General features: G+C 42.4%; 3 protein-coding genes across 8 annotated transcripts; 1 reads left to right on the plus strand and 2 right to left on the minus strand.

Moving 5' to 3' along the window:
* The first annotated feature begins 50,297 nt into the window (after positions 1-50,297).
* Positions 50,298-156,722, plus strand: LOC128421365 (uncharacterized). The gene is made up of 2 exons (XM_053404068.1): positions 50,298-50,313; positions 155,980-156,722. Exon 2 carries the CDS (start codon positions 156,001-156,003, stop codon positions 156,712-156,714), a length of 714 nt encoding a protein of 237 aa, XP_053260043.1. The 5' UTR covers positions 50,298-50,313; positions 155,980-156,000; the 3' UTR covers positions 156,715-156,722.
* ATOH1 (atonal bHLH transcription factor 1) lies at positions 59,734-63,106 on the minus strand. Its single transcript, XM_053404067.1, has one exon. It carries the CDS (start codon positions 62,871-62,873, stop codon positions 61,848-61,850), a length of 1,026 nt encoding a protein of 341 aa, XP_053260042.1. The 5' UTR covers positions 62,874-63,106; the 3' UTR covers positions 59,734-61,847.
* GRID2 (glutamate ionotropic receptor delta type subunit 2) lies at positions 85,090-909,563 on the minus strand. 6 transcript variants are annotated; one of them, XM_053404060.1, is made up of 17 exons: positions 908,066-909,563; positions 736,287-736,442; positions 457,758-458,042; positions 440,728-440,933; positions 390,058-390,111; positions 380,170-380,343; positions 373,789-373,950; positions 365,729-365,848; positions 286,983-287,084; positions 269,516-269,713; positions 255,939-256,251; positions 228,713-228,851; positions 219,010-219,205; positions 195,228-195,394; positions 96,731-96,971; positions 93,468-93,545; positions 85,090-87,800 (listed from the first exon to the last, which is right to left on the minus strand). In XM_053404060.1, the coding sequence occupies exons 1-17, from the start codon at positions 908,151-908,153 to the stop codon at positions 87,378-87,380; spliced, it is 3,102 nt and encodes a 1,033-aa protein (XP_053260035.1). In that variant the 5' UTR covers positions 908,154-909,563; the 3' UTR covers positions 85,090-87,377. The 6 variants fall into 6 exon arrangements, with proteins under 6 accessions (XP_053260035.1, XP_053260036.1, XP_053260041.1 ...); XM_053404064.1 differs by lacking the exon at positions 93,468-93,545 and adding an exon at positions 95,000-95,054 and having other exon boundaries at positions 87,713-87,800; XM_053404063.1 differs by lacking the exon at positions 85,090-87,800 and adding an exon at positions 95,000-95,054.
* Positions 909,564-1,110,940: the final 201,377 nt, after the last annotated feature.

Here is a 1,110,940-nt window from a genome sequence, read left to right on the forward strand (position 1 = left end):
CCCCTTGATTCCAGTTTTATTTTATAAAGGTAGATTTACAAAAGAAAAACACAAGCCCATAAAACTTTTTTTTTTTTTTAGAAAGGGGCAAGATTAGATGTGGATGCACAAAGCTTTTCTTTTCTTTTTTTCTTTTGCTTTTTTAAAAAATCAAGACTCCTTTCGCTCCCCCCTGCTCCCCCTTTCTTCTTGCCTGGGGTGGCCCTGCCCCACAGAGCCAGTGTGTCACACAGAGCTGGGCCTTGGCGGTGGCTGCCTTCCCTGCTCTCCAGCAGCCAATACGAATAGTCCAAAGGAGGAGGCCGTCATCAGTGGCCATAGAGATGTCATGGAGCAGCAACAGCTCAGGACAAGCATCAGCTCATCCTCTTCGCTGAGTTCAGCAGTGACAGCATTGATGGAGGAAATAGGGACTTTCTGGGATCAAATCAGAAGCTGGGGTGGCTTTTGTGATTCTGGGACTCCCTGGAAAATCAGGACACTTGGAGGGTATGCACAGGGTAGGTACCACTACTAGTTGTCCTGAACTAGTTTTTTTCTGGAGTCACTGGTGGGTTGGGGATTATGTGTGTAGGAATTGCAGTTTCATGAACTTCTTTACCAGTGAAGTTCACCTAGTGTGGGCTTACAGCATTCAAGCACAGCAGAACTCATGTACCCTCACTTGCCACTTACACTATCTCCATAGTGTGGCCTATCCAGTTTGTGAAAAATGTATATTGCACTTGTAGTGCAGTAGACTGGGGCTTCAACTAATATAGCTAGTGCACATGCGTGCACACACACACACACACACACACACACACAATCATCATTGGCAGCAGCCTGGACTTCGTGACCATGGACCAACCTGAAACTCAAGGATGCAAATCTAGCATGCAATTATGCATGATAGGCCCCAGTGAATCCATGGGCTTCCCTATGAATAACTAGGGGGAGGAGAGATTGTAGGCTTCCCACCTTTGTTCTGGCCAAATACAGGACAGGACGGGGCAGGGCGGTTGGGGGGGGGCGATTCTTTTTTTTTCATCTGGTGCTGAAATGACTTCAAAGCAATCCACTACACCCTAACAGGATGGTTCCTCTGGAATTTCTCTCTCTCTCTCTCTCTCTCTCTCTCTCTCTCTCTCTCTCTCTCACACACACACACACACACACGAATTTGTAAATATGCCTGTGCTTGGCTACCCAGAGCTTAAATACATGGCCTTTTACAAACACATGCATTTGAAGAGGATCCCTAATTTGGCAGAGAGAGAGAGAGAGAGAGAGAGAGAGAGAGAGAGAAGATCTGAAATACAGGACAAAATTGTATCAGTACAGGACGTAGCATTTTACATTGAACTACGGTACAATCCTGTATTATACAGGACAGGTGGCAACCCTAGATTGCTACCTAATGTAGTGCTTTTGATTGTAACGGTTTATGTCACTGGCATCACAGTGGGTCTAATTCTAAACATAAATATATTGCTATGGACATTTTGCATTGCTCCACAAATAGTCGTTCTTCCTCACATATGTTGCCCGCTTCAAGCAGTTTTTCCTTTCCTTCGCTTACCCCTCCTCCTTCTGAAGTTGAGAGAACCATTGTACCTGTGATCAGTAGCTATGGTTGCTGATACTTGATCTGTTTATGCCACCTGAAAATGTCTGACCTCTGCATTACCTGTGTAAGCAGAAGAATAGAGCAGTGGAAATACATTGACACAAGATTCTCCCTTTACTTGCAAGACAGCTATAGACATGGGGAATTAGAATTAGAATAGGTGAGTGGGCCCTTTGGGATCCAGCTACAGGTCCTTTTAGTCTTCTGATTTCAAAGGCAATTGCTCTCTCTCTCTCCATCCCCACTCTATCTTTAGCTGCAGGAGTCACCGACTACATTAACCTGCCCACTGACTGGCAAATCCATTGCATCTTCTCTCCTTTGAGAGAAGAGGAAAGGGGGTTTGCTTGCTTGCTTGTTGACAATGCTCTTTGCTTAGTCTGGGGCACAGGGAGGGGGGACAGCAGGGTCTCACACTAAGCCACCTGAGTACTGTCTCCATAGGATAGTGACAAATGGTCAGCTGAAGTGCAAAGATCAAGTGCTAGGAGAGCAAGGTCACATGCTTTACACGACACCTAATGGGACTGTCATTTCTCAGGCTCGTTGGCCAATGGGGAGGTGGCGACAGGACCTTCCAGTCACTAAGGTATCATGTCTGGCATCTCAATTGAGTGGGTTAAATCCAGCAGGGCCAAATGAGTTCACATCTAATTGCCATTGTCTCATTAATTCTTTTATGTTACTCTGTGTGTGTGTGTGTGTGTGTGTGTGTGTGGTGTGTGTGTGTGTGTGTGTGTGTGTGTGTGAGAGAGAGAGAGAGAGAGAGAGAGAGAGAGAGAGAGTCATGTTCAAACAGTAAGAATACTGTCGGGCACCAGCTAGTTGACTGCAGTGCAATTGCTTCCCAATAGCTTCATTTGATAATGCTGCAAATTCTCATGTATTAATCAAAGGCATCTGATAGATATATCTATGAATAATGGAAGGCACAATATTCTTTTATTGGAGAATATTTGGTAGGGGAAGAATGCCAAGGCCCTGCTCCAGGGAACAGTAAGTGTATTGACTGTTTAAAAATCTGTCCTCATACATATAGCTCATGCAAACATTTCTTAAAGCATCTGTCAGTCATCCTGTGCCCTGCTTTGCTTAAGGAACATTTCAAAACTGCATGTGAGGGTACAAGTTAGAGCTTTGATCAAATGATGTTGCTGTAAAAAATAATAATGAAGCCTTGAGGTGACTTCAGTTACGAAAAAAATGATTCTTAAACTGAGCTCCTGTTTAGGGAAGGGACATGGAGGAAAGATTTTCTCCCTCTCTCATAGCATTAGAACTCTGGGGCATTCAGTGAAGCAGAATGCTGGGAGATTTAGGACAGGCAAAAGGAAGTACTTTTCCACACAGTGCATAGTTAAACAATGGAATTCACTTTCATAGGAGGCAGTGATGGCCATTAACTCGGCTGGCTTTTTAAAGAGAATTAGTCAAATTCATGGAAGATAAGTCTATCAGTTCCTATTAGCCACAATGGCTATGTTCTGCATCCACTGACATAGGCAGTATTGCTGGGAATCACAGATGGGTAGAATGTTATTCCACTCAAGTCATGCTTTGGGGCTTCTCATGGGCATCTAGTTGAGTATTGTGAGAACAAGATGCTTGATGAGATCCTGATCAAGCAGGGCTCTTCTTACATTCTCATACAGTGGTACCTCGGGTTAAGTACTTAATTCGTTCTTAACCTGAAACTGTTCTTAACCTGAAGCACCACTTTAGCTAATGGGGCCTCCTGCTGCCGCTGTGCCGCCGGAGCACAATTTCTGTTCTCATCCTGAAGCAAAGTTCTTAACCTGAGGTACTATTTCTGGGTTAGCGTATGTAACCTGAAGCATATGTAACCCGAGGTACCACTGTATATGAAATTACCAATGAATATGGGTTTATCTCCCTCTGTATGTCTGCTCCACAGACTCCTGAGACTAAGGCCACAATCTTGTACACCCCATTGTGAATGATTTGAATAAATAAATAAGGGCCTGTGGGACTCATTGGGACTTTGGAGCAAACACAGCTGAGGGCACTTTAAGTTTATTCAGAAGTAAAGTAAGTCCCCGTTGCAATCTGTGCGAGTTGCAGAGGGATGCTATGGCGGTTTGCTCTGAAATAAGTCTCACAAACTTCAGTGGGACTTACTTGCAGGTAATAGTCACTCCTCTTCATTCCCAGGGTTTATGAAGAGGAAATGACTGTAGACAGTTTTATGTCTTTGGTGTATTTTGTATTTTGCCTGTTTTTATTCTGTTTTTATATTTATGTTTAAGTTTCATTTTGAAGTTCCAGATTTTTTTTTTTACCACAGCTCTGATCAGCCCTAGGTAGCATGAGCAGTTGTCAGGTACGGTGGGAGCTGTAATCCAACAACATCTGAAGGGCACCAGGTTGGGGAAGTCTGGCCTAATTAGATAAGCTGCCATTCCAAAATGCTTGCAAGATAGCAAATGCCATTGCATGCAATAGGGACCTGTTTATGGATTTAGCTGATGGCGTCTACAGACAAACCACATGATTACTGGGTGAGGGGGTCAAAGTCTTGTAGGACGAAACTGGTCAAACTCCCAATCATTCCGGTTTTGTACCAGTTATGTTCAAACCAATTTCCTTGTACTAAACCAGGCAGTTGGAAACATGAACACATTGAGAGGTTTTATAGTCTTCATTGGCAGGTCATTTAAAAAAACAACCTCACCTCTTCTCACCCCAAGGCATTCACGTGTATAAATGCATCTTGAAGAAGTCTACTGGAAACCAGGTTGGGAGTGTTCTTCAGCTTTGTGATTGACAGCTCTAGACTTCCCTGGTGACAATGTCATCTGAGAGACCTTTCGTTCCCAACCCCAAGTCTTCTGCAGTCTGTGGTGTCACAGAAGGACAGCCCCCTGCGGTATTGCCAAGCTCCTAGCTGTCACGGGGCTAGGACCTGGACTAATTCATTGCAGTAGAGTTTAATTAAACTGCACCAGAGTTGTTTCCCTGGTAAAATAAGTGTGGGAAGAGAATGTGTGTCAAAAGAGACATACCCCTCACTGTGTGCCGTTTATTGTTGCACCACAACTAATATATTGTGGGAATTCCCATGGAGTCCATGATAAACTGTATTATCATCTTCCCTAAAACAGGCTCTCTACCAGTGCATGTTACCACTGTAGCCCGCAATTCCATTAATCCTCCTAATTTATTGTATTACAGCTGTATGTGAGGTCTCCTAAAGTCATTGCACCCCTTTCATCTTGATAAAAATGCTTGTTTTTTCCTTTTCAGATAAAGCCAGTTATTATTTGTTGTGTCTGTCTCTTCAAAGCCACTTGCACGAAAATATAATTACTGGCTGAGAAATGTAAACTGCATTTGGCATGTTGTCTGCCATAAAACGTAACGATTTTACGAGATCTACTTACTACAGTAGTATATGAAGACACACACAGCCTGCACAGCATTTTTATTTAGTTCTAGGTTTAAAAGTTATTTTTATAAATACTGTTAGGTTTTTTTAAGTGTATGGGTATGTAGCTATATCTCTCTACCTGTACACAACACCCACATAAACAAATAAACTACAAAAGCTGTGTTGGTAGGATCATTCCATTTTATAAGACAACCAAATAATGAAATATATTCTTATTATCATCATTATTCAGTTTATATACCACCCATTATCCAAAGATCCCAGGGCGGCGTACAACATTAAAAACATAATTTGCATAGAATAATAATACAAGACAATAAAACAATCAGAGGGGGGGGGAAACATAATAACATGATAAAACCCAATCACTATCAAACCCAATGATAAAATGATAAAACCCAATCACTATCAAAGTCTACTAATGATTTTATCACTGGGTTTCATTGGGGTCTTCCACCTAACGTTCTGCTTTTTTTCTATGAAAGGAAGATGAAAGCCCTCTACAAAACTGCATGCAATGCTGTGCACACTTACTACACCTCTCTTTGAACTAAGCAGAATTTACTTCTGAGTAGTCTGTGAAAGGGGCCCAGGACCTGTTCAGTCCTACATATTTGTCATTTGATGACCCAGAGGTAACCTCACAAATTGAACTTCCACAATTGGAGCAGTGGGATTCAGTGGCATATTGCCTCCTGAACCTGGAGGTTGCAACTAGCCTACATGACTAGTAGCTATCATTTTTCCTTTCTAAGCTGGTGGCCATCACCTATTGTGGTGACCTATTTTAGTCATTACCAGTACCATCCAGAGCATCACCAGTTTCCCTGTCCCTAAAGGAGAAGCAGGTGGTTTAAGGTGCAGCTGAAAACAAGCAAATCTACCAGCAATTCTACACTTCCTTGGAAGCTGGTTCCAGTGCTACTGCAAACAGGCTAAAAATATAATTTCTGCACCAGCCCTTTGGACTGCTCTTGGTGTGGGGGCCGTGAATGCTTAAAGCTGAAATATGAAACTGGGCCAGGTCAGACTCCTTTTATTGAAACTTCCCCCTTGTCTTGTCAAACCACTGAGGCGCATATTGTACTGCAACAGCCTATCACAAAGCCCTTTCTGTCTGGAACTTGTCCCTGAAACTTCTACTGGCCAGCAGAGCATAAACACCAAGGTGGAACTACTGCCCAAAAAGCTGTATGGCACAATAGCTGCTGCTTTCACAGTAAGACAATCAAGTGGATTTTCTGCTGGTGTGTTTTTCTCATCATATGCATGACAGAAAATCTAATGGGGCCTGTTAGGGTTTTTCCCCCAGCAGCTTCTAAGATTCTCTAAAGTAGCCCCTTATCAATCAATCTCAGGATGACTACCTGCTTATTAGAGACCATTGGTAAGGTAGTGGCTATATCTTTGTTCATCCTCTTCACCCCCATCAAGGTAACAATAAAGCAACTTAGGAAGTGAACTTACTATATCAGATTTAAGCCTTTAAGGGTAATTGAGCATCTACCTTCTAATATGTAACGCACAGAGTTCATACCTACCTCTCTAATTTGTAGCCAAGGCAGTTTACAACATGAAAACCATCAAAACAGTAAAGAAGTAAAACTAATGTTTATAAGAACAATAAAACAGAAGCATTATGCTATAATAATGAACAGTGATAAACCTATATCATTTAAAAGGCAGAAAAACTGGTAGGTAAACAAATGCCTTTCCCTGCTTCCAAAAACAGAACAAGGATGAACACTGGTGGATCTCCCTCATATGAAATCTGCACTGTCGGTGCCCAGAGTGGGGAGGATTCTGCTGTGCGCAGGTCAAGTGCTTGTGCACTTCCTGGGGGCATCTGACTGGCCACTGTGAGAACAGAGTTCTGGACTAGATGGTCCCTTGGCCTAATTCAGCAGGCTCTCTTTATGTTTTTAAGCAGAACACCTTTTGAATACCAGTAGCTGGAGAATGTGAGCATGCAAGGTCTATTGGACTCATGCTTTACCATTATCCTCCATGAATTATCCTCTTTTAAAGCTATCCAAGTTGGTGGCCATCACTACCACTATGGCAGCATCAAGTTGGTGCCTTTGAGACTGGAGATAATAGAAAGCCATCATGAGTAGTAGTCCTTGACTGGTAGTCAAGATTAAGACTTTTCTTTTCCAGGGGACAGGAGTTGTTTGAATTTTGATTCTATCTAATCCTCCCAGGCATTGTGTGTGTATGCGTGAAGCTGCTCTGCCTGAAATGTTCAAATTTGTCACTGATGTTTTTTTAAAAAAAATGTTATATGTACCTGTAGGGTGTTTGGGGTGTTAGGGAAGGGGTAGTACCTCTGGTGGGGGACACATCCCCACCCTGCATTCAGCTCTCACCTGTGGCTTCTAGAAGCTGTCAGCATGCAACAGTGGCCACACCCCAGGAATGACTTCAACTGGGGAGGCTAAACCAGGTGAGGGTAACCAATGGGTCTCAAAGTCTTGGTAAGTTAGGGGCTTCCCTTGCATACAAAGACAGGCTATGGCAGACTGAGTGGCAAGACCAATAGTGGGTCCAATGGCCAAGAAGGCAATTTCTGCATGTGCTATAGGGACATGAGGGGCAGTTGGGACTTGTAAACCTGAGAAGATAGCCTATCTAGGAAAAGGAAAACTCTGATCCTAAACCTCTACTGCCTTGTGGGATATGTTCAGGAGAAGAAGAGGTTAAGGAGTTAACCTGCACAAATCTAGGGTGGTGCTCCTAAGACGGTTGAATAGCGCCTTGTACACCTCCTTCCAGCAACTCCTGCAGCCAAGCTGATGCCAAATGTCTTGCTCTGCATTCCTTTGGATCACATCAGCAAGGCTGAGAGGGGCATTTTGCCATCTGGGCAGCCCAGAACCTCCATACACAAAGCCTAGGCTTGAATCCCGATGAGGTAACTTTGGTGCTGCCAACACAGTGGTTTGGCTTCACCCCTGGAGGCACACTCCATTGTCTCTCAAGACAGACAGATGCCAACAATATACAGTATATGTGTGTCCTGGGCTAGGGAATCTGTAGTCCTCCAGATATTGCTAGACCACACCTCCCACCATCCCTGATCATTCACTGAGGCTGATGGGATTTGGAGAACCACAAGTTCTACATTACTCTTTTCAGTGTTCTTCCCTGTCTTGTCCATCCCTTGTGAGTGTGTTGCTATGATCTTATTGTTTTGAATTCTCTGCAAGCCTTTTGGGGCATTTTATTAGAAAAGCAGATGTGTGCACATGTGTTCAGATCAAACCCTTCCAGGGCTCCTACAGAAATGCTGTGAGGCAGAGAGAGTTCCATAGTCTTACAACAAAACGCCATGGAAAAATAAGTGGAAAATTGAAATATATGCACCTCCCTCAATGATGCTTTCAAATACAAGCGAAAGTTTGGGATCAAATCTGGAAAAGGGGGAGCTTTCAGCTACTGGACACTTGCACCAAAAATGTAGATATTTTCCCCAAACATTTTGTATATTTATGCTTGATCTTGAGACCCGACACGCAGGTCAGCAAATGTCAATAACATTTTAATTGCTAAAGGGTTTTGGGGTTTTTTTTACAAAGTCAGCTGGGAATGGGTAAAACAGTATCCTGTCTATTATTCCTGGTTTCTCTTCATGAAGCCTATTCTTGGCTGTACACATGATAGTTGCTATGCATACAGATAGAGTCTTAACAATACTGATCTGACATTTAAGCATTTCACCTGCTGCGCAGGACAGCCTGCTTGTGCTTTTAAACTTACTGCTCTGGCCAAATGCAAAGGGACCACTGTACAACTCTTTGCTTATCTGCTGTATTAAGTCAGCAAAGTTAGTGCTTGGATGTGTCAGGTATCACCCAGGGATTTAAGCAAGAGCCATTTTGTAGTTAACCCAATCCCATGGCCTGCACTGCATTGCCTTTGATTTTAAGACAGTTAACAACCAAAGGCAGCCTATGCCATTAATTGGCATCAAATTCACCTGAAATGTGGCTATACAATAATTCCCATTTTGCCTCATAATGGCTCAAGACATACTCTGTTATACCCTCCTACAATGGTGCCTGTGAGCAGTAGGTGAAAAAGGTCTTGGATTTTTATTTTTAATTTCCTTTGGGGTTTTTTCTTCCTAAATATCATTTGCTGGACTGAGTATATTTATTCTACTGTATTGGCATTGCTGCAAGCATACTGTTGCATACACATTGCAGAAATGCTTTGATTTACCGACAGAACATAGCATTTTACCCATGTTCTGCTGCAATCCCTCCTTTGTTATGTCTGAAGCTGTGCAAGATTTCTTTGGAAATGAGGCACAGCGGAGACTGTGGTGTCTTTATGATATACAGTTTATTTATGTGGGATGTAATCCATTGCAGCAGTCAAATACAACATTCCTTGTTTCCCTAGAGTGGACACAGGCAGGAGGATGTTACTCCAGCCAGTATAACTTCCTGTTCCACTGGTCTGGAGCGTCCTCCCCTTACATGTGACCAGGCTGATAGATTCAATGCTAGCGGACTCCATAAAATAGCCGAGTCACGCAGCCATCTTGGTGCCATTTTCTTCTCTTGATTCTATTCTCTTAATGTATTTTGCTCTCAGCCAGCAGCACATCGACTCAATTCCCATATGGGATGAATGCTAAAGCCTGCCTTCAGGGATCATACCGTGAACTGAATGTGAGTAAACTTCTTGTTACTTTTAAGGAAAGACTTTTGTGTCTTTATTATTTTAAGAGGTATCAAAGGGGACACCAGGAATAATCCAGTCTGGGCAAGCCAGACTGGATTGCTTAATTAAAGAGATTCAAACGAATCTGCAAACTAGCTTCCTGCTGTATTGAGGGGAATCTGCTCTGCTACATGACTCACTAGCGTGAGATAAGGAAGGATAATATTCAATCAACATATCCTCTCCTACTGTCTTTAACATTCCCACAATTTACAGGATTCACAGAATTTACAGGGCTCCCAGGATTACACTCCAAGTGGTTCCCACTTCTCCCTTGGCCTCCATGTCGTATTCAAACTGTCAGCCCACATCATGCTGTGACCCCCTGCTTTTTTCCAGCTTGCAAACTGTTTGCAAAACACAACTATTTTTTCTTCAGCTTGCCCCATCGCCAACTGCAATGAAACTGTGTTTTTGTCTCTGCTAACTATCTTTCAGCTCAGGGTGGGGCTCTAGCCATTTGGTGGCTGGTACAGTCTTTGCCTGTTAATGTCCTGGTTTAATGGCTCACCTCCCAGGTCATTACTCTGTTCTCCTGTCTCTGTTCTGTTGTCACCAGGCTGGCCTGACTTGTATTTTTAACACAAGCTGAATCCAGGGATTCAATATCCGGCACAGTTTAACTACCCACGTCACGCTGGCCACGTGACCCAGAAGTGTCTCCAGACAGCGCTGGCCCCCAGCCTCTTAAGTGAGATGGGCGCACAACCCTAGAGTCGGACACGACTGGCCCGTACGGGCAGGGGTACCTTTACCTTTTACCTTAACTCCCCAAACTTTGATTAATTCTAACTTTTATTGGACCCATTAATTTAGAGTGTCTTGCACCCCACAAACTCATAGCATTATATTATACCCATTCAAGGGCTATCCTAGAATTCCACTCCATTGGTAGTCCCCATTGAAATCTGTGGAGTAATAGAAATGTCTTCTAACCTAACCTGTCCCATTTTTTGCAATGTAGCCTAAGTTGGACAGACTTAGTTTGGATGCAGCCCATGGAGTTCTCCTGTGTAAACCTCTGTTGTCCCCATTTATTTCAGTAGGGCTGTTGGGGTATACATTAAAGCACATTTTAAATATAACTTTTCATGAGGTTAGTGTCACTCTGGGAAAAAGAAACCAGGAGTTGTCCCATGAGTGCTTTCTTTGGGGGAGGTTAACTCAATTGCTTTGATGTAAAGGTTCTGTCTCATTCTTTTAAATATTCCTTTGACGTTGTATTGCTCCACTTGTAATAGGCTGTTATTGCCCAAGATTGAATTTGCAGAGTGAAGGTAAATCTTTTGTGATGTGATTGTGCTGCCCTAAACTCAATATTGTTCAGGGGTCCTTTATAACTCTCTGGTTTCACTGCAGCAAAAAGGACAAATTTTCATTTTTACCCTTTTATTTCTTTTTATTTTTTTCATTCCTTGTTCTGAAACTGAGACGGAGGGTGTTTACATGCACATTCCATGAGCCCAGAGCTCTTGTGGCATAGGTAGAGGCTTTGGAAATCATCCTCTGAATACTGTTGGCGTTTTATAAATTAATATCGCATGAGGTTTATTACATTCCAGAAGGCACTGAACAATATTATTACTCACATTGGGCTCTGGAAAGAGAGCAAACTCATTCAGGTCAAGCACGGTTGAGCAATCACTGGGTGAAAAAGTCATAGAAGTCTTGAGTGTTAGACTTCAATGTAATAAAGCCAGGTTCAAAACTCTAGAAGGGTGGTCATTTGTCCTACTTTACAGTGTCCTACTTTTGAAGGAGTCCTAAAAGGTAAAGGTAAAGGACCCCTGACAGTTAAGTCCAGTCGCGAATGACTCTGGGGTTGCAGTGCTCATCTCGCTTTACTGGCCAAGGGAGCCGACGTTTGTCTGCAGACAGTTTTTCCAGGTCATGTGGTGAGCATGGCTAAGCCGCTTCTGGCAAAACCAGAACAGTGCACGCTGTTTACCTTCCTGCTGGAGCGGTACCTATTTATCTACTTGCACTTTGACATGCTTTCAAACTGCTAGGTTGGCAGGAGCAGGGACTGATCAACGGGAGCTCACCCCTTCACGGGGATTTGAACCGCCGACCTTCTGATCGGCAAGCCCTAGGCTCTGTAGTTTAGACCACAGCACCAGTCGCGTAGGGATGTGCTAATCTGTCAATTTTGCTTTCTCACAGTTAAATTCTCTAGGTTTGTGGCTTTCTTTTTTAAAAATCAAATACCAATCACAAAAATTCATTGGCATCTTAGTGTGAATTTTGCAATGTTACAAAGCAGTTTCCTCTAAAATAATGCATCTTTGTCTCACATTTTCACCAAGATATGGATCTTTACGCAAACTTTACTCTAGCATTTTTGTACACGTTCCTCAACTGGAGAATGGCATTCTGGAGAACTGCAAGTTTTAAAAGCTATGTTTAATTAGGTTCGCCCTTAAATGCAAACCAAATCACTCTCCTCCTTGCAGGCATGGTTGAGGGAGGCAACAGGGTGCACAGATGGACAGGGGATGTGGGTGACTATTTGATCTGCTCAGAATGACTCTTGACATTTTCTGGATTTTTCCCATTTGAGAGGAGGGACTCAATAAAATCCAGAACAGCTTTGGAGTATTCCCCCATCCACGCTGCAGACACTCACCCATTTCTAGATATTTTTCTGCTCCTTTCACACCTTTGCTATCAAAGGTTCATCTTCTTTTTTAAAGTGATGCCTGGCAATTGACAGGACTCACACGCATTGGCATATAAAATTGGATCCATACAAAAAGGGATGATTCCCAAGGCCGCCACTATTATTTTGTTGAGGTTTCAAGTGGCCCCAGAGTAAGAGAGAGGTAAAGCTGGCCACTAGCCATGTCCCTCCCCTTCACCTCCTTTTGACTCATTGTGCCAAGTTCAAGGATGAATTTAGCCAAAGTGCCTTGTTAAAAGGTCAAGGGATGGAAAGGGGATCATGTTCTCGTAGACAAAGTTACATCTCACAAAAAGACCTTTAACTTACACAGAGTCAAAATGCACACTCACTGGGGAGTGGGGGAGATTGAGCCAAACCTTTTGGAATAAGAGCGCAGGCTGGGAACAATTGGAATGAGAGCACCAGCATGCAGAGTGTACCTGGAACAATTGGGACAGTAGTAGGCAGAAAGCTTGCAAATCAGCCATCCTATCCAGAAGTGGAACGACTTTGAGTTCTGATCAAGACCACTCTGTCTTGCTGACTTCTTATACTTTTGAAAGATAGACCCAGGGGACTTGACTAAAGCCTGGCTTTACAATGACTTTCTGAGTCCATTGGCTTCTCACACTACATGACTCTAGGCAAGAAAACCTGTGTTTACTGATGTGTTTCAGGCTAATTAGTATTGGTTTCCTTGAGCAGTTTGGCTGAAATTCTAACCTGGAATAAAGTATGCGTTCATGAGAAACAAATTCAAATAAGACCCCCAGCTTGTAAATTCTCAAGATTAATGCAGTTTGTGCTTTCCTCCTGTTCCATTAAACGGAAAACATTACTAGGGACCTGATAAACCATCTTTAAGTGTGCATAATTCATAATGAGAATAGTTGGTATATTCTTTCCACCTGTTGCATTAACCCGAAAACATTTCTCAGGTCATGTTAACACATCTTCTGTGCATAATTAATAAACATATGTCTTGGGATGCCATGTGAGATTGTGGCTCTGAAAAAACCCTTTTTTGAGGGGGGGATCATGGCATGAAATTGTGCGAGAGCACAGTGTCCAAAATGGCTGCTGTTCATCAATTTGCATAAAATCTGCATATGGTACAAGATATATATAAATGCAATTTTAGAAATGCCTCCTCTAATTGAAATTGAAACATAAAACATCTCATCGTAGTGGGGAAGACTGTGTTGAGGTGACCTTTGTGTCTGTTGTTGTTTGGTCGTTTAGTCATGTCCGACTCTTCGTGACCCCATGGACCAGAGCACGCCAGGCACTCCTGTCTTCCACTGCCTCCCACAGTTTGGTCAAACACATGCTGGTAGCTTCGAGAACACTATCCAACCATCTTGTCCTCTGTTGTCCCCTTCTCCTTGTGCCCTCCATCTTTCCCAACATCAGGGTCATTTGACCTTTGTGTCTGTACAGCCTGCTAACTGTGGATAGGCAGCTTAAGGCCCCTCCCTGCTCTCCCTTCTTATGGCTCTTTGATCTTTAAACCCAACTAGGACTCCTTCAAAGGGACGCGGGTGGCGCTGTGGTCTAAACCACTGAGCCTCTTGGGCTTGCCGATCAGAAGGTCGGCGGTTGGAATCCCTGTGATGGGGTGAGCTCCTGTTGCTTGGTCCCAGCTCGTGCCAACCTAGCAGTTCGAAAGTGCAAGTAGATAAATAGGTACTGCTCCAGCGGGAAGGTAAACGGTGTTTCCATGCACTGCTCTGGTTCGCCAGAAGCGGATTAGTCATGCTGGCCACATGACCTGGAATCTGTACGCCAGCTCCCTCGGCCAGTAAAGCAAGATGAGTGCCGCAACCCCAGAGTCATCCACGACTGGACCTAACGGTCAGGGGTCCCTTTGCCTTTACCTTTTACCTTTCAAGGGATGGTAGGGAAGGTAGAAGCAACATCATCCATGAGAGTGGAGAGATGGAAGTTGTATCCTTTGTCCTACTCATCTACTAGACTCCTGACATGCTCTGCAGTGATAAGTCCCAACAGGAACAAGAGGGATAGAAAGGCTAGAAGCCCTTCTCCAGGCCGGGGACAAGAAGCCTTCAAAGCCTCTCCTTGGGAGCAATCCTTTAAGTATTCCATACATTTGTTTCCAAGTAGGCTTGGGCTCATCTCTTTGATGCAATTAGGTGGTTTTAGAATCTAGACTTGATGGTCTTGCAGGTGCTGCCACTCAGTCGAGAGGAACTTCAGGCCTATTGGGCACATGTGGTTCTCCAGGCCTCTCTTTTTGGTCCTCAAGACTCTCAGGCCACTTTGCCTCACCTGCCACATCTGCCATTGACCCTATATTGCACCCTCCTTGGGTGTTTTTGCCTGGGTGGAATGTATTCTTGAACTCTGCCCCTTGTTTTTCAGGCTAGAGAGGGGTGCATGAGAGTGTTGTAGAAACTAGCTGGCTGTACAAAGACAAGTTTTACATTCCTTTCCCCAATATGTTTTTGCTTCTGGCCCTGACCACCTGCATGTGCTCCCCCTGAAAAGATTGCACAGAAAGGAATGTTACTCTCAGGCTGAAGGTTACCCAACTCTACTGCATTTGAGGACCTTCCTGCTCAATCTGCTGAGAGGGGCTCTGGACTTCTCCCAAATCCTGTCTGATGGCTCCACAGTTTGGAGGCTACATTTTATGAATCATAGAAGCTCATTTGCAAGGTAGGCTAAAACAGACTTCCAGAACATCGCTGATTTTTGGTGTTGGATTCAGGAACCCAAGAAAGAACATATACACCATTGTAGTTGCTCTCTCTTTCCCTTGCTTGTCTTCCTCCTTTCACCTCACCCACATCCCTCCTGTGTGGAAAACTGTGTCTGAACCAAAGAAAGGAAGCCAGAAACCACACTACCATTTCCAAGGGGCAATGTACATGTGCAGAAGCATCCAGTGCACGTATACTAGATTCACCTTGCATCTGTAGCCATGGAGTTTAGAAGCAGCCTGGTTAGATTTGGATTCACTCTGTGTCTTTCCGATTCAATTTGTTACTCTGGTCCTAATCTACCTGTTAAGTCTGAAGCTCTGTTTCATTCCCAGTGCCTATAAAGGCTATACTTTTTCTTCTTCTTTACATAAGTGGATGAAATTTGCAGGCAAAGGAGCCCCTCTAGAGTTTATTAAGCCAAAATTTTGAAAGATGGGTGTAACACTTCTACAAGGCCTGACTTCACCATTTTGGGGTGGGAAAATAGAAATCAAGCCGCCACCACCCCACCCTACCCCAGTTTTTTGTGGGCAATCAGTCTTAAAACTGGGAACATGAGGGAGGTATAAGAAACTTACCAAAGTTTAGGCAAATAGTTCCAGGGGTGATTGTGCTAGGTGATTTTTGCCTTCATAATTTAAAGAAACCTGGAATAGTCCATGATTTACCAGGGTTTCAAAGAGGGACACCTTTCCCAGCCCTACCTGAAGATGCCAGGGAGTGAACCTGAGACCTTCTGCATGCAAATCAGATAGTCTGCCACCGAGCTATTGGCCTTCCCCCTCCAAATTATCTGAGAAACCTTTGAAAGACCAAATTACAAATTGAGAATGGGGAGATCTCGCCCATCGCTAAAGGAGACATATGCAGCTTATGTTTAAGGTTCTTTGTCACAATTTTATCACTGCTGCATAACACACTTTCAGGCATCAACAAAAGAATAAAGATGCTCACACAACCCAACTGATAGTGATAATGAAGCTTTGATATGCTGATCCCCCATCGTCTGCTTTCAATGGGTGAACTCATTCAAAGAAAGCTTGAATAAAAGGCAAATAGTGGGTAGTACAGAGGCAGCATCTGATTAGAAAGATCACCTAACACATTTTGCTTTCCTTTTTGTGTGTATGCTAACTGTGTCAGATGCTGCCGTGTAGGTGCTGGTTTGAAAGTGTTCCAACGACACCCCTATTTTGCAGTATATTTTACCATTAAAAGCAAAAAAAAAAGACTCTCCTTCCCCCTTTTGAAGGTCTGTAAAATAAAGAACATTAAATTTTTTTGTTAAGGACTTACTGCAAACCTCAAGGAACAGTTTTCTACTCGTGTTTTCTACTCCTCATCTTTTAAGATGGATGTCTATTTACAGCACAATTCAATGTTTTGTTTTAATAGACAAAGCATTTATAGACAAAAAGGCTGCATTAGTCCAACAATGGTTTTTTAAAAGAGCTTTCCAATCGAAAGAGGAACTTGGAACTGGGGTGGGAAGCCTATGACCCTCCAGAAGTCGTTGGACTACTCCCATCATTCCTGACCATTGGCCATGTTAGCTGGGACAGTTGGGAGTTGGAATCCAACTGCACTTGGAGGGAGACACATTCTCCATCCCTGATCTGCTTCTTGAAACTGCTCTACCTGAAATATTGCCTGCCTACATGTGTCCTAACATCTTCTCCAGGGGCCCTTCTCTGAGGGCCTCTCCCATTTGAGCTGAATGGCTTATATAAGAGGGAGGGAGGCCTTCTCTGTGGTGGCACCTCCACTACAAAATGCTCTCCCCACAGAAATTTACCTGGGACCTACTTTGTTACCTTTTCAGCAGCAGGCAAATACCATTTTATTTTCCTCAAATCCTTGATGAAATTGGTTTTATGCTGCTTTCGTATGTTGTTTACCACACTGTTTATCATTGCATGCTGCTTATTAATAATTTTGATATTGTTGCAGTTTATGGATTATGTTTTGCTTTTATGTGTTGTAAAAGAAACTGTCCTGGATAAGTCTTTCTGAAGGGCGTAATAGAAATTGTTTAAATATAATAAGAAACTCTATGTGCAAGACTATACTCAGAGGTAAGTCCCATTGTAACTACAATTTGAACATTGTATTTGGTTGCTTTGTATGGCTGCTCTCTCCACTTTTATAATTGTTTCATGTTGCTTTTATATTGTATGTTGGGGCTGCAGGTTGAGGCTGCGATGTTAGCGTGTTTTTCTATTTGCTAGTATAATTGCTAAAGAGTGACAGCAATCGGGTGCCTAGAAAATACAGAAAACAAATAAATTACATGGGACTGTTACTGCTAACTTTGTCTTTTTCTCTGGTTTCATATTTGTGATCTGGAGATTATGAGTAAGATCTCATGAAGTCATATTCAAGTAGACCTACTGAAATTAATGAATGTATGTTTCTTGAGTCTATTCCTTTCAGCAAGTGTACTCTGGGTATGATGAACATTGGATATCACCCATATTTTGGATTGTTTTTGTTTGATTCCTTTGGATCATTTACTTTTTAAATTGATAATTGCTTTTTTTGCTAGACTTAACACACTACTTGAATACCCACCACCACCCTTTGCAAATTGCCCTGTAACTGAAAAACTCCAAGGAGATGGCTAATTTCAGCATCTCAAACTCAGTCGAAGCTTATTACAAGTTAAGAAACTGGTCAGAACTCTCTTGCTAACCCAGGTGATGTTATGCTTTGTTCTCAGCTTCAACCTGGTCCTCCCAAAGGGTTAAAACTGGGTGGCACTCAGGGGCTTATAACAAAAGTAACTATTAGTGTAAAACAATCTGATACATTCAACATAGCAGGGCCCTTCTCCTTCTCTCTAATCTTTCAGCAAGGCTCGAGGGAGGCTAAAGTTTAGATCAGCCTATTCTCTCTAGAACTTTGATTCACTATTAAATTCCGTCTAATGAAGATGACTTTGCCATCTCACGTTCATCAGCAGGCTATGCATGGAACAATGGCAGGATCTGCCTTGCATAGAGGGATATTGTTCCTTTCCTTAGCTTGCCGCAGCTGAGAGGAATCACGTGAAAATTGACATGCACAGGAGACTTGTGAAACCAGTTAGTGGTAACTGTTATTCTCAGGGGTAGGTAGTACCATTGCCTCTTAGGTCATGTTTACACAATAACAATGTGAAGAGACTGATGAACACATTGCCTAGAATTTACTGCTGGTAAAACTCTCCCTATTCACCTTTAGACTTTGTTTAGTTGTTATTATATTAATGTATGAGGGCCTTTGTCTTGTGCCCCCTCCACAGGAGGTCTGGATGGTGGCAACATGAAAGCAGGCCTTTTCAGTGGTAGCTCCCCTCTTGTGGAATGCTCTCCCTGAGGAGACCCAACTGGTACCATCATTACAAATCTTCAGGTGCCAGGCAAAAGCATGCTTTTTTTTAGCCAAGCCTTTGGCTTTTAACTATATAAAGTATGGCCTTTTTGCATGGGTGGAATGTTTTAATGTAGGTTTCCTGCTCTGGTTTTAATGTATGTATTATGTGTTCTGTTTTTTGCTTAAAATACTGTAAGTCTTTTTGAGTTGCTGTGGTAAAAGAAGTGACTAATACATTTAATTAATTGTATTTATACCTCACCTTTCCACCAAGAAGTTCACAAGGTGGTTCTTCATTTTATCCTGTGAGGTAGGTTAGGCTGAGGGACAGTGACAGGGCCAAGGTCACCCAGTGAGCTTGTGGCTGAGTCGGGACTTAAACCCTGATCTTGCACGTCCTAGTCCAGCACTCTAATTACCACACCATAATGACTCCGCTTATGAGGTCCATTTATGGCAAAGATGGGGAACTTGTGATCTTCCAGATGTTGTTTCATTACAGCCCCATAACCATTGGCCGTGCTGGTTGGGGCTGATGGGAGTTGGAGTCATTGCTATAACATGGTCACATGGCTTTCACGCAGAGGACAGCCCTTCAGTTGAAAGTGTCTCTTATTTGAAGGGCTGCCTAGCCCAAGCGTGGTTTTAAGACAAAGAATCATTACAATGGAGAAGAGGAAGACCCTATAAGTTGCAGCATCTGAACAGCAGATAGAAGAGGCACACAGCTCACCTGGGCGCAGTCTTGTTTGCTCCCCGTGGAAATAAACAAATATTAGAAAATTTGTGTCTTTATGGTTGGAGGCAGTCATGCATCTGAATAAGGTAAAAGAAAGGAAAAGGTAAAGGACCCCAAGGTGGTTAAGTCCAGTTGAATTTGACTATGGGGTGCAGCTCTCATCCCTGCTTTCAGGCCGAGGGAGCCGGCGTTTGTCTGCAGACAGCTTTCCAGGTCATGTAGCTAGCATGGCTATGCCAGTTCTGGTGGAACAGGGCAGCGTGATGGAAGCCAGAGCACACAGAAACTCAGTTTATCTTCCTGCTGCAGTGGTACCTATTTATCTACTTGCTCTGGTATGGTTTCAAACTGCTAGGTTGGCAGGAGCTAGGACAGAGCAACGGAGCTCACCCCGTCATGGGGATTTGAACCGCCAACCTTCTGATCAGCAAGCTCATGAGGCTCAGTGATTTAGACCACAACGCCACCCACGTCCTGCGTCCATCCAGTTGCTGGAAGTCACAGGAGGGGAATTGCTCTTGTGCTTTCGGTTTTGCTTGCTGGTCTCCCACAGATATCTTGACTGGCCACTGTGAGAACACAGGATTCTGGACGAGATGAACCATTGGCCTGATCCAGCAAGCTCTTCTTATGGTCTTATAGGTGATGCATGTTCTTTGACCTGGCAGTGCATAACTGGCTAACCCACAATGTCAGCCTATACTTTCCCCTATTTAATCCAATTTTATGTTTTCCGGGTGTGGGGGGACCCATTTGCAGGAGCTCAACGACGCATTTACAACACAAATCCCTGCAACTGGAAGCACCCCCAGTTAAAGCAGCTCCAAAACCATTCTGCCTCATGTTGCCTGTTTCTGGAACCAGCCCTTTCATAAGCAGATTTCTGTCTACAGTACAGCAAGAGGAACAAAAGGTTAACAGTATCTAGATGTCCCCTTGTGTTTGTTTTTGGTGCTCTTTTATTCCATCGGTGGCCACCACTGATGCTCATAATGCATAATCAATCAAATTTTCTTTGCTTTCATGGTTAATATACATTTAAAATACAGAAATGGCCAGTCTCTAATTTAATGCCCTCAACAAAGAGGACGGTAGGATCTGATTGTGGCAAAGAATGTCTTTGCCGATATTCGAGTGAAAGGAAACAAATTGCTCCATGCTTATCTTTGAAAGAAGATCCTATGGCAGACCAACTTGCCCCGCATGTTAATGATCAAACAAGAAAACACTGAAGAGAAAAGCAAGCAATGTGGCTCTCCACATCTTTTCTTTGATAGCTATGAAAAATGTAACTTCAGGGACATTGTGTGGACAGAAAGTGTTGAACACACCAATTTAATAGGATGAAACTTATTTTATTTGTTAAAATAATACACACACAGGAAGATGAGAACCACTCCAGTTGAACATAGCCATTTGGGTGTAACCAGTAGGAATTGCCCAACAGGCTGAAGAGAGCAGAGCGGTCTTCCCTAACCTGGCGCTCTCCAGATGTCATACCCTCCAAGTGTCCTGATTCTCCAGGGGACGGACCTGGAAGTACGACAGCCATCTCAGCTTCTTGTTGTTAGGATATTCCGTTCCACCTTAAGAGGAACAGGCATGATTGTTGTATGTCACATGTCTGTTTACACTCCAGCACAGCTTGCTGGGAACTTCCATTTTGTGTACAGCTATTGCTTATGCTGCTTGCTTGGACATGAAAGGGAGAAGACATGTTTTTCCTTTTGTCCTGATGTACACTGAATAAACTGCTTGTAAATATGCTGACACAACCTCTCCTGCCACTTTTGTTGCGTAGCGTTTACTCTGCTGATTAGAGCGTGCTCCAGCTTCTGACACTGCTTCAAGGACTGGAGATCGCCCGGCTTACGGCCGGTGGGCTGGGGGCTTGCAAATTGCCCCCGTCTCCTTGGATGCATCCCAACACTTATTTGACCCTGGAATGTCCCTATTTCCCCCACCAGAGCCGCTGCTGCTAAGCTTGGGGAGGAGGATGAGCTAGCACTTGTTATGACAAATGGCAGCTGCAGTGGCTGCAAGGGAGCATCCTGTTGCCTCTCTATGGCTGTCGCTGTCAGCCTCCGCCCTTGGGCAGCTTGTAGTGGGTGAGGAGCAGAAGAGGCTTCCACCATCAAGGCCCAGCCTCATGCAATGCGCCGGCTCTGAGGTGCAGGCTGAGGGCAGTATTTTTCACTGCTACTATCGCAGAGGTCACATGACCGGAAGATTTCATTTGTTATGAATGTCTGTGTGAACGGAAGTCAGGCTGAGAAACTTCCGCTCTTTGTTCTTTCTCTCCGACAGAGAGGATGTGTGAGGAAGCAGCTCACACAACAGTTGCTTTTATTTCTTTGCTGTAAATAAAAATACTTGATGCTACAATTCCAACACAACTCTGCTTCTGCTGATCTCTGCTGATTCTGCATGCACCATCTTTCTGGATGTGTGTTGATGTTTATACGGGACTCCGCCGTCAAGGGGAGTGTCCCGAAACTGCCCTGTGTAGGAAGAAATGGTGAGCAGAGTACAAGGAGTCTGGATTTATTTATTTTTAAAATACTTTGTCCATGTCTAATTTTGCCCCTCTCTAAAATTTATTTATTGGTCTGTGTGATTTTCTTTTCGTAAATCTACCAAACAATAAAATAAAATGGGGAACAAGGGGTTTTCTTGGGAGGGGGGAGGGTGTGTGTGCTCTATCCTGTTGGTGTAATTGTGGTGGAACTCTCCCTTATTCCGATAGGAATTGCTCTGTGTAGGGGTGACGACACAAAAATTGGGGGCTCGAGGAGGGTCATGGGGGGGGTGAGAAATGTCTGACGAAAATTCATCTGATGAAAGTTGGAGGGCATGAGATGTTTTGGATTAAAGATCCCATCAGCTCCAACCATGCTACCTGGGTCTGGTAGGAGTTGTAAAGCAAAACATCTAGAGCAGGGGTCAGCAAACTTTTTCAGCTGGTGGCCAATCCACTGTCCTTCAGACCTTGTGGGAGCCAGACTATATTTTTTTTGGGGGGGGGGTGAACGAATTCCTATGCCCCACAAATAACCCAGAGATGCATTTTAAATAAAAGGACACATTCTACTAATGTAAAAACACGCTGATTCCTAGACCATCCGCAGGCCACATTTAGAAGGCGATTGGGCCGGATCCGGCCCCTGGGCCTTAGTTTCTCTACCCATGATCTAGAGGGCACTAGGTTCAGGAAGGCTGGGGTAGAGGAATTGCCCCTGTTCAAAGTGTTGTTTTCACATGGGCACAAGTACTGAGGGCTGTGCATTACTTTTGTCTTTTCCTTTCTCTGTGGTCAGGCATGTTGAGCAGGCCTGCGCTAGTCAAAATGGCACCCTTAGCACCACAATACAGCCCCACAGTACATGCTGTTGCTACTGAACATAGTGGTCTGCAAGCCAGAAAGCAGCCCATTAGATTTGTCCTTCCATGACTTCAATTTTGTTTGCAGGAGCATTGAGAGCCAAACCAGTCACCCACCTTATGCCCTCCTGCATGCACTTCTCAATATATGCTGGTTTCCTACTCCTGACCCTTAGCGCTCCTGCCCCCCCTCCCGCTCCAGCCCAATCAGCCCATAAATGACTTCATCTGTGAGAAAATGTCTTGCTTTATCTGCCATGATGGCAGACCACTCTAGCCTCAGCCATTGAACAGCATTCTCTCTCCTTTTTTCCAAACAAAAAATAAGGGACATATTTCAGTTCGCCAATCACTGCTACTAATCTAAATCTCAAAATTCTAATCTTTGGCTCGATTGTTCATGATGCCGGGGTGGGGGGAATTTAGGAGGTTGCTGAAATATCATGTTTTCTTCCATCTTTCACTCATCTTTCAAAACTCAACCGTGAATAGGACGGTTTCCCCCTCCCGAAGCTTCTCTCGTTTTAAATGCTTGTTGTCTCTAACGCTGATCATGTTTCTGAGAAATTACTTTATGTAAAAGATTGAGCAAGATAAAGTTGCCACATTCCGTTTTATCTTTTTGGGTTGAATTATTAGGGCTTAAAGTTGTGGTGACAAGATTGCTGCTCCCTAATAGGCTTCGGTTGCCATGGAGCCAGCCTCTTTGAAAAGAACAAGGCCCACAGCCACCAAGGCCCCCTGTTTAATATTATCTCCCTGCTTGGCCAATGCACAAATCCTTAGTCAGAGATAGCAAAACTTAGTGCAGTATACGGGGGTAACACTTGCTGACAGTGCAGCCCTTTGAAAAAACAAAAGGCAAGGAAACTAATACCGCTGAACACCAAAGTGCAATGCACAAATGACAAGCAAAGACTCTTCAATACAAGAAGTGCTTTGTGACTCTTCTCCCACTCTTGTCTCTTCTGAGGTTTGTGGACTGGACAGGGGGAAGGGGGGGAAAGAAAGTGAGGCTATTTTCATGTAAAAGTACAGGCACTGCAACTGAGAGGCTTGATACTGCCCAAGATGAAGGGAAATCCTGCTATAACTGTCTTAACTGGCAATAGGGTTGCCAGACCTTCAAGTCTGACCTGAAGTCTCCAGGCTTGCCCGGTGCCCTCCAAGTGGCGGGTGAAGGGCTTAAATCTCCATTTGGGGGGAGGAGGAGGTGGAGGAGGAAGAAGAAGAAGAAGAGGAGGAGGAGGAGGAGGAGGAGGAGGCTGCTGCCAATTACAGTGGTACCTCGGGTTACAGACACTTCAGGTTACAGATTCCGCTAACCCAGAAATAGTACCTCGGGTTAAGAACTTTGCTTCAGAATGAGAACAGAAATCATGCAGCGGCAGCATGGCAGCAGCAGGAGGCCCCATTAACTAAAGTGGTACCTCAGGTTAAGAACAGTTTCAGGTTAAGAACGGACCTCCAGAACGAATTAAGTTCTTAACCCGAGCTACCACTGTATAGAATAAACACTCCAGGGGGTCTACCCTACTCCTCTTCCCTCTCTCAATTAATCTCCATCTTCAGGGTCCACCCTGTGACATCACTGGGGGGCCACCTCTAAGTCTCAGGTTTTGACCCTGAAATCTCAGGGTCTGGGAGGCTCCCAACCTCACAACTAGGTTGCTGGTTATGCGTTGTAGTACTTATTTTTCCAACAACTGGTGTGAACCTGAAATTTTCATTTGCTGCCAAAATCACGCTAGCTCATGGTTGAAAAGCATTTTATGGAATTGTCACGAAAATGAGATCACCGAGATAAATAAGTTGACAGGTAAAGATAATTGAAAGAGTGGGTTAAATGTTTGTGTAGAGTGAGTTGCAAAGAGCACCGTGGGTAGCTTTATTGTTCTAGTCTTTGAAAACAATATGATTTTTTAAAAAATCATTGTTGATGAGATGTCAATCAGCTAGATAGTTATTCATGGAACTATGTCATATCTATGTCTAATGAGAATTTGATTGACAGTAGAGTTTGTGACAGAGGGGACAGAGGTCAGAGGCTCACTGGCAGGCTTACAATGGAACTTTTTTTTTTTTAAGGCACACACGCAGCAATATAAATGGACAACTTTGATGTTTGGTGCCACAGCCCAACATGTCAAGAGACATGTTTACATAAAACATACAACTAAAACCCCTCTCAAGTTTTGTTTGTCCTTTCATTGAATATATACACTGTGATGTGAGGAACATTAAGTGCTACATCAAATAACTACATAAAGTTCAGCACAATTTTAGATTTTACTATGTATGCATGGTATGCTTCAAACATACAAAAGTGTGCATGCACACACATGGGCTACAATATTACAGTTCAATCTATTGCATCTTTACTCAGAAGTAAGTTCCTGGGGACTAACCTTCTAGTAAGTGTGCTTAAGATTTCAACCGCAATAAAATCAAAGTTTGATTGATAAACTAATGTATGCAGGCTTTAATCAGCAGCTCTGTGAGGTAATGGAATACGTAATACAGAAAGCAACAAACAAAAGCCAACATACTCTTACCCTTCCACTGTTCCTTGGCCATTGCAATGCTCTGCTGAATTGGGAGACATGAGAGGGCATGTGAGGTCATGATGCTCTTACATGGGCTGAGCTAGACAAGTGAATAGATAAATGGATTCTGAAGGTTATAATTGTGCATGGCTATATAAGGGCTAGGGACGCTGGTGGCGCTGTGGGTTAAACCACAGAGCCTAGGATTTGCCGATCAGAAGGTTGGCAGTTCAAATCCCCACGACGGGGTGAGCTCCCGTTGCTCGGTCCCAGCTCCTGCCAACCTAGCAGTTCGAAAGCACGTCAAAGTGTAAGTAGATAAATAGGTACCGCTCCGGCAGGAAGGTAAACGGCGTTTCCGTGCGCTGCTCTGGTTCACCAGAAGTGGCTTAGTCATGCTGGTCATATAACCCGGAAGCTGTACACCAGCTCCCTCGGCCAATAAAGCAAGATGAGCGCCGCAACCCCAGAGTCGGTCACGACTGGACCTAATGGTCAGGGGTCCCTTTGCCTTTATATAAGGGCTAGGCTTGAGGAACTCCCACTGGGCAAAAATGTTCTCCTCCCAGTTTGCCCAGATTCGAGTAAGTGCTCTGTTTGTTATGAGTTTCAGCAGGTCTCACCCACCCTCTCTCTCTCCCTTTGAGATTATTCCTTGCCTATTTTAAACATCCCTTAAGGTTCCAGAGATGAGACTAATTGTGTGACTGAGGTCTTCTTGGTCCCTTCAACACACACCAACACCCACTGCTTCTTCTTGTCAAAACAGCTACCACACAAGCTGATCTGTATACTTCAAACCTATATTCAGCAACCAGCATTTGCTAGAACTCAGGTGTCTGGGGTGGAATTTGCCAGTTCAGTAGCAAAGCCACATTTGTAGCTGGCATGCTATGGTCAGAGCCAGCAGATGATACTTGGGCTGTGTAAGGGTCTGAGGAATAGGCAAAGGCAAATGGAGGCAGGTAGTCCCACCTATCCCTCTTGTTACTGCTTGTGTACTCAAATAAGGCTGGCAGGGCTAGTCCTCCCATAGAGCAGACTTAGATAATTCTCCAAACTGTGGAGGCCATTGCACCCAACTGTTCCTCCTGAGTCTACCTGGCTATTGTTCTCTGTTGGAGGTGTGTGTTCCATGTGGACTGTCCTGCATCCCCTAAGCTATCTTGATGTCCTCAGGTGCAAAGAAGGATGCTGCTATGTCACCAGTGATGAAGTAGGATTCATGGAATGGGGAAGAGAGGAACTTCGTCCTTTGCCTCAGGCAGCAAAATGCCTTGGACCAACCCTTGGGACATTTGAATTGGCAGTAGGCTTCCTGCCCCCATCTGAAGTGCAGGCCTGGCCAGATGCCTGAGGATGATGGCTCCTGAATCTAACCTTTTTCAGCCCAAAGACCACATTCCCTTCTGGGCAACCTTTGTGAAGGAGGCTAGTTTTCACACAAACACTCACACACTACTTTCTATCCTAAAAACATCAGAAGAGCCTGCTGGATCAGACCAGTGTCCCATCTAGTCCAGCATCCTGGTTTCACAATGGCCACCCAGAAGCCCTCAAGCAGAACCCAAGCACAAGAGTCCTTTTCCCTCCTGTGGTTTCCAGCAACTGGTATTCAGAAGCATTAGTGCCTCTGATCACGGAGGCAGGGCATAGCCATCATGGCTTGCTTGTTGTTTAGTCTTTTAGTCGTGTCTGACTCTTCGTGACCCCATGGACCAGAGCACGCCAGGCACTTCTGTCTTCCACTGCTTCCCGCAGTTTGGTCAAACTCATGCTGGTAGCTTCGAGAACACTGTCCAACCATCTCGTCCTCTGTCGTCCCCTTCTCCTTGTGCCCTCAATCTTTCCCAACATCAGGGTCTTTTCTAGGGAGGGTAGCCATCAATAGCCCTCTTCTCTGTGAATTTGTCTAATCCTCTTTTAAAGTCATCAACGTTGTTGACCACCACTGCCTCTCATGGGAGCGAATTCCACACTTAAACTATCCTGCATTTGGGCAAGCAAGAGGCATTATCAGAGTTCAAGGATACATTCCAGCCCAACGAAAACACTTTAGAAGACTGCAAAGCAAGGTCAGTGAGGGGTGTGGCTTAAGGAGAGGGGTGTGGCCTGGGGAGAGTTCCATAGGCTAGCTAGAGAAACCACACTTGGCCACATTTTCCTCCAGGCCTGAGGTTCCCCACCCCTATAGTGGCCTCTGGCAGTACCCAATCCATGTTGGTTTCAAAGGTCAACCCCAGCACTTGGAAAAATCCCAACCATACCATATGACAGGCAGCCACATATGGGGCCCAGGAATATAGAATGAGGCCCAGTATCTTTTCATCTGACCTTGCATAGCAATGTATACAGTTATATAAATTATTGATTTCTTTTTCCAGTAAAGACCGTCATTTTCTAGCAGAGCTTTTAAACTGACCCACCTGAATTTCTGTTGTGAAAGAAAATGCCCCAAAGGCTTATCTTAAAAGTAGATGCAGGAACTGAAATTTGGAGGGGGAGGTAAAACTACCATCTAACAGAAGCTAAAGGAGTTTGTTGTTTTTGTGGGTGTTGCTTTTCAGATTTCAGGGAAATAAACGGGCAGGGCAATAAATATTTCAGGCAGTTGATGACAATGAAGAGTAATTAACCTGGCTCCAGCAACAGGTGTTGTACGGAGAAATGCTGGCTTTTATCATGAAGTTGTGTTGATGTGTGCTATGTTTGTTCATAATTTTCTCCTCTTATTCACAGAATACCCTAGGGAGATGATTCTAATGCCAACATTTATAGGAAATAATGAAACCACATTAAATATGTATCTGGCACCTAGTAACAGCTCCGTAGGAAAACATCCATCCGTTCTCTGCCTGTGGTTACATAAAATCTGACTTAGAAGAGTTTGGGAACCTGAACTTAGCAGGTTCAGATGAGAAGCAACTGGTTTCTTTAAATCTATCATTTTAATACAAATACCTATAAGAGGTGTGCATTTCCAATGATTTCTAAGAATGTTTAATAGCAAACTTAGGCTGTGAGAGCCAACAAAAGTGGATCCAAAACAAGGCCACTGGGGAAGGAAAAAAGAAGTATTTCATGGGAACCCCAAAGTGTTCGGAAATGCAAATATTTATTTAAAAGAAAAACTGTTTAAAGGGTGTTGCCCGCTCTCCAAAAAGTCGAATGCGGACTGAAGAAATTCAGTAGCCATGGAAGGAGTATGGAGCTGGAAAAGAAAAAGAGGAAACTGTGTGTGTTTGTGTATGCAGAATGGCCAGCTGTCTGGGACCTTGAACAAGAACAGTATTATTAAGAGATGAGGATATACCTCAACATTGTGCTGCAGGTCCAGCTTAGCACATAACTCCTTTCTCAGAGGAATTCTATATTTGTCCCTTCCAGTTACTATTTTGCACCTGGATCTGGTTGGTAGATCTTGGGTAGGATGGAGATCTGGTAAACAATAAACTAGATCCCGCAAGCCTGAAGTCTGCCTTCCTCTGCTTTAGAGGTGACTGTTAAGTAGTGTTGGGGTTAGATTGACCAAGAGGCTGAATAAGGCCTGACTGCACTCTGTGTGAACTGATGATCCATCCCAGAATATGCTCCTGGGTGCTCCAATGAGCAGGAAGGGATGCTATGGCATGTGCAAGAGTTCTAAGTCAGTATGGAAAAGGTTCTCTCAAAGTCGAATGCTTGAAAACAGTCATTCTGGAGATCAACCTGCAAGATTGATGGGTGCGTCAGAGCGGGATCTTTGCAGTGGAATCCAGGAGTCAGCCCAGGAGGTCGACAAGCCCACAAGTTGAGAAAAGTGCAGAACTAGGAATGAATACGTTCCGTATATCAAATCCCAGTCTTTCCTCTTTAACAGGTGGTATTATTAAGGGCAGGAGTGACCTTCCTGATTTTAGAGCAATGGCTTTGTACCACCCAAATCCATGGCTGCTTTTTAACTAGGGGGGAAATGTCAGCAGATCCCGTCACATTAAGGGGCTCATCCACACTTAACTTTGCTCTGAGTTTTCCAGGTCCATGTCTGAGAGCTTTTCTTTTTGACCTGGCACTTGTTGTTGTTGTTTAGTCATTTAGTTGTGTCCAACTCTTTGTGACCCCATGGACCAGAGCACGCCAGGCACTTCTGTCTTCCACTGCCTCCCGCAGTTTGGTCAAACACATGCTGGTAGCTTCGAGAACACTATCCAACCATCTCGTCCTCTGTCATCCCCTTCTCCTTGTGCCCTCCATCTTTCCCAACATCAGGGTCTTTTCCAGGGAGACTTCTCTTCTCATGAGGTGGCCAAAGTATTGGAGCCTCAGCTTCAGGATCTGTCCTTCCAGTGAGCACTCAGGGCTGATTTCCTACAGAATGGATAGGTTTGATCTTCTTGCAGTCCATGGGACTCTCAAGAGTCTCCTCCAGCACCATAATTCAAAAGCATCAATTCTTCAGCCTTCTTTATGATCCAGCTCTCACTTCCATACGTCACTACTGGGAAAACCATAGCTTTAACTATACGGACCTTTGTTGGCAAGGTGATGTCTCTGCTTTTAAGATGTTGTCTAGGTTTGTCATTGCTTTTCTCCCAAGAAGCAGGCGTCTTTTAATTTCGTGGCTGCTGTCACCATCTGCAGTGATCATGGAGCCCAAGAAAGTAAAATCTCTCACTGCCTCCATTTCTTCCCCTTCTATTTGCCAGGAGGTGATGGGACCAGTGGCCATGATCTTCGTTTTTTTTGATGTTGAGCTTCAAACCATATTTTGCGCTCTCCTCTTTCACCCTCATTAAAAGGTTCTTAATTCCTCCTCACTTTCTGCCATCAATGTTGTGTCATCTGCATATCTGAGGTTGTTGATATTCCAACAGCCTTTCGCATGATGAATTCTGCATATGTTAAATAAGCAGGGAGACAATATACAGCCTTGTCGTACTCCTTTCCCAATTTTGAACCAATCAGTTGTTCCATATCCAGTTCTAACTGTAGCTTCTTGTCCCACATAGAGATTTCTCAGGGGACAGATGAGGTGATCAGGCACTCCCATTTCTTTAAGAACTTGCCATAGTTTGCTGTGGTCGACACAGTCAAAGGCTTTTGCATAGTCAATGAAGCAGAAGTAGATGTCTCTCTGGAACCCTGGCACTATTCCCTGCAAAAACCCACTCTTGACCACTGAATCGGAGCAAACAGGAATCTGAAAATCTGTTTGTTTCAATTCAGCAGTAAAAAGTGGGTTTTCCTGGGGGAAGTGGCAGGACAAAAAAAACCCCAGAAACAAAATTGCTCAGACATGGAGGAGGCAAGCGTAGACCTGTATCTAGAAAGCATGGGGCAAAAGTTAAGTGTGAATGAGCCCTCAATTTGACTCCTTTACAGTCCTAAGTGTGTACTTATGCGAACAAGTCACACCTGCTGGAAGCAAAGGAGCCACGTACTGTTTTATGCTCTGTGCCTTCCCTTGACACAGGCCAAAGCTTGCTCTGTGAACAGTTCCTCCCATCTAAGGTTGCCAAAGTTCAACAGCAGCTATCCTATGTGCGTCTGTAGGCAGATCAACTGCTGCCCCATAAAAACCGAATTTATGGGACATAGTTGGTGTCTGCTGACCTTAGGAGACAAAGCCCAAACTTGGCCTTGATTGTTTAAACTTAGCACCTTAACTGCAAAGAAATGACACAATGGGGTCACAGGAGTGAATGGCTGGAAGTAATAGAGTGGGTGTCTTACATTTCACCTTTGTACTCTTTTTTAAAAATTTAACTGGCTTTTCTAAGTGAAATTATGTCGCATGCTATAGTTTACTTAAAGGGAAGGTACTTATTAGGATACAGGTTTATCTACTTCTTGAAAAATCTATTTTGAGTCATAATGAGAATGATTGAAAATGAATCAGCATCTTTGCTCTATGTACAGAACGAGATTGCAACCTACTTCTATGCAGGCTTTTCTTTCTTTCTTTCTTTCTTTCTTTCTTTCTTTCTTTCTTTCTTTCTCCCACTATTTTCATTTAGGCTTTCTTTTGGGCTGCATAGGATTATAGCCTTACAACTAAACTGAACAAGACATTAGAGATCCATGATAGAATTTCCAGGTATCTCCTCCTTCCCATTCTTAAAAGCAATCACCGTAGCAGCGGGAGTTGGGGACACAGAATTGGAAGGAGAGGGTTTTGACCCTTTCCCCCTCCACCTTTTACCCGTCAACCACTTTGAGATTAAAAAAAAAAAAAACCCAACCAAGCAGCATATAATTTTTAATAAGTAAATCAAAATTGCCTTCTGAAAACTGCTATTAGCTGCATTGGAGGGAAAATCCAATACAGTTACAATGCAGTTTCTCAATGACTTTGTATCTTCATGCAGCCTAGTACAGGAGTGCACTTTCAGCCGCTGAACATGGCCAGTGGAGAAGCCAGGAAAGAAGAGCCTTATGTATCAGGCCAGTAGCCCATCTAGTGGTCCTGCATCTGTCCTCACCATGGTGAACCAAATGACTGTGGGAAACCAGGCATTCATGTGACAGTGGACATGAATAGCCAGTAGCCTTTTGTGCAACAGCATCTGAGCAAATGTCCCATCTTTCATCCAGTGGATTCAAAGTGGTGTGCACAGAGGCTGTGCAACTGGTTTGGCTGCTATTTGTATTGGGAGGAAAACTCCACACTGGTGCTTTAGACTACAGGTTTTAACCGAATGCTAGCAGTGGTTTGAATCTCCGCGACGGGGTGAGCTCCTATTGCTCGGTCCCTGCTCCTGCCAACCTAGCAGTTCGAAAGCACGTCAAGTGCAAGTAGATAAATAGGTACCACTCCAGTGGGAAGGTAAACGGCATTTCTGTGCGCTGCTCTGGTTCGCCAGAAGCGGCTTAGTCATGCTGGCCACATGACCACAAGCTGTACGCCGGGCTCCCTCGGCCAATAAAGCAAGATGAGCAGCGCAACCCCAGAGTCGGTCACTACTGGACCTAATGGTCAGGGGTCCCTTTACCTTTACCTAGCAGTGGATGAAAGGGTTAAATGACTCTCCCTACCTGCTGAGATCATGCTAAGTACCAGCCTCTCTGAGCAGCTATTTGTATTTTTAAAACTGCAATTAAATGTTAAGGCACCGCTTAACATTAAGCCTTGTTTAGCTCTCAATTTATCGTTTATTGGAAAAGCACTTATGAGCATGAACTACTAGAAATACATTTGTTTTGCAGAGAGCATTATGATTGGCTAATAAAATAAGCGTTTCATGGCTAGGGAACCCACAGGCAAGAGGGTATCATTTTTCACTGGTTGCAAGTTACACTAATATGTGTTTATACCAAATGATTAAAATTAAAACATCATTGCATAATATCATAGTAGTTAGATCTTCGTCCTTTCTGTTACTTCTCCCCTCCTCAATCCAGCTGTGAGCATGCAATGCTCTGGTGCCAGTTGCAAAAGCTACTGAATAAGTGTTGCTTGAAACAGCAAAGGGGTGAAGAATTTCAAGTACTAACTTCAAAGAGAATCCTGAGTCTTCAGGCTTGGCAAAAGAGGGTGTCGGTGCCTATATGCTGTATTATCTGCAGAAGAGACAGCTGTTCTGATGACTCTAGTGAATTGAGTAAAAACCATAAACAAGTGTCTCAAAATCCATGCCCATACAAGAAGCACATGTTTAGCTTTTCATGCATCACAATGGATGCCCCACATCAATTCCCCCCCCCTTGTTCTTCAGGTTTCTTGCAGCCTCTTGACTGTCCCTGTCACCCAGTGCCAGATGGGAAGTGAGAGCTAAGCTGATCCACCTCTTTGTGGTGGAAACCCCCAGCGCTTCGGCTACAGGTTACTGAAGCACTCATGAAAAATTCAGAGCTGCTATAACAAGCTTGCTGAAAGTAAAATGCGTGTCACATTATCCAGCCGACCTTTCTGATAGCGGAGGGCACTGAGAGAGCTCGCGCAGCAAAACATTTATACAAACACCACACGGAGGACGATTCATGGGGCAAAATTGATGTTAGCTTGCGATAATAACAGGAGGACGCAGCACTCCCCACCCCCACCCCAACACACACGCAGGGAAACAGAAAGAATGGATTCATGTGGACTCACATTGTAAAGGGAGAGACTTTTCTTTGAACAAGCTCTATTCAATGGTGCAGTGAAGAATGCGAGTCAAAGATCTGCAAGCAGAATCCATACTGCTTCTAGAAAACAAAACCCTTGCCACAGAAAGTTTCAAAGAGAAGCTTTGCAACTCTTCATCGCATGAACATGAAGGTGCACCAAGACTCCAAATAATCATCTTTACTTCACTGTAGCACAGTTGCTAATTTTATTTCTTTGGTACATTTCTTATAGCCCACCTTTCTTCCCATGATGGAACTCAAGGTGGCATAGATGGGCTTTCCTGAAGGTCTCCCATCCAGGCACGGACCTGATCCACAGCTGCTTAGGAAAGTGACCACATCAAGTGCCCTTACAGCATAGCCTAGCTGAGCAGTGAGCACAGAAATCTCCAGTTCAATACTTGCATCTGCCACAAGTGCACAAAATGACCTTCCATCAAGGTTCTGCATCTCAACCTGAGTGCTCCCCCCCCCCGAATCTGCAGTATAGCAGTAATACTAGCTTACTATACATGGTAAGATGCTTACATATGCTTGCAACATTCCTTCCCTTGGGCAGGGATCATAACTCCGATTAACCCCGGGCATCTTCAACTAAAAAGATTAGGCAGGGAGTATGTGATGGGAAAGACTTCTGCTTGAAACTTCTGAGAATTACCGCCATGCCAAGTAGATAATATTTGGTTTGATGGATAAGAAGTCTAATATCTTCTTTTGGTCCTGTACACTGAGATTATGTTATGAGAAGTATTTTGAACTGCATAGTTAATAATAATAAATGCTGTATCTTATTACAAATTACCCTATGTTATAGCTCACCTTATATGCTTTCATGTTGCTAGTACTGCTCTTAGTGGATTCTGGCATTTTCTGTGGAATAGATCAGGGAAATTACAATCCTATCAGCTTAACAACCGTTCTGGGAGGAAATGTGGATGGCATTATTAAAGACAGAATTACAAAGCATGGAGAATTGCAAAGCATATATAAGAACAAGAACAAGTAAAACCAGCATGGCTTCTGCAACCGTTAGAACTATGGAATTCACTCTCAAAAAATGTAACAATGGCCACCAACTTGGATAGCATTAAATGAGGACTGGACTCATTTTTGGAGACTATCAGTGGCTACTAACCATGATGGCTATGTTCTGCTTCCACTGTCAGAGTTAGCCTGCTTCTGAATGCCAAGTGGGGACAGAGAAGTATTGCACTCATGAGAGTGCACTCAGCATGGCGGTAATTCTCAGAAGTTTCAAGCAGAAGTCTTTCCCATCACATACTCCCTGCCTAATCTTTATAGTTGAAGATGCCTGGGGTTGAACTGCGCTCAGAGAGCCAGTGTGGTGTAGTGGTTAAGAGCAGTGGACTCATAATCTGGTGAACCGGGTTCGCTTCCCCGCTCCTCCACATGCAGCTGCTGGGTGACCTTGGGCTAGTCACACTTCTCTGAAGTCTCTCAGCTTCACTCACCTCACAGAGTGTTTGTTGTGGGGGAGGAAGGGAAAGAAGAATGTTAGCCGCTTTGAGACTCCTTCAAGTAGTGATAAAGCAGGATATCAAATCCAAACTCTTCTTCTTCTTCTTCTCATGTCCTGCTAGGGTGCTTCCCATAGGTTGACCACTATGAAAACAGGTTGCTGGACTACAAGGGCCTCCATCAGGGCTTTTCTTCTGTTCTAAATGTATGATATGGTCTTGCGGTCTGGAATCTAAATAAGGCCTGTAGCCCGAGTCAGACACTACACACCACAATGCATATTACAATGCATCACCTTGCAAGCAAATGGAAAGACCATCTTAAGGGTCTGTAAGTGATGCAGATACAAATGTATACTAGAAAGCAAAGGACAGAACCAAGCTGGGGGTTGTCTGTGGATTCATCTCCCACTGCAACATGATGGTTTGGAAACATTCCAAGTTTAGCTGCAGTACTCAGCAGTTCTGAAAGCAGAAGGAGGAACTGGTTTGGTATTTGACAGCTACAGTCAGACCACTGAGAAGCAACTTTAGGTTGGGGCCACTCTGTGTTGCACCAATTCAGTTTAAACAGGGCACTCTATTTCATTAGTTCCCAACTGGTGGTCTGCAGACACCAGGGGGTCTGCATAACCCACCCAGAATGGTGGCACCATTCACATAACAAAAACTACCATAGAGATATTGAATTTTTCAAAAGCAGGATGGTCATGGCCAGGGAGTCTGCAGTGCATAGCTAACTGGAAACTACTGCTCTATTGCATTCCTGTTCCTCTCATGCCAATGCTTCAGCCACCTAACATATTGGATGATGGGAGTTGTAGTCCAACAACATCTGGAGGGCCACACATTTCCCACCGCTGGTTCTACACTGACTGGCAACAGCTCTCCAGGTTACCAAGCAGAAGTATTTCGCAGCCCCACATGGGGATACTGAGGAATGAACCTGTTGCATGAAAACCACTAAGCTATGGATGTCTCCTCATTACATGTTGAGCAGTTATGCTAGTTCTGAATCTGTTACCAGTTGGCTTAATTGGGAGACCCCAAGTTCTTGTTTTATGTAAGAAGGAGAATATTTTTTCCATCAGATGTTGTACAGGAATCAAACATTATTTCAACCCATCCGGGAACTAATATCTTGTGTTTTCCCCTACCTTATCTTGACCATAAATTGCTGCCCATTTCATTTATTACTTTTTATTTTACAGGCGCATAAAACTCTGCCTTTGTTAAACAATGGCAAGATTAGGGCTTATTAGCTTGTGCCTGCTGTCCTCAGAGTGTTTCAGAGTAGACTGATTGTTTTCCATGGGACTACCTGCTTTGGAAGCTGCTGTAGATAGGAATGGCTTATTTGCAAAAGAAACATAGATAAGAAACTTCTGATGGAAGAACATTCTTGCCTCATAAAAAATTAACCTACTTCTGACATTTCTACATGGAGCTTATTGCTCTTGAAATTGTGCCCAGCTGCAAATGAGACTGATAATGGCAATATCACAAACAGTATGATTAATACATGTTAACAGGAAATAGCTATAAACAATACATTGAGGTAGGCTAACCAAGTTTATTTCCATACACAACTGGAAAGCAGAGCGTTAGATGATCAGTCCATTATTAGATAGATGGTATCTACTACATGGTATGATTGAAAATGAATTGGATTGCCCCATTTCAGTTAGGACCCTTTACTGGTTTAACAACCAAATGACTGAACTTCTTACTGGAAGAGATATGTATGTATGTCACATATACATTACCTTGATTTGATTACTTTGCTGCTAAAATAAGAGGAAAGATCTAACACGAGCTTAAGAAACTGCCTTTTAGTGAATAAGACGATTAGCCCATCAGCTAAGTATTATCTGTAGCAGGGTTGGCCAATGTTATGGACTATAACTCCCATCACCCATGATCAAAGGCCATGCTCACTGTGGCTGATGGAAGTTGTAGTCCACAACATCTGAAGGGCACCCTGGTATATTCCCATGAGCAGAGATTCCCCTAGGTTTCAAACATGAGTCTTTCTCAACCCTGCCCCCTAGAGAAGCTGGGACCTTCTGTATGCAAAGTATGTTCTCTACCACTGAACTATGGCTCGGCCCCCTGTATTTGGAAGAAGGCTGCACAGTGTTTAGAAGGAGCACATGTCATTCTGGAGGCTACGGAGTGATAGACACTGTCTAGTACAACTATGGCGCTGTGGATTAAACCACAGAGCCTAGGACTTGCTGATCAGAAGGTCGGCAGTTCAAATCCCCGCGACGGGGTGAGCTCCCATTGCTCGGTCCCTGCTCCTGCCAACCTAGCAGTTCGAAAGCACGTCAAAGTGCAAGTAGATAAATAGGTACCACTCCGGCAGGAGGGTAAACGGCATTTCCGTGTGCTGCACTGGTTCGCCAGAAGCAGCTTAGTCATGCTGGCCACATGACCCGGAAGCTGTACGCCGGCTCCCTCAGCCAGTAAAGCGAGATGAGCGCCGCAACCCCAGAGTCGGCCACAACTGGACCTAATGGTCAGGGGTCCCTTCACCTAGTACAACTCCCACAGATCAAAGCAACCAGCATTGCCACTTACTGATTATAACAATGAATCACACTGATTGTTTCAGGCGATCTAGGGAGCTGTCATTGTCCGGATGGATGCAGAAGAGTGGTGGGAGGCACCAGTTGGGGAACACCAAAGGGAACCCCCAAGGGAAGACAGCTCAGAGCCTGGGGATTGGTGGTGGGACAACACTGTGTGGTCAGAGAGAAAAGAAGGAGCAGGTTGGGAAGACAAGGTGTTGGAAGCTGAAGAAGCAACAGGGTTTAGTGAGCAGGAAGTGGCTCTGATATGTATCTTACTGGGACAAGAAAACTCAGCCCACTCTCACCTCCACTGATGGCCATGCTTAGACATACTTCTGGTCAGCAGAACTGGGCTTGCAGTTATTTCAAAAAATGAGTTCATTTTAAAGCTTTTTGCTGCGTGCAGGTTTGGAAGGAGAACATTTCAGGGTTTGGTGGGTCAGTAAACAAGGGGAATTAAGACTAAGAGAGTTGAGTGGGGGGGGGTGCTTCTGTAACCTCACTGTATACAAGTTGTACAAGTCACAATAAAGTATTTCAATTTCAGGAAAAACTTGCACCATGCAAGCCATGTGAAAGTCTACCCAAGCCCAGTGCTCCAATTAACTTAATGAAAGTGATGAATAATTCACTGCCTTTTTATTCATTTTAGCAGAGCCGCTGTCGGAATAATGTCCGATTTTGTTTTATTTCGTTTTCCACGTCTTTCTTATCCAACAACCTAATCCTTTCCTAACGAAAGTTTGGCTGCTTCCACACTCCTTCATTGTTTACAGAATGAATAATGGATGACTGATAACTTGCAGTTGTAGCTCTGCCCATCCCACTTTCACCTGCCTGTCTCACTTGCAATCCCATTTTAGAGGCTTCTCTCCTCATCCACCCCCCCCCACCCACTCCAGCAGATTTGATCCATGCCCTGGTATCACTTACACAGTTGGAAGGAATTAGTAGCAGAAGTGCAGGCCAGTGTCTAAATTCCTACTTCTCTATATCTGGCAAGTTTTAGGGCCAGAACTGACCAGCTGGTCTTGGAGAATCTTGAGCATTTCGCACACCTCAAGTCATGTTTGCAGCATTATGATTTTATGAAGCAAACCATCAAGAACACTCACAATTGGTTTTGTTGATGTTTTAGAAAAATCAACAGGACATGCCCTTAAAGTTCATCTAGTTTTATGTGACTTATAAATGCAACTGCAGCTCCTGCTCCACTTGTAAAATGCTAAGCGTACGCAGAGATATAGCTAAAAGTGAAAAGTACCTTAGCCTTATAGATCATTGACAAGCCAATCCTCACAATAAAATGGTACACAGCAAAAAATGCAAAAGTGCATTTGATGGCTTTTGATCTTTAGATGCTCAGAGAGGGTGGAACAGCTGGTTGGCTGGGGTCAACCCAAGGGACACTCTGACATAAAGTAAAGTGAAGAAGGCAAAGAAAAGAAATGGATTTGAGGTATGGCTGTAATGCACTCTGTATCTGAAAAGTACTATTTAAATCATGCATTCAGACAATAAAGTGTCTGTTGCCTTCCTTGAAAAGCATTTTAAATTATAATTTGCAGTTAAATTGGCATGTCATTTTAGCTTTGATTCTTTGTTAGTATTATATTGTCAGAATCTTATAAGAAGCAAGACCTTAATATGAACAAGAAATCATATTACTTGCCAAACTTTGATTAACAGCGAGTAAACTATTTGGCATTTTAAAACCAAGCTTGCAAAGGACGGTGAACACATTTTACAACAGCCATAAAAAGTTGTTTTATAGTACTAGTGACTTGCTACAGGATGTGTTTTATAACACTTTAATAGGACTTGGCTTTAGGCTTCATGGTGAAGAACCGAGGCATGATGTTAAAGCAGTAAAAGCACACACCCTGTCGTGTGTTTCCCATTTATTATTTTCCAGAGTTGCAACTGTAATTTGAAAGTGAACCTGGTGAAGGCCCTAACAATGGATTTGATGAAATACAAACTTAATGAATTTTAGTTGAAAAACTAACGCTACACCAAATATGTATATGTATATATATATGTACATGTATATATATGTATATATATGAATAACAGAAGCTGGAATCAGCTTGTGCCTGATTGCATAGTGGCTAAAAGTGAGGAAGGGGGAAAGAGAAGCATGCGCTAATCTTGCCTTCAGTCTCCACCAGCGCATCAGCTCCACTTCAGACCTGATCACACTAGAACAGGGGTCAACAAACTTTTTCAGCAGGGGGCCGGTCCACTGTCCCTCAGACCTTGTGGGGGGCCTGACTTTATTTTGAAGAAGAAGAAGAAGAAGAAGAAGAAGAAGAAGAAGAAGAAGAGAAGAAGAAGAAGAAGAAGAAGAAGAAGAAGAAGAAGAAGAAGAAGAAGAAGAAGAAGAAGAAGAAGAATTCCTATGCCCCACAAATAACCCAGAGATGCATTTTAAATAAAAGCACACATTCTACTCATGTAAAAACATGCTGAATCCCGGGCCAGATTTAGAAGGTGATTGGGCCAGATGCGGCCCCCGGGCCTTAGTTTGCCTACCCATGCACTAGAAGATTCTTAGCATGCTGTCATTAATAAAGTGAGACTCTGTCCCATGATTGGTAACAGGCTTCTCAGAGTTCCCAGCTGCTAGGATGTGCATGCACCCAAACATACTAAAAACAAAACTTCTGGTCTTTTCTCTTCAGGCCAGGAAGGTCTGAAGTGGAGCTGGCACATGTGAGCATGGTAGGGGCATGGCTTGTTTGTGTGCCTCCACCTTCTCCCCTCTTTAAGCCCACAGGTGCTTCCCAGAAGTGTCCGAAGAGTGTGTAACCAAGGGGACAAACATTTCAGCAAATAATTTCAGTAAAAGTTCTTGGATTTAAACTGACATGCAGCCCAATCCCATGTTTACAAAGAAGCTGTGCATCTCACTGGTCCAGTTCAGACATGATGGCTTGTTGTCACATGCATGAGCCTTGGGTTTATGTGTTCCTCTCTCCCCTCTTGAAGTGTGCCTGTGAAGAGGTCAGCAGTCTTTGCTTCCATTTCCAGTTAACTACAGTTCAGCATCTGAACATTTCACTGTGGTCAGTCTTAGCTATGGTGTATTATGCATGGACCTTCTTTATTCATTCCAATGGCAGTTCCAAAGACAATAAAAACTACAGGCACATTGAATCCCACGTGCCCCACCTATTGATCCAGTGATAGCAACTTTAGGAAGCTTTTAGAAAAATGAGCCAGGATGGGCTTAGACATAAACTGGGAAACATGGGAGACTTGTTAATTATTTGATGAAATGGTGTTATGTTTAGCTTTTTACATGGTTTCATTTTACTTTTTTGTTATCCATCCAAGCTTTTTGTAAGATGTGGTTTTAAGTCTGCATGAGGAATTTGAAAATGTTGTTGTTTACCTGGGTATCTGGTGGCTGAAAAATACTGCTCCTGGCAACCCCAAGATAATTGGACGGAAAAATGTTTTTAACTGTAATTGTTTTCACAATGTTTCACCTGTTTTTGCTTTTCAGTTGTGTATCTGCTTTGGGCTCCTTGGGGGAGAAAGGTGAGATATAAATTCAATCAATCAGAACTGCTCTGGGTGAAAACTGTTGCAAGATGTTCAGATGATATGTCCATACTGTAAAGAAATTATGGTGTGTCCATAATGCAAAGAAATCATAGCATCTAACACTCTCCTAGAGTTTGTTCAAACTTATATACATATAGTGTTTAATGTATTGACATGGGTGTGGTCCCCCCAAAGACTGTTTTACTTGCTACTGTGTCAATTATGACAAAGAACGTTTTAAGGGCATCATTGCATATATTGTCACATATAACTTACCTAGCAACACTAACAAGGGCAGTGACCCAATACAAGTTGCCTTGGTTTTACATATCTCCAAGTCATAAAGACATATTTGAAGGAATAGAGAATATCTAATCTGCAAAAACCATGTGGACTTAAAAAACATGCAGGGATGATCTGACCATTTTCAAATTCCACAGCAATAGTCACAGAGCCCTGCTTATCTTTGCACGTTGCTAGAATATACTTGGGTTCAGGGTTCATGGAGGAACTAGAGTTCATGATGAAGTTTTTGGATTGCATAATAGAGTGGTGCCTTGGTTGCTGAACGCCTTGGAACTCTTACATTTCGGCTCCCAAACGATCAAAAACCGGAAGTGAGTGTTCCGGTTTTTGAATGATTTTCGGAAGCCGAACATCCAGCATGACTTCCACAGCTTCCAATTGGCTGCAGGAGCTTCCTGTAGCCAATCAGAAACTGCACTTGGTTTCCGAACATTTTGGAAGTCGAACGGACTTCCAGAACGGATTCCATTCAACTTCCAAGGTACAACTGTAAAGCCAAAATTAAGCACTTTTTAGTCCCATTGATTTAAGTGGGAGAATTAATTCATTTTTCTCAATCTAAGGCATATTGACTCTGAACCTGAAGATAGCACAACAGCTGTCATTGCTAGTTGCAATTAATTACCGTATCTTCCATGAATTTTTCTAATGTCTGTCTCTAATTATGATGATGCATTTAAAAAGTAAATACAACAAATGCTTTTAAAACATTTTGTGCAATTTAAGCTGGAAGTCTGCTGGAAGTCTTACCTTTTATGCCACACATACTGAAATCTCCACCAAAACCTAGAATGGTAAGATTAATTGGCCTACTATACTCCTATTAAGTACTTCAGTCCAGCTACCAAGTAATTTGATTGTCAATTCAACTAGCGGTTGACTACTATTGAATTAATCCCTGTGTTGCAGTGAGCAAAAGTTTCCATATATGACCAGGCACACTCTAAATAAATATGTGACTAGTAATATAGTAACCACCACCTAGCTTTAGAAATGACATATAGAATTGCCCATGCAACTGAAAAGAGTCTCTTAACTTCAAAAGACCATCTAGAAGACCATCAAAGCAAGGTCTTTATGTGCATGAATGCATAAGAACGAACCTTTACATGTGTACCTGTGCAGATGTAATATTCAGTTGAGTGTTACTGTTTGCAATACTCTTTATGGCTTCACCAGGTATAATTCTACAAACCAGAAATTCAAGCAGCTTAATGAGCATGAAGCCAGCAGTTTTATTAGCTCTGTTCTACCCTCTCTCTCTCTTTTTATGACAATTCCTAAATCAGTTTAGATTTTCACCTTGTTGATGCATCACATCCTTGAGAACACCTGCCTCTTCAGTTGTTAACGAATTATTATTAGGTAAGAGTAAATGCTATGAGGTGCAGTTGCCATAAAATGTTTATGGCAGGGTGCATAAAACTAAAATTTGAATTAATCGCAGGAGCACAGCAGGGGCAATACTGCAGGCGGACTTGGTTCATTTTTGTTTTGTTTTTAAGGCAAGGGGAAAGGAAAATTTGTCTGAAAGTAGCAGCAGTCTCTGCTCTGAGAAGCTCAGTTAAAAATTATTAAAGTAAGAATTGTTTATTAAACAATTTTGCAATCTGACTAGATTATTAGTGTAGGGTAGCAGATAAATCTATGGAGGAAAAGTTTATCTGTGGCTACAAGCCATCAGGCAATGTTTACATCTAAACTTAGTTTATATTTCATCAAATCCATCATTGAGGACTTAACCAGGTTCACTCTCAAATTATAACTGCTGCACTGAAAAATAATGAATGGGGAACACACAACAGAGTGTGTGCTTTACTGTTTTAACAACACACTTTAGTTCTTCATGCCTTGGTCTTCAGCATGAAACCTAAAGCAAAGCCCTGTATTACCTTGAACTGGAAAACAGCATTTTGAGAGGCCCATGGCTCTCAGAGCCTGCTTGTGAGCTTCCAATTGGTTGGCCAGAAAACAGGATGCTGGGCTAGATAGTCCTTTTGTCTGACTTAACTGGTCTGTTCTTCTCTGCCAATTATATATTGCTTGACAAGTGGAAAAGAGAAATTAGTACAAACTAATCCTGCTTCATTACTTGACTTTCTTTATCAATGTTAGCAAAGTGACTTTACGCAGATGGAGTCCAGAGAGAAAAGTCTTGATAATATTTTACTGAGGAAACTCAGAGAAAACAGTGTATATTTTGAGGAGAAAGGAACAGAGGTTTCATCTTTGTACATAGCAGGGAGACATACAGCGAAACATGCCATAAAAACTCCCTCAGAACTACACAGCCAATCAGATCATGTGCTATCTCACTAAAGACCATGCCACCCTACCTGGTTGCTAAACAACACCTCCACCAACACCCTCTTGGTTAGCTGACTTACTGATAACCCTTGAATTAACCCTTAAATGATACAGAGAATTATCTCTCCTGCCTGTTGCACTTTCAACACTCCAGACAAGTATTTGAGTCATTTTTATTGTATTTAGTCAAAAAACTGACACTGCTGATGGCAGGAAAGGCTATTAAATATCATACAATGTTATAATTAGAACTATAGAATTAACTCTATAGTTAACAGCCACCTTATTAAACACTTTATATATAGTTTTGCAGCAACTGCAGAAAAAAAGGCCACTCTATGCATGGTATATTCAATGAAAAGTTATAAATAATATCAGGTATATACTGTATGTCAGCCTTTCTCAAACTTGGGTTCCCAAATGTTGTTGAACAAATGTTGTTAAACTACAACTCCCATCAACTCTAGCTACCAGGACTAGTGGTCAAGGATGATGGAAGTTGCAGTCCAACAACATCTGGGGACCAAGTTTGAGAAAGGCTATTATGTGTAAATGCAGAGAGTAGGACGAACATTTCCTTCTTGGCCCACCATATCATGGGCAAGGATACCCTCCCAAAACATTTGACTACAGAAGGCTCTGCCTCCGGGATCAATAAACACTGGGCAAAGAATCAGCTCATACAAACTTCAGGGAGTTATTGCCTTTCCTCCATGATTACGTTTATTTGCCAAGGATGCCTTATCTAATTGCTTTATGTGGTTCCCTCCCTTGGAGCAGGGAGGGAGCTCAATTCCTCATCCCTCGGTGTAAAAAATATTGACCATAGATAAGGTCCTGGAGGACTGCACTGGGTGGGAGTTAATAGGTACCAGACTAGGCTTCTGCAGGGACACTGTGCATGCTTTGAATTAACATCAATGCAGGATGGGATGGGAAAACAAAGGAACCAGAGCTTGAAACAATCATAAGAATGATATAAATTTATACCCCACCCTTAAAAACAAACAAACAAACAAACAAACAAACAAACAAACAGGGCAGCTGACAGAATGGTTGTGTATCTTTCAGTTCTCCTTCCACCCTAGCATATACAACAAGGAAACACAGTTTATATTCCAGATAAACTGATCCCAACTGCACCCTTGCTTGTTCCACACTCAATTCCAGTGGTTCATCCTATCCTATTTGTTCTTCTCCCGCCCAATTGTTCAAAAGGGCAGAAGGAAAATAGAAGCGTTTGACTTTTTCTAATGATTATTATTTTACAAGAGGAATTAGCATTGTTGAACTGTTAAAACACTTAGCTAGATTCATTAAAATAATCCTTCAGATGAACTTTAAAGTCCATTGTGTTATCTGTGTGTATATTTTGAAAGAGGCTAAATTACACAGCATGATCTCCAGGGGAAGAATTCTGACTTCAAACAGAGATCCCCGCTATTGAATATAGATAGATCAGCCAGATGGGCTGGTGCCCAGTCTCATTGATTTGCAGCAGAATAACTGCCAATAAAAGCCTTCGCCTACACACATGCACACATGTATATGTGCACACACATATCATCAGCCTCCAAAGTGCGTAGACAGAAACTGATTTAAATGTATTAACTTGATTAAATTATGCTTTTAAAAACTAGTTTTGCCTAACCTGAAGTTTTGGTTACATCATCGCCTGTTAATGTCTATGCAACCGAAAAATCAGGTGGCTTATTTCTCCATGAATTTGTCTTTTAAAGTGGTCCAAGTTGGTGGTCATCACTGGGAATAAGTTCCATGGCTTAACTATGCATTGCATAAAGAAGCACTTTCTTTTATCTGTCCTGAATCTCTAACGTTCCGTTTTATTGGATGTCCATGATATTCCAATGGTCCAATCTACTTTCTCCATGTCATGTATAATTTTATAAACTTTTATTGTGTCGCCTCTTACTTGCTTTTTCTCAATACTAAAAAGACCCAGATGCAAAAGGTAAGAAGTCTGAGAGTGAGGGCTCATCTCCACTTCCACCTTTCCCATGCCTAGAAGCCATGGGTCTGGGCAGTTTCCACTTGTCCCTCCACTTCCTCAAGGAAACCCTTGGGCAGTGACTGGCTCAAGGCCACCCTGTGAGTTTCATGACCCAGCAGGGATATTAACCCTCATTTCCCAGCTCCTAGTCTGACATTCTAACCACTACACCAGACAGACCCTTGTGGAATGGTGAAAGGTGCCATTAACCTTTGCCTCAGGCAGCAAAATGTCTCAAGCCGGCCCTGTTGGGTGAGGATGAAGCCAGAGAGCAGGGTCTCTGACGGTGAATGTAGAACAGTGGTTCCCCAACTTCCTGCCCCCCCAACCACTTGAAAACTGCTGAGGGACTTTGCAGATCACTTATTTATTTTTCTGCCTTTGCAGCCATTGTAATGTGTTATGCTAGATGCTGAATGGTTTTAATTGCATTTTTATGGCTTATTTTATTTATTATATATTGGATTTTATTGTATTGGATTTTATATATTGGATTTTATTGCATTGCCATTTGAACGCCATAAAATTCAAATTGCAATGTAATAAAATATGATGTAAGAAATAGAAGGAGCGATAAAATACAACTAAAAATCAATAAGAACATTTAGCTTGATGGATGTGCCATCTCCCGTCTTCAACCACAAAGACACCATGGACCATCACAATGAAGCTTGTGGACCGCTGGTGGCCCACAGACCACAACGTGGGAATCCTTGATGTAGAACTTGGGCAAGTTCACTTGGATAAACTGATAAAGCAGTCCACACAGTGCCAGGACATAGATGGATTAGATGAATCCTAGCTTCTGGCAAAGGACTATTCAGTGGGACCATGTGGTGGTGGTGCTTTTTCCTAATAACATCTTGAAGGCTTCAAGTGGAACAGTAAGGATGCATATCTGCAGATGACTCAACAATTCAGCTAGTTTTAACAGTGACCTGAATGCAATGTGTTTTTGTTGTGCTGCTTCTGCTGTTGCTGGAACATCAAAACAAGAGGGGGAGGTCCTCTTCTCTGGCTCTAGCACCAACTGCTTATAGTTAGAGCAATCCTGCTATGACAGTGTAAGATTATAATGTGTCTATCTGTTACATACTAGAAGGATTCCCTGATTCTCACAATCATCATTCTATTAATCCAAGTATGCCCAGGTTTTAGAAGGCACATATCAGCTTGTCTCAGGCAACTTTGCCTAAGGCAGCTGTGCAAAGTACTTAAGAGAATTAATTGTCTCTTAACCATTAATTTTCACTCATAATGGGAAGCAAGAAAGCCCAGGCCAGAGACTACATAACCACCAGCTCCTGAAGGGACCGTCCACAACCTGAGATAACGGTTAGGGCAGCCCCACACTCACCTTCCCAGGTGCTCCTCAAGACCTGTGTGTCCTGAGGAAAGACAATAAAAGGGGGCTAAGCTCTCCAAGTACCATGTTTAGCAAAATCACATTACATCTGCACAAAGGACAGGGCCTTTGAAGCTGTGACGCCCTGACTCTGAAATCTTTTCCCCAATGATGCACACCTGACACGGACATTACAGTTTTTGGGGCCTCAGCTCAAATTCACCACATTCTCCCAAACATTTAAGATGGCTTTTGAGTTGGCATTTACCCTTACTTTAGCTTTACATTTCAAGTCTGCCTCCTATTCCTTGCCTTTATCTCTCTTCTCTGTGTATTTTTTTTTAAATGTATTTATGGGTTGCTCCACTTGAGAATCATTGGTAAGAAGGGCAGTTCAACTAATGGAGTTTTTTTGCTTGCTGGTGCCGCAGACTTTGTTTCCATCTTCTTGCATGTGCCTTTTTTCATTCGTACTGCGGGTTATCATTCCTATTCGGTTGCTGTCCGCATCTATATCGGTGTTCTACCTGGATTTGTGAGCTCTTGTTTTGTTTGTGTGGGGAAATGGGGGGGGGGACCAGTTCCATGGAAAAGAAAGTCTTTTGAGGAATGAGCAAACCGTGGACCCCACCCCACCTCCACCCCACCGGCCCCCCCGTCCCTCTTTCCCGCCTCGTGGTGCCCTCGCGTGCTGCCAACTCCTCGGGAGGCGAGCCTCTGCCTCGCTGCTGTGCGCGCCCTGGAGGGCTTGACTAATGCTGGCTGTTGTGCTCCGCTGGGCCGCGGGGGAAGGTGATGATGAAGAGGATGATGGCGAGGACGTTCAATGCGCCGCCGCAGCTCCCTGAGGGGCAGCCTGAATGGCCCCTCCGCTCACCAGCTGACAGCGCGTGCTCCGCTCCAGACACCCGGCCTCGGCGGCCAAGAGACGCCGCCAGCCAGCCCTGCAAAACCGCGCGCGGCCCGGCAGGCAGGCAGGCAGGCGCGCGCGCGCGCTCGCCTTCCTCTTCCCCTCGCTCCCCTTGTCATCTGGGCAGCCCTAATTAAGAAGCGCTCGCGAAGTGGCGACCCTCCCGCTTCTTCGCTTGTTCCCCTTCTGCTTAACCCTTTCCTATCACCATCCCTCCAGACCCCCTTGCATGGGGAAGGGAGCCAAGGACGCCGGAGACGAGCCTTAGTTACAGGTGGAGAACATTTTTCGAGGGCTGCTGCCAACCGACTGAAAACTTGGATGAAGAAAAGAAAAGCGAGTCCGCTGCGAGGCTTTTGCGCAGCCCCAATCCTACGGAGGAAGCAAAGCAGAACCTCAAGGGATTTGTTGAAGCTGTTATAAATCAAGTGTTGTTGTTGTTGTTATTATTATTCTCATTCATAAATAGGACATGTTGAAAGCTTACCAGTGCCGTGCTGTTGCAATCCTTTACTCTCTGGAGGGCTTTTTTTAAAAGCAGAAAGATGGGTTTAAATGTCTTTTTAAAAAGAATCAAAAGTGGTGTTCACGTTTACTAGGCATTATATTCCTACAAAACAAATTCTCATTAACCTTTATTTTTTTAAGTTAAAGTATGTTTGCTGCTGTTGCAGCACTTTTACCTCACAGCTTTATCCTAACCTAAAACATGCCTGCTTAGCCCCACTGTGCTCCATGGGGGTCGTACTTCCAGAGGAAAGTGCAGAGTTGGACCCAGTCCTATCTTTGCACAGATGGAAAAATTGTCTGACATATATTTGTCAGACGTACATTCTTAAGGGAGGGGATTGGCAAACTCCAGGTCCGGGATATGTGTTCTCCTTTTACTATGGGAAAAGATTTCCCAAAGGTAAACCATCCATAAAAAAAATTATGAATGGGTGGCGACGTGGCAAGCCTACACAGCTCTTATTATCAGGGCTCGTCGCCACTGTCTCCATGCGGCTCGCAAGCCCTTGGCGTCTCCAACCTTTCAGGCGTCTATATTATTATTAATATCCATCCTATACCCCTCCGCCTCAACCGCATCGCCCTGCGTCTCCATCCGCGCGGCGAGATTTCCAGGGCGACAGGGCAGGCGCTGCTGCTATGCAGACTCCCTCGCGCTGGAAGCCAAGCCCGCGTCCCATGTTGCGCGCCCTTTTCCAAAGAGGAAGCCGAGCGTGGCGAATGGGACACACTAGACTGCCATTGTCCCCGCGACATTTTAATAACCCGCACCTACAATATTCAACCTGTTGTTTGCACAGGGGACAACCCTGCGACACAAAAAGAACCCACCCAATGGGGGCCGGCAGGCAAAGCGCCTGGGCAGAGAGACTCGGCGCTCCCAGGCGCCACGGTCCTCAGCCGAGGGGACTCCCGCGCGGCGTGGGCGAGGAGGAGGAGGCGGCCCCCGCACCCGCGGTTTCCCTCAACAACCGCCTGGGCGTTTTGCCCGAGAGGCACGCCAAGGGCGCCTCACTGCCCTTCCACGTGAGAAGGACCAGGCTCGCCGCTCCTCCTTTAAAAAAGGGGAAACGGCGAGAGGGTTCTTGGAAGACGCGTTTTTTCTGCTGCCTCCACTCTGGGAGGCTCGCGCGTTTAAAATCCAAATGGCGTCGTGCCAGCTGCTGGGAATCGCACTTGTTGGGGATGCTCCCCGAGTCGCGCCCCCCCAGATTTTGCGCCCGGTGCGGCCGGCACCCCTGGCACCCCCCACGCTACGCCACTGCTACGTGCATGTTTAAACCGGCATGAAGTCCCACGTGGTGTTCACAGGAGCAGTGACTATGAGGATTGTGCATTACGATCCGGAATATAACTTCTTCCTTATCCACATTTATTGAGATCTTACTCTCCATTCCTAGCGATTTCATTCATATACAGTATATGGAATTCATATTTCTGGAATGATAAGAAGCTTATTTAAGCAACTGGGGAAATGATCCACATCTGCAAACTCCAGAAACCTACCAACCAACCAAAAACCACATCGTTGTTTGCTGAGCGGAGCCGGACGGCCATTTTACTACTTATGAAAGTTACAGTGGTTTAAAATGTGTTCTTGTTAGAGCTGCAAGGCTAGACTAGGTGGCTAACCCATGGCCCGCCAGATGTTGTTGAAGTCCAGTTCCCACCATCTCAGACCATTGACTAGGCTGACAGGGGCTGATGGGAGTTGGAGTTCACTAACATCTGGGGTATCCATCTCCGCTCTAATGGGTGTTTCACCCAGCTAATTAGCTGCTGTTCCTCTTTTTTTAAAAGGTAATTAATGGTAGTTAAAGATCCCCATTAATTAGGTCGATAGCAAGAGTGAGGAACTGCGACCTTTTACACGGTAGCAAGCCCCAATGAGAACAACGAGAGTTAATGAATAGCTTTAAATATGCTTAGGCTCCTGCTTGCAGTCAATGGGTAGTAAGTCCCATTGAATCTAATGCATTTACGCCCCAAGAAGCGTGGAGAGGATTGCAAAACAGGTGGCAAAGCGACACCTGAAGGCCGGCTTTCTGGCGCTCTGCGCTTTGATGCAAATACGTGCCTGAACTTATTACTCCTAAGGAGGGCTGGCAGGAGCCCTAAAGCCTGATCTGCTACATGTTTTCTCAGAAGTGTTTAGTGGGGCTTAGGAGGAAAGCTGGATTGACGTCAGACTGCCTTTCGAGTCTACATGCGGTAGATCAACCAACTAGATAGTAGTGGTTTGCACACTTACCAGGGAGTAGTGATGTATGGAAGTGAGAGCTGGACCATAAAGAAGGCTTATCGTTGAAGAATTGATGTTTTTGAATTATGGTGCTGGAGGAGACTCTTGAGAGTCCCATGGACTGCAAGAAGATCAAACCTATCCATTCTGAAGGAAATCAGCCCTGAGTGCTCACTGGAAGGACAGATCCTGAAGTTGAGGCTCCAATACTTTGGCCACCTCATGAGAAGAGAAGAGTCCCTGGAAAAGACCCTGATGTTGGGAAAGACTGAGGGCACAAGGAGAAGGGGAGGACAGAGGACGAGATGGTTGGACAGTGTTCTCGAAGCTACCAGCATGAGTTTGACCAAACTGCGGGAGGCAGTGGAAGACAGGAGTGCCTGGCATGCTCTGGTCCATGGGGAAACGACTAAACAACAACAACAAGCGCCTTTAAGTCAGTGGAAGCTACTCCTGGGCAGTCGCGCCCAGATTCAGTCTCTGCGTTTCCACCGGACTCACGGGGGATGGAGTTGGTGGGATGGTGGGATTTGTAGTCCAACAACTTCCTGAGAGCCGCAGGTTTCCCCATTCCATTAGTTATAAGTGCTACTTCATAATATGCTCAGCCAGCCCTGCTGTGTTGGGGGACTCCACGTGCTCATTCTGCGGAATGGGACTCTAGACCTCGTACTCGGTATACCTTTAAAGCACATTCCAAGCACATCCCTCCTACAAATAATTATGGGAAGTGTAGTTTACCCCTCACAGACCTGCAGTGCCCAATATTCTTAGCAAACTAAAATACCTAGAATTCTTCGGAGGGAGGGGGAAGAATGTGCTTTAAACAACCGTCTTGCTTGAAAATAAATAGGCTCAATGTGAAAACCACTTCCAAAACATTTCTGCTTTAGTTAGAATACACTTGACTTTGGTTCGTATTTCTTAATATTTGTGCAGCTTGGAGTACAGTGAATAGAGCTCTTCCACACACAGGAGCCAACTGCTAGGGTCCGAGGACTCTTCAGCCCCACCCCAATAAAATATTTGAGGGGGCAGACCCTCCCCCCCAACAAAGTTGATGGGCATTGCCATTCAAATGGTGTGTGCGGCCGTGTCTTGCGATCGATTATGTGGGGCGGGGCTGATCTGCCCCCCACAAAAAAATTCATTCAGCTTGGCACCCCTGCCAGCATACAAGTCATCCTGTTTAAATTAACCTTTCGGATTACCGGTCAGATTTCTAAAACAAAACAAAAAACAAGCCAGCGTAGTTATGTCAACTCAGATCTGAGACCCACTGAGATCAATTGGGCTTTCTATTAGGTGACTGTGTATCGGATTGCCGTGTTAATGGATAGAATATAAACACTGGCAAATTCCACCAGGGAGTCCTACCTTTTAAGTTAAGCCTTCCCCGCCCACTAAGATCATAAACTTCCCTCTCGGCTAGTACAATCCACAGAAACGTGCTCCGATCGATAAACCCACCCTGGGTTTCACGCCAATACAAAGCTTCCCCCAACTCATTTCACACTCCGATGCGTAAGTTCCGCTCGGCCAAGTGTTAACACCCCCCGCCCCCCAACACGCTCTGCCTCATCGATTGAAAAGTGAGACACCACTTCAAAAACGAAACAGGAATCCATCCTTTAGGTGCGGTTGCGGTCCGCAGTGAGAGAAGGCGCACCCAAGTACTCTGAATGAGTGGTGAGGTTTGGGGGCCGCAAGTCTACGCACCCTTATGTAGGAGTCAGCTCCGTCGAACTCCTTGGGAAATATTTATGGGTAGTCAAGCATAAGACTACACTTCTTCACTGTATCTGAAGAAGTGTGCATGCACACGAAAGCTCATACCAAGAACTAACTTAGTTGGTCTTTAAGGTGCTACTGGAAGGAAAAAAATTTTTTGTTTTGACTATGGCAGACCAACACAGCTACCTATCTGTAATAAGACTGCACTGTTCGCGTCAATCTGGAATCCCCGATCCTATATGCACGCTTACTCGTGTAAGTGGAAGGAGGGAAAGTACCACCTCTGATGTCACAGTAGTTGGGATAGTGTTGTCTCTCGGGGCGCCATTGGTCCATTCTCTGCATATCGGAAGGATGCGCTTTTCTCAGAGAGTCATCCACCAAATAGGCTAAGCAGAGGAAGAGGGAGATCATGGGAGGTTAAGGATTAAGCTGTCGCTCTTATTTGGGGGGGGGGGCATTTCATGACGACCAAGCAATGTCACGAAAGCAACAAGCAAGCCTTTGAGTCACCTGGAACTCTTAATCAGGCAAACGGGGTGGAGTGGGGAGAACCTAGGAACGTACGAAGAGCCTGGTGGATCAGGGCGATGGTCCAGGAAGTCCAGCATCTGGTTCTTACAGTGGCCACCCAGTTGCCCTCAAAGAGGATCCGGAGCACAATAGCGCTCTTCCTTCCTTCCAGAAACTGGTATTCAGAAACATGACTGCCTCTCTGACCCCGGAGCATGACCACCGTGGCTCGTAACCGTGGCTAGCAGCCTCACCCTCCAAGAAATTTCCCAATCCTCCTTGAAAGCCATCCAAGTTGGTGGTCATCTCTGCATCCCGTGGCAGCGAGTTCCACATGCGATGCCTGAGGAAGTACTTTCTTTCATCATGCAACGTTCAGCTGCATCAGATCACGTGCCTGAGTTCGGAGAGTTAGGAGAGAGGGAGGGAAAACTGTCTCCATCCGCTTTCTCCGTGACGTGTAGAATTTGATACACTTCTATCCAGGCACTTCTCACTCGGCTTTTCTCTGAACCAAACAAGCCTCAGAGGGGTTCGCTTTCCAAGCAAGTGTGTATAAGACTGCAGCGCCATAAAGACCATAAGAAACTGACTTATACCGAGTCCGACCATTAGGCCCCCTAGCCAGCGTTGTCTACACTGACTGGCAGAGGCTCTCCAGGCAAAGGGTCTTTCCCAATACTGCCTATAGGCATGGGCGTGGCCAGGGGTAGCGGCAGCTGCCCCTCCCCATCAAGTAAATAAATATACTTAACTAACTGACCAACTGCATCACAGATATTTCGGTTCTCCCACCCCCCCCCCACAAAACCTTCCCCCACTACAATAAATCTTGGTTAAACTCATGCCTGTAGGTGCCTAGAATCGAACCTATGATTTTCCGCATGCAAAGCACATGCCCGACCATTGAGCTATTTGGTCCTTGCTCGAGGAAGCCTGTTCTAATTTCAAACCCCAAAACTAACCCAAACCAAAACCCAGGAAAACCTTCAATATCCCGTGCGTAATTTACTTGAGAGCCTAACTGAGCTCGGTGAGACTTCTGAGTATTTTGGCATTGTTTCCAATCAAAAAGAATAGAAATGCAATGATTTAGGACCACAGCGCCAATACGCTTAAAGGTTTGGTTTTATTATTAATATTTGTATTTGTATTAATATCGCCATAATCTTTAAGCACACCGACGCTGCAGTTTGTTACTTGGGAGTAAATTGCATCAAAAAGAATGGGACTTCTTTTGAGAAAACACGACCAGGACTGCAAATCCCACTGACGACTCCGGAGACTAGAGCGAAACGCGCGCTCTGCCGCCCCACCTCCGGAGGAGAACTTCGCCCGCATCGCGGTGCGGTAACTTTCTTTCTAATGCTCTCCGCCCCCGCCCCGGCGGGGTCCTTGGAGGCGCTTCCCAACCCCAAACCCCATTGATTTCCAAGGAGCTGCTTCCCAGCTGATGTATTTGGGAGGAGGTGCCAATGACTTATTAAAGCCACACCGTGCCCTCGCCTTTGTCTCGCTCCGAGGCGCTATTAAGCATGCTTGGCGCGGGCGCATAACTGATTCCTTTGCGCCCAGTCTCTTGGATACTTGGGGGCTGACTTGGGAAGGTAGAAGCTAATTGCTAATAATGGAGAGAAAGGAACCAGCCAGCATCGCGGGAGTGGCCCGGCATATGGCGAATGAACGGCCTCCAACGCTCAATATTCACGTTTCCAAAATATTAATGAGATTAGAGCAACCTGCAGCTACGCGCTACAGCTTGTAAATGGGGGAACAAGCGGGGGGCAGGGGGGGAGGAGAGGGGGGTGACAAAGGCTTGTTATGCAAAGGCCGGAACAGAACCTCAGAGTGGAAAATGTGTGTTGGTTTTCCCTTACACCCAGTGCCCGTTTAAAGATATAATTAACAGAATTAAATGTAATGAACTCCCCCGCTCCCGCAACCAGGGAGCTATGCATCTTTGCAACAATTCTGTGAGGTACGTAAGACTGACAGGTGCCAAGTAACTCAGCGAGCCTGACGTGCGTGCTCTTCAACTAAGCTTTTACTCAGAGTAGACCCATTGAAAGTAACAGACATGACTAAGCTAGGGTCATTCTTTTATATGGGCAGGGTCTGCTATGAGAAAAACCTCCTTGACGACCTGCCGCTATGATCCTAGATCCTGCGATCTTAAATTATGATCCTAGCCTCATAACTTTGTTTTGTTATTTCTTTATGTATTCCACTTATATCCCACTCCGCCACCTCGCCCTCCATGAGGTCAAGATAACCTATATTGTTCTCCCCTTCCTTATTTACACCCCACGAGAGGCAGTCACTCACTGGCCGGGGTCACCTTCATGGCTGAATGGGAATTTGCACCCGGGTCTCCCAGATGCTAGTCCAATGCTCTAACCACTGCACCACACTCAGTTCGCATGTATTTGTTCAGTGTTGTCGAGCGCAAACTGAGTAGCGTGTTGGGAACCAGGACGAAGACCTTTCCAAGTCCAAGCTTAAAATGTTCTTGCTCCAATGGAAGCAAAGCCCCTTTTAAGGAGCTTGTTCCTTTATCCTTGCAATCCTGAGGGCTTTTACCCTTAAAACAAACAAACAAACAAACAAACAAACAAACCCGTTATGTTCAGTAGAGCTTACTTCGGGGAAAGTATGCATTGGACTTGTTTATGGGGGTGTATTTGCTTGTTTTAAACCAAACCTTCCTCCCTGAGACAAAAATCACTGGGAATCATAATATTTAAAAAATGCAGATCTATCCAAGTTACATGACTAGGTTTACTGGACTGCCGGACTTAAAGCAGGGGCCACTTCAGTACAGCTAAGGCTGCGATCCTAGACACACTTAACGCGTCAGTAAAACCAACGGGATAAAACGGAGCTTTCCACTGAGTCAATATGAACTTTCTAGTGAAGGATTTGTGTGCTTAAGGCTCCCATTGAAATCAACGGGAGTTGGCATGATTTAATTGATATCAGGGTCATCTGTCTCCCTCACTCCCAACGCGAGAGGATGCTTGGGAAGGTTCCAAGTGAGATCCACTTTTGGATTTTGTTGCTTTTAAAAGCACCGCTATAGAGTTCAATGGGCTTACAAAGCCCGATCCTATGGACGTCTACTCAGAAACAAGTCCTACTGAGTTCAAAGGGATTTGCATTCTGAGCCTATGCCTGTCTACTCAGAAGCAAGTCCTACTGAGAGCAACTGAGTTCAAAGATATTTGCAGCCGGATCCTAGGCATGTTCACTCAGAAGTAAATTCAAAGGGACTGAAAGTCCGATCCCAGGCATGCTTACTCAAAAGTAAGTTCAAAGGGATCTGCAGCCGGATTGTACCTATACAGGCCTCCTCAGAAGTAAGTCCCGTCCCCCGGGTTCCATGACCCGCACACCCGCTGCCAAGCGTGCCTAGGATCGTAGCCTGTGTTTAGACTGGGTGCAGCAGGTGTTTTGTCCGGGAGAAGCAGCGAGGCAAGCCCAGCCGGGCGACCTGGCGGTCCTCGCTGAACTTTTCACCTTGCCCAGGGACAGTGTCACCCGCTCCGTCAGCAACCCCCGGGAGCTGCCGGGCGAGAGTGGCTCGCCGCTCACCGGCAGCAGCTCCGGGGTTCCAAGTAACCCGAAGATGGCCGATGTTTATCTCGGCCCCGGCGAAGGCGGCCGCGCGAAAGGTTATCAAGGGGGCAGGTGCTTTGTTACGCGGCGGGAAAGTGACACTCTCACCTGCTCGCTTCCTGCGCGGGCTCCCGCGGCCGCCTATCAGGACCAGGAGCCACGAGGCGAGCCCCCCAGGAGCTGCTCCGCTCCTTGTCCAGAGCTGCAGGCTCCCGGGCGGGGGGGGGGGGGAGGCAGGAGAAACGAGCAGCCCGAGAAAGGAGAGACTGGCAGGCAGGCAGGCGAGGGAAGTGGGCGGGAGGTACTGCGCAAAAGCTGCTGTCCTCTCCAGCGGGACTTCCTTCCGAGTAAACCTGCGCTCGGGATTTGCGCTGAATCTGCTGCGGAAAACTCACGTGAGGTTGAAGAGACCCGAATCTCTCCAAACCGAATCTGAGCAGAACAATATTCACCACGCATGTGGTTCCTAGCAACTGGCGTTCAGAGATACACTGCCTCAGACAGTGGAGATAGAATATACATTTTCTCTATCCACTTTCTATGCCATGCGTAATTTTGTGCGCTTCTATCTTGTCGCCTCTTACTCCTCTTCTTAAAGGAGAGCCTCTCCACCCCCTTGATCGTTCGGGTTGCCCTTTTCTGAACCTTTTGCAACAATAGCCTTTTTGAGTTGAGGCGACCAGAACTCTATAAGAGTATTCCAAGTTACAAGGGGCAAGTTGGGAGAGAAAAAGGGCTCTTGCCTTCATAGCCTGCTTGTGCGCTCCTTGGAAGCTTTTATTTGACCGCTGTCGGAAGAAGAGGGTTGGATAAATGCCCCCGCCCCCAGCTGTCACCCAGCAAGTCTCTCCTGTTGAGAAATTATACACTACCTTACTCAAGAATAAAGCCCAGTTTCAAAATAAAAACATTCAAGGAAACAATATAAATATACCCCTGGCTTAAAACAACAACAACATTTGCCCCTCGTGGGATTGTAATGGGTATCGGTGGAGAATGGGATCCCACAAACCACTGAAGGGGAAGTATTTTAGGGTACCTAGATGCTGAATTGGTTTACGATAAATGCTCCATCGCTACTGGCGGCCCCTGAAACACTTCCTTGAGATTATTGCTAGATTCATGCCGGTAAGGAAAGTATGAAGTGTCTAGTACCAGGGTACGAAATGTATTATGTTACTAATAATATTTAACGTTTGTGTAGCGCTTTTAAGCGTTCAAAGCGCTTCGCGAGCATGATCGAGTTGCAATTATTACCACAACCCCGCAAGTATTATCGCCGCCACCATTTCCCATTGCGGCTGAAAGTGGTTTGCCTCTAGTCACCTAGGGACATAAGGGCAAAGGGACATCCCTTCGTGTGTGAGAAGCTATAAAACGACGTGTTATATAACGTGTTCTTAAGCGCTTACGTCCTTCTCTGTCCTGGAATTACTTCCCTGTTTGCAGTTACGCAGAGTGCAGGTGGCTGGACTCTGCACACCCTCAGAGGCACTCCTGCCTTAATAATTATTTCGAATGCTTCAGAACTGAAGTTCTGGCGCTGGAATCTGGTTAAGAGGCTCAGCTTTGCTTTGTGAGGCTCACGTTAAGCCTTCTCACAGCAGACTAGACTAAGCGGGATCGGGCAACCAGTACAGCTCTGGCGTGATCACGCTGTACCTCTGTTGGTTTAAGGCTTCCCAAAGAATCTCTTTTCAGTAACATATGCGGGAGTTTAGGTTGAGGCTAGGTAGGCAGGGAGCTGCATCGTCGCGTCCTCTTCCACAGTGTAGCCGGAAGAGCTAAGTCCAATCAGGTCTTGGAAAAATGTACGCTCGAAGGGTATAGCCCGGGCTATATCTAAAGTTTAAATTATTTTGCTCCGGAGTCCAGAGTTCAGCATACCTTCCTATCGGGACATAAGATGCACAACGTGTTTATAGTTCGGGGCGTTCAATTTATTTTGCGATTCATAATTCGATAAATGTGGGAAGCAGGGCAGAGAGAACCAGCCAGGTATAGTTGCTTTGATCTCACTGGAGCGGAGGAAAGGCTAGCTATGAATGTAACAAGAACCAGTCATCTGGCATAATAAGCGCAGTTCGAATCCACGCATTTCCCTTCCCTTCCCGAGCAAACGCATTCACGTCTCCAAACATAACCCCAGTTGTCCTAAAAACATTTTTCTTGGAAGTAAAGGAGCGAGCTCCCGTCTGCACGGTCATCAGCTGGTAAGTCGTCTATTGGAAATGGTTCACGCGTTCTGCTGAGGCTCAGTGACTGATGAAACCCAGTGTTGAACAGGCCAATGAATCAGCCCAGTGGAATTTGTTTCCAAGCAAGTAAGGCTTCAATTCTGCATCTACCTCCTTGGGAACTCGGGGGGGGGACTTACTTATGAGTAGATGTGCATAGGACTCAGCTGTGCATAAATTGCTTACACTGCATATACATAACTCTGCTAGGTTAAAGTAAAAGAGCATCGTGAGAGTCAGCGAGGGCGAAACCAGTGGGATATAGAGGATTAATATGACTGGGACTAAGGTCATCACCGGTTTGAACGCGACCGCTCCCGTTCAGCAGGTGAATTGTGAAGTAGTCCTGTTGTGATGTCATAGAACAATAGGGTTGCAAAACGGAGCTTCTCGATTTAATGAACTTTCACCTAGCAAGCAGGTCATTGGTCTGTCTAGCTCGATATTGTAGCTCAATATTGTCTGCACTAACCGGCAGCGGCTTTCAAACAGGGGGCATTCCCACCTTACCTGAAGATGCCGAGAGCTGAACCTAGGACAAAGTATGTGATCTGAAACTAATATATTACCCTTTCTCGATTACTCTGTAATGTACAATGTAATGGCATTTCTGGAGTAGAGGGTGTGAGAAACCCCTTAATAAACGTGCTCCTGGAATGTCTGTATTTCAGACGGAGTCATTTGCGAGGAATTGCGCTGACCTCGCATTATCATTATTTATTATTAATAGCGAACCATAGGTGCAGGCGCGCTTTATTATTTGACAAACGGAGGGATCCTGCGGAGGGGCAAATCATTCCCTGAAGCAAGAGACTTACCCCCACGTTATACCGGTCCAGTCATGATTCCTGTAAAGACGCACCTCAACAAAAGTTGTTGCTTTTAAAACTTTTTTTATTTGTTCTTTCTCTCTCTCTCTCAAAAAAAGTTACATAAACAATGGCAGCTGAATTTGTTAAAAAATAAACGGATCGTGTAAAAAGTCGTTTGGTTTTAAAAAAAGATAAAACAGAACCAGTAGCAAACATCCAGTAATAAATAAACAACCTGTCGCTAAAACATCACAAAAGCAAATGAAATGGACATAAATGTTTGACACGACAAACAAAAATGGTAGTTTCCCGCGTTCCCCTCCCACCCCACCCCATGCTGTTTGCAAATGAGTTTAATAATGACGATTAGAGACATGGCTGAGTTCGACATTGGTATATTAATCCAATTGGCAGTGAGTCGCTTTTCTTTTGGAGCCGCGTCTCTCAGTCTCCACTCCCGGCGGCTTGTAAAGTGCTTGCGCCAAATCCCATCTACAGAAGACGCCAACATTCGGTTTGGATGAACGTTGAGGAAAAGCTAAGCAGGATACAAACAAAAATCCGCTCCCCCTATTTACAGCCCGGGAAGAAAGGGATACCCACGAACGCTGCCCTCTCCACCGGTCCTCCTCGTTTGCACTCAGAATTTGTACAGCGATTCTGTATTCGGGATGCTTTGCAAGCGGCCAGGTTGCAAGGAAAGGTACTTGCCTTTTCGCTAGCAAAAGCCAAACACCCCTTGGGCTGACCGGGACACCGGGGCGGATGGCTAGAAGGCAGGTCCGCCTAGGGACCCCTCGCTCCGGAGGAATTCCAAGGTGGGCGCTTGATCCCATGCGAACTCTATTGGAAGGAAAGCTGCAGTCATGAGCGCACAGGAACCCCGCTGAACACGCTGGGAAACTGCTTATGTAACTAAGCGCGGAAGTAGATTGATTTACATCAAGGGGGATTCCTTGCAAGTACATGTAGCGAGGACAAAACAGCCCTGCGTTTGGGAAGGCGGAGGAGCGCACACCAAGTCGGTGGACCCAAAAGAACCGACAACCAAACTCAGACCACTAGTATAGCCACAATCTTCAGGCTCCCCAGGGAAGCTTGTGGGACGGATGCAGCGAGGACTACAATCTCGAATCCGTGCCCAATTCTATCAGCTGAAGTCACTTCAAAGCGAAAGGCTAATTTGCCGTCTAGTTCAGATGAAGGGTTGCAATGAAACTGAATGGAACCTTGTTGATTGTAATGAGAGTCACAAGCACACTTCGGGGCAGTATTAAAAAGAACAATTAACATGTACTTCCGAGCAATTGTGCTTAGAATGAAGCCGAATGAGATCTATATCCAAACGTCAAAGGACAGAGTTCTCGCAGCTCCGACCCTAAATGCATTTACTTGGAATAGTTGAGTTGATCTCAGTTTATATACTCGCAAGAAACGATGGTTAGGCTTTCAAATGGGACAGCTCATTCCTCTGCATTACTACTGAGAAATAAGCCCCGCCGAGTTCATTTTGGGTTACTCTCAGGCAAGTTGCTGTAACTGTAATGTCTACTTGGAAGTAAGCGTCGTTGAGGTCAACGAGCTTTACTTCCAGGTACAGTGGTACATCGGGTTAAGAACTTAATTCGTTCTGGAGGTCCGTTCTTAACCTGAAACTGTTCTTAACCTGAGGTACCACTTTAGCTAATGGGGCCTCCCGCTGCCACCGCGCGATTTCTGTTCTCATCCTGAAGCAAAGTTATTAACCCGAGGTACTATTTCTGGGTGACGTGAATATCATCTGGAGACCGAAACTTACTAGGGAGCGATCACAAGTGAACGCTTTGGAGTTTACATCCGAGGAACCCGGAGGAGCTGTCCCAGAAAGCAGTGCTTAATTTAGGAAGGGTACAGTCCATTGTCCCAGAATCTGTAATCCGGAATCTGTTTTACTCTCTCTGATGAAGTATATGCAACTGATTCCAGCAGGGAAAGGGAAGCCAAATTTTAAAACTAGAAAAACAAACCAGGTTACATTCAGTCGGCTTCTAGAAAATCGCTTAAAAGCTAAGATTCGAAGCACAGTTGCTTGGAAGAAAGCCCCCTTTGCTTGCTTGCGAGAACAGCAACCACAGTGCTTTACGAATAGAGTTCAAGAGAAATCATGGTTCAAAAGCTTTCCCTACCGTTCTAGACCTGCGCAGGGTAAATGGCTACTTCTAGAAAGAGAAGTTAAGGAGAGTTCCCCCCGCAGGTTTCCAAAGCTTTCTAAGGCTGGCGAGGTGAGTCCATCAGAGCCTGCGACACGCGTCTGATTGCCCCACATGCCCAGGATCCTGCCCTGTTCACGCCAGCAACGTCTTTCACAAGCAGTCTGACAAGCAGTCCTCCCCCCGCATCCCCGGTCAGCCTCAGGGTCGACTTGACTGGCAGCCGCCGATCTCACCTATCCCTCCCTGCCCGACTGACGCGCGCCTAGCTGGCCTCGTCAGAGTCACTGTAATGGGATCGGGGCGAGAACTCCCCATCGCTGCGATGGGCCGGCGGCGAGGGTTTCCTCCGCTCCTGCTGGGCCTGGCCCGACGGCGGCAGGAGCTGCGCCGGCGAGGGGGCTTTCTGCCCCAACTCCGTGAACGAGGGGAAATGCAGCGGGTCCAGTTGCACCGAGAAGCCTCCTCCTCCTGCCCCGCCCCCAGCCGGCTGCTCTTGGGGAAAACGCGTCCGGCAGTGTCCCGAGGCCTGGGACCTTGGCTGTTGCTGCAGAGCGCCCCCTACAGGCGGGGTGCAGGGCGCGCGCTCGTAAGTCTGGCTGGCGGGGGCGCCGTCGGCTGGAGGTGGGCTGTGCAGCAGCTCGGCCAGCGCGCTGATGTAGATCTGCGCCATCTGCAGCGTCTCGTACTTGGAGAGCTTCTTGTCGTTGTTGAAGGAGGGGATGACATTGCGCAGCTGGTCGAAGGCGTGGTTCAGCCCGTGCATCCGCCGCCGCTCGCGGGCGTTGGCCGCCAGGCGCCTCTGCTTCTGCACGCCGCTTACCTGAGGGCCCTGGCGGAGCAGACCCCCGACGCCGCCGGGGCAGGGCGCGCGGGGCCGCGTCGCCTGCGCGTCGCCAGGGGTGCCGCCTGCCTGGTGGTGGTGATGGTGGCGACGGTGGTGCTCCTGCAGCGCGCACAGCTTCCCCGACCCGCCGCTCCGGCTCCGGCTGCCGCCGCCCAAGTGCTCGGCCGCGCCTGCCTCCAAAAGCTCCTCGTCGTCCTCGTCCTCCTCCTCCTCGTCTTCTTCCTCATCGTCCCCCTCAGCTGCTCCTGAGAGCAGGTACCTGGGCGACGAGGTGACCCGGCCTGGGCAGCAGATGCCCAGCCAGGCTGAGGAGAAGCCGCGACTTGCCGCCGTCGCCTCCTGTCCCAGCAGAAGGCTGTCTTCCAATGGCTGCTGCTGGGAGCCCAAATCCCTGCCGCCTTCGCCCCACTCGCTGGGCGCAGCCACGGCGCGCAGGTGGCTCATAGTGTCTGCGAGGGTTACCTCAGCGCGAGAAGTCGCCGCCGTCTGACCTGCTGCACGCGCCCTTTGCACTCTCCCTCTCAGCCCGGGACGAACAGCAAGTACTTCAGGAGCCCTGTCTAACCCTGCGACGCGCGCTCATACATAAGGGAGGAGGGAGGAAAATAATAATAGTAATAATAATAAAGCACACATATACAGACACACGGCCCGCCAACAACTAGGCTTCTCCGGTTGCGGAGGGCGCTGCGCCCCCTTTAAAAAGCGGCACGCGCCGGGGTCCCCCACCCTCTCCACCTCCTCCTTCCCCGCACACACCCCTCCTCGGCGCCCCACCCTCCACCTCCCGCCCTCCTCGCGCCAGTCGCGTGTCGGCTCAGCCATTGGAGCGCGCGGGGCCTTGTCGCGTGCGGGCAGCCAATGGGCTAAAGCGTGAAGGTTGGGTGTTTGTTTGGGCTTTCTTTCTGTCTTTCTTTCTTTTGGCCAGCGCCGGAGTAGAAGGCGCGGGGAAGGGAGCAGGAGGAGGAGGAGGACGGAGAGACAGAAGGAAACAAAAAGTTGATATACAAAGGATGGAATACCTGAGTGTCTCTAAGTAACAGTTGCTGTCCCGCCAACAATAAGGCGCGCGTTTTTATAGCAGGCAGGGTATCGCTTGTGCGTGCGTGTGAGGGAGAAACTGAGGGAATGGCTGAGCAGGAGTTACATATACCTGCAGTCACGCGGCACCCCGGGAGTGTGTGTGAGGTAAAAGTGTGCCAACTTGTGAGGAAGGGAAGGCAAGCGGGAGGGCGCGTGCCTAGAAAGGGGTCCGTTCGAGCGCAGATTTCCTGGGTCGCCTAAACTGGCTGGGACGTGGTTTTTGGACGCCTGCTGGGGACCCTGGACCTCAGAGCTCTCTGAAACTACGAGCTGCGTTTGGTTTTGCAACGCCATTGAAGCGGCGCTTCTCCCATTGCCTTCAAGGGGAAGAAAGGGGGGAATACCCCTCGAAACCCCCTTCCAAGGCATTGGAATTGCAGTCAAGAAAGGTGGGCGAGTCACGTGCAACTCGAGACGCCCTTTCTTTGAGAGGATTTACACCCCAAAGTCATGGGTAGATCCTGTTGGGTTTTTTCTTTTGGCGCCGGATTGGTCCAGCCTCTGAAGGTGTGAGGAAAAACTTCCTCGCAAGCGCAGAGTCGAGTTTGCCAGAAAGAAGCCTTCGGCTCGGAGGCAGCTGGTGGCGGCTTCTTCGCCGGGCAGCGCGCGATTGGTGCGCCCTCGGGGAAGGCTGCGCTTTGCAGGACGGAGCCGAGGCGCGTGCGGGAAACTGAGCGCCCCCCGGGGACTAAATCGAGCTCTCTGGGCATCTCGGCGGCCAGCTGGCTTGGGCAAGCGGCGGAGCTCGCTAGACGCGCAAATCGAGAGAGGAAACCGAGGTCGAGATGGCCCTGAAGCTCAGCCCACACATAGATAGAAGAAGGTCGCTCCTGGCTCGCCTCTGCGCGGGGTCACCAAGGCATTTTGCGCGCGCTTAGAAAGCGCAATTGGCTACAGTGGGGCTTACTTCTCAGTAAATACGCAGAGGTTTATGGTGCACTGTTGGCCCACACGGAACACTGCCGAGTGTCTACAGCTCTGAATGCTTGTACTTTATAGGTCTGCTAAGCATCAGCATAACCCAGGGTGCTCCCTCAAGGGGACATCGAACAAGAGGGATGTACACGAACGGATTCTAAACTTATAAAGATCCCTTCGAAATCAGTAGTATTAACATCCCCGGCATTTGGGAGTTTAGATAATTTGTAATATTGCGGTAGTATTTTGGCTCTGTGGGTGTGCTCTGGGTCAGTGGAGATGTCTTCATTCCCCAAATCAATGCTATTTTTTAATTATTATCTTCCAAGAGGGGTGAGTTGGGGAGAGAGTGTCAGGATCCAACCACCTGAGGGAGTAAACCCTGCTTGAGGTAATACCTGCAACCCATCTCATGCACCTATCAGCCTCTGTCAACTGAGCCATCAAGGTGAGGCAAAAGGTTTGAACCAAAGTACCCTCTAGGGTTTCCCCCCAGACAGGATAAAAAAACCTTTGTACGTCTGGCACAGGGAAACATACACAAATGCAGTAGCTATTTGTGTTCCTCTTAGGAGATTATAGTCCTTGGCAGAAATGAGTAGTTCAGGAGAGTGGAGCACTGGCTTTTCATTACACTGGGATGCACTCCTGCTTAATTATCTTGATATATCAGAAGGCCCATGCATGTCAGCATTGCTTACAAGAATACCAGCAATTAGCACATGCAAGGTCGGGTCTGCACAACATAAGGCTTGTAGGGTAGACTGGTTGCAGCCCTCTGAAGAAGTTCCAGGTATCCACCATTTGAACTATTTTCCAACTTGTCTTGTGATTACTTCAATAGAGGGCCTCTCAACTCCAGCAGAAGTGAGGATGGGAGAACGCTTGCATCCATGGTCCTGCATTCATCTTCTATGGTACCTCCTGGAGTTGATTTCAAATCCACCCCAAGATTGTGAAGTGCCTAACAGCATGCTAAGATTGTAAATTGTGGGAAGAGAAAGTTTGTCCTAGCCTAGGAGGAAACAGGAAGTTCTGACTGGCTGGTCCAAACATGTCCACTCTAGGAATGTTGTATTTGACTGCTCTGTGTTTCACATTCCAGAGAAATGCTATACCAGTACAGTGGTACCTCGGGTTAAGTACTTAATTAGTTCCAGAGGTCCGTTCTTAACTTGAAACTGTTCCTAACCTGAAGCACCACTTTAGCTAATGGGGCCTCCCGTTGCTGCCGTGCCGCCAGAGCACAATTTTTGTTCTCATCCTGAAGCAAAGTTCTTAACCCGAGGAACTATTTCTGGGTTAGTAGAGTCTGTAACCTGAAGCGTATGTAACCTGAAGCATATGTAACCCGAGGCACCACTGTACAGTAGCTGACAGTGATATTGTCTAGCTATAACTTCCTGAAGCACAGGACACGGGACACAGGCCTAATGTTGGATGGAAGCCTCAGTGCAATAGTTCACAATTCTCAGTTGAGAAGTTCACAGACCTGAGGGCTACGTTTACATAATTATTAACACAGGGAAGACATTACTTCTGTATTTACTACCAGATAATGTATTTGCAATAGTGCTTATTTTGAACTCATCCGTTAACCCTCCTTTTCCTTCCTGCTCTTATAGAGTGCTCTCTTTTACTCTGGGTCCTGGATCTTCTGCTCCCCCCCCTTAAAAACCCTTTTAAAATGTTTTTAATTTGCTTACAAGATGATGGCTTTCCTTCTGAAAATCAGCATAGATTTGAGTACATATAAATAGTACCTGCAATCTTGTGTCATGGTTCAGTGCTCTGAGTTCTTTTTAAGGACCTAGCAACATCTCTGTTGGCTGCTTAGGAATGCTGAACCAGTGATAGGTGAATTTACCTTGGCTTGATTTAGAATTGGCTTGGTAATTACAAGCTTTCTTGGTGAGAGTTCAGGAAAAAACCCCTCAATCATTTCACACAAGTTTTCTGCTGGTTCTTAATATTGGCACATGGATGCAGATAGTGCCCCCCCCATATTGTATTGCCCCTACAGTTCCCAGCATTAGCTCTGGCATGGAGCCACTATACAACCAGCAAAAAGAGAGAATTTTAGAAGGGAATGGGACCAAACAATCACATGAGGTATTTGCCAAGAACATGAGCACTGGCTCAAATATAAGAGATACTCGCCAAATGAAAGATTGCATGGTTGAGCAGTCTAGTTATTTAACTAACAGCAATCCATGGGAATTTAAGTGAAAATAAGGGGTTTACCATTAGAGAACTATTTGCACTTCTTTCATTCGGTGCCCAGCCTAATGGATACTAACAGAGCATGACTGGGATTCTATTTTATATTCAAATTTGGGAAATGATTTATTGGGTAAATGGTACTCAGTTTGGAATACACCTGCAGAATACACAGCTGCAGAGATTCATTTTGAACCAAGTAATAATGGACTTCAGTGACACCTTTGTTTGTTTGTTTGTTTGTTTATTTTGTATACCACCCTATACCCGGAGGTTTCAGGGTGGTTCACAAAACAAGATCAACATCTAAAACCACAATATATATAATCAAAATAAAATCAACAACCCAATAACTCCCCCCCAAAAAAGAACCACATTTTAAAAGGTCATAGGATGTCAATCAAATCAAAGGCCTGGTTAAAAAGGAACGTTTTTACCTGGCACCTAAAGGTGTATAAATGAAGGTGCCAGGCGAACTTCCCTGGGGAGATCATTCCACAGATGGGGAGCCACTGCAGAGAAGGCCCATTCTTATGTTGCGACCCTTCGGACCTCTTGAGGAGGAGGCACACAAAGGAGGGCCTCAGAAGATGATCTCATGAGCTAAGTAGGTTCATATGGAAAGAGTCAGTCCTTGAGGTATTGCAGTCCTGAGCCATTTAGGACTTTATAGGTCAAAAAGCAGCACTTTGAATTGGGCCTGGAAACTAATTGGTAGCCAGTGCAGTTGGACCAGGATCGGTGTAATATGTTGCTCTGGTGAACCATCTTCAGAGGCAGCCCTACGTATAACACATTGCAGTAATCTAACCTTGAGGTTACAAGACCATAGACAACAGTAGTTGTCCAGATAGGAGTGTAGCTGGGCCACCAGCTGAAGCTGACAGAAGGCACTCTGTGCCACTGAGGCCACCTGAGCCTCGAACAACAGCAAAGGATTCAGGAGTACCCCCAAGCTACAAACTTGCTCCTCCAGTGGAAGTGTAATCCCATCAAAAGCATATGATTTCCCACCCATCTGGTCTACGGAACCATCCACTAACAGTGCCTCGCCCTCAGTCCTATCTGGGTTGAGCTTCAGTTTGTTGGCTCTCATCCAGTCCATTATACAGTGGTACCTCCGGTTAAGAACTTAATTCATTCTAGAGGTCCGTTCTTAACCTGAAACTGTTCTTAACCTGAGGTACCACTTTAGCTAATGGCACCTCCCGCTGCCGCTGCACCGCTGCTGCGCAATTTCTGTTCTCATCCTAAAGCAAAGTTCTTAACCTGAGGTTAGCGGAGTCTGCAACCTGAAGCGCCTGTAACCTGAAGTGTCTGTAACCTGAGGTACCACTGTAGAGGCAAGACACTGGTCCAGCACTTCCACTGCCTCACCTGCAGATGTAAAGGAGAAACAGAGCTGAGTGTCACCAGCATACTGCTGACAATGTACTCCAAACCTCTGGATAACCCCACCTAGCATTTTTATGTAGATGTTAAACAACGTAGGGGATAGGATTGAGCCCTGTGGAACCCTACATTGAAGGTTCCACGGGACTGAAAAGCATTCCCCAAGTAACACCCTCTGGGAACGACCATCCAAGTAAGACTGGAATCACCACAAAGCAGTGCCACCTACCCATAGTTCAGAGAATTGCTCCAGAAGGATACCATGGCTGATGGTATTGAAAGCCACTGAGAGGGCGAGACAAATTAACAGGGACATGTTTCCTTTGTCTCTCTCTCAACAGAGGTCATCATATAGGGCGACCAAAGCAGTTTCTGTGCCAAAACCAGGCCTAAACCCCAATGGAAATGGATCCATCTGGTTATGATGGACTAGAGGCAGTGATCAAATCATGGGGCAACAGCAGCTCCATCCTCTGACTCCCTCTAATTTTAGTCAAACAGTGTCCCTCTGTAGTGATCTAGAAACAGTATCTAAGAAGGCTGGAGGAAAAGGTGAAGGGGCTCACTTGTGATTCAGCAGCTGGGGTAGCTCAGTTAGTAGAGCATGATATCCTTAATTGTTGGGCAGTAAGATTCCTGCATTGCAGGGGGTTGGACTAGATGACCCTTGTGGTACCTTCCAACTGTACAATTCTATGATTCTATGTACTATGATGTTGGGGAAGATTGAGGGCACAAGGAGAAGGGGACAACAGAGGATGAGATGGTTGGATAGTGTTCTCGAAGCTACCAGCATGAGTTTGACCAAACTGCGGGAGGCAGAGGAAGACAGGAGTGCCTGGCGTGCTCTGGTCCATGGGGTCACGAAGAGTCGGACACGACTAAACGACTAAACAACAACAACAAATGTACTTAAAGGTACAGTCAGCTTGAGCCCGGCAAGGCAATTCTTATGTACTTTTTGTCAGATGGATTTAGATGAGTAGGAGAGGATATTTTATTTATTATTCATCCTTCCTCTTCTTACTTGTGTAAGATTGCAAATACCTATTTCAGCGGAGTAAATTTACCATCAGTGTGCAGCTTGTCTCTAGAAGCTGTTAGAGACAAGGTTGCATAACCTTCTATAATGATTATGATATCCAAGGATACTTAGGCAGACTAGGATCTATTTCCCCTCTTCTATGCTTCTTTCTTCACAAAGAAATCACTCTCAGGCTGTGTCAGGCCGCAGAGGAAGCAACTCCCATGGCGGGTTGCCAGGAACGTATAAGACAAGGAAAAGTTCTTACCACCTGCTTTTTATTCAATATTTACAGAGAGAGGCTTGGAACGCAGCCTCTTGGAGTGGCATTGTCCTGAGTGACTCTCCACCCCCTTTTCCTCCCACTTCCTCATTTGTCATTGCCATCATCTCCCCTATGAGTGGCGCTGAGGGCCCTTTGCTTCTGAGCCCTTTGCTGTACTACTTTCAAGGCTCACTGGGTTATGGGAGAAGGGAATGCTTTCTAAGACACTGTGTCCATCAGCTGTTGCCCTCCTGATCCTTCCTCTTCCTCCCCCCTCCCATTAATTCCCAGCTTTTCCCCTCATCTGCCTCTGAGCTGTGACCTCCCTCAAACCCCTGTTGTAATTCTGAACTGCCTTCTTCTCTGGAAGGATCAGGCTGGGGAGGTGGTCTCCACCATTCCTCCAGTGTGGTGTAGTGGTTAAGAGCTGTAGACTCGTAATCTGGTGAACCGGGTTCAATTCTCTGCTCCTCCACATGCAGCTGCTGGGTGGCACTTTTTTGAAACACAGAGCAGTCAAGTACAACATCCCTAGAGTGGACATAAAAAGGGGATGTCTGGACTAGCCAGTCATAACTTCCTGTTTCCTCCTAAATGGGGACAGACTTCCTCTACATGTAACCAGAGGTGGGTGTGGCCTCACCTGTGCAGGTAACAAAAGCATAGGACTGGCCGCCATCTCTCTGTCTCTGACTACATTTGTCGAAGAAGCAACATCTGCTTAGTTTCCAGGTATATTACTTTTGTAACTTAAGCCTGACTTCTGGGATCCATCTGTGAACAAAATGTGAGTGAGTAAACTCTTTTTATACTTTTATAGAAGAGCCAGTGTGGTGTAGTGGTTAAGAGTGGTAGACTCATAATCTGGTGAACTGGGTTCATGTCTCCGCTCCTCCACATGCAGTTGCTTGGGCTAGTCACACTTCTCTGAAGTCTCTCAGCCCCACTAACCTCACAGAGTGTTTGTTGTGGGGGAGGAAGGGAAAGGAGAATGTTAGCCGCTTTGAGACTCCTTTGGGTAGTGATAAAGCAGGATATCAAATCCAAACTCTTCTCTTCTTCTCTTCTTCTGTGTCATGTCTATTTTTTTCATGAGGGACAAAAGGGGAAAATACCAGGTAACTTATTTTAGAGGCTTTAGAGAGCCTGAGCAAACGTATCCGCTGTGCAAGTTTAAAATAGGGGAATGTTACTCTGCTAAATTGTAGAACTTGTTAACACAAGTTGGAAAGGATATAATCAAACAATATATCCTCTCCTGCATTCCTGAACATTCCCACAAAAATAAACTCATGCATTGCAGTAGGTTAGACTAGAGGACTCTTGTGGTCCCTTCCAACTCTACAATTCTATTATCTGATTATATAAACTTACATATATTGGTATTAAATGAGTGCAGGGTTTAATCTACCCAAGTGCATCCTATTGACCATGAAGATATTTTATTTACCGTAAATAAAAAAGTAACACTAAGAAAATCCTCATTTTGAAAGCACTAAGCTGTTATTCTGTACTGTGCCACAAAAGAAAATCTAAAATCAAACATTTCTTTTGTGTGTAACATGTTAAATAATGCTGACTGCAAACCTGAAACCTCATACTCTGGATGTGGTTGCTCTGCTTTTGAAGGAGGAATAATGGAACTGTACTGTTACCCACAAGCCAGTTAGAAGTAAGGTTAACTGAAACAAACACTTTCTATTATCACGTAGATAGGATTAACAGCAGGGTGCCAGTCTGTGATCCTAAAGGGAATTATTTTGTTTTCAACATGAATATAAAGTAAGTGATTTGAGCCTTGTGGTTTGTTTTTTTTAGTGCCTGTAGGTTTGCATGGTCAGTTCCACTGACTTCAGTGACAGGAAGTAAAAATAAAATAAAAAAACCCCTTAAATCCAAATACTCAAGACTTAACTGACTTACATAGATTAGTTTTCTTTATCTTTTATTCACCCCACTGACTGCTCTTATAAGCATCTCTTCCTGGAGTAAATCCAGTCATCTATTGAAACTCCTGACACTGCCCGTGTCCTTTGCAACACACACCCTTTGCAACTACACATGCATGCGGAGAGTCAATGTCAAAGGCAGTAGGTGGCTCGTTGTGGGGTTGCGTTTAGCTCTGCCTCTCTGAGAATAAGATAAATGTAAGTGTTGAAGAACTCCTGGGGTTGGCTGAATTCATTTGGTATTCAACACTGCCTGGCTCTTTTCTCTTCTATTACCGGCTCTCTTTGTATGTTCAAGCCTACTTGAGTTTCTTTTCTCTTTTGTTGGACTTGGTCCCTTTGATGTGAGTCAGGGTACGCCCTGCCGCAGAGAGAACTTCACAGGAATCGGAAATATAAGCAACGCACTGCTCAGGAAGAGTCACTGTATAGCAGCAGGAATGTCTGAAGGCTTGAACATGTATTTTCCACAGAATCAAGGTGAATCAAAGATCATCAAGGGGGCCAGAAGCAGGGAAAAAAATCAATCAAAACTGTTCAGTTTCTTAGTGTTTGCTTCTAAACATGTTTACTTGGAAGCCTCTGCCACTCAAATCAGCTAGACCTATTGCCAAGTTAAAACATGTTTAGGATCAGGCTGAGAATCAAGCAAAGTTCTAATAATAATAATAATAATAATAATAATAATAATAATAATAATAATAATACTTTATTATTTATACCCCGCCCATCTGGCTGAGTTTCCCCAGCCACTGTGGGCGGCTCCCAATCGATTGTTAAAAACAATACAGCATTAAATATTCAAAACTTCCCTAAACAGGGATGCCTTCAGATGTCTTTTAAAAATAGGATAGCTGCTTATTTCCTTGACATCTGATGGGAGGGCATTCCACAGGGCGGGCGCCACTACCGAGAAGGCCCTCTGTCTGGTTCCCTGTAACCTCACTTCTTGCAATGAGGGAACCACCAGAAAGCCCTTGGCGCTGGATCTCAGTGTCTGGGCTGAATGGTGGGGGTGGAGACACTCCTTCAGGTATATAGGACCGAGGCTGTTAAGGGCTTTAAAGGTCAGCACCCATTCAGTTTAGAAACAGAGGAAAGATCTGGAAGTTTGCCCAGGATCAAAAAGGTCCAAAGCTATAAAGAGAATTCACAGTGTCAGAATCACTTGCTCTTCAGTTTTGCTAAGAGCTTTTCATGGTGCATTTATAATAAGTATTTTGCTTAATTTTCTGGATGCTGAATTTGTAACTCAAGTTGAGAAAAACAAAAACTTGCTTTTTTCATAATGTAATGCCATATTCTACCCACATCTGTAGGCCACTTGCTCATTTTGTAGCTTGATACACAATCTGTTGATGTGGAAACACCTGGATTTAAAGACAGATCAAAATTCTACTACTGCTAAGCAAGATTGAAAGAGATTACAATTAATGACATTGCTAACAGTCACAACTTTCAGGACATTTGGCTAGGGCAGATCTACATTCCTGGTTTTTAACGTTAAGGAAGGGTTAAGAAATGGTTTTCTTAACGTAGATGGACACATGACATCCAGCTTTTAATGTTCATAGTGGATTATTAAAATGTGACACCAGAGGGTGCTGCAAAGCAACCAGCAGTAGGGAGATAGCCCTTTTGACAAAAAAGAGAGAGGTAAGAAATGCTTTATTTTACAAGTATGCCCTGTGACCTTTAGGAACCACACACCTATCATTCTAATAATGTTAAACAGATGAGTGTAGATCCATCCCTAGTGTCTATCTCCATAGTAGCTCCAACCAGCAGGTTGCTTTTGCCTATAAAGATCTCTCCAACTATTTTATATCTAGGGTTTTTTTGGGGGGGTGGGCTTGTAGAGCATTAGCTCAACTCCTAGTGCAATGCTTTGGAGTCTGTTGTTCGGACATATTTGTTTAAAATGGGTTTTGCCACTGAGACTGCAATCCTAAACTCACCTGGGAGCATAAATCTCACTGAACTCAATGGGCCTTACTTCTCACTACTACTGCTGTGCTGGGAATGCATTAGTATTATTTAAAAACAATGCAGAGGTTTCCTTTCTAAAATATTGTTTCTCATCCATGTTTAGCCAAGTGCTTAAATAATAATAATACTTCTTGTTGTTGCAAAAAGTTTGCTCAGGCTTATGTCCTGGCTGTGAAAGGGGCTTCATTCTAAAATGGTGATTTCAAATGCCGCTGTGACATCTTTGGCACCAGTTTAAGTTGCAAATTGCAACCTTCACAGGTTCCCTGGGGACGCGGGTGGCGCTGTGGGCTTAACCACAGAGCCTAGGACTTGATGATCAGAAGGTCGGCGGTTCGAATCCCCGCAACAGGGTGAGCTCCCGTTGCTCGGTCCCTGCTCCTGCCAACCTAGCAGTTCGAAAACACCTCAAAGTGCAAGTAGATAAATACCTCCGGCGGGAAGGTAAACAGCATTTCCGTGCGCTGCTCTGGTTCGCCAGAAGTGGCTTAGTCATGCTGGCCACATGACCCAGAAGCTGTACGCCGGCTCCCTCGGCCAATAAAGTGAGATGAGCGCTGCAACCCCAGAGCCGGCCACGACTGGACCTAATGGTCAGGGGTCCCTTTACCTTTACAGGTTCCCTAAAGAGCAAGTTCCACTGGATTCCACAGGCCCTACCATAAAAGGGCCAGTGTAAGATGGCACCCGCTCCATGAAGTTCTGCCCCGGCTTTTAACACCACTGCGCTTCGGACGCAAGTGGAGCAAAATGTCCTCCACCAGCACCAGGCTGGTCCATGCGCCAGCTGCTATGTGTTCCGCAGTCAACACAAGAGGAGCAGCTGCTGGATCAGCCCGGTGGTGGCTCATGAAATCCAGCATCTCAGTGGCCAACTAGATGCACGTGGGAAGGCTGCAGCAAGGGGAGCATCCCCAACAAGTGCGATTCCCAGCAGCTGGCACGACGCCATTTGGATTTCAAACGCGCGAGCCTCCCAGAGTGGAGGCAGCAGAACAAACGCGTCTTCCAAGAAACCTCTCGCCGTTTCCCCTTTTTTAAAGGAGGAGCGGCGAGCCTGGTCCTTCTCACGTGGAAGGGCAGTGAGGCGCCCTTGGCGTGCCTCTCGGGCAAAACGCCCAGGCGGTTGTTGAGGGAAACCGCGGGTGCGGGGGCCGCCTCCTCCTCCTCGCCCACGCCGCGCGGGAGTCCCCTCGGCTGAGGACCGTGGCGCCTGGGAGCGCCGAGTCTCTCTGCCCAGGCGCTTTGCCTGCCGGCCCCCATTGGGTGGGTTCTTTTTGTGTCGCAGGGTTGTCCCCTGTGCAAACAACAGGTTGAATATTGTAGGTGCGGGTTATTAAAATGTCGCGGGGACAATGGCAGTCTGTGTCCCATTCGCCACGCTCGGCTTCCTCTTGGCTTCCAGCGTGAGGGAGTCTGCATAGCAGCAGCGCCTGCCCTGTCGCCCTGGAAATCTCGCCGCGCGGATGGAGACACAGGGCGATGCGGTTGAGGCGGAGGGGTATAGGATGGATATTAATAATAATATAGACGCCTGAAAGGTTGGAGACGCCAAAGGCTTGCGAGCCGCATGGAGACAGTGGCGACGAGCCCTGATAATAAGAGCTGTGTAGGCTTGCCACGTCGCCACCCATTCATAATTTTTTTTATGGGTGGTTTACCTTTGGGAAATCTTTTCCCATAGTAAAAGGAGAACACATATCCCGGACCTGGAGTTTGCCAATCCCCTCCCTTAAGAATGTACGTCTGACAAATATATGTCAGACAATTTTTCCATCTGTGCAAAGATAGGACTGGGTCCAACTCTGCACTTTCCTCTGGAACTACGACCCCCATGGAGCACAGTGGGGCTAAGCAGGCATGTTTTAGTTTAGGATAAAACTGTGAGGTAAAAGTGCTGCAACAGCAGCAAACATACTTTAACTTAAAAAAATAAAGGTTAATGAGAATTTGTTTTGTAGGAATATAATGCCTAGTAAACGTGAACACCACTTTTGATTCTTTTTAAAAAGACATTTAAACCCATCTTTCTGCTTTTAAAAAAAGCCCTCCAGAGAGTAAAGGATTGCAACAGCAGGGCACTGGTAAGCTTTCAACATGTCCTATTTATGAATGAGAATAATAATAATAATAACAACAACACTTGATTTATAACAGCTTCAACAAATCCCTTGAGGTTCTGCTTTGCTTCCTCCCCCAGTGGCGTAGCGTGGGGGGTGCAGGGGGGGCCGGCCGCACCGGGCGCAACATCTGGGGTTAGGGTTAGGGGGCGCAAATCCACGGGTTAGGGGGTGCAAATTACTTGCCTTGCCCCGGGTGCTGACAACCCACGCTACGCCACTGTCCTCCCCCTCCCACCCTGTCAATACAATGAACAGCTGGAGTGTCCATAATTTACTAAGTTAAACGGTGGCAACCCTATAAACACGCCTGCTTGTAAATCCCATTGATTTCAGTGGAATCCCTCCCCCCCAGTGAAAATGCCTTCTCAGGCTCACTGCCGAAAGGAAAAGTTGCAAAAGGAGAAGAGAAACCTATTGCTGCAATTCTGAAATCTACTTGAGCTGGCAACTTTATTCTTTAAGTAGATTGCACTAAAGGACTTGTCAGATGTTACTACCCTATCAAAGCTACATTGGCATTGAGGTCTCTCTCTCTCTCTCTTTTCACAGTCACTGCATCCAGGACATGATTTCAAGCCACAGCTTTGAAACAGAGCCACCCTCCCCTTGCTGGAATTTGCAAGCACGATAGCATGCATTATCTTTCTGCACACACTGGTAGGTTATTATTTTTTTTTAAATGAGGACCCCCTAAGCATGCATAGAGTGCCTAAGTTTAACTTGCTTACATAATCGCTGCTACATATTTGGGATCAGTGAAGGGAATTTCTAGATCAGATGAGTCTTTGATAGACTGAAGTTCCATCAAATCCAGAATTATGCTTTCCACTATGGCTGGATGTTTCTGAGAAACCCAGAGGCAGGGCATTGCTGTATATACCCCAATCTCCAAGCAGCAAGAGGCTTCAGGAATGCCTGGGCCTATCCAGAGTTTAGTTTCCTTTGATTGAAGGTCAGTGGAGACCATGGTGTCTTTAAGATATATGGTTTTATTTACACATATGTACAACATGAACATGGGTTGGGGGAGCTCAGAGTATTAACACTTCAACAGATCTTGGCTCCTTGTTAGGTTCCCATTAGAAGACCCCAAATATCTAACCCCTGGGTCCAGCACGTAGCAAGGTCAGCCTTTGTGTTGCCAGCTTCTAGCACCAGCCAAAACTTACATGCTCTCAGCCCCCTCTTGGCCTGTTATTCTCCATCCTAGGATGATGCAGCATCCAGCCAGGTGAGATGGGAAAAGGCCCACTCATTTGTTTCTATGGCAACAGTGAAACCTCATTGGACATGTAAATGGCAGTGCCTAACCGGTCAGCTCAGGCCATTATCTTACAAAGAAACAAATCTGGCTTGTTCAGCAGGTTCCACATATTCTAGCCCCACATACACCGGCTCACAGGTTTGGAAGGGACCCACAGGTATAATCCAGAATGATTGCCCAACCCCCAAAACCTGTTTAACTATTCCTTCCCTGCTGTCACTCTCCTCTTAGCACAACTGGTATTCAGCAGTATACTGCCTCAAAACAATGCCTGTTCCATTTGACCCTGATAGCTAATGGCTACTGATAGATGGTCCGGCGTGTGGGCGCGCGGCTTGATTCGCTCAGTTGGGCTGGCTCGGAGGGCTTCGCTTGACTCCCGAGGCCGCCGCTGCCGCCGCCGCTTCAGAAATGGCGGGGCTTTCTGCTATGGAAAAGAAATTGGCTGAGTATAAGTGTAATACTGATAGATGCATTCTCCATGAATGTGTCTAATCCCACCTCAAAATCATATATCTTGGGTAAAAAAGGTTTGAGCATCAGACTATCCCATTTTACTAATTAAAATATTAGACTTAGAGAATTGATAATTCAGTTTGAATTGGTGTTTGGGTCGAGATTAAGGCTGAAATCCTATGCAAGCTTACTAAGTGACCAGACCTTAGGAACTTGGTTTCTTACTCCTGAGCATACATGCTTAGGATTCCACTGTGTTCCTCTTAAACCAGGGATGGAAAATCTCTAGCTTTTCCTAATGTTTCTGAACATCCTCTCTCAACTTCACTGATTATTGACCAATTGGAGACCAACGTTTCCAGGGCCACGAATTCCCCACTCTTGTAGATTTAAACATTGTCACACTCGGTGGAAAACAGACTCTGTAATCTGCAAAGCACACAAAGTAGCTGTGCTTTTGTATTAGTAATGATGATGATGTATCTTATAAATACCAAATATGATTATTATACCTCAATGCTAATGCAACACTCTTCTTTTGGAAAGCTCATGGTACTTACATGAGGCTTCATTGACCGATCAGAATGAATTTAGCTTTAACACTGTATCATGTGCTTTCCGACCACTTTCTGGGCCTATTTAACAAATCAATGCTGCAGACAGAAATGGTACCCATATCTGAATTCTGCTGTCCAAGACACTTTTTTACATCACTTCAAAGTAAGTCCCTTCTCCATCTAATTAAAATATTGTAACTTAGTGAGCATCATCAATCTGCATGTTTTCTAATGCAGTTGATAACTTCTGGAAGGGAAGGATGCAAAGCTCTGTAAAACTACCTTTGTGAGTTCACACCACTTTTCACAAAGAAACATTTGGAAACGCAGGTTGCTTCTATATGGCCTATGTGCAGTGGCGTAGCGTGGGGGGTGCCAGGGGTGCCGGCCGCACCGGGCGCAAAATCTGGGGGGGCGCGACTCGGGGAGCATCCCCAACAAGTGCGATTCCCAGCAGCTGGCACGACGCCATTTGGATTTTAAACGCGCGAGCCTCCCAGAGTGGAGGCAGCAGAAAAAACGCGTCTTCCAAGAAACCTCTCGCCGTTTCCCCTTTTTTAAAGGAGGAGCGGCGAGCCTGGTCCTTCTCACGTGGAAGGGCAGTGAGGCGCCCTTGGCGTGCCTCTCGGGCAAAACGCCCAGGCGGTTGTTGAGGGAAACCGCGGGTGCGGGGGCCGCCTCCTCCTCCTCGCCCACGCCGCGCGGGAGTCCCCTCGGCTGAGGACCGTGGCGCCTGGGAGCGCCGAGTCTCTCTGCCCAGGCGCTTTGCCTGCCGGCCCCCATTGGGTGGGTTCTTTTTGTGTCGCAGGGTTGTCCCCTGTGCAAACAACAGGTTGAATATTGTAGGTGCGGGTTATTAAAATGTCGCGGGGACAATGGCAGTCTAGTGTGTCCCATTCGCCACGCTCGGCTTCCTCTTTGGAAAAGGGCGCGCAATATGGGACGCGGGCTTGGCTTCCAGCGTGAGGGAGTCTGCATAGCAGCAGCGCCTGCCCTGTCGCCCTGGAAATCTCACCGCGCGGATGGAGACGCAGGGCGATGCGGTTGAGGCGGAGGGGTATAGGATGGATATTAATAATAATATAGACGCCTGAAAGGTTGGAGACGCCAAGGGCTTGCGAGCCGCATGGAGACAGTGGCGACGAGCCCTGATAATAAGAGCTGTGTAGGCTTGCCACGTCGCCACCCATTCATAATTTTTTTTATGGGTGGTTTACCTTTGGGAAATCTTTTCCCATAGTAAAAGGAGAACACATATCCCGGACCTGGAGTTTGCCAATCCCCTCCCTTAAGAATGTACGTCTGACAAATATATGTCAGACAATTTTTCCATCTGTGCAAAGATAGGACTGGGTCCAACTCTGCACTTTCCTCTGGAAGTACGACCCCCATGGAGCACAGTGGGGCTAAGCAGGCATGTTTTAGGTTAGGATAAAGCTGTGAGGTAAAAGTGCTGCAACAGCAGCAAACATACTTTAACTTAAAAAAATAAAGGTTAATGAGAATTTGTTTTGTAGGAATATAATGCCTAGTAAATGTGAACACCACTTTTGATTCTTTTTAAAAAGACATTTAAACCCATCTTTCTGCTTTAAAAAAAAGCCCTCCAGAGAGTAAAGGATTGCAACAGCAGGGCACTGGTAAGCTTTCAACATGTCCTATTTATGAATGAGAATAATAATAATAACAACAACAACACTTGATTTATAACAGCTTCAACAAATCCCTTGAGGTTCTGCTTTGCTTCCTCCCCCAGTGGCGTAGCGTGGGGGGTGCAGGAGGGGCCGGCCGCACCGGGTGCAACATCTGGGGGTTAGGGTTAGGGGGCGCAAATCCACGGGTTAGGGGGCGCAAATCCATGGGTTAGGGGGCGCAAATTACTTGCCTTGCCCCGGGTGCTGACAACCCACGCTACGCCACTGCCTATGTGTTAGGCATTCATCTTGATTTGTTTGCACAAATACTGTGGGAAGGTTATATGACATTGATGGTTTATTGTGCCTTCATTCTGATTTGATTTGTGAGGAAGCTAAAGAATACAATTTCAAAGGAATTGTCACCCCACATTTTCCAGTACAATGTTCCACATTTACTTTCCTTACTGCAAAAAGGGTGATTTTTCTGGAAGTGGGTATGTTGTGCAAGGATGCCAGATCCACTTTAACTGCACAACCTGAATCTGCTGAGAAGCAACTGAATCCTGCTTGTAAAACAGTGGCAGTCTGGAAGTGCTCTGTGCTGATAGCCAGAGATTTAGAAACTTATTTAAAATTGAAAGCTGGTAAGCATAGTGCTGAAGTGCCATCTACTGGCTGCAGAAGATGCAGCAGATTGCAAACATCTTTGTTAAGGATTCCCCTTACCCCACCCACCCCATTTTCCTGAAAGAGACAGAGAGAAATCATACATCTTCTGGTTTGCTTTCTATAAATTATGTTCCACATGGACATTGATTGTAACCAATAGTAACAGCTCACCAACTGGTACAAACAACTGGTTTCATTTATTGGTTACTTTTTGGTCTCTGCTGTGCTCACGGAGCAGGGGTTCTCAAACTTTCTTTCCCATGGCCCACTGAGGTCCATCAGTCACAAGATGGGTGGGGCCCCTCCTCTAGCTCAGAGTGAGTTAGAAGACAAAGCCGGAGTTTGAATTAGAGTCTTTAGGGTTGGCTGTGACCTAGAGGAATAAAGGTTGCAAGCTGGTAAAGGCAATCTGGAGAAGAGGGTCCAAGCACAATGGTTGATTTCTGTTTGAATCCACAGCTGTGGCTTTGGGAGAAACAAGACCGTTTTTGGGTGTTAATGCTGTGAACCTCTCCATTGTAGGCTCAGGCTGTAGACATGTGTAAAGAAGCTGTATATCATATAGTGCAGTGGTTCTCAACCTGTGGGTCCCCAGATGTTGTTGGACTACAGCTCCCATCATCCCATAGCTCTGGCCTTGCTAGCTAGGGGTGATGGGAGTTGTAGTTCAACAACATCTGGGGACCCACAGGTTGAGAAAGGCTGAAGCGGAACAGACTGCCACAAGAGGACTCTCCTTCCTTGGAGGTTTATAAGCAGAGGTTGGATGACCATCTGTCATGGATGCTTCAGCTGAGATTGCTGCATTGCAGGGGGCTGGACTAGATGACCCTTTGGTCCCTTCCAACTCTAAGATTCTATGACACCACAGTCTCTGCTGTGCCTCATTTCCAAAAGGAACTTCTGGAATCTCACACTATTTGGAGATTGGGGTGGCATGCAACAATATCTTTATAGCACCCATGAACATTTCAAGGCTTGTTGTTCTATTCACAGTTTGTGCAGTCACCTCTCTGTTCATAGGGAAGATGTAGGGCTAATTGTATGCATCAAAACAACAAGGGGGATTAAACATGCAAGAGATATTTAGGGGGGGGAGCAAAGCATCTGAGCAGCAAAAGTATCCTTTATTCCTCACGTATTTCTAGACAAACTCTTTATCAAGGGAATATAGCTAAGTAATGTATCAAACCTGACCGCCTTCTCCGAAATCCAGGTAATGGATCTGCTCAGTCCACTTAAAAATACACACTAGCAAAAGCAGAAAAAGTCTATCTGAAGTGCATTGGGAATAAAGGATATTGCTGTTGTTGTTTTTCCTGCACAGAATAGAAGGACACTGGTTTTTTCTGAAACTGCTTCTGCTCTCTTGTTGCTACCCCCTAAGCTTGTTCACGCATATATGGTCACGCATATTTAATGGCTGCAGCCTCAAATGGCAACTTGCATGTGCTAAAGAGCAATCACAGGTCACGTACCACAAATATCACTGCAGTCCCAAACATGCCCTCCCTTTCTATGTAGTCTGTTCACACATTTAGCTGTGAGTCATCAGGTACTGAGGAATAAATGATTTTTGTGTGTATGTATGTATGCACTTAAGAGAATTAGGGCTGTGCTCATCTCGCTTTATTGGCCGAGGGAGCCGGCGTATAGCTTCCGGGTCATGTGGCCAGCAGAACTAAGCTGCTTCTGGCGAACCAGAGCAGCGCACAGAAACACCATTTACCTTCCTGCCAGAGCGGTACCTATTTATCTACTTGCACTTTGATGTGCTTTCGAACTGCTAGGTGGGCAGGAGCTGGGACCGAGCAACGGGAGCTCACCCCGTTGCGGGGATTCGAACCGCCGACCTTCTGATCGGCAAGTCCTAGGCTCTGTGGTTTAACCCACAGTGCCACCCAGGTCTTAGTACGCCGGCTCCCTCGGCCAATAAAGCAAGATGAGCGCCGCAACCCCAGAGTCGGTCACGACTGGACCTAATAGTCAGGGGTCCCCTTACCTTTAATGGTATTACTGATTTATGCCTGCAGGGATTTCAAAAATCTGCTGGGCAGCTGTACCACAACGAGCCTGCCTTGCCCCATCTTGCCAATCTCCCACCTCCATGTTGCATTCCTGTGAAACTTAATCTCTCTCTTAGATGCCTTTCTGTGGTGGCAGCCAAGCACAGTCCAGCCTTGCACACAACCACTGCTGCGTTTGATATAAAGTAGTTTTGCTTAAGCTTATTTTTCTCCTACTTTTCTGCGAAATAACGCCACTCTGATACAGTTAACATAACAGAAAGCAAGATAATACAAACAAGCCAACAAACATAGTCCAAACAGTTTTACTTTAAAGGAAACAATTCTCTTGGCTAGAGTGTTTTGCTACTGAATAAGCAACCTGATCTACAGTCAGTTAATATAGATTGCTTGGCTTTAAGCCAGTTTTAGGTTTCAAACACATTTACATTGGAGCAAGTACCACTGTACTCAGTGGGAATTACTTCTGAATAGGCATGCAAAGGATTGCACCGTTAATTCATTTAGTTCAAGGGTGGGGGCCAGTGGTCCTCCACATGTTGTTGGGAGTGCAACTCCCATTTCCCCTGACCATTGGCCATGCTTTCCGGGGCTGATGGGAGTTGGAGTTCATCATCTGGAGGCCTGCTGGTTAGTCAGCCGTGCTTTCATTAATGTCCAAGGCTGAACAGCAGCCAGTACTATAGATCAGCTGCTTAATCCAGTCCAGGGAAGAACAGGCAACACCTTCCCTATGCAAATTAGATGCTCATCAACACTTCCTCTTGTCCCACTGCTTTCCCCCAGGGAAAGCCGCTCTTTTGCACTCAGCAGGAAGAAACAGCAATTTGGATTTTCTCTGGACTGCTGCACTAAAGAGTGTTTTCCCTAGGAAAGGAGCAGGGGCAAGGGGAAAATCCACTCTGACCCAAGCAAAAGTCCTCAGTCACCACAACTGCTGCATCTGAACATTGAATCAAAGACTAGGGACTACAGTAAGACTAGCGTTCTTTCTTGGTCTTCTAAATTATCCTGCTTGGGCTGCATGTGAACACTTGAACTGAAGTCACTCTGCTGATGTTCTGAAACTGCTGCCATTTTTCTGCTTCAAGTCATCATGGGCTCCTGGAAATGTTAGCCGAAACACCATTAGTCATGCACCAGAGACACACACCAGCTGATTCATGGTAGCCCCAAGGTTTACAGGAGGAAGTGCTGGATTTCCTCCTTTTGTGGCAGCTATTAATATTGGATGTGCTCTGATTTATTTACAGTGGTACCTCGGGTTACATACGCTTCAGGTTACAGACGCTTCAGGTTATAGACTCCGCTAACCCAGAAATAGTACCTTGGGTTAAGAACTTTGCTTCAGGAGGAGAACAGAAATCGTGCTCTGGCGGTGCGGCGGCAGCAGGAAGCCCCATTAGCTAAAGTGGTGCTTCAGGTTAAGAACAGTTTCAGGTTAAGAACAGACCTCCGGAACGAATTAAGTACTTAACCCGAGGTACCACTGTATTTCAAAGCCCACAACAAATCTGTTCTGTAGGCAAAAAGTTTGTTTTGCTTGTTCACCCTGAACACTTGAGTAGTTAGAATCGGGTTGTTTGTCTACTCTCAATTATTCTAGTTTGGGTAGCCTTTTTTTTTTGTCTATCTTGTTGTTCAGGTTTCTTGCTCTGGTAGGGTCAGGGAGAACCTTCTTTAATCCTTTAGTTTGGGAAGACTTTGTTTCATTTTTCTCCTCTTATGCTGTGATTTTGCTATCTTGTTTCATTGCATGTTATTGAACTTACCTTGTCTCTTTTGTTGTATTAATATACCATTCACCACTTAGGGACCTTTGGGCTGAAAAATGATATATAAATCAACCAGCCTAGAACTACTACTAATGCTATGATTATGAGATTATTCTGGGCATTCCACTTCTAGTGCATGCTGGATCAGGGAATCACAATGCGTCATTGCTCTGTCTGCTGGGGTGCTGTTGCTATTCATATTGGCAGAAAATTGAGGGGGGGGGGAGATTATTATTATTTTTATAGTGTCTCTCTACTCCAGTAGGTATTGAGCAATGGTGGTATTCAACAGGGCAGCCTGATTTTTCACAGCACATCCCAACGCTTCTTGCCACACATAATGCAAGAGTTACTGGTTTAATGGATCGTCTCATGAAGATTTTATTTTACCACAAGTATTTTGTTGGGAACTAACCCAGTTGAGAGCACAGCTCATTGGCTTTTTCTAAAGGCACCTTGATTGTAAATATTAATTAAAAAAACAAGGTATTAATAGACATGGTTTGTTTATTATTATAAAAAACATTCTTTATTAAATATTAATAAAGCATTTTAACCTGTAGCTATCCCTAGAAATAAGGAAGTTCACAATACAGCAAGCTAAGAATTCGCTGGATTCATTCACCAGAAATAGTGCGAATCCAATGGGAAAGTCCTACTGCACAAAAGGGATGGACTCAGAAACTATTTCCTTCTATTTTAATATGATTAGAGCCAAACTAGGCAAGGTAACTTGGGAAACGTGGGGTTTTCAACCTTTGCAATTCTGTTATAAAGGTTGGAATGCATTTGTGGGAGAGGATCAGAGGGCTGCAAATCGCAAATGTCCCTGAGCTTTGAAACTGGAAGTGAACCTGAAAACAAGTGGTGGACTTTGGACTCTCAAATTTCAGTGGCGTCCTAGGCAATACTAAAATTTGGTGCCCCCCCATCTCTCATGCCCCATTTTGGGTGCTCCCAACAGCATGGTGCCTAGTACAGCTGCACTGGTTGCACTACTCTAAAACTGACTCTGCTGAAAAGTAAATCAGTCTCAGAGAGCAGGAATTTTTTGTTGAATAATCAACAGGTGGTGTAAGGCATTGAGTACCTCCTTCTCTACACACCTTTTAAGCTTACCCTGCAAATGATCCCTTGGCATTGCATTTGTGTTGCCTTGGCAAACAACGGACTGGAGCCATGCATTTGATAAGCTAACAGCTGGCTCTACCCCTACCTGGCTCCAGGTAAACATGCACTGGGACCTTGCAGAGGGTATGCTTGGTGGCAGTGGTTTCTTCTCACATACAGGGTAGTCGAAACAAGCAGAGAGGCAAGCTTAGAAAACAATTTTATTAGACAAATTATTTAGACAAATTATACACAGAAAGCTCTGCCACTTGTAACTGAGGCCTCCAAAATGTGTTTGTGTATCAGTATAATAGGCAACACATTGAAATAATTGGTTTATCACTAAAATCACTGCAACATCTGGTATATCCCTCTAGTTTGTTGTAAAGAAATTTCTTTCTGTCTTTCTTCTTCTTCTTCTTCTTCTTCTTCCTCTTCTTCTTCGAAAAAGTCAGTTGTGTAGGAGCTCATGAATGTTACAAGGGGAAACAAGTTGTGCATGCTTTTAAACACTTGTACCCTAGAAACAAAATGGCCTTTTGCATGATAAGAAAATTGTTCTGCCTTACACAGTAGACAATATTATGAAGATTTCATACAAAAAACAGTGACAGTACAAGATGCTTTCCCAGAACAGAATTAAGCATCAAAATAGAATAGATCTGAAGAATATATCTTGAAATTTCTCCTAAAGCAGATCACCTAAGTTGCTTCCTATAATCAAGGCCTAGTCACATAATGGAGTTAGGTTAAAATAAGTATTAAAACAAATTAAAAATAAAACACGGGATAAGTTGGCTCGCTTTCTACTTAATCGCATTTTAGTTTTTAAGGATTACAACTGAAAGCTCATTTTACAGATCTAAACAGGTAAGAGTGTTAGCTTCAAAAATGCCGCCGTGCCAAAGGAGGCACTGTTTTCGCCGTCATCAGTTTATCGTTCTATACAATTGGCACTCACGTCAAAAATACATCTATAATTGAATATGTAATAAAGATTTAAACAAGAGATCATTCTTTTGTTTTCCTCCCCTCTCCTTTATATTCTTGGAGTAACACAGGATTGCAATTAAGGCCACACCAATATTTCTCGACCGCTGCCGTCCTCAAACTCTCACACCACACTTGCAATGATGGATAGTATTGATTTCGAAGAGCATTTATTAACCTTCCATGATCTGTTTTTCAAGCCCTTGGGAACTGAAAATCAGCTGTCCCTCGATGTATATGTGTGTGTGTTTTTACCTACCAGTTTTTCCCATTTTGTCAAAAATAATTCCAAAGTAATAGATGATTAAGGTTACCCTTAAACACAGCTGAATAGCCAATGCAAAAGCCTAAATGAATGAGTTACACATCTAGGTACAAATGTTACATTGCCCTGGATGTTCTAATAAAATAAAAGGCATTAAATATCAAACAATGCAAATAACATTAAACCACCCTTCCTTTTCTTTGCGGAAAACCCCCTGTCCTGTACATCTTTCCAGTATACAACACTTTTTTTTAACTAAAGCTTTATTAGACAAATTGCAATAGCATCAGCTTCCGTTTTATTAGATATATACATAAGTACATATATATATACATATACCAAGGTATATGTGTATATATATATCTATGTATGAGCTACTAATTTATTTAACAGAACAGAGGATTCTGCCATATGATACAGTTTACTGTACATAAGGAAAAGAAAACCTTTGAAACACTGTACAATTACATAAAGGTCATATGCACTGTTGCAGTGCAAAAAGGAGATTTAACTGTAGTCTTTACTGGCATAGCAATGGCTTCTTGAAATCCTACAAAATTGCATTCTCATATTAGGTGGCCTGAATGGTCTCCCCCTTCTCTTTCTCCTTTCTCTCACCCCCCCCCCAAACTGTAAATACTGCAAGGTTTGCCTTTGGTCCACAGTTAACAGGACACAGAACAGCAGTGAAGCACTGGAATGGATGCAGCAGAACACAGAGAAAAGACTGAAGTTATTGCAATTGTATAAAAACTCAAAGGCGAAACAATACAAAGGTCTTTCAGTGAAATAACCCCATATATTTGATACAGGCTCAGTGTTCGTTTCCTTGTCTTCAAGTTTATGAAATGCTGTACTAGTAGAATGTTAGGGAAGTGGCAGACCTGTTGGTTTTTTTAATGGTGGCTCAGTTGAAGTTACTTCAGAGTAATCCCACTGGCCAGAATGAGTTGATTTGATGGTTTACAGAGTTGGGGCCATAATACATTCTAGAAAGCGCTTATTCCAGAGACACGCCAGTTGAGCTAATGGAGCTACTCTAGAGGAGCTCGACTGAAAACCATGGCCTCAAGTAGAGAGAAAGCGAAAAAGAGGAGGGGAAGGATAGTGAGTTGTTACTAATACTCCTGATTTCTTTTTAAAAAGTTACATCCATGTTAGTCCCACAAATATCACAGCTGCTCCTTGCAAAGGGAGTCCTAGAAAGAAACAGTGACAAAACAATGTCTGAAGCTTTATATGGAGGTGCCTCGGTCTGGGTCGTTACCGATGTTGAGCCCTAAGGTCGGAGTTGGTTGATAGGGAATTGAGGACATCGTTTTGATGGGACTTCTGAAAAAGCCCCCATTCGGAGCCCTGTGCCTGAAAGGGCCAGTTCGGTGTTCAGGCACACTGCCAAAAGAGAATCCAGAAGCAGCTTTAGCTGAAAGCGTACGACTAAGAGTCTGGATCTGTTCTGGTATGAAGGTTGTGGTAGTGATATGAGTGTTCCTGAAGTCACTGATCTGCTCTAGTGCTTGACGCGTGGGCAAAGTATCAATGTCCAGGGGAGTCAAGTCTATAGATGAGGTGGAAAACTGTTTATGGGGGCTCTCGTCATCTGTGCAGAGGCTGTTCACACGTCTATGGAGATGTTCCAGATCAATTTCCTTGTCATCCTGGAAGGCAAAAAGAGGAAAAACAACAACAACAACAAATCACTCATTGCCACCTTTTTCTAGACAAAAAAAACACCCAGAAAGATTTTCCACAGAATAATAATCAGAACTATTCAAATAAAGAAAACTAGGCTTGCTGCACATCAGTTAAAAATAAGAGAGGCTCAACAAGTTCTTTGCTGAACCATCTAACTGGTTTAAGCAAAACTGGCAAAAATGGTGCCTGACTTTGCAACCGCCAAGGCAGAATGCAAATAATCTGTGGTAAATCTTTCTTACACGGTGAGTTGTGTGATTTGGAAGGCATACAAGTGCATTCTCCCTTTCCAAAGCATTCATCTTTACAATTTAGCCTCTTGAACATCTGGCTGCAGATGCTGCAGAGAAATGCTTGTTGGAAGATGAGGATTTGGAAGTAGGATGCTCATGATTTAGACCAATGTTACATGGATAAGAATGACTTTTGTGTAATGAAGATGAAGCACAGTGAAGTGTTGAATGACTGGAGAAGATTGTGAGAGCTGCTGGCTGTAGATCACACATTGCAGTTTCAGTGTGATGTACTCTTTTGTTTTGCGTTGGAAGGGCAGTGCTATAGTATGACAGTTTAGGCAATTGCCTCTGACTCCTTTCAACTCTTTGCCGGCTCTGGGAAGGTATTGGAAGTGAGAGGACATGAGTTCTAAGCAGTGCTGCTATCTGACATCACAAGGCCCATGTCCATCCAATCACCCTTAGCTTCCCATCCATTACTGTGATGGGTATTTAGCTATTGATCCACAAAAATAACAGCAACCAAGCTTAGGGTCAAAAACCGATTGGCTCAGAATAAGTTATTGGTACTGGTGGTGCTGGATTACCCAATAGGCAGACTAACTGCATGCTTAAAGGTAAAGGTAAAGGGACCCCTGACCATTAGGTCCAGTCGTGACCGACTCTGGGGTTGCGGTGCTTATCTCGCTTTATTGGCTGAGGGAGCCGGCCTACAGCTTCTGGGGCATGTGGCCAGCATGACTAAGCCGCTTCTGGCGAACCACAGCAGCACATGGAAATGCCGTTTACCTTCCCGCAGGAGCGGTACCTATTTATCTACTTGCACTTTGACGTGCTTTTGAACTGCTAGGTTGGCAGGAGCTGGGACCGAACAATGGGAGCTCACCCCGTCACAGGGATTCGAACCACCGACCTTCTGATTGGCAAGTTCTAGGTTCTGTGGTTTAACCCACAGCGCCACCCGCATCCCTTAACCGCATGCTTAGGGCACAGCAAAATAGGGGCACCCCACTCCAAAAGAGACTATTTTTTGAAATGATTTGATGTTAAATATTTCCCCCTAAAAAACATTGGAGTGTTGAAGTAGTCATTGTGGGGAAAATCAGAACTTTGTTAGACTTCCTTACACTCCGCTCCAAACTCTTTACTCATTTTACTGTTCTCTTTTTATTACTTATCCCACCTCAACCAGGAGGCGTCGTCCTAATGCAGATAGAAACGTGAGGAAACCACACACTGTCATGTGTTGCACATGACATACATGCATATATGTTTCAGCACACATGCAAATTTTGTGCCATTTTGAAAAATAGAATTTTATTTTACAACTTAAAAGTATTGTTTTTATTTTGAATTACATATGGCTGGGGCATCGTAATATTTTCAGTGCTTAGATACTCTAAAGAACTGAATCACTGTTCTCATTCTCTTGGGAATTTTTAGCTTCGATGCAATAGAAATGTTCAACAGAATTATAGCTATCTTTGCAATCAAGCTTGTTCCCCCACCAAGAAAAAAAATCTATAAATTAAATGAAAATTTGGAAATGTCAGCAACAAAATTTATTTCTGTAGAAAACCAGAATCTCATACTTTTTCTCCATCTCTCTTTACATTCCATAGAATTCTCAGTAGCTTTATTAAATATGAGAGACTTAAATTTATCAGCTAGAAGTTTAGATATTTCAGGAATATAAATACACGGCCAGTCAGTCCCTTCTCTCTCCTCTGGGAAAAGCCCCCAAGAGCCGTGCACCCTTTAAAGAGCGTGCGGCTCTTGTGGGCTTTTCCCGCCTGCCTCCCGCCTTCATTCGCTCCATAAGATGCACACACATTTCCCCTTACTTTTTAGGAGGGAAAAAGTGTGTCTTAGGGAGCAAAAAATACAGTATATTGGGTGGAATTCAATGCTGTGTTCTTCCAATCATCCTGATGGAACAATCCCACTCTTCTCACACTCCACTTTGGTGAGCTGTTCTGGAGGTTTCCCCACCCCCACCTTGAGTCAGTTTTGAGGGGGGCAGGAATGTCTGTGTGTGTGTGTGTGTGTGTGTGTGTTTGTGTGTGTAGAGCAGGGAAATCCCCATTGCGTGAGCTGAACTCCTTGTGCAGGGCTTCTGCTGTTGAGGCTGGTTAGCTGAATCCCACACATAACTTCTAATATGCCATATCCACAAACAAATGTGGATTTGTAGAAAATAGCTTTGGCAACACATCTTCCACCCTGTTTGACTTTATGAGAGCCAGTTCGTAAGCTGGTTTGTTGGAAGATATGTTTTAGAATAAACATGAGTAAGGTTGATGGAGTTGCCAGTAGCTTGGCCTAAGAGCTTCAATACAGCCAGACATTCCTTCTAGGTGTTAAATGGAATACAACTCTACTTTGAAAATACCAAGCCTGCTAATTCTTTTTTTTCATTTTTTTGGATTTCATCATCATAAAGCTTCTGTGACTTTTTATGGAGCATTTCCATATTGTGGGTCGCATCCAGTGCTGCACGAGGGAAGTTCCACTCATGCAATGGGGTGCATGGGTGTAGCCAGGATATCTGTTAGTGGGGGCAGGACTTTGTTAGAGGGGGCAGAACTGATGTGATTGGTCAGTTAGTTCAGTATTTCTATTGTTTTACTTGATCTAGGGGGCGCAGCTGCCCCCTGGTTACACCCATGATGGAGTTTCCCTTTATTTCCTCTCCTTGAGTGCCCTCAAAATATTCTCCAGAGGGTCCTCCAGCCCCCTGGAGCAGATTTTAAGGGTGTGCAGGGGACTCCAGGAGAAAGTTTCGTTGCACAAGTGGAAGTGTGCTCTGTTAGCAGAACAGCAGAGTTTGGCATGACCCATTTGGCTTTCTTCAACGACTGCTGGGCTTTTGTAGGTGACTAGAATGTTGACTTGCATGGCAGCTACCTGCAAGCTAGATGTTAACTGTGCTGATTGCTGCTAGTTTAAATGTGCAGTAACAGTCAAACAGCCAGCAGTGGCAGATCCAAGCCCCCACGATAAGAGGTATCTCTTCTGTGAGTTATTGCCTGCATATAACGGGGTCTCTGGGAAAGCTGATATCTGGAAGTATCCCAAGTATCACTAGCAGTTGGCTTGTCCCTGTTCATCCTCTTAGGGCCTTTCAGCATGACCAGGATTATGTGTGTAATCACTGTGTTTTAATTTCGCATTTGCGTGGTCCATGTAATTTCCCTCAAGGCTGTGTTCTGTTTAGGGTGGAGCGGAAGGCTAGGTGCAAGAGATACAAGGCAAACAGTACAGGAAAAATATGGGGAAATGGAGACAAAGATCATGGGGAAATTGTGGAGGGGGGAACTGCACAAAAGAATATTAGAGACAGGAAGTACTGTGTGCTTTGTGTAGAATGGTCATGGAGAAATAAGGAAAAATTGTGAGCCCTTGAGATCACATGCTGAATTTCACATATTGACTGGAACAAACTAGCAAGATCTTTGCCTGCTGTGCTCTAGTTTGCTGCTCCTTTGAATCGTGTTGCCTGAATAACAACAACTCAAAGCAGCACCTATTGGTGTTTTCTGCTGAATTTTCAGTAGGGATGGGAAACCTGTGGCCCTCTGGAGGTTGTTTGATTCCTGCTTCCATAAGCTCCAACCAGCATGGCCAATGGTCAGGCATGATGGGAACCGTAGTCCAACAACATCTGGAAGGCTACAAGTTCCCGAGCTCTAATTTAAATGGAAAAGCTCTTATATTTTGAAATAAAATGTGACTCATGTTAAAACTAATTTTTGATTTAATATTTTTGTAAGTAATGCTAGATGCCTAATTATAGTAGTTGGTTCATTTAGTAGCAGAACATGCTTATTTAGTACCAGCAGTACTAAATATTTATTTAGTACTTATTTAGTACATGTATATGCTTAATTGAATACTTTGGAAGAAATAACATGTTACCCTATTTAATATTTTCTGGTAGTCAATATGCCAGAGATTCTGTTATTCACTTGGCCAAAAGCAGGACTGCAGTGACTCCACTGAAGTTACTCTAAAATATGATGACTTGCTCATATTTTTCCTTGTTTTGTTTTCAAAGCAAAAATTTCTGCAAAATCCCTGCAAAATTCAGTATAAACACCTGTATGTTAACTCCACTAATCACTGACTAGTAGAAAAGTAAACAGAAAGATGAAGTAATTTATAAATAATATGCACTGAACATGTATTGACTCTGTACTGTGTGCGCTTTCCAAATTAATATTCAGCTTTGCTAATATAACCTTTTTCAGAACAGGAGATCTGTGAAAACTAAAAGCCCCCTTCTGTGTTACTTGCTCAAATGGGCAAAGGATGGAGAAAGGTAATATGGGGCCAGGGCTCTGGTTCATCCATTATTATGCATGGATCGCCTTGCCTCAAGACATGTAGGGTTCTCTGGATCCAGGAGCCCTGATTGTAAAGGTGTGTGCATTCATAAAGGTTTCCCTGCCTCAGACATCCATGGTAATATTAGTGTGGATGGCAGAGGAGAAGCCATGTACAATCAGAACCAGAAGCATAGTTCCACAGTCTCTTTCTACACACTTTTCTATACACTTCAGGTGAGTAGCACCAGGGGCAGGGACATGCCTTATTCTTTGGTTACTATTTTTTCCACTAGCTGCATTGTTTCCCCATTTCCTACCACATCTTTGAAGTGGTTAAACTTAAAGAAACCAGATCCTCCAGGTATTTATCCAGGGGAAACCTAACTGCACATACTAATTCATTTACAAATTTAGAGCCTCATGTGCGCAGTGTTGTGTGCATGGAGCTCCTGTATGTGCAGGCTTCCTCATTAACTTACACAAACGGCAACTCTGCACATGTACCCTCTGTACATAGGAGATTGCCCCTTTGGTGAGATAATTTGAGAAGACTGAACTCCTAGTATGCATTGGAACCTTCATGTGTGATTCACCTATATTCACCACCTTTATGATAAGAGTTTAAAATCCCATCATCATGCAACTGTCAGTCTGAATATATAGCAGTACATATTTGTACTATTTTGTTCTGAATTTCCATATGTGAAAAAGAATGTGGTTGATGCATTATCAACGTGGCTGGTCTTCCGATGACGATAAATCATATGAGTGCCGTACCATGTGGTATGCTGCTTGTGTGTAGCAGTATCAAATGTGGGTCAGGCCAGTATTAGCCACATAAGTGCAACCCTTCATTTCCAGTCTCTCTGTGTGTGCTGCATCAACATATTTAAAATTAGCCTGCATCACAAGGGGTCCACTTCACACAAACAACATGCCATACAATATGGCAGCCATACAATTCTTGTCTTGCACTAGTACAAGAAATGTGGGCCTACGTTTGAAAGCTTGCAACATTTAAAACAATTAGTTGGTCCAACAATAGATGAATTAACTCAAGACTGACCAGATTTTGACTCCAAAATTGTATTTCGTCTGGAAATATGCACTGAAGATCCCCTTCATCCTTTGCCACGCTGTTAATCTTTCAGCATAGAAATAAATTTACAGTGACACTCTCAATACTTACACTAGTCATGGTGAAATCTACTTTTTTATTTTGGCCATTACTGATGTCTCAACATGTATCATTCTGTGATGGCAGAGATGTCTTGAGACTTAGCAGCAATAGTGATAGAGGTAACAAAGTAAGATAGGCTCTAAGTCTGATAAGTGATAAGAGATCTGCCTTAAAAGAAGTTACTCTATGACAGCCTACTCAGTCTCATGCCCTCTAGATGTTTTGGATTACAGTACCCTTTATCACTGACCATCGACCATGCTGGCTAGTAATAGATGGGAGCTGCAGTCTGACAATATCTGAAGGGCATCAGCTTGGGGAAGGCTGCCCTGTAAAATGCAGAACAGCCATGAGCAAAGACCAGAACAGGTAGGAGGAAAACAGTCCAAATAATGGTCCGGTTAAGCAAATTGTATAAAATTAGAATATTGCCACTTTCATTTTTCATTGTATTTTCAATGTCGGACCTGTAGCATTTTCACAAGTGTTGCTAAGAACACCCTTCCTCCCTACAACTACCCAATTTGAATGTTGTGATGGAAGCTAAAAAGTGGGCCATTTTAATATAAAGGTGACTCAACATTGCCTATTCGTTTCATTTGATTTATGGGCAAGCAATGCAAAAAACCATTTGTTTCTAAATGTCTGCTGCCCTCCCCACAGTGCCCTGTACTAATGTGCTGGATTGACACTAGGTCAGGGGCATTGTGGGTGATGCAAAGGTGCTGTGGTTGATTGCAGTGGTAGCAACAAGAAGAAAATAAGCTGTGCTACTGGTTTTGCTAATGGGGAGACCCATCGCCAAGAAACTTTTGGAGAAGTTCTTCTCTGCCTCTTGAAAAATACAGTGAAATAGCCCCCCACCCCAATGTCCCTGCCCACAAATAGGGTGGAGAATTTTGAGAGACCATTTGCACACAGTCAACGACAATTGTGGCATTAAATCAGTACTAGGGCATGGACTCCCTGACTAGGCTTCTGATTCTATTATATCCCAAGAATGGTTCAACTGAAGTGGTACCTATGAGCTCCAGAGGTCCTATTGAGCTCAGAGACATTACTGTTTATGCTAGGAGTAGACAACATGGTGGCCTCCAGATGTTGTGGATTACAACTCCCATCATCTCTGAACATTGGGCACCATGCTATCTCCCCTTGGTTTGTATGATGCCTGAATACTAATTTCTAACATTACATTCCCTTACTTGATAGGGTCTGTCCTTCATTTTATTCAAATTTGGTATTTTGTGATTTTCTTCAGTGTCACTGCTGAGTCTGTGACATTACAGAATGATACATTATCTCAGCTGATGTCAGAATGAAAACAAGGGGAAAGACTTAGGGGTGATATTTGCCCAAACGCCACCCCATGACCCACACTCCACCCTCTCAAGACATCAAAATGAGACACCACTCACAGGATGGTTTGTGCATAGCTCCATAAAATGATTGCTCCTCTTCTTTCACGTGTGCCTTGATCAACAGTGAAATATTCAACAATGCAGACATTTAAATTATCACCAGGCTTCAGAGTTTACATCCCATTGAGATTAATGGGGACAGGTCACACTTCTCTCAGAGCTATTGTTTAAGGCTGTCTGCAGACACAAGCAGACATGACTGCGTGGGTTATTTTGGTTCACAGCTGGAAAGTTATATTCACAACCATAAGGCAAATTTTCAGTACATTTTTTTTTTTTAAAAAGAAGAAGCTTGCATTCTGGAGCACAAGACAGCAGCCCAATATGACTTCCAATTTTGGGTTCTGCTGCCCTTCTCATTGCCCTTCAGCCAATGGACTGAATGGATGATAAAATGATTGTTAACATTGGTTCATAACTGTTGCAGCACTGAATGAACCCTGTACTTTGGATAGAGGGGATATTCAGCACAAAATTCCATGCGAAGTTCTAATTTAGATAAAACTTCACTGTATAATGTGAACTCTTTTAAGACTCAAGTTGCAAGCCAGCAAATCATGATATAAAGGGACCACTTTACAGCAAGTGTTTACTTGCCACCACACCCAAGTTGAAATGTTGCAACATCTGAAATACCTAAATGGTCCTCCCCTTTTTATTCAGAAGTAAGTCACAAGGATAATGTTCGAGTTCCTTCTAAATAGTAGACTGATTAATCAGACCCTATGCTTGCTGGTGCTGCTACATTCTCCATTTTTCTGTACTCTTACTTAAAAGTACAGACACACATGTGCCTTGATAAATGGCAAGCCTCCTTAAAAAGAATGATTCAAAAGTGGAGAGACATTAAACCCAAACAGGCTAGGAAATAGACTTAAACATTTCAGTGCTGGTTAATCAAGTTTACATTTGATTCTTAGATGATGGTGAGGTTTATAGATGCACACCATTCTTTTGAGTGAGATGCACAGATGGACCTTTGCAAAGCAAATGAATGCCTATTAGGGCCATTCCACACATTATGCAGAAACAAACTTGGGTTTGCCACACCTAGTGCGCTCAATAAGGAGCAGCAGCCAATACAGTTCACTGATTAGTGTACCTGGTTGATACATGTGTCTGCCAACACATGTTCATTGTATTTGCATGTTACATTTTTAGATGTACACTTAAAACAGTTCAGGTGTACATCTGAACATGTAATTGTGAAGTGGCCCTTAGACGGTGTTAAGAATATGAAAGCAAATGAGAATTTTTCTTTTCTTGCAATGATTAAAATCACCAAGGGCTGGTAACAAGAACCAAATTTGAACCCAGTGGCTTGGATACAATGAAACCACCATATGGCCAAGGTGGCCTTGGGGCTGGTGTTTCTCAATAGCAGCCTCTCCTTCCAAATTGAAAACTTCTTTTGAAACTGAAGGGGTTTCAGAAGCCATTTGAGGTATGATATTGAGGTCTGCTATCCAAAGGGGTAGAAGTAAAACAAACCCCACTGGGAAGATCCAAGCACACATAAAGAGGTCTTTGGCTCTCTCCCCCATTACAAAAAAATGAAAAAACAGTTCTTTTAGATCAGTAGTGAGGAACGTCTGGCCCGCAGGCAACTTCCCCCCACACATTGGTGATTAAGAGGGATATACTACTAGAAGGCTATAGTAAAACATTTCAGAATACACATTTTCCTTCTCACCTCTAGTGCTATGATGAAATGGAAGGGTCTCATACCTCTTTTGAAGGAACCCGCGAGCCTTTTCTTTTATTCCACCATGTTTCCAACATTGCAATTAAGCAGGAGAGAACAATCCCAGCAGCCAGTATGCAAAATACACCTGCAAAGCTCTTTATGTCCAAAGCTCCTCCTTTATATTTAGGGTCTATGGAGGAGTACAGGTCACACTGGCCATTCTTTGGCCACCACTTATGCTTCAGTAAGTCCATGTGTCCATTCTGCTGAAGTTCTAGAATCCTTGGGGAGAAATTACAAGAGTCATTCAAAATCTCATTGGCAATAACGAAGAATTCCTTACACAGCTGTACAGCCCAAGCCCAGACTTTCCCAAGATGAAACTTATGCTGCTAAAAAGGTCTCATATGTGTGAAAGCAAAAATATTCCTGAAGTGGCTGGCCAAGCGTGCATTCTGATATCCAGCTCATGTGACTTGAAGCAGTCTCACTAACAAGTACTGCTGACAAATTAAAGTAGCACCTACGTTTACGTTAGCACCTCTGTTTACGTTACCCTTGGGTAACATAAATTTCGGGTTGTGAAAATGGCACCCCTGGAAGTGTTTTGCCATGTGCGCATGCGCAGAAGCACTCTACTGCGCCGCACACATGTGCAGAAGTGGTCTTTCACCGTGTGCGGAAGCGGTCCCTCCAGTTGTGGAAACCTTGGGATCCGACCGGAGCTCTGGAACGGATCGCGCCCGCAACCGGAGGTACCACTGTATTAGAGGGCTGCATCTATGGCTGTCCCATGACATCTGTCTAGAATGTAAGACAAGCCTTCTGGGTCACACCAATGGTCCATCTAGTCCACAGTCCATTGGAAGCCTGTAAATCAGACATGAGCACAGCAGCACTCCATGCCACCTCCTGTGGTTCCCAGCAAGTGGTATTCATTTCATTCATTTTCATTCATTATATTTCTGTGCTTCTTTTCACTCACACGAGTCACAAAGTGGCTTAAAAACAATAAGCAAGAAAACAGAACACCACGATTGCAACATAAACCATATAAAATAATTAACAAATCCTCAGTAAAACAACCATCTTCTGTAAAACACTATTAACAAAACAAAAAAGGATATACAGCACAACCACAAGAAAAGTCATCTTATAAAACTCACAAAGCATGACAGCACTCATAATCCACACACACACACACACACACACACACACACACACACACACACAGGCAACATGAACAAAATAACAATCAAAAACAAACCAAGCACATGCTATCTCTCCCCACCCGCATCACTCATTGTCTTCCACTCAGTTCATCAAAAGACACATACACACGATACCTCTGACAGTGGAGGTAGAATATAGCTATCACAACCAGTTTCAGATGGCCAGGCTGATGCTAAAACGTGCAATTGCCATGTAGAAAGCAGTTGTGTGCTTTCATAATCCAGTCCTGAAGATATTGTGAGATGTAAGCTCCATCTGAATCCATGGAAATGACTTCCATATGACGGCCTCAATCCACTTTACTATAATATGCACAAACCCCATACAAGTTGCTGACACTTAAGCATAACTAACTCTCGGCTGGCTACAAGAAAATGTGTTTAGGATCAGGTTTTAAGTCACTTTAATGATGCAGCAGGAAATGCGAGTGTGAAGTGTGTTGTAGGCAGCCCCCAAAGCACAAATGGTTTGGTATGGAAGAACACTGTTTCAACACTATTTCAGAGCGTATCCTTAGCTTGACTAAGCAAGAGTGCATGGGGGACAACTGCCTTGAGCTGCCCCTCAACCACTCATTCAGCTGAGCTAGTCTTACAGGTTGCCAGGCATCCCACATGGCTAGTGGGGATGGAGGCTTGCTCACTTCAGTGGCATCAGGAGTTTATGGGAAGGAAGACTTTCCCTGCCCTGACTCCCATTTTCCCAGCTACAGCAAAACACCTGGAATACAGTCAATTGCAGTCTCAATGTGTTCAAACTAGGCCATGCTTTAAAAAGCACTTTTATTGATTTTAAGCACCTGCTTAAATTTCTCCCATTGAAATCAATTGGGCTTAAATGCAATTTAAATTTAGCTCAATATACAGTCTCTGTTCTAGCCACTTGCTCCTGTGTTCTAAAGAACAACCAACTAAGGATTTTTGCACGTGTAATCTTTATTTGTCCAAATTGTCTTGATAGAAAAAAATCATATGCTCTCTATCATATTAATGGTGGCATGAAAGTCTCTTCTTTTTGGCCTTGAATATGTGCATTTTGTCTTAGGCCAATGCATTGCGCCTTTCTCTTTTTATACATTCAGTTACAGAATAATTGCTCCATTCTCATTACTAAAAAGCTGTTCCATTTGCCTGTATAATTCCTGATGACACAAGACATCTTTTCTGTAGGAGAGACTTTTATGTGTATGATACTTGAACATTAAGTTGCTCTTTGAAACAGAATTATGTCTAATTGTATGCCCACTAATGGATGTTAATGGATGGGAAAGATCTCTTTCCAGATATCAAAAATATGCACAATTCAGAGATAAAGATTTCATAACTAAGCAGAGGAGTTGTAGATATGGAAAGAGGCGATTATAACCTTCATTTAGGGAAATGATGTATCAAGGGAAATTACAGTAGAATAAGGGTAACAAGTCTGTCTATCTGTTCTGTGATACCAAAAGTAATATCTGATTTGCCCTTCACAAAATCAGTGGATGTTCTGGCAATTTATTTCAGTCATTTAATAAGAGGAACTAATTTGTGCTGAGGTTTGTGAGCTTAAGAGAAATCTACCATCAGACCTTTCTGCTGTACAAACTCTACTAATTTTGAGTGGGGTTTGTTTGAGAGAATAATGGAGGATGCTTTGGAGGATAATATTAGTCACTGAGAACAGTGTTTTAAAGAGAGACCTAAGGCAATGTCAACCTTAATTTGATAGCTAAGAACATATTTTTTTTGCAATGTGCAAATGTCCCACAAGATGGCAGCCTCTACATAAAAACAATGTTCACTGTTCCATCTCTGGTGAAGAGTAAGTACATGTTTCTCAGCTGAGCAGCAAACCTGTGCATCATCATTTGAACATGCTAACACTTGTTTTTTCTGAGCTATCAAGTACACCAGGTTCCCTCAGACTTTGGAACTGTAAACCCTTCTCCCTGCCCCAGTAAAAACAAAACAAAAAACTAGCTGCTCAGACTTTCCAAGCTTTAGTCCGGGGATAAGGAAACCAAAGGAACAAGGAGCAGGGCAGAGGTACACTGTGGGGGAATGGAGAGTTGTCCAATCAGCCCAAAAGCTGGGGACATCAACAGCATACATCAAATAATGGGACATGGATGTTTCAGGGCTGGATCAGTGCTTTGAATATTCACTGCCACAGTTAAGACGCAGTCACAGAGATGGGGAAGTGGTACTCAAGTGATCCCCATTGCAACTGGATCTGTTCAGTCAAGACATCATGAACATTCTTGACATAAAGAATGGGGTATGGGATACAAAATACTTCACGGCTTGCTCTGTTGATGCTTCAGAACCTTGTGCTTCATTCATATGCGATCTACTTCATCAGCACTTACTCCTGAGATGAAAGACTTGGAGAGAGTCTGGAAGAGCAATCAAATCCCCTCCCTATTCCTGGCTATGGGGTGTATGTGTGTGTGTGTGTGTGTGTGTGTGTGTATATGTGTGTGTGTGTGTGGATTGAACAGGCCTCCCATCACCCATCACCAATCTCCCCCTTCTGTCTGCCAAATGTCTGGTGGGTGAGAAGCTTGGAGGTATCCCTGCTAGCAGAAAGTCCCCAAGCAGGGTTTTCCGAGGGCAGGGAGTGGGTGGGTATGAGCTGGCCAGAGATTTGCTGGATCCTGAGCTGCTCTTGCTGCCTTAAGCTAATGGCTTTGGATCTGAGTGCTGCACTCACCTGGAGCTGGTGCAGTGGCTGTGCGAAGTAGTCCTGTCCCCTTCTACTGCTTCTGCCCCACCAAGCGGTTTAGGGATTTGGATTGCATCCTAAAGCTGCAATACTATGCACACTTTCCCAGGAGTAAGTTCTATTGAACACACTGGTGGAGGAAGAGGAGTGCGGGGGCAGTGCGATCCCGGTGGGGTGCCATCGCGGCTGCCTGCCCACCTGCGCTGGGTGCCATGCCCCCAAGGTGGTGCGCCCCGCCCCCAGGACGCACGCCAGCCCCGCCCCACCTGCTCTCTGCCCCCCGGTGCTGGAGCATGAAGCTCCGCCACTGATTGAACACAGTGGGATTTCCTTCTGAGCAGATACCCATTATAATTCTTCAAATGTACTTAGACTCTAACTCCTATCAGCCCCAGTCAGCACAGGCAATGATAAAGGATAGGAACTGTCATCATAGAAAGCCACTGAGCAGAGGCACACCCCTGTATGTTATTTCCTCCAACAGGATCTCTATAAGAGTCACATCACGCTGAATTCTAGCATGTGTGTGCCAGGGGAATACAACAAACAGGAACATCAGGCCCACACAAATTCCTTCACATAACCTAAGGCCTAAGTGCATGCACAAATACACAATTATGATGTTGTTTTCTGTCCATAATTTTTTTTGTGGTTGGCAGTTTGCATGGGCTGGATGTATTCAGCCTAATGTATATACACTGTGATTGGTTTGTATAAAATGTTATGCGTGCAATGGGTGTATGGGCATGCAGGTCTGCAGTGTTTTTCCTTTCCCCCAGACTACATACAATGTGAATCTATTCTAAGGAGAGATCCCCTAGATTAAATACATGGTTGCTGGCTGGTGCGGTATATGACGTTTGGCCCTGGGAAATGGATATAATAGTGGCATAACTGTTGGGCCTTAGCAAGGGTTAGGCTCCAATTGGTCTGATCCAAAAATTAGAGGGAGTGGGGAAGGAAAGCTATGTGTGAGTCCCTTTGGACCAGAATCAGGAGCATAGTCTAACACAGGTTAGGTTCCAAGATGGAATCTACACAAATATAAAAAAAAAACGCTGTGAAAATGCTTTTTCAAAAAACGTTTTGAAAAATACATTGAATTTGGCATAGCTCACTGTCTCCATCTAGTGTCACATTGTATATTCTACTTTATAATACATTTAAATTGTTTTATTTACAGCTGTATAGCTGAGTTCCAAGAGGCTAGGACATAAAACAGTTGCACTATGACAATACCAGCACATCAAGCTTGCCTTGCCCATGTTTATACCATAACTAAGGCATGTGCATTTATTTGGGCACAGTGTGCCAATTAGTGGTTGCTGGTATTCAGACAAGAAGTGGCATTATTAGGAATGCAAGCGCTGTTCCAGCAAACAGTACCTCTGTGAATATACACTAGTATTTCTTTTTCTAGTAATCCAGGTCATACATTACTGAGATTCAGAGAGGCTTAATGCCACATTCATAGAGGGACCACAAGCTCTTTTCACAGATGGCTTGAGGTGGCGTGCCAGTTCCTTGTACAGGGGCATGTTAGCTGAAAGACATTATTTCAGCTGCTTGCTTTTCCTCATTGAAAACCAATGATGAGAGGAAGTGCGAGAAGTCAAGCTTCTGTAAAATGACATGGGAATAATTTGACTCCACATGGAGAGGGCTTCCCATTAACAAAGCATGAATTAGTTGCTGCATCACTGGGGGAGGGGGGGGATGGTTGTGTTAGTAATTTGGCCTTGAGCTGTAACCCAGTAGTGTTGCATTCGCACAATTTCTGCCCCTAATGACAATTGACAGTACTGGGTCTTAAGTAGAACGGAATATAGGTTTACATGACCATTATACCTGTAAGCATGTTGTTTACAGTGGGTTGGAACTAATGTTAGTTGAACGTGGTTCCCAAATGAAATCAATCAGGAAAGTAATGAACTAATTTTCCCTATTGTTTTCAATGAAACCTAAGGACAGGTAGTCTGGATCCACCCAAATATGGGGTGCTCCTTTAAATATGCATATTCTCTGGATTGGAACATATGAGAAGCCATATTCTGGGTTAGGGGAGGTAGTGAATTCAATTCCTTGGCTTTTATTTCTTTGCCTCACTCTGTTACACTATCAAATGTAATGTTATTTGCTTACAGTATTTCACCAGGCATGGTTCTAGGCATGGTCCATAGATCACTACAGTGGTACCTCGGGTTAAGAACTTAATTTGTTCTGGAGGTCCGTTCTTAACTTGAAACCATTCTTAACCTGAGGTACCACTTTAGCTAATGGGACCTCCCACCACCACCGCGCCGCTGCCGCCGTGCAATTTCTGTTCTCATCCTGAAGCAAAGTTCTTAACCCGAGGTACTATTTCTGGGTTAGCGGATTCTGTAACCTGAAGTGTCTGTAACCCAAGGTACCACTGTAATTCTACTTGATTTTCAATTCTTGGTGATTAATATAGGTATTGCTTGTTACTTAAAGCTACCTGGGCTGAACGCCATACACTGCACTGGGAAAGTCGTATAGGGTCATGTTTCACTCCCCAAACATTTGAACCTTAATGGTTCACATTTTAATCCAAGATGAGTGCTTAAGAAGCTCTCTTTTAAAAATTTAAAATATGAAGCCATAGGATATATTTTTTTTGTATTAAAAAACTCCCTTCTTTTGCACTGTGTGCTTCTAATGGCTCTCAATCATCTGGGTGTAAAGCTGGAATAATAATTCTTCCTTACACTACAAGGCTATAGCAGTTCCCAATAAATTTTCATAAGTCATTCAGTTATCAGAGTGACACCCGTACAGACAGAATATGAGAAATGATGTTTCTAAGCAATTAGAGTGCTGATGACAACCATATCATTTTTTCAGCGAAATTGTTTTGATAGTTTTTATTTATACAATTCTCCACCCACCCCAATTCATTACCCAACTTCTCAAGAGTTGTGGCAAATGTCTGTACGCCCTTCTAATGTATACAGAACCGCCTGGAAGATAGGCACTTGCCTGTTCTGGATAGGGTTGCACTTTATATAAAGGAGCTAGGGTACTTCAGGATACATATTTGCTACTAGAGGCTGAAGCGACCTCTGTGACTTAGAATGCCCTTTATCAGCGTTGTCTGGTACACCAGCTTTAGCCATATCTGGATTGAGATAATCTGGCCATTGTAATCCATGCATTGGTAACACTGAGACTGGATTACTACAATTCACTTTTTGTGGGGCTGCCCATGGGGCTGCTCTGGAAGCCCTGGCTAGTGCCAAATGCAGTGGCTAGGCTGTGGATGGGGGCGGATGGCACCTTTGCTAAATGTGACATCTGCACTGGCTGTAACATATGCTGCGGAATAAGTTCCAGGCTCTTATAGAAAAGCCTGAACAACTTGGGTAAGGGATTCTTTAAGGACTGCCTGAGCCCCTGGATATTTAGTCAAAGGCGACTATGGGGTGCGCCGCTCATCTTGCTTTTCAGGCCGAGGGAGCCAGAGTTTGTCCACAGACAGCTTTCTGGGCCATGTGGCCATCATGGCTAAACCGCTTCTGGTGCAACGGAACGAGTGCCAGAGGGCACGGAAACACCGTTTACCTCCCTGCTGCAGCAGTACCTATTTATTTAATTGTACTGGTGTGCTTTCAAATTGCTAGGTTGGCAAAAGCTGGGACAGAGCAATGGGAGCTGTCACACAGATTCGAACCGCCAACCTTCCGATTGGCAAGCCCAAAAGGCTCAGTGGTTTAGACCACAGCACCACCTGAGCCCTTATATCCCAGCTTGATCACTGAGATCATCTGGAGGATAGTTGTCCCCCATGTTACAGACTGGCTTCCACCAGAAGCCAGGCGTTTAGTGTTGCCAGTCTCACGCTGTAGAACAACCTTCTAGCAGAGATTTAGCAGGCACTCTCACTTTTGATTTTCAGGCTTCACTTTTTATGCATACAGGCTTATGCAACTGTTCAATTTGGGTTTTCTTTAATAGTCATTTTAATCATTTTATGGTGCTCATGTTTTAGTGTCTATATACTGCTGTGTACCAGCATGCTATATTGTTTGAATTGGTGTTACTGTATATAAATACTTGTATAAAGAAAATAATAAATAATGGGGGAGATACATGACATAAACTATTCTTGTTGGTAGTTTCATTGCTTAACACAGTCGCCTAGCAAGATTTTTACCCCAATCCAGCTCTAGTTGCACATAGTCATTCATGACAAATTGTCACAGGATGTGAATGGTGACAAGCATTAGACCATACAGTCTGGACATCTGGATGCACACTGGCATCTATATTCTGCCATAGTTAATTGACTGTGTGTGGCTGGATTGTGAGCAACAGGGATACCTGTCGCTTTGTTGGCACTTTCTTGATCGTTCATGAATGGGTACAAAACTTGCTGAAAGAGAGGGTGCTTGTTATGGGATAGGAGGATAATGAATTTGAGAAAAACACCTTCCACACTTTGGCTCAGCACTAGCTGAAGAACTGGACTTTTCTTCTTGTCTAAAAAAAGATGAATACACAACATTAAACTATAATGAAGAGTGTGCACATTAATATGAAATGAGATATTCATTATGTTTATTGTTGGAATAAGCACTGGAGGGAATTCTTAAATGTAATGCTAGTTTCTTAAACTTGCTTTGTTATTCTGCTGAGTACTTCATTTCTAAAAGTTGGAGAAAATTTGATAATCAAGATCTTCTGCGTACTTTTAATATGAAAAGGATGCACGGAAGGTCTCTTCATTTATTGGCCGCCCAGAGGAAAATGAGAATAGAAATGTGAATGTCCATTTACCAATCCTACATATTATCCCAGCAGTTATTCCCAAGGGACTCACATAAATATTATAAATTCATTAAGCTCAGGGCTCTTATAGTAAACATCAAATGACTTCATTACATTGAGTCATGAATGTGCATTGCCAGTGTTACCAGAACAAGGGATTAGAACAGGTTCTGACCAGTTTTAGAAAGGCAACAGGGGGGCTCTCTAATATGCTTACACTTTTTTTGCTCTGGTTCACAATGCCATCCCTATTAACACTGACATCATTGGGGTTTTAGTTCACCAGATGTCAAAGAGAACAACAACTACCAGACTTTTAGAAGACATCTGAAGGCAGCCCTGTTTAGGGGAGCTTTTAATGTGTTTGATGCATTACTGTATTTTAATATTTTGTTGGAAGCTGACCAGAGTGGCTGGGGAAGCCCAGCCACACGGGTGGGTATAAATAAATAAATAAATATTATTATTATTATTATTATTATTATTATTATTATTATTATTGAATATGTGCTTTGGTAGAAGCAATTTAGGGGTGGCTTCTCATGCCACATTTTGCCCTTCCCATCACCCTACTTTCTCTATCCATCAAAATATGATTAACTTCCTTTATCCCTTCCATAGTTGTGCCCCTTTCCTCATTTCCCCTCCACCTGTGGCTCTCTCCTTTTTAAAGATTGCAAGCCTGTGTGCAGGGCCTGTCCAGTTTGGATATTTGATTGAAATTGGACGTTGATTTGGGGCTTTGAGTAAAACTTAACCAAATATAATCCACAGCATTTCCTGTTTATAAGGTAAGGTAGCCAGTGACGGGAAATACCACTCTGAACCTGAGAGCCTGGTGAGATGCTGCTACTTGATACACCTTCCTGGAAGCTACAGATGCAAACACCACCATAGACTTGTTTTATGGCCCAGTCTTCTGGGCATCTCTTCTGCTGTTCAGTACCAGGCCCTGTGATTGCTAATACCAGAGCAATCAATGATATGAGCCAGCTTTTTGTGTCAGCTTTCAGTCTGAAAGGTGGGCCGTTTGCAAACAAACAAAGATCCTTTCAATTTCCTCCAAGTAAACACAATTCAGAATCCCATCCCAGAGTGATCTGTATATGCCATATCTTAAGTTGCTAAGCCCCATTGCTTTTAATGGACCTGCATCGCAGAGTATGCAAACAATGATCTGATGAGTGTAGGAAGTTGCCTTATACTGAGTCAGACCATTGCTCCACCTAACTCAGTAGTGCCTCTGCATTCACTGGCAGCAGCTCTCCAGGGTTTCAGAGAGGGAGTCTTTCCCAACCCTACCTGGAGATGCCAGGCATTGAACCTGGAACCTTCTGCATGCAAACAGCTCTGCCACTGAGAACCTGCCTCCCCTTGGAGCTAGAATTAACCAGAGTCCTGGTTAATCAGAGGAGGACCCCATCAGAGGAGGACCCCAACATGGGGTCCAACATGAGATCGAACTGCTCAGACCCTCCTCAGAATACCTCAGTGGGTGCTGTTGCCTGGCAAAGAGTTGCCTCCATCAAGGGCTCAATAACATCCTCCTTTGCCTCAAAGGACAGCGGCAAGATAGACCAAGACTTGGGGCTTATCCACACTTACTTTCCCCCCACTCTTTTCAGGCACAGTCCATGCATACAAGCTCTGTGTCTGAGTGTCCTTTTTTTTTGCTCCAGGGTTTTCCCCACAGAAACCTGATCTTTAATGCTCAATTGGAGCAAATCGCAATCCACTTAAAACCCGAATTGACATTTGCTTCTATTGAGCAGAAAAGAGAGGGTTTTCATGGGGAAAGCTCTGGAGCAACGCCCCCACCCCCATGCTTGAAAGCAGAGCTCTTAAGCACAGACCTGTGCCTTGAAAGAGCAGGTCAAAAGTTAAGTGTGGAAAGCAGGAAATGCCCTCTGTGTAATCCTGCTCACAACAGGGATATCATTTTTACTATGATATATTTTTGTAAGCTGCTTTGAGAGTCTCTCAGGGCTATAAAGTGGGATATAAGAGGAAGCGCCTGAGATAATATATCCAAATACAGCAATCCATTAAGGAAACTGCAGAAGATGACTTGATGTGATCCAACTGGACCCATCCCCTAAATCTTGATCCTATGCCCTACAGACACCAAGAACAGTGAAAGCAGTGAGATAAGTCCTAAGTTTGGTCCCACTGATTCAGTGCTTGCTTTGCAGCACGAAGCATCCTCTGTCAGAGTCCTACCCAGAAGGACCAGGATCAGGACTGCACAAGTACTCTAGGAAGAGTAGGGCATCCAGGTTGAATGATTAAATCCTCAGTTTCTGCCTGGAAGTTATTAATGCAAGACTTGCTCCTAGTCCACCAATCTTCTGCATAGCTGCTCTCCTAGCTAAGCCCGTTTGATCGCTGACACTACTGAACAACTCCTTAGTCTGGCTCAGAAGGCTGGAACAGGACTCTGCCAAACATTGGTGTGATCCAGCCAAAATTAAGCATCTTTAAGTCTCAGTTATGTCAATGGTAGGGTTCAAAAACACATGCTTAATTTCCTTTTACTGAAATTAGTGGATTTAAGAGTACTTAATTTCAGTATTATTTCTACTATAATATTTTGTTGTTTCTTTAACAAAGCTGTGAGATAGTTAAGGCTGAGAGATGGGAACTGGTCCAAGGTAATCCAACAAGTAGCACTGCTGAGTGTTGCTTTGAACCCATAGCTCTCTAATCCAAGCCCAACAATATTTCTATGGCAACACATGAGCTCTCTTTAATCAGTGAGAATAAGGGAGGAAGAGTCTACTCATTATGGCCAATTGGATTTTGGATCAGAAAGCTGTACAGCAGGACTTTGCCCCTGCCCTTTTTACTTAGAGGCAAGTTACATGGAAAAATCAAACTGGTAGATAGGCTTTTAATTAATGGGTTCTGCTTGAACATCATCATTTTTCTTGCAGAAAAGAAAATCAATAAGTGAGGGATCCAGGATCTTTGACCTGCTTTTGAAGCAATGTGCAAAACCATTCCTTTACCATTGAGAAGGAAAATCCAATTAGCATCTCTGTGGCTCTTAAGAGTTATGCTGACTAGTGAACTTTAATATTTTTATATGTGTTATATGTTTATGCTAAAGTTGCAAAAGTCAAGCACTCATTACAGAACTGGCAGGCATGATCTTTCCTAATATGGTAGCTGTGCTCCAAATGAACAGATAATAGGCATTATGAAACCAAGCTAAGAAATATATAGGGCTGTTGGGAAGGATTCAGTAATGGATCCTGTGGAGGCAGAAGCCATAATGGCAAATGGAAAAGGGAAACACTAGGAGTGATTTTCTTTTTTTAAAATGCCAACATAATTCTTTAGCGCAATGTGATATTTAGGTTAAAAGTTAAGGAGGGAAGAAGAGGAGAAAGATCATTCTTTTTAATTGTGAGAATCTGGAAACAATCATCTCAGCCTTGGAGTGATGCTTCAGGCAATGTTGGTGCTTGCTCTTACACAGCTGTTCAGACATCCAATATTGGAGCCATAATTTAGAGCAACAGCATCAGACTTAACTGACTGAGCACAGAGCCAGGCTGATTTGGTAGGCTGGAGACATTATTAACCTGAATCAGAGACAGGAGGGATGGAGGACCTTAGTCCTGTACCAGATCTGACCTGTGGAGCTGCTTCTTCTCAGCTCCTATCCAGCTTCTATGCTGAATGTGGAGGGACTTTTCTTCAGCCAGAACAGAAATGCAGCAAATTGCTGGTGTGGCACCACTGATGTGAGGTTTAGGGAGGCTGTAACAGGAGGCTTCACTCAATCCAAATTGCAGGTAGGGGTGGGAGCAAATCTGTAGCTCAGTAGTTGGAGGACCACATCCCTGAAGGTTCTTGTCAGGGACTGGTTGGACGTAGAGGAATAATGCAAGGAAGCAGTTGGGAACCCTCAAGGGAAGAAGGCTCAGAGCCCAGGGATTGCTGGTGGAATGAAGATGAGTGGTCAGAGGGAGAAGACTGGGAGAAGGTGTTGGAAGCTGAAGAGGGCTTAGTGAGAAGAGGAAGTCTGTGGCAGAGAGCAGCCCAGAGTCAGAGCTAGAAGCTGAAGGAGGAGAGTGGGATGAGGGAGGCCAAGAGGCAGAGATGAGTCTGGCTGGTGAAGAGGCACAGGTGTCTCTCCTTCCTGCTGTGACAAGCTCCCCTCCACACTGGTCTCCCAGAACATGCAGAGGCACGAAGTGGGAGGAGCAAAGGCAGCCACACAGGCACAGTCTCAGACTGCTTGGGAAGAACCCAGGAGAGGAAGAGACTTAGGCAGTTATGGGAAGGTGGGAACCTTCAGTCTCTGTAACTGCCTCATAGGGACAAGACCTACCAAAGAAGAGTTGCTGTTCTCATTAGGCCTGGCATTCCTGAGCAGATCCTGTTTCTTCTAATGAATAGTTAACTTCACTTACTTGGTGTGATTTATTGCTGCATTGCTCCTGACAGTTCTTGACCGCTCCCATAGAGTCATACAACTCTGCATACTTAATGTTTGACTGCTACAGGTGACCAAAGAGATCCAAATTCTGAGGTCTCAGTCTGCTATTGTACTGGGCAGACACTGAATACATACTAATAGGGAACTGTTCCAAGAAAATAAACTAATCAAAATAAAAAGCAAGAGACCACAGATCGATTCAACAGAAAGTTGAGGGATCAAAAGGAAATAAGGAAGCAGTACAGGCTAGGGAGTTGATGTGATCCAGAAATTATTATTTTAAAAATAAATAAAGTGGATTACAGGGTAGTAAAAGCTACACATGACAACTTCTGCATAAACCCAAGGACTGTGGTTTCAATTACTCTTTAAGCTTGTAAACAATGACATTTACAAGGTCAAAAGGCCCTATCATACACAGCCTGCTTCTTAAAAATCAATTTCAATCACATTAAATATAAATGAAAAAAAGTGCAGGGAAGGAAAAAGAAACTACTTTTTTTGCAGATTTTTATTATTTTACAGTTTCCTGCAAAACCTATTATGTGGCTACTAAGAATAAAGCCCAAAGCTTATAAAGGTTCTCATACAAGTACTTATTTTGGAGTTATCTTGCTATCGTCAACAGAGCTGTTACAGAGGCTCCAGCAGGAAGATCATATCCTTCCTAGGTGAAATTGAAGACAGAATATAAATGCTATGCTTTCATGAGCTGAAACTCCAACCTCTCTATAAATGTCCAAGAAATTCATGACAGTCCCTTACAGTCAGAAATTACGTCTCTAATAATATGCATCAGCACTGAAATCTGTTGTTTTAATGACAACTTTCCAGAGGCGGTAGGAAAACAAAATCAATGTTCCATCAGAAAACATTTTCAATTTCTCCCACCCCCTTGCTCTGTAAAATATATTCCGTGTTACCAGAACTTTGCTCATATAGCCTATGAGTGCTAAACCTATAAACTTATATCATACCAAAGGTGCAGGGTAGCTACAGAATGAATAATAAGGGAAGAGGTTTTTGGAGATCAGGAAAATGATTCTGTAATCCTTTTAAGACTATGTAAAGATTAAGGGATAGCACTCAGTTGGTGGCATTTGCTCTCATGCTACTGAAACTGTGCAGGTGGTCTACAAAGAACATAAAGGACTTAAAACTAGTCTGATGACAAAATCTGGCCTCTACTTTCTTGAAAGTTTTCATCCTCTGCAAAAGAGGCTTTCATTTTTCTGCCTCATTATCGGAGCTCTTGAGAATTTCAGTTCATGTGGGGTTTTTGACATTGCCTTATCATTCCAAGTGGCAAAGGGCCACTTGGTAAACATTTTTCCAGCTCTTTGCAGCCTCCCTGGCTGCCCATATGCTTCTTGATCTGAAAAAGCTCCAGGGAAAGAGATACCTCATGATGCCTTTCCCTGCGTTTTGACTGAATCATGGACACCTAGGAAGGCAGTGGAGTACAGACTGCTGGTGAGATGGTTTGCAGAGGTCATGAAAAATTAGATAATAAAAAGCCTTTATCTTCATCAAATTTCTCCTTCCCCTTTGGTAATTTTTGAATGTGATTTCTTTTCTCATTAACTCATAGAGAATGGTCAAAAAAATTCATGAGAAATGATCAGCAGAGCACTACGCCAGCGTGCCTCTAAATGGTAGGTTGTTACCATTAAAAAGGTAAAGGGACCCCTGACCATTAGGTCCAGTCGTGACAGACTCTGGGGCTGCGGCGCTCATCTCGCTTTATTGGCTGAGGGAGCCGGCGTACAGCTTCCGGGTCATGTGGCCAGCATGACTAAGCCGCTTCTGGCGAACCAGAGCAGCACACGGAAACACTGTTTATCTTCCCGCCGGAGTGGTACCTATTTATCTACTTGGACTTTGATGTGCTTTCAAACTGCTAGGTTGGCAGGAGCAGGGACCGTGCAATGGGAGCTCACCTCGTCGGGGGGATTCGAACCGCCAACCTTCTGATCGGCAAGTCCTAGGCTCTGTGGTTTAACCCACAGCACCACCCATGTCCCATTTGTTACCATTAGCAGTGCATTGATTCACCTGAACACACCAGAGGTTCTAAGGAATTTTAAGGAGTTTTTCCATGAGAGTTGAAGCTGATAGGACCATCAACTGTAAAAGTCAGGGGTAAAAATGGCTGCTTAGTACCCCTGACCTTACAGTTCTAAGCATAACGTGAGATGCCTCATTGGACGATTTGATCCTGATATCATGCATCAAGAGCCATGAGTTACTTTGCACCAAGCCGTTCGCGTTGAAATATTTACTCAGTGAATGACACTACTGTAAGTTTCAATAACACTGAGAAGCAGCTTCATAACAATTGAGTGCCATTCAATACTGATAACAATGTGTAGAAGGACCCTGAGTCTCATCTGTTGATAATCAAATCCCTCTGGCAATATAGTGTATGTAAGAGCTGAAGTAGACTGTCAACGCTGGGGTTATTTTCCTTCCTTGTCTTTACAAACGCTATGAAATTAATTCCTTCTACTCTTCCTCAGACATAATGAACAAGGCAAAAACATTCCTAGACTTCAGACTGAAAGTGGGGAAAATCACATAGAATTGAATGCCCCCATCTACAAAAACCACCCTTGTTCCATATTCATAAATATATGTCAAGGTTGTCCCTTTGGGGGTTACCACTTCAGAGACCACCATGGAATAAAAAAGAAAAGAAAAGAAAAGCAAGCAAACAAACAAACAAAACACCAAACCATAGTAGGCTGGTGCCCTCACCCACATTTCAACCCTGAAATGATAACCCCAAAGGGATGACTCCATTTGGTACCATCCCCCGGGGTCAGCTTGTCAGACAGTGACCCGCTGTGTCAGATGATCCTCCATTTTTATGATTCTGCTGCTGAGAACAGGGGAGTGAGGAGGAGCTACCACTCTCCCTTCTTGCATGTTAATTTAACCCAGAAGATGAATGCCTGAATGGGGCTCTAATGACAACAGTGAACCAATATTTTGCAGTTAGCAGTTCAGAATGCTTGTTCACTTGTTCTTGGGTTTTGCATACCCCTCAACAGACCTTCTTCAAGCGAGATATCCCAGAATTACAGAAGCCATCCTGGCTTCTGATTGGATCCTGAGACATCCCGTTTTGGCTCCTGCGAGAGTGTAGTCCCCAGAGACGTGCGTCTTGATTTTCTTCTGTGGCTTGTTGGAGGGCATGGTTTTGTTTTTGACTTCCAGAGCCCTTCCACATAAATTATTGTCCAGTGAGGAGTACAGGCTGTCCCTTGGGAAAACAATGTTGTACAACACTGAAGAATATGTGCTGCTGCTTATATTCTATATCCTGAGAGCACTTAGCCACTGACGTTTGCAATTCCACAGCCATCTCCTGGGAGAGTATATTCCATGGCCACAGGCTCAGTTTGTCACAATCCTTATGTGCCCTGTAAATTGAGCCTCCCTAGATCGTAAACCAGACAAGCCCCTTTCATATTCTTATAATCACAGAATCATAGAATTTTTTTAGAGTTGGAAAGGACCCTTAGGATAATTTAGTTCAACCCCTAGAAATGCAAGAATATGCAGCTGTCCCATATGGGAATCGAACCTGCAACCTTGGTGTTATCAGCACCACACTCTAATATAATTTAATTCAACCATGTGGAGCTTAAAGGTTGGTGTGTTGCATGTAGTAAGAGAATGGTTATTTTTCATGCACTGGGATGTGTTCAGCCTCCTAAAAGGGAGATCAGAAGATCTTCATTTTCTAATTGTTAATGCAACCTCATGGTTTACTGGGGTGCCATAGTTCCTTTACTCTAGCAAGACAGACATACAATATTTCTAATCAGAAGTACTGCAGTAATCTGTCCCCTTTGATTTCTGACATAGATGTTGTTTTGCTAGTGTGGACAATGATCCTGAACATTCCTTATGTTTGAGGGTGTTTTTTTAAAAAAATGCAATATATGGAATATTTACAAACTTATTCCTGTTCTGTGAAGTGAAATGACAGTGTATGCTCCAGTAACTAAGAAATGGGAGTCATTTGGAGGTTGGAAGTCTGTATTTCATTCAAACAAAATTTGTCAATTTGTCCATCTCTGTGATATTCATACATTTCATAAGCAGCTTTATTGCTGGTGCAGTTATTAATATCCCTGATATCCAGTGCTTTTTTTCTGGGGGTACTCAAGGGCACACAGTACTGACACCTCCCCCCCCCCAGTATTAAAGCGTGGCACTTACTATATCAACTTCATGGTGAGTACCGGCACTTTTTTTACTTAAAAAAAAGTGCTGCTGATATCCCTTCGAAGTATAGGAGTAGAGATATAACTTCCTACTTTCACTTAATTCTGCCGTGCAATTGTCTCCTAGGCTGAAATTCCCAACTCTCAGAGCCATGATTTGGGTGAAAAGGGGAAGTATTTCCAGGGGGAAATTGGCAAGTGGGAAAAGGATTAAGCCTCTATTCCAGACTCTCGAAGTGTCTCTGTTTTCCAGGGCCAGTCCCTGATTTAGAGAAGCCATTCCAGTTTATGATTTGATCCTGGAATGTCCCACGTTTCCTTATAATGTCTCTATTTTAATTGGAGAAATGTTGCAGGTAATGGAGTTATCTGGCCCCCAAGCCATCTGAAGGCAATCCTCTATAGGGAATTTTTTTAAAAAAATGTTTAATGTTTTTATTATGTTTTTATACATGTTGGAAGCTGCCCATAGTGGCTGGGTCAACTCAGTAAGATGTGTGGGGAATAATTAGTAAAATTATGGAATGGGACGTCCCCATTTTCATCAGAGAAGTGTTGCTATTCTGTCCATTAATTATACACCTCACATTCTTCCCCCACCAGCATCTTAAAGTGTCTCTAATATTCAAACCAGGCAACACAAGGCTAGCTGGACCAGAATGAGGCAGTTTAACAGGTTATCCATACTTCTTTACATACATTACTTTACATACATTTCTGACCCATCTTTCAATCAAGGAGATCAAGCTTGGTTCCCCCTCTCCCTATCTTACCCACACAACAACCCTGTGAAGTAGGTTATACTCTCTCAGAAAGAGGGGGAAAATAATACCCACCAGTGTTCTTTATGCATTAGGCAGTGATCCTGTCAGCAAAAAGCCCTTATACTGGGAGATATTGGGGCTGAACTGGGATTTTCTGCATACAGACTACGTGGCATAGAACCAAGATAAGGGGTCCTAAGTGGCCTTTGAGTTCCTCTGAGCTATGGGGTCTTCTTGGGTAGCATTTTGTGAGAGAGCCATTCATTTCACCTGGACCGCTTACTGCTCCTTAATTTTTGTGTCGGGATGAAAATTAGGATTGCACAGAATGGCCTGTCACTGGGCTGCAAATTCACAGCTGCTGCAGAAAACGTCCAGTAAATCACTGTCCTTCCTTTGAGAGCTGCAATAAATAATTCCAAGGGGAGTCTCACCCTTGGAATCGGCAGCTGCCTGAAACTGCTGGAGGCTGAACCAGGAGGCATGTTGGTATGGGAAAGCGAGAAGGAATATAGCAGCCCATGCTGCAGCAGCAGAGGAACTTTATTTACGATCAGTGTCACAGACCAGTTACAACCCTTTCCCCTCTTTCCTCAGCGATAAGAAAAAATAAACCCCTAAGAAAGCCACAACTTTGCTAACTGTTTTAAGAGACCTGTTAAATCCTCTCCTTGCTTCTGAATATAATTCCTCCTTTGAACAAGGAGGGCAAACTGAGACTGGAAGGGTTAAGTAATTTGCTTATGGCCTGCGGCAGGCAGTGCTCACGAATGAACATTCAGAATGCCAAAAAAGAAATAGTAGCCACCAGGAGACAGAATTCAGGCCTTGTCTTCCAGTTCTCAATTTCCCATGGACCTTGTCTTTGCCACATCTTCACAACCCCCCCCCCCCACAATTGGTTTCTCTAGAGTCAGCTCTGGTTCTATGGACATATGTACTGTGAAACTTAAGCCAGATCCATTCCATAGATTGTGTCCTGAAAGTGCTTGGCAAACACTGACCCTTTCCCTCCCATGTTTCAGATAGCAAGCTGGCAAAAACAAGAGGCTTATGGAGCCCTTGGCTCACCCTCATACATGGCTGTTAGCTGCATCCTGCTGGAAAGGAAGTAATTTATGCCGGCTCCAGATTTGTTCTATTTGCATCACAATTTTGTTTTGGGGGGTAGAGTCCTTTTATTATCACCTACATGGTCTCTTTTTCAAATTGTAGCCAAATCCTTTGGAAGTCCTTTGCTTCTAATCCTTCCAGCATCTGTGTTAGGCCAGTACTGTTCCCCCCTTTTAATCTGCAGCGTCATTAACGTCAGTGTGAAGCAATATAGTCAGATTAATTAAGGTGTCCTTCCAGCTTATATATTATAAAGTTAATGGATCGCTGAAGTGCTATTTTGCCTTTCCTCGTGCTTGGTGGGCTGATCTTTCCATGCAAGGACGTGGTATCCATAGCAATATGCAGCTCAAGTCTTTACATAGCACACAAGTAGTAATTGTGCTCTTACTCTTTATCACTTTTATATATGTACTCACCATTTACAGCTGCCATAATAGTGTTTGCTATCATCTGCTGACCAGCTATATTCAAGGCCTAAAAGGTCTTGTGCCTTCCACTCTTCCAGAACATTGCTCATCACCAAGAAGACCCTTTCCTGGAAAATGTGTGTTTAATCAATGTTTTGCCAGGAACAGTGGCCTGGGTAGGTCTTGACTCTTGAACCAGCAGTCTGGTGTTCCACAAACGCTATCTATGGCAGTAGCAACACCTTTTCATACCAGTGAAGAGCTGCTAATGAAATACCCTCCCCAGTGCATCCCTCAGATTCAGTTATTTCTCTGAATGTTTTTCCCCGAGCCGCTATGTCTTGTTGTAAAATAAGACATCTGAAGTTAGACGTCCTTTCCTTACCCGCAGGCAACAAAAAGTCTTGGACAGGTCCTGTCTTTATGAATCTGCTAATAAGCAGAGTTTGCAATCTATGAGAAGACATACATTCTGGGCTAACTTTTCCCTCAGTTGGATTGTTACAATTTGTGAAAAGGAAAGTCCTTTACCCATCCATTCTGTCGCATTTATAGCTTGCCATTATGCTTACATTCTTGGCGGCGGCTGCTGCCCCTTTTATAAACTGGGGCTGATTTAAGTGTTTGGCACTTTCGATTGCATGAGTGATGCCTCTAGCTCTCTTCCACTGGAGAGCTGACTGCAGAATCAGGCATCATGATAAAGTAGAAAGAAAACATGTGAGGCGAGGCAGCAAAGATGAGTGTTCTGACTCTACCCTTGTATTGCCCTTACTGTTTGGAGGGTGACTGACTGACATGTACAGCCCCTGTACTCAGTGAGGTTCCTTGCTCATTACAGAACTCTGGAAAACCAGGGCTCTGGAACAGATGGGGAACTTCCAGGAGCATAGAAGTCTCCTCACTTCAGACAGCCATCTGCTATGAGTTGGTTGGTGGTGGAAGCAGTGACTGGTGGGATGCAGGTGGACATGCGGTGAGAACTGGGAATCCAACATACTGGTTAGCACATATAGAACATCCTTGAAATTGGGTATCTTCCATTCATTGTTGAAGATGCGGCCATTTGGGCCTTTTACAACTCTGGAATACTATACAGTTTTACATTAGGTTTCTAATGTTTCCTCTTCTGCTTCCTCTTGCTTTGCTCTCCATATTGAGGCCTTAGTTTTAGTGAATGATCCCATCCCTGGGCTGCACTTGGAATTGGATCTGAACAATGTATGGACTCCAGAATATTTATTTAGTACATACAAGGATAGGCGATGTAGTGCCCCCCAGATATTGTTAGACTATAACTCTCATCACCCCTGAAGGTTGGCTGAGGCTGATGAAAGTTGGAATACAACAACATCTGTAGGGCATCTTGTTGGTTACTCCTGGTTTCATTAGTAGGTGTTTATATACAGCGGTACCTTGGTTTACATACGCTTCAGGTTACAGACGCTTCAGGTAACAGACTCCGCTAACCCAGAAATAGTACCTCGGGTTAAGAACTTTGCTTCAGGATGAGAACAGAAATCGCACGGCGGCGGCACAGTGGCAGTGAGAGGCCCCATTAGCTAAAGTGGTAACTCAGGTTAAGAACAGTTTCAGGTTAAGAACGGATCTCCAGAATGAATTAAGTTCTTAACCACTGTACTCCATTTTCAATGCAGGGAAGCCTGCACAAAATGACTATTGCTTAACTAATATGAGTAACGTTAATGTTATAAATACCACATAAATAAAAATTTATTCAGATAATAAAAATTAAAGCTACTAATATATAATACTAGGTAAAATGACCAAATAAATAAATTTGAAATAATATCACATCTTACACACACAGAGAGAGACTGTAAGAAAGTCAAAACTAAAACAGCAATAAGACCGACTAATAATCAGTTCCAAATAAGCTTTCCTAAGTGATGGGAAACCAAACAAAGAAGATGGCTGATTGAGCTTCCTAGGGGGACTGCATTCATTGCAAACAGGGGCCATGACAGAAAAGGTCCCATCTCTTATGCACATCCATCAGAATACACGTAACCCCATAACAATTCTAGTTAGTATATTATGATTTTTATTTTTATAAATATTGCCTCCTAGGATAAAGATACATATAGAAACAGAAACCAATAAAAGAAAGGAAAAGGACAATTTTCATTTGTGTGGATGAAGCTTGATACAGCTCTTCAGAGACACTGCAGTGCACAGAAATCACTGAAAATTGTGGGATTTCAAATGCAGCTTTCTGTGGGAAATGTTTGACAGAAAATCTGTATTCGGGTGGAGGGTATATTTTACTCTAGCCTTGGCTTCTGCATACGACTGTTGCATGCCCTTCTCTTTGACATGTTTTACTCTCACCATGCAGGACACTTCCACAAAGTGACAAGAGAGTGTTTAGTTGTCAATCACAATGCTGTCAACCAAAATCTTCATGTATCTTTCTGACAAAGCTAGTCAGCCGGTTCAGAAGCAATTCTTGAGTACGTCTGCTGTTTGTTAGGCATGGGCACTGTAGACTTTGCAGCATCTCAACAGATTAACTGCAGTTATCAGAGGCTCTTCTTACTGGATTTAGATAATGGCATCAGAAATAACTGCTACAGCCTGGAGTTAGGGCATCTTTCCCTTTTTATGTAATAACCAAACAGGAAGGCTTCAGAAAGTCACTCTCATGTCTGAAGACATGACACAGATGAATATGCATCTCAGGTATTACCCAGGGTCTAGCACCCAACATTTTTTTTGGGTTGGGACTATAGCTCAACTGCTTCCCCTCTCCTTCCAAACTTCCAGGGACAAAGCCAGCCATCTGGGCTGTAGACATCCCTGACAGCTAATTGTATAGACTGGTGAATAAATGCATGTGTGGAAAAAGCCCAGAATGTTGAATGTCAGGCATCAAGAACACAGAGGGCCTTTCTGTATGATCAAATTAAAGTTTGCTCCAACTTCATTTCAGCCATTGTGAGAGTTTGACAGAGTGTTAAACTTGGACTGAGTGAGAGGAGTTGTGTTGAGATCCGCTTAGGGTTGCAACACTTACTGAATGACCTTGAGCCAGCTGCTATCTCTCAGGGATGATCTGAGGATAAATTAAGCTGTACTCCTTGGAAGAAGGGTAGAATACAAATGCAATACATCAGTATTCTGGCAATTCCCTCAATTAAACACCCCCCCCGCTCCAACACAGTATTTACTACACACATACTAGATCACAAAATGGCACGGCACTGCTATAGTGGGAGAGACAGCCTTGCTGGTGTCTAATGCTTTTCAAAGGATGTTGGAGTAGCACAGAGTCTCTAAAAGAGCTACTGAAACCTGGTGCCCTCTAACTGTTTTAGACTGCAACTGCATCCTCTCTGACCATTGACTGGTTGAGGCTGATGAAAGTGCACCAGGTTGCTTAGAATATGTATCACAAAATCAAGTGGGCATTGGTGAGGGATAATGGTGTTGCTTGTCTGCCACATCCCAGGTGGAAAGCAAGCAGTGAATACAATGCTGTAAAAATACACATCCGCATAATAGACGAGTAACTTCAAGGGAAGGTGGTTGGACTTCATACAAGGGAAAAAACAACAACCCTAGATAATTTGGGAAGTCTTTAATTGCAGCTGTGCTGAAGTGTAGCATTCTAGTAGGAAGCAAGTCCATCTGCTGATAGAAATCAAGATGTGGAGGTGGTAATATCTAGGTTGCCAAGGAGGAAGAGTCATAGTAGCATGACTCTTAAAATCAGCATTGCTGAGGGGGAAATAAAGTTGGCCTGATTTCAGATTTTCTATAGTAGCCTTTGGAACCAATAACCAGTGAAACTGGTTAGATGCAATGCAAAGCTACAAGATTATTATGTTATTAACATTTATTTTGTGGCTTTCCTCCAAGGAGTTAGAGTGCTGTTCATGATACTTTCTCTCTCCTCTATCTGAAACTGACCTAAGGCCACCCAGTGATGCCAAATGACTGAGAGGAAGGGCCATCCCTATCTCATTCTCAGTTCAGCACTCTAACCATTACACTTGGTTGACTCTTAGGGATGGCCAACCAAGAGGAAATAATAAGGGATTTCCTTCTTCAGGGTCATAAGAGCTTTTAGAGAAGTTTGTGCGAAAGAAAAGTTTCTGATCAATGGATATGTAACTATGTAATAGTAAAAAATAATAATACAACCAGCCTACAAAACATGCACTAGGCAATTGGACTAAAGAATGCAACACAGGCCTCTCCTGGTCCAAAACAGAATTAGCTGTTGCTTTATGGTGATGTTTGCCCCTCCCCTATAATTTTTTATCATACAAACAAGAGCATGAAATGAAAAATGGTACAAATAAACAAATATAACAGTAAAGCAGAATGGCACATAAATGCACAGTATGACTGATCACAAGGTAGTTATAGAACATGGTGCCCAAATAAGGCAAGTAGTGTTCGAATAACCCAAGCCACAGTGATGCTTAAAGTTGATGGGAGACCCTTCACTGATGTATTTAAACAGACCAAACTTTATCAAGGACTCTCCAAACCACTTGGCAATGCTGGGTAGAAAGGGTTAAGTCCCATATGTTATTAAACCAAACCTCCTGAGATGGAGCCTCTGAGGATTTCCACTGCTGGGCAATAACCAGCCTTGCAGCAGCCAACAACATAAAAACCAAATCTTTGTGCTGAGTGGTTGGGTTTTCATCATTTTCTTGGGCTAGCGAGTAGGACTACAGAAGGGTAAGAAAACAGGGGCTGTTGAGTTACAGTTGATATTTCCATGAAAAGATGAGCCCTGAATGAGGTTTAGGAAGTGATAAGGTATGGCCCATTGAGTCACTTCCTCGTAGTTTGTGAATGGTGATGTTGGGTTTCCAGAGCCTTTGCTATTAGCAGAGTCATTAAAGAGGGCCCAAGTCAATGAGGCAAGGGATAAATGTTATGAAAGCAGCTGTCTCCAGCTTGATCCACTTGGGAATGCCTCAGACTCAATAAACACAGACCCCCCCCATGTCATTCTTACAGTCAATCTTTAGAGTTGAGTTACAATTTACAGAGGAAGAAGACTAAGAGCAATCGACCTGCCCTGTAAACCCAAACATCTTATCACACAATTTACTGTGAGAGACAACAGCTATGATGCTTACTGCAAACACTGCAGGAGAAAAAAACACACACCAAAGCCTGGTTATTACTTTTTAAAAAGAGAAGCAAATGCAATAAAAGCTTCTCAGGTACAGAAAGAGCAATAACAATATTGATTCCGGATAGGAAGACGGTCGCAGCAATTTTGCTAATACCACAGGGCCACCAGTTACTTTCAGAACTTTACTGCTGTGCCCACAAATTGCTTATCTTCATCCATTCATATTCTATCTGCTTTCCCCTAGTCTTGGCATTTTCCCTTAGTGTTTTTTTTTAAACACACTCATGCATGTTCATCTAAAACAACAAAAAATGGTGCGTTTTTTTAGGCCTGTTGTTTCATACAGGATGAGAAGAAAAATCACATTTGTACCATCTTTACATCTGATCATGAAAAGCCTTTTAATAATGACCCTTGAAAACCATTTCCTCCCTAAGCCCAGACATTAGCTGTTGATGGAGTTGCCATGGTTGTTAGGGGCTTTCTGTGGGAGGAAGAAATCTTTTATCATCAGCTTTTGACGGTGATGGTGGAAATGAGAGTGAGGAAGCTTCTGCCTTTATACTACAAGAAAGGCTGAGTTCTACAATCCGGATGCTTTCCAGAGAAAACGATTTGTTCAAAAGACATGCAGAACACTATGATATGCCTTGTATCAATACAGTAGCAGAATATCCATCATTATGATGGGTGGTATGCGTTTGCAGCGATAGCCTGTATAATGGAGGCAGTCCTCTGTGCCCAGACTCCCTGTGCCCCACTCTACCCTACATAGGATCCCTAATTGCTAAAAGCAAAACCACTTAATATCAGGATGGTGTGGAGAGAGATAGATAGATAGATAGATAGATAGATAGATAGATAGATAGATAGATGATAGATGATACATGATACATAGATAATTTATTATGGTCAAAGACCAGCTCACATAACACAATAAAAACAGCGTTCATAAAGATAAAATATACAATCAGAGCAGATTGCAGCAATAGCTCATGAGTTAAAATTGAGATATATACATACACCCGTACAGCTGAGATTTGGGCTACCATAAAAAAATTGACCCTGAGGAGGCCCAAAGGGCGACTTCAGCATTTCCCTAGTAAGCTATTTTATTCTAGAGGATAGGATGGTGTGTAGGTTTCGCCACATAGTTATGGTGATACTACTGTTGCTATAACAAGTAGTGGTAGTTATGATATACCACCAATGTGCATGGCACATTAGGGTACAATAAGTCAGGTCCTTGCCCCAAAGAGTTTACAGTCTAAGTTCTGACACAGTGGAGGCAATAGAGGAAGGAGAGGCAAACACACACAGATATTAATAGAGGAAAAATTATTACTACAGCTAAGTATGCCAAGGCTTGGTTACAGCAGGATATGAGAACTAGGGGATGGTGGGAAAAGGCTTCACGGGTAAGGTACATTTTGAGAAGGGATTGAAAGGAAGATGTGGCATCATGCCAGGGATTCTGCAAAGCTGGTCTCGCCATAGAAGTGGCAGGAATGGCTGTCATTTGAGAGATCAGGAGATCACCAGTTAAGGGAGGGGGGAAAGAGTGGAGGTGGATGTTTGCCTTCATGACTTGCCTTCTAGGCTTCCTAGAAGTACAGTAGTTATAGTTTAGGACTAGGTTTAGGGAACTCTGCACTGAAACTGCTATTCAGCTATGATCTCTCTGTCTTATCTAACTCACAGGACTGCTGTGAAGATTAAACAGAGGGAGAGAATGTTATGTTATCATGCCTATGGAGGTAGAACACGATTAAAAAGTAAGGAAGATGCTGGAGTAGATTGACCTTTTGGCACTTCTTCTGTCCCTCCAGGACAGGACGTAACTATTAACTTTCCATGTGAGAAAGCTAAAGTTCCATCTGGGCACATCACTGGGGTCAGCAGCCTATTTAGTTTGAATCATAGGATTAGTGGGAACCATTGAGAGCTTAGTACTTATATGCATATCTCTGTCCCTCCATCTGCAAAAGGGATTCCCCACTGTATAGGAATCCCTTGCAGATGATCACAGTGCCTGGAGACAGTCAGGTCACGTATCCACAGCAGTAAGCAGAGGAGGAATGACCACTGGGTGGGGACACAGAGAGAAGAAACGCCGTAGTTCATCTGCCGCAGCACAACCAGGCACCTTCATGTGCCCCAGCTCAGTGGCAAAGGAAGGCTCTCTGGAACTTGGGGTGGGGTGTCGAGGGGTGGGGCAAGCCACCCGGCAGAGCATGCGCGGTGCTGATATGGACAGCGCATGTGTGGCGCCCATAAAGACGGCTCGCATGCTCCCTTGGCTGCCCTACAGTGAGTGTAGCCTTTGGCCGCCCACCATTCTGTCACCCCCCTCAGGGGGACACCCGGGGCGGCCTGCCCCCCGCCCCTGCCCCAGCTGTAACAAAATCTCTCTCTTCTGTATCATTCTCTACAGCCACAGCAGGCACTGTAACTCTCTAGCAGTTTGACTTTACCACTGTGCAACTAAGTGGTGGTGTGGAGGGAGGCTGATCATATGACGTTTCTCCATGTCAATGCTGCCCTTCCCAGACTGGTGTCAGTGTTGACATTAAGATGCTTCGTGTCATCAGGACAAACCACATAGTAAGATGTGTTCAAATATTATAACTTCTGCATGGAGCACCTGCAGAAAAATGTTTATTGACTCTGTGTGTGTGTGTGTGTGTGTGTGTGTGTGCAAATTTTGAATTGTCTCCATAATGTCAAGTGAGGCAATATTGCATTCAACTGTGATCAATGAATTTAGCACAGTATTTAGATCAACTGAAGACTGAACCAGTAATACATTGAGGTTTCTTGTATTTATGATTTTATTTGATATGATCAGCCTGTTTAAACAGAATGGTGATAAGACTGAACATTTAATCAGTGGGCTGATGTAGTTTTACTTTAAATTAGATTGTGGGAAAGCATCGGATTGAGGGAATTAAGAGAGAAATAGTCTCAGCTTTAAAGGACATTGAGAACAGCACAAGTATGAAACGAAAAGGATATATGAAACCTCAGTTCTAAGCTGCATTAATAACAAAATGTCCTTCCCGAAAGAGATAAAGAAAATCTGGAGAATGAGAAATTGGTAATAATAAACAATATGAAGTTGTTTTACTGGCAAATCTCATGATATAAAAATGGCATCCAATGAAACATCCTCTGGTCTATGTACTTGGAGAACAATGCCTACAGTGTCTATAAAAATAGATATGGCTTGTAAAACCATAGCCATTGTAAAAAAAAGGGGGGGTGTGACATAAAACTATCAAGAGGACTATTTGATTCAGACACTGTAAAAAAACCTGTCAGATAAAACTCATATTGAAAATATTTGTTTAGGATCCTAAACAAATATTTTAGGATATATATATGTGACTTTTTAACAATTCCAAAGGCTTTTCATAAACAGCCCATTTCTCTGCCCGCCAATCTGATGCTGATCCCCTTTAACTTCTGAAGGGCTTTATATTCAAAGACACAAAGTAGAGGAAGGTGACATCTTTTATTGCATGGATGTCTGTTGGTGGATTTGTGACACTTTGTTTATGCAAAACTTTCAAGCTTCCTAGGCTGTTCTGCAGGCAGCTCTGAGAACCTAACAGGTAATGGAGCTTACATGCAAACGAGCAGGGTAAAACTGAAACACAGTGGCCAAGATCCAAACGGATGTGAAGGAGCTTAATTTTTATCACAGCTTAGAGAGCTCTGCCTTTGCATGTGTTTTCAATGCCAAGGCTCAGTGTTTAAACTGATGAAGTAAGAACAGATGGCAATGCCCCTGAGCAAGTGCAGAGAGCATTTCCTTCATCACTGAATAACCAGAGAATTCATACACATCAGGGATAAAGCAAAAATACAGTACTGTAAAAAAAAATCTGTTTCCCTGCAAAATTGAGCCACAACATTGCTTGTTATAAAAATTAAGCACTGAGGTTCCATGTGCAGAGGGGTTTATTAGGTTCTGCCCTCTGAAAGTGGGCTTTGTGCCCCTCAACAAGCAACTTGGAGAACCTTCAACAGTGGTTCCCAGTGCTCCCTGCACTGTAATTGCTGCCAAGACTAGTGTGTCTTGGTGACCTCTTATCCTACTTCTGGAGAATGCATGGTGCTGAAACAAGTTTGCTTTTAAGATATGCAAGAACACACAGATTTTGAATGAACAGGCTGGTCAGATTTTGGGATTGATGCAATGCTGCAGCCACAGGGGAAAGGTTGAGTTGGCAAGAATGGTAGGCATTTATCAGAGAATGCTATGACACTAGGGAAGGGGGGGGGCTTTTTGCTATTTAGTAGGTCAGGGTGGCACTGTGCGTTAAACCACAGAGCCTAGGACTTGCCGATCAGAAGGTTGGCGGTTCAAATCCCCGTGATGGGGTGAGCTCCCGTTGCTCGGTCCCTGCTCCTGCAAACCTAGCAGTTCAAAAGCACGTCAAAATGCAAGTAGATAAATAGGTACCACTCTGGCGGGAAGGTAAACGGTGTTTCCGTGCACTGCTCTGGTTCGCCAGAAGCGGCTTAGTCACGCTGGACACATGACCCAAAAGCTGTATGCCGGCTTCCTCGGCCAATAAAGTGAGATGAGCACCGCAACCCCAGAGTCAGTCACGACTGGACCTTATTATGTCACACCTTGTTTACACAACCAGCAAAGCCTGTGGAGATCTTCAAAGAATGGGGTTAAGATCTAACCTTGTGAGTCAATGTGGTCTGTGTATACACAACCACAAAGATCTCTTCAGTGGCAGATGGAAATTGGGCAGTGTGAAGGAATGAAATTCTTCCACCACTTTGTGCTTTGCTTGGTTATTATAAAACGGTTACCCTTTGCTTCAGAGATTCTTATGAATAGGGGTGTCAGAATTTCACAGGAATATTAAAAGCTCAAGGGGATATTATGTTTAGGAAGTTTTGCACAGAAGAATAGCAGTTTAGCCTAGGAACCTAGCAATTAAGTGTGGGGAGAGAAACTTAACTTGGAGCCTTCTCTCCGTCTGATAGACTAAAATAGAATGGCTAAACTGTGTCCCTCCAGATGTTGTTGGGCTCTAATACCCTTGTGCTTCAGCCATCATTGCCAATGGTTAAGGATGATGGGAATTGTAGTCCAGCAACATGTGGAGGGTCACCAGTTAGCCACTCCTGAGCTAGTTAGTTGAAGTGAACAAAAGTTATGGAGACAATAGATTTTAAGAATTGAACACGTCCAAGAGGGAAAATGGGATGAAATGCTTTAAGAGAGCTGGAACACTGCGAAGTATTGGAGAGCAAAATTGGGTTACTGTGGCAGAAAGGAGCAAGGAGAAAGCTGAAAAGGAGTGCAGAAGCTGATCTGAAGGATGCTAATAGAAAAATATTGACTTTATTAGAGAAACTGTCTAGAATCTGTCTAGCTGGGTCTGTTTATCTCTGCTTACTTTGATTTGCTCTTACATGTATCTGCTTAAACCAGAGCTTTCCAACTCTTCATGTTGGTGACACACTTTTTGGACCTGCATCATTTTGCGACACAGTAATTCAGTTTTACTAGCAAACTGGAGGTTAAACTAACCCCTTTCCGGCCCCAGGAGGAGCATGGGAGGCGTTCGCATGACACACTTACACACTGCAGCCTTGACACTCTAACATGTCTTGACATATAGTTTGGGACTAAGGGGTAATCAAACCAACAACCTCTTGGTCCCAAATATGCTTTCTGGTCATATATGAAAGGGTTAATAGCTCTGTGGCAGTGAAAATACATTGCATGCAGAAGGTTGTATGTCCAATCCTTGGCATTTCCAGGTTCAGGTAAGAGATGATGGGAGTGGCCTCGGCTCTTGACTCTCAGTCAGAGCAAGATCAGCCTTCCCCATACTCATGTCCTCCAGACGTTTTGGACTCCAACTCCCAGCATAGCCCAATGGAAAAGGATTATGGGGATTGGAGTTCCAAACACTTGGAGAGCACCAGGCTTGGGAGGGTTACTATGGATGGACACATAATCTGATCTTGTATTAGGCAGCTTCCCATGTTCTGAAACTTCCTGCTTGGGTCACGCCTTGACAGGTATATATATATAACTTCATATGCAAGTCTGAATGTTCTCATTTGAAAAAGCAGAACTATTTCAACTAGGAATAGAGCTGCTTCAGTAAAGTCAAAGGAACTCTCCATAGAATTGTAATACATGCATAAAACAAATTCTACTTTACCCAGAGTGAGAGTGAGTCTCTGGATAATTCAATACATTTCATCTTTATGGAGTGAAATAATCCTTCCAATTGACTTGAGTTCAGCTACTGTTGCCTCTCTATTACAACACAATCCCTCCGTGCCTGGCACAGCATAACCCAAACAAGACCTGGGCTTTTTTGTATTAAAGGCAGTGTGTTGTCTCTAATTAACCCTTCTGCATATCTGGACAATCCTGCTTTTCAGGATCATGCAGTCATGAAAGTACAAAATCCATTAAAGCAGAATTTAAGTAGAAAGTTTAAGGCCGGTAATTTGGCTATATCCTCACCCCAATGTTGCACAAAGAGGAAAACGTAACAGAAATATAGCACCCCATTATCCAGAGTAATGCTACATTTCTCTTGGATTGTTACTGCTAGAGTTGAAGCAGGACCTGACCTCTTCAAAGCAGACCTGTCAATGTTAACTCTAGTATGGCTCCAGTTGTCTGTAGGGTATTGAAAACATTTGAAGAAATAAAAATTTGGAAGAACATTGAAGATGGAGGCCTTGCGGAATGGTGGTTCTTGGGTCTGAGAGTTAGGTAAGCAGCCTGTCCTGGAAAGGACTGAGGAGGTACCTTTGAATCCAGCATTGTCACTGGAGACCCAGGTGGCTTCAGTGGCACAGAGTGCCTTTTGCCAACCTGAGCTGGTTTGCCAGCTCTGTCCATTCCTGGATATGGATTGCCTTGCCATGGCAATGCATCCTCTGGTCACCTTCCTATTGGACCACTGCTATGTGTGCTATATAGGACTGCCCTTAATAACATAATAAGAGTCTACTTGATCAGACCAGTGACCCATCTACATGCTTTCACAGTGACCAACCAGATGCCCATCGGAAGCCCACAGACAGGACCTGAGTGCAACTGCACTCTTCCCCCGCTCCTCTTGAAGATGGTCTGGAAGCTGCAATTAGGGCAAAACACAGTTTCCACACTATTAAATGATCCAGCTGTTCAGAATCATATAACATTGATACCAGCTCAGGACTGGGCACAAAGCTAGCTGTAGGTGACAGTGGAATTGTATTGTTTGCTGGTGCATGCATGCTGGGCAGGGGTGCAGAGGGTGAACAGAACCTGCCACGCCAGCTCAGTCCTTGCCACGGGAGCAAAATGAGACTATGCTGTGCTGCCTGCCTACCTGCATGGGGGAAGCCCACCAGGTGATGCGGCCCTTGGCAGGCGAATCCCCCCCCCCATGCTGGCCAGGTGGTATTTTTTAATTATTAATAATAATTTTTTTATTAATTTTTTTAACATATCATTTCCAACATTCATATAACATAATTTATTATCTTATACAAGATTTTTGAACTTCCGTCAGCTCCTCTAGCGATTTTCCATTTTTATCACTTATTCTGCATTTCCTAATTTTTCTATTACTCTTAATTATCATTAACTAATAATTTTCTTCATAGTCTTTTTTTGCAATATTTCAAATAATCCTCTTTACAAAACTTCTCGCAATCCTACTAGCATAATCTGTTCATTACAATTACTTTTCAAATAGTTCATATATTTGGCCAGGTGGTAATTCAGTGAGGAAGGAGGGGGGGTGGCAGTGAGGCGAGGCTGGGCCCCGGGACCAAGAGACCCCCGGCAGAAGGCAGAGCAGGACAGGGATCCCTGCAAGGGGGTGCCTGGTTTGCACTCCCTCAAAATTGTAAGCCCGGAGCAACGGCTCCCTTACCCCCTCCACTATGCCCCATGTCAGTTAAAGGCTGAAGGACTGGAGATCACCAACACAGAAAGCAAGTACAGTAGTACCTCGGGTTAAGTACTTAATTCGTTCTGGAGGTCCGTTCTTAACCTGAAACTGTTCTTAACCTGAGGTACCACTTTAGCTAATGGGGCCTCCTGCTGTCGCCGTGCCTCCGGATCACGATTTCTGTTCTCATCCTGAAGCAAAGTTCTTAACCTGAAGCACTATTTCTGGGTTAGCGGAGTCTGTAACCTGAAGCGTATGTAACCTGAAGCGTATGTAACCCGAGGTACATTCATGAAGCAGCTCAGCATGGTAGTGGGTCGGGATGGGGGTTCCTCTTAGGGCCATGCACACACTCTGCATAGAGTCTGAATGGCACCTGAGAAGCTTGAAGCAGTGTGGGAACCTCTCACCCCAGATTGCTTTTAAGCCAGCAGGCCTCTCCTCTATGCTTAAACAAGTGAGAGCACATAACATATGCTTCTTATTATGCTCGGACTCTGTGGGGTGTTCTGTCGTTTGTAAACAATTTACTTTTGGAGAGCTAATAAAATGCCTATATTTGAAAAAATCAACAACAACTGGTAAATGTGCATAGGAAAAGATTAAAAGGAACTTCTGCACAGGGCAGTATATTACTAACTGGAGTCCGTTTTACACTTGGAAATATATTGTTTAGGAATGCTAGAGTAGAAATCTTTACCATTTTCTTAGCTGCAGCACACTTAGAATGGCTAATGCACCTTCTGGCTGTATTTGTAAGCTTCTTATACAAAGTGAATATTCATGGAGATTTTTTTTCCCTGAGCCCACAACTAGCAGGAGCTCTTTGCTATGTATGTATTATTTAATGGTAGTGCATAAGCATTCATTCATTCTCGGTTTTGTAGCAAGGAGCCCCAAAGTGAACCTGAATTTTCTCTGCTAGTTTAAAGGATAGATCGCTGCCTTGAAATCAATATATGCAAAGCCAAAGACTGCTTCTTTATCTGCCTGCACTGGGGAGACAGATTTGAAAGGTTAATACTCATTTCCGCTCTTGGTTCATCCAAAGGAGAGCCACAATTTTGCACTCCTGAAGTAATGATAAACAGCTTGTTTTAAACATTGCAGTGTTCAAAGAAACCACCTGACAAATGGCACGTATTTTAACTCAGCAGTCATAGTATGCTGCTGTTGAGCTGTCATTTCATTATCACTTAAAAATCAGTCAAGTATGATTGTAATTGGTTTGTTGCTATTTCATTTTGCGACTCTGTATTACTGTTTTCCTTTATCTTTGCAACTTTTTGGGTGTCTGCATGTTTCCGAATGCAACAAAAATTCAATAAAAATGTTTTTTAAAACAAAAAATGTTGATCTTCATAGATAAGGGGTACAATCACTTTCACACTACATGCTATGTATGTGGTGAGAGCAAAAACTGGAGATTTGGGTTAGATGTAATTAACATTGTCAGCTGTTTAAGTCTTCAATATTCCCATATGTAAACCTAGTCAGACTCTGAGATCAGATCTGGAAGCCTTGCTCTCTGTGTCATCATCTCAGACTGTTAGATAAGTGAGCAAGAGAATTTGTTTTCATTGCTTCAGAAATAAATGGTCTGTTGGTAAACTGGGGTAATGACCAGTGGAACCCACACAAAATGGATTTGAATAGCATGCACCCCAATATCTATGCTCACAAAGTGCTGTAAGGGCTTGTTCAGATGACTGATGTACTGAGGATTCATTCCGATTTGTGTGCATAATTTGCAAGGGGGTTAAGAACATCATTGTTTATTGAGCATACATTCTGATTTGTTTGTGTAAGTTTAACAGCCCAACACTGCTTTTCCTCCACACATTCCAGTGCATTTTCTTACCACAAATACCTTTCTCTTTTTGAAGTGGGTTCCCCCCCCCCCACAAGAGTGCCAAATCCACCTTTAGTTGAGAGAGAAAATGTTATCTCTTTTTAAATATCTTCAAAATGTCACCCATAGATTGAAAGACAGCAATTTTTATTTTAATTGATTCATTAGACAATCAGCCAACAGTTAATTGACTGTTATCAATAATTAATAGACCACTTTTAAATAGCATGCCAAGAACTTCTAATCATATTGAAACTCATTTGTGCCAGGTATAAAGACTTGGGGAAAGCCAAACAATTAATTCCCCCAAGTTTCTTACATGGAGCAATCAACTGGAACAAGTTTAGGACCCAGTGAAGATAAATAATCCTGGCTAAATCACCTGCAAAGCTTGAGAAGGAATTTTGTTGGAGAAGGAATTAGAAAAAGGAGAAAAGATAAAGGAAGAAACAAAAGGAGAGGGAGCCAATATTACGTTTGGCATTAAGGCAGAGAAGGAAAGTATAGTTTAATATGAAAGCACTGTCCGGTTCTAAAATGTCACTATTTTGTCTATCTAATTCAGACATATACTTGAAAATTAAGGTGGATTTGGCACTCTTTGGCACTCTTTGCAGAATTGATAGTTCTGATTAAAAATTCACTTTAATCTGCAATCAACCTGTTCAGTCACACTAATTAGTATATGAACACTTTCAGAAATAAATACCACCCCCCCAAAAAAAAAAATTCTCCCAGAAGGAAAGTGAATCTAAGCTCAGTGGTAGGCAGGCTGGAAAATGACATTTACAGGCCGAGCAAGCATTGTGAGGATGTAGAAGCAATGACCTAGCTAATCTGCACCAGTCTGAAAGCAACACCAGCCTTGTTTCCCTTCCAAATAAGCTACTTTGGCAGCAAACTACTGCTTTTCAGTTCCCCAGATGCTTATTCAAGAATAATTTGTTTCAGCTTCACAAACTGACTCCTAGTGCAGGAGAATGTGACATACATTCCAAGTGCTTGGAACTGCAAAGTGCTTGCTATTACCTGCTGCCATCCTACCACCGAACAGGCCAGGCCAAGCCCAGGAGAGCCACCTCCACCGCCATACATAACAGAACAACACGAATCATGACAATATGATATTTCAAGGCATTCCACTACATCTTTCTCTCTCTTTCTTTCTTTTCACTTTTCTTCACAAGATCATTTCCATCACTGCATTGTCCTCAGGGCAATAATTATAAGGCACTTCTCTTTTCCCTTTCTCTCTCTTCTCATTATGAGATTTGTTTACCTCCCCTTGTCACCAGAAAACAAGACAAGAACTGAACTCTAATGACAAAAGTAAATGGAATTTTAGAGCTGAAAACCTGGATTGCTCTTAAGGCAATCCTGCCCTGCCCTCAAATGTGAAAGCTATTGATGAAGTTACACTGTATTATGTTAAATGGATTCTCCGCCCCCCCCCCAACATCCACACCATACATTTAAAGCAGACTTAGACTATTTTAACAGTCATGACTTCCCCCATAGAATCTTTTGTAGTTTGTTAAGGGTGGTGGGAATTATAGCTCTTTGTGGGGTCTCCTAAGAACTCTCAGGACCCTTAACAGACTACGGTTCCCAGGATTCTTTGCGGGGAGCCATGACTGTTAAAGTAGTATAAAAGTGTTTTAAATTGAATAAACCAGCTAGGAGGGCAAATGAAGGGTAGAAAGGATATTATGGAGGGATTTTAAATATACATTGGGAATCCAATGGGCAAAAATATGCTGTACCTTTGACAGGAGTGGCTAATTTGTGGCCTGCGAGCTACATCCACTGACCCAAGATTTTTTGTGGCCATATTTGCCAGTAGGATGCTACAGTGCCAAAAGCTTTTGGCCCCTCATTTCCTCCATTTTATTTTTTTCCTATTTTGTGCAATAATAATAATAATAATAATAATAATAATAATAATAATAATAATAGTTTTTTCTTATTAACTGTGCCCATAGGTTTCCTGCTTTGATACTACGATGCCAAAATGTTTTCTGTGGCAATCCAACCCCCTGCATTTCTCCTTTTATAAAACTGAAATATACTCAGAGTCGCGAAGTGATTTCATGCTCTTTATTCAGCTCATAGTGGTGAGGAGGAATGAATGAAAGTCCCCTCAAAGCATCTGCTTTATATACATTATTTACACAATGGGCTGCACATGATTGGCTAATTCCGGAATTCTACTGTAAGCCAATCAGGTTGTGGATTCACTTCTATCTGGAGCATGATTGGGTAGTTCCTGCCAACCAATCATACTGCTGCATTGTTCTAGGACCAATCAGACTGCTGCATTCTGAATCCTATTGTTCTAGGACCAATCAGACTGCTGCAGTTTGGATCCTATTCAACTCAGTACATAACACCCCTCCCCTCTAAGTTCCAGTCCTGCCCGGGAGGTCGCATTCATAGTCCTCGAGGTACGCTGGCGGCCTACGTGTGCGTTGCGGCCTGGGGTGTTCCCTGGTCCGGGGTTCAGGTTCTGGCTCGTGTTCCAAGGATGCTGGCTGTGATGGGGCTATTTGGTCTGGCGCAACCGGCTCGCTCAGTCGTGGTTCTGGTTCCAGTGTCCTTTCGGCCTCGCAGGTCCTCTCTGTATTTACTGATTCTGCCTCTCCTGCTGGCCCCTCGTGCTCTATGGGCCTCACTGCCCCTCTGTTCCCTTGGGACTCCTCTGACCTTTCCTCCTCCTGGTTTTCTCCCGGGAATCGTCGCCGTATCTGGTCGCAGTGGCGGCGCCAGCATTGCCCCCCATCTGTTAGCACCTCGTACGACACGGGGCCAGTGACCCTGGTGACTGTGGCGGGTACCCATGCTGGGCCTGCCCCAAAATTCTTTGCGTACACTGGGTCCTGGGCCTCGAAGGTCCGGGGGTTCCTGCCTTCCCCCACCACTACCTCATCCTGAGCTCTATCGGGGTGAATGCGGTCCAATCTGATTGCAAGGCGCCGACCCATTAGTAGTTCAGCGGGGCTCCGGCCAGTCGTTGAGCTGGGGGTGCTGTGCTGTACTAGAAGGAATGTGGCAAGGCGGTACTCCCAATCCCCTTGCGTCATGCGGCGAAGGGTGTCCTTGGTGGTCCGCACCATGCGTTCTGCTTGGCCATTGGTGGCAGGATGGAATGGCGCCGAACGGATGTGGCGGATGGCGTTCTGCGCTGTGAAGGTGGAATCCTCCTGACGTAAATGCAGTCCCGTTGTCTGAGACGAGAGTGTCAGGGAGCCCGTGGGTTGCAAACAGCCTGCGTAGTACCCGGATGGCTGCGGACGTAGAAGTGGACGGTACCAGTGCGACTTCCAGCCATTTGGTGTAGGAGTCCACCACTATGAAGAATGTTTTCCCCTGAAAGGGGCCAGCGAAGTCCACATGCAGGCGTGACCATGGTGCTCGGGCGGACTCCCAGGACTGGACTGGGGCCCTTGGGGGATCTGGGCGGGATTCTTGGCAGGCCTGGCAGTGTTTGACCCAGGCCTCTATCTCTCCGTCGATCCCCGGCCACCACACATAACTCCTGGCAAGGGCCTTCATTCTTACTACCCCTGGGTGTGTCTCGTGTAGGGCTGTGAGGACCCTTTTGCGGAGGGGCTGGGGAACAACGACCCTGCTTCCCCATAACAGGCACCCCTTGTGGGCCGACAGTTCATGTTTGCGGGTTGTGTAGCCGGCGAATTCTGGCCCGGGGCTGCTGCTAGGCCATCCCCTCCACACCCAGTCCAGGACCCGGGAGATGACCCTATCTTTCTTGGAATGGTGTGCAACTTCTTGTGCCTGAATGGGGCGGTCGGGAAGCAGCTCCAGGCTCATAACCTCTTGTGCAGGTGCTGGGTCGGGGCCTGTTTCCGGTAGTGGTAGCCTGCTGAGGGCATCCGCATGGCCCATCGCCTTCCCCGGACGGTGAATCAGTGCATACTGGTAGCTGGCAAGGAAAATTGACCACCTGAGGACGCGAGGAGACAGCACTTGGGGGGTCTGCTTTTCAGGGGTAAATAAGCCAAGCAACGGCTTGTGGTCAGTCACCACGGTGAAGGGCCGCCCGTACAAGAAATCATGGAATTTTTTTACTCCCTTCACGATTGCCAGACCCTCCTTGTCGATTTGCGAGTAGTTCCGCTCGGTTGCGTTGAGTGTCTGGGAAAAGTATGCCACCGGTACCTCTCTTCCATCCGGGAGTTGGTGTCCCAGGACAGCGCCAATTCCATAGGGCGAGGCATCGCATGCTAGCACCACCGGCAGCCTCTCGTCGAAGTGTGCCAAGACCGAGTTTGAGACAAGCAAGTCCTTGACTGCCTGGAATGCGGCCTCCTGGTGCTGGCCCCACACCCAAGGGGCCCGCTTGTCCAGGAGTCTGTGTAGGGGCTCTGCTACCGCCGCCTTGTGGGGAAGGAAGGAATGGTAAAAGTTCAATAGTCCCAAGAAGGCCTGAAGTTCAGTCTTGTTCTTGGGCGCTGGGGCATCACAAATGGCCCGTACCTTGTCCCCAGTCGGGTGGACCCCTTCTGCGTCCACCATAAATCCCAGAAAGTCCACCTGAGGCATTCCTAGTAGACATTTTTCCCGCTTCACCTTGAGACCCGCCGTCTGGAAACGGTGCAGAACGGTGCGGAGGCGGTCCTCAAATTCCTCTGGTGTGGGCCCGGCAATCAACACATCATCGAAGAAGGGGGTGACGCCAGGAATCCCTTTAAGTAGAGAGTCCATTAGATTCTGGAATATGCCTGGTGCCACGCTGACACCGAATTGCAGCCGCTTTACCCTGAATGCTCCTCTGTGCGTCACAATCGTCTGTGCCTCTGCTGTGGCCTCATCTACTGGCAGCTGTTGATATGCTTGGGCCAAGTCCAGCTTGCCAAAAATTTTCGACCCAGCCAGGGTGGCAAGAACATGGCTGACCACTGGCACTGGGTATGCATGGGCCGTGAGGGCCTTGTTTATGGTACATTTGTAGTCTGCGCAGATGCGGACTGAACCATTAGGCTTGACGGGCGTGACGATTGGGGTTTCCCAGGGGGCATTAGGCACCGGCTCCAGCACTCCTTGCTCCACGAGCCGGTCCAATTCCTCGTCTATACGGGGTTTCAGGGCGAACGGGACCCAGCGGGCCTTGAGCCTGACCGGTCGTACTGCGGGGTCAAGCTGTAGAGCAATGGGGGGGGCCCGTATACTGTCCCAATTTCCCATCGAAAACCCCCGGAAATTCCTTGCATATGGCGTCCACGTCCACTTGTAAGCTAGTGTGGTTCACCCCGGTGACGGCTAGCCCCAGTGGTCCAAACCATGCCAATCCCAGTAAGCTAATGTAGGGGCCCTTGACCACGAGCAAGTCCAGTTGCCGCGTCCGCCCTCGGTATTGCACCCTGAAGGTCCCCACCCCCATTGTGGGGACCTTACGTTTTTGGAAGTCCCGGAGGGTGAATGGGGCCGGCCTGAGTTTGGGACCCCCAGTAGGACACAGTTTCCTTAAGGTCCTTGCCAAGATTATGGATAGAGTTGAACCCGTGTCAAGCTCCATGCGGCATGGGGCCCCCTCTATCTGTACCTCTACATAAATTTTCTCTACGTTGGGGTGGGGCAACTGGTATACCTGGAAGTCCGTGAGCTCTGTCGAGTTGCCTTGGTGCGTTGGGCCCCGGGACCTGGGGCTCTTGGATTGGTCATCTGATGCCTGGCGTCGGGTGGGCCGAGCCCGACACACCCGGGCGATGTGTCCCAATTTTCTGCACTGCCTGCACTCTGCGTTGCGGAAACGGCAGGTCCTCCTCTCGTGACTTTCTCCACAGCTTGCGCAGTTCCCTCCTTCTCGTCGAGGCAGCTGTGGTATGTGGGCTGCTTGAGTGCGCTGCTGTACTCGGTGCACCTCCTCCCTGTCGGATCCTGAGTCGTCGGTGAGGTCTTCGTGGTGGACCCTCGGTTGGGACAGCTGGCTCGGCCGTGCCTCTTGTGTCGACCTCTCGGCAGCTTCCGTTGCCAGGGCCTCCTCCAGAGCGACCTGGAACATTAGGTCCTTCTTAGCGTAGAGGCGTCGTTGCAGCTTCTCATCCTTCAGGCCACCGACGAGGCGGTCACGAAGCATGTTCTCCAGCTCTGAGAAGTTGCAGAACCGGGCGGCTTGGCGGAGAGAGGTCACAAACCCAGTTATGGTTTCCCCAGGGGCTTGCCGCTTTGCGTAGAAGGCATTTCGACGAGCCACCACTGAGGGCTGCGGCGAAAAGTGCCCCTTCAGCTGTTCCATTATTGTTTTGTATGGAACAGTAGCGACGTCTTCAGGCGCAAGGAGAGCCCGGGCAATTTCAAACGTCTCCTCTCCGCAGACGCTGAAGAATATCGCCCTCTTCTTGGCGTCTTCTTCGTCGGTGACCCCTTTGGCTTCTAGGAGGAAGGTGAAACGGGAGGCGTACGCTTCCCAGTCTCCAGATGCTGGGTTGAATGGCAAGAAGCTGTTGTCGGTTGCCATTCTGAGTTCCTTGTGTCCCGGAGCTGAAGCCTGGAACACGGTGCGAGGCAGCGGTGTGGCAGGTGGCGGTGCTGCGGTGCTGTGTGTGGCAGTCAGCTCAGCGGGATCCCACCTTCGTCGCCAGTGAAATATACTCAGAGTCGCGAAGTGATTTCATGCTCTTTATTCAGCTCATAGTGGTGAGGAGGAATGAATGAAAGTCCCCTCAAAGCATCTGCTTTATATACATTATTTACACAATGGGCTGCACATGATTGGCTAATTCCGGAATTCTACTGTAAGCCAATCAGGTTGTGGATTCACTTCTATCTGGAGCATGATTGGGTAGTTCCTGCCAACCAATCATACTGCTGCATTATTCTAGGACCAATCAGACTGCTGCATTCTGAATCCTATTGTTCTAGGACCAATCAGACTGCTGCCTTTTGGATCCTATTGTTCTAGGACCAATCAGACTGCTGCAGTTTGGATCCTATTCAACTCAGTACATAACAAAAACAATAGATAAATTAAAATGCATTCATTTCTTTTACTGACTGTTCCCACACTCTGATGCCAGAAGTTTGTGTGTGTGTGAGTGTTTGGGAGGAAAGGCAAGATACAAATGTAAGAAAATAAATAAATAGCTGTAGTTACAATATATGACATAATCCATGTGAAACTCATAATAGCATAGCCCCGCTGAAATAAATGAAACCCTCATAAGATTTACGAAAGCTATCCCGTTTGCATGGGACCTGCACAGAAATTCCCTGTCCTGTGTGCTTGTGGCTTCTTAATGGGAAAAAGCATGAGAAATGCTCAACAGCCATAGAATGGCTTTCTTTTTCCTCATTGCTTTTTAGCATGCACGAAACAAACGAGGCTCTCTGCATGAGGGATAAGTCAATAAAGGAATGTCGCGGAGTATAATGTGCCGAGAAAGGGGTTTATTAAGGATGTTGCCATGGTTCATTTTAGAATGACACCTTCATATTCAGAGGTGTCAAGAGCACCCAGGAGCAGCTAGGGATCGATTCGTTCTGACGTTCAGGAAGGCAAGAGGGGAAACGGGAGCTTGCAAAGGCATCTGGTGCTATTCAGAGACTAAGCAGATTTCATTATCAGACCCCTCCAAATTGCAAGCATCGGTCAGATGCCATCACCCGTGTGGCATGTGTGTGTGAACACAGCTCTCCCAAGAGAGTCCTTGGCAGTACAAAATGCCTTCATCTGCCTAAGCAAATGTATTTGTCTCTCTTCCTGATCATGTGCCACAGCTGCAACAAAACGTCTGCAGTCAATGTCTAAACAGAGTTGGTCTGTTATGGCATCTGAGGCAAACAATCCAAATTAAAGCTGCCTCCTTCAAACCCCTGTCCCCTCGTATACCCTGGTGGTAAAAATATAGTAGTAACCAACCAAACGGGGGGGGGGAGGGGACCTGTGGCACTCTAGGCACTGGTGAACAGCCATTCCCAGCATCCCTGACCATTGGCCATGCTGGCTGTCGAGTTGGGAGTCCCAACAACATTTGTTTTGGGAGAAATGCCCATCAATTTATATGAGGACTTTTTTTTTAAAGGCATACTGATGTTTGCATTTCTATGTGAGAGAAAAACGAGAAGCTGTGAAAAACAGAAATCAACATATTCACCCATCCCTACTCTTGTGGGACGGGATGGATATAGGAGGCAATAGAAAGAATTTGGCCCTTCTGGCAGGCAAAACTCAAGCAAAACCAGCTCTGCAGTATTCAGTCTTAGCCAAGCTACCAAGTATGTTGCTATTCATCAAAGGACTTATTCAATTCACTTAAAATGCGACCCCCAAGTAAATATACCAGAGCAAACTGTGGTGTATTTTATAGGCCACATTCTGATATTGCACATGAATCTAACTGAGCAGCTATTTTCCCATTTAGAAGTTCACGTTTACACCCACAGTTTTATATCCTTACACTTGTAAATAATGAAGTGCATTTATATCAAGTCTTATCCTTATTTTTATTTATTTAACTACATATACAAAAATAAAAAAGTTCTCGCAACAAACTAAAACTGCCAGTGTTTTCTGATTTGTATGACTTTTATGTAGGTTTCTTATGGGTAAAAGCTTCTTTTTATGTGTTCTGAAAATTACCAGCTGTCCCACACCTGGTCTTGTTAGGTGCCATCCATCCCAAAATTTATGAACACTCAATAAAAAATAGGGGAGGGGGAAAGGAAGAGAAATCTAGCTGGCTCTTAAAAGTCCATACAATGACTAGTGTTAGACCAAAGGATATACTTTCACACTTCTGGGTGGTGATGAAAAGAAAGTAACAGTATAAATTTGTGAGTTATCTGTAACAGAATGGTAGGAATTTACCTATCCCGCTAGCAAGAGGTGGTCATTGGCTCGAGGAGGCTGATCAGTTCCTGCAACTGAAGTTCACAAGCCAAGTCATGAATTCAAATTCAAGGATAGTCCCACAACAAAATGCTGCAATGTATCCTTGATATACATGTGATGCATATGTGATATACTTGTGCTGTACATGAGCCTGTGACTGAGGGAGTTGTGTGCAGGGTATAAAGGTAAAGGTACCCCTGCCCGTACGGGCCAGTCGTGTCTGACTCTAGGGTTGTGCACCCATCTCACTTAAGAGGCTGGGGGCCAGCGCTGTCCGGAGACACTTCTGGGTCACGTGGCCAACATGACAAAGCTGCATCTGGCAAGCCAGCGCAGCACACGGAAACGCCGTTTACCTTCCCGCCACTAAGCGGTCCCTATTTATCTACTTGCGCCCGGGGGTGCTTTCGAACTGCTAGGTTGGCAGGCACTGGGACCGAGCAACAGGAGCGCACCCCGCCGCGGGGATTCGAACCGCCGACCTTTCGATCGGCAAGTCCTAGGCACTGAGGCTTTTACCCACAGCGCCACCCGTGTCCCCTGCAGGGTATAGTTAGTGTCAAAGACAGGAGTCTCTCCATGGGTCTTATTTCAGATGTTTTGTATTTAGTTTTTGAACATCTAAAAGTTGCATGCAAAAAGTCCCAGATTCCATCTCTGGCCTTTCTAGGTAGGGCTAGTAAAGACCTCTTTCTGAAATCCTATAGAGCCACTCCTTGCAGACAATACTGGGCTAGATGGACTAATGGCCTGAACATACTGAAATTAGCTAGGATCCAACCATGATTTGATATAACCTGGTTGTTAACTAAGAAGAGCTGAAATAAACCACTGTATTTCAAGTTTTTATATCATGAGTTACTGTGATTAATTCAAAAGAGGAAATGGAAGCTTTCCGCTTCCTCAAGTTGTATGCAAAGGAGAACAGAAGGGGAGCTCATTCCTGTAAAAGCTAAACCATGCACACATCTGAACTGGCACCTAGTGTAAAAGGAAGTTCAAATCAAAAATTTCAAATGCATCCACCATTAAAATGAAATCTAAACCATTAAAAACATGTCTGAATGCCAACACTTTCCATGGCTTCTAAGAGGTATTTTTAAAAATCAATACTGTAACATACCTAATACTATTCAAAAATATTATGAAGTACACGGTTTGCAAGAAGTTCTGTGAGGAATAATATTAGAAATATTGCAAAAACGGAGAAGGAGACGTGATATGTTAAGAATGTAAAGGCAATATTAAGCTAGGAAATGCGTAAGAAGTAATTAAGACGGAGGATTATCAGAGGTGCTGATGGAATTCCAATAACAATGTATTTGTGATAAATTGTGTGGTATGTTTTATAATTTTGTATGTTAAAAACCAATAAAAATATTTAAAAAACCAAACAAAAATATTATGAACTACAGGGTTCTCCCCCCCCCCCCCAGTAGAAGTGATAGAACAAGTTATAAACCTGGGAAAGCAGCTGAAACCTGGCTGGAAACAGCAAGAAACCATTAAAATGCCCTTATTTTAACCTTATAAATGGTTCTTTCCTTTTCCTCTTGCCATGTACCTAAATGCTGTTGGGCTTGTTTTTCAAGAGAATAAATAAAATGGGTGGTGGAGGAGGGGAAATGAAGTTGAAGCCATTTATCAGCTTCCTGTTAATGAAAATGCTTTGTTTAATGGAACCATTCAACTGATTACTGCATACAGAGTGCTATAGGCCTCCATCTCTTTTTTCGCAGGAACTGTGGATAACCACAGTTTATTAAATGCTTGTGAGCGCTGAGACAACCTGTTGTTTTCCGTCTGCTTTCATGTCATTATAAGCAAGTTTATCATGTACAGTACAGTCCTTGTCCTAATTGAGTGAACTGATGAGCTGTCAGTTGAAATTCCTGATAAACATTGAAGAAATCAAAGTCAATAGGGGCCCACTGGTTGAAGGAGAGGCAAAGGAAATTTCCTGAGTTCAATAAATGAATGAACCCATTGAAGAAAAGAAAGCACTACAGGGTCAAACTACATATTTTATGCAATTGTGTATGTTATAACAGTGAGGATGTCTGCTTCTTTTAGTGAAAAGCAACTTCTGCAGAGGCGATTCTCAGTGAAGAAGCAGTGAGGGGTTGCTTAACCCTTCCCTTGCCAGCTGTTTTCTTTCAGCAAGCCCCCCCAGGCCATACCCCTTCTCTTGAGATCCAAACAGTTGTTCTGGAACTCTGTAACAAATATGCATATTGGACCCTGTAATTTAAGCCCATCATATAAATATGAAGTCCAACACATACATGCAAGACAGGAGAGGGGTGGATGCAAAATAGGGGTTTGGCCACGACTATTCGGATCCCCAGAAGTACATAGGATTTGGATGTCTGCACAGGGCTTTGGCTTTTAAGGATTGACATCCATGCATGGTTACTTGGAAGTAAGCTGCCTTGTGTTTGGTGGATCTAGGGTGACCACTTATGAATTGTCAAGGAAGAGGAAATGGATCACCAAATAAAGAGTACACAGATTTGCATAAAATGGGCACATAATTTATATGCATAGGTGCAAATTTAGGATTAATAATGATGATTTAAACAGGAATCCAATGCATCTCATTATGGTGGGGAAGGCTATGATCAGATGGCCTTTGTTCTTGCTCAATTTGCTGTCCAGGTACCAGGGGCGGAGCATATGCCCGCGCTGCCCAGGGTGCTCTCTCTCCCGAAGGGGTGTGTGGCTTGCTCCTGAGGGGGTGTGTGTGGCGCAGAGGGTGCCCTCCCAGGTGTGGGATAGCCACTAAGCTGCCCAGAGTGCTGCGCACGCCCTGCAGCCAGGGGGTGGGGCGAGCCACCCATGGCGGACATTCGGCGCACTGCCTGCCAGCGACTCCCAAGCCTCCCCTAAGCTGTCAAAACAAAGGGGGAAGGGGAGAATGCCACCGGCAAAGCGGCGCAGCTCCCCCCTTACCCCAACGGCTCGAGGTAAGCTTGGGAGTCATGGGTGGGTGGTGCGCCGAATGTCACCTCCTTCAGTGAGGGCACACGGGGCGGTCCACACCCTTCCTACGCCCCCGCCAGGTACTAACTGTGGACGGGAAATTTGACGGCCCCTCCTACTGCCCCTTCCTATGGAGTCTTATCTTTAAACCATATTTGGACTGGGCAGTCCTGCACAGAGAAAATTCTTTCAAATAGAAGGCTGTTGTCTGATAAACCTGCAAAACAGAGTCGTGTCCTCTCTAAAGTAGGGCACACAGTCACTCAGCATGGTGGTTACTCTTAAAGAAGTATGTATCCTCTACCCACTTATCTGGGAGTCCCATTTAGCTCACTAAGTTAACCTGCATAACATTGGGCTATTAGTGTTTTAATTTTTCCAGGAGACTGACTAAGTTTCCCACCTGCTTAGCTTCAGCAGCCCTACAGTATTAGGTGCTCACAGATCATTCACTGGGCCCTAGAGGGCTTAGTCTTACAAACGTTTAATCTGGGTTAATAACTCCTTCACTCTCCTTACACTTAATTCACTTTCCTCTATACTTTACCATTCCTCCAGCACTTGCAATCAAGAAAAATAGATGATTGCTATAATGCAACCAGAAATAACATATACAGCATTAACTTTGTCAGTCCCCATCATTTTAAATATAGATGCCTCATTACCGTTAAAGAGTATAATGTTATATTAGTGAGATGGATAAACATAAAGAAACGAGCGCACACACATCATGTAGGTGGAATGAGGCAGGGGGAGAACATTTGTGATGTGAAATCATTTGGTTAAACATAGGAGCTTGGAAACTGATTACAACTGATGCTTTGCATTCCAAGATAAGGACAGGACTGTCTGAGCAGATGAATGTAAACACACTAAATGAATCTGTCAACTTCATCTCTCTTTGCTGTGCTCATACAGATGATCATTTAATCTTACACTCAATGCGTAGTTTGCTATGTGTTGGCAAAATTCTCCTTGCCACTCAGTAGGATGATGCATGACCAAGCTGCTTAGATTATCTCCATGGTCCCCTTGATATGAGCCCTTGCATCAGGCTCCCATTCATTTTCTAAACTTCATGCTCTTAGTTCTTACTTATAGGAAGCCTTCTACACAGCCACCCACCTCACATGTTCCCATTCTTTCAGGCTCAATCTCATGTGATACCAGCCCCCATACCAGCCCTATTGCAAGGGTCTAAAATGGTGACAGAGTGGGAGTGCACATGCATGCCCCTGTTCTCATGCATGGGGTATCCTTTGCAGACCTTTGCCGACTGCAATCCTATTCCTGGGAACAAGCCCCACTGAACTCAGTGAGACCTATAGGATTGTGCCTACCATTCACTGCCCCAACACTTATATTCTGACAGGGAACTCATCAAACAATTCAGCAAATCTAATAACAGAGTAAAATAATGATTACGGCTGCTCTCCCAATTTACTTCTTCATCATCATTGTCATGGCAGATGTAGAAAATAGCAGAAATAGAGCAATAGCTTAGCAATATGAATAAAAGAGAAGAAATGGATAAGAAAGTCTAGCAGGGCTATTCAGCCTGCAGGGCATAATTCTTTGACCAATTTCCATTTATACCAAACAGTTTTATATCTGTCTTCTTGTGTTATAAGATGAAATGTGCAGGCCCCCAACCACTGAGGCGGATGTCAAGCAAACACCCCGACTGCTTCAGCATGATAGAGAGCTGAGTAAATACAGATAGATTAGGAATTCCAGCAGTAACCAAATAAGATTACATTGTGCTCTCTCGTCCTATCCTCAGCAGAGGTAGAGAGGCCAGAGTTCTCCCAAGATCTTTCCTGTACACTTCCTGAATGTTTAAATAATTTTTGATATTTTCACTGATAAAAATGATGATTAGGTCACCATAGCATCAAGATAAAACAAACATCGTCTGGCGAAATAAAGGTATTGTGAGCCTGATATGTAAACTGATTACACTGAATACTGTGTATAGTTCTGGTTGCCTCGCCTCAAAAAGCACATGGTGGAGTTGGAAAAGGTACAGAGAAGAGCAGCCAAAATGATCACCTGGAAGGAGCAACACCTCCATGAGGAACGGGGCTTTTTAGCTTAGAGAAAAAGCAAGTTAGAGGTGACAGGACAGAACTGTATAAAATTATACATGGTACAGATAAACTAGAATTTGTGGACATCCAATGACACTGAATGCTGGAAGATTCAGGATAGATAAAAGAAAGTACAGTCATACCTCAGAATGCCTTGAGAGTCTAGAGTGCCACAAACCTGGAAGTGACTGTTCTGGTTTGCGAATGTTCTTTGGAACCCGAACATCCGTGGCAGCGTTCGCAGCTTCCTACTGGCTGCAGGAAGCCGCACCTTGGTTTCCAAACGTTTTGAAGTTGACTTTTGAACGGACTTCCAGAATAGATTCCTTGAGACTTCCAAGATACGACTGTACTTCTTCACACAGCACATAGTTTTACTATGCAATGCACTCTCACAAGAGGCACTAATGACCACCAACATGGATCTTGGCTGTGCAGAACCAAGCCCAGGTTTAGTGCAGAATCAAGCTGCAGGACTGGCAGCAACAGCAGCAGATATGTGCTTTGGTTATTATAATATTTTATTCTCTTGTTAATTGTGCTGTTTTAAATGTGCATTCTATATTCAACTTCCTTTAGTAATATTTCCTTTTTAAAATATTTGTTTTAATTGTTAACTTTGGTGTGTAAAATGTACTATCTGTAGTTGCCTTCCTTTGCAATGTTTTATTTTGAAATCTTTCAGATACTATTTTAGTTTTCTATTAATTATGTTGCTTTGAATGTATAGTTTATGTTTGACTTTCTTCAGTAATGTTTTATTCTGAATTCTTTTATTTGATGTTTTAATGTGTTATAAACTGCTCTGAGTCCGCCCCCCCCCCGAAAAATATAAAGCGATATAGAAATGAAATGAGAAAAAAGGGCTTTAAAGGTAGATTAGACAAATTCATGGAGGGTGAGGCTCTTAGCCCCTATTAGTTACAATGGCTAGGGTCTCCCCCCACTCTTAGAGGCAGTATGTTTCTGAATACCAGTTGCTGGAAACCAGAGCAAGTCAGTTAGCAAATGCTGTCAAACATGCAGTACTGAAATCAAATACTATTGGATGCACAGTAGCAGACCTACAGTGTTTATTTAAAAGCCTATCTCACTGACAGTGAGATTGGATTGCAGCTCAATGTATGTCCTGCAAGTACTGGGTTATTCAGAAAACAGCTGGTGTACATGACCTAAATTTGTAGAGTAGAATTTGGTTTGGGAGCCAATTCAATTCTCGAGGTAAGAAGATACCCCTCAGCAGCAAAATCTGGCTTAGTTTTCTACTGACTTCTGTACAGCAGTACCTCAGGTTAAGTACTTAATTCGTTCCGGAGGTCCGTTCTTAACCTGAAACTATTCTTAACCTGAAGCATCACTTTAGCTAATGGGGCCTCCTGCTGCTGCCGCACCGCCGGAGCCCGATTTCTGTTCTTATCCTGAAGCAAAGTTCTTAACCTGAAGCACTATTTCTGGGTTAGCGGAGTGTGTAACCTGAAGCGTATGTAACCCGAGGTACCACTGTAGTTGTAAGTGCTAACATAAGCAATGAAAGGGAATCTCCCTCCCCAATATACTTGGTAATTAGGTATAGATTTAATCTTACATATTTTCTTCCTCTCAAATGGGAAAAGGACATACACAGGGAGCAACAAGATGGTGAGAGCAAAACCAGGCCAACCTGTGGGAGGGGAACGCTCCACCAAGAGGGTCCCATGGGTCCTTGAAATGTACTGGGACACCCCTACCCATCATAATGATCCCCACCAACCTTCCCCCATAATGTCCACCATAGAGATTGGCATTTGGATAATACCAGTTCACTCTAACCGAGAGATCCCAGTGACTAGTAGAGCTCCTTTTTAGGTTGAGCTTTCTGAATCAATTATACAATCGGACACTTCCTTCACTTGTTTGCAAATCCGAGAATTATCTAAAGTAAGATTTCGAAAGCGTCCCCTGTCATTTTGTCAATATGATGGCACAATTGTTTAAAGTCCAGTGGAGAAAACAGCTGCTCCTTGGAGGGATTTGAAAAACAAACAAACAATCAAGTTGTAATTATTTCTCACCGAAGACTGTGAAAAGTAAGCTCTCATCAGCCCATTGCTTGTCAAAATTAAGTGATGGCTCCTGTTTTTCTGATTGTTCAAAAACATCAATTAAATTCCCGAAAGGAAAAAAAGGGAAAAAAACATATTTGTGCTGACAATCCAAGATGACATTTTAATTTGAGCTGTACGTTTCCAGCCCAAGTGGGCAACATGCTGACATTAAGAATAATGTTAACAACTCTCCACAGGTTTGGTGATTCTGTTTCAGTTTTAATTGGGGATTTCTTCCCTCTCCTCCTCAGTTTCCAAAGAGATTCAAGCTTAAAGCCAGGTACAACATTTTAATTGATAAAAGCAGCAAATTGGTGTTAAGGGAATGGTGCCATTAATTTGCTGGCAGTAGAAATAATGAAGAAAGAAAATAGAGGGCAATTTCGTTGAATTCCGCTAGTAGAATAGCTAACTAGTATCGTCTGGGTCCCATCAGAATCGTCTTTAAGATATCTCAATTTAGACCTCATTAATATTTTGCCATAGCAGCATCACCATCTAGGTGCATGATCCTTAACACAAAGAAAACAAATGACAAGTCCTTGCCACCCAGGGGCTTTCAATGTAAAACAGACACAGAAGGAGAGAAGCAGAAGTGTGGGGAGTCATGGAAAGAACAGGCAATTCCTTTATTTACAATTACTTGACTGCCATACTTCTTGTGAGTAAGTTCTTGGTATGTGAACATGGATCACTGCAGATGGTGACAGCAGCCACGAAATTAAGAGACCCCTGCTTCTTGGGAGAAAAGCAATGACAAACCTAGACAGCATCTTAAAAAGTAGAGACATCACCTTGCCAACAAAGGTCCGTATAGTAAAAGCTATGGCTTTCCCAGTAGTGATGTATGGAAGTGAGAGCTGGACCATAAAGAAGGCTGATCGCAGAAGAATTGATGCTTTTGAATTATGGTGCTGGAGGAGACTCTTGAGAGTCCCATGGACTGCAAGAAGATCAAACCTATCCATTCTTAAGGATATCAGCCCTGAGTGCTCACTGGAAGGACAGATCGTGAAGCTGAGGCTCCAGTACTTTGGCCACCTCATGAGAAGAGAAGACTCCCTGGAAAAGACCCTGATGTTGGGAAAGATGGAGGGCACAAGGAGAAGGGGACGACAGAGGATGAGATGGTTGGATATTGTCTTTGAAGCTACCAGCATGAGTTTGACCAAACTGCGGGAGGCAGTGGAAGACAGAAGTGCCCGGCGTGCTCTGGTCCATGGGGTCACAAAGAGTCGGACACGACTAAACGACTAAACAACAACATGTGAACATGGGCCTCGTTGAATGCTTCCTTGATTTTTCACCCCCCCCCCAATATGGGCTAATATTTTGCCCTGCTTGCAGAACTTGGCTAATCCAAATCGACTAATTCTCCCTCTCCCAGTTTTAAATTCACTTCACGCCATGACAACAAATACATGTTGTATTTTCAGAATGGGGAAGGAGCATTTCAGACAGGCCAATTGTAAACTGCACACATGTCAAGAAATAAATGCAGAAGTTACCAACATTTGAAGTCATTTACTCTGCCCTGAGGTAAGCAACAGCTGCGGCCAAAACAATGAAGACGGGCAAGTTTTATTTTTATTTTTTTAAAGATATTTATTGAGTTTTTCCACCTTTATACATTAAAAAATCAAAAAGAAAAAACAAAAAAGTTAAAAACACATAAAGTTTACAATCCTTATTTTCAATAACATATTTCCCTGACTTCCCCACACCTCCTCTTCTTATATTCCAATTCAAATTGTTAATTCAACAAGTTCTTGTCCCCAATTTTTGACCTTTTTATATTTAATTCATTTTAAAAAAACCAATTTTAACTTATAAACATCAGTATTTAAACATCAGTGCTCATTCTTAAAACTTTTTTCTAAAGTCGACCCAAATTCCCTTCCACGAATTCCCCAATTTTCATACTAATAACAAAACAAAATAAAAAAAACAGATTATAATTCTGCACCCTTTGGATTCCCAACCCCCCCCCTTCCCAGTTTCAATCCCCAACAAATGTCCATCAGTCTTAGTCTACTATCAGCCTGGAGACCTCACGTCCGAGGCTCTTAATTCTCTCTCAATTCCTCTCTGCCGGTTTTTTTGGTAGTCCTTAATATTAAACACCAGATCTCAGAGAAGCTCTGTCCCGATAGGGTCCATATTTCTTCCAGCCAGACCTCCATACTTAAAAGTGGAGCCCGAATCTTGTTTCTTACTCCTTTTAAGTCCAAATGTCCCCAAAGCTCCAACTCTCACCTTAATCAAATTTGTAATCCATAGGTCTTCAGATCTCCACATAAGGAGATCTCTCCATTCTTCAATCTTCAATTCAAAACAGATTTTCATCATCCAGTACTTATTTTCCTTTGTAGCCATCATGTCAGGCCTCTGGCTCTCCTTTGTCATCTGCAACATTACATCTCCTCCTTCCTTTTCCTCAGAAACAACATATATCTCTTTCTCCACACTCTCAAATCTTTCAAGTTTCTCTTCTTGTCCAGCTGCATGGACTTCATGAGTCAAGTCCTTATCAAATTCAATGAATTTGTTTACTGTTAAGTCCAGAGTTGCAACATTTGCAGCCAAAACATCAATTTGGCCTTGTAACTTTCCCAAGAGAAGAAACACTCTGTCCAATTTAGCTTGAATTTTTCCTCCTTCAGCCATTCTTGTAATGTCCCAAAATCCCCTCTAGAGGGATTTTGGTTACTTTATCTTCCTTCCAGTTCAAATCCAAAAATCAAGTTAGTTTGTATCAGTTCTTCCTTGTTTTCAACAAAATATAACCAAATTGTAGCAAATATATCCAGCAGAGACAGCAGAAACAAAGTTCTCTTTTTCCTTCTTGACAGCTAATTTGACAGCTGTCAAACTCTTCTATATCTCCTCAACAGGCTCTCTCGCAGATCACTCCCGGGTCCGGGGGGGTGGCACTTCAGCTCTCAAAATTAGCTCTTATCCTCCAGTGAAATTACTTATACTGCCAAATTGTGAAATTAATGTCTTTTACCCAATAAAGAAGAAGAAATTCTCTCGACCTTAGTTAGCTAGTCCTTGCTTTAGATTATTTATAAGACGGGGAGACGGACTTCCTGTTTGCGCCTTCCCCGATCGTGCCTAATTAAAAAAAAAAAATTCTTTACAAATCCAATTTCCGTATTACTCACGGGTTGTTACTTTTAGAGTCCAATTGTTCACAAGAAGAAGTCAGTGCTCTCCGACCATGGCATGCGGCTTCACTCCGCAGGGGAAGCAGTCGACTCTCAGCACCGCGCCGCTCACCCTGTCCCCCGTTCCGAAGCCTTTAAAAAGGCTCCTTCGCGGGTCGGGGGGCGCAAATGGTGCCCGCCGAGTCACCAGGTTCACAGGCTTCAGCGCCTGTGATTTCTGAGGGTCCCCGCGTCGCCGCAGCTGCAAGACCCGGATCCTGCGGAGCCGATTCCCTCCGGAGCTCGGAGGGAATCCGCCATTAGCCGATGGCGCTAACCCGGAAGTCCGAAGACGGGCAAGTTTTACAGTGTAATTAATAATTTGCTTTTGGTAACACTTCAAAGTCTGCAGAGGCAGTTAGCATGAAATTGAGTTTGCTTGCTTTACAAGCACCCCACATTTATGCATAACCTAAATACATATTTCAAGTAACTGTAAGTGGTCTAAACTGTCATAGCCCAGTTATGAATTTGGAGCACTTATATTTTCTCTCCTACATGCCTCTTTCCTCCACCCCTGTCAATTTTTTTTATCATGTCCTTTTATAGCTTGGGGTTGAGAGCTTGTGTTAGATAAAAGCTATGTAAATGTGATCATAGCTGATTGCAGCTCACATCATAAAACTGCACACACATATATAGTAAACAGCGTTCGTTGCAGTTTCTGGACTATCTTCAAGGGTAGCCCTACATGAAGCACACTGTAGCAACCCAACTATCAGAGCATGGACTACTGTAGCCAGATCATCCCATCAGAGTATAGCCATAGATGGTGCACCAGTCAAAATGGGACATAGGCACTCCTTGCCACTCTGCCCACCCGGGCCTCCAGTGTCAGAGTGTACAACTAGGCTAGACTCCTGTTCCTATATGGAGATTGCTATCCAGCCCAGAAAAGGTTATGTCCCTAATTCTCAGTCCCCAAAGCCAGCTATCCATAGTGCTTCAGTTTTACCAGAATTTCAGTTTATTGAACTTATGTAGTCCATCATTGCATCTAGACACCAAGGCGCTAATTGTAGCTTAAGTATGCTTCACTTGTTTATCCCTACTCTCCCATTTCCATCCCTTTGCTCTGTCTTCTCCCTTGTGTTTCCACCTAGATCATAAGCCCATCAGGCAGGGACTGGCCATCTCATTGTCTGTAAAGTGTCATGTATATGGATGGTGGTGGTGCTGTATGAAATAGAATAGTCATAATCTAGGGTGTGTTTCAGTTTTGTAGTTCTAGAAAGTGTGTTACTAGAAATAGCAGGGCCTTGTTCACACATGCATTTTGTGTGGTGAAATTTGACAGTCCATATTTCTGTGTGGTGGAGGAATACTGTATAACAATCCACACAAATATAAAAGCATGCAGACAGGAGCACCTCAAACACCTGTCTTTCATTATTTCATTTTCTTGCATTCAAATGGCAATGGTGTGTGTAACTGAAGGTGAAACTTGTACGTGTTGCAGAAAACTGTTGGAATAATACCATTATATCAGCCTTAAGCATTAGATTAGGACAAATAATATGCATTTATTTCTTTGAAAAGTCACCTCTCAGCTTGAATTACTTCCCAGTAATCAGAGCTCAAGAACAGGCAGCACAAAAAATAAAAATAACGAAAACTGTCAAGAATTCAGCTGAAATATGAGTTAGCGAGAGAAAATTTTGTAAGTGATTATTACTTTGAGGAATCTGGCTATTGTCCATGATGTTCCCTGCTATTGTGGAATTGCCCAATTTATCTGAATAACAAGCCAGTCATGGAAGATGAAGAAGTAAAATGCAATAGAAGTTTCTATTCTATCAAGGGCTTGAAACATCTAACTTTCTTTTATGGAGGCGGTATGTGGGGAGTAAAAATGATGCTTAGTGGAAGATGCTCATCCAAGAAGCCTTTTATTCTCATCAGTGTGATGAGAAATCTAGTGTGTAAAATTTGCCTGAGCAAAATGTTCAACCGCTAGAATTTTATCCATCTCTGTAAACTGGCTGGTAGTTACTGGCCATGATTTAACAAATGGAGAACTGTGCCAATAAGAAGCCCTGCAATGGACACTGCCCCACATAGAGCACTGGATTCCTACATGATTTTTTTAAACAACTTGGGAAACAACAGCTTCCATAAAAGGAACAATTCTTTTTTCAAATTAAGAAAAAATTCTGGTTAAAGACTTTAATGGACAATGTTGCCTACTCAGAAGTAAGTAACTTTGAGTTCAATAGGGCTTTCTTCTGTGTAAGGGTGTGCAAATGTGTAGCTAAGACTGCAGTGCTAACCACATTTACCTGGGAGTAAGTCTGACTGAACTCAAAGGGACTTATTTCTGGCAGACCCACATAGGATGGCACTGCAGGTTGGTGTTGTGCCAGGGAGGCTACATTCAATATAGACTAAAGTATAGGGGGGCACTGTTTTTTTTTTTAATTCCCCACTTTTAAAGCAAATTATGGATTTATTGATTCTAGAAAATTTATGGGAAATAAAATAATTTTGATTCCATTTCACTAACAGATAGGAACACCCGTTTATCACATCACACTTGCAGTAAGCATCTCAAATAAACCGGCCATGTGTAATAGAATCAGCATCACAGAAAGTTAACATTTTAAACACCACTGGTTTGAATGTACCATGCTGCCCTAATCAAGTTATTTCACACCTTGGTGGGCAAATCACCTGTGCTGTTCATGCTTGATTCTTTTCCCTCTCCTTTTAAGCATTGGACCATACACTACTTACAGAATGGAGTATTCCAGTTATAACAGTCTTTTTAAATAGCTAGCTAATTTACCCTGGCCTCTGACACATGAAATGTATATTTTCAATACTCAAACTATTTTTGTGTGTGAATGCATTTGTAAATTTTTAACCGGTTTTTAATGTTGCATTTTAAATGGTTGTAACCCACCCCGGGACATTAGGATGAAGGGAGGGTGATTAATTGAAACAATATTAATAATAAATAATTTATAAGGAAAAAAATCAGCATGGAGGTAATCCTTCATGGATCACTGCCTTGCCGTGGCGAAGGGGCTTGAAGAACTCAGAGAAGCTATGAACTACGCCGAGCAGGGCACACAAGATGAACAGGTCATAGTGGAGAGTTTTGACCAAACGTGATCCACCTGGAGGAGGAACCGGCAAGCCACTCCAGTATCCTTGCCAAGAAAACTCCATGGACAAAGACAACAGGCATATAAAAGTTATGACGCTGGAAGATGAGCCCCTCAGGTCGGAAGGCGTCCAACATGCTACTGGGGAAGAGCGGAGGGCAAGTACAAGTAGATCCAGAGCTGATGAAGCGGCTGGGCCAAAGCCGAAAGGACGCTCAGTTGCGGATATGCCTGGAAGCGAAAGGAAAGTCCAATGCTGTAAAGAAAAATATTGCATAGGAACCTGGAATGTAAGAACCATGAACCTAGGTAAGTTGGAGGTGGTCAAAAATGAGATGGCAAGAATAAATATTGACATCCTGGGCATCAGTGAACTAAAATGGACGGGAATGGGCGAATTCAGTTCGGATGACCATCACATCTACTACTGTGGGCAAGAAACCCGTAAAAGAAATGGAGTGGCCCTCATAGTCAACAAAAGAGTGGCGAAAGCTGTACTGGGATGCAATCTCAAAAATGATAGAATGATCTCGATACGAATCCAAGGCAGACCTTTTAACATCACAGTAATCCAAGTTTATGCACCAACCACTGGTGCTGAAGAAACTGAAATAGACCAATTCTATGAAGACTTACAAGACCTTATAGAAGTGACACCAAAGAAGGATGTTCTTCTCATTATAGGGGATTGGAATGCTAAAGTAGGGAATCAAGAGATAAAAGGAACAACTGGCAAGTTTGGCCTTGGAGATCAAAACGAAGCAGGGCAAAGGCTAATAGAGTTCTGTCAAGAGAACAAGCTGGTCATCACAAACACGCTTTTCCAACAACACAAGAGACGACTCTACACATGGACATCACCAGATGGGCAGTATCGAAATCAGATTGATTATATTCTCTGCAGCCAAAGATGGAGAAGCTCTATACAGTCAGCAAAAACAAGACCTGGAGCTGACTGTGGCTCAGATCATCAGCTTCTTATAGCAAAATTCAAGCTTAAACTGAAGAAAGTAGGAAAAACCACTGGGCCGGTAAGATACAATCTAAGTCAAATCCCTTATGAATACACAGTGGAAGTGAGGAACAGGTTTAAGGATTTAGATTTGCTGGACAGAGTGCCTGAAGAACTATGGATGGAGGCTCATAACATTGTACAGGAGGCAGCAACGAAAACCATCCCAATGAAAAGGAAATGCAAGAAAGCAAAGTGGCTGTCCAACGAGGCCTTACAAATAGCGGAGGAGAGAAGGCAAGCAAAATGCGAGGGAGATAGTGAAAGATACAGGAAATTGAATGCAGATTTCCAAAGAATAGCAAGGAGAGACAAGAAGGCCTTCTTAAACGAGCAGTGCAAACAAATAGAGGAAAACAACAGAATGGGAAGAACCAGAGATCTGTTCAAGAAAATTGGAGATATGAAAGGAACATTTCGTACAAAGATTACCATAATAAAGGACAAAAGTGGTAAGGACCTAACAGAAGCAGAAGACATCAAGAAGAGGTGGCAAGAATACACAGAGGAATTATACCAGAAAGATATGGATGTCTCGTGCACCCCAGGTAGTGTGGTTGCTGACCTTGAGCCAGACATCCTGGAAAGTGAAGTCAAATGGGCCTTAGAAAGCACTGCAAATAACAAGGCCAGTGGAAGTGATGGTATTCCAGCTGAACTATTTAAAATTTTAAAAGATGATGCTGTTAAGGTGCTACACTCAATATGCCAGCAAATTTGGAAAACTCAGCAGTGGCCAGAAGATTGGAGAAGATCAGTCTACATCCCAATCCCAAAGAAGGGCAGTGCCAAAGAATGCTCCAACTACCGCACAATTGCACTCATTTCACATGCTAGCAAGGTTATGCTTAAAATTCTACAAGGAAGGCTCAAACAGTATGTGGATCAAGAACTCCCAGAAGTGCAAGCTGGATTTAGAAGAGGCAGAGGAACCAGAGACCAATTTGCAAACATGCGCTGGATTATGGAGAAAGCTAGAGAGTTCCAGAAAGACATCTACTTCTGCTTCATTGACTATGCAAAAGCCTTTGACTGTGTCGACCACAGCAAACTATGGCAAGTTCTTAAAGAAATGGGAGTGCCTGATCACCTCATCTGTCTCCTGAGAAATCTCTATGTGGGACAAGAAGCTACAGTTAGAACTGGATATGGAACAACTGATTGGTTCAAAATTGGGAAAGGCGTACGACAAGGCTGTATTTTGTCTCCCTGCTTATTTAATTTATACGCAGAATACATCATGCGAAAGGCTGGGCTGGATGAATCCCAAGCTGGAATTAAGATTGCCGGAAGAAATATCAACAACCTCAGATATGCAGATGACACAACCTTGATGGCAGAAAGTGAGGAGGAATTAAAGAACCTTTTAATGAGGGTGAAAGAGGAGAGCGCAAAATATGGTCTGAAGCTCAACATCAAAAAAACGAAGATCATGGCCACTGGTCCCATCACCTCCTGGCAAATAGAAGGGGAAGAAATGGAGGCAGTGAGAGATTTTACTTTCTTGGGCTCCATGATCACTGCAGATGGTGACAGCAGCCACGAAATTAAAAGACGCCTGCTTCTTGGGAGAAGGGCAATGACAGGCCTAGACAGCATCTTGAGAAGTAGAGACGTCACCTTGCCAACAAAGGTCCGTATAGTTAAAGCCATGGTTTTCCCAGTAGTGATGTATGGAAGTGAGAGCTGGACCATAAAGAAGGCTGATCGCCGAAGAATTGATGCTTTTGAATTATGGTGCTGGAGAAGACTCTTGAGAGTCCCATGGACTGCAAGAAGATCAAATGCATCCATTCTTAATGAAATCAGCCCTGAGTGCTCACTGGAAGGACAGATCGTGAAGCTGAGGCTCCAGTACTTTGGCCACCTCATGAGAAGAGAAGACTCCCTGGAGAAGACACTGATGCTGGGAAAGATGGAGGGCACAAGGAGAAGGGGGCGACAGAGGATGAGATGGTTAGATAGTGTTTTCGAGGTTACCAGCATGAGTTTGACCAAACTGCGGGAGGTAGTGGAGGACAGAGGTGCCTGGCGTGCTCTGGTCCATGGGGTCACGAAGAGTCGGACACGACTAAACGACTAAACAACAACAACAATCTCTATGTAGGAAAAAAAAAACCCTGTTCAGTATTAGTACCTACTAGATTGGGAAATCTAGTATGGTATATTCTATAGTTCTTCCTTACCCTGTTTAGGTTCTGATGGATTAATGCTATTAAATGCATATATGGTGCTGGGTCCTGATTTAGGCTGTAGTCCTAATCCCATTTACCTGGAAGTAAGCGCTATTGAATTCAGTGAGATTTACTTCTGAGCAGACACTTACTTCTGAGGTTGCAGCCTTAGTCATACTTGAAGTAGACCCATTAGGTTCACGGGGACTTAAGTTATTCAGGGGTATTTATGTACATTTAACATGTGTGAGAGAGGTCAGTATATTAGGAAAATGAATTATTCCCCCAAATGGGGAACACCTAATAACTCTTGATCATAAACTATGTTTTAAAGTTAATAGCAAGTGCTCAAGTGCAAGATGCCAAATGGATTCAGGAGACGGGCCGGATGACCTCAGTTTCTTTAATTCTTTCTATTTTTCCTGTATATCCCACCAAGAAAATCATTTCTCCTAGAATCAATAGAGCAAAAGGGACGCAACAAAAACTCCTGCATCAGTGAGCACAGAGGAGATGAAACACATCCTTGACCCTTCTGCCGCATCTAGCAATGCCTTTCTTTAGTACAGGATTGCAGTCTAAAACAGAAAGCCTTGGATTTGTTTTTTTCACCTTCGAATTGAATGTTTTATGTTTTTCACATGGCTATTTTTTAAGTCCTTGAAATGAAGGCAGTAAGTCCCACTGGATTCAAGGCATTGGTAGAATTTCAAAACAAGTAGTATTGCACCTGTACGGGGGAGATGTGCAAATCTGTCTATTTCTGGTTGGAATCATTTTTGCATATGTCTGTTCCATTGCATTTTTGTGCTGAATTGCATTTTTTAAAACATTTGCAAGCAAATCCATGTTCGAATGAGCATTTAAATATGTATTTTAAAGCACATTTTCTCTCAAGATACTTATTTTGAAATGTATAGTTACATGCCATCCCAATCTGAGCAGAGAGAGACTCTAGATTGTCAACCTGGTCCCTACCACCCACTAGTGGGTGTTTCAGGATTCTACGTGGGCGACTGGGTGTTCTATGGCACAAGCTGAATTCTCCTTTCACCGAGCACTGGTGGGCAGTAAGGAAATGTTACCATCAAGAAAGATGCATTAGTGGGCGGTAGATATAAAAAGGTTGACTAACCTTGCTCTAGATGCTTACCCAGGGTTCAGTTTCCTTGGAATGAAGGTCAGTGGAGACTGTGGTGTCTTTAGGATATATAGTTTTATATACACATATATAACCTGAGCACAAGATAGAGGGACTCACAGCATTAACACCCCAACAGCTCTTGCTTTTCTATTAGTCACAGCTTTGGATCCAGTACAGCTGTTTGTATTGAGCTTCTAGCCTGTTTCCAGCTCAGGTCTCACACACCACTCTGGCTGTTCTTCGCCTACCTAGCAGCTAGGTGAGGGGGGCGGAGGAAAGGCCCATCCATTAACCAGAAGAGAACCATCACTTAGTTGTAGCTCTTTCAACCTAGCACATTCTTTTGGGATGCTGATGAAGGCACTTAAGTGGCCAGCTAAGGTCATTGTCTTACAAAGAAACTTGTCTGACCAGTTCAACAACCTCCTCTCTTAGATTCTAACCATCACTGGGCACAGTATCCTAAAAACTGGAAGGAATTCAGGGCATCATCCAGACCGACATCTTAAAAAGTCTTTTGAGCTAAGAACTGCGTTGTAATATTCGGGAAAGTGTAAAGGTGGTGGATAACTAAGTTTTGAGCCACACATCAGTTGAGATTGCATTAGATTAGTTTATACGGGAATTCAAAAATTATCCCATTACTTAAGCACCCCTTGCCTGTTCTGATCAGCCTTTGTGCTTTGTCACCAACTGAAGCTAGTCCCAAAAAAATTACTGCTGTACCTGTTTTCTATCCTTTGCGTCCTCTGGACAAACTTTAAAGACTGAATTGCTAGGATAGTCAGAACTAATCTTTTTTTTTTTAAAGGCAGAACATCTCTACCCCACCCCACCCGCTCCACTTTCACTTAAATAATGAAAAAGCTAATCAGACTTTACTTTCTTCCAAGCATCACAGTGTTTTCTCAAGTGGAATATATGGACTGATATAGAATGCACACTGAGTGCACAGATAAATCGAAATTTTCTGTAACTCACTGATTACAATAGATAATCAGCACCTGGAATTTGTGCCATTATACTGAACCGCATTTTCTGATGTAATCTGCATAGATTCACCTCCAAAGGTGACAATGGGAGGAAAGGAACAAAGGTAAATCTCTACTGAATTAATACAGTCGTCCGCAGCAGTTTCTCTCAATCTTTGGAATGAACACAACTTGCATTTAAGTGTTCAGGGCAGGAGAAGGATTTAAGATAGAGCTTTACCTCCTACTTTATTGATTGACTGAAATTCAGCATTTCATTATAGTTTCCTTTGGGCTGGGGAAATGGGAGACCTCTCCTCCCCCACCTTGATCCGTGCTATGGGTTTCTCCCATTCTTCTAATGATTCCATTCCATGTTAATAGCTGCAAGTATTAGTTGTTTCGGACAAACTGTTCCAAAAGGAAGGGCTATGAACCCACCCTTAAAGACATATGCCATATACACCATCAGCATGGACGATGGGCCAGCAACTTTTGGAACTTCCTCTTTTTTAACTTTTCTACCCCAGCTGGTCTTTAAAAGAACTTACACCTGGTTTGCTTATTTCCTCCTGACTTTTTAAAAGATTGTAAATCTAAGGGCAGGAGCTATCTTGCTTCTTATAACCTGTAAACTGCTCTGGGAGTCCTTTTTCTATCTGATGAACGAGATTTTGAAATATTTAAATAAATAATTATTCAGTAGTCTCTCTCTCGCTCCTTCCCCAGTAGGCCGTGTGTGTGTGTGTGTGTGTGTTCCCACTGTTCAACACTGTGGTACTTCCACTATGTTATTTCAAAAAATAATGCATGAGATAAAAAAAGGAACCGGGCCCTTTCTATTATAAAAACAAGCTATTTCTTTCTCTTCCCCCTCCCCCTTTTTCTGGGAACACAGTGGAGGGAATACTGCCTATTTTTATTTCCTTGGGTCCATCAAAGGATCTTCTTTAGTTTGATGAGAAGACAGCTGTAGATGGCAAGGCTGACTTTATACTTTCACTGATTCCATGCCTATTGATTTAAGCCTTCCCCATTGATCTGAGCATAGGTGCCTTTCTTAGCCAAGTTGCTTCCTATTTCATTTTATCATTTGAGCTCAAAAAGGACCAGAAGATGAGTTTGTAACTTTCTTGGCTTTTAAAAAAGCAATGTGGATTGTAAATGAAGCAACTTTCCAACTATCTGGTTTTACATTTTCTACTTTTGATCAACAATTTGCTGCTCTTATTTTAATGTGCATGCTGCGAGTCATGGTGAAAAGCTGTTTGAGATCTATCCAGATGCAGGCATCCAACCAGAGTGTGTTATAGAAGCAGCCATGAAATTGTGTAACAATCTTATGTGTCTCGCTGTTGTTATCTTTTTAGAAGAAATGCCAGAGTTCTTCTTCTGAGTTCTACATGCTTATTCCCTGCACTATGTGTTCCACAATCTCCAAGCAGAAAGACTTGATAGGTGCTGATACATTCCCAGGGCTCAGTTTCCATGGAATGAAGGTCAATGGAAACTGTGGTGTCTTTCGGATATATACTTTTATTCACACATATATGCAAGCTGAATGTAGGATGGAGGGGTTCAAAGCATTAACACTACAACAGATATTGCTTTTCCATTAGATTTCCAGGAAAGCCCCAAACCACCACTTTGGGTTCAGTACACAGCAAGCTAGCTTCCAGAAGCAGTGAAAATTCTCTTTCACGCAGCCCCCCTTCACCTGTTTTTCTCTATCCTAGGATGGCGTGGCACCTAGCCTGGTGAGGTGGGAAAAGGCCCATTTGTCTCTATAGCAACGGTGCAGCCTCGTTGGATATGTAAATGGTAGTACTTAACTGGCCAGCTCAGGGCTTTATCATATTAAGGAACTAATTTGACCGATTCAGCAGCTTTCCTCATATAGTTTATAATCACACATACACAGAGTTGTGTGCTGGGCCTGTTGTTGTCAATATCTTCATAAATGACTTCATCCAAGGAATTGAGGGATGCTCATCAAATATGCAGATCTTGCCAAACTGGGAGGGGTAGCCAGTGCCACAGAAGGCAGAAGCAGGGTTCAAAATGGCCATAACAGATTGGAGAACTGGCCCCTAACTAACAAAATGAATTTCGGTAGGGAGAAAAGTAAGGTTCTACACTTAGGGAGGCATAACCAGCTGCACAAATATAAAATGGGGACACCATATTTGCCAGTAGTACATGTGAAAAGGATCTAAGGGCCTTCATAGACCACAAGCTTAACATGGGTCAATAGTGTGATGCAGCAAAGAAAGCTAATGCTATTTTAGGTTGCATCAACAGAAGTAAGTAATTGTACTACTCTATTCTGCCTTGGTCAGACCCTACCTGGAATACTATGTGCAATTATGTAGACCACAATTTAAGTAGGGTATTGACAAGTTGGAACGTTCAGAGGAGGGCAACCAAGATAATCAAGGGTCTGGAAACCAAGCTTTATGAGGAATGACTAAGGGAGTTGGGTATGTTCAGCCTGGAAAAGAGGAGACTGAGGAGTTTTGATAGCCAACTTCAAATGTCTGTCACATGGAAGATGGAACAAGCTTGTTTTCTCCTGCTCCAAAGGGCAGGAGAAAGGACTCCAAAGGACCCGAACCAATGGCTTCAAATTACAAGAACGGAAATTCCGACTAAACACCAGGAAGAACTTTCTGTCAGTAAGAGCTGTTCGACAGTGGAATGGTCTTCCTCAGGAGGTTGTGGGCTCTGCTTCCTTGGAGGTTTTTCAGCAGAGGTTGGACGGTAGTCTCTCATGGATGCTTTAGCTGAGATTCCTGCATTGCAGGAGGTTAAACTAGATGACCCTTGGGTCCCTTCCGACACTACAGTTCTATGATACTATGAAGAGAGACAAGAAGGAGCCTCAGGTTGCTTGGGAAGGAACTGGGGAAGAAGCCTTAGATAGCGGTAGGAAGCGGTCCTCGCAACTGCATCATTGGGGCAAGACCTACTGGAAGACTTGCTGTGGTCACTAGGCCAGAGTTAACTTCTCTGACACCAGGTGTTTTATTGCTGACCTACTCCTGACAATAGTTGTCCTAAACACAACTTCTCTGAGAAAGAGATATGTACAGATATGTATGGTATATTTTTTATCTTTCTCAGATAATTTGTAGATATCCTGTTACCATCAATGTTGTATTTCGTCTTAAGAGGCAAATCGAGGAGCTGTCCAGCAGGGCAAGGGAAGGACTAGGTTCTAGGAAAAGTTACTGAGACATCTTTAAAATGTTCACACACAGAGGTCAATTTTCACCTGACTGACTCAGGGAGAGGATGGGAAAATAGCATTTATAGGCAGAGACTGGTTTTTCCAGCCACAAATAAAATAATCCAATGAGTAATGATTTTTCCAGAATCAGGTGATATTACCAGTAGTTGCATTTGGTGTGATCACTGTGCAAATGACCTTGGTGTCTTGGGCAAGCAGACCCGAATACACAGTAGCCAATAGGCTGAAGCAGTTGAAAGAGCAAAATCAGAAAGTATGGTAGCTTACATATTTATATTTATGTGGTGGATGCATGTAGCAGGCTAGTATCAGACAGAAATGCTGCACATAAGATGGCGAGTCAAAAATAGCTATCAAAGAAGAAAATTTAGAAAAGAAGGCTTTTTTAACAACAACAACAACCCTATATGACTTAGCAGACATGTCAATATGGAAAGTGTTAGCTGAGAGGTAGAAATAGTACTGGTCCACTGAATCAACTTTGCTGCTTACTATCTGTGCCAATCCATTATATACAACATGATGGCACCTTTCAGTTTTATGATAGAAATTCAATCACATTACCATCCACAGCTGAAGATCTGCTAAGTCTATAAAAATACACACTAGTGCCCCCACATAAAGAAAGTCCTTGAAATGCTGTTTTTATTTTGACTGTCACAGCAGTCAAACAGCTTTTAACTCTCTCCTAGTTCTTGGGCCAGTATCTATGTGTTATTTAAACATCTACCAATGAAATACAGTGCTCCATACCTATCAGAACTGTGACAATTTGTGTGAAACAACTTGAAATCTTCCTTGCAGTATGAAGAGTTCAGACGATTTGTTGTGGGATCTCCCCACCCCCATTACCTGATACATATAAATTATAACCATGAAGTCAGACTCTGATCTTAAGAGGGAAACTAAGGCTCGAGGGGGATGACTATGGAAGAGGATAAACTCACTCCTAACTCACCTACTGAAATCAACTGGACTTAGAGGTGCTTAAGTCTGTCTGGAAGATAAATTTCGGGGATGCTGGTGTTTCGGTTTGAATTTAGCTAATTATAATTTATGGTGCATTTCAAACCAAATTCTTCCCTTGATTTCTGTCTGACTCTGTATGACATATTACTTTTATATTCACTTCCAACTCTACAATTCTGTGATTCTATTATTCTAATTTTAACATTAATTTAACCAGATATTCTAAGAGCAATAGCTAGAATGACATCGTTTATTTTACTCACACAACCCATGTGGCAAATTCATAGTATAGTTCCACAGCACACATCTCCAGATTTCTCTGTTTTATATGAATGCTGCATACCTATTTATTTGTTTGTCCAACTATCTAGGAATAAATTCTACTGTCCATTGACCTTGCTTCTATCTTGTTGAGCTGCATACATTTCAATTACACTTCTTTCTGCTGGGTCAACTGCCAAATAGCAGAAGACCTAATGTCACAGTTTCTGAAAACCCACAAGAATCGGTTCTGATACCCTGTTTATTGGAAGGACTGCCAAACCTATGACAATAGCCCTTGCTGTTGTCCTAGTCATTTGCTCTGGTTCCACTTGGGAGAGGTGACTGTGAAAGTTAACCCTACCTATCAGCTTTGTAAAGACAAGATATGCCTCTGGCAGCTATTGTGCAAGCTTTGCTCTCCTTTTCAAAGGGAGGAACTATAATAGAAAATGCAGGAAATGTTACACAGACTTTAAGAAATCAATAATCAAGAGGCCTTCCTCTTTCCCTGTCACCTGCACCCAGATCCTATTTTTAAAGCAATCTAGAGAAGCTTAAGAGAACAGTCTGTGTCAAATTGCTGAAAACAAGAAGAAAATAATACCAAGAAGTGCTAGAGAGTGTGTTTGTGTCCATTAGGATGCACCTAGCTTTAATGCCACTGTAATATGTACTGGCAGCTGCTGTTGAGCTTGCCTGCTTTGCGAGTTTCAGCTTTGTCTGTTGTTCTGGCTTTCAGATAAGGGAGGAATGCAGAAACAAGGGCTTGAGGTTGTTGAATGAAATATTAAAACCTAAGGTCCACAGCTCAGTGTTAGAACAGTTGTTTTACATGCAGTAGAATCACAGAATCATAGAACTGTAGAGTTGGAAGGGATCCTGAGGGTCATCTAGTCCCTCTGCAATGCAGATATAACAACTAAAGCATTCCTGACAGATGACCATCCAACCTCTGCTTAAAATCCTCCACTGAAGGCAAGTCCACCACCTTCTGAGGGAGTCCATTCCATACATTTTCGGTTCGGTCACTCAACCAGCTACAAACAGTTACCTCATCCAGCCTATATTTTACGTGCTTCTCCACAAAAGTATCATGGGGGACTTTGTCAAAAGCCTTACAGGAATCAAGATACACTATGTCCACAGCATTCCCCTAATCCACTAAACTTGTAACACTGTCAAAAATAAGAAATGAGATTCGCCTGACATGACTTGTTTTTGAGAAACCCATGCTGGGTCTTATTAATCACAGCATCCTTTTCTAAGTGACCACAGACCGATTGTTTAATTATCTGTTCTAGGACTTCCCTGGTATCAACATCAAGCTGAGCAGTTGGCAGGGTCTTCTCTCGCCTCCCCTTTTTGAAGATGGGGACAACATTGCCCACCTCCAGTCTGCAAGGACCAGGTTCAGTCTCTGGCATCTTCAGGTAGGACTGGGACATCCCGTGTCTGAAACTCGGGAGAGTCACTGCCATTTAGTGTAGACAATATGGAGTTAATTGGACAAATGGTCTCAGTATAATGCAACTTCCTATATTCTTTAGATATCTGAAATGACCAGATGGGCCTATGGTCTGATACAGCAGGGCTCTTTTATGTTCTTCTTCTTTAAATAACTTAGGAATGTTATTTAAATAATTCAGAAGCTGCCTCTTAACAAACAGTATAAACTTCCAAGGACAAGAACTGTTGACACACCCATTAAAGAAGTTATCTTATCTGCCTGTCTCTCTCTTTTTCTTTACACACACATGCCTTATCCTAATTTACTTGCTTCTGGCTTGAGGACAGTGATCATGCAATCACTTCTCTGTTATGTAAGAACAAGAAGAGCCAGTGTGGTGCAAATCCACCGAGAGCCATAAAACTTACTAGGTGGTCTGCAGCATGTCTCCACAAATCACAGCTTAATCTTGTGTGCATAAAAGGAAACCATCTTACATAAACTATTCAGGATTCCTAGAGGAATGTTTCGAATACAAATGTGACAAATAAATATGGAACTCCCATCACATGTCATTCATCATAAATGACTTTATCATTTAACTTGTTCAAGAGCTGCCCATCACTTAGAGAATCGCTTATACATGATAAGCATATCAGAACAACGGCAGCATGTAAAAAAAAAAGCAGTTTGAATCCAGCTCCTGCAGAAAAATGTGACTAGTGGAAACCTAAGCTGCATCTCCTGTAACTTTACCTCCTCTGCCAGCAGATGTCAACCTTTATCTCAGACAGTAGAGGAGAACACCACACTTACTATAATGCTGTAAATTAAGAATTAACAAAGAAGTGTTTTCATAGCCCCTTTCCTAAAAAGGAAGAATGTGTGTGAGGGGTGGGTGGGGAGAAACCTCCCATTACCACTCTTGAAGCTAGCATCCAAGATCCAAACAATTATTTGTACTAGGCTAGACTGAGAAATGAGAAATGCTTTAGGAAAAAAGCAACACATTTGAGTCTGCTAAGTCAGTACTTGTCAAACTGTGTTTCTAGGGAGCCATGAGGTCTGTCAAAAGCTGACCTTTATTCATTACAAATATGTATGTGCTGCCTTTCCCAGCAAAATAATTCTGAGGTAGTGCATGTTATGACCACGATACCAATAAAATCACAATATAAAAGTAACGATTCTCTGCCTCACAATTTATTCATTAATATTCCCCTATGCAATGGAAGAGAGCAGAATTAACCTTATTGCTGGAGGTCATGACATGTGCTCAAATGCAGTGAAAGGGGAATGCAGTTTTCTGCTCTCCAAAATAAAGGTGTGTGTGTGATGAGTTTCAAATAGTATGCATTCAAAATGGTACTGCTAAGTTTTGGGGGATTTGTAATATGCCTTGCAGTAATGCATGGGTAGGCAAACTAAGGCCTGGGGGCCGGATCTGGCCCAATCACCTTCTAAACCCGGCCCGTGGACAGTCCAGGAATCAGCGTGTTTTTACATGAGTAGAATGTGTCCTTTTATTTAAAATGCATCTCTGGTTTATTTGTGGGGCATAGAAATTCGTTCTCCCCACCTCCAAAATATAGTCTGGCCCCCCACAAGGTCTGAGGGACAGTGGACCGGCCCCTTGCTGAAAAAGTTTGCTGACCCCTGCAGTAATGTGAAGTTACAGGCACCATCCAATATCACACAAGTGCAACAGCTACTAAAGCAGCAAAATATGAGTTATATGTCTACACAACCTGAGTCAAGAATTGCTGCTCCTCAGAAAATTCATTTACTGTTTTCAGTCAGCCTTCTACAAAACTTCCAGAAATTTTGGTCTATACATCTCATTATCCTGCACCATAGGCCATGCTGGCTGGGGCTATAGGGAGTTAGAGAGTAAAACATCTGCAGGGTACCAAGTTGAAGAAGTCTAGGATGTGCTGGGAAACAACAGTTCCTCAACAATGGAAGTGCCTTCTGAAATAACATCTACTTTTATTGAGAGTTCATAAATTGTGTATTGGCCTCCCTCCCTCTACCACCGATCTTCAGCAGGAAGATCTGAAGTGGGACGGTTTGTGCTTTTAGCTGGATGTAGTTACAGTCCTCACCATGATTGGGAACTCTGATTGCACTGCGTTCCTGATTCGAGGAAAGAAAGTAGCTATAGCCAGCAAAATGCACTTGCAACTCCCCTTCAGACCAGGAAGGCCAAGGATAGAGGGGCTGTTTAAAAACCTCCCACTGAATATGGCTATCATCTTTTGGGATTGCTGAGGTGTAGGCTATCCTCCAGGGTAGCCACAGCACAGCTGCCTTGTATGTTTATCTAACATTTGTGCTGAGAAAAGAAGGGATGGGAAATATACTTTATTACGCAGAACAAAATGATTTGAACCAAACAGGCTATTTGCAATACACTCATGCCCACAGGCATATACAATAGTATGTCCTGGATTTACTTCCACTTTTGAAGAACTACAAGAGCCAGCCCTCTCAACAGCAATAAAATCCACATTTGAGAGAAGAGTCTTTAATGCTAAATTACAAGGACACTAAACAAGTGTAATGCTGTTCTGTTGCCTGGCTCGTGGGATAGTTGGATTTAAGAGGTTTAATTCTGTGAAGGAATTTCATTGTTTTTATGGCTTGTCACAGTCTCAGTTTTACATTAATAGTGTCCTTCCTAAAAGAGGGCACATGTTGCAGTGAGACCTGGAGACTGACCTCTTGGTTGTGGGTGGGTATATTGGACAGCCACAACACCCGATTGGTAGGTCTCTCATTGCTGGGTTTAATGTGGCCAATGGGGTGCAGTCTAAACAGATCGAGGGACCTATATATACCAATGCATTTGACCCAGAGCTTCCTCTTTCAGCTCGTGCATCAGAACACCCGCCCACCTCTCCCTACTTGACCTTGCTATGCCGTCGTGTGTCATCTGTCGTTGGGACAGGGGCACAGCAGGAATTTTCCCCACTTGGCTGATTGGCTGTTGCCATTTGGGTTTCGCCTGCTGCATAGCAAATCGTCACAACTTGTAAGGTTGTGGATAGGCACTGGTTCATGTGATAGGGATGAGAGAGTGGTCTCGCCATCCCTATGTGAAGGGTATTCCGTTAAAGGAATCCAGGGACTCAACTTGGTTTGGTCAACCCCTGAGAGGGGGTTGTGCCTGTGCCTGAGTCCAGGGGAGCATCTGGGGAGTGAACAGAGTCTGTTCCTGGGCTTTTCATCTACCTCAGGTGTTCACCCTTGGCTGACCTATGCTGGTGCCCTAGGTCAGCACTACCTGCAAGGTGCAGGGAGCTAGTCGAACCAGAACCACTCACTTTTCTGTAATCAATAAAGTTGTGGCCTAAATTCTGCCAAAAACCAAAACTAAAATTTGAGTTAAATGTGTGTTTATTTAGGGGGGAGGTCTCTGGGTCTGAACACGCAAATAGAGTTTGTGTGTGTGTGTGTGTGTGTGTGTGTGTGAGAGAGAGAGAGAGAGAGAGAGAGAGAGAGAGAGAGAGAGAGAATTATACAGAAACCAGCAGATCTTTCACATTTGACACTCCCTATAGGTGTTAGTTTTCATTATGTACCCATTATACATCCATTATGTACTGATGCTCTACTTCATGGGTAGGCAAACTAAGGCCCAGGGGCCGAATCCGGCCCAATCGCCTTCTAAATCCGGCCCATGGATGGTCCGGGAATCAGCGTGTTTTTACGTGAGCAGAATGTGTCCTTTTATTTAAAATGCATCTCTGGGTTATTTGTGGACCTGCCTGGTGTTTTTACATGAGTAGAATGTGTGCTTTTATTTAAAATGCATCTCTGGGTTACTTGTAGGGCATAGGAATTCATTCATTCCCCCCCCCAAAATATAGTCCAACCCCCCACAAGGTCTGAGGGAAAGTGCTGAAAAGTTTGCTGACCCCTGCGTCTACTTAGTGATACTTTAAAACCACTTACTGGAACATTTTAGTTGCTTTTACTATTTCATATTTTTTTGCTTAAAAAAGAAAAAGGGAAAAAAAGCTTGCTACACTCATTACCAGTGAGGGTCACAACAGCATTTTGTAACCTATTATTATTAACAACAGTATGTAACATTCAGGAATGCAAAAGTATCTGAAATGCAGGTACTTGATGCAGAGATAAGAGAGATCCACCTTTTATTGTTTAATTGTCAAACTAGGAGTAGAAGCTTTTAAATGGACATGACACATATGGGTAAACCAAGAGTGCTTAAACTTGAAGATACACTATGATCTAATGAAATCAGAGGCACCTGCCAATTGCTTAAAACCAATGTGTGTTAATTTTTATTAGAATTCTGTCACCTCCCCCAAGATGGCAGTTCAGGAAACTAGGCAGCTGAAATACAGAGCTACATGGGGTTAAGGACATTACAGTATATCTAGCTTGTTATATCTTGCTTAACTAGGGACCCTAAGAAGTAGGAAAAATCTCACCATTCTTTTTGTTGCAGTAGAGCTTGACATTTAACTCTGGGCTCTTCTTTTTGCAAAGTTATAATAATAATAATAATAATAATAATTTATTATTTATACCCCGCCCATCTGGCTGGGCCTCCCCAGCCACTCTGGGCGGCTTCCATAAAAACCAAAAATACAGCAAAATATCACACGTTAAAAACTTCCCTGAACAGGGCTGCCTTAAGATGTCTTCTGAATGTCAGGTAGTTGTTTATCTCTTTGACATCTGCTGGAAGGGCATTCCACAGGGCGGGCGCCACTACCGAGAAGGCCCTCTGCCTGGTTCCCTGTAGCTTTGCTTCTCGCAATGAGGGAACCGCCAGAAGGCCCTCGGCACTGGACCTCAGCGTCCGGGCAGAATGATGGGGGTGGAGACGCTCCTTCAGGTATACTGGACCGAGGCCGTTTAGGGCTTTAAAGGTCAGCACCAACACTTTGAATTGTGCTCGGAAACGTACTGGGAGCCAATGTAGGTCTTTCAAGACCGGTGTTATATGGTCTCGGCGGCCGCCCCCAGTCACCAGTCTAGCTGCTGCATTCTGGATTAGTTGTAGTTTCCGAGTCACCTTCAAAGGTAGCCCCACGTAGAGCGCATTGCAGTAATCCAAGCGGGAGATAACCAGAGCATGCACCACTCTGGCGAGACAGTCCGCAGGCAGATAGGGTCTCAGCCTACGTACCAGATGGAGCTGGTAAACAGCTGCCCTGGACACAGATTTGACCTGTGCCTCCATGGACAGCTGTGAGTCCAAAATGACTCCCAGGCTGCGCACCTGGTCCTTCAGGGGCACAGTTACCCCATTCAGGACCAGGGAATCCTCCACACCTGCCCGCCTCCTGTCCCCCAAAAACAGTACTTCTGTCTTGTCAGGATTCAACCTCAATCTGTTAGCCGCCATCCATCCTCCAACCGCCTCCAGACACTCACACAGGACCTTCACCGCCCTCACTGGTTCTGATTTAAAAGAGAGGTAGAGCTGGGTATCATCCGCATACTGATGAACACCCAGCCCAAACCTCCTGATGATCTCTCCCAGCGGCTGCATGTAAATGTTGAAAAGCATGGGGGAGAGGACAGAACCCTGAGGCACCCCACAAGTGAGAGCCCAGGGGTCTGAACACTCATCCCCCACCACCACTTTCTGAACACGGCCCAGGAGGAAGGAGCGGAACCACTGTATGACAGTGCCCCCAGCTCCCAGCCCCTCAAGACGGTCCAGAAGGATGTTATGGTCGATGGTATCAAACGCCGCTGAGAGATCCAGCAGAACTAGGAAACAGCTCTCACCTTTGTCTCTAGCCCGCCGGAGATCATCAACCAGTGCGACCAAGGCAGTTTCAGTCCCATGATGAGGCCTGAATCCCGACTGGAAGGGATCCAAATGGTCCGCTTCTTCCAGGCGTGCCTGGAGTTGTTCGGCAACCGCTCGCTCAATCACCTTGCCCAAGAATGGAAGATTTGAGACTGGGCGATAGTTGGCCATCGTGGCCGCATCTAAAGATGGTTTTTTAAGAAGCGGTTTAATAACCGCCTCTTTCAGCGGGTCTGGGAAGGCTCCCTCACGGAGGGAAGCATTCACCACCCCACGAAGCCCATCGCCCAGTCCTTCCCGGCTAGCTTTTATAAGCCAGGATGGGCAAGGATCCAGGAGACAGGTGGTTGGTTTCACTCGTCCAAGCAGCCTGTCCACATCCTCGGAGGTAACAGATTGGAATTGATCCCACTCAACTTGACTAGACAGAACTCTAGCACTCTCCCGCCCCGGCCCTGCTCCCACGGTGGAGTCTACTTCTTCCCGAATCTGAGCGATTTTATCTGCAAAAAACTTTGCAAATTCATTGCAGGAGAACATGTGGCCCATACTGGGCCCCGATGTTGCAGGTGGTTCCGCTAAATTGTGAACCACCTGAAAAAGTCTCCTGCTGCTGTTTTCTGCAGATGCAATAGAGGCGGTGAAGAAATTCTTCTTCGCCGTCGCTATCGCCACTTGGTAGGCTCGACGTTGAGCTCTAACCTGTGTCCGGTCAGATTCGGAATGAGTTATCCGCCACCGGCGCTCTAGCCGTCTCAACGATTGTTTCATTGCCCTCAGATCCGTGGAAAACCACGGGGCTGTCCGGGCTCCATGCAATCGGAGAGGGCGCTTCGGAGCCAAACAGTCAATAGCCCTGGTTAACTCCGCATTCCAGCGGGCCACCAGGGAATCAGCTGAAAGGCCATCAACATGGGATAAAGCATCCCCTACCACTCTCTGGAAACCATTTGGATCCATTAAGTGGCGGGGGCGGACCATCCGAATTGGTCCAACCTCCCTGCAGAGGGGATGGGTCGCAGAGAAGTCCAGTTGCACCAGGAAGTGATCTGACCATGGCACTTCTTTCGTTTCGCTTTTACTTAGTGTCAGATCACCAACATCCATAGAGGTAAACACCAGGTCCAAGGCATGTCCGCGGCTATGGGTTGGGCCAGACTTATTCAGGGACAGCCCCATGGAGGCCATGCTTTCCACGAAGTCCCGAGCGGCCCCTTGTAAGGTCGTGTCGGCATGGATGTTAAAATCCCCTAGGACGACCAAGCTAGGTGTCTCCAGGAGGACATCCGCCACGACCTGAAGCAGCTCAGGCAGGGAATCCTTGGTGCAGCGGGGAGGTCGGTACACCAAAAGGAATCCTGTACTGCCCCTATTGCCCAACTTCCAGAACATGCACTCGGAAAACTGGGTCTTCCCAATAGGACGCCTGGGCAAGCAGCGGCAAGGACAGGCCCATCTGCTTCATCCAACCAAGTCTCTGTTACACATGCCAGGTCAAGTCCTCCATCCATGATCAAGTCATGGATGGCAGTGGTCTTATGAATCATTGACCTGGCATTGCACAGCAGCACCTTCAGGTCATGTGGGTATCCCTTGCTGATTCTAGTATCCATCCGGTCAGGACCAGACCCGGAGGCAGGAATAGTCCTCAGACAACGACTAAACCTGCCCCCTCTGTAATGACGTGGTCTAGTCTTAGCGTAACTCCTCCTCCTACCCGTGATCACTGAGATCGGTTGCCCCAGTGCATCCCCCGCTGTGGAACATGCCCCAGCCATTTTGTGGGCTGGGGCCCACTCCCCGGCAGCCCTGACCCCTCCCCCTAAGAACAAAATAAAACCTTAAACAAACAAACAAAACCAATAAAACAATACAAACAAAAAAATAATAATGTAAAAAATTACAAAAACATCAAAATAAAAATAAAAAAAATCCCCAAGCCCAACCAAACATCCATCCCACCCCCACCCGCCACATACAAAAAATCCAAAAGAAAAATTTTAAAAACATTTTAAAACCACTCTAAAAACACTCTGTGCCCCCCTGGCAGTAACAACTGTCCTGGTGAGGCCTGTCAGGCCCCGCCCTGGGCCAGGTGGTAAGTGGCAGGAAGGAGCAGGACCCTCAGGCACTCACACAGGGGAGTCCTCCTGGGCAGCAGGCAGCAAGCACCACGCAGTCCTTATGAGGCCCCAGGCCCCGCCCCAGGCCAGATGGTAAGTGGCAAGAGCAGGGCCCTCAGGCACTCACACAGGGGAGTCCTCCTGGGCAGCAGGCAGCAAGCACCACACAGTCCTTATGAGGCTTCAGGCCCCGCCCCAGGCCAGATGGTAAGTGGCAAGAGCAGGGCCCTCAGGCACTCACACAGGGGAGTCCTCCTGGGCAGCAGGCAGCAAGCACCACACAGTCCTTATGAGGCCCCAGGCCCCGCCCCAGGCCAGATGGTAAGTGGCAGGAAGGAGCAGGGCCCTCAGGCACTCACACAGGGGAGTCCTCCTGGGCAGCAGGCAGCAAGCACCACGCAGTCCTTATGAGGCCCCAGGCCCCGCCCCAGGCCAGATGGTAAGTGGCAAGAGCAGGGCCCTCAGGCACTCACTCAGGGGAGTCCTCCTGGGCAGCAGGCAGCAAGCACCACGCAGTCCTTATGAGGCCCCAGGCCCCGCCCCAGGCCAGATGGTAAGTGGCAGGAAGGAGCAGGACCCTCAGGCACTCACTCAGGGGAGTCCTCCTGGGCAGCTCCAGTCCAAAAGTTCAACTCCAGTCCAAAATACTGGAAAGCTAATCAATTTAGTTATACATCAGTGAGCACAGTTTAGTGAGTTCTGACTTGATATGTATTACGACCTCCATTTTAACATTCCACGCTTACTGTCTTACCTATCAGATGTGCTCAAGCCAAAATTTCACCCTTTAAAATGTGTTAATGTGATGTGTAATTGAACCATAAGTGATGTATGAACTGAACTGAATCTGAACACCCAGCCTCCAGTCATGTGAATCTACATTGGATTAATTACTATTCCTGCTCTTTCCCAAGACAGTATCCTTTAGATATCTAGATTACCAAGAATGGTAAGTAACAGGACTCCCTTGCATGCTAACGCATCAGTTAGGATGGATGAATTTCCAGTACAATGCACACAACCTTTTCTTTTTTTCAAAATGTAATTATCTCTTTTTCTATATGTTTCTCAATTTCTAAGCTGGCTTTATAATTGTAGTGGGTTCCTCTTCCTCTGCCCATTTACAGTATCCATGGATATTAATTTATTCTGCTTTTACACTGTTTAATATATTGTTTTATCAGTCAATTTCAGTAATCTAGGCCTACCATAAGACTTTTCCCTTACTCAGGAGCCATGGAATGTAATAACAGCAATCAAGGCAGTTCATTCTGACAAATGCGTGTCAGAAAAAGACTGCTGTGACTTTGAAATATTGAAACTGACTGATAACATAATGTGCAAAGCCGAATAAATGCATACAAATGGAAGTTTTAGCTGTGTCGCCAAAGTATGAACTAAATACAGTGTCAGAGGCCTGCACTGAAATCGCTGTGTGTGAGTGCTTACAGTGGCAAATTACTAAATGCACTTGCTAAAGTGTTTTTATGAATAAAGCAGCATGCATAGATTCCCCCTCCCCACACTTCCATCCCATGTCTCTCCCTCTGTCTCTCTCCCCTCCCCACAACTCCCTGGAATTCAGAATGAATATAGCTTCAAGCAAAAAGACAGAAGAACTGAGAAGTGCTCAGTTTTAATAAAACACAAAAGTCAATGACAACGAGGCCGAGACACCAGTTTCCACTGGGGGATAGAACTAGATGAGTGAAGCTGGGTTTAAATCAGAGATGAAACAAAATCCGGCAACAGTCTGAGAGCTGAAATTTCCATCTTGATGAAGATTTCCATGGGAAAGTTCAAAATCGGAGACTCTCCCCGGCATAAACACCTTTCAGTTTAAGGTAAGGTTCAAGAGGGTTTAACAAATCCCTTGGTCTGTTTCGAAGCATTGATTTTGCTCATATTCTTATGTCAGCATTATTTTGATCCCTATGATCCCCAGGTGATAGAATTCTAATGCATAGTAATTCAGACAGATAAGGGGATTGATAGGCTGTAGTAACCAAAAGCTTATACTTTCAGATTCCTACACCGCAGCTGCCACTCCCTGCTATCTGCCCCCTTTCTCTTCATCGCAGCAAACAGGGCATCAGGTGTCCCTGAGTGTACACAACAATGGGCTAAATGGACCAGTGGTTTGAGTCTGTACAAGGTAGCTTCCTAGGTGCTGTATACAGTAGGCAGGCATTGATACCAAGACCAATGATAGAACAAGCAAGAGAATCTACAACTGCCTTGTATCCCTCTGTATCAGTATTTTGAAAATATCTGCAAGTATATCCCAGATTGCAACCTGGCAAGGTAAAATAGAAGAGATCAAGGCTACCCCACAGGGCTCAGAGATCAATGTCCCTTAGCCTGCATCTCTACTCTGAGATGAAGAAGGATCATTCAATCCAAAATCTACCAGCTTAAGCTTCTGCTTGCCTCTTCTTTTACCCTTTGAGGTCTTTTGCAGTAGTACAAATCACCAAAATGCATATGCTTCACAGCTGAGCTGGGCTCTCCCCTTCCTGCCACCCTCAAATACACAACATACTTTATTTCCATCCACTTGGAAGATCATTCCTTTGATTCACTGACAACACCATGTACCTTTGGGGGCAAAATCCAACCTTTAACATGGCGAGGCTTGTATAGCCTTAGGCAGACGAAGCAGCTAACTAGTTAAATTAGCAAGAAACTCACTTTTTCTTTCTTTCAGGGTAATGCACATTGGCAGTTTTAACACATACATAAGAGGTCAGTTCCCTGCAGTACTTCAGCTCTAACCAGTGGGGGGCTAATCTACCTAACCTGCTTTCTTTCCCTTTAATTCATCTTTTTAAAAAATGTGTAACTAAGTTTAGTATGGAGTGCCTAAAAATCTAACTAATAGGCTCGGCAGTAGCATACAATTCGTATAACTATTTATCTGGCCTGGAAGCTTAATGCAGCCCTCCAGGCCTTCAGAACTGTTCCCAGTCCATGGCCTTTCTCCTCAGGCAACACCCCTTCCCAGCCTGACTCACACCTTCCTTCGGTGCTTTTGCCTGGCTGTGGCTGGATTGTGGCATGTTCTATGAAAGTTAAGAATCACACCTATTGTTTTGCCTACTTTTGCCCCACCCACTTGTAATGTGGCCCCTGGAAAATTACCTTCGTGGTAATTTTAACCCTCTGGCTAAAAAGGCTCCCCCTAGCCCTACAGATTTTGCAGCTACTGGAAATGTTGCCACGTGAGAAGTACTTTAGTGTGAAGCAGCTCCTGCATGGTTTGTCTTTAACCAAAGTCACAAACAGGGGCGTAGGAAGGGAGGTGCAGGGTGTGTGGTCCGCCCCAGTGTCATCCCAAAATGGCACACCACGGGGGGTGGCACTTACCATGGGGCTGTGATTGGATTGCCGTGGTGCCCTAGTGCGTGGATTGCCCCGCCCCCATGGGCAGATCGTCCCACCCCCGCCGCCCTGGGTGCCGGAGCAGTTAGCTACGCCCCTGGTCACAAACCCTCATTTTTAGAAGAACACAAAGCTTTCTTGAACCAGGTTGGGCTATCTCGCAATCAAGCCCACTGTTATCTACTCCGACTGGCAGCTACTCTCCAGGATCACCTGTTACCTGAACCTTTAAACTGGAGATGCCTGGGGCAGAGGTGCCTGGTGTGATGGGACAGAACTGCAAAGCCATCCTTCCGAGAGTGGTGCTACTGCAGCACTGGGACAGGGCAGGGTGGTGATGGGATCAGGGATGCGAGTGCACACCACTGGGAGCACTGGATGGGTTCCACCAGTACATCTATGTTCAGTCTCTACTTTCCTGCTTCCTGCTGCACCCTGAACCATACATGTAAGTTGCAGAGACACCAGTGTCAGGAGGGTGACTCCGCAGATCTGGCGCACCAGCCTGCTATGGGCCTCGGGCCTCCTGCATGCAACACATGTGCTCCACCACCAAACTATGGCTCCATCCCCTTAAGTATAAGTAGGTGCAAGTTTTGAATTCTTTGGTAGAAACTGTCCAGTTGCAATTCAGCTCTAAACCATTATTTCTGCATGTGCTGCTTGAGCTACAAACCATGGCAGACGGTGGAGTTGTGACTCACCTGTTACTGGCTTCCTACAGTTCAGGATACCCTGATGTGTCTCAGTGTGATGTTTCCTTTGTTATACAGGCTGGCTGTTAACTTCTTTGAAAAAAAGCTTCCATGGGGTAATTTATATGTTAAATCAAGAAGATGCTCACACGTTTCCACTGCATTTCATACCACTTTTTTGTTATAAGTCTCTGTTGAATTTTTAATAAGAAAAGGAGAGGGGAACCCAGGAAGGGTTGCCATCTGCACAGAACTAATGTAGCTCAACAAAATATTCTTTTGTCTCCTGACCATTTATGATTGTATTTATTTAAAATATTCAAAAAGCCTCGCCTCACTCCTACTGGATAAGCAGCTTAAAATATGCAGGCTTAAAGCAACATTTCAATGAATTAACATGGGGGTAGGGAACCTGTGGCCTCCTAGATGTTGCTGGATTCCCAACTCCCATTAGCCGCAGCCAGTTTGACCAATAGTCAGTGGTGATGGGGGCTGCAGTTCAGCCACATTTGGAGGACCACAAGCTCCTTAAGGGCAGCTTTAGATGTGGAGTTATTGCACTCAAAGCTACAAATGTGGTCAGGCAGTACACAACACACACACACACACACACACACACACACACACACACACACAGGCCTATTTAAATTGCCTGCTCTGAGCTGAAAGCATAGCACTTCACTCAGAGGAACCATTACATTGAGTGTGCCACACCAGCCATACAAACACAGTAGAAAATCTTGTAACACTGGACACCGTAAGTTCTGTGAAGACATTAAGGAACTGGAACGCCAAGGTGTGACTGCTAAGCAAGCTGTCTGGTATGCAAGGAAAATAATGAGGGTGGATTTTAACAATATCTCTTTAGTTCTTTTGGAATTGGTGTTCTGTCTGTATTGTTCTTTACACACAATATTGTACATATTTATAGAAAAGCTCTCTTTTTACCCAAGCTTTTTATGATGAATGCTTCATTGTATTTTTTTTACCCCCTCACACATTGCCCTTGATGTTATATATCCATATGGTGTTGCTGCAGTTGGAATTAATGGTTTGCATTTTAATGTATTCTGTATTTTATGTACGGAATTTAATTGCACACTGTTTAGATACATCAGTCTGAAGTCGTATATAAATAGCAGCAGCAGCAGCACCTAAGGGCCCTTGTGGACAGAAAGGTGATTAATAAATACAATGATGATACAGATCTTATAAAGGAAACAGGAGTGAATACAGGAGACCAGCATCAGGGTTTGGCATCACTGGCTACCTGTCAAGGTCCACTCCATTGCAGAAGGCTCACTGCCAACCACTGGAGTCTTTTTGCTGCACTTCTTTGCTATATCCATGTTGCATTCAGGGCTGGCCCATCCATGAAGTGTGGTGAAGCAGCCGCCTCAGGTGGTGGTATCCCCTGAGGTGGCAGTCCACCTGCCCTGCCACCTTGCTGAAATATTGCAAAGTCTCCCAAGATTTCAGTGAGATCTCATTGTAAATTGGTGCTACTTCTCTGCTGCTGGCAGAGGCAACATGGTGGGCAGTGTAGTGGAGGCTGGGCACAGCGGTGGTACTGGTGGTGTAGGTGGACTGTGGAGCAGAGCCGGGTGGCACTTCCCCTTTTGCCTCAAGCAGTGAAATGGGACGTACCACCCCAGGTTGAGTTCACTTGTCCTCTTTCATACCATAGAATCATAGAACTGGTGAGTTGGAAGGGACCCTAAGGATCATCTGATCCAGCTCCCTGCAATGCAAGAATCCTGTCCACAGCCATCCCTGGGTGGGCTTGAACCACCAACCTTCTGGTTAACAGCAAGAAGCACTAACCCATTGTGCCACTGGGTGAGTATGTAGCAGCAGCAGTGTCCAGCAGCAGCAGTGTCCAGTAGCTTTGCTCTCTCCCCATGGGTAGTGGGTGCAAACTGCACCCAGAGAAAAAGGACAGGTGATGGTGGCCAGTAGGCAGGGGAATACTCAGGGAGGGCCCGTCATTGAGAAGATATTGTCCAAGGGCCCCTCATAACATGGAAGTGGCACTGGGTGAGTACCAATTGGCAGTTTACCATGCTGTGCATTTAACCACTTGGCCAGCCATCACCTTGCGCTGCGCTGCCAAGTGGTGCAGGAAATCTCCACAATCCTGCATCGAATCAAAAATCCAGGGAAGCAAATGACTTATTGCTAAGCTTCTCTTTACTGCCTGACGGGACAATTCAGACCATTCATCAAGGAGTTACACGACTGCCATATTAAGTTACCATTTTAGTATACGATTGTCTGTATTCTAGAACGGAGGAAAGGTTTTCTTGTCTCCGAGAGAAGCACTTGTCTGAGGAAAATACGTTAGCAGCAGGCTAATCTTAAATTCTCAGCAGGTCAGCTACCATAACACAAACCTGATCTAAATTGTACAAAGCATTTGTTTGACTAGCACTGTGTTCAGAATCACACATGGAGAGTAACAAAGCTGAAAGAACTACTTTCTTCCCTTATTACAGGAACCTACCTTCTATATCTTTTAGATGTCAGGAGGAGGACCCTGAATCTAATAGGAGAAAATAGCCACTGATCAGGAACCAATGCATATATAGTGGTGGTGGTCTGTTCTTGCACCCTCCCAATCACTCATTCAGTCAACCATATCTTTGCCAGGAACTCCCATGACTAGAACTGGGAGCCTCCAACTCTGTATGGAGGCACCAGGGTTACAGGTCACTCCCTAGGTAGCAAAGAGTTCTGAAGCACAAAAGAAGATTCACTGTGGACTAGACCAAAGGCTCATCTTGCCTAGTGTCCTGTTCTCACACTGGCCAACCAGTCTATGGGTAGCCTGGAAGCAGGACCTGAGAGCAACTGCAGCACTGTTTCTGGTATTCAAAGGCACACTACCTCCAAAGCTGGAAGTACTGCACAGCCATCATGACCAGTAGCTGTTGACTGCTTATCCTCCATAAATTTGTCTCACTCTCTGTTAAGCTCATCCAAGTTGGTGGCCATCACTTCTTCCCATGGAAGCAGATTCCATAGTTCAACAATATGCCGTTTGACGAAGTACAGTGGTACCTTGGGTTACATACACTTCAGGTTACATACGCTTCAGGTTACAGACTCTGCTAACCCAGAAACAGTACCTCGGGTTAAGAACTTTGCTTCAGGATGAGAACAGCAATTGTGCTCTGGCGGTGCGGAAGCAGCGGGAGGCCCCATTAGCTAAAGTGGTGCTTCAGGTTAAGAACAGTTTCAGGTTAAGAACGGACCTCCGAAACGGATTAAGTTCTTAACCTGAGGTACCACTGTACTTCCTTTTGTCTATCCTGAATTTTCCAACATTTGACTTCATTGTTCTAGTAAAATGAAAGGGAGAAAGATCTTCTCTTTCTCTCCTTTCTTCACACCATGCATGACCTTATATACCTCCATCATTGTTCCAACTCCTCATTTTCCTGAACTAAAAAGCCCTAAATGTTGTAACCTTTCCTCATAATGGAGCTGTTCCAGTACCTTGATAATTTTGGTTGCCCTTTTCTGAAACTTTTCCGGCTATATAATATCCATTCTAAGATAAGGTGAACAAAACTGTACACAGTATTCCAACTGTGATCACACCATAGATTTCTATAATGGCTTTATTAGAGTGGCAGTTTTATTTTCAATCTCTTTCCTAATCATCCAAAATACTCTTTTATATTGCCTCCCCCACCCATGTTTCTGGTGACATTTACTTCCAAATAACCAATCACCAGCAGCCACACATGCCTAGTGCGGGGTGCATGGCATCTGGCGCACGGTAACTTGGAATCATAGAGGAAACACTTCAAGGCCATCCCTACCATTATGTAGGAGTGCAAATATCCAGAGATGTAGTGACCAGGTGGGATTGCTATGAGGAATTATAACAAATATAGAGTAAGCCATCTGTGTCAGCAATGAAAGGATTGCGTTGACTGGGTTTAGACTATTTTGATATGAGTCTTGATCAATCTACACCCCTGCATCCCTGTTCCATTCCTCTCTTCCTCACATGTCACGTACACAGCCCAGTTGCTTCGCCAGGCAGGCATCCTGGGCCATAAAAATAGTGGGCAAGTTTCTTTGATGTAGGATGTTAATCTTAGGGCCAGGAAACAGATCTCACATGAAGGTGATAATGATCCGCTGTCCTCCTGGTCATCCTTCTTATCATATGTGTATTGCTTGTTTATTACCTCCAGGGTTGCCAGATGCTCTTCTTTGTAGTTCTGTTCTTTGTTTACCCCAGAAATATTTGTGCTTAATTAGTTTTAATAGTTTAACTTGTCCCCACGTGGGTTTGTGGAAATGCTCAGAAGAAATCTGATTGGTTCTTACGATCACTCTGTAAAAAGTTCTTTTGTGAATAAAAACTACCTGGGCCAGGGGGCTGCACATCGGACAGGCACAGAGAGACATGATTATACGCACCCTTCCCAGAGTCTTGCTGGTTCAAGTCTCTGTGTGTATTCTTATTAATCAGAGTTCAATCCTTCCTTTACTTTGCGAACGCAACACCATTAGGCAGAGCGAAGAGCTTGCCTTAGGTGGCAGATGGTTTGGTTGTGCAATGATAGCCCTCCTATCACTCCCCTCTTCTGGAGACAAAGCTATGCATTTTTGTGCCCCTACTCTAACCTGCATCCCCCAGATGTAGTGAAGAGCTATCACCACTGGAAAGAGTCGTGGCTTAGGGGTAGAACATCTGCCTTGCAAGCAGAAGGTCCCAGGTTCAATCCCTGGCATTTCCAGGCACATTCCCAGCCCCAAACCTTGGAGTGCTGCTGTTGTGTAAACTGTACTAAGTAAGCTGGAGCAATGGTTTGACTATGCATAAGGCTCTTATCACTGTTTAAGAAAGAGTCAATTACCAGTCTGGTTAGCTTTTGCATGTGGAATTGGGGGTGAGGAAAAGGAGACCCTTCACCTTAGTAGGAAAAAAAATAGTAATTGTGCTGACCTTGGCTAGCTCGCTAGTGTAGCAAATACTCTGACTGCTAAAAAAAACACACCCAGGCTCAATCCCTGAAATCTCCAGGAAAGGCTGGGAAAGGCTGCTATCTGAAACCTTGCATACTTGCTGCCACTCAGTGGCAATACTGAGCTCGATGAACCAATGGCCTGACTCAGCTTCTTGTGTCTTTTTAGCCACGCTAGATCTTTGCCATTCGTCTCAATTCCTTTTTCTATAAAACAACAGCAACAAGCGGCAGCTGGCTGCCCTTGCAACCATGTCTCCATTGAAATGCCACGTCAAGCTGCAAACAGGTATGCATTTTGTCATCCATAGTATTTGCCTTGGCTTGCCTGAGTAATCTGTTACTAATTGCTATTGGCTTGGCAAGCACTCACTCTGTACATGTGACAGTCTGTGGAAGCTGATTTCTGGCTGGGCTGGGGAGGCGCAGTGGGGCATTGCATGGTGAAGAGATGCCTTTCCATCTAGGCAGGAGATTGGACTTGACATCCTTGTGTTCCCTTTCAACCCTCTGGCATAGCTAAGCTGCTGTTAGCAGTCTATCGATTTGACCTGTCTGTAGTTCTGGGAATACCATCTAATTTCTGGCATTTCTTCTCCAAGTTTACTGGAAGTGACAAAGACTAAATTTCTCGTTCTGTAGCACTTATTTCTCCCAATGTTTTGTATCTGCAAGAAGCAACTGGAGAACTCTGCAGAGATTACCTCTGCTTGTCTTCTCTTTTGTTCAGTTGTTTATGATTTGCTGTGCATAAGTGCTAGACTTCTGAGGGCCACAAATTTCTATTAACAAGTTATCACAAAGCCCCAGCAAATTGGAGAGCTTACTCTCACCCTCTCTTTCTTGTCTTTGGTCACAACAGTTAGGGATGAAGAGTCCAATTACACCATCACGCTTATTCCCTTGGAAAGCTCAGATAGCGTTTCAGTCCCTCCAATATCACTGCAAATGGACTATGCTGGCTGTATTATTATTATTTTTTTAAAAAAGAAGATTCGTCCTTAAACAGCCACATTTTCTGTAGTACCAAGGAAAGAAAGGCAACCACTTCAGAAATAGCTTCCCCCTCCCCGTTATTCGAAGCTTTTGTGTTTCAGTGATTCACAGTAATTCTTGAGCAGTTCTTGTGATTCATATACAAAGAGAATAAAAAACTGGAGAGGGTAGTAACAAGAAAAACACAAAAGAACACTCTCAGTATCCAGTATCAATATGTCTACCATGGAGTGTTGCCATACTGGGACCTATGGGTTTATTTCAGGTGGAAAGTTAAATAAAATGTTGATATGACGCATTTCAGAGAAGCATGATAAAATTAGCATCTGAAGCACCTGAAAATTTAGCGTACTTGTGCCGGGGGTGGGGGAAATGTTGTTGGGCTGCAACTCTCAACAGCTCTGACCATTGGCCATGCTGGCTGAGGCTGATGGGTGTTGGGAGTTAGGAGGGCCACAGATTCCCTGCCTGGTTTATACAGAAGGCAGTATACAGTGCTCAGAAGTAAGTCCCACTGAGCTTAGCAAGATTAACTCACAAGGATAGGAGCAAGATGATGTATCGGGCTGCAGCTTTCTGGAGTGAGCTGGTGTAGCGTACTGCAAAGATACTGATAGCAGAATCCCATAGATGTTAACTAATGCACTGTGTTCAGTGGAGCTTATCCTCTGCTCAGTGTGTGTACAGACTGCAGCCTGAGCTATGAATCAAGAAGTCCCTAGTTTGAATCTTGCCTGTGCTGAACCCTGCTCTCAAAATCTTTAATCCCCTTAGGAAAAACGCTTCTGTTTCTTTTTTTGTTCCTCTTTCCAGGCAATTCTAAAATTACTTGATGATGATGGTGAACAACAGCAACACCCAGATGTGGACATCATGGGGTCAAAGAAATCTTGCAGATTGCAAACCTCCGAGAGATAATATGTACAATAAAATAAAATACTCTCTCAAACATCCCTTGTTAGGCTTTAAACTAAGGTAAGTGCAATAAAAATCCTGTACCCCATTTATTTGAATTCCCCTGAAATTATCTCTCCCCTTTGATAGTTTTTAACTGCATCTTTCATTTTCTCATTAATTGCCAGAGAATGGTGGAAAGAATGCAGATTCCCCCCCCCTCCGGCACAGCACTAATCTTGCCTCTGCCGTGAACTCAACAGGTAGCTCTGGGCAAGCCCCCCCCCTCTGTCAGCTTATTCAATAATACTGGGTAAATAGTAATGTTTTTAAGTTCCTCCTTAAAGTTAATAATGGGGGAGACAGATGCACCTTACCAGGAAGGGCACTTCACAAACACGGAACCACCACCTCATTCAAGACTAAAGGGTGGGGAAAGGTTGTCAATCAATGGTTGGGGTAAATGAATAAATGGCTACTAATGTGTCCTTAAAAGATAGGCAGGGAAATACAATGAAAGACAGCCTTTAGGAGGCTTTTATATAGGAGAATCTGTACCCCTGTCTTAGACAACAGCAACAGTAGCCCTGTTAGAGCATGGTGCTGATAATGCTAAGGTTGCAGGTTCGATCCCTGTATGGGACAGCTGCATATTCCTGCATTGCAGGCGGCTGGACTAGATGATGCTCAGGGTCCCTTCCAACTCTACAATTCTATGATTCTATGTGAGCTCTGTTGATTAATTTCTGGTTGAGCTGAAGGTAACAGGATCTCAAAATGGTAGGAAAAACTATTAAATTGTGTGCATCCACTCACACTTTCACTTGCTTGTTTTACTATAAAATTAAAAGTAATCTGAAGAATGTCTCATTCTCTCTCCCACTCCCCCCTCTATTTATATCCCAAACTAAAGTAACTTGGACATCAGACACTTCTGAGAACTGGAAGCTCCCAATTATGTTTGCAGTTACAAGGCCAGTAACCTCTGAAATCTATGAAATTTATCTTATTTCTCTTCTCTGTCTTTAAGACCATCTATGGTGTAGATCAGAAAGCAGAACAGAAGATCCTTGGCCTGTTAATAGAGAGTGGAAGGAAGTGAATGAGATCAGAATTCTTTTCCGTCACCTTATCCTTGACCTCACAGTAGATGGGACATGAACAGAAATGAACAATTGCTACAGCTCTATAGGAAATAGAGGCCTTTGCATGATGTAGCCCTGATTAAACCTGCCATTTTTTTTATACTTCACACAGTGCACTACTGATTTTAAAGGCTTAGGACTGAACAGTGACCTTAATATTCATCGCATGCTGATCCCCACTGAACTGTGGGACATTTGCTTAGAACTCGCCCATACAATTCAACTTATTTTATGCCACTATAATTATTTGAAAGAAAAGGGATTCTAATGTATTCTAAGCAATATGACTTGCCAGGGACCTGGGGTGAGGGAACAGAATGGAAGAGAAACTATAACGTATTAAGCTGAAGTTGTGCCTACGTGTCAGAGGCTACCTCAATTCCGACCCTTCAAAATCTGACAGCAGTTTGCCCACCTATTCTGCTTCTAGCTCTCCCTCAAGGTGGTTATGAAGAGTTCTCAACTGCTGCTGCTTTTTTGTGGTGGCAAATAATATATAAACTTTAGGCCAGTGGTGGTAAACCCATGGTTTGCAGGATGGACACAGTCTCAAAGCTGTGTCTGGTGACACACTACCCTCTTTTGGGTTTTGGCAGCTCATTTTGCTTTTGAAAAACACCACTTCTGCCTCTGGTAGGACATCATAGTTAGATGGTCTGGAATGCACCTCTATGTTTTCTCTCTCTTCTAAGTCCTTCTAACAGTGGTGCCATACCAGAAGGCGATATGGAGCTTGCCAATAGTAAGAAATAGGGGTGTCCACTGACACAAGATAGTTTAGGTTCCACGTTCTTAGAAAAAGAACAGAAGTAGGTTCAAAGTATATTTGAAGGAGTCCAATTCAGTTCACAGTCCAAGTCCAAATCTTAAGTGGAAAAATGAACCACATTCATTATGGGGAGCAAGTGGGGCTGGAATGGCTATAACAATATTTCTTGACAGAATTGTATGAAATTAGCAAGTATATTAGCCGCTCCTGCATGGATAACAACTGTAAAATTACAGACAAATTTGGCTCAGGGATTTTTGTGTGAGGATCCTGTAGATTTGAGGGCCCCCCAATTCCTTTAATTTCTGCCCTAGGGCAGAATTATATGGAATCTGCAGGCCCCATCGCAACATTGGGTTTGGGTGGAGGCCTTCCACATTACAACACTGAGGTTGAAGGGAAGTTTCCTTCCACTGAGTTTTAACAATAAACAAAACCAAAGCATTTCTTCTCCCAAGAGAATATTGGAGTGAGAGGCTCTCCATCACAAGGGTGTAATGGGGAGCAAAGATTCTGGAAGCCTCTGCTTTGCTACATTTGTGTGTGTATGTTGCAAATACTGTCTAAAGTGGGGGTGGCTAACCTTTTTAGACCCAAGGAGTGGCCATGACAGTGATTTGCATAGCCAAAGTAGGCACAGACAATTCACACGTGCATGCAAATACATATTCACCACACACATATATATACAGGTAGGCAGACATGCATAACAGAAAGGGACAGGTAGGCACACACAGAGCAATAAAAAGGGTCCCAGAGTTTTCACTGACCATAATAACACAGAGTCGGAGTTTCTCCTCCTGCCCAGCCACCCATCCTCCCACAAGTGTTTATGTATCTACTTATTTATTTATATGTGTGGTGAGTGTGTGTGCACATGGAAGTGTTAGCTGGCCATACTCATTTGGTGATGCACATCAGTGCCATGCAGCCCATGACATGGGTAACCAGTACTTTAATATGGTTCCTGGGCCACTCAGTTGGGACTCTTTGAAGCCATTTTGTCCCAATTTGTTCAAAGTCTCAGCCGGGGAAGAGATCTATGGACAAAGGATTGTTCCTCAGAGTGAGGCATCATAGGGTTAACAGTATTGTTTCACTGCAATGGCAGGGAAAACTCAAGAATAAGGGAGGAGGTAGAGGATATCATAGCACTGAGAGGCATTTACTGGGCTGCCTCAAACAGCTAGATGCTTTTTGCTGGCACTGCCTGACATAATGTGAAACAATGATAAAGTTTGGGCACTCAGAATGCGCTTCTGTGTAATTGACTAAACTGTGCAGAAAGGCAGAAGATGCAAAGAAATCCTTTTGGGAAAGAGTTAATGGCAAATGCCTGCTCAGTGAATTATTCTGATCTCTTTAAGAGGCTCCCAATGAGTCACAAAGTCTTCCTGGCATTTCCCTTCTCCCCAGTCAAACATTTAATTTTCTCTATCAGTTAGACTAATTTGTACTAGGCCTAATGGTATTTCTTAAATGGAAGTGCCAACGGTTCGTCAAAATGCACCTCAAAAGTTATCCAGTTAAAGTACTTCCCCGGTATGATTTGTTTTATTAATTATTATCCCCAGTTTCACATCTCTTTCCATTATTCTAATGCAATTTAACCAAGGCCTAATGATGCTTAAGTAATCTCAAAACCAAAAACACTGCAGCACCTGAGAGGAAAAGAGATACCATCAGCTCTTTATCCTGGACTGAAGTCATGAGAGCAAACTCACTCTTCATAAAGTATGGTAAGAAAGTCAATGATACTGGTTAAAATGATTTAAAACCTATAACCAAAGTTGTAAATTGTTCCCATTGTGTTGTCAATACATATTATTGTGCTTGTTTCGTAACCCCCAAAATGCTGATACGCACTTGAAAAATCATAAATATTTATTTGCAGACTGCTTTCCAAGTAGCCAACTGAATCTTTAACACAAAGAGGTGTGGCTAGGACAATCAAGGCCACCATAGTTTGGGACAAGAGTGGCCAAAGCTTCTAAGGCTCAGACCAAGGTAAAGGTAAAGGGATCCCTGACCATTAGGTCCAGTCATGGCCGACTCTGGGGTTGCGGCGCTCATCTCACTTTTTTGGCCAAGGGAGCTGGCGTACAGCTTCCGGGTCATGTGGCCAGCATGATTAAGCCGCTTCTGGCAAACTAGAGCAGCGCACGGAAACGCCGTTTACCTTCCCGCCAGAGCAGTACCTATTTATCTACTTGCATTTTGATGTGCTTTCGAACTGCTAGGTTGGCAGGAGCAGGGACCGAGCAATGGGAGCTCACCCCATCACGGGGATTCGAACTGCCGACCTGCTGATCGGCAAGTCCTAGGCTCTGTGGTTTAACCCACAGCGCCACCCACGTCCAAGAGATACATGCAAAAAACATAACATACTAACAATTTCTATCCTTACCAGGCTTGCCTGTGTTTCTCAAAATCTGGTTTCACCTCCTATTTTTCCATAGCCGCTAATAAGGCAGCTGGTCCTTCCCTCCAACCACTCAACCTACAATGCTTAAGATAGTCCTTACTAATTTGGCCTTCTCAGTCAGACAGTAGCAGCTGCTGCCTTTACTTCCTCACTCAGCTTCCTCTGCTTTCCCCTTCTTTCATCACAGAACACTAGCTTTGCAGGTCATTTAGTCAAACCCCTTGCTCAATACAGGAACTCCAAAAACGGCAATCCCCATTGGGTGACTGAAGACCTAATGCAAGGGGAAGATTATAAACTTGCTAGGTTATTGGTTCCATTGTCCATTGGTTTCATTGCTGAAATACTCTCACCATATTTTCTTCCAGACCTGCTGCCATTTCTATCTACCTTTCTTTAGCCATGCTATCTCAGAAGCCCCTTTCGCTTCCCACCCTCACTTCCAGGGCTCTCTTTTCAATAAGCTTTACAATGTGTTACCTACCATAGGTCCAGTGGTGGCTGATGCTCATTGGGACTGGCAGGATGAAAAGCAGGGGGACAAGCAGTAGGCGATGACAGAGCCAATGGCAGGCAAAGCCAACTATTTCTAGCTTTGCCCCCATCCTATTCCTTCCTGAGATATACAAAGGCAACACTGAAACTGAAGAGGAAGAAGCTGGTAGGCAGTACCATCCAGAATGCAGCAGCTAGACTGGTGACTGGGGGCGGCCGCCGAGACCATATAACACCGGTCCTGAAAGACCTACATTGGCTCCCAGCATGTTTCCGAGCACAATTCAAAGTGTTGGTGCTGACCTTTAAAGCCCTAAACGGCCTCGGTCCAGTATACCTGAAGGAGCATCTCCACCCCCATCATTCTGCCCGGACACTAAGGTCCAGCACCGAGGGCCTTCTGGCAGTTCCCTCACTGCGAGAAGCAAAGCTACAGGGAACCAGGCAGAGGGCCTTCTGGGTAGTGGTGCCCGCCCTGTGGAATGCCCTCCCATCAAATGTCAAAGAGATAAACAACTCCCTGACATTTAGAAGACATCAGAAAGCAGCCCTGTTCAGGGAAGTTTTTAATGTGTGATCTTTGTTGGAAGCCGCCCAGAATGGCTGGGGAAACCCAGCCAGATGGGCGGGGTACAAATAATAAATAATTATTATTATTATTATTATTATTATTATTATTATTACTATTAGGTGGAAGGAAGGCAGACTGAAGTTGATGGAGCAGTGCTCCATTTGCCCTAATGGACCAGTCTGCAGTGCATAAGCCCTACCTCATGTCAACAGTATACACTCATTATTCCTAAGGCACTGAAAGGTGTTCTTCTAGCCCAGGTTTTCTCTTTTATTTGTCCCTTCTTCAACACTTTGTCCCTTTTTCCTTTGCAATGAGGACCCTGCACCTAAATCCATTGTGTGTTCTATCCACTTCCCTCAGCTACCTCAGCCTTGAGATTAAGAGTCTCATGCTCTACTAACTGACCTCAGAACCTTCCTTAGCCAACTAGATCTCACTCTGCTTTGACCTCCATTACCTCCCTCAGACATCTACACTTCAGCCTTTGGGCTGGTCAACAAAGCTGTTCTTTGCATGGTGTAAGTCAGTTAACACCCCTTTGTCGCTCCAGTGTATGCTGCAGTCCCATGCTATTGCCACCCACAGGTTTTAACACTGCGAAGCTGACTACCTATATGAAATCCTGATATGTCATAAACACTGCCTTTCTTCTCCTTCTCCCTATCTTGGCGGAGGGGTGGAGAGGGAGAGAGAACGCATGAAACGCCATCAGATTTCAAATGGGTTCCCTATCACATTAAGAATTTTGAAATATTCATGTGAGCGTTTGTTAATTCCACCCAGCACAAATTTATCTCCATTGGTACTTAGAATGCAGCAACTCAACTTTCCCATCAGAAAGACGGAGGATGATTTGAAAAACCCACATGAGAGCAGTCATGGAAAACTGTGCCAAGGGAGCTTTGAAAAACCTCTCTCATAAGAACACTTGCCATTGATGCATCTGCTTGCTAAAAACTGCTCTCTAGTTTCTCATCAGCAACATTCCTATTGGCCCTCTCTGCATCCATGGCCCTTCTCCCCTTATGACTCAGTCTTCAGTACTGATCATCTAATTATTTTCTCGTTAATTCAAAAATCTCTCTTCCTCAGTCTCTTTCACCTCTAGAGATCTTGCAAACATCTGTTCATCCAGATATGAGGCATTCCACTAGGGCAACCTAACTGGGTGGAAATCCAAAATATCCAGATTAAAAGCTGCTTCCTACATTATATTTCATACTTAACCAGTTCCCAAGTAAACAAAAGGCACACAAACATACCGTCCTTTTTTCTGAATAGTTCACCCATGTAAAAAGCACAACTCTTGCCTACAAGAACAAAGCAAAGAACATGAGCCATGAACATGAAAGGAATGAGCCTCTTCCTGTGTGTATTTTGCCCACCCCAAAAAAGTACAGTTTTGCACATGTGGGTGCCATTTACCAGTGACCCTGTGCAGAACCATTTTTTAATTGGGAATCTAAGCATCTGCCAAACATCTGTGCATCCAGGTGTGGAACTTGTCACTGGAAGACAATTCCTTCTGGGTGCAAACTGGAAACCTCCAGATTACTTTAAACATGCCCCCCATAATGTCATCCTGAAGGTTGCTCAGATGGAAAAGTGACCCCCAATCTCTGTTGTAGGAACCATCATACGTAAATATCATTATGTGATTGGAGGTTAGGCTGGGTGATCTCCAAATTGGTGATTTTTGACTCTTAAGATTTCGGGAATGGGTTTTCCTTCAGTACGACTGAGATTTCTGCCCAAGGTATACCTGGTTAGAGCCCTGAATGTGTTAATCATCCTGGCAAAATTATACAAATGTTTCATAGTAATGGAGTCCTTCTAGCTAGAACTTCTTAGAAGGTCACACATGAAGCCCCTGAAGAGGGTCACTTTGCTTGCAACTACCTGCCCCCATCACATTTATTTTCTCTGTAGCAGAACAACATTAGAACTGTGATTGGTAAGGAGGACTGGCTGTTTCCATATGCAAGAGTCTTGGGACAGGACAGCCTGGGAACATAGCTGTCAACTTTCCCCTTTTTCTGTGAGGAATCCTATTTGGAATAAGGGAATTTCCCTTTAAAAAAGGGAAAAGTTGACAGCTATGCCTAGAAATATTAGTAACAGGTAAGAAGTCTTAAAATTATCTCAGATCATGAGCATGTCAAAGTGCAAGTAGATAAATAGGTACCGCTCCGGCAGGAAGGTAAACGGCGTTTCTGTGCGCTGCTCTGGTTCGCCAGAAGCGGCTTAGTCATGCTGGCCACATGACCCAGAAGCAGTACGCCGGCTCCCTCGGCCAGTAAAGCGAGATGAGCGCTGCAACCCCAGAGTCAGTCATGACTGGACCTAATGGTCAGGGGTCCCTTTACCTTTACAGAGCAAGTTATGCCTTTTGCTGGCTTTTAATGAATTTTGTAGAAATTAATGTTAACAAAACCAAATAAAGTACAGCCTAATTTAAACTGAATGGGCCCAGAGACATCCACACCATTCAGCACAGCAGATAGGCAGGCATATTCTATGTGACTCATAGTGACTTACTGTACAGCCTTAATGCCAAGACAAATGATTGCTTAGTATTGGGTGTACTGGTGCCTGAAGTGAGGAAGACATTACAAAAATGTTAATCTGGCTTTGCAGGAGATATGCTAAGGCAGACGTCTGAGGGCAGGGTATAAACAGACACGAATTCAGATAATAAAGAATTCTGGATAATCAAAACCTGGACAATGGCGATTCTATGTTGAATTTATCTCTTTTGTTGTACTCAGAAGGAAGATTGTACCAATCTCTTAGGGCAGTCAGTAATCTACCTTCTTTGAAAATACATTCAACCCCTTAGATCTTTCTGTATGCACGAAGTCTGCAGTTGTCTGACTTTTCTATTTTCCATTCATTACCCAATGCTCATCTTTATGAATGGCTCAGTTCGGAAACAATGACAAACCATGGCTTGCATAATATTATTGTTTATTGTAACCCAAACCATGATTTGAGTTTCCAAAATGTATAATCATGGCATGGAGCTGCTTCTGTACTTCCACTTCCACATCACAGTTTCTGATTCTGGTTTGCAAGCCCTTCTTAAACTGCGCTTTGTCAATTCAGACATCCCACCAAACCATGTTTTGTCAGGATGTGTGAACTGAGCCACTGTGGATTAAATGAAAACTTTAAAAACTTCACAGTCAAAATAACCATTGTTCAGAAAGACTCATGAGCAAGCACACAAGCATTTCTGCAAGGCGTAATTTAAATCAAACCCTATGAATGATGCTTACAGCTGAAGTGCTGATTATTTCTTGCCTAGCTGTCTGACAGAGCTGCACAAAGCTCTGACGAATGCACACAGAAGAGTGAATACAAATAGAGGCTGGAGCCAGAATGAGGCATATTCATTTTGACATAATGAGGCACAACCATTATGAAGGCAGTGCAAAAGAAAACTCAGCAAAGCAAATATATAATTCTGCTGGATGTTGTAAACCCAAAACCCAACAAGACAAGGACAAGAGAAAGCAGGGCTATAATAGCAGAACTCTTCAGTCAGAACTTTACTCAAGCTTACTTCAGTGGTTGGGATAGCCCATTTATTCCTCCACACTGGGCTTACATTTAGCAACAGTTTTGTGTGGATATGGAAAGAGCCATATTAAAATATAAAGGTATTTCCAAACATGACTGGAGAAAATAGGACCAGTGATTCTGTCAGAACATAGTATTTGTAGCTCCACAAATTTGAATGAGATTCACTTGGACAATATGAAGTTAGGGGGCCTCTCAGAGCCTTTGAAATGCATCTGGAAGTTCTTCAGAGAATGCATACCTTAAGAAGAAGCAGAAGGTCTAAAAAATATAACCTAATACCAAAGCACAGGCATGGCAATTCTGAACCCTGACCACAGGCACCACCTGATACCTTCATGCACCTGCCAGGGTCCACTGGAGCTGATGCCTGCTTTGGCACTCCTGCCTGCCCACTTTCTCTGATGGCAGCTGGGTTTGGGAAGCTGCCTGCCATGAGAAATTCGCCATGGAGCTCTAGAGAACCCAATGGAGTGTTGTGCCAAGCCATTGTGGGAACTTAACAGAATGGTCTGCTTTCCAGGATGAGCTGTCACCATAGAGTGAACATAATCAGATTTCTATGAAAACAATGCGTTGTATATTTCAGGTGGAGTATTACTTTATCCACATTTTTTTGCCTGTTATTACAATGAAATTATAAGAAGCCTCAATAGTAGGCAACATCTAAGTAGATACGACAGCTACAAATCTATTCTGTAGCTTAGTGCTAAGGTGTGAAAATGGACAAGAGCAGAACTGCATTCATAAAATGGCTTGCTAAATTTATAAATGCAAGGACTTAATGAAGATGGTGAGTGTCTTCTTTCTGAAGAGACCCATAAAACTAGAACTGATCAACAGTGAGTTCAGTATTGCATTTATGCCCCTTGGTTCTATGCTTTCTCCAATGGGTTCCCAAAGTGAAATACAACCTCTCTACGGAAGGAAGTCCTGTTACCAATATTCATGTGCATCTTCATTTGCAGTTGTATGCCCTACACTGACTGTGTTGTTGTTGTTAGAGATCATCAGAAGACTCCCTGCTGCCAGCCCCCCCGAAAAAAACCCTTTACTTTCTCTAGGGAAGTCATATCTGGAATTTGAAGTGAGTCTTGTGTGGCCCACTCTCCACCATTTACTTACCGTATTTTTCGCCCCATAGGACGCACCGGCCCATAGGACGCACCAAGTTTTTTTGGGGGGAAATAAAGGGGAAAAAAATTATTTCCCCCCAAGGCGCTTGTGGGGCCGGCAGCGGGGAGACGCACTGTGCCTCCCAGCTGTCCCCGGAGCTTGCGGGGCAGGCAGCGGGGAGAAGCGCTCTTCTCCCCACCGCCCGCCTGCAGACCAGGTCAGGGGACAGCGGGAAGACGCGCTGCGCCTCCCAGCTGTCCCCGGAGCTTGCGGGGCAGGCAGCGGGGAGAAGTGCTCTTCTCCCCGCCGCCCGCCTGCAGACCAGGTCCGGGGACAGCGGGAAGACACGCTGCGCCTCCCAGCTGTCCCCGGAGCTTGCGGGGCAGGCAGTGGGGAGAAGCGCTCTTTCCCCCGCCGCCCGCCTGTAGACCAGGTCCGGGGACAGCGGGAAGACGCGCTGTGCCTCCCAGATGTCCTAGGAGCTTGCGGGGCAGGCAGCGGGGAGAAGCGCTCTTCCCCCCGCCGCCCACCTGCAGACCAGGTCTGGGGACAGCGGGAAGACGCGCTGCGCCTCCCCACTGTCCCCGGAGCTTGCGGGGCTGGCGGCGGGGAGAAGCACACGTCTCCCCGCCGTCAGCCTCCAAACCACATCGGGAGACAGCGGGATGGCGGCGTTCCGCCTCCCCGCTGTCCCCAGACCTTGTTGGGCTGGCGCTGCGGCTCTCCTGAAGCCTGGAGTGCGAGAGGGGTCGGTGCACACCGACCCCTCTCGCTCTCCAGGCTTCAGCGAAAGCCTGCATTCGCCCCATAGGACGCACACACATTTCCCCTTCATTTTTGGAGGGGAAAAAGTGCGTCCTATAGGGCGAAAAATACGGTAATTTGTTGGTCCCTCCATGTTATTCCAAAGTGGGTGTTATTTAGCCGAGCTACTTCTTTTGTTTTCTTCAAACACCCAGGTAGGTTATTACATTTTTTTTTGAAAAAACTGGTAGGACAGAATATGATCCGCATCAGCTCTAAAGCATTTGCTGTATTCGTGAGCATACTGGTGTGACATCAACTACTAAGTCTGGCCCAGAATGACTTTAAACAAATTATTTCATTCTACAAAAAAGGAAAAGGAACCCTGTCTCTGAATATGACTATATGCAGCTGTCATGATCTACTTCCCAGATGTGTAATATCAGCCAGCTTCAGGATTATTGACCTCTGCAATGCAGCCCCAGTTCCAATGTAACTGCACTGCTTCTGTCTCCCCTCCCCTCACTTTTTACAGAAACTCCTGAAATAAAGCCACACATGACAACACACAGTTTCATGCCTAACCTCGTGTCTCTTCTCCCAGTAAAAAGAAGAAGATGGGCGTATCACAGATTCCACCCACCCACACAATTTACCTTTGTGAGAATACATCTCTGTAAGGGCTCCCATGTTGAAGCGCAATTCCATAGCCTCGATCCGCAATAGTGTTTCCAATAGTGTAGAAGGAACAATCTGGATCATTCAGAGCAACATATTCCAAAACTGCTGCATCCCACACAAAGGCATAATTTCCATATTTGACCTGGTTGGGGGAGAAGAAAAAGGAAAGCAAATGCTGAAATTTCACTTCTAGTGCTCCAAGAAGAGGTAAAAATTATACACTCTGAAAGCTGATCAGGCTGAGTGAGAGTAGATATTCTCCAGCACCATTTTCAGTGTATAAAAAGATGAATAGATACCCCTGTCAGAAGCTCCCTGCAATACAGAAGCATATTTATTTATTTGCCTAATTTACACCCCACCTTTTTTCCATGATGGAACTCAAGATTATGCATGTAGGGATTCCACAGAAGAGGTCTCCCATCCAGGCACTGACCAGATCTAAATCTGCTTCTGCTTCAGCAAGGTAGCTGCACTTTGTGCCTTCAAACCATGGTTTGGGGCAATATTAAGAAACACTACTACTGTCATAGGTCCTTGGATGTAGCTTCCAGTACTTATTTGTTATTAAATATATATATATATAGCCAGTCCATCATCAAATGATTCCAAGGTGGGTGACAACATGGTAAAAAAACAACAATTTTTCAGCTCCCAATTGCAATGGCAGCTAACATCCCATAAATGAAGAGGCAAACAAGTAGGTTTTTGCACCAAAAATGTCAGCAGTAGACATATGTGCAGGGAGAGGGAATTCCACAACCAGGACACCACTGAGAAGGCTTCACCACCCAATGTATTTTCCCAGTAGTGGGACAATGAGAAGGGACTCAACCCCTGATTTAAGGATCTGGGAAAACTAGTGTTTCTTTAAATACTTTGGTCCCAAGTCATTTAGTATACCACTCAGCTGTCCTGCTTTGCGCAGGATATCCCAGATTTACAGATGCCATCTCGGCTTCTGGTTGGATCCTGGGATGTCCTGTTTTGGCTCCTGCAAGAGCATGGTCCCCAAAGATGCCTGTGGCGGGGGGGACTATGCTTCTGCAAGAGCCCTGAAAGGCGTGCATCCTGATTTTCCTCTGTGGCATGTCGGAGGGTATGATTTATTATGCCTTCTGTTTAGGGCCTCCAATTGTGGCTTTCACTGACAAGCCTGGGAAAGCATACATCACAATGATAACCAAGCACAAGATTTATCACACTCTAGACATGATGGGAGAATCTGCCTGATACCAAGTAAGACCATTAGTCCATCTAGTTCTGTATTGGCTGTACTGACTGCCAGTGGATCCCCAGGGTTTCAGATAGGAGCATTTCCCCAGCTCTGCCGGGGGATGCTGGGGATTGAACCAGAGACCTTCTGCATGCAGAACAGATGCTCTGAGCTATGCAGGGGTAGAGGCCAACCTCACACAGAACTTCCAATTTTGGTAGGAGCTCTGTGTCCTTAGTTCTGCCCTTAAAAATGAAAATTCCTATTGAAAAGCAATGGAAGAATGAGAAATGAGCTGATTGTCAACTCTGTACCATCTCCCCACATTCTCCCTGTACCTGCTATTCCCCAGCGGCGTACATATAAGTTCTGCTCTTCCATTAAGTGATTCCACCAGTCAGTCAAGCATCGAGAGCACCAGCTTGATTTTCTACACTGGCTGCCTGGAGAAGTCATGTTTCTTTCTCTCCCTAGTCCCACACAGCACTTTCTCCTCAATACCTCCAACCAATCACGCTGTCTCCAAAGGAAACAAGCTCATTAAATGTACAAAGTCAACATGGAATAAATATGTAACAGCTAAGTATAAAAGAAACAATACAAAACAGGCTGTCTGGGGCCAGGCAAACCAAAAGGGAACGGGGGGGAAAAAATACTCACACACAGACTAAATAGAATAATAAATCACATGGTATCATTATATCATGCTTGACAATATAGATGATATTTGCAAAATCTGTTTACATACAGGAGTTACTGAAGTGCTTCTTCAGACCAGTTCATCATTTCTAAGATGTAACACACAGGAGACACTTTTGTTTGGGATGTGTTACTTTCCACCCCACCCCCAAGAGCAATACATCTTTTCTTAAGTAAACAAAGCAAGCCTGGAGAGAAACTGTATTTTCTGCATGTCCATTTAGAGCTGAAGAAGTGTTTCTGAGAGAAATTTTAGAAGCAGAAATAAGGAGAGCTGTAAAGACTCATAACAAGCTTAACTCTGACACTAACATGGCCCAGTCAGGCGGAGTAGGTACTTCTCTGTGGTGGCACCCTGACTGTAGAATCCCCTCCCCATAATGCTGTGTTTGTCCTGCACATCATTATCTTTTTGACATCAGTTGAAAAAAAAAGTCCAGTAGCACCTTATAGACCAACTAAGTTTGTTCTGCATATAAGCTTTCGTGTGCATTCGTGTGTGATTGGCTCAATGGGTATGGTAAATGGGTCTTAGAATTAAGAACCCTCTACAATCCACTTAGCCCACTGAATATGCAAAGAAATTATGCCACACTTTTCTGCTGTTTACCATACACATTGAGCCAATCACCCATCTCCTACTACCCTTCTGAGAAATACCCCACCCCACCCTTCCACTATATATAAGGGTCTGGTGAGTTCTGCTTCAGTGTATCTGAAGAAGTGTGCATGCACATGAAAGCTTATACCAGAACAAACTTAGTTGGTCTATAAGGTGCTACTGGACAATTTTTTATTTTTATTTCGACTGCATCAGACCAACACGGCTACCTACCTGACATCATTTGAAGATGCACTTGTTTGTCAAGGCCTTTGCAGCAGCATGGTTGAGGGTTTGATGTCTTGGCACTCCTCAATACTAGAAATTGTTTTTAGCTCTTATTATTTTGTTTTTAAATGTTTGTATTGGTTTATATAATAATCTACCTGTATACCTATTGTCAGGGAACTGCCATCGGAACTAGAGGAGGAGGCGAGGCCCCACAACGATGCTGGAGAGGGGCCAAGCAGGGAGAGAGGCAAGTCTCCTGTTGGGGAAGAAAATCAGCGCTACACCAGGGATAGAGGGGGGCCAATGGGGGAAGCAGAGAGCAGGCTCCGGGACTCTTCACTGGACACCAGCGGGGAGAGCACAGGTCCTCCGCTACCCATGCCCTCCCTGCGCAGAAGACTTCCGCGCAGGGAGAGTAGGAGGAGACTGGGCGTCAAACAACTTTTATGTTGGAAAAGGTTTAAGAAACGCCCACTGACGGATCCTGCCAGCGACTGAACAGCCACGGAGTGGATGGCTGTCCAGTGAGAAATGGTTTAACCAGCCAACCTAGCCCAGAGCGGCGGCTATTTACGCACAAGCAACCCCTAAAGCCATTACACCTATATTTTGGAAAGCGGTTTGTCCATTTACTATGCTTTCAGACACCTCTGAAGCTATCATAACAAAATTTTGCATTTCGGTTTATGAGATCAAGTAGCAGGTTTTTAGCTATGTTTGGATACAACCATTTGGAATCAAAAGACAGCATACAGAACCTTTCAAAATTGCACTGCTTTTTTGGTTGCTTAAAATTCCTAAGCAATGCTTGGTACGAGACTGCTAGTTGATTATCCTTTTGATCATGTTCTATGCTACCCTGGGCTCCTTAGTGGAAAGTGTGGACTAGAAATATAGTCAATCAGTCAATAACTGTTTATGGATTTTGGAAGAAGGCGGTCTTATACTTTGCTGTCCTGGACAAAGGATTTAGACGCAGCCTCTGTCCTCTTTTCTCACCTGGTTTCCCCACAACTGTTGGCTTTGATCTCTAGCATGGCAATTCAGAATCAGAACAGGAGACATGAGCTAGCAGCCCATGGTTCCAATATCACCTCGTTTTTGGCCTTATGCAAATTATTGCCTCTTATCCTCAAACCCCACTTCCAATGGGCAGACAACAGAGCTGGTCTGTATATTAAAGGATTATGACAAGAATTATTGGGATACAGTGTGTGAGTGCTCTGAGTATGTTTAGCAACAGCATGGTGCAAATACTTTGTAGTATTATGGACTCAATCATACTGGCCATTTAAAAAAAAATATCAGTGTATGTACAATGTTAAGATTAAAACTATGATGAAAGGGGCAGCTGGACCTGCAGCTGGTGGAAACCATTCTATTGGCTGCTGCTACCCAATGCCTGAAGCTGTTCTTTATACCTATCCTTGTCTACTGGTAAAAACCATTGCCCAGACTTCAGCTAGCAAATTAATATACCTCTAACTCCCCTAGCCCCTTTATGCTGATGAGCTACAACTCCAAGGATCTCTGACCATTGGCCACGCTGGCTGGGGCTGGTGGGAGTTGGGAGTCTAACAGCATCTGGTGGGCCCCAGGTTTCCTGCCCATCATTGAGATATTGCTATTGGCCTGGTTGCTCTGATGTCATGGAGGGACAAGGCAGGCTTGAGTAGCCACACATAGAAGACTGGGAAGCAAAGAGTTTAAATTCCAAATCTGTGATCAAGTTTTGTTAAAATATACTGCGGATATATCTGAATGAAAGATATTCAACTGAATGAAAGCCAGATTATTCTTGCTACCTATAGCATTTTTATAACTGGGTCTCAGTAAAATGGGCTGGAGTAGATGAACTTTAAGTTCCCTTTTAGTCAGCCCTGTTATTGTATGACCCAGCAACTGCATGTGAAAAGGAAACCTGCTAAAGATGGAACTCAATCATTCTAATATCACTCACTGCTCATGGCAGATTTGTATTCCTGAATTCTACATTTCCACATCATTATATTGCCATTTCATGTGGAGATAATGGCATTTCAGGGTGGCAGCAAATTGGAATGTGGAGCACACGCTACCTCCCGAGCACACAGGAGCAGCAAAGCAAGATCGGCATGAAGGAAGCATATTGTCATTCAGCAGGAATCATGACTTTGTAGTCAATCAGGATGGAAAGCATTAGCACTACAAACCATACCCTTTGTCTCTCCACCACACTTTGCTAGCATTAACACATCTACCACCAGGGAGAGGCTGCAAAAACGGGGGTGGGGGTGGAGGGTGGAATGGAAAGTCTGAGAATATGATGAAAATCTCCCATTCCGTTATCACAAACCCAACCAGTGAGTGCACGAGTTCATAAAGGCCATCTCTGCTTTTCCAGTTCACTGGACATAAGTGAAGACAGTACAGTGATTGTCTAGCCAAATTAATTGACTCCCCGTTGTTGTTGTTTGTCTCAGACAACTCAGCAGGAGTTGCTACTATAATGGGATCTATTCTGCATTATTTGCATCCCACGGAAATGTCTAAGCACGTCACTAGTGATACATCAGCAGGTCCACAATGAGTGGGTGTCAATGACGTGTTCTAGGACTCCCCTACACTTAAGAAACATAGCTGCCACACACAGACAAGGCTGATTCTACTTAGAGCAGGGATAGGGAACCTGTGGCTCTCTAGATGTTGTTGAACACTCCCCATCATTGCTGACCATTGGCCATGCTGACAGGGACTGTCACCACCATCTGGAGGCCACAGATTCCCCATCCCAGACTTCTGCTGGAGCTGCTCCAAGAACAAAGGCTTTGCACTAGATTTGGGGAGCATGAAATGCATGACTGTTTATACATTTGCTTACCTGCCCATTACAATAAAATAAGTCAAACAAGTAAATCAGTTCCAAAATTCGACTATATAAGCTTATATAAAACTTGGCATGAGTTTATTTTAGAAGTGGTGATAACATTCCTATGGTTTTTTCACTAGCTTCTGCCACTGCTCCCTCAGGTGGTCAAGCCAATTCCCAGCACTTATTTAGATGTTCAGATGTGCTATGCGATACTGTTCCATTTTTACCCATTCTTACAGCTTAGTTCAACAGAGTAAACAGCTTGGAATCATGGGTTTAATAGTCAACCTGCCAAGGCAATGAATGCATAGAGCTGCATGATACTGAGTCTGACCAGCTAGCCCAGTGCTGTCATTTCATTAGCCCATGAAGCCCAGCATTGTCTGCTTTTACCAGCAGGGTTGGCAAAAGGGCTGTTTCCCAGGCTTGCTGCTTCAGGCCTTTTGACACTGGAACTAAACCTGGGACTACTCTGCTTGCAAAACATGTGATCTATGTGTCAGTATTTTCATCCCTCCCATTGCAAAGATCACCAGATCATGTTTGTTTTACTTTTTGTCTCAGAGAAAGGAGGGGGCGGACACCACTCTTCCAGACTTCCGTCCCTAGCATTGTGCCTGTTTTCTTTTGATCTGTCTAGAGACAGGATGGCAGTATGAGAGAGCTGACTCTCCCGTACATGTTTGTTATGTTCTTTTATTTGTTTAATCAGTAGGGGGGGAAATTAGGTATGCAACAAAACCTCCACAGTTTTGTTTCCGTTACTCTGCTGCTTTTGAGGTGCTCACAATAGCAAATGTGAGTCCACTGCACCACGACCTGTTCCAGAGGAATGCTGTGCTCTGCTGTTCCTGCGCTCCTATGATCGGAAGGTCGAAGAAGGTGCTCCCGACACCCAGCCCATGCAGACGCTAAAGACGTGGGCTGTACATGGGTGTACGGTCGCTATGATGGAGCTCTGCTCCTTCTTAAGAACACAAGAAGAGCCTGCTGGATCAGCCAATGGCCCACCTAGTTCCGCATCCTATTCTCACAGTGGCCAACCTGATGCCTGTGGGAAAAGCTCAAGTAGGACCCGAGCACAACAGCACTCTCCCCTCCTGCAGTTTTCAGCAACTGGTATTCAGAAGCATTGTTGCCACCTACCGTGGAGGCACAACATAGCCATCGTGCCTAGCCTTATCCTCCATGATTCCAAGCTATTCACTTGGATGAACTAAGGGCCACTCTGTTTATTCATTGCGGGTACATGAAAGAGAGGTTTTTCATAGCTTTAAACCGCTCCATGAAGAAAAAAGACACAGCCCTCCTATTCCACCACTTTGTGTTTTGCAACGGCGTTTACTGCTGTTAAGAAGAGCGGTGGTGCTTCAGGGATGCTGTTAGATTAGACAGGCAGATCAGAGAGATACATTTTGCAGGCAGAAATATAGAATGACATACTCTTTTACCTTGGCTCACAGCTGCAGGCCAGGCAGGCACATGAGTGAATGCCGGAGAGAGAGAGAAAAGGCTCTCCCTCCATACAAACACCAGCTTTACCCAGTGCTGGAGTTTGTCTCTGATCAGGTCTTTATGTGTCAGTTTTACTTACCTCATTCTAGATGTCAGCAGCTTCCAGCCATGAAACATTTGTATGCAGCACCCCCTCCCTTTTCTAAGCATTCCAGAAAGAATTAAGGAACACATTCTAGAACAGTAGTTGTGTTAGTTGGTTGTAGCAGCAGCAGCAGCAGCAGCTATCCCTGTGGCATGAGCTTTCTTTGGCAAAAAGCACACTTCTTCATCAGATGCATGAGGTCAACAGTGAATGTGCTGAATGTCTATATGCAAATAGATTTATGGTATAGTCTTCAACTAAATCATACTCAGATTAGAACCATTGAAATTAATTAACCAAAGTTTACAATCCTGCTGGGGTAGCTCAGTCAGTAGAGCAAGAGACTCTTAAACTGAGGGCCATGGGTTTGAGCCCCACATTCGACAAAAGATTACAGCATTGCAGGGGGTTGGACTAGATGACCCTCATGGTCACTTCCAACTCTACAGTTCTATGATCTCCATTAATGCTAATGGGTCTACTCTGAGTAGGACTAGCATTGAGTGCCATCTGTGGTAGTTATATGTAGCCTGCTGTTCCACACAGAGCTGAAAAGCTCCCAAGGCAGTTTTTACGGGATTAGACTTTCGTCTGGATGAGAAACCAACAGAGACTTGTGGTGCAATTTATTTAACTACATAGGAAATGAAAGTAACCACAAGAAGTCTTAGTTCCAACTAAGAGACAATAACATCAAGAGACAATATTTAACTTCATAATTACCAGTTACTACAAAATGATAATTGATGGTATAAAAGCTGATGTGCAGAGGGAAATTTAGCCCTTATCTAGCTGTGGTGCTGAGGAAAATCCCTATGTGCTACTGGGAGGGGGTGCCTTAATTGATGTAAACACCGCCAGGTTTGCACCAAAGTAACTGGACACAATCTAGCACAGAATTAGGCATTCTTATGTCTTTTGAATTCAATGAGGTTATAGAAACCTAACTTTGTACTGGACTGTGGCCACTGCTGGTTTAGATGTTAAGATTCCATTAAACAAATAACCCAAGATTGCATCGACCTCGCTGGTCTGACATCTTCAGCGTTATCTGAGGGTACTTCAAAAGAGTTTCAAAATTCTGTACAGATCCTTTTTTCTTCCTTGAAAGCAGCCCCATGTGTCAACTTGCTTTCCCCACATAGATCGCTCTCCTCTTAAGTCTTGAGACTCACTCCCAGTCCCTTCAAAGGAACTCTTCAAAGCTGCTGGGGGCATGAACAGAAGAGCAACAGGGCAAACTTGATTTGTGCAGTTGTGAATTGCCAGAACTTTTTTCCCTTTAAGCTAGAGCCTCGTTTCCATTTTTTTAAAAAAAATCTTAGTTCAGTTTTAATGTTTTGCTGTAGGAACTTAGGAAGCTTCCTTATACTGAGCCAAACCATTGATCTATCTAGCTCAGTGTGGTCTGCAATGATTGGCAGTGGCTCTCCAGGGTTTCAGGCAGGAGACACCCTCCACCCCAACCCTAACAGGAGATGCTGGGGACTTAAACTGGGACCTTCTGCATGCAAGGCCTGAGATATGGCATTTCCCCTAAACAGTGATGAATGAGCTGCAAACTCTTGTTCAGTTTCAGTTTAGTGTCCAGAAGTACTTGTGGCCTTCAGAAGTTTCCCAGAGCTACTCAAACCTCAGGCAGTTTGACTGCCTTTCAGCAGTGGCTGGTAGGCAAGGATGTCACTGCACACCTGGTCTTCCAGAAGTGGCATTGCTGTGCTTGCCAGGTGTGTGTGTGGTGACTTCCCACTGCCTCCCTCCTCTCAGTACGTGCAGCAACACTGCTGATAGGAAGCCAGTGGTGCCTCCTCACTGGTCACTCCTGCTGCCTGTTTTTCTGGCCTTCAGAAGGAGGACTCAAGCCATCAGGGCAGTGGGTTGCACTTTCAGAGGAACTTTTGATGGCTTCTACACCAGAGCTTAACATTTTATTTATTCTGTTTATCAGATTTAAGTCCCTCTATATCTCTCTGTAGCTGAGTGGCTGGTGTGTTTTCTTTTAAATGCACTAAATAAAAAAAAGCTCCCAAACCTCACAGAAATAGAATTTTGATAAACATTCCACACATGCATATTCTTGCAGGGAGGTTAAGGTCCAGCCTCCTCCTCCAGCCATCACTGCTAGCCAGTGATGGAGCTAGGCTGTTCCTTCCAAATGAGACCACTTCAACTATTTGTCCATCTAGCTCAGTAAATATTGTCTGTTCTACCTGGCAGTAGCTCTCCAAGCTCTCAGACAGAGGTCTTTCTGACTGACTGCTGCCTGATCCTTTTAGCTGGAGATACCAGAGATTAAACCTGTGACATTCAGACTCTCCAGGGTTTCAGGCAAAGGGCATTCCCAGGCTTACCTGTAGATCCACTTTGCATGCAAAAAGTCCCTGGTTTAATTCTTGGCACCTTCAGATAAGGCTGTGAATGTCCTTTGTCTTAAACCTTAGAGAGCCACTGCTGGTCAGTGCAGACAATATTGAGTTAGATGGACCAATGGATCTGACATGGTAAAAGGCAGCTTCCTATGTTCCTAGCACATTGTGTGACCTCTTCCTATGGCCAGAGCACTCAATAACTATAATATGGTATTGTTGTGAGGTAGCAATAGGGCATGACTGAAATAACTCGTTGGGAACCAGATGTCCCTTGTACAGGTCAAGACCTGTTCCCCAGTTCAGTAAGCATCTCCCAGACTCTGAACCTAGGAAGCAACTATTGACAAAAAGGCTGTAGATCACTGACCGAGCATCTGCTTTGCATGCAAAAGATACCAAGTTCAATTCCTGGCTTCTCCAGTCAAGGCTAGGATAGTCCCCTGCCTGAAACCTTGGTGATCCACAGCCAGTCGATGTGGTCTGGCTTAGTATAAGGCAGCTTCCTATGTCCTGTCCTTTTCAGTGCACACTGGCTTAAATCTGGTAGCTTTGTGAGGCCTTTGGTATCACGGTGTCTGTATGGAGATATCTCAAAACCAGTCGTTATGATGCTGCGTTGGAATGTCTGTTTCTATCTCTGGCTGAAAACCAGAGGCAAAACAAGTATCTCAACAATAGATAATATGGCTTCCTGGAATTGAGCCTTCTTCTATCAAACATACCCTTAGTGATGGATGTTGGGATCAGAATGTATTGTATTACGCCATCAGTTACATGACGCCTGCTCTATACCAATTTCAGCATGCTTTATCTATCAAACCTGGCGAAATTTATATCCAAGCAGATGTTTATTACACCATGTGACACATTTTATATCCATTATGTGATCTATGTTCTTCATTTTGGCAGGCTGTGCCATACATCTTTTCTGTAAGCGCTTTTATTTGTTCTTATATATGTTTTGCCATATTTTATGTCCCAACAGGTCCCCAGTTTTGCCTTACAGCTCACTCAAGAAGAAAGGCCACGCGTAAAAATTCTTATGGTCCAATTCCCTTTTTGGTGCATGTGAAGGTATAATGCCATCCTACCTGCTGACACTTGATTTCAGTTGGGAGAAGGCTTGCTACTCTGCTCAGTTCTATGACTTCCATCCCAATGAACTTGTTTGATTTGGGAAACAGAAACTGGAACAGATGTAAGCAATGGAGGGTAGTGTGGCATGTTCAGAAGGAGGTGGAACTGTTCATCAAGTTCTGTTTTCCTTTATGGGGCACATTCACTCTCACAGAAATCTTTTGGCATTTCAGCTGTGATCCTAGATGAAGGTAGGAAAACCTTTCAGCCTCAGGGTCTCCTTTTTCCTGGCTAAAGTTCCAAAGGCTGTGGTGGGTGGGGCTGGAAGCAAAAGTGGGTGGAGCGCTGAATGCAAATGTTTAACCTTTGTACAGTAGGCTGGTTTCTGCACACACTCAACACATCCTTCTCTATCCAGACAAGCAAGAACATTATCTGGGTTCAAGGACAGAATTCCAGCCAGGCAAAAACTGTTGGAGAGCAAAGCAGGACCAATGAGGAATGTGGTCTGGGAGACTTTCAAGAGCCAGACAGAAAGGCCCAGAAGGCCGCATTTGCCGCCTCTGGTCCTGAGGTTCCCCTCACTTGTCCTGGAAACTCAGATATCAGATGTTACCAAGAATAATTTACATTACGTTAGTCTAACCTGCAGATTGTGGTTGCCATAATCACGACACCATACCCACTGAGACTGACACTGGGGGACCCCCCACATACACATCATCTCAGGATCCTTCACAGTTATCTCCACACCTCAAACGCAGAGTTGACAATGGATCCTGAACCCTTTTGGCAGCCTGAGGCCTCCCTTCAATCAGCGCTGCTGTGGAACTGGATACCAGCAATGGCACCTTCTCCAAAGGAGATCAGAGCCCTCTATAGCCCAACAAGTAAGTGAGGCGGCAGGAGCCCAGTTACTGTTGCATATACATAAGGAAAGCTCTTAGCTCACATCCTGCTTATGCAGCCAGTGCTCCCGCTCACACAGGTCTTCTGGCCTAGAACCTGCCCTGTTGCCTGTATCTTAACAGAATCCTTCCCAGTCCCCCTGGTGCAATGAGGTACTGTGGAGGGGGCTTTCCCCACACAAGCAACACATAGCTTCCCACTAGCAATCTGGCTTCTGGCCTCATATAAGTATGAGAGACTGTGTGTATATGAGAAAACTGTGGTGCTGTGCATTATTTTTATTCATGTGTACAACATACTTACAGATACAACTGCAAAGACATTCCATCTTACGGACACGGTCGTGAACAGCCCAGGCCCACTAATTTATGTCCAGGCCAAAGCCCCTTGGTAGCAGTACAGAGGCTTGTATTATACAGAGGCTTATCTGTTGCTTGTATTATGGATGCATTGTATTTTGTAGTCTTCTTGATATATTGCCAGTTATTTATGTGCCACTCCATGCTATACTCCATAGAATACACACAGTATGTTTGCTTTGATTAAAAAGCATTCCTGGGGGGATAGGGAGGAACTTACATACACCAATCAACCATCTCGTAGTAGGAAAGTGGAAGCTGAAGAAGCAATAAACTATTCCCTCCCACCAAGGCTTTGGCATCAAGCTGAGAAAGGCCTGATGTTAATCTCGACCTCCTTCTTCTGCAGGCTGTGAAGGAAATAAAGTGTGATTGCAGCCCAGATAAGATACTCTCAGACACACTTTTTCAGACATTCCCCCCACTATATATCAACTATTAGAAGGAAATTGATTTATAAAGCCACCACATTTTTGAAGTAGAAAGCCATGTCATCTATTGCAATTTCTTTAGTAAGAGTATTAAATATGTTGGGACCACATTCCACAGGATGGTTTAGGAGCCCGCTTTCCCTCCCCATCATCAGCTATGCACATGCTGATAACTGCAGACTGGCCTTTACTTACAACAGGGGTCCAATAGTTTACTCCTACTTAGTAATCTGCCCCACCTTCTCTTCTGTTGAGTCATGGTTTGCAAGTTACTCCAAGCTTTAAAAGGCTGGTCAAACAGAGGGAAGACCTCTATTGATCTCTAGGAGTGTGTGTGTGTATGGATCATGGTCCAAATAAATTTAATACAACTGTTTAATAAACAAGGTCAAGTGACAACATACCAGAATCCTTGCATTTAGACCTGCTGTTTCTCAAAGGCTTATGGTTCCACTGTCCCTTCAATGTGCCTTCAAATTTTTCATCAACTTAAAATGAATGGCAACAGGCCTGCCTCTAATAGCAGTCACAAGGACATCCTGTCCAACACTGTTACTCAGTGTCCTCCTGTACATACATAGCCAAAATGAAAACTGGACTGAACATTGGCATTACTCATCAGCCTTAAAAGAAGTACTACTTTTAACAATGGAACTCTGGGCCAGGGAGCTAAATGTGCAGGAAAGAAACGTCACATATAATCAGAAGGAAGTAACACCTCACTAGGGCTGCCAAACCTGACTATCTCTCCAGGTTGCTGTCTTTACCTTTTCCCTCCAGTCACTTCCCAGTCTGGAGGGAAGTAAACTCTAGTTTTGTCTTCTAGCTAAAACTGTAGAAGCTGGAGGAGAAGCCCCACCCACTTACCATCTAGCACAAAGCCCCATCTCCTAGGAGTTCTTAATGGGCCATCACATTCCTTTTTTAAAAAATGGCTCATCTCCCAGGCAGTTTCCTGAATACAGGAAGGTGAGTCCAGGGATTAGGAGTCTGGCATACTGTTTAACTCCCCAAACCTTGATTAAATGCTAACAGCTACTGGACCCAGGAATTTAGGGGGACCTGGCAGCCACAAACTCATAATATAACCAACTAGTATAGAACTTCTGGTTGAATTAGGAAGACAGTATGACTATCTGAGCAATTGCAAAAGCATCCTCTAACTTAAGAACAGAAGAGGGGCCTGCTGGATTAGGCCAATGACCCAGGCAGTCCAACCGTCTGTTCTCACAATGGCTGACCAGATGCCTGTTGGAAGTCTACAAGCTGGACAGGAGGGCAACAGCACTCTCCCTTCCCGTAATTTACAGCAACTGGTATCAGAGGCATGTAACTTCTGTTCTCCAGTTCAGCAGTTATCATGATACCCAGTCACAAAAAGCATATTTCCGTTCCTTAGCTACACTCTTATAATGTAAGCGCAATATGATGACACTTCTGTGTGGTGGGGTGGTGGGGCTTAGCATTTAGCAGCAGATTTATGGCAGAAATGGACCACAGTAGCTTTCACAGTTCTTCACTAGTAACTCAGCATTAAATTTCATTACTGCTGTGGTTCAGCAGTGGTTCTAAAGAGCATCTCAGGGAAACCTGCTTTCAAGGGATAGCTCAAGTGGTCATGGAAATAAAATGGCTTCTATCATCCCCGGCAGAATTTTCTGTTAGGACATGTTTATCAATGGCAGAATTCTCGATTTAAACGGCCCACATTGCGGCATGAAATTATTACTTCATGCAGTGAATTGGAATGAAGAAGGCTATGTGAAGAAGCAGCACCACGCTTCTCAATAGGAAGGTTGCAACACTATAAGCACACACTTGAGGAAGTCCCATTGAATTCATTGGAATTCTTGCTGGATCAGGCCAGAGGCCCCTCTGTCCTCACAATGGCCACACATATGCTCATGGGACACCCACAAGCAGAGCTTGAGCACAACACGCTCCACTCTTGTGATTCATAGACATAATGTCTCCCACAGTGGGGGGTAGAGATAGCTATTGTGACTAGTAGCAGTTGATAGCCTTATCCTCCATAAGGATTGGTTCTTACACAAGCCAATGTGAGCTCTTTGGCTCAGGTGGCAGATTGGCAGGAATGACAGCTGACGTTCTTCTACCTGCATGCTGCCATCATGTGGCCAGCTACAGGGCTGCCTGCAAACTCATGGACCAGTCCATCCCTTGCAGCTGCTGTCTGCCTGCCCACCCTAAGAGAGTGTGGGACCTAGGCACGCCTGCCAATGGCTGCTGCCGGGGAGCACTGCTGCTGCTTTGTCACTGTGGCAAAGTTTAACAAAACTGTTCAAAGTTGAACAAAAGTGTTTTGTTATCGCTGCTGCTGTGGTGATGCTTAGCCTGAAGAGAAGACTGAGAAGTGATATGATAGCTCTCTTCAAATATCTGAAGGGCTGTCACATGGAAGATGGAGCAAGCTTGCTTTCTGCCGCTCCTTTCAAAGTACAAGGAAAGGAGATTCCGACTAAACATCAGGAAGAATTTTCTGACAGTAAGAATTGTTCAACTCTATTAATTCCTTGATTCAATGATGTTGACGATTTTGCAGTTGCAGAGGGAGGGTTTTGTTATGTTTTCTGCCTCCAGGTAGCCCAGAGAGATTTGCATATGGTTCCAAAGAGCTCTTCCACCCATGCAGCTCATAAGGTTAGATTTACGGTAGTTAGCTACAGCTGCAGAACTGCAGCTTGTATTGTCAAGTCCCTTAACTCTGTGCTGGATCATGTTGCCCTTGCATAGCTCTTGACAAACCTTGGCAAGCACTAAACGCGCTGCTAAATGCAGTCACCTTTGTTTTTCTCTGTACTGTTAATAGTAGACACAGGAGTCCTTGATTTTCTTAAGGAACATGGTGCACATGGAAGGGGTGGTGGAGGAGATTAACCCTTTCCTCCCCTGCTATTGCCTCTGTGAATTCCCCTCTCGGAACAGTGATTAGGCCCATAAGCAAAACTTCCACTGGCGCAAATGTGGGCTTTCTTGGCCCCCACCACGTCCAGGATTAATAGTAGCTGTGGCAGTGTGAGAATTTCATCCAGAGGAAATGGTCAACTGCCCTTCTGCATACACTACGGGATGAAGAAAACTGTGCTCCCATGTGTCCTATTAACAGTAACCCCAAACCCACAGCAAACTTGCATCCTCAGGTAATGCTTGTTTCATCATGTCAAGTTTGGCCTTTACTTGTTAGCCTTTTAGTACTGGGATTTGGTGTGGTGTGTGTTGTTGTTTTTTTAAAAAAAAATGTCAGAAAATCTCTGCAATCCATTGGGGTATTCTGGAAATGTGCATACAGTATCGCTTACATTTTTAAACAGCCGTTCCTGAATTTCTAAAGCAAAAACATAACCTTTCTAAAGCTGGCACCATTCCTGGAATGTATGCTGTTATTGCCAATCACCCAACAAGCTCTTACTGAAATATGCTTCTTTTCTCATCAAGGTCATCCTAGCGGGAATGTCAGCAGCGTCCCTGACATCATCGCATAAAACTGCACCGTCATTAAATGGCTGCACGCGGCAGTAGCCTTGGGAGAGCTCTTCTCCCCTCCCATCTCTCTTGCCATTTGGCAGCATCTCAAATTCAAGGGGTGGAAGTGGTATTTTTAAAACTGGCCCACCTTTAGATAGCACATGCCCTAATTTTGCTTGTGACACCAATATAGATCCCTTTCATTTCTCCCTATATTTAAGTGTGTCTTTTTCCTCTGGGTGAATGCGAATACAGTAGTTTTGTTTTCTGTTCCTAGGGATATTTTCATCACTCTGATAACTCTGCACCGCAGGGCTATTTTCCAACATACAAATAACAAAGGCGTTCACTGTTCATAAAACACTTCGAAACTATCTCTTTTGACAACAGACCTCACTCATTAGAAGTGGAAAAACCCATTTTCTGCAATCACTTTTGAACATCATAATAAAATGATGCTTTCACCTATTGTTTTAGCATAATGTGGTGCTCTTCCGATACAGCCACCACATAGTAAAATTTCAAGTTATCACATTCACATCCATAATTGCTATTAACATTCATTTACTAGGATGGAAGTGATGAGAGGAGAAAAAATGGCTCGACACTTCATGATCGAATTCTGAAAGATGCCAAACACTTGAATATGGATGTCTAGAGGAGAGTCAAAACAATAAGCCACATTTCATGTTTGTTGAAAAACACCGTTCTCATACCATACACTGATGCTGAACAGATGTCACAAGTATATTCTTATGCGCCACCCCAAACTCCAAGTGGGGATAAATTCAACTCCAAGTGGTGAGAAATTCCAGGGGTGCCTGTGCCTACACAGAGCTCAGTTTCCTTGGAAAGGAGGTCAGGGAAGTCTGTGGTGCTTTAGAATATATGGTTTTATTTACACTTATATACAACCTAAGCAAAGGATGGAAGGGATAACAGCATTACCCCCCACCCCACCCCAAGTATCGCTCCTCCATTAGTCACAGGGATCCAGCACACAGCAAGACATGTCTCTGTCTCTAGCTTCCAGCTTTCTCAAACAAGAAAAAGCTATTGTTCTCCTGAGTACCATCCAGGTAAGGGAGGTGGGGGAAAGGCTCACCCATTCATTTCTATGGCAAAGAGCACCTTCTTTTCATATGCTAAATTGTGGTACTTAACCAGCCAGCCCAAGCCATTCCCTTGTTTGGCAGGCTACCTCTTCTACATCCTACCTTTGCAGATACAGGATCACAAGTTTTAGGAAAGGGTTTCACTGAGGCTGACCCCCTAAACTCACACCAATAGTTACATCTAAAATGCTGTTTTTATCTGCACCATTCCTGTTCTTTAGGTCTTCACAGTCCTTGACCTCTTTGGCTCTCAGTGCCATTTAATCTCTTTGATTTTGGTGACTCTGCGGGATTTATGAAGACAGCACTCCAAAGCTACCCCTGTGATGAGCAAACTACATGGGCCTCTACAGTCAACAAGGTGAAAAGGCAGTGGGGGCAGAAGAGGCCGAAGACGGTAAAAGCAAGGAAGAAAAATGAAAAACATTCTGAGGAGCTGAAGCAGCAACCAAAGGGGAATGAAACAGTGGCCAGTAACCTCCTGTCTGTCCAGATCCATCCATCCATTCATCCTTCCCTTTCTCTTCTGACATTCAAAATGAGCTCGTGGAGTGGGGTTGTGTGTACAAACCTTGCCCTCAAACACCCCATCTCCACAGGACATCTTTGTGAGGGATGCTCTGAAGGGAGCTTCTAAGTGCTTTTGGACTAATTCAGCTTGAAGACTCTGTGCAATCAGGATCCTGATTACAGGCAGAGTCTTCAAAGTACATCCATCCAAACATACTTAGAAACTCACTTCAGACCTTCCCACTTAAAAGGTGGGTGGGGGGAATTTGGGTGGTGCATGCAGGATGCACACACCTGCTTCCCTTGTTGCTTGAATGTCTGAATAGAGCATCTCTCCATCCTTTAAATGTCACTCAGGGTGACTCACATTAGTTTGAAGTGGGCTAAAGACTGTAGTTTAGTACAGCATTTGTTTTGCATGCAAAAAGTCCCGGGTTCAGTCACCAGCATAGTCAAGTTGGGCTGAGAGAGAATCCTGCTTGAAACCTTGGAGAGCCACTTGCCAGCCAGTCTAGACAATACAGTGGTACCTCGGGTTAAGAACTTAAGAAGAAGAAGAGGAGTTTGGATTTGATATCCCGCTTTATCACTACCCAAAGGAGTCTCAAAGCAGCTAACATTCTCCTTTCCCTTCCTCCCCCACAACAAACACACTGCGAGGTGAGTGGGGCTGAGAGACTTCAAAGACTAGCCCAAGGTCACCCAGAAGCTGCATGTGGAGGAGTGGAGATGCGAACCTGGTTCACCAGATTACGAGTCTATTGCTCTTAACCACTACGCCACACTGACTCTTAACTTCATTCATTCTGGAGGTCCGTTCTTAACATGAAACTGTTCTTAACCCGAGGTACCACTTTAGCTAATGGGACCTCCCGCTGCCGCCATGCCGCCAGCGCACGATTTCTGTTCTCATCCTGAAGCAAAGTTTTTAACCCGAGGTACTATAGGTACTATTTCTGGGTTAGCAGAGTCTGTAACCTGAAGCGTCTGTAACCTGAAGCGTCTGTAACCCGAGGTACCACTGTACTAAGTTACATGGAACAATGATTTGATATGTATGGCAGCTTTCTATGTTGCAAATGGTTTACAAGGCATGATACAAAAGGGGAAAGGGGCAGGAAGAGAAGAGAAGAGGGAAATAAACAATATTTTTAATAGCATCTGGCTGCGGAAGGAAGCTTTGCCTAGCTCTCTCACTGCTCCTTTTGATGCAGCCAGGCAGATATGCAAAATAATAAAAAAAAAGATATCTGCAAACTTATTTAACTTTTACAATTTAGTTAGAATTTCATTTGAAGGAGCAATATACATATTTTGCAAATGATAAAATATGGAGAGAAATAAGACAGCATTGCCGGTTAGGTTGAAAATTACTAGAGACCAGCAAGATTATGTAGAGGATTTGAAAGTATTTTCTTCCAAAAGAATACTCTAGATGTAAAAAAATAAAATAAACAGTGAGGATTATAACTCCCCCACCACCACCACCACCACATACACAAGCTGGCTATTCTTCTAGCTGGTTGATAACAAACCGAACACTATTTGCAACAAGGCTTTTAGGCATCAGCTTTTCCAAGACACCCCCTGATGTGTTGACAGGTTGTAAGATACTAAATGTGACTACTGGGAAAGCTGACAGGGGATTAGGCATCGTCCCTGCCATTGCTATCAAGCTTTCATGGGTGAGTCAGGCTCAGGTATTATTCTGAAAGCAGGTTAACTATCTGCTACAAAGCAGCTGAAGAAAATCCACCCACAGTCATTCAACCCAGAGTTGTTCAACGGTCCTTACTCCTTAAAATCCCAGACTGGACAGGAGCAGATAATTTGCAAATGGGTCACAACCCAAGTCTTTTCACAGTGTGTTTACCAAAGCTCTTTTGCTGTCTAACAATAGAAATGGCCTTTAAAAAATATGTTTCTTTGTAATACATACAAGCTTGCAAATATACTGTTGTGAGTTGGGGGTTTTGTGTGGTTAGGCTGCATGCCCGAGTCCCTTCTAATTCCTGGATCTGACAAGGATTCAATTGCTGGAATAGCCAGGGCCAGCTTCTTGGTGAGGTAATGGCCTGAGTATGGGTAACAAACGAATTGGCTCCATGCCAGAGGGGGGTCTTGTCATCTGCACAGCCCAGGACCTCCATACACACTGCCCAGACTTGCACTCCGGAGAGGTCACTTTGGTGCTCCTAACATAGCAAAAACAACATGGGAAGCTGCAGTTACGAGTTACTGGTGTCTGCAGCCATAGCAGATGCTGTCATTCTTCAGTGGTTTGAATTCACCCCTGGAGGAGCACTCCATTGTCTCTTAAGACAGACAGATGCCAACAAGTACAATCCAACTTCTTGGTGATGATTTTGTTTAACACTGCAAACCTGATGTTGTGGATTACAACTTCCATCAGCCCCAACAAGTTTGGTCACGAGTCAGGGATAATGGGAGTTGTAGTGTAAAACATATGGCGGGCACCAGGTTGGGGAAGGCTGCTCCCAATGTCTTTGGCCTTTTGAGAGTCAATATGTTCTCATATATATATAGTTAAGTTTTTGTTACAATTTCCATCACACCATTCCATTGTTACATTAGCATTGGAAAAACAACAAAAAACAAAACAGAGATCCATCAAATTAAGCTCTATGGGAGACAATTTTGCGACACCTTAGCAGAGCAGCTGTATTAGAGCAGCACTGGTGGTATTATTTAACTGATGCCCTCTCCTGTCAATGCAAGCAGGTTAACTAACAGGACCAAAGTATAATCCGACGGCAAATAAATAAAATAAAAATAAAAATAAGAAAAAGCAGGGAAAGAAAACCCCAGGGCTAAACAATTCTGCTGTAGTTTGTTGTATCTGCATAGAAGTCTGAATATTAATGTCGTGGGTTTGAGAGACAAAGACAAGCTTCTTTTATTGCAGAACCCAAGAGCTTTATTTCACTTGACAGTAATTCACAGTTTTCCTACTGGCTAAATATTTTGTATACCGAGTTAAATGCACTGCGGTATTATTCAAGCACATAATGATTCCTCTTCCCCCTCTTCAGTTGGGAAAAGGATTTTTTAACAGCAGAATGACTGAGGTAAAAATCCAAAATCTGTAAACTGGGCCACTGTACATCTGTACCCTATATAGAGTCATGTAATGGGGTCAAGGGCATTTGGAACAGATGGATGTCAAAAGGCACAGCAAAGAATGATAATAACAACAACAGAGGGGTAGATCCAGGCTAAGTTATTCAGAATTAGGTTTCATTGAAATCAGCGTGAAAGGTTGATTGTGATTAACTTAAGTCTTGTTGATTTCAATTAACTCATTTAAGGCACAATCCCACGATCCCTTGGAGGGTGTTTCAGGGGCTGTTATGATGCAGCAGACTCCCCCCTCCACTAGTTCTGACAGCTATGTTTAGAGTAGCCAGCTGTGCGCCAACAAAAAAGAGGACAGAAAGAGCTCACAGATTTGCATGAAATTTGCATGGTCTACTTTAGATGCATACATGCAAATTTTAAAATGTCAGCATACTTTAGATAGAAATGCATGGCATCTCACCCCAGACAGATGGGTGGGGTATAAGTAATGCATTGTTGTTGTTGTTGTTGTTGTTGTTAGACTGTGGCCATGATCTGTTGGCGGGCTACTTCAAAGCTCTCCTGCTCCCACTTCTAATGATTCTTTGTCTTTAACCAGAGCTGAACTGGAAAGCCCTTCAGAGCCAGTGTGGTGTAGTGGTTAAGAGTGGTAGTCATGTAATCTGGGGAACCGGGTTCGCGTCTCCGCTCCTCCACATGCAGCTGCTGGGTGACCTTGGGCCAGTCACACTTCTCTGAAGTCTCTCAGCCCCACTCACCTCACAGAGTGTTTGTTGTGGGGGAGGAAGGGAAATGAGATTGTTAGCCGCTTTGAGACTCCTGAAGGGGAGTGAAAGGTGGGATATCAAATCCAAACTCTTCTTCTTCTTCAGAGAATGGAGTGCTTCAAATACATGGCTTTCCTCTGACAAACAAGGGAATGTCCTCTGTAATGCAGGACATATGGCTACCCTAGGTATGCTTAGTCTTGGCTCTCTGATGTTGCCACTTGTTAATCTTAGAAAGCATAGCCAAACAAAATGAATCAACTTAGGTAAAGATACCCAAATGCCATGTCTTCAGGAAACCATATAAGAGTAATTTAGAATAACTTAGAATTACAGGCATCCCCCCACATATTACGTTCTGGGACCCTGTGAGCATAAGCGAAATTCGGGTAAGAGGGGAGTATCTTCTAAAGAACCTCTCAATGCCCATTTTTTCCCCTATTCCAGCTCTCTCTCCTGCTCTCTCCCCAATCCAGACCAAAATATCTGGATTTGTAGCTCTGGGGCTGGCTGGAAGCTGGCAGATGCATGAGAAAATGTCTGTGGTGCTTGCAGTACCCTGTGGGTCAGCTGTTAGCCGGGAAGGCTGAGCTGCCTGAGCAAAGCCTCACTGCGCCTAAGGATTCTTTGAGGCTTCCTCTGCCCTCACCGATGGCACTGCAGGGATGTCTTCTTTGGACTGCACGGAGGGCCTCTTTGCGAGCCACAAGGACTTGCCAGCTCTTCCCTGTCTTTTCTGGGTATGAATTAAATATTTGTTTATTTCCCGGTACCACACACATATATGGTCACATGCAACAAGATCACACATAACTGGGGAGGGATGCCTGTACCTGCTACCATGGTACACTGGTTCTTTGTCTTAGCTAAAGGATAACAGTCAGTGCATATCCTTGCTTGATGTTCAGTGGCTCCTATTTCTTTTCAGAAACCCATTTATTTATTTATCACATTTCTAGCTCACCTTTCCTCAAGGTTCTCCCTTCTCCATTTTATTCTCACAACAACCTTATGAGGTAGGTAACATCGAGAGACAGTGACTTCCTGAAGGGTACCCATGAGCTTCATGGCTGAGTGCAGGGTCAAACTCTGGTCTCCCAGGTCATAATCTAACCATTCCATTGCACTGGATCCCCAGAAGGGGGGAAAAATGAACCATGTTCTCCCCCATTCCATCAGGAATATTACAAGAAGACCTGCAAACTTACACAGAAATGTCTCTACCAAACACTACTTTTCCCCTGGTCAGTTACACTCTGTCTTTTTCTTTCCCATCCTTTACAAATGTTGACATCAAACGTATTCCATGACACGTCTTGCTAGTGTATTTTGGTACTCTTCTCACTTTCCTCTGTTTTATGGTTGAGTCTCTGGTGGACCTTGGCTGATGGGGCTATATTAATAACGAACAGGGCTGTGACTCCTTTAAAGATACTAGAAAGTCCTCCTCTGCCTCTTGCTGTTCTTTTGTTATCAAGAGATCCATGGAAGGCTAGGGTTTCAGAGCAGCCTCTCTTTTCCTTCTCCCCTGTTCCCAGCTTCTCCTTTCTGAACTTCTATCAAATCTCGTAACATCAAGAATGAATCAAATATTCTAGGACATGAATTTCAATATGGAAAGAAGTCAATAGCATGGGAGGGGGAAATCTGTGGGTTTTGACAGAACTGCAGAAACCTATAACCAGATTAGAGAACAGGATGGGTTTTGAACTGAAATAGACAAATACTCATATTTTAGCTATAAAACATAATCCAGAGTATTATATAAAGTATTTTAAATCAAGCATCCAACAGCCATATTGTAATCTTGTTCTTCTCAGTCCTATCAAATCCAATGGAACTTACTCTCAGGGAAATGGAGTCACCATTGCAACCTGAATTATGAGGGTTTTTAGCATGACTTAAGGATGACTGACTTTTGCTAGGTTGGACCCAAAGGCCTTGGTCCAGAAGCTTTGGAGCAGAGCCAGACATTTTGATATTCTCTATCTGACTTGTTCCCTTCCAGGTTACAAAGCACAACACCCAGCTGCAATACTACAACATTGTTCTTCCTACTGAGTAAGAAGAATCTGCTTCTCTGAGCAAAAACCACTGGTTCTTATCCTATGGTGAATGACCTTTTTCTTCTTTATTTGTGCAGCAAAACAGATAAGTAAATATATGCACACTAAAAAGGGGAAGTGTTTTACCCTTTGAGAGAAGAATGAAGTTTTTAAACTTTCCATTTGAAAAATAATAATGAAGGAAATGAAGCGCTCAATTTCCTTTGTTAGGTAGGAACAGACTATATGAACTGCCTGCCAAAATTGGTACACGATCATTGTTTTTTATGTTCCCATTCTACAGACAGCAGAAGCTAAACACCCTTTGCAAAAGTATCAAGCAGGAAGAGAGTTTCCATTTGTCAAGGAAAAAGGCCGGCCGCTGCCCTTACCTTTTGAATGCCTGCTTGGGATTCCTGCACGTTATTCTCTGACCCGTTACTTCGGTTAATCATCTGCCACAATTTCGAATACATGTTGTTCTTCTCAAACGGATTCATCCCTTTCACCCGAACGTGCTCATAGACCGCGGAGTCCAGGACAGTGCCATAAGGAATATCAGTCTGCCTGGAGAGATCCTGGAGAGACCTTAAGTGTTGGTAAAGATAAGAAACACAAGAGACATGACTCCACATTTTCATGCTACAGGCAAGCAAAGGGCAACATGTATGATGAGACAGCTGTCAAGTCATTTTTATTTTATTCTTAAAAGTCAAAGCAAGGCTAAGAGAATTACCTTTATAGTTTAAACCACAAGGGAAGCTATAGAGGGGAAAGGAGAGGGAAGGAAAGATAATGGATTTTTAAAACAAGAAAGACCTGCACAAACCAGAGCAGTGTTAGCAAGCTTTATTTTAAAGGTCAAAACAAGGAGAGGAGGAAGCAGTTTTTTAATGGCGTAATTTATTTCATTTATATCCCACTACTGGGATGCATAGATTCCCCAAGGTGGTTCACAAGCATGGGGGCGGGGGACAGGGATTGTTTTTGTTTTATTATGTACTTTTGTGCTCTCATTTGTATCTTTATGTTGTGGACTGCCCTGTGATCTTCGGATGAAAGGCGGTATACAAATTTAATAACTAATAATAACAAGAATGATTAAACAACAATAAATGGTTTAAAACAGGAGTGGGAAACCTTTTTCAGACTGAGGGCCACACAGTGGCAGAGCTTCATGCTCCACTAGGATTGTGCTGCCAGGGGCTGTGCGCTCCCCCCGCACTCCTCTTCCTCCACCAGTGTGGCTACATTCCCTTTTGGGAAAACTTCCAAGGGCCACATGTCATAGGTAGGTGGAACCAGAGACAAAAGTGGGTGGAGCAACAAATTTAAATTTCAGTATTGCACAATAGGCTACTTTCGACTCTATCCTCCATTCAGGGAAGCAAGAGGTATGATCAGAATTCAAAGACACATTCCAGCCAGGCAGAAACATTCAAGTAGGACATAAAGCCAATAGGTGTGTGTGGCTGGGGAGAGCTAAAAGTTCCCGATTAAGTTCTTTTAAAACTTAACAATCATAAAAATTTGTGTGTGTGTGTGTGTGTGTGTGTGTGTAAAATATCAAAGCACAGAACCAGAGCTAAGACAAATTATTTATTTCTTATGTTTTGCAGCTTTTACCAAATTGTGCTTAAGGTAGCTACAGCAACAGAATGCAAAGTAAAATATGAAATAGCAATCAAAAAATAACAACAATAATTTTCTCATTTTTTTGAACCATACTTTCCAAACTGGCGGCAAGACTTTTCTTCTCAGGCATGGATAAACATCTCTGCCAAAACAGTCACCATCACAGACCAAGTACATGCTTTAGGACTTTACTGCATAGTAAAATCCTAAAACATAAAAGTAGCACCCTGGCCACCCGTCGAAGATCTTAGGAAACTAAACTATTGTTAGAATTTTTTCGAAGTATTGTGATTACACTGTATTCTGAGATTTCAATATTCCCATGGTTCTGGCTGGTTGCAGGAGTGCATGAAAGATCGATGCACACCCATAGCAAGTAGGAAGCTGCCTTACACTGAGTTAGGCCATTGATCCATCTAGCTCAGTATTGTCTGCACCGACTGGCAGCAGCTTTCCAGAGTCCTGCCTGGAAACACCAGGGATGGATCTGGGGACCTTCTACATGCAAAGCATGTACTCTGCCACTGAGTGATCACCCTGCCCACGTTATATGCATGCCATTGCCCTACCCACAATCACCTCTATTCATGGTAGGGATGGTTTGGCTCTAAGCTGAAGTTTACCTGACTCATTGCTTGATAGTACGAATGTGCATCTGTTTCAGGATGAAACAAAGGGTTTCCTTGTTACTGATGGCTGGCCACGGTTCTCAAGTATGCAAGGGAGCCTTCATGCATACAAAAGTCATCCTTATCCCGTGATGGGCTGGGAAAAGTCATGGAAGCTGAGGGGCTAAAAACTCAATGCACAGCCCCAAAGCCCTGCTTGTACAGTGGTACCTCGGGATGCGAACCGGATCCGTTCCGGAGCCCCGTTCGCATCCCAAATGGAATGCAAGACACGACGGCGCGTCTGCGCGTGCGTGGGTCGCGTTTCGTCACTACCGCGCATGCGCGTGACGTCATTTTGAGCGTCTGCACATTCGCGAGTGGCGAAACCCGGAAGTAACACGCTCCGTTACTTCTGGGTTGCCGTGGAGCATAACTCGAACGTGCTCAACCTGAAGCACATTCAACTTGAGGTATGACTGTACTAGGGTTGCCACTTCACTCTGGAAACACTTGAAGAAGACTATTGTAAATAGAGGTAAATGACAATGTTATATCTCGTGAAAAGATTGCCTTCCTTGCCAGGAATTGCATTTTTATAGGCAGAATGGTCTGTATGAGAACACATTTTACACAACCTAGCTGTTATGTATTATCTGTAATGGTGGAAAAGAATGGTTTTGCAACTCAGTAAGTATGGAGGAGAAAGACATTTACTGAATGCTGCTGTTTGTGAAGCTGGGTGCTACATCAAGAACTGTGTATATTAAAAATGACAAAGAAATGAGACTTCTGCAATATGATATTTGGATAGTAGTTTGATGGGAAAGTACTGCACCAGGAAAGCGTAAGCTAGAATTCATGTGACAGAGACCCAAGACCTTTTGAGGAAACATCCAGAATTCAGCAGAAGAGTGGAGATAGCATCCATTGCCCCTGCTCCCAGACTTCCAGGCATCCAACAGAAAGTAGGAACAGAACCACTTCATGTACCCATAGGGTCAGGGCCCGTCCAAGACATTTTGGCACCTGAGGTGAACCACAAAATGGTGTGCCCTCTCCCCAACAGGGAAGAAGTGGGAAGTGAAGATCGACATTGGGAAAAGGCAAGGTAACAAATATCTATATTGGGCTCTGCTGCCTCTGTGGATCCTGTCGCCCAAGGCTGTTGTCTCACCTTGCCTCATGGTGGGCAGGCCCTGTAGCTTTCTATGCAGTCAGTTCACTATTGGTAACCAGTCTTCCTGTGTTCACCTACCCATTGATGCAAGGATCTCTGTTATCCCTTCCATCTTCTCCTCCTTTCTTGACTTTGAGGAAGGGTCAAGCAGGTCGTTCCTCAAAGTGAGTCATTTTGGGCACAGTGTCTACCCACAGTGGAGAAAGGCTGTTACTACAACCAAAATTTCTCACTCCTTTGCAAGGCATGCATTTGCCTAATCCAGGGCTAAACTTTCTTCAGAAATGCAGGAGAAAAAACCCCATTGCCTATGTTTTGATGAATTCTTTATGATTTAGACCCCCATATTCAACAAAATGGGGTTCTGACTTGCATTGTATTTTTCATAGAAAGATTTGATTTTAATGAACTGGGGCTTTCTCAACTTTTTGTTGTTTTGGCAGTCCTCTAACTTCTTCATCTTGCTCTCAGTGTGTTTCCTACCCAGCCCCCTTGGTTTGTTTTTTATATGGACATATGCAAATTAGAATCCTTAAGTATACGGCTCTGAAATACCACCGGTTTCAAATCAGTTTCCTGATGGTCCCTGAAAGTCTGCAGACCTGACATATTTCCCTCTATTTACCCATCCTTGTGGACCACTTAACCATGCCTTTATTTTTTTAATGACATTCATTAGACTTCTGAAGGTCTACTGCAATCTAACACCTAGGAGCCATTAAGGCTTTGCTGGCACAAATTAGCTTCATGCAAGTGCACAAATCTAAGTGATGACACTTAAGGACAGATAAAGGGGCTGGATGTGTGCAGTCTTTTGAAAAGCTAACAGCAAATTACTAATGCCCATGTAGCATGTTGGAAAATGCTAACACAAACTTATAGAATGCCATTAGTTTCAAAGGACATAAGGTCTTCGGGTACAATCTGCTGGTCTGATAAGTATACAATGGAACAGAGGAATGGTGGGAGGCCTCAGCTGGGGAACCCCCAAGGGATGAAGGCCCAGGGATTGGTGGTGAGACAACGATGAGTGATCAGAGAGAGAAGAGGGAGCCTGGGAGAAGGAGGTGTTGGAAACTGAAGAGGTAACGGGGTTTAGTGAGCAGGGGGAGCAGAGAGCAGAGGTGGAAGCAGGAGAGGAGGGAGGCCAAGAGGCAGAGATGAGTCAGGCTAGTGAAGTCAAGGTATCTCCCCCTCCTGCTGTGACAAGCTCCCCTCACCCCATGTTTCCCAGGATCAGAAGAGGTATGAAGAGGGAGAAGCAGAGACAGGCACGTCGGTGTAGTTTCAGACTGCTTGAGAATGACGGGGGGGGGGGGAGGAGATTTAGGCAGCTGTGGGAAGATGTCTCCACAGCTGCCACATAGGAGCATGACCTACTGAGAAGAGCTGCTGTGCTCATTAGGCCTGGCATCCTTGAGCAGGCCTTGTTTCTAATAAAGAATTAACTTTATTAATTGTGATTTATTGCTGGCTGGCTCCCTGGCAATGGTTGAGTAATACAATATGACCATTTTCCACTGATATACACATGCCTGATCTGTGTGCAGAAGGGGCTGCATCCTCCCCCCATTCTACAGCCCATCTGCTTTTTAAAAAGAACATAAGACTAAAAGAGCTGGCAGGATGCAGTGGATAGACAAGGGTTTCATTTCCCTGCTCAGCCACAAAACCCACAGAGTAACCTTTGACCAAGCACTCCTCTCAGATAAATGTTTGTCAAAGTGTTGTTGCATATATAAAACTGAACATTTTCATGTACGTTAGCAAGTGCTGGATGCAAACATAACATAAACATTGTATTCTAGGGCAGATTCTTCTGTGAGGAAATGTTAGAACATTTGGGGCTTTTTAGTTTATAAAAAAAATGGTAAGGGGGATGGACATGATAAGAGATGCATAAGATTATGCATAAAGATTGGCAGATTCACGACAGATAAAATAAAGTACTTCTCCACACATAACATAGTACAACTATGGACAAGACATATCCACAAGACATAGTATTGGATACCATCTTGGGTGTCTTTAAAAGAGCATTAGACAAATGCATGAAAGATAAGTCTATCAATGACTACTAGTCACAATTGCCATGGATTATAGTATGCCTCTGAATACTGCTTGCTGAGGAACATGATTGGGGAAAGTGCTGTGGTGCTCATGTTCTGCTTGACAACAGCTTGGCCACTTTGTGAACACCATGTGAACAAACCAGAATACTAGATTGGATGGGCCTTTGACTCTTCTTACGTTGCTGAAGGAAAAATGGTCAGCTGAATTCTGATGTAGGCATTTAATAATGCTGTGCTGAATCAGGGCATTCCAACAGACAGGGTCATTATGTACATGTGCATGCTGGACGTTGTGATGGTGTTTCTGATTGACTAGTATCACTAGAAACTAGATTTGTTAGCTCTCCCTCTTCAGGGCAGGCCCTATCCTTTGACAGAGTGAGGCAGCTGCCTCAAGTGGCAGCTACTGAGGGTCAGGGAGCATTGCCAAGATGTTAAGAGCTGTGTGCACCACAGCTGCCAAATCTAGCCTGCTGGTGTCAGTTGTGCTGAAGTATACCTTCCCATTCCCACTAGCTGGCTTCTGTATGTGGAATGTGAGTAGGTACCATCTTGTTCTTTGCTTTTGGCAGCAAAATGTCTTGAGCTGTCCCTGCCCCCCTCCCTGGATGCTGTCAGTGTTCCAGACAGCACTGTGCACATTTGTGTTCCTATAAATGAGGTTTAATGTTTCAGTTTGTCAAAGCTTTCAAACAATGTGATGAAGGTTGCTGTAAAAATGTAAGACACCGCCATTTCTAATTTCAAGTCACCACCACTTCTCTTAATAACCTTCTGCATCTCCTGACAACACGCTCCGCAACATCACATCGTATATTGTAATATCCTGCAATTGTAAGGGTACTTGCTGTGCGCATTATGGGAACGGGGTAGGAGGAAGCAGTTCCTAAGTCCCCGGTTTCTAATGAGAACACCTTGCAAATTTTAATCAGGACTCAGTGTGGCTATATAATTCCCCAACATAACAGCCAGCGCAGCAATTTCCCCGACATGTATTGCTGTTAGTATAAATGATAGGTGCAACAGATGCTGTAGAACAGTCTGTTGGGAAACAGCAGTGGGGAAAAATATTTTCCCTGCACATCTTAAAACTCTAGGAGTTATTCTTTCGTCTCTCAAAAGGCAGACCAACGCAGTGCCATAAATGAGTTTCCTTTCCCAACAGCTTGATAGAGAGACAATAAGAGAATGAGTTAAAGGAAGTATGATTATAAAGAGAAAGGTTACGATACAGTGGAGAAAACCCTCCAAAAACTCCATTTAGAGGGAAGACAATAGCTCAATGGGAGAACACATCCTTTACCTGCAGAATGTCCCATGTTCAACCCTAGACTCTCCAGTTAAAGGGATCATGGAACAGGTGATGGGACAGGTGTCTGCCTGATATAAGGCATAGTCAACGTGATGCTCTCCAGATGACTACAACTCACATCATACCTGACCCAAAGCTATGCTAGTTTGGGCTGATGGAAGTTATAGTCCTACAACATCTGGAGGGCACTATGTTGACTATGGTTGCTCTACAGAGCTGTTGATGGTCAGAGTAGAAATACTAGGACAAATGGCAGGACCACAGCCTTACTGACTATGCTATTTTGTCAACACAAATTCAGAATTTCCAATAGGTCAGCACAAGCAGAAGGCAAAGCTTGTGTTGGGATTGGGAACACTGAAAAGAGCACACCTAGCCCCAGCAGTAAAAGGTACTTATATTATTATTGCACACTACTTAGCAACTATGCTATTAAGCAGTATATAAACTGTTAAGCAGACAGAAAAACCCCTCTTCACTTCCCCAAAATTACAGTTCCAAGGACAGTCTGACTGATTACTAAGTCAGTTTATGTCTGTGGCATTGCAGTGTGTTGGCTTGGTGAGGCACATGAAATTCTAATGCAAACAGGTCAAATGTAATGATTCAAATTAATTTGCCTCTGTCTCAGATGTCATGTTCAGGATGTTGCTTTAGCTTAAATGGTGTCAACCACAGTTTTGTGTTGCAGTAGCCAGGATCAGAACACTGGGTTTTTATCAACTCCCCATATTTAGTTTGTTTTTTTTTTAAAAAAACCCCACACAAAACCACAACAATGAAAAACAACTAATTTCGGCCCTGACATTTTGTAATTCCTCAGCAACACTCTTTTCAGAATTGGAAGGTATTGATTACACAGGAGTTGCAAACTAGAAAACAGATTTTTATGATTCCACACGGCAAAGAGCAACATGTCTGCTGAGCATGAGGCTGCTATTAGAACTGTCTTGTAAGCTGTCTGTGCAGGAGCAATTAGTCACTAAATAATGAGGCCAAACATCTTATTGCTTATTCTGAAGCACACACTTATTTATTACTCTAATTCAGATAAAGCTTTGCCCATGGAGCTCTCTCTCTCTCTCTCTCTCTCTCTCTCTCTCTCGTTATAAGGAATAAAGGAGACAGGGCAGAGGAAAGCAAATGATCTGATGCTCTGCAAAGGCAGGCATATTGGAAAGTACCACTGGTGTTATCTCAGTTGTTTATAGGTAGGTCTGGATGGATCAGGTTAATCCCACCCCAAAACAATACCAACACTACATAACCTGGCAAACTGGAGAAAACACAGCATTCTCCCTTTCTTTGAAAAGAAACATTTATTGGATTTAAGCATCAATGGCCCTCTCCAACAGCAACACTGTAGATTGCTTTCCTCAGCCTTCCTTACGAGGGATTCTCAGTTTGATCTCAATTATGGCATGAGAAAATGAAATGGAAAAGGAACTGCAGTATCATTCTTCACACATGTGTACCGCAGCACGTTTTTATACTATAGATTATTCTGTCATTATCATTATTATTATTATCATTATTTTATAGGGAATGCAAGTATTATACTATCTTTTTTTACCTCTCAGGGAGCTCAGTTGACATGCCCCTGTGTCAGAAGAATGCATGAGGGCAGATTGTAGTTCCCAATCTGCAGCGGCATCCACTTGCTGACTGCATCCTTGGAACGAATCAGAATGGGCTCTAGGTGTGTACCAATATAGACACACAGAGCTCCTCCATTTGAGGGTATGGGAACATTTCTACTCTTCCCTTTCGTCTCTACTAATTGCTCTTCCTGAGGCTTCACTTGCAGCAGAAAGAGGTGCAAAAGAGATGGTAATGATAATAAATATCCACAATTGAAAATAATGAATAGTTGGAATTTGAAGGTGACCAATAACCACTATTGGAAAGTGACTGATGGAAACCAACCAATAAGTACAGTTGAAATTCATCAATAGCCACCATGTTGTATTTAATATGGGGGGAGGGGGAAAAACTAAACTGAAAGTTTTTTTTTTAAAAAAACCATTTATGTTGTTTTCTATTAACCTAATAAATGCCAAGACCCTAACAGAAGAAAAACTTTGAGACTCCAGGATAATATCAAATAGTTAGGCTGGGCCAACTCCTTAAGAATAAGCAGGTAATCCAAGCTTGCATCCCTACACATAAATTCTGGACTGTGGGTAACACTCAACCTTTGAGTGATTGTGCTGAAATGGAAAAAGAACAAGGTATTTTAAAAAAGTAAAAACACCCAAGCCTTAAGACCATCACTGGAGTTCTTGTGCTCTAGCCTGTTTTAGCAGAAACTGAATTTGTGGGTAAAAGGCAGGGCCAACCCACCCATGGAGCCAGGTGAGGCAACCACCTCAGATGGCAAAGTCCACAGGAGCAGCAGGTCCCAATGTCAATCTTTATTCCCCACCTGTTCATGACATAGAGCTTCACTCATCCCTTCGTCCCTGGCAGGGAGGGGCATTTTTTGGTTGACCTCAGGCGCCAAAATGTTTTGAGCCAGCCCTTGTAAAAAGTGCCACACTTTCTCAGTGGTGGCACATAAGCTGTGGAAGTCATTGCCTGGGATGATGTGATGTGTCAGCCTCCCAATTTTTAGACAGGCGTTGAAGGTCTCTCCCCTCCCCCCACACAAGGCATTTCTTAACGGATTGTGCAGTTTTTATAGACCACCTGTTTTTAATCGGTTGCACGGCTGCTATCTTTTATTTGCTTTAGTGCATTTTTATTGTCCTATTTGTATGTAATCTGCTTTAGGAGCTAGTGTTAAAAGCAGGATATAAATAGCTGGGGGGGGATAGTTTTACTAGGGCGCAATGACTGGTACACAGGGAAGAACATGAAAATGAAATGGTAGCCTTGATTGGGTGGGGAAGTAAAAAACAAGAACATTGTTAGGAAAAGTACTGGAGGAGATGTACACAGTGGGTGGGTTGTGTCCATAGCGACTGGTAGGGTGGTATGCAGGGAGACCAACAGTAGGTGGAGCCAGAGCAAATGACAGATGCAGCCACACCCAACAATAGGTTAGTTTTGCCTCCATCCTCCTCCCTGCTGAGTTCTACAGGGGGAAATTGGGACCAAGGAGGAAACTGACAAGTAGTGACACCTGCTGGACTCATCAGTCAGGTAAGGAATGGCTGAGGCCAGGATGAGGCTGGTGGGGCATTGCTGCATTTGCCCAAAAATATGCCTTGCTGTATTATGGATAATTGTGATACTGGGGGACATATAAGCCCTTCCCTCTCCCTTTTGGAACTTGCAGTAACTTACTGGATGGAGTTCTCAATACGAGTGATGGTAAGAAAGGCCGCTAGGTTTGCTGTGTAGGAGGAGATGACAATCAAGGCAAAGAGCCACCAGGCACCCATCATCATCCGAGTTGCCAGTGTTGTATAGGGAACCTCTCCTCCTGTGGAGTAGGAAATAGAGAGCAAGAAGACTTAATTGCAGCTTCCTTGTCATTTTATTTATTTAGCAAGTTTTATATACCTTTTAGTTAAAAAAACACACCTTATAAGTGGTTATATTAATAATAATAATAATTTATTATTTATACCCCGCCCATCTGGCTGAGTTTCCCCAGCCACTCTGGGCGGCTCCCAATCAGTGTTAAAAACAATACAGCGTTACATATTAAAAACTTCCCTGAACAGGGCTGCCTTAAGATGTCTTCTGAATGTCAGGTAATTATTTATCTCTTTGACATCTGATGGGAGGGCGTTCCACAGGGCGGGCGCCACTACCGAGAAGGCCCTCTGTCTGGTTCCCTGTAACCTCACTTCTCGCAATGAGGGAACCGCCAGAAGGCCCTCGGCGCTGGATCTCAGTGTCCGGGCTGAACGATGGGGGTGGAGACGCTCCTTCAGGTATACAGGACCGAGGCCGTTTAGGGCTTTAAAGGTCAACACCAACACTTTGAATCGTGCTCGGAAACGTACTGGGAGCCAATGCAGATCTCTCAGAACCGGTGTTATGTGGTCCCGGCGGCCACTCCCAGTCACCAGTCTAGCTGCCGCATTCTGAATTAGTTGTAGTTTCCGGGTCACCTTCAAAGGTAGCCCCACGTAGAGCGCGTTGCAGTAGTCCAAGCGTGAGATAACTAGAGCATGCACCACTCTGGCGAGACAGTTTGCGGGCAGGTAGGGTCTCAGCCTGCGTACCAGGTGGAGCTGGTAGACAGCTGCCCTGGACACAGAGTTAACCTGCGCCTCCATGGACAGCTGTGAGTCCAAAATGACTCCCAGGCTGCGCACCTGGTCCTTCAGGGGCACAGTTACCCCATTCAAGACCAGGGAATCCCCCACACCAACCCGCTCCCTGTCCCCCAAAAACAGTACTTCTGTCTTGTCAGGATTCAACCTCAATCTGTTAGCCGCCATCCATCCTCCAACCGCCTCCAGGCACTCACACAGGACCTTCACTGCCTTCACTGGTTCTGATTTAAAGGACATTAACATTAACATAGAACAAAATATTTATTAACGATCTGAAATTAACAGACAGCAACTGACAGCAATTAGCAGAAACAAAAATTATCAAAATATAGATATGCATAATAAAATTATGTATCTCTGCAGGCTTGCCTAAACAATCTTTTTTATTATATTTTAGCAGATGTCACAAACAGTACGTTGAAGGCACCAGCCTCATATTAATTGACAGGGAGTTCCAAAGAATAGGGGCTTCCACAGTAAAATATAGATTCCTCACAAGTGTGGAACAAGCATTATGTGGCACTTGTAAAATGCTGGTTCTGCAGATCAAAGCAGTGGAGAGGGCACATATGGGGCAAGGTGATCCTTCAAGTAAACTGGTCCCAAACTTCCTTATTCTAAGATCACAGCTCCACTGGTACCAATAGGATTATTCACTAGAGTAAAATGCACTAGGTTGGAGACTGTAATTGAGGCCTGCAAAGTGAAGACCATTAAAAGCATAAAGGGAGAGGGTTTGTCCGCACAACTGAGTTCTACAATGAGTTCATTCAGCAGTATATATATGTATGAAATATAGATATATATTAGATAGATAGCTATAGATGAGAAAAGGAGATTTTGTGAACTCTGAACAAAAGCAGCCTATTTAAACACTTGAAACATTTCTACCTCATATAGATGGTCTTAATCAATGACCTTAATTAAACTCTTACAGTGCTTGGGAACATTATTGGTATGCATTGGATCAATGGCAGGTTGTCAGTGGACTAGGGCAGGCATGTCCAACTTCCAAGACACTGCGATCTACTCCCACTGTAAAAAAATTGGCAGTGATCAACCCATTGGATTGACCAAAGTTGTTGAGCTCTTTTTTTGAGGGATCAGCAGAAGTTGTTTGAGGTTATCAGGGTCCCGCGATTGAACAGGGGCACTCCGCGATCGACCGGTGAGTCGCGATCAACCTGTTGGACATCCCTGGACTTGGGGGACTAGGCTAGTCTCCTAAATGTTCCCTGTAAATTAGAGTATTAAAGCCTGGAGCCTCCTTCCCAAAGTCCAGGAAGCTTCTGCTCAGCTTAGGGAGGGAGGCATGATGCTTTGACAGGGTCCAAGATCCCTTATGTCACCTTCCCAAAGCCTGCCTGGCTTCCTGTCAGAGGCCTGGTACCTCCTTTCCAAAGCTTGGGAAGCTTCTGCCCAGCTTGGGGAGGGAGGCATGATGCTCTCTCCTGTGACATCAGGATGTCGCAACATCACATACACAACGTCCCCCCACCAATCACCCTCGCAAGATGGCGCCTCTGGCTCTGTTCCCCTATTTCACCACACGCCACTGCATTGGACGAATCCTGAACTGAAGTGGGGAACTTCAGAGAGATTCAGGGCTTTTCAGAGCCAAAGCAGGATCTCTCTGAAGCGTCCCAATCCAAAGGAGCTTAAGTGAATCCTTTTTTTTTTAACCACATCAGGACTGTAAAGCTGCCCTTGCAAGAAAGCTGTAGCAGCTCTTCTTTTGAAAATTCACAGGCTTCATCTCTTTAGAATGGGCAAGCATGCCTGCAAATTTAATCAAATACAGTCAATATAATAGTAATAGTAATAGTAATAGTAATAATAATAATACTTAGAATCTTCCTTAGAATCCAGAATGCGGCAGCTAGACTGGTGACTGGGGGCAGCCGCCGAGACCATATAACACCAGTCTTGAAAGACCTACATTGGCTCCCAGTACGTTTCCGAGCACAATTCAAAGTGTTGGTGCTGACCTTTAAAGCCCTAAACGGCCTCGGTCCAGTATACCTGAAGGAGCGTCTCCACCCCCATCATTCTGCCCGGACACTGAGGTCCAGTGCTGAGGGCCTTCTGGCGGTTCCCTCATTGCGAGAAGCAAAGCTACAGGGAACCAGGCAGAGGGCCTTCTCGATAGTGGCGCCCGCCCTGTGGAACGCCCTTCCAGCAGATGTCAAAGCGATAAACAACTACCTGACATTCAGAAGACATCTTAAGGCAGCCCTGTTCAGGGAAGTTTTTAACGTGTGATATTTTACTGTATTTTTGGTTTTTATGGAAGCTGCCCAGAGTGGCTGGGGAGGCCCAGCCGATGGGCGGGGTATAAATAATAAATTATTATTATTATTATTATTATTATTATTATTATTATTATTATTATTATTATGGTTTATTTATAGAAAAGTGTTTGGGCTAGGCACTTTGAAGTCTGATTTTATTTATTAAAAAAAGTAAAGGTGATTTTCTATAACTTTTAATGTTTTTGCTAGAACCGGATGAACTGTGCATGCTTTGCTTGGGAGGTCCTTCTGAGGGGCTGATTCCTGCCAAATGTCAGAAGGATAGCTGCAGTGGTTTTTCCTGATGCTTACAAACCAAAGGATGTGTCTAACATGAAAGTCCTCACTATTTATAAATTAATCACTGGGTTTTACAGCCATATCAAGCGTGCCCCCACCCCGTTCTATCATTATTCTGAATTTCTAAAGCTAGCAATTATCAAACTCTTGATAACTGTTTTATCAGGTAGGAGTACACTGAGAAAAAGATGGAATTGCCCTTTAGAAAAGTTCAGAGAGAGCCAAGGTGCTTGTTCTTTCTTTAGAAATAAAATGTGGGGAAATCTGAGTTAATTATAAACGTTGTCTGGATCTTTTGTCTTTAAAAATAAAACCCTCTAAGTAAATAAGATCAATGTTGGTCTCTCATGTAGCCAGAAATACATTTCCACCTACTTCTGAAACTGTATCATTATCAGAAATTAGAATCTCCTCATTCTATCTAGAGATACTAATTCAATATTAAGACTTTGGGAAGATGAAATGTTTAAGTGTAACTTGTAGAAACCTCATGTCATAGCTATAAATGAAATATTTTAATGGGTTATTTTCATTTTACAGGGTTTTTAAGGTAATGCTTTTTGGATGGTTTCAATCAAAAACCAAATTACAATCAAATGGAACTTTTTAGACAGGCAGACTAAATGAGCCCAATAGGACTGATTGTCCCTTTAACCTTCCAGTGTCAATCTCTGTAGTTTGCTGTGAATTAAATTGAAACAGGCGGGGTGGTGAAGGGGAAACCTGCAATTTCTCAAGAACATTTGTGTTCTCATTTTTCAAACTCATGAATAAAACTAAGTGCCATTTCCCACTGTTTTTAATTGAGGTGAATTTGCAGGAAGAAGAGGAACAACTGAAAGTCAACCTCATGTCTTTCATTCATAGATGAAGTTCTCCTGTAAGGAATTCATTCAAGGAAAGGAAGGGCGAAGAGCTGGCTCTATCACTGTAGGTTTTCTGTCCCACACAAGCTAAGTGTAGATATGTGTTGGCTCCAGACTTGTGTTGGCAGTCCTACTCAGACCCTTTGGCTTCAATGGGACTTAATCTCAGGTAGCTACTGTGTATAGATTTGCTGCAGTCTTGGTCTTATCTAGAGTCAACCCATCAGAATCAATGGGACCTAAACTAGGGATGATTAAATTATGTCTCATTGTTTTCAATAGGCCTGCTCCAAACATGCTTTGGTCTGGAACTAGCCCCAGAGTTTTCAGTTTGCTAATGCCCTTGGGCATTATGATGCAGATGTCTTTCTTTGGAAGGTGGGTGCCTACTCATAAAAACAGTGAGTGTGTTGCAGATCTTTAACTTCCCCAGGAAAACAAAGTGGGCATTGTGGTATTTATTTGGTTCGTAAATTCCTACAGCGCCCATCAATACAAGACTCTCTGGTCAGCACACATATTAAAACAATAAAACACCTTTGCAAAACACAGGAACAGCAAAGGAATACTCATATAGATCAATACAACCCAGCAGAACAGGTAAAATCATAATTTCATTCCAGAGATAACACATGTTGAATACCTGGGCAAATAACTCTTTTTTTTGAAAAGCTCTCAGCTGGCACCAAACAGTTATCAGTGTTGATGCCAAGCAAGGTCACCAAGGAGAACATTCCATAAAACTGTCACAAAAACCAGAGAAGCTTCTCTGATTATTACCTGTCTAATTCAGATCAGGTGTGGTGGGGAACAGGACCCAGAAGACAGCCTTTATATATCCCTTTGCTCCTGCCAAATGTTCAATTAGTGCACAAAAAATAAATACCCATATCTCGCTGAAACAACTAACATAACTGAAAGAAAAAATAATAATTCTTGTTCCCCCCTCCCAGAGTTGTCATATATGTTTCTAATATAATTTGATTTATTCTTAATTTTGGAACTAGAGATAAGGAAGGCAAATAGTATTAGCCAGGGATAAGCAGGAAAATGAAACAGATGAAATTCTACGGAAAGATTCAAGCTGAGGTTATGCCAGGCTAAGATTTTAATCAAGTGGAATATTCACAAGTAATACCAGACCCAGTGAGAGGAGTTTCTTATATCAGACACGGAGCAAATGTTTTGCATGGAAGAGGTCCTCAGTTTAATCCCTCCTATCTTTAGTTAAAATTATCTCATGCAACAGGGCTAGGAAAGATCTCTTGAAAGAGCATTCCACTGGGCTGGGCCAATGATACTAATGGCTTCATGTTGCGCCTCAACAACTCAGCAGTTGGGATATAAGATTTCAGACATTCCCTAAAATATCCTGGGACTAAGTTGTGCAGGGCTTAGTAGTTAATGCAAGGACCTTGAACTCAGCTTGGTAACAAATGGGCAGCCAGTGCAGATGTTTGAACAATGATGCCACATTTTGCCAGCTATGTGTCCCCATCAGCAGTCTGGCTACCACATTCTGCACCTGCTGGAGCTTCCCAACCAGGCTCACAAGCAGCCCCACAAAGGGTGCATTGCAATAATCCAGTATCAAGGCTACCAAGAAGCAGCTTCATATGTTCATCCTTCTCGCTTTTCAGGAGTAGTTTGCTAGTTGCGTCAGCCCAATGGAAGTTGTTAGGTCAGAATGCCCTTGTCTTCATGGGTACACAGGTGTTTACTTCTGAACGCTTAATTACTGTTGGCCTTTCAAACTATTGAGCTAGATGCAGCCATCTTGCTTCAATAAGATGTCATTTGTGATATTAATTTGCTTTCCAAAGGAGATGAAATGCCAGAATCTGTAAACAAGGCCAAAAACTGATTTGATCATGATATGTCTTTTTTTAATCAGTCCAAAAGCTAAGGTATAATCAGAACCAACTAAACAGAATGATAATAAGCCATAGGGGTGTGTCTGCTTAACAAGCCTTTATCACAATATAGGAAAACTGAGCCATAGTTTGTTAAAAGCTGTGGGAATCTTGAATTCCAGTTTCTGACATGAAGCAGATGTGAGGTAGTCATTACTGTCCTCTACAAGATTCCTGGGAAAGAAAGCCTGAGCTCGAGCAGCATGGAGATAACAGAGGTAGCCAACCTGTGGCTTCCAGATGTTGTTGGATTCCGACTCCTCACAGATATGCCATTCCTGCCCTAACATGAGCCTGTTTCCAGGCTTCTATCAGTTATTTCCCTTCACTCATTATCTTTCCAATGTGCTGTTCTTCCAATAAATAGCAATAGGTAGCCTGAGATACAGTAACTGGCCCAAAGCCACTTAGTGAGTTTCATGGGTAAGTGGAGCTTTAGGAAAACAGGAAGCTGCCTTATACTAGGTCGGACTACTTGCCCTTATAGTCCACTATAATTTACTCTGACTGTTGCTTTCCATTTCTCCTCTCCATAACCTGCTATGTTGCCAGAGGTTGAACATGGGACTTACTACACACAAAGCATGAGTTCTCCCACTGAGATATGGTCCCTTCCCCAAGGTCTCCCCAGTCCAATGCTCTATCCGCTATACCACATTGGGGGAGGAATTCAACATCATACTCTTTTGATGGTTCCATTATCACAAGCATTTCTGTTTGCCAGATGGAATGGCCCCCCTCCCCAGAACAGATTTGGGAGAGGTGCAGGGGACACATGGGGAGGATGGAAAGCCCCACTGGGCTACCAGGAGCCTTTGCGTTGGCTTTCTCTAGTTGAATTCAGCCCTGACTTTTGAAGTCCCTCATGGTCATGAAGCTACCAAGAGAATGGATGGGTAATATGTGCTTGGGTATTCTACTATGATCCATCTGTTCAACTGCCCTGCCCTCTCAAAGTCTACTTTGCAAGGCAGGACTATTATTTCCTAAGAAAACTCGCAAGATTCCATTCCTGAAACAGAGTCCTGCAAGTCCATTTATCTAACTAGCAATTTGGTGGAGAAATATATGCCTTGAAAATTCCACATTTGTTTCTTATTAGTATTATCCTTTAACATTTTCTCCACTTAGGCTGCAGAATATTGCAGTTTTCACCAACCCACCCAATTTTCGTTTCTGTTCATGTTACTAGCAGGAAGATAATGAGAACACCAATTATTTCTGTAGGACAATCTACACTGAAACAAATTTACAGAATGTAGACAAGTGTTGCAGTTCTTTTTTTTAAAGCCCCCCCCCCAGCTTGATCTTTGCATGCTTTAAAAACAACAACAGATAATGAGCCTCAGGGGCTGACATTTCGTTTTTCATCATGGATGAACATTAGCAAAAAGGAAGGGGAGGAAGAAGATTAGGGGAGCAAAAGATGGCTTGTTGCATTCTCCTGCAATAATATTAATATTAATTAGTACTTTTCTCATCTGAGTCTAGTTCCTACACCTGTTAATTATTCACTTTTGAGTAAAATCTCTTGATTTCTGCAGTAGCCTGCAGCGTGACCTTAGCAATCATGTGTGCAAATCTTATATATGAAATGGTTGAGTATTCACAAAATGTGAACTATCTGCCAAACTCTGAGAAATCATTGTCTCTGCAGCTGACATACTATGGGTAACATCTTTCCGAGTGTTCCTGGAGAATGTAGTGACATCAAATAACCACAAAAAGAAACCTTAAGGGCAATCCAATCCTGTAATGTAGGACAGTCCCACTCATTAGTCAATGGCATAGTGCAATGCAATGCAGCCTTCAGAGGGAGGTGAACTGCAGAAAAATCCTTCTGGAGCAAACAAGTCATATTAGTACTTGCAAACTATCCAAGACTTAGCTCATAATAACATTTTTTTACATTATAGGACCCTGGACTGCCTCTGGGACAGTGCCGGATTTATGTATAAGCTAAACAAGCTATAGCTTAGGGCCCCACTCTCTTGGGGGCCCCCAAAAAATTTAAAGGAAAAAAACCCTGGATGTACATTTCCAACATATAAGATAAAAAACAAATAAAATGGCTTTAGATGCCTATTAGGTCCATAAATTACCATATAGCATATATTCAACACAAAAACAGTGGCAATTTGTTGTTGACAAAGGACAGCTGGACATATAAAGGGCCCCATTACCTTCAGTAGCTTTGGGCCTCATCAAATCTAAATCCAGCCCTGCTCTGGGAGTACGCATGTATGACACCACACAAATCATGTGTGTACAATGTGTGATTTGTACATTATGTGTATAAAAGAATAAGTAATTTAAGGATAGGGAGATGTTAGGAAGGGTTCTCTCACAACCCTACTTAGAGATACTGGGGATTGAACTTGGGTCCTGCATACAAGGCAGATGCTCTACCACCGAGCTATGGTGCTTCCAGACTACCGTATTTTTCACTCCATAAGACGCACCAGACCATAAGACGCACCTAGTTTTTGGAGGAGGAAAACAAGAAAAAAAATATTCTGAATCTCAGAAGCCAGAACAACAAGAGGGATCGCTGCGCAGTGAAAGCAGCGATCCCTCTTGCTGTTCTGGCTTCTGGGATAGCTGCGCCACCTGCACTCACTCCATAAGACGCACACACATTTCCCCTTACTTTTTAGGAGGGAAAAAGTGAGTCTTATAGAGCAAAAAATACGGTAGATGCTCCCCCATCTGTGGTTCCATGTGGCTTTTATTAGATTAATCTGGGGAAACATTTTCTGAGTACTTGAAGCAAGGTTTTCATTTGTATGAATTTGTCTGTATACTAATCCCAGTCACAAGGTTTCTCTGTAGATGTTGCACAGTGCACTTAACTCCTTTATTTGTATAAATGACGTGCCAGATAATAAGGAACTGTGAATTTGCTAAGAACAACACCAAGAAATCTACCTCAACTTCTGACATCCTTCTTAGCTGTCTTTGCATTGATCCCAACTCTCACTGCAAGTAGCTTAGTGATCACCCAAGAGTGTTTTCTGTAACACAATAAACTAGGTCCAAAGCTGTTATGTGGGAATTACTAAATAAAGATGCATATTGATGTGTTTAGAGAATGTATTATTGAACTAAACCTCAAGGGGTTGGAACTACTCGCCTATCAGGGAACATTTGGGGCTTTTTAGTTTAGAGAAAAGGGGATACATGATGAAAGTGTCTAAAATATGCATGGTATGGTGAAAGTGGAAAGATAAAATACGTTTCTTTCATCTCCCATAATTCTATAACTCGGGGCCATACAACGAAGCCAAATGTTGGAAGGGTCGGGGAAGACAAAAGGAAGTCTTCACAAAATGACCACCTCAAAATGACTCAACACAATAGGAAAATTTTAAAGGTGAGTTTATACAGCGTGGAGCTTGGAAGGACTGGGTACCTTGTAAAGATTCAGAATCTAATTATTATTTTTACAGTGCTTAGAAATCATGTTTAAGGGCGACACCCCAAAACTGCCCCTTGGGGGGAAACCTAAAACAACCTTGATGGAGGTGAAAAGCAGGTATTGCACCTTTAGTTTGATGGATGATAGGTCCTCTATTCTTTTTGTGGTGTTAGGCTACAGATAAGAGTAGCCCATGATACAGGCTGCAATCCTAACCTAATTTACCTGGAAGTAAATCCCAATGCATTCAACAGAATTTGAGTTCTGAGTAAACATGGTTAGCATTGTGCTGTTAGCTATTTTGTACCATCACACTCTGGACCACCCTGCCAAATTGCACTGAAAATGCTAATCGAATGCCTCCTGCATTTGGAAATTAATCTCTCTGCCAAAGTGCATTGGACAAGGTCTCACTCTATGTGGGTTTTCTTCTCAGTCTTCTTTGTTAGAAGATTTGGCCTCCTTGCATATTTATGCGCCAAAGTGTATAAGCTTAAATGGCTAGATGTCACAAGTTTTATCATGTTGAAAACTACTTTTTGGTTGTACATATTTTTGTATAGGTCAAATTAACCTCATGATATCAGCCATTGTAACAATTTAAATGGGACGTGTGCCTGCAAATGTTGGGATATGCATAATATTTGCGAGTTTGCAGTGCTGGATTTTCACAACATGCTCTGCTGTTAATTCAAAACTGATCAAGCTACATGAATGAGCTTTTAAGGCATGAGCAGAATGTGTGAAAGAATATTTCTTTTATAATATCCAGTACAAATGAGCTTAGCCAGCTGCTGATCTCTTTAGGCAGCTATCTTTCACTCAGCCTTACAAACCTTCATATGAAACATTCTTTTCCTTTATTCTGTGCCTGATTAGCAGGGGTGGGGAGAGGAATGTAGAGAGTGAAAAAAGTGTTTTTTCTGTGAGTGTCTAGGGAGAAAGAATAGAAAATTCAGGAGCTTTCATAAGTCTAGTTTAGACAGGAACTCAGGTCACTGATTAAAAAGAGTAGAATAAAACGAAATGAAATGAGAACAGCGTAATAATAAAAACAGTTACCCAACTTACTGTACTCGGTGACTTTTAGATAAAACCAATACATTTTAATATATATTGAAATCATAAAATAGAGATCTAACAAGTTCACTCCATAAGCATCAGGATCCACTGTGATAACGGGAAAGTCTAACCTCTTTCTAACTGAGCTGAGATTCCAATTTTCTGCATCGCTACCGGTGATAACACTGCACAAACAGTATTCAATCATTAAATTAATTCCCATTAAATCAACATCCTTAAAGATCAAACAGTCCTTTAATAATAACCTGATTAAAGCAATGTTAGCATAATGCATTAGCAATGCTGTACTTATATCTTCCCAACACAGATGCAACATATGGACAAATTTCTTACGGATGAAAAATTGATACAGTAGCTCTCTTAAGTATAAACACAATAAACACATAGGAGGGAATCAGGATTGTGTTTGATGGTCCCACCTGGTCTCTATGCATTTGTCCACACATGAGCAGGCCATAGGTGCATACATGTTCTCCAAAAGTAGGCTCAGTATTTGCAAAATATGGGGTACAGATCTCACATATAGTGCTTACTTGCATGCAGTTTGTATAGACATCTGCTCTAGCCTGATGTCTGAATGAAAGTGCAGAGGTCAGGGCCAGGGCCAGAGACAGGGCCAGTGGATGTGATTCTTTTTCTGCGCCCACACATGGGGACAACAAATGGCGGTAATCTAATTAACTAGTTGTCACACTTGTGCTCCCTATACATCAACAAAGTTTTTGGGAAACAAGTTAATATTTTGTATGCAATGAGAGTCGTTCTTTTATTCAGATTTTGTGGCTCAGCATGAATGGATTGCTTTCTATGAAAGAAGGTCTATTTGCATATGTGTTGGCAGATACTTACATATTTATGTGTCACAAAAATAAAATGCTTGGTCTTGCTAAAGCTCTACATAATCTGAAAATCTCAAAGGCAAACTAGCACAGAGGTTACTCTCAAGTGATTTATCTTCATTTATTAAATTATGCAAAAATGGCAAATTAGCTGACTTGCAGAACACCCAGTGTTCCTTCCACGCCTCTTTCCTGAAGCCCCCTGCACTGTCCCCCCCAAGCTTTTCTGGAGGATTGAGGGACCCTTGGAGCAGATTTTGTGGACACTCAGGGATCACAGAGAGGAGAAACAGATTGCACAAACAGATTTCCATTGTGGAAGTGGGTGGACATCATTGGATGTCAGTCTGTGTTGCAATTTAAACATTTTGCATGTCATGATAATAATACACAACCTAAACGTAAGAGTAGCTGGTGCCATGTGATATATTTAAAAACCTGGTATTATAACAGTAATTTGGTTGAGGAAATATTCTCCAAGGCTGCAGTCCCAAAAGCACTTATTAGGGAACAAGATCCATTTCACACAATAGGATTTACTTCCAAGTACAGATGAACAGGAAGTGGAATGCGGGCGGTGTTGCAGTCTAAACCACTGAGCCTCTTGGCCTTGCCGATCAGAAGGTTGGCGGTTCAAATCCCCGCAACGGGGTGAGCTCCCGTTGTTCGGTCCCAGCTCCTGCCAACCTAGCAGTTCGAAAGCACGCGAAAAAGTGCAAGTAGATAAATAGGTACTGCTCTGGCGGGAAGGTAAACGGCGTTTCTGTGCGCTGCTCTGGTTTCACCAGAAGCGGCTTAGTCATGCTGGCCACATAACCCAGAAAAACTCTGCGGACAAACGCCGGCTCCCTTGGCCAGTAAAGCGAGATGAATGCCGCAACCCCAGAGTCGTTCACGATTGGACTTAACTGTCAGGGGTCCTTTACCTTTACAGATTAACAGGACTGCATGTAAATGCACCTTGTGTATTTCCTCTCTTTAGTTAAAACACAAAATGAATAATGACACCACCCATAATTTGTGTCTGAATGGTAATCAGCTATATTTAGAGATCTACATATAGGCAGAATTTACATAACCATTCAGAGAATTATTTGCAATCATCACAAACTCACCGGGAAGGGCCCTACATCAGTAGAACAGAACATCCTTTGCATGCAGAAGGGTCTGAGTAGAGTCCCTAGCTTCTTCACTTAAAGAACATAAGCAGGAATGGGGGAGGTTCTGAAACCTTGAAGCCCCATTAATATACTAATATGGATGGACTAATTGTTTGAGTCCAGTTTGCCATTGACTCAATTTCAAAACCTGGTTCAGAAAAAAAAGTCTGAATGGTAGTTTGAGGAAAATAACCAAGTCACAAACCAATAAACAACAAGAATGATTAATTAATAAGAAGACACCTATACAATGGAGGATTCGACCCTCCTCCAACATAACATAACATGACATGACATGACGTGACATGACATGACATGACATAACAATGTAACATAAAATAACATAACAATATAAAACATAACATAACATAACATAACAATCCAAATACGTATGACAACCAACAGAGCTAGCCCAATACATTTTGGCACCTGAGGCTGACCCCATAATTGTGCTTCCCTCTCTGCCAGGGAAGAAGCGGGGAGGGAATATCTACAACAAGAACAAGGATGGAAGAAAGGCTGGCATTGGGATCTGCTGACTGGATGGATCTTCCTGCCTGAGGCAGTTGCTTCACCTTGTCTGCCATGACAAAAAATGCATCAATGAAATTACAAAACAGCATAGAACTAAGTCTCAGCCAAAGTTGAATGACCTGTTCCTCTGCTTCTCTGAAAAATAGTTTGAATAGGACATGAAGAGTCATTATCTACTCTTTGGATGCTAAGATTGCCCCACATCAATGTTTAAAGCACTCTAAATGGTCACTTTTCAACCATTGGAAAGGTAAGCCATCTGTACACTAGTGTAACCCGAACCTCAAAGTAAATTGTATCTTGATAGGGTTTCTTCCTTTAAATGGGTTTTAACAAATAACGTGAATAGATTTTCTTGAAAGAAGCAGAGCTGTCCATTGCTCCAGTTGCATGTGTGTGCTATAGGTTGCATTGCAGAATGATGGCGGAATCTGTGTTCCTTTGGGTGTCATTTGGACTTCAACTCCCATCAGCTCTTGCCGGCATAGCAATTGGTTCAAGGGTGGTGGGAGTTGTTGTGCACCAACATCAGGATGACCACCAGTTCCACGCCCCTATTTTATAGAATGGCCAATAAATGCTATTTTTGTGGATTTAAGGCCTGTGGTTTATTATCTGAGCCATTCCACTGCTGCCCATTCCCAGCCATGCAAAACAACAACAACAAGCTAGGTAGCATACTTTGTGAAGATGTAACAGTGGGTGACTCCTATTCAAAACATTTTTGGTCACGCACATTTTCTTCTGGAAAATTACAAACCTACAGAGATTGGTGCACGGTTAATTAAGAATAAATGTCAACAGAAAAGAACGTTGTTGCAGGATTATCGCTTCCCACCAGCAGGGATACGCCAAGAGAAATATAAGTAAGACAGAGCAATTTATTAAGCTACTGTACACTCCAGGCAGTGCGTTTTTGGAGATTATTACAAGTCTTGGGTGGTAAATATAAGGAACAAGACTGAACAATGAATGGCTTTAAGCAACGGGGGGAAGGCTATAATCACCCAGAAATCAGTCTCATGCTGAATAACACACTGCTCTTATGTAATGGAATTTGAAGACAGAGCAGCCAGATCGATTCCTTTAACATTGAACTTCTAGAAATTTCACCGGGAGCCATTAAGTTCCAAATGTGACCAGTCATTCAAGATCTAGTATTCTTCCACCCAAAACATGGAATATGCCATTCCATTGTTTCATGCATGTAGCTGCCTACTTCTCTGGGTGATAGATAGGTAGTTTCAGGAAAGACTGCTATAGGATCCATTTCCTTGGGAGAAGAGGGAGCTGCCTTAAACTGAGTCAGATCACTAGTCACTCAAACTCAGTGTTGTTTACACTGACTGGCAGCAGCACTCTGCAGCATTTCATGCAGGAGTTCCACAACCCTACCTGGAGTGCTTCTAGGGATTGATCCCAACATCTTCTGCATACAAAGCAGGTATTGTACTAGTACCACTAAGTTCTGAGAAGCATCTGTTCTCTTGCAAATATCTCTTGCAAACCATGGGGGAGAAGGGAAGCAGCCAGACACTCAATCCTAGTGTGAAAAGCAGAATCACCTTCCCAGAACCTTGTGCACTGAGAAGACATCTCCACCCCAATATAACACCAGGACTTTGTTCCAGGAGGCATTTCATTAACCATTTTGCCTAGCTTTCTTCTGTACAGTGTTCTGAGAAAGAACATGTCTATATTTGCATATCCATCGAAAATTGTATCCTGTCATTCCATCAAATGGTGCCCAAGGCAGCTAGCAGTAAAACACAAACAAGCGGTCAAAACATAAAAAACGAGTCGGTGAAACATCACTGCAACTACTGTATATAAAAACAATTTACTAGCCTGCAAACATCATCCAGTTATGCCTTTGAGAGCCAGAAATAGGGTTTCACCGAAGCTTTACCAACCTTTTTTTTCTTTTTTCAAAGTTTTGACTGTAATTTAGCATATACCCAAGGCCTATGGCCATTAAATAATCTGGCCTGTTAATACTGGTTGCGGGGAGGACACTTATTATGATTATTTTATTATCATGCTGTCTATTGTTATACTTCTTATTATGTCTTTATTTTTATGTTCTGTAAAATGTGTTCTTAATGCTGCACACCACCCTGGGATCTTTTCATAAAGAGTGGTATATAAATTAATAATGATAATGATAATACTGAAACTACTACTAATAGCATTTTACCCTTAGCTGCCTTTAGTGCCATATGACATTTAAACAGATAAGCCTTTTTTTCTTCTTCAGAGCACACCTCTAGAGGTTCCCCAGCCCTGCTCTAGAGACACATCAGGTGCCCATCTTTGCCTGTTAGCAACCGATCAAGCAAAACAAAATATGTCAATTTCTTCAATAAAACATCAATTCTGCTTTGTGCATCCTAGGGTCAACGTTACAGCTCATGGTCAAACATGCAATATCTTAACATCCCCTTTTTGTACACTGTTTTATCTTTTAAAATGTGCACAGAGCCGCCTTCTGCAACAGCAAAAGCATCATTCTTTCACACGGCAAGTAGGAGAGAGAGCGTGCCATGCAGTTCTGAGTAATTGTCCTTAAACCCTTTCTAAGTTACTTGCAGAGGCAGTTTTAGGGCAGGGCCTGTGGTTCGCCTGCACTTGGTGCAGAGCTAAGGAGGGTGCCTTCTCAAAGCCTGGGAAGCACTTGCCTGACTTCGGGAAGGCAAGGGCTGGAGAGGGTGTCAAATTTTGGCCTCATACAGGGCCCCACATCACCCTAGTCACTTGCTACAATAATTTTCAATTAAAAGGCAGTGGATTTCAAACTTCCCACCTTCAGGGAATTTCTGTGCTGATTTGTGTGCCAGGGAACCCCAGCCTCTCTGGTCAGGAAAGCATCCTGGGATGCTTTTATGGTACATTTTCAATTAATCTGGGATGCATACTATGCCATTTAGGTCTAGCTTATTCCTCCATGATGGCAGCTGCAGTTTACAACTGCAGGGTACCAGACTGGCTACCCCTGCCTTAGAATATGCCTAGTCACCTGCAACGAGCTTTGTAGGTGAAGGAAAGATTTCCGATATGACTTCTTTTTACTGGGGGGGTCTTCAGTACCAGTAGTACTGAAAGTACAGACAGCCTCTGATGTGCTCTCATGGGTGTTTCCATCTCCTTTCCATCCCTTTTTGCCAACTCCCCACTCTCTGAAAGCTTCAACTCCATTAGGGAATGCATTAGGGGGCTTTTAGCTTTTCCTTTGCCAGTATTTAGGGTAGAGCTAGAGAGGGCAACAGCAACTGAGCTGCCAGACCCTTCAGCTGGCAGCCTCACGTCCAACGTTGTGTTCTGCAGCACAGTGAAGAATGAGACAGGGTTTCAAGTCACATTACAGTCTGAGATGAGCTATTTTCATGAAAGTGTTTGTTGAAGCTTTGTCCTCAAATACTTATTTTCTCGGTACCTGGGGGTCAAGAGCAATACATATAGACAACTTGAAGCTTTGCCCCAAAGTAATAATGGAATTTTGTCACAATCTATCCAGATTTGTCTGCGACCCTTGGTCATGCCCTGTGGCAAATCAATGTGGTAATTAAATAGTCCTGGTGATAGAGATGGGTGTCATGCATTTGTGTGCCTGGCGGAAAGGCTCTACGTTATGAATACCTGATTGACCCCCTAATTAACTGTAATACTAGACTCCCAATCCCAAGGGCAGGGAAGGGCTTCTGTCTTGCCGTTTCATATCAACACAGTACATTGTAATATACCTTGAGCTCAACAAGAAGCCTTTCTCTGGCTAAGGAGAGAGAAAAATATGAGAAATCACTGTTCCTACTCAAAAGACATTGCTGTTCTCCCCAGTCCCAAAATGATGTAATAGAGCTGGTAAAGTGGTACAAAATGATCAAAGGATAAAAGGATCTTTACTGTGAAGAAAGGCTAAAGTGTCTGGGGCTTTATAGCTTAAATTAGCGTTCACCAACCTGGTTCTCTCCAGAGAATCCTAGGAAGTAGTTTACCACTCACAGAGCTACAATTCCCAGCACCTTTAACAAACTACAAAATGTGGATATGACCAGTAAGAGATGGCTATTGACTTCACGTTCTACTCTTGTGCTTCCCAGAGTCAACTGGTTGGTTCCTATGATGGCTGGACGAGGGGGTTCTTTGTCTAATCCTTGTTAGCACTGCCCTTTGTCCTTATGGTTTATGATTTCCTCAGTGGTAAATTTCTGGATTCTCAGTTTTCTAAATGTTTCATATTAGTTAAATTGGATAACCACCTGAATGTTCTCTTTTTCTCAGCTCGCAATTTTAGTAAAGAACATATGTTTGAAGTAGGGATGCAATTTGAAATGCCATTTCACTGCGTTCATTTTTCACGAATTATTGAGCCCATCCTCCTTCACAGCTCTTTCTCTTTCAAAATGTTGATGCTCTCTCACCCCTGTGCCCTTTGCCTGCATTAGATTTTGTGATTGTTTTTGAAAACTTTGATGTGTGTTTCATAACATGAATTCCGGCCACGTAACTAATATGTACCACATTTTGGTTTACGTAATATCTGGTTTACGGTATCTGATTTCAGACGTATGATACATGTGTTGTATGTGCTACAGTGTGAATGTGCACAATGTATGTGCGCCTGTGTGTAACCTTTAAACAGAAACACCCCTTTCTTTGTTGTTGTTGTTGCTGCTGCTGCTGAAATTTGTATAACCCTTCATCCATAGATGTCAGGGCAGTTCACACCACGGAATTACAATATAAGAAACACAAACTACCTAATAAAAATAAGAACAAAAACAAACCAATAACCCCCTCCCACTACACAAAAGAGCAGCATCGGATGTCAATCAGCCAAAGGCCTGGCTGAAGAAGAACGTTCGCCACATGGATCGATCACCTGTGTGAATCAAATTTTACACTGCTTGCTCCTTGTTAGCGTTTCACAATACTTTGTGATGCTTACAATATTTTGGTACTAACTTTGCTTTCCTGCACAGCTTCAGATGATATTCATGCTGATGCTGAGGAGAAAAAACCCAGTGCTCAACTGAGAAAATATGCCAATCGCCAGAGACAACAGACTTGTATTTGTTAAGCTGAGCTAATGACTGAGCCATTGTTTAGGATTACACTCTGTCCAGCCAGACAAAGAACACCCCCAGCTTCCCTCTAGAAAATCTAAGGCACTCAGTTTAACAGAAGGAAGGGAGCAGGGGACAAGAGACCAGTAACTCCTAATTACCATAATCATGAAAATATGAAGCTAACAAGGCAGGATTTACAATTATGAAAAAAGTTTTTGAATTCCCCCCCCCAAAAAAATATGTAAATTTCAGGAAAGGATGGTCCAGGACACTGTAATGCTGTGAATGCTCTCTGAATCTCGATTAATCTATACTCACTCCAGCAAAGGCACAAAATAGTGAATTCTGTTGTATTTTGTAAGCAGTGTCAAAAAACATGAATTTCATGCATATGCCTAATCTGAAACACACATAACCACACGCACAATTGCATACACACACACACACACACACACACGACACACCAGCCTCATGTATTATTTTGCTCTGCCCCTCCTCACTCATGTCTAAGTATAGTCCTAGTGACAGGTAATATCTATGAAGGAAGAAAATTCAGTGCAATTACATGGTTATGGATTAAACGCACAGTCACTCTTTCTGGAAGGGCAAAGCCTTTAAAAAAAGATAAGAATGCAGGGTCCACACATCAATGGAAGGCAGGCTTCTCTTTTAATCCTGTTTCAAAAGTGACAATTTAGGAGTGAGATGTATAGAAAAGTCCATCTCATAAGGCCACTACTATGATCTCTGGGGCTGACCTTTACTTTTCAAAATGTGAAGGGAGCAGCTGTTAGTCACAGAGAAGTTTGCTTGTTTTGAACCAGGAGTGGGGATTTTTTTCACTCCAGGGGCCATATTATCTACTATGCAACCTTCTGAGGGCCACATTCCAAAGGTGGGTGAAGCCAGAGACAAAGGTGGCTGGAGCAACAAATGCAAATTTTAACTTTCTACAGTAGGCTGGTTTCTACACACACAACCTCTTCTCTATCCTTCATTCATGGAAGCCAGAAGTATGATCTGAGTTCAAGGACAAATTCTAGCCAGGCAGAGCCAATGGGGTGTGTGGCTGGGGAGGGAGTCTGGCCCAAGGAGAGTCCTGTGGGGAGGGCCTTGGAGGGTCATATTTAGCCCCTCGGCCTGAGGTCCCCCACCCATGCTACACCTCTATCACAACATCCATTGCGAATGCTGTGGATTTTCTTGTTTTCTCTTTGTTTGGCAATTGCATTTTTTAACAGATCTTACAGTAGAATGCCAGATGGAGCTGCCTTGTGAATTCATTCAACATGCACTTTGCTGTCCTGCTACCATAATTAAAGTTCTTCTCCTAATGATGAAAATTGTTCCCTGGATGCTTTGACAGTATTTTCCTGTTAATCAAGTCTCCCTTGTTTATATTTGGATGTAGCTGTTCTAATTCAAGTTTTGTGTATTGCTGGAAAGGAAACTCAAAAATGCTATAAATAAGATCCAGCCAGCAATTGACATAACATTTTGCTCAGCTTCTTCCTGTAAGCCACATTACTTTGGCCCTGCCTACTTCACCTTTGAATCAGACTGAAGCCTGGCCAACTCTGAGAGCTTCTCTCCAAAAGCACAAACATAAACAGCATTTTAAAGGTCCAAAAAAATCCTAGTTCTAAAAACCCCACACACGAACTCAACAGCTGCTGTGTAATGATCAGCACATGGGATGGAGCAAAATATAAAAAGTAGCAGGTGAAAATAACATCTTTCCTGTTCCAATCTAAACAGCATGCCCTGTTTGCTAAATCCTAACATGTATATTTTTATTCCAAAAGCGCTATTTTCTACTTTCATCTTTGCCAAGGCTGGAAGAAATAAGCCTGTGTGCAGTTCTGAACCTTTAGTCAATACAAAATAAGGATGATGCAAGGCCAGGACATGTTTGGCGGCCCAAAACAAAGAATTCAAAGGCAGCAAAGAACCAGTAGCCTCCAGGTCATGCCGCTTTGTTCCTTTCAATGCAGGACACAGAAGTTGCTGTGCCTGTGCTTTTTGTTGTTGTTGGTTTTTTTGATAACAGGAATGACTACCTTGTCATGTTTTAAATCAGCTAACGAGAGAGCCTTCTTAAGTGAATGTGACAATATTTAAAATGTCCCATATTGCCTTGCCTAGGATCTGCCAATCACAATTAACGGCAGCAGATTTGCTTTTCTAAAATAAATAGACCCACATACTTTTTTTGCAGCCTGGAAAGCAGATGAGAAGTGAATATAGAAGCCAGACTTAGCACTGTAGCCAGTTAATCTGTCATTGGGAATTACTTTCGGCTTTCTCTCTCTCTCCTGTATTCACTGGGGTTAGTAAACAATAGAGCTTCTGCTAACATAGTTTTTGTTACTTTCAAATTGAATGTGAAATGCTGGATGACATTATAAATGAATCTCCTGAGCTGTAGCACTAGAATTCCCGGGCCTTCAGTGTCTCTATTATTCAGTCATTCTGCACATTCATGTATTTTGATATCAAGTCCATTTAATTCTTTGCTCTTTTCTTTTCAACCAAATTAAAACTTGTCCTGCTTGAAGGAGATATGCCTCTTTAGACTCTCTCTTATTAAAACAAAAATAAAAAACACCATAATGGATGATGATGAAGAAAAAGGCCTTCCTTTAGGTCAATAAAACTTGTTCCCAAATGCAGACTGAAGTAAACCTAATTCTTTGTAAATATGAGTTTTGGTTGCAAACTACAGTATAAACCAGGCTTCCTCAACCTTGGCCTTCTGGATGTCTTGAGACTACAAATCCCATAATCCCTGACCACTGGTCCTGCTAGCTAGGGATCATGGGAATTGTAGGCCAAAAACATCTGGAGGACCAAGGTTGAGGAAGCCTGGTAAAAACCATTGCTGTGGTGCAGTCATGCTGGTGGCATCTAGCTGAATTCTATGCGACTTTTCCAAAAGAAATCCAGAAAGAACATTCACAAACTGCAGAACCTCACATCTCTTTTCTGGTGTTTTGCCACCCCAAAACCATAACCTTACAAAAAAAACAACCTTCCTGTTTAAACAGGCATTTGTTTTATCAGAAATACATCTAAAGAGCCTCTGTATTGGCTACTGCAGCTCGTTTCTGTTTTTATTATGTTGATTAAAAAAACAAAACAAAAATGGTAGCAGCGTGTAGTCAAAAAAAAGGGCAAGGAAACAAACAAACAAAATTAACCGTAAACTTTTTGTGTAGCTGGAAACTACAGTCATGCCATCTTGGATTCCATGATGGAAGAAAAGTGGGCATTTAAGAAAATCTGCTATATATTTTTTAGAAAGATGTTCTTTAATCTTTTATATTCTTAATACATACCCTCCAAGTGTCCCAATTTTCCAGGGACAGTCCCAGAATTACAAAAGCCACACTGACTACCAGTTTGATCCAGGAATGACTCCCCTGCTCAGCGCCTGAGGGCCCCAGTCCTGCCACTCAACACCTGGCCCACAGCGGGGCCTGATGGGCTCTATAAAGGACTGCTGCCACTGCTGCTGCTGCTGCTGGGCAGAGAGGGCTCTATTTTGTTTTGTTTTTTTGTTTAAATTGCTGCTATTTTTTACCTACATCATTTTAAACTGTGATATTAATGCTGTATTCTTAGTTTTAAATTTTGATTTATGTGGAAATTGTTTCCAATTTGGTTGTGTATTTTTTTGATGTGATTTATTGTTTATGACTTTTGTAATTATGTAAATCTTGTTATGCTGTAAGCAGCCTTGAGCATTGTTTTTTAACTGTGGAAAGGCTGCATACAAAGAAATGATGGTGTTGATGATTCCCCCTGCCAGTGCTGAGCTCAGGAAGGAGGATTGTCGCAAGCAACAGTAATGGCAGCTGCTGCGGCTGCAAGAGAGCATCCCATTGCCTCTGCATGGCCACCGCTGCCGGCCTCCTCCCTTGGGCAACTTGTGGCAGCTGCTGGAGAACAGAGGAGGAGGAGAGGCTGCTGCTGCGGAGGCCCCGCACCTTGCAATGCGCTGGCCCTGAGTGGCAGGCAGAGGGCAGGGCCACCTTGAGTGGGAAGAAAGGGGGAGTGAAGTGGAGTGAAATTCAAGGGGTCTTGATTTTTTTTTTTAAAGTGCTTTGTGTGCCCGCATCTAATCTTGTCCCTTTCCAAAATTTAATTATTGGTGTATGTGTTTCTTTTGTCAATCTGCCAAAGAATAATATAAAATCAAATCAATATTAAGGGGTTTTCTCAGGATGGCGGGGGGCATTTGTGCTGGTGACACTCACTCTTCTTCTGATAGGAAATGCTCTGCGGGGGGCAGAGAAGGGGATCAAGGAGGGTCATTTGGGAGAGAGATGAGAAATGTCCCTATTTTCATCTGAGGAATGTTGGAGGGTATATACATATCCGTTAGCAATTAGCTACTGCTGCTGTGTTTGAGGAAGATTCATGTTTAGAAATTCAGGAATTTACAAAAGCTTACACTGTGGGTTTTACCACTGATTTGAGCTTTCTATATTTATTTTTTTGGGGGGAGAAACAAGTTATATGACTCAGAGCTCTAGAACTCTGCCTGTTCTAGAAGAGGGAAACAGACTGCAGGAACCATATTAACTGCATAACCAAGCAATTGCCCCACTTTCTTTCTGTTGAAAGCTGCAAGGAGATTGGATGGGGATGACGATTATTCTTTATTATGGACAGAGAAACCTTGAGGATATTGTGGAGTAGAGTCCACGGCAGAGAAACCACCACTTCCTAAGCTCTGCCACCTAGGCCTGCATTGCCAGGAAAGAGGACAGAGTCTCAAAAAAAGATGTGCTCTCCCAACGCCACATTCCCAGCATGTTCACACTTCTGTCTCAGCAGCATCTACGCTGGCTTGATCATGTACACAGAATGGAAGATGGCAGGATCTCCATGGATGTACCTCTCAGGGGACTGGGCTTCAGGCACTAGGCCTGCAGGCAGACCAACTCTACATGACAAAGGTATCTGCAAATGTGAAATGAAGGCTGGCAACATTAAATGTGTCATATGGGAATCTCTTGCAGACAATTGCAGTGTCTGGAGACAGGCAGTCAGGTTGGGCATTCAGAGCAGTGACCGGAGAAGGAATGATCACTGGGAGGAACACAGAGATAAGTGCACCTGTAACAGCAAAACCAGACACCTTCATGTGCCCCACCTGCAATAAAACATGTCTCTCCAGTATCAGTCTCCACAGCCACAGTAGGCAGTGTAACTCCTTGACTTTACCCCCAAAGGAGTACTCTTCCCTTGTCTCCCAAAACAGGCAGATGCCACTTCAACTGCAGGGTTGGGAGGGTACAAAGCAGAGCCATTGCTAAAATTTAGCACACAGTAATGCCAAAGCCAACAGAATCAAGCCTCTTTAATGCCTGGAATTTCACCTAAATTTATGTTGCAGCCTCAGTCAGTTGCTTGTACAACAGATGCCATCTGAATTAGCAAGCACGGTATATCTCTGGTGTGGCAATGCCTGCACTAACTCATGAAACACAGCATGAAATAACAAAAGCTACAGGCTAATGCTCCAGTTGCTCAGTCAGTTGTATTGTCCTAATTTTGCGTTACCTTGTTTTCAGAGCTCAAATCTTCCCGTTGCCCTGGTCTGATTCATGGCACTGCACCCAATAAGTCCTCAGCCAAGACATAAAGAAACAAAACCCAAACAATCTGGCACCAGACGTGAGCACCAATGCTGAGTCAACAGTCTGTGACCCATTTGGAATATGTGAATGAGCATGGGTCGGAAGGCTGACTCAGAAAGTGGAGAGGATAAATGACACTGGGGAATAATGTAGGTAGATTTGAAGGCTGGAGGGAATGGGGAACGTAGCTAAGAAGGTCAGGGAAGAGTTGGTAGGTCTAAGACAAACGGAGCAGAAGCGAAACGAGCCGACGGGGCAGGCAGCATGTCAGCGAAGTCAGCCACAGGACCCAAGGGCACTGCTGAAGCTGAGGTCAGAGAGGTTTCTCTCCTACTGTGCCCCAGAATACAGTATTTGCTTTATGCACTGAATAAACTACCGACAGAAACAGAGACTGTTTCGAAGTTGCAGAGGGGGAAATGTTCTGTTACTCTTACACTGTAACTTAATAAACTGGAAATCCTACAGGCTTGCAACAAACCTTACTGATGCTTCAGATCTGCCCATTCTAATGATGGGTACTGTAGTAATTCTTGATCACATTATTTATTTAATTTCTAGTCCACCGTCCCCAAGGAGCCCACTGAATCTCCCCATTCATGTCCTTTCCTGTTGTGCTTTTGTGATTATTTGTGCTCATGGTGGTATTGGGGTGGTTATACAAGATCCCCCTTTCAATACGTTCTGCAGTTTCAAAGGTCTTTGGGTGGAAATGCTGCTACGTTCACAGTCCTGTAGCTTCCTGTTGAAATCCTGTAACCTCTCCTCCCACAAACATCCAGTTGTTGTTGTTGTCCTGCTCTTGTTGCGCTATAGCACAAGTGTGCCGCTCCAAATGGCAATGATGGAGCAGTATTGGTGAAGCCTCACAGAATAACTAAGTAAGTGGAATTATGTGTGGACAATCCAGTACAAATCCATGACTAATGCACTATTATTATGTCAATGACATGTTATAGAACAAACCTGTAAAAAAAAAAATCACCTGTCTGGAAGGCCCATAGATAGATGTTCACACACTACACTGGATGGGGGAATAGGGTTGCCTCTTCCATGCTTCTTTGCTTGTTCAGCTTAAGGTGTGCACATGTCTGTATGCATTCAACTGCATGCTCCTGGGAAAGCATGATTTTAACCATGCAGAAGGAGATAAATGCATATAGGTATGAGGAGGAAGTCTGTGCAGGAAGCTGCAGCAATGAAGCAGGTCGTTCTGGTGGCCATGCCTCTTCTCTCAGCGTGCTGAGATAAAGCAGAAATGCTGAGGGGGAACTGTGGGCTTGGTGAGGAAAACTGAGAGAAGCAGGAGAGTTGAAAAGGAGTTGAACTGTTGGGACGCATTCCCTTCCTGTTCACAGAGTGAGAAGTTTGGGGGAACAGAGATAAGGGGATGGAGTCCTTTAAAGAAGCATCCCAAAAATGGTGAGAGGCAAAAGGTTCTCATTGCTTTCTAGTTGTCAGAAGCCTGAAACTAGAACCAATGAACCAAGTGCTGGCTCCTTCCTCTCTGTTCTGTTGGCGTGCTATCCGGTGGAAAGAAGAGCAGGCAATTTAGCTCAGAAATGAATAACGTAGCCTGTCATTCTCCCATTCTGGGGAGTCAGATGACACTGGAGGACCAATCAAGTAGCAGTGGTTGCGCTAAAGACCTGAATATGTTTCTTTTTACTTCAATCCAGGCACATGCCTCGGCCCAGTATACCTGAGGGAGCGTCTCCAGCCCCATCGTTCTGCCTGGACGCTGAGGTCCAGCACCGAGGGCCTTCTGGTGGTTCCCTCACTGCGAGAAGCAAAGCTACAGGGAACCAGGCAGAGGGCCTTCTTGGTAGTGGCGCCCGCCCTGTGGAACACCCTCCCATCAAATGTCAAAGAGATAAACAACTACCTGACATTTAGAAGACATCTGAAGGCAGCCCTGTTCAGGGAAGTTTTTAATGTGTGACATTTTAATGTATTTTTAATCTTTGTTAGAAGCCGCCCAGAGTGGCTGGGGAGACCCATCGGCGTACAAACAATATATTATTATTATTATTATTATTATTATTATTATTATTATTATCCCTGACCTTTAGCCGGCCATCTTGGCTCTATCTGATTGACTTCAGGATACGCATTTGCCCTCAAGTTCATCGCCTGACACTGCCAGGTTTCTATTCTTTTGCACTCTCTATCACCACAGTTTCTCTGCTTGTCTGCCTCTAATCTTATTTCTCTGCCATGTCTATCTTGCTTAGATACATTTTCCTTAGCTGCTCATTAAGCTTATCCATTCTCACCCTCATTTCAGGATTCATCTCTTTACTCAATCATTTTTCACACTGTTTTCTTATTCTGTTCATTCTTTTCCAAGCTACTTTCATCATGAGTCATAGATTCATAGAATTTTTTTTTATGATACGATACGATATATTTATTGTCATTGTTCCTTGCAGAACAATGAAATTGAAAAACTACATAAAACTACATTGTAGAGTTGGAGGGGACTCCAAGGGTCATCTAGTCCAACCTGCTACAATGCAGGAATCACAACCAAATAATTCCTGACCGGTGGCCATCCAACCTCTGCTTAAAAACCTCCAAGGAAGAAGAGTGCATCATTCCACTGTCAAACAGTTCTTAGTGCCAGAAAGTTATTCCTCATGTTTCATCAGAATCTCCTTTCTTTTTTTGGAACCTATTGGTTCAGCTCCTACCCTCTGGAGCAGGAGAAAACAAACTGGCTCCCTTTTCCATTGGACAGCCCTTCGGGTTTTTTTTCTTGTTACAAAATTGTACACACATAAATCATAAAACATGGCATAACTAAAAGAAAATGGGTCATGTCTCTTCCCAGAATAGAAGCCTGTAGGCAGTCTTCTTTTTTCCTTTTCTTCTTCTTTTAAACAAACTCTTTAAAAGGAATAGTCTCTTTTAGGAGCTTAATAAATTGCACATACATGTACTCATGCAAAGCATGTTCTCTGCCACATAGCCAGGTTTGGGGAATGTGTAGCCCTCCAGATGTTGTTGCACTACAACTCCCATCATCCCTGACCATTGGCCATGTTGGCTGGGACTGATGGTAGTTGGAGTCCAACAGCATCTGGCGGGCCACACAGGTCCTGCATCCTTATAATAAGAGCTGGCCTCCCTGTCATTTGCTAGGTCATATTTTTTTCCCTTACCTTGCTGCACGAAGGATCCATAAACAAACCACATAGAGTTGTAGAGAGTCGTTGAAGTCATTGATCCCATTTGCAGACGTGGTGGATTGAGCCAATTTAAGAGGTACACCAAAAGTCCGACCAGCAACACCGTGCCAGCTATACAAGCCCAGAGAGAGAGGTCAAATGGTGCTAAGCAGGCAAACATGTCCATTGTCTTTTCAGCCTTCTGAAGCAGCACACCCACTGAATAGTCCATGTAACGGGTGGTAAAATCGACCACATTTTCCCGATCTGGTGTGATGGTTAATGCTGAAATGCCTATATCAGCTCTCTGCGGGAGAAAGAGTGAGAGAGAGGAGAACATTCATTTTCATGAGCAATAGAAAAATTTCAAAACTGTCGTTTGATTTATAGCCTTCAACCCTATCTCAGCAAAACAGTTGCCCAGATTTGTTTATTTTAAATATATTCCTTATACATCCATCCAAATAGCAACTCTGCTAAGGGGAGAGAGCAGAATAGATACAAACTTGGCTATAAGCTTTTTTAAAAAATTAGTTTTTATTAAGGTTTATTTGTGTTACAAAGCAAACAGATAAACAGGGAAAGGTACATCTGTTATCTCCACTTTCAATTCATAGTCGTTTTCACAGTTTGTTTGCATTTGGTGAGAGACACTTTTGTCATAGACATCTTGCAGTTGGGGAGAGGGTAGGAGAGAGTTGGAAGATATTGTTCTTTTGCCTATTGGCATCAGGTTATTTCTGAAAGTTCAAAAAGAATCAAATATTTCAAATGTAAGTGACGGGTGGGAAATAACTGCTTTTGGATGTTTATCTTGGTCTTTCTTATGGACACCAGTGTCACTACTGAAGCAAACTGGAAACCCTTGTGAGTAGTTTAGGACTTCTGTCAAATTAAGGTCTTGTGCTGTCAACTCAGAAATGAATTCCACTCTGCTCAACAGGACTCACTCACTAGTGCTTAGGATCGCAGCCTTAACCGATTCACCTGTTCCCTTTTATTTAAATACATTTGCATGATGCCCAAGCCGCCATAGCCTTTTGAGATACTGAAGAAATAATTTACAATTTAAAGTGAGTGTGTGAGAGAGAACATAAGGAATCTGCTTTCTACCAAAACTACCGTATTTTTCTGTGTATAAGATGCCCCCTGTTTGGGGGGACTCCAAATTAAGAAAACACCCCTCAGCACTACCTGTGTATAAGACAAGCCCGAATTTTAAACCTAATTTTTTGGTTTAAAAAACCTAGTCTTATACATGGAAAAATACAATAATCTTTATGAAAAATATTTAATGTGGCATTTCTACAAAACAACTCCAGTGGGAAAAGCGGGCTGATTTTTGGAATGTGAGCTATGATTTTAGTTATGATTTTAACCCCTTTTATAGTTTTGTATCCAAGTCTATGCACTTCCTGATTGAGCAGAATATTGATACAATCAAATGCATTTGTGATTATTCTAGAAGTTTGTTTGCTGCACTAAACTACTGGTACCTCTGAACAATTAATCCTAAACCTTTTAAAGGCTTTGCATTTTTTCTTAGACTGAGTTTGACGTCTTATATAAGATCATCTTTGATAGCCATAAACCTAACATGAATTACCTAAGAGCTAATTGGGTTCATGATTCAGAATGCAACAATGGAAAGATGCCATTAAATCATTAACCATATCATCTGTTGTCTTAGGCTCATTCAGCAAAAAGTTGTACTTGAAATTCAAAAAAGCCTTTTGTATATAAGAATTTTGAAAAATAAGTGGTGCAGATATGATGGCTCACAAGAGACTCTCATCCGTATAATTTGGAAAGGCCCTACTATTGTGTCCTTTTAGAAAGAGACCATCGACAGAAATAGCGTACTCCTGTCCTTCAAGTCAGAACTCTCATTTAAACATCCTTTTTCTGGGACACCATCCTTGAAATCTGGAAGCTCCAAAAATCTACTATGCTCTGCACTGCCAGAGCATCATTTGTAGCAAAGCATATTATGCTACAGTTCTGGTAATCATGTCCTTTGCCTCTAATCGAAAATTGGGTTGAAGACCTTTAAGACTTCTCCATTAAAAAAATGAATCATGTACTGTAAGACAGAGAGATCAAATAAATTTAATGCAATTTGGCAGCCTTTTCTAGAGTTGTTTTCTAATTGAATGTTACTCTTTTGCTGAGGTTTCACCCATGCACAAAAAGACCTTTTTAATTTAATATTTTCTCATTATGTCAAAACTCTGGCTTTTTTTTTGAAAACTAAATGCATTCTATTGGGAAATGTTGACTGCTTAAAGGAATAGATGTGGGGAGTAGTGGAGGGGGTTATTTTTGTTTTATCGCCAAATGAGAAGATAACAACACTGTTCTCATCTCTCTTATTGTACTATCAGATTTTGTGTTAAACTCCTATTGATGTGAAATAACATATTTGTGATAAAAGAGTGCTTAACTGTGGATGGATGATGCCAATAGGCCTTTTGTTGAGTTGTTTGTTATACTTCTGTTTCTTCAGAGAACTCCTTTCCTGCCCTTCAACCCAACACAGATCATCAAGGCAGTTCTCAATAATAAAAGTAGAAACCAAAATTCAAAACACGTAAAACCAGATCAATAAACACAAATCAATAGCACCAACATAAAAATAGCTGTGAAAACAGCAGCAGCAGCAACATTTTCTGAACTGGATCAGCTTGCTCCAAAGCTCCTGCACCAGAAAAGGGTTTAGGGATTCTACTATATACATTGGAGAAGCAGGGGTGTGGATGAGCCCAAAGTCAGGCAGGTGTCAAGTTTTAAGGTAGCAAATTAGGATAAGAAAGCAACAGCCAGGCATTCTTCTCACACTGAAAGAGGCATATTGATGATGGGTCTCAAACCCTTGGTGAGTTAGGAACTTCCCCTGCAGATTGCTCTGGCTGATTGAGTGGACTTGACCAATAGTGGGTCGAACTGTCAAGAAGGCAGGAGAAGAAAAGGCTAAGGAGTAAACCAGGCTTCCTCAACCTCGGCCTACAACTCCCATGATCCTTAGTGAGCAGGACCAGTGGTCAGGGATGATGGTAATTGTAGTCTCAAAACATCTGGAGGGCCGAGGTTGAGGAAGCCTGGAGTAAACCATACACAAATCCAGAGAGGAATACCTAAGATGGTTGGAAGGTGCCTTGTACGTCTCCTTCCAGTGAATCCTGCAACCAAACTGGTGCCAAACGTATCGTTCTGCTTTCCTTTGGACCACATCAGCAAGGCCAAGAGGGGGCTCTTTTCATCTGGGCAACCCTGGACCTCCAAACTCTGCCCAGGCTTGCACCCTGGGGAGGCCATTTCAGTGCCACTAGAACAGAGGTTTGACTTCACCCCCATTGTCTTTCGTGATAAATGCGGATGCTGACAACAACGACTTAAGTTACATCATACAACCCCCCCCCAATTTTAGTATGCATATTACTTCACTTATTTAAAAATGGAGTAAGCCATCCCTGCAGGGTATGAGACACTACTGCTGCATGGAGTGCTGGACTTCTACCCCTGTTCTGAAGGCACCACTAATTCCACAACTATTTTATGCTGAACCTGAATGCAATACCTCCTCTTACTGCTGATTACTGGCTTAGCACAACTACAGTTTCCTTTTTTAACAGAGCTCTCTGATGCATGCCTGCAATTGGAGAACTGCCTTTTTTAATCCAAAGAACCACACATCCTGTCTGAAGTGAATCAGAACTTTGATTACAAATTTATTACAAAAGAGTACAATATACTGTTGGTTTTCCTTTGTCTTGCGGATGTTCTGGTTGCAAAGTAACTTCAGAAAAATGAACATCTCCCGACATCCCTGGCAGATGTTAAATAGCACCTGAAAACGAAGTTACTATACCATATGGCTACCTGTCCTATACATAACCACGCTGCCTTTGTTCCTTCCAGACCCATTTAAGATATGAAGAAGGCTATTAATACATCCCTTGATCTAACCAGCTTACTGCTCAGCACATCTCAAGAGACAGCAGTCACAACTTCAGTAGGTGTTATTTTAACTTTCTTTTCACATGTGCCATTATAATTGCAGCAAAAGCCAAAGATGGTGTTTAAGGCAGTCATGTTAATGTGTTGTGCTTTTTTTTTTCTTTTAACAAAATTAAATACTGAATAAGTGACTGACTGTCCTTTTTTGAAATATGAAAAAGAATATTTAAATGCTCAAAAAGCTTCTACTCATTTGAAGTAATGAGCTTTGCCTGTGATTGAAGCTGTGTGAAGCCCTTTATTGGAAGCTGAGCAGAGTGGGGGTGGGGGCAGGAAGAATCTGTGAATGGTTGGATCTGATCAATCAACATACAACTGTATTGAACATTGGGGATTTTCTTTCATCTCTGCCTAATGATGGCAATGTATCCTCCTTGCCACTCTGTAAAGTGAAATGTATCCAGCATCTAAAGTCTCACAGAATGGTCTGTGTAGGAAAGAGGAATGGATCCCCTTTGACTGTTCTATATATTCAGGCCCATTGATCACTAAAGGTTTTCCTGGACATATCGGCTTGAGGGGACCAACATTTTTCTATCATGAGAAAAATACTACATATACTGGTACATTAATCTAGCATATCAGGGAGAAGGTGAGTCTGAATATGGTACTTGTGCATGTACAAGGAATATTTAAACATTCAATCTCGAAGCCGCAGCTTGAAGACTGACATTTATTTATAAAAATATTTTCATATACCATGATTTCATTTTAGAAAAATCCAAGTGCCTCACTATATATGTGGGAATTTAAGTTGAGTGGTTAATGTGCATAACAATTGACCACTGCACATATTCACCAGGCCTAATGGAGAATGTGCAAATAATCCTTCCAGGAAGAGGGCATTGTGCACATTTCCTGGACAATATACATAATTTCCAATAGGCTTTTGTAAAGATGTATGAGGCTACCACCTTGCTGAATCTGATTGGCCTGGCTCTGATCTGTGCTTAGGTGGGTGCCTGAGAACCACATGCACACCATTCTGGAAATCCCTGACAAAAGAAAGGTGAACATGTAAGAACATAAATAAAATTAACAATGTAATTCATACCCTCCAAGTGTCCCTATTTTTCAGGGACAGACCCAGAATTACAGAAGCTGTCCCGGTTTTCCTTATTCCTCTCCTCCCTGTCTCAGAGAACAATTAGAAGTGGTCTGTGTGTGTGTTTGCGTAGGTGCAAAAACAGAGTCTTGTTTAGCCTGAAAATAAAATACCTGCACCAAATGAAGAGAATAGTGATGCTGGCATATGAAGTCCTTCCTATAATTTTGAAGGAAAGGTCACCAATCCACTTTAAATTATTTTCTTATGAAACACAAGGAGTGTTGATTTCTTTATTGTAAAAGGAGCTTTACATTGTCTACTCACAAGTAAGTCCCACAGTATTCCCAGTTAACTGGGTAAAGACTGGGCAGCCTTACACTGCAGGCCCAAGCATTTTTTAAGACCCATTGAGTTCAATAGCATTCTTACAGTTTCCATTATTATTAATAGCTCACCTTTTCCCCTGAAAGGAACTCGAGGCAGCTTACAGCTAAAATTTTATTTCATTCTGTTTATCTGTGGAAGGTGTTGTACACAATCCCTTCTGTCAGGGGCTCAGGAGCAGAAGCACAGGGGAGAGAGGAAATGGAGAGCGAAGGGGAAGAATCCGAGGGCAGCGTAGGGGAGTATGACAGTGACCCGAGAGATTCCATGAGCTTCTCCAGCGAATCAGAAGATTCCCAGAAGGGGGCGCCGATGGTCAGGGCAAGGGGGGTCCCAGGGGGGACGCACCAGAAACAGGGGGCCAGCGGGGACTCCCAAAGCAGCAGCGGGGGATCAGGACCAGCTTCCCCACCAGAGCGTAGTGGGGGGGAAGAGTCACATGTGTCAGGACCAGCGTCTCCTCCAGCGGGGAGAGAAGATGAGTCAGGGCTGACCACGCCTCCATCGGAGAGTGGGGGAACGGAGGGGAGGTCAGTTCCAGCTAGCCTCCCCGAAGGGGGAAGCAGTGACAGCAGCAGTGCAACGGTCAGGAGGAAAGTTGCCGGCTGGGCGCGCGCGCCAAGTTCAAATGTACAGGCGCGCGGGACAGCAGGAAACCCGGATTGGGAACCAGGTCCTAAAGCCCGCCGGAGGGAGGGGGAAGACTCAGGGGACTCAGCGTCAGAAGAGTCTAGGAAGGGCGAGACCCCGACAGACAGGCGGAACCAGAGGAGGAGAGAGCAAAGGAAGAGGTGGAGCAAGGCTAGAGTCTTAAACTGGTGTCTGGGGGGAGGAGATTCAGACGGAGCTTCAGCGGTCTAGAGTTTGAGACGTAGGGCTGCACGCTGCGGCTGTGAAAGTGAAACTGAACTTCAATAAAGACTTTCGTACTTAACAACGAAGCGGCGTTGGTCCTTTGTGAGCTGGGACCTCGGGCAGCTCTGACACCTTCCCTCACACATTTGTTTCTTTACAACAGTCCTGAGAGGTAGGATTGGTGGAGAGGTTGTAATTGGCTCGATGTAGATGTATATATGACATCTACATGTTTGGCCAGTTAAAACATGGGAGAAGCTTCCTGATGTAGAATGGGATATCCCTATTTTCATCTGAGAAATTTTGGAGGGTATGTAATATTATTATTCATCATTATGGAGATCAAAATGGGGCACAAAAATAAAATTTATATTTAGAAAACCCAAGCTATAACAAGACAGCAGATCAGAAGCAGCACTGCAAAAAATACATATTCTGTCTGTCAGCTCAATCCATATCAACCCACTGGAAATTCTCTCAAAAACAAATACATCTCTACTCGGCAACAAAATGCCATAAAGGAATGATTCATGGCCTTTAGTGCCAACATTCACTAGACAAGTTGCAAAACTACACTTTGTCCAATAAACAGTCAGTAGAGACCTCCATTAATTGGGTTCCCTCAGATATCCTAGCTCTACTTGATTACACAGGAACTAAAACCTGAAAATCACCAGTTTCTCCTGTACAGTGGTACCTCAGGTTACATACGCTTCAAGTTACATACGCTTCAGGTTACAGACTCCGCTAACTCAGAAATAGTGCTTCAGGTTAAGAACTTTGCTTCAGGATGAGAACAGAAATCGGGCTCCGGCGGCGCAGCAGGAGGAGGAGGCCCCATTAGCTAAAGTGGTGCTTCAGGTTAAGAACAGTTTCAGGTTAAGAACGGACCTCCAGAAAGAATTAAGTACTTAACCAGAGGTACCACTGTAGTTTAGTTCCTGAAAGCCCCTTCACAAAAACAAAAACCTCAACTTTTTGAGATGGTTGTACCACCATGGCACTATGGTGGTGTAATCAAGTGGCAACCACTGACGTAGCCACTCCCTTGCTGCAGATCTAATTTGGCAAAGGGATGTAGCTTAGCATGAGAGTTGAGAAGGTCCAGGTTCAATCCCCAGCATCTCCAGATAAGGCTGGGAGAGACTCTTAACTAAAAACTCTGGAGAGCTGCTGCCAGTCTGTGTAGACAATACTGAGCTAGATGGATTCGGTATAAGGCTGCTTCCCATTCTATACTGTGCTATGCTATGCTAATAGAAGGGTGGCATTTGAATAGGAAATAATCATATGATCTGCACAACCATGTGATCTGGACAACAAAAAGTGAGACTGGCACTTGCATTGCTTTGGCTGTGACATGGAGCCCAAACCACACCTCCCCCTGCTTTCTTTAATCTCTGCCATAACATTTCATTGAGGCAGGAATAAGGCCACACTGAGCTCCTACTGGTTGAAAAGCAATTGTCTGAATCTATCATATGTGAGAACAGAACGTGAGTTCAAGCATGTTATGGATTTAAAAATATGATGTAGAACAGAGTATCCCAACCTGGTGCCCTCTAGGTTTTTGGACTACAACTCCCATCAGCCCGAACCAGCATAGCCAATTTGCCAGGGGTGATGGGGCTTGTAGTCCAAAACATCTGGAGGGCACCAGGTTGGGGGAAGGTTGCTGTAGAACAATTGCAACTATCCATTTGTGAATATTCAATTTATGTTTTTGTAGAAGCACTTTCCCAATATTGAGGTTCACTTCCAAAATGACATTAATTGCTTGTCACTTACATTATTAGTTCACAGAGTAAAACAAGGTTTCATTTGTTAGAAAATAAACAGTAGCAAAATGTGAGTCACTCTTCACAGTCAAGGTGAGAGCAGTCATCACTGTCCAGGTGAACTAGCCTGATTTCTGATAGGCGTGGCACCCCAGTGACCATGTTGTGACTGCCCAGAACTTGTGCAAAGCATTCCAGTGGTGGTCCGTGGCATCACTGAGCTCCTGAAAGGAAGCATTTCTAATGATATGCAAATAAAGTCAAATTAGCTCAAAATTGGAAAGGAAGAAATGTGAAAATGCCTATCATTATCCTGTCAAAATTAATCAGAGAAACAGCAGTTTGTACAAGCCAAGGTTTGCTAAGTGATCCATGGGAAAAAAGAAGATAAAATATGTGCAATTGTGTCAATATTTAGATGCAAAGGTGCCAGTTCGAAGTATAAACATATAAAGTGGGGCATACAAGCCTCTTATAGTGACTGTGAAAACATCACCCAGTATCAGTTTTTAGCATATCGTATCATCCAATTTGCTTAACAAATTTAATGCAACATTAATCAAAGATAAAGTTAATTTATTAACATAGACTGCAAGGGATCGCTTTCTAGCTTTAAAATTAACAAGAATTAGAGATAGCATAGTTAGTTAAAATATGTGGACCACATCATCATCACCATTACTATTATTAGTATTTATCAGATTTATTGGCTGATCTTCAACAGAAAATATCAGAGTGATGAACAATAGTTACACAGCAAATATTGTGCCCACATATAAAATACAACCAACTATAATAATAAAAAAACACAGCATCAGTATTAAACATTAAAATCACTAAAAAACCTAACAATAGGTTTTGCAACAATAGTGGTACAACAGGGCCTGGCCAATCCAGTTACTTCCTAATGCTTTCATAAAACCACAAATCTTCACAATGCCACCAAAACTAACCAATGAAGTGCTAAGCCAAGATGCCTGAGGGAGGGAATTCCATCATGGGGGCACCACCACCAAGAAGGCCTTGTCATGGGCCACTGCAGCGGAAACTTCACTCGACAACAGGAACACCAGATCTTAACTAGAAAGTGGAAATGACAAACTTGTAGCAGTTCACCTCACATTGAAAGTGGCATGGGGAAAAACCTGCCCAATACGTGTAACAAAAGTAGGTCTGCATATAGTGAGTTTACGTTATGTCCTTAAATAACAAGCATCTGCAGTGAGTTACCTTTACCTGATTATTTCATGCAAGCACCTGTAACTTGAGAAAAATGCTAAGGTTTCTGCTGGTTACTGAGAGGTGGAGGCTGAGGCAATGGGTAGGTGGGCACAGTGCAAGCAGAGCAGGGGGAGTATCTGATTGGCTCTGCCTCTCAGACTGAGACCTCCCTCTTCTGCCTTGCCCCTTCCCCTCTTGGTAATCTGCAATGACCCTGTCATTGGAAAGCCAGATAAGCAACAACACCATACCACATCCTGCCCCACTTATAGCTACTGCTTTGAGCCCTGGAGGTTTAATCCCACTTAACACTGGCTAATATTGGAGGAATGCAGCTCACAGATAACCCTCCAACTCATCTTGAATATGAGCAGGCACAGGATCTTTTACTTACTGATCTGGAGCATGAGATATAAGGCTCAAATGGTGAAACGATGGGAGGCTCTCCCAGTTCTTTCTCAAGTTAGGGGTGCCTGCATGGAATCATCAAATTGTTAACTCCCTGCAGATCCTTGTTATTATATAACATTGTAACCTTTAGCCCCAGTTCCATCTTGTGTTTGCAATCTAGGACGTGGGGGGAGTGAAATTCGTTTTGACTTCTCAGAGGGTAAATGTGAATAACAGAGGTCTGGCCAATATAACATTATTGCATGCAAACAGCATGTTGGAAAAAACCCTCAACCCAGCTCAAGTCTAAAAATTTAGCACTACAAGAGTAGCACTGCAATTGTAAACATTTTTGATATTTATCTATATGAAAAAAGCTCTGTTTTAAAATATCTGATTTAGTTGCTTATTCATCACAGAATTATGATGAAAATGTGATTAATTTTAACAGGCCAACAGACTGATAATTGCTTTGCACCATAAGGCTAAATAAACAAGAGGAGCATCATCTCAGTCTTGCTGGGAACTCTAGAAGGTGGGAGTTCTCACACATCTTGGAGAAAATGCCACACAGGTGCAACACATCAAGCCCTGCTCTATTTTAATGCAAAAAAATTGTACTTGCCATGGCAACTGCCACCTCCTGAAGTATGGCTCCTGCAGTGGCACCTTTGAAATCTGACACGCCCCCTCAGCGAGGTGCTCTCAGCAGCCTGTCGTGCAAATGCTACTATTTTCCACACCATTTGTGTGCAGGCATAATTTGATGACTCAGCGTATCCTCAAATGCCATGATCCATGCAAGCTCAAAGACACCACCCCAGAAAGCAATGTGCGATGGAACATCAGCTCAGAATTGGTTGAACTGGCTGCTGTGTTAAGCTGCAGTCATGTTGGACTGACAGTAGGGGCGGTGGTGGATTGGGCTGAGGTGCTCTGCCAGCATCACTCCACCAGCATGGAGCTACTTATCTCATGCACTGAATGTGTGGACGGAAGTGCTTCTGGTCTGAGCCTGACTGCTGTGCCAGAACCACGGCTGATGTTGGCTACAGGGCTGCAGATGTGGTGGCCCCACCTCTCCATTCTTCCCCACCCTGGCTAGGATTTGGATTGCATTGCCAGACAATGCCAGGCAATGCAGAACTGATGATATGAACACAATGGACTCTCTTGTCTTTAGCATCAGTTAACTGTTATTTAATTTAATGATATGCTGACTGGTGAGAGGGCTTACTTGGTGGTGGCTCCTCATTTGAGGAACGCCTTCCCTGGTGATGATCACCTGTCTCCCTTAATATCAAGAGAGGAGAGTGTTCTTGTGCTCAAATCCTGCTGGTTTCCCACAGGCATCTGGCTGGCCACTGTGAGTACAGGATGCTAGACTATATGAGTCAATGGCTTTTAGCTCAGTCAATGCAGCATAGCAACTAAGTCAAGGTTTGGCTTAGCATGTCATCTGAACCTGGCTTCACAGTTTAGCTTGATCTTCCTAAACCACAAGCTGCATCCAAGGTTTGTTTTCGGCTACAGATTTTGGTTAAGGAGGAGAGAGCTTAATCATGAACTTGGGACCGGATGATACACTAAGCCAAACCTTGGCTTAATTCCCACGCCACATTGAGCTAAAAGGACAAGGAAGGAGCAAAGCAGGTACAAGCTTCTTCCTGAGAGCCAGCACATCTGCACAGTTCCAGTATGCCATAGTTTGGCTTACTACGCCAAGTGAACGAGGCAAACACATAGACATCTGTGAGAATTGTTATGGGCACCCATCTGTCCCAAGAGACAGTGGAGTGGGTCTCCGGGGGTGAAGTCAAACCGCTGCATTAGCAGCAGCGAAGTTACCTCCCCAGGGTGCACACCTGGGCAGGCAGTGTGTATGGAGATCCTGGACTGTCCAGGCAAGACCTCCTCTTGGCCTTTTCTGATGTGGTCCAAAGGAAAGCAGAGCAATGCATTTAGCAGCAGTTTGGCTGTAGGAGTTGCCAGAAGGAGGCATACAAGGCACCATCCAACCATCTTAGGGACTCCACTCTGCATCTGTGTAGGAATTAGTCTTTAGTTTTTTCTTCTCCCAAAGATATGCCACAAGGCAGTGGAAGTTTAGGGCTAAAGTTTTTCTTCTTCTAGATGGGCTACATTCCCAGGTTGACGAGCCCCATCTGCCCCTCACTTCCCTCTACAGCATGTGAAGAAACCACCTTCTTGGCCATTGGACCCACTATTGGTCTTTCCAGCTCAATCTGCTGAAGCCTCTCTTTGAATGCAGGGGATGAACCTAACTCACTGAAGGTTTGAGACCCAGCAGCTACTCTCACCCGGTTTACTCAGCCAGTCTAAGCCATTCCCGGGGTATGTCTGCTGTCGCGCGCTGACAGCTTCTAGGAGCCACAGGTGATAGTTGAGTGCAGGGTGGGGACCAAAGGTGGAAAAGCTACCCAAGAAGTAGCACAACGTATCCCCCACCAGAGGAACTATCCCTCTCCTAACACCCCCCCACACACATACATAGAAGGTCATATGTTGTTGTGAGCAGACAGCTTCAACATATTTTCTTCACTTAACCATGAAATCACAGCCTACTGGATCACACAACACCCCCCTAAAAAGTGATATAACTATGACACTGTAGCTAAAGTTCTGAGAAGCTTCTATGAAATATTTGAGGCATGGTCAAAGTGGCACTTCCACATGTACCCACATCTCTGACACAGCTGATTCCTAAGCCATCTTCCTCAAGGTAAGTTTCCATTACCTGAAATGACAAGCTTTATGTTGAACCTTGAGTTCTGCATAGATTCAGTCCAGGGGAGAGAAATATGCCGAGGATCAAATGTGAAATGAACAGTGAATATATTATGCTTATTTCCTTTAATTTATTTGTTGTGGTAAACATTTAATGCAGAATTAATTAGAAATGGATGGCTTATTAATTACAGATTAGACTGTATGTGCCCAATTCACACATCTACACAACGTAAATGTTATTGTGCATCAATAAAACATTTTCCGTTGATCGTATACCTCAGTTATTATTCATAGCTATCAATACTTTTCTCTAAGTGCTCTGCATTATTTATGTAATGTTCTAGCCGTTAAAGCTCATGCCATATTTTTCTCCCCAGAATGGTTTGCCCTGCTTATTTAGAGCTCGTTTTGACAAATTGGCCAGTGATACTAGGAGTGCAGCTTTTGCATCCTTTTGCTGATGCTCTTTCTCTTTGCCTTCTTGGTGCAAGTGAGGGCAAAGAGGGCTCAAGCACATGTTTGAGGTTTGGTGCTTCACTAACCCTAGTGAAATTCTCAAATCTGATTGCACCACAAGTGGAGGCTGCGTTAACACATACTTGGTTAAAGGAGCCTAGGGAAAGGGGAGCTCAAATTTAGACATGTATTAATTTTTTGGCATTGGATTAGTTTCCCAGCTACATTTTTTCTCTGCATTTCCCTGGGGGAAAGCATTGGGACAAGAGGAATTTTGGAAATGCCCACAGACGCAAAACTGAACCTTTAGCATCATTGGCCCAGCCCTTCCAATAGAGATTTAGCAGCTGTCTTCTGTTTTATCCTTTAAAGTCTTCTGAAAACCTTTCTTTATGACCACGCTCATGCAGACAATTAAGATAAACATCTGCTGTAATAGTTAGCTGGTGATCTGTTTTATATTTTTATTAGGTTTTTTTTATTGCGTATATATAATAGTTGTAAAGAGCTTTGATTTTTTTAAAATAAAATTGTGCTATACAAGTATTTTTTAATAAACAAACAAACAAGTACAAAATGCAAGGTGTGTAAATGAGAAGGGACTACAAAAAGATAAAAGGTAGATATTTGTCTTCTATATATTTTAAGGGAATAATTACCTACATCCTTACCTTAAATACTAGTTCCCCTATCAAGCCGTTCCAGGTCCCATTCTCCAGGGGGCGCCCATACTTGTGATCTGGAGCAACATAAATTTCATACGTGAAGCCAAGGTATGTGGATAAGGATTCTAAGACATCGATGGAAAAGCCCTGGTATTTCTTTGGTTTCCCCAAAACATTTTCTGACACCATCACAAATGGCTCCTCCTAAACAGGGAAGAAAGAGAGGCATCTGAAATTGTAGCAATGTAATGACTTTTTGCACTGACTGCAATGGAAAGAAACGTTTTCAAATACTTGTTTTCTGTTGTTTCTATGATTCTATGAATTATTGTTACAGCGCTGCACCACTTTCCATAGCAGCACAGCCTTCCACAGTTGTTATTCAAACCAGGGCAGTGTCAAATTGCTATCAAACTTTCTATCAGCAGCATCATGAGGATCCCTGCTAAAAACACAGCAGATAATCCAGCTACTCATGTCAAACCATCTTTCAAGATTCCCTTTAGCTGGCCTTTGGCAAGTTGTTATGTCTCAACTTCGGTTCCTAAGCTGTATGCTGACAGCTGCCACCCAGACTGGTTGTGAAAAGGAATAAAAACTTCGAACCATGTATGCATAGCTTTTTGCACTTTAAAAAAATTCATTTTTCATGTTTAAAAGTAAGTTTTTAGTCCCCAAAGTTCAGGGAAGTGGTTCAAATTCTATCTGACCCCAGAGTCGTCTGCGACTGGACTTAACTGTCAGCGGTCCTTTACCTTTACCTTTTTATGCATGGTTTATTGTCTGTGTGTTTGGCTGCTTGGTTTTAAGTAATTTTGGGTTTCCCTGGGCAAGATAAAGCAACTAAGAAATTTAAATAATAATAATAATAATAATAATAATAATAATAATAATAATAATAATAGCCTCTACAATTTGTTTTTTATATTGAATATGCTCTGTGTATGGTTTTGTTATTGTTTGTATGGTTCTGTGTCAGTTTGTACATATGCCTGTGATAAATGAATAAAAAACTATAAAATAAAATATTTTCTCATCCTTTATATACCCAACTAACTATTGAATTCTGCAGAACAAGGCATCCTGCAGGTACAATTCTATTCAGTCATTCTGCATGGTGTCATGATCAGGCCTTCCCTGTGGTGGCAACTAACCTTTGGACATACACAATTTACACTTTCTTTCAATGACTGTTGCAAACTTTCCTGTTTCAACAAGTCGTTTAAGTGGAGATTTTTATCCCAACCCATATTTTTATTGGATTCGAAATTGTTTTGATGTTTGCAATTGTTTCAGCTGCTCTTATATGTGTAACTTTTGAAAATTGTTTGAACTGTTTTAATACAAGCAATTGCATTTGATATGTTTTTATTGTAATGTGGAATTGCTTTGAGAAGTTCATAGGAAGCAATTCATAAATTAAATTAAATAACAACAATGGTTTAAAACAAGAAACTTCTATCAATCTGCAGCAGCCAAAAGTAGACATTATTCAACAAAAGGATCGCATTAAATAGTCATCCAACATAGTTTTATTATAATCGCATGAAACATGATCTCAAAATAGGTTATTAGAAATGAAAAGGGAGAATCATTTCAGTTTTCCTCAGCAACTACTCCCTGCCACATACAAAAATAAAAATACCAGAAATATTACGCCACTGAAAACCTGTGTGCTTATTAAAGAAAAGCAAATAATAAATTAGTGATAGCCATTAAGGTGTCAGATTCCCCATGCAATAAATCTGATCAGCTAGAGTAAATGAGATCTTACACACACGCACATTTTTGTAGTTTATCAGTCCAAATATATTATGCAGTGTTTCCCGGATCTCTTTGGAAGGGGAAAATGGGTGGTTTAAGAGACGATGTTTCATATATTAGGATGGATTTATTCACATCAGTTGTCAGGTTTATTAGGTAATAGTGGCTCATAATTCAGAATTAGAATTTTGTTAGTCAAAAGTGCATGCTAATTGTTCATAAGATTTATAAGACAGTTTGAAGCATGCAAGCAGCTTTGTATTAGATTCTAAGATTTCATTAATGAATGTGCAACAGCTGGCAAGTAAGGAAGTTCAGACTGGTTTCCATTGTGTGAGACACAGACAACAGGAATTTGATTTCAGAAAGGCTTTTGACAAAGTCCTCCATGATATTTTATGGAGAAGCTGGTAAAATGTGGGCTGGATAGATAACTGTAGGTGGATTTGTAGCTGGTTGACTGACCAAGCCTAAGGAGTGCTCACTAATGGTGCCTCATCATTCTGGAAAAATGTGACAAATGGGGTGCCACAGGGTTCTGTACTGGGTCCGTTGTTCAACATCTTTAATAACAACTTGGATTAAGGAATTGGCGCAACACTCATCAAATTTGCAGATGACACCAAACTGGGAAGGGTAACTAATGCCACAGAAGACAGAATCAGGATTCAAGATTATTTTAACAGATTGGAGAACTGGGCCAAAACTAACAAGTTCTACAATTAGGCAGAAATAACCAGCTGCGCTGACATAAGGTGGACACATAGCTTGCCCGTAGTACATGTGAAAAGGATCTAGGGGTCTTAGTAGACCATTGGGCTGCATCAATGGAAGTACAGTGTTGAGATTAATGGAAACCATAGAACGACTTTGTTTTGCCTTGGTCAGACCACACCTGGAATATTGTGTCCATTTCTGGGTACCACCATTTAAGGAGGATATTACAACCAGGAGTGTGTGCATAGGAGGGCTCCCAAGATGATAGAGGATCTGGAAACCAAGCTTTATGAGGAATGGTTGAAGGATTTGGGTAAGTTTAGCCCGGAAAAGAGGAGACTGAGAGGAGATATGAGAGCCATCTTCAAATATCTATAGGGGTGTCACATGGAAGATGGAGCAAGCTCGTTTTCTCCTGCTTCAGAGTAGGACCTGAACCAATCGATTCAAGTCACAAGAAAGGAGATTCCAACTAAATATAAGGGAGAACTTTCTGACAGTAAGAGCTGTTTGACAGTGGAACGGACTTCCTCAGAAGGTGGTAGACCCTCCTTCACTGGAGGTTTTTAAGCAGAGGTTGGATGGCCATGTCTCTGGGATGCTTTTGTTGAGATTCATGCATTGCAAAGGGTTGGATCAGAGGACCCTTGGGGTCTCTTCCTACTCTACAATTTCATGATTCTAACTGACCCCACAAACATTGCAAGATATTAATATTTTTACTGAGCATGAAAACAGTAACTATACTTGGACTTTTTCAACCCTTGGACTATGACTACTTCTTGTAAGCCACACGACTTTTGTGGAGAACTTCTATCAGCATTCAACTCACCAATGAATCTTGAGCTGGTGATAATGATGAGTTGATGGAGGGGACATAACTCAGTGCCAGATCATGTTTCCCCCCCCCCCAAGTAGTCCCCTTTCTCCCTGTTAAGGTCTTGTCTTTGGCAGGCCTCCAGCAACACCAACACCTGGACATGGAGCCAATAATAAATACCTGGCAGGGACGGGGTAACCTCTGGTGGGATAGATGCACACGATTCGTCCCCTACTATGGTGCTTGACTTTTAAAAGGTACCAAGGTGGCAGGGATAAAGCCTCAGGCAAGTGACTAAGGCATCACTGCAGTATTTTACCCTGGGAAAAGCTTTACATCTTGATTTTGTCTTTTAAAAAGATATTTTAAAGTTTCAAAAAGAAAAAAAAATCAAATTTTTACATACACACACACTTGTTTACATTAAACCATAGTCCATATCAGTACCTATGGGGTTCCCTGAACCCCTGGACTTTCCACCACTTGGCTTCCAAAATTCATCTTCCTTTTTTAACTGCATCTAATTGCATTTATCCAAATTATTATACTTCATTTTTATCCTTTGTTGTTTTAAATCCTAACATTTTTAGAATTTTACAGTGTTCTTTAATATATTCTATTAAGTTATGCCATTCTCTATTAAATTTGTTAACCTCTTGGTGCCTGATCTTCCCGGCCAGCCTTTCCATCTCCGCATTGTCCACCATCTTCATTATCCATTCTTCTTTCGATGGGGCTCTTTCTTCTTTCCATCCCTGGGCAAATAACATTCTTGCTGCTGTCGTTGCATACATAAACAGTACTTTCGTATCCTTCGGTAATTACCAAAAGAATTACATCTTGATTTTGTCAATGGTGTCGCCAGCCCGAGGCTGGTATAAAGAGGCCCCTAGTAACTGGGCTACTAGAAAATGCTTCTCAACTGGACTACAGGTTTTAATTAACATGTCAAACATGTTTGATGATTAAGAAAACATACTTCTGTTATGAAGAGTTACTACCACTAGGCTTATTTTGCATACATCTAAGCTTTCGTGTAACTGTCAGAACCTTTATTTGTTAGTTTCTTTGCACTGTCTTTCCATCTGACCTCACTGCTTACTGCCACTCCCCTGGGAATAAAACTTCATGCATTTGAGGAAGCAGGACTCCTATGGCAATAATAAATGTGTTAAGTCTTCAAGTTGCCACAAGAGTCTTGCTCGGTTTTGCTGCAACAGGCAAATGCGGCCACCCCTCTGGAAATCTCAGCTGGGAGATTTTAGCTTCTCGCCAAAACCATGGAAACTGTCTTTATGACAATTTGCAATCCGATGTAATTAATCCCCAGGGGTATATTTCAACAAATAACAGATGCAGATCGAAACCCAAAAATCTTTTCCCTCTTTCTCCTGGGGATAAAAGGGTAATTATTTTATTTCTAGCTAATGTTTGATGATGATCAGAATAAAAAGTGAACCTATCTGTTGATGGCTAGTGAGACCGCACAGCTGGAAAAGAAAAGAGAACTCAATGCGACAGTTGAGGAGGGATTTCCCCCCCTTTGGCCTTTTATGAGACCCAAGAATATACTGACACTTCATTACTCGGGGCATGAGTTCAGTTAGGGTAACATGAGTTTGCTAAATGGTTTCACAAACACTCTCATCAAATTATAGGGAATGTGCAGAAGTGATTTCTGCTGATTGTCGTTCACCGGCTCCCTGCTGAGGAATCAGAGGCGTTATCACCTTCTCTGTTCCCTGCAAGATATATCTGGAGATGAAGAGGAAGGGCCTCAGGAAAGAGAGTTTCATAAGACATTTCCTGATCAAAATAAAGAGCTCTCTTAATGCTAATTCACATATTGTGTGTGTATGGAAGGGGGCACTGTTTCCATTCTGGTAATGCTGGTCTTAATCCAGCACCCTGCAGCCTCAGAAAACCCTGCTTTAACCTCTTCTCACCCACCAGGCTGCCATTGTGCTTGATGTGCTGTTGTAAGACAAGATGCTCTAGCACAGCAGTACTGAGCAAAGCAGCATGGGGCAGGGAAGGGGGCTAATGCTAAGAGCTTCTGAGCTCTATTCCAAGTCTCCTCAGTTATGTGGGTGTTGACTGAAGAGAGGCCCTTATTAGCTCTCTCACCCTGTACATATATGCAGGGCTTTTTTCTAGCCAGAACACAGTTCCAGCCCCTCTCAGGTGGGCGCCATTGCCATTCTAAGAGAACAAGGAAGGCATTTATGGTGAGTCCCAGCACCTCTTTTCTAGAAAAATAGCACTATGTATATGAAATACATTCCCAGGAAGGTTGGGGCAGTAATGTCCTTCCAGCACCAAGAAAAGTCCATTCTATTTGCCCAGGTCTTCTGCCACATCAACTAGCTGGCTTTAATCTGTTACTTTTCTTTTATTTTTGCTAGCTTTTAATGTATGTTTGTTGCTCTGCTGCATTCATTTATGTTTGTGACTGTATTGTTCATGTTTTGATTTTACTTTGATTTATTCGAGAGCTTGTGCTGAAGATCAGCATATCAATCTGCAAACAAACTTCTTTTCTGTAAGAAAAGTGGTCCTTGAGCTCCTTTCACTACTTTCCTCTCAAGTCAGGTTTCCTAATTTCCCCAGCATCAAAGGGTGCCATTGTTTCTAACATCATTGTTCTAAAAAGCACAATGGAGGAGCACAAAAGGGATAGAGCTCATTAGTACAGCACATGTTTTGAATGCAGAAAGTCCCAGGGTTTAGTCCCTGGTATTTCCAGTTTAAAGGAAAAAGGATAGCTTTTGGGTAATGCAGTAGCTGAAAGCATGGTGGAGCTGCACCGCTCACCTGACCTCCCTCTGGCTGTGTTGTTGCTGCATACCAGGGTGGAGGAGACGGATGAGGTCAGCATGGTACAAACACAGCAGCAGGACCACTGTACTGGCTCTGCCACACATTTGCACCGTGCCAGCCTCAGCACAGTCTCGTCCCTCTCCCTGTCCATCCTGATCTGCAGCAGCAACTCAGCTGGAGGGAGGTCAGGTGAACAGCGCAGCGCAGCCCACCACACTGTCTGCCACTGATGTGATGGAACCCACCATGTGGAACAGCCTCCTTTTGGAAACAAAGCATGTGGTTTCTGTTCTATATTTCTGGAATATGATGAAGACTTTTCTATTCACCCTGACATTTCCATGCCAACCAATGCCTACTGTGTGTCACCGCAAAACAACGGATCCCACGTTTTTGTTGGGTGATAAAATAAATCCACCTTCTGCTTTCCCTACAAACTCTTGAGCTCTCATCTCTTTTAAACGAAAGCAAATTGTCTGGGTTTTTTTTCTTCTTTAAGTCGATACTTATCTCGTTGCAAATGGATGTCTCCCTTTAAAAAGGAAAACATCTTTTGAACATTCTGCCAAACACAAATAAAAGAGCAGAAAGAGAGAGAGGGAGGGAGAATGTTGATTGGTAAGAAATGGAAATGGAATCTACAGGGGTCCAGAGCACACAGTAAAGTTTGATCTGCAAATGCATGACCTTCTGTGCTCCTGTTGAAAGAAGTGGTGAGATCAGGTAATTAGATGGACTGTTAGTATTCACAGAGCATATTAAATGACCTCACTGACTATCCTTTATATTTTTCTGATCATACCGGGATATGTTATTTTAATATTGATATTCTAATCCATTAAGATAAGCTCTGCAATGGAGTACAACTTTCTTTTCTGCTAGGAAATACAGCTAACACCTACCCACTACCCCACACAGAACTCTGCTCCTTTGATTTTGTTCATATAGGTAACAATTCACCAATGGTATCTCTCAGTGCTGGTCTTAAATGGGACACTTCACTTGAGGATCTCATTCTGTTACTCCAGTGGACCAGATATAAAACAGCCCACAATGATTGTATGCCATCATGCTAAATCACAGTTTAGTGTGACAAGTATTGTGCTCTTGCTTGCCCTTTCCTTCTTATGCAATGCCTGTGAGAATGGAAACTGCCCCCTTATTTTCAGTAAACAATGGTTTAAGAGGGTCATCCGAGGCTTAAATTGTGGTTAATGTTAACCATGGTTTGTTTTTTTAAAAAGAATCAGTCCCACAATTTATGGTTTGAATTGACCCATTTCAAGCATACCATATTTAACATTAACCACAGTTTAATTACCCAGATTGCATGGCAAAATGTGTTTAATCTAAAATGGATGTGAAAGCTTCCAAACATTTTCTTACAGCCACACTAGAGACAGTGAGGGGAATGGAGAGTGCACAAGCAAAGGTTTGACCAGGCTCATTTTCAGCATTCCGAACCATAGTGTGATGTCCAAATGCAGCCTAAGTGTTCCTTCTCTCCAAGTATACTTTCTAAGTCCCATCAGCCATAAGCACTGGCCATGCTGGGTAGAGCTGGTGGCAGATGGAGCCCAACAACATCAAGAGGATGAAAGGTTCCCCATCCTTGCTTGCCTAAGACAAGCAGAGGAGAATCCTGAACACTCTAATTGCACTCTGTCCCAGTGGTGCTCAAAACACAGCCTCAAACTAATATTTGAAAAGTTTAAAATAAACCCACAAGCTGCAAGCATACATATTGATTTTAAGATTTATTAATTTTTGCCCTTTTCAAAAATGGTGGATGTTGGTGAGCTCCGAGAACTGAATGATGAGCTGCCACCCCTTCTTCCTCTCAGGCGACAAGGAGCAGACATTCAGTAAAAAGGAGGTACTTAGAAAAGTCAGAGTATCTGCAAACCACTGTTCAAATGCCAATTTCAAGCTTGTATGCCCTTGTTACCTTCTTTGACTTCTCCAAAGTTTTAGCTCCCCAAGTTTCAGTGTTAATCATTCTGGACTTTATTCCCCACAAGCTTTCAGAAAGAATATGGAGGCACCAATACTTCATTTTCTTGATTGCTTTATTGACTACTGTTCCATCGTTTACACTTGGGCAAAGAACGGCATAGCAGCTTGTTATTTTTAATTGAACAGCAAAATGCATTACCTTGATGTTGGGAATCAATGGCTAAAATTTAATTGAAACATTTAATATTCTAGTTACAGAAGCTCTACTGCCAACAATAAGATGGGTTTTTTTAAAAGTCTGAACAGATAATAGGCTAAAGGGAAAACACAAACATACACAATGAAACATCTTCTCCCATAAGCAGCTGGCCAAGAAAGACCATTAAGAAACGGTGGATATTAAGGCTATGTCTAGACAAGGCAGGAGTAGAGTAAATGAGAATGATAACTGTATTTCAGGACCTTGTTTTCTTATTACTGGCTTTGCTCTCAGGTCCCAGTGAATTTCAGACTCAAAGAAAAGTTTATGCAGACCACTGGCTCATTGGGCTATCTACCATCACTGCACTTTTTCCATGAGACTGCTGCTCTCTGTATGTTTTTGAACTATGGCCATGCTGTCTAGCAGTACAGAGGATTGTACTCCAAAACATACGGAGGGCACCAGGTTGGTGAAGGCTACTTTAAGCAATCAGGATCAGGAACAAGGATCATGTACAGAATCCCCAAAGATAAGAGAAAAGCTCTCTTTCTGCAAACATCTCAAAGGGATTTGATGATCACAGTGGTTGGTGACAACCAAGCTTTTCATTCCCAGTTCTCTGCTAATGGAACCTATCTTAGAGGAAGCTTTTGAAAAAAGAAGTTGAAGGTCGAATGCCTGATTTCACCACTAAGATCCCATTACCACGGCCCAGATACTGTTGCTGCTTTGGGAATCCTCCTCTCCACGCTTCGGAGGCTGAAACTTGACAGTTGCATGATTCTTGTGCATATTCTGGAATAGCAGTTACTCCCAGGGTAAGTGCTCTCCCAAAATATTTTTTCCAACTATATGCCATTGTCTCTCCCAGCTTTCAGTCACATTATATTTAGCTTTATTGTTTTCCTAATAATGGTCTCCATGTTAGTTTTCTGTTACTTGTCACTGTGCAGTGCTTGGAATCACAAGACTCTGTTTACATTGCAAAGAGATTCCAGACTGTTGGAAGTCTCACAGGAGACGGGAGACGGATGTTGATATTACTAGTTTTTCTTTGTATCCGGTTGCCTCTCTGCTCTCACAGAGAGAGGATGTATATTTCTTTTCTGTTTGCGTAGTTAGAAATAAAACTCTTAGCAATGTAGCTCAGATTTCTCATCCTTCTGCTGCTGGATACTCTGTGTAACATGCCTGGAGCCTCATCAAAGGCTCAGGTCGTGAATCACCGTCAGAGGACTCGACCGGAGGAGTAGCTCGGTCGAACGCAAGTTCCGACACTCCACACCTCAAATTAATCTTTCTGGACCCACGCATTTCCAGGCAAACATTGTCTGTGTCCTGTTCTGGTCCTATGGCAAGGCTATCTCAGCACCATGGAGAGCTCCTAGTGCACAACTTGTTCTGACAAGGCTTGGAAGTGAAGTGAGGTCTTTTGAGCCCCGGTCTCCAGTCCTCCCATCCTATGTTCTACTATCTCTAGCCCATCTTTCCCAAGATCCCCCCTTGTGGACAACTATAGCCTCTTAAAGGGTGGACCATCTGGCCTGACAGTGGGTACTTCTCCTGCATTCTAGATGCACTCCCTCTGTCAATGGACTGTAGGAAAACTTGGTCCCTCAGACCAACAGAAATATGCCTATGAGGGCACCTGTGAGTCCTGGAGATGTGACATCTGGTTCATTGGGCTACTACCTGCCAGCCTCAGTGGTCTCTTGATCACCAAGGAGCCAGAAATCTAGCCTGGTTCCTTATACGGCAGCACTGTGACCTCTGACTCTGTGTCCTGGGCTGGATCTAGGCATTGTAAACTTTGTATGAAAAATCACACTTGCAAGAATGGAACTCCACATCGCCATCTGGTGTCAGTGTTTTAATGCATATACATACAACACATATAAAACATTTTTCTTCACAAATCTAGCTGAGTTCTTGGTGACTACAGGACTCTGGAGTCCTGACAGTCTAAAACAATTTTCTTTCTGATGTAGGAGTGAATAACTTACTTTTAAGCACTTGGAAAAAGGTAGTCCCCACCTCTGTCCCTCTGAAATTCATGCACTGGGCACCAGTATGAACTAGAACTCCCTGACTGATTGTGCTCCATACGATTAAGATTAGAATATTCATTCAACCATGAATGCCTTGTCAACCTATAAAATGGCCTTAGAAAAAGTTTTTAACCGCAGTTAGCTGCTACACTGAAAGCAATTAGATCTGTTTAGATACAGGATTACCTGAGGATTTTTTTAGAAGTGCCAACAATTTCAAAACCCATATTACTTACTGCATGTTATCTGTTTTAAATTAAAAATGACTGCCTCCCAGGAATCTCATAAAGCATATTTCATCTTTAGTGACAGGTTCCAATCCAAGGCCTGGTGTGGCTAGAAAGAATAGCAAATAGCCAAGTGCTTCTGTCATGCATCAATCTTCATGATGATTTTATTCATCCAACAATAAAATGAGCCCATTTATCAGGGAGGCTGTAAATTACTAGCCTTTCAGTTTTTCTTCATAGGTTTTTGCTAGGAGACAGCTGTTCTGCTCTCTTTTCTTCTGACTGAGATGTGAAGCAGAGAGAACAACAGAAAGCAAAGCAGAAAGTTCTGTTGCCTTGTCATCACCCAGTTTCTGTCAACTAAAGCTTCCCAACAAATCCTAATGTAACCATCAATTATTTCAAAAATAGTTTTTCTTTCAACATGTGCTGATTGTATGCTTTGCCAAATAGTAGTAGTAGTGGTGGTGGTGGTGGTAGTGGCAGTACTGGTTGATGTTGTTATGAACATTACTATCATTTCTGTAGAAGTGGGACCTGCAACACAGTTCCCCTCTCCCGCCTTTCCATCCACCTTCCTATCTATATTCTTTGGCAATTGAAGAAACTATCCCCTATTTTTTTCTGCTTGGGGGGTTCCCTACTAAGAGTTTTTCCTTAAAATTTTGTATTGGTGGTTCTGCAAAACCCAGGGGGGGAGGTCCACTGGGCCAGCTGATACCCTTTTTCTTTTGTGTGGGTGATGCCATTTAGACAACATAAACAGCAGCACTCACAGCCTGAACATAATGGTACTTTACAGAACAGCAGTATGACAGGTATCTGTCCTGAGGATCTTACTACTACATTAAGATAGAAGGAAGAGAAGGAGAGACAAGAGTAGCAAGAGACAAATGTGAGAATTCACAGTGGAACCTAATTGGACTTTGTTTTTGAATAATCACAACACACATGCAACACACACATAAACACAACAGGCCTATTAGGTGAGAAAGGTAGTGAGATCTTGCCTTGTTCAAGGCCATCCCACTGAACAGGGTTTGTAAGCAAGATTAGATGTTTTATTGTACAAATGTCCAATCTCCCCAAATCACTGCACCATATTGGTCCCACAGAAAGCAAGATGGAAGGAATGAAATGAAAGGAGACTAGGATCTGTTTAGTGAGAAGAGTGAATAGAAACAGAGAATGGGTGGGGGACAGAAATTATATACCCCTCTTCGCAGTCCCTATTCTTTCTCTGAAATCACCAATTTGTTTAAACAAAAAGATGTGGGCAGACTATAGACAATGATCCAATAGCAGAACATAGGCCAACTTCTAGTATTTCAAATGGCACTTGGTGGATAATTGCAAAGAATGGATTGATCCAGAAAGAAGTGCATGTGCAATGCATTGATCCAACCAGGTACTTTTCATACGAAGTGCTTTGCTGGAGCAGTGCATTCTGTGCAAGAGTCTTAGGAACCAGCCAGTGCTAGATGATCAACTGATCACTTACTTTAAATGTAAAAAGCCACTGGTGGACCGCGGCTATAAAAATAAATAGAAGAGACCATGCCAATCTGAAGCAACCCGGCACTTCATATAAAGCAGGGATGGGGAAAGATTCACAATATAAAAAAGTACAAGAGAGCTGTTCTTGTTTTTTGTAATGAATCCTCCCAATAGCCTTATTTTGAGAAAACAAATGAAATACTATTTTTTTAAAAAACCCAAAGCTTTGAAATAAATGAGTGAGCAAATGGTATCAATACAGGAGAAAAAGACAAGTGTGATGGTACCCTGCACCACTATTGGCCATGTGAATATATTTGCATACTTCATCTCCCCTTTCTTATGGTTGGCTGTATGAGCCTCCCTTGCTTTATGATGAATATTTCCTTTCAAAGAGAAATAGGCAATGTGTGTTAGAATTCATGATTGTGTGCTAGGATATAGGATCATTTGCAGCAAGTCAATAGAAAATATACCAGCATGATATAAATAGGCTTCAGGAGGGCGGGCAGTACTGAAATGTCATTACTGTGAAAACAGAACATAATTGTCAGTAGAGTGACTGACATTAAGTTCTGGAAAGAACACCGGTTCTTTAAAGCAGGTAGTAAGGTAAAGGTAAAGGACCCCCGGACGGTTAAGTCTAGTCAAAAGCAGGTATAGACAATTGGCTGCCTCTAGGCCAGTTATAGCCCTGAAGCAATTTCACCCTGGCCCCTGGTGGCCCTATCAAACACATTTTACAGTTGTAAGGAATGGAAATTCCAGCTATAATGTCCCATCTATCTTTCAGATTTTGAATGTAATCTGTAATGTGCCATATTTTGTCTATTATGCTATGCCACTGGGGCACTCATGCTCAGGGTCAGCAAAAGGATTGAGCATGCCTTTGGCAAAGTAGCCTCTAGAGGAATCACCTCTATATGTTTGGGCTCCCAGACATGGCCTTACTTGGCTGTGGTAGAAACATACAGTCATTTTAATTTCCCACAAGGTCACCAGAGCAGCACAGTTCAAGGGCATGGCCCTCCAGGTGCTTCTGGACTACAAATTCAAGGAAGTCAAGGAAAGGCTGTAGCTCAGTGAGAGATCATCTCTTTTGCAATGTAGAAGGTTCCAGGTTCAATCCCCCACATCTCCAGGTAGGGGTGGGAGAGAACACTCTGCTTGAAACCTAGAAGAACTGCTGCCTCCTGTGTGGACAACACTGAGCTAGATGGATAAATGATCTGACTCAGTACAAGGCAGCTTCCTATATTCCTACGGAGAACTAGACTTTTGCCAGAATGAGAGCCCTCTCCTTTATGCTTCAAAGTGAAAGAGTGAGGAGAGGGGAGGAAGGAAGATTGCTGGCTAAATCAAGCTGTTTGAGTGTCCCATATATATATGGTAGGGAAAATAGCAATACTTTCAAGGGTGTCATTGAAAACACACACAAAATCAAAATTGGATTCATGGTTTTGGCTCAGTTTTATCTGCTTCTTGCAAGAAAGCTGACAATCTATGTACTGACTTGAGTCACATGCACACCATATATTTTGAACAGTCTCATATCATTTTAGCTATTGTCACTTCCCCCAAATAATCTTGGGAACTGTCATTTGTCAATGGATGCTGAGAATTGTTAGGAGACCCCTCACAGAGCTAAATTCCAAGTACCCATAACAAACTACTGTTCCCAATTAATGGTATACACTAAAAAAATTTCCTTGCTACTTTATATAACATTTTCTCATCACCTCCTTCATTATCCATCATGACAACTAAAAGATTTGAGACAACAAAAGATACAGTGGGCTAAAATTAGCAACCAGTGTCTACTAATGCTCTCTTCCTAAGCCAGCCTAGATCTGTTGAGAGACAAGTGCATTTTTATTCTTAGGTTGAATAAAGGTTCCATCCCACACAATTGCAACACGATGAATAAGCCATAATCATGAAAGCAGAACCTGAGTTTTGTTTTTTGCTGAGCCCTAAATGTGTAATGTCATCAAAGTTCATCAGAGCTGAAAGAGAAATGCTATCAGTCCACCTTAACTTTGTGGGCACACAAGTAGATGATAACACACTAAAGTGGAGAGATTCACCTAGTGTTATCTTCCTTTTCTTTACAGTATTCATGCCACTGTCCTAAATAATTTGGGTATTATAGAACAGAAGCCATACTCCTGCTTTCGGAGGAGTGACACCCCAGATCCACAGACAGGAACAGTTGGGTAAGGACTAAAGAAGTTTGAGTGGTATTTCATGCTTGGTAAAAGGCATTAAGTCCACATAGCAAGACTTGGACTTAAAATCCTCAAGTGTGCAGAAGAAGGCGCACCCTGTTACTCCAGCAGGAAGTTCTTGCAAGCACAGCAAATGGGTAATGTAGACCCATTATCCTTCTAAGACTGCCCTACATCCCTCTAGGTTTCCTTACCGCCACCATCCCCTATGGGACAGAGAAGGTGACAAGGAATGATGGGATAACTTACAGGGCAAGTTCACAGCTGACTTGGTCCCAGGACTATGCCCTGAAGACACATTTCTTTTGTTCTTTTGTTCTTTTTTTTGATAGAATTACAATCTTGGTGGATCAGGGGAATGCTGTGGATGTAGCGTATATTGAAGACACATGGCTTGCCAGTAGTATGTGTGAAAAAGATCTAGGGGTCTTAGTAGACCACACGTTTAACATGAGTCAACAGTATGATACAGCAGTAAATTAAGCTAATGCTATTCTAGGTTGCATCAATCAGAGTCTAGTTTCCAGATCAAGGGAAATATTGTACCACTCTATTCTTCCTTGGTCAGATCATACTTGGGAGTACTGTGTCCAGCTCTGGGCACCACAGTTTAAGAAGGATATTGACAAACTGAAACGTGTTCAGAGAAGGCTGACCAAGAGGACCAAGGGTCTGGAAATCAAGCCTTATGAGTAATGGTTGAGGAAGTTGGGTATGTCTAGCCTTGATAAGAAGAGATTGAGACATGACAGCCCTCTTTAAATATTTGGAGGGCTGTCATATAGAAGACAGAGCAAACTTGTTTTTTGCTGCTCTAGAGGGTAAACCCTAACCAGTAGATTCAAGGTCTAAGAAAGGAGATTCCGATTAAGCATCAGGAAGAATGTTTGACAGTGGAATGTTCTCCCTTAGAAGTTGATAGACACTCCTTCTTTAGAGGCTTTTAAGCAGAGGTTGGATGGCCATCTGTCATGGATGTTTTAGTTGAGATTCCTGCACTGTAGGCTGTTAGATTAGATGATCTTTGGAGTCTCTTCCACCTCTACAGTTCTAAGAAATGTCGGTCCTAGGGATTGGGACAGTAGACCAGGTGGTTGAAAGAACTGGGTATCTGAATCCAGGCTTTTTTATTTAAAAATGCTGTACAACTGAACATGCATATGGGCACATTTTAAATATAGGTTTCTATTCAGGTGAAATGTGTTTTCATTGTTTTCTAAACAAAATTGTTGCGGGGTGAACACCAGCAGGTGTGAGGATGGAGGTGGAATAACCAATCTGTCATGTGTGAAATCCTGAACTTTAAATCTCTGTCTCTCTCTCAGATCATATGAGCCTATATTGGCGTGAGTAATGGTGCATTTCTTTTTCCTATGAACATAAGTATCAAAGTCACTAAATCTTCATAATATAGTTGTTTGCCAGAAGAACACATGCTGGCCAGCTAACTGAAATGATAAAATAGAGATGAAATTATAAAAGCAGGGGAAAATACAACGAGAAACTAATTTGAATTATGTTGAACATTCACTGAGCATTTTCATTGCAGGGATATTATGTTCAATCCATTTCAAATCTGTACCAAGCAAAGTACAAAGACCAGCTTCTGCTACTGTGATGCTACTTTGATGAACATCAAATTAGCTGGAACACACAAACTACAAATAATACAGCCTTGTCATTTTGCAGTTGCTCACTCCAACTTAGTTTAGCCTAGTGGAAAATGTATGAGTCTTGTTTACAAAATAGAAAGCATTGAAAAGGAGAAGGGGTTACTGCTGTGGGTCTTGAACGAAGAGTCCTATGGGTCAGAAACTGTTTCCCAGTGACCTGTTTGCCGTGTCACTACTAATGCTGGTTGAAGGAGAATCTGCAGACAATTAAAACTGGAGCTCATTCACAACAGCTGAGAATCCTCCTGACTCGGGGGATTAGATGGTGCAATATCAAAAATGAAGATGACAACAACAACATGCAAACTGCAACAAAGATTCACTAAAAAGAACTTCAGATAACATCCAAAGTAAGTTTCTGTCAGTCTTCTAAAAATGGTGATCTGTCAGTGCCAGATAAGGGACCATAGGTAAGTGGTAGAACACACATTTTGCATGCAGAGGGTCTCAGGTTCAATCACTGGCATATCAGCAGAGATGCAAAAGGCCTCTGTCATTTTCCACTCTGGAGAACTACTGGCAGTCAGAGTAGACAATGTTAAATTAGATGGATTAATGACATGACTCAGAATGGCTGAGTTGTCATCACGCTGCTAAATGAGGGCAGGGGCTCCAATGGCAGCTCACCCCTGTGCCAGTAAGCCCCATTTTGGTACTCTCCACTGTCTGCCGCTTGCACAGATGCCACTGTTCGACAGGTGGAAGAGGCATCACTCCATAGGTGGTGGCTAGCTGCAGTCTAGCAGAGCTGTGTGGAGGGCCACCTCTGCCTAATCCATCCCCTCCTCCCAGCCACAAACCACAAAGGTGGTTTGAATTGCTTTGCCAGACTGTAAGTATGTGGGCAGGGATTGTCGTCTTCTTAATCTGTTTATAGCACTTATAGTAAATTTTAGCTGTTCGAATCATTGTTAATCATCGTAATCTTTTTCAGGCCTTGCTTTGTGCCTGGCATACGACGCAGAATACCCAGAAAGCAAAAACAAAATATGGCTGACAAGAGTGTAGCGATTGTTTTACTGAACTAATGTAATTCACCCTAAGATTATCTTTAATATTTTCTGAGTGCAGTAATTTGTGTGAAACGGCAATCAATTTGCTGCAGTAATTGGTGGATGACTGCCTCTTATGCATCATTTAGAGCTTGAGCTAACGGGCCCACTTTGCTTTGCCCTTTCCAACTAATGCACATGGCTCACATAACTTAGCACACGGTGATGGAAGAAGCAGAACAATGCATTTAATTCCATGCTGAAATTTAACTCTATTGGTAAAATAATTATTTTGTGGGGTGGCAAAAATCCCCGTCGACCCAGTAATGACAAATATAAGCCTGATGGTACAACAGTCAGTAGAAAAGTTTCACATTATTTTGCTCAAATTGTTGAATAACGTCATAGTTTTTTTGCTTTGCTTTTTCTTCTAAATAGTAGCCAATGGACTGTAAGTGAAGAGCCAAAAGAAAGTATATAATTTTTTATATTTTTTATTTCAAGAGGAAAATCTGATTCTGCTTACCAGCACTGTCACTACACGTAGAACCACCCCACGCATGTTATTCTCTAGCCTTCTGTCTGTTAATGAGCCGTTGAGACCGGTGACAGGATTCCAGCAGCCCAGCTGAAACACAGAAAAAGATGTGTCACTCTGTTGATCATGAAATATGAGCAGTTATTTCTATTTAAAGTAGGGATGGGGAAACCTATTGCCTTTGAAGTGTGGTTGGACTCCAACTTCCATCAACCCTAGCCGGCATGAGAAATGGTCAAGAATGATGGGAAGGGTAGTTCAACAAGTTTTCCATTCATGATTAAAAGAGAATATGCTTTGGTTACTATATACACAAAAAACCCATCTCCTATCATCCGTGAAGCAGTAAAGGATACTTAAAAGATTGCCGGTACTTCTCCTATATGAACCTGTCCAGAAATTATTTACAGAGGACAAAGACAACATGGTGTCCTCCAGATAAGGTGGACTGCATCTCCTAGCATAGGTATGGGTTATTTATTTATCCTTGACTATTATTTATGCTGCTTGGGGCTGGTGGGAGTCATACAATGTCTGTAGAGCACCAGGTTGGATAACCTTGATCGCTAGAGAATTTCTTAATTAGCCTAATGCCATGTTAGGTAGGCAGAATGGAGAGAACCTATTCTCTGGCTTCACCCATAATCTTGAAATCACTGCCCATCTTACCACTTCTTCCACCATAGCCTGAATACTTTGTTTTATGAATACTTATGTCCTTGAGAGGCCAAACTGAATACTAGTGGGCCTTTTCACTGCAATGTTAGCTGAGTTGTGTTTGTTAAACAAAAAATAATTTAATATCTCTGAATGAGTAAATTGATTGATTTTTTCCTGAGGTTTTTCAGTGTCTTTTACTGCTGTTTATAGTTGTTTTTACTTACAAGTTTTTAACTGTCTGCAGGCTTGTTGTTGTCCTGATTGTTTCATTGTAATTTTGCAATGTAATTTTGTGGCTTATTTTGAGAGCCTCTTTGGACTCTGTAAAAGCTGGGATAAAACTGATTCATACATAGATATATCCAGGTAGGTGTGTGTGTCTATATCTATCTATCTATCTATCTATCTATCTATCTATCTATCATCTATCTATCTATTCTGAGCATCAGTCAATAGGGACCAACAGTAAAATGCATAACAGAGATGGGATTTAGTTTGGGCTCTGAAGCCAATGAGGAACATTAAAACAGGGATGGTGAAGTTATGGCCCATGAGCCAAATGTTGCCCACCAGGCTTCTCAGTATGAAAGTTGAGACTATGAGGAATTTCAGTGCTACCCTTGTAGATCATTTTTCAGGGATACTTTTTGACATTTGCTCTAGCAACAACTTTTCTAGAAAAGAGTAGTGCGCATCCCTTTAAACTGAATTCACCATTATGTTGTAGCCATTTTTACAGCATCCTTTTGGGAAATGCTATCCACTGCTGGCTTGTTGCTAAAAGAATAAAATTAATGTCTTCTTGCAGATAGGTCACTTTCAGGTTCTTGTTCAGCCTCTCCCTGAAGTTAATGGAGAGTTCCTAATTGGCTTAGGATCATCAGAGGAAATCATATGTATTAATAATGTAATTTTTATTCTTTATAAGGTGCCTTCGACACTAGGGTATATGAAATGCATGGAACTGCATCTTAATCATCCTTCGCTAGCAGAACATAGGATGCAGCCAAACCCCTTTATCCAGTGTTTGCAACAGTAGGGTACTTTTCAGCAACCTTTGAAGGAAATGAGTGCATGGAGAAGTCAATCTATAATCTACAAGAGCTAAGAAAGCTTTCAAAGTGGGATTAGAAGGACAAATGAAGTGCACAGGAATGGCCTAGAGCTCTAATCAGCTCCATTGATGGGAGCCTGAATTAGGAAGTTTTTTCCTGGCCCTCTAAAAGAAGTTCAAGGGTATACTCAGACAATTTAGTCATTAATCAAGAGGTCTGGCGTTTGACAGACCCACAAGATGCCAGGTACAAAATTCCAAAATAAGATTGAAGAATTAGAGTTTATCCACATTTATCTCTTTCCAGGCACAGGGCTGCACTTAAAAGTTCTGAATGTTGTTGTTTTGCCTCTGCGAAAAGCTGCTTTTTGCAATTGGAGCAAATGTCAATTTGGGTTTTAAGCAGATTGCCGTTTGCTCTGATACATCTGTAGGCCACCCTGCATAGGGTAGGTTTTTAATGTTTAATGGTTTATGATGTTTTTATGTATGTTGGAAGCCACCCAGAGTGTCTGGGGCAACCCAGTAAGATGGGCAGGGCATAAATAATAAAATTATTATTATGGAATAGGACATTCCTATTTTCATCAGAGAAATGTTGGCAGGTATGCAAATGTAGAAAAATGATGTGCATGGGTGTGTGAACCAGCCTAGAGAGAGACTTAAAAATAAGGCCACAATGCATGGCTGGTGGGCTGTGCTGAGCTTGGCAGGTCACAGCTTGTAAGCATTGTTCTGTTATATGTGCTGGGGAGCTGACGCCAAGAAATTGTCAACACTCAGAAACAGCATGATTCCCAAAGTTCAGTGAATAAAGCCATGCCATAAAATCTGGTTTTAAAATGGTTCTATAGATTAGGTGTGTGGGCAGACATCAGACCTGTGGGATCCACTTTGACATTTTTTTGACGTAGAATCATGAGATCCAGGATAGGGAAATTGTGACCCTCCAGATGTTGTTGGATTTCCAACTCCATCAGGCCCAGTCAGCATAGCCAATGGTCAAGGATAATGGGAACTGTAATCCAACAACATTACCTGTGTACATCAGGGGGAACCTATGATTAGCACCACCAAATGCTTTTCTTTCTAAGCAAATAGCAGGCACAGGGTTTCTGATCCACATGGGAACCACTACAGAGAGGGGAGGCTTAAAGTCCCTCCACCCCTGCCAAGACTCCAATTCAACTTGGTGGGGTGTTGATGCCACCTTTCTGCTCTATTAATATGATTGTTAAAAGTGTGTGTCTTGTCCAGTTTCATGCCTTTTTTGGCTCCAGTGTTGTCAGCACTGACCATCTGAATTTGTATGAGAAAGGCCGTGTTGTATCACCTCAAAAGCCCATCTAGTCCAGAATTCTGTTCTCACAGTGGCAAACCAGATGCCCATGTAAAGCCAGGAAGCAGGACCTGCGTACAACAGCACTCCCCCAATTTGCGATTCCCAGCAACTGCCTTTCTCCCATCCAAGTACTAACCAGGCCTGACCCTGCTTAGCTTCCGAGATCAGACAAGATCGGGCGTGTTCAAGGTAGTATGGCCGTAGACCAGCAACTTCCTTTCTAAGGCACACTGCCTCTGACAGTGAAGGTAGCACATAGTCACTGAGGCTTTTAGCCTTATCCATCATGAATATGTCCAGAATCATTATAAAGCTATCCAAGTCAGTGGCTATCGCTATGTCTTGTCGAAGTGAACTCCATAGTTTAACTGTGCTCTGTTCGTTCTTTCATTTTTCCCAGCCCACCATTTTCCAACATTCAGCTTCACTGGATGTCCTCAGGTTCTAGTTATTCATGAAAGTAGTATTATTAGAGAAAGTGATGTTGGGACATTGTGTAGGGGGGTTGATGACACATGACTGCCCTTTATGGCCACTGTGAGTCATATCCTTAGCACAGCAACTAGTTTGGCCCTCAGGCAAGCTTTCCATTTTCTGTGATTGACATAATGGTATGGACTACACACTTGCTAATCCACACAAATATCCAAAGGCCAGACTCAAAACATCCATAGATGCATTTCCTTGTAAAAATTAATCACAGCCATCTTACAGATGAAATAAAGGCAAGCCTTCTTGCATGAAAAGAGGGATGGAAACTGATGCCAACAGCCAGGTTGAGCTGTAAAAGCACATTAAATTCATTCAGCACTGTGTCATTCTTAGTTACATAAAGAAACTAATTAGAACTTAGATCCAATTAGCATAGCCAAACGTGTTGAAAGTCTAATTACCACAGATACTGTACTGCTCTTGCCAAATGTAAAACCCTGTGAAGTTTGCAATGAGCCTTTGTTCCCTTCGGAGGTCAGCAAAAGTCCATTTTTAATTATGTTCATTAATGTGTACTTTTTATATAATTAACTTTTCAGCTTAGTCTATTTTAACAGCGCCTTTTTTTCTTTTTTGTTAAATGATACTATTGAGCTAAGGCAACAAAAGTTTAGCCTGCATCTAATTTCCCTGTTTTAAAGGTACATTTTGCGTTTCAATTATCTTCTTTTAGTTTTCAATTTAATCCTCCAGTTTACATGGCACAATCACGCCTAAAACAAATGTGAGGCTGTACACCACACAAAATATAACATTGATTCCCCACCAGACCTTCAACTCCCCGGGGGTACATGATAATTAATCATGTTAATTAAATCAAAGCATTTATTGATTATGATTTAAACAACTCAGCCTAGTAGAAGTGTAGCTATCAGATCTGTTAATATAAACAGCATGGCTTAATTTGAGTGTGGACTCAGTACCTGAACTAGTTGTCAATATCAGCACTGAAGTCTTGTTTTGTTTAGTCGTTTAGTTGTGTCCGACTCTTCATGACCCCATGGACCAGAGCATGCCAGGCACTGAAGTCTTAGTAACTACCTTAAGGGGTTGTTGTGGAAATACAACGAGCAGGGCACAAAACAATGAGAACTGTCTTGGACTCCCTGGGAAAGGCGGGGCCAGGTAATAATAACAGGACCCAAGGTCCATTTTATGAGTCCTTGACACCCTTTGATTAAGCAGGAAGGGTGTGACTGTGAACATGTGCAGAATATATTTCCTTCACCACCAAGAGCCTGCGCTCACACCCCTTTCAGCACACAATCGCCAAGCACACAATCAGTAGAGGCTGCCTTCCTGCTACAGCTGTATTCTGTTAGTCCCCTCCATGGGGCTTCATGGTCCCACTCCTGAGGTTGTCCAGCTTGCCCCAATCCTGCCCCTACAGAAATAAAGGCTATTTGTACCTAAAAGGTAAAGGTACCCCTGACCATTAGGTCCAGTCGCGGACGACTCTGGGGTTGCGGTGCTCATCTTGCTCTATAGGCTGAGGGAGCCGGCGTTTGTCCGCAGACAGCTCCCAGGTCATGTGGCCAGCATGACTAAGCCGCTTCTGGCAAACCAGAGCAGGGCACGGAAACACCGTTTACCTTCCTGCCAGAGCGGTACCTATTTATCTACTTGCACTTTGATGTGCTTTCAGACTGCTAGGTGGGCAGGAGCTGGGACCGAACAATGGGAGTTCACTCCATTGCAGGGATTCAAACCGCCAACCTTCTCATCAGCAAGCCCTAGGCTCAGTGGTTTAGACCACAGCGCCACCCGCGTCCCGTGTACCTAGACCTCTATTATGTGTAGGGTAGAACTCTTGTCCCTCTTTCTTTCTGTTTTGGGTCTGTGAACAGGAAAGTCATTAGTACATTTCTGCCATTTTGTCTCTACATCTAAAACTCTCCACTTAAGAGCCAAACTAATTGTATGAATGTAATCAGCAAAGCACATTTTTAGAGCACTCAGAGGGGAGCCTGAGCACCCGCAGGACTGTTTAGGGTGGGGAGGGGGACTTCAACTCTTTCTTTCCTTGCCGGAGTCCCCATGAAAATGTCTCTGAAGCTGCTTTTTGCATAGGTGCTTCAGATTTATACGAGAAAAGAAAAGGTGCACCCAGAAGACAGTAATGGAACGATATACATACATAGATAGATAGATAGATGATAGATAGATAGATAGATAGATAGATAGATAGATAGATGATAGATAGATAGATAGATAGATGATAGACGGTAGGCAGGAAGGAAAAGGCAGAAGGTGTCTGCATTCCTTTCCATTATTTGCAATAAAAGAAAAGAAAAGCACTAAAAAAACCCACCATGCTGGGAGCTTATTCAACAGCTGTAAATGGTGATGTGCCTTAAAAATGGTTTGAGCAGGCAATGAGGGAAAAGCGGTCCACCATTCATTGAAAAAGGAAAGGCAGAAATTACTGCCAAATGCACTTAAAGCAATAAGACAAATAACTCCAAATATAGCCACTGCATCTGTGTGCTTCACAGCCAAAGGGTTCCTTTTATAGCCCCTGTGATGACAAAGGAAAAGCAAAGGCTGACTGCATTTGGGGATCAATTTTAAAACATACATCGTTCCCCTTTGTGCTTGTTTGTAATATGATCATTATGTCTCAGATGGGGGGGGGGAGCAGCAATTGGCAGACCCCTAGCAGAATCCTTTTTCTGTGCAAAGCTGAGGTAAGGGGCTAAGTTCATCAGGAAAGGACAAACCATATTTGGTCTTCTGAATTAGGTCTCCACTTAAAAGATCTCAAAGCCAGTTTGCACATCTCTCAGCAGTAGTTTCGTTACTTCTTATTAGGGTGGAGAAGCCCATTTTAAATAGATTTGTACACATAATTTAATAGTTCCAGACCAATTCTACTTTGCCCACATCAGATCATCTCTTTCATTGAGTGTGCTCTTATGTCAAGACATTTGTGCACTGTCCTTTCCATTAAAAAGTTTATGTTTATATGCTGTTCAATTTGGGAAACCTGGGCTGTATTCTATTACAATATGATAGGATATTTATAGTATTAGTAATATTTAATCTGTATGCTGCTCTATGCTAAAATAGGCGTCTAAGCAGTTTACAAGTATAAAATTGCACAAGCATTAAAATATGAACATCCAGAATTAAAACACACAATTAAAACTATCCTGTTAAAAGATTAAAATGGACATCGACAATTAAAATCCACAGAAAAATAATCCCATTAAAAATAACAGAGTAATGAAAGCAGGAGGGTCAGGTTGAAAGATCAAGGGCTGCATATAGTTTTATACTTAGAGTAATGTATACAAATATGCAAGAACTGTTTGTCTTTTTAGTGGAAACAGCAAAAAGAAATGATTCATTTCTTGTCAAGATCTAGAAGCTAAACAGGGATTTTTAAAAATCCATGTGGATTAACTCAAAATCAAGATTTTCAGAAAATCCCGTCCTTGCTTCTGACAGAATATGCAAAGTGAGTTCTTGCCCTTCACAGCTATGGTGAGATCTATCAGGTCCAGAAGGCATATGAGGTCAGTGGATCTCACCACAGATTAGATGTATCATGCACTTCTGCTTTGCCTGTTGCTTGGGGATAAAACTCTTCTCAATTAGACTTGCAAAATAACTCTTGAGAGGAGCAGCAGTGTGGGTTGATGTTACTAGGACTGTTGGTTCACCAGTCTGAGTCAGTATGTGGCAGGCACTTTATAGCAGCATGACACTCCACAACTGAAGAAAGTACTATCTACAATTTACATTACTCCAAGTTATGGCACCCTACCCCACATCTTGCATTTGAAGCTGGAAGGCCACCTTTCAGTAGCTCTTAAGTGTCCAGACTCAAGAGATGAACATTTGCGTTTCCAGTTCACAAAGGAAGGAACGCTATGGAGTTTTGAGCTGCAATCATATATGTATTGGAAAGAAATTCTGCTGAAATCAATGCAACTTATCTGAAAGTCAGCAAGGTTAGAATTAACATGTTAGTACACAGGAGTGTGAGATCCGTGGAAGTGTGGTGAAAACAGAGAGGGAAAGGATGCACAAGCAACTTGCACAACTCCACCCTGCAAAAGGATCACGTACATGACAATTGCACTTCCTAGTCTCCCGGCTGCAATCATCACATCCAAAATGGCTCTGTTTCTAAGGCACTGAAATGCTCATCCATTCCACAGCACCATGATGTTCTGTGATATGAAATAACCCCTTTAAAATGAAGGATGACCCTTAAAATATGGGGCATCTGGCTAACCTACGTGTACTATAGAAGCTGCAAATCACTGGCTATTGCCAGCCATATTGTCTAATACCAGTAAGACAGGCTTCTCCTAGGAAATGTAGATTTATGGTTTGGGCTTTTTCTCCCCCTCTCTTTTTAATCTTGATGCATCCTGGCTCATCCATGAGAGATGAGCTGGGCTTTGATGGCACCCAGAGTGCAAAAAGTCACAGGCAGGAATGAGGATATGGAAAACAATGAGGGTGCTAATGGAAATGAGTGACACTTCTCTCTTGTTTCAGGGCTTGCAAAATGTTGCTAAAATGTTCAAGGAGGAAGAGGTATATCATTTCATAAACAGACCCCTTGCTTCAAAACAAAACTCAGGCAGACATTTCCACCAATATTTTAGTGTTTCTATGCAGTTTCACTGTAATCTAAATGCTCTCCATTACCAGTGGTAACAGCTGGATATATTATATAGTGTGATCCTGCTGGAAGTGTATAGCTGTGGTCTAGCTCAAAGCCTCCACAGTAGTACCGGTATTTGTTTACATGGTTCCATAGGCTCTTGACATATCCAGCTATTAACTATTTCACTTGCAATTACAAATGTATGTATCCAGTCTAACCAAAACCTTTCTTAAAGAACAAGAAATGCATGTAAATCTTCTTAATCAGTTAGGAAGCTGCTTTTCAAGCTTTCTGCTTTCAAGGAAACCTTTCCACAAAAACCTGTCAGCCAAAGCCCTCTTCAGAAAACATTCACAGTGTCAATGTGCCCTTGACTCTGTTCTCCTTATCTCAGTGCACTCAATAGCAGGTTTGGAGGGGAACCTGAGCATGCAAAGCTGAGGGTGTGTAAGCTTCTCCATGCGATTCTGAGCCCTGATTGCAAAGGGCTCCCAATCGTGTGAAGGAACTTACACATAAACACAAGTCAGGGAGTGGAGTCGTTTGACATGGTGATCCTCTAGTGCAGGCATAGACAAACTTGGCCCTCCAGATGTTTTGAGACAATTCCCATCATCCCTGACCACTGGTCCTGTTAGCTATGGATGATGGGAATTGTAGTCCCAAAACACCTGGAGGGCCAAGTTTGCCTGTGCCTGCTCTAGTGGGTCCAGCAGGGGCATCTCCCTCCCTGCTTCATGCATTCACATGGAGCACTGGCCAGGCCTGTTGGGCCTATCACTGTCTGAACTTTGAGTGCACCCTTGAACTCACCAAGCCATTCCCTGCAGCTGTGCAATGCAGAGTCAGTGCAGAACAGGGCTATAGGCACAGGTGGGTATTTCAGCCCCCAAAGCAGAATTCAGCACCACTATCACATATGAACACTTAGACACCATCACCATAAAATGCCTATCTAGAGGCATGAGAAGTAGAAAAATTGGTGCTGATTGGGCATGTGTGTCTTTGAGGGGTGCTTGCCCACCATTTCTAAACATGCTACATGAAGCAGTCGGTGAACCAGCTAAAGCTTCATTTTGGGCTGGTAGGTACTCACCAGTGCTTAGATACACTCAGTTTTGATTGATCAAATTATTTCATAATTTGTAGGTTAGTGTTATACCCGAGGGCACATTCACTTTGCACTTATGCATTCTGTGGTGCAGTCAAACAATTATGGATTTAATTACCCTACAGCTCCCCCACCCCACCGACACACAAAGTAATGTGCAACAATTGTTCCTGTGTTTTGTGAGTCTTTTGGCACTGGAGAGTCATTGGGTCCCCTTTGGTGCTGCCTGTTTAACAGCACCCTACTCATTTTTATGTTTATTTTTAAACCCTAGTTTGAGGCTGCAGGTGAGATGTTCTCTGCTGAATGAAGCCTGGCTTTCTGCCATTAAGTACTATCCCTGATGACACTACTCTTCCTATTAAATTATTTACTGTTCAAGTGGACTAAAGAATGTTTTGAAAGGATAGGAGGAGGAGCCTTGTTTGGTTTACACACGCAAGCATCTTAAGGCAATCATTCTGGAGCCATTACAGGCTTTGGTCTGAATGCAATAAAGGTGCTGGTTTTCATTACAATCTGTAAGCTTGTCACCAAAGCCTACCTTCTGTAATCATCTAAATGGCAGATAGGACATTGTAAGCATCACGACAGCTTTATAAAAACAACTAACAAAGAATCCTTGCACTGGGGGGTGGGGGTGGGGAGAGTAAGCCATTCCCTTAAATGATGGGATGAACGAGTAGAAAACTCTTGTCAGCCTGCAGAACAGCTGAATCGGTAAAATACATTTTGATTATGGAGAAAAAATCACTGCAGTAATGACACTGAGGTTTGCCACAAAAACAAGTTAGCAATTTATCCTTGAGATTAAATTATAGCTGTGCTATAAATCTCTCTTTTAAGAGAAAGGAAACATGTTGCTTGGAACATTATATTCTCTAATCAGATCTGGATTAGTATTTATATGTCACTGGACTTATATTAATGCAGCGCTTCCCAGACTTCTGATAACTGATGAAAGCTTTATTTCATCATTATATCCCTTAAAACATCTAGTGGTAAAAGTAAGTATTCTCTTGACTTCATGGGAGGGGGGCACCCTGGGCCTGGACCAAATGGCGCCCCAGACTTTAGGATAATTTATTTTTCATTACAGAGCCCATTCACAGAGCATGTTTTGTCACTCTGTCATGTAAAATGATGCATTTGCATGCTAGCACCTGGAAATCTTTATTTATTCATGCCATAGGAAAAGCCTGTACTACCTGCTGGAGCTGTTCAGTGGATAATTGAACAGACAGCCAGGGGAGCATTTTCTAGTTGTTAAAAGTCATCTACAACAGGTACATCCCATGCCAGGTCCAGAACTGAAGTGGCCCCCTGGCAACTGGAGGAATGGCAGGCAGTGAGACTAACAGATAGGCTGAGCCAGAGCCAATGACAAGCAGAACCAACTAATTCTAATCTTGCCACCAATGTCAGCTCCGATGAGTTCTACAAGGGGCAACAGTGAGACCTGGGGAAAAGGACGCTGACGGGCACTGCCATCACCTGGCAGGGCAGGGGGGAGCTGGCTTAATGGCAGAGGCTGGTGGGACAGTTCCCCATTTGCCCAAATGGAAGGGCTTCCACTCTCAAGTGGATCTCCTCCTGATTCACGTTACCTACTGCTCTTCTCTTAGGCAACTCTCTTTTATCTGGTGGTGGCAGCACTGAGCGACTGGAAACCACCTTTTGATTTTTCTACAATGCTCCTGAATAGCACGTCTCCAAAGCCGCTGTGCTCAGGTATGATGAGGGTGACAAGGTCAGAGGTTGTAGCCCTACAGAGAAATCCAAGTGAGCAGCTTGCTCCAACGAAGGCAGGGAGCTAGCTGGGCCTTTTTAAGCCTCTGACCTCCAGTCTACCTCTCCCAGACCCCTAACTTTAGTTTCTTAAAGGGCCAACCATCTGTTCTAAAAGATTAACATTCTTGAGATAAGAAAAAAGTATCTAAGTGGGGTGGGGGAGATAACACCTGGGAATCCTGCTACATGACAGAGAATACATTCATTATATAAAGCATAAGCAAAAGCAATTAGCCTGCTAACATTAGTCCTGATTTAAACACTTTTGCTTGAGATGCTTTCATTAACTGTGTTGACAGTCACTATCTATTATTCATTTTGCCTGCACTGCCATTGCACTTCTAATACACAATAATATCTGACAGATGTTGAACCAAAACTAAGAATTGCAGGTCTAATCCGGTGCAGATAAGCACTAATTTAACACAGGAAAATCAATTTGAAGATGAGCCCACGAAGAGGCAACCACTTCTTTCTAACTCAAAGCTGACACCGAAAATGTCACCATCTATTTTTAAGGGTAGTGTGAAGCGTAGAAGTGTAGTAGAAAACAAACCATTTCATAAAATGGGTTGGCTTTGCAAACATGTGGCATCGCATGACCTGTTCTAAATTAGAGCTTCCATGGTTTATGGTCTCACATCTGGTGGTTGAGGAATCACAGCCTTAGTTCTGAAGAACTCCTTGGGTTGATTAGACCAAATGTCTACCCATCCATTACTCTAGAGTGCTAGAGTATCTGCCAGTGTGGTGTAGTGGTTAAGAGTGGTAGTCTCATAATCTGGGGAACTGGGTTCGCGTCTCCGCTCCTCCACATGCAGCTGCTGGGTGACCTTGGGCCAGTCACACTTCTTTGAAGTCTCTCAGCCCCACTCACCTCACAGAGTGTTTGTTGTGGGGGAGGAAGGGAAAGGAGAATGTTAGCTGCTTTGAGACTCCTTCGGGTAGTGATAAAGTGGGATATCAAATCCAAACTCTTCTTCTTCTTCTTCTTCTTTGCACACAGGTCCCAGATTCAATTCCTACCATCTCCAGATAGAGCTGGGAGAGTACCCTATCTGAAACCCTGCCTGAATGCAGTTGCCACTCAGTATGGACAATACCAACCTAGACCACCCATCAGGCTCAGTATAAGGCAGATTCCTATACTCTGATCGATTGATCAAATTACTTATATTCCACATTTCATGGCAAATCCTTCTCAATGCTTAATTATCTTAAAGACAGCTTGCTTCACATACCAATCAGGAACATTGTGCTTCTACCTACAGAACAATCCACGTGCAATGCTTGTTGGAAAATTCCATTCCACCTTTAGTTGCAGACATGGAACTGTTGCATGTCACATGTCTGTTTACATTCCAGCACAGCTTGCTGGCAACTTCCGTTGTGTGTATAGCTTTTGCTTTTCACTGTCTCTCTGAGGAGAAGAAAGGAAGATGACATGTTTTCTTTGTCCTGATTTATGCTTAATAAATCTTTAGCTGTTAATATGTTTTCACAAGCCTCATGCCTGTTCTGTTTGCGCAGTATGCTCTGCTAATAGACTTCAAAAGCCTGAGCACACTATGCGTCGCTGATTTAGGGCTCACCAGAGATTGAGGGATCGTCACGGCTTGAAGGGCATGATCCAGCTGGGGGCTAGCCAGGTGGCATCTCAACCCCCAAAGTATGTCAACGACAATGCTTCCAGTCCAGACCCCCCAAAGACCTTCCTTTTACCTGTGATCCATACTGCCATGTACTGTTCCCAGCACTTATGCCTTGAACTTCCCTTCACTTGATCCACCTTCTACCTTGGGTGATCTGATGCCTCAGTCTATTCGAATGCTTGTGTGTGTGGTAATCATGCAAATATGTTGGTATTGCCTTCCTTTTCAGGTATGGCTAGACTGCCTTGGCCTTCTATTCTCCATAGACCTTTGCACCTGTTTGACAGGCAATAATTCAAAAGGCCATGGAGTTGGATTTAAGAACAATGAAGAAGTGTGCTCAGCAATAGCAGCTAGCAACTAGAGGGAGTGGGTTCCTACCTGGAGCTATACCTAGGCATTGTGCGGGATGTAGATGCCTTTGAGGAGTTCCTGATCAAGACATGAAACCCCTTCCCATTATTTGTCTCCAGTGTTCAAAAAGGAGCCTGCTCTGAACATGGATAGCTAACTTGCTACATGAGCAGAGATTAGTTTGTGCAGGTGAGAGCTCAAACATTTTAAAAATGAGACTTATAGAAGACTTATAGGCAAAGCAGCCTGGAGTACTATTATCAGTCTCTTGTCCAAAGTTTAAATCCTGGAAGGGAACTGCGACCCCCTAAGTGTTTTTTCAAAGACACTTTGAAAAACTCTTGTTTCCATATTTTCCAGTAAGCTGATCTTCTATCCATCAAACAGATTATACTGCTGAAGCCTGTATAAATTATAAACTTGCTTTGTTGCATTTCCCCTCACAGAGGGATAGAATTCATAAGGCTGCAGAACAAAACAGCTGGATTATGGCTTTACTTTTTTTTAGCATTTATATTACTGTGAACTGAACCTCAGAGATAAAAAATAAAAATAAAATTCTTTTGTTCTCTGGAGAAGACTGCACAGCACAGGAATTTCTGGGAATATTCCAGTGCATAAATCATATTGATGAAGGCCTATAATTCCTGTACCTTGGGCTTTGTGAAGTGGCTTCTGATTGATTAGATGATCGGCATCTGCCAGCTAATTGTAGCCAAGATATTAATATTTATCGGGTCTTATTAGGTGAATCCCTGAAGAGCCTGCAATATGGTACTTGTTGGGTAATAAAAAAAGAGTGCCGTTCCACATTCCACCACCCCACAAATATCATTTGGCACAGTGAAGAGTACAGAGCTACTGATTGAATGTTCGTGCCAAGGGAATAACATTAAATTTAACTCTTCTTCAGTGTTTTGGAAAATCGGAGGCTTCTCTGTTGCATTGTGGTCGTCTTTCTTTCTTTTCTATGTAACTAAACCTAGATATAAAACCTCATCTGAATTCAGACACTTTTTAGAAAGAAAAAGATAAAAACTACCAGAGAATAGAAAAATAAATTAGTTCAGGCAGTCAAAAAGTAGCCAGAAGCCTTTTCTAACTAGACTGCGGCACATAAATATCTGTAATTTTTATATGACCAGTCAGTTGCCTGGTGGGCTGGCCTGGGTGTTTGGTGCAGACCTACCCCTAACCACAAACTACCGGAAACTTAATTGCTAGTGTACCATTAATCCCCAGGTGCCACCATCTTCACTGCTAGCTAGAGATGTGCAAATCTGTCAATTTCAGTTTCTCTTTGTCTCTCATTCTTCAAATCTTAAATTCAAATTTGTCTTAATATACACGTTTGTATGCAATTTTGCCCAATATACACATTTTTCCAAAGCAATGTTCCAAAACAACCTATTTGATTTTTAAAAAACATTTCTACAGACACTTTATCCTAGTATATGCATTCTTGTACACACTGCTTGGATGTAGAATTGAACTGAAAAATTAAGAGAATTTCAGTTTTTGAATGGCAGGTGTGTTTCTGTTTGCGTATTGTTTTGGAAAGTGTGAACTGGGTAACTTTGTATTTAAATGAAAATGAAATCAAATATCTCTCCCCCCCCCCCAAATTGCTACCTCTATTACACAAAAGCCCTCTTGAACACACAAGGCAAAAAGTGTGTAGGGAGATGTGGGCACATCTGCTTGCCTAGTCCCCATGTGATCTGAGTGCACCTGCTCCACTCCTGACATTTTCGTGTTGTCTGGAATGGCCTGAAAGAGACTTCTAAGCATGTTTGGGTGGTGGACAGTTATCTACGTATTTATCTCTGTGTATCTTCAAGCGCTGTGGGTTAAACCACAGAGCCTAGGGCTTGCCGATCAGAAGGTTGGTGGTTCGAATCCCCACAACGGGGTGAGCTCCCATTGCTCGGCCCCTGCTCCAGCCAACCTAGCAGTTTGAAAGCACATCAAAGTGCAAGTAGATAAATAGGTATCTATCCGGCGGGAAGGTAAACAGCATTCCCATGCGCTGCTCTGGTTCGCCAGAAGTGGCTTAGTCATGCTGGCCACATGACCCGGAAGCTGTACACTGGCTCCCTCAGCCAATAAAGTGAGATGAGTGCCGCAACCCCAGAGTTGGCCACGACTGGACCTAATGGTAGGGGTCCCTTTACCTTTATCTTCATCATATGGTAGAATTTCAAACAAAGATGTGTTCTCCCACGCCCACATTCCCAGGGTGTTAGCACTGCTGTCTCAGGGACATCTATGCTGGCTCGGCCATGTCCACAGAATGGAAGATGGCAGGATGTCCAAGGACATACTCCAAGGGGAGCTGGCTTCAAGCACCATGCCCATTGGCCAACCAATTCTGCATTACAAAGATGTCTGCAAATGGCAACATCAACTGCGGCTTGTGGGAATCCCTTGCAGACAACTGCAGTGCCCGGAGATAGTCCGTCAGGTAATATACCCACGCTAATGACCCAAAGAGAAATGACTGCTGGGAGGAACAGAGAGAAGAAACTCTGTGGTGCATCTGCATCAGCAGAACCGGATGCCTTCATTTGCCCAAGCTACAACAAGACACATCTCTCCTTGCAGTCCAATTCTAGCCATGCCTACTCAAAAGTAAGGCATACTCCTAGGTAAGTAGAGTTAGGATTGCAGCCTTAGACAGTTTGCCCATGGGCCCTTCAAAACCCTTGAGTCAACTCTGATGGAGGACACTAAAATGTGAAGGCTAGAATAATCGACTTTCACATAAGTTCATTTAGGCTACATTTCTAAGCATACATATTAAGAAAGAACCGTATTTTTCAGTGTATAAGACTAGGTTTCCCCCCCTAAAAAACAATGTCAAAAATTAGGGGGCGTCCTATACATGGATAGTGCCAAGGATGGATTGGCGATTTGTGAGTCCCCCAAAATAGGGGACGTCTTATACATGGGGATGTCTTATAGACGGAAAAATACGGTAAAATCATGATGTGCTTGCATTGGCATTCTTGTTAAGGGATTGCTTGCCATTCAAGGTCACAGAGAGACCTGTGGAAAAGATTATGCAGTGATAGATAAATAAATGCAAAACTTTGTGTGTTGCAGGAAACACATGTGGCAGGATACTATATTTGCAAAGCTGTCCGACACAGTATGGCAACATACACAGAAAAGAGGGTAGGGATCATAGTGGGAATTTCAGCCAATGTAGCTTACCTGAGAACTGTGTTTCTACACAAATATTAAAGGTACATGCATCTCACCCTCTTTTGAATCTGGCCACACCATACCAGAAATGTTATTGGGCTGCAGATGTAGTCCAGATGTGGCTAGACTATAACCCCCCTTATCCCTGACTGCTGACTATTGCTGGCTGGGGGTGATGCGAGTTAGAGTCCAATAAGAGAAGTTCCCCATCTTTGCTGAATGAAATCTACATAGCTGTTTAAAATCAGTGTTTCGCATGTTCTAAGAAGGAAATGTATATATATCTGAATTGTTTCTAACTTTCTCTTTATTCAGCTGTATAGACTCCCATACAGAGCACAGCCAAGCATGTGTAAGAACTTAACACTCTTCATTTTTCCTTTGAATAGCAATCCAAATCTCTCACTGAAATAATCATTTAGTGGGGGTAATGTGTTTATTGATCACAATTTCTGAAAGTATGTTCATTTTCAGTGGAATGATTGGATGGATGGTTTCCTACTGACAGGTTGTCTACATTTAGTCCATTTGGGCTATTCAGGAATTGTTGTCACCATAGCAACGGAAAAGCTGTTTTCTGTTCTTTGATTTCTAATAAGAAAAAAGCCTTTCCAATATGAACATGGAAGGAAAAAATAAGAAAAGTACTTGCAGAAGTGGTTTTCCTGGACAAAGACCTTCTGCAGGCAATGGGCAAGGACTCAGGCATGTGACCCTCCAGATTATGTTAGCCAGCGATTTGCATCATGCCTGGCTTTTTCTATTCTCCCAGACCTTTTAACTTGCAAAAGACAAATATTTTTGGTGCCCTTAAATTTTTTTGCATCATTCTTTTTTCTTCCAGGTTTTATGCTGCTTTTTATTTATTTTATGCTGCTTGTGCTTATGGTGTATTTTAAGTGTCTCCTTTTATGTACTGATTTGTATGTATGCAATTTGTATGTGACGGTTAGCTGCCCATCTAGATCTGAGTGTGTTTGTAGGACGTTGATGCGATGAACAAGTGAGCATAGTGGTAGAGGTAGGAACAGAACTGACAACCACAAGCCTGTGGAAGTCAGTAAGGGTAAACATTTTTGGGTAGAGAATAGAGCTGGGTGCCAGGCTCTCACCTCTCCCCAAATGCTCTCAGGGGCTCTTGCATGGCCCTAGCCCCTTACCAGGGGTTCAGACAAGAGCATGGCAAGCCCCTGGATTCCTTTACCAGAATACCCTTGTAGCAGGAGCATTGGAGGGGCAGGCACAGCCAACCACATCCCCTCCACCAACCAAAGCCTAACCACAGCCTTACAAGTTGTGGCGATTTGCTATGCAGTAGGCAAAAAACCAAATGGCACCAGTCAAGCAGCCAAATGGTAAAAATTCCTGCCAGGCCCCTGCTCCAAAGCAGATGACCCCATGACAAGCATAGCAAAGTCAACACAAACAAACCCTAAATATAGGGAGGGTGGGAGGGTGGTCCAATGTGCGCAGCGAAAAGAGGAAGCTCAATGCTGCGCACAGGGAACAAACAGCACCCCCATCAATCAAACAATTTTGAAACATTAAATTATCCCCAGCAACAATTGGAGGTGCCCAATCAAATTCATAGCCATCCATACTAACCCGCCCAGCAACAGGGGATGTCATGGTTGCCCCCACCGCAACATGTGCTCTCCGTGAAGGAGAACCTGCTTTCTCATATCCTAGTGCAGTCAACACACCACCAGTTATCAATTGTTCATTGAAAAGCCTGAGTCCTTGTGCTTCTTCCAATTAGCACCAAAGCGTACTTGGCCAGAGTCAAGTCTCTTTTTAAAAGAGTGCAGGTCATTGCTCTCCACTGAAATTCCATTTTCAGTGCTACCCTGCTTTTTGTTTTCCAAGATTAAAACTGGGCTTGGGTCCACAAAGTCAATGCGACTTCAAGAGAAATCTGGCTGGCTGGCAAACACATGCAATTGAGGAACACCCAGAACCTGTATCTGCTCTGCCATGGGGGGGGGAGGGGGAAGGCTTCCTCTTCCTGCCTTCACCTACTTCCCCTTTCTCTGATGTGCTGCTGACAGATAATAACGGAAGGATAGGTATAATCAATCTCTCTCCTTATCACTTTAACTCCCCCCTTTCTCTTGTCAGTTTCCCAGCTTCCAGTGCTTTCTCTTCTTTAGCCCCCAAACACTACAGCATTACCACACAGCTGCCTTTGGCTCCCTGCAACCTCATATATCCCTCACTCTTAGGAGAACTTTCAGTAACTTTTTTTTCTGTCCCTGGTTCAGTCTCTGCTATCCCTCCCATGGGATTATGAGGACACTCCAGCAGGTAAACCAAAGTTCCCTAACATCACCCAAGCTGTGTTTGTATGTATTTGATAAAGACACGCTGATTTCTGGCTCTACTGGTCTGACAGTAGCCTTTTCTCCAACAAAATAAAGCAGCCAGGTTTGGAGGGAAGAGGTGCCCTAGTACTAGAGTAATCCTCCCCCATCATTCATGCTCCAGAAGGGTTTGCTTTCTGTACACAGAAAATTAGGTTTCACACTGTACAGAGACACATGTCTAGAGCAAACATAGTATACCTGTGTAAAACCAAATGGTGCAAATGTCCCTGAAGGCCTACAAATGCCATCTTGGTAGTCAAGATAAGCCCAGGACTAATTGGTATGTACTGTGAGAATGAGCTCATATATGTTTATCTGCTTGCTTTGAAGCCTTAGTTTTGGTTCAGTTAGTTGGGAGACAGGAGGCTTCTAATGCTGCCTGCCTGTCAGCTACTCCCTCATCTGAGAGATGGATGAGAGTTGGAAAGAGGTCTCTAAGCCAGAGGTGATTAATTGGGCTATTGTTGCCAGCTTACGTAGCTTGCTTTTTGTGTAAGTAATGCTTAACATATTAGCCCCTTACAGGACAAAGCCATGGTTCTTGCCACTTTGGCACACATCCTGTGGTGTAGCAGCAAGGAATCCTACATTACATTGCTGTAGACTCTCCAAGACCCCCCAAGGACACTCCCGAATTTGCAGAATCCATCCTGGTTTCTGATTTGATCCCGGAATGTCCCGCTTTCCCTTAGGATGTCCCTATTTTCATCGGAGGAATTTGGAGGGTATTGAGTTATGTGACCCCTGAGCCAAGGAAATAAATAACTAAGACCTTTAGAAGACATTTGAAGGCAGCCCTCTATAGGGATGTTTTTAAATGTTTAATGGGTGGCATATAAATAATAACATTATTACCATTATTATGGAATAGGACGTCCCTATTTTCATCAGAGAAATGTTGAGGGGTATGTTGCTGTAAGTTTCTTGATATATCTCTATAATAAAGCACTAGAATGGATAACCCTGGAGTGTTTGTGTATTTTGGGGAGGGGAATCCCTGCAACAGGGTCCTTCGGGGCATCAGTTAATCCCACGCCCTGGTTTGTGTATGGACCCACAGGACAGAGCAATACCACACAGTCACAAATAGGAACAAATGTTTAAGTACGTACAGTGTATTACACTACGACAATGGACTCTGGGGTGATGCGTTGAGGTGAGCAGCAGCTATTTTGCTATGAGATATATGCATGCACTCTTATGACAGTAAATGGGCTTCTACCAGGTCTTTGCTTATTCACTTCAAACAAACCACATGGATAGTGTAACAGCTGAAAATGCAATACTGTTTTCTTTCTCTTTCCTTTGTGCGTGTTTTCAAGCTGTTTTCCAAGCCAATTAGTTTAAGGTGGAATGCCTGTTTCTTTCATTAGTTGTCATCATCTCTTTCGTTTTTGTTGACCTTTGTATGGACTCTTTTAAACCTGATGTGGAACCTTGCCATCATCAGCATGCTAAGGCTTCTCTTCACCTTGGTCCCACTATTCTGTCCCTTTGAAAACCCCAGGAAAATAATGAGCTTCTTAAAAATATAGGCAGTTGAAAGTAACATGTTGGCAACTAAGATAACAAGAAAGGACTTCCATTCATCTGGAAGCCCTGGATATTAGATCCAACCTACCCTGGAATGTTTTAAGCTTCCAATTTTTTAGTCTTTTTATTATAATTATAATTACCTGCCCTTCACCCTAAGGTGACAGAGCAGGTTACAACAATTAAAGCACAATATTAAAAGCAGGTTAAACAACTTGCAATTTTTTAAAAAAAGAGTTCTAAAAATATATATCTCAGGCATGAAAGAGGGCAAAGAGGTGTATCGTCAGCATTCACTGAAGGCTGTATGCTGAAGATCAGGAGTCCCTCTCCTAGGCCACTACCCCACGAGCTTTTGAGGACAGCAGAACAAACAAGAGGGGCTCCCTCTGTTGATCTTAACACCCAAGGAGGTCTGTAGGTAAAGAGGCCATCTTTCAGGTATTTGGGACCTGAGTGGTTCAGGGTTTTAAACTCTAATGTGAGAACCTTGAATTGGACCTGGAAATGTATTGGCAACCAGTGCAGTTGGTTTAAAACATCTGCATACACCCCTCCTTTATATACGGCTCTGTAGGAAATCAAACTTAGTGGGTTATTTCAGCATCCATATTTCCACATATGAACATTTCCACAAAGAAATTGAGTATTACATGCTCTTGTGATAAGCATAAGTAAGGGGTAGGATTACTTAATGATTGCAGTTGATGTTGGCTTTATTTCTCCCATTCTCAACACAGCAGAATTAATTGAGCATTTACACTTGTTGGTTCTTTACAAAATATAAAGAAAGACAGTTGGATAATTATATGTGGAGATACACAAAACTGGCAGATAGGGCAGATGGAGTCTTATTAACACTGGTTGTTAATTGGCTTGTAGAGTTAATATAAGAACAGATTTTCTCCCCCATAGTTTGTACACAAGGAATTTGAATTTTAATTCCCCTTGCTGTTAGTGAGAACTGTGCATTTAATGTCACCTATACGATAATAAAAAGCTGGTAAAGCAAATGCAATTGAGCTAAATCTCTGTGGCCATCTGAAGCCCCAAGATGCCTAGATGGATATTAAATAGTGAAATACTCAGGTGTACCTCAAGAATTGAGAATATAAAAAAAAATACTGAAAGGCCATTGATAAAATGATGGAGGCAACCCAGATTTATTAAGATTGATGTGAGTGTTGCTGTTGATATACATAGGATTTGGGACACAGTGTCTGGACATTTACTGTATGTTCCTAAGGGAATAACTTTATGGGGTGCTTGAAAGGGGAAGAGTGACAAGCATAGATATGCTCATACAGTGCATTAAATACAGTTATCCGATGCTGTTTTAGATGGATCCTTCACCTTTCCATGTGATGGAAAAGAATGACAGCAGGGCCAGTCACTGCCTGTATAATTAAACTTGTGGTGCTGACCTGCTTCACAAGCTCAAATCATGGCTTAATAAACCATGTCTTGCAGGAGCTCCACGCACCCACACAGTTGCTTTCACTTCTTCCTTTATGAGAGTGAGACAACAAACTGGTTAAGAATAGTTCCCTGCGGCTTCTAAAACAAGTCAGGGGCCATAAGTCTACTTTAAACCATGCTGGCATGAGAATGTATGGTACTATACATATCCTAGGTTATTAGACAAGGATTTGATCAACACAGGAACAATTTAGTGTGACCAGAAGGAACAACCATCACAAATCTTTTGTTTAATTTAATATTTTAAAAATGCTTCCTAAATTGGCACTGGAGGCTAGAAGATGATTGCTTACCCAAGTCTTTAATGGCCCATGATGTTTGGTGGCTACCAGCTACCAAATACCTAACAGCCAGACTGAAAAACAAAACTGAATAGTGAGATCAGTGTTCTGCTTGTAAATATATGGCAAGGGAGAAACAGATGCCCTCATCTGCCCCTCCTACAACGAAACATGTCTCTCCTGTATCAGTTTCTACAGCCACAGCAGGCGCTGTAACTCTCCAACAGTTTGACTTCACCTGCAAAGACTCACTCTTCCATTGTCTCCCAGGTCAGACAGATGCCAACCAACCAATTGCAGGTAGGAATTTATATAATTTAGCTAACCATTTTGTACCAAGTGGGAAGTTAACAAAGGCCTTGTTTGGATGCAGCAGTAGACTATGATATAGCCTTGTGTGTACTAGTCTCAGGAGCTTCCACCTCTATTAACTAGTTTATTGTTATGTCTAACCACAGACAAATGGTAACTGGCTTTTAAGTATAGTTTATTGAAACAGGTCAACTTCAAAACTGCTTATAAAGTTGGCATGTTTCCCTAACCCATAGTTAACGATTAACCAAAGTTTAAAGTGTGAATGTAATGCTAAACTGTGAGTAACTGAAAATAGAAGGCATGACGGAGGATAAGAAGGGGTGAGAGAACCCACAGGTCTCAGGTTTGTGCGTATAATATTAAACCATGGTTAACTGTTGCATTTAGACCAGTCCAGTGTGGTTAAGGAAGACTGTGGCTTCTGTTGATCAGTGTTAACTGTCCAGAAACAGACTTCCAGGCTGGAATGGTCCCTAAATCTATGGCAACTTTCTATGGCAGGGAGAGGTATATCATACAATCCATCTGCTGGCTATTCTAGCCGGTCAGACTGACCATACTGTTTAACTGGATTAACAATGAGACTTTTACATAAATTATGTACACTTACATTATGTTAAGCATATAGCAGGGCAAAACTACCCAAATATGTATCACATTACAAACTACTTGGCTGTTATCTTCTGGAGTTGCCCTTGATACTAAAATGCCCTATATGTCACTGGGAGCCAGAGGGAATTTTCTTAAGATTTCCCCTTTTATGGCTTTTTCTTGTTTGGCACGACTCCAGTATATTCTCCTGTGAAAGATTATGATCTATCATTGCATGTTATATCCCAGATGATCTGTGTTTCAAGAAATAATTATAAAATATTAAATATTTAATTTACCATAATGAATTCCCCAGAAGGTTTCTATGTGATCTTCAAAGATGATTAACCGCATCCTTCTCGAAGTATTTTTCTCATTAAAAAAAATCAATCTAACCAATTTTTAAGGTTTACAGATAGGTTCGCATATGGGATTGTCCTCAGAAGGTGGTGCTTCTTGCAACTGGGCCCCTGGAAACACCCCTAAGTAGCTTTCATTTCTAGGTCTAAATTTCATTTCTCTAAATAGGCATCACGGGTCACAGCCAATCAGGAAAGGGGTGGGAGTGGTTAAGCACCAGCGCAAGAGTGCCCTAGGCAATTGATTGGCGCTGCTGAATACCCGCCCTCCTGCCCTTAGCATAGGTTCTCGTCCTTGCTTTGGCCTTTCGTAAGTCGCCTGTCTTGGGACAGGGGCCGGGTAGGAATTTTTATCCATTTGGCAAATTGGCACTGGCCACTTGGGTTTTGCCTACCCCCTTAGCAACCGTCACAACTTTCCAGGTTGGGCGGTTAGCCATTGGCTTAATTTTGTGTGTGGAGGGGAGGTGTGGCCATCACCTGCCCCTCAATGATCAAAAGGTATTCTATTAAAGGAATCTGGGGGTTCCAGATCCCATCCGAAGTCCGCTTGATGGGCTAAGGCCATGCCGGGATCACAGGAACCTCGAGGTAAGCTTCTGTTGGGCAAAACCCTGATGTTGTTGCCCCGATGGGTTTACCTACATAGACTCTGTCAACTGGGGCAGTAGTCCGTTATAGTCTTCAGCCAATGCCTATGCCAATACCACTCATATTTAATTTGCAATCAATAAAGTTGTGGCCTACTGTTACCCATCAACCTTAATTCTGTGTCCGTGTGTAGTTATTTCATGGGGGGCTGGCTTGGGGCCTCAAGACGCAAATGCAATGTTGTATCGATAGCCTTACAAAAAAGTTGCGGACAGAGAACACACTTTACATGCAGTAAGACCCCTGATTAATTTCCCAGTATTTCCAGTTAAACAGAAATCATTGGCGACTGGGGGAAAATGTCTGCCTCAGATTGCTGCCAGCATATAACAACTCAGCACATATATAATTAGCTTAGACAACAAGCCTAACCCCACATGCTTGTGAATAAACCCCACTGAAATCAATAGGTTTTACTTCTGAGTAGAAATGCTTTGGGTTGCCCTGTAACTAAGTAAATTAAATATTTACATATGAGATTTGCTCATGCATTGAGGTGAAATGAATTCAGAGCCCAGTCTAGAAAACTGTCAAGACCAAGGAATTAAGTTGCTGTTTGTTAATCAGCATCTGAGTAATTGAGAGGGGAGATGGATTTTATTAATGCAAATAGGGAAGTTTGTTTCAGCTGGAAAGGGAAATTAATAATGTCTTACCCATTTGTCTCTGAAGTGATAGTTGAGAAAGACAAAGTATATGTAGAACAGCAGGTCATTGGCAACTAGGACAAGAGCCTATCTCAATCCTGATGATTATGTCAGGGAAACGGGAAACCTATGTCCATGGGAGAGCCTGAGCGAGTGAGCGGGCTCCTGATTTCAAGGTGTGCCAATTTCTCAGGCAAAGACCTATACATGTGTAGCCAAGTCCTATGCTCAGAGTCTGTGTCTGACCTCCCCACCCTCTTGCGCAGCCCTGGGCACTGGCAACTCACGCTACGCCACTGGCCATAAGCACCTGCTGGATCAGGCCAATGACCAATCTAGTCAAGCATCCTGTTCTCACGCTGGCCAACTGTTGAGATGCGGCCAAGGAAACAGGGGCAATTTGCAGGCCCCTAGCTGGCTCCAGCCCACCAGCCAGTAGCCGGGCGATCTCCGGTCCTTGGCATAGCATGAAACAGTGACCCGCAGCTTCAGAACTCTTCAGAAGCTTGAGCATGCTCTAATCAGCAGTTTGAATAACATGCAACAGAAGTGGCAGATAGAGGCTGTGTAAAGTGTATTTACAGGCATTTTATTCAGCATCAGGACGAAGGAAAAATATGTCTGCTCCCCTTCGTGTACAAGCAAAAAAGGATAAGCTATAGACAAACGGAAGTTCCCAGCAACCTGTGCTGTGCTGGAGTGTAAACAGGCATGTGACACACAACAATCATGCCTGTTCCTTTTAAGGTTGAACAGAATATTCTAACACCAACCAGATCCCTGTGGGAAACCCACAAATAGGATTCAAGCACAAGAGTACTCTCTCCCCCTGTGGTTTCCAGCACCTGGTTTTTAGAAGCATTACTTCCTGCAACTGTGGAGGTACAGCATCATGGCTAGTAGCCATGGCTAGCAGTCCTGTCACCTATTAATTTTCCCAATCCTCATCAAAAGCTCTCTAGGTTGGTGGCCATCACTGCCTCCCATGGGAGCAAGTTCCATAGTTTAACTATGTGCTGCATGAATACACACTTTTTAAAAAAATCTGTCCTGAATATACCAACATTCAACTTCGTTGGAAGTCCATGAGTTCTAGTGCTAAACTTTTCTCTAGCCACTTTCCCCATGCTATACATAATTTCATGTCACCTCTTTTCCTCTAAACTAAAATGTCCCAAACACTGCAATATGTCTTGTTCTACTTCTGAGCTCCCTAAAGGCACCTGGTTGGCCACTGTGGGAAGATGATCCAGACACAGTGGCACCTCTGGATGAGAACAGGATCCATTCCGGAGCCCCGTTCGCATCCTGAAGCAAACGCAACCCATGTATGCGTGTGCGCGGGTCACGATTTGCCGCTTCCGTGCATGTGCGTGACGTCATTTTGAGCGTCTGCCCATGCGCGAGTGGCAAAACCTGGAAGTAATGCGCTGTGTTACTTCCAGGTCGCCGCAAAGCGTAACCTGAAAATGCTCAACCTGAAGCACATTTAACCTGAGGTATGACCTTTGCTGAGGGACGCGGGTGGCGCTGTGGGTTAAACCACAAAGCCTAGGACTTGCCGATCAGAAGGTCGGCGGTTCGAATCCCCGCAACGGGGTGAGCTCCTGTTGCTCGGTCCCTGCTCCTGCCAACCTAGCAGTTCAAAAGCACATCAAACTGCAAGTAGATAAATAGGTACCGCTCTGGTGGGAAGGTAAATGGCGTTTACGTGTGCTGCTCTGGCTTGCCAGAAGCGGCTTAGTCATGCTGGCCACATGACCTTGAAGCTGTCTGCGGACAAACGCCGGCTCCCTCAACCAATAAAGTGAGATGAGCGCCACAACCCCAGAGTCGGCCACGACTGGACCTAATGGTCAGGGGTCCCTTTACTTTTATGACCTTTGCTATGATTTGTCAGGCCATATGTTAGGGCTGGTGAAACCTGTGGCACTCCAGGTGCTGTTGGAATCCAGTACTGATCGGTCCCAGCCATCATGAGCAATGATCAGAGGCAATGGGAGCTTTAGTCCAACAGCAGCTGGAGGACCACAGGCTCCTCATCCTCATCCCTGTCCTATATTCTTATTTTTCCTTGGCAGACTTCAAGGCTTTGTACCCATCAAAATCTACCCCACTTTTAAAGGTTATCTGGTTGAACAAAGTCATGATTTGACTGAAGACATAGATCCACATATTTGCAAGTGATTTAGTTTAAATGAGACACTAGAAAAGTATTTTAAAAATCAAAACTATAAGCAATTCCACCTGGCCAGAGCTCTATTAAACCTTGTTGCTGGCATCTTTGTATGCAGAATTGGCGTATACCTGGCCCAGAAATCCCTCCCGTACTAGAGCTAGGTGAAACATGATGTGAGCAGCATGCATCCATGATGCTTTAATGCACACATTTCTACCAGAAACCACCAAAATATTCCTACACAAGCAAAATCATTCTTAAGCATTGCAATAGGTCAAGAAGCAAAGTCTCACTGCTCATTGATATTCAGGCAAAGCTGTTCCAGAAAATATAGCCATACAGACTATTTATACTGTGTCAGAGCCCCAAACTTATTCAAATACAAAACATTCCAGGAGACAAATAAAAGCACTAAGACCACCTCCAGATCTCACAAGGGTCAGCAAGTGTCTAAGTCAGTGATGACAGTCACCTGGATTGCACTCAGATCTCTGACCTGGAGGGGGAAATCTCCCCATCTGTATTATCAGTGCCCTGAGTGATGATGGTTTAACATGTTTACATCCAGGGAGGGGGAAATAAAATAATGCAATTATGATCTGTGTAAATGTCTTTGTGGAGCCTAATGGAATGTGATAAAAATCCGTTTTAATGTTGGGTTGTCAAGGAAAAAAAACAGGACTATATCGACAGCACACCACTACAGTGGAGAGACCCAGACTGTTGTGTGAAAGCCAAATGGTGCAGCTTGGCATTCAAGAGTACTGCCTGCTGATGCCCTTTCTGTCTAATTGCAGTATAAGAAGAGGATGATGAGCCTCCTGCCATCTCTCCCTTTCCCTCCTCACTCCCATTTTAATTTGTCTGCCAATGCAGAACGGTACAAGCATTCCCCCCCCCCCGCAGTGATGGACATAAACATGTGCACTGTGGATTGTACTGTAGCTTACACAAAGGCAGCTGGTATGTTGAACCAATAAAACACTTTTTTCTGATTCATCACTCATAAGGGAGGGAGTATGGTGTAGTGGTTAGAGTGCCATACTACGACTGAGGATGTGCAGCTTCAAATTTGCACTCAGCTGTGAAGCTCAGTGACTTGGGGCCAATCAGCACCTCTCAGCCTAACCTACACCACAGATGTGTTACGAGGATAAAATTCTTTGCAAGAAACAGTTGGCTGGAGATTCACTGTGTTAGTTGTATGGTTAGTGGGAATGCTGGTGAGTGAGGTTTGTACGTGGAAGATTTCTAATACAGTGGTACAGTACCTCGGGTTAAGAACTTAATTCGTTTTAGAGGTCCGTTCTTAACCCGAAACTGTTCTTAATCTGAAGCACCACTTTAGCTAATGGGGCCTCCCGCTGCTGCCGCACCGCCATTGTGCAATTTCTGTGCAATTTCTGTTCTCATCCTGAAGCAAAGTTCTTAACCCAAGGTACTATTACTGGATTAGCGGAGTCTGTAACCTGAAGCGTCTGTAACCCGAGGTACCACTGTAATGTATTTGGTAAAGGTTACTGCAGGGATGAGGGAAGTGTGGAAGTTTCCATTTTAGCAATCTAATTCAGTTGCTAATGATTCTGTTTTGTGGACTTTTATTGTATTTTTTAATATTTGATTTTTATCTGCATTTTTAAAACGTTTAATGGAATGTTTCGTTTTCCTGCTAATCGTGCAGCATTAATGTGTGCTTTGCAATTGACCTTCACTTGTAAAGTTGCATTTCTGGTATTCCGCAATATTCCGTTTGAGGCTTTAAGTTAAACTGTAAACCACTATATATCTATATCTAAATCGGAGAGAGTACTATATAAATAAATATTTATAGAAATGCAAGGAAGAAGGTGCAGATGAGTGTCAGTGCCCCTATGCTATGAAAATAGAAAAGGGGCGTGCTGTCATTGGTCCCAGAAAACTGCCTCATTGAAAGTCTGAGAATTCTTCCCCCTAAAATATAACCCAAATGGGAACCCTAATTTCACAGCCTGCAAATGGGGCTACAAAAATGGAAGGGCTTTCTTCACTCACCCTTAAAGCAAACACTACTGTCTACCATGGGACTACACACACACACACACACACACACACACACAGAGAGAGAGAGAGAGAGAGAGAGAGAGAGAGAGAGAGAGAGAGATTTTCACTTCACTTAACAGAGTAGCTTGGCATCTTTATACCATGCTCAACGTATCAGCCATAGTGTTGCAAGACACATAGATTCTGCAGCATTTTAATAACAGGCTTGTAGAAGAGGCGCTAGTTCCTATATAACTATTATTTCCTTCAGGAAATTAACTGTTCTGAACATGCGAGAGACACCAGCTTAAATGACATTGCCTCAGACGTCTGTAGGAGGATATTAAAAGCAAGAGTTATTTAGCTATTCCCTTATTGACAGCAATGTATTTTTATTTATACAGTGAATATCCACATCAACACTATTGCCTCCCCCCACCCCCGCCAGACATTACTGGGGATGGAGAAGCACATAGATAATTATGAATTACTATTTGCATGATATTAAGACTGTTGGGCGAATAAGACTTTTAAAACTTGAGCAGAGACTGAGGTGCAGAAAAGCAAGGACAGGTAGTGGCATAGAAGTGGGGATGAAATAATATGAACAGCTTCTTCTTCTTTATTAAGAACGTAAAAAGAGGCCTCTGAGGGCCCATTAGGTCCAGCATCCTATTCCAGGGGTCAGCAAACTTTTTCAGCAGGGGGCCAGTCCACTGTCCCTCAGACCTTGGGTGGGGGCCAGACTGTATTTTGAAAATAATAATAATAATGAACGAATTCCTATGCCCCATAAATAACCCAGAGATGCATTTTAAATAAAAGCACACATTCTACTCATGTAAAAACACACTGATTCCCGGACCATCCGCGGGCCAGATTTAGAAGGACATTGGGCCGGATCCGGCCCCCGGGCCTTAGTTTGTCTACCCATGTCCTATTCACACAGTGGCCAACCAGATGCCTGAGGAAAATCTGCAAGCAGGACCTGAGCACAAGAGAATTTCCCCCTCCTGCGGTTTCCAGCAACTAATATTCAGAGGCACTACTGCCTCCAACCATTATTTAGTTAAAATTAACTAACTTATTACATTAATTAATTACATTTTCTAGACCAACCCCCCCAACTGTTGGATGAATAATTACAATGCTGGGAATGTTGGGGGGTGGGAATGAAGAACTGGATGTTGATAGATTTGTTCATCCTTTATGAATTACAATGCAATCCTAACCATGTCTATTCAGAAGTAAGGCCTGTTTAATTCAATGGGGCTTACACCCATGTAGGTGGGGTTAGGATTGTTGCCTTACTCTTTAAACTTGCTTTTATTATTTGGTTTTGTACATCACCTCTTAATTAGGACAAGAGGTGAATAAGAAATTGTTCCATAAATAAATATAGGTGGTTTTTTGCTTTTAAAAATCTTTGCTTTTTTTAAAAAAGTTGTTAGCCACTTTTAAGTTAGCCTTTTGTTCAGAGAGGCAGAATAAAAAAGAAGTTTTTCAAATATGTAAGTTATAAAAAGATTTTTCAATGCTACACACAGAGTTCCCCATCAAATCTTCACTTACTTTCTCTTGCATGGAACTGTATTTTTAACAAATGTCAGAACATCACCCCAGTAGAAACAGAGGTCGAAATCAATAACTATTCACATCTAGCTGTGAAGGGTAAGGGGAATAGACTATCAAAACAAATACTAGGCAACGTCATCAAAGCATAAACACCAGGGAATCAAATGAATGAGCATTAGATACTGATTTTTAAATCAGGTTTTTCCCAACTTGGTTTTTGGTTGAGCTGAAGGGACGAAAAACCCAAATGTATGCAAGGCTGCAGTGCAGAATCAGCACATTCTATCACATAAATTGTTGTCTGAGAGCTTACTATTAATACCAAAAATGATTGCCTGATAATAGACTCTGATATGGTGGAAGTGAAAACTGCTGCTTCTGATTGATTCCTGCTATTACAGAAGGTGGAGAAAGAGTTGTGTTAATAAACTAAAATTACTAAGAGAGGGGCAAAGTGAGGGAGGGGGAAATGATTTAAGATGAGATAAGAGAGTACATATTGGAAAGTCATTGTGGTGTGAAACATCAGATTGAGCAACTTCTCCCAGGCAATTAACGAGATATAACCTGATCCAGAAAAGTTAAGGGTGCTCAATGGATCATTCATCTTCAGTTTGCACAGGTATTAAGCCCCTAAACTCTATTTAGGAAGGGATATTAGCTGCCCAAACAGAAAAGGTGATTACACCAAGGATCATAAAAGTGGGCCCTCCAACGATCAGCCAGGTCATTTTATTCTCAGCACATGGGGATACAATTTGCACGCACACACACACACACACACACACACACACACACCGCCCACAGGAGTTATGGCCATGACCTGGAGGCATGAGAAAAGGAAGCATGAGGAATGTCTTCCAAAGCAGCTTCAAGATTGCCTCCAGTAAGGACTGCTTGTATCCAAAATAACTGGCAGGATTTCATTGTTTTTATTGCCAGGGGTGTGAGCCAACATTCCATTCCATGCTGATGATCACGCAGGAGATGATCCTCATGGCCTGCCAAGAAACAGGATGAATACCAATGGTTGGGATGGTTTCTGGGGTTTAGGGGTCTGCAACCTTGCACAGTGCAAGGAGTTTTGGGAGCCATGCTTGAAGAAGGCATTTTTTGGTCCGTGATCACACATGGGTCATGTGACTCGAGTGGGATTTTGGATCCGGGCGATGGTGCCCCAGTTTTGGGTTGTGTTGTCTTGGAAGGTATGAGACTGTCCTCTGTGAGGCAGAGTACATGGCCTCCCTTGTAAGATGACAAGGAAGCAGGATTCTGTTGTTGTTATGATGGGGACACTTGGAGATCTCCTATCTCCAAACCAGGGAACCGGGTTCTTGGCTTGCCCATAGCCAGCTGCTCATAAGGCATCCAGGCACTGGCCACAGAAGAAGAGCTGGCAGTGGCAGAGAGCTTGGAGAGAGAGGAGAAAGATAGCAAGGGCTTTAACTTGCTCCCCTCTTACATTTGAAGCCCACCCTGGTAAATCCTCCCAACCACAATTATTATTATAATATCCCTGCCTGTCTTCTGTAAAGACAACCCATAGCAGCTAACAATATGCAATAATTAACATAAGCAAATGAGAACAACTGAATGCAGCAGAATACAAAAAAACAAAACAACCAAAGTATAACGATTTTTTTTTTGAGCCAGCTGATGACTCAGCACTGAACTTAAAATGAACACCGGAAATATCATTAGATAGCATTAGCCCCCCTTTTGTGGGCACTCCTTAATTTTATGCCAAAACTAAAAAACACTAGGTTAAAAAAGGTAAAGGGACCCCTGACCATTAGGTCCAGTCGTGACTGACTCTGGATAGCTCAGTTGGTTAGACCATGGTGCTGATAACGCCAAGGTTGCAGGTTCGATCCCTGTATGGACCAGCTGCATCTTCCTGCATTGCAGGGGGTTGGACTAGATGATCCTCAGGGTCCCTTCCAACTCTACAGTGCTATGCTATATATAGAGCAGACCCACTGAAATGAATGGAACTCCCATAGATTTCAGTGTTTCTACCCATAAGACTAAATGTGGATCCAACATCCTGTTACCAGCCTCCCTGTTTCTCTTGGGTCCTAGGAGGTCTCTGATGTTGAAAGCAACACACGGCACAGCTCACAGAGAAGAATTAGCCTCCATTGAAGGCCAACAAAGAATCTTTTTTTAGGAACAGAAAAAAATAAAACCTTAGCAGACAGGATGCATCAATGAATAACATCATTGTGGAACTGATCTCCTTAGCTGCAGTTGCCTTCCCCTAAGGACACAAGAAGCTGCCTTATATTGAGTCAGATCATTGGTCCATTTAGCTCAGTATTGTCTGCACATACTGGACAAGGCTGCCTAGGGTATCAGACCAGGGTTTTCCCCAGTCTTACCTGGAGATGCTGAGGATTGAACCTGAGACCTTTGATATGCAAATAGATGCTCCTCTACTGAGCTAAGACCCTTTCTAATTATTCCCTACTACACGCACTCTGCAGAATTGTTTTTTACAAGGAATGTTAAACATGTCGATTAGCGCGGGAGAAAAGGTGACTAGGGAAAATATTGCTGAGATCAGCAAAAATTAAGATAATATTTTGTAACCATGAGATGCAAAAAGGTGGTGTGAGGGACTGAGGCAGCTTGATTTCATGGAAGTATGGATATTCCCAACTGATACAACACTGATTTTATTACATATTTATATAATGTTCATTTGAAAGGCCTGAGCAGTTTCAGTGGTAACACTTAACAAAGATGTGTTGATTGCTATATGGAATAGTGCTAATTTAACTGAAAATACTAATGTAATGGTTAAATTTGTTGTTGGTTTTTTTAAAGAAAAACAGTGACTGTTTATCTTAAAAGTGCTTTCTACGTCTGACATAGGATAAATTGAGTGGCATCCATAGAATCATAGAATAGAATCATAGAATCATAGTTGGAAGAGACCACAAGGGCCATCAAGTCCAACCCCCTGCCAAGCAGAAAACACCATCAGAGCACTCCTGACATATGGTTGTCAAGCCTCTGCTTAAAGACCTCCAAAGAAGGAGACTCCACCACACTCCTTGGCAGCAAATTCCACTGTTGAACAGCTCTTACTTCTAACAGGAAGTTCTTCCTAATGTTTAGGTGGAATCTTCTTTCTTGTAGTTTGGATCCATTGCTCCGTGTCCGCTTCTCTGGAGCAGCAGAAAACAACCTTTCTCCCTCCTCTATGTGACATCCTTTTATATATTTGAACATGGCTATCATATCACCCCTTAACCTCCTCTTCTCCAGGCTAAACATGCCTAGCTCCCTTAGCCGTTCCTCATAAGGCATCGTTTCCAGGCCTTTGACCATTTTGGTTGCCCTCGTCTGGACACGTTCCAGTTTGTCAGTGTCCTTCTTGAACTGTGGTGCCCAGAACTGGACACAGTACTCCAGGTGAGGTCTGACCAGAGCAGAATACAGTGGCACTATTACTTCCCTTGATCTACTCCTATTGATGCAGCCCAGAATTGCATTGGCTTTTTTAGCTGCCGCGTCACACTGTTGGCTCATGTCAAGTTTGTGGTCAACCAAGACTCCTAGATCCTTTTCACATGTACTGCTCTCAAGCCAGGTGTCACCCATCTTGTATTTGTGCCTCTCATTTTTTTTGCCCAAGTGCAATACTTTACATTTCTCCCTGTTAAAATTCATCTTATTTGTTTTGGCCCAGTTCTCTAATCTGTCAAGGTCGTTTTGAAGTGTGATCCTGTCCTCTGGGGTGTTAGCCACCCCTCCCAGTTTGGTGTCATCTGCAAATTTGATCAGGATGCCCTTGAGTCCATCATCCAAGTCGTTGATAAAGATGTTGAATAAGACCGGGCCCAAGACAGAACCCTGTGGCACCCCACTAGTCACTCTTCTCCAGGATGAAGAGGAACCATTGATGAGCACCCTTTGGGTTCGGTCAGTCAGCCAGTTACAAATCCACTGAGTGGTAGCATAGTCAAGACTGCATTTTACCAGCTTCTTTACAAGAATATCATGGGGCACCTTGTCAAATGCCTTGATGAAATCAAGGTAGGCTACATCCACTGCGTTCCCTTCATCTACCAGGCTTGTAATTCTGTCAAAAAATGAGATCAGGTTAGTCTGACATGACTTATTTTTCAGAAATCCATGCTGACTATTGGTGATCACAGCATTCCTTTCTAGGTGCTCACAGACTGTTTGCTTAATGATCTGCTCCAGAATCTTCCCTGGTATTGATGTCAGACTGACTGGGCAGTAATTATTTGGGTCCTCTCTTTTCCCCTTTTTGAAAATAGGGACAACATTTGCCCTCCCTCCAGTCTGCCGGGACTTCGCCTGTTCTCCAGGAATTCTCAAAGATGACTGACAGTGGTTCTGAGATCACATCTGCCAGTTCTTTTAATACTCTTGGATGCAGTTCATCTGGCCCTGGAGACTTGAATACATCTAAACTAGCCAAGTATTCTTGTATTATCTCCTTAGTTATTCTGGGCTGTGTTTCCTCTGCTGAATCATTTGCTCCAAATTCTTCAGGTCGGGCATTGTTTTCTTTATCGGAGAAGACTGAGGCAAAGAAGGCATTGAGGAGTTCAGCCCTTTCTGTGTCCCCTGTTTGCATTTCACCATCTTCTCCTCTGAGTGACCCCACTGTTTCTTTGTTCTTCCTTTTGCTACGAACATACCCATAAAAGCCTTTTTTGTTGCTTTTAACCTCTCTAGCAAGCCTGAGTTCATTCTGTGCTTTAGCTTTTCTGACTTTGTGTCTACACGTGCTGGCTATTTGTTTGAATTCCTCTTTGGTGGTTTCCCCCCTTTTCCATTTTTTGTACACATCCTTTTTTAATCCTAACTCAGTTAAAAGTTCTTTAGATAGCCACCCTGGCTTCTTTAGGCACCTTCCATGTTTCCGTCTCATTGGTATTGCCGGAAGTTGTGCTTTTACTATCTCCCTCTTAACAAACTCCCAGCCATCATGAACTCCCTTTCCTTTTAGTATTACTGTCCATGGGATCTCACCCAGCACTTCCCTAAGTTTTATGAAGTCGGCTTTCTTAAAGTCAAGAAATTGAGTCCTAGTATGCTTGGCTGCTCCTTTCCGCTGTATAGTAAACTTCAGAAGAGCATGATCACTCGTGCCTAATGATCCTTCCCCTTCTACCCCACTAACCAGGTCATCAACATTGGTTAGGACCAGATCTAAAATGGCTGTTCCTCTTGTTGCTTCTCCCACTTTCTGGACAATGAAGTTGTCTGCAAGGCCAGTGAGGAATCTGTTTGACCTTATGCTCTTGGCTGAGTTTGACATCCAACAAATATCCGGGTAATTGAAGTCCCCCATTACTACTATCTCCCTCCCTTTTGCATGCTTGGCCATCTGTTCCAGCAAGGCATCATCTATGTCCTCCATTTGGCTTGGGGATCTATAGTAAACTCCCACAATGATGTCACTGTTATTCTTCTCTCCCTTAATTTTGACCCAAATGCTCTCACTTTGGCTTTGAGGTTCTAAATCTTGGATCTCTTTACAGGTATACACATCCCTGACATATAACGCCACTCCTCCTCCTTTCTTGTCTGGTCTGTTTCTCTGAAATAGATTGTATCCCTCCATTATTACATTCCAATCGTGGGACTTATCCCACCAGGTTTCAGTGATGCCTATTATGTCATATTTAGTTTGCTGTACCAAGAGCTCAAGCTCATCTTGTTTATTTCCCATGCTTTGCGCATTAGTGTACAGACATTGAAGTCCATTAATCATTCCCCCGTGTCTCTTATTTAAGGATTTTTTCCTCCCACCACTAGGTCTGCGTGCTGTTTGCTCCATTTGGTCTATGACATTTGGATGATCATCTTCATCAACTGATAGACTCCTACCTTCAGGAGCACTGTCTCCCTCCCCCACATTAGTCAGTTTAAAGCCCTCCTGATGAGGTTTCTGAGATTTTTGGCAAAAACATTCCTCCCAACCGTTGTGAGGTGCAGCCCATCACTTGCCAGAAGTCCATCTTCAAGAAACTGCAGTCCGTGATCTAAGAATCCAAACCGTTCCTGTTTACACCATTTGCGAAGCCAGCTGTTCACTTCCACTATTTTCCCCTCTCTCCCTGGGCCACGTCGTTCAACTGGGAGGACATATGAGATGACAATTTGTGCATTTAATTTCTTCAATTTCCTGCCCAGAGCCTCGTAGTCTCTTTTGATCTTCTGGAGGCTATTGCTTGCAGTGTCATTGGTTCCCACATGAACCAAGAGGAAGGGGTATTTGTCAGTGGGTTTTATGATTCCTTGCAGTCGTTTAGTTACATCTTGGATCTTGGCCCCAGGAAGACAGCACAATGGGACCCTCAGCTCTACAAAAAGTCATGCAAGATTTTTAGTGTTGCGTCAACCAGCAGCAGTCAAACTTAGCTCAGTGCAGATTCTGGGAGCTCGCGACCAGAGCTCACAAATGGGTGTTTGCGAGGGCATTTAGTGGGGGAGTTTAAGGGGGAGGTCCAGCATTCTGTCTCTTGGTGTGCATAGGATCAGAGACATGGAGGGTGAAGGAGCTGCTGCAATGACCTGTAACACCTGTGTCATGTTTGTCATTCTGCAAGCAACAGTACACTTGTAGCAAGCGCAAGCTGGATGTCTTGGTGGAAGAGAAGCAGCAGCAAATTGAGGCCCGCCTAGTCACACCTCAAGCAACAGGACATGCAGAGTTACTTGATAGAACTGAGTTGACTGAGATTGAGAACCAAGATAGATGGGGTGCCCCCAGGGTGGAGAAAGATTGCCCAATGCAAGAGTTGAAGCCCTGGAAACTTCTTATAGACTTTTCACGTGAAAGAGAAAATGAACTTGTAATATCTTCCAAGGGATTCACAATCAAAATAAATTAATGATTTGGGGCAGAATTCAATTGGTTCTCCTAAAGCTGCTGCTGCTCCAGAAGGATGTCCCATCCCCCTGCCACACAAAGGAGATGGGGAGCAATTTTGGCTTATCTCTCTCCCTCTGCATCTCTCCTCCCCTGCCCCCGCAGTGCCTCATCAAAATTTGTTCTGGAACTGTTGAACAATGAATTTTAGGACCTGGGACATTTTCTTGGATATTTTATATTCTTATACCTACATCAATAATATAAAACTACCCATTAACCAGGAAAGGTAACCCAAGAAATGAATGCTGTTTTTTTAAAAACCACAACAAGCAAGCAAGCAAACTGTTTGTTTACAGGGCCTGCTTCCAGCTGCTGCACCCCTGCTGTTTGTGGTGTGGTGTTTCCCCTGTTGGTCTGCCTGTTTGCTTCTTGCATTAACAAACTACAACACACAAGTTCTATTAAGTTGCAAATTCGAAGCACTTTGTCACTGGCATTTATTAGCTTGACATCTACCCTTTCATCCCAACAGCAGTGCTTAATAAAACATTGCTGGCTTTTTAAAAACTACACAGTTGTCGCTGTACACTAGGGGTTCTAAATGCACTTTTAAATATTAACAAGGTTTTCATTAAGATGCAGAAACATGGGTGGGGAAGCTAATGGCAATGGCTGAACTGTGTCTCCTCCAGTTTTGTGAATAAGTATGAATTAAATCCTTCATTAACACTGCATAAAGGAAGAGCCTTTGTCTTTGCTCTGATGCAGATTATTTCCTATCGAACAGAATCACAGAACTGTTGTGTTGGAAGAGTCCCAAGGGCCATATAATCCAAGCCCATTTGATGCAGGAATGAAGGAAAAACCACCACATTCTGAAGCTGTCAGTTCCACTGTTGGAAAGTTCTTCCTACTGTATAGTCAGAATCTCCTTTCTTGTAATTTGAATCCATTTGTTTGGATTCTATCCTCTGGAGGAACAGAAAACAATCTTGCTCCACCTTCCATGTGAAATCCCTTCAAGTTTTTGAAGATGGAGATCATATCTCCTCTCTGTCTCCTCTTCACCAAGCTAAAAAGATAAAGGTAAAGGTACCCCTGCCCGTTCGGGCCAATCTTGCCAGACTCTAGGGTTGTGCGCTCATCTCACTCTATAGGCCGGGAGCCAGCGCTGTCCGCAGACACTTCCGGGTCACGTGGCCAGCGTGACAAGCTGCACCTGGCGAGCCAGCGCAGCACACGGAACGCCGTTTACCTTCCCGCTGGTAAGCGGTCCCTATTTATCTACTTGCACCTGGAGGTGCTTTCGAACTGCTAGGTTGGCAGGCGCTGGGACCGAACGACGGGAGTGCACCCTGCCGCGGGGATTCGAACCGCCGGCCATGCGATCAGCAAGTCCTAGGCGCTGAGGTTTTACCCACAGCGCCACCCGCGTCACCAAACTAAACATATGCAAAAACTCAAGCATTCCTCATAAGGCTTGGTTTCCATACCCTTTATCATTTTGGCTTCCCCCTTGTACACATATTCCAGCTTGTAATACAGATTGCTACTTCATCAGCTACAACTTTATTCAAATCTGGATGGTCAATTATTAGCTATATTCTTGGTTTTGTTATTATCATCATTATTTTGCAATTCAAACAACCCAACAGAATTAAGTGAGCTTATGGATGCTCAGCTCTTTTTTATTGTGGACAGTATATTGATTCTTATGAAAGTTCCAGTAAACACAGACCAAAGCCAGGTTGCACTTCAGAGTCACAGTTGCTTCCCTATATTACAATGCCACAATTCATAACTGGAGGTAGGGAACATAATTACCGTATTTTTCGCTCTATAAGACGCACCAGACCACAAGACGCACCTAGTTTTTGGAGGAGGAAAACAAGAAAAAATATATTCTGAATCTCAGAAGCCAGAACAGCAAGAGGGATCGCTGCGCAGTGAAAGTAGCAATCCCTCTTGCTGTCCTGGCTTCTGGGATAGCTGCGCGGCCTGCATTCGCTCCATAAGACGCACATACATTTCCCCTTACTTTTTAGGAGGGAAAAAGTGAGTCTTATAGAGCAAAAAATACGGTAATTTCTACACTGAAAATCTCTACAAATTTCCTTACGTGCTGCCAAAACTATGAATTGTATTTTCTGGATATAAAGTTCTCATAGTCCTCTTTATTTCTTTGAAGAATGGCATTTTTCTACCAATGCAAAAATAGCTAAGTTTTGGATAACTATTCTCACTCCTCTTCCCTTCATCATCACCCCAAAGCAGTTTTGGCTTATTTTTAGAAGTTCTAATCATGTTTTTGTCATCCGTTGCTGAAGCCATTAGTTGTCCTAAAATACAGTTTGGCATATTAAATAGATATTTGTACTAGGGTTCACTCTGCTTGTTTATTTCTGTGCTAGACACAAAAAAGTTCCACATGAGAGAGTGTTTCTTAAGAATTGAACATCTGTGGAGAGAACTCTTTGATCTGAAGTGATCTGATCCAGGATCAACTTAAAAAGGAACAAGTAGTCATATTTCACTACAATCTATTTTGGATTTCACAGAGCCACCTGCAAAAAAGGTGAATTCCATGTTGGAAATAATTAGGAAAGAAACTGAAAATAAAACTGCCATTATACAACTCTATGGTGCGACCACTTGGATCTTGGAGTTTACCTTCCAACTGTACTGAATCAATTCAAAATAAAGCTTTTTGAACTTGTGGCTATTAACATAAAAGTTTACTTTCTGCAATTAAACAGCAGTGCAATACTAAGTGCTCCAAATCCTCCAATTGTGAAGGAGCGCATAGACATGAGCAATAGACTTAGGAATTTCCTTCCCTGCCACAGAACAGAGGATCAGCAAGAGGTAAAAACAGAGTGCCTCAGCAATATTTTCCCTCCCACAACTGGGGACAATAAGTTGGCAATTATAGTTATAGGATTGAATATCCTCCTTCCATATAAGCAAGCTGGGCTGATGCATTCATGTGATTTGACAGAGCAGGTTTTTGCACACGCAATGGAAAATGTGGATCAATCTTTGCTGGATTGATGGGATAAATGAGATGCCCCAAAACACTGTCAAGAGATATTATTTTGTTGGGGGAAAATACTGAGTGTACTGACTTCTGAAAACAGTAATCTAGAAGTAAGAACTAAAGAAATTATAAATAGATATATTCTGGTCACTAGACACTGCTGACTCTGTCCCCCATCAATATTTTCATCTCTGCCTTACTTACTGAGTACTTACTTATTGAGGTGGTACAACATTTTCAGTTGCCATGGTTTGAAAATAAGTCCCATGAATTCAGAAATTCCCTCTAATATTTGGCTTGAGAGCCAGAGTGGTAAAGTGGTCCCCAGTGGTGTCCAAACTTTTTTCAAAGAGGGCCAGATTTGATGAAGTGAAGGGCCGTGAGGGCCGACCAAAGTTGTTGACCTTTTTTTAAGGATTGAAGTTGTTGAGGGTTTTTTTAGGATTTTACCCCAAGAAATAAACTGCCACAGGGGCAGGATTGAACTGACTGGGGGGCCACATTAGGCCCCCGAAACGGACTTTGGACATGACTGGGTTAGACAGATGGACTAGGACCTGGGAGACCAAGGTCGAAATTCCCGCTAATCTACCAAGCTCACTTGGTAATCTTGGACCAGGTGCTATCTCTCAGTCTAATTCTGCATCACAATGTTGCTGTGAGCATAAAATGAGGAAGAGGGGACTATATATGCCACCTTGAGCTCCTTTGAGGAAAGGTGGGATATAAATGAAATAAATGGATAGTTCCTAGTTCAACTTTCTGCATCTCTCTTCCACACCTCGCTTTCTTAAATTTAACTTTGAGACAAGAACAGAAAAACAGACAGTGGTGAGGCAACTATTTCATAAAGCACCACTGTGTTCCAAGAAACACAACGAAAGTTTTCAAGCACGTAAGGAAGATCTCCATCACCGCCCAATACACCAGCGTCTGTAGTTTTGTTCCCTCTTTCAAAAAAGTGTGTTTATTGATTTAAAGTAGCAAGCGTCAACACTGGCACAATCAGCCCCCATTCCACCCTCAATCGTTCCTGAATGAACAAAGTGTACCGGGAGAAATCAGAACTACAGAGCCCATCACTCCTGACAACATAATGGAGGCTTCTCTGCCGTCCTTTGCCACCCGGAATGTGGAGATGTGTAGCTGATTCCTAAGCCACACCATCCAAATTGATGGTGAGGAAGAAATATAATAATAGTGTCTGTCAAAGTCTCATTTATTAATACACATCCCAGATTTGAAGCCCTTTGTTCTAAAAACAGAATGATTAATTCATCATCCAACCGCAGCTGGTAAAAATGTACCAAAATATAGAAAAAGTGTGAAACCTTCCTTGTGGCTAATCAAAGGAACAGAAAGAAGTCACGATGTAGAGGTTATGTTGACTGGAGTTTTGTTATGTCATTTATGCTGGGAAAGGAGTGGAGGGTGGGTGGAGAAAAAAACCCTTTGCAGTTCACAAGGAAATTAGCTATTAACTACTTATAGCCTGACATACCAGGCACTGAAGGAGGAGTTGGGAGAAGAAAATGACCTCCCTTCTTTCCTTTCCTTTATCTCTTCCTGAAGCTTGCCATCACTGCTTGCTACAATGGCTATGTTCTCCAATGTGTTCCTCCACTGTTGGAGGCAATATACAGCTGAATACCAGTTGCTAGAAATCACAAGTGGAAAGTGTGTCATTGCATCCAGGTCCTGCTTATAGACATCTGGTTAGCCACTGTGAGAACAGGATACTGGATTAGATGGGCCTTCTAAGGTTCTACTGCTCATGACAGGTGGAGTCAGTCTACCACAACATAGTGTGGTAGGAGGGAAGGGGTGGAGGGGAATAGTATCAGGGGCAGGTGGGTGAACAAGGAGATTTGTGGGTGGTGGTGAAAGGGGCTGAACTCAGGATTACTTGGCTTATTTCTGAGTCAACTTGATGAAAGTGAAGGGGAGTTTGCCCATCTCTTTGCCCTTCCTTCCTTGAGCCTGAACCCAGAAACAGCCCAATGAGCTTTCTTGGAGGGGGCTGACAAACATCACTTCTCCCTTGCTACAACAGGAGTCAAGTCTAGTGATGATGAACACACTTCAGGGTGATTCAGAAATAAGCAAGGTCACGAGAATCTTGAAAGTTCATTGACTGACTCACCAGGGAGCTAGACTGCTGTAATGAAGGTAAACTGACTGGCAAACAAAAGGTCAACAGATGCAGGTTTTTGCATCCAAAAGTCTCTGCATCAAGCTCCAGAGAAAAGCTTCCTCCATTGATCAGAAATTCTATAGAAATGCAGATGCAAATCAGATAGAACAATGGCTTCTGCAGACAAGGCAGCATGACTCACCAGGAAGCCACTTGTCATAGTTATTCTTGATAGGTAAATCCATTCAGGAGGACCATCCACAAGGGAAAAAAATTGGATGAGTCATCCTAGTTTATTTACATGCCCAATTTATCTCTTACTAGAACTCTCTCCATTACATTACATTGCATTACAGGGGTCTTCTACCCTGAAACCCCTCCCCTATGTCCTGTGGGGTGTAATCCACTGGGAGCAGTCAACTACAACATTCCTTTTAGAGTGGACATGCAAGGCAATGTTTGGTCCAGCCAGTCGAAACTTCCTGGCTGGAGCATCCTTCCTTGTACGTGACTAGTAGGTGGGTGTGACATTCCCAGACCTGGTAAAAGGCCAAGTCACGCTGCTACCTTCCTCTTTTTGACCTGTTTGTCCTTGTCTGCTTCCTGCATCACCTGGACTGGACTGCTAGCTGCCACAGCAGTTCCCCAGGTTATCTCCCATATGGGGTAAACCTGTTTGTACATATTTGTAACTTTAAGCCTAAAGCCTGCCTTCAGAGATCACACTGTGCTCTGCCTGATCATGAGTAAAACTACTTTTTGTTACTTATGAATAAGACTGCGTTGTCTTTATTCTTTTAGGAGGGATTCCAAAGGGCTCTTACCAGGAATATTAGAACATATCTGAATTTGGACAAGCCAGATTGAATTGCTTATTGTCTTAAACTCACATGGGTTTGCAACCAGCTTTCTGCTGCCTAAGAAGGGGAATGCACTCTGCTAAGTGAAGAAACTTGCTAGCACAAGTTAGGAAGGATATTAATAAACAATACAGTGGTACCTCAGGTTACTTACACTTCAGGTTACAGACTCTGCGAACCCAGAAATAGTGCTTCAGGTTAAGAACTTTGCTTCAGGATGAGAACAGAAATTGTGCTCTGGCGGCGCAGCGGCAGCAGGAGGCCCCATTAGCTAAAGTGGTGCTTCAGGTTCAGAACAGTTTCAGGTTAAGTACGGACCTCCGGAATGAATTAAGTACTTAACCTGAGGTACCACTGTATATCCTCTCCTGACACCCTCAACATTCCCACATGCCCAAGCACACCCATCCGGATTTTATGCAATCCCCTTTCAGCCCCTTGTTCTGACCTCATCTGATAATCATCCCAGCAAACCCAGACAGACTTCTGATCTCCTACAACAAGTCTATCTAAGATCAGGTTTTAGCATTGCTCATATCTCCCTGACCACCCACAATACTCTCTGAAGATCTTCTCTACTGTCTCTGAGCAACCTCTCCTTGCATCCCACTGCCGGACTTCACACCTAAGGTCCGGCAAAGGGTTCATGCCCGTCATCCTGTTTTACTAATAAAGATGTAAAATCACATCTGAGACAAGACTCCTGAGCTTAAGTCCTGGATCCCTGTTCTTTTATCACCTGCACACGCATACAGTTTCAGGAGTGCTTTAGCTACCTTTATCTAACAAAGGTAATCTTTGCAGCTATATCTATCTTCAGCTCTATTTCCTCTTTTCAGTTTAGAACTCCTCTTTCTTTAAATTAGAAGTGTGCTTGTGTTAAAGTATGTGTTGTTTTATGTGTACCCAGTATTGCAAATGTATGCTGCTGCACTTTAATGTTTAAATTACTTTTAAACATTATTCCATGCAGAATATTATTATCCGAGTCTTTCCACTATGTACAAAGGCTGTCCTTCACTATGGTAATTAAGACTATCTAGTCTCTATGTAAAGAAGTGTACACAACTGCTCATTTTCACTTCCAATTTGTTATTAAAAAAGCAGAAGCCGATAAATTCTGCAAGATTCAGCCAGCTCAAGCACTTATTAAAAAAATGTATAGCTCTGTATCAGGTGTTAAGTTGTCTAGAAATTAAAGTGCACCAGTAGGACAACAATAGGATTGATTGGGGGGCTGTGATATGTTCGCGAGTTCATGCTGGGAATCTCTAGTAAGCACAATGCATCTCTAATGTGAATCAATAGAGGCAGCCTGAAGACAGCCCTTGTAAAAGGAAATGCAATCAGATCGCCTCTCTGAGAGACACAGCATAATTTTATTTCCCCCCCACACACACACACCCTGCAAAAGGGCATCACATTCTTGCATTACAAGAATCAACTGGAGAAAAGAATTCATTCAATAATGGCCCATAAAATAACAATGAAATTCAGAAAAACAAATAAAAAAATTAACAGAATAAATTACTTGTTTGGGCAAGCACAGCAAGGCCATTCATTGTGTTGAGATGCCTGCAAAACCTGACACCGTTTTGCAAGCACAACCTCTGACATAGCCTCCAGATCAAGTGAAAAACCCAATAAAATATTGAAAGATAAATAGTATATAGCATTTGAGAAAGGAGTAGAACAAAAATGGGTGCCACCCCAAACATTTTAGTAGATACTGTACAGTGGTACCTTGAGTTACAAACACCTCGGGTTACAAACATTTCGGGTTACAAACACTTTGGGTTACAGTACCTCAGGTTAAGAACTTTACCTCAGGATGAGAATAGAAAGCACACGCCGGCGGCACAGCGGCAGCAGGAGGCCCCCTTAGCAAAAATGGTACCTCAAGTTAAGAACAGTTTCAGATTAAGAACGGACCTCCTGAACAAATTAAGTATGTAACCAGAGGTACCACTGTATTTTGCAGAATGTTTTTAAAAAGGACATAAGCCACCCAACCCACACACCATGTAGGAGCTGTTTCTTTATGGTATGAACCCATGCAGCTGTGATATGTATCTGAATATCACAGCTAAGCACAGGATCCGACCATGCATGCATGTCCCAAGATGTATCATTGTGTTATTCAGAAACTGTATGAGATAGTGCTGCAAGGAAGCAGTGTGAGTGAAAAAGGAGACATCTTAAAGATGGTTACAACTAGAGGTGCTGGAAGCATTCAAAGAGGGGTGCTTGCATAGGGGTACTCAAGACCCCCACCACAAAAAAACCTACTTTGGGGCAAGGGAATGCGATATAAATGGGTGCTCTAAGTCCCTGGTAAAGCATCATTTCCCACCAGGACTGAGACTATACACCCCAGAATTCTCAGTGAGAAACCAATCTATTTACATCATTTCCTCTCAGGTGTCTTTTGGCATCATGTTTGGCTCCTGGTGAATCAGTCAAACACCCACTCCAGTCAGGATTCCTCATAAGCTTCCTTCTTCCCCTGCAACAATTTGCTCTGTGCCAGAAAAGGTGCTGGGGGGTTGTGGAGAGGGGGAGAACCATTTCATCAGGGCCACTTAGTGAAGCAATTCTTATCTAAACAATATTACCTGTTCACAATTAGCAGGATTTAAACGAAAAACACACATTGTGGTGGTTTTAGCTCATTTTCCCCCTCTATTACCAGCCCTTCTTTCTACATTTGGTATATGCAACCCCTCACTGATCAAAATCCGGACACTCGTTTTTTGGTCCTGAGCATGCAAAACCAAAACCCAAGTGTCTTTTGGTCCAGTGCTCTGGTGCTAGCCAGCTGACTCCCACTGGAGTGCCAGACCAAAGAAAAGGGACATTCCAGGATCCAATCAGAAGCTGGGACACAAAATAGTATTGCTGGGGTCTCATTGACTGCCTCCTTGATGGCAAGTTCTTAAGTGCTGGGAATAGCTGGGGGAAGGAGGTTCTCAGTGGGATCTCCCCATCCCTCCTCGGATGGGGGGAAATGGTGGGGAGCCCAAGCACCACCTGCCACTGAACCTGCTCACCACTTTCATTATCATCACCATCATTTATTACATATATGCCACCCATCTGACTGGGTTGCCCCAGCCACTCTGGGCAGTTTCCAACAAATTACGGGTAAAACAGCTCACTGCCCACCAACTCACTCCCCACCATCACGTGGCCTTTGGAGGCAAGAAGGTTGTAGACTCCTACTTTATTATATTTCCTGTAGAACTTTAAGCCCCCATGGATCTCCACCTGGTTCCCTGCCCCCTCCCCTGCCAACTATTTTTTTGTCTGGCTGAAATGTATCCTTGAACACACATAATACTACTACCTCTCTGACAGTACCACTAGGTTTCCATGGGACAGAGCAATATTCATGTATCAACATTTACATATATTCTGATGCAGCTTCTCCCAGTTTTCTACAAATTTTCTTTGCACAGAAGGAAAAAATAATATTTCAGCATGGATTTTTGTAAAGCACCTACATTTTGAACACATCACAGCAAAGAATCCATTATATCTGCACTGAAGGAAGATAAAAGACAACATACAGCGGCGAAAGGGATATATCATAGAGAATAATTCATCTAGCCCAATAGAAAAATCAATCCAATTTCCCACAGGGGGAAACACACCTCTGAATCCAACAAATATCCTATTATTCACACATGAAGGGCAAAAACAGAACAGTACACACGGGAAAGTAGCACAGTGTGGGAAAAACAAATCAAGAATATGAAATGTAGCACCTTGGGGCATTGAAATGACCATAATTGGCCTCATCGACTCACAACCAAAGACAGGCATCTCTTTCATAAGGCCCTTTCCCAAGCTCCCACAGATGTGCGTCTCATGGGGGGGGGGTAGAGTGATGCAGACTCTGCAAGGTGGAGACTCTGCATTACAATTCCTGGTCTGCTATGGAACTGGGCCTAAGGAAGTCCCTCTCTCATAACCTCAGCTCCCTCACACGGTTGTTGTGAAGATAAAATGGGGGCAGGGAAGACCCTGAGGACATAAGAAGAAGAGAAGAGGAGTTTGGATTTGATATCCCGCTTTATCACTACCTGAAGGAGTCTCAAAGCGGCTAACATTCTCCTTTCCCTTCCTCCCCCACAACAAACACTCTGTGAGGTGCGTGGGGCTGAGAGACTTCAAAGAAGTGTGACTGGCCCAAGGTCACCCAGCAGCTGCATGTGGAGGAGCAGAGACACGAACCCAGTTCACCAGATTACAAGTCTATCGCTCTTAACCACTACACCACACTGGCTCTCCTGCTGAATCAGGCCAAAGAGCCATCTCATTCCCCGTCCTGCTCTCAGTGTGGCTTGTTGGAGGCCCTTTGGAAGTCTGCAAGCAGGACCTGAGTACAACAACATTCTCTCCTCCTGCAGTTTGCAGCAACTGGTAATCGGAGGCATATGGTGTCTGATGGTGGATGCAAAGCATAGGCATCATGAATACGGTGGTACCTCTAGTTATGAACTTAATTAGTTCCAGAGGTCCGTTCTTAACCTGAAACTGTTCTTAACTAGAGGTGAGCTTTTGCTAATGGGGCCTCTTGCTTCCACTGCACCACCGGCACGCGATTTCCGTTCTCATCCTGGGGCAAAGTTCTCAACTCGAGGTAACTCTTCCAGGTTAGCAGAGTTTGTAACCTGAAGCGTTTGTAACTCGAGGTACCACTGTAGTAGTCACCGACAGCCTTATCTTTCTCTTTTCAAGTTGATGGCACATACGGTGTGCCTGCCTATGCTAAAGAATATGGGACTATATTAACTCAATGAGAACAGACCCTCCAAATGTCCCTATTTTCCAGGAACAGTCCTGGATTTACAGAATTCATCCCAGCTTCTGATTTGATCTTGGAATGCCCTGCTTTTCCTTAGGATGTCCCTATTTTCATTGGAGAAATGTTGCAGGGTATGTAGTTATGCAACCCCCCAAACCAAGGAGATAAGTAACTATACAACCTTTAGAAAAAAAATCTGAAGTCAGCCCCATATAGGTAAAGTTTTAAAATGTTTCATGATTTATTATGTTTTTATTTATTCTGGAAGCTGCCCAGAGTGGCTGGAACAACTCAGTCAGATGGGCAGGGCATAAAACATCTTTTCTGATTACTCTCACAATTAATCAACAGCTCTAACCTATCAACCTGTACAGATGCAAGCTATTCTTGTGGGTTTCTTGACTGAGGTCCATTGCATGCAACTGAATCTCTAGCATAGCCAAGGAGAAGTGCAGCTGACCTGAAGCCATCTCTTTCTGACCTCTTTTCTCTTAGCAGGGATGGGGAACCTGTGGCCTTCTAGATGTTGCTAGACCAAGACTCCCATAACCCCCCAGCCACCATGGCTAATGGTCACAGCCTTAGCTCAGCAGCAGAGCAACTGCTTTGCATGCAGTAAGCAGATCCCAGGTTTAATCCCTAGTACCTTCAGGTAAGACTAGCTGCAAGACATTGTAGACCAGTGGTTCTCAACCTGTGGGTCCCCAGGTGTTGTTGGACTACAACTCCCATCATCCCTGAGCTCTGGCCTTGCTAGCTAGGGGTGATGGGAGTTGTAGTTCAACATCTGGGGACCCACAGGTTGAGAAAGGCTGTTGTAGATAATATTGAGTCAGATGGACCAAGGGGTTGACTGTACACAAAAGCTTCCTTTGCGTCTATGGTCAGAGATGATGGGAACAGAGGTCTAGGAGCCCTAGTGGTCCCTCCTTCAGCTTGAGCTTTCCCATCCCTCTGAATCTTTTCCCCTGTTTCTGCACCACATTTATAGACATCTTTTCTCACAAAATAATGATTAATGCTACCACAAGATGCTGTGCTACTGGGTACAAAAGGCAACTGCACCAAGCATATTGTATTTCAAGAAATGTTTCTATTCTTTCCGCTGTGCGTAAAAAAGATACAATTGTTCTACCTGTCAACAAAGACAGAAACGGAAAATTAATAACCATCTTTTGACCTGCTGCTTGAATTGTTTTTGCTCCTTCTAATTTCCTGCCAAAGCGCGCCATACGGTTTTGCAAGGTGACATTTTCTAAACCTCCGTACAGATTGATAGGCTAAACTACTGAGAAACTGAGAGAATTCTTATAAAGAATGACCTTCATCCATTATAAATTCAGACCTCATGATGCTATTACTGCTAAGAAAAGGGAAGGAAAGAAAGGGTAAAAGAAAGCTTCTCACAAATAAGCAGCAAGGGGGAAAAAGAGGCTCAGGCAGGATACAGATCACAAGGAAAACAGAAAACAAAGAGCAACATAATCTGCAAAAGCAAGATAATGCTCAACTGAAAAAGTCTAATTTCAGTGTTTCCAGTGAATACAAGATACAGAGTAGAAAATTCAAAGTGGGCTTGGAAACTTTAGAAAATGTAACTCAGCAGGAGTTTAGGAATGTAAAAGGGCATTGTTTTCCAGTCCGCCCTGTGTATGTCACATGAAACACTGTTTCTATTCCACTGCAGTTTGTCTTCTGCCAAAAGCTACATTATTTATCTTGCTGCCTGCTGTGGCAAAATTATGTAACTCACATAATTACATCATTAACGTAAATTCTGCTGTCATGACGCCATTCCACCCATTGATTTCAATGCAGAGGAAAGGCAGTGCAACTTGTGTGTGTGTGTGTTTACGTAATCACTTAGATATCACTTGGAGATTAAAAGCAACAACAGCAAATTCTCATTTCATCAGTGCTTTGCCCCCAGAAAAATAGGTGCTGGTACTAACCATAAAGTTGTTACAGTAAGTGCTACACTTTTTAACAATTAAAAAAAGAGGTGCCAGCACTGCGTAACTTTGAGTACCCTCTGGGGAAAAAAGGCACTGCTAATCATATTCGCTGGATTGATTTCTGTTCCAAACATGGGAAAGAAAAGGGACATTTCCACTTTTTTCACAATTTTTCAACATCCCTACTGGAGTTGCCTATGTTAGTAAAATAAAGTTGGGAAGAGATGGTAGAGTCCTCCTGAGGAGATTCAGGTAGGCAGATTATATATATACAGTGGTACCTCGGGTTAAGTACTTAATTCGTTTCGGAGGTCCATTCTTAACCTGAAATTGTTCTTAACCTGAAGCACCACTTTAGCTAATGGGGCCTCCTGCTGCCGCTGCGCCACTGTAGCACGATTTCTGTTCTCATCCTGAAGCAAAGTTCTTAACCCGAGGTAATATTTCTGGGTTAGCAGAGTCTGTAACCTGAAGTGTATGTAACCTGAAGCGTATGTAACCCAAGGTACCACTGTATATATATATATATAGATAGATAGATAGATAGAGAGAGAGAGAGTCCAGTAGCACCTTAGAGACCAACTGTTTGTTCTTGGTATGAGCTTTCGTTTGGTATCTGAAGAAGTGTGCATGCACACAAAAGCTCATACCAAGAACAAGCTTAGCTGGTCTCTAAGGTTCTACTGGAGATTTTTTTTAAAAAAATTATATATATTTCTCCTGAGGAGGTGATAGAATGCACTGTACCACTACAGCAAACTACTGCAAGCCCTGCTCCTTTAAAAAACACAACTAAACCCCACAACCTTTTCAGTAAGAAAAGTCCACAGTAGGAAGAAGGGAATTCAAGACGCTTTGGATGTAATGTTCCATCACGGCAATCCATTTCTGCTTGGCTAACAGAACAATCTTCCCTCTCTTCCCCCATGCACTGTACTGGAAGTTGTCCTAACCCTCGTGAGCAGGTCTGGTTGAGGATGGGTCTATGCCAGGCTTCCTCAACCTCAGCCCTCCAGATGTTTTTGGCCTACAACTCCCATGATCCTTAGCTAGCAGGACCAGTAGTCAGGGATGATGGGAACTGTAGTCTCAAAACAGCTGGAGGGCCAAGGTTGAGGAAGCCTGGCCTATGCTGCTGCACCAGTGGGAGTGCTGGCTTTGCCAGGGCACCCACACTGCCCCAATCTCACTGCTACTCCTTCCCAGCCCTGTCCTGGAAAGTTGCAGTGATGCTGTTGTTGAAAAGGCGATTCTGTGGCCCCATCTCATGACACAAGCCATTATTTGGTGCAGACTGTCTCTGGGTGTGCTCATCCATAGATAACTGAAATTGGTGAAGTAGGAATTCACCAATTGCCACTGCCTATATCAGATGCAACACTCTACACATGAACACGTATCTGAGGGAAGTTGAGGAGTGCTCACCCCGGGGTGGGTGAACCAGCTGTATGACAATAAAAACAACGTCTTGGTTTTAAGAGTAATCCAAACACATTCAGTCAAGATCCAGAGGAACAGTTATGTGTTGCATGGAGTCTTCTTGTACCTTAAAGACAAGCACATTCTCTACATCTTTATATATTTTATACATCTTATGCATGTCGAAAAAGACAGAAGTTCAATGGAACTTACTCCCACGTAAGTGCGTATAGGATTTCGGCTTAAATTTCACAGCTCTTGTCTTTACAGGTCTCTCCTCAGTTTGGAGAACTAAACTACTAACAAGTGCATGTGTTGCAGGTTCATGCCACACATGTAATATTATGTATCACTCAGAGAAAATAAATCCAGGGTATTAAGTGAAGGTTAATTTCTGCTTTAAAGCAAATTCTCCAGAAACTGGCAAGCCTGCACCAACATTTCTACTAGTATATTGTCTCCACTATATACATGCTGTCTTTCTTTAGAATTGCCTGAAGTAAATCTGCAACACCAAGCTGATATAATCATAACTTGTGGGATAGAAAATGCTGTTAAAAATGAGATCATGTTTTGTTTTGGCAAAGTTAGCCACTAGATGGCGATGCAACAGCTCACAAACCACAACAGCAATCACAATCGCAGGAATACACAAAGCACACTATAACTGGGGATGTGTGAAGCTCTGTTTCTGTGGATATTTCCACTTTCCAACTCATCGGTGTTCAGGCCACTTCTGTGGAAAGGTGGGCATGAGATTTTAACAATGAAGTTATGAGTCATGGGTGAACATTACACATTTATCATTATCTGCGGTTGACTTCATTGAGCATTATATATCCATTGAAAAGCTCAGGCTCTCTTTCAGCAGCCTAACACATTCAGTGTACATTGTTATTCACCACTGGTTGAGCTGAGCATTGCCTTGAGCATCCAATCATTACTTTTCTCCCACTGTGGAACTAACATGCATATTCTGAAAGTTGCTGCAACTTTGCTGGTTTTGGATTTCAAGTGGAAATTAACAATTGCACATGAAATCCCTTCGGGATCTTCAGTATTCACAAGCCATCCTATATAGTTCTACACAGTTTCGGGAACCACATTCCATGAAGGATGTTAATACAGTGAAGAGCTGCAAACGAAGCCATGAAGGTGATGAAAGTGTTGAAAGACCTATAGTTAGACAGTGAAACAACATCATACGAAGACTAGAAATGCTGTGGTGACTGTTCTGAGGCAGGAGGGCCCACGGGCAATTGCTTACATTATCATCCTCACCAGATAAACACAAAAGCAGCCGGTGCAGACACAGCAGTGTTACTAATAAACAGTGTTACATAATAAACCCAGTGCATTTGGAATTCATAAAGCTAATCCATCATCTGACAAAAAATTCCCTTCCTTGGTTTACATAGGGCAGGCATGTCCAACAGGTAGATCGTGATCTACTGGCAGATTGTGGTGTGGTTCCTGGTAGATCTTTGGCCCCTCAGTGATCTCCTCCCCCCCCAAAAAGGGGGAAACAACAACTGTGGCTTCCTAAAAAAAAAGCTCAACAATTCTGGGGTCCATCTCCAACGACAATGGTTAGATCACTTTTTTTATACTTTTAGTAGACTGCAGTCTATTGGGAGTTGGACATCCCTGACATAGGGCATATAGTGTTATTTTACCTTCAAGACTGGACACAGTTAGAGATTAGAAAAGGTAGCACAAAGAAACCCTCCGGATGTTGATTATGAGATTGGCTGCCATGCCATCATTTTACATGCAATGTCATACAAATTGTGCTTCAGCCCACAAAGTTTGGGTAAGTCTGGACTCTGGAGCCATCTTGTTTAATTTAACGGATTGCAAAACTCATGCTTCTACACTGGAGCCTTTTGTGTGCAGGTTTGTATGCACATGCAGGCATAAACCCACAACTCTTCTCGCATGTGCTATCAACACATGAAGGGGTTCACCTGCACCTCCTTATAGAATATGGTCCACACAAGATGCAAGATAGATAGGGCATGACTGTCAGGACTACAACTCTTGGCAGGTTTCTCAGCTGACAATCTTGGAGGTGTCAGGCAGTCATTACCCTATTTTGGCAAAAGGAAAGACTGCAGAGAGATCCAGCATACCAGCAAGGAAGCCCCACATATCAGGCCAGCACCACATGTTAATCTGAGAAACTATTAAACTTTGCTCCCACCCTGCCTTCCAGGCTCTAACTATAGGTAATAGAGATGGGGAGAAATTTGATTCAGTTCACATGTAATGGTTATGGGTACATGTTATGGGTACAAGGAAGAGATTTAATGCCATTTAAAGTGCCAAACTCAGACTATATGACTGCATCTTTGATTTGTTTTAAAGAATTTGAGTCTATAGGGCTTATTTCAGACTACCAGTTTTAGGAAAATGGCATCTATTTTTTTTAAGCCTATAGACATCAGTGCAATGCTTAGATCAGTCAGGCTCAATTTGAGAGCCTCCAAAAATTGTTCATGAAAGATTTATGGGAGTTATGTTATTTTCAGCCTCAGGAGAACTGACATCTCCCTTCAGGTCAAGAGCCTGTTAGTTATAAAGCAGTGGCTGCTACCCATTGGTTTGAAAACATAAATCAGGCTGGTTCCATTCTGCTTTTATCAGCTTCCTTTTCTGGGTCTCGCTTCACACCTTTTCCCTCCCCCTCCCTCCTGCGCTGGAGCAAAGATAAGTACCATGCAAATCTGGAAAATCATCAGCAATTATCAGCCTTCAAGAGAGTAGATGATAAGCATGCTGCTTCTGAAAATCTTTATGTCTTTTAATTATAAATAATATGCAAATCTAATTTAATGTTTAGGTCGTCGTGAAATTTGCTGGTGGTCAAGCAAAGTAAATTCATAGGCTCATTCCCTTTGAATTGTTCTCTTGGGGTGTCTGAAAAAGAAATTACTGTGGCTTTAATAATGGTTGGAGAAGAGACGACATGCCAGACTGGTGGGTCTCAAGCTGTATTGTGTTTCCCAGAGGTGGACAAATCTACGGCTAGGGACCCAATGTCTCTCTCCAGACTCCTCTGTCTGGCCCTTGGGACTATCCCAATGCCATGTTCCTCAGCAGTGCTGCCCCACACTATCCTTAAATGCTTTTGCCTGATTGGAATGTGACTTTGAACAGTGATAATATCTCTTGCTTGCCTGGATAGACAATGGAGAGATGTGTGTGGGTATGTAAGACTCTGAGTTTGGGTGGGTAGAATGTTGCCTGTTGTATAAAGGTAAGAACAACACGGGATGCGGGTGGCACTGTGGGTTAAACTACAGAGCCTAGGACTTGCCGATCAGAAGGTCGGCGGTTTGAATCCCCACAACGGGGTGAGCTCCCATTACTCGGTCCCTGCTCCTGCCAACCTAGCAGTTCGAAAGCACGTAAAAGTGCAAGTAGATAAACAGGCACCGCTCCAGCGGGAAGGTAAATGGCGTTTCCATGCACAGCTCTGGTTCACAAGAAGTGGCTTAGTCATGCTGGCCACATGACCTGGAACCTGTACGCTGGCTCCCTCGGCCAGTAAAGCAAGATGAGCGCCGCAACCCCAGAGTCGGCCACGACTGGACCTAATGGTCAGGGGTCCCTTTACCTTTTAAGAACAATACCTGCCCACTTTTTGCTTCTGAGCTCACCTACCACTGGCATATGGCCTGTAAAAAGTTGTGCATGAGGTAATGGTCCCCACCTTTGATCAAAAATAAAGCGGGTGAAAACTATAAAGAATTTTTTTAGTTGCGGTGCTCTAATTCAGCATGGTTTTCATTTTGACAGACATTTTAATTCTCCCACACTTCTTAATAAAATATATTTAATAGCAGCATGTTTTTATTATTTTTTAAAAAATTGTAAGCTCCCTTGAAGCTTTGCTGAAGGGCAGAATGTAAACCTGTTCAACAAATCCTGACTATTGGCCATGCTGGCTGGGGGTGCTGGGAGCTGGAATTTGTTCAACACCTGGAGAGCCAATGGTTCCCCATCCTCAGTTTGGTAATAGATAAAGTCATGGCTCCCACCCCAAACCAGACAACAAAGGCTTTTCCATGTAAATAAAAAAGTATGCTTTTATTCTGGCAGTCTAACCACATAGCAGCTAAGAAAGTCTTAGGCTGGGTACTCTTACAACCATGAATAGCAACAATAAAACCAGGCAGAGGGCCTTCTTGGTAGTGGCACCCACCCTGTGGCATGCCCTTCCATCAGATGTTAAGAGATGAATAATTATATAACATTTAGGAAACATCTGAAGGCAGCCCTGTAGAGGGAAGCTTTTTAAGGTTTAATGTTTTACTATGTTTTTTATAATATGCTGGAAGCTTCCCAGAGTTGCTGGGGAAACCCTGTCAGATGGATGGGGTACAAATAAATTATTTTATTATTATTATTATTATTAATCCAGACTGAGAAAAAAGATTAATAGTCCAATAATAGTAGCAAGAATTTCAAGACTGCATGGCAGTCTTGAAGGTTGTTCCAACAGCTATTCCCACCTCCCTACCAAGCTTTTAAGCAGGGGAGGAAGGATCAGTTATGTCCTGAACCCCTGGCCTACCTGGCAGCAAGTCAGTATGTCAACTCTCCAGTTCAGGGTCAATCCACATATCCAAAGTCCTGCAGAGATCCTGGAACACCCAAGCTGAGATCCATCAATGTGGGCAGTTGATGGCATCTCTGCTGCCCTTTTATACTCTGCATTCTAACTGCAGCATCTGGGATTGATGAGGCAAGTGAGCCTCACCTGCTCCAAGCCTACTCCTGTTGAGGAATCACACACCACCTGCCAGAGCTAGCGAGCCCCACCTGGCCAGCTAGTGAGCTGGGCTGGGGGCCCTTGCCTTCCTCAGTCTCTTGGAGTGCCCTAACTGCTGCTCCCTAAGCCCCAGAGCCCACTGTGTTAGTGGAGACAGAGGCCCCTCTGGCTCTGGTTCCTATGCACTGCCCAGGATCCCCTCGTCATCCTCTGTCACCCCGTGAGTAGTTTCTACACCAGCCTCTCCTTCCCCATCCCCAACCTGCCCCGGTGTATCCCACACCCAGCTACAGCCATCACTGTGATCCTCTTCCTCCTCCCCGTAGTCCTGCCAGTTCATGACATCTTACTCACAAGAAACCCCATTCCTGCAATCACTTCTGTCCTGGATGAAAGCACTTATCCCAGTGGTTCTCGACCTGTGGGTCCCCAGGTGTTGTTGGACTACAGCTCCCATCATCCCTGAGCTCTGGCCTTGCTAGCTAGGGGTGATGGGAGTTGTGGTTCAACAACATCTGGGGACCCACAGGTTGAGAAAGGCTGACTTATCCGAAGGGAGTGAGCCTCCTCCCTTCTCTCTGCCTCTCTCTGGCAGAAATCTCTGTGCATGCCACCTCCACAGAACACTTCTGTCAAGGTGGGCTGCACCTCTGAGCCTCATTGCTCTTCACAGGCTGAGAAGGGGCACCCCATTGGTCTCACATCTGTACACATCTGGAGGCAGAGGAAGGCTTCCTCAAGTGGGCTATGCTGCATAGTCTCACCCACCTTCCCCTTCCTAGCCCTCATCCTCCAGTGCCCCCCATTCCTCCTGCTCCGAATCCAAGGGCTCAGAGGGAACGATGACAGATAAAGGGAAGAGGCAGCTTATTGAAACACTGTGCGAAGTGTTAGGATATTTCCGTTCCACCTTAAAAGGGAGCAGGATGTTTGTATAACAGCCTGCGTAATTTCCTGTCTCACAGGATGTTTATGTTGTAAGTTCCTTTCGTTTTCTGTCTGTTTTGCCTGAGCAGTCGGAGCAGACGGTCATGCCTTCTTTGTTCTGACCAACGCCTAATAAACTGTAAATATGCATGTTCTGCTCTCATGCTGTGCAACTTCTGTTGTGTGAATTCTGCTGATAGAGTGTGCACAAGTCCAAGAATGTGGCTATCTTCTCTTGAGGCTTCGTGTCGCTATAATTGCTAGATACTGCGTGACTAAGGGAGGTCGATGGATCGTCCGGCAAGGAGCTTGGGGGCTCAGATGGACTTTATCTCCCTGGCAGTATCCCAACAACAGGTTATGGGCCCAGATTCACGGCACTTGCAGGAGAGTAAGACAGTGACAGACTGCTGAAAGGTATGTTGGAAAAGCGAAAGCAGAGGCTTTTCTGTTTGCCGCGGAAGACGTCTTTGATGTCCGGCAAAGATTAATTGGCCTGGGAGCCGAGCCAGAGGCATCGTGATTTATGGGCTGCCGAGATAAGAAGTCTTAGAAGGCAATAAAGGCTCACGGCTAAAGCAAAAAGCTGGAATGGAGATTTTCCAAGCTTCGGAGGCCTCTGAGTGCCCTAAGTTAAATCGGCACAATTATCAGACCTGGGCAAAATGGTGTGAGAGTTTGCTGCGTCAGTTTGGAGTCTGGCATACTGTATTTGAGGCCACTCCAGTTCCTCGGACAGAGAAATGGCAGGGCCAGGATTCGAAGGCCATTGATATTATTGTCTTATCCGTCTCTCTGGAGGAAATAAAGACGCTTGCTGGAAATCTCACGGCACGTGACATGTGGGATGCTTTGAAAAAGGCCCACCAGCCAATAATCCCAGCCCAGTGTTTGGATGCATCGGAGGTCCTGGCTGTTTCCCAGAATGCTAGTGAATGCAGGGATGCTGAGGGCACCGGTTGCAAGCTGCAGGGGGAGCAGACTATAACGTCATCCCAGGCAGCATTCCAGCCTCCAGGGGGAGCCAAGGAGTCGGCAGCTGAGAGCTCTGTTTCTCGTGAGAACCAAGGTCAGAGCCTTTGCAGAGGCCGGAAGACCAGATGTAAACAGAGCAAGATGCTTGCAGGTGGCCAGGAGCGGGGGGGCAAGTTGCAAAAGCCCATGCCAGTGGAAAACAAGGCTATGTTTGCTGGCACAGCTCCACCAAAGGCTAAAGGCACGTCTGATGGCCAGGAGCAGGGGGGCAAGTTGCAAAAGCCCACGCCAGTGGAAAACAAGGCTATGTTTGCTGGCACAGCTCTACCAAAGGCTAAAGGCACGTCTGATGGCCAGGAGCAGGGGGGCAAGTTGCAAAAGCCCTCGCCAGTGGAAAACAAGGCTATGTTTGCTGGCACAGCTTCACCAAAGGCTAAAGGCAAGCTGCAAAAGCCCACGCCGGTGGGAAACAAGGCCAAGGCCAGGTTTGTTATTGACTCTGGGTGCTCGCACCATCTCACCAAAGACCGCCATCTGTTTATCTCCTTCACACCTCAAGATGGAGAGGTCCAGCTGGCTGATGGAAGGACTTTGCAACCTACAGGAGTTGGGACTGTGAAACTTGAAAGTCTGCATACTACCATTAAAGATGTACTTTTTGTTCCAGGAGCTGCGGACAATTTGATTAGTGTACCACAGCTGACTGGGCGTGGTTTTGAGGTTTCCTTCAAGAGGACTGTCTGTGTCATCAGAAAAAGCAAAGAGGACATTTTGCATGCAAAGTTGATGGATGGTTTGTTCAGTCTAACTTATGATGACAATGCTGTTATGTCTAATGCTGATTCTTGTTGTGTTGCACAAACTAACAAGGTTCTTCATGCAGGATGCATTCATGATGCACATCGCAGATTTTGTCACCTCTCTTGGCAAGCGCTAGCCAAGATGCCTGAGTTGGTTGAAGGTTTGGACATCAAACCTTGTATGTTTCACATGAAATGTGTCTCTTGTGCAGAGAACAAGGTGAAGGTTGCTCCAAAAGGCAAGGAGTCTAGCAGGCAGGCTTCTAAACCCTACCAGCTAGTTCATGCCGACCTGGTAGGTCCTCTAGCGCCCTCTTTGGGACGAGCAAGGTACTTCATGGTTCTAATTGATTCTTTTTCCAGGTACATTCATGTGTTTATGCTCGAGCAGAAATCGCAAGCATTTCCTAAGTTCAAGGCATTCTGTGCTTGGTTGGAGAATGCTCATGGTAAACGTATTGGTTGTCTGTTTACTGATTGAGGCGGGGAATTCACTTCTCAGCAGTTTGAAGCTTTCCTGACTGAGAAGGGAATCCAGCATGATTTGTCAACGCCTAGATCGCCATGGATGAATGGGCTTGCGGAGAGAGCAAATCAAACGTTGCTGCAAGGGATAAAAACCTTGTTGCATGATGCCAATCTCCCTGAGAAGTTTTGGGGGGAGGCTTTGGCAAATTTTGTTTATACTTTTAACAGGAGACTGTCATCACCTATTGGCTGCACTCCCTATGAGAAGATGTTTGGTAAGAAACCTAACACCAAGCACTTGAGAATCTTTGGTTCTGACATGTGGGTACACACCCCACAAAGCAACAAGCTTGGGAAGCGTGGGGCACATGGTTTGTTCATGGGGTACGAAAAAGGTGCATACAGGGTATGGATGACAAACTCTAAATCCATAAAGTTCACAAGGAGTGTTGAGTACAATCCTAAGTGGGGGGAAAATGTGGGAATTTTCCAGAGTTACCCAGAGGAGGATGAAGGTGATGTGAAGAAAGCAGATCATGCTGAGAAAGCTGAGGAAACTGAGGATGATGATGATGATGATGATGATGATGATGATGATCAGAGTTCGGATTCCAGTTCAGTGGGCGGCGCTGCTGCTGCTGTCAGTGACAGTGATGACACAGCAGACTACAAGAGCGCAAAGGCCTCAGTCAGACCATCTGATGAGTCTGACAATGAACTGGAAGAACCACTGTTCACCATTGGTCATTTTTCTCCTAAGAAAGAGGAGATGAGTCCAGAAGACTTGCGTCTGGTTCGCAGGTCTGAAAGGGCGACCAAAGGCAAACCTCCAAAGAGATTTGCTGATGAGTTTGCTAAGATGGCAACTGCTGTTCTTAGTAGCTCAGAGAAGGTGTGGGAACCTTCAAGCTTCAAAGAGGTCCAGGAGTTAACCTCTAAAGATGCTGAGCCTTGGCTTAATGCCATGAAGGCTGAAGTTGATTCCTTGAACAGGAACCAGACTTGGGAGCTGGTACCGGTAGTCCCAGGGATGAGACTGGTTGGCAGCAAATGGGTCTTCAAGGCCAAGACAGACCAGAATGGCAAGGTTGTCAGACACAAAGCCAGATTGGTTGCCAGAGGTTTTTCACAGGTACCAGGGCAGGATTACCACGAGACCTACTCGCCCACGGTCAAATATGAGAGCATTCGGCTGATGCTCAAGATCGCTGCGGAGGAGAAACTGCATGTTTCCCATCATGACATTAATACAGCTTTTTTGTACGGGATTTTGGGGGAGGAGCTGTACATGCTTCCACCTGATGGAATGCAGATACAGAAGGGAATGGTCTGTAAACTGCGGAAATCCTTATATGGTCTCAAGCAGAGTGCCAGGTGTTGGAACACAAAACTCACTGAAACGTTGCTTTCTCTAGGTTTTCACCAGGGCAAAGCTGATCCATGTGTGTTTGTCAAGGAGGAGGGGCAAAACAAACTGTATTGTTTATGTTTTGTTGATGATCTTCTGATGTTTTGGAAGAATCAGGCTTTCTACCAAAGCACCCTAGCTCAGCTGAAGGAGCACTTTGACATGAAGGATCTTGGTGATGTATCCAACTATCTTTCTCTGCAGGTGGAGAGGGACCAAGCAGGTAATTTTCTGGTACACCAAACACAGAAAATTGCTGATGTATTAACCAGGTTGAATTTGGTTGATGCAAACCCAGCAGACACACCGATGGTGACAGGTTACCAGGTAGATAGTACTGCTGAAGCGTTTTCTGACACAACGCTGTACAGATGCATTCTAGGCAAGTTGAATTTCATTGCTAGATGTTCAAGACCTGACATTGCTGTAAGCACTAACCTGCTGAGCAGACATGCTAACAATCCTACTGTTCAGGATTGGAAAGCTCTGAAGCGCATAGCCCGGTATTTGAAAGGGACTATGCACTACAGGCTGAGGTTCACCAGTCAGAAGACTGGAGGTCTTGAAATCTTTGCAGATGCAAGTTTTGGAAGTGACACCACGGATGGTACAAGCACTTCTGGAGTATGCTACATGTACAACCACTGCCTGTTTGACTGGTTGTGCAAAAAGCAGACGACAGTTAGCCTAAGTTCCTGTGAAGCAGAACTCAATGCTCTGTCATTTTCACTCATGGATTGTGAATGGTTGATGCAACTGTTTAAGGACATTGGGGTTTCTGTGAAATGTCCTATACAAGTGTATCAAGACAATAGATCTTGTTTGGCTTTGCTGAACTCGGAGAGTTGCAAGCAAAGGACCAAGTACTTGCAGATTAAGCTACATCGTGCAAGAGAGTGTATTCAGAAAGGACTCATTCAGGTGTCCTACATGCCAGGAAATGAAATTCCTGCTGATCTGTTGTCTAAGGTTGTTAACAGAGAACAACTTAAGGTTTACGCACAAAGGTTGCAATTGGGTTGAACCACAGGTACTACAGGTTACACGGAAAGGGGGAGGATGTTAGGATATTTCCGTTCCACCTTAAAAGGGAGCAGGATGTTTGTATAACAGCCTGCGTAATTTCCTGTCTCACAGGATGTTTATGTTGTAAGTTCCTTTCGTTTTCTGTCTGTTTTGCCTGAGCAGTCGGAGCAGACGGTCATGCCTTCTTTGTTCTGACCAACGCCTAATAAACTGTAAATATGCATGTTCTGCTCTCATGCTGTGCAACTTCTGTTGTGTGAATTCTGCTGATAGAGTGTGCACAAGTCCAAGAATGTGGCTATCTTCTCTTGAGGCTTCGTGTCGCTATAATTGCTAGATACTGCGTGACTAAGGGAGGTCGATGGATCGTCCGGCAAGGAGCTTGGGGGCTCAGATGGACTTTATCTCCCTGGCAGTATCCCAACACGAAGATCCGTGTATTTATTTATATATTGATTCCTCTGGTTATGCATCTATTTCTGAATGAACATGCTGAGTGCTGTGAGGCATAGGATTTGGTGAGCAATCTTTAGATCTGCTTGCTTGACTGCAGGTAACCTTGGCCTCTGCTTGGTTTTGACTGCCCCATTTATATCATCACCTGGAGAATAGACATGGTGAATATCTTCCTACCTGAGCATCCGCTCTCTATGTTGTTCAGTGCCCGATAAGTCTCCAGCAGACTGTGTGAAGTAGAGTGCATGCATACAAATGCTTTGAGCATCCCTGGGAGAACAGAGGACTTTTGTTCAGTCTTGAGAGACTGGTAGAATTTCTCATAGAATGGATTGCCTTGAAAATGCGTCTATGCTTCTTTTTCTGTTTCTGTCTGTCACTCATGGGACATCAAGGAACATGAGACTAGTATTATGACTTCCATTGCATAGCAAGAAAAGTTTTATTTTGTGAATAATGGTCTTTACATTACCTAAGTCATTTTCAGAGCACAGCTACCAAAATAAATGAATTTACATTCCTGTAAATGTGTGCTGCTTTATCCTAATCAATTGGCAACTTGATTAGGTCAATATTTATCCTTACCTCAAAAGCATCTTGACACATCACTATAATCCTATACTAGCCCCAATGTTCTGTGCTGTTAGAGACAGACCAACAGTCTAAGGAATGATAGAAGTGAAGTTCTACTTGGGGAAGTTTGGAATACTAATTCCCTCCTCCCCTGTTTTCAAAGCTGTGCTCCATTGCAAGTCAGATCCCTTCACAATTCCAGTCACAATTGGGTTGATTCCTTCCACCAGCCAGCCAGTTTTCCTATTCAAGTTGTGAGGCAGAAGGAACTGCAAATTCCATGCTCCTCTGCTCTAGTAAGGTTCCATATTTGTTGCCAGGGCTACTGTTATTTTTAGTATTTTCTGCACTTTGGAAAAGTGTTGTATAGTATAAATAGGAAGTTGTCTTTTATCTGGTCAGACCATCCAGCTTAGTGTTGTCTGCAATGACTTGCTGCAGCTCTGCAAAGTTCAAGCACGTTGCCCACAATAAACTGCAGATGCCAAGGATTGAATTGGAACTTTCTGCATGTAAAGTATATGCTCTTCTACTAAGATACCACCCTTCCCAAATATGTAGCCTAACCATTGTTATATAACACCAGTATTCAAAACACAAGTAATTTATCCCATTCCTTAATCATTTTGAAGCTAAAAGCTTCAGAAGAGCTGCAGTAGAACACACCAAAGATCCATCCAGTTCATGATATCGTTTCTCACCTGCAAGAAGATCATAAAAGCAACAGCCTTTCCCTATTGATTGTTGCTTCTAGCAACTAGTGTTGAATGGCATACTACTGCCTCTGAACTTAGAAGTTGCATCTAGACATCATAAAGGTAAAGGTACCCTGACCGTTAGGTCCAGTCGCGGATGACTCTGGGGTTGCGGCTCTCATCTCACTTTACTGGCCAAGGGAGCTGGCGTACAGTTTCTGGGTCATGTGGCCAGCATGACTAAGCCGCTTCTGACGAACCAGAACAGTGCACGGAAACGCCGTTTACCTTCCCGCCAGAGAGGTACCTATTTATCTACTTGCATTTTGACGTGCTTTTGAACTGCTAGGTGGGCAGGAGCAGGGACCGAGCAACGGGCGCTCACCCCGTCTCGGGGATTTGAACTGCCGACCTTCTGATCAGCAAGCCCAAGATGCTCTGTGGTTTAGACCACAGCGCCACCTGCTTATAGCTAATGGAGGACCTATTTTGGAAGAGCACATCCTTTGCATGCAAAAGATCTCAAGTTCAATTCCTGACATCCCTAGGTGGGGCTGGGCAGGACTCCCGTCTGAAACTCTGGAGAACAGCTACCAGTCAGTGTAGACAGTACTGAGCTGATGAACCAATGGGTTGACTCAGGATAAGACTGCTTCCTATGTTAAACCACAAATTTGTTTGAAGCTATCTAAACCAACAACCATCATCACTACTTGTGGCAGTGAGTTCCACAAATTAAGTATGCATGGTGTGAAGAAGGACTTTCAGTCATGAATTTATAGTCAATCAGTTTAAGTGGGTGACCCTGAATTCAAGTGTAAAGAGAGAGGAATAAAAAAAGTCCTAGAGGTTTTCTTATTTTTGATTGTGCTTGTTGAATATTTATAGAATAGTCCCTGCCTGAAACCCTGGAAATCTGCTGCAAGTCAGGGTAGAAGGACCAAGGGTCTGATTCTGTATAAGGCAGCTTCCTATATTAATAAAAATGCAATTAGTACAGTGGTACCTCGGGTTAAGTACTTAATTCGTTCTGGAGGTCCGTACTTAACCTGAAACTGTTCTTAACCTGAAGCACCACTTTAGCTAATGGGGCCTCCTGCTGCTGCCGCGCCACTGGAACACAATTTCTGTTCTCATCCTGAAGCAAAGTTCTTAACCTGAAGCACTATTTCTGAGTTAGCGGAGTCTGTAACCTGAAGCGTATGTAACCCGAGGTATCACTGTAGTACAATAAAAAGTGGAGGGAGAGAAGGCAGCACGTTGTATATCTCCTGAGCTTAGATTTTGCAACTAGGTGTTGTTGTTTTTGAACCCGCACAGGTTATTTTGAAATTCTCCTGCTTGCCAGTGTCTAGACTGTCATTCAGCCCATTAGTCATTAGAGGCTGTTTGCTTTCCAATATGCTACTTACTGGGGCAAATCATTTCTTCCAAGGAATTTACATCAGGGAAAATGAAAACATCAATAAAGTAAACACAAATCCTCTGATACAGTGTCAGCAAAAGGTTCTTACTCCTGCATTATGTTTCCATTATGTTTCTAATTTTGTTCCGGGGCATATGTTTGTGTGGTGTGGTTTTCCAACTTGCATTCAAGCAGTGAGAAATGTATGTATATAAAATATTTATGGCCCAATAGGAGTACCTATACACAACAGAGATTTAAGGCTACTGTTCAGCCCTGTAAGATCAATGGCACCATAAAGTGTTTTTTTTTCATGGCTTTGCTTTTAACATACCTTAGGAATGTGATTTGAATAAATGCAAGTATTGAAATGTGCTGGGTTTTGTTCTTTGTTTTTTGAGGCTGCATGAGCATTTTTTCACCCTGTCTCCATGCATAATCTTGGGGAGGGGGGTTAGTCTAACTAACAGAGGTCTATCTATGCAAGATTCCAGAAAACTCAGATGATAAGATCTGCAGGCAGTGCTATCCTGGTAGTTCTGCGCCACCCGCAGAAGTGAAGGGAATAGTGGCTTGGGGGATGATTTTCTCTGTGGCAGATCCTAAATTGTGGAACTCCCTCCTCACAGAGATGCACTTCGTGTCTTCACTGCACAGCTTCTGCACTGTGCTGAAAACACATCTCTTCCCTGTGGCCTTTGACAGTTAAGGTATTTTATTTTGTGGGAACCACCCGCTTGGCTAAATGTTATATGCACATTGTTAAAATATAAATATTAGAAACTGGGGAGCCTGAGTATCCTTGGGACTTGCAGGTGGGGGGGGGATGAGAAACTCTTTTTCTTGGGGTCATTCACCAACAAAAATCCTGTGAGTGAGAAAGAGAGGGGATGGGTATATAATTCAATTTATAAATTATTGTTTTTTCCAACTGCAAGGTACCTCTGTGCTGCAGAGTAAGGTACCAGGAACCAGCTGACAATATACATAAGGAAGTCATTCTGTAAGGTCATGTAGATCATCACTTATCCGAAATGGCCTCGGGCAACTAACATTGGATAAATGTGTTATTCCACAGGACCACAGAATGCTAGAGTTGGAAGGGACCCCGAGGATCATCTAGTCCAACCCCCTGCATTGTAGAAATATGCAGCTGTCGCATATGGGGATTAATCTTGGTGTTATTAGCACCATGCTCTAACCAAATGAACTATAAATGTGTTGCAGATGAGTTTATGGGCACAAATCAACCCTAGTTCTTCCTCTCACTGGGCTGGACCACTTCATGCAGTTGGGGGGGCACATAGGATAGTGTGCTCCCTTAAAAAGGGGGGAAGTTTTATGTTTGTAGACATTATGTTCAGACATCTGAAGGCAGCCCTGTATTGGGAAGTTTTTAATGCCTGGTATTTTATTATGTTTTTATATATGCTGGAGGCCATCCAGAGTACCTGGGGTATAAATAAATTATTATTGTTGTTGTTGTTGTTGTTGTTGTTATCAGGGAGAAGGCTAGCCTAGGACACTTCACCTGACATGCTAGTTTTCTGTGTGGAAGGAATGGTTTTGTGAAGGGTTATTAAACCACATGACCCCTCACCTGGTGCCTAAAAAGGTACAACTCAGACACAGGCTCTGACATTAGTCTCTTTAGGTCAGAGCTTTCCAAACTTTTCATTTGGTGACACACTTTTTAGACATGCATCATTTTGCAACGCAGTAATTCAGTTTTACTAGCAAATCAGAGGTTTAACTTGTCAGTTTGCATTTCTTGGTACAGAAAGTATATGCTTTCCTATTCTAATTAATTCAAGAGTGTTCTAGAAGCTTCTCTGTTTGAAACAAACTGGTGCCAACTGGAAGTTTTTAGCTGACACGTAAGTTTCTATTCCACCTAGAAACAAGCAGAAGGTTCATGATGTTTGGGTCAGTCTTTCAAAGAAACTGAGTACAGCTGGCTTAAATTGGTTCTGTTATTTCTTTCTGCCAATGTCATGCTGACTATAATAAAAGGCCAGAAGAAGCCTGAATTTCACTTTCTATCTCTTTTCCTTCTGGTGTGGTGTTCTGTACATAGTCTGCTTAGAGTTGAGGTTTTAGTCTTATTGTAAGTTATTGCAAGTTTAAGTTAAGTCTGCTGCAACTGGATTTCTTATGGACAGTGCCAGTCCTGAATGTATTGGATTTGTGACCATTACGCTTATTTGCCTTTAGTAGCAGCAAAGCTTTGCTGGATGAAATATTAATTGCCTCTGGTTTATCTTTTGGGAACCCTGCAAGGTGTTTAAGTTTTAACTCTGCTAACTATATGTTGGAATCTGCTCTGGATCAGTTTGAGTAGAATTCATGACGTAACTAACCCCTTTGCAGGCTCAAGAGGCGCGCAGGGAACATTTGCGTGATACAGCTACACACTGCAGTCAACACACTAACGTGTCATGACACACAGTTTGGAAAGCTCTGCTCTAGGTACTCATTGTGACCTGTGGGTCACTAATCATACACAGAATGAAGGAATCCTAAAGGGAGCTTGATTAGGAAGAATGTAAGTAATTTTAATTGTATGGAGAGGTCCTATCACCACAAGTTAGGCCTCATATTACATGCAGCTGTCACCACTTTGAAATCCAGACAGGAGGTTACAGTAGTTCAGAGCGTAGGGCTGAAAGCTACAATTGGCTGTCTTTCTGCAGAGGTGTAGTATTGGGAAGGGTTGTAGCTCTGAGATAAGAACATCTGCTTTCCCTGGTTCAATGCTCGGCATCTCCAGGTAGGGCTAGGATAAACTCTTTCCTGAAATCCTGAATTGCTGTTGCCGGTCAGTGTAGGAAATATTGAATTAGATGGACCAATGATCTAACTCAGCATAAGCTCCTTATCTTCCCAGGTGCTCCTCAGTAAGCTTGCAAGCAGTCATTTCTACATGTTTCTGAATCCTGAATCCATGCCTGAATTCACCTTTAAATTTCTGCTTTGATATTCCGACTTTCTTAGGATGGGGCTCAGGACATGAAATTATCCTGTGTTGTTATCACCAAAAAGATTGCATGTAAAGGCTGGATGATGAGGTTCATGCCACGTGCAAGATCACATCTAGTTCAGCCTTCAGTTTTCTTCCCTCCAAAGCAAATGTCTATATTCCTGGCCAACTAAATTTCCTGGATGGGCACTTTGGCCAGGATGTGGGGGTACTGAACCGCAGACAAAACGACAACTTCTCCAAATGGCCTGCTAGATTGGCATTTGGTGGGGCATTTCACTTAAGGGCTGTCACTTGCTGACCCCCTAATTCAGCTTTTATAAAACAGAGAAATGTATAAGCATTTGCCTAGTGAAATCACAGAAGCTGGGGAGTGGCAGAGATGCCTTTTATCTTGAGCATCTCAAAGAAAGAGAAGGCAATGACAGCAAGAAAGGATGCAGAGTTAACTATCAGTGATATATATGTGGAAGTATGAAAATACAAGGGAGCAGAAGGAATGGATTGTGGTGGAGGACAAAGGTGGAAAACACGCAAAAAAGAATTTGAAAAGGGGCCATAGAGATTATATATATCAATATTATCAAAAGCGGAGTTAGCAGATGAAAGAGCACAGATGAAGAAGTAAGATTTACTGGGGTGATTCTTGAAAGTGGATTAATCACAGCAAGCCTGGGGAAAATATTGCTAAGAGGATGAGGAGATTTTCCATCACTTGGCAGCCTTCAGTTCAAGGCTGGAGCCCTTCTAAAAGACATAGTTCAGTCAGCATACAGGTTAATGTATTTAATATAATGATACCTGGAGAAAATCTATTGCCCCAATGGTTCCTTTTAGCTTTTAAATTTGCTTTTTTTTTATTTTGGACTGCAACTCCCAAATGCCTCAGCCAGAAAAGGAATGAAAACATTTAATTTGTCATGAACTGTGGTTCAGGATGGACTAGATTTAGCTACTAGTCTTGCATGAAAAAGCATTCTCTATAATTCAAAAGCTTAAGCCATACTGAGCCATGCACCTTCTGGATTAAATCAACATACAAGGGAGGGGGAAATGTGTGGATGAGTGTGCTAACTTCACCTCCAGCATCACTGTCCACATTGCTCTCCACAAGTTGCAAGTCTGCACAGGAAGCCTGCCATACACTTATAGGCTCCCTTCAAGATATAGGACCCCGATGGTGCAAATTTAGAGCATGCTGCATCCATACATTCCCATCCTACATGTTGATCTACCTTAGAAAGGTGAACACTTGAACAGATGGAGGGCTTAATTGCCACCCTATCCAGTAAATGGTGTCATGTCAACCATTTTGGATTCCTATCTCCTTTGGTTTGCCATTCTTCAGAAAGAAAACAGCAGCCAGAACTTCTGCAACAAAGCAGGGGCAGAGGCTTGTTTGACGAAGGTGCCCTATGCTTGTGACTTACCTAATGGTTGCAGTAGGAGACAGCCATTTTAATTTCCCATAATTCCCTGGGGAAACACAGGGATACTATGGGAAAATCAAAATGGCCTACCAAGGTCCTGGCATTTCTGGGGGTGTTGGATGTATAGCCACGAGTTCTGGAGGGTCTGGTTGGATCAGGACAAGGGGTTTAAGGAACTCAGAAGGTGCCAGCTGACACTTCTGGTGAGCTATGCCAAAGCCCTGAGAAACATTAAAGAGAGATGTTGAGGGTGAGGAGTCTGATCCCATGGAGGGAACCAGAGGGATGTCACCCCACTGCCCCATGCCTATCTCACCCATGGTTTCAACTCCAAGCTCTGGCATCACTGTTAGTATTTTTCATTCTCCGTTGCTGTTGGATCTTGTGATCCACACTGTTTACATTCCATACTTCTGGAAGTGTGAGAATGGAAGCTTAGACACTGAACTTCCATCCTAAGTGCTGCATTTTAAATTGCATTTTAACCTGTATTTTAAATTGGTCCCCCCCCTCTATTATATTTTTACTGTAATTTTACTGGTGTTAGTCACCCTGAGCCCACCTCTGGCCAGGGAGGGCAGGTTATAATTTTTTTTTCTTTTGTTTTGCAGCTTTTTGTTCTGTCTCCCGGACAGACAGGATGTTTGTGTGAGCTGCTCCTCGCACTGTTGTTATTTTCTTTATTATGATTTGCTTTGATTTGACGTAAAGCAATAAAAAAAGCGATGCTACATACAGTGGTACCTCGGGTTAAGAACTTAATTCATTCTGGAGGTCCGTTCATAACCTGAAACTGTTCTTAATCTGAGGTACCACTTTAGCTAATGGGGCCTGCTGCTGCTGCCGCACGATTTCTGGTCTCCTCCTGAAGCAAAGTTCTTAACCCGAGGTACTATTTCTGGGTTAGTCAAGCCTGTAACCTGAAGCATCTGTAAGCTGAGGTACCACTGTACTTCCGCAGCCAAGCTTTTGTTTACTCTGCTGTTTGTGAGCAGATATGAGTCACTGAGACACAGGACTGTTGCCGAACACTTCATAAGAGTCCTGTTACCAGAGGGAGTGGCTCCACTAATCACCTCCACTGGATCCTTTGCCTCCACTGGATCCTTTGCCTCTGCCAGCTTTTGCCAACAAGCCTCCGCCCATCAAGGAGACAGCCATTACCCAGCCTGATTCCAAGCCGATGCTGTCAACTCTTCCATCACCCAGGACACAGATACACCAGTGCTGATGTGAACATGCCACTCATGCCCAGCCCACCATGAGTAGTTCCCACTTACTTGCTCAGCCAGTGATGCATCCCACCTACCCCACTGAAATCATACCCACCCCACACCTTTATAATGGGAGCCCAAGGGCCTGCCAATCATTGGATCAACATCTTAGCTTTCTGCACCAGTGACCTTTATCTTGCTTATGTATTGCACTAATTTGAACATTGCAGTTCGTAGCAGAAAATGAAATTTGAGTCCAGGTACTTCATCCAGCATCAGCCAGGACAGCTACTGCTCCTTGAGAGAAGTCTTAAATATTAATTTATCTGATATATCTGGTGACATGATTAAGTCTGTGTGTTGCACGCTAGAGTATTGCTGCACAAATGAAGTCTACATATCACCAACCACAGACAGCAAAGTATTAGTGCATATTTGACTCCCAGTTCATGTGAAATGTCCCCCCACGTCTCATACTGTACTGTCATTCTATTCCCAAAACTCAGTTTTCCAGTCAGATTAAAATCAACTGACTGAAAGTACTGTGATAGAAATGAAATGCTGGCTCCTTACACTTAATTTGACTTCATTCCAATATCACTCACCAAATTGTCACACATGCTCTGACAATGACAGTTGAGTGTCTTACTTTCCACTGGGAAGATGGGTAAGTGTGTTCTTCATTCACTCTTTATCTGAAGAAGAGATGCCATGAAAATCCAGCTAACATCAGTGCCCACATAAATGAGTCAATATACATTCCACTACCAACTCTCAGGCTCTTGATTATTGTAAATTTAGCAATCCTCCTATTATTTGCAGATGGTATCTGTTCTGTCTCCAATAATAAACATTTCCAGTTCTGTGCCACATTTCCCTCTGGAACAAATGCAAATATGGCAACAGTCAAATGGTACACTCCATCAGTCAGTTCAGTAGGCGTCACACAAAAACCATGGCCCTATATTAAACGATATCTTCCCACAATCCAACTCACTTGCATGAAGGAGACTGAGAGAGCATATGCCCTGGATTATTATCTCTGCATATCTATGATGGGTCACCACACTGTGCTGAAATGTTCAAATAACACGGGTGGGTGTGTGGATCAAATACATAGAGACCATAACTGAACAGTAACACCCCATTCTGAGCTATCAGAGGTGGGACTGGCACACTGGGTGGGTCAGGAAAGTAGGTGCCAATCAATCACTTCCATATGATTGGGCCAAATCAGGGCAAGGTAATGTACAATCCAGCTGAGTGTATGCCAGGCGAAAACATTCCTCTTCAACCAGGCCTTTGGCTGATTATCACCCCGTACCCTTTTAAATGTGTTTCTGAAAGGTAGTGGGGGTATGGGGGATTTACTGGTTTGTTCTTGTTTTTGTTTATATTATGCATTTTGTGTTTTTTATCTTGTATTTTTATATTGTGAAGCACTCTGAGATCTACAGATGAAGTGTGGCAAACAAATTGTTATAATAAATAATAATAATAATAATAATAACAACAACAACATTAACAACCTGAAAGCATTAGAATCAATATTTTGTTTTGTTATACGAGACAGACTCATAATTTCATATGTATGGATGTCATATAAAAGTATGCATTTCTGTATTCACAAAAGTAAAGCTCTTTTGCTGATAGAAGACACATATGAAGACATGTTAATAAAATTTGCTGTATCCAAGTTCAGCAATGAGGTTACTGTGATCAAAGACCAGCCAATGTGGCACCTGCTGAGTGCCATATGTCTCCAAAAATAGTGACAATATTCCCCTTGTTTAATCACCAATGCTTTGATTCTGTTGAAAGAGTCAACAGTACCACTTTCCCCTTTCTTCACGAGTGTTTACTGCTTGTTCCTAAAAGCTTTTTTTATATAACTCACTTCCATTTGTACAGTAGGAGAATTGACTACCAATCAATTACAGCACTAAAGCACTTTAACAGGGCTTAATGAAGTGCCCTCAATCAGCAAGGAGCGTAATAATCTCAGAGCCACTTTAGTTCAATCAACAACATAATCCCTGATCCAAAAGTCTTTACACAAAGAACAATGACAGAACATGTATTTTAAGGATTGGCAAGCAAGGTCAAGCAAGAGTGGCAATAATAGGTCCATGGTTCTCAAACCGTGAAGTGTATGTCCTTAAGTAGCTACAAGGGCATTCTTGCAGCATTCCCAGAAATTGCCATGAACCCTAAGATTACCTCTGTTGCTTGACCTTGGACATTTCTTGGTACGTTTTGGAGTTTGAATGTCTGTGAATCTCTGGTGCTGTGGTGAACTTTGATGTATTCATTTTATCTTCTGCTGCTGATTTTATACTATAGTAGATTTTGAGATACATTGGATTTTTGATTTTTATTGCCTTATTTTGGTATTCAGTTATTGCTGTTTACCTTAAAACACAATTAAAACTCATAAATTAAAAAACCCTGTTACTGAGAAGCAATGACAATGGGGGGGGGGGAGGAAGAGACACACAACCATCGTTTTTATCATCGACTCCCAAAGACTTGAGCAAAAAGATATATTTTGTCATTAACTTGTCAAGTACTCAGTAGTTCTTACATAGAGCACTGAACTGTGTCTTACGGAGATGGTTTTTTCCCCTTGAAGCATGATAGTAGCCAAATTATGGAACCTTTAGTTGCGTTCTTTCCCTACATCTCATGTGGGAAATCTAGATTAAAATCCCCATGGAACTTCATGACTTCCAAGCCCATTCACCCCATTATTGCAATAATTCATATGATAAGCAATAATGCACTGTATTCCAAAGAGTGCTTAAGAAATGATGTGTTTTACGTACTGATGCACAACAGTTTAAGAAGCTAGTTCTCTACATTCTGTCACACCCGTATATGACCGTGGAGCAGAACCCAGGGTGGGGCTAGGCAAATGAAAGGGTAGGGTTATCCACATTGAATCAGGCTTGACTCTTCATGTCACCAAGGGCAAGGAGCATGATTAGTCCCTGCCTTAGTGATGCATTCTTTTAATTTTCCCATACGGATGCCACATACACCCTTGAAAAGGTAAAATGCTGTAGTTGAGGATATTATTGAAGTTAGGGCAAAGCCCTCCCCCAGTTTAGCACTGATAGTGATTAGTGTTTTCCTAGCAAATCACACACACACACACACACACACTGTAATGGGAGACTACAGCTTGGACACATCCGTGCAGCATCTAGTTTATGAGAGTAGGAATGCTGAAAGAAACATGAATGGTTTCTCCCCCTCCTCTCCTGGTACATTTATTTTATCTCCCTTTCCTCTTGTTTTATTTTCTGCAGCGCCGCTAGCATACAAAAGGGTTACTCCTGAGGGTCACCTGCTTTGTTGCTGTTGTTCCTTTGTTTGTGGGTCTTGTTAGTCTTGTTATTTAGAGGCATAATAGTTTGTATTTCAGTAGTACGGAACTGGGTGGGTGGGAGCACGCCACTCCAAAAAGTAAATGTCAAAAAATACATACCAACCAAATGTCAAATGCCAACCAAACAGATGTCAAAACACTATGGCATTCTCCATTCAAGCATTTGTTACTGCATAAACTCTCACCATTATATATCGAAAAGGCGAGTCGGAATCCCTCTGCAGCTCATGCTGAAACATGCAAAAGCCATTTGGCAAAGGCTGAGCCATGAACTGGCAATGATGAGCTTCTTGCATTCCAAGTACCTGCCATAGGCAGCCTATTGTGTAGGAACCATCTGCTACCTGTGGGAAGGCTGGTTAGAATGATAGTAGAGGATGATGTGTTTCATAGCTCCTGCACGACACACTGAGTGCCTTGGGAACAATAGGATGCGAACATGATCATGCCTTCATTTGGCACTGGTTTGCAATCTCAGCATGTGTTTGAGAAGCTTCACGATTTTGTTTTCCACATCAAAATCCCCTCGGAAACCGATACATGGCCATTTCACCATACGCCTCCCCCAAGTGGATGTGAGAATTGGCTCTCAAGAAAAATGGTTAATATTTGATAATAAAAACAATAAGACAAATGGAATGGTTCTGTACTCTAACCCTAAACTAATGCTTTTTAATGCTTATCCTCTGGGAGAACTATATATCATGTGTGGCATTAGAAGGCCTGATTCTGTCTTCAGCCACTTATGTGGAATGTGGGTACAGGAAATGCACAATGAGATGAGAGTAAATGATTCACAGGAGGAGAATGCAACATGGAAATATATGCCACTCTGCATCATTGATTTGTTGGGGGAAAGAATGTCAGAGAGTATGGGATATGATACTGGTTATTTCGCTTACTTTTGTAATGACAGCTGCAGAAAATGATACAGACCAGTTCTGTAAGATCCACAATGTGGTATTAAACTGAGATGTCCCCCAAACATGGCACAAACACCACTGTGACCGACCACATCTTAAGTAAGGACTCTGTCTTGGGAAAGATACTATTTTTCTGCATTATATAAAGTAAAAATGATAGTGATCTAATCCACTGGTGGATGAACAAGACTGTAGAACAGATTTCACAAAATATGTAAATAAATATATAAAAAGTCTAAATAAAAGTGATAGATATATGCTCAAAAGTATGGGTACAAAATCTTAAGAGCGTGGTTTCTAACATATAAAAACAAACACTCTTAATTTATATATACCTATATTTCTTGTAAAATGTCTGTCTGGATTTAGTGTACAGCTATATGAATTTGTGTACTGGTGTATTTTATTATTACGTCCAAAAGTCTTTCCTTATCCCCATGACACTATATATCAGACTTTAAGCAACGGAGTATGCACTGCTTCTAAAATATGAAAACTGACAATTGTGATAAAGAACCTCAAAGCATTGACTAAACAATGTTGTCCAAGATGAATTTGTGCTTTGAAACATAAGGCACATTTTTTCAGGCATGTGGAGGCCAATTTACAGGTGCTTGCTCATGACTCACTTAATTCTGTTTCATTAATAAATAAATTAATAAACTAGGAGTATAAAGTGACAGTAATAAACATGTGATGACAATTACATCCAAAGGAATGTTGAAAAATGTGGTATTATGGGGAAAGGATATTGTTATGAGCATTTCAGAAACTCCCAGCTTTCTATTTGTGCGTGGGGTCTTTGGTCTTTCATCCTTTCCTCTAAAGGAAAAAACAATATCCTTCCTCTAATGGAAGAACTTGCTCTCTTCAAGAATCTGTTGCAGTGTTATTTGACCTCTTCAACTCCCACATAAGACTGAAATAATTGGTAGAGGTAGATGATGGAGAGGTTACAGCAGTAGTGAGATTCCAGCTATGATATGACTGTTAACTAATTTACAACATTGGATATATTATATCTGATATCTTGGAAGACATAGAAGTTTATCTGCGACCATTAATATACAATGATGCTAAAGAAATCATTTAGGGAAGTTTTAATGTTTGAAGTTTTATTCTGTTTGTAGTCCTCTGTTGGGAGCCGCCCAGAGTGGCTGGGGAAACCCAGCTATATGGGCAGGGTATAATAATAATAATAATAATAATAATAATAATAATAATAGTAATTCCAAATGATAATTGTGTATTGACGTGGTTTCATTAAAGATGAGAAGTCTCATAACTTTTGCATTGTTTCTAAATGACTGCATATATAATAGGAAATCGTGAGTTTGTTGAAACGCAGACAATTATATTAATACATAAAAGAGCAAAGAAGGTAACACCAACTTTGCTTTAAATTGGTCTTCAGCTATAATTTATTATTTCCACACCAATTTCTAGAAAGGCCCTAATTTATCATATCAGATGATGTAAACTCATAAAGGGTACAAATGCTATTAGCCTTACCCACACTCTCAAAAGATAACACATACACCCCCAACCCCATTTGCAAGGGCTGCTTTGGAAGTTCTGCAGAAACTTCATGTATGCAGGGATTCATACTTTCTCTTCCCATGCTTCTGTGCCCTTACATTAGGAAAGTGCACAGGTCCCAAACTGGAATGCTGGAACACAGGAAGATTACACCACTGGTCCACTGAATTCAGTAATGACTACACTGACTGACAGCAGCTTTCTGAGATTTCATGAGGGTTTCTCCTAGCCCTACCTGCAAAGCAGTTATTTTACCACTGAACTATAGCATGCAAACAAACCCAAAATGTAAGGAAAAGAAAGCATGAATCACTTATGCCACTTCTTTCACTGCTTTTAGATAACATGCCAAAGAGTCCTCTTATTTTCAATTGGTGACATTTAAAATACAACAAACAACTATAGCAACTTGACTTTTCCGGATTTGTTTGTTAAAGGAAGGCAGTGCACAGAGACCTCTGAGCCAGAGCTTTATCTACATTTTGTTTTCCTTTTTAAAAGGGCTAAAAACAAAAAGATGCCACAAAATGTGATGTGACCAAAATTAATTTTAAAAGTCAGCAGTTGGACCTACAGAGAAACAACAAGAAGTAGTATTTCAAGGCTGCAGGGATATTTCTCTTTCAGCATTTCCCCTCTTTTTTTCTATTTTCCCCCTGCCATGGCATGAAAAGAGATTAATGATGTACAGCAGAGTTCTATTGACTTTGCCATCACCCCAGGCCACATTCCCATTTCTATGTATTCCAAAAATAAAACATGTAGTGTGACCACACTTGGATGAGAAACGATACTGTTGCACATCATGCAAAGAAATCCCACTGTTTTTAATAATCATTTTTCAGCTTGGCTATTACTAGCTTTGGCTTGCTGGATAGGGATGGCTCCAAGAAAGAACATGTAATCAGTCTTTCTTTGACCTAGGAAGATAATGTGCGTCTAGACATTCTGCACTACCTCAGATCACTCTGGAAAAATAGCTGCTAAAGATGAAAACACTAATATCATCTCAACAGGAGTTTCCCCTCTATAATCTTTCATACCATCTTAACTAACCTTAAGGTACATTCGGTTTGTCCTTTGTAGTATAATAGAAAAACTTTGGAAAAAATGTAAAGCTAAGTTGTTCCTTTCAAGACTGAAGCAATGTGTGTCTTTGGGCAGGGGTAAGCCTAAATTTCAGGCTCCTGTTAAATCATTCCTCTAACGTCCATTCTATTAGAGTCATTTCTAGAAATGCTATCATTTATTCATAAGAAAATGGGAGGCTGTCTTACTAGAATACTCAGGTTAACTCAGGTTAAAAACTTAATTCGTTCTGGAGGTCCGTTCTCAACCTGAAACTGTTCTTAACTTGAGGTACCACTTTAGCTAATGGGGCCTCCCGCTGCTGCCATCACACGATTTCTGTCCTCATCCTGAAGCAAAGTTCTTAACCTGAGGTACTATTTCTGGGTTAGAGGAGTCTGTAACCTGAAGTCTCTGTAACCCGAGGTACCACTGTACATAATTTTGAGAGGATTTTTTTTGTGATTCTGAACTTCTAAAAATATAAGCATCTCATCACTAGCAAACCACCAAGATATTGCTGCATGTATTTCAATGCAGAACCGACTAGACTGAAAATGCTGTTATAGAACAGCAACCTTAATGCACAGGTGAAGCTGACCTAGGAATGTGTGGAGATGCCCTGAGACATTTTGGTAAGCTTATTAATACCCTTGGAATCCCTTGGATGTTTTGCTTAAGTGGGCACCTTTGAATTCACCACAACATTTTGCTTTCAGTGAAGCTAAGTGCCTAGCATCAAATCAGACCCTGTTGTAGCCCCACCCCCCCAGATATTCTGGGATTACAACCCACCCGTCCCAGACAGCATGGCCAATGGTCAGGGATGGTGAGAATTGCATCTAAACAGCCACAGGTTCCTCACCCCAGCTTTAGTCAAATAACTCCAAAATGCTATTTGAAAATCAGAAAGTAATATATATCTATATCTCCATCCGTACAATATCACTTGTACACTTGTACACAATATCACCTGCATTATCACTTACATGGCAGGAGGGTGGGGGGGCTGGATTCAACTAAGTTTTTGCACTAGCAGAAGTCAGTGCAATGAGTCCCACTAATGCAGTGGGTCTTCTCCCCTTCTTTTCCTCCCCCTGCCCCGGTGCCCTCAACAAATCTGCTTGAATGGGTTAAGAGAACCCTCCAGAACAGGGTGGGAATCATTCTTTCTGGAAAGGAGACGTGTTGACAGAACGATCTCCTTAGTGCTAAATTGAATTAATAGTAGGTTAGGCATTCTTCTTCTTTAAGGAATATTTAACTTTTTCAACACAAAAAGAAACCACACAGACAAGTAAGAATTAGGAAATCTATTCTCACCTTGCGGATGCCTCTGCTAAGTTCTTCTCCATAGTTGGTACCCAAGATTTCAAAAAGGACATTAGGATTCCCACCATTTTCTGCAAATTCCAGTTCTCCTGTTAAGCCGTTCACTCCTCCCTGGGTGCACAAAAAAGGATGAGCATAACATTCAGACATAGCCATGTATTAATTTCTGCAGAGGTTTGCAGTGATTGCAAATGTGAAAAAGTTTAAAATGGCAAAATTTAGCCACCCGGTTCACAATATTGTTGCTCCTCCCTTTATGTATGCATGAACTTTTTAAGGCTCAGAATTGGAGTAAGATATTATTAGTCATATTTAGCAAAATTAAAACCTACTATTAATTCATTTGTAAAAGTAGCAGCTCAGATTATGCTAGGTTTTACAAAGGCCAAGGTTGCTAGAAGGCAAAGCACTTTGCAAATCCTAACCATATCTGCTCAGAAGACATTCCTATTGAATTCAGTGGGGTTTATTCCCAGGTAAGCATGGTTTGGGGCACAGCCTCACAATCTTTACTCTGGGCAATGCAAATGTTTCTAAGTGGAAAGTCAGATTTGGCAGAATTAGGGCGTGACATTTTCTGGTAGATCTTTCTTCTCATTGCTAATGCCAACAGAACCAGTAATGCAAACAGTAGCTTGGTCACTTCAAAACAATGCCTTCAAATTAGCCGTTCCTCCAGGCAGCTGGGCCTGTCTTCATTAAAAACTAGAAAGGAAAAGAAAGGCAGTGCCATCAAACCACATCTTCGTGGAATCTTGGACTGTGGATCCCAAGGTAGACTTGCATTCCAATCTGTACCTGGGCTTGATCAGTGTGGCTCAGGCAAGACCACTTTGAAACCTGAATTCAGTCGAACCCATTCCACTCCGAACCCTAGGCTTAAACCTGTCCATGCAGACCTCCCAGGACTCATTCTGTTATATCAAACATGGCAGAGCCAACTGTTGAAGCTTTAACTGACTGTATCACTTGAGAATACTGATGGGGGAACCACATGCTTGAATGCTTCCCCACACATATAGAAAACTAGTACATCACAGACAAGACTAGGCTAGAGCCCTTCTCCCTGATGCACTAGCTCTCCACATGTAGGGAGCTTAGACATGCCAGTGGATCTAAACTTGCAGTCACTTCTGCGTTTTGAAGAGAGATGGTTTCCAGAGGTTTGTAATACACACTTTTGAATCAATCAGATCTGTCAAATCTTTAAATGTCTTCAGCACAGTATAGAAAGGATCGCACAGTACAGACTTCGATAAGACACTGAACAGAAACACAAGGTTAGAATTTTTGTTTCCTCAGCTCATTTTCTCCCTAACCTTCCCCAAACCTCTCACCATCTCTTAGAAAAGTAGACATGCTCAAGATAGAAACTGCAAAAACAAAATGACTGCATTGTGTATTTATTCTCTATCGGTGTCTTCCATATCAAATTTGCTGCATCTACAACCCAAAACACAATTTTTCTTAGCCAAAGCCTAATCGGCTAGCAGAAAAATCAAGTCTTGGCTTCATAAATCATCACTCTCCATCACTGACAATAAGGAGTCTGAAATCAGAATGTAGCCGTCAGAGCCATGGATGATGCATGAGGCACTAGGAATACAGCCTCTGCGATTCCCCTTTCCACAGGGCACATGAAAACTTGCTTTTTGTCAGTAACCTAAACAAATGTGACTGGGAAGGCCTGGGGGGGGGGGACACACAGCCCAATGCAATACTGCAGCATCATTTTTCTTTAGCTTGTATTGTTGCCATCAGCCTTACTTTAATAATTTACATAGATTACAAATGGAAATTGATATTTTTCTAGCACTGCCATTATTTCATATTACCAGCGTGTTCGCGTATTCTTGAAGTGTCTTTACTGACTAATGGGGAAATTGTCAGAGGTTTGAGTAATGGAAAGAGTTGTTTTGCCCCCAAAAGGAAGAAATATCTTGATGGATTCCAATTTTATATATAAAAAGAATGCTGTAGCATTTATTATGGTTCCTGACAATATTTGGATGCGCATGTGTTTATTTTGGGCTCAAATGGTTATTGTGACCAACATTACTTTTGCTAATTTTGCTGGGCTCATATCGAATTTAAAGACGATGTAATTTGCATTGGCCATTTCCACAAGCAGCTTTATTTATGGGAGAACAGAGCCACACAATGGGAATTTGTAATAGCTTGCAGTGACAGAAAATGTTTCCAATAATTTCTCACATGCAAGGGAGGAGAAAAGCATATATACGTGAATATGTGAAAAAAAAGCATCCCATTTAAAGTCCAAACAGGACATGGTGCACTTTTCTTCAAAAAAAGGACGATCACATTATTACAGGGATGGGTGGCAACCATACCCCAGGACTGAGTTTGGCAGTATTCAAAACAACGAGCTTCAGTACCTCTGACTGTATGAAGAAGCCAAGGCTTACAGATTACAAAACCCATTGAAACCAAGAACCCCAAATGTGGTCATCAAAATCAATGATTCCTTATATTGCATAAATCAAATTGTAGAGCTGCAATTACTGAATCATAATCAGCTAATTAGAAGGGATAATGTGGCAATGTGGTCAATGAAGTATCTCAGTATCCCAGTGTACGGTCCACACAGCGCACTGCAAGTTGGTGGCAATCTTCCATCTATTTTAATGATTCTGGATCACACCTTACTCTCTAATACAAGTTAACTGCTTGGAAAATTGTAGCTTCCTTTAACCAAGCAGCAATATTATATTAATACTGAAAATGGATGACCTCTTTATTTGCAAGCGAAGAGCCACATTTTGAGTAGCCCGATTGATGCTCTGGAAGATGGAGAGGGGAGGGGGGCAGGACACAGAACCACAAGAAAGATTTAGCAGCTGGAGTCACACATTATGTGCTGTGCTTTACAAAGAGGCAAAAAGGTCATGTCTAAACTGTAAACTCTTTATCTGTCAAATGCCGAGGGAAAATTAGCCACAGCACCATTAACAAGAGCTATGTCTGAACCTCTAGAAAGCCCAATTGCTATTGTTTATGCGGTTCAGACTCTGTGGGTTTCCACAAGCTAAAAATTGAAGGAGAAGCATTAAAAACCAAAAGCCCAGAGGTAATAGTCTGAAACCAGAAAAGAAATTAGAAATTGATTATTCCCACTAAGGAGCCAAAACCAAAGCTCAGCCCAGAATCTAGCCAAGAACATGTGTGAATCGTTACTGCTGCCACCTGGAGTTTTATACACTTGGAGAGCTAACCTTAAGAGCCACTTTTATCTATCAAGCACAATTTTGCTGCAGCTTATTTCAGAAGCAAAATCCCTCCAGGTAGATCGCTCTCCCCCACACCCCGGCTCTTTGAAGTGATTCACACACACATTAGAACAACATATAATATTCTGCAAATTTCATATCTAATATTGTCAGTTGGGGGAATTATTTGGATTATGCTGCCCTTATGAAAAAATCAATTTATTTCTCATCCTAATTGAATTCTGCTTGATGTAACCTGCGTTCTGGGCACAGAAAAAGAGAAGTATAAAAGTGTGTGGCTATTATTTTGCTTCTCTGGGAGTAGCGAATACAATGGCTTAAAAGAAGTCTGAAATCCTTCAATAGACAGATGGTCTGCCAAGAGTGACTGGAGGAGCCAAAGAATGGGAGAGCCTTGCCAGATACTAAGGGTGGGGAAAGCATCTGTGCTTTTAATATTTGTGTGGTGAGACCTAGTTAGCCTTCCAGAACTTCAAAACTGTTCATCACCTGAGCACTTTTTCCTGTGGAAAGGCAAGCGGGGAAATTTGTCTTAGGAGAGGAATAAGAGATTCTCTTTATAAAGAATAGGCATCCTGGGGCATGGGGAAGAAGGTGGTAATTGAAGTGTTCTGGTTCAAAGTAGAGATAGATCAGTCCATTTCTGGTCCATGTCACTCACGTTCATTCATTCATAAGTCTGTTCTATCCCCTCTTCACATTAATTTAATTTTAAAAAATCTGCATGAAAACCTACATTTAAATAAGTGTGTGTGTTTGTGTTGTTGTTGTTTAGTCGTTTAGTCATGTCTGACTCTTCGTGACCCCATGGACCAGAGCACGCCAGGCACTCCTGTCTTCCACTGCCTCCCGCAGTTTGGTCAAACTCATGCTGGTAGCTTTGAAAACACTGTCCAACCAGCTTGTCCTCTGTCGTCCCCTTCTCCTTCTGCCCTCAATCTTTCCCAACATCAGGGTCTTTTCCAGGGAGTGTTCTCTTCTCATGAGGTGGCCAAAGTCTTGGAGCCTCAGCTTCATGATCTGTCCTTTCAGTGAGCACTCAGGGCTGATTTCCTTAAGAATGGATAGGTTTGATCTTCTTGCAGTCCATGGGACTCTCAAGAGTCTCCTCCAGCACCATAATTCAAAAGCAACAATTCTTTGGCGATCAGCCTTCTTTATGGTCCAGCTCCCACTTCCATACATCACTTCTGGGAAAACCATAGCTTTAATTATACGGACCTTTGTTGGCAAGGTGATGTCTCTGCTTTTTAAGATGTGTGTGCATTTGAATGCATATATTTGAATGCATTTCTAAATGTACTTCTCTCAAAAGACACACTCCAAAAACATTTATCTAAAAATATGCATATTTTAAATACATTTTAATAGTTTTTGTTTGAGCCAAGTACATTGCAAAATTCAGAGAAGTGTGAAGTCCAAAAGAAAGCTATGTACAAATTACTCTAAGAGGCACAAAGCAGGTCAGTTCATATTGAAATCCACAAAGAACAAATGCAACAAGAGCCTGCTCTTCCAAATGCACTTGCTTAGGGGCTACCATCATAGATATCCTAAGGCATTTTGGTGTTTGGGACAGACAATCCAAATAGAAACCTCAGGTTTGTTAAAAGACAGTCAGTGCAGCAAGGGGGTTGGAGGGAGAAACAGGATTCAACTCCCCACTTAGTCAGGAAGCTTACTTGGTGACCTTGGGCCACTCAGTCTCTCAAGCCTGACCGACCTCACAGGAATTGTTGTGATGGTAAAACAGAGATGGGGGGGGGAAATGTACACCCCTTTGAGCTTCTTGAAGGAAAGGTGGGATATAAATGTAATATTAAACAAAGATAAAACATAATTATAGACAAAATAATTGACGCTTTGTAGTTGTAACAGCACCTCAAAATTTGCCAACTGAGGACAGGTAGGATCTACCTGCTACTACCCAATGAGAATCAGCCCACAAATCATAATATGATCAAGGGAAAGGAGTATGAAATAACTATATGCATTGTTGACTTCTCATGGTATTTATAATTATATGTGTTTTTTTAATTGTCAGTGTAGACCAGGCACCCCCAACCTTCAGCCCTCCAGATGTTTTGGACTACGATTCCCATCATCCCTGACCACTGGTCCTGTTAGCTAGGGATCATGGGAGTTGTAGGCCAAAACATCTGGAGGGCCGCAGGTTGGGGGTGCCTGGTGTAGACCATAGAAAAAGTTTCATACTGTGAGAACAATCAAGTGCAAGTCTGAGATGAGTCAAATAATATCTCTGTAGTTTTGTCAGGTATATACTGCAGCTCATACTTGTAATCCCATATTATAAAATTGTGATTCTGTGGCTGGTTTCTAGATCCTGCCCTTAAAAAAACAACACACATTTTAAATATGTCTGAAGGGAAATGAAAACACTGTAAATCTGTAAGTTCTGAAATCTCCATACCTTTTGAATTGTTCTGAAGAGATTTCACTACATCCTTCAGATACAAAAAGGTGTTGTTGTTTTCATTTTGTCTGGCCCTTATTTGGTGCTGCTTTCACATTGTATCTGGCTAGCTATTTCTCTTTGCGTGGCAAGGGAGAATTGCCTCAGACAAATTAATCATTACTCTGAGTGACTGCTGCAAGGTGAAAGGAGGAGTTTATTTGTTTGTTTGTTTTATTAATTATCCTCTTTTAAAATGGCAGAACATAGCAGGAGACAAACTGGAAATGTTAGCCAGGCTGACAGGGCAAAGGATTTCATAAACTCTGGAGTGCAAAATTATCATGCGTGCAAGTGGGTTGATGTTCCACTGACAGAAAGAAAGAAAGAAAGAAAGAAAGAAAGAAAGAAAGAAAGAAAGAAAGAAAGAAAGAAAGAAAGCATTTAAAACAGACAGAATGTAGCCCAGGGGTCAGCAAGGTTTACCTCGCCTGGGCCGGTTCACTCCAGCAGAGATGCCTCTGTAGGCCGGATTGCGTGCGAACATGAGTGTGTGCACCCACAATTTCCGGCGCCTGCATCTGCAGAGATGTGATTTCCGGCACAACAGAAGCGAGTCCCCATGCCGTGCTGTGCCAGTTTAGTGTAGCACGCGGGGACTCGCTGAGCAGGTGGCTCGGTTCGGGGGTGGCTCGGGGGCCGGTTAGTTGACCCCCGTGGTTATTCCTGATGTAGCCAATAGCTAACTCCTCTTACTCCCAGACTTTTAGATGTATCCACACAAGTGTCAGGCATGGGCTGGATGAGGAAGGGTGGTGGGTGCCGCTTGCCCAATAGACCCCAGGGAGGACACAGAAGATGGTGTCTTACACCCTGCATCATGGTGGTGGGACACTGAAGAGCAACCTGGGGAAGGGACGAGCTGGGAGGTGCTAGAAGCAGGAAGTATGAGTGATCAAGGGGGGTCAGAAGAAGGAGGGCCTTCCAGGACAGAGTTAGAGGCTGAGAGTCACAGTGTGAGCACAGACTCAGACAGAGAGGAGTCAGAGGTTGTCCTTACTACCAAGCAGCAGGATATTCCCAGTCCTGCTGGCTCCTTCCACTCTGACACCCGGCTTCAAAAGAGTCCTGCTGAGACTTTCCCTCTCAGCTCATTCCTTTCTTAGACAAGCTCTCTCAGACTGTCTCCCCCTGCCTAGTGTTACCAAAGAGCACAGACTTGGTGTCAATTTAAGGGTGTCCCATGCTAAGGATAGCCAGGGTGGTGCCCTCCAGTTGTTGCTGGACAAAACCTGGTCAGCTCCTGCCAACATAGCCAACGGTCAGGGATGACAGGAGTTGTAATTCAACAACATGTGGAGGGCACCACAATGGCAACCACTGCTCCAGCATCCTTAAGGCACACCTAAAGCACATGGCTCTTGGGAACTGTAGTTTACTAAGAATGCTGTGAATTGTAGGTCTGTGAGGGGGTGAACTAAAGGTCCCAGGATTCTCTGGGGGAAACCATGTGCTTTAAAGGTGTGGTATGGATGTGACAGGAGAAAGTTTCTTCACCATAAAAGTAGAAAGAGTTCAAAACACATTTCTAAGTATCTGAAGCAGCTCCTGTATACAGTTGTATGAACAATTATTAAGTGTTTCTGATTAGGATGGGTATCTGTCTAGAAAAAAGGCGAGTGATCCGCCCACCATTTCAGTGCTTGTTTACTGGTGGAGGTGGGATTAGTGAAAGTCAAATTGATTAACCTGGAATAAAACACTGTTATCTTGCATGTCATAATGACTTGTTGGTTCCTGCCTCTCAAAAAATAACACGAGCATTTCTGTGCTTTAAAATCTCTGCAGGCCTAACAAGTCCACAACCATATGGCTGATGTGGACAACCAGCTGCTTCTGCTATTCATGTAGTACTAAACGCCCCACAGGCAAATACTTTCCCCAGGATATAGGTGTTGGAACACCCATTCACAAGAAGGGCCAGCACTTGATGGAAATCAAGTTTCCACATAATCTCTGTAAGTGCTTAGTGAAAATCATGGTCTTGAGAATCCACAAAAGTATCAAAGCTCTTGAGGGGGAAGGAGGGCTTGGACAGATCCTTGATGTGACACACTCATATTCCAAATTCAGATTACAGAGTGCTGCAAAATGTAGGGAAGAGCAACAAACAGAATGTGGTTTTTTAAAAAATAAATCAACAATTTAGGAAACAAAATGAACCCACTAGAAGCCCAGAAGCGGATGTGTCAAGAGTTATGAATTAAGCTTTCCATGTCTGTATGAACAAAGCTGTGGGAGGGGGAAGAATACACAGTTTACCAAAATGTGATAGCAACAAATAGGAAAAACAATTTTTTTAAGGCAAAGAAGGGCAGGATCTGAAGTACCTTCTTGATGGTATCCAACATGGACCTCCCTCCTTGCCATGGTTTTGAGTTCTTCCTAATGCACGTCAAGCTAGCCATGCTGTGCCACTTCCGATCCTCCAGCTTCTTATGGAAAGCGTTCGCCAGCAAAAGCACAGTATCATATATGTAGAGGTTGGTAATCTGTCAAAGAGATTTATTATTATTATTAACAAATGAATTGTGAGCAGCTAGCACACACATGCAGGCAGAATTCATCTGTGGCTTGTCCCAGCTGTCACCACTCAGGCAGTCAGTAGCTTAAATGCAGCCTCACAGCTTGGAAATTGGCTGAGTCTAGGAGGCTGCATATGAGTTAATTCAGCTTGTATTTTTCAGCATAAACATGTTCCAATGCACTGTTGGAAATCCTCTAGTTTAATGCTGTGCCAGAATCTGTCTCCTGATTTCTCTTAAGTGTTCTTCCCTTGTGAAAGAGGTCTCAGTTGTTGTTGTTCTTCTTCATACCCATGATACTTTAGAATTTCTGAGGGGTTGAGTTTTGAGCTTGCTGTTATTAGGTGGTTGAGAGTGATGTGTTTTTCCTTACAGTAAACATTTTTCCAGCATTCTGCAGTCTCCTCCATTGCCTGTACTTCCTAATCTAGAAAAGTCTCATGGGAAGAGTCTTCCCCTGGGCTTTAATTGAAGGGTGGGCACCTGGGAAGGCTGCAGAGAACAAATGAAAGAACAGACACAAGTGCTCTTGGGCCTCCTCAAAAGTGAGGTAAGCACAGCAAAAGCCAGATTCACCCATGTGAATCTCACCAAAATATTCTCTCTCCTATGATAATTTTCAAATGCAATTTCTTTTCTCATTAAATGATGAAGGGTGGTCAGGGGGAAAAAAAGTGGGAGAAAATTTTGGCACACCACCACTCTTTATTTCATATTCCCTTATTCCTGGGTACTGTAGTTGGTTAAGGACGCTGAGAGTTGTTAGGAGAATGCTGTTCCCCTCACAAAAACACAATTCCCAGAGTTCCATGGGAAGAGGGATTGATCATTCTGCAAATTGTAGTTCTGTGAGGGGAATAGGGTTCTGCCTTAACCGACTAGCGCCTCCAGGATTCTTCGAGGGAAGTCATGACTGTTTAAAGTAGTGTGATGCTACATTAAATATATAGTGCAGATGGTGTCTAAGTCATATCTATGTAAGTACTTAAGAGTGTTAGACTTGTACCAGAGAGCCCAAGGTTCAACTCCCTATTCACCCCTGAAGCTCATTTGCTGACCTTGGGACAGTCATTATTTGTCAGCTTAAAATACCTCACAGAGTTGCAATGAGGATAAAATGGAGGGGGATAATTATCTATTGCGTCTTAAGCTCCTTTGAAGAAAGGTGGGCTATAAATATAGTAAGTTAAAAAAATTAAAACTAGTAAATAAAATAATTCATGAATTCTACCAGTTCATCTGCCATGGTACAGGCCTGAGGACTGGCTCTTTGTGATAGGGATTCACACAAGTAAGATCAAGTCCATAATGCAGCTGCCTCTCAGTTGCCAGTTGTCTATCTTTACCCTCACTTTAATGGCCACTTTGTAATACTATTATTTAAACATGGAAAAATTAACACTCCTTTGGTTAAAGCAATAATTTAATTAATTTTAAAGCTGACAATTTAATTTATTTGAATTTTTTCCTCTTTTAACATATGCTCCTCTCACCTGTCGCTGGAAGGTCATAAATATGGCCTGAGCAATTGAAATACCTGCTTTGATATGAATTAGCTTTGGCATCTGTCTTTGGAAGGCTTGGCAATAAATCCCTTAAATCAGGGCTTGAAAAACGTTTAAAACTTCCAGGAAGCAAAGACAATAAGGCTCTAATTGACACATAAAGGCAATAAGACTGCGCTTGGCATATAAATGACATCAGCTTCCATCACCATCATTTCCAAACAAATTGACTTTTTCCCCCTTTTCCTTTTAAATGTAGTGTCTTAACTTTGTACAGCAGGAATACTGAAACACCATCACAGTTTGTATTGATGTATATACTTGTTAATTTAGGAGCAATTTTGCAGTGCATCTATCAACTGTTAATAGGACTCTAGAGAACAGTGATCAGCAGACATTAAACAGATATTTTAAGCCTTTACCAATAGTTCAGGTGAGTACTTATGGCATTTTCAGTCACCAATAATTCATATCCAAGTTAATTTCTGCATCTCCAAACTCTTTTCCTGTGACCTCAGAAGAACGCTCTGTTAATCACGGTAACCCCAGAACACGCTATATGGTGATCATTGAAAGATTGCTTCATATATTTATTGCTCTCACACCTAATCAAAACAGGTTTCTTAACGCCTGTATAATTCAACTGAAGGCACTGATTTAATGCACATTTCTCAGAAGCCGCAGTGTTCTGCTGAGGGGGAATGAGGGCAGGAGGGGAATGATGGCATGACCAATAATGACCTTGCTAAGAACCAAAACTATAAAGTTTTTAATATTTGATTTTTGAGAAAATTCAGGAGGAAGGAGAAGCATGTATATGGTCAATCTTAGGGTGCTCAAAAAGCATAATCTGGAGGAGAGGGGGGAATGGCACAGAGAGCAGCAAAGAATGGAAGGAAGTAGATGTGGTATGAAGTACAGGTACAGAGTTACTGTACTTATTTTGATTTGAAAAATACTGTCCCAGCCTGACTGCAGGCCAGAGGCACCCTGGGCAAGGACTGGAGGAAACCATGTGGAACAGAAAATGACTGGTGACAGGCAGTAAGGTAGCACACTAGGAATATGGAGAGCCAGTTCCAAGCAGCCTAAATAATAGTGCACATTTATAGTCCATGTAGTAAAGACCACTTGGTTTCCTGAAATCAAATGCTTTACCATGGTATTTTAAAAATCATACTCAAACATGCAAGAGTTCACAAAGGAAAGCAGAAATTAAAATGAACTCACAAGTTTAACTGAGTCCATATCCCAATCAGGACCTGCAAATTGATAGCTTAGGGTATACAATGTTCTTCTGGCACATGAGAAGTGGAGGTAGGGGCAGACATTGGTAATATGCTGCCCTGTGTGAGGCCATTTCATGCCCTCCTCCCAGCCCTCATTGCTCCATTTTAAGCCATGCTTTGGGAAGGAGGCGCAGGGCTCTGGTAGGGTCCTAGATTCCCCCAATCTCCTTCGCAAGGCCTGGTAAGCACTTGCCCAGCTTTGGAAAGGAGGAAGGAGGGCTCTAGGACCCCATCAGAGCACTTATACCTCCTTCCCAAAGCCAGAAGATGCCCTCCTCAGCTGCACACCCGATGTAACGACATCACTTGCACTGCCCTAAATCCACCTCTGGTGGCGAGACTTCCATTGCTGCTATAACCCACATAGGAGGCGCATGCCTCACCCCAGGGTCTGTCTGGTGAGTGTGCAGCAGGAAAGCAATAAGGTCTACCTCATGGCCTTGCTGGTTCTTAAAACTGACTGAACAATCAGAGCAAAATTGTTTTGTTCAAATGTTTACACTGTGTAATCACCTTCCCATGTCTGGTCTGAAAGCATCAGTTCATGGCAGTCTTCTCCATACTGGTGCTCCCCCAGATGTTGCTTTGCAACTCCCAACATTGCTGATTATTGCACACAGTGTCCGGGATTTATTTGTTGTATTTATTCAACAAAATGTAAATACCACTTGATTGTAGTAAAACATTTAAGTGATTTACAGGAGTTATAGTCCAACAGCATCTGGAGGGCAGCAGGTTGGGGAAGGCTGATCTAGAGGAACATGGGAAGAACATTTATCAGAAATACCTGCTATCTTGTCAGAGTCCCTTACCTCAAAAGGCACGGGATTTGAATTATAGAATGGGAATCAAGTTTTAGCTCATTTGAAAAGAGAATTAAGAGTCTCAAGTGAGATTTACAAGGTTTCTAGTATGTTTCACCTTTAATTGCTGATTGTTAGCTGTGTTTGGTGTGGTATGGAATTGTGAGTCTGAAGAGAACACCTCTCCCTAAATTTTATTAAAGTTGAAATCAAGGCTAGCCAGAAGGTCCAGACTTCATGAAAGGTTAGCAATAGATAGATCACAGATTAAGAATTGAACATTTATGTACAGTGGAACCTCAGGTTACATACTGTCCTCCTTATGAACGCTTCAGGTAATGAGCTCCGCTAACCTGGAAGTAGATGCTCCTGGTAGTGAACTTTGCCCCGGGATGCGAGCAGAAGTCACGTGCCGGCGGTGTGGCGGCAGCGGGAGGCCCCATTAGTGAAAGCACGCCTCAGGTTAAGAACGGTTTCGGATTAAGAACAGACCTCCGGAACGAATTAAGTTCTTAACCCGAGGTACCACTGTACTCAGTTTTGCACAGACACCTACCCTGAAGAGGCCATTTGGAAATGGCGAGCTTCAAAGCTTTCAAAATAAATGCTGTGATAAGCTTTGCATGATTCAGAGGAAGAAGCTTGTATATGCCAGCATTTTTAAGAAAAATGATAGGAAGATTTCCCCCCTCCTGCAATTCTTGTATGGGGATAAAAGGAGCCTGGTGTAACCCATCAAATTAGAGAACACAACTACACACTCCATGCTGTGTTCTTACAGCTATGCTGGTGCCAACTTTCTCAAATCTTGATTACATGGAGCTCCCGACTCTTATTGACTGAAAGTGCAGCAAATGACCAATCAAAAGCCACCAAAGAAATATTCTCTGTAACAAATGTCAAAAGGGACATAGAGCAGTTGGGCAAAGAAATGTGATGGGGTTGTGTCAAATATGAACTGAACACTGATGAAATGAAAGCTAGCCCTGCAGATCTGGCAAAGAGGATAATCAAAAACAGGATTAAAGAGATTAACATGCAGGCAGACATGGATTAGTTTCCTAATACATATTTTTCTTCATGGCATAGTCATAAAAAAATCTAACCAAATTTTTGAGACATTTAACTGATTTAATATCCTCTGCTCTTCAGCAGGCTCTTCCAATCCCTTTGATTTCAAGCAATGAAACTGGTGAAAAATATGCATGGGAAATATGCTAAAATACTTGTCAGGAATATGCTGTGAATTTGTGGCCTTCAGTCACAAGTTCTTATCCACTACATACTATATTGTTGGTTATATTCATTTCCCAGGGACAGACTTAGCTTGTACCTACTGGCAGAACTTTCCATTTTTAATTACTTTTATCCTATTTGTTTTCTGATTCTGGGTGAAATGATGTACCCAATGCAAGGGTAGCCATATGACACTCTCTAGAAGTTGTGGGCTACAATTCCTATCAGTTGCAGCCGACGTGGTCAATGACAGGTTGATGGGAGTTGTAGTCTATAACTTCTAGAGGTTCCCATGTTGTAGAGGTGACCTAACATACAAGGCTGTCATATATGTGTGTCTGAAATCCAAAAAAAATTAGGCAAGTGATTGACAGGTGGTGGCCCCTGCCTTCTGTCAAAGTTGGCCTGTAAAGCTATATCCTGTTTCCTACCCTGATATATAGCAACATTAGGTGTCATAACTTGAAAATCACCTGACTCAACAGTATTCAATTTTATTTTACTGCTTAAATTATTTTATTATTTATTTTAGATATTTATGTTCAGGTTTTCAAAAGCAATTCTTCAAAATAACTTATGGTCTGATAACCACGAGAACAGGGCATTAAAACAGTTGCAAAACAAAATATAAGCAGCATTAATAACAGGGCAACAACTAAAAAAGACCATTTTTTAAACAATGGCATAAGTGATAGGGGGAATCAGTTGATTCAGACTTGATCATTATTGATTAGATTTTTTTAAAAAAATCCCTCCATGATTGCCTGTGGTCATTATCAAGTATATATTCATTCATTCAATGACAGCTATAGACCATTCCCTCATCTGCAAGCAGAGACGGTGAGAAAATTCAAATGGAAAAGCCCAACATTAGAACTATGCTTAAAAAGTCTGGCTTGAGGTAAGATCTTTGTAACCAATGAGGAGATAAGCAGTTCCTTTAAAAAGTGGTGATCTTCAGAACATTCAGGTCTATTTGTATCATGGACCACAAGTGTGCTCTCTTTCTGTGTGTGTGTGTGTGTGTGTGTGTGTGTGTGTATGTCCTATACAAGCCTAAAAGAATACAATTCAAAAACCTTTAGGGGCTTGGGGGCACATTTGGAAATCTGAGAAATAATATCAAACTCACAGAAGAAATACTGTTGATGCTCAGAGCTTCCTCTAAAAAAATGCACAAACTCTGAATCAATAATATGTAGACAAACACAAGGAGTATCCTTTCCATCAAAACAGGCAGCCCTCACAGCAACACCACCAGCAAAGGGGAAAAGCCAACACATTTTTAAAAGAAAAAATATGGGATGGTCAAAAGAGCTTGCTGGGCAACAAACTTGTAAGATTTGAGAGTACCTCCATATTTTGGGAGAAAGGGTCTTTAGGATCACACAGTGATGAAGATATTCGGTGGTTCCCACGAAAGCAACGCTGGCTGATGTTATGTGGCACAGGAAAGCTCTGACGAATAATCGTTAATCTCCCAATGGACTTCCTCACCAGCTCCTGCACATCTGCATCATTGATCTCCTGCAAGATAGGGCACAGAAAATACATCCAAAATGTAAGTGGTGAAAATACATCCAAAATGTAAGTGGCTCCCAGTACGTTTCCGAGCACAATTCAAAGTGTTGGTGCTGACCTTTAAAGCCCTAAATGGCCTCGGCCCAGTATACCTAAAGGAGCGTCTCCACCCCCATCGTTCTGCCCGGACACTGAGATCCAGCGCTGAGGGCCTTCTGGCGGTTCCCTCACTGCGAGAAGCCAAGTTACAGGGAACCAGGCAGAGGGCCTTCTTGGTAGTGGCGCCCGCCCTGTGGAACGTCCTCCCACCAGATGTCAAAGAGAACAACAACTACCAGACTTTTAGAAGACATCTGAAGGCAGCCCTATTTAGGGAAGCTTTTAATGTTTAATGTATTAGAGGATTTTAATATTGTTTTTGGAATCCGCCCAGAGTGGCTGGGGAAGCCCAGCCAGATGGGCGGGGTACAAATAATAAATTATTATTATTATTATTATTATTATTATTAGTAGTAGTAGTAGTAGTAGTAAGGCATCACAACTTTATAAAATGTGTGTGTGTTTATGTGTGTGTAATTTCATTTCATTTTATTTCTTACATTTAAATACTACCTTATTGTCCAAGGAGCTCAAAGTGGCATGCATGGTTCTCTCTCTCTCCATTTTACCATCACAAAAAACTGTGTGAAGTAGGCTGGGTTGAGAGATAGTGACTAGCCTTAAGGAACCAACTGAGCTTCATGGTTGAGTGGGGGGGGGGTGAAGTCTGGTCTCCCAAGCCTTAATCCGAAACCCTAATCATTACACCGCAGTGAAAATAAGGATTGTAATAATCAGTGCTTTTTTCCTGGGGGTACGCATACCTCTAAACATTTTGTGAATCTTTGTACTTTTGTCCATTTACTGTATTTATTTTCCCCAATTTGAACTATAAAATGGTGATTTTCTTGAGTCAAAATGAGAGTATGTACCCCTAAACATTTTTAAGGGGGAAAAAAGCACTGGTAATAATTAATATTGTTGTTGTTATTGTCGTAGCACTTGTTCATTATTTATTAGTTCTTCATACAACTGCCCTGGCATTAATTTATGCAAACATCGAGTTCATGGTACATTCTGAAAAGCTACATAAACTTAAGTGATGCTATATGTTATACATATGACTACGTTTAAAATTTCCAGAACAAATAGGTCAGGTGCATTGCTATTTCTATTTTATTTCTTTAATGGTTCAACAAATAAAATGCTGAGAGCCATGAATTTTAAACATCAATCTTCTTGACTACACTAAACCTATTATATTCTTCTTCATAGCCTGTCATAGATTTTTGAAGCCATCTGTTATTTATGTTCTTTATGAAATATAGATTTTTCTGCAAACAAAATAACACCTGGCATCAGCTGTGTCCAGTGTAATATCCTGCATTTCTGGTCGATTAATCCTTAATGTACCATAGATAATGGCTTCTCTCAGCTTACGAAGCCATCTTATCATGTAGTCTGTATCATTTCACTAGTTACAAGAGAGAAGAAAAGTTGCTATCTGCTGCAAAATGCAAACAATTCTTTAAAAAAACTTGCAATACAATTAGAGATAGAAGTTTTAAAGAACCTTAATAACACCATTGGTTTAAAAGACTTTTTTAAAAAATTCAACTGAAGGGAAGTTGGTTAAGCTCACTGCAAATCAATCATTATTGTGTTGTTTTGTTACACATCTCAGGATGATCCAGAAATGCTCACACACTAAGAAGTATGCACCTGAGTAGCTCTGCATGTGAAGGTGCAGAAAAGAGACACAGAGATAAATGGCAGGTAGCCTTTGGCACCTGTGTTAAGAAGCAGATAACCATTTCGCTATGAGTGCAGAAGCAAATATCCCCAAGAGTGCTGAGATCAGAGATGGATAACAGCCTTCCTGCGCCATCTGCATCATCCTAGTTTGCACATGTTCAAAACCTTGTGCATGCAGATAAGCACAGTGGATCCATTATTATTATTCTTTACATTGTATTCCTTCCTTTCCATTCCTCCAACCCTCCCCCAGTTCCGCAGATCAAAGCAATTGAGTGGGCATATACAGTGGTACCTCGGGTTAAGAACTTAATTCGTTCTGGAGGTCCATTCTTAACCTGAAACTGTTCTTAACCTGAGGTACCCCTTTAGCTAATGGGGCCTCCTGCTGCCGCCACATCACCGCCGTGCGATTTCTGTTCTCATCCTGAAGCAAAGTTCTTAACCCGAGGTACTATTTCTGGGTTAATGGTGTCTGTAACCTGAAGCGTCTGTAACCCGAGGTACCACTGTATGGAGTAAAGTGATCATGCAAACCATCTGATCCCACACTGTTAAGGGATTTCTGTAATAACAGTAAGACCTTGAACTTGGCCTGGTAGCAAATAGGTAACCAGTGCTGGTCTCTGAGCAGAAGTGTTACATGCTGATGGCATCTCACACCTGTCAGCAATCATGGTACAGCATTCTGCACTAACTGCAGTTTCTGGATCAAGTGCAAGTATCATATACTTGAAACACAAGGGAGCCCCACATACAGCACATTGCAGTAATTCCAATCCAGAAGTTACAATTCCAAGAACTACTGTGGCCAAGCTTTCCCAGTCCAGGAATGGTCGTGTCTGGGACAGCTGTCCTGCATGCACAATGAAGAGTGCATGGATGACGAAGAATGAGGCCGAGGAGGGGCTGGCGCCGCAGTATTTAGGCTGCTGCACACGCCCCCTCGGAGGCACCTGGTTGGGTGCCTGCCGATGGGCGTGGGCGCCAGCCAGGTGAGTGGGAGGCAGGGGGCTAACGCCCCTGCTAGAGGCGGAGCTCGGGCTCCCGCCCACAACCACTCCCCTCTCTTCCAGGAGGAGAGTCTTTCCAAGAACTACTGTGGCCAAGCTTTCCCAGTCCAGGAATGGTCGTGTCTGGGACAGCTGTCCTGCATGCACAAAAGCCCCATGATATGCAGCACAATATGATTGAACTAGGATGCTTGCCTTTGCAGTAACTGAGAAGCTGTCATTCTGCAAAACTTCATATTCACATGACTATGCTCCACTGCCAAGTTCTATTTTCTATGAATTTCTGACTTTTAGCTGTGCAAACATTTATCATGTCTCTCCCCAAAAGCACAGAGCATTGTTTCTTCAGTATTCAGCACTTTTGTGCATTTTAATTAGAATTCACAGTTTTTTATTTTCTTCCTTTGCTTTCTGGCAGTTGCTGGCCCTAAGACACATCGTACATTTTACGAACTATCTTGAGACTAAAATTCAGTGAAAAGAAGGCTTAAGGTGGTATTGGCAATATATGCATTGCCACAGTAGTGAGGCATTATAAGCCCAGCACAGAACATATTCACAACTGTGCTGTTGTAGAGTATAAATTATGTTGAATGGTTTTTGTTTTATTTACACCTTTAATTAATTTTTAAAGCAACCTTTTCTGATTTGTCCATGGTTTTCTTTAAGGATTCATGAGAAGTGAAGAAACAATTGTTACTATATACAAGAAAATAAGCCAATAAATCTCTTAGGTTGCTTTCTACATACACAACTGCCCTAAGACAAGAGCTCCACTGAAAATACTAACAATTTTCCCAAACATTTTTTTCCATTCTGAAAAAAGGTCACTTGGGGGGGTACTACTTATGAAAAGGTTCTACTGAGTTGCTCGCTCTCAGTTATGTCATTGTTTAATCAAATATGATTGGTTCTGTGACCTCATTCTGCTCACTGTGTGATTGTGATTGGGTGGGATCACTTCTGAGCTTTGATCCAGAGAGATGTAAGAAGAACAAGCTGGGTTGTGGTGGAGATGATTGACAATCAGGACTGAGAAAACATCTTAAGAATATAAGAAGAGCCCTGATGGATTAAACCAAAGGTTTAATCAGCCCAGCATTCTGTTCTCATGGTTGACAACTCATGGTTCAGATCCCATTACTGTACATGTGAAATCAGTGGAGTTTATTCCAGTATATGCATTATTCTGCACTTTACTTGCCTGGACAACTGCACTGCAAAGTTCAGAGAAATGCAAGTTTTGAAGAGTGGTTTGTGTTTCAGTTTGGGTTTTGTTGTGGAAAGTGAGTTAGTAAGTATACCTTTAGATGTGAATTTCTCCTCCAGCCTTAGAGTTAAGATACATTTGTATGCAGATCTTGCCCCAGTGCTGATATTTGACCCCTGACAGCTTTTCACTTGGGTAATGTAGCCTTCAGGTGAAAATGATTCCACATCCCTGTGATCGATGATTAATCTTTCCCAGTCTGGAGGTCTACTCACCAGTACCATCAAACTGTCTTGGGGCAACTAATCTTTGGAGAAAGGGAACACTGAAGAGGTGGAACTACCGTATTTTTCGCACCATAGGACGCACTTTTCCCCCTCCAAAAATGAAGGGGAAATGTGTGTGCGTCCTATGGTGTGAATGCAGGCTTTCGCTGAAGCCTGGAGAGTGAGAGGGGTCGGTGCGCACAGACCCCCCACGCTCTCCAGGCTTCGCACACCTCTCTGCAAGCAGCAGGAGCCCAGCGCTGGGCTCCCGCTGCTTGCGGAGAGTTGCCAGCATGCCGAAGCCTGCGCGCGCTGAGATCAGCGCGCCCAGGCTTCGCGGACCTCTCCGCAAACAGCGGGAGCGGTCCCGCTGCTTGCGGAGAGTTGCCAGCATGCCGAAGCCTGCGCGCGCTGAGCTCAGCGCGCCCAGGCTTCGCGGATCTCTCCGCAAGCAGCGGGAGCGCTCCCGCTGCTTGCGGAGACTTGCCTGCATGCCGAAGCCTGCGCGCGCTGAGATCAGCGCGCCCAGGCTTCGCGGACCTCTCCGCAAACAGCGGGAGCGGTCCCGCTGCTTGCGGAGACTTGCCTGCATGCCGAAGCCTGCGCGCGCTGAGATCAGCGCGCCCAGGCTTCGCGGACCTCTCCGCAAACAGCGGGAGCGGTCCCGCTGCTTGCGGAGAGTTGCTAGCATGCCGAAGCCTGCGCGCGCTGAGATCAGCGCGCCCAGGCTTCGCGGACCTCTCCGCAAACAGCGGGAGCGGTCCCGCTGCTTGCGGAGAGTTGCCAGCATGCGGAAGCCTGCGCGCGCTGAGATCAGCGCGCCCAGGCTTCGCGGACCTCTCCGCAAACAGCGGGAGCGGTCCCGCTGCTTGCGGAGAGTTGCTAGCATGCCGAAGCCTGCGCGCGCTGAGATCAGCGCGCCCAGGCTTCGCGGACCTCTCCGCAAACAGCGGGAGCGGTCCCGCTGCTTGCGGAGAGCTGCCTGTTTGGGGGCTGGGGTCGGGGGAAGCTTCCCCCGCCCCAGCCCCGCGCCTGGGGGGAAAATAATTTTTCCCCTTTATTTCCCCCCCAAAAAACTGGGTGCGCCCTATGGTCCGGTGCGCCCTATGGTGCGAAAAATACGGTAAATCATTTCTCCATATTTCTGTTACTCAAGAGCTTGTCTAACACTTAAAATACTATTAATAATAAAAACACATTTTGAGATCCAGTAAGCAGGGCAAAAAATCCTATTCTCTATTCCATTGATCTGGATTAGAAAGTGAAAGATTGCTTGCTAAGAAACAGAGCAATTGCACACACAAAGACTTTAATACAAAAGAAACATTTTTAAAGAAATAAATAAAAAATCACTGCTGCACCTTATTTTCCAGTATACTGCAGTTCTGAGCACTGATACACTGCATTACTTAAAATAGCAGGTCAAGTAAAGATTTCCCACTTATTCTCACATCTCAAAGTGAGCAAACAAAAGCGCTGAAGTTCATAGTATATAGAGCACGAGTGGGCAATGTGTGGTATCAAATGCTTTTTTGCGGTTTAAAAGCTCTCATTAAAATTGCTGCTTCAGAGTTTCTAACGAGACCTGACAAGTCACCAAAGTGTGTGGGAATCTTAGTTTTACTTTAAAAAAAGAGTCTCTTGCAATGTGAAATGTGTGATGGGCAAGGTTCAGCCCCAAGGGTCCCTACTGTGCTCTGTGAAGTTTTATTGAAACTCCGCAAGTCTTATATTTCTGGCCTGTGCACCTTGCAAAGATAAAACTGAATAGGTGATGTTTGAAAACAAATTTTAGGCAGGAATCCCAAGGTGGATGGGTGGAAACAGGAAGGAGACAGAGGAAAGAATGAAGGGAGAAGCCTTCTACTGAGTCAGACCATTGGTCCGTCTAGCTCAGAATGGTCTACACTCAGTGGCAGTAACTTCCAGGGTTTCAGACAGGGGTCTCTCCCAGACCTAGCGGGAGATTTCTGGGATTGAACCTGGAACCTTCTGCCTGCAGAGCAGATGATCCACCCCTGAGTTACAACCCTTTTGCACAAAGGACCCAAAGTTAATCTGGGCAGAGTGAGAAGTAAGGCCATCTTTTCTGAGTTCCCTGCTTTAAAATTTCCCTCTTATTTGGGAACAGATAAACTGATTTGGTTGCTTGATTTTTTGAATCCATGCCAACCGCAGGAGATTTTTTGATGCTTTGACCATTAGAGGCTAGATGGGAAAATATACTGGCAGATGGAGGCATCACTGACAACATAAAAAATTGGACCTGGTGGCCTGTACCTCAGCTGGTCAAGAAACCAGTGCTGTGAGCTGTTCCTGTTTGTTAGACCTGAGTGTTGCCTCCTCTCCCACACTTAATCCCTCCTTCCTTCTTTAAAAAATGGCTTCCCACAGCCCTGCCCAACAAGAATCTTACTCATTGTTAATACTCAGCTCTAGAAGATATATGATTAGAATGAGTGTGTCTATGTGTCAGAGATCAGTGCTTCAAAGAGAACATGCTCCTTATTATTTATTAAATTTATATACCACCACTCATTTGACTATCACAGTATAAATCCACAACATACAGAAAACAGCAACAACATAACTCCCCCAGGCCTATAGGTACATTCAGGTCCCTCCAATCTGGAAAACACATCCAGTGATTGAGTTTTCCATCCTTAGGCTAACCTCATCTAAGCTATGTGCCCATTATGACAATTCAGAGCTTCAGAGCGTGTTGAGCTCTGCTTCTGGGCTTTACTGTTATACACCAAGTTATGTTTGCCTTGGTGGCATTATTGGGAATCCAATGGCAGCAGTATTTCAGATTCTACTGTAGAAGAGCCTGCCTAGGGGAGACTTTTCAAAAGCCTAAGATTAGACTTCATTATTTAGCACAATTCTTAGCTATTCCCCGCTGCCTGAAATTCTTACAGATCTTATCACCTTGCAGTGCATTTCCCCCATGAAACTCAGTGAGTTTCTTTCCCAGATCTTCAGTATAAAAATGTAAAGGGATGGGTCCTTTTAGGCTGTTGTCTGGCACCTACATTGCTTTCCTTTAAATTACCTTTTAACTTGCTGGTGTGTTTCTAATTTGCAGTTTAAGGTTTTTATTTTTTAAAATGTATATTTGCCTTGTAGATTTTTAAACTTATCATTTCAGATGAAATATAGTATAGAAATGTTTTAAATAAATGGAAAAAAAATATGCAGGAGAACGAACAACAGCCCGATGAATTTGCACAAGTTGCGTTACAGCTGAAAAATTGTCCAATTGCAGGATTTGAAATCTGCAGTTGTAGAAACCAGTTTCTAGATTTTGCACTCCTGATTCTCATAGGCAGCTTAAAATCATGATCTCATCATAAAGAAGGGGGCTGCTTTAAAGCTCAGATTTCCTGCTGAAATATAAATTAAGAACAAAACAAGCAGATAGACCCTGATTAAGATAATTTATTGTAGTGTGATGCAATTAAGACAATCTAATAATTAAACATCAAAGCAGATGTCTGCGGCAATCAAAAACAGATCAAGGAATATGCACATGATTTCTCTAAACAACACATGATGTGGAAGATACAGGTAGAGTAGGTGCTATTCACTTTACACTGGGGACCAATTGCCGCCTCACTTAATTAAAATCATGTAACGTGGACATAATAAATTACTCATTAAAAAACAACAAGTGAATGCTCCATCATACTAGAACAACCTAACTGAATAGGATTTTGCTATATTATAGTCTATGCCAGTGACGAAATGATTTTTAAAGGAACTTTGAGTGGTTTCTATCCATTCTAAGTGGATTTAAAAATACATAAATAAATATGTGGAAAGCAACTGCACTGCACACTATGGCATTTGCAAACAAGTACATAGTGAGCCAGTTCGGATGTACTGCTAAGCCAAGGGTGGCTAATCTGCAGACCACGGAGTGTGTACAGCTCCCCAAAAGCTTTTATGTGGCCCTTAAAGACTCCTCCAAAAGATACCTTTTTATCTGGCTATTTTAATTGGGTGGGTGGGTTGCCCTGCTGCAATACTGCAAGTCTTGGGTTGGTAGCCTCTTCTTAACTTTGCTCATTTATGAGCTGTTTCTTAGATTAACTGCCCCAAAATTGTTTTAGTTTTACTTCTGCGTTGACAGCGCTTTGACCACTGTTGGCTTCCTCCACTGCTGCTGGCTCCAACAGCTGCAAATGTTTCAGCTGAGGAAGTCATACAGAACAGTTAAAGGCATTTCAGCTCTCAGAAGCAGCAGCTGAGCAGAAAGAGTCAGAGGCAGCAGTCCTTCCTCACCCCACTGCAGCGCTGGAGGCGCTGGAGTGTGGAGGAATGGGAAGCACTGATTTATTTATTTTTTACTCTTCCAAGGATCCTTCTGAGAAAAGTCAATGAGCAGTGTTTCTCCTCTCTCCACTCCTGTGCTGGAGTGAAGAGGAGAGAAATGCTGCTCCGTACTGCAGCAGCCTCTTACAGTGGACCAAACAGCTTCCAGATGTGGCTTGCCAGTGGTTTCTGAATTCAGATGCAATGGCAAACTGTGGCAGGTGACTTCAAATCATGTCTTGTTATTCTGGTTTGACCTTCCCTTTCAAGTCAAGGTTTGTGAGTTGACATAGATTCAGACCGAAAAACAAAACACTGGTTTGACTTCATAAACCGTGATTTGGTGTGACACCTGAATGCAACCATTGTCTCCCCAAATGAAGAGAGGGAGATACTCATTGGCCTGGGTTAGTTTTGGAGGTGGAGGCCTAGTCACTTTCTCCTTGTTTGGGCAAAGGTGTCTGCTCGTATGATGCGACTGATAGGAGCCAGTACCATGCTAGATCATTTGTGGGCCAGGCATGCACATCAAAACAGTGATAAGAGTAGATGTTTTTTGGGTGCTAGAAATACAACTCTGGCTTACCAAGGCCAGGGAAAGTTGGCCTGCAGGCTCAAAATAATTCTCCCTCCTTGACTAGATGTAGGCTTTTATCTAAGTTCCACTGGAATTTATGGGAATTCATTAGGTATATCTTTCTCTGGCTTGCACTGAGCCACTTAACGTAATTAAGGATAGTTGAGGAGAACAAGCAAACACCACTGAAAAGATTCATTAGACTCACAAAGGGAAGATTGCCTTTGGTTTTTGAATGGTTTGTTATTTGTTGTTTTTTATTTTAAAACACCCCCCAAAATAGGAACTGCAGCTAAAAGAAGTAGGGGTGGGGGGAGAAACTAAACATACTCAGCAGGGAAGTGCTTTTCATTTATGTTATTCAGCTCCACAGTCTTTTCAATTCTATTTCCGCCTTACTTTTTTTATATAAAAGACGACCACCACAATTCCCACCCACCAGCACGCCTGAACTCTGCTCCTGCTACATTGCTCCTTGTTGGCAATGTCAAGGCCAGCTCTCAGTATGGATAAAAACAGGATTCACGTTCAGCTGACAGTTACCTCATTTATAATGATCCAGTGACAGTCAAAAGCAACCAAATTGGCTTCCACGACCTGAAATAGAAAACAAACCAGACATCAGTCATCTTTTCTACATGAAAGCCAATGACTATTAAATAGATGCTTCCCACAAATGACCAAGCTGGGGCAGGAGGGGGAGGGGAGCGGTAAATAAATAATGATAAAGGCATCAGGTCTGAAAAGACCTTTGCTATTCAGCTGAGAGGGAGGGAGGGAGAGATCATTTGAGCAAAATGTTGCCAAAGCATTTTGGTTGTTTTCAGGCATTGCTAATCAAATGTGGGATTATAGTGCATTTCCAGTACCACGGAGAACAATGGGCCCCTTTGCATTCAAAATCTTTCTTTCTTTAAATGGCCAAATGGTTAAACCTTTAATACTGGATGGCAAGCAGGAAAACAGCAAGAGCTTCATGCTTCAGACAGTCTCCTCTGTCTATTTAAACCAGGCTTCCCCGAATCTGATGCTCTTCAGATGTTTTGGACAACAATTCCCATCAGCCCCAGCTAGCATAGCTTTTTAAGCACCACCATGGGAGCGTACTCACTCGCCATACTTTGTTCATTCTCCCTTAGATCAAGCACGAGGAAATCTGGTTCTGTGTATTTGGCTCAGAAGGAAGTGCTGCTTCCACTCTAATCCCAAGGGGCCCACTGACAAAAGGTAGGGGGTAAAATAATACTTTGTAAAAATAAAATAAATAAATAAATAAATAAGGAAGGAAGGAAGGTACTTTGCCAAGGGCACCTTCAAACCTGGCCCTAGCTTAAATAATTCTTAAGGTTACAGAAGCTGCCTGTAGATAATTCGTTCTGGTCACATTTTTGTCAGTGTTGTCTGGTGCAGAAAAATATTACAGTATTTTTCTTTAGTGCTTCCATTTCCTCCCTCTCTCATTCCCTCCCTTCCTCATACACACAAGTCTAGTGATGGAGGTGAGATTAATTTGGTCCATAATTTAAAATGAACTGACCTAATTTTATTTGCTGGCCCTGGATTTCTGTGTGGAAACAGCTTTTGGGTGACACACTTCTCAGAATTTTGCAACACAGTTTCAGTTTTAAATATGCACATAGAAGCTTATTTTGGGGGGAAATGCATTTAAATGGAAGCAAACATGCAAAATGTGTACACTGTGCGTTCTTTAATAAAAAGTGCATACAGCTCCAGCGCAAATTTTCATGTGGCTTTATTTTATTTTTTTAGGTTTGCAAAAATGGATGCACGGTATCCGTCAGTGGAGCAGTCTTTCTGTATTTATTTATATATTTCTTGGACAAGGTGTCCCTTTTAAATTCATGGCCTAATGTTCTTTCATGCCCTTGTCTTTCCCCTGAGCTTGCATGATTCTTCACTGAGTTAGTCTACCACAACATCATCAAGGAGGCAGGAGAGCACATGGGATTATGATAATGAATAGTCACTAGAGAAACAAAGAAGTCAACTTCGCTAAACTCTCATGAGTCATTTGCATGGCATGAAACAGGTGAGTGGATTTTCCTTGTGGTATTGATTGATTGATTGATTGATTGCTACGAGGAGCAAAACCCAAAGAGGAGGTTCAGAGTTTCCATCAGTATTAGAGACTCTGCCAAGTTCTGTTACATCCATTCAACTTATGATCACTACTACAGAAAAGAGAAAAGAAGATATTATGGAATTTACTCCCACAGAAGGCAGTGATGGACATCAAGCTGGATGGCTTTAAAAGATTAGACACATTCATGGAGGAGACACAATGCTCTTCCTTCATGGTCAGAGGCTGAAATGTTTCTGAATACCAGTTGCTGGAAACCACAGGAGGGGAGAGGACTCTTGTGCTTGGGTCCTGTTTCCCACAGGTATCTAAGTGGGAACAGGATGCTGGACTAGATGGGCCATTGGTCTGATCCAACAGACTCTTCTTATGTTCTTACTATGTACTGACAGGTTACCAGACTAAATTACAGGCTCTTTCAATGCTCACCATCATTTAGAAAGAAGGCACATATAACATTGGCTTATTCAAGATCATTTGTTCATTTCACCCAGTAGTTTCTTCTCTGACCGGCAGACACTGTTCAGGTTCCATGGCTAGTTTCTTGGCTCTCTCATGCTCCACTCTCTTTGTCTCCATCATCAACAAAGCAGATTTCTCTAGGATCCACCCATTTGTGTTCTTTCACTGCCTGTCTGGTGGGGATAAGTCTTTTCTATATATATTTTTAATGCCAATCCTTCTCCCCTCTTGAACGAGAAGTTTAAAAACGTCGTTTTAATACACATCCTAATATTAGAGAGAAGAGCTAGTGATGAACTGCAAAACTTTTTCCTACTTTAAAAAGTGCAACATGGTCTTCAAGAAATCAGAATCTGTGGATTTTGGCTTGTTGTTCCAGTTAAAAACAGCACTAGAAGTCTGAGAGCAGATGGATGAGAGAAGAATGAGGCTGGGAAATGGCTTCCTAAATGGCAATGGAATCTTAAGACACATCTACTCAGAAATAAAGTACACAGTTATTTAAATGAGACGCGCACCCCCACACACACATACCAGTTAGGGTGCTTATGCATGCTGCCTACCCCTTTTTAAAGGTACTCAGCTTTGGGGAGGGAGAGGGGTAAACATAGTTACTTGCATCCCGTAAATTAGTTACATCCCATTTGGATTGCCATAATGTGCTCTACAAGTGTCAGGAGTGTGTGCAGAAGCCAGGCCCTGTGACTGGTAGGGCCTCGCAGGACTGGGGCCTTCCTGAGTTTGGCCTGGAAGGGCAAGGTGCAGCCACATAGGTAAGGCTTGACAGAAGACACGTAGCACCTGGTGGCAAGGACCGGGAGGGGTATATAAGACCAGCATTTCCCTCTGGCTCTTTGACACAGCAACACGCTACGCACCTAGCTGTGCTTCGACTGCCTGACTCCTGGTTTCCTGACTTGGACCCTTGGCTTCCTGACCCTTGGACTCTTGGCTTCCTGACTCCTGGTTTCCTGATTCGTGAACTCTTGGCTTCCTGATCCCTGGACTGTTAACCCTGGACTGCTGACTCCTGCTTCCCGACCTCTACCCCGGTCCTGACATACCAAGCCCAGACTCCGACTGCCCGTAACCTGGACTGTGACAACAAGGGGCTGCCTTTAGATGCTGTGGCCACATTGCTGACCAGAGCGGGTTACAGGGAGAACAAAAAAGCCTTCAGTGCCTACCAGTCCATTTCCAGGCACACTTCAAAGTCCTGCTGGTGACCTATAAAGCCCTCTATGGTTTGGGTCCAGGCTATCTGAAGGACTGTATCTCTTTATATAAGCATGCCTGAGCTTTATAATTTTCTGGGAAGGCCTTCCTCTCAGTCCTGCCACCTTCACAGAAATGTTTGGTCATGATACAAGAGAGGGCCTTGCCAGTGGCTGTTCCTATATTGTGGAGCTCCTGTACCCTGCCTGATTTCCTTTTCTGAGCAGGCAAAAACCTTTTCCACCACTAGCTGTTGTGGCAGAGTCTTCTGAGTGTGGATGCTGTACTGTGTGTGTACTTTGAAATGGTTTTAAGCATTTTAGGTGCTGTTTTTAATTTAATGGGGTTACTTATTTAATTGTGTTTAATATTTTATTTATATTCATTGTGTCTTTTTAGTTGTCTTTGCTTTGATTTATGCAGTGAGCTGCTTTGGGTCCTGCACTGAGAGAACAGCAAGATATAAATAAAATAAATAGTAAGGTTACTGTATTTGTTACATATGTAAGTTGCCTTTACTCTGGTAAGCATAGAGTTGCAAAACAACCATAAGGAGTAGCTTAGACATAAAGGTGGTAGACTCATAATCACCCAGTGAGTTCCATAGCTGAGCAGGGATTTTATCTAACAGGTTTAATATAATTAAGCTTTGCAGCAGGGAGCTATTATAGAGACCTGATTTCCAGCAGGTCCGCAAAGCATCACTAGCATAAAATATCATCCCAAACGCTTAGAACCACCCCACCTTCCAAAAACACAAAGAAAGGCGTACTCTTCTATTGTCAACATACAAATTTACATATCAAATCTTCAGTAAAAGTGCATCAAGAAGAAAGCTTCTTAGCACCATTTTGAATCATTCCCCCATCAACTGGTACACATAAAATAACCAACACCACTGCTCTTTGCCCGAATTGTTCCTGAATTTTGCACTGCATGAACAGATCCCAAAGCCCTGAGTTCTTTTCTTTAGCATTTCCACCCCAATGGTAATCCAAAACGGGCACAAAATGATCATTGGCAGGCCGTGCGGTCGCACTTTTTAAAGGTGGGTGGGAATGTTTGGCAATTTTTCACTGGTTCTATTTTTCCTATGAAGGGCAGTTGGGGGGGCGAGAGTCAATCAGGAGCCAAAGCCAATGTAGGTGGAGCCAGAATCAAAAGTAGTTGCAGTCACCACTCCGCCCGCCCTCTCTCCACTTCTATATGATCCGTACGGCTTCATAATGCAATGGGGAGCAATAATAAAAAGCTTTTGTGACACAAAGCATGGAGAAATCCATTTGGTAGAGGGCATATAAAGGCATCCAGCAGTTTAATGGCCTGCACCTCAGATGGTTGTGCATGTTTAGAATTCATTTGTCTACATCGTTGGCTTTGTGACAGTAAGTAGTGCTCTGTACATATAAAAAGGAGGGACAGATTGGAAATTTCCATATGAGACAAAAATCCTGTGATGGTGCTGTTTATGCAAGTCACATCTTGAGCTGAACAGGGAAAATAACACATACACCATGGAGCTAAACTATAGAATGCATTCCTAATGAGGGCTGGAAAAGCTTATAAGACCTAAACCTTTCCCCCAGAATATGAAGTGAAGCAACGTTAACCCCTGGCAAGCCCTTTCCACAAATCCATATGGAAATCTGAAGGGTTTTCAGACATGCTTAAACATCTTGCTTTCAAACTAAAACAAAAGGCCTTAAGACATATCAAACTAAGCAGGAGTAGCTTGGAATCTCCGCAGCAGGGAAAAATAAATCATCCACTTAATTACCAAACATCTGATTGGCACCTCCAAGGTGAAGATCTTCTGTGGATTTCAGGTTTGGTTTTTAATTGCATAAAGGGATGGAAATTATTTAGAGCATGCCTGTAATGAGCAAAACTGATAAATTAGCAGTCTCACACTGATGATTTATCAAGCGTGCAGCAGGTATGTTTGGCGGGTGATTGCAACTTGTTCCAGCTGAGCGTGTGAGCAACTGTTGCTGCTACTTTTCTAACAGCTGGGATGGTCCAGTAGACAGGAATCTAGGAGACTAGTCCTTGTACAGCCATGAATTTGTTGGAAGGCCTCAAGCAAAATGAAAGCCAGTGTGGAGTAATTGTTAGAGTTTAGGACTAGGACCTTGGACATCAGGGTTCAACTCTCCGTTCAGCTATGAAGCTCACTGGGCAACATTAGGCAACATTGGGACAGCTGCTGCCTCTCAACCTAACCTACCTCACAGGGTTGTTTGGTGGTTCTTGAGCTCCTTGGAGGAAAAAAGTGGGAGACAACTGCAGTAAATAAATTATTAAGAAATAGTGACTTCTCTGTCTCCAAATCTCATTTGTAAAATTGGAATCAGAATTAGCGAGCATCAGCACCACAGAAAAAGGTGGTGAAGAAAATATCTCTGAACTGAAAAGGTTCTGGATTAAGGCAGATATTTTTGTTCCAATGTCGCTCCATGGCTCTTGAGTTGCACCACCAGTGAACTAAATTCAGCAGTAAGGAGATGTGTATGTATGTGCATGTGCACGCATGTGGGAATTATGGCACTCACTTCTCTTGGGCAAGTCAAATCTGAACTGTTAATTTTTTTAGGAAACTTTATCAGATCCCGTTTGTCCTGTTCATCTCTCTACTGTTGAGGTTAAAGCAGGCTTTCTCAACCTCAGCCCTTCAGATGTTTTTGGGCTACAACTCCCATGATCCCTAGCTAGCAGGACCAGTAGTCAGGGATGATGGGAATTGTACTCTCAAATCATCTGGAGGGCCGAGGTTGAGAAAGCCTGGGTTAAACAGACTGTGCTTTATCTTTCTCCATCCTCTCTCTCTCTCTCTCTCTCTCTCTCTCTCTCTCTGTGTGTGTGTGGGTGGGTGGGTGGAGTGTGGAGTAATAGCATTTGCCCGGCCTTTGGCTTTTAATTATTTGTTGTCTTCTTGAGTGGGTGGGGTGTTTTAATCTTGCCTTTTCAAATTAGGATTGTCTTTTATATTTTTTTTTGTTTTCTTTCACACTGGTTTTAATGTATGTATTTGTTTATATATTGTAAGTCATTTTGAGTTACTTCAGTAAAAAAAGTGACAGATAATAATAATAATAATAATAATAATAATAATAATAATAATAATAAAAAAATAATGTGACTTGGCTAGGTTTTACCTGCCAACCCTCTACTTCTCTGCCAACTTGTTCGTGACCACGACCCCAAATATATGGCAGATTTGAAATGGAAATCATTATTTCTTAAAAACAAAAGCCCAGGAAGTAGTGATGCTTTTGATTAATCACTGGATACACCAGGTTGGCACACTGCATTGTGAAGACGACTTCACACTCCATCAGATATGGACGCCACTCAACCAAGGAGCACAAAAGTGGATGGAGCAGGGAAGCAGATTATTATTTTTCCACAGAATGCACATCGGGGAGAGATTCTGCAGAGTGCAGGAAAATGCTGTCAAGAAGACAAGAGATGAGCGAAGAGAAACCATCTGTCATTGGCAGGAACTCCAAAACTTCTGAATGTTTGGGAGAGCCTAACAATTTATCAGTGTTTTCTTCTGTCATTCACTCTCAAGCCTTCAAACAGGCTAAATGTAAGACAATCCGAAGGAAAACAAGCCAGCAATGCTGCCAGTTTACAAGCTGCTCTCGTTTGTAACAAAAAGATGTATAAATAAATAAATAAAATCCTCCAAGCATTTGAAATCGCTATGTGGCAATGAAGACCTAGCAATTTAGCAGAATAATACAAAAAGTAAGTTGTACACTTTGCTGTCACTCCTAGTGGTTCCGCTCTATTTTCCCAGGTCTCTTTAGGGTATGTCAAAGTTAGCGCTTTTACCAAACGCCTGCAATACCAGGACTACAACAAAGCCCAAGGGAACAGCTAGCTGTGTAAATACACATTTTACTTTGAGTGCCACTTGGGCAGAAAATGCAGCTTAGGAAAGGTTGAAATAACAAACAAACACTTAGGCAGCCTTTGTAAATTTTGAATGTTAGGAATGTAAGGTGCTGCCTTTCATTGAGTCTGACCATTTATCCATCTAACGCAGTGATGCTTACACTGACTAGCAGCAGCTCTCTAGCATATCAGGAAGGAGCCTTTTCCAGCCCTACTTGGAGAAACCAGTGTTTTAGCATGGGATCTTTTACCATAAAAGCATATGCTCTATCACTGAGCCATAGTCTTCCTCAAAGTGTTCTCCCTTTGTGCAGATAGATTTATGGTCAACTGCCGCTTGGCTAACATTTAAGTGATGGTGAAGTGCTAAAGTACATTTACTGACCTTAAGTCTCTTAAACATTGCTTTATTTATCCTTCCACTGGGCTGAGACAAAATAGAAGGTGATGAAGCATTGTGTGAGAAATGTATCCCCCATGAAATGTGCCTTTGCTGCTTGCAGGGTAATTGGTTTGTGTGTGCAAAATGGATCAGATACGTTCGACTATTCAGAGTGAGAACAGTAGGCATTGCCTTCATTTCGATTTGGCTTTGTAATGACATCACACATCGCATTTCATTCTGCTTGCTGCATGACCCCTTGATTGGCTGGATCACATAGACAGCAAAGAAAAACCGCTGAGAAGGGCAGTGAAAATGGAGGTAAATAGAGCAAAATATTGTGAAAAGGGCAAGCTTGCTCCCCTGAACTATCCAAAATTGGTGTCAATGATATATTTTAAAATCACTGCCGATCTACATAATATTTGTTTTAGAATGGTTCTTCCTTAGTAACGTTCCACATCAATTCAGATACGCTGGAAGAGAACAGTGTATACTTGATGGCAGTGGTTTTACCCAGGGGTACTCAAGGATACGCAGTACCGGCACATCATTTTGTTGTTGTTAAAAAGAGTGGCATTTACTGTAACAACTTCATGGTGAGTACTGACACCTATTTTTCTAGAAAAGAAGCACTGCTTGGTCTAAGCTCCCCTTTCCCATCTGACAACCAGGAAACATTCAGAAGAGTTTGATCTCTCTATCAAATTATTATTTCCAGAGAAAGAATTCATATTCCCTTTTCTCACTTGGATAGTAAAGTCCATCTTCTTCTTCTGCTTTGGCGATCACTCAGAGCCGAGTAAGACTGTCTTTCATAAACACGGTTTTAACAATGAGTCCGTAAGTGACTGTGGAGGCCAATTCTGGATCCACACATCCTTCCACAATGGGGACATTGATTCCAGGGCGAGAGCTGATCACGGTGTGGATTTGCCAAGCGTGCCTTCGTTTTAGCACGTTTCTCCCTAGCATCCTGAGTTTGAGTGTCTTCAAAGCCCATGACACCTTTGGTAAAGGCTCTTCTCCAACTGGAGCGCTTGCAGGCCAATGTTTCCCAGTTGTACATCCTACTGTCACCAGACTCTGATCCTGGTTAGTAGGCTCCAAGGAGTGTTACAAAGACATAGTAAGTCACAACTGTAATACATGCAGACAGAGGCGTAGGAAGGTCAGGTGGTACTCGGTGCGGAAAATTTCTTTCCCCCCCCCCATTGTTTGTTTTTTGGAGGGTTTTTTGCCTGCAAAAATGGTTTTATGTTATTTCATATTTTCTTACAAAGGAATGTGGATTCTGGTTCTCTGATAACAAGTAGGTGACTACAGACAGATGCTTAAATCTACAGGATGGATTGTGTTTTGGCTTGTGCTATTTTATTTATATTTATTGTTTATTTATTTAATAAAATTTATTTTTAAAAACCTGCAAAGTGGTTTACTGAAACAAAAAACAAAAAAAACCACAACAGTCAAAAAAAAAAACAACAATCAAGAAAAATCGGCTGTGTGCAGGGGGCGGGGTCAGTGGCGTAGCGTGGGTTCTCAGCACCCGGGGCAAGGCAAGTAATTTGCACCCCCTAACCCGTGTATTTGCGCCCCCTAACCCTAACCCCCAGATGTTGCGCCCGGTGCGGCCGCCCCCCCCCTGCACCCCCACGCTACATCACTGAGCAGGGTGAAGGCAAGGCAAGGCCTAATCTAATCGGCCTAGTCCCATTTTCTTCACATAAGCCGACTTTCCAGGACCTGGGAAGCCCAGCGGAGGGTAGGGCAGTAGGGTGGTTCATAAAAAACTTTTTTTAAAAAAAATGCTTGCTCCAAAGGTCTTATCTTACTAAACTAGGGATTATATAGCTATATCTGAAATTTCATGCATATCAGTTAATATCTTGACCCTGCTCCACTGAATTGAAATTTCAGCCTTCATGACATAGGAAAACAGCCAAGCAAACAGCTATTTCCGTGGAGGAGGGTCAAGATATTAGCTGATATGCATGAAATTTCATATATAGCTATATAATCCCTCTTGTAATAAGATAAGGCCTTCGGAGCAGGCATTTTCAAAACAACAACAACAACACAATAATGAACCGCCCTAGTAGGGCAGTAATTGTTGCTTGATAATTTGTCACCCCCTTCCATGATGGTATCTGGGGTGATCCGCCCTCCCGTCCCGCCCTTTCTTATGCCCTTGCATGCGGACCCATTCCTGGCCATAACCTGAGGTGACTCTAATTCCTTCATGGTGAACCTGAAATATGTGGAGATTGAAATGCTTTGATATTATTCCAGGATCTTGCTTTTGAAGTCTATTTCTTTGACTTTTGCATTGCTGGGGATTAGATGCTGTGAGCCTTCCGGTCCCTTTCAACTCTACAATTATATGATTCTATGACTTCTAGGCCTAGATTTTGCAAATCTCTGGGACATCACGCTCGTCTTTTAGTACCCCAAATTCTTACATTTGTGCAGATCCTCAGGTCCATTCATGGAGGATTCTATTGACATTCCAAGATAAATACGTAAAACAATGTTACAACACAATCCATTGCACTTGTGACCCCCTGCCCTGTTCCCAAGCTATCCAAACTGCCAAACCCTAGTTCAACAGAACTTCGCTGCACGTGGCTGAGCAACCTGTTAAAAAAATGTAAGCCTCTGAAATGCAATGTAATCCTTTTGTCATGCCAGAAATATTGAACACAGCAGTGCTTATACAGGCCAGATTGCAAAACTGTGACAACGCTATGAGGCATACAATGACAACTGATACTCTCCCCCCGCCCTTTACAGCAACGTGTGACATGATCTGGAACCTTGTTTGGATGAAAAATCTCCCCTTACTTTCTGAGGTGATTTCAATTGTTTTCAGCATCGTAAAAACCACCTGAAGGCTTCACATAAACTCACAGAGCTGGTATTGCATGGCAGAGGCACAAACTGTCACATGACCACCTCATTTGCGTCTCTCTGTGGATTTCCTTGGGATCAAAAACGTTGAAATAGCTTTATCTAAACGTCCACTATCTATGCTACAGTGAGTGCCTATCTGCTCACAAACCCAGCTCCACCTTTCCAACTGGAAGCACACTAAACGCCTTTGATCCAGAACTGCTATCAAACACCACTGGCACCCATGTTATCTCATGGACCAATGGAGCTGGTTATTGTCAGTGCTCTGTACTTGGACGTACCCGCACTTCCTCTCTCCCTGCAGATAGAAGAGTTGCCAGTAATGAGACCCAGACATCAGTTCAATGATGTGATCACTGCGAGTCAAACAGATCTGAGCACAGGCAAAATGAGACAGAAGAATCCCAACTGTCATACTCTAGCAAATCATAAGACAAGGCAACTCCACAAGTTCGCCCATCTCCCAGGGGCAAAAGAAGCAAGTAGATCTACACCTGGGGCTCTGAAAGGCAGGAGGAAAAGACAATGTGCATGAGAACAGCAGGGGATGCGTCTTAAAGATGAAGGCTGTGTTAGCTGATTTGGAGAGAGGAAAGAAGCAGGAGGGAAAGACAAAGAAAATGCATTGTTTGATGCAAAGTTAAGAGCTGGAAGAGACACATTCAGTTCCCTGCAGGGCCTGTGCCTGAATTCTCAGAGTGTGTCTCAGTCTCTCCCCCACCCCCAGCTGCTATTCTACTAAACTGCTGCCATGTTATCAGTCTATCTCTGCAGTGGATTCCTGCTGGGACCACAGCAAGACCTGTCCTTTGTCTTTGCCCCTAGCTCTTGAGCTTCTCAGTGGAGAAATCAGTTACAGATTAATAAAGCACACCAGAAGCCAAAGCTCATAAAGCTATTGTCACCACAGGCAGGAGGCTGGGTGCATCATTAATCTCTGTTGCCTAATGGCACATACAGTATGTACACAAGCAGATGTACACACACAAACACACACACACACGGTTGTATTTAGGGAAAACAGGGCACCTGATGTCATTGTAGCATCAGTTGATTGATAAGTGAATGGTCCACAGGATATGAGTGAGATATAGATTTGGATCCAGCTCCCCATGCCCACTGGCATGACCATATGCTCAAGTTGTATATATGAGTAAATAAGCCATATATCATAAAGACACCACAGTCTCTGCTATACCTCATTTCCAAAAGGAAACATGAACCCTGAGTAAACACCTGGGACCCCTAGAATCCTGCACTGCTCAGAGATTGGAATGGCACGCAACAATATGTATATTTCTTAAGCAGTTTTGTAAAGTTTTACTAAATAGTGGTAGACATCTTTGGCACATTTTTGTGAAAAGTGATATAGAAACCTTTAAATATGTGAACAATCTTTTTCAGAAGGTATGCTTGTAGTATTCAGCAACTGCAGATTCTAATGCAAACTGAAGTGACCAGCATCTCTTAGACTAGCATGTTGATTGGAACTTAGCTGTGCATCAGTTCTTACATTTTTCCAAAGGTTTCAACATGATTCTTGGCAGTGTAAACACTTATTTGGGTGTGGGGGTGGCAGTTATAGTTAGAAATGCTTTGAAATAAAAATAAAAAAGAGAGAAAGCGAGAGAGAAACTACATTTAGAAAAACATAAAATTAGGCTTCTTCAAAGTAATAACTGATCTATAATGGTTTGTCTTCTCTTACAATATATAATAGTAACAGCTTTTTTTTTTTAACCGTACTTAGCTACCTTTAATATACAAAAAATAGGCTTTTTCAAAATAATAACTGCTTCCTAATGGCTTGTCTTCTCTTACTATATATAGCAGCAATATGTTTTTCATTTCATTTTTACTAATCCATTTCCTTTCAGATAGAATGTGGTACCTTTTGGGGGGAAATGGATAAAAGTTGGGCATTATTTGGGGCAAGTGATGCAGCCAAATTGCAGAAACTAATCAGGTCTTTGTCTAGGCTGGAGAACAGTTGCACGTTATCCTATGCATGTCACTCTGAGCTCCATAACAGAAGAAAGGTGAGATGCTTATATGATCAATAATATTTCATTAACTAATTCATGTGTTGAGAAGCCCATAATCTTGATGTCAGTGTAATGCAGCTGCATATGTTTCATATGGAATATAGAAGTTGCCTTATATTGAATCAGAACATTTGCCCAGCCAGTGCTGGCACTGGCTCTGCAGGAGTTTCAGGTAGGTGGCTGACTAGATTAGGTCATATCCTCAGGCCTTAAAAACTGAATGTCACCCAACAGAGATGATGCCCTGGATACTTCCACACACTGATCCATATTAATTGTGGTATACAGATCATGGAAGATGCAAGTGGTTTTTGTCCTTGAAACATTTTGCAAATATGCCAGTGTTCTACGAGTGCTTCCACAATGCCTCACCTGGGTCAGATAGCAAAAGACCCCAGACCACTTGGAAAAGCACAATATAGAAATTAATTTATCTGTGCAACCATGGCTGCAAGAATGGCATTGGCCAAAAGATGGAAGAAGTCCCGACGAGACAAGAATGGCTACAGAAATTAATGGACTATGCAGAAATGGTGAAACTTACCAGAAGAATAAGAAACCAAGACAGAAAAAATTCTTTAATAGAGAATGGAAATCTTTTATTGAATATTTACAAACAAATTGTAAACAAATTAAGGCATTAGCAGGGTTATTGTAAAAACGTGCAGTTGCTAAAACATATATGAAATAGATGAGAAAAATTATAAATAGATTTAACTGGGAAATGCAGGGGAAAAGAGAGTAAATTTAAGGAACCTCAGAAAGAGGGAGAGGGGAGTTGAGGTTTAACATGTAATGATGACTTTTTTTACTGTTTGAAATGTTTATTTGTCATAAATGAAAATTGATAAAAACTTAAAAAAGGAAAAGCACTGCTGGTTGTCACTGAGAGGGCACAACAGAGGGCTTATCCACACCTCTGTTTGCTCCAATTTATCACTAAGGAGCAGATTTTCCAGGAAAAAACAGTGGAGCAAAGGCAAAACCACTCAGGCCCATGCCTAGAAAGTGCAAGATAAGCAGAAAACTGTTCTGACCCATGCTTTCTATGCAAGAGACAAGTACAGTGCACCCTCCGGATATGAATTAAATTTGTTCCGGGGGTCCGCCCACAACCCGAAAAGTCTGTAGGCAGAGGTGCTGCTTCTGCGCATGCGCACGGTGTGATTAAGTACTTCTGTGCATGCAAGTGCGGTGAAACCCGGAAGTATACACTTCCGGGTTTGCCACGTTCGTAACCCGAAAGTTGCGTATCCCGAGCAGTATGTAACTAGAGGGTCCACTGTATGGGCAAGCCCAGAGGGGAAGAATTGTTTCTCTTCATTGCCAGAGAATAGACTCAATTATAAAGAGCTTGTGTGTGCGCTCGATTGGACTTGTCACAGGATTTCTGAGCGTTCTAGCCATCTCCTATTCTGCCTCATTGCCCTCAACTCAAGTGCATACCAAAGAGCCAAAGTGGCTCAGCTCAGGAGAGGGCACTTGGGAGTAACCTTGTCAATGGTTCAAGTCTTCTCTTGCGGGTGACCTTGTCTACTGTCCAAGTCTTCTCTGCATTCCACAGAGCAATGATGATTTCAACAGGAGCACCATTCTCAACAAACAGGAAATCCTACAGACAGAAAATCCTACAATCTATCAGTCTTCAGAAGTGGATCACTCTGATAGGTCTCCCATGCTTGCAAAGGGGAACAGTAGTACTCTGCCCAGGATCCCCGAAGTCTGGTACCTGCCCTATACCAGTATCTGCCTTGCAGACCTATAGCATAATTTCCCCCCTTCCCCCCCAATCATATCCCCCAAACAAACACTGAAAACAGCACTAGGAAGAGAGTATTCTGCTTGATGCACCAGCAAACATGTTATCTTTACAAAGTACTTTGCACCTAAGGTCATCCTGGAGTTTGTGGATGCAGCTGAGTACCTTAATCATTTAGTTACTCTACCTGCACAGAAGCACATAATGCAGTTTCAACCTTCACTCCAAATATCAACAAGTGCACTATATAAAGCATGCCTGATTGCATTTCAGACACTGAATGCACCACCACAGCTTTGAGACAGTACAATCCAGTCACTTGAAGTTGAGCCTTTATTGTGCAGCTGTAAAATTGGTTGAAGGACGAGCTCAAAGCACTATATATTTATTAAGATGAAGTTAAGAGGTTAAATGTGTTCATTCTGTTGGTGATGGGATCATATGAAATCCTCCATAAAGCAAAGCTTGACACAGCGGATTGCAGCCTCTCAGAACTCATGACTGCGACTTGTAAACAGGGCTGTTTGTGAGGGATCAGTGGAGGAGACTGAAGAGAGTGGGCTTGTGTCTTTTGGATTAAGGCTGGTTGCTTATCTGAGCTGTTTGGAGGCTTGATTGTGAGTCTGTTTGTGGGTATGGCCATGTGCTCTGCTAGAGCACAGGATCTGAGGGCAGTGCGAGATTTACATATAAGCTAAACAAGCTACAGCTTAGGGCCTCACTCTCTTGGGGGCCCCAAAAAAAATTAAAGAAAAAAAACCCTTGGGTGTACATTTCCAAAATATAAGATAAAAAACAAATAAAATAAAACCTACATACAGCAACAGTGTTTTGTGTTGTGTAGGCTCCTATGATGTACGTAACGGGCCCCTCCTGTTATGTGCAAATGGCTTTAGATACCTATTTGGTCCATAAATTACCATAGAGCATATATTTAACGCAAAAAAGCAGCAACAATTTGTTGTTGACGAAGGACAGCTGGACATATAAAGGACCCCATTACCTTTACAGCGGTACCTCGGGTTACAGACGCTTCAGGTTACAGACGCTTCAGGTTACAGACTCTGCCAACCCAGAAATAGTACCTCGGGTTAAGAACTTTGCTTCAGGATGAGAACAGAAATTGGGCAGCAGCGGTGTGGCGGCAGAAGGAGGCCCCATTAGTTAAAGTGGTGCTTCAGGTTAAGAACAGTTTCAGGTTAAGAACGGACCTCCGGAACGAATTACGTATGTAACCCGAGGTACCACTGTAGTAGATTAGGGGCTCATCAAACCTAAATCCGGCCCTGTCTGAGGGGAAGAGGCTACTGCCAAGAGGAAGCCAGGCAGAACAAGGAAGTGAGTTGTGGGAGGTGTTAGCGGCTAGCAGCAATTCTATTTCGCTGATTGCAGCCTCTGGGAGCTTGTGACTAGGACTTGTAGACAGGGATATTTGTGAGGGCATTTTGAGGGGGAAGCCCAGAGTGCTGTCCCATGGCGTACGTAGGACCAAGAGACATGGATGGTGAGGGAGCTGCTGCAGTGACCTGTAATGCCTTTGCCATGTTTGTCTTCCTGCCTGAGAATGTGCAGAACACCTGCAGCGAGTGCAAGCCTTGCTGGAAGAGAAGGTACAGCAACTTGATGCCCAACTTTCCCAACTTTGAGCTACTGGGCAAGATGAGGAATTTCTCAGACTTCCGGGTTAGCGCCATCGCCTAATGGCGGATTCCCTCCAAGCTCCGGAGGGAATCGGCTTAGTAGGGGTCGGGTCCTGCCGCGGCGGCGATGCGGGGACCCTCAGAAACCACAGGCGCTGAAGCCTGTGGACCTGGTGACTCGGCGGGCACCATTTGCGACCCCCGACCTTTTTAAAGGCTCCGGAACGGGGGACGGAGAGCGGTGCGGTGCTGTGAGTCGACTGCTTCCCCTACTGAGTGAAGCCGCATGCCATGGACGGAGAGCGCTGACTTCTTTCTCTGAACATTTGGACTAAAAGTAACAACCCGTGAGTAATACGGAAATTGGACTTAAAAAGAGAAATATTTTTTGGGGGGGAATTAGGTACGACCGGGTAAGGTGCAAAGAGGAAGTCCACCTACCCGCCTTGTAAACATCTTAAAGCAAGGATTTTATAACTAAGGTTGAGAGAACATCTTTCTCTTTTGTGGATAAAAGCAATTAATTCCACGTTTTGGCAATATAAGTGATTGTGCTGGAGGATAAGAGCTAATATTGAGAGCGGAATTGCCACCCCTCCCCCAGGACCCGGGAGCGATCGGTGAGAGAGCCTGTGGAAGAGACATAGAAGACTTTGACAGCTGTCAAACTAGCTGTCAAAGTTGGGAAAAAAGGAGAACTTTGTTTCTGTTGTCTTTGCTGGTTATATTTGTTACAATTTGGTAACAAATTGTTAAAAATAAAGAAGAAAAGGCTTTTGGGTTGGAACTGGAAGATACTAAGAAACCAGAATCCCTCTAGAGGGGGTTCAGGACATTACAAAAATGGCTGTAAGTGGAAAAACACTGGCTGAACTGGAGAGGACTTTTTTTCTCTTGGGAAAGTTGCAGGAACAGAGTGATGTTTTGGCTACAAATGTTACAATATTGAATGGAACAGTAAATAAAGTTACTGAGCCTGGGAGGGACTTGACTCAAGTCTTTGCAGCTGAACAAAAAAGTTTTGCAGTTGAACTAAAAATTTCTGCAGCTGAACAAGAAAAGAAATCTGAGAAATTTGAGAATGTGATGAAAGAGAAACATGATGATTTGAAGGAAAAGGAAGGAGGAGCTATAATGCCACAGATGATTGAGGAGAGCCAGAGGCCGGTTAAGATGGATACAAAGGAAAATAAGATCAGGATGATGAAAATCTGGTTTGAATTGAAGAATGGAGAATGGAGAGATCTCCTTATGTGGAGATCTGAAGACCTATGGAATACAAACCTGGCTAAAGTGGAAACTGGAGCTTTTGGGACATTTGGAGAAGCAAGAAACAAGATTTTGGCTCCACTTTTAAATATGGAGGCCTGGCTGGAAGAAACATGGACCTTATTGGGACAGAGCTTCTTCGAGATTTGGTGTTCAATATAAAGGACTATCAAAAAAACCAGCAGAAAGGAATTGAGAGAGAATTAAGAGCCTCGGACGTGAGGTTGCCAGGCTGACAGCAGACGGACTGATGGACTTTTGTTGGGGTTCGAAACCGGGAGAGGGTGGGGTGGGGCTTTGGAAATCCAAAGGGTGTACAATTATATTCTGTTTCATTTAATTTTGTTTTGCTACTAACATAAAAATGGAGAATTCGTGGAAGGGAATTGGGGTCGACCTTAGAAAAAGATTTTTAAGAATAAGTACTGATGTATAAAGATTGAGGTTTATAAGTTAAAATTGGTTAATTAAAATGAATTAAAGAAAATAAGGTAAAGTTTGGGGACAAGAACTTGCTGAGCCAAAAATTGGAACTGGAATACAAGAAGGGGAGGTGTGGGGAAGTCAAGGAAATTGGTTATTGATAGTAAGAAATGTAAATTTTATGTGTTTTTAAATTTTTTTTTGTTTTTTCTTTATTTTTTGAAAATTTCAATAAATATTTATAAAAAAAAAAAGATGAGGAATTTCTCGAAAGAGCAGAGTAGATTGTTCTGGAACAGCGATGCTAGTTCTAGAGCATCCCCTAGTGAGGAGGAAGATCACCCATTGCAGGAGATGAATCCCTGGAGGAATGTAACACACGGAAGCAGGACTGTCAGCAGCCATGCTATGTCACTGGAGCTGCAAAATGGACTCCATGCCCTCACATCAGATACATATTTTGGGCCAGAGGAGCAAGGGCAACAGTTGCAGACCTCAGAATACACTGAGGTGGCTGTGGAAGGTACAGTGTATTGAGGGGGATAGTAGTAGCAGTGTGTGGAGGTAACAGGATGTCCCAGGATGTGTGCTGCCTTCCAGTTGCAAATATTCATGATGCAACAGAGAATTTGCCAAGTCTTATAAAGCTCACTGATCACAACCCCTTCCTTCTGATTCATGTGGCTACTAGGGCTGCCATATTTTAAAAAGAGAAAATCCAGACACAAAAGTTGCAAAGGAAAATGACTTGGTACTACAGAAACCTGCTAAATGGGAGGAACCTACAAGAAGGAAGCAGCTGGAGGTAATGACTTGAGGTTTCAGTTGACTAAATACTAATGCGCGGAGTATGAGAAAAAAGCAAGACAAATTTGAGCTCTGAATACAGGATAGCAAATATGACCTAATATGCATTTCTGGGCACCACAATTTAAGAAGCATATCGACAAGCTAGAATTTCTATGATTCTATAATAATGAAACACTTCCCAGGTTCACCACACAGGAAGAGGGTGAGAAGAGGATACTAGATTAGGTGAGCCTTTGACCTGATTTGGCAGAGATTTTAGTGTGACAAGGTTTGTTTGGATACCTGTTACACAGTACCATTTAACATTTTAAATCTCTTCTTGCCTCCTATCACATGCACCCATCTTCTTTGTAATTATCATGTTAGGACTGATCTTTATTCTCTCAACCCCCCACCCCACTGCACACCATTTATTGTGGTAGGTCTTGGAGAGTTGTTTGGGTGGTGGTTACATAAGCCCTTTTAAAAAAAGAATGCAATGAATTTTCTTCCCATCTCACTCCTATCTTCATATGCTAAGTCTGAGTTTTTAGTCTGCTCCTTTGTTGTGCGTGCCTGGTGCCAAAGTATGCTGCTGAAACCAGGCACCCATTTCTGCCTCCCTGGTTGCTCATCTGCTATGCGTATTCCCCAACTATAAAATTTGTTATGGACCAACACGGCTATCTTAGCTTTTTATGTTCGCTTGAGAGTTCTGTTAGTTCACTTGGAAATAAAACTGTATCTGGTATGTTTATAAAATGCGTAAGTTTCTCCTGCCTGTCTGAAATTTTGCAGATCTGGTTTGATTTTTGATTTTATTTGATTCAATATTTGTATTTTGCTTTTCCAACCGCAGTGCTGAGCTCAAAGTTCCTTGTGGGTAGGGGAGAACAGTAGAATATCTAGAAAGACCACGTGGGTCTCCCAATGAAAGCTATTTAGGCTATTGAGCCTGGTGTGCATTTTGACATTGCTTGTAAAAGAGGGGCACTTTTTCCTCTTGTGTCAGAAATTTGCCAAGTCTGGTACACTTGAGTACGAGTAGCAAGCCTGACTTATAAAAAGCAGAGTTACAGGTATCAGATGGGTGACTGGATCTTCCCTTAAAATAAATGGGATTCTAAAATGAATGAGACTGATAAATTAAACAGAATGAAATGCAAAATGCATGTGATTTTAATAAAAACATGCCATAAAATGAATTGACGAATGAAACATTTATTTTCTTGCACATCCTAATTTGTACCAATGGTACACATATCTCATAAGCAGGCCCATTTAAATTTGGTATCCTTGCCAAAATAGTCAGCACATAATTTACTTTGAATCCTGAGAATCTCCTATACACATTAATAAGAATCGAAGATCTTAATTGTTCCTCCACTAAATAAGACTGTGTCACTGAGGAACTGATTGAAAGCTTATGCCGCCTCCTTTTTTGGTCTTTTTGGAAACAAAGAGGATGAGGGTGGGAAGTCTGTTTGGCTCTCCCACACTTCTAAATTCAAACCAAGGGAATGCCATTCATTAAAATCCATGCTTTTGGATTCCTATGGCTGCAACTCCAAGTAAGTAAGGACCTCTGAATTCAGTGGAAGTTACTTCTGAATATACATGTATAGCATACGCTATATCTCAAGGATCTGTTGCCAATTCTAATCCAGACCCAAAGCCCATTTGTTTCTGTACTGAGTTCAGAAAACACCACTGCAAATGATCAAAGGCCGTTCCCCCATCAAGTTCCACAATTGCCAAGTACTTATTGAATTCCTTATTGTGTTGGATAATATTCAGTGCTTTCGTATTGTTTGGAGTTTAGGAGATACAAATCCTTTTAAATCTCTATTTGTGTAAAAGCCAGTGATTATATTGAGTTTTATACTATACATATATATTCATGGATTAAGAAAATGGGGCAATATGCTTCAGTTGATTTTTTTATTGCCTTGCCCTGGTTGGAAAATCATAATCATAGTATAAAAATTTAACTCTTTCCAAAGGAGGGGCTCTTCACACATAACATGCTTTTAGATGAATAGCTATAGTTTTTTGTTCTTGTAAAACTATAGATTTATTTTATATATTTACATCATATTTCCATTCCATACCGTAGCACTTCTAAAACTACCAAGCGTGAATGTGATTAAGGATGGACAATCTGTCAATCACAATTCCACTCATTCTTCAAGTCTTAAGTTTGGGTCACCCTATTTCCACATATGTTTGGCTTTTGTTGTTACTGTTGTTGTTCTATAGACTGCATGAAACTTTATACACATTTCCCCTAATATGTATAGACTTGCAGTTTCTTGTAAGACTACTGAATAAACATATCAGACCTGCACACCACAACACATCTGTCAATTTTGATCTCTTCCAAAAATTTAGCACCCTGGGGAATTCCGACATCCATTGTTTTTGGCCCTTGGTGGCAACACCGACAGCATGCAAGAACAGAATAGCTGTATTGTTTACCTCTACACTGTTATTATCACTAGATCCAGAGGCATTTGGTGGGGTCCCCATCCCCCGTTCCTACTGCAACTGTTTTTGCAGCATTGTCATTCTTGTCTCTGAGTCTGAGACTCACTGTGTGAGAGATGTGAGGTTGATGAAGGTTCCGGTTTAGAACTGGCATTGGATAGCCAATGTCCATAGTTTATTTGACTACAATTTCTATCAAGCCCAGTCAGCATGGTGCTCCTGTGCAAGCTTGTAGGCTTGCCAGGGGCATCTGGTTGGCCACGATAAGAACAGGATTCTGGATGAGATAGGCCATTGTCCTGATCCAGCAGGCTTTTCTTATGTTCTTACGATAGGAGTTATACTCCAACATTTGAAGGGCACCACACGGGCTACCCCTCGTCTAGCTCATCATCAAATGCACTATGAATCCAGCATATCTCCACTCCCCCTCCATAAATCTTTCTCCAGAATGTGCAGCAATGTCCTGCACATATACACTCACCATGAAGGCTAACCAGGCTCTTATTATGTTATAAAATCAGAACTATGGAATTGACCACCTTAATAAAACTGTCATTGATTGCTGTGAATTCTGGGTTGAGTCAAGAGTTGGCCAAACAGCATAGGAGTAGTTTTTCAGGGGCACAGTGAGGTTGTAGTGAGGAGCATAGCTGTCAACTTTTCCCTTTTCTTGTGAGGAATCCTATTCGGAATAAGGGAATTTCCCTTTAAAAAAGGGAAAAGTTGACAGCTATGGTGAAGAGTAAGGGGAGGGAAAACCCTACTGTGTAAGTAGACTTCCACTTATGCATGTCTGGATCCAGCTCTATATGACAAGAACAGACAACCCAACCGAGTTACTATGTTCTGCTAGTCCTAAGGTGTTATGTACTGAGTTAAATAGGATCCAAAATGCAGCAGTATGATTGGTCCGCAGGAGCCACCCAATCCAGCTCCAGGTGGAAGTGAATCCGCAACCTGATTGGCCTACAGGAGAATCCCGGAATTAGCCCATTCAGGTGCGGCCCATTGTGTAAATAATGTATATAAAGCAGATATTTTGGGGGAACTTTCATTCCTCACTACTATGAGCTGAAGAAAGAGCATGAAATCCACACTCGACTCCGAGTATATTTCATAAATACAAGTAAGACAGAGCTATTTGGGTCCTGATGCTCCACCACCTTAAGCCAGACAGCTCTTTTTATATTTAAAAAGTTGCACATTATTGGTGACACCAATCTAGTTGGGCTCATAGGATGTCAGGCACAAAGGGTCTTCAATCAGGGGTTTGGCCTTACTTTCTGCACCATTGTTGACCTGACTGCAGCTGCAGAGTTAGAGGATGTGAACAATTTTTCACACTAATTATATATTCAAGACCTTTCAATTTTCTAAAGCTATGAAAGCTGTTATTGTGAAACTGAAATATCAGGCTATGGAAGAAAAACAACAACACAGAACCACTTTAGAAGAGGAAGTGAGTCATTCCACATTAATGATGATGGAGAAATTTGGCACAGCCCTAAATATAAATACATCAAATTAAGTACTGTGAGATAGGGTCATATGATTATCTCTCTCCCATAGAAATTAATGAGAGCAAAAGTAGCATAACTTTGGTTGGGCTATGCTCTTTGTTTTGAATTAAATATTACATGCGATTAGGGGTGTAAGGTAAAGGTAAAGGGACCCCTGACCATTAGGTCCAGTTGTGGCCGACTCTGGGGTTGCGGCGCTCATCTCACTTTATTGGCCAAGGGAGCCGGTGTACAGCTTCCGGGTCATATGGCCAGCATGACTAAGCCGCTTCTGGCAAACCAGAGCAGTGCACGAAAACACCGTTTACCTTCTCGCTGGAGTGGTACCTATTTATCTACTTGCACTTTGACGTGCTTTCAAACTGCTAGGTTGGCAGGAGCAGGGACCGAGCAACGGGAGCTCACCCCATCATGGGGATTTGAACCACCGACCTTCTGATCAGCAAGTTCTAGGCTCTGTGGTTTAACCCACAGCCCCACCCTTTTCCCAATTAGGGATGTAGGAATATAGAACTGGTTTGTTTCAGTCTTTATGCTTTTTCCTATGGATAAATGCTTGTTTTAAAATGGGAGGAGGCTATCATTGTGAGAGCACTCTGTTAATTTTCTGTTGTATAGAGCGGATTCACAACGTCTCAAATATGAGACACGCTTAAACACAACCAATATACAGAAGATCATCTCATGTGCAGGTCAGCAGGGCTTATGCACTGAAGTTCCCATTGGATGCTACCCAGAATGTGTGTAGAAAAAAGTGGTTGCAAATGTTGTACCAGTTTTCATCACAATTAGCAGGCCAGCTGCTGGAGATATTCTAGCCATGAAAAGACAGATGGAGAGAGGGTTTTTTTTTTACACCAAAGACATTTGCTGTAGAATTCTATCAAGCATTTGCAAATTTTCTTAACACTTACAAATGTGGCAGGAGGATCATAGTCACTCACTTTCACTAGGAAGGCATAGTTACAGCAAGAATGTTTGGTGAACACACACATTCTGCTATGAAGGCTTTTGTTTTTGCATATATTGCATGACTTGATGAATTGTTGCTGCTATTATTTATTAAATTTATATCCTACCTTTCCTCCCAAAGGAGCCCAGGGCAGAAAACAAATTATAGAGGGGGGGGGACAGAATAAAAGGATCCAAAAGCAGGGAGCCTTGCCTGGCACCTTCCTTTCATATCTTTAGGCACCATGCTAAAAAAATGTTTCTCTATAACCGGGCCTTTGGCTGATTAAACATTCATGGCCTTTTAAATGTATTTGTGTGGTGTGTGTGTATTATTGTTTTGTTTTTGTTGTATTTTGTGTTCTTATTTTGTATTTTTATGTTTTGAACTGCCCTGTGATCTTTGGATGAAGGCTGGCATACAAATTTAATAAAATACTACTACTACTACAAATAATAACACCTCCATCCCCATATATAATCAAGTACAAATGGAAGTCTAGAGTGAGAAACTAGGGTGACGTCTGCTGTTTGGACCCTGAATGAGAACCTGTGTGTGTGTGTGTAACTTTGTAGTAATGTAACATTTTTATATGTAACTGTATTGTTGTAATATTTTGCTTAATTTGCTGTTGTTGCTTCTTTTTTGTACACCACTTCAATATATTTTTAACATATTAAGTGGTATTGAAATTAAATAATCAAATCACACCAAATCAATCAAATCATTCAAATCAGTGAGTAGAACAGGATTTTAGAGGTAATCTGATCCTGTTCAATACAAGATCTGCAGTGAAGAATGCAGCTGTGGCATCCCTGATTGATACAGATCCAGCCCTTTCTCAACACCTTTGGAGAAGGAGAGTCCACCACATCTCAAGGCAGTCTGTTCCATTTTTCAACAGTATTTACCTCAGCAGAGCTGAGGGAGTTGTTTCAGTGAGGAAAAAAGCATGTTATAATGGCCCAACTTGTGTGAATGGGTTGTTCTTGCACACCCTGCAATTGCATAGAAACTTGGGGGGTGATAGCCAACCTTAAAGCAGATGCAACTGAAATTACTGAGTTTTATCACTTGAGACCATTGATTTCAACTTTCTGACAGTAAGAGCTATTAAAAAATGGAACACAGTGGCTCAGAAGGTGGCCGACTCTCCTTCATTGGATGCTTTTAAACAGAAGTTAGATGGCCACCTGTCATGGATATTTTAGCTGTGATTTCTGCATTGGAGTGGATGGATTTAGATGATCGCTGGAATCCCTTCCAGCACTACAATTCTTTGATTCTGCATGTGACTAATGATGGATATCACCCTTTGTGTGAACCTATGTGGGGAATTATTAATGGCTGAAAGGTGGCAATTGCCATAGACCACAGCAACTTTGCAGTCAATCCTGTCTGCATGTATGTTCTACAGGCATGTATGTTCTACCATCAGCTGATGTGACCTTGAAAGTCCATGCTTCAGTAACCCAACATAATTACCTGAATAGTGGAACTTTCTTGGCAGCCTAATCAGAAATTCCCTGTTATACCAGCCTGAAAAACACAGAGCTAAAATATACAAAACTTTCAAACCTGGAAACTCTGCAACAGGAACATTAAAAATGCTGGAGTGGGAGAGGATGATGCTTATAAAAGCCCCATAAATTACTTTCGGTGAGTTTAGGATTTGAGATTTAACACAAGATTGAGATCTGCACTCAGATGTGAACTCAAAGGCAAGAAGCAATCTCTTTAGTGCAGTCATTGATTGCTGCATGTGTTTTTTTTTAACTTTAGCATGGGAAATGGTTCCAATAAATCACCTTAAAGCATGTAAAATAAATGGAGTGCACACCTTTCACGTTTGTGGCCATTAATGGTAGCAGCACTGTAGGGGTGTTTGGGAAGCACAGCAAGACACAGAGATTTTAGCGCAAGTTGTTTGTTACTTGTTGGATTCATCTGCCATTATTTAATCCTTTGCTCCATGCTCCTTTCCTAAAATAAATCCCTTACTGTGCTGTTTTTAAAATTGTTTTCCTGGGACCTCTGAGGCTCCATGGAATTTTATCAGATGTTCCTCAGTGAGAAGGCAGTAAAAGCAGACAAGATGCCTGAAAAAGACTTTGTTAGGCCTTTACTTAGGGACTTAGTAGACACTAAGAGAAGAGAAGATTCCCTGGAAAAGACCCTGATGTTGGGAAAGATGGAGGGCCCAAGGAGAAGGGGACGATAGAGGACGAGATGGTTGGATAGTGTTCTCGAAGCTACCAGCATGAGTTTGACCAAACTGCGGGAGGCAGTGGAGGCAGGAGTGCCTGGCGTGCTCTGGTCCATGGGGTCACGAAGAGTCGGACATGACTAAATGACTAAACAACAACAACAACAAGAGATAGGATGTTGCTATTGATCCCCTCTTGTCTACCTGGTAAGGTTTAGCAGAAGCAATCAATACCATGACAAATTGTGGCATTTCTCTGCATGGTACAAAGAGAAACCAATGGATTGGAGCATAGGAACCTGCCTTATATGGAGTCAGACCATGAGGCCATCTAGTTCAGTATTGTCCAAGCTAGTGTTTCCTAAACTTGGGTCTCCAGCTGTAGTTGTTGGACTACAACTCCCATCATCCCTAGCTAGCAGGACCAGTGGTCAGGGATGATGGGAACTGTAGTCCAAAAACAGCTGGAGACCCAAGTTTGGGAAACACTGGTATAGTTGATCGGTAGTGGTTCTCCAGGGTTTCAGACTGGGAACATTCCCACCCCTACACAAAGATGCTGGGAATTAGGAAATTCTGCTTGCAAAGCAGATATTCCAGTACTGAGATATCAACCTTCTCAGATAGGAAATACAAGAGTTTGATACTGTCACATCATGTATTTTGGTTATGGGTGTTACTGTGGAAATGCACGGAGTAAAAATGGATCCGTGGCAGGATGCATTCCCTCCAAATATTAAATTAGGTTCAAACTGGACATGTTAGTTTCATGTAGTTGGCATTGCTTTGGTGATTTTTATTTACCAAACATCTGGGGAGATTTGAGCCAGAACAGGACCATGGTGGGGAGTGAGGGAGACTTTAACCCTTTGCCCCACCATGTTCTCATTCAGAATCATCCCCAATGACTGCTATTCACAATGGCACATCCAGGTTTGGCCTTGAGGCTCTTTTTTGGTCACACCCCAGAGTGTACACTTGTGGAGCAAGAAGTAGACCCAACAGGCCTGGTCTCAACTCTACACATACTGGGAGCACACCATAAAATATTCCTCAGGGCCCTATGCCATTCACAGGGATTCTGTGGCAAATGCAGATAGGTTCCGTGGCAGGAAATGAAAGTGGAAAGGATGCCCTGTGGGCTGGAAATTTGAAAACCAGGGCTTCTGGGCAAGGATTTTACTGTCAAATTAGAACGCTAGCACACATAGCCTTCATTTCAATTTGATAATATAGTGTGGTATAAATTAAAACCTTTCCGAGAGTAACAAAGCAGTTAGCATTTTTACTTAACTCCTATTTTTAATTAAAACCGACGTCGGTAATCCAACAGAATAACAGCATGCCTCATTTTGGAGGAAGCAAAGAACTGTCCAAGGCTCTGATTCAAAAGATACATAAGCTTTCTGCATACATTTGCTTCTCCATGTGATTAACATTGTGTGAAGGAGGAAGTAAAGGGGATTGTGCTTGCCCCACCAACTCTGTTGCCATCCTCCTCTACGAAATTGTTAGCATGCAGCTCCCCAGTCATTTCAGAACCCTGGTAAATCAGAGAACCAACATTATTTGGTCTCTAAGGTGCAGATCAGAACATAGTTATATTCAGGATTCTGCACTCCTCTGAACCTGCCAAGTCATGTTTGAAAACTGTTTTTGCTGTGAAGTGCTCCAAGAGCTCCCTTTAAAGTTTCTATCTCTCTTTTCCTACAGGCAACAGACACTGCCGCCTCCACCACACACATGTTCAAAATGGGCTTGCAGATGCATTGCCAACTGTCTGCTCTCTGACACACCATTTTCTTTCTCCCACAATGCAACAGGCACGGTGTCAGCTTCCTGTATTGTGAGGGAAACAGTACGGTGGATGTCAAGTGGGGACTGACTATCAGGAGATCAGGATTTGCTTAATTTTAAAAATCACCCTCATGTGGATTAGGGAAGGGAAAGGTGTGATGCTTGTAGTGAAACCAGTCATGTTTCATGTTTCACCTGTTGAAGAAAAAGTTGCTGCATATTTTAATTGAGTGGTTTGTTCTCAAAACAGTGAAGGCAAATTGAAGCTTCAAGTGTTTTCTTTCCTCTTCTGTGAAAAGTTGTTTACCTTTAATTACTTTTCGATACAATTTTAACACTTCACAATTTGTCAGTTGAAGCAAAAAATAGAAAAATAAAAATTCAGAGCCTGTGTGTTTTAGCAGTAGAAGGAAACTGGCCATTAAAAAGTAATTCTGCAAAGAGGCTCCCACATTCTCAAGCACTTCTTCAACCACTCCTAGGACCTACAATAAAGGCAACAAAAGGAAGCTGGGAAGCGCTTTGCTAAAGCACTTAAACAAATGGGTGGGAAGGAAAGACCCACTTATGGGTTATGAAAATTGAAAGCCTTTCTAGGGCTCCTGAAACTGTTCCTAAGGTTCTTGGCATAATATAAAACTTACACATAACCTACTTGCAAGGCAACTGGAATTGAGGTCCATCTACAAAATATTATAAGGAAGAAAGAAAGGGCAGCAATGGCTGCTAGACTAAAAACAAAAATCACATACGATTTGTTTGTGGGCTTGCAGTGATGGGGACTGTAGATGTTCAATTTCTGGATAAGGAGATTGAAAGAGGAAACAGTTAGTAAAAGGACAGGATAAGAACCCTGTTTGGTCATTTGACTGAACAAACAAGGGCTAAAAATGGAGTCGTGGGCACGTAGTACATCCAGGACCCGCCCCAACATCACTGCCGTTTAGACCTGCACAGGTTAGGTATTGTGATGGCTTGTGAATGCTCTCCGCAAGAAATGCTTCTGCTCACTCAGAGATACATATATACAGTCTTTATTTTACATATGTACAAGCAGCACGTTGCAATCATGCATCCGAATCCTCCGGCTCAGATTCTGGGAGTGCCTTATGCCTGCCCCTTCTCCAACAGAAAAGGCGTGGAATTTTCATGTGATGTCTCTGTCCCCTCCTCTTTAACACTCTCCTTTCCTTGGCAGATGGAACAGGCATTGTTTCACTGTGCCAGAACTTCCTTTGTGGTGTTGAGGCTCTGGTCCAACATCTGTGAGCTATCCCTCCTCCTGGCTTTCCCTTCTTTCCTCCACCGCCACTTCCTGCCCCCCTTCCTCTGCCTGTCTCTTCTCCTCCCCTTCATTCTCTGTCAATACCATGACAGGTATGCAGAAGGTTTCTATGGATGTCCTACAGAACAGGCTTAGAAACCTCTGCCTTATCTGGGTTTCCAATTGCTGGGAGGTTTGCAAGCAGAAAGCCTCTGCAGGTCTTTGAGCTAAACACACAACAGTCTAAAGAGGAATCTGCATTCCTGGGGATGTGGGTGGTGCCTCAACCACCTTTTCAACATTCACATGTTCAGGGGAATGCTTGAATAAGGCTATGTTTGTGGACATGTCTAGTCTACAGGCTTCAGTTACAGAGTGACTTAAATCTCAGATCCACTGGCGATAGAGGGGCTCGGATGGGGCAGAGGTGTGTTCCAGTTGGCAAAGAATATATTTACTGGTGGGAGTGGGGCACGCTCAACTGCAGCTGCTGCTATGACCGCAGAAAGATCAGTAGACATACCAACAGCAATGTTTCTGACTGTATCTCCTCTTTCTCAGAGAATCCTGGAACCAGGGCTTGTTCCAGGTATGAGTGGGTCTTAAGATGGTAATGGTTAATCTGGTAATTTTGGTTAACTCTATGACAGACAATGGGCTGAGGACAGGAGCACGTGACCAGAAAGTTTAGAGATGAGAAAAGTGAAAGTTTACATATCAATTGAAGGAACCGGACAAACCTTTGCAGGGCTCAGGTCGTATTAACACAGCTTTTCTTTGATTTGCCAGTTCTGAACCATTTTGAAAGCATTAAAAAGGCTCTCAACATCCCCCTCTATGGCATAACTGCCAATATTCACAACATGAACATATTTAGAACTGGTAACTTATTTCAGTTAAGGGGAAAAAATGTAGGACTTGGAAAGATGCTGGCTTGAATCAATACTCTTAACAAGTCTTGACCAAAAATAAACATGGAAACAAAGACCCCACTTGACTCAGGAGGGATTCAATAGGTAAATGTCTCATTATTCCTGAACTAGGATTTTTATTTTAAGTATGAAAAGCATTTTGAAATTGTGTTTGGTGATTCAGACTACGATGTTAAGGAAGCAGAAGCAGAAGCAGTTGAAGATTGCCAGGTTTTTTATGATGTATGTAAGTTTTTAAAGTATGCAGACTCCTAAGGAAAGGAAGATTGCCTTGCGGATAAGTGCATTATGTGCAGCTAAGTGCCTGAGCTGTACCTCCTAAATTTCCTACTTATGGCAGGAGGGCAAAACGTTCCTTTCACAGTTGTATTTTTTAAGAGAGGTTATTAAAGCTGTAGTCGAATGGTATGTTGTGTGAAAATGTGAAGAATTTAACTTGACCAGGAATTTGCCGAGTTTTACGAGATAAACTTTGATATTTACAATTCAGCAGGTGCCCTTGCCATACTGGTAGTTGCTTCAGAACATTTAATAGTAGTTTCTCTCCAGGTTTTCGGACACTTTTATTCTTTTGACTTTGTGTTTGATTTGCATTTGTGTGCAAAGGAAATGTTTCTGCAATTTATCCTTTTCAAAAAATAAAAGGTACTATTATTATTTCTATTAGAGAGCTGAACCAAGACTGAAAGATAGTCTTCTTTCTTTGACAGTGCTAGGGCCCCCTCATGCATTTTTTCTAGTGTATACCCAAGATTTCTAAAATTAGACATACAAATTTAATGTGTACAAGTGGCAAACAGGTATTTGAAAACATGTGCATCATACAGTGAACCTCATCATAAAGTCAGGATTTAGATACATTTTTCTACTTAGTGAGAAACCTGGGTTTGTTGCTGTGTAGTGTGTGAAACCACTACAGGAGCAGTCTACAGCCTTTTAAAAGTTAATGGCAACTTGCCCAGCAATTTTAGTGTACAGTTGTACCTTGGTTTTCGAACAGCTTATTTCTCGAACATTTTGGCACCTGAACACCGCAAACCCGGAAGTAAGTGTTCTGGTTTGTGAACTATTTTTGGAAGCTGGACGTCTGACGTGGCTTCCGTGGTTTCCAAATGGCTGCAGGAGCTTCGCTTTGACTTCCAAATGTTTTGGAAGTTGAGCAGACTTCCGGAATGGATTCTGTTTGACTTCCAAGGTACAGCTGTATTGGGATTGTGTCTGCTTGGAATCACTCTGGCATGACTAAGGAACATTACATTTAGGGTAAAAGGAAAATAAGCAGCTTCAAGTTTTTAAAAAGAAAAACAGAGCATAAGCAGTCTCTGCTACTTTATCTTACCAATTCTACTACCCCTCCTGGATATTACTAGAATTCAGTGCTCTTACCCCTGAAAGTTGACAAAAATGTCTTTCCTTTCTTAGAGAATAATACAGTAGTACCACGGATTACAGACGTTTCAGGTTTCAGACTCCGCTAACCCAGAAATAGTACCTCGGGTTAAGAACTTTGCTTCAGGATGAGAACAGAAATCATGCTCCGGCAGCATGGTGGCAGCAGGAGGCCCCATTAGCTAAAGTGGTACCTCAGGTTAAGAACAGTTTCAGGTTAAGAATGGACCTCCGAAACAAATTAAGTACTTAACCCAAGGTACCACTGTACTTGCTCTTACTACCGCTGCTAATACTGCTGTTGGATTAATGGCTGCTAGTTATGATGGCTATATTAGCTACTATGAGAAAGGAAGCATATACCTCTGATTGCTAGTTACTAGGGGAGTGCAGTTTTACTCACATCCTACTTGTGGAGTCCTCCAAGACATATGACTGGGCACTGTGAGAACAGAATGCTGGACAGGGTTGGTCTTTGGTTCTAATCCAGTAGGGCTTTTCCTACACATTTAACATCCTTGTGTGTAACCCTGAAAGCAGGCGCCTCCTCCCTTGAAGGAGCTTGAGAAGTATTTGCAGCTGCCACTTCCACCTTCCACCTGCCTTTCACCAGATTCCCCTGAAGGGCCTTTCATGCCAAGGGTTAGATTGGGATTACAAGGACCAGCATCCCCAGGAGAAACGTGGTGTTGTATGTGCTGTCCCCAAAGAGACAGAAGACACCTGAGGGCATTCTTCATCAGAGGGAATGGTGTCCTGTCATTTCCTTCCAACTGAGGATGCTGGGAATTAGATTCCAATCCATTTCTGGCACGGGGAAGAAAAGGATATTGCAGTACTCAAGGGTGTTTCAGCCTAGGTTTCCCCCCTTCATTCACCTGGAGATAATTTTCTTCATCTTTCGTCGAAAGTGGGAAGCACAGTCATTCACAGGATTGGGGCAAACATGAGTTCTGCTCACCTTGCTTGTGATCAGGAGCCCTGATGCTCGAGGCATCCCTGGTCTGGTCCAGAATGGACTGTGTAGATTGTAGCATAGTTCAGTACTGTAACCATTTCAGAGCAGGAGATATCCCTGATATTTACGTATTTTCTTCCAACATTTACTCAGCTTCTAACATCTCCGTTTAGCACAGCGCCTGTAAAAGCTGGTTCTTTATCTTGAAGAACAGCAACTGTGGCATGTTTCTCTAGTGACTTCATCTTTGCCAATGTAGGGTAGTGCCACTCAATAGAGGGTAAAATCTAATTTTGTTATTTATGCGTTACAGATTAAAAAAAAATTAGTTTTTTGCTCAATGGCATAAAAAGGTGTTGAATTTTTAAAGTCAGCAAATCTCTTGTGGATTCTACTATGATTCAGATATTATATTGGTGCTTGGGAATATAAGCCTTTTGCTGAAATTTCCATAAAAATCCAATTTACCTACTTTATAATTTTTTCAAGGCTTAAACTATAGGGCATGGCTTGTGTTCTCTGAAGCTTTGGAACTGATTTAGATTCATCCTAAGCTTTTCTGAATAGGTACTGCCTTTCTTTCTTCCTCCCACACTTCCAAAGCTGCTTCCTTTGCAAACAGCTTAGGCCCATCAGCGCAAGTCAATTTCAGTGCAGTGAGAAGAGCGGAAAACATGTTGGCTACTTAAAGCAAATGACTATTGGGTACTGGAGGGGGAAACTTATGGAGCACCTTGATACTTAGGCTAGAGCTATACATTATGTGGGACGTGTGATGTTTGTTTGTTCAACCAGTTTAAAATAGAAGAGCAAGGGAGTAGGAAGGGGGGTGCAGGGGGTGTGGTTCGCCCTGGGTGTCATCCCTGAGGGGTGACAAAATGGCACACCACGGGGGGGGGCACTTACAGCAGGGCCTGGCCTGCAGCACACCCGAGCCACGCGTCTCTCCTGGGAATGACGTGATGGCTCGGGGCCCCACGCTGCTCAAAATGGCAGCGTGCGGCTTGCGTCCGCCAAGCAGACTCCGTGGGCAGCTTGCCCCGCCCCCACTGCTCTGTGGGCCAAAGCAGCTAGCTACGCCCCTGCATAAGAGCCAGCTGAATCAGACCAATGGCCCATCTAGTCCAGCACCCTGTCCTCACAGCGGGCAACCAGATTCCTCTGGGAAGCCCCAAAGTAACAACACTTTCCGCTACTATACTAACGCTCTCATACCTACGGGACCGCCTCTCTTGGTATGGCCCACGGAGGACCTTAAGGTCCATAAATAGCAACACCCTAGAGGTCCCAGGCCCTAAGAAAGTTAGATTAGCCTCAACCAGAGCCAGGGCTTTTCAACACTGGGTCTGGCCTGGTGGAACGCTCTGTCTCATGAGACCAGGGCCCTGCAGGATCTGATTTCTTTCTGCAGGGCCTGTAAGACAGTGTTGTTCCGCCTGGCCTTTGGCTTAGAATCAATTTGATTCCCTCCCCCTCTTTCTTTTTTCCTTTCTCCTCCTGTGATGAGGCTGCATTTTAATGTTTCAATGTTTTAATGTTGTATTTTAATCTTGTTTTTAAGTTGTAGTCATTCAACTTGTTTTTATTATTGGTTGTTAGCTGCCCTGAGCCCGGCCTTGGCTGGGGAGGGCGGGGTATAAATAAAATTTATTATTATTATTATTTCCCGTAACGGATATTCAGAAGCATATTGCCTTCGACAGTGGAGATAGAACACAGCCATCAGGGTTTGAAGCAGATGTGCCAACTTTAGGGAGTGGAGGTTCTTTCAGACCCCTTAACATTTGTTTGAATGGGGCCAAGCCCCCCCCCCCCCACGTTGAAGGGGCCCAGCACAACATTTCAGAAGGCTGAACTAGCCTGCATGGTGTCAGAAGATGCCATAGGGACCGGTGTGGCCTGGTGCAAGGTCACACTGGCCTGCATGGCATTCGGAGATTTGTGTGATGTCATCCGTGCCAGCTTCCCCAATCTTGGGGGAACCCAGCACCTCTGATTAGTAGCCACTGATAGCCTTATTCTCCATGAATTTGTCCAGATCTCTTTTAATTTGTCCAAATCTCCAAGTTGGTAGCCATCAATGCCTTTTGTGAAATTCCAAAGATAAGAAGACCTAAAATCCACTGCAAATGAAAAAAGATGTGGTTTCACTTGGAAAACTCTCTTAAATATACAGCAAACAGCCAAAATCAAGGTACTGAGCTGATTAATCTTTCCCTTCAATAGTAGCTCTGTGTATGTGCATGTTTGTGTGTTTGTCAAAAGGACCTTTTATGACAAAGTACATGTTTGCCATTTACTGTAAAGGCTGTTTTGTTCACACATGATTATCACTCCAGTACTGCAACATTAAGTATTTACTGGGACGTGGGTGGCGCTGTGGAGCCTAGGACTTGCCGATCAGAAGGTCAGTGGTTCAAATCCCCACGACGGGATGAGCTCCCGTTGCTTGGTCCCTGCTCCTGCCAACCTAGCAGTTCGAAAGCATGTCAAAGTGCGAGAAGGTAAACGGCGTTTCTGTGTGCTGCTTCAGTTCGCCAGAAGCGGCTTTGTCATGCTGGCCACATGACCTAGAAGCTGTACACCGGCTTCCTCGGCCAATAAAGCCCTCCTACTTTCCCTCCCTGCAAGCAGTTGTGACTCTGCTGTGAGGTCACGTAACAGCCACCACCCCACCACACCATCCACTAATGACAATGGTGAAGGGCTTTTGTTGTCTTGGTGGAGAAATTCTATGATTTTGGCAATCAACAAGATGATAAGCTTTTAGACTGATTAATGGCACCTCCTTTCCTGTTCAAAGAGTTTTCAGAGCTACTATTGCTCAATAGTCGAACAGCCAACTCAGAAGCTGTTCTTTGTTCATACAAAGTCTGGATCTGGATTTTCCCCCTCCTTCAGATTTTCTATCTTTGTACAAACTGTCTAATCAGGGGGATCATGCTGTTAAGCAGAAAACATTATTGTTATTGTGGTAACATCAGCATCACTGTTAAACATACCCACACGGTTCATTGTGTGAGGTTTCCAGCTGCCTTTGTTAACATCCTGCATCTGAAAAATATATTGCTATAAATGATGAACATAATCCATCCCATTAGCTTTGCCCAACCTGGTGCCCTCCAGACATTTGGGGCTACAACTCCCATTATCTCTTACTATTAGCCACGCTGGCCGGAGCTGATGCATATTGCAGATCAGAACGACGGGGGTGGGGGTGGGACTAGGTTGGGGAAGGTTGCATAAATCAGTAGAGTGGGTACTGCTGCTTTTTTTATGCATTAGCAGGGGGAAACATTCCTTTCAGGCAATGCCATTCTGCATTGCAGAATTGAATTCCACCATTCGCTCCTTCACTCTGACAAGTAATACCCTGCTTGATATGTTAATCTTTCTTTCTGCTTCCTTACTGAAATTAAGGAAGAGCTTTTCTATTATGGAAGTGACTCACAATGATAGCACTTGTAAGTACTCCATTGTTGCTGAACATACAGATGGATGCCCTGGATATAGTAATTTTATAACCTTTGCTTTGAGATGATGATAAAATATAGGCCAAGTCATTGATTTCAGATGAATGACAGCACGCCTGCACATTCCTGTGTGCACGCCTGCACACACACATAGTACTTTGGTTTGTTGCAAACTCAGAAACTGTGACAAGCTGTCTTACATTAGAAGATATGTTAAAGCAATCTAGCTTCAGCTCTGAGTTCTAACAGACATCTCCTGTGTGACACCATCTGTATCATGTGATAACACAATCTCTGTTCCCTTAGTGAAAAATGTAATACATACTACTGTCATCTTCCAAGGTGAATCAGTTAGATGGCAGTCTTCTGCCCTTCACAAATTTTCTAAATGATTTGCAGATTATCAAAGATTCAAAAGAGCATAACTTCATAGGAGAAATAGGTAGATTTTTCTTCTGCCACATCTGTCCCCCAAGTCACTTCTCCACAGGGTTAATGCTGTCTGCCAGCCACCTAGGTCCCTGTGTCTTACGATAGCCAAACAACAATGATGCAGGTGTAGCTGAAAAGAAGAAAGCAGCTACCATGGCAAACTACGAAAGCTTCCCCCCCTTGCAGGATTTTTGGACCACTTAAGTAAGTGCCTATCCTTTGTGCTACACTACTCTACTGCCTCATGAGGGCAGGTGAAAAGGCAGGCCAGTATCAACCCCTGCTCATTCAGGGGGGCATAGAAGTCAACCAAGTCCATCAAGCAGGTCCACAAAGTTACATTGTCAAGGCTGACAACAGATGAAAATGACCTTGCATCTACAGTACTAAAAGGGCAAGAGGGGCTAGGGGTGCCTAGGGGGGGGGGAAATCAGCACTCCATCAAACTACAACTCTCTTTGGGGAAAACATGGTGTTAATGTGGCAACACAAAACTCATATAGGCTTGTAGTGTAGACATGCCTGGATATGTGAGGAGCAACATATCACATCAGAATATTGAGATCTTTATCAAGATCTTCTCTGGAGGTCAGGACCATTCTGCATCTGGACCTAGAGTAAGATGGGATTTCATAGGAGGAGGAGAACCACACTGGTACCTTAACACGTATTAGGTCCAAGTTGGGCTGAGTCTGACATATTTAGAAGTATACTGAGAGCCTGCCACCCCAGATTTCTGTGATTCTGCAAAATTTGGGAAACCAATGCCCCTTGACTGAATAACTTGCCCAGCTCCAGACACCAGGCTCTCCTAAATTGCTAGTAACAGAGTCAACAATGAACTAGTGCTGAAGCCTAGTTTAGAAGGCACAGAATAAGGCCTCCTATATCTGAGCTCTAATTGAGACAAGGAAGCAGTGGATGGTGTGTATTATGGCAAATTCACCTGCTGATGATCCAGAAAGAAGTGAGGCAGTAGGGGCAGTCGTAAAACCATATAGTTGCTGCCTGGCTGTTGTTGGTGCAGCAACTCCTTCCATTCAACTCCTACTCTTCTCTGATTCTGCCAGGCAGCAACCTGCTGTTGCTTTGTTAGACTTTAGCACAGCCTCATGGGTGTGATAGGGAATCTAGCTACACAACTCAAGGCTTGCAAGAACAGGACGGATTGCCAGATTGCTACCAGGAGATTTCCATTAGCTTTAAAATTGCTGCTGAGTCAAGAGATGAGGCATTCCCCACCTTTTCTCCCCAGTCCTTTTCTCCATCCTTCCCTCCCAAGATATGTGGCATATCTTGTTTCTTAGGGCAAACTAGGCAAGCAGCTGGAGAAAAATACTGGTGGATATGGATGGGAGAAGTCATAGTTGCCTTATCTCCAAGTTGCAACCATGTGTGTAATGTCATCATTGGCCATTTCCTCAATTTTCAGAAATTAGTCTCGGGTGAAAATGATTATAATAATTGACTCACACAGTTTCTTTTACACCACAGTTGTTTTTAAAACAAAACACAAAAGTGTATTTTTCTAATTTTTAAAAAATTAAAATAGATTTATTAGGTTAATAGTTACTTCCACTGCCTATAGGGCTTAAAAGAAAATCACTGAAAAGAAAGAACGTTAAATAACATTTCAGAAGAGCTTTGGTCTCTGTTTTCAAGTGAGGCTCAGCGATTCAGAGCAAATGAAAAGATGCTACAAGTTCAGGCTGAAAATATTCTAACAAAATCTAGTCTTGTTGGAACAAAGGGAAATAGAGAGAAATTTGACAACAAGAAATGAAGGCTCCAGACAACTCCAAAGAGGATCTTAGTTATTTAGCAGTGTTTGTTTGCTGCTGGTGTTATTCAAATTCTATCCCCCTTGTCAGCCTGAGTCAGACCCTGCAAGAGATACTATTGTTCTTCTGTTATTAACTTGTCTAATAATGATAATTGTCCTGTATTATTTCTGCTGCACTTAAAAGACATTGTCTACAGAAGCTACAATAGCTGAGGTCTTTGCACCAAAATAAGTTCTTCTGAAATTAAAAGAATTAAACTAGTCATGGGCAGAAGAAGAATATGCATGTATACTCATAAGAAACTTCACTGTGCTCAGTGGGTCTTACTCTCTACTGTGGCTACATGAGTGGTTTAAAAGTTATGACATTACAATGATGGAATTTCCCTGTTCATACTGGAACGTGCTGCCCGATCCCACTCACAAAATATTAACCCACCCACACTACCAGTTCACCGTGTTGGAATTGCTTATATAACGGAAGGCAAAGAGTGGGAGAGTATTTAGAAGACTTAAACCAGAATTCAGAATGGTCCCGACAAACTCTTATTTTTGGCCAACGACAGTAAATAACTTGGTGTGTGTGTTTAAATCACTCTGGTAACACAGAGACTCCTTTAAGTTCTCAACTCTCTATTGGTTTGCCTTTGACCAGGTCCTGCATGAGGAATGCAATTACTTTTGCCCGATGAGCTCCACCTGAAAATGGATAGCTGTGAGGTGTCCATGCTGAGTTTTGGATATTTTAGCAGTCCTTGATATGCTTCATCAGTGAGGTGCTGTTTGCTCCTCTGTGGGAAGTGGCAGAGGCGAGCAGGATGTTTTACAGTAACTCCATTCATGCTTTTCAGGTGTGACCAGAGGTTCTGCTGGGTAATTGGTTTTACACCCCAGGTGCTCTCCAGATTTCATTCTTCTCTCTTTCTGGTCAACACTGATGTGAAATGGATTTGGAATGAAGGGGTCATAGTATTGAAGCCTCCCCTGTAGAACTGCTTGTAATCCTTAGTTCTGTTTATCCTCTGAAAGCCAGTTCATACTATCAACAGGATCAAATGCTAAAGCTTTCCTTCGACTGTACCATTTCAGGTTACAAGCAAGAGGTCAAGTACTCCTACCACACAGGGAGAAAAACACCAAACAACTCCCCATGAACATAAAGAAGTATGCCAGGGAATAGAGTTATGCTTGGTTTTCTCCCAAGTGCACAGTTTTAATATGTGCGAAGAGTTGTTGTTTTTCTCCCCCATCCCCACCTTACAGCAGCTTGCCATCTGTTACAGACCATGCTAAGCTTTAGCACTTAATTCTACTGTATGTATTAACTAGCTCATGTTTGCTATGGTCTCTAGAGATGCCAGGAAAATTTTACAAGCCAAGCTTGGAAAAGAACCACAGGGGCTGTTGTTAAAGCCCACTTTAACGAACAGGAAAGCATAACACCTAAATTCTTCTTCAGGTGGAATGAAAATCCAAGCCAGAGAAGAACTGTCAGCTTCAGCCCTCCAGTCCAACCACAGAAGCAACTAATGCCGGGTTGGTTTGGCACCCAGATATCACCCAAGCTGACAGAATGGAAAACCTGAGTGATCTTCAGCTTCCCAACCTTCTTCACTCTTTGTCCCTGCAGCTGCCTACAATATTTCATGGTTTTAAAATTCCATTCAACTCTTTTTGGACAACATTGTGTGCTTTAACCAGTTGTGTTTCTGTATTCAATAACCCATTGCACCTAAGACACACCCACCTTCCACTACTTCAAATGTCAGCCCTATAGTGTTTATTTAAGGGAGAAACGTATCTTGTTGTGAAAGTTGGATGGACTCTTGGGATACATTATCTTTCTTTGTTCATACATATCTGGGCATTTCAAACATGAACTTTGTACTAAGGAGATCACACATGAAAGGCTTTCATTCCTTTGAGCATCTCCAAAATGCCAACTACATTATTTTTGAAAGTCTGGGCTTAAATTGGAACTTGTTGCTTTCATCAACATATTGACTGTAACTGGACAAAACTTGAATTTGGGTTGTTTCCTTATGTTTCTTTCTTTTTTTAAAAAAAAATGTTTGCCTCTAGCATTGAACATTTTAAAATTTCAGTTTGAGGTTTCACTGTCCTGTCATAATGCTTTAACTTCTTGACAATTTTGTTTAGATAAACTCATGTGGAGTAATGTCAGATGACACCCTCAATAGAGTGTGACACTACTAACATGAATTAAAAGTAGGTATTGGGGGGGGGGTTGGATGTGAACAAATTCTCAGGTGAAACAGGGTGCCTTGGAGGGATTTCTGACTTTTCAGAGATAAAGCAGGACTTTTTCATAGGAGTAAGTTGAAGCTGGGGGCCTGAAGCACTTTGTGGTGCCATAGTGATCCACACATTTATTTATTTTTTAAATGCTGCAGATAAGTGACTGCTGAAAGCAAAAGTAATGCCCCTAAGCTTACTATAATGTTATAACACCAGGGTGGGATGGTTGGGAAGGAAAGGAAATACCAGCATGGCGAAAAAGAGCAGAGGGGGAGCTTTTTTGTGACTGAAACATATAATCAACTGGAATGATTTTACTCAAAAAGCAAATCCATTTTAGTTCATCCAACAACAAAATCAACTTTAAAGAGTACCTGAAGCAAAAATTCTTAGACCTATTTCCCAACAATTTGGCAGGTTTCTTACCCAGACCAATTTTCAGACCTATTGCCCACAAAACACAAGGGGATACTTAAGTGATTCATTTAAAAAACACACCCTGTAATGGCTGTCCTTGTATGAAAACCTATCCTTCTGAAATTTGACAGGATTTATGCCCTCAGAGAGAGCCTTGCCTGCAGATTTTATCCAAATCTGCCCCTATATATATATATTTAAAGTTATGGATGTTTCCTTTTATTTATAAGTAAATAAATAAGAGAGAGAGAGAAAGAGAGAAAGAAAGAAAGAAAGAATTAGAAAGTACCCAGCTCAAAAGCCCCTGGATCATTCGCCTGTCATTTGTCCAATTTTATTATCTTTCAAAGAGATAGTATGCTTACAAATTTCATCCACTTCTGTTAAAAGCAGGGGAATTAAGGCCATTTCCCAAGCATTAATTGGTGGAAATGAAGTGGGCTTCAATGGATACCAAGTGAAATCAGGCAGTGTGCGCAGCACCTCAGACCAAGGTGGGCTGTTTTCCAAAGCAATGAGTTTGGGTGTGAACCAAATATTGTGGTTAGTGCATGAGCTAATATATACAGAGTTGAAAGTCACTAGGCTTAACAACCTCCCCTAAATACTGCTGCTTGCACTTCAAAAGCAAATTAAGCCACAGGTGTCTCCACCAGTGCATTTTAAATGCTTCATTTGCATGCAACTTTCAAATGGACCCAGTTCTTTTAGATAGAATGAACCTCTCACACAGTGAGCAGTAGTGGCTAATTTCTAAACTAGAAGCTACACTAGGATATATGTGAATTATCTCTATTTAAAAAAACAAAACAACAACAACCTAAATGTATCTGTAGGGAATAGGGCTGTTATCTGAATCAGGAATCAGTGTGGTGGCTGGATTTAAACATCCCACGCATACACATTTTCATCATCTAAATCAGGGGTAGCAAACATGGTGCCCTCCATCAGGCCCAGCCGGCATTCCCAATGGTTAGAGATGATGGGAGTTGGAGTCCAGCAATACCTGGAGTGCGACTTGTTCACAATCCCTGCTCTAAACTGTCCCACAATCTTATGTTGGCTCTTTGAGAGCAAATTCACGCATCATATATTGGTGCATATATTTTCTGGTTTGTTAAACAACATGAAATTGCAGACATGAATTAAGATTGGGGAAATGGTTTGGAAAAGGGCTGCTACTTCATTGATCAAAGGAGTGCCCACACACCTGCCGTGACAGTTGTATTTTGTAAAATAATAAATAAGTAAAGAGATCAGTCACTCATATCTGGTATTTAATGTACTTTGGCCCCAACAGATTTTAAACAGCTATTTAAAACTCCCACTGGAAGTCACCTCAAAAGCGGTGGTATTAAAAAGCTGTAGTCAGGCATATATTTGAAAATGGGTGAATGATGTATCACAACATCCCACCCCCCTCTAGTGCAGCTCACACAATTTTCAATGGATTTTGGGCGTGTGGATATCCCAGGGAATTGTGCCCTGATGACGCCCTCCATGTTTTGCCAGTACCGAGAATTATAAAATGAATCAATGCTTTCTTGTTTCTCTCGTTTAGTTCTGCCAAAGGAAGCATCTAAATGCTACTACAGCTCTGGATCAATCACATATACTTCAGATATAAAATGAGTCAACGTTTAATAGTAATTAGGAACACAAATTACTTTAGAGTAGTCCCCCCCCCTACTCATGCATGGATGACCTCTGTGGGGAAGGTAGGGTAGCCTTCAGCCTCTCCTGTGATTCTGACCCCACAGAGTCTTTTGGAACTGATGGAATGTTTACTTCCTATGAAGACATGGAAAAAGAACCTGTGTGGGTGAAATTGGAAGGTGATAGAAAGCTACCTCCTATGGGTTATCTGGAGTGGGGAGGGTGGCACCCTAATGGGGTCTTTCTCCCAGTCACACATGAATAAATGAAGAAGCACCTCTCCCATATCAGTGTTCTCAGGTTTTAAGATAAGAGTAGAGCACACTTCTCATTCACCTGTTAGGGGAGGCTCTGTGGAGGCACCCTCTCTGTAGAACGCCGTTCCTCTACAGGTATGTCAGGTATTGACATTGTTATCATTCTGGCACCATATGATGGCCCACATATTTACCCAGGCTTTTAAGCTTTTTAGTGAGTGGCTGTTTTAGCCTTCTGTGTTTAGCAGGCTTAATTTGTCTTTGTTTGCACATGTTTTTGAGAACTGGTTTTTCTTTTACTGATAACTTGCAAAAGACGATTTTATATTGCACTCTTGTATGCATGCATGCATCTAGTATCAGCACTGATGAAGGGTGGGCTATGCATCATTTAAACAAATAAATATAAACATGCCAACCTTCTAAGGGGATAGGGGGAAAGCTCTGAGATTCAATTAATTGTTCACAGTTCTCAGATTAGTTGGGGGAGGGGAACCTAAATTCTTGCCATTTTCCCCACAGACGAATCATTAGTTTCCACGTTAATCCAAGGCATCTTCAGGAAACATTATGGTGTTGATGTTATGGACAATGGAAGAAATAACAGAGAACCAAAGAGGTTTATAATCTAGAACTCAATTAATATGATACCAAGGCTGTTCTTGCTGCTGTTTCCCACATTGTGCCAATAAAGCAGGGATAAAAGAACCACATGGGTAGGACAAACAAGGTAGGTCCTTCCCAAGCGAATGCTGTTAAGCCTTCAAGTAATATTGGCATCATCTATGGAAAAAGCTTTTTCCATTCCACTGCAGCAATGAAATGCATGGATTGGCCCTAGGACAGAATCATCTCAGAAGTAGAAGAATATTGCACAGAAGAACATGTCTAGCCAGATGTTTATCCAGTGATGGATTACAAGCAAACATCTTGTCTCTGTACTTAATTGTTTTGTTTCGCTTTAGGACAGGAGCTGTAATTGTTGTAATGAAAAGAAGCTCCAAAAAGAGGGGGTTGGGAAGCTGGACGGAATGTGGGCTTCTGTTAGTTGGCAACACGTGTTGCTGAACATGTCCAGCAATTTAATTTTACAAATGGATTAAATAAATTCATGGAGGATACAGTCATCAATGCTAATAGTCACAATAGTTATATATTTTACCTCCAGTATTGGAGGCAGAATGCCTCTGAATAGCAATAGCTGAGGAACATTCAAGAGAGATGGTTGTACTCATGCTTGGATTGCCATATTTCAAAAAGGAAGACCCAAAAATTGTTGGGGAACAAAAATTTTTGGGAACAAACCCGAATAGTGATTTTAACCTTTTGGAACTTCCTCCTGACGCCATTTTGCCATTTCACACCCCCAAACCAGAACATATCAGGATTTTTTCTGATGTATGGCAAACCTATACTCATGCAGGGGTGGACTTTGGTAACCTTTTGTAATATGGTGCCCTATGCAAGGCCAATATTTGGTGCCCCAAAATGGATCTTCTCAGTTATGGATCTTCTCAATTTTGTGGCACCTCGGCTTGCTGTCCTGTGTGGCAGAACCACCTGCACTACCCTAAATCTGGTGCTGACTCATGGCCTTCAATTGAGCTTCCCATAGGCATCTGGTGGGGAATAGGATGCTGAATGAGACAGGCTTTGGTTTGAACCAGCAGGATTCTTGTCGTGGTATTGTGTACATTTCTTTGATATTTATTATATAGGTTCTGTTTCGTCCCTGTTCCCCACACTATTTTACATCTACATGAAACTACTAAGTGAAGTAATCCAGAGATTTGGACTGAGTTGTCATTGACACATGGATGGCACCTAACACTATTTTTCATCAAATTGAGGTGAAGTGGTAGGCATGATAAATAAGGGTTGGTGAAGTGCAGTAAAGTGAAGCTCAATACAGACAATATGGAAGTACTGTGGACAGGTGGTTCACCTGCTCAAGGGAGTGAAGTTCATCCTGTGCTGGATGAAGTTGCACTCTCTCCACAACTGGGGTGGCTCCAGATGCTGTTGAATTACAAATCCCATAATCCTTGATCACTGTCCATGCTGCCTGAGGCTAATGGAAGTTGGAGTAGCAAGTTCACAGCCTGGCATGCTCCTTGCTCCATTTGTGTTGCTATGTCTTCTGTGGCACAAAGTGCCATTTACAATCAGGCTGGTGTGAAAGCTGAAATCTTACCAGGACAGAGTTAGCCTGTCCTAAATTAGCCATGCTCTGATAATTTCCAAGTTAGGCTACTATAATGTATGTGACTTGGAGATGCCTTTGAAAATGGTTTGAAAATTGAAGTAAGTGCAGAGTGCAACTGTTAGATTATTAACTGGGATTGGATATTTTGATCATATTACATTTGTGGCTCTGAATCGGCTTCTGGGCTCAATTGAAAGTGCTGTTTTTATTTTTTAAAGCCCTTTGTGGCTTGGGACCAAGGTACTTCAAGAACCACATGCCTTCATGTGGACCAACCTGTAAATTAAGATCCTCAGTGAAGGACCTCTTTCAGAAACTTCTGGAACACTCTCCCCAGACAGGCTCATTCACTGCTTGCTGTAACAACAGCACCTTGGTAGGTGGACTCAAATCCAAAGTTTATTTCTGCTTTATGTGCAGGTCAGTGTTTTAGGCTCTTGGGGATTATTTACTGAACACCCAGCACACCATTTGGGAATTGTCCTTGGTTTTTTCTTGCAGGTTCATAGAGGTGACAAATCACTACTGCTGTGCCCTTAACAACCAATTTATCAGCAATGAATTTAGCCTGGACTATACAAGGAGCAGAAGAAGAAATACAGATCAGAATACAAATCCATGATCAGGAGAATTTTTTTCAACAGATAGGAAAGTGTTTGACAGAGGATTTTTCTTGCTTCCTTAAAGCAAGGAGTGCCAACCTGTTCAGTGTGGTGGTTAAAGGAGGAATTTGAGAGATATTGCGAAGTGATCCTTTTAAGCCTTAAGCTCAATTGCAGATTTTGTGAAGACAGTAGAGTGGATACTTCCTTACAGAGCCACAAAACCCAGCCAATAAAAAACATTCATTTATTACTAGCAAAGATAATATATAATAGGGCATATTGCACTGGATTACTTATACTGGAAGAAGTTACTAGTGCTGCCAATAGACTCTGAAAAGCAGTGGTAGAAACTGAGATATGAAAGCTGGGTGCTAAATATCACCTTAAACCAAGGTTCTGGGTGCAACAACAGAATGCCTAGGCATGCTTTTTTATAACAAGAATACAAAGCTGAAAATGAATGAACTTTAGCTAAAATATTAAGTTCATCTTTCACATGGTCTAGTCCTTCTCCTGCCCACCTCCATAATATTCTTAAGAGGGTCTCTTCTCCAGTCTTCAGAGTAGCTGGCAGTGGGGAGGCAGAAAAAGGTCCTCCTTTCCTTCCATTCTGCAGTTTTAATCTGAAATCATAGGAGCAGCACTGAGCCCAGAGCTCAGAAACTGCGCGCACTAATGAAATTCCCTGACGCAAAATGCGCCTAGAACAATGGGAGTTTCAAACAGTGCTGAAAAGGGTAGCACTCTTTGTCAAAGAAGTACAGCAGAACATGTATAAAGGTTGTGTAAGTGTTATTAATGAGAAAACACAATCCTTCCCTGAGGAACGTGTCAATAGATTTAAGGAAGGAAAGAGAAGTAAAAACAAAGTGGAATGGTGAGCAGGAAACATCTGATTTCAGCCTTCTTAAAACCAGTATGGCTGCAATCCCACTAATTCAATGAGTGTTTGAGGTTGTTTAATTTAAGTAGGGGCCTATGGAAGGTGGCAAGGTGTGTACATGTACAAACACACACGAGAGAGAGAGAGAAAGAGAGAGAGAGGGAATCCTGTTCTTCCCTGCTCCTCTACCTCTTCTGCATACACACATAAACACAGACATATATGTTTCTCTCTCATTTCTACTTCATAAGGAGTAAAGCCCTACAGGACATAATGGGAATTGCTTTAGACTCAGAGTAAGCCGTCCAGTGCAAGCCTAAGCATATGTGCTTAGAATTATATATCTACAGTGGTACCTCGGGTTAAGTACTTAATTCGTTCTGGAGGTCCGTTCTTAACCTGAAACTGTTCTTAACCTGAAGCACCACTCTAGCTAATGGGGCCTCCTGCTGCTGCTGCACTGCCGGAGAACGATTTCTGTTCTCATCCTGAAGCAAAGTTCTTAACCCGAGGTACTATTTCTGGGTTAGCGGAGTCTGTAACCTGAAGCGTCTGTAACCTGTAGCATATGTAACCCGAGGTACCACTGTACTTAGAAGCAGATATGCTTCTAAAGTAGATGATGGCCACAAGTAGTGATGGCCACCAATTTGGATGGCTTTAAAAGAAGATTTGATAAATTAATAGCAGATAAGGCTATCAGTGGCTACTAGTTCTGATGGTGATGCACTGGCTCCGCTGTCAGAGGCAGTGTGCCCTGTGAATGCCAGTGACATTTTTGACTTGTAACTGAGATCAATGGCCACCCACCATCTTCATGTATTTAAAATGCAACATATGAGATCATCAAAGGAAGTTATTGCTGACAAGCAGTCTGTTGGAGATGCATGGTTTTCAGAATGGCACAGTAATTAGACTGCACAATATGTTTTTAAGCAAAAGTTTTTGAGGAGTTTTCAGTCATTTGTGGTGTGGGCTATACTAGAAGGCTGAGAAGAGAAGCCAAGCAATGTTCCACATTGCCCTGCATTACATCTTGCTTCCATTCGGCTCTCTTACAACCTTCTCCCTGTTTTCCTTGGCCTATGCTCTGAGATCTATGGTTACTGATTTTCCAAGCCTCTGCTGGACTTATTGCTGGACCCTATTCTGTCCATCTGTTGGATCTGGCAGACGGTAACCTTTAGAATCAAAACAATTAAAACCTGACTGCACAATGTGATAAGCAGGGAACTCAGCCAGAGGTGTCATCAACACCACTCTGGGTGCATTGCAATAGAAATGGTAAAAATAAAAAATGAGCTCAATTGATAAGAAGTTGCCTTTTTGTTTTAATCTGTGTTATAAGAGAAGGAGGAATTATAGTGTGTTTGGTCTTCCTTCCAATGCAATAGCTGTAAAATATTGTTATAAGTTTGTGGGGTGCTTATAATAACAATGATTTTATTATTTGTACCCCGCCCATTTGACTGGGTTGCCCCAACTACTTTGGGAGGCTTCCAACATATGCAAAAACTCCCCTTCTAATTCCTGGGTGCCAGGCACTGGGTTGAACATAGTAAAATACAGGCCAAACCAGTCTTTCCATGTCCAGGCCAGCCTGAATGGCTGAGTTACTAAGCAAACCAAGTCATGACCCATCAAAGAAGCCATCAACAAGGCAGAGTCTTGCTTTGGCCACCTACCAGTCTTCCTCTAAGCACTGGAGCATTTTTTAAAAGTGGTTACCTGGCCCAGTGGAGGTTAGCATTTGTGGTGGTGCGCCCTGCTAGGTTCCAGATAATTGCCAGACTATACCTTGTGCTGTTACCAGACCTGACAGGGTCAGTTTACTGATGCACAGTGCTTTGCAAGCTATGACAAGACAGGCGACTTCACAGTAAATGAATGTAGCATTCAGTACAGAAAAGAGCCTTTAGCCATGTGTGATAAGTAGAGTAACTCAGTGATTCTTAATGTGGTGATGGAGATGAGATAAATATGCAAGTGCCTTCATTTTAATCTGTTACATTTGGGAGGGTATGCATATATTTTGTACAAGCAAGATTGCTGGATTCCAAAATGACCCAATGCAAACTACTCCTCTCGCCCCTTGCTTGAGATCAAAACAAAAAACTGTACAGCGCATTTGCGAGAATGCTGATTTCTATTGCATTACCCTTTGTCTTGGCAATCTCATTTGTTCTTAAGTACCAAAGTAGAGAAATTGAAGTGATATATAACTGGGTTTGGCATTGCCACTATTAACAATGCACAGTTTTCTCACTTTGTTTCATTCACCTTTTGAACTTGCAAAATATTGAAATGTTCAGTGACTCTCTTTCTGTGATCCCGCAGTCTGTAGATTAAAGAATTTAAACAAAGTCTCTTGGAAGCTTCAAAAATGAATAACTGCTTAATAAACATACTTGTAAAATATTCAGGTGGAATGATACTTTTTTTTTTAAAAAAAGCAACCAGTCAGGTGAAAGCAGAAAAGGGGTAAATGAGTTTTTCTTAATTCATTCCAAATTATGGATTTTTCAGTGTACATTTGCATTTTGTTTGTGGAGTAGTGTGTACGTGCATATATCAGGGACAATTTAGAATGCTTTGCAGGATTATAGTATTTACATTTTCCATTGTGTTTGGCATATTTCATGTAGTTAGAATAACAAACTATCTGCATAGAATACTAATAACACATAATAAAATGTAATGCACACCATTTATAATGTTCTACTTCTAAAACAAAACAAAAAAGAAGTTGAATCACATATCTTTATATACTAGCACATCAGTATATTATTACACAACAGCCCAATCTCCATAGTAGTGCGAGATCTGGGGATCCAGGCACTTTCTCCGGGTTTGTGTTTCCTTTGGAAATGAGGCACAGCAGTGACTGTGCTGTGTTTATGATATATCGTTTATGACATATATGTACACATATATACAACCTGAGCCTATGATAGAGGGGCTCCTAGGGTTACACTCCAAGCAGGTCCTGTTTCTCCCATGGCTGCTACATTGGATTCAAACTGCTGGCCCCCATTCTGCTCTGTCCCCCTTTCACCAGTTTGCACACTGCTTCTATTGCAACTATTATTCCTTCAATGGGGGGGCAAAGTTGTTGCAAAAAATCAAAAAATGCAATTTTTGAGATTTTTCTGTGAAAAATCGGCACTGCTGACAAGGACTGCCATACGCCTGGATTTCCCCGGACATTTTTTTTGCCAATTTCCGCCCGGACACTGCTGCCAACTGCAGTATGCCAGATATGTCCAGGAAATCCTGGACGTATGACAACCCTAGTTCAGGGCTGTTGTGACACTGCAGTCGTCCAATCCTGCTTAACTGTGTGTTCAAAAATTCTAAACTCACAGTGGCAAACTGGGCCATAGCACATAATTCAAACATCCTCACCATTTGGTGAACATCATGCTGGTATGTATAATGCCTCAATGATTCATTAATGCTATTTTGGCCCTCAGTAGGTAGCTTTCAGTATGGGACCGCACTCATCAAGAACGATGGAAGGAGTTAAGTGCAGCAGTCATAATACTTTGTTCCTAATTAAAAAGGCTAGGGTTAGTGTTTCTCCCCCTCCCTGGTTCATTAAACAATGATGACTGTGGACACATACTCTCAAGGGGCCACTTTTTAAAAATATCAGCTTACCAGGATATTTAAAAAAGAAATATGCCAATCAATTAAAAATAGTGAAATAAACGTAAAGGAATAAATCAGACAGGCAGGTAATTAGCCAAACAATAACCATAAATGCTAATGAGTTTTGAAGCAAATTATTTTACAGTTTCTGGATATTTTACTCCTAGGATTACAAGGAAATTCTCCTGTGGATGACAACATACACAAACTCCATCAAAATAATGTGTTATGTTAGAACTGTTGCTTTTTAAAAATCTATGCTTATTATGAATAAGATAATAAATGGGGGAAATGGTGGAAAGTTGCCAGGGACTGAAGAACTGAAGGTGGCACACTCTGGTTTCTTGCCACAGGAGAACATGGGCCCTGAAATGTTGGGTGGCCATCTTTCAGGTATGCTTCAGTCCCATCCAACTCTATAATTCTATGATTCTGTCCTTCTATCAGGAGAGAACACTCTAACACTACCCGCAGACCAGAGAAAAAAGAGCTACTAACTGCTACCCATCCAAGAACATCAGCAAGGAACATAGGAAGCTAAGTCAGCTCACTGGTCCATTAAGTCCAGTATTGTCCGCATTGACTTGCAACAGCTCTCCAGTGTTTCAGACAAGAAACATTCCCAGCCTTTTCTGGACATGCTGAGACTTTGTGCATGTAAAGCAGCTGTTCTGCCACTGTAGCTCAGAGGTAGATCACCTGCCCCCCAACTTGATATAAATACACACTATACCTAGTGCTTTGTTTCAGGGGGTACTAAGGGGTACACAGTACCAACATCTTTGTTGTTGTTGTTACAAACAACAGGTGCACCGGCACCTTTTTTTTGGGGGGGAGCACTGCTTATACCTCACAATTTAGTTCTACCCTTAAAGATCAGATATCTCTCTCCCTCCCTCCCTATCTTTCTCTCCTCTACCCTATCCCTTGCTCCATACTGTGTGTCTTGTAAGGCTGATGGTACTCTCTTTTATTTTAATTAAGTGCCACTCAATCAACTGAATGCCACAAAAATGGAGGGCTAAAACATCTAAATAAAAATATAGGGGTGAGTATAAAGTGTAAAGAGATTTCTTGAAACAAAAACTAAGAACAGAAGCCATTGATCAAAATAAAACATAATTCCAGAAAGAAACCTGAGTTTAAAGGTGAAGATAGAAGTCAACTGGTGCTTACACTTACCTCTGCAATGAAAGACTTGGCTGTGGATGGGTTCATTACCAGAATGGCTCGTCTCAGTGTATCCCGGTAGCGGTTCAGCTCTTCAATCCGCAAGGTGGCAAAGAGCCCTGTGATCATTTTATTGATGTTGTTCTCTACTTTCTGCAGTGCTACATCCATTCCCTGCTGAGATACTTTGTCCAAAAACTCTTGTATTCCTCGGATATCTGGGAACATCAAAAGCCCATCAAAATGCTAATTAGCATATAGAAAGACGACAAAACCGATTTTGGCTTATCTGGGAAAAAAGGTATTCTGCCTCATGTCAAGCAACCACCCCCTGAAGGCCACATTAACTTAATATTCATTGGAACCGTTCCTTAGCTATGCTTGTGACATGTCCTAAAGTGCTAATTTGTGTGAAGGAATTTTTAGGCACTGGTTCATTTTGAAAAGAACCATTTTTAAAGGGTATTTAATTATCCCTGGTTGCCGTCCTCTTTTGCCCATCGTATTGTTCCAGATTCTGACTAACCTTATGGAGCTCTGAAAACTATTTCTCATTAAGTGACTCCTGCAAAGAAGAGGGCAATAAGTTATTTTTTTTTAAAAAAAAACAACTACCTACAAGTGATTTCATTTCATTTGGATTGAGCCTAGAAATCTCATTATAACAAAAACATATCTGCCATTAAAATAAAAAAGACGATACTTTATTCAGATGAAAATTTAGCAACAATTGCATACAGTGGTACCCCGGGTTAAGTACTTAATTCATTCTGGAGGTCCGTTCTTAACATGAAACTGTTCTTAACCTGAAGCACCACCTTAGCTAATGGGGCCTCCTGCTGCCGCCGCACCACCAGAGCACGATTTCTGTTCTTATCCTGAAGCAAAGTTCTTACCCCGAGGTACTATTTCTGGGTTAGCAGAGTCTGTAACCTGAAGCGTATGTAACCTGAAGCGTATTTAACCTGAGGTACCACTGCATATGTTAACTATGAGAGAAGGTATGCTATCTAAAGCAAGTATCAGCCCAAGAGACCTTGCCTCTAGGGGAAAGACTTCCAGAAGTAGGAAGAGGGTCTCCAATGTCTGTTGACCCCTCACAAGCCGTCAGGCTAAGGAATGTCTTGGAGGGAAAGGGCAGAAACATCCAAGGGTTGAATCAAAATAGGCAACTGTGCAGGCTCCCCATACCCTCCCCAAATCTACACAATCCAGAGTTCCAGGAAGGAGGTGAATTGACATGAGGTTACAGAGAAACCTCATAATTATAGTTAGTATCTTGCATAGAGTAAACACCCTAGAACAGGAGTCACTGATCCATGGGCACAGCTATATTTTGTTAGTGAGTGCTGTGGCCACCCTCATGGATAAACCACAATGGCAACCCCTTGGCCAGAATACAATTTGAAATTCCTCCAAAGTCAAATGGATCTGGATAGGCTTCCTTGAAGATGGAAAGTTTGAAAACGATGGGTGGGATTCACCTAACCAGCCCCATCAGTAGAAGCCCTCACAAGGACTCCTGCTTGCATATCAGGGTTTCACCTCCCCTTATGCCCCTGCACACCCCAACATTGGCTCAGTGAACCCACAGAACAGCATCCAGGGGGATGAAAAGGGGGGTTGTTCCATGTGGCAAGCGAGAATGCTTCCACAGGTAGAATGATAGGGAAAGCTTAATATTGAACTCCACTTGCTGGGTTTAGAAAATTATGGATTTTCTGCAACCTGCATATCAGAGTTAAAATAAAATATAAAGAACTAAAGCCTAAGAGAAAGAGTGGACTTCTCTTTAGGAATCAAGGGATGTAATTGCTGTATTTAGCCACAGATACTTCAGGAAGTTTGAAGTAGCGCAAAACATTGAAGAATGGTTTAATGCTGCTAAAGTGCATGCTCATTCTAAAAATATACTTCCAAAAGATAGTGATGCTTAATTGCAGCTCCTATTTAATGTCTAAATCAGGGAAATTAAATTCAGTCTAATCAGTGCTGTTAGAGGCCTTTTTGGCACTTCAAGGCCAATTTAAGAAGCAACACAATTATCTGAACTGCTACAAATGTGCCTGATTTTAAGTGCACCATAAAAAATATATGCTCCTGCTTTAACCCTTGAAATATATAGCTGTACATGGCTATTCTTGCACTCCTGAGGAGTTATCAGCAATATTGGAAGAACTTTTCAGGTAAAAATACTGTGATTATCTAATACCTCCAGGTGGTATATGATGATCTAGGTAGCTATATCCCAGATGGAGAATTTAAGTCCCTCCCCTCCCCAAAAAAAGCAAGTTCAAGGGCTGCAACTCAGTGTAAATTAAATGTGTTTAAGAGAATTGGTGCAGGACAATAGCTGAGAGGCAGAGTTACAGACAGAGGTGAGTGCAATCTCACCTCTGCCATGAATTCACTTGGTAGCCTTAATCTTAGCTTCACATCTGTGATATAGGTATAGAGGAGGTGTCCTCTAACACAACAATTTTAAGAATTACAATAAGATAATTTATGTAAAGTGCCCCCAGGGCCCCCTATAATTGGTGCCTATGCTTCTCTCTGATGCTGCTAGGAGAAGGAGAGGATTAAGGATCTGTCATGATCCTAGTCATGAAGTGTAATCAGGATACCAACACAAAAAGAAAGGTGGCAGAGTATTCAGCCCAGTCAATGTTGCAAGATGAAGAGCTGCCAGCTCTGAGTCCGTAATTACCCCAAGCTAAAGCCCAGTCCAGGAACTCACTGAACTAGAGGTTGGACCCCCAAAGCAACAGCTTCCTGAAGTCATATCCTCCCCCCAAATCCACACGCCAAGGGAGAACAGACAGAAAAGTCCTTTTAACATTCTCTACTGCTCAGAAATGGGTTATGTCTAGGAAATAAAGCTGGGCAGATTCCAATATATGGTTTCAGATAGATTTGGATATTTGTTGGGACAAGTTCTCTTTTCCTTGGGATCTGTCCAAGGTGCTGAAGCACCTCTCTCTAAGCATTCTTGATGTCCAGCGTATGAAAAAGGGTGAACTGCTGCTTTCAACCTAATAGATCAGGTGACCAAAGGAGCCAAATAGGGTCTGATCTGGTCTTATATAACTTTTGGCTCCATTTTCACTCCTTTGTCTAAGTAATTTGTCATCCTGCCTATGCCAAACTGCTTAGAAACTGCTTTGATCTTTGATGAGCCACCAGCTGTTCCATTCGCTTTCTTCCAAAAATTTAGCCCTGACATAGAACCGTAGAGCTGGAATGGACAATGAGAGTCACCTAGTCCAACCCCTTGCAGTGCAGAAATATTTCGCCCAATGTGGGGCTCAAACCCTGAGACTAACTCTGAGATTAAAAGTCTCACACATGTTTGAAAAAGCTTAGCTTGACACGTCAATGAAGCTTACCTAACTGTGACGTGAGTATAAACTAAAGGGGCTTGTAAATCTCGCTTTGTCTTTCAGATGAGCTTTACAAGTCCCCTAATTATTCTGTGGCTCAGGGTAATTCCCCAATGTCCACTCATTCTTGCATTCACCCACTTCACCCAGTCCTCCAAATTCCTCTCCCCTGCCTTTTAAATATTGGTGCAGCCCAGCTGATCAGCACTCAATCCAATGGAAGAGAGACAGTTCCCAGTGGCCCATGGGAGTTGTAATTTTTCCAAGGGCTGCTACAATGTCAATCTAGCTTCCAGAGTCAAATGGACTCATAAAAAGAAACTTGAGCTATTTCTGACTTTTGGGGAAAATCTCTGTGCTTAATTCTGAGGCAACTTATGAAGGTTGCGGGGAGGACTAATCAATCACTGATCATGATACAAATAATAATTAACCTAGGACATACCTGCTGGAAAATTCTATGATGCAAGCTGCACTGAAATAAATGAGAGCTGTGCAAGAAGAGTTTATTTAAATGTGCAAGCGCTGGATAATCTTGTGGCGGATTGTGGCCTTGTGTTTGCACTGCAGCAGTGTTGGGAGTCATCAATCACTGTTTTTTCATATGGCTCTTTTTTCTGTTTAAAGTCTAAGCCATCCAAAGGGGAAGCTGGGGCTTCTTCCAATCTATCACCAGTGACAGCAAATGAGCAACCATGAGCTTGCAATGTGTTCATCCAAACTTAAGAAAAAGGAGTACATGATTCCCAAATGGATAAGTCTACATTCACAATGAACTTGACCAGCTTTGGAGGAAAGGCTGGGGAGGACTATGCTCCCTGATAAGGATGACAAAACACAGCCACAATCTCCTCAGGTTTTTCTAAACTTAATGGGAAACTACAAACAAAAAAACTGTAAGTAACAGAAAATCCATAGTTACGCACTGAGCATGTGGTAATTCAAGTATCCGTCATCAAACTATACATTTTTAAAAATGTCCTTATATACCATAAGACGTATTTTTCCTTCTCATACTACTCCTGAAAATATCATGTAACTCAGTTAAAGGGAAACACACTTCAAAATTTTCCCTGGGTGATTTACGCAAAAGACTGCTTTGTTTCCACTGCTGATGAGGAAAGCTGTTGCATTAACAAATGATGCTGTCCAAATTCTTATCAACAGTGCTTTATGAGCCTACTGCAGTCATCCTTCTTTGCACAGCAATAGCTGCAGTAGCAGGGATCCTTCGTTCTGGAACCAAACTGCAGATTGAGGAGGCATAGTTCATATAGATTCAGAGAAATTCCGTAGATAATAAGGAGACCTTGCTGTGCATATTTCCATGAGATTGTTTACTTATAAATTTGATCACCATCTGCAAACCACCGAGGGCCCATTCCCAGCCGCAGCATGCACTGTAGCAATTATGTTTCATAATTTAATTTTATTGTGAATTGTATATTTATTTTATTTACTCGTTATATTTATGAGGCACCCAATAAAATAATTTCTCTAGGCACTGAGTATGTTAAAAAAAGAGAATGAAATGTAACAATAATTGCTTTCTTCAGCTGCAGTGATCCAAAGTGGATCTCACTTATATGAAGAACTACAAAATGCTAAAATAATGAGCAAAAATGGTTGCCTCTTGCCATAAAGGGGGGGGGGGAGGTCACTTGAAAATGTGTGCACTGGAGGAAACTTGTATGAAGCTAAACCACAGAGTGAGTCCCAAAAAGAACAAGGGGAGAGCCTGCTATATCAAGCCAATGTCCCATCTTGACCAGCATCCTGTTCTCACAGTGGCCAACCAGATGTGACCTTTGAGGCAACAGCAAGAGACATCGAAGGAGATTCCCAGCACACATTACCAAAGAAACCTGCACTCTCTTCACTTGTGATTACCAGCAAAGGGCATACTGCCTCTGACAGTGCAGGTAGAACACGGTGGAGGTGGAACAATCTGCCTGAGTCCTGATGAAGTTGAACCTTAGTTCACCCACATGTGGGTGATCTAATGTTGTTGCTAGGAGCTGGTGTCAGCCAGACCCAATCACCACACCACCCCACTCCACCCCACCCCAGTTTGATTGGAAATTTGACTGGAAACGGAATCAGCCAGTGATAGATGGGGCTGATGGCTGCCTCTGCTTCTTCTGCCAGCATATTCTCAGACAGGCTGGGATGGGAGAGGAAGCAACAGCAGCAGGAACTTGATTACCAGAGCGGAATTTATTTGAGGCAACAGCAAGAGACAGCGAAGGAGATTCCCTGAACACGTTACCAACAGAAATATAGCTAAGTAAACAGGGTCTGGGTGAAAAAAACCTAGATGGTCCATCTAAGAATAACAGCTGTTTAAGAGGGCAATGCACTTTGATACTGGGACTCTATATATTGCCAGGATATCTTATGATGAGAGAAGTCCCAGACTTTCAGATTGAAGGAACAAGAGACTCACCAAGTCTCACATAAAGTATTGTAGGGAGAATTGGGGCTCTGGAGATATTCTAAAAGCAGCTATCTTTAGTCCCAACTGCACACACACTACTTCTTACCAAATTCATAGTCACATTCTATGTAAGGGCAGATTGACTTAATTTCCAGGCACGGGCATATCTTTATGCCAAAATATGGTACATATTGGATGGATCACAAGTAAGGAGAGCACTGTTGCACTCAGGCCTACTTCAGGACTTCCCATAGAGATCTAATTACTACTGTGAGAACAGGATGCTACTTAGATGGGCCCTTGGTCTGATCAAGCAGGGCTTTTCTTAAGTTCTCAAGGAGCACACATAGCACTGAAAAAAATTCATGCTAATTATTTCCCTTGACTCTGCAACGGATACATACTACGTACTCTCTGACATCTTCTGTTTTATTCAAACAGCTAGCTTCCTTACTAGTAGAAGACAGATGGAAATTTATTTTATTTCTGTGAGCTGTTTCAAATGGTGTCAGGTGCTAAATCAGAGCAGGATACACAGACACATTTAAAGGTCTTCCAAACATGCACATAGACATTCACATACTCCTAAGTATTTTGCATGTGGTCATCAAAAAGCAGCATTGGTAGAAGACCATATGTGTTTGAGCTCTTCTGAAATGGTGCTACCATCTTCTGCATTATATGCTGGGAAAGCTGGCTTATAATGGGGTTTATTTAGTATGGTGCTTAAATGTTAGTTTATCTCGGGAGATTTTATTGGTGGAGCTTTAACACTGTCGATTCAACCCATAAAACCTTCTACTGCTCATGGTTTTAACTCTTAGAGATTCAGAGAAATTCTCCCGACTCAAGTTCATTCATTTTAACAGCACTGTGTCAACCAGCTGTCTTTGGAAATGGCTAAAAGTTTTCATGAAATTAAAAGACACCTGTTTCTTGGGAGAAAAGCAATGACAAACCTAGACAGCATCCTAAAAAGCAGAGACATCACCTTGCCAACAAAGGTCTGTATAGTAAAAGCTGTGGTTTTCCCAGTAGTGATGTATGGAAGTGAGAGCTGGACCATAAAGAAGGCTGATCGCCGAAGAATTGATGCTTTTGAATTATGGTGCTGGAGGAGACTCATGAGAGTCCCATGGACTGCAAGAAGATCAAACCTATCCATTCTTAAGGAAATCAGCCCTGAGTGCTCACTGGAAGGGCAGATCGTGAAGCTGAGGATCCAATACTTTGGCCACCTCATGAGAAGAGAAGACTCCTTGGATAAGACCCTGATGTTGGGAAAGATGGAGGGCACAAGGAGAAGGGGACGACAGAGGACGAGATGGTTGGACAGTGTCCTCGAAGCTGCCAGCATGAGTTTGACCAAACTGTGGGAGGCAGTGGAAGACAGGAGTGCCTGGCGTGCTCTGGTCCATGGGGTCACGAAGAGTCGGACACGACTAAACAACAACAACAAGAACAAAAGTTTTCATTGTATATATGACATACTCTTTCTCACTCCTTGTTTTGCAGGGTCAGATTCATGTTACATACACATTGAGCAAAGGAAGGTGGCACCAGTGGAATGCCCTCCCTGCTGAAATACTAGAGGCCTCATCTGTATTGCCATTCCACTAGCTCTTGAAGACACACTTGAACTTCCTGATCAGAATGTAGTACAATATGAGAAACAAAACTCAAGTTTATTTTACTTGTATTCTGTGTTGTAAACAACAGACAATTATGGGGTGGTGTTGCCTACCTGACCTCCCATCACTGGTCTCACGTCAGCTAATTTATAGAAGTTTTTATATCAGGACAGTGTATGGCAGTATAAGCACAACAACAAAAAACCTCATTAAAATACTTTAGCTCGCCAGGCAGGAGAGGGGTGAGGCAGTGGTAATGCCAACATGGCACAAATGCACTGGGAAGAACACCAGATTGGCTCCACCACTGTGCTTGCACCATGCTGATCTCATCACTGCTGCCTTGCCCCTCTAGCTTCTAGCAAGCCACAGTGATTCCGGTGACAGGTCAGGTGCCCCACTGACTGGTACTGCTTGTAAGCTTCCTATGGGCTTATGTTATTGCTGAAGATGGAGTAAAATTGAATAAAGCTGAATAAAAGCAAATAGGAATTTGCAACAATTTGCAAAGTGTGATGAGAACAAGCCCAGGCAATCTTCAAAGTCTCCCACCCATCCCCCTTTTGCCCTCTGGCACAACTGCAAGGGCAACATTAGAAGTTTTTGCTTCAGTTGTTGATATAGCCATAGTTTGTCTGAACCCTACAAATTTTGGTTACTCTAAACTGTGGTTAGTGAAAACAAGCTGACCTCAAACCATAGCTTGTTTCAAGAAAGCATACTTGAGAGGAATGCAAGACTCAAATGCTCATTTGAACTCATTGTCATCCTGACCAACCATAGTTTATCAATGGTATTCAAGCAGACCCAATGGCAACACCATGTTGAATCCACACTAGAATGGCATTCTAGACATTAACAGCAGGCTTAGGATGCATCATTCCATTCAGGGGTGATCATAGCATTGCTGGCACTACCAGTTAAGTCAACCCATGTCAGAAAGAAGCCAACTTTGCAGGGGAGTTTGCCAAGGGCTCCCCCAAACCTGAGTCTGGCTGTGATCAGCCATCTCTTTCAACAGAAACAAACACTGTCCAAAGACAATGCAAGACAGTGACAAAGGTCAGAGCAGCAACAAATAAAATGCAAAATGCAAAATGCAAACGCATCTTGCTAATTCTTTTTTTTTTTTTTTGGTAGAATAATATGAATTAATGCAAGGAAATAGTTCAGTGATAAACTGTATTAATTATATGTTTATGGAGGCAGAGTGAAGTAAATGAGTATGTTGGAACTTGGCAAGAAGCCAAATGAGTAATAAACAGCTTTAAGATAGTCTGGAGACAGCCTAGAGAATATTACAGTCATCAAGCAGCCACAAACAGCCCCTGGAAAATTATAAGCATTTGCAAACGATTAAGGGCCATGGGATATCTGTATGGATTTTTATTAAAATTGTGTTTCACCTTTTAAAGATGTGTATGATACCAAATCTTATCAATTCCACTACTGGCCAGCTCATCCTCCCATCTTTAGACTATTTTGTTTGTTTTATATTGTTTTAACTTGGATCACCCAGAGGGCAAGCTTGCAGGTGGAGAATAAGTTACATGGAGAATAACAGAGAGCCTTTGACATACAACAGCAGAATCCATTCAAAAACATGGTTGTGACATGCCATCTGAAATACGATGGCTATATGAACTTCCAGGTATAGAGGCAGTATGCCTTTGATTCCCAGTTGGTATGGCACATCAACAGGGAAGGCTTCTTGCATCTACATCACACATCCCCAAACTTGGCCCTCCAGATGTTTTGGGACTACAGCTCCCATCACCCCCTAGCTAACACGACCAGTGGTCAGGGATGATGGGAATTGTAGTCCCAAAACAGCTGGAGGGCCGAGTTTGGGTATGCCTGATCTACATCTTGCTTTCCCCCAAAAAAATTTTTTATTCATTTTATAACACAAATAAACAATACAAACAGAAATACAAACAATACAAACAAATTCTTGTATTATTCTTATTTTTTCTAAACATTGTTAGGTGAGCTTCCCCAAGTCCCCCCCTATCTGATTTTCATTTTACCTCATCTTTAGCAGTTTCATATATCATAATTTTTAACCATTTTTTATCACACTTACTTTTACCATAAAAATCTTCACATTTTATCACTTACAAATAATACTATTTTAAAATACACTATTTTCTACTTCTAACCCTACAGCCTGTATCAACTTCCAAAGCTATTCTAAGAATTAAACAACATTTTTTTCAAATATTCTTTAAACTTCTTCCAATCTTCTTCCACCGTCTCTTCTCTCTGGTTACTACATCTTGCTTTTGGGCTTCCTACTCGCCACTGTGGGGAACCCTGGTTTGGGTGGATCTTCATATCCTAACCAGCAGGGCTCTTCTTATGTTATGTTCACCATTGTTTGAAGCTGGCTTGCTTCAATCAAGTAAAAGCTAACCACAGTTTGTCCAGGTTCAGACAAACTGTGGTTAGTCAAAAATGGGATTTGACACTTCTGATCCCGTGCTAGGGGAGAATAGAGCACATGATGATAAACCATGCAGCCAGTGATTTTTGAACAGCTAGTATTTAGAAGCTGTACAAGCGTCACATATTGACATTTGGAGGCCATTGGGCTGGGGAAGGCTGCAGAAGCATCAAGCAACAAGGTGCTTTTATTAGTAGGGGGAATCTTCCTGAACTTTTACCCTGCAAATTAGACTCCTAAACAAGGAAATTCAGCAATTATTGCTGGTCTCCAAATGCAGGCATTCGGAGAGGAACAAAGGATGCAGCTGGTCCATCTACTGTAGCTCAGTATTGTCTACACTGACTGACAGTGGTCTCTCCAAGCCAGAGATAAAACATGGGACCTTATGAATGCAAAGCGGGAAGCAAAGAGAGAAGGCAAGAGGATAAAGGAGCAAAACTGCAGACGAACACAGTTTTTCTACCCTTGATGTTGCATGGAAAATGGCAGGAGAATTTAAAATAATACATAGGCAACGTAACAGAAAATGAGAAATGAGACAAAATAGGTTGTGTTGGGAAATACTTTATCCCTTTCACCTTTTGACAAATGCATGGATCACTTTTGCCTGTCTTGGCACCAATAAAACATTAAAAATAAATGTTTTCAAACTGTGATAATGGCTGTCTTTGAATCTGAGGCCTGTAGAATGCATAGACAGTAAAATGGCACAAACCCCACAATTAAGGCTTTTTTTATATGATTGATTGGTTTCTTCATGATGAATTCACTCCCCTGGCAAAGGGCAGAAATTCAACTGTGTTCTTGCCAAGCATAATCAGAAAGCAAGCAGTCTGTTAGAGAAAAAATACCAAAAAGTCAGTCTTCCTTAAAAAAACGTGTTCAAGAAAAAATCTGCAGCACAGGAATAAGATGGATTCTACTCACTGTGGCCCAAAACAGATTACCAAGTAGTAAGTTATTCCCCCGCCCCAATGGATTTGCTTTGTGTTGATTGAAGTGTATTAATACATCTTTGCTGCCATGGATTCTAATGAGAGCTGCATTTTCAGATCTTACATTATTTTAGCTCCATTTTACAATTGTTCTTATATGTTTTGTAAGAGATTTAAATATTGACAGATGTCTGAAGTATTTTGTTGGGGAGTCTGAAATCTCTGAATTTAGGGCTCTGTGTGTATGTGCTGCATGGAGAAGGGGCTGGGCGGGTGGAAATCAACTGGTCTTGATTTCAAGGTTTAAACCAAACATTTTATGGCAGGGAAAACCAAACTTGGGTACACACTGCATCCCTGGAACTTCTCATCATTCAGGGAACTGAGCTGAGATTATGTGATGCATAAATAGGGAACCTGTGGCATTCCGGATATTGCTGGATTGCAACTTATTGGACATACTGGCAGGCAGTGTTGGTTATTCAACAACATCTGCAAGGCGGCAGGTTCCCTATTTTAGAGAATTTTTTAAAACCCCTTTTTGCATATCTTGATGCTTGCATATGCACACCACCAATATTTTTCTATCATTTTATTTTTTTAATCACTGGTCACAGAAAATATTGTTGTTTCCTGGGTTGCTGTGCTATAATCATTCTTTTAAGGATTAGTTAAAATAATTAACATTCTTTATACTCCCCTGTGTGTGTGGAAAGTAATTGCAGTTTTAAAGGATCTCAGATTGCTTAGAGTAGCTGCTGCATTTAAAACGAGCCCTTAAGGGTATGTTAAAGAACATGTCTTTATATGGGTGAAAGCATTTTTTTTTACACTATTATCAAACTGTTAGAAGTGAAATCCTAGTAATAAAATTTGGAGGCTGCCGAATTACCAAACTGCCATTCGACTCAGAAACTAATGGAAATGTGTAAGTGTGTGTATGCATGCATGTGCACTCATCAAAATCATATTTGTGGATAATCTTCATTAAAAAAAAAGTTAGCTTCAGAGGCTGAATGGCAATTCAGCCGAGGGCTTTGCAGGCTTAAAAGTAAACACTCCAGAAAAAGAATGATTCTGAAGAAATAGAAAGGGATTTTCTTTTATTTAGGAGGTTGCCTTGTACTGTGACAGATCATTGGTCTATCTAGCTCAGAACTGCATGCACTAACTGGCAGTGGTTCTCCAGGGTTTTAGAAAGTGAACCTTCCCAGCCCTACATGCCCTATTTAAATTTCACCCTTTTTAACTTCTCACCCCCCATCACAGTGCTTTGTATTTTGATAAGTTGATGTTTGTTGTAAGCCACTTTGAGCACAGCTCTCTGTGGAAAAGTGGCATACAAATAAACCTAGTGAACCAATCAATTGATGTCTGGAGTTAGGGGAAGGTTTTGACCCATCTGAATCATATCACAAACGAGACACACTGAGAACAAAGCTAGTTTCCGTCTGCAAAGCCTTATATTTTAATGTGATGTTCCCTGCTAGTGCATCTGTTCTCAAACTGGTGCACTCCAGAAGTTGTTGGGCTACAACTCCCATTACCCTTTACCATTGGCCATGCTGACTGGGGCTGATGGGAGTTGGAGTCCATCACTATCTAGGGGGGGGGTTTGTTCTAATGTGTGACACAGAAACTGACTATATTGGAAACATTTGTTGAAAAGTTAGATGCGTTAAACATTTCCCACCAATATGATGATGACCCCTTATCCTATTATGCTAAATGGATGCTCCAATTTCTATTAGGCAAATGTTTTTATTTGTTTCCCATACTCATCACAATTTAACGTTTCATTTGAAATGCACTGTCAATGGAAGGTATTGCTTATATGTGGATCTGAAGCGAGCTTTCAGAATCATTTCCCTTTCAGCCAGCTAATTAGGACTTATATGGAAATAATAACATATTTCGAAGGCTTCTATTTTCTTTGCTGGCAAGTTAATTTTAAGTAGACTGGAATCTTCTATCAACCAGAAATAATAAGAACTGTTCTCTTTTGCCCCCTTAATAAATCAAATGAATAGGTCCAGTTGCATTCAGACAGACTTTTTGCCATTTTACAAAGCAGAACAGAATGCAAATAACACTTTGCACTGCAGAAATACATAATTCCAAATATAAATTAGGCCCCATCACTTCTCTAATGAAAGGCAATCACTGATAGACAAGATAAAAGTCAAATGCAATTCCAGTGTATTGAACTTAAAACCTATGACATTGATAAATGGATATGCAAATGAATGCAGTACCTTTGTATAATGTGAGGTATTTGGATGAGCATAATATTTATTCTGGATGCAAGCCCAGTTTTATTGTAGTGAGATTCACTGTAAACACCAAAAAGCTTATTTTCCTCATGCAGCAAGAATATTGCTGGGAATAATTTCAGTAATGCCAGCTAAGTATTTTCTTTAAAACTGAGAAATTAAATAACGTGAGCAAAGAAGGTGCATTATTTCTAATAAAGGAAATGTAAATACAAGTCTTCTTATTACCAATATGTAATTCAGTCTAACAATGTTCACTTTAAAAACAAAACACTGCCATCTTTTTGGTGCCAGGAAAAGAATTTCCTCGCCCAAGCGTTTGATGGAATATGATCCAGCTGTGTTAAGGCTTTATAGCAGTGTCTCTGTGGGCTGCTGATAAGTTTTTTGTTTGCTTGCTTTCTGTTACAGCTGCTGTTGTTTTAGGTATCGATTTGTTGTTAAATTTTGATAGCCATTGGTGTGCGTATTTTTTTAAAAAAGAGTAGTGCATGTTTGTATACATGATTGTAAGTCACATAGAAACTGCCCTGTATTAGAAGAAGAAGAGTTTGGATTTGATATCCCACTTTATCACTACCCTAAGGAGTCTCAAAGCGGCTAACAATCTCCTTTCTCTTCCTCCCCCACAACAAACACTCTGTGAGGTGAGTGGGGCTGAGAGACTTCAGAGAAGTGTGACTAGCCCAAGGTCACCCAGAAGCTGCATGTGGAGGAGCGTAGACACGAACCCGGTTCCCCAGATTACAAGTCTATCGCTCTTAACCACTACACCACACTGGCTCTCAACTAACAAATTGTTGTAGGCAACCACCTGCCTCAAAAGACAATGGTGTGCACCACTGGGGTTGAAGTCAAACCGCCAGAGAATTACAGTTCCTGCTGTTGCTGCAGAGACTGGTAGCTCATAACTGCTGCCTCCCGCATTGTTTTTGCTGTATTAGTAGCACCACAGTGATCTCTCCAAGGTGCAAGCCTGGGCAGTGTGTATGAAGGTCCTGCACTGCCCAGATGACAAGACCCTCCTATTGGCATCGCTGATGTGGTCTAAAAGGAAAGCAGAACAATTCATTTGGCACCAGCTTGGCTGCAGGAGTTGCAGGAAGGAGGCGTACAAGACGCCAGCCAACCGTTTTGGGGACTCCACTCCAGATTTGTGTAGGCTTTACTCCTTAGCCTTTTCTTTTCCCAATGATGTCCCTGGAAGTCTAGGGTTCAACTCACCACTCAGGCATGAAGCACACTGGGTGATTTCGGGCCAGTCGCTGTATTTCAGTCTAACCTATCTTACAATAATAATAATAAATTAAAATAAATTTTTATTTATATCCCGCCCTCCCCAGCCGAAGCCAGGCTTAGGGCGGCTAACAACAATAAAATAATACAACAAGGTTGTTTGGAGAGGGAAAAACTGGACAGGAGAACCAAGTATACCACCTTGGGCTTCTGGGAGGAAAGGTGGGATGTAAATAAAATAAAAATAAGTCCCATTATGATAAAATTTGTACAAACAGTCCCTTCCTAATGTTACTTTAACCTGGAATTGAGGTTCAATGAGATCAATAGAGGTCAATGTGCACATATTGTAGCTATGCATTTGATGACTTGTTCAGTAAAACACTCAGGGTCCATTCTCAATAATACTTGTTATCGTTATTTCCATTATCTGAATGAGCTTCAGTACCGCAAGCTTTAATCTTCAGAAGGGAAGCATCTCACAATGAATTCACCGTGGCTCTCTTCCTAGCAACCTGAGTAGAGGCACTGACAGGCTCCTGGGAGACCAGTATCCAGCCAAGCTTGGCTGGAATGACATTGATGGGTTGTATAGCTGGCATGGGGACTCCACGTGACTATTTTATCTTATGTCAGAAGTTGAACAATAATGTGTTTTTTTCTACTTTAGGTATTTCTTTCGAATGTTACCATCACTCCATCTTGGTATGTAAGTCTTGTTAAACAAAGCATTCCTACCACTCAGGCCTTTCAAATGACAGAGTCGGTGTAGATTGGTTGAGCAATATTGGATTCTTGTGATGAAAATATGTGTGCTCTGTTGCTTAGCTATGTGACACCAATGATTTGCTTATCTAAACTGACATCCTACATCTATTAATTTAAGTATGAAGTAATCAGTGAACCACATGTACAGTTCCTACCTCCCTATTAATTTTATTAAAAGATTTCTTAACCACCCTTCACCATAAGGTCCCAGGTCAGGCTAGAACAATACACTGTCCAAATATAAAAAATGATGAAATAGTTACAATTATTAAAACAAAATAAAAAACCAATTGCAGCCAGGACAGAACAGCATGCTTGACTGATGTATCCTGACATAATATCATGACCAAGAATTTCAATGGTTCTCAAAGTTTACACCAGCTTAAAGTTACAATACAAAGTAGCAAAGCAGCAGGATCCTGCTCCTTTCTATATTTTATCTTCTTCTTCCATCTTTTTAATGGAATGGAGTACATCAGATAATGCTAGAAGAGCCACCAAATTGATAACAATGCCTAGGATAAGAAGCAGATTTGCTGCCCAGCTTCACGCAATGCAAAGTTTGAAGATAACCAACTACAGCAAACCTGCTGCTCTCCAGATGTTGCTCATCTACAACTCCCATCATCTATGACCATTTGCCAGCCTGGCTGGGGATGATGAGTGTTGTAGTCCAATAACATCTGGAAGGTCACAGGTCCCCACCTCCGACTACATCATATATAAGGTAAAGGTAAAGGTACCTCTGCCTGTACGGGCCAGTCTTGACAGACTCTAGGGTTGTGCGCCCATCTCACTCAAGAGGCCGGGGGCCAGCGCTGTCCGGAGACACTTCCGGGTCACGTGGCCAGCGTGACAAGCTGCATCTGGCGAGCCAGCGCAGCACACGGAACGCCGTTTACCTTCCCGCTAGTAAGCGGTCCCTATTTATCTACTTGCACCCGGGGGTGCTTTCGAACTGCTAGGTTGGCAGGCGCTGGGACCGAGCAACGGGAGCGCACCCCGCCGCGGGGATTCGAACTGCCGACCTTTTGATCGGCAAGTCCTAGGCGCTGAGACTTTAACCCACAGCACCACCCGCGTCCCTTTTACATCATATATACTGCCATCTAAATTGACATTTTAAAGTCAATTTCCTCATACTGACACAAAGACACTTCATAAATACTGCAATGATGGCAGCTAGATGAAAGTTGGGTCATTTTGTACTTTTGTCGACTTTATTTTAAATTGGCTCTAAAGAGGAAAGTTAAAAAATAATCTGGTTTGGCTGGGATGTTGATTCATTTTTTCTTGCAGACATGTTCCTGTCTGAACAACATTCATACATGACATGATATAAGAGTAGGGAAATGCTCTTATTTTTTCCAATGTAATTATTATATTTTGAAACACAGGTGTTAAAACTAAAAAAGTGAATATTTATTTCTGTTACAGCTGGTTGCAAGCTTACCTCAAGACAAAGCACAGGCTGAGCTGTGGAGTCAGTGAAGATGGAGTACAATGAACCCATATGGGCATAATATGTAGATATTCCAAAACAAAGGCAGAATCATTCGCACAGGATGGCTATTTTTCTAGGTTAGAAAATCAAATAAAAGGCACCCAAAATGCTTTCTTAGTGTCACATATGAAGAAAAAAAAAATACCCTTAGCTACTCCATTTGGCACTTATCAAAGGCATTATCAAGGAAAGCCATAAAAGTTGATGGCTTTCAGAAATCGCAAAGGGCTGTGGGTTTTTGTTTTTTTACGTTTTTAATTCTAAGGATTATGTGAAATGCTAATGCTGTCATAAAATGCTTAGAGAGGGATGTAATCTAGTGGAAGATTTTAAGGATCTTAATGCAATTGCGTTTAATAGTATTACACAGATTTGATGATAACAATTACCCCTTACATACACAAAGAGAGACACAGAATAAACACTTACCATACTCGCTATCATAGAAAATGATGAACTTCTGCCAGGCATATTCTGTGACCACCCTCAAGATAACATCATTGATATAGACAGGCGGGCGTACAAAGAGTGTGTAGTCATCATTCCTGTTGCTCCTGGTGGTCCCACAGCCACTCCTTGGAGTCCCAGCTGTTGACCGCTGGATGAAGAGGTGAGGGATGTGCATAGCATCTGCCAAGGACTGGAGGGATCCTGCTGACGTACAGCCAATGGAGCTGACAAGAGCCAGGATGCCATGGTTCATGAGGTCACAGCCTGCAAGAAAGCACAATGATATTCAAGATGAGAAGGAGAGCTCCAGTACACGCAGAGAAAACAATTTTTTAAAAAAATATTATCCTGCTGAAAATATATATAAGAAAGGCCTTCGCGCAACATCTTCAGTCAAGTGAGAAGAGGCTAGAGAGTTGCCATAAATTCAATAATCTTGTCTCCTCTAAAAACAGCCCATTCCAAGAGTCTGCGTGGTGCCATAAAAGCCATGAGCCTTGTCCATTCATTCCAAACTGCCAAACATATTACTGTTAATGAGAGCTATATGACTGCCCATCCCTCACGGCCTGGAAGCAGGACACAGCCAGTGAAGGAGCTACATCTATAAATATAGCCTTCTGAGGACTCTTACAGACATTAGCAACAGAATCCAATATTAAATTAAACAGAGTTCCTGGGGAGATAAATACCTCTCAAAGTCCAACATGCAAGCTCTGGGAGTAGGATATCTGCATTACATGCAGAGAGATTTTGAAGGCATAATGGCTCAGAGTAGCTGTCAGCTTTCAAAGGAAGATTATGCATGCATATTTGTCCAGAAAGAGCCAATCGCTGAATTCCTTTGGTGCAGTAAAGGAAATGAGAGACAGGGCGCTTGATCTAGACCTTCATCTTCTGTAGAGGGCAGTTCACAGGCCAGAGGTATATAAGCCCATTTAAGTGGGACGCCATGAAGTAGCCAGTTAGATTGCTCTATAATTCAGACATCCTGAGAATTGCAGAGGTGGTATTACGGTAAAGGTGGAAAACTGTATTATACAATTCAGTGTTGCCATTACAGGAAATTGTGGTGGGGGGGTGGGGATACAGTCTTGTGATACCTTAAGGCAGGCATGGCCAAACTTGGCCCTCTAGATGTTTTGGGACTACAATTCCCATCATCCCTGACCATTGGTCCTGTTAGCTAGGGATGGTGGGAGTTGTAGTCCCAAAACATCTGGAGGGCCAAGTTTGGCCATGCCTGCCTTAAGGCATGGGTGGTGAATGTCAGGATTTGGGAGCAAAATGCAGCACTCTAAGCCTCTCTACAGGGCCCTCATGTACCCAAGCCATGTCTAATTACTAAGCTGCAACCCTTCCCAGTCCAACTTTGCTCTCTCAAATGCTTTTGCCTGGCTGCTGTCATATCTGTTCTTCTGCCCACTTTTGGCTCTGGTCCTGCATTCCATTGACAGGGGGCTGCCAGGAAGTGACCCATGAGGAAATGTGGCCTTCAAACTGGAGGAGGTTTCCCATCCTTGCCCTAAAGCCTAACCAATTTACTGAGGTAAAAGCCTTTGGATACTAAAGCCACTTTATCAGATACATAAAGAACAAGGAGAACAGTTCAATCTCCCATGACATTTTCATGTTGATGTGAAGGGTACCATTCCATTAGGTTCAGCCTCAATCAGGACCAGAGTTTCCTCTCCCACTACTGCCATTGCTGTTGTGAATGGCCTTGCATACATTTGAGTTGTATATGGAAATGCCACAGACTATACTTTTTGCATTTTGTGGAGTTTTGGCCACTCCATTATCACACGCCCCCTCATATGCTTATGCTTCAATCAAGGAAAATACAACACTGATCTAATTAACTGGACTCTAGTCCCATGGAAAAAATAAATCAAAGTAAACCTCTTATCCCAAGAGGTCGCAAGATTCTGCTTTATGTATGACAATGTACTCCACCTGCATGGATGAGAATTCATGTGTTACACAGTTAAGTGACAGCTCCAGGTTCAGTTGTGGGCATTTCCAGTTAAGCTCTGCTTGAGAGTCTAGAGATTCACTGCCATTCAAAGCAGGCAAATGAACAGTATACTCCATGGACCAATGGCTACACTCACTATTAAACAACTTCAGCAATGTTAAAGGAGTAGTATGATTCCTCATACCACTCCTTTATCATTCCAAACAAATCACCAGCTTAAGCCTTCATTGCCTCTTTAATGTTCCACTAAGAACATTTCCATGTGGCTGGAATGAGTCTTGTAATCTCTCTCCCTGAGGCCACTCTGAGATTGATTTGGTGCTATATATTTTCACTAACCACATGGCAAACATATTAAAATGGCGATCAGGTGGTGGATTGACATGAGAAGCTGCTCCAGATTCAGCATAGCAATTTCACTCATTGCTCTCACATGAATACCATGAGAACTCACAGTATATGTGTGATATATCCAATCCACCCTACTGCATCATATAAAGGTCATGAAAAACTGCAAGGCTTAAAATACACACACACACACACACACACACACACATGCACACACACACCACAGGAAACATGGAGTTGTTTACGCAAAAGGTAACACCTTGTAACTAATGGTCCAGTTAATGAAGGCTGAGCAGCAGTAGAAAAACTTGAAGTGCTATACTAATGACATCCACATTAATACCAGAGGTGTTTATCATGATTAATGCTAGTGCAATTGATAAATATCAAAGGAATTAATAATGATTAAGCCCATAATTTTGACGCATTACCCCTGTGAGAAATAAGCAGAGGGTGAAGTGTTTATGTTGGCTTTCTAATGGAGTCAGAAGTCCGAGTGAGGAAGCACTGCAACTTTCTCAAAGTAATTACACAGTAGCCAAGGTTTTCCATGCCCAATTTATGCTTGGCCATCAACATGGGCAGCTGACCTATGCTTCAAGATTCAGTATGGCCAACTAAACATCTAATGAACTGCCATTTAAGCTGTTGCTTTCATGTATATATCTGCTTTGGCCAAGCATATATTTTGATGTCATTACTCATTTTTTAGAAACTTTAGCAGGCGCTGTTGGTATGCAAATACTGTACCTGGAAGGACTTGTTCTGAGGTGGAGCGTAAGCCTGCAACTAGTTTTCTATGCCAGGGGTTCAATGAGTCCTAGCACATTAGGTGCATTAAAAGTGGAATGTCCTGGAGCAGGCATAGGCAAACTTGGCCCTTCAGATGTTTAGGGACTACAACTCCCATCATCCCTGACCACTGGTCCTGTTAGTTAGGGATGATGGGAGCTGTAGTCCCAAAAATATGGAAGGCCGAGTTTGTCTATACCTGTCTGGGAGTATAGGCTGTTTGTTCACCATGGGTAAATATATCTGAACAAATGATGCTTTCTTATAGTTTGTCAAATCATTGGTCCATTTAGTTGAGTTCTGTCTCTGTGATGACAACATGTGGGCTCAACATATGGGCTGGATTTGTGGCAGGTGTTTAGGGGAGGACAGGGGGAAATGCCTCATTGTCTTTACACTGGCTTCTACAAGCACAATATAATAGACATTTTAAAACTTAGTGAACATAACTAGTTAGGGCTTTTAATTTCAGTAGGTCTACTGTAAGTAAAATGCAGCTGAACACCACTCAAAATATCCCTGCTATTTATCCCAGTGTGGGTGTAGCCAAAGTGAAATCTTCCAGTTGATGTTGGACTACAACTTCCATCATCCCTCCCAGCATTAACCATGCTGGCTGAGGCTGATTGGAGTCAGAGTTGAACAACAGTGGGAGGGCACCATGTTGGCTATCTCTGTGCTAATGACCCATAAATTGGTTTGGTGGCTCAAGGAACTCAAGCTACATGCACAGGAGTTCTTAGCAGATATGGACAAGGCCTTATATGAAATCATGGAGCCTGATCGAAACCAAGTATGGGAAACAATACAGCACTGAAACTATGTATGTAACAATTCCCTTGAATGCCAAAATGCCACAATCTTCCTATTCAGAAAAACTTGCCTAACCATCCGTGTTTTGCTTTACTATCAGTTTTCTACAATCTTTGTTGGTCTGTGTGTGGTGGTGGGGAAGAGTGTCATCTTCACTTCTAATAATATATACATAACTGACACATTCACAGGCATTGCACCAAACTCTAAATATTACACTTTCCCAAATAAGCCAGAACAGGGCATTTACCACAGTGTCTCATTTTCTTCCCTCTTACATTTTGCATTTTTATTACAGCAACTGATTAACACTAACTTGCTCTTGTTAATTATTCAACATCTAGGCTACATTTCTTCTTCGCTACAATGAAAACAAAACAAAAAAGATGAAGCAGGCTATACTTTTTAGTCTCTTTATATTTATCCCCCCACTCCCATCTCATTCTCATGGGGAGAATCTTGCATTATCTAGGTTGCCAATCCATCTGGGAACAGCCATTTCCCATATTTTACACACACACACACACACACACACACACACACACACACACACCCTGGTTCTAGAAATAGATCAGAGGAGACTGAGTATTTGATATTATAAAGCCCTGGTTTGGGTGTTTTTTTAAATATAATAAGACTATCTGCTTTATAACCTAACCTTGTGGTCTCTTTATTATATATTTTGTTTTTGTTTTTTATTTAAATTATTTACAACCCACGCTGCTTTGTTCACATAACCCCAGCAAAAGAAACAACATTAAAATACAATGACATAGTATTTCATATAAATGCAAAGAATGCAAAAAAACAACAACCAGGCAATATACTAACATAACTGCCTCAGACAAACGAGGTGCATCAGTTTAGCCAAATGCTTGGCAGAATAGACATGTTTTTAGCTAGCATCAAAACTGCTATATAGGCATTTCTCACAACTTAGAGGTGGGGTGCCAATACTGAGAAGGTCCTCTCACAAATCACCACATCATGGAGAACTGTGGCACTCTGAAAAGGGCATCTATTATGCCTGTCCAATCAGGTGAATAGAGCAGGTGGTTTTTCAGGTACTGTATATGAGTCACCTAGGGAAGTAAGTCTCATATCAGTACAGTGATACCTCGGGTTACATATGCTTCAGGTTACAGACTCCGCTAACCCAGAAATAGTACCTCAGGTTAAGAACTTTGCTTCAGGATGAGAACAGAAATGGTGCTCCGGTGGCACAGCGGCAGCAGGAGGCTCCATTAGCTAAAGTGATGTCTCAGGTTAAGAATAGTTTCAGGTTAAGAACAGACCTCCGGAACGAATTAAGTCCTTAACCCAAGGCACCACTGTATTTAACAGGACTCCTGTATTTAATGGGACGTACTTCTAGGTAAGTGTGTACAGGATTGCAGCCTTATCATTGAGGCATACAAAATAACTGCCATGTTATGTTCCATGTTGGGCAAAGATTCCTGCATTGCAGGGGGTTGGACTAGATGACTCTCGTGGTTTCTTCCAACTCCCCCCAAAATAACTATGATTCTAACATGACTGTCTTTGATAGGTTTGCATCCAACCACACTCCATCAATCAGTTTTCTCAAAACCACCTAAAAAATTAAAATAAAATAAAAAGGCAGTGAACACAACTTATATATTCACAGCATCAGCAGATGAGAATTTTGCATGAACATCCACCAGGACATTTATAATTCATTTTCAAGCCAGTCTGAACTAAATTCCTATTCTAGCCATTCAAAAAAAGAAATCAATGCCAATTACCTTGATTTCCCTCCATCTGCTCCCATTTAAGATAGCCATCTATATGGCTTTGAACTGTGCCATTTGAGTAACAAAAAAATTGGACTTCAGAACCATCTTCCCCCTTTGCAACTAAATTTAAAGTATCCTGTCTTAAAGTTGCACATCAAAGTCTATATTGAATGCACTGCCAATATGATCAACCCACATTAGTTTGACATCAGCAAAACAAAATAATTCATTTTGAAATGGTGCTGTATGAAATGATACGTTCGAAAGCAATTTTACTGCAGTTGTGGTTACGAGAAGAAACCTGAATGTCCTATTTGCAGAGAAGAGTTTATGGGCAGTGAATTTAAGAGCCTGATCTACAAGCCACCAAAGGCAAAAGGAACTGTCCAGAGACAAACAAAATGATCTGTGGACTGCAGCATCTTCTCTATGAAGAAAACATACAATATTGGAGGTTTTTAGTGGGGGAGGAATTACAACTAAGACATTTTTTGAATTTTGCACAGTGTGGAGAAAGTGGATACAGAGGCATTTTTCTGTATCCCAAGAACTTGGGATCATCCAATGAAACTGAAAGAAAGAGATTTAGGACAAACAAAAGGAAGTGCTTCTTCATGCAGTGCATAATTAATATTTGGCATTTGCTGCCACAGGTTATACCTCTCCCCATATGAACCAACCCAGAACCTGCGATCATATCTGAGACGCTTGTCCATGTGCCTCCTCCACAAGAGATACAAAGACTGGCAACACAACAAGGGGCCTTTTCTGCAGTGACTCTTTCCTTGTGGAAAGTTCTTCCCAGGGATTACTTGTGTGGTGCCTTCGTTACATATATTTAGGCACCAGGCAAAAACATTCCTCTTCCCCCAGACCTTTGGCTAATTAGTCAATCTATGGCCTTTTAAAGTGGTGTGTGTGATTGTTTCTGTTTGTTATTGTGGTTCACATTTTTGGGTTTTTATAATGAAAACCGGCCTGTGATCTTCAGATGAAGGGCGGTATAGAATTTTAATAATAATAATAATAATAATAATAATAATAATAATAGATGATCGCAATTACACAAGATCATGGTGGATAAATCTATTAATGTCTACAAGCTATGTTGGCAATATCAAAACCCCATGTTGAAATTACAGTGGAGCAACAAGAGGACTTGTGGGCTTCTCTAGGCATATGTTTGGTTGCCATAGGAAGCAGGGTGCTGGACTAAATTGACATTTGTTTTAGAGTAACCATATGTCCTGGTTTACAAAAGGCAGTCCTCTATCTGAACAAGCTCTCTTATAAGCCATTGTTAGTCTTACTATCATTTTTAATGTGTAGTGGTATTGATAGGCTTATGAGAAACCCCACGGTTTATTGAAACACTATCTAAAAACCACTGCAGATAAATTTGCAGGGTGCATATGCAAAAATGAATTATAAATAAGATAATTGGTGCTAGTATTGTCTAAATATCATGTTCACCTCATTTGTGTGTGTGTAAATATGCCAAGAGTTAAATAATGGTGCCTAGCATCCTTTAGTAACTTCACATGCCATTGGCTAAACTTCTGCATGAATTTACTTCACCTCTGTCTTGATCTATTCATGAACAGAAGGAAAACACACTGGTAGTCACATTATTGTCTCAGGTGCACTTATATCAATCCTATTTATCCTGGACAGGGAGAATAATTTATGCCCATCATAAACAAATCCTTCAGTGCTATGAGCCCCCATGAAGCAAGGCACATGTATGCTAAATTTCTTGGTACATTAGGTTACACTAATGATGGTCTTTAATAACCACTGGCTGAAAAAGATAAGGGGGAATCAAACAACTCAGAGTATTTTTACTGTACTTTTCTATCCAGAAACAAATCTGTCTAAATGTAAAACAGTCCAAGATTTCTATATGTTATTTGAATACACTTTTTTTTTTTGGTATTGTGAAAGGCGGAGGTCCATTCTGGAGATTTTGGGGGAAACATTTCTAGGCAGGTTTTTTGGATGTCAGCGTACTGGTTCAGGGCACCATTGTGTCCAAATGGAGCGCTGCAGGATTAGCAAGACCACCTTACCTGGCACGGTCCATGTTTGCTGATACCCATATAACTCTGTATGACTGGTATTTAACATTGGTGGTGGGAGCGAAGCATATATTATTATTAACAACAATAACACCTTAGATAACCAATCACATTAGAAGTTCATAGATGGATGAGGTCTAATTGTGGAACATGAAAACAGGATGGATTCAGACTCGGTTGGGTCCCACTGATATCAATTTGAACAATTACTTATGATGTAAACCGCACTGACTTCAGTGGGAAGGAAACACTGAAGTCTGGATCCAACCCAAAGAGAACAGGCCTGTTTGAAATTTTCACTCTTTGGCTCAGTCTATGATTGAATCACTTCAATGGGGAGTATAAAATATGGGGTGGTCTGTAGCCTGTTCAGGGGTCAATGAACACAACACACTGAACACAACACATATAACACCTGTATGACATAAGGAAGTGGGTGGCGCTGTGGTCTAAACCATTGAATCTTGGGCATGCCGATCAGAAGGTCAGTGGTTCGAATCCCCACGACTGGGTGAGCTCCCATTGCTTGGTCCCAGCTCCTGCCAACCTAGCAGTTCGAAAGCACATCAAAGTGCAAGTAGATAAATAGGTACCACTTTAGTGGGAAGGTAAATGGCGTTTCTGTGTGCTGCTCTGGTTCACCAGAAGTGGCTTAGTCATGCTGGCCACATGACCCAGAAGCTGTACCCCGGCTTCCTCGGCCAATAAAGCGAGATGAGCGCCACATCCCAGAGTTGTCCACGACTGGACCTAATGGTCAGGGGTCCCTTTACGGCATCATTTGGGAACACACTGGTCAGCATTCTGTTTCCCTATTGCAATCATCTGTTTCCTCAAACACAAACATAAAACAAGCTTGGAGTAATCAGTGGGAAGCTGTTTCTATAATAAGCCATTATAAGCTTTTCTGTAAAGTAATTTACCTTTCTCGTTACCTTACCTCCTGCACCACCAACACAGTGGGTTCTCTGGAGGTCAGGCAAACTAAACCATGGATAGACAGCATTGTGCCTTGGCCTACAGCTTTCATCATTCCTGTCAATTGACCTTGCTAGCTGGGCCTGATGGGAGTGGCAGTCTACAATATCTGGCTGGTACCACATTGGCTACCCCAGGACTAAGCAACTGGGGAAAGAGCAATCTCCAGGCTACAGTTCCATCTTAAAAAAGATCAGGAGACTATCCAGTTTGAATACTGTCAGCTGACTCTCCAAGCTAACCAGGATCTATAAAAAGTTTTGCATTCAGGGTCCTAGCAACTTGTTTTCAGTGTAAGGACACTGCCTACTCGCCTGCAGCTGTTTCTGGACTTTAGCCTCAGATTATGAGCCGTTACAGCATTTGACCTCACATCTGGACCTTTGAGTCTTTATTCCTGCCTTGAAGCTACATCTTCTACCTGGGTCTGATTGTGCCTTCAGTGCCTCTGGCCCTTCACCTGCACTTCCCCGATCCATTACTTGAACTTCAGACTACCTGTGGTGACATCTATTTTGATCCTCACCCACCTACACCTGAACTGGCCCCAGTGCTGTGACATGCTTTTAGCATGGTGTATTTGTGGGAAATTGGTTATGCCATCTCTGTGCAGTTGGCCCAGGAAGAAATCAAAAAGTGACTGAGCACAAGGGAAGGAGATGCTTGAAGTGAGAAAAGGTAACAATTCAAAAGCAGCTGATCATGTTCATCAGTGCTGTCTGGGATATTTTGGCTAAGAAAAAAGGAAGGTTCTTGTGAACAATATAGCTGTGCACATTACTTTGGGGGATTTGAATCTGAAGATCTGAAAACAGCTTGAAAATTTGTTTCGTGACTTTAGAAATCCTGCCAACTTACAACTTTCCATCCAACACTGACAACCCTTACGATTCAGCTAGCTTTAAAAACAATGTGCCTGTGTTGTTTATGTAAGACCAATATAACGTACAGTGATTGAAGTGATTTAAATCACATTGTGCTTAGAACATGACTCCAGTGGCAGGCCTTTAAAAGTCACTGCTAGATGCCATCATTCAGCAGGAAGAATCTGCATCCAAATTCATAAAGGCAATGCCCTTTTACAAAGTGCATAACAGTAGATTAATTTTGCTTGATGAGGCATAATTTAAGAAAAGGTGATGCACTTACACAATGGAAACTTCAAAATGCAGCTAGTTAAATTTAGAGTGACACTGGCAGAAGTCAGCATTATGTGAAGTCTGCTAACGTTAAAATTAGGCTAGTGGTCCTGATCAACTTTAAAACTGATGTTTGAATATTAGAACCTTGTCTCATTTTGGAAGAGGCGTACTGTTATCACAATTTGACACACAATGGGATCAAGATTGCTGACAAAATAATATTCCAATACCATATTTAAAAAATTGCCCACCCCCTCTGCTCCCATCTAAATGTGATAAACTTGCTTTCTACATCCCTAGCTTTCACTTTCAAATGTCCCCAACCAAGGGTCTTTACATACAGCTATCACCTGTCTCATGTAATGGGAACAAACATCTATTTTGCAGCCTAAACACACTGCCAATCTATTTCCACCCATTGACATACATGGCAGCAAACACAGACACATTCTTCTCACATTACAATGCACACACACAAAAGCTGTATGCTTCCCATATAAGAAATGTATCCTCCACAAAGCAGTGCTAACTTGTGGAGAGCCATCTCACAACAGCATTCAGACCTCTCTTGCCAGGTTCCTTCATGGTGCTCCCCATAAATGTTGTCTGCTCATTGCATTAGTGTAGTGAGTTGGGCCATGATATCCTTATTCTGGAAATGATAGAATGACTTTGCTGGGTGTATTGGGCTGTGGATTGTGGTCTGCCTCAGCAAGGTATTGTTTGAGTTACTATGAAACTGTCAAAAGGTGGGAGGAATGAATATAAAGCAATAGCAATGCCTTACACCAATGCCCTATTCATCTATACTAGTTCTACCAAGTCTTAACTGGTAGCAGAATTACAAGGTTTCATTTTCTAGCCCTACTGCCTGTTTACCTCTGAGATGGTGAACCTGTGGCCCTGTCATTTTCCATAACCATTGGCCATGCTGACTTGGGCTGATGGGAGTGGGAGTCCAAGAACACCTGGAGAACCACAGGTTCACTATTCTGATCAACCTTAGAAGTGAAATTTAAGGCTGATCAGAATTCATTTTCCCCCTTTTAAATGCAAGGAATGCTTGATCCTCTTAGCTACAGCTCTGGGGTGTTCAGAAGGCCTTATGTAGATAAAGCTGTGAGAGAGGTTTTGCTTTCACCCCTTGCTCTGTCAGATAAGGTCATTGTTGAATCCATGCATAATTTCCAAGTAGATTATATTTGTGCCTTGGACAAATTCATGTGTGTTTAGGGGAAAGGAATTTACTTTGCATTAGGCTTTTCATGGACAAAATGCACAATGGTTTTGAAAGAAAGTCACCTCAGATATCCCAAACTATGAAAAAGTATTCACCTGATGAATAAAAATGTTTTAAAATGACTCTAACAATATTCAAATTTTACAGCAATATAACAATACCTTGCCAGTTATTTTAAGTTTTCTCAGCATGTACCTACATTCTGGCAAATGGTGTGATTGGGGAGAGGCTTTGCAAGCCTAAATGTGAAGCAGATTAGCTACTTTCTGGTCTAGCAGTGTTTTGTAAGGCAAATACCACTACACATAAAAAAAAAAGATAATTCACAATAGTAGCATTAAACTTTTTGGTGTTCTACTTTCCTTCTCATTTCCCTTCCTATTTCAAACACTTTTAGACACATGGGCAGTACAGATGTTGTCTGAAAGCTGAGCGGGCGGTAAAGAAATAGACTGTGTTGGGTGAAACTGCAATGGTTCACCTATTGAGAGCCATGTCAAATGCTCCTTTCTATAAATCTTGTCTCGGAACAATGTAAGCAAGTAGAACCAACTTTCCTTGATTTGGGGGTGGGGAGAGTACATTTCCCACATCAGCAGCTTATACCCCAGTCGCCAGCCTCATCTCAGCTGCCTTATATGCCTGGCTCTCCAAACTGGAATTGAAAGCCATTATAGGTTTGCAATAAGGGACGCGGGTGGTGCTGTGGGTTAAACCACAGAGCCTAGGACTTACCAATCAAAAGGTTGGCGGTTCAAATCCCCACGACAGGGTGAGCTCTGTTTCTCGGTCCCTGCTCCTGTCAACCTAGCAGTTCAAAAGCATGAAGTGCAAGTAGATAAATAGGTCCAGCGGGAAGGTAAACGGTGTTTCCGTGCGCTGCTCTGGTTCGCTAGAAGTGGCTTAGTCATGCTGGCCACATGACCCGGAAGCTGTATGCCGGCTCCCTCAGCCAATAAAGCGAGATGAGTACCGCAACCCCAGTCAGCCACGACTGGACCTAATGTTCAGGGGTTCCTTTACCTTTACTATACGTTTGCAACAGCAATTTAGAAGACGAGCACAAATCATTGTTTTTTGGATCAGTTGTATGAGTAACATGTGTAACTGGAGGACAGAGAAGTAAAGGAAGCTTTGCTATATAAGACCAAATATGGCTGTGGGGCCATTAGTTTAGTCCATATGTTAAAGTAAACTGAATATCATCTTCCTAGATGATTACATAGATTGAAGTGCAATTATCTTTCAGGCTGTGTCCTCCTTGTAATTTTGTGGCACACTTTTTGGTCAAAATTAATAATAAAAATGGTGGTGGTACTGATTTCTTACTTGCCATAAAGTCCCTAATGCATACAAAACTATGCATAATAGGGATGAAATGTGTATTGTGTAAATATTTTGTGCTTTAGGAAATGAATTACTCAGCATGGGATGGGACACACCTATGGCCAAACCATTCCTAATGACACACCAAGCCATTAAATGTATTTTAGCTACACAACTCTCATCAGCATTTATTGAAAAGCCCACATATCAGAAATACAGATGAGAACTTTAAAATGATAAATATTTAAGAGAAACTAGTGAGATGTGATTTAAAGGGAGCCAAGCATTGCTAATTTATATCTTAGCAATAAATGTTACACAGGTCCTCAGCTGCAGCACACCTGCTAGAATTTACCAGTTGCATTCTCTAGCCTGCCTGTCCATATTTCAACAGGTAGTCTCTAGTGCTACCCCATTAATGCAGAGGTGCTGGAGAGATGTGCCAGAAAGAGAAAGGAGCTGTATTATCACAACACAATCCAGAAAGAAGATTGGGGGGGTGTAGGAGGCAGCTGTTTAGAGGCCCCTCACGGGGGAGATCTGCCTTAGAGTTCTGTTTGAGCAGGCAGCACTATTCAGAAATAAACATCTAAAGAGACGATGTGGGAAAGGTCATCCCTGCCTTTTCAATGGTACATGAGGAAAGAAGGAGAGAAGGAACAATAAAGCAACACTAAATCCATAGACTGCCTTTAAACTAATGTACGTGGACAGAGGGAGACACTGCACATTAAAAGAGTTTTGTGTAAAGATAAAAAGACGGCAGGGAGAAAGCACATTAACTGCAGAGGATAGAAGGGTGTGAATAGTCTTGTAATTCAGCGGGAGTGCTAGAATGCAAGATCCATTAAGAGCCCAGCTACTTCAAGAAACTCCCCAGAGCCAAATAACTGTTGCTATTAATTATTTGTCAAGCACAGATGTTGCAATTGGTGCTAGCTAGAAATATAACAGGTTGCTACCCTGACTTTGCACACTAAGCAAATAAAAGATTGAACCTGAAACTTTTTGCAGCAATGCACCTGCTCTGCAACCAAGTTGTAGCCCAGTCTCAGCAATGCACCATCAGTATCCTCACCACATACTTATAATCTGGAATACTTCCCAAACCCCATCACATTCCTTCAGTTATTAGCATAGATTACACACTATGTTTTACCCATTTAAATAATTTCTGCTTATACTAAAGGTGGGGAATCTGTCCTCAGCATTCTCAAAAATCCTGTTAGCCATCCAGAAGTGACTTAACAGTGCAATCCTATCTGTGTATATTCAGAAGTATAGCCCGCTGAGTTCAGTGAGACTTACAGCTAGATAAATGTTTGCAGGATTGCTACCTAAAATATATGAAGAGTCTTTCAATCTGTGGTAAATAAACTGGAGTATATTTCCCTAGGCTGAACTAAGGGTAGGCAAGATGAAGACCAGAGAAATAGATAAAGCAGTACAGTATGTAAGACATGGCCAATTCTGTAAATAAATCAGATCAAAGGTGAGGAACATATGACTCCAGTTACTGGGGGCTATATCTCCCATCATCTATTAGCCATGCTAGCTGGGGATGTTGTAAAATGGATTCTGTCAAGAAGATCTGCTCTGCTGGAGCCTGTTTCTTTGAGACATACCATGTCCTCAGTTCCACACCCCCACCCCATTCTATGAGAGCAATTCTGCTTACCCTACAGAGTACACAACCAGAGCCCCACACTGCAGCTTTGTCAATCACAGTCAACTTGGCCACAGACACCGTCAGCATTTGATATGGTGACTGCCATCTTTTGTCCCCCACCAGTGACCATCCAACACTACTACATGTTGGGATCTACTTTCCAGGTGATAACTCCCTATGTGAGTAATTTGTTTATGATCAAACAGTTTCCCATGGTCTAGCTAATCTTCAATGGGTTTTTTAAAGTACCATTCTGCCATTCAATTCAATTCAAAATCCTTTATTAGGCATATCACACCTCACATTAACAAACAAACATCATATACAGACTGTATAAAATACGGGCTCAGCGAACACAATTTATCCCAGTCCTATTCTTAACTCCAAAAAATAAATCAGCCATTCTGCCATTATGTATAATAAAACTGATAGCCCACCTGCTGTAACTGAGGAACGTAAGCAGATCACTATCTTGTGGAGATGGTGTGGGATGGTGTGTTACCTTGCCCAATTAATGGGTTCCACAGCTCTAGGGTTCTCTGCTGACTAGAATGAAGGTTAACAAGGATAGAAGTGGTGGTAGATACTAGAACAACACTTCTTGTACATCTGGTTGATCTCAGCACAGAGGGATAGGGGAGAAATTCTTCTTCTTCTTCTTTGAAACTATCCAATTTACACTTTTTCAGCCAATAGATGAATGAAAGCACAATTATCCTCCAAAATTCATCCTGATCCAAATTTTGCAATTTTGTTCTCCAGTCAAACAATGTGCACAAAAATGCAAATATTAGGGAAAGTGTATTAAAATACATACATTAGTGAAACTAAGATACAAAAATACATTATAATAAGGGCAACTGCTTGCAAAAATGTGTATGCTAGTCAGAAATGTGTTTATTGAGGAATCCACACAAAAATGTATGATGAATTTTCATTAGAATCCTGGTTGTCTCTAATCCACCATGAAGCACTGTTGGCAGAACTGGCAGCAACAGGAACATGTGTTTTCTATGCTTATGATAGCAAGAACATAAAATATTAATTACACTGTTTTAAATGTGTATTTTATATTTTACTTCATTGACTGTTTTCTTTTTAAATGTTTAAGATACATTTTTGTTAATGTTGCTGCATTAAATGTACATTCTGTGGTTGGCCTCCTTTGTAATATTTTATTTTGAATCTTTGAAGGTATAGTTTATATTTGACTTTCTTCTGCAATGTTTTGTTCTGGATTGTTTGATGTTTTAATGTAGGTCTAAACTGCTTTGAGGGTATTTTTCTTAAAAGATAAACCAGGAAAGAAGAAATAATAATGGCAGCATATCACTTGCAGAACTGAATTTAAGATTTAAAAAATTAGAAACTGAAACCGACAGATTAAGCCAGACCTATCACCAGGCAGTTGTGGCATGAAAGTTTATTTAAAAGTTCAACAACTTTTGGAGGGCCTCTGGTTAACCCTCCCACCTTGAACTACAAAACACTACCCAACAGTTGTATAGAGATGGAACAGGCAGCATTAGAATTTGGAAATAACCTACTTGAGTTTGTGGCTAAATTGTGTTGTTTTTCTGAATGAAGAATGGCGCAGAGCTTGTTTGGTGCCAACTGGAACCTTTTAATGAGATTACTTTATGTTTTAATACGAGCAACTTAGGTCAGGAAAAGCACAGGCAGTGCAGTCTCCCCCACCCCCTTCCTTGACTTTTCCCAAAATGTCATGAAGCTGCCTAGCTCTGCAATATAAAACAGTCAGCAGAAGGAGTCTGGGTATCATTGAACAGTTTGTCACAAAGGGCCAAGTGCTTACACAGAAATCCACCAAGTTAATGCACTGTGTAAATGAGACTTCAGAATATCTGCACCGTCTGGGTTTTTGTTGTTTTTGTTTTTAAAGCAGAATAAGAAACATGCTAGTGTGCTTATTAATCTTCAAGCTCCCAACCACAAAAACAACAACAATGGAAATAAAATCTTCCCACAGAGCTCTGCTTTCGGTACTCACTCAGAAGTACCAATCCTGGTGGTAACTTTTGCTGTCTAACCTAGGCTTCCCAAGGGTGCCCTCCACCTTTGCTAATTTTTAGGATGTGTGACCAACTCAGCTGTAGGAATAGTAGGGTGAAAGTAGGAACCATTCCAAGGGATTGTGGGAATGAGCAAATCATATGGACACTATCCTGTACCCTTCAAGGATGAGGAGGGGATATATTCAGAAGAGTTATGTGTCATCTGATTTCTAGTTATGGACCCTTTTTGATAACAGGCAACGAGAATCCTTTAGTCTTGTGCAATCTTTCTTGACACGTAGGGTCACTGACCTAGAGTCCAGCTGAATGTTATGCCTCTTGGCAGGATCTGCTTAGAGGGGGAGAACTTATAATAAAACCCTACTCTGGGTGCACCCGCAACCTGTGAATAACAACTATCTTCGTTCTATATATGGATCCTTCCCATAATACAAACTTCAGTGCTATTGCTTAGTTGTCATGAAAACAACAAAAGTTTTCTCTAGCCTTTAGATTTTTCTGAAACGATTCTGTGTAGTGTTCATCAGAGGGCTTGACAAAACATCCAAACCTTATGTTCATTGAAGAAGTAGAGTAAGGCATATAATGACCAGTGCTGTTTTGAGAGCGGGCGATAAAGGCAATTTCAGTTTTAGCCTTTTCACACTTGAAGCAAGAAGTCAAAATAACTCTTTTCCACTGCTTGTTATTTTTAATGACGCACAGAAAAAGAGGTCAGAGACAAGGAAATGAGGTTCTTTGAGAATCTGCTACCTGAAACAAATGGTTCATGATGTTTTGTGGCAAAACCACCCAGTGAATGGCAATGGAAAAAACAGAGAACAAAAAATAAAATACTGATATACATCAAAGAGAGGGGGGGTTTATCCCTGCCAGATATAAGATTATATTATGAAGCATCCTGTCTGTGCTGGTTGAAGGAATGGTTGCTATTGAAGAATCCACATATTTTAGATTTGGGTCATGATAATATTTTTGGTTGGCACGCTTATGTATGGTATGAAAATGTAAAAGTACATACAGGTTTTACAAACCATATAATTAGGAAAAATTGTATAGAATATGGGACAAATATATATATAAAAAAGGAAACTAAAACACCACTTTGGCTTTCACCTTTGGAAGCCATAGCAGTGGGAGAGAGAAACATGACAAAAGGTGAGCAACTTATAGAAATTTGCTAAGAAAGGAGGGTGGAGAATTTAAATTAAAAGAGTTTAAGGATTCACTAGGAATGTTAACATCATGGTTACAATATCATCATTTGAATGAAATATTTAAAAAGGATATGAAGCGGGGCTTTGGGGAACAACTATCACAATTAGAGAGAGACCTGTTAAATTGTAATGTAAAAGTGATGTCTAAAATGTACAAGATGTTGTTGGAATAGGAGACAAAGGATGAACAAGTGAAATCTTCAGTGATACACTGGGCAATAGATATTGGCCATAATATAGAAATGGAAGCATGGGAACGATTATGGAATAAGGATATAAAATTTACAACATGTTATGGTTTAAGAGAAAATTATATGAAAATGCTATATAGATGGTACCTAACATCTAGTAGATTGGCAAAAATGTATAAATATAAGTCAAATATGTGTTGGAAATGTAAAGAGAAAGAAGGCACCTTTTTCACATGTGGTGGTCTTGTCATAAGGTTAAAGCTTACTGAGAAATGATATATAATGAATTGAAAAAGATGTTTAAGATAACATTCATAAAAAAACCCCAGAAGCTTTTCTCGTGGGAATTATAGGATTGTTGTTGTTTAGTCATTTAGTCGTGTCCGACTCTTTGTGACCCCATGGACCAGAGCATGCCAGGCACTCCTGTCTTCAGTTATAGGATTAGAACTATCCAAACAGTATAGAAATTTATTTATGTATGTGACTACAGCTGCAAGAATGTTATTTGCCCAAAGTGGAAGGATGAAGAGGTCCCGACGAAAGAAGGTTGGATACAGAAACTAATGGAGTATGCAGAAAAGGCGAAACTTACCAGAAGAATAAGAAATCAAGACAACAAACTGTTTAGAAAGGAATGGAAGTGGTTTATTGAGTATCTACAAACAAACTTTAAGCAGATTAAGACATTGGCAAGATTATTGTAAAAACCTGCAGTTTTAAATATATATATATATATATATATATATATATATATATATATATATGAGATATATATAAGAATAGATGATTAAAAGAATAAGTTAAGACAATTGGGAGTATGCAGGAAAGGACAAAAATAAATGTAAGGAACAACAGAAAGAGGGGGAAGGGAGTCAAAATTTAAAATGTTAAACCTATGGTTAAATAATTGTTGTAATGAATATAAATGAATATCAATCTATCTATCATCTATCGATCGAGCTATCTATCTATCTATCTCAGGTGACATTTATCATGGTGGAATGAAGACGGAAGGGAAGTTTCTTAGATTAGTGGGCCCGCTGATTGCCTTCTTCAAGGTATATTTGGCTTTGGATCAGGCTTGAGATTATGATTTATGATGTGTTCACAAAAACTAAAGGCCCACATTCTTCCACATACCTATGTTAATCATGTTCATCATGTTACTGGCAAAAAGGAAATAAATGGATTCAAACAATTGCAAGTCCGCATAAGCTTAGCTCTACCCTTAAAGAATGCTAGAGAGCAGCAAGTGTCTTCAAGGATTTGGAGAACAGAGCTGTTTCACTACAATACCTCCCTTAACTAGCCAGTGGACCTTAGGTGTGGTGGATGGAGCCAGTGTTTATGTTAGAATCAACAGCCAATCTGGCTCCTGTACATGAAATTTGAAAGGGGATACATTTGTTCTTCATTTCAGGCAGTAGAATGCCCTGCTTTCTATTCTGGTTGTCTGGAGGTATTTCTTAATTCAATAGGCAAGTAATTATTTGCAAGCCTGTGTAAATCACTTGACACTATTTTTGCTGCTGCCTGCTATAAAAAATGAAGGTAATGTACTGCACGCTGTTTGTATTGATATGGGTGGCCACTCAGTCTTAACACCCCTTTGAGTGCAGTGTTTGAAAGGAAAGATTTAGGCCTTAAGAGCTGCAGATATTCATTATCAATAGGAATACACCCGTCACACTTGCATTCTAACCACTCGCTGTTGCTGAGCCAACAGATTACACAGTGGCAAACTTCTCTTACATGCTATAATACATACACAGAAATTCTTCAATTTCCACAAGTCTCGTTATCTCGATTCATTATAAAAGCAGTGCAGAACGCTGCTGGCATGCAAAAAAGCCGCTTTTCATTTGATTTCCCTTCTCTTTCTTTCCCTCTCTGAGCTGCTCATGTCACCTGCTTGTGAATATGAATGTCATCCTAAAATATTGGAGACTTTCTGCACTTATATCCAATAGCCCTGTTGGGAGTGTATTTCCCAATGCTCTCTCCCTCTCACAGTTCCCCCCTCCCACCCCTATTTGTAATTTTCATAGGCCAAGTTACTATGGAAGCAAAATAGAAACCAATCAACAGGTCCAAGGATACTCTGTCGTCTAACAATACATGCCATCTCTCTTTCTCTACTACACCAGAGAAGTGAAGGAGAGATTTCAATAGAGCAAGAGGTGGTCCATAATAGCCTACCCCCTGGCTGTTTTGCTCCTTGAATAAGAGCCCAAAGACTACAGCATAAGAATGAATAGAAGACCTATATTCTATGGGCTGGGGTGGCTAATGGATCGGCATTGGGGAAACTCAATTTAAATTCTCATTCACAAGGGAACTCACTGGCTAATCTTGGGTACTCACACGCTTTCAGCCTATCCTACCTTCAAGAATGTCTGCAAGACTACCATGTCATTCTGGGATCCCAGTATGGCAGCAAACATACAATTGTTGGCAGCTGTGTATACAGTAGCTAAGTGCATGAACTCAAGCCCTTGATTTGGATCTCACCTCAGCTATGAATTCATTATGTAGCATTAGGTAAGCTATTATTTTTTTCAGCCATCTATCATACAGGGATAATTTTACCACAGAAACATAGGAAGCTCCCTTATACTGAGTCAGACAATTGGCCCATCTAACACTCTTGCATCAGCTTTCATTACTATGAAATTATCATGTTGAACACTACAAGTATTAGGAAACAAGCACATAAAAGTACATGTGATTCCCAGCAACTGGTATTCAGAGACATACTGACAGTGGACACAGAATGTAGTTATCGTGGTTTGTAGCTAGGGACAGCTTCATCCTCCATGATGACACTTCTGTCCGACTTAAGTCGGATAGAGGATGGAAATGTGTGCTGAAAGCTCTGGTGTTTGTATAGCTGGAATGTAGCCTATGGTACAAAGGTCAGAATCATACATGTTGCTCCAACCCACTTTTGCCCCTGCCCCTGCTGTTCAATCCCCAGGTGTGCAATCGCCAGAAGCTTACTCACGAGGAAGTGTGTCCCTTGGTCTGAAAAATGTTCCCTGCCTCTGCTGAAAGGGAACGGGGGATGGAATGGAGTATCCTGCAGTGTTTTGCTGCATGTCCCACTAATGCCTTTTCAAATCTTCAAAGTCACATAGATTATTGAGTGAAAGAGCTTTATACAGCCTCCTTTTGAGAAGGGGGGAGCACACAGTATTGTAATCATTTCACGAACAAATTAGGTTTTCCTCTGAATCCCATAAGGCTTTGTTTATTACTTTTATCCCATAAAAAAGATGAAAAAGAAAACCTGCCCTTTTCAGCAATATGAAAACATCCTCCGCACATCCAACCCTATGGTGACACTTTGGATGTAGTCTGAATCACAAATTTGTTGTGGTTTTTACTTGATTAATTTTCTAAAAAGATGGCTTTAGAAAATTAAAGAAATACTCATGAGAAATTCTTTATTAACCCCTCTTATGCTGTAATTATCCAGCCACACGTCTGGGGTTTATTAGCTAGGCTTAGCAGACTTATACTTTTCTTCTTTAAATAATATCCCTATAAATTAAGTGATGCCACACTGCAAATTTAGGTCCTCAAGGTCAAATTATACATTATACATAGTGATAGGTAGCCCCTACCCCCAAGACAACCCTCTTCAGTTTGGCTCAAAATAAGCCAGTGTGTTTGTCTCAATGGAACATATTCAGAGTCAATGAAGGTGGAACCAGGTTGCACACCCTTTCCTAACCTCCAATCACCTTCCTATCAGGCAGGCTTCATTTGCATTTTCCCATTTACTCCATGACTGCTGCTACAGCTCTAGCAACAGCGAGAGAGACTATCCCTTCCCTTGGTTGTGGTAGAGCTTTAGCAGCGATTCAGAATTACTTGAAAACACAGTTTTACCACCACAGTGTTGGCGTATGCTGCATGAGCAGGGAAGAATGTTTCCAAAGAGGAGAAAGATGCAGCACTTGCTAGAACACTTTCAAAATGCTAAAGTGTAGTATTATGAGACTGGGGATACCTGGGTCCAGATCCATGAAGCTTAGTAGGTGCTTTTGAACCAGTCATTGTCTTTCAGCGTATCCTACCTCACATGGTTGTTTTGGTGGTGGTGGTGCATGTATTCTGCCTTGAGCTCCTTGAAGGAAAGGAGCCTCTTTTTTAAGGTAAAAAATGAATGCATTATAAAGCTAAGTTTCATTTAAACAGGTGCCATTGAGTCAACTTAAGGGTACATTTGCACCAATACTTTGGCTACCACATGAGATGAAAAGACTCCCTGGAAAAGACCCTGATGTTGGGAAAGATGGAGGGCACAAGGAGAAGGGGACGACAGAGGACGAGATGGTTGGACAGTGTTCTCGAAGCTACCAGCATGAATTTGACCAGATTGCGGGAGGCAGTGGAAGACAGGAGTGCCTGGCGTGCTCTGGTCCATGGGGTCACGAAGAGTCGGACACGACTAAACGACTAAACAACAACAACAACATTTGCACCACCAGAATTTCTACCTCTGACACATGAAGACAAGTGCTCAAGATTCACATAGTACCTTGTAAAATGAGGAATGACCCCCTGCACAGGGGAAAGTTTCCCCAACTTAGTGCCCTCCAGATGGTTTGGACTACAACTCCCAACATCCATGAACTTTGGTCATGTTGCCTGGGACTGTAGTCCAAAACATCTGGAAAGGTTGGGCAGTAGAATTATACTAGCAGAATTTCTGTTCTACTAATCAGGCAAGGGAAAGTGTTTATGGCCTTTCTTCATTCCACTGTACCTGTTTCCAAGTCTTAAATATGCTTTATTGAAAGCACATACAAAAGAAAAGAAAATGAACTTTGAAGCTCTGCTATACATCATTCCATTGTGATTATCCACAGGTTGAACACAAACTCTGTTGCATCTTACTGCTTAATTAAATCTTTTCTCAGGGGACTGCCAGTGAATGGCACAGAGAAGCTGGTAAGCCAATGCACAAAAGAAGCATTTCAAGATGGGTTGGAAGATACAGACATAAGGAAACAATAAAGAACAGGTTATTTGTCTTCATTCCATACCAGGCATGCTTGTGGCACAGTACAATAGACATGCAATGGTCTCGTGTTCTCAGCGTGTTGGCAAAGACCTGGCAATCAGGTTTCAGCAACCACAATCGGGTTTCTTGTTCGTCCATAGAGAACACAAAAAGATGAAGAATATCATTTGCATTGATGGTTCAGAATGCATCTCATTCACAAACAACACAAGCAGCCAGCTGATATCATAAACCAGAGATTACACAGGAGTTTCCCTATCAGATATCTTTCAGCAGACAACAAATAAAGGGTCTCCACTACTGTCTGTCTAATGTCATATAGCAACAAAGCTCCTATCCCTTTAATATTTTGTAAAAGATAAATACTTCACAGGGCTTCTCCCTGCGCAAAGAGTCTGGATTGTGCTGCATAGGCTGCAACTCTGCAGAAACAGCAGATAATATGGTAGAGAAGTCAGAGTTTCAAGAACTTCTGCTTACATTTAAACCCAATAGCAAGTTTCTAGATCTAAGGGTTGTGTGCAGGCAACATTATGCTACAGGACAGAGTGATGGATAAGTCAGCATTTCAGAGGTTGGGAGCAGAGCCCTTTGCAAATTATTTGGCCAAGCAAACTGAGGCCTTTAGCATATTACCTCTGTTAAACTTGTGCTGATCCAAAATTGTAACATTATTAATACAGTGGTACCTCGGGTTAAGAACTTAATTCGTTCTGGAGGTCCGTTCTTAACCTGAAACTGTTCTTAACCTGAGGTACCACTTTAGCTAATGGGGTCTCCCACTGCTGCCGAGCCGCTGCCATGCGGTTCTCATCCTGAAGCAAATTTCTTAACCCGAGGTACTATTTCTGGGTTAGCGGAGTCTGTAACCTGAAGCGTCTGTAACCTAAAGCGTCTGTAACCGAGGTACCACTGTAGTGCAAACAAATTTAGTTGTCAATTTTGTAATCAACACAGCTGATTACAAAACTGACTCATTTCTGCCTCACCGTCCAGCACAGTACTTATTTATCTTACTAATTATTACATTTATGTTCAACATTTCCTCCAAGTGGCTCAAGATGGTATATGTATGTGGTTCTCCTCTTCCCCATTTTATCCTCACAATAATCCTGTGACATCAGTTAGCCTGAGAGCCAATGTGGTGTCATGGTTAGCATTTTGGACTAGGACCTGGGAGACTAGGGTTCAAATCCCCACTCAGTCAATGAAGCTCACTGAGTAACCTTTGGCAGTCACTACCTCTTAACCTAACCTACCTCACAGGGTTGTTGTGGGGATTAAATGAGGACGGGGATAACCTCCTTGAGCTTCATGGAGAAAAGGGTGAACCATAAATGCAAGTAATGAATAATAATAAACAAACAGTGACTGGCACAAGGTCACATAATGAGCTTCATGGCTGAGTGGGGATTTGAAACCTGCATCCCAGTTTGGTGCTAACCACTATACCAGGCTGGTTCCCTGTTTTATGTAGCATTAACTCTGTGCAGTAAAGCAAAGAAATGTACCAATATGCAGTTCTTTACCAACTGCAAGGAATCAAGTTGTAACCACCTGTAGATCTTGGACATCTGCCTTACAAACTTTTTTGCAGCTAGTTCAGTTTTAAAATATATAGGGCAGTATTTAGAGGGAGGGGAACTAGGAAAGAGCACAGGCACAAAAACGCTTTAATTGGTTCAGGTTGGTAATAATTGTGCTGTCCTCTCCTTGTTAAAAATAGCAAAAATAAGAGTTGTTGTTGACTTGCACAAACGCCAATCAATCTAAGATGATTTAAAGTCAAGCTGTTCCAATACTAGTATTTACTAGCATGTGCCAACTGTAGAGTGGAGAGAATATCATGTATGGGAATTCTCCAGCTTGGTGTTCGCCAGTGGCTCACAGATGTCAATGGAGAGCTTGTTAATAAGAACAGTAATTAGTCAAAGCTTTCAAATTTAGGATCTGTTAAAGCTATTCATTTCCCCAGAAACCCAGAAATTTAGAGTGAATATACCTATTTAGAACAAAACGATGTGAAAGATATGGGGGGATTAAAACTTTAAAAATAAGCATTCCACATCTGCTATTTCCCACATTTTTGAAATAGGATAATTGCCTTAATATAGTGTTAAGAAGAAAATCTCCTTAAGCTTACGTTTGAGCCCCCCTCCTTTTCATAGCAGACATGCCAACTCCGTCAAAATGCAAAAATAAGTGTCATAAGAAACAGCAAAATGGCTGCCATAGTTTTTTGTGGTTGGAGTGGGTTAGGGAAAAGGTGGCAAATCTATCCACTGACCTCCACCAGCCTTTGCCAGTCTGAGAAGGGTGGCAGCGTTGTTCCTGCAGAAGCTTGACAGGAGGAAAGCTATCTCCACCTGTGTTCCTTCTGGTGGTAGCAAGCGTAGGACCTCCAAATGGCCATTACTGGGGCAGGGCAGAACAAAGTTGGCTACTTCATTTCCACCCAAGATGCCAAATCATTTACATCATTGCCCTGTTGCTTTCAATGGTTGCACGATTAAAACACTGAGATTTACCGTGCTCTAATACTCAGGTCTTGCTTGCAGATTTCCCAACAGGCTTATGGTTGGCTGCTATAAGAACAGGATGCTGGAAGAGATGCAGATGCAGAAGGCTCTTTTTATGTTTTTATGTTTCACTATGTTAGGTCTTCAGACCCCATTTATCTATTAAATAAATTTATTAGGAATCTTTCCAGTGAAAGCCAATCAAAGAAGCTTCAGTAAAGCATAAACAACACTAGCCAGTTGACCCAAAGGCCAAATGCTTCACACAAATCGAAATGTTTTGGACACAACTACTGGAAAAGTGCCAGTAAAGAAGTGGAAATTGATATCTCTTTCCAGAAGCTTCAGTACAATTGATGTAAAGGTCCTGCTCCTTGCCGCAGCAGCCCTCACTTTCTGTGAAGTTGGGAGTTGGAGCAAAGTTTTAATTTAGTAACCAGAAGCATAAATTGCAGGAGTGCATGCTCCTATCAAAAACTAATAGACTCTGCAGATTTTAATTTCAGTTATGAGAAGTGTTTGTCTAACTTCCTGATTTTTGCATATTTCTGCTCTCACTTTGTTATCATTTTAAATTAAATTACGTTTCTAGGATTTCCAGTATATTAAAGTTCATTATCATTATAATCAGAAGCTGCCAATCAATTTACATTTCCTTCTGCCATCTTCTGTTGATCAATGAATCAACACAACAGATTAAAGAAAGAATCTGAAGTCAGTCATAATAATAGCAAGGCCCTGAGGGCCATGGGTGGATGAGTGGATGGTCAGGGCTGTGTGTCAGTATGCATGGCTTGAGCTGGTGGTGGCTTGGTGGAGCCTATGCCGGCTTTACTGGAAGAAAAGTAAATGTAGAGAGTGGGTATAAACATGCTAGCTCCATCTACATCACTGCATTTGTCATCTTTCAACTAGTGGAAGGTGCTTGTATGAAGTAGGGAGTTTTTTTCCATCCATGGAAGCTCCCTTTGCATGGAAAATTAGGGTTCTAAAATGAGATAGGAGGCCTTCACAGATACAAAAGGTTCCCTACTACAGAAAAGGTGAGTCAGGAGGCAGAGCTGGTTTGGTCAACCCCATTGCCCCCTCATGTGTTTACATTTCCCTGTTGACAACACTTGCACAGGACTGCACAATCAGAGAGGCATTTGGGGGACAATGCACATGGGGAGGCTGAAGCTCACATCCCAACACATCAGCCACCCCATCACAGTCATGCTCCCCATTATCTGTCCAGGGAGACAAAATTCATTGACAGGAGGATTGGGCAATGGGAAGCAGTTGACCTTTGAGGGTTGGATGAACAGTTTAGCAAAGAAGCGCATAAGCCCAACATTGAGAGAATACTGGGCATGGATAATTTTCTTGAGAATGGACAGGTTGAAACTAAATCATACCCTGTAGGGGAAACTTTTGCTTTATTAAGAAAAACCTACTTGAAATGAAAACTGAATGCTATGGTTATGTGAGTTTAAATTATTCTAAAAATACAGTAAACCACATAAAACCTATCACACCCACTGTATGGAGAAATGGAAGATTCAGGTTGGCATCCTGGCGCGATGCACCACTAAGCCCTATGGGAAAGATGTCTCTGTTCAAAATACAGAAGTCTAAACATATCTTCTCACAAAATATGTATTTTTCAATGCATTTTGGTCTGCTTAAACTGCTAAGAACTGCATCACAATAGTCAGCTAAAGGCAAAATCTGATAGGTAGCTATATTCCAACCACAGATTAGTCCAAGAGGTGAGTTTTTATTTGAATATTCAAAAAACAACATGCCCCACTACATGTGAATCTAGCAAGGTTTTGGTGTTTAGATGTTTCCCAACACCACAGCAATGAATCTTCTCAGTTTCTATACTGCTTTTATATTTTTACCATACTTTTATGCCAAATCATATTTTATCTCCCTATCCTATATCCCATCAGAAAGAAAACCAGTTCACAGTTATGAAATATTATTCCAGAATCCACCTCTGAATCAGAAAAACAAAAGCTGCAGTACACTAGAACCCATTATGCAGTGCGACATCAAGTAAAGTTCTATGTCCAAGAGAGTTTTTTTCTGTCTCAGCTTTTCCCCCAGGAATCCCTGTGTTTTGCTACTGAATTGGGGCAAATGTCAATCCACAGAAAACCCGACTGTTGTTTGCTCCAATTCAGCAGTAAAACACAGGTTTTTCTGAGGAAAGTGCCGGGACAAAAACACCTCTACTCAGACATGGAGCTTTAAAGCCCAGACCTGTGCCTAGAAACACAGCACAAAATGAAGTCTGGTTGAGCCCTAAGTCTGAGAATGCAATAAATAATGAGAGTGCATCATTTGACATTGTAGATCTATCCATATTTGGGATGGAATACAGAATAGGTAGCCTTATAGTTTTCCTCAAGAGTTTTGCACATTCATCTGTTTAAAATACAGTGGATAGAGTGAGGAGAGTGGCAAAACTCCCCTTCTTCAGAAGTAAGTGGAAGATTAGCTCACCTGCAGTGTTTGATAAAGTCTGAGCTTGTACACAAACAACACTCTAATTGGCACAGATATGGGGGGATTATTTTGTGCTACTTAATATACATCCATGGGGACAAATATTGGTTTTGAAATTGATGAGGGGGATAAAAGAGGGGATAGGTGTTATTCCTTTTCTGGTCAAGGGCTGACTTGAGTGTTCCCATGGAAACAAAGCTAAGAGCTCCCCTAGACAGCTGTTGATTACTGTTTGAATGCCATTTGCATTCATGATTAAGGAAGAGTATAAAAGGACTGAAGTAAAGAATATTTTTTTTAAGCAATAAGAGGATAAAAGACCTTTCAATCAATGCTCCGCCACACTTTTAATTAAATAAAAAGGAGAGAAGCTAGAATTTCGTGAAGTTTTATTTAATGGTTGGGTGATTGTTGCAATAGTATTAAAAATTCTTCATCATGAGCCTGAACTAAGATGAAGTGAACAATCACATTCTGATTAGATGAACAGAACAAGTATATTGGCCAACATATATTAATTATACAACTCTCAGGTTTGTAATTCTTGTTTAGTCAAGTTCCTTTATGGTTCCAACTGATGCACGCTATTGCCTGAATATTAAATTGCAAACAGGTTTGGTCTGTGTGTAAGGCCTCTACTCAATTTGTACTTCTTGATCTCTCTGCTGTCTTCGATACAGTTCTCGGATAGGGCTGTTCCTACCTGTTCAAACATTCATTCAATATTTTTGCAAGATAATACTCTTCATCTGCTTTCCCTCTCTGTGCTGGGGTCTCCCACTGCCCATGGGTGAGCTCATAAAAACCCATGGCTTTCAATACCAACTAGATACAGATGATACCCAGCTCTAACTCTGAATGGTCCCCTCTCCCTTCAATCCTTCACATCCACCTGACTCCCTAGTATTTCTGCTTAGGTAATTCGTTGTCATCTCAAACTCAACATGTCCAAGACTGAATTTCTCATTTTTCTTCCCAAGCACTCCTCTCCTCGTACACATTAGCAGTATAATTCTGCTGCTGCCAAAACCATTCACTGCTGTCATTGCTCTGATCACGTGATGTCCTTCCTTAAATCCCTAGTTGTCCAGATCTCCAGAGCCCTCCATGGCCCTGCTGTCTTTATCTCGCGTATCTTATATGTAATTACACCACTGTCTTTGACCTTCATTCACTATTCTACTAGTCACTATTCCAGCTCTGCCACCCTCAGAAAGCCTTCGGCTCTTTTTCCTCTTCTAAATTTTAATTTTTAAAATTATATGATTATTATTCACTACTAAGGCAATATCAAAATAAAAAAGCTGATCAATGCAAAAAGTAATCAGTTTGTTCAAAAATCAAGGTATAAACAATTATCCCAAACCTATTGATCATTAATTCATGGATGTCATTCCATTCTATGTATTGATTGTTCTTGCTATTAAAGCACTATAATTATTAGAGGTGCACAGCAGTCACAAGATTTGCTTCAGACTCCAATTTGCACCTTATAAAACAATCTATTATTGTTATATTTATTTATACTCTGCCTTTTTCTCTGGCAGGCCTTTATATGGTTTACAGATAAAAAAGAAATAGTAAAAACATAGAAAAAACAATAAATAGAAAACCTTTAAATACTGATAGAATTAAAACTACATACATATATAAAATCTGTTAAAACCATACCAATAATTACAATATAAAGAGCATGGCACCAGCCCTTTCACTCAAACCAGCCAGTTCCCAAATTTTCGTAGAACGTTAGAACACAAAAGTCTTCACCTGCCAGCACAAGGAGGGAGTTCCAAAGTCTGAAATGGCTTAGGCCTAAAAGTCAGAGGCTATCCGATTTGGCTCAGGGGCCTCAATCCATGTCATCCTACCCTCAATCCCTACTCACTGCCATGAAAATTTTTCATAAAGTTTTCCACCCCACATCACTAGGTTTGGAAACACCAGAGCACAATCTGCAGAAAGTCAGAAGTAAAACACCTCTCTTGAAGGTATTTCTCATCTAAAAAAGGAAAGCATGTTGAAAGGACTGCAGGATCTCACAAGCTTAAAAGGCTTGCCACTGCAGAAGGTCATAGGAAGTGGTCATGAGTTCTGTGATGATGGTGTGTGTGGCTGAAGGCACAGCTAAGCAGCCGATTTGTGCTTGTGTTGCCTCTTCACTCAGGCGATGTCTGAATAAAGCTTCTGCTAAAGTACTTCTCTGCATTTCCATTATTATACTGCACCAGCATTTGCATAATGACATTTTATGAACTTTCTAATAGGAATGCAACTCAGTAAAATAGATTCAAAGCATAATTGCTTCAAAAAATGGACATTAGCAGCAACAATCTTCTGCTTGGAACAGCTTCTTAAAAGTAACGGCATACAGTAAAGCTTGCAGTTTTGTGGTAGCCGTTTCTGGACTATATGGAACTATAGGAAATTCTTCTAAGATGAGAAATAAGCAGTATAAATGTTTAAATTAAGTTGAATATCATTTGTTCAAAAGGTAGCATTCCAAGTTTAAATACTTTCAGCTGTAATTTCCATACTCGTCAAGCCATTGTTTGAATCATATATTCAATTTTGAATTTATAAGCACTTGAATCGTGCTTTTCTAGACCCAAGAGACTCTCAAAGTACCTTACAAGAGATTTGAATAATGCAACCACATCCAAAAATACTTGCACATAGATTCAGAAATAACACAATGCCAGGATTATGCAGGATCATTATTTGCCCTCATTTTTTGTTTCCCCTGGGGTCACAAGGTAGCTGGCCCATTGAGGATCTTTGAGGTGAAGGGGGCTGAACAGCTGGACCTTGTTTAATCCATGGTGGAGGCAATTGACAGGCAATTGATATGCAGCACTCCCAATGGGTTCCTCTGCATAAAGGAAGTGGGGATAAACAGCTGTAACTTACTCAGTATACAGTGAAGCCAAGTCTTCCCTATATAGAAGTGCTCTTGCAGTAAGAGCACCTTTACCTTTACCGGCAGTAAGGTAAAATGTAGGTAAATTTAGTTTTTTTAACTAAAAAGAATGATGTCATGTAACAAAGTATATTTTATGCTATCTAAAGTGTTCTCCAGTTTACCCACAGTTACAATAGGTATCTAGGGACGCGGGTGGCACTGTGGGTTAAACCACAGAGCCTAGGACTTGCTGATCAGAAGGTTGGCGGTTCAAATCCCCGCGATGGGGTGAGCTCCCATTGCTTGGTCCCTGCTCCTGCCAACCTAGCAGTTCGAAAGCAATGCAGTGCAAGTAGATAAATAGGTACCACTCCAGAGGGAAGGTGAACGGTGTTTCTGTGCACTGCTCTGGTTCGCCAGAAGCAGCTTAGTCATGCTGGCCACATGACCCGGAAGCTGGCTCCCTCGGCCAATAAAGTGAGATGAGCGCCACAACCCCAGAGTTGGCCACGACTGGATCTAATGGTCTGGGCTCCCTTTACCTTTACAATAGGTATCTATAATAAGTAAGGGATCCAAGTGCTCAAAACTTAATCATTGGTCTAAGACAGGCATGTTCAACAGGATGATCAAGTTTGATGATCGTCTTAGTGTTCCTTATAGATCCCCCCAAAAAAGGCTGAAGAACTTTGGCCAACTTTCTCCAAATAAAGCTCAACACAGCCGGTCTTTTTATACTGTGAGTAGATCGCAGTCTCTTGGGAGTTGGTCTAAGACAATAGTTCCCAAATTTTCCTGCCACAGACCACTTGAAAATTGCTGGGGGTCTTGGTGGACTACTCAATGGTTTTTCTGCCTGTTGCAGCAGAAACAACCATGCTAGTTGTTGTATAATTTTTCTTATATTCTTTTTGCTTCTTTGATTTCTTTTTTAATTGCATTCTACAGAATCCAAATTGATATAGAGTAAAATGCAACATAATAAAAGAAGCAATAAATGTATAATTAAAATCATTAAGATTATCCAATGTGATGGGTGTGCCAGAACCTGCTTTCAACCACAAATCCATAGACACATCATGGACCACCTGAATGGAACTCACAGACCAAAGTTTGGGAACCCCTAAACTAAGGTCAATTTGTAAAAACACTAATCATAACTATCATAATAATTTCAAATATCAATTCCATACAAAAGACATGTACAGATCTCTGAAAAAAATATAAAACTATAGTGGGGAACAAATAAACACATGCCTCATCACAAACACTACCCTGACCACAGTTGGGTCTAGTTGTTGTTCCAAGCCAGTCAGCTCCTATACATGTGCTAAAGGACTCAGAAGAACAGTGTACAACTCTTTTAGGCTGAAATATCTCTCCCTCTCCCCCCCCCCCACAAAATTGACAGTAACTCCCATTCCACACAGTGCGACTTGCTTCTGAACAGATGTGCATAGGAGTGTACTGTTACTGCTGCTTCCAAAATGTCAATGCAAGCTGCCTCATCTGTAGGTCAGTTTTAAAATAGCTAGCTGTGCTGCAATGAAGCACCCTCAGTTGGAGAATGACAGTAACCCGTCATATACAGTAGATCTCCCCATATAGTTCCCCCAAACACACACACTCACACACTAAATTGCCTGCTTTCCAGGTGGGCAAGGTGGACGGCTAGATTTAGGGGGAAGGATTAAGCTCAATTGCAGAACACATGCCTTGCATACAAAAAGTTCCAGGGCTGATCCTTGAAATAGCTATGTAGGACTCTGAAGGATTTCTGCCTGAAAACCCAGAGAGTCATTATCAGTAAGTGTTGACAATGCTGAGCTAGATCAGTGTTCTTAAAACTTCAGTTCCCAAATGTTCTTGGACTACAACTCCAATCATCCCTGACCATGGGCTAAGCAAGCTGAGGATGATGCGAATTGTAGTTCAACAGCATCTTTGGATTCAAGGTGGAAGAACACTGAACTTGAACCACCCTGAGATCCTTTGATGAACCCATGGTCAGACTCAATATAAGCCATCTTGCTATGTTCCTAGCCGCATTTCATATTAGTGGCACATTATTACAGTGATCCTGATTAGGAAATGTGTTTTATTCCAGGGAGGGGGGTCAAAACTTAATGGTAGAGCATATGCTTTGAATGCAGAAGGTCTTGGGTTCAATCCTTGACCTTACCAGATAGGGCTGGGAAAGGCCCCCTGTCTGGAAAAAAACCTGGAGAGCTGCTGCCAGCCTGTGATTGAGCTAGCTGGACCAGTGGTCTGCTATGGTAAAAGGCAGCTTTCTAAGTTCTGAGTATTTGGTACCACTGATAGGCAGGTGGCAATCTTAGTAACCAGTTCCTGAGATTACAAATGCTGGGATGACGAAGAGACGTAGTTCAGTGGTGCAGCATATCACCTGCATTCAGAAGATCACAGGTTCAGTTTCTGGCACCTCCCAGCAGGACTGGGAAAAATTCATGTCTGAAATTCTGAAGCAAAGAGCTGCTGGTGGTTAATGCTGGCGAGTAGATGGGCAAGTGGTCTGATTTGGAATAAGGCAGTTCCCCATGTTTCCCGTTTGATGGGGCCATGGGACCCAAATGTAATTATATAGATTATCTTGTTTCATGTTCTTTTCTTGAAGCTCCTGTTTAAAGTGCAAATCTTTTTCCAGGTCAGTTAAATAATATCTTTATTAGATTATTAACAAGCTCACTTAAATCAGTGGGAATGACTGTAGTGTCCTTGAGTATCCTAAAAACACAATTGACCTGATTTAAGCTTCCAGGGAAAACTACAGTGTTGTGTGGAAGTGAGCAAAAATAGATGCGGGGGAGGGGGGAGTCCCTCTTTATAAAGTTAAATGGACATGAAAAATGCACTCCTCCAACCTTTTATAAGACTAATTCAAAGACAGGCTTGTTCTTTATAAGGACTAAACCTTTTTTCATGATCTTTTTTGCCAAAGGGCCCAATTTTATAGCTATCTTAAACACCATCACAGTCAGCTTCTTTATTTAAAGTTTGTATATATAGGAAATAATAGTGTCTAATATAAAAAGCATTTGCACACTGCAGCCTTATTTTCAGATAATAACACAATCTGCACTATTTTCACAAGATACTATTTTTACTGCAAGTAACAATTTGTTGTTGAAAAGACCAATTCCTTATTCTACAAGGGACAGTGGTCAAATAATAAGGCAAAATGGTGCAATCCACAGGGCAGCCCAGAAGTTAGTCAAATTGACCTCTATTAACTGGTCATGGAAAGTGAGGATGCAGAAACATATGCAAACAAGATTATGCCAGCTGCTGTAGCTTCCAGCTGAGGTAGGGCGAATTTTGAAATTTGCTGGTGTTGTTGCTAGCTCAGTGCTACCATTTTAGCTTTCCCAGAATCTCCTAGAATGTTATTACATTGTATTGCATAAACCCAGGGCATTCTGGGAAAACAAAATGGCAGCCACCAACCAAGAGGAGCGTAAACAAGGGTTTTATGTTTTAATTGGGACTACAGGCTTGGAGTAATAGTATTACTGCTCTTTCTGTTTTTATTTTTAATTCTGAACTTTTGATGTTTTAAAAATGTTCCTGTCACAATCCTGTCACATTCTGTATAATAAATAAAATTTATGGTGGGTTACAGTGCATCCCTAACCATGTCTACCCAAAAGCAGATCACATTAAATTGAATGGGGCTTACTTCCAGATAAGTGGGCTACAGTTTCCTGCCTAAGAAGTTCTATTACATTTTCTTGAACTGTTGTGTTGACTGGTTTTAGGTTGATTTGATTGCTATTGTTGGTAACCTGGGGCACCTTTGGCGAAAATATTAGAAACTCCATGCAGAAATAAAAACTAAATACAAATAGACTATAGGCATATATAATGCAACTATAGCATATTTAAAAGCTAAAACAATTTAACATTCATCTTTAGGAGTCAGTGATAAAACAAAGAGTTACAATACACATTTATTTTGATTCCCTTTAGATTGAGGAAACATTTGATTCTCCAGATGTTGTTGGACTCCAACTCCCATCAGCATCAGCTGGCATGGTCAATGGTCAGGGATGATGTGAGTTGTATTCCAGCACCATCTGGAAGGCCACAAGTGGTCCACCCCTGCTATGGTTCTGTTATCAATGATGTCACAGAAACGTTTATCTTCCTGATAAGAATCCATGATCAACTTGAGAATCAAGATGGAAGTCTACAATAATCGAAGAAACAAAAATATCAGAATGCTAACAAATATGTGTATATCAGGAAGAAATGGAAGTTGGTATTCAATTCAGTTTTACTCAGTTATTCTAAGTTAGGTCCATTCATTTAAATATGCCTACTCTGAGTAAAGCTGAGCTGAATACCACCCAGAATTTGTAGATTCACAAGGCATGTCTTTGTGGGAGGTTGCTAGTTAAAACTCTTCACCTCTGCAGTATGAAATCAGAAAACAACACCTTTACTGTAGTAAAGCTGCAGAATGTTGCTGTTTTTTCACGCTATATGCTTGTCATTTATATCCCTGAAGAGAAATAGCAGAGAAAATTGCAATTGCGATTCCCATTGTTTTACATAAAAAGCGGGGGGACTTTCAACAATGGAGAACTACATTAAAAGCTTTTTGAATTTTTTCTCTCACTATGAAAATGTCTGGACAAATGCTATAAAATATGTGTAGTTATGCATGATAAATACTTGTAATGGCTTTCTCACTGGTGAACCTTGCTATATTTTACAAGAGTGCCAATATGCTCATTTGCATCTCTTTTATATGTCATCATCCCAGATGTAAATGCTACTATGGCCTAACATGAAGCAGATCACCATTCAAAGACATTGCTCCATATTTATGAGATCGCGGCAATGCTCATGTACCTTGCAAGGTTGCTAACAGCAAAACAGCACAATAATTTATTCATTAAATCCCCAGTGTACATTTCAGAATTACACTGATTAAATTTTATCTGCTAGCACTTGCTAGACTAATAGCTTCACATCTAGCTACACTTGCTGGCTACTGTACTAACCATTCATTCACTGGGATGACTCATTCTCTATGCAAATATATGTGAACCTAGCAGGAATGCACTCAATGGCCTGTCTATCACTTGCTAACTTTAAGGAAGACACAACATAAACATTTGTATATAATGTAACAGAAAGGCAGCTCACAAACAGAAATAATAAAATACAATAGGTTCAAAAATCACAGTAATCAAACAGCAGACCAAGTGATAAGACCAGTTGAAACAGTAACAATAAAATATCAAAACTCCATTAAAAAAAAAACAGCTGAAAAAAACAACATCATATACTTAGGAAATTGTTGTAAACCAGAGGCAGCCAATGTAGTGCCCTGCAGATGTGTTGGAGTACAACTCCTATCATTCCTGACTCTTAACCAAAGTTGTTGCTGTTTTGAAAGTCTCTTTCCTGATTCTTTACATTATGTTGGCTATGCGGGGAATGATTCAGCTTCCTTCCTCTCCACACACACAAAAAGCGATCCCACAGAGTGTACATAGATCTATTTTGCATATAGAGTTGCGATTGCAGGATTGAGTTCCAACTTCATGGCACCTGAAATCACTATATCTCATTTAAAGAACTGACATAATTTCCTTTCGTGACACACAACAAAAGTTCCCCTGTCGTAAACACTAATGTTGCTGCACATACAGGGCTAAATGCTTTACTCGTTGGGTATTTGATTTACAGCTGAAAATGTTGTGCACATTCCTCCAGCTGCTCTTCCTTAGCTGGCTGCAATATGCAGCAATATGTCTGAGAGCAGCTGTTAGTTCACATCTGCTTTTTTTTATTTGCATTGGTGTGAAATAGCAGCTTGCTCTATGAATAAAACATGCTTCTTCTTTGCCCTATCCTGCCTGATTTACTTCTGAGCAGGGAGGTATACTTTTATTTTCTTTCTAAATCAGTTTCTCTAATTCATTTCTTTTCCTCAATATTAGCCCATCTCATATTTCAAGGCACTAAGCAGACTTCTCCCTCTGGCAATACCACTGTGGCATTTGTCAGAATTTTCTCCTCTAATGGAAACATGGATCCAAATAGGGACTCGCAAGCAGCCGGCTTATACAAAAGAATGTTGCTAAGAGTGATATTTAAAATACTTACAGAAGCTGCATGAAAAATAGGGTAGGCGATGCTGCTCTTGGCCAGCTGAATAGCCAAACAATAAAGGCTCACTCCAAATAGGTAGCCCAAAGCAAAAAATCAATCAGAAGTGAAATCCATGCAGCAGCTCCTCTGGTACAACTGAATGTGGAAAAACAAATTGATGTGAAAAGAGATCAAGACTAACTGAAGATGAGGAAAACCCTGGGTTGCAAAATCTTGGTCAACTAACAAGGCTAATGAGAAAATGCTGTCCTTAGTAGCCTCACCTTGTTCTTTGATAAACAGTGGTTATTGGAGTTGGCTCCAGGTTTTGTTGAGAGGTCCCTCAACAAAATTGCCTCTGGAGGACTCCAGCCTTAAACAAGCAGACTCCCAACCACTGTGGACTTACTTGGCTGTGGCACCAGCTTTGGGTAGGGGAACTCCAATGGAGCTGCCATTTTAATTCCCAGCAATGCACTGCAGAAATTAGAATGGTGGCACCACAAGAACCAGAGCAGACCTATTGAAATTAATGGGGCTAACTTAGTCATGTTCATTCAGCTCAGTGGGTTTACTGTGTACTGTATGCAAAACCTAGTTGACTACAATCCTATGATAAAGTTCCTCTGTGCATAAACACATTTGAACCACAATATTGTGTGTGTGCTCAGCAAGATACTGAAGGGAGAATGAAAGCATAAAAAGCAAATACAATTATTTACAAATCACTTAGAACATTTCATGGAAAGCTGGATTTTTTACCTCATCACATGGACAGATTTTCATTGATAGATCCTACCATGGTGTCCAATAATCCTGTTAGAGAATAAATCTGCAAGGATTTATTTCAGCCAGTGCAGCTGGGTTTCAAATTCACAGTGAATTTCCTCCATACAAACATTTGCTTTATGCTACATTAAGAATAATCTCTATGACAAGCAAGATAGTACTTTAGGAATAAACAGTACCATCAGTCTTTGGCTCTGTCTATACATGTAACCAAGATCATTGGAAACATACACATCACTAAAATATCACTGCCTTCATGAGTTATGAGAAAGGGAGGAAGAAGGGAAGGGAAGAAGCAGGCAAATGTGGCTGGCTTCACAAAGTGAAAGGATACGGTCAATCTAATGCATAAGAACAGAAGGAAAATGCTGTTGAATCAGGCCAAGGGCCCATCTAGTCCATGTCAGGGGCAGGCAAGAGTCCAAGGGGTGGACTCCAAGAGGAGGTGGGGAGCAGGAGGATGACCCAGGGAAGGGGGAAGCAATTTGTGGGGTTCTGTGAGGCAGAAGCCAGGGGAAGAGGAAGGCTCCAGGCAGTCACTGTCAGGAGGAGACGGGGAAGAGATGCAGAAAGGCACAGAGGTGGAAAAGACCATCCTAGAGGGAGGTCTTTGTCTCTTCCCTTACTGTTTCCAAGGACAAGGAGCGTCTGAAGGAGACAGAAGTTCTGGTTTCTTCTACTATTTCTACTATTCACTAAAAGACTCTTAGTACCCCAAATCTGTAACAATGTGAAGCAGGCACATACAGGTTGCACACAAGATTGTGATTCTCAAACTTTAAAAGTATCCAATACACAACAGAAGTTGGACAAGGGCACATACCTTGGACACCCCTCTATTTCAAACCACCTTATGATCAAGGGTCTGGAAAGCAAGCCTTATGAGGGACAGTTGAGGGAGTTTAGCCTGGAAAAGAGGAGACTGAGATCCGATCTGATATCCATCTTTAAATACTGTATGTTAAGGGTTGTCATATGGAACAAGCTTGTTTTCTCCAGCTCTGGAAGGTAGAACCCAAACCAATAACTTCACATTACAAGAAAGGAGTTTCTGAGTAAACATCAGGAACAACTTTCTGAAAGTACGAGCTATTCAACTGTGGAATGGACTCCCTTGGAAGGTGATTTCTCTCCTTCATTGGAGGTTGGATAGTCATCTGTCATGGATGTTTTGGTTGAGATTTCTGTATTGCAGCGGATTGGACTAGATGACTCTTGGGGTCCCTTCCAACTCTACAATTCTATATTATGTGGTGGTACCTACATCTTACTGTGGCCCCCTGCTGCTACCCAGTTGCAGTTAGGATTACCCATAAGTCTGCTGAGAGACTAGAATCAGGCAGCCAGAGTACCTGGCCCTATACAGCATGATGGGTCTACCTATACAGATGCAACAGAACAGGAGGGAACCTGCACTGGTCTTCAGTTACCATCAGCCCCAGCCAGCATCACCAATGAACAGGGATGATGTGAGTTGTCGTCCAGCAGCAACTAAAAGACCATAGATTTCCCATCCCTGGAGCAAGTCCTGGTGGCCAGTGACCAACTCTTTGTCATGAGACAAAAGTTCTTAAGAGCGGAAGCAGTAAGGCAAGGCCTACACAATCATTTCAAGCCTGCTAGCTATAACTGTTAGCAGTAAACTGCCACATCACTGTGACTCGTGACTCATCTTGGGTTCCCTATAAATGTAACCAGCCATCTCTCTCGGCCTCAGTCTGTCTTCAGAGTCTGAGTCAGTCTCAGCTCAGTATGTTTGTGTGTTGTTGCAGACAGAGGGGCTCCAGGACTCCAGTTAATCAGTAACTAAGATCTGTGCCTCTGTGAAGACTAAGAAAGCTGTTATGAGCACTCTGTGTATGCTCTTTAACTATGCTGTTTCTGAACAAGTTTATTTTCTTCAGTAAAGTTTCATTCTGTTTATGAAGAAGACTCTGCTTGATTAATTTACCTCTGTGCGACACTCTTGATACCCCTATGAGTCCCTTTTCGGGCTTTGCATCATCTGGGAAATGTTACATTAGTTTTGCCTTTGTCATATTGCTAATTTCCAAACTGCTATTTTATTTCCAGGACACATTCTGATTTGTATCATAATGACCTATTAGTGGCTGTTACATTTATTGACAGCCGTACTTGAGAATCTACATAAACAGCAGCTTGTTTATCTAAGAGCCAGATTCCACCACCACCACCACCCTCTGGTAAACTATACAATGTGAAATTGAGGCAGAATGAATGCAAGGAGGGGGAAGACTAGCTTACCAGAAGCAAGAGATGATATATAAATATTCACATGTAAACAACATCCCCCAGTATAGCCTCTAGAGGATGGCAGTGCCATTCATTTCAGAGTTGTTTGGCATTCGACATTTCTTATTGCAGTAAGACATACATGCCTCAGGAACATTAATCATACACTTCCAGTAAAATCTTCCCTTCTATTAGGTATGCGTTGGCTTCCACATTAAATGTTCCGTAGGCTAGCCTAAGGCTCTGGGTGAGCAGGTTGCTCTGATTACTTGATCTCAGCAGTCCTCATTATGGATGTACATTTGGGGAGGTGTTCCATGGCAGTACTCTGTAAACTCCAGACTCCCACATGAAATGTCATCCTTCAAGTTAAGCAAGGCCTCCTGTTAAGATGGTTTCATTTTTTGTGCTTGGCTGTTGATTAATGATGGAGAAAGTGCATCCATTTCTATGCCTCATTTTCAGATACCAAAAATTGTAAAGCTTGATTGCTTTCTCCTTTCAGCAAAGAATCTGAAGCAAGGAGGTAAAAGCCCTCAGGCATGACAGCTATTACCCTGCTGTGGATTAACTAACCTGTACTAACATTTTAATTGGAAGATTATTTCTCTGAATTAAGGTAGCAATTATGCCATGGAAAGCCTGGGGTACATAACATTTATTTTTATTGTTATTATATTTTTCAAGGAATTGTTCTGCAGTTTTCTTGAGCTCATATATACATCCATCTGTTTTTAAAGAATGAATGGATGAGTAGCCTTCACTGTCCTGGCTTCAAATCTCCTGCAGGAAACATTCAACTTACGAGTTTTAGAACAGCAGCAGAACTAAAAAAAGGGGGCCGGAAACAGTTTGCATCTAAGTTTTAATCAGAGTAGACCCATAAACTTAATGAACATGACTAAGTTAGGTCCATCACTTTCAATAAGTCTACTCTTAGAAAACCTTAGTTTTGCTCCCTTTGAAAAGAGATTTTGAGAGCTATCTGATGTTTCTGTTGTTGGCATCCATCTGTCTTGAGAGACAATGGAAGAGTGCACCTTCATTGGTAAAGTCAAACTGTTGTAGAGTGAAAGCACCTACTGATATGGGAGAGACATGCTAAAGGTGCACAATGGCATTTCTTCTCTCTGCACTCCTCCCAGTGGTCATTCCTCCTGTAGCCACTGTTGTGGATGCTTGGGATATATCCATGATAATGAAGTGTCTGTCTGTCTGTCTGTCTGTCTGTCTGTCTTACTTACTTACTTACTTACTTACTTAATATCCCAACTTTCCTCACAAAAGAGGCTAGGGCGGCTAACAACAAGCAACAATTTAAAAAGTCTTTAGAACGATTTTGGTACATAAGCAGCCTGTGAAAGGTCTTACAAATGCTGTACATTCCATATACTTTTTTAAATGGGTATAAAGAGGGGGTTGAACATGATTGTGCCCTGCATGCTTGCACCATATTCAGTGGAATTACAGAACTGGAATAAGTCAAAAGCTCCATTCCCCCCCCCAACAAAACACTTTTGCATACCATATAATGTAGAAAAGTACCTTTGATGTTTTTGCCTTACTATAGGTTTCTTTCCTTCCTTCCTTGCTCTATAACATTTCCACTACGGGCATACACAAATATGATGAAGGCAAAGAACGCTTAAAAAGCCATGCACACACACAAAAGATACACAAGGAAGCAATTGGCTGTATAAAATAGGCCCCTCATCACCAGAAGTCAGTATAATAGGTTGAGAACCTCATAGATACTTCACATCCCTGCCCAGTGCAAATGTAGGCAAAGCCATCACCTCTTAGGTAATGCAGTTGCACACTTTCTCTGTTTCTCCATTTCTGATCTCTCAGTGCATCTCCACCCACATCCAAGGGTCAAAGAAGCATCAAGATTCAAATTCAAAATAAAATTCCCATTCTTTTCTGTGTGCTTTCACACCCACTTCTCCTGCACCTAAAACAACAATCCTCGCCCACTTCAAGATGAAAATAGACAATTTGCACTCCTGCTACCTTTGCTGTTTTTCTCTGCCTGCTTAAGTAGTCACAGCTTCTTATTAATCTCCCCCTATCTGAGTACTGCATTTCATTTATGGATTTTCTCTTGTGTGTGTCCACCTGCTGGTTCTGTTTTACTGCAGCTAGATTTTTCTGGGTTGTGGCATTTCTTCTTTTTGCTTTCATTATTATTCTTTTTTTATATCTGGTTATGTTTTCCCTTATTCTTTTGACTTCAGATTTGCTGCACAATAACAAGGTGCTATCTCAGGTACAGAAAACAGGCATAAGCCTGGATTGAAAACATGAGCCAGTGGCTATGAACCTGAACTGTGAATTAGGAAGTCAATAGTTCAAAGATCAGTTTTGTTAGGTCCCCAGGCAAGCTATTTTCTCTCCGCTTCAGAACCCCATATACAATGTATAATTATTATTATGGAAGGAAGAGATCTTTCAAATATGTGGGAACTAATATTTAGGGTTTTAACATTGTAATGATTGGTTATGTACTGCAGAATCCATTAGATACAGATTTATTACAGTTTATCAAGTTGTTTTTTGAGCATGTGATTTTTATAATCAAGTATCCTAATTTCTGCTGCAGCTATCTTTTTTGTGTGATTAGTGAAGGCAGCATGAGAGGCAGGGTCTAATTTCTCCCCCGGGCTGCTTTTGACCCTTAGCTTTCTTGAAGTGGTTTAAGTACTCTAAAGCACTCAATAAATGCATCATCATCATAGAAAGCACCCAGAACGATCACTGGGTATATTTTCACACAGACAAGACAGACCCAAGCCTTATGAGGAATGGTGAGCTGGGCATATTTAGCCTAAAAAAGATGAAACTGAGAAGAGATATGATAACCATCTTCAAATAATATACACATTTCTGTGTGCAATTTTGTATAATATATCTTTTGTAAACTGATTGAGATTTTTTTGGGGGGCAATCGAGTGGTGTATAAATTTTATGAAATAAAATAAATATCATACACATCATTGCAAGCCAGTGTTCCCCAATATAATAATAATGTTACCTTTCATGACTACAGTACATGCATTTTTATGTAGACTTTACCCTTGTAGATGCATTTTACAATTCTGAGAAGTGTGAATTTTGAAAGATGACTATGTTTCAGTTTTTGTACTGTTTCAGAAAATGCAAATTGTGCAGGCTAACCTTTAAATGTGAACTGAATCAAATTTCTCCCCAATCACTACCTAAGCTTTGGCCTTGAAAGATAATCTGTCAATGAAAAAGTACTTAATGATGCGGCCCATAGTTCTTGGCTACAGTAGAATACAGCTATTTTCCTTAATTTTAATACTTTTTAGTACATAAATGGCATCATTTGAGAATCTGAACATCTAAAAGTTATAATTCAAAAAAAAAAGATAATTTCTACTCTTGAAATATCACCCTGAAATAAAAAGTGGAATTACAACATTCACCCCATCGCACAAATGTTTCTGTTGTAATATGTGTGCCTTGGTGGAAAGATTAATTTCTGCAATTTGAATTTCCATTTACACTTGGCTAATCCTTGGGGAAAACCTTTGAATAGGCACAACGTATAAGAATCCCAAGACTTATAAATATTATCTTACAGTTTAACAGAGACCCACTTGACTAAAATAGATTCAATTTTTTGATAGCAGCAGTAGCTGATTTACGATTTAGCATAGAACCGATACCGACCCCAAAGATCCTCAGGAGAATGGTAATGCAGAAAAGAAAATGTTTCACACAGGTAACCTATTCAAAGTCAGATTGGGAATGCAATCAAATACATAATGGGTCAATCAGCAATTGAGATGCAATAGTACATCACCTGTAACTGGCCTGTTGAATTTATTCCAGCATACAGATAGGCCTCCTCTGCCTGGGCTACTGCAGGGGAGCATCAGAGTGCTAACTTCATTGCAAATCATGACTCTGGGGAACCAAGATAATGACTTAGGTTCTTCCAGTATATGAAGCATACTTGACAGTTGTATTTCCACTAGGAACCTCAGAAGTTGCCTTATTCCAGGTCATACAGTTCATCCGTCTAGCTCAGTATTGTTTACCTGGAGTGGCAGTCAGCTATCCAGGGCCTCAGGCAGAGAAAGGCTTTCCATATCACCTATTACCTGTTCCTTTTTATTTGAAATAACAAGGATTGAACCTGGGACTTTCGACATGTTCTCCACCACTAAACAGTGATTTCTCTCCCCAACGCTCTGAAGACATTGTACCAGAATTATCTAGTTTTCTATATCTTGTGGTTATTCCATGATGCTCCTTCCCATGCCACCAGATTTGTCAGCTGGTTTTTAAGTTATTCCTCAAAGGCAAAGTACTGCTTTACCTTTACTATAACTCCCTCTTTGATTGCCAGGCATTTGTACTTCTCAAGATGCAGCAATTAAGCATCAATTTTGTGTTTTTTAAATTTATCACTGTCCCACCACCTGCAAAAACCCTTTATGAAAATTCCCTCCCACAAATTTCTAGAATGCTCCGACCTGAATTCACCACTTGCACACATAGCAACAAATTTGGGAGGCCTAGTTTGTTCAGCCCCATAGTAAAGGACCCCTGGATGATTAAGTCCAGTCAAAGGCGACTATGGGGTGCGGCGCTGATCTCGCTTCAGGCTGAGGGAGCCAGCATTTGTCCACAGACAGCTTTCTAGGTCATGTGGTCAGCATGACCAAACCACTTCTGGTACAATAGAACACTGTAAACAAGAGCGCACGGAAATACTGTTTACCTTCCCATTGCAGCAGTACCTATTTATCTACTTGCACTGACTGGTGTGCTCTCGAACTGCTAGGTTGGCAGAAGCTGGAACAGAGCAACAGGAGCTCACCCCGCTGCAGGATTCAAACCGCAGACCTTCTGTGGTAAGCCCAAGAAGTTTGGTGGTTTAGACCACCACGCCCTTTACCTTTAGCCCCATAGTGGCAACTGACAAATACAGAGTTTGGACCCAGCTGCTAGCCCTGTGCTGAGGTCTATTTCTTAAGTTCATCTTCTCAGCAGAAACCTGTTTGGCAGAAAGGGTCTACATCTTATTCCAAAGGCTCCATGGGCACCCTCTTGAACTTCAAGTGCTTTGAATGAGGATGGAAGTAAGGGTGATTCCAGGGGCAAGGGCAATTGCAAATGGAAGATTAGTGGGGGAGGGGGGCTTGGCTCCTCCTAAAATTGGCAGTTCTTGCCCCACAGAATGGAGGAAAACCAGGAATTTGGGAAAAGATTAACACACCCCATTAAACATAGTTCACACAAGCTGTCACACATTTTAGAAACCAAAATATAGTAAGCTAAACTACATGTTGAATTCCAGTCACATTTCCTTTTAAGCAAAAACACCTGTGAATAATTTTAGCATATCCAGAACTTTTAATATTCTATATGAATTTCAAGTGTTCCTAAATCAGTCTTTGGCTCTATTCAGCTGAACAAGGCCAAGATTTAGTAAAGTACATAAACATGCACTTCAGATGAAGAACATGATTAGATATGACTGAATTCAAAGCTTTCACCTGGGTTACAGTCCCCCCCCTCCCCGAACAGATAAGTGGCCTTATGTTCACTTTTCATGGGGGAAATGACTCCATGTTAAAGCTTTTTTGTTGTTTGTAATTATAGGCACATACAAATGATTCTAATGTGAGGGATTGGGAGTACTGTTGAATTGCCGGGCACATGGTTCAATCAGGTCTGGCAAACCACCTGAGTCCCTCTTGCAGGAGATTTAACAGCCAAACTCCATAGCATAAGTATAAACCCTTGAATTGATGGGCTGCATTAGCTGGATACTACCATGTACTTTGAGAGAAAATACATATAGAAATATGTGTTTTGTGACAAAATATGTTCAAGAATACATTAGGAAATACACAATTTTATGCAGATTTTAAAAAGAGCTGCACATTATTGTGGAAACCACATGTAAAGGACTAGGTGATGAACAAATCCAAGTCACATAGACCAAGGTGTGCATCCCAATGGCTGGGAAAGGAAGGAAAGAAAGAAAGAAAGAAAGAAAGAAAGAAAGAAAGAAAGAACCATCAAGGAAATAAAAGACCCAAGGGACTAGCAAATCTTTGCTTGCCACACAGTTTCTGCTTTCCCTGGGACATTTTGCAAGGTCTCAGTTATGTGCTACGATAACCATTTGGAAGTCCTGGAAAAGCATACGGTTATGCAAGCCTTATTTGGACAGACAAAACTGTCAAATCCAGGAGGATAGGGTGGCAAAGTTTCCAGGACCCTTGTGAAACACACCACATTTTATTAGAGGAATTTTGTCCAAGTTGTTTTATGTTTTTTATGCTGGTGGAAGAGAATGCAATCAATTCAAACAGCAGCTGGTATTCTGGAAAACTTCATTACCATTCTAAATCAGCCTGCACTAACCTGACGCCATTTGGACATTTCGGACTACAACTCCCACCAGTCACAGCCAGAATGGCTGTCTTGATTGCAGATGATGGGAAACTGTAGTACAAAATATCTGGAAGCCATCAGTTTGGCAAAAGTTGACATAGAAAACATTATTTTTTCACACTTGGATACAACGCTTGAACTCATGATGAAAAAGAGAAACTCCCGCCCAGAAGCCTATATCCCTACTGTGGAAGGACATGTGGATCCAGAATTGGCCTCCACAGTCACTTACAGACTCACTGTTAAAACCGTGTTCATGCCAACCCACCCCCTCCGCTTCTGATTTTCCTGTGCTTGAGTAGAAAGGTCTGAAGTGCTTACAATCCTCCCTAGGACTGGGGATTCTGATTATTTAGGATTTCTGATCACAGAGTACAGGGTGTTCAGCTGAACAGGCTTGCAATGTTCCTTCAGAGTTTCCTAGTCAACGTGGGAAGGCTCCAGGGACTGGAATGCACCTGCTATAGTTTCAGAATGCTAGAAAAGGGTTATTGATGCAACTGTGAGTGTGCCAGGATACACACAACCTAGAATAAATAAATATGTCAGCTGTTCCATGAAAATTTAGGGAAGCGCAGCCCAACACACAATCTGTTAAGCCAAAGCAGACCATTGGACCATGTATCCTGCACTGTAGAAGCTTTCTAACATCTCTACAAGTTTTCTGGTGGAGACGCTGGGGGCAGCATGGGGCATTTCCCATATAAAGCACATATTCTGCTATGGGCAAATAACATAAGGATAGGGTTCTCCTTTTGCAACACAAGGCACCATTAGATCCCCCAGTGCAGCAGAGACGAAGCAGTTGCAGCTCACCCATTCACTCCTTCTCTGGACTTCTCATCCACCCTACTAATGTGACTGCAGTAGCACAGAACCAGGGAGAGAATGGGTCAGTAGCCGTCATAAAAAATGCCATGATTTAAGATACCAATGGATCATTCATTTTGCAGAACAATAATTCATTCCTGGCACTTACTGAACTTGGACTGCCATGGAGATCAGGTAGGGAAAGATTACATGGAAAGGTATCCCAACGCTGCTGATTTTCTGATTGCCTTATTTTGTTCCTTTTTATAAATACCATTCTTTGGGTCACTGGTTCAAAGAAAAGGAAAGAGTAGGTTTTCAAAAGGAGAGGGGGGAAAGAATGGGTTTAAGTACAGTCAGTGTTCATCATACTTGAAGGTTGGGATTGTTATCACACACACAGCAAGGATGTAAAGTCTTTAGACCTATCAGTGTTACTACACAAGCTAAGCTCCGGCAGAGAGTGTCATGACCTCAATTCCCATATGATTCTAACATCAATAACACTAAGTGTGTGAATAGGCTTTCTCCCCTCTCTTGCCTCTATCCACTAATTTGTAACTCTCTGAGAGCTCAAACTAAAAAAAACCAAAACCCTCCTAGCTCCCCTTCTACCATACATAATTTATAAAACAGTTAATTATGAGACTGAGAAGGAAACGAGCTGAACGAAGCTCAGTGCAGCTGATTGTAATGAAAGGCCCAAGATGGGTGATTAGTTAATCTAGAGAAAAATCACTTGGATGTTCAACAAGCACAAAATGCCTCTTGCACAGACCAGGAGAGTTATTTTAGTGTCTTTAAAAAAAACAAAACAAAACAACCAACCAACCTGGTTCAAGTTTATCCTGAATAACATGGGTGGGAAACATCAACAACCACAGCATTGCAACATGCTAACAGGCATGCACACCTGGTCCATCCCCTGCCCAATTCAAACTTCCTATAAAAAACACACATCCCACCACCCAAGTACTGTGACAATTGCAATCCCTTTGGTTTTGTTTCCAGGAAATTTATCGAGCTTGTATCAAACCACAGCACATGGCTGGCCCGTATGTCCAGCATGGTGGATTACAAGCTGTGCAGGCCTATGACAATGGGACTGTTGATACATTGCATTGATATAGCAGCTGTTAACATGCTCCACGGTTGCTAGTCAAGCAGGTTGAAATACATGCTTGATCATCACAGTCCCCTATATTTGCAATCCCTGTCTAGCAATGCAGACAATCAAGCCAGTGATGGCTAGGCTCTAATCAACTTGATGTTTCATACCTTGCATTGAAAATCTTGTTTTAAGTCTGTGCAGCAATGCTTTTCCTAGGCACTCAAAGTACAAACACCCAATGTTATGTTAGCATTTGCAACCACATTATATTAATCCCGTAGGTACCTATGCTACCTATATGCTTAGAATGAGAGCTATAACTGGCTTTCCCAGCTTACACACAAACCTAGTAATTGCTAGTAAGTGCACTGTTAGATATGATACAATAAAACAAATTGGAATAAAAAAGAAAGCATGCACTGCTGCCTAGGTGAATAAAGTGGTCAACTATGGAAGCGCAGTTGGAACCAGGTAACTCCAGGCAGGCAATTTTCAATGGAAATCCAGTATTTAAGATATAAAAATTGGTTTCAGATCTAAATAATCATTTTCCCCCTAGCAATATGCATCCTGAATAATAGATTGCTAGTGAGAATTTCCTGGCCAAATTGAAATTTGGCTGGTTTCATGTGCACTATGGAAAGAGAAATAGCAACAGAAATTCCTCTGGTAATCTTACACATTAAATATTTCTCCCCTACGTTTTAATATACTTTTAGGGATTTCAGAAGTACTCACAGTGTTCTGTATTTATCGCTAGTAGTGTATGAGCAGACAAATGATTTTACTTGAATTCTTTCACAGTCTTGAAAATGGGTGTGAATACCAGATCTCCAGTCAATTTTAATGAATGTGTTTTATGAAATGCCCATAGCTAGCATAATTATACCTCTAGAGAATAATGGCCTTCAGCATGCTAGGCATTTTCAAAATGTGTAATTAATGCTTTCTCTGATTCTCTTGCCATCTCTCTCTCTCTCTCTCTCTCTCTCTCTCTCTCTCTCTCTCTCCCTCCCTCCCTCTCTCTCTCTCTCTCTCTCTCTCTCTCTCTCTCTCTCTCTCACACACACACACACACACACACACACACACATCATGTATGGCATTGGTCTACATTATATTATGGAATGTCAAAAGGAAATAAATTGAGATTTGTGTTTGATATGCTTTTCCCAAGCATGATATAGTTGCTCCCGCTGAATGAGAATGCAGAGATATGGCCAAGAGGAAGAGGAGAGAAGCTCCCAAATGAGTAGGAGCTCCAATTAGTCAACTGCAACCAAATTACCCAAACCACAATTAAGAGAGTTTTAAGCCAATTTCATAATTTTAATTATTTACTCCTGCAGCCATCCTCAAAGGTGCTCTTCTAGCATCAAGCCAAGCTGAACACAAATCTTTGAAATGTGGCACACAACAATCCGAATTCATCAATTTATCTTTAGTGCTTTCTCTGCACAGCAGAGCACTGAAACTAACCAAATTCACACTGGTATATGTGGCTGAGAGAACCTCACATCAGGAATCAACACTCTCCCTTCTTTTCTTCTTCTTTTTGCTTTACTTTCCCAGTACAATGCAGGGACTTTATGTTAGCCCAACTGAACATTTCCCCCTCAACTTTTGTCAAGGGCAGATATTTAAACATCTCCAGAAATGATAGACATTGCGGATGTTCTTTGAATGTGCAGGACTCTGTAGAATATATCCTTTTCTGCTGTCCATTGTACAACCAGCTACGCAAACACACACTATCCCCTTTTTTGGGTAGTCTAACCTCATAGCACAATGAAAATATCAGATTCTATCTGTCTGACATTAACCCGGAAGTAACTGCAAGGGTGGCTGAGTTTGGTCAATAGTATCTCTTGGAGTGATGAATGGCACTATTTATCAGGAAGAAACTCCAATGAAAATCCTCATGAAGTTTTGGCGAAGTAAGTAAGCTTTATTTCCCCAAAGACCCACAACAATACATTATGAAATTTCTTTCTTTCTTTCTCTTTCTTTCTTTCTTTCTTTCTTTCTCCAAATCTTTATTAGGCAATACAGATATAGACCATCTTAAAACATCAATATACAAAAATTTAAAATATAGACAAAAAGCAGCCATATAAGATATACGGTAACAGAAATTTTCATTGGAATTTCTTTGTTCATAGTGTCTTCCCACTAAACCATGCCATTCACCACTCTAAGGGATACTATTCTATCCAAACCTTCAACTAGATTCATTAAATCTCAGTCTCCACCTTTGCTTCCCCACCCAGCGATGTTCCAGGACAGCAGGTGTAAAGACTGGTTTTGAGTTTGTGACTGATTGTAAAGGATTAGTCAATCAAGTTCAGAGAAAGATTTTGTTCTGTGTAAAGACAACCATTTGGCACTGTTTTTTAAATAATTTATTTTGGGGCTGATGTGCTACCATGTTCAGTTTGGGCAGGCAAACTTCTGCTGAGGCTTTTAAGAGCTACTGTGCTTTTAATTAAAAGCTTTCACTTTGTACTTTTACCTTGCTAGTGATCCCTGTTTGTACAGCTGGGAGGAACAGGGAAATAGCTCTCTTTCACTATAAACAAAGAAATGAAGCTAAGAATGAAAAGAAAACAGTAAATTAAAACAGAAAAAGAAACAAGAAAATAAAACCTAAAAAAGAAAGAGTTCCTTCCCTACTGCCTGTCTGATCATTAATCTCTCTCTCCTCCCTGCCCCTTCCAGAATTTGCAGTCCCGACTACAGTTTATTTTATAATAATAATAATAATAATAATAATAATAATAATAATAATAATGCTGCTAGGGAATGAAAGATAATGAGGCATCTGATCAAGATTTGTATTTTAAAATGAGCTTTAAAAATATATATTTGTAAATGTTTGTATCTCTCATGCCAGGCAGAAACCATACTCTGGCAGCTGTTTATCTTCTTGATCAAGGGCCCCCCTGATCTATAGCAGTGTCTCAGGGTTGTAAAAGAAAATTACAGGCTAGGAGCAAAAGGTCACACTGACCATACAAATTATAGAATACAATCAAGGTTGCAAAAATAGTAATAATTATTGTGCCTCCCATTAAACTTGAGCCACATCTTCCTAAGGTTAAAAGGGCAAGAGCTAATACAAACAGCAACTGCACTAGGCGAAACTGCTTTGAATCTTTAGAATTTAGCTTAGCTTTTACTAAGTTCCCTTTCTTCTAAAAATCTATATATGTTATGAAATATATTGGCTTAAATGTAATTATGCAAAGGATTTAGAAAGTAAGAAATTATAGAATCATAGAAGAGTTGGAATAGACCATGAGGGCCATTGGGTCCGGACCCCTGCCAGACAGAGAGACGCCATCGGAGCACTCCTGACATATGGTTGTCGGGCCTCTGCTTGATGACCTCCAAAGAAGGAGATCTTTCATTGATAATGTGTGGGAAGATGAACAAAAGATCTGTTCAGATAAAATTAGCCATCATCTGTTTTGGAGTGAATAGGGCAATAGGGCAAAAGATGAAATGTTAGTTAAGGCGCCTAGTCTAGGGCAAAAGGTTATCTGGTAATTAAGGTGCCTTGTAGAGGTTAATGGCTATTTTTTTGCCAATTATAAATAGAAGGAAATATAGCTCTTTGTCTCCCATAAAAGGTAATAGGAAATGGGTGTATCTTTTATGATTGGTTCTAGCAAACAGCCAATAGGAATTTCAACCAGGCTGATTGGACAGAGGCAGCCAAAGGAGGAGCAAGGGGGCTGAGCTGAGGGAATATAAGTGCTGGCCATAATGGCAGAAGGCAGGCCAGAGCTTGGTAACCATATACCACTGTGCCTCTTATTTATTTGTCCGACAAATAAATTATTATTTTAATTTCTCTATTGCTGCGTTGAATATTTCATTCCAGCTAAGCGTTAACCACAAGCAGGGTGCTACAATAAAGGGTGAGGATGGAGAGCATTTAGGATATTTCCTTAAGGTATTATGTTTCCTGTAACTGTCACTGTATTATTATGTGTGAAATTATGTAAGCATCCTGGGGTCCTTCAATCTGGGGGCCAAAACCCAGGTCAGAACAAAACTAAAAAACAAATTCATCATTGTGTGTAGTCCATAGTATAGGTCAAAATGATTGGGTCATTGTTGTCGGGATCAAGCCAAAAGTCAGAGCCTCCAGCTTAGCTCTTAGTCCAGAGGAATTTGGCCACCCTCCAGGTGCCCGGCTTGATTCCTTATGACCTCCCCTGCCAGCGACTCCCGGCAAGATCAAAGGAGGTCTCCAATCGGCGATTCTCCTCAACGTGAAGGAGAACACACCACTACCTCCCCCTCCCATCTCCAGGGGGGGGAATGAGACAGACAGAAATGTATCTACATGTCTTTATTTCTGTCTTTCAGCAGTACAGAGAAAACATGTCTGTACACTCTGATTCCTTCCTGCAGAGAGAGAGAAAACTCCTCCCATGTACTTCCAGTACAGGGTCATGTGCTGCTCTGAGGTAACATCCGGCTCTCAGAGCACTTTACAGACAGTCCCAGTTTCCCACGGGACAATCCAATAACATCCATATCCTGTTTACCATTCCAGCCACCTGGTGCTTGCTTCTGCATTGCTCCTTTTTCGTAACATCCTCCCCCAAAAGAATCAATGCGTGTTGCAGCAAGCAAAGCATGATCCAGAGAAGAAAACAAACAGTTGTTATACACATAACACTCCCCTGTTGTTTCAGTTCCACCCTTGGAACTCCCCGCCACTGGTTTCCCCAGTGTACCTCTCTGGTTGTCTGGTTTCCAAGGAATGAGTGCATCTGCATTACCTTGGCTAGCAACTCTCTGTTGTGTCTTTGTCTCTGACTTAGACACAGCTCCAACCTGTCCTCGGTTGTTTACAACAGCAACACATGCAACAGCTAAGTTAGCAAACTCTTTTGAGTACCTCTTGGGTGGTTGACCCTTTGTAACTCTCTCAGACCTACGTATGAGGTGCTGATCCTCTCTGCTCACTGGTCCAGTCTCAGGACTCTTTGGAGAACTAGTTCCAATGGTAAACAGTGGTTCATCCTTCAGTTGTGAAGGCCTATCTATTGTGTGAGACTTCCTCTCAATGACTGTGACAACTGAGCTCTCCGAGCTATCAGTGTCATCACTTTCTGTACAGCTGAAATCAGTGAAATCATCATCATCTGAATCGTCATCAGTGGGAAAAGTGTGTACTATCACTCTCTCCTGTTCAGGAGCACTCTCTAGAAATTTTGTGAGAATCACCTGACCAGATTCAGACAAAATTACTCTGTAGAGACCCTTTTCATACCCCACAAAAATGCCTCTGGCATTCTTTACTCCACCTGGAGCTTCTGTTCTCACATGAGACCCAAAAACCTTGAAATGGGCAACAGAAGGTTTTCTGTGGAACAGTTTCTCAAAAGGAGAACTTCCCAACTCTTTTGAAACCTTTCTCACTTTCGTATAACAGAACGACATTAGAGACTCGGCCCAGTACTCATGTGGCAGATGTGAACTAAGCAATTGCGCTTCCATCCCCTTTCGCAATTCTCTGTTCACCCGTACACAGACACCCCTGTTCCACGCTTCCGCTGAAACAGAAACCTTGTGTCTTATTCCCTTCTTCTGCAGGAACCTCTGGAAATCCTGTAAAAGAAAAATCTGCTTCTTGTCTGTGAATAGACAATCAATGTTAGCATCATGCATACTCTTAACTTTGTCACAAAACTTCTGAAACCTCTCCAAGGCTTCCTGTGGCTTTCTCAACACATAAACCCAGACATAGTTAGAGAAATGATCCACACACACAAGATAATATCTTGCATTGCCTCTAGATGGTTCTAGAGGACCAATCACATCAGCATACACCCGCTGAAATGCCCTGTTGACCCCGGTCTTCTTCTTGCTCACACCTGCAAGAGAAACTAGGTTAGACACAGATGAATTACATTCCATGTAATCACTTTGTGCAAAAGTCAACAAATATAGTCCAGCCTTCTCTCTGGCCGAAAGAAATAACTCTCCATCTTTGTAGATCTTGCAGCTCTCAGCATCGTAGGACAGTTTCAGTCCTCTCTTTGCAATCTGCGAAACACTCAGCAGATTGAACTTCAATTCAGGAACCAAGTAAACATTGTTTATTGTCAAGTCCAGACTCTTAAGATAGACAGTCCCCACGCCGGCCGCTTCTAGCTCCTGACCATTGGCCTGTTTCACAGCGAAGCTTTGCTTCTTAAACGATGAAAAAAGTTCTCTGTGTGGGGACATATGAACTGTCGCGCCCGTGTCAATAACAAACGAGTTCCCAATGTCTGGCGTGGTTCCTTTCGCCATCAAAGCTTTTCCAGGTTTCACCGAAGTCTTGGTGTGACCTTTGCCTGACGCCTCAGGCTTTGCTGAGCGGCCCTTCGCTCCTTTTGGCTGACGTGGCTTCTTGCAGCTCCGCTGAAGATGCCCAGCCTGTCCACAACTGTAACACTGGACAACGTTCAAAGCTACAGCATCCTTTCCAGTAGCCTCATCGGTGGGGGAATTAGAACTCCGTTCCTCCCTCCCCCGGTGCTTTACTTCCAGTGCAGCATGCCGGCTGTGTTCTTCCAGAACCACGGCATTCAGGGGCACTCCCCCCTTCCTGGCATCCATGCTGAATCCAAGAGTCAGCTTTACACTCAATCTCAAGCCAGCTTTCACTTTCCAAGCCAGTAAAACTCCAAAAGTCTTTGTTTACTGCTTCACTGGCAGGCAAACTCCTGGGCTGTTTTTCTGCTTTCCCAGGCAGGCAAACCTTTGGGCTGTTTTTTTCAAAACCCTTGCACAGCTGCGCAGATACACTTTCGATTTCCCAGGCTCTTTTTAGGCCACTCAGACGTTGCCTAGCAACCTGCTCAGCACGGAACTCCTTATCTAAACCACAGGAATTCCTGGTATGCAAGCTTGCTCTTTCAGAGCTTGTTTTTTCAAACGGAGCTTGTGAACCAGAAAATAAATCTTTCTGCGTTCATTCTTCTCCCCAGCCCGAAATGCAGCATACCTTCTCCGTTGCCTTGAAACACACTCCTCTCGGTGTCCAGCTGTCTGTTTCAGCTTCTGGCTGCAGGCAGACGCTTTTCTTTATCTCCTTAGGTGCAGAGGATGGCAACGATTCATCGACCTCTCACCTCTCATGCAGATTCTCATAGATCTTAAATCCATCGGTCTGCTACCAGTTGTCGGGATCAAGCCAAAAGTCAGAGCCTCCAGCTTAGCTCTTAGTCCAGAGGAATTTGGCCACCCTCCAGGTGCCCGGCTTGATTCCTTATGACCTCCCCTGCCAGCGACTCCCGGCAAGATCAAAGGAGGTCTCCAATCGGCGATTCTCCTCAACGTGAAGGAGAACACACCACTACCTCCCCCTCCCATCTCCAGGGGGGGGAATGAGACAGACAGAAATGTATCTACATGTCTTTATTTCTGTCTTTCAGCAGTACAGAGAAAACATGTCTGTACACTCTGATTCCTTCCTGCAGAGAGAGAGAAAACTCCTCCCATGTACTTCCAGTACAGGGTCATGTGCTGCTCTGAGGTAACATCCGGCTCTCAGAGCACTTTACAGACAGTCCCAGTTTCCCACGGGACAATCCAATAACATCCATATCCTGTTTACCATTCCAGCCACCTGGTGCTTGCTTCTGCATTGCTCCTTTTTCGTAACAATTGTGACCCTCCTCATCTGGCCAGCATATTATTCTTACTGGTGTTTGTTATGTTTTATTTTGCTATTTTTGCATTGTGCAAAATTAACAGGAACAGCTAACAGTGCAGAACAAGTGAAAACCAACCTATTGCAGAAACAAGAGGAGACTGTACTGTTAAGACAGCCTATTGTTTTTGGAAGGGGCATAATATTGCTATAACTGAAGGTAGTCATGGGGGTGTGGCTTCTGTATTTCTTTAAGGCTTCCTATTTTCTCCCATATTTTGAGTACTGAACTAACCACATACCCTATTCCAGGCAAAGTAAACTACAACACAGACATGCCTTCCATCTTATTAGAACTCCTACCATTCCCAAGGAGAAACAGAGAAGCAAGAGAGGTCTTTTTGTTTGTTTTGAACATAATTGCACATTACCATTGCATCCAAATACTTTCCATATAAAGCAATAATTAAATACACTCAGAGTCCCTAACTCCTCTTCCACAACTGCTAGACGGCTTTAGCTTACTGATTGGTTAAACTGTTGGTTGATTAAATTGTTGGTTGGGAACCATACACTCATTTGCTACTTTGCAGAACTCCTCTCCCAAAATCAAGAAAGCAAACTAGCTTTAGATGGGGAAAACATTGTTTAATCTGACACAGCTTTGTCAAAGGAAAAGGAAAAGGGTTCCTCTTTCAGTTTTTTGAAGTACCTTTTGAGCATAGACCCTGGACTCAATTTTCTATTCTCTGGAAGTTCATTCAGCTGCCTGGTTTTTATGTGTCCTTTTGTCATCTGTATTATCCCAGGGGAACACAAATGACGGCAACTTTCATTATAGACTATAATTCAGCCATCTGTAGCTTGGGCAATTAATTTGTTTTGAAGATAGGATCTAGGGGCTTAACCTACTTTCCGAAGAGGTCTAGAAGCCAGCAAAGCTGTACAGAGCACACAGGTTTCATGATGGTGTAGCACTAGCTACAACTGTGGTTTCAGTTTCAGTTTTGATTGATTGATTGATTTTTTACAAAAGGGCTACTGAACTTGCTTTAAACTTTGCTCTAAAAAAGCAATTATACCAACTGATAGGGGCTACCCCACCATTAGCCACAGTGAGGAGGCTGACACAGGCAACAGATTTTTAATGACATGAAAGTGCAGGAAATGGCTAGTTATTCAGTCGCAAATAGTGGGGACTGCTGCAGCAAAAGCAAAAACATGTTTGCCCCTTCTTTGGAACATATCCTGTATGCACACAGGCTTCAATACCTGCCACTAGCTAATTAAAAAAAAAAAGCACTTCCATGATGACAATGAGATGAAGGACAGTTACATACACCTTTTTCCATTGTACTTAGTTTTGCTTCACTTAGATAATCCAACTGCTAGCAAAGGTATTTTGCTGCCCTTTTGCTAGAAAGGTTTGAGGCAATGGAGCAGTGAAGGTGCATTTTTGAAATGAGTTTTTATTATTATCATAAAAGCCTCTGGTTGGGTCCTATTGAGACTAGAAGCCTTAATGAAGTTCGGATTATTCTAAACATCTGCTGTTGGCAGTTGTCTCTCACACACAGACACACGGCCTGCTATTGACAATGAACGAAGTATTCCATGTCCGTGCTAGATGAATGGTTGGTGAGGATCATAGCTCGATAATGGATTGGAATTAAATAGCTATAGTGGAATAAATAGTGCGGTCTTCTGCAAATGTTCGCACAAGAGCTGTGCAAGAGTTTATATAGTGCTGTAAAATATAAGCTCAACTCAATCTACATAAATTATAATAAGCTTTCTATAAAAGCAACTAAAATTAGTAGGGACGGAAGGCAGGGCCACCAATAGTAGATAGGCTGAGCCAGAGCCAATGACAGACAGAGTCATCCAATTCTAGTTTTGTTAGGCATTGTTTAACCTTGTGTGGGGGAGGGGAGGTGTGGCCATCACCTGCCCCTCCATGCTTAAGGGTATTCCGTTAAAGGAATCCAGGATGTTGATCTAGTCTGAAGCCCGGCTGGGGACTAGGGCCTTGACACGACCCCAACGGGAACACCAGGGGGAGCTTGAGTTGGTTCGCATTGACAGGGCTTACCCTTACTGGACTTCCTGAACAATGGGCAGGAGTCAGATATAGTCAGGTCCAATCAATGCCTAAGCCAATACCGCTCACATTCTGTAATTCAATAAAGTTGTGGCCAAAATTTGCCCAATAACACAAACCTAATATCTGTGTCCTTGTGTGAGTTATTTCCAACGAGGGGGTGGCTGCGGGTCTCGACACGCAACGGCAATGTTGAGGCTAAGGGAGAAGAAGCTGACTGGCAGTGCCACCCACTCAGATGGTTGTAAATAAGAAACAGGCAGGTTGGGGCTGGCTGAGCGGAGACTGAGATTGGTGGGACAGTTCCTAATTTGCCCTCATATACCAGCCTACACTGAATCATGAATAAATAAATAATAGGAAATACAAATAGAACTGTTGCAGATTTCTTTCACACTTCATCTCTCATAGGTGTACTCCAATATTTTCTCAAAGTGGCAGCTGTTGTTGCCCTGTGTCTTTACTCAGGCACAAGAGGCCTTTCTTATCCTAGGAGACAAAGCAGTAGAGCGACCCTCCCAATTCCCTTCAAAGTCTCTTGACTCTCAAGTCTTGGGTAATGTTGCAACATGCTGGGTACCAACATTCTTTTCCTGCTCTTCCAGCTTTTTTCTCTTTCAGTCTGCATCACTTAAATGCCAGAAACAGAAATAAAGAAGTGGCTCCTTTCTGGTTTCCCCACCCTCTCTTAGCCAGCCATCTCAGCTTCCTTCATGTTTGGTGCATTCCCCCAACTTTGTCTACACCTTGGCGGGTCCCCAAGTATTCAAAATTACACAGGAAGCTTCCATGGATAGAAAAGGTTCACTGCTTTCTGGAAAGGTAGCAAAACAATAATGGAAGGAGGCAGAGTGAGAATGTTTGCTCCCATAACTCCTCCTCACATGGTAACGCTGGCTGCATTCACACAGCAGTTTATTCCATTTCCTCAAAGTGTCTCTAACCATTAATTTCCACATCATATTTGAGCTTTCACATAACGTAAAAGCCACTTCAATAAAAAATAATGCAATTGTAGCACTATTTTTTGTGTTACTTACTTCCAGGAAAAATATGCTCACAAATAATATGCTAAACTTGAGTGGAACCTAGTAATGAATGAGAAAGGGAGTGAGAACATTGGCCCTAAAATGTAGCCCCACTGTTCCAAAGATTTAGAGGTGACAAATGTTTTGATTCCCCCTACAACACTGCCCCATTTAAGACTAAGGGCTCCTAGACAACCGTCTGTGGGTTGAGTTGGTCATCAAAGGCATATATATTTGTTCCCAGCATTGTTATTCCCGCTGCTGCTTTGAGCACTTCAGTCTTTGTATAGAAATTACAAAGACTGATGATGTGCATGTTCATAGCCACAAAGACCAAAGAAGCTGTGTATTTTTCTAATATAAAATGAGAGAAAGGACAGAAACCTATTCAGCAGTGTAGAGCATAATTTATTCCAACCAGCACTCTCCTAAATGTCATGCTTACTCTCTATTACTCACACATAGTCTTTTATTTATTAAGTGAACAAACTGATACTCTCAAATCATTTTGGTCCATAAATGCAATTCAATGCTACTTGGTACTCAATGATAAAATTAATATGCAAAAGAGAAATCTTTACTAATGTACTAAACAGAACAATCACTAGGAGAATATATACATATACGAGGCCACTCTAGCTAAAACAAATGCAACATTTAATTCTCAGATCTGAGTGCACTGATTATTTTATCTAATGTGCCACACACCAAGCTAGTGGGCTCTGTATAGAAAGCAATCTTCAATTGAAGTAGACAGGAGTTTTATTACTCCTAGAAGACGCACAGCCACACTTTCTGAAAAGGGGGAAGGCACACACACAGATTTCCCCCGAGGAGAAGTTGTACAAATCCAACACACTATACAGACACACATGCAGCAAAAAAATGTTGAGAACCCTATTTAAGTATTTAAGTAAGTGGATTTAAGTATTGTTGCATAACACCCCAATCTCTGACCGATGAAAGTTTCTAGGGGTTCCAGGTGCTTATCCAAGGTTCATGTTTCCTTTTGAGGATGAGGCACAGCAGAGACTGTGGTGTCTTTATGAGATATGGTTCATTTACACATATATAAAACCTGAGGCTAAGATGGATGGGTTCACAGTATCAACACCCCAAAGGATCTTGTTTCTCCCATAGTCACAGTGTTGGCTTCAAGCAGAGATACATCATGGATCTCTCCCCTGCTTGCTGCTTTCCTTCTAGTTCACATCACACCCCAAAACTCTCGAAACACTGGCTTTATCTATAGAGGGAGGGGGCTGTCTTGCATAAGCTCCTTAATCGTTTGTTCCATTAATGACCCATCACCCAGGCAATTACCTCATCAGGAAGCTAGCCTGGCTTATATTTTAACATTTCCTGGGTCCAGAGGTTAGAAAGGTCTAACACCCACAGCCTCATAACACTGTGTTTAAGCGAGTTGACATCTGAGTGAGTTGACAGCTGAGAGGAAGAAGAAGAAGAAGAAGAAGAGTTTGGATTTGATATCCCGCCTTTCACTCCCTTTAAGGAGTCTCAAAGCGGCTAACATTCTCCTTTCCCCTCCTCCCCCACAACAAACACTCTGTGAGGTGAGTGGGGCTGAGAGACTTCACAGAAGTGTGACTAGCCCAAGGTCACCCAGCAGCTGCATGTGGAGGAGCGGAGACGCGAACCCGGTTCCCCAGATTACGAGACTACCGCTCTTAACCACTACACCACACTGGCTCTCAGCTAATGTGCCAAAAAATGTTTTTGCCCTCCCCCAGCAACCATCCTCCGTTAGTTTATGAAAAAATAAACTGCATTTGAGAATTATCACTGGGAAAATATGTCGGTGAAATTCTCATGCATGCAGGGGATTAAGTCATGCATACTTTACTTTTGAGGAGACCAGTGGGTGTTTGTCAGGGGCAGCCCATCCTGTTTCAACACCTGAGGCAAAAAGAAATGTGCCACCTCCCCCCACCGTGGCCGCCCTGCCCCCCCCCACTTCTCCTGCTGGCACAACATTCCCCTCTCACTGAACTCAACAAAGGGGGGAGTGTTCTGCAAGGCCTTGGTGCTCATCTTCTCTGCCCAAGGGGAGGGGGAAATCAAGCAGCAATACTGTGCAGCAGAAGCAATGGGACAGGGAAGGTGCTGCCTCTTGTGTTTCTGCCGCCTGAACCAGTTATTTCGCCCCACCTCACGGGTAGGCCCGCTCTGGTGTCTGTGAGTCTCCTTTCATTCTTCAAATCATCTTACCAGTGGTCTGTACTCTGTAGCATTTCCAGGTGACTGCGCTTCAATCAAAATTCAAGGGGAGACCTCATGAAGTAACTCCTCCAGTAGGGCCAGCCTGGGAGGCTGCAGAGCACTGGAGGAATGTTTATCATTTCCAGCATTTCAAGGTTGGTGCTAAGGAAACAACCAATTACACAATGCCTTTTGGAGCCTTCTTTTCACCCTACAGTGACACACTGTACGTAGTCACCACAGATGGAGAATATCCATGGGGGAGTGACTGTGTAAAGGGACTACCATATTGGCTCATGGCTTAGTATGCTACTGCAGGTCCTTCAAAAATTACACTGGTATAACAAAAAAAAAAAATTTCCCCTTCCAGTAGCACCTTAAAGACCAACTAAGTTAGTTCTTGGTATGAGCTTTCGTGTGCATGCACACTTCTTCAGATACACTCGAAACAGAAGTTGCCAGATCCCTCTATATAGTGAGAAGGTGGGGAGGGGTATTACTCAGAAGGGTGGTGGGAATGGGTGATTGGCAGATAGCTGTGATGAGCCTGTTGACGACTCTTAACGACTGCAATAGGTCTTACAGGAAAAAGCAAGGGGTGAGGTGAAAAATGGCTTTGTCATGTATAATGAGATAAGAATCCAATGTCTTTGTTCAGACCAGGTCTCTCCATGGTTTTAAGTTTGGTAATGAGTTGCAATTCAGCAGCTTCTCTTTCCAGTCTATTTCTGAAATTCCTTTGTAGTAAAACAGCTACTTTGAGATCTTGTATAGAATGTCCTGGGAGATTGAAGTGTTCTCCTACTGGTTTCTCTGTCTTGTGATTCTTGATGTCCGATTTATGTCCGTTTATTCTTTGGCGTAAGGTTTGGCCTGTTTGTCCAATATAGAGAGCTGAAGGACACTGTTGGCATTTGATGGCATATACAATGTTAGACGATGAGCAATTAAATAGTCCCGAGATGGTATGTGTGATGTTGTTGGGGCCAGTAATGGTGTTGTCCGGCTGTATGTGGCAGCAAAGTTGGCATCTGGGTTTATTGCAGGCTCTGGTGCCAGTGTCCGTGTTACGTCTGGTTGTAGTATTATTGTGGGTTAGGAGTTGTTTAAGATTGGGTGGCTGTCTGTAGGCAATGAAAGGTCTTCCTCCCAGAGCTTGAGAAAGAGAACTATCATTGTGCAGGAGAGGTTGTAGATCTCTGATGATGCGTTGTACTGTTTTAACTTGGGAGCTGTATGTGATGACTAGAGGTGTTCTGTTATTTTCTTTTTTGGGTCTGTCTTGCAGCAAGTTCTCTCTGGGTATCTGTCTGGCTCTGTTGATCTGTTGTCTAACTTCATCTGCTGGGTATTTTAGTTCTAAAAAGGTTTGCTGTAGATCTCTTAGGTGAGAGTCTCTGTCTGTAGAATTGGAACAGATACGGCTGTAACGTAGTGCCTGGCTATATACAATGGACTGTTTGGTATGTTTGGGATGGTAGCTAGAGGCATGTAGATATGTTTGTCGGTCAGTTGGTTTACGGTATAAGGTGGTGTCTATGCGCCCATCCTGTATTTTTATAGTAGTGTCCAAAAAATGTATTTCTTGCATAGATTGATTCATTGTTAGGTTGATTGTGGGGTGAAAATCATTGAATTTCTGGTGGAAGGTGTCTAGGGTCTGTTGACCATGTGTCCAGATGATAAAAATATCGTCAATGTATCGCAGGTACAAGAGAGGTTTGAGTGGGTAGGAGTTTAGGAAACGTTGTTCTAAATCTGCCATGAAGATGTTGGCATACTGTGGGGCCATGCGGGTGCCCATTGCTGTGCCGCTGATCTGAAGGAACAGGTCATCACCGAATTTGAAGTTGTTGTGGGTAAGGACAAATTGGCAGAGTTTGGTGGCAAAGTCCGCTGTGGTTTTATCTGAAATGGTGTTCCTTATAGCTTGTAAACCATCGTTGTGTGGGATGTTGGTATACAGAGATTCCACATCCATAGTAGCTAGTATAGTATTGTTGGGAAGATTATTTAAAGATTGTATTTTCCTCAGAAAATCTGTGGTGTCACGTACATAGCTGGGAGCACTGATGGCATATGGTTTCAGAACAGAGTCCATATAACCGGAGACACCCACTGTAATAGTGCCAATACCTGAAATGATGGGGCGTCCTGGATTTCCTGGTTTGTGTATTTTAGGTAGAAGATAGAAAGTTCCTGGTCGAGGTTCTGTTGGTGTGTTGGTGAGGATCTGTTCTTGGATGTGTGGGGGTAGCTCCTTAACAATCTTGTTAACATTCATTGTTTATTATAGACCATTATGACATTAGAAAATCACAACAACAAAAGCACTGGTTGTATCTTTGATGAATTTGTCTAAATTAGCCTTAAAACGTTGAACATAGAAATCAGGATTATCCCATATGGACATACTCTGTTAGGTTCCATCACACGGTAGTCAGAAAGATTTACAAGCCAGCTATTATTTCATACATGGTCAAATATGCAATGCAAACATCACTTCCCACTGATTAATTAAATAACTTGTTTTCAGAATTCAGTGGGATTAAGCCTGCTGCTGGTTGCCATAGCTGAGACTTCAGTGTCCCAAGGAGGCTTTTACTCAAGCCTTTTCAATTCCAGTTTCTCCGATCATAATACAGGGGCTGAGTCACCTGGCAGACATGCAGCATATTTACTGAAATAGGAAAATCAATTAGGACAACAAACACCAGATATATAGGGTGACTTTCCCAATGTTGATATAATGGCATGAAATACTATGGGCCAGTTACCCTGTGCCCTCTATGTTGAGGCAGCTGGAAAAAGTCCTCACATAATACAGGCATAAAATGGCATCCATATCCTGCTTTTCATGGGGACTGACCCAGCAGCACAAAGAGTTCACACAGTAGCACTGTACATACCTGATGTTTCCAAATCATAAGACCTATGGGCACATTTAAATGATAAACAACCTCAGCCCATTTTTACCACAGGAAGAGTTTTTACTGTGTTATCCTCCAGCAGCTTTAGCAATGGGGAATGCATCGTGTGATTTCCTTGCTTTACAACAGATTCAGTTACACCAAGCTGAGCTTTCGATGTGTCCCACCAAATGCTGGATCTTGGTTGTTCACTTCTGGTTTACCATGAACTGAAGCAGTTTGAGCCAAAACAGACAAGGAGAGCAGGTATACTAAAATGGCTGCAGTGATGGGAAATTCCACAGCAACTCTAGTATCATGTTTGACCAGTGTGTGATGTTCACCAACTACAGACTCCCAACGACAAGATAACAAGTGCAGGTAAGAGATAGAGGACACTCGAAATAGAGCAGGATCCACAAATTGCACTAACGTTCTTTGTGGTTCCTATAGAGCTAATGGGCTCCCCTTTGCTGGAGGTCTTCAAGTACAGTTTGTATAGCCCAATGTTGGAGATGCTGGGGCTTGGATTTCCTGCATCAAACAGGAGATTGGACTACATCACTTACAAGGTCCCATTGAACTAGGGTTGCCATATCTTGAAAAGCAAAAAAGAGGACAGACCGAGCTGCTGCCAGCCCAAGCTGGGGGGAAGTCGTCTGCGCCCGAGCTACCTGTGGCCAAGCCCCCCAAAAACCAATAAATAAAACCAACCACCACCACCTCCGGATATTTCCTTTAGAATGCGAAAATCCCCCCAGATGAGCCTGTTGGTCCCCCCAAAGAGGACATGTCTGGGATTTCCTGGACGTATGGCAACCCTAAAACTCTATGATTTTCGATAGGCAGTACACACTGACAATGTTTGCTAGTCTCAGTGAAGCTCTTTGCACTTCTCACAGCATTTCTTGGATGTTCCTGATTAATTGACCCCCCCACCCCCCAAAAAAACACACACACACAACCATATCTCAAAATTGTCTTTTGGATATTATTTGGTGGCAGCTGTAACACGAGCCATTTGTTGCGCTATGATTTTTTCCAGACAAAGAGGGAATTAAAGAAGGTTGTACTGAATGCATGCCCTGATTGTTTGGAGCCAGGCTCCTTTAAGTACGCCTTTAAGTATGCAGTTGTAATGGCTTTAGGGGTTGCTTGTGCGTAAGTTGCTGCCGCTCTGGGCTAGGTTGGCTGGTTAAACCATTTCTCGCTGGACAGCCATCCACTCCGTGGCTGTTCAGTCGCTGGCAGAATCTGTCAGTGGGCGTTTCTTAAACCTTTTCCAACATAAAAGTTGTTTGATGCCCAGTCTCCTCCTACTCTCCCTGCGCGGAAGTCTTCTGCGCAGGGAGGGCGTGGGTAGCGGAGGACCTGTGCTCTCCCCGCTGGTGTCCAGTGAAGAGTCCCGGAGCCTGCTCTCTGCTTCCCCCATTGGCCCCCCTCTATCCCTGGTGTTGCACTGATTTTCTTCCCCAACTGGAGACCTGCCTCTCTCCCTGCTTGGCCCCTCTCCAGCATCGCTGTGGAGCCTCGCCTCCTCCTCTAGTTCCGATAGCAGTTCCCTGACAGCAGTGTTTGCTGAAACTCCCAGGACATCATTAGTACTTTAACTATTATTATGGAAACTCTGTTTCTGTGTAGCTTAAGCTTTTGCAAAACCTAATCGATTTACCGTTTGCTTACCACTGACTGAAAATGTTGGGATGTGTTTCCTTCCACCACCAACTTCACCAAATATACAAGAGCACCTTGGGGAAGTTTCCTCCCACCTCCACTCCCACAGATACTGAGGAGTGTCTTGTTTAACTTCCTTATCTCTAATAATAGCATAGTTACATCAAGCTATTCCTCTCATACACCTTAATGACATCCTTTTTATTCTATATCCCCCTCAGGCTTGATTGTTCAAATTTAGCTAATCTTTCATATCGTTCAGACTGTGAATTAGCTGTCTCTGCTGCAATTTAATCCCAGCAATGTCCTTCTTTTAACAAGGTCACCAGAATGGCACGTTTGCATCCAAAATGTGATATTATTATTTCTTTCATATCTGACAGAATATTTTTTTTAAAAAAAATTAATTACATTTGGACTTCTTTACTTGCAATCCAACACTAAAAATTGCTTTTTTCTGCTGTCATGCAATGAACTGTGCAGACTATTTTATTATTATTATTATTATCTACTATCAGCCTTTCAGCATATGGTTATCTTGCCTTGTTCAGCCCCTTCCCACCCCACCTCCTCTGGTCTTAGCATGCATAATGATTGTTTCAGCTTATGTTCATCGTCTTACACTTATGACTCTCTAAGCCTATAATTTATCCAAATCAATTTAAATTAGTTTGCATTGATGCACTCTATTTACAGAAACCAACATTGTTAGTTTCTAAGCATACATTGCAATTACAGCCTTATACTTCCCTGTAAAGATTTTTTTTTAAAAAAAATCTTGTACTTCTAAAACATCTTTTCCTCTAGAGATCAAGGTGGGGCAATGGTACTTTCCCTCTTTCACCACAACTCTACCAAGTAGGTTAGGCTGACAATGAGAGGCCCAGGCTTACATAGTAAAGTTTGCAGCTGAATTAAGATTTTAACCTGGGTCTCCTGAGTCCTAGACAAACCTACTCCAGCTACTGAACAACATGAGCTCTCAAAATTACAGCATCAAGGTCGCTTGTGCAGCAGATAAGAACAGTTGCTTGCATTTTGGTAAATGGGATATTCTTCTATTTGATACTATCCTTTCTGAAGTTCAAGGCTGGAAAACATGCCCCTCCCTACCTTTGGGGTAGAGATGCTTAGGAAATTTGATCTTTGTGAATTTTGATCTGAACTGACCTGGCATGCAACAAAAGCAAACATAAGGTGGGCAATGCCAAAGGATACTAACAATGAGTTTCATTACCAGAGATTTGAAGCCAGATCTAAGCCTGATATTCTATCGCCATCATTATGTATAAGCTTTCAGAGAGCAAATAGACGGGAAGGGGGATAGGCTCAGCATATTGTGCCTGGATATATGGAAGAAAGCAACTATGTCTCATTTTGAAGTTTTCTTTTTTGTAGATTTTATACAGCAACCTTCTTGATCATTAGGCTTGCTTGTTGTTTCTGTCTGCAGCAGGCCAGTGGATGGTCTTGCATTTTTATCCATAGTTTTACAATTAAAGAGTAGTCAAAGCTACTCATTCTGAGGTACTTTCTGAGGTAGTCAAAGCTAATTCAAACCACAACAGTGCATAGTAAAATCAGGATTATTAGTATTATTTGTCCCTCCTTTGTGGACACTGTGGGTTCGATCCAGACTAAGCCTGCAATATTACACTCTCTTACTCTCTACCACTTCATCCACGATATCTGTGACTTCCGAATTGTGGTGCAGGTCACCAAATGACGTAAATATCACTGCAGAGAGAACCAACCAAGACAAGACTAATCACCTGTACTATTCAATTATGTAACCTAGTGCTTCCAGATATTTTGTACTACTATTCCCACTGCCCCTCAAAGCTTTAGTTATGCATCATGGAGTTGGGGGTTGGGGTTGGGGAGGGATAGCTTTTCCCATTATTTTAATTAAAAGACTTTCCCAAGAGTGATAAAGAGGTCTTGTGCTAGACCTCTGTATTAATTATACTGCAACTATAGGCTCCAAGATAATCCCTCACAGGTACTGGGTAGAGATCTTGAGAGAGAATAGTTCCTTTGAACTGGGTTGCTGAAATTTTGATGTGCCTTCAGCCTGTAGGGAAGATGGGCATGCTCCTTTTATTTTGTTTGAGGCCATCCACCATATATCACTACACAGGTAATCCCTCCAAAAATGTCCTAACAAGTGTACACACCAGTGGTAACATATTGTTTTTACATTTTGTTGTTTTCTGCATTGAGAGGTAATCCTGATTAAATATGAAGAAAAGTACAGGCTGGTGTTTTACGGACAACAACGTTGTGTGGACACTCTGAAAAAATATATATACATAAGCAGCACCATTTACACAATGAACATCCAACTGGAAGTGTCGTATAACAGCAGTGTTGATTGGTAGAGAATATTTATGCCCTTATAAAGCCTTGGGAGAGCCACGCACCTCTGCATCTACATGGCAAATCAAGTTCCATTCATGAATGTGTCTTTTGATACAGATGGTATTACCTGAGGGCCTCTTAGTTCTTGCATGTGATTAGTTGCTAGGGGCTCATGCTAGATCAAAGCTTTGGTGTTTTTAAGAAAAACCAATATTAAATCAATATATAAGAAGAAAAATCAATATTTTGATTGATAGGGCTGCCATCTTATGCACATTCATCTGGCAATAAGCCCCAATGAACACAGCAAAACTTACTTTTGAGTAAACATGCAGAGGACTGAGCTGAAAAACTACCCCTTTTGCTAAATCTGTCATATAAAATGTGATTCTCTCTCCCTTCCTCCCATGTAATAAACTCCTGATTTCAAATAAATAAAACCACATTTCTGGAAGCAGATTTTAGATTTTAAGGTGGCCATCTGCAAACAATTTGCAAGTTTGAAAGGTAGCTATATCTCTCGTATAATCTATACAGTGAGGAGGTATTTTCACTAAACCCTGATCAAAGAGAAATTACGGGTAATTTCCAAATGAACTGGGGAGGGGGAGAAATCAACCATAAAAGGCTTATAAAAAAGCCAGCATAAATGTTCAAATATGGTCTCCAATTAATTTAAATTATACTTTAGGATCTTTTAGAAACACACATTTTATTTTTTTCTTCCCAATTTGGCTCTGCTGGGGCTCAATTAGAACTGACGATGTACTTTTTTCTATACCCTGAAGCCTGACCCTAGGCAGATATTTCAAAGCTCATACCATATTAATTTTAATATTGTCATGCATTTATAATTCAGTTACAGGTTTAAAAATAACCTGAATAAATTCTTACCACAATTTTTCACTTAGAAGTTTTTAAGCATGAAACTTCCTTTCACTTTCAAAAGTGGGAAGTGGGGATGGGGTGGATGATACGGAAGAGAACAAAATAGAACAGCAAAATCCAAGAATGTAAATTTAGCAAGGAACACCTGAAGGCAAAAAAATAAGTCTCCTTGAGATTTACTTGTTTGACTCTGGTATTCTGCCTCCAACAAAAATATGTAGTTGCTTACATTCAGGCACAGGCTTCACATCTCTGCTTGTGTCAAATTTGTAGCAGACCCGTTAAATATTCTGGAGCCCTAGTCAGCAATAGGGATGAAGAAGTTTATTCTATCAACATTTGAAGCAAACCAAACTAACTGACAGATCCTAGAGTAATACACAGACTGGAATTCAGCAAAATATTTGATTGTTGAATCAAAACTGCATCATAAAATGTGCACAATCTGTATTTTATGAAGAAATATATGCCTATTTTAGAGGAAATACATGGAAAACACACAAAGCTGCATAATTTAGGGGGGAAATGCATATAAAATGTGTACTGTGAGGGATATGTAAAAGCTTAGCCATTATTCTTCTGATATAAGGGAAGAGAGGAATGCAGAATCCTGGAGACTCGCCTATACAGGACATTCCCCCAATTGATGACATACTTCTATTGCCTCCAGATTAACAATGACAGGAGGAGCCGGGGGGGCAGAGACGAAGGGACCTGGCCCCCTTGATCTGGGCTCCAGGCCCCTGGAACCTATGCTTCTTTTAGAGCTGCATGGTGGGCAGCAGCCTGGAGTGAGTCGGTTCAGCTACCAGGAGCCCAGATCAAAGAGCAACCTGAAATGGTTGGGCCAACAAACAAGCCAGGGTCAGAAGAGCAAAAGCAGAAATGCATTGGAACTCCATGTTAGGATATTTCCGTTCCACCTTAAAAGGGAGCAGGATGTTTGTGTCACAGCCTGCGTATTTCCTGTCTCACAGGATGTTTCTGTTGTGTCTTTGCTTTCGTTTCGTTGTTGTTGCCTGGGCATACCGATGCAGGCGGTCATGTTTTTCTTTGTTCTGACCAACGCTAAATAAACTGTAAATATGCTCTCCTGCTGTGCATCTCTTGCTGTGTGAATTCTGCTGAAAGAGTGTGCACCAGCCTAAGAATGTGGCAAGCTATTTCTGAGGCTTCGTGTCGCTAATTGCTGATACTGCCTGTCTACCAGAGGTCGATGGATCGTCCGGCAGCCGGCTTGGGGGCTATGATGGACTGTGTCTCCCTGGCAGTATCCCAACACTCCATTAGACCGTGTTGCTCAGCCAAGGCTCAGTTAGAAAAGCTGCAACCAACAGTTCACTGATTTGACACAAGAGGTATCTGCTTGCAGTTCCCTGACACTTCATTGCAAGTCTGCATTCTGTGGGGTGGTGTTTGGAAGCTTCTGACAACCCCCTGTTGTGTGATTCAATGCTGTAAGATTAGCTTTGATATCTTCAGGTAAAAGAATTAGGTCTCTTCATGGAGGATAGGTACATTGGTAACTACTAGCCACAGTACCTAAAAATGGAACAATCACATTCATGGGCTATAGAGCTCTGATTATCTGCATTGGGAGCCATACCTATCAGTATCACAAAAGCTTGTGAATTTCTCATGGGCATCTGCCTCTTCTCTGCTGGAGACAAAGTGATGGACTAGATGGACCAATTACTTTATTTTTATCCTGATTTTATGGCCAATGCCAGTCCCCTGTGGTGTCTTGCAATATAAGACCACTAAAATGCAGGTAGGCCTAAAACAAATAAACATTTAAAACAATAAAACCGTCAGTAAAACAGCAGTCAGCAATAAAATTACCGAATCAGCAGTAAAACAAGTAAAAGAGGTGTGTGGCCTAGTCTTATGAAGCCCAGAGTAAAACCAGCTGGCTGGTCACCTGCAGCTAACGGAAAGCTTACTGCAATATTTGATTAGAATGGTACTCTGAAGCTAATAGCGGCTTCCTAACACCTATCATTAAGGAGTAAATCTCAAAAATATGATTGCACTATGTATTCCCCAAACAGTTTCCCAAATGCATCAACTAAATCAGCAGATGGTCATTAAGGGATATCTAAATGCCCATAGTGCTGTTATGCTCCAAGCCCACAATGTATGGTCTTGGGGCAATGGTTATGCTGTGGTCCAAACAATGCATGAAAATTGCCTCAAGAAGTGAGACATGCAAGGTTTAGGCAAGAAGCCAGCAGCTTCTAAACTGATCTACTGAATGGTGAAAAGTGAAGCAGGAAACACTATTCCCAGGCCAAGGATGAAAACATCCAACAGACAAGAAAGAAGGTCAGAGAGCAGTTCCAGCTGGGATAAGCTGGGAATCTGATGTCTAAATAGAGAACAGAAAGGATCTTTTGGCTGGATGAGTTGTTAACTCTGTGACTTTGGTGAAGATACTGGCAGTTTGCATTTCTTGGTACAGAAAGTATTGATCTTTCCTATTCTAATTGATTCAAGAGGATTCTGGAAGCTTCTCTGTGTGCTACAAGCTGGAAGTTTCTAGCTGATGTGTAAGCTTCTATTCTGTCTAGAAACAGGTAGAAGGTTCCTGATGTTTCGTCTATTCCTTCAGAGAAGCTGAATAGCTGGTTTGAACTGGTTCTGTTATCTCTTTCACTCAAGGTCATGCTGACTAAAATAAAAGGCCCAAAGGAGCCCAAGTTTCACTTTCTATCTCTCTACCTTCTGGTGTGGTGTTCTGCACATAGTCTGCTTAGTGTTGAGGTTTTAATCTTATTGTAAGTTAAAGTAAGTTAAAGTCTGCTGCAACTGGATTTCTTATGGACAGTGCCAATCCTGAATGTATTGGATTTGTGACCATTATGCTAATTTGCCTTCAGTAGCAGTAAAACTCTGCTGAATGAAATTAATTGCCTCTGATCTACTATTTGGGAATCTTGCAACATGTAATTTCTCCTCTGTGACTTAACAGTGAAGAGTGGGTTATGAATCCCCACCCCTTTTTAAATGACACCTCCATAGTCTTGGTTTTTAGTGAACTTCAGTGAATTAGGAAAAACTATCACTTTTTCAGAACTGCAACTGGACATATTTTGAGGAAAAAAATTGTACACCAGGTAGGTGTACAAATACATTGTGCAATGTTGTGCTTGTTGTGGAAGAGAGGGTACTCCAAAAATATTTCACAGCAGTGAGCTCTCAACTTCAGTTCTGGATTTCTGTCCAGCTGGATTAGAGATGTGTTTCTTCTATGCTAATTACATGCAGCCATCAGGATTCTGACAGGTTGCCAATGTGGTTGACTGACACAAGTCATCATGGGATTCCTCTTCAAAATTGTACATAGAGTTGGTTTCAAATGCTCTCTTTTTTTTCTTCAGTGGGTATATACCAGGAGGGTGGATCTTCATTCTGAGTAAACATGTTTTCAGTTCACCAACCATCAGCTGAGTTGCACCACTGCACTGACATCAATGCACACCTCCAGAGGGCATTAGCCTAGCATGCTGAGAACAGATATGCTGAATCAACAGAAGCATCACAGATCTGATTGCAATGTAATGAAGAGCTATTTAAGTCATTACTTCCACATAAATTACTCAGTGCTTGTAAGTTCCAATTTATAATTGCTGAACATTTTAAGCAGCATGGCTCTTAATCAAGAGGAAGAAGGAACATGAATCCTAGAGTGACTGGAGAGAATTACTACTGAATGGTTTGCCACACATTCCACCAGTGAGCCTACTGTTTATTCCTAGTAACCTCACCATGCCCTGAAATAGTGGCTGGTAGTAGCCCAGTAGTGGCCCATTGGGAATGGTAGAACGGTAGACAAGGGAGGACAATAGTAGGTAGAACCAGGTCAAATGGCAGGCAGATTCAGCACCTCACTGGAGGCAAGTAGGAAGAAAAAGCTGAATATTGGTCAACATGGAAGAAGTCATTTTTCTTATTGTAAATATGAAGTGGTATCTATATATATATATTTAAAACAACAACAACATAAATTTCTATTAATATGCACAAAATAAAGCAGAGTTCGATAGATGAGAAGGGGGGGTGTCTCTTGCCCCAGCCTATCAACAAGCAACAGCAACTCAGCCTCTCATGAGGCTTTTGAGTCTCAAGAATTGCCTGGCAAGTTAGGCTTCTTGCGTTCTCCATCTACTGAAGACTATGGCGACAAATTCCGAGCTGATCCATTGTCCCATGGTGGACTGTGGTAGAATATGAAATCCAAGCCAATGCTAATTTTGAGTGCTATTTATTTTTATTAGGAGTGTTTTGAAAGAGCTGCTGTCTTGGGGAACTAAATCTCTGACAGTAAATATAACATGATAGAAGGATCTGGCACAGAATTCAGGTGATCTTTGCCCTTTATTGATATGTGACATTTCTTGAAAAAACCTTTATTGGATAACTTACCAGGGGACCATTTATCAATTCTATGCTGTATCCCAGGACTTCTGGTATGAGCAAAAATGCACAGAACTAATGCCAGACAGGAGGCTGATGTGCAAGTTAGCTGGGAGCAAATTACAGTCCAGAGCTGAAAAAGCAGAAACCCAATGCAACACCCTCTTTGAAATGAATAGAGGATGAATACCAGCAGTGCTTAGTGGATTGTGTCCAATGCCTTTGCACTGCACAGGAAGAGTTCTGAACAAACTCATGGCAGTATAGTTATACAAACATGCCCACAAACACTTAATCCCCTTAATGATACCAACTCCCAAGTTGATAATCAAGTACTTAGTTCACTAAAAAAAAATGTAGCTGGGGAGTTGGTATCATTAAATGAATTAAATGACTGTGTACATGTTTACATAACCGCAGTGTCATGGGTCTATTTAGATATCTCAATCGATGCCAAAAGCATTGGATTCCATCTCCAAACCATGGACTGTTATGCTGTTGAACGGAAAATAACACAGCGAAATTGACTTGAGAGGTTGTGTGTTGTTCGATAAGCACACAGAGTGCAACAAAACTGAGTGTTTAGGTGGCGGCGGCGGGGGGAGGCTAATTTAATTTCATTGTGCACAGGTTGTACAATGACAATAAAGGTATTATTAATTAAATTAATTCAGCTATGCAGTCTCTTTTCATTCAAAAGGTGGCTTGCATTGGTCAACCTTCTGTCCTTAATTCTAGAGTTAAATTGCTCTTGGCATTCTTGTACATCGATATCCTGTTCTAATATGGCAGAATGCATAAGCATATAAGAGGCATCTCAAACCAATTTATGAACTAGTGGGTGTATCCTACCTGAACATTCCATTGTACAGTATTCCTTTAGTTAAATACACCCTCTTATGTTTATATGACAAATTTCTTACTCCTAAACATTGTTTTCCCTATCAAAATAGACATTACTCTGGCACTGTCTTCCTAGAGCAGTTGATCATGCATTTTTGTTGTACCCTACCGGTCACTGTGACATTTGAGCAATATTTTATGCTGTTTTATTTTGGTTGTCTGCATTGTATGCCTTTTATTGCACACTGCTTACCTTTTTAAAAAATGTTATGCTACCCGTAAATATTTTTATTAAATAAATAATGATGATGGCTGATCAGGGATGCAATTCCAGATCCTCCCAGCCAAACCCCAACATGCAAACCTCTTTGCAAGCCCGCTAACACTAATAAAATGGGAATTATACTATGTACCACTTGCTCTCTGAGAGATCATATTAGGTAGGAGCTGCTGGCTTTCATTTTGCATTGAAATTAAGTGGACCAGAAGTAAATACAGGCTGTTCAGGGTCGGCAACCGAACACTGACAGCAGACTGGTGCACAGGCTTTCCTTTTTGGTAGCACATAGAGGGAGACCAGACAGGAGAAGGCTAGCTCAGCCCAGTAGAGGCAAACAGCAACTTCAAAGAGCATTCAGAACTCAAGAGTGGCTTGTAGTATAACAGAAAGAGGGACTTGAAAACCTGAAATTTGAGCTAAGTCCCTACCTTGGGGAATGGGATTTGAAGAGAGTATAAAATCAGGGTTCTTTTTCTGGGGGTACGCAAGGCTACGCAGTACCGGCACCTTTTCCCTCCAAATGCTAAAAGTGTAACAACTGTAACATCTTTATGGTGAATACCAAGGATTTGCATCATATAAATATGCAAACAAACTCTAAGATTGAGCCCTAAACTACTTATTCAGGAATAAGAGACTCATCAGGACCCCCTCAGTTAATGCCAGAGATCATTGGGGCTCTGAGGGTCCTCTGTACCAAGAGAGGGGTGTGAAGAACGGCAACATAAGCTGGAAATATATGGATTAATACAGCTGCCTGCATTTTGGGGCTCCCCTTAGGGAAATGGCTATGGACTCTGAAAGTGTGGCTATGAGCTCTCATGCTTCAACATTTACCACTATACCACTGCATAGTTATAATCTATCAATAAGGCCAAAGAAGATGAAAGTTCATACTGGAGGAAAGCTTTAGGCTTGAGACTATGCCAACTAATTACAGAATGTAATATGGAACAGGTTAAATTCATAGATACTGAAATCCACAATATTGATTTTTGGCCATCCCCCACCCCCTGACAACAACAACAACAGTTATTTTATTATTTATATGCTGCCCATCTGATGAGGTGGCCACAGCCACTCTGGCGGGGTATGTGAGTGTGCATAATGTCAAGGTGCATAATATACAAAGCCAGGCAAATTATTTCAGTACTTGTGGAGTAATATTCCACAAGTGCCTCTCCTCATTCCTGGCAGTAAAAATATTCTGCCCTTTCATGAGACCCCAAATCAGCTGCCTAAGGAGACCACTGGGACGTGCATCAGGCAGCAGCACATAACTTTTCTAAGACTGAGTATAACATGAGTACTTCCTTCCTCCCCTCTGTCCTTGGCCAGAGAAGGGAGGGAAGCCTTCTCGAATTTCTGCAACTTGCAGAAAACTGGAGGTCTGCATGTTGCCAGACATCCTTCCCAGTGCAGTTTTGTGTTACTCTTATGGTGGCCACTTACATGTCACCAAAAGAAGGGGGGGGGGAGGACATAGATTTGCACAAAGTTTCCCTGTGTTGATTTATATTTATACAGTGGTACCTCGGGTTACAGACGCTTCAGGTTACAGACTCCGCTAACCCAGAAATAGTACCTCAGTGCTTCAGGATGAGAACAGAAATCGCACGGTGGCGGTGCGGCAGCAGCAGGAGGCCCCATTAGCTAAAGTGGTACCTCAGGTTAAGAACAGTTTCAGGTTAAGAACGGACCTCCAGAATGAATTAAGTTCTTAACCTGAGGTACCACTGTAGATGCAAATTTGGAAATGACTGCAATTATTTGAACAGAAATATAATATACTGCATTATGGACTGTGAGCATGTAACCTACGTGTGCTTGCCTGCTTAGTCTGCTGGTCAAGGTGCTTACTGTTGACAGGCAACTTCAAGGCCCTGCTTCCTCTCCCTTCTGATGGTTCAATAACTTGAAACCAGATGTGGACAGGACGTTCCTTAAAAAGAGAACACCTTCAAATAGAGGGTACAGCCTATGGCACACACTAGTTACTCTGACATGTATAGCAGTCAATCCTATAGCACTGCAATATTCCAAGCACCCATTTCTGTTCCACTCCCTCCGTCTGGAACAGCCGGTCAGTGAAGGAGGACTTCAGCCCATCTCTGCACCAGCAGACTGACTGCCTTTTGGCAGGGCAATAAATCAGAACAATAATTTTAATGGGCTGATTTATTGAATGTCAGCAGCTGCCACTGACACACAGGAACTACTTTTGCCAACTAGACTGCCTTACACATGGGGCAGGAGATTTCTGGGTACTGCTTATTTTGCTGAACTTGCCAAAGACCATGCTTTGTTTGTCTGTTTTTAATTTCTAGAAGGACATTTGGCCTGTCACAGCAGGCTGAGTGGAACTGAGCAATCACTATACCACTTTGCATCCTGTATGGCTTTAAATAAAACCTAGAGATAAATACGGAACATTTTTTTTCCCTTACAAGATTTTGAACCCATTTTCTTGAAGACATATTCATTGTACGTATTATGGTAAAATGTGTTTCTTTATATTATATCCAATGAAGTCCCATTAGTGCAAGGGCATCTATCTGTGCAATGGGACTTCCTCTCTCCCTCTCCCCCCATCTGTTCTGGGAGTTCCCCAACCCCCCAGAGCAGATTGAAGGGTGCCCACAGGGCACCCTGTTGTGCAGGGAGACATTCTTGCACCAAGGGGCCAACTATGTTGGGTACAACCTTTGCATTGCTGCACACTTTTGTTCTCTCCTCCTGTTTTGTTACCTTGTTATTGGCTGTCTTGTGGTTTCCTTTTATTATTTTAATGCAAACTACATTTATATTCATTATATATTTTGGTAAGCCACCCTAGGACCATTCATTGAATGGTGGACTAGAAGTATAAGCAATAAAAAGTGGAGATCTTAAAAAAAGAAAAGGAAAGAAGAATTCAGATATGAATTCATAACTGAAATGTAAAATGCCTATCTTCCCAAGGAAATGGAAAAGGTCAAGATTTATCTTCCTAGTACAAAGAAGGAAAAGAGAGGTGATGCTTATGTACCGAGACAAATAGCCAGACACCTGAGCAAGCCACAGATGCATTTTCCAAAACATCTATCACTGCTAGAAATTGTATTAGAGTCATGCCATTGTTAAACAAGCTTTTCAGAAAAGCCAAGGCAGGCCAGCCACATGGGCTCCACAATTTCTTTCTACAGGAGGCTGGTGTGCAGCAGCAGGAGCTGGTGACAAGTCATGGTGAAAAAGGTAAAGATATAATGCTTTTAAATCTCTAGGGAGGATGGAAGGAAAGTAAGATATAACAGACTGCAGTATCAAAAGGGGGCTACTCACTTGCTTTTCTTAGCAGTGTAGGGGTGTTGGGGGCAGGGAAAGGAGAGCTCCACTGGGAGCTAGAAGGTACTGACATTGCATAACTGATGCAGCAGCAGAGAGATAAAATGCAGCGTTCCAAAAGCTTGCTTCACAAAGACATAAAATAAAAGACAGGCATGAAAGGGAACAGGGGTTGGGCAATGAAATCTGGGAAGAAAATGAAGATAGCTTTCACCTAGCATCTCTACAGTACAGACTTGGAAATAAATAAATAAAATTGTCCAGTAGCACCTTATAGACCAACTAAGTTTGTTCTTGGTATAAGCTTTTGTGTGCATGCACACTTCTTCAGATACCAGTGTGCATGCACACGAAAGCTTATACCCAGAACAAACTTAGTTGGTCTATAAGGTGCTACTGGACAATGTTTTTATTTATTTCAGGTGCAACAGGCCAACACGGCTACCTAACTGAGTACAGACTTGGGTGCAGGATTACAGCTCAGTTAGGCTCATTTAAATCCTAACCATGTAGTCCAAGCATGCAGGATCTGAGTCTTGGAGAACATTAGAGCTGAAGAGTTGCACAGCTGTTTCCACATCCTTTGGATCGTGTTTCTCAAAGAAGAGCAATCCCCTCCTCCATCACATACTGCATGGCAACCAACTCCCATTTTTTGGAATGAAGGAGAAATTTCAAAAGCCATTTCTAATATGGCTTGAGGGAGGTCTACTGTTCATGATGGGTGGGTGGAAGGGTAAGACTCAAGCAGTTCTTTTGATCACTGCCACAGTTCCTACAAGGTTATGGTGTGGACTAATGTCAGAAATGTAGGGAGTCAGTGAGTGAGAGCTGAGAGCCAGGAAATCAGAGCAAGGAGTCAAGGCAGATTCAGCGGTGGAGGATAAGAGAAAGAGCAAGGGTCTCAAGTCAAAATCAGAGAACAAGCTGAGGATCAGAATGAGAGAGCAAGCTGAGAGCCAATAAATATTTAAATTGGTCAGGAGAAATCCCAGACAACCTGAATAGGGAGTCTTTATCATGATATCTCCTGTTGAGAAGGACCTATTGGCAGCCTGGGTAGATGGAAATATTTTGATGCAGGGGAATAAATCATTTTCTGTGGGCAAGAAGGGGAAACCTGTGGTGCTCCAGATGTTGTTGAACTCCACCTAGCATCCTGACTAAACACTGGCTATGCTGGCTAAGTCTGATGGATAGTTGGATGTCCAGCAATACCAGAAGGACCATGAGTTTCCCATCCTTGGCTGAAAGAGATGGTTCAACCTGCAACACCTGTGCATGGTACTGTGGGTTCTCTCTTCTACTCCTGGCAGCTTCTGACATGTAGTCACTATCTTGCAGCCTAACCTATTTCACAGATTTGGGGAACGATAAAGGGGGCAGAGGATGCACATTATCCTAAGATCCTTAGTGCAGGGATGAGATGGGATTAGATGATACAAAATCATTTGGTCTTTTGTGTGCCATATTTCTAAGCTGGAAAACAAAACAGAGGGGAGCAGTTTAATATAATGATTGTTCCGACCATCCATTGCAAATTAACCATAATTGGCAAGGTTACAAAGTGCAATCAAACATTAATGCTAGTGTTTCAAGCCTTTATATTGCAGTTAGTTAATTTAATAGCAGTGCCTTTTAAAAACACAATCAATACAGTCAAGAGGTGACAAAAAATAGCTGTATGTTCCACCACTTGATCTAGACCTTAGCATATATGCCCAGATTAGAATCCTACTAATAAAGGCTAAAATCTTGGGTGAGGTTGTTCAGCTGCTTGTTGTATAATTGGTAATATACGATTTCCTCAAGTGGGTTGAGCAATGGAGTGAAATATGGCAACAGCTTCCAGGGCCAATGCCATGTAAAGACATTTTTAAAACAAAGTAATACATAACTCACCTTCTCATAAGCACAAAATGTTACATTTTAAACATTCTAATCAGCAATTATGCTGTCAATATTTTATTTAAGGCCTAGCACTGATTGCTAAAGGAATAAAAAAATAAAAAAATAAAGTGGTTTATTTACTACTACTATTTATTTCATTTATGAATCATGCCCATAAAGCATCCCAAAGTGATTTACAATATTGCGCACGTACACACACACACACGAGTTTAAACAAAATTATACATATAGAAAAGCATACTTGGACTACAAACCTGCTCTTTCAGGGGGAGGACAACCCCATCCAAAGCAGGCAGTTGACTAAATATCCAGATTTGGAAACTGCCCACCCACAGTGTCTCCATCTTACCCAGGTTCAGAATCAATTTATTGGCCCTCATCCAGCCCACTATGAAGACCAGGCACCAGTCCAGGAGTTTTGAGCTTAGTTTTTCACTGGGAGGAGAGAATGGTGTGTGTGTGTATTTTTCCTTCTAGTAAACATTTCTCCAGCACTCTGCTGTCTCCCCATTGGCCTGAACTTCCTGATTTCATAAAAGCCCCACTGGAAGAGTCAATGATATCTTCCACTGGGTTTTAATGGAAGTGTTGGAAGGCTGCAGAGTGTTGCTCACTGATGAAATGACTTGTAGAATGAAAGAAAGGGCACACACAAATACACCCAGCCACCTCCAAAGTAGAGTGAGCTTGACAGACAAACAACAACAACAACAACAACAAACAAACCTATCCATGAAAATTTCAGTGCAATTTTCTCTTCCCATGATCATACACGAACAGATATACACTAAATTTTTAGCATAGTACTAAAATATCTGTATACATACTTGAATTAAAACACGAAAAAAAGAAGAAGAACAGTGCTTGCACCTTGAGCCTTGCATATGTTTAGTGGGGTCCCTATGCTTGCCCCGGTACTACTATTCCAAACTGGGAAGCCCTTGACAACATCCCATCATGCAGAGTAAAACAATGCATTCAGAACAGGGTACTGGATGAGTTCTCACCCACATGCAGAATCAATGGAGTTACTGGGATTGTTGCCCTATTATTTACATACATTATTCACAACTAAGAATTAAGTCAGGAGTTTTGGATAACCAAGGTTTAATAAAGGATAGGATTTTTCAGCTTGTTAATCATTTGGGTGGTGGGGAATGAACCATTAGCACTTAATAAAACCCCAAGAGAATCCAGTAGTTCTACAATCAATTCATGTATAATGAAATAACAAAGGAAGGTCTAATGCTCGGTCGCAAGGCTATATACAGGACGGTTAATGCAGATAAGCAGGCATAAATAACCACCAATGCATAATAAGACTGCAATGATTTTTTTTTTAATATAACCATCAGTTTTTTGATGGAGGAAAAGATGTACTATGCATAGGTAGGTGTGGTAATGAAGTCAAAAGCTGCACATGCACAAAAGCTGCAGATTTGATTAGCTCTATTTTTCATAACCTCTTTTTGCACATAATAACTAAAACAAGTTAATGCTGTTTGTCATTCTAACCTTTGGTGTTCTGATTGTTCTCCTGTTCAAAAGCAGCCATAAAACAAAGTAATTCTATCATTATCCGCTAATCTATCATTTGCAAATAGAACTCCACCACTATTCATATTGTTCTTGCAAGCAGAAAGACTTCTTTCTGTTGCCTATGATTTATTTCATTCACTCCTGATGTTTCACTGCTCTGATAATCAGCTCAAGCAAGGTAGAAAGACTCCAAACACCTGCGGCGATCCAGCGGAAAGTGAAGTTGTTGGGAGGGGGGAAGCCCAGACCACCTGGCGAGACAGAGCTAAGGAACTGCACGCTTCCTAGCTGGCAGAAGTCTCATTTTAAATCTCTCAGATGTTACATCGGATGAGTCTGACAAAGTACATGATTAGTTTTCCAAAGCACAGAAGTACGGTCTGAAAACTTGAAAGTTTAAGCTTTGGTTATCTTTATTCATGCCTGCTGCCAGATCGTTGGCACTCTGCTGCTGGGCCATCGTTCTTGTCTCTTGACATTTCATCACTTTGTGCCTCAGGGCCAGTTCCTGCAGTCATTTCCCCTTCCATGCAGGGAACCATGGCCTGTCCTCCTCAGTCAGTTGCATGCCGGCAATTATGTGGAGGAACTGAAGTGTAAGCTGGCTGCACATGGACACACAGCTGGAGGTGATTTGTGCACCTGCAGTGACACTTGTTTCAGACACCTGGATGGTTAGAATTGCTATTGCTGTATCCTTGACCCACACTCCTGAGTGGGTAGCCAATAACCCTTACAGTAACGATCAAGCTTGGGCTAGAGTTTGTCCTCTAGTGTCCTCCTGAGCACTCCTAAAAGCTGCCAGGGAGGGAGCAGAACCTGCAGTTACCAATGCACAGATCCTAATTCATGTGTTCATCATCTTCTAACAGTGTGAGGACCAGAGATGATCATCCCTAACCACTAGGTATTCTGGCTGGGGCTGATGGGGGTTGGAATCCGCAAAACATCTGGAGAGTCATAGACTCACCATTCTTGGGTCACACTATATTCAGTTGGGTCCAGTATTCTCTGAACCCTGACTGGCAGTGACCATTCAGAGTCTCAGGCAGAAAGGTTTGTCGCATCACCTGCATGACTCTAATTTCAAAATGTAATTGTGTTAGTATGTGCACTGAGACTTTGGAATAGGGGTATGCGCTAAATCATAACACACATACATAGTTAATGGAGCATTGAGCTTCATAGTGTCCCTCTCTTGTAAGATAATAATAATAAAAAAATCTAGCAATTATGGTTTGTGCCAGTTGATTCATCAGTTACGAAGCTTGAAGGTCAAGGGATTTGACTCAAAGTTCTAGTCATTCTCTGTCACACACTAGGGGTGGCGAGGGAGAATTTTTTTCACTTTTTTAAAAGGTAAGTTCATTTAGAATCAGATTCAAAAGCAAAGCATGAATAATTTAAAGTACAGGAAAAATATATTGAGAGCATGTAACACAAATTACGTTTTAATTAGTTGGAGACCAACAACAGCTGGAGGGTACCACATTGACTATCCCTGATTTGCATAATGCAGGCAGAAAATCTTCCCATGTGACTTATAGGGCAGGAAGTTATGTTGGCAGGCACCAAGAGTCAGGGCCTTTCTAATGGTGGCCCCACAATTGTGAAATGAGCTCTTTTTGGGAATGCAGTTGGCTCCCTCATTGTCATTTTGGCAGGCCTTAAAACATTTATCTTTCAAGTTGCTTTTACTCAAGAGGTGAATTACGTGCTGTTTTCACCTTAGTGACCTGTTTTCATCTATGCCTATTACGACTTAATGAAATAGATGTTTTAATTTTGTTTACAGATGATTCTGTAGTATATTATCATGATTATTTTAGTGATTTTATCAGTAATTGTAGGCTGCTTTGGGAAAGTATTATGTTTTGAAATGTGGCTAGCAAAATTTATTAAATACTAGAGGCTGCTGCCCCTTCTTGCTGTGGTCTCCAAACCTGCCTACTCACCAACCCCTTTGCCAACCGCCCTTCCCCGACATGTGATTCAGCTTGCCTGAATCCCCAATCCCTTTTAAGGGAGGGGGAGGGGGAGGTGCTTTACAAAGTGGCTTGCTCTGTGAAGTGTCTCTCCCCCCTCTGTTAAGCAGCAGTTAAGCTCACCTGCCTGCCATTTATCATGCTGGAGTTGGCATGGCCACCTACAGATCGCCACACGAACTGCAGCATGACAACAGCCTTACATTTTTATGTATACTGGAAGAAATAAAAAGGTTGATTTGGGGGAACTAGGTTTGAGTTTATTTATTTATATCATGATTTACTGAAAAACCAACCAACCAACCAACCAACCAAACAAACAAAAAACTCCCAGAGAGGTGTACAGCATAATAGCTGAACTGTGACTAAAAGGAGCAGGAAAGGCACCCCTTATTTCTAGAAAACCTGCATATATTATTGAGGCAACCACCCAAGCTTACAGACTAAGACTCCTTCAATCTGTCATTGTTTTGCAAGTGGGATTCAGTCATATATTGGCAAATTCAGACCGTACAATTGAAGTGTATTTGGTATTCTTGTGCAACACCACCCCACCCTCGCCCAACAAAACCCAGATTTTTTGAGGTAAGGAAAGTGATGGGAATATATACTGGAAAATGCAGGATAACAATGTGATGTGGTATAAACTCCCCACAAACAAATTGAATTACTTCTCAATAAACAGCAGACATCATATAAACTCCCCCCATGAACTTTGTGCTAACTAAGTAAGACTTGAGCCCTGTAAACAGGTCATCTGGAAGTGACCTAAGAAATAAATCCCACTAAAAACCAAGAAACCTCCTGGCAGACATGTTTCAGATTGGGCTATCGATCCTCTACCCAGGAAGCTAGAGGGTCTGGAAAATGAAGTGTGTGCACAAGGCCTGTACCAGAGGGCATTGGGCTTATGAATGAAAGGTCAATGAGCTTATCATGAAAGAATCTGTCAAAGCTGAACTGTATCATCACTTCAGCAATTATTTTTAAGGTTGTTTTTTTTTGAAACAAAACAAAACAAAAAACCTCTCCCATCACAGCAGAGGCACATTAGCTCTAAGTGCTCACCATGCTGGAACATAGTTAATTGTAACACCAGCATTCTTTGACCTTTGGGAAGCAGAGAGGACCTTTCAGCACCATCTGTACTGATCACAGAAATCTGCAGTTTAACGGCTTTTATCTTCTATTTTATACTGACCACTGCATGTCCAGAACTGTTACTTTTGGTCTTTGCAAATTAACCCAGGTTGACCTACCAAAGATTTAAATTGCTTCAGAAAGAGGGAGAGGGAGTAATCATAATTATAACACTCTGTATCCAGGGCATTTGTCATTTTGCATAAAGTTACCCATAATGCTGCAGTTTCGAAGAGGTCATGTAATCTTATTAAATCTATCCCAAGGCTCGCACTGTGTTTAGCAAGTCTTTAGCTATTGTGATAAATCTGTTTAGTCCTGGCAGACTCACTGTTTTGGATTTTATTATTCAATTCTGTACACATTGTCCCCCCCCCCACTTTTCTTTCAAGGGGGGATGTATTTAATCATTTTGGAAAATGGGACAGTGAAAAACTGGATGGCCTTTACTCTGTACTCCGCACCCAGTTAGTGATAGAAATGGAAGCAGAGTAATGAGCTCAGCTTAGGGATAAGGGAATTTTTTTGATTATTATTAATTTTTTTGTTTATGGAAAGCTATCTAATTAGCACTTCTCCAATATGCAAACCAAAACACAGATTTTACCCTCCAACATTCCTTAAATGAAAACAGGGAAATTTCTCACACACACCCCACCAATGGACTCTCTTCAACCCTCATTTTTTGTCATCCCTCACAGAGCATTTTCTATCAGAAGAAGGGCAAGTTCCACAGCCACTATACCAACAGGACACAGCACACACACCGTCCACCATCCTGAGAAAAACTTTTAATCCTGATTTGATTTGATTCTTTGGTAGATTTACAAAAAGAAAAACACATACCAATATTTATTTATTTTTTGAAAAGGACAAGATTAGAGACAGACTGTCAGGAGTGCATGCAGGAGCCAGGCCCTGCGACCAGTAGGACTTCGCAGGACTGGGGCCTTCCTAAGTTTGTTCTGGAGAGGAAAGGCTGCTTGGTAACTCACTGCACCTGGTGGCAAGAGCCGGGCAGGGATATAAGGTCAGCATTTCCCTTTGGCTTTTTGCCACAGCAATACGTTTCCTGCCTTGCTGTGTTTGGCTCCTTGCTTCCTGATCCTCGGACCTCGGTTCCTTGCTTCTTGACCCTCGGACCCTTGACTTCGTGACTCCCTGCTTCCTGACCCTTGGACCCATGGCTTCTGGACTCTTGTTGCTGCTCCCACTCCGCCATCTTGCCCCCGGTCCCTACATCCTCAGCCAGGACTTCAATCGCCCAGCTCCCTCAGCCTGAAAGTGCAGGGGAGCACCGCACCCTAAAGTTGATTTTGGCTGGACTTAACTGTCCAGGGGTCCTTTACCTTTTTATTAAGGGGGTTAGAAATGCTTTTAAATAAGGAAATGAATATCATACCATTGCTAGAAAATAACTAGCTGTCTATCATCAGTTCAAGTTACTCTTCTATGCCTCAAACTTGGACCAGTTTGGTATGCATGGATAGATATGTCTCTGAAACACACACACATACCACAAAACAAAACAAAACTGGCTGCTCCATTGTATTGAGAATGTGTACAACTGGATTCATTCTTTGTTAAATGTTACTAGTATTTTTGGTATTGATGGAGTGGGTGAACTACACAATGAAATCATTTTTTGTGTGCTTAGTAAATAGGAAAAAGCTGCTAGAATCGTGAAGCAATTACTTTTTCCATATAACTCATGAGCTATGCTTAAATTCAGGAATGCAGTTAATAGCCTCAGAGAAAAGAGTTGTTTTTTAAAAAAGAAAGATGTAATTTCTTTAAAGCAACAACCCAGCATGGAAAGAATGTTAGAGATACAGATAATAGAAAGGAAAATATGTAACAGGGGAAGAGCAAATAAAAAAGAAACAAATGTCAAGAACCAAACTTCCTTGTCATTTTTCTCCTTTGATGTAATCATTTACATCATTTCAAGGCTCCCGAAAGGGCCTTCACCCTGGGACTTTAGGAATAAACATAGTGGTTCCTTATATCTGCCCATCAATGCCTTGTGGCTGGAGCCTTGCTTGAGGACTAGCCTGCTGAACCACTCAAGGCTTCATCGCCGGGGAGGCCAAAATTCCCTTAGCATGTGCTAGCAAGGAAGGGCTAGGAGTAGGGAACTAACTGCTCTAGGCCCAGAGTCAAGAGAACTTGTCCTAAACTTCAATGATTTGGTTATAGGTTACTATGTCCTGTTACAACAGCAGTTTTGTCTGACCCTGTTACAACAGCAGTTTTACCAGTTTGCAGATCCTTTAATGACATTTTAATAAAGTAGTTGCAATTATAACCCCAACACTTCGTGTCTTGTTTCTCATCAAAGGGCGTGGGTGGAAATGTAATTTTTGAAGTTAGCCTAGTTAATCCAGGGTGTGTTGTGTTGTTGTTTTTAAGGGTTTTTTATATTTATTTATTTTTGTATTTATTTTTAAAAACTTATTCTTTCTGCATACAAAGGGGAGGAAAGTCCTGCCAGAAATTACAAATGGTAATATATGCCATGGATATTTTCAGGAGAGTCAGTTTCAAGGAATCAAAAGGTTTCATTTATAAATCAGATAAGAATGAGTGCTAATCCGAGGAAGCTTTCTTCAGAGTGTTTATCACAAGCTTAGCTTCTTACTGCTTATCAGGGACAAACCAAAATGCCAACCCCATTCCTGCCCACGGCTTTCACTGACATGAGAACCCACATGATTTAGAAGTTAGTATCTTCTTGGAAACTACTGTACCTTTAAAGTTCTGAAATGTGCACCCAGTTTCATCAAAGGATCTCCTGTGGCACCATCACCAGACCTGTGATGTTCTACTCTATCAGTTAGTACAGCTTCTCTTAAATACATATTTGCTGGCACACCCAGACCTAACTGCTCTTTCGTGTGAAAGACTAATGTAAAATATCAAAATAAAAGAATATATGAAGCAGGAAGTTCTGCAGAAGTCCCATTCATTTATATTTGTAATTTTAATCATTCTGGATCTCTCTCCAAAAATGTCATTGGTATCTACAAAACTGTCTTGTTCAACTCTTGCGCCTGTGGAACAATCTCCAAGTGCAAATTTGGCTTTATCTTCTGCTAATTAAAACATTTATGTCTTGCCCTTCTAGGGTGAAGACACCACTCCATGATAGTTTACAACTTATAGAGCACTACAATCCATAAAGCAATTACAAAAAAAGAAACAGGGTCAACTGGTTGAAAAACAAACTAGATATATTGCCTGCTTTGTTGCATAAGATCCTGCCAGAAAATGAAGAATTCCATTTTCATTAAGGAATCTTTACTGGGGCTGCAAACCACACTTTGCAGAGTAAGGTGATCCTTCAGCTGGGTACAGCCACTGAGAAGGCTCTAAGTCTCTCTTTTCCCCACCCAGCTGAGTTTTCACCCTATCAAAAGCAAACATTTGAGACCAACCTGTAGGCTGATTGTGTCCATCTGTAAGTGGAACAAATTTTCATTTATGCAACAGGATTTCCTCTTCCTCTCCTCCCATGCTACTCCCCCAACACCTCCCAAATCTGCTCCAGATCTGGGGACCATAGGCAAGAACAGCGTGCAACACTGGATATCACCCACAGGCCATTCATTTCATATTGTCAGGGGAGTTGTATGTCCACTCACCTTTTTCGGTGGGCAGTGTTGCAGCCAGGCATCTGGGCCTCTGCCAATCAGCGCCAGTGGCTGCAGAGGGCTCTCTCTCACCCTTTTGCCAGATCTTCCAACCTACCCACCCGCCCTCTTTTTATGCTTTGCTATGACACGACCTTGCTATGGACAAATGTCAGCCACCATGTTGCTGGGGCCAGGTAGGGTTTTTCCCCACTTGGCAAATTGGCACCAGCCATTTGGTTATCGCCTACCTTGTAGCAATCATCACAACTTTGTGAGGTTAGGCATTGGGTACGCTTTTGTTTGGATAGAGGGGAGGCTGCAGCCTCCATCTGCCTCTCCTCATTAAGGATATCCTGTTAAAGGGATCTGGGGTGTGTGGATCCTGTTCGGTTGCCGGACATAGGTTAGGGCCATGGCATGACCCCTCAGGGTGCCCCTATTTGATGTTAGTCATAGGGCTCCCCCTATTGGTGGCTTACCCCTTAGATGGACTCCCTGGAGATGGGCGGGAGTCAAAATATAGCCTGGCTTCACCCAATGCCTAAGCCAAACTACTCACATCTATAACTAATAAAGTTGTGATCTGTTTGAACCCATAAACCTAAATACTTGTGACCGTGTATTTATTAATCACTAGGGAACTGTGGGTCACAGGACCTTGGCATGCAAAACATCTTTAACAACCAGGCTGGTGTTCTATACACCAACCTGACACTTGAAGAAAAGACAGGTACAAATGTAAAATAATGAAAATGAATTCAAACAGGAGAAAAATAAAGACAGAAACATTTTTAAGGGCTCCTTTCCTTCATATATTCTATTTTTAAAAGTCAGTGCACATTTTGTGGTAGGGATCAGCTTAGGTTGTTCTTTGAAGGCTGTTTGCAATAAGGAAAGGTTAATGCATCTGCTTTTAAAAATAAGTGTAATTGCAGCAATAAGATGTTAACAACAGTAGCGGCAACATAATGGTAGCAACAAGAAAATGCATTGGGGAACAAAACTTCTACAAACAAATATGCAGTTAGGCATTTTATGTCCATTAAACATGCTGGTTTCAAAAATGACTAAAGCATAATTGTCATGCTGTGAAAATAGATTTACACACAAACCAGGATCTGGATATGTTGTGAAATCAACTGCCAAGCTTTTTTTTTTTTTAAAGGTATTTATTGAGATTTTCCACCTTAATACATTAAAAAATCAAAAAAGAAAAAAAGAAAAAAGGTAAAAACACATAAAGTTTACAATCCGTATTTTCAATAACATATTTCCCTGACTTCCCCACACCTCCCCTTCTTATATTCCAATTCAAATTGTTAGTTCAACAAGTTCTTATCCCCAATTTTTGACCTTTTTATATTTAATTCATTTTAGAAAAACCAATTTTAACTTATAAACATCAATATTTGTACATCAGTGCTCATTCTTAAAACTTTTTTCTAAAGTCGTGTTGGGGGTCAATGACGTCCAGGGGTCCGGCACACTTCTCTTGCGCAGCTCTGCTCCTCCCCCCTGGGACCTTTGACTCAGCAGAGCGTAAAACACAGCGGAAGCAGAAGCAGAAACGTTCTTCATGCGAAGTCAATAACTCAGGCTGAAACGCAGCAGTCTCCTTATCTTTAAAGTCTTTATTCCTTAGCAAAACACAATAGCTATAAATCTCCTGGCGATAGTTCGCCCATGTTGCTCCTTTCTCCACGGAGCTAACACGCACACTGAAAGAACACAGTAAACCACTCCCTTCAGTGTTCTAAGCCCGCCCTCAGAATGTGAGGCGTCATCACTCAGAACTCTTAACCCTGTAAGTTCTGAGCCTCTCCTAACACCCCCTCTCGAATCACGTTCTGAGAGGACTTCTGAGTGTTCAACACCTTCCCCATTGCCTTCCGCCCCTTCCTGGCATCGTTGTTAGGCACCTGTTGAACCTCACAAACCTCAGGTTCGCACTGTGCGAAACCAACCCACGCATTTGTGACCTGAAACCTCTCAGGAGGAATTCCCTTTGTAGCCCGCGAAGACCACCTGGGCACAAACTGGGGTGCTCCTTTTGACCCACTGGGGCCGGCATGTGCGTCTTCCTCATCAGAAGACTCCCCCTCTGACTTGACACGTCTGTGAGCCTTCTCCATTATGCGCACAGGAGATGAGGGCTCACTCTTGGACACTCCTTTAACAACCTGTGGAGACGCCCTACTCTGTTCAGGGACCTGGTCTCCACCAGCAGGTTCAGGCTCTGGCTCTCCTTCCTCCTCAGAGTCAGACAGACAATCTGAGTGAACGTCAGAGCGCGCTTTGCGCCTTGCCCAACCATCCTGCTCAAAGAACTCAGCCTGTTTACTGACCAGAAGCTTGGTCTGATCACCTTCTGGGTATGCGAATCTCCACCCTTTTGTCGCAGGCTCATATCCACAGAAGATCATTTCCTGGTACCTTGGGCCACCCTCCTGCTGCAGAAACTTTGGTACAGGCACCATGGCTCTGCTACCAAAAGTGCGAAAGAAATGCACAAGCGGCTTCTGCCGATGAAGCAGGAAATACGGGGTGTCACCTACCTCTGCATTGTAGCACCTGTTCATCGTGAAATTGGCTGTCTTTACCGCCTCCCCCCAAAAACTTTGAGGCAAACCAGAGTCATCCAGTAGAATCTCGGATGCTCGAACCAGAGCTTTACTCCTAAGCTCTGCCACGCCACTCTCCTGAGGAGAAGTCACCTTGTGACGTATCCCCCTCTGGCGAAAGAAACCCTTTAGAGCAGACCCAGTGACCTCTGAACCTCGGTCACATTTGAACCCTTGCACCTTGGTGGAGAACCTTAGTTCCACCTCTGCAACCCAAGCTTTGATCAGTTGCGCTGCTTCCTCCTGCGTTGTCAGAGAAAAGGCCCAGGAGTTCCTAGTAAAATCATCGATCAAAATCAGCAGATGCCTGGCTTTGCCCAGACTTGGCTGAGGCATAGGCCCAAACAGGTCTGCGTGCACAAGCTCAAAAGGCTTTGTGGTTACTCTCTCCACCCTGGGATCATTAAATCCCTTGTTTCTGGCTTTTCTGCAAGCCTTGCAATTCAAAGGTTTACCACATTCTTTTACCTTGCACCCTTTGGTGCACTCTGATAACATCTGGACGTCCTCACAGGACCCATGTGACATTCTCTTGTGCCACACGCAAGCACACGACACATGAGTGTGATCAGTGGCTTTCCCAATATTCCCCTCACCCTCCAGAGGTGTTTCTAGAACAAAGAGGTTGTTTTGATTTTTCTCAACACGTACCAGTTGCTTCCCCCCTCTGGAAATTGTACAGACATTGTTTTCAAAACTCACTGAATATCCCTCCTGTAAAAGAGAAGGTACAGACAGCAGGCAATGTTTTATCTCAGGGAGAACATAAACCTTCAATTCAGCCTGTAAGAAAGAGACAAACATGTTAGAAACATGGGTTACACGTCCCTGTGAACCTGTAGCAAATTTAACTGTTTTCTCAGTTGAAACAGCCTTGCAGTTCCACATTTGTCCATCAGGTGGCGCTGTTACCAAATGGGCATTCGCAGCCGAGTCAACAACCCAACGTAGGACTCTCCCCCCTCCGGAGTTGTCCTTCTTTGTTGCCTTAGCAACTGACTTCCTGCTGCCCCCGACCTTGGGGCTCTCGCTGCAGGTGTTCTCCAAAACAGCCATCGACGCAGTCAGCTGATAAACGTTTCCACGCCTGCTCCCTCTGTTGCCATGGAAACCCGGCTGGTTCCCATGGGAAACGACCTTGAACACATCCTGCCCTGGCTCCCTTGGACAGTTGTGACGCAGGTGTTCAGCCGAGGCACAAACAAAACATCGCCTAGTGGAAAACTTTGCAGACTTGCCTTTGGTCTTCTCTGCCCCCCCAACCTCTCCAGCAGCACTCCTCGAGGCTTTTCTGCTGTTGGGAAAATGGCTTTTGGCTTCTGCTGTGGTTTCTCTGCAAACCCCCTCCAGCTCCTGCCAAACAGCCTGGGCACTCTCAAGACCCTTGGAATGGCCTGCAACCCCACTCTTGGGTGCAACTCTCTTCTCTTCTCTCAGCTGCTTTTCAGCACGCAGCTCACGCATTGGGGCATTCTGGCAGCCCTCCAACACAGTCCCAGCCCCCTCTGGGCCTTCTGGGCGTCCCTCAGCCCCTCTTGGACTTCCAGCCCCCTCTGGGCTTCTCGGGCGTCCCCCAGCCCCTCCTGGGCATGGTGCTTCCTCAGAGCAATTCTCAGCCCCCTCTGGCCTGGCTCCCACTGTCTTCTTCAGTGCCTGCCTTCTCCCGGCCCAGGGCTTGCTCCCGTCCATCTTATCAACAGGGATTGACGACTTCTGGCTGTCTGCCATCTCTCCCCGGGGGCTCAGCCTACTTACGATACAGTAGCACCTCCCGGTCGGGCAGATCCTTCCCAGCGAGCTCCCTTCGCTCCAGCTGGCTCCAGCTACTCCTTAGCTGGCCTTTGGCTGCTGGCCTCTCACACGCACGAACGTTGCTTATCTTTATTGCTGATCGCCATAACCTGTGGGTGATCAATGACGTCCAGGGGTCCGGCACACTTCTCTTGCGCAGCTCTGCTCCTCCCCCCTGGGACCTTTGACTCAGCAGAGCGTAAAACACAGCGGAAGCAGAAGCAGAAACGTTCTTCGTGCGAAGGCAATAACTCAGGCTGAAACGCAGCAGTCTCCTTATCTTTAAAGTCTTTATTCCTTAGCAAAACACAATAGCTATAAATCTCCTGGCGATAGTTCGCCCATGTTGCTCCTTTCTCCACGGAGCTAACACGCACACTGAAAGAACACAGTAAACCACTCCCTTCAGTGTTCTAAGCCCGCCCTCAGAATGTGAGGCGTCATCACTCAGAACTCTTAACCCTGTAAGTTCTGAGCCTCTCCTAACAAGTCGACCCAAATTCCCTTCCACGAATTCCCCAATTTTCATACTAATAAAAAAACAAAATAAAAAAACAGATTATAATTGTACACCCTTTGGGTTCCCAAACCCCACCCCACCCTTTCCCGGTTTCGATCCCCAACAAATGTCCATCAGTCTTAGTCTACTATCAGCCTGGAGACCTCATGTCCGAGGCTCTTAATTCTCTCTCAATTCCTCTCTGCCGGTTTTTTTTGGTAGTCCTTAGTATTAAACACCAGATCTCGGAGAAGCACTGTCCCAATAGGGTCCATGTTTCTTCCAGCCAGACCTCCATACTTAAAAGTGGAGCCCGAATCTTGTTTCTTACTCCTTTTAAGTCAAAATGTCCCGAAAGCTCCAACTTCCACCTTAATCAAATTTGTAATCCATAGGTCTTCAGATCTCCACATAAGGAGATCTCTCCATTCTTCAATCTCCAATTCAGACCAGATTTTCATCATCCAGTACTTATTTTCCTTTGTAACCATCATGTCAGGCCTCTGGCTCTCCTTTGTCATCTGCAACATTACATCTCCTCCTTCCTTTTCCTCAGAAACAACATATATCTCTTTCTTCACACTCTCAAATCTCTCAAGTTTCTCTTCTTGTCCAGCTGCATGAACTTCCTGAGTCAAATCCTTATCAAATTCAATGAATTTGTTTACTGTTAAGTCTAGAGTTGCAACATTGGTAGCCAAAACATCAATTTGGCCTTGTAACTTTCCCAAGAGAAGAAACACTCTGTCCAATTTAGCTTGAATTTTTCCTCCTTCAGCCATTCTTGTAATGTCCCAAAAACCCCTCTAGAGGGATTTTGGTTACTTAATCTTTCTTCCAGTTCAAATCCAAAAATCAAGTTAGTTTGTATCAGTTCTTCCTTGTTTTCAACAAAATATAACCAAATTGTAACAAATATATCCAGCAGAGACAGCAGAAACAAAGTTCTTTTTTTCCTTCTTGACAGCTAATTTGACAGCTGTCAAACTCTTCTATATCTCCTCAACAGGCTCTCTCGCAGATCACTCCCGGGTCCGGGGGGGTGGCACTTCAGCTCTCAAAATTAGCTCTTATCCTCCAGTAAAATTACTTATACTGCCAAATCGTGAAATTAATGTCTTTTACCCAATAAAGAAGAAGTAGTTCTCTCAACCTTAGTTAACTAGTCCTTGCTTTAAATTATTTACAAGACGGGGAGACGGACTTCCTGTTTGCGCCTTCCCCGATCGTGCCTAATTAAAAAAAAAAAATTATTTGCAAATCCAATTTCCGTACTACTCACGGGTTGTTGCTTTTAAAGTCCAATTGTTCACAAGAAGAAGTCAGCGCTCTCCGACCATGGCATGTGGCTTCACTCCGCAGGAGAAGCAGTCGACTCTCAGCACCGCGCCGCTCGCCCCGTCCCCCGTTCCGAAGCCTTTAAAAAGGCTCCTTCGTGGGTCGGGGGGCGCAAATGGTGCCCGCCGAGTCACCAGGTTCACAGGCTTCAGCACCTGTGATTTCTGAGGGTCCCCGCGTCGCTGCAGCGGCAAGACCCAAATCCTGCGGAGCCGATTCCCTCCGGAGCTCGGAGGAATCCGCCATTAGTCGATGGCGCTAACCCGGAAGTCCTCAACTGCCAAGCTTTTGTGTATTCTAACTCCAATTATATTGCAGGCCTGTGGGCGTTAAATATCTGGGTAAGTCACATGCCTGGTGCATGAATTAACACTGCCTTTCTGACACTAGTAGAATCATAGAATCACATAAATTATTACCACTAACACTACTTACCATATTCTTCACCTTCTCCAGTTCTAGAACATCCTTTTTCAGGTGTGATGATCATAACTATATACAGTATTCCAGGTGTGGCCATACTATAGCCTGGAATGAAAGCGCTAAGATATTGCCCTTGTCTGTCTGTAGTAAATAGAATGAGAGCAGTGTTCTGACTGTGTGTGTATGTGAGAGAGGTAGAGAGAGTGCAAAGGCAGAATACATCTGGAGTTGAACAGCAGCCAGTAAAGGGGACACACATCTTTTTGTTGCTGTCTGCTTCTGCATGCTGCTTGCTCGGGGGCGGGGAACTAATGCTAATTTACAGATATGCACTGGCTGCCTGTATATTCAACAATGTGCTGTGTCAGTTCCATGTGACAAGCACACACCTCCATGTAGTAGTGGAAATTGCTATGATGCTTCCACAAATCACAGAAAAACTGTGGCTGCATTCAAAAGAGCATGCCACATGACTCCACGTGGTCACATCAAGTGTCCAGTAATACATCTAGTGTATAAATACTACTTTGGGAGAAAAAATAAACTTCTCAGATGATAATATTATTTTAAACTATATACCAACTATGTGGGGTTTGACAGTGGGTCAGTGTAGGTCGGCTCTTCATGCCCTAACTTCTGCCAAAAGACTGATACTGATTCATTGGAAATATAATATCATGCCCTCCCTTGATCAATGGACAGAATATATGACAACTCTTGCAGCATATGAATAGACACAGCTTATAGACGCAGATTGTGTATGGATAAATAAAATGATATTTGGAATGCATTTATACAAATGATAATGACTTGTTAATAAGCTTACATTTGTTGGAATAATTATATTACTTGCATACCTATATTTTGCATTGTACCACAATTTCAAGTATTTTTGTCCTTTTCTTGTTTTTCTCTTTTTAATTTTATTTCACTTTATTTCCTCACTCAAAATTTTCAGCAAAATATAAATATTTAAAAAGTGCCAAGCCCTATGATTTGAACTCACCCTTGGTTGATTATGCAAAGTTTAGGAAAAACCCCAGAGAAATAAAGATCACACTCCTGAGGACAAGTCTTCTCTCTCCATTTTTTTATTTTTATTTTTGTATTTTCAGGATGACTTGGGAAAACTAGTATCAGGGGTCAGCATCGATGGGCACCCATAGAAGCCCACTGCACTATGTGGGGTACATTGATGTCTCCCTAGGGTTTCCTGCTCCTCCTGCTCTTCACCTTTGCTGTCTCTGCCTTTTCACCTCTGAGCATAGAAGCACTGATTAAGATTAAGAAGGAGCAGCATCTTTTTTCTTGTCTTGTGCTCTTCCATCTGGATGCTTCTGCATCTTCCACAAGGGCCCACTCTGAAGCCTGGAGGTGGCACTTACCTCACAAAATGCTGTTAATAATATATTATAGTTAATGGACCTGGATTAGCCACTTCATGTACTGCTGCCTATTTCTTTCTGGTCTTTCCAAGTTTACTGTATATTGACTTATGCAACAGTAGCCAAATTCATGGCCTCCAAAAGTTGTTGGACTACAACTCCCATAAGCCGCTGCTAGTATGGTCAATGTGCAGTGAAGATTGGGAGTTAGAATTCTACAACATCTGTAAAGGTAAAGGGACCCCTGACCATTAGGTCCAGTCGCGGACGACTCTGGGGTTGTGGCGCTCATCTCGCTTTATTGGCCGAGGGAGCTGGCATACAGCTTCCGGGTCATGTAGACAGCATGACTAAGCCTACAACGTCTGTAGGGGACTGCATTGGCTACCCTTGCACTTGCACTTACAGCATACAATAATGATCTTGGCATCTCTTCCTTATTTTCCTACAAGAAGTGTTCCTACAATATCTGCATTCCAGTATAATGTACGACTGGATCCCAAGCCCAGTGGCTGAAAATTTAAGGGTTAACCACTCAAACATACTATTTACGGCTTGAGTCAGACATCTGCCATAGGTTATCATATCAATGAGAGAGGAAAACAGAGATCTGACTCAGAATGTATTAAAAATGGATGAGAAGCAAAACCGCAACATCACAACACTGTCATAAAAAGCATATAAATGTGACTCCTTAGGCAGAAAACTACCACACATAGAACACTGTTATTTTTCTGTAAATCTGACTGTATGATAAAATTAAAACAAACACTGGCTCTGTTTCCTTATCACAGCCTAAAGGAAACTAGGGGGAAGGGGGAGAAAGGTAGTAGCTTTACAGCCAAGAGTTATAAAATGTTTATCTCTGTAAATTCGAAGAAATCGTTGATGTGATAATCTTTGAGCGATGATCTGAAAATCATTTAAAGCAAGATCTCAATTCACTTTGCTCCTGCACGGTGGGTGAGAGAAGGGAATGAAGTCTATATTTTATGACCCTGACAATGAGGTATCTTTTAAAGCTAACTTGAATCTCCCACAGAAAATCACAAAGATATTGATCAGTTCAAGGAAAATGCTATCCTGGTGAAAGAGAAAGTGCAAAAGATTTATGAGTCGGGCTCAGACCTTCCCCTGAGTCCCTTTATTCAGAAGCTGAGATGAATATACCAGTATACTCCATATAACTGCATAGTCATAGCAAAGAAACAACTGAAAAAGGAACAATACTTTCACACTTGCATTTATAGCATTAAGTTTACTGTTTAAGTATTTAACTAAAGCATGGATCCGATATGATAAATTAGACATTTCACATTGCAAAGGAAGAAAGAACAAAATGATTTAATCAAACGAGTAGTCGTACCTTGGAAGTCAAACGGAATCTGTTCCGGAAGTCCGTTCAACTTCCAAAATGTTCAGAAACCAAAGCACAGAAGACGCAGAAGCCCTGTTGGACGTTCGGCTTCCAAAATAATGTTCAAAAACAGGAACGCTCACTTCCGGGTTTTGATCATTTGGGAGCCAATTTGTTCGGGAGCCAAGGCGTTTGACTTCCAAGGTACTATTGTATGTGAACGTACTAAAGGGTGCATGATTCTGTTTGGAACTCAGTATATTTAACCTGATGACTGGGGGCAGGGACTCTAAGGAGGTAGCAGGGGAGACCTTTGGCATGCCTATATCTGCAAATTTTCTAGGGCTGGGGCCAATACAGAAACATTTGCAATGCACTCAAATGAAGTAATGATTGTTACATTATAATTGTTGCATGCTCGAACTATTACAGATGTGCATCTGTTCTATATGGACTCTGCATCACAAGCAGAAGAGTGGGGGATCTGACCCTTGATATGGCACTCCCATGACACGCAACAAAATCAGATGCGACTGATTTTCTAGATACAGTATATCTGAATTGTGGTTTTGGCCTGGTTTTGGCACAGAAACTGCCTTGGTCAGGGGTAGGTAACCTAAGGCCTGTGGGCCGGATGCGGCCCAATCACCTTCTCAATCCGGCCCATTGACGGTCCGGGAATCAGCATGTTTTTACATGAGTAGAATGTGTCCTTTTATTTAAAATGCATCTCTGGGTTATTTGTGGGGCATAGGAATTCGTTCATTCCCCCCCCCAAAAAAAATATAGTCTGGCCCACTACATGGTCTGAGGGACAGTGGACCAGCCCATGGCTGAAAAAGGTTGCTGACCCCTGGCCTTGGTCATGCCAAACTATGACCTCTGTCCAGAGAGAAACAAGGGAAGTGTGATGCTGTTGATTCTCCTTGATTTCTCAGCAGCTTTTGATACCATCCAGGAACAGCTGTCTGCATTAGGACCAGGTAGTATTGTGTTGAGATAGTTCCAGTCTTATTTGGATGTCTGTCTCCAAAGGGTGGTGCTAGAGGATGCTAATCAGCCCCATGGAATCTGCAATATGGGTTTCACAGGGGCTTATATTATCCCCATGAATGTTTAACTATAGGAAAATGTTCAGTGGGGTTATCCAGAGACTAGGAGTATGATGTCATCAATATGCAGATGACACACAGCTATATTTATCTTTTACGTCTTTAGGCATGGCAGTGGATGTGCTAGATCAGTGTCTAGCTTTGGTAATCAACTGAATGAGATCCAATAAACTGATACTCAAACTGAAGCATCATTAGTGGGCAGTTCCTTAGTCCAGTTCAGCCTGTTCTGGAAGGTGTTGCACTCAGGCAAAGGAATAGGTACACAGGTTGGGAATACTTCTGGAACCACTTTTGTCACTGGTGGCACATAATGCTTTCCATCAACTTCAGCTGGTCGCCCAGCCACAACCCTATGTGGACGGAAATATCATAGCTCCAAGTTGCCTATGCTCAGGTAACTTCTAGGTTAGATTATTGTGATGCATTTTATGTGGGGCTGCCTTTGAAGACAATTTGGAAACTACAGCTAGTGCAGAATTATGTGACCAGATTGATGGGTATCAGAAGATCTGGTCGTACTACACAAATACTTGCTCGACTGCTCTAACTACCGATTAGTTGCTGGGCTCAATTCAAAGTGCTAGTTTTGATGTTTAAAGTCCTATATGGCTCAGGACCGCAATACCTCAAGGTACAATTCCTCAATGTCATCAGAACATGGGAATGGCTTGACAAACACACAGGCTTGTCTTATCATAGACTGACTGGATTGGAATCCTTTTCATTTTGCTTCTAACATGGGTAGCACTCCTTGTGTTGCCTTGAAACATGTTTTGTTATTGATATAGAAAACCTTCCCCAAACTGATGGTAGGTGGCATAGTCTTAGTGCTTGAGAAAGTGGGAAGCACATAGTAATACCCTTGGAACACAGGAAGCTGCCTTATACTGAATTAGACCATTGATCTATCTAGCTCAGTGTAGCCTATAGTATCTGGCAGAGACCACCCAGAGTTTCAAACAGGGAGTCTTTTCCAGCCCTACCTAGGGATTCTTGGGATTGGACATGGGACTTCCTGCATGCAAAGCAGATGCCTTTCCACAGAACTGCAGCCCTTCTACTAATATACTCCTACTAATATACTATTATTGCTGTTGGCTCGGGTACCTGTTAATTGTAAGATGTAAATAACAAATAAGTCACTGTCTCTGTGATGTCCACTTAAACAATAGTGGTAGTTTCTATAGTTAGTCTTTTCAAAAAGAAACAAAGCCACAATGCACCCATCAGTCCGTTTGCCCCTTAGATATGTCTACATTTCATTCTGCGTTTTCAGATAAAGGAATCTATTCTTCTAAATAAGAATTCATTTTACAAGGCAATACTGGACTGGTTTGCTGGAGGGCTGCTTTCTCTCGCCCTCTTTCTGTTCATTCGCACATATCTGAAACTATTATGTCACCTTCTGCCCTCCGAGGCCTCCTACTCAGCTGGAGGTTCAAAGCAACACTACTAATGCCATTACTTATTTTCTTCCTGCTTGTAGACAGGCAGCCATATCCTAGCACCAACTCAATGTTAAAAGGCTCAAGAAGACCAGGGTGACCCTGTACAGTCTCATTTCAAATACTGTTTCTGTGCTGGTGCTGCAGCTCCCAAAACATAAGGTGGATCTTCAAAAAGACATGAAAATGACTTTAACATGAACCCCAGTTTTGTGCTTTGATTGCAAATAAATTCTCCATTTCCTGCCAGTTAGTAAATAAAGTCTATATTAACAGATAATGTTGGAAAATCAATGGACTGAACACACATCTGTCTTGTATCTACCCAGCAGTCCCTAAAATAACTCTGCCTGTGTTATTATTTTTAATAATAATATTACTAATATTACTATGATTCTTTTTATTTCCTGGAACATCTGCGCAGTGTAATCTTTCTCTTTTTAAAAAACACTCATCAAAAGCCACTTCCACGGAAATGAACTGTACAAAACCTTAGTATATTCATCTAAAACCAAAATAAATCATAAATGTGCGTAACTACATTGGCTTCTTCCTCTCCCTGCGCTGTGCTATATTAATCTGTAAAGGACTTTGTACATTGATGGTGTAGCAGTAGCAGTATCTGCTGAATATATGCATCATCTGAAGTGTGGGCTCTCTGTTCCACTGCCAAGGGAGATACAGGGGCTTTTTGGTGCCATCACCCTAGTAGTGGAACTCTCTCTTGAGAGAAAACCAACTTTGATTGTTTTCAGGTAGGCAGCCAAAGCATTTGTATTCCACCAGTATTTTAAGAGTGCTAATCTAATATTGATACCCCATTTACGTAATTGTTTCTCTCTCAATTTTTAAAATGGTGTTCAAATATTTGTTTACAGTTGCAAACTGCCTTGGAGTCCCTTTATATAAATAGAAACAATAACAACAACAGTAATAATGATGATTATAATGATGATATTACTTCAGAGAAATGTAATCATGTTGAATATATATCTACTTGGAAGGTATGTGTGCACTGTTGTGCTCTCAAAGCTATACTGTCTTCCACCTCATCTAAAACAAAATTTTTGACACCACCACACAGCGGGTGTACAATCTCCCCAGGTAAATCTTACTATACAGCATGTTTAACTACTTCCCATCTGACCTTACAATTGTGGGCTCTTCTGCTACCATTGATACTTAACAATTGTTTGCTGACAAGCCCTGGAAGATTTTGCATCTTCATTGCAGCATGGTTTTGAACTTTTAAATTGTTTAAGCAGTAATTATTGTAGATGGATATGTTGCAATGCATCACACATTTGATAGTCTTATGTCTGTACACATAGTGGAACTTTAGAGAAACCAAGTAATACCCAATGAAGGAAATGAGTACGTCTATCTCAATTTTGGAGAAGAATTGTAAATTACATCCTGAATCCTTCCAATAAATGTGCAAATGAATATAGCAACGAGCTGCTCTGACGAGTTCTGAAAAGCAAAGAGCAATACATACCATCAAGTTGACACTCAGCCCATTACTATTCACTCTGAGTATGCACTGTGAGGGTTTATAAAAACAAAAACTTAAACAACAACAAACCCCTTATAGCAAAACACTTCACTCTCTGTATATGCAAATAATGTACTCCACCTTATTTTAACTTGCAAATTTCCAGCACACCGAGAAAGTAAACTGATGGCCAAAAGCAGATTCCCAACAAAACACATTACATTAGAAATTAGTACCATTTCTGTCGTCACACAAGGAAGCACTGAACACCCCTTGGCTGTAAGGCCAGGCTAATATGGGGAAAATATGTTTTAATAAGGCATGCAGTGTGTTTTCTCCACCCTGAGAGGTGGAGGATTTGGGTGGGAAGAGATGATGAATGACTTTAAATTCTGCAGGGGGCGTCTGCTGCAGTAGCTGCTCAGAAAGGCGCCAAGGTTCTGTCATGCCACTTTTCCTTTCTCCAGGCTAAAATGAAATGAGTGCAACTGAGGGAAGTGTGACTTCATGCTGGAGTAGGACACGGTTGCATCTCTCTTCCTTTAAAAAAAGAAGCTTGCTCTGTCTTTTCCTGGCCCACATGCCTCAGATTCTCAAGACAATGTGTTTTCCCAACAAGGGACTAAGGTTAAAAAGATTAGGGAAAAGAAAGATTCCTCTTCCTATAAATGTCCCAGCCACACAGAAACTATAAGCTACAGTACATATATTGCACTGAATGTAGGACCTCGTTTTCACTGAGCTACTTTGGGAAGTGATGGGGAATCTGTGACCCATCAAATGTTGTTGGGGAAGGGATGCCACTCAGCAGTAGAGCATCTGCCTTACATGTAGAAGGTTCAATCCCTGGTATCTCCAAGTGGGCCTGGAAGAGACTCCCTGCCTGAAACCTTGGAGAGCCATTGCCAGTCACGGTAGATGCAGCTGAGCTAGACGGACCCAACAGTATAAGGCAGCATCCTGTGTTGAAACACAACTATCACCAGCCCCAGCCAGCATGGTCAAGAATCGCAGGTGATGGGAGCTATGGTATAAAATGTCTATTTCAGGGGAAAGTGTGGGGGGAAAGTGTGGACAGTTTAGTTTAGATGAGTGTGTGAAAAACAACAACAACAAAAATGGGGTGGTGGTGGGAAACACATACAAGGCTGAAATGGGACAGAAATAGGCTGATCTGTCCATCTCTTGCCAAAAATTACTCCTTTGGGAAAGTAACTTTGAAAAAAGGACAGGAAAAATGGGTTGCTTGCCAGAAAGTCCTGTTAGCAGAGGCAAAATTCTCAAGAAACCCTGACTATTGCATCAAGGTCCTGGCAGCTACTTGATTTATGTACAAGTTTTTATATATATATCTCCCTAGCAGGGTTCCTGAGATATGCTTTCATAGGATTTTCCCTAGTGCACGGGTGGCAAACCTTTAGCTCTCCAGATGTTGCTACAATCCAACTCCAATCAGTCTTGGCTAGCCATAGGTTCTCCATCTCTGCTGTAGGTGAAGACTCTCATAACTGAATGCACCCCTCCCTTTCCTTATTCCCCTATGGACAGGAAACTAGAAGTCAAGGAGAAGGCTTCTATGGTGGTGCCTCCAGTTTATCACTGAGGTGAGATGAGTGCCGCAACCCCAGAGTTGGGCATGACTGGACCTAATGGTCAGGGGTCCCTTTACCTTTACCGACCTGACCCACACCTGATCCGTTAAAGTGTGGTGCAGAACTACCTACAGGATTTCACATTTCTTAGAATGTTGTGACATGATTTTCAGAAGTTTATTTGTATCAAAATACATTTAAACTGTGTGTTTTGAGGGAGGAAATACCTTTAAGAATGTGTATTTGAAATTCAAGTGTGAATATCCCATGTGGATTTCAATAAAATCACAGACTCAGTCCGAATGAGTTGTACCTAAGTTCTACTCAGCATAGAACCACATGATGATCTTCAGTCCAATAATTTCAATGGGTCTACTCTGAGTAGAACTTGTTTGATACAACTCAGTGGACTCCAGGGTCAGCACATTTTAAAGTGAAACCAACAAGAAAAGACTGATTCAATAAATATTTTTTTTCCAATTATCCCAAATCACATGTTCCTATTAACAAATAGGGAAGGCAAACTGGGAGGTTGTAATGAGTGGGGAAATTGTGTGATGCTGTTTTAGCTGTCATGTCTCTTATTGGAGTACCTCCCCCCCCCCCAACATTCACAACGAGTGTGGAGATGTAGATGCTAAAAATAGTGTCAAGGGACTTGCAGATTTTGCCATTTGTAAGAACCCAACCATTATGAAATTTGCTCCCACAGGAGGAAGTGATGTCCATCAGCTTTGATGGTTTTAAAAGAGGATAAGACAAATTTACAGAGGTAGAAGCTATCAGTGGCTACTAGCCATGATGGCTGTTCTCTGGCTCTGCAGTTGTTGGACTCCACAGGAGAGGAGAGTGCTGTTCCTGCTTGCAGATTTCCAACAACCATCCAGTTGCCCACTGTGGAAACAGGATGTTGGACTAGATGGTCTGATCATTGGTCTGATCCAACAGGCTCTTCTTATGTTCTTAACCCTAAACATTTTCTAGAATCATGGTTTTCTTCTTCTTTAAGTTCACCTTTATCAGTCAGGATTAATGCATTCTTAATCAGCTTTTCTTTTTTTAATATTGTACAACTTTAATTGGTTTGTTGTTTTATTGTGATGAGATTTTGAAATTGTTTTCCCCAAGCTCTGATCTCTAGAGAAGAGATGACATGGGAATCAAAACAAATAACCTTGCACATGAGGGAGATAAAAAATGAAAGATACTTTTTCCTAAGCTGTGAATCAAAGAGTACTGAACACAAAAGATAACTATTAAGGAATTAACCAAACATACTAGATGGCTAAGTGCTCCAGTGTGTCAACAGTGGAGCATTAGCTTAACTGACTTGTTTTTTATATGAATAAAGTAAATGAAATAATAAAATATTTTGGATAAATTCTAGGCCTCTTCCTGTCATGAAAACCTATTTATTTCCCAGATCCAAACTAACAGAGGTTTCGGTTTCTTTATTTTTACGGATGTGTTTTTCTATTTGCATTATGAGTGTCATCTAGTACACAGTATGTGCACCTAAATTCAGTTCAATTTTACATAACATTCTAATGATGTATTACAATGTTTACACTATGATGGAGAAATTGCAATGGCCACCTATTGTTCACACACGCCCTCAAGTGAAGATTCATGAGAAATGTAAAGATCACAATTTTTATTAAAGATCTGTAAATAACAAATACATGTGGGCTTGTAATTTGCATAGAGGCAGTGCTTTTTGGGGGGGGCACAGGGGGACGTATACCCTGAAACATTTTGTGAATTTTTGTACTTTTGTCCATTTACTGTATTTATTTTTCCTGATTTGAACTATAAAATGGTAATTTTCTTGAGTCAAAATGTGAGTACCCCTAAACATTTTTTAAGGAAAAAAAGCACTGCACAGAGGATAAAGTTTATGCAAATGTCATTATATCTTATCACAGGCAATATCACCTTTCTCAACCCTCAGCACAATTTAAGTGGCATTCTGTTTGCCCACTCACCATGAAGATGAGTTGAAGGGGCCCTTGCTTCCTCACCCTTTCCCCACTGTTCAGCATTCAGCAAGACTGTTGCTTCAGGCCCCAATAATCTCTAATCAAACATTCTGAAGTGATTGGTCAGATGTCCTTCACCCAAGTGTGCCTCAAGATGCTTACCCGCTATCCATAATAATTCCCAGCCTGCCCTAAATACCAAATTGTGAAAGTAAGATAAGGCCAATTAGAGCCAAATCATTCACACACACCACAAATATGAATGATGCAGAGTAAGTGAATAACTGTGTAAGACTAATAAGGGTTACCCCCAATCATAACACATAGCCCAAAGGCAATTGGCTACTCCTGCATTGCTCACAGCATAAGTTGCTGCCAAGTAACTGGGGAAGAGGACTCCTAGTGCTTTCCTTATAAAGGGAGCAATGTAGCGAATCCGCCCGATTAATACCACCCATTAATAATGCAGTGGATCCACTTCTACGAACTGCCCCCAATTAAATATAGTGCACCCACCTCACGGTACAGCAATTACACAAATTTCTACAATTTACCACAGATTATCTAGTGGGGGACTTGTGTGAGTCTGAGGCAGGAGTTTGATCAAACAAACAAAAGTTTTATTAAACAAAAATAAGTTTATGAAACTAAGCGGTTAAGGAAATGAGTTCTTTCAGGCAGAAGCTAACTTATTTACTTTAACTAACTATAAGATTTCTCAGGCTTAAAGACAATACTATAGGCACAACACTTCTTAAACTTCAGTTACTAAAAATCAGTTGGTACACTTCAGGTAGATAAATATTCAGGTTTCCTGAATAGATGGTAAAATGCTCAACTTAATTTCTGTCACTTAGACATTATAATTAAATACTTTCAACACCATACCACTTCCTTCACAGCTTAATACTTTGGTTCATGAATGAGGGGCACTTCTCCTCAGTTACCCACTCTCTTAACAATCTAACACCTGAGGTATTATAAATGGTATAACAGACTTTTTACTGGGTTTTACTGGTCTTCAGTAGCTAGAAGAACTCTCCCTTCCTGGCTATACTGACTGACACCCAGGTAGCCTGTAGTCCCACAAGATCAACCTCTCCCAGTTCAGTCACAACCCTCCCAGGACACTCCTGTCTGTATACCTTCCCCAGACCCTCAACACGATCTCCCTATCCAAGCTGCGAGGCTCTGTTCTCTTGCTATGGATAGTCTCCTCAGTGTGGATGTCTGAACTCAGGACCAGTTCTCCCTATCTCCCAATCTGAAACCTGTCTAATATCTCAAATCAAATCCTACCCCTCTTCTCAAATCCAGCCCCACCTCTCATCTTAAATCCAGCCCTATCTAACTCTTTCCCTCAGAAACTGCTCCTTTTATTCTTCCCCCCAAAATGCTGCTCTTCCCCGCTCTGGCTCTGGTGTGGTCTGGCTCTGCTGTCCATCACAGGAGCATCTGCCCACCTTCCCATGGCCACAAATGTGGTATGATGCCCTTACTTGACCATCTCCCCAATGGATGAAGTCCACTTGAATCTTCCTCTATGCTTAGGGCATGGCACAAATGTGCCACCATGCAAATGGCAGTGGAGTAGCCTGGCTGTTACCTCATTGAAAACCACAATACAGACTTGCCTCAATACCTATTGAATATGCAAAAACCAGAGGACATGTGGTGTCCAATACATCCGATGTACTAAGCTTAAATGTTACCTGAGAACAAACTGGAACCCCTGCAGGTGCAATGGAAATCTGCTTGCATAACTGGACTTCTGGTCCCATCCCCACTTTCAGCAATCCCACACCCCTCAAATCTGCTGCAGAATATCCACCAGCTCTTTGGAGCAGATTTTGGAGCTTTATGGAGTTATATAGGGAAGGAGAGGAAGAAGAGGTTCCATTGAGCAAGTAGACACCACATGCTATACTGGATTTCATCCTACACAGTTAGAATTGCATCAGACTACAATTGATTAAGCAATTAAATATTCTTCTCTTTCCCTCTCACTGCAGCCTGCCATATCCATCTCACACACCTTCATGAGCTGTTTTTCTTTTTTTTAACAAAGCACTCCCCCTCTGATCCTTCTCCTTAGCTTATGATAATTTAAGGTAAGAGCCAATAAAATGCAGTCTGGCATACCTGGAAATGTTGGGGATTGAACCCTGGACCTTCTGAATTCAAAGCAGATGTTCTACAACTGAGCTGCAGCCCTTCCCCGAACTTTTTATGAAGCCAGGTGACAATGGATATTCAGCATTTCTCAAATATATGGTGTCAGATGATTGATTTCCTCTCGGCGTGAAATGAGCTATATTGACATTGCTAAGTAAACATGGATCTTTGCTTAACCAAGAATAAACTTTTTAGATGATTGCACAGCATAAATCAGATGTATTTAGCTTACAGATTTCATACTGCCAGTTCTGTTATGCATAGCAATGATCAAACAGAAAAAAGCAACAGAAATGGGAATGGAAATAAACATTGCAAATTTGCCCTCCTGAATTTCTTTCAGATAGTGGTGGATGCAGGATTGCACGTGTATAGTAATGTTTAATTATTTTTAATTATATCTCTAATTTACTAGTTTATATATACTAGTTTATAGTACCCTAATCACACTCTCAGTTGTTCGAAAAGTAGATTACAAAGGAAGTTTAGAAGAGCATCTGTGTTGACACATAAACCCACAGTCATTTTGAGGCTGCCTTCTGTTTGTATCTGTAGGAAGAATTTATTTTAGAGCTGAGCCAAAGTTTTCCAGAAAAAGGGATTTCTGATGAAGAAGAAGAAGATTCTTTCTTTTGTTCTCCTGAATTGTTGGAGAATTTCAGTCCTCCATGGGAACGTATCTGGCATACTATTTGCACACTTTTGCCACTTAAGAATAGGGCAAAAAATTGGGAAGCAACTGTGGATAAAGTTTCAACAGTCGAATATTGTTGTTAGCTCATATTGGTGGATGAAGGAAGCAATGGGCTTGGTCCTTCCCCTTCATGTCCTCCTCTCTTAGCCCACTAATTCCTTTGTCCACCAATATGAACTAACAACGAAGAGTTTCAGTCAACATTACGTGAGCTGAAATTTCTCAGATAAGAGTTTTCCAAAGCATGTTTAGCAACCTTCTTCATCACCCCTTTCCAACCAAATATAGCATTTAGAATTATAAGGTGACATTTTCGCTTAGTTCTAATTTTTCCCCTTAAAAAAACACATGTGTTTTTATTCTCCCTCCATGGTTTCTCATACATTTTATTCTTTGTTTACTTTTTTGTTCATGACAGTCATTTTGTTACTTCTCCATTGTGATTTACAGGTCGCCATTTTGTGAAAACAAGTCCTAGCAACATCCCTAATTCTGAATTGTCTTGTACTTCTGAGATCATGTGAGCTAAAACCTTTTTTTAATGTAAATGAGAGATGTTTTGATGTGACTGAATACCTCCCCATTTCATTTGTACTGACTTCAATAATTATTATTATTATTATTATTATTATTATTATTATTATTATTTTAAAAAAGCATTAGCATTGATGTAATGGTGAAATTCAAGGCACAATTATAGGGGGGGGGGGAATAACCAACTCAGGAACTGAAAAAAAGCAAATAAAAAGATCATCTATGAGAGCACCATTCCATATATTGTTTCAATTTCTATTTTGTTTTCATGATAAAGGAATTAATCAGAGGCTAGAAAAAAGCCCAAATCAGATGATCTACATGGAATTTTGTAGAAGGACAGGAATGGATTTGCAAATCCCTGTTCATGGCTTGGCCCAATACATTTTGCTGTCTGAGGCCGATCAGCAAATACTACTCACCACCCCAGTGAAGGTGTATAATAATACCCAGGCCTGATCAATATATTTTGGCACCCAAGGCAGAATGTCCTACAAGAGCATCTCCCCATCCTACTGGTAATAAAAATACAATAATAATAAATTAAGTAACTAACCATTTTCTGCCCTTTCATGACACCCCAAACAGTGGCCTGAGGCAGACACCTCACTCTACCTAATGGCAGGGCTGATCCTGTCCCTGTTCAGCCATGAACTTTACTGAACTGCTTTGGGCATGTCACTATCCTTTAATCAGACCAACCCCCCCCCCCGCTCCAGCAGGGAAGAAACATCTCCCATATCTTCAGGGACATTTTAACAATGTCCATCTTGCTGTTAAAGGAAAGGTGACAAAGTGTGGTTGTTTTCTCTGCCCCTGCTTCTCCCAACAAACAAAACAAAACCTTGCCACAATTTCAAATAGTGTTATAATGACCCCCCCCCCCAGATTTTCCCACCCGCATCACCATTCTCCATCAATTAATAGGGAAAGAAATTGCATTCAAAAATTATCGAAGAGAAAGGAAAATCTTGGTGGAATTATTATGGGTGGGGTGCAGGATTTTTAATTGTGCTTAACTCACTTTGGTGGTGACTGAGGGATGTTGCTGTATATCCTTCTTTCATTCAACAAATCATCTCATCAATGGTCTGCGCTCTGCAGTCTTCCCATGTGCCCAAGCTTCAGTTAAAGCCTAGAGGAAGATATCATGAGGTAACACCTCCTAAGGGGCTTCTTTGGACTGGGAAGTAAAGGCAGCCAGGGAGGCTGCAGAGTGATGGAGAAATACTTAAAGGAAGGAGAAATACACATACCACCCCTGGCTACTTCACAACAAACCACCTGTTTAGGGGAGGGGGGTTCTAACCATCTACACTAGAGAATCTCTCAATGAGCCCAGAGGCTGTCAGGGATGGGAAGAGAAAGTTTAATTTTTAACTTCCTTACAATAAATTATCTTAGGATCCAAACCAGAATGGTTATTTTTTGTGGTGATGTGGGGCTGGGTGAAGACCATGGTGAGCTGAAGGGACTTTGAAACAAGACTCCAAGGCTGACTGATGAAATAAGATTCCCTACATATACAGTGGTGCCTCGCAAGACGAACGCCTCGCAAAACGAAAAACTCGCAAGACGAAAGAGTTTTCCGTTTTTGAGTCGTTCCGCAAGACGAATTTCCCTATGGGCTTGCTTTGCAAGAAGAAAGCCCATAGGGAAATCTCCGGGGACCTCTTTTAAATGCTGGCGGTGGGGAGCAAAGCCTTTCGCCCCCCTCCGGCCTTCAGAAGAGGTCCAGGAAGGCCGGCGGGGGCCAAAAGGCTTTGCTCCCCACCGCCAGCATTTTAAAAGTGGTCCGGGATAGCAGGGAAGCGCGCTGCGCTTTCCCGCTATCCCGGACCGCTTTTAAAATGCTGGCCGTTGGGAGCAAAGACTTTCGCCCACCGCCGGCCTTCAGAAGAGGTCCTGGACCTCTTCTGAAGGCCGGCGGGGGGCAAAAGTCTTTGCTCCCCCCTGCCTGCCTTCCCGGGATAGCGAAGAAGCGCAGCGCGTTTCTCCGCTATCCCGGATGGCTTTTGAAGGCAGGCGGGGGGGAGCAAAGACTTTCGCCCACCGCCTGCCTTCAGAAGACCTCCGCTGTCCCGGGGGCTTTTAAAATGCTGCCGCCTGCCAGCATTTTAAGATCGCCCCGGGACAGCGGGGAGAAGTCTCCGCTGTCCCGGGGGCTTTTAAAATGCTGGGGGTCGGCAGCGAAGGCTTCGCTACCGCCCGCCAGCATTTTAAGATCGCCCCGGGACAGCGGGGAGAAGTCTCCGCTGTCCCGGGGGCTTTTAAAATGCTGGCAGTCGGCAGCAAAGCCCTCCTGTCCCCGGAGCTTGCGGGGTGGGAGGTGGGGAGAAGGGCTTTTCTTACCACCGCCAGCCTTCAGAACAGCCTTCTGAAGGCTGGCAGTGGGAAGAAAAGCCCTTGTCCCCCCCCCCCAGCCTTCAGAAGAGGTCGGGGGACAGACTGTCCCCAGACCTGGTCTGAAGGCGGTTTCCATAGGAACGCATTGATTGATTTCCAATGCATTCCTATGGGAAACCGTGCTTCGCAAGACGAAAAACTCGCAAGAAGAAAAAACTTGCGGAATGAATTAATATCGTCTTGCGAGGCACCACTGTAAGTACAAGTGCTATTGATTAACTATAACCATCCTTAATCAACAGCCTCTGAAGCAACCTTGGCTGTCATTCATCTTGTTAACAAGGCCTTACATGAAGAACCAGAGTTGACCTTCCCCATTAGTATGAGTTTCACCTCCGTTCTTCAAGGATTACATTTAGCTAACCCAGTCTCCAGTTTTCTGCTGTGCACCAGACAGCTTTCTAGAAATACTTTATCTCCAACAACCACAGAACTGCTGTTTAGTTCATCGTTGGTTAACAGCCTGCAACAGGAAAGGGTCTCAAAGGAAAACATATTGATCCAACTCAGGAGTAAAATACAAGATTTAAAAAGCACTGAAAGGAATTTCATGCAAAGGAGAAACAGGGTGAACCACAGGAGCTTACAGAGAGGAAGGATTCAAATCAAGGGTTAGCTATGGGGCAACCAGCGTCAATGCCGCAAGTTAAGATGGCTTTGCCTGCACAATTTTCAGATCATTTTCTTCTGTCTTGGTGCTAACCACAAAATTCCATATAACTGTAGCAAAGGCTGGTCTGTGGCAAGAATTCTTTTGGGGTTGCATGCTATCCCATTCTCACGTAAAAGAAACCAAACAAACATGTAAATAGAATGAACATTTGGATACCCATCTCCTATTTTACAGCTGACATTTTAGACAGTGAACATAGCTTTTTAAAAATAAATAAATAAATAAATAACTATTTTTCATCTCTGGGCTGTAAAACAGAAGATAGAGAAGTAAACCATTTGCCTTTAACCTGTGTATATTATGCCAGCACGTGTATCATATGCTTCTAGTTATAGTTGAAGAATTAACCATAATTAATTCTAGGAAATGTCCTTTTAAGTTTGGCATTAGCTAATCATATGGGCATCTGTGGACCAGCATATATAGATTCAGATATATGGCTGCCTTCATCAAATTATACAGTAGAAATGAATTGGGCTATAACAGCCTCTCTAGAAATGATTCAAGCCAGACCATGTTCTTGTCAGCATCACCCACCTGGAGGTAGACATTGCATTCTTCTATATTTCACAATTTTATAGGATTTATCATATGCATATATGTAAGAAAGTGAAAGAGACCTATAAGTTCAGCATTACCTTTCCCTTCATACTAATGGAACCATGTGAATGCCCAAATAGCACTTTAAATGTGCTGGCAAGCTATTATATAAGTGCCCCATTCTGGTGGCCTCCAAATGTTGTTGGATCATCAGCCTTGACCATTGACTACGCTGGCTAGGAATGATGGGAATAGGAGTCCAACAATATCTACATTGGTTACACCTGCTCTATATTAATGCACACAGTGTAAGAGTACTGCTGGAGTCGTGCAGGTTTTCCAATTGAAATACAGAATATGTTCATTCATTCATTTATTCATTCATTGAGGGAAACTACTGTGAACCTGTCTATCATGCACTGAATTCAAGAACTTTACAGAATTAACTCCCTTGTCACAAATGTCACGACTATAAAAACTGTTACTTGTGATCTTGTGATCATTCATTGGGGGTATAATAGGAAACTACTGGGAACCCTGTCTATCATGCACTGAATTCAAGAACTTTACAGAATTAACCCTCTTGTCACAAATGTCATGACTATAAAAACTGTTACTTGTGATCTATGAAAACAAAAGTGCTCCCAGTTGTCCAGACCATTTCAGTTTTAATACACTGGCTATATTGTAGGGTTTCCTAAAATGGATCTGTTTTCAAACCAGATTTTGCAAAGTTCATCCAAATACGAATCTGTATATCTGTCATATCAGAAATGTCTGAAGTCCAGGCACTAGTCTCTTCCATCTAGTAAGAATGCAATACATTCACATAACAGGGGTATTATGGATAATGATTTATATATCTTATGCTGCTTCAAGGTGATATATATCACTGGCAAAATATCCAGAAAGGCACTGAGATGAAATTGTGTTGCTGTTATTACAAACATCCTAGATAGCTATAAATTAGCAATGCCATTATCAGCCAAAGCTCCTATGTATTCTGCTTGTCAGAAACTCATTTTGGAAGCTGTGACATAATGATGGATGTTAGACAGGAACATTGTATTAAGACATGCTGTATATCTGTAACATGACATTATCATATCCTAGAATGCTTTTGATCTGTAAGCCTATGCTATCCCAAAGCTTTAGCTGGTTCGCTAGAACTAAGCACCCATTCATTGTAAGGGAAAGTAAGGTAGCAGAACTGGACAACTGTGCAGCTACGTTGAGGTCTCTTTTAACAACAGCTTTGTATTAGTGTAAATTTACTTTGGCAGAAAAAAATGGATGGAACTATTATAAGGATGCTGAGACAGGGGCCATAGAAAGCTCCCAAAATTCAATATGGCATTTAAGAAGACAGGAAAGGATTTAGCAAACACACACACACACACAAAAATCCATGGTTTACCAGCTAAATCCTATGAAAGAAACTGGAAATAACACAAAATGTGTTTAGTGCAGGTAAAAGAAGATTTAAAGATTCTTCAGGAGAACATAGCAAGTGCTTACTGTAATAAGCTTGAACTACATGTGGCATGGGGAACATCTGGCCTTCTAGCTATTTTGGACCACAACTCTGATTATGTTGGCTAAAGGGCCACAGAAATAGAGGAAAGTAGATGTGGATTGGGCATTAGTTGGGAAAAAGATTCTACCATGCTGACCTCTGCACTGCCTGTCTTTCTCCTGATAAGCAGCAGCCCATACTACTCCAGCCACATCACATTACCTTACCTCCCTATCTCCTGGCAAGAACCAGCGACCACACTGCCAGGAAGCTAGCACTGTGACTCCAACCCACTAGGTGAGTCATTTCCCCTCAGCCAAAAGTAATTGCCAGTCAACAGTTCAATAAAAGTGTGACACTGATGAAAATATTATTGAAACATATTTAAACTAACAACATAATCCATTACACTATTCAAAATGTATCCAATATCTTTAACAATAATAATTAAAAAATTTTTTAATAACCATTACAGAAATGGCTATAACCAGATCCTTCCCATTTATAATTTAACTCAAGACTACTGTCTTGTGCTCTTCATATTCCTTCATTACTCTAAATCATGCTGACAGTCAATCATGGGAATCAGCTTGTTCCTTCTAAAGAGATAAAACCACAACTAGAAACCTGGTAGCTAGTAGATTTGTCAGCAAAAATGCCATTATATCCTCTCCTATCCACTTTGCTATGAATTTCTGCCTAGGGCAACTATACAGATTACACTGAAATACCATATATTTCAGGTTTTCCAACATAGGCTGTCCACAAACAACACTGCTTCTCCAGGGAAATTCTTCTGAACCACCCTAATATAACCACAGAGGCAGCACAGCAAAATTCAGTCTTACAAAAATGATTATGTACAGTACTCTTTACTTTGTACATCCAAATTTTGTTATCTATGGTGGCCAACAGGGACGCAGGTGGTGCTGTGGTCTAAACCACTGAGCCTCTTGGGCCTGCCGATCAGTGTTGAATTCAAGCCAGCAGAGCCAGCGAAGCTCAGAGGAATTTGGCCACCCTCCAGGTGCCCGGCTTAAATCCTTGTTGACCTCCTGCCAGTGTCTCCCGGCAAGATCAAGGGAGGTCTCCAACCGGCGATTCTTCCCAACATGAAGAAGAACACACCATTCCTCCCCCTCCCATCGCCGGGGGGGGGGGAAAGAGACAGACAGAAATATATTTACATGTCTTTATTCCTGTCTTTCCAGCAGTACAGAGAAATCATGTCTGTACCCTCTCATCACAACTGCAGAGAGAGAATAACTCCACCCATGTACTTCCAGTACAGGGTCATGTGCCACTCTGAGCTAACATCCGGTGCTCAGTGCACTGAATAGACCGTCCCTGGTTCCCACGGTACAGTCCCAAAACATCAGCTTCCTGTTTACCATTCCAGCCACCTTGAGCTCGCTTCTGCATTGCTCCTTTTTCGTAACAATCAGGAGGTTGGTGGTTCAAATCCCCACAACGGGGTGAGCTCCCGTTGCTTGATCCCAGCTCCTGCCAACCTAGCAGTTCGAAAGCACATCAAAGTGCAAGTAGATAAATAGGTACCGCTCCGGCGGGAAGGTAAACGGCGCTTCTGTGCACTGCTCTGGTTTGCCAGAAGTGGCTTAGTCATGCTGGCTATGTCGGCTTCCTCAGCCAATAAAGCGAGATGAGTGCCGCAACCCCAGAATCACCCATGACTGGACTTAACAGTCAGGGGTCCCTTGACCTTTACGTTTACCTTATGGTGGCCAACATCCAGTGACAGGTAGAATTGATACAATTTTGGAATATTGAGCTCTGCCTACAATACATGAAATTCTAAATTCAAAATACACTGTCTTAACAAGTCCACAATGTTATTGTCTCTTTGGGTTAACAAAACAATCAGACAGAAATCCAATCACAGCTGACATAAAATCCTGCTGGATCAGACCAAAGGCCTATGTAGTCCAGCATTCTGTTTTCACAGTGCCTGTTTTGAGGATTGCAGTTTTATTTTACTCTTATTTTGAAAACTTATATATAGCTTAACACCATAGTGTCTAAACAGTGTACAATAAGGATAGAAACAGTTAAAATGAACTCTAAAAATCAGAAAACTTCTTTCTTTCATATTTGCTTTTGGATATAAGAAACATGGAGTTTTCTTGGTAGGGATACTAGAGTGGCTTGCCAGTTTCTGCTCCAGGTGGATCACGTTTAGTCAAAACTCTCCACTATGACCTGTCCATCTTGGGTGGCCCTGCACGGCATAGCTCATAGCTTCTCTGAGTTATTCAAGCCCCTTCGCCACGAAGCTACAGTTAGAACTGGATATGGAACAACTGATTGGTTCAAAATTGGGAAAGGAGTACGACAAGGCTGTATATTGTCTCCCTGCTTATTTAACTTATATGCAGAATTCATCATGCAAAAGGCTGGACTGGATGAATCCCAAGCTGGAATTAAGATTGCCAGAATAAATATCAACAACCTCAGATATGCTGATGACACAACCTTGATGGCAGAAAGTGAGGAGGAATTAAAGAACCTTTTAATAAGGGTGAAAGAGGAGAGCGCAAAATATGATCTGAAGCTCAACATTAAAAAAACTAAGATCATGGCCACTGGTCCCATCGCCTCCTGGCAAATAGAAGGGCAAGAAATGGAGGCAGTGAGAGATTTTACTTTCTTGGGTTCCATGATCACTGCAGACGGTCACAGCAGTCACGAAATTAAAAGATGCCTGCTTCTTGGGAGAAAAGCAGTGAAAAACATAGACAGCATCTTAATAAGCAGAGACATCACCTTGCCAACAAAGGTCTGTATAGTTAAAGCTATGGTTTTCCCAGTAGTGATGTATGGAAGTGAGAGCTGGACCATAAAGAAGGCTGATCGCTGAAGAATTGATGCTTTTGAATTATGGTGCTGGAGGAGACTCTTGAGAGTCCCATGGACTGCAAGAAGATCAAACCTATCCATTCTGAAGGAAATCAGCCCTGAGTGCTCACTGGAAGGACAGATCCTGAAGCTGAGGCTCCAGTACTCTGGCCACCTCATGAGAAGAGAAGACTCCCTGGAAAAGCCCCTGATGTTGGGAAAGATTGAGGGCACAAGAAGAAGGGGACGACAGAGGGCGAGATGGTTGGACAGTGTTCTCGAAGCTACCAGCATGAGTTTGACCAAACTGAGGGAGACAGTGGAAGACAGGAGTGCCTGGTGTGCTCTGGTCCATGGGGTCATGAAGAGTCAGACACAACTAGACGACTAAACAATAAGAAACATTCCACCCATGTATGCAGTGATCTTAACAATCTCTCTCTCTCACACACATCCTGCTTCCAGTGGATATAAAAACTTAGTAAAATGTCAAACATTAAAAACTTCCCAATACAGGGTTGCCTTCAGATGTCATCTAAAAGTTGTATAGTTCTTTGTCTCCTTGACATCTGATGGGAGGGCATTCCACAGGGAGGGCACTACTGCCGAGAAGACCCTCTGCCTGCTTTCCTGTAACTTCACTTCTCACAGTGAGGGAACCACCAAAAGACCCTCAGAGGAGGACCACAGTGCCCATGCTGAGCAATGGGGGTGGAGATGCTCCTTTAGGTATACTGGGCTGAGGCCGCTTAGGGCTTTAAAGGTCAGCAACCAACACTCTGAATTGTGCTCACAAACATACTGGGATCCAGTGAAGATCCTTTAAGACCGGTGTTATATGGTTCAGGTGGTTGCTCCCAGTCACCAGTCTAGCTCCAGCATTCTGTATTAGTTGTAGTTTCCGAGTCACCCTCAAATGTGACTAGAGCACATAGAGCACATTGCAGTAGTCAAAGCGGGAGATAACCAGAGCATGTACCAACCTGGCTTGACAGTCTGTGGGCAGGTAGGGTCTCAAGACGGCATACTAGATTTAGCTGGTAGACAGCTGCCATGGACACAGAATTGACCTGCATCTCCATGGACAGCTGTGAGTCCAAAATGCCACTCCTACTAAGAGTAGACAGAAGTGCCTGGCGTGCTCTGGTCCATGGGGTCACAAAGAGTCGGACACGACTAAACAACAACAACTAAGAGTAGACCAATTTAAATGAATGCACATGACTAGCTTAGGTTCATTGATTTCAATGCGTATACTCTGAGTATAACATAGTTGAATACAACCTATGATCCTGAGCTACATTTCTGTCTTTTGTGCCTATGATATTCTTTAATCTATAAACAATCCACCAAAAAAGTACACAAAAAGTGGTATTTCAACTGTCATCTTCTTTTTAGTGGTGAAATTCTTTCCCATTGATGGGTTGTCTTTTTAATGAAAATGAAACATGCATGCACACACAGAAAGAATACTGAATTCATGTTGAATTAATTTTCTAATTGCCTGCAAGTGAAACATCGTCAGTTTGGCAATGGCATAATTATGTAAAAGAGAGGATCAGGTAGTAAGAGTCAGGCAGGTGATGACTGCAGGGTTTGATGAGAGAGTGTGTGGGCTTCACCCAGCTGGATTTCATTCTTGTTTTGTACAGCATGCAGAGAATTGATAATTGTTTAACAATGGGAACCTGGCTAATAATTCCATTACAGCTGTATTGCCTTCTAGGAGTACACCCATGTAGCCAAGTGCTCTCAGAAAATACAATATGGTAATGATTATCCAAAATGACTCCAGGGTGACAGGTTTACCTCAAAACAATTTAACACAAGGATGAGGTATGCAGCAACAGTTTTGACAGAGGCTGCCATGGAATCTTTGACAACAGCCTGCTTAGGAGTAAATTCTAGCAAAAATGGGCCTAGAGAAAAACAAGGCTTTGTGGTGTGTTTCTAGAAATAGTCTGAAGGGACAAAGAGCGCACAGTTTCATATTTATGTTTTCATTTTGGGGATTCCTACTGTTGTCTTCAATAAGGTTTCCAAGGCAACTAGCAAAAAACAAAACAAAGCAGGAATGGAATAAAAATAATATTCTAAATAGTCAGTGGTATATAAGTACCCTAAATCAATTTAAAATATTAATCTAAGTGAGTAGCATAAAAGCAGCAACAGATATAAAACAGATTAGATTAAAAAGCCTGGGGTGGGAGAAGGAACCATCTGACACCAAAATTACATCTGAGTGCCAGACAAGCCTCCTTAAGGATGGCATTCCATGGTCAGGGCACCATAACTGGCAAGGCCCTTTTCCTGGTAGCCACCTGCTGAGAATCAGTGATAAAGTTTCCCAGAGAACCGTCTGTACTAAAGGTATCACTTTGTGAACTAATGCTGCGACAAAAATTGCCATCTAGTTTCTCGAAGCTTTTCTTCTTCCGTGAGAGAGGCTTCCTTTTTTCTGCTTCATCCTCAGGGACTTTGAAAATTTCTTTAGGGTTTTGGTAAGTGCAGGGTTTTGATATTTCTTCTTCCATGAACTGTGGTGAGGGATAGTGTGTGTGCTTCTCCTGTTAGCATACATTTGCTCAGCACAGTGGTGGAGCTTCATGCTCCGGCACCGGGGGGCGGAGAGCAGGCAGGGGTGGGAATGGTGTGCGTCCTGGGGGCATGGCACCCAGTGTGGGGGGGGGCAGCCGCGATGGCACCACACCGGGATTGCTCTGCCGGGGGTGGTGCGCTCCCCCGCACTCCTCTTCCTCCACCAGTGGTTCAGCATGCTGCAACCTCCCTGACTGCCTGTGCTCCCTTGACCTGAAAAAGCCCCATGGCAAGCATGACTTCCCCAGAGGGTTTAATTGAGGCATGGGCAGCTGGGATGGCTGAGGAGTGTGAGATCATTTGCAGAATAGAAGAAAAGGCATTCACGAACCCCCCTCAGCCTAAGATAAGTATGTCCCCAACCCTGCAGCCCACTCATAAGAAAGCCATCATTTTTTTTCCTATGTGCTAATTAATTGCTAGAGAAATGTTTTAAAAATACAGTGGTACCTCGGGTTAAGAACTTAATTCGTTCTGGAGGTCCATTCTTAACCTGAAACTGTTCTTAATCTGAGGTATCACTTTAGCTAATGGGGCCTCCCGCTGCCGCCGCACTGCCGCCGCCCGATTTCTGTTCTCATCCTGAAGCAAAGTTCTTAACCCGTACTATTTCTGGGTTAGCGGAGTCTGTAACCTGAAGCATCTGTAACCCGAGGTACCACTGTATGGGGTTTTTTTGTTTTGTTTTTGGCACATCACTGCTATGGGCTGGCACAAGACACGTGGTCCTCCAGATACCATGGTGCCAAATTACTTGGTTTAGCTAAATCAACTGGCAAGTGTTTCTTTGTGTGTTCTCCACAGAAATTGGTCCACTGGCTGGTGGTGCTAAATGGGTGTGCTGTCTTGTGCTGGGCTTTCAAGACTTTCAAGGGGATAGGAAGAATATGCATTTGGTATTCTTATTGTGCATTTTTTTCCCTGTTGTGAACCACCCTGGGATCTTCAGATGAAATGTGGCATACAAATTTAATAAACAGTGATAGTAATAATATTAAAATGGACTGAGAGTTTGCCACTCACTTGCCTTCTCCTCCCCGTCAGGTGTAGCTGCAGCAAAGGGATAGAGGAACGATGCTAACATATAAGACTATAGCATCTTCAAGAACCTGGCAGGGTCACATTTGAACTTCATTCAGCTGAAAGCCTTCTCTGGGTTGGACTAAGTGTCATTAGGGGTGGACGGAGCCATTATTGTCCAGCCCAATTCAATTCTATATGCAGACAGACTACAGTCATACCTCAGGTTACAGACGCTTGAGGTTGTGCGTTTTCGGGTTATGGATGCGCCCAAACCCGGAAGCACTAAATAGCACTTTGAGCATGCGCAGAAGCACCGAATCGTGACCCACGTGTGCGCAGACACAGCGCTGCGGGTTGCAAATGCTGCGGATTGTGAACGTACCTCCTGCACGGATCACATTCGCAACCTGAGTGTCCACTGCATGTCTGTCCTGTTTCCATGTTTTATAAAGACCTGCACTGCATCACAGAGACGATATGACTGTTAGTCCATCAATCATTCCTTTATTCACCTACAGAGAAAGGGGGGGGGGATTCTCATCAGGCAACAGAGCAAATTCAGTCCCACCTTGTAAGGTGTGGTGGTGGTGGTGATGGACAATAAGAGTTAGCACTACAGAAGCCCTGAAAAGAACATTCCTAGTGAAATCAGTGAAAAGCCCATTCAGAGAGGGCATACAACATTGCCTGTTAAGAGAATGAGATTTTCCACAACCGACTGCAATGTGGCCACTGTGCAGCTTTTGATAAGGTGTTGCCATTGAAGCATCAGTGCCCCCAGTAAATCATTTCAGAACAGATAGCGTGTGTGTGTTTTATGTACATATAAGCTGTGAAACTTTCATGCTCACTGCAGGCCTAGTGAGCCTGCAAAACCCCAAAGGCCTGCAGAGAATTCCAAAGGCAGCTGCAGTGGTTTGGGGGGAAAGTGGATTTTATTTCTGCAGAAATAGCCCCTGTGGATTCTTCAGGCACTTCACTCAACCCTGTATTCAGAAGAAGAAACCCCGCAACATTAATTATTTTGCTTCATGCAAACCCTTCGTGATTCTTCTGTGATGAAACACTTTACTGGTTCATTGGCAATGCTGGTTCATTGGCAATGCCAAGACTCCCTTGGCCAGTGTTGGTCACACGGAGGACATTTTATGAAGTTACCTATGCTAAGTCAGCCCTAGCCTCCCCCAGCCTAGTATCCTCCAAGTGTTTTTGGACTCAAACTCACATCAGCCACAGCTGGCATTACCAATGGTCAGGTAGCATGGCAGCTGTAGTCCAAAGCAGTTGGAGGGCACAAAGTTGGGGAAACCTAATCCAGCCCATTGCCACCTTCTTAGACTGTCAGCAGCTCTCCATGATTTGTGATAGGAATCTGCTGCCTTAGATCCTTTTAATTCATTGTGCCAGAGACTGAGCCTGTGATCTTCTGCATTAAAAACATGTCCTACCTAGTACTGAGTTATGGCCCCTTTCTGTTCTCCCACAATGTGGGGCCATTTGTTACCTTATATTGTTTTTCTATATACAGTCTAGGCCAGGCATCCCCAACCTATGGCCCTCCAGATGTTTTGGACTACAATTCCCATCATCCATGACCAATGGTCCTTTTAGCTAGGGATCATGGGAGTTGTAGGCCAAAACATCTGGAGGGCCACAGGTTGGGGTCTAGGCACTTCAGCAGGCACAGTAGAATATATTCATGCTGGATAACTTAGGACAAATTACCCTTTATTTCAAACCAGTTCTTGCAACCGTGGCTCTTGAGTGCAAGTTCTATACATCTGGCTCAGTTCAACCAGTAATCAGTTCTTCCTGCTTAGTGCTGACAGCATACCTTCAAAGCAGATTGCTTTCAGCAACCCTCAGCTGACTGGAGCTAAGAGAAAGCCCCATCACCTGCCCATGCAATGTCTTGTATGAAGCACAAGGTTGGCTCCAGACCCACTGAAATAAAAAAGGCCATATCTAAGAATGACTAAGCCACTTCTTTAAGCATTGACTAAGGCTGGATCCAGCTCATCATTTTCAGAGTTCGAGCACCTCCTCACAAAACCTTTTACCCAGACTGCAGCCAAAATGTAAGAATCAGCAATATCAAAATCTCATTACCTTTCCATTATTGGGAAATTTTGTATTTTGTTCCATTCATAGAACTGCATTGGTTTAGGGGGTGAGGAGCTTACTGTACATTCATATTAGTTGTTCAGGTCTAGTGAAGATATAGTGTAGAAGTGGGAGGAAAGAACTTTTTATTTTGTTGCTTGCTGGTGTACCATCTTCCTCAACTTCCAAGTTTGGTATCTCTCTTTAAGATCACATTTTTGGGACTGTTCCTAATTGTCCCCTTGAAGCACAGTTTTAATGCTAGCCTTTAAGATTAATGTAGACTACCGTATGGATGGGAAAGTAATAGTTTTCAGTTAAAATTTGCATGAAACACACCTGGCTTGGCTTAGAAAATGACATTTCTGTCTGCATCATGTTTGCTACTTATCTAAGTAATCAAAGCTTACTGCAGACTGAGCAGAAATATTGATGAGCTGCAAATGAGCTTCCATCAATCTAAAGGGCTACCTGGGGAAAGGCATAAAAGAATTGAATTCTCCTCTGCCACCAGCAATATAGATATTACACTTGCAACACTACAAATGTTTTAGCCAAAGCCCATTTAAGTGCTAGACACTTGATTTGACCTTTTACCAATCAATGGTCGCCAGATGGCTTTTTATGTTCCCTAGAAACCCTTGGGCTGATGTAAAAAAACAGAGAGAGGCCTTGATTTTATGACATATTGCCGAACTGCATTCATAAACGGAATAATTATACATGCAAATAGATACACAATGGAGCTTACTTGCAAATAAGTAAATAGGAGCATTTGGGGAAATTGTGCACTGTTGCTTTGGAGCTGCCTTTATGTTGTGTGAACCACAATATAGACCACCAACATTCTGTTTTGCATGAATCTTACTTTTTAAGAATAACACCCCTACCCTACAGGATTTCCAAAGACATTACATTACAGATAGAAAATAAAAAGACAAGAATGATGAATTAATGCAAGAAACAACAAATATCATTATCTATAATACCTCATGATTTCCATATTTCTGAGGCAGCTGTTGATAGATGTTGATTCTTAACAACTCATAGTCCCTTAGAGACACAGTCTATTATAGACTGTAAGTACTGCCTGGATAAAACCTTCAAAGGAACAGAATGGTCTTCAATCTGTCATCCATCAAGTGGAAGCATAGGAAGGAACAATACCACTTATATATTATTCTTAACAGTGATCAGGAACTTCTACAAAATACAGAGACATGTACTTTCATGATAGGATATTTAGAATAAAACGGTTCTTTTTCGGATTAGTTTCAAATTCTCTGGCCATATAAATATATCACACAACTCATAATCGTAAAATCATAATAGGCTACACTTAGTTGCTCCTCCAGTAAAAAGCTTCAGAATGTGACTATTGAAAGCATCTTCTCCCAAAAGACCAACAGCTGATACAGCAGGGATCCTTCTAAAAGCTTGAAGGCAACAACTATAATGGAGAAACTGAATGGATCAATCCAGGGTAGCAGCTTGGAATATGTCTTGGTAACTGATGTTAATTGTTTGCAGCAATTCAGAACTCTTTGAATTAAAAGTTGGCTCATTTAACCAAGTATCTCCTGGTCTTGGACTCCACCCTTGGGTTGAGTGTCCATGACAGATGGGACATGGTTTTCAAACTACTACCCTGGATGAGGCAAAACAGCACATTTGATTTGGCTGTTTTGACTTGGCTCCCCATTTGTAGAATGCTCTCCCCAGGGAGGCTTGTCTGGTGCCTTCATTATATATTTGTAAGTGCCAGGTGAAAACGTTCCTCTTCAACTAGGCATTTGGTGGATTAATATTGTACAGCCTTTTAAATGTATCTGTGGGAAGGGGCTTACTGTTTTGCTGTTTTTGTTTTAATTGTTCACAGTGGAACCTTGTGTCGCGGACGTAATCCATGACGGAGGCACATCCGCATCCCACAGCGTCCGCATCCTGAAGCGCTGCATCTGCACCGGCGTGATTCGGCACTTCTGCACATGCACAAAGCACAAGTTAGCGCTTCTGCGCATGCGCGAGTGGCGAAACCCGGAAGTAACCCGTTCTGGTACTTCCAGGTTTCCCGCGGTCCGTAACCCGAAAGCACATAACCTGCCTGAAGTGCCCATAACATGAGGTATGGCTGTACTTGTGTTTTTACCTTGTATTTTATTCTGTGAAATGCCCTAGGATCTTGTGATGAATGGCACTATAAATAATAATACTAATAATAATAAAAATTAATAAAAAAGACTTATTTCTGACTGGCATATTTGTGGGATAATGCTTGCTACAGTAGAAGGTTGTAATTAGGGTCAAACATGGCAGGGACCACATTATAATGGTGTGTGAAAGCTTAATTACATTTACTAAGAGTTTTTTTCAGCTATAACATTCACTTGTCAAGAGATGTTCCTGGGTCAATAGAAGTGAGTTCAGCTAATCAATAGAATTTTGCCCAATGTAATTCAAAAACTCTATAATTTTATCAGATTAAAACATTGGCATGCAGAGTTTTGAGACTGAGTAACAGCAAGGTATATCCTTATTGGTTTTTGTTTTCCCCCCAACTAGCATTGTGTATGTACTGTTATGGTTCGCATCTTACACTCACTCCGGGAGTAAGTGCCTTTGAACACATGGGACTTACCTCTGATGATTAAGGTACTACTTGATTAAAGTCAATCATAATAGGTGGTTTTAATGTGGCTAGATCCCATGCTGCTTCAGCAAGACTTGTATGGAAAAAAAACACATGTCTAGGTCAAATGACATTGCTCCTCCCCATGCTGGCATCATCAGGTGCCCAAGGAAAGAACAACTTAAATAATATAATATGTAAAACATTGTAAACCATTTAAAAGGTAAAATGGCAAATATTATATAACGGTAAAGGAGATAATGCCCTATACATGATTTGGAAATTGCACAATATTTCCATGGAATGATGTCCATCTTCAAGTTATTTATTTTGTAATTTTGTCCACAGGGATGTCTAGCACCTGACATAATGGAAGGGGGACCAACTCAATGAATAGAATTGATAAAAACTACACTTGTAAATCACAACTGCGTTCAGGTCCTGCTTGCAGGCCTCCCCCATGTGCATCTGGTTGACCACTGTGCGAAGAGAATGCAGGACTAGATGGGCCTAATGCAACAGGGGTCTTTTTATGTTCTTATATAAACATTACAATATTGGGTTTAATACATGTCTTAAACTAAACAGGTGTTGAATATCACCTTTCCACTTTTGTAGGAGCATCCATTACCAGTAAAAATGGAGGGGTATACAGGGATTTTTTTGGGGGGGAGGAGGAGGTAAAATTCTAAGACCCTTCATGAAGTTGCCTTACCTTTAAAGGAGGTGCTCAATGGCTTTCAAAATGGCATTTTCCTTCTTTTACAAGGGGGGGGGGGACCTTCTGCCATTGCTTCGAGCAGCAGATTAGCTGCTCTGAGTCACCTTGTACATTCCTGGGGACAGAATGTCCATGGGGAATGGCTCTATTTTATGACCACATAGCATCATCTCAGGGGCATTCTGAAGGGGGGGAAAAGATGGTTGCCCCCAGGGCCATCAGCCCCATACCATTTCAAACAATATACTGTATAGTTCTTCCCTATTGAAAGCTGCAAAACTTTCATTGCTGGGAAGGAATTACAGTACCCATATTTTCCCCCCATAGACAGATAAGTCAGTTTGTTTACTGTCAGACTAGATATATTTCAGGAAATTTGGCGTGGATAATGAAAATGGACAGGTGGGAAAGGCTGCTAATGTGTTTCAACTGAGTGCCAGTTTTGTTCCGTTCCATTTTGATGCAGCTCATTTTAGCAGGTTACAGAACATACACTTCACACACATACACCCTCTTTAGAAAAAGGTTAGTTTTGATACGATCTGTCATCTTACATTCAGAAAGTCTGGCAGGGAATTCTCTATTGCAGGTGGCATTCAATTTTACTGACATTTAGGAGTTCCATTAAAATGTTGTCTTCTTCCTCAGCAAGAAACCAAGGAGCACAAAGCAACCTCACAGTATAATCAACCCCAAAGAATTTCTTCCTCAGGACTTGCTCAATTAGATGGTATAGAGACAACATCCTGAGCCCTACACGCTAGAAACTTTAAAAGGAGTTAAGCATGAACTGGACCTATGCCATACATTTATTAAGCTTTTCCCTCCTTCCACTCCAAGACTGAAAGGTTGTTCTCACACAAATAGAAAATTAGTAGAAAAACCTGTGCCTGAACCGAACTACTTCCAGCTGTAACTGAACAGGTCACATGACTTCATACTAAAAAAAGAAATATAAAGACATGCACTGAAGATAGAACATTAGAAAAGGGTTCTATACCAGCCTTCTGTCTGACATGCTTATGTGTACAACTGTGTAGGGCAAACTCCTTCCCTGAATCATTGTGGGTGGCAATACCCAGCACCAATAGTAGTTTCATACTGATGACTTGCTATCACCCCCTGGTGGTTAAAATGTTCATGGTGATCTTGAGATGGGTAATTAAATCAGGTCACTTCCAAAGGAGAACGTGTAGTAATGTGTGACTTCAATCACTCTCACATAGGCAGTATGCATTCTGGTCATTGTAGAAAAGTACAACTGTGTAGAAGTCCCAAACAGCTGTGCCTTGAATCCTTGGTCATGGATTGTTGTTGTTTAGTCGTTTAGTCGTGTCCGACTCTTCGTGACCCCATGGACCAGAGCACGCCAGGCACCTCTGTCCTCCACTACCTCCCGCAGTTTGGTCAGACTCATGTTTGTGGCTTCGAGAACACTATCCAACCATCTCATCCTCTGTCGCCCCCTTCTCCTTGTGCCCTCCATCTTTCCCAGCATCAGTGTCTTCTCCAGGGAGTCTTCTCTTCTCATGAGGTGGCCAAAGTACTGGAGCCTCAGCTTCACGATCTGTCCTTCCAGTGAGCACTCAGGGCTGATTTCATTAAGAATGGATGCGTTTGATCTTCTTGCAGTCCATGGGACTCTCAAGAGTCTTCTCCAGCACCATAATTCAAAAGCATCAATTCTTCGGCAATCAGCCTTCTTTATGGTCCAGCTCTCACTTCCATACATCACTACTGGGAAAACCATGGCTTTAACTATACGGACCTTTGTTGGCAAGGTGACGTCTCTACTTCTCAAGATGCTGTCTAGGCCTGTCATTGCCCTTCTCCCAAGAAGCAGGCGTCTTTTAATTTCATGGCTGCTGTCATCTGGTTGACCACTGTGCGAAGAGAATGCAGGACTAGATGGGCCTAATGCAACAGGGGTCTTTTTATGTTCTTATATAAAAATTACAATATTGGGTTTAATACATGTCTTAAACTAAACAGGTGTTGAATATCACCTTTCCACTTTTGTAGGAGCATCCATCACCAGTAAAAATGGAGGGGTATACAGGGATTTTTTTGGGGGGGGAGGAGGAGGTAAAATTCTAAGACCCTTCATGAAGTTGCCTTACCTTTAAAGGAGGTGCTCAATGGCTTTCAAAATGGCATTTTCCTTCTTTTACAAGGGGGGGGGGACCTTCTGCCATTGCTTCGAGCAGCAGATTAGCTGCTCTGAGTCACCTTGTACATTCCTGGGGACAGAATGTCCATGGGGAATGGCTCTATTTTATGACCACATAGCATCATCTCAGGGGCATTCTGAAGGGGGGGAAAAGATGGTTGCCCCCAGGGCCATCAGCCCCATACCATTTCAAACAATATACTGTATAGTTCTTCCCTATTGAAAGCTGCAAAACTTTCCTGGAGGAGGAACCGGCAAGCCACTCCAGTATCCTTGCCAAGAAAACTCCATGGACAAAGACAACTGGTCATGGATAGTGTCAGGGAACTGCCATCTGAGACTAAGGAGGTGAGAGGGCTCATGGAGGGTGAGAGAGACCATTCAGCGGAGGAGGGGACCAGCAGGGGGAGAAGTGGAGTTCCAAGGGAAAGTGAGTCGGAGGGAGGGCTCAGAGACACTTCAAGCGGGAGCAGCGGGGAGATTTCAGGACCTCCTGTAGGGACACCCACTCCTCGGCGGAAACTGTCACGCCGAGAGTCCAGAAGACGCGTTTCCGTTAAGGAGCTTTTATGCTGGAAGAAGTTCCGTAAACGCCCACTGTCCGATTCAACGAGCGATTGATGGAGTCATGTTTAAGGAGCTCCATCACAGACAGAGGTTTGGGGACTTAACCAAACTCTGAGGGATTAGGATTTTACGCACAAGCAGCTCATCATCCCATCACAGCAATCGGACAGTCCCTGAAAGCAGCTTGTGCAAAGAGGCATCATGAGTAACCCAGCCGGAGCCGGAGGAGCAGCAGGAGCTGGAGAGGGTCCAAGCCTGGAAGAAAGGTACAGAGTGTTGGAACTCCAGCTAGCAATGCAAACGGCGAGGCTAGAAGAAAGGAGGGCGCAGGATGCAGAAAAGGCAAAAGGCGCTACACTAGCAAGAAAGATGCCAGGAATGGTGCAGAAGTTTGGGGGGGACCCCAGGAACTACCAAGCCTTTAGGACAGAGATGCAGTATGCTCTCGAACTGCAGTTTAACGACTTTCCCGACGAGGCATCGCGAGTGGCGTTTGTGATTGGCCATCTCGAAGGGGGGGCGAGAGACTGGGTTAGACCCCTGATGGCAGGGAATAGTGACATGCTGAAGGACGCGAGGAAGTTTTTTCGCGCCATGGATTTGATGTTTTCATGCGAGATTGAACAGGGGCTGGTGCGCAGACAATTGATGGCGTGCAAACAGGGGAGCCGATCGGTTCGTGAGTACTGGACTGAGTTTACAATGTTGATACATAAATTGGGGTGGGACCTATCGGCGGAACCCATTCAAATGCTCTTTGAAGAGGGGCTTTCTTCGGCGGTGAAAGACGAACTTTCCCGGGCGCCCAGGGCGGAGTCTATGGACCAGCTGACCAAATCAGCGCTGACCATTGGAGCACGCCAGGAGGCAAGAGCCTTGGAGAAGCGGGAGGGGAAAGGAGAGCGTTGGAGGGATTTCCGCATTCCAGAGATTCCAGAACCAAGTTTCCCGCCAGGAGAGCCGATGGAAGTTGGAACAGCGTGCGCGCGCGCAGTTTCAAATCCCAGTGAAGGGAGGAAGAAGGAGGGAAAGAGCGCCAAGAAATGTTATCTCTGCCAGCAGCCAGGTCACTTTGCCAGAGTCTGCCCGCAAAGAAAGGAATGGCAAGGGATGGCGGGAGCTGTTGGGGGGAAGGAGGAGGAAGTCCAGGAGCCAGTAAAAGCCAACGCCTGTCTGCCTCTGTCAGGGCACTGCAGACAGGCCAAGGAGCAGTAAAAGTGCCCACTCCGGAACCTCCAAGACCAGCCCTAGTAATAGAGGTGTTGCTAGAGCTGGCAAACGGATACCCACTAAAGACTAAGGCGCTGCTGGACTCAGGCAGCTCCTGTAATTTTATGAGCAAGGAGTTTGCAGCTGAACACCAGATACAGACACTCCCTTTAAGCAACCCCCTGCAGGTCACCACGATCGATGGGAGGGAGCTGCTGGGAGGAGAAGTCAGCCTACAAACCGTCCCAATGGTTATGAGGGTGGCCAGGCACACTGAGAGGATAGCGTTCAATGTGGCCACCCTGGGAGGGGCTCCAGTCATTTTGGGAATGAGCTGGCTAGCGTTGCATGACCCGCTAGTGGGCTGGCATCAGAGAGTGGTCTCCTTTGGGTCAGCACATTGCCTGGAACACTGCAGAGAGGGAAAGGTGCCAGAAGGGGCAAAAGCCTCTCTAGCAGGGACGGAAGTGGCGGACAAAGGGAAGGTGCCCAAACACTACGCTGACCTGAGCAAGGTCTTCAGTGAAAGGGAAGCAGATAAATTACCACCGCACAGAGACTTTGACTGCCAAATTAACCTGGTCCCTGGGGCCCAGCTCCCCGTGGGCAAGCTGTACGCCATGTCAGACAGGGAAATGCAGGAGTTAAGGGAGTTTATTGATAAAAACCTGAAGAGGGGCTTCATCAGAGAGTCCAGAGCGGTGGGGGGGAGCCCAGTGTTTTTTGTGGACAAAAAAAACACGGATAAACCGAGATTGGTCGTGGACTACCGGGCCCTAAATGCTGTGTCAGAACCAGTGACTTTCCCCATGCCCAGGATTGATGACATTTTGACCAGGGTGAGGAAGGGAAAGATATTCACGAAACTGGACCTGAGAGGAGCATACAACCTGATACGAATAAAGAAGGGGGATGAATGGAAAACCACCATGTTCACCCCTTTGGGGGCGTTTGAATATCTCGTTATGCCATTCGGATTACAATCAGGCTCCGCCTGTTTTCAATCGCTCATGAACCACGTACTGGGACCTTTGCTCTACAAGAATTGCGTGGCCTTCCTCGATGACGTGCTGATATATTCAGAGAATGAGGAGCAGCATGTAAAGGATGTCAGGGAAGTGCTGAGCCAGCTGCAAGCAAACCAGTTGTGGGTGAAATTGGAGAAGTGTCAGTTCCACACCAAGGAGGTGGAATTCCTGGGGTACCGCTTATCAGACAAGGGATTAGCCATGGATCCAGGCAAGGTCCAGGCGGTGCTGGAATGGAAGACACCGAAAACGAAAAAAGATGTGCAAAGGTTCTTAGGGTTTGGGAACTTTTACCGTAAATTCATCAAGAACTTTGCCCACTTAACGGCTCCCATCACAGACTGTCTAAGCAGCAAGAAGAAATTCGTTTGGACGGCGGAGGCGGAGCACGCTTTTGAGGAATTGAAAAAGGCATTCGCTTCGGAAGAACAGCTCCTGCATGTGGATTTACAGAAACCCATGAGAGTGGAAACTGATGCCTCAGACCGGGCGGTGGGGGCGGTGCTGCTTCAGCCAGGGAGCAATAAGTCGGAATGGAGACCGTGTGCCTTCTTTTCGCGTAAGCTGAACAAATCCGAGAGGAACTACACGGTATATGACCGAGAACTACTCGCCATTCACGAAGCGTTCCGGAGATGGAGACACTTACTAATTGGCGCACAACATAAGGTGCAAGTGTGTACGGACCACAAGAATTTGGAGTATTGGAGAACGGCACGGGTGCTCAACCAACGACAAGTGAGATGGGCCCAGGAGTTCTCCAAATTCCATTTTGAAATTTGCTATGTGCCAGGTCCAGAAAACATCAGAGCGGACGCTCTCTCTCGCAAACCTGAATATTTGGAGGGGGAGGGAGCGCCGGAAGAGAGACATATTATCCCAGAGGACCACTGGGTGTGTGGTGCGGCCTGGGTGGGGCAAAGAGAACTGGTAGAGGGAACGGTAAATGATGAGTACGCCCAGGATAAGCTCAGAGGTCTAAGGAGAGAGGGAGAAGACCCCGGGGGTTTTGAAGAAAGAAACGGGGCATTGTATTACAGAGGGGCGCTATATATACCCGAAGGGGAATTGAGGGGGAGAGTACTCAAACAGCTGCACGACAATCCCACAGCGGGGCATTTTGGGCAACACAAGACCATGTGGTTGGTGACCAGGGAGTTTTGGTGGCCCAAGGTGAGGGAGGATGTACGGGAGTATGTGAGAAGGTGTGACCAATGCCAGAGAGCCAAAGGAGAAAGGCGGGCACCAGCGGGGTTATTAGAACCGTTACCCACACCAGAACGACCGTGGGAGGCGGTGTCGATAGATTTTATGACTGATCTGCCCAAATCCCAGGGGAAAACCGCCATACTAGTCGTAGTAGACCTGTTAACTAAGATGGGTCACTTTGTAGCTTGCTCACATGCAGTCACGGCGGAAGAAACAGCGAAATTGTTTGTAGAACATATTTTCAGGCTGCATGGCGCCCCCTTGAGGGTGGTTTCCGACAGAGGGAAACAGTTCACGTCCAGATTCTGGAGGAAACTTATGAGCTTGTTGCACGTAGAGGTCAACTTTTCGACTGCCAGGCACCCTGAGACCAATGGGCAGGCGGAGAGAGCAAACGGTATCCTCCAACAATACCTGAGGTGTTATGTCAATGACAGAGAGAACGATTGGGTCGAAAAGTTGGCACTAGCGGAATTTGCTTACAATAATGCAGAGAATGTGTCCACCGGGATGAGCCCCTTTTTGGCTAATTATGGGTGCCACCCCAGGGCGTTTCCAGGGGAAGGAGGGGAAAGATGGAGTGTTCCGGCCGCGGAACTTTTTGTAGAAGAAATGGAAGCGATCCATCGTCAACCCCAACTCAACTTAGAAAGGGCCAAGGAAGAATATAAGAGGCAGGCAGACAAGAGCAGAAGGGAAGGTGAAACAATTAGGGTGGGGAGTCGGGTCTGGCTATCAACCCAAGGGTTGCCGTTCAAGGGGGGTTGCAAGAAATTGAGACCCAAAAGATTGGGACCATTTGAGGTCATCCAACAGGTCAACCCAGTGGCGTTCAGACTCCGGTTACCGAACCACATGAAACTGCACCCAGTATTCCACAGGTCATTACTGTCACCATACAGGGGGGAAGGTGAAGGGGTATCCACACGGGGGCCAGCCATAGAAGAAAGGGAAAGCCGCAACCATGTGGCGGAAATCATCGACTCCAGGTGGAAGGGTAATCAGGTGGAGTATTTGGTCGCGTGGGAAGGGGAACCGGAGTCGGAAAACACCTGGGTGAAGGCAGAGGAGGTCCGTGACGAGATCTTGATCGAAACGTTCCACCAAAGGTTCCCCAGGAAACCTCAGCCAGTAGCGAGGTTTCGGAGGGAGTACTTTGGCACCACCGACGATGAGGAGGAACTGGAGGGATTCAGGGAATCGGAGTTGGAAGGAGGAACAGACTCCGATGAGGAGGAGTACTTGGAAACCGGAGACAGCAAAGGGTGGAGGGAAGTGTTCGAAACTTCGGAAGATGAGGGAGGTTCCTTCAGGGGTTTTGCTCCCTCGCCTCCCGCAGAGGAGGGGAGGGAAGGGGGTGAAGGGGGCCCTGGAGGGGAGGTGGATGTCAGGGAACTGCCATCTGAGACTAAGGAGGTGAGAGGGCTCATGGAGGGTGAGAGAGACCATTCAGCGGAGGAGGGGACCAGCAGGGGGAGAAGTGGAGTTCCAAGGGAAAGTGAGTCGGAGGGAGGGCTCAGAGACACTTCAAGCGGGAGCAGCGGGGAGATTTCAGGACCTCCTGTAGGGACACCCACTCCTCGGCGGAAACTGTCACGCCGAGAGTCCAGAAGACGCGTTTCCGTTAAGGAGCTTTTATGCTGGAAGAAGTTCCGTAAACGCCCACTGTCCGATTCAACGAGCGATTGATGGAGTCATGTTTAAGGAGCTCCATCACAGACAGAGGTTTGGGGACTTAACCAAACTCTGAGGGATTAGGATTTTACGCACAAGCAGCTCATCATCCCATCACAGATAGCAATATAAAAAAAAGTATATGGAAGGACAAGTCTTGCTGAAGAAGGATCTGCATGGCTTCTTCAAAGGTTAATCCTGCTTTATTAAATTTTTTAGAGTTCTTTGAGATTGCTAACAAGCAGAAGCTAGGGATGACGCAGCAGACATTCTGTGCTAGACTTTCAAAAAGCTTGAGAAAGTGCCTCCCTAAAAGCAGTCTTAGATGAATGATCATGTGGACCTATTTTAATCTGGAATCCTGCTTGATTTTGGAAAGGATACAGCCTTGGTGTTTCTTGTGACATACTCTGGGAAATATATATTGGAAACACAACTCTGTTGGTTCTCCTGGACATCTCATGGGCTTTCAGTACCATTTAACATAGTATCTTTCTGACCGGAACAAGTAGGGATCGTACTGCATGGATCCCAAACATTTGAATCGGCTCCAGGAGTTACTTTTGCATGTTTGTAAACTATTGTATTCACTCGAATCAGTTGCTCACCTTTTTCGGCCAAATTGCATTATGAAAATTAAGGTGTGCATTAGATTTAATGGCACATTTACATTCTCCAGCAAATACTTTTTTTGGTTTCAAGGTTCTGAAAATTGAGGTGCGCATTGGATTCGATGGCAGTTTGGCTTGAGTAAATACAGTGTTTTTGCTCTCATAGCAAAAGCCTTATCTACCTTATAGTGTGTTACAAAGGATGAACTACCCACTTTTGTCGAATTAATATTTCTTTTTAGTACAGGAGAATTAATAGAATTGTTCAGTGGCAACTGGAGTTGTATATAATTCAGTGCCACTTTTTTCTAAATTCTCTTCCTGTTGCAAGTAAGAAAGACTACAGTTCACAAATAAACTTTGTATAATAAAACCATTTTTCAACTATTCATCTTTTATTAAAGCTTATCTGTGGCATTCCAGTTTGCTATACAATTCCAAGAATATCGTAGTGTCTGCTGCAAAAGAGATAAAGCCTGATTGCTTGGGAAGATGAATGGAGATATTTAGTAGTTACATATTTTAAGCATCTAAATTCCACTTCTATTTCACTCAGATAATGTGATCAGTGGCTGGGAGGCAACAGGCACGTGTGAGGAGAAGACACATGTGAGCCCTTGGAAAAATAGATAATGTTGACCAATGCAGTGTGGAAAAGATAATCTTATATAAGACCTAACTTGGCATTTTGAGAATTTATTTATTAATTATTTATTTTTCAAAAAGACCTATGGGCAGCATGAAACCTGAAAACTATTATCGTATGCTGTTCCAAGAAAATAAATCTACTCAACTTCTTTTATTTATTCATTGTGTGGGGAAAGTGGATAGGGAACAGTTTTGCTCTCTTCTCTCACAGTACTAGGGACCCAGGGACTGTAACTGATGGTTAGATCTTCCTCACACTCTTGTTAATTAACAAATCCCATAGCAGAAGCCTGGACAAAATGTTTTGTCTCAGCCTTAGCAGTGGCAGCACTACCAGTCTATGCCTTACTCTGAGGAAAGAGATCCTTCTGCAGAGCAAGGCACTCGGTGAAGTGGCCCAGGAGAGTACCTCTGCCACTGCTTTGCTGCAGCAGCTAGAAATTCTGCTTGAAATTCATTAAATATTTACAGCCACCTTGCCTGATGCTTCACCCCTTGTCCAGAGCAAGCACTTCAGGATGGGTCAAACACTTCAGAGAGCCCCACAGGAGCCTTGTCTCCAGGGCAGGTAGCAGCAGCATTGAGGTTGGGCAGGTAGAAAGATAGCCACTGTGTCTCAGAATGCTCCCAAACTGCATATGTCAATATGCGGATGATACCCAGCTCTACCTCTCTTTTAAATCAGAACCAGTGAAGGTGGTGAAGGTCCTGTGTGAGTGTCTGGAGGAGGTTGGAGGATGGATGGTGGCTAACGGATTGCGGTTGAATCATGACAAGACAGAAGTACTGTTCTTGGGGGACAGGGGGCGGGCTGGTGTGGAGGACTCCCTGGTCCTGAATGGGGTAACTGTGCCCCTGAAGGACCAGGTGCGCAGCCTGGGAGTCATTTTGGACTCACAGCTGTCCATGGAGGCACAGGATAATTCTGTGTCCAGGGCAGCTGTCTACTAGCTCCATCTGGTACGCAGGCTGAGACCCTATCTGCCTGCAGACTGTCTTGCCAGAGTGGTGCATGCTCTAGTTATCTCCTGCTTGGACTACTGCAATGCGCTCTACGTGGGGCTACCTTTGAAGGTGACTCGGAAATTGCAATTAATCCAGAATGCAGCAGCTAGACTGGTGACTGGGAGTGGCCGCCGAGATCATATAACACTGGTCCTGAAAGATCTTCATTGGCTCCCAGTACGTTTCCGAGCACAATTCAAAGTGTTGGTGCTGACCTTTAAAGACCTAAACAGCCTCGGTCCTGTATACCTGAAGGAGCGTCTCCACCCCCATCATTCAGCCCGGACACTGAGGTCCAGGGCCAAGGGCCTTCTGGAGGTTCCCTCGCTGCGAGAAGTGTGGTTACAGAGAACCAGGCAGAGTGCCTTCTTGGTAGTGGCCCCTGCCCTGTGGAACGCCCTCCCAGCAGATGTCAAGGCAATGACATCAAAAAACATGGTGAAGCACCCAGAACAGGCTAGAAGATGGCGGCAGGGGCTGCAGGAGGATAATGTCTCCTCAGTGCTCAGGAGTACATATGTACATAAGTAAAAGACCTCATAAAAATCAGACATAAAGGTTTTCCTTTTCCTTTTGCTGTGGTTCAATCAATGGGTGCTATACGCACCAGTAACATAGTGGTGGGGCAAAGATACAAAAGCATCAAACTGAGCATGCTTCAATTCTGGAATTAATTATCCTGGTTAAACCGAAATTCAGACATGTAGCTCAGAACAAAGCTGCAGAAAAAGGAAGAAACAGAATGGGGAAAATCCTCTCAACACTACCTAAGCAGACAGTGAAAGGTTCCCAGTCCATATCCCCACCCCCCCAAGACAAATCAATCCCATTTTCAAATGCTTTGGTTCTTTAGGCAAAGTTCATAAACTTACAAAGGGAAGTATAAGTGTCCCCTAGTTATGTCTGTAGGCAGTAGGCTTCCTTCTCACCCATACTTATTTATGATCCCTGACTCCAACTTTTATTACACCCTGGGGAAGATTAGTAGTTAGTTGGAAATATCACTGGAACTCAGTGCCCTCCATTCATCTCCTTCTTTCTCTATATCGCCAGGATCAGGTCATAAATGGCAAAATTTACAAGAAGAACTAAATGGCTACAGCACCATTGAACCGTACCTTCCTTCCGTCTGGAAAGGTCCTGCTCCCAATACCCATTCATCTTGGCATGACTACAATTAATGCTAAGCTCCAAATTGGATTAGCCATGCAAGACAGCTCCGTAAGCAAGTTAATGGGATCTATCTGCTAATGGTGCTGTTACTGATATCCAATTACTGTAACCAGGTATTAATCTAATACTGTTAATCTGCCAGATTAAGAAATTTAGAATGCATTGTTGTAACACTTTAACAAAATAAAAAAGTAATTATTTTTCCATGTCTTGGAGTAGCTCACTTTATTACCCAAATGTTTCATTTAAAGTGACACAGACATTGATCTCTAAAGAAAGCATAATTAACGAAGGGTCTGTGAATTACATTACCTGACCTGGATTTTTTACATTCCTCTCTCTATATATATAAATAGCCTAAGTAAAATGAATAGAATAGCGTGCCAGACACTTTTCTCAGGGTGCATACTAAGATGTTTTTGACAACCCTATTTATGACAATTCTTTTAGGAAATTATTCATAACATTAGTAGATGATTTCACAAGAATCTAAAATGAAATGGAGGGAAAGAAAAAAATCATAAAACATCTCATTCTGAGCCATTTACTACCCACATTTTAAATGCAGTAATTTGAATTAGGAATTGCAGAAAGTGAGTACCAAGAAAGAAACTCATACATGAGAACTGATTATAAATTATCTGAACAAGATTGTGGTATTTAATGTTCTAAAAAGTGCAGAAAAAAGAGACCCACCCTCAAAACACTTGGTGACATGCCCCAGAAGCTTAAACGCATTGAAGACTTTCAATATCAGAAGGTAACAAAAAATACATTATGTATTTATTCACGTTATTTTTGAAATTTCAAAAGATTGGCTTGTAAATAACATGCAATTTTAGGCATTCAAAAGCTAACTAAAAACTGGGGGCGGAGTATAATTAGAATCTGATTCCTAACTCCTCAGGAGTGATAAAGCAGCAGCAGTGTCAAGATGCTTAATTATATATTTATATTTAGCTATTATGTTTTCTTAAATTTATAAAGAATATATGAAGTGCACAAGGATTAAAATCAAATGTTAAATTTTAAACAGCATGTGGCTTTAGGGGCAGGATGCAGGCTATGTTCTATTATTTCAGAATAAATCATAATAACAAATAAAATATGCTTGGTCCACAAGTTTAATTTTGACTCGAAGAAGAACCAACTTTTTGTAAATAGAACCCCCCTCCCATTCATTAAACAAAAAAACTTTGGAGTTATCATCACCATCATGTGGTGCAGTGACTAAAGTATCAGACTGGGATCGGTGAGCCCCAATTTTAGATCCCTGCTTCAACTCTCAGGCTCTTCATATGACTTTGAGCCAGGCACTACCTGCCATCCTAACCTACCTCACTAGAGCTAGGCCATTGCAAGAAGAAAAAAAGGTGAGAGGAAAGGTAACCATGTATGCCACCTTGGGAGTCTGAGGCAAAAAGGCAGGTTGTTTAATTAATTAAATAAGTAGTCGTGGTGGCAGCTATTGATCACGCATTGTGCCATTTGTTCAACGGTAAAGAATTCCCCAGATCATATACCACATTTCAAAGTTTTGTATTCATAAAATACATTAATTTTATGCACACTTTCCCCTAATAGATAGATGGATAGATATATTTGTAAATATTGATTGGAGAATTGCATTGCACCATTCAGATAAGCCCCAGTTCCAAAGGATGGCTGTGTTTCAGTTCTCAAATTGATTCCCAAAGTGTGAATTTGATCATTCTGCCATTAAGTTAGATCCTAATTCACCCCCCCCCCCAGTTAGGATTGCTCTCTAACAGTGCAATCCCAGTCATGTCTACTTAGTTCAATAGGGCTTACTCCTGAGTAAGAAGGGTTAGGATTTCATTTTAAGTTAATAAAGTTATATTATTGTTTCATGTGGCTTTTTTAATGCCAGCTACTTTGGGAAGATCTTTGATGCTGAAAAGCAGTGCAACAGTCACTATAAAAATAAAATACCGTAATTTTTAAACTGCAAGGACAGCACTCATTTTAAAAGTGGGGAGGGATGCTATGAAATAGATCTGAATATGAATCACATTCCACTGAACAGTTTCCTTTTGTGGGGTGGGGAGTGGAAACCACTTCTTTCAAATCAATAAATCAGTATTTTGTAATTCTAGAGAAACTGAAATGTAGTAAGTATACAGCTTTCTGAGATGTTGAAAAGCAGATCAATGCTTACTTCTGTGAAAGATAGCAATGAAATCATAATTTCAGTGTCCACAAAACAGAGCAAAAGCTCTAAAGAGAAAATATGTGCTCCTTAGAGAAAAATGACAATGGTAATAGCCATCTTATGCTTCTACTACGTAAACAATAACTTTACAATGGATTTGGTCAAAGGCCAACAGTTTAGTCTCAGAAATGTTCCTGAATGAATGGTTATGGATATTTAATGCAGTGTAACCATGATGAGTTGCTCCCTATGCTGGCAGAAAGACTGTACAAGATTTTCCATATTGTGTAGCTCCCTGGGCAATTAGATGGTCCCAAAAGATCAGTGTTTTTTTTAATGGAAGAAAGATCAGCTGTGTACCATATCAATATTTCCAGTTGAACTATTGTTTGTGGTGATCTAAGTTTCCCCAATGGAGGGGGGATGGGGGAAAATTATACATGATAATATACAGTAAATTAAGTTCAACATATACTATGTACATCAGAAAAATACAAAATTCATAACCAGGACCTGGGATATGTAAAACATCTAGTTATGAAAATTCATTTATATTTACATTCCAGTTCATTCATTTACTATTCATTTACAGCTTTTGAGTATCCAAACATTTAGGAAATTAATTGGCATGCACGTTAATGAATTTACATTGCAAGCAATTATTATTATCAGTGATTTACTGCTTAGATGTTTGGGCAAGTAAGCAGTTTATAATTTAAATAGCAACAGCAATAATAATTTACCACAACTACTACTTCTACACGATATCAACATTGTTTCTTAGGACAATAGCTCAGAGCTAGAGTATACACAGGCAACCCCTGCCCCCGTTTATGCATATGCAATATGTGTGCGATTGTGCACACGTGCTTCGCACCCAACCCAAAAAGTCACAGAAAGGAGTGGAGTGAATTAGGGCAGGGGATGGGACAAGGTGTTTGCAGGCTTTTCCAATGATGTTTTTAATTCACGACATTTCATTGACGCGTGTGGTGCCTCGGAACCTAACACTGTGTATATGGGATCTTGCCTGTAACTTTACATATAGAAGGTCCCAGATAAAATCTCCAGCTTCTCAGGTTAAAAGTTCAACTAGTAAGTAATGGGGGGATGACTCTGTCTGAGCCTGGGAAGTTACTGCCATTCAGTTCATGACATAATATTAATAATAATAATAATAATAATAATAATAATAATAATAATTTATTAATAATAACAAATATTTTTATTATTTATACAACACTCCTATACCACTTTAACAGTTGTGGTGTATCCCAAAGAATCCTGGGAACTGTAGCTTGTTAAGTGTGCAAATAACCTCATAGACCTACCATCTCATCCACACTAAAGAAATTATAGTTCCCAGGATTCTCCATGACTGTTAGGGTGGTATAAGAGTGCTTTAAATGTTAGTGTGGATGTGACTCCAGATTAGGCAATACTGTACTGGTCTGATTCTGTGCAAGGCAGTTTCATGTAACACCTCACCAAGTTACATGGCAGCATAGACAGGTCCCTGCCACCTAGAAGATTCCAAATTTAGACTGAACTGCTCATCTCCCAATAATACATAACTGGACTTCCTTAGGGCTGGCCCAAGACACCTTGCTGCTTGAGGCAAATCAGAAAACGGTATCCCCTTCTCCCGGAATTGCAATTTGTTAAGGGCACTGGGTTAGAGCATGGATAAAGAATATCGGGCTCATGGAGGCTGGAACTGGCATCCCTCCCAGCTTTCCAGAGCCTGCTACCCTGAGGCAACTGCCACATCTCGCCACATAGCGGATGGGCTCTCTCATTAGTGTATTTTAACTGCCAACATTACCCAGCCTCTGCCTTCTCATTTTCAAGCTCACTGCAGTTCTATAATCAATCATTATTCACCAACCAGAATTTCCTTATTCACATTCACTTCTGGGCATGTGAATGAGATCACAATGAATGGACCGGTCTAGCGCATATGTAATTCCGTCCGTCTTCATTTAACCCTCTGAACAAGCATTCCATTAATTGTAGATAAGAAAGAATCAATAGCCTTTTCACCCTGAGTGACTTTACACTGATAAATTGTGCTTCTGCCACTTGAGATGGTTATTATTCTCAAGACTTACAAGACAAAGGGCTAAGCTATTTGAGTTAAATATTCAATATTCCATTAAATGGAATGGTAACTCATGCTTCAGAACATATGGATTCACTTTACCTGAGGTTTTCTTCTTTCTGGCACACAATAGGCTTCAGGTTAATAAAAAAATCAAGCTTGATCCTTCACCTCAACTGATGGCCACTGCACTGGTAAGATGCATCTCTGTGCACTGAGTTTTCAGAAATAAGCGGAATGTTTTTGAAAGTGGACATTGGCATATCCGATTTTTAAAACGTGTGGAATTTTGTAATTCTAAAATTGCTTCCAGAGCAACAAGTTCATTTTTTCCCTGCAGCCTCAGGCAATTTTAAAACACATAACAGAGCGCGTCCATGCCTTCCTCTCTTCCCCCAAACCCATACTGTATGTACATTGATACCAGAGCACAATTTGTAGATGTTTCCTAGGCAACTAAACTAGCTAAAAGATCGGTCAAATCAAACCTCTACAGATAAAGATACATCGATTTTCACCTTTTCAATCTGCTAGCTTGATAATGAAAATAGTAGCATCCTCCATTCTATGGCAGCTGTGCCCTTATAAGCTCAAGGGTTACTGCTGTATGATGCAGGATTGTATTTTTTCATGACACCAATGATCAGGACACGCACTCCGGTTCACTTCAGATCTATCACTTGCATGCTGCTTTGCATTAAAATAAGCAGAATGAACTTTTTCATCCCCGCCCCGTTATTTCCAATTACTTACATCATTCTGTAGCCCACGCATTAGCCCACTTTACCTCTGAAATACTTTATCCTCCCTAAACAAAGTTTGGAAAAAATTGATTATATCTGGGGTAAAAAGAGGTGTTCATTTTGTAGGACTCCTTGTTGAACAGGCTCCCCGCTCCAAAGAGATAACATTGTTGGACATGTTTAAGGCTCATTAATTTCAGTGAGATACTTCCCCATTGCATTTGTGGTTTGACCCATTCATGCCCTTTTAAAAAATAAAACACAACAGCAACAGGAAATGAATCAAGAGGACAGATGAAGGCTGCTCCATTGGAAATAATAGTACCATCTCTCTCACTTCATTGATGGTAATAAGTGCAGTGTGGTAGTTCACCAACTTTTTAACACAATCCTCACAGTTGTCATTTTATATGAAAATCAATTAACAGGGATTCTTCTTCCTACTCCCTCAGTAGCCAACTATGCTTGATTCCCCGCTGCCTTGCTCCATAGGTAAAGCACAACACAGCCGGAAAGGGAGGAAAGGATGTGGTGCTTGGTATGCTTTCAAAAGGATTTTTTAAAGCCCTGTTGAAAACATTTCCTTGCAAGCAAGAAGTGATTCATCACTTTGATAATTCCATATATGGTCTGGGAAGATTTCTTGTTTGCATGTGACAGGTCAGCCTTGGGGGGGTCATATAATAAGATTATGATCTGTCATTATTCTGAGTGAATGGATTGGCACCTTTTAAAAATCTAATTGGACAGCTGTCAGAATGATGGTGGATGCACTGAACATTATCACCACTGCTTTAAGAACCACTTCACACCCTATGCATAGGCAAAGCTGGACTTGCTTCAGAGCATACACTCCAGAAGAAGCTGTAGCCCAATCATAGCCCCCTAATGAATAAGCTGCAGGCTATGCATATTTGCATAAACAATTATAACTACTGGTGCTTTTGTCACATCTTGTCTCGATCACCACATGATTTTGGTTGTTATGATGTTGATATTTTCTGGTTGTGCTTAATGGTTCACTGGATTTTGTGGGTTTTGTGGACTTTGTCTTATTGTATTTACAGTGGTACCTTGGTTTAAGAACAGTCCAGTTTAAGAATAATTTGTTTTACAAACTCCGCAAAACTGAAAACAGTGTCTTGGTTTGAGAACTTTACCTCGGTCTAAGAACAGAATCCAAACGCTGGAAGGGCACCGGCGGTGGGAGACCTCATTGGGGAAAGTGCGCCTCGGTTTAAGAATGGTTTTGGTTTAAGAACAGACTTCTGGAATGGATTAAGTTCGTAGACCAAGGTACCACTGTATATTTCATTGCTTCAAACCACTTTAAATTTATTTTATTTTCTTTAGGAGAGGGAGGAAGCTTTGAATGAATTAATGAATCAATAGTCTTCTTCTGTTATCTCACCTTCATCCTCTCACATCTATGCAACACTCTGCTGGGAGCCTCCACCCATCCCTTTTGCCACTCTGATCAGGAGATGCCTCTCTTTAAAATACATGCAAAGAGTTTATATGAGCACAAGCTCATTGTTCTTATTTCCAAAGCCTCTCAACAACTACCCCACTTTTTTACTGCTCTTATATACCCTGCTACCTCACACCCTGTGACCTTCACTTTTTCAGTTCCATCACTCTCGAGCAACCCAAGATCTCCTGCTTCTCTGCCATTCCTTCCTTGCTGCTTCCTAGAACTGCTTCCTAGAACAGCTGCATGATGCCACCTTCCTAGGAACACAGGAAGCTAACTTATACTGATTCAAACCATTGGTCTATCTAGGTCAGTATTTTCTACACTGCCTGGAAACAGCTCTCCAGGACTTCAGTTAGCAGTCTACTTCAACTTTACTTGGAATTGCTGAGGGCTGAACCAGGGACCTTCTGCATGCAAACAGATGCTCTACTACTGAGCTACAACCTTCTCAATATTTGCTCTACTTCAGCTTTTCCTACTTTCTCTGTTGTGTCCCCTCTGTCAAATTTTAGATTGTACCTTGTACTCTGACACAGACAGATGGCTTTATAAAAATCATAATAAATAGTAAGTACATTTTCTCCCTCGCTTAACTTCCTAAGCTGCTGGTTCATAAAGTTATTCCTTCTCCACTTGTGTCTAAATTTTAATTTTGAAAATTACATTTTCCAGTTCTCCAGCATTGTATCAGCAGACCTCAGTTCCAGTATGAAAGAAAAGAAACCAGAACTAAATAACCTGATTTTTTTGTGGCCAACCATGATCGGTAAACGACAGTTTCTTGAGAAACACCATGTGAAGACCTGTCAGTTTTCATTTGGGGTTTGGATTAGGCAACCATGCTCAGAATATTAATGAACCACCAAGAATGCATCGCAGCAAACTTCAGGTTTAATCTGCAAATGCTACTGTTACATTAGTCAAAGTTCCATTTACTAGAGTTAACAAATTGTGACACAATTAATGCAGAAGAACTAGGCAAGCTTAGTCTCACTGCCCAAAAATGGAAAATAAAGAAATGCCAAATAAAATAGCTACCTGCATCCTAAATAACATTTATTTTTTATTTTTTATTTTTTTTAAATCAACCTCAACTCCATGCTGGTTTCAGCTACGTTTCTAGTGTAAAAAAAACTTGTGTAAAAAATGCTTCCTCAATCCTCTCTACTGTATGGAATATTGCTAGCCCTGCTACCATCTGGATCTATTACAAAACTAGACTTTACGTGCCAGATTTAGAATAGAGCTATGTTTAGCTAAAGTCACGCACAGCAGGAAGCATCCTTCTCCAGCATAAGATTCCCCATATTAATCAAGGAAATGCAAGTCTTGTTGATATCTATATTTTAGAAAGTTGGACTCACTTGGTTCCAAATCAAAATACCTCACCAAGCTGTTATTTCATAGACAGCCATGGAAACATCATCGCAAGTTACAATTCCATTCTTGAAAATGTTTTTGCTGAAGTCTTTCCCTTTAGAGCAGGGGTGGCTTATCCTCTAGAAATTGATGAACTGGAACTCCCATCACCCTGGCTGTTGACCATGCTGGCTGGAGCTGATACATGAAACAATATCAGGAGAGTCATGGGTTCCTCACCATTGCTTTAGAGCAACATTCAGAAATGATATTTGTTACTGGAATGGTTGAGGGAGTTAGATAGCCTGGAAAAGAGGACACTGAGAGTTTTGTTAGCCATCTTCAAATATCTAAAGGGTTGTCAACATGGAAGATGGAGCAAGCTTGTTTTCTCCTGCTCTGGAGGGTAGGGCCCAAACCAATGAATACAAGTTACAAGAAAGGAGATCCCAACTAAACTTCAGGAAGAAATTTCTGATTGTAAGAGCTGTTTGACAGTGGAACATCTCGGAAGGTGACAGACTTTTTTTCATTGGGTTTCTTAAAAGCAGCAATTAGATGGCCACTTGTCATGGACGCTTTAGTTGAGATTTCTGCATTGGACTAGATGATCCTTGGGGTACCTTCCAAGTCTATGATTCAGTGATTCTATGTGTTAGGTAGGAATGCCAATGCCACCACCAAGTGCCAAGCTAGCTGCTGATAAAGCTACATGGGAGAAAGGTAAGGACATGAAAATGCCTGCTTGGATCAGAGTCTGACTGTCAGCCAGGAAGCAATGGATCTTCTGGTTTTTAGATATGCTCCTAATCTGATCTGTTTCATTGGTGAAACAATAAATCTCATTCAATCACTGCCTTCCTGATCTGACGAAAATGGACAGCTTGCTTAGCTATGTTTTACTTTGCAGTGGCTACACGAACATGAATCCTCTACCCCAACCTAGATTCAGAACCCCTTATGCTGAGGCCTACAGGTCTCAGACTAAATGATGGCCCAAGCAATTGCAGCAGCTGCCATCTCCTCCCAATGCCCCTGGTCACTACAGTGAAACTCAGAGACATTTGGGTAAAAGTCATTGCAAATGTCCTGACCTGGGACATCACTTTTCAGTGATGCCATACCCTTAAAGGTAGGGCGAAAAGTAATGCTGGCCAAAACAAAGTACCTTTTGCCAGTCAGGCCATTCCTTGGCTGGGATAGCTTGACCACTGTTGTTCATGCACAGGTAACCTCAGGGTTAAGTTACTACAATGGGCACTATGTGCCAGTACCCTTGAGGTTGGTCCAGAGGCTGTAGCTGGTGCAGAAAAAGTTGGCTTGCTTGCTTGTGGGGGCAAGTTTCCATCAGCCTATAACACCTTGTTTACAGGATTTGTGCTGGTTGCCAATCTGCTACTAAGTTTTGCTACTACAATATAATACCTTATACAGCTTTGGAACAGTTTATTTGAGAGGCCACCTTATCCCTTATATACCCAGTAGGTCACAGTGTCCTGCAGGAGACTGACTCTTTAAAGTCCCCATAATATCAAAAACTTGCTCCACAGTAACTTGGAGCAGGGCTTTCAGTGTGTCTGCTTCTGTTCTATGGAATTGTATTCCTGCCGAGATATGGCGCACACTACTATCTATTCTATCCAGAAACAACTGAAGACTTTTTTGTTTCTTTGTTTGTTTCAACAAGCTTTTCTAGCCAGATGAAAAGGTCTCTGCCTTAGGTGTTCATTCTGTGTTTTTTCTTAAACATACACTCTGTTGTTCTTGCACTGTTCTTGCTGCTTTTAAACAAATGTCCTTTAAATGCATTGGAAGTATGAGTGGGATGTGAGTCATTCATTCATAAATGAAATGAGATGTGCCAGGCTGGGTGGCCCTGCAGTGTCATCTCCCTGCTGTTGCCTTCCCTTCATACAACCTGATAAGCTTGCTGGGGAGGGAAATGCCATAAGGCTTGTGGCAGAATATGGGCAATCAGACAACTATGGCATGCAGGAGGGTTAGGGGAACCAGGCCACCACAGGGGAAATGGGACAAGAAGCTCACATGGGTGGAAGCTCCACAGAAGCTCACAGGGGTGGAATTTAATCATCTCATATACATCCTGGGGAGAGCCATGGGAAGGTACTGGGAGGGGGGCAGAAGAGCCAATCAAACCTGGTGTTGGATCTACTTCTGTCACTCACTGAAATCAGCACCCTTGGGAATGGCAAGCACAGTTTCAATCATTTAGCAGAAGCTTCCCCCTTTGGATTTAACAGATGAAATGGCAGGCCCTTCTTGCTCACTCTGCTTGGAATCAGCTAGATGCCTGAGTGGCCGTTGTGCAACTGACACTGAGTATCTTGCACAATGTGGATTGTACTCTTACAGAATCATCTAAGGGTGGGCTAATTGATAAGGTCTCCTTCCTCTGCACACCACTTCTCCTTCTCTGTCCCATGACTCCTTTAAATGCACTGCACTGGTGTGGAAGCAAGCAGACCAGAATCTTCAAAAATATATTTGTTTACAAGTCACTACAGATATTCAGCTGTCAATGTAATAAACTGATCACAAGTTTCATTTCCCCCCTTTTTGCTAAAAAAAAAAAAGCCCTTGATTAGTATGTTTTATATGGTGTCAGCTTCTGAAAAGTTGGTTATGAAGTCTAAGAGGCAGGTGGCCATAGAGCTTCTTACTCAAACCCTAATTATCTGAATGGCAAATGATAACCTGATTTAAGATATGCTTCTCACTCAGTTGAAAGACACAATTCCGGGACGAATCTAGTTCCTGAAGGATGCACTAGATTTCACATCTGCCACAGTTACAGCAATTAAAATGATTTCTCCCCTTCACATAAAGCATATATAATACACAGGCAAGTATTTATTCTAGTGCTAATAACAAACATACGGGGACCGCTCTGCTGTGTAATCCTTCACTATTCTATAGGTGGTCATTTCAACACACTGGACAGAGCATCCAGTGCAGCGGTGCTTTCTCAAAGTAATGAGAATAAGCTATGGCACAGTTTGCATGATGGGAAGTAATTTATCAATACTTTAATGTGGAAATTATTTTCTTCACCTAAAGAAGAAGAAAAATCTTCAAAGGTCTAAAAGATAAAAGAAATTAAATCTGAAAGATGGGTAGAGGGGCATAGCAGGCAAATGAAATCTGATTAAGGTTTGACTATGTTCCCTTAAAACTAAGGTATATTTTGTTGTGATGTCCTTTATGTCTTCTCAAATGTTTTTGCTGAAACGATAGCGAAAAATGGCCACAAAGGGGGTAGCCATGTCATCCCCACTGGAATGTTTCAAGGGACATTTTGTGAAGAAGTGAAAGACAAGCCATGGTTTAAAGCACTGACAAGGCCTCTTTGCGGGGTGGGGGTGGGGGTAAAAGTTACACAAAGTTCATGTATACAATCAAGGTCAGAACAGGTATATAACCAAGGACGGTAAGCAAAGCAGAGATGAAAAGCGATGGCTCAGCCTGTGAATCAAGTTGTCTGCAAAGCATGTCAATACTATATCACAAACCCCAAATGGCATCAATTTCCACAATATAAGTAATCACAGCCAAAGTGCAAGATTTTTTCTTAGATCAGTTGTCACTCAGATGGATTGCTATTGATACTTTGTTTACCAGGAAGGTTTTAAAAATTACCTGACAATTAACTTTAGAATAAGAGAAATACACAATAAAACTGTGCACTAGATTTTAATTCCAATTTTGTAACATTCTGTGAAATGTAAGGGGAATATACAATTTATAGGGCACATGCAATTCATTCCGCCTGTGTGGTGCAGAATACTACAAAAAGTTACATAATAAAAATGGAATAAAAAGTTTCACTAATTAAGACTATGTTGAAAAGCATCCTAAGAACTTTATCCTTCAAAATGAGTGGGCGCTGGGTGTTTGTGAATGTCCTGGAGTCCTGGTAACTGGTGTGTATCATTTACCTCCAGAAATCTCTAGAAGGGAGCATTGCCTTCACTCTGACATCATCACATAGCATTGTGATGAAACCACATATGACATAAGAGCCCTGCAGTACCAGGCCAAAGGGTAATCTACTTCAGCAGCCTGTTCTTATAGTAGACAACTAGATGCCAATATCTGAAAGGGGGAACTTAACACAACCGTTTCCTCACCTACAGTTTTTCAAAGGCATACTGCTCCATCAACAGAAGTAATGCACAGCCATTGCAGCTAGAAGCCATTGATATAGCTTTATTCTCCATGAATTCGGCCAAACTTCAATTCAAACCTTATCCTCCATGAATTTGGAACATTCAGGACAGACAAAAGAAAGTACTTTTTCACAGAGAGCATGTTTGAACATTCAGTTTCATTGGATGTCCCATAGTTCCCATAGTTCTAGTCAGGGCTTTTTATTTTCAGCCAGAACTCACCGGAACTTGGTATTTCATTGAATCATAGAGTTGGAAGGGACCACGAGGGTCATCTAGTCCAACCCCGTGCAATGCTGGAATCTTTTGCCCATTTGAATATGGCTATCATGTCTCCTCTCAGTCTCCTCTTTTCTAGGCTAAACAAACCCAACTCCCTCAACTGTTCCTCATAAGGCTTGGTTTCCAGACCCTTGATCATCTTGGTTGCCCTCCTTTGTGCACAGCTTGTCAATATCTTTCTTAAATTGTGGTGCCCAGAACTGAACAAAATACTTTAGGTGTGGTCTTACCAAGGCAGAAAAGAGCAGTACTAGTACTTCCATTGATTACAATACTTCAGTTGATGTAGAACATTAGCTTTTTTTGCTGCTGTAGTATCAGACTGTTGTGTCATGTTAAGCTTGTGTTCTACTAAGGCTCCTAGATCCTTTTCACATGTACTGTTGGTAAAACAGGTGTGTGTCCCCCCACCCCCTGCCAAGATATTTAATGTCAGGCAAAACAATTTCATACATGTGTAGCCTGATTTATGAAGCTGAAGGTACCTGCTTCCATGAATGGATCAGAACAATTGTGCCTTACATAAGAAAAGTGTACACTGTGTATTAACCTCAATTCAGATTTTATAGCATTCTGCAAAACTAATCTAGCACTCTCTTTTTTTGCCAGCACAGTAAATGCCATCAAAATCTGTCATATTAAATATTTGCCCTATTAGCATCCTTTTCATCTTCTTGGGAGATGATATTCTTAAATCAAAAAATTCCCTTTGGGCTTATAATAATTGAAATTATATGAATGATATCAATCAGTTATTAATCATGAAATATGCATATATCAAAGCTTACATTTATGTCAATCCAAAGAAGTATAATCAACTTTTTGCACCGCTATAAACTCAACTGGAACAGTATTAAAAATTGTAGAATGCTAAATTGATAATTAGCAGGGAATGTTTGCTGTTTGGTACTATTGGGCATGGGATAGAATTATTAAATATTAGATGAATAAAATTATAAAGAAAGTGTATAAATGTGAAATCCAAAGAATTAAATAACACATTTTAAAACTAGTTCAACATATAGTGCGTGTTAATCATTAAATATTCTGTACTACAATTAACTTATTCATTAAATATCACAACCTAAGACTAACGGTTTTCCAAACAACCTGAGAACTTGAAAGTGACCTCCTGCCAGATGAATAGAGACCCTATTTCATTTGAGGTCCTGTCATAGGATGCATATGGCTGCAGTGTACCTGAAGGTTTTCTTCTTGGGGAGATTAAGAGTACTTTGTAGTACTTTGTAACTATCTGATGGGGTGTTTATTTTCCATGCCAAGTGCTGATGTGTGGTGAAGAAAAATTCTGCTGTGGCCTTTGTCCTTTGGTTGTGGTAACTTTAAATACTTTTACTTGGAGATTCTGGAAACTAAAGATGGTAAGACTGGGTTAAAATCATCACCCCATTTTCAGGTGGTCAAAGTGAGCCATTTGAAGGATTTTCAGGTGAATGGGAAAAACTGTGTATGGGGGGGGTGTGCACATCCCATGGGTCAATTCTCCTAGTAGCCATCATTTGCCCCCAGAAACCTGGTAGAATGATGCTACATAATAATGTGGCGAACCAAGCACTGGCTCCGCCACCATTTTTTCAAAAGTCCATAAGTCCCCATCAGAGCAACCCTACATTATCACATGGGCCCCATCTGCCCCATACATTTAATAGCAATATTATAGCTTCCCCCAAAGACTCCTGAGAACTATAGTTTGTGAAGGACACATAGGAGAACCCTATTCCTCTCGCAAACATACAACTCCCAGAGTGGTTTCAGAATCAATCCCTCTTCCCTGTGAACTCAGAGAATTGTAGCTCCTACCAACTCTCAGCACCCTTAAAAATTAGTGTTCCCCAGAAGACATCACTGTTAAAAAAATTGTTTTTATTAAAGATGTTCTTGGGTTACAAAAGTACATACAGTGTCTCTGTTTTCTGTTCACAGAATCCCTTCTACAGATCAGTTATATTCTATGTGAGACACTAATGGTATAGAGAGCATAAGGTTGGGAAAGGAGAGAGGTGGGGAGAGAGAGCATGGGAAGGTTTAAAGGGGGTAGTAAACTCTCATTCTTTACACAGCGTATGTGCAAAGTTGTTGTGGTATAATACTGCTTTACATGTATACTGCAGATAGGGCCATAGTGCTGATCTTGTATGAGGGTTATTGGACTAATAATAATAATAATAATAATAATAATAATAATGACATTCAACAAACTAGCAGCATTTCATGGTTGATGAGTTTCATTTCCCCAGTCCAAATTTTGCCCCTCCCCACCTTGAAAACTGAAGGGGCTTGCCAACTTTTGCCTATTTCCTCCCTCCCTCATTTGAAATTGAGCAGTCTGAGCACGTAACATTTATTTCAGCCCCACCTTCTACAGGAAGAGGACATACTCAACAATTGTGCTCCATTGACCTTCGCTACACCCAAGATGCCCCTTTGTTTCAAAAGGTGGAAGGGGTAGGTAATTGTCCTTGTTGCCAACACTGTTGTTGATGATGGTTACGATGAATACCATTTTCTAAAGCAATAAAAACAGGTGCTCTTAAAATGCATTGCTATACTTGAGAGCAGTGATCTGCACCTTGGTGAATCCTCTGGATTGAGATGGATTTTAAGTATTGCATAAAAAGAAAAAGAAAAACACAATAGAGCAATTATTAACCCCCCAAAATGCATTCTAGCTACCTGGATCTAGTTGCTGATTCCAACAAGACTTAATAATTATGTGTTTGCTTAAGATGAGTATCTTGAACGTTACAATTCTGCCTGAGTCTATAAACACCACAACAGAATAATATTCTTAAAGATTTAAACGAGTAATAGGTTTTTGTCTTCCGTCTGCCTCTCCTTATAGAAAAACAAAACAAAACAGCACTCCATACATAGAAGGGAAATTATTATGCGAACAGCAGGTGCAGCTCTAAATTGAAGAAAAAGCACAGGCTCCTGAGTGATGACCTTTTAAGCAAGTTTTCTGATGTAAGCAGCCTCCTGGGGGCAATATTAATAACAAGTTATGTTTCAGCTTTTCTTTGGGTTGTTTTTTAAGTGACAAGTTCCAATGCTGCCTTTGCATTGTGCTATGGCAGGATTCTAACCTTGTGTTGTAGAACTTAATGAATGGCCCTCACATGACATCTCCAAGGAAACAGACATTAATTCGCCCACCTCTTTTAGAACAAGGTTAAGTGCCCCCCAAAGGTGTGTGATGTGCTTTGACTTAACAGCATAATCCCATTCATTTCTAAATGAAGCTCAGAATAGCTGCATATATTTACAAAGACATAAGAATCTAAAAGTGGGGTTATCTTCTTCCTGATCCAACTCGATAGTTATGACAAACAGGTGTTACGATGGAGGAATAACTGTTTTCGTTGCTGAAAGCATCGCAGTTTCAATGGGCTGTACATATCCTGTTCCACACATATGCAAATAAACACACTTGGGAATCATTTCAAACAATATGCTTTTTTCACCCATCAATTGATTCTGACTATCCTAGTGTAATGGTGTGTGCCAATTCAAAATTCCAGGACATGTTTAAGATAAAGATGCATAGCAACATAAAAACAGGTTATAATGAAGGTCTCTTTTTATATCAAGCTATGCCAACTATTACAGAATCAGCAGCTTGCCGCAATCAGCCTTTTGGAACTTCCTTCTCTATTAGGACTGCTTGCTTTTAAGAAAAAGCCTGGTGCTGTGATGTTTTTATTGAACAGGTCTGTGAAGTATACACACACACATGACAACTTTACTAATGCCATGAAATAAGCCATAGAAAAAGTTCAAAATGGCACACAGAAATGAGAGAAAAGTCTAACTTCTCCAGGAAGGGGGTTCCAAAGTCTGGGAGCAACCACAATGTACGGGTTAATAATAATAACTTAATAAACCATAAAAACCTGGGGAGTTGCCTTATATAGAGTCATACTATTGGTCCGTGTAGCACATATTTGGCCATGCTGACTGGCAGCAGCTTTCCGGGATTTCAGACTGTTTTTACTTCCATCCCTACCTGGGGATGCTGAGGGTTGACCCTGATGTCTTCTGCATGCAAATCTGTACCTCTGACCTACAGCCTTCCCCACAAACCTAAGGAATGATTCTTACCACGACTTTCATTATTTTCTTACTGTGCCTAGAGCCAGTAAACAACAATATGAACTTGTTGTATGCATTGCTTGCTGTCTCTTGTACAAAAGACACTTTCAGTCAGTGGAGTGAGAAAATAGGAATAAAAACAAAACAAATACCCCCAGGACTGAATATAACTGATATATAAGGTGGTGGTATAAACAACAGGCATACTTCAACATACGATATATTTCATTCCAGAATCAAAGGTTTAGATGTATGTTCCCAACATCCCGTGCACACAAAAATGAATATAGCTATACAGACTCCATCATTCCAGTGGTTGCATAGGCAGCTTTTGAAGGAGCATAATGATGTTTACTGCATGTCTTCAGACATTAAAAAGCAAAAACAAAAAAACAGGCATGCAAGACAAGCTCCTGACAGCAACATCTGCATAATTACTCAGAACTTGGAGAGAATGTCCCTAGCCCATAAGGTGAGTTATGCAGCTGCTACAGTAGCAAGCTGAGGAAATGTACACAAAGTCATGCAGTCCGTCATTTGGAAGCCCAGGCTGAAAATGCATAGCTCTTGCCCTGATTTTTTTTTACCTGCAAAGTTTGCCTAATATTTAAACTTAGCTGCGGGACTGAACTGTCACAGCAAGGAAGTGAATGGAACCAAATTAATCACTGACACCATAGGAAGATGGGGGCTGTGGAAGAGTAATGAATAATAATGTATTTGCATACATCTTGCAAAGTGTTAAGGGACTGGGAGCTGTATTTATCAGCTTGAGTCTGGTGTTTACTGACTTGCTGCTTATTTTCTTTACACCACTTTTTGCAGATTGATTCACATATGAGTGGAAGAAGATGAGGTGGTAGCAGAAACAGCCCCCATAAAAATATCCAGACTTACTAAAAAAAGAAAGAAAGGGTGCCACAAACTCAGCAGAAGAGGATGAAGTGCACATGAAATCAGTGTTAGATTTTTTTGTCGTATGTACATCTCACCAGGTAAACTCATGGCCCTGCAAATGGTAAACATCTCACAAATAATTTGCCAGAGGCAGATTTAGAACAAGGCCTGTGAACATAGACCTTAGCTATCATTAAATAGCCTATGTGAATATCAGAGTACCATCTCCAAACTCCCACTTTCGTTCCATTGCATGCAAGACATAACAGGGTCATGTGGAAACCAGCCCACAGTCTAGAAGCATGTAATTATACATACTGCATTTTACATGTATTTATATTTCTAAAATCTGCTTCACCCTCTTGCCTATGAAAGCTCAAATCAATTCACCTTCAAAATTTCAGGGGTCAATGTCTTCTTTCTTTCTCTTTCATATCCACCCCTCCAGTGCACAGATTATTCATAAATATGCAGGGCATACTTGGGCTGTGATCCACTTGACAGAAAGCTCTCAGTTCTCATAGTTTGTGCTTTCAAATATTTTCCTGACATCACTTAGATCTAGTGGTATTTCTGGACATCCAATAGCTGTTAAACTGGGAGCCTTTGAAGCAAGCATGTGTATATTTAGACTTTCCTGATGCTCCTTTGAAGAGCTGTTCTTATGTTCTTTCACTCATTCTAATGAGGTTCCTTGGTTTGATTTACGAGTGCAGTAACACAAGTTGGTGTGTTTTTGACGAGACTTCAGGTATTATTCAGAAAATGTTTCATGCTGCTGAAGAACAAAGATATTTACTCTGCTCTGTTGTTTGATCAACACACTTGCAAACAATTTAGTTGGGGATATTAGAAGTTTCACAGCTGGGTATGACAAATCAAGCAGTAGCAACAATGAAAACAAAAACGCAATCAAGTCATCCAGATTAAAACAGTGATGAATGAATGAGGAATGTGCTGGGTTTATATGTGTTGCTCTGTATAGGATCTTGTCTAAGGTAAGAGTTCACTAAGACATAGCCAACTATATTGTTTGATAGATGCGTATCCAAGTGTCAGGATCCAGCCATGTCCAGAGCTTGAACCTGAAATCTCTTTGGAGGGGGAGAAGAAGCATGAGGAACAGGAAGTCCCAGTGAAAGTCATCATCAAGAGCAACTCCCTCTTCCTGTTGAGCCAAGTCCATCATTCGAGACACAGTACCAAAGGAGTTCATGACAATTCCCAGGGTTCCCAGATGGATCCCAGACACTCTCGCAACACCCCTCATGGCTACAAAAGTACAAGCAACATGATTGCAACCAACATGATAATTTCAGAGCCACCAGGTAGGGCTCAGCTAGCGACATGTGACTCATGCGATTACGCAGGAGAAAAGGAGGAAAGGAAAGTACGTATAAGCAATTGCTTGAATCAAGATCTGACTGACAGCCAGGAAGGGGTGCACAAGATCATTGACCTGGTCTTCTTTGCAAGCTATTAGCTGGCTAAAGTTGTGCCTGTGATCTTCACAGTACTTGAAGCAAGTTTGTGACAAGATACAATAATTCTATAATGTCTGCCCTGCACTGCCTAGTTGCTCCACAAAATGCTCATTTGTCTGTACAAGAGTATTACCAGGAGGGTGGTTTGTTGGTTTGTTTGTTTTCAGAGGAGGAAAATAGCTATAGATTCTTGACATGAATGTTTTTTATTAGAAAGCTGAGTGGAGATTAGAACCCTGGCCTCCCAAGTCATAGTCCGCCACTCTAATCATTACACCTTAAGTGGACTTTGATAGAGAAGAGGAAGCTACTTTGGTCTCCAAAGATAGGAAGGAAAGCTGGATGCTATACAGTGGTACCTCAGGTTACAAACACCTTGGGTTACAAACACTTCGAGTTACAAACTCCGCTAACACGGAAGTAGTACCTCGGGTAGAGAACTTTGCCCCAGGATAAGAACAGAAATTGCGTGGCAGAGGTGCGGTAGCAGTGGGAGGCCCCCTTAGCTAAAGTGGTACCTCAGGTTAAGAACAGTTTCAGGTTAAGAATGGACCTCCGGAATGAATTAAGTTCATAACCAGAGGTACCACTGTATCTGCTTCTCCTTTAATCATTTCCCTTGGATCCCTAGAAAACACTCCCATCCCATTTGATAATTTAATGTTTTGCAGTTCATAACATAAGGCGAGGCTGCTGGATCAGGCCACTAGACCATCTAGTGCAGCCTCCTATTTTCACAGTGGCTGCCCACATGTTCTGTGGGAAGATGGCAAGCTCTTCATCAGTGCAACTGCATTCTGCCCACAATCACTTGATTATGGACTTTCTACTGGCTGATGATAGCAAAGGATACTGTGCAGGGTGCTCATCACATGACAACTTTATGTGCTGTGGGAACTGGCAGGCCCTCTCTATATCCATCTCAGGAAGCAGGGAACGGTCGCCCTGAAGCAACATTTTCCACAGACAGATGACTTCAGATAAATTTAAAGGGACATTTAAAATTGCAGTAGTTTAGAATATGGATCTGATGGTCTTAGATATGTTTCAGATCTAGGAAAGGTGCCATCATGAAATCAGGACAGATCCTTAATCAATATAACATGTTTTAACAACTCTGTTTTGCTCCATGGAATAGTTTACAAATTATAAGTACATGTGTCTTCAAAGGGTAACCTGAACTTCTAACTCCATGCTAAACAATGCAATTACAGGAAATGATCATTACTTTCCTGATTGTCCGTCCCATGGATTTCTTTTTCTATTAGAAAAAAAAATGGAGAATTATTCTGGGTAGGTGTAAGGGTGACCCCGCCCCATCGATGGTGGTTTTGTCTCCCCTTTATTCTAACAATGCAATACTTAGTTGCAGGGAACACTGGAAGAGGCAAAAGCCTGTTATTGCTGCTGGTGAACCTAAAAATATTAATGAATTTTCTTCAACCCTACTTTCAGCACTTCACAGACATTAATTATGGGTTGTCAAGCATGTTCATGCAGAAAGGCTTCATTCTTTGAGTTAGTTTAAAACAAACAAATCCTTATTCTGTCTACTGTGTGCTATTTGCATATTTTAACCCCCTTCCTTTCTCTGACTTCCCACTAAATGTAATACAAAAACATTTTACTTGTGCCCTGCCCCAGAAACAACCCATCCTGTTTAGTGCCATGTATTGATTTTCTAATGTGCAGTCCACAGAAAGAGTTTTCGGGGTGGGGGATATTAGGCCCTGCTGTGCGCTTTTCATTAGAACACAATTGGACCTCTTTTTCTCACCCTGTACAAACTAGAAACACCACATCACAAGTGCAATACCACAACTATTATATTTAATTCCACCGTCTTGAAGTTTGACCTACTGTCATTGTGTACTTTCTTGCAAGCATTCTATACAAAGGCTAGTCAGCCTTAATTTTCCTCATAAATATTCACCAAGAAGAGCCAAGAAGATCAAATGGAGCTAGAGATTTTTTATTATTATTATTTTGTCCAGGGACAGAGCTGTTGCATGCTCTCCTTCATTTTAATACTTTATCACATATTAAATAAATATTTCTCTCCTAAATAAATAGAAACAAATTGGTTAGCTGTTTGGAGTCCCTTTAGCACCTGCCATAGTACAGAAATCCACCGTTAGAGAAAACACACAGGGACTGACAGGTTTAATTTCCTTCCACGTCCTTTGCTAAGTGCCCCAAAGAGGAAGTTAAAGGGCAAACATAAAGGGATGCAGTAAGACAAATGAAAGCAGCTTTCTTAATATTACCCAAATTGCCTCAAGGATGGATGGTGGAACAATTAAAAATATGCAAAAACATTTAAAACTGGATTAGGGCTACATATTGTTTGAATTTTGTAAAGAGTTAGAGGAGCTAGCCCAGTGGTAGAGCATCTATTTTGCCTGCAGAAGGCATGGCCAGGTAGGGCTAGGTGCTGCCAATCAGTGCAGACAATACTGAGTTATATGGACCACTGGTCTGACTCATTATAAAGCAGCTCCCTATGTTCCTATCTGAGTCCTATTTGATTAAATTAACAGCTTGCAATCAGTGGCACTGCTTATATGCTAAATAAAAAGGCCAGGCAACACATCATATTTTTCCTGGCTCAGTGTAAAAGGAACAACACTGCTAAAAATCAAGCCTCTGCAATCAGACTTGTGTGAGACAACACTCTATTGAACGGGTCCCAATTAAGTAACAAACAAAACACACACGCACACACCACAATCGTCACAGAGATAGAGACTCACTCACCAGAAGGTATCTATTTAGTTAAATTGATCTTGAGTCATTAAACTGTGATGACTTTGATCATAGCTGTGATTAGTGGCCAACTACAAAAGTGCCTGGGAAGATACAAAATAAAAAGGAACAAAAGAAATTATGGGAAATCGTTAATGTCCCTCTCAGCTGTCTGCAACATGAGCAAGTTTGTTTCCTCGGCGTTCCTTGGCAAAGTGGATGGGAACTAGCATGAGGAGGAACCCACATCATCTGAGCATCGATAAACGTAACCATGCACAATATGGCAATGCTTTTGTTGCTCCAGCTCTATTAAGCAGAGGGGGAAATAACCATCTCTGTCCTACAATTGAATAATAAGAACAAAAGGCTCCAAGCAGATTGTTGTACTGTTTGCTGGAGCAGAATGCCAATTATGTTTTCCTCTCTAAGTAATCAATGAAAAGCAGATCCATTGCTCTGAAATGAAGGTCCATATGGTGATGGATCATAGTCATGTTTAAAAGGTTGCAGAAGCCAATGAGTTTCTTCAAAGGCAAGGAAAACTACAGATTTTCAAAACGGTACAGCTCATTATCTCAGTATCTGATATGTGTTGTTAAAAAAAGAAAGGAAAGGAAATATGGATTGTGCATGCCATTGGCACAAAATGCTTTTGCATATCCTAAATAAGCTGCTGTAGAAGGCACTTGCTCTTGAATCCTTGAAGACTGGCATGGAGGCACTTGCTTTACTCAGGTTGGTAGCAGCCTTAGGGGAAATGAGAGATCTGCACAGCACAACAACAAATGGGGTTGATCCAGACTTCACCTTTCACATATTGGAAGTTTCATTCCGCCTACAGAAGGTTTTGATCTAGTGGAAGGATCCTGCTGGCTGAGGAAGATTAAAGGTGACTGTTGCCAGTTCTCTGATTCCTCCAGCAGCCCCACCTCTCATATTGTTCTGGAGGAATAGAGGGCTCTCCAGAATAGTGTGGAAGGTGCTGTTGGAACTGCAGGGAAAGAGGAAATGCCAAAAGTAATCTCTCTCCCCACCCCTCTACTCCATCAGAGGAGATGTTCTCAGAGAAGATATTCTCTTAGTGGAATACCCCTCAGCGGATGCTCCAACTGCTTTGAATGAACTCTGGATCCAACCCATTGTCACAGTATGCTTGCGGGGCTAGCCAATTGTTGTGTACTATACAGTAACACCCATCATCCCTGACCACTTTCTATGCTGCTAGGATTGATGGGAATTGCTGTCCAAAACATCTGGGTAGCACCAGGTTGGCTACCACAGTTTGCACCATGCAACCCACAGTCAACTACAGTGGTACCTCTGGTTAAGAACTTAATTCGTTCTGGAGGTCCGTTCTTAACCTGAAGCACCACTTTAGCCTATGGGACCTCCCGCTGACGTCATACCGCCACCGCACGATTTCTGTTCTTATCCTGAAGCAAAGTTCTTAACCCGAGGTACTATTTCTGGGTTAGCGGAGTCTGTAACCTGAAGTGACTGTAACCTGAAGCATCTGTAACCCGAGGTACCACTGTAGAAGATTTTGCTACGTTCCATTTAGTCTTACCCAGCGAAAGATAGCATGCATGTCTAAATAGGTATCTTTAATCCCTTGCTCTACTGGATAATAGAAAGGAGTCGTGCTGTTTCTCTTCCTTTCCACTAAGCTTTTTATGGTGCAGGCAAGAAGACTTTCTTAGCCCTGCTAGAACTTCCACATCCTGAAACAAACATTCTGGCAACCATTCCAAAATCTGTCATGTTTCAAACCAATCTGCTTGTAAGTCATGCTGACATGAATGAGTACTGTGTATCCTTGTGATAGTACAACATTTTGTGCCAAACCATCTGTATTTTTGCTATATTTTAACCTTTTTCATACCATGCCATCTTCACTCATGTTGAGGGAGAAATGCATGCCAAGAACAAAATCATTTATGCAGTTTCAATACTACAAAAGGCATGATGCAGTGTGATACAGATTAAAACATACGCAACCAGGCACAGCTAGCTCTACAATAAGGCAGTGAAACAAGCACCTTGGACAACAAATGCTGGTGGGGGGAGAAAACCATGGCGAGATGTTGAAGGACATTGTTAAGTGCACCAAATAGCCACTCCTAAACTAGCTTCTTTGCATGGAATGGGTGATGGGTACCGTATTCTCATTTGCTTCATGAATCAGAACGTAAAAAGATCATGTAGCTGGGATCTTTAATAACAATGAGCAACTGGTCGCTTTAAAGGAGTAACAGAACACCCAGTTCCATCCTTATTGCAAGCAGGCAGACAAGCTCAACAACTGTCCATGAAAACCCATTGTTCAAGGGCAGGAAAGTGAGAAGAGAATTCTGCCTACAGCTTTTGTAAATGCATACTTTGCAGCTCTTTTACTTAACTTTTCCATTTAATCATATGTCTAGGCAGAAGCAATGCAGTGCAAGACTAAGAAATTGTAAACGGCCATTTTTTCATTTTACTTGTAGTGTGTTTTACAGTTGTTGAGGTATATGTACTCCATGGGTTCTGTGAATGTTTAAATGTTAAAACGAAGTATTGCTATTTATTAACTCAAAGCATTCTATACCGCTGTCTGTCCAGGCAGATTTCGGGGTGATGCACAGCAGTATAAATAATACATTAATTAAAACCTAATATAAATACAATTAAATATTGGGAGGAATTCAACATCACACTCTTTTAATCATTCTGTCAGTGCAAGCATTTCTGCTAACCAGATGGAATGATGCTCTCACTCCTCCCCACTCTAGCTGTTCGGTGGGAGGGGGATTCTCCTGAACCTCCATAGTGGATTAGGAAGAGGCACATAGCAGGGAGGAGAGAAACCCCATTGTGCTAGCAGGAGCCTTCTGCTGGCCTCCAATAGTACTACTGGGTCAGTTCAATCCAGGCCATTATAAATAAAGTACACTAAAACAATACCAGGCAATGACTGATTAACATATGTCTGAATGCTGTGTGATTGCGCATGTGCGCACAGTGCTGAACTCAGAAGTGACCAATAATGTCACCAAAATGCCATGAGAAGGGTGGAATAGGGGCCAGGCAGAATGGGGTGGGGCACACTTATATGCACTCTGCCAACATATGTGGAGTCTGGGGATGGAAGCCCCACAGAAAATGGTCTTCGACTGTACATACAATTAGCAAGTAAAATAAAATGGAGCAAATAAAAATTGCAAAACAGTCTGAGGAATTTATATAATTTAGAATGCCTAAGTAAACAAAAACAAAAAAAGTTTTCATCTGGCATCAAAAAGTGTAAAGCTGGTGACAGATGTACCTTTTCTGGGAGAGCATTCAAAATCCAAGACCACGCGTGCAAAAATATTTTCCTGTGTGATTATATATAACACACTTCCAATAAGAAAACCCTTTGGTTTAGGGCCTCAGTGGAAGATCTTAAAATGTGTGGGCTGGTTTGGGAAGAACTTTTACTGTATATATTTGGGCCTCAAGATTTTTAGAGCTTTAAAGTTAATTGCCAGCTCCATGAATTTGGACTGGAGACAAACAGGCAAGCAGTGCAGTTCTTTCCAGATTTGTGTAATGTGAACAAATCTGGCTGCACTAGTCAAAATTCTGGCAGCGGAATTCTCCATTATTTGAAGCATCTGAGTTGTTGTCAAGTATAGCCCCTGGATAATGAATTACAGTCATCTATCCAGAAGGATTCTAGAGCAGGGATCACTGTGGACAGACAACATCTGCACATTACAATCTCGGCAGCATTCATTCTACCAGGCTTGGCATAGAAACAGATCTCTGGTAGCATAAGAAGTAGATCACCACCACACAACTGCAGAGAACCTCTTTTAAAGACACATAGCATCTTATAGGCAGGAAGTTTTTGACGCATTCAAACATTAGTCACCCCCACATGCAGTCACAAGTGGTACAGTCCTGAAAGAGCTTTATCATGAGGTACAGCATCTTACACAGAAACACCAGTGGGTGGTAAGTTATCTTGTTGTGCTTAAGAAACAAGGCACTCCTGCTTACTTAAAGGCTCATTGAAAGAAACCCATGAAAGGCTTCCTGGGATAACAAGGAGGGCGGAAGGGGATTTCAAAAAGCCAAGGGAAGAATTTTATCGGAGGAAGATGTTTAAAACAAGGCCTGCTAGAATCCTCTTTGCAGTTCCGCTCACCTCAGGTAGTATAACCTTGGGCAACAACTTTACCATTAGCTTTGCATTTTTATCTTCTTTAACCTCTTTATCTGCAACATGCAGGTGTTGTAAGGCTTTTTTGAGGGGAGAAATATATTTGATACTATTGATTAGCTTCATTCTGAATTCTCATCCCTTCCTTCTTAGTTTCCTTCTAATTTCATCTCTGGCACGCCATGTCCAGAGAGAAGAGGCCTGGAGCTTATCTGCACCACAAAAGTGTATCAGTTCCACCCAATATAATTATATAGCATTGACTTAGCAGACCTGGCAACAGGCTGAGCATCACTTATCACTCTTTACTGACCAAGACAAATGAGCTGTGAGACAGAACCTTGCATACATACAGGCTCCTGTTCCTGCCTATGATACACAGGGAGGGCTTCATGAGAACAGAGGCACATCGCTTTGCCACAGCAGACTGGGAGAGTGCTTTGCTTGCACTTGAACAAGTTTGCCCATGCCTCAGCTGCTTGTATTGAAGCAGGTAAGGGCACAACTTATATCAGCACAGCACAGGACTATTGTGGACCTGGTTCTAACTCTGCCATTTCTTACTGAATAGCAGGGCCAGCCCAGGACATTCTGCTGACCAAAGTAAAGGACAAGATGGTGTCCTTCTCATTCCTACTTCCAAATTTCATGCACAGAAGCTGATAAAACTGGCACTGCCCTGCATTGCTACTGAGGACAGCAGGCTAGATTAGGGGAGTGCAGGGCAGACCACTTGACACATGTGTCTCTGTCCTCCAAGAACCTCACCAAGGCTCACTGCACCTGAGTATCTGTAACCTGAGGCAGCTGGTTCACTATGCCTAACAGTAGGGCCAACCTTGTTAAGTAGGGCTTATCTATACATAACTATGTGTAGCAACTTCAGCTCCAGACGTTGTTTTAAGGCGTGCCATTAAAAAGTTAAGAAAAGGGGCTGTGTCGAATGACAGAGGATGTACAAGCTGTAGACAGACATAATGAGGGTGAACTGCAGACATATATTCAAAATATGAATCAAGAAGCAATATGCATTGGCTTCTTACAGTGCATATTTTATGAGGCCTCTTTCTTTAGCTGTCTTCTGCTGATGGGACATTAAAAATGAAACAAATCAAAGCAAACAATTCAAAAATAAGAAGGAGGTAGAAATAACTGCAAAGATAGAAGTGAAATGCTCATTTTGAAAGCAGCCCGTTTTTAATCATAAAAAAGCAGGCCACCAAGGACCAAACCTTTTTTTTAAAAAGGAAAAATCCAGAATTCACACTTGGAACACCCATAATTGTTTTAATATATTTCTTTATTGACAAACAGCGTGTATCTTGGTAATCTTTATTTGTTTGGTTGTAAGTTGCTTTGGGTTGTCCTGGGCAAGGTGAAGTGGCTGACAAATAATTAAATAAATAAAAATAACAAACTTTTCTGTGTTCATTTGCAACATTTATTTAAAGGATTTTGATTCTCCTGAAAAGGCTCCAGTAGCATCATACACAAGCTCAATAGCAGACTTTAGTAACATTGTGGAATATGGAGCCTTGTGTGATGCCAAAATTTGGCACCCCTATTGGATCTTCTCAAAAATGGATCTTCTCAATTTTGTGCCTCGGCACTCTGGGGGAATCGCCTGCACCACCATACATCCAGCATTGTCAGTTGCAAACAAGACTGCCCCTGTTCTCTGGCCATTAACTAAACAAGCAGCATTTCATAACATGCAAAATCTAGGATGGTACAGACTTTGTAGAATACGCCATACACTGTAATAATAATAATAATAATAAATAATAATAAATAATAATAAATAATAATAAATAATAATAAAAATAATAATAAAATATGCCATACACTTTTCTTTTCTTGGAAGTGTGAGATATCACTCATATAGCCGATGATATCACCCCTTATACCATCTAAAGCAGCCTCCCCCCAAATTGGTTTCCTGCAGAAGTTTGGACTACAAACTCCCATCAATCCCAGCTGGCATGGGTTTGATGATCAGGGTTGATGGGAGTTGTGGTTCAACTATGTATGGGAACCCAAGGCTGCTAATACTGTTAGTCTTGTGGTTTGTTTCAGTAAATGTCACTGGGAGGGCAAAACAGCAATAATGTTAGGGCCCAGGGAGAGTTTAGGCAAGATTAGCTAGCTCCTTCTGATTGTCTTTCATCCAGAGATCTAACTGCCTGAGGAAACTGCCACAGAGTCTAAATGCTAGTGAAGGCTCTGTTCTCCTCCCTTTTTCTCCTGGGCTGTAGTAAGGAAGAGAGGGAGAGAACTTTCCTCCTGACATACAGCTCCTAAGGCTAGTCTCTGAAACCTGAGAGAGAACTTCATTTGCAGTCTTTCTAACAACCAGCCCGAGTCTTGGTTTAAGATAAGGATTGGGGAGAAATGTTATTCCATTTGCCTTTAAACATGAATTTACCTAATTTGCACTTTCCAAAGCAATATGCAGACTGAAACACAGCTATTCTTTGAAATTTGCAATTCTCTGAATGATGCATAATTCTAATCAAATTAAAGTATGTACAAATATGCATATATTACTGTAATAACATTTAAAAGTGCATTGCATTAACAGAAATTGTTTTGCAAATATCCACGTTAGTCAAAATTGCATGCACAATATGTATATTATGAGAAATACACACACAAAAATGCTATGAATTTTTATGAGGACTTTAAAAAAGTGCAATTTGATGTGGAAATACAGAAAACTGAATTTTAGATTGGGAAACTGAGAAGCTAAGAGAAACCAAAATTGACAGGTTCCCTAATTGAAGAGAACATCACTGATGCATCTCCCCATGTGACCTGTCCATGCTGCAATTTCAAACCTGATCTGCGTGACCAAGGATGATGAGTAAAGAGGGGCCAAATACTCAGATTATTTAGAATTCTTAATATGCCTAATCTAAGGGCAGGAGCTCAGAGATTTTAAAAAGAACAATTTGCATACATTGTAAAGTGTCTAAATCTAATATCACAAAATCCCAGCCAAATTGAAAACCGTGAAACTACATAGCCTGCCTACAATAGTAACCCAATTTTTGTCTACTTAAATTCAGCCCAAACTAAATAAAGTTTTTATAACTATTTCACAGAATGATGAGAGCTAGGCTTTTGCAAGCCTTCAAGAGCAAAAAAAAATTCATTACTGCTGAATAGCCATAGAGATATAGGTACGGTTGCTGGTGTATAATCAGTTATTTATTATTTATTCAAGCAATTTATGAAACCACCCTCAGTTCAGAAGAACTCCCAGGATGGCTCAGAGAGAAACTAGCTATATAGGCATATTTTTGTAAGCCAGGGCAAATAAAAGTAATTTTATTTGAGGAAAGGGACAAGAAAATAAACGCCCACCCTGTTTCACATACAGTATCAGACTGCGCTAGCACTTGGAATCGCATTGGGGATGCAACACCACTCATGAAGGCAGCAGACTAGCTTAGGAAGCTCCAGCACAACTGGGCAAGATGCTCTTTAACTAACATGAATCTGATCCTCCAAGGATTGTGTAGGGGAGTACAGGAAAGTATAGCCTTCTCCCACATCCACTGCATTATAATAGGAGAAATTGCACCAAATATAATGGATGTTTGGATGCAGAGTGCATAGTCCCCAACTGAAGGTGCTGGTTTTGCCCTTTAAAACTCTGAACACTTTGGGACCATGTTATCTTAGGAACTGTCTGCACCTCCATGAGCCTGCATGTGTGCTAAGATCAGTGTATACGGCCCCTACGTAAGAATGCATAAAGTGGTGGATACTAGCGTCAGATCTCTCATTGGTTGCCCCAAACCTTTGGAACCGCTCTCTTCAGAACTATGTACTTCCTTATCACTGTTGGTTTTTGAATGAAGACTTTTTATTTCCATCTGTGTTCTGATAATGGTTGCTATGCTTTAAAAAAAGTTTCAGCTGTTGCTGGTTCTCAAGCAGACTGAAATGGTAAACTGCTGTTATTTATTTGCCAATGTTCAATATGGCTGTTTGAATTTCTTCTCTTTTCTATAAACTGCCTTACGAGGACAATGCGCTTTGAAAGGCAGGCTAGAAATTAAGGAATATGTAAATAAGATATGGCAATATGATGAGCATCCCATGAATGCAACCAAGATAAGACTTAGCATTTCTGCTGTAAATTGTTTAAAGCACTTGACAGATTTTTTTCCATCAACACTTATGATAACATTGTAAGGTAAGTCAATTTTGTGCCCATATCACAGATGAGAATAGAGACTTAAGGTCATTTACTGAGTTCATGACAGAAGTTAAGAGTTGAATGAAGGACTTTCTAGTTTATTGGTTAATGCCTTGGTTAAGCGATGAGAAACCTGTGGCACTTCAAATGTTGTTGGACTTCACCTCCCACCATCACTCTTCATTGACCATGTTGGTTGAAACTGAGAGTGCTGCAATCCAGTAACATCTAGAGGGCCACTGATAATCCATTTCTTGGCTTTAGCTACTATGAAATACTTCAGTGAAAATACAACTTCTCCTGTTGTTGAGTGAAAGTTCCAAATAATTTACTGGAAACAATGTGTTCTAATTTTCTCCCGAGATCTACTTCCAGCATTGAAACTTGCACTTATTGCTTTAAATCGTGTATCTGAAATGTTTACATAATACATCCACAATCTAACATGTAAATTGTTAAATATAAAGAGTACAGTGCTGTACTTTCCACCACCTCTGTGACCTCATCTTCTGGTAAAAATTGACTAAATCCTTCCAGCATCTGGCTGGATTTGTTCAAAATCATATTTCTCTTCTTTCTTGATTTAATCTTTACTTTAAATCTTTAATGTTCAATTGCCTTTCTGCCCAATAAATCCTATGTATCATTACAAGTGAAAGCTCTAGGGAAACCATTCATGCCTTATGCCACAGATGCTCTTCTCATCAAAATGTATGCTGGGTTCCTCCACTTCTATTTATGCATAAAGACTGCTTTATGAAATAATAATACATGGAAACAAGTTACGTGCAAGAAGTTGTGTGAATTTTGCATGTAGCTTGTTGTGGATAAGGTCAGCACATGTACTTATTCCCCATGTACATATAGCATACACCTGCTTGGGAGCTTTCTGTGTTCTCCACTTTGTTCTTTTTGTTCTTTGGGTATGTTACTTACTAAACCACTACCATTTTATCTTATCCCTTTCTCTTGCTGTTCCCAAAACACTGCATTCTAGATCCCTTAGATCTAGTTGTCTTATTTTAAGAAAGCATTTAAAATGTTACATTTTCTTTATTGGGTTCCCTTTATTATATTGTTTTATTAAAGACTATCAAATTTATTCATAGTATTCCATTCTTAAGGAAATCAGCCCTGAGTGATTCAGGACAGATCGTGAAGCTGAGGCTCCAATTCTTTGGCCACCTCATGAGAAGAGAAGACTCCCTGGAAAAGACCCTGATGTTGGGAAAGATTGAGAGCACAAGGAGAAGGGGACGACAGAGGACAAGATGGTTGGACAGTGTTCTTGAAGCTACCAGCCTGAGTTTGACCAAACTGCAGGAGGCTGTGGAAGACAGGAGTGCCTGGCGTGCTCTGGTCCATGGGGTCATGAAGAGTCGGACATGACTAAATGACTAAACAACAACAAAATCATAGAGCTAGAAGGGACCTCAAGGGTCATCTAGTCCAGCTAGAATCAATGCAGAAATCAATTATGCAGGAATCCATTACTGTAGAGCAAGAGGTTTCAGGGAATCTGTGGCTGCCCATATGTTGTCAGTCCCAACTCCTGTCAACCCAAGGCAGCATGGTCAATGGTCAGGGATGATGGAGGCTTTAGTCCAGCAACATCTGGACAACCATTGGAACCCGATCCCTGGCATAAGCTTTTGCTGACAAAGAGTCTTGCATCTGGAAAGGCAGACTCTAGTCCATGAAAGCTTATGCCGTTTTAATTTTGGGATATACTTCAAGTTATTACAAGACCCATTCTTGTTTTTGCTGTAGAACAACTTTCCTCTGATGTTGTTCCCTATTCCCAAGACTCTCTGTTATCTCTCTCCCTTTTCTAGCAAGTTCAAAGCTTCTTTCTTCATTCCTATATATTCCTATTGTGGGCAGCCATTATTGCCTTCAGAGATGGAAACAGCCATGAGCTAGTTTCCTTCATTGCCTTGCTGCAGGTTTGAAGCTCTGATTGACTGTATTTTAGGAGTTAGCAGAAAATTTGCCTTTTCTGGGCAGGGTATAAAGCCTCTGCTAGACCACGGGTATTTCCACAGCCCAGCATTCCATTAGACAGAGTGAGCCATCCACCTCAGGTGACAGATGCTAGGAGGCAGGCAGCAGTGCTGATACACTAGAAGGCAGAACTGTGTATACCATGCAACCTGCCATGCTAGCCTTCCTAAAGTAACCTGTTGGTCTCAGTGGAGGATAATGTGCTGTCACTAAGACACATCCGCCTGTCTGGTTGCCTTTTGTACACCGAAGAGATGAAAGCACCTTCTTGTCCTCAGGAAACAAAATGTATTGGGTCAGCCCTGGCCAGGTGCAGTTTCCTTCCATGTTCTCTTGCATCACATATTCTGCTTCCCAAGAGAAGAGGCACTGCTGCAGGAAATAAAGTGTGGTTGCTCTGCCTCTTCATCCCTTATGTCCCTCCCCTCCCCTTCTGATTGTAAATGCACTTTAGCCAATTTTTTATGGTTATCACGTAATATTTGGAAACACACATACCCATTACGCTTCACCAGGCATTACTAAATAGAGGGTGGGAACCTGTGCTGTGGTTGCTATTGATAGATTTAACATTTCGTTATGCACATGGGACATGCACAGTAATTACATGCCTGACACTGACAGGCCTGTTCATTAATCCAAGGAGTTTCCAGTTTAATATGCCCCAGTGTTCTTCCCAGCCTCTCCACAAACTTATGTATTTTCCCCCTCTGTGAGTAAAATGGTAGAAATTAAGTGAGCAGTCATCTTTCCTAATTAAGAGATCAGTGCCTGCATGCTCTCAGCTCTTGATGTACTTCAGTATTTTACATTTATAAAACATAACTGGCTACTGTGAGTTCTTGGGCTTTTCAAGGAAGAAACTGAAATGAAAAACATATGAATGCAACACAGAGGATTAAAAACCCTGGGATAAAATAAAAATGTCTTTGCCCGGCACTGCAAAGATATCAATGTGGGCAAGCCTCCCTGTGGACGTGGGTGGCGCTGTGGTCTAAACCACTGAGCCTCTTGGGCTTGCCGATCAGAAGGTCAGTGGTTCGAATCCCTGCAATGGGGTGAGCTCCTGTTGCTCTGTCCCAGCTCCTGCCAACATAGCAGTTCGAAAGCACGCCAGTGCAAGTAGATAAATAGGTACTGCTGTGGCAGGAAGGTAAACGGTGTTTCCGTGCACTCTGTTTTCTGTCACGGTGTTCCATTGCACAAGAAGCGGTTTAGTCATGCTGGCCACATGACCTGGAAAGCTTTCTGTGGACAAAGACCAGCTCCCTCGGCCTGAAAGTGAGATGAGCACTGCAACCCCATAGTCGCCTTTGACTGGACTTAACCGTCCTGGGGTCCTTTACCTTTACGTTTCACCTCTATGGAAAGCATTCAACACTTAGGATGCCATTACTGAGTCAGTTCTTTTCCCTATAGTCACATCTCTGCTGAAGATATCAGTATATAGGCAGGCACATGTGTAGACAAACTATCCTTTTGGTATCCTAGTACTAAACCATGAGGGGTTTTAAAGATCAAAACCAAAACTATTAAACTGAAACCACAAACAAACTGGGAGCCAGTGCAATGCAACTGGGATAATGTGATAATAAAGACCGCTCCCAGTTAACAATAATGCATCTGATCACTTGCTTGCCCATTTTCTCTACTGACCAGGAGCAGTGGGTTGCAGATATGCACTGGAATTGTATTACTCAAGGATCCCCAGATATATTTGGAGTTAGCACTGGGATTTTCAGTCTATCCTACCCCAGTGTAAACAACAGCTCTGGCATTGCCAGAGCTCTCCTTATGTATTGTTGCACACTGCTCCAATGTCTGAGAGCTGTGCACTCGCCCAGAGTTCATATTTCCTTTTGGAAATGAGACAAAGCGTAGACCAGTGTTTCTCAAACTTGGATCCGCAGCTGTTGTTGAAGTACAACTCTCATCACCCCTAGCTAGCAGAACCAGTGGTCAGGGATGATGGAAGTTGTAGTCCAACAACAACTGGGGATCCAAGTTTGAGAAACAGTGGTGTAGACTCTGGTGTATTTATGGCATTTGGTTTATTTACAACCTGAGCCTGCATTAGATGGGTTCACAGCATTAACTCCCCCAAAGGGTCTTGTTTCTCCCATAGCTGCAGCCTTGGATTCAAACAGAAATTAACCATTGTTCTGCCTCTCTGGCTTCCCAGCTTGCTGCTTTGCTTCTCTGTGACATCATACTTCCTAAACTTTCTAAACTCTGGCTATCTGTTGAGGGAGGGTCCCCCACACATATACAACCCCCCTTGATCCTTTGTTCTCTTAAGGGCCCATCATCCAGGTAATCAGCTACCCTGTCTTAATTAGCTTTGATTAGATTTTAACATTTGCTGGATCTCTGGATTAGAGAGGTCTGGCACCCAATTTAACACCCCAAGCATTGATTAAATTCTAACACTTGTTGGGTCCAGGATTAGGGACATTTTGCAACCACAAACTCATAACAGTATTTTAGATGCTCACAGCCAAATATGAATCAATATAAGAGGGAATGATGAGACACTGAAGGGGAGAGTTCTGATATACCTTTTGTTGCTGTTCCCAACATAGATGTGGGAGATAAAAGAAGAAGTTTGCTTGTCTCTCTTCTTCAAGGTAGAAAACCTGAGATGCATTGTGGAGAGGGTGTCTATGGGATTATGTTTGGTGCCAGTTGCCTGCCCCTAAAATAGAGAACTATGCAACTGTATTTTCTACACAATTCCCTTTTGCTTTCCTTCTGTCTTCAAAGGAATTTGCCACATATTTCATGGCAAATCACACAGCTCTCATTATATGAATGAGGATTACTAACCCTAAACAATAAAATCTTTGTCAACAATATAGTAGAAAGTAGCAATTCAATCCTGGACCAGTTTATCTTTAGACAGAAAATAGCTCATAGCTATGTAGAAGCTGTGCTCATAATCCAGCAGGAGATTTAGGTGTGGGACATCAGATACAAAAGCAGTAGGAACCCTCCCCCTCCATGTAGAGGAGTGTGTGTGTGTGTGTGCTGGCTAGTTGCAGTGTAAACAAACCCTCAAAAGTGCACATAGCCGTGTTAACTCTGGTACAAATAAAAGGGAGAGAGAAGAGAGCTCTGTTCCAGATATAAATGAAGGAATGTATTCAAAACCCCCACCCTCGTCTTTGTCTGCATGTTGGGTTTGCATCTCAGATGAAAAGGCTGAATGCGGTAAATTACATGTCCAAAGAAAGAAATAATGTGTGCCACTTATTAGATGGAAAATATTTATCCTGTGTCCTCAGAGTCAGAGCAGTGTGGGAGTGAGGAGATGCAATCTCAATCTAAATGCGTGCTATTTTTGTAACCAGAATAGTGTTCCAGTGAAAACATTTTCAGCTAATGCTTCTGGCCATGATAAAGTAGGTGGAAATTAAACATTTCTCTCATATACCTTGTAGTCATAGTGTGTTTTGACAGTTCTTAAATCCTGTGTCTGGAGTAAGAAATGGAAAGCATCACTCCATCCAAATTATGAACACATCTTTAAAGAGCTGTTAACATCCTTTTGTTTTATAAGCCATTGCTTCTCAAAACTGTCCTGACTTTCTAGGCTTTCAGCCCATTTTGTTAGTACAGTGTGTTAATGGCATTAGCCTAATTTACATCTCTTTTATGCCTCTCCTAAATGTCCTTAAATCAGGAAAATGCCAATGTGAAAATTTGCCCTCGTCTTCAGTTTAACACCAACAAAGCTATTGCATCAGTGAAATGAAGCAAAGATGCAGAAAGAATAAAGAGATATCATTACTAGTGTATTAGTCTTGTGTTGCCCATATGAGGATTGGTTATCAACTATTTCCCCTTTTTATATAGAACACTTTGCTGTACAAAGGAAAGGAAGAATCCAAGCTGTTTATAACTCTTGAGAGATATCTATGCCCTTGGGAGCCTTTTTATCACTACAGGTTTCAGGTAATCCAAATTCTTATGGATAAATGAGCCAATCACAATCCTCTGCCCCACTTCAGAAGATTGTTCCAGCTTCTTCTCATTCATCCTTCATGTTCTGCAGGAAAGACTGGGGAGCCAACAGCAGTTCATACTGGATTACAACATCCTCTCACAACATCCCAGCAGGGCAGATCTAAAAGCCAACTGTCCTTCTATTCTCATGCCTGCCAGACTGTTTGGCAAAGGTATGAATGAAGGAATAGACAGATCATTCTATTTCTAGTTCTTGTCAATTTCTCATGTATGTCAATTTTATTCATAAATGCATTTTGTCTGCTTCCACATTAAAAGTGTAACTAGCACAAAAAGGTTTCCATTTAAAGCTATTGTTTCAGGGTTTTTTTATCATAAATGTTTCTAATTTATCTCAAAGTACAGACACTTTATCTCAAAGCCACTGACAGAATAGCTTAATTGGTTATAGTGTGCTGCTGTTAATACCAAAGTTGCAGGTTTGATCCCCATATGGGACACCTGGATATTCTGCATTGCAGGGGGTTGGACTAGATCAGAGCTTTCCAAACTTTTCATGTTGGTGACACACTTTTTAGACATACAGCATCTCGTGACACAGTAATTCAGTTTTACTAGCAAACTGGAGGTTAAACTAACCCCCTTCAAGCCCCGGGAGAAGTGCAGGGAGCGTTCGCACAACACACCTACACACTGCAGCAGACACACTACCGTGTCGCGACAAACAGTTTGAAAAGCTCTGGACTAGATGATCCTCAGGTTTCCTTCCAACTCTATGATTTATGTAAGCACAAATTTCTGGACATATTTCATCCTAAAATATGCATTCTGGTATTTGTTTGTTTGTTTGTTACAAAAAAATGCATTGCAAAATTTAGAGAAGTGCAAAATCCACAGGATGGTGGCATTCCAATTCAGACTTTAGTCTAGGAGGTGTGGGTAAGAGCTGTTCATATAATAATTTATAAAGAATGATTCCTGGCTTTACCAGTTTTATAATACAATGAAGTGTGTGTGTGTGTGTGTGTGTGTGTGTGTGTGTGTGTGTGTGGTGTGTTCTGAACCCTACTGATATATCAGTACCAATGAAAGGTGGGTCATATAAATATTTCCAATAAATACATAACTTTCTGTGTTGGAACTGAAATGCCAAAGAATGTAACTGAACTTGTAACTAGGAGAGGGAGATTTGTCTGGTTCACATGTTGTGAACTTACCTAATTCACATATCCTCAGCTAATAAGGCAACCCAAACTTCTGAAATTTTGGGATGCAGTTCTCCAGCCAAAAGTTGTACACACAAAATTGCACCTATTAGTAAAATCACATACTGTACAAACCAACATTTATTAGGTTAAATTGTTTGCAGAAATGCATGTACTGGGCAAATTTCTGTACAAAATGCATAAATGGGGAGAAATTTTTGAGGGGAAATGGATATGAATTTTCATCCAGATAAAGGAAAATTCACAGACTGATGGGAAATAGAGCGAACTGAATATAAAGTTGGTAAAATGAGAAAATGTACAAAGTCAATATTCACAGAGATCCATCCCTCTTTGAGATGCCTTCATGCACACATACACACACAAGCTTGGTGTCAAGATGTCCTGATACACAACTATTGAATGCAGGAAGAAAGGGAGAAAAAGGAGACTGAACCTCACTGCAGTTAACTGGCTTTTAAATTTAATCAATGGTGTTTCCCATGAGCAGAGAAATGAATAACTGCAGATGCCCTCCTGTAGTCAAAAGCATTATTCTGAGATTCATTTCAGCTGTCTTTGGAATAACACAGCAAGTAATTCTTTGTCAAGTCATCCAACAATACATTTGCAACATTTTTTTTTTTATCTCACAACAGTGGATAAAACCATGGCTGAACAAGACTTTATGTGGAGAAGAAACTGTTTCTCTAATATTGTTTTAATAACTTTGCAACTTCTAGAAAATAAAATGGAGCGACTTGGCAGGAGATGAGCATTTCATCTCCTGAACAATAATATAAACACTGATAATGTTTTGTTATTTCTGAGATCCTGCAAGTTTCAGTCCCACTACAGTTTAATTCCCAATTACAGCTTCTTAATCCAGTTTTAATCATGCACTTGTTGCAAACTTAAACTGAAAAAATCAGACACGCATATCAGCAATGATACTGTTTCCTCTCTTTGTGCCATGATGCTTCCTCATAACTTCATTATCCTCCCCCTTGCAACCTCAGGCCCACAGCAACTCACAGCAAGCAAATGTAGTATTTCCCTTCTACACCTGGCAATGATAATGGTTAAGGCTGTGTGTGTGTGTGATCTGAAAAGAGAACTACACTGAGAATATCCATAAAGAAAAGTGCATGATATCTTTGTTAGAATTGTAACTCAAAGAAGTGAGGGTGTTTTTTATCAAATGTTGAACTGATCAGGCTAGATGTTAAGCAATAAATAAAAAAGATAAAGGGGAACGTTGCTGAACATGATAAAATGTCCAGTATGCAAGTTGTAATTCATTATTTTCACTGAATGCATGGATAGGGGAGTACGACTATGTCCACAGACTTTCCCTTGATATTAGTGTGTCTGCAGGTCACACAACAAAATCCGTAAGTGTTCAGCTGAATGAGTGAAAAGAGGTCTGATGTGCATAATGCTTTAAGCTAGGGACATTAAGGCAAGGGACATGGTCTGTAAACATAGTCCCAATCCCTTCTCACATAGAATCATAGAACTGTAGAGTTAAAAGGGCCCATGAGGGTCATCTAGTCCAGCATCCTGAAATGCAGGAATCCTTCACCTGACATGGGGATCAAACCCATGACCCTGAGATTAACAGTCTCATGCATTACTGACTGAGCTATCCCAGCAAGGGAATGGGTGATGAGGGCCATAGTCTTAGGATGGAATTGAAATTGTGTCTAACATGCAGAGGTTAGATCATGCTTAGTACAAGACCTCAGGTTACATCTATGGTGAAATGCAGTCCTGAACAGGCATATATGATATGTCATGGAAAGCAAAACAAGGACTAGGACTTTGGATGAAGCACAAGTAAGATTAGTGAGTTAATTAGGCCTGGTGTACAGTCACATTTAGAAAATAAAAGAGTTATTCTACTGCAGATTCTGGCATTCATTAAATATAGTGTTAGTAGTGGGATGGACAGAACCAGGGGCAATGGTACAGGGACAGTGTTTGGCAGCATGATCCTATGATGTAAAAGTGGCACATTTAGATGGAACACAAGATACCTACAACTTGTGCCAGAAACATGTCCAACCATACAATCAATGGAGACTTCAGAAAGAGAGTTCAAGGTTTTTGAAGGTAGTTAGGGGCCAAGTGGCTGCTGATTTTACTGCTCGGTTGTTTAAGAAGGCATGTAATTGGTGGTTTGTTAGCCAGGGTATTTGGGTGTCCCCTAGTTTGTATTGTATTTATTGTGTAGGTATGGGTTTGTTGTTTTTGTAGAAGTCTTTTAGACGGTGTAGGTCTAAAAACTGAAACTGACAAGGGGACAAATAGAAGAGGACACCTTCACCTCAGTATGGCTCCCCTTAATCACATACACAGTCCAACAAGACAACAAGAATGCACCAACAGCATATGAATCAATCTGGCTTACTTGACCCAACTAGCTCGCCCCCCGCACTCACAAAGGCAAACAAACCCCATTGCAACCAACCACAGACAACCAACCATATCCTGGGGCCCCAACCTCTCTCACTAACAAGGAAACGTAACAAACAAATAGAAAGAGAACCTATCTAGTTGATACTGAAATGAAACCCCACACATACACTGCAAAAAAATATAAATTTTACCACCAGCCCTCATCTTCCCACCTCTTCTTCCTGACCTTATTCTGTACTCAACACTCATGTCTCATAACAAATGTAACTGATCTGTAGAAAAGACTGTACAACTTAAAAATAGACAAGGCATGTGTTTTTGTAAACTAATAAAATATTTAATTAAAGAGAGAGAGAGAGCTGAAGGGAGAGCAAAGCTTGTTGATGTACTGAGATGCTGGAACAACAACATAGGTCCAAGTCCAGCCACTACCTATGGCAGCTTGTTCCCCATCTTTGGAGTGTACTACCTCACTTTGGAAGGGGTAGTACAGATGATAAGAAACTCAAAAGTGTTCAAAGACCAGCTTCAAAACCAGGTTACTTTAAAGGATCCTAAGAAAAAAAGGCAAGAGGACACAACCCTGCAAATAGTCCCATGAGGAATAAATGACAGCTGTCAAATTGGGTACATCACACCCAAGCATAAAAGTCAGTCCACCACAACAAGCAATGTCTCGAGTATGCATAGTAATGGTCACATTACATGTGAAAATAATGAAAGCTTTCAGATGTTAGGTTCTGTCTCTAGCATTTATTAGGACACACGGGTTACTTATGCAAAGCTGTATTCATACTTCCTTTCACCTAAAGTTTTTGGCCATAGGTTAGTCGCAGAGCACACACACTTTACATGAAAAGATCGCTGGCACTGTGCTTGCTTTCTCCAGTTAAAAAGCTGTTGAATAGCATTGCTAGAAAAGAGGAAGGGGGAATCCTCTCCCAGATTCACTGTACTGCTTTCAATTAGAATAGACCATCTTGGACTAAGTGGGCCATTGGCTTGACTTATTCTTGCATTTGTGACATCAGAAGCATTCAGCCCTTCACTTCACATTTACAAATTTCTTCCTAACCTAATTGCCCAGGGAAATGCAAGGCATTATTATTTCATTATAATATAATATAAAGCGTTCCAAACAATAGAAAGCATTCCAATGCAATAAAACACAAATCAACAAAATCCAACGATTGCAAAAAAATACTTACAATCAGCTAAAAGTCTTATTAAAAAGCCATGCCTTCAACAGGCACCTGAAAGAACACATTAAAGAGGCCTGATAAATCTTTCAGGCTCTGGAGCAGAAACTCAGGTGGTGATTGGAGCATGCAGGGTGGAAAATGCAGAAGAAGGCAGTCGTTGAGTTACCAATATCCTAAGTAACAACAGACTATAAAAGTTTAATACCAGCAACTTGAATTTACCCCAGAAACTAATAGTTAGGCAGTGCAAATCATGCAGCACTGAAAGATGGGATCAAAAGGTTGTATGTAGTACAGGCATTCTTTTTTAAAACAACAACAACAAGCTATCACACATGTGAAAATCAGTCCAACCCTGCCAGTAGATAAATCTGATGGAATCTATCCCTCTGGCTGTGGGAAGGGAAGCACTCGTTAGTTTCCTATGTCTCTAATGCTAAGGAGCACAACAATGGAATTACATTAGCCCAGTTAGTGGATCCTACTTTCCCAAGAGAAAGACAGTAGATGATTGAATGAGATTTCTTTGTTATTTGAAATACAGTGTGTGTGTGTGTGTGTGTGTGTGTGTGTGTTTGAATTGTTCAGGCCAATTCATTAATGCAGTAAAGTAGTGGACATGATAAATGAATCTAGGTAGGTAGAAGACACCAGAAGTGGAACCCACCAAAGTATCTCCAGTGGAATCTGTCACAGCCCAACCAAGATGGCTTAATGTAGGCATAGCATTGCCTTAGCAAATGGGAACCATATATTATATGTGCTGATCAAACACTTGTTTTTTTAGGCTATCTATCAAATGACCCTATTCACAATTCCCATTACTGTCCAACCAGTAGGGGAAAGCAAGGGCTTTTTATGCATTTGTCTTTTGATTCTTCTGAGCTCTGTCAAAAGCTCAAAGTTTGTTGTTGTTCTCTTTAAACAGATATTCATTCTAGTGAGGTGTCTGAAGGCCAGGCAATTACTTATTGTGGGTGAAAATGAGATAGGGAAACAACAACTATCAAAGCTCCCTAGTAAAGAACATAGTGTCTCCAGTTTCATTTGTTCACAGAATAACCTACAAAGCCACACTATTAAAATCTAGCCTTTCTATGAAATTTCCAATATGATTTTTACCCACAGTAAATAGACATTAATTATCTTCATGTGCTAACTGCAAACCACTTGCCCACTTTGTGAAATTAATGAGAAAGAGGACGTGCAGGTGCTGTACTGGCATCCTTCCTGATTTTGTTCATGTGCCTGCATCTGATAAATACATTGTCATGGGGAAACATGGCTGGCATAGAAAGAACAGAAAGACAATAAGAAAAAAACAACTTATTGAACACACTGCAATATGGTGGTGATGGAGAAATCAAGCAGAAGGCAAGCTGAATGCCTATTAAACAAAAAACCCTGTTTTTACATGGCAGAAAACAATCAAAGTTGCGGTAAAGATACTTTCTTGCGGCAGGGATTTCCATATGCTACTTTTGAAGCACCATCCAGAATGTGGAATTCCTTAACCCTTGAGAAATTCTCCTTGCCTTATTTCTGATGGTTTTCTATCACCCTTTACATTTTTTTGCAAGTGTTCTCCAGTAATTAATGAGATAAGAAATCGCATTTGAAAACTATCAAAGGGAAAAGAAAAACTTGGTGAAAATCTGATGAACAGGGGTTTTGTGGAATTTACCTTACTTCCCTGTTGGCCAAAAGTTATTTATGAGTGTTCTTTATGAGAGCCAGTGTGGTGTAGTGGTTAAGAGCGGTGGACTCGTAATCTGGTGAACTGGGTTCGCGTCTCCGCTCCTCCACATGCAGCTGCTGGGTGACCTTGGGCCAGTCACACTTCTCTGAAGTCTCTCAGCCCCACTCACCTCACAGAGTGTTTGTTGTGGGGGAGGAAGGGAAAGGAGAATGTTAGCCGCTTTGAGACTCCTTTGGGTAGTGATAAAGCGGGATATCAAATCCAAACTCTTCTCTTCTCTTCAAACTCTCCTTCTTTCCTTCATTGTTCATATGTTCAGATCTCAGGTGCTCAGTAGCCAGCCTCTCAAGCTTCCATGCTTCAGTTAAAGCTCAAGGGAAGATACCAGGAGATAAATCCTCCCATTGGCCTTTTTCAGATCAGGAAGTGCAGGCAGCTAGGGGGACTGCAAAGCACTGCAGAAATGTGTCATGGAAAGAAAAATGCCCACCCATCCAACCGACAGCCACCTCACAGCAACAGAGCATGCTCAGCTTTGCACCAAACAAAATGATAGTTCTAAATTATTAATTTTAGAATAAAAAAAATCTGAAGTGCCCTGAAGAATAATGCAGAATACGGAAACCTCCTTCTCAGGGAAAGAAAAGTTTCAAGAAATTGGATGGCGGATTTTGACAGAGAACTGATTCAGCAACTTCTAAAATAAATAAATACAAGCATCCCTTCTGTGCCATTCCCCACCCCGCCTCAAAACACACACACACACACGTATTGTAGTATGGTAATGCAACTTTCCCCTTTGCTTAGCTCTCACTCCCTTAAGATGATTTCATTGTACATTTTGTACTGATTTTCAATACTGTAAGCCATGGTGAGCCTTCCTTTCCATTCGGCATGGAAAAGTAGACTGAAACAATTCCCAAGCTCACAAAAAAACAAAACAAAAAAACAGACCAGCACAGAACTATTGGCTGGCCAGCAAAAGTAATTTTCTGGCACCTATTCTAATGTTCATGAGAACAGAATATCAGACAAGATAGGCCTTAGGTTCCTAATGGCAGAGGTGGGCTACAGGAGTGTAGGCAGGCGTTCCTATCTCAGTTGTAAAGTCCACAATGCTTTATCAAAACACAGGTGGGTGCTGCAGGACATTTTGTGCAATTAACATGGAGTAACAACCCCAAGAGATCTTTGGAGGGGGCTATGTTCCCAAACAATATATTTTGATGAGCCACATAAATAAGAATAGTATCAATATCATGGCATCTTCTAAGAATGGGATAAAATGCAACAGAAGAAGGGGGAAAGCTCCACAGATGTCAAGGAGCAGGCTTTGCACAGCGAATTACAAGTATGAAATGCAAAGGGAACAAATGTGACATGCTGTTGGCTGAAAATAACAATAGAGACAGAGAACAAAGGACATGAGAGAACTGTGGGGAGGAACAAACAGCAGAAAGGAGGGGAAACAATCCTTGATATGGCAAAAGACGTTCTTTTCTCTCCTTATTGCTGTATTAGGATTATAAAAGTGAAATTAAATGTTAAAGCTCTTCTTTAAAAGCCCCAAACTTTATCAATAAATTCCATCTTTCTATTGTTTTCCCAGAATTTAGCTTTGCAGGGGATGCGTTTTGATTAAGATAGCTGATAAAGGGACTGGAATTGCTATTCAACATAATGAGGTTTATGTGGGAAAGAAGAGCAGGGAAGACAGCTAAAAGATAGGAACTGATACACTCCCTTAATAAATATTCTAAAAGATACTGACCTGCATAGGATAAATTCTAGGGATAAGCAACTTTCCTCCAATTCATGACCTAGATCCCACTCCCTCTTGAATATTGAGTTAATGAGGAGAATAATAATTTCTGAAATAAACTCTGGAACCGGAACCTGCAGTTTGCTTGCATCACAGCTTTCAGGTTCTTCAGTTTATTTGCATCTCACCAGGGCATGGGCATGGACGGTAGTCTGAGGTGAGCCAGGAGATGAGAACCAGGAACCGTTGGAGCAATTAGTAGTCAAGGCTCAGGGGTGGGGAAGCTTTTTCAGCCTGGGGACTGAATATAAAGAAACCCTGACAGTTCAGTACACTTTTGCAGACATCATAATAATATAGATTCTATGAAGGGGATGATGATAAGATAGAGTTATGTGTCACTGAACCCCTATGCAGCACACTATTTTTATTTATAAAGCACAGAAACTATGCAACATCAAAATAGCCTCATTTTGTACCCCCTCTTAGAACCCTCCTGTGGTAGGTTAAATGCTCAAACAAGGCAATGCCTGAACTACTATGATCAAGCTCTCCTGGTCAAGGAATATATGGAGTGTCGCAGGTTTCCTACCCCTGATTTATACTGACTGATAAAATGAATAAGTTTATCAATACATACTTTTTATCTATACATAGTTCATATTTTATTACTATGTTATTATTTGGTCTTGTGATGGTAAAACTGTTTTATTTTATTTTATGAACTGCTAAGAATTACTACTGACAATAGGATTAATTCATCCCCAGATAAGGAAAGGAATATATTATATGTTAACAAAACCAGGCCACAGCGAAATGGGAATGGTTAATGAGAAATAATTAAGAAGCTGAAGCAGTAAATAAGTATAAGCAATAATATGAAGGAGAGACACTGAATCACAGCAAACTAATAATGATTTTTGGGTAACTGACAAAAGCTTCGTTCGGATTCTACTGTATTGTACTACAATTACCGTTGTACAAAACCCACATCAATGCCAGGTGTAAGCTTTGTTAAAGTAGATGAATCAGCTACAAGTGGTCTATAATCAGCTACTGGCAGTCTAGGACTTCCTAAAGTCTGGCACTATACAGTGGTAACGCCTGCAAAGCTAAAATTCATGGTAATTGCCAATTTTCAATGTTGATTGTAGAGAAACCTGAGACAGTGTCTATTTAGATATAGCTAGGTGATGATAGATAGATAGATGATGATGATAGATAGCTAGATGATAGATGATAGATAGATAGATAGATAGATAGATCACTGACCACACAGGTACTGTTTATGATATACTCCTTGTCTAATTGAATAGTGAATAGTGTCACTAAATTTAATGATTGGGGAATCAAATTATCACTCAGTTATGAGGGAGGTCCATCGGCTGGATTCTGGCATGTAAAGTTTTTGCCTGAAATTCATAAATCAACTATATTCCTTTAAATAATAGTTATAAATAGTGTCAGCACAGGACTTATAAATAGTTTGCGATAAAATTAAATGTCTAATACCAGATGAATCTCATAAAACATTCTCAGTTGTGTGCTGTCATAAGTGCAGGCTGGATATGGCATTAATTGGTGTCATTTTCATAAAAATGTCTTTATGCTTTGGTTGATCTCTGTGCTTGTTTGCTCAATATCAGTGAAAATCTTCACAGCTATAATTGAGACTGACAGGTTGCTCTGATATAAAGAGATAAATGCCTAGATCTCTTTACTTCTCTCAAGGATCTCTCTGCATCTGCAGGGCATGTACTTAAATTGTTGTTGGCATGCCAGGTTTTCCTATCCAGTACAATAAAACAAATGTGAACCAAAAACTCAATCTCTTGTACGTTTTCCTTTAGTTTCAAGAGTACTTTGATTCCTGTCCCAACAATAAATGGGGTTTCTTCCTTTTGTAACTGATCATATTGCCTTGAAAGAACTAGCTGTAGAATATTTGAAAAAGGGAAACCCTCTACAACCTCCATATTTCTCCCCAGCATGAATGCATTGGTAACTTGTTTTGATCTCAACATCCATGGGTAGGAGATAGCAGATCCAATATCAACAGGAAGGTATGCTCTGAACATATAAACCAGTATAAATTACTGATGCCATGCAAGCCAGCTCCCAAAGAATGAGTGTCACAACTGTAGAGTATCATAACTTGACATTAACTTGCCTCTTCACACTCCAGAATGAAGACACAAGTCAAAGTGTGCATAAATTGAGTTACGGGGGGAATTAGCAACATATTGGTACCTTAGTCCAGCCAGATCTGGCTTTGTGCCTCCCCTCTATATTTAAATGGAACAACTCCTCAGTAACGTTAAAACTACTTCTGTTATCTTCTACTGGCCGTCTGCCTTGTTATAGCCTGGGGATGGAAAGATGGTTCAAATTTCACCTTCAATAATGGCTCAAAATGTTGTACATATTGCAGACATGGAAAAATTTACTCAACATCTGTGTGTGATGAGCAGAACTGCAGAGCCTGGGAATTATATGGTCATTTGGTGGGCCTTTATGACGTGTCTTAATAACCTCTAAAGTTACATGGCTAGGTACACACTAATATGTTGTATCAACACACTCCTTTGCCCTTCTTTTGAAGGATGGGGCAGGCACAATCATTTGTGCATTTCAGGTCCTGAATGGTGGGACTGGGCAAGGAAGTGGGCACTCCTTCAAGTAGGCTGGGTCTGCTAATGCCAGTGCATGCAACAGCATGTCCTTGAAGTGGGAGGCGGGGTCTCCCTAGTCAGCTCGCTATCTGATCCAGGTGCAGGCACCTTCCCAGTAGAAGGCATGGTGGGGGCTGTTTTAGATGGCTCTCCCTCCTCTGCTAGAATGTCTGGACCAAGCAAGGTTGGGATCCATCCAAGCAAACTACTCAGCCCCTCTATTGAGAACATCAGTCTCAGTATTGCATGGTCCCTCCCCATCATCCAACTCAACACCTTTATCCCATTTCTCCTCCCGCTCTGACCAGACCTGAAATGATGTCTCTACAGGGCTCATGACACAGGCAAATGGTTGATGACAGTGAGCATGCGTCAGAGCCCAGTGCCAACTGCCAACTAAAGCGCTCTTTTCAATTGACACACTGACCCAACCAAAGCACAACAGGAAGTAGGAATAAGATTTCAACCTTAGTTATATATATATATATATATATATATATATATATATATATATATATATATATATCTTTGTGCACACTTCTTACACCTAAAAACAGAGGAAAGAAAACATAATTCCCTCTGATAAATTAAAGAAAGATAACAGTGACTAATATGACATATAGCAATAGTCCTTGGGTGTGCAAATGACTGCACACAAACACACACACACACACACGACAGAGGCAGAGGCAAAGCTAGTAATATTCACTTCATCAAAATGTAGTAAGTATATTTAAGCCGAGACTCAATGGAAAGGTTGTCTGTATTAAAATTCCACTGATGCATCTCTAACATCTAATCAACTTGGAAAGTGTAAGGTCAGTAAAATGTATGATTCTGGGCCATGCCAATGATGTCATTGCTCATGCTCAACCATGATGGGCTCATTCTCTTTCCAGGGCCTGGTGTTGAATTTATATGTTATTGTAGTGCTCTGGTCCAGGAAATACTAATGCATTCAGTTTCTCATATTTGTCATACTGAAGGGCACAAAATGTGAACACTTATTATTAATAAAAAAAATTGATGCTTACTGTTAGGAAATTGGAACATTTAGTAGTGTGTTGCTCTTCAAGTTTCAAATCTAACTTGTATGAGCAGCAGCTTAAAATTTCCTATCCCCACCCCAAGTTGTCCTCATATGAATTTCTTCTCTCTGTTTCCCCGTTATGCTGTTTTCTAGCCTAGCTAGGATGTTGCAGACAACTCTGCCACAGAGCCTGATAACAGGACTCTGTCTATCATCTATCTATCATCTATCTAAATTGCATTATGTTAGGAACAACCTGAAACCTGAGAGTTAGTAGCCACTGATAACTTATCATTCATGAATTTGTCTACTCCTCTTTTAAACTATTCAGTGCATTAGGCCAAGGGGCTGGATATGTATTTGAAAGGGCCTAATTGTTGAGATGAGCCCAAATGGATGTACTGAAGGAAGTCCTTAGTAACGATCAAATGTAGTTGCCAGTGTTGGTTACAAGTTTCAGAGGATGGCCTTGGAATGATCTTGCAAGCACGGAAGGAAGTGCTTTCTATTCTTACACCACTAATGAAAGCCATTGGTGTTCTGCCTATTTATTTTGGAAGTCGCCCTGAGTTCTACTGTATTATTTATTTGTCATAATACAAATGTGGTTCCCCACTGATACCTACCCTGGCAGCTTGTTGTTAGAAATGAAGTGATATGATAATTAGCAATTTGAGCTCATAAATCCATCTGTTTTTTTCATGAAGTCTTTCATCTCTCTCTCCCTTTCTCTTTCTTTCTCTTTGGTACTTTTTTTTTTGTACATCATCCAAATTGTGCCTATGGAGGGAGTTGAAATGTTTCCTGCCATACCCTTTCTTATGGATGCCAAATTTTGTTACAAATGTGTACAAGCCTTTTTCAGAAAACATGTCATATTGTTGCCAAATAAGCTCTTCACTCAGATTCAGTATTCCAAAAGATGCCTGCGTTCTGTTTCCAATAGCCCACTAATAATTCAGTTTAGGCTCTTTATACTTGAGGCACTTCTGTGCCTATGGGGAACACAGATAAAGCAAAGGCTAGCACAAATGATGTGTGTGATTTAAGGATTGGGATGCTGGAAGGTTAAACAATCCAGCTGTGAACATTCACACTCAGTACTTCATGCATTCAAAAATTCCACAGCAATGTACCCAGAAAAAGACTGGCATGCACATTTATAAATGACCTTTGGGTATTAAAATTCAAGGAAAGCCTGGGAAATTTTTTATGTTCTTCTCAAAGCGTGAAGAAACAGGAACCTCTTTGGAACTAAGAATGGTCCTAGTAGCTTAATTCTGTCCTGTTTCAGTTTCACTGGTGCTCAACCATTCTGTCCCATCTTGTGTAGGTTTTTTAAAAGAATGTACAAAAAGTCAGCATTTAAATTTTAGGCACTTTGTAGACATTTTCAGCACAGCTGAAATTCATTTTCAACATAATACATAATTTATTTTTCTATCTACACAATTTTTGCACACTGAAAGTGCATTGCAGACTTCAAAGTGTGTAATACAACTGGGAGCTGGATTTTGATCCACAAGTTCACAAGCTTCTGATAAGGTTGGTTCACTACTCTACCCCAAGAAGAACCCGCACGCACGAAAGTAACCCACTACAGAAAGAACCACAGCCATCCCACATCCAAGAAGCAAGATAGCTGTGGAAATAAACTGGATTGATTGACTTTAACTACATATAACTTGCTTGATTCCACAGACACTATCTGAGTTGACATTTCCTGTTCTGTTTTTCATGAGATAAAAATGCTGCTGCTTTTCACCTCAATTGCTTTTTGTCTCCCAAAGAACCTGAACTAAAATGGCTTCTGGTCTATATTTAAGAGTGGCACAAATCTTATCTATCTTATCCTTATCACACAACCACCAGCAGCTGACTAAACCTCAGGGATTCGTACCCTTTGAAAGAGTTTTTTGGAACTTTTTCAGTATATTGTTCAGCTCTATACAAAAGTGCCCCCATCAGCCTATTTCTTCTCATATCACTTTTGCATGTAATATAGTTCAGTATTTACTATTTCCACTTTAATCTGCAAACCTCTGTATTAGAATTTGGATTTAAATTCATATTCAATATGCATTTTCAAACAACATTCCTACATACATTTTTCCAAGTACACATTTTAAAATGCATTGTGAGATATTAACTGTGCCACTGCATTCACGAAGTGTGAAACCTGGCAGATAATGTAAATTCCCACTTGCATATTAGTCTTGGAGTTAATATTGGGTCAATTTATATTAGAATGTGCAGAGATATAATTCCTCAAGCATGCTTAGTAGATCACAGATAAATGGATTAAATTGCCTCACTGACAACAATTGGAGTAATTGTCCTTCGGAATATCTGCTAGCCTGAGCTTTGAAATATGCAGCAAAGGCTTTGCTCACAGTCAAGCCTACAATTGTGGCTTCTGGTACAAGCATGCAACACATGCCCTTCTCAGTCACAGCGCCTCCATTGTGGAACTACATACCACTGGAGATATGCGCCTCCACCTCACTGACAGCTTTCAGGCATATACTGAAGATTCATATTCTCTGACAGGCATTTGGGGATGCGACCTTGTGAATCTGCTGCAGGATTTTGTGTTTTGTTAAGAGCATTTTTCATGATTTTATGGTTTGTCTGTCTGTTTGTTTGCTTGCTTGTTTTTGATGCCATGCAGAATGTACTTTTGATTGGACTGTTTTGTACCAGGTCGAAGGCTGGTGGGGGGAAAAAACATGTAACAAATGAATGACATACCATATGTACACATTCCATGCAACCCACTCTACACTTATTCACACACAGCCAATTTGTTGCCGTCTCATATCTGCTTCTAGAGTTACAATTTACAATAAAGAAGAGCCCCCTTCATGTGCTTCACTGATGTGCAAAGCCAGCACATGAGTGGGGAAAATGAACATATGCAAACTAAGCTATGTACCCTTTGTCATCCTTGTTGCGCTCCATGAGTTGTAGCTCAAAACTCTGAAGGAGGGAGCTTCCGATATGCATGGAGGCACCCTGCACAATTTAGAATCCTGGTTGATCAGGATTCTAAATTGTGTAGGACAGCTCCCTTCTTCCAAGGTTCACCCCCATGGAAGAGGGGGACAGGGATATCAGGAATGTGTGTTTGTGAATACACGAAGAAGGCATCTTCTTGCCAAATGAACCTGTATCATTATTTATTTATTTTGCTATCATTGTCATCCTCAAGAATATTTATTAAGGTGACTAGAAAAGAAGAACTGCAGTCCAGCAGCTTCTGGTTCTGACTCCATGGCAAGACACTTCCTTCCACTGTGTCCTTCCTCAGGGAATCCCATTCATGCTAAGGTTTGCTTACGTTCCTAAGAAAAATCACCCCAGTTTGTTTGAACTGATGAGGTAACAGAAGGAGCTTGTAGGATTGCAGAAAGGGCAAAAGAATAAGGAGTCTGATGTGACTTACATCCTCAAATTCTCCCTTCCTGGTTAAAAACCCAAGCAAGTAGACATTACTTTGTGACTGTTTAGGGGCCAATAGGTGCCATATAGATGTTCTCATAAATAATATAAAACAGCTGTTTATTTTACTGTGCACTAATTTAGGGATCTCTCACACCCTTCCTTTCTGAACATGTGAAAAGAAGCAAACAGTTTCAGTCATATCAATTACCTCATTAACTGAACATTGCTTAAAAATTAATATTCATTTTACTCCTATGCACAAATGTGTCAAATCAAAGTAACTTGGGAAATAACAGTATAAAGGCACATCAATATTGATTTTACAAGAAACACATGACTGGTTCAATTAACCAACCACAACAGTTTCATCAATTCAGCACAGATTACTAGATTTTCATTTAATATTCAAGGGAATTAAAAATTTATTTTCTTCTTTTAAAAAATTAATTATCCTAATACAACAACTACAATAACCTTTTTATCCATATCCTAGGGGGGCACAGTTCTGCTTAGAATTAAATACAGGTTTTTAGTCAAACAACCAATCACATAGAGGACTAATGCACACCTCCAATGCAGGGAAGTTTAATTCTACACACTTTCCCTTCACATGGTTGATGACACTTGTCAGCAGAGATAGGTGGTACAGTTCAACCATGTCCATATTGACACCATACATTTAAAGCACTATGGTACCACTTTAAACAGGCATGATTGCCCACCAAAGAATTCTGGGAGCTGTAAATAGTTAAGGGTGCCAAGAGTTGTTAGTAGAGCCCTATCCCCACGCCTGAGCTACAACAGGAAGAGGGATTGATTGTTACACGTCTCTGGGTATAATCTTGCCAACACTTTCCAGTGTGCAAGCCCTGCCTATTTTAGGTTGTTGTCTGGATGCAGCTTCTCAATGTCAATCAAAATGTAATTTGAAGAAACTCAGATGTACATTCATTAACTCACCATGCCACACAGACAACCCTGCTTGTTCATTGTGCTTCAACAATTTCTGGAGTTAACCTGCCTATCTGATAGAGTGGCCACCTACACATTGTCAAAAGAGAAGAAAGATATCAGCAAAAAGAGGATGTAGATTTGCATACACACAGGGACAAATAATTGCTATAATTTAAATAGAAATGCAGTGCATAGTGGGGAAGACTTCAAGGTTGCTGGTGCGCCTTTTTATGTTTTTTATTATTATTATTTCAAAAAATCTTTAAATCCTACATGTTCCAGACAACCCTTCAAATAAAGGTGTGTTTTCTTTAAGCAGTTCAGCTTTCATTCATCCTTAGTCAAAGGAGATTTCCTGCAAACGTATATGACTCGGATCACACAGAGATGAAATCCAGACCACAATCAGCAAAGTGTTTATGTTTTCTGTCAGCTACTGCCATAAGCAGATGACACTTTGTACAATGGGCAGATATGGCTCACAGAGAAGTGACAAGATTTTACTACATTTTGGAAGGAAAGCTGTGCATGAGTCGCTGTGCCATGCAGTCAATGAAAAAGAATGGAGGCCGCTGAGGTGATAACAGTGTCAGATGTGAGGGAATGAAAGTTTCGAGGTCAGAATCTCCTTCACACTCCCCATTATATAAGTGGACCCTTTGCACAGATTTCCATGCCTTCATCTCAATTGGCTGGCAGGACAAGAAGGCACTTTAAAAACCACGTTGTTTCTCACTCTCTCAGCAGAAAGCATTAATCAGTGTGATGAACTGATTAACATCTGCACTCTGAATCTTTGATTAATAATTTAATCAGGGTTGCACCCTGCAAAAGGGTATTCAGTATCAGTGGCAGCCTTTGTAAACAATCAATGTGTACCTCTTTATGCAGACAATGCTGTTAAAGTGTTTGTCCCCAACAGCAAATTACCGTATGCATCTATGCTACTTAGTTAAGACTGAGAACCACTAACCACAATCAAATGGCCTCCACTGAGCACCTGTATTGAGGCACTGAGGGGTTTTTTATTCTGTTAATTCATCCATTGATTAAAAGCAATACAGTTAATTGATTCAAAGAACTCTAATCACTTGGCAGCCCTATCCTTACTCCCTCATTTCTCTAAGGAATGTAACAAATTTTCATGACCGAGAAAGCCTTTAATGTCTGTGAGTGAGATCTTGGCACCGTGTGAGGCCACGGGAGGGTTGGCACACCAGGACATCATGTCCATACTCCATGGCCCTGGAACAAGCTGAAAGAAATATTATTTGAATAATGCAAGAGCCTTGCATTTTTAGACTCTACACTTACATCCTGTATAGTTCAGAAGAGATCTTTGTGGTGACATAGCAACACATAAAAGGCATTTCACCTTTGGTGGAATTATATTTTTCACTAAAGAAAAATGTGAAGTGGTCCCATGGGGTTATCCTGAGAACAATAAATACTGTGACCATGTCCATTCTGAAGATGGACACACTGCCTCATAAGCTACTTTCCTCCCATGTAGGTGCAACAAGAGTACCGGATTTTTAGATCTCTCATGATGCATATACTCCTTTTCTCGTGCCCAGTATCATCTCTGCAACAAGAGATTTCAATAGCAGCCAAGAGAAGCATGTGATATGTTACCCCATTTTATATTATTAATTATACTTAAGAACAGAAATTTGCATTTACAGTTTCTGGAGTTAAACATTTCTATGACTTTTATATATGTAATTACATTGTTTTCAAAAGTGAACGGTGGACCAAGTAGGACCAAGTATATAGAAACCAGAAGATTGGCTTTCCCAAAAGCCTTTCCTATCCAAGTTTTTTAGCAGTATCTATATTCTTTGGCAAAACTGTGCTGAACTGCTCAGTTGAATGATCCTTTTGTTTTGATTTATACATAAAAGGAACAGGTTGTTTATTTTAGGTGGGATTCACCTAATGAATGCCATCAGCTGAAGCTTCTGTTTGTGTAACAGGGTTTTCCTCCTTCCCCTTCCCCTGTTCCCCCTGAAATTTACTCAGGGACATCTAGAGAGAAATTTTGTATTGATGTATTTCCTAATATTTGTATCTCACTGTTCTTACATCATGGAATGCAAGGCAGTATACATGTGATTTCTGGGAGGTTATCCGTCCATGAGACCCAGACCTGCTTAGCTTCAACAAACTGACTGCCTCACATGCCTCCAAACCAAACAGCTTATGGGGTTGGATGCTTTTTTGCCATACACTTTATCTAAGATAAATACATGCATAACAGCCATGTGTCCTACTGTGTATTTGGAGGGCTCTCAGATGAGAGTCCTCTGCTTGAAGGGCTGTTTGACCAAGTCCAGCAAAGAGAAAGAAGACTTAAGAAGGGAGAAAGGTTGCCTGTCAAGGGTTAGAGCCTGGAAAGCAGACAAATAATCTGGTCGGCTTTTGCCTAAATATGGTGATATGCATTTCTCTTCATAAATAATTGATATAATTTGAATTTGCATCTGTACCTATACATCTGTACCTCTTTTTTAGTGATGTGTAAGTGGCCATCATGAAAGAGGCCAGTCATTTCCACATTGTCACTTCCTTACTTTTCCTTTGCTCTCCCTTCCCCTGAATGCAGGATGAGTATCCTCGTGGTTAGGCCAGGTTGCCTGTCCTTTGTTAAGTGTGGTTCACATACTTCTCTCCCCGCCCTCATTACTTAGGAAGACTTATTGTATCAGTATTTTAGAACCCCTGACCTAATTAGAATAATTAAGGATCATGAGCTCAGTTCTACCACTGTTTGTCAAGCAATTTTGCCTCTTTAAGCAATTGTGCTGAAATCAGCAGCTCGTCTTGCAGGATATTAACTGAACTTAGTAGCTAACGTGAGGACAGCTCATTATTTGCTGGTCATCTGTATTCTGCATCGAGCTATACAGAGGCAATAAAGGTAATCCCCTCCCAAGAGATCCCAACTACTACAGAACTGCAATGCATTAGATATCAGTGCCAGTCTAGTTCAAAACATATTTACTGCAGCTCTGGCCGACATCTCATTTAATTAGATTGTGTCATGTAGAATTGATCGGTTTGGCAAGTGCAGAGCAATGCAAAAGTGCATAATACTGTAAGAAAATTGTACTCACAGATCACATTAACCTTTTTCATGTTCAACTAATAAATAGGGTTATTTTCTCAGCTGGTGAAAAGTGGCACTTAAAACATGGTTTTAACTTTCTTGCAAAGAGACTAGGTGGGGAGATCCTGTCCTCACTGTTACATACTGACAAGGAAACAAGGAAACACAATGGCTGGAAAGGTGGCCATTCAGCTTGCCAAGGAGGGTCCATAACTACCTGTTGTGGTTTTAGCTCTGTGGCACACATTCAAATGCTAGGCAAATGCTTTGCAGAGAGAAGAACCCCATGCTAAATAACTAGCATCTCATTAGAAGAAATGAGGGCAAGCTAAGAGCCCAAGAAGAGCCTTGGTGGATCAAACCAAACACCCGATTAGTCCTGCATTAGTCACAGTGGGAAACTGTGCCTCTATGAAGCCCACATGCAGGACCTGAGTGCGATAGCACTCTCCCACTTCTGATCCTAAGCAACTAGTTTTCAGATCTATTTTCTTAGACTGTGGGGTGTTCCTGCCACTCGGGGTAGTCTCAAGTTTGTCAACATGGTGCCCTCCCTATGTTTAATGAAGGGCAAGTGCATCAATTGTTATTGGTCACCATAGCTTTATAGGACCATCATGTTCAAAAGCAGCATGCCACTGAGGACCAGTTGCTTGGGAGCAACAGTAGGTGAGGACTACTTTTGCCTTCGTGAAATGACCTGCCTGTGAGTTCTGAATGACCGCTGTGGAAAACAACACACTGAGTAAGATGAGCCTTTGGTTTTAATGTGTTTGGGAAGCAAACATGTATCACATTGTCAATTCGCGATAAGGATTTTACCACACCTTCTCTTCCCTGGACCAGGTGTAAAATAAAGCTGCCAGTGGCTACTAGTTACAATGGCTGTCCCTCCATTTCAGGGACAGTATGCCTCTGGGAATCATGTGGGGATAGTGCTGTTGTGCTCAGGAACTGCTTTCCATGGGCATATGGACTAGATGGGCCATTAGCCTGATGTTCTTATTTAGTCTTCTTCTTATGCAGTTCATCACATAGTTAAACAATGGAAGTCACTGCAACAAGTTGTAATGGTAGCCACCAAGTTGGATGGCTTTAAAAGAGGATTAGACAAATTCATGAAGCATTGGCTATATATTAAGTTCCGTATCGGAGGCAGTATGCTGGGGAGCACAAGTGGGGACAGTGCTTATGTGTCCATGTGATAACATGATGTGGGATAATATGAGCCTTCTAATTGCATTTGCCCACTTTCGTTGCTCACTGTTACTTTTACCACTTCACTTCCTCTCCTTCCAATTCCACACATGACAGCATTTTGATTGAACTCTCCTTTGGGCAGGGACCTGACCCACCCTTAAAGAAGAAAAAACAAGAAGTCACATATAGTTATAGCACCATTGCAACAGTGGACACAATGATCAGCATCACCATTAGTGAATCTGTCAGCCAAACTAGACATGGCGTATGTTTGCCCTTGGCATGAGGGTGAGGGTAAGCTCGATTGTGCCCCTGGCATGGAGGAGAAGGGCTTTACCATTTGCCCCTACTGCTTTCACAATATGAATTCCCCCTGACTTTGCTTGGTATTTGCACCCAGAGGAAATATGTGTCCTGTTTGGCCCTGTGACAAAACTATAATAGCATCATGCACTGAGGTCACAGTTCACATTGCTGCCATGAAGATTTACAAACGGAAAGTGGATAAATTGTAAACTGAGTGCTCCTCCTGCAGACTGTAGCTGAAATCCTTCAGTTCCAGGCATTACTCTTATTTGAGATCAATGGCTATTTCCACCTGTGTTTTGTATTGTTTTAATAGCATACATTTGTAATAACAATAATGCACAAGCACAGCATGTCCATTAATAAAAGAATGCCTGAACTTCCTCAGATCATTTGTGTTGATGACTCTGACCTTGTTCTATGAAATGACTTTCTGGAGTTGCAAAAATTTATCTCCATGCTCTCCACTTTCTTGCCAAGAAAGGCTGTTGTCATATAGCAATGGTAGCTTACAACATCTTTATATGGAGCATTCAGGCTAGAATAAAGTTAATGCCAGAAAGGGTGAGGGTGGTAATAAACCCACATCAGTGACAGAAGCATTTCTTTTTCTTTTGCCTGCAGGGAATATTTGGATAACTTTATTTTGTGGAAAACTTGTATGGAAACCTGCTATTTTCATATACACTTAACACTCTAGCCTGTTTTACCACCAGTCCAGTCAGGGAGCAAAAAGCAAAAAAGGATTAGAGTAAGAATTATCAAATGCAACTATAGATATTGGCTTTAGTTTTAGAACTGTAGAAATCCCAGCATTCTTGCTACTTCATGGATGTTAAAAAAACACACTTTTAGAAGAAAATGCTATACCTCAATCCACCAACCCCAATATTCCTTCTGTTAAACAACAAGAACAAAACACTCTTGGTGCGTTTTACCGTATAATGTTGCAGTTTGGAACTTAACTGCAATGCCATAGTTATGACATGAACTTCCAAATGAGACCTACAAGGCTCTATTGTTCATGGGCTTTAAGAGTGGAGATCCCAATGGTAAGAGGGCACTGTATGTTTTATTTGGTGACCAATTAATTGTGGATTCTTTTTAGTCAATAAAAAAAAATGTCAACTTTAAAATGTTTGTAGTCTTGCTTACTAGCAACCAGGTTAGCTCAAGAGATTTTGTTGCCTGAAGGGAAGAATAAGGAATGCCTACAGCCTCACACTCCAACTCCAAGTCAAGAAGGTCCTCAATGTAACTCCTCTACAATACCTGATAGCAGCAGATCAGGGACCACTGGGCAAGACATGTGACAAACACCCTGCTCCAACACTTTGCCACTGTTCACTCAGTGCTCTCCTTGGCTGCCACCCCTTCTATCCTAAGGCCCAGCATCTGCCACCTGAGGTGGAAGCTTCACTCTGCCTAATGGTAGGACTGGTACTGATTAGCAAACTCTGCAGTCATTTGTACACCCCTCACCATTTCATTTATCACCCAAAGGTTTTCTAAGTTGGTGATTAGCCATGGCACGTTATCCAAGAAGGTTTCCTCAGAGGTACATCTTGCACTGCAACTCTCCCATGAACAGTTGGTTGTGCGACTAACTTCTAGCCCTGCCAGCTTGGTGTCTTCAAAATTCTTTTAGGCTTTTATTAGGGGGAATGCTTCCTTTGGAAGACAAAGTGGTTTGCCTGCTGAGATAACAGTAACTATTAAGTGTGAGGGGAAATGCGCTTTGAAGGAAATGGAAAATATGCATTAGCAGAGACACTTTTATTTCAGCAATTAAATAAATTCTATAAATTATAGGATGGGTCTTCAACAAATCTGAAAAATGAGTCACTGGGAAAGAAAGAAAGAAAAACACACTGTACTTCTGGAAAAGCCACTGAAGCTCTTAGGACCATTTGGCTGAATCTATACGAAACCAATTTTCACTGTGATATACAATGCTACCTCAAAAGCACTCAAGATTCTTGAGATATACCATTATACCCACAAATGCATTTGGATTTCCATTTTAATGTTTAAAATAAAAATTCACAGGGTAACCTTTTATTAGAGATGGGCAGATCAGCCTATTTCAATTCCATGTCAGTTTTGCAGTGGCTCCTAAGTTTGTTCCATGCTTAAATTGTACATGTTTTATATAGAATTTCTCTTTCCATAAAATACACACTTTTGTACACATTTCCCTCGGTAAAATTCACATTTTATGTGGACTGTTAAAATAGTAACTGCACCAGAATTCAGGGAAGCATGAACTCCACCTGATAGTTGGTTTTGAGCCACATGAAAATGGCAAATTAAGCTATTTTACTTCAAAATGTGGACCAAGCACATGTCTCCTCCATCCCTACATTAGCACCTTCTCTACTTATCAACAGCTTGTCGTGCAAACCATCATGTTTATGTTACTTGCCTAGTGCCAAAAAGTTAGGTCAACTTATGCAAATGAGAGAATAAAAGCTCAAAAAGAGCAAAAATTATCAGGAAATAATACTTTGCTGCTGTTTGCCAGGCTCTCTTTAAGATGACTTTCTTATTCCAGATCAAAAAGATATTTCTGATCCATTGTGCCAAACAGCTTTTCTTAGGGCGTATTTTTCCTAATGACAATGTCATACCCTTCAACACTCCTCAGATAAAAATAGGGACATTCTATTCTATATCCATGTCCGTTCGTCCTACCCTGTGCCTGCTATATATGCGCACTGCTGATGTAATACAGAAAAGGGGCGGGGCTAGCTGAGCTGCTCCAATGGTTGTTACCAAGAGGAGTATGTAACAATACCATACTGGCAAATGTCTTGGTTATAAGTGGGAGCTTTAGATGATATATCGTAAAACCGTGAGGCTTCCACCAGTCCACCTTGGGCATCAGAGGAGTCACCTGCGCCAGATGTTTACAAGGCAGCACTTCTGTACCAGCAATCTAGTCTCTATGTTCAGGGGCTATGCCCGCCAAAGGGCCCCTGTGTATGAAATATATTCTGCTTTACCTTCATGCAGCTTCACTCTGATTTTTGAGTGTTGTAGCCAGGGCTTTTTTTTCAGCCAGAACTCACCGAAACGGAGTTTTGCCACCTTTTTGGTGCATTTTGGACCTCTTTGTAGTGTAGTGATGTATAGCAGCACTGATTACTTCTTAATTATTTTATATGCTTTATCTGTGATGTTTTATTATGTTATTGTTATTTGTTGTTTATAAGCCGCTTTGTGTTACGTTTGGCTGAAAAGCAACATAGAAATACAATAAAGCAAATCAAGCTCTACATAGCGGCAATTTATTATAGCATGCAATCACTGTTGAGGGGATAATTTATGAGGTTGGGGTGAGTTTCACTGGACATTGCTGGCCTAGAGAATGCGACAAATACAGGCAGGTTTTTATTTTACATCAGCTTTTTAAAAAAATCATTCCTTTGGCCAGTGGCGAAGCTGCATACTCCGCTACTGGGGGCAGAGAGCAGGTGGGGGCAGGGGCGTGGCGTGTGTTCTGGGGACGTGGCACCCGGCACGTGGGGGGTGCGCGGCATGTGGGGGGGTGCCGCGATGGCACCTTACTGGAATAGTGGTGCCAGGGGTGATCCGCTCCCTCCGCACCCCGTTCCTCCACCAGTGCCTTGGGCACTCATTAGCAGTGAGTAGTAATTCCTAAGATGTACCCTGCCCACTTTACCCACCCTCCAGGGGGCAGGGGGAAGAGGACTGGACTTCTCAGCAGACTAAATATCAGAGCCACAACAATTCTTATTATTTATTTACTTTTACTATACCACATGCATTATTTTTTTCTCTACTAATTCCCCTACACTAGGGAAATGGATAGTCTTAAATAATAGATAGCATAAGATGGGAAAGAAACTAGGACTGCAACCATCAAAGATCATAAGTGTACTTTTTTCTTTCTTTCTTTCTTTCTGCTACATGTGCATCTTTCCAAGTTCACTTTCTATTGATTGGTCTTGTTTTCATTTACACCGGTGTCCCATTTCTGCATTGCTCTGTAACCACAGAGTTTTATAGCCCCTCATTTGATATGTCTTACACTACAACATAGTACAATGCAGATGTACTTTTAATTATGGTTGGCTTCTGCCCAACATATTTACAATATTTTAATTCAGGTCCTTAGCTTGCGTAAACATCGACTGTATATCAATGGTGTCTTCCTGAAATCTATATTGATTTATAATAGATGTATGTTGAATTTCATAGATTTGACACTGAAGATGTGAGAGTGGAACTCTCCTCACACAGTAGGATATTCTCAGCTTCTCCCTTCTGCATCTGCATGGACCATTTGAAAATCCTCTGCTGAAGGTTGGGGGGTCCTCTGAAAGCCTATGGAGGCTACGTTAGTAAGAGGGAATAAAAAAAATAATTGTCAGCGGGGGGGGGGTACACCTCCAATCTTCTACATGTGCAAGAGCACCTCTGAATCAACCATGTGAGAAATTCAGGTGCTGGGGTCATTGGTGAAATTCCCATAGAAAACATAATACTGCATGCTTGGACTGACTTTCTCACAAATATCATCCCTGGTGTGAGAGATATCAGCAGTTGATAGGATGGCAAACCCTCCAATAGAGAACTCTCCTCTGGCAACCCTTCAAACAGAAGACTATCTTCTATAAATTAGGGTGCATGGCCACTATAAGTGAGGGGGCCCAATGAGCTAAGAATGGAGAGTATGGATGATTTCACTACCCTCAGTTGCATGTCCCTTATCAGGAAAAGGAAAAGAAATGATACTCCCACTTTCTACCCAGGCTGGTCTATCATGTCTATTCAGACTTTAATGTGCAGCTGAATGGAGTGTGAGATCTAGGAATGTGATTCCCTGCACTGCACTGAAGTGGAGAATAACTATGGCTGTGTGAAAGTGGGGTGCTTGTATTTCAGTGTACAATCAGCACAGTTAGTTGAAAACACACAGTGTTCATTTTAAATAAGCAGATGGGAAGATATACGGTGATTCAATACACGTTACTGTCATCTACCTACTCTAAACTCATAATTATTGCAAAATACCATGTGAAATTAACACCCCACCTGCCTCATACTGATTAGTGCAAATTAAATGTAATGCTAAAAAGCCTGATGATTTAGTGCATTATATATAGTGCACAGTTTCTACTGATTGCTATGGTATTTCTGAAGTATGTTAGTGCAGTAGAAGCCTGGTTAAGCAACCACAATCTTTTTGTCTGGTTCTTCCCCATGTATAATCTGACCATTTTGGAAATAAGGGATATAAAAGAACTATTATACTTCAGTCATAAGAGGAAACACAAATGGATGGTTTTGCATTTTTATCACAAGGGCTAACTCTATATCACTAACAGATGATTTTTAAGACGTACTAAAAAGTCAGCCTGAAAGTTCAGGACGAGAGAAGCAGAAATGCCCTGAAGGGGGATACTATCAATTTTTTCCCCCCTTAATTGAATCTCCCATCTCTACAATTGGGTCATCTGAGATATAAAATTATTTCCAAAAGTCAAAAAATATTGTGTTATCTTTCATGACTTTGGAACCACAAAATTAAGAGTGATGTTAAGCGAAATGTTACTTTGCTTCTCTAAGGTAAGGTCAGCACAACTTTGAGGAGGGCAGGATTTAATGGCAACAGGGCACATAGAAAACCTCCAATTGAGGGTAAGATGTAAGCAGCTGAGGTCCTGAGCATCACTACCTTTCAGCCTCATTAGATGTTCTCTGTCCAACCTAAAACAATGAATCTTTGCAGAACAGCGGCAAGGGTACCCTGGGGAACAATAAACAGCCAGAAGCTCTGGCTTATTACTTGAAGGTTTTGAAGTTTCCTTCCCCCCGTCCCTTTCCAAAAATAAAGATAAAGAGTCTTTCTTCTTTGTTTTAAATGCAACAATTCACCAAACAAGAACAACAGTATGCAGGCAACCCCCAATTTGTGTGGGGGTTGCGTTCCAGGTCATTGCACGCATGCGTGAAATCACATGAAATTGAAACACCCCTTTCCACCCCTGCTCCGCCCTATCAGTGACATCTTTTGTCATTTGCATTTCTGGGTCACTTCTGGATTTTGCGCTGTGCACATGTGAGCAACTGTGCACATATCGGTCGTGTCTAAAATGAGGGTTGCCTTATAGCATGGATTCTCATTACAGTGGTACCTCGGGATGCGAATAGGATCCGTGCATGTGTGTGACGTCATTTTGAGCGTCTGTGCATGCGCGAGTGGAAAAACCTGGAAGTAACGCGCTCCGTTACTCCTGGGTTGCCGCAGAGCGCAACCTGAAAGTGCTCAACCTGAAGCACATTCAACCCGAGGTATGACTGTATCTAGAAAGCTGACTAATGCTGAGTCTTACCATTAGTTCATCTAGCTCTGTACCCTGACTGGTAGCAACTGTCCAAGATTTCAGATGGGTTTCTCCCAGACCTATGTGGTGATGCCGATGATTGAACACAGACCCTTCTGCATGCAAAGCAGATGCTCTACCACTGAGCTATGGCCCTCCCACCCCACAAAGCCAGCTATCAGACACATTGTTTTAACCCACTATCACTATAGCTGCAGGAATGGTGGGAGGGGAGGGTGCAGTCTGCATTAACAGCAGAACTTCCCACCCAAACCTGAATTGCAATAATGTTGAAGGGAGATAATAATATTTAAGTCTGATATTTGTTGACTAGATTACAGAAAATAAATGCTTTCTATTCCTAATGCATTCAAATGATAGTAATAAATCTCTGTATGCTTAAGAATCTGGTCACCATTGCTTTATTGCAGAAAAGTCATTCTCCATAGAAGAAAGTACAAAGTTTTTCAGAAATGTTCCAAGATAAGTGGGAGGGCAATGCCACACCCTATGCTGGTAAATACAGGCAGGCTGGATTTCTTTTCATTACTATTGATAACATAAAATGGGAAAACAGCATGGATTAGATAGTCACAGTGGTATGTGAAGAAATAAACAAGAACACTTAAGCTTTACATTATAATTTGGAGTGTTCAAAGGCATTCATATACTGGTATATATTACCCTGAGCTCCTTTGGCAATGGAAGGAGAAAATTTAACAAATCACATCATCACTTAAGTAATATTTACAACAATCCTGTCAGTATTATTATTTCCATACTGCAGATGTAGAGTAGAAGATGAAAGAGTGATCCATTTCAGATGTGATGACTCTGACCTGTGAGTGAGTCATTTGTTCATGATCTCTCTCTTCTGATTGCTCCTTCTAGAGATCTCTAAAGCAGGAAGCTGTTGCTTAAAGACCCTACTACAAACCATTATGTGAAACCAGGATCTGATTCTGGCGTCATATTCTGCTTTGGAGGGCACAACTAGTTTCTTATTCAGATATCATGGAAACCATAATTTAAGAAACCAATGTAGTTTTGCTGAAGTTGGGCATGCAAGGGGAAAGGAGTGAGGAGAGAGTACACAGGCAATGTGACTCATTTCCAGTTGGATTAGCTATAGTTTAACAGGTCAGGATCATGATGTTTGAACTGGGCTACTGAGTCTGTAGAAGACATGAGATCTGAATCAAATACTTTCTGGTTAGCAATCCATTTTCATTCACTGCACTAATTATTTACTTTAAATTAATGTAGGTTGAAATCTCAAACACAGTTCTTTTGCAATAAGACACATTGAACACAGTGGGATTTACTTTCTCACAAACGTACACAGTAAGGGACTGCTTATCTCTTCACACAGTGAATTGTTATGAAAGTAGGAAGCAATACAGGGAGGAAATATGCCTTTAGCTCAGTTTCACACAGAGCTGGCTCAAGACATTTTTGCTTCATGGGGTGGAAGATGAGTTGGCACCTCCCCTCCATTCCATATAAGACCACATTGGCAGCTGACTCTTAGTTCACCTAGCAGGCAAGATTAGTGAATTTAAGGGAAGCCATTTCACAATTACAGACCTGCCAGCTCCATACTCCTCATCTTTTGCCACTTGAGGCAGCTGCGTCACAATAGAAATGGCTCTACTTACACATCCTTAAGCTTAATTTCAGTAGGAGATTAAAAGGAAAAGAGGCTGAGCTGAAGAATTCACAGAAGATGATGGGCTTGAGAGGGAGAAAGGTGGCACCATGTGGTCATCATAAGAGGCAGTTCCAGGAATATAGAGAGTTAAGTAGAAAATATGGAGATGTTAAAGGGTGCAGAAGACCTGGAAGAACTGAACAGCTAAGGATAGCATAGCTGAAGAAGCAAAGGTGGAAGACAGGGAATGGGATGCATTGGAGAAGGTGGTTATGGAAATATGTAGGGGGGTCATGTAGGGTTTGAAATTAAGAACAAAAAGGTTATGATGGATTTGATAGCAGACAGAAACCTGGTTTAGGGGGCTGTTATATCAAAATGGTGAGCTTCCCCCCCCCAAAAAAAATGTTGATTTAGTCATCAAAACTATACCAGAAATAAGGAAGGAAGTCATGCATGGAGATTGTGATAGATGGGCATCAATATTCTTCCAACTTCTTCATAGCAGGCTGGCCCACGAACAATTGAAACCCTTAGCACTGACTCAACCATTGGACCAGGTGAAAAAAATACTCTGCATATATGCTTGTTAATTCTGCTGCTCCTGACTTTCAGCACAGCGAACTAAGAGAGACTCAGGTACAAGTTCAAAACACTACTCAGTCATGAAGCTCTCACTGGTTAACCTTGGTCCGTCACTGTCTCTCAACCGGAACCACCTCATAGGGCTGTTATGAGGACAAATTTGAGGGGGAGGGGAGTGAAGAACCAGGCATACTGCCCTGACCAATTTGGAGGAAGGCAAAAATATAAATATCAACACTAAATAAAGCCATTTCCTAATGAAAAAAATATTTATTTGGGGGAAGGGATTTATTTTCTCTGATAATGTATTGTCATAAGCAGCTACTCTGTTCACCTCTATTACTTGTCAATTGTGCACTCTTACAATCCAACATTTCTGGTACTGTTTTACCAGATTAAACACAATATGAAAAGAGAGAGAGAGAAATCTATTTCCCCGCTAACTCCTATTATGTGGGCCTGTAAATTTGCATGCTTAACACTTCTCCCCCTTTCTTATCTCTATTTTCTTACTCTGCAACATTATAAGTAGCTTCAGGGTTTTTAAATATTTAATTCCATTGAGAACAGCTTGCATAGGTTGCATTTCTAGTTCTGTATTTTAAATACATATGTACTAGAAGACTAAAGAAGATCCAGGATACCCAGTCAGTATTTCAGCTTTTTGGGGGAAAAATAAGAAAAAATAAATAAATACACACACCCCTTTAACATTCTTTCAACTTGTACCATAAAGGAAAGAAGACAACAGGTTGGTTCAGCTCACTTTTGACGCTAACAGGTCCCAGTGATAAAACTATCAACCGCAATTGCATCTCAGCAATTTATTTTACAACTGACCTTGACACAGCCAACATGTTATCTGCTCTCATTGCAAAAGTGAGCAGAAAAGAAGTAGTTTCAGCATCGGCCAAGGGGGAAAAAAGGCACCAGCCATCCCACAGAGAAATGATACATAGTATGTTGTGAATTGTGATGAAGGTATATAGAACAAGGCTGCCCGGCTGCCCTCAATTTAGGAGTTAAAAATCCACTTGCGCTGTGATCCTTTTGGAGTTGTGGAGAATCTCTAAAATCCAGGCAGTACATCCTCCTCCCTGATTTCTGAAGTACTTTGAATTGCTAAAGCAAACTCAGAATGCCCGCTGTTGTTCCTTTTGACTTCCCTTTGCCAATGAGAAGCTGAAGGCATGTTAGACATTCTAAAGACTGTGTGCACATAGTCAGTTCCACTAATGCCTGAACAGTTCCTGTTTGTCACTATGTTTGCATCCCTGCGTTAAGCATTCTCACTGAAGACAGGAGTGATTGGTATTCTACAGACTGCTGATAATCACGTAGCAAGGCTTCTAAAAATAGCAAAATAACATGGGGTGTCGGTGAGGAACTGAAAACCCTTATTTTATTTATTTCCTAAAATTTATACACAGCTTGATTGTTTAAAAAAAAACTTGAAATGCTTTACAATGAAACAATAATATTGTCAGTAAAAAAACAACAGTTAAAAGGAACTATTTAAAATGTTAAAAATAAAATAAAAGCAGCAACAAACAAACAAAAAAGATTAAAACACACATCACCATTCTACATTTTTCTCTAAACAAAAATGTTTTTAGCAGGTGCCGAAAAGAGCACAGTAAAGGCACCTGACGGATGCCAATAGGAAGGGAGTTACAAAGTGTAGCTAAATTGTCAGGTGGTCAGATCAAAATGATCTCAAGTATATATTTGTTATCATAATCTGTGCTTTTAAAAACCAGTTTGGGGCTATTCCACAGTATGAGAGAGCTTCCTGTTCCATCCAAAGCCTTGCTTCAGCAACAAGTTATTCTTGAGCAGAACCTTCATTGCGTTTGCTACAAGGTTTTGGGAAAACTGTAACTGAAAAGGCCGTGTGGGGGCAGGGGGGAAGAGAAAGAATCCCCAGTTATGTAATAAAGTAATAAGGCAAGCCAAACCACACCCATACCCAATTTCTATGCAGTTCACCCTCACTGTCCATACCCTCCAACATTCCTCAGATGGAAACAGGGACATTCTATTCTGCCGCCGCCACCGCCTCCGAATCTGGGGGAAAGATACAGCCGAAGCAAGCAAGCCAGCCAGCCAGATAATTGTAGTTCTATAGGGGGTAAACTATAGTTCCCTGGATTCCTTGGAGGAAGTCATTACTGCTAAAGTGGAATAAGAATGCTTTAAATGTATGGTGTGGGTGTGACATAAGCAGGGGCGGAGGAAGGAGGGTGCAGTGGGTGCAGGCTGCCCTGGGTGTCACCACTGGGGGGTGACACCACCGGGGGGGTGACAAAATGCCGGGCGGCACTCACCGCGGGGCCTGCAGCACGCCCAAGCCACGTGTCTCTCCTTGGAGAGACGCAGTGGTTTGGGCACGCACAGGCTCCACGCTGCCCAAACTGTCCACCCACTGCCTCCCCCCCAGCTGTAGGGCGGCTGAGTGGGAGGAGGCAGGCAGACTCCAGAGGGCGGCTCACACCACCCCTGGGCGCGCCTCCCCAGGCACCCAAGCGGCTTCCTCTGCCACTGGACCTAAGGCAGATCATACTACTTAAAGCTGCCAATGCAAATTCAAAATGTATATCACAGACCTTTTCTGTTCAGTTGGCACTTTCTTGTCTGGTTTCTTTCATTTTGCTAAGTACTTCATATTTATCACAAGCCCAAATGATATATGCTGGAACAAATCTGAAGCTACATGACAACACAAATTCTCAGCAGCAACATTTCATGGAAATGGGACATAGGCTCAGATGAGAAAATATGGCTCAAGAATGCAATTGCTTCATTGTTTCTTTCTGCTAAAACAAATGAAGTGCAGTTGTATTCTATTTCTGCAACTGCACTCTAAAAAATAAAAACACCATACAAGCCAACGCCTCCTGATTTAGTTTAGTTACAGAACTGAAGTCATTTATTTACCCTACTTGCTGGTGAATGGTTTTCTGCCAACACACTATACATGTGCTTCAGCTGAAAGATTCCCCAGTTGCTATCCAAATGAGGAAAGAAGGATTTAATCAGTCCTGCACTCATTAAAACAAGGATTACTGCAAAATTTACTAACATAATCTGTCATTCCCAGAAAGCTTAGCTCAGACCACCACCAACACTATTTTAATTATGTTTTAGATTGATCATGTTTAGAGCTATACATTTACTAAGCTCAATTAATTTACCATTACATATTCTAGATTTTTGTGTATGCACATAATACAGTCTATTTAAAATATAGGCTGATTATCAAATAAGTTTGAGGTACAACAGCATATAGTCCATCTTCTGTTTCCCAGAGACAGTGTAGGCTTTAAGTTCTTTCAATAATATGCTTTTTAAAAAATTGAAAAATACACACAGGATTTTGCAATCAGTGATCAAACTATACAACCACGGGTTTTCAGTTGCTAAGAAGGCTGGACATTTGAATATTTTTTTAAGGGCCTAATTTGATGGGCAGGGGGTTAGAAACAGACTCCCTCAATTCAGAATTCTTGAGCCAAACAAAGATTGTGACCAGCTCAGAATGGGCTTGATACCAAGGAACCACCCAACTCCACTTGACCATCTGGAAGCAGAAGCAGTGGGGGAAGACTAATACCTAGGAAGGGAAGGGTAATCTGTCAATTTTAGTTTCTCATTTTTCCACTGGTATGCTCAGTTCTCCACATTTCCATACTAGTTTGCAATTTAACAAAAACAAAGGCCTCATGAACATTAACAGCATTTTACTGTGGATTTCTCCTAATGTACTTTTTTTTTGTATACAAGTTTGCTTAATATATTATTTTTTGCAAAGCAGCTTTCCCTAACAGAAAGCATTATTGCACTTTATTTTTACTAATATATACATTTTTTGCACACTTTACCCTAGTGTGTGCATTTTTGTACAGATTACTTAGCTGGAGAACCGCCTTGCAAAATTCAGAGAAGTGCAAATTCTGAAAGGTGGCTTTGTTTCAGTTTGTGTACTGTATCAGGAAACGTGAATTAATTAGCTTCAACTTTAAATATGAACTGAAGCAAAATTCTTTCCCTATTCCTACCAGGAAACAACATTTATGGGTGGTTTTGCGTGTGAATGGCATGCTGTTGTTGCAGAATTATACTTAGGCAGAATGGAAAACCCCAAAGGAGTCCTCCCTGTCATTAGTCTACTTCTGCCAAAATCTGGAAAGTTTACAGGAAAGTGATAAAAGGGAGGTGCTCGGATCTATCATGCATCCTACACAACAGGGGACCAAATTTAGGAATGTACTGAGCAGCTATGTAACTAAATAATACTCATACGGTTGCATACAGGAAGAGTTTACAGGTCCCCTGTGTTTCACTTGATGAAGTTCTTCTCTGTGTGAAACTGAACACATTAATGAAGTTTCCCCTGTAACAGTAGATGGCAGGAGCCATGAGAGATAAGAGCCAGCAAAATAAACAAATGTAATAAATGAATAAATTAACAAAGTTGAAGCAAATACTGCGGATCGGGCTAGCCCCATTGCAAACGAATGGCAATGCAAGAGAACAGAATCTGCATGCACAGGAAGTTCCCATGAAGTACCGTTTATCTCTGAGAATGGAAGAAATAATGAAGTTAGGTAATTTGGACTTAATGATCTTACCGGGAGAGGGGCTCTGTATATTATTACCAGCAAGCCCTGCTGTTTTGGGGGGAATCCTCCTGCACTCCCTGGACTCCCATCACATAGTCAGGAATGGAATGGAAGCCTTCAGCTTCTTATATTTTATTCTTCAAAAGAATGTTTCTAACAGGTGGCTTTTCATATATGCAGGAGATGCTTTAACAGAATCATCCGGGTACTAGATAATAGTACAGTGTTTGAAATGCTGAGTTTTACTCTTGAATATATGAACTGCAAAGGAAGTAGTGTGGTTTTTACCTTGTTATTCAACCCACCCACCCTCCGTTCTCACACCCCAGTAACAACTGATTCCATTAGTAGAATCAGTGCATAATCAAATACTTGAAAAGGTGTGTTAATAAGAAGACAAAGCAGGTTTGACTTTCTATCATCCAGTGTTGTAAAGGATCGTTATAACTTTGCTGTTCTTATTTTTATTATGTATCTTGAGGTTTTTATATTAACATTTTATGTTGTGAACCACATAATAATAATAATAATAATAATAATAATAATAATAATAATTTATTTATACCCCACCCATCTGGCTGAGAACTATGGATGGAGGGTGGAACACAAATTTAACAACAACAACTGTGCCTCTATCATGGGTAGGAAAAGCTGTTTCAGTGTGTACCACCAAAGTCTACCCAAATCTGTAATGTGGGGGAGGCAGAATCTTATTAGGAGTGTCACCAATAAACTAGCTCTCCAAAAATGCAATGGTTTAATGCATTTTGACTGGTACTAGTTATATACAGATAACTCCTCTTTTGTGCATGCACACAGCCGCCAACACATGCAGACCTATTCACACCTCACTGACACATGTGGTGCATCAGAGTGCAACCCCCTGCACAAACAGGGAGTTGCCTGTAGTGTATCTAAATAAATTATGAGTCCCTCATAACACGCACAGATATTAACATCAGACTTGAAGGTTCTACACATGCCTGTGTACATATATGATCCAATCTGCCTAATTACGGTATTTCCAATCACAAAGGCGGGGGCCACACAAGGTAATCCACACCCAATGCATTTTTGTTGCATGTTACTGCAAGCACCCATTCCACCATGTAAGAGAATTGATACCCTAATGAATGTATATGCAAGCCAACACTTCAACTTCAATTAACTGTCACCAACTCTCATCCTATGTATCACAAATTACCATGTCTGGTAATTCAAGATATCAGGGAATGGCAAGGGCTATGGGAAGTGGTCAGGGAGCAGGGATAGGAAGAAAGAAAGACAGCTCGTTTACTTCTGTCGACACATCCCTATTGCCCCTACTTTCCAATTAGACTCTGGCACCCCCATTTTCAGAAAACAGTGTGGGGAAACTGTGTGTGAAGCAGAATCTCCTTGTTGAAAAGTAATAATTTGCAGGGGAAAAGAAATATCAAAATTACTACATAGATATTGACAAACTAATTAATAGATTCATAATTTATGTACACACACCATATGATTAGTATCAGCAAAAAGACATTACATTTTTAGAGTGGAAAGTATTTTGCAATGTGAACCATTATAATTACAGTAATTTGTATGAGGAGATTATGAAGCATGATGGTTTAAATCAGCATCCCCCCAAAATATGCTGCCATATCAGGTTCACTCATTCTTTTACTTAAAAGCCTTCTCTAACAGCACTAAAACATATCACCTATTTTTGTAGGGAATAAAACATTTTAGGGAAATGCTGGCAAAATAATGCAAAATGCTTAGCAATTAAGCTAGAACATGAAGTATACTCAAAGCTGAACTGTTGCATTTTGTCCACTAGCATGACACAGTTGCACCAAAATTCAACGCAATGGAAAATGTGGATAATTCCTTTACTTGGTTTTTTGCATGATGCATTATTCACTCTCACTTTTCTCTTTGCAACTTTTGATAAATGGAGAATGTAAGCTTCTGAATAATTTAGGCTCTCCTGTAAGGGTCTGGAATAACAAATTTGTACTCAAATAAGCTGATCCTCTGTGCCCTTTAGCAGTGAAACCAAAAAAGAAAGAAGGCCAATGTATTTCTTATGGCTTTCCAGAAAACCATTCAGTGCTAAAAATGGGGTGGGTGACAGCGAGATTGACAGGCCCTCAATGAAATCCACCAAGTCCACCAGCTGGCTCCCTGCAATTTAAGCCAAATCATGACTTCTGTGGTTTTCAGAAACATTCTATAAAAGGGTCTACAAATGGTAAGTGAGCTAGTTGCCCTGGTAACATGAGGAGTGAAATAGTCCACCAAAGGCGACAAGGAAGTTTTATGTGATTCCAGAAAAAGCTTTCAGAAATTGTAGCAATTAAGGGCTCGTGTAGTGATCCTACACATCTTTATTTGGAAATAAGTGTAAGAAAGTGTGTATAAATCTACAGCCTTACGTGTATTCTAATGTGGTCGTTAAAAAACAAACAAACAAAATTACCTTTTAGAAGAAAATATGTAGCAAAGTGGGGTGAATAAATGCATATGAAGATATTTCTCCTGGTTTCTTACTAATATAGTTATTAGATTGTTTCATCAGGCAGGCATGTTATAAACTACTAGTGCACTAGAAACTTGGGTGGGGACTCCACTCTGTGGAAGCATACCCTATCTTCAAGTGCTACAGTTATGAAGAGGCACAGATATTTAAAAGGGGCAGCATCTTTAGTCCCTCCTCCGCCATTGTGTGGCTCATGCCAGTTTCAATGCATTCTAGTGTAAATTACACACTGTGGGGAGACTTTTTCTGTGTTTGGAAAAGGAATAGCTGTCTGCAAGATCATGGAACTTCAGAAGGTTGTCTCTGCCTGGTTGTCCAGCCTCATCCCATACTCCTCACCCATCTTGCCACAGTTCACATCATTCAGCAGAGTGCCCTGACCCTAATAGCAGCTCACATCAGTCCCATGATGCACACATTTTTCTGGACCCAACCGCCGTATTCTCTAGCTGACCTGACTAAGTTGGGTCCAGTATCTTAACAGCAGTGTATCTCCAGTTGGCATGCAAACAACATGTGTCACCACAGAATTCTGTAAAGGGAGATTCAGCAGAGGGTATCAAAGGGGAAGAAGAGAAGCAACCAGAGAAAATCAACCAGCTCTCTTTGAGACACCCAAGGTTCATCATGTACACAGAAAGGAAATGATTATCAACACTTGACAGTACAATAATCCAACAAAATGGTGAAACAGGTGTTTTCTTATCAGGTGGGAATAATTAAGGAGAAGCACCATCTTGGGTCTTTAGGCAGGAATGTGACTTCTTTTAGAGATGTAGAGAACTTAGAGAACTCCTAGACAAGATAAGGATTTCTTAAATAAACAATAGGGTAAGATTTGGCTCTTCCATCACAGTCCTAGTACAGGGATAAGGAGAGAGAGAGAGAGAGAGAGAGAGAGAGAGAGAGATTGAGAGAGAGAGAGAGAGAAAAGTAATGGCCTGTTCACTTCTTACTAACTCTTTCACATGAAAACCATCAGTGTTTCAGAGAGACCATCATTCCAGTAGTGATCAGCAAGAAAGGGCAGGCAGGGTGGCATTGGGAACAAGTTTACTTATCCTTTCACCTGAACATGTTTTCAAAGAACTCCATACGCTCCAATGAAAATAGGGATGCACCATTCCATAATGATAATTTTACCATTTATAGCCCACACATCTTACTGGGTTGCCCCAGCCACTCTGGGCAACTTCCAACATATAGAAAAACATAACAAAACATTAAACATTTTTTTAAAAAAACACCTTCCCTATGCCTTCAGATGGTTTGGGGGTTGGATAACTCCATAAACTCCAACATTTCCCCAGTGAAAATAGGGACATCCTACCATACCCTCCAGCATTTCTCCAATGGAAACAGGGACATCCTAAGGAAAAGTGGGACATTCCGGGATCAAATCAGAAACCAGAACAGCTTCTCTAAATCAGGGACATCCCTAGAAAATAGGGACACTTGGTGGGTCTGGAATTCCATACCAAGGAGATGGTAGGCTACTCTGCTCCAAACTTGGTGATTCAATGGATGAGGCAACATAACAAGGGAACACAGCAAAATAAGAAGTGAGGCAACAGAGGAAGGAAGACTGCAGGTTTGTCCATTGTTCCCCGCCCCCTTTGGCTGAACTTTTTTAAAAAATTAATCATTCCTATTGAGAACCTGTAAGTTTGCAGTTAAAACCAGGCATTTCTGTATTATGTCATGTAGTGAAAACCAGCAATTAGCATAAATGAGTGCTCTTAAGTTTTCATTTATATTTTAAAAAACATGATGGAAGGGTAGGGAAGGCAACTCTTTGCAATTTCCCTTCAAAATCCTACCCATCCACCCACCAGGTCATTCCCAATAGTATTTCAAATAGTAATGTTCATGTAGAATCATTTTGTTTGCAAGGCATCTGTGGAAACATAATAGCAATTGTACTTGGCTATAATTATGAAACCATAACACTTTAATAGAATGGTAATCAATATCACAGTTGGATTTCACAACTATCTGCTTCTGAAACTAAGACAGCAATAAAAATGCAACTTCATGATAATAATACCACTGCAGCAGCATAACAATTTTAATAAAAGGTAATAAATCGCTAATCACAGCTAGATCTGGAATTTTAGAAATGATTAATATTTAAATTAGGAGTTTATAACAAAGCACCTTAAAATACCACACAAATTGTCATCACATTCGGTTTGCTCCCTTGCTAGCTTACCTGAAATATCATTTCCTTCCCTACAGGCCCTATTGGGTGTTAAGAATGGCAGAGGGGGGCATCTTGGTTGTTCCACCACCTTCAAAGGAATGTGTAGGGGGTAGCCTGGGAGAGGGTATTCTTTGTGGCAGCCCCAAAGTTGTGGAACTCCATCCTCACAGAGGTGTTTCCAGTATCTTCATTATACAGTTTCCAGTGAATGCTAAAGACACACCTATTAATGTTGGGTTTTGGCACCTGAGATGTTTATATTTTGGGCCCACCTTATTTCTGTAATGATAAGTTGTTCTAAACTGTTTTTTTGAATTATGTTTTAATTATTGTACGTAACTTGCCCTAGGATGTTACGGTGAAGAACAGGATGGTGATGATTCCTGGCCCCTGTGAAGCTCAAAAATTTGCATATACTCAGCAACATTAAAGGTAAAGGTACCCCTGCCCGTACGGGCCAGTCTTGCCAGACTCTAGGGTTGTGCGCTCATCTCACTCTATAGGCTGGGAGCCAGCGCTGTCCGCAGACACTTCCGGGTCACGTGGCCAGCGTGACAAAGCTGCATCTGGCGAGCCAGCGCAGCACACGGAACGCCGTTTACCTTCCCGCTGGTAAGCGGTCCCTATTTATCTACTTGCACCCGAAGGTGCTTTCGAACTGCTAGGTTGGCAGGCGCTGGGACCGAACGACGGGAGCGCACCCCGCCGCGGGGATTCGAACCGCCGACCTTTCGATCGGCAAGTCCTAGGCACTGAGGCTTTAACCCACAGCGCCACCCGTGTCCTGCTACTCAGCAACATTAGAACATAACAAAAGCCCTGATGAATCAGACCAAAGGCCAACATAGCTCAGCATCTTGTTTCCCAAGCTCTCTTGAGAACATGGATAGGCAAAATAAGGCCCGGAGGCCGGATCCGGCCCAATCGCCTTCTAAATCCGGCCCGCAGGCAGTCCAGGAATCAGTGTGTTTTTACATGAGTAGAATGTATCCTTTTATTTAAAATCCATCTCTGGGTTATTTGTGGGGCCTGCCTGGTGTTTTTACATGAGTAGAATGTGTGCTTTTATTTAAAATGCATCTCTGGGTTATTTGTGGGGCATAGGAATTCGTTCATTTTTCTTCTTCAAAATATAGTCCGGCCCCCCACAAGGTCTGAGGGACAGTGGACTGGCCCCCTGCTGAAAAGGTTTGCTGACCCCTGCTTGAGAAGTTGACAAGCTAGACATGAAAGCAACAGCTCTCTTCCACTGTTGTCTCCCAGCAACTAGAGTTTAGTGATATATTGACTCTTATCATGGAAGCAGCATATATATAATCACTATAACTAGTGGCCATTGATAGCACTCCTGATTGACTTATTTCATTTTTCTGCATTCACTTTTCAAAGACTTGAAGAAGTTATTCTGTGCTTTACTATCCCATTTAAATCCTAATGAAAACTGAGACTGGTTCTGAAACAACAATAGCATCCAGGTCAGAGCAAACATGTGCAATTTTGTCCACAAAGGGTCTTGAACCTAGTTGATAGATCTCCAAGGGCTATACCCTATCATATTGACCAAAATGTAGTAAGCATCTCACCATCCATGGAAAACTCCACCGTATGACATTGTGAAGACACAACAGTAGCACAGAAGCCACTGTGGGAGCAGACCATTACAGAGGCTAGGAGCTGCCTGTTTTCTAAATCTAGCCTAGTTCCAGCAAAGCTCTGAGTAAACAGCATTTCCACAGCTGCAAATCTAAATATTATTATTTATTTATGCATGCCCTGCTTTCCCCATCTAACATGGAGGCACCCAAAGTGGCTTACATCAAAAACAATAGAAGGCACTCATGATGATCGATAGATAGATAGATGATAGATAGATAGATAGATAGATAGATAGATAGATAGATAGATAGATATAGATATGCCAAAATAAAACATGCTATAGATTCAAATAAAAGGTTGTACTGTGTACTGTATACTTTGAAAGAAACCCACCACCATAAATTCAGTTTTGTCTGGCAAACTGTTTTTAAAGACTCTGTTAAAAAAAAAAAGGAGGGCCTGAGGCAATTAAGATATCCATTTCTATGAGCTGGATAAATTAAACAGCTGGCATCCTCTACAGATTATTTCCCTTTCACTCTTGCCACTACTTATGTTTCATTTATACAAAGCACTGTGAAAGGAGAAAGCAAAAAAGAGAAAATAAAATAAAACAATTCCTATGATACCTACTAACTCAGTAAAATAAATATTAGCCTAACCAAATCTCTCTGAGAGAGAGAGATTTATGAAAGAGAGCAATAAGAATATTTATAGGCAAGGAAGTCCTCGGAGCAAGGAATAGGTTTATTATGTATGTGCCTGACAGGGCGTGAATGGTGTGCTTATAAAGGGAGAACAGAGAGTGTATTATTCTGACTATTGACTATGTAAACTAATCTATATCTCACCGCACAGACCTTTGCACTACTGATGACCATTTCCGTTTGTTGCTGAAGTCTCTTGGAAATGTCACCATCTCTACAAGTCAACATGAGGTATAATTAGAACTAGGAAGATGTTCACACATTTGCACCAACTTCATCAGCCTCACTCCAGTAAATGAATTCTCATTCTCTCTCTCTCTCTCTCTCTCTCTCTCTCTCTCTCTCTCTCTCTGTGTGTGTGTGTGTCTGTGTGTGTGTGTGTGTGTGTGTGTGTGTAAAAGCAACCATGTGCTCTTCATGCAAGAAGTTCTCATTAAAATAAATAAAATGCTTCCACTTGCTGAGTTTGCAATAGCACCATCACCAGAGTGGAAACATTTATGTGGAGGCCATGTATAATTCACGAACAACAGAATGAACTACTTTGGGTCCTGCCAAAATGCAATAACATTGTCGTGTTGTAATTGGACAAAACAAGGAACACACTGTGTTCTCAGTAATTGATGGCAAGTCACATTGTAATTCTGCAGTTGGAATTCTGGGTGGTCTCAGACTCTCTTATCTCCACTCCGCCACACAATTATATACAAAGCTTGACTATGCTGTAACAGTGAGCTCAGCATTTCTCAGCAACTACATGACCCTACTCTCCAGTTCATCTTCTCTAAAGATTTCCTTGAGGCCTGTATCCTTTTATGCTGTGTCATCATCAAGTAAATCTTCCGACTTCTCTATGGTATAAGACTCATTACAGATTGTCGCCAGACTGGTCAGTTTCTCATTTTCAGTATCACCTAGTCAACACAATGTTGGCCTTGTCAAGTTTTGTCACCTGAAAAGGGAAGAGACTGGGATAGCCCAAGTCACAAGATCATCTGGCTCCGTCATGTGTTTAGAATGACATAGTGTAGCAGAGAGCCTTGTGTATCCCCACACAAAAGGGAACCCTGATCTTCCAGAGTTCTCATGAGCAGGAGCCTACATAGATACAAAAACCTTGCACTGAAGAAGTAATTGAACAGAAGTTCCAGAGGTGTTCTATGATTCTGGGGTGGTTCAACAAAAGTGCTTCCCCACAGCCCCACTCTACTTTTGTGCCTTCCTTAGGAGCTTGTGTCCAAAATGCCTGAAGAGGGAGTGTGGCATTTGCCTATGTCTTTCTTCCCTAGAAACCTAGAAAATTGTCTTGTACCATTACTCCACTGTCTGAGAAGAAACTCCTTCCTAGTCCTATTTTGGGGGTGCCAGGGACTGAACCTGGAAACATCTGCATGCAAAACATATTTTCTTCCACTGAGTTAAGGCCTCCCTTATTTCTTCTTCCTCACTGCATAGTGGTTCCACTACCCAGATTCTGACAGTGCACCCACAATGTACCAAGTGAAATGGAAAGGTTAGGAGAAACATGTTCCCTGTCATCAATGACTTCATGAGAACTATCCAATAGGTGCCAGTGACAGTTGCTCAACCATCTAACACTTAGCAATCTTTAGAATAATTGGGATGATGGCTTAGAGAAGATTTGCATATATCCAGTAAGCTTACTGAGCCATGTTCTACTTACTGAAGATGAAACCTGGATGGAAGGTTCATTTGCAGCAGGAGAGTTTCCACTGAACATCTGTCTATACAATACCAGACTGGACCATGTGTACACTATTTTTTTTTTAAAGTTGGCCATGCCAAAATGATAAACTCATCACATTGTGATGACTTTACTATCTCAAAAACCAAGTGAGAAATCATAGCGTGGCTGAATCTGGTGTTATAGCAGGGTTGGGGAACCTGTGGCCCTCCAGTTGCTGTTTTTGTTACTTATTTATTTATATAATGCCCAAGTATGCTTCTAAGTGGACTCAAAAAAAATAAAAATGTTTCTGGACTCCTACTCCCATCAGCCCCAGCCAACATGACTAATGGGTAGGAATGATGGGAGTTGTAATGTATCAACATCTGGTTCTCCACCCACACTTTATAGGATAATTCTCCATATATATAGTCTGAAGTAAGTCCCACTGTGTTCAATGGAGCTTATTCCCAGGCACGCATAGGACTGCAGCATCAGTAAATACAAAACCAGATGGCAAGCAAGACCTCTTTAACCATGCATATAAAACTTTCACATCCCATCATATCAACTCAAACACCGTGATTTTTATTTGTGCTACTAATCAAGCACAGGGAAATCAAAAGGTGAAGTAGTGTGGATACGTCTCCAGTTTTATGTTCTTTTCGGTGCTGTGGGCTGGGGCTGGGGATCTCTGGTAAAGTATTTACATGAAGGATTCTACAGTAGATGATGCAGCAGAATATCAGTCACTTTAATACAGTAGGACTGAAACTTACGCAGATTTTACTTATACTATTGCAGCTTCATGCAGATCACCAATAAATAAATAATTAAGTAGAAAGTGGGCAAGGAGAGGAGAAGGCTCACAAAAGCCTTCGGAGCCCAAAAAGCAAGGCAGAGACCTTAAAATCTATTTATCCTTCTGTGAAGGATTTCCCCACCACTGACATCTTTCTACCTTGTTTACCGGGCTCTGGGAAGCTTCAGCAAGATCTTCTCACAAGAGAAGAGCCCCAATTTCACGAGATCTCAGATGGTGGGGGCAGTTCTGGTGCACGGTTTTGGCTTTCCACACAACCCCCAGGAACCTAACCCCTGTGTAAGTTGAGGCCTCACTGTAATATTGCACATTGCATCAAACAACTAAATTGTCCCACCTTTAAATTGTTTGTTAAAATGCTTCCCTCTGGGATCTCTTACCCACATGGAAAGCCAGCCTGCATATTACAACAACCCACTTGGACGCTACTTAAAATAGACTCCATATTACTACTACTCTGCACAGCAGCCACAGTGCATAGCGCCCATCCAAGCCAGGTCTGCAGCTCAGCAGTAGAGCATGTTGCAGGTTCAATTCCCGGCATTTCCAAGTAGGACTAAGAAAGACCCATCTGAAATCCTGGAGAGCTGCAGTCAATCACTATAGGCAATACAGAGGTAGATGGACCAATGACCTGATTGTGTATAAGGGAGCTTCTCGTGTCCCTTTATCAAATACATTCTTGTAAAATTTCAGAGTCTGCAAAGTATTATTTTTAGCATTGTCAGTTTGCATAGAACTTGCTGCTAAAGTTTCCTGGTGTTCATAAAAAAACAATGAAATCACTGGTGGGGCAATTACCTTTCCAGAATCTAGACATGTCACAAATCCCAAAATCTCAGAATCAAATCTGCAACTTTCTCAACTCCAGCAAGATTTCCAATATTCTGACTGATGCTTCTCTCCCCAGACCCTGTCTGTGATTCTGTACCAGTCAGTTTCCTGTTCCATTCTCCAGCTGCTGTATCTTTAAAAATAAAATCAAAAGGAAACTGTACCATTTTCAAACACAAAGGGAGGGGGAAGACGGAGAGTGTGCTGGTTTATGGTGTGTTTAAAGCCCTGGATCACCCTGAAAAGAACGAAACTGGTGAAATTTTACTCAGGAGAGCTGCTCCCTGTATACATTGACTCATAGCTGCTCACTTTGCAGTGAAAAGTACCTTTTAATGTTTTCTATCTAATCCCAAGCCCTGCAGAGCTAAGGGAGCAGAAGAGATTTGATTCTTGCTTGCATACTTTGAGCCCAGGCTGCCCTGAGTTTACACCTGTGATAACTCAAAGAAAGCTGAGGGGTTGTGTGAGGGCAACAGGGGCATGACTGCACATTCAGAAACATTATTAATGGGGGATGATGCAGTAAGCACAGCATGACTTATACATCCCAGGGGGAGTGTGCTAGTCTGGCAGATGGGTTTTTCCCCCCTCTTTTTGCTTGATACTGAGAATATTTGATAGAAATTACTTCAATGGATTTGTGATACTTTGCATTTCACTGCTAAGTGCACTTGTTAAGAATTTTAAAAAATAATGCTGCATTCCCTTAAATGAATCATGTGTGTCTGAGCAACACGTTCCACAAAGCATTTGATCCTAGACAGATTTACCATAATTAGGAAGGCCTGCATGGTTGCCTTTCATTTCACTGATGGCATACTCCTTGATGAACTCACAACGGCCATGTCACTGACATTTTTGCTATTGCCCTTTCATGTTACTTTTAAGAGAAATATGTTGACAGCAATAGGGTGACCCAATACGAGGAATAATGCTTACCTTGAGACTTTAATGGGTATGTAGAAGGGAGAATTCAGCACACACTCTTTTCCTAGCCTTGCATGAAAAGGTGCATCTACCAAAATTCTCTTTCTTTAAACTATTAGGAGCACAGGGGCCACATCCTCCTTTACACATGTAGTCCCAGAGTGTGTGGTCTGAAGACTGTTAGGATATTTCCGTTCCACCTTAAAAGGGAGCAGGCTTTGTGAGTCACAGAGTCTGCGTATTTCCTGTTCACAGGATGTTTATGTTTTCAGTTGCTTTTCGTTTCTTCTTGCCTGAGCATACCGATGCAGGCGGTCATGGTTTCTTTGTTCTGACCAACGCTAAATAAACTGTAAATATGCTCTCCTGCTGTGCATCTCTCGCTGTGTGAATTCTGCTGACAGAGTGTGCACCAGCCTAAGAATGTGGCAATCTGTTTCTGAGGCTTCGTGTCGCTAATTGCTGATATTGCCTGTCTACGGGAGGTCGATGGATCGTCCGGCAGCCGGCTTGGGGGCTATGATGGACTTTTCCTCCCTGGCAGTATCCTAACAAAGACACATGAGGCCACCACCTTCCTGAAGCAAAGCAGATATGTATTTGCATGGGGGACTGCCTAGGAACCACATGTACGCAACCTACCTTGGATTCCATGCTGCAAAAAAACATGAAGGATGCAAATTTAGGAAAATAAATACTAATAATTATTAGTATTATTAGTATTATTATAATAAATGGTCATCAGAAATACAATGGCAGGAAGGTGAGCATTTTCTTCTCATAGTTGTTAAAAACAAAATGCCTAACCTAAAGGGGTGCATTGGTAGGGTTGAGGCACACACTGTTTTTTTCTTGTTCCCTTTCTCCATGTAAAAGCTGAACTCAGAGACATGAAGAGATCCAGCCTGAAAGTACAACTTCTTGTATTCATTTGAGATCTTTGTTTGGGTAAAGTTGGCTGAAAAATCGTGCTTACATTGGAATGTCCCCAGTGCCACATGCAATGTATGAGAAAATAATGTCCTCAGTGATGGGAGCTGCCTAGCCTTTTTTGTTGGAAGCATGTGTGTGTGTGTGTGTGTGTGTGTGTGTGAGAGAGAGAGAGAGAGAGAGAGAGAGAGAGAGAGAGAGAGAGAGAGAGTTGGTGATTTGAAAGTATCCACATGCATGCACTTTCTGCTTGCAATATGCAGCTGGTAGCTGGAAGTGAAATATATTGGTATCACTGATTGCTAAGTTCTCACCTTGCTTGGGTAAGAATTTATCATCTGAATTTTCCCTTTGGAAATTGTTCCATTGGAATAATTCCCTGCCAGTTCCTGGGAAATTACAAATGGTGGAATTGTTCCTTGTGTAATCTAGTCTTTTAAAGTTCATGCAAAAGGCCAGCAACACATACTTTACTGGAAAAAGTACCACATCGGCACATTCTGCCACGTTCATAGTAGCACATTGGATAAGGCAGGTGCAGAGGGAATGGGAGAATTCACTTAGGTGCATAACACCTCAGGACATGCTATCATAAGAACTGAAGAACCGACACTGCACTCAAAGGATCAAGCAGTGCTTAGAAGATAACTCATCTCTCTCGTAATCCCTTTTTGTCACTTGCTAAGGTCTCCCCAAAGGCTGCAGATATAAACAAGCTTTCCACAGCCCACAGTTAAGGGCAGCTATCAATAAGAATGTGCTGAGCATAGAATTTACACACCACTATGGCATTAGTAATGTGTATAACTTTTTTATTTAGCTGTAAAGAACCTGAACATTCAAAAAGGTTTGCACAGAAAAAAATTAACGGGAAAAAAAGAAATGAAGCAATAATTTTACTTTTAAGTGTACATTCCAGAGGGTAAATGGCTTTTGAAACGCAATAGATGGTACAGCAAACTGAGGAATATATTTTAAAAGTACCAGCAATTTTCCTTCTGTAACCTTCAGCTGAAAGCACATTATTACTATTTTATTTAATGGACTAAATGAAAAATAAATTGCAAGACTTTTTAAATGGAGGTTTAAATACACTGAATATCACAGTTAGATATGTAGATTTTAATGACAGGTTGCTAAATTATATTGCTTTGGCAGCATACGATATGCAGAACAATTCACGGAATAATCCAGTAGCATGGTGGGACATCCATTTTTATTCCTTACAGGACCAGATGGGACACCAGGGGTCCAGTTTGTATTTTTCTCACGCAACTCAATTAGTCAAAAATTATCACCATTTACATCCAATACACTGGCATGTAACAGTGCCCTTGTTTTTAAGGGGAAGAATATAGTGATTACTGTGAGTCCCATTGTGCCATATGCTTCTATACAAACACACCAGAGTGTGGGAAGCTGATGCCCACATTGCCAGTACAGCATCTTGCACTAATGAGCCAGTCTTGAATGTTAAGCACTGAATTAATGGTGCAGCTAAGCCAAATACCAAGCAGCAGAGTCGACACAGAATTTGGTCTAAAACAACATTTCAAGGGAATGTGGAGGTTTGTGCTACTAGAAACACCAGAGGAATTTCAAGGAAGCAGAAATTTTTTTTTGAAGGTTTACATGGCGCTCACTAGATGTCCTTGAAGAGTCGCTGATCTGACAGCCTGCCCCGCCTCACAAGATTGTGTGGTGAGAAATAATTAAGGTGCCCTGAGGTCCTTGGACGAAAATATTAATTTATTTGGTTTCTTTCTTGATTTTTAATATAGCATCACCATGGCACACTAGCAAAAAGAAGAAAAGCCCTTGTCCCCAAGGAGTTTGCCATCTTGTATAAGGGGAGACACAGAGCCTAGGACTTGCCGATCAGAAGGTCGGCGATTCGAATCCCCACAATAGGGTGAGCTCCCATTGCTCGGTCCCTGCTCCTGACAACCTAGCAGTTCGAAAGCACATCAAAGTGCAAGCAGATAAATAGGTACCGCTCTGGTGGAAAGGTAAACGGCGTTTCCGTGCGCTGCTCTGGTTTGCCAGAAGCGGCTTAGTCATGCTAAGCCACATGACCCGGAAGCTGTACGCCAGCTCCCTCAGCCAATAAAGCGAGATGAGCGCCACAACCCTAGAGTCATCCGCAACTGGACCTAACGGTCAGGGGTCCCTTTACCTTTTTATAAGGGGAGACAAGGAAGGGAACAAAAGGGAGGGAAGTGAAGGTGAGAATAAACAGGAACAATCCATATATTTTTTTAAAAAAAATGTCCAGTAGCTCCTTAGAGACCAACTAAGTTTGTTCTGGGTATAAGCTTTCGTGTACATGCATACTTTTTCAGATACACGTGCACATGATAGCTTATACCCAGAACAAACTTAGTTGGTCTCTAAGGTGCTACTGGACAATTTTTTTAATTTTTTTATTTATTTCGACTTTGTCAGACCAGCACGGCTACCTACCTGAATCTAGAATCCATATTCAAGTTAGGCACACATATTCAGTCATAGCTGAAGTAGAGAATGAGGACTAAGGGGAAATACTAACTTGAATTAAGAGGGTTAGTACTGAAATTATGTTGCACTGAGTACAATGGAACTCACTCCCAATGAAATTGAACAGAACTTACCACAAAGTAAGTGTGAATAAGATTTATGGGAAGAAGTATAGAGCATCTGCATTGCAAGCAGAAAATCCCGGGTTCAATCCTTGGCATATCCAGGTAGCACAAGGAGGCATCTTGGGGAAACCTCTACCAGTCGGTCAGAGTAGGCAATACTGAGCTAGACAGAATAACAGTGTGACATAGTATAAGGCAGCTTCCAGTTGTACACCACATGACTGACAGAGGTTTCCATTTAAAGTACTCTTAGGTAGCCCACAACATATGATTCTGTTCTAATTTGCCTAATGGCTTCTTCCACTAAAAGAAACAAATCAATGTTTTTTGTTGCAAAAGTCCTTTCCCCTGGCAACTACATCCAACTTGTTCCTATAATGCAACTGGCAAGCCCTAATAATGTCTTCTAGATCCTAGCAACAAAAGCATCACCTCAATGAGGTTGTAGGGTAGACAGTTAAAGTTACATGGAAATGTGGACAAGAATTAACCAGGATCCCCAGTTCCGCCATGTGACAGAAAACAAGACTTAATTGTACTGGTTTAGATCAAGCTTTAGATCAAGCAGTGCTTAAAATCTTCTTCCTCTTCCTCTTCCTCTTCCTCTTCAAATGTCGTTTTTCTATCCACCCATCTGTTCTCTTTGCACTCAGACACCACTTAAGATATCAGCATCAAATCTGGTATGATGTTATGTGTTTCCCTTCCCTTCCCAGGTTGAATGAGTATACGATATGGTGACCATTCTGCCAGTCTAGTGGTGCCATATCACTTCACCAACATCAACAATACCATCATAATCGGTGTACAGGATTTCTCAGTTAATGTAATAAGAGGATAATCTTTGCAGTCCTTCGGAACTAAATTTTGAAATAAAGTCCATTTACTCACAGTGTATAGATGTGTTTACACAATGCATCAGATAATTAACAAAGGCACAAGTGATGTTAACAAACTGCACTGTTAAGATATGCATTCCCTTGCTTATGTTTTTACAGGGACACCCCCCGCATCCCAAATTTATTTTACTACTTAATGGACACTTAGTCTGAATATCAGCAGAATAATACCTGTGTGCACTCAGACTTTCCTCTGATTTAATTTTAATTTTATCTTGGAAACAGACTGGATACCAGCTGTGACCTGGAAATACCTCTAAGCTGTGCACACCTGTAGGCCTGCCAGAATTCATCAGTACAACGTCAGTTTTCTGAGTGATGACAGGCATCTACTACAAAGGTACAGCAATCCACAGGAGAGAACTTTGCATGTGCATTTTGAGACTCTTTAAACATTGCAATATTAACTTGATATTCATTTATATTTGTTATTTTGCACATGCAAGTCAGCATTTAAAAAATGTAAAGCACACACAGTGTTGTCCAGAGCACCACCACATTCAAAGCTTATCCTTTTTTCTTACACTAAAGAACAATATTCCATATATGAAGTGTTACTTGATCTTGCTTACATCTAATAATTTCCACATCTAATTGCTTACATCTAATAATTTCCAATAATTTAACACTCATTTCATTATAAGTGTTAATCTGCTGCACTTCATAAAGTTTGGTATATTTGTTTTGGCTGCAGCCTGCCCACCCCTGCCATCTTCCTGTATTACATAGAATCATAGAATCATAGAGTTGGAAGAGACCACAAGGGCCATCGAGTCCAACCCCCTGCCAAGTCAGGGGTGCTCTGATGGTGTTTCCTGCTTGGCAGGGGGTTGGACTCGATGGCCCTTGTGGTCTCTTCCAACTCTATGATTCTATGATTCTATGTAAAACAGGAAGATGGCAGGGGTGGGCAGGCTGCAGCCAAAACAAATATACCAAACTTTATGAAGTGCAGCAGATTAACACTTATAATGAAATGTTATGAGTAAAATAAATAATTCACCTTTCAACTGCTTTGAGCTGGATTTGTGGTCAACAAAATGGAAACTAGAAAATAAGTGGACAATTGGCCAACAATATGTGTCATTTACAAGTAACAGGAATGTACTAGAGGAGGAGAAATTCCTTGGCCAATCAAGTTAGCATGTTTATCATTGATGAATATTAATATTTGGTGCACTAATGAGAGCACAAAAGGTGAATCCACATAGAAATCAGGGCTATTATTGCCATCTGCAAGTTGATTGTGTATACATTGGTCCAGTTGTTGTCTGAAAATCCCACCTATAGGTTTGGCGAGTTGCTGATTGTTTGTGAGCTGTGACTCCTTTGGAAGTTCATGCAAAAGGCAGGAAGCTTAAAAATAAAATAGTCACAGCAGCTCCAGTTTCCTCACCCTGCTTCTGATATGTGCCTAGTTAAACAAGATGCAACAGTGACAATTTAAGATCATTCTCAGCTCTGACTGTTCCTCACAGCAGTTAAAACAACACAGCTAACCATCCTCTGTCATTTATCATCTTGGATACCTAACCAAATCCACGTTATTTCCCTTTTTCCAGGGGTGCCAACTTGAATAAAATATTGTGGGGGCCCAGGTAAGCCCCACACCGCATAATCAATCACATGACACAGTGTGTAAACACCAGTTAAATGGGAATGCCCATCTACTTTGTGGGGCCCCAGGCCTCTCAAATATTCTATTGTAGGGGGGGGGCGAATCTCCCACAGCCCCTTGGAGTTGTTTCCTATTTGTCTTTCTTACCCTGTTCCGACTCTGCTGCAAATTCTGAGGTCAATACCCTAAGTTTCAGCTCTGTCAATCGGACATCAAGGGAAACACATTTGATGGAGATGTCCCAAGATCAGTATTATCCTACATATTTGGAAAGATTTGACTGTGCGTCTAATAATGGTTGCCAAAATATTTCTCATAATGAATTGCAAATCTGTCAAAATCTGAGCTATACAAAAATGGTTTTTTAAAAATGGGAGTTACTGGTAATGTACAAAACATAATCACAGATTAAATAATTTTGAACCTCTTGGTTTTTTGAGACTTTTAAAAAATGGCTCTCTTTTGTTAATTTTCTTGGAGCTAGAGAGAGAGCACATAATAGGTTCAAAAGATTCAAATCAATCTTATTTTGTAGAAATTTGAATAGGATGCACACCTGTAATTGGCAAGTTTGTACTTTCTTTGTTACTTTTGATACAAGTGTTTTTGTTAAATTGCTGCATTATTGAAGATTTTATGTATGGTTGGTTTTTTTAAAAGAGCATTTTGTGGGAAGCTAAGTCATTTTAGGATACCTTTAGAGCTGACTGATATTGTCATTTTGTATCCATATGTTTCTTTATCATTGCTATTTTACTGTTGATGTTTTATATACGTCCTGGGCTGGTTTTTTTTTTAATAAAATGCAAGCTACTTTAGAAACTGTCTTTTAGATAGAAAAAATTGAGTACTTGGAAATTATAAAATAATAATAATAAAAGAGTATAAAGGAGACTTTTTAAAACGGGGACAGTTCGTGTACACTTAGATTGTCAACAATTTCCCCTTTTTTAAAAAAAACACCTTAAAAATTGAGGCAATTATTAAAGTTCCTGCTGAGGCAACATGTCTGAAGAATTGCAAAGGAAGGTTAATGAAGTTATATGAGACTTTTGACATTTCTCCAGTGTGGTTTTCACATCTTAGTTTTGGGCAATTCTTTTTTAACAACTTATTTTAAGTTGGAGGGCAACAATTGTTATTTTCACAAGAGTGCCCACAGCGTACCCCCTTTAAACAGTTTACATCTTTATGCCCAAGTATCCAATCTATAGGATCAGTTTGCCTGAGAAGCCAAATAAATAGCAAGAACATCTCAACTGGAGAAGAGCTACGCTCGCAGGAAACAGTGGAAGGCCAACCCATTAGAAGGTAACAACCTTTTGTCTCTCAACATCTAGTTCAGATCATTAGACAAAGGCATCTAGAAATCAATTATTTAATTTACATACAGTTCTAGCTACAAGGCAGCCCCCAACAAATGCAACTCAAGACATAAAAATAGCTTAATTAAATTTCATGAACCAAAGAAGTCAAGTTGACAATAGAGGCCAAAACCAAGATGTGTTGTCAAGGCAACGTAGGCCAAAATATTCTTTTGATTTCTGCAAGACCTGACACTTGATAATATTAGGCAGTATCAGTACAGCATACTGATGCATTGAGTTGCAATTTTAATTTCTAATGAGAAGCAAAAGGAATGCCTATAAGCAAAGAGAAACCCTCATGTTTTGAAAATGTGAAATATTTTTTAGCTTGATTTTTACTCATGCCAATCATGTAGTTCCAAATGCAACCCCTGGATGCTAGTGTCATGCTCAGTGTAACACTGGTAGGGAAGTGTTATCTCCAAGGGCCCAATTTAATTCTTAGCCACTTGAAACTTGACAAATGTTAGAAGTTAAACAGAAATGAATTTCCCTCCAGCTAGCTAAGATGGATAGTTTGCTATTATACTAATAACTCATCTCTGTATTGTAATTAAGAAATTAAAATGCAGAAATTTGCCTCAAACACACATCAGTGTGTTCACATTTTCAGTCTAGTTTTTAAAGACTGGAGGACAGTAATTATAACATGAAATGTTATTTAGTTCAGCACTACTAAATCATGGATTGAGTGATACACAGTAAAAATGGGTCCAAAGGGTCCCAGATACAGGGTTGGATCCAGAGTTTCCTTTCTGTATAGTTAATGAAAGCAATGGGGATCCAGAAGATGTTCACACTGATGGAGGTGGCTAGACGATTCTCACTCATTTGCTCTTTTCACCCCATCCATCACCTCCCACACTGTTGCAGATGGCCCACCTACTCCATGGAACATTTTTTATGAGGTTGCATGAAGGAATGAGGAGCTGACTAAAAATCAGCCCCTTTCCTCCAGTGGAAGCTTTCTGGGAACAAAGTTCTATCAACAGAAAGTCTGGATCCCATCGATGGACAGGAAGCAGAACACGATCAAAGGTTCTGTATCCTAAATGGCAGCAGTTCCCAGTGTGTCTGGGGCAATTGCTGTGATCAAAAAGATGTAAATTGGTTGATATGAGAAGTATTACCAACAGGATGATCTTAAGTCAATAAAGTGTAAAGCTCATCTCTTTTCACACACACACAAAAAAACAAATTCCCAAGTAGTAGACAAAACACAATCCATGCAATTCAAACACATGCATTATGCACAAACAACTACATAGAACTAGGGGGGAAATCCACTACACTGGTACGTTGGGTTACATACGCTTCAGGTTACAGACTCCGCTAACCCAGAAATATTACCTTGGGTTAAGAACTTTGCTTCAGGATGAGAACAGAAATCGTCTAGCGGCAGTGCAGCGGCAGCAGGAGGCCCCATTAGCTAAAGTGGTGCTTCAGGTTAAGAACAGTTTCAGGTTAAGAACAGACCTCCAGAACGAATTAAGTTCTTAACCCGAGGTACCACTGTATTATTACGGATGTTGTGTGTTTGTTGATCTACATCAGGTATCATTGGGGAGGTACAATATAGGTCCTTGGCAAGCATGTTTTTAGCCCTCCTCAACAGCATTGCAGACCATTTGCTTTGTCAACAGAAGAAGAGATGGAAACCTGTGACTCTTCAGAAGTTGGTGTATTCTAACATTCATCCATTCACAGCCAGCATGGTCCATGGTCATGGATAACCATGACCAAAAGCATACAGAGGGCCACTGTGCAGCATTAAAGTATGATGAAACCCTTGTGGCTGTAATTGGCATCCCATATGCCAATTATTCATATTGTCCAAGTTCCTAAATTTGTAAACTGCTCAAAGCCTTACGGATCTGTACAAATATTGCAGCTGTTGCCAAGGTCAGCTACAGAGCAAATCAAATGTATGCACACACCTCAGGACCATGGCCTGTCACCATCTAGATCTGCATTTCCCATCTGCACCCCTTCCCCAAGAACAGATCCAAGTCTGCTAGGATTAACAAAGCCCAAGAAGGAACAAAATCAATTCTGCTGACAAACAAATAAGATAAGGCTTTGCGGAGCTTCAGCTATTGGGAGGGGAAAGACAGGAATTATTGAAAACTAAGCTGGAGATGGCATTTAGCTGTTACAAACCATTAGAGAAAAAACATGAAAGTGTACTTTCGACAGATGAATCATTTCTGAGAAGTAAATTTAACCTCCTCAAAGTTACACATTTCTAATTAAAAGTCCAGAGGAAAGAATCAATTTATATTCCTAGCCTCTGCTGTTAGCTCTCTTGGTGCTTCCCTTTTTTGATCTGATCCCCATTCCCATTCATGTAAGTAGCTTCATTATTTAGTCGGTTTTCTTTTCCCCCCTCCTTTTTTTTAAAGAAGAGTAGAGACAAATGGCCTTTCACATGCAACTGAGAGGCCATTAAAGGATCAAAATAAACTTCCTGTGAAACAGAGGGTAAAGAGTGTGTAAATTTGTAACAATTCAAATTAAGTATTGCTACGGTCTGTGAAAAAGAATTAGTCTAATGCACAATGTATTTATTTAAAGCTAGTCAATACTAGAGCTGTACAAATTAACCCCTCCCAAAATAATATTTATGAAGTGGCCAAGGGTTTCCAGATTTACCCCTTACTTTTTTAACTGTCACCAAAGGACAATAACATTTTTGGAAAGGGAGGGGCCTAGCCTTATAAAATACCATCATGCAAAGCTAGTCCACATGATGCCCTCCATATATTGTCAGTCTAAAAATCCCATAATCCCTATCTGTTGGCTATGCCAAATAGGGATGATGAGAGGGGCTAGGGTGTTTGGGATGTTTTGTTGGAGAGCAGTTGTTGCTGTTGTGGTTTTGTTTCTTTATTTTATATATTGTGGTGTATGGGGGAAATGTTCTATTTAGTTGTGTATTTTCAAATGTTTTATTTATTGTTTATGACTACTTTTATTACGTTGTAGTTATGTATTTTTTCATGTTGTAAGCCACACTGAGCATGTTTTGAACTGTGGAAAGGTGGCATACATATAAGATTATGTATCTATGTACATGAAACTCTGAATCTCAAGGTTGTGGTTTCGAGCCCCGCATTGGGAGAAATATTCCTGCATTGCAGGGGGTTGAACTAGATGACCCTTGTTGCCCCTTCCAACTCTAGAATTCTATGATTCTATGTAGCCACATCAACTATGCTGTATTGTGATTCCAACAATGTGTTTGTGGTGCACACACAGCCTAGTCTAAAGCTCCATTCCATTCATTAGGCTCCACTGTGAGCACAGGCTTTCCATTCACTTCAATAAAACTGCATAGCAATGGGAATAACCTGTGTGGCAAGGAGAGTAAACAGAATGGGCTGTGTGTGTAAACCAAATAATGAAGTGAATCATGGTACTTTGGGTCATGATCTAATGTTAATGGAGTATACCATTAACAAGTAAATAAATTAATAAACAGAGTTATTCTTTGGCTGGGTTGTCATATCCAAGTTTTGACTATAAGAGCAGGACATAACCCTACATATAGTAAGTAAAATAGAAGCATCGCAACCCAACCCCACCCCCACCCATCTTCCCCCCCCCTCCACCTCTTTCCCCCTTTTCTTCCTAATGTCTCAACAAATGAAACTGGTTTGTAAAAATGTTACATGGGGGGAAAAATACGAGAGAGAGACATTGCACACACTTTTGTAAATCAACAAAATCTTTAATAAATAATAATAATAATAAAGAGCGGGACATAAGTGGGTTGGCCTGCTTCATTCCTAAATATCTTTTCCCTTAACAAACAATTAAAAATAATATTTTCCTTTATGGGTGAGTATTTCTACAATGGGAAAGGACAGCAAGAAAAAGTTTAAAAAAGACTTCCAGTTTGTTTGTTTTTATAAATATGGTAACATCTTCTACTACAATAGTTCTTGGACCTTTTTATTTTTTGTTTTTATTATTTTTAAGAAAACTTTAGCAGGTTTCGTTTCCATCATGTCCCCAGATTTTAAAATGATGGCACATTCAATTTTTCCACGCCAACATGGTAAAGTCTGCCTTTGAAGGAAAAATACTGCACCTATCTTTCTAATATTTGGCAGGCTTCATCTCCTGATAAGTGACTACCATGCCTTCAGTTTGTTTCAGATTTGGACACAAAATAAATTTGTTTAAATATACTTGTTCTTAAGAAAACAACTACAAAAATTCAAAGGTTCCCTTCATGAAAACCCTGGGGTGGATCTGCCCGAAATTTGGCAGGTTTGAGAAAATAAAATAAATTGTAGCTGTTTTTAGATTACCCATTAATAGTCAATGAAGGTGAAACAGTGCTTTGAATTTAACAAATTAGATATGGACATGAATAATGACTCAAATCAGAATGACACAGAGTGGATCTGAAATAGATCAGGCTGCTTCCATATGGTACAGATTCATACTCAAGGCGAATGTTGTGGTTGCTGCACACCCCTAATATATACCGTATTTTTTGCTCTATAAGACGCACCAGACCACAAGACGCACCTAGTTTTTAGAGGAGGAAAACAAGAAAAAAAATATTCTGAATCCCAGAAGCCAGAATAGCAAGAGGGATCACTGCACAGTGAAAGCAGCAATCCCTCTTGCTGTTCTGGCTTCTGGGATAGCTGCACAGCCTGCATTCGCTCCATAGGACGCACACACATTTCCCCTTACTTTTTAGGAGGGAAAAAGTGAGTCTTATAGAGCAAAAAATACGGTACATACCTTTGCCAGTCTGTTCCTACATAGGGCAAATATGCTAGCAGGGTACAATCCATGGAGGCATAGGTCAAATCTGTATCCAGGGCAGCTGTTTACCAGCTCCATCTGGTACGTAGGCTGAGACCCTATCTGCCTGCAGACTGTCTCGCCAGAGTGGTACATGCTCTGGTTATCTCCCGCTTGGACTACTGCAATGCACTTTACGTGGGGCTACCTTTGAAGGTGACTCGGAAACTACAACTAATCCAGAATGCGGCAGCTAGACTGGTGACTGGGAGCGGCCGCCGAGACCATATAACACCGGTCTTGAAAGACCTACATTGGCTCCCAGTACGTTTCCGAGCACAATTCAAAGTGTTGGTGCTGACCTTTAAAGCCCTAAACGGCCTCGGTCCAGTATATCTGAAGGAGCGTCTCCTCCCCCATCGTTCTGCCCGGACACTGAGGTCCAGCTCCGAGGGCCTTCTGGCGGTTCCCTCACTGCGAGAGGCCAAGTTACAGGGAACCAGGCAGAAGGCCTTCTCGGTAGTGGCGCCCGCCCTGTGGAACGCCCTCCCATCAGATGTCAAAGCGATAAACATCTACCTGACATTCAGAAGACATCTGAAGGCAGCCCTGTTCAGGGAAGTTTTTAATATGTGACATTTTAGTGTATCTTTCATCTTTGTTGAAAGCTGCCCAGAGTGGCTGGGGAAACCCAGCCAGATGGGCGGGGTACAAATAATATATTATTATTATTATTATTATTATTATTATTATTATTATTATTAGTATCCCAACATGAATCTTTACATGTTTCTTATAAATCAGCACTTTCTCCTCCTTTAAGTTTATTGTATTATATTATCATCACTTTCATTAGCCTTTTCCCCTGAAGAAGAGCCCACACTTGAAATGAGTTAGAAACTAACCATTCATAAGTAAACAACAGAAGGCCACTGAAATTTACTTGCTTTTTGTTTTCCTCTTCCACTGGGACATGTTGTATTGAGCCACACCCCATAGCGGAATGAGTTTGTGCTGGCAATGGCTCACTGATGCAAGGGAGTTGTACTGAGCCAAAGGGCTAGTTCCTACGAATGTGAAGTTAGCCTGCTTGCTAATTCTGTCATCCTAGAAACCATAGGAAGGAAGCCTTTAGATATTCTGTGACCAGTGTGGACACATCTATGGGTGCAAGAACAACTGCATGGGCAACAGTATAAAAATGGACCTGAGATTTTATGATGATGCCACGTCAGAAGATAAGAAAAATAGTGCACTGATAGAATATTAATATTTAAGAAAGTTCCAGTCACTGTTACACAGTCCCAGTTACACAAATGTTGCAAAGACACTTACAAATAAAGGTAAACTAGACAGTTCAAAAGATGAAAAACAAAATAATTAAAAGTGAAGAACAATATGAGGCAATCAAACTATAAAATCAATCCCTCTTACACCCTAGGTTCAACCATTTCAGATAACCCAAAAAGGGAAGAAAATATACCACCAACTACTACAAAGAAAAACAACAACACTTGTGTGAGTGCCTAGAAGCAGTTGGAGGATGGATAGTGGTCAACAGATTGAGGCAAGACAGAAGTACTGTTTCTGGGGGACAGGGGGTGAGCAGGTATCCTGGGTGGGGTAACTGTGCCCTTAAAGGACCAGGTGTGCAGCCTGAGGGTCGGTTTGTACTCAAACCTGTCCATGGAGGTGCCAATTAATTCTGTGTCCAGAACAGCTGTCTACCAGCTCCATCTGTTACCTGACCGCGCACTGTCTCGCCAGAGTGGTACATGCTCCAGAATACATCCAGAATGCAGTAGCTCAATTGGTGACTGGGAGCAGCTGTCAGGTCCATGTAACACCTGTCCTAAAGGATTTACATTGGCTCCCAGTCCATGGAAACAATTTCCAAGTACAAGTGCTGATACTGATCTTTAAAGCTCTAAATGGCCTCAGCCCTGTATACCTGAAGGAGCATCTCCATACCCATCGTTCAGCCCAGACACTGAGTTCCAGCTCCGAGGGCCTTCTGGCAGTTCCCCCAATGTGAGAATGGAAGTTACAGGGAACTAGGTAGAGGGCCTTCTTGGTAGCTGTGCCTACCCCATGGAATGCTCTCCCATCAGATGTCAATTATATGACCTTTTGTAGACATCTGAAGGGAAGCTTTTAATGGAAGTTTCTAATGTAGTATTGTATATTCCGGCTTTGCATGGTTTTGTTAGCCAAAATCCTTTTCACTGGAGATGCCAAAGATTTAGCTGGGGGGCTTCTGTACTGCTATGCCATTGCAATGTCATTGCACTGTAGCAAAGCACATCTATAGTGTTTGCTTGGTACAGGAAATAGTGGGTGCACATTTTCCCATGATATCAAGAATCTCACTGCTTGGGTAAGCAGCTGAACATGCTCTATGTCTTTTCATTCTGTTGCTTCCAGTTATGACCACAAATTATTTGTCTGTACCATATAAATAGAAGAAAGAACAGGTCATGCTTTATATCTTTGCACTAAACATACCATTATATATACATGAAAAAATAATTAGGCCATCTCTCAGTCTCTCTCCCCCAGCAGCTAAATATTTAACTTTTGAACTCTTCCCCATGAGGCAGAACTCTTCTCTCTGTATTAACTTGATTTCCCTCATCCATATTGCGATTCCACCCTGGTAAAGTTAGACAGACACTTAAAGAAAAAGCACAGATGATAATTTCTTGGTCGATGTCAATTTGGATCATATTGATCACAACTGTGTTGTTTTTGTTGTACTCTTTTTTCCTCTCACTTTACCCCCCTTTCTTCTCCTTGTTTAAATAATATTACCAGCAAAAACCAGCTCAGAACTATTAATAGAAAATTTGCCACTGACTTCAGGAGCCTGATTATTTGGCCTTATTTCCATAACTGGATGTTATTTAATACAGTGGTACCTTGGATTACAGACACTTCAGGTTACAGATTCCACTAATCCAGAAATAGTACCTCGGGTTAAGAACTTTGCTTCAGGATGAGAACAGAAATCATGCAGTGGCGGCACAGCAGCAGCAGGAGGCCTCATTAGCTAAAGTGGTACCTCAGGCTAAGAACGGTTTCAGGTTAAGAACGGACCTCCAGAATGAATTAAGTTCTTAACCAAAGGTACCACTGTAATCTGTAAATCTACGTAAGGACTTTTGACATGATTTTAAATACCTTGCTGAGCTAAGTTCTTAACTGATCCACACTCTGAGCATTCTTAAAGTATTAATATAACCAACTAAGGAAGGCATGGAAAGAATAACGATGCACAACTGGTTAATATGGTGGTGAAAATCGCAGTGAAAACCATGTGCATTAAGGGCAACTGCCAGTTTCTGTATATAGTAGCTGAAAATCACATATAATTATGTAGAGAGAGATCAGCACCTCTTTAAGAAAGTGATATCCTAATAATATTCCCTACTCGAAAGTCATTCACAAACATTTCTCAAAAGCAAGGCTGATCTTAATACACATATCTGATGAATTCTGTTTGTTATTGTTTCTATTAATATGAAGTATTAATATATGGGCAGATGGGGCTTGTCAACCTGGGAAGGCAGCCCATCTAAGAGAAGGAAAGCTGTGATCCTAAACCTCTGCTACCTTGGGGGGGGGGGTTATCTTCAGAAGAAGAAAAGGCTAAAGAGTAAACACTACATAAATCTAGAATGGAGTCCCTAAGATGGTTGGATAGCGCCTTATACACCTCCTTCTGGCAACTCCTATATCCAAGCTGGTGCCAAACCAGCTTCTTTGCAAAAAAAAAGGACTTGAGTGGTGTGTGGCAGAAAGGCAGCCTAGAAATTTAAACCCAGCCAGATGGGTGGAGTATTATTATCATTAATAGTAATAAAATATTACAACTCCACATTTTTTTAGAATTCTGTGCAAGACATGGCACACTATCTTGACACCTAGAACTTCCTTAACACTTGCCCTGTTTCAAAACACACTAAGTCTGTATTATTGTTACTGGTAATGCATTATATCTGTTCATTCAATTCAAAATCCTTTATTAGGCATATCACACCTCACATTAACAAACAAACATCATATACAGACTGTATAAAATACGGGCTCAGCGAACACAATTTATCCCAGTCCTATTCTTAACTCCAAAAAATAAATCAATGTACATAAATAATATAATACAATACAGCAACATCACCTACCATTAAAACCACTAAGTCTCTTTATCATGGCCCATTCTTTCTTCATGGACAGCACTTAAAAATTCAGCCGCTATTAAAGTAATTTGATCATCGCTGTCCGCCAGCAGGTCCTGAACAGTTGGTTGTGTAAAAAACTGTCTATTAAATTTTAGGGCCTCAAATAATTGTCTTCTGGCATAGCTGCCAAAATCACAGGAAAAGAATATATGCTCTAGAGTATCGGGTTCCTGTTTTCTGCATTTACAGAGACGCTCTGATTCTGGGATAGCTAAGTATCTTCCTCTCACTACCGCCGAGGGAAACATGTTAAATCTGGCCAACATAAACAGCCTACACGATTCATGTTTCTTCAGATTTGTCATGTATCCCTTTTGGAAATCTCTACACAAAGGGAGATTTAGGTGGATAGGAGAGCAGGTGCTGCGCTTTGCAACCTCAAGCATGGCGAGAACACTTTTTTCTGTGAGGGTCTTCCTGATAATTTCCCATATATCTTTGGGATCAGAGATTTCAAAATCAGTTAGAGTGAGCCCTATCGAATCCAGTTTTCTCCTACAAATCACTGATAGATTGTAGATTGCCCTATCACTTAAAAGATCGTAAAGTATAGTATTAGGGGATAGGGCTCTATAATGGAGGAAGATCCAATATTTCAAGGTCCTCAGCCATGCCCTTACTGATAAAGGCAGTATTCCCAGCTCACAACATATTGTTTCATATTTTACAGAGTTTGCAAGTCCTAATAATGACCTCAAAAGGGATGCGTGAAATTTATCCAACCTCTTGAGGTCACCTGAAATCCACACTGGTGTGCCGTATAGAAGTTGGGCACAGAGTTTCATGTCAATCACTTGCAATACAGCTGGAATAAATCTGTTTCCTACTGGAGAAAAAAAAATAGGATTTAATATGGTGGGCTGTCACTTTGGCCTTAGCTATTGCAGCACATATATGTGTATTCCAATTCATATTATTTTTGAATGTGATTCCCAGATAATTGAAGTGCTTAACTTCCTGTATTAGATGTCCATTAATTATACAGCCTTTTGGGTTACCTCTCTTTCTGAATTGCATAATCTTTGTCTTATCATAATTAATTTTGAGATTATTGAGAGAGCAGTAGTTTGAGAAACTCTTAAATAATTTTTTTTAAACCCAAAACAGAGAGTGAAATAATTACAGCATCATCTGCATAAAGTAATAAAAAGAGTGGGCTATTGTTTAAATAAGGAGTATGAGTGGTTGCGTTTTGAAGAAATAATGGTAGGTCAGATAGAAATAAATTAAATAGGGTAGGGGCCAAGATACAGCCTTGCCTAACTCCTCGATTATTCAGAATAGGACCTGCAAGTCTACCATCTTTTGATACTTTAACATATATTTGGTTATTAGAATGTAAACTTTGAATCAGTGTAAGTAGATATGGGTCGATACCAAGGTGTTCTAGTTTAGTCCATAGTTTATTGCGGTCGACCGAATCAAAGGCACTTTTTAAATCCACAAATGCCACAAAGAGTTTTCGTTTATTTCTCATGACATATTTATCCACAAGATGACTTAACACTAGACACTGGTCAAGAGTTGACGAGCCTGCCTTAAAACCAGCCTGCTCTTTACCAGGTAGACCTTTTGTCAGCATCCATTCTTCCAATTTAATAAGCAGAGATTTGGCATAGATTTTACTTATGCATGGTAACAAACTTATAGGCCTGTAGTTCTCTTGGCAATTCCTATCACCTTTTTTAAAGATTGGTACCACTATTGAGTTGTTCCACGACTTAGGTACAAGAGCTGAGTGATAGATAGAATTAAAAAGCGGTACAAGTTTATTGGCCCACCATTCTACATCTAATCTCAACAGGTCTATTGGAATGCCATATATCTGTTCATTATATACATGTTCAGCTGTGTGGATAAGCCCTCCAGCTAGGCTTTGGGATAAATGGAGTAAACAGCTATAAGAATGCAAACCTGCCATTGAAAGGCATTGACTTTGTTCTGCCTGAGGCTGCTTAAGGGAGTGCCTGAGAATGTGTATCTGAGTAAGGAAAAAGCTAATCTTAGCAAGAGTGGTGATAGTTCTATTTGCCTAGCAAGACATAAGTGGTGGGTAAAGGGAAAAATTGCATTTTGCCAACACTGAAAAGAGGTGTTAATTCTGAGGCTTCTGCTATCTCTGAACCAAACATTACCTAATGACAAAATAACTGTGCACAGAGCACTTTTTTGTTTTAAAAGAAAGGTAAAATGAATTGTGTTTCAAATAACAATCTAATTGAAAATTCCATTACCAAAGATATTGCAGCGGTGGTAAGATTACAGATTAATCAAAGGCTATTAAAACTCTCTCCTGTGGCACTAATGATTCATTGGCCTTTCAGTAGAAAACTCAGCAAGATCTCCAGCTACTTGACTAGCATGGGGAGAAGATGTTAAAAAGTATTTCCAGTGGCTTCATCACAGCTTTATTATACACCTGTTGTGAACCCAACTCATACAGCAGGAATGGGGACTCTGGGGTTCTCCAGGTATGCCAGTGTGGGGAACATCTAAAAGAGACTTTATCATGAATTACCCATCATATGGGAGAAAGGAGGGCATTTGTAAAAGCCAGCTTGTGTTCAACAAGAGACTTTGATGATGTGGTTAAATCCATTTACTCCCTTAATCCTTTGAACAATTCTATCCTAATCTGGTTTTTGTCTATCAATAACAGAGCAAGAGGAGGTGGCATTCTGAGCAATGCAGGACCTTAACAAAAAGCAGCCAGGGAAAATAACTCACATCAATCTTAATGCATTTAATAGGTGGAATCATACTCAATTAATTTTAATTATGTTACTCCATTAGCACAGATTCTGCTCAACACTGTGGATATTGACCTTCTATTATATGTTATGATCTAGTAACAAAACAGTGACTTTTAACATAATGAGAAGTACTTCACTTAAATGCCATTATTTCCTCTGTTAATGAACTGGAAAGGATATAAAGGGTGAATTTTTACTTTTTATTGTGCCAAAAGCTTTGGCCTCCGTACACAGAAGAAACAGATGAGGAAGCGGTTCAAGGCTAGGACAGTGCCCTAAACTGAACCATACTAGAAGGAGGTATTAAGAAAGAGATAAAACATTTGGGACTTTAGAGAAAAGGCAAGCAAGAGGCGGTGTATGTATAAAATTATGCATGGTATGAAGAAAGCGGATAAAGAAAAGAAAAAAATTCTCCCTCTCTCATAACTCCAGAACTAGTTGCTGGAAACGGCAGGATTTGTATTTTTAGGTGGTGGGAGAGAGGGGGAAAGAGAGATCCTGACCATTTTAATTCTGCCTCCACCCACCACTGGCTTTCACTCTTCCTGCCATATGTGGGCCTGAAGAGATTATGGAGCAAGGAAATGTGAACCTCAACAGGAAAAAAAAAGTTTGTCCTCCCATGAACCTCTGGCATGACTTACTAGAAGAACAAATCAGAAGCGATCACAATGCCTTGCTAAACGCTGTAATGACATAGTTTCAAGTATAGCAAGGGAAATTCAACGTTTAAGAATTTATTTCAAAATGGTTAAGTGGTAATGATCAGCAGCGGAGGAAGCCGCTTGGGAGCCTCGGACGAGCCGCCCATAGGGGCGGGGCTCACCGCGGGGCCTCAGAGTCTGCCTGCCTCCTCCCACTCAGCCACCCTACAGCTGGGGGGGGGCAGTGGGTGGACCATTTGGGCAGCGTGGAGCCTACATGCGCCCAAGCCACCATGTCTCTCCCAGGACTCGGGTGCGCTGCAGGCCCTGCGGTGAGTGCCGCATGGCATTTTGTCACCCCCCCCCAAGTGGTAACACCCAGGGAGGCCTGCACCCACCACACCCCCTTCCTCTGCCCCTGGTAATGATAATGATAATAACAACCAGCAGTGCTTTTTTTCTGAGCGTACTCAAAGGTACACAGTACCAGCACCCTTTTTCTAGAAGAAAAGCACTGGTTAAAAGTGTGGCCCTTACTATAACAATTTCATAATGAGTTCTGGCACCTTTTTTTCTAGAAGAAAAGCACTGATAATCAGCATTCTTATACTGCCCATTACCAATAAGTTATCTGGGCAGTATATAGACTTTCTTTTCTTTTTTAAAGCCATAAAACAAACAAATTCAGCGCAGCAGGAACATACCATCAAAACTGTTGAAAGAGCATTAAAATAAAACCAGAATAAGGCTGCAGTCCTAACCCCCTGTTGTTGGTGGCGCTAAGAGGAGGAATGTCACACCTCTGCTTGCCTCTATCAATGAAGAGGCACATCAGTAAGTGAGGGTGTCTTGGCTGTGGTGGGGACAGCAGCTTAGCCCAGGAAGATGGCCACCTTCCATTGTCATTAGGCAATGTAAAGCCCCCAAACATGGTGTTTTAGTGTGGGATTGAGTGTGGGATACCAGAGGCTTTCCCTGTTTTCATGATATAGTGTTCCTGCTATAATCACAGTAGTACCTTGGGTTACAGACGCTTCAGGTTACAGACTCCGCTAACCCAGAAATAGTACCTCGGGTTAAGAACTTTGCTTCAGAATGAGAACAGAAATTGTGCGGTGGCAGTGGGAGGCCCCATTAGCTAAAGTGGTACCTCAGGTTAAGAACGGTTCCAGGTGAAGAACGGCCCTCCAGAACAAATTAAGTTCTTAACCTGAGGTACCACTGTATATAAGTATGGTCTCAATTCCACAATTGTCTTACTTTCAAAGATTAGCCAGGTTTGATAATCACATAGCCACAACAAGAACATGCACCTCTGAGAAGCTACCTCATTTGTAAAGCAGACCAGCTGTTCACAAGTGTAGCAAATCACTCTTGTGTTCAGCAAATCTGACTCTGTGGCTTCATCAAGAAGGAGAAACTTGAAATATAGATTCAAGGTTTGACTCTGTTCCGCCCCATAATCCCCCACGGCATGCATTCTGCACACGTACCCTGCATCTGAAGACAATGGCATTAGTTAGATTTCTTGGGGGATAGAAGAAATAAAGTAAAGGAGAGAAATTGCAGAATTAAACTAAGACCTGGGAAAGGAGCAGAAAAAACCTGGTGTGCAGGTTTTTTATTTCTGTTTTTTTAAAAAATCAATTCATAAATAATTGACAGTTCTCTCTCTCTCTCTCTCACACACACACACACACAATTCAGATTCAGTGCTTTTTACTCAGCAAACCTCATGAAAAACTCATAAAAATCATTGTTCAAGCATGTAGAGGCAATAAGTAAAATTAGACTTTTGCACAGAAAGAAAAAGTATCCAGCAAACAGATTTTTAAAACAAAAACAAAAACAGATATATTACTCTCAAAATATTCTCCAGCCACATTTAAGCTATTTTGGGGGGAGGGGAAGGGTGTTGTCTATAAAAACTAAACACTGTCAAACATGGCATTTAGCACCAAACAAGGTTCAACATGTAATACACCTTTGTATTTATTATTTCGGGGCTTTTCCTGATACACAAGAGGTATCAACTAATAATTATTACTGATTCCCTATGCAGCACAGCACATCACCTTCTGCCCTGTTCCGGATGGAAACCCAACTTTATTGAGTTGATTTTCAGGGGACAATGAAATCAACAAAAACTGTATTTCCTCCTCCTCTGTTTACAAAACCCTTCTGTGAACATTCTTTTGACGGTTTTTGTAAATAAATAAATAAATAAATAAATTCGTGTGTGTGGCTTGATAATTAATAAGAGTATAACAGGGAGAGAAAGGGAGTCTAACTCTTCCTTCCTCTCTTGCAACAGAGAAAACCCTTACTTGCAAAGTGCTATTATTTGCATTGGGAGAAAGTCCTATAGTGATGCCCATGGAAGATTTCCTTCCAAAAGCCAATAGCAGAAGACATATTTCCTTCGGAAATGAAAGGATTACGTTTTCCCCTCTATGCCTGCTGTCAGACGCAACCCTTCTCTATTGATGCAATTTGCACTTTAAAACTCTGCCCCATTCCCTCCCCCAAAAACCCCCGCATACATATATTTCATATCATGATCAGTTTGGCCCACAGCAACTTAGAATTAGCATGCAAAAGCTGGAGTGTTACTGACTTAGAATTCATGCAGTCATGGTGCTAAAGAGCATACCCTTGTGGTTCTCATTTTGTGACTTCTGTACCAATGAGGGCTATTTCAATAAATGGAGTGTGGCAATGCTTTTCTCCCTCAGTAACCTTAACTCCATAATATCATAATGATACAATTTTACACAGTGACAGGAATTTTCTTCACAGTCCAGAAAGTGATCTGCTTACCCGTTTGAACTATGAACATGGAAACCCCCAAAGAGCTTTTAAGAATCTAAGCTGTGTGTATTCAGTAAACGAGGTTGATGGGAGGGCCAGCACGTTCAGCTACAAGATGGCACCAAAGACCTTTAGGTTAAATTAAATTAAAATTTCCATGGGATTGGCACCCAAATTTTACTCATGCTAACTGCACATAGTGAGGGCTGTCTACAGATTCTAATGAATGCGTGTAGGTAAGAGAAAGTGCCTGCCAACATCATGTTCCCAATGTTGTGTATTCATTTCATTAAACATGAATGACTAGAAGGAGCTACTGCAAAATCTTTCCTGGGCACATCCACACCATACATTTAAAGTGCTTTAATACCAGTTTAAGAGTCATGGCTTACCCCACCAAAAAATGTAGGAAACTATAGTTTGTTAAGGGTGCTAAGAGTTGTTAGGAGACCCCTATTCTCCACACTGACCTACAATTCCCAGAGTGGTTTAACAATTAATCTTCTTCCCAGTATTTATCAGCATTTTACTCTGCATTTTCCAGACTATACACATAGATGCATTTTTGCCTAACATACACATTTTTCAAGTAATTTCCCCTAATATAATGCATTTTTCTATGTTGTTTTTATATACTTCACTTAATATACACATTTCTGTTACACATTATCTGGATGGAGAACATCACAAAATTCAGAGAAGCATGAATTTAAAATAGCTGCATTTCAATTCCCATATTGTTTCAGGAAGGATGCATAAAGTATCTATTTCATATCTTTAGGCGCCGGGCAAAAACGTTTCTCTTTAACCAGGCCTTTGGATGATTAACATTCTATGTTCTTTTAAATGTGTTAGTGGGAGGGAGGTTGTTAGATTGTTCTTGTTTTTATTATGTATTTTGTGTCCTCATTTTGTATTTTGATGTTGTGAACTGCCCTGTGATCTTTGGATGAAGAGTGGTATACAAACAATAAGTAATAATTTTTTTAAAAAAAAGTTTTGCATTAAAATGCAAATTGAACCAAGCTTTGCACTCACCCCTATGGCTGCCCTTGCTCTAAGGCATTCCAGGATCAAACTGGCAGCAGCTGCTACTTTACTTTTCAAATAGCAGCTTGACCTCTGGGGGGGGTCAGTGAAGATGACCATGATGACCCTTATTTGTAAAGTTACAGAATTGCACTCAAAATGAATCCTCATGTTTAATATATATACAAATGAACACTGACGAATGCAGTTATAAGTCTGCATGGAGTCAATTACAACATGATGAAATGGTTTGATTATCAGCTTGCAGGGTGTTATTATGGCTCTGTCTCACTTACCAGTCCAGTCGCTACAAATAAGTGCTTGTTTGCTTGCACAGAAAAACAGACTTTGGACATAAGTGTTAACTCCTCCATCTTGCAGTAGGACTTGCCCAGGAGGTGATTCTTGCAATTGCATCCATGGACTTAAAACTTCTCAAGTTCAATAACTCACAGCATGCCTGTCAGAAATGAATTATCATCATAATGAACTTTGAGTCCCTGTCCTAATGATTAAATTATTGCTTTATTTTTCCTAGGTGCTTTAGGAGAACTGGGACACTGCAATAATCCACCTCAATCAAAGGATGAATAATCAGCCCTCCCCTTATTTTGACTTTCTTTAAAATTCCTGCTTACTGCTCAATAAAGAAAAATCCCCATAGAGATATTTTTAATGACTCCATCTAAAGGTTTTGAATAAGCTTTTCCCAATGACTAAAGTTCATCTTCTTGCCCTGAAAACTTAATAAAAATGGTTTTCAGAAAATGGGGAAAGAACAGTAATCTAGTCACAACTGTTCTTAGCAAGCAAATAAGGACTTTTTAATTGCCACAGGTGAATGTTAGGGCAGTTAGATTCATGTACACCTAAACGTGGAAATTAAATCCATGTTCATGTAAATAACAACAACCTTCTGTTTTCTGTTTCTGTGCTACTCTGTTATTCTTTATGTGGACAAAATACTGTGAAAGCTGAATGAAAAGCAATAATAAGGAAGAGGACAACAGAAGTCAGAGCAAACAAAATGATTGAAGATCCAAATCTAAAAACTGTGTGTGGACCATTGGTGAGTCATGCCCTCTAAACCTGAATTCTAATAGTCAGGATGAGTCTATTGATACAATCAGCTTACGTGGCTGCTATAAGGATAAGATAAAGGTTCTGAAGATATGCACACTAACCTAGGAGTAAGCTTCATTGAAAACCTTGTAACTTATTGCTGAGCTGACATATACATGATTGCACTGTAAAATATGCCATGATACTCAATGCGGCATAGGTATGAGAAGCAACGGTGTCAAAAGCTGCTGAGAGGTTAAGGAGAACCAACAGGGTTGCATGCCCCTTGTCTCTCTCCTGATAAATATCCTAAATCAAGGTGACTGAAGCTTTTCCATTTCCAAATTGGGCTTGAAGCCAGACTGGAATAGATCTAGATAATCTGCTTCCTTCAGGTATATCTGCAGCTGTCTGGCCATCACCCTCTCAATCACCTTACACAGGAGACACATATTAGAGACTGGCCCTGAGGATAATCTAGTCCAACCCCCTGCAATGCAGGAATATGCAGCTGTCCCATATGGGGATTGAACCTGCCACCTTGGTGTTATCAGCACCATGTTCTAACCAAGAGAGCTATCCGACCTATTCATGGTGAGCCAGGGAAGGTTTTTTCAAGAGGGCCCCACCACTCTCTCTTTCAAGGTGGTGGGCATTAAACACTCCCAGAAAATATCCAGTCAATCCCCTTCTACTGGGTTTTACTAGCCTTGAAGAATAGGGATTGAAAGGGCACTTAGGACCAATTGTGTCAAAGGTAGGAACTACTGCTAGCCATATATACTTATTGAATGTCCCAGGTTCACAGAGATTAGATATCTACAAGAGACCCAGGAGAGCTACTGCCAGTCAGAGCAAAGAACACTGGCCTAGACAGACAACCAGCCCAATCTGTTATAAGACAGTCACCTATGTTCCCCCTGAGCTATATGTTCTTCAGAATAAATAAAAAAGGTGGGGAATACATACTGCCAATATGGCTGCAGCAATGCGTAGCTTGGTGCCATTAGTTTACAACGTGTTCGCATACTTGACTAGTGATGTATGAATCCAACTACCTGTAGAAATAGGTTATTTTGCCCAGTGTCCAGCATCGGTTTAACTGGGGGCCATAAATACTTAAGCTGCTCAATATCTTCTTACTTTTCGTTTTTTAGAATGATTTAGTTGCACACACAGGTTAAAATTGCAGCAGTAATTCAGACATGGGCTTGAAAAGCTGTTTGGAGTCAAGACGCTTGGGAGTTATTACCCAGTTAGAGGATGGGAAAGAGGAGAAGCCCCATAGCCCAATTTGCTGACGCTTGCCCAATAAAAAGGCTGCAAAGCTGCCATGCTAATCAATTGGCCTTGATTTGAGGAAAAGGAGAGCTAAGAAATTTACTTGGCTCTTGTAAGCCATACCATCTGCCAGTCACCTGCTTTCTTCCAGTCTGCCAAAAAATAGAATAAAATGAAAGACTAAATCCTAAGTAGGCAGGTCCCATCACTCCCAAAGATTATATGAAACAGCCCATACTATTTCCCACAGACGAGTTGTTGACGGAAATTACTTCGCAGCCCAGCAAGTAACAGCACAGGAGTCAGCACTTTGAGATAACGGACCTGTTTGCCAACTACATTAGCAACAACTGCTTGGCCTAAGAAGAAAGGAAATGAGTTTTTGTTGTCGCTGTTGCTGTTAGAAAGGCAAGCAAGTTGCTTTAGAAATGTATTCAGGCAAGTCAGTTTCAGCCTGCCAGAAATGCTACTTCTATTAAATGGAATCTTTTGAAATTTCTAAAGTTCTGTGCACACAGATTTTTCCATAATACTGCCTGCGTGTCATTTCCCACTGCTACCTAAGCTGACTCTGGAAGGCAAATCATTCCCCATGGGCAGGTGAAGCAAAAACACTAGCTAGCTAGAACGATTTCAAAGTCTTTTTCTTAACCTACTGAATATCGCTGCTGTACAGGTTAAGATTTTTATGTTGTTTTACCTAAGAGGAAAGAAGCATTCCTGAGCTAACTAAATATGCACATAGTGATGGAAGAATGTGTCAGTTTCCAGTCTGGGCTACTTTCACAAGTTTTGACCCATCATTCCTCTTCATTCTGTTTCTACACTAAACATCATCACACCAAAAGCTTTACGAGAATTCCTCCCCTGAAACAGTAGAAACTGCCCCACATTTTCATGGGGGGGGGGGGGAGACAGAATGGTCCTGCAAATGAGCAGGACAATTGTTGAGTCAGCAGTAGCCTAAACTTTGGAGATCTCTATCTATCATAACATTTTTGAGAATGTGGAATCAGGTAGATAGCTAATATCTAACCTGCACATTACTCTGAGGGGTGCAAAATAATAATTCCCATAGTGTCATGCCGGCAGTGAGGCAAGTAAGAGGCTGCAGGATCAAGATAGTGCAAATGAGCAACTTGCCCTGAGAAAGGTCAACACAGACTGGGCTTTTTTTTCTGCCTCTGCCCCCAGATGTCCTCTCCTAGGCTCTGCTCCCTTGTGGCTAACTTTAGATTTTGAAAGGACTAAGCTTCTTGCATGAGAGTGAGCACTCCTGCTCTATTCCATAGCCTCCTGCACTGGTGGACTGCTAATGTTTTATGGGAAGCATTTGGTTCCTCAGGTTCAGTGGAAGATACCTGTGAGAGTCTGGGCTCTTGCTCTACAGGCAAGGGAGGTTCTTGGAGGGGGAACACTAATGTCCATCAGTAATTTCCTGATAAGCCATAGCAAGCTCAGAGAACTGCACCTGACCTATCTCCTAAACTTGAGAGTATTGACTGCTGCTGGACTCAGGAGCTGTGACATATAGGAATCAGCAAATTCCTCAAGCATCTCTAGCTTCACCTGCATCTAAGGTGCATATCATATGAGGGAGAGAACAGCCATGCCTCCTGGCCCAAACTACATTGCCCATGCCTTGGTTGGGGCATATCTGTAAATGGGAGCCTGTTCTAGGCATGTAGGGGCCCCTCCAATATGTGTACATGTGTGAGGATGTGGGCAATTGTGGGGCTAGGACCACCTCTCCTAATGTGATGGTTGTTTGTGCAAGGGTGCCAAATCAAGCAAAGTCCAATTCCTTCTTACTGTATTAAGCCAGACCCTCCAAAATGTCCATTTCAACAGACTCATAGCCAGTTTGGATTCCTGTTTCTTTGTCAATGGCTTCATTTGCTGCTTATGGTGTTAGGTTACATTGCAGTAAATCCCATTAGATATGAACCTCTCAGGAATGGGGATGTTTTTAATTTACTTCTCCTGCACTCCCTCTTCTGCTGCTATAAGCAGCTGACCTCAAACCACCTCTTACAAGTTTCCCAGCATCCCTTCCTCTTTTCCCATCAGCTCCAAAGCTACAAAGGGAGAGAGAGCTCTTGCCCTGCCAAAAGCAAGATGACCTCATGAATAACACCATCACATAACCTCCTGCATTTGTGCACAGCAGCTCCGTAATAAGTGAATGAGATTATAAGGGGCTTTTAGTAGATTGGTTGGTTTTTCTGTAGCCAGTGCCTCTGAAATTCTACTATATTTTGAGCAGCTGGATGAACTGCATATCAATTTATGTCTTAAAAGGTATCACAGTTGTACTCAGTTGCAGTTCTTTGGTCATGCTATGGCCAATAGCAAAAGAACAATGAATCAACAGAAGTACACATACAGAAAATTATTCTTAATTCAATTAAGCAAGACATTTAGAAAAATAAAGTATCCAAATCATTAAATGCTTTAACTATAACTGAAAGAAGAAAAAGAGAATGTTCATTACCACTAAAGCACAAGAGACAACAGTCTTAGTCATTCCTGGGGATTTGCCACTCTGGTCTAGTCTACACATGCAACAGAATGAGGTGATAAATCTGGAAGGAGGTTAATAGATCCTTCCACTCTAAAATGTTGATGGTACATCTTCTTTCTGTGTCCTTATGGGCAGCAGGGTACCCTTCCTCCCACACCTCTATTATATTTTAGTCAAGTAGGTGGTACCAAAGGGTGTTACTGGTAGCAGGTGGTAACAGAGAGGTCAAGAAGACCACAAGCACCTGGAAGGGATTGCATTCACCTGCGTATGTGGGAGCTGAGTTTGGCTTCTTTTGCTTTGCCAATCGCTTATTCTCTTACGGATCTTTGTAATTCCTAAGTGCCCACGGCCTCTTGAAATGCCCATTCATCCAGTGTTACCCCTAAAGGATAAAGGATGAAACTTATTTGCATAAATTTTACACCTGCTGATTTATTTAGATGCAAATTCAGAGATCATTACTGTGATTTAGCTAAAAAATACAGCATATTTCACAATAGTGGGGTTGACTGTGGTGAGGTGATCTGTACACCTGCTTCTTCTGCTGTCCAGCTACTACATGGTGACGGGCAACTTCAAGCCCTTTTCCAATCTCCCTTCTTATGACTGCTTAACTTTAAACCTGACTTCATATGGACATCAAATAGAGGACTCAGGGGACTGTAATCTGACAGCGCTTCGAATTCTAGAGGATTGTCTTTTGTAAAGTAGGACAAATGGCCACCCAGATGACAATGTTCAGTTGTGCACATTTTATCCAATAAATATATAAATGCAAGCATAATTTAAAGATTCAGAAACACTGTCTTACATCTCTTCTGGGGGAAAATAGAGTCAGACAGAAGAGGGCCGTGTACAGACCATGTTTTATTACTGAAGTTGGAGGCAAAGTTTCCCAGGGGAAATAATCCTCCCCTGTCCTTCTTGCTCACTGAGGTGCTCGTCTTCTTTTCAAACCACATTTCAGCCTACATTTCTATTTGATCATTAACAAACAACTACTTTTTAAAAAAAAAAATCTCACTGTAAGCTGTTTACAGAAGACTAAAGCAGCCAGCCCTCTTTTTGATCCATTTCACTTCATTTCCTTCTGTCAGTAAGCCAGAACTCTGGCTGAGAACGTACAATAGAAACAAACCTGGAAATAGCCGGCTACGCTCCACCACCTTCCCTCTCTAACTAGAGGTTGTGAACATTAATTAGTGCTATGGACTCATTGCCTGTAATCAAGCATCTTACTCTGCCAGATGTAATGGGGCTTCAGCTGGTTCTCTGAGAAATTCTCAGCTGGACATTATAGGAACACAAAGGAAGCCACTAATACAGTGCAAGAAAAGAAATACCTGTCCTGCCGTGTGTGTGTGTGTGTGTGTGTGTGTGTATCCATGTATGCACACACACAACAGATTATTGTGGCCATGGTCAAACAGAACTGCTATTCAATTTTGACCCACTGTTGCTTTAAGTTTTGCATACACCATGTTTTATTTTGCTACTTCTGTTGCTGTTTTCTTTTATTACCGTTATCGTTTTGTAATTAACATTTCCTTAGAATGTTTTACAGCTTCTCTTTTCGTTTCTGGAGGGGTGAACACAGAAGGTGGTGCTGGGAGACTCCTGTTCCACTGGGAGAGGTTGTCCAAAGTTTCAAGGTTTGGTGTCATCAGTATGTTGAAGACACCCAGCTCTAATTCTCTTTTCCACCTAGATCTAAGGAAGCTCCTTCAGTCCCCTTTATTATTATTTTTAACCTCTCTTGTAAACCTGAACCCATTCTGAGCTTTGGCCCAATGGACCTTCTCCATCATATATACTTTTGTGATTTCCCCTTTCTTCCATTTCTTATACAAGCTCTTCATAAAAGTCAGCACATCCATAAGCACCTTACACAGCCACACTGCCTCCCACTTTTCTTTTTCGTTGGAACTGCCTCCATTTGTGCCTTCAATATTTCAGCTTTAAGAAACTCCCATCCATCTTCGACTCACTTCTCTTTGAGTATTTCTCGCCATGGTTTCTCACATCCAGTAGTTCCTTAAGCTTTTTGAAATCATCCTTCTTAAAGTCCAAAGAGCATGTCTGACTACACTCAGCTTGTCCTTGCCTTTGTATCATGAAATCCAAGGACATGATCACTTCCTTCCAAGGCTCCCAGCCTTCCACTTCATTTATTATTTCCTCTCTGTTAGTGAGGATCAGGTCCAAGATAGATGATCTCCTTGTTGCTTCTTCCACCTTCTGGGAAATTAAATTGTCAATGATGCAATTGAGGAATTTGTTGGACTTTACATTCTTGGCAGAATTTGAGTTCCAACAGATATTGGGGTAGCTGAAGTCTTCCATGACTACTATACCTCTCCTTTTTGAATGTTATGCCAGCTGTAATTCATTAGTAAATTTATTTTTATTATTTAAGGAAGCAAGCAAATAAATTATTGTCAAACAAGAAAAAAGGAGCCCTTTTAACTATTTTGAAGGTGTGCAATACTTTTTTATTGTACACCAGTTTGATGAACAGAGATCAGACTTCTCACCATACACAGTGTGGAAGGATTAACATAAAAATGTATGACATCTATAAAAGTTAATAGGCATAACGGTAAAAGCTGCCAAGTGTAAGAGTTGAATAAAAATGAAACCTCTCGCCTTGTAGAATACCAATATGGAGGAATATAAACCCCTCAAAGAAAAAAAAGGTACCCCTGAGTTTTCTACTGCAAATGTGATGCCATGCAATTAAGCACTATTGATTAATATGTGGAGTGAGTGATGGATCATTCTGTTTTAGAAGCATAATAGTTAACTCTTTGTTAACTATCCCCAAGCTACTATTCCCCTCCTTACCTACCAGGCAGGGGGAAATACAAGTAACTATAAATGTCAGGGACAAACTCTGCATAACAGATTATGGTGCAGAGTGTGGGACCCTAAACTTTTTAAATAAAAAATACAACAGAACAACATTGCACAGTCATGACAGTCCATGATACTGGGAGCTGGTGGCTGACAGTGCCTGGAACAGGCTGTTTTGTCAAATGCTTTTGCCAAAATTGCACTCTAGGACTTTATTGCAACTGGAAATAAACTGCATGGGCCTGTGCTTGCCTATCAGATTCAGCAAACACTGCCCTTTCCTTTTGGTTAAGTAAGAGAGGCTCCAGGGGAAAGAAAACGGCTTCAAAAGTGACAAGGCTAGGTCAAATATTATGGGACAATCTGTCACTCACTGAAAATCTATACAAGTGAGAACTCTTTATAAAGCAAGGCCTTTGTGACAGGAACTACCCTTTCAGTGTGCTCCTGTCTATGTAGAGCTGCCCACACAAAGGAGTCTTGATCCCTAGGAAGAGAGCTCTGGTAGGCCAGCACTCCTTTTTGCTTTGCTGACTCCTGGACTTTTGGCAGCTGAATCAAGGAGCAAGGTCAACCAGCCCAACATGGCTCTTCCTCTGCTCTTTCTCTTCTGACCCTCCTTCCCATCATGGTACAATGATAACTTCACTGAATATGAGGAAAGGTGTTGAAGAGGGCTGTTCTGTATCAGAGATGATCAGGTACAGTATTCATCATACTCATCACAGTCAACTTGCACGCCCTAAGGATCACATCCAGTATGTATAGATTCTGAACTGAGATCTGGAACATTTACCAATATGATGAGAAGTTGGGAATTTCTATCAAGGAGAAGGCAAGGCAAAATCCCCCCCACAAAAGCAGAGTGGATGTCATTGAGGGGGGGGGCAGTGTTGGTCTTCACAGTCTGTTGTTTTTCTTCTTTAGACAACACATTTTTCCACAGGTGGTCCAAATTAACATGCCCAAGCTGTGAGACTGGTATCAGGATCACTCTGAAGAAACTGCCATTTCATTGAGCTTCTTGAATGTATCAGAGATATCACAGCACTAATAACACTCATCAGTGAATGATTTCTGTCTCCCACCTTCCTTTACTGGGGAAATACCAACTTGTGCTTATGTATGGTTACTAGCTGCATTTTGAGGCCCAGTTGCTCAAGCACATAAAAAAAAAGTTCTGCTGGATCAGACCAAAGTCCAATCAAGTGCAGCATTCTGCCACTCACAGTAGGTAACTGCACGCCACTGGAAAGCTAAAAAGTAGGTTTAGAAGGCAATAATCCCCTCTCATTTTTGCTCCCCAGCAACTAATATTCAAATGGATTATGAAGCTGGAGGTTCCATTTTATTATTATGGCTAATATCTGGCATCCTCTACAATCGCTTTTAAGCCAAGCCATCTGTGTTGTATGAAATCAGACTTTCTCTTGCCTGTCCTGAATCTTCTACTGATCAATTTTATTAGACTGACCTCAAGTACTAGTATGATGAGACTGATTGAAAACCTGATCTCTGTCCTCTTTCTCCACAGCATGCACACAGAGGTGAGTGTGCTGGAAAATAGTGCAGATGATGTACCCTTTTATTCTTTAAAGCCACTTTTCGAGGTATTCACACACTACATTTTCAGCCGTACTCCTAAGACGATTTAAGCAGTCAGGGTGATAGGGTGGCAAGAGAAACCACCCTTGAAAATCGAAAGAGGGCAGGAGAAATTCCACGAAGTTTTCAATGAGAGAATTGGGGGAAGGTTTGGGTAAAGTTACTTAAATGAAGAGGCTTTAATTCTCCTGCTTTCAAACCTAGCATATAAAAGTTTTGCATGTGCCTGCTTGGAGTGGGCACAAGGCACACTGGAATCTCCTGACCCTGGCACAGTTCATGCTGGGTAGTTGCCCAAATTCCCATGGAAATGTTTCAAAGGCATTCTGGTCCATCTTCAGCAGATAGCTTGACTAGGCATTTTTTATTTTTTAGCAAAATTTAATCACAGTGGGGGGGGTGCACACTACCACATTTCAGTAAGTCCAAATCTTTTCACACGCCCCTCCTAAAAACAACCTCTCACCACCCAATAGCAGAATTTCCCTCTCCCTTTCATAGGGAGTAACTTTGGCTCATTGTATAGCATGCAGACCATTAGGGAGCTGGAATTGGTCCCACTCAGCAGCAGGGCTGCCCTGTGAAAGGTGTGAAATGGGCCTGTGGGCAATTATACCAATAAAATAGATTCTGCTTATCCTTTTATCAAGCATATCAGCAATTCCAAAGATTCTTTCAAAAGATTCATGGCAGGTAAGTCTTTCTTAACAGGCTCGCGTCAGTGCTAAACCAACTACTTACAAAACACATCACACCGTCTGCCTATTTTGCTGTGGTCGATATGAACTCTAAAGTCCTTCTGCTGCTTTGCAGGTTGCTCTGGTTAAAAAAAAATGCACACAAATGCTCCAGAGGGTTTGCCCTTCACTCTGAAAGTTTAAGTTTATTCCATTATGTGCTTTGAGTGGCACGTGGAACAATGGTTAAATTAAATACATTCCGCTTTAATAGCATTTTGAGTCCCTCCCCCCAATTGAGATAAACTCTTAGACACTTTGCTTGTTAATAAAGAATTCTTCCAATGTAAACACAGTTACATTGTACTGTATGGTAAAACCTTTCATGCAATTGCAGAATGAGAGTTTATCAGCCTTGCAGTTCAAATCTCTACTACAGTAGTATAAAGATTTTTGCATGCAGTTTTGCAAAGTGGTTCCCTTAATATATTTTTCCATGTTATTTTCAGTAATGCATGCATTTACATGCATTCTTGTACACATTACTTGGCTGGAAAGCTGCACTGCAAAATCTGGAGAAGTGTGGATTTTGAAGGATGGCTGTGTTATTGGTTCTTCTATTCTTTCAGGAACTGCAAATGAGTTAAGTTTTCCTTCAAATGCAAACTGAATTTGATTTGTTTCCAATCCCTACATTCAACTCCCTCATCTTTCCTAGGTCTTTTCAAAATATTCCTATATCAGAAATTACTTCAGCACACTCATACATGTATGCATGCATTCTGTCAGGTATTTATTTTCCCTTCTCATACCTTCACAAGCTACAAGGAAGCTCAGTAGGGCCAAAGGCTAGAGCTGAACCTTCAGACAATTTTTTTCCCCCTGCAAGAGCTTTGTATCACACACCCCTGGGAAGAGATGTATATTCAGCAGCTCAGAATCTCCCCCAAAGCTGGCTGCTGTGCCAAATCTGGCAGGTCATCAGAGACCTGCTGTTGGAACCGCAATATGACAAAGTGCCTAGTTCTCACAAACAGCAGAATGAGGAAACAGATGAACCTGTTTCTGGACAGTGTGACTGCAATCTACAAGTGAGCATGTCCAGGACTAAGAGCTCCTTACAACTAACACTCTCTGCACATAAAAGTGGATCTTTGGAGCCTGGAATGCCTTATCTAATTCAAGTCTCTGTCATTTTCACCCAAGACAAACCAGACTAAGCAATCAGATGTCAAGGAAATAAACAAGGCAGCCCTGTTTAGGAAAGTTTTTAATGTTTGATGTTTTATCGTGTTTTAAATATTCTGTTGGGAGCTGCCCAGAGTGGCTAGGGGAAACCCAGCCAGATGGGTGGGGTATTAATCATCATCATCATCATCATCATCATCATCATCTGCACCCAGCTTCAGCTACCCTGCAGTCTCCTACTCAGTCTGTTTTCCCACATCTTGCCCTTTCCATCTGTTTGCATTGTGGGGAGGAAAGTACTGACTGACTCAGAAATAGGTGGTTTGTGCCTGTTAGGCACATTTTTCAGAAAGTGTTTAAGCAGGGCCAGCAATTTGCTCCCCTTTCATTACATCCAAAACCAGCAGCCTCTGATGCCCTCCTTGCTTTGCCAAATGGTTTTCAAGCATTGCAACCCCACAATGGAGACCTCCAAAAAAACCCACACACCCCTTTAGATAACATAGGGGTGATGGCTGGCACTGGTGTCTCAGTGTTACATGTAAACAAGCCAACATATGTGGCAAGGAATTATGCCCACAGAATGAAGAGCTGCTGTGCCGAAGTGCTTTTGTGCATATTCTTTGTTTCATTTCATTTACCATATTAATGCAATTATAACCCAAGACGTATTACAATAGAAAATGGTTCAACGTAGTAAGACAGAACAGTAAGATTACATTCAATTAAAAAACCATCAAAAATTATCTACAAGAAGAAACAGCACTAAACCTTCTGTGAGAACTTATCCAAAACTGCAGGCCACCAATTAAAAGTTAGATGTAATTTAAAACTGGGAGAAAGGGACTGGAAAATTTCTACGAGGAGTGGGTTCCAAAGTCTTGGCACCACCACCAAGAAGTTCATTGGGAAGCTTTGGATGTCTGCCCCCCTCCCCCCCTTTTTTTGCAAGTTCTGTCTTTGAGGGGGCCATGTGTCCTATTTTCCAAAGAATAGTCCTTCATCTGAAGGGCTGTTTTGTCCAAGTAAAATCTAAAGATGGCTTTGAAGCTGGCCATCAAATGTTAACACCTGAACAGCAGGCTGAGTTGGCATACAGGCCACCTGGTCACAGTCCTTCCCACTATGTCGAGATGTTCTCTCTCTCTCTCTCTCTCTCTCTCTCTCTCTCTCTCCCTCTCTCTCTCTCTGTGTGTGTGTGTGTGTTTATCTGTCTCTATCTCCCTCCTGTTTGCCCCTCTTTTTTGGTAACTAGTCAATTAAATAATTGTTGTTGTTGTTGTTGTTGTTGTTGTTGTTATACCCCACCCATCTGACTTGGTTGCCCCAGCCACTCTGAGCAGTTTCCAACATATATAAAAGCACAGTAAAATATTACACATTAAAAAGTTTCCCTATGCAGGGCTGCCTTCAGATGTCTTCCAAAGGTTATAGAGTTACTCATCTCCTTGACATCTGATGGGAGGGCGTTCCACAGGGTGAGTGCTACTACCGAGAAGGCTCTCTGCCTGGTTCTAAGTTTTGTTTTGTTTTCCTTTTGACAGTGTGTAAGTGTCCCTCACCCACTTGACCTGGCACCAAATAATAAGAGACAGGCAATGAGATGTTTCACTGGAAACATCATTAACACTTCTGCAGCTAGTATGTCACTCTTTTATGTATCAGTATCAATGCATTGCTCCTATGCTAATATTGCATTGAAACTTCATAAACACCAAGAAAAAGCAGGGACTGTGTCCAGTACTTAGGGCCCCAGATGACCTGTTAGTAAACACAGCAGGTCTTGCTGCACAAAACGTATGTGGAGGTTAGACTATGTCTGGGCTTCGTTAAGCATTTGTTCTGGTTTTTTTTTTGGAGGGCTTATATGACAAAGCGTGTTCTCCTTCATGGAGAGCACGTGTTGCAGTGGGGGCCGCCAGGACACACCAAAGTTGGGGGCGGGCTAACTGATCGTTGGCCACTGATGCGATTGGTGCTTCCCTTGTTGTTGGGAAGAAGTTAATGTTGCCATTTATTGATTGACAGCCAGAAATACTAAAACTCCTTGCATGAGGCTAGGGCTTCCTCTTTTCGCCCGTGCATCGGATTGATCACAGCGAAGGGAGATGGTTGCAATTTTCTACAAATTACCTTGTGTCTTTGGCCTGCTTTAATTGCGTTAGCTTCTATTTAATTGATATTTTAGTCCTATTAAATTTTCTTTTTTCTGTGTAATATTTTCTTTTACTTTTACTCTGCTTTCCCCTTTGGTCTTTTAATTTCTTATATGACAATAAGCTTATATGACAATAAGCATTCATCCTGATTTGTTTCTGCAGTGATTATACATCTTCTTATAAATCATTCCTCCATCCCACACCTTTTTGGTGCATTTCCTCATCATTTTTCTAACCTCAAAAGTACTGATTTTTTAACAAAATTGCTGCACAAGGGTGATAGAGCACTTTAATCCACTTTAATTCTACAAACCTAAATTTCTGGTATGCACTTGAATCCCTCCAGCAAAATACCGGCAATCTGGAGGTGACAAATCAGGTTTGCAAACCTCTGCCTTCCCACAGTCAGCACACAAGCATAGACTATATACATGGCTGGCTAAGCCTTTCATTCAAGTACTTACACTCTATTACACTCTGCACAGCCGAGCAGGAATTTTCTCTAAGTGGTTTACTGGCTACTTGCCATTAGCTGGATGGCAGGCTACGATTCATAACCTTTAACTAAACAATAATTCATACAGAATTAAGGAGCCTAACATACTTGATGCTTTGATGCAGTTAAAAATGGTGTGGCCTAATTCTGTAAGGTTTTTAAAAAATGTTTTCACCTTTCAATTCCTTGATCACCTCCCATGTAATTTTGTGTGAAAGTGGGGAGTTGGGTTGTAGAAGAAAATGCAAGCTTCTGTGATTTTGTATCTAAAACATTTTCTCCATGGAAACCTTTAGGTATGTATGAAATCTAACTTAAAAATATAGCCTTCCTAATAAAAATAAATCTATCCAGAACAGATATAGGAGCAAATAATCTGGGTTTTAAAAACCCAGTTAGAAATAGAAGCTGGAATATGAGAAAATTTCATTGGAAGGCTTGAACCATGTACACAACCTTGAGTTCTTTGGAGGAAATTGGGATATAAATGTAAAAAATATATAAACCACTGTAGAAAGTAGAATCAACTCATCCTATGGTGAAGCCTTTTGGAACCCTCCTGTCAATGTGTGGGCAGATATTTTGCTAGGTTATTGAAGCTCCCACACTAGGATATTTAATGTTTATCCACAAGTTTGGCTTCAGTGATATCTATTCAACATGGGGTTAGCATCCCCCTCTGTTAGTATTGTCAATATATGGTTTCAAATGCCTTTCAGCGGTATTTGTAGGGGTGTGATCCTCTTCTGTGGTAACCTGTAACCAGGCTCAGGCATTGTATTTATTCTAGCATGGTTCTGCAAATGAGAAATGCATGCATCTGTTTTGCATGCATTAAAACCCCAAGTTCAATCCTAAGCATCTCCAGGTAGGACTGGGAGAGGCCCTATCTGAAACTCTGGAGAACCACTGCCAGTTAATATACATACAATAATGAGCTAGATGGACCAATGGTCTGACTTGGTATACAGCAACTTATTTTCTCCCTATGTTTCCAAATGTGGATTGGTTGCACAGGCTATATATTCCAGAAGAAAAGCATTGGCTGAAACACCTCTGGGTTTTAGGGTGGAAAATTATATGCACATATTATATCATTGTACTATTATGTGTATTGTTGTTATATATTGCTTGTGGACCATTGCTAGGCATTTAGGTTCAGTTTGTAGTTTATCTGTATTAAATGCTACATTTGTGATTGAAGAATTGTTTCCTTAAGGCCCATGTCTGCTGTGCTTTGGGTTAAGGATCTTTCTTTTTGTATCTTTGTGCAGAAAATAATGTGTGTGAAATGCCCCTGAATTAAAGACATCACTCCTTCCTACTTTGCAGCATGCATGTGAAGTCAAGGAAGTGAAAAATTGCAGGAGCGATCTTCTGGCCAAAGGTTGTAACTAAGGCAGTGGATATTTCTTTCTCTTAGCCACTTTGTAAACTTCTGTGGATATTTCCCCAGAGATTCACAGGCCACAAGGAGGAATGAAAGCAGGAAACAACACTTTCTTTTATTCCAGGCACTAAACGGAAATGCCATTAACCTCCTTTGATATCACACAGTTGTTCATCCGATCTCCAGGAGCCATAATGGTTTGCTGTTGTACAAGACTTAGAACATGAGCCCAGCAAATATCAAAATATAGCCAGGAGAAATCTTCCCAGCAGGAGGAAGAGGAACCTTTCACAAAACTTACAGAACTATTGAGTAGCGGTAAGAGTGTATCTGAATTACATCCTAAATTCCTTCCCAAGCGATAAGCTGCCTGCATTAATATTCAGCGTCTGAAGACATTGCAGTGAAGAATGACTTATAAGCACTTTTATTGTACTACAGTCAATAAACGTCTACACTCTTGTTTACTCCACCTCAATATATTCCAGTGGGTAAAAACATAAACCCACCTTGAACTTTTTACGTTTGCCCTTCTGCTATTCCACAATGGCTGTCAACAAAAGGGAGACCAAACTCTAACAGTTACAGCTTTAAATGTGTATGGAAAGACAGTCCCATAACTTTAACTAACCTTTTTTTGTCTTTTTCTAATCAGCCTTCTTTACTATGTTATATTCTCTCAATTGCAAGGCTGGTTTCTCCATTTAAGGAAGGGGAGAATCCATTTTCATAGGTGGGTTGCTTTATGTTCAGCACGTGAGACATTCTTTGAAAAGATGCCAAACAGCATCAGTGTTTTCATTTGATTGCCAACAGCTCTGATTTTTTTTTAAAAAAAGGCAAAAGAAGTATATAAAATTAGTAAATAAATAAACAAGTAGAACCCTACAACAAAATGTTTTAGATTGGAGTGCTGTATCAGAGTTGCAGCCAGCCAGCCATGCCCTCTTTCAGAAAACTCCATTCACCTCCATTTTCCATTCTCACCCATGTCAGATTTCATGCCCATTGAGAGGGGCTGTTTGTGAGCCGCCATCCCCCCACACTTTCCCATAATACTTTATGTACTTCTGGAAACCTTGAGATTTCCCAAAACCTCTCTTCTTGTATCTGAATGATAAAGTTGTGGCTACAAAAGGAATCACATTTGGATAATGAGTTTGCTATTGGTATATAGGATAAATGGACTAGTACATAACTTGGAGTAAGGTGGAACATTCCAACTTTTAGGTTTATTGGGGTTAAGATGGCCTGGAATACCCCTAGGCTTAAAAGCACCTGCTACTTGTACATTTATTTAGCTTAAGAAGGGTTGGAACATCCTTAGGCTTAATAGCTTAAAATATTTGCCATACCACATTTGCCTCCGCAAGCTGCCAGGCAATGAACAATATCTGCTGAACAGCTTCTAAAGCAAGAAAGCAATTTTTGAAGCTCATCCACAGTCAGAGGCTCCCAGTTAAAAAGGAATCAAGCGCTCTTTACTTTCAATTTTGCTCTACTCAAAGTGCAGTGAAATATAGTTACTTTATTCAGCTGAGAGTTAATGAGAACTAACTGCATATAACACTATCCAAACTACATATGAGCTTCAAATCTCTTACTGGCTTCTACACTAAAAACTACTTCTCCATGCCTAGAGCACTAGATATAGTGTAAATCAGCACCCAGTCACAGCAAACCACTAACAGAACATAAGCTCCACATACAGGTGAGGGGAAAATGGTAAGAGGGAGCAGTCTGATGAGATCTGATAGGATGCTACCCAGCAGGACCGGCCTATTAAGCAAAAAGCAATAGGAGTTTGTCACATGGGCTGCCAAAGGAAATGAGTTGGCCACAGAATAATAGAATTGTACTGTTGGAAGGGACCCCACGGGTCATCTAGTGCAACCCCTTGCAATGAAGGAATCTCAGCTAGATCATACATGATAGGTGGCCAGACAGGTGGTCTGCTTAAAAACCTCCAAGGAAGGAGAGTCCTTGTCAATATCCTTCTTAAATTGTGGTGCCCAGAAGTGGGCAAGGTACTCCAGGTGTTGTCTGACCAAGGCAGAATAAAGCAGAACTATTACTTCCCTTGATCAGGACTTCTGTTGATGCAACCTAGAATAGCATTGGCTTTTGGCTTCTTCTTCTTTTTACTTCTGCATCACACTGTTGACTCATGTTAGGCTTGTGGTCAACTAAGACCCCTAGATCCTTTTCACGTGTACTATTCATAATCCAAATGTCCCCCCAGTATGCAGCTGGTTATTCCTGATAACTGTAGAACCCTATATTTGTCCCTATTCTAATCCTTTTGTTTTATTTTGGCCCAGTTCTCCAATCTGTTAAGGTCATTTTGAAAATTTCTGCTCATCTGGGGCTGAGAGTGGGACCCCCTCTCACCTAAAGTTTCTAATTGTACCCTGGATTCTCCCCTGCATGTAAAACAAGATCCCTTCGAGTGAATGAGACTTTCTTCTGCAGTTCCTATGTTCCTGCCATCTACAATAATAATAATAATTTATTATTTATACCCCACCCATCTGGTTGGGTTTCCCCAGCCACTCTGGGCGGCTTTCAACATAATATTAAAATACAATAGTCTATTAAACATTAAAAGCTTCAACTGGGTGTTGAACCTAGGGCAGGAGGACAAATGCCCCATGATGTGTCTGCTTCATATCAGCCACTGTGCATAAGTTTTTAGGAAGCTTGCAATGTGCAATCATGTCACAAAGGTCTTCTGGCCTCTTAGTTCACTGTTTTGGCAGGGATGCAAAAGATGAGCTATTTCCCCCACTTCCCCTGCCACTGAGCAGTGGTGGACCTTAGGGTCTCAAATTTCAGCAGTGCCCTGTGCGATGCCAAAATTTGGTGTGCACGTACACACACCTCTCACCTTCTATTCTACCCCATGGTTGCAGTGCCTCTGAAGCTCCACACTCAGTGCAACCCAACTGGCCATGCTCTCCTAAATCTGCCTCTGCCGTGAACCACAGAAGGTTACCACTACCAGCGTGTGACCATTGTTCTCTTTGTTGGCTCTCCCTATCATTGCTCTCGTGGGTGACTCTTTAGCACTTGTCTTAGGAAAACTGTGCTCTGTGCAGGCCTCTTGCCCAGGAGGTGTCTCCCCCTTTCCTTTGTGATGGCCATGCAGCAAATCAGTGATTGTGAGCAGCATAATGAGCCCCAATTCCCCATAGAAGGATGCTCAGGGATGGCAGTAGAGAAAGCCTTGCTGCCTGTGCCACTGGCACTTATGGAATGGTAACAATAGTGGCATTGTTTTGCATGTTGTGTTGTGATAAGGGTGTGTATGCTCAGAGCATGGCCCCACTGACCTGAATTTGCCCTGCTGGTTGGGGCTGATGGGAATTAAAGTCCAGTAACATCTGAAGGGGCCCAGGTTCTGCACCCCTGCTTTTTAAGAAAGCAGGTCCATATTTGCAATGCTCTATTGTCTTATTTCACATATAGCTTTGGCAAAATAAAGTATTTTATTATCTTATCTCACACTACTCTGCCGCAGTCCAATACATCACATTTTGTCATGAGAGGCTCTTGATAGTGTTCTGTCTACACCGAAGGTCCAGAAACCTATCTAAAGAATGTCTTATTGACCCAAAGATCATCTGGTGGGAGGTAAAGGTGTTTTGTTGCTTGAAATATGAGTACTACTTTTCCTTTGTGACACAGACAAGGCTGCCCAATAAATCCTTAAAAATGTATTTGCAGTCTTCAGATTGCTGTGGGTCAAGGAATCATATATACAGAAAGAAATGGGAAGGCATAGCTCAAGGTCTCTTATGGTATGAAGTCATAAAAAACAGAGGAGGGGAAATGTTGGTAACAGTGAAAATAATCCAAAAGCAAATATGGCAGCTACTTGTATCATCTGAAAGCAAACTGTCACTATAATATTTGAGATTATTTTCTTTGTGGTGACTTGTAGTTTACTAGCTGTGAATATGGTCATGTAAAAGCTCCACCAATTGCTAAAATAGTGGTCCAGCACATGCACGTATAAACCATGATTAAGAGATTGGGAGCAGACGGAGACTGTCTTGTACCTCCGCCAAACTTTTTCTTCTCAAATAAAAATTTCACTTGACCTTACCCTGTTAGCCTTAACCACAGTCAAGCTCATATGAGCATAACCTTGTTTCTTAAAAACAAGTTCAGTGTGGAATAAGATGGGGGGGCATTTATATGGAATCATTATTCAGTTTTCTCTTATCTTCCTGATAACAGAAGGGGTCTTTCCATTCACGGAAAGGACTGAGATCCAATGAAGACTCACAACTGTCCATGCTATTCTGGAAATTTCCCCCAACTCTCTAGATTAGTTGGAGGTTCACAAGGTGCAGAGGAGGAATTATGAAAACAAATAGAACAAAGTTTCCAATTTCCCCCCAAATTCAAATCTGACTCTGAAACCACAGTAGCATGCTACCACATTTACAGCCTGATTCTAAGCATCTCCATACAGAAATAAGTTATGCTGAGTACAACAGGACTCATTTCTTAGAAAAAAAATACTTAAGATCACATCCATAAAGAAGTAAATTCCTTTATATTGTGATAGCCACTAGGTGTTTTCTCGAGTTCCCTCCCCTTCCCCTCCCCCATCCTATCCAAACAGATTTTTGGCTGGTCTCAGGTGTTAAGCCTGAACAGATGTTGCAGAGGGCAAGGAGAACTAAATGTGATTTAGCAGTCTTGATGGACAAAATACTTCTCTTTTTGTAAGAATCCTGTATTGTTAAGCAATTGGAACTCACTTTACTATACAGTGGTACCTCGGATAAGTACTTAATTCGTTCCGGAGGTCCGTTCTTAACCTGAAACTGTTCTTAACCTGAAGCACCACTTTAGCTAATGGGGCCTCCTGCTGCTGCCGTGCCACCGGAGCACAATTTCTGTTCTCATCCTGAAGCAAAGTTCTTAACCTGAGGTACTATTTCTGGGTTAGTGGAGTCTGTAACCTGAAGCATACGTAACCTGAAGCGTATGTAACCCAAGGTACCACTGTATTAAGAAAGAACTAGAGATTGCAAGTAAAGAAACTGATTGTTGCTCAAATTAAATATACAAACATTAATACATTTTATTGATGGATTCCCTTCAGATTTACAATTATAAATTATAAAACATAAACATCTGCAGGTTGTTACAAAAATATGTATATTTTTAAAAGATCATATATTGCCCATGCCTCAAACCCTAGTAAGGAGGAGGAGCTGCATAAGTATTTATTCTTGCTCTCTCCTAACCTTTATTGTGAGGAATGGTCTTTGCCTTTGTGGCAGAAAAAAAATGATGCATTTTGTTTTAAAATGTTAAGGTTTTGTTTTGAATTTTTATCATCTGTACTGTTTGCATTTGCATGTTTGTTCTTTGTGAGCCATCTTGTGGGCCTTTCAGGCTGAAAGGTGGCATATACGGTAAATAAAAAATGTTCAATGGAACTTAATACTAGCTATGCGTGCATAGGATTGCAGCTTCATGTAACTCAATGAAGAAGGAGGAGGAGGAGGAGTTTGGATTTGATATCCCGCTTTATCACTACCCAAAGGAGTCTCAAAGCAGCTAACATTCTCCTTTCCCTTCCTCCCTCACAACAAACACTCTGTGAGGTGAGTGAGGCTGAGAGACTTCAAAGAAGTCTGACTAGCCCAAGGTCACCCAGCAGCTGCATGTGGAGGAGCGGAGACGCGAACCCGGTTCACCAGATTACAAGTCTACTGCTCTTAACCACTACTTTCCTCTTATCCTGCATTGGATCTGGCTGTAAACCACATTAAGTGAAAGAAGGAGGGTTGTCTAAGAACGCCTTAACAGTATAATATCTGAAAATATGCATACAAATATTATGTGGCAATGACCACAAGGATTTCATTGTCACCAAGGGACTATTCCTACTGCTTTCAGAAATGAAACGTTTGCTGCTGCTGTTTTTAAAAAGTCATTATCAATGTGATTGAATTGGTAAAATTTACCAAACTGAAAACTAAATTATACATTTTGCATGCTTAAATGCTGTGCTCTCAGACTGCGTTGCTGAACTGCATGCTACAGTAAGAGTGTTTAATGGGCTGCTGTGTTCGCTGCGGTAATTAGCCTTTAGATGGTGATTAATGAAGATTTAAATCTTGCCATGGCAGGCAAGGGCAAGTTAAAATGAGTGCCCTACGATAACTTTGCCTTCCACAGAAGTAGCATGTGGTTGACCTCCTGTCATTACACAAAATGTTCTAGACTGTGAATGGTTTGACATATGCTTAGAAGAGGTGCTTAAAAGGTCAGCTCACAGAAGGTGTTAACTTCTGATTTAGATAAAAACATTTCCCTTCCTTTCCCTATGGGACACTTCTTGGATTTTTCACTCCATAAGCATTTCCGAACCTCCTGGAGTTATAAATTCTGGGTAACCCAGAGAAATAAAACACTTTTGATTTCTCCATAGACAAAGTTCAAAGTTAACCATCTTTAAACTAAATTCATGCAAAATACTTTGACAGAAGAATTCTTACACTTGCAGTAAACTGAACACCTGTACCTTTGTTTAACTATAACAAAGCCAACTTACCTATAACTAAGAAAGTACCATAACAGCAAAACAGATACTGTGCAACTGTCCAAGAATTTACTGATTTAATTTTTATCCAATCCATGAACTTGCTAATTGTGGTTAAACATCACAATAAACCATGGTATAGCGCAGGCTTCCTCAACCTTGGTCCCCCAGATGTTTTTGGCCTACAACTCCCATGATCCCTAGCTAGCAGGACCAGTGGTCAGGGATGCTGGGAATTGTAGTCTAAAAAACATCTGGAGGGCCGAGGTTGGGGAAGCCTGGTATAGCATGATGGGAATGAACTGCAGTGATCACCAGGTTTTCATGTTCACACACTTTTCCCTGACACACCTGAAAAAGGGAGATGTTTCTGTTGCTTGATCAACCACAGAACCTGTGGTTTATCTTAACTGATTTTTGGAAGCAAGCCAATTTTAGTTTTAATTTGGCTTGTTTAAAAGCATAGTTATGATTAACCATAGTATGATAGATTCAGATGAAACAACCTGCAATTAATTACAAACTTTAGAAGCTTCTGAACTCCTCCCTGCGGTTGCACCAAACGAGGAGCAGGAACAAGAGAGCAATACAAGCCGAAGGTTCACAGAGGCTCACTTACATCATGGTAAACCATGGTTTATAATGACATCTAAAACCAATAGGTGGTTTTAAGTCATCAGGCCTCCACCCACCAAGTTATAAAATGTGGACTGTAATATTGATCTACCTTACATTGCTATAAGAAAAGATTACTGAGATAATGTATACGAGGCAAGAAATAGCTAATTAAGAACTGTATCATTATTAGAGCTGAACTGAAAGTTCCAAGCAGAAAGTGGAGGTTCTTGTTAGGTATGTGTCAAGTTTCACAAAACTGTCAACATTACATAGCATTGCCAACACTGTTTCATGATTCAGGTAGAAGTTCATGCTCCCAGTTGCTGGCGGGCACCAGTGTCTTTCGTACGGAACTTGAAACACTTATTCTTTATGAACTTCAATATGAACTAACCTGATCTGCAGCTCCCAGACTAATGTGCATATCAGAACTCATCCATTAGGTTTCAAACTTCTAGAAATGTTGTTACACAGTTCTCAGCTTTTAAAAAGTAATACAATTCATTTAGAAATGTGCATTTTTGGAGAATGTGTTAAAAATACGTATTTAAATGTGTTCTGCTGTTAAAGAAGGAGCACATATTAATGCAGAAACAGATTAGAATTGACTTATAAGTGAACAAATACATACAAAAATGATATGTGAAAAGTGATTTTTTAAAATTTATTTTTTGTACAAGGCTCCAGAGTGAGGGCAAGAAGAATTGCCTCCACTCTGATTTGGCTTTATATGACGCCAAGGCATGAAGCTGAAAACTTTTCACTAATATTGCATCACACAGATCACAAATGGAAATGTGGATAATCATGCAAACTGATTGGTTCTCCATAGATGCCACAGCTTAGGCACTAACTAGGCTTTTGCTAGGAGCCAAGTTGAGTTCTGTTCATAGGATATTCCCGTAAAAGGCAGGGGGGAGTAACTTTAACCTATCTCCCTTTCATCTGCAACAACCTGTCTCCCCCACCCCCACAATTTGTTTTAAGATAAATCTCTGGAGCAGTATGCAAGATTGCATGAGATTAACCCCCCCCTTTTTTTGTTAGCAGAAACTTCTTGTGGATCTTGAGTTCTTTCATGGACACTTAAGGTCCAGGCCCCCTGTTCATATTATAAGAATTAGGATTTAAAGCCATTGCATTTAGTTTAATATGATAATAATCATCAAAGATTGCTTCAGAGGGATGAATAATCACCTGGGCTGAGATCAGACTGACATTTAGTTATACAATTAAAATGGCAATTCAATAGCAGGAGTTTCCTTAAAATGCAACAGGTTATGTTCTTTAAGATATGATTAGTCTTCTAATAAAGCTCTTGCCTGTCTTGCAAATTTGTCCTTGTTAACTACTCCCTTTTGTTCAGAGAAGTCTTTCATAAATTGATATTTAATAAAAAATTCTTGGTAAGGTGCTGTATAAAGAAACCCTGGCTAAAATGCAATTAATTTCAACACCTAAGGAAATGACCTTCATAATTCACTCTGGGCTTTGTCTCTGAAGAGTTATGGCTTATTATCCCCTCATTCACAGAATTAAGCCACATCATGCTGCTGTTGTCTGCAACATGCACTTCACATTTGACCACATAGATAGGTGGCATTAGTAACAGTATTTTTTGTGATCAAAATTACAAAAGGCTCCAATTTTCATTAGACCTCTGGTACTTTTAGTGGCATTTTGGCTTGGGACAATAATATTGCAAAAGGCTGGCAAAATATTGGTTGTTGAAGATATTCCATATCACAAAGAAAAAGAACAGGAAAGGTGAATGAATTACAAAATTGTAAGTACAGTGGGACCTCGGGTTAAGTACTTAATTCGTTCGGGAGGTCCGTACTTAACCTGAAACTGTTCTTAACCTGAAGCACCACTTTAGCTAATGGGGCCTCCTGCTGTTGCCGCGCCGCCAGAGTATGATTTCTGTTCTCTTCCTGAAGCAAAGTTCTTAACCTGAAGCACTATTTCTGGGTTAGCAGAGTCTGTAACCTGAAGCGTATGTAACCCGAGGTACCACTGTATGAAAGATACCTTATGTATATATCCATGAAGGTGTCATACTGAAATAGATATAAGCAGTCTGATCCTAGGCATGTGGTTGCTCAATGCTCAATACCAGTTGCTGAAAAGCACAGGAGGAGATAGTGCTCTTCTGCTTTGATCCTGCTAGGGGGACTTCCCAAAGGCATCTGGATGGGCCATAGGTCTGATCCAGCAGGATCTTCTCATGCTCTTATTACAGGTAGATGGCCGTGTTCGTCTGCCGTAGTTGAAACAAAATTTAAAAAAATCCTTCCAGTAGCACCTTAGAGACCAACTAAGTTTGTTATTGGTATGAGCTTTCGTATGCATGCACACGTCTTCAGATACACTGAAACAGAAGTCACCAGACCCTTATATATAGTAAGAGGGTGGGGAGGGATATTACTCAGAAGGGTGGTGGGAATGGGTGACTGGCTGATAGATGTGGTAAACCTGTTGATGACTGTTAATGACTGCAATTGGTCTTACAGGAAAAAGCAAGGGGTGAGATGGCTAAAAATATCATGTATAATGAGTTAAGAATCCAATGTCTGTATTAAGACAAGGTCTCTCCATGGTTTTAAGTTTGGTAATAAGTTGCAATTCAGCAACTTCTCTTTCCAGTGTATTTCTGAAATTCTTTTGTAATAAGACAGCTACTTTGGGATCTTGTATAGAGCGTCCTGGAATCTGAAGTGTTCTCCTACTGGTTTTGCTGTCTTGTGATGACTGATATCAGATTTATGTCCATTTATCCTTTGGCGTAGGGTTTGGCCTGTTTGTCCAATATAGAGGGCTGTAGGGTACTGTTGGCATTTGAAGGCATACAGAATGTTAGAAGATGAGCAAATAAATAGTCCTGAGATGGTATGTTTGATGTTGTTGCACCAGTAATGGTGTTGTCCGGGTGTATGTGGCAGCAAAGTTGGCATCTGGGTTTATTGCAGGCTCCGGTACCAGTGTCCATGTTAAGTCTGGTTGTTGTATTATTGTGGGTGAGGAGTTGTTTACGATTGGGTGGCTGTCTGTAGGCAATGAAAGGTCTTCCCAATGAAAGGCCTTCCTGTTTATGTAGTGTAATCAATCCTATTCATGTATACAATGGCGCTGCTTATTTACAGCAAAAGATTCATAGGACTGCAATCTTCATTTATTGTTTGTAATATTAATTCATTTAACTAAATGAATGTTGAAATACACAATGTATACCATCAGAATGATTAATAACAGGGAATATCAGTTTAATCATCAATTTGATATGGGGTTACCAGGAGTAAATGAAATGAAACTGGATAAGCGAAAGATGTAGATAAAGTTCATTTATTAAAGCTAAATGATCAGCCTGCCAGAAACTATGTGGATTGCAAGGAAACAGACTCATTACACAGCTTGTACCAATGAGGTACAAATCATAATGGGCTTGCTCTTTGCCCCCCACATAATACTTCACTCTGACTACCAGAGACAATTTTTCTTTTGGGCAAGGGGAAGGGAGGTAGGGATCTGGGGCTATGGGTGGTATTCAATTAGGTTTTACTCAGAGCAGGCCCACTGAAATTAAGATTCCTTCCAGTAGCACCTTAGAGATCAACTAAGTTTGTTATTGGCATGAGCTTTCATGTGCATGCACACCTCTTCAGATACCACACTTCAGATATGCACACTTCTTCAGATACATGAAAGCTCATACCAATAACAAACTTAGTTGGTCTCTAAGGTGCTACTGGAAGGAATTTTTTTTATTTTGTTTCGACTACAGCAGACCAACATAGCTACCTACCTGTAACTGAAATTAACATGGTTAAATTAGGTCTATTAATTTCAATGTGTATAATCTGTGCAAAGCTTAACTGATTACCACCCGAAGTATTAGTGCAAGGTGACTAAATTTGGAGATCAGGGAACCCACATTACTCATTCACTTAAATATTTCTTTTCTAGATCTGTGCAAAAGTCTGTGGCCATCAGCACACTACAGAAATGATTTAGATGGGTCTGAATTCATGTAGCTGTCTTAAAAGAAAAGTAAAATAATACTGCTTTGAATTTATCAAAGAAAGTTGTTGGCTATGTCAATGATGAATTGTTTAAAAAAAGTTAAAGATGAAACAACCTGGATTAGATTTTTTTTCAAAACAATAGAAAATGCAATTAACCAGAATCTATAGCTGTTCATATAGAAGGGCAGCAAGAATCACATTCATTAGAAACAGAACATTGTAATCCCATACCAAGATTGAATCGTCTTCAATCAGTTCTAACTCAAGGCCATTTCAAAAGCTAATAACCTGCTTCACAGTTCACCCAACTGACTGATCCGAGTGGAGTAATGTTTATGGGGTGCTAGTGACACGATGCCCATGTCCTAGGACTTCAACAGTATCAGCTGCTCACCAAACTGTACTGAAAACAAAACAATGGGTTGCAATTGCAGTCCACCAAGAATTTTAGACAGGGCAAAGTATGAAGTGCCCTATGGAACTGCATTGGGACAGGGTGGGAGAAAACAGTTATCTAAACCTACTGATCAGTTTATATTTTTAATTTGACTAATTAGGATTTTGAACACGTCGCAAGCATTTGCACTTGCATAAGTTTTTAATAAGCATGATATCTTTAGTCCAGAAAGAAAATAGATTCTGGGCACAATCGAATACACAGTTAAGCAATTTAAGCCCAGTGATGGCATGAGACTTAAGCATATTGTAAAGTTCTACAGTTAGATCTTCCTTTAGGGAGAGATGGAAGCTTTGGGACCTTACATGACTGGGTACAAGTCAAATAACTAAGGGGTTAGAGGAAGGGAATGAAGGAATGAGAAGAGAGCAAGGAAGAAAAACGGGTCCATTATGAGTAGTATTTATTTGCTTCACCTTTTTGTGTTCCTGAGATTCTACCAAAGACACCAAATATGACTCATAAGAGAAATATTTTAAGTATATTATTATTATTTCAATTTATATTCCTCCCTCCCTCCCAAAGGACTCAAAGGAAACAAACACATCAATAATAATAATAATACTTTTTTTAAAAATGATGGTTTTTTTAAGCATTCAAAAAACAGTTAACAACATTCTCTCAAACAAGGATTTCAGGGTTGCCTGGAACAGCCATTAAAAGTAAACAAGAATGTTTTAAAATGTTTTTCACCGACAAAAGCCAACATCTACCTTTTATATATAGTGCCAAATGTCCTTCATATGGTGGGTGAGATTATCAGAACATGCCTGGAGTAGATCCAAGAAGACAAACCCAGAAAAACTGGGGGAGGTGGGAACCTGGTTGTTGAAGTTCCAATGCTCCAGCAGGATGGCAACCCATCACAAGCCACCATTAAAAAAAAATTCACAGTATCTTAAAACACCCAACACAGCATTGCTGTGGGGCAATGTGGAAAATCATGGGCCACCGTTTTCATTTCCCACAATGCTCTAGAGGAATAGGTGTTCTGAGAATTTTTAAATGGCAGCAGCACAACACTGATTGATGGAGCACGGCTGCAACCACTACGTAAATCCACCATGGGGTACAGATGCAACAGGGAGCCTACAGGTGCAGCAATGGCCTCACAGGGGACATTATTCTGAATAACCGCTCGAAGCTATCTAAGTAAGTTTCAGAATATGCCATTTTCTGTTTGATATCCATTTTGCACCCATATTAGACTGAAACATAGAAACTTTTTTTCTTGCCAGATCACAAATTGTGGTTTGAGGCAATTATGTGTGAATAATAAGTAGGTGAAAAGAGGGTCTATCTGGCTCAGAATTCACTTAAGACATAAAACAAAATAACCAGTTATCATGCTACAGAGGAAATATTAGCCAATATACAATGTGTCTGTATTTCTTTCTCGCATCCTCACCTACCCTGGCCGCTTTATGTTTCAAAATGCAAAACTGATTTCATTCCCTCACCCTTGAGTTTAAATATGAACATAACACTTTACATCAGATCATTTTATTATGGAATGAGAAAGTGGACTTGAAAGGAAACTGAAAGGCAGTGAAGAACTGTGATACTATAACGCAGGTACGTCCAACTCCCAATAGACGGCGATCTACTCACAGTGGCAGTGATCTACCCATTGTCGTTGGATGAAACACAGTAGTTGACCTTTTTTGGGAAAGCCAAAGTTGTGGAGCTTTTTTGGGGGAGTCAGAGTTGTTGAGCCTTTTTCTTTTTTGGGGGGGAGGAGATCACTGAGGGGCCAAAGATCTACCAGGATCTACCAGAAACACCTCGTGATCTACCAGTAGATTGTGATCTACCTGTTGGACATGCCTGGAAGAAGAAGAAGAAGAAGAAGAAGAAGAAGAAGAAGAAGAAGAAGAAGAAGAAGAAGAGGAGTAGTTTGGATTTCATATCCCGCTTTATCACTACCCGAAGGAGTCTCAAAGCGGCTAACAATCTCTTTTCCCTTCCTCCCCCACAACAAACACTCTGTGAGGTGAGTGAGGCTGAGAGACTTCAGAGAAGTGTGACTAGCCCAAGGTCACCCAGCAGCTGCATGTGGAGGAGCGGAGACGTGAACCCGGTTCACCAAATTACGAATCAACCGCTCTTAACCACTACACCACACTGGCTCTTAAAGGTTTAATATCAACCTGAACATGCCCCAGTTAATAAACAGTGCTTCAAAAAGCATTGGGGGGGCATGGAATCCAAGCCTTTGAATTGTGTGGATTTTGAACTGGATTCTGTGGCAATCAGAAAAACTGGAAAGGACAACCTTATCACATCACTTCAAGCACCAAAACAACTGGAGGAGCTGTATCCACCAGGCCATAATTTCTTTACATAAAACTTTCCTTCAATGAAATCCTGGCTGTAACCTTAACATATCCCTCTTCCCATCAAACCTCTGCTACTCTGTGCCCAAAATAAAATATTTTTGCTATGGCTCACTGCCTTCTATTCTTCCCTAGCCAGGGCAACTTTTTTTGTGTGTGTTTTTTTTAACACCAACTTGACAGAGGATGCAGTCAGTATCTGCTCAAATTATAATAGGGCCAGCACTATTCTTCACACTTGCCAAGCATAAGACATTTGCAATTATTTATAGCAAGGTGAGACACAGAGGAAATTGCAGAATGAGTATGAGGGGCCTTGGTCATTGGTTTTGGCATATTGGTTTGTTGTGAAATACTTTGATTAAACTGACTATATCCAAAGCATTCCAACAGAAGCACATCATGGATTTCCAGATGAATCCAAATACAGTGTCACTGTCAAATCCACAACCCCAAGCAATCCTGGGAACTGCAGCAATTCCCAGCACTCTTATGTGCATTAAATGTATGGTGTCTGTGTGACAACCATCAGGGCTGGGCTGTAAAATACGACCAAGGAATTAGGAGTCCAGATTGAAAAGCTATCAGGATCAGAGGGCAAACCAGAAGGAGAACAAGCCAGGACTCAGTACTGAATAGCAAGACCAGAAATGCAAGACTTGCTAGGGTTCAGATCAACCTTGTTGCTCAAGCAAAATTTCACGGAGACCAAGTGCCCTTTTATATTCCTTCTTGACCAGAAGGAGGCAACTGTCAGCCTGGACTGAATCAGGTCAGAAGGTTCTTCACCAAAAAGCTGTCGTGACACAGCTCACCACAGAGGACTCAGGTCAGCAGTTCTTGATAGCTCCTTAGGGGCATGAGCCCATAGCCCAGTGTCACTCAGCTCCAGTTTCACCCTAAGCCAGCTGTGATCTGATATGTAGTCCATCTTAATGAATAGATAATACACTTATGAATTCTATTATGTGTCTTATTTATGTGTTACTTTAATAGGACTTTAGAGGTGGAAATGGTTTTTTGGGGGGGCGGTTAAGAACCTTATCGACAGAGACTGAGATTCAGGTGGCAGGTGGCACAGTTATCATTTGCTTGCAGGCCTAAGCAAACAGGCAAGTGCAGAATGGGGAGAGCAGCCAACCAAACTTGCTCACCTGCCATTTTGTTCTAATCTGAGAGGGGGTTATACCATCAATAGAAGGGATGGAGGAACCTGTGGTCCTACAGATATTGTTGGACTCCAACTCCCAACAGCAACTAGTCTGGTCAGTGCTGAGAGATGATGGGAGTTGAAGTCTAAGAATATCTGGAGGGTCACAGGTCCCCCTTCTGCTAAAGAGAGGGATTGTTCCTTGTCACCATCACCACTTGCTCAGTCATTCAAGTGGACAAGCAAATGAATGGCAGTGGCAAGGGCCTGCTGCCACTTGTGATTACTCACCATCCCCCTTTAGAGGTGTGGATCAGGCCTGCTAAGGAGTGAGAAGGAGAAGAACAAGGTCCCTATACAAATGTGTTTGCAAGACCTCTCCAAGATTTAGGGAATTATTTATGCAAGTATTTGAATGCATTTATCAAAAAAGCTGATACTTGTTTGCCAAACTCTTTAGGAGCACATCATAAAGACAGAAATAAAAGGACTTTTTCAAAGTCAACAATATAAATGACAGAAAACTCTTGCACTGAAATTTACTGTCAGGACGCATCCTTGAAAGGCTCAAAGAAGGCAAGTTTGGCAAGTCCAATTTATGAGATCAGAGCTTCAAGCTGACAGAGCTGAAACTCTGAAGGATTTGAAAGCCAGAGGTTTGCAGAGGCTGTCGAAGAGGGTGCCTCTTTGCTGAACCCACTGAATGGAACAAACAGCTATCCAGGTGTAAGCAATGCCTCAGGCAGTACTAAGCCTTGCAGAGATGCTCCATGACTGATGCTGTGAAGCAAGAAACAAGACGGACAATGATATATGACAGCCCAGATTCGGGGGGGAAGGGGGAGTGCTGTCACCAAAGGGACAACCAATAACACTGTTGTGAAGAGGCTGGCATCCACTTGGGTGGCTTAAGATCTTCTTCAAATTACCTCTGACATTCACAAAGGTGGAAAGAGAAAGTATGCCGCTTTTTCTTGGTTCCATATCCTTGGTTTGCTGGAACTGGTCCCTGAAAATTTGTTGGGTTGCCTTCAGTTTTGTATGGTCGACTTCCAATGGAAATGGAAAAAGGAAGCAGAAAGTTCTGTTCCTCTGTGGTCAGGAATGGAAATTAGTTAAGTAAATTTAATTGGTATTAATTCACATCCTTCTTGTTGGCTTTAAGTCCACAATGGTACACAATTAATTACTTTTTACCTTGTTTTAAAGTTTTACATTGTTTCCATTCCATAGATAACTGATGATGTGAAAACCCTGGAGATCTGTGTCCAATTACAAGAAACAATACTGGGCGACATGAACAAATAGTCTGATGCAACCTGAGGCAGGTCCCTATGTTCCAGAAAAGGTGAAATTTGATTATTTATCAGTTTCTGTCTGTCTCCCTCTTTCCTCCTAGGAAAACCTAAATGACAATTTCTGCAGAATAAACAGAAACCATGGGTATGCAAATGACTTATTAGGTAATTAAGGGAATTGTGGCTTACTTCCAAGTAAACATGCCTTGGCTGTCAGTCCTAGAAGACCTGCTGCCTGTTTTACAGGCCTTTTCCCATCTCCTTGCTGATTCACAATACAAAAGGTGAGACTGTGGAACACACTCTTGGGCTCAGGGGGGTTGTTGGGGGGGTTGTTTGAGGAGTTGTTGATGATGTTGGTTTTTTGTATCTTTCTTTTATATTTTGTTGTGATTTACGTGGAAACTGTTCTGTTGGGTTGTATGTTTTTCAATGCTTTATTTATTGTTTATGACTACTTTTGTTAGGTTGTAGCTATACATTTTTTCATGTCATAAGCTGCCTTGAGCATGGTTTGAACGGTAGAACTGTGGAAAGGTGACATAAAATAAAATTATGTATGTATACCTAAGGTTTGATTGTGGGTTCTGTATGTGTTTCCAAGTTGGGTTCTTCTATTGGGAAAGAATTTGTATAGTTATGTCTATCATAACCAGAGAAATCCATTCTAATAGGTAAAAAGATAAAGGACCCTGGACAGTTAAGTCCAGTCAGGGGAACTATGGGGCTGCGGCGCTCATCTCATTTTTTAGGCCGAGGGAACCAGCATTTGTCCGTAGACAGTTTTCCACATCATGTGTCCAGCATGACTAAATCACTTCTGGTGCAATGGAACACTGTGATGGAAGCCAGAGTGCATGGAAACACATTTTATCTTCCTGCAACAGCAGCACCTATTTCTAATAGACCTAAGTAACAGCTTTAGAATTTTTTCAGTGGATTTTTGGAACATGTGGGTCAGCTTCTGCAGACCCATGTTAACTTCAGGACTTCTCCATAATATTTTATGCTGAAGGGAATTCTTTTATTATTAAATCCAATTGAATCTTATATTTCATCATTCTATAATATATGCAGTTGTCTCCTGAGGCCACATCTAGTCTTACTTACAAGATATCTCTTCCGCAGTCTTGGGGAGGAAAAAATATGACTCACCTTTGTAAGTGAAGTTTCATAAATCAAATGAGAAGTATTCGCCAGTTACCCTGAGATCTATATGGACGAAGCCTCAGGGTACCATAATAATTTATACAAGGAGATTGAAAAGGATGACCACTTGATAAAATAGAGAGACAGGAGTCTGAGAAATACAATTACACTTACCTACAAAATTTCATACAGAGTGACTTAGGACTAGTTTATAATTAGGTATAAGGTTCTTATTTCTGCTATCAAAGTAAGAAATGTTGTAGAAGCCATCAATATCTCATTTGCAGATCCCACTGGAATTAATTAGAATTGCACAGAATTTCAGCAGTACTTTTTTATGGAAGCATATGCGGTTAGCCTTTTTTTGTTGAAGCTGTTGGCAGAAGTTGAGCTTGGTAACAACTATTATGGCAACCAGCAACCATGTGTACTGAGGAGAAGAAGAAGAAGAAGAGGAGGAGGAGGAGGAGGAGGAGGAGGAGGAGGAGGAGTTTGGATTTGATATCCCACTTTATCAATACCCTATGGAGTCTCAAAGTGGCTAACATTCTCCTTTCCCTTCCTCCCCCACAACAAACACTCTGTGAGGTGAGTGAGGCTGAGAGACTTCAAAGAAGTCTGACTAGCCCAAGGTCACCCAGCAGCTGCATGTGGAGTAGTGCAGATGCGAACCCGGTTCACCAGATAACAAGACTACCACTCTTAACCACTACACCACAACAGGCAGTGGGTTCTACCAGCACCACTTTTGCAGCATTTTTTGGCTTCTTGTCTAATATTATGTGGTTAAAACACCCCACTGTATGTTAAAAGCTTTTAGTCCCACTGCATTTCCACTACTTCATAGGTATTAGTTTAAGGCACATGTGTTGAGCTTCATGTATGAACTCGGCATCTGTACGGTCATGAAAACATGAAACTCCTTGCCCCAACCAAAGCTCTTTAAAAGGTATACCAACCAAGGTCCCTCATACATTGGGTGGAGGGGATTGACCCACCAGTACCACCCTTGCCATCTGTTCAGTTGCTGTGTGAAACGCAAAAGAATATGCATGCAAAGGGAATCATTATTCATTGCAGGCTTGCCTGTACATCAGTAGTCACACCCCAAACACGTGTCAGCATGTGTCTCAGTAGTGAGGCTACCCTGTATGCCTCCCCCTAACACATACTTTTTAATGAGTGAGGGCTTTATCTGAAGTGGCCTAATATCAGGCTGTGATCTTTCATGACAAAAGTCCCTGCTGTCCAAATCTTGTATTCAGGTTCCAGATGTCCCCCCACCTCCACAAACAGAATGATGGTTGCACCTACGTGACTTCATTCAGAATCTTGTATGGCCAGAGCTTTACCCCTGGCGTTGAGTTTGTTTGGCCCCTGTAAAGCTGAGTGATTTGATATTTGCCTGTGGCACTAGGCAGTAAATGTGAGCAGCGGTGTAAAACACCACATTCACCCCTGAGGCACTCTCAGATATTTAACCAACATTGGTAACATTGCTGACCAGTTCAAGAGGATTGCATTGGTATAATTCCCTTGGAATCTGGGGGCACATGCTTCCAAACACTGAACAGCTGGGTGGGGTGGGCAAACAGGTGCCCTTTAACTCACCATGATGAGCTAGCAATGAAAGGTTCACATCAGTTTAAGGATGGGTACTGGGCATCTAACCTGGGTAGGCTTGCTCAGGTAAAGATCCAGAGGGTCTTTATCCTTTTGTCTATGCAACTTGAATATGCGTGCAGTAGGTGAGTTTCATATTGGTTTACCAATATTGGTTCTTGTCTCTTGAGATCTCACTCCTGGGTGTGCGGGGAAATGCACATTTCACCATTTAATCTGGATTACACCCAAGAACAGGTGTTAGTCTTGTGCTGTGTGAAATCCTTGTTTGAAATATTTACTGAAATCTCTCTTCTCCTAAACCAAATCTGAAAGAGTGCCACCTTTTTGAAATTCAGAAGGCAACTACAATGGGGATTAAGAAGGATATCTAAATACTCATTAAAAGGCATTACAGTTTAAGAAACGTAGTAAGATTTATGGAAGCTTTCAGCAGAAGATTGGATCAGCTCCCCTCAGTGAGAGAACCCAATAGCTTCAGTATTACTAAATACTTTCTTAAATGCAATCTTAATATAATAACTGGAGTTTTCCCACCCATGAATGCTGGTAGGTCTGACTTCACCCCATCAAACATTTCCTTTCCTTAACAGCTTATTGAATTCCAATTTTAAATCCTAGGAAACATCCAAAGAGAAGTACAAGCTATCCAGCTTCCAGCCACAAAGCTAACCCCTACTTCCTTTTCATAGAAATACATGCTTAAACACAATAATTCAAGCATGTAATAATAGTCCCTAAGAACCTAAATCCAATATTCTGAGAAAACCAAATGTAGTACCAATTTCAGTCTTGCTATAATTGGCAAATTGTCACATGTACCAACAATGGATGTCAAAAGAAAGCAATGATAATCATAATCAGCCACTGATAACTGTACAAAGATACAAGCTCAACAACAAAAATGTTACTAGGAAGAACTGTTTAAGTGCATTTGCCTGATATGCCTATTTTGTTGAAAATAAGTCTTGAAACATACAGTACTGCTGTTTTTGAAGGAGCTCTTCTCACAAAGCATCAGTTGGTGAATAAAACATATTGGTTATAGCCTACCAAAATCTACTCAGAGTAGACCCATTGAAATTAATTACCCTAAATTAGTAATGTGCATTAACTTCAATGGGTCTACTCCAAGCACAACTAGCATTGGATACAACCCACTGGCTGAAATAAGAAAGCAATCATTGCTACAAAGCACAACATTAATAACAATTACTTGAGAAGAGGTAGATTGATTTTCCAAGCGATCCACCAGTGTTATCTGCAAAGCTTCCTATGAGCACACCCATACAAAAGCAGAAATACATCAGCACACACTTATACTGAATGTATTAACGGAAACACATTCCACCAACTATGAAAAGTGAATACTCTCGAGCAACACCTGTGTGCTAGATACTATAATCCACATAATGGATCACAGCCCTTAGCTATTGCCCCTTGTGATGGATAATTATCAGTCTATCCGTTATAAACCAGTGACTGAAATACTGAATTAATGAGACCCTGTGTCTGCAGTACATTCCAATCCTGCATCCCACTAGCGCACCCACCACCTCCTAAAACAATGGCTAGCAAAACCATCATAAGACATAAGGGGACAAACCTTCTTTGCCCCCTCTCCCTCTGTAATTCAAGCACTAGCTAAAACTTCACATCTTCTAACAAAAATATAAAAACATGTACAAATAAACATTCATTTTAGCAAGTCCTACATTCATATTTTAGGTAATCAATATATGCTAACATTTGACCAATATAACTGTTAAGAGAACATGGGAAAGGAATCTTTTTTCTCACAATAAGACCAAGCCAATTTCTATAGACTAAGAGAACTAATTCTGTCATATTCCTCTACATTCCCTAATTGATTAACATGAATGAAAGCAAGATTTGCTACTCCAGGTCAGTCATCATAATTTTGACGCTAGTCAACAAGAAACACCTTATCAGTTTGACCTGCTGCATTGAATCCAACCAGTGGCCAGTTCACAACTTGCCACCACGAAACCAAAGCCAATTCCCATGCTCTGCTATTTTATAAATAAAAAACGTTCATCAGTCAACCATGTATACGTTTGGCTTGAATGCAGATGATTAAGGAGACCACAATCCAGAAGTATGTATCTATACCAAAACACAAGCTGTAAAATATTCCACCTTCAGAAAGCCTACCTTCTTGAACTGCCTGGAATGGGTTGTTGCCATCCACAAAATTCACAGAAATTGTGATTTTCTCCGTCTGTAGGATTTCATCATTCTGGTTGAGATCAGAAACTGCCATGCGAAATACCTCCTCATCCTTTTTTGCAGATTCATCAAATATTGCCCCTAGAAAGAAGGCATGTGAATAATTAAGAGCAGTACTACATATGAACGGTGCAGAGATTCAGGATGCAATGCATGAAGACACGTTTTGCTGATAATTCAAAGGCATGAATTTAGTTTGCACTTCAGCACAGCCACCTGTTTATGAGCAAGCCAAGAAATTTGTTAACGATGCTTGGCAAGGGTTCAATATACTTTAGGGCAAAATAAGGAGGATGTCTGACCATACAACAACAAAAAATGATTTGCAGAAATTATGGTAGGCATGGTATAAGTAATCCAAAATGGAATGCAGCCAGGAGACGGAGGTAATAACCTTACAAACTATAACAGATTGGCGAGCTAGGATGGCTCCTGCAAACGACAATTAGGGAACATAAATTTGCAATAAAAGATACAGCAGCTGGCAAGATCAACAACAGGTGGGAATGTGGTTAATGACAGCATAGCTACAGCAGCATCCTACATGTCCAACCTGCTATGCTGCATGTAAGTTGTACTGTAACTGACTATCATGATCCTGAATTCCTTGCTTTTGGGGTGGTGGACATGCGATCCACCATTACACCACATTTAATTACAATGAGTGCAGCTGGCATAGTAGCCTTGAACTACATTGCTCTGCTGGTACAATGCTGAGGTCCATGTACAGTAGTGTTATCCATCTTAAAAGTTGCAGCATTATGTTTTTGATCCTAAATCTGTCATCACAATGGTTGACTCTAAGACTCCTTACCAAATTTCACAGAAACCAACAGAGTATATTTCACTTTATGATGAACCATAGTGTGGCCAGATACAGAGAACAACATAGCCCATGTACCGAAGCAGAAACCTTGTTAGGAACAGGACCAAGGAAAGTTTAACCTATAGAAAACCCTTCTACATAGCTACAAAAAATTAGGGAGTGATTCATTCTGTTGCATCTGGCCACCACTAAAAAATCCCTACTGTAATCTAGGGAAAGTTGGAGGGTTTTTTTTAAGTTTATTGGGGTTTCCTCAATGAGGTGACCAAGAACAGAAGACATGCTTCTCTGAATCTTCTGCAACGTACAGATACAATGTGAGTGTAGGCAGACCCTTTTGAATGTCTCATATTTAATGGCATTTGTAACCCAGATCACAACTTTAATGCACAACACGGATAGTTGGGCTCCAACTACCGGCATAGTCAATGGACAAGGAAGACAGGGGTTGATGTACAACCAAATCTGGAAAAGGGGTTAGCTACCCCTGCTCTTAAAGGAGCAGGGGTTCCGTGGCTTTCTTAGCGGACAATGCCCTGAAGGTGGGGGAAATGTGAAAACTACTGTCCTACATCAGAATGCAGATTGCTGAGAGACTATTTCATTCCTACTTCCTTGCATTAATCTTCGCAATATAACAGATATTGCATTATAACGTAAGTCCTTCACACACCAGTCAAAACAGGTTATGAGGACATCCTAGAGCAATGTGTTCTCAGACACATCCTGTGTTTTAGAAAAAGAACAAAACCTCATTGCCTTAATTTATCATGGTCTCCTTTCCGTATCCTCCACCATCAATTTTCCTGCCAGCTCTATTCATTCAGTGCCAGCAGGCTCCCTGCACAAAAACTTTGTCCACTTTGACCCAGGAGTTTTCTTCTCTGCATCTCTTGCCATCTGGAGCAGCTGTTTCATACCTCTCCATCTCAATGACCTGTCATTTCCTTGCAAATCTCAGCTGAAACATGAACATTTTTCTCCCTTCCTTCTTAATTCCTCTGTCATTTTGCCAGAGCGTTATTTACATACATAGCTGCTTCACTTAACTTCTTGAAGGCATTGTGGGCTCCTGGCAGCAGCTGTTGTGAAAAGTGGTCTCCAGTGGAGACAATTGGTAAGCACTATTTAGAGGTGAGAGCCGTTTAATCCTAGCCCTGGTGAAATGGTTTTGGTGTCTCACACTTCTAAACGGACTCAGTTCCAGAACAGTGAACCAAGTGGTATTTTGGAGCTTAGAACTGATGCTCATCACGCCAACACAGACCAACATACACGGATAAAAAGGTTGTTTCCACTGGGCAAAAATAGAGTATTGCTGCTTAAATCCCACCTGACAGATGGCAAAAAAGAGAAAAGTTGATGGGTGGGCAACCTGTGGCTTTCCAGATGTTGTTGGGCTCCAACACCCATTATCCTTGGTCATTGGCCATGCTGTCTGGGGCTGATTTGAGTTGGAGTTTAACAACTAACAGGTGAAGTTCAAGGTATTACTATTACTATTAGTATATACCGTAGTCCCTAACAGCTTGGAACCAGTTTACTTGCAGGATCACCTTACCCCATATATGCCCTCTCAACCATTTATATCTGCAAAACTGACACTGTTATAGGTGTCAATATTCATTTTGCTTTTGTAAGAAACAGTTCTTTCAGTGTGGGACCACCTACACTTTGGAACTTCCTGCCTAAGGACATCAGGCAGGAATCTTTGCTGTATTCTTTTCAGTGCCTGCTTAAAGGGCTTTTGTTCAGGCAAGCCTATCCGAACATGTAGGAGTTAATTGTATTATCTTTCTAGCTACTGTTGATTTTAATCATCTTTTGAATCCCTTTAAATACCTGTTTAAACTGTTTTTAACAAGAATTTTAATGTTCAATTTTATATTTTTGTAAACTGTATAGGTTTTCTTACAGTCAAGTGGTCTACAAACTTTGTTAATTAATACTGGGAGTGTGAAAGGTTCTGCACCATGCTCTATGAATAAAAAGTATATATAATTATTCCCCAGTGTGGGGAATGTGTTCTGTGTAGTCAAAACTGCACCTGCCACATGCATGTTTGGTTTTATGTTTTTATATTGTTGCAAAGTGCTGTAATATATTTTTATGATACAACAGTCTATAAACATTTTTATAAATAATTCCATAAGTAAATAAATGGTTTGCAGAAATACAAAATTCTATTCTATAATGTATAAACATTTCCACTTTGCTGAAATTTATTTTGCTGTTTTATTTATTTCAACTGGTCCATGCTCTGACATCTGAATTTGCTCGAAGGTGGGACCTGTATTTGTAAATGTATTTGTATATGTTTTTTTATCTATTGAGTTTTGTATGCCACTTGGAGTTTTTTTCATTAATGTTAAGTGGGTTTTAAATGTTCTTAAGTAAATAAATAAGCTACAACTAACTAATTCTGTTGGGAAGAATCACAGAGACTGAGGGAGTGCACTGCAAAAAAAAAAAAAAAAGTATAAGCAAATATCATGGGAAAATATTCTTGTATGCACATGTAAACAAGAGTAATCCAAAATGGATTAATATAGACTTGAGTATCTCAACTAAGCACAGCTCTTCTACTATATCACAAGTATTCGATAATTTAAACAAAAACCACAGTCATTTTATGTTCTAATGAACATTGCTTAATATGATTGCTCCTTGTCCCCAGTGACATTGTTAGTTCGTTCCAGTGTGTGAATCCAATTACACTGCGTTTCCAAACTGCTGATATTGCATTATTATCCTATACATGAGACCCAATATTGCTACAAGGTATGCTTGCGTGGCGGGCTCAGTTACAGGACAGAAAAACAAACACAAGAGTTCCCTAGTTATTCACGAACTGTTTCTGTGACCACAGAAATGTCATCAAGGCATCATCTTACCCATCTGTGAAATTAAACTATTTTATTTAAACTGAAGCTTGAATGTTTAATGTTTCTAAAATAAGGTTAGATCATTGGAATAAACGCCATTTTGGACCTTGAGTATATATTAACTTTCTACCCGGTTAATTCAAACTTTATTGGTATTCTTTCTTCCTCTTCTGTTTGCTGACAAGAGTCTGTATCATGCCTGCCCATGACTGAGACCTGGGGGTGGAGTTTTACAATATGGTCATTAATGCACCTTGCAATAGCCCATGACATTTACCACTACACCATTTTCCCAATGGTTCCCCAAGCAACCAGACACATGTGACAATGACAGTGGGGAGAGTGGGGCCGATGCATGGGCTATTGAAGCCTGCCTTTCTCCTGGCGTCTTCAGTTGTGGGGCCCCAGGAAGTGGTGGAGCAGGAAGACGTCCCTACTCACCTGGAAGGGTGGAACTGAAAAATGAGAGACCCCTGGTCCTTGGCAAGGTTGGCTCCTACATGGTTTAGCTCCCCCTATGCAGATCAGTTTTGGGAATTACATATTTAAATAAATGTGGCACAGCTCACCCAGTCCTTGCTCTCCACACTCCTACCACTCTGCTCTCGCCCACCCTACCCCTGCTGCCACTCTTGCGCATGTTGTCCTACTCTGTGTCCACACTCCTGTCTATCTGCCTCTGCTTCCCTTCTCTCACCTTCTGTTCCTGCTTCCTTGAGTATGTGCATTTCAGGGCCATCATCATTATGACAATACAAATACAGTCATACATTGGAAGTCAAACAGCCTAGTTCTCAAACGTTTTGGCTCCCAAACAATCGAAACCCAGACGTGACTGTTCTGGTTTTCAAACATTCTTTTGGAAGCCAAACGTCCGAGGGGCCTTCTGCGGCTTCCGATTGGCTTTGGTTTTCAAACATTTTGGAAGTCAAACAGACTTCTGGAATGGATTCTGCTCGACTTCCAAGGTACGACTGTATAGTATTGAAAGTAATAGGCCAAAACAGTTGCCTGCATTTTTCCAATTTCACTGGGGGTGTGGCTATGTGAGGAGATTACAATGAAGCTACTGAACTTCAATTTTTACTGCTACAAGAATTTACTAGTACATACTGGTTTGGAGGGTTTGCTCACACCATTGCTTGCCTGTTCAGACATGAGAACAAACTACGGTTTGATTAATCCAGGAAGTGTTATATTAAACCATGTGACAGAGGGAAGAAAAGGAGAATAAAGAACAATTGATCCAATACCCATACCCAGTCCTCAAGATCTGGAGGATTAGCAAGAACGTGTCTGAATGCAGCTGAATGTATTTGTTTTTTTTCTATGACAGAATTCTGTAGGCAATTCTATTTAAAACATGGCAGAAGGAAAAAGGGATGCTCTTATCATCTAAGCATATCAAATCTTCTGCTTCTGCTGATGAAGCAAAATGGCTTTTTTATTATTTCATTTCCCCCCAATCTTACTGCAAGCCAATCACAAGCATGTCAGTTCCTAAAGCCCATTGTTATAAATTATTTGACTACAAGAGAATGTTTTACTCTATTACACTTTTTTATCGAGTCTGCTATCCTGCCTCAGCAGTATTAAGGGGGCTTGACATGTTGACAAAGAAAATAAAGACTCAGCTTGTAATGGAAGAAGCTCACCTGAATGGATTTGCATACAGTACCTGCAGCATCAGCTCTTGCCGCCTGTCAGACTCATTATTTGTAAGACAACAAAAATTACAGTCTTAAAATGTAGGGAGGTAGAAGGGGATTTCAGAATGCTGCTATCTTCAATGACACTGAACAGTACTATTTGAACTGACTGCATTATTTCAAAAAGTAGTAAGAAATCTTGCTTTTTTTCTGTAGTATTACTGACAAGTAGGCCTTCCCCTTAATTCACTTATTGCATTGAGGATACACATTACTGTCAGTGAGAGTTGTGCTCATATTTGCAGAAGAAACAGAACCTCCAAAGCCTTCATAGGCTGGATTAATGCCAAATTCTTCTATTTATACACAAACTGTTTGAGACATGCGTACCTCTCTCTCTCCTACATACACACACACACAATTTTGCAGATACAGATTCAATGCATTTCAGATGCAAAGATTAAAAAGCAACAACATGATTTGGACTACAATGCTATAACGCCCACAATGATTAATATTAGCTATGTTCAGGCACACCAACGATAAGGGGCTGATGTGTCTTCAGCCCCCTTGATATTTCCGTTGACAGGGCCTGGCATACATAGTGTGCATCGCAGCTTCAGCGCCTGACTCTGCCTAAATGCTTGGTCTCCTCCAGAGGACACAACATCACACACATGACGTCATACACACACACTGCACACCAGGCCCCTCAATTTTGGGAGGCAACCTGGCATCTCTGGCCATGTTCATTAGATTCAACAGGCCTCCTTTGAGTAGGACTAGTGTTGAATATCACCCAATATATTTTTCTCAAGTCTTTTTGTCACTTCCCAAATCAGCAAAAAATTATAGCCCAACACTAAACACAACCCCTTTTGAGAATTATTCAGTTAGCTTGTATAGTACTTCATGGAGCAACACTAATATGTACCCTCCCCGTCCCTGCTGACTTTGATATAGAGTTAAAATACCAATAAATATAAACCTCAAGAACACAGCACTCTTTTCTATAGCATAAGAATAAAGTTAGATTTTCTGCACCCTGCCATTCCACATAAAGGTTCTTAATGTTATTTTGCTGTCAAAATAACAGTTTTGGGGAAGCTATAATAGCAACATGTTCATTATATAGCCAGTGACCTGTTGATTATTACTAGCCCCTCAATTTCCCACTGTATCCATTACAGCCCAATTGGACCTTCGTTGTTAAAAATGGGTGGTTTGGTAGGTATTATTGTCATATGATTATTAATGCCCCGGAAAGAAAGTTACTGCAATGGCAATAAATCTGCTGAGTGTTATTAATGTCCCTGCAGTGGAACACACTAAAAAGTGCCCTTATAATGGTCATTAGTAACCTACTTATAGATGCTTTATAACTGAGGGGAAAGCTGATACATAATCATATTTCATTAGACAGTTGTTAGCAACCACCTCGAGCGAAAAAGTGCACCCACACCCCCAGCCCAATAGGAAAATAATAGGGGATGCTGTCATGAAAATGCAACCAGTATATATATATAAAAACTCCATTATTTTTGAGAAATTTAAATGTTGACAATAATGAATGTTATAAATAGCAGGGTGGATAGGATAAGAGTTAGATTTGAACTTTAATAAATAGAAGAGTAAAAAGTGAGCCTTCAACCTAAGTATGTAAAATGGGCCCTCTTGGATCAGCAAGCAGGACATGAGCACAATAACACTCTCTCACTCACGAACCCTGGAAACTGGTATTCAGAGACACACTGTGTCTGATACTGGATTCTGATACCTTCCATGAATTTGAAAGGAAGTCTCCTCGCACTTAACTCTGTACAGGAACCACTTTTGGGTACAAAAGACCAGATCCAAAGGTTCCTTTTCATTTAAGTGAACATTCTCCAATGAACATTCAGAATTTTTTTTGCTTATGACCAATAATTAAGATTTTTAAGGGTCCATAGCTCAGTGGCAGAGCATCAGCTTCAGTACCCAGCGTCTTCCTGGGGTAGGAGAGAACCCTGCCTGAAATCCTGGATTCTAGATTCAGGTAGGTAGCCGTGTTGGTCTGACGCAGTGGAAATATATAAAAAAATTGTTGAGTAGCACCTTAGAGACTAACTAAGTTTGTTCTTGGTATAAGCTTTCATGTATACTGGGCAAGATAGACCAATGGTCTGACTCGTGTGTGTGTGTGTGTGTGTGTGTGTGTGTGTGTGTGTGTCCTCCAAATTGTTACAAATTGAACCAAATTACTTTAATTTAATACAATTTCTTAAAATCAGATTTCCCACTCCCATTGCAATCATATGTCCAAGATATTCCCCCATAGCTGCTTCATTTCTTATTTAGTCTCCAGTTGACATCCTTCACTTGCCGTTACACCTTCACCTTACAAACAACAACCTTGGTTTCATACACACACACACACACACACACACACACACATTCCATTTCACATGTGTGGAATCTACATTTATACTCCAGACCTGGAGTGTTGAAAGAGTTCAGTTCTTTCTCTTGTTGTTCAGTTCTTTGCATAGTTTGTCTGAGTTCAAGGTCACATTCCAGTCCATTCTGCTGTTATCAACATAACATGCAAACCGCAGCCATAAAAAACTTGCAGAGTGAACTTTCCAGACTTCCGCCATTAAATTACCCTCTGCAATTCTTTCTCAGCATATAACACACAGGAAAATATTTTCTCAGATTCAGCCTCTCTTCAACAACTGTCCAGCTCTGGGTCCTTTCTTTTCCCCACTGGATTCCTCTAACAACACCCCATCACAAAGTGGTTGTTAATAAAATCCATTCACCCTCGGTTACCGGGGGAGGGGCATAGCAAAACATCGTTAAATTCCTTATAGTTCATAAATCAAAAGCCCCACCCCTTTTTCAAATTAGCAGCTACACATGTCTCTTCATTATGAAGGAGGAGGACAGGAGAGAGAAAAAACATTAGGAAACTATAAGAAAATGCAAAGCATTTCCTCCCCCTTTCCTTTCATGGCTGTTATAGGGATTCTCAAACTTTAGAAAACTGAATACTTTCAGAAAACCAGTCCCAGTACTTTCAGCAGCTGATTGATTGTAGCCCATTTGCATATGATGCTTCAGGAGCACCTCTTGATTAACGCCAATTATCCAGATTGAGGAGGAACCTTCCACAAATCCAGGGCCAGATTAGGGTTGATGAGGCCCTAAACTACTGCAGGTAATGGGGCCCTTTATATGTCCAGCTGCCCTTTGTCAACAGCAAATCGTTGCTGTTTTTTGTGTTGAACATATGCTATATGGTAATTTATGGACCTAATAGGTATCTAAAGCCATTTGCACATAACAAAATATGCATTTTATCTAAGTAATTGTTGAACTGAAATACAACTGGAAATGTACATCCAGTTTTTTTCCTTTAATTTTTTTTGGGGGGGCCAAGAGAGAGAGTGAGGTGCTAAACTATTGCTTGTTTAGCTGATATGTAAATCCAGCACTGCACAAATCATGCTGATAACAGAAGTACGTCCATGGAAGGGGCTCATTCCCATTCTGCCTTCCGAGTTGGCAGACTCGGGATTGTGAGACACTGCGGGATGCAGTGAACTTCCCAGACCCCACTGGAAAGCATGAGAAGGATTTATGCCTCATTCCCTCCCTTTCCCCTGCTTGAACTTCTTCACAACAGCTGAAGTGCTACGAAGAACAATCACCATTGACTTGTAGGCGTGGCTGGAAACCTGGTCTGACTCAGTACGAAGCAGCATCCTATTTATTTATTTTTCTTGGACTTCGTATAATAATTAGGGTTTCTAAATATCATTTTTTTCATTCGTTGGATGGTATCCAACGCTTGGAATGTGGAGAGAAGCAGTTGTTGCCAGTTCCTCTTCACTTCTGTAGGCCCCTAAATCAATTTGTTCTGGAAGGTTGGGAGACATGCTGAAGCAGATTGTGGAGAATGCAAGGGAAGGAGGAAATGGTCAAAACTATCTGTCTCCCTCCATCCTTCTACCTTCCATCAGCAGAGTGGATATCACCACTTTATTTTGCTATCTGAATTAATTATTGACTGATATTTTGATTGCTATTATTGCAGACTATTGGTTTGCATGATTTTAAATTTTTTCATCTTATTGGGTTTTGTTATTTGTATTTTTTATTATTGAATACAGCATATAACAAAATTAGGAACATTACGGTCACACTTATGGGTCCCAATTCCAGAGAGTGATGTGCACACTGATCTCTGCCATGGGATTGGGCCATACTTGTCCATCTTGATTAATTACTGTCTTTAGTTCTCTCATAATGCAATAAATGGTTTATACAGAAAAATACACATTGCCTGAGGGCAGTAAGCCTAGGGATTTAGCTTCTAATATAATTTGAGGGAGAAATAACAGCCTCAAAGACCTATAAATAATATGAGGGCTTGCTTACCATATGTGCTCATAATTCCAGTTTTAATCAAATGTGACAGAGAGAGAAAATGCACATAGTTAACTGGCACAGGACTGATGAAGTGAATAATACCAATCCTGAACAGCTCCTGCTGTCAGGCACAGAGACAGAATAATTTCCAGATTCTTTTAAGAGAATAAAGAGGGAAGAATATTACATTTGGAAGAGGAAGAGTCCAAATTTCCAACTCAGCAATGGATCTCACTGATTGATTTTGGGCTGGCAATGGAGAAGGTGGTTTGCTCCGATTTTTAAAGCAAACCAGCTTAATTCACTCCTACTGACCTACAGCAGTGGCCCATGCAGTGGCATAGATGGGGCACCACTATCCTCCCAGTTTCTGAGCCCACGTGTCACTGGCACTTAGAAGAGGAAGAGGGTCAAGGAACAGAGTGCTTGGTGCTGTGCAGGTGCAGGTATAAAATAGCAAAAGTGTCAGATTGGCTCCATGCACATGTGTGGTGGGGGTAGAGACAGAGTCTCTGAATATGGCAACAAATAACAGGCAATATTTAAGCTCTAGTCAGTTTCTAAAGTTTATCAATATATCCCTATTGACAGTTACAGTAGTCTTCTGTAACAGCTAAATGTTGCTTTTATTGCTTCATAATTTGTACTTCCGGCTCAAGGATTCCTGTTCTTCAGTCTTCAGCCCAGACTTTAGCTAGAAACAATGGTCAGCTTTGACTGTATGCAACTGCCAACTTGTACCAATATAGCCTGATTTGGTGGCATGGGAGCATTGTATTCTTATAGTTGTAATACGTTCCTGGTTTGCTTTACAGAAGTCTGTACATGTCTAGTGACTCATCTTTTGTTAACTATATCATACGTGCTTTATGATTTATGTATGTACAATTTTGAAAAAGGAAATTTTAAAAGGTATAAAAAAGAAAGAAAAGGTACATGTAATGTGAAGCAACTCCCTTTCCATAAAAAGTAAAAACTGCAAGTAATTTAAGCTGAGCTGGAGTGCTGCTGGAATCAACCCTGAGAGCCAAACTCGTTTGTTTGGCACCAGCAAGGGATTTCCTCACAATGTAAACAACAGTTTAAGAGTAGTGATTTTCTTCTGGAATGCAGCAGGGGATGAAAGGGTTGAATTCTCCCTCCACATCTGCTACAATCCTGATAATTATCATAACCATCACACACACCCAAGCACACATTAAAATAAAGCTGCATGCTAATGCAAATCCACATTTAAGTCCTGTCTACTTCGGCTCTGAAACAAGTCCACTACAGGGTTTACATTGCTATAGGGTTCTGGGTGCCAGAGTTTGTGGGTGCAAGTCACTCATAATTATTGGGTTCAGTAAAAGTTAGATTTAATCAAGGTTTCACTAAACTGCGCCAAACATGGAAATCCCTGGGCTCACTGAGAATGGGTCTTTAGGAGGACAAATGAAGATGATAGCCAGTCATTAACACATCAATGTGTTAAGTAGAGACATCACCTTGCCAACAAAGGTCCGTATAGTAAAAGCTATGGTTTTCCCAAAAGTGATGTATGGAAGTGAGAGCTGGACCATAAAGAAGGCTGATCTCCGAAGAATTGATGCTTTTGAATTATGGTGCTGGAGGAGACTCTTGAGAGTCCCATGGACTGCAAGAAGATCAAACCTATCCATTCTGTAGGAAATCAGCCCTGAGTGCTCACTGGAAGGACAGATCATGAAGCTGAGGCTCCAATACTTTGGCCACCTCATGAGAAGAGAAGACTCCCTGGAAAAGACCCTGATGTTGGGAAAGATGGAGGGCACAAGGAGAAGGGGACGACAGAGGACGAGATGGTTGGATAGTGTCTTCGAAGCTACAAACATGAGTCTGACCAAACTGCGGGAGGCAGTGGAAGACAGAAGTGCCTGCCGTGCTCTGGTCCATGGGGTCACGAAGAGTTGGACACGACTAAACGACTAAACAACAACAACAACAACACATCAATGAAAGCCATCAAGCAAGGCAGTCTGATCTCTGCTGCAGAGAGGGTCAGACATGATGTTTGTGGTCTCTTGGAATCTGAGGCTGCAGCAATGGGAGGAACAGAACACTATTGGATGTGAATACTCTGCACTCTCTCCATCAGGTTGTATATATGTGTAGATATATGGTGTAAAGACACCACTGTGCCACATTCCCAAAGGAAACACAGACCCTCAGAAAGCACATGGACCCCTGGAATCTCGCACTGCTGTAGAGATAGGGTGAAGTATAATAATATTTATTCAGTTTATGAACTGCTTCACACATAAGGAGCTCTGAAGCAATGCGTTTTTAAAGAAACCAACTACCAATGTTGTCTCTACTATATATTTTGAAAAGTTTACTGCTTTCCAAGCACTGAGACATCTTTAAGATAGTACAACTAACTTTTGTGTGACGGTTCCTGAGATCCAGGAGCAGATTTCTGCCTATCTCTGGAAAGAACTGAATGCAGCTGTGATTCAATATAGTGGACTGAAACTTTCAGAACTGCACTGATTTTAACCGCTTATTTCAAAACTACACTGATTTTTTGGGTTTCTTCTAACTCTCAAGCAATACAGGGTACAAGGCTGCTTGGTTGGGGGGGGGGGGACTTACTGCACATAAAGGCTGCTACCACCTGCCCAGAATATACATCCTGCCCAAGATGAAGTAAGTGATTGACTGGCTGCAGTGACTACAGTGGTCATTTTGCATTTTCGCATACAAGTGGTAGATAAGCAAACAAATAAAGAATACATGATGGTGATTGTGAGCAATAGAAGGGCAGGGGGGGTCTAGGTTGGTGCCAGGTAGGATCCCATCCATGGCATCATGCTATAGGCCCAGCGGAGACCCTGAGGAGGGGCGGGGCAGAAAAGGGTGTTTCTGGACAAGATTCTTTAAACAAACAAACAAACAAACAAACCAAAAAGACCAACTAAGTTAGTTCTTGGTATGAGCTTTCGTGTGCATGCACACTTCTTTAGAAGTATGAAGTGCATGCACACTTCTTCAGAAGTATGAGCTTTCGTGCATGCACACGAAAGCTCATACCAAGAACTAACTTAGTTGGTGTTTAAGGTGCTACTGGAAGGAATTTTTTTTGTTTTGTTTTGACTATGGCAGACCAACACGGCTACCTATCTGTAACTGAAACAAACAAACCGTTAAAGAAAATTCTGGGTTGAGAGACTACTCAACAGCCCAGCTCGTCAGCATACAAGCCTCCCGTGGGTCCATGCGGTCAATAGAAGAAGGAAATTCCAGCCAAGTAAGTTGGAGCAAAACAGCAATCAGTAGACTTAGATCCTTTATTGTTGCACAAGAGGTTCAAACAGCAGTAAGAACCCCGAGCATGGGGCGATATTCACTTTTAAAACTTTCCCACCATATCCCAGAATACAGTTCATATAGCATCATTGATACATCACTGACATGTCACAAAAGGGGAGGGGCAGACAGGGGTTACGCTAGTTCAACCTTGGCAAACATGTCCAGACAAGTCCTTGGTACAAGATTAGCATAAGCAGACATTTCAGGGCAAGACCCAGGTATAAGATTAGCATAAAAAAACATCTCTGAAGTCCCACCACCCAAAGTACAATTGAACCTCCTTTGCATGTCTGGACCCCTAGGCAGGTTTGGTGATGGGATTAGGCTTTCCTTGGCCAACAATTAGCTCAGCGATTGTCACCTCTGGGCACTTCCTGGAGTCCTTTTTTTAAGGGCAAATAGTATTGAAATAGAGGAAACTGGCAAAGGAGTTGATTTTATATGATTTTTAAAGCTAGGTATCTTCCCTGAGCTGTCAAGTTGAAAGGATACATTCAGGCATAATTGTTGTTTGGTCGTTTAGTCGTGTCCAACTCTTCATGACCCCATGGACCAGAGCACGCCAGGCACTGCTGTCTTCCACTGCCTCCCACAGTTTGGTCAGACTCATGCTGGTAGCTTCGAGAACACTGTCCAACCATCTCGTCCTCTGTCGTCCCCTTCTCCTTGTGCCCTCCATCTTTCCCAACATCAGGGTCTTTTCCAGGGAGTCTTCTCTTCTCATGAAGTGGCCAAAATATTGGAGCCTCAGCTTCAGAATCTGTCCTTCCAGTGAGCACTCAGGGCTGATTTTCTTCAGAATGGATAGGTTTGATCTTCTTGCAGTCTATGGGACTCTCAAGAGTCTCCTCCAGCACCATAATTCAAAAGCATCAATTCTTCGGCGATCAGCCTTCTTTATGGTCCAGCTTTCACTTCCATACATCACTACTGGGAAAACCATAGTTTTTACTATACGGACCTTTGTTGGCAAGGTGATGAACATTTAACAACTTTAAAGATGTGCGCCCCCCTGTAATTTCCGTAAGAAAACAAACAAAAACTGTATTACATTTACAATAACCTTAAATAGAATGGGGAGGGTGGTGCTAAGGGGAGGTCAGACCAGCCTTGGTACCAAAAAAAAGTAGACTGAGGTGAAATCTAAATAGACAGAGTTGTTCATAATTCAGTTCTGTCCCTAGCACTTTTCAGATTATATGGGTCCCTTATGCAATAAGGAGCAGAAGGGAAAACATGGCAGCAAGGCTGGAAATATATCAGCAAGGCTAGAAATTAATTTTAGGTAATGCACCAGGTTTAAAGTAACAGGAATCAATGTTTTCTTGCAAACAACCTTAGGGCATTTAGCAGACTTCCTTCACTATCACATGCTGCCTGTCATACCAAATAGAAGCACTGACTTCTCCCTATAGAGGGAGGAGGGTAATGTCCCTTTCCTGCTTCATTAAACATAACTAGTCACATCCAAGAACCAAACTGCATCGGTTTGACTGTCTGATGTGGAAAAAACCAACATGCCTGCCAAATCTGCTATAACTAATTATGAGGATATTTTGTCTGCTTCTCATACATATGCATCTAGAGGGCAGGTGGGGGAACAAAATTAATTCAGCCCCCCGCCTGCCATAAATATGGAACATGTTGGTCATCAAGTTTAATATACAGCACAATACAGAGGGTAGAATCAGTGGGGCACAACCTGAGTCAAGCTTCTATCGTAGATCTTTTGAAATGATATGGGCTACATGTGCGCACCACCAGGTAGATTGAATGCCTTGTGTGTTTTACACACTGTCACAAGGATTGACAGACAGCCTATCAGCTGGCCATAAATACATCCTTCTGCAACACAAAGCTTTACAAAGTGCTGAATAAAAACATTCCTGAAAGTTTTGATCAAGGGTATTTGGGACCCAGTGGGGTTGTTGCTGTGCGACTTATATAATTATAACTAGCATTCTTCCTGCCTTGCGTCTGTTTTCAGCACAGCATTTCTTCCAATAGTCTTGCCCTAGAAAAAGGACTGGGGAACCTGTAGCCCTCCATGGACTCCCATCATCCCAGTCAACATGACCAGTAATAAGGGATCATAGGAGTTATAGTCCACAAACATATGGCAAGCCGTAAGTTCCCTACCCTGGCCCTAGAATAATGATTTTTGTTGCTGTTGTTTAGACCACTAAATTCTGCATTTCTAGTGCAAATTCTCTCACTTAACTTCATAGTTTAAGGATGCTTTGTGCTGCTTGTGGGTAGGAAGAGTATAGTAAAAAAACACCAAACAAACAGATACTTCCCATTCCAAACCAGACTTCCAAGTCCTGTGTTTATTCACATATAAAGCAAACTGGTGAGGATTTTTTTCTTCACATGTGTACACTTAAGATTGCAGTCGAAAGGCAAAACTAGACATAGTGGCTTGGATCCTATCATGATAACTTTACAGTATTTCACAGTTTATTGTCCCTTCTTCCAATTCTGCGGCCACCCAAAAATGTCTCTATGGAGAGTCTGTTGAAACATGAGAGATGGGGTAAGGGGATAAAAAATTCCTCCCTCCCTTCTGTGGGTAGGGGGATAAAGCTTTCAATGAACCTCCATCTTAGGATTTAAAACACCATAGGCAATGAAATGCATGATCAGTGTATTATCTCACCCACTCTTGGGACAACCAATGAGGTTGATTACTACATGTAACCAGGGTGGGGAAACTTGCAAAGGGCCATTGTTTTAAGGCTGACCCCATGTGTTGTATAACGTATAATTTTGTCCTAATAATACATGTCCTTATAAGAACATCAGGAGAAAACAAGAACAATGGAAAGCCCCGCTGTTGATTCACAACAAAGTCCTGTCTAGACCTGAATCCTCCGCTTAGGGTGGCCAGCCAGATGCATCTGGGAATAAGCTGAAGACACTCTATTTCCATGCTTGTTTGCTTTTTCCCCCTGAAGTGATCTTAAGTTTAGAAAGAAAGGAAAGCATACTAGGACCCTCATACCTACGGGACCGCCTCTCCTGGTATGCCCCACAGAGGACCTTAAGGTCCATATATAGCAACACCCGTGCCCTAAGGAAGTTAGATTAGCCTCAACCAGAGCCAGGGCTTTTTCAACACTGGCTCCGGCCTGGTGGAATGCTCTGTCTCATGAGACCAGGGCCCTGCGGGATCTGATTTCTTTCCGCAGGTCCTGTAATATAGAGTAGTTCCACCTGGCCTTTGGCTTAGAATCAGTTTGATTCCCTCCCCCTCTTTCTTTTTTCTTTCTCCTCCTGTGAAGAGGCTGCATCCTAATGTTTTAATGTTGTATCTTAATCTTTTAAAGTGTCTTTTAATCAGCTTGTTTTTATTATTGGCTGTTAGCCTCCCTGAGCCCGGTCTTGGCTGGGGAGGGCAGGGTATAAATAAAAAATTATATATTTTATTATTATTATTATTATTATTATTATTATTATTATTATTATTATTGGTGGTGACAGCGGCTTTTTCTGCCTAATTGCATTAAAAGCTGGGAAGAATAAAACAAAACATGGGTGGGGTGTCAAATTTGTACAGTGGTACCTTGGGTTAAGTACTTAATTCATTCCAGAGGTCCGTACTTCACCTGAAACTGTTCTTAACTTGAAGCACCACTTTAGCTAATGGGGCCTCCTGCTCCTGCGCCGCCAGAGCATGATTTCTGTTCTCATCCTGAAGCAAAGTTCTTAACCTGAAGCACTATTTCTGGGTAAGCGGAGTCTGTAACCTGAAGCATATGTAACCTGAAGCGTATGTAACCTGAGATACCACTGTATATGGGCAGACTAAGGAAATAAAGGTTAGCACACAACCATCAGAACTATTAGGGCTAATTCCCAAGGAAGTGTGGCTAGGCTGTGAGTATAAGAACAATCTTCCTTACAGATTTCTCTTATCTGAAGCTTCGGCTGCCGCTTCTGAGCCTGACATTGTTTCTTTGTGACAACCACAGTAATGAGATAAAGAATCCTGCTCAGCTGTAAATATTTTTTCACACATCTAAGGCCATTTGGCTTGGTTTTGATTTTTGTTGTTGTTGCTTGCTTTGAAATAGCTACCGGTTACCAAGGATTCTCAATTCATCCATAAAAAGAGGCAGGCTTGCACACAAGGGCGCCCTGCTACAAGACCCCATCTGTGGCAGAGGCTGGAAGGGTGGTGATATAAGACAAACTGGTCTTTCTCCTCCTTTCCCACTGCTGCCTCACCTCAACAGACCTGGACTGCTCCCAAACTAAGACTGTCTCTACCTAATTTGGTCAAAGCTCAGATCCCCTGAATTGGCCCAATTCAGTTTAGGATTCGGGCTTTGGCCAAATCCAGTGCACAGCCCTAGTAAATTTATTCAATATGTACAAGAAGGAGGGTGGCATGCAACTAAATAAATAAAACAGCAAAAACAGAGAAGAAGGCTAAAACAGCCATTCATTTTATTGTTTAGTCGTTTAGTCGTGTCCGACTCTTCGTGACCCCATGAACCAGAGCACGCCAGGCACTTCTGTCTTCCACTGCCTCTCACAGTTTGGTCAAACTCATGCTGGTAGCTTCGAGAACACTATGCAACCATCTCATCCTCTGTCATCCCCTTCTCCTTGTGCCCTCCATCTTTCCCAACATCAGGGTCTTTTCCAGGGAGTCTTCTCTTCTCATGAGGTGGCCAAAGTATTGGAGCCTCAGCTTCACGATCTGTCCTTCCAGTGAGCACTCAGGGCTGATTTCCTTAAGAATGCATAGGTTTGTTCTTCTTGCAGTCCATGGGACTCTCAAGAGTCTCCTCCAGCACCATAATTCAAAAGCATCAATTCTTCAGCGATCAGCCTTCTTTATGGTCCAGAGCCATTCATTAAGCACCTATAAAACCTGAGTAAACACCTATGTCTTCACTTAGCACCAAAATGACAAAAGAAGATGGCGCTTGACAAACCTGTGAGAAGAGAGCATTCCACTAATGGAGACTGGATAGGTCTTCTAAACACATTCTAAACAGAAAGCACATGTGAATGTGCTCAGAGGCCTCCCTGTGATCAGGAAGCATGTGCCTCCAATAGGGATGTTGGAGGCAGAGATGGCACTTGCACTCAACACCCACTTCATACTTACGCCATAACACATCCTTTATTTGAATACCTGAACAAACATAGGAACCTAGGAAACTTGTCTCATACAGAGCTGAAGCATGGGTGTTTCTAGCTCACTATTTTGCATAGTGAATGCCAGTGGCTCTGTGGAATTTTAGGCATGAAACATTCTCAAGACTTGCCAGGGATTGAACCTGAGACCTGCATGTAAAGAAGAAGCTCTACAACTCATTTATGGTTGTTTCCCTTATTGGAAATGCATGTTAAGAGCTCTGATTTTGAATTGGTCCTTGGTCCTAGGTTGCAATTTTAAACCCATCAAGACTTTCCAAGTAATTAAGCATAGGATTGTGCTGCTAAAGGCATCCTCTTTTCTCCTACAGGCATAAGAGCCAACTCCTAGGGACCTTGGCCCCACCAATAAAATATTAGAGGGGGGCAGCCTTCCAGAGTTGATGGGCATTGCCATTCAAATAGTGTGTGGTGTGTGTGCGTGTGTGTGTGTGTGTGTGTGTGCGTGCGCGCACTTCTTGTGATCAGTTATGTAGGATGGGGCTTACCTGCCCCACCCCCAAGATTTTATTCCAGTTGGCACCCTTGCCTACAGGCATGGTATATTAACTACAAAATCCCTATAATCTGATGTGTATGTGCATGTGGACATGGAGGCATGCATGCATGCAAGTGTATGTGATAGAGATGTGCCCACAAGTAGTAAACCAAATAGCCAGGAGTGCTGTACAAAAATGCTGTTGTTTTTTTCCATTTAAAAGAACATTACATCACCACAATAGGAATTGTTTGTATGAACAAGCAGCCAGTGCATTTAAAGGGATAGCTTACTTTTGTAGTGAGATCCCTGTAAAAATTATCAGGTATATGCATCTTTAATAGCTCAGTTTGTGGAAGAATTTCAAGTTGATCTGGTCTGAATTAATGCTTGCCCCCCCCCCCGCCCCACTCCACTCAATCCACATCTTTAGAGCAAATTGATATGGTATCAGGGGGGGCTTCAGGGAATTGCTGAAGATATCCAAACCTGAACCTTAAAAGAATGACATGATCTGAAAACTGGAGAAATGCCTTCAAAGTGAGCCAGCGCTGTGGTTTCAAAGGAATGACTTAATGATTGCAAGGCTGGTACTGGCAGCCCTCATTTGGAATCCCTGCGCTTTCATCAGTTTTAAATTAGACCATTAACATAACAGTAAATAGCTATTTGTATTGAATGTATTTACTTTTCAATGGCAAGCATTGCAAGGAGGGGTCAGAGTGGGACTGAGCAGCTGGGAGAAGCAGCTGGGACTGCGATGAAGGGAGATGTGGCAGGCACATTACCAAAAAACGAAACAAAAAACCAACATTTTTATTTATTTTTATATTTTTAAATATCAAAATGTCTCTGATTTTCTATAATTTCCAGTAGCATTACGGTGGTGATGCAGGCATTCTCCAGACAAGCTAAGAAGTCAACATGCTCTCACTTCGCATCACAATGCCAATGAGAGGCTCGAGTGCCCGACTCAAGTGTCAAGTAATTGGGGTTTCGCTTTTCATTTTATGTTTCATTTTCAAGCACATTAGTCGCCAAATTAAAGGGCTTGGCAGGTGATTAAATGAGAAGTCTGAGGTCATACTTAACAAAGCAAATCTCTGCCTTGGGCAGCATTTCAGCAGGAGAGAGAGTGTGCATGGGACCAAATAGCAGCTGATGATCAGCCATCATATTTGGCAGGACTATTAGGGTAGAGCCGATCTGGAGCAACACCACAGCATTCAAAACAGCTGCACACAATGTTGTACTATATGCACTGGTACAACGCAGCAAGGAGGCGGCTACATTCAGGGCTGCACAAATGTTCTACATGCATTAGTGTCTCATGGAGCATTTGTTTACAGCAACAGGGAATCAGTATCACATCTCCCTCCCCCCAATAAATAATAATGATGATGATGATTTGACTCTTCTTCTTAATTAATTGGCAGTTCTGTTAAAACAGTCTCCCCTCAAGGCCTTCAGATGATCAGCCAAGGGGGATTTGGGGTCAAGGAAAATTTCTCTGTATATTGTGCTCATATAAGAGCCGTTTCCTGTAGCTCTGACGCTGTTGCAGGGTAAACATGCCAACTGCTGATGGGTGAATGAATAGATCCAGTCATGCTTAACATGCATCCTATTGTCTTGGATTGCAACGGGCAGACACACTGTCAACAAATTTAATGCTCTTTCCTCCATCTCTTTTTAAAAAAAATTCAGGTCCATTGGCAAAGTCTTCCTAGCAAACTGAATTCAGTTACTAAGTGGGAAGTCCTGCTGTCCTTTGCAGGAATTCTGTTTTAGAAAGGAACAGAAGAAACCATTTCAAAGTCCAAAGGTGCTTTTCACATTCAGAACTGGAAATGTGCCCTGAAAAGTGCTGGCTTGGATTTCATCCCTTGACTTGCATACAGTACTTTAGAAATATAACAACAATACATTTCATATTCTGCTCCTTGCAATGTGACCGAAAGCACAGCAGTCATTTCAAAATGGTCTTGCTTTTGAAGTAGCCGAAAGCCCTTGTTAATACAGACCTCATGGATTAACAGCAGAGAACTCAACCAAATTGCCACAACAGAGTGTGCAGCTGTAAGATTTCGATAATTCTAATTTCCTGGATTCAGACACAAAGACCTCCCTATTTTGTGAGCTTATAAATAAAATCCTTAGCTGCGTTTCAGAGCTGAAATCAAGAGGCTTCTTAAAATTGTAATTTCAAAAATATTTTTTTCCAAAAAATTGACTTATTTGGTAACCTCACAACTGCTTATGGCATATATCTCTCACAGATCTGTTCCAACTTCAGCTCCACCTTGTTTTATGCAGATTTTTAAATTTAAAAATCCACATTTTAATGTAAAATATCAAAATAAAATATACATTTCTCAATGTATTCATCTGTAAAATATGCATGTTTATGCATATTTTGTTCATCAAAACTGCATTATAAAATCCAGAGCACAATCTGATTACAAATTGTGTTGCCCAACCAGCAAGCAAGTTTGGGAATGGCAAATCTGATTGGCCCACTATAAAAAACAGACCACACAAATTCCACCACCATTCCACTGCATTTTATCTTTACAAATGTAGAATGAACACACACACAGAGAGAGAGAGAGACACACCATTAAAATGACTCAAAAAGAAACAGCTGAATGAATCAACAGTCCGGTTAAGTGTATGGTGCTGCATTCTGTCTAACAGGTTTTAATAATTCTTCACTTCTACAGCTATTAGTGGAATTACTGTGCTTCACTTGTTTCGAGCCTATTCCAGGCAAACTGCAACACAATGCTGTGCAATCTGAACATTAAATCATATCAATAATTCTGAAATGACATTGTGTTCTAATTTGATTAAGTACACGTAGAGGGTAGAACACAGTAAAATTGGATATATATATGTGTATACTGTATTCAATGGATGCATTGCTTTAGCAGAAATATTTCCATTTATGCAAGTATGCCTGGTTTTGGTTGGGGGAATTCTCCAGAACAGAGTGTAATAAAGTAAAGAGGACTGCAGTAGGAAGTGCGGGATTCACAGAAATCCGGTGTCCCAGCTTGTACAGGATTCTTTTAAGGCATTTCATTAAGGCAAATTGTCACTGGATATGACTCACTGTAAATCCTGTAGGGTTTTTTCCCAGCCTTTCCGCATATGCTTTGCCACAGCAGTCACTTCTGGAGAACTTAGAGAACCTGTGCTGAATGCAGCAGCTGACTATCCCCTGAAAATAATATTCCTAATAAGATAACCTAGAACAGCAAATGACCTTATATTCCATACAAACACCACCATTAAGCCATCATAACATGCTCCCTTTTCAGCTAAACATCACAAATTATGGTAGTTAGCAGAAGAGAAGAAGGGAGAAAGAAATCCCACTACAGCAGCTGGCTTACTAGATATATACCCCATTCCACTGACCTGATTCAGGAACTGTAGAAGTACCCAATGTGCTTACTGTGCCCAAAAGCATGCTATAGGCAGGAGTTGAGTAAAGAGTGCTGGGCTTAAGCTTGCAGCAGCTTTCACCATAAATTTGTCCAATCTCCCTTTAGAGCCATCTAATTGAATGGCATCTAAACTTGTGATAGCAAACACAGGATTGGGAGAAGGAAAGATGTGGGGGCTAGAAGGAAGCACATGACCTGCTATAAGGGGCAGACACAAACAGAAAATACTAGATGGGAAGGGAGTAGGAGAAGCTTCCATACAGGTGGTGATGGTGGAAATTGTTTGGCAATTGAAGGTAACCCTGAAGACCACTGGTCTCTATTCCTTCTCCAGGGACAGAGCAATGTCATGATGGACCCAGAACCATATTAAGCCAATGGTGGCCTCTAGCAGGCTCCCATTGCACTTCCAACCTCTCACACACTTCAATTTTGCATGCACAGTCAAAGAAAACTATGGTATGTACAACAACAGTGCAGGTGGATATTACTCTTGACATCACATGGTTTCCCTGGTCCTGCCCCTGATGTCCATGACCACATGGATGACTGCTTAAGGGAAGCCTATATGACTGAAAAATGGGACAGGGTAGGAAGGAGGAAGGAAGGAAAGAAAGATTTTTGTTTTAAGGGATGGCAAATTTAGAAGGATCTGGCATGCCTGCCAGCAGGCTCTCAGTGGAAAGTATGGAATCTCTTGTGCTTCTTGTGCACATGAGTAATGAATGGAGAAGAGATCACCTAACAGGACATGACAATAACAGAATACTGTGCTATAATAATTGGCACATGTTTATGTATTTTGAAGGTGGGCCTAGAACATGGCGGTGGCTCCTGAAACAGATGGCCTTGGGCTATAGCCCAGTTAGCCCATGCCTTAATCTGGCCTTGGCATTGTGCACAGTAGAAAGCACATTGTATGTGTTGTAACCTCCCTTTTCCCCCCTAATCTTAGGCCTGAGCAAATGCATGTGGGTTTCAAAAGCATGGAGGACCTTCATAGTTCATGTACCAATGCAGTGACGATGTTAAACTAAATCAGTTATGTACCACAGGGAGCTTTGTTCTCCTCATCCCCCCCCTTTTTTTAAACAAACAGGCCTGAGCTTAAACAGACAGGGAGAATCCAAGCTGACTGAGATCAGATTCTTTTCACATTTGCCTGCAGGGAAAGCCACAGGTTTAATCTCCCAAGTAACTTGCCACTTCATAGCTGCCGAGTGGCTCTGTAAAAGAAACAGCTAAAGAGTTCTCATCTCCACCTCGGTCACTGCTACTGGAATCAAATGGCAGTAAAAGATAAGTTACCAGCATTTTGGCTTATACCAGCTTGAAGGAAGACAAAATTGCACAACCCAAAAGGGAGCAACTATCAAAGCAAGGGATGACAAAGTCCTGCAGAGGAAAGGCCACAGGATCCATTCTGCTATCAATGACCCTGAGTGTATCACACTACTCTTTAATCCCTTGGCTTTATGAGAGAAGACAGGCATCTACACATGATATAGAACAATAGAGAAGTCAATTGCTTGTTGAACTACAATTTTTTTAAAAAGGTGATGAGCCAATCCATTTTGTAAAGTTTGTTTACCTACAGAAAAAATAAAATGCAAAGAGCTATGAAACAAGCTAACAAGGGCTCATTTAAGGGCACATTTCCACCATATATCTGTGATGGTCACAAGTAGAGAGTATATTAAAATTAAGTAGACTGATAGTGTTACCAGTATCTTTCCTCCATGGTCAACACCCCACTAAGAGATGTTGCTAATCCGGTGAAAATGACCTATGTACTTGACCCATCCATACGATTGCTTAATTTACACATACACCTTAGAGGTGTGCAATGGTACCATCTGGAAAGGAGCTCATGCAGTGTGGGATCATGGATGTGTGTGCATACATCTGCATATGTGTGTGGTGTGTTCGGGGGGGGGGGAATAGCCTCATCCAGCAGGGATTGGAAATCAGGTTGACAATCTGCTTTTCTGCCAACTGACCAACTAACAGCTCAAAGTTCTAGGGTAGAAGCACAGGTAGGTGGGGCAAGAGAGAAAGAGAGAGTACCATCTCAGTAGTTGCTCTCAGATTATGGAAGACATCATGCCCCTGTGAAGTACAGTTGCCTACCCACCATCACTATTTTTTTACTGAACACCTATTTACTCCAGCAGGCTTCTACATTACGATTACATTTTTATTTTTTAAAAAACAGGTTTTTTTAAATTGATGAACCTATCTTGATTTTGCAATTGTTTTATACAGGAGTGGCTCACCTTCTGGGACTAAGTCCCACCAAGAGGCTCCCAACAGCAGCTTCACTGCCCCGTATTGGAAAGGAAGAAGTCAAGTAGGCAGAGGCTGTGCAGGTGCATCAGGTTGGTTCCAACCCTGCCCTTGCTGTCACTGCTCCTGTTAAGTGACAGCAACACTGCTGGCGGAAACCTACTACTGTGGCTCTTCTACAGTGGCCAAGCCACTCCTGGCTTTATATCCAATGTTCTGTATGTTGTAAGCTGTCCTTGAGCAGTGTCTTCATACTAGGAGGGTTGGGCATTAATAAAATAAACAATTAAACAAGTGTCCTAGCAACAGCACAGCCTTCCACAGCCAGACCTTCATACTGTTGTGAGTTAATGGTTAAAAATTGGATGCTGCTTAAACAGAAATAAATGATTTTTTAAAAAAATCACAGAAGGCAATCCAACCTAAAAAAATCAAAAAAGCCCCACCAAACTTGTATTCTAATCCAGAGCACCTGGAAAGCTGACAAGTGGAGTTCCTTTTGCCTGAATGAATAGGCTTTGACCTCATGGCAGTCTGAACGGTACCATTTTCCTCAGTCAAACAGACATGAGAAATGAAGATGACTCATTCTTTTGCACTGACAGAAGGTTTAGGACAAAATTACACAATTCACTGCCCATCCGCTATGAACACTCAGTATTGGATTAAATTCCATATGTTCTCCCAAGCTTCTGCTCTCAAAATATTTACTGTATGTGTAGTATCCTTAAATAACTAGCATACAAATCTTGAGAACGTAATTCATGATTTACATCTAGGTAGATAAATTGGGAGAAGTTTCTCTAGTTCAAAGATGTTCCATTCTGAAATGACTTCCCGTTTTGTTTGTCAGAATGCAAGTAGCACAACAAAACCTGTTTCAAGGAATAATCAAATGACAATGGAAGGCACCATATTTTTCGCTCTATAAGACGCACCAGACCACTAGATGCACCTAGTTTTTGGAGGAGGAAAACAAAGGAAAAAAATATTCTGAATCTCAGAAGCCAGAACAGCAAGAGGGATCGCTACGCAGTGAAAGCAGCCATCCCTTTTGCTGTTCTGGCTTCTGGGATAGCTGCGCAGCCTGCATTCGCTCCATAAGACGCACACACATTTCCCCTTACTTTTTAGGAGGGAAAAAGTGAGTCTTATAGAGCAAAAAATACGGTAGTTTTAAAATGCAGAGCAATGAGCAATTTAGTAGTAGAAAATCCTGCAACTGCAAACATTGTATTGTGTATAAACACAATTTGTATATTTTTATATTAATATGCAGCATGTTTGTTTTACAAGGAAAACCAAATAGGCATAAAACTACACAACAGAGTTTTGCCTATCACTACATCAGTGCGAGATTGCATTATTTATGCCTGCAGAACAGAATTAGGACTTTCCCCTTTAATTTTTCTTTGTTTCTTTCAATGATGCACTAAGTCAAAAGCCTAATGGAGCACTAGGTGGGTGCCAAGATGTCATTATGCTCTTCTCTCAAGAGGTGAGAAAGATACCTCTCAATCTACTTTCCTTGTATGTCCTTGCTATTTTTTTTTTGCCAACTTTGTCTCCAACTGGTTGACACAGATTGGGCGCCTCCAGCAACAACAGACCATTTCTAATCCAATTAGCATTGCCTAGCTTACAACTTGCTATTACAAAACCTGTCACCAAATTTCACCTTGAAAAGTCCTGCTCACAGGTACTTCCAAAAATCCACCTAGTTTTTCATTTCCAGGAGTACATGTTTCACTGGTGTGTGTGTGTGTTCCAAAAGGACCCCCATGGATGAATCCCATTTTACATACCCCTTGTTATCTTCTCTCTTCCATTCTTCCTGCATTCATGCTTTGTTTTCAACTTCATTTAATAAAGCATATATTTTCCTGCAAATTTCCAGCACTGGATACATAAGGATTCTCTCCCCACCCTACAATCTACTTGTAATACGCATCTTGAGCAGAAACAGAAGACAAAGAAAATCAATTTTTCCTTTCTTCTTGGAGTTTTCCTGCATCTCAGTTAAGTTTCCTTTTATCAAACTGGACAAAAAAGTTGCATGAATCTAATCTATATTTTGGGACCCACCTTGCTATTATGATTGTAATCTGAATTTAACAATGTTGTATTTTAAATTGTTGTGATCGCCCCCGCCCCCAGAACCTTGGAGTGAAGAATGGCTAATAAATGATGATTATTAATAATAAAATATATTGTGAGGAGCTCAAAGGGACATTTCCAATTTGACAATGAAATGGCAAATTTGATTCAAGTGAAGCAAATGTAAAGTGATGTGCACTGGAACAATAAATATGCCAGTTTCACATATATGAGGTCTGAACTGGTGATAACTGACCAAGAAAGAAATGTTGAGGTCATGGTGGATAGCTCAATGAAACGTCATGCCATTTGTGGGACTGCTGTTAAAAAGGTAATTTCTAGATATCATTATAATAATGTTCTTGCATAAAGCTATGATGTTACACCACTTGGAATACAGCCAAAACTCAAGAAGGATATTGTAGAGAATGAAAGAACATAAGAAGGGACCATGATTAGGAATTTGTCTCATCCTCTTTAAAAGACATCTAAGTTGGTAGTCATCACTACCTCCGGTGAAAGAGAGTTCCATAGCTTAACTATGCACTGGGTAAAGAAGTACTTTCTTTTATCTGTCCTGAATAATCTAATTGGGAAAGCTTCAGAAAAGGGCAGGCAAAATTTGAGAACGAGATGCAGGACTAGATGGATCCCACTGTCCCAGGGGATGGGCTGAAGACATGTCATACAGCAGGCATCCTCAAACTCGGCCCTCCAGATGTTTTAGAACTACAGTTCCCATCATCCCTGACCACTGGTCCTGTTAGCTAGGGATGATGGGAGTTGTAGTCCCAAAACTTCTGGAGGGCGGAGTTTGGGGATGCCTGCCATACAGCCACATGGCAGGACCTATGCATGTCTAGGTCTGGTCAGTACATGTGTGGGAAATCTTCTAGGAACCCTGAGTAAGCTGCTTTGAATTCCATGATGGAAGACAGGTGAGATATAAATGTATTAACCAAATAAAACTTTTCAGGACATGACAAGCAACATGGCTATGGCTGAGCCATAGAAGCTAGGCAAATTCCTATTCCTAGCCAGGTAAAAACTGAACTTTGTTGACATTGCTATTTTTCTTCAACGTGTTTCTTTATGCGCTGTTCCCAGCAACACAGTGAGCGTATACCAGGTTGTTAAACATCAGTTTTCTTGATGTTCTTTGTACAAATCTGTCAAACTCTATCTATTACTGAGGATGACATGCTATGAACAAGACAGCTATACTCATGGGCTGGGCCAGCTAGTATCACAGCTGAAATTAAGTAGCACAGTGAGCAGTCCGTGAAGTTTATTTAGCACTGCACTGATATGTGAAGGACAGGCTTAGACTGAGGATCAACTACACAGACAGTTAAGGTGAGCTTGCATCAAACCCTTCTTCACAATTTGTCATTTATTTATTTTTGTTGTTCTGTTTTTGGCCTATTATCAGGTAGCCTTTGTGGTTTCTGCACAATAAAAGTGGGGGAACTTTTTTAGTCCTTGCATTCCGGCCAGGCAAAAGCACCTGAAGGCAACTGAGGGCAAGGCTATTTAGAGCCTAGGGAGAGTGTGTGGCCTGGAGAGCTGAATTTGGCCATTGCACCTGAGTTCCACCACCCCTGCTCCACAACATGACAGTATTCGTATCACTGCTTCTGGGCTATTGTTGTGTGTGCGTTCTTTTTAAACTTAGAAGTGAGTCCTTTAGAATTCAATGGCACTTACTCCCAGGTAAGTGGGTTTATGACGCAACCTAATCGGTTAGCAGGCAGGACTCCTATACTTTCAATAGGAGGAAACAAAAATAATGACCCAGAGGGGAAGGAGGAAGCAGCAGAAGCAAGGGAATGGTGTGGCTAACTTAGGAAGGGTGAAGTCAACATGGTGCAAATGCACCAGAGGAGCTAATACAGTGCATTTGCAACATGCCAGGCTTGCTACTCAGCAATCATGCTTGATGCATTTTCATATTACCACATACAGCAATAGGTCATTCGGTGTAATTTTTTGGTCACATAAATACTGCAAGGTAAACTCTGAAGATCAAATTAAAACATTTACAGAAACTGTCAAATTAGTCTCTTTTTAGCCAATCATCTTTCCAACACTGATATATATCCTTCTTAAAAGGGCACATGGCAAAACCATCATTATCAGAACTGCCCATAATTATTTTAATTGAGTGTATATTCCATCCACCACCACCACAATGTTTGTTTCAGAAATAAAACTGGTTGTACAGCATGCCTGGATGCTTATTATTATTCTAGGCTTGCAAAAATCTGATCAGTAGTGGAGAGAAAAAAAGTTGACCCCACTAATAGGATCACAGCTGGGCTCCTAGCCAAAGCTGGTAGAAGGCATTTCATGCCATTGAGGTCACTTCTGCCTCCACTGACAATGCTGGATCCAAGAGTATTCCCAAGCTAAGCCACTGCTCCTTCAAAGGGAGTGTAACTTTATCCAGAACAAGTAGCTTTATCCACTCCACTAATCATTCTGCTATGAAAGCGAGCATACACTCTCTTAAGATAACACCAGCTTCTTCATGCCATCTCTGTTTCTCATCTCCTTCAATCCTTTATAAATGAAGAAAATACCACTTATTTTCCAGTGAACTGGGCTGTTGCGGGCACGTATCTTTACAAATAAAAACAGAATGTAAAGAGCAAGAAACACTGGCCACCAGTCCAATGAATCAGGGAAATCAACACATATCCTGCTGAAGAATTTAAGCTACAAAACTACAGTCTTTTTGATTAAGAAGGGCCGCCAGCCACCTAATGATTGTTAATTATCTATTTGACTTTGAAGTTACTAACTGATCTAATAGTGCAATCCTGTGCCTCTTTACTCAGATGTAAGACCCACTGTGTTCAATAGGGCTTACTGCCCAGTATGTATGTTTAGGACTGCAGCCTACATTTAAATAAACATATTAACTACAAAACCTTATCCAAGTTCCCTTTTTAAAGGAGGCGAACAGCTTCCTATTGGAGCCCTTGAAGCCCAAAACATAATCCAAAGATGTCTGGTGTAGTACAGTGTCTAACCAGGCTGACCCTGACAGGACTTACCAGACTAACCAGCACTTTGAAGACCATGCACCATTAGGGCTGTCCAAATTTCAAAACTATAATTGCTATCAACTTTACTTATTAATCACAATGCAAATTTGTAATTAAAGTGATTAATTGCACCAGTCAATTAAATCCACACTTCAAGACAGGTGGACTAGGTAAAATCATCACTCAGAGCTTAAATGTTTAATCAAATGTAAGAAACTGTTGACAGGTTAACTAATTTTGGAGATCATTGTTCAGAAGTCACAGAATATGTATGATAGGAGTCTGGCCCTAAAACCAAATGACACCCTAGACAAGGTGTATCTTCAGCACCCACCTCAATTTGCATTTCTGTATTGCATTTGTGGCACATTTCATGGTTTTTATGCACAATTTCCATGCTTGATTTATTCCTGCTATAGGAGACCTCGAGTTAAATCCAGAGTACATGAGTCCCACTTTGGTCCCATAGATCAATTTGATGTAACAGTGTCAGTTCTTTCTGGGCACAACTGGGATGAGGCTATTGATTGATCTAAGGCTGCACAACTTGAACTTAATCGAGCTGGTTGCACATGGAGCAAGTGGGGAAGTGAGGAGAGGCGAAAGGGATGATGCTGGCAGAGATTCTCATCAGCATCATCTCCTTCCCCCACTCCCTGTGCCACTGACTGCATGTTTAATTACAGTATAAAACCCTAAATTTTATTTAGTGGTTGTGCAAGACCCCCTGTTAGGTCTGTGGACCAAAACAGTTTGGGTTGGATCAGGGCCTGATTAGAATTGCTGAATTGGACCCCAAACCAAATCTAGAGTGCCTTGCATAGCCTTATGTTGAGCTCAAGTAATATTTTATCAACATACCTAGTGGGGCTGTAAAATAATTTTGTTTAATGCACCTGCCACAATTAGCTAGTACTGTAATGACGAATAACTAACATGCATGTGTGTTGTTGTTTAGTCGTGTCTGGCTCTTCGTGACCCCCTGGACCAGAGCACGCCAGGCACTTCTGTCTTCCACTGCCTCCCGCAGTTTGGTCAAACTCATGCTGGTAGCTTCAAGAACACTATCCAACCATCGTGGGTGTTACCTCCTCTCAAAACTATCTTCATCTGGGCCATCATAAATTTAACAGAAAAAGTTTAGCCAACTGCCATGGTAAGTTGTTTTTTGTGTGCTTTTTTGCTCATCATGCTACCTCTGTAATTGCTAATAAAGCCAGGACATACATCTGAAGGTGGAAACTTCCATAAAAGAGAGAGGGAGAGGGAGGGAGGGGGGAGGAATAGAGGGCGGGGGAGAGAGTAGTCACTTTAACAATACAAGCAACAGCCAACTCTCATTTTCCTTCCCTTACACCATTAGCACGGAGAGTGGGAATGGGTCATAATTGACACAATAAGCGATCCAAGGAAATAATCCTCCACTATGATAGATAATATCTATCTGTCTTAATTGGGTGGGATCAGTGGGTCACAGGGGAGGGAAATGTTGAAAGGCTTGTTCTCATGCATCAATTTGGAGAGAGCACGAAAGCTGAAAAGCCACCAACATACCAGGGGTAATTCAATAGTGCTTACCCATGAAGTTTAAAATTTTAAGGAAAAGGAAATTAAGAGGATTGAGGTGGAAATGATCTTTAGTGCAAATAATTTTCTTGAATGTTACTACATAATTAGGTAACACATTAGACACGATAGCCTCAGTGTGCTTAATTCCTGACCCATTATTTACAATAGCCGCATAAATCACAAAGAACCCATTAGATGCGAAGATGGATGCTTTGCCCAAGGCTACCATTATTCTGTTTCAACTAACACCAATCTGTCGGTGGCTGTCAAAATTATTGGAAAACATTGCTGTAAATATTCTCGAAATTACAAGCCATAATCCACCAATACACACACACAGCAGTGGGTTGTGCACATGCTGCTATGTGTGATGAATGCACAGAACCCAAATTAAAACTCTTCACTGTCAGCTCTGGCAATATTAATCATTAGTTGAGAACAGGGAAGCAGACACGCCGTTCCCCTAAACTCATTCTCACGTACATACCATTTGTTGAATGAGCACTTATGCTATACATTTTTCTGCAAACAATTAAGGAAAAAGAATGCTAATGCCATGTTGGCCATGGGGATCTCTGAAAAGGTTGTGTAAATCTTCAGTTTCACAAGAAATGAACTGTCTGTACTATGTGTTTCAGCTGTTGAGTGGATAGTTGAGTAAACAATTCCATGAGAGCCCCCTCAAAGCCCATTGTGAATCAAACGAAGGACAAAATGCCTACAATCTGATTCACACCGAGACACATTAACTGTCCTCCACAGAAAAAATACAGGCAAAGCTCTCCTGAACTCATCTCCCTATGCAAATAACAGAGATTTTGGAAGAGGCCTTTCCTTACGCATCTGTTTCTAATTATTTTTTAATTGACAAAGTTTCTGCTGCTGTTCACACCAATCTGGAGTGAGAGAGATGAGGACGTCTATTGGTTCTGTTCAGGAAGCAGCAGCTGAGGCTTATAATAAAAGGAGATCTTGGAATCAGAGCTATAAAAGTAAAAACAGGAAGACTCTTGACAGCCTTTCCTTCCTTTGCTTTGACCAATGGATAACAGAACTTGTCAGTCATGGCAATGTACTTGCCATGAGTTTAGATATCATTGCAATCACATAGCGATTGACCTATGACAAATGATTAAAAACATCAGGACAAGAGTGTAGGGCAAAGAAATATACCCTGAGATTTTTTTACCTATGCAAACAATAGCTGTAAAGTGAGTTGCCAGTCCCATTCATCAATCTCACATGTAACAGATCACATGAGAGACAAGGCATAAGGAACACAGAGTCAGATCACTGTTCCATCTAACTCTGTATTGTCTACACTGACTGGTGGTGGCCCTGTAATTTTTCAAGACAAGGGGCATTCCCAGCCCTACCTGGAGATGATTGGAAATTTCTGCAAGCTCCACCACTGAACCACCACCCTTCACATAGTGCCTGTATCTAATAAAGCAATCATCAAAGCTGCCTACACTACTATTATCACCATCATCCTGTACTTACTACCCTAGCTGGCAGTTCTCTAGGGTCAAAGGCACAAGTCTTTTTCTGTCACTTGCTACCTGATCCTTATTTCCTGGAAATGCCAGGGATAAAAATGACTCTTGTGCCTCCTCTACAGATATTTTGTGACCTTGTACATATACTTCTATTCCGCTTAGTATCAGGCATGAAACAAACCAGGGACTCGGCTACATTCCCAAGATAAAGCACTTTATATGCGTCATAACACTGTGACACCAGATGGTGCTGCGGAGTCCTGCTTTCTGCCAATGGGATTTCCCTGTATGAAGTTTGCAATGCGCTTAACTGAATCGCTTCTTTGATGTGCCCAGTCCAGATCTGTGGAGCAATTAGTGAAAATACATCACTTGCACCTTAAAAAAAATCACAAGCGGTTCAGCAAGTGGTTGTGTTGATTCATAGCTGATTATAATGCAGTCTTTACAGTGCAAAGATGGGTTAGATGGAAACAGCAAATGGTCCAATGTCCACCTATTGAGCATACTGTGATGATCATAATGGATCACAATGCAGAAGTTACCTAGTCAGTTTCATAGGTCAACATTATCATCATCATCATCATCATCATCATCACCACCATGCATTATATTTCCACGTATTCATCCTTGTTACTGGCTACACTGTCACAGTGATGGTTATAGGTTAAACAGCCCCCTTTTAACACCACCTAATTCTTTTCTTTTTTTTCTAGCTAGCCTGGATTTCCATCTGCCTTGCGTTACATCATTGCACCATGCAGCCCCCAGGGAGATCCACGTTTGGAGGAGCACACTTTCACTTTACATTCACATGAATGGCAAGGAACAAAACCAGCTTGGTCCTTGAATATTTATGTCTATGTGGATCACTCAGGGGTTCATGTCTCATACAATGAAACTTTGAAAAGCAAGCAGTCACTCTGTTTTTACGTCTACATTCCAGAAAGGCATACAGGGTTGTCAGAAATTAGATTCAAAGGAGTCAACAGTCAAATGCACTGTATTTAAATGTAGGACTGAACTCTTCAACCCAGCTCTATTCGGATGCTTGCATGTAGCTTCCCCAACAGCCAACTCAAGATCCACTTAGCAAACTAGGGTGAATATCTGAAGTTTAATTTAATCCCTAGGTGCTTGCATTTAGCGCAAAAATTTGCAAGATGGAGGTAATGAAGCAGCAGGGAATTTCACTTAACCAGTGTTTTTTTCACCCATAGCTGTACTTTTATCTACCAGAACCATCTTTGAAATGTTTTGATGGCTCATATTAGGAACTTACGGGCTGCTCTAAAAGCTGCCTGCTCAATTCTTCCTCCCTAAGATCCAAACCCGAAGATGGGAGTGGGGAGAGGAAAAGGTCACAAACCAAAAGGAGGACTGAGAAACAACTTTATGGCTTAGTTTCCTGGAAAAATGCACATTAGCATTGTGTTTACATAGGTCTTTTGTAAACCGCTTTGAGAGCTTTGAGCAGTATATAAAATTTATGAAACAAACAATCAAGTTTGGAGCTTACTAAATGTTACATGAAAATGCATACAAGTACAACCATACCCTGACCATCATCCCTGCCTGTGCAAACAACAACAAAAGCCACTTTGGGAGACAAGATTGACCTGACCCCATGCAGTTTCTAAGTAAGGAGGGAGTTATGGGGACAGATTCTGCCTGCCTGTGGACATTTTTGCCACCATCCATGCATCAGAGGGCAACTGTTTGATGCAAGGAGCCTGCCATACTCACACAGGCTTTCTGCAAGGAAAGATCACTCTCTGTAACTTGTTTCCCTCCCTGTGAGGTTGGATCTTATGTAGACTTTTGGCTTCCCTTGAAATGTCTAGAATGTTTTGCTGGAGGAGGAATACTTTAATTCAGTGGTGGCAACTCTTTTCTCAGAAGTGAAATGCTTGTTAACATTAATATTTCAAAAGTCTCATTATTTAATATATGAGGTGAGCCCCCTACACACACCCTCTGCAAAGGTACAAAACAAGTATCAGTCATGCTCTTGAAGAAATGTGGGTTATGTTTCAGAAGCAAATGGTTCACAACAGCCTCAAGACAGATAATCAGAAATTGAGGGTTTGGGTGAGGGATAATACACACAATGTGTAAGGAAGCACAACACAAAGCATCTTTCTCTACAGAGCTTGCTTTTTAAATTTGGTGTGCTTCCTTTTACTATTAACACACCAACTTCTCCTGCTGTAAACATGCCACAATTATTGCAATGGAAAATTCCAACGTGCCTTGGGCCCTCAAACAGCTCTTAGAGTTAGAAATGATGTTCACTCTGACACAGCTACATCTTAAATCTGATGGAGCTTCATGTTATATAGTTCCCCTAACAATTTTCTAATGGTTCAAAGCATGCAGTGATTCTTATTTTCCTTCTTCTCCAAAACACTCCCCCACTCAGGTTGGCTGACCATCTCATATGGAACATTATGGCAGTTCCTTTTTTTATTTATTTATTGGGGCTGTTATTGAATACCGGTCTCCCCTCCCTTTTATTTCTTTTAACAGCAGTCATTTAATATGCAAGCTTATTCTACCATCTAGAAGGAATCTAGAAGAAATATAGGTGCCACAAATAAGGCCTATATGTGGCCTTTTTAGATCTTAAGGCTGCTTTTGACTCAGTCGACAGGGGGCTGTTATGGTCCAAACTGGAGTCATTGGGCTTAGATCCTAGGTTACTTTAGCTGATTAAAAAGCTTTACTCAAATAATACCTGTCATATAAGAATAAACTCAGTGGACGAGGTGTCAGACCCTGTTGTTATAAATCGAGGGGTGAAATAGGGCTGTGTTCTTGCTCCCTCTCTTTTTAATCTCTTCTTAAATGACCTCACCCCATTACTAAAACTGGTGGATGCTCACAGCCCAAAATTCAATGCATCAAAAATTCCCATTCTTCTATATGCAGATGATATGATTCTGCTCTCATGGGCTAGAATTGGCTTAAAGCGTTTGCTAAATGCCTGTATTGACTATTTGTCTAGAATGAAAATGAGCATGAACTTCGATAAAAGCAAAATAATGGTCTTCGGGAATTCTCATAAGATATATAGTTGGGTTTTTGGTGGGAAACACATCCAGCAGGTATTCGAATTCAACTATTTGGGGATCACTTTCCACCACAGGTTCTGGTGGTCCTCGCACTGCACAGTGGCGGTAAACACCAGCAAGCTGTCTATGCAGGCCATATTGCACTTTTTTGCAACAAGAGGTAACCAACACATCCCTTCTGCCCTCAAGGTTTTTAATGCTAAAATTAAAGCCCAACTGCTCTATGGAATTTCAATCTGGATGTCAGGGTTTACCCAGTCAGTGGAACAACTGCAGGCAGCCTTCCTATTTAAGATTTTTGCTGTCCCACACTGTGTACCTTACACAGCCTTGAGTCTAGAAGGAAGTCAACATAAGCTAGAGACAGTTGCCTGGACGAGTTTTCTTTTATACATTTGTTTTTCAGCAGACAAAGATACTTTACTTAGCAAAGTTCTGTCAGACCCCTTCCCTTCCCCAGGGCTACAACTGTTTTGCACAAAGTTACAGCAACTTGGGCTTTCAGAGGATCTCCTGGGTGCTGTGGCTTTTCCAGTTGCCAAGGCCATGCTAAAAACTAGGCTGTGGGACATAGACCGCCAGGAACTAATCTCAGCTGTGGGGAAAAACATGTCCCCCTCTTTATTTTCGACTCTCCTGGGCGCAGGAATTTAACCTTAATTATTTACAATTTTTGTTTAAGCCGCAAGAAAGAAGGGCATTTTCGCTGGCTAGGTTCAATTGTAATCCTTCCAACCTCCTTTGGGGTAGGTTTGCGGGTATGGCAGAAGGAGATAGGATCTGCGCATGTGATGCCCACCTGGTGGAAACTCTAGCTCACATGGCTTTTAAGTGTAAAATATATGATGATCTCCGCCAACAATTCTTAGACCACCTATGTGTCCCAACATGCAAACCAGAGATGGAGGTTATACGCTTCTTATTACAGGGGAAAGACCACGAGCTCACCAAGACAGTAGCCAAGTTCCTCTATTTGATTTTCTACCGCCGAAGTACGCTATAGGACCCTGTCCTTGCTGGAGTCCCACAGAGGTGAAACAGATTGCTTACCTCTTCTTCCCTTTGGCAAACGACTGTACTGTTGAAATGGCAACAAGATCACATTGGCCTATTTATTCTGAATGTTTGTAAGTGATGCCAATAAAGGTTTGACGATGATGATGATGAAATACAGGTAGATAAAAAAGTACCCCACTTATTAACCTTACTATCCAACCCATAGTTCAGCTTATTGTGCACTTTTTAAAATACCAGTGCATGGGGCAGATGTTCTGGGTTAGGAACTAGGCATTTGGGGAGAATGCGTTTAACATTTGCTTCTGTGTTACTGTCCTAACAGAAATTTGCAAGGAAGCTTTGCAGAAAGAATGGTTCTGAATTGACAAGAGTTCACAGCCCCATCATCTGTATTCAAAAAGAGGTCAAGGAAATGTCAGGTTGCCAGCTGCATGCCTCCAAAAGATGGATATTTGTTTCTTTCATTAATCCCAGAGTTTGACCTACATGTTAGCTCGCACATGAAAATCTAGAAAGCATATATTTGATCATGTAAAGGTCATTCAGGTTCTAAAAATGATTTGGAAATTTAAAACAGTATATTAGTGCATTTCATTCTGACAATTTGTAATCATCATGACTGATGTGGCACTTTAAAAGTCACTAAGAATATCTAATGAGACTAAAAATACCTATTAGGTCTTGATGACAAGAGAAAAGCTTAGCAGCTGTCATCTGACTTTGGTTGGGACTTTGCTTACACTTCCTCCCAACCTTATGTGCTGAAAAACCTAAAATAGAGACCAAGAAACAATACATTGTGCTTCAGCAGACTCTGTGGGCAACAGCACAATTCTGTCATGTATTGCATGAACACTAGTCTGATGCTTCTGCTCTTTTTATTCTTAAAGTTTTGCTGTTGCTGTTTGGGAGTGAGTTATTAATTCCTTTACTGATTGTTGCAAGCTGCCTTGAGAGCAAATCCTATAAATAAATAAATAAATAAATAAATAAATAAGTAAGTAAGTAAGTAAGTAAGTAAGTAAGTAAGTAAGTAAGTAAGTAAATGTCTAGCCCACCCATGAATTGAAGTCTCCTGGGCTGTTTCCAAAGTGCGGGGAGGGGACCCAATAAAAGAAAATGGCTTACTCTGCCTAACAACAGGAGTGGCCCTGCCTCTATCCTAAAATAAATCCCAGGCAAATGGACTCGGCCTGCAGTCCTAACCCTACTTACCTAAGAGTAAGCACCATTGAACAGTGCGACTTCATTCTGAGTAGACACGGTTAGAATTGCACTGTCAATCATTTAACCTACTTTGGTCCTTTCTTGTGATTTGGGAAAAGCTTGGAGTGGGGGGGATGGAAAAATGTTGTACTGTACTATTTTATTGTCAATTTCTTGTTGGAAACCACTATGAAGCACTGATGAATCACAATTTTCTAATTTTTAAAATCAATTTAAGAAAATTAAAATGGGAAAGGTGTCCACTTTCAAATAGTTCTGTGTTGCCCTTTCAGACAGAATCCTTCAAAAGTACCTCACATATATGAATAAACCATAAAAGTATAAGAAGACCCTGCTGGATTAAGCCAATGGCCCATCTAGTCAGCATCCTGTTCTCACAGTGGCCACCAATAAGCCTATGGGAAACCCAGGCTTCCTCAACCTCGGCCTACAACTCTCATGATCCCTAGCTAGCAGGACCAGTGGTCAGGGATGATGGGAATTGTAGTCGCAAAAACATCAGGAGGACCGAGGTTGAGGAAGCCTTGGGGAAACCTCTAAGCAGGACCTGAGCACAAGAAACCTCTGCTCTTCTATGGTTTCCAGCAACTGGGATTCAGAAACATACTTCCTCCAGCTGTGGAGGCAGAGCTCAGTCATCATGACCAGTAGCCACTGATAGCTTTCTCCTCTGTGAATTTGTCCAAACCTCTTTTAAAGCCGTCCAAAGCCATTTAATTACACTTACCAACTAAAAACTAAAACAGCAGCCTAAAAACATTATACAGCCCTCAGCACAGAACTACATAATTTTTTTAAAAAAGGAAATTAGCTGCAGTTTAAATAATTAAATAATAATTAAATAAGAATAATAATTAAATAAGAAAACTTCATCCAACTTCTCAGCTAAAAGCAGACTGGAAAAAAGGAGGCATTCAAGGCCTGTTTAAAAGCCAATACAGTGGTACCTCAGGTTAAGTACTTAATTCGTTCTGGAGGTCCGTACTTAACCTGAAACAGTTCTTAACCTAAAGCACCGCTTTAGCTAATGGGGCCTCCCGCTGCTGCTGCGCCGCCGGAGCACGATTTCTGTTCTCATCCTGAAGCAAAGTTCTTAACCTGAGGTACTATTTCTGGGTTAGCAGAGTCTGTAACTTGAAGCGTATGTAACCTGAAGCATATGTAACCCAAGGTACCACTGTAAAGGTGAACCCAACATCAATCTCAGGGATGGATAAACTGTGCTCCCATGCCCCAGATCTGGCATACCCAAACTCGGCCCTCCAGATGTTTTGGGACTACAACTCCCATCATCCCTTGCTAACAGGACTAGTGGTCAGGGATGATGGGAATTGCAGTCCCAAAACATCTGGAGGGCCGGGTTAGGGGATTCCTGCCCCAGATGTTGATGGACTTCAGCTCTTCTCAGACTTAGCTATCATGGCCAGTGGTCAGGAATAATGGAAGTTGGAGTGCAGGAACAACTGGATGGGTACAGATTCTCCATCCTTGGGAGGCATAACCAGGTAGCATTGAAGGTAAGCTGAATCAGATGTGATTTGGAAGGAGGACCAGTTATTTATTTATTTTACTGAAGTGCCAGCAACAGAGGGGTATCAAATCCTACTCCCAAGTCCTTGACTGTGAGGACAAAAGCAGTCCTAAAACAAGTTTTGAGGAAGAAATCAGAGGAAATGTGACACTGAGAATGCCTCCTTACACAGTTATTAAACTAATACGCTATCTTGCCTTTCCAACAAATGACCTTGTCCCTGTCTTCTATAATATCACTGTACCTATTTAATAGGGGGCAGGGTGGAGAAGCAATCTTCACTAGAGAAGGGGAAACAGATAAAAAGCTACATAATTTATTTACACTGTCTCACACAGTTACCAAGCAACGTGCCAGGTTTCAAAAATAGAAAACAGGAACATGAAAAAGGCTGAGAAAAAGCTACCACGACTTATGAATAATTAAGAGCCAGTGCCAAAAATGAAGAGCAAACTAAGGTAAATTTCTAACTCATACCTTTCCCTTATTTTAACCTGTTTAAAAAAGAAAAGTTTAACTTCTATTCAGATTCCAGAATGCAGGAAGCCAACCCTGGTTGTTGTACAGAAGACTCTCTCTGTGACGAAAGTTGATAAAATATACACAGCATCGAGAAAGCAGATACAGGAAAAGTTTTTCTGCCTCCCTCATAACATAGGACTTTGGCTATCCAATTAAGCTGAATCCTGTAAGACCCAGGAAAGATAAAAGAAAGTACTTTTTCACACAGTGCATAGTTAAGCAAGGGAACTCTCTCCTACAGGAGGCAAAGATGGACACCCACTTAGATGACCTTAAAAGAAGACTAGAACAATTCATGGATGGTAAGGCTGTGAATGGCTGCTGAGCATGAGGGCTATGTTTGGACTGTCAGTGTCATTATGCCTCTGAAGACCTGGGAATCATAGGTAGGCAGAGCAGTGGTGTAGGGAGCCCTGGTAACACCCAGGAAGGGTGCTTTATTAAGGGAGATCTCCAAAAGTTGTTGACAGAAAGGGAGCACTCATATCATTCAACCCTGCCCTCTGGCTCCAATCACCCTCTGCCACCAGCCATGCTGCCCCCAATGAATGTCCCGCCCAGTACACGCGCTCCCTGCCCCCCTTAGCTACGCTACTGAGGCAGAGTGCTATTGTGCAACTTGCAGGATCCCAAAGGGATCTGGCTGAATGATGAGGCGTGGAGACGCTCCTTCAGGAATACAGGGCCAAGGCCATTTAGAGCTTTAAAGGTCAACACCAACACTTTGAATTGTGCTCGGAAACGTACTGGGAGCCAATGCAGATCTCTCAACCGGTGTTATGTAGTCCCAGCGGCCACTCCCAGTCACCAATTTAGCTGTCGCATTCTGAATTAGTTGTAGTTTCTGAGTCACCTTCAAAGGTAGCCCCACGTGGAGAACATTGCAGTAGTCCAAGCAGGAGATAACCAGTGCATGTACCACTTTGGTGAGACAGTGCACAGGCAGGGAGGGTCTCAGCCAGGGTACCAGATGGAGCTAGTAGACAGCTGCCCTGGACACAGAATTAACCTGTGACTCCTTGGACAGCTGTGAGTCAAAAATGACTCCTAGGCTGCACACCTGGTCCTTCAGTGGCACAGTTACCCCATTCAGGACCAGCGAGTCCCCCACAACCGCCCACCCTCTGTCCCCCAGAAACAATACTTTTATCCTGTTGGGATTCAACCTCAATCCGTTAGCCACCATCCATCCTCCAACCGCCTCCAGGCACTCACCCAGAACATTTACCGCCTTCACGGGTTCTGATTTAAATGAGAGGTAGACGTAACTTTGCAATACTGACAGAAATGTATCTGGTGGCACCACATTAAAAATGGATCACATTGAAAAGCGGATAGTATTTAAAACGGTTACTAGGTACACAGTTCTACCAGAATTAATCATTTTAGTACTTCGCACTAGGCACACACAATGATCAAAATTAATTTCCCCATATTAGTTAAATCCTAAGATGGCAAGACTGAAAAAAGCATGACAACAGCAACATGGTTCTCATGAATCAGCAGAATTGGCTTGCTGCAAAAATGCTCTGAGCATTTTTCAGAGATGAAGCTTTTCAGTTAGTGCCACATCCTGAGCAACTCAGAAAACTTCAACCTGGCACATGGAACCTCCTTACAATGAGCACCATCCTCCTGCTCATGAGGCCATGCCTCCTCTTTGATACATGCTGCAAAGGGCAAAGCTGTAACTCTAACAGAATGAAAGTCCATGAGCAAGGTAGACATACAACCAGTTTGGAACCATAAATTGCATTTCTCTTTGCACTATGAATGTCACCCAATAAATCTTCATTCTTACGAGCAACAACTGCCCATCTGAAATCTCTGCTGTATGCCTCTTTCTGCTATGCTGTAACTCAAAAGTCTTGGATTGGAAGTCTCCAAATTAGTCTTCCCCAACTGGTATCCGCCAGATGTTTTGGACTACTTCCAATGGCCCCAGCTAGTATGGCTATTGGTTTTGTAGTCAAAAACATCCAGAAGCTTGGGGATACAGCTCTAAGCTACACAAAAAATGACCAGCCACCAACATATTCCTTTATAAAATTCAAACATTGACTAATAGCGGACTTAGGACTTTCAGATATTATAACATGACATCTTCCTACAGTTTATATTTTGCATTTATGTAACATGTCAATGAAATAAAGTTTCCATATGTATCTGCTATCTTTAATCTTTCAAGTTATTTTCCTTTATTTTGTATGTGTATATATATATATTAGACTATTCTAACTGTTGCTGGTATAATATATTTCATTTGTAATTTGATTTTATTATGAATGCTATATTTTTAATATGTTGGAAGCTGCACTGAGAGTGTTAGCCCTGAAATGCAGTATATAAATGCTGAAATCAATAATAAATATACTGTCCCTTCAGAATTTCTAGAATAATTTAAATGAGGGTTTACCAGAGTGATGGGAAACCTGTGGCCCTCCACATGTTGCTGAACTATAATTCCTATCATCCCTTGCCTTTGGCCATGCTGGCTGGGGCTGATGGAAGTTGCCCCTTTATTATCTGTGAAACCTCTGTGGTGTGTCTCAATGTATTTTCAAAATTTATGGATAATTTCTGAAGCACAATTTCAGGGGGGAAAACATCATTTTACGTATGCCCTCATTTGTTGCATGTACAGGTTCAGCACTAACTGTGCATTATCTAGTCCCAGTTGAAAGTCTGCAAGAGGCAAGGTTGAAATCATTAAGGTTTCTTCCCACTAATGCAGCCTACCCCCTTACTGCAGTGGTGAAATTAACATTGGTTTTTAAAGTATCCTGTCAGCTTCACCTCTAGATTAATGCAGTTTATTTTCACCTTCTGCAGAGATGAGGGATAACTTGTTGGTTACATCACTGCTCTTTGCAGGAGGTGTTAGAGGTTGAATTTCTTGCGTCTATTTTGTTAAAAAGACACTCAAGGATTTGCAAATTCAGAAGCCAATAAATCTTACACACACAGACACCCCCCCCCAAAAAAAGAAATTAAATTGGACCGAATTGGATCAGGGATACTTTTTGCATCAGAGAAACTACGATCTCTGCATCAGAAATTGAACCAGGTAGATTACAATGATATTCCTACAATCTCTTCCTTCCCTTCTTTCTGAATACAATTATTCCTCCCCACATGAGTTTTAAAACACCTCAAAAGTGAGCACAGTGGTACCTTGGTTTATGAACTTAATCCATTCCAGAAGTCTGTTCTTAAACCAAAGCGTTCTTAAACCAAGGTGTGCTTTCCCATAGCAGCGGGGGAGTCAATTTACAAATGGAACACACTCAACGGGAAGCGGAACATTTTCTGCTTCCAAGGCAAAGTTCACAAACCAAAACACCTACTTCTGGGTTTGCAGCGTTCTTAATCCAAACTGTTCATAAACTAAGCTGTTCTTAAACCAAGGTACCACTGTATGTATACCTGCTGGATTTTGTTTCCTTCCAACATGCATATAAACACATGGTGCTCCTGTTTGTTCAGAAAAGAGTGGGGGAACTTTTAAATAATTTTGGAAATTCTAAGAGGTTCTTCAGTTCAATGCATGCACTGAAGCCAATTTCATACAGTGAAAAAAACAGGAAAAGTACCTCCCCTCCGCTGCAGTTTTAATCTGAAATCTTAGGCGCAGGACTGCACCCAGAGCTCTGAAACTGCACGCGCTAATGAAATTCCCTGTTGCAAAATGGCCTGGAACAATGGGGGTTTCAAACACTGGACTTACATGGAAATCCATTAAATAAATTGATTCCCAACCTAGGGCATACTAGGCCAAAGGGTGCCAGCACTGCTTGTACCCATGGGCACTGCTACGCCTGCCAGTACCTCCAATGATGCCTGTGACAAGGTCTCAGTAAGTGTCCGCTCAGTAATTAACAATGCACAAGAGACTGCTTGATCTTACTACTTTTAATGTATTTTTAATATTTTGTTGGAAGCCGCCCAGAGTGGCTGGGGAGGTCCAGCCAGATGGGTGGGATATAAATAAATGATTATGATTATTATGATTACTCAATTCCTCTTTATGCTGGCTCAGCCTCTCCTACACGGAACCCCCTCCCCCATGTATGCCCATGTTTAAATGGATGGCAGAATTAGACACCCATTCTCCCTCCCAATGGAGGACATGTACAAAGAGCTGTACTCTATGACAAAGCATAGCAGGGTCGATACACCTCCCTTTATGGAGGTGGGTGCACCATTCAGTGGTCCTGTCTCTTTCTGCTCACTTAGATATGGCAGCCATTTTGTGTCTGACACCACAACAGTTTTTCAAAATTGCAATTGCATCCACTGGCCCAAAAAGTTTGGTGACGCCGGTTTAGGGCCTAGTGCCCTCATGTGCTGCAGCCAGCAACTGGCATTGTGGATTTTAAAATGATTTTTTGCCTGCAGCAAATCCTTCTGCAAACACCACTCTGTAGTTTATTTAACTATAGAGAAAACATATGTTTTCCAAAGCCTGATTTCTCACAACCATTAAAATATACCTCCTGGAGGACAACCAGAGAAAACAGAAGGATCGAGACACTGTATCAAGCCCATATTTCCTGGCTCAAAGGGACTTAACGTTAAATGAAGAAGCTTCTCACATTCTATGTAATTATACAAGGAGAGAATAAGATGTGTTCATCTGTGAACAAAATATTATGCTGACTTATGAAGCTTTGCTATATTTCATCATCTTAACATTCTGTCATTACATTATAATTGCAATGTATCTCGCAGCGACATTGAAGTGCACTGGAAATGTCAAGGCAAAGGAACAAAAGGTTGTTACTCCCTGTCCGATAGCACAAAGTGTTCAACTTTATCATGATGGAAACCGAGATTTATAGTTACCACTAGTCACACCTAAAAACAAAAAGATACACAGAGCATATTACACTTGGCTGCTAAAAGAAACAATTGCATATATTAGATGCAATACTTCCAATGCACATGAATGGATTTGGGTGATAATTCCTTGACATATAAAGCATTCAAGGGCTGAAGGTCTTGCTTTGATTTTGCAAGACGCTTCTCTGCCCCATCCTATCCCAAAGGCTATTATCTACCTTCTTTTCTCCACACCTTACTGTGTTTACACATGCATATTTCCCCCCTCTTCACATCCTTGTGCCTCTCAATCCTTCTCCGTGCTCAGCTGCTTGCTTTGTAAAGGTGCTCAATGAATACATTTCAAAAAACTGAAAGCTAAATAAGGTAAAGGTAAGGTACCCCAACCATTAGGTCTAGTCGTGGACATGGTAGGAAGGCGTAATTATCAGGATAAGCACCTGAAACTGATTTACACCTAATCAGATTATAAACCAAATATGAATCAAATGAGGACCACGTCAATTTCACAGAATCCTAGAACAGTTGAGTTGGAAGTGATCACAAGGGTCATCTAGTCCAACCCCCCGGCAATGCCTGTAGCAGGTTCTGGGTTCAATCCCTGCCATTTGCAGTTCAATACTGGGTAGCAGCATTGGGAGAGAGATCTCTGGAATAATTCAGGACTGTCTATTCAATGGGTTCTCTCATCTTCTTACCCAGTATTGAACTGCAGATGGCAGGGATTGAACTCATGTGGTCCTCAAATGAGCTAAAGACCCTCAAATTCAGGTATACATGTCAAACTGCTTTTGACATGGAGCACAGATAGTCAACAGCTATTCATATGGTAAGGAGAGTCACTTCAAGGGAAAAAAATCCCAATTCTACTGGGCTGACACACATCCTATATATAGAAACAAAGCAGCTCTTTGGATCTCAGCCAAATAAGAACTGCAAGTGGATATACACAGATGCACTGTGGCAAGATTCAAAGGCCATCTTTGCATATATCACTGTTACAGATGAATCCTGAACCTTGGGCACATCTGGATACCCCCTGGGCAAGTATAGATGCAACCCAAAAAATCACAGAAAAATCGGAAAAGAATATGGCTGTCACAACATATTTAGGGATTTGACCAGGCAGTTCTAGAACTGCTTATTTGGGAACGTGGAAATTTACCTCAGGCCAATCAAAAATTTAGTTTTTTCCGGTCACTGCATGTACACATGCTCAAAGATGTGGATTTTCCTAGATTTGTTCAGGCACATCCAGATATGTCCACATTTTGGGACTGGCCTGTAACATATACATTAACCTATTATAGAAGTTTGGTTTGTTCATCAGTGGATTATCATTACAGTTATATTTATCAAGTTTGTATTTTTTTTCTTTTTGCTGAAATTACTTCTTTTATAAATTAATAAAATTACAGATGCAACATTTGTCCTCAGAGGCATAGAAATAAAAGTATAATTTAAATGTTTTCCATACTATAAGGAGCACATCTGGAGGGAACTCGTGAAACACCTTCCAGAAGCTGTTGGGCTACAGGTCCCATCATTCCTGACCACAGCATTGCAGGTTTCTTCAACTATGTTCCACTTCATTGGCTGCCAGTAGCAAAGTTGGAGGAACTTACAACAAACCCACTTATAAACCACTTTGGGAAACTGTGTACCTCTGTGTATGTTTAAATTTCAAAAGCCATTCACTTTGTCTTACTAAGTATTGTGGGGGAAGGAGAAAGTATATGGCTGCTCTGTGCCTCACCTGCTTGACTTGGCCTTCAGACTTACTATTTTGCAGGAGGGATTCAAGCACATATCAGATATTTAGGTTTCTGCGACAGAAGTGGATCTAAGTGCTTTGTCACCCTAGTACAGCAAATCCACTTTAAAAAGAAATGGGCTTTTTGAGGTTAGGAATGAAGCAATGAAATGCAATGTATAAACACCCCACAACAAATCAGAATGAATGATCATTGGTATATAACTGCCCTGTAAACAAATAAGAACAGATGTTCAGTAAAGACTGGACATAGTCTAACTTCCACTTAAGCTTCGTGCAAGCAAGTCAGGATGAATGCTCAACAAATAGGTCATCTGGAGGACACTCAGAAGTATCTGGGTTGTTTTATGAAATGGTTCCTTGTAACCTAACAGGCACTTGCAATAGCACATCTCATTTCCTCCTTGCCTCTGCTTATAGTCAAGCTGATACGACTTCATTTGCAAGGCAGCTGATGTGTGGCCTGGATGTGGTTTAATGCCTGGTGGATCCTGCTTGGCTTAGTAATGGAACACAGGAAGGTTTTTCACCCTGATGATCACAATCCCTCTCATACATTTTGCAGTGTCTGTATTTGGCCTTATAATTTACTGGATTGACTTTTAAGTCACGTACATACTATCAGGAGCTTTTTATTCCTTTTAATAAATCTTCTGCAAAGCTTTGCAAACAGGCTCTCATCCACACAGCTCCTGGCATTATAAACCTTGCCCTTACCTGTTTGAAAGAAGTCAAGAGCATTTACGCAAGAACCTAAAATGTATTTGGGCTTATGTGTTTCACAAATATTAATTCGATAGGCACTAAGTTTTCTCGATTGGGTTTATGCATGTGTTTTCATATATATTTTTCCCAAAATAGCTCTGCACTGTTGCTCTTTTGGGCACTTGCCCAAACTAAGCTGTCATAACTACTCCATTTTCTTTGCCTGCCAACACATCCCCAAATTTCCTTAATCCTGAAGGCTTGCTGGCTTGAAGTTGTTCTACCACTTTCCTTCTTTCTTTCTTTTGCCTTCACCTCAGTGATCCTGATTTAGGATACATAGTCAGAAATGTTCTCTCTTGTAAATATATCTGGAAATATTCATTTAATGCTTCAACTGTTTTAGTATCTTGGATGACTATGTTAGTTCCTATAATCCATAACGCTGTAACTTCTTTCTTCCTTGACCTCCTTCTTTCACAGTCCAGAAGGGAAAAGAAGTTACTGATTTCCACCAATCCAGTTTTTATATATACAAGTCTATATTAATGCTTTCCATAGGAAATTAAAACCTTCTTTATGCTGAATATTGGTCTATATATTGCAGTGCTGCATACTAACTGGCAGTAGGGGCCCACCTGAGTCAGAAACAAGGTTCTTTCTCAATCCCACTTGGAGTTGTCATTCTGGAATCAGAGATATGTTAAAGGCAAGGCATGTGCTATAGTCCTTCATTTTAATCAAACTGGAATTTATCAGCTGTTGCTGAAAACAGCGTTCCTGTTATGTACTGAGTTGAATAGGATCCAAAAGGCAGCAGTCTGATTGGTCCTAGAACAATAGGATTCAGAATGCAGCAGTCTGATTGGTCCTAGAACAATGCAGCAGTATGATTGGTTGGCAGGAACTACCCAATCATGCTCCAGATAGAAGTGAATCCACAACCTGATTGGCTTACAGTAGAATTCCGGAAGTAGCCAATCATGTGCAGCCCATTGTGTAAATAATGTATATAAAGCAGATACTTTGAGGGGACATTCATTCATTCCTCCTCACCACTATGAGCTGAATAAAGAGCATGAAATCACTTTGTGACTCTGAGTATATTTCAGTTCCCCAACCCAGTCTCCCCCTGATGCTTTGGCTGGTTGGGGCTCAGAGGAGTTGGAATTTAAAACCAGCAGCTGATCCATCCATAAAGGGGAAGTTTGTGTATCCCCAAACTCAAAAGTTTATATGTCCCTGGACCTCAAAATAAACACTGGGATACCCCATGTCACACACCTGCACAGTTGGAACAATCATGCTTCCAAAATACTCATGATGTCATCACACAGTCTCCACACACACAAACACATATGTTGTTGTTGTTTAGTCGTGTCCGGCTCTTCGTGACCCCATGGACCAGAGCACGCCTTGCCGTGGCGAAGGGGCTTGAAGAACTCAGAGAAGCTATGAACTATGCCGAGCAGGGCACCCAAGATGGACAGGTCATAGTGGAGAGTTTTGACCAAACGTGATCCACCTGGAGGAGGAACCGGCAAGCCACTCCAGTATCCCTGCCAAGAAAACTCCATGGACAAAGACAAACACATATACCGTAGTTAGTTGCATTTATTGATTTGGGGTTTTCTTTTTCCCTCCACTTTCCCTAAATGCAATATATAAATTCAAAGATTTCTGTGCTTGGAATACTATAGTTTTGTGTGTTTCCTCTAATAACTTTTGTACTCGACCAGGAGGAAATTCTCAAGCAGTAGAATATTCTGATGTAGAATAGAATGTCTCTATTTTCATCCAAGGAATGTTAGTGGGTATAGAACAGACTCCCTCAGAAGGTGGTGGAATCTCCGTCATGGAAAGTTTTTAATCAGAGGTTGGATATCCACTAGTCATTGATGCATTAGCTGAAATTCCTGCATTGCAGGGGGCTGGACTAGATGACCCTTGGTGTACCTTCCAATTTTACAATTCTATGATTCCATGACTCTATCTGGAAGACACCAGGTTGGGGGAGGCTGGCAGAAGCCATGTTTAATGCTTTGGTATACATCTGTGGTAGGGACGTGGGTGGCACTGTGGGCCTAGGACAGAGCCTAGGACTTGCCGATCAGAAGGTTGGCGGTTTGAATCACGCTACGGGGTGAGCTCCCGTTGCTTGGTCCCTGCTCCTGCCAGCCTAGCAGTTCAAAAGTATGTCAAGTGCAAGTAGATAAATAGGTACCGCTCCAGCGGGAAGGTAAATGGTGTTTCTGTGCGATGCTCTGGTTCGCCAGAAGTGGCTTAGTCATGCTAGCCACATGACCCGGAAGCTGTACGCCAGCTCCCTTGGCCAATAAAGCGAGATGAGCGCCACAACCCCAGAGTCGGCCACGACTGGACCTTTACCTTTTATACCCTTTACCTTTTATACATCTGTGGTATCCAGACTTCCTCCTATGAGACTAAAATGGCCTATCCAGAATGGGACTTGAACACTGGACAAGGAATAGATACACTTGTAACATGATCAGAAATGGAGCTCTTTTCATCCTAACCCTTTTAAAATGTTTACCAGGCTTTTAAAAAAGAAAGCATCTATTCAAGAACACATGAAACTGGATTCCTCACTGCAAAACCCAGACAAATTCCTTCGGTTCTGCTTTCCCCCCAAAGCAAATCTTGAAAGTTTCTCTCTCAGCCCATTGAAAAAGATATTTTTGATCTATATTTATCTAATGTGACAACCATGGGTCTATCCCAAATGCTATCACAAATGACAGGACAACCTTTGGACTTCGTGATAATCCACAGAATCACATAACTAATCTGTGTACCCAACCGGATTTTGATTCATTTTTCCAGGGTGCATCATGGAAAACTTCAAAGAAAAGCAGGGGGAACCAAGGCTACCATTTCAGATTTCAGTAGTAAGTGTGTGGGGTGGGGAGAGACAGAAAAGATTCATAAGCCTGCTCCTGTACAATGAGAGATTAAATTGCAGGTGGCAGTTCTATGTTTTTCCTCTTGCTCTTGAACAGGCAACCATGGCCTCTTGTTTTGGCTTCCAACTTTCCTACCTACCAAGTCAATAATTCAATAAAAACTAAAACAAAGAAATGCTCGGCTAAGAAAAAGACACAATCACCTTGAGGCACTTGATTAGGCTGTGAAAGAGAAAAGCTAGCTAGCTGAAAATGTGAATGTTCTGCTATGCTATGAAGGTCCAGAAATCAGAGTTGTAAGTGAATGCGCACTGCAGTGTTATGGTGGTTGCTAATGGCAACTGCTACAGTATTGTGTTATATATTTCATATTAATCTGCTCTATTTTGGCCTTAGGTAATTCTATCTTTATTTGCTGCATACTTGGTATTTAACACCCTTTATCCTTAGAAAGGATCCTAAAAATATTTTAGTATCTGTTGCTGAAGGGCTCCAACACAATAGATTTCAAAGATACAGTTGTAAACTCCCCAATTGCCCCAAGCAGTGAAAGAATCCAGAGCCGTACTAACTGGGTTTGCTATTCTTTGGATGAAATAACACAGAAGACTCAAAAGCAAATAGTATGGAGGGACCTCATATACAAACAGATACAATTACAAATATGCAGGCACATCCCACTTTATTGCGCTTTGCTTTGCTGCGCTTCACAGCTATTGCTCCTTAAGAGGAGGCGTATGCAGTTGCAGGCAGGACAGTTGCTCCCAGGGGAAGGAAGCCCCCTACCATGGCTGCTGCTGCCACCACCCCTCTTTTAGCCGTTATGGTGGAGCTAGCTAGGGTTGGAGCTGGGGTTAACAGACTACAGTATAGTGTAAACACAACTTTTATATGCACTGGGAAACCAAAAAATGAATAAATTGTGACTCTCTTTACTGCAATATTCACTTTATTGCAGTGGTCTGAAACAAAAGCACAATATATTCAAGCTTTGCCTGTAGAAGCAGATATGTGGAGGTAAAAACCAGGCACTTCTACAAAGCAGAATATTCCCAGCGAGAGGAGCCACAGCACAGGCAGCCAATATGGCGCCTCTATCAATTTTTGTGAAACTACAAGGTAAGAGGGTCAGGGAGAGAGACTTAAGAGACACAGAAGGAAGGCAAAGCTTAAGGAAACAGCTACCAGGAAGTGACTCAGCATGAGGTGCACTGACTCCAGGGGGGTGTTTGCACTGCTGAGGGGGCCTTTTCTCTGGTGCACCCCTTTGACGATTACCAGGACACCTTCTGAGGAGGTGTGCTGGTGATCTCAAAGGAACACGCCAGAGTGCCTTGGCGGGCCTCACAGAGGGGGAGGAGGGAGCCTTGTCGAGGTAGCCTTAGCTTAGTGGTGGCAGCACTGGACAAAGGTAAGAAAGTGGGTGGGGGATGACAGCCAAATTGGCTTGTGGGGAGGGCGGTGCATGCAACATCACACACGCTAGACACTTTCCTCCAATGTTGGGTGCAACTTGGCACCTCTGTCAGCACAAACAGTCTAGAGACAGAGTAGGAGGATCAGACAGAGTCAGGAGTTTAAAGCACGCTTGTTTAAATAAAATTCTTTTCTTTATAATGCTCCTGCTTGAGTCTTAACAATAATTAACAAAACCTGAAACGGTGCCCTCCTGGAGTTATTGCATTCAAACTCTCATCAGCCCTAGTCAGCATGGCCAAAGGTCAGGGAGGCCGGGAGTTGGAGTCAACCCTTTGAGGATGCCACATTGCCTATTAATGTCCTAGACCATCAAACTGCCTGCATTCTGCCTCAGTCTGGCTATTCCCAATGGCAAACTTCTACTCCTGCTTTGAGACACACAAGGTAGGGAAAAGAATTTTGATTCAGTTCCCAGATCAAGGGAAATAATAGTATCACTCTATTCTGCCTTGATCAGACAACACCTGGACAATTGTGTTATTTAAGAAGGATATTGACATGCTGGAATATGTGCAGAGGAGGGCAACCAAGATGATCAAGGGTCTGGAAACTAAGCCTTATGAGGAGTGCTTGAAGGAGCTGGGTATGTTTAGCTTGGAAAAGAGGAGACTGAGAGGAGATATGATAGACATTTTCAAATATCTAAAGGGCTGTCACACGGAGGATGGAGCAAGCTTCTTTTTTCCTGCTCTGGAGGATAGTACCGAAACCAATGGATCCAAGTTACAAGAAAGGAGATTGTGACTAAATGTCAGGAAGAACTTTCTGATAGTAAGAGCTGTTTGACTATGGAACAGAGTCCCTTGGAAGGTTGTGGACTCTCCTTCACTGGAGATTTTTAAACAGAAGTTGCATGGACATTTGTCATGGATGCTTTAGTTGAGATTCCTTCATTGCAGGGATTTGGATGAGATGACCCTCGCGGTCCCTTCCAACTCTACAATTCTATCATTCTATGATTCCTAAATCAATCTCTATAGCCACAGCAGACATTGTAATTCTCAACAGTTTGACTTTACCTCCCAAAGGTGCACTCTTCAATGGTCGCCCAAGACAGACAGATTCCAACAACACCTTACCAACTCTTCAGCAAGAGGCAGTTTGACTTCTATTTAGCATCTTCTCAGACCTCCAGTTACGAAATGTCTGCTTTACACTTGCAGCATTATCTAGAAAACCCCAGGACTGAACAAATAATTGCATCCGGCTTTCACATTCTGATGGTTTCAAAGTTCACTAATGAGCCACATACAGAACGGCAAACTCAAATGCTGTAGAAAGGTATGGCAAGGGGTTTGCATAGATAAGGCTGTTCTGAAAGTCAGTTTTACTTAACCTCAAATGCTTCAAAATCCTCAGATTAGATGTGTTTCTTAGTACTGGACTCCCAGCAGCTTTGTAGCTTTTATTCATTTGGTTTCTTCCATTTAACTAACCAGTTGGAAAGTGCTATGTTTAAAAACAGATGAAATTGCACTGAGCCCTGGTTTTACCCTCAATAATCTGTGGCACTTTTGCAGATACAAGGCACTTTATCTGCCCTCTGCTGAAGCAGGCGACATTGATTGATGGAGTACTTGCTCAGGAACCAACAGCATACCTTTTAGCTGTTCCCCAGGGGGAGTTTTACTTTGGTCTCTAATGTCTCTGAAAGTCTCTAAGCAACAGACTATATCTCATGGATTAACACACTAGGATCTTAGTTTGAGTGACTGGTTAGGAAACCATTAGTACAGCATCCTATCTTATTATCTCATTATTATTTAAAATCTGTGGACAAAATCACATCTAAACAGTGGTTGCTAGCTTTCTCATTTGAGATGGAAAACACTTGCCGGTAATTCTCCAGGGCTGAACTAAGAAAATCAGATTTTGCACCAACATTGTGTAAATTCTGGTCAAAAAGCAAAAGTTGAATTCAATCACCAGTAGCAATTATTTAGTTTTATTTTAGTTTTACATTTATCTCTCCCCTTTCCTCAAAGGAGCTCAAAGCGATATGTATACTTTCTTTCCCCTCTGAACAACTCTGTGAGGTTAGTTAGCTAACTCTGCATACATTTCTATATATTGCATAACTTGGCTTCCGAGGGGCCTCCTCTTAGCCACTGTGGGATTGAAATAGCAGGCTAGAAAGACCTTTGTGCTGATCCAGCAGGGCACTTATTAGGGATAGGAATCCTAGAATCATAGAGTTGGAATAGACCACAAGGGCCATCGAGTCCAACCCCCTGCCAAGCAGGAAACACCATCAGAGCACTCCTGACATATGGTTGTCAAGCCTCTGCTTAAAGACCTCCAAAGAAGGAGACTCCACCACACTCCTTGGCAGCAAATTCCATTGTCGAACAGCTCTTACTGTCAGGAAGTTCTTCCTAATGTTTAGGTGGAATCTTCTTTCTTGTAATTTGGATCCATTGCTCTGTGTCCGCTTCTCTGGAGCAGCAGAAAACAACCTTTTTCTGAGAATTCTTGAAAAACAACCTTTTTCAAGAATTTGCTTGGTCTGCATTTCAATGCAAACTCACCAAATTTGCACTTCACAAACCAAAACACAACTCACCTTTGAAAGTTTCACAACTCTGAATTGTGCAATATCTCCAACAAAGGAATCGGCACAAAACTGTGCATTATATAAAAATAGTGCACAAAAGTACATTCTATTAGGCAACAATTCCTAGCAAAAATACATGTACTAGGCAAAAATGTGTGTATTAGGAAAAAAAAGTTTACAAAAAATGTATACAAATTTCTATGCACAAATGTATGTCTAAATCAAGTGAACTGAACTAAAAACTGGAGAAATTAGAAACAGAATAAAAAATGACATATTTATCCATCTGTACTTCATAATGTTCTTTTTAATGTTCTTTTTAATGTTCTTTTCAATACACACTGTTTACATGTGATTTCTCTAGCCTATCTTCACTGGAAAATAGTTTTTGTTTGTCTATTTGTTTTAAATAAAAGCCAGAATTGTCAAATGTTCTCCATGCTTTTTCAACTGTTCCTATTAAAACTGTGCAAATTTTATTTCATAAAATTTATAGAATGCTTGATTATAGAAAAAAACCACAAAGTGGTTTACAAAAAAGATAAAACAACAGCATTAACACTAAGAAAAATCTGCAATAATAGTTTAAAACAGTTATAATACTAAAACATGTTGGCCATACCCCAAGATGCAAATAATGTTTTCATTTCTTATCACAGGTATGCTGATCTACAAACCTAAAACCAAATTTCTGCATTTCCTGGGCATGTTTAGAATCAAGAATTTCTTAGAGCTAAGTTCTTTCCTGCTCCAAATTACTTTTCAGAAGATTAAATTTAATAGCTAGATCAAAAGCCCATCACTATAAAAGCACAAAACCTGAATAATGCAACAGAACAACCTACATGAAGCCAACATATCCTAACAATTCTGTGCTAATCTTTTGTTCCCCCGTTTTATGTTGACAGGCGGGCATACACTTGATTGGAGATGTCTCACATTATCCATCCACAAATATGTTACAGCAGCAGAAACACCGTAACAGCTACTTCATGGATTCCCAATGCTAACTTGATTGCATCTCCAAATATTTCACCCTACCCTTTTCAGTGCTAACCAGAAGAAAGAGAGAGCATTTGGAGGCAATTCTAAATGGAAATTAAGCTGAGCTTTGGAGGGATACAACATTTGGGTAATTGTCTCCCATAGCTTGTCCAACATCATTTATCTCGTATTTGGCACTTGTTGATTTGTAAGGCTGCTGAGAAATTGAAAAATGCAATTAGAAGAAAACTTTCAGTGTCTTTGGCCTCTCCAGAAGGAAAAATCTGGGGTGCCATATAGAAATGATGGTGAGGTTATTTTACAAGCTGTTACGCTTTAATAAAAGCAAGATTATATCTCAGAAGCCAACTCTGATGCATCCTTGGCTAGCTAATAACTTGTACACATTGAGTTAGTTATTTTTATAAACAGTCAACATCAGCAATCCTTCTCTCAATTATGTCTGCTAAGCAGGAAAACACTGCTCCTAAGCCTCCTCGCTCCAGTGGATTAGTACAAGACTATAAGCAGCATAACTCTTAAGTTTGTGGTACTTCCACCTGGAGAAACTCAAGGGAGTTTATCGTCTCCAATCTCCCCATCCCAAGGGGTTTACTTTGAGGAGGAGAAAAAGTCATTCTTCAGGTTTCAAACCCTCTTTGAGCAGCAGAGCTGGAGCCATCTTGATCTTGACCCTGGTCTATTTGTAGATATACACATGTATGCATGGCCACCAAGGCATAGTTTAGAATAGAGCCTGCCAGTTTGTACACTGAAGCTGGTTAAGGTTCCTTTTCAACATGACAATGTGTTACAGGGCAGAGCAAATTAATATAGCATGTAGCAAGCTGACAAGAATCTTCTACAATAAAGGTAAAGGTAAAGGACCCCTGGATAGTTAAGTCCAGTCAAATTTGACTATGTGATGTGGCGCTCATCTCGCTTCAGGATGAGGGAGCCAGCATTTGTCCACAGATAGCCTTCCAGGTCATGTGGCCAGCATGCCTAAACTGCTTCTGGTACAACGGGACACCATAGCAAGTGCCAGAGTGCACAAAAACGCCATTGACCTATGTGATAGCATGTTGGGGTAATGATGCTTTTCCATGAAAAGGGGGTATTCCAAGTACACTTGCCCCTGTTTCCATCTGTGAAATACTGAAAGATTTGCAGCTGCAAAATTAGGAAGAGAACCATTATTTCTTAAATCCTACGAGGGCCAATAGTTCATAGTCTTCCTAACCACAAAGAAAGAATTATTATTATTGAAAGAAAAACAAGAAGTTACAATGGCTACATTTCTTGTTCTCTTAAAAACCCATGCTAGGTGACCAGTGAAAGCTCATGGGTAATTAGGGCAAGCTGAAACGGCTCTTCTGAGAAACTGATTTAAATAAATTACAATAAAGCCCACATTTGGAACCATTTATTATGACTAACCTGTGATAACACTTAATCTATGGTGTGACCACAGTTGAACTACTGTGTATAGTTTGGTTGCTGCGGCTCAACAAGGATATTGTTGAGCTGGGAAAAGTGCAGGAAAGGGCAACCAAAACAACTGTGGAAATGGAGCAGCTCTCCTATAGTGAAAGTTTACAACATCTGAACATTTTTTTTATATATTAGAAGCATAAATATATATAATCACACATAACAGAGAAAGAATATTGTTAGGTATTCTTTCAGGGTTATGTAATAATACCAAATTGGCAGAGAATTTGGGACAAACAAAAATAATGAATTTATCAAGCACTGCATTATGAAATTAACTACCAGAAGAGATCTATTGCATTCATGTCCTGCTTATGGGCTTCCCATAGGCATCTGGTTTGATTCTGTGGGTAACAGGATGCTGGTCAGATAGGCTTTGATCCAGCAGGGCTCTTATGTTCTTAAAGATTTCCCACCCACCAGCGGACTGGAAGCAGGGATCCACTGCCAATTACAGGATTAACTCTGGATAAATATTTGAGGCAGTCATATGAAAATCTCATTCTGAAATACATTTAAGCCATACTCCCACCCAAGTCATTAGCCTCTCCAAAGTGTCGAAAAGTTATATAATTGCATGCTGCTCTCATTTTGTATATTCAAGTCCAACAAAAAGGTTTCCTGGTACAAGTTCACATACATTTAGACAAAACTGTCACAAGCCTCCAAATATTTCCTTTGCCAGCATGTATATTTTCACATTTCTAGCTTGTTTAGTCCTTAAATTCATGCACATAAATAGGAAAATTTGTAAATTACAATCAGTTTAACTCTTTCCTGGCTGCCAATTTATTCAGGCTTCAGCAAGCCTCAAAGAGGAGGGAGATCTGTGGTTATGCATACTGGGCCAGTAGAACAATAGAAGACACTCTCTTTTACGAGTTCTATTCCTTCATTTCTTGCAAATCAGTAATGTCTACAACAAAAGAGATGTAATAACCTAGCCTAGCATATCATTAGACTGACCTCCTCATAGACATCAGTCAAAGAAATCAGGAGACCAGTTTAGTATATAATGTCAAGCCAAACCATGGCAGCAGCAGGACTGGTTGAGGAGCACTGTGGCTTTGATATTTGCTTTGAGAACCCACACATTTGCTTGTTCATGCTAAACCATGGTTTGGATTAGTGTTATGTCTAAACTGGGCCATTTTCATCTTTTCACATGAGAATTAACCATATCACCTACATTTTACTAGCCCTATTCCTTTGCCTTTAAGAGTATGAAGTATGCCAAACCATAAAATGAAGTATGAAGTATGCCAAACCATAAAACTTTTTTTTGGAGGGGCAACATTTTACACTTCATACCTCTCAGGTCATGAACACCATATACAGTGATACCTCGGGTTACAAACACCTCGGGTTACAAACTCCACTAACCCGGAAGGAGAACTTTACCTCTAGGATGAGAACAGAAATCGTGTGGCAGTGGCGCAGTGGGAGGCACCATTAGCTAAAGTGGTACCTCAGGTTAAGAAGGGTTTCAGGTTAAGAACGGACCTCCGGAACGAATTAAGTTCGTAACCAGAGGTACCACTGTACTGATCTCAGCAAAAGTGTCATCAGCTTCACTCTAACTGGTTCTGTGCCTTTGGCTTCAACAGCATCCTGACAGAAATTGAAGTTTAGCAGATAAAGACGTTTGTAAGAATTTTCCGCCATGCCAAGAAAAGCTGCAGCCATGTTGCTTTCACACTTGCTTTCCACCCTCTGTCACCCTTTGGACTTGCTCCATTTTAAAAGGAAATCCAGACAGTGCTGTTGCCAATGTATTGAAATTTAATAATAATGTATTCTCATCTTTTTTTTTCAAAACTGATGTGAGGTGATTTAAAAAAATGAAAACAAAGAAAGAGATACAGTTACAGTGCCACACTGTGCAATGTTGACTAGGAAAGTAGAATTGAGGTATTTAGAGGGTACTAGAAGTAGCTTTTTCCTCACAGCTTCTTAGAAGAAACAGCAGCACAGAAAGCATGCTGGATGAGCCCAGATAAGGGAAGTGTAGCCCTTACACACACCACTAGTCCACTGAAAACATTAAAAGAAAAAAAGAGTGCTTCAGTTATTATAATACCTTGGAAATTTCCTAACAGTCCTGCCCCAACCACTGTTTTCTCAAGCCTTTTTTCAGCAACTACAAGGACTGGAACCTAATTTTCAAAAGGCTTTCATAGACTTTTGAAAACAGTCGGGTCAAAGGTTACTTACCCAGGAGAAACACATCACCAAAAAATAGGATTCTGAGGGCATAGAAGCAAAACAAACCCAGTTGTCTTTTTTTCTTTTCTTTTTTTACAGCGTTGATGCAGAAGCAAATAGCAGCTGGATGAATTCCTATCTCTTTCAGAATTGCACAAAGAAATGAAAGTAATGTTTGCCAGGTGTGTCTTGGTCCTAACAGACCTCCCTACAGAGGCAAGGAGTTGCCACACCTGCTAGAACAGATCCTTCTATACCAGTCTTAAAGACACAGGGGCACTTTCTAGGTTTGAACTTAATAATGTTAGAAACGAATCACCTTGCTCTTTCTAGGCAACATGAAGCATTTGCAAAGGCTATGAACAACCTGTCAGCATCCTGGGTCGACATGCCGTGCCACTGCGAAGATCCACCGACCTCTGGCTCCAGCATAAATCAGTGGCTCAGGCCTCCCAGACTTGAGCACACTATACGTAGCAGTGTAAGCCGCACAAACGAAAGAGGCTGAGGCTGTGGTTACATACTAAAACTATGGATTTATTTTACCTAAATCAGAACAAAGAAACATGTCATCTCTCCTTGCCGTCTCCTCAGAGAGAGAGTCAAAACAAAAAGAAATACAGTGGAAGTTCCACTTACACCAGCAAACTGTGCTGGAATGTAAACAGACATGTGACACGTAACAATCCCATGTCTGCAACTAAAGGTGGAATGGAAACTCCCAACACACCCCAGGGAGTGGGGAGAGAAAAGGAAAGGAACATTACTATCATCTTAATATTTATATACCACTTAATTTACAAAACCCCTAAGTGGTTAACTTCCTTGCAACTACCATCCACCAGAAGTGGTTCAGCTGAATGAAAAAGTGAAATGAATCTGACAATATTTAAGTTGCCTTTTAAAAACCCACCATGTTCAACTTTCAAACCAGTCTGCTTGTTACTGTGTTCTTCTCCTACAAAATCCCACTCAGTTTTGGTACATTTTTGTTTATGACGTGGTCCAATTGACATCATGGTGCCACCTTCTCAGGGATGGCCCAAAATAATTTGATGCCCTGAAGCAAAGGGGTCCAATTCCCTTACTCCATTTTCATCACATTCCATCTTTTTAGAAGCTGATCAGAGTGGTGCGTAATCATTCCGTAAAGAAGCCCTTCTCTGTTCCTGACCCTTGTAGTGAAAATAATACAGAATAGCAAAATAAACTTTATTTTAGGGATTTGAGAGTCACAGGTGTGTGGGTTGTTGTTGTTTTGCTTTCTGTTGAAGTTTCCTAAGGGATTAGACAAATCCAAGAGAAAAGCACAAGTTCTCCAGTCCAATAATGTGTACAAAAATGTGTATACTGTGGTAAGGTTTGGATAAAAAATGCATATGGGGCAAAAACACCATACTAAATAGATCATATGGGGAAAATTGCTCTGCAAAAATGTGTGTATTAGGAGAAATTCATACAAAAATTCTGATGAATTTTCATGATTACTTTTTTTAGTAAAAAAAAGCAAATTGATATGGAAATGTTGAGAACCCATAATTGGCAGATAAGCCTAGCCCACTTTATGAGCAAAATGCATAGAACTAGGTGTTAAAAGGCTGGCTGCCTTGGGAAATCACAGAAAAGGTTATGTTTATCTGAATTATGAGCTGCTTTTAGCCAAGATACAACCAAATGCTTCTGCAACAAGCAAAGTTTAATATTTCCTTCAAATATGCCTTGCTGTATTGAGGCACCACAGTTTACTCATTCCTTTTATCTTTATCGATATTATTATTGTACCCACTGAAGTATTGTAGAAATCCACATCACTCAGATCATATTATCCAAAACTCTTTGTTATTAGAATTCACAGTATAACTGGATAGAAATATAATACTGTGAATACAGTCTCATTCATCCTTATTTCTGATTAAGTTTGCTATGTCATTCTCTAGTCCCATTCAGATGAAATTATATTATTCTATGATTCGGTCTGGATAACTGCTGCATGCCATTTGGGAACAAGCGTTGAACAGGTAACAAGATCTGCTAAATGGGTTTTGCAGATAAATATAAACTAATATGCCCCCATTCCTGTTAGTTGTTTCTCAGGTAATGTATAAACACTTTAGCAATAATGAAACTTTGTCAAGATAACTGGCATTTGGAGGAAGATATTAGACACAGGCGACAGATTCTTTATAAATATGTACTGTAAGTGACACTTGCAACAAGACATTCCCATGTAGAGTGCTCCTCTTCAGGATATTCCATTCCATTTGCTCCCTCCTTTTCACTCTCCAGGCACCATAACAACAGTCAGTTAGCATTCCCACTGAATATGCTCAGCCCTACTGGGTTTTTTTGTTTTTGTTTCTATTCTTCCACACCCCTTCCATTTCTAAGCCTTTTCAAGCCCCCCCCCCTTTTTTTGCATGTTTGCAAATGTTGGGGGTTCCCTGAAGCCTTCTGATATGTCCACACTTGGTTAAAATGTTTGCTATTGGAATACCACAATCTCATTTACTAGCCATATCTATTCTTGGGGAAAACACTTGCTTATTTTCAGACCCCTAATTTCTTTTTTGTCTGGATCTCCTTATTTTCCACCCAGCTCCCTATATAGTCTCCTGTTCAATCACATATTATTGTTACCACTTTCTTGTTCCTCTTCTAAGTGATTATCACCTTGATATTTCACATCTTGGCATCTGTCTCTCTTAAAGGTAAAGGGACCCCTGACCATTAGGTCAACTCTGGGGTTGCAGCGCTCATCTTGCTTTACTGGCCGTGGGAGCCGGCGTACAGCTTCCAGGTCATGTGGCCACCATGACTAAGCCACTTCTGATAAACCACAGCAGTGCACGGAAATGCCGCCGGAGTAGTACCTATTTATCTACTTGCACTTTGACGTGCTTTCGAACTGCTAAGTTGGCAGGAGCAGGGACCAAACAACGGGAGCTCACCCCGTCACAGGGATTTGAACCGCCGACCTTCCCAGTACGTTTCCGAGCACAATTCAAAGTGTTGGTGCTGACCTTTAAAGCCCTAAATGACCTCGGCCCAGTATACCTAAAGGAGCGTCTCCACCCCCATCGTTCTGCCCGGACACTGAGATCCAGCGCCGAGGGCCTTCTGGCGGTTCCCTCACTCCGAGAAGCCAAGTTACAGGGAACCAGGCAGAGGGCCTTCTCGGTAGTGGCGCCCTCCCTGTGGAACGCCCTCCCACCAGATGTCAAAGAGAACAACAACTACCAGACTTTTAGAAGACATCTGAAGGCAGCCCTATTTAGGGAAGCTTTTAATGTTTAATGTATTAGAGGATTTTAATATTTTTTGGAAGCCGCCCAGAGTGGCTGGGGAAGCCCAGCCAGATGGGCGGGGTACAAATAATAAATTATTATTATTATTATTATTATTATTATTATTATTATTATTATTATTCTGATCGGCAAGCCCTAGGCTCTGTGGTTTATCCCACAGCGCCACCCTCTGTCTCTCTTACTCTCTCTAATTGGCTCTTTATCCTTTGATATTTTCTGTTTTCTCAGGGAGCGGCTAGACCGTTTAACCCTTTCACTCCTTTTCCATGTAACAAACCTATCTACCTTCTGGGCTGGCTAATATCTCTAAATTAAGCAAGTCTAAATCCCTGGGATTGAATGTAGAAATTTGCTTGAGGTTAAACATGTATGCCAGAATATGCAAACCTTTCCTTTGATATTATTCATATGAGTGGCACCACAGGCTTTGCTATAAGGCCACTATCAGTACCTCTTTCCATTGTGTTCTCTTGGTACTATCTCCAAGTGGAAAATGTCTCCTAAAAAATTACAAGTGCCATTGCACAGACACAAGGTAATAGAGAGAAACTGTCACTGAAATACAGTTGCCTCAAGAATGCAATCAAGTCTCAATCTGGGGCAGGGGGCATTTCAGAGCATGACAGTTGTGTAACAGTAACTAGGGTTCTGCACTCATTATACATTTAAAACACACTTACTCCCGCAAAGAATCCTGGGAACTGTAGTTTGTTAAGGGTGATAGAAACTTTATTTCTGAAGGGTAAACAACAGTTTCCAGAATCTGAGGGGAGGGAAAATATGGTGAAAGAAAATACAGTGGTACCTGTACGCTTCGGGTTACAGACTCCGCCAACCCAGAAATAATGCTTCAGGTTAAGAACTATGCTTCAGGATGAGAACAGAAATCGTGCTCCAGTGGCGTGGCAGCAGCAGGAGGCCCCATTAGCTAAAGTGGTGCTTCAGATTAAGAACAGTTTCAGGTTAAGAAGGGACCTCCGGAACGAATTAAGTACTTAACCCGAGGTACCACTGTACTTGAATAGGTCCCCACTAGGAATATGCAGTGACCACACAATTAGCTCTGTATCTATAGTACATGGAAACAGCCCCATGTTTTCAATCCACTCTGTTGTTGCGAATTGATTTGTGATTTGGGTCCAAATCTGTCCCCACTAAATGCAATGGGGAAATCTAAAATTGGCTATAGCTTTTTTTCTATTTTCACATGTGGATGAAATGTGTAGGTAACAAAACTTCTCAAAAGTGTATTTCAGACAGATACATCCATGAGTTTTGGTGCAGGGAACCTTTATACATAGAAAATAATACTTTTTTGCATCCAGTGGTTACTGTGCTGCATGATTTTACCTTCGCTATAAAAAACAGGAAAAGTCATGTTTGTCTTGCCAAGCCACTCCTTTTTTTGGAATTAGCTTCCATGAAGAAATAGAACTATGCTTTTTAATCATTTCTTAGGAAAAATAATTACCGGGGAAGTAGCAGGTTCCCTTAATAGTCTAATTCTGCCATTTCACCCTGCTCTCACAGCTTGTAGGAGAATGACAACCCATGTGAATAATCTCTGCTTATTCCTCCTGTAAATCATTGTCATTGAGGTGCACAGGGGAAATAATTCACTGTGGTTAAAATCTAGACCTGTCTGTCAAAATGAGAGATCATCACACCTCTTTTCTCTTCTCTCCACCCCCAATCCCAAACTCTGGGGTTTCCCCAGTCAGCTTGACTTTGTTTCTCAAAAAGGTAAAGGGGCCACCATACATTTAGCTTCATGGGTGGAAGGGAATGGGGCAAGAGGTACTTGAATCCACCTTGACATAGCTCGTTAACGGTGAGAACTGACTAGAGATTCACTTCATTATTTGGGGTCCAAATAGAGTTGATGCACACCCCTAATCCTTACATCTCTGTCTCAGAGTAAGCTCCAGCAAACCCAGTGGGACTTACTTCTGAGTAAGGAGAAGATATCTCTCTTAATCAATATAAAAAGAACCCATTCTAACAGTTATCCATTTGAATTGGCTTTAAAATTATTATGAGAGTTAATTTCATTACGGGGGGCCACTAGGGGGCGCATAGGAAGATGGCCGACAATAACATCTCTCCGACCCACAGGAGGTAATTTGGAGGCTATGTTGGGAGTAATTAGCCTCCCTACCCACTCAAGACGGTGAGTGGGGCCATTTGCCTGCTGTGCCCGATACCACCCCCAAATTTTTGAGGGGGATGGGGGCACTAGGCACAAAAACCCTCCTGTGGGATCTCGGCACTCCGGGACGCTGTCTCTGACCTGCGCCACTAGCTGCAAGAACTTCAAAAGAAACAAATTGGCACGAAGGAAATGCACATACTTCAGGAAATGAGGAGGAGTGAAGGCTGCAACAGAAGAGGTCTCTGGAAAAACAAGATTTAAATTATGAGAAGATACGTCAAGATACGGTATGGCAAATGACTGATGGGGGAGGGGGGGAAATGTTTTAATTTTTTTACTTATGCGATTAAACCCAAGAATCCCTTCCCTTCAAGAGTCAAAAGCCAGAAATGAGTAAGGACTTAAGCTGTGAATTTAAGGCTGTGTTGAGATAAACTTTCGAACCAAAGCATTGTTTATAGAAGACTGTGGAATATATAAGAGCTTTGTTATGACGCCATTTTGGGAAGCTCTGTTGGAGGACTTAGTCCGGAGGAGAAAGAGTGAAAGAGAGCTTTTCTATATCGTGGGAGAAACTCCTCAAAGAGGTCTTAAGAGCGACAGAGCTATAAATTTACGATGGAAAAAGTGATCTTATCTCCGAAGGTGACGATTTATGGGAACCATCTGGAATTGAGGAATGACGACGGGAAATCCACACAGGAGTATTATTGGCGTTTATCGGTTTCAGGAGACCATCAGAAGAGGCCATAAAGGACAAAGAGAAAATATATGAATAAGAAGTGATGTGGAAACAGCAAGAGAAGATTGGAAAGAACTGTGAATATGTGTTTGGACTGTTTGAACATCCGGACTTATTTGGACTGATTTGGACATTAATGCAGAAGTAAGGATTTAGATCAGAATCCTTCCTCGAATCTGGAAGTATGGGACCCCCCAACAAAATTTAAAAATTCGGCTCTGTAATTTGGAATTTATGTGATGTGGTTTGATTTGATGTGATTGGCCGGTTAATAAAATTTATTTTTTAAAAAAGAGAGAGAGAGTTAATTTCATTACAATGCACCATATTGCAACCTTTTCGAATGGCAACCAACATGTCTCAGATGAAAATATTTACAAGCTTTTAGCACCTCTATTATAATACCAAGGATCAGTGTCTGGGTGCCGCCCATTAAAACTCTTCTCCATCTGTTCTAGATTGTATTCATTACTCCTCAACAGCCTTTCCTGCAGTTTTAAAACCCAAAATGATGTTTGTACTTTCAGTTAAAGATATGCTAGAAAAGCACAGTTGTCCTCTACAATCTGCTATACAAAATTAGCCATAGTCAGGTGTGAATGGCAAGTTATGTACTGCATGAAGCCTCAGTATTCATGTGTGTGCCTTTACATGTATGCACACTAGACACATAGTGTATGTATGCCCATCTTCCAGCCCTGGCAAATATTTAGCTTTCAGACACCCTGCAGGTCTGAGGAACCCTGCAGATAAACCCTGAGGAACGACATCTCACCAACTGAATATTATCAAGGCATCCCCAATCCCCAGTTAGGAGCAATGGCTTTCCAAGAAGTAGTAGTGAAATACAGGGAGTCATAGTTCAGCTGGAAAGTGCATGCTTTGCACGTAGAGGGTCCCCAGTTCAATACCCAGGATCTCCAGATTGTTGACATCCATTTGCCTTGATAGACAATGGAATGCGCTCCCCGGGGTGAAATCAAACTGCTGGAGAATTACAGCACCTGCTATGGCTGCAGAGACTGGTAACTCATAACTGCTGCCTCCTGCATTATTTTGGTGTGTTAGCAGCACCAAAGTGACCTCTTCAGGGTGCAAGCCTAGGCAGGATGTATGGTGATCCTGGGCTACCCAGATGACAAGACCCCACCCTCAGCCTCCTCTCAGGAAAACAGAGCAATACATTTGGCACCAGCTTGGCTGCAGGAGTAGCTGGAAGAGGGAAGGGTGTACAAGACACTATCCAACTGTCTTAGGGACTCTACTCTGAATTTGTGTGGGATTTACTCCTTAGCCTTTTCTCTTTCCAAAATGTTCCCCAAGGCAGTGGATAAGGATCTCTAGGTATGGCTGGAAAAAGACTCCTTTCTGAAATCCTGGAAAACCACTGCCAGTCAGTGGAGACAATAATTAGCTGGGTGGACCAATTGTCTGACTTGGTAGGAAGCAGATTTCTATGTTCAGGTAGGAATGGACACATCAGCGTATTGTTAGTCACATCATTCATAAGTCCATTCCATCCCATTTCCACATTAATCCACAAGTTTTTACAAAAGAAAAAACTGCATGAAAAATTGGATTTAAATACAATTTTATCTTCAAGTTCACATTTCTTTTCTCTTTTTTTGTGGCAATAATTTTTATTCATTTTCCAAATTTTTAAAAAACCATTCATATTAATGACAAATCAAACCAAATCTTTCCACATTCAGAAACAAAAAACAATATAGCCAATTATATAATCCGAATTAATTTTAAATCAAATTCTTCAAGAGTATCTAGGCAAGTCTAGGAAAGACACCTGGCTGAAACCCTGGAGAGCTACTGCTAGTCAGTAGAGACAATAAGGAGCTACTTGGGATAAGGGAGCTTCAAATGCTCATATATGTACACCCAATTTAGGAGAGAGACAATACAGAGATTATACCTTCTGATTTAATACTCCTCTTTGACCCAAAGAGAATTGAGATTCAGGTAGGTAGCCGTGTCCGTCTGACACAGTCAAAATAAATTTTTTAAAAAATAAAAAATGTCCAGTAGCACCTTAGAGACCAACTAAGTTTCTTCTGGGTATAAGCTTTCGTGTGCATGCACACTTATTCAGAATTCCAAAAGGAATTGGGTGATGTACACAGGAGGTTGTCTCTTGCCCATCTCTGCTTCATTTTATGCCCAGCTATAAAAGGTTCAAGATTCTTTGCTTTTTCTGTATCTGCTTACCTGAGCAACTACTGGTGGTTTATACATCATAATACGATGCTACCTTTATAATTACCTTTGACTACCTGCTTCAGTCAGCATTTGACGGTGAAGACACACCTTCTCCCACCCAGGCTTTTCCAGATAGTTAAAACTGGATGCTGACTTCTGTAAATTATAACACTTTATTGCACTTATGTACTTTTTACTGATGTTTTTAGTAATTTGATGATTTAATTGTTTATTTCTGTAATATAGTATTTTTTATTTTCTGTACACTGCTTAGATATATTTTATATATTAAGCAGTACAGAAATGTTGTTGTTGTTGTTTTTTAGTCATTTAGTTGGGTCTGACTCTTTGTGACCCTATGGACCAGAGCACGCCAGGCACTCCTGTCTTCCACTGTCTCCCGCAGTTTGGTCAAACTCATGCTGGTAGCTTCGAGAACATTGTCCAACCATCTCGTCCTCTGTCGTCCCCTTCTCCTTCTGCCCTCAATCTTTCCCAACATCAGGGTCTTTTCCAGGTCTTTTCAGTACGGAAATAGTCTTAAATAAATAAATATGGACTTGCCCTGGTAAGTGGGGACAGCTGGAGCATATGTCTATGCAGTATCTCAATGCTGACAATGGTGGGAACCAAACACAAGGACTGACAATGTCACCTAATTTCCTCTACCAAGCCTATAAGAAGTGCACAGTCATGCGTCAGAACAACACAGAATCCTTATCATGACTCCAAAGCTACTATGACGCTTATATTCTTTCTTTTTTGCATTATTTAATAATAAAAAATAGCTGGAGCTTTGAAACTGCTTGCTTTCAAGTCTGGCAGAGTGTACTATTCCATTCCAACCTGAACGGGAAATTGGTGTGTACTCCTATTGGCAGAATCGCTGCATTAATGTGGAGCAATCAGCAGGTAGACTATAAAAAGCCTGCACAATATTGTGGCACGATTTCGCCGCCCACTGGTTCACAACATTACCTTAATGTTACACCATTATGTAATGGAGCTAAAGCCAAAGCACACAGCCAGGAAGCTCAAAGTCATAACATATTCTGCAATATTCTACCAGATGGTGATACAGCCGCTGAACTTTTGGCTGGCCCTTCAACTGATCAGACCAAGCAACCTTAGATTTATTGCACTCTTCAGCTAGCCTCACATGATTATCAGAGTTACTCTTTTGACACCAACTACTCAAGTTCTTGGAAGACCTCAACTATTTGGAGGTGAGGTTAGGTCAATCATAAAATATTATGGCTTTTTTGTTGCATTTTTTTAAACAATTCTGGTTCTCTCTGGGTAGTACTTATCATTAGATGTTAATCATGTAATGCTAAGAACATGCCACAGGTGCAGAAATAGTGCCGTAATGTTCCAATGGGTTTTCTTTTTATAGCTGTCAATCTGCTAAGATGGCAAGTGGTCATGTAGCACGATTGCCAATAAAAACGGGATGCTTTCTTGTACACAAAGCTATTTAGTGTCAAATGGGCTACAAACTAGCTGGTATATTCTTGGATAGGCTACATTTTGGTTTAATCCAACATTTCTCAAACTATTAAAAGCTTCCTGCCTTTTAGTCTACAAACCCTACTAGCGCCTACTGCCTATACAGGGTGTATAGATTTGTATACAGCCTGTGGCTATGTGCAAAAAGGAGAGAGAAAAACAGTTGTCCAATAGTAAACTTTGTATGATACTGAGGGAACACTAGCTATTGGGTATCTAACAAATATGGTTAGTAAATGAGTAAGTCAGTAATAAAAGAAAGGAGCTACCAAAAGAATTGGGACATTGAGAGTCTTGTGATAAGAGATTGAAGATTTTTGATCAAGGGGTAAGCAAAAATAGCCTCTCCAGGTCCTCCACCCTTTCTGCAGCAACATTTCCCCCCAGAGGAGGGAAGTATGCTGAGTATTTTGCAGGGGAGAGGGAATTCTCCAACTGTTTCCTGCCAGGGTGTTTCATCACTAGAAGCTTGGGAGACACAGCTTTCCCCCCCTGGGAAATATAAGAAGCAATCCCATATGGAGCCAGATCATTGGTAAATCTGGCACAGCACTGTCAACACTGACTCACAGTGTCTCTCCACTGATTCAAATGGAAGTCTTTCCCAACCTTTATCTGGAGATGCTGCAGGCTGAATTTGTACGGTAAAGATATGGGATTTCAAGTTGTAATGAAATGATAAATTAATATATAATTTCAATATATAATGATGACTGTCAACTTGGACAACTTCTAAAGGGGTCTAGACAAGCTCATGAAGAACAAGGCAGTTACTGGCTAATAGTTGCGATGGCTGTGTAAGCTTGTGGGGGGCGGATCCAAAAGCTGCACTGATCCATGATAAAGCCTCTTGGGGTCACTTGTCACCAATTCTAAATTATTCTTAAAGGGCACATCTTGGAGATTGGGAGGGTCATTAAGAAACTTTTGCCATCATAAAATAACATCTGGGGACCTGTGGAAGCGAACTGTTAAAAACTACCTAAAAAAAACAATTACAAAAAATAAAAAGGACAAATAAGAGAAGGGGTAGTGTGTTGGGGAGTCACAAAAAAAACCTGTTGGGATCACAAAATCCTCGTCTGGTACAACCAATTGAGAGCAATCTGTTTTTTTAAAACCACACACACACAAAACTCTTAGAGAAGGAAGAGGTTGTATGCAGCCTCTGGATTTCAGGCTAGGTGCCTTGTTATAGAGCAGCCTTTCTCAACCTGTGGGTCCCCAGATGTTGTTGAACTACAACTCCCATAACTCCTAGCTAGCAAGGCCAGAGCTCAGGGATGATGGGAGTTGTAGTCCAACAACATCTAAGGACCTACAGGTTGAAAACTGCTGTTATAGAGGGAACTGCTTGCCAATATAGCCATTATGAGCCCTCTAGGTTCACACACTGCTACAAACATAGTTGGAAAAGTTTTTGGCTTCATATAAGGGCACATGTGGTCCTACACTAGAATCTTTAAATGCAATCCTAAATTATGACACAGGTAAAGAAAACTCGACCGCAAAATAAAAGTATTTTTTTAAGTCTTCTGTTTTAATTATTATTATCATTTATTCTCGGCATCCATAGGCCTTTAGTGCAGCATGGAATCCCAAAATATTTGGCCCTTCATGATAGGATAAAGGAGATGGGTAGTAAATATACTACATTAAAGCATCAGATTGATTACGAATTTCCTAAACTGAAAAGGGGATTTATTTTCTCAGCACATTCTCCTTGCGTCTTCCCACTGTCAACTTGACAAAGATGTATGTTATTAATTGACACTCTTCCTGGAAAATAAAAGCAAACACATTTTTCATCTCCCTCTTCAAGTGCAAATGCTCCAGTTTCACTGAGGGTATGGCAGAAAGCATTAAAGATTTAGACCACTATTCTATACACACTGTGAGTGTGCCCTATTGAAACAGTCAGCCTAATCCAAATGTCAAGCATGATTGGAAAACATAAGTCTGAAATTTTAAACATGGGCAGCTGCCGTCCAATCACCATCCAACCACTAGAGCAGGCTTCCTCAAACTCAGCCCTCCAGATGTTTTTGGTCTACAACTCCCATTATCTCTAGCTAGCAGGACCAGTGGTCAGGGATGATGGGAATTGTAGTCTCCAAACATCTGGAAGGCCGAGTTTGAGGAAGCCTTCACTAGAGCTTGAATAGTGCTAACCCAGGCATCCCCAACCTTCGGCCCTCCAGCTGTTTTGGGCTACAATTCCCTTCATCCCTGACCACTGGTCCTGTTAGCCAGGGATCATGGGAGTTGTAGGCCAAAACATCTGGAGGGCCACAGGTTGAGGATGCCTGGGCTAGCCTATCTCTACCACTCACCCCTACTCTTCTGTGCCACAGTTTATGTGCACATGTGACCTCAATGCTCCTCTGTAAAGGAAAGCAGAAATGAATCCAGGCAAACTTTGATTTATTCTCTTGCACTGGTGCTGGCTCCAGATCCATTTTTATACAACTATTTTTAAAAACCATACCATATACATGCATTTCTCTGCCATTTTCCAAAATGGTGGTGTGAATACACTGTGCAAATTCAGTAGGCACTACTACTGCTTAGGGCCAACATTGCAGAGCAGGGCAGAAGAAGGGACTTTTCACACAATAATGTGTTTGTGTAGTGGCTACTTGAGAAGAATGCACACAGCAGTCCTCACCCTGAGGGCAAAATGGGCATGTATGTCCACCACTATGCAAAGTTTGGCTTTCCAACATGCACTGGCAAGTGATGCTTCCCTGGCACTTTCTGGCATGTACTGAACATCAAACACCTATGCATGGCAGTGCCTTCAGATCATTATTTTCAAGCTATTAAAGGGACCACTATGTCCCCAGGCGGTTATAATAAGGCCCTAGTCATGAGGCAAAGGGTGAAGAAAACACATGAGAGAGTCAATGGCAAATATTAGCAGGAAAGTAGGCTAATAGTGAGCCTACTTTCTAAAATACTAGCAGCCTAAGCCAAGTGTTTATGGTAATACATTATAAGTGCTTCCAAGACATAGCTTAATTGGATTTTATCCAGTCTCCTTTTGCTAGGACTACTTATTGGGCACTTAAACTTCCTGTTTTGTGGGAAGGAAGCCTTCCATTAGAGTGATAAGAAAGAACAAACACTGTTATAACCACAGAGAGAGAGAGAGAGAGAGAGAGAGAGAGAGAGAGAGAGAGAAGCTAGAAGAGCAGTGCACTTGTATGGAGAGTATAAGACAAACAAAACGAAATAAGTGAAAAGAGAAACCATAATGAAGGGTCTGCTATATAAATTAGCATACCACAGATTCAGAGCTGTCTCGGGTCACTGCTGTATTTCAGAGGTATCCTAATATACGTAGTACTTGGCTGAAAAGGCAATTCAGCATAATGTTTTTGATTAATCAGTTCAAGACTAGATCATAGTCTAAAAATAGACCTCTCATTAAGATCTGGTCACTCCAGCTCTGTCACTGCTACAGGATTGACATGCTCCTTTTTTTTGTTATCTCCCTTCTCGTGTACTTTCCTCAGTTCCACATCTATTAATAAAAAAGGTGCTGGCCACTGCAGAACAATTTACAGTCTATCTGATATCAAGCTGAAGGCAGATTAAAAATGAGGGGGTTGGGAAGAAGGACTAGAAGAATTAACACTTAGATGTAAAATTCTCTATGAAATCCATGCTGGAATTTGTCTTATTTAAATAAGAGGACAACATGTGAAAATCTGATATTCAAAGTAAAATACTTAATTGCCTTCTATTGAATCAGAGCATTGATCAGTGCTGGCCCAGTATCATGTGCTTTGTCTAATTCAGACTAGTAGGGACTTTCTCACAGAGCCTGCTTTAAGTCAAGGGTAGATAACTTTTTTTTCAGTCCAAGGACTACATTCCCTCTTGGTGCCCATAGCCAAGACAAAAAAGGGTGTGGCTGCCAACATACAAAGAGTATGCATACTACACATACCACTCACACCCAATTCCACCACTTCAACTGGTGGAAAAAATAATAATGAAGGCTAATTCCTAGAGGGTATTGATCTTCCTGAGCACTTCATCATTTCCTCCTCAGCTGCACTCTAAAAGAAAACTGACCTCCTGAAATCCCTGCATTTAGGCTTAACTGTCCTATTCTGATCTGATATTCAATGGAGCAAGGCAGGTGAGGCAGCACCATGGATAGCTCCAAGTGAACAACTTGCTGAAACAAGTTGAATCCAAACTAAACCTTGGAAAGCAGTGTTTTCCAAACTTGGGTCTCCTGCTATTTTTGGACTACAATTCCCACCATCCCTGACTACTGGTCTTGCTAGCTAGGAATGATGGGGGTTGTAGTTCAAAAACAGCTGAAGACCCAAGTTTGGGAAACACTGTTCTAACGTCTCTGGCCCTCGCTACCTTCCCCGGACTCAACCTACTTGTGGAGAACCTAGATCTTGAAGGGCCTGAATACAGGCACTTCTCCTATGCTCTGTAGCCTCTTGCCTGGTGTGTGCTGGGGAGGTACCATGGGAAGCCCTGGGTTTCTCAACCTCAGATGCCTTTGAGGGCCCTAGCTCTAAAAGCCTGCTTCAATGGGAGGTTGTTCTATGGAACAGCATGCTCCATCAGCATGTTGAGTCCTGAATCTGGTCTGACTTCTTAGCTAATACCTCTGCAGCCTCTGACATCAGGGATCATGACATTAACCAAGCTCTAATAAAAACTTAATTGTGGCATGGGACATTTTTGATGGGAGAGCCACAGTGCTTAGGGAGGAGAAAGCTAAGCCTAGTTGTTTCACAGGGACCCCTGAAAACACCCCCGTCATGTGATTAGGTTGATCAATGGAAGTGATATCACTTAGACAGTTACATTCTTTAAAACAGCACCCCACAAATTGCATTTAATAGTCAGTCTATATTTTCATGAAACAAGGTAGGTCATCCACCTCTAATTCATGACAACAACAAGAAGAAAACACTTGGCCAATATACTTTATCAGATTGCTGCAGGTCTAGGTTTAGCCTACTAACAATGTTGCTGCTGTGATCAAGTGTGAATGTCAATGACACAATTCCCATTTACAGGGTAAACTTTGAGTATAATCACCAGCAATTCAATTCCAAATTATAAGTAGTAGAGTCCAAATCTTAAAACCCAAGGCAGCATTCCTATACACAATTGCCTGGGGATAAGTCTCATGTAACTTAATGGGACTTACTGAGGAGAATGCTTGCATAGATTGTCATGATAGATGTTTATATGGATGTCCCAAAACAGCCACACTTGTAACTGGAGAAGACTACAGTATTTTAATGAGTGATACTGTAAATGCCTGAGCCAGTAAGATGCTACCAATCACTCAGAAGGATAAAAAAATATGTATACAATAATCAACCAAATAATAGTATAGTGGGCCAGCCTTGTGCTTTAAATAATTTTTCTTATCTTTAGACCAAACTGCAGAAGTAGAGATAAGGACTTGCTCTAAGATGTGGCAGTTTGTGGGGGAAAGGAGCCTCAGACTGTTTTGTAGTTCTTGGTGCGTGCTTTTAATACAGTTATTTTACTGATCAGTTAAAGTGTCAAGTTAATTAGCTGAATAAATTGAATGGTGTGAAAGCCTCACCATAGGGGGAAAAAACTGGGAATGCTGCATTGTGATATATTGATGATTGTTTCTCACCCCGAATCTGCACAAATGTTACATGATTGTGCTAGTGTTGTTGTGCAAAATTTTAAAATAAAATTGATATATTGAACAAATATGTAATAAAACCCAAGGAAACTATAGCATTTTTATTGTATTGTATTGAACTTTATTACGGCCATTGGCCCATCACACAACAGTTTCCCATACCAACATAATGTACTTAAAACTCCAAATTTAAAACCGCCAAAACTTACAAAAAACAGTCAAGAACCAAAGCAAAACAAGAACAAAAGACCAACATCATACATTACAATAAATTTGTAACATAAACATCGCCCTCTACTCATAAATTAGTAGAAGACATCAATGGTGATATCACCTAATTACATCCTAAAACATAGATCATAGTTTAGAGGGATTATCCTAGCCGCACAGGAGTCCGTTTCTCTTCTTTAGGGATAGAACGCTGATCAAGAATCTGGCAACCATGAGTGATCTTAGGGGGTCATCATCATTTAATAGATATCTCAGTTTGGCTTCATTCGTATCATCGGCAATTCCCTTTAGATATTGAGCAAGAAACTTGCTCCTGGCCGATGAATGAAATGCACAATCAAAAATTATGTGATGCAACGATTCTGGTGCCCCACAATTACAATCACATAAGAGCGATATCTGTCCATTGGAGAATCTATTTCTCAGCACGTTCGATGGGAAGGTGTTGAATCTTGCCTTTACAAAGGCATATCTATGAGCCGAAGAAGTTAAGGAATTCAAATAGTTTGGGAGCCTTAAGAGGGGTAATAAACCAAGGTTTAGAGGTGAGCAGGTACCATTGCCCAAGGAAACTATAGCACTGCTACACTTCTGGAATGAGCTCTCTTATCCCTCTTAATAGAGCAGTGATGCTGAGCTGGTAAAATAATTGTGTAAATCATGCACTAATGTGCCAAAATCTCCTAGTAATGCAACCCCTCTCACATTTGCTAGTGCTTTGATTTAAGTTTTCTGTAAGTAAATTTGTAGACATCTTTATAAACCCTAAACTCTGTGAGCTACACTGTAGACTACAATGGTATCTATCGATATCTATCTTCTATCTCCTGCAACTGCCAGCCTTTCAAAAGCTCTGCTTTCTTAAAGGTATACAAGTATAACTACACAAATGGTGCAAGTTTGCTTTTTCCACACAAAGAGAGGAGCCACCGACTTGTCGTTATAGTTCTTCCTTTTGCCATCATGTGGGCTCCGGGCTCAATTGTTTCTGCTCTCCACACATATAAATAATAACATTATTATTATGAGCCCTCCCATTTATTTCAAGACCACAGCAGTGTTCAGACATTCAGTGCTCATGAGTGGACTTATGAGAATATGGATGGTTTAGCCCCATTCCCTGGATGCCAATGCCCACCATGCCCCCATCTTATGGGTGATCTGGACCAATCTGAATGGGGCCTATAGACATACAGCAGTATGTGCATGGGAGCCTCTCCATAGGGAAGCAGGCCCTGGAAAGAAAGAAAAAATGCTTACACGCACATTGGCACCTTTCAGATGAATTCAAATCACATCTTGGTGAGGGGGCAACTGTGTTGGCCTCTAGCAGGTGGGTCTGACCAGGTACTTTCTCAGAAGCCTGTACACATGTTTAATGCCCACAGGCACCAAACATCTGAAAAGGGCTTATGAGGCATGTTGGAAGGATTTGGTGAATTTGTGCAGAACAGCTGGTTACAGAGCAAAGGCATGTACATTTCAAAATTTGACATGTTTTCCACCCCACCTTTAAGGCCACAAAATCTCTGTCTTTGTTGTGTACGAACACATCTGTACAGGAAGAAAATGAGACGACCATGCAGCCAAAACTGGTTCACAGGACCATTCAGAGGGGAGCAGGAATCAGATAGCATGTCTCTGTGAGCAATATCCTTGTAGGATGAAATGCTTTAGAAGCTTCCACAACTGTAGTAATTCAAGCATCTTAAGACTTTATTCTCTACAGGGGATAAAAGCCAAATGAATATTCTAGTTGGCTTGGTAGTTAGATTTTTAATTACTTATTTGTCTTGGGAAATGATTCAAGAGGCAACCTTAATGCTTTGCACTGTCATGTTATGGAATTGCTTCTCTATGCTGCCATTGGACCAGATAAGGAGGGGATGGGTTGCTTTTATCTTTTTTCTTTCTAGAGCTGAGCGAAAACTCTTCCATTATTATTTGTTCAGGGGTGTTTTGTTTGTTTGTTTGTTTGTTTGTTGTTTTAGGAAAGATTGGAGGGATGCTTAGTATTTGGTTGCAACATCAACTTAAACTGCTTTTCTAATTGAGCCACTACTGTATGTGGTAATGATAACGATAGTCACAGTGACTATCTTCTGGGACTATCTTCCTTCATTCTGAAGGAAATCAGCCCTGAGTGCTCACTGGAAGGACAGATCCTGAAGCTGAGGCTCCAATACTTTGGCCACCTCATGAGAAGAGAAGACTCCCTGGAAAAGGCCCTGATGTTGGGAAAGATTGAGGGCACAAGGAGAAGGAGACAACAGAGGATGAGATGGTTGGACACTGTTCTCAAAGCAACCAACATGAGTTTGACCAAACTACGGGAGGCAGTGGAAGACAGGAATGCTCTGGTCCATGGGGTCGCGAAGAGTCGGACACGACTAAATGACTAAACAACAACAATAGTGGAAATAAATATTATTTGATGTCAGCAGTCCCAGGACTTGTCAAAGGCATTGGGGACATGTTTTAGCCAACTACCCTTTGAATTCAAGTCTGCTTATGGACCTGTCCAGGCATCCTTGCGCACACACCCTTTGGTGATAAACATCATGTGGAAAGAGAGTGGGGTACGGTATAGTTTCCCCATCTCCACTGCCATGTCCCCTGCCAGCCTCATCCCCATGGTGTCCATGTGTTTGAAGCACGTCTGCAGAAAAGAACCCCACCGAATCTGCATAAGTTGTGCCTATGAGCTGGAACCATGAACAATCAATCTATGCACTTCAGTAGGCTTTCCCTCTGCAGATGTGCCCCAATGCATGGACAACATGGGAGCAGGACCAGCAGGGGATCTGTTGGCAAGGGTTTTGTGTGTGTTCCTTCTTTCTTTCTATACCAAGTTAATCGTTTGAAGGTAAGAATGCTCATACAGTGGTGCCTCGGGTTACAGACGCTTCAGGTTACAGACTCTGCTAACCCAAAAATAGTACCTCAGGTTAAGAACTTTGCTTCAGGATGAGAACAGAAATCGTACAGCAGCTACGCAGCGGCAGCGGGAAGCCCCATTAGCTAAAGTGGTACTTCAGGTTAAGAACAGTTTCAGGTTAAGAACGGACCTCCCAAACAAATTAAGTTCTTAACCCGAGGTACCACTGTATTGGATTTCGCGGGTATTTTAAAAGAAAAATTAGCATCTTGTAGTAAACCTAGGTAATATGGTTCATGGCAACTCTTTCACTTGAGTACATGCCTTTATATATTTTTGCTCACGTAGTTATGAAACAAAGTCAGTAGAAGGAATTATGCTTCAAATTATGCCAGTAAAGTTGATCTAAGAGCCTCACAGGGTTTCCACCTTATATCTTTATCCCAGGTAATTGTACTATAGCTCACACAGATATATATTTTTTTTAAAAAATGACTCCCATAACAATTACTGCAGTCTTTCTTTACCAAGAGCCCTCTCATGTGGGCAATCTGCTTTGGCTTCCATTAGTATTTGCTTGTTTGTGTAAAGTAAATGCCGTCTCTTTCTCTAGAACAGGAATAGCTTATCACTCCCTACCATAGAGCATGAAAGGACAAGCTCTATTCTAGGGGGCTGTCCCTGCTATGAACATACCCACTAACCCTGTAACCAACACTATTGAGTCACCTAGTGGCAATTTATAACTATCACAAGCACAGCAGGTGCTGGAAGAGAGGAAAAGCTTTGAGCACCCAATCATTTGTTGAAGCAAATGCATGTTTAAACAAATGTTTACACTGCAGCCTAGGTTTCAATCGCAGGCATATTACTAAGAATATATAAATGATTTTGAGTTTAGTTTATTGAGTGCACAACCTTTTGTATTTTATCATATTGTACACCACTTTAGTAGATTTTGTTTATGAAGTGGTTTATAAATCTAAAAATAAATAAATAAAACAACTAGTACAGTGATTAGATCAACCTATTATCAAGGTAAAGAAAGCAAACTTTTAGGTACAGAACCATCAAATTTTATGGTGGAAAGAAGTTGCGAAACTTCTCCAGTTTAGGAAATTTCCTCTGGATTAATTTTATTCAGTATGAAATAACCTGTAAATGGGGAGGGAGGGGTGAACTCTTACTGCCAACAACAACTGGCCTCACCTGCCCTGCCTCCTTTTGTACAACCACACTAGGGAGTGGCATTGGTTGTCAAGTTTCCTTCTCCTTGGTCTCAGTGCTGGTCTTTCAGCAGGGAGGGGCATGGAGGGGGGACTAGAATTGGCTGGCTCCAGCCATCATTGGCTCTGGTTCCATTTACTGTCAGTCTTCCTGCCTTCTGCCCTACCAGTTCCAATGAGCATCAGCCACTATGGCCATTTGTCAGGGATGGTGGAAATTGTAGCCCAACCACATCTGGAAAGCCACAGGTCACCCACCCTGGTGTAAACAAAGTTCTCTACATAGTTAATCAGTTTAATGTCCTGGGGATGAAAAATTGGCAGCATAACAATTCATAATTGTAATTAATGGTGGCTGTCTGTATTTTAAAAAATGGTGACTGAAGAAAAAGTGACCTATATAATCTCCATTAGTTCTTTTGCTACACAATCATCCAGAAATTGTTTCACATATTCTGGTAGGTAGACAGGCAATGCCAGACCTGCTATCAGGAGTACAAAATTTAATATAAATTATTATTACATAGCAATACCACCCAATTAAGGCTGGGAAGCAGATAGCCTCCTCATTAAGAATTTACTTTAAAAAATTCAATTGTGAAGTAAACAAGAAAGGGATATATAAGGGCAACAATGGCTTGTGAATATTAGCAAATACAACTGTATATTTAAGAGAGCAAGTGCGAAATAGTCCCCATGGGGGGGGGGGGGACCTACATTCAAATTTCCATACAGCCATACAACTTACTTAGTGATCATGGGCCAGTCACTAATTTTTAGCCTAACCTACATCACAGAGTTGTTGTAAGAATAAAAAATGTGCATGGGTGGTTGGAAAAGGCAGGATAGGAATGAACAAATAGCAGATTTACGAATGTGAAACAAAACAAAACAAAACAAATTATTCTTGAAAATTCTACCCCAGTTGTAATTAAACTAAATGGTCAATCGGCCAAGTGTCAGCACATCTTCAGTTCTATAGCCCCACCACCATCCACATTAATTAATAATTCCCAACATTATCTTAATGGTTCTAAGATATGCTTCAGGAGCTACTTTGCCAATGCGTAGATTGATTTCTGTGCCAGAAAAGTAATGTGGGGAAGTAGACTTTGTTTAGTCTTATCAACTCTCCAGCGCTAAACAAATAACCCTCTCCAGCTTTTCATATCCAACAGCATATTATTCAAAGTTCTTTCATGGTCCCTTCCCCTCTCCTGTCTTCAGATGCTTACAGAGCAAGACAGATTAGAAGGGTCTTTATAATTGACCATACACAGTTGATATAAAAAATAAATGCAGTCACCACCACTAGTTAAAAAGGAGCTTCGTGGAAACAAAAGTGCTGTATTTCAATCTGACAAAGACTGTTTAAATTTGTGTCAGCATTTCCAGCAGATTTATTCCGAGCCTAGGCTTTGCAGTTTAATATATCAGCCTCATCAAGCACAGAAACTTTGTTTCAGAGGCAATTTGTTTTAAAGAATTATGGGGAATGAAAGCAATTGGACTGGACTTTTTTCTTTCTCTTTTTGATTTCTTGAAGTGCTTTATACATTTAGAGAACTGAAAAAAAGCCTTTCTCACCTCCCCTTTTATCTTTTGCAACAAAGCATGCAATGAGGCTGGTCTCTTAACTGCCATTTAGGAGACTGTGATCCTTAAGCCGCTGTCACAGTCCTTTCCTGTAGCTCCATGGAATAAAATCTCCACTTCAGTGTCCCAGTGAGCTTGTGGGGGCTTGGCTCTCTCAGAGCTGTTTTGGGGTCACCAATGTTTCAGCTTCCAGAAAAATGAAAAATAAAAATATATATCCAGCCTTTTACTTGTGAAGGTCTAAGAAAATGAGTCCAGGTTAAGAAGTAAACTTTTCTATGACAGTCAGAGTCCTGGCAAAGGCATCAAGGTAACCAAAAAGCATATGGATACCCTCCAACAATCCACATGAAAATAGGGACATTCCAATGACACCTATTTTTAAATTGTATGGGTCATACCCAGGGGTTTGCAAGATAAGACAGCTCACACAACCGATCTTTTTCCTCCCCCTTCTCCTCCTTTGTAACCAGAAAAGGTCTGTCCATAAGGGTTCGGTCCCCCTGGAAGCTATGGAGCTGAGGTGGGAGGAGGACATTGTCTCAAATTGGTTAAAGGAATCTTTGGCACATTGAGCTCTGCTAATGGAAGATTCCCACACCGATATACCATGACCCAAGCTGCTCAAGAGCCCTCCCCCAACTCTTGAGAGAGCCTTTTTGAGGGTGCCAGGAGCTTTAGAGACTGGAAGAAAAAGCTAAGTTTTGCATGAGAATGTTAAAAGAAATACATAAAGTTCAACATATCAAGCTGCCTTTATTTAGTTCCAACTGTTCTACCATAATTCTGTGCTGCATTAGGTCTCCTAACTGCAAAATTACTGCTAGGTGTCTTCTTGCCTCCTCTTTAACAGCAGTTAAAAGATACATGCATCAGCACTAACATTAACTACAAGTAAGGCTAGACAGCATCTTAAAAAGCAGAGACATCACCTTGCCGACAAAGGTCCCTATAGATAAAGCCATGGTTTTTCCAGTAGTGATGTATGGAAGTGAGAGCTGGACCATAAAGAAGGCTGATTGCCTAAGAATTGATGCTTTTGAATTATGGTGCTGGTGGAGACTCATGAGAGTCCTACGGACTGCAAGAAGATCAAATGTATCCATTCTGAAGGAAATCAGCCCTGAGTGCTCACTGGAAGGATAGATCCTGAAGCTGAGGCTACAATACTCTAGCCACCTCATGAGAAGAGAAGACTCCCTGGAAAAGACTCTGATGTTGGGAAAGATTGAGGGCACAAGGAGAAGGGGACAACAGAGAACAAGATGGTTGGACAGTGTTCTGGACCAAACTGCGGGAGGCAGTGGAAGACAGGAGTGCCTGGGGTGCTCTGGTCCATGGGGTCACAAAGAATCGGACACGACTAAACGACTAAACAACAACAACAAGGCTCACCAGATTCCTATTTCAGTAGGGTTGGCTGACCTGATTCAAACCCGGGTTAAGCCATGGACTGATAAGCCTATAGGTGCAATGTAGCCCTTACCCTAGGGACGCGGGTGGCGCTGTGGGTAAAACCTCAGTGCCTAGGACTTGCCGATCGTATGGTCGGCGGTTCGAATCCCCGCGGCGGGGTGAGCTCCCATCTTTCGGTCCCAGCTCCTGCCCACCTAGCAGTTCGAAAGCACCCCTAACTGCAAGTAGATAAATAGGTACCGCTTTATAGCAGGAAGGTAAACGGCGTTTCCGTGTGCTGCACTGGTGCTGGCTCGCCAGAGCAGCTTCGTCACACTGGCCACATGACCCGGAAGTGTCTCCGGACAGCGCTGGCCCCCGGCCTCTTAAGTGAGATGGGCGCACAACCCTAGAGTCGGACACGACTGCCCCGTACGGGCAGGGGTACCTTTACCTTTACGTAGCCCTTACCCTTGGCTAAGGGAGGTGGTCCTTAATAAGACTCTGGCCCTATCTCCACAGTAGCTGCCAATACATTAAGTTCTTCAAAACAGGCCCTTCTGCAAGTTTTTCTGCCATCTAAGGTGAAGTAAAGACTAACAGAAGTTCTTCTAAGTAATGGTACTCCATTTATTTATCTACAACATTTTTAAAAGAATCCTCACAGGAGAGGGCTTGATGGTGTTACCCTCCTCACTCATCAGTGTCAGTCTAGCTGTCTTTCCCTCCCTAGATTTATTATTCCCCACAGGGTTCAGATCCTGGAGCAGAACTGGAGAGTGTCCAGGCCGCAAGGACAGATCAGTTCCTGAAACACACTTCTTCCCTACTCCCTTTTTTATTGCCCCAAGCTTTTTACATACTTTACAGTTTTATTCTTGCCTGATTATTATTGAGGTCTTGCTGCCCTTGTAGTTTGTTTTATCATTTTATTTATATTTTCTTTTCCTTAAAAATATTCTCTCTCTCTCTCTCTCTCTCTCTCTCTCTCTCTCTCTCTCACACACACACACACACACACACACACACACAAATGTATACTGCCCTTGGGAGATGATTGAGCAGTGCTATAATAATATATATAATAAAAAATAAATACATTTTTTCAGCAAAAAGGCACACAGGGAAAGAGAACACAATCCTCCCAGGCTGTTTCCAATTTTTAACTGTAGTTAAGAGACTGAGCCAGCTGTGTCTACATCAACCCATCTAATACAACCAAATTTTCATATGACATGTGGTTTTTAAAATCTTCTAGATATGACAGTGCCAAATTTGGTGACAGATTAATATGATTACACCAAACATATCTGGGAGGTCTCCAGATTAAACTGACAAGTCCCTCAGTATGACCTAAAACATCTTTGTAGAGTTAATTATGAATAGCAGGATTCAGTAATTTAATTCTTCAGCACATCTGCTGCACAGACGACATGTTCTCTGCCAAAGCTTCACACATATAAAGACTGAGGAGAACAGTCCCAACACTGGATGAAGAGCAAGAATCACACAGATGGTTAAATTTTACTGGACTCTGGAAATTCTTTGGCGAGTTGTATCTCAATAAATTGGAGCTGTGTGAATTTTAAAATTCAAAAACTGCACTGTGGAGATACAGAAATTGCTACGTACATTAAAATCTCTATGCAAACAGGGAGATGGCTCTAGCCCCAACAACCATCCCATGCCCAAAATGGAAATTAAAAGTCAAAGTGAAATAATTCACTGCACACATAGATCTAAAAGATTAGTGGTGTGGGTGAAAGGCGACATTATATATTTAGCTTGTGCTTAATCAGGAGTGAAAGGGTGTAGTTATTCAGATCTGTTTAATTCTGGTGGGACTAACTAAGACAAAAGTCTGTGGTATTTGTGGATGGGTAAGATGAAGCAAAATAGCCAGGGTTAATGAAGTTGGGCTAGTGTCATGACTTCTTTGCAGGACAGTAGAGATAAGTGGGGATTTGCCTAGAAATTGTTCTTTGTGAGTGCTCTCCTATGGTCACTATCAGGGCATCCCAGTGGACACATTTTGCAGATCTTCCTCCCTAGCAGTGGAAAGTGCCTCATGGAAGCATCCTCCTAGATACCTTTGAGAGCACCACCACTGTTGCTCCTTACTGCTCAGACAACACAGGGGGCAAAAGGAGGGCATTTTAGCAGTGTGTCATGGAGAAACAGGGAAGAATATGGATCTGCTAGATCCAAAACCTTCCTATTGTCTTGACATGCCTGCTGCATGGTAGGAAAAGTGTACCATTACTGGAACTGCGTTACTTCTTTTTGTTCAAGCCACAAATACATGCACACACCCAAACAAGCACACCACCTTCCAGGTTGCCTAGCACAAGACCACCAGAGCTCAGAACAGGATCTGGCAGTTGCACCATAATAGATTCTCCATTTATGACCTTATCTGCCCCTATACTTCTGAAAGGAAAGGTGTGTAGGAATAATGGGTTTATGAAACCACTACAGTGTTGTAGGCCATATTAGCACGAACATAATTATTCCAGCTGTATATAGTCTGGGAGGTCAGTAGTACAGTACACTGCACAGTTTAAGCGATAAAGCCTTTCACCAAGAACCCCAGAAGTTCTGTGCAGTGCTGAGCATTCTTCGTTAGAGATCCCTAGTCTCTGGACAAAACTATATTTCCTAGGTCTCTGCTATTGTGGTGTGGACATGATGATAACAGTGCAGATTCCTAGACGCAATGGGGAAAAGAACTGGTCAGCAGGTTCACTTTGAAATGCAAAGTGAATCAAATTTTTCTCCCAACCCTAACACGTGCAGAAGAGGGCTTACTCTCTCCCTGTGCTCTGAAGGGATGACTGTAAGGAGATCCTTTCACAGATTTTCTTCCCTTTAGTCTCATTTCCTTTGAATTTCACATGCCATCAATGCAACTGAGGAGGAGACTGTCTGTACAGCACCTATTATGTGACTTAAATTGTATGAATTATACATTTAAAAATTACCATGAGAGACAAAATTCACTCTTTTAAAATATGACTGAAAAGTTTCAGTGCTGTTAACCTGCTTTTTCCACAGGCAGGATTTTAGATCATTAGTAACTAGGAAGAATGGCAGATGACCTGTCCTAGAACTGAGCAATGTTTTTGCAACAAGCAAACAAATAAACAAACAAAGCATGCACATTTGATAGGAAATGCAGATTTTGGGTAGAAAAGGAAATAGAAACGATTTTTCAGCAGCAGCCTGAAAACAACAGCTTGCTGCAGCAGTTTGGATGCTACCAAGTTACTGTCCTACAGAACATATTGCCAACCTAGATTGAATGCCAAATGAGTGAAGTGCAAAGTTCATCCTGTGAGGATGAAGAAGATCAAGATGGGCAGTCTCTAGTGTGAGAGAGTGGTGTGTTTTGTAAACTGCAGTGTTGCAAAAATGTTCACAGCATTCAGAATATCGTGCAAGATAACTTTGGAGCTCCCGCAAAACAAAATTTTGTGAATGAATGCTCCTGTTTGGTTTCTGAATTTCATCACCTTTGAGTGCTCACCATCACTGACCCACCCCAACCCACATCTCTTTAAAGCATCTTTTTTTGCATGTAGGAGATCCTACCTTCAACCTCTAAACAAGGCTAGGAGAGACCCCTGCCTGAAACCCAGAAGAACTACTGCCAGTCAGTGTAAAGTACACAATACTAATGGTATGACTTGGTAAAGCTTCCTGTGTTACCCTGTTGCTTGCATTAGAGCCCATAAATCTTATCCATGGCATAAGCATCAGAGCTTCCTTTTCCTATATGAGAAAAGGACTAAGACCACATCATCCTCAGTGGAAGAATAGTGCTAGTCATGGCAATTTCAATCAAGACCTTCTAGGTCAGGTATCACTACTTGCTGTGGTAGCTATACAGAATGGTGTACATGGGACAGTGTACACAGCTTCCACTTGTCTCGCTTTGAGTTCTCCAGATATTGTTGGTGCCATTTCCCAAAGGAACTTATTGTACTGCTGAATTGCTCTTAGAGAGAAGAGTTCCCTAATACTTAACAACAGTTTCTGTTCCAGTAGTTTAAACCCTTTGTTTTCATGCTCTGTCCTCAGTGGATAAGATGAGCAGCTGTTCCATCTCTTTCCCTGTCTTTTAAATATTTAAAAACTGTCAGCAAATTTTCTCCTCTACCACCACCCTTTCCTTTCCTTTGCTTTCCTCCAGGCTAAACATGTCCAGTTCCTGCAATCTGGAGCCAACAGTATTCCAGCCAATTGGATTTGGATAATTGGGGTTGGTGAAATAAATGTTCAGTGCCTACACTGCAATCCATGGAGATCTTGTCCCATATGATTATCTGGGCAAAGGAGACTGGATTCCTAGTGCTTCCACTAGATACTGGTAGGTCAATATTCAGCCTTCAAATAAATGGAATGTTTTAAAACAATAGATGTCATCTATATAGACAGAGTAAAGCAATGCATTGGATTTTGGGTCTTTTTTCCTTCAGGATAATGGGTTTCAGGTTCTTCTTGCTATTATATTTGCATTCCAATCTTCCACCAAGCAGTTCAGAGTAGAATACATGACTCTGTCCCTTCCCACCAATTTATCTTCACAACTTTGTGAGTTAAGTATGGCTGAAAAAGAGTGACTACAGGTTGGGATCTTGAACCTTCTTTTCAGTCCTACACCAATACTCTAACACAGAAAAAAATGAACAATGGCCCTTGACACGTTGATAGCCCTCCAGCATAGCTCAGTCAGCAGAAGATGAGACTCTTAATTTCAGTCATGGGTTCAATCCCCACATTGGGCAAAAGGTTCCTGCACTGTAGTGGTTTGGACTACATGACCCTCATGGTCCCTTCCAACTCTACAATTCTATGATTCTATGAACTCCCATCATCCTTGGCAACTGGATCACACTCTCCCTGATCTGAGTACTATATTTGGATGAAAAAGCACCAAGCATCACCTAATAGAGTAGAGCCTTACAGAATTATGACAATAAGTCTTGAGAAGATTGGAAAGAATGAGGACCTCCTATCTGGGTTCTAAAATGAAAGAGTCTGCATCAGTTATATTATATTTTTTCAGGACCTGTATAGCACTTTGTCTAATGGCTCTTATTCATTTGCTTCTGACAACCATCAGACCCACCATTCAGAATCTGTTCTCAAGCACAGGCACGCCAATAATAATATTTTTTCTGTATGAGTTGTGTGTAATTTTACAGAACAGACAGGTTCAAATCAATTGATAGAGAACACCTGGTAATCACATTAAAAGGAGGGGGGCAGAGAAGGCCAATGTGCCATTTACTGATATATTAGCCAGTTACTCCATTGGGATGAAATTCAAGTTTTGAGGCTGCCCTTAGGGAAAACTTAATTTTTCAGCTACCCGATTTACCACCTGGGGTTTCCTTCTTCAAAATAAGCCTTTCTCGCAGATGAAGAAGGTGATGTTAAACTGTTCCTTGGGATGTGTTTGACAGCCAATGCAGGCTATTCCAAACAACTAGAAAACTCTCCCTAAAATCTAGGCATTTTCCTTCCTGGTGTGGTTCAGTGCCGTACTCGTTTTATTTCTTAAGTTGTTACTCATGAATATCATGTCAGCTTCAGTTTGCAAGCTGTATTTTATCATGAACATCATTCCACAGTAAATCTCTGTCTTGTGCTACACTGAAAGAGTGAGCTTGACACTCAATTGGTCTGTACTGATGGTTGTAAAAAAGAAAACCCCACAGCTCTGTATTTTAGCCTACCCACCCCCAGACTGCTCAGGCGAAGGCCAGAATCAAAAGCAGGCACAGCAACAAGTGTGATTCTTACCTCTGTACAGTAGGTTACATTCCTTTTTTTATATATATAAGATATTTATTAAAGTTTTAAAGATTTATATAAAATAGAAAAAACAAAAGAACAAACAGAAACAACAAAAATACATACAAAACACACACAATTTAACAAATATAATTTGTTAAATACAACAACAAATATAATTTCAATCCCCTATATTCATAAAACTTACTTTTCCGACCTCCTCATACCTCCCCTTTCTGTATTCCAATCTCTAATTAGTTCAATTCAGCAAATCCTTCCCCTTACAGTAGGTTACATTCCACCACGCACCATATATTTTCTATACACACAAAACTCTCCATCCATCCATTCAAGCAAGCAAGCAGTATTATCACAAGGACACGTCCCAGCCAGGCAAAAGCACCTGCAAAGGGTGCTGAGCAGGGCCAATGTGAGTTGTGGCCTAAGCAGAGTCCAGAGGGCTGAATAGAGAGACCTGAAGATTACACTGTAAAGTTGAATGCTTATGAACAGTACAGTATGCACTAGAACAGCGGCATGATGATGCTGTAGGTTTAGTTTAGGTGCTTACTTATGTAAAATGGTATCTCAACTTCTCTAAAATATTGTAGAGGCATTGGAGAAATTTGTTTGGCATGAGCTTTTAAAGTGACTGCAATATATTTATTACCTACTATAACTAAACATCTGGCAAGTGGCCCCTTTAAGAGAAATAGCTATGATCCAGGAGGTCAGCTCCTGGAGAGCAGACAGGGAGTTGTGCTCCAGCTAGAGGACTTAGTTACTAACTCTGTGCAGGCCCCCAGGACTCACTGGAAATAAAGTTTTATTTTTCATTACCTCACCTTGTAGCGAGCTCCTACACAAACAACAGAAAACAATACACTAACTGCTAATTTGTAATTATCGTACTAAAAGCTATTGTTTAGCTTTATAACAATGCTGTTTTCCACAATGTGCGTCTTTGATTGTGCTTTTCAGAACAAGATTGGTAAGCAACTAATGAAGTTTGCTCTTATGTGGAAGGGGGTTTATTACCACATTTGCAAAAATGTTAAAAGCTCTTGCATTATGACAAACCAGTAATAAATTGGGTTGACCTCTGGATTAGCATTACCCAAACTCATTATTTGTTCTATTCACACATAATTTACAACCATGACAACCCAGAATGACATGTCAAATGTAAGTAGAATGGCTTCAGCACAGCACACAAATATCAATTAACTATTTTCCCCCCTTAGAATTCAATTAGGCTAATGCAGACTGTCCTATTTAAAGAGTTCAAAATGTCATTATGAACTATGCTTGTGGCCATTTTTCTTAATCCTATTAAAACATACCTTCTACAATTTATATTTGTGGTTCACATGAGATAATTATGTTTTTATATAAAGTCCCACTTATATCCACAAAATGAAAATGTTGCCCAGTGTTTATATATGAAGTTATTAGCTAAAGGGTCTCTTTTTTCTTTTTCCTTTCTCCTTCTGTGATGAGGCTGCATTTTAATATTTTAATGTTTCAATATTTTAATGTTGTATTTTAATCTTGTTTATAAGTTGTATCCATTCAACTTGTTTTTATTATTGCTTGTAAGCCGCCTTGAGCCCGGCCTTGGCTGGGGAGGGCGGGGTATAAATTATTATTATTATTATTATTATTATTATTATTATTATTATTATTATTATCAAACAATTATAATCACCCCAAGCTATTGAGTTATCATACGAAAAAATGTGTGAGTTAAATGTATCTTTCTTGTCTAAGTGCACCATGTGCACCATTTGACATGTGCCAATGCGCCATTGACAAGTGCCAATGGGGCAAGACAATGTGTCAGTGGTTTTGAAGAGTCTCTTTGTGATAGAGATGGGGACATAAAAGAAAATTACAGGTAGCAAGAGGACTAAATAAGATAATAGATATGCTTAGTGTATACCAGTGATTAATGAAAGTCAGCACATAATATTCAACAGGCTTATCCACTAAGATTTCTAATTATCCTGGCTGGCAGTTCCCTTGCAATACTCTTTGTACTCTCTAGTGTGTTAATAAAAACAGAGCTAGCATAATGAAACCATCTGTGATTATACTGGTGACTATCAAAAACAAATTGCGTAAAAAATATCCTATGACCAATATGATGTACAGTGAACCACCTACTGTCTTATCTAATTTTGAGCCAGTGTATTATGGGAGCCAGCTTCTGAAGCAAGGAACCTGCTGTACTCATGGTGGCTCTTCAACTGTTTTAGAGCCCTAGAAAATCAGTGCAGAAGATTCCCTACTTTACCTTTCCCCTCCATCAGTTAAAGTGTGACTGGAGAGGGAGGGAGGGAGAAGCTGCCATGTTCATCCCCACTGCTCCCTACATGTTCACAGAACTCTTAACTGCAATTCCAGAATAATGTAAGTTGGGTCCTCTTAACAGAGGGCCCTGGAACTCTTCCCCAACCGGCTTGTGGGTGGGGCTTGCCCCGCTCCAGCCAGTGGTGCCACAGTTATGCCACTGGCTTTTAGCCAATCGGCAGCACGGCAAGGTTGGGGGTATTTATTCGGCAGCACGACGTGGGGACCCTCTCTTGCTTCGTGATGCCGAACACCCGCCCACCCACCAATTAGTTAGATCATGTCTGGCCTTGCTTGAACTTGGTTCGTCACCTGTTTTGGAACGGGTAGGAATTTTTCCAATGTGGCAGATTGGCTGTGGCCACTTGGTTTTTGCCTACCTCCTAGCAATCGTGACAACTTTGTACGGTTTAATGGTTAGGCATTGGTTTAGGGGAATGTGGGGAGGGGAGGTGCGGCCATCACCTGCCCCTCCAATTAATAGGGTATTCCGTTAAAGGAATCCAGGGGTCTGGATCTCGTCCGAAGCCCAGGGAGGGGCTAGGGACATGCCAGGACCCCCGGGGAACCCCAGGGGTGAACACCAGTCAATATACATTGATGGAGCTCCCCCTGCTGGTTGTTTACCCTTCTGGGCTTCCTGCAGGGTGGGCAGGAGCCAGTTATAGTTTTGATACCAATGCCTAAGCCAATACCAGTCACACTTATGCATTTAATAAAGTTGTGGCCAAAATTTGCCCATTAACCTTTCAACTAAATTCTGTCTTCACTGTATCTTTATTTCCATGGGGGGTGGGTTTTGGGGCTCGAAGCACAACTACAATATTAAGCATAGTAAAACAAGGAGGTCTAAAGAGAAGAAGGAATCCCACCCATCGGTTGATTATTGTCAGTGACTTGTTGTTGTTGTTGCTTACTCAGCACCACAAATTTTCCTTGGCAAGGTGTTTTATCTTCACACTATCAGTTTATTCATATGGACTTCGAAGTGAAGCTATTGTACACAACCTTTTATCTGAGTATTCTGCATTAATTCCAGAGTTGGGAACCTATTTAAAGCCACAATCCTTTAAGAACCCATATAAGTACTCCTATATCCCTTTATCACTTGTGTTATGCTGACCTGCAGCTAGGACATCGGCACAGCATGGAAGTTCTCTTAAGCAAAGGCTTGTACTTGACTTCTGAAGTGTACCGGTATGTGAAAAGAAAGAATCTCTGTCAGAAGCCTTTTGAAACAGCGAAAGTGTGATATTTTTGTGATGGTTCAGTGTAGCAAATATTTAACCATTCAACAGCCCACACACACAACCAAGATCCAGAAATACACTGTTTCTTTTTTCTCTCACACACACAGCCTCAGTTTATGCCCCAAATCTGATAATGCACCTTTTTTCTATAGAGATACAGTGGTACCTCGGGTTACAGACGCTTCAGGTTACAGACTCCGCTAACCCAGAAATAGTACCTCGGGTTAAGAACTTTGCTTCAGGATGAGAACAGAAATCGTGCTCTGGCGGCGTGGCAGCAGCAGGAGGCCCCATTAGCTAAAGTGGTGCTTCAGGTTAAGAACAGTTTCAGAACGAATTAAGTTCTTAACCCAAGGTACCACGGTACATATAGAAAAATACATGAATATATTAATGACCGTAGGCAAAGTCTGAATGGATTTTTCAGGAGAGATTCATGCATTTAATATCTCATTCCCTGAAAAAGCTGCTTCCATTTCAGAAATTCTTCCTTATCCCCTCCACAAAAAACAATGCCAGCCCTTCTGAGAACACTTTCAAATTTTCTTTTATGTAAAATTGGGGAGGGGAGGGAACTCCAGGCCAAATATTCTCCAGATGCATACTTGGTGATATTTCATGGTTTTACCACAATTTCTTTATGACTCTCTTTTGGTAAGAATACAAATATACCTAAAGGTAGAACAATTCCCTGATAATTACACATCTTGGGCAAGTAACAAAATAGAAACTTGAAGAGGAAAATATATTTAGAAGTGAGGGCCTATTAGAAATTGGATAAAGCAGGGATCTCCAATGTGATGTCCTACAGATGTTGTTATATTGCAGCTCCCATTATCTCTGATCATTGGTTATGCTGGCCAGGACCGATGAGAGCTGGAACCCAATAACATCTGGACGGTACCATGCTATCTACACCATCCTGGTGTATGTCATAAGTTTCTCTGTGGGCACATATTTGTTAAAATGTTGTGAAACTAGAGAGAAGGGGAGAGAAAGATTCTAGGGTCAAGGGTTGTGATAGCAGTTAAGGATACAAGTGCCCTTGTATCCCTTTGACAGATAAATCTTCTAAAAGCCTGTTTATGGTAATTTTTTGAAGAAGTAATCTGCCTAGTTAAGCTGCTAGAGTAGGTTGCAAGGGTTACACAATAATACTGTGAACTAAAACCCTTACGGTAACTTACAGTTTGCTTGGGAAAGCATTCGTTTTCTGCCTTCCTGATTCTAACACATTGCCAGAGTTTCCTACATTTTCCAGCAGCACAGTGTTATATGATCATCACTGGCTCCCAGAAGATATGGCCACTTGGAGTCCTCTACCTCATTGAAAGTTCACTCCATCCTGTTCCAGATTCACTTAGTGTCATCCTTCCTCAAAAAGATGGCAAGCATGCCCGAGTGCCAACTTTCCCAAAATACATTCTGTTCCTTAACTCTGAATGAGAAGTTCACTCAAACGGTAAGGAAGAAACTTGCTTTACTCTTCAGATACACCTGTACATATTCTCTTTCTATGTGAATTTGCATCACTGGACTATTTTTATTTATTTTATTGTATTTTATTGAATTCATATACCACCCTATACCCGGAGGTCTCAGGGCAGTTCACAGAACAAAATAAGAATAAGCTCAAGTTGATAAATATCAGTACTTTCAGTGACGAACATCTGAGCAAATCTGGATGTGAAAGGCAGTAAAAATAATACAAAAGGCAGGGGATCAGAGGTGATCCTACATGACAATGAATGGTGTTCCACAGACACACAAGACCCAATACTTGAAGAGAGTGGGGTATGTGAGCATGTGTGAAGAGGGACCCAGCTTTATTTCACATATCCACCCAAATGTGGGCCTTCCAATGTGTAAATTTATTTATTATTTGGTTACAGTATTTATAATTGTTGTAAGGAAAAGTAGAGGGGGGCAGGAGTGTGTATGCCATCTTGAACTCCTTGAGGAAATGTTGGGGACTACTTTGCTGTCTGAAATCCCAGACTTTTTCTGGATTTCTACTTGTACCCTAGGCACTTGGGGCTGGTGTATTTTAGAGAATTTGATTTCTGGCCTATGTAGGCCGAGTTCTTCTAGTTTAGGAGCTCCATCCCGTAAGGAACATCAAATTCATCCCAGTCCCAGACAGAAGATTAACAGGTCAACAATAATTTGAAGTAATCTATGTAAGGCCATGAAAAGGGACGCGGGTGGCGCTGTGGGTAAAAGCCTCAGCGCCTAGGGCTTGCCGATCGAAAGGTTGGCGGTTCGAATCCCCGCGGCGGGGTGCGCTCCCGTTGTTCGGTCCCAGCGCCTGCCAACCTAGCAGTTCGAAAGCACCCCTAAGTGCAAGTAGATAAATAGGGACCGCTTACTAGCGGGAAGGTAAACGGCGTTTCCGTGTGCAGCTCTGGCTTGCCAGAGCAGCGATGTCACACTGGCCATGTGACCCGGAAGTGTCTCCGGACAGCGCTGGCCCCCGGCCTATAGAGTGAGATGGGCGCACAACCCTAGAGTCTGTCAAGAATGGCCCGTACGGGCAGGGGTACCTTTACCTTTACCTTTTATGTAAGGCCATGAGTCAAATGAGTAATCCGGGAAGGGAGAGCATTTTGTTGTCCCTGCTCTGCAGCTCCAGGCTTGTGCTGTTAACAGTAGATCCCATTCTAGGTTAAAAATGTAATAACATTGCAGAACACGATGCTTTCATTACAAACCACCATATTTAATGCAGCAAATTAAATGAATGATGGATACCAGCAGTGACTAGACACAGTAACAATGCAGTAAAATATGTCCCACCAAACAGTGCAGCAATATGTAAATGATGTGGTTCATATGCACAGAAAAAGATAACAAGCTCTTCAGAGAGCACAAATGAAGGATCTTCCATGTAGCAATTTTTGTTATTATTTACCTGACCTTGGTATATATAATGAAGCTTGCACATAGCATTTCAAAGATATTTCTTCTCTCTTCCCACCCACGGTGCCTCAACAAATGACACACTGACTGGCAGAAGTAATGGAATGGAATGAAGTATAATGCTTGAAGTTGTGGAAATATAATAGGAAAAATAAATTTCTAAAGCTCAATGGTGTTATTTATGTCAGAGCAACTGTGTAGTAGAGAGCCTGGTTAATCTCAAATGACTGTCTACAGAACTTGGTAACCAGTGCTGGAGAATATAGGAGAATGGCACTATTTTAACAAGAATAGAATTTGCCACTGGGTTAGAACATTGTGCTTACCTTTATTCATAACTTGCAACACTGAGAATTGGATAAAAAGTGGAGGGCATTCTTCTTTATTTATTTATTCCAAATACTTATTTCCCAGTTTATAGCTCAGAGGAGCTGTCAAAGAGACTTACAAAAGATTACATGAAATACACTTTCAAATAAAATTGTTAGGCCAAACGTTAGACCAGTAGGAGCCAACCTGGCAACCTTCTGCTGTTGTTGAACTCCAATTACCATCAGCCCCAGCCAGCCTGGCTAATTAGCAGGGATGATGGGAGCTGTAGTCCAGCACTATCTGGAGGGCAACCCATTGGCGCCTCTCAGATTAGACACACACACCCTTTTTATGAAAGTGACTGTTTCTGTTTTCATCATTGCTCCCACAAGGGTCTTAGTATATGTAAGGCCTTTTAACTATGCAGTCTGGTTTTCAGGTATATTTATAAACAGAGAGATGCGAGCAATATAGCACAGGCTGCTGGGAAGACATTAGCAAATGTACATGCAAAGTGGCCCTTTGATTTTGGGGAGAAGCTAGGACTTTCAGAATAAGATGCAGTAGGATGGCCTGGGATTTCTGCTGACCCAACTTGCTGTGAGCCCTCCAAAACCTTGGTCTGGCCTCTTTTCATCTGGCCTGGGAGGATAAGGGCCTTGATTGACTCCCACTGCAAAGGCTCCTACTGTTGAGGATGTTTAGAGTCTAGAGACCATCAATTAGGAATTGTTGCTGGAGTCAATATTTAGTTCTGGAGATGCATTATTTTTGCTGTTTTAGGGGATTCTTCTGTTTTTACTGTTAGACCTTATTATAAATGATCAGTAGATAGTTCAATTTTATTGCTTTTTATTAACAATGTTATATTTTCATTAGCCTGTTGTTTATAACTAAAACTTGTTATGCCTTGCAACAGTTAGGAAATTATATAAACTTTTTAAAGTGGTGTGCTGCCCTGAGCATGCTTTGCAGTGGAAAGGCTGCTTTGGAATAATAATAATCATCATAATGATAATAATAATAATAATAATATAATAATAATAATAATAATTTTATTTGTACCCCGCCCTCCCCATTCATGACAGGTACTGCAGATTTGTCTAAACAGGTACTGCAGTTACTAAACAGAACATCATGTGATCAGTTATTACCTGATAGATTACACCTGTACATACGGAGTCTAGAGGGCTTTCAGTTAGACGTACTAACCGATGTTTATATATAATGAAATGCAACATTTGACCACTTTAATTTATTTTACAACAAGGTTCTTCTGGGAGGGTCTTTCTTGAGTCTTCCTCTAATCAATACTCCCTTACAAAACCAGGCCCCATCCTGGCAAAAACCACCACAAATCAAAAGATGAGAATCTGGGCAACCCATAAAAATGCTCATCAGGTCATCCATCTTAGCTATTATTATATTTGTTTATTATTTACTGCATTTCTATCCCACTTTTATCTCCAGGGAGCTCAAGGTGGCAAACATGGTTCTCCATCTCCTCATGTCATCCCCACAACAGCCCTGTGAGGTAGGACTAGGCTGAGAGGCAATGATTTGCGCAAGGTCGCCCTGTGAGCTTGATGGCTAAGTGGGGAATTGAACCCTGGTCTCCCAAGTCTTGGTCTGACACTCTAATCACTACATCACACTGGCTCTATAAAAATATAGCTTTCTGTGGCAAAATGTGAGGTAAAATGGTTGAATCGAGCTAACAGGCACCAGCTGAAATGTTTGATTTTGCAGCACAAGGAACACTTTCACACAAGATTTTTGTACATTAAAGTCAACTAATATTTTTAGCACATAAAAGTAATATTTGATGTCACAAACCTATAAAAAAGCTGCCCATATACAGAGTGGGTAACTACTGTGGGAAGGAATCAAGGAGAGAGACAGAGGTACACAAAGACAGTATCAGTTTCTTGTTCCAGATTACTGGTTTTCTTTTCGGTGTATGGCATTAAATTATTATTTATTCCATTTATTATATGCATAAGCCACTGTTCCTCCCAAATGAGCCCAGGGTGTCAAACAGCCAAACTGCGCAATTAAGAGTAAAAATACCTTTTAAAAATATATATTTAAAACAACTAAAAACACCCAGAACATTTAAAAACATTTAAGAATACTTCAAAACCACCACATGCCCACACAGCTAATGATTTCAAGGTTTTCAACATTAAAATTTCAACCGTTTATAAATTTTGTCAGCCTGTTTAAAGACCTCAGTCAAAAAGCAAGTAGGAATCTACAAAGAAACAAAAACACGGGTGTTTCTTTTACATTTATCTTGAGAAATCAAATATCCTTTCCTACCTTTCAGCCTGACGGTGATGCTGAGGGGAAGGATTTTTGAGTGGCTTCAGGGGACAACGTGAGTAATATTGTGTAAGGAAAGTACGCCTCACACAAACAGCATTCGGGTTTCAGCAGACTCCATTTGACTCCATTTCAAACATATGCAGAAAGACTAACTTAGTCTCACCCCCTTTTTTTAAAGGAGCCTGACTGTCCTTGTGAAAATTTATCCCCTCAGAGACAGAGCACGGTTCCCCCCTCAAAGGTGGTAAGAGTGCCCTTCCTCGACATTTTGCTTTTTATTCCTGCACTGCAGCGGCTATTCTTCCATTTTCAGAGGGTTGGACTAGATGACCCAACTCCGATTCCACCCATTTTGCCACCCCCAAATAGGCAAAAAGAAGAGGGCCGTTTAGATTCAGCCGTAGAACTACTTCACACTGTATGCATACATCGCTGTTGCAGAGCGCCTGTGGGAATGAAATCATCGCACACAGGTGGCCCCCTCAGCTGCTATTTGGAATGGAAGGTACCAGTCAGTGGCATCTGAGATGCCTATCAGATTTTCCCGCCCCTCTTGTGTACTGTGTAGCTGGTTGCTTGTGGAGGGTTGTTTCTCCGGCAACATGGAGACAACACTAGGATCTTCTCTAATATGAAAGTTTCCCAGCATCCCTACTCATGAACAGGACTGGCCCGAAATATTTTGCTGCCTGAGGTTAAGAACAAGATGGCTCCTCCATCCCCATTCTGAAGCTTTACCTAATGGTACAGCCAACCCTGGTTGTGAAAAGAAAAAGAACAAGGAAATAGACTGGGCAATGGAAGTCTCTGTTTCCTGCTGTTTTTCTGCACTGAGGTACTGCCTGTGCTGTGGTAATTTCCCTAGTTCTGTGGGATAATTACACAGCCCACTGAAATTGAAAATGGACACAATACTCCAGAGAACATAGCTAAGCTTTCCAAAGCCAGTTTCATGCTTCTAGATCTTTTCTCAGAGAATCACACACTTGGGCTTAGTTCAGGTACGTGGATCTCAAGGCCTTTACAAATTCTCATAATTAGCAGAGACAGTATTTTCTGCTGAAAAGTGGGTCAAGTCTCTTGTTTTGTTTTGCTCTTCTTCCCTTGTATTTTATTGTGGTTAGTTCTGCATAATGTGTTTAGCCCCACCGTGTCAAGTGTGCGTGTTAACAATATGTTTGCAAGGCAATTTGCGATTTACCGGTGAAATCCAGTCAATGAGAAATCATTCATAAATGGGGGAAAAAACCAATATCCAGTGTGAAGCAAAGTTATCTGGCATGCTCTAGAGTAGGATGGGACATATATCCCATTATTTGAAAGGGTCACCTCACATTTCCATAGAATTTAACAAATGCTTCTTATTTGGGATGCTCAAACTCCAGCATATTTAGGCAGAGTTCCACATTCATGTACATTATTTTAATACTGTGCACCTTATGCAAAATGTGTGAATTGACCCCAGTGAAAAGCATTGCATCTGTAATTTCCTGCATGTGATGCTCTTAGGAAGGGGCAGTAGAAATGACTACCAAAAACCCATGGCTCCTACCAGACTCATCTGTACAATTCCATTTATATCCAAGGTGGAGAGACCTCTAGGCATGAAGGCTTTTCTGAGTCCCAGATTCAGAGACCCAAAGGAGCCTTCACATGTAGAAACCATATAAGATGTCCATACTAATTTGTGGGTGGCAGGTGATCTCTGCATTGTTAGAGATGGGCCCAGAGGCACAAACCTACACCTCCTTTCAACAGAAGAGGCAACTTCATATGAGTAATATCTGAAGCATGGCTGTCAAATGGGGTGATCTGTGATAACTCATTCACATGCATCAGTGATGCACCATACATGTGTGAACCAAATGCATTGTTCAGTTGTTCTATATATTGGGTCCAGAATGTTTCTTCACCCAAGGGCCACATTTCCTCAGCAGAAAATGACCAAGTGCCATGTACCAGTGGTGAGCAAATAAAAAATCTGTAGGGTCAAGGCATTCACCTGCAAAATACAAACACACACACACCACATTCAGCTCCTTTGTCTTCCATACTGTACACTTTAGATGGACTAGTTGATCAACAGTTGAGGCCCTACTCTGTAAATATTCCCACCATCAGAAGGATGGACATATGCAATAGGCTTCTCATTCCCTGCAGCAATGCAATGTCAGAGATAGTGTGGGAAAGTGGCAGCTTGACCCAGGTGCCCAGCACTGCTCATAGTACTTCTACACACTATGTTGCTGCCACCAGGTAATCCCTACAGAGCCAACTGATGAAGAAGGAAGGCCGGACAGAAAAATAAGCCCACAGGAAAACCCTTGCTCAGAGCTCAATCGTCTAGTATCATATCATACAGTATTATATTGCATTATTATATTTTCACTCTGTCCAACTCCATTCCAAATGATGTGGAAGCCTATGCTCTTCACATATTTGGGGAGCAAGGCCAAGGCTCCTTGCATATAATATGTGAAGAGGGCTCATATTAACTATAAAATGGGCTTCCTTTGTCAGTTTATATGGAGTGCCTTTGCCTACAATAACTGTCCAGTTCACACTAAGCCTGTTCAAACCTGACCTGTACCTAACATTTAAGCAAACCATGGTTGGATGGCCATATGTCATGGATGCCTTAGCTGAGATTACTGCATTGCAAGGCATTGGGTCCTTTTCAACTCTAAGATTCTATGATTCTGTGAACCAAGAAGTCCATGTGCCAAGCGGGAAATGTTTTGGCCTAGAGTGAGAATATATGTCAATGCAGCCATGAAAATAAGATATGCAAAAAGGAATATCAGGCAAATATATTTGCTTTGGAGGTGATCATTGGTCCCCAAACCTCACTGAAACCATGATGTTCAATGTGCAGACCCATCAGATGTCTCTCTCTGCAAAGCATGCACTCTTTGCCCAGTTGCCTCATTTGTTTGCCGGCAGCAAACAAAATCAATTTTCTGCAGCTGCCAAGAGCATCTGCAGTGATAAAACTGGAAAGATAATTTTAATAACAGCTTCTAAAATAGCAGACACCCAAATATTCTACTCCCTAAATGCCAAAGTCAGAAAAATAATAATGGACACATGGGATTTATTTAAATATATGTTGTTGGTATCCGTCTGTCTTGGGAGACAATGGAGGAATGCGAGTGAAATGAAACTGTTGGAAAGTTACGGTGCCTGCTGTGGCTGTAGAGATCAATACAGGAGAGTCATGGTTTGTTGCAGCTGAGGCAGATGAAGGTGTCCAGTTATGCTGCTGCAGATGCACCAAGACGTTTCTTCTCTTTGCTCTCCTCCTAGCAGTCATTCCTTCTCTGGTCTCTGCTATGGGCATACGGCCTGACAATCTCCAGGCCCTGCAATTGTCTATATACCGTATTTTTCCATCTATAAGACGCCCCCATGTATAAGATGCCCACTAATTTTTGACATTATATTTTAGGGGAAAACCTTAGTCTTATACACGGAAAAATATGGTATTTATATAGACACGTGTTTGTGTATGTCTATATATATTACTCACGTGTGTGTAAAAGACAACATGGATTGATTGTGACTGACAAAGGGCACAGCACAATTAAATTATGAAAGTGGCGTTTAAAAATGCCAGTCAGATTGGGTCAGGTTTTCAGACCAACAAAAATATGAATGTGCTTTCTAACACAATACTATTAATAAGAGCTGACCCTACTCCGACTTTATCAACAATTAACTATAATGGCATAATTTGTTCTCAAGAAAAGCATTTGTTTCTTCAGTATTAACCAGATGGCAGGAAATTATGAAATCATTCTTTCACTTAGAAAGTGGACAAAAGATAAACCATATATACTCGAATATAAGCCGACTTTTTCAGCACATTTTTTATGCTGAAAAAGCGCCCCTCGGCTTATGCTTGAGTCAGGGTCCTTTCGGGCTGTTCCCTTTCGGGCTGCTGTCGGTGGCAGGGAAACAAGCAGCCAAAAAGCAGCCCTTTCGGGCTGCTCCTTCCTCCTTCTCCGCCTTTGCCGCTGTTGGCGGCGGAGGAACAAGCAGTCCGAAAACAGCCCTTTCAGGCTGCTTGTTCTTCCTCCGCCGCTGTCGCCACCTACCTTCTAGTTTCAGAAGACCTATTCTCAAACTTCTTTTATTTTAAAGTAGACAATGTACAATCCAGTGATCACCTACCTCTAGCGGCCAAGCTAACGCTTGACTGGCACCCGGTTAGCGGTTCACACCCAATTCATGTAGGTTTAAATGCCGCAGCTCAAGTAAGAAACATTAAATGGTCTATGAAACAGGCCCAAAAATACGCAGAATTCTTCCAGAGGAATATCTCCGAACCCCTTATTGTTTCAGTGGCGGAGTTGTCTGAACCAAATAGGATATTGGAGTGGTTCTCCCACCTCTCTGCAGATTTAACTAGCTTCTTTACGATGCCGACTCACCTGGTTAACTGAGATCAACCCAGGTTCGGTGCACCTTGGTTTGATTCCAAATGTAAGCAAGCTAGACTCTCTCTCTCTGTTGTATCTACAACAGATATAAATCTTCTGGAGCTGAAACTCTTCCCCCAGAGTACTTGCAGGCCAAAATTGCTTACAAACAGGCACAGAAGTCAGCCAAGCATGAATGGCAGCTAAGACGTTGGCAAGCGCTGATTGCTGCCTCTAAGCTTCGCAGCTCTCGTGGTTTTTGGAATTTAATCAACAAAAGATTGAGGAAATACCCATTGACGGTTATACCAGCCCCGACATGGGAACAATTTCTAATAAAATATTTCTCCCAGACAGTTATCTCTAACATTCATTCTGATACTCTTTCATGTCACTTGCCCATATGGCCAGATACTGACCCAGAGGAAATAGTTGATTTAATTGCTAAACTGAAAACTGATAAAGCCCCAGGGCCCGATCTGATCCCGGCGGAAGCTATTAAACAACACCCGGCATGGTGGGCCAAAATTCTTGCAAAAATCTTTGATGCAATTAATGCCACGGGCCAGATACCTAGATCATGGAAGGAGTCCATCATAATTCCTATATATAAAAAAGGACCACCAGAGGACCCAGGAAACTATCGTAATATCAGTTTATTATCAATCATTGGAAAAATCTATACTCGCTTCCTGCTAACCAGACTAACCCAATGGGCCGAAGATTCCAATCTGATAGGCCATGAACAGGCCGGGTTTAGACCAAATCGTGCTTCTATCGACCATGCAATAATTCTATATCATTTGGTGCGGAAGTATTCTTCCCCCACTCATGGTCTTCTATGTGCCGCTTTTATAGACCTGAAGGCGGCTTTTGACAGTATCTCTAGAGAGCTGCTATGGGGAAAATTGGCAAAGTGGGGCATAGATAAAAGGCTGTTGTGGCTTATGATCAAATTACATGAAGGGACGGCTGCTAGGGTGAGGTTAACATCTGAGGGCGATCTCACAAACTCTGTACCAATAAATAAGGGGGTACGACAAGGGTGCATCCTTGCCCCCTATCTCTTTAACCTCTATATTAGTGACATGAGAACTCCCCTAGTTGAGGCCCAAACCACCATTCACGCACCACCAGGTTTGTGGTGTGGTGAACCGGCTTATACTCGAGTCAATAAGTTTTCCCAGTTTTTTGAGGTAAAATTAGGTGCCTCGGCTTATATTCAGGTTGGCTTATACTTGAGTATATACGGTATATGCTTATGCATTTAAAGTTCCATTTCTGTCCCTCCTAGCTAGTACCATCTGATGCTGCCATATTTTTATCTCCCTTCTCCAAAGCCCAGTCCTTTGAATCTCCGATAGAACCTGGTTTCACTATATGAACTGTTAACCTATGTGGACAGAAACCTTAGCTGTGACTGGCTACCTTTGCACCTCTTCCCCTATGGAACTCTAATCCTGATGCTTCTAACAGTTCAAAACCAACATCTGGTTCTGCTGTAGCCCCACAAACTGAATTTAGTGCCACATCAAACAAAGTTGCAATGCAAAGGAAGGAAGTTGGGCCACCACACTATAGGAGAAAGGGATCAAATACAATAGAATCCTGGACTTAATGGTTCTCCAGCAGTGCAATGGTGAGAAATTTCTCTCAATGGTGAGAAATTGTGATGGATGCTTTAGAAAAGTTGTTCATGTCAACATTTCTTTCACACAATGGAAGGTAGAGAAGCTGTGTTCTTGTTCATATCTGGCCACCCTGTCAAAGGCATTGGTTGCACGCTTACATTCTCCATAGAATGGAGAGATCTTGCCTTCTCCATCCTCCAATTAGGATTAGAATTTTCAGGATCCAAGCCAGAACTCTTTCTCCTTTATATACCTGGTGAATCAGAAGAGGAAGTAGGGCTGCTTCTCTCATCTACCCTTACTTCCCCTCAGCCCTTTCCTTCTGTCCATCCCATTCATGAAATGTGGGATATTTGCCATCCTCCTAACTATTCCAAGTGAAGAGTGGAAAAGGGATCAAAAGACCTAGAGTGATTGTGGTGAGGTAGAGAAAGCCACTTGCTGCTTTGTGTCCTGATTCTGCTTCAAATTTCATCACTGAATTTCTGGGTTGAAATATGGTGGCAATCCTTTTGGGGTAACCCTTGTTTCCATTTGCATCTTGAGAAAGGAAACAGAAACCACAGTCCTCAGCACACTGACTGAGAGAGCCAGAGCAGCATAGTGCTTAGAACCTCATAGAATCATAGAATCATAGAGTTGGAAGAGACCACAAGGGCCATCGAGTCCAACCCCTTGCCAAGCAGGAAACACCATCAGAGCACTCCTGACATATGGTTGTCAAGCCTCTGCTTAAAGACCTCCAAAGAAGGAGACTCCACCACACTCCTTGGCAGCAAATTCCACTGTCGAACAGCTCTTACTGTCAGGAAGTTCTTCCTAATATTTAGGTGGAATCTTCTTTCCTGCAGTTTGGATCCATTGCTCCGTGTCCGCTTCTCTGGAGCAGCAGAAAACAACCTTTCTCCCTCCTCTATGTGACATCCTTTTATATATTTGAACATGGCTATCATATCACCCCTTAACCTCCTTTTCTCCAGGCTAAACATGCCCAGCTCCCTTAGCCGTTCCTCATAAGGCATCGTTTCCAGGCCTTTGACCATTTTGGGAGATCAGGACTGAAATCCCTACTCAGCAATGAAGCTCACTGGGTGACCTTGGGCCAGTCACTGTCTCTCAGGCTAACCTTGCTCACAGAGATGCTGTGGAGTCAAAATTGAGGGAAGAGAACCATGTATGATTCATTGAGCTCCTTGGGGAAAAAAGGACAGGATATAAATATAGGAAGCAAGCAAGTAGGTAAAAACTTGAAAGTATTTGAAATCAATGGGACTTACACAGTGCTATTTTTCTAGAAAAAGGGGTGTCAGAACTCACTATGAACTCACTATGAACACCTCCCTCGTTCTCTTAGAATGGCTCAAAGGGGCTGGAACTGAGTACCAGTGAGTTCCAGCTGAAAAAAGCCCTGTACTTACTTCCAAGGAACCCTCTGTCTCTCTCACTCATTATTGTATTCTAAAGTTATGGAACTTCCCTTCCATACTGGTGCATTTGCTACTGTATCCTCCCCTTAATCAAATGTGTTTTTGTGCATAATCCAAATAGTTTGGTAAGTATCTCCATGTTATCTCTTGACATTGCATGTTCCTACATTGCAATGTCTGACAAGGTATGCTGCCATAGATCAGTGGGCATGTGTATTCCTGTTGCTCTTTTCAGAGGAGTTAGGTTTATGGATGTAAGCCTATATTTATTTCTCCTTGGCATCCTCTTTCAAGCAGCTTTCCCTAGCAAGTGTTGTCATGTGTCAGAAAGCCCTAGTTTAAAAGGCATAATGCATAACACAGCTGTATCATTTACTCTTAGAGAAAAGTTGGCATGCCTCTGGCATACAGCTATCCTTTCTCCCACCCCTTCAGGGCATGTGTACAATGAACTGTGAGTAAGAGCTGTTTATTCAAGTGTGGAAAAGTGAACCCAAGCACACAGAAATACGGACAGTGACTGAGATTGGTGATTGGTCATAAGAAAACAGTTATACTTGATTACATCAGTGAAATTCTCAGTGGTGACACAGAGGTCTGTAATTGAAATGCTGCACGGCTGCGCTTTGTTCATTATTTCATTTATATCCCACCTTTCTACAAAGGAGCTCATATTTATATCCCACCTTTCTACAAAGGCAGCATATTACCTCTCTCCCCATTTTATAGCAATCATAACTCTGTGATATAGGTTAGGCCGAGAGAAAGTGCTTGGTCTTAGGTCACCCACTGAGCTTCACGTGTGACTAAGTGTGACCACAGTTGCTTTCCAGTACACTACTCACTCTATCCCAGATCACCTTTTACAATTCGGTTTTTGGTGTAACTACCTTACACTGAGGGACGCGGGTGGCACTGTGGGTTAAACCACAGAGCCTAGGGCTTGTCGATCAGAAGGTAGGCGGTTCAAATCCCCACGACGGGGTGAGCTCCCGTTGCTCGGTCCCTGCTCCTAGCAGTTCAAAGGCACGTCAAAGTGCAAATAGATAAACAGGTACCGCTCTGGTGGGAAGGTAAACGGCGTTTCCATGCGCTGCTCTGGTTCACCAGAAGCGGCTTAATCATGCTGGCCACATGACCTGGAAGCTGTACGCCGGCTCCCTCGGCCACTAAAGTGAGATGAGCGCCGCAACCCCAGAGTCATCCGCGACTGGACCTAATGGTCAGGGGTCCCTTTATCTTACACTGACTAGTGCTGGAGACTGAGTTTTAAAGCAGATTTCAAAGACAGCATGTTTTAAGGTCTGTGCCTCCAAATGTCATTAAATGGTGCCTCCAAATTCAGCTGCATACTGGAAATAAACAGGTCACCTGGAAGACAATATTTGCACAATATATTGCAGTAAAAGTGGGAAGTATGATAACCACTTTCTAAACCACTTTCCTCTGTAATATAGACACCATGAGCTTGTTTGAAGTGCAGGCTCCAGCCTTCTAACTGAGAGCTCCTTTTCCCCTTCCTTTCTCCTCCTTTGGGCTCTCTTCATCAGCAGGGTCAGTGCAGGATTTACCTATAAGCTAAACAAGCTATAGCTTAGGGCTCCACTCTCTTGGCCCCCCAAAAAAAAAATTAAAGGGAAAACAAAACTGGATGTACATTTCCAAAATATAAGATAAAAAAACCAAATAAAATAAAATCTACATACAGAAACAGTATTTTGTGTTGTGCAGGCTCCTATGATGTAAGTAATGGGCCCCGCCAGCTAGCCTGCTCCCTAAAATATCACTGGTTTGCTCATTTCTATATATAGGGTTATGATAAAATACATGTTTTGTTATGTGCAAATGGCTTTAGATACCTATTAGGTCCATAAATTACCATATAGCATATACTCAACACAAAAACAGCGACAATTTATTGTTGACAAAGGACAGCTAGACATATAAAGGGCCCCGTTACCTTCAGTAGCTTAGGGCCTCATCAAACCTAAATTCGGCCCTCAGGAGGGCCTGCACACCTCCTAACACCCAAACTGCTCCAGGGCCCTCCCAAGAGCAGGAAGCTCTTTCTGCCTTGCCTTCCAAAAGCTTCCCCACACCGTTACTGCCCACCCCTGCCTTTTGAATGGCTGCTACCCTCAGCTGAGGCTCACTTGGAAACCACCACTAGTCCCATGGAAAAATAAACTGGGGTTATTTCCTTCTGAGTTAATAAAAAATAATAACCTTCCCCTGTTGTTTAAGCCTCTTTCCTCCCTTCTCCCCTTCTCTGTGGTGTGTGTGTGTGTGTGTGTGTGTGTGTGTGTGTATTCCTTGTGCCTATGTCTCCCTTCTCCCCCTCTGTATGTACACGTATATGTTTGTGTCCATCCTTATTTCAGACATCAAGATATATTGGTATATCACAATGTTTAGCTGGTGATATATTATAACGTTGAAAACCAGACATCGCCCAGCCCTAATGTCAAATGATATGTGGATGCTGTGAAAGATTTGCTCGCCTGAGGAGCACCCATCCCACAATAAAACACCCATCTGGACGCGTCCTTTGCATTTTTGCTCAAATCATGTTCACTGTGTATTTAATGTAGTCAACATTCTGAATGCAGAAATTCCACTTACCAACTTGCAGGCATTTGGACAGCAACAGCTATTCAGTTTTAATTTTAAACATAGTATATAAACATGTTTAAACAGTGCATGCATACACACACAACTACATATATATATATATATATATATATATATATATATATATATATAGTTGCTTTTTCCAGCTTTGATCACATAAACAAGTCACCAACGTTTCCCAGACAAGGGAATCTAGGACAAAGACATTTTTAGGTCATGTCCAGCTCGATTAATACAGAAATACCTAGAGTCTCATATTGAATATGAAATAGCCTGCATAATTTAATCAGAGTTTTAGTGGCACTAAGCCTCTTCCTAACACACTACTACTTTTGCTAGGCTGAAACATATACAGAGAATGAAGTCTTAATACAACAAGAGTTCACCTCCACATTCGGCTATTCATCATCATTATTATTATTACTTTATAACAAATATAGTATCATTTTGATTTCTTCCCTCTTCTCTAAACAGCACAAAGTTCAAGGCAGTCGTTTTCCTTTGGAGAGGAGCACAGAAAAATAGTGGTCTACAGTCTGTTATAGGAATTAAAGGAGCACAAAAGCAAGCACACATTGCCAGAAGTGTACATGCTTCACAACTAAAACAGTAAGTGTGTATTTTTTATCAGCTTCATGGGAAATGCCAACTACTGTATGACCATACCTGAATAGAGATAGCCCTGCTCCAGTCATCCAGTATCTGGAAACCACCCATTTGGATCACTGTAACATAGCGAAGCCATCCTTGCATAAACTCAGCAGGCATGTGTCTGCATCCTTAAAAGCTCCAGATGTGTTTTTGAAGAAACATTTAAAGGAGATAGCTGTTTAGTTGTTACTTCACACCCTATTATATTCCTGGGCCAGGTTCAAAGTTCTTGTGTTAAATTACAAGGCCCTTTACAACTCGGGTCCAGGATACTTTAAGAGACAGTTGATTCTTTATATTCTTGCCTGATCTATGTGATATTCAGGAGAGCTGCTGTTACTGCCCCATCCTATGGATGAGAACAGAAATTGGGCTCCGGCGGCGCGGCAGCAGCAGGAGGCCCCATTGGCTAAAGTGGTGCTTCAGGTTAAGAACAGTTTCAGGTTAAGTACGGATCTCCGGAACGAATTAAGTACTTAACCTGAGGTACCACTGTACATTCAGTATTGTACAGGCTCAATCCTGTGGATAGCCCTTCTGACTGAAATCTGACAGGCCTCCTCTCTGCTGAACTTCAGGTGCACAACAGACTTTCATACTTCAGGCATCTTTATTAAGTTTAATTGCTCTTCGTGTTGTTGTTGTTTTAACATTTTATGTATACCACTTAGAAGTTCTGAATATTAAGCACTGGGAAATAAATAATAAAAAGGTTGTTACCCTAAAACAGGTGTGTAATGCTGATGCGAGATAAAATGACCCAATTTACCCAAGCCTCATATTTCCTCGCTGCAGACATTACTGTGAGTAACGTGGAACCTTGCCATTCAGAAGTAGTTTCCGTTATCTCTGGTAATGTATTAATCCAGCATAAAATCCGCTTTTGATCCTTCTCTTTCTATAAAAAATTAACCTTAGAAATTCACATGAAATTCTTTTCTCCCAGCCCCCTCTGAAAATCCATTTAGCTTCCTTTTCATTATGGAAATTCAATTCCAGGCATTTCCCTCCATTCTTGTGTGCATAAAAACTTAGTTGGAGCTGAACATCAGCATAGGCGGGGGGAAAATCCTCGTTCCAATATAAAATATAATTTTGGCTCAAGTTATAATTTAAATGTGATGGATGATCAGTTTCCTGCATTAGATTGCAATAATATCCCTACTATCCCTGGTAATTCAGCTTTCAGAGGAGAAAGTCATTTTTAAAATTAGAAATAGCTGCGGAATGAGATGATGCTTTCGTTCTTTCTTTCATTCGTACCCTCATACTGTTACCATGAAAGAAAGCCCAGCTATAACCAGTTCTGTCAACTTCATTGGGGTCAAGGCATCACCTTGTTTCCCCAATTTACAGCACTTTTATTCTGTCCTGCTGACAATGTGCTTAATGAATGCAAAGATATTGTAGCAATACTGGCCACTTCAAAGATGTTTCAGTGCAAAGGGATTCAGTATAATTACTGCAATCCAGCCTCCGTGTGATAAGAATATGGAAAGTACTGGCACACAGAAGCAATTTTTCCTGTGGATGCCACAACACCTGAAAGGCAGTCATTAAATGGATGTCCTGTGAACATTCAACTGGTAGCTGGTAGCATTGGCATGGAGGTTCCTTGTCAGAAAGGTCATATTGTGAACAATTTCCATACTTGGTTTGTTGGCTGGGAAAAATCACTCTTGCTAGGGGTGCGTTGCAAAAGGTCCTAGCTTCATAGCCCAGACAAACTCTGTGGAAGAGAAGGTAGAGTCCTGCTTAGGGTACAGATTTATCTCCATTACAAACCCTGCTGTGGCAGAGAGTTGCTCTGGTTCTTCTTTTTTGTATGTGAAGAGGCCATAACTCAGTGGCAGAGCACATACTTTCTATGCAGAAGGTCCCAAGTTCAATCCCTGGCATCTCCAGGAGAGCCAATGACCATAGCTGTCAACTTACAGATTTGAAAATAAGGGGCCATAAGCCTTGAAAATAAGGGACCAGCAGCCAAAATAAGGGACCTGCAGCCTCACCTGTTCCAGGCACTCCAGTCTTCCTGTCCTGCAGTCTGGTCAAACTCATGCTGGTAGCTTTGAGAACACTGTCCAACCAACTTTGTAACCAGAGGTTCAACTGAATAGAATCTGAATCACATGCACCACAAGGCCTATGCAGCCTCAACTTAAGATGGCTCCCCGGCCTGGCTTTGCACTGCAAAGTTTGCAGCAGCATGTGCAACAAAATGGCGTCCAGCATTCAAAAACTCCCTCAGCTTGCATTAACTAGCCACACACTAGGCATGCAAGCCCCACCCCCAGTCTTTCTTAAGACTTCTTATTGGGTGAGCAACACAGCCAAGCAACACAGTTGGAGCCTCCCTCCTCCCTGGCCGGCAGGGAGGGAGGGAGGGAGAGGATCTGCTTCCTTTGAAATTTAAGGGACATCATTTAAGGGACATCCATCAATAAGGGACAGCAGCGTAACATGGCGCTGGAATAAGGGACTGTCCCTTCAAATAAGGGACACTTGACAGCTATGCCGATGACAGTCAGTGTAAGCACATTGTAAGAGCCTTTATACTGGATCAGACCAAAGGCCTTTCTAGCCCTGTTCTCACAGTAGTCAACCAGTTACCTACAAGCAAGACATGTTCAAAACATCACTCTCCCAGCAACCTGGTCCCTTGCTGGCCTACAACTTTCAACAGTCCAAGCCAGGTTGGTCAATGAACAAGAAAGATGGGAGCTGTAGTCCAAGAACAACTGGATGGCACAACATTGACATAACCATAGTGCAGATAATACTGAGCTGGATGGATCAATTATATAACTTTATATTTATCTATATCCCGCTTTTGCACCAAGAAGGGAGCTCCATAATATCCTCTGTGTCCTGCTGTTCCCTCCTGGAGACCATGGGATTGCATCCTTAACGTGACTCAAAGCAGCTGGTTCAAACAGGCATTTGCTTTCCTCTCCATCACGAATTCCCCTTTCCCTTCTTTGTAGGCCTTAACCATGGTTTAAAAATAGATGTGCTCTAACACAAGTTAGAGCAAGACATACTGAACCAAAGCTTGGTTTAGTGAGTTCCTTATGAGGAATGGCTAAGGGAGCTGGGCATGTTTAGCCTGGAGAAGAGGAGGCTAAGGGGTGATATGATAGCCATGTTCAAATATATAAAAGGATGTCACATAGAGGAGGGAGAAAGGTTGTTTTCTGCTGCTCCAGAGAAGCGGACACGGAGCAATGGATCCAAACTACAAGAAAGAAGATTCCACCTAAACATTAGGAAGAACTTCCTGACAGTAAGAGCTGTTCGACAGTGGAATTTGCTGCCAAGGAGTGTGGTGGAGTCTCCTTCTTTGGAGGTCTTTAAGCAGAGGCTTGACAACCATATGTCAGGAGTGCTCTGATGGTGTTTCCTGCTTGGCAGGGGGTTGGACTCGATGGCCCTTGTGGTCTCTTCCAACTCTATGATTCTATGATTCTATGAGACAGCACGCATGTGCCGGCTGTCAGTAAGGAGTCTGCAGGCACTTCGGGTTTCTCCCATCACTGGGTCTCTCCCCTCACTAACCATGGCCTCTAGGCATGGTATGTTCTTTCCTGTAGCTTGTGGTTAGTGAGGAGAGTGCTTCATCACAAGTCGCAGTTTGGACATCATGCTGAACCTAATTTTAGCTTAGCACAGTGCAGCAGCAAAAAACAACAACAACGGATCAGGGCAGAGCAAAGTTGATGCAAGCTGTGTGAATCAGCTCCGTGAGCAGGGATACCATAATAACTAGGATTTTAAACCAGTTTTTGAAGTCAGTTTGAAAACTGATTTGATATAGAAACTCATTTGCAACATTAATAACAATAACTGCCGTTATTGCTTCTCAAAATTGACAGAGCCATGTTCATAGCTGAACTCTTGTGTAGCTCCCTTTAAATGTGAAGAGAGTTCTTGATACTGTCAGCCGCCCAGAAAACATTGTTACTGACTGGCATATATATATATATATATATATATATATATATATATATATAAAATTATACAGTAGATATTCCTGAAAGTTTATGTCCATACCCTTCAGTGAAATTTTTTAAAAAGATAATTCATTGAGCATTATCCATATTTATTTTAAAATGATAGCATTTTTAGAAAAAAATATATAATTAGATTTAACAATTAAAATGCTGATTCCCCCCTCAGCATTCCAAACTGCATATCTAATGCAATTGTTCTACACCAGATGTCCCTTTTCTCTCAACTATTATGAGTCATCTCCTTTGCTAAAAATTGTAATTAACCTAAATATAAAGTAACTTAAGTATGCATTAGAAATGCAAAATACAACTGGTAAATGTAACCCCAGACCTTTATGATTCACTGAAGCTTAATCATACATGTGCACAGCTTAATAGAATTTATTATTGCACGTTAGGAAGAATATATAAATAATCATGAGGAATAATGGCTATTATAAATTAAAGGATTATTAAAGACTACATAGCTTAATTGTAAGCGTCTGTTTAAAAGACTCAGATCAAGACAGCACATTAAGTGTCTAAACACACACAAACAAACATGGACACTAGTACTTAGGAGCATATTACATTACCCTAAATAAATTATTTGCATGTGTACTTTTCACCAATTGGCCAGAATGTATTATGTCTGGTTGTGAGTCACTATAGATTGCCTTGGGCAAGATAAAGCAACTAACAAATTTAATTAATTAATTAATAATAATAATAATAATAATAATAATAATAATAATAATAAATAATAATAATAATAATAATAATAATAATATGGGCAGATATACATAATCCAAGAAGAACTGCCACTCACTGTGTGTATTTTACTATAGCATCACAGACAGTAGAGCCTATTGATCGGGAGTCAGCAAACATTTTCAGCAGGTGGCTGGTCCACTGTCCCACAGACCTTGTGGGGGGCCGGACTATATTTTTTTTAAAAAAATTATGAACGAATTCATATGCCCCACAAATAACCCAGAGATGCATTTTAAATAAAAGTGCACATTCTGCTCATGTAAAAACATATTGATTCCCGGACCGTCTGCGGGCCGGATTTAGAAGGCGATTGGGCTGGCTTCAGTTCCCGCGCCTTAGTTTGCCTACCCATGCTTTTGATCAAACTAGACGTTACTTTGATTGCATAGTTAGCAACCATGTCAGGCACAGAACACCTGATTTTCACTGGCACTTGTGTGCATGGATGGGGAAGGAAGGTTAATGGCCTTAGGCTGAAAATCTCCCATTGATACCAAACAAGAGTTACCCAGGTATCAGGATTGTGTAAACCTCCTCTCCCTGCAACTGGTGGTCCTAATTGTAATTAGAGGAGGGGCTCTTGCTCTGTCGGATAACACATACTTTGCATACAGAAAGTTTCAAGTAGAATACTTGTAAACTGTAATTAAAAGAGTTCCAGGTACTTCAGCAGAATGCTAGTTTAGATTTTAAATGACTCTGGAGAATCAGGGAAGGCTTCCTTGGTTCTGCTGTTGTTTTGTGGTAAAGTAAATGTAAATGGACCCCTGACCATTAGGTCCAGTCGTGACCAACTCTGGGGTTGCGGCGCACATCTTGCTTTATTGGCTAAGGGAGCCGGCGTACAGCTTCCGGGTCATGTGGCCAGCATGACCAAGCCACTTCTGGCGAACCAAAGCAGCGCACGGAAATGCCGTTTACCTTCCCGCTGGAGTGGTACCTATTTATCTACTTGCACTTTGACGTGCTTTCGAACTGGAGAATCAGGGGAGGCTTCCTTGGTTCTGCTGTTGTTTTGTGGTAAATGTTCACCTAAATGAGTACATCAAAGGTTCATATCATCTTAACTATTTAAAATAACTGTAGTAGTGATGATCAGATGCACAGAACAAACAAACATGATTGCAACAACAGTACCAGCGGTTTGCAGTATCAGTTAGATTGCATCATGGAGGAAGAGCAACTTGTTAAGGATTGGAGTGCATGCATTGCCGGATCCTGGCCAAGAATTCCAGCTCCTCACTATTGCAAATGAAAGATCTCCTGTATCAAAAGTGGGCATTCTTTGCCCTTCCACACAGAATCATGGGGAGAGGGCTAGCAAGCACAGCCAAACTCCTCCCCACAAAAGTTATTACAACAAATAACTAATAATGCGTGCATAGAGATTCCAGTGAATATCCTTACATCTTAATTAAGAGATTTTACCAGACCTCTGTAATGTACAGTTAAACAGGAGAAGTTAAAGGAACAAGGATGATTTCCCCTTGCACATTTTCAACTGCCTTTGCCACTTTGCAGTTCTCTTCTCCTCACACTGTCACTGTGAGTTATTCTCACAGGAAACACTGAATATCAAAGTCAAGTTCCCTTTTCTGTACTAAGGACTTGGCACCGAGTTCAGGGCATGAAATTTCCCTTTAGCTTACATGATAGTGTTAATCACAGGTGAGCAAGAGATGAAAAAATTATTGAACGGATAAATGATGCAAGGCTTAGAAAAGTTTGGAGCAAGACATTTTGACCCTGGTCCAACAATGGACGTCAGCATGTGCAGCAAGTAGGCTTGAAACAAACCATGTGTGCTTCCAGTGCCTTTTCAAAACATTTATGATAGAGTACTAGCTTTGGAAATCTTATGACAGTCATATTTGCCCCACTGCACAAGCAAAAATCCTTGCGCTAATGAATGATCGGAGTGGATATCACCCATTCTTTCCAGTCTTACAGTAAATATCAGTGTACCTCACATGTTTTAAGAAAGATGCCATTTCAATTGGTAGCAGCTGGTATTTATTTTATTGAGTGGGAGGGTGGGTTCATACATCCATGCTCATCCCTTGATATTCCATTGCTTGATTATTCAATACTTTATTCATGACTGCACTGGAAAACACTGTTGGCATCAAGTGATAACATGGACCTGTATTTGATTTGCAGCACTTAATACTGTAGTCTTCCAGGTATGAACAGGCATGTTTAAACAGAAGATTTGGGAACCAGCAGGCTCTCAACTACATGGGGAGCATTCGTAAGAAATAGATGGCATGTGAAATCTCACTGCAGTTTTGTTCATAGTATCATTGCTCTGGGTATCAGGACTAAAGAAGATAAAAGATAATCACATGAACATGGGATAACAAACCTGAGATAAGAACTCTGAATAATCATCATCAGTTTACCAACTTAATCATCAGATCACATTAATATCCACAAGCTCAGTATTAAAATACATAGCCTCAAAAGAACTTGCCTCATGTAAGAAAACAACTCACAATATTTATTATATAAATAAGCTCTGATGAAGTAGTTTTTTTAAAAATAGGGCTTTATTTAGAAGTAGCTTTATTTCTAATGTATAATTAGGTTTACAATGAAATGGATTTTTGGGTGAATATTTTTTTATTATGACAAAAGTTGCAAAGTTGGGTTTCAATTTAGTTCATGTTATGTGATGAATGGCAGTAAATAAACTTCTTTTTAATGATCATTCATGGAGCAACATGTACAATGCATGCCTGCAAAACTAACGGTGAAGAAAGATGAAAAATAGCTCTTGAGTTTGTCAGTGAATATCCACTTTACTCATCTGCTCCAGCTAACTTTATGTGGATCATGGCCTGGAAGAGTCTCACCAGAACTTTTACACCCCCAGGGATCCATAATTTATATTCTTTTAAAAAGCCTCCCGTAAAGTCTCACCTTTCCAAAAGCTATTTCAATAAAGTTTTATTTCCAGCTCTATTTCAATTGTAATTTGACCTTGATTTCTAAATTTCAAGAAGGTTATATCAAGAAGCTTCCCTTTGAGAAGTCTGGTTTTTAAAAACATTGGCATTGTGGAGCATTTTCTCAACGTAATGAAATAGTTTTTGGTGCATGTCCCTTAGGATTATTCCCTCACTCCCCCTGTTGTTCTCGTGATCCCTATGGGAAAGAATTATTACAAAAGAAGCCCGCCGCTTCCAAAAGATAGAGCTGCAGAACATGAATTAAACTATATGTCTTCCTGCTGACAACTGGGTGATCTGATACATGGCTGCGTGCCTCCCCTCTCTTCTAAGAACTGTATGTCTTGAAATGGAGGAGGGAAGAATGTAGCTACTCGGCCCCAAATGAACTGCTGAATGACAGCAATTGTACATTTTCTTTACTGGTTGAGCAGGAGCTGCCTACCCTTATGTGTACATGTGTGCACACACAGACAGAGTATTCTGTGAGTTAGCACAGTAACTTAGAATTGTGCAGTTGGAAGGGAGCACAAGGAGCATCTCAGGGGCAGCCCAGTCCATTCGCCACCTGAGGTGAAACAGGAATTACTGCCTCCTGCCCCCTGCTTTTTCTGTGCCCCTTTTCAGCTCCTCGTCACTTCCGCCAGCAGGAGCTGAGGCATGCCACTCCATTTCTCTGCCCAGAGGTGGAGAAGATGAGTGGGAATGCTGCACAATGGAACGCCTCCCTCTCGCTGACAACAGTGGGGTGTTCTGATAGCAGCAGCAGCAGTGGGGCAGGCAGAGTGCTTCCTCTTGTGCTTCCACTGCCTGAGGTGAGTGCTTCACCCTGCCTCATGTGTGGGCCAGCTCTGTGTCATCTAGTTTAACCCTCTGTGATGCAGAAATCACAGCTAAATTGGCTATCCAACCTCTGTTTAAAAACCTCCAGTGAAGGAGCATCTACCACCTCCTGAAGGAGTCCATTCCACTGTCAAACATCTCTTACCATCCAAAAGTTCTTCCTAATGCTTAGTCAAAATCCCCTTTTTTTGTAATTTGAACCCATTGGTTCAATTTAATTTAATAAGCTATTGGGCCCACTTCAAGTACTGATCAGCAATTACATGTTAAAAGTCACCCAAGATGTGTGTGTTCTTGTATGGAAAGTGTTGCAGGTTCACTCATTACAGCTACCTTCTATTACCTGCTGTCATTGACCACAACTCCCTTCCAATCTGCGAGTATGATCCAGTCCAAGCTCAGTACTTGAGTTGAAAGTTCTACACCAGGCATAGGCAAACTTGGCCCTCCAGATGTTTTGGGACTACAACTCCCATCAGGACCACTGGTCCTGTTAGCTAGGGATGATGGGAGTTGTAGTCCCAAAACATCTGGAGGGCCGAGTTTGCCTATGCCTGTTCTACACCTAAATGGTAGGGTGTTTTCAATGTATTTATTTTATTTTATTTTAATATTTATAAACCATGCTCTCATAAGAAATATAACAAGGCTGTGTATAGCACAGAAAAGCAACACTGCAATTTGAATGTGTTCCTTCCCCAACTATTCTCCTAAAAGACTTTAGGTGAGCTAATGCCAAACAATTTAAACCAGTGCGAAAATAACAAAAGGAAACAATGCCATTAAAAACTGCGTAAGTTAAAAAAAGAGGTAAAAGCACAATTGGTAAATAAGGCAGGTATAAACCTAAATCAGTAAATATCTAATAAAAACCTTTAAAGCAGTTTCCAGGAAAACTAAACACTATCAAGAAGCCTTCTTAGTGTGATGAAAAAGCCATCAATGAGGTTCCAAAGTGAGCTTCCCAAAAGCCTGGCATGGCTACTGAAAAGGCCCTCACCCTGGTTCCAAATGGATGTGTTGCTGGTTGGGGGGATTCCTTTTGGGCCCACAGGAGATCCTCTGTTGGCGATCTTAGGAAGTACTTCTTTGCGCAACACATAGAAAACTATGGAACTTACTTCCACAAAATGTGGCAATAGCCACTAGCTTGTACAGCCTTTTAAAGGAGATTAGACAAATTCACAGAGGATAACTCCATCAATGGCTTCATGGCTACTAGGCACAAGGGCTATATGCTATCTCCATGATGAGAAGAAGCATGGCTTTGAAAACCAGTTCCTGGGGATCATGAGCAGAAGACTGCTATTGTGCTCTCATGTCTTTCATGTTGGCTTCTCATGGGCTTCTTGTTGACCCCTGTGAGAATAAAATGATGGACTAGATAGACAGAGCTCTTCTTATGTGCTTGTGTTTTCCACGTGGGCAGCTGCATTCAAGAGGTGGTCCTTCAGATAGCCTGGTCCAAAACTGTTACGGGCTTTCAGGTCATCAGCAGTACATTGGAATGGCTTCAAAACACTCTTAACTTCGACCGGATCTTTCATATGTTCCTTACAAATGCCAATTTAATTGACATTCACACTACAGGATTTTTGTATTTTTGACGCCAAGATTGTTATCTTCTGAGAAAAGCTATATTTTTATTTTTATTTCTTTTGCATCCATAAATGTGTTAGGATTCGGTTTCTTCGTTATCAGTGAGTGTAGCACAGATATCCGCAAACATGCAACTGTGCTCATAAAGAGAAGAAATATTATCCCCAATAAAAGAGAGCTCACCAGCAATTAATTTTCACCAGACATCTTGAGTTACCCCATCCAATTATGGAAATATATTAATTTTCTTTTCTTAGTGGAACAATGGATTAAGATATAACTTTGACTGATAAAAAGCAATCTTGCTCCTAAATTAATGTCCCCACTCTCTGTCCATGCCTAAACTACGAGTCTCCCTGTGGAAAGCACAATATTGCCCCTTTGATGAATGAAGCAACATAGTCGATTTATAGGAAGCAAATGTAATTCAGCAGCTCAGTTCTTTAATTTTGCCTGCAACCTGTACTCAGGCTTTCAAAACGGTATCTTCATGCAGCTGTGTAACTCACAGAATGGGCCTTCAGAGGAGGCTACTGTGGCTTCATTTTGTAGTAATCTTGTGAGCCTAGGCTGTACAGCCAAGGCAGCTGTCAGATAAATATGGATTACTTTATATTGGGATCTTTCCTTGAGATCATTTATAGCCACCAGACAGATACAGCAGTCCCTCAAGTACAGAGCTCAATGCGAAAACATTTCACCCCTAGCCACAAGCTTAATGCTGCTGTCGGAAACTGTGTATGCATATGGAAGTCTGCAAATCACCCAGGAGACACCTACGGTATGGATTTTTCAAATTCAGTTGCTACATAGGAATTGCCTGGGTGATATTTCTACCTTCCACATGCAATATGCAGCTGCTAGCTGGGTGCAAAACTGTTTGATCTTCCCTAGCACTCTATGTCTGCTTCTGCAGCAGTCAGCTTCCATACCAAACCTCACTATCTCCCATAGCATTGCCTTATATAAGATGAGGGTGCTAGCTGCTGCATAAGAGAAGGGCAAATCCAGATCTTTCATGGGTTTTTCTAAGAGACATCTTTAGCATATAGGATGCCTTCTTCTATTCGTGTTCCCCTACTGTCTCCTCTCTCTTCCTGTTCCTAGCTCCTTATTTCCCAGATTCCACAACTTCTGTAGGGCTGAAGCTCCACCTCAAACATACTGAAAGACTTTCCTGCCCATTCAGTCACACCTATGCCTACCTGACTATGTTCAAACTGAATGGATCCATGAGCAAGGAACAGGTCCAATTCAGGTGGTGGAACAAATCTGCATACTCCATTTCCCATCAGTTGTACTATTCCTGGACTATCAGGAGCTGTGAAGGAACTGTGACAAGGGTTTTCTATACTTCCACTAGGCCTACCCCATGCTTGGAGCCTTGAAGGTGCAAGGATAATTGTCCTCATTCAGGACAGGAATCAAAACACAATGTTAGTCTTGGAAACATCGCCTATGTGTGTGGAAACAAAATTTTTTTCCCCTTCCAGTAGCACCTTAAAGACCAACTAAGTTACTGGAAGGAAAAAAATTTTTTGTTTTGACTATGGCAGACCAACACGGCTACCTATCTGTAACTGGAACTATGTGTGTGGAGTAATTGTTTGCACTCCCATTGTTAAAGTGGTGCTCAACACAAAACTTTGCCTTCCGATACTGGCAGTCTCAACCTCTTCCCCTTGTCACAGCTTCATGGTAAAATATAATGAATTAACTGAAAAAGGTAACAGCTATAGGAACTGAAGGTCTACTTTGAGCCAGCCTTTGCCATAAAACCATTGATGAAAAAAGGAGAAAAGGTACAGGGGGAATCCCTTCTCACTCACATAGTAGTCAAAACTTAACAGTAGTTCCCTGTTTCAATAACCGTTGTAATAATTTACAGATAGCTTCTCCCAAAGTGCAGCTTCAAAAGGATGCCCCACTCAGTTTTTAATATACTCCAAGTCAGGAGGAAGAAAATGCTTCCAATTGAACTCTGCCTATGGTCTCTCTCAAGGGAAATAAACCTTTTAAGAGGCAGAGAGAGTTCTCTGCACTTGATGAACATAATGAGAATGGGACATCTCATCCAAGCAGTCCAGTCCCACTATAAAGTATTTAAAGAACGACAGAATTCAGATATAGCAATTAATCATCTTATTATTTATAGTACTTCAGGAGTAGCTCACACTACATTAATCAGGGATAACGTCTGCTTAATTAACAATGCTGCCAAAAATGTCCAACAAGCCCATAAAAATAGCACAGAGTTGAAAAAGAATTGCCAAGGGATTTATAACCAGGAAACAAGGCATCATTTTATTCATCCAGGTGCTTCTCCAAGCTGAACTTTCAACATCATTTCCAAGCACTGTGTATGTTGCAGGCCCTATCAAATCAAAACTTATTGTTATGGTCAATAACCAGCATCAATGGACCTTACCTGTGGTAAGAACCTGGTAACTTGATGGCTTTCAGTGAGGCTGGCCTAACTCTGGAGACAAACAAACAAGGCAACTTCAGGGGAAGCCAAAATTCCAAGGATACCTGGTACAGCTAATTAAATGTGTTGGAGGAAAACTTCTTACACCTACAAGTTTGATGGAAGGGCAGAGAGGCGGTAGAGCAGCTTGTCTGCTGGATGATGTGTCTTGCATTGTAATTAACACAACTGCATCTTTTGGGTCTGCAGTGGTCACTCATGGCATACATAGGCACAGCATTATGTATTGATTTATCACCTTCCACACACATCTCAATATGATGTATAAAATGCTATAAAAATGGCTGAAAAACAGTTTAAGGCAACAGAGAAAATAGCAAATTTAAACAAAAACCAAGAACAAAACAGACACCCACAGCAGTGATTATTCATCCAGCTGGGAATGCTTAGAACAAAAACGTCTTCATTTGTTTCATTTTGTTTGTTTTTGGAAAATGTAGATAATGAGCACCTGTCATATCTCAACAGAATGCTGGACTGCCATACTAAAATCCCTGCTTTGAGTTACTGTGGAGTGGGCTCCTGAGATCTTCCAAACTTGAAGGAGAAGCTCTCCTGTAAACCACAGTGACCTACTAGATATATAAAGGTTAAAGCAATCTCTTAAACAACTTGGGTCTGAGCTGTATAGGGCCCTATATGTTAGTACCACAACCTTGAACGTGGCCCTGCAGCAAAATGGCAGTCAATACAAAAAAACCCACAAGCAACCTAGCCACCATGTTCTGCACCAGCTGCAGCCTCCCAACCAATTTCAAGGGTAGCCCCACATAGAAAGCATTGCAGCAATCCAATCTGGAAGTTGCCAATGCAAGGGAGGAAGCAAAACAGAAAGAGATGCTCTTTAGAGACAACCCTTAGGAGAAGGACTGCAGACTGGACACTCAACTCTCTTTAGAACAAAGGTTCAAGGTTCACTGAGTGGGGAGAAAGAATCAAAAGCTCCTTCCTATGAACTAAAATGGAAAACAAGTACATCATGCTGAAATAGAAAACAAGTACATCATATTATGCTAGAATTGAAAACAAGTACACCATATCCTGGTTAATTCTTATTAATTTAATGTACCATTGTGTTATGATGCTCAGTGTACAATAAAATACGTGGAAAGCATTTAATTTACCTAGGGCAGCAAAAACCTTTGTACCAACCTTGACTTTCGATGCAACTAATCAAATCAGATGCAACTGTATAATATGTAAGAAGATACCTGGCCAGCTACAAACACACGCAATCTGATTTTTAGAGTGGGCATCCATATTTTACCGACTTTTACAAAATAGTTATTATCCAGCTCATAAAACTTTAAGTTTTTAATGAGAATGTCCAGTTGGTTAAGAAGTTCATGGCTCATAGAGCCGACTGGATTTACAGCTCCTTATTGCTCTAACTCACACTCTGTGGGATGCTGCTTTGTAAAAAGCAAATAAAAGTCCAGCTGATTCTGCTGTGTAACAGTGTTTTTAGCTCGCCTTCTTAAGTAATTAAATAATGCCAGGGCCTTTTCCAGTAGTAGCATGTTTATTAGGTAATCGTTCATAAAGTATGATTCTGTGAGCCCAAAGTGAAAGGCAATGGGTGCCTCCCACTTCTGTGACTTGAAAGGAAGTCTGGTAATTAAAATTAAGTGAAACCTTCAAGAGATATAGTAAGTATATGCCTACTTTGCATGTTAGGCACTGACAAATTAGAGCATAAGATCTAGTTTAAGAGGATGATGGAATTTCACAAAATTACATGGCTATTAAAAGTTGGTTATATGCAAAGAGGTATTCTGATTTACACAAGCAAATTTATTTCAATTAGTATATGCAAATGATAATTATATCAAGTCAAAACAAATTTTTGAGAGCTTATATAATTATAGAAGGCATTAATGAATCTTTCAAGTTTAAATCTTCAGTTTGAAGACAAGTTGCTGAATAAAATATGGGAGGATGAAATTACTTCTATTATTTAAAGCAAGTCTTCAATACGATACAGTTCCAATTAGTTAATCAGTCTTAGTTACTATATGATCTGTGGACATCCATGCAAATGAAGGCAATAAACTTCTGTATCTTCAAGCTTAAGAAAAAGCAGGACAGAAAAGACAAAGCAAAGATTCAAATACATGTATAAAAATGTTTTCTTTGAACTTCCTTGCAATGTAGATACTGAACGCATGGCACTATAAGTCAGTGGTACAGCACATGAATTGCAACAGGGCTAGGAATCTCCCCTGCTGAAACCCTAGAGAGCAGGTCAGTCAGTTTTGCCTATTGTGAACTATATGGACCAATGGTCCGTCTCAGTATACAGTTGCTTTCTGTGTTCCTGTTACACTGGACATAACCCATAAACAGGGCAATCTGGTGGGAGACCACTATCACATGCAACTCTCTAAAACTACAGTTTGCATTCTAACATTCTTTCCATGAATAGAAAGTGGTACCCATTTCCACTGCAGCCCCTGCAGCAGATCCCCAATTGCTCCTGTGTTTGGGGAGCCATTAAGGATGGTGGAGGCTACAGGATGAAGGAGGAACTCAGCAAAAGCCGCCTTACAAGAATGGAGGAACAACTTAAGAGCAACTTATTGAGTATGTATCTGTATACACAAGGAACGCGGGTGTCGCTGTGGGTTAAACCACTGAGCCTCTTGCGTTTGCCAATCAGAAGGTCAGTGGTTCGAATCTGCACGACGGGGTGAGCTCCTGTTGCTCTGTCCCTGCTCCTGCCAACCTAGCAGTTTGAAAGCATGTCAAAGTGCAAGTAGATAAATAGGTACCACTCCAGCAGGAAGGTAAACGGCGTTTGAGTGCGCTGCTCTGGTTCGCCAGAAGCGGCTTAGTCATGCTGGCCACATGACCCGGAAGCTGTACGCCGGCTCCCTTGGCCAATAAAGCAAGATGAGCGCCGCAACCCCAGAGTCGGTCACGACTGGACCTAATGGTCAGGGGTCCCTTTACCTTTACTATCTGTATACACAGTGTACTTTTACTTACTTGGAGACAAATGAACAAGTCAATGTCTATCTAACAAAGCTTTACTCCAAACAAGTCCCCCTAAAAGATGAATAGCTCAAAAGGGTGAAGGGTAAATAAGGAAATAAACAAAATGCAAGGGCAAATGTAGTTTCTGGAGAAATGTAGCCCTCTAGAAAACCAATCTTTGAAACACTGACTTTGATCATGCTCAAGAAGTTTCTCTAGCTAAAGAAGTAAACAGCATTGCCTGTATGAGTTTGTGTGCTCATTTTGAAACAGCAAAGAGTAAAGTGGCCCATTCCATACATGACTGTTCTATTTAACTTAATGCCTCTTGAATAATGCTTGTTCTGCTCCATCTTACCTGGCAACAGGGACAGCAAAAGGGTCATTCAGTGCACATTTAAAACTCTCCCGAAATTTAAATGTTCTGGTTACCTGGATAATAGCATTGTCTCCATCCAAGTGTGTTAAAATGGTAATGAAAAATATTATAGCTAATGCTACCTGCGGTTTTGATCCTTTAACTCGGCGTACTCCTGACAACTTCAACACATTCTGAGTCCAAATTTTATCATCAGCGGTGCCCAAAGAAGGAATACTAATGATCTAATGTGGCACTACAATACTTTCCAAAATGAATCTATCAATCAAGAAACCAATAAATTACTCAGGTGCATTATGGCAGCACTTTTTAATGTTTTGTTAGTATTCATCCCATGAATGAAGACAGTGTTTGAGTGCATGCAGTATCATTCATTGTCAGCAATGCAAAGCGATAAAACACTAGGCTAGTAAGTCATGAACAGTGTTGGATAAAATGTGTTGTCTCTTCAACAAGTGCAGAGAACTTATGTGCAATTATGCATGCCCAGTGACAGTGAGCAATTTATCTTTGTTAAGATTCCAGAAGGCTTAACTTTCCATTGCCACAGCCATTCAAATGAGTGGGAAACTAGGGCCCAATCCCTGTATATGTTACCTGAATATCACCAACTATACCTGTGGCTTTAACTGAGCTACAGTTTAGCTTAGCAATGAAAGTAAGATGCCCATTAATGCCAGAGTTCTTAAATTTAGACAACTTGTATTCTGTCATGTGTGCAGTATGTGCACAACTGAAATTGTCATATGACGTGGCACTTGCGTGTTCAGACATTTGAACCTTCCCATTAAATAAATTCAGACAAGACTCAAATTTTGATTTGGTTTTTGGCAGAATTTAGGCCACAACTTTATTGATTACAGCAAGTGAGCGGTTGCATAGGCTCTGGTTCGACTAGCTCCCTGCACCGTTGCAGGTAGCACTGACCCAGGGCACCAGCATTGGTCAGCCTAGGGTGAACACCTGGTTGGGCAGAAAGCCGGAAACAGGCTATCTCTGCCACCCAAATGCCCCCATGGACTCAGGCACGGGCACAACCCTCTCTCAGGGGTTGACCAAACCATTGAGTCCCTGGATTCCTTTAATGGAATACCCTTCACATAGGGATGGCGAGAGCATTCTCCCATCCCTATCACCTGAACCAGAGCCTATCCACAATCTTATAAGTTGTGACGATTTGCTACGTGGCAGGCAAAACCCAAATGGCACCAGCCAATCAGCCAAGTCAGGAAAATTCCTGCCATGCCGCTGTTCCAACGACACACAATGACATAACAAGGTCAAGCGCACAAGCCCTAAAAGTAGGGAGAGGTGGGCAGGTGTTCCGATGCACGAGCCGAAAGAGGAAGCTCACGTGCATAAGTATATATAGGTCCCTTGATCCGTTTAGCCTGCGTCCCATTGGCCTGATTAAACCCTACATCAAGGGACCTACCAATTAGGTGTTGTGGCTATCCAATCATACCCACCCACAACAGAGGGTTTGGTTGCCAGGCAGGTCTCACCGCAACAGGAGGCAGGACCCGATCTGCCAATAGTGTCACAGGTGTAAGTAGGTCTACTTTGCCCAAAATAAGAAGTCACCACAAGCATGGATTTGTTGTGCATGGCAGCTTACCTTGGCCAAAGAGCTTTTGGACGTTGCATTGGGGAGTTTGCTGCCAATACACCATCACTTCCTTTTTAAAAAATGAAGAGAGACACATAAGCATATATAGGAAGCTGTCTTGAACTGAGGCAAATCACTGGTCCCTCTCATTCAATACTGTCTACCAAAACTAACACCAGCTTTCCAGGGTTTTGAACGAGACTTTCCCATCCCTACTGCCGGGGACTGAACCTGTCAAGTTCTGCATACAAAGTTCTTCTGCCACCGAGCCATACAGTTTTGCTCAGAGATCAAATTTGGGACAATAGTAATTGTGGCTCAAGCACCATGGATCCACCAACTTTGAATATTATCCTGAAGATTCCCATAGCCTTCCTGAAATCTTAGGGAAGGTAGAAGAATTCATTTAGTACAATTTTCACAGCAGATTGATCTCATCCAAAGCCCACAAATTTGTTGTCAGATTGAAACAGAACTCCCATTTGGATCACACGCCTCTCTGAATTTTGCAATGCATTTTTAGCGCAAAAAGAGTACACAGAATTAGGAAGGGGGTGGTTAGCAGAAGAAGATGCATACAAAATATACATTTTATTGAGGACAGCATTGGAAAGTATTATTTTACATATAGGTGTGTATTTTACATAAAAAGTGTGCACAAATGCATACAGTGGTATCCCAGTATGCAATAAGCTGGGACAGGATGCAGTGACACAAACAGTACGATGAAGCAGGAAGTAATACATCTATGATTGAGTGCCAAAGACACCAAAACAAGATAAAATTAGCTGCTCAGCCTATCCCTTCTGAAACCCCCAGGATTTTAGTTAAATCTGCTGTACTGTATTCTTTATCCGTGACTATTTTAGTATGCTCATTGCAATATCAGTATTTCTGTGCAACTTAAATATCATTTTATGCTACACCACTCCTATAATCTCATCAAATCTTGCTAACCCAAGAAATACTATCCAAATGCTGTAAAGACTCTTAATACAATGCTGCATTGTGGCTCTGACAAAGAGGATGGTAGATACAAAATTGCAAAAGGAATTCAGTTACCTCTTCCTGGATGTATAGAATTAGAAAGCTGTGGGCGGGACACAACAATTTGAAGAATTCCTTGAGGAGCGCTACAAAATAGTTTGTATAGTTTCCCTGTACACCGGAACTTGGGGCTTATCTATGAACTGTCATGACAAGAATGGAAACCTTATGGTTCATAGTTGTCTTTGACCTCTGAAATCTTAATACATAAAAAAATAATCTTTTTATTATTATTTATTAAATTTGCATACTGTCCTTCATCCGTAGATCTGAGGGCAGTTCACAACATAATATGGGCTTCTCCTGCTCTGGAGGGTAGGACACATACTAATGGCTTCAAGTTACAAAAAAGGAGATTCCAACTAAACATCAGGAAGTAAGGGTTGTTCAACAGTGGAACGGCCTCCCTTGGGAGGTTGTGGACTTTCCTTCACTGGAGATTTTAAAGCAGAGGTCAGATGGCCATCTGTCATGAATGCTTTAGTTGAGATTCCTGCATTGCAGAGGGTTAGATGACCTTTGGAGGTCCCTGCTAACTCTATGATTCTGTGATGTGTTATCTATTCAAAAACTATTCAGAAGCTGCCAGTACACAGTCTTAAGGGTAATTGTTTTAGTATAACATCTGACAGTCACCACAGTATTTTTAAAGGAGACAAAAATATTATTCTTGCAGTTTGTGCATGCATACTATCTCTCAAACACATACTGATGTACTATATTTAGTTCTATTCAACGTTCACTTTCAGTTTGTAACACAAGTAATCAGAAGTATTTTAAATACATACAGGCATATATTTAACTTGTGAATCATTTCTTTTCCCCCCTGACAAAATCCTGATGACTTCATTATCTTCATACTGTTATGCACTTCCCAAAATAATTTCCATTTATTTTCAGAGCATATTCAGACATAAACTGGAAATGAATATATTTGGCACACATGTATGAGCCACCAAACTGGTGATAACAAGAGAAATAAAGTGCAGAGAAGTGCGCGTGATCTCTGCCTTCTTGCCCCTTCTCCTTCCGCTAGCTTTAGAGGAGTACAGATTTCCTGTCCTGGGGAGGACAATGGGTCAGTGCCGTGGAAATGAGAATGAGAAGAAGTATTAGTGAGTATAATATAGCAAGTGGCAAGGGAAGAGACATATAATTTTATGAGACCATATTCTGTAGTCCTGTAAAACCTGCTCCCTGCCCTTTATCACCTGGCCTGGGAGGGCAGGGCCCTGACTGGCTCCAGCTATGAAAGCTGAGGCTGCTGAAGAGGCCAGAAACCATCTTGGCTGTCTCTTAGCAAAGGCCCAAGACATGGAGCCTGAGCTTTCACAGCTGCCACTCGCCATGAACCACCATTGGAAGGACTGGCAGCAACGGCAGCCAATATGTTCTATGCTTGTGGTAATATTTTATTTTCTTGTTAAGTATGCTGTTTGAAATGTGCGTTTTAGATTTCACTTTAGCAATGATTCCTTTTGAAATGTTTTAAGATAATTCTTTTGGGTTCATTTTGCTGCGTTAAATGTGCATTCTGTAGCTGACCACCTTCATAATGTTTTCTTTTGAAATCTTTAAGATAATGTTTTAGTTTCCTGTTAATAAATGCTGCTTTGAAAATACACTTTATATTTCACTTTCTGCAGTAATGCTTCCTTCTGTATTCTTTTATTTGATGTTTTAATGTCGGTTGTAAACCACTTTTAAAAATCATAAAAATATAAAGCAATATAGATTATTAATATTATTATGTTGTTATTATTATGTTATTATTATTATTTTAGGCCACATCTACTTTCAAATACTTTATATACCTAGACCCCCAATTTGATTTTCTTCTTCCCATTCTGTCTTAGCCTTGGTTCTAAGAACATAAGGAGAACCCTACAGGGTCAGATCAAAGGCCCATCAAGTCAAACGTTCTGTTCTCACAGCTGCCAACCAGATGCCTATGAGTAACCCTGCAGACAGGGCCTGAGCACAACAGTGCTCTCTCTATTCAAAAATGCCAGCAACTGCTACTCAAAGCCACACTGAAGTGTCAAAAATATTCATTGCGGTTCTCCTCTTTCTGACACTATTTTCATACTTGTGTCAGAGCCACTGACAAGATCTGTGGTAACTCTCATTATGCCTGGTTTTGCTAATTATACATTCATGTTTTCCTCCTCCTGGACTTTTTCATTTTTTCCTGCATTTTAAATCATTTCTCTGATCTTCTTCTCTTGGCCACTTCTGCTTGCTATTTTAATTCTCTTTTTCAACCTCCTTCTTTGACCATTCTTTCCACAATTTCTTCAGATGCCTTTGGTCTATACATTTTGGGTAATAATTCTGCTGTCTCTCCTTTATTACTACTACCTGATTGTAATATTATGTCTACTTCTTCCACTTTAACAAATTAGTTTTGCTTTTTCCTGTCATTTTCTCAGTTGTCCTCTGATCCAGTTCCCTCTCAATTTTAAGTAAGTGATGCTGCGTTTTATCTCCCTCTCCCTCTTCTGGCTATAAGCATGCAACTGTTTCCAAAATTCTTTTTTAAAACTTACAGTGGTACCTTGGGTTACATACGCTTCAGGTTACATACACTTCAGGTTACAGACTCCTTTAACCCAGAAATAGTGCTTCAGGTTAAGAACTTTGCTTCAGGATGAGAACAGAAATCGCATGGCAGCAGCAGGAGGCCCCATTAGCTAAAGTGGTGCTTCAGGTTAAGAACAGGTTTCAGGTTAAGTACGGACCTCCGGAATGAATTAAGTACTTAACCCAAGGTACCACTGTACCTCTTTCCAAATGAGCACTATGTCTCTCTCCTTTTGCCTCCAAACTACTTCAGTAGATTACTTATTCTCTGTGCCTCCATTTTGTTTCTTCTAACTCTTTTTAGGCTGGAAAACCTATTCACACTTGGGAGTGAGCTCCATGGAGCTCCCAACATTTAATAAGCTGTTTCAACAATTCTCTGCTTCTTGGTTCTCTTGATTCATTGTGATACAGTGGTACAGTTATATACAATGATATACTGGCCAATCAGGACCTGACCCACAGCCAAAAGTCAAAATGGAGCTTCTCCCTGATATTAAGGGCTTCTTGGGACTCAGCTATACAACTGCAAATAAAACGTTTCAAGTGTTTTCTAAAGTGCAATGTACAAGTGTGACACTAGATGGCGATGGTGGGCTATGGCAAATTCAATATATTTTTCAAAACTTTGTTTTTTTTAAAAAAGCATTTTCACAGCGTTTTTTATATGTGTGTAGATTCCACCTTAGGGATGTGGCAAGGTAACAAGCATGCCTCATGTCACTTAGCAATAGCCCTGGGCCCTTGGACAGAGAAACTCTAGAAGCCTCCTTTACATCTAGCAGAGATGCCAAGATTTCAAACATTAGAAAAAGGATGGAGTGCCTCTTCATTAAAGAAGGAAGATCTGACTTGGAATAGCTTATCTGGATTTTCTTGCATGCATTGTCAAGCAATATTTCTGGGATGTAGCAGATCACTCACTTTGCCAAAAGCTATTAGATATCACCGAGACACACATTTCATGAGTGTGCAACCAAAACAAAAAAAGAAGGAAGGAAATTACTATTCAGTAATTCAAAAGCACTGAAAAGAGAGATGAGATCCAAAGTTTCTGGAGCAGTTTTGATTTATGAGCTACAGGAAGACATGGACTCTGTAAAAAATATTTTTTTAAAAATCAGTGAGTTTTTATTAACTTTCTTGCTAGAAAAATATACGGAGGCATCTAATAATAAGACTGTTGCTTGTAGGAAAATATAGGGAATTGTGCAGCACAGCATCAGAGAAAAGTTTTTCCTGCGCTCAGTTAAGCAGAAAAGTTAATGATTTTTCCCTCTCTTTCAAGGGGAAAAGTGATTCTCCAAGTGGGCTAGTTTGAGACTCCCTGGTTTGGGAGCTCATAAATGTAGAACTGTGTTAAGTAGTGCAAAGATAAATGCTTACGGTTCTCTTTTCATTTTCTCCATTACAAAACAAAACAGAGCCGTACAGTTGCCAGAAAACATTTCAGTTTTAGCATACATATTGTTGCCAGTCCAGGATTAAGTTTCTTTTCATTATCTCAGAGAAAATGCAGAAGTTTTTGAAACTGGTATTACTCCCCACAATCTCACAAGCCAAAAACTGGCTACCTGCAGAGGTATTCTCATTTTGGACACCATTTTCAAATAAGGGCTTTGGAGCAGTCTTGGTGGAGCGTACTGAAGGCCCAATTTCTTCAGGTTGTTCTGACTCCAGTCAACCAGATAAAGATTGTCTTCCAGGCTATTTCTGGAATACCAGCTCAAAGTGCTGGTATTATTAACTTTCCAAGCAGGGTTTGGAAACCTGTGGCCCTCCAGATGTTGTTGGATTCCAACTCCCATTCGCTCCAGTTAGCATGGTGCATGGTCAGAGATTATAAGAACAGGTTCCCTCTCCCTCCTTCAAAGCTCTAAATGGCTTAGGTATAGCGTACCTGAAGGATCACCTCTTTTCATATATAGCTGCCCTGACCTTAAGAACGTCAGCAAAGGCCCTTCTTCAGATTCATCCAGAGTGAGGAAAGGCAGGTGGTGACCAGGGAAAGGGTCTTCTGAGTGGTGGAATACTCTCCTCAGAGAGACTCACTTGGCACCTATGTTGGAATCTTTTAGATGCCAGAAGATGGCCTTTTTAATTTACCAGGCCTTTTAAAAAATGCATTAATTATTTTTCATTCTCTGAACTATTTTGTTATTCCTGGACTAGCCTTTAGTGCTGATTTTATTGTTTTGTTTCTGCCTCATGATGGTTTATACTGTTTTTATGCTGACCTCTGTGTGGGTCTGTTATTGTAATGATTGTTTTAGATTTGGATTACAGCAGTCTATTTTATTTTTTAAAAATTTGTGTCCTGCCCAGGGGATGTATATAAATGCCTCCCTCCCCAAAAAACCAAACTATTGAATGTTGGATGTGGAAATTCCTTTCACAACAGTTTATGACTGGTTGGTTGTTGTTTTTATAAAAAAAATCCTCATGAAAATGTGTCAGTATTGTGTGAAGACAATACATGTACAAGCACTTTCTCCTAATATAATGCACTTTTGCATGTTATTTTCCCTAATATATGCATTTTGTATACAAGGTTTCAGTGGATAAGAGCACTGCAAAATTCAGGGAAGTGGGAATCTTAATAGTTGCTATTGATTCTGTTTGTATGCTGGTTAAAGAAGTGCAAATTGGATAGTTGTCATTGTAACCAACCCATTTGTTTGCCAATGTCCAGGATAAAAACTAATCCTTCTCCCCTGAGACTCAGTTTAGTGCAGGCAGAGGGGGGAAACCTGTGTCCTTTGACAATCTAGTCAACAGGCAAATAATTTTCTACTAGAGCCTGAAGTGATCAGTTACACCAACACTACCTAATGAGTGAGAAAGTAAGTGCCAAAATGAATTGCCAACAAGGGTTAAGGATGGGCATTATAGACTTGTTTGGCCCTGTGAATGGAGACAACACGCACCCATACACTTCATCCATGTCTTGCCTCTTCCCCAAGCATATGCAACCCTCTCCACATGCACACACACGTGCCTACTTTGGGGTCAGGCAGAAATGAGCAAAATATTATTTGGGGAAACCAACAGGCACATGAAAATAAATGCAGGAAAAGAAAGCACAACACTGTTTCTTATTTATAACTTGAGGCACTGTCTTTGGAGGCATTCACAAATTTGATGATCAGCTGAACAAAACACATTTAAATGGAGACTGCATTAATAATGCCCCAAAATAAGCTTTGTGTATGCTTTCAAATAGCTTATGTAAGCCTTAGCAGCTTTTGTTTTAGCTTTTTTTAACATCCGAAGCGGCAATATGAACCCTAAGGAGTCTCTGCAAAACTCAAGGCAATGACTTCTCACATTGTAATAAGGTGTCATTTTTCCTTCATCTAATATGCAGTCTCCAAAACCACTTTGCTGTTTTCTAGGCGATATATATAATATTACTGTTTGTTCCCCCAAACAATGTATTTTTAAGACGGTATGAAAATAAACATTTATTCTTAGTCTTATGAATGTGCATATCCATTTAGCAGTATGTTTGTTGTTTTTGAGGTTTAGTAATGAATGTCTAGTATAACACCAGTGGAAAAAGAAATGCAGGCACTTTATTGCTAGGAACTATAAGATAGTGTTTGCTTTAAAGCAATTGGTCTGGGGCACATTTGATAGATGGAAAGTCCCTGTACTAAGACCTAGATAGACGGATGGATGGGTGGATAAATATCATAGAAAGGTGCTTTTTACTATGGATGGAAGGTTCTGTCTATGTCACTTTAGCATGTGCTCAATCATAGGTCTATTTTTCTCGTGTGTGTGTGTGTGTGTGTGTGTGTGTGTGTAAAGGACCCCTGACAGTTAAGTCCAGTCACGAACAACTCTGGGGTTGCAGTGCTCATCTCACTTTACTGGCTGAGGGAGCCGACGTTTGTCTGCAGACAGTTTTTCCAGGTCATGTGGCCAGCATGACTAAGCCACTTCTGGTGAAACGAGAGCAGCACACGGAAACGCTATTTACCTTCCCACCGGAGCGGTACCTATTTATCTACTTGCACTTTGACGTGCTTTCGAACTGCTAGGTTGGCAGGAGCTGGGACATAGCAACGGGAGCTAACCCTGTCACAGGGATTTGAACTGCCAACCTTCCGATCGGCAAGCCCTAGGCTCAGTGGTTTAGACCACAGCGCCACCCAGCGTATGTGAAAAGGCTATAATTAGATACATATTTGTCACAAATATCACAAACCAACATTGTAGAAAAATCATATTGTGTATGTGGTAAATTTTTTTATAAGAACTTTATACTAGAGGGATGCATTACATCTAAGGAAGATGAGCATGTGGCAAAGTGTTTAGTTGAACTGTCATTGTAGTCTAGCATCAACAAGGGGATGGCTAGGTTTGGGAAGGTTGAAGGCATAAAAAGTGTGGTCAGAGAAGTACAAAATCCAAAGGCTAATTATGACCCAATCTGTTAGTTTGGAAGCTATTAATTCAGCAGGTACTCTTAGAAATGCGGATCAAATGAAACTCACTTCCATCCCTTCCTTATACTGAGTCAGGCCATTTCCCCCCTCTAGCTTAGTATTGTTCACACCAAAAGTAGCCAACATGGTGCCATCCGGATGTTATTGCACTACAATTTACATCCTGTAAATTACAATTTACAGAGCCAGTGTGGTGTAGTGGTTAAGAGCGGTAGATTCGTAATCTGGGGAACCGGGTTCACGTCTCTGCTCCTCCACATGCAGCTGCTGGGTGACCTTGGGCCAGTCACACTTCTCTGAAGTCTCTCAGCCCTACTTACCTCACAGAGTGTTTGTTGTGGGGGAGGAAGGGAAAGGAGAATGTTAGCCGCTTTGAGACTCCTTCGGGTAGTGCTAAAGCGGGATATCAAATCCAAACTCTTCTACAATTGTTCAAGCTGTCTGGGACTGACGGGAGCTGTAATCCAATATATCTGGAGGGCATCACTATTTGAATAGTATCTCAAGGAACTGGGTCTGGATCCACTCCCACAGTTCTTTGTATTCAGCTGCTGACATGGTAGGAGAATTCCCCCCCCCCCAAAAAAAATATTGTGTTGGGCAATTGGGTGCGTGGGTTCCCTGACACCCACCCATGCATATATACACTGCATATATATTTCTATTTCTAGAAGGAAGTCGGCAGTTAAAGTTCTGCAATTGGAAGATGTACATGGCTTGCAACACAAAAATTAATGACTACAAGCGTCCTGGTAGAATTACTTTTGACGTGGAGTAGCCATTAAGAAATAATCTGTCCTTTCAGAAATAAAGTGACACACTGGAGGTACAGAATGTGCCTTGTGGGGAAAGTTCTTTTCCTTTTGTAATGCAGCCCATCAAGTTGAATCATGTCCAAAACATATCCTTTGAAAAATGGCCGATTGGAATTCTGGCAAGCAACATCTCTTTCCTTTGCCATTCTCTTTCCTCCCATGACCCCCTTTCTCTCTCCCCCACCATGTCTGCTGTTGCCATGAATGCTCCTGCTGGCCTCTGTCCTGTCCCACGTGGCTTTCTTTACAAATGTGCTCAGCTGTTTCCATGGATACCCCCTTCTGGAAAATGTTTGGCTTCCTTTTAAAAGGGAAGCACCTTCACCTGTCTCGGGAGGCAATGTAATGTCATTGACTCGAGGCAATCATTTTAATAAATACAGGCAGGGGAGGGAAATGACTCCAAAGTCTATAGACACTTCTGTCTCACATTCAGTCATGGAAGAACAGTCTTATCTTTCATTATCCCAAACTACCAACATTCCATTTTTTCAATGTATCTAGGGGCAATTTCAAGACAGTAATGCCCAGTTCATACATGCAGATCAATTCCAAAGCATATATGTGCAAAAGGTTCCATGTTAAATCCCTGACATACCCAGACAGGGTGGAGAAAGACACCTGTCCGCAACTCTGGAGAGCCATGGCCAGTCATTGTAGACAATACTGTGCTCCTCTTACTCAATATAATTCAGCTTCTAAAGTTAAGAACCTCAGCAGAGCCCTGTTGGATCAGACCTATGGTCCTCATCCAACATCTGTTTTTAATATGGCCAACAAGCATCCTATGGGGCATTTGTAGATGATGTTCTGTGTATGGAAGCTTGCCATGCAGATTTTCACCATCCTAGCAGAACAGTTTTTGTTGGTTGCATGAATATTTTGGCAAAATGGTGTGGCATGAAGCAGCCTCCATGTGCCTGGGATTTAAAGCACTAAATTGCCACACCATGTTATAGTCTTATGCAATGACAACCTGCACATGCTTAGAGGCACTTTCTCCCATACCTGTAACCATACCTGAAATGGATACTTTCTGGCTGGATCTAGACACATCAAAGATGCGTTTCAGTTTCAAGCATTGTAAATTTAAACAGGGAAATCAGGTAGAGAAAAACGGGACTCCACATCGCCATCTGGTGGCACAATGTTATATTGCATATGCAACACATATAAATCACTTTTTCTTTACCAGTCTAGCAGAGTCCTCTGATTAAGCAGGCACTTTGAGTGCAGGCAGGCAATATAAAGTTGGGATGCTTCTGAAATTCGGCTCATCCAATTTCTCTCTCCAAAAATCGGGAGTTCTAAATTACCTGGTCTCATTTGCAAAGTGAAACTTCTGCATTAGGGAAATGTCCTTTGTTCTGTTGTCCTTGTCAACAAATCCAAATGATGTGCGGAGCAGATCTGTGCACGTACAGGGCTGCATGTGCAGTGTTCACCACAATTGTCCTCAAGTGCACTGGCCTTGCCAGCTCCACTTCAACCTTCCCATGCTGAGTGGGAAGATCTGAAGAGGAATGCTAATTCTGCTGGATGTATTTAGAAGCTTCCCTGTGATCAGAAATCCTGTGCAATCAGCACCCCCAATTGCAGCATGAATCTAAGCATATTCAGCAGAATGCACAAATAATTCCCCTTCAGACCTTCCACCCCAGGCTTCCTCAACCTCGGCCCTCCAGATGTTTTGAGACTACAATTCCCATCATCCCTGACCACTGGTCCTGCTAGCTAGGGTTCATGGGAGTTGTAGGCCAAAAACATCTGGAGGGCCGAGGTTGAGGAAGCCTGTTCTCCCCAATGTGTGAAGCAGGGCCAGCTAACATAGTGCTCTCCAGGTGTTGCTGTTATCATCACTGACCATTGGCCAAACTAGCTCAGGTTGATGTGTAGCCCAGAAACATAGGGAAGATGCCATGTTGGTTCCCCTTAGTGTAAAACTCTGGGGATGAAGTCAGGTAGGGGTAAGGATGTTGGGAAGTGGGGCTAGTATGTGTGGCCCCACTTCTTCCTTGACACATTTTTTTCTTGACAAACGTCTAAATTGTGCTAAGGAAAATCACATATTGATATGTTCTATCAACAACAATTATTGGCTATGCATGGGTGACTCCAGTTTTACTCACAAGTAATTGAGATGCAGAAATGATGCCGTCGCATATACATCAAGTGGAAGGCCACAGAACACCAAATTACATCAACTGAATTAATTTGATCACAACCTGGGAATTGGTTTGTTGGAATAAAGCCTCGCTTCTCCATACCAAAATGGTCTGTTCTTTGTATTGGGACAAGTTCATATATACCTTTGTCTTGAACTGCTGATCCCCGTGAATTAAGGGATAGTTTAAATCACATATAAGGATCGATATTTTCTCAATGGCAGCATCCATCCTATTAGTTTTTCATATAATTAGGTCATTCCTTTTACCTGTTTGACAAGTTTGCTTACTGCAAGTATTACTGTAAAACTAATAAGCCTGGGATTATTATTTGTGTGGTACTAGGAACTTTGTAGTTATGCACTGGGGAAAGCTTAGAAGTCACTGTAGACCCATGAGATAATTAAGCACATCAAATGAATGCATTCCTGTACAATGCATATTCAGCATATATGTCAAAGGGGGGCGGGGAACTGACCAAGGAAAAGAGGGGGTTTTAATTTCCCTTTTTTTCCTGAAGACATAATTCCTCTTTAAGATATTAACCTAAAGAATTTGTGTAAAATCATATTCTTTTTAAAAATAAAGTCTGAAGGCCAAACATAAGGCATGCGAGTATTCAATGTGCATCTATGCACATTTTTCAGCCTCTGAAAATCAGCCATGGGGGTCCAAGAAGGATTGGGAACGCAGCACATGGAGGGGAGGTTGATTCTTTCCCCATTCACCGGCAAGTATTTTGACAACTAATAAAAAGGCATTAAAACAAAATTCACAAATGATAGTAACTTAACACCTTTTATGAGGATCAATCAATATTGGCAATATTGTGGATGCATCAGCAGTCGCATTACACAGAACTCAGAGAGAGAGCTCAGCCAGTGGAGCATGAGACTCTTAATCTCAGGGTTGTGGGTTCAAGCCTCACGTTGTGCAAAAGATTCCTGCTTCACAGTGGGTTGAACTAGATGACCGTTGTGGTCCCTTCCAACTGTACAATTGTAAGCTAGATGTTCTTAAAAAATAAAATGGGAGAGTCTGGAGTTTGTCTCAGTTTCAACCCAGTAACATAATAAGCCCGTGAATACTGCTTGTATGAGGCATGCCTCATACAAATGTGATGTAATGGAATGTCACAGAGGCATGCGAGGGACAATGGATGGAAGAGGCTAAGTTTAACTTTCCCCACAGAATACAGACAGCAGCTGCCCATGGCCTTGAGAAGACACCACAAAAAATACCTTTCTGCAACTGCTACAGCAGAGATGGCCAAAGCCACTACAAAATCTTCTCTAAAGGTGCAGCTACCGAGAAGACTGTTTTGTGAGAACATGGAGGTATAGCATAGATTTCCTAAAGCACTCCTCCTAATTAAGGGATTAATCCAAATCAGTTTAGGTCAACAGAAAGATTTTCTGTTCAGTTCAAAAGGAAAATCAGAAATTCATGGTTTAAGTGAATTAAAAGCCAAGAGCTACAAGGACTGATATGATTTGTTCCCATTCTCTTCCTGGTTAGCTTTGATACAAAGGCTTCCTCAATGTGTACAAATAGAACCACTGCTCCAAATTTCACAGTAATTTAATACCTGATTAAGCAACATTAAACGGTGTGGTGCTGCAGGAATACACCACCATTAAGCAGAATGAATGCTAATAATGGGTTGGGTCCACACCACGTCTGTCACACTTTAGTTGCCTTTAGGGATGGGTGAATCTGTCAGTTTTGGTTTCCCTCCATTTCTCTTTTCCCCCACCATCCCTAAGACCAGTATACCCCAGTATATTAATTTTTCTACTCATTACTTGAAGGACTACATTACTTGGAGAGCTGTGAATGTCAAATGATAGCTGTGTTTTGTATATTGTTTCTGGAAGTGTAAATTAGATAGGTTCACCTTTAAATGTAAAATAAATCTAATTTTGCATTCATCCCTCCTTCCCCATGAAATCAATGGGAAACTAACTTTTGTCCCATTGATTGAATGGATGAAGCAGATCCTAAAAGTCCCCACAAGATAGTTCAAGTGCAATGGTTATCCTGTGATTCAGCTGAAGTAGAGATGTGTGAATACATCACCTGTACAAAAATTATCAGGTTTTTGCAAGCATTCTTTTCAAATATTTGCAAAATTTCAGTGGTTTCAGCAAGTACTCAGAACTGCTTGCAATTCTCCCAATTGTACCCCATTAGCAAGCTTAGGTAAGGGGAAGTGTAAAATCTTTGCTTATAAAGGTGCGCTGAATGCATCTCTGCAGCTGAGCAGGCTTCTGTCCTAAAACTTCACAAATAATCCCTTCACCTCTGAAATCACTAATCCATCAAGAAGTCTTGGTATAAGCTTTCGTGTGCATTCATACTTCTTCAGATACACTGTGTATTTTCAGTGTATCTGAAGAAGTGTGCATGCACATGAAAGCATATACCAAGAACAAACTTAGTTGGTCTCTAAGGTGCTACTGGACAATTTTTTTTGTTTTTATATATATATTGACTGCATCAGACCAACACGGCTTCCTACCTGCATTAAGAAATCTGTAATTGAGCACACACACACCGACAGTCAAATTATGCTTCTGGGGACATATTCCGTCTTAATATGTTAAGGAAGATGACCAGTAAAACATGAGATTAGGTCATCAGAGGAATGATTGGGTCATCAGGTGACAAATGGAACTCTCTGTATTTAACAAATTGAGGTTTGATGTTGGTGATTTTCTTTTTACATTATTAATTGCTCCTTTGGTTCGTTCAGCTAGCCGAAATCATCTCCTGCATGTGAAGCAGCAAAAACAAACACCCCAAAAAAACCAAAACCTGATTCCCCAAATCAGGGTTGCTTTAAGTGATCCAGATTTCACATACAGGAAGAAAATAATGTAAATTGTATATCAAATGCTGGCGTCTGCCACCAACATATAATCAATGGGCCTTGACTTCCCAGTACATGTGGGTTCACAATGCAATAAACCCAGTGAAATAGACATAAGTATAGATTGATTTGGTAATCTTTCTGCTCTCAGCTAAATTCATATAAAACATGTTCTCCTGCTGGTGTCTCATATATTTGTCACACATGTTCTGTCTCACTGCATTCACTGCCAAAACTGAACTGCATAAAATTTGACTGCACCCTGTTGCATGTACTACTATTTCAATATAGCTGTGACCATGAGAAGACAGAGAAACAACTATGCTACTGAGAAAGAGTTGTAACTGTTTGCATAAAATGATTCTGGAGTGTAAGAGCTGAGCTGCATATTTCAGGATATATCACATAGTACTACACTTCTGGGACCCTACTAATTTGGAATGCAAAATGGGGAGCGCAGTGTGATTTCAGTGCTCTCCCTTGTGGAAAAGCTCTGCGCACATACAAAAGTAGCAGGTTACAGACTTAGCTGGCTAGAATCCTCCTCCCTGACATGCTACCTTTCTGCAAGCATGGAGCTTTTAGACATGGCTTGGGGAACATTCCAACAAAATCACACATCTTCATTCTTAAAGTTACATATTCCTAGGATGGCTGTGCCATGTTTTCTTAGCAGCAATATGCCAGGCACAGTACAACATGAAAAGGAGGAGAAAATCCTGCCTAGGGGGCTTCACTGAAAAATATACATTATGCAGACAGAACAGAATGCAGGAAGGGGTCTATGCTGGCTCTCTAAGTAACTAAATAGAATCAAAGGAGACACTGGACAAGCGTAGGCATGTGCAAGGTATAGCACTGGCAGAGAGGGATGTCAAGTAAATTCATCATTGAAGGAGTGGGTTATATGCTGATTAAGAAGGATCTTGCACAATTCTTGTATAGTTTTCAGTGTCAGTTCATGCATGACGCATCTCTCTACCCAGGCTTTGGGGAGAGTGGATGTTTTCCCTCCCATGATACCCTGCTGTTTTCCTGCTGTTATTTATTTATTTATAGCACTTTTAGCTGGGTCCCCCCCCCCTCAAAATCCCAGAGTGGCATATACAGTGGTACCTCAGGTTAAGAATTAATTCATTCTGGAGGTCCGTTCTTAACCTGAAACTATCCTTAACCTGAGGTACCACTTTAGCTAATGGGGCCTCCTGCTGTCACGGCCGCACGATTTCTGTTCTCATCCTGAAGCAAAGTTCTTAACCCGAGGTACTATTTCTGGGTTAGCGGAGTCGGTAACCTGAAGCGTCGGTAACCCAAGGTACCACTGTACAGTAAGAATATAAAGATAATTTTAAAAGCAATCTAAAACCAGCAACAGTAATGAAACTTCAAAATCATATTCAGTTCAGAGAGGGAGAAAGATACTTCTGCATGGTTAAGAGCATGGTGCCGATAACGCCAAGGTTGCAGGTTTGATCGCCCGTATGGGACGGCTACATATTCCTGCCATTGCAGGCAGTTGGACTAGATGATCCTCAGAGTTCCCTCCAACTCTAAGTTTCTACGATTCCTTGACCAAAGCTAAGAGCCAGGGTAAATAAGTAAGTTTTCAAAAGGCATCTAAAGACAAGCAGGGTTGGCCTCATCCAAACCTGTGATTCTGTTTAGTTTTGTGATTCTGGGTTAATTGTTTCAATGTCTATTGCATTTATATATACAGGCAACACCTGATATTCACCCAGGTTGCATTCTGCATCATTGTGCACTTGCGTGAAATGGAATGCAATTGAAACACTCCATTCTGCCCCTGTCTTATTCTGCCCCACCCTGGCTTTCACTCCCATCCTATCCTGCTCTTTAAGTGATGTCTTTCATGACGTTTCTGGGTCACTTCTGGGTTCAGCCCTGTGTGCGTGTGCGCAATCACACACCTATCAATCACACCTATAACAGGTCTGCCTTCATTTCAAATAATTGACCCTGGGACGATTTGATGAAGGGTGAGCAATAAACAAACAAACAAACAAACAAACAAATGTAACAATAAGAAAGGGCATTAGAAGCCAAATCAGACCATTCACCCATCTAGCTTGGTAGTGTTGAGACTAGCTGGCAGCTGCTCCGCAGTGTTTCAGTCAGGGGAAAGTTTCAGTTCTACATGAATATGTCATAGATTAAACCTGGGGCCTTCTGCATGCAAATGCAATACTCTTCCACTGAGCTACAAAACGCTAACATAATGCCTGTAGACTGTTCAAATCATTCATGTGCATAACCTCAGTAATCCTGGCAATAACCTATCAAGGTAGTTTAATATGATCCCTATTCTACAGAGAGGTTGGAGAGCTTGCCTTCTACCACCCACTTCATCTGTGTTTGAGATTAGACTTCTAATTAGAGACTTCCCAGCTTAGCATCATACCAACTCCAGGGAAGCAGTTCTTACTTCTTCGAGACAGAAAGTAACTTGATAGATGAGGAGGCCAAGCAGAAGTCACGGATAGAGAAGATAAAGGGGGACATCTTTCTTCTGCGTGACTTGCCTCTGCTCTGGTTCTTTCCCTCCCCCCTTTGCTTGGACTTTTCCTTCCTCCCCCATGTCTACGCTGCATGGTCATCCATCTTTTCCCAGTCACATTCCAAAAGACACCACTTCTTTGCTTATCGTTTGCATGCCAAAGCTTCAAAGGAATTTACATACATCAGCTCATTAACCTCAGCAAAACTCAGAGGAAGCTGAGCATTATCCCTGTTATTATACATGTATAAAACAAAGCAGGAAGATTAAGACACATGCCCAGGAGAATACGGGGCATCAGCATTGGCTGCCAAGATTAGAATTTGCATGTCTGGCTTCCAACCCTCTGCTCACACTTTATCTCTGCCACGGTCTATTTGCTCTATTGGACTGGAAAGAGATTTCCCTCTAAGAACGCTCTCCTATTTGCATGACAGTAGTATTTAAGAAGGGGAGGGAGCCTTATGGGGTGTGTATCAGAGTTTTGGCCTCAGTCCAAAGGATGGTGTAACCCGTTCAGCATGTCCAAAGCGTGTTAAGTAGCTTCCGTTTCTTGAACAGCTGCCCCATATACCATATGGCAAACTGCTTTTGAAATTCGAAGGGATTTTCAAAAGCAGATTGCAATTTTGCACGGTGATCCACTGTTCAGTTTTTGTTTCAATGGCATGGTCAGCCATGTTTCAAACAACCGCTGCAAATATTTTTCTCTCTTTTTAAAAACTTTCCTTTGAGAGGATATGCAGGTAGGCTTTATGCCAGGGATGGGAAAACTGTGTCCCTCTAGGCATTGTTGGACCAAAACTCACATCACCCCTTACCATTAGCCATGCTGGTTGGGGCTAATGGAGTCCTGTAAGTGGTTCCCCACCCTGAGTTGCACCAAAAGTATACTGTACTAAAATTAATAATAATAATAATAATAATAATTATTATTATTATTATTATTATTATTATTTATTTATTTATACCCCGCCCATCTGGCTGGGCTTCCCCAGCCACTCTTGGCGGCTTCCAAAAAAATATTAAAATACTGTAATACATCAAACATTAAAAGCTTCCCTAAACAGGGCTGCCTTCAGATGCCTTCTAAAAGTCTGGTAGTTGTTGTTCTCTTTGACATCTGGTGGGAGGGCGTTCCACAGGGAGGGCGCCACTACCGAGAAGGCCCTCTGCCTGGTTCCCTGTAACTTGGCTTCTCGCAGTGAGGGAACCGCCAGAAGGCCCTTTTGTACACATAAAACAAAATAGTTCAAAGATGCCAGCTGTTTAAAACACTGACCTAAAATGGGGGTTCCCAACATGGTGTCTGTGGATACCATGACATTCTCAGACACCCCTCTTAGCACCCAGCAAGGCCCCCTGCCCCCACCCATTTAATTTTTGATGGGGCTGGTTTGCTTTAGGGGGTGTTGCCTGGTTCTTTCTGTCTGTGTTTTATTTGTTTCTGGTGGTATTCTGTCTGTTTAGGTAGGTTCTGAGCATCAACTGCTTTTCTTCTGTGAAATGAGTTGTTTAGTGTGCCCATGAGATCCTTAAATTTCAAAATGTGCCATTGGGCCCCAAAGGTCAAAGTCCCCTCCTCTAAAACCTTTTCCTTTCCATGCATTTCAGTGTGTCTGATGATGAAGCCTAGGTCAACTTGCGCCACAATCAGTTGCTTATGATGTATTCACACAAATGGATCCATGTGATTAGCAGGCTGAATCACGGGACAAACCACATTTTTTTTAAGGAGCAATGGGTCATCTCTGTTCTTATCACAAACAAGCATGGAAGTCAGACCTACCATCACACCAAATAGCTTTGGTAACCCTAAATCAGAGTACCTATTTAATTTTATTTATTGCATTTTGCCACAAAAGACTTAAAGGTAGCTGTCAGTGCAGTCCTATAGAAGTCTACCCAGAAATAACCCCTACTGACAGCTTAACGTAAGTGTGTATACAATTGCAGCCTGAGATAGCTTCCTGTTGTGATGTAGAGACATAGGTGATATATAGAAATCCTTAAGCTTGAAGCTTCTTAACAATTTACCATGGTATTGAGAAGGAAAATGATGATATCTAGCAGAGACCTGTAGCTCCTACATCCTGGTGGGGATTTGGCACCCAGGAGATCTGTGCAAGTGGGCCACAGCCCTAGTCAGCATGTGCCAATTGCCAGAGAATCTATATACCGTGTAGCCTCCAAGTCTTTAGTAGGATCATAGCTCAACATGGTGTTGGGTTGTTTTTGGGTTTTTTTGCAATGTCAAAGAAGAATGCTGGAGGAAAAGTAATGACTTCTGCAATAACTACATTAAACCCAGCAGGAACTGGTAATATTGGAGTGCACAAACCCTTCTTTTTCCTTAAGAGATTTATTTTTCTTATCCACCCAGGGCTCCTAGCTGTGAAGAGGCCTGTAACTATCTTCAGCCAAACATGTTTACAGTCTCCCTTCAGACCCTCCTGCTTAATATGAGACAGAGGCAGAAGGGGCAGTGCCGGCCCTTGTGGTTGGTCCAGTGACAGATATACCATTACCTCACTGGCCACGTCTTTCCATATGAACCTACCCCAGACCCTGAGATCATCTTGTGAGGCTTTTCTTTGTGTGCCTCCTCCAAAAGAGGTCTGGAGGGTGGCAAGACGAGAACGGGACTTTCCTGCAGTGGCTCCCCATTTGTGCAATGCTCTCCCCAGGAAGGTTCGTCTGGCGCCTTCATTAAACACCTTTAAGCACCAGGGGGAAACATTCTTCTTTAACCAGGCCTTTGGCTGCTGGGGGGGTTATTTGATTGTTTTTGTTTTTATTGTGCATTTTGTGTTTTTATATTATGATTTTATGTTGTAACCGCTCTGAGACCTGCGGGTATAGGGTGGTATACAAATTTAATAAATAATAACAACAACAATACAATTAGCTCTAGTTGTTCCATAGTCAGTGCATGACCTTGAATACAGTCCAATCACCAAAAGTTGCCAGATTCACACTAAAACAAACTAAAGTCACTCTGATCCCATGGCACATCACACATCTTTCTTCAAACAGAAATTATTATGATTTTCTTATCTGAGTTCTGAGTTTTCCCACATTTTTACTGAATGCTAGTTCTCTTCCACAATTCTCCTGCTACCAATTGCATAATGCTCTTCATAGTATCAAATACACAGTGCTATGTGATTTGTGATTTTTTTAATTGTAATTTGCAGAATGCTCTGGAAAAGAGGGAATAAATCTCCTGCTTGGGAGCTATTCAAGGGGTGTTTTGAAATGTATGCAGCAGCACTCTGCGAGGGAAACTTAATGAGCTAAAAGGGGGGTAGAGGGTGTTGGAGCAAGCAAAGACTACTGTACCTGCTCCTTCTTGATTTCAGCATGTAGACAATGCACCATCCCGTTAAATCCATTAGTAGCATTACATCCATAGGCTTCTAACACCGTTTTTAAAAAAGATTCATTATGGTGCACAATCACTGCAAATTAGTGCTCTCTCTCACACACACACTCTCTCTGAGAATAATAGAAAAGGCTGGAATTGATTCATCAGAGCTTAACAGACTCCATGAAATTAATCAGCATAACAGTTTTCTCAAACTTTATGGGGAAAGGAAGAGAGAGAGAGAGAGAGAGAGAGAGAGAGAGAGAGAGAGAGAGAATAGTTCTCACCCTCACTAATGAATTCTCTTCTCCTTGCTTGAGAAAAATCAGAAAATCAGGACTGCAGACAACCACATATTCCATAACAGTCTCACAATGCCTTCCCAGGGTGCAATGAATGCTCTGACACCACATAAGATTGCAGCATAACAAAAGTTAAACAAGTGTGGACCCGGATGGTGATGGTAGTGGTTTGAGAATCTAAACTTTCTGAAGGAAAAGGGAGATATAAATGAATTAGGAAGTATTCGGTTTAGGGGGAAAAAAGCAAAGAGGGGACATGAAAAAAAGGTGTGCAAAATTATATGCAATGTGAAAAAGTGGATAGAGAAAAGCTTTGCATCCCTCTATCATAATGCTAGACTGTCTATTTAAACCTTTTCTTACAGCATTTAAAAGTGCTGATACCATTGGCCCTGGATGCCGCTCCCTACAGGTCCTCAAAAGATCCCATGCTATTTTAAAATAGGATGACACAAATTTATGGGTCAGATCTATTAATGGATGCTAAGTCAAACCTCCATATCCAAAAGGTTGTGGTTTTTCAGAGCAATGGTTCCTGAATGGGGTGGAGAGGTGATGAACAGATGTTTTGGGCTTCCCAGAAACATTTGGCTCACCACTGTTGGAAACAGCACAATGGACTCAACAGACCCTTGGCGTGATGCAGTAGGACTCTCCTTATTGTCTTATGATATTGGCAGGTCTGCTGGTCTCATCTTTAAAAGCAAGTGTGTGTGTTCTAGGGGTGAGAAAACTGGATACGTGTAGTGTCCCTAATTCTGAGAAATATGGCAAGTTTTCATCTAGATTTCTCCAAGCTTTGACCAGATAATTTTGCATATCATTTTTGACAACAGTGGACTGAAACTGGAATCACAGCCCATATGGTATTTATTCACAAGTAAGTCATTTCAAAACATACAGTAGGTGGACTCCTTCGTGCTGTGCAACAGCTTGCATTAATGAATCTTCCTGCTTTATGATAGGTTTCGTACCAATCAATGTGGCTCACAGCAAACTGACAAGGTTTACATAAACTCATCTGCCGAAATCCCTCTTTTTACAGAAAATAATAAATATCTTCTTGCAGCCTCCGTATTCCCTTAGGTATCAAGCTGACATCTTTCTATAATAAACTTCCACTCCGCTCTTTTTATGTTCAGAAATAAAATACTGAACCGTTATTTACAGTAGATGGTCTAGAAGGGAGTATTCTGTATCTAGCTTTTGGGGATGAACACAAAATGCTCTCACAAGTTTTCCCCCCATCATCACTCTATATCACTAGAGATCTAAGGGAAAGCTCACATTACCAATTTCATGGGTACTTTTTCCCCCTACCAAAGAGAGCATAAGAACATTTTGGCAAGCTCCTTTAATGTGAGGGTTCGTGACTCTCATTATGTGGTTCATTTCTTCACGAGTTTCACAAACACTTGGTGAGGATGAACTACAGAGTATTTACAGAAGTTGCTGTATACCAGGGTAGCCAACATGAAATGTATTTTATGTATGTTTTATGTGCAGTTCCCCCTAAGGCTCTGAGGAAGAACTGAATGGGAAATCTGTAAGATTCCCCAGAGAACATCTGTGTGACATCAAGGTCCATTTTTTCCACTGGGACTTACTGCATAGATCTTAACACCAGGAGCCAGGAGCCCCACACATTAGCTAGCAACCCTTTGGCACCTAATATTACTTTTTTAGAGAGGCAGCCCTCAGGCCTCCTCATAACCACTCTTCTCGTAAGTGCTTTCCCCTTCTACTTTGTAGGTTTAAATTTTTTTAAAGGAATTCATATGGTAAACCTGCATGGAAATGGGACTGAATGAGCTTTAGTCTCTTCCTATGACTAACTGGCCCAGCACAGATTATACATGTATTCATTATTTTTATTTATTTCCATTTATAGCCCACCTTTTTCTCCAAGGAGCTCGAGGTGGCATACATGGTTCTCCCCCTCCTTATTTAAGTCCCTCAACAACCCTGTGAGGCAAGTTACACTGAGAAGCATTGAGTGGCCCAAGTTCACTCAGTGGGCTTCATGGCTAAGTGGGGATTCGAACCCTGTTCTCTCAGGTCCTAGTCCAACACTCTAACCACAACACCACACTGGCTATCAGTCCTTGGGCTGATAGGACAACACCATATCAGGGATAATATTTCTACACTAGTTTTTTTCCCTCTCTATCATGAGAATATTTGCTGCAGAGAACACTTCATCACATTCAAACATGTAATCCACTAAGAGTAGTATATTTTCAGACACCTTCCAGTCACCAAATCCCAATGCTAACTTTGCATTCTCTTTGGGAGTTTGCAATACTAGACCCTCTTTCATCAGGGACTGGGTAGGCTTTGGACAAGGGTGAAGTGTGCACATTCTGCTTCTACTCCTTTGCAGGCAGTTTTGTGCCTGAAGCTCATAGTGCAGCAAGGATTGGGGTGAGGAAACTGGACAAATTTGCATGTCCTCCAGCTCACGCTGTACTGCAAGTCACAGACACAGCACAGACACACCTTAGAAGGTCCTTGTTGCACCAGATCTATCTAGTCCCATAATAACCAGCCAATAACTCTCTCCCACTGCTGCTCATCAGTGACTGGTATTCATAGAAGAAGAGTTTGGATTTGATATCCCGCTTTATCACTATCCGAAGGAGTCTCAAAGTGGCTAACGATCTCCTTTCCCTTCCTCCCCCACAACAAACACTCTGTGAGGTGAGTGAGGCTGAGAGACTTCAGAGAAGTGTGATTAGCCCAAGGTCAGCCAGCAGCTGCATGTGGAGGATCAGGGAATCGAACCCAGTTCACCAGATTACGAGTTCACCGCTCTTAACCACTATACCACACTGGCTCTCATAGATCTATTCATAGGTCACTGATCTAGGAGGTAATATTACCATCATGACTAGTAGCCATTGATAATCTGAGCATCCATGGATTTGCCTTGTCACCTATAAAGCCATCTGATTTGGTGGGCAAAACCACACCATGTGGTAGCAAATTCCATACTATGTACTTCCTTTTCTCTGTCCAGAATCTCCCACCATTCACCTTCATGAAATAACCCTAGGTTCTACTATGGGGGGGGGGGTCACCTATGCATGTTCTCCACACTATGCAAAATTTTACATCATCTGATTCCCTATCTTATCCAACCTTCACTGTCCTGTGTCTCACTTCTTCTGGTTGGGCTGAAAAGTTTGCAAACACACACACACACAAAATCACAAAACCATAAAAACCCAGCCTAATATCAGTCCAAAGTATTGCCAAGACCAAAACCTACTTTTAGAAGGAGAAACTGAAGACATCTTGTTGTTGAAATGAGAGCCCAGATGGTATTCTACCCATTTTCCCTCTTATTCTCAAAGGATTTTGTTAATGGGTGTTCACATCCAAATCTGTTTCTTCCACTACCTGACACAGCTTCCTCCACTTCAATTGAATATTGACATTCAGAGTCCAGAGTTCACCAGGATGGAAACTGCACGAGCAGCAAGTTTCTTAGTCAGAAAACTTTGAAAGGAGATTGGTTTTCGGATAGTCTTAAAACTTTTTAGGGGGAGGGGGGAAATAACCAAGGACATTAGCAGTGGAAGCAAAGTATATTATGACCTTGTGTCAGGCTAAGACACAGATGAGGGCCAGATTAAATTGTTACCACTGCAGCAACGTCATCATTTTATTATTATGTTGACTGTCCTCTTATATGGTGGTGCCCAGCATGTTAAAATGCAATGCATAAAATAAAATGCTATGTGCTGGTCCCGGAGGCTAACCAAGAGGCGAGGTCTGAGTCCAGTCCAAGGTCAAGGGTGCAGTATGAAGGCAGTCCGACAAAGCTGAATCTGGGTCCAAGGCAGGGAGTTGAGTGAGGTTAGGAGCTCCGGCAGAACAGCAGGACAGGGTACAGGCAGGAACAGACTACCAACAATGTTGCTCCCGCAACTTGGGACTGGGGCTAGCTGGCTTTTATCTGCCCCAAGGCATAGGGCGGCCCCAGTCCACAGGTGACTCGCCTCTCCTGGCCTCAGGCGAGCACTCCTCCTGTGGGAACTTAGTTCCCTCCGACTCTCTGCCCTGAGCCTCTGCAGCTCAGGAGAGGCTGGAGGGTTACCAGACCCAGAGGCAACCTCAGCTTCCTTTGACGGGGCTGAGAGTGGAGCACCTGCAGGCAATGGGTCCCCCATCCCCTCAGGAGCCAGAGCAGACTCAGCTGGTGCCTGCATCTGAGGATCCAGCACAGGTGAGGACCCTTCAGGCTCATGCCCCAGCCCCGGCTCAGCTGGGATTCCTCAGGTTCAGCCTCTGAATCTGATTCCCAGGCCATTACATGCTATGTGCTGGCCCCGGGGGGGGAAGGTTACCGTTGTCATAGTCAAAGTCCAGTCCTGGGTCACTAGCCTGGAAACAGTTCACAAGGAGCGAGGCAAGGTCCGAAGCAGGAAGCCGGGCGGGGACAGGAACACTGGAAGGTCAGGTCTGGGTCCGGGCAGGAGTAGGTACTCAACGACGTTGCTCCCACAACCTGGGACCGGGCTGACTGGCCTTTATCTTCTCTGAGGCCAGGGGCGGTCCCGGCCCCCAGGAGACCCGCCTCTCCCGGCCTTAAGGCGAGCACTCCTCCTGGGAGAAACCAGTTCCTTCCGCCTCTCTGCCCTAAGCCTCTGCAGTTCAGGAGAGGCTGGGGAGTTACTGGACCCAGGGGGAGACTCACCTTCCTCTGGCAGGGCCGGGAGAGGCGCACCTGTAGGCACTGTGTCCTCAATCACCTCCGGAGCCAGAGTGGAACCACCTGGTACCTGCTCCTGAGGAACCGGCACAGGTGCAGGCGCTTCAGATCCAAGGCCCAGCCCCAGCTCAGCCGGCCCTGGAGGCGGGGACTCTTGTGCAGGCTGGGGTTCCTCCGGTTCAGCCTCTGAATCGGATTCCCAGGCCATTACATGCTACTTCTGACCAAATGCTAGCTATACAGTTGCTCCAATAGTTCTGCTTTTTTCTCTTTTTTTGCCACAAAGAACATAAGAAAAGCCTGCTGGATCAGGTCCATGGCCCATTCAGTCCAGCATCCTGTTATCACAATGGCCAACCAGATGCCTGTGGGAAACCTGCAAGCACGACCGAAACACAACAAAACTCTCATCTCCTATGGCTTCCAGAATTCAGAAGGATTGCTGCCTCCAGGCAAAGCGCAGCCATCATGGCTAGTAGCCACCGTGGGTGACACATATTTTTTCAACTTACTAAAGTTACTAAAAAGGAAACACTGATCATTTAAGGTATATTAACTCTCCTCTGACTGGAGAAAATGAATTTTAGCTTAATAATGGATGAAGGTGTCATACATTTTTTAGTTACTGCAACGAAAAAAGAATCCTGTACCTGTACATTCTTTTCAGCGACTTTGTTACATCCGTCACTGTCGTGTTGGGCCCTCTACTACATCGTCTGCTTGCTGGGGATACCAGCCAGTCACATAAATCACCTCCAGTTTCCAGCCCGAGAACTTCCTCGTCTTCAACCAAGAGCAGATAACTTAGATACTAAAACATGAATAATGCTCAACTACACCTCATGTTCTCCAAGATCTAAAGAGCTGCAGAGAAAAATTCCAGTGGAGTACCCAGTATAAAGCACAAGTAGCCAAATGGCACGACCCGCCTGGCAACAATCCTAGCAAATGCGTAGGAGAATTTCCCTGCCAGCTGCGCCCAATGACTTTAAGATTAAGCAGCCTAGCAAACCTGGGGACCTTTTAAGTCAGTGCCAGCTAAAATGAGAGAAGATAGTTTTAAAACAATTCAGAGATGACGTCACACACCCACAAAATGCCACAGATTAAGCTCTCATGCAAGTCATTTATGTTGGAGAGGATGTCAAGTTACAGGTAGTTACAGGTAGGTAGCCGTGTTGGTCTGCCGTAGTCGAAACAAAATAAAAAAAAATCCTTCCAGTAGCACCTTAGAGACCAACTAAGTTAGTTATTGGTATGAGCTTTTGTGTGCAGGCACACTTCTTCAGATACACCAGTGTCCAAAAAATGTATTTCTTGCATAGATTGGTTCATTGTTAGGTTGATGTTGGGGTGAAAGTCATTGAATGTCTGGTGGAAGGTGTCCAGGGTCTGTTGACCATGTGTCCAGATAATAAAAATATCGTCAATGTATCACAGGTACAAGAGAGGTTTGAGTGGGTAGGAGTTTAGGAAACGTTCTAAAACTGCCATGAAGATGTTGGCATACTGTGGGGTCATGCGGGTCCCCAGAAGTATGCATGCACACGAAAGCTCATACCAATAACAAACTTAGTTGGTCTCTAAGGTACTACTGGAAGGAATTTTTTTTAATTTGTTTCGAGGATGTCAACTGTTAGGTTCACATTTCCATGTGTGGTGGAATGCCAACCTGTGCAATGGTATTGGAAAATGACATTTGAAGAAGGTTCTACTATTACAGGAAAGGCAATGCAACCTGATTTCGAGGCTAGCTTTCTTAAACTGGCTTGTAGATGGACCACAAGAATTAACTGTTTAGGGACCTACTAATCTTTTTCATGTCTGCAGCCAGAAATACCGGGTATATTTAATGCAATACTGGAAAACAGCTACTAACTTAACTCTAGAGACGTGGTGGGATAGACAATGGAACATAGCTCTTATGGAGAAACAAACAAAACATCTTAGAGCACTAAGGAGCACAAATATCAAAGGCAATTTTGAAGCTGCATGGTACATGTTTAATCAGGACACTGGAAAGGACAATGCTGTCCCCTCTCCACCAACTACACATGGCTCACTCTGGGGCAATCTGTTAAGAAGGAGAGAAGAAGACACTTAACCACTATAATCGACTCTGTTGTACATGCCTGCTCAAGTAGCTGAAAGACACAAACTGACATAGCATTTAGTGTGATTACTGTGCATTCTTCCACAACTCCTCACCCCAGGCCATCCACTTAAACCTCTCTATACAGATTCTAATCTATCCTGCAATGAAGAATAGAGAAGGCACCTGTCTGATATGCAACAGGAAGGAGTTCCAAAGGGTAGGTGCTGCCACACTACAGTCCCAATTCCACAGATAGGATATTATCTGTAGGATGCTCTCTCTTGCAGAATGCAGTGATTGGTTGGGTATGCAGAGGATGAGACAACATTTTGTGTATGTTTTTCCCAAGCTGTATAGGGCTTCCTCTGCCGATACCAGCATCTTGAACCCAGCCCAGTAGCTAATTGCCAACCACTGCAATTCTTCCAGCAGTGGCGTAATATCATGGAGATACTCCATCTGAGGACCGAAGGCTGAAGAACACTGCACTAGAGGAACCTTTCATAAGACCCAGAAAGGTGGTTTTAATGTTCTTACGGAATCTGGTTGCCGCAGGAAGAGGCAAGTTATAACCCAAGCAATTCCTTGGATTTGGGTTGCTATAACCCAAGCTAAGCCTTGGATTTGGCAGGATAGAAAGCCTAATAAAGCAAAACGTGTTGAACCAAATAATTCCTGAAATGGTTCTTCTTTTTCCTCCTCCCTCCTTTCTTAACAAGTTGAGATTCTACTCGCTACTGCTGAATTGCTGCGAGAATTAGGTTAATATGAAGCCACATGTGCAATGTTCCAAAATGTATGAATGTGCACAGTGAGGCTAAGTTGCCTCTTTCATTGTGGCAAAATGCATTTGAACCATTTTTCTAAAGCCTTCTGAGTCCCTCCTGGATGAGGAATTGAAATGCTGAAAGGCACACACCACTTAATGGCTTCCAAACAACTTCCAACCAGCCAGACAACCTAACTCTTAAACCTTAATGCAACCTCCCTTCTTCCTACGACACTCCCTCAAGTGCTCATTTCTTCCACTGACTGCTTTCTTCCCAGCACAGTTCCCAAATAATTTTCGGAAATGGACACAATATCTAGGCTGCAATACTAACTGCACTTACTTGGGAGTAAGATCCACTGGAGTACTTCAGAGTAGACATAGTTATGTTTACTCAGAAGACAGACCTATTGAATGTTCAGTTTCAGTGGAATAAAATACCACCCCCCGGAAGTAATTTTGTGGGCAAGCTGGGAACTGGAGGGGGGCACAAGGGAAGAATTACCTGGGGAAAGGGATTGTTTAACCACTCTGGCAATTGTGAGGGGAACTGGGGTCTCCTGACAGCACTCAGCACCCTTAACAAACTACAGTTCCCAGGATTTGGGAGGGGAAGCCATGACTCTTTAAGTGGTATGGCGGGGCAAACCCTATTATCCCTGCTTGAATGTATGGTGGTGATCGAAATGAGGTGGACACAGCTCGCTTCAAGCAGTGTCATACATTTTGCTAGCACCAGCCTTTCCACATTTATATCCTCACCTGCCACAAGCAGAAAATAGTCACACCTTGGGGAAGGGAACATAAGAAGAGCCCTATTGGTTAAGACTTCTCAGGTGACCAAGCAGGTACTCATAAGAATGGTACTCAGATACTGGAGATAATAGGGTAGCAGGTGATGGAGGACCCCAGGGTACATAGGAGACCTCTCCTCTGATGGGGGATGATGAAATTACAAGCCATCGGGTCTTTCCTTTGTGCACTGCAGCCCTCACCCGCTTGCTACCCTCTTCTCTAAAGTAAGGCTTCTTTTCCCTTGAGGAAGGAGAGGAGAGACAGGGAGGGAGGACTAGCTAGTCATTGAACCCTTTCAGCCATCCTGGCAGAGTCCCTGACAGTAATGCATTTGTAGAGGGGACAGAAAGTGAGAAGGAGTAATGTCAAATGTTCAGCAATTACACTGATTTCTGCAAGGGTTTCCGCCCTCCCTTTCAATATCTGCAATTCCATTTTGCAGAAGACCTTTTTGTCAGCACTTCTGCTAAACCATCGCTTCACCCAATTATGCTAGCGGCAAAACATCAACATTTAAATAGATGAAATACTTCAAAGAGATGGTGGCATGCTGCAAACGGCATAGCACATAAACTGTCTGGGTCAGGTCACCATACAAACAGGCCTCCATTTATCCTTTCTCAGCCATGAGCTTTAATTTGGTTTTGGTTTTTAAAGGCTTTATTTTTTTTACCCTTAAGTGAGACCAAAGGCAGAGAACACAATTCTGCAGTTTCCACCATAGCGACATGTCCAATGACAGCTATTTCCTGCACAAAATGGGCCCATATGTTCTGAAGGACTAAGCCAGTCAAAATGTAGCAGTGTTCGATAAAGCAAAACAATTAAGCATGTACACAGAGACTCAAAGAGCAAGACATGCGCTGCTCACATCTTGCAGTTTCCCAGAAATCTGAAGAGGGTTACTTTTTTCAGTTCTCAGTAGTGAAGGGGGAGTAAGGCAATATCCACTCTTTCAGGATGAAGGCAAGAAATATTCCCAGTCAATAGACATACAGAAAGAATGGGGATCCTTTAGCCTGGGGCCACATCCCCTCATGAACAGCCACATGCCAGTGGTGCCAAAATGCAAAGAACAATGAACTACATTCCAGCCACAGAAAAGCCAGGCGTTTCTACACATAGACAGACAGACAGACAGACAGACAGACAGGAAGGCACACATTTTCCTCTATCAGTCTAGACAAGCAAGAGTAATTATTGCAGTCCAATGAGAGATTTCATCAAAGGAAAAGCACATGAGGGGTCTAACTATGCCACAGGTCTAACTACTCCAGCATCCCATCCTCAGCTTGGGAAATTCAAGGGAACACAGGCCAGGAACATAGAAAGCTGACTTAAGTTAGACCAGGGGTCCATCAGGGGTCCATTGTCAACAGTGGTTGGAAGTAGTTCTCCAAGGTTCCATGGGAAGATGCTTGGGATTGATCCTGCAACCTTAGGCATGCAAAGCAGATGCTCTGCCACTAAGCTATGACCCTTCCTACTGCCCTGATGGTGATGGTCCTCCTCTTTCACCTGTCCTCAGCATCCGGTACTCATATATACACTGTCTCTTTATCTGGAGGTTTCATTTAAGCTATCATGGATAGCAGCAATTGATAGACCTCTCCTCCATGAAACCGACCAATTTTTCTACTTGCTGGTAGCAAAGGACAGTTGGGTATCAAAGTCCTATTGATGTGATGTGCAGAAGCTCCCGAGCCATGCTTAATTTCATAGCAGCTGAGCTATTTAAACTAAAAAGGAACTGTTCAGGCCTCAATATTATTTTTTAAAACCTAAACACTCCAGTACAGATGTCTGCTATTTTATTTATCGTAGTGGGCTTCTTTAATGTATAAATAACTTTCTGGAGCTCACACAAGCACAAAATATTACAATAACTGTAAGCCAATAAATAAAGAAGTCCAACAAACACAATTTCAAAGAAAATTCTTAAAAATTCACCAAGAGGATTAGGGACAGCTGACGCAAGTTTTTAAAACCCACACAGCTAAGGATTTTCTCAGGATCTAAGAGAAAATGTGGTTCGCAACACAGAACTACTAAAAAGAACTGAAAATTACCTTCAAGTCATTGTTTTTCCAATTTACCACCATGTGTGTTTCAATGAGGTATGTGTAAAATTAGCGAGGGGGGGGATGAGTTAACCTTCAGTGTCCTTCACAATTGCTGCTCTTCCATCTTCAAAACCTGCTTACTGACCCTTGATCAATTATAAATCTGTCATGCTAGCTCAGTTGATTAAAATCGCATTAATAGCTCCATTTTGGAAGACAGCAGTAGGCACAAGGGGGGGAAAGCAACTACTGGTAAACTGGTGCCAACGTGCACATCTGCCAAGAAATTAACACGCTTGCAGCTAACAACTACAGTAACCTCAATATTTGCTTGCAATTCTGTGGATGTTATTGACACACACCAGTGGCGTAGCGTGGGGGGTGCAGGGGGGGCCGGTCGCACCGGGCGCAACATCTGGGGGTTAGGGTTAGGGGGCGCAAATCCACGGGTTAGGGGGCGCAAATCCAGGGGTTAGGGGGCGCAAATTACTTGCCTTGCCCCGGGTGCTGACAACCCACGCTACGCCACTGACACACACACATACACATAAACTACAGTCCAAATAAAAGACTGAGGACATGTTCACACCATATACTTAAAGCACTATGACACCACTTTAAACAGTCATGGCATCCCCCAAGAATGCAGGGAGCTATAGTTTGTAAAGTGTGCTGAGAGATGTTACAAAGCTACAGTTCTGAGTGTGGTTTAACAGTCAACCTCTTTTCACACAAAACTCTAAGAACTGTAGCTCTGTGAGGGGAATAGGGGTCTCCTAACAATTCTCAGCACCCATAATTCTTTGGGGAAGGCCGTGACTGTTCAAAGTATTGAAAGCTGAGCTGCTGAACAGAATCTTGGGCTGGGGCGTTGTTTAGGGGGCTTTGTTGGGAGACAGTTGTTGCCATTAATTTTTTGTATCTTCATCTGGGATCTTATGATTTATGTGGAAATTGTTCAATTTGGTGAAGAACTTTTTGATGCTGTTTATTGTTTATGACTGATTTTGTTATTTTTGTAGTTATGTATTTTTTTTATATGTTGCAAGCCGCCCTGGGCATGGCTTTAATTTTGGAAAGGCGGCATACAAATAAAACGACTGACTGATTGATTGGTATCCTAGCACATCCAGTGTATGGTATAAATGGAGTCTGATTGAAACTGGGGAGTTAAACCAAGCTAATGCAGATCACCATCCTCATCACCATTGTTTAATCGATTTAATATCTTCGCTTATTGCCACGTGAAGACTCTGTAAATGACTTACAACGTTTTAAAAACACCAAGAAGAAAAAATATTACATTAAAAACCATACAAAAATCCACAGAATGTGCCCACACCACATGCATATTTTTCACACACCAAAAAAGGATGACACGTATGTTCTCATGACAAAAGATGATCACTTTTCAAAAGTGAGGAAAATATTTATGCAACAGACCTCCTCCTCCATTTGCGATCCATCTTGGAAGTCTTAACACATGTACTGTGGAACCTCGGGTTGCGAACGTGATCCGTGCAGGAGGCACATTCGCAACCTGCAGCATTCACAACCTGCAGCGCTGCGTCTGCACACGCATGTGACGCAATTCAGCATTTCTGCTCATGTGCAAAGCACAATTTTGTGCTTATGCACATGCTCGAGCGCCGAAACCCAGAAGTAACCCATTCCGGGACTTCCAGGTTCGGCGCGTCCATAACCCAAAAGCGCACAACCCACAGCGTTCACAACTTGAGGTATGACTGTATATAAATATTGTAGGGATTCAAGAGGCACTCCTACCCTGCCAGAGCCCTCAGATATGGGAACAGGATCCATGAGAGAGATGGCTGAAGGCAGCCAGGAAGTGGGGAGGAAGGCACAGCAGCCCTCCCTGGAAGGCAGTCATCACTTGGGTCCTCCAGTAATCCAGTTCCCTTGAGCCAAAGGGAAGCATTTGAATGGAGAACAGCCTCCTTGTGGTTAAAGGATCTATTCAAGAGACAAATTTGACATGGATGGAAAGCTGCTTATAAAAGACAGTGGTGGGGTTAGGAAGTAGACCCCCTCAGTTCTGTATCTGTTACCCTCTCTATTAGTTTTGCCAACAGCTTTCATTTCCTTCACATCATCAGTTTCCTTGGCACTTCTATGACTTCAGGTTGTTCTTTCTTTCCCTATCTTCATGCAATTACTAAACAATCCACTACCGGGAGAAATTGTAGCCTATGGTGATCCAGCAGGCCTGTGTTTACCAGAGGGAGCAAGCTGAGAACAGCCGTGTTAAGATCTGCAAGCAATTAACCATCAAAGATGGTGCTTCCCTGTGTTCCAGAACAGCTGAACCAAGGTCTCGGGAAGCATAAGTAGCAGACTGATAAGAGAACACCCCTTCAGAATGCACTTATCGGGCGTTTTTTCCCTGTAGCGCATGACATCAAACAACAAGAGCAAAAGATCATGGTGGGTCTGCCTCTCTTTGGCTAAAGTAGTCTTTGCAACATCAGTAATATGTGGGGCTGTCTGAAAAAACCATAAAGGGATTAGCTCTAAACAGCATATATTTTCTCCTTCATTGCAGATGCCGGAGGTGATGAGAGGAAGGGAAAGGGAGCACTTTCTGAAAACCAAATTAGGAAAAGTGGAGAGGTTGCAGGAGCTATTTTAACAGCTCGCAAGTTTACAAACTGTCAATTTCCATAACGCACTTGGAATACAAAGCTACCACCGTGAACAATCCCGGCATTCTCAGCACCGTTCACAAAGCACGAAGCTGCCTTTCTGCTTTGTGGCATTGATAGGAGACTATGAACCTAGTATTTTCTAAAAACAGTTGCACTCTCCTCAATACAAAGAGCCAATTAATTGCAGCCTTAGGAACAGTTGGCAGGCTTAACAACATGCAAAAATTTTTTGGGGGGGGGGAGAGAGAGCAGCAACTGCTAATTTAATGACCAGAGTGACTTTTCCTCTTTTGTTTCCAGCTCCTTCACAGCTTTGCTTTCTATAATATTGCAAAAATGATGGCATTGTCTTCCTGCTTCATTCTTTTCATTATGAAATACATTCACACCTCTTCCTAGGAGATTTCATGCAGATGTGATTTTTAAAGGCAATGACACCCCCCCTCCCAAAAAGGTGGATGTGCATTGCTTTCAAAAGTCGGTGACCTCCCATTCTGATACATAGCTCTGATCCGATGCTTCTGGAAATGCTTTTGACCCCACCATGCTCCCCATTAAAGGATTTGCTGTGCCATTTTTGTCTCCTTTGAGGGTAGAGTCGAAGGGCTGACCTACTGTGCATTTAATGCCATGTGAAACCTAGGCATGTGTAGGCACATGAGTTACCTGGTTTCTGCAATCATGTTGTCTCCAAAAACATAGACAAAGAAGTGAACATTAGATAAAGTCTGCATCTATCGGCACACATGCTTGGATGACGATGAGAATAATTATATAAAGAGTTCTATACCACTTTTTGGGGGGCAGGGGCGCTGTGGTCTAAACCACAGAGCCTAGGACTTGCCGATCAGAAGGTCGGCGGTTCAAATCCCTGCGACGGGGTGAGCTCCCATTGCTCAGTCCCTGCTCCTGCCAACCTAGCAGTTCGAAAGCACGAAGTGCAAGTAGATAAATAGGTACCGCTCCGGCGGGAAGGTAAACAGCATTTCCGTGTGCTGCTCTGGTTTGCTAGAAGCGGCTTAGTCATGCTGGCCACATGACCTGGAAAGCTGTACGCCGGCTCCCTCGGCCAGTAAAGAGAGATGAGTGCCGCAACCCCAGAGTCATCCGCAACTGGACCTAATGGTCAGGGTCCCTTTTACCTTTACCTTGATACCACTTTTTACAAAATATGTCAAAGCAGTGTACAGCAATGCAAAATAATGAAAGTTCCCAAAATTGCATATTTATTATGTATGCTTCAGTAGACCAAGGATAAATAACAAAAAGTGAATAGTGGAGAGTCCAGAAATGCCTTGGCAAACAATAATGTCTCTGACTACTGGCAGAAACACATTGCAGAAGGTGCCCATTGAATCTATAAGAGGAGACTGTTTCATAATATAGGTGCCACCACAGAGAACATCCTTTTCCAAATCAATTCATTGGTGCATTGTCCTCCAGCACTGTCCTCCAAGCACAATGGCAGATACACATAATCTTGAACACACACTTGCATAATGGAAATTATGCACACACATGAAAATGGCACAGCATGATTAATAGGGAGTGGGGTTGCCTTCCTTGCCCCACCCTGAGCATTGGGCAGGTTGCTAGACTTTTGGCATCCATCTGTCTTGAAAGACAACTGAATGCGCCTCAAACCACTGTTCTAGCAGCACCAAAGTGATCTCCCTGGGACACAAGCCTGGGCAGTGGATTATGGAGGTCCGATCCATTAGTGTGGGCCATCTGCAGTGACAAAGCCAACACATGAGCAGCTGCAACTGGTACAGTTCAGAAACTGGCAGCATCTCTTCTAGAGATTGTCAGCATCTGAACTGACACTTAGTTCTGTGCTATGTTTGAGCAGAGACTCAACTGCTCACATAATTAAAAATCAGGGTGATTGGAATCATTTATGAACCGTTTATATGCCTCACATATGCAATTGACCTAATTGCACATCATTCCCCATTTGAAATCACAATATTACTAAGCACTCTAATGCAGAACGGAATCACTGTTATGCATGGCATATTCAGTTGCTCTATTTCACAACAGCTTGTATTCTTAAGCCTCTTGCTTTTATTTTTCACAAATGCAATGAAAATGTTTGCTATCCATGCACTTATTCACACCGGCAAGTTTTCAGGCTTCATACGGGGAGTGGAGGAATCAATGATCTTTGTGGCATCCCTATTCATATCTTAGCTAGGCAATATACCAGGTTGCCATTGTCAGCAACAATGTTTGCAACCGCCTATCACTTGAATCACCTAGTTGGCATGGTTACTTCCCACAGCAACACTGGTTGCCTCAATATTGTCTAAAACACTTGCTATTGTTAAAAGTTTGCAGGGGGGGTAGAGACCTGCACTAAACCCAAGAAATCAATAAATGTCAGAATCTAGATAATATTTGGGATATTGAAGGGAAAGGATACAGGCCACAGCAGTTCTCCTGAACTGCGCTAAAGGAAATTCCTGGGTTTAGACTACGCAAACTAGCCTGGCCAGGCTGGTTAAATATATGCCATTATGAATCAATGCCCAGGCATCTATCTATACATCAAAGAAGGTGCTCAGGTCTGTGCAAAACAGAGGGTGCCAAGGTGAGGGGTGTGTGGAAGGTGCCAGGAAAAGTTCACAGGAGGCTTGGGGTTTGGGGGCTAAAGGTGTGCTGGGAAAGAGAAGGAGAACAAAGCAAAACCAGTGTGGTGCTGGCTGGAGGAAGCTGCACTAAAAGACAAGGAGCCATGCCTGACTGCTACTTTGGACCCAACCCTGCTGAAGCCATGAGAGGGGCAACGAGAGACACTCTTGGGGTATAATGTTCTGCACCTCATCTACTTCAGACTTCCAGGTGTAAATATGTGCTCATAAACCATATTTCTTAAAGACACTAGCCTCTGCTGTGCCTCAATCTTCCCAAAGGAAACTCAATCCAGTATATGTAAGCACCTGGAACCCCTGGAACCTCATGTAGCTGCTTGGCAGAGAATGTAAAAACATAAAAAGAGCCTGCTTGGTGAGGCCAATGGCCCATCAAGTCCAGCATTCTGCTCTCACAATGGCCAGCTACTGTTTGGTTTGGGAAAACCAAAGTAGGAACTAAGTGCAAAAGCACTCTCCCCACTTGTGTGGGCTAAACCAGACCTACTGCTGATGCCAACCATCAAGACAGAGCATAGCCATCATAGCTAGTGGCCATGCAGAAACATCCGAGTTTTGCATGGCTGAAATATAATCAATTGGACAATGAGCTGCATTCATTGCTCCGTCTAATTTTTTGCCTGTGGTCTGAGAGTGACTTCACATGGGAAAATTATGGGGTGGGATTCATGTGGACATCCTTGACTCTTCACACATTGCCATCCCACACATGTTTGCCAATGCCTGAAGAGGGATTCTTTCTTTTCATATCCCAACATCATGTACAACTTGGGTCGTTGGTAGATGTAAAGGGGGGCATGTTTAACTTTAGCAGTGGAGTTCTGGGAGAATTTTGCTACACAGCTTCTGACTATTTCCTGACCAGGCTGAGGAAAGCTGGGCAGCCCTAGGAACAGCCAATGAAGTAAAATAAGAGTAGGGAGCAAAAAGAAATGTTGGATCCTTTAAGTTATGTTAAGTCTACCTGATAAAAATTAAGAATTATCAGTCCATTTCAAATCCAGACTTTATTAATCACATAATGATTGATTTATTCATGAGCAAGGAATATATAATAATTAGGAATAATTATCATTTATCTTATATGTGTTGCCTAGCTTGGAAAATGCACACAGCATTTTCCTGCTAAATACTATGTGTAAGATTTCTGATTTAAATCTTTTCCACTGTAGCAGAAAAACCATACAATACTCCAGCACAAGCTTCAGCTTATTGCCTACTGGGGGCTTTTTGCTTTTGATATCTTTTTTTTCTCTCCCTCTCCTTTCATTTCCTCCCTCATCTTTCTTTTCAATTTCTTTTTTAAGCATGGCTTGTCAGATAAACCTAGCACAACTTTCAAGAAACTTTTTGCCTTTCATCTTCCTCCTCCCTCCATCTCTAATTCTCAGCTTATTGTGTGCTCAGGAAACCTACTTTAAATTTAACCTTGCTCTCACAGATCTCATTCCAATCAGACAACAACAGCTGAAACCACTGTGTTTACCACCCTAGTACAGCCCTGAAATATAATTTGAGCATCACATATAAATATAATAATTTGCTATGTTATCTTTGTTGAAACCGCAAATGTTGGCCTTTTGGGATATGGAGTGCTTTTGCCGCATAGCTAAACCAGCAAAATCTAACCTATAGCAAAGTAAATGTAAAGCTATACAGCATAAACTTTCCTGTTCACACATACCTGGAGTAGTCATGTGTTAAGAATAACAAGAACCAGTCTATATTCAAGCTTTCCAGTCTAGCCAAGTCCTTTTAATCACTGGCTGTTTGAAAGTTTACCATATCTTGTGGATCTTCAGCTTCCATTTCACAATGAGGTTTGGGGCACCACAGCATAAATATATGCAAGGTGCAAGGACACCTGAGAGCCAGTTGCTGTGATGGAAGTGGAGGGTATGAGTACACCACACCCATTAGGGTCTTTGCTCCCCAAGACTGCTTCCTCCTCTTCCAGTTATGGTCCAAAGCAGCCTCTCCCAATCTGGTTCCCTCCAGATCTTTTTGGACTACAACTCCCATCATTCCTGACCAATGCGTCATGCTGGCTGGGTCTTTGTGAGTCCAACAACATTTGGAGGGAACCAAGTTGGAGAACGCTGGTCTAGAGCAAGCTTGGCAGTTCTCTGAAACACATCAAGCGCTCTTGATCAGTAATAGTGGCAAACATCCCTGAAACATGGCAGACCCCTAATTACTGATCTTCCCTGTTGTATGCAGCCACTGCATGTGAGAATGCAGGTTGTGTTCTAAGCCATCCTGTTAGCTCAGATGAGACAACCGTGAGGTCCTAGATGCAGCATGATGCAGAATCCTTGGCAACACCCTGGCAAATGTGTTGGGACTCCTAACAAACAAGCTGATATGGAAATGATTCAATGGTAGAAGGTCTGAAAGCCACTTCTTGGCAGGACAGAGCACAAAATACCCTGGCATTGCAAATCAAGAGCTTAGATAGAATCTCTTCAGCTGCTCAGACCCTGGTATGCAGTTGCACCAATTCCAGGATCTTTGACAAGTTACTTGCTCCAAAAAGTTAGAGGAACTCATGCATGGAGAAGGATGGGGAAAAGGAGAAAACATCTGCTCAACTGGAACATCAATGAACTGTCCTCACTGATATCTCAGACATACTGATACACAAGACCATTTAAGATATGTACACATTTACCCCAACTATCCACAGGAACATATTCTTATGAATGTTATATTTGTAACCTGGGCAATCTACAGTTCTGACTGCACCTACTCAGAAGACTTTCTTGTGATAGTCACAGCTGGAAAATATCCTGTCACAATTGCAGAAATCACCACCAGAAAGCTATGGCTGCACTGATTAATTGCCCAGGTCACACATGACATTCCCTATGCGAAAAGCATCCCCCAAGGACACCCAGGGCATGTTATGTGAAGATTTTGTTTGTTTGTTTTGGTTTATATGAATTGGCCCATCTTCAGCTAGTTATTACTTCAGACAAGATAAACAAGATGGATTCAACTTCTCTAATTTTCATCCTGACAAAACTGCAGAACATTACTACAATGATGGGGTTTCTCTCCTGATATCCATCATCTAAAAGGCACAGCCTGCAGCTATATTTGTCTACCAGGCTCAGATGCTATTTTGGTCCTTCTGTGACATTTAAATAGAAGTGCAATCATTGCCAACCACGTGGCCAGGTTCACTAGCTCCTATAAGCCTCCATCTCTTTGCTTTTTATTAAGAGCAATGCCATAATCATGTCAGTTCCTGAGAATTCAGATAGTTCCAGACTTTGTTCACACATATGTGCAGGCCACTTATTTTCTCGATGGCAGCTACATGTGCAAATTGTCTCCATTGAGAAGCATTGTATTTCAGATGCTATGTTATGGAAGATCTATCCATGGTGTTAGATCTGTCCATTCACATATGCATATTATCACTTGAAATTGCAGTGGGGACTTGAATGTTGGTCTCCCAGACCCTAATCCATGGGTAGGCAAACTAAGGCCCAGGAGCCAGATCCAGCACAATCGCCTTCTAAATCCGGCCCGCGGACAGTCTGGGAATCAGCATGTTTTTACATGAGTAGAATGTGTCCTTTTATTTAAAATGCATCTCTGGGTTATTTGTGGGGCATAGGAATTCATTCATTTTCCCCCAAAATATAGTCTGGCCCCCCACAAGGTCTGAGGGACAGTGGACAGGCCCCCTGCTGAAAAAGTTTGCTGACCCTTGCCCTAATCCAACACTCTAACCACTACACAACATACATGGGTTTGCAAGGTTACTTCATAACCATCCAGAGAAGTGTAGCCACTCAGCAATGAAAGGAGTAAGAAAAAGTTGGTTAATTTACATCCCCATCTCCTGTCTTTTCACACACCACTTTCCAAGTTGGCACTAGAAGGTCATTTAAGAAATTTGGGTTAATACTGTAAATATACATCTGAATCACTCCATTCTAGCTGTTCTAGAAGAGTAATTGCACACTCTGTTATGGCTGTAATTAAATTAATAGATTATCTTTCAGCTAATGCTGACATTGGATTGGCTTGCTACTGTAAGACAACTTATCAGCAACACAAAAAGAGCAATGATGTGGAATGATGAACAAAGAATGGCACTATAGAGAATCAGGTCTGCTTATTCCATTTTTTAAACAAATTATACATATGTTCTGTAGTCATGTAGTGCATAATATCATGGAAAGAAATTTAACTGAGAATGGACTGAAACCTATTGTTTCTGCTCCAAATAAAATGCAACAGGTTCTCCCTTCAACAACCATTAGTTCTCAAATAACTATTAACATGACAAATCTCTCTTCAGCATGTTGCTATTTCCAGCATCCATTAGGAATATGTGGAAGATAAGGGAGAATAGCAACCGAAGGATTGTCTACAAGCCATTACTAAAACCAGGGAAATGTCAGGGGACCACATCAGGGCCATGGTGTAACCTGAAGGATTACCAGGCTCACAAGTTGGAAGCTGGAGATCCAGAAGACAATGTGCTGTGGAAGCTAATGTTGTTCCAGAACCGGAGAGAGCTAATGTAAAATTTCCACCTAGCCAGTCACTATCTCTCAGCTTAGCCTCCATCACTTGATAGTCCTGAGGGCAAAATGGAGGGAGACAAACCACACGTGCTACCTTGGAAGAAATGTGAGGTGTAAACACAACTAATAAATGGGCAGTTTTCTAGTATTTGTGCCAGGCCTTGCCAATCCAAAGACTTCATGCTGCCAGACAATCCAAAGGGTCAATGTTTGCTTATTTCATTTATGTCCCACTGTTCCTCCAAGGAGTTTTTAAGTGCATGTATAGTTCTCATCCCTGTTTCATTCTCACAGCAACCTTGTGAGGTAGGTTAGGCTGAGAGTGAGTGATTAGCCCAAGGTCACTCAGTGATCTTCATGGCTGAATGGTGATTCGAACCATGGTCTCCCAGGTCCGAGACTGACACTCTAACCACTATATCACACCGGCTCTCAATGTTGAGTGCCTTTATTACCTTCAGTACTGAAGAAGCACTCAGATGACTTGGTGTGCGCTGTCCATGGTAGCTCACTAGGCTAGGTTCCAGCTTCAGACTCTGAGGCCAGGACTCTCAATAGGCAACGTTACATATTTAAAATAGAGGTAACTGGTGAGGATTTATTGATACACTAAACTCTAAGCACCTTCAAGAAGAGTAATGTGAGTCCAGTTACCTGCAGTGCACAATACATTCTTGCTGCTTGAAGCAAAGTCCAAATGCCCACCTCCCATTCTAAGGACAACACTTTAAGAAGTCTTGCAGCACCATCCAAACATAAATTCCTGCCTTCATCTATCCCACACCACATGATGCTCCCTGAAGCTGGTCACATCAACTTGTTACATGGCAGGTTCAGCCCTGCAAATTACTGGCTTCCAGCAAAGGTATCAGTCATTCACTTAAATGGGTCTTTATGCTGTAAATTGTGCATTGACTGTCTCCCTTTGCAGGGAAAGCCTCTTGTAACAAGGCTTAAAGGTACAGAGCATGTGCAAGGAAATGGATAGTAATGTACTTGATCCCTCAAACCAAGTGGGCTAGCAAATCCAAATTACATAAATAGAACAGAGGATGATTAGAGTCGACCACAAATTGATTTGTCTGGGACCCAAAGAGACATGTTACCTATTAGCCAGGACATCTTGGGATCAAGAAATGTGTACTGCATGTAAATAGTAATGTAGCCAAAGATCAGAATTCTAAGGCTTGGAAAGTAAGTTGTCCTAGTTTGGCTGTGAGTCAGTCAACCAGCTACAAATCTGGTTACAAACAAACAAACAAACAAACAAACAAACAATAAATCCAGTGACCTTAACAGTGACCTCATCCAGTCCATGTTTTACCAGCTTCTCCATCAGAATATCATTGGGGACTTTGTCCACCAAGCTTGTAACTCAAAGAAAATAACTATATTCATCTGGCACAACTTCTATTTGAGAAGGCCATCCTAGGTTTCCTGGTATTTTAGTAGTAATGCACAGCATTGTAATGCTATGCTAGTACAATAATGTACTAGTATTTTAGTAATAATGCTGCAATCCTTTACACAATTGTGAGCAAATTTCATTGAGCTCAATGGGACCTTGCTCGGAGTAAAGGTGCACAGGATGAGTGCTGTAAATCTTACAGGCAAACAAGCTAATGAGAAGTTTAGAGGCAGATAATGCAACCCACGATGTACCACCACTGTGTATCCTCCATTTGTTGGAATGGGGCTTGTAGAAGATTCACACAAAATCTCCCTTTCAGTTGAGTGGAGGTCATGCCATTGCAGCACTTGCTGATCTGAAGAAAAAAATGTTTATCCTGGAAAATGCATTCATCTTTTTTCACCCATATGGAAACACACACACACACACTTCTCATTGGAGGACTTAGAGGTCAAAATCAACGGACAATCACATATCACTAAATATACTAGAACATGAGACCCGCTATGAGCCATACATAAATTGTGCACTTGGGTGGAAATGCCAGCTAATCCCTGCTTAATTAAAGCAGTGTTCTCAACTCCTGTTGTGTTTAGGGAGTGAAGAGTATAGGACAAGCAATGTACGAAGAAAATAGCAGGCAGCGTGGCTAATCTCAAAGACTTCAGAGCTTTTGAGCTGCATAAATCAGAGCGACTTTTTGAATAGCCTCATAAAACACAATATCATTGCCATTCCGCTCACGGCTTTTGAGTTCTTCCTACAGCATACAGATCATTAGGAAACTTCTAAGCAATCAAGTAATGTGAGTCTGATGAAATTATTCAATCAATGCATAGGCTCAAGGAAGCAGCATAATGCAGAACTGCATAGCTTCAGAATGTCAGAAATGAGAGAGTGAACCCCTTCTTCCTCAGTGTGCATGCTTAAAACAAAAAACACAAAAAACCAAAAACCTCCAGTGGAGGTGATTGTTTTTAGCATTTTCATAAGCATGCTTAATGTAGTCCTCCTGAACTGCCTGCTCCCCTCTGTAATGTTCAAGTCAGCAGAAACACATACAACTATATAAACCCTCTCAATGCTCAGAAATACATAGCCTGCAACATGGATTCCCTTCAATATAACCAGAATAATTATATTAATTAGAAGAGTATGGTTTGCGAGGGGAGATAGCATCTATATTCTGTTACTAACTCTTAGCTTCCATTCTGGTGGCTGGCAAAGAGATGAGTTTGTTATCATAGATACCTTTTCTAAACAGGTAACGTACATGATAACTGTATAAATATAAATACATAGCTGGGTAAATGGATGAGAAATACATGCAAGTTACATTTATATTGGAGAATTCACTGTTACTTTCACCCAATCTCTCTCTCTCACTCACTCACACACACATTTTTCTCTGTATGATACACTGAACTATTGTTTTTTTGCACACTTTAGAAGTGTGATTACATTGAGGAATCATCAGTCTTTTCCTCGTTGAATTCAGAACATCTGTTATACCTGCTGCTTCAATATTTCCCCCCAAGGGAATGTTTAACTTTCATTTCCCTCATTGTCTTTGCAAACCCTCATTTGGAAACACTGTGATTCTAACACTGATTTCCACCATCTCTGTAAACCCTCTCCCGAAATTTAAAATGAACAAAAAGAGTTCTTCTTTCTTGCTTCTTCTGTAAGATAGGAGTTTGTGCAAGGGGTGGGGGGTGGAAATACACCAGAGTCATAGCTCACAAGATTTTCAGACCTGGAAACTAGCGATGAGTTCTATACTTTTGAAAGAATTGCTGCATTTAGCTGCTGACCCAATTTAACACGAAATTGTTGTTTGTTTCCTGGCTACTTATTTTCCATACCCTGCAGGAAATTGAAGGGAGGGGGTGGAGAGAAAGATTGAGAGCTCTGGATGACAATTATCAATTTGCCAGCTTCATGGCAACATAAAGCCATCCATAAAAAAAGCTAATCCCCTTGTCAAATGTACTAATTGTCTTTCCAAGTGAAATTAATTGTCTGAGAAGCCACTTTGGATTCCCCCCTCCCCTTTCTAAGCAAATGTACTTTTGTTGCTGCTTGTAACCACCAATGGCACTTACAAGAAAGCCAGAGAGAGGGGGGGGGGGATAAAAATAAATTACACAGTGCTGTATTTGCCAGCGATAAATAATTAAAGTGGGCATCCAGCAAACATAAATAGCAATTAATGTGAAGAGAGGCGGGGAGAAGGGGCTGTTTGATGCAAAACCACAGTGCAACAGTGCATGGAACTGTTTGCTCAAAAAAGAAAGAAAAGGGTCTTTGCTCTGGGAGTCTCTCCCCCAGCACACCTCACAACCCAACTATTCACTGGTGAAAATAATTGTAATACAAATAATAATACAAGAACGGCTCCAAAACCTTCACCACAGACAGAGAAGGCTGCAACTTCACCTGGTTGTAACAAAGCCCAAACTCTTGTCCCCCCAAGCCACCATTTCAAGTAAATTATTTACTTTCCCTCCTTTTTAAACGCTGTGAACAAACCATACTCTGCCTCTTTTCTAAAGGATGTCTGACGCTGCTAACCTTCAATCCCTCCTATGATATTCAGAGACTCAAGCAAGGACTCCGACAGAGGTCTCTTGCCTTATAAACTCTAAGCTAACTTACACTCCAGAATCTGGCCAAATCCTATAGCGCGAGGTCTCTCTCTCTCTCTCTCTCTCTCTCTCTCTCTCTCTCACACACACACACACACACACACACACACATTCAAAAGCAGGGATTTCTCAGCCTTGATCCTCTTCCCTCAAACATCGCATTACAATCAAGGGCTGGCAGACATGTTTACAAACGAGCATCTCTCAAACGATGAAGCCCCGGTAGACACCAAGTTGTGTGGTTTTTATTTATTTATTGGGGGGGGCTGCTTGGCATTAGCCCCAGAACAGCAGGGAACGATCTCTATTTGTACCTTTCTAGCACAGGATGTGCACATTTTGGAGCGCGGGGGAGGGAAGGAGGAGTGTGAGCGAAGAGTGACAAGACTTTCGACTCTGCTGGTACCTGAAAGGAGCGCGCCTGCTCTCTGTCCCCCTGCTCCGCATCCAGCCAGCAGGGGGACTCTGAGGCTTCCCCCACCCCCAGTACGTTTGGATCGCTTATCTTCTTGCGAGCCAAAGCAGCCTGCTCGTTCCATGCTCTCTCTGCCTTCGTGCGCTGCTTACAAAGCAGTCCAGCAAACGCGCGCGCACACACAGAGACTCCTTCCTCCTCCCCAACACATTTTTATTTTATTTTTTGCTAAGCAAAACATCCCCCACGGATGCATTTTTTTAATTTTAAGCAGGGGAATGGGGATAGAGAGTTGGAGGATGCTCTCGGTTTGATGCTGATGGGGGAAAGCCCTGGCTAGATGATTTTTCTCTTTCCCTTTTTTTGCAAGGATTCTGAACAAGCGAGGGATGGAGTTATTTCCTGTGCCTCCCTCTCTCTCTCCCCACCCCCTCCAGTGGTTGGCAAATGCGAGCTTCAGGCTCGCTCTCCCTGCAGAAAGAGCTCTGTGAATCCGAAGCACCGCGATGCCCCTCATCCTCCTCGCGCGCTCGAGTCCCCGTGTGGCCGTCAACGCGGCTGCCAATAGGTGGGGCCCAAAAGCAGCTTCGGGGGAGCGCGGGTAAAGGGGAAAGCCGCGGCTCCTTTAACCCTTGCCGTGCTGCATCCATTCAACGCTCTTTGCTGGAGAAGAGGCTCGCGAAGCGGGGCTGGCTCTCCCGCTGCCTTCTTCCTCCCACCCCCAAAGAGAAGAGGGGACATCACCATCCATCCAGCACTGGAGAGGGTGGCCGTGGGGCGCGCGCGGGAGGCCCGGTCAACGTATAAACCTTTACAGAGCCCACGATCCTCCCGCGTCGCGGGCTTCCTGGCTGGCGGGGGGGGGAGAGAGAGAGAGAGAGAGAGAGAGAGAGAGAGAGAGAGACTGGACGCTATTCCTGCCTCCCGCCCGTTTGGAGGGAGGTTGAGCCCCACGGCGCTCAGTCCCCTCCCCTTTCGCGAAGATCTGCTTGGCCAAATGGAAGAGCGCACGTTGCCAAACCACCTGTTCCTCCGTACGGGGGGGGGAGGGGAAGGGGGCGGACGTACGTTGTGTTGCAACGTGGGGCCAATGTGCGTGCGTGTGCGGTGCAGGTTTGCAAGCTTTATAATACATGGGGGGGGGGGCGTTTCAGGCTTTCCCCGCTAGCAGCGGCGGGAAGCCAGGGGCGAGGGATTTCTGCTCGAGAGGACGAGCTAGCTGCGCGCACACACACACTATGCAAAAAGCAAACTCTGGTTGTTTACCTTCATTTGTAGAGGGGACTAGAAAATAAGCCCCCCCCCCGCAAACTCCCCAACACAGATATTCGCGCTCGAATCTAGAAAACCCATGCAGCAAACGCAACGTAGCCGATTATGGGGGCGGTTATTATTTCGTTCAGTAAGAGGAAGCGGGGGAGAGAGAAATACTGCCCGGGGCAGCTGGAGGCGGGAGGAGGCTGGCGAGGAAAGCGGGGAAAGGCTGCGAAGTAAGCCCGCTGCAGTCGCAGCTCCGGCGCGCCTTACCGATGTGGATGATCGAATCTGCCAGCGCCGCTTCCCAGGTTCCGGTCCAGCACACGGACACGAGCAAAGCGAGGGGGAAAACTTCCATCTCCTGCGCTTCGGGCAAGCGGGGAGGAGTGGTTGGTTCGGGAAACGGGGGGTAGTAGTAAGGAGGGGGGGCAGGAGGTTAGCGATCACACCAGCGACAAGGACGAAGGAAGCCCAAGAAAAGAGAGACGAGAGTTTGAGGAGCCTCTAAATCCCGGTTGGATCCTCCAAGGGAAAAAAAATTAAAGGGGGAAAGGAAAAAGCTGCAAGAGGGAGCCGATCCCAGGCTGGTTGGGGAGCCTCTCGCAACGAGCCCCGCGTCACTTCGGGGGGCGGCCGGGCATCACCAGAGTTGTGGGGAGTTGCTGCAGCAAATCCATCCAGCACATCACCGCCGCCGCCAGAGATGTCAATCGGGAAGCAGTTCGGCGTGTCCCTGTGTCGATCACACCATCCTCAGCCTTTTTATTGTTATGTTTCAGTGGTATATCTTTTAAATATATAGGGTTGTTTTCCTTCGGGGCGATCCGCAAGGCCAGGTCCCCACCGCCGCTCCAGTGGGGCAACTTGCAACCGGCAAACCGACGGACCCTTCCAGTGCCCCCCACAGCCAGCCAGCCAGCCGGTGCTCGAGAGAGAAGGAGGGGGGGAAATATAACAATTTTAAAATATATATAATAACTGCAGCTTTTCTTTCCAATCTCCCATGCGAGGGACTAGATCCTTGCAAAGTGTGTGTGTGTGTGTGTGGCGAGGGAGAGCGCTCTTCGTCTCCAAGCTTCCCTCCAAAAAATAATAATGATGACGATGATTTTTTAAAAAAAACACCCCAAAACCACCCAAAGTGAACTTCAAGGCAATGCAGCTGGGAATGCAGAACTAGATCTCGATCTTCTTCCTGCTCCACCAAAAGAAAGGGGGTGGGGAGGGGGAGAAGCAACTGATCGCTTTTTTTGCTTCCCCCCCGCAGCTGGTTGGTGCGGGGAGTGAAGAGAGCGACCGCTGCGAAAACGGCTCTCCAACGTGGTCACCCGAGATAGCAGTTCCACGGAGAGCTGGATGCAGCCAGGAAGCCAAGCAGCGGCAGCCCCGGGACTTGTGAAGATGGTCTTCTGCAGTAGAAGCAGCAGCAGCAGCAGCCGAGGAGGCGGTTTGGAGCTTGCTTGGTTGGTGGGATGCAGAGAGAGAGAGAGAGTCCCCTAGCTGTTGGCAGCTCCGCCGCTAGCTAGCACGTTGCTTAGAAATGGATCACCTAGGAGAGAGAGAGAGAGGAGAGTGCTATCAGCCAGAGAGGAGGAATAGAGGCGAAGAACCGAAAGGCAGGCTTCCTAACAACCACTTTCTCCCCCTATCTGGTGTATGAGGGAGAAGCAACGTTAGAATAGCTTCAGCTCCGCCTGCTAAGCTGGTCTGTGGTAGGGGGCCGGTGAGAGGGATCTTCAATGGGTGTGAAAAGCATATTTCAGGTGGGGGGGATCACTTCAGCCCGAAGGCGAGAGGGCACCGAAGTGGGGGATTCTTTTGGTTGGGCATTTATTTGGCCCTAGTTTAGAGCGCGTTGGCTTCCGCCTCTCGACACGTTTAACCTTGCAACTTCCACCGCAGAGCTCAAGTTGGAAGTCTTTGGAAAGTGAATCAGGGGCAGGGCTTCAAGATGCGGAGCCGGAGCGGGGTGGGAAGGAGGGGAAGTATCCAGGACAGCTGATTCCGAAGGGAGGAGAATAAAAATAAGGCTCCAGAGCGCTATTAATATGCACTTAATTATCGACGTTTTTGATGGGGTTTTGTTCACAATTGAATCTCAAGGCTGGGAAATTACTCCAGGGAGGAAGGGGGTCGTGTGATTCTGGGAAGGAGGAAAGCAGTGGTTTTTCCATCATAAAATGGTAGCCTGAATAACCCTTGGCTGCTGTTTGTCTGACATGGAAGGGTATTAGTTAAGCTACTTTTCTAGTTTAGACTCCAAAGCAGGGAAGAGGGGGAGAAACACAATCCCCCCATACGTCAGCTGTCCCTATGGGGTCAGTGTCATTACATAGCTTAGTCACTAGTTGGCACAAGACTTAGTTGTAGCTGGGCGGAGTTTCTTGTTCTTCAAGAGAGATAATAAAGCTCTTGTTTAGATTCCAGTCTGGTATTCCCTATAAGTTTCAACAGCATGGTGTCAGAAGCCAATATCTAATGGCCATATGTATCTGGGGAAAGAGGGCACAGATCTGTATAAAATGTGCAGGAGCTAATTTATCATTCTGGATTCTGGACCTTAAGGAATCCTTCACGCATAGACCTGTACATCTTGAAGGGAAGCAATGAGACCAAATCTTAGTAATCTTCAGTGGGGGGTAAAGGTAAAGGGACCCCTGACCATTATGTCCAGTTGTGACCGACTCTGGGGTTGTGGCGCTCATCTCACTTTATTGGCCGAGGGAGCCAGCGTACAGCTTCCGTGTCATGTGGTCAGCATGACTAAGCCACTTCTGGCGAACCAGAGCAGTGCACAGAAACGCCGTTTACCTTCCCACCAGAGTGGTACCTATTTATCTACTTGCACTTTGTGCTTTCGAACTGCTAGGTTGGCAGGAGCTGGGACCGAGCAATGGGAGCTCACCCGTTCACAGGGATTCAAACCGCCAACCTTCTGATCAGGAAGTCCTAGGCTCTGTGGTTTAACCCACAGTGCCACCTGCATCCCTCAGTGGGGGTTAGGAGATGGTTAACATGAGGTGGCAAAAGTTAAACTTCACTTTTTAATGTGGGATGAGCTTTTCTGCGACAAGCAACCCTCCCCCTTCTTCAACCTGTAAAATGCCACAATGGGAACAGTGCAGTGTGCTGAGGTCATCTGCTGTGGCCTTCTTAGAGGGGAGAAATATGGATTCATGACATAGCATCACTCCTGTTGGTACATTGGGAGAACACGAAGGACTGTTTATGGTGCATTCAGGGTTCCAACTCATGGGGGCAGCTTGTACGAGTTTGGCAAACTTCCCCTCTGTCCTCAACTGATGGACAACCTGGAGGATGGGCTGGCAGCAGGGGAGGATCCAGCTTGTGTGACCCAGCTATCTCCCTCCATGTAAATATAAGCATTCATTTGTCTGAACAACTGGACAGAGTTATGTTGGAAAACTTTTAATTCTGGGAGCCACCCTAGATCTCCTCATGCTTTGTCATTCCAAAGCTAGTGATGGCTGGTTCTCATTGAGACTGGAACGGCAGAAAGCAGGAGGCCCACAGTGGGTGGAACCAGAGCCAAAGACAGTCAGCACCAACTAGTTCTAGCTATGCCTCCATCCACTTCCGTGATTAGCTGCTGGGATAGCTTAGTGAGTAAAGCATGAGACTCTTAATCTCAGAGTCAGGGGTTCGAACCCCACATTGGGCAAAAGATTACTCCTGCAGTACAGGGGGTTGGACTAGGCGACCCTCATGGTCCCTTCCAACCCCACAATTCTATGAGCCTATGAACACTGAGGCTACTGAGGAAGAAGCTGGCAGCCAGTGCCACCCCTTGGAAAGCAGGTAGGAACTGGCTATGGTTGGTAGGGACAGTGCCTTGTTCAAAGCAGAAATTCAGCACACAAAGCCTTGAACAGATTGGGTAAATAACACATTTGCAAACAACAGCAATGCAGTTCATTCCAGTGCCATGCAGGCACCTGTTTTTCCAGTGTCCTTTTCTTGATCTCTCCTTATTCAGAGACCTTTATGGTAGAATTATACTTTTGGCAGGCACCTAGCTAAGACCACCAAATTTACTGCAGATTTGACCTGAATTTTCCAATGGAAAATGGTTACTTGTTTAAATCACAGTTTTACCTACCCTTTGCCCATATATATATATATATATATATATATATATATATATATATATATACTTTTAGTTGACCGTGGAGGCAGGGTTGGCTGGCACAGGAAAAGCATGTTTCTGAGACAAATCCTTAAAATCACCTCAAGTCAGATGGAAATAATGTTGGCAGAAGTTCTTTATTTTAATAATTATTTGGTCCATATTATCTTGTCTTTCTTCTACGCTGTGTGCCCTCAGACCATGCTTTGGAACACTACACCTAGCAAAACTAAAAGTAGCAATTGTACATCATGTCTTATATTAAAAATACAAGCCATAGTGGAGTGCTAGTTTGTGTGTGTGTGTGTGTGTGTGTGTGTGTGCTTACTTTACTTTTGTGGTGTCCAGGAGTGTTTGCCTTTCCTTTCATTCTACAAACCATCTCACCAGCGGTCTGTGCTCTGCAGCCATTGCAGGTGCTTGCCCTTCTGTTAAAGCACAGAAGAGACATCATAAGGTAGCTAGCTCTTCCTGTGAGATTTTCTCAGACCAGGAAGTGCAGGCAGCTGGGGAGGCTGTACAGTTTTAGAGAAACATTTATACTGGAAACAAGGGTGAGGGGACCACCCCACTCTCAGCCAGCACACATCAAAATCTCACACCCACAGAAATGCTAAAGAATGTCTAAAAAGCCTGACCACCTCCTTCTTTTATATCTCACCCCACTTGTCACCTGTCCCCTCACAGCTCACCCCACCCTCTCCCGTCACAGCTTGCCCCCAGCCTCTTCAGAAAGAGGGGAGAGATGCTTCAGAGAGCACTTTGACAAATTGCTCTCAGGCACTTCCCCATCATCATTTAACAACTTACTTGGGCCACCTGCTTGCTCTACCTACCTGCCATTTTGTAAACATGCTGGAATTGGCATGGCCCCCAGTTGGCAGCCATGTGAACTGCAGCATGAGAGCAGCCTTACCATTTTATGTATATAGGAAGAAAATCCACTGGGCAATAACTTTACGAAATATAAATACCCAAGAAACTTTTTTGTCTGGAGTCGTTATGACTTCTTCACAAAATAAAAGAGTTCACATAACATGCTAATTTGGTTCTTGGGGGAGTATGTAGGAGAAGTACTCTTTTAACTATGTACAATGCACAGCAGGTGGAGTACAAAATGTGATGAAACCCTTTTAGTCAACTCTGATAACTTTTTAATTCTCACTTTAATGCTAAGAGCTTTGATGCCTTATCTAAAAGCAAGCTGTGTCCTCTGGCTGGTTTAAAGTGCCAGATAAATCCATACTAGATTAGACATTACTAAAGGACGTCTTTCACAAAATTATCCGCTGGATGGAATTCCCTCTGTCATAGAAAATGCTACATGTCTGAAAAGCAAACAGAGACAGCCAATAATGGTAAAGCTGTTAAAGCTCCGTGCAAGAACTGAATAGACCCAGGTTCAAATCCTCAGATAGGAGCTAGGTGGCCTGAGCCGGTCGCTGTCCCTAATCCCAACAGGGTTGTTGTGGGGATAAAATAGGAGGAAAGAGAACCATGCATACTGCCTTGTGCTCCCTAGAGAGAAAGGAAGGTGTGCTAGGTAAAAAAAAAAGGTAAAGGACCCCTGGATGGTTAAGTCCAGTCAAGGGGGTTGCAGCACTCATCTTGCTTTCAGGCCAAGTGAGCCAGCATTTGTCCACAGACAGCTTTCCGGGTGATGTGGCCAGCATGACTTAACCACTTCTAGTGCAATGGAACACCAGACAGAAACCAGAGAGCACAGAAATGCCATTTACCTTCCCGCCACAGCAGTACCTATTTATCTACTTGCACTGGTGTGCTTTCAAATTGCTAGGTTGGCAGGAACTGGGACAGAGCAACAGGAGCTCATTCCATCGCAGGGATTCAAATTTCTGACCTTCTGATTCGCAAGCCCAAGAGGCTCAGTGTAATGATGACATATCCTTTTCAAGCAGTGTGAAACTTCGCAAAATGATTTATTGTATATTTTTATATGTGGTTATACCCAGAACTCATATTGGTACTCACCTCAGACTTTCACTGATTTCAGTTATGCCTGTTTCACAAGGAATCCTGGGAACTGTAGGTGTGTATGTATGTGTTGGGACATCTAACAGAGTGTCCTCAGCACTTTCACCAGTTTACCATTCTCATTATTCTTGTGGGATGTAATCCACTGAGAGCAGTCAAGTACAACATTCCTTGTTTTCCTAGAGTGGACATGCAAGGGAATGTTTGGTCCAGCCAATTGAAACTTCCTGTTCCTCCTGGTCTGAATCATCCTTCCTTGCATATGAGTAGTGGGTGGGCATGACCTTTCCAAACCTGGTAAAAGGCCAAGGCATGCTGCCACTCTCCCTCTTTTCCACCTTCCTTTCATCCTGCAAACTTCCTGGAATGAACTGCTGGCTGCCAGCCAAGCAGTCCCTCAGGTCATCTCCCTTATGGGGTTAAACCTGTTTTTATACATTTGTAACTTTAAGCCTAAAGCTTGCCTTTAGGGATCACACTGTGCTCTGCCTGATCGTGAGTAAACTTTCTTTTTATTGCTTATGAATAAGACTGTGGTGTCTTTATTCTTTTTGGAGGGATTCAAGGGGTCTTACGAGGAAAATATTAGAACACATTTCAGTCTGGACAAGTCAGATTGAATTGCGTATTGTCTTAAGAAACTCACATGAGTTTGAAATTAATTTTCTGTTGTGTAAATGGGAATGCACTCTGCTAAGTAAAGTAACTTGCTAGCGCAAATTAGGAAGGATATTAATAAACAATATATCCTCTCCTGCCACCGTGAACATTCCTACAATTCTTTGGTGAATGCCATTTTTGTCCAGAAGGTGAATATGCTCTAAGAACTCATTCACATATCTGCTTAATGTTCTCCCACTGAGCTGCTTCACAAAGCAGAAGTTAGGAAACTTCAGGGCTGACTGTACCCTATGGGTAGACTACCAAATGGTGCATTTTAGGGGGGGAACAGTGTACTATGCCAGATGCAATATGCAAGTCAAGCTTTTCAGTGAGCTTCTAGCATAGCTGACTGGTATTGGATATGAGCGTTTCAGGCACAATTCAAAGTGCAGGTGATTGCCTTTAAAGGCTTGAACAGCTTAGGACCTGGATACCTAGAGGACTGAACCTTCCCACTAGGAGCAATGCGAAAAGGATTTTCTTTAGAAACCATTCCTTGAGTCCTTTTGCTCTCTGGAATTAGGTGGGTGGTGCTTGGAAAGAGGGATTACTTCGCAGGTAAATGTTGCACACAACCAGCTTCATCTCTGATGTCTATCCTGTGCCAGGCACTTACATTTGCCCAGAACTATCACCATGTCATTCTAGTTCATCAGTAACAAATGTAGCATCCTCCAGATGTTGGCAGGGGATGTTTTGAGTTCTAGTTCAACAACATCTGGAGGGCACCACATAGGTCAATCTGACCCAAACTGTTCCAGCTGAAACAGACCACTGTGAGTGCAGCAGCAGTGGGAAGACAATACACAACATGCTCTTCTCATTTCATGCTTTTCCTTTGCAAAACATTATTTTTGGGGTGGGGTGGGGGAGTAGGACCAGGATTGCTCTTTTGACAGCATCCCATCTAAGCTTCACCTACAAGCAGAATAGTATTTATAAAAAACTCATACATTACTGTAAGCAAGTTGCTTATTTCAGCTCCATAAATCAGAGCCTGGGAGTTGCCACTTTTTGTGCTGTCTGTGTTGATAAACTCAGCACAAAGCATTGAGGAAGCCATGAACTGCAACCAGTACCTTAGATGCAGCCGGTTTCCCCTCCAATAATAGCAACAATGCCCTGCTCTTTGGAACAAGCCATTCTGTGATCTCCTTCAGCTTAGCAAATCAAAAGGATTTAGATGTGAGGGTAGTTTCTTTCTAGCAATGCCAACCCTTAGCCCTATCTAGGTTCCGTCTTATGAAATTGAACCATGGCCCATTGCAGGGATGTCTTCTCATGGAAGACAGCAGTGACTCCATGCAGGCTCAAGAGCTTGCCCCAAAGGAGCAGCAGCTAGCCAAGGGAGTCACCTCACTTCTGTATTTTGTGTGGCACAATGCTTGCTTTGTTTGATCTGAGGAGCTTTGGTTTCTGTAGTTACTGAGGAATTGAACATAGCAATAAAACTCTCATTTATAACCTTCTGTCGGCTCCTGTGTTAGGAGGCAATTAGCACACTGGAACATAACTGTGTAATGTGGAACTTTTAGTGTAAACATTAACATTTCCATAAATGAGGGTTAATTTAAACATATGTTATTGTTCCAGTAGGATGAGGAGTTTTCTGTTGTGGAAGTGCTTGTAATTGAAGAACTGTATGGAGGAGGATGAGGCGCAAATCGACTGTATATATTAGATTTCAAGATGCTGGAGGTGAAGAATAGAAATAGGCTGTTTCCACTGTACTCTGCTTAAGAAGTGGCAAGCACCTGGAGCGATCAGTTGTCCTGGAGGCACAGAGGTCTTCAATTCATTTCTAAGTCAGACTAGGGGAGTGTGACGGGCATGGGATTGGCTTTTGTGGGGTGAAGGCAGACATAATATAAAATGGGAATTTACTGCGGCTTCCTCCTAGATTTGCAACTAGAGTGGGGTGAGCACAGGCATATATATCAGCAAGTCTCCACTATCAACAGTGGTATTTCTCTGAATACCAGTTGCTGTGAATCACAAGTGGAGAGTGTGCTGTTGCACCCAGTTCCTGCTTATGGCCTTCCCCTAGGAAGCTGGTTGCGCATTGTGAGAACAGGATGCTGGACAAGATGGGCCTTTGGTCTGACCCAGCAGGGCTCGCCTTATGTTCTTCTGGAATCCTGGCTCCACCATCAGTCTTGCCTGCCCTCTTGCCAACCCACTACTTGTGCTTCTTCCAGCTGAAGAAATGCCCTGCAGCCACATGTCTAGTATCAAAGGAGGTTTACCTCTTCCTCCTTGATAGAAAAATCTTTACTATTTATCCCTTCCATTAAAACCTTGTACTGTAGTTAGTTGCCTCTGATCAAAGAAGGTTTGCTTCTTCGCTACCTTGAGACCTGATGCCTTATATCAGGCTTTCCTCTTTGAAGATCGGAATGAAGTGTTGAGAACAGGCCTGCTATGCCCCCCACACCCCACTACTGAGGAGAGGAAGCAGACAATCATCTCACTTGGTGCAGGACTCCCAAAGAAGGGACACAGTCTCCTCCCATTTCAAAAACCTAGAAGTGTGTTAATGTTTCTCAGTTGAAAGGATGGAAGCAGGTAAGTGAAGAGGATTAAGCCTTTCTGCTGAGTCAACATTCACTTTTGCACATCTGCCATTTCAGTTGTGAAACCAGGTTCTCATTGTAGCTGAAGAACACATGGCAAGTCCTCTTTTTATATGATGTCCCTCTTCCCTCTTGGATCATGTTACTCGAAGGATCAAGAAAATTCAGGGTTCTGCTGCTAGCATCCCAACTCACATAGACTTTGTACAGCTTCCGCTTTGGCCAAGTGCTATGTAGCTTGGAGAATTGGCTCCTAGTGCTTGTGCACATGCACACATGCACAAACACAACACTTAGGGTCATTATTGCATCCAGAATTTGGTGGCCCTTTGTTCTGATCCAGTGAGGAGGCGGTTTCATTTTTTCCTGCTCATAACTGAAAGACAGGATTGTTTCAGTTAAAGATGGGACTTTGGTTCAATTGCTGTGACTACCTGCTTCTGGCAGACAGATTTAACATAATAATACTGAAAGCAGCATTCCTATAGTGCATTAAAGCATTCCGAGCACTCCACATACATTATCTTGGTAATCCGTACAATTGCCCTATAGAGACGGCAGGTATTATTATCAGCATATCACAGATGGTGGGCTGAGCTGAAAGTTGAACTGAAGACTTCCTGGCTTGCAGCTTAACATTCACACCATTACACTCTATCACCTCTCTTTGTAATGTGCACACACAATAGCACCTTGTTGCCACATTGGGAATGAAGGCTTAAGCAGCCTCTGGGCTGCGGCAAGGGAGGCATTCGTTTCTGAATCCCAGTAGGTCACCTGAGAAGTTAGAGATTCATTCTTATTTTTATTTAGCATGCACAGTTGCAAATCTTGTTAACGGTCATGAATATAGCCTTTGAAAAACTCCAACCACAGCATTTAACTCAGTGACCTTCTGTAGCAATGAATTTTGGCATTATAAGGTGACCAAAAGGAGAGAGAGAGCATTTCCTTTACTGTGTTCAATTCAAAATGTACTCCCCAGTTTTCCTCCCCCACCCTTTTTAATAGCTCAGTATTCTTGCATTGGTGGGTGGGATCACAAAGAACCGATCAGCCCTAAAAGCAGAGAGCCCATCCATCATTAATGCAGAACAGTCATACCCAAATTGTTATTGATGCCATCTAAACTCGGGAGAGCTGCCAGAAAGACCCACCTATTATTGCTAGAGATTGGCTGCTATTTTTGGACTTTTAATGTGTCTTGTTTCCATTTTTCACCACAGCCCCCTCTTCTTGGGAGTCCTTGAGCATCATTTTGTAAGTGGATAGATATGGCTGGGGGGAAATTAGTGGTAATTTTGCTAGTTTTCCTCTCTCCTTTTGATGGCCGCAACAGAAAAGGGGGTCTGTATATCCCTAGATATACAGTCAACTGCAAAGCAAGTCTGGTTTGTCATGCTGGAGGAAGGATCAGCGATGCTGAGAATGTGGAAATTTGTAAAATGACTTCCCCATAACCTCCTTGGACTCCTAATGTCAAGAATGGAAGACAATGTGCAAATGGAGCAGCTCTATGCAGAACAAGCCAAGAATGGTAGATTCCCATCAACTGAGTGCCAGTTTTCCCTGCACAAAATAACATTCTCAGCTTTGTTGGGGAGGGGGGCAGGGAAGATATCACAGAGAACCAACCAAACATGCGTATATCAGGGGCTCAGGAGTTTTCTAGGTATTTCTCCATTAATTGTTGAACCAAGTCTACTGCTAAATTTTTCAGTTAAGCTTTGTACTTTTCTGAAATCTGTACTCAGATTGCATTGCATAGTGTTGTCACATGCAAATGAGGGGATAGGGCAGGGGCAAAGTTGTGGAAGTGTAAGATTCATTGTGTGAGCACTAGATTGACTCCACTGGTGCACTCATGCTACCCACAAGGTTAGGAGGAGACCAGGTTTGGATGACATGTTGAACCAAACCATGGTTTAGCTCAGCACAGTGCAGGAGTAGAATGACTGGGGAAGAGCAAAGTGGTCATAGTCTCCTCTGCATGCCTGTGTTTTCACACTAAGCCATGGTTTGGCTTAGCACGATATGCAACCAGCATGAAACACCTTTTAAAGGTGTTGTGGGTGGTTTTTATTACAACTCAACTGGAAGGAGGGAGAGTTTTAATATGTATTTTATATTTGACAGCAAGAATTACTGAATGGTACATTTAACTGTTGGCACATACACTTTCCTACATATAAATTCATTTAAAGCATTGTTACACACAGCAAGTCCTTGAGATACAATTGGCTAAAAGTAAAAATAGCAGTGCAAATAAAAACAGCATGGTTTTATTTACAGCAAGAAATGGGTAAGGGCAGTCCTGAACCAAATTCAGGTGGGGCAGTAAGGTTGGTACTGCTAGATGTTTGAAGGCAGAGATGGATGGGAAGAACTAACTCAATGGTAGATCACAAGCTTTGCATGCAGAAAGTCCTAGGTTCAATCCCTGGCAGGTGAAATAATAAGAAGGTGAAATAATAAGAAGGTGAAAGATGTCTGCTTAACATTCTGGAGAGACCAGCAGTCCATCCAGCTCAATACTGTTTACTGCACTGACTGGCAGTACCTCTTCAGGGCTTTAGACAGGAACCCAACCCTCCCAGGCAATGGTGGAAACTGAACCTCAGACTTTTTGCATTCAAAAGATGTGTTCTGTCATCAAGCTATGTCCCTTCCTATGGCATAATACAGCTCTATGCTCCTTTACAAGAACATCTGGGCACCAACAGCATTTTTCTGAATCCCAGGGTACCCAGTGACAAATCCTGATAGTGCACACAGTCCCAAGGTCAACACTGGAGAGTAGTCAGACAGTCCTTTTATAATACAACAAGCAAGGTGTGAAGTTCATCTGCAAGGTCAGGTTCACACATCAGCAGAAGATCCCGGGTCAGAACACCTGGGATCAGTCCAAAAGTCACAGTCCAACTTCCGGGTTGGCGCCATCGCCGAATGGCGGACTCCCTCCGAGCTCCGGAGGGAGCCTGCTCGGCAGGGGCTGGGTCCTACCGCATCGGCGACGCGGGGACCCTTAAAAACCACGGCCACGGAGGCCGTGGACATGGAGACTCGGCTGGCACTGCTAGCGCCCTCCCGACTCGTGAAGGAGCCTTTTTAAAGGCTACGGATCGGGTGCCGGGGAGAAGCGTGGTGCTTTGAGTCCTCTGCTATCCCTGCCGAGCGAAGCCGCATGCCATCCGGCGGAGAGCGCTGACTTCTTCCATTGAGAATTCGGATTTGTAACAACAACCCGTGAGTAATTTGGAAACCGGGTTTAAAAGGAGAAAAAAAGAATTTTTTTTTCGGATTTGATACGAGCGGGGGGGGGATCCAAAAAGGAAGTCAGTCCCCCTCCCTACTGTAAACCTTCCAAAACAAGGACTGGGAAACCAAGGTCTAAAAAGAATTGAATTGCTGATAAGAACTAAGAATTCCACGATGGGAAACTACAAGAACTGTGCTGGAGGAAGAATTGAGGGAGAAGGAAAACGTAACCCCCCCCCTGGGAACCGGGGTGATTGAGGAGAGAGCCTGGCGAAAAGCGAGGGAGATTTTGACAGCTGTCAAAGTAGCTGTCAAAGTCCGAAATTTAAAGAGGACTTGATTATGAGGACTTTGCTGGTTAATTTTGCTACAATTTGTTACAATTTGTCAAAACTTGGATATAAAATGGCGAAAACATGGATAACAATCGGACTTTTGGACTAGAGAAAACAAAGTTACAACAATCCCCCTAGAGGAGTTTCGGGACATTACAAAGAAGGTCGTAAGTGGAAAAATACCATTGGAATTCTACAGGACTGGTTATCTTCTGGGAAAGCTGCGAAACGGAAACAATATTGTGTCTACAGGGTGTTTAGCTAAACAATAGAATTTTCTATTGAAGAAAGGAAGGGACTGAACGTAGGTTTTTGTTCCTGAATAACAATAATCCCTGCAGACCTACTAAACTTCTGAATTAGAACGTTTTGGCAGCGGAACAAGAGGAAACTGGACTACAACTTGGAAAGAACAATGGGGGGAGCTTTATTAAAGATTGGAAATTAAATGGTTTAAAAATAACTTTAAAAATAATTATAAAAAGAAAAAAGCCAGCAAGGAATCGGGGGGAAAATGTGATTTATGGACTTTAAGAAGTCCAGGCAGACAATATGGATTAGTGGTCAGGGGGAAATTAAACCGGGGACGGGGGGGGGGAGAACTAGAATCCAAAGGCTTGTCAACTATTTTTTGAATTGGCTTTTTTTCATTTACTATACTTTTTATTTCTTGTTTCTTATTTCTTTATTGTGTGAGGTGTCTTTATCATTAAAAAAAAGGGGAAATTGTGGAATGGAAAGGGGGTGGGCCCTGGGGAGAGAACTTTTGTCTTTTATTAAGGGTACTGGTGAGGACTGAATAATTTTAAATTTAAATTTGAATAATGGTTTAAACAAATTAAGTTTTAATTAGAACTGAGAACTTGTGGAGCCAACAATATGATAGGGGAATATGGTAGGGGTGGGGGAAGGAGGGAGTCCCGGAAAGAGGGTGTTTGAAAAGAAGGCTTTGAATGTATTCTATTCTTTTTCTTTCTGTATCTCTGAAAATCTTAATAAATATTATTTAAAAAAAAAAAACAAAAGTCACAGTCCAGTGGCATTCCCAAAGCAGCCAAGCCATGGTCCACCAACAGAGAAAGTTGAGTAAACTCAAAGTCTCTGCCTTGCTTCCCTTTTCTCTTTCCCAATCTTGATTGCTGCACCTTAGTTTGCTCCAGCTGTGCCTCTCCACTTGATGAAGCTTGTGGTTCTCACCTGCCCTGAGCTTAAGCCAGCTGAGTGGCCACAAACCTCCTCCCAGACCTAACGAGCCCCATGATCTCCACCTGGTTCACTAGTGAGCTGGGCTGTGTTCCTTTGCCTGCCTGGAGTGCACTTCCTGCTGTTCTGATGCCTCAGAGTCTTCCATGTACTTCTTCTGGTGATGTGTCTCCTTCCTATGGCTCCTGCAAACTGTCTGCTGCCCCTGCAATGTTCTCTGGTGTCCTGTGAGTACCTCCTAAGCCCCCAACGTCTCCCACTCCATCTTTGCTTGTCCTGGTGTGTACCATTCGTGGCTGCACCCCTCACCAGGATTTGCTTCCCCTTCCTTGGTGTCCTGCTAGCTCATGACAAACATTTGGTAAATCATGTAGTTTCTGTTGGCAACAGTGGGTGGAGGGAATATTACTTTCAGGGGTGTGTTCTCTAGCAAAACGTATTGAAGATAGGAAATACTAAATATCACTTTTTGTTATCAGACTTCCGTCTTATCTGTTCCCCAATGTCCTAAACATGTGTGTGAACAGATAGCTATGCACTCCTTTGATGTTTCATGCAAGTAAATCCAAAACTGGAATTGCAGCAAAAGGATTTGCTGTCAGTTTGGAATATAGACTGGCAGGCTGTAAGTGTTATCACATAGAAAAGGTGATACATGCAACCCTTGGAGGTATTTACTCTGTTGAAAACTTGTGTCTGATGCACAATGAGAACCACTCAGATTTTTACTTTGCCAAGCCTGCGTACCATGGCTAACTTGAGAGCCTGTGTCCTTCAGATTTGCTAACCAGGACTTGAAAAGAGGTTATGAAGTACAGTCTGTGCTTAAAGCAATCGGTGTTATCAGAGTAAATTAGGGAGATTACTGCTGTGATGGATTTTGCTTTCCTTTCAATGCTGGTGTTTAGAGCTCTGTTTAGAGCAGGCTGCTTGCTTGTCCAATTTTCAAGAGGCCAGAATGTTCTTCTGGCCTAGTGGCAATGCAGTCCCCTTGGTGGGGTCACAACTAAGACAGACTTTGCAAACTGTAACTTCTGGTAGATGTGTTATTGTGAGCTCTGCTTTTTGGTAGCACAGAGGACATGAAAGGTATAATCCTATATTTAGGGGGACCTACTGCCCCAAGGAGGGACACGGGTGGCAGCAGTTCGAATCCCCACAACGGGGTAATCTCCCGTTGCTCGGTCCCTGCTCGGTCCCTGCTCCTGCCAACCTAGCAGTTCAAAAGCACATCAAACTGCAAGTAGATAAATAGGTACTGCTCCAGCGGGAAGGTAAACGGCATTTCTATGCGCTGCTCTGGTTCGCCAGAAGTGGCTTAGTCATTCTGGCCACATGACCCGGAAGCTGTAAGCCGGCTCCCTCAGCCAATAAATGAGTGCCGCAACCCCAGAGTCGGTCACGACTGGACCTAATGGTCAGGGGTCCCTTTACCTTTACTGCCCCAAGGCTACATTCCTTTACACGCTTACTTGCAAAAAAGTACCATTGAATTCAGTGACACTTAGTATTGTGCAGACTCACAGGTTTGCTCTCTAACAGCAAAATCCAGGTATACTTAGAATAAAGTCCTACTGAATAGTAAATGTTTGGGATTGCAGCCTTAAGACCTGGCAAAGGGCGCATAAGTACAGCAAGTTCCCTGCTGCCGATATTCACTCTCCAACATGGAGAATGGCAGGACCACATGACAGTATCAAAGCACAAGGGGGAGGGTGCATCCTATTGCATGGCACCTGAGGAACGGAATAGGGAAGGAAGACTCAAGTGGTCAGTGACAGGCTACTCATGTCGACCCCTGAATGCTGGGGGGGGGGTCTTATTGTTTTCATTTCTTACATATGTGGGCACCGCAGCCGGAAACCTTTTAATTCAAAATGGTTCAATGGCTATGTCTTACCTCCACTGCCAGAGTCGGTATGCTTCTGAGTACCAGTTGCTGGAAACCGCAGGAGGGATGTAGTGCTGTTGTGCTCAGGTCCTGCATGTGGGCATCTCACAGGTATCTGGTTGGCCACTGTAAGATCAGGATGCTGGAGAAATATCTGAAAGACGGTCTCCTTCGCTTCAGACCCTCTTGGGTGCTGAGATCAGCAGAGGGGACCTTCTTGGTAGTTCCTCAGCCCTCAGAATCTGGGTGGGACAGGGATGGTGGCGTGCATCTGACACCTTCATTTTACTGCTTCTAGAGAATACTGAAGACTTTACCCTGGCTTTTGACACTTGAGGTGCATGTTTGAGGACTCACCTTATTTTTATGATTGCAAGTTGTTTTAAATGGTGTGTGTGTGTGCGTGCGTGCTTTGGCCTGATCCAGCAAGTTGTTCCGATCCAGCAAGTTGTTCCGAGGGGTGACACCTGTTCTTAGCCGACACTGCTGCTTATTAACTGTTTATTTTAAGCAACTGTTTATTTCAATATAACTGCAGTCAGCCATCATGCCAGCAACAGCCACAACAACCTGAAATTCATCTTCCCCCTGTTGCCTCCAGAAGGCAAATGGCTCCTCTCACACTTAATGACTCTTCACTCTCCATAGCACCATTGTGCACACTTTGCCACTAGGACAAGAGCTCTCCCCACCTGCCAGCATACAGATCATTTTCTGCTTCCCCATTCTGAAAAGAAGACGCAATAAACCTAACATTTCAATGTAACGAGTGTGCTGGAGTCTTAAGAAAACAGCTCCTGTTATCCATGGCGTATATACATAGTAACAGAGTATGCCGTGTGAGGTATGGAAACATTAACTATGCAGAGGTGGTAAACTCCTCTCCTACCCCTCCTACTCACATTTTTCTGCCTGCCATGTGTGTGATAAAAGTGAGAATAAACTGGCAGGGAAAGAGAACGAAAACTGCAGAGGTTTTCCAGCGGCATAGAGTGCTTGGATGCTGCCATGCAGCTCCCCCTAGTGGCGACAACTTATAACATTATGGGTGTCTGCCACCCCACCGCAAAATACTTCTAAAGGGGGGCGGGGGAGAGGGAATGTCACCTCCCCTGTTTATTTTCCTATGGAGACTTATAGCAGATATGAAGTTTCTGACCCTATTCAGAGTTAAGACAAAATCGTTTATCTGATTATATATGAATCAGCATTTCTCTCCTCTTTTTGTAAGCCTGTCAAAGGAGCAACTGCTTGCTTGCTCTTAGCAACTAAGTGTGGCTTTCTATATGCATATAAAGAACTGTATTCTTTAATTTTGCAAAATGCGCCAACCCACTACCACCTGCCCATGGTGCATGGGGGCAATTGCTCCAGCTTTGTTTTGGGAAAGAAAAAGAATGTGGGATTTTGGAGGCAGGAGGCAAATTTGATTGGTTTGCATTTTAATGCAACCCTGCCCAATTTCCACTGCTCGGACCATGATAATATAATAATAATAATTTATTATTTATACCCCGCCCATCTGGCTGGGTCCCCCCAGCCACTCTGGGTGGCTTCCAACAAAAACACTAAAATACAATAACCTATTAAACATTAAAAGCTTCCCTAAACAGGGCTGCCTTTAGATGTCTTCTAAAAGTTTGGTAGTTATTTTTCTCTTCGACATCTGGTGGGAGTGCGTTCTACAGGGCGGGTGCCTCTACCGAGAAGGTCCTCTGCCTGGTTCCCTGTAACTTGGCTTCTCGCAGTGAGGGAACCACCAGAAGGCCCTCAGCGCTGGACCTCAGTGTCCGGGCAGAACGATGGAGGTGGAGACACTTCTTCAGGTATACTGGACCGAGGCCGTTTAGGGCTTTAAAGGTCAGCACCAACACTTTGAATTGTGCTCAGAAACATACTGGGAGCCAATGTAGGTCTTTCAAGACCGGTATTATATGGTCTCGGCAGCCACTCCCAGTCACCAGTCTAGCTGCCTCATTCTGGATTAATTGTAGTTTCCGGGTCACCTTCAAAGGTAGCCCCACATAGAGCTCATTGCAGTAGTCCAAGCGAGAGATAACCAGAGCATGCACCACTCTGGTGAGACAGTCTGCGGGCAGGTAGGGTCTCAGCCTGCGTACCAGATGGAGCAGATAAACAGCTGCCCTGGACACAGAATTGACCTGTGCCTCCATGGACAGCTGTGAGTCCAGAATGACTCCCAGGCTGCGCACCTGGTCCTTCAGGGGCACAGTTACCCCATTCAGGACCAGGAAGTCTTCCACACCTGCCCGCCTCCTGTCCCCCCAAAACAGTACTTCTGTCTTATCAGGATTCAACCTCAATCTGTTAGCCACCATCCATGACTGTATACGTACTCCAAATGTAAAGTGCATGACGTTCCCCAAAGACTTCTGGGAACTGTGGTTTGCCCCTTACATGACTATTTTCCCCAGGACCTTTAAGAAACGACGGTAGCAGGATTCTTTGGGGGAAGTTGTGTGCTTTAAATGTATGGTGTGCATGCAGCCCAATTAAGTGATCCAAATGTTAGAGGGGGTTTTTCCTCTGGTGGCAGATGACAGAAACTATGACACCATGAGACCGGTGTAAAACCAAATCAAATAAAGGTTTTATTACAAAACAACAAAGCTTCTGGGTGTTTTTCCTTGCAGGAAAATTCAAACTGCAACTTTTCCTCCTTTTGTAGTCATGACCAGCTGTACCCAGTCTGCCCAAAGCACTCAGAAACGGTTCTTAAAGGTACAAACATCTTTACTATTTCTTTGCAGAATGACTCCCAACACCAAAACCCTGCTAGTATTTGAAATGTGTACTTCTCTGGATGCTGTGTTGCAGTTTTCCACCCAGTTAGGAACTCAGACCATTGGCGCACCTTGAGCTGGGTATAAAAAACAAACTGTGAGCCAGTGGCGTTGTTTTAAAAGCTGTGTGGTTGTGTTCATAGTGGCTTATTTGTGCCAGTAACCAAGTAGGGGCATTCTGTACCAGTTGAGGTTGGAACTGTTTTCAAGGGCAGCCCCAGGCAGAGTTGTTGTTTAGTTGTTTAGTCGTGTCTGACTCTTCGTGACCCCATGGACCAGAGCACGCCAGGCACTTCTGTCTTCCACTGCCTCACGCAGTTTGGTCAAACTCATGCTGGTAGCTTTGAGAACACTGTCCAACCATCTTGTCCTCTGTCGTCCCCTTCTCCTTGTGCCCTCCATCTTTCCCAACATCAGGGTCTTTTCCAGGGAGTCTTCTCTTCTCATGAGGTGGCCAAAGTATTGGAGCCTCAGCTTCATGATCTGTCCTTCCAGTGAGTACTCAGGGCAGAGTAAGTTGCAGTAATCTAATCTCTGTTTTCAGATTTGGGGTGTACGTGTGAGTGGACTGTGTGCTACCCTATTCTCAGAGGCAATATTCCTTACATTTTCTTATTTTGCTTGTGCTCACTCCATGCGTGTTGGGGGTAGGGAGAATGTCACAGAGACCTTTCTTTTCTGGTGCTGGGAAGTCGGTGGGGCAGGTGTAAATACAACTATGAATGGGCCAGCGCTTTTGTGACTCAAGTTGCAAAGTAAACACTGCCTGTTTGTGCCACAGTGCCAACCCCATACCCTCCTTGCCCATCGGTGTTCAGAGGCAGCTGGAGAGGCCACTGCACCCCCTGCCATTCCTTTGCCTATCCCTTCCTCTGTCCACCAAAGGTTAAAGCCAAGTTCTTTTTGCTAAAGCAGACAGAAACTGGGCGGGATTGCCAACTGACCAAAGAAGATTCCTTAGCCTGCTCTTGTGTCTTCATGAATACAACTTGCTGTGCAGAAGTGACTAGCTGTAAGCCTGATTACCTGTGAGTGACTGTCCATCGAGATGCTGTAAAAAGGAGTAGCTGATGGAAGCTGGAAGTCCTCAGGGTAACTAAGGAAACAGATGGTTGTAGTTTGGAGCAATGGATCCAAACTACAAGAAAGAAGATTCCACCTAAACATTAGGAAGAACTTCCTGACAGTAAGAGCTGTTCGACAGTGGAATTTGCTGCCAAGGAGTGTGGTGGAGTCTCCTTCTTTGGAGGTCTTTAAGCAGAGGCTTGACAACCATATGTCAGGAGTGCTCTGATGGTGTTTCCTGCTTGGCTGGGGGTTGGACTCGATGGCCCTTGTGGTCTCTTCCAACTCTATGATTCTATGATTCTAGGTGTATAAATGGGGCAGAAAGTTCAGCAGCTGCCCTGTAATATTTAAAGGGACAGGGAGGGTGAGATCTGGTTGTCTTAAAGGGTCACACGCAGGTTATAATCTGTTACTGTAGAAGGATATTGCTCATCTCTTTAAAATGAAGTACACCCACCTATTTGTGTTGTATTAGAAGAAGAAGAAGAGTTTGGATTTGATATCCCGCTTTATCACTACCCGAAGGAGTCTCAAAGCGGCTAACATTCTCCTTTCCCTTCCTCCCCCACAACAAACACTCTGTGAGGTGAGTGAGGCTGAGAGACTTCAAAGAAGTGTGACTAGCCCAAGGTCACCCAGCAGCTACATGTGGAGGAGCGGAGATGTGAACCCGGTTCACCAGATTACGAGACTACCGCTCTTAACCACTACACCACACTGGCTCTCATTATTAATTAATGTGTCCCTTCAAATATTGCTGGACTCCAACTGCCATCAGCCCCAACTAGCACTGCCAATGGCAAAGGATGATGGAAGTTCTAGTCCAGCGAGAAAATAACCGTAAGAGCGCAGTTTCCCCATCCCTGACCTATAGGAAAAGAAAATCCCATGGGTTGTCTTTCTAGGCCGAATCTAGAGTGGGGCAGGAGACCTGGTTGTAATTTAGAGCAAGTTCTCATATACATGCCACTACTTGAATACTCAACACTTGATGACATGGCACTGAAAAATATGAACAGACACAGTTGAGAAGCATTGCGTTTGTGATGATTTGAAAGTTCCATATGTTGTACACAGGGCTTTTTTCCAGCTGGAACTCAGTCCCAGCACCTCTCAGGTGGGTGTCATTGCCATTATAACAGAACAAGGGAAGTGTTCATGGTGAGTTCCGACACCTCTCTTTTTTCTAGAAAAATAGCACTGGTTGTACGTTATTTGAAATGTGACAGGTCATTCACACATGCTAGTCTACTTTTGAAGCAGCCGCTATGAAATCTCAGCTAGTGTAGTATAGTGGTTACAGCACAGGCCTTATCAGATATGGCCAAACTTGCCCCCCCAGCTGTTTTGGGACTACAATTCCCATCATCCCTGACCACTGGTCCTGTTAGCTAGGGATTATGGGAGTTGTAGTCCCAAAACAGCTGGAGGGTCAAGTTTGGCCATGCCTGCCTTAGATGATGGGAAAACATATTTCAAATTGCTACTAGGCCACAAAGATTAATGGGTGATCTTATCCCACCCTCAACTTAACCTACCTCTTAGGGTTGCTGTGAGGATAAAGAGGGTGGAACTGTGTACACCATCTTAAGAGCTTTGGAGGAAGAGGAGGATGAAAGTGTGGCCAGCAGCATGTATGTGTGAAGGAACCATTAATTTGATTCCTGCCAATAAGGGTAATGTGTTCAATATTCCAAGGATTTCCAAGGGATTTTGAGCCCTTCCATCACAGCACCAGGAACCAGCTCTAGGTTATTCCTTTCCTCTCAGTAGAAATGTGTCTTTTACTTGCTCTGGCTTATTCCCCTTGCCTCTTAGTGTAATTGTGTCCTTAACTAACGGTGGCTGCAATGATCTTTATTATTAGCATGTTACAAGGTTTTCCATTTCAGAAGGGTGAGCCCAATTGTTAAAAATACAATGGATGTAGCTGGGATAACCTGCTTGAAATTTCTGGCTTTGATGCATTAAACATAAGTTCTTTCTTCCAGTGGTTTCCACCCATAGCAGACAGAGCATCATTATACCTGACATTTACCTTATAACCATGGTATTCCTGTCATAAATTAAGAAAGAACTGGCAAAACTGACAGCATGCTCAGGGAGAATATATATCTAACTGTTCTCTCAATTATTTCTAGTCAGGTTAAAATAAATTTATTTATTTATGGAACTTTTTAGAAGTACAGTGGTACTTCGGGTTAAGAACTTAATTCGTTCTGGGGGTCCGTTCTTAACCTGAAACTGTTCTTAACCTGAGGTACCACTTTAGCTAATGGAGCCTCCCGTCACCGCTGCACTGCTGCTGTGCGATTTCTGTTCTCATCCTGAAGCAAAGTTCTTAACTCAAGGTACTATTTCTGGGTTAGCAGAGTCTGTAACCTGGAGCGTTTGTAACCCGAAGCATTTGTAACCTGAGGTACCACTGTATGTGGAATTAAAGATAAGGTGCTCATTTCTCCACCAGAAACAGGCTTTAAACTCTTAAGCATTTTTTTTTTACTTATTCATTATTTTAACAGAATTTACAGCATATACCCCTTAATTGTCAAAAGCTCTAAGTGGTTTACTGCAAATGTGTGAGGTGATGGAAATATGCTTGATATCTCTCTCTCTCTCTCTCTCTCTCTCTCTCTCTCTCTCTCTCTCTCTCTCTTACACCTTTTCCTTTATCAAAACCCGGTGATTATTTTCTTCAAACTCACCCTGACTGCTGCAGATCATAGCTTGTGTTATGGTTTTTCACCTTTTGGCGAGTTTAAAACATCTGATATCCTACTTGCAGAAAATGTGGACAATAAAAGCACAGGAAGAGGGAGCTACCATCTGCTGTAGCTTCTGAAATGAGGATTCACACATTTCTCTGATGTGAGCGTGCATGAACCTCTTTTTGCAATGGGAATTCCTGAACTCCTGCTTTTGGAAATTGGATATTATTTTTGCTGTGAGTAAATGGATACAGCAAATGAAAAAGCCACACATTCCAGGTCATTCGGCTGCAAAAGAAGCCTGCATTTCCCCCATTATTTTTTTAAAAAACCCAGCTCTTCTGAATATGCAAAGCAGCTCTGAAAAATCAAAACCAGAGCAACCATATAAAAATCAATGAAACAATCTATTACACTACACAAAAAACAGGAGTTACTTGAAACAGTAGTAAAATCATACATTATGTGTCTATGCAAAAGTAAGATCCATGGAGTTCAGTGGGATTTACTCCCAAGAAAGGTATGGGATTGCAACATGAAAACTGTTTTCAGAGATAGCCTAAAAGCAGACAAAGAGCAGGGCATAACTGTCTGAGGAGCAAATACTACAGTTATGGTGCCACATTGACAAGGTAGTACTTGACAATACCAGGTCAGATTGAACATCTATATTGGTGTCTAACAAAGTGGACCTCCAGGGTCTCTGGCAGAGATCTTTCTCAACTCATGCTATCTAGTCGCTTTGAGCTGAGATGCTAGGGAATGAAGCTGGGACCCTCTGTCACTGAGCTATGCCTCTTTCCTGAAGCCCATTGCAAAGGTGGGTCAGAGGAACCAATCTCGAGCTTGGACAAGCTTGGTATGTGTGCAGGTGGTTCTTAAGGTAATCTGGCCCCTTGCAGTTGAAGGCTTTATGATGCATTCAGTGGTAGTTGGTACCCACTGGAGCTGTTAGGGTGGAAGGCAGAGATGTCAACAACAGGTGGCCCCAGAGCTAATGCCTGGCACAGCCAACTCATTCTGCATTTGTTCCCATCCTCCACCTTGCTGAGCACTACAAAGGCAATATTGAGACTAAGAAGGAAGAAAACCTAACAGCCAGGGCCATCCCCTGGACTGAATATTAGTAAGAAGGGAGAAAGTTGGGGCTTGGCTGAGGAAGACGGAGATTGGTGGGGTAGTGCCACATTAGTTCCATTGGACCAACCACCACTGGTTCCATTCTTCCCAGGGACAGCCCAAGGCAAACATGAGGCAAAGGACAATGCTCCTGTCCACTTCATGTCCAGAAGTTGACCAGACTATCAGTTGAATCATACTGCAATATTGGCAATGAGGGATCCTCTTCCTGAAGGAAGCCTGGTTTAGGAGGCACAGGGAAGGCTTCCTGGCTTTTACATCTCAGTCCTCCATCAACTCACTGCAACTCCCCAACTTCCAGCACTTGCCACCTGAGGCAGGATGTCCCCCTTGCCTAATAGTAGGGCTGGCCCTGACCCTTCCTAATAGATGCCATCATTTAACTTGTTCAGTTAAATATTCCTGTACTATTTCTCTTTGAATTATGTGGTGCACTTACCTTGTAGCAGTTCTTTCTGTCATTAAATCCATCCTCTACCCTGTACTTATTTCAGTGCCATTGCTTGATCTTTCTACAAGAGATTTGCTGGTGCTGGTGAGGGGGTGCATGGGAAATGACACCCAATAAAGGTGAATGCAGCATAAATAGATACTAACCCTATCAGGCAATAAAGAAATAGTTGCACTAATGTGCTTTTTTTGGTTTTGTTTTACTGCACAGAAATGCAGCAAATGTTGCCTGTTGGATTTCTAAACCACAGGCATCTGTTCTCAGCCACAGAAACTCTGTTTGTAAAACCAGGTGGCAGAGGGTCGTGCACATCACTTTGTGCTCTTTGATCGGTGGAATAAACTTTCTGATGAAATACCAATTCAGGAGGGGTTAGGAAAGAAACTGTAAGATCATTGGCTAACTGCCTGAACCTCCACAGGGATACCTGTCTGAGACTTTAAGAACCACAGCTTTGGTCCCTTAAAATGTTACGGATCTGATGTGTGTTTATACACTTCAATAGTACTTGAAAGCATGGCACTAAAAATGACATATGTCTAAAGCTGCCAACTTTCCCAAACCTAAATCCCACGGACATATACCATGCCATATTTTGGAATGGTGCAGTTTAATACCACTTACCTGTTACTGAGAGGTACTAAAAGGCAGCAGTTTGTTTGGGGTTTGTGTATGGGAGACAGTGAGTGCACTAATAGATGCTTGGTGGAATGTATGTGTTTGCAAATGCTTCAGTTGTGAGTAGGGACGGATGGAGGGGTATGGCAGTATTGATTTCTTTCCGTTTCTCAATTTCCCAGTGCTGAGTTCAGTATGTTACATTTCTGCATCAGTGTGTGATTTATTTATTTATTGTTAAAGTCCCCGTGAAAATTCATCAGTATTTCCCGTAACGTACAGATTTTTGCAAGCAACTTTCCCTAATATATTGCATTTTCCTATATATACACTATTTTCTGCATTTTTATGCATACTTTCCCCAATACGTGAATTTTTGAAGACACATTCTTTGGTTGGAGAAGCAAATAAGATGCTTCCATACAGTAGGGTTACCAGATGTCCCTGGTTCCCCGGGACAGTTCCCGGATTTGCAAATCTGTCCCTGGACAAATTCTGTCCCCGGAATGCCCCGGTTTTGCAAATCTGTCCCCAGGAAATGTGGCAGCCACAGCCTCAGCAGCTCCTGAAGCCAGCCAGAGCTAACAGCACTACCAGGCTGGCCCCTCCTGTGCAACGGCTGCCTGCCCATAACTCCCGACCCTCGGGAGGAAGGAGGAAGGGCAGGCATCGTGCTGTTGCTCAGTTTTTTTAAAAAACTCTGTGCATTTATGTTTCACAGGGTGCGAAAGAAGGGCTTTGCACCTTTATACAATATGCATATGTGCTTGGGCCCAGGGTCTTTTGCCTCACCATCCCCACTACTGGCTCCCTGAAAAACATCTGGTAATCATACCATACAGGGGTTTTTTTTGTAAACATTCTTGCAAAGGGATGTTTGCAAAGGGCTTTCAGGCACCCCCTGCAGAGGTTTGAAAGAGAACTGGGCGTTGGAGGCACATTCCCGCTTCCTCATCACCTGATGGGTGAGTGGGATCATGCCTTCAAGCACTGCTGGGATAGTTCGGTTGGGAGAACATGAGACTCTTAATCTCAGGGTCTTATAGTTTTGTGCAGATTAGGTCATGTTTTGACAATACAAATGTTTTAAGTTTTGTATCAAACTAGTATATATTTTAGGGACGCGGGTGGCACTGTGGGTTAAACCACAGAGCCTAGGACTTGCCGATCAGAAGGTTGGCAGTTTGAATCCCCGTGATGGGGTGAGCTCCCGTTTCTTGGTCCCTGCTCCTGCCCACCTAGCAGTTCGAAAGCACATCAGAGTGCAAGCAGATAAATAGGTACCACTCCAGCAGGAAGGTAAACGGCGTTTCCGTGCGCTGCTCTGGTTCGCCAGAAGCGGCTTAGTCATGCTGGCCACATGACCCCAAAGCTCCCTCGTCCAATAAAGCGAGATGAGCGCTGCAACCCCAGAGTCGGTCACGACTGGACCTAATGGTCAGGGGCCCCTTTACCGTTACTTTACTTAATATATATTTTATTGAATGACATTGTATATATTGCGGCAGCCTTTGGCTATAAGCAATAAACTTGTCTGACTGACTAATCTCAGGGTTTTGGGTTTGAGCCCCATGTTGGGCAAAAAAATTCTGCATTGGAAAGGGTTGGACATTGTTTGCTATGTGCCTGACAGTTGTTTTTCATTCAGTTTTGTTTAAAGTGAAGTCTGTTTTACTCCTAAAGAAACTGGTGCAGATTCTCTTTTCTTTTTTAAAAAAACTTAGGACTTTGTTTGAAAACAAAAATAGTGACTTAACCAAGCTCATGTGCTTGGTAGGCAACCTCCCTAGCTTCCCACACTTTGATTAAGGCTCTAGGGAAATCATGAGGTAAATTCTGCCCAGAATCATGTGGTAAATTCTGTTCAAAACGCTGCAGAGACCCATAGCCACCTTACAACAATAAAGTAAGCTCAACCCTGCACCCACCAATATTATAAAGAAATTTTAAAGTGCATTGAGAAAGAGACAGGAAAATGGACACCTCTTTCTCATGGGAAGAAAATGTTCGAAAAACTGGAGGACAGATTTTGGCACAGCAGTTGTCCAAACCCTTTAATAGCATAGGTTCAACAAGTTTCAAGTACAGTTGAGTGTGAAATTATCTCCAGATATATGAATAACATGGTTATTTAAGGAAACCAAAGTTTACATGCTTTTATTAAGAAGTAGAAAATATTGGGCGGGAGTGGGCGAGGGTTTGAGGACAAACTAATTTTGCATTTAACTTTGAATCATAAAATTGAAATTACTAGTCCAACCTCCTGCTGAAGAAGAAAATGGTGTCTCCTTGTTTGTCTTGTATTTCTTGTGTTGATAAGGGTTTGTTATTTTTGTAGGAGTCTGTTAGGCGATATAAGCCTTTGGTTTGCCAGGTTTTTATCCGGAGGTTTTGTGCTGAAACTGATCTGTAGAAAATGTAACTTGAAAAAAGAGACATTGCACATACTTTTGTAAAACCAAGAAATCTTTAATAAAAATATGAAGAAGAAAATTGTATAGATAGTTCCCTGAGAGAGATGGATCTAGACAACTGGAACCCCAAATTCTTGGTTGCAGGAAAATGTAGTTCAAATTCACCCCGAAAGAAAGAGGGAGGGAGAAGCTAAAGAAAAATGGTTTGAAATTACATGCCCTGTAGGCAAGCACTCACTTGCTCCCCTCAGTCTCTACCATCCAAGTGAAGGGGAACAAGATATCTAGACTGAAATATTCAGATTTCCCTTTGAGAATTCCCTTTCAAAAATATGCTGAATAAAAAACTTGCAACTGGAGGCACCAGGTTGCCCCCAACATTGGGGGGGGGCTGGGTGTGTTGTGCATGTGTGAGATGCAGGAGGCTGAGTGCTCTGGAGAAGCAGCCCACTGGACCTGCGACATGCGTTTCTGATGTCACACACACCTGATGCACATGAGGGCCCCCGGCTCCCTTAAAACAAATATTGATGGGGCCGAGGTGCCTTCACCCTCCCCACTAGAACTGGCACGCCTGTTCCCAACTGCCCATTGCTAGCCAAAACCAGTTTAATTTGAAGGAATATGGGTTAGATCATTATGATCGGAATTAGGACTACTTTGGTGTGAAGTGTTTGGTCCACACACTTGGGGTCAGGGAAAATAGACATTCTTTCAAAAGTTTACATGGATGAGTGAGAGAAGGCCATGCTCCTCACATATGCAGAAAGGTTACAGCATCTGGGTTTTGTTTTGTTTTTACTTCAGAGAAATGTTGAGTAAAAGGCAATCTGAGAGGCAACATGATAAAGCTATGCATGGTACTGAGAAAGTGGATAGTCCCTCTCTCATAATGCTAGAACTTTTAGATATCCAATGCTGGAAGATTCAGGACATACAAAAGAAAGGACTTGCTGTTGTTGTTTAGTCGTTTAGTCGTGTCCGACTCTTTGTGACCTCATGGACCAGAGCACGCCAGGCACTCCTGTCTTCCACTGCCTCCCGCAGTTTGGTCAAACTCATGTTAGTAGCTTCAAGAACACTGTCCAACCATCTCGTCCTCTCTCGTCCCCTTCTCCTTGTGCCCTCCATCTTTCCCAGCATCAGGGTCTTTTCCAGGGAGTCTTCTCTTCTCATGAGGTGGCCAAAGTATTGGAGCCTCAGCATCAGGATCTGTCCTTCCAGTGAGCACTCAGGGCTGATTTCCTTAAGAATGGAGAGGTTTGATCTTCTTGCAGTCCATGGGACTCTCAAGAGTCTCCTCCAACACCATAATTCAAAAGCATCAATTCTTTGGCGATCAGCCTCCTTTTGCAGAGGGTTGCTAAACTGTGGAATTTGCTCCCAGAAGAGGCAGTGATGGCCACCAACTTGGATAACTTTAAAAGAGGATTAGACAAAGGATAACGCTTTAACCCTGGTGGATTTTGTTTTACTTCCACTTCACAGGCACCAGCTGGCCACTGAGAACAGCATGCTGGACTAGATAAGCCACTGGCCTCCTCTTATGTTCTTACATGTGCTGCATATATACATTTGCAGACAAACACAAATGGAAATATGGGAAGCTCAGGTGTTCTAGCATGGAGTCAATGGAGATATCAGGACTGAGTAAACATGACTAAGACTGCACTGCGTATCTGTGTCAATTATTCACCAGTTTAGATGTTCTAGTTGAAACTAGCAATCCAGTGGAGCTGAAAAACACTTGTGAATTATTCATCTTTTTCCAATACAGTTCAGCACCATTGCTTTCTCTAGCTTTTGCTTCCTGGTACTTCCTGAATTGATTGCATAGATGAGCTCACCCAGTCAAGGATAATAAAATGGATGGGATGATGTCATGCCACTAAGTCTGATGTGATGATGTCAGTAAATAAAATCATTTGGATTGACATAGCCATTGGATTTGGCTACATTATGACATCACGAGAAACACTTTAAACAAATAAGCAAATGTTTTTAGTATCAAAATTCTCTGACTTTTGACTCAACCGTAACTTAAGCAGTATAGTTAGGAAAATGAGCCTTACTTATATATATATGTAATTTCAGAAGTGGAGCTGAGATGATGTTCTTACACAGAATGTTTATGTGCATGTGAGTGGACACAAGCATACCATGAACATCTCTGGTGTGGGTGTTTAGCCTTTATCTTCTTCCAAAAACTACATACAATTAATAGATGAAGCTGTTTTATGATTCATTATTTCTGTACCTAGAGGATGATTTTTAAGAGCCCCATAAAAAGCAGGAATGTCAAAGATTGAAAGGCTTTTTGGTTGATTAACTATGGTGCTTTCACTTATTAATCAATGGATTGATTGATTAAAATACTCAGAATTGCTAAGATTGCCAACACCTAACCCAAACGAGTTTTTTTGTAGACCTGATAAGCTCTTTCTCTCTCTCTCTCTCCCGCAATCTCTGGTGTGTTGTGAGTGTGTGGCTACTTTTAACAGTGCCTGGAAATTCCACCCCAGGCAGAACTCTTCCTGGTGCTCAATTTAAGAGCACAGGATTTTGGTTTAGCTAGGAAGCGGGCAATGATTTTCTCTCTCCAGACCAGCACTAGTTCCAGTTGTGGGCCTGGATTCAAACAACAGCATGCTTAGTCCTACTCACCCATGGGAGATGTAACTAGCATTTCTCAAACAGCAATTCCCTATTGTCCCCAGCAACCTTCTTCTTGAAACTGGGTTTAAACAGCACTTTGTAAAATGACTTGGGATGTCTGTGGAACGCTCAAAGGACAGCAGTCAAACATTCCACTGGGTGTAAGTGGAGTAGGTCTTTAGATAGTGGAACATTGCCTTATGCAGTTGAATGTTTTCCTCTTCTCATACTTCGTTCATCCAGACCTAGGCTGTGGTGAGATGCCATCTTGCAAGAGATCAGCCCAACCCTCCAGGTTTCATAAAAAGCCCTACAGATCTTGGGCTCAGCCCAGATAGCAAGGCCAATGACTGGGAATGATGGGGGTTGTAATTCAACATCCACTGGAATGTCACAGGCTCCCTGACCCTGTTGTCAAGGATTCTTCAAAACTGCCAGTCATTTTTATTGGTATATATATATATATGAAGATGCGTGCACAAAATAACAACATGGTTCATTTTTAATTACTAAGCTGAGCTTAGTAATGAACACAGAACACAGTTGCTGGAATATGGTGTGTTCTTCACACTCTTACAAGAGAAACTCTGGAGACAACTTTGCCAGGGAATTGGCTCAGCCCCTAGTGCTAAATTACCGGTATGCAGTCTTGTATAGCCCACTATGATTTCACATCCCTCCCTCCCTCCCTCCCTCCCTCCCTCTCTCTCTCTCTCTCTCTCTCTCTCTCTCTCTCTCTCATAGTTCCCAGCTTTAAGAGGTTGTGGGCATATCTACAGCTTTGCTACATTTCCATCTGCACTGATAGATGGCTTGTGTTATGTTGTGCTACAGATGGCTAGACAAATATAGGATACAACCCTGAGAAAGTGCTTGAGGCTGCAGTTGGGAAGTATTTTTAATTTTATTTATAAGAATATTTATAAACTGCCAACTCATAAAAGATATCATGGCAGGGTATTAAAAAGTCGTTAAAACATCACACCATTATAATATCATGAAAGACGGAACAAATGACCAACACTGAATTAAATTAGTTCTCTAAGGATGCAAAGCAAAACATGAACCTTTCCAGCAAGCAACAAAATATCAAACTGGAGGTGCCTGTCTGATTCCAATAGGCACATCATTCCAAAATACCGATGCCCCTAAAATTCTTCATGCGCTTGGAAGCTAAATGGGTATGACATATCTGTGGGACATTTCAAGAGGGGTTTTCCAGATGACCACAGTGATTTGGTTGGTGTGTAAGGGACAAGGCAGTATAAGGGGAAAGTAAGGCAAGTCAGTCACATGGAGTAAACATGGGTAGAGGGTCAGACTTTCCCATCTATTTAACTGAGGTATCAAATTCCATTGCTTTCATCCTATTGACCTGCTCATTGTCTTGTGCCCAATCCATTCATTGGCTTGTGTTTGAAAAAGTGCTCTATTTCAATCTTGCTAGCAACCTCACACTTGGCACTGCTTGGGAATTCCAAGAAACCTAAATATTAGTGCAGTTTTGAAAAGTTCAGTCTGACATATTGATTCAAAGTGGTATTTTCACTACCATATTTATTTTAATGCACACTTCCCCATATATCTATATTTAAATTGTTTTGCAAAGTTCTAATTTGATTGCTTTGGCTTTAAATGCAAACTGAACTGAATTTCTTGTCCAAAGACAACTGTAAACAACTAACTTCGCTAGTAGGGTTGCAAGAAGTTTTGTAAGGTGGACTTTATCAATTATTGCAAAGTATAATTTAAAATTGTTGATTTACAATTAAGATTTAATAGTAATAATTATAATTCCAAAATGCAGCATTAGATAATAAGTGGGAAAACCAATAGTCAAGGAGAAGGGAAGTCTCAGGCTGTTGTAGCCAAATGTTTTCTACATTATATATAAGTTGAATGTTATGTTTAAAATATTTGCAAAAACTAATATATATATATATATATATATATATATATATATATATATATATATATATAATTTCTCCTCCATCCCTACCACCAGGTAAACAGCAAATTCTCAATATTAATAATGGATGCTATCAGCAGTAATATACTCTACCAGCAAAAGCTTACCAGTTTTATCCACTTGAAAGTGAACTGTAACAGTAGAATATTCCAATTATTGGACATTGCAAATCTGAGAGTCCTAGGAAGCAAAGCTTCCCTGAAACTCTGAGCATGTGTACAACTGGTGTTCCAGTTGAATGAAGAAAGGTGTATTAATGTAGCTGCAGTTCCAGCACAAATTCCCATAATGGGGCTGGGGAAAAGTCTGTGTTGTTGATTATTGTCAATTGCAAGGGGTGGGCACAGATACACTCATTTATTCCTATGGGTCAATTTGCCTCCAAGGGATACTGACCTCCAACCCCTGTGAAGGATCCTCTCTCCTGCTCATCCGGTGCCCTGGAGACATTTTAGCAACTTGTCTGAATGAATCAAATCACTCCAGCAATGCCTTGTTCATTTCCAGCCATTCTTATCTTTTCCGGATGAAGGTTTTATATTTGCTCAACCAGAACACCCATTTGAATCCATTACTCCATTATATTATGGAGGACTTAGTCCAGTTTTTCCTTCCAGGGGTTCCATCTCACCTTCAGGATTGTGGGTGCCCGCTGCGGCAATGTGGACGTGTGATGTCACACGTCTGTACGTAGTGTGTGTGATGTCACATGTACTATGTGCAGGTGTGTGTGACATTGCATGTTTGTGTTGCAGTGGTGGCAGCTCCTCTTCCTTCTCCTCCTCTCCACCAGGGCCATCTTTACCCAGGGGTGCAAAGGAGGTGGGGTACCCGGGCACCAAATTCTGGGGGGTGCCAGGCATCCGCTGCTGAAACTGCCTAAGCTCTTAACTATCTACCTGTTATGAAATAATAAATAATTTTGATCAAGCTAGAAAAACAAAATACATATATACCTAGGTATTACCGATATGTATACCTACTGTTTCACTAAAGGACTTTCGACTTTGTGCCTCATTTACCAAATGCACAAAAAACCATTTCCCAGAAGTCCTTCACTTCCTTACATTCCCACCACATATGGTAAAAAGTACCTACTTTTTCCTGCTCTCCCAGGTCCTAGTCCAACACTTAAACCATTATGCCACACTGGCTCTGCCTGATGTGATAGATTGGGGTTGCCAACGTGGCACCCATGGATGCACATACATCTGCAGGTGCTTTCCTTGTTACCCATAAGTTCACTCCAGCTGCCCCTGGCAAAGAAGTAGGCTTGAAAGAAGCATTATGTTATAGTCAGTAGACTGGGTGGTGGTGTACACTTAGTTGTTGTGTGTGTGCTGTCCACAACATTTTCTCTGGCTATGTGGGCCCTAAAACGTTGATGGCTTCATACTAGATTGTACTTGCAGGGGGAGTTTCTCATATATATATATATATATATATATATATATATATATATATATATGAAAAAGCATTCAAAGATGCTCTGAAGCTTGAAAAGGCATAGTCTACTGTACTTCCTCAGCATTCTGCTGTAGTGAGTTCAAACTGCCCACCATATGTTGAGAGAACATGTGAGCAGGGACACAGAATTGCTGAGGCTAGCCTCACCACAGGCATGAGCTGTGGTCATGGCCAAATTTAAAACCCTATGATACAACTTTAAACAGCCATGGCTCTCCCCAAAGAATTATGAGAGCTGTAGTTTGTTTAAGGTGCTGAGAGTTGTCAGGAGACCCCCATTTCCTTCCCAGAGCTACAATTTGAGTTCCCTGTGAAGAAAGATTGATTGTTAAACCAGCCTGTGAACTGTAGCTCTCAGACCCTCCAAGTGTCCTTATTTTCCAGGGATGCCCCTGATTTAGAGAAGCTGTCCTGGTTTCTCATTTGATCCAAGAATGTCCTGCTTTTCCTTAGCATGTCCCTATTTTCATTCGAGAAATGTTGGAGGGTATGGAGTTTTTTGACTCCAGAGATGTTTGAAGGGAATCCTATATAGGGAAGTTTTTTTTTTAAAAAAGAAAAGTTTAATTTTTGTTCTGTTTTTATATACGTTGGAAACTGCACAGAGTGACTGGGGCAACCCAATACGATGTGTGGGCATATAAATAGTAAAATTATCATTAAGGAATGGGATGTCCCTATTTTCATTGGGGAAATATTGGAGGGTATGAGCTCCAGGAGGGGAAGAGGGCCTTCTAACAACTCTCAGCACCCTCAACAAACTACATCTCCCAGAATTCTTTGTGGGGAGCCATTGCTGTTTAAAGTGGTATCAACGGTGCTTTAAATGTATGGGGCGATTGGGGCACTGCCCATATATTTGGCAGGCATGTGATGGAGGGGTGGGGTCTAGGGCCATAATGCTTTTCTGCATGACTTTGGGACAGGAGTCTCTCTCGTGTGCCGGAGATCAGTGTGCATATTTGTATATGCAAGAATCAGGATGGGTGCGACAGACAGAATGGAAGCCTTCCTTGAAGGGGGAGAAAAGTTTTGAGAAATTGTAGGAGAGATTTTGGCACAGCACTAGCTCTGTCTAGTTTGTCTCTCATTGCCAGAAGAATTTAGCGAGCATTCTGGGACAGGTGGTATGGGCGGGGTGAGAGAAGTACATTTGAGTTCATCTCTGCCTTCTGTCTTGTGTGAAACATACTTCTGAAATCAGCTCATCCTTGGCTTGCTTTATCTTCAATATTTTCCCCCGGCTCACATTTGCAAACTGGAGAAACCGTCACGGGCAAACTCCCCAGCATACTCTATTGGCTACAGTATAATGCCTTTTTCAAATCTGATTTCAGCAGGAAAAACCTGTGGGTGGCATGTTGGTGGCCTGTGGACTAGGGAGTTGGTCTGTCCAGCAAGAATCTTTTCCAATACTTGTTTTGCGTTCAATGTTTTCCCCCTCCAGTTCACTTTTCCTGCACCAATTAATGCTCCTGTGTGATTATATATACCGGTGTGTGTGTGTGTGTGTGTGTGTGTGTGTGTGTGTGTGTGTGCCGACCATCTGATTAGGTTGCCCCAGCCACTCTGGGTGGGTCCCAACAAAAAATAGTAAAAGCACAATACAACATCCCACACTAAAACCTTCCCTGCCTACCCCACTGTACCTGTAAAAACAGAGCTGCATTCACTGAACCATTCCCATGCTGTAGTGAAGAAATCATTTGATTTAACACCACCAGAGAGATGATAATAATAATAATAATTTTATTATTTACACCCTGCCCATCTGGCTGGGCCTCCCCAGCCACTCTGGGCGGCTTCCAAAAAAATATTAAAATACTATAATACATCAAACATTAAAAGCTTCCCTAAACAGGGCTGCCTTCAGATGTCTTCTAAAAGTCTGGTAGTTGTTGTTCTCTTTGACATCTGGTGGGAGGGTGTTCCACAGGGAGGGCGCCACCACCGAGAAGGCCCTCTGCCTGGTTCCCTGTAACTTGGCTTCTCGCAGTGAGGGAACCGCCAGAAGGCCCTTGGTGCTGGACCTCAGTGTCTGGGTAGAACGATGGGGGTGGAGATGCTCCTTCAGATATACTGGACCGAGACTGTTTAGGGCTTTAAAGGTCAGCACCAACACTTTGAATTGTGCTCGGAAACATGCTGGGAGCCAATGTAGGTCTTTCAAGTCCGGTGTTATATGGTCTCGGTGGCCGCTCCTAGTCACCAGTCTGGCTGCCGCGTTCTGGATTAGTTGTAGTTTCTGGGTCACCTTCAAAGGTAGCCCCACTACCTTTTGCAGTCAACAACACAACGAAGCACTTGTGCTAATAATATTGTTGCAATCTACCCCAATCTCTGAGCGGTGTGAGATTCCAGGAGTTCCAGGCATCTTTATGTTTCCTTTTGGGAATGAGGCACAACGGAGACTGTGGTGTCTTTATGATATATGATTTATTTACACATATATACAACCTGAGCCTATGATGGAGGGGTTCACAGCATTAATACCCAAAGAGGGTCTTGCTTCTTTCATAGCTGCAGCTGTGGATTCAAACAGGCATCAGCCGTGGCTCCCCGACCCTTTCTCTAGCTTGCAGCCTTTACCAGATTGCAACCTTTCCTCTTCAGATCACATACCAACCAAAAACATCTAATTCAAACTCTGCCTTTGTCTTCTAATTAACTCTGAGTTGAGAGAGGCCCCCCTCCCATTTGCCATCTGGCACAGAGCTCCCTCTCTTTCACTTTCCTAATGGCTCATCATCTTCATTTTGTTCTCCTAATGGTCCATCTCTGCAGGCAATTCCCTCATCAAGAAACTGGTCTGGCTTATATTTTAACATTTGCTGAATCCAGAGGTTCAGTGTCAGACTCTTAGAAACACAGGGGAGTCTGAAACTCATAACACAGGAGTCTGGCATCCACAAGCTCATAACTCTATGGTAGACATTATTCTGTGCAAAGCTGTGCCACCCACTCCTAACTTGGGACAATTGCTCCAGAAGGGTACCATGGCTGATGGCATCCATAGCCACTCAGAGGTCGAGGAGAATTAACAGGGACATATTTTCCCTGTCTCTCTCCTGACAGAGGTCACCATACAGGGTTTGTGGTTCCAATTCTGTTGGTATTCATCACCTGAGTTTGCTATTATAGGGTGTGGTGCTCATCAAAATTGTACCAATTGCAACCACCTCTGTAATTATTGCATGGATACAGATATAAAATTGTTCAGGAAATGGGGGAGGGGGATATGAGGATGCATTTGCCAAAGGAAATAGATTTGTTGCATCATTTCTGCTGTTGGCGCATCATTTGGAACTGACTGCTAATATATTAATTGCAGTGTTACACTTTCACATCTGGAATCAGTTACATTAAATGGCATAAATGCAGAACTTCTTGTTGCTTCAGTTCTGTGGATATGGCATTAATTTAGTATTAAGTTATCTAGTGAGCCTCCTGCATTTGATTTAAAGTCTGAATTTTCCCTTCTTCATGACTTATTTTCCCCCTTATTTTCTGGACTGATTCATGACATTGGGTATTTGCCAGCTCAGAGAAAGAGCTGACTTGGCACTTGTATAAAAGACAGCTAAAGAATAAGCTGGCACTATAATACTAAACACAAATGACCCACTCCAGCAGTCTGTTCAGTGCAAAGCATTATGGGCAGGAAGGACCTTACTCTTTAGTGGAAGGCAAAGCTGAACCCATGCAAAGTCCCTTTTGTAGTCACTACATCTAACAGAGAAAGCCATTAAGGCAATAATTCCTAGTAATGTGCAGCTCCCTTACCCCAAGGACACAACTTGGGCTTTTTCAGCATTCTTTGGGATCCTGTTTATTGAACAATTACCCTTATTTGTTTACAGCTTGTAACGAGGTTATAGAACGGAAGCTGCTTATGGAGCATTCATTCAGATTTGTTTGTGCAGAGGTTACACAACCTAGTGCATTTCCCCATCACTATCTTTACTGCAACAAGTCTATTTTTTATGCACAAGTGGTGCAGCCTGAATTTGCAAGTGTGTGATTGAATCCCACTCGCAAAATAGCAGCAATAACCCTTTGAGAGGTTATTTGAGCATTGGAAAGGAAGACTCAAGAATCAAAAGAGGTTTCTTTGCCTCTTACTGCTGGTCACCCCCTTTGCCAGAAAAGTGCTTCTAACATTTGGCGGGGGGCGGGAATAGAACCAGCAGTGAAGGGATGCCCATGAGCATGCTGAGACAGCTGGAAAATCCCAAACCTGAGCAGCCTTGGAAACATCACTTTAAGCTCAGAGACAAATAGGCAGGTGCTTTCTGTGGCCCTGGCCAACAATGGTTACCTCCTCTTTTTCATGTTAATGAAGGTTGGGTAAAATAATAAGGAAGGCCACATGGCAGTAGGACATGGCAGGAGGACAATCTGGTGCCTTCCAGATACGTAGTAGAGAGTAGCCATTTTGATTCAGTCCCAAGGTTGAAGGGGTCTTGGTTGGCTTTGACTCGAAAGGATCAAGTGGTTTCTCACCCTACACATGTTACATGCTCTCTATCTACCATGTGGCCTTCATAAGCATCACTTGTGGTTCCTTAAGTTTGCCATTAAAAGAATGTAGCTCTGGAAAGGGAAGACCAGCATCTATAATCTGATTGCTCATCATGGGACTTCAGAAATCCAAAGGCAAATTTCAGTAGCATATTGGTCCAACTATTCTCTGAATAATTATCCATTGGACTGTATGCTCCCAGCTGGAAGCATGCCTACAGATTTCAATGGAGCAGCCATCTAAGTGCACTTGGCACCTTTGCCTCAGTCTCATAGTACAGGGTGTGAGTAAAGTAATTTGTTGGAGGTTTGCTGGCTTGCTGGACGGGAGCCATGTGACCTCAAGGGAAAAGTGTGCAGCGCCTGAGGGCATGGCGACATAGCCAGAGATCAGCAGGTGGCACAGTTGGTTCCCTTATTATACCATAGATGAAATACATATGAAGGAAAACTGGGCTGCATCTCATGTGACTAGAGATGGGAAAGAAATTTGATTCGGTTCACATTGCAAGGTGAATTTACCTAATTCACACATAAAAATAATAATATTTTTTATCATTTATATGCTGCCTATCTGACTAGGTTGCCCCAGCCACTCTGGGCAGCTTCCAACAAATTAAAACACAGTAAGACATTAAACATTAAAAATTTACGTTCACAGGTCTGCCTTCAGATGTCTTCTTTCCAAAACAACATGCAAACTGGAACACAACCTTCTCTGTATTTTGCATTGCAGTTCTCCTGCCAAGTAAAGTGTACAGAAAAAGATACTGCATATATGAGTAAAAACAATATACAGAAGTGAATGATATCATGGGAAATTGTTTTGCAGTGATGAGTAGATTAGTGCAAATTGCATATAAAATTTGCATATTAGGAGCTTTTATGAAGACTTGTTTTTTAAAGTATACTGATGTGAAAATGTGGAAGAACAGATAAACTGAAGTTGACAGAGTTGCCCACCGTTATGTCATGGACTGGCTGGATGCTGAGGAGTGGTGGGAGGCACCAGCTGGGGAACCCCCTAGGGTAAGGAGGCTCAGAACTCGGGCACTGGTGGTGGGACAACAATGACTGGTCAGAGGGAAAAGAGGGAGATGACTAAGGGGAGAAGGTTCAGAAGCTGAAGAGGCAACAGGGTTTAGTGAGCAGGAAGAGGCTTTGGCAGAGAGCAGTCCAGAATTGGAGGCATAAGAGGAGGCTGGAGACGAGGGAGGCCAAGAGGCGGAGTGTGGAAGAAGCCAAGGAGTCTCCTCCTGCTGCTGTGACCAGCTCCCCTCTCCCATGGTCTTCCCAAACACAAAGAGGAATGAAGAGGGTGGAGCAAAGAGAGAGAAGGTAAAGGAGCCTCAGGTTGCTGGGGAAAGATCTGGGGGAGGAATCTTAGAGAGAGGTGGGAAGGTGGAGACCTTCAGTTCTCACAACTGGAGTCCTTATTGGTGCAAGACCTACTGGGAAGAGTTGCTGCGATCTCTAGGCTGTTTTAGTTTCTTTGAATCAAGAGTCAACTTCACTGACACCAGGTGCTTTATTACTGACCTGCTCCTGACACCTTACTTATGACTTGGAAGAAGTCACAGGAGACACAATCCTGCGGCATTCGCTCTATCTGAGCTGCAGCTTAGATCAAACAAGTCTGTGTTCTCGCCCCACTTTGTAAAGAATGCTTCCTTACGTCTCTGTTTCTGATGCTTCATTCCAGACCATTCAGGTGATACTAGGTCAAGGCATAAGTTACACCTGCATCCTTTGAAAATTAAACAGGCCTGATGTGGCCAGTTGTGACAAAGCTTTCATTCTCATCATATAACACCTATGTTCAGAATCCAGCCACTTGAGTACAATGGTTTCTTATGAAAGACTCACAGGGTTTTAAATTTAAAATATTGCATTAATAAATAGTATTATTAATTAAAAATATTCTCTGTTATGCAACACAGTGTTCAAGGACAAGGCTCATGTTTAAAGAAAACTGTCATATTGCATAAAGGTAGTTGCCTATATTTCTATTGTTAGACTTCCAACATCTCTGAACACATTTATTCACTCATTTTTATTTATAGCCTTATCTTGAAGGTTCAGACTGAGTAATAATAAATTATTATTATTATAGCAAAGTTTTTAATGTCTGATGCTTTATTGTATTTAATATTTTGTTGGAAGCGGCCCAGAGTGGGTGGGGTATAAATAAAATAATATTAATATTAATATTATTAACTTTATAGTAACTGAGAAACCGGGATGCGGGTGGCGGTGGGGTTAAACCACAGAGCCTAGGACTTGCCGATCAGAAGGTTGGCAGTTTGAATCCCTGTGACGGGGTGAGCTCCCATTGCTTGGTCCCTGCTCCTGCCAACCTAGCAGTTTGAAAGCATGTCAAAGTGCAAGTAGATAAATAGGTACCACTCTGGCGGGAAGGTAAACGGCTTTTCCATGCGCTGCTCTGGTTTGCCATATGTGGCTTAGTCATACTGCCCACATGACCCGGAAGCTGTACACCGGCTCCCTCCGCCAATAAAGCGAGATGAGCGCCACAACCCCAGAGTCGGCCACGACTGGACCTAATGGTCAGGGGTCCCTTTACCTTTACCTTTAACTGAGAAACCAGCAGGATTCTATATAGTCCAACATAAAAGGAAGCCTCCTTGAGTTCAATGGGGCTTGCTTCCAGATAAGTGGGTATGGGATTGCAAATACATGTTTTACAAATAGGGGTATATGTACTGGATATGTCAACATTGCAATGAAAACTAATATGAGATCGCCTCTTTTCTGTCTATATCTTCTCACACTGGAGAGCCTGGAGAAGACCATGTCTTCCACTGCTGCATTCCCAACAGTATACACCTAGGGATGCTTAAGAAATTTGATCTTTGCATATCCTTCTATACAATGACCTCATCTGCGCCCTCCAGACTAATGTGCAATCAGCACTAAGCTATCCTTTGACCTCTGTACTGCCCAAAATGTCCTGTCACAGTCCTTGGCTTCAAAAAAGTACCAATATGCATCCTAAAGAGTGTACAGTATTTTGACACAAAACACTTTAAATATGCTATTTAAATGCCACGATTATGTGGATTTTAAAAGCAATACTTTGAAATACTATTGATGCTTTAAAACATTATTTGAGTGAAAAGTTTTGCATGGATATTTTTTTATAAAAAAATGCAGATTAATGCAAGAAGAGGACAGAACAGTCTTAAGAACAAACAAAGTGCTGTGCTAGATCAGACCTAAGTTCTCATGTCGTCCAGCATTCTGGCCAGTCAGATGCCTATGGAAGTCCACAAGCAGGAGCTGAACGCAACACCACTCTCTTAACTTGTGATTCTCAGCAACTAGTATTCAAAGGGTTCACTGACAGTGAAGATACGGATGAATACATGAAAAAGTGACATGGATGGAAATACACTCACTAATCCTTTCCTATATATATCCTGGCCAGGAATCTTGCCATCATTTCTCTTTGCATTGCTCTTATCCATGCTGTTGCCTGCTGAGAGCTTGCAATGCAATTTCCATTATTTGGGGTGTACAAACATAGCTGCTCTCTTCTGTGAACAATGCTTTGCTCCGACACAAGGAGAGCAGTACAAATGTGATGTGCTTTTAGTTTTATTGAGTTTGTTGCTGCGGAGGAAGCCTCCATGTTTCTTATGCATATTCAGTGTGCACAGGCCTGAGGATGGTGCTCTCCTTTTTCAGGCTGCCTGGTTTTGCCTTGTATGCAGGGAGATGGTGTCCCTAGGATGGTGTCATGGGGGGCAATCATCCATTGCTGTATGACAATCGACACCTTTCATACATAGGTAAAGCGGGGGCTTTATCAGCAGATGGTATTATGGTTGTGGTTGGCATGGTTTTTCTTCCAGGGATGCTGTGAACATGTCTGTTGGTTTTTTGATGTTTGCATTTGTTTCTGTAGCTATTATTTTACTGTTGACTCTACCTCTGGTTGAGTGATTACGCTATGCTGGTATTAGCCTTAGCAAAGGCATTCTGGGACCATAGGATCATCCTGCCCTATCGAAGACAAAAGGAAACGTCAAGCATATCAGCATTAGCCCTCTTACACTAAATGTGAAATTGAACTGAAAAAACCCTAATCCATCAGCATGACATTGGTGTTGCAGCACAAACAAGAAACAATGTCCTGCTCAGAACATATTATACACTCTACTGTAAAATAGAGGAGTGTTACACAGAAACACAATGGGATCAGTTGTAAGGGTGGTGGTGTGGCTGAAGCAGGGGTGGGGAATCTTATCCAGCCTGAGAGCCACATTCCCTCCCTGGTAGGCTTACCAGGGGCCACATGCCATTGGTGAATGGAGCAAGAGGCAAAAGTGGGTGTAAGCAACGAATGCAACATTTGTACAGTAGGCTAGTTTCTACACCAACCCACACTTCTCCATTCTCCATCCAGGTGAACATGAGGCATTGGCAGAATTCAAGGGCACATTCTAACCAGGCAAAAACACTCTTAAGAAGGTTCCAAAGCAGGGTCAGCCAGGGGTGTAGCTGGAAAGGGTGACTTGCTTGGGAAGAGCCCCCAGGGGCCAGGTAGAGAAGCCTATAGGAGGAGGAGGAGGAGTTTGGACTTGATATCCCGCTTTTCACTCCCCTTAAGGAGTCTCAAAGAGGGTCACAATCTCCTTTCCCTTCCTCCCCCACAACAAACACTCTGTGAGGTGAGGTGGGCTGAGAGACTTCAGAGAAGTGTGACTAGCCCAAGGTCACCCAGCAGCTGCATGTGGAGGACTGGGGAAGTGAACCCGGTTCACCAGATTACGAGTCCACCACTCTTAACCACTATACCACACTGGCTCACATTTACCGTAGTTCATGGCCTGAGGTTCCTGAGCATGAGAGTATCAGCATCAGCATGAAATGAGCCAGACCTCTTACAAGGTCTATATTTGCCTTTGAGAATGTACGGTATTTGTTTTCCTTTCCTTTAGTTTAGGGTTTTTAGTTCAAGGGCTGTGCTTCCACATTGAAAACCTTCCAGACACTGTTGGCTTCATTCTAGCTATGCAAAATACTGAGATTTCTACACAATACACACACTCCATCCTCTATCTAGGCAAGCAAGAGGCAGTATTACAGTTCAAGAGCACATTCCAGCCATGCAAAAGTATGTGGGGAAGGCATAGACAAGGGTTGGTGGGATGTGTGCACTGGAGAGATTCCCAGGAGCTAAACAAAGAAGTCTAGGAGGCCACATTTGGACCTGGGCCTGAGCTTCCCCACCTACATTTAGGGGGTAACTGCACAATCAATTTCCATAGGAAAATGTTACAAGATGAGAAAATTCATGGATTCTTCTATTGCTCTTTTTTTCTTAAAACCTTGTCATCCATATAGTGAAGCAGATATAGTTGTGTTTTATGTATTATTAATGCTAGTTCACATGTTAGCAATTTAGCATCTTAGAGGGTCCTTTGAATACAGTAACATGGAGCAGGGCTATACCTCCTGGTCCTGCCCCAAATTCCATGCACGTTGCTGGCCTTGACCTAACATCTGCATGTTGATTGCAAAGGGGAAACCCATGTACTTAGACATCTGCATGTGTAGGCTTCTACACAATCATGAACTCCTGATTATGTTGAGAACTAGGACCTCAGTGCCAACAATTGATATGTAAACACTGCAGACAGGGATGGTGGAGCCTGTGGTGTGGTGTTTGTGTACATGTGTGGTAAAATGGTCCTACTCCTTCTTCATGCATTAGACTTATATAAATTTCTGTGGGAATTTGAGGTCCATGGAGGAAGAAGGAGGGATCCAGTGAAAGCAAAGCCCAATGTGAAAAGGACATTGGACAGCTCCAAGGGAAATGTATGTGCTCAATCCATTTCCATTACACTTACAGAGAATATAGATAAAATCTAAGTGTGGCATTTTCTGTACTGAAAACATCAGCATCATATAATTAAGAAGGGTGGCTCAGGATGTGATCCTAGATGCAGTGATGGGTGCACACAGATGGGTGCCCCTACTTTCATCTCTGAAACACTGGATGATAGGAAATGAATTTGCTAATTTGGAGGACAGAAAGAGTTCCTGGTGTTAGCCTTCATTTTGTGGTTTAGTCATATACAGTATTGTGACAGTAGTACAATTTCCAACGAAAGGTGTCAATAAAAAGTAACAGCATCATTTACGCTGTGCTTTCTTACTTTTTCTCAGCGCAAGCTACATGTTGTTGTGTCTTATCTTCAAATTAAGAGAAGCTGTGAAGGAGGGGTTCTAACATCACTGCAGCTGTGTGAACATTTCTTTGCCAGCAATTTATGCAGTGAACTCAACACCTTTCTCAATTGCAACCTTTGCTAAGTTAGTCTCACATTTTTAAATTGCAGGAAAGTCTCATTTTTTGCAATTTGTGTTATCCCTCAAATTCTTGTCATTGCACATGTAAATTTTATAATTCAATAGATCTGTTGCTCTTTCCCCCTCTCCATCTGCTATGACGATTCCAGTATATGGCACACTGCTTCCTTAAATTTAAAGAAAAAGTTCAATGAGAACAATGTTATCCTCTTAACTAAACAGTGTGTCATTAAAAGTAGGACTCATGCAAGTATTTGTGTGCACATGTGTTTGTGTCACAGCGACTCTACTGTTCCTCATGGGCCACAACTGATGGCCCTCTTATGGTACACACACTCATGAGATCAACTTCTGGTTTTTAAAGATTAAAAAGAACCCAGACTCTGGAGTAGGGTTGCCATATTTTGAAAATGGTCTTCCTGGACAGACCTACCCTTGAAACAGAGGTGAAGGGAGGTTTTTTTCTCCTGTTGTTGCCCCACTCCCAGGTCGGATTTAGGTTTGATGAGGCCCTAAGCTCCTGAAGGTAATGGGGCCCTTTATATGTCCAGCTGTCCTTTGTCAACAACAAATAGTTGCTGTTTCTTGTATTGAATATATGCTATATGGTAATTTATGGACCTAATAGGTGTCTAAAGCCATTTGTGTTGCCTACACAACACAAAACACTGTATGTAGGTTTTATTTTATTTGTTTTTTTTTAATCTTATTTTGGAAATGTACATCCAGTTTTTTTCCTTTAAATTTTTGGGGGGCCCCCAAGAGAGTGAGGCCCTAAGCTATAGCTTGTTTAGCTTATACGTAAATCCAGCACTGCCCACTCCTTTCCAGTGCCCGCTCCAGCTGTGTGGCTTGCTGGGACCCTGTTTGCATAAGGCCCCTGCTTGGTGGTGCCGGAGGTGACTCTGGGTCATGCAGCGGGCTCCACTATGGAATTGCCTCTCCCTCTCAGGCCCTTGTCCTTCAAGTGTTCACCGGCAAGGTAATGCCTGGGATCAGGCCCGGGCAGGGAGGCTTATCGCCTCGTGGCCTCTCTGGTCCCACCTGGCCCTTCCACAACAACAGCAGCGGCCCCCAATGGCTGCTTGAGCCACACCAGAGGGGACATGGGTGGCCATTGGGGCTGCTGCTGCTGGGGGGGGGGGAGGCCCAGGCAACACCTGAAAGGCTGGTGGCTGCTTCGGTGGCTCCATGACCTCTCCTGGGGCCTGCCTGGGGCCTTCCCCAGTGGTGGCAGCAGCCCCCAACAGCTGCTCAAGACACATCAGATGGGAAAGTCCAGTCAGGACTGGAGAGGCCACAGAACTGTTGCTGCCAATGCAGCTGCAGCCACCACCCGCGTCTGGCTTGAGCAGCCATACAGCCTGATTTTCCTGGACATTTTCCCATATCCTGGCAACATCCAGGAAATTCCGGACGTCTGGCAGCTTTATTCTAGAGCATCTTTGTGGCTGAGCTCAAAGGTGCACTACTGATTTGCAAGGTTTTTTAAAAAGCAGAAGAATACAAAGGATTTGGTGCAGAATAGGTTGCAATATCACAATAATGGAATTATCATGCAAACCTTTGGTTGTGTACCCATGACTCATGTATCCCATGATCTTCTCTGGAAGGACATTCTGGGATCACTTTTGAAAGTGTTGATAGCCATGTTTTGTGTATTTTTGGAAATATTCTTTTCAGTGTCACATAGGATGTTTTATTATGAAAATACTAAAATAGATTTTTTTTATATACAGTGGTACCTCGGGTTGGGATGCGGGTGGCGCTGTGGGTTAAAGCCTCAGCGCCTAGAACTTGCCGATCGAAAGGTCGGCGGTTCGAATCCCCGCGGCGGGGTGCACTCCCATCGTTCGGTCCCAGCGCCTGCCAACCTAGAAGTTCGTTGTTTTTTTTATAAGATATTTATTAGCTTTTTTCACACATTATAAGCACACATATCACAACAAAAAACAAAAACATAAACCATAAACACACACAAAACACAAAAAACACCACATGTATAATTTCAATCCCTTATTTTCATAAAACTTATTTTCCCGACCTCCTCGTACCTCCCCTTACTGCATTCCAATCCCTAATTAATTTTGATCAACAAATCCCTCCCTAATTTCTAATAAATAATTTTAACCTTTCTTTTCATATTGCATAATGGTTACAGCATACAACCTCATATTTTCCAAATCCACAACGTCTTAGCATTCAACAGTTTTACAATGTTTCTTAAGATAGTCTTTAAATTTCTTCCAATCTTCTTCCGCCGTCTCTTTTCCCTGGTCTCGGATTCTGCCGGTCATCTCTGCCAGTCCCATATAGTCTATAACTTTCATCTGCCATTCTTCCACGGTGGGTAGTTCTTCTGTCTTCCAATACTTTGCGATAAGTATTCTTGCTGCTGTTGTAGCATACATAAAAAATGTCCTGTCCTTCTTTGGCACCAACTGGCCGACCATACCCAGGAGAAAGGCCTCTGGTTTCTTCAGAAAGGTATATTTAAATACCTTTTTTATTTCATTCAACCTAGCAGTTCGAAAGCACCTTCGGGTGCAAGTAGATAAATAGGGACCGCTTACCAGCGGGAAGGTAAACGGCGTTCCGTGTGCTGCGCTGGCTCGCCAGATGCAGCTTGTCACGCTGGCCACGTGACCCGGAAGTGTCTCCGGACAGCGCTGGCCCACGGCCTCTTGAGTGAGATGGGTGCACAACCCTAGAGTCTGGCAAGACTGGCCCGCACGGGCAGGGGTACCTTTACCTTTTTTTTTACCTCGGGTTACAGACGCTTCAGGTTATAGACTCCACTAACCCAGAAATAGTACCTCGAGTTAAGAACTTTGCTTCAGGATGAGAACAGAAATCACTCGGCGGCAGCATGGCAGCAGCAGGAGTCCCCATTAGCTAAAGTGGTACCTCAGGTTAAGAACAGTTTCAGGTTAAGAACAGACCTCCAGAACGAATTAAGTTCCTAACCCGAGGCACCACTGTATTTAATTATTTCCCCTCTATTTCATGGTTTCGTTTGTAATTTTCAGTGCAAAGAATACCCTTTGACATTTGCCCTTCATAACCAATAGTGTGAGATATCTATATGGTGGTATTCTCACAGAAGCTTTCCTTATAGAAAGGTTAGGTGTCTGTTAAGGGGAAGAGAAATAAGACACACTGAAGACTATCAAGATATACTCCCTCACGCATATTTCCCTAAGCTACAGACTTCTCACCAAGGAGCTTTGGCCTGTGCATTTAAAGTTAAACAGGGTTGCTTAAAATTTGCCCTTACAGTATTATTATTTAATATGACCTTTAAAATTGCTGACCTTTACTTAACAGTGTTCCTCTTTTTTTTCTCTGTAGATCTCACACCTTTTATTTCACTAACCTTTTCTGTTTTCTGCAGTGGGATGTGTGGTGTGTTTTCGCGCCGATTAAATGTTTTGAGAGATATACATAAAAATAGCTTCATTGTAAGAGCGGAGTCTGTGTGGCGGAGGAACAGCCGCCAAACCAACCTGCTTATGTATGGCCGTGAATTTGGCCCAGGATATATCTCCACCCCCACCCTGATGGAGGAGAGTAAACAAAAATCTCATCTAGACAAGTTGTGTAGAGCCTGAAGGGGGAAAACAATTATAGGCAATGTGGTGGTGATGTTGTAATGGATCTGGCATACTCGGGAGGAGGTCAGGAAGCAAGGAAAGACTGATAAGAGGACACAACCGGTGACAAGATGACAAGAGATGTTCCCCCCTCCCCGAGGGACAGTGACAAACTAGTAATTAAAGTTGTGATGGTATCTCAAGAAGAAAGGACATGAAATACCTTTCCTCTGGAATTGTGGTAAAAAGTAGGAAGGTTGTGTTTTTTTTGTGTGTGTTTTTTTACACAAGAGGAATGCAAGAAAATGTTGTTATAATCACAAATAGCACCAACATTGCTGTCCTTCCAGACTGGTGTTTCCTTGTGGGTGCATTGCAACACATTTTCCTGACACAACAAGGCTGCATTCAGACAGCACTTTATTCCGTTTTCTCAACGTTCCCTTACCTAATACTTTCCGTGTTTTTTGTGTTCTTTCATACAACGGAAAAGCGGGTTCTGGAAACCGAGTAGAATCTAGTGGAAGTTCACCACTTATTTCCATGTTAATTGCTTCCAGATAAAAATCCATTTGCAGCCCCGTTAACCCATGGGAGTGTTGCAGTGCAATATTCATGGATCATACCACTACTTGCTCCCATGACATAACTGGTAGTCCTGCATACAGTTATTTCCTGCCATGGGTGAATCATGGGGGAACAGAAGCATGGGTGCACATAAAGGGTGGCAACATATCCAGTGATGTCCATTGTTGTGTCATGACATGACCCTTAATTAGCTATTTTAAAAAAGTTTAAAGAATATACATTTTAGAGTGAGAAAGGCAGAGCTGCAGACCACCTCACAGACATGTAAGAACACATTGTTTTATTTTTCCGTTTGCATTCATCACATGGGGCATTGTTTTCATTCCAGTGTAATGCAATGGTACCTTGGTTCTAAAACTTAAGTCGTTTTGGAAGTCCGTTCCAAAACCAAAGCGTTCCAAAACCAAGGCATGCTTTCCCATTGAAAGTAATGCAAAACGGATTAATCCGTTCCAGACTTTTAAAAACAACCTCTAAAACAGCAATTTAACACGAATTTTACTCTCTAACAAGACCATTGATCCGTAAAATGAAAGCAATAATCAATGTACTGTACTATAAAACAAATAAGACAGTATTGTAGATGATGGAAAAAAATTCTTACTTGTTTTGATGATAGTCATTGTTTGGAGGGGGGACTTTTATCGATTTCCGCTGTCACACAATCAGTCAATCAGTCAATCAGTCAATCAGTCAATCAGTCAATCAATCAGCTCAGCTGGGTTCCACACAGTCACAAAAACAAATTAACTGAAAAAGCCTCAAAAATAAAAATGCAAAATAAATAGCAAAACCAAAAGCACCAAATACAATGGTACCTTGGTTCTCGGACTTAATTCATTCCGGAAGTCTGTTTGAAATGTTTGAAAACTAAGGCACGGCTTCTGATTGGTGCAGGCGCCTGGAAACAATAGCCGACAGCCGCATCGGATGTTTGGCTTCCAAAAAACATTTGAAAACTGGAACATTTACTTCTGGGTTTTCGGTGTTTGGGAACCAAGGCATTTGAGAACCAAGGTACCACTGTATGGGACACTTGTTTGATTGCCTAGAACAGATGATTTCCTCCTTCCACCAACTTTAATAAATAAATAAATTAAATTGAACCAGCATGAATATAGCTGGAAAGTTATATAGCTGCCACTGCAGAGTTTTTGTTTAAAGCAGCGGCTAATTAGGCAACAACACATTTGTGGCTGCAGCCCCAAGACTGGAAATAGCATGCTACTGGATTCTGTGTACAGTGGTACCTCTGGTTAAGAACTTAATTCGTTCTGGAGTTCCGTTCTTAACGTGAAACTGTTCTTAACCTGAGGTACCACTTTAGCTAATGGGGCCTCCTGCTGCCGCTGCACCGCCAGAGCATGATTTCTGTTCTCATCCTGAAGCAAAGTTCTTAACCCGAGGTGCTATTTCTGGGTTAGTGGAGTCTGTAACCTGAAGCGTCTGTAGCCCGAGGTACTACTGTACAAACAATGTGAAAAAGAGCACCACTGGGCTGCTGAGCTTGAGAACTTGTCTGGCTACTACTATCAGAAGGCAAAATGTAGTGACCACCAATGGGAAGACCCCCATGTAGCAATTTTGTGTTCTTGTGTCCATGTTTAAAATACAAAGCAAGATGCTGAACAGGTTTTCCATCAGATCTTCAACAAAAGATCAACTCCTCTTTGAAGAAAGTGTAAAAATAAAAAGAAAGAGATGAGCAAATATAATCTCTGCCACCTGGCATTTAAAGATAAGAGAGACCAATGAATTGCCGTGGGAAATGGCTTGATATTTGGTTCGCTGTAGACAATGACTACATTTAGCCCTGGAGAAATATTTGTTATGACATTCTGCTGGAGCTGTCAGGCATATGTTTAGTTTGGGGAAGTACTTTATTTGCCCCCCTCAAAAAAATGTCCCCATCAACTTCTTCCTCACTGGTCTGTCCAGTTCAAGCAGCTTCCTTTAGGACAGGGATGAGAACTTGTGGCCCTCCAGATCTTCCTGAACCACAATTGCCATGATCCCTGACTGGCTGGGTCTGACAGGAGTGTAGCTCAACAACATCTGGAGGACCACATCTCTAGCTCTCCTCTAGAAGAAGCCTATATAACTTGAGAGCCACTGTGCCAAACACAGTAAGGTGGCCCACCTTACCAACGCTGCAGTTTACGTGGTGTTGTGTTGTGTTTCCCAGCAGGCAGCAAAGTGCTGCTTAGAATTAATTTAATTCAATTGTCAAAACTGCCGTGGGAGCTCTATGGAGCCATGTTGGTGGGGTAAAAATCTCTACACAAATATAGACCCATATATTTACCTAAGGAAATGGCAAGAGGGACAATGGGAGGGGGATAAGAGGAATGTTTCCAGACTCTGCATGTGGATTGTCCAAAGTTGAGAGAAACCTATGAATGGCCACCACTGCCAGTCAGTGATGATCCAGCGACGTGAGGGTCAGTGTGTGCAACACTGAGCTAGCTGGAGCAGCATAAGATAGTTTCCTACAGTCACGGGTCCCATACTGTGGAACACTCTTCCAGCAGAGATTTTGCAGGCATCCTTGCCTTTGACTTTCAGACATCTCTTGAAGGATCTTTCATGCCAACAGCCTTAGGCAGTTGTTTAAAATGCCCTTTCAGTAGCCAATCACTTTAGTGATGGCTTTGTATTACTTTACATGTTTTACATCACCCTGATGTTTTGCAAGAGAGAGATAGATAAAATCTATTAGAAAATGAATGAATGAATGAATGAAATATTAATCAGAGTTTTTTGTGGGTATCTTCAACCTGGTCCAGTGCAATCCTATGCATGTCTTCTCAGAAATAAGTCTCACTGAGCTCAGTCAGACTTACTCCTAGAAAAGCATGTATAGGACTGCAGCCTGAGACGACGAATGGAAGCGCTCTCTCTCTCTCTCTCTCTCTCTCTCTCTCTCTGCCTTTACCTCCCCTTCTCCTAGCTCATAGAATGGTTGCCTGAGGAACATTATGAAGTCCGTCTGAACAATATATTTTAAAGAGCCTTCAGCCTGTTTCCCCTCCCCTTCAAAGCGGTATATCACTGGGAATTTTCAAGTAGTGTTGCAGAAAATAAAAAAGGCTGGGAGCTGTATAAAATGTATGTGTGGAAAAGCCCCAAGTGATTTGCCCAAGTTCATTCAGGAATAGTAGTCATGGTGGGGTTGCCCACCCCAAATACAGCTTTAAGGACAAGTACAGAAATATACCCATATTTATTCCAAAATGTGCTGATATAAAACACTTTTATTTTACCAATTTCTTTCCTCTTTCTTCTGGCAATCTGTTCCTTTTACCCACTTTATTTGCCGAAGGACCTGTGAATAGCATACCCTCTTTAAAGGAAAAGTGGGATATTTCTGAGGCATTGCAAGTCATTTCCATGAATCTTACTGTTGTTGTTTTTTTAAAAAAAACCTGGCACAAATTTAGGATAGAAAAGGAAACAGGTGTGCTCAGTGCTCTCAAGGAGAACAAAAGAACCAGACCTGAATGTGAATTATTGCTAAGAACTAAGGAAGAGGCAGGAAATGCACGCACATACACACATATCTGTTATAGTGCACAACTGGGTTGCAGAATCCCATAAAGAAGACTTAGATCTCCAGGGAAAACAATTACCTTCATGATCGTAATTGGTAATTTTGTCAGTTAGTACCTTTTGCATTTGGTATTTGCAATAACTAAAGTGATAATTTAAGAAACATACAATCCATTCTAGCGAACTCATAAAAAAACCCTTCAATTCTCAGTCCGGTGTAATGGAAATTCCCTGACAGTTGAGATTTATTTTTTAAATACCGATGTGCTTTAAAGAAGAGAAATGTAGGGCTGCTTCTGTTAGAAGGCACGTCGCTGCATCTGAGCACTTACATGGCCCCATCAACTTAACGACTCGTAACCATTAGCCTTACCCTGAACAGTAAGAAACAGCTCAGAGTCCTTAATTTTTAGTGAGTAATTATGAACATTAACAATAGCTATTAATTATTGCTCAAGCCATCTGGGGTGCTTTCCCCGAACGCATTGTTTGTCCTGCCCAGTGACCCTTCACATACAGCAGTGCGGTGCCTTCCGCTCTCTGATATTTTGGCTCTGGGGAATTGGGGTGAACATGTCGGATAAGCTGTAGAATAGTCAGTAAGAAAGATATGGCTGCAACTTTAGTAAGCAAGCACTCCTATGCCTTAATAACCCTGAACGTAGGCAGCTGCCTTGAATTGAGTCAGACCACTAGTCCAGCCAGGGTAGTATTGACTGCATGGAATGTTAGTGGCTCTCTGGAATTTCAGGCAATGTTTCATTCCAGCCTTGCTTGGAGATGTTGGAGATTGGATCTGGGATCTTCTACATGCAAAACAGATGCCCTGCTCCTGAGTCCATGGTCCATCTCTGACTTGCCATAGGGGGGTGAAGTAGAATAGATATATCAACACAATAGCAAGTCAGAATATTTCGCAGCTGTTCATTGGCAGTCATGGGATTCAACAGGAGTAATCATCCCGTGACAAAGTGCCGACTGATGTTCCCCTTGACATTACTGCTTCCTGGCATACGAGGGCAATGATGGGTAGCAACTGAAACTCCACACAAAGTAGCACAGTTGCTACATAAGATCACAGTCATAGTAATACTACAGGTAACAAAACTCAGGCTGAAACCCTATTGCACACCATTTGAATTCAGTGGGACTTTTGTGTAAACAGGCATAAGATTTTGATGTTAGCATTTATATAGCTCATCAGAGTGTCAAAGTACTTAATATATATATATTTAAGAAGAAGAAGAAGAAGAAGAGTTTGGATTTGATATCCCGCCTTTCACTCCCTTTAAGGAGTCTCAAAGTGGCTAACATTCTCCTTTCCCTTCCTCCCCCACAACAAACACTCTGTGAGGTGAGTGGGGCTGAGAGACTTCAGAGAAGTGTGACTGGCCCAAGGTCACCCAGCAGCTGCATGTGGAGGAGCGGAGACGCGAACCCAGTTCTCCAGATTACGAGACTACCGCTCTTAACCACTACACCACACTGGCTCTGTAGGGTACCTGTAGGGTAAGGTCGATCAGTATTTTCATCCCCATAATGACCAGAGGGGGTGGAGGCAGAGACAAAGAGAGGAAGTGAGATTCACACAGTGATTTGTAGCACAATCTCTTTTTCATTATGTGACACCAGCAAGGATGTATCACACCACTTTGAATAGTCATGGCTTCTGCGACAGACTCCCTCTATAAAGATGGGAGCTAGATAACGTAGCTGAGTTTTGGGTGCTTTTAAAGCTTAGAATCTCCCTGTCAGAACACTTGAGAGGTGTGTTATTATCCATATGTGGCATCATATCTTAATAATATGTAAGATTCTGAACTGAGTCCTTTCTCCCTCTCAGAGAGCTACCATTACCATAGTTCTGTGGGAAGAGAGACTGATTGTTAAACTACTCTGGAATTTGTAGTTACATTATGGGAATAGGGATACCCTAACAATTCTCAGCACTCTTAACAAAGGGCAGTTCCCATGAGTCTTTGGGGGAAATCAAGGCTGCTTAAAGTGGTATAAGAGTGCTTTAAATGTATAGTGCAGATGGGGCCTTAGTGGGATTCTCTCAGTTTTACATTTTTCCAGTCTTAAATCTCCACATTTTAAAATTAGTCTAATATATTTTTTGAATGTCAGCGTGAAAATTTACTAACATTTTAGTTGGAATTAAGTGTGTCTGTTTCCAATTTCCCCTAATATGCACATGTTTGCAAGGCAGCTTCCCCAAATATGACGCGCTTTTATTCAGTTTACATCCAGTACATGGCTAGAGAACTGCATTCCAAAATTCAGAGAAGGGTGAATATTGAAGGAAGCCTGTGTTTCGGTGCATGTGTTGTTTTCGGAAGTGTCTGTTAATTTGGCTCACCTTTAAATGCAAACTCCTAAGCCAGCTTAATAATACAAGTTAAAGTGTATGGCTTGGTGCTCAGGACCCATCACCCAGGCTGCTCGGATTCAGCAGCACAGATTTTGGTTTACAACATAGGGTGGGCTACATTGTACAGTACATTAGATTTAATGCCTGATAATGTAGCACTGTGCTTTAAATTTATAGTGCCATTTACAGGTGAACTTTAAATATTTCAATGAAGGGATCGTTAAAAGAAATTATTACTTTGGATGGCTTAAGAAAATGATACATATACAGAATATATATAGTATTACACTGTGCAAGGTAGAAAAGATGAAGTAATGTGCAACTGCAGAACTTCTGTGCAAACATAACCAGTCTGAATGCTCTAAAATCTTGTACGTGAAGCAGCACCAACAATGCAATGCAGCCATCTGTAGGAACTAATGAGCTGAGCCAGTGAAATAACACTGGGAGGTTCCTCAGGCAATATTCAGGAGCAGGACGACAGATTTTTCAACAGCAAACTCATATAAATTTCTGCCACTGTCTGATAACCAAGATGGCTCTGTTCTACCTTCACTGCCAAAGGCAGCATGCCTCTGAATATCAGTAACTGGGAATTGTAAGAGGGAAGAGTACAGTTGCACCTGGTCTTCCTTGTGGATTTTTGGGTTGCTCATGGTGGGAATAGGATGCTGGACTAGATGGGTCTTTGACAGTAGTGGCTGATACTCACTGGAAAGGCAGGGAGTCCAGTGGTAGGTGGAGCCAGAGCCAGTGACAGGTTCATCCATCCCATGACTGGCCGTCCTCAGCCAGCAGTTAGAAGTGCTCCTTTAACCCTAATGGACCAACTTCCACCAGCCTGATCCCTCTCACGTACCTGAGTCAGTGGGCCTACTCTGTGTGGAAGATTTTGGCATGCATGAATGACACCTTGCTATAACGATAATCTCTCAACTGATGTTCTCAGGAAAAGTCCTTCTTTGCACTCTTTATTTTCCTTAGCCCCTTTCACTCTTGGCTTAATGGTTAGGGAATCTATAACCTGGAACCTAGCAAGATAGTAATTGCCACCTCTTGGAGCCAATTAAGCATGGTGCAACTGACCAGCATTAATAAAAGGTCAGCTGCTGCAAGCATCTGCCACAAGCTCCAATTTTGACTCCCGTGTTGCCAAGAAAATGCTCATTAGTGTGTGTTTTACTCCTGTATCACTTACTCTGGTGGATATATGATTGAATTGCTTCCCTTCTTTTCTTTCCCCCGATGATGCTGATAGAACATTTGGCAATGTAAAATGTGCCCTTGTCTTGTTGTTGTTTAGTCGTTTAGTCGTGTCCGACTCTTCGTGACCCCATGGACCAGAACACGCCAGGCACTCCTGTCTTAGAGTCCTCCTTAAGCCCTTGTCTTAGAGTCCTCCTTATGAAGCTTCTGCTTCAGGTCATCACTGGTGGAATGTTTAACAATGGTGGTTATTTTCAAACCATCCATTAGAACAGGCTTCCTCAAACTCAGCCCTCCAGATGTTTTGAGACTACAGTTCCCATCATTCCTGACCACTGGTCCTGTTAGCTAGGGATCATGGGAGTTGTAGGCCAAAAACCTCTGAAGGGCTGAGTTTGAGGAAGCCTGCATTAGAAAGTCAGTTTTGGTGGCTTCTACACCAGGCTTTCCCAACCTGTTGCCCTCCCAATGCTGGCTGGAGCTGGGAGTTGTAGTCCAAGATATCTGGACGGTACCAGGTATGGAAAGGCTGTTCTAAGCTGTTGGTTTTCTTCTGTCTGATGTGACCCACAGTTAGGTTGCAGCCCAATGGTGTAGTGGTAAAATTTGAAGTACGAGAGCTCATCATGGCAGCTCCCATAGCCATGCCCCAAAGAAAGTCCAAAAATGTAGACAGTTGGCTTGATCCAACATAGCATAACACTCAATGCATCAGTAGGGCCTGTGGGCCTAATGGATTTGGCCCATGAGACCATTTTGAGCAAATCATGCCCAGGTGTCAGTCACCTGACATCAGTGTGGAGTGTTTAGCACTTAGAGCTAAGATCAGAGGTCTTATATTCAGTATTAGTGCTGTGATGGCTCTCTTATCTCTGATCTTAGCACTGTGGTGCCTACAGAGCTAATTCCAGAGATAAGCCTCTGCCCTGTCTTTCAAAGACAGCAGGCAGAAGAAAGACAGGCAGGCACAAAAAGTCTCTGCCCGTTTTTTTAGAAGGATAGCAAACAAAGGTTTATGTCTGATCTTAGCACTGTGGGACCCACAGCACTAAGAGCAGAGATAAAAGAAATGCTGCCTCCCTCTTTGGGAGATGGATTTGCATGTGAGATTGGACTTTCACATTGGGCTTTTATGGATTTGCATGTGAGATTGGGCTTTCACATGTATGCCAAGGGCACAAATCTATTTCAACCTGTTTACATGGTGTCCTGGTCTATTTCTGCTACCCCCTTTCCTACAATCAAGGGTCTGAAATGACTTGTTGCTGCATATATGCTTTCTAAATTAACATCAGCTATAATGTGGGTGGCGCTGTGGTCTAAACCACAGAGCCTAGGGCTTACCTATTGGAAGGTCGGCAGTTCAAATCCCTGCAATGGGATGAGCTCCCATTGCCAGGTCCCTGCTCCTGCCAACCTAGCACTTCGAAAGCACGTCAAAGTGCAGGAAGGTAAACGGCGTTTCCGTGCGCTGCTCTGGTTTGCCAGAAGCAGCTTAGTCATGCTGGCCACATGACCTGGAAGCTGTCTGAGTGCCACAATCCCAGAGTCGTCCGCTACTGGACTTAATGGTCAGGGGTCCCTTTACCCTCATAACTGTCCCAAGTCTACTACCATAACTACAAACAAAAGGAACCCGCAGCAAAGTAACAATGATCCAAGCGGAAAAGAAATAAGGAAAAAAACACACACCCCCCCAAACCTCCAAAGTCTATACACGGCTGTGACATTTATTCAAGCGGTGGTTTCCAAATTTAATTCCAGACACAAACAAAACCCTTTGTGTTTGCAGGGCCAGGCTTTTAAGCAGTCTGTTGGGAGGGAGTCATCAAAGTGTGTTCTGTGTAAATGTGGAATTAACAAAGCAAAGCTTTACACATCGCTCCTGTGTCATATAAATTACAGCTATTGTCTGGAGAAAGGTCTAAACTGTTTCCTGGGTTATCTAATTTCATCACCTTTCAGATCTCTTTTGCTGATAAGAGCCCTGGAAGCCTCTCTAATTATGTGTGCTCCCTCCAGCAGGCTGGGTTGTAAATACAATGGAAGCCTGAACATCTGACTGAAATGCAGGCATTATTCTCAGAAGAGTGCCGGGATATTAAATTGGACTTTTAAAATGAAATACTGCTGTAAGAAGGGGGTTCTGGAAATTGACAGATTCATTTGAATGATTTTAGAATTTTGAGGATGATTGAAAATTCTGTTTATAACATTAGGCTGTCAAGCTCAAATGGTTGCTTAGTGATTTGGCAGCTTCAGTTGTAAAAGGGACTTTAAAGTGGCCATTTACAGATTTTTGTCTACCAAGCTGAATCGGTACTGGCTCCATGTCAGACTGGACCCTGAACAAAGGGTGCTGGGACGGCTCCCCATGCTAGTGGCTCCTCCTCGTGCCCCTCCGTAGATGTCCACACATCTTCTGATCATACGTTGATTGGAAATTCCTGCTCTCTCCCACCTTTATTTTCTCATAAAGCACATACCAAGAAAAAGAGGACAAAATGAAAGATATGAAAATCCCTGCTGAATCAGGCCAAAATCCCCATCTAGTTCAGCATCCTGTTCTCAGGTGACCATCAAGATTCCTAGAGGAAGCAAAGCAGGAACTAGTGTGTTGGCTTAGGAGACCAGTGTTCCTATCCTTGTTTAACCATGAAGCTCCCTGGGTAATCTTGGGCCACCCATTGTTTCTGAGCCTAGCCTCCTTCACAGGCTTGTTGTGAGAATAAAGTGGGGAGGCGAGAACTATGTACACCACCTCTCGCCCCTTGGAAGAAAAGTGGAATATTAAAAAATGCAACTTGCTGCACAAATCAACTTTAAATTATGTGGGAAAAATATAAATGCAACAAACGCCTGGATCATTGCTGTTCAGTGAGAGGCCAAAATTGATGGGTCCTTAATCTCTCACTCAATATTTTAATACAATTTTATAGATTGTAAACCCATTGGCAAGGACACAAACACACTCTCCCCCCCCCCCCACTCCCTCCTGCCTTCCCTTTCTCTCCTGATGTGAATCATTCTGGGTGACAATAATGATCTGAAAAATGAGATAAAAACACCAGCCGATGAATGTATGAATGAATGAGTTCTGGTATATATGTATAGATGTGGATGAAGCCAACGTCTACCTCAGTGCTTTCCAAACGTTTCATGTTGGTGGCACACTTTTTAGACATGCATCATCTTGTGACACAGTAATTCAGTTTTACTAGCAAACCAGAGGTTAAACTAACGCCTTATAAGAGATATGGACACATATCATGTGACACACCTACCCGCTGCAGCTGAAACACTAATGTGTTGTGTCACACAGTTTGGAAACCTCTGATCTACCTGATATGGGGGCAAAAGTAGATGGTGCATTTCTAGACAGCACACGAGAAATGAGTGCATTAGGTATGCCTCATTTAAGAATCGATAAAAATGTGTTATCTAATTTATTGGTTTCAGGTAAAATGGCTTGACAACAAATCTCCTGGAACTTCTTACTCCATTTAGTGGATTATTTGAGTTGTTGCTTTAGAACAGAAAACCTTCAAGACACAAGGCCTTTGTTAATGTCAATGATCTATTGATTAGCATTCTTACTCTAGCAAAGGAAGGCTGTCAGGGGTTCTCTCCAAACAGAATGAACTATTGGTTTAAGTGGCAGCCTTAAAACCCCAACCTGTAGGCTAGCCTTCATCTGCCTTGTGTCCTCCAGATGTTTTAGGGCTACAGTTGCCTAATGGGAGTTGTAATCCAAAACATCTAGTGCGCATCAGGTTGGTGAAGGCTGCTGGTCCCCTTCTGCTGCAGTGTGTGTGTGTATACACGTGTGTGCATATGTGCACACAGAGCTATAATATCAATCCCTCTTCCCAGGGAACACTGGGAAATGTAGACCTTTGAGGAGATAGGGGTTTCTGAACAACTCTCAGCACCCTTAAACTGCATCTCTCAGAATTCTCTGGGGGAAGCCATCACAAATTAAAGTGGTACCAGAGTACATTAAATGTATAGTGTTTATGTGGCCTCTGTCACACTGGACACAGGATGAAAACTTACTCAGGGCAACCTATTATCAGTATTTTCACATAAATTCATGCCTATTCCTCTCACATGTGTTTGACCGTATTTGCACGGCCATTGGCAGTAAGTACCTCTCTGATGCGCTTGTTTAGTCTTCTTGAGGGGTGTTGAACAAGAAAGAGCATTCAAAAACACAAGCCTATCCTGACTGATGTTTGTTACAGTACAGACTTATACTTCCCTTTATTTTGTTTGTAGCATGGCTCCCAGACATTAACCTAACCTAACCTAACCTAACCCCAAATCCCATTAATTTCAGTGGGATTTAGCTAGGACAAACTTGCTAGGGTTTGCCCACAGCCTTCTGAAATGGATTTCAGCTGACAGACATTCTAGAAGGAGAGACTTGGCCAGCCTGCCAAGAATATGAGATATTGCTGTATCTACATCAGCAGCCGTGCATTATATTGTTTATTTTGCTTACCTAGCACTGGCATCAGCAGCATAAAGGAGAACTCCTCTTTCTTTGCCTTTGGCACATATTTTCCTAGCCGCTGAAAGGTGTGATCACTTTGTTTCCAATGTAACAGCAGGAGAGATCAGCAACTGCTGAGCCCCTGCAGCCTATGGTGAAAGGAGGAACTCAAGCAATTTTGTGGTGTTTTCTGCACTGTCTTTGGAGTGAGAAGAGGAAATTGCTCCTTTGGAGACCATTCCCTTTTTTGCCAGAAAGCTCTCTGCTGTCATCAGCTGTTATCTGCAGGATGATGGTGGGATGTTGTCCAATGGACACATTCATGGAGGTCTCTCAAGGACTATTAACCATGACAAGTAGGACCATCAATAAAATGATGGAAGCTGGAGTGCTTCCTATTCTTGCTTTGACTTTCTACCTCCTCCTACCACTGCCACAGTACGTAGTCATTCAGCATCCCAACAATGGGTTCTTTTTTGTTGGGAGCTTAAGGATTTTTCTAAAGGTTGTTTGGGTACATTTACATGAATTGGGGTCTCCTCCCCCCCCCCAGTCTACTGATACTTCTTGTGTATAACAGGTGTTGTTTGGGCTACAAAAAGACACCAGAGGGTGAATCAATCTGTCTATCTCGGTTTCTCAATTTCCCAATCTTTATTCAATATACCACATTTGCACATCACTTTGTGAATTTTTAAAAATGTCTGCATGACAACAAGCATTTTAGCATGGTATTTCTCCCAATAAACACATTTTTCTATGCAATTAATGTTGGTATAATGTATTTTGGTATTTTATTTTCATATGCATATGCATTTTTATGCACCTGTATTTGTAATTTGGTTGGAGAACTGCACTACAAAATCTGACAGCTTTGAAGATCTGTGCACAGCCTGCAGCCAACCATAATGGAGTATCAGCCATTATTTATGCTCTGCTACTGTACGTAGCAGCATCTTAAAAAGCAGAGACATCACCTTGCCAACAAAGGTCCGTACAGTTAAAGCTATGGTTTCCCCCAGTAGTGATGTATGGAAGTGAGAGCTGGACCATAAAGAAGGCTGATCACCGAAGAATTGATGCTTTTGAATTATGGTGCTGGAGGAGACTCTTGAGAGTCCCATGGACTGCAAGAAGATCAAACCTCTCCATTCTGAAGGAAATCAGCCCTGAGTGCTCACTGGAAGGACAGAACCTGAAGCTGAGGCTCCAATACTTTGGCCACCTCATGAGAAGCGAAGACTCCCTGGAAAAGACCCTGATGTTGGGAAAGATTGAGGGCACAAGGAGAAGGGGACGACAGAGGACGAGATGGCTGGACAGTGTTCTTGAAGCTACCAACATGAGTTTTACCAAACTGCAGGAGGCAGTGGAAGACAGGAGTGCCTGGCGTGCTCTGGTCCATGAGGTCACGAAGAGTCGGACACAACTAAACGACTAAGCAACAACAACAAGTCTACATTTCCACTGGGAAAGAGTTGTAGCACAGTGCTAGAGCATCTGCTTTGCATGCGAAATGTCCCAGCTTCAATTCCTGACATCCCCAAGTAGGACTGGGAAACACTGGGGAGCTGCTGCCTGTCAGTGTCAAGAATACTGAGCTGGGTGGACAAAATGTCTAATTCAGTAGAAGAAAACTTCCTCTGTTCCTATGCTTGCAAAATATATGACGTAATTTCAAACTATACTACTGTAGGTACTTGTTTCAGCTCCCAATACCCTGGAGTGTTTATAAATACCATCCTGTTTCTTGCCAAGACTATTCTTCAATTTCTATTACACGAGATACTGACCAGCTTATCATTCTCAACCTCTCTCTTTGTCTTGGAACAAATGCAAGAGCTTAATCAGCTTCTAAAGTAATCACGCATTTTAATTTTCTTTAAGCTGAAAACTTCCTTTAGCAGGAAAATTACAGGGATAAAATCTCAATTAGATTAAAGCACCCAGGCTTTTTTGTTTCACTAATTCCATTACAGTCTACATTATTGTTACATGTTTTATAGTTTCTAATTGTTTATCATTACCTAATTTGTATGTGTGCATATACCAGTCTTGCTCTGCGTGTGCCTGTGCGTACATGCATATTATATGCATATAAGATGAAATGATAAAGAAAGAAATGTAATTTGTAGTTCTGTGGGGCACTCACGGTACTAAATAAATGCAGGTTTACAATGTTATATCCCTTATAAGTCACAGGTGGCCAACGTGGTGCCATCCATATGTTTTGTACTACAATTCCTATCATGCCTAGCCAATGGCTATGCTGGTTGGGGCTGATGGGAGTTGTAGTTGAACAACATCTGCAGAGCATCACATTGGGTACCACCCCTGCCCTATCTGAAAGAGCTGCTCTATCTTTAATACAGTGTGTCTACATTACAGACTTCAACTGCTTTAAAAGTCATTGGTTGTCCCAAAAGAACCAAGTCTATGGGGGAAAGGAGAAATATTTAGCAGAGATTGCACACTAGTGTCAACAAACAACCACACCCTGGAGTCTTGGGAAGTTAAACTGGGGTGAAACCTACTACAGTAAGTTTGTGCTGTAAATATACTAAGCTTTGTATAAAAGGAGAGTTTTCATAGCTGTAGCTTCTTCCATTACTGCAGCACTGTGATGGGGAAACCTCATACCTGATATCAGGTGAACATCTTCCATCTCTGAAACTTTTAAAGGCACAGGGACTGTTTCATGTTCCAGACCAGCCAACCCTACTCCAAGCAGGTGTTTGGAGTGTTGTTGCCTCAATGCATCATGTTGTTTCTTTGGAATGAAAGGAATCACACCCATATAAATGATAATATAATCCATCCGTATGCTTTTAAAAGCATAGCTGAATACTTTTACTTGAAAGGGTGACACGGCGTCCTTATGAATTCAGTTTGAGAGACAGATCTGGCTTGAAGGCTTCAATTTTGTGCACTTTCTCTTATAATCACCCCCATTTCCTAACCCAGGCTATTCTAATGTGTAGCAAATCTGTAGTTGCTGCCTGATGCCTTTGAGCAACCTGGAATCAAAGGTTCAAACTTCAGAATGTTTGATGTCTTCCTTCAGCACATCTCAGCATCTAGGAAATGATTGCTTCCTCCCAATCATCTGTACAAAATAAACTAAGCTGCTCAATGGCAGGTGGGCAGAAAGGAAAATTAGACTAAGATATACTCAGACACATATCTATGCAAGTAGTAAGAGAACATTCCTTTGCCTTCCAGTGCAGTAGAGGCTTACTCATCACTGATATCAGTGATTATCGTCAGATCAAGCTCTCAAATGTTCTGTTATTTCAGAGAGGTGCTTCTGAAATCAGGAATAAGTTCCTCCTGGGCTGATCCGTCTTCTGCATATCACAATGGAAAATGAGATACAGCACGTCTCTTTTCAGAAGATGGGCAAAATTTGTATTATTTCCTTATTTATTACAATTATTTATATCACAGCTTTCAGGATATGTCCTTCCAAGGTGACTTGGATGCATTTTTCCATTCCGTTAAACAACAATAGGCAATATCAATATATAGAACGTATCGATGGGCAAATCTGTCTGTTTTGATTTCTCATAATTTCTCTTTTTCAGTTCTCCACATTTCCATAAAAGATTGCAATTTTGTATTTTTTTTTAAAAAGGAAAAGTCTCATGAAAAAATTGTCAGCATTTTAGTGCACCTTTCTCTTAATATACACATTTTTGGGTGCAATTTTGCCTAATATGCACATTTGCAAATCAGCTTTCCTAATACAATGCATGTTTTCAGTAATATATGCATTTTTATGCACATTTCATCAAATTTATGCAGTTTTATACATATAACCTGGCTAGAGATCTGCATTGCGAAGTTTGGAAAAGTGAAAATTTCAAAGGATTATTGTATTGTTTTGAAATGTGCAGACTAGGTAGCTTCAACTTTAAATGGGAACAGAATTTCTACCCCATCCCCTAATAAAAAAAAATCAAGATCCTTCCTGCAGGGCAAATGATGGTGGAATTGCCCTTTTAGTGTAGGGAAAAGTCAAGCTGGAGCAGGTCCTGAAGGTATGAAGTTTAGGCATCAATTCTCCATTGAGTCAGCAGAGATGTCTCAAACCCCACTATGCATCTTGTGACTTTCTTTATGTGACTGGGCAGATTTGGAAAGTAACTTTGTGTATAAAAGGGTTCGGGTTACAGCTTACTGTGAGGGTTGTTTTTAGAGATTGCATGAATTGTTGAAGGCTATCTTTGGAACTGTGGATTTGACTGAAGTCTTTTTGAAAAGATTGTCAGAGGAAGGAGTTGGAAAATTGCCAGATTGTCAGAGGAAGGAGTTGGAAAATTGCCAGACTTCAGAACTCAGAGGACTCTATCAGTTGCAAGACTTTGCAAGCAACTGAACTAAGGACTTGGCTGGGGACTTTAACACAGCAAGGACTTTGAAGGAAAGAACCCTCTCTGGGCTCAGAGAGAGAAGACTACTTGTAACATCTGTAAATAGTGTGTGTATGTAGAGTAATGTAGGTTGGTGTTAGTCTAGTAAAAACAACTCTGCTAAACAGTTGTTTTCTGTGGTGACCGTAACCGCTTGATTGAGCACCTACATACTGTACACCCCACAACTCAAACAATTTACAAGGGGGTAAGGCCCATTGAACACAACACAGAGTGACTCACTTCCAAGTAAACATGCATAGGATTATCATAGCAAATTTTAGGTGGATGCCAAAACAATATTTCCCTCTTTGCTGGGTGATAAAATATAAAGCATAAGTAATCAACTTTATATGTATTCTACACCCTTCCTTCAAAGTTATTTACACTGAAGTCTTTCTCCAGTCTTTCCTGTAAAAACTCTGGACTTAATTTGACTTCATAAAGTTAAATAGATATCATACATAGTGTCAGCGTTAATTGTACCATGTTTGAATGAAGAATGTATGAATCTGCAGTTGGCATTGTGTACATTTTTTTATTAGTTGTGTTAGCGGTCTTGACTTAGCAACTGAGCAGTGTATTCTTGGCAGTTAGTGACCTCTAAATTTCACTAAGTAAATTCAGAAAATAATATCTGAAGATGTGGCATTCTTTTTACATTTGTGCTATAAAATGATACCCAGATGCAATATACTGCTCCCAAAACGAGACAGAATTATGAGTACTTGCAATCCTCTCTGCTGGAAATGCAATTGGAACTATCCATTTGTGGTAGAGATGGCTTTTTGCTAAGAAATAATAGACTAATTGTTGTATAAGCAGAGCCAGAATTCTTTGTGCTAAGTAATGGATAAAAAGAGAGATTTCCACAGTTGAGGAATGGAAAACTCATTTACCCAAATATGCATTTATGACAAAATTAACACATTATTTCTGAACTCGGATGGAAGGCAAAGGTGGAATCCACACATGTGTTAAAAACGTTGTGAAAATGCTTTTTTAAAAAACCATTTTGAAAAATGCACTGAATTTGCTATAGCTCACAGTTGCCATCTAGTGTCACAATTGCATATTGCACTTTACAACACATTCAAAATGTTTTATTTGGAGCTAATAGCTGAGTCCAAAGGTGTAATTGTTACAGTGAAAATGGTTGTTTCCACATTAACAATTGGAACAAAGTACATTTACTTCAATCATGTATTTGATCTTCTGTAGGGTTTCACTGACAATTTTTTTACGGTCAAGAAAATATCACTGTTATCTCTGAGCATATTAACTGTTATCTCTAAAGGTATTTTTATATAGATTTGCAATTGAAAAAAACATTTTGCTCAGAAAATAAATAAAGTGGATTCTGAAGCTAAAATTTATGGCCCCTCACAACTTGAAAGAGGAGCTGGATTTCCCCCTCTTTTATCTTAACATATTAAGAGGGTGGAAAAGTACCTAAGGTTATACAACATGTAAATAGGCCAGCTTCTACTGTATAAAACATAGAGTGGAATTGGACCTTGAACCCTTCCAGATGTTCTGGCTGCACAAGCATTGCTATTTGCTAAATAGGCTGATCCCCTCCTCCACAGTGTTCTAGGGATTATTTCGATCAGCCTGCGTCCACCAGTTTTGACTGATGGAGGAAAGCCCTGTTGCACAAGCAGAAGTCCTCCTGCAGGTGTTCTGCTGATTGGGCCACATTAGATGAATCTGGCCTACACTTTTTACAAGTATCTGCAAATACCATTATCCACACCCAGTGCCGGATTTACATATAAGCTAAACAAGCTATAGCTTAGGGTCCCACTCTCTTGGGCCCCCGAAAAAAATTAAAGGAAAAAACACACACACCTGGATGTACATTTCCAAAATACAAGATAAAAAACAAATAAAATAAAACCTACCTACAGCAACAGTGTTTTGTGTTGTGTAGGCTCCTATGATGTTAAGTAATGGGCCCCGCCTGCTAGCCTGCTCCCTAAAATATCACTGGTTTGCTCATTTCTATATATAGGGTGCCTACATTCTGCATGGACTGGTTGCATAGCAAAGGACAGCTGGACATAAAAGGCCCCCATTACCTTCAGTAGCTTAGGGCCTCATCAAACCTAAATCCGGCCCTGTCCACACCTCTGCTTGCCCTGGATGAGCCCTGAAATTCCTTTTGGCTTTGGATATAGCAAGGAAGTTGAAAACGGAAGCTAACGCTTCGGATGCCCTTGCAGCTGCGCCAAGCAGGAGGGAGGGGCGGGAAATGTGCAAGCCACGGTTTAGTGTTATGTGTGAACCAGGTCTTGTTCTTACAATGTTCGGTTGTAGCGGACCACCAGCAAAGAATCCATCACTGAAGCAGCACCTGAGACAAACGGTTGTCTCACAAAATGACTCTTTTAAGCATCGGTGAAAAGTGCTGTTTGAGAGCAGATTAGCTAGTCGTTCGGTAGGCACTTTTCATTCAATAGGCACATTCCATTTGCACAACGGTGGCTTTTACAACACCAAAGAGGGCAGAGAGCTTTGCAATGAAAATCTAGCAACTGCGGAATCAATTTTTTATGGCCATTGCCACGCCAGCACAGAGGCTTGCCACTTGACTCTTTGCCTGCTGGAAATAGCAATCCCCCCCCCCCCCATGAGCTGACGGGAGGCTCCATGTCTACCCGCCTCTGCTTCCCAGCTCCTTTCCTGCGGTCAGTAAGAAGAATGAAGGAACAGCCCTGCTGTTTCTGATAGACCTTTATAGCCAGGAGAGATGGCCTCTGCAGGGCTTCCCCCTACATGCAACTCTCCAAAACATGGGCAAGAAGCCAGGAGAGGTTTTGGGTGGCCTTTCCAGATTTGGGGAGGGGGGGGACTGTTCTTTTTATCTGTTCTTTTTCTCAGCTCTGTTTTCCTCACATAGTGATAAAAAGCCCTAGCAATGTTTTGTGAGAATCTCAGAGCACCCTTTCTAAGTGCAGAATGAGCATTGCAGTGGTGGCATTTGCATAGTAAGTTGCGGTGTAATAATACTAAAAAAAAAAAATAGCGGTGTGGTTTAGTGTTAGATCGGCTTTTGCAAACCTGGTTCATCTCTGGAGGATGCCAGCAGGGCAGTCTTTAGCATATGCGCCACCGGGGTGCAAAGATCCGCCCAGCGCCCCCAAATTTAGTTTAGTAAAGGTAAAGGTACCCCTGCCCGTACGGGCCAGTCGTGTCCGACTCTAGGGTTGTGTGCCCATCTCACTTAAGAGGCCGGGGGCCAGCGCTGTCCACAGACACTTCTGGATCACGTGGCCAGTGTGACAAGCTGCATCTGGCGAGCCAGCACAGCACACGGAAACGGCGTTTACTTTCCCGCTAGTAAGCGGTCCCTATTTATCTACTTGCACCCGGGGGTGCTTTCGAACTGCTAGGTTGGCAGGTGCTGGGACCGAGCAACGGGAGCGCACCCCGCCGCGGGGATTCGAACCGCCGACCTGACGATCGGCAAGTCCTAGGCACTGAGGTTTTACCCACAGCGCCACCCGCGTCCCTTCCCCAAATTTAGTTTAGCCACCCCCAAATTTTTTAAGCACGCTGTCAGAGGCTCAGGAGCAGAAGAGCAGGGGAGAGAGCAAATAGAGAGCGGAGGAGAGGAATCAGAGGGGAGCGTAGGGGAATATGACAGTGACCCGAGAGATTCCATGAGCTTCTCCAGCGAATCAGAAGATTCCCAGAAGGGGGCGCCTATGGTAAGGGCGAGGGGGGTCAGCGGAGGATCAGGACCAGTTCCCCCACCAGAGCACAGTGGGGGGGAAGAGTCACATGAGTCAGGACCAGCTTCTCCTCCAGTGGGGAGAGAAGATGAGTCAGGGGTAACCACGCCCCCATCGGGAAGTGGGGAAACGGAGGGAAGGCCAGGTCCAGCTAGCCTCCCCGAAAGAGGGAGCAGTGACACAAGTGTAACGGTCAGAAGGAAAGTGGGAGGCTGCGCGCGCGCGCCAAGTTCAAATGTGGAGGAGCGCGGGACAGCAGAAAACCCGGATTGGGAGCCAGGTCCGAAAGCTCGAAGGAGGGAGGGGGAAGAGTCAGGGGACTCAGCGTCAGAGGAGTCTAGGAGGGCTGAGACTCCGACTAGCAGGAGGACCCAGAGAAGGAAGGAACAGAGGAAGAGGTGGAGTAAGGCTAGAATCTTAAACTGGTGTCAGGGGGGAGGAGATTCAGATGGAACTTCGACGGTCTAAGGTATAGACGTAGCGTTGCGCGCTGCGCGTCTGGAAATGAAACTGAACTTCAATACAGACTTTTTTACTTGAGGAAGAAGCAGCGTTGGTCTTGAGTGAGCTGGGACCTTGGGCAGCGCTGACACACGCGCAGGGGGGCGGGTTGAACTCAAAGTTGTTGAGCTTTTTTGGGGGAGGGGGGAAGCCAAAGTTGTTGACCTTTTTAACAACAACACAGCGGAAATAACTGCTTTTGTTTCCTGACTCGTTGGGAATATTTGACGCTACAGACTAACAAAGCAACGGAGGAGGGGCCGGGGGCTTTCACTCCATTGCTTTTCACTGACGCCAATCGAGAGGGACCAGTATACAGTAGGTATATATTTGGTGCCCCCCAGAATTCGGCACCCGGGTGCCCCACACCCCTTGCACACACACTCCCGGGTAAAGATGGCCCTGGATGCTAGGTTGGCAAAGGCTGTGTTGTAGTGCCAAACTAGGATTGGGGAAACCTGGGTTCAAATCACCTACTCAGCCTTAAAGTAGACCTTAGACTCACTGCTTTGAGGGACTTTGGGCTGCAAAGCAGTACATAAATAAACCCTACCCCTACCCCAAGAGGCTATGTTGACCACTAACCTGGATGGCTTTAGGGAAAGACTATCAATGGCTAATAGCCATAGTGAGTATTGCTCTGCCTGCACAATCAGAGGCAGTATGCTTCTGAATACCAGCTGCTAGAAACCACAGGAGGGGAGAGTGCCTGCTTGCAGGATTTCCACAGGCATCTGGGTGGCTACTGTGAGAACAGGATGCAGGAACAGATGGACCACTGACCTGATCCAAGATGCTCTTCTTATGTAAGGGGAATAGCTAGGCGGGAATGGGTTTAGGTGGAGATGACTACTTCTAAATGCATTCATCTGCCAGTCTTCCGTTTATGGTGAATTTCCTTTTTCATTGCTCCTCAAATAAACCTCCTTTCTGCTGTTAAACCTGGGTAATTTTCAGTGAATGTCACAATTAAAGGATATGAGCACCTGCCTTTTGTGCCTACACCTGCATGGCGCTGTTAATGCAGTGAGAGTGTAACATTAGGTTGTCAATTTAAATCGCCAGGTTGAATAAAACAAGACTTGACAACGGCTTCGTAACTTCTCTGCCTTTTATTTTTTATACCACAGTTTAACCTGAAACACTAACCTATTTTATGTTCATTTATGCACATAAAAAGCCCGGGGAGGGGGGGGGGAGTCCCACACCTTTTCCTCTCTCTGGCTTAAAGGGGAAATGACAACTTGGGGCGAAGCAGCAAAAAACCATTAAGATAAAAGGTGCTGGATAGACTCTCATGAGGCTATCAATAATTGGCAAATAAAAACCACCCTGAGATAAATCTAATATTTTATTGGGATCAAATGTAACAATGGCAGATCTATGCGACAGACATAAATGGCTTCAACGATCATTTCCTCTTCTTGGGAAACCTGGGGAAATGTATTTCTTTTGGAAGGATTTCAACATTTCGCCAAACTACAATTCTTAGGATTCTTTGGTGAAAGCCACTACAGTTAAAGTAGAATGTATGTCTTGTTCAACTTTATGATTGAGATATTTCCATTGGGCAGCTGTCCTAGGTCAAAACTACATTATTAGTATTAGTACAGTGGTACCTCGGGTTACAGATGCTTCAGGTTACAGACTCCACTAACCCAGAAATAGTACCTCGGGTTAAGAACTTTGCTTCAGGATGAGAACAGAGATCGTTCAGCTAAAGTGGTGCTTCAGGTTAAGAACAGTTTCAGGTTAAGAACGGACCTCCAGAACAAATTAAGTTCTTAACCTGAGGTACCACTGTATTAGTATTAGCATTAGTATTAGTATTACACTAAATTAAAATAAATTAATTGCTGGCCCTTCACCTGCAGTTCCCATGATGGGTTACAACAATTTAAAATTCCAAATTAAAAAACAGTTAAAATATATTAAACACATATAAAGCACAGGCAGATGCCAGCCTTGATCTCATCCTTCAGGATTATTTTTTTTAATGGACTTTGCAGGGCTGGCCTAAAACATTTTGTCACCTGAGGTGAACCACAAAATGGCAGGGAAGAAGGGAGGAGTGAAGATGGATGCCAGGAACAAAGGGGAATAAAGATCTACCGGTACATTGGGATCTGCTACCCCTGTGAATTCTGCTACCTGAGACAGTCAGCGCACCTTGCCTTTTGGGTGGGCTGTCCCTGGACCTTGTAATGCCAGCAGAGAGGTTTGCCACTTGATTCTTTGCCTGCTGTAAATAGCAATTCTCCCCTCCAGATGAGCTGATGGATGGTGCCATGGCTGCCCACATTTCCCTCCCAGTCTCTTTCTTGGGGTGAGTAAGGATTGTGAAGAAATGGCCCTGCTGTTTCTACGAGACCTTTTAAAAGAATTAAATAGAATAGAAATTATTTGAATTTCAATCACAGTGAAATTGTGGAGGCAACTGCACTTGTAGCAAAGATGTTCAAATAACCTTAGCACTGCAATGAGCTCTTTCTTTGCTGTGTTCCCACTGCAAATTGGCATGCCCATATCAGTAGAAGGAGCATGTGTTTCTTTTACCTAATTCTCTTCGTCACACACGTACCTGTATTCTGGGTTAAGACAGAATTCCTACATTAAGAGGCTAATAATAATAATAATAATAATAATAATAATAATAATAATAATAACAATGAGAAACCCACCATGCTCCAACAACCTGTTCTAGCATAAATCCTGAGAGGTAAGGAAACAATTCTCCACACTATTTCACAGCAAGTCAATATTAATGGATTTAAGGCACTGGTATGATTCATACCTCGGAAGCTGCTGAAGCAGCACAGGATACATAAAATAAAAATAAACAAATAAACGATTTTTATTCATTTGATGTATACCCTGCCATTTCGACAGGTTCCAAGAGTGGCTTACCAAAAGTTAACATGGCAGTAAAACAATTTTTTAAAAGGAAACTTGAAATGCAACAAAATGGAAGGATGCTATGAAAGCAGTTGGTGGAATTAAAAACAGGTGGTCTAAACCACTGAGCCTCTTGGGCATGCCGATCAGAAGGTCAGTGGTTCGAATCCCCGCGATGGGGTGCGCTCCCGTTGCTCTGTCCCAGCTCCTGCCAACCTACCAGTTTGAAAGCACACCAAAAAGCGCAAGTAGATAAATAGGTACTGCTCTGGCAGGAAGGTAAACGGCGTTTCCATGCGCTGCTCTGGTTTCAGTGTTCCATTGTGCCTGAAGTGGCTCGGTCATGCTGGCCACCTGACCTGGAAAAATTGTCTGCGGACAAACGCCGGCTCCCTTAGTCTGTAAGGCGAGATGAGTGCTGCAACCCCAGAGTTGTCTGTGACTGGACTTAACTGTCAGGGGTCCTTTACCTTTACGAGCTGCATACAAGCAATACAGGGAGGATGAAAAGGCCTGGGACTATTATTATTTTTTAAAGGACCTTGCATGGTGCTAATGTGACATCAATGTTGCTGTTAGGTGAGACTCCTGAGATCATTCCACACTTCGGATGCCACCACCAAGTAGCTCCTTTCCACTGCAGTCATACACCACCTTGCAGGCAGCTGGCCAGTGAAATAAGGACTTCCGTTGAAGTTTGTCATGCTAGGGCTCTGCACTTGATTTGGCCAGATCTTGAACTGAATTAAGTCAATTTGGCAGTAACCAGGTTTCAGCTGAGTTGGGTGGAGACTGTTGGTGTCATGTGAACAATGGGTTCAATGACACAGTGCTTGGTCTCATGTCTTGAGGAGCACATCTCCCACACCTGGATGCTCTGAGATAAGAGTGGCAGATGCACTGGGTTACCATAGCAACACCAGTGAGGTCAAGTGTATGACTTCCTGAGTCATTCAGCCTCCCATTGGTTCAGACATGCCATAAAATTAACCTGATGAGAAAACCATTTAGAAAATGAATAAGAAATACTAAAGCAAACAAGAAGTGAAAACCTCTTCCATGTGACCACAGAGGGCCAGTTTAAGCCAAATATCAGTTGGTATCATTTCATACCACAAACACAATATATGTCCACCATTAATTGCTCCCAGAGCAAAGTTTCTGCAATGAAAACAAAACTACTTGCCAGTCAGTAAGGTCTGTATTAGGTCAAAACCTTTTGAAAACCTGCTTGCTTAGCTTCCTGGAAAATGAGCAGGTTTTGACTGGGGTACTTGCTGGGCAATCCAGTGTGACTTTCCGGAAAGCAAAGCTCACAAAGAAAGTATGCAATACTTGGGAACAGTCTCAAGTGTCATATTAAAAATTAATCCATTCTAGAGTTGGAATACAAAAGGTTAGCATTCTTAACTTCTTTGGGGTGATATAAAATGATATCCAACTGCAAGATGCATTGTCATTTGGCGGGTGGAAGAAACATCATCATTGTTATTGTTGTTGTTTAGTCGTTTAGTCGTGTCCGACTCTTCGTGACCCCATGGACCAGAGCACGCCAGGCACCTCTGTCCTCCACTACCTCCCGCAGCTTGGTCAGACTCATGTTTGTGGCTTCGAGAACACTATCCAACCATCTCATCCTTTGTCGCCCCCTTCTCCTTGTGCCCTCCATCTTTCCCAGCATCAGTGTCTTCTCCAGGGAGTCTTCTCTTCTCATGAGGTGGCCAAAGTACTGGAACCTCAGCTTCACGATCTGTCCTTCCAGTGAGCACTCAGGGCTGATTTCATTAAGAATGGATGCGTTTGATCTTCTTGCAGTCCATGGGACTCTCAAGAGTCTTCTCCAGCACCATAATTCAAAAGCATCAATTCTTCGGCGATCAGCCTTCCTTATGGTCCAGCTCTCACTTCCATACATCACTACTGGGAAAACCATGGCTTTAACTATACGGACCTTTGTTGGCAAGGTGACGTCTCTACTTCTCAAGATGCTGTCTAGGCCTGTCATTGCCCTTCTCCCAAGAAGCAGGCGTCTTTTAATTTCATGGCTGCTGTCACCAAACATCATCATTACAAAGTGTTATTATCATTAGTGTGTCTAAAACATCTGTTAAGTTGATACAGCTTCTTCCACAAAGAAGGGATGGGAGCCTCCTGAAAAGAAGCCATCTGATAGATTGGTGGGTCAGGCATAACTTGGAAGTCTCAAAAGATTCAAATTTGGCTTTGGATTGCCTGCACAGGTGCGGAGTTTTTGATGAAAAATACACTGTAGTCATGTTTTCAGAAAATGGAAATGAGATCTTTGCGAGAACATGAGTAAAAGCCCCACAACCTTTCCAAGTCAGTTTGGATTAGACTAAAATAGCTCCAAACATATTTCAGAAGGGCACAAAAGATCCTCTTTCAAAACACTCAGGACTCACTTTAGCTACTCATTCATTACATTTAACAAATTATAATATTTTAATGTGCTCTTTCCTCCAGGCCAAAAAAGAGAAAAGAAAAAAAGGAGGGAAGAAGAAGAGAGAGGGAGAGGGGAGAAAATAAATTTTAAAAGTGTCTATGTTTTTGCCAGAACTTGGCTCACATATACATTTCCCTATTCATTTTTGACAACATGCTGACTTCAAATGTGTACTTAATTATCTTCTAGGGTACCATATAGGCTCATATGGCTTTCCTGACCTATACCTTTCATGATACTGTGTAATTATTTCTTTTCATTTTTTACAAACATTTTTTAATGGAGTTTTAAAATTATAAGAAAAGGGGGGGATTACAGAGGGGAAATAAGAAAGAGAAGGTACAGAGAGAGAAGAAAGCATGATGCAGAATCAGTGCAGACATGAAACAAGTATTTTTGAACTTTTGAGGTAGTTTTAGACTATTTGGATTGTGGTGAACTCCCTGCTTTGGGTGTGTGTGTGTGTGTGTGTAGGAGCAATTCCAGACAGTGCCTATCATACAGCAGTGTTAGAATTAAAATAGAATGGAGAGGTAAGAAAATAAAGGGCAAATGGCAATGTTGTTTGTTGGTAATCTCAATTCCTCATCATCTTGCATAAAAGAGTCTCATGGAGGCTTAGTAGTACTTTCAGGGTGACTTAAAATATAGTTAAAAAGGAAAGTATATGCGAAATAAGAATGCCTTTGGAAGATAGAAAAAGGATTAAATATAAGGTTAATAAAGTTATCAGCATTTCATAATCATTTTTAATTTGTATACAGTCTTTCTATCTTACAATACTCAAGGCGGTTTACAAGTTGAAGAAACAAAAAATGTACATCTTATAACAATCGTGCCATACAAAAATGTGATAATAAAACATAACTTTAAAATAGGCAACCTACATCAAAAAAATAACATTCAACAATCGTTGTTGTTTAGTCGTTTAGTCGTGTCCAACTCTTCGTGACCCCATGGACCAGAGCACGCCAGGCATGCCTGTTGTCTTTGTTCATGGAGTTTTCTTGGCAGGGATACTGGAGTGGTTTGCCGGTTCCTGCTCCACAACAATCATTAGAAGAGTATTAAATAATAATAATAACATATAAAAGTTAAACAGAAATCCACTCAACAGTTACAATAAATAATTTCTAAACGATAATCAATAAAACAATGGCAAGCAGCAGTACATAAAATAATACAATACAGATTGATAAGCAGAGACAAGAGGGTGGGGCAAGGCAGGTGGAAGGAGGCGTTGCCTGACGAAGTCTCTCCCCTCACAGTTCTTCCTCCAGGACCAGCTCCCTTATGAGGAGTCCCAGGGCAAGGCAGGTGGAAGAGGCCTTGCCTAATGGATGCAACAGGTATCTGATCCACGGCAGCAGATGCCGATCACGTGATGAGTGAGACCATGACCAACATCCTGGTTGCTGCTGCTTCCAATGCCAAAAGAGCTGCTGAGGCCTCCTCCTCTTTTATGTTCCAGCAACCAATCAGGGGTCAGAATGTCATAACACATGACAAGCAGGAATCTTACACAATTGTTTAGGCAACACACAGCTGTGCACACATCTACCCACTCCTGCACTATGGTTTGCACTTTGTGAGAATGTGCATATACCAAAATAATACAGACCCATTTAGAATTCTCAAAAAATGTTATCTCCCCCCACCCAACCTTCTGTGAAGGAAACTCACAATAAGTTGCCCAAAGATAATTCAAGCAGAGGCAAATCTGCAGGAGGTAGCGAAGGGGGGTTATTGATTATTTTCAAAAGGTTTTCTTAATCAGTAAACAAAACAAAGCTCTGGAGGGTTTGTGGGGTTTTTTGACGATGTACTAAATGTTCATTATCATTGGAATAACTCATACGATCTCACACTTGATATAGATGGGTCACCCAGCTGATAATTCATAGGTATTGATCAGCAACAACTTTGAGACTGTTTGAAGAAATTACATGATTACTTAGAACGTCCTTTCATGATTGCAGAAGAGTTGCCTTAGTGGGTCTCCCCAAAACATAGAGATCTTCCAAAATGCTCCTTTTTGTTCTGCAAAAATGCAGGGTAGCATAAGGTAACAATGTTTTGACTTGCATACATTAAGGATTGCACCAGCTATTCTAGTTATGGCAATGCAAAAGCTTGGCAGCACTCGTAAGAGCAATTCAAGAAAGGAAAACAACAAAACAACAAACCTAGAAAAGATACTAAGGGTTGACTTACTGACATAATAATAGTTGCATGAAACCATTAGAGAAATGGTTCTGTAAAGAGAAGACTGAACCCCAAGAGTGGCACAATAAGAGACTCCTGTGGAGCAATTAAAATTCATTAGCAGAGCCCATCTGCTATGTGGGATTTCACACATTAAAGGACAATCCTGTTCTTAACGACTGCTACCTACCATCCATTTCAGCTCTTGAAAGCTTAAGATTTAGGACGCTCGCAGAATTCTCCCAAATTCTCCAAATTACCAAGTCTTGTTGCTCAAGTGAAGCCAATGGGTAAGGAATCCTACAATGATCTGTGTTGTTTTGTTTTGAAACGTCTTAATGTTGTACAGAGTGCTCAGCAATTTACACCTCCCCCAGGGTGAATTATAGATGCTGCTGGATTTAGACATTTTAGTAAAAGATATGTAAAAATATTGAAATTGGTAGTCTGATACTTTATAATGCTTCAACATGATCCAGTGAAATATTTACTTGGAATAGGTTCTTTTGAATTCAATTAAAATCACCTCGCTTAAGTGCACATTGAATTACAGTCTCAGCATCTCTTTTCTTTTTATACCCCCACAAAGTTTAAAACAAAAACAAAAAAACCCCCAATCACACACATGTCTATTCAGATGTGAGCCACATTGAGTTCAGTGGGCAGGTAAATGGATATATGTGACTGTAGCCTTAAAATTGAATTTCCAGAGTGAAATATTCATTACTGAATGTGATCTCTCCCCATTCCACCCTCAATTTCAAATGTGTGTGTGAAATTTCATTTCAGCATTACAAGTAATTGGAAGTTAACACACAGGAAGATTCTCTAGTGGGCGGGGGAGCACTCAAAACTCTCAGCTTTTTCAAGGTAATCTTGCCTTGCGTATGCAAACTGCTCTGTGGCTGCTTGTGTTAGCTTTTCATCAACCCACCTAACGTAAGAAGAGCCGGCCAGTGGTCCACCCAGTCCATCATCCTATTGGCACACTGGCCAACCATCATCCTCCCTGCTGAGTTCTACAAGAACAACACTGAGACTCAGAAGCTAACAGGCAATGCATCCCCTAGACTACTGCATGCAAGAAGGCAGGGGGATGGCTGGCAGCAGACTGAGCTTATTAGGGCAATACCTCACTTCCCTTATGAACTCCACCAACCAGATGGTTTTTCACCAAGACTGGTAATGGAATCTGACTTCAGCCTTGATGACTGGGCAGCATCCTCCACCATGCCTGAGGTCAGGAGACTAATGTAAGGAGTTGTAGAGACAGCTGCACAGCACACAGAGCTCTGGTCTCCAACACCTCACCGTTGCTGTCTGCCAGCCAGTGCCTGCCACCTAAGACAGCTGCATCATTCTGTTTAACAGTAGGATTGGCCCTGGGGATGTTTCTGAAGGGGCAGTTTAGGGGCAAAATGTGGGATTTCTGTTACTAAGTATGATATGGAAGCCTAAGCAGAGTTATATGCAAGAATAATCCAGCACATGGCAGCTATCAGCAGAAGCTCAGCCAGCTCACAGCTAGGAAAACATGCCTTATCCACAGGTTATAGCATAAACACAGATGCACCAAAATGAGTCACCAGAGGAAAACAAAAATTCAAATTGGACGCAAATGAAGCTTTGTGCGCATGCATGACAAGGAATCCATTGAGCAAAACTAATTTTATGCCGGTGCCAGGATGGCTGCCTTGCATGTTGAAAACGAAAATGAGGTGGAGGAACTGTAGCTCCGCTCCGTGCTACATTTAGAGCTCATGCTTTGCATATCAAAGCCCCCCACCCTCATTCTGTCCCCCGTCATATCCATTTAAAAGATGCCGAGGTCACAGGACGGGGAAGACAGTTGCCAACTGACTAGCAGTACTCTGAGATGAATGGTAATCAGTCTAATTTACATGCTTAAAAATTGCTTTGCCAAAGGAGATGAAGGAACATAGAATACTTGGTTCCAAAAATGCCCAGTAGTGTCTAAGCATAAATTTGGAGGCGGCATGCTTCTGAATACCAGTTGCCGGAAACTGCAGTAGGTGGAGGAGTACTTCTGCCATAGCCCAGTGGTAGATCACCTGCCTTGTATGCAGAAAGTCCCAGGTTCAATCCCCAGCATCTCCAGGTAGGGTTGGGAGAGACACCTGCCTGGAGCCCTGGAGGTGCACTGGCAGTTACTGCAAACAATACTGTGATAGATGGACCAAGGTCTGATTCAGTATAAGCCAACCTCCTACGTTCCTATAGAGGTCTGCACATACCCCCAATTTAAACATCCAGATTCATGTGTGGAAGGTGGGGACCCAACTTCAGCATGCAAGTCCGGAATTGCTATACTAAGACCACTGCTGGATTGGCACCACATCAGAAATAATATAACTGAAAAGGAATTCACCCACACCCACACACCCACACACCACTCGTGTCTGTATACAGATAAAGAAACAGGGAGGAGTGTTGAAAATGGAACTTCTCACACCAATAATTCTTTCTGTTGAAGGCTCAATGTCACCTTAAAGCATGCTTACATGTTTCATGCACACAAGCCAAGAAACAAGTAGCTAACCTTTAATACTTTTTCCAGCGGCTGATGACACAAAGTGTGGAAGTATATAATGAGAGTCACTCATTCGCTTCTTCAACCAGAGGTTAGGGAAAGAAAACAATTTCACCTAAGGACATTTCTGTACAAACACATCAAGAGTGCCACCAGCACATTTTAGCCAGTGCTAAAAGGAGGTGTTATACTCCAGCTAGTGACTTTCCACTAACAACTGCACAATATCCCGTATTTAACATTATAGGTATAGACAGGATTGTCTTGCTGGAAGGGGCATCTAAAAATTGCTTTGCTGGGGTCTGTCTTGTCTTGTGTTCTGTTTTTCCAGGGTAAAAAAATCACCTGGAACAATTAATTAGTCAATCCTAGAATTTTAGAACTGGAAGAATTGAAGTCATCAATTCTAACATGCATGCAAGCATCTTTGGTTGTGGGGTGGGGAGATGGAATTGCAAGGGTGCACAAAAATGTATATATGCTTTGCAATCAAATGGTTACACAGTACCGTAGAGTACAATGGTGTGTTTTTTAAGTGCTCCCAAAGAGAAATATATTTCTGAACATGCTGGGCCAATAAATTCTTCCATATGTGTGCACTCTTGAGAACATAAGAAGAGCCCTGCTGGATCAGACCAAAGGCTTGTCATGTCCAGCATCCTATTCCCACAGTGGCCAACTAGATGCCTGTGGGAAGTCCACAATCACAACATGAGTGCACAACACTTTCCCACTCAGTAACTGTTATTTAGAGGTGCCTGGCCCCTGGTACAAAATGGGATTTGGCCAGCATAGCTTGGAATCATTGATATCCTTATCCTACATAGTCAAATTTCCTTTTAAAGTCATCTCATCTGGTAGCCATCACTGCAGTCCACAAGGAGGACGTGAGCATTGTCTCCCACTCATGATGTCCAATAACTGGGACCCAGAGGCATGCTGCCTTTGATACTGGAGGTATATAACCAGCATGAGATTTCATTCCCCGCTCCCTTTTCCCTCCTTTGCGATTGGCAATGGTAAAATCCATGTTCAAAGTTAACTTTGAACTTTGATCTGGACACTGCTAGGCCTACATATGTCATCCCCAGCAGTTATGGCATGTCTTAGGCACACAGTAGAGTAGCCATTATGGATCAAAATGGATGACACTATGTCATGTCTGTCTCTCCTGCTGGACCTGAATGCACATTTATTTATTTTTTGCTGATGGAGTCTTTGGCATTCAATGGCAGAAAAGCAGCCATGTCACAGTGTCATAAACAGAAGTGAGAGCATAGCATGTTTTGGTTTGGGCAAACCAAAACTGGAGATGCTTCAAAGGTGGGGAACAACAGAGGCAAGGGACTGAACTTCATAGGTATATCTATTTTTTTACAGGAAAACAACAAGATAAAGTGTGTTCTCCCTAAAATGAGAGCACGTGTTGCGGTGGGGTCTGCCAGGCCAACCCTATGTTGCCAGGCAGGTTAAATGGTTATTGCCTGAAGCAACGATTGGATGACCGGGTTGCTGGAGCAAATTGCATGTTGCAAATTGGGTGGGTGGGACCAAAGGCTTTAAATATTGGGGGCACTCTGCTTTTGCTTTCTCTTTCGCAGAGTGCATCGGATCACCCGCCCGCCCTGTGTTCCGGTTGACCTTGCTATGCCTATCATGTGGTCGTCTGCCGTTGGGGCAGGGGCCTAGTAGGAATTTTGTCCATTTGGCTGATTGGCTGGTGCCATTTGGTTTTTGCCTACTACTTAGCAATTCGTCACAACTTGTAAGGTTGCGGTTAGTCATTGGTTATAAAAATTGGTGGAGGAGGGGTCAGGATAGGCTGGGCCTGCCCCTCCAATGGTGGTGTGGAAGGGAATTCCATTAAAGGAATCCTGGGGCTTGCCACGATTTCGTCCAATCCCTGAAATGGGACCAGGGCCGGCAAGCCTTGGGGAGCTGGTTGGGTGAGCGGTGAAGGACTGTCGCTCAGCTCAACTGATCCCCAACATTGTTTTCCCTTCACTGGCTTCCAAGGGAGTTGGGAAAGTCAGTTCTGTCCCAGGCGGGAGGACAGATAGTCATAACCAATGCCTAAGCAACCACTCACAGATTATGTATTTTAATAAAGTTGTGACCAAAATTATGCCAAAAGCCTTAAACAAAAATTATGTGTGATTTGTGAATTATTTTGAGCGGTGGCTTGGGGACCTCCACATGCAATGGCATACAGCCATTTTAAACGCAAGGACAAGGAGCTGGTGCTTTTATTAATTATACCCCTTTAGAATTATAACCCAGTGTTATTTTCAATGAATTCTGGGATATGTTTATGCAGCATGTTCCTAGTTTTATCAGTTTCTCCCATGGATTATCATTCCATCACTGGAGAGCACTAAGATTTGCAGCAAAACTTCCTCCAAACCTATTTGTTCCATCCACCAGGAAAATGTGATATGAAATGTACTGTTTTGTGTGCCTGGTAGGCATTGTTTTGTTTTAATATTTACATCAGTTATGTGTTCCTATCGTCAAGAGAAATGGAGTTAACAACATTTGCTGATCTCACAGAGCAGTTGTAAGGCTAAATTGATGTTTGTTAATAAAGGGCTTGGAGTTCCTCAGATGAGACATAGTAATAAAAGAACGGCGTTAAGGGACAAATGTTCGGAAGCAGGTTGCTCACTTGTGGTGTGCATTGAAGTCGTAAGTGCAAATGGTGCTCCCCAACCTGCTACTAGGACTTGACTTCTAAATTGAAGAGTCCATGTTCCAGGCGAGGGTCGGAGGCATCAATGAGCAGCTGCCTCCCCTCATTTAACAGCTGTTGAGCAAGGTCTCCCACAAGCTTCCTAATGTATCACTAGGGAAAGTGGGAATTAGCTGCAAGGTCTCTGTTGTGCAATATATGGATTTGTACCTTTAAGGGAGAGATTGCAAGAGTTTCTCTTCCATCCTCTGTTTTCCTTATCCTATCAAACACATCACAGGGAAGACTGATGGGGTGGGACAAGCCTCTTAGATCAGGCCAATGGCCCATCTAGTCCAGCATCCTGTTCTCACAGTGGCCAACCAGATTCCTTTGGGAAGCCAGCGAGTCGCACATGAATGCAACAACACTCTGCCCACCTACAGCTTCCAACCACTGGTATTCAGAGGCATAAAAGCCAATGAGGTCACAAGAGCCTAAGGCAAGTAACACCAGGAGCATTCAAAGGTGATTTTAAAGTGAGTGGGGGAAAGAAGGAGAAAATAAGTGGTGAATTAACTACTATAATCTGTCTGGGTAGTTAATTCACTGCAAAAAAAAAAAAAGATGCTGGAAAGAGATGCAGTTTTGTTAGGGTTGGAGATGTGGGATCTAAATAGCTCAGTTGGTAGAGCATGATGAGAATCTTAATCTCAGGGTCATGGGCTGAAGCCCCAGGTTGGGCAAAAGATTCCTGCATTGCAGGGGTTGGATTAGATGACCCTCAAGGTCTCTTCCAATTCTATGATTCTATGAAATGGATCCCTGTAACACACTGCAACCATGTCTCCAAAATTGGGGTAGGAGTTTCAGATTAAATACGGGTGCAACATTCAGATGCCAAGTATGTAGAATGTAGAGACTGCCACATAGACAGGACCATCTGAAACGTGACCACATGTAGTTTGAAACCAACCCCCCAACTTCCCTCCCTTAAATGGCACCACTCATCTTGAGAGAGAGATGTGTAGAGCAGCCGCCTCCATTTCAGTTAATGGCAATGCTGTCTCCCATACAAGCTCTTTGCACATGTCAGAGAGGGGTAGCTAACCTGTGGCTATAACACCCATCATCCTGACTATTGGCCGTGCTGTGGGAGTTGAAGTCCACAAACATCTGCATATCCACAGGAGAGTCACCCCATGTTAGAGAAACTATGGAGTTCTGGGGATGGGGTGGTTGTGGCACAACTTAATATTTGTATAACATTCACATGTAATATTTTAGAAGTGGAGGATGAGTTTGCAGACCCCAAAATGCAGTTGGCAGGGATGCGGCGCTGGGAAACTGAGGTCAGATAAACATACAATGGAAGTTGCCTCCAGTTCCAGTCACCACACAGAGGCACTTTCATGTCTAAAATTGTTTACTGCTGCAGAAGATTAGGCTTCAGTAATACAGTTCTGGACATTGGTATATACATACAGCTTGTAGGCTTTGCAGATACAGATGTCGATACATACAAGTAGAAAGTATTTCTGATGCTTCAGCAATTTAAATGTAACACAGACTTTGACTCACTTTGCAAGACTCACTGACTGACCCTGACACACAGCACAAGACCCTGGCACTGAGCTGATGTGCCTTAATCACTTATATAGTCAGCACTGGGCTGTGACCATAGCAATTGGCTTGGCTGACCTTGCGCCTGTTGGCTTATCTCATACATGGGGTGATCTGTGCTCATCAAGGAAATTAGTCGCTTCCTCCATGTCCAGTTCCTCCAGCATGTGGCACTAGTGATATAATTTTCATAATATGAAAAACATGAATGTGTCTTTAAGAGATCCTGATTGCCCAAATTATGACTGATGACAAACAAAGCTGGTTTGGACACTCTCCCACCCACCCTTGATTGTTTTATTGTCTTCAGTGTTATGACCATTAAATTGAATATTTTCTCACATTCACAAGATCTAGAGCCTTGCTTGCTTTATTTCTTACTTAAAAAGAAGATAGCTATGACTTCCCAGGATGAGACTGACCTTCATGAGATGCACAGAAGTGTCCTAGGGCAACTGCAGGCTGCGTATTGCCTGCCCTTTCCATAAAGATCAGTCTTTACACTTGGTATAATTAAGGATTTAAAAACATTTTTTATTCCACACTGTTTTGGATCTGCAGCCAGTCCAGCTGGTTACTTGCATGCTAGCTATGTTTAAAAACACATTAGAGGTTAAGATCTAATTTCCTAATTTCAATAATATGTGCAAATGGTTTTGTTGCTGCCAAAAAGATACAGTGCTCTATAAAAACGAGTAACCTTCTCTCTCTTTCCATATTCTCAGTACATGGGAATTATAATGAGGGTAGGGATGCAGGGCAATAGCTGTGCTATCTGGCTGAAGATGCAGCTGTGAGTCTTTTCTATAGAGGAAGCTGATTATACAGATATGGCAAAATGTATTTGTGTCACATACTTCAGTTAGGTGTCTATATTGCTACAGGCCACCCCAATCTCTGCCGAGCAATAGCAAGACATTTCAGGGATCTTGGCTTCCTTGGAAATACAATGCCCATCACCCCTACCCAGCACATGGTGACTGGACTGATGGGAGTTGTGCTCTAAAACATCTGGAAAGCACAGGTTTACAAAGGCTGGTCTGGTGGTTTAATTGCAAAAAGGGAGAAGGCATTGTGGCTAATGATAGCCTAGTCAGCTAGCAACACTATATGCCAGTGGTTTTCAACCAGTGTGCCATGGCACCCTGGGGTGCCTTGAATGGTGGTTAGGGGTGTTGTGGGCAACACTGGCTTGCCCGCCTCTTTACTCCCCCCCCCCAGATGCCCTCTTGCATCTCAGCGTCCCCAAGGCTTGTACAGCTGTTTGTTGCAACAGCCCTGTCTACAAGCCCTGTCTACAAGCTCTGGGGCTGGCCAGGGGGTGCTGGTTGCCAGGAGCTGAGGCAGCCTTGGAGTAAACAAGCAAATGGGTGAGGGAGCCTAGCCAGCCAGTCCACCTGCCCTTGCTGTTGGGAATGGACAGAAGAGTCCCAGGCCCCTGTGGGGCAGTGTGAGGAGGCACCTCTTTTTGAGGTGTATATGTGGGGGAAGCTCAGAGATCAGGAATGGCAGCAGCGGCTGCCCAGAGGACTCCCAAGGAGAGGGGAGAGGAGAGGAGGCTGAGGGAACACTCCACAAGGAAGGGTGTCGGACAAAGGATGAGAAGCTGCCAGCTCTGCAGGCAAGGGGTGACATAACTGGGCTCCTGAACCCCACAGGGGTGCCACAGAAAGAATGCAGTTGGTTAAAGGAGACGTGGACTCAAAAAGGTTGAAAACCTCTGCTATATGTGAAAGCTGTTCTTCCTAATCTAAGAAGTATTGGAGGAAGGAGATTGGTAATTTATGATAATTAGGATTTTATTTCCAGAAGGAAGCTAGAAGACTCTTGCTTCAGAACAACATATATCTAATGCCTTCTCTTATTGGGTGAAGTGGCTTTGTGTGGTTTCTGAATCAGAATAAGCAAAGGACCTAAAGTTTGAGGGCTCCACATGACATGAAACTATGGAGACCTGTACTATTTTATTTTTCAGAAAGAAAAGTGTCTCTATGTGTGTGCATGCCCACATATTTCAAGTGAACAGATAGAAAGCAAAAAGTTAAATGGCTAATTTCACCACCACCACCACCTGACCTCTCCTCAGTTTGAGACCACTGGCCACTCCTTTACTAATCCAAGAACACACTCAGGGGGAAAAGAAACTAAACAGCACCTGTATTTCTGCCCTTAGGGTTTTTGTAGAATGTGAAGACTATATTGAGTCACTAGACTCACTAAATACTTGTGGAAGCTTTCAGAACGGGTATAAAACAACCAACTTCTTAGATGAAAAATGGGTTATCCTGGCCTTCTGTATTATTAACATCATCTTCTTCATATTATAGAGGCCAAAGAGACAAAACACTGTGTTGTTTAAGGAGTCTGTTTAAGGTGTGCTGTTATGCCTTCTTTTTCAAGTGGTGTTTGATGTGGGCAGTTAAAACAAAAGAGAAACATCATTATTTCTTTCACTGTGAGGTTTCATCCTGGGTTCCTTGCAGCCTTATTGCTTAGTTATGATTGGTTGGATTTGACAGTAGGTGGAGTTGAGCCAACTGAAAACAGAACCTAGGCAAGAGTGAAGCAGTGATCCTCAGCATGTCTAAAGATACAAACAGGGAGAGGAATTTCCGTCATGGAAAATTTCAGCTTTCCTTGGTCATTCACAGGCTGGCCACATGCCATACTTCACGAGTCCTCTATTTGAAGAAGTCTTCTGGTCCAACATTGGTCTGAAGTTAAAGAACCCTGATAAGGAAAGGCTAGAAGTGTCTTGAATTTTCCCACCTGAATAGATGTCACCTGAATAGCAAACTTAACAGGCACATCTAGTTGCAGTCTTCCCTATTGTGATGAGATGTGTCTGCTTTCTATTTATAGTCATTATTTAGTGTGGGCTGGCTGCCCCTATTCTGTGGGAAAGGATTCCTGTCAAGGTGCCCACTATCTCAACTTTCAGGAAAAAAGCTGAAGATACTTTTTTCTCTCTGATAGGCTTTCCAAGCTGGATAAATGAATGCCACAAGTGCCTTTTTTGTATAGTTTTAAATGTCCCAAGTTTATAAAGACTGAGTGTGTTGATGGAGAAAAGCACTGTCATTGGGTTTCCCCAAGCTTACCAGATATTCCTGATAAATTTTTGGAGGCATTTCTCTTCAAATTGTTTTCATTGTGTGTGTGTGTCTGTGCATTTGTGTGTTTTGTGACCTGATTTAAAGTTTAAAACTTATTTTTTTTGTACATGCACATTTTTATTTTGTCTGATTTTTTAATGGCCTATTTTATTACACATTGTTCAAAACATAACCTAGGTAGAACCTTAGCTATAGAGCAGGCTAGACTGCCAAATGGACACATCACTTTCTTTAAAGGGAAGAAGGAAAGAAATGTTCTCAAAATGAAGAGGAAGGACTGAAGGAGAAAAGGCTAATGCTAAGGAGCGCCAGACTCCAGGTTTCTAAAAGTTGGTTAATTTTAGAACCTTTAAATTGGATGCGACCTTTAGAAAACTTCTGGACTGCATTAGAATTTGAAGTGAGAGAGGGAGCTCTCTCTCTCTCTCTCTCTCTCTCTCTCTCTCTCTCTCTCATGCACACACAGACACACATAGGAATGCATTCACAGAGACCAGTTTTAGAAGAAAGTAAAATACAGCCTTCTTGTGTGAGTCGAGAGATGAGAATTAATTCCCTTCCTGCTGGGTGCCGAAAGCAGTTCCAAAGCTGGAGTTCAGGAAACATTTTGAGTACAAATTCAAAAGTGTGGAAAAAGAGAGCTTAAGGCATACTAAAAACTTCCATTTGAAACCCAAGTAAGTTTCTTTTAGTGTAACATGAAAGTAGACAGAGGAAGAAGAGGCATCATTTAGCGAAGTTAAAGGAGAGAGAACAGGAGTTGATGGCACAGAATTCAATAAAGGGAAATGCAGCTTTTGGGTATTGGAGAAGAGTACCAGTAATCAAAGCACCACAAGCTCAGACTTGTAGCTGTAAAGAAGACAGAGTAAGGAGCGAGCGTGGTTTCATTGGGGGAGGGACTTTGCAAGATAGGATATGAAGCACAGAAGGCAACAGCACTACTTTTTGTTTTTATCAATGCTGGTGTAGACACTTGAGCCATATTCATACACATACCCACATGTAGATTGCTACGTTTAGCCTGGAGTAAGGATAGGAGATAAATTTGTTTCATGTCGCATTTAACGGCAAAACTACTTAATTCACATTTTCCAAAACAATACGAGAACTGAAACCAGGGTGTAATTCGCCGCTTCCATTGTGTCCAGGAGATTTCTTCAGGATGGTTTGTAGGCTGTTGACACCTATATCATTGCATGAAGCTAGGGACACCCCAGTGACCCTCTATGAATAACTTGCTGGACACCTTGAGGACAGAGTCATTCCTCTTTTGGCAACCTGGATGCCACAATTGATGCAGTTCCAAGTGATGCTTCTAATACCCCATCAAGTAATGTTATGTGGGTGCAGCTTTAATTTTTGCAGCTTCATGATGTGGACAGAGTGCTTGTGATTACACATCCAGTGATGTAACCTCTTGTTCCTTTCCCCCCATGGTTGTTGGGGCATAACCGGGCAGGTTCAGGGTTTGGTGAACACGTCTTTGGATGAGGAGGTGGTGCCAGATGCCTTGAATGAAGTTATGGTCTGGCCACTGCTGGAAAAAAAACACCTCCCTGGACCCAAAAGCAAATACTTCCCTGTCACAAATGCCCCCTTTTTGGGCAAGGTACTTGTGAAGGTTGTGGTGACAAAGCTGCAGGCATTCCTGGAGGTAACTGATTATCTATACCAGTGTTTCCCAAACTTGGGTCTCCAGCTGTTTTTGGACTACAACTCCCATCATCCATAGCTAGCAGGACCAGTGATCAGGGATGATGGGAATTGTAGTCCAAAAACAGCTGGAGACCCAAGTTTGGGAAACACTGATATACCCATTTCAATCTGAGTTCAGACCAGGATTGGAAAGCAAATCTGCTTTGGTGGTCATCTGATGGATGACCTCTTTTGAGTGAGGGAATAGCAGGGGGATGGAGATCCTGTTGCTCTTACTAGATCTCTATTCAGCTTTTGATACCATCAACCATGGTATCAAATTGGACTGTCTACGGGTGATGAGTATAGAAGGCAACATTGGATGAGTACTTCTCAGCCCCCTGGCTCTTGAGAAATGGGATGCCACAGGGCAGTATGCATTGGTAATTAACACCTGCATAACACTATTTGGAGAGAACATCAGGAGTTTTGGAGTAATGAGTCATCAGTACACTGATGATGCCCAACTCTATTTCTCTGGAACAACTGAATCAAAAATGGCTGTGGAGGACCTGGAGCAGTGTCAAAAGTGGATTTAGGACAGTGCCACTGGTTCTGCCACACTGGGCACTGAGCCTAGGGGGTGCTGCAGGGCATCACAGCTGTGATGTAGAATGGAAGGCGAGGGAGGGTGCCAGATTTTGGACTCACATGGGGCACTGCTGAAATCTGAAAGACCAAAGTCTGCCCCTGCCAGTGTCTAGATGCAGTGGTAGTTTGAATTCTGGCAAGACAAGAGCCTCTATGGACTGTCTCTCTCCATACCAATCACCCTGTGTCCAGAGATTGGCTGAAGCGCCCTACTGGTGGTTCGGCCAATGCGTGTTGCTTATTGCACTGGGACCCAGAACAGCACCTTCTTTGTGGAACTCCTTTCTCTTGGAATCATGAGTGACTGTGATGTCAGTGCCTTTCTGCTAGTTGGTGAAAGCCCATTTGTTCTTAAAAGCCTCTGGAGGCTGATTTTTGTTCTTCTCCCAACTTGCCTCTTTTTTGTATTGTTGATAATGCATTTTAAGGAATTATTATAATGTTTAAATTATATCTTCTTGCTGTCTTATTTATTTTGTTTTACTATGTTTTTATATATGCTGTAAGCTGCCCAGATGGGCGGTGTGTTGTTGTTGTTGTTGTTGTTGTTGTTGTTGTTGTTGTTGTTGTTGTTGTTGAAGTAGTAGTAGTAGTAGTAGTAGTAGTAGTAGTAGTAGAAGTAGAAGTAGTAGTAGTTATTACCAATGTACATTTTTATGGAAATCACTTTGGAGTCTGCTTTGGAGGATACATACATATGCCTTGACTGATATCCACTCTTGTGTATAGTGACATCTTTACTGTCAGCTGGTCCCCAAGTCCATTCATAGCATCTTGAAACTACTGTCCCCACTTGACTGAGTTCTCTCCAGATCACAGCCGATGCTCTTTCCACTGGATACTGCTGGCTCTTGTCAAATGAAATTCACATGCTGAAATAAATGGTTACTATAAACCCTCAGAACAGTTATTCTTGCCTGCCTGAAAGCTGAAGTGTTAATTCACAGGGTGTGTTTTTTTTAGAAGCCAGTGTACTGAAGACGGAGAGGCTTCTAATTAATCATTGTATATTTGTGTATCCAGAACACTGAAATATTTATGAAAGAAGTCAAGAACCTTAGAAGGAAGGAAAGGCCAGGATATAAATCTAAATAAATAAAACTTGTAACAGGCACATCTTGTAGGATTAAATTAAATTAACACAGAGGATTATTAATGAGTGTGCTGTAATAAAAGGACCCTGTTAGTCTTAAGCCAGTTTTTTTTAAGTCCCTACTAATATCACAAGGTTTATTTTCTAATTAAAACTTTTTAAATCAATCTTTGCTTCTGTAGTGATTGACATGGAACTCCTGCAGTTCTGAGGCAAGATGTGACCTGATGAAGATGCCTAATGCTATTGGTCCATCTAGTCGCATGATGTCTATTCTGCCTGGCAACAGTTTTCTAAGGCAGAGGTTCCTAACTGGTGGTCCGTGGACCCCCAGGGTGTTGCGTAACCAAGCCAGGGGGTCTGTGCCACCATTCACATAACAAAAACTACCATAGAGATATCAATTGTTTTCAATAGTAGGGGGTCCCTGGCTTGGCATATGAAAAACAGGGGTTCTGCAGTACTTAGCTAATTGGGAACCACTGTTCTGAGGCAATGATGCAAATCCTGAGGCATTCCAGATGTTTCTGGACTGCAGCTGCCACCACCCCAGACTAATGGAGCTGATGGAAGTTGACAACACCTAGCGGGCCACAGGTTCTGTTGTTGTTGTTTAGTCGTGTCCTACTCTTCGTGACCCCATGGACCAGAGCATGCCAGGCACTTCTGTCTTCCACTGCATCCCGCAGTTTGGTCAAACTCATGTTCGTAGCTTCAAGAACACTGTCCAACCATCTCGTCCTCTGTCGTCCCCTTCTCCTTGTGCCCTCCATCTTTCCCAACATCAGGGTCTTTTCCAGGGAGTCTTCTCTTCTCATGAGGTGGCCAAAGTCTGTACCCATGCTCTAAGTCATGAGCCTTCCTCATTCACAAAGCTCTGCTATAGGAAATCTTCTTCATCAGGGATACCTAAACTGGAGCTTGAATCTTCTGTATGCAAAAATTATGTGTACTCCACACAAAAATCTAGGCCTCATGCACTATACATTTAAAGCAGTATCATACTAGTTTTTAACAATTATGGCTTACCTCCAAAGAATCCTGGGAACTGCAGGTTGTTAAGTATGCTGAGAGCTGTTAGGAGACCTCTGTTTCCCTCACAGAGTTACAACCCCACTTCCCAGGCAATTCATAGCAACTCTCAGCAAATGATAGTAGTGTCATGTCTGGTGGGACAGAACTGCCCTCCTGCTCTCAGCATCACTGCTGCTTGCCTCAGTGGCACTGGGATTGGGCAATGTCAGAGCTGTGGAGACCTTCACTTCCAATCCCATGCTCCCATCACATACCCACAGAGCCCTGACCTGTCATTGCCCTGCCACAGCCCCATCGAAGTAAGCAGCAGTGATGCCGAGTGTACACCCAGATCTCCACTGCCAATCCCATATCTACAATCTGTCTCCATGGTTGGACACACATATCCTTCTGAATATCAGCTGCTGGAAGCCACAGGAGAAGAGAATGCTCTTGTGCTAGGGTCCTGCTTGCCGGTTTCTCACGGGCATCTGTTTGGGCACCGTGAAAACAGGATGCTGGAGCCAGTGTGATGTAATGGTTAAGAGCGGTGGATTCATAATCTGGTGAACCGGGTTCGTGTCCCCGCTCCTCCACATGCAGCTGCTGGGTGACCTTGGGCTAGTCACACTTCTGTGAAGTCTCTCAGCCTCACTCACCTCACAGAGTGTTTGTTGTAGGGGAGGAAGGGACAGGAGGTTGTTAGCCGCTTTGAGACTCCTTAGGGTAGTGATAAAGCAGGATATCAAATCCAAACTCTTCTTCTAGACGGGCCATTGGCAGGCTCCATGTCTCTTTACAGTTTCCTGCAGGACCTTTTGAAGATGCTTGGGACAGCCAATCATCAAGTCTGTTCCAAAACAATGAAGAATTATATAATCATAGTTCTGTGAATTAACTCATGCATGGGCAAGGCTGGTAAGGGAGAACAAATATGGGACAGGTGTGCAGTTGCTCAGCCAAATCTTGGCCATTCACCTTGAATGCAAGAACCTGCTCAGTTAGTTTTGTGTCTTAGAAATATTTAACAGTGAATACAAAAATGCTCACTGCAGTAAACCTCATTTGGGCACTTTGTGCCAGCTAACAAGAGTTCTGAGCAGTAAAGTGGGTCAGATTCAGATTTTTAAAGAAGGGTGCTGGAGGGGTTGGGTCAAGAGCACCTTCTTTGTGGTAAGAAGCAACAGACTGTGACAGGGTGAAGGAGGACATCCCAACAAAAGCAACATTGTTCTTTAGGTTCATTAGAAATAATATTGAACATAGGAAGCTTCCTTAAATCAAGCCAAACCATTGGTCTATGTAGTTCACTATCCTCTTCATTGACTGGCAGGTGCTCCCCACAGTGTCAGGCAGGAGTCTCTCCCAGCCTAGTGGAATTGAGAGGAATTAGACCTGGGAACTTTTGCATGCTCCACCACTGAGCTAAAGTCCTTCCCCTTAATCGATGTCATGCTTAGGCTGCAATCTTATGCATGCTTACTTGAGAATAAGGGGCTGTCCACATTTCCGCTTGTCCCTGGCCTAGAAAGCATGGGGCCAAGAGGTTTTCTGCTTGCCCTGTTCTTTCTAGGTACAGTTCCCCAGGAATACCCTCTCTTTGGCTCCCAGTACGTTTGCGAGCACAATTCAAAGTCTTGGTGCTGACCTTTAAAGCCCTAAATGGCCTTGGTCCAGTATATCTGAAGGAGCGTCTCCTCCCCCATCGTTCTGCCCGGACACTGAGGTCCAGCTCCGAGGGCCTTCTGGCAGTTCCCTCACTGCGAGAGGCCAAGTTACAGGGAACCAGGCAGAGGGCCTTCTCAGTAGTGGTGCCCGCCCTGTGGAACGCCCTCCCATCAAATGTCAAAGCGATAAACAACTACCTGACATTCAGAAGACATCTGAAGGCAGCCCTGTTCAGGGAAGTTTTTAATATGTGACATTTTAGTGTATTTTTTGTCTTTGTTGGAAGCTGCCCAGAGTGGCTGGGGAAACCCAGCCAGATGGGCGGGGTACAAATAATAAATTATTATTATTATTATTATTATTATTATTATTATTATTATTATTATTATTATCTTTACCACTGAATTGGAGGAAAAATCAACGCACAGAAAATCCAATGGACGTTTGCTTCATTCAGAGGTAAATAGGAGCTTTTCCCTGGGGGAAAAGAGCAGGGCAAGCGGAAAGCTCAGAGGCCTCAGTGGAACTTCCTGCTGAGTAGACAGGCATAGGGCTTCTGCTGCTGATGACACAAGGCACTTTCACAGTTATATGTCTTCCTAACAACCCTTGACAAATAAGGCTAAGGAGATCATAGCAGCCCCTAACCCTGTTGAATCTCTCTTGCTGGAGGGAATTTGCTAATAAGATTGGGATTTCTGTAGAAGTGACTGTGTCATCTGAAGTTAAGCATTTCTTTGTGTGTTTCACCCCCCTGGTTTTCAGCACCATCAGTTGTTAAATTAATATTTATTGGTACAATGGCTTTTGGCACCAATATGGCATAATATTAACAAGCTCAAATAGTTCCTGAACAACATTACCAACCCAGTCTTATATGATGTTTTCTTTTCTTCTCCTTTTTTTTCATTTTAAATGGCTCAAAATAGAAACAATAATAATAACACAGATTATGAGAAATAGCCTCTTTGTTTGAAAAAACTGGATAGATCATGAGAAATAGCCTCTTCTTTGGCCTCTTTGCTTCCTCACTAGGGACTCATTCATTTTCGAATATGACCGGTAATCATTTACAGCTTTGCCACTCTAAAGGTTATTGTGGATAAAAAGTAATCCCTAAACACCCAGACAAAATATGATTTTGTCTGTGACATCTTCTCTATAGTTGAAACCTTGACACAGATTGCAGGATTAATGCCATAAATTTCATTAGAAAATTGCACCTGGTTGATCTGACATTCCATAAATGTAACAAAACCATCCCCCCTACTCACCATCTTGGAAGATGAAACTTTGTCTAAGGAGGAAGAACATCCTACAAACTGTTAGAGTAACTTGATACAGTGACCCATGCTCTTCTGCTTGTGCAACAGGTTGTGTAACTTTCTGCACAAGGGAAATATGAGAATAGCTAGAGAATCTACCTGTTATGGCACCACATGAATCCCCAACCAGATTAATCTACAAGAGCTTCTCCCGTTCCTCCATCTTAAAAATGAAACTGACTGCAGACAGGACTTGATACCATATCCTTGATACTTCTGCTTGTAGTTCTTCATTTTCATTTTTTTTAAGGAAACCAGCTTGAGAACAAGTTCTGTGTATTTTGTTTAGCTCAAAAGTTCCTCCAATACATTGTATGGTCCTAGCAGGTTATTATTTTATTGTCCCTGCACTGCGTTGCTCTAATGACTCGCCTGTTTGGATTTAGGTGAAGAGATAAATCAGCAATCTTCTTTCTTCTTATTTCCCCAGCAGCTTTTCTTTTGACTCAGGGGTCAGAGGAGTAAATTCAGGACCAGACGAGAGAAATAGAAGGGGGAACACAAAGGGTGTGCGTGTGTATGAGAAAGAGAGATGGAATGGGTTGTTCCAGAAAAGCAACCACAGAGATCTCAAACAATCCAAAGAGAGTAAAGAGTGGGGAAGAACAGCCAGTCAATTAACTTCACATACCTGCATGTGGTTGGTTTGGTTGTTGTTGTTTTTAAAAAAGAGGAATACGAGCAGGGAGCGTTATGTTTGGACTAGTTTTGTCATGGAACATCACACAGAACATTTTCTTTCATGGGATAACAAAGAAAACACTGAATTAGGGCATGAGGGGATCCAGCTGGGAACCTATGTTCTAATGAGACATTTGCTAAGTACACCGACATCCGATCAATCCTGCAGTCCTGGCATTGACAAAAGATACGCTGAAATAGTGGGGTACTGGCCTGTCTATTCAATGCATACCAGATCCCCACTGAGCTTCACGATGTGAAAAACCCAACATCCTATGTAAACTTCAGTATTTGCTCATAGCCAAGGCTAAAGGACAATCTGATGATGAAATCAATACAGGCATGTGTGGAACTCAGACAGACCCTCTGTGTTATTGAGACACTCAGTCAGAAGACACTTGAGGATGATCAGAACAAACTCCTGCAGGTTCCACCCACACTTCAGCCATGAACCAGTCAACATTCATACTCTGTGGGGAACATGATATGCCGCTGTAATGTCTCTGAACAGTGAACATCTTTTGCTTTTATATGGTAAAAACCTATCACAAGAGAAAAGGAAATAGCTAAACTATAATGGTAGCCTTAGGGCTCAGCCACACTTCCATTTGCCCCGCTGCTTTCCCCCATGGCTTAGTGCTGAATTGGAACAAATGGCAATTGGGTTTTCTTGCTGTTTGTTCTTATATATAGTGCTAAACAAAGGATTTTACAGAAGAAAGGGGCAGGGCAAAAGCAAAGGTTGTGAGGTTTTTTTATTTATTCTTTATGATTGCTTTTGTTATGTTGCAATTATGTAATCCCCCCCCCCATGTTGTAAGCTTCCTTGAGCATGGTTTGAACACTGGAAAGACAGCATCCAAATAAAATTATCTATGTATGTATTTATGTATGTTTGTAAAACCACTAGAAAGCATGGGACAAGCAGAAGTGTGAACAAGCCCTTAGGTTATATTGCATGGATATTGATAGGGCCATGAAAGAAACATGTGGATCTACCATGATCAGTTCTCTAGCTTTTTCTGAGCCTATATGGAAAGCAGCCTATATCGAAAGCACATTTCCAGTTCCAGTTCAAAGGTCTGGTATTAACTTTTAAGACCCTAAATAGTTTGGGACCAGATTATCTAAAGAACCATCTGCACCCAAATGATCCTGCCTGTAATTTAAGGTCTGTATCTGAAGTACTGCTTGTGTGCTCAGCTGCGAAATCTGTCAAGCTGGCAAGCACATGAGACAGGGCCCTCTTGGTAGTGGCACTAGAGCTGTGGAACCCCCTCCCAGTTAATATTCATTTGTCCCCTTCAGTTCTGGCATCCGAAAGGACCTTAAACCTAAGTTTATTACTATTGCCTTTTCTTAAGAGAATTTTGTGATCTAATTCCAACTCTTTCATGTGTCTATTTGCCTGTTTCTGCAGGAGTTTCTATTAATTTGCTTCTCTCTGTGCATTGCTTTGTGATGGCTCCACCTTGAACTAGCAATTAATAAATAGATGGAACAAAGAAGTAAATTCTATCATACATTGACCATGGATGCATGGCTAAACTATCTTGTCCTCTTGGTGAAATGATGCAGATGCCCAAGTTATCCCAGTGTGCAGAAATTCGCCATGGCCATAGTTTGGTTACCTAGATTTTTACTGAAGGCTTGCTAGATCTTGAGCAGATTAAATTTGTCTATATATTTTCTGCTACTGTATCTTACAGTAGTGCCATGGGGGGGGGTAGGTTATTGGGCTCATTATTTCTCAGGCAGGATCAGTCCTGCTTCTCATTCTCTCTTTCTGAATCCTCCCACCTTCTTTTACACTTAATGGACCGAGTTGAAATCCAGATCTTAACATCTCTTAGAGTGAAACTTGATTTATATGAATGGCATTTATCATTGTAATGACATGAGGCAAAACAGCTTTCTAAGCACTCCTGTTGCTCCTGAACTTTACAACTTCAGTTCATCTCTATTCAAAGCATTGTGCTGCTACAGATGGAATGCTTCTTTAATAATACAGGGCTGAGATCAGTCAAGAATGAAGTTGATAGACAAAATAGGATAATCACTTTCTAGACTACCCTGAGCTCCTTGAAGAGAAGGGTGGAGATGGAAACATCATAAATAAATCAGCAAGCCAATGACGCAGTGGCTAGACTGCTGGCCTGTTGTGTAGGAGACTGATGTTTGAGTCCCTCTGAAGCCATTGGATATTTGGGGTGGGAGACGTTACAGACCATAGTTGAGCATAGGACGGGAATGCAAAACGAGGGCACAGCTTTCATAGTCCATCTTTTTTGTAAGTCTTGCCAAATCCACCCTCCATATGCAGAGATAATGAATCTCAGAAGGGAATACATTTATTAGAAAAGGGGTGGCTAATCCTCAACACCAGGGGCTTGAACCAGCCCCTCAAGCATCTTCTTCTAGCTGTAAGACCCAACTAATTTATGGCATTGGTGCTGAAAAGAAAGAAAAGGGCTGAAGAAGACACAGCGCTGGGGCAAGTAGAGTTCAGTAGCGAGGGTGCAGATCATCCCTTACCCATTTGTCAGGTTGATCATTTGATGAACTTGGAGGGGGCAATAGCTAACCTGCCCAGCTGAATGGCACAGATCAGCTGAGTAAAGGTGACTGTGTACCAGTGTGTGCGGTGTGTATTTGTTGTGCCCTATTTCTCTCTGTATGTCTTGTTTGTGTAGGGGTGTGAGAGTGCATGTGGGATGGCTATGCTGCTGCTGGAATGTGGCCATGGGTGAAGGTGGTCCTTGAGCCACAAAAAGTTAGCCCCTCCCCTGTTTGAGGAGAAAAAGAAAGAACAACAATAGAGTCTATCTTCAAAACGTTGCCCTGAATTTCCATCAGGTTTGGTTTGGGATGCTAAAGTTGCCATGGTGGAGGAGGGTTTGTGTAAACCAATTATTGCAACTCTCTTGTGCATTTTTAGGCCTGTTCACAGTCAGTGGACTCCTGATCACCTGCTGCTTTTTCAGAAGAGCTTTTAAATGCCACAATCCCACCAATCAGGGACTCTGAAGTGAATGTGATGATGTTCAGGTGTTGATCTACATCCAGAGGTGGATTTAGGGCAGTGTGACCAGTTCCACTGGTGGCAGTGAACTGACCACTCCTGGAAAAGCCCACTCTGACCCCACTGGTTATGAAAACTAACATCTAATAATAATTTCTTCCTTCATCAAGGAGGTGATCAAGAGTATTGTTCTGCAACAGTTGCAAGTACTTTTGGAGAAACCTGATTATCTTAACCCACTCTAATCCAGGTACTGGCATACGCTTTTGAATTCATTTACTGTCTATTTTATTAAACCTTATTCATATATCCTTTCCCACCCATTATTAAAGGACTAAAAAGCAAAAGCCGAGATTCTTAATGAAATCTTTTCTTGATGTACTGCCTATCATTTCTGCAGTTTTAAAAAAATCAGTGGGGTTTTTTTTGGTGCATTTGTCAATGCTTCTTCACATTACTACCAAACATATGACTTAAGTACAATCACACAATATTAATGTTAATTATACAAAGTTGACAGAGTTTTAATATTAGAAACCAGATGGTTGCTCAAAACATCTTGACAAATCTGTTGTTTTTTGCTGCTTAAGACATGTGTTTAATTAGCATCACATTTATAATAATTACTGATCTTAATGCATGGGATACTTGTAAATGTGTTGGAATTCATATCATTGATTGGACACTGTGGGATCCATTTATATTAGGGGTTTCTATACACAGGGCTGGATCTGGAGGTGGATGTCTACTAACAAATGAAAACATCCATCTGCTTTCACGAGAGCATTCACAACCTCTTTCACAAAGTCCTTTAGGAACTGTTGTGGAACAGACTTCTTATAGCACTGTGTAGCCCTAGCAATATATTTTCTTTTTGTGCGTGGTTCCCAGGAATCAATATTTTTACATATGAGAGAGAGAGAGAGAGAGAGAGAGAGAGAGAGAGAGAGAGAGAGAGAGAGAGAGACTTGGATCCTCAGAAACTTATTTTTGCACTAGTGCAAAGATTAGTGCTAGCCCAAAGGGATTTCTCCACTTCTCATTGTGTGCACCACATGATGCCCCCAAATCTGCACTGGATTGGTTGGAGAAAACCTCAGATCAGATTTAGGGAACACATAAAGAGTGGAGGGGGGAGATAGTTATGTTGAAAGGAAAAATATTTGCACTGATGGAAAGATTCTTGGCTCCATACTGAATACAACTCACAGATTTGCCCATCTCCTCTTGTCTCTTGCAGTCCACAGTACCCAATAAATAGCTTATCTGGAGGGTTGGACAGCATGGGATAAGGTGTCAAAGGCTGAAACAAGAAGAGAGACCAGACCAAAATAGAATGGAGACATTTTCCCCAATATCTGCATTTTTGTTTTCATTGGAGAACTGTATTGCAAAATCCAGAGACATGTGAATTTTGAAGGGTCACCTGCATTTCAGCTTGTGTATTGAATTTGTGTATTGATTTGGAAAATGTAAATCAAGTAGATTCGCATTGAAGTGTGAACTGAACCAATCTCTCCTCTGTTGCTACCAAGACCCCAAGATTCTAATTTGTAATCTCATTGAGACAACTTTCTTACTTTGCACTGGCAGACATTTCTAGCATGACTAAATACTGTAAGCCACTTGCTAATGCTAATGGGTTTGATTTAAGACATACATACACATTTCCCAGTTGTTCAGCTTCCCAGTCCCATAATCCTGTCTGAGGACTCTGAGAACCTATAAATACTCACAAAGAGCTGGTATCTCCACATTCATGAGCACACAGTGTTCTCAGATTGAATCAAAAGAACAATAGTAGATGTTTCCTGGAAGGGACACGACTCTTCAGAATGGTGTTATTAAGGAGAATATGTTCTGTTAAAAAGAAGAGCAAGAGTTTTTGAAATTTCCTTTAAGTATTGTCAGGGGGCAGCTGAGTACGTGTAATCTAATGTGACTAGCTCACTCTTGTTGTTGGATTCAGACAGAATCTGTTGCCTTCCAGATATTTTGGACTACCACCCTGATGAGAATGGCCAATGGTCAGGGATGATGGGAGTTGTACCACGTTGCGTAAGAGTAGCTTTTGTGATATATTAACATGCCTGGAATCTGAAGCATGTCGATAGAGGTCTTTCCATATAGCCACAGGGCTTACCCTTGCAGAAGCAACGTTGGTTTGGTTTCAGCAAGGCTTGTTCTCCTAGTTGCTAGGTTGTTTTATCTTTAACAATACTTTCCACCAGTTTTCCTGGGAAAGATATTAAGCTAACTAGCCTGTCATTTCTAGGATTCTCATGCTGGTGTCATTGAGACATGGCAATTTGTCGGGTGTTTTTGTTTTTTGTTTTGTCTGTTAGGCTTAGAACTTTATTTATCATCCCTACTGGTTGCCTCAGTTCCTCAGAACCCCTTCCTGAAAAATCATGCGCTGTTGTCAAAGCCAGGTAGCTGGGGTTGGAAGCTGCCATTTTGTTTTCACACAATATCCTGGACCTGTGTTATATCAGGGGCATTAAGAGAAATTTAAACCACAGCACTGATCAGAGCATTGTTGCTATTGTCCACCACTTCTACTGCCACCAGCAGTGTGTCTACCTCAAGACTTTTTGCAGAGGGTCACTTCAGTCTTAGAGTCAGGTCTCTCCACATGTGCAGGAACTCTGTATGCACATTTGAGCACACACTGGAGTCTGGATCAGGGCAACTGTATTGAGGAAATGGCTAATACTTAAAGCATTGACTGGCAACACTGGAGGTTGTGCTTTGGGTATGTAGCACATCTTTCTACAAATGAACCACTCTCCTCCTAACACTCCACAATTTATTTTACTATGAGAAATGTTTTTAGTGAGATGTTTAACAAGCCTGAATAATCACTGCCCTCCTACAGGTTGGTTTCTCAGACATTTGCATATTCTGAAGAGCTATAAAAGATGCAAAGGAAGAAGGAAACATGCAAGCCCAAACATCTGTTCCTTTTGGCATATTTATATATGTTTCATTCCGTTACGAAAAGTTTGCTGAAGGATGCTCACTTTTTAAAAACTGGTCATTTGTACCTTCTGGCTTGAACTAGTCAGCCTACCTGAGAAGGTTGAGAAGGACATTGCAACCTGTTCAACAGTATGTAAGTATCGACTTCTCATCTAGATCTCCAGTATTCTCTCTTCCAGGACCCTAAATAAAATGAAATAAAATGGTGACAGAAAATGATATCAATCCTCTGTGAGGACTACATTAGCTAAGAAAATATTCCATTATTGCTTTGGGTTTTTTCGAAATAAATTTTTATTAAGTTTTCGAAAGTTTAACATATATACTTCAATACATAAATTTATCTTTTTCCAACTTCCTATCCCATTTTCCATGGTGTTTTAACTTCTCCCCCTCTGCTGCACAGTATTACTTCAATACTATTTCCTTCTGTTGCTCATATTTCAAATCCTGTTTGCGAGTTCATCATGCTATAATATTTCTCTAAATTGTCTGAAAAGGGGCTCCATTCGTCAACAAAACTGTCATTGCTGGAAAATATTCCATTATTTATTTTGTGCCTTCATATTGGCAGTGCATTTTTTCTGGGGGTACGCAGGGGTACACATACCCCTAAATATTTTGTGAATCTAAGTTTGGCCGCATTGAAGGGCAGTATTTCAATATGAGTAGGAAAAGGAGAGTACCTCTAAACATTTTTTAAAGAAAAAAAGCACTACATATTGGCAGTAAGATCACCCAATGCAAGGCATAATTGGGTTTCTGTAAGTTTGAAGGGTATGTAGAGGTAGGAATTTAATCACATGCACCTTTTCTCTCTCTCCACCCCCCTGCCCACAATATGACAATTCAGATATGTGGGGGATACAGCAGTGGCAGTGAGGACCTGATTTCTGCTATTTAGTCCTCAACTCATTCAAAAAGCTGTGTTGTGTCAAGGCCATCATCAGTACAGTGGTACCTCTGGTTACAAACTTAATTCGTTTCCGAGGTCCGTTCTTAACCTGAGGTACCACTTTAGCTAATGGGGCCTCCTGCTGCCGCCACGCCGCCACTGCATGATTTCTGTTCTCATCATGAGGTAAAGCTCTTAACCCAAGGTACTACTTCCGGATTAGCGGAGTCTGTAACCCAAAGTGTTTGTAACCCGAGGTGTTTGTAACCCAATGTACCACTGTATGTGCCAGGGTCCCAGTGCAAGTTTAGGCCCTCTAAATGTTGCGGAACTGCAACTCTTTTCATCTTTGTCCTTGGGCCATGATTGCTGGAGCTGATGGCTGTTGTAATTCAGCAAGATCCAGAGGGCCAGATGTTCCCCACTCCTGGTCTAGTGACTCAAAGTAGGCAGATACTCTGTATCTGTTTCAGATCTTGGCAAATTGCAGAACAGATCCAGAACTGTACTTGATTACCAGTATACCTGAAGGAGCGTCTCCACCCCCATCGTTTAGCCCAGACACTGAGGTCCAGCTCCGAGGGCCTTCTGGCAATTCCCTCACTGCGAGAAGTGAGGTTACAGGGAACCAGGCAGAGGGCCTTCCCGGTAGTGGCACCTGCCCTGTGGAATGCCCTCCCATCAGATGTCAAGGAAATAAACAACTATCTGACTTTTAGAAGACTTCTGAAGGCTGCCCTGTATCGGGAAGTTTTTAATGTTTGATGTTTTATTGTGTTTTTAATATTCTGATGGGAGCTGCCCAGAGTGACTGAGGAAACCTAGCCAGATGGATGGGGTATAAATAATAAGTTGTTGTTGTTGTTATTGCCACACTCTAGGAGTGCATTGAGTAACTAATTTACATCTTGCTGTGTTCCCTCTTCCTGTGAACTGCTTTATTCCAGCCTCCTGATTTGAGAATTTTCTTTGAATCTTATATGGGCCTGGGACTTACTTTTATTTTATTTTATTTCATTTATTTTTTAGTAAAGAGAAAATTATTTTACAGCTCTGAGAGGGGAAATGGTAAAATTTCATTTCTAAAGAGGAAGCATTAGCTGCTGCTGCTGCTGCTAGCATTCTCTACACCTTTCTGTCCTAAGACTTTTAAAGCCGTGAGCTGTCACCTTCATCCGGATTAACGCTCTGTGATTAGTACAACAGCCTTAGGCACTGAACATAAGGTAAAAAGTGTTGCATCATTGAACAGGCACACACTGGACTGTAAAATATGAGTTTAGGCATTACTCAGCAGTACACATGCATGGGGCCCTGCTAAACATCTAGACTGCAAATCAAAAGGAGAAAATCAAATTGTGGTGAGGGGCTTTGAAAGACTCTACTAGACTTTTTTATTATTACTTCTTTCTAAAAGGGAGGCTTTTCCCAGTAGTGATGTATGGAAGTGAGAGCTGGACCATAAAGAAGGCTGATCGCCGAAGAATTGATGCTTTTGAATTATGGTGCTGGAGGAGACTCTTGAGAGTCCCATGGACTGCAAGAAGATCAAACCTCTCCATTCTGAAGGAAATCAGCCCTGAGCGCTCACTGGAAGGACAGATTGTGAAGCTGAGGCTCCAGTACTTTGGCCACCTCATGAGAAGAGAAGACTCCCTGGAGAAGACCCTGATGTTGGGAAAGATGGAGGGCACAAGGAGAAGGGGGCGACAGAGGACGAGATGGTTGGATAGTGTTTTCGAGGTTACCAGCATGAGATTGACCAAACTGCGGGAGGCAGTGGAGGACAGAGGTGCCTGGCGTTCTCTGGTCCATGGGGTCACGAAGAGTCGGACACGACTAAATGACTAAACAACAACAACAAAAGGGAGGCACTCTTTGCTCTTACTCCAGAGTTCCCACCACTCTGAATAAGTTGGTGTCATCTGCAAACATTGCCACCTGAATCCTCACTCCTGAATCCAGATAATTTGTGAATAAGTAACAAAGCACCAGCTTCGCTGCAGACTCCCAGGAGACCCCACTTAATAATAGCAATAATAATAATAATAATAATAATAATAATAATAATAATAATAATAGTAATTTATTTATACCCTGCCCATCTGGCTGGGTTTTCCCAGCCACTCTGGGCAGCTTCCAACAGAATATTAAAATACAATAACCTATTAAACATTAAAAGCTTCCCTAAAAAGGCTGCCTTCGGATGTCTTCTAAAAGTCTGGTAGTTGTTTTTCTCTTTGACATCTGGTGGGAGGGAGTTCCGCAGGGCGGGTGCCACTACCACTTCTTCTCTTGGTTGGACTCTCACGGCACAGAGATGAGCTTTATCACCTACTAGTCTCAAATTGCTCCTAAAGGCTTAGGAGAAGGGGCTGGTAAAAGAAAAGGGGGTAACCTTATTTGATTTATACAAGGAAATCCTGAGCTGTTTTTGAATACATCATGGATCCCTGTACACTAAAGGAATGTCTGTGAATTTAGACACATAATCGTACAGTCACTTCTGAAGCAGATGGATCGTGTCTTGGTTTAAAACAGTGTATGTTTCACCAGTGACACAAGCCTTATGCCTCCACATGTTCCAGCATTCCCAAAGCAGGAGGAAAACACATTTGAGACTGTTGTCAATGTCACTGTTTCTGATTCCTATTGCATTTCTCCACTAAAGAAATGTTTTGTGAAGTGGCCTTTTTTTTTTCCTTTTAAAAAACGTCTGCTCCAATTACATTAAATGTTGGGTTGTTGTTTCCCCCTTTCCAAATGAATAATTTGTTTGAGCAAACAAGCTGAAGGATGTTTTTAAGTTGGGCATGAGTAGATTTTGGATAATGAAATCTAGCCATCTATTTCTGCTAAAAGGCCATTCTTAAGAACTGCCCACATCCACATAAAATGTTCACTAGCTTTACAGTGCTACCTCGGGTTACAAACGCTTCAGGTTACATACTCTGCTAACCCGGAAGTAGTACCTTGGGTTAAGAACTTTACTTCAGGATGACAACAGAAATCGTGCAGTGGTGGCGCAGCGGCAGTGGGAGGCCCCATTAGCTAAAGTGGTACCTCGGGTTAAGAACAGTTTCAGGTTAAGAACGGACCTCCAGAACGAATTAAGTTCTTAATCAGAGGTACCATTGTAATGTCAACTCTCCCGTAATAGAGAATAGCATTCATTCCCCCCAAGATGTAGTGATGACCACTAATTTAGATGACTTTAAAAGAGGATTAGACCATTTCATGGAGGATAAGGCTTTCAATGGCAGCTAACCATGATGGATATGTTTTGTTTCCACTGCGGGTGTCCCTGCTGACAGGTTTGCCATAGGCTGATCCCTGTGAGACAAGAATGCAGAACTAAATGGCCTTTGACTTGAACCAGCAGGCCTGCTCATATATTCGTATGCTCTAGCACAAGGTGTTGAGGTTATAAGTTTAATGTTCATAAAATACTGCGTTTGAATGTGTTGCATTTGGAATGCTATAAAGAGAAGTTTGCCATAAGCAAGAGGTTCCATTTTGGGAGAAAGCAGAAGGCGGGTGTTCTTCCATTTCAGTGAGTTAAGCTACCTGGTGACTCATTGCAGGAAACCTGACCTGCAGCTCTCATAGCAGGAGTGGAAATCTGAGAAGTCAGAGATGGCAGGTAGCAGCAGTTTGTAGCAGAGAAGATCTGCCATGATGAACAAGCTTAGGATCTCTCTCTCCAGGGTGTCCCCATGTGATGTTAATTCAACTTTACTTGAAGGGAGAACATGTCTGTCATATGACCAAAGTAAGCAACCCTTAAACCCTAGGAAGGGTCAGGCAAGCAGCCATAATATGAATGGGAGAAACTGGATGGACTTGCTCCCAGAGAGAGATCCATGCCTCACATTGCAGCAACTTCTGACCACTTCAATCCTCCCGTTCTTTTTCACTTCTCATCTATGCAACAGAAATGCGTACTGTCAAAACTGTTGGGAATTTTCTGCTTCCCCATTTGCTTCTATGAGTTCTGAATGCTAAGTCATTGTGCTCCCCAAGACTTAGTAGACAAAAACAAAGACATGTATTGACACTGACTGAGCAAGTAGGTAGCTTATTCATTGCATATAGCAAGCCAAATAAGTGAGCTTCTTCTACCAAAGTTGAATCATCAGCACAACGGATGACTTAAAGGTACATTATGCTTTCCTGACCACGAGTTTTGCATGAGTCTTAGGGAGGCGAGAATGGCATTTCTCAGAATCATGTCAACACATTTTCCCCTGGCATACCCCATCTCTGCATGCCTTTGAAATAACTATCATTAGAAGGCATGCTTGAAGAAGAAGAAGAGTTTGGATTTGATATCCCGCTTTATCACTACCCTAAGGAGTCTCAAAGCGGCTAACATTCTCCTTTCCCTTCCTCCCCCACAACAAACACTCTGTGAGGTGAGTGGGGCTGAGAGACTTCAGAGAAGTGTGACTAGCCCAAGGTCACCCAGCAGCTGTATGTGGAGGAGCGGAGATGCGAACCCAGTTCACCAGATTACAAGTCCACCGCTCTTAACCACTACACCACACTGGCTTGCTTGGCATTTGCCTTCTCTTTTGTTGTTTCAACTCTAATAAGCTGTTTACTTTTAATGCAGGCGCTCCCTACCCCCAGCATATTTGTTTCCATATGGTGCCACCAAGGCCAGATTTAGGCTTGATGAGGCCCGAAGCTATTGAAGGTAATGGGGCCCTTTATATGTCCAGCTGTCCTTTGTCAACAACAAATTGTTGCTGTTTTTTGTGTTGAATATATGCTATATCGTAATTTATGGACCTAATAGGTATCTAAAGCCATTTGCACATGACAAAATATGTATTTTATCAAAGTAATTGTTGAACTGAAATACAATTAAGAAGAAGTATATATTATAGTGAATTTTGGGGGGGGTCCCAAGAGAGTGGGGCCCTAAGCTATAGCTTGTTTAGCTTATACGTAAATCCGGCACTGGGTGCCACCAAAGCCCAATAGAGTTAATGACTTGTGTTTCGTGTTCCCTGTATCCATTATTATTGCTGTTTCATTAACAGTCTTGCTTTTAAAGCGGTGAGGTAGAGGTGAGAGGTTGAATATATTCCTTCTAATTGTTGGCAGCTAGCTCTCCTCCTTTCTCTAACTTGCTCTCAATTTGCTGGTGGTTTGTTTGATTTTATCCTTCCCTTTATATTCATTGTGGTGTGTGTGTGTGTGTGTGTGTGTGTGTGTGTGTGTGTGTGTGTTCTTTCTTTTCCTCCCTCCCAGAAGCCCTTTAAGGTTTGCATTCTTGCCTTCCCTTGTTAATGTGTAAAGAGGTGGTTTCATTGTGGCTAAATGGGGGTTTCTGCATGAGTCATTGAAAGCAGCAATTAAAATTAGCAAAGAATACCCTCAAGGGTAGGCATTACATGAGAGGTACTTGTCAGAGAGCGGTGGCTCCAAAACAGTGTGCCACTGTGACAAAACTGCTAGTGTGGCCTTCATAGCCCCCCCCCCCGTAAGACTGCTCTCTGAGCAGGCAAATCTTCTATGAGGGTGTTTCCAGTGCATCTTTACCTTGGTTTGATTGATCACTTCTGTTGTCTAAGCTGTAGTAACCTCTACATTACATTACTGCATCGTGTTATACAGTCTGTGTCCAGGGCAGCAGTTTACCAGCTCCATCTGGTACATTGGCTGAGTCCCTCTCTGCCTGCGCACTGTCTCTCCAGAGTAGTACATGCTCTGGTTATTTCCCACTTGGACTACTGCAATGTGCTCTATGTGGTGCTACCGTTGAAGGTGACTTGGAAACTACAGTTAATCCAGAATGTAGCTGCTAGATTGGTGACTGGGAGCAGCCAGCAGTGACCTACATCTGCTCCTAGTACATTTCCAAGCACAAGTGCTGCTGTTGACCTTTAAAGCCCTTAACAGCGTCTGCCCTGTATACATGAAAGAGCACCCCCCCCCATTGTTCAGCCCAGACACTGAGCTCCAGCTCTGAAGCCTTCTGGTGGTTCCCTCATTGCGAGAAGTGAGGTTACAGGGAACCAGGCAGAGGGCCTTCTCGGTAGTGGCGCCCACCCTGTAGAATGCCCTCCTATCAGGTGTCAAAGAGATAGATATTTCTATGACATTCCATAGACATCTGAAGGCAGCCCTGTATCAGGAAGCTTTTAATGTGCGATATTCTGTTCTGTTTTTGTATATTCTGCTGGAAATCATCCAGAGTGGCTGGGGCAACCCATGTTAGATGGGCACGGTATAAGTAATAAATAATCCTGCCTTAAAGGAAGATTTCTGTTGCATTTTCCCATGAGTCATTGCTCAGGAATTGCCACCTTACAATCACAAGCTATAGTTGCCACTGTGATTTATTCAGAAATGTATGGAGATTGTTCCTTTGAGGGCAAGGAGGTTCTATTTCATACCAAGGGACTAATGAGACGTGTGGGATTCTTACATATATTGTAAGCCAATCTCTGTTCTGTTTACATATAAAGGAGGGATAAGAGGTCTAACTCTATACAAATCAAGTGCAAATGAGTTGGAGGCTCATCAGTGAATCCTACCAAATTTAAATGGGTACCTTTCACAAGTTGCATGGACCTTTCTTTTGGGTGTTATTCCAGACTGAGCTCTAGATAATAATAATAATGGGTTTCCCCAGCCACTCTGTTTCCCAAAGCCCTTTTCTCTTACCTTTGAAAGCTGAGCTTTTGAAATGGTTTTCTCGCATGTTTGTTTATTTTTTAAAAAATTATACTCCTTTCTTCTTTTTTAAGTCTGTCTCATGACAGCTTACAGAGAGAATAAAATGAGAGAGGAGAAGGAGCTTGTACATCCTGATACATGATCTAGCTCGTGATGCATCAGAGAAGTCTTAACGATTAGAGTTTAAATCCTATGCACACATACAAAATGGTACGCCCTGTTGGACCCAGTGGGGATAACTTTGTATTGTGAGCCTCCCACCACATTTCAGGTTCCACCTCCTCCTAACTTTAAAACTGCCTCTTACATTTATTGAAAGAAACACAGCAGTCTTATTGCTCTTTAAGAAAGCTTTACAAAGAGAATTTCTAGTCTGCTGTCAATTAGTTACAAAGCCGCAGATGAGATACTTTCTTACTGAAATATTTAATAGACTAATTAAGCCAGGCAAAGAGAAAGAAAGCAATTTATTGTGTCATTTGATCTATCAATCCAATGCATCACTTTTCAGCCAAAACAAGAAAAGGGGGAAAAAAGGGAAAAGGAAAAAAGCAGTTTTTTCCCCTTTTCTTTTCTTTTCTATCCCACCCCCTTTTTTGGTATGGAAATCATTTAAGATTTTATAAGTTAAAAGGATCACTTTGAATTGGTCCTAGAAGGGAAAACAGGGAGTGTAATGTGCATCAGAGCTTAATTTTGTTCTTAGTAGACTTCAAGGAAAGTTCCGTGCAAAAGAAAATGATGGTAATCTATACTTGAGGTTATAAATTTAGAACAGTGCTGAGAAGCTGATGCTTTCTGACATTGTTTTTAAATAGCTTGTTTTGTTGAATCCCATTTGGAATTGGATTTCAATTCCAATTCCAAATTGCCTTGAATCATCCATCACTATATGGAATTCTGGATGGAGCCTATTGTCCTGAAAAGATGAGACAAATAGAATGGACTTGATTTGGAAGAAACTTCAACATACTATGGGCCGATTTATTTATTTATTATACTCATTAGTTGCTTTTCTTACAGGGCGACTCAAACTTACCTACATTAAAACCAATTAAGAGCATCCAATAAAAATAGAAAATTGCAGATGAACAGATAAAACAGATCACGACTTACTGATCCCACCTCACTAAAAGAGGCCAAAATACTATCATTCAAATTAAGTGCCAAAAGCCCAGATAAAGAGAAAATTATTTGCCTGACTCCTCTCTAGGTGGGATGGGATGAGACTGAGACCCATCGTTCTCTTGGTGTAGCTAACCCCACTAGCCTTTTCGCTCATTGGATCTACGGAGAGTGAATAATTTTCTGGTCTTCAAATCTTGCTGTGTTGCTTGGATTTAAGCATGGTGAAGTTGCAACCTTTCTGTTCAAGTGTAATATGAAATAAACCACATGACCTGTCTTTCTCCGTAATTGAGGGTTCCTCAAAATGTACACAGTTTAATTTTGTATCAATGGAACAATGTTTTGAAATCGCAGTGAACTCTGATGACTAGGAGTTCCTGAGGATTAAGATTCTGCTAATGGGGATCCCACTGGTCCCCCCCAATACATTTTCTTTCAACTCAAACCTATCTACACATTTCTGGGGCTGCATTTGACAACTGATGATTCTAACTTGCAGACACAGCAGGCTTGTTCTTTTCATGCTTTCTAGAACCATAACATCTTGGAGCAGGACGATGTATCACAATGACCTCATTGACTGCATTACATTCTTGTTATATACTGTATGATAGAAGACCATGTGCAAGGACTACAGATTCCTAAGAATAGAAGCATTTAGATGCCCAAGAGAAACTAAAAATGAAGCAAATTTAGGGTTAAGTATTCAGAGCTCACCACCTTAAAGAAGCTTATCCTTCAGCATTATGTTTAATCAGAGTTACAGATGGTTCCCACAGCAACCATCATTCATTCTTATTTTATAACTGTAGTTATAAAAGGGTACACGATGATATTACAGTGAGGCAATGTTAATAATAATAATAATAATAATAATAATAATAATAATAACAACAACAACTTATTATTTATACCCCGCCCATCTGGCTGGGTTTCCCCAGCCACTCTGGGCAGCTTTCAACAAAGTATTAAAATATTGTGTTCTGTTAAACATTAAAAGCTTCCCTAAACAGGGCTGCCTTCAGACGTCTTCTAAAAGTCTGGTAGTTGTTCTTCTCTTTGACATCTGGTGGAGGGCATTCCGCAGAGCAGGTGCCACTACCCAGAAGGCCCTCTGCCTGGTTCCCTGTAACTTGGCTTCTCGCAGTGAGGGAACCACCAGAAGGCCCTGGGTGCTAGACCTGTGTCTGGGCAGAATGATGGGGATGGAGATGCTCCTTCAAGTATACTGGACTGGGGCCATTTCGGGCTTTAAAGGTCAGCACCAACACTTTGAATTGTGCTCGGAAACGTACTGGGAGCCAATGTAGATCTTTCAAGACCGGTGTTATGTGGTCTCGACAACCGCTCCCAGTCACCAGTCTAGCTGCCACATTCTGGATTAGTTGTAGTTTCTGGGTCACCTTCAAAGGTAGCCCCACATAGAGCACATTGCAATAATCCAAGCGAGAGATAACTAGAGTATGCACCACTCTGGCGAGGCAGTCCGTGGGCAGATAGGGTCTCAGCCTGCGTACCAGATGGAGCTGGTAAACAGCTGCCCTGGACACAGAATTGACCTGTGCCTCCATGGACAGCTGTGAGTCCAAAATGGCTCCCAGGCTGTGCACCTTCAGGGGCACAGTTACCCCATTCAGGACCAGGGAGTCCTCCACACCTGCCTGCCTCCTGTCCCCCCAAAACAGTATTTCTGTCTTGTCAGGATTCAACCTCAATCTGTTAGCCGCCATCCATCCTCCAACCACCTCCAGACACTCACACAGGACCTTCACCGCCTTCACTGGTTCTGATTTGAAAGAGAGGTAGACCTGGGTGTCGTCCGCATATTGATGAACACCCAACCTAAACCCCCTGATGATCTCTCCCAGTGGCTGCATGTAGATGTTGAAAAGCATGGGGGAGAGGACAGAACCCTGAGGCACCCCACAAGTGAGAGCCCAGGGGTCTGAACATTCATCCCCTACCACCACTTTCTGAACACGGCCCAGGAGGAAGGAGCAGAACCACTGTATAACAGTGCCCCCAGCTCCCAGCCCCTCTAGACGATCCAGAAGGATGTTATGGTCGATGGTATCAAAAGCTGCTGAGAGATCCAGCAGAACTAGGAAACAGCTCTCACCTTTGTCCCTAGCTCGCCGGAGATCATTGACCAGCGCGACCAAGGCAGTTTCAGTCCCATGATGAGGCCTGAATCCCAACCGGAAGGGATCCAAATGGTCTGCTTCTTCCAGACATGCCTAGAGTTGTTCAGCAACCACTCGCTCAATCACCTTGCCCAAGAACGGAATATTTGAGACTGGGCGATAGTTGGCCATATTGGCCGGGTCTAGAGATGTTTTTTTTAAGAAGCGGTTTAATCTTTCAGTAGGTCTGGGAAGGCTCCCTCACAGAGAGAAGCATTCACCACCCTGTAAAGCCCTTCCCAGCTAGCTTTTATAAGCCAGGATGGGCAAGTATCAAGGAGACAGGTGGTTGGTTTCACTCATCCAAGCAGCCTGTCCACAACCTCAGAGGTAACAGATTGGAATTGTTCCCATGCAACTTGACTAGACAGGACTCTAGCACTCTCCCGCCCCGGCCCTGCTCCCATGGTAGAGTCTACCTCTTCCCAAATCTGAGCGACTTTATCTGCAAGAAACTTTGCAAAATCATTGCAGGAGATCATGTGGCCCTTACTGGGCCCCGATGGAGCAGGTGGTTCTGCTAAATTGTGAACCATCTGAAAGAGTCTCCTGCTGCTGTTTTCTGCAGATGGAATAGAGGCAGTGAAGAAAGTCTTCTTCGCCATCGCTATCGCCACTTGGTAGGCTCGATATTCAGCTCTAATCTGTGTCCAGTCAGCTTCAGAATGAGTTATCTGCCACCGGCGCTCTAGCCATCTCAGCAATTGTTTCATTGCCCTCAGATCCGTGGAAAACCATGGGGCTGTCCAGGCTCTATGCAATCGGAGAGGGTGATTCGGAGCCAAACAGTGAATAGCCCTGGTTAACTCCACATTCCATAGGGCCACCAGGGAATCAGCTGAAAAGCCATCAACATGGGATAAAGCACCCCCTACCACTGTTTGGAAACCATTTGGTTCCATTAAGTGGTGGGGGCGGACCATCTGAATCTGTCCCACCTCCCTGCAGAGGGGAAGTGTCATGGAGAAGTCCAGTTGCACCAGGAAGTGATCTGACCATGGCACTTCTTTAGTTTCGCTTTTACTTAGTGTCAGATCACCAACATCCATAGAGGTGAACACCAGGTCTAAGGCATGTCCGCGGCTATGAGTTGGGCCAGACTTATTCAGGGACAGCCCCATGGAGGCCATGCTTTCCATGAAAAAATTAGCTATAACATGAAGCTACCCCAAGGGGCTTATCTAGATTAGATATAGGGGAAAAAGGAAGGGAGGAAATACAAGGGAAGAATAGGTGAATACTTCAATTATGCAGGGTTTGACTTAGTTACAATATAGAATAGGAATATAGAAAGCTGTCCTGTTCTCAGAACATTAGTCTAGCAGCTCTCTGAGGATTCAGGCAGGAAAGTCTCTCAGCTATTGATCTGCGCTGCATTGCTTTCAATAGATGACTCACATGAATGCATCCAAGTGTGAGTTCTGTCATGTGAACGGATGTGCAATGTACATGTTACATCATCTCACTTTAAATTGTCAACTCTCGCTCCCCGCCCTCCAGCCTTCAGGATAGTACAGCCAACTAGGAATATATATAAAATACGAGCAGGTTCTGGAAGGTTGCTGCTAGCACTGTCCTGTCTCTGGCCATTTCCATGCTTTCCAAGAGAGATATCAAATCAGCCAGCCTTGTGTAGCTCTTTCCCCTTGAACTTCTTTGATTTTCTCTCGTATGCCTGCTTGCAAGTGTGCTTGGCCTTTTCTTTTCTTTTTTCCAGTGTACAAACATCAGTCGACAGGCATGCCTTTGATGATAGCGGCTGTCTGGCAGTTTTGGTCTGGGAGGTATAGTGACATTTCCACAGGGAGCCACTAATCATCTGACTTGGATATGTTCTCCTTTCCTTGCTGGCTCAGTTCTACAGCCCCTTGGAGAAAGCTACAGGGGCAAGCATAGGCAGTAGCAATCTATAACTCTTCTTATGCTCTGCTGTGTTCCATCTACAGTCTTATCTTGGGTTACATACGCTTCAGGTTACATATGCTTCAGGTTACAGACTCCGCTAACCCAGAAATAGGACCTCAGGTTAAGAACTTTGCTTCAGGATGAGAACAGAAATCGAGCCCCGGTGGCGCGGCAGCAACAGGAGGCCTTAGCTAAAGTGGTGCCTCAGGTTAAGAACAGTTTCAGGTTAAGAACTGACCTCTGGAACGAATTAAGTACTTAACCCAAGGTACCACTGTATAGCTTTTCCCAGTTATGAAGCACTTGGGTGGGTGCTGTGAAATGTTGCATCGCATTAGGTCACATGAAAAAAAAATCTGCTTTTTGATGTATTATTTATTTATTGGATTTGTTGGCACTGTGGGTTAAACCACAGAGCCTAGGACTTGCCGATCAGAAGGTAGGAGGTTCGAATCCCCACAACGGGCTGAGCTCCCGTTGCTCGGTCCCTGCTCCTGCCAACCTAGCAGTTCAAAAGCACGTCAAAGTGCAAGTAGATAAATAGGTATTGACGTTACAGGAGCCAGAATCTAGTACTAAAAGAGTATTAGAATTGATTCAAGAATTTGGTCATGTGGCAGGATTTAAGTTAAACAAGTTAAAAACTAAAGTTCTTGAGAAAAACTTAACACCATTTGAGAAAGAGAGGTTTCAGAAGGAGACAGGTTTAACATTGGTTAAGAAAGTAAAATACCTGGGGGTTAATATGACGGCTAAGAACTTAAACCTATTTAAAGACAATTATGAGAAATGTTGGTCAGAAGTGAAAAAGGACTTAGAAATATGGTCAAATTTGAAGCTTTCCTTGTTGGGTCGAATTGCTGTTATAAAGATGAATGTATTGCCAAGAATGTTATTTTTGTTTCAATCATTGCAAATTTTGGACAAAATGGATTGTTTCAAGAAGTGGCAGAGAGACATTTCTAGATTTGTCTGGGAGGGCAAGAAGCCCAGAATAAAATTTAAAATATTAACTGATGCAAAGGAAAGAGGTGGATTTGCCCTGCCAGACCTTAAACTTTATTATGAATCAGCAGCATTCTGCTGGTTGAAAGAATGGCTGCTTCTTGAGAACACAGACATTTTGGATTTGAAAGGTTTTAACAATGTTTTTGGGTGGCATGCATATTTGTGGTATGACAAGGTTAAAGCACACAAAGCATTTAAAAACCATATTGTCAGGAAAGCATTGTTTAATGTCTGGATAAGATATAAAGACTTACTTGAAAATAAAACCCCAAGGTGGTTGTCACCAATGGAAGCAAAGGCTCAGAAAAAGCTCAATATGGAGGCCAAATGGCCGAAATATTGGGAAATTTTGGAGCAAGAAGGAGATAAATTGAAATTGCAGAGTTTTGAGAAATTAAAAGATAAAGTGCGAGACTGGCTTCACTATTATCAAATAAGGGAGGCTTATAATTTGGACAAAAAAATTGGCTTCCAGGTGGAAAAATCAAAATTGGAAACAGAACTGCTAGATCCCAAAACTAAGATACTTTCAAGAATGTACAACTTGCTACTGAAATGGAACACCCAGGATGAAACGGTTAAATCTGCTATGATTAAATGGGCACAAGATGTTGGACATAACATTATGTTCGCTGACTGGGAACAGTTGTGGACCACAGGTATGAAATTTACGGCATGTAATGCCCTAAGAGAGAATATTATGAAAATGATATACAGGTGGTACATGACACCAGTCAAGCTTGCAAAAATCGATCATTTGCCCGATAATAAATGTTGGAAATGTAAAGAAAACGAAGGTACATTCTTTCACCTTTGGTGGACATGCCCAAAGATCAAGGCTTTCTGGGAGATGATCTATAATGAAATGAAAAAGGTATTTAAATATACCTTCCTGAAGAAACCAGAGGCCTTTCTCCTGGGCATAGTCGGCCAATTGGTGCCAAAGAAGGATAGAACTTTCTTTATGTATGCTACAACAGCAGCACGAATACTTATTGCAAAGTATTGGAAGACACAAGATTTACCCACCCTGGAAGAGTGGCAGATGAAGGTGATGGACTATATGGAACTGGCGGAAATGACTGGCAGAATCCGAGACCAGGGAGAAGAGTCGGTGGAAGAAGATTGGAAGAAATTTAAAGACTATTTGCAGAAATATTGTAAAATTAATGAATGTTAAAATGATGCTGGATTGAAATTAAGTGGCATTAGCAACAAGGCCAATAAGAATATGTAAAAATGGATTGATAATGGATGAAAATATATAGTCATAATATGTTAAGATATAGAGTTAAGATAATTGAAAGAGGGTAAGGATTTGCTGAACTGACTATGTGAACGGGAATACAAAAAAGGGAGGTGTGAGGAGGTCAAGGAAACAAGCAAACGAGTTTAAAGATATGAAAAAAATGGATTTGTTTTTAATTTTTTCCACTTTTTTGTTTTTTCTTTTTTTCTTCTTTCTTTTTTGTATTTTGTATTTTCTTTTTTTTCTATGTATTTCTGTATTTTTTGTATTTTTCTTTCTTCTCTTGTTTTCTTTTTATTCTGTAAATTTCTGCTTTTTGTAAAACCCTAATAAATATTTTATAAAAAAATAAATAGGTACCGCTCTGGCGGGAAGGTAAATGGCATTTCCGTGCGCTGCTCTGGTTCACCAGAAGTGGCTTAGTCATGCTGCCCACATGACCCAGAAGCTGTCTGCGGACAAACACCAGCTCCCTCGGCCTATAGAGCAAGATGAGCGTGCAACCCCAGAGTCAGTCACGACTGGACCTAATGGTCAGGGGTCCCTTTACCTTTACCTAGTCTACTCTACCTGAGATGCTTAGGCTGAAAAAAAAAGTGATTACAGGTACTCTTACTCCACACAGCACTTTAACAAGGAAGCAAGGGTCCATAAATATGCTGTGTTATGTTATGTTCTTATGTTATGTTGTTACGTTATGTTATATTATGTTATGTTATGTTAATTGCATTTTTATAGATATATATTTAATAAGAATATATTATATTATATGCATAATATAGAAAAAGAGGTTCCCGAACTTACCACAAACATCTCCCTTGTTCTATTACAATAGCAATGGTGCCCACCTACGAGGGTGCCTCAAATATTTTAAACAAATCATAACAACAAACAGTAATTTCAGGCCTGTTGTGCCATGATGACTCTGAGCCAAGATTTGCAGTTTTGCAAAGAGGTCTGGTATCTCTAACGCAAATGCTCCCCACAAAACCACAGTTACTGCAGGGTTACTTTTAATTTCCTCCTTCTGAATAACTTTGGGCTTGCATTTGGCTGTGTTCCCATTGGTGCTAATGGGACCTTCTCTCTCACTGCAGACAGGAGGTATGTGGTAGAGGCAATGCTGACTGGAACCATGGAGGGGGCATTTCTCCCCATGCCCATTGTCCCAATTGTCCTTACTGCTCCAATGCTATTTATTTTTATTTTTACTTGTTTATTTACATATTGTGCATGCCATGAGATAAGCATCATATCTTTGCCTCACCTTGGGATAGAAGAATCTGTCAATTTCAACTTTTTTCCTTTTCTATGTTTTTCCCAATATTCAGTTCATCTTATAGGTGCATCAGTTTGCAATTTTTTGTTTTTAAAAGCCACACAAAATTTTTATTTGTTTTTGCTCACATTTCTCCTAATAGACACATTTTCTTTGTACACTCTTTCCCTTAATATAGCCACCCCACCCCATCCCCATTGGCAAACTGCATTGCAAAATTTCTTTTTTTAAAAAATAATAATATTTATTACTTTTCCAACAATTTAAACAAAACAAAATAAACAAAATAAACATATACAATACAATGGATTGCAAAATGTCGAGAAGAGCACATTTCAATGAATGGCAGTGTTTCAGTTTGTGCATTGGTTCAGGGTGTGCAAATTAGGTGGATTCACATTAAAATCAGATCAGACTGAATGTATTCCTATCCCTATTCCAGCCAATGTATGTTTCAAATATATGTAATGCCTGTTTGTATATGTAACACCTATTTGTTCCAGGAATAGATAAAGCATTATTCCTATTGATATTCATGCATAGCTTCAGGAGCCTGAATGCAGCCATTGGGCTATTCTGACAACGGAACATGGCAATATCATCTTACAAGCTTTTCTGTTATTACCATATGAAAACAGCACAGAAAAGCAAGATTATGGTACAGTAGTATATGAGTTTCTTTGTATGTGTGTTCCCAAATCTTGTCTATTAATGCTGCAAAAATAGTAAATAGTAATATTCTCCCATGTCCTTGCAAATCTACATTCTTAAAAGCCATTTGCATTGCTTGTCAATGGTATGCTGCAGCATTTAGTTCCCCATTAAGATCCTCCATGCAGGGAAATCTCTACCATTTTTAGTCTTCAGATTCCAGCAACTAGGGGGGAGGGGGGCATCCTAGACCATCATATTTTGCTAGATAAAATGGTACCATCTTGCAGGGTTTCAAGAACAGATAATTTCTCATTTACAAATCTATGCTTCAGGCAGAATTCAATAAAATATATACAGCTCTTGTGGCCTTCTGAGACTCTGCAGAGCAGAAATTGGATATATTTTTATTGAGCCGATCTTGTAGAAATTTATTGAGATACAGGAGTGAGGTTTTGTTTCAAATTTGGGAAAGTGGAGGAGTTTTATTATTGCAGAATTTGGTCATGTTATTTTGCTTTCTGGCTGACCATAGCCAAACACACTTCTATATATACATACCCTGTTTTTTTGCTGCCCGTTGTCTATGCTGCCCTTTCCATATAAATATTCTCAGAACAGCTCACACAATAGAAGCAGTATAAAACATACGGAATCAAGTCTTGAACCAGAGAAACAATCCTCCAGCCAGCTAGAACCTTTGGACCCTTAAGGGCTCTTAGGAATATATACAAAGGGACATCTCCAGAGGAGTCCCTGGTATGGCCAAAGAATTCTCTGGGCATGCATATGCTGCCAGTGGGCATGGGTATGTGAAAGGGCATGTTGGAGGCTTGTGGGGACTGGGATTGGGTCCACCAAAACCAAAGGTCAATGGAAAAGTTGTCTTTAAATGGAAAAAGGTGGGGGGGGGAGGCAAAAGCCACTTCCACACTCCATACTGTAGGGTTAGTTTGCTGCCACTGTCTGCAGTTTTACTGGTTCTTCGCAACCATTGACAAATTGATTACTCCTTTCCTTCTAAAGTTGTTTTACTAGTTTTATGCTGCCTTTTATAGTTGCTAATGTTGATTGGTTGCCTTTAATGTTACTGTTTAGAAGGTTTTATATTGTTTGTTTTGCTTTTTATGTGAGCCCTTATGTGAGGACTCTTGTTGAGCAGAAAGGCAGAATATAAATCAATAAGAGAGAAATCGTTTCTCCCTGTTCCAGTGAGGCCTTGCAGGTGAGCTCTGATGAGCATAGGATGCTATCTCGCTGTATGTAGGATGTAGCCATTAGCCGAAACTGGATTTCATTGTTTCTGGATTAGGTCAAGAGCTTTCTATTACTGTTCTGATCTTGCTGGAGAGAGGCAATAAAGTTCTCGTCGGGGTTCCTGGATGGTGTGTCCTTCAAGCCTTCCATGGCACCCAACCATGGAATGCACCATAAATTTATTGTGTAGTTTGGCTCTTGACTTAACTGTTTTGTGGACCAGGCTACTGAAGCACAATATTTCAAATGTGACTTGGACTGTGATAATGAGTGAAAGAAGAAAGGACAAATAAACTTGATCCCTTTAATTAAAGCTGCTTTCTCTAGATTAATTGTCTAAATCTAAATCCATTTTAATCCTAGCACTGTGGATCAATCTGCCTGTGGACCTATTAACTGAATAGGGAAGGCATTGAAAGTGATTGCACCCCATGCCCACAGCACACTGAATGGAACATTGGTATTTTTTGGGGGGGATTTATTTATTTATGTACAGCTTTTTCCACCAAAAATTGGTTATGGGGTGCTTTGCAAAGAATAAGTTAACACAGAATACATAATAAATGCACTAAAGCAATTATAATAAATTACAGAACCAGCATAATTAAAAACACCATAAAAATGACCGAACCAATTAGCTGCTAAAAGCTGGGTGGAAAATATGGCTTATCTAATGGCATGGGAAACGATACAGAGTTGGTGAGGGACACACCTCTAATGCATTAGTTGATCCAGTTGAAGTCAGGTATAGGTACTCCTTCCCATTAAGGAAACCTGTGCCTTAAGCAACAAGCATGGTTCTAGGAGTTTCCCCAAACTATGAACAGTCTTGCCCACCCAAAAGGCAGGATGGGGTAAGCTCAGGATGGGGAAGCAGGACACACACCTTCACTTTTCCCTTGCAGGGAGAAGAGTGCAGCAATAGATTCCAGAGAGGGTATCAACCAATCCTCTAGGGGTGGAGGGCACAGTTTCCATCACTGGGAACAGACCATGAGCTCGGTCCACAGTCTCACAAAGCCTGAAAAGTCTCGTGAGTAAACTCATCTTACCCCATCTTTAAAAGCCTGGTGAGTTGGCGTGCCACCCTATTGGGACAGCTCCATTGCTTCTGCACAGTCCCATGCAGCTCCACTGCTTCTGCACTCTTTACCCCAAACTTGGACTCCATAACCTTGAACCTCTGCCTCTAACCTGGCTAGGCTTGTCTTTCCTGTCACCTAGCCTGAGTGTAAAGGGCCTCTGTCATGCTGGTCTGAACAGTGCCAGCCAGTGAGGGATGTCTCAGCCCTGCCATGTTAATGACACTGACCAGTACATGTATACTCTGCTTGATGCCTCCCTCCCAATGAGCCACATCAACTGTCCATGGAGGCGCAGGTTAATTCTGTGTCCAGGGCAGCTGTCTACCAGCTCCATCTGGTACTCAGGCTGCCTTGCAAGAGTGGTGCATACGCTAGCGGGAGCACTTGGACTACTGCAATGCGCTCTACATGCGGCTACATTTGAAGGTGACTCGGAAACTGCAATTAATCCAGAATGTGGCCGCTAGACCGGTGACTGAAAAGATCTTCATTGGCTCCCAGTACGTTTCCAAGCACAATTCAAAGTGTTGGTGCTGACCTTTAAAGCCCTAAACAGCCTCAGTCCTGTATACCTGAAGAAGCATCTCCACCCCCATCATCCAGCCCAGACACTGAGGTCCAGCGCTAAGGGCCTTCTGACGGTTCCCTCGCTGCATGAAGTGAGGTTACAAGGAACCAGGCAGAGGGCCTTCTTGGTAGTGGTGCCTGCCCTGTGGAACACCCTCTCAGCAGATGTCAAGGCAATAAGCAACTATTTTGCTTTTAAAAGACAACTGAAGGCGGCCCTGTTTAGGGAAGTTTTTAATGTTTGATGCTGTATTGTTTTTAATATTTGGTTGGAAGCAGTCCAGAGTGGCTGGGGAAACTCAGCCAGATGGGCAGGGTATAAATAATAAATTATTATTATTATTATATAACTGTGGTAGCAACTTCCAGCATTGTCCAGCACTGTCATGTGCCCTGCCATACTGTGACTGGTCCCAGTGTAAATGATCATCAGTGAAGCTACATAGAAAGAACCCTTTCAGCGTTCTCAGAGCAATGTGAGAGCAACTTGCAATGTCTGTACCACTGACCACAATACTCCAGGTTGGGCGTCCCCACCAGGTTATGATCTGAGGGCACACAAGCACATACCTTGGTGGTGCTAAGTAAAGCTGAGTCTGGTCAGTGGCTGAATGGGAGACCTAGCAACTCTCTGTTTGCTGCCTTGAGTTCCAAGAGGGAAGAAAGGTAGGGTATACATGCACTAAATAATATATATGTGTGTAAGTGGGTCTTAACCTAAAATTGCTATCATGAGAGGAACCAGAAAGTCCATTACTTAAAACACTTTAAAAACAAAGCTAAATTATATATTAGAAGGAGCAGTTAAATATTTAGGTTCTGGATGACAACAGAAAGCTTATTAAAATCAACTTCCAAGAAGCTGTAGATGAAAATCTCAATCTGTCTCTCTCTGTCCCCCATGTGATTGAATGATCCTTGCTATCTCAGAGGAAACTGACATTTTGCTGGTGTTTCATCAGATTAAACCTACCGTGCATCACATTGTGATAAAGGAAATCCAGTTCACCTCCAAATATGAATGAAAGTATAGTGTTATAATTTAAATTCTGTTGTAACCATTGACATGCGGGGTTTTTTTAAAATCAGATTGTGACTTTTACAGCACAGAAAGAATTCTGGGGCATCCAACTCTGTAGCCTTCAATGCCTGTCAGATGTGATCTTCCTGTGTGTATGAATGAATATGTTAAATCAAAAGCACACTGGGGTCCAGAAAGTAAAATAACATTCAACACACAACCAAATAAATCTCTATGGGTTGCAATTCCTGCAGCCCAGTTCTGTGCATTATATACTTGCAAGTAAGTCCCAGTGTATTAAATAGGATTTAACCTGAGTTGAATAGCACTGCCGCCTTAGAATAACTCTGGGAAAGTTCTGAAAATGTGTTCTGACTGATCTCTAGGAAATCCAGAGAACCCAAATGTTCAGGCCTCCCTGATATTTTCAATAGTGATATATCGGTTCTCTGAAGCTGGCCTCCAGTTGACCCAAAATCTCTTCCAGCCCTTTTTTGCTAGAGCCAATTTGATTGGGTGGGGACAAGGGCTCAGAATAAATACCTGCATTGTATCTCCTCTCCTCGAATATTGTAAGACTTTGGAATGGGGGAAAAGGCTGGTTAAGGGTTAAGTATCCACTCCCTTCTCCTAATACTGTTCTCTTTGCCAAAGTTGGGCCCAGAGGGGCTTCATTAAACAAGTTTGTGTGCCAGTTGTAGCTTAGCCCTTTGCCTGCCATTTGCTTCTACCGTTATCTGGTAGTAAGCAAACTTTATGTGTGCAAGATCAAGCTCCTGAGAGGGAAATCTAAAAGACAGAAAACCAAAGCACACTAATGATCATTCTGTGTACAAATGTACTGGAAAAGGCAAGTAGCCTACAGAAGATGCTTCACTGTGGCACTCCTTTCTCTCATGACTTGATGAATCAATCTGTATAGACTGCCATCCCACTTTGTAGGCAAAGGATGCAGCTACCCTTTAATACCTTGTGTAGAAACGGATATAAATATTTTTTCGCCCTTTGTTTTAGTTCATATCTTTTTATTAGCCGTGCTGTTTATTGATCCATCTTTCTCACCCCCCACCCACCAACATTTCTCTTTAGTGTTTCCACACAATGGGGATTGTCTTTTCATTTTTATGGCTTATTAATAAACTTAGAGTTTCTGACTAGATTAAAACTTGTTTCTCTGATATCCTTTGGGTTGTATTTGTTTGTTTGTTTTCAAAATGAGTTATTTTCTTTTTTTATGGAGGAGAAGGGAGAAGAAAGCAGCTGTCAATTAGATTTTAGAGCTCAGCTCTCCCAGAGGCATTAATTTTGTCAGCTTTGCAGTCAGAACTGTCGGCGGACTGATCGCCCAAGGTCAAATGGCCATCGTCTTTGGAAAGTAAACAATGCATCCTCCCCATGTATTCTGACAGGAAACCAATCATTTCCAGCTGAAGGGCTCTAGAAGATGTGTGAAAGGTGCATGTGCTTATGCACATGGGGCCGTGCGTTAAGATAGCAGCTTTTGCTTCTAACCTTAGGAAGCCAGCACTGCAGGATCAGACTAGTGGAGAGGCAGGCACTTCAACAATGGTGTTTTATGTTCTTCTTTCCTGCTGGAGGGGTGGGGTCAGAAAGACAGGGATAAAAACTATGATAGAATGGGTGGGAAAGAGGATTTATTTGAGCGAGTGGTGGTGGTGGGGAATATATCATGAGTCTGTTCATCTCCCCAAGGGAAATTGCTTGAAAGCAAACACACGTGGCTTTCTGGGTGTGAATAGATTAGCCCTTAGCACACCCCTCAGAAGTGGAATTGGCAAAGAGACAGATAGCCCCCATGTAGCCTTATCAGTCTAAGCATGTCCCAACCATTCTGGGATGGCCTTGTGACGTGTATACATATTTACTAGTTTATCATGTGCAGTCACTTGTGGGATGGGAGCTGTCTTCAGTAAATGGGACAGGCTTGCTGTGGAGCACATGGGATTTAGATGCTGCAGCACACTTTCATTTCATGTACCTTAGATAAAGGGGTGAATGAAGGCTCTCCGGTAACCGGGGCGGGGTGTTGAGGGGCAGGGCGGGGGCAGGACAAACTGCCCGGCGGTACATGTGCAGCACCACTATGTATGGCACCTTTATGTATGGCGCCATCGTATGTGCAGTGTACAGGCAGTGACAGGATCCTCTGCTCACAGCTGCAGTGGGGTGGGGCAAACCGCCCAGTGGTGCATGCACAGTGCCGCTATGTGCTGGTATGTACAGTGGTGCCGTGCGTGCACTGTATGGACGGCGGAGGGATCCTCTGCTCATGACTGCAGCGGCGGCGGAGGGATCCAACACATGCGGCTGCGGCGGCACGATCCCCGCGGGGTGCCTTCTTGTCACTCCCCCTCAGAGATGGCACCCAGGGTGGTCCGCCCCCGCCCTCTTCCTCTGCCACTGCTTAGGTATAAGCTTCTTTGAACAGAGTAGGATTTATTTTCATACAAATATGCATATGATTGCACAGCCATTCACATTTTTACAAATAAAATTGCAGGCTGCCTGTTTTAGGAGCAGGGGTGAAGGTGTGTGTATGAGGATATAAAGAACAATGGACAGACAGACAGACAAAGATATAGAGAGATAGATGGATAGCTAGCTAGATAAGATATAGGCATTGGTATAAAGGTTCCTCAAAATGTCATAGCACAACTATGGAGAGGATGACCTCGTTCAAACTTGCAGCTTTTAAAAATGGCTCTATTGGCACCCCCACGCTTCAGTATTATAGCAAGGGAGCACTCCTTAGCAATAATTGGGAAATAATATGTAGCAAATCGACAGGGGTGTGGGAGGAAAACAAGGTGGCCATGTGTTATATTTTACAGAAAGCAATTCTCTGTTTGATTTTGAAAGGCTATTTGAAGAGCTGTCTGGTTCAACACCAGCTGGAAGCATAAGAAGAGAAAGCTTCGAAGTTAACCTGTGAACAGTAGGCTGAGCTAGCACACAACTCACCTGGTCACAGACTTCATCACTCTGGTGAGATGCATTGTATTTCTTTTAAAATTAATTTTAAATCACAGCAATCATGTCTAAAATTGACATCTATTCAAATGCATTAGCTAGGGTTGCCATACATCTGGATTTTCACTGTTTGAAATTCTTTTGTCCTCTTTAATGATGCATGTTCTCTTATTTGACACTGTGTTTCTTAAAGGAAGACTTGAATTACATCATAAGCACTATCCAATAGATGCTTGTGAGACCAGCGCAACCACATCCCACTACCATAAGAGGACCCAAAGGTCCATCAGGTTGAACATCATTGGTTGTTTCCAATGTTATACCCACTGTAATTGATGGGTATGACTAACTTAGGTTCAGTAACTTCAGCAGGTCAACTCAGAGTAAAACTTAGTTGAATACAACACCCTGCTTCCCTCAGTGACCAAGCAAGTGCTACTGGGAAGACCACAACCAGGACATGAAGGCAATAGCAACTGGTATGGTGAGGCACATCGCAGGCTGCAAATACCACCATGAGTGGTAGGTGGAGATAGACTTTTTGTCCATGAATTTGCCTTATACACTTTTGAATCCACTTATGCTAATGGCCAGCAAATTCCACAAACTGGTCATTTAAATAAGTGAAATGCTTCCTTGAAGTTTTTCCAGTCTTAACCGGAATACTGCAGTCGGAAGCAATGTCTGGGAGAATATCGGCCAAAATCCGGACATATGGCAACCCATGTCGGCAGTGTTGTTTTTGCTGATTTCCCCCCAAAACATAGCTCAACAAATTTGGGCAGACCTCATCAATTTTGCCAAAGAAAGCTCAACAACTTTTGTGTCCTGGTTTGAGGCCCTTGCCAATGGGCAAGCGGCGGCTGCGCGTGTCCGAGAGGAGGAAGGGGGCTCGGCTGAGCTGGCCGAGAGCATTTCCAGCAGTCCCTCACTGGAGCAAGCTGTTTGCCGCCATTGCTCGTGCTGCCACCGCCTGTGCCGCCGCCGCCGCTCTGCTAAGCACGACTCCTGTGCCTGCCCTTGCGAGTGGCAGAGGCTGTCGGAGGATGAGGAGCCCACTCCCAAAAAAGCTTGCTGACCCCTGGTCTTAGGCGACCCCTGTGAAAGGGTTGTTTGACTCCCAAAGGGGTCATGACCCACAGGTTGAGAACCGCTGATCTAGAGGATACCAGGTTGGCAAAGCTGGTCTAGTCGCCTCTCCTTCCATTTTCAGCCAGGAGAACTACGCAGCTACAGCTGGTGGGTCTGAGGACTGGGACGCAAATGCCGGCAAATCAATGGGAGGGATGAGGGAGGGATGCGGAAATGTGCATAACAATTTAGATTGAATTAGAGAGCAAATTAAGCTGTAATGGGCTCCCATTATGCTTATAAAATAGTACAAAGAATTCCAAGTTACAATTTACATTCTGATTATTTCAATAGTTTACAAATTGCTGCCAAATGTCCACAAATGTAAATCTCAAATGCAATGAACCAGAGCCGAAACCTCCTCTTAAATGCTTGCAGAATTTTATCCCCTTTCATTCGTTCTCCCTGCTGCCTATGCAATTACCATCATGTGGGGGGTGTGAAGAAAGTGTTAGGTGCCAGAACCTTGGGGCCTGGCATCCTACGGCATATTTGCCTTTGCCTCCCACACCCCTTTGCTTATATCCTCTTGTCTCCATTGAATATTGTGTGGCATGAGATCATACAACCTGGCTTTAATTGCAATGAAACAGCAAGCGATGAGCAAATTAGCAGCTTCAGAGGAAGTGCCAAACATGCAGGCCATGAAGGATCCTTATCTGGTTCTGTCCACAGAGCCTGTCCCCTAGCTAGGTGTGACTTTCTCCCTATGATACATTAAGTGTGAGAGTCAAAGCTAGGCTGCATATCTGCAGCGGGAGCAGCAGAAAGAAGCGAGTAAAAACTTGGTCTCCCAACATTTTCCCAGGAAGCTAACGAAAATGCTCACACCTTCCATTGGACGTCACTGAAAAACCTTCCTTCGCTTAGGTGCAGCTATGCGAGGCAAAAGTGTATTTAAGTAGATCTATTAAAGGTGTTAAGGGACGCGGGTGGCACTGTGGGTTAAACCACAGAGCCTAGGACTTGCCGATCAGAAGGTCGGCGGTTCGAATCCCCGCGACGGGGTGAGCTCCCATTGCTCGGTCCCTGCTTCTGCCAGGTACCGCTCCGGCGGGAAGGTAAATAGCATTTCCGTGCGCTGCTCTGGTTCACCAGAAGTGGCTTAGTCATGCTGGCCACATGACCTGGAAGCTGTATGCCAGCTCCCTCAGCCAATAAAGTGAGATGAGCGCTGCAACCCCAGAGTCGGCCACGACTGGACCTAATGGTCAGGGGTCCCTTTACCTTTACTATTAAAGGTGTTAATTAGCCATTTTAAGCTCTGCCACATCTCTTTCATTCTGAGCTCATGGACATAGGGTTTATTGTATTGATGTATCTTTTTCTTTTTTGAATCTACTGAAGAATAAAATAAAATAAAATTGGGATTAAGGGGTTTTCTCAGGTTAGTGGAAGGTGTGTGTGCCATGACCTTTTGGTGTAGTGGTGATGGAAATGCTCTGTGGGGAAGGTGTCAAGGAGGAGCCGTTGCAGGGAGTAAACACTCTGAGGAATGCTGGAGGGTACGTTCCTTACCTTTATGGTGTCCATATGTGCTGTGTCCATCACAGTGCAGGAAAATCCACAGAGGGAAGGGAGGCAGCCGGGGGACACATGGGAGGGCACAGAAGAAATCCCAAAGGGCTGCATGTGACCCCTGGGCCCCTGGTTCTCGACTTGTGGGCCCTTTTGTCTGATCCAGAAAGGCTCTTGTTTTCCAGTGTTTGCCACTTTCAGCCATGCTCTGCAAATCAGTCATCTGCAGAACTATATTTTAAAGTTAAAAAAGAACACATGTGCACCATATTTTATGAAAGCATATTTGCGAAATGGGTCCAGAGAACAGATTCATTTTTATCTTATAAAAAAACCCCAATCAATGAATAAATAGATGTGCTAAATAATCTTCTCTGAAAGTCTCATGAACATTTATCACATTACATCCCTTAGAATTTTTGCTCATCGGTTCAGAAATTAAAATGCTTAATCTTTTCCTCTTGAGGTTTTATAAATAGTGGTGCTCTTCCTCAAATGTATCCAATTATTTTTATAATGTGTTTTATTGAAATATATATTTTAATAAATATGTAAAGTGTAAGTTAAAATACCTATGCATATTCACTGCATTCATAAGAGCTTCAGCTTAGCAGTGCTAATATCCTAAGGCCTTTGGAGCAGGAGAATTCATGTATGAAGGAAGTATTTGTATACAAATCAGATCGTGGATTTTTATTTGTGTTATATTTATTTGTATATTTTCTCCATTATTATATGCTTGTTTCTGGAGCTCAGATGGAGGGCTTGGAGTGTCAGATGAGGAGTGGTGAGACACCCAGGTTTCATTCAGCTATGAAGCTCACTAGGTGATTTTGAACTCTCTCTCAGACAAATCTACCTCACAGGGTTGTGGGAAGGATAAAATGATGGAGGCAGGGGAGAGAACTCTGCGTGATGGGTTGGGTTGGGTGTGTGTGTGCGCGTGCGCGTGCTGGAGAAAGGGCAGAATTAAAATGGAATGTAACTCCCATTCAGGCGTTCACTGCCATTCAAGCACTAGAGCAAAGGCAGATCTTGGGGAACATGACTGGTTTGGTTGCAATGGGGGCAGACATTCTGGGATACTGCAGCAGGAGTCACAACTACGTTTCCAAGCACAACTGAAAGTGTTGGTGCTGACCTTTAAAGCCCTAAACGGCCTCGGTCCAGTATACCTGAAGGAGCGTCTCCACCCCCATCGTTCTACCCGGACACTGAGGTCCAGCACCAAGGGCCTTCTGGCGGTTCCCTCACTGCGAGAAGCCAAGTTACAGGGAACCAGGCAGAGGGCCTTCTCGGTGGTGGCGCCCTCCCTGTGGAACGCCCTCCCACCAGATGTCAAAGAGGAAAAAAACTACCAGACTTTTAGAAGACATCTGAAGGCAGCCCTGTTTAGGGAAGCTTTTAATGTTTCATGGGTTATTGTATTTAATGTTCTGTTGGAAGCCGCCCAGAATGGCTGGGGAAACGCAGCCAGATGGGTGGGGTATAAATAATAAATTATTATTATTATTATTATTATTATTATTATTATTATTATTTAACTATAAAGTCCAACGGAAGGTAAAAGGTGGTAGGGGTGCTGGATATTGGCATTGTGCAGGGAGCCAATGAAATTTGAGATGCCAACCTCTGCCACTAACTAGAGTGTGCAGAAGAGATCTGTGCTGCCCCTGCCAGTGTGTACCTGCCATTGGGCATTCCACCAGCCATCCTTGCCCCACATCTGTGCAATAACATGGAGGTTTGCAAGGGGAAGCCACTGGGTGTAATCTGTGCATGCAATGTCTTCCATGTGATTGGGGACCCTGCATTAATGTTACAAAAAAGGGGTTCTTTTTGGATCCAAATTTTTAGCTGGTTCTTTAGGAGAAAGAAACACAAGTAGACCCAGGGAGTTGCAACTCAGCAAAACATTTTTATTGTACACATTAAAATTGCAGTCCCTAACACACACATTCTCAATCATACTCACCAACTCTATGCCAGTAGCTGATCAGGCCATGGCAAGAGGACGGGTGGCAGGCGTTGCAGCGCTGGGAACCTGGCACACCTTTCCACTGGGAAGTCCCTTCTTTATATACTTCCAGTCAGACATTCCAGCTCTGGTGATTCATCGCCATCTGCTCCTTGTCAAAGTTGTTTATTACGTAGTTCATCACATCCTCATTAGTCAATCTTTCTCAACACCCATCCTTTGTTATCAGCCTGTTTGTACGTCCTTTGTTATCGGCCTGTTTGAAGTCAAGTCTCATGAGCTCAGCACTTCTTCCTCACTTCACTTGCCAACCTTATCAGTCCCACAAGTCTTAAGAAGACTCCATTTTAGAGTGGTGTTCTTCAGCCTAAAAACAGGCCCACACTCATTCCTCCATTCATACCATAAATCTCTAATGAATATGATTGTTATACTCATTACACTAGTGTACAGTGGTACCTCAGGTTACATACGCTTCAGGTTACATACGCTTCAGGTTACAGACTCCACTAATCCAGAAATGGTGCTTCAGGTTAAGAACTTTGCTTCAGGATGAGAACAGAAATTGTGCTCCGGGGGCGTGGCGGCAGCAGGAGGCCCCATTAGCTAAAGTGGTGCTTCAGGTTAAGAACAGTTTCAGGTTAAGTACGGACCTCTGGAACGAATTAAGTACTTAACCTGAGGTACCACTGTACATGTCTTTGAACACAAAGCTGTACATTTAATTTATTTTTACTTTAGCTACTTACATACCACTCAGTTCCTCAAGTTTCTAAGTGGTGCACATACACATTAGAGAAAGCATAAATTACGGCACTTCTTCACTGCAAAACAACCCACTCTTTCATGAAACAGTCTTTCTAGAGAAGTTGTAGAGTCTAGGCTTTGACAAACAGGCTGGATGGCTATTATTCAGACCAGTTGCATATACTCCTTCTTAGGGAATGTGGTGGAGAGGAGCACAGTGGCTCAACTGCAGGCATTGCAAGATGCTGCTGAGACTCATTCCAGTCTGGATCTAGGCTTAGAGAAATCACGTTTATTGAGAACATGACAAGGAGAGGGCAGCATTGCTCTTTCTTCCTTATGTCTTTGGGGCTTTGGTGTTGACCATGGTAACTGGACCTGCTCCATGGGTGTTGCGTTTGCAAAGTAAAGGAAGGACTGGACCCTGATTAAAAACAAGACACGAGGCTTTGACCAGCAAGGCTCTCGGAGAAAAGTGCGTATAATCGTGTCTCTCTGTGCTTGTCTGTCCGATCTCCGCAGCCCCCAGCCCCAGGCCTTTTTATTCACAAAAGAACTTTTTACAGAGTGTTTGTAAGAACCAATCAGATTTCTTCTGATCATTTCATCAAACCCCACATGGGGAAAAAGTTACACTACAACACTAATTAGCATGCATATATTTTGGGATAAATATGTTGAGAACTACAAAGGGGTAGTAAATAACTTGAGAACTACAAAGGGGTGGTAAATAAGTTGAGAACTACAAAGGGGTGCATCTGGCAACCCCAGAGGTGAGAAATAAACATGATAAGAAGGATGGCCAGAAAGACCAGATCACTACCACCTTCACGTGAGATCTGTTTCCTGGCTCCAAGATTAACATTTTAAGATTATATATAAGAAAACTACATCAAAGTAACTTGCCTACTATCTTTAGATGACCCAGGATGCCTGCCTGTCTGTCGAAGTGTGTACGTGACTCGTGAAGAAGAGGGGAATGGCCAGTAGAGGCAAAAGGGAATCAAAAGGGCATGAATGTAGAATCTTATGGGATTTAATCAGAAATTATTGTCAATATATCAAACCCAGTCAACACAATGCTTTCATCATGGATACGATGGCTTGATGTATATTTTATAATTCCTCATGGTAATCCCATCTGATCCCTACAATGGGATGGGTAACAGCGGCACTGCGGCACAGTGGCTCTAGCCCTACTTATGCAGCCAACTCCCAAGAATAGCATTGGGAGAGTACTCTCTCTCCCCCCCCCCCGACATTGGGGTTCCCCCATTGCTATTTAATACCAGTAATCAATTGCCATTGGGAGCGGCTAGTAGAATTCAGGGCAAGGTGTTATCAGTATGCTGAAGGTTCCATTTCTGCATCAATCTGAATTGCAAGAGGTTGTGCTGGTCCTGGACTTATGCTGGATGCAGAGGTGGGCTGGATGAGGGGGAATCAATGGAATTTAAATCCTGGAATGGCAGAGGCTCTGAGGTGAGCGGTTCCTGTGTCTGAGGAATTGGTCTTTACCTCTCTGAATGAACCAGTATGCTCCTGGATCAATAATGTCTTTGGAGGCATAGTGGCTGTGGTCATTTCTGAACTAGGATAACCTGACCGCAGTAGTCCAGGCATAACTGGTGACTTCAAGACTGGATTATTGCAGAGCATTATATAGCAATGCACTCTGTGTGGGGCTCCCTTACAGTTGATCCAGTAACTGCAGGCTGTGCAGAATGCTGTAACATTATTGCTGACAGTAAGGGGACCTACCAGTATAGTACACCACTTCTCAAAGATTGGCATGGCTGCTGATGTGCAACTGGGCCAAGTTCAAGGTTTTAATATTAGTATGTAAAGCCCTTAACAGCTTGTGACCAATTTCATTGCCGTACCCCATACACACCTCCTGGACTGCTTCAATATGCAGAATTTGCACTTTTTAAAGTCCCATAAAATGTATAACCTGCATCGGTGATGAGCTGAGCTTTCAGTGTTGTAGCACCTATACTTATTAATAATAGGTACGTGTTTAGAATTACATACCTGAAGTTTGCTGTAGTTTTCTCTAATGGCTTTATTTTGATTTTTTTTAATAGCTGTGTTAATTAATATAATTGAGTTTTGTTTGCCTTTATTTTATTCTCATAATTGTTTTACGCACAATGTCACTTTGAGTGCCCTTTTGCAGCGGACACAGCAGAAACATTTTATAAAGAAAGAAGTTCACCGGGGGGTGGGGAGATGTTCCAAAAGTCGGACGGACCATTTCATTCTGGAAGACTTGATGCCGTTCTGCTAACTGAATCACCTTTCTGCACTGCTTACAGAAAAAGGATGCATGCTGAGAATTATGGATTTTCAGTTACATTAGTGAATCAATAGCAGAGTGCAGGCTGCAAGCAAGAATAGCTTCTTAGATGCATGGAACTTTTATGCCAACACTACATGAAACCTTTGAAAATCTGGAACACCTAAGCACCTCCTAGGCATTTGCACCTCCTGCTGATGGGCCCAGCACAAAAAGCAGCAATAGGTTAACTTTAAACCCTAAGAACTATCTTCCTGGATCAGACCAAGTTTCATTGAATCCATCATTTTATTTCCAGGTAGGACAGCTGGATGCCTCCGGACATATACTAGCAGGGGATGATGGCATTAATACCTTGTCCTCTTGTTTATCCCTAATGTCTGGTACTCAAAGGATTGCTGCCTTTGAACATGGAGTTTGCATAATTATTGTTGCTAATAGCTGTCACATAGAAATGCAGGAGGCTGTATGGAAATGACATCTCCCATGTTCCCCTGGGTTTTTCATCCTGCAGGTTGCTACCCAACATATCAGGGGAAGGGAGAAGGAAGGAAAGGATAGGAAGTGTTCCCAACACTGCTGCCACTTGGCAGGGGATGTGCTTTAGGGTGGAGAGGCTGTTGGTGTCTCGGGCAAGGGCTGGTGGACATGTGTGGGGAGAAACGTGGGTATTCTTCCCTGCCCATATGTTGATCCATGCTGAAGAACAACGGAGGTTCTCTCTCATTTGATGCAGCCTTTCATGAGATCCTGAAGTCCATATCTTACTTTGGCTTGGGAGAACTTTGCAATCATCTCTACACTCAGTGAGTCAGACTCCAAATAAAAGTAGACACCACATCCCGGGTACCAGTGGAACATGGGGACATAGGAAACTGTGTTACACTGAGTCAGCCCATTGGTCTATCAGGTGATGCTGGGGATTGACCCTCGGACCTTGTGCAGATGAGATGCTGTGCATTGCCTTGTTGAATCAACAGTTCAGCCTAGGGGGCTAACAACATCTTCTGACTCAGTTGCTAAGCCTAGCAGCCCTTCACCCCAAACTGTCAAATAGAGTTCTCTGGCAATCTGTCCTAGAGACTGAAATGACTCAACAACATTCTCCAGAGGTGCCTGGGGGCCCACCAGGGTCCTGAAGTGTCATAGAAGTTCAAGGTTTTGAGTTCAAGCCCTTTAAGAACTCTGAGGCAATCCTCCTATTACAAGGGAGGTGGAACATGCCAGGATTTGCTTCAGTGCGAGCTTAGTCTGGCCTTGACCTTCCACACTGCAAGTTGCTAGTCATGGAGCTATCCAAGGTACTGCATCTATAGCCTAGCCACAATGACATCATGTTACCGACTGCTGCATTGACCATGATTGTTAATTTGATCAGGAGTTTTCCTTGCCCTGCAGGTATAATCTAAAAGCAGAACAGGATATTGTTTGGGTAAGAACTTTTCCATCCAGCAACCAGTCACTTCACACAAACTATTTATCCCTGAATGTTCATCAAGCCAAGCAACACTCACATACAGAACAAGTGCTGGACTTGGGCGGTTATCTAAGTTACAGAACAAATAATTTGTGTAAGCCCTGCTTCTGATCCATTAGTTTACTTGAAAATCACTCATCCTAAACTCATAGTTATCTGGCTTTAAAGCCTCAAGGTTTGGCAGAGCTTGTTTCAATTGAAGTCAATGGCTGAACTCCTATCGACTTCAACATTGAGCTGTCCCTTACTGAGGAAATATATTGCTACCACTGTGGACTAATTCAGTCTACAATAATTTAGAAGGTTGCAAGAGATGGCTGAGATCGAAATCTCCATCTGGAAATTCAAGGCTTGAAGCTGTCTCTGGGGTTCTTTGTGTTCATAAGTAATCCTCTATGGCTCCCAGAATCATTTGCTTTCTACAGCATTCTGTGTTATTGTTTTTCTTGGTTAAGGCTCTCTGGTAATCAGATTTTTTCTTACCTTCGGGGGGAGGATATAAAGCTGTCACGTGGAAAGTTTATGTGTGCCCCAAACCTCCCAATGTAAAGCATGGGAGCCCAAAAATGTCCAAAGAGAAAAATGAAAGCTATTCTTTTGGATATAATAGGCATCTGCAAAATCAATATGGACATCTTTAGTGATTGCCACATCTGTACAAGAGATGCCCAACCACAACATCTCATGTGTAGTGTAGAAATAAAGGGAAACCCTATTCTTCCTCCGTGTTACATGCAGACCACATGATTTACAAATGGTGTATTTCAACCTTAAAAGTGAGTGGTATATAACCATGTATATTGTGTGTGTGTGTGTGTGTGTGTGTGTTTTGAGGTCTTTGTTTTCAGGGCAGAGAATATGGGCAGCCCTACCACAAAACAGTGTTGGGTGATATTCTAGTAAGCTTTACTAAGAGTATACTCATTAAAAATCAATGGACCTCCAGTAATTTCAGTGGGTCTACCTTCAGTGGGTCTTTAGTAGCTAAAGATCTGTATCTTTAAACAGCCTTAAATCTTAAGGTTTGTCCAGTATTGTAATCTATGGGCAAGTGGATGATGTAATTGGAAAACTGGGTTACATTGCACTATTATTGTATGTGTGTGTTTTGTGTGTGTGTAACTTAGCCTGGGGTCTTTTGACAAAGTGTGGGATATATGGTTGTTGTTTTTAAGAAATACAAATAATTAACACACATACTCCCCAGCTCTATGTTCTTGCTCTAATTCTGGGATGACCACAGCTGCTTTAAAAAGAAAGAAAGAAAGATGTCTGGTCATCAGTTAAAGAACTGCTTTTTCAGTTTATACCATGAAGCGTGCACGCTTCTCCTTCATGATTAGCAATGCATTAAGAAAATGACAGGCATAGGACAAAATGCTACACAAACAATATTTCTCTAGAGGTACTGTAGTTAATACTCTCTGGTACCTCAAATCCATAGTGACCCTAAATCTTTCACTCAAACAGGAACTCAGAGCTCACATTGAGATAGCAGCTACTACTTTTGGCAGACTTACAAAGCATGCATTGATAGTGAGTGCTGTCACTGGACTGCAATGTCATGCAAATACTTAATAAAAAAGATGCAGATCAGCAGGCTGGAGATCTCAGTTGCCTGTTGTATGGCAGCCCATGAAGAGAAACTCAACAGCTTGTGCTTCCACTCTACTAATTTCTTGGTCTTTCCTGACAGGATAAATCAGTGGTAGATATTTTCTTGGGTGGGCAAGTTTATATAGAGATTTATTTATTTATTTATAATTCAGCTAAGCTTTACTCACAGTAGACATACTGAAATTAATGGACCTAACTTAGTCATGCTTATTAATTTCACTGGCTGTACTCTAAGTAAAACTAAGATGCAAACCACCCCCAGTCTTGTGACTCTTCTTATATGGAGAGAAGCATATGCTATCATAGAACATGACATAAAACACAAAAGTTCTGGTAGATCAGGGGTAGACAACTTGGTGTCTTCTAGGTGTTGGACTACAACTCCTATCTCCACTGGCCAGTGACACTACTGGTTGGGGCTGATAGTAGCTGTGGTCCAACAACATCCGCACAGCACCATTTTGACTACCCCTGCTCTGGGTGCAACTATATGATGCCAGAAGAAGTAGAAGGGGCAGTCATCATTTCCACTTTGTAATACAGTTCCATCACTGAAATAATAACAATAATTCAAATATAAGTATTCCCATCTACTATTATATATGCATCAAATATGCAAAGTGGTGAATATCCCATCTCCTCCCCTTGCAAAAAAATAAATGAGTTAAAGGATAGCCCTCTGGCAGCCTTTTAATTGTAAAAAAAGAATGTATTACAAAGAATAAATTACTTTCATTTGTTCTGATGGCATATTCGTATGACCCTGTCATATTTATAAAGCCTGTTATTAATCTGAAGGTCTGACATCAGAGCAACCACTTCTGTTCACTTTGGGACTAATAAAATAAACTGTTCTGTGGCACTTATTAAAATTCCTGAAGTATGAATAGACAGCTGATATTTCTCCCCTATTAAATAATAGCAGGGGATTGACCCAAATATTATATCATTTTGGAGCTAATAGTTAAGGATGGTTGATAAATTCCAGTCTGCCACCCTAGATCATGAGCATTTTGATACTGGGATCAAAGTAGGCTAATAATGCATTGTGGAATAGAATGGTCTGCTGGAATTAGGGCTGTAATTCCTATCCATCAAACTAGATATAAAAAATATGTCTTCGTTGTTTAACTATGCAACTCGCTCCCAAAGTAGGCAGCAATGGCAAGCAACTTGGATGGTTTTAAAAGAGGATTAGACAAATTAATGGAAGATAAAGCTATAAATTCTACTAGGCGTGATGGCTATGATTTGCCTCCAGAGTCAGAGGCAGTAGTGTATCTGAACTAGGGCCTAATGAAATGAACCCCTGTGTCACGGGCAGTGGGAGTCCCGGCTTGGTACGTCGGGACCGGGGTAGAGGTTGGGAAGCAGGAATCAGCAGTCCAGGGTAAGCAGTCCAGGAGTCAGGAAGCCAAGAGTCCAAGGGTCAGCAGTCCAAGGGTCAGGAAGCCAAGTGTCCATGAATCAGGAAACCAGGAGTCAGGAAGCCAAGTGTCCACAAATCAGGAAACCAGGAGTCAGGAAGCCAAGAGTCCATGAATCAGGAAACCAGGAGTCAGGAAGCCAAGAGTCTGAGGGTCAGGAAACCAGGGGTCAGGAAGCCAAGGGTCCAAGAGTCAGGATACCAGGAGTCACGAAGCCGAAGCACAGCTAGGTGGGCAGCATGTTGCCATGGCAAAGAGCCAGAGGGAAATGCCGGTCTTATCTACCCCTCCCAGCCCTTGCCATCAGGTGTTATGTATCTTCTGCCAAGCCTCACCTGTGCGGCCGCGCCTTGCCCTTCCAGGCCAAACTCAGGAACGCCCCAGTCCTGCGAGGCCCTACCAATCACAGGGCCCGGCTCCTTCCCGCACTCCTGACACCCTGTGTACACTGAAGCCATGGAGAAGGCCTTGCCTACACTGTCACCCCCAAAGACTTCTGTTCATAGTCAGTCTGCAGGCTGAATGTATTGCTGTCTTGCCCACGTTGCTGAATTTTGAAAAGTACAGGACTGGGGCGGGGGGAATAGCTCTTATACATACAGTACACAGTTTAGCTGTGGACTTTGCTCCCATAAGATATAGTGATGGATACCAATTTGGATGGATTTCAATATTGCTTCGACAAAGAAATGCATGGAGGCAGTCCAAGCATGGAGGCGATTAAAGCAGATAAAATCACAATGGTTTATTTTATTTTTTAAATCATTTTTATTGATTTTCCAATAAAAAACAACCAATTAATATATCCAATCATAATACTCCAATTAAAATAAAAAACTAAAATAAAAAAGACCAAATTATAGTCCAAATTATAATTATTAATTTTTCGGGGCCTGAAGTATGTCTCCACATCTCAGTCATGCCTCTCCTTGTTGTTTCCATATTTTCCACATCTCAATTTTGACGCTTAAATCACAATGGTTTAAACCTACACAGAAGCCACATTTACACTGCATATTTACAGCACTGTGATACTACTTTAAACAGTCATGGCATCCCCCAAGGAATTCTGGGAGCTGTCATTTGTTAAAAGTGCTGAGAGCTGTCAGGGGAACCTATTCCCCTAACAACTCTCAACACCCTTAACAGAACTGCAGTCCCCAGGATTATTTGTGGTATAAAGTGGTATCATACTGCTTTAAATTTTGCCTGCGAGAGGTACCAACCAGTGGAGGCATTACCAACATTCAGGAGACAATGTCTGCTAGCATGCACCCATACCATCATATGCATAAGCCTTGCATTTAAAAAAAAAAATCAAGGAAGAAACAGAATCCATCACACTTCTATATTGAAAGTGTTTTGCGAAAGGAACATACATTGTACAAAAGGTTGTACAGCAGAGGAATTAACTGAGCACCAGACTGTTGGATTGGAAACATGTTAATGGGCTCCACTATTACAATGAATCGAGCCACTAATCCAAGAACTTGGGTAGAAATATGTTTTGCGGCTTTTAGTCTAATGAGGCTTGCTATGTCTTTGCTCTGTTTGAAAGCCAGGAAAAGATTACCCCGCCATTTACAAAGAAGGATTAAGTATTTGTAGGACATCCTTCTCCAGTGACATCACTCGCTGTCAGGATTTGATTGCAATTTGGGACAAAGCAGCACCTTGACTGATTTCTGCGCTGCATCACACCTGCCATCCTGTAACCTGGGTCCCAGAGATCCTGCATGAATTATTTCTCATTATTTGCAAATTTGGATCCCACGGTTCACCCCAGTTCCAAATCATTTATGAATGAGATAATTAAACAGCTCTAGACTGAAAACAAAACAAAAACAGCCTCTTTTAAGCACTTTTCTCTATAGTTCCCACCACTGAGTTCCCTTAGCTGCTCTAATCATGAGGCTCTGCAAAGTATGTGAAAAGGATTCAACAAATTTACACAGCTTAGGTCTACCAATGGCTTTATCCACAATAGACTGAATGAAGCCTTCCTATTCAAGAGCAGTATACCAGAAGCTAGGGATGCAACATGTTTTCTCCATAACGCACTGTGTGTGAGCATCCAAGAGGTATTTTCAGAAATACACACACGTATGTATGTATGTATGTATGTATGTATGTATGTATTTGTATTTTATATAAAAACCAAAGAGGATAAAAACCTAAAATAGCCCAATGAGGGCTGAGTGTGTTCAGTGGCCATAAAATGCTGATTGATTGATGGGAGAAATAATGAAATGGCATAGCCTGGAAGAGGGCACAGAAAACTAGTACATCACATGGTAACATTTTGTTGAAGGTCTTACTTGTTTATTTTAATGCATGTTCTGACATAGCATGTATGCTTGCATTTAATACTGAAGAATACAGAATATTTCTGACAATGACGATCAATTAATCAATATTCTCTCACCTGCAGCATGGAGATAAACATCGCCAATGTGAGGCTTCTTCATAGTTGCTGCGTCAGTTCATGCATCCTGTGCTTCTGCCTCCCAGTAAAACAGAAACACCTTTTGTCTTGGTTTGCTGCTGCAAGGTGATTAAGGTAATGGAAGTCTCTTCAGCATAATGAAAACCAAATGTTTCGGAACTTCACAAAGTTAGATATGTGCATCCATCTACAGGACTCCATAACATACACACCTTGTTCTTTAAGACCAGTGGTTGTAGTGAAAGAAATGGAAATAATGGAGTAGGAACAGCAAAATGAATCCAGTTACTCTGGCCTGGTTCAAACCTAGTGACCCTGTGGGAATGATCCTATATGAACATTAGGAGTGAGCATGACCATGAGGTAAAGATTGGAAGTGCCTGCTTCCTGATTTAAACTAACTACAGTTTACGATTGCAAGCCAAGATCAAACCATGATTTTTTCATCTTGACCTGTTCCAATAAACCATTGTTTAGACCAACTCTAGTTCCCAGTTTGGTTGTAACAAGAAACAATGATTAGTTTAAACCAGGAAACTAGATGTTTCCCATCTCCTCCTTGTGGGCACACTGGGGGAGGAGAAGGGAGGGGGATATACTTGCATCCATGGCTCAAACAGTCTTAATCCCAAGAGTCAGGACTTGAAATGGAAACTCTGTAGTATGATGTTGAAACCTAGCTTTAAACTTCCTGGGATAATCCAGCCATGAATTCAGACAACTCTTCTGCATAGGGGTGAACTGTGTTGTACAATATCAGTTGCTGTGTTTTGCAGGTAATATCAAGACTGTGGAATGGCTGTGTTTGATATAAGTACTAGGAGCCTGGGCTTTTGTCCTTGCTTGATCAACAGAGCCTCTGACATTCCTTAGGCTTCTGCTTCCTCCTACTTGTCCACAACGTTCAGGCCTAGATTCAGAAACTGTTATAATTTCTTACAGGCTATGGTTCAGGGGCACCAACTCTATGGATCTGCATTCCACTTTTTGTTCTGTTAGAACTGAAAGCTACATGTATTCCTATGCTTCTCTCTATTTGAACTCTGTTATGCAATTGGATATCTGCAGTCTATGTTCTTTTGTTTGAAGAATAATAGTGTGTACGAGTAGATGTCAGTGCTTGTGCAGGATGAATGGTGATGGAGGGCTTTTGAAGTGAAATATGTCAGAAGATACTGACATCGTCATAACAATGCAGGACTTTGATTATATTCACTGAGCAGCATCGACTCTGCTGGGGCTGCTTAGAGGAGTTCAGCCTTCATTCCCAAGCTTGAACCATCCGTTATGCCTTCTTCAATGTACTGTGAGCCTAAAATTCACAGATAGAAGGGCCTGCTCCAAAAGTTCACTGAGGCAAGTTATTAAAAATTTGCTGCATGATGAATTTGGAACCCAATGCAGGGAAAAGAACAATGTTGCCACTCTGATGGGGGAATGTTGAGAAAGCTAATTGTAATTCAAGTTTGCTTTTTTATGTGAACACTTATTTTGAAAAGTTAGAAAAATAGGTAAGAACATAGATAAACAGAAAGACTACTAATTTGGAGGGGGGGAGAGACTCACAGACTATAGTCCTTAATGTGTCAGGATAGCCATGGGCAAATCCGTCAATTTCAATTTCTCTTTTTTATAATCTTAAATTCACTTCTCCACATTTCCACATTAATGCATGAATCATTCATTTCTTCAAAAGTTCTCGTGAAAATTCATCAGTTAATTTATCCCACTTTTCACTAATATGTCATAGTGAGGATTACATGGGGATTACATTCTGGTGATAGCACCTAAAGCCAAAATTGCATATAGTCAAAACACATTGGGTTCAATGGTGGGTGAGATTGCCACAAATCTTTTTTCCTGGATGCCCGTCCCCTTTCCACTGCTTTTTAATTTTTTAGATTTTTTTTGCCAAGCTTGTAAAGCTGAATGCACACAAGTTAAATGTGCATCAGTTGTGGGCTTACTGTAATGCATTTTTGTACATTAATTTAATGAATATATTGATTTTATGGACAATTTATCCTAGTTTATGTATTTTTGTATACATTACTGCACTGGAGAATTCAGACAAGTGCAGATTTCAAGGGATGGCCATATTTTGGATCATGCATTGTTCTGGGAAATGAGAATTTGGTAAATTAAATGCAAGCTGAACTGCATTTCTTCCCAGTCCCTATATCAGGCCTAAACTTAGAGTGAAACAGTTTGAGGCAGTCTGCATGTGTAATTTATGTAGCCAAATCATACATGGTCAGGAAAACATATATATCTGCACTTGACTGGAATTTGATCAGAAATTTGAGGGCCTTCCTCCTATATGGAAACCTTGTCACAATAACTGAAGTGTTTGGAACTGGTTGTTTTAAGCCTAAGTGTTTAAAATGTGTTTTAAACACTTTGAACTCTACAGAAAAGCAGGATATCGTCATTATTATTTGTAGCAGAAGTAGCGATAGGGAGAACTCCAGCCAGGCTTGGAACTGGGCTCAGGAAAACTAAGCTATTTTGCTAAAATTTGGAAAATTACTATGTTTACAGAGAGCCCAATTTAGATTCTATCATAATCCTGTTTATGTTTAAACCTATTAAATTATAAACAATATTTTTATCGATGCTGAAATTTCAGCAATGTTCTACTTTCATTGAGTAGATAAAGAAGAGAACAAGGTTTTGTTTTTCATGATCAGTTGCTATCAAGGTCTCCTAGACCAGGTCATCCAGTTGCTTTAATCCAGGCCTGGGGGGGGAGGGTGGGGGGAGAGGTAGGAGTGTTGGGGGTACGATGGACAAAGCAAGGGAGACTGAAGGTTTTCCCTGACTCAAATTGCAATCAGAGCCGGTAAGACTACTTTTGGAATTGTAATACAGGCCTCTTATTTGAGCTGATCATTATGAGCTGGCCAAATTCATATTTCTAAGGCAGGAAATAATTTCAGCACCATCACTAATTATTATTTTGCTGCAGCTTGGCATATCACAAGGCAACAGAGCAGTACTCCCTGGGATTCTGCTATGCTCGAGACTGAAATATTGGCTGACCTGATGTATCCACCCCAGGAATGTTCTGTTGTATTTTGATTTCTGTCCTCTTTCAATGCTGAAAAGTTTGTGTTTCCTAGGAACTATGAAGTGCCTCAGTAAAATGTCACTTTTTATAAAAGCATACAAAAAGAGAAAATAAGAGCAGGATCCATGGAATTACAAGAAGGCTCTTGCATTGTTCAAAACAGCACTGAACTATGACAGATCTCTCTGTGATGCCACGGAAGTGAAGTGAATGTTCATGTCAAGCACTGATGAGCACTTAGTCCTGAATGCCCTTATGCTCCATTTGCTGGAGGTTTCTACAGGGCAAAACTCCGAAGCTCTGAGACACAAGGTTGAGGGCATTTGGAAGGAGGAGAAGAGGAATTCCTAAGACCCTAGACATGATTCCTTAGATGCAGGCACTATGTTGAGATTTGTGTGAAGTCAGTGATCACAATTTACAGTAGTGTAAGACATCCTTTCACTGGAGACAATATGTGGTCTGCCCTATGAAATGGTTGTGAATTCTAACCAATATCAGAAGAGGTGGTAATAATGGAAAGTATCTTCTGTGATCACTAATTGCCCCATTGGACCGAATCCACAGACTGTGCCCAAACCATGCAATGCAACAGCAGTCCAAATGAATTAAATTAATTGCAAATAGTACAATTTAAAGCGAGCAAGATAAGAAGTTTATAAAATTATGCATGGCATGGAGAAAGTGGATAGAGAAACACTTTTCTCCCTCTCTCATATTACTAAAATATTATTACTCGCCCTGACCTACCAATGTGATCCATGCGACGGTCACCTCAAGACTGGATTATTGTAACTCGCTCTACGTGGGGCTGCCCTTGAGACTCACCCAGAAACTCCAGAGGGTGCAGAATGCCACGGCGAGACTCCTTATGGGGTCCTTGCTGCAAGATCACATTCACCCGGTGCTATAGCAGCTGCACTGGCTCGCGGTGGAGTATAGGATCAGGTTTAAGGTGTTGGTTTTAACCTTCAAAGCCCTACATGGCCTAGGACCCTCGTACCTATGGGACCGCCTTGCCTGGTATGTCCCACAGAGGAACTTACGGTCTTCAAACAAAAACATCTTGAAGGTCCTAGGCCACAGAGAGGTTAGGCTGGCCTCAACCAGAGCCAGGGCTTTTCCGCTGTGGCTCCAGTCTGGTGGAACGCTCTGTCACAAGAGACTAGGGCCCTGCAGGACTTGACATCTTTCTGCAGGGCCTGCAAGACAGAGCTGTTCCCCCAGGCCTTTGATCAGGGCACAGCCTGACTCCTTCCTTTGGCAATCCTCACAGAATTTCTAGCCCAATGGTTGCCATTAATTTGATTGGAATTAATTTTATAATGAAATGATTTTAGAATGTTTTATCGTTTTACTGTTGTTAGCTGCTCTAAGCCTGACTTTGGCTGGGGAGGGCAGGATATAAATAAAATTTATTATTATTATTATTATTATTATTATTATTACTACTCATTGACATCTGATGAATCTGAATATTGGAAGATACAAGGCAGAGATGGGTGGCTTTAAAAGAGGATTAGACAAATCCATGGGGGAAAGAGACTATTAAAAGCTACTAGCTACGGTGCCTATTCTCTGCCTCCACAGTTGGAGGCAGTAATGCTTCTGAATACCCATTGCTGGAAACTTCAGGAGCGTGCTATTGTACTCAGGTCCTGCTTGTGGGTTTCTCAGAAGCATCAGACAGAAAACACTGAGGGAACAGGATTCTGTAGTAGATGACCCACCAGTCTGATCGAGGATGCATGGGGGTGGGGTGGAGAAAGCATTTGGATCTCATCACATTCCTAGTGGTAATATTATCATATAATTGTAGAGTTGGAAGTGTTCCCAAAGGTCATCTAGTTCAACTTCTTGCACTGCAGGAATCTCAACACCCAGTCTCCCATCCAGTTTGAAACCATACAGGACCCTGCTTAGCTTTGCAAATGTGCTAGCGGTTTTATTGCTGCACCACTCATGTATTTTAACACCCTTGTTCCATCATGGAACCCAAGGCATTGTAATGTGGTTCTCAGGCAAGCTTCCTTGCAGGCACTGACCTGTTTAGCTTCCACAAAGTAGTGGTCTCATGTAATCAGACCATGCATTGGGGCCTATGCTGGGAGTGCATTGTGTTCTGAATTTAACATGCAATAAATTAAGTCAGGCCCAGTTTTTCTTAGAAAATAGCTTGGTTTGCCCTGGTGTATCCCCATAGATACAGTCCATAGGAACAATACAGTGCTGTAACACTCCTCTAGCATATCTACAACCTACATTACACCTGGAACAAAGATACTACTGACTTTAAAACTCTGTAATAACATAAAGATTGATTAGCAAATTGTAGTTATAGCAGAGATGCCTTAAACAATGTTATTTGTTGCTGGCAGGCTTTCACAAATGAATATATTGGCGGGGGTCATGTATGTAAATATGAAAGTGGATGTACTTAGGGCCTCATTTATTAGGAGGAGAATAAAAACAAATTTAATTGGTTCTTTGGCATTAATTTATTTTTCTTTATTACATATATTGATTAGCTGGAGTCATATCATGGTCAGAAATTGATTCCTGCTTAGAATCATTTAAGACTTTGGCATTTATTTGATCTACCACTGCATTCTGACGTCTCTCTAATGAGTTATTGTAATTTGCTTTTGAAGATATAGATTCCAGAATGTTTTGTTTAATTTTGTCTTCCCCTTCTGCACACCTCAATGAATTCTTCCTTTTGTAAAAGATAAATGTTTCTGAATTTTTCAAGAAACTGCTTGCTGAGATTAGAAAAATGGCTTCTTATTTTCCCTTCTGTGACGGAATGAGATACATTTTGACATATTGGCTACACTATTATCTCAACATCAAATCTATTTCAGATTGAATATGCAACAATCCATTATTTAGAATGGCAGTAAGCAACATGACTTGGGGCGGGGGAACACCAATATACTGCTCCCAAAAATCTGTTCCATCCATTAAGCATTACAGCTGAAAGTTCAGAAACCCTAGAGCGCTTTCACCAAGCATTTGCCTCCATGTAAGGCATCCAGGGACGCGGGTGGCGCTGTGGGTTAAGCCTAGGACTTGCTGATCAGAAGGTCAGCAGTTCTAATCCCCGCAACGGGGTGAGCTCCCGTTCCTCGGTCCCTGCTCCTGCCAACCTAGCAGTTCAAAAGCACGTCAAAGTGCAAGTAGATAAATATGTACCACTCCAGCGGTAAGGTAAACAGCGTTTCCGTGCACTGCTCTGGTTTGCCAGAAGCGGCTTAGTCATGCTGGCCACATGACCCGGAAGCTGTACGCCGGCTCCCTCGGCCAATAAAGCGAGATGAGCGCCACAACCCCAGAGTCGGTCACAACTGGACCTAATGGTCAGGGGTCCCTTTACCTTTACGGCATCCAGGTAGGTCTGGGAGAGACCCCTGTCTAGTGTCTTGGAGAAGTGTTGCTAGTCAGTGGAGACAATAGTGACTCAGATCAACCAATGGTCTGGTTCAGTATGGCAACGTCATATGTTACTTCCTATTACTGTAGCAGTTGAATAACACAGTGGCTGACCAGACTGCCCAGCCTACCTCCTCTGTCTTTCCCCAGGGAAAACAGCCTCATATTTCTCTAGCAAAATATATATTTTCCCTCCAGAGATGATGCAGCTGGACCACAAGGTCCATTATCTCAGATGGAAACAATGCGCAGGACATAATTTGGAAAAGTTCTTAAATTTCAAAATGTGGAGTAAAAACAGTCACATTTGACATTCAGTTTTTGAGCAGTGAAAACTGAGGCTTTGGATTTTTGAAATCCCCCACCTCATATGTTGAGTGCAAGAGCAAACCAGTGCATGGTTACTCAGAATTAAGCTTCACTGTGATCAGGGGATCTTACTCCCAAATAAGTGTGTACACAAAGGTGGCGAACCTGTGGCCCATGTTGTGAGACTCCAGCTCCCATCATCCATAGCTACTGGTCATGTTGGTTGGAGCAGAAACGATTTGAAATCCAATGACAACTGGAGGGCCACCCTTGATGCATAAGACGTCCCAGCCCCTGTCCATGTCCCTCTCCCTCTCCCTCTCTATATATATGCCAGCTTTTCTTTCAATATATTGTGAAGCTACTCTCTCTTGCTTTGCAAATCATTGCACCAGTCTCCTAATCTCTAACAGCCTACAATAGAACTGATTTTTAGTGAGAGATCCCATGCTCTTTTACAACTGACTAACAAGCCGAGGGTTGTGGTATTTATACATGCAATTACTAGTTGGGGGAACGCTGCTGGTAGTTATATTTCTCTAAAGATGTACCACTTCATTAATTAGTCTTCCCCCTGTGCTCCATAATTGCTAGTCCATAATTCCTTAGAGAAGATTTATTGCTTCTTTATTTCCTATGATTTACATGTAAATAATCAAGATTAACCACAATTCAGCATGCTATTATGACATGAGCAGGGTTAAAATTAACAGAGCTTTTCTCATTAGTGAATAATACTTTCATGTTTAAAGGTCTTTAATTGTTTTGGAGATTTGTGTGTGAACTGAAGAAATTCTCCTTGATTCATTCTGACAAGGGCAAATCACATCGCCTTTAAAAAAAAAAAGAAACACTTATGATTACATGATAAATAAACCTCAAGCTGACTATTTAGAAAGCCAGTTGGTCTTCTGAATGCTCCAGCAGGCATTAGGTGAGTGACTCAGAACTTTCTCCCTTGACCAATATTTCATATGTCCTCAAGGATGAGATCAAGATATCAGAAACCTGCTCCGCAGCAGCTCATAGCAGGGCTTTGTAATGTGTCTGCCCCTGTTCTGTGGACTAGTTTTCCTGTCAGGATATGACAGGAACCCACTACCTGAACTTTCTGGAAACAATTACATTACATTTTTATTCTGACAGGCTTTCTCAGTTGGTCTTTGCCATGAGTATTTGTTTAGTATTGTTTTAAATGTATCTGGGGGGGTTGGTGTGTGCTCTTTTAACTCCCCCTCCCCCCATTTTTATTGGACATCATCTTGAGACAATTTGATAGAAGGGGATGAATGAATTAACAATAACAGGCTCATCATTAGCACCTGGCATCTTTAGGCACATCATCATAATCATCAGTTTATTGCCTTAGTGTGCCAGCAGAACCCATAAGCACTCTTGCCTTCCCTGGGCCTCCTTGGCATGCACTGCAAGCTACCATTTTAAAATTCTCACAGTGCCTTGGAGCACCCAAGTTGCATTGTTCCAGAGGATCCTGTCAAGTTTAATGTGGCAGTCACATGCTACCAGTTGGCGGCTTCCCGGCTCCACTCAGAGGAGCTACCAGTGGGCAACATACCAAGCTACCCCCGAGCTGGAGCTTACTCTGGTAAAGTTTACATATATACGATGTTAGCTGTAAATGACATATATATGTTAGCTGGGTGTGACTTGGCCAAAATGGCCTGACGGACCAAATCTGGAGGCTTGGTGGGCCTGATTAGACCCACAGGGAGGAGGTTACGCAGCCCTGGATTAGTACACTGAAAGGTATTACAATATCCTATAGGCTGATGGAGAGGATACTAATTCCTTGTGCCCCATCTTTTTTGCAACCCCCTATTGCTGTTCAGTAGCTGGTTTGCAACATGGCCTCTGCTCTTGGAAATGCCTTCCTGAGTGGCATATTGCACCACCTGTATTTATAACAGGAATTAAATATGAAGGAGAAATTGCATTGGGGTGGTATCTTAACACTTACACCCTTGTACAAATTAATTGAAACAAAGCATGTTTTCTATCTTACTCATAATTCTGTACTCAAACACAAAAAGTCAGTTGATCATTATGGTGTTGGAAGCCTGCAGCCAATAGAAGGAATGATGCTCTCGCCACAATATATTGAGGTTCTATGAAAGAGAGTTATTCCAGAGCCGGAAAAGAGGTATCCTGACGGTACTGGGATATTGCAGCAGGACCTAGCCCCCGGTCACACATTGAAAGTGGTGAATAAATTAATGACAGAGCAGCAAATACAGGTACTTGATTTGCCAGGGAATTCCCTGAACGTAAATCCCATTGAGAATTTGTGAGCTATATGCAAAAGTTGCCTCTGTGCTGTAGACTGTATGACTATGGAGAAGCTCATTCAGGCGCTGATTCAAGTGTGGTACAGGGATCCGAAAATCAACAGTGACTATTCAAAACTAGTAGACTCCATGCCAAACCGTGTTCAAATGCTGCATTAAAATAGCTGAGGTCATATCGTTACTAATGTACGTATATGTGAATTTTGTACATATATATGTGAGATTTGTACAATAAACTACATTGTTTGTTTCAATTAATTTGCCCAAGGGTGCACTTCCAACTCTTCTCTCTTGCCTGGTGCAAATCTCAATGTGTGACAAATGAAATGAGTGCTCCATTTCTATTTTCAAATTTAGAAACCCATTTAGCTCCATAACAGCTCTAAAAAGCAACTTACTTGAAGAACGCAATCTTAACTTATTTCAGAAATACACAATGCCTAGCCATTGCTAAAGAAATAACTTTTGTTAATCTTTGCATTGTTATCGTTATTATTAGAAGCCACTTGTTCTAGCGGAACCTCAAATTCAGGATTCAAACATATAAAACATTATGACAATGGCATATATTATTGAGGATTTAATTAGGACAAACCTTAATTATAAATAGATCATTCAGAATTATCCTGTGACTTTGTGCTCAACCAAACTCATAAAGACGTTTAATTATTGCTCTCATGTTTGTGCTGGGATGACAAATAGACTTGGAGATAACAACATTGTTAGGTTAACATTTCCAATAAAGAGGAATAATTATTTGATTACATTGATATTTTATGAGACTTGGAAATATTTTTGTTAGCAAGCATGTCGTCTAATAAATCTGTTCGGCTTAAAGCCATGTTAGCTTACTCATTGTGCAATCAAGATCACATTTACCCTTCTCAAATTTATGTGCATCTGTTTTAAAGTCTGCTTCATTTCCGCTGGTGAACTCCTGGATTCATTAAAATCAACAATAACAGAAGCAGGAGAAGCCACACTGCCTTCCCTTTCATTGTGATATTTCTCTACAGGATAGAAGAAAGCGTAACTTAGGCTGTAATTCTATACTCCAGGGTGGGAAATCTTTTTCAGCCCATGGGTGGGGGGCACATTCCCTTGTGTGCAACCTTCTGAGGGTCACAGGCCATTGGTGCATGGGAGCCGAGGCAAAAATGGGCAGAGGGATGGATGCAAATCTTACCTCTGTACAGCAGGCCACATTCCAGCCACACAAAGCCTGGGGTTTCTGCATGTGCGCACATCCCTCAATCTAAGCAAACAAAAGTTTAAGGACATACTTCAGCCAGGCAAAAACAATTGAGGGGGATGCAGAGCAGGGTTGGTAAGTAGTGTGACCTGAGGAGAAGGGATGTGGTCTAGGGAACAGCCACATTTGGCCCCCAGGCCTGAGGTTCCACACCTCTAGGGCCCTGACCTCATTTTAAGTAGCTCCCAGCAGTGCCTGAAATGTCCCCATTCTTCAGTCTCATCAGAGTGTCTTTCTTCCTGTTCATTTCCTCCTTATTTCTTCTGGCATTTAAAGTATTCCCCCCACCCTTTTAATATTTCTTCTTTTCCTTTTTCTGGTTGTATAGTTTGGGGGAAGGTTTTCATTCAACTGTCTGAACAAGCGGATGGGCTTCTGTCATAAGTGGAGTGTGACAAGGGATGAGTGAATCTGTTAATTTCAGTTTTCGTTATCAGTTTTTCTTTTTCCCTGCCTTACGTTTAGTTTGCTGTACAGTGGTACCTCAGGTTAAGTACTTAATTCATTCCAGAGGTCCGTTCTTAACCTGAAACTGTTCTTAACCTGAAGCACCACTTTAGCTAATGGGGCCTCCTGCTGCCATCACGCCACCAGAGCACGATTTCTGTTCTCATCCTGAAGCAAAGTTCTTAACCTGGAGCACTATTTCTGGGTTAGCGGAGTCTGTAACCTGAAGCATATGTAACCCAAGGTACCACTGTATTTCCATTTTGTGATACCCTCCCCATGAGAAATCCTCATGAAGATTTCTCAAAATTTTTGCAAGCAGCTCCGTCTGACCTAATGTTGTATGTTATGTTCTTTAATATATGCATATTTATACATGCTTTACCCTAGCGTATGCATTCTTCTACACATTACTTTTTGGTGATCTTCATTGCAAAATTCGAAGAAGTGTGAATTTGGAAAGAATGGGTGTGTTTCAGTTCACATATTGTTTCGGGAAATGTGAATGAACTTAACTGAATTTCTTTTCCATTCTTAAAGGCTGATTCACATTTCCTATTGTCCTGCAAACTTAGCAGTTCGAAAGCACGTCAAAGTGCAAGTAGATAAATAGGTACCGCTCTGGCGGGAAGGTAAACAGCGTTTCCATGCGCTGCTCTGGTTCGCCAGAAGTGGCTTAGTCATGCTGGCCACATGACCCAGAAGCTGTATGCCGGCTCCCTCGGCCAGTAAAGTGAGATGAGCGCCGCAACCCCAGAGTCATCCGCGACTGGACCTAACGTCAGAGGACCCTTTACCTTTTATTGTCCTGCTGCTTTCTCCTGGGGAAACCCACTATTTAGCACTCAAACAGAGAGAGACCTGTCACCACCTTAGCAAGTCATCTCCCAGAAGCAGGGTCAGAGTTCACTCACAGCCCCCAAACCAGGGTGCAGAAGTACCTTGCCCAATTCACTGAGCTCTAATGGAGTGGTCAGTCGGTGACCATTTTGGCTCAAGCTTACCATCTTTCTCTTCTCATGATATAATTTACACTTTTTCTCATTTATAATACCTCAACCCTCCATCCTCCCCAAAAGTGTATGGCTCCTAAAACATCCCGGCCCAAAGGTGTGCTGACTTTAGATCCCAGTGTGCTTTATACTCCTCTGCAAAATGCCCCCCCCATCTCTCTCCTCAGTGAGTCACAACATTAACTCATCACAAGCGTCAGCGGCTTTCCCCCTGCAGATCGACGAGAGCTCTCAGCCATGCGTTTCCCTCCGAATTACCACCAATGCAATGTGAAAAGAACAAGGTTCCTCATGTAATAAATCATGACAGTCTTCCTGTGAATGTAATGTGTGACTGTGCTTCCAAGCCCTAATCCATAAGTTACCATGGTGATCGGGTGTCAGCCAGAGCTCGCTTCCTCATGTCGCAACAGTAATATATGCTGACAGCCGCCATATGGATCACCTGAATTTGGGTGGTTAGGCCCCACACGAATGCTGAACCTCTGTTTGGAGCTGCGGGGCTGGAAACTCTATGGGGTGACCCATATAGCTGCAGGTTGCATTAAAGAGCGCTTCAGTGGGAAGCCCCAGCCACAAAGAAATGAGTTTTGAGCAGCAATGATGTTGCCATGGTGATGGATGAATCAGGCCCATGAGAGGAGTTTTTCTCTCTCTTCCTTTTCTTTTCAGGAGACAATGATAAGAGAGATTATTATGGGTCTGATCACCTAATAAGTGTGTTTTTTAAGTGACAAAAAAAGAGACTGAACCTATTTCTTATGCCGTGCTTCCAGTGACGATGGCGTTGATTATGAGTGTGGCGGCAGGAGAAATACTTCCACTACAGGCTGAGCAGAATTTTATGCACTTTAGACAGGATAAAAATGAGATGAACGCGTTAATGATTTTAAAAGCTATCGGAACCTCAGCTTGACAAATGAAGTGAATCGCTCAAAATGGAATGTGTTAACATTAAGAGTGCAGTTGCAAGATGTAGGCCAGATTAAGGAATCCATCTGCTGTGGGGATGCAAACCTGTCTTGCCTTATCGTGGAGTTTGAATGAAGTTATGTATTCCACGGCTGACATATTTGCATCACCATCTCTCATTGGTTGGCTCTCAGCAATGCACGTTCTCTTGATCTTGGTTTGCCATCTGTAACACTGCAGTAGTAATCACCCACCCACAAAGTTGTTTGGGGGAGCAAATGGAATAGTTAATGCAAAGTCCTTTTTTTTTTTTTTGTAAATTACAGGGCTTTTTAAAAAAAGCATGTGATTCTTGCTCTGTCCATTGACAGAGCTATGTGCATGTAGCGCCACCTGAATAATCAAGGGGGTTATTGCTTTCGTTTGTTACTATGTTACACATTTTCGTGTTTTTAATTTTTAAACTGCCCTGTGATCCTTGAACGAAGGGCAGTATAGGAATTTAAATAGAAATAAAGAAACAGTTTTTTTTCCAAATGCATAAATTCCCCATCAGACACCCCATGCTAAAAGAAAGAAAAAAAGCCACATGAACACAAAGCATGCTTACACCCTGTATCAGTGAGCGTTTCTCCATCGGCACTTGTAGCCCTTGCACCCGTGTAAATCCTGCACCCATGTAATGTTAAGATTCCTGCTCCGTGATTGCAGTCATGGGATTGTTGTCTATCGCATGACGATGTATGTTTTGACTCCACAGAGTGGGAAGTGATGGAGACAGGATGTTTGTGTTGCTGTGTTCCGTGAAGTGGGACTATTGTCCTTTGTTCTCTCTCCTTCACTGTCTGATGAGAAAGAGGAAGGAGCTAAGTCAGAATGCTCCGAGGGTATTGTATGTAAATAAACGTAGATCAGCTAAATGCTGAGCTATTGAGTTCTGTTACACGGACTGCGCAAACTCTGCGGATCCCTAAGTGTGCCAATGTCTGTTGGCATCGGTCGCTGTGATGTTCGGGCTGAAGAAAGCTTTTGAAGCTCTCGAATGATCGACCCGGAGGGAGAGAAAATGCCAGTCAGGGATGTGTCTCTGCCAGGGTCCTACTCGAGAGTAGGATGAGCTCCTGACCTGTAAATCCTAGCTCAGTGATACTTACCCTGGTGCAAGAGCCATTGGATCATTCAGAAAGTTATCAATCTGTTCCTGCTTCCCTGTCAAACCTGCTCTTCGAAAATTGGTACCCCTCAAACACTGGGCTTGTTTGCTCAGAGGATGTAACAGGTGATGCAGCACACTCTAAGTTGCAGAGGCCTGTGATTCGGATTTGCATATGCTCATTTATATGTATAGATGCCTCTAGACAAATTAAGATAGTGGATGTTTAAGGTCTCACGGGAACTGTGGTTTGTAATGTGCCTGGTCACCAAAGGTCTTTTTTTAAATGTAGGTGATCCAGGCCTCTGGCGCTACTCTCTAGCAATGCCCATGGGTTTCAGCTTATCCTATATTGATTGCCTCCCAGGGATGGAGGCGAGAGTCACATCAGTTTGCATTTTAATGTGAATCTATTTCACACTTCAAATGTGTGACCCAAAATGCAGCTCTCCTTTGAAATTCACACATTTCCAAATTCTGAGCTGCAGCTCTCCACTATATATATATATATATGTATGGAAGTGTTCATAACAGTACAGATACTGTGACAATAACATAAAACACATTTCATTAAGGCATATTGTTTGCAAAAAAAAAAAAAGTATGCCTATTAGTCACTGCTGCTCTACGCTGCTGTTTATGACGTCGAAACGATTTGTATTTCCTTTTCACTGTGATATTTTTGTAACCCACCCTGGGACCATTTGGTTAAGGGTGTGCTTATAAATACAAACGATGAATATGCAAATAAAATTTACATGCAAAAATGTGTATATTAGGAGAGATACGCACTCTGAAATGCTGATAAATTTGTGGGGTGTTTTTTTAAAAAAAAGACACAAACTGATGTGGGAATGTGGGGAACTGATGCTAAGACTGGAAAAATGAGAAAAATAGAGAAACTGAAATGGGAGAATTCACCAGTGCCTACCTCAAACAGTTTCCACAGGTTTATCATGTGCCAATGATGGGCAGCTAGCCTATGAGCCATGATTTAAAAATTACTACATAGTGTTTCTGCAGGTCATTGCGGGAAGTTTAAATCATGGTCCTGAGTGGGTGTGTCAGTCATCAGCCCCAATGGGAATCCATACCCATATCTAAAGAGTTGCTTTAATGTAGCCATATGGCTGCTTGATGCCAAGAGAAATTGCAAATCCAGAAACATTGCAATCCAATCAACACCTGAAATAGTATTTTATTTTTCTACTAGAAACTTCCGATTCATGAAATATTCAAGTAATAATCTAATGTGTAATATAGAATATTGAAGGTTACATCACGTTTCATTGCCACAGAAACAATTGTGCAAAGTGGGTTTATTCAGGTTAACAGTGGATGGCGTTAGGTATTTTAGTTTATTCAATACCATAAAGCATACCATGTTATTTTTTTTTCTTAGTGACAGTGAGTAAAACATTAAAAAATGCTGATGTTTCCCCATTTACAAGTCACCATTAGCAATACATTATTCATTGAATTATTCCATGAATTCATTGAAAGCGTAATAGAACTTTCACAAAGGCTGTTCTCTCCCTTATAAAAATGGTATGTAGCTCAGTACAATAAAGCACTTCTAAAGTTGTAGCTATTCCCCACACATAGCATTTTATTACAATAGAGTAATTGTCAAAGGTATATCTTTAGGTGAATAGGCTGACAGTAATATACCAAATAATTCCAATAAAACTGCCTCAAATGAACGGTGAGATTTTAAAGCTGAATCTGTTAACATATAATGTGCTGCTTCATATTTAAGACTTAGACTAGAAATTACCATTTTAAGGTATTTTGGAATAGTTTTATGAACTGATCTCATTACCATCAGCATTCAGATGATTATCCTAGAATCCTAGGTGTGTAACCTGGTGTCTGTAGCAGCTAGCAGAAACTAATTCAGTCTGAAATCGCAATCTTGGAACTGAATCTAAACACTGACCTTAAGGCTACACTACCCAGCCTAATTTTTATGTTCTTATATTTCTTCTTCCCTGCACCCAGTGGGCAACAGTCCCAAACATTGCCACTGTTTTATAACCATCTGCTTAGCTCTAATAAATATATTGGTCAACTGTTGGCGATCCTTACTGTTTATCAGTGAGCAGGGTTAACATGGAGGTCATGTTGCTGCTGCTATGCTCTAACAGTCCATCTTATACTACATTTTCTCATGTGAAGGATGCAGATTTACTGATAAAGCTGTCATTGGGCATGTACATATTTTCTTTGTCTTCCATCTATAGACAGACATGGGGCTGGTTTGGATGTAATGCCTAAACCAGGGGTAGAAAACTGGTGACTGCCTAGATGCTGTTGGTCTTCAACTCCCATCAGCCCCAGCCAGCATGGTCCATAGTTTGGCAATATTTGGAGAGCCACAGGAGCTCTACCATAGTTCAGTGCTTTGAGAATCAGCCCAGTCTCTCCCAGGAGGCTAAGAACCTCTTCTAGTTCAGCCACAAGGAGTTCTTCAGAAGCTATTGCTTACATTTGTTCTTAAATGAAGCTTGGACAAACTGCTGGGGCAACCCATTGCCAGAGTAGGCCTTGTCTCCACAAACATGGGCTCTGAAGTGTAGAGAGTAGCAGGTGGGGTGCTCTAGGAAGCTAAGGCAGGCAAGGGCCCACAGCCCAGCTTACTAGCTGGCCAGGTGGGGCTCGCTAGCTCTGGAAGGAGATGTGATTCCTCAGCAGGAGTAGGCTTGGAGCAGGTGAAGGTCGCATGCCTCATCAAGCCCAGATGCTCAATCAGCATGCAAAGTATAAAAGGGCAGCAGAGCTAAGGTGCTGCGTCATCTCAACTGCCCACGTTGATGGATCTCAGTGTTCCAGGAACTCTGCAGGACTGCTTTCCTTTGGGCATGTGGATTGACCCTGGACTGGAGACTTGAAATACTGTTTTGCTGCCAGGTAGGACAATGGGCTTCTTAGAAACAAGTAATGCCAGACAAATCTCATTTCTTTATAGCAACAAGTTTGGTGGATCAGAGGAATGCTTAGGGTGTAATGCATTTTGATTTCAGTTAGGCTTTTGACAAAGTCCCCCATGATATTCTTGCAGAAAAGCTAGTAAAATGTGGACTAGGCAAGGTAACTATTAGGTGGCTTTGTAGCTGGTTGACTGACCGCACTATTGTTTCCTCATATGCCTGGGGAAAAGGGACAAGTGGGGTGTTGCAGGGTTCTGTCCTGGGCCTGTTGTTATTTAACATTTTTATAATCAATGTTACCTGCACTGTTACTTGCCTGAATAAACATCCTTTTGTAAGAGACCATACTTGAGTGTTTTTGGGGTGGGAGCCAGGGTAGTTAATTGATCACTTCAGTTTACTTTGACACTGAGAAACTGTAATAGTAGCTAGTCTACAATGGAGGTTAAAGTAGCATTTTGCATGATCTATAACAGACAGTTTTTGAATATTGGAAAATTGACTTGTCTCTTTGCTGGTTACATTAAAAATAAAAGATCACCCCTTGGCTCTGGGAAGCAGAGTAGGCCAACATTTCAAGCCCTCTACACTAGTATGATGTTTGGCTGTGATCCTAAACACATTTTCTTGTAAGCATGCTTGAAAAATGATTTATTTATGAATAAATCCCATTGTGGTAAATAGGTTTTACAAGAACATTCCATTTCAGTCCTAAAGGCATGAATGCTACAGCACTGCACCCCTTAAGCTGTGACTGAGACACTTCAGAATAAGCAGTCTGTGGATCATATGATAGCTCTTTTATAACATATGGGTTTGTGTGTAGTCTATGAGGGAAAATATCCAAATTCTCTGCACTATTGAAGCACTGGTTCTACAGCCTGAATAAAACATGCTATATATGCAGAATTTTTGCTAGACATATATGTGGGAAGACACTAAAACCCACAGTCCTAATAGACTTGTGAGATTTTAATGAGGCACTGCTCAGTTTTTTTTCTGATGCAGGGGGCTAGAAACTTGCTTTTAAAATATGAGATTTTAGAATCATAGGATGTTCCACTTTTGCACTGCAGTTGCAGAAGATTGAACATATGTACTGCTGATTGCAGCCAGCCTGGTCCATAAACCACATAATTTTCCTGATTTTGGTTGATTGGCTATCATGAAATGGGTAACTTAATCCTAAACACATTCATGGCTGCTGGTGTGTTCCAATGTTCTTCCAACAAGAGGTAGGCTGGGATGTTCCCACCTGTCAACCGTTAATATCCATATTCTGTATTCTTCTTTTACTTTTTTATTGTATGTTTTAGAAATTGTTGTAAGCTATAATCTTCTATTTTATAATTATGGAATAAAATTCACCCGCAAAATAACACCTGAAGAGACAGTGCCTAAGAGTGGGAAGCTGTGACGAGTACCGGTTGAAACACATCATACCTGTTCTTTCATAGCAGATTGCCCACACTTGCAAAATGTTTTGCACTGGGCTCTGCTAGTGGCACTGATTGGTGAGCAAACCCTGTTTAGCACTGCCATTTCTTTTACTGCCCCACATGCCTATGACAAGCCTGAAAACAGGACCTGAACATTCTCCCCTTCTTAAAAAGGTAAAGGGACCCCTGACCATTAGGTCCAGTCGTGGCCGACTCTGGGGTTGCGGCGCTCATCTCGCTTTATTGGCCAAGGGAGCCGGCGTACAGCTTCCGGGTCATGTGGCCAGCATGACTAAGCCACTTCTGGCGAACCAGAGCAGCGCACAGAAACGCCGTTTACCTTCCCGCCAGAGCGGTACCTATTTATCTACTTGCACTTTGACGTGCTTTCGAACTACTAGGTTGGCAGGAGCAGGGACCCAGCAACATTCATTTATTCATTAAATTTCTATACTGCCCTTCATTTGAGGATCACAGAGTGTTAAAGGATATAAAAACGCCAACATACATAATAAGTATTTGTTAAAAATGCCCCCTCCCAAAAAAATTTAAAAGCCCATAGCTTCTTTAATTAGTCAGAGGCCTGGGTGGAGAGGGATGTTTTTGCCTGGCCCCTAAAGGTATGTAATGAAGGTGCCAGGCAAGCCTCCCTGGGGAGAGCGCTCTATAAGCTGGGAGCCACTGCAGAACATTCCAAGCAACTGGAAATTGCTTTGATAAGATTAAATTTATAGACTGGTTTCCAGCAGCCGGCCTTTAAGCAGCATAATGCCTCTGACGGTAAAGCTAGAACATAGACACAAGGGTTAGTAGCTACAGATAACCTTATCTAATTTGTCTCATCCTGTCTTAAATCTATCTGAGTTGGTGGCCATTGCTAACATCTTGGGGGAAACAAATCCATACCCGCCCCCAAGTGTCCCATTTTAAGTGGGACATCCTGGATCACTGAAGCCAATCCTGGCTTCTGTTTGGATTCTGGAATCTCCCGCTTTTTGTTCTGGTGCTCTAGCATGAGTCCTTGTGCCAGACCAGAAGGTGCTCTGCCACAATCCTGCTGAGCACCAGACTGCCTTCCAGTCTGGTAATCCTTCTCGGTGTTAGAATTCCTGATCCATGATTGCAGTTATGGGATTGTTGTCTATCACATGATGGCGTATGTTTTGACTCCACAGAGTGGGAATTGACGGAGACAGGATATTTGTGTTACTGTGTTCCGTGAAGTGGGACTATTGTCCTTTGTTTTTCCCCTCTTTGCTGTCTGATGCTAGAAAAAGAGGGAGCCATGTTGCAGTGCTCTGTGTGTGTTTATATGTAAATAAAGTAGATTAGCCCAAATGCTGAGTTGCTGAGGTCTGTCATGCGCAAGTTGCGAAGACTTTGCAGATCCCTAAGTGTGCCAGTGTCGGTTAGCATCGGTCGCTGTGATGTTCGGGCAGAAGAAAGCTTATGAAGTTCCCAAGTGATCAACCAGGAGGGAGGGAACATGCCAGCTGGGCATGTGTCTCTGTCAGGGTCCTACTTGAGTGTAGGCTGAACTCCTGACACTCGGTAGGGATTCACCAAAGTTTCTTCTCATCCAGCACTCTGGAGTGACCCTGCTGACAATCACCAGAGCACCGGATCAGACATCCGATTTGGGGAACAAAAATGTTGGAAGGTATGGGCGAATATTTAACTATGTGTTGTGACATTAGATGTAGGCTAAGTGGGTGTGGCTTGGTCAAAACAGCCTCACAGGCCAAATCAAGATGCCAGACATGCCTAATGTGGCCCACAGACTGCACTCCCCCTCCCAGAATACATGTACACAGAGAATCCCCTCAAACTTTATTCCTTGTGAATTCAGTAGCACAGTCATTGGGGGCATTTTGGCTCAGCACATTACAGAACTCCAAGTACGAACCCATTTGCCAGTCGGGAGTTGTAAATTTTGCCTCACTGTCATAACTATACTAATGATTATTGCCTTCGGCTTGAAACATGCTTTCTATTTTCACCACTGGCGGTAGCCTTTCTTCAGCTAATCAGCTCTTTGGCATTTACTGCCAGTTTCTTTTGATTACTTAAGTAAAATTATGCCTCTGCTTTCTTCCCTGCCAGGTCAAATGGTAAAAGATATAGTAGGAAAACATCTTACTTTCTAAATACTGCATGACTAAACTCATTAATCAAAGTTCTACTGAGAATCAACTCTTGTCAGTCCTGCAAACATGAAAATCCTCTTAAAAGATTATCTTGGAAAAATAAAAGAACGACTATTAAATTTAAAAATGTACCATTGGATGAAAAAGACAATGATAAACAATGCCACAAATTTATCTGGGGGAATAAAAGAATCCCTGCAGGATGCACACTGCAAAGGGCGGCGGTTGGTTGGTTGGGGAATGAAACAGTCATTCCAACACAGGAAATGTTCGTGCTAAACACAGGGCCAGATTTAGGTGTTTTGAAGCCTCAAGTATTTCAAATTCAATTCAGTCAGTTAGCTAGGGTGGGCAGTAAGGGCACCAACCTGCACATAGGGTCACTTCAGGATTTGGTGGCTTTAGAAGGTTGACATATGGGACCCATCCTATGTGGACATCTGGGCAAGCAAGGAGCCATGGTTGGATGTTACTATCTTATTTTCCTGGAATATGACATGCCAGAAGTTCCCGTTTTGGCACACTGGGTATTAAAGAAAATGGCTGGTAATCCTGGAGAGTCTCTGCCAGTCAATGCAGACAAGGCTGAGCTAGATGGGTCAACAGTGGTGTAAGGTAGCTGTGTTTGATGCTATTTATAAGAAACCTGAATAATGCTTGTTTTGGGATTCCACCCACTTCCCATAGTCTGCTGAGCTCCTGCCCTCCCCTGTCATGGACTGGTTGGGTACAGAGGAATGGTGGGAGCAACCAGCTGGGGAACCCCTAAGGGAAGAAGGCTCAGAGCCTGAAGAGTGGTGGTGGGACAATGATGAGTGGTCAGAGGGAGAAGAGAGAGGAGACTAGGAAGTGGAGATGTCAGAAGCTGAAAAGGTAACAGGGCTTAGTGAGCTGGGAAGTTCAGAATCGGAAGCTGAAGCAGGTGAAGTGGAGGTGGGAGGCCAAGTGGCAGAGAAGTCAGGCTGGTGAAGAGTCATGGTTTCCCCCCTCCTGCTGTGACAAGCTCCCCTCCCACCTTGTCTCCCAGAACCAGAAGAGGCATGAAAAGGGCAGAAGAGAGGTTGGTTGCACACAGACACAGTCTCTGATTGCTTGGGAAAAGCCCTGGAGAGGAGGGCACTTAGACTGCTTTGAGGAGGTGGGGACTTTCAGTCTTGACAGCTAATTTTCATGGAGTAAGACCACTGGCAATGAGCCGCTCTGCTCAATAGGCCTGACACTCAGCCAAATCCGTAGAGATCATGTTTTTGCTAATAGCTAACTCCAACTTAGAACAGTGTGATTTACTGCTGGCTTTGAGAAACACCCTGATAATATTATAACAATTTATTATTTATAGCTCGCCCATCTGGCTGGGTTTCCCCAGCCACTCTGAGCGGCCCCCAACAGAATATTAAAAACACAATAAAACTTCAAACATTAAAAACTTCCCTAAACATGGCTGCCTTCAGATGTCTTCTAAAAGTCAGGTAGTTATTTCCTTGACATCTGGTGGGAGGGTGTTGCACAGAGTGGACACCGCCACCAAGAAGGCCCTCTGCCTGGTTCCCTGTAGCCTCACTTCTCACAGTGAGGGAACCGCCGGAAGGTCCTCAGTGCTGGACCTCAGTGTCCGGGCTGCACACTGGGGGGTGGAGATGCTCCTTCAGGTATAATAATAAATCGTGAAATATTTGTTTGAAATATTTGCTGCTGTGGGTGAAAGATAAGATGGCACCCCCTGTATCAATGTATATGGAACTAAGCAAAAGGGTGGCAGGGAGTGGCAGGGCTGTGGTGGAGACAAGGGGGGCAGAGTCTGACCCAGGAGAGGGGGCCAGGGATTTAAGGAGTTTGGTGCTACACATGAGGCAGGACCCAGGGCAAAGGGAAGAGGAAGAGTCAGAACAGTCAGACAAGGAGCAAGCCAGTCAAATCCCCACCATCTCCTGCCCCACTGTCTCCAAGCCCCTCCTGGTACTAGAAGATAGAAGAGCAGCGACGACTTCCATGCAGAAGTCTTGAGCTGCATGAGCACAGAGAGAGCAGGGAGAGTTAGGAATTAAAGAAAGCTTGTTTAAATAAAGATAATTGTTTTATAATACTCCCACCTGATCTTTAATGATAATTAACACCACCTGAAACATCCCCCACACCACATATGGAACTCAATTGAACTAGAAGTTGAATCTTACTTCAACACTGGCAGTGGGTCAGCATCCCTCCCCACACCTGAAGGCAGCAAGCTAGCTTAGATGGCATAGGGCAGGCCTTGGAGCACATACAGTTCCTTCCACACCTTGCTGCTGGCTCACAACTCCAGCATCAGCATCAGCTGCTTGGGATGGCTGCCTCACTCTGGCCCTAAATATTGAAGATGGCATTATTAAATAATTTGGCACAGTTCACTGAGGTGTGTATTATTTGTACCCTATATGGTGCAAGGACAGGAGTCAGACACATTCTTTCTTTTTGCCCCATTTATTTCAAAGTTGAATTCTGGCCTAGTAAACCAGATGTATAGTTTATAGGCTAAACTGTTTAGAATTCAGCATCTATCGCCTTTGCCATCACATCTTAACAGGGGTAAAATGCTCTCCACTCCACTGAAATGGCTTCTTCACCTGTCAGGATTATTCAGCTTCCTACAGATCTGCTAACATCAGTCCGCAAAGTCTTACACATTCACAGATAGATTACTGCCTGCAGTATAGGCTTTTGTTTTCATTCTGCTTGTCTTGCTGGAAAGCTAGGTTCTGTGCAAAGGTTCCTTCAAGGAAGGGAGCGTATTGCAACCCGACCCGTTCAGGACAGAGCAAATAGGTTTGCCAAGGTGATGAAAATCAACTTGCAAGATGAAAAGGCTTCCAGCGTCTGATGATGCTGGTAGCAGAATGGCCTGGTTTTTTAAATATTTTGCATGAGAGAAACTCCAGCAATCATTCCCACCTTTCAAATGTTGTAGCTTTAATATATGGTATCACACACACCTACACAACAACTGAGGCGTGAACAACTGAAGTGTGTATTGTACCCACTATCGCTTTTACCTACGGCACAATAACCAATGTGTGAATGATTTGTTATGTTACTCCTACAAAAGCATAATCATTAAGCATGCTTTTTGAAAAATCATTTGCTCTCAGTGTTCATATAGGCTCTGTGTTCAGAATAGCTGAATGCAGTGATCTATTGATTATGTCGAACGATACAGCGCCAATGAAGAGGTTCCCATGGAAATTGGCTCGAAGAGTCTGTAGGGGAGCGGGTCCAGATCTGTGGATGTTCTTGGGAAGTTTTGATGCTCCAGTGGTATTTCCCCACTCCTCTATATCATCAGACCATGCAGTGGAAAAAAGACAGAAGCAAGTCAGTTCCCTCTCCACTAATTCAGTAGCATTTCTCAGACCACTCATAGGAACTTACAATTCATACTATTGGCACATCAACATCAATATTGCCTACACTATCTGGCAGCTGCTCTCCAGGGTTTCAGGCAGGAATCTTTCTCAGCCCTACTAGGAGATCCCAGGGATCAAACCTAGGGCCTTTTGTATATACAGCATGTGCTCCACCACTGAACTACATTCCTTCCCTGAGTAGCGGGCTGCTGGAGTTGCCTACAAGCAATTATTATCATGCATCTCCCTCAATGCTGTGACATAGAATCTCTGCAGTATGGTTAAGACAATAGACTTAGCTATGCTGGGCTTGGCTATGTCCAAGTGGACATACCTTGATAATAAATGGGTAATCAGGCCTGTGGTTTCTCCAGTCTACCTGAGAAGCTGTGTGTGAAGAGGTTTGAGCTTAGGGTTGCCATATGTCTGGATATAGCTGGGATTCGACCATTGGAAACAGTGTCTGGGTGAAAATCACTGAAATGTCCAGGAAAATCTGGGCATAGGACAACCCATGTTGGAAGCGTAGAGTTTGGTGGATTTCCTGAAAATTTGCTTCAAAAACTTCTGAGATCTTTTTTTTAAAAAAAGCTCAACTGAGCAAAACTAAAAAAAGCTTTTAACAACTTTGTCAAAAATAGCTCTTGAAACATGGCAATCACAGGGCTCTCACAAGTCACTCTCGAGTCCTTACAGCAAAGGGTTTCAACCATTTAGAGCCAATGGTTCCCTTGATCAATCACATTCTTTCTATAGCTCCCCTGCGGGATACAGAGGAATCCCCACTTACACGGGAGTTCCATTCACGGGGATGCGCCTCCCCTTACTTGGATTTGAAGGTTGCTGAGGAGCTCCATCTTGCTTTGTTCTAACCCCTGACTGGCTTCACTGTAAATCAATGACACGGTCAGTCATGACCATCAATTTCAATGGGCCTATACTGAGTAATATTAACACTGGCTACAACCTAATATAAGCAGGTTTTTCATACTCAGGGAAGACTCACTAGAGGCCAGTGACCTCTAAGTCAGTCACAGCCCTCAATTCCAATAGGTCTCCTCCTGGATATACATTTTGTTGTTGTTTAGTCATTTAGTCGTGTCCAACTCTTCGTGACCCCATGGACCAGAGCACGCCAGGCACTCCTGTCTTCGACTGCCTCCAGCAGTTTGGTCAGACTCATGTTTGTAGCTTCGAGAACACTGTCCAACCATCTCGTTCTCTGTCATCCCCTTCTTCTTGTGCCCTCCATCTTTCCCAACATCAGGGTCTTTTCCAGGGAGTCTTCTCTTCTCATGAGGTGGCCAGCTTCAGGATCTGTCCTTCCAGTGAGCACTCAGGGCTGATTTCCTTAAGAATGGATAGGTTTGATCTTCTTGCAGTCCATGGGACTCTCAAGAGTCTCCTCCAGCACCATAATTCAAAAGCATCAATTCTTCGACGGTCAGCCTTCTTTATGGTCCAGCTCTCACTTCCATACATCACTACTGGGAAAACCATAGCTTGAACTATACGGACCTTTGTTGGCAAGGTGATGTCTCTGCTTTTTAAGATGCTGTCTATTTTTGTCATCGTCTTTCTCCCAAGAAGCAGGCATCTTTAAATTTCATGACTGCTGTCACCATCAAATGGATAGTCATTTACCTTTAGTCATTATTATTACTACTACCATTCATTGTCCATCTATTACCCACCTATTTCAATGGGCTTCCTCTCGAGCAGGACTCAACACTGCCTACAACCCAATAATGATGAGGATGGGCTTTACCCAACAAAGTCCTACTCAAGAGTCACTGGGGTCAATGAGTCAAGGCTGCCCCACTATCTTCCAATGGGTCTCCTGCCAAGTACACTGACTGCAGCCCTGGCAGGAAGAAGTTGTCTTGCGGACACAGTTGCTTGGAACCTTCTAGCTGAACTGGGATTCTTTTTTTAAAAAGAATATTGGGTGGTCTCCAAATACGCCGGAGCATACCCGCTCAGTATGATTCACTCAGATACCATCCATAGTTACTGGTGATTTAGTTTTGTTTATATTTGCGCAGATTTTTGACTTGCAAAATTTTCCTTGCGGCATTAATGCAATCTCCGTCTTTTCTGGAGGCTCGTTTTGATGGCAAGCAGACTTTTACAAATGTCAAACTCAATAGAGTCACTTCCTCAGCCATGACTATATCTACTCCGGTGGATGGAGCAAAAATGACAAGTCTGCTGCTGCTCTTGGTGCCAAGATTTCCCAGTAGTTTCTCACTGTCAAAAGTTATATGAGGCAACAGTAACAATTCATGTTGGGCCACTAGCCTGTGACTCGGAGCTTGACCTTGACATGCTAGCCCTCCAAGGAATACTGTCGCTGATTGAAAAAGTGTCGCGTTTAATCAGGAGTCAGCACACTGGCCTGTCGCATTTGATAGACATGTTTAATTTGTGCTAAGCAAAAAGTGGATTCAGCACCTGAAAAATTATAGCACATTTTTAGCAAAACGGGGGTTATTACTTTTTTAAAAAAGCATTTCTTTCCTCATTTTCTTTTATTTTCATAATACGTTTCAGAAATACTAAGCAGGTCCACAGAAGTACAAAATTGAGTAGTAATACAGATTTTTCATAGTACGCTAAAATACAATTTGAGAATCTAACATATTCTTTTCATTACAATATTAGAGGCTTCCTACTCTCATAAAAATGATGCTTTTGGAGGAATTACAGAATCTTAGGGTTGGAATGGACCCTAAGGGTCATTTATTCCAACCCTCTACAATGCTGGAATCTCAACTAAGGCATCCATGACGGATGAACCTTCAATAAGAGAGGCTACCACCTCCTGAGGGAGTCCATTCCATTGTCAAACAGCTCTTATCAGAATGTTCCTCCTGATATTAGTTGAAATCTCTTTTCTTGTAACTTGGAGCCATTGGTTCGGGCCCTACCTTCCAAAGAAGGAGAAAACAAGCTTGCTCCATCTTCCATGTTACGGCCCTTTTGATATTTAAAGATGGCAATCATATTTCCTGTGAGGCTAAAAGTATTCAAGTCCCTTGACCGTTCTTCATATGGCTTGGTTTCTAGACCCTTGATCATATTGGTTACCCTCCTCTGCACATGTTCCAGCTTGTCAATATCTGTCGACTACGGGTCCCCTTTAAGGCCTGGGAGCGGAGTGAAGCCTTAGCAGGCCCAATCTGCTCCTGAAGCTCTGTCCCCTGTCCCGATGCTGGTTGGCCAGTTCAAAAACTGGCCTCTGGAGGGAAATCAGCATCCCCTGCGTCATCCCATGGGGCAGAGCAACAGCAAACCGACGCAGCATGGCCTTGGAGATAGCGGTGCCGCATGCTGGGTTGTAAACCCTTCCGACTGCTTGGAACCTGGTGAGTGGCAGGGGTGGAGGAAAGGGGTGCGGTGGGTGTGGGCCGCCCTTGGTGTCACCACTGAATGGGGGGGGGTGACAGAATGCCGGGCAGCACTCACCACGGGGCCTGCAGCGTGCCCGGCAACACGTCTCTTCTGGGAGAGATGCGGTGGCTTGGGCGCGTACAGGCTCCACACTGCCCAAATGGTCTTCCCGCTGCCTCCCCCCAGCTGTAGGACAGCTGAGTGGGAGGAGGCAGGCAGACTCCAGAGGCCCCCACGGTGCGGGTGACTTGCCCCGCCCCTGGGCACACCGCCCCAGGTGCCTGAGTGGCTTCCTCCGCTGCTGGTGGGTGGGCAGTTTTTCTGCTGCATCACACTGTTGACTCATGTTAAGCTTATGTTAAACTACTAACACCCCTAGATCAAATATACTACTGGGGAATAGTCTCATTTTTTTTGTGGTACACATTTTATTCATTTGAACTACTGTCCAGATTTTGGTGATCTATTGATGTTGCTGATTTACTATTTTATAGATGGCCTCTGTTAGTTTACAGACTTTGTGTACTTTCCAGGTGGCCTATCACGTGGCCTATCACCTAGGGAGAGGGTGGTGCTGTAGTCTAAACCACTCTTGGGCTTGCTGGTCAGAAAGTTGGCAGTTCGAGTCTATGCAATGGGGCAAGCTCCCGTTGCTCTGTCCCAGCTTCTGCCAACCTAGCAGTTCGAAAGCACACCAGCGGGAGGAGACAAATAGGTACTGCTGCAGCGGGAAGGTAAACGAGGTTTCCATGCGCTCTGGCACTCATTATGGTGTCCTGTTGTGCCAGAAGTGGTTTAGTCATGCTGGTCACATGACCTGGAAAGCTGTGGACAAACACTGGCTCCTTCGGCCTCAAGTGAGATGAGTACTGCACCCCATAATCAAGTTTGACTGGACTTGACCATCCCCATCTCTGGCCTAATGCAGAGTCTGCCAGCATGATCTTGCTTCCCTACCATACATCTCCCAAACGCATGAACCTGAAGGTGAGAATAGCCAATAATACAAATAAGAAATAAGAAGGTGGTTACTTTGACCACCACAGCTATTGCCTATTGCTGCACTGGAGATATATCTTGAAGTTACAAGGCTTAATTCAAAAGTATTTTGTTTGCTGAGCCCCTGTGCGATCCTGTTTGATTATTGTGGATAGCTCTGATTTCCCAGCTGGTTTGGTACATACTCGGTTTATGTTGGAGGCATTTTTCTGATTCTCACTGAAAGCTGACCTTATGCTCCTTCAACAGCTATTTGCTCATTTTAACCTCCCTATAAAAGATTTTTTTCTTCTCTCTTCAGGTTGAGGCATTTCCCAAAATCTTTCTGGTATTAAATTACATCCTCCGTTCTCTTTTCTAGCAATATTGGTAAGAGAAAGAAATTGTAGTTAAAAGGATTTCAGTATGGGTCAGCTTAAAAAAAAAGCCTTAATAAAACGGTGCCACCACTGTGTATGAATTGGATCTTGATTTATTTTTAAGGGCTGTCAGATTTCATTTTGAGTCATATTCCACGCACAACTGGGAGTTTCAAAAATAACTTAAATAAATGACGTAGGAGAACATGACAGCAGTAACTTCCATGGGCGTTGAAAATGCTGTCATGCCTTCAAAGTGTGAGTGGGCCAAGTGGTAAGGTCTAACCATGAAATAATCCTTGGGCAACTCTCTAGTTCCTGTGGGTTCTTAATGATTGGGACTGTACCTCCTCAGAATGTACACTTTGAATATACTTGAATCCTTCACACATGCTCAGCAAAATCTGGACACGCAAAGCATCTCAACAACAAACAACAAAACTTTATTAGCAAAGCCAACAGGCCACAGCTGTACAAGAGTTAAAAGTAAAAATAGAGATAAAAGGAGGAAAAGAACAGGCAAAAGATGGTCCGTCGGATGAACAAGTCTGTCACTCAGATGGTGGCCCTCAATTTCGCAGCTCTCTCGATGTACCTCGCGACCTTCTCTGTTATCTGACTTTCCGTATCAGATAATAGAAAATACAGTGTAATGTCTGATGAACGGCCGGGGTTGGAGAGAATGAGTGGAGTAATAATCTCATTCCTTAGGTCTTTGTAGAGGGGGCAAGAAAGAAGGACGTGAGACACTGTTTCCGTGTTACCATCTCCACATGGGCAGAGTCGTTTTTCAAATGGAGTCTTTTGGTAACGACCTTCGAGTACAGCAGAGGGAAGAACATCCCATCTAGCCAATGTAAAGGCACGTCTGTATTTCGGGATGGTTAGTTTAGACAAGTATGAAGCTGGAGAGTCAAAATGAGAAGGGGGAAAGTAGGTATACCATGGGCACAGTTTCTTTAAGATGGTCAGGTTGTTTTGTCGTTCGATGTCTTTCAGGCGCTGGCCTATTAGACTCTTTGCTTTGATGAGGCCCATTGATAATAGGGACTGTGAGTGCAGACCGCATGTAAGGAGTTTTTGATGCACGGTTTTGAACCACTTGCTTTTGTGAGAGTCTTGCATTACTAAAGGCAGTAGACCAGGTGGATTCAGATTAAGACGAAGCCAATAGTTGAATGTTCTCTGCCAAGTCCGAGTTTCCACAGATGGAAGGCAGGCCTCGAGTCTTAATGCTGCGTTGGGAACACAGGGGGGGACACCGAGAATCTGCCTTAGAAATTTAGACTGGACAGACTCAAGACTGGAGCAGTGGTTCCCCGTCCAGATTTGGGCCCCATACAGTAACTGCGCCAGAGGTTTTGCTTGATAAACTTCAAGGGCTGCTGGGATGTATCTGCCCCCCTTCGTGTAGAAGAAGCGGGACAGCATCTTGATACTTTGAGCTGCTTTTTCTTTGGCACATTTTTGATGGACATCCCAGGACCCAGTCGACTGGAAAACGATACCCAGATATTTGAAGGCTTTGACTTGTTCAATTGTCTGGTTATCCATCCTCCAGCTATACTGTCTGTGTTTCCTTGCAAAAACCATAATTTTGGTTTTCTGATAGTTTATTGCAAGTTGCTCTCTCCTACAGTATGCTGAGAATTCACCTATGAGCCTATTTAAGCCTATTCTTGTTCGGGATAGGAGTATCGCATCGTCAGCGTACAAAAGCACTGATATTGCTTTGTCAGCCAGTTTGGGGGCGTGGAAGTCCGGAGATGACAAACAGTTAACCATATCGTTGATGTAGATGTTGAATAGAGCTGGGGCCAGGATGCAACCTTGCTTGACCCCCTTACTGACAGAAACTGGTCCTATAAGATGGCCGTTTAACGAAGTTCTTACATGCAGCACCGTGTCTTTATACAAACAGCTCATCAGAAATAATAGTCTTTTGTCTATACTTGATGTGCTCAATTTATCCCAGAGTCTTACACGTGGAATTGAATCGAAAGCAGCCTTTAGATCGATAAAGGCTGCATATAACACCCCACGGGATTTTTTGGCATATTTGTCAATTAGATAGGCTAAGATGAAGCAATGGTCTATGGTGGATCTGCCTTGCCTGAAACCCGCTTGCTCTTCCGCTAGAATGGCTTCAGTTTCCAGCCAGCTAGTTAGCTTGGTATAAAGATGTTTGGCATATAGTTTGCTCGGTATAGGCAGAAGGCTGATTGGTCTATAACTTGCCGGGTCTGTCATGGGTCCTTTTTTATAGATTGGGATAATTATTGCCTCAGACCAACCATCTGGGAGTAAACCCGTTGAGTCGATCCAAGAAAATAAAGACGCCAGCAGGGGGGCCCACCAGCCAATGTTGGACTTCAGAAGTTCAGCAGGGATGTAATCATTCCCTGGGGCCTTGTTGTTCTTTAGTTGTGCGATTAAATTCTCAACTTCCTTCGCAGTTACTGGTGGCCAATGAGGTAGGTCCTCCAATTGGATGCATAGTTTGTAATGTTGGGCTTCCTGGTCATAGAACAAAGATTGAAAATGGCGCAACCACTCCATTGGTTCCACTGTACAGATGGAATTAGTACGCTCCTGGTCCAGTAGACCAGATATGGTTCGCCAAAAACAAGTAGTATCTTTCTCGTGCGATGCCTTAACCAAACTGTGCCAAGCGGCTCTTTCAGCTTCCAATTTCTTTCTCCTTAGTAATTGTTTGTAAGACCGTCTCAGATAAATATAAGCGTTAAGTAGGGGGGCAGTCCCTGATTTCCTGTATCTCCAGTAGGCTGTTCTCGTTTGTCTCCTTGTTTGCCTGCACTCCAGGTCAAACCAGCTAGCTCCGTCCTTTGCCCTCTTTGTAGCGGAGCAATGTATCACTGTTGTTAAATGGGGTTTCAATCTTTCCAAAAGTAATTTAAAGCGTTCCATGATCGCAGCTACTGAATTGCCTGATACGATAGCGGAGCGAATACGCTTTAACTCCACTGACTGAAGAAGGAGGGTTAGATTTTCATTCAGTATTGGGGACCATTTAAGTCTTTTGGGGGCAGGTATAACCAAATTTGCAGAAGGTATATATTGTGGCTCGGCAATAGAATAGTCAAAAGGCCGACCTGCAAGCTCTAAAATTAGAGGCAGGTGATCACTCAGAATATTGTGGCCCACTTGGAACTTCCTTACAAAGCTGTGAGCAAATCTTGAGATTAAGATATAATCTATAACGCTTCCCCCAGCCTTGGAGAAATGGGTATATTCCCCGGGGCGGTCCCCCTCTATATTGCCGTTTAATATCAGCAGTTCCCTCCGTCTGGCAGCCTGCACCAAGCAGAGACCTGAGAAATTACTTCTGCTATCTTTGGACAGTCGTGTCGCGCCAATATCCGTCAGTTCTTCGGGGTCCATAAATTGGTTGAAATGAGTGTATAGACTGTTGTCATCTGTTCCTATGCGAGCGTTGAAGTCTCCGCACACAATGGTCAGGGCAGACGGGTAAGTAGATTCGAGAGGCTCTAAAAACGCCTCTAGCTCAGCCCATGTAGCCTTGACAACGGGGTTTTTTTGGCCTGGGGGAATATAGACATTGACCAGCAAGAGAGTAGTTCTCTTGAAGCTAAGTAGAGCGGCTGTTGCTACAGAATTGCAGCTAGGTAGGGCTGTTAGAGAATGCGCCAGCTCCGTGGAAATGAAGCAAGCTAAGCCACCACTAGATCTGCCGCCCCTCAAAGATGGAGAGGCAGGCAGGTAGTGGCAGTTATACCCATTAAGAAATATAGGGTCATTCTGCCATGTCTCCTGAAAGAAGATGATGTCAAATTGCTTAAGGTAACACAAAAATTGTTGGTTATTTTTCTTGGCGTGCCAACCCGCGATGTTCCAAGACAGCACTTTTAGGCCCCGGGCCCTTCGGGGAGCTGGATCTATGACACCACCATGTCCAGCAATTCTTTGGTGTCTAAAAAAACACACCCGTTGGCTCTTTTCGGGGCTGACTGCTTGGAGAGAGTGTAGTGGTCCTCTTTTCTTGGTGATTTGGGGCTAGTTTTTGGAGTTGAAGGGGAAGCTAATTCACTCGGAGACAATTTAAGATAGCTGTGCCAGGAGCTTTGAGGTTTCACACCTTGATTTGGTCTTACTTTATTGTACATCACAGGGGGCTCAGATTGTAATTCCACGTCTACACATTTAAAGGTGCCTCCCACTGTCTTCTTATCCACCAGACATTTGGGAGATATGGGTTGCACATAAGGGTCCTTCATTGTCTCACCTTGATCATCCTTTTTTTCTAGTCTGCTTCGAAGTAGATCAAGTCTTTTCAGGATCTCAGTTTGAGCTGGGGAATGCAGTGACCAAAATCGCTTTATCAGCGAAAGTTCTTCTTCCCAAGCGGAGTCCTCACTATCCCACGTGAGAGGCCCGACGCTAGTTGGATGAGAGGCTTCCTTTTTTTCATTTGGTGCTGTTTGGTGGGGATGATCCTGCTGGAGCTTATGCTTTCTATTTCGATGGTTTTGGTGGTTGGTTTTTTCCCCTTTGTGAACTTCCATACCTATGCTCTTGGGCCCCATCAGAGAGGTTGCAGGTGCTCTATTTTCAAATATTCTTAATAGGACTATTCTTTCTTTTTTGAATAGGTTTTTAGCTCTAAAGATGAAACTGGCCAGATTATGATCTAAAAAAGTAATCAATGCTCGTACCGAGCAATCATCTTGATGTAGATACTCTATAGCGGCTATGTCAATTGCTTTTACTACCCCCGGTAGAATGCCACTTATAATGGACAAAAAGTGGTCTATACGGTCCAACCCTGCATAAAATCTATGCGGTTTAGGGTAGTTAGCAAAGACAAGCTTTTGTGGGATTAGGACTAAACTCCATTCTCTTTTGGGACACAACATCTGTCGAACTTGGGAGGAGTGGTTCCCCTCAATAGTTTGGGTCGCCTGCTCACCTCTGTCTGCAGATTCTGTGCTGGCCATAAGAGGACTCTGGGGCGGTATAACTGCAGATGGATTAGTTCCTTTGTCCCAGCTCGGTGTTGATTCTTCAAAGCTTGATTTGGATTCTTTTATGGGTGTATCTACTTTACGTGTCTCTTTGATGGCACTCGAGTTGGATTTGTTTGTTCCACTTGTGGAAAGAGATGGAAGAAGGTTAAAGAGCTTCTGCCAATATTTTTTACAGGTGCGGTGAGTTGTCTTAAGCCGCCTTGGGTTTTTCATGTTTTTGCTTTTCTTCATCTTAGGCTTGGCTTTTTTCCTCCGGGGTTTGCTGGGGAGAGGTGGATCCGGGCTGGCTAGGGGATTTGTATTCTGGTCTGAAGCGCTCACATGTTGTTTGAAATTATCCACTAGGGTCAGGAGCAGCCCGTTTGTTATCGCTAAGAAATTTTTAACGTTAAGGAGATCCTTAGAAATCTGGTATATCTGCTCCTGAGGATAATCACCCCACATTTTTGTTCCGTAGTCATTGGCTTTCAGCCAATGGGTTGAAAGATTACCTCCAAGTTCCAGCGGTGACAAATGAGGATTGGCATCAGGTGTGTTGGCTGTGTTAACCTTTGTAGCATTCTCTGCTATGGCAAGTTCTTGGGCCAGATTTGTTGGGTGGTTTGTCCTCTTGTTGTCTGTTTGCAAATCCTTTAGCTGTGTTGACCAATCCAACACTGTGAGTGGCAAAGGCATAGCAACATCTAGGATACTCTCATTCTGAGTTCTCTTGCTCGAGTCTTTTTGAGGAAAGTAGCTGGTAATTTTACATGCAAGCCACATTTTACGAGCAGAGAAGGGAGAATCAGAAGGGGACTCTGCCTTCTGTCTTTGATAACCAATTAAAATTGACTTAACAAGAGTACCCCTTGTGTCTCACAACCTGAGGGTTATTCCCCCCAAACTGATTGCAAATACAACCTGTTTTTGCCTTCACACACTTGATACATGAAATTCTTATGCACACTACGCAATCTATATTTTGTCAATAATTTGAATGCCCCTTAATGGGATTATTCATGACAGCCCCCCGCTTAAATCTCCCATATGTGCACCTTGTGATACGAATTGAATGGTTCTTTAATGCTATAAATGTCACTCTTAGATATGTTGCATTGGCTCAAGTTGACTTTAAATTGGATTAGTGGCTTAACTCCCTTGCTAGAATATTTGTAACTTAAATTGACAGCAAGTCTTTTCCTTATAAAATGTATACTGTAGTCCCTTTTGTATTTCAATATGCAGTGCAATATGCTAATGCGGCAGAAGACAGACTCGGGATTCAGGATGACTTTAACAAATTGGAGAAGTGAGCCAAAACTAATGAAATGAATTTCAATAGGAACAAATGCAAGGTTCTGCACTTAGGCAGGAAGAACCAGCTGCATCAGTATAAGATGGGGGACACCTGGCTTGCCAGTAGTACATGTGAAAAGGATCTAGAGGTCCAAAACCACAAACTTAACACGAGCCCCTCTCATTCTGAAACCTTTATTGGCATTTAGCTTCACATGAGTCAACAGTGTGATGCAGCAGCTAAAAAAAAGCTAATGCTATTCTAGGCTGCATCAACAGTTTAGTATCCTGATCAATGGATGCTATACTCCATAGATTAAATGTGCATTACAACACATATATTTGTGAAAATAATGTAAGGAAAATAGATTTGTGAAAAATGAGAATACTAGGTAGAGTTGCCATATTTCAAAAAGTGAAAACCTGGACGCAAAAGTTGTTGAGCTTTTTTAAAAAAAAAACAAAAAACTGTAAAAAAATTTTATTTTTATTTTTGCAAAATCTTGAGCTATTTTTAAGGAAATTCACCCAAATCTAGACTTCTGACAGGGGTGGCCATACAACATTTCAGCGATTTCTGTCTGGACACTGTTTCTGACTACAGTATTCCAGGAAATTCCAGATGTATGGCAACACATCTAATGTGCATCTAATGAGAAATTTGTACTAAAATGCAGTTGAGCTTTTATGAGGACAGTTCCACAAACAGATGAGGAAATGTGAAGAACTGAATTTAAGATTGGCAAAAACAAGAAGCTGAGAGGAACTCAGATTGACAGATTTGCCCATCTAACCACCACCATTAAATAACTTAAGTATTTACGCTAAGGTTACCATACTTTTTTCAATGAATCCAGGGACACTTTTCAGCTTCAATGGATTTTGTATGGGGACTGATGTGTAAATCCAGGGACTGTCCCCGGGAAACGGGGACGTCTGATAACCTTAATTTATGCTCAAATTATAATGTTAGTCATACTCAGAGTAGCCCCATCGAAATAAATGGACTTAATAAGTAACTCAAGTTCGTTGATCTATTTTGGGAATGACATAGTTGGATGTCAGTCCCTGTGTTTGTGCTGTGCCAATTTTCTACAGACGGCTGTTTGACATTGGTGGTTAAAACCCATTAATTGGTGCTTGCCACAAAAACCCTTGTATTGTCTTTCCAATTTTACTGCTTGTTTTCTTTAGCCATTCGAAATGTCATGTGAAGTTAAAAACAAATGACAGGATGGGTAAGGGAAATGCAATTTAAACGACTTTTCTTAGATCACTCCGGTTGCAGCAGTGCATTAATTTTCTTTAGTTTCCATTTCTTTCCAGTTCTCTTCACTCTTTAATCCTTCCCTGTATTCTGCAATGTAACTCGCTGTCTCTAATGAGGAGGAATGAAATCAGGGTGGGTTGTTTTTTTGCTAATGGGAACCTGGTAAATGTATGCCAAACTGCCTTAGTGTAGATTCTGAAGAAATACTTTTAAAAAGAGGCCATTTCCCAGTAAGTTTAATGAAGAAAGAATAGAGGGCTAATAAGGTTTTGATTTCTTTCTTTTTTTACAATAGTGCTGTGTAGTCACGGTTTTAGGTTTCAGAAGCCATTAGCAAGCATCTCCCACATATAAATACAGAAAAAGCGCCCGCTGTGTTGCCAGTCTGCTACCTTGGTAGTCCAAATAATGCTTTATTGAAAGGACTACCAATTTCTTTTAACAAGAGCTTAATTCCACAGGCTTACCTTCTCATTAATTGTGTCTTCTATTCAGGAGAGGGAACCAAATGTTGCATAGCCTCCAACATTTCTCTGATGAAAATAGGGACATTCTATTCAGTAATAATAATTGTTGTTGTTATTTTACTATTTATACTCCACCCTTCCTGGGTTGCCCAATATGCATGTAAACATAATAAATATAATAATAAATAAATATAATAAACATAATAAAGCATAATAAAAAAAGGACTGCCTTCAGATGTCTTGGGGGTCAGATAACTCCATACCTGCCAACATTTCTCCGATGATAATAGGGACTTCCTAAGGAACAGCAAGACATTCTAGGGTCAAAATGGAAACCAGAATGGCTTCTGTAAATCCAGGCTATCTCTGGAAAATAGGAACACTTGGACGGTCTGGCATTACATCCTGGACTTTACTCTGCCTCCTCAAGATGTACTCAAGGACCTCAGTTTCCATAACTCTCACCCTGCCCAGCACCATCCACATTACGTCAACCAAGCCTGTGATGTTGGAAGGCTGACAGTTCAGTCATGTACATTGTCTACTGAGAAGTCCCAATGAGCTCACTGGGCCTTACTCCCAGGAAAGCAAGTATAAGATTGCAGCCTCGGTGTATTTTCCCTGAACCTTTCTGAGCATTGCAGACCAGGTGTGTGTGTGGGGGGAGGTTTTAAAGAGAAGAATTAGAGGTTTGTCTGTTGGAGTTTTAAATTTATTCAAAAGAGGGCTAAGAAGCTGCTTTACTTACAACCAAATCTGATACACCTTTCTAAGAAGAGAAAAACATGTCTGCATGGCATAAACACAGAGCCCAGAAAGCTGTACAAGACTGAGTCAGACCATTGGTGAATTGAACTCAGTATTGTTAGAATTCCTACTCCGTGGTTGCAGTCATGGGATTTTTGTCCTTCACATGATGTATGTTTTGACTCCACAAAGTGGGAAGTGACGTATTGTCTACCAGTGGTGTAGGGTGGGTTGCCAGTGACTGGGCCTGCACAGAGGGGATTGGGAGGGAAACAGATGGAATATCCATGTGCATTCAACTGCCTAATGGTTTCTGCATCACCGAGGCAATTGCAGCCGCAGAGATAAGAAAAGGAGCCATTCCGTTGTCTGGAAAGGTCACTTCCTGGTTCACATGGAAAAGCCATTTTCAGTGGAGCCCAGCAACAGAAGCACACAGCTGTATTGATGCAGCACTGGGCGTTGAAATTTTGTGCCACTAACAATTTTGCACCCAGGGCAACCTCCCCTGTGGCCTCCTTTGGCACGCCACTGTTGCCTACACAGATTGGCTGAGGCTCTTCAGGCTTTCAGATGGGAGTTTCTCATAGATGTACATGGAGATGTGAGGAATTGCACCTGGGATTTTTGCCATGTAAAGTAGATGCTCTCCCCCTATGGGAAAAAAAATAGCCTGGACAAGTGACATATCACAGAATTGTAGAACTGTGGAGTTGGAAGGGATCTCGAGGGTCATCTAGTCCAACCCCTTGCAATGCTGGAATCCTGTCCATAGGCGTCCTTGGGTGGACTTGAACCACCAGCCTTCTGGTTAACAGCGTGATGCTCTGACCCATTGCACCGCTGAAGAGAACTTAGTGTGTGTGTTCTAGCTCAGAGTGACACCCAGTTCCCTACATTCACTGAAGACATGAAACTGAAATTAAGGCAGTGTAGTGTTAAGAGCTAACACATTTGTTCAAATACACTATATATTGTTTAGGAAGTACAATAGACCCTTTATCATGCAAGTCACAAGAGGACTGAACACACCGCAGTGGAATCCGTAGGCTGCGGCTGCTGACAGAGGGCCCTTCTGAATGATAGATGGCCGGGTTTCCCAGCTTTGCCTGCTGGGTCCAAGGAAAGCATTTTCTTATTAAATGGTCAGAATTAGGCTATCAAAGGCTTTCAGTCAGGAATCCCCACAAAGCACAACTTAAACGCAAAAGTTGAAAAGGGCGAGTTTGGTGCTGTTCTGCCGGAGCTTTCTCAGGCTTGCCAAAGGGTTAGTGAAGATGAGGTGTCAGTTCTATTCTGTCTGAATTTGTGTGGAATTGGCCATGAATAGAGGAAGGGAAAGATGGGCGTATATATTGTGCCACTCTAAAGGTATGAGCCCTGCTGGATAAAACTGCAGCTTCAAAGCAAATATGTCTTGCCCATAGAGATGGACAAATCTATGTGCTTCTGGTTTGCTTCTCTTTCACATATTTTCCCCTATAATTCTATTGCATTAATATTTGGGGATATATACATGCACACACATGCATGCACACAGGCGCACACATAAATATGTATGCAAGTACACATTAAAATGTGCATTTTTTCAGTTGGATTCAGATGTTTACTTTCCCTCTCACACATATGTATTTAAATGTGCCCTTTTCCAAAATGTATGTTTATGGATTGTATGATATATTCTAAGCTGTGACGCACCATTTAAAGGACAGCAAAACTGGATCAATAAGTTGCAATCCAATAATAATAATGACAATAATATACCCCGTCCATCTGGCTGGGTTGCCCCATCCACTCTGGGCAGCTTTCAACACATATAAAAACATAACAAAACATCAAACATTAAAAACATGAATTTGACAAGTGCAAATCAGGTCATTTCAAACTGGAATTTGCAAATATCAAATTTTCCAAACATTTCCAATTGTATATAAATTTCATTTACCTTGCATTAACAAAAAAGAAAATCTGCAATAGGAAATGATGTCATTTTCTAATTCTAAGTATACTGGAATTAGTTCTCTCCCCCCCCGCCAGTTTCACATAATAATTCTAATTTTTTTCTTTGTATGCTGCCTTCCCATAGTTAAAACCATGCTCAAGGCAGCTTACACCATGACAAGATTTACATAATTACGAACCTAACAAAAGTCATAAACAATAAATAAAACACATTAAAGTGTACACAACCAAATTGACGTAATTTCTACATAATCATTAGAAGATCTAATATCAACAATACAAAAATTAATAGCAGCAACAAACCCCAATGAAAACCCCTGAACAATAATCCAGCCTAAGAATTTCTTCAGCAGTTTTTGTAGCTGGAATCGATCAGGGCCCCACTCTCCCAGGCCTGATGCAGGTGGGGGAGACCTGCAAGGCAGAGAGCAAGGGTGGATTTGCACATAGGAAATAACACTATAAATAAGTCAGAAATTAAATCGCTATAACAAAAGAAAAGCGCTATGTAAAAATCACATATTTTTTTTGCTCTCTGGCACCATCTGGTGTTGCATGTTCATAATGAATTCAAAACGTTGGGGTTTTTGGTTCTTTTTACAAATGTAGCTGAGTCCAGGTCTTCCTGAACTTACAGCCAAGATTGCCTCTGGCTTCTTCAGCAGCCTCAGCTTTTGTAGCTGGAGTTAGTTTATTTCTCATTTGATATAAGCTTGAAAAGGTGGAACATGTTTAGCAAGAGCTGCATTTTGTTGGGATACTGCCAGGGAGATAAAGTCCATCTTGGCCCCCAAGCTCGGTGCCGGACGATCCATCGACCTCCCGTAGTCAGGCAATATCAGCAATTCAGCGACACTAAGCCTCAGGCTTAGTGCACACTATATCAGCAGAATTCACACAGCAGGAAGTTGCACAAGCAGAGAGCAGAACATGCATATTTACAGTTTATTAGGCATTGGTCAGAACAAAGAAATCATTACCGTCTCCTCCGACTGCTCAGGCAAAACAGCCAAAAACGAAACGAACTTACAACATAAACATCCTGTGAGACAGGAACTTACGCAGGCTGTTATACAAACATCCTGCTCCCTTTTAAGGTGGAACGGAAATATCCTAACATCCTCCCCCTTTCCGTGTAACCTGTAGTACCTGTGGTTCAACCCAATTGCAACCTTTGTGCGTAAACCTTCAGTTGTTCTCTGTTAACAACCTTAGACAACAGATCAGCAGGAATTTCATTTCCTGGCATGTAGGACACCTGAATGAGTCCTTTCTGAATACACTCTCTTGCACGATGTAGTTTAATCTGCAAGTACTTGGTCCTTTGCTTGCAACTCTCTGAGTTCAGCAAAGCCAAACAAGATCTATTGTCTTGATACACTTGTATAGGACATTTTACAGAAACCCCAATGTCCTTAAACAGTTGCATCAACCATTCACAATCCATGAGTGAAAATGACAGAGCATTGAGTTCTGCTTCACAGGAACTTAGGCTAACTGTTGTCTGCTTTTTGCACAACCAGTCAAACAGGCAGTGGTTGTACATGTAGCATACTCCAGAAGTGCTTGTACCATCCGTGGTGTCACTTCCAAAACTTGCATCTGCAAAGATTTCAAGACCTCCAGTCTTCTGACTGGTGAACCTCAGCCTGTAGTGCATAGTCCCTTTCAAATACCGGGCTATGCGCTTCAGAGCTTTCCAATCCTGAACAGTAGGATTGTTAGCATGTCTGCTAAGCAGGTTAGTGCTTACAGCAATGTCAGGTCTTGAACACCTAGCAATGAAATTCAACTTGCCTAGAATGCATCTGTATAGCGTTGTGTCAGAAAACGCTTCAGCAGTACTGTCTACCTGGTAACCTGTCACCATCGGTGTGTCTGCTGGGTTTGCATCAACCAAATTCAACCTGGTTAATACATCAGCAATTTTCTGTGTTTGGTGTACCAGAAAATTACCTGCTTGGTCTCTCTCCACCTGCAGAGAAAGATAGTTGGATACCTCACCAAGATCCTTCATGTCAAAGTGCTCCTTCAGCTGAGCTAGGGTGCTTTGGTAAAAAGCCTGATTCTTCCAAAACATCAGAAGATCATCAACAAAACATAAACAATACAGTTTGTTTTGCCCCTCCTCCTTGACAAACACACATGGATCAGCTTTGCCCTGGTGAAAACCTAGAGAAAGCAACGTTTCAGTGAGTTTTGTGTTCCAACACCTGGCACTCTGCTTGAGACCATATAAGGATTTCCGCAGTTTACAGACCATTCCCTTCTGTATCTGCATCCCGTCAGGTGGAAGCATGTACAGCTGCTCGTTCAAAATCCCGTACAAAAAAGCTGTATTAATGTCATGATGGGAAACATGCATTTTCTCCTCCGCAGCGATCTTGAGCATCAGCCGAATGCTCTCATATTTGACCGTGGGTGAGTAGGTCTCGTGGTAATCCTGCCCTGGTACCTGTGAAAAACCTCTGGCAACCAATCTGGCTTTGTGTCTGACAACCTTGCCATTCTGGTCTGTCTTGGCCTTGAAGACCCATTTGCTGCCAACCAGTCTCATCCCTGGGACTACCGGTACCAGTTCCCAAGTTTGGTTCCTGTTCAAGGAATCAACTTCAGCCTTCATGGCATTAAGCCAAGGCTCAGCATCTTTAGAGGTTAACTCCTGGACCTCTTTGAAGCTTGAAGGTTCCCACACCTTCTCTGAGCTACTAAGAACAGCAGTTGCCATCTTAGCAAACTCATCAGCAAATCTCTTTGGAGGTTTGCCTTTGGTCGCCCTTTCAGACCTGCGAACCAGACGCAAGTCTTCTGGACTCATCTCCTCCTTCTTAGGAGAAAAGTGACCAATGGTGAACAGTGGTTCTTCCAGTTCATTGTCAGACTCATCAGATGGTCTGACTGAGGCCTTTGCGCTCTTGTAGTCTGCTGTGTCATCACTGTCACTGACAGCAGCAGCAGCGCCGCCCACTGAACTGGAATCCGAACTCTGATCATCATCATCATCATCATCATCCTCAGTTTCCTCAGCTTTCTCAGCATGATCTGCTTTCTTCACATCACCTTCATCCTCCTCTGGGTAACTCTGGAAAATTCCCACATTTTCCCCCCACTTAGGATTGTACTCAACACTCCTTGTGAACTTTATGGATTTAGAGTTAGTCATCCATACCCTGTATGCACCTTTTTCGTACCCCATGAACAAACCATGTGCCCCACACTTCCCAAGCTTGTTGCTTTGTGGGGTGTGTACCCACATGTCAGAACCAAAGATTCTCAAGTGCTTGACATTAGGTTTCCTCCCAAACATTTTCTCATAGGGAGTGCAGCCAATAGGTGATGACAGTCTGCGATTAAAACTGTAAACAAAATTCGAGAGAGCCTCCCCCCAAAACTTCTCAGGGAGGTTGGCATCATGCAACAAGGTTTTTATTCCTTGCAGCAACGTTTGATTTGCTCTCTCCGCAAGCCCATTCATCCATGGCGATCTAGGCGTTGACAAATCATGCTGGATTCCCTTCTCAGTCAGGAAAGCTTCAAACTGCTGAGAAGTGAATTCCCCGCCTCGATCAGTAAACAGACAACCAATACGTTTACCATGAGCATTCTCCAACCAAGCACAGAATGCCTTGAACTTAGGAAATGCTTGCGATTTCTGCTCGAGCATAAACACATGAATGTACCTGGAAAAAGAATCAATTAGAACCATGAAGTACCTTGCTCCTCCCAAAGAGGGCGCTAGAGGGCCTACCAGGTCTGCGTGAACTAGCTGGTAGGGTTTGGAAGCCTGCCTGCTAGACTCCTTGCCTTTTGGAGCAACCTTCACCTTGTTCTCTGCACAAGATACACATTTCATGTGAAATTTGCAAGGTTTGATGTCCAAACCTTCAACCAACCCAGGCATCTTGGCTAGCGCTTGCCAAGAGAGGTGACAAAACCTTCGATGTGCATCATGAATGCAACCTGCATGAAGAACCTTGTTAGTTTGTGCAACACAACAAGTATCAGCATTAGACATAGCAACACCATTGTCATCATAAGTTAGACAGAACAAACCATCCATCAACTTTGCATGCCACATGTCCTCTTTGCCTTTTCTGATGACACAGATAGTCTTCTTGAAGGATACCTCAAAACCACGCCCAGTCAGCTGTGGTACACTTATCAAATTGTCCACAGCTCCTGGAACAAAAAGAACATTACTAATCGTAGTATGCAGACTTTCAAGTTTCACAGTCCCAACTCCTGTAGCTTGCAAAGTCCTTCCATCAGCCAGCTGGACCTCTCCATCTTGAGGTGTGAAGGAGATGAACAGATGGCGGTCTTTGGTGAGATGGCGCGTGGCCGCAGAGTCAACAATAAACCTGGCCTTCCCCTTCGAAGCAGATTTGCTGGCAAACAAAACCTTGTTTTCCACCAGCGTGGGCTTTTGCAGCTTGCCTTTAGCCTTTGGTGAAGCTGTGCCAGCAAACATAGCCGTGTTTTCCACTGGCGAGGGCTTTTGCAACTTGCCCCCCTGCTCCTGGCCATCAGACGTGCCTTTAGCCTTTAGTGGAGCTGTGCCAGCAAACATAGCCTTGTTTTCCACTGGCGTGGGCTGTTGCAACTTGCCCCCCCGCTCCTGGCCACCTGCAAGCATCTTGCTCTGTTTACATCTGGTCTTCCGGCCTCTGCAAAGGCTCTGACCTTGGTTCTCACGAGAAACAGAGCTCTCAGCTGCCGACTCCTTGGCTCCCTCTGGAGGCTGGAATGCTGCCTGGGATGACATCACAGTCAGCTCCCCCTGCAGCTTGCAACCGGTGCCCTCGGCATCTCTGCATTCACTAGCATTCTGGGAAACAGCCAGGACCTCCGATGCATTCAAACACTGGGCTGGGATTATTGGCTGGTGGGCCTTTTTCAAAGCATCCCACATGTCACGTGCCGTGAGATTTCCAGCAAGCGTCTTTATTTCCTCCAGAGAGACGGACAAGACTATTACGTCTATGGCTCTCGAATTCTGAGCCTGCCATCTCCCTGTCAGAGGAACTGGAGGGGCTTCACAGACAGTATGCCAGACTCCAAACTGACGCAGCAAACTCTCACACCATTTTGCCCAGCTCTGATAATTGTCCCAATTTAATTTTGGGCACTCAGCAGCTTCAGAGGCTTGGAAAAACTCCATTCCACCTCTTAACGCCAGCCGTGAGCCTTTATGCCTCCAAAGACTTCTTATCTTGGCAGCTCATAAATCACGATGCCTCTGGCTCGGCTCCCAGGCCAATTAGTTTAGCCGGACATCAAAGACGTATTCCGCGGCAAACAGAAAAGCCTCTGCTTTCGCTTTTCCAACATACCTTTCAGCAGTCTGTCGCTGTCTTACTCTTCTGCAAGTGCCGTGAATCTGGGCCCGAAACCTGTTGTTGGGATACTGCCAGGGAGATAAAGTCCATCTTGGCCCCCAAGCTCGGTGCCGGACGATCCATCGACCTCCCGTAGTCAGGCAATATCAGCAATTCAGCGACACTAAGCCTCAGGCTTAGTGCACACTATATCAGCAGAATTCACACAGCAGGAAGTTGCACAAGCAGAGAGCAGAACATGCATATTTACAGTTTATTAGGCATTGGTCAGAACAAAGAAATCATTACCGTCTCCTCCGACTGCTCAGGCAAAACAGCCAAAAACGAAACGAACTTACAACATAAACATCCTGTGAGACAGGAACTTACGCAGGCTGTTATACAAACATCCTGCTCCCTTTTAAGGTGGAACGGAAATATCCTAACACATTCTACTTGCAGCTTTATTAATGTGATGCTGTTGTTACACTTTCCATCACAAGTACTCTCCAAGTAATATACATATGGCAGGCCCCTGAGGTTGCTGCAATAGAGCGGGCCATGATTGCAGTGTTAAGGTTTAATTCTGTACCAGGGTGCCTACTTCAAGCAATCCAAGGCTTTGTCAAAATAAAGAGACATGTGACAGTGACAATATCAGCTGCAAAACCCATAAAGTACATTTAAAAGCAGCAATAAAAGCCTGTGTGCTGTAGTGGTCAGCTAGACCGAACTATGACCTGGGAGATGCGATTTCAAATCCCAACTTGGCCAAGGCCATGAAGCTCACTGGGCCACCTTGGGTGAATCACTGCCTCTCACCCTAGTCTACCTTTCAGGTTTGTTGTAGGGATTAAATGAGGAAGAGGAGAACCATGTATTCCACCTTGAGCTCCTTGAACAAAACAGTGGAATATAGATGCAATAAAATAGTGAGTAAGTAGTAAAAGAATAGAGATGTAAATAAAAATGCAAATGGATGAAAATCATCTAAATGTGATCTCCAAAAGCTTGGGAGAGCAAGTTTCCATGTGATGGAAACCCATTACTGTTGTAGATATCCATGCCACCCCATGGCTATGGGTGGCACTGTGGTCTAAACCACTGAGCCTCTTGGGCTCACCGATCAGAAGGTTGGCGGTTCAAATCCCCGTGATGGGGTGAGCGCCTGTTGCTCGGTCCCTGCTCCTGCCAACCTAGCAGTTCAAAAGCATACCAGTTCAAGTAGATAAATAGGTACCGCTGTGGTGGGAATGTAAATGGCATTTCCATGTGCTCTTGCTTCCATCATGGTGTTCCATTGCACCAGAAGCAGTTTAGTCCTACTGGCCACATGACCCAGAAAGCTGTCTGTGGACAAATGCCGGCTCCCTCGGCCTGAAAGTGAGATGAGCGCTGCAACCCCATAGTTGCCTTTGACTGGACTGAACTGTCCAGGGTTCCTTTACCTTTTACCTATTCCAAGTCTCCATGCAATGAGACTTGGTAGGAACAAAAGCAGGTTGCCAAACGATAAGTTTGAGATCTTTAACATTTCCCTCAAGTACATAGGGGAAAGACCTCAGACTAAGCCTTTTCTGTTTCCTAAAATTAATACAAGGAAGTGCTTGCACTCTCGCACACCTAGTTTTTGTGATGCCCGAAATAGTAACAGGCTTTCTTTGAGGCTACAGATTCAGTATTCCCCCGGGTATGCCCTACCAGGAGGGTCCATGACTGCTATGCCAAGGTTCAAGTCTCTATTACGGTGCTACTAATTCACCAAGGAATCTAAGGCTTATGTTAAGAGAAAGATGAAAGCTCGGAAGAATTGCTGGTGCTTCTGGAAACTAACTGTAGTAATTCTCTGAAAGATGATAGCCCTTTCTCCTCATGCCATTACGAAAAGCCATTACACAACTAAACTAAGCCCAGAGACATACGTGTCTGCCGGGGCTTCAGTTACGCATTTAGAATACGTTCGCGGTTTGCAGGCTTTCTTGAAAGAAATGTGTCTAATAGCGACCCTCAGGCCATCTCTCCCTGGGACTGCCGAATCCTGTTAGTGCTTTAATGTCTTAGAGAAATTGCTGAAGTTTTCTAATCTGTCCCAAACCATCTTTCACTAGCAATAATGATGACACTGATTTAGAGTGTTTGACAGGCAGTACTTGTGAAGATTTTTATTTTTTAAAAAATAATTTTATGACGTTAGTATTGGAGAGTCGAGTTTGGATAACATGCCTTTTGTTTCCCCTTGGCCCAATAAGGAACGGAAATGAAGGATTAGTCCTAATGTCCTTTCTTCTTGGGGGATGGGGGTGTGTTTGGAATTTGTAGTGGAATTTTAGTCTTCGTAATCACAACTTGAAGAGATCATTCTCCTTTATGAATCAAAACATGATTTCTGGTGGCTATTTGAAAAAAGCTGATAGGTTTTGTAGTGTGTGGGGGTTGTTGTTTTTTGCTACCATCAAAGAATGAAATATAAATAGCATATGTGGAAACTGACATTTGCATACTGTCCAACGTCTACAGACAAGCGTGGGTGCTATCCCCACTTATATTGCTCTGTATTTATTTAGCATTCAGCAGTCTACCGAGAGCTGACTTCTGAAGCAGGCATGTGAATAAGACAGCCACTCCAAGATTCCATTTCTAAAACTTGAGGATGGTGTAACTTTATAAAAGGATCTGATTGTATTTAGCTGCAACTCGACTGTGAAATGAGAGTGGCAAAGAGATTTGAGTGTCAAACTAGGAGTGTCAAACAAGATTTCTCTTGGCTAGCTGAGCTAATAGATAAAGGTAAAGGGACCCCTGACCATTAGGTCCAGTCGTGGATGACTCTGGGGTTGCGACGCTCATCTCGCTCTATAGGCCGAGGGAGCCAGCGTACAGCTTCCGGGTCATGTGGCCAGCATGACTAAGCCGCTTCTGGCAAACCAGAGCAGTGCACGGAAACGCCATTTACCTTCCCGCTGGAGCAGTACCTATTTATCTACTTGCACTTTGACATGCTTTCGAACTGCTAGGTTGGCAGTTGAGCTAATTAGCTCGGTTGAGCTAATATAAAATAAATGAATGAAATTGATTAAGTTTTACGCAGATACTGTGTGAAAAGCACCTGAATTAGTCACGATGCCAGCAATGCAGGGACATTGACTGGTGTCATTAACTGAATAATCACACTTCATATAGTTGAGTTTTATATGTGGAATGTCACTTGGAAATGCCATGTTTCTAGTTTGAGAGACGGATGCAGATCATGCATTTGCTTGTCATTTTCATGTTGAAAAGCTAGCTTTGCAGAACACCTTATTTTAAAAAGGGACAACAGAGGCAAGCCTAGGTATGTAAGTTGGGCAAACAAGGACAGGGCTCCTGCACATTCAGTCATTGTGTAGCAGGAGATGTAGGGATTTCAGTAGGTTAGCAGGTCTTGCAATCTGCACCTGCAGAAATTTCCTTCTGTGCTGCTACACAGCTATTCAAGGTGTAGGAGCTTGTTCTCATTTTCATTTGGCTTTGTCTTAAAAGCAGTGATTTTAAATACAACACTTGTACAAGATTGTGCTGTTAAATCCCATTGAGTTCAGGTAGGTAAATAGGCATAGGACTGCAGCCTTACCTGGAAACAAAGCTTACTTCCAAGTAAAGGTGTTTCGTTTGGGGGGTTTTGTAAAGTAAGTTTTAATCTCAGGGTGGTTCACAGCATAAAAATACAAAATAATAAAAACAAGGAAAAACAAACCCAAGCTTCAGGTTGCAGCTCCTTATTTCATTTTTATTTTTACTACCATTTGCTGTCCTGAGCATCATATTGCCTTGAGCTTTCACTGATCCTATGAAACACTAGGGGGGGTCCTTTAGAGAAAATGATATGAGGAAAGCATACATTTCCTTTCCCCCTTGATCTTTGGGCAGCAGTCAAGGCTGCATACTTTTCTGAGAATGTTCTCGCATCTTGTTTTGTTTTAGGACAATGGAAAAGCATCCAGACAGATGCAAATTGTGTTAACATCTGTGTCCCTCCAGATGTTGCAGGACTTCAGCATCCATCATCCCTGACCATTGGCCCTGCTGGCTAGGGCTGATGGGAGCTGGGAGTACATCAACCTATGGAGAGAGCCACAGGTTCCTCACTCATGAGATTTGTAGATCTGCTGATGCTTCTGGAGGGTGGCATCCCTGGTGAGGGACTCTCTGGTCCTGAATGGGGTAACTGTGCCCCTGAAGGACCAGGTGCGCAGCCTGGGAGTCATTTTGGACTCACAGCTGTCCATGGAGGCGCAGGTTATTTCTGTGTCCAGGGTGGCTGTCTACCAGCTCCATCTGGTATGCAGGCTGAGACCCTATCTGCCTGCAGACTGTGTTGCCAGAGTGGTGCATGCTCTAGTTATCTCCCGCTTGGACTACTGCAATGTGCTCTACATGGGGCTACCTTTGAAGGTGACCCAGAAACTGCAATTAATCCAGAATGCAGCAGCTAGACTGGTGACTGGGAGTGGCCGTCGCGACCACATAACACCGGTCCTGAGAGATCTGCATTGGCTCCCAGCATGTTTCCGAGCACAATTCAAAGTGTTGGTGCTGACCTTTAAAGCCCTAAACGGCCTCGGTCCTGTATACCTGAAGGAGCGTCTCCACCCCCATCATTCTGCCCGGACACCGAGATGCAGCACCGAGGGCCTTCTGGTGGTTTCCTCATTGCAAGAAGTGAGGTTACAGGGAACCAGACAAGAGGGCCTTCTCGGTAGTGGCGCCCACCCTGTGGAACTCCCTCCCTTCAGATGTGAAGGAAATAAGCAGCTATCTTATCTTTAAAAGACATCTGAAGGCAGCCCTGTTTAGGGAAGTTTTAAATATTAAATGCTGTATAGTTTTTAACACTTGATTGGAAGCTGCCCAGAGTGGCGGGGGGAACTCAGCCAGATGGGCGGGGTATAAATAATAAATTATTATTATTATTATTATTATTATTATTATTATTATTATTATTATTATACTTAACTGGTACAGGATCAGTGGACAGCAGGAAGCCTTTTTAGAAAGTTACCTTTCACTGCAAAAAAAGCAAAAAAAAAAAAAAAGCAGCTAGTGCATGGGGAAGAAGACAAACTGTCCTACAGTTGCTAAAAGAAGCCTTCAAAAAAGGAAGGTGATTATAGAGCCTTCTAGAAAAGACGCCCACTTGCTGAAGCAGTTTGAGGAGAGTAATATTAAATTTTACATCTATTGTTAAAATGACATTACCATGCGTGACTGTAAGATGCACGACTTGGGAAAAGAGGTAACTAACTTTAAAACAGATGTGTCTGTGTGGAGGAGGGGTGGGCTGGGAAGAGTTATATATTCCTCCGTGTCCCCAGCTTGCTAACTTTCTCTCCTGACGATGCTGTAATTTGTAATTCATGCGAGGAAGTAAGATGCTGGACTATGCAGATGAAATCAACAGCACTGACAAAATTACCAGTACTGAGAAAACTGTGTGGCATGAACATTATAGAACAGACGAAGCTTCTGACTAATAGCATCAGGCCATTTGTCCAGCTCTGGTCAGTGTGGTTTGGAAGCAGCTCTCCAGGATTCCCAGACCTACCTGGAGATGCCAGGGATGCTCTACCACTGAGCTACACCTCTTCCCCTCTGAGGGCATGTGCTCCACTGATGGCAGGTTGGAGGGAATGGCTGAATCTTTAGCTGCAGTTTTGGTTGTCAGGCTGTAACCTGGAGACTGGTGTCATACTGCGATCTTCCCACTGAAGCAGGAGTTTCAGTACTACAGATCTTTCCGCTGATTTCCCCAAAACTCCCCCAGGAGTGATTCGCTCCTAGGTGAGAGGCTGGAGCATGAGAGAGAAAGAGAGAGAGTTAAACTGGTTTCCAAGTGAGAGGTGGAATTCTAGGAAGCTGCATCTGTGTTGAGATTACAAATGCAGCTCACGAGCCTATGTCCAATCTGATTGGCAGGTATTTCATGATTTTGCTATTTTGTGTTGTGTTGATTGACATTGCATTTGTTATATTTTTATTTTATCTTCCATTCACATGCTCTTCGCTGCTTTGAAGGGGCAGATGGGTCTCGTCAACCGTCTAGGAGAAGGAAAACTCTGATCCTAAACCCCCTTTGCCCTGCAGGATATCTTCAGGAAAATAAAAGGCTAAGGACTAAACCCTACACAAATCTGGAGCTGGATACCCTAAGATGGTTGGATGCCATCTTGCCAACCTCACAGGGCTGGATTGCCACATTTTGAAGCGAGTGACGTAAGTCCATTAGAAGTAATTGAGCTGCCTACTGAAGTGCTTTAGCCAGTTTGGAACTGTGATAACTCACATCTTGTGTGAACGGCACAGCCAGACCTGGGAAGATGGTGGGGACATCCAGAGCTCATAGGTCTCAGTTTTTGCTGGAAATCTCCAAGTCATCATGGGACTTGCAGGGAAGGTGGGGTTTAACTCTCCTTTAAAAGAGAGCCCCATGCTTTTTATTGATCCTGGTTTCTGATGGTCCTTTGTACTGCTCAATGGAGCTGGACACTGTGCATGATACACAATGCTGCTTGGATGGGGAATGGAGACACGTGAGGGGAGGACTCCTCTAATTTCTGCATGGTTTGGATGTGATCTCCTGTATAAAGATAAGAGCCACATCCATTGCTCTCCCCGCTTTTGCTTCTCACCCTATGCACCCTATGACATGTAGAAATTTAGCACTTTGGGGTAAAAATGTTTGCCCACCTCTAGTTTAAACAATATTCACAAGTGAGACCAAATGATTTATGTGCTTCCAGCAACACAACCATTTCAAATGAGCACAATGTACCAGTAACTGGGAACTAAATTAGAAACCATAACAATAGGTTAGAGGCCTTATTTTCTGAGTGGGCTCTGATTTTCACACTTAAATTGCAGGTTCATTTTGCAGCACTCCATTGAGTACTTAGACATGGAAAGTGCTTGTAAATGAACCCATAGTTATTTATAGTGGAGAATAAAAGAGAATGGGGGGAGCAGACCAATTAACATTGTCTTATAAACTTAGCCAATGTTTCCTAACCTTACTATGAAGATTAACACAAACAAGTGAGAGAAATAAGCCAACCCAAATCCCTTTGTATTAAAAGTATGGTTCCCCAAAGTTCCCTTAAATATAGCAATTAATTGAAATCAAATGTCACTTTACTAGACAGCTGCCTACCAGCTGTAGAATATGAAGATTAATATCTAGCCCGGATATTTGCTGTATTAAAAAGGACTGGTGGATTATTTAAGGTGCTGTCCTTGACAACCATAAAAACAAATCAATATCCCAGCGATTTTTATATGCTTCAGTGTTCTGAAGGAGGAAGACCAGGGTGGAATTTAGAGACATATAAAAACCACTTTGAAAAAGTTTTAAAAAAAAATATTAAAAAATACATTGAATTTTCCACAAGGCTCACCATCGCCATCTAGTGTCACATTGTATATTGCACTTAAAACACACTTAAAATGTTTTATTTGCAGCTGAGTCCTAGGACAGCTTCTGCTCACATAGAGCTCTTTGCTTAGTAGAGCTCCATAAATGCACCATTGAGATAGATAATCTCTCAGGGGTAATCAATACCGTGCCTTCCAGATGTTGTTGGACGACAGTTCCCATCATTTCCAACAACTGATCATGCAAGCTGGGGCTGATGGGAGTTGAGGCACAGCAACATCTGAATGGCACCACATTGGCTACCCCTACTATATCTCAAGTCTGGCAAGCCTGTTGAATTAGGTTGGGTTGACACCTGCAGATTCATGACTGCTGTATGAGATGGTGGCTTACGTGTCATCACTGACACCCGTCTGTCTCTAATGACAATGGAGTGCACCTCCTGGGGTGAAGTCAAACTGCTGGAGAATCACACCAGATGCCGTGGCTGCAGAGACCAGTAACACATAACTGCTGTCACCCACGTTGTTTTTCGCTGCATTAGCAGCACCAAAGTGACTTCTCCAAAGCACAATTCCGGTCAGTGCGTATGGAGGCCCTGCACTGCCCATATGACAAGACCCCACTCTTGGCCTTCTTGATGTGATCTGAAGGAAAGCAGAGCAATACGTAGGACACCAGCTTGACTGCAGGAGTTGCCGGAAGGTGGTGTACAAGGCACCATCCAACCATCTTAGGGGCTCCACTCCAGATTTGTGTAGCCTTTCCTACTTCCAAAGATGTCCTGCAAGGCAGCGGGCACAATTTTTTCCTCAGCTTTTACTCCCAAAGCCTTTCTCATGGATGAATATAGCCACAAGGCACTGGAGGTTTAGGATCAGCGTTTTCCTTCTCTATGTGTAAAGTTCTTGCATAGAACTTTCATATGCCTGTTATCATCGCAGGCACAAGTATTTCAAATGGAGTCAGATAACACATTCAGTTGTGAGTAATTAAGGGCCATTTCAAAGAGAGAGAGGTATCACTTTGATTATATTTAGGATGTAATCCTATACCCGCTTGCCTAGAACCGAGCCCCATTGAACTCAATGGGACTCCTGAGTAGACATGGATAAGATTGTGCTGTTGATGATTCTTTTGTAATGTTCTATCTATGATGTTTCATGAATTTCTGTGTTTGGGGGGCAACTGGCTGGACAACCTCATTTGGAGTGGCCGACTTTGGGATCATCTATGGTGTCCCTTGTTCATTTTCCTTCATTAATTATTGCTGAAAGTTAAAACCAAACATCACACAATGCCTCTGATCTCAGTTTATTGACTCTATGCTTCTGCAATCACAATTATTTGAAAGAGAGAAAGGAGAGCAAAACAAAAGTAGTACAGAATTTTTATTAAACAGTTTTCATTTTGAGATAAAAGAAAAAATAACTAAATAAAACCCATTTAGAACAGAAAAATGACAACAACAACCCTTTAATACATGAATGCCAGAGTTCTGCTTGACAATCAGGTATTATCATAACAGAAACTTTGTTTTTGAACATCCAGAAATAGCATCTTTGTTTTCTCCCCTCAAACCTACCATGAATAGACTATAATTGACAGAAAATCATTTACTTACAAGTTCATGCCAACTGTTAATAATAATAATAATAACTAAATGATCCATAAAATAATGCCAGGGAAAGAAATCCATGATTAGAGTTTTATCATTTCACTAAAAGTTTAAAACAACTCATTTAATTCTGTTTCTTCAGATGCGGAAGAAGAATTCAATATGGTGCTGCTCAGCCATTTTTTTTTTTTTACGAACAATTGTTCCTGGCCAGACCCCTTTCTGTGCTCTTGGAGCTTCTATACAAATGGCTGTTCCCATTCTCTTCACCAGAGGGGGCAGGTACGCTTACACGCAGAAGGTGCTTTTCCACTGAAGTGAATGGAGAGCCATTGCTGTCCGTGGAACTCTGCATACACACAAGCTCCCATTCCTTCATAGAACAACCAGAGTGAAGTTGCTTCATGCAACCTATGGCCATCTAAAGTCAGTGTTAAAACTTCCACTGATTTTAACTTCTCTAGTTTTACTGTCCATATTTTAAGTCACAGCATCTTAAACAATCAAGTCATATAGCACATCAGTTACTACAAGGCCTTTCCCTTCTTTTTGCATTTTTTATTTTGAAATGTTGGTTTTAAAACAGATGTAAAAGGGCAAAACTTATCATACTGATAATGTTAGGTAAAGGTAAAGGTACCCCTGCCCGTACGGGCCAGTCTTGCCAGACTCTAGGGTTGTGCGCTCATCTCACTCTATAGGCCGGGAGCCAGCGCTGTCCGCAGACACTTCCGGGTCACGTGGCCAGTGTGACAAAGCTGCATCTGGCGAGCCAGCGCAGCACACGGAACGCCGTTTACCTTCCCGCTAGTAAGCGGTCCCTATTTATCTACTTGCACCCAGGGTGCTTTCGAACTGCTAGGTTGGCAGGCGCTGGGACCGAGCAACGGGAGCGCACCCCGCCACGGGGATTCAAACCGCCGACCTTTCGATCGGCAAGTCCTAGGCGCTGAGGCTTTAACCCACAGCGCCACCCGCGTCCCTAAACTGATAATGTTAGGATGCAACAATTCAGAGATCAGGAAGACGTCTGAAAGTCAACTTTAGCTTCACTTCATATATCAATAGTACACTCTGTTCAAGATTTGACCCATTCATAATTTTGAGGGAGTATTGGATTCTTTTACAGACCTAAACACAGCTATCCTTTGAAATTTGCGCTTCTCAGAACTTTGTGATGCAGTTCTCCAGCCAATTAATATGTATCAAGATGGGTGTATTAGGGGGATGGGGCATTAAATGCATGTGACTGGGAAAATAATATGATGTGGCATTCTAAAAGAAAGTCAATATTAAGCAAAATTGCATTAAAAAAATTACAAGGAGCAATGCACACCAGAGTGTCAATGAATTTATGTATGGACTTAAATAAACAACAATAAACTAATGTGGAGAACTGAACTAAATATTATTTAAAAATTCGAAGCTGAAGTTGATGGATTTGTGTATCCCTACTACAGTTTTCTGCAGATGGGTACAAGATACCCATTTGAGACAGCTCATCCTATTTAAGCATCCATGCACAACTACATAATGAAGAGCAGCTTGTGTCAAACAGGAAGGAGAGAAGTAGAATGAATGATGCATAAGACCAAGGCTATCTTTGAGAATCTCTTAAATTTTGGTGGGTCTTGAGACCTTATAAAATGCAATGTTGGCCTTTGGTCTTTGATTAAAGTCCCACCTCTGCCATGAGTCCTTAAGCAATTTGCACTTCATCTTTTTTATAAATTTATTTATTTGGTCTTCAGATTAAAGTTTTAGAATCACATATCCAACATACAACATATAGACAAGATTCCAAAGAATCTCCTGGAATTCCCTCCTCCCCTTTGTGGGTCCTATTGTTAATAATTTCCTCCTGCATCTTTTATGATAATCCACATCTTTTACATCTCCATTATGTCCAAGAATCACCTTTAAACTACAAGTGTTATTCCAATCCTACTAACATTTTAGCTGTTTACAATGGATTTTAAGATAAATTATAAAAAAAAAATTCCCCATTCCTTATTGAAATTCCAGCCTTCCTGATTTCTGATTCTTCTGGTCATTTTTGCCATTTTGGCACAATCCATCAATGTAATCTTCCATTCTTCACTGGAAGGGACTTTATCTTCTTTCCATCTCTGGGCAATTTGCACTATCTGTGCCATAGTCATTTGTTTATTTCATGAAATCTATATACCACTTGATTGTAGGGGGAAAACTTCAAAGAGGTTTACAAAAAAACAAACCCTGAATAGTCCTGTCTGGGTATTGTCCCCTAATAGAACTGCAATCATGTAAGGTTGAAGGACAAGGCTGCACTTTCTGTACCCTCTGTCACATCCTTGTTTCTCAGTCTGTGGAATAACCACAACTAGAATTATCTAGCATTATATATCTAAAGTGGGTCATTGTCTAGCAATTCAAATCCTTAGTGTACTTCAGAGTTCTCAAAAAGTCATATATTTTCATTGTGTATTTGCAGAGTATTATCCTGAAGGTCTTAGATTTCTGGCTACCCCTGAGCAGTAAGTTGAGAGTCCATTGCTGTGTGTAGTGCTCAAACGCAGTTAAATCAATAGAACAGCCATGCTGAAAATGAAAACAGTCTGGCTGAGTATTAGCCCACTGCAGAACTGAATAGACCATGCAGGAACATGCTATCTAAAAGTCAATAGAATGAGCAGCTCCTAATTTTTGTATAGCATTCAGCTAAGAACTATAATGTTTTAAAATGGAATGAGAGGACAAAGACATGCCGTGCTGATAAGTTACGGCTGCAATCCTATGCACACTTTCCTGAGAATCCAGGCATAGTTTTACATGACTGGTATGGCAAGTGTGATGTTAATCAAGAAAAGCAAAACCATTTTAAAAAAGTAAAATCATTTCGGGTAGCCAATTTTAAGCAATTTATCTTTACTTTACTGTACTTTAGATGCTTGCTGTTTTTTCAAAAACAGCAACACTGCAGTCCACAGATAACTTCTGTGGAAGTGGTCCTAATGAAACATGTTGGAAAACCCTTAAATCTTTTATTTCAAAAATCTCTAAAGAAAATAATTATGAAGTAATGTTGTCAAAGTGTTCAAAAGAACCTATACTGTTCACACCATTATGTGATGCAGCTTAAGAAATCTGTTTGACCTTCCGCTTCCCTCCTTTAAAATGTCTTATAATATACCCAAGTGACCACACAGAACACCCATATATCACTGTTATCTGTTTATATGTACCCTGTATGAAAGTTTAAAGTGATCAGATGCAAAGAAAGGCACTGCTTTTTCAGTAGTTCAGGAGGTAGAACTTTGGCAGGCAGAAAATGCTTTTAACAAAATGGGGTTAACACATAATTCATCTGACAAAGTCCAGTCCATAAATGTTTGTGCCAATGTTTTTGCCATAATAAATTCATTAGTCTCAGTGAACTCAATGGGACTGTATTCTGGGTACACATGTATAGGGTTGTGCTGTGTGTTTCATGGAAGGTAAGGAATCGGTGGCTATTAGCTACCCAGAGGACACTTCCCTTTGTCCCGCAATTAGTTCCATTAGTCCTGTGATTTCTAGGCACAGGTTCGGGAGGTTTTTCTTTTGTCCCACTACTTTCCCCAGGAAAACCCATGGCTTACTGCTAAATCAGAGCAAACATCAACCTGCAGAAATCCCAACTGATGTAGGTTCCATTTCAGCAGTAAATTGTGTGTTTTCCCATGGAAAGTCAAGGGACAAAAGAAAAACCTATTGGACCTTGCCTAGAAATCATGGGACAAAGGTGTGCATGAGCCCATAGATAACTACATTCGCAGGTGGAATTGTAGTCTAAACCACTGAGCCTCTTGGGCTTGCCGATCAGAAGGTCGGTGGTTTGAATCCCTGCGACAGGGTGAGCTCCTGTTGCTCTGTCCCAGCTTCTGCCAACCTAGCAGTTCAAAAGCACACCAGTGCAAGTAGATAAACAGGTACCACTGCGGCAGAAAGGTAAACAGCGTTTTCATGCACTCTGGTTTCCATCACAGTGTCCCATTGTGTCAGAAGCGGTTTAGTCATACTGGCCACATGACCCAGAAAGCTGTCTGTGGACTAAAACTGGTTCCCTTGGCCTGAAAGCAAGATGAGCGCCACAACCCCACAATTGCCTTTGACTGGAATTAACCATCCAGGGGTCCTATACTTTTACCTTTACTGAGGAGAAACTGTGATGGAGACACATGTCCTTTACCTTCACCTTTTTTTACCCACAATTGGAGGCTGTATGTTTCTGAATGCAAGTTTCAGGAAAACACAGGGGGGGGGGGAGAATGCTGTTGCTTCTGAGTTTCACCTAGGTATGTGATTGGCCTAGGTCATGTGAGAACATGACTGAACTAGATAGGCCTTTTGCCCACTCCACCAGGGCTATTCTTGTTCTCAGATTTCTTTTGGTTTAGCAGCTATTACAGTGCCCACCAGTGCTACAATTGCACCAAAGATACTCCACAGTAAGATTTCTACAGCGTAAAGCAGAGGCGAAAAGGAAACAGTAAGAGGGCATGGCAAAGGATAGAGCTTTTTACTAACCTTTTTACTAACCTGCATTGCACAACCAGGAGGGTGGGAAGAATATGTGGCTTGAGGTCTCAACTAAAGATGATGCAAGACATGAATTTTTATTTCACAGATCAACACATCCAGAGGTGCTGCCTCTGGCTGCTGCCTGTTTCTCATTGACCTGTGACAGGGCCTTCTCAGTGATGGCTCTCCATTTGTGGAATGCCGCCCCTGGTGAAGTGTGTCTGTTTTCCTCGATACAGACTCCCAGGAGAGATTTAGAAATTTCTGTTTTACCCAGGAATTTGATGGCCGTGGCAACTTTGAAAGTAGGAACTGGGAGGGTATGTGATTGCTTTTACATGTTTTGAGATGTTCTAAGAATCTATAGTTTAAATTCAGATGGTTTAAAATTGTTTTCAAAATGAGTTAAATATGTTTTTTGTTTGTTTTAAATTGTACAGCTTTGACTTTGAAGTTTGCCACAATGGGCTCCTTTAGGAGGAAGGGCAGGATACAAATTTAATATGAATAAATTAAGTCAAAGAAAGGGTGCTGGTGGAGAGGATTCTAATCCTCTCCCCCAATGCAACTTCCCTTTATCCAATGTACTCTATCCTCAGATGCTTTGATCTCAAATAAAGTGAAAAGGTAATCCTGTTCTCAGCGAGTTGGTTCCTGAAGGAAACTTTGCAAAAACACCAGATTCAGTAGGGAGAGAAGATTAATACTACAGCTCTGGCTGTAGTAACTCCCTTCCCACCTTAAAGCTAAATTATCATTAGTGTCCGTTTGAAGATCGCTTTTCTTGCTCCCAGATAGGAGTAAGGTTGGGTGACAACAAATTGCTCATGCACCCCTATTACAGATAACCGCCCACCTTAAGTCATAGCATTCTTTTGCTTCTTTTAATTTACTAGAACATGATGTCTCATAAGCTCCGCTTGATTGCATATGACTGAGAACAATGCTGTGCTGCTACCGTCAGAAGGGAGAACAAACTACCAATCTGTCATTCTTATCCCTTCCATCAGGCTTCTGCAAAACATCTGTTGCTCACTTATTTCGAGCTCAATGTTTTGTCTTGTTTCTTGGTTTAATGACACTGGAAATATCAGTAGTTACCCACTTGTATTTATTCTTCCTTTTTTTTATTTGCAACCTGGAGAATATTTTGGGTAAGAGGATGGGGAAAACTGTGTCAAGGTATAGCGCTGCTATTATAATAGAATAATAAGCATGAAAAGAAAGTGTAGGGGATTATTTAAGGAAACGGAGTGGAAGACAAAACCTGACAATTTAGCAAGACAAGGGTAAGGGGGGGGAGGGCCGTATATTTATTGCCCACCAGCTCTTTCTGCCTCCTTTTTTGTACATATTGACAGATTTTTGGGGGGGGGGAATCTTTAAAAGACCTTCTGAAGGGCCAGTGGCGTAGCGTGGGGGTGCAGGGGGGCCGGCCACACCGGGCGCAACATCTGGGGGGGGCGCTCACACTCGAGTGCTAAAATCCATGGGTTAGGGGGCGCAAATTACTTGCCTTGCCCCGGGTGCTGACAACCCACGCTACGCCACTGCAAAGGGCCCAATCATATAGTCAGCTGCAGAAGACAAAAGCAAAATGGCATCTAGTGCTGAGGCTAATGTACTGAGGACATGGGTGGTGCTGTGGGCTAAACCACTGGGCCTCTTGGGCTTGCTGATCGGAAGGTTGGTGGTTCAAATTCCTGCAACAGTGTGAGCTCCCATTGCTATGTCTCAGCTCCTGCCAACCTAGCACTTCAAAAGCACATCAGTGCAAGCAGATAAATAGGTACCACTGTTGTGGGAAGGTACGGCGTTTCCGTGCACTCTGGCTTCTGTCACAGTGTTCTGTTGTGCCAGAAGCGGTTTAGTCATGCTGGCCACATGACCTGGAAAGCTGTCTGTGCAGCAAAACATCACCCAAGCCATTTTTTATTACTATTAGAAAGGAAGATTGTGAAGGGTGGTGGTGACCAAGCCATTTTAAATCCTCATAGGGTAAAACAATCACATTATGAAGCTGTCCAAATCAATTAGTATGTTTAGTTTATATAATAGGAAATGCTGCTATAATGTCTGGTGGGTCTCTGCTGTTGCCTGGTACCCTACATGAAATCCAATTTTCATCAGGGAAGTCTAAATCTGAATGGCAAACGTCTCTTAGGCTCTTTGCAGGGCTGGAGACCTTCCATGGTTCACATGCCACCACATTGATGGTGGGGAGCATTCGTGAGCTCTAAAGTTCCAGCCATGATAGGTAAACACTCACCCACACAATGTGTGTAATAATTAAAAAATCATCTGTCCAATTATGAGCTGCAGCGCTCAGTGTGAGGTGGCAGGTCATGATGCTGCGATGCCAAAGCAGCCATTATACTTCAGTCTAAGCATTATCTGCAAGATGGCTCATGCAATTAGGCCACATGGGATTCTTTTTTTATCTATAACCTTCCCTGGGTGGCTGGGAGCATTGGTGAGTGGTAAAGCACATGCCTTGCATTCAGATTGTCTCTGAGTAAGTCCTTAGCATTTCCCAGTTAAAAGGAGTAGGTATAACATGATAAAAAAGAGCTCTGTTTGAGATTTTGGAGCGCCATGGCAATTCTGAATAAACGGGGGCTGGGAAAACCTGTGTCCTCGCAGATGTTTGTGGGACTCCAACTCTGTCAGCAGGGCCAATGGTCAGTGATGATGGGTACTGTAATCCAGGAACATTGTAAGGGCCTCTGCACCACTAGAAAAGACAATAGTGGACAAATAGTCTGACCCTGGTATAAATCTATTTTCTTGCTATATGTATGAAAATGCAGGTGATGCTTGAACAAACTTTGAAACAATCAGTCCCCCTCAGTGGCTCCACATTAGCATCATTTAATATTTATGCACAACCATCAATCTACATTGCACTTCACAGGGTAACATAAGCAAAAATAAAATAAAAAATAGTCCCTGCCCTCGAGGAGCTTACAGTCTCTTTATTTTGACAGTAGAGGAAGGCAACAGAGCAGGTGAGAAAAGGGAATCCTAAAGGTAATAAGAAATGAATACGAGTATATGCAGTATTGCATACTGAAACTTGGTTTCTTTTTCTGGAGGTGGACTGGGGAATTAGACAGAAGGCTTTTCAGGAAAGATAGATGGGTTGAAATAAACGAGATCATATGAGGCTTGTACATCACCTAAGAACAACATGCCTTATTTTATTTTTTGCTTTGGAAACATTATCTGGAATTCTTGGAAAGTGATGTTTAATGGGCTTGAAACCTGGGAAACAGTTGCTCATTGCGAATGCTGAAAAAAGAGGCCTACCTTTGGCGGATACATAGCCTATTATGATCTGTCCATCGTTTTTCCTGCAGGTGAAGAATCAGGGAAAGTGCATACTAATTGTACAATTTGCATGCAGGGTTTGTGTGCGTGGGTTTTTGTGTGTGCTTTCTTTTGCATAGCAAATGAGGACCGAAGGAATTGATGACTGAGCAAAGCTGACATGACATGAAAAGGACCTAGCTTGATCTATCCATTGCTATGCATATCCTAGTTGTAGTAGCTAGAATAAATTCACCTGTATGCCAGTGCACTGCTTGACAAGCTAAATATGAATGAACTATTTTTGACTCTCTGCTTACACATATACTTCAGTGGGCAGGCTCTAGCAGAAGTCACTCAGTGGGATGTAAGTAGGTCATGACTAAGGTCTTCTCAGTTGGACATGGTCAGGATAAACTTTTACTTTTCTAGTAAGGATGTATACTGCCCTAGAAGCCATTATAACATAGCATAAGTTACTGGTAGCACCATAGAGTTTACTGAATAACTCCTATTATTATTATTATTATTATTATTATTATTATTATTATTATTATGGTGGTGGTGATATACTTCTATAAAAACGGCTCTTCTAATTTATAAAGATTATTTAGAATCTGCACCGGACCTTTTCTTGCTTTTAGAAAGGGGGAAAATGCAGGGTGTTTGACTGAAATGAAACCCATTTCTCTCTCCCTGAAGGATTCCCTTCTCCTTAAAATATCAATTACATTGCCATTGTGATCTGGAAGTCACATTCGTTGATAGCAGCTCTGGAAGAAGCAATTTGCCTTAGAGGTTTTACAAGACTTAAGCTTTTGTTTTATAGACATATTCCAAAAAAAGAAAAAAAGAGAGAGAGACATATCTGCCAAAAAATAAGAAGTCCTTTTCCCTTGCGTGATGTCAGAAGGTTGGATATGTACAGCCTTGGAAAGATGTATAAATCATTTTTATACAGAGAATTGTCTTAGAAAACTAGAGATTTCAGTACAAAGGAATCCATTCATTGAAAGAATGCCTCCACAAGGTTGTCTTATGAGTTACAATATACACAAGAGGATGTTGCAAAAGCACCTTTGCTTTTTAGGTACCGTTACACTGTACACAGCTGCCACCCTTGTGGGAGGGAAAACAGCCTGTTTGTATTACAAGAAGTCCTATAACAATGCTAAAAATATTGATACAAAACAGCTACAAGTGGATAAAAGCCTAGCAGCTATCCCTTGCTTTAATTGTTCACCAATAATTTTTAGCTTAAAAAAAAATCCCGTCAAGAAAATAGTAGCATTTTGAAATTTCCTTTTCATAGCTTTAGACAGTTATCCCCCCTCCCGCTTACAAAACGTAATCCAAACAGTGCCTAGCCGAGAAATAAACAAGCATTATATATGTATAAAATGGAAGATGCAGCTTTATTTTTTATTTTTGTAGAATAGTGCATTTGAATCCTGGAAAGAATTGCTTTGATTATGGAATGATAATCAAAAAAATGGGCAGAATTGAAATAGGGCAACTCTTACCACAGCTGAGACTGAAATCCGTAATGAACAGTAGGCCAATGTATTTTTCAGTCTACTTGTTTCATTAACAGAAGAGGAAAGCATGAAACTGAACACTGAAATCATGCTATACACTTCACTGATTTTTATGCTGCCTTGTGGAGCAGAGTGGCGTCATGATGACAGGTATGGACCAGGCCACGCTTTCTGATCTAGATGGGTGAATCTAAATCATAATCACTTTGTCTGCTTAAACTGCATTTGCATTTTTGCAGTCCTCTATTTTGTAGAATGTGTTATTTGTTTATAACGAATGCCACAATTTATCCCACAGCAACCCTGTCAAGGTTGCATTGGTTGAGAATGCATGACTGGCCCAAGGCTAGTAAGTGAGCCTCATATAAGTAGAGGTCCTAATTCTGGCACCACACAGCCAATGTGGTGTAGTGGTTAAGAGTGGTAGCCTCGTAATCTGGGGAACCGGGTTCGCGTCTCCGCTCCTCCACATGCAGCTGCTGGGTGACCTTGGGCTAGTCACATTTCTTTGAAGTCTCTCAGCCCCACTCACCTCACAGAGTGTTTGTTGTGGGGGGAGGAAGGGAAAGGAGATTGTTAGCCGCTTTGAGACTCTTTCGGGTAGTGATAAAGTGGGATATCAAATCCAAATTCTTCTTCTTGGTCCAGGTTCAACACTCTAAGAACTACGCCACTCTGACTCCAAAAATACTCTCAAGTGAACATGTGGTAGCCACACAGTAACACACCATCTGATCGAGAAGGAATGATTTTTTTCCCAATATTTGAACCATTCTCTTTCACCTCATCTCTGAAAACCCAAAGGGAGTTCATGTTCTCACAGCGCCATTTTAATGCATATAACTCAGAAATTATTCTCAAGAAGTTCAGTGGCATTCAATCCTAGTAAGCTGGCAGTCCAAAAGCAGCAGTCCCACATACACTTACTAGGGGAATAACCTCCATTCAATAAAATGGGACTTGCATCCTTGTAAATACAATAGAATTGTATTTATCAATTGTAGCCACAATGTGACCAAGAGAAATACATTATGTAAGAAGAAGTTTATTAATACTTATTTATATTATTCTGCTGCACAGTAATTGCCAGATTTTCTACAATGAATGTCTCCCATCAAGTTGATAAAACAGTATGTAACTTGAATTGTCATCAAGTATTTTCAATATTCTCACACCGATCCTACACAGTCTAAGCGTCGCTTTTTTTTGTATGGGACTCATTCCAAGGCACAGCCTTGCAGCCTTGGAACATTAATTTCAGCATTATTCATATTGTTTCATTTCATAAAATTTGCTTTTTACAATTAGAAACAGCAAACTTTTCC

The sequence above is a fragment of the Podarcis raffonei genome, chromosome 9 (genome assembly GCF_027172205.1).
Source record: "Podarcis raffonei isolate rPodRaf1 chromosome 9, rPodRaf1.pri, whole genome shotgun sequence".
In the NCBI taxonomy this organism is placed as follows: Eukaryota; Metazoa; Chordata; class Lepidosauria; order Squamata; family Lacertidae; genus Podarcis; species Podarcis raffonei.

Excerpts from the sequence above, each read along its gene's own strand:
- ATOH1 (XM_053404067.1), bottom strand. The coding sequence starts at position 62,873 with ATGAGCCACCTGCGCGCCGTGGCTGCGCCCAGCGAGTGGGGCGAAGGC.
- LOC128421365 (XM_053404068.1), top strand. The coding sequence starts at position 156,001 with ATGAGGGTGAAAGAGGAGAGCGCAAAATATGGTCTGAAGCTCAACATC.
- GRID2 (XM_053404060.1), bottom strand. The coding sequence starts at position 908,153 with ATGGAAGTTTTCCCCCTCGCTTTGCTCGTGTCCGTGTGCTGGACCGGA. Across the intron at positions 390,112-440,727 it reads CCAAGTCTTTCATTGCAGAG|GTCGTGGAAGCCAATTTGGT; the intron begins GTAAGTGTAAGC and ends TTTCTATTTCAG. Across the intron at positions 219,206-228,712 it reads CGTATTGAGAACTCCATCCA|GTCTCTCCAGGATCTCTCCA; the intron begins GTAAGTTACTGC and ends CCAACACTTAAG.